The sequence below is a fragment of the Aotus nancymaae genome, unplaced genomic scaffold, assembly GCF_030222135.1.
Source record: "Aotus nancymaae isolate 86718 unplaced genomic scaffold, 86718_ANA_hifiasm-v0.15.2.pri h1tg000002l, whole genome shotgun sequence".
Classification (NCBI taxonomy): Eukaryota; Metazoa; Chordata; class Mammalia; order Primates; family Aotidae; genus Aotus; species Aotus nancymaae.
The window spans coordinates 59,880,241-60,986,510 of NW_026988413.1; the positions used below are offsets into that span (position 1 = coordinate 59,880,241).

General features: G+C 35.9%; 2 protein-coding genes and 2 pseudogenes across 12 annotated transcripts; all 4 read right to left on the bottom strand.

Moving 5' to 3' along the window:
* Nucleotides 1-77,476: 77,476 nt before the first annotated feature.
* HGF (hepatocyte growth factor) lies at nt 77,477-155,799 on the bottom strand. 4 transcript variants are annotated; one of them, XM_012466186.2, is made up of 19 exons: nt 155,662-155,799; nt 155,261-155,377; nt 148,089-148,254; nt 144,447-144,559; nt 142,957-143,071; nt 137,779-137,921; nt 131,066-131,186; nt 129,464-129,582; nt 115,414-115,588; nt 111,628-111,755; nt 102,670-102,772; nt 98,263-98,396; nt 90,382-90,420; nt 89,041-89,137; nt 86,006-86,080; nt 85,005-85,145; nt 84,369-84,475; nt 84,120-84,265; nt 77,477-81,210 (listed from the first exon to the last, which is right to left on the bottom strand). In XM_012466186.2, the coding sequence occupies exons 2-19, from the start codon at nt 155,346-155,348 to the stop codon at nt 81,034-81,036; spliced, it is 2,187 nt and encodes a 728-aa protein (XP_012321609.1). In that variant the 5' UTR covers nt 155,349-155,377; nt 155,662-155,799; the 3' UTR covers nt 77,477-81,033. The 4 variants fall into 4 exon arrangements, with proteins under 4 accessions (XP_012321609.1, XP_012321610.1, XP_012321608.1 ...); XM_012466187.3 differs by lacking the exon at nt 155,662-155,799 and having other exon boundaries at nt 137,779-137,906; nt 155,261-155,540; XM_012466185.3 differs by lacking the exon at nt 155,662-155,799 and having other exon boundaries at nt 155,261-155,540.
* A 1,026-nt stretch (nt 155,800-156,825) lies between these two features.
* On the bottom strand, nt 156,826-158,214 carry LOC135277268 (zinc transporter ZIP4-like; annotated as a pseudogene).
* A 177,643-nt stretch (nt 158,215-335,857) lies between these two features.
* On the bottom strand, nt 335,858-826,821 carry CACNA2D1 (calcium voltage-gated channel auxiliary subunit alpha2delta 1). 8 transcript variants are annotated; one of them, XM_021674253.2, is made up of 40 exons: nt 826,218-826,349; nt 735,910-735,991; nt 721,147-721,263; nt 559,289-559,348; nt 525,338-525,379; nt 506,223-506,352; nt 468,751-468,882; nt 450,438-450,507; nt 448,286-448,336; nt 444,564-444,663; nt 423,501-423,659; nt 418,559-418,663; nt 401,112-401,190; nt 400,154-400,203; nt 398,849-398,938; nt 393,823-393,900; nt 391,948-392,022; nt 391,600-391,674; nt 387,484-387,540; nt 383,035-383,106; nt 381,061-381,132; nt 377,941-378,002; nt 371,348-371,424; nt 370,006-370,026; nt 369,268-369,328; nt 364,793-364,890; nt 361,192-361,279; nt 360,070-360,132; nt 359,277-359,380; nt 358,304-358,390; nt 357,017-357,084; nt 356,581-356,619; nt 354,960-355,031; nt 353,595-353,747; nt 353,440-353,492; nt 351,714-351,769; nt 351,181-351,310; nt 349,164-349,273; nt 348,708-348,790; nt 337,110-339,941 (listed from the first exon to the last, which is right to left on the bottom strand). In XM_021674253.2, the coding sequence occupies exons 1-40, from the start codon at nt 826,310-826,312 to the stop codon at nt 339,825-339,827; spliced, it is 3,333 nt and encodes a 1,110-aa protein (XP_021529928.1). In that variant the 5' UTR covers nt 826,313-826,349; the 3' UTR covers nt 337,110-339,824. The 8 variants fall into 8 exon arrangements, with proteins under 8 accessions (XP_021529931.1, XP_021529939.1, XP_021529928.1 ...); XM_012466176.3 differs by lacking the exon at nt 826,218-826,349 and adding an exon at nt 792,666-792,812; XM_021674256.2 differs by lacking the exon at nt 370,006-370,026 and having other exon boundaries at nt 335,858-339,941; nt 826,218-826,821.
* A 143,185-nt stretch (nt 826,822-970,006) lies between these two features.
* On the bottom strand, nt 970,007-1,016,430 carry LOC110569006 (bifunctional methylenetetrahydrofolate dehydrogenase/cyclohydrolase, mitochondrial-like; annotated as a pseudogene).
* Between the last annotated feature and the right edge of the window lie 89,840 nt (nt 1,016,431-1,106,270).

Consider the following 1,106,270-nt stretch of genomic DNA (forward strand, 5'->3'; position numbering starts at 1 on the left):
ATTCTCAAGTTAATATGCATGACACTCTCTTCCTGTTTTGTTTCTACATTAAGAATTATTCACTTATAAATTTGTGTCAGTTGTTGATGAATATGAAAATTATTAGAATATTAAGACAAATAAAGTGCCAGACAATGATATATAATTACAATGCTTTAAGATGAAAACCATAAAATCTTGACATTAGGCCTATAAGTTAATTAGAAGTAATGTAGGCAGTATTCTCTGTATACGTAAATAATTTATACTGAACAGCAAAAGGTTAGAAATGAAAATTTAATCTGCAAATTGATAAGATTTGATTTCAAAATCAGAAAGCCTAGATGACCATCCTACTTCCAAACCTGCTCTAGTATTTACGTACCAGTTCTATGTCTTTGGCTTAGAAACTAAAGCTTGATTTCCCCAAGCTTTAGTTTCTTCTTCTGTAAATGGGTATAATAAAAATACCTATCTCAAATTATCACATGAATATGAAACCAAATATGAATTTATGTAAAGTTCTTACTACAGAGCTAGGCACATAGTAAACATTTGATAAAAGGCTGGCTAATCTTAATAAAAATAATACGTTGTAAAATAATCTTAGTTGTTTTATATTTTGTATTCTCTAGACATGTCAAAAATGTAGGTTACTGTATTTTCTTTTAGATTCATGTGATGTAATTAGATACTAAATTGCACATACAGACTATTGTCTATCAACTGAATCTGTAACCATATTCACGCATATACAGGGTCTTTTGAAAGGTCGATTATAAGCAACTATACAATTTCAGTGCTTATGCTTGCTGTGTGTTTACAACCTTGTTAGTGCTCTGTTAGCAATGAAAATTACAATATTAAACTTGTTAATATGCCAGAAAGTCACCATCCCACGTATGTTACCAAAGTCATGTTTAATTGTTTCTCTAAGTGTAAAATAAAAAACTTTTTTCAGTCATAATTTACAGTTTAAAAAGCTTTAATTTAGTATCATGAAAATAAAAATGTGGTGACATGTTTTCTAATGAGAAAAGGAGAAGACATAAAGTGTAACCAATATAGCTAAATGAAATGAAGTAAAATAACTGGACATTGTGTTTCATGAATAACAATTACATAGTAATTAAAGAAAAATATTGTTGGTATAATTTATCATATAGTATGCGAAACTCATGTTTTGACTATTAACTTATTTTTCAGAAAAATAATATATTAAACTAGTTTTAATTTGAATGTCCTTAATTTTATTCTATTTGTAAATATGTTTGGGGTTTATAGTTCTATGTAGCTATAAACATTAAGAGTTTATTCTATTCTGATTATAAACCATTTCCAACCTAGTGGTATGTTCTGAGCCATTCCAAACTTAGTTGTGAAAAAGAACTATCATTTTATTTTGCTCATGGATTTGGCAAATCAGGAATTCATACGGGCCACAGTGGAACTTGCTTGGTTCTGCAAAAGCATTGGTTTATAGCTAAAACTATCTGGAGGTTTCTTTACACACGTTCTAGTGCTTGGAGGAATCTAAGAATGGCTCAGCTGGGTATCAACCAAAGTGCCTACAGGTAACCTCTCAATGTGGCTTAGGCTTTTTCAGACATGATGCATTCAGACTTCTTACATTATGACTCAGGAATCCAAGACCACGTTATCTAGGAAACAAGGTGCCTGATGTTTTATAATGGCCATAAAGGTCACATTAATTACTTCTGGTATACTCTATCCGTTAAACTGTCACAGAGCACTCGGACACAAGTAAAAGAGACCTAGATTGATTTCTTGATGGGAGAACTCTCAAAGACTTTGCCCCTATTTTTGAAAACTCCACTCCACTCATATGCCTTCTGACCATAAATTGATTACGAACACATCACACAGGCAAAATGAACTTACTTCCAAGACCCTCCGATGACTGTATAAGATCAAGTTCATGATAATTTCATTATTTAAATAGATCCAGATACAATTGAAGCTCCTCAAATGCAATTTTTTTTTATTACCAGTTCATCTAGATCAGTCTGTTACCTACCACTACATCTGACGTTCAATGGTGGAATTACTTCAACAGACATTTTTTTTTAACTCGAGGAGAAAAGAAGGTACATAGAAGTTGCTTCTAATCCATAACAATTTTGTAAACCAGATCTACCTGCCATTATTTGATTAGAACCTAGGTCTGCTCTCAAAATGATTATCTGCAGCATGTGGCTCCACCTTGCCATCTGTATCATGTTCACATTTTATTTTCCTGCCCATAGACATTTGAGGATATAAAGGCCTCTTTTTCTTTTATATTTCATATCCTTTTCAATCTAGGCTACATTCTACTAAAATCTTTGTCCGTTTTTTATATATCAGTATAATTCCATTCATTAGACAAAAACCCAAATCTATAAATCTCTTTCACTTAATCCTTTCACTATCTATCTTAAGTCCCTTTACTGTGTGGGACTGCTATAGGACAAAGCCCTTAAGATTCTTATTTTATTTTATTTTATTTTATTTTTTTTATTGCATTTTAGGTTTTGGGGTACATGTGAAAAACATGCAAGGTTGTTGCATAGGTGCATACGTGGCAGTGTGATTTGCTGCCTCCCTCCCCTTCACCTATATCTGGCATTTCTCCCCATGCTATCCCTCCCCAACTCCCCACCCCCCCGCTATCCCCCCCTCCCCCAACAGACCCCCGTGTATAGTGCTCCCCTCCCTGTGTCCATGTGTTCTCTTTGTTCAACACCCGCCTATGAGTGAGAACATGTGGTGTTTGATTTTGTGTTCTTGTGTCAGTTTGCTGAGAATGATGTTTTCCAGGTTCATCCATGTCCCTACGAAGGATGTGAACTCCTCGTTTTTAATGGCTGCATAATATTCCATGGTGTATATGTGCCACATTTTTCCTGTCCAGTCTATCGTCGATGGGCATTTGGGCTGGTTCCAGGTCTTTGCTATTGTAAACTGTGCTGCAATGAACATTCGTGTGCATGTGTCCTTATAGTAGAATGATTTATAATCCTTTGGATATATGCCCAGTGATGGGATTGCTGGGTCAAATGGAATTTCTATTTCTAGGTCCTTGAGGAATCGCCACACTGTTTTCCACAGTGGTTGAACTAATTTACACTCCCACCAACAGTGTAAAAGTGTTCCTATTTCTCCACATCCTCTCCAGCATCTGTTTTCTCCAGATTTTTTAATGATCGCCATTCTAACTGGCGTGAGGTGGTATCTCAATGTAGTTTTGATTTGCATTTCTCTAATGACCAGTGATGATGAGCATTTTTTCATATGTTTGTTGGCCTCATGTATGTCTTCTTTTGTAAAGTATCTGTTCACATCCTTCGCCCATTTTTGAATGGACTTGTTTGTTTTTTTCTTGTAAATCTTTTTTAGTTCATTGTAAATTCTGGATATCAGCCCTTTGTCAGATGGGTAGGCTGCAAAGATTTTTTCCCATTGTGTTGGTTGCCGATTCACTCTATTGACTGTTTCTTTTGCCGTGCAAAAGCTGTGGAGTTTGATTAGGTCCCATTTGTCTATTTTGGCTTTTGTTGCCAATGCTTTTAGTGTTTTGGTCATAAAGTCCTTGCCTACGCCTATGTCCTGAATGGTTTTGCCTTGGTTTCCTTCTAGTGTTTTTATGGTGTTACTTCTTATGTTTAAGTCTTTAATCCATCTGGAGTCAATTTTAGTGTAAGGTGTCAGGAAGGGGTCCAGTTTCTGCTTTCTGCATATGGCTAGCCAGTTTTCCCAACACCACTTATTGAACAGGGAATCCTTTCCCCATTGCTTGTTTTTTTCAGGTTTGTCAAAGATCAGGTGGTTGTAGATATGTTGTGTCGCCTCCGATGCCTCTGTTCTGTTCCATTGGTCTATATCTCTGTTTTGGTACCAGTACCATGCTGTTTTGATTACTGTAGCCTCGTAGTAGAGTTTGATGTCCGGTAGTGTGATGCCTCCTGCTTTGTTCTTTTTGCTTAGAATTGACTTGGCTATGCGGGCTCTCTTTTGGTTCCATATGAAGTTTAAGGTGGTTTTTTCCAGTTCTGTGAAGAAAGTCATTGGTAACTTGATGGGGATAGCGTTGAATCTGTAAATTACTTTGGGCAGTATGGCCATTTTCACGATATTAATTCTTCCTAACCATGAACATGGAATGTTTCTCCATCTGTTTGTATCCTCTCTTATTTCGTTGAGCAGATTCTTAGAAATCCTAATTAATAGCATCTCCAAGATCTATCCTTAAAATCCTTGGGAGGTCTTATGTCTTTCTGAAACATATATAAGAAAAACATTTGAACTTGTTTTGGGATCTTAACACAGAGCTTTTCTCCCAAACACTGGCTTCATTTTTACCCTGAAGCCATGTTTTCTTCACAGCACTCTGGATCTGATCTTTGTCTTGAGGTCTTTCTTTGAGATTCCTTTGCTGGCTGGAAAGATGGTTCTGGGTTCCCTGTGTATTTTCTCTGAATTCTACTTGAAAATGGAATGGTTTGCTCTTTAGTACATGTCTCTATGCAAAACTTTTATTATAAGAAACTAGAATAAGTCAGGTGGTACCTTTAACAACATGACTAGAATTCTTCTTACCCATAATAGTGATTCCATTAGGTACATTTCATTTTTTTTTTTTTTTTTTGAGACTGAGTTTCCCTTGTTACCCAAGCTGGAGTGCAATGGCGCGATCTCGGCTCACCGCAACCTCCGTCTCCTGGGTTCAGGCAATTCTCCTGCCTCAGCCTCCCGAGTAGCTGAGACTACAGGTGTGCGCCACCATGCCCAGCTAATTTTTGTATTTTTAGTAGAGACGGGGTTTCACCATGTTGACCAGGATGGTCTCGATCTCTTGACCTCGTGATCCACCCGTCTCGGCCTCCCAAAGCGTTGAGATTATAGGCGTGAGCCACCGCGCCTGGCCTCATTTCATTTTTTTAATGTTACTACAGATGCAGTGATGTCAAATTTTCTTGTACTGCATGACCAAAGTCCTCTTTCCTCAAGCTTCCAGCAACATTTTCCTCACTTCCCTTTAAGCCTTTATGGACAGGCTCCTCAAGGACCAGCAGGCTTCCATGTAATTGGTCCCCAAGCCAGAATCATACAAGTTTTTAAATAAAATCATATAGGTTTTAAAATAAAACTCCTTTAAGATTTTTGTTCTATTCCCAAATTATCTTCCAGTTTTCTGTTTTTGTATAGCAAATCCCCAAACCCTAATGACAAAAAACAAGCCATCTTATTTTGCTCGTGGTTCTGTGCCAAGATTTTAAAGAACGCATGGTAGAGAGAGCTTGCCTCTGCTTCACAATATTTGTGATCTCAGCTAGAAAAACTGGAATATCTGGGAGTAACTTAAATGGCTGGATTGAAATGATCTGGACCCTTTTTATGTATACATCTTGTACCTGGGCTGGGAGGACCCAATGGCTAGACTCATCTGGAATTGTTGAGCAGAACTGCTATACAAGGTTTTTCCATTTGCTCTGGGTTTTCTCACAGCATGGGATTTTTGGGGTATTCAGACTTATATGATGACTTGGTTCTTTAAAAGCAAGTGTTTCAGCAAAAGATAAAACCCACACAGCGTTTTGTTACCTAATTTGGAAAGTCACATAAAGTAACTTGCCATATTCTTGAATATGAAATAGTCACAAGCCTGAGCAGATTCAAAAGAAAATACTAGCATCCATTTCTCAATGGAACAAGTGTCAAAAAATTATGGCACTATGTTCTAAAACAACCATAATATGTAAATAATATAAATAATAACCAAATAATAGTGCCTTTTGTTTTTAATATAGAAATAACTCCATATATATACTCAAGATACATGCTTCACATATTTATTTTTGGAAAACTGATTAGATTTTTATACAAATATCCAACTTAACATAAATATTTCTTTAGTTTATACTTGGTTTGAATATGCAACACAGTTTCCAGGAGTGAATTGATAAAAAATGTGAGTATCTGGAGTAATGTTATATAGATTAGTAAATTTATCAGAAAACAAATTAACTTTAAAAATCCAAAACAATACCAAACATATTGCCTTTTCTTTTTAATCCAGTTAATGAAAGTATGGTCTTCTCTTTCTGACTTATTTAACTATTCAAGTTTTTTTATATTATATCCACTTTTAGAAAATTAGAAATTTATGCCAGAAATTTTGGACAAAAATACATTAAGTTGTTTCATATTAATCTTTTAATTAAAACACTTTTCTGAAAGCATTAGACAGCTAGAATTTTCAGGGCCAAATACAGAAGAAGAGAAAAGAAAAATAAATTGACCAGTATTTTCCTCTGCCCTTAAGATTATATCTAGGCTAGCTGTGGTGGCTCACACCTGTAATCCCAGCACTTTGGGAGGCACAGCCAGGAAGATCTTTTGGGGCCAGGAGTTCGAGACTAGCCTGGGCAACATAGCAAGACCACTTCTCTACAAACACACACACACACACACACACACACACTATATATATATATATATATATATATATATATATATATATATATATTCAGAAACCCTAAAACTAGAAACCATATTCAGAATGGCTGAAATGAAAAACACTGATAACACTAAATGCTGGCAAGGATACAGAGAAACTGGATCACTCCATACATTGCTGGTAGGGATGTAAACGAATATATACATATGTGTGTGTGTGTATATATATATATATATATATATATATGTATATATATTAGTTGGGTGTGACAGCACACATTGGTAGTCCCAGCTACTTGAGAGACTTAAGTGGGAGGATGGCTTGAGCACAGAAGTTCAAGTTTGCAGTAAGCTATGATCATGCCACCACATGCTAGCCTAGGCAGCAGAGTAAGACTCTATTTCAACAAGTAAATAAATAAACAAGACTCTTTTTTATTCTGAAAGCTGGAGGTGAGAAACTAACTAGGCAAATGATTCAGTAGAAAAAAGGGATTTTGCTAAAGAAGAGGATAGTAATAAATCCAACAGATTTTCAGATGAGACTCAGATGTACTAAATCACAGGAATCATAGCACTGCATAATAGAAATTTACCAGGTGTTGGAAGGACCAAAGGCCATATTTGATAAATTTTGCCAAATAAAAGAAAGTTATTGCAGAATGGAAAACATAAAAAAATTACAAAACTGAATATTAAAAATACTAACAGGGAAGACAGTTTGAGCTCCGGAGTTTGAAGCTGCAATGAGCTATAATGGTGCCACTGCAGTCCAGCCTGGGTGAAAGAGCAAGACATGGTCTCTCAAAACAAACAAACCAATATAATACAATAACTGAAACTAAGAAAGTAATATATAAACAAAGTTGAAGAGAGACTTCGTAAACCATGAGATGAGACTATATCCTACTAAAGTTACAAAGGATGCAAAGTGTTAAGTATTAAGCAAACATATAGAAGAGTTTTTAAAAGTCTAGCACACATATAATTGAGTTTGGAGATGGAAAGAAAGTATAAAATTGTGTAAAAACAATATTTGAAGAGATGATCAAGAATTTTCCAAAAATGACAAAAGATAACAAATTACAAATTCCAGAAGCACTACATATACCTGAGTAAGATAAATACAAAGAAAACCACATCTAGTGGCATAATATACATTAGCATAAAACCAAACATAAAAAGAAACTTTTACAACAATCAGAAAAAAATACATATTAGTGTCAGAGGAAAAAAGGCAACAGAAAAACAGTCAAATCCCTAATTTCTCAATAACAAAAGACACTGCGGGAAAGGGAATTATTATATATCTTCAAAATGCTGAAAAACACTTTTAAACTCAAAATCTATACCCACAAAGCTTATTGTAAAAAATGGGTAATAAATTTATAACTTTTATATAGGCAATCTTTTTGCAGAAAACAAAAAGCTCAACAATAAAATAAAAAATATACAAAATATGACCTTAATGAAAATTATAAATTTCTGTTAATCAAAAGCTATCATTAGATACATAGACAAACTACGGATCAATATAAAATGTTTGCAATAACTACACCTGACAAAAAACTTTTAGAATACCCTAAAAACACTCCTAAAAGTCAGTGATAGCAAAGATAAGCAACAATAAGCAACACAACTAAAAATAGTTAAAAGATTTGAATGGACACTTCATAAAAAAATATTTTTGGTTGGCCAAAAGCTCATGAAAAATTGCTAAGATTATAAGCATCAGGTCAATGCAAATTCAAATCACAATGAGATTTTATTTTACACACATTAAAAGGCTAAACAAACAAAATGACTGACATTGCCAAATGTGGAGAGGATGTGGAGCAGCTACAGTTGAAGTGTAAATACTACAACACTTTTGGAAAACTGGCAGTTTCTGATACGTTAAATATACCCATGACTCAATAATTTATTTCAGGCTATTCACCCAATAAAAACATGTGTTCACACAAAGACTTGTGCAAGACTGCCATAGTCATCTTATTTATAATATATATTAAATGGAAACAACTCAAATGTCAATTAATAGAAAATAAACTGTGATCTAGTCATTTAATGGAATAATATTAAGTAATTAACAAGGAAGAAACAATTCATTTATGCAACACTGAGGATGCATCTCAGAAACATTATATTGATTTCACTTATATTAAGTTCATAAACAGGTAAAATTAGCCTAAGTTGATAGAAATAAGAAAATTTTAGTATTCAGGTCTGAAAGAGGATTAGATTATCCTAATCTAAATAAAGATTAGAAAGTTTATTTCTTCTTTCTTCTTCATTACTTCTCTTTTCCATTTTTTTTTTTTTTTTTTTTTCCTTGAGATGGAGTTTCGCTCTTGTTACCCAGGCTGGAGTGCAATGGTGCGATCTCGGCTCACCACAACCTCTGCCTCCTGGGTTCAAGCAATTCTCCTGCCTCAGCCACCCAAGTGGCTGGGACAACAGGCTGCGCCACCATGCCCAGCTAATTTTTCTGTTTTTAGTAGAGACAGGGGAAACCCTGTCAACCAGGATGGTCTCAATCTCTTGACCTCGTGATCAACCTGCCTCAGTCTCCCAAAGTGCTAGGATTACAGGCGTGAGCCACCGTGCCTGGCCCTCTTTTCCATTTTTAATCAGAGTTAGAGATTTTAACGTATTGCTGAAGTCTCATGAATTTTAATGAGGTAATTATTTGGCTGTCCTTTAACCATTCTCTTATCTTAATAATAAATTAGAGCAATAAACCAATTTTTTTTCAAATCCAATTTCAGAATGGTTGGACAAACTGATCTCACACTAGGAAACAGCTTGAAGGAATGTCAAGTTGGTTATATAAAGTAGTTTGAACTCAAGGAATTTTACGCTTAAAAAGTAGACATTTTGTTATATGAATATTATATTTTAATGAATAAAAATATAATTAAATGTATGCTCTTTAATCATTACATAAATTGAATAGGCGATTAATCCTTCCCTCGGTCCCCAACAAAGAAAACTGCAATTTACACAGACTGACACAGAAGTGAAAGTAATGCTCCTCAACTTAGTTTAAAATAAGTAGCTTTAATACCAAAACCGGACAAGGACAACACAAGAAAGGCAAGTTCCAAGCCAATTCCTCTCATGAATATAAATTTTTAAAGTCGTAAGTAAAATATTGGCAATTCAGTGATTGTGTGTGTGGGCTGAGAGGAGGTGTAAAACCACAACGAAGCTGGGTTTATCCCAGGAATATAAGGTTTATTTAATATTAAAGATCCCTCAATGCCATTCCCTGTATTAAGGAGGTCAGGCGAGATGGCTCATGCCTGTAATCCCAGCACTTTGGAAGGCAAGGTAGGCAGATCATGACATCAAGAGATCAAGACCATACTGATTGACAGGGTGAAACACCGTCTCTATTAAAAATACAAAAATTAGCTGGGCATGGTGGTGCGTGCCTGTAGTCTCAGATACTAAGGAGACTGAGACGGAGAATCGCTTGAACCCGGGAGTCGGAGGTTGCAGTGAGCCAAGATCATGCCACTGCACTCCAGCCTGACGATAGAGTGAGACTCCATCTCAAAAATAAATAAATAAATATATATATAAATAAATAAATCAGAAAACTCATCTTTTAGGTGTTCAAAAAGAATTTGGTAATATCCTTATTCATGACATAAAAGTCTTTGTAAACTAGGAATTTAAAGGAACTTTCTATAAATGATCTCTAGAAAATGTAACATTAATGGTGAAGCACTGGAAACGTCTTTAAAGTTAGGAAGGAAACAATGTTATCTGATATCATTGCTTCATATTTAACATTACTAGAGACTTTCCCTAGTCAGTTAAAAAAAAGGGGGGCGTGCTCAAGTGAAAGAAATAGTGAAAAAGAAAAAAACATAATTGTCATTATTCCAAATGATGTGAATTTGCATGAGAAAACCAAACAGAATCTATAGTAAACTATTAAGTAAATTTAGCAAGTTCACACCATAGCATAATTAACTGTACTCCCATAAACCAGTACAATTAGAAACTGAAAATGTTTTAAAAGTCCTGTAAACCATTGACTCAAAAAAACCCAAAAATACCTAACTCACTCCACAGAGAAAGCAACAATTACAGAGATACTTTGGATTCAAAAATTTGTATTGAAATGCAAAAAGCCAAAAAATAGAGACTATTTGCGTAAAAAAGCAAATTTAGTCACTGTATATCAAATATTATTATAAAGCTGTAACAAGTAATATTTTGTTGAATGACACAATGTCAGATTGCTAAAATAATACAGTATTATAGAATTCAGAAACAGACTCACATATAGCAGCCTGAAGAACCATTGGGGAAAGGATAATCTTTTCAATAAATAATAAACATGTTCATTAGTAATCCAATAGATCAATAAATTTAGGCATATTTATATAATAAAATAATAAACAGCACAGTGGTTCTTGAAGGATGGTTCAAGAAATCCAACGTTTCCTGAGGCCCTAACAGGTGGTCTGCAAAGTCAAAACCATTATCAAAATAATACTATGACATTATCTGTCATTTTCACTCTGATTCTGTCACAAATGTTCAGAATATGGAAGTTTATTAGTACACGTTCAGTTTTAAGTTCTAACATATTTGAGAAATTACCAGTGTTTCTCTATAGGGTCGAAGCTTTTCTGCAGTATCAGAGAAGAATATCCACAATTATCTGAAAATGATATTAAAACCATCTTTTCCTTCCAACTACATAAGATTAAAATTTCTTTAAAGTATTCAACCAAACAAATATAGCAACAGATTGAATTAAGGAGCTGATGTAAAAATTTCAAATTTCATCTATTAATACGGATATTAAAGAGATTTGCAAAAATGTAAACAATGCCATTCTGCTCACCTTCCTTCTTTAGGAAAGTATTGTTATTTTCCATAAAATATTTATAAAACATTTATGTTAACATATGATGATTTTGTTATATTAATAAACATTTTTAAATAGTTTCTATTTAATTTCTAATACATTAAATATAAATGAATATATATATTCATTTAGTAATAACTTGCATCATACACTTATGACATGTATATATTTATATGTGTATATTTTATTGCAATAAAAGTTGGTAACTTATAAAAATATTTAATGTTGAAATTATGATGTCATATACAGAAGATTTTCTAGCTTTTTCCCATCAAAATATCATTCATTTTTAGATTATACTTAAAAAATTTTTTATTACCATTTTCAGAAAATTAATAGGGCCTTTATCTCTAAGATTAGAAACTTGATTTCTCCTTCATTATTCCTCTTTTCTATATTTAATCAGAGGTAGAGATTTAAAAGTATTGCTAAAGTTCTCATGATTTTTAATGAGGTAATTATTTGGCTATTCTCTAACCATTCTATTATTTTAATAATAGAGTAATAAACCTTTTTTTTTTCAAATCCAGTTTCAGAATTGTTGGACAAACTGATCTCCCTTGAGATGATTACGAGCACGGGAGATATTATTTCAATACAATCAAAGACTACCTACCAATGGAACACATGGAAATACCCTGTAACCCTTTTAAATCCTAGTCCAGAGATGTCAAGCAGAATGAGCTGAAGTCTTGGAGAAAAAGGAAAGATGGATTGTCCATGGAGAACAAATATTTATTTCCTACTATAAACTAGGAACTGTCTATATTAATACTGTCAATAACATTATGAAATAGGTGGGGTTTTTTTTCCTGCTTCAGTTAAACAGCAGAGAGGCTGTCAAAAGCTATTAATGGTCTAGTCTGAGGGCAAATAAAAATATGCCTATTGCTAAGACTAGTGGCTTTCCAATTCATCATAAATTCATCATGGTCACAAGAAGGAAGGGTTTTAAAGATGGCAAATTTCTAATTATGACACAGTTATTATTCTGCTGTCACTGAAATTATAAGCTTATAAAAGTAGTAACCAGGTTGACTCCACCTGAAAAAAAATTCAATGTCAGTCAACACTGAGGATCCTTGGTGCTCCCCAAATGATCCATAGACTAAAATATATGAGAACCAGTATTCTAGAAGATATTTACTTAGCCAAAATCTTGTCTTCTTCAATATAATCACATTTCAATAAATTTATTCTTCAAATAATCTAATTCTCTCTTGATATATGTGACTTTTCACTTCGGTCTGATGATTTGGACAAACTTATGAGGGTCATATAACATATTTCCTTTTTAGTTTGTAGCAACTTGGTCAGATTAAAGGAGTAGAGGTAGAAAATAAAGAGAGAAAGGCTTTTCTTTTTTACTTTTTCTTATTTTTTTATACTTTCAACTTTTTCTCTCATGATTCAGTATTAACTTTCACTTAACAGCAATCTCAAAAGTATGCCTCTTAGTCAGTTCCCTAGGGAAAATGGTAAACCAATAAAAACAGAGACAGTACAATCATTTTTGGCACAAGAGCATAACTTATTTAAACAGATCAGGAAGCATCAATAAAATATAGTGACGCACACAATAAATGGAAATGTGATATACTGTAGAGTTATAGACTAAAGAGTGTCTCTTCTCTTAATATACATGTCAATCTAGCAAGGCGATGGTCTAAAGCTCTCTGATGTCTATCAGGTCATAGGGTCATCCTGGGAAAACATAGTGCAGATTATGTAGAAATCTGCAAATAGAACAGTGCAAATAAAGAGAGGGATTTATGTCTTCATGGGTTTCAAGAGATAATGTTTCAATTGGAAAATCATAGTATTTGGGCCTTGTGGGGAATGTCACAGTTTCCAGATTTAAAGAATACCTTTGTTGAAACAGTCATTTACGAAATCCCCAAATCCTTGATTAAAAAAAAAAATAGAAAAGCAAAAGGAAAGGAAAGAAACCCGCAGATTTTGTACTTTTGACATAAAGTAAAAGAAAAATTAACCATAACTTTGGAGATTAATATCTGTGTGATAGGTTAAGCCTCAAACCAATTGATTTCTATCAAAAGGATTGTTAATAGTTCATATGTTAAATTTGTTCCCTATTTCAAATTTTTAAATGTGAAAATATTTATTAATCTTATCTTGGGCAAGTAGATGAATTAAATATATAAGTTGATAAATAATGTTTGGCAGGCTCCAATTTCATTTGATTACCATATCACTATCCACAAGACAAATTATATGCTATCATTAAAATATCTGTAATCAAAAAACCTAAGTTTAAAGTTTATTACATTTATCAGACTGTTTTCTTAAGAAGAAAATCTAAGCTGAAAACATTTCAATTATGTATCTTTCCTGAGGCAATATATTATATATGTGGTTTTTCAGTCCAAAATGTAAACTCACATCAAGAAACTCTTACTGACTTCACTTCTGAACAAGGCATTTCTAGGCACTAGGAAAGAAAAAAAAATAGGATACCATCCCTGCCAGAAGAAAACTTACAGTGTCATAGGAAAATGAGGAAGCAAAAATAATTTAAATTTACTGTGGTAATTTAGGTGAGAGAGATTTACATTGAAGAAATGTAGTTAATTACATTTTTTAAAAATTAGAAAACACTTCCTTGAGGAAGTAATACAACAGCTGAGTCTAAATGAATTATACTAACTCATCTAATTAGAAATGAAGTCCCTTCCAGGGAAAGAAAACAGCATCAACAAAAGCACAAAAGTGTGAAATAGCATAATGTATGCACTAGTGTGTGGGTGTATATCTGTGTGTGTGAATGTATATGTGAGAGAGAAACAGCCAGTACAAGTATGAGGGAAGAGGATGGGAATAACAGATGATGTAGCTGAAACAACAGATTATGATAATCTTAAGTGATTTTTTAAATGAATGATACAATGAGACTTATATTTTAGACTCACTCATTTGTACGTATTGTAAAATTTTGAGAAGTACAAACTGATGCATGAATCATATGGGACTCTGTAGTTACTCAGGGAAAGGTAATAAGAATCTAAGATAAAGCAATATATATACTAATGGAACAAAGTGGGACAGTTTTTTTAATCATATGCAAGTGATGAAAAGTGTAAGACTTGATACTTAATTAGATGTAACTAGTAAAAGCGAGGGGTAGCCTGGTTAGCTCCTCAAGTCCCTATCTTAGGTCTTATATACATGGAGGTATACAAAATGAGATGGAAAATACAGGGAGAATACTAGGACTTCTGATTGAAAGGAGGAGAGAAGAGTGAATAATGATGTGAGTGTGGGTTACATGTGAGACATCCAAGTGATATGCACTGGTAATTATATATATTTTTTATAAAGGTCAATATAGAGATAAGGTCAAGAAATAAATATCTGGCATAAAAATAAGCACAGGGTTGTTAGTTAAAATTTTGAGTATAATTAAGATGGTCTGAGAAAAAAGAAAACTTTTTATTAAAAAGCTAATATTTGGAAGGGAGTTCTAGAGTGACTACACTGCAATGGAGAATGGGAGTGTGTAAGTGTGTGTGTGTATGTATATATATATACACACACACATACACACAGCTGAAATATATATATCTATATTTGGCAGCTGAAATATATATATATATATAGCAATCAAAAGAAAGGGTTTTGGAAAACTAAAAATACATAGTTCAGCCATTAATTTTACATAATGGAAGTCTTTGGCTCATATTCCTTTACCAGAATAGTGTGAGCGGGCTTGAAAACAGTTAACGGTTGGTTAAAAATTTGAAAGAGGTGAAGCACCTTGAAGAATGACTACTGGGCCTCTCTCTAAAAAACTTTTCTAAGAAGGGAGGGAGGCAGAGAGAAAGAGGAATCCCCTGCAGCTCTTCGGTAGATGAGAGGAAGAGAAAGTGAGAATTAGAATTACTTACACTTTAATAATACAAAGAAGTTATTTCGAATAGGATTTAAGAATAGAAAGCAGTTATTTAGAATAGAACAAACTTTATCAGTAAGCTGATAAAGAAGAGAACAGATAAACAATGATTTAAGCTCCCTGAGAGAAAGGACATAGAACCAAGAGCTCCAACACAGAAATTGGCCTCCATGGGGAAGGCCCCTCAAATTCTGAGAAGAAAAAAAATGTTACAGTAGAGTAACATAGATAAATTGGCCTGTGGGATGGGATTGAATTTGAGTCATGTGTGACTGTGCACCTCAATGTTTTAAAGGAAAACAGGAGAGGAGATTAAAAAAAAATAGATTTGATTTGGGAGCTTAAAGAAACCAATGAAAAGTATGACAAAGTTTGACTGTAGGAGAGGAAAGACTTTTCATTTACCCTGTTAGGCTCTACAGCTGGGCAGAAGAAATAAACTGACAAAAGACAAAATAACAGGAGAGAAGTATACACATTTATTTAATGTCTTTACTTGCATATGAAGGCCTCTATATATAAAAATGAAGATCCCAAAAGTAGATATGTCTGAGAGAGCTTATATACCATTTTAACAAAGAGTGACAAGTTCACACTACTGGACTTCAAACTATACTACAAGGCTACAGTAATCAAAACAGCATGGTACTGGTACCAAAACGGAGATATAGACCAATAGAACAGAACAGAGGCCTCGGAGGCAACACCACACATCTACAACCATCCAATCTTTGGCAAACTTGACAAAAACAAGCAATGGGGAAAGGAGTCCCTGTTTAATAAATGGTGTTGGGAAAACTGGCTAGCCATGTGCAGAAAGCAGAAACCAGATCCCTTCCTGACACCTTACACTAAAATTAACTCCAGATGGATTAAAGACTTAAACATAAGCCCTAACACCATAAAAACCCGAGAAGAAAATCTAGGCAAAACCATTCAGGACACAGGCATAGGAAAGGACTTCATGACCAAAACACCAAAAGTATTGGCAACAAAAGCCAAAATAGACAAATGGGACCTAATCAAATGCCACAGCTTCTGCACGGCAAAAGAAACAGTCAATAGAGTGAATCAGCAACCAACAGAATGGGAAAAAATTTTTGCAATCTACCCATCTGACAAAGGGCTGATATCCAGAATCTACAAAGAACTAAAACAGATTTACAAGAAAAAAGCTAACAAGCCTATTCAAAAGTGAGCAAAGGACATGAACAGACACTTTACAAAAGAAGACATACATGAGGCCAACAAACATATGAAAAAATGCTCATCATCACTGGTCATTAGAGAAATGCAAATCAAAACTACATTGAGATACCACCTCACGCCAGTTAGAATGGTGATCATTAAAAAATCTGGTGACAACAGATGCTAGAGAGGATGTGGAGAAATAGGAACACTTTTACACTGTTGATGGGAGTGTAAATTAGTTCAACCATTGTGGAAGACAGTGTGGCAATTCCTCAAGGACCTAGAAAAAGAAATTCCATTTGACCCAGCAATCCCATTACTGGGTATATATCCAAAGGATTATAAATCATTCTACTATAAGGACTCATGCACATGAACGTTCATTGCAGCACTGTTTACAATAGCAAAGACCTGGAACCAACCCAAATGCCCATCAGTGATAGACTGGACAGGGAAAATGTGGCACATATACACCATGGAATACTATGCAGCCATCAAAAACGATGAGTTCGTGTCCTTTGTAGGGACATGGATGAACCTGGAAACCATCATTCTCAGCAAACTGACACAAGAACAGAAAATCAAACACCACATGTTCTCACTCATAGGTGGGTGTTGAACAATGAAAACACATGGACACAGGGAGGGGAGCATCACACACTGGGGTCTGTAGGGGGGAAATAGGGGAGGGATAGCAGGGAGTGGGGAGTTGGGGAGAGATAGCATGGGGAGAAATGCCAGATATAGGTGATGGGGAGGAAAGCAGCACATCACACTGCCATGTGTGTACCTATGCAACAATCTTGTATGTTCTTCACATGTATCCCAAAACCGAAAATGCAATTAAAAAAATAAATAAAAAATAAGATAAAATAAAATAAAAAGTTGTGGAGACATGAGAAGACTGCGAGAGAGAGAGAGAGAGAGAGAGAGAGAGAGATTTAGGATAGGAGCAGTAAATTGGGGAAAAGTGACTGGGAAATATATAAGGAAAACTAATTGAAGATAAGGGTTATTTTAGTAGATTTGTTTGTATAGATTCATCTTGGCACAAACTCCCCAACTCCAGTGATAAAATAAATATTTTCTCCTTGGTACAAGGACTTTTTTCTCAGAAATTCATGCCCTATTTTTAGGTAGAAAGGAAGAAGTAATAAACCCTTTCCTGCATCTACTTTTCTCAATTGTCTTCAGCTCAAAATAGTCAATATACTGGGGCCAAGCAAAGTAGCTCATGCCTGTGATCCCAGCACTTTGGGAGGCTGTGGTGGGTGGATCACGAGGTCAGGAGTTCAAGACCAGCCTGGCCAACATGGTGAAACCCCATCTCTACTAAAAATACAAAAATTAGCTGGGCATGGTGACAGGTGCCTATAATCTTAGCTACTCAGGAGGCTGAGGCAGGAGAATCACCTGAACCTGGGAGGTGGAGGTTGCAGTGAGCTGAGACCACGTCATTTCACTCTAGCCTAGGTGACAGAGTGAGACTCTGTCTCAATAAATAAATAAATAAATAAAAATTAAAAGAAATAATATACCAAAATGGCATGTTTTTGGGTAACATATTCTGATTCCCTTCAGAGCTAAAAATAAAAAAGGGAAACATAGAGACTATAGTGAAAGTTAACTAACTTTTCTATTATACATTTTTAGTTAGAACTTCTAATCCCAATGTCAAATTCAGCATAATTTCAGCACACCTCTCCATCTAAAGGATAGTTTAAATAACTCAAAAATGTAAATAAATGACAAGAACTATAAAGGTGGGGGGAAAAGAAAACACAAGGCAGTCCAGAGTTTATGAGAACTCTTAGAATATCTAAAACAAATGGAATTGAATTATGAGAGAAAGAGAAGGAATACTACAGTTCTGAAATTAAGAGCAACAGGGTCTGTAAGAAGTCTCATGCTGGGAGTCAATAAATGTAAGATCACTGAATGAGGCTTAGACTACTAATCATAGTCATCATAGTAATTAAATGGAACTTCATTATGAACAGCTCAACCAGATAGGTCCAGTGGGTTTTGCTTTCAGCCTGGGAACCAAGAACTGATATGAAAGCAAAATAAAACATCTGCCCTGGGAGTTATACAAATATGGGTGTTACAGACTAGGAATCATTTGCAAAGCTTACCTTGAAGTAGCTCTAGAGTCTTGACTACCATATTCAGAGCTACATAAAAGTGAAGATAGCTTTACCCAAGAGTGAAATACAATGAGTACAAATCTCTTCTTTGATTGGTAATGGTGGGGACCCTGACCTTCCAACTTGCTGCACATACACACGCACGGAATCCTAGCCAACAGTAAGCACTGATGTAGAGCCCTCAGGTGTGCTACTCTGCAGAACATGTCTATTGGAGAAATCTACCTAAATCAAAGCAGAGGAAAACATAGCAGCTACCTAGATAATAAACCCAACCCTTCATTTTCAAATATAAGTAAATAGCCAAGGATCATCAGATAAAGAAAATAAAAAACTTAAATGAAAGAAAAAAGATAAACTGAACAGGAAAACAAAAATAATTCAAGAAAGAAGAAAGAAATTTTTTAAAAAATTGTGATTAGTGTGACAATAGAGAAAAAATTAAAATATTAATATATTACTATTATTAGTAATATTAATTAAAGGTATATTATGGGCTGGCAACTATGTTAAGTGATTTGTAAATATTTTATATGTAATTCTCATTAAAACCTCATTAAATTATATCTAGGTACTATTACTATTCTCATTTTACAGAAGGTCCATCACTTATTAAGTTTTTTAGTTTGGAAATTTAAAATGTCTTATAGTCTGTATTAGAACATGGATTGTTTGATAAACTGGGCTCTTGACCTACATTTATATCACATCTCTTAAATGAAAACAGGCTACTATAAAAACAATAATGTATGTATTAAAAGTATGACTTTAAAATAAGAAGAAATAATAATGAATTGTGTAATCAAGTGAATCAACGTGGTGATACACAAGATAAAATCTAGTAATCCTACCAAACAGATCAGAGACAAAGACATGGAATATATTAAAGAAAATTTGAAAGTAGTAGAGGATAGACTAGGGAATTTCAGAACTCCAGAGACAAAGTATGGGAGAAAATAGTCAAAGAAATTCTGTACTACTGAACAAGAGTGACGAAAAGAGTTCACTCAGTAATTAGGAAGATGAATTAAAATAATCCACACTAGAAAAGTAGAAAAGTCTTTCCCAACCCACATAACTGACACCCCTAATTCACATTCACCAGCCTTGTTTCTTTTTGTGTATCCTTTCTGATTTAATATAAATATACATAAAATGATCACTTTAAATATAAATAGCTAGTCAAACATTTTATAAAAGACATTTAATATAGCCATTGAAATTAATAAAAGGTTAAAACATATAGGAAAAGCCAAGGAAGCATAGCAATAATTTTCAAACCAATATACAACTAATATGGTTTGACTCTGTGTTCCAACCCAAATCTCACGTTGAATTGTAATTTTCAATGGCAGGAGGGACCTTATGGGAGGTGATTAGATCATGTGAGTGGGTTTCCCTCTTGCTGTTCTCATGATAGTGAATGAGTTCTCACAAGGTATGATTGCTTAAAAACGTGTAGCACTTCCCCGTTTGCTCTCGCTCTCCTTCTCTGCCATGTGAAGATTGTGCCTCCTTCCCCTTTGCCTTCTGCCATGATTATGCATTTCCTGAGGCTTCCCCATCCATGCCTCTGGTACAGGCTGTGAAACTGTGAGTCAATTAAACCTCTTTTCTCCATAAATTACCCAATCTCAGGTGTGTCTTTATAGCAGTGTGAGAATGGACTAATACAACAACTCATCCGAAAGAAAAAAAAAAAAACAAGAAGCTTATTTTTAAATTAAAGAAAAGCAGCAACAAAAGATCAGTATGAGTTTTATTTGGACACATCAAATCTTAAAAGATGAAGATTGAATAATTAATAAGAAATTCTTAATAAATATGTAACTTTACATAGGGTCCTTTTATAGATATAAAATAACAAATTTTGCTGCAAGTTCAAAGTGAAGTTTTTCTAATGCAAATGGTATTTAAGTATAGTTAAAGTCAAAATATTAATACCTGGCTTAAGAGAGATTATATGTAGGCAGAGAAAGATCATTTATTCAAAAAGAAAATATAAACTTGTATCAATTTAAAATAAGTCATTCACTTGTGTCAATTTAAATATGAGACTTTTATTATAAGAAAATTTTAGAAGTGAGCAACATATAATGAGATTAGAAAAACTTAATTTTATTGAAGTATAGATTTTGTGCCTACTTAAGAGAAAGGAAAGTGTTTTTAACTTATGTTTAAATAGTTTTAGTTCTATGATACTTAAACTTACTTGAAGTTGTAAAATAGGAGGCAGGCTGGGATGTAAAGATGGCACACTGTCCTGGAGTGCTTTTGTTTTTTGTTTTTGTTTTTTTTGCAACACATAGGGGCAACGAATGCTACGTGTTTTGGCAATACTATTTCCTTTTACATCTCATCAGGAGGCACATAACATCAGGTTGTTCCATTTTTAATGTTGAAGATTGATCATGGGGCCTATGAAAATTCTTGAGACCCAGGTGCAAACTATACCAATTAAATCTAAATGTCCAGAATTGGTGGTCAGGTACAGCAATTTTTTAAGATACTCAGGTGATGCCAATATGTGTGTGACAAAATTCGGAAACCACGGGGTCAAAGTGATTCTAGACTAATCTATTCATTTATATAATTCACCATTAACATCTTAGTTCATGGTTTCAGTGTAATGATCAATGCTTAGATTCATTATTCATTAAGGTTTGTAAATGATGACTTATCAAAGTTCTATCTATTTCTGAACTCATTAGCTGGACTTCTATAAAGAAATTTTTGTTGTCAACTATTTGGTTACCCTAGAATACAGTTTTTACAAGATATCCAGATAAATTTGTTATATTCATCATGACTATCCTTTTATTCTAAAAGTATGTTGGATAACTGTAGTGCATATGTGTCCCAAGGCCTCTTTTTGTATTGCCTACAAGCTAAAATTGCTTTTTTATAAAACAATTTTTCAAAGGGTAGTAATAAAAACAAGAAAAGACTGCAACAGTAACAGTATGTAAAACTGCAGAATTAGTGGAGGAAGAGGAGAAAAGAGGAGGAAGAAGGAGGAGGAGGAGGACGGGGAGAGGAGAGGAGAAGGAGGTGGTGGAGGAAGAAGGAGAAGAAGAGGAGGAGGAAGAGGAGAAACTAATTCACATTAGTGAATCCCAAAGTCTAAAATTCTTATTATGTGGTCTTTCACAGAAAACATTTGCCAGTCTCTGGTTTAGAATAAAGAGTTTGTGTCCTTATAAATTCCTTATAAATGGTAAAAATAACCAGTATATGTGTTTAATAATAAACTCATAAATTTTAACATTGCAGCTATTATTTTTTCATGCTGTAGCTCTTATATTTTAGGCCAGTGGGAATACTTTCACATAATATTTAGTTTTGTTTAGTTAGTTTAGTTTTGTGATGCTAATTGGACTCCAGCAATATTTGATAGCTTCATTTCTGGCAGAAAAAGTTCCAGAAACATTTGACTCTTTCCTGCTCCAGACCTGGCACCAGCCATTTCATCAAGGAGACCTTTTTTCCTTTAGTGAGAAAGTATATTTAGAGATGAAAATCTAAGTGATAATGGAATACTATGCAGTCATAAAAAAGAATGAGATAATCTCCTTTGTAGGGACATGGGTGGAGCTGGAAGCCATTATCCTCAGCAAACGAATGCAGGAAAAGAAAGCCAAACACCACATATTCTCACTTGTAAGTAGGAGCTGAACAATGAGAACATAGGGAGAGGAACAACACACGCTGGAGCCTGTCGGGGGTTGGGAGTAGTGGGAGAGGGATATCATCAGGATAAATAGCTAATGCTTGCAGGGTGTAATACCTAGGTGATGGGTTGATAGGGGCAGCAAACCACCATGGCACATAATTACCTATGTAACAAACCTGCATGTCCTGCACATGTATCCCAGAACTTAAAATGAAATTGAAAAAATAAGAAAATCTAGGTGATAGAGGCACTACTTGCTAATGAGTTCTTTTTGCTTATAGCCTACATTATTATTGTTTCTATGCCTTTTCAACAAGTAAATTTAGATAATACATATTTATTTTAGAGATATAAAACATTAAATGTCTCTGATATTTTCAAATTTCTCTTAGGCTGAAAGCTTAATTCCTAACAATATAATTTCTTATTTGATTGATTCTATATTATAACAGTAATATTATTAATATATTCAGTTTCAAATTACATAGGCTTGTTTTACAGGTGATTCTGTTTAAAGACACCTTATGTAAAATATAGTGTTGATTCATCAACACTGAACTTACAACCAACAGCATTGTAACTCATGCCTGAAGGAAGCCTACATGACACATCTATCTTCTTTGTATGGCACATCACAGCCATCTTCCACTCAGGAACATGAGACAGCATTGCAGCACTATGCTTGGGAACCATTTTAAAAGCAAAATCACCAAAAACAAGCACAAGAATGTGAAAACTGTGGCATTAAATAGACCACAAAAATGACACTGTTTATAGTATAACAACTGAAACAAGAAAGTAGAGTGTCTCCTTGGTCAATGTCTACCAGGAATGAGCACCTTGGGCAATTCAATTTTTCTGCCACTTTTAACGTCTGCAACTAACTGTATCTGTGTCTGAATGTCTGCAAATGACTGTGAATGTTTTGTGAATGTTGATTTGGGGGTTACAAATACACTTTAATGTGTAGGTAGATTCTCAAATATGGAATCTGTGAATAATGAGGATTGGTTCTGTGTGAAAGATTCATAGGTAACATATAGAGAGAGAAAAAATATGATGCTGGAAGAGTGAGGAAGGGTTGTATCAGATTGACTTCTCAAGCTTAGAAGTTTTAGCCTATTTTGTCATGAGACAGGAGTATTAAAGGATTTTTAAGCTGAAGAGTGATAAAAAGGTATTTCCGTTTTGTAATGATCACTGTATGCATTGTGGGAAGGAGAATGGTGAGGGAGAAGTTGGAGACTTAATCAGGCCACAGCTATAATCCTGGTAAGAAGTCATGAGGCCTCTACTAAGGAAGCAGCAATGGACATGATGTGAAGGGGCTGGCCATGGTGAGTGATTCAGTGTGAAGGACAAGAGAAGGGAAATCACAGATGACCTTCTAGGTAATCAAAGTGCCAAATGGTGGTACAAAATTTAAAAGAGTCAGAACTGGTTTCAGCAGGGAAAAATGCAAAATTAAGTTTAGTCAGGTTGAGTTTTAGTTGCCTTGAGGTTATCTAGGTGTGAATTTCCAGAGAATATTTACATATAGATCAGTTTTTAGATAACATTTAAGTAATAATTTGAAGGCTGAGAACTCAAAACAAAAAATAAAACTAAGAGGCTGAAGAAGGTAGAATATATGAAAAAAAATTACGTAGCCAGAATGCTAAGAAGGCAATAGAAAGTAAAACATTTTATGAAAACTGTAGGGAATCCATGAGCCCCACACATTGGGTGCCAGAACATAGGGATCTATGACCCCACATTGGGCACCAGAATGTAGGGAGCCAGCTCAACGTCACCCATGGGTACCCAGAGTTCAGAGGTGATAAATGAATGAGAAAAAGACAGATTAAGAGAGACAGTGGGACCAAGGGGCCATCACTTATTCTCTGGAGGCAGTGAAGGCCCCGAGCTCTGATCATCCACACTATTGATTGATTATTATCACTTTGATCTATAGAGTAGGGGTGGAGTGAATCAGTGAGCTGGAAGTGAATCAGTGAGCTGGAACTGGTGTGTCATCCTAAGGACTGATAACAGTGGCGGTTTGGGAGTTTCACAAAACAAGAACATGTGGTTATCTTTAGCTTATTATCTATGTACAGCTGATGGAACCAGGGTCTTGCAAGGAGGCTACAAAGGGGTTTTACATCCTTGAGTACAATGTTTATGGTAACAGAGCTGAGGTCACCCTGCACTGGAACATGAGGCATGAAGAAGCCTTCCTCTTCAGAGGCCTCCTGTGACCTTCTGCAGTTTCTTGTTCCTTGTTTATATGTTACTCATAACCAATTTATGTAGGCACTCTGTAAGTCCTTTCTCCTTTGCTGTTTTTCCCAACAAAAACTAAGCAAGAGAAAGTTTCAACAAGGAAAAAGTGGATAATAACGTTCATTATGGCAAACAAGTAAAACAAGATAGGCTCGGTAAGACATAAAGGAAATTTTGGCAATTAAGGACTTGGTAACTCTAGCAAAGAGAATTTCACTGCAATACAAGCCAGATTTCCCAGATTAGGTTGAGAGAGAAATGTGGTAAGAAAATCTAGACAACCTATTGGAGATCAAGCACTTGGATTCTAGTATGTCATTCAAATTTCAATTCTGCCACTTGAAAGCTGTGGTAGCCTTTTGACAATTTGTTCAGTTTCTGTTTTCGTTTTGTCATCTGCGGAACAGATCCATTAATAGTAGTTAATATATTTGAGTACTGTTCTGAGAAAGAAATGAGTGAATGCATGTTAAGTAATTAGATACTTTTTTAAAGTTTTTAGGTCCAAGTAGAACTAAGATGTGAAACATCACAATGTATTAGGTATAAAATTTATTTTAAAATGAGAATGCTAAAGTTGATTATTACAAGGATTATCATAAAGGCTCTTTGAAGGCATATTTCAAGGGTAAAAATAAACGTTGGTTTTGTGAAATTGAATTACATAACATAATTAAACATAAATTAACATAAAAATTAGTAAGGAAAATTTCTAGAAGCACTTAATAACATAAAAAAGATAGACTGTGGTAGCATATTTTTATGATAAACATACTGTCAAAAGAAATACAACAATCAAAAGAGTACATTGGCATATATATATATAATATATTTTCTGGAGAAGAAGGAAGGCATATAATCTCTGTAAATGTCTTTTGGAGTTGTCCCACTGCATATCTATTAAAACACCCAAAACCTGGAGCACCAGCAACATCAAATGCTCATTAGTATGTGGAACAACAAGAACTCTAATTTATTGCTGGTGGGAATGCCAAATGGTACAGCCACTTTGAAAGGCAGTTTTGTGGTTTCTTAGAAAATTAAACATCCTCCTATCATATATGATCCAGCAATCATACTCCTTGGTATTTACTCAAAGGAGTAAAAAAAATTTATAGCTGCCCAAAAATCTGCACATAGATATTTATATCAGTTTTGTTGATAGTAGGCAAAACTTGGAAGCAAACAAGCTGTCCTTTAGTAAGTGAATGGATAAAGAAACTGTGGTACATCTAGACAATGGAATGGTAATTAGTTCTAAAAAGCAATGAGTTATCAAGATGTGAAAAGGCAGGGGAAACTTAAATGCCTATTACTAAGTGAAAGAAGCCAGTCTGAGAAAATTACACACTGTATGATTTCAACTGCATGACATGGAAAAGAAGAAACTATGCAGACAGTGAAAAGAGCAGTGGTTGTAGGGGTTGAGTGGACAAGGAGGGATGAATAGGCAGAACACAGAGGACTTTGAGGGTAGTTCAAATACTCTATATAGTACTATAATAGTGGATAAATGTCATTTTACATTTGTCTAAACCCACAGAATGTATAACACCAACAACGAATCCTATTGTAAACTATGGACTTTGGGAAATTAGGATGTGTCAATATGGCTTTATCAATTATAACAAATGTACCACTCTGTGGGAGGACATGCATGTGTGACTGAAAAGAGTATATGGGGAATCTCTGTGCTTTCCTGTCAATTTAACTAGGAATCTGAAACTGTTCTTAAAAAGTTTTTAATAGAATAAAATTTAAAAAACAAAAACAGTGTAGTCCTTGTTTATAATTAAGCAAAAACAGACAGCAGAAAGTTTAATTGGGTTATATTCTTCATTTTCACAAAACCAGTGTTTATTTTTAACTCTGAAATCATGCTGCCTTCAAAGAACTTTTATATTATTTCTTGTATATATTCAATTTTAGCATTACCATTTTAAGAGGTATTCTATACCATACATTATGATGTTTCACATCTTAGTTTAACTTAGGTTTAAAATGTTTTCAAAAGTTCTGAATTTTAAAAAACAGTACGATGATAGATTTATTTATTTGATTTGATTTCTACTTTAATACAGTGTAGAAATAAAATATACCTTTATTTTATTTGATTTCTATTTTAACAAAAATGTTTTGTTTCATTTATTTACCTTTAACATCATGAAGTGTTGAAATTTTTTTAATTCTGTGGTTTTTCTGGATGCTGTAGTACCATGAAACTGCAATGTTTTAAGTGTGAAAGCATTAGAGTTTCAAGTTTGATTTGGCCTGAATGTTTTTCTTTGGCAAACCTTCAACTTCAAAAACATACATGCTTATTTGTGGTTTCTTATGGTTTTAAACCTCTTTAGGGGAAAGAGATTGGCTTAATATGGTTAAAACGATCTATGTGGGGTGCTGGCAGGTACAAAGGGAAACACAGAAGAAACTGACTAAACAAAGGATTTTCCGTCCCAGAGGAAAAAAATCATTCTTTTAACCATGTTAAAATACCCATATTAGGTACAGTTCATACTTGACAAAATTGTGCTTGATGTTTATTTTAGCTAGATTTGCCTTGGTATTAATCCAAGCTATTCAGTTTTCTATTTCTGGAACTTACTGTTAGAATTGTCTTTACAGTAAAAAATGTCTCCTCTCTCCTGAGCAATTCACAGTTGTCCTACCAAACTTCAACCTCAATTTTCCCAAATACATAGTTATTAGCTTTCTCCTACCATTCCACATCTTCCTACATAAGTATATTTTTATCATTATGGGAGTTCAAGATTTTTTTTAATTCTTTCAGCATAATAATTTGACAAAAAATGGGGGGCAGCTAATATATACTATACATTTTCTATAGGTATTGGTGACAGACATGAAGAAAATCCATTCAAAGATTCCACTATGGGACATTCAATCTAGAAAAGAGTCACATAAAAAAATAACTATTTGAAATAATGATGATTACATTCTTGGAATGAATCATAAGAGTGATTCATAAACAGACCTACCTTGTCTGAAATGAAAAAGCAAAGCTAAATTCTGGAAGTAAAAAGGGAAACTGTAGGTGAGAAGACCTTTTAGAATAGTAAGTGCAAAGACCCCAAAGAATAATGACCTCAAGTGATTCTGAAGCTATACCAAGGTCAGTAAGGCTGGAGTTAGAGAAAATTAAAACACACACACACACACACACACACACACAATAGCATAGTCCTGTTGACGGGTGGAGGAGGTGGGATGATATGTTGAAGAAAATACAGAGATAAAGGTAAGGATTATATCATGTAAAACTTAATACCTATTAAGATAACTATACTTTTTAGGCACTGTTCCAAATTTACTATCATTTAAATGTATTTACTCTTCACAATAACCTCATCATGTATATATATTTTATCTCCATTGTATAGAAGAAGAAACTTGGCACAGAGAGTTAAAAACTTGCCCAAAATTACATAGTTAGTAAGCAGGAGAGCTAGGATTTGAAATGGCTCCAGAGGATGTTTTCTTAGCCAGAGTTCTACAGTCTCACTAGCTGAACTGCTGGGCAATACTAAGGACTTAGTCTTACTTTTTTTTACATTTACACTGTTCTAAAGCTATTTTTAGAAATGGCATGAAAAGCACCTGAAAACTTTCAAAAAGAGAAGCAAGACACATGATTTTCTTTTTTAACTTAAAAAATCACCCTGATGGTTTATTCATGAGTAGAATCGAGGCGCTCAATGTGTCTATTACAATGACTAGGTATGCAATATGGTGGTTTAGACTCAGCTGATGGCATCAGAAATGTAAAAAAGTTGGTAGATCTGATACGAAGGATTTAGAACTAAAAATGATTGGTGATTGGTTAGATTTGGGGAAGGGAGATATCATGAAAGTCTTTTAGGTTACCCTCATAAACAACTTTCATCCTTACATTGTAGAAAATACAGGCCCTTTGCCCAAAAAAAGTAAATGTACTAACACATGCATATAAACACGGATATTGTTTTCATACTTCATGGGACTATGAACAATATAAAGCACATGCTATGAACACTCAAGTGTTCATGGATCTCAACTTAAGAAGTCCTGCCTTCTGTGTCCTCTGCATCGTAGATTATCTGTATCATAGAAGCACAACAAGGTGGTTACAAATTTCTTGAGATGACAGCAGAGTTCAGTTTCAATGCTTAGAGAACACAGTTAGATCACCAGAAATTTGTTCAAATAGTGAAAGCAGAGCTGAAAAGAAGTTACGTATGGATCCAATTCAATAGCAGAAAACACCTCATCAGCAAACTACAGAACCAAAATCCAAATGGTATATTCCATATTTGAACCAGCAAGCAAAACTTAGAAACCAAATACCTTGATTCCAGAGTTTGTGTGACTGCTGTGGAGGATACTCATGAAAGGGTATAGCTGGGTGTTCAAAAGTTTTTCTTGACTCTTCTTCTAGGTAACATATTTAGCCTAGTGCCATAAATTTATAATCAGTTTACAAAATTATTTTAAAGAGTTACTAAAAATCTGATTCTCTTTTCTATTTCTACTGTAACTGTCCTATTTCACTAGATTATAAGTTCCATGTTAGCAGGGATATTTGCTTATTTTGTTCACCTCCATATCTTTTTTTTTTTAATTATACTCTAAGTTCTGAGATACATGTGCAAATGTGCAGGTTTGTTACATCAGGTATACACGTGCCGTGGCGGTTTGCTGCACCCATCAACCCATCATCTACATTAGGTATTTCTCCTAATGCTATCATTCACCTAGCCACCCACCGCCTGACAGGTACTGGTCTGTGATGTTCCTCTTGCTGTGCCCATGTAGCCTCATTGTTCAACTGCCACTTATGAGTGAGAACATGCGGTGTTTCTCTGCTCTTGTGTTAGTTTGCTAAGAATGATGGATTCCAGCTTCATTCAGGTCCCGGCAAAGGACATGAACTCATCCTTTGTTATGACTGCATGGTATTCCATGGTGTATATGTGCCACATTTTCTGTATCCTGTCTATCATTGAGTTCACCTCCATGTCTTCAGCATTTAGAATAGAGCTCAGTTCACAGTAGTGCCTCAATAAGTATTTGTTTAAAAATTAGTAAGTTTCTCACCTTCTTTGTCTTGTATATAAGCAAACAGAATAGCATCCTGCTCAATATCACCTTAATTGTATGTCCTGGAAGTGTCCAAAAGATACAACATGAATAAAATGATTTTTATCTTACCCTTCCAGCTTTGATGGACTAAATTATAAGAGACAAATACTCCTTCTGAGAATAACTTTAAAAACTAAATGAAATAGAAATATATCAGCTGTTAGGAAACATTAGAACAGCTACAATGGCAGACAGGACTTGGGGAGTTAAGTTGTGGAGATGGAAAACCACAATTAAGGTAAGCACAAAAGTTTTCATGACTTTTCAACCCAAAGGATTTGCACATATGTAACAAGTGCTAGTATAGGCTTATCAATGGCTTCATACTTTTGGAAGGCTGAAGATAGGCAAAAAATAGAGCTGAGCACTACAAGGTAGCCAGAAAATGAAGGTCTGACAGCACAGAGAAAGCAGAACTGTAAAGATATGAGCACGGCACTCTCCACTACTTTTCCAGAGGTACTTCCTGATCCCTATGCTGCATATCGTCAGTGATTAGAAAGCCAAGACTGAGCAACAAAGGTAAGAAAGAAAAGAAAAAGAAAAAAGTCAAACATTAGCAGCAACATAGTGCTAGTGAGACAAAAATTGGGGCTTAGGACATTGTAAGACAGGAGATACCTGGAACACAGCCTCGACCTTTAGCCAAAACTTCTAAAAGACCTCATTCATCATAGGAACAAAAGAAGACAGGATCAGTCATCCCAAGTGCTTACATACAACTTCCACTCATTTGTTGGTAATCTGCTCCTACTCTAGCAGAATACCCAGACTAACTAAATCTTTGCTGAAACAAAGAAATGGCAGCCATATAATAAATAAGGTTATATACAATAGTCATTAAGTCAATATAAATACTTTAAGACATAGCTAGAGGATCAATTAACCAAAAAACAATAAAAGTAACTAAAAATAAAAGTCATTGGAAGGGTAACTGTATATTTCAGTTTTCAAACATAAATTTTAGAAAAACAAATCTGTTCAAGAAAACATATTTTTAGAAAAACTAGAGAATTTCATCTGAGAACTTGAGGTTTTAAAAAAGAAACAAGTAGAAATACTAGAATTGTAAGACATAATTTCAAAAAGGAACTCAGTGGATGAAGCGTACAGCCAAAATAGATACTGCAAAAAGAGGGTTACTGAACTGGAAAACTGGTTGGTAGAAATAGTTAAAACTGAAGAAATGTGAGAAAAAGGATAGAAAACAAATACAAATATGTAAAAGGTATTTGGATCATAGTAAAAAGTTCTGACATCTAGGTAACTAGACTCTCAGAAAAAGAAAAGAGAAATAGTTGGGCAGAGGAAACATTTAAAGATTCTGGCCAAAAATATTCAATAAATTTAATTAGGTTATCAAACCACAGAGTCAAGAAACTGCAAACATCCAACAGGATAAATGTAAGAAAGCCATACCCAGCTACATCTTAATAAAACCCTGAAAATCAAATACCAAGAGAAAAGTCTCAAAAGTAGCCACCATCTCCAATGGGCCAATAATTAGGCTGACTACTGACATTTCAATAGAAACAATAAGACAAAACAAAATTGACATTTTAAAATGATTAAAGAAAATAACTAGTGACCTAGGATATTATCTAGATGAGGTCAGAGTGTCAAGGGGAGTTATGGGTGGCTATGAGCTCTTGGCACGAGCACTGAGGTCCTTCTTATGTGAAGTGGGTGGCAGCAGAGGCTAGACTTGGTGGGGAGAGACTGTCTTTGCCCTCATGGCATTGTTTCATTCCCCAGTGCTTCTGCCCTAATGCACTGCCCACAGAGAGATTACATGGGCTTGGGTTCTGGCCTGAGACAAAAGGGCACAGGCAGTCCACATCCAGTTGCTTACTGAGAACAGACATTCTCACCCTGTCCTCTTTTGCATAAACATAGCATCCCTTAAATCATTTCCTGGAAGATTCTTTCTTCTCCACCAGCTTTCACAGGAAGGGAGATACTGTCCTCTTTGGGCTAAGTTTCTATAGAGGAATTACTCTGGTTAGAGGAGTCTGGAAAATCAATACCTACTGAATGCCTCTTTAAGCAGGAATGATAGTAATTTCAGATTTATCAAACAGAATGGTCCTTGAATACCTATTATTACTTTGTCAGGTTTACATCATGCTTCAGTAAGCTTCCCTGTACAATTCAACCATTCATCTTTACTTTATCTGCCTACATTGTTGAGGCAAATCCCAGTATCACTAGTACTAGCACCAGGACAAGCTTTAACATTGTGTCCTCTACTCACTCTAGCTAGAAATCTCTCTTTATTGCTCACCCCAGTGCATCAGTGTCGTGACTATTGAAAAAGACTAAATGTCATCTACCTCTGCTTTTAGTATTTCCTACTTTCTGCATGAGGAGCCTGTCAGTCTCCTCAAAAAAGACTAAAGTCTTATGTCAAAAGTATCCCACAATGTGGTGAGTAGAGGTGGCAGGGGTTGGTTTATAGGTTAGAGGGATTAGGCTTCCAGCAGCCTTGGCCTATCTGCCTTTCATGTAGGATATGGCAAAAAAATATTTCAGATTTTAATAGATAAAAACAGCTACTGTTTATATTGTTGAGCATCAGCTCTCTGATATGTAACAAGCATTTAGGCTGAAAATTTGGCTAAAGCTCAAGTGCTTCAAGGATAGAGACATCATCTTAATTGACCAAACTGTCTGTGGAGTTATGCTATAGTCAACATTGAGGTAGAATTGAGAAAATAATAGATGCTTTGTCAGCAGGAATGGTGGTGTTCTGTGAGAATCTACCGAGTTTGAATACACAGACTGCCAAGTATAGCTGACAAAAGTAGAAGGGAAGTCTGTGGATTTGATACGCATTTGATCCAGAGTATAATTCTTATAGAAAAAGGTACGTAATAGCTGTGTACAATGGAGCTTTATCACATAGTTAACACTTGACACTCTGTATCCAGCAGCTTCTCTCATTATCCTAAGGAAGTCAGATAGAAATCTCTGCAATGTTGCTATATCTAATATGAATATTAGTAGCATGTTACTGGAAAAAATGATCCACCTACAGTATTTGCAATAGTAAATGAATTTTGTTCAAATATGACCTCCTTGAACGATACTGACACTCTTCTGATAAGCATAGAATGGTCAGTGCTAGTGAGCTATTCTTAGCTCAGATATCAGCACTTAATTAGAATTTCTGATTGGACTAAAGCTCTTTGTTTTTCAAGGAACATAACAGGGAGATAATAAGGATACTTGGGGGATTTCAGAAACATGGTACTCTTATGTCTCTATGCTTACAAAGCCATGCCAGTTGCCACCAGGAAGCCAGAGCTCCTTCAATATTTTCTTAGGACTCTCAAAGGAATAGAAGCTCCAGCTATCACCAAAGTGGTATCTTGGGGCCATTCAGGCAGCTGAAGCAGCAGAGGATTCTTAAGGTAATGGTGAGCTTTACTGTTTGTTTGTTTTTTGAGATGGAGTCTTGTCGCCCAGTCTGGAGAGCAGTGGTGTGATCTCAGCTCACTGAAACCTCTGTCCCCTGGGGATCAAGTGATTCTCCTGCCTCAGCCACAGAGTAACAGGGACTACAAGTGCCAATTCACCATGCCACACTTTTTTTTTTTTTTTTTTTTTGTATTTTTAGTAGAGACAGGGATACGACATGTTGGCCTTGAACTTCTGACTTCAAGCGATCTGCCCGCCTCAACCTCCCAAAGTGCTGGGATAACAGGCCTGAGCCACCGTGCTGGGCCTAGCTTTGTATCTTCAAAATGAAACTCTAGATGCCTCTGTTGTCAAGATGGGAATTCTGCGCCATCCACCATGGTCTGAACACAAGATCCTACCTAAAGTATAATTTTAAAAGAAAAATATGACATTATACCCACTGCTATTTAGATCAATTACTAAACAGAATATACAAGATTTTGTGTTAAAAATTTCATTAGAAACTAGACTGGGGAGCATATTTAACCTAAAGTATATGTTTAATTGCTGGTATAACAAGTGCTATTTAAGATGTTATAGAAGAGTCAGAAAAACCTTCTAGAGGGAGATGCTTCTGGGTTATTATTATTATTGTCTTTTTTTTGAGATAAGATTTGGAAAATGTGAAATGCCTGCTTAATCAAGGTTTTCCTTGATGTAAGTCCTCAGCCTGAAACACATGTTGATAGAGTCTATTAGGATGAATTTAAGTCAGGAGTTCAACTATGTAAAGTAAGTCAGAAACCTTCAGCTTCAGCAGTATGTTTTTTTGTGTATGTATGAAGAGAATAAATGAAGGCTAAGTATAATTTTTATTAACTCTATCGTGAAATAGCTTGCAGTTTTTATTTGAGCTTTTCTGAGCAAATATCATCATACTATGTAAAAACTATTTTTTTAGAATCTCTAATATTATGCAATGCTATTTCAAAGGAATATGATGAAATATCCATATATAATATAAAGAACAATTTTGTTGTTCATACCTGAATATAAATCTTCCCTTTTGACTTCAGTAGGGGAATGGAATGATCATTTTCTTCCAGTGGGGGAATAGAAAGTATTTTAGCAATAGGATTTATCTTTTATATTTAGTAGTTAAGTATTTGGGCTTTCATGGAAATGTTCCAGAAAATGTTCCTGCAATGTGGGCAGATCAGCTTTAAAATAGGCCATTTGTAACTTTTCTTTTTTTAAAAGCATGTAAAAATTTATTGCAGATGTTTTTATATGTTCAAAAACAGTTATCCATCTCATACCCTGTGTTATTTTAAAAAAAATGCCCTTGTGATTAAAAAAAAAAATGAAGGCAAACTAAAAATGTTTTCAGGCAAAAAGAAAACAAAAAACAAAGAAAGAAAGGGAAAAAATAAAACAGACTAGGTGCAGCAGCTCATTTCTGTAATCCCAGTAATTTGGGGGCCAAAGGAGGATTGCTAGAAGCCCAGAGTTCAAGACCAGCCTGGGCAACATAGTAAGACCACATTTCTACAAAAAATAAAAATAATAAAACAAGGAAATTTATTTTAAGCAGACCTCTACTAAAGGAGCTCTTTCAGTAGAAGAAAAATCACATGGGATGGAAGCATACAAATTCAGGAAGAAATGAGAAACATAAAAAAGGGGGAAAACAGGCAAATCTGAACTAATGTTAATTATGTAAAACACTAATAATCTGAGTGTCAATATATCTGACAAAAACAAAAAAGACAAGAGGGAAGTAAAAGGAAATCTAAGTGATCTAAGGCCCTTGCATTGTCTTGGAAATGATGAAAATACCAATAGACATCACTCTGTAGTAAGTCAGGGATATATATTGCTATCTCCAAGGTAACTATCAAAACAAAAATTGAAAGAGAATAGCTATCACAGGGGAAAGACACAAGATAATTAAAAGAAAAACAGTTCTTAACTCAATATGAAGAATGAAAGAAGGAAAATAAATACAAGAAAAAAGTAATACCAGGAGACAAAAAAAGAAAAATAGTAGTTACAAGGCTAACTTGTAATTACATTGTAAGCAAATAGATTACCTAGTCCAATGAAAAGGCAAAATTGCCAGATTGCACTAATTAATCAGCAATAACTACATGCTGTGTACAAGAGATAAACATTAAATATAAGGATGCAGACATTTCAGATTTTATAAATACTTAAAAATTTGCCATGCAAACACTAGCAACAATTGATGCTTGAGTAGCTATCCTAATACCAAAGGCTTTATGGCAAGAAACATTACTAGAGAGGACAATGAATATGTAATGAAGATAACATTTATCAATCAGCCAAGAAGATAAGAAATTCTAAATTTGTTGGCAGCCAATAGCATAGTCACAAAATATATAAAACACAAAGCAATTAAATTATGCAAATAGAAAAATCCACAATTATTGTAGGAACTTAGATATTTCAAATAACTGATAGAATGTGTGGAAAAATAAGTCAGTGAAGATATGGGTTATTTGAGTAACATTAATGAACTAGCCCCAACTGACGTGCATAAAATACCATTTTGAATAATTGTAGCAAAATCATAATTTTCAAGTTCAGATAAAACATTTACCAAAATGCTGGAACAAAATCTCAATATATTTCCAAGTCTACAAAGAATAGAATACATCCATAAGAAAATTGAATTGTATAAGAAAACAATAGAACAAGATGATAAAAATAGAAACTAAGGAAACTTGTGCCCTGGCACATCAGAGAGAATTTGAATTTTTATAGACATATTTTTTTAAAAATCAATAATCTAAGTATCAATATAATATAGGAAAGATCAACCAATTAACTTAAAGAATGTGGAAAGAAAGAAAAAACAAACTATAAACAGAATTTATTTAAATTATAAATAAATATGTCATAGTGAAAGCAACTAGCCAGATTTACTTTTTCCAAAAGATGAATAAAATTGGTCATTTCTAGGGAGGCTAAATTTAAAAAAGAGAGAAGGCACAAGTTAATATCAAGAATAGGAATGTGGACATCTCTAGGCTCCTTTTGATATATAGCATATAATAAGGATGTCATAAACAATATCATGTTAACAAATGTTAAAAATATAAATTCAATGGATAAATTCCTGAGACAAAAAGAAAAACAAAATTTACTCAAATTATACAAGAAGAAATATGAATCCCAAATTGTATACCTTAAATAAAAACATTTTCACAAAGAAAATTCCAGACCTAGATGCCTGCTTTGAATTTTTCCAAATGTTTAAAAACAACATATATATTACAAAAACTTTTTCAACAAACGTAAGAAAAGGGAAAATTTTCTAATATGATTCATAAAATCAGCATAACAATGATAGAGGCCTGACCAAAAAATAAATCACAGGAAAGGAAAATTATGGGTTAAACTCTCATAAGCATTGTCACAGACTGAATCCAGTATATCTACTCATATAACTAAGTATATGTAAATATAGCCATACAGATACATACATTTCTGAGAAAAGTTAATTACCCAGAATATATACTGGTACTAGATATTATTAATACTCAGTAGACCATCCATATTTGTTTCCTGGCTCATGGAATAAGGACTATTATGAAAGGAAACAAAACGTGGCATCCCCTGGAACCACTCTACCCCCACTCCAGCCAACATTGTCTCTAAAATAAAAAGCAATGCCAAATCTCTGGATTGTGCAGGCCAGGATTTTAGACTGTACCCAATTCCCACACGAGCTATAGGGCATTGTGAGTGGAGTTCTAGTTTCAATTACTAGTGCCAGATTTGGCAGGGAGCACAAGACTAGTTGCTCTAAATTCCATTCTGTGTTTTAATCTAAAGAGAAGTTCAGGAAATAAACCCCAAGATTCGTGTGAATTAACCATAGGATTTTAAAACTCACCTTCTACTCTGTGGTCTCAAGTTGGCCCTGGCTTGGATAATTACATAAATACTGAACATTCTGCTTCACCTAAATGTCAGCTTCACCCAGAGAAATATGGTAGGTTTTATTAATGAGCAACTGAAAGGAATATAGGCCTAATGTATAGGTCTTTCATTTATTCTTTAATAAAAACGATGTATATTTATAAAGGAAATATATATCTTCTTGGGTAAAAATAAGGCTGAGAGAAATTATCCAAACCCACGTATAAGAAAGTAAATAAACAGGGCTTTGATACAAATCTGCAGCTGCACCTAACAATCAGGTTTCTTCAAATAGAAAAATGGTGACTTATAAAACATGCTTTGATATGAAAAGAGTAGCTAATAAAAAGAAAAACAATTAAAAGAAGACGAGCTGATTCAACTGGAAGAAAAGACAAATGTCATTTGAAAAAAAAGATTGACATCCAAAGTTTATACTACAAATATAAACTAGAAAATAATATGCTGAGGAGACTAGTTAACGTTTTTAGAGCTAATTACTCTCTTAAAGTGATAAATAGGCCAGGCACATTGGTTCATGCCTGCAATCCCAAGGTGAGACTGAAGTCAGGAGTTCGGGACCAGCCTGGCCAACATGGTGAAACCCCATCTCTACTAAAAATACAAAAATTAGCCGGGTATGGTGGCATTCGCCTGCAATCTCAGCTACTTGTGAGGCTGAGGCAGGAGAATTGCTTGAGCTCAGGAGGCAGAGGTTGCAGTGAGCCGAGACTGAGCCACTACAATCCAGTCTGGGCAACAAAGAGCGGAACTCCATCTCAAAAAAACAAAGAAAAGAAAGAAAGAGAGATAAATAAAGGAGAAACATGTATTAGCTGTTACCAGAGCACATTTTCCTGAAAGAACAGATTGGAATATTTTCCCCTAAACTAAGACCCAGGAAATGATGGGGAAGTGTTTCTTAAATCTTCATAGACAATTTGTATTTTGAAACCCTAAGCCCCCATGAGATAGTATTAGGAGGTGAGGCTCTGAGAGGTGATCAAGTCGTACAGGTAGATTTCTCACGATGGATTCATGCCCTGATCAAAAGAGAAAGAGGATCCAGTTCAAGATGGCTGACTAGAGGCAGCCAGTGCAAGCCATGTTCGATTAGCATGGAAGCCAGAAGGCTTGGCAGCTTTGTGTACTCTGAATAGCAAAATTCAGCATCACTTGTGTGGAAGGGAAGTGCCAGTGGGCCACCTTCCCCACAGCCACCAATCTCCATTGCCCCAGCTGAGGGGTCCTGCCCTCTCCAGTGTAAGGCCCACAGAACAGATACCTTCCTGCTGCCTGACTATTCCAACTGCAGCCCATAACAGTTCCAAAAACCCATTCCCCATAGACCTGTGATATTCCCTCAGGCTCTCACCACCTAAGTGTTCCACCTGCCCCTGCCTAAGAGTTCAGATGGTGACCCTCATCACGGCCAGCACCTGAACACTGAGCTAGCCCGACCCTGGTCCAGCTCTTTCTTGACTCATACACACTGTCCGATGGGCCATCTAGAAGCCAAGAAACTGAGGAACTACCTACGCCATTCCAATTCAGCTGCTAGCTGACCACTTCCTGCAGGGCAGGGGCTGAGGTTGGGCTGACCCAACCAGCTGATACCACCACAACCAACACCCACCCACACAGACCTAACAGTGGAGCCCCCACTTTTAAACAAAGTGGCAATGCTACAATGTTGGAGAACAGGTGAGAAGCAAAGTCAAAATACCCTTCTGAACATACTGTACGGTCATACTCCTTAGGCTAACAATAAAGCTATCTGCATTGGGCTCAGTGACAAGGTTCTGCCCTGAAAGCAATCCCACAGAGAGTCACAAAACAGGTGTTTCCAATGGCTCTCAAGCACACCACGGTCTGGAGAGAGCCTACAGCGTATGTCTGAACTAGAAGTCATCATTCCTGGAACAGAGGTGAGACAGGGAAACAGATCACATTCCTACTTCTCTAGGATGGGGAGCAAGTGCAAGCCTCTTAACCTCCCACAAACACTTCAGTGTCTTTCAATAGGAGCTCCCTGTAGCCACCCTCATCAGGGTTGGTGCCTGTGTTCACCTTGCGGGTATTCAAAGGCAATCCAGAGACTGGGTCTGCCTGGCTGTGTCCTCCCAGCTACACAGAATAGGAAGTTCAGGGCACTGGGTACTCCACTGTCTAGCCTATCACCTGAAACAACAGAGAGCACCTCACAGTAAACAAAAATACACAGCTGGCTCTTGCCCCAAAGTGCCTTCTACTGGCCTGTAGGTTAATCCACACAGCCCAATATAAAACCTGCCAACAGAAGTGGCAACATACTCTATAATTACACTCCTTAGGGCAGGAAAGATGGGCAAGAGAAAGAACATATGAGGAAAGAAAAAAAATCCTATCTCTACTAAAATAATTACAAGAATTAGAAGTGCCAGCCACTCCAGATAAGAAGGAACCAGCAAAAAAACAAAACAAGACAAAACAACATCAACAACAAAACAAAACAAAACAAAAACCAACTCTGGCACTATGAAAAATCTGAATGTTGTGAAACTACCAAAAAATCACAGCAGCATTCCAGCAGTAGATCTTAACCAAATGAAAGCTCAGAAGTGATAGGTAAAGAATTCAAAGCATGGATTGCCAAGAAGCTCAATGAAACCCAAGACAAGGCTAAAAATCAACACAAAGAAACTAATAAAGCAATTCAGGAAATGAAGGGAGAGATAGATATCGTTTAAAAAATCAGTCAGAATATCTGAAATTGAAAAACTCACTTAAGGAATTTTAAAATAAAATTGAAAGCTTTATCAAAAGACTAGACCAAGCAGAAGAAAGAATTTCAGAGCTTGAAGTCTTTCAAGCTAACCCAATTAAAGAAAAATAAATAAGAATTTTTAAAAATGAACAAATTCTTTGAGAAATATGGAATTATATGAAGCAACCAAAACTATGACTTATTGGCATTCCTGAGAGAGAAGGAGTAAAAGTTTAAAACCTGGAAAACGTATTTCAGGGAAGAATTTAAGAAAATTTTTCTAATCTTGCTAGAGAGGTAGATATCTTGAGGACATTTGTGAGATATTATATAAGATGAAGATCACCAAGACATGTAGTCACCAGACTATCCAATGTCAATGTGAAAGAAAAAACCTTAAAGGCAGCAAGAGAAAAGGGAACCCCATCAGGCTAACTGCAAGTTTCTTAGCAGAGAGCATATAAGCTAAAAGAGATTGGAGAGCCTATTTTCAGAATTTTTTTAAAAATTACAGTGATGAATTTCATATTCTGCCAAACTAAGCTTCATAAACAAAGGAGAAATAAAATCTCCAGATAAGAAATGGCTAAGGGAACTTGTTACCACTAGACCAGTTTTACAAGAGACCCTTAAGGGAATTAATAAGAAAATCAAAGAACAATACCTGCTACCACAAAACACACTTTAAATACATAGGTATGAGAGGCCTGACCCACTACTGCTAAAAATGATGGAGCAGATAGAATGCTGCTCAAGGCTGTGAAGCCACATAAGCCTTTCAAAAGCTGAAGAAACATACAGACACTGTGGAATGACTAAATCTAGCTAATTAACACATATTATAAACTCATAAAGTTATCATTGTTGTAGTGGGAAAACTTAACATCCACTGTCTCAGAAATTTTTTGTATACAATAAATACAATTTTATCTATTAATTAAAATAATAAATAAAATGAAGAAATGCAAAAATAAATAAATAAAATGTCAGTGTAGAAAGAAAAATCCTGAAGAAATACAGTGCCTCGGGAAGGACACATTCTAATTTGATGTACTGACTTGATGTTTTCTGACATTCAGAGCTTACTCCTTGTTCTGACTTGAGCCATGGGCCCAAGTTCTGAGCATCAGTGGCAGCCTCAGTTCAGAAATCTCCTGAGGACAAATACATATCCGAAACAAATGTGGAAATGAGAGAAAAACCTTGCCTAGATATCAGCTGAAAGCCTATAGAAGACATGTCATCCCTAGAGGCCGTACTCAGCACATTAAGGGACATATTAAGTAGGAGAGTTCACGTGTGCTAGAGTTCATCTTGTGTAGGCTGGGCCAAAATGCAATTCTCCGAGAAAGGAGAAAGTATGAATCAATGATGTTTCCTGCAACAGAAAAATGCACAATATCAAATTTATCATTTGAAAGGAGAGTATTCCAATTATATCTTAAGTCTCAAGTGATGAACTCTGGATGGCTAGCACAGACAAAATGGTAGCTATTGAGAAAAAAAAAAAAAAAAGAGCTTTCCCTTCTGCTATTCTCATGGAGACACTACTGAGTCTCTATTTTATGCTCTGGAATCACTCTGGAGTCCCAGATTTGCCAGGAGTAATTGTTTTAGGGGCTTTTTATTTAAAAGGTTGGACTTTTTAATTTTATTTATTAACTTGATGGATGAGGAGCCGGTGCTGTGATATCTTATTTATCCTGCTAACTCTTGAGCGCCTTTAAAAGGCAACACATGAGACTAATTAGGACTCTGAAGTACTGGAAAAATCACAGGGATTTTCATGGAAAAAAGCCCAGGATACAGATGCTTAAAGGTGCTCACATCTAGCCAGCCATTGAGAATGTCTTTGGCTGAGGCTGAGCAGAATGAAAAATCAGGGAGATGAGTTTTAGATTTTAATTTCTTTGAAGTTTACTTGGTAAAAAATTTAATTTTGTTCTTTAGTCATTTCCACCCTTTGAACTAGCAACTGGAAACTTAGCCAAAGTCAGCCACATAGAGCTCCAAAAAAATTGGCCAAAATAATTATTACTCTTGCATGTTTGTGATAGAGAAAGTTTGGTAAAACATTCATAACCAAAAATAGGACATTCGTTGGAAGAATAATATCCAACAATTGGTGAACACATACATATATATTTGTAGGTTTACATAACTATACACATAATGCTTTTATAAAGAAGATAGAGTTGGGGCACAGAGAATGATACCCCAAATTATGGTACTCCAGGATGCTAGGCACCTTGAATTTTAAAAAACTGGAATGACTTAAAAGCTGCCTCAGAACCCATAACTTTCTAAACTTCTTTTGTTCCTCCCCATTGTTATCCCCACCATCAGCACAGGGAAGAACTCTCTTTTCTTATCCAACTGAAGAAACTTCTCTCCAAAAGAAATGAAACTGTCTTTAAGACTCCTCTTTCCCCCCAGGGATCTCATTAAATAACCAGGAAAAATTAACCACTGGAGAAAAGACTAAGAGAAAAGATTGAAAGTCACCACACTCAGACAGACTTTTCATCTATTCTCTTGAGGGCAGAGCTGAGAGATTATCTAGGGGGATATCTGCATCCTAAGAACCTTTGTTCATGGTGAAGTTCCACCCCTTACCTCCTCTCAATTTGCCTTCACGTTCCCCAGAGCTCAGAGAAACTCTTTTCCAAGTCAATTGTCTGTTCTTTGGGCTTTTGCATTTTCCCTGAAAGTCATTTGTTGCTGCTCATCATTACGTACATCCCCTGTTTTCCCCCTTTCCTGTAAGAGAGTATTTAACCTTCAAACATCTGGCCCTTCTTTGAGCCTCATATTTGTAGGACTCCCATCTCCACGTGCATGTAAATAAATGTGTATGCATTTTTCTCCTATTATTCTGTCTTTTGCAAATTCAGTCTAGAGAATGTTCAGAGAGAACAAGAGGGGGGAGCTTTCCCTTTGCTCCTGCAATACACAGATACATGCGTGCATACACACACACATATATACATAGAATTGATGACTCAGTGATTACATCATCATTTATCAGTAAAGGTTGCCTCAAGGTGAGAAATATTACTGATACATATTGTAATTGCTTCTTGCTAATGATGTGAGACATATGCAAATATGATCAAGAATTGGGGCAGAAATTGGTACTGTTTTAGGAGGACTGGATTTTTTTTCCTGCTCTGAAATAAAAGAGCTTCAAAATTAATTCTTTTATTTTTCCTTTTCTTATCTAAAGTATATATATTATCTTCTAAAAGACCACCAACCACACATATTGATTTTTCAGTGTTTTCCTAACACAAATTTGGAAAACAAAAAATAACTGATTGAAAATGAACATCATAAAACAATACTGACACTAATGGCTAAGATTTTAATAACATTAATTATTAAATGCCAGATGCTGTTCTACAGGCTTTACAAATCCTAACTAGTTAATCCTCATCATACCAATATGAAGTTTTACTCTGTTATATGAGATTAAGTGCCGTGCCCAAGGCCACACAGCTGTTTCTGAGAAAATGATTATTAGGGTTGAAACATCATTGTTGCTTTTCATAGAACTTGATCAAAGACATTTCAATTTTCAGAACCTGGCTGGGAATTTTTGACAATGTTTTTCTATGTTTCTTCACTTTTTAATATATTGTCGCCAAAAAAAAAAGAAAAGAAAATCATCTAGGGTGATTTGAATTTGCACCGGGTCTAACAAATTACTAGTTCTGGGATCTTAGCAAGCTTATGAATTTGATATTCATTCCTTAAATAAATATGTAAATGTAAGAAGGTATTCCAGGCACTGAGGGTATGGAGGGTATGGTTGTGAAAAAACAGAGCAAGATCTCTGTTCTGGAGACTGCATTCTAGTGAGGGAGATGTATAATAATCAAACAAACATATAATACTAAGTAATATCATTTTAGGTGCCTAATATTCCTTAGCATCAATTTTCTTTCCTATGAATTAAGAAGTATATTTCCTACCTCAGGGCTGTTGCTGAGATCTAATAAGATAATACATGGAAAGCATTTAATACAGTAAAAATTGCAGCTCTACTCTGGCTACTATAGAAATACATATTTAACTTCTATTTGAATCTTTCTGTATATCTCTTTTTTGTTTTTCATGCATACCTTTTCATTTAAACAGTATAAACCACTTTTGTAGGTATTACACAATAGGGTCTCAGTTGATCCTTGAACATCTAGGCCTCCCTATGTTCCCAGTGTTAGCAATCATCTATTCTCTGTTTGAAATTTTTGCTTTTATTAGTAGCTTTAAGGAATTTAAGATAAATATTTGCATAAGAAAGAGTTTTTATTGAAATGATCCCAAATCAACATATGCTTTGTCATTTGCAATATTCCCACTAGGGAGTAGAATGAATAATAAATGGCCAGCCAGATGTAGGACTTATTTAAGTACTTAACGGAGAGTTTATTTTTGAGGCATTTAGCCGTAACCATACTTCAGCTGTGTTTTTGCCTTAAGACACATTTTTTTAACTCCATGAATACAAAGAGCTTCAAACATCTACTCTCTCTCTCTCTCTCTCTCTCTCTCTCTCTCTCTCTCTCTCTCTCTCGGCTCAAACATAATTCAGTAGTAAGACTGTACATAATTAAAACATTGTAAAAACTCAATTAAATTTTGTTTTAATCTGATATGAAAAATGGCTTTGCTCATGGGGAACTACCTGTAGGTCAATGGTTGGTTTACTATAAATATGAAAACACAGTCAATTGTAGGATATGCCTTGAGGCACTTTATCCGGGTCAGAATTATACAAAATACCATAAGCTTATACACAATGCATAAGCAGACAATTTTACTGTGCATTTATAAAAACAGAAATACTAAAGGGTTTATTCATTAACAGCCGTTTTATGATACTTATGTGTATTAATCCGTTTTAAGCAATTTACAAATATTAATTCATTTAATACATTGCAAAAATCCAATAAGGATGATTCTAATATAGACCCTATTTTACAGATAAGGAAACAGAAGCCAGAAAAATAAAGTAAATTTCTCAAGACTGTATAGCTAGTAAGTGGCTGCAAGTTGGATTCAGCACTAGCACATGGGCTTTTGAGTCAAAGTTCTTAACCATAGGCCTCTGCTGCCTCTCACTGGAAAAGCATGTGGGCAAAGTAACTTATGGGTGGTAAAAGAGAATTCAAAGCTGGTTTTGTTTAATATTATAAATCCCTGAACTTTTGCTATTCCTAATTAAAAATATTCCTGCTTTCAATAATAATAGTATTCTAAGATAATTCTTGTGTATTTTAATAACTATAATTTGGTCTACTTAGTTACTGAACTACTAGGTAGTTACTGAGTGCAGGAGAAAATGAATTGTAATTCTCTAGGATGTAAAGATGTAGCCACACTAATTAGAATGTCCATATGTGTTTCATGAGGTGTTTTTACATTCTTAGCAAGATGTAAAATACAAAAGTTTTATATGTAACACCAAAAACAAAATACATTTTGTGAGACTTGGCAAATATTACGTAGTATACAAATAATAGTTTGCAAAAAACTTTCTAAAAAGAAGATTATATATACTTGGGTATTGACCTTTCAGGTTCAAGCCTTTCTAAAAAAATTTGTGGCTTATGATAGTTTCCTAATAGACTTTATCTGTGATGTGTAACTATCAGCAATAACATTATGACAACAATTGTTTATATTAGACACTGGAGAGTTTTCTAACCCTGATTCACTTGCTAATTTAAATCTTTGGAAAAAAAGAAAAATGTTACAGAAAAGAAAGTAGTCATATTTCAGGTAACTACTAAAGAAAAAACCAGCTATTCTTGAATAAATTACATGTCACACTAACTCTGGATAATTTTGCCATTTAAAATAGGAATGAAATTGCTATTAAGTGTTAATACCTTTGCATTTTGAGCATAGTAATCTAGATAACCTTTAATCATATGCAGCTATTTACCCTCTTTGGGCCATCATGTCCTCCTATATCATCATCACAAGTGATTATATGGCAACCACACCTGATATCAATAACTTAGATGTACCCTTAGAATGACCCTGTATGGCAGATGCATCTGAATGTGTGTTCCCAGTACTGAGCTAGGGAATCCAGCAATGACCCACCCAGAGATCTGTTCTATAAGGAATATCTGAGCCTCCATCCTGTACCACGGAGCACGGATTGGGCCATATGGAAAATGAAGGCCGTAAGTTTTGGGTGGAATGAATGTTGCCAGGTGGAAGCTGTTAGGGAGAGGTTGCTAAGTGAAAATACTATATAAACTGCATGCTTTTTGCAAGCAGTTGCAATTCTCCTGCTCAGCCTGCTGCCATCAGGCCATGCGATTCTCCTGTTCAGCCTGCCACCAACGGACTCTCTCTTTAAGATGTAAGCCCCTCCAAAACCTCTCATGTGCTGGCTCTGGGTCTCTTTGACTTCTTGAACATGATGCCATCCCCACTGGCATCGATACAGGTTGGTCACAACAGCAATTGACCGTTAACCCAGATCAGCTGCTTGTCAAAACACAAACGTCTTCAGACCTGACCAATAAAATGAATGGCTCTAAGTGTAGTAGCTCACACCTGTAACCTCAGTACTTTGGGAGGCAGAGGCAGAAGGATTATTTGAGGCCAGGAGTTTGAGGCCAGCCTGGGCAACAAAGCAAGACCTCATCTCTAAAAATAAAAAAGTGTTTTAATAAAAAAATAAATAGCCATTACCCAAACATAGTGGTGCATACCTGTTTCCCAGCTACTCAGGAGGCTGAGGTGGGAGGATCATTTGACCCCAGGAGTTCAAGGTTACAGTGAGCTACAATTGTGCCATTGCACTCCAGCCTAGGCAACAGAGCAAGACCCTATCTCTAAAATTAAAAACCAAAACAAAAAACTAGCTCTATATAGGTACCTAAAAGTTTCATCTTGAGTTCCTTTTAATGTCTATCAAAATTCATCATTATTAAACAGTAGTTGATGAATCTGTATTCCATCCTCTTTTCTAAATATGTCCCTGAGTTAATCTAGCATCTACGTGATCAGAGAACAGCCTATTGAACATTATTAGGTGCACAAGTTTCCTGAAATGTTTCTTATGCAATATTAGTTTAGGTTTCAAAATATTGTCAGAAATAGGCCCATGAAACAGCACAGCAAGGGTTTTGAGAAGTACACTGCTTATTGCTTTAAACTGCCTTCTTTACTGGAACATTTACAGCAAATTTATTTCTGGTCTTGGCATCAAAAAGAGCTTTGCCTCTTCCGAATAATTATTGACACAGAAACTTTGTGGCTACCTATATTTCCCTCTTTAATTTGTTAAGAACCTTAAGAAAATAGTTGCCTCTGTTTATCAAGCTAGTATGTTTTGGGGCAGAGTTTTGTGTAGTTTTGTCATCTTTGCTCACTGGTGTGTTCCTATCATTTTTTTTTTTTTTGGAATCCTGTTATCCTCATCTTATTTATGTTATTCTGCCAATAATTTATCTGTTATTGTCTTCTTGGCTTTACTGCATGTCCGAGCTCCTCTCAGTTGCTTTCCACTGTGTTCAGCCAATGAGAGGCACTTTGGGAAGGCTGGAGTTCAGGGCTGGGAGAAACCAGGGTACTTTTCCCTCTCTCTCTTTCTCTTTCCAGAGATGCAGTCAGCAACTACAAATCTGCTGAGGCCCTGGTTCCTGCCAGAGAACCATGCAATGGTTCTAGCTCCTATGGGGAGGATTCAGTCCTTATATTCCATTCACACAGCCTTATCACCTCCTTCTTTCAGCTGCAGGATGGCAGCTGTCTCCTGCTGTTGCTAATTTCTGTGTACCTCATGGTCCCCTATTTGCCCTGTTCTTCAGTTTATCACTTGTGTAAACATTGTTTTCTATTAAATTCACTTTATTAAACATGTTTAGAGCAGTTTCTGTTTTCCTGGTGAGACCCTGACAGTTATCTTGCGAAATGTCATGTATTTCCATATAAGGTATCTTAAATCCTTTTGGAACACAGTTGGAAGTCTGGATAGATAAGGAGAAGGGGCAGAGGAAGATAGAAGGAGACAGAGATAGAGATGAAAGAAAGTGTGAGATACTATGTAAATATTCTAAGTTCATAATGCTTGTAAAGAAATTTCTAGGGCATAATCTCTTTCAAACTTGCATTCTGCAAACTCTCTTTGCACTCCATTCGGATTTTTAAATTCGTTTTTGTTTTATTTGTGTTATTTCTAAGATTTTTGTCATCGAATGTTAAGAATGCTAATTCATGAAAAGAAATGATTAGCTTTTTTAATGACTGTGAAAGTGGCAGCAGTCTTTTAATACTTTCCATTTTTCATTTGGATGTATTTTAAGCATTCTTCAGTCTTGCCTAAAATAACATTTCTTACTTACACATTACTACACTTTAAGTCACGTTAAAAATTATGTGCAAAATCTGATTTTATTTTTAAAGAAAGACACATTTGTTTTCCTTTTAATGTCATTAATATTAATTACTCCTAGAAGGCCCTGATATTAACATGTGGGAAGTATAATGGTGATATTATAAATCTGTTTAACCTTACAACAACCTAACAGCTGTCTTATTCCATATGTGCTCCAGATATTTTTTCCAGGATCTTTTAATGGGACATACTTGTATTATTGTGTACACATACAATTTTAATATGTTTGTTAGGAGTTTTTTTTACTTCTCAGTTTTTGGAACATTCCTCCCTGATATACCATACGTGAAGGAAAAGACCTTTAGTATGTGAGCTATAGCTCTTGAGTAGCAGCCATATGTTCATGGGAGACCTTGGGTTTTCTTTTCTTAAACATTTATGTGACATTTACACCACAAGCTAAGCTCTCAATAAGCAGCCCTGATTTTTTTCCTCCACACAAATCTTTATTTAATAAATATATTGACAAGGGCAGCTACTCACCACTATGCCCAATATTAATTATCAACATAAAATCAGTAATTATTACCAATTAAAATTTTAATTCTTGAGACAAACACTTTCTCCTCTATTAAAAGCAGGGATAGCTTCACCGCTTGGTAATTAGTATTTCTCTTAATAATGATGGTATTTATTACATTACAATGTTTACTATTTTTTCACAATTCATTAATTTTGCTCATCTTAAGTTATTTATGAATTTTACTCCACTCTCTTTCAGTAAGATTTTTGGTAGAATAATTGTGAAACAAATGGGTTAAACATTATATTCTAAAATTAAGGATGGAATTTAATACTACATATATACGAGTTGCCTAACACTAGATAAGTTATCAATATTAAGTGATAAATATGGTTATATATTTCCTGAGAAGATGAAAGAATCCAAACAAATATTGTCATTCACAGACAAAAATATGTCAATTCATGTGTAATGATACATTTTCCCCCCAGAATTCAATTACAGATTTACTCTGCATGGCATTTAACAATTGAGAAGACAAATACTCTTAACTACAAAGTTTTCTAAAAATTGATTTTAATTAGTTTAGTAACACCTGTTTTAGCTAAAAATTTCCAGAAGATGCAGAGTTACTGTTTACATGATTCTTAAAATATCCTTCTATGCAGTAGAAGATATGATATTAAACCAATATATAAGACTAAGACATAAGGTCTGGACACTCTGCTACTTTTTTTTAATGCTATTACTTAATATTGGACTAGAACATGGCAAATGTATCCAAGTAGATAACAAACACGTCCATTAGGCTTTCCTGAAACATCTCTCTTGAAAGAGCCTTTGGCAGGAGCTAAATGGCAGTCAAGACATGACTGAATCCCCTAAGTATATTTCACTCAGTTACGTGGCTTAATTGAAAGTCATATGCTCTATTTAGCAGAAGCAAGGAAGACAAACTCCTCATTCAACTTTAAAATTTTAAGAATTAAATATTTAGTCTCAAAGACAATTCAGAATTGATATAGACATCAAGGCATTAGCAGTTAGATCTAGGTTCATCCACAGAAAAACTTGGTGTTTTTTTTGTTTTTTTTTTCAAGATGGAGTCTCACTCTGTCGCCTGGGCTGAAGTGCAGTGGCGTAATCTCCGCTCACTGCAACCTCCACCTCCCAGGTTCAAGCGATTCTCCTACCTCAGCCTCCCAAGTAGCTGGAATTACAGATGCCCACCACTATGCCCAGCTAATTTTTTGCATTTTTAGTAGAGATGGGGTTTCACCATGTTGGCCAGGCTGGTCTGGAATTCCTGACCTCATGATTCGCCTGCCTCAGCCTCCCAAAGTGCTGAGATTACAGGTGTGAGCCACCGTGCACAGCCCAGAAAATAGCTTTCAATCTTTTTAAGTACTTTGAGAAAATGTCAAAAGTGTGGACTTTAAACCACAGAAGACAGACAGTATAGAAACAAAAATGAGGAAAGTACTAGTTCTGTATAACTAATAGAATGTCTAATATATATTTCTTACATAAACAATTGTACCTGGCCATGGTGAAGTAAGCCGTAAACCTGAAAGAAAGATTTGATGCTATTATTTAAATCTACTGGCTTGAATGTTGAAAAACACATATGAAATGCAATCATTTTTGATTAATCAGAATTTATTCTGAGATGCCTTTCTAGGAATCTGTCAGTTATCAAGCCCAATCTCAATATAAATCTACTACTAAAGCAATAGTGATGCTTTGTTTTTGTCTTTTCATAGATAAAAAATATTTTTCCAATTCAGCAGGAGGCTAACAAGTGGTTATAGAATAAGTAGTAAAATGACATGCGAAAAAGGCTATTTCACAATATTCAAAAGTTGAAATTATATGTAAATGTAACTGATATGGAAATATACAGTGTAAAAGATAACTAGCAAAGATTAAAAGAATGTATTGAAATTTATGCAGAAAGATAGAAAAAGGATAAGAAAATTAAAAATATTATTGGAAGAAACATCTTGATAAGTTGTCTTTTGTTGGCTATCCTAGGAGACTAGTTCCAGGGATTTGGGGTATCATAGAAAGACAGAAGATAACTGGCTTGTGTTGTTTTCAAAATTATTTTTGGTAATTAAGGCTTTTGTTTTTTGTTTAGCAAAATTAATTTGGGTAATCAAGGCTTTACATGATAGCCACCAAAAAGTGCCTTGTTTATTAAGTGCTGCTTCTAAGTAGTTTGAAGGACTAAGAGAAAGCAGAACAACTCATTAAACTGTATAAAACTCCTTCTGAAACTGCATTTATTTATTTGTAGTTTTTCTCTTGCAAGAATCTGTTTTGTGATGAAGTAATACCTACTGAGAATGAAATAATTCAAAGTATGTAGGCAGACTGTTAAGAAAAACTAAGTCCTTTTTTTTGTTTGATGCCAAAATTTAAAGAGGAGAATTCCGTTAACAGCTTCAGGGGTTGCTTTTGTTTGTGGTTTGTCTCCACTAAAACTCAAGTTAAAATTTGATCCCAAATGTGGCAGTGTTGAGAAGTAGGGCCTAGTGGGTAGTGTTTGGGTGATGGGGGCAGATCCCTCATGAATAGATGAATATCCTTCATTGGGGGAAAGTGAGTTCTCACTGTCAGGGGAATGGATTAATTCCTGTAAGAATGGGTTGTTAAAGAGTCTGGCTTCCTTGGTTTCTCTCTCTGGCCTCCTATCTTGCCATGTGATCTGTTTGCACACACCCTCTCCCCTTCTGCACTCAGTGGATTGGGGCAATATGAGGCCCTCACCAGATGCAGCTGCCCAATTATAAACATTTTTCTTTTTTGAGACGGAATCTCACTCTGCTCTGTCATCCAGGCTGGAGTGCAGTGGTGCCATCTTGGCTCACAGCAACCTCTACCTCTTGGGTTCAAGCAATTCTTCTGCCTCAGCCTCCCGAGTAGCTGGGACTAGAGGGGCGTGCCACCACGCCCAGCTACTTTTTGTATTTTTAGTAGAGACAGGGTTTCACCATATTGGCCAGACTGGTCTCAAACTCCTGACCTCGTGATCTGCCCACCTTGGCCTCCCAAAGTGCTGGAATTACAGGCATGAGCCACTGCACCCGGCCCAGTTATAAACTCTTTAGCCACTAGAATCGTGAGCCAAATAAATCTCTTCTCTTTATAAGTTACCCAGCCTCAAGTATTCTGTTATTGCAACACTGAATGGACTAAGACAACAATGGTGACAGTAAATTTTAAAGACTTCTTGTTGAGACTTCTGGCTTTTTTTCCACTTAAACTTAATTGCCTTGCAATCAATTTCCAATTATGTCCACCCAATCCTAGTGATTCCAGAGCGCTCTGCCACTTCACAGCTACCTGTTGTCACTAATTATTTTAGTTGGTAAAATAGTAACTATGAAATCCATGGTTGTGACAAGGAAAAATATTTTATAATTTTAAATCAGTAGTATTGCTTTAATTCATCTATTTTGTATTTGTAGTCTATGTAAACTAGGACAATAAGTAAAATTCAATACCAGCCACAAACTCTGATTCGAAGATTATACCTTCCCAAAAGACAAAGGTAAGGTAAATCAATAACTTTAACCACAACATTATCTATGAAGAGATTGACAAATAAATATAAGATAGCTGAATTTACCCACAAAAATGCAAAATAGATGTTAGTTGTTCACATGCATAGTGTAGCATCCTCACATTTCAAATGCCTAACAAAATGTAACTATAGTCCTAAAGTAAATGTTAAAATTAGTTAAAGCTAAAATGTCTGTCTTTAAGCTGAAGTTGAAAGTGTCAGAAAGTGCTAAAGGAACTTAAAGGCAAAGTTGGTGACTTCCTGTCTCTGAAAGGACTGAAACATGATTCTCTGTACTTAGATTCACAGAAGTATATGCTCTAGTTTAAGGCAAATTAATTTAAATTAACATTTGATCTTATTTTATGATTTGGTTTAACATATATTTGTGTATTTTAAATTAACTTATTTGTAAAGGAAAATAATTTTTGTCCAACTGTGGTAATGTTCTCCTCTGCTCTGAAAAAGAAGGAAGGAAATTTAAAGTTCTGCTAATGAATTAACTTGAAAATACAATATATTTCATTATATAACAGCATTATATTTGTGGAGGGGAAAAATTGTGGCTAAAATATCCCAAAAATAAACAGTAAAGAAATTAAAAAAAGAGTTAAATTTGTTTCTGCAATTCAACTAGGACAGTCAGAGCAGCAAGCTAATTGGAGTAAGGAGGATTACATTGGGGTAAAAGTTTTCAAATTTAAAATATAAACCTTTTCCCCTCATAATAAAGAAATACTTATTCATTTATTAACTTCCTCACCACTAGTATTTATCTTTTTTTTTCCCTTGGAATTTTTTTTCTTCTTTAGTCTCTTCTAAAAAGGGAACAGGGACTCCATTCTGGAATTGACTTCCTTCATTAGGAGCCAAGAATCTACTCTATGAACTTTCTGGAGGAACTACCAGTTGCTGAAACATAAGTTAAAATATAGCAAATAGAGTCATCCATTGTTACAAAAATAATGTATAGGTTTTTATATGCCTATACTACAACATCAGCACCACTTCCTAGATCACACTAATGGAATAGACTGAACATTATTTCAATAACTATCTTAGTCTTAAAGCCAAAAGAGCTAAATTTTAAAAATCCTATCTTATAACAGATAAAAGCTCAGTACTGTTGCATTCATACATTATTAAAAGCTACATTGGATTTTATGTAATTCTTTAAAGAGAATTTTACTTTTAGATTTATTTTTTGGAAAAAAAATAAAACAGCTGCTTTTAGTTTAAATAGTTTATTCTTGCTAAATGCAATGGCAGTCTAGAAACATTTTTCTATCAAGGTTTATCTCCACTTGTTAAAGTTTAGATAAGAGACTGCCAGATTTTCTCCTTCAAAAGAGATAAGAACAAATGTAACCATAAATACTGCTCATTTATCATTAGCATGTATGCTTTCACAGAACAAAGTAAAAATGCATCTAGCTCTGCTTAGAAAGAGGATACATTTGATTTAGACCAAAAGGAAACATCAGATGTTTAATTTCAAAAGATAGTGGTGCAGGTTTTGTAAGAGAGAATATTTCATAAATAATAGAATACTGGAATTTTAAGTACAAAGTTATTGTTTTGAAGTTCACTAGACTCAGGTGTCTTTAAGAGTTTATAGGGAAGATAGTGTCTTAAAACAGTCACTCATCATTGTTATAATACTTAGGGTTGAAACATAGTGCTTTATTCAAGAAGATTTGCAAATACTTTTTATACCTATATAGTATCATTTCGAATTCATCAATTAACATTTACATACATTTAAATATTATGCAAAATAACTATAGGGAATTATAGTACAGATAGTATAGTCGAGACATGCTAAGCACAGCAAGTTAAAAGATAAAAAATAATCCACATAGGGATGATATACAAAGATACAAATAATCCAAATGTAGTATGATAGGCATCATGGGAGAATAATGAGCAAGAAATTTATGGACAAAGCACAATTCATGGAGGGAAAAAGACTGGATCTAGGACTTGAGGAAGAATAATCAAGATGCTTTCAAGTAGAGAATGAGGAAGAGAAAAGACATTCTGTGTAAGGGGCACAAGTAAAGGCACTGAATCATAAAAGGGTATCAGGAGTTTGAGAACAGAAATATAGTATAAATTAGTCATACATCAGCTGTTGACATGGTGTTGTAGGAAACAATGGACAAGACACAGATTTGAGCCAGGATAAAAAAAGGAAATTTAACTGAAGCTTTGGCAAAATTGCATGATACATTTCTGGCAAATAGGTCACTATGACTAAAATATATGATATCTTTGACTAACAAAACAAGAGGCAGATTAAATGACTAGAGAGATACATATGTAAAAAATTGAGAAGGATCTTGCAGAGTGTACTAAAATGTTTGTATTTTAGCTGCAGTCAATGAGGGTCCAGTGAAGCATTTCATCTGGGAAATGACATGTTGAGTTCTGTCATTTGGGATAACTGCGGTGATGCTGTGTAGCATGAGAATGTGAAGGAAGTGAATTGCATAAGAATGGGTCATGTTAATTTTGCCTTCTCATCATTCTTTCTTCCCCTTCTGGTGGAACGACCTTTTCCTTTCTTTCTTATTTTGCTGGTTCTGGGAGCAAAAGGCATCGTATTATGCTTTGGCTAGGTTAATTATCTGGGCTAATTATAGATTTCTTGTCCCTAGCTACAGTGAAAGAATCAGAGATAGGTATGTATCCCTAGTGGAGTTTACTCTGGGATTTTTTTATTTTCAGATATTTCTGCTGAGGAAGAATGTAGTTTCATTTTAAGTGCAGAACCACTTGCAACTTGAAAACCAGCCTCAAGGGATTAGCCGGCCTGAAAATTACAGATTAGAACTGAACAGAGGAAAGGAGACTCCTGATAGAATCTATTCCCATAGTCAATCTTCTCTGGAACTAGCTCTATCTCATTTCTAAATTGTATTTATGTGATTATAGTAGTTTGAAAATGACCTCAGCTCTTCCCCTCCCTTTATCTGTGCCCTTTGCAATGTGAAATTTCAGCTCCTCCCATCAAAAAGTGGAGTCTATTCACCACTGCTTTGGCCTATAGAATGAGGAGGAAGTGATCATGTACCAGCTCTGAGCCAGAGTTTCAGGAGGCTCATGGCAATTTGTTCTCTGGAAACCCTGCCGTTGCTGTAAGAACAAACCTACACTGGCTCACTGGAGGTTGGAAGACCTTGTGAAGGAGAGCTGAGTCATCCTGGCCAGATGACAGCCAACTTGCCAGCCTACCTCAATTATGCTAGCCCAACCAAAAGTATTCAAATACAGTCCGTATTAACAGTTGTACTCATCTAACCCATAGACTTATAGGGCAAAATCAATGCTTAGTGTTTATATTCCACTGAGATGTAATGGCTATTTCAGATATTGTTTATTGTGACATTATATAATTGACAGTATATGACTGTGACAGTATATAATTGATGTAATAAGCCAATAAATTCACCCTTTTTAGAATAAATTAGCTGGATTTGGGAATATGAAACAACTAAATGAATCTAAACATAACCATTTAACAAGGCATTTGAATCATCTAGAAGAGAGTTCATAGCCTGAAATACCATGGAATGTGCAATTATTTAACATTATAAACAAAGTAGAGAACCTAAAGTTGCTCCAAAATAGTCTTTTAAAAAACAACAAATGAGCTGGGTGATGCACAAAACTTGTTCTACAGTTGGATGCAGTTTGAGAGTAAGGGGACATTGTTAAAAATGATGCTAAGATCTCAATTTAGAAAAATCAGGAGTTTGATAACTAAAATGGGGAATAAAGAAGCAAAGCAGGGGACTGAGAAAACATGACCTAAGTGACAAAGACAGAAGTTAGGGAAAGAGTAGACTTCAAATGCGTTAGCATTAATGATTTCAATGATTATGGAAAGGTCAAGTATAATGGAGTCTAAAATGAAGGCATTGGTTTTGATAATTAGCACAGAGTGGTTGAATTTTCCATTGCAATTTCAGTGAAAACATAAAGTGGAATGTATGAGAAAATACAATCTGCACAAATTATTAACCACCATTATTTATATTGTATATATCTGTATTTAAGTATATATGTCTTTATTTATTTTGAAAGGGAGGTATACAGGTGTATTTACTCATTCATGCATTCAACATGTATTTATTGCCTGCTTTTTGCCATGCTGATTATCAGGGATATGGATAGTCTCTGCTCATATTCCAGTGAAGGACGTATTATGTAGACACATACATGAAATATGTAAAAATAAGTTTATAGAAGAAAACATTTAATAATATAAAATACCATCTCATAGAGGGATAAATAATCAACCCTACCTTTCAGAAGTCTTCCTAAAAGACAGCATATGATTTGGGTTTTGAAGCATAAATCTAAATTCTCTATTTGGATAAGCAAATATGTGACCATCTAGGCAAAGAAAACTATTTGCCTAGATGGTGATAGATTGTAAAATTGTACTGTGTATGGAAATGAAATTTCAACAGCTTGATTCTGATGAAGTACAAAGTGTGCTCAGAAAGTTGTGATCATTGAGATTGGTGACAAAGGCAGAAGACAAATCTGCCTTTGTCGCAGTCTGTGATCACAACGAGACTCGTGCATTCCTCAGGTTGAGATCTGTACTATAGAGGAGGCTGAGAGTTGAAGACACCTACTGCAAGGGAGCTACAGAGTCAGATTTTTGTTTACAAAGGTAATTCAAGGGACAGTAGAGAATGGAAAATAAGTAGGGAATGAGACCGGGGCAAAAAGATGGTCAAGATAAAAGTTTTTCTAAATATCAGTGACTATTCCTATAAAATGTCAAGATTTTTTACATATCAACGTATTAATCATATATGTCTTTATATAATGCTTTATTTTATATCAATGTGCTTTAAAATTCAAACATTCAGAACAAAACTAATTTCACTATCTTAAAACAGAATAACTTTATTTTTATGATTGATTCTTACATGACATCTAAAATAATCCTCTGTACTACTAGTGCCAAGTAAACAACTTGGAAAACAGTGTCCTCTGTCATCGATGGTAAGGAAAAGGAAAGGATAGAGTTGAGAGACACTAAGAGAGAGATTCACCAAGGCCTGATAATTGATTGGGTGATGTTGGTAATACTGACTTTACATTAGGCACTTCATATGTGCTGAACACAATTATAGGCACTTCAATATGCTTACAATGAGAATAGAGTAAGTTGTCTCAATTTTTATGGAATTATCTACATTTTACAGATGGGAAATGCAGCATAGAATCTAGTAGAATGGTTGTTAGGTCTCTTATCACATTGGTTTTCTCTAAACACTCATCTAGATAAGATAAAGATTCCATATCATTGGGAATAAGATAGCATTTATTGGGTGCTTATATGCTATTCTTAGATATTATACTGGGATTTTGATGGTGTTTGGTGACACTAAATCCAGAAACAAAAAATGAACCATAGTCTCTTCTACTAATAAAAACTAACCTTTTGTCTCCCACTATCACATTAATATCCATGTGGAATTATTATTAAAGAATGGCAGCAAACTGAGGATTAAAGTGCCAATTGATTAAGAGCTGAGGTTGTATTATTCCATATCCTAAAGAACTCTGATGAAATTGAGTTGGAATGTATAGTGTAGGCGTTCTACCTTCTGCTCATTTCTCTGTTTTGCTTTTTTTTTTTCAATTATTTAATAAATGTATTAAAAACTCGCTCTGTGACAAGTACTCTGGTTACAAGATCAAAAAAACACCTCTTGACCCATAGAATCTATATCCTATTGAGGAAGGGGGCAATTAACAAGTTAATTAGATATTCCATATGTTGGATGGCCATAAGTGGCTTGGGGGGAAATAAATAAAGCAGTGAAAAATGATAGGGATAGCCAAAAGGCTCTGAATTCAGTTTATAATGGGTGGACAAGAAAAGGTCTCATTGAGAGTTTTGCACTTTTGACAAAGATCTGAAGGAAGTAAGCCATAAGATAACCCAGGTAGAAGTATTCTATACAGAGGAAACAGCAACAGTAAAAACTCCCATATGTTTGAATGGTTGTGGGGAACATACTCTCACCTGGGTAAGGTAGAGAGAGAGCTAGAAGGCTCTGCAGGGCCTTAGCCACTCAGGTACAAAGAGGAAGTAGGAGAGAAAGAACTAAATAATAGCAACCACCTGTTAAGCCCTAGTGACTCCATTGGCTGGTTACTATGTTTTATAGTAAATTCAAGCTCTGATCCAGTGGATTAGCAACTAGTTCCTCCTTGAGGAAAAGCTAGAAAAGAGTTTGACAGAAGCAGCTGTAGCATGAAAACGGGGCAAAAATTGTTCTCTTCCATGGCAATCTTAGATGAAAGATAGGTGAATTGGGGATCTTCTTTCAGATTAACTCCAGTTCATTCCAGATTGCGTTTAAGAGAGTGCTTTTCCAAACTGGATTCCCTGTGTTATCATCACATAGGCATCCACATCATTTCATTCATTGCTGAAATAAAGCCAATACTATGTTTAAATACAATAGCTGTGTTCTAGTATATTATGGAATAACTGAAGGTAGGAAGTTTAAACACCACAATAATGTAATTAATAATCATGTTACCAGAGTTCTCTCACTTAAATGTAATCTTATTTGTAATAAAGTAACTGAATTTCAGGTTATAGAAATCCAGACCTTATTAGAAAAGAATTTTATAATAGCATAAATATGCATATAACCAGTAACGTTGCTCATAAGATGAGAATAACTTCTAAATATAGGATATTGTTTAAATGAATTGATTTTTTTCACTGGAAAGATTCTTTCTAACATAAGAAGAAGGTGCTTATATACAATAAATCAAAAGTAGCTCAAACATCAGCAAAATCCAATAAAAGAGACACTCAAATGACTTTTCAATATTGGCTTTACCAGAGCTAGAAAATTATAAACAGAGAAGAGATAGATGTCATGAAGTTACACAAGGCTCTGATGTCTTAAAAAGAGGCCAGGGCATATTTCCCTAGGTCTTTTTCTTGTGCTCAATAAAACAATATGCATTGGACCTAAGTTCATAGTAAACTCTGGCAATATCTGTTGGGTTATTTGAATGGTCCTAGAGTGGAAAGAGAAATCTGTCCTTTATTGTCACCGTTTCATGACAATCCTAGAGTAAAACTGGCTACAGTAGTAGAGAAGATATGGGACATAATTAGTATAATCCATGCATACAAAAATATCCATCCCTCAAATATGCAGATTCAGGTTATTAAAGCTGATCTATATTCTCGTGGTAGATTCAATAACTTTTCTATTTTAGGTTAGAAAATTTTTAAATTTTGTTATGGTAAGAACACAATATTATTTTCCCTCTTAACAAATTTTTTAAGTATACAATATTATTATTGACTATAGGTACAATGTTGTACAGCAGATCTCTAGAGCTTATTATTCATCTTGCTTAACTAAAAAGTTATGCTCATTGCCTAATAACTCTCCACTTTCCCTTTCCCCTAGCTCCTGGCAATCACCATTTTTTTTCTTTGATTCTATGAATTTAACTGCTTTACATACATCATGTAAACAGAATCATCCAGTATTTGCCATTCTGTGACCGGTTTATTTCACTTAGCATAATGTCCTTAAGGTTCAACCACATTGTCACACAGAATTTCCTTCTCCTTGTACTTCTTATTCAGTGGTCAGGGTAGAAATCCAGCCTCAAGTTAAGTATTCTGTGGTATTTATTTAGCTCTCATTTATTGAGCACTGACTATTTGCTACCCAAGGAGCTAGACTGAGTAGAAGATAAACAGAAGCAACAAACACAAATTTCACTTTCTAAAAGTCTGTGCTCTAGTAGAAATGAAACCATAATTGAACTATATTATGATATGATATGTACTATGGTAAAGGCATATCTAAATTGCTATAGCAGCTCATAGAAGGAAGTGATTATTCTCTCTGAGGAGGTTTAGGAGGATGCCTTCCCAGAGGTGGTGACAATTTAGTTGTATGGAAAATATGAATGTAAGTTCACCATGTATAGAAGGAAGGTATAGTAGCATTTGAGAAAGCAATATGCAAAGTTGTGACATGTAATGTTTGCTGAATGAAAATTAGTTCTGCATGATTATAGGATTGGGGGATTGGAGATAAAAGAGTTTAAATGGCTTTGAAACACTTCAGTATTTCATACCAGATCCTCTAGAGAATTGTAAGCCATTGGAGGTTTATAACTAAATTATTAAATTTTATTTTTAGGAATATGAAGTGTGAAATAATGTAAAACAAATATTATTTATCATAAACACTTCAATGTGTAACATTAAGTGGTTTAATAGAAAAAATAAAGGCTATGTATTTATAGAGACATGTTCAAATACTATCACATCCATTTATCACCTTTAGTTTTTAACCTCTTGAAGTCAGTTTTCCTTTCCCTTTATGAAATTATCACAAAATATCTAACTTTCCTGACAGCTAGTTCACACAACATTGGGCACAAAGTGGGTGTTCAATAAATATTGTATTACCAATGAGTTTGATTCACACAATTGTTATGAAGATAAAAAACAGTTTATACATTTAAAAGTCCTAGTATAAATCCTGGCACATATTAAGCATGAAGTTTCATTTACCTTTCCTTTTTAATTTTTGACTGAAATAATTGGATTTTGATACTTATTTTCATAAGAAAAGGAAAAGAAAAATTATTCATTTTGAAAATGTCATAAGGAAATCTAGGGGATTAAGCAGTATAATTGAAAGAAATAAATGACAATAATAAAGTTATCCATTCATATAAAAAGCAATACCTTTCCAGTGGAATGCTGCTCTATATAAATATATACAACTAAAGTATAGAATGGTTTTGGATATGGAGGATGAAGATGGTCTGTGAATGTGATCATGGAAGTATATATGATACAGTGTTGAGAGTATTAAAAGATTACAGAACGATATCTGTCAACTGATTACATTTTTGAAAAGAAAGCATAAATTATTATATAAATAAAACAGCATTTAAATGATATATGCCAAACTGTTAATATCATCTCTGTGATGATGTGCCATTTTCAATTTTACCTTATATTGTTCAGCATTTCTTACTTTTTTTTTATAGTCCTAGGCATGTATTACATTTATAATACAAAATGGTAACACACACACATACACTTCTCTCACCAAGCTCTTTACCTATTTTTCACTAAGCTAATACACAAAAGATAGCATTAAAGAACAAAACAAACACCAGCTCTTTTCATCAAGGAACCCAGCACACAAAAATGCAAAGGCGAAGTGGTAGCTTTGCCTTAATGAAGATAAAGCTGACAGTGAGAAAGTCCAGGGGAGGGTAATTGGAGAGATGTGCAGACATATGCCTCCCCTCACTTATGGTTACTGACTATCAACGCTGCTGCTGTGCGTGGATGGCAGAGGCAATCTGTGAGGCTTGAAATTAAGTAAATAAAGATAAATTTCCCCTTTTATTACACGTAGAATTAGAAGCAAAAAGGATGAGGGACAGTGGTGATAAATAGGATAAAACTAAACCTTAGCATATGGCATCGAGAGCCATACGGGATATGCTTTTAGAGACTCCAACTACAGTTAGGAACAAAAGTCTGTATCATTTTTAAATGACAAACTGAAGGTATAAGATTCTGAAACTGATTAATATGGAGTCACAAAGAGACTCATTCTAAATTGCACAAAGAAAATTGGCAATGTTAAGGGGAAAAGTGCTATTTTTCATGTCCATGAAAACTCAGATTTTCTCTTTTAAACACGTTATGAACATTTTGTATTTGTATATATTGTATTTTCTGCTTCATTTCAAGGCTGAGAGAGAACATTTGGAAAAACACAAACTAAAATTAACTGCTAATCCAATACATCATGTTTAGTTTCTTTTCTCCCTTAGTTAAATCTTGTTTTTCCAAGGTCAACCACAAAATCCTACCTGCCAAATCCTGTAGTCCCTATTTTGTTCTACGTTAAGTGTGTGCATACACCATAGGGTGATGAAATTTTGCTAAATGTGGCAAGAATTTAAAATCACTCTTTTGTCCATCTTATGGCTCTAGATGTCACCAATTTTGTTACTTGCTATCCAGAAATACTCATTTTTGCTTTTATTTTTACTATGTTTTATATTTATACACAGACACACATATACACATATCGCACATATGTATAATCACAAGCATTTTCACAAGTAACCTCAACAATGAAACATATTTTAAGAGCAGCAAAATATATCTGAATTTATACTACATATTAAACCATCCTAAAGTTAGATATTTAGGTTGTTTCAGGGTTTGAGTCTTACGGAAAATCAATGACAAACATTTGCACACTTTTTTTCTCTGTATATATAATTCTTTCCTTAGGCTAGATGAATTAGCTTCCTTAGTCTTGCTCTCAAGAATCAATAATAATATTTATGACAACAAGTAAGTCTCCGATACCACTCACCCTAAACCAAACCAGAGTAATCTGTGAATGACAAGTTAACTCTAAATCAACACCTCTTCATTTGCAGTTTCTGCCTGTCTGAATTTTAATATTGACCTCATACATAAAACCACTATTTGTTTTCACATTCTGTAGAATCTTAATGCTTATTGTATGCTGTTACTGATTGACCGGCATGTAGCAGTCTTAGTGTGCCTTCATTTCAGTCTTCTGAAGTGTAATTATATCAGTCAAGATAGTCTAGGTTATGCCATGGTGACAAACAACACATATATCCTAGTGTTTTTCAAGACAAAGGCTTCTTTTCACACCATACATCCATTGCAAGTGGAGAGGACATGAAAAAACAAGCCATCTTCAGAGCTAAACACATGCAAATTTTAGCTCTTCTTACAAGCAGGAGAAAGTATCCCTATTATCTTACATCAATAAATCAAAATACAAGAAGCCAGAAAACAAACTGCTAACGATATTTCAATGACACTTAAAATTCTCATATGTTGTTAAGAACTTAAATTCATGAAAATTCTCACATGTTGTTAAGAGCTTAAGTTCATGAACCCCCATTTTGAAGGCAATCTGGTTATATGTTAAAGAGCTTTAGAAATAATTACCTCCCTTACTTTAATCCAGTGATTCTTTTTCTGAAGCTTTAAATAAATAAAACCAGACCTATTTGTCTGGCTGATCTGTTTCAATGACATAGCTGAATTTTTTTTTCTTCCAAAGTTGGAAAAAAGTATTTTAAATTGTATGATTTAAATTCTGTTATATGGAGTATATGAAATTCATTTGGGGGCCCAGAGGACCCTCCAATTAAAAGACAGTTACTTATGATAGGTTGTGTTGTGATTCACTCATGTTTCTTGCCCTTCTCTCAGGGAAAATTACATTCTGACTCACTGACTCAACACTGGTCTTGTGACTCACTCTCATCAATGAACTCTACATAGAAGTGACGTGTTTTGCCTCTGGGGAGCAGCTGTAAGTCCCTTCTGCAATGGTGATTGGCAGTGGTCCAGAGTGAGGCTGTTCCCTTAACCTGAGTAAGCAGAGCTTCTTACCAACCTCCTAACTATAGCTCGCCATTTATGATCTGGCCCCTGTCTGTCACCAAACCTGCTTCTAAACCTCCTCTTCCACCCTCTCCAAACTCATCCAGACATGTAGACCTTCTTGTAGCCCTCGAGTTCTCCAAGCATGCGCCACTTGGCGTTACTTATGCTTGCCCTTCCTGCCCGTGAGCATGTTTTGTTTTGATTTTTTCCCTTCATGTGTTTTCTGTCTCTGCTTAAATATGATCTTAGGAGGAGAAAAGTCTTTCCTGATCATAGATCTTAGACCTCAGACTCTTTTTTGGATTGTTTTATCTCCCTACTTTTTTTTTCTAATTATTAAAACTGTTGTTTTGATTATTTTTAAGTTGTTTACTTATTTGTTGCTTAAGTCATCCACTACTCTGTTCTCAATGCTTATGCAAGTACCTGACACATAACATCTGTTTAATAAATATGTCAAGTTAAATTAACAGATGTAATTTAGAGCAGGGCGGAATTTCACATTCTTGAATAAGCGGTTAGTTCTATTGCTACAAGGAATTTTCATAAATAGCAACAAGCAGAAACAATTTAACTCCTTGGAATATATGTTTAAAAATAAGGGAGGCAGAACACAGATACAATAACATTAGCATATCTTTCAAAATAGATATTTTAGCTATTTCATCCTGGTATTATGAAAGAAAGAAAATAAAACACATGTCATGGTGGAGCAAGATGGAAATCTGTGGTAAAGAGTATAGATTGGATGCACATCACTTAATAATGATCACCATGCTTAGTTCCTAACTTTCCATTAACTTGTTGGTAAAACGAAGATAAATGGATATATTAGTCTGTCCTCACACTGCTATAAGGAACTGCCTAAGACTGGGCAATTTTTAAAAGAAAGAGGTATAATTGACTCAGTTCCACGTGTCTAGGGAGGCCTCAGGAAAGTTACAATCATGGCAGAAGGGGAAGCAAACACATCCTTCTTCACAGAATTTCAGGAAAAAGAATGACAGCCAAGCAAAGGGGGAGGGAAGCCCCTTATAAAATCATCAGATCTTGTGAGAACTCACTATCACAAGACCAGGATGGGGAAAATTGCTCCCATGATTCAATTATCTACACCTGGTCCCTCCCTTGACATGTGGGAATAATTACAATTCGAAATGAGATTTGGATGGGGACACAGAGCCAAACCATACCAGCTGATTATTGTGAGATTAAAAATATATATTTATGGCCTGGAGAAGAGGCTCATGCCTGTAATCCCAGCACTTTGGGAGGTCAAGGTGGGCGGATCACCTAAGGTCAGGAGTTCGAGAGCAGCCTGGCCAACATGGTGAAACCTTGTCTCTACTAAAAATACAAAAATCAGCTGGGTGTGGTGCTCGGGCCTGTAATCCCAGCTACTTGGGAGGCTGAGGCAGGAGAATTGCAGTGGTTGCAGTGAGCGGAGATTGCACCACTGTACACCAGCCTGGGTGATGGTGAAAGGCTCCATCTCAAATAATAATATTGATCTATATTCACTTTTTGTATAATGTCTGCACATAGGAAATATTCAATAAATATTGGTTCATTTCTTTATCTTGGCTTATTTATATTATATTAATTTTAATGTTTTAATTTTGAACATATAACATATCATTAATTAAATGTAGATTACCTAATCATAAATATTTTCCAAATAGAAAATCTATTTAATGATGAAAAAGTAAGCATTATGTTTTACATTGTAACTTAAAACCTTAACCACTGTAAACTAAAACTATTTCTTCATGAATATATGAAATCCATATAAATTCCTATAGATTATTAGGCTTTAGTGATATTTTTAAAAATGTATAGCTTTCTTTATCATAGGAATATAAGTATGTTTAATTTAAATTGAAATGGTTGCTAGAAAATGATGAAAATATCACTCTATTTTTTCCTATATAAAATCCAACTCTCATAATGATCTAGCATGTCATCAAATCACGAGTGTTGCTTGAAGTAGTCATGACCAGATGTTAAGTACAGTTTTGTCTTCATAATTTTAACAAGATATTGTTTAGTTTTTTTCTTGTCTTTTTTAAAAACTCACTGATTACACAATACATTCTCTCTCCACAAAGTATATAAAGTTTGTTCCAACAAAAGTATACAAAATTTTAAAAAGTAAAATATATTAAAAATGAAATTTTAGGACTGTGATCTGATGAAAACAGAAAATGAAGGTAAGAGGAGAAATGTGGGGATAAAAAATTTTTTCAGTAAATATTCTTATACTCACTCTGAACCACTAGGAATGATGTCTCTAATTGTCCCTTTATGTAGCCTGATCCTGTAATTTAAATAAAATTCTATTGTCATTAAGTGGGTTAAATAATTATTTGTATCAATATTCCATCTAAGGAAGTAAAATACTACTACTTTACCTTTCCACCCTCACCATTTATGTTCTGCTACACAAGGAAAAGAGAACTATATGTCAAGTTTTCCTCCTTAAAATTATAAAGAATTCTGACTCTTTGGACAGAATGGAAAAGAAAGTTTAAAGTTTTTCTTTATAAAAGTAAATATCCTTCAGCACAGAGTTGGCTGGCGCTCCCCCAATCCATTCTCTACTTCTGTTAGTAAAAGAATTCTAAATATTTAGCTGGGCACATGAAGCCTAAGTCACCCTTTCAGCTAGGTTTGGCCATGTAACTAAGTTTATGGCTAAGGGAACATTAGCAGGAGAGCCATGCTTGGGCTTTTGGGGCAAGTTCTTAAAGAAAGGCTGCACTTCCTTCTTTTCTCTCTCTGGTTGCTTGGAACACAGACTTGAAAATGGGTCCTTAAGCAACCATTTTGTACATGAAATGGAGCTGAATACTGGGAATAATTCAGTGACAAAATAAACAGAATCTGAGTCCCCAGTGATTCCTGAAACTACCGTGTCAACTCGGGACTTCTACCCCTAGATTGCTTTTATATGAAGGAAAAAGAAAATTATCTTGAGATTTTGTCAATTTAGCAAAACCTAATTCTAACCAATAAATCCACATTCATGAGACTTTCTTTCATATTAATAAATAACATACTTAATACATATTGCAAACAACTCATAAAAGCATAGATAGAATCCCTTAATATCACACAAGTAATGTTAAATATTTAAATGGAGGGAAAATTACAGTGATTCAAACTACTGCTGATTAAATAAAAATCTAAAATTAAGATCAAACAAACCCGAAGTCATAATTATTTTAAAAGATATTTATGTGTATCTTGTTCTAAATTTCATTTCATGGGAGAGAAAGCAAGAATATCAATTCATGGTTCAGTGGTGTGCACACTAGGCAACACTTGATGTAGAAGCTGAAGCTCCCAGGAAGAGAGAACAGCTGTGAGAACAATGTCTAAGGGGTTTTATGTGCAACAATGCCAAGTTCTAAGTGTGCTCAGCCCAGTTACAGAGCTGCAATCCTATTGCTTCAGGGAAAGCAGGTTCTTTAAGGTTATCCACCTAAAAACAGATGGAACAGATCTAGAGCAGTTTTGTGCCCAGACAATGGGGCTGGTAGGAACCAAACAACAAAGTCAGGACCCAGCCAGCCAGAGTGGTTGGGATAAAGGCCAAGAGGAAGGTACAACTGAGGTCAAACTCAAAACCTAAGTAGGGTTCAGCAAGGAATAGAGATGATAGGTAGAACTATATACGAAAGACAGAATGCCATGACAAAACATTGTCAAAACACCAAAACAGAACACCGTAACAAACACCAGTGAGGACAAAAAAAAAAGGACAAATAAAAACAAACAGCAAAAAGAAATATATGAGTATTTTTTCAAAGAATGACCATGCTATCTCTTTGCTTAAAGCAGGACTAACAATTAGGGAAGAGGTGAGGGTGAGCTTCGAGGTCACTAAAACCCTGGGGTCTGCATCATGGCAGATAGCCACAGAAGGACTATAGTGCTGCTGCTTTTCCACGTGTGCCTTTTAAAGAGATCACTCTAACAGCACAGGGGAGAGGGGCTTGAAGAAAAACTAGTTTGTATTTAGCTTTTTAGAACACTGAAGCAGTGGAGGGAAATAATGACAGTTTCTACCAGAGCAAGTGAGGCAAACAGGAAGAGGAATGATAACTTTGAGGGCATAATTAGAAGCATTTAGTTAGACAAAATCAGAAGCACGTAGAGAGCTGAGCTGTGGGGCAGTGGCAGAAGAATGGGATGAGCCAGGGCTCTGGGTTTGGTGGTTTTGCAGATGGTACTGCCAAAATTGGAATAGAAACTTGAAAATTTTAGAGAAAACCCGATTTTAGGGGGAAAGGACATGATCTGTGCTTATAAGATGTCATTTAAAGTATCTATTGGACAATCAAGTGGACACATGCACAAGAGTTTGTCTTTTCGAGTAAACCTCAGAAGAGCATCCAGATACATTAAACTCCAGGCATGACACTATAAGAGGGTTTCAAAACATTTAGCTGACTAAAATGTGGGCCACGTTACTATGATATTACTCAAACCATGAAAGTCGAGATAATACAATTGTACATCACCAACCACATGCAGAAGTGATCAGAATATCTCATTTGCCAAGCCTCCCTCTTCCCTGAAACAGTACTATTTCATGGAGACTGCACAGTTTCCAGAGGGATCATTAGACTAAAGAGGGAATATATATATATGAGCATCTTGAGAATACTCATAAGGTATACAGAGTTTGAAGATTCAAACTCATGAATTAAGGTGGCAGAGAAATATATAAATCATGAGCATGATCCTGAGAACTATAAGAACTATTTACTAAGTCTTTAACCCCAGTGTATAATCTGTATTTGGGAAACATCAAGTTAAAGTCTCAAACTGGTCTATTTAAGAACTCATTTTGTCGTGGTAGATTGTGGTGATGCACACCTGTAATCCCAGCACTCTGGGAGGCCGAGGCAGGCAGATCACCTGAGGTCAGGAGTTTGGGACCAGCCTGACCAACAAGGTGAAACCCCGTCTCTACTAAAATTACAAAATTTAGCCAGGTGTGGTGGCACATGCCTGTAATCCGAGCTACTTAGGAGGCTGAGGCAGAAGAATCTCCTGAACTCAGGTGGTGGAAGTTGCAGAGAGTCAAGATCGCGCCACAGCACTCCAGCCTGGGCGATAGAGTGTGACTCTGTCTCAAGATAATAATAATACAAAAATTACCTGGGCATTGTGATGGGCGCCTGTAATCCCACATACTCGGGAGGCTGAGGCAGAGAATTGCTTGAACCCAGGAGAGGGAGGTTGCAGTGAGCCGAGACTGCTACACTGCGCTACAGCCTGGGTAACAGAGCAAGACTCTCTCTCTCAATAAAAAGAACTCGTCTTCTCACAGGTTTCACAGCCACAGAACACCCCTAGTTCTATAAAAGTAAGTGAAAGCAATTTTAAATCGACAATCTTATAAAGCTGCTTTAAAAAATAAAGTAAAATCACCTGTCTAGGTCGGGAACTCTTGCAGGTTTCTAAAGTGTCAGGGTCATTTTCGCAGAGGTTGAAAAGAACAGACCTGCGCTCATTATTCCATTTTATGCTACTGCTTGCTCGCTTGTACTCTTGTTTGATTTGCATTTCAACTCCATTTCTGCCGACAGATTCATCCACCAGGTTCTCCTTAGAAGGACTTCTTCCCAGTCAGGCATGGAGTCAAATTACAAACTGAACTGGGGAAGGAAGCCAAATGAAGATCCACCTTGGCTTGCTCCTTATGTAGGAGTTTGCTAGGGCTGCACCTGGGATTGGCTTTCTCTGCCAGGCCTTTTATCTCTTTCAGCTGCAAGGTAGGTTGTCTCTCCTTTTCTCTGACAGTGTTTTAAACTTTTAACTATTCATGCTTTTAAACTCTTTTAAAAGTACTGCAGATCCTTTAGAATTCTGATTAAATTTTAACATGAATATGACCTCAGTTTAAAAAATAAAGTACATAGTGAAACTAAGGTTTTGAATTTAAAAGAGAGTAAATCTTGTTTCCAGGACTGGCTCTGCCTCCAGCTATGTGACCCTGGGCAAGTCATTATACTTTTCTGTTCCTGTGTGTGTGCGCGTGTGTATGTAAAATGAAAAGCTCATTTTTAACAGGACTTTGTGTTGTCAAAGTCTATGTAAAAATAGACTTGTAATGCAAAATCACCCTACGAAAAATATTACAATTTCCTTTGAAGAGGTTTCTTTCATAAAACACCTTCTGGTATTAGTAATAAAGGGCAAGAACCATTACTGCTTTTCTTTGTTTCAGAATAAATTTTGAACTTTTTCCCAACAAAGCCCCTTAGAATTCTTACCAATACACATTTCTCTGCAGTTCTATTTCTGTCTCACAAGTCTGTTGCTTTTCTTTGTCAATAGCTCTATCCCCTTCCACCATAAAAGATAAATAAATCTCCTCTGCTAAACTGGTCTTTCCCTGCTAACTTTCAACTCCATGGTAACAAGCAATGTGCATGTTAGCCAGGTATATTTAGAGATGAGGAGGCCATATTCCTTTAGTTGACATCTCAAAGAACTTTGGGCAAGGCCTGCCTGAAAAGCAATTTGACCTCTGAATAACTTCTTGCTCATATCCTACCCAGATGATAGCAGTGTGTCCTTATTTAAATAAGAGTTTTCCCTCCTCTTACTTTCCTGGAATATAATTAAATCAAAAGTCCATTACACAGTATAAAACAAAGGGCCAGGTGGAATTAATATTGAAAATCCACCCCTAAATGTATTCTACTTAGGAATTATTTGAACACTCCTTTTCTCGAAAGTGGATATAGTTTTAGAACCTGCCTATGTAAAATTGTAATGGTGATTACATGAGATTAAACCGTAAGCACTGAATAAGCATTATCTATTGTTATTAGATCATCTTCAAACATAATTAAAAACTTGTGATGAAACATTTGTCGGTTTCATGCTAACTTGAGAAATCTTTGTAATTTCATGCATAAAATTTGCTAGTGTTTTCACCATTTGGGAAACTACGTTATTCCCTTGATAATAAATGCACAGACCTCTTGAATCTATTAAGAATCTATAAGATTCTTGGGAAAGTAAGGAAGAAGGGGCAAGATTTAAAAGATTAGGAACCTGGAAAATTTCAACAAAGAAAGAAGATAAAAGAGAGTAACACTAAATATAATTAAATAATTATGTCATAACGGAAGTGTTCATAAAATAGAAAAAAAAATTCAAATAGGCAGGATTTAAGATTACCACAATATTGAAAGATTAAGGAAGGATGAACTGAAAAGCTCAGGAAAACCTTGCTGTATACTCCAGAAGCTATTTGCACTTCTAAGTTAACACTTTCAGATTCTCCATTCATGCCTGTTTCCCAAACTTGCTTGTGTTTATAAGTGTAGGGGTCAAAGTTTATTTACCAGCTTGTATCCCCAGCACACAGCACTATCATAGTAAATGCTCAATAAACATGTGCTGATTTAAAACAGAAGTGTATGACAGAAGCCAGTGGAAACCACCTCCCTAATGTTACTGCCAAAGGAATTTGGAGATCCTATTACTAAAAGAGTAAACAAAAGTTAGAGATTGTAATGCAATCGTATTTTAGAATTGAAAGAAAACAAGACAAAAACTGTGGACATGATTAATGACACATTCATTCAAAAAAATATTTATCATGTAGTCCCTAGTTTAGCCCATGTTCTCCTGGAGCTTACAATCTAGTAATAGAGACAGTATTAATATCTATGTATGAAAATGACAATTTAACTGAGGTAAGTTTCCCAAAATAGAAGTGTGTCATCCTGTGCAATGCGTAAGTGGGTGAGGAAGGTGGGTGGGGGGACAATTGGTGATGTTTAAGCTGAATGATGAAGTAGGCATTAGTCAGGCAAAAGCTGGTGGGTGGGGGATAATTCCAGGCAGAAAGAACAGCAGATGCAAAGGTTTTGAGGCAGGGAAGAGCTTCCTGACCTACTCCCAGAATGGAAAGATACCAGTGTAGCTAGAATATAGTAGGCAAAAGGAAAAGAGGTGAGTGAGGAGTTGAACCATTAGGGACAGTTCATCTATGGGTCAGCTGTAGGGGAACCATTAAGAAAATTCAAACGGGAGAATACAGAGTTACATTTTAAAATGAGTGTGTAGCTGGGTGTGGTGATGCATGCCTCGAGTCCCATTTGAGATTACTGTAGTAATGAAAAATGGGAGAAAATTGTGCATGGGGCTGAAGTTAAGTCATTGGAGATAGAGACATGTGAGTGATTTAAGATGTATTTAGGAGGTAAAACTGATGTCTGGGTGATTGGCTGGATGTAGAAAGAAGGACTCAAATGGGTTTAAAATGCTTTCTGGATCCTAGCTTGAGCAAGCCTGATGGTTGTACCTTTTACTGAAAAGAAGATTGAAGGGCAAGGAGAGATTGGGGTTCTGTTTTAGAAATGTTCAGTTTAGATGCTAAGAACACATCCAAGCAGTGACATCAAGGGCACAGATGAGCCTTTGCTTTTGTTTCCACCTGCTTCAGTGCTTTCCCATTGAGCTGCTTTGCTGAGGTCCAGCCAACCTCCCATGTAAAGTCGTGGTGGTGGAAAGATGCTGAAGCATTTGAAGCTGAGAAGGGAGTTGTAATATTTTAGAGAGGAATTTTAATAAGTACTGGAGCCCAAATGAACAGCTTGGTAACTATAGTTAAGAAGATGCTGTAGACTTGAAATTTGTTGAGAGTAAAAATCAAGTGTTCTCATCTCACACACACACACACACACACACACACACGGTAACTGAGGTGATGACTATATTAGTTTGATTGTGGTACTCATTTTGCGATGTGTACATATATCAAACATGTTTTACACCTTAAATATATATAACTATTATTTGTCAATCATATCTCAAATAAGCTGATAAAAAAGATATTACTGAGGAAGTTAAGAAGTAAAAAGAAGAATGAGGATGATAAAAGAATAAAAATGGGACACTGTGAATGTGGAAGAACTGCATTCTCTGTGCTTGTTAATTTGGGGATGACTCATTGTATTTGGTTTGTAAGTGGATTTGGGAAACACAAGTGATTGTAATTAAGAGGAAAGAGGCTAATAAAGAAGAATAATGCTTTAGATCTTTTTGTTGACCTCACTTCTGAGGACATATAAATGCCTTCAGAAAACTTCTCCCAGCTCCCTTCAACTTTGTTAATCTTTTTTTTTCCTTTTTCTTCTTTAATTTTTATTTTCTTTCATAATCTTTATATGCCTTTCTTTTCCTTGGTGCCCCATTTCTGAAGCTGGAAATTTAGGCAGATGAGGGGATATAGTGAGCACTAGAAAGATTAAAAAAAAAAAAAAGGCTTTTTTTTTTAGCTTTTAGTGCTGTTAAAATAGGACTACCTTCATAGTTTTGTGTAATCAATTTTGCTTCTGTATTATTGATAGGAAAGTTCCTATAGATGGTACACATAGTCAAGAAAAATATGTCTCAACTCCTCCTGTCTGAATTTTACTCAATTAAGTATACAAGAGTAAATCAGGTAAAAAGAAGTTTGAGTCCAGCTCGGTGGCTCACGCCTGTAATCCCAGCACTTTGGGAGGCCGAGGCGGGTGGATCACAAAGTCAAGAGATCGAGACCATCCTGGTCAACATGGTGAAACCCGGTCTCTACTAAAAATACAAAAATTAGCTGGGCATGGTGGCATGCGCCTGTAGTCTCAGCTACTCGGGAGGCTGAGGCAGGAGAATTGCTTGAACCCAGGAGGCGGAGGTTGCGGTGAGCCGAGATCGCTCCATTGCACTCCAGCCTGGGTAACAAGAGCGAAACTCCGTCTCAGAAGAAAAAAAAAAAAAAAGAAGTTTGATCTGGGAAAATTTGCTGTGAGATACTTTTGTAGAGAAAAAATATTGTACATTATTAACACATAGAAATCTAAAATCATGTAGTAATAACTGCTTCTCATTTTAAAAGTAAATTTGCAAATCAAGTTTTTTTGGACTGCATTTATCAGAACTCTAGTGCCTAAAGAGGAAATGAAATATTGGCTCTGTAATTGTAAGGGGGTTCTGTAATACAACAAATCTGAAGAATATGCTCCCTCCTAGATCTTCAAGATACATATGAGCATCCAAAGACTCTTAACTATCCCACAGCAAAGTGCCCCGTATAAAGCATCCCAGCATCTCCAAAACTTATTTAAGCCTTAAACATTTTATTCTTCTCAGTATAGCTTTTAGAGATCCTGCAAAAGACCAGTTTGGGTAAAGCTTATCAAAGTCATTAAAGCAATATTTCCTACTTTAGAAAACATTTGTAGTTAGAGATTCTATTCTTCTTGTTCATTCACATATTCTGCAGCCTTCACTATTGGGAAGTACTGCCTGGTGTGTAAACCATCTGATTGAAATGTCAATCTTATTTTTCACAAAGTCTTACTTTTTTAACCAAAAGGACCTGAGCATTTCCTCTCAGAATGACTCTTTGGACAACCGAAGAAGCATATTTAATCATATTTGCACCTTTTCTTCTCTAATCTGGAGATCTTTAATCACTTTTATCGTTTCATAAAGTCAATTTTCCACTTATTAAATAATTCATTATTTTTAATAGGATATAACTTCTTTGTTTTATGGCACAATAAGACATCTTGAACTATTACTACAGTTAGGTTTTAATTCATCTGAAAAGTCAGAAACTTGAAAACTAAACACTTTTGTAAACCTTTAAAAATATATGAAAAAAATTAATATGAAAATCCATCTGCCTGGGGTCCACCTCATTTCTTTGCAACACGCTACCCATGTTGATTTCTCTCAGTTAAGAAAACTTATCAAATGAAAACCATTTGTTCCTTAAGTAATGATATTGTGAAACTTCTCAATGCACAGATTGCATATTTGCACATATGTAATGAGTGGACTATTGTTGACTCAGGATATTTTTGCAATAATTTATCCTTTAACTTTGTCTTCCAATGTTATGACATCAACCTTACATAGAAGAACCTTCTCCCAGATGGGAAAAAGTGTTCACTAGCATAATCTAAACTATATTAGTTTGGTAAAATAATATCATTATCCAAAAGCAAACTAAAATTTAATTTTTATTTCTGTTTTTAATAACCACATTGCAAATACGAACGTATAAATTCTCTAAAGTTAATAATTCCTCTCTTTTTCAGCTGCATTGCCTATTTTATAAATACAATAAACTCTTTTAAAATGGCCCCACTTACTAATTCAAATCTAAATAATGCAACTAAACATAAAATCTTAAAATCCTTAATCCTGAGAGTTGCATGATTTTTACAAAAATCCAAAATCTCTTGTTAACATTGATAAGGCTTCAAGAAGAGGGTGAATTATAGAATATTAATAGTTATAAAATATAGATTGGATACATAATATGTGAAGCACTGTACAAAATAGTATACAAATATTACTAATATGACAATGCTAAACATCTTCAAGGAGCCAAACTCACTGCAGGTGATTCCATATTGAAAACAATATGGAATCTAATTCAGTCATACACACATACTATTGTAACAAGTGAAAAGAAAGCATAAACAATTCACAATTTAAAAATTGTGGAACCAACCCAAATGTCCATCAATCAAAGAGTGGATAAAGAAACAGTGGTATATATATGATGGAATACTATGCAGTCATAAAAAGGAATAAATTAATAGCATTCGTGGTGACCTGGGTGAGATTGGAGACTATTATTCTAAGTGAAGTAATTCAGGAATGGAAAACCAAACATTGTATGTTCTCACCAATATGTGGAAGCTAAGCTATGTGGATGCAAAGGCATAAGAATGAGACAATGGACTTTGGGGGCATTGGGGGAAGAGTAGGAGGGGTGCAAGGGATAGAAGACTACAAATATGGTGCAGTGTACACTGCTCGAGTGATGGGTGCACCAAAATCTCACAAATCACCACTAAAGAACTTACTCATGTAACCAAATACCACCTGTACCCCAATAGCTTATGGCAAAAAAATTTTAAAACCATTTTTAAAAAAATATAAAAAAAGAAAGCATAAGCAGCCACTGCGGCAGGCTGAAGAAATGATGATTTTTTTGGATAGAGCTGTTGAGGATGAAATCACAAAGGAAACTCAGTAACATATGAGGTTTTTAACTGTTGAAGAAAAGTATGATGCTCATAGGGACTGTTTGAACACAGACATGAAGTTTAAATTTGATGATATGTTCAAAAATGATGCAAATAAAATATTGAGTGTTAAGGAGTATTTGGGAGGGATGAGGATCTGAAGTTGGTTTGGAGTTAGGTTGTATGTCAGATTGTTAAGTTTTTCTGTTTTTGTTGGTGGTGGTTTTTTGATGTTGTTATCATTTACTTTTAAAATCCATAAATAGACATGTAATCTATGATCCCATAATTCTTTTGAATTATATAAAGTAAAATTAAGTTTCTTTCCTTTGCTGGGTATTTTCTGTCTTGCTTAGCTGTGCTTTAGGCAATAATATATTCTTCATAAATATAAACGCTTCCCCAATTACTACAAGTATTCCCTCTAGCTTTTAATTCTCAGTTTTTAAAAATAACACATGCAGTCGAGATATTTGTAAATATAAGGGACAAAAGAAATATATGGAGCATCAAGAATAAAACTTTTAATGTGAATTATACATGAGAGGCTTGTAATTTGGTGAAAGTGATGTAGAAAGTTTTTTAAGGGTTGTATAGGTTAAGGATGGTGCCTGTGTAGGAGAATAATAAAACAGAATGGCAACAGAACTCCTGGACTAAAACACAGAGGAAATGCCGACCAAGGTGATTCTATTCAGGACATTGACAAATGGTAACTATTTAGAGTATCACAACTTATAAAAGTAAATAAATAAGAAACCAACAAAAATATTTTCTAAGTATTATTTATCAGATACCAGATATTTAAACAGCTTACTTCTTAACTTTACTGCGGACCCTGTTCAAATATCTCTTAAAGGAGCTTTGCTGGACTCTTCTATTAAAATAGCAGAATATAAGTTTAGAATGGAATGGAATTCTAGAAAATAGAGAAAAAATGTTAAAATTTAGAAAAATCAACAATTAATATTTAAAATATTCTTACTGTCACCATAAATGGATTAAGTGTATATATTTTGCTTTATTTATAATCAGTTAAAAGATTAGATATTTTAATATGGGCTATAGAATTAGACACATTAATCGTCACTTGAGATCACTATCTATGCCAGAATAAATTAATACAGCAATCTTTTGAGGGAAAAAGGCAGTAAAATACACTTTGAAATAATCAGTGGTGTTATAGAGCTCTCTTTGCTTAGATCATTGACTAGTTCTTCCAATTTGAATTAAAGGAATCCATTGAATTCTTATTTGTTGAATGCACACTGAATGCACACTTTAAAGAGATACCCAAAGTGCTTACATAATTTAAAATCACCTTTGTATTATATAGTGGCATGAGAAAGGAAATTAGGTGACAATTCATGGCAATATTTTGGATATATTGGCAAATTACGGCATACTACCATTCTAGCAAATATGAAGAATGAATAGTTACATTTTACAATGGGAGAAACTAAAGTGCATAGAGTTTAATGGTTTACTGAAGACCATCTCTGTTGCTGTGGATATTAGTTAGAATAAAATAATTTTTGTCTTAGTCCCATTAAACAAATTATAATTTTTGTCCTAGTCCTATTAAACAAGTTATATATTTCTTATAAGAGCGTATATGTAACTTTTGTCAGTGAAGTCAATGTTGTTGCTATTTTCTGCATTTAAGCCCTAAGACAGATACAAATATGTACATGTAAATAACTGTAACAGGGAAAAGAAGCATTTTGACAAAATATTTTATTATTAATAATAATATAATCATGGTTATAAAAATAACAACTTTATTAACTACAGAAAGTTTATAATACAAGTCATAACCACAGTGTTCCCTTTTTTGGGTAAGCATCCAGCTGTACCACTCAATAGGCAGCTTATCAATTTCCTATTTACATACAAGAAAAACAGTCAAAACATCCATAGTATTTCATTTTCAGTTTCCTAAATACAGAAACTTTCTGTGCAAATGGAAATGAACCTACTTAAAAGTTACACTGTCAAGATTTATATGGTCCAAAAAATTTCAACTTTTTTTTATGTTACTAAATTCTTAGTTCCAAACTCAGTTGAATGTTGAAAGATAACTTCTTTTTGGACTTTATCATGACAAGTGATTTGTTTTAAAATTATGTATTTAAAAAACAAAGGCCAGGTCCTTTTACCAAAATTAATTTTATTATTTTAATGTGTTTATATATATGGGCTATCATTAATTAAAATAGTATTTTTTGAATCTTAATAAATCAATTTAAGGCTTTTTAGTATAAGAGCTTATTAACATTCTTTACCACATGATCTCTATATTGCAAAACCAGTATTTATTTAAAAAAAAAAGTTTATAAACAACAAGGAAATGCCTGACAGCAATTTCCCACTTCTTGACAGTGTTCTTTTAAAGAGAATGTTGTGGCTACAACATTCACTTTGTACAGTACCATTGGTACCAACAAGAAATATTCACAGGAATAAGTGAAATACAATTTTGCTATCACATGCCATTATTGTTAATTTTCTTGCCTTCCAGTATCTCACAGTTCCCATAATTTGAAACACTTAGATAGCAAGCAAAAGCCTATTAAAACTAGAAATTGACTCAATATACATTACTGAGGACCTGCCCACAGCAAATAGGTAAAAGTCATTACACATTTTACAATAAAATTAAAGAAGTATACAAAAGGATTATCATTTCTTCTGCACGGCAGAGGCATTATGAAAAATATTTTAGTTTTATACTTCAATTCCTGATAGACATGAGAAAATGTCTACAATTATAACAGTACATAACCATTATTCAATCAGTCAAACCAGAAATCACACTGAAACTTTCTGATTTAAAAGATCCTTTTGTCAATGACACAAAATAAAATGGATTATTGAATTTTTTTAAATGTTTAATAATTTATTCAGCAAAGAACACCTAGTAAAGAGTATCTTCCACCAGCAAATAATGACATGACTCTACCCATTCTACCACCTAAAATAACATGCACTTTGCTCATCTAACTTTCATTGTCAATTCCACCCATGTCCCTCTATCACAAAAGGAGCCTCCCAAAGAAAGAATTACTTTCTACAGTTTGTTTGATGATTTATTGGTGGTATTGTTTTTAGCCTTTAATAAAATGAAAAATACTGGGTTCAAAATGTCTAAATACTTAGCTTCATCTTGTATCTAGCTAATATTTATTGGTATTTTTAGGAAATTTAGAGGAAGAGTCATAAAGGAAGTAGTTTTAAAATGTGAGTATTTAAAAGTGTTATAATTTTATAAAAGTTGTATAAATATCATTATATACAACAATAAAATTTCACTGGTTCAGCAAGAAGAAACTATGATATACACTCTATATTTTGCAATATGCTCTTGACATTTCTAGGTATTCTTTTTATAATGGTGTATTATATAAGGGAAAGAGAAATACAATCAGATAAGATGATGGAGGCTAGCAACTAGTTGGACGTCTTTTTGCTTCCACTTTAAGTTTCTTGATACCAGCACACATTTTACGCAAAAAATAAAACAACTTTTGTCAGCACTTCTGGACTTGCTGCCCTATATTTTGTGGACTAAGACTAAGTGCTCCATAAACTTAAAACCATTTTAGTCCAGATTGAACAGTATTCTAAAGAGCTGTTAGGGAATCGTTTGGGGACTTGGCCTTGATAAAAATCATTCAAGAAAACTAAGTCAGAGAAATGGGGATACTATATTGACACCATTCAAAAAATTATTTTTAAAGGCATTTTGTACAGGAAATTTTTTGCAAAAAAATCAAAGCCTATCCTATTACTTTTTGTTATCCTATTTCTCAACAAATACATGATCTTTAGCTAAGCATGACAAATACAATAATAAATATGATAATTTGGCTGTTATACAGAAAATTTAAATGACCATTACATATGGCATTAGGAAAGATCTTTGTAAAATGAAATTAAGAAATGAAGATATCTTGATAAAATGTCTGATTCAACAGATTCAACTATACTTCAGAAAAATAAATGAATACAGAGTTTAAACAAACTAGTTTCTTTCCTTTTAGAAGTTTTCTTTTACTTCAAACAAGCTTTATTAGGCTAAAATCTTCCAGGTTAAGAAATATGTTTTTCTCCAATATATACTTTAATGCATGACTTGATGAAGGGTATTTACAAAACTTTGGAGACATGGAAGTTTTTCTCTTAAATTTTTTAAAAATTAAAGGCAGTAAGCTTCTGCCAATCACAGCAACAAGTCTTAGAATCAACCTATTTAAATACTATTTTAATGACTAAACAATTTTAAACTTCTTCAATTAGATACTGATCTGGGCATTTAAGAAATGCTTTAGGAACATAGATCTACAAATATCTTGTGTAAATAAGTGGCCTTAAGTTTGGAGGAAACAAATAACACAAATAGAACTATTATCCTCTTTCCTTTAAGAATTAGAAACTACCTGAAATGGATAATAAATACTTGTAAACACCTAGAATAGGTGTTATTTCACTCTGTGGGGGATGGTCACACCTGAAATGCCAACCAAAGAAGATCATCTGCAGATTATGTGTGGAGAATTAGCTAGTCATTTTGATCTTGCATCATTGTTTAATATTTCTACTGGTCTTTAGAGATTTCTTTCTTTCTTTTTTTTTTTTTTTGGTAAACTTTAGGTACACACTTCTAAAATATTTAGGAGTTACATTAGGTACACCATAATTTAAACTGTAGTGCATGCACATGTGCACCTAGGCATGTGTACATTGGTATTGGTTTTGTAAAAAGTGTGTTCGTGTACCAGTATTGCAGGATACATGGTGAGGAGAAATGAATGAAATATAACATATGGCATATGAAATGTAATATAATTTAATATAGGGCTACAATTAAGGGACACAAGGTATAAATTGTTCTGGTGAGGTTAAAATAATATTTAATTTATGGTTTGCTCATTATTAAGAAACCAACTTCAGTAAGCAGCATAGAGAGATTGAATTTTTTCCCATTAAATCTTTATCATCCAACAATTATACCTGTGTCTTTTTTTAATCCATTCAAGTATCTTCAGGAGATATGTTACTACTCTTGCATGTACCTTAATTCACTTCAACATTGACAAAATAACACAAACATAACAACAGAAAACACCCATAAACATTAATGAGAATTTTAACAAACATAACTCTCCAGTAGTTGTCTTAGGATTGTTGTAAGTGACATTTTAAATTCCACATTCTCTGAAATCTTCATGTAGGAGACAGTTGTATTGATGGGTGCTTCAGACACACTTACTTCAGCTATGACTGTGGTACCTTATATGTTAAAATAATTTTGTGTATCCATTTTGCATAATATGCTACTCGGACAAAAATACCAGGACGATTTAGAATGGCACATCCACGACCAGGAACAATAACACCAAGAACCATTCTCATTTTATGTTGTTCACAAACAAGTGGGCCACCATAATCCCCCTAGGAGTAAGACATACAAAAACAAGGTATTATTAGAAATTAAAAATAATTGTTCATTAACATTATGCCATATGGATTTGCATCTCAGAGATGTATACAGAAAAGGAATAACTGCAACTGAAATATGAAGATATAAAAATTAGTGTACTCAACCATTTGTTGACTTTCTACTGAATTAGCCAAGACTGAGAAAAATACAAGTTCAAAGTGTTCTATTATGTGCATTCACCTAAAAATGACTTGCCTTTTCCAAAATAGTCACTCATCCTTTTAAGTGTGTGTTGCTTTTGTTGGATGTAGACTAACATATAACAATTGGTACCTATTTAATAAGATAGATTTTACATTTATTTTGATCTTCTTATGTTCAATATATGTTCAATATAGAAAATTTGGAACATGTAGAAAAAACAAAGAAAAAAGAAAATAACTTGGAATTATACAGTTTTGTTTTTGGTTTTTGAGACCGAGTCTCGCTCTGTCACCTAGGCTGGAGTGCAGTGGTGTGATCTCGGCTCACTGCAACCTCTGCCTCCTGGGTTCACACAATTCTCCTGCCTCAACCTCCTGAGTAGCTGGAATTACAGGCGCATGCCACCATGCCCAGCTAATTTTTGTATTTTTAGGAGACGGGGTTTCACCATGTTGGTCAGACTGGTCTCAAACTCCTGACCTCATGATCCGCCTGTCTCGGCCTCCTAAAGTGCTGGGATTACAGGCGTGAGACACCGTGCCCTGGCAATTATACAGTTTTAATAACTAAACTGCATTACATTTTCTCTTATTTCTAAAACTTTTTTTTTTTTTTTTTGCTTCTCCCAGTCCTGCCCTAGATGATCTTAACAAGTTAAATTAAAAACATGTAGTCAACAAAATAATTCTGTTAATTGAAATGGCTTTTCCAGGCAAGGAATATTCTTCCACTTACTGCTGGTATTAGTAGTTAATATAGTTATATTTATATTTTATACCCTTCTTTCTGTAGGGTGTCCTGTGATTTCATGGCATTTCTTATATGGTAAGCCTGTTGCTTCATCAGATATGGATAGATGAAAGATGAACAGATGGCTTTATTTGTGTTGTGTATATATACATACATATATTCATTTATGGTTTTATTTATTCATACAAATACAATATGCAAATATATAAGTAAATATAAATAAACATATAACCACTACAACTGTGCTGCACCACTTTCATGAACCATGTAGCCTCCTAAGAATGCAGTGGCTGGCTTCTGGCATCCTTATATGCAGAAGAGTGTTTGGAACTAACTTAATTTCCCCCCAACAGCAATGGGGGAAACTACTGCAAAATTAACTTCTGTGATTCAAATGGAAAGAAGAAAGCCATTGGCATTCTATGATAGGGAAAACCAAGTTAGGGGTAAAGTAGAATATCAAACAGTAAAGAAAAATGGTTTATTCCAAGAGACTTTGCATAAACTATGCCAGGTGAGGCAATAAAGCTGATTTTTAGACAAATGCACTAGTGATTACTGACATGAACTCCTCAAAGTAATTCACTCTGGAGACTTTCACTAAATGTGATGTCACTGCTATTATACAAACATTTGGGAGAGATCTCCTTCAAATTTATTTCAGTGGTTAAATTACCTTAATTTAAATGTCAGTGACATATGTATTTTTAAAAACATTCTGGAGGATAAATACATTTTTGAGACATGGCAGAATCTATTTGAGGTCAAGTCTTATCAATAAGGTTAAAAACAACATATATAGAGATAAATAATTCAAGCTAAAGAAGGGAAATGAAGAATATATAGTTGATAACCCAGATTAAAGACTATTCTTCAAAAGCAGCTGTCAAATTTGGTTTTAGTAATGACAATAATTAGATGATCTGTAAGGTTGGGTCTAGTTAGAAACTTCTGTGTTTACTGGATGCTTATTGATTTTACTTTTTAAAACATTACTTTCTCCTAGTAAATTTTTCCTTGTTATAATGAACAGTGGTTTTATTGTTCATGATTTACTAGAAAGGCAACAAATTTGAAACTGGTTATAAACATGTAATGTTTATAACCATATCAGCTTTAAGCAGTTCTAAAAACTAACTTAGTAACCAGTAAACATTTTCTCTTCTTTTCAGAAATAAAATCTCAGAGCAAGGTGTATAAAAATTGCATTTCAACACATATTTATGTTCCATACTTCCAGCAGGCATTTTCCTACATATCAAAAGACATTTCACTATCATTGAACTCATTTCATCCTTTGCCACACACAGCATTCCATAATCTCACAGCCCTGAAGCTTGGAGAATGTCTCTCACATTCAAAATATAACTAAAATAACAGCTTAACAGCTTGTCTGTGTAAAATAGAGATAGAAACATTGTCAAGCTGAAATAACAGTTGCCTAACAAGTGAAATGTCCAAACTCATAAAGTCACAAACTTTGACCTTTAGATTTTTTAAAATATAATTTGTATAAACACATACACAGAGCAAGAGAGAGACCAGCTTACCCAAAAAGAGATTTAAAAGTTTAAAGCCAGGTGTCTCCGAATGATATAATTAGTGAGGTTCACTTAGAGATAATTTGGGAAGATGAGATAAATTTAGAAAAACATTAGAAAAATGCAAACTATTGATCAAACTGATTTGGATACTTCTCATTTGAATAGCTCTCCCTTAGAATTCCAGGTCTACACATTTATTGTTTTTTGAGAGACAAATGTCATCATAGTTTGCTGCTAATAAAACATTGGTTATCTCACTGTTTAGTTAAAAGAAATGCAGAATATTACAGAGTAAATTTTCCAATTCCTCTCTCCTAGAACAGGTTGGTATACATTTTTTTTGATTTGAGAAAAACAAAAAAATAAGCATGAAACACCAAGCTATTAATCACATTCTCCTTATTAAATAACTTGCTTTTTACCTCACATGGTCCTGATCCAATGTTTTCAACCCCTGCACATATTTCAGACTCATTCAGAATCACCTTCCCTTGATGATACTGGTTGCATTTCTCGTTTCCCACTATATAGAGATGTGCCACTCGTAACAGACCGTTATAGTTGATCACTAGATTGATGCAAAAAACATACAGTAAGATGAGAAAACAAAGGCAAATGTTTTCTTTTTTAAGTAAAATAAATATGGCTTCATCTTTTGAAAACTAGCTTACATCCAGTGTAGCCCCAGCCATAAACACTGCAAGAGGTCTTTTCAGGAATTGTGCAGCCATAATTAGGTAAATCAATTGTACTGACAAAATCATCCAGGACAGCAGGCCTGAAAACACAAAATACAATGGTAAGTACTCCCAACTGGATTCAACACAAAATTAACATATTAAATGCAGTGTTCATGTTTAATATGACATTTACAGAGAATGAAGTCCTGTTTCTTAAAAAAAAAAAAAAAAAAAGGTGGGAATGTCCAAATATAATGATGCAATTTGGAATAGGTAGTAAAGAAATGAGTCATATATTTGCCAATATTTAAGAATAAATGTCGATGCTATTTTTTAAATGAATTATTTTACATTTGAAAGTTATCAAATAACTGCTAAGTTTCCATTTTTAAACAAACTGATCAGACTGTTGGGCCAATGTTAGTTATTCATTTCTTACAGTTTTGCAAAGGCCCATCTCTCTATACAGAGAGACCTGTAAGCACACATATAAGCATATATATATAGCATGTTGACATATGCTTTTATAATGCATCTGTGTGAGAGAGAAAGAATTGCCACACAGCTGAAGATAATGCTCCAACAATTCTAGTCCAGGTGAAAAATACAAAATCTAAAGTAACTAACCTGGCAAGCTTCAGTAAAACCAGATCTGATCCTTCAGGGCCATATACCAGCTGGGAAACATTTAGAACCTGTTTGCGTTTCTCATCTCCTCTTCCATGGACATCATGAATTCCAAGCCAAGCTTCATAATCTTTCAAGTCTCTGTTTTTAAGGATAAAGCTTTAAATGTAAAATATAATAATTCCAAATTGTGTAGTATTATTCCTATGTATTGTTATTTTAGACTATTAAGGCACATAACCTGAATTTAAAATTCAATTCAAAGTATGATAAAGAGCAACCCATTTGTTATGGGATATTCTGAATACTACAAACATACATAAGCAGAAAGAGGCTTTAAATTGCTGAGATTCTAAATGATTATTTTAGAAACTCGCTTATGCTTGCTAGAGTAAGTCACTTGTGAAAAATGCTCAGGTAAAGCACTTTACATGAATTATAATTTTTTCTGAAAATTTTGCTTTGTTTATCTCAGCTGTGTATATATTTTGTTTGGTAACAAGGGTTGAAGTTTTTCTACAAACAAAATCAAAGTGACCTTGCTGAGAAGCAGGAAGGAAGTTTAGGAATGTTGCCTCTTTATCTTTTCCTCAGGCTAATTTTCATTGAAAATTATGCCCAGGATGATCCTGACTCTGACTCTACAGGAAAAAGAAGTGAGGATTAAAAAAAGCCTGTTGATAATTTAGAAAAAAAGGAAATTATATCTAGAAATATAAGGTACAAGTAGAAAGTTGGGATATAAAACATTTACATAATTCTAGCAAAATCTTCCCCCAAGAGTAATGCTAATTGTGAAAAGAGGTGAACTGAAGTAGTGTCTTTTAAGTAAATATAGTGAAGTCAAAGTAAGTTTGTAAGCCAAATTCTAAAACTAAAATAATTTGTTTACCCCACTGGTAAATCACTATAAAATGAATACAATTATAACCTTAGGAGCGAAGTGGAAGACATATCAATTTTAAAGCCTAAAAATAATACTAGTTTCAAAAACACTTTACCGAGAAGGGAAACACTGTCGTGCAGTAAGAACCCAACTTTCCTTTATCAATGATCCTCCGCAGATATGTTTATTTCTGTGAAAAAGACGAAAGAGAAACAACATCTGTGCAGAAAGAGTGACTGCCAATTTAATGCAAAGCCTGTGGCTCCATTTATTAAAAATAAATGCACTGCAGAGGAAAATATAGAAATTAACCCAACAAATAAAATAAGAAGCTCTCTTATGATATTTGGTGATTGTAGAATTAAGACTTTCTTTCGTAATGGGACTACAAATTTATAGAATCAATTTTACTTTTGTGTAGTCTAAAGAGCTCAGTTATTACACATCAATAGCCATCCCCATTCGTGTGTATGTGCATCTATCCTTGTGAGAAAACATATGTGCTACAAATATAGGATAATTAGAACTTTTTAAAATGTGAACTTATTTTAAATTCAGTGTTTGCTTATGAGAAATGCAAAGCTGAGTTCCTATTTGAACTCTGAAAACATCCAGTGGTAGCAATTTTATTTGTACACTATTTCCTTCTTCTACTACCATTATATAGTTTCAATATATTAACTTAAAATATAACTGAATAAATTTCTTTCTTCAGTATAGGAACAGCAATATAATATTTCATGTCTAAAGTAAAACAATTTTGCAAGACAGATCATTTAGGAAATTGTAAAATGTTTGTAGAGAATGGTGAGTGCTAGTACATTTGTTTGCTGATATCCAAAATCTTAAACCCATTCTTTTTTGGCAGAGACATGGAAAAAGTACAACTTTTCACTATTTACATTTCCAAAGAGTACAGATGTTCAGTACTTCAGAGGGTAATACTAGAAGATTCCCAGACTGAGACCATAGTTATTTATGGCTTTTACCACACAGGAGGATAAGAATATATACTGACTTTTAATTTCTCTCCTTCTCAGTATGAGTTTTGGAAGAATAACTAAGCAGCTGTTGTTGCTAAGAACTTGGATTTTAAAAGGAAAAAAAAATTCAAAAAAATTTATAGTACTCTGATCTGATGGAAAAATGGCTTCACCTGCTTCTCCAAAAATGGAGATGACCAAATCAGTATCCTTGTGAATTCTCTTACTGGAAAATATAATTTAGACGTATTAGTATATGTCTTTTATTCTCTGGGGTTATAAGATAAGCAAAGAATCACCAATTATCTCAAATATGGATTATTGAAAGATTTCCTTTTCCCTCCCTCCCTCACACCCTCCCTCCCTCCCTTCCTTCCTTCCTTCCATTCTTTTTCTTTTCTTTTCTTTCCTGTTTGTTTTTTGAGATGGAGTCTCTCTCTTGTTTGCCCAGGCTGGAGTGTAATGGGGTGATCTCAGCTCACTGCAACCTCTGCCTCCCAGGTTCAAGCAATTTTTCTGCCTCAGCCTCCTTGAGTAGCTGGGATTACAGGTACCCACAACCACACCCAGCTTAAATTTTTTTTTTGTATTTTTAGTAGAAATGGGGTTTCACCATGTTGGTCAGGCTGGTCTCGAACTCCTGACCTCAGGTGATATGCCTGCCTCAGTCTCCCAAAGTGCTCATTACAGCCATGAGCCACCACATCCAGCCTCTTGAAAGATTTCTATAATTAAGAAAATTAAACACTCTAACAGAATTATAAAGTCTTTATTAAATCCTCGTACTGCACACTCAACTTTAATATTCTGGTTACTTTCACAATTCTATTTTAGTCCTACACAGTTAGGACAGCTATACTACAATTATTGGCATAAATATATATGAAATCTGATGAGCTATTCCTTGAGAAAAGGGTGTACTTTTTTTTCCTGTATTTTCTCAGAGAAAAGGGTATACTAAAAAAGAACTTTAAGCCATCTCCTACAACATTATGGTCATCTAAAGTCACATATATCAAAGGCTATAACCTCTTGCTTTCCAAGAATCGGTTTATTCATAAAAGGACTTCCATTTCAAGTTGTCTCTATTCTAATGTCACTGTGATTTAATAATAGTAACAGATATACTTTCTTTTTCTCTAGGAGGCTAGGGGTGAAGGAACATTAGGGTATTCTAAAAGGGGATATTTAGGTTGAGATTTGAAGAACAGGAAAGAATATTCAGGCATAAAACATGGAGGAAAAAAGCCACAATGTATGGTGGGAACAACTGCATAAAGGTTTGGAGGAAGAAGCATGAGGTATCTAGAAAACAAGACAATGTGGCTCAAATTCAAATGTATCTTGGGGTTTCCTGCATGGCGAGGTTCTGATAGGGATAGCCAAAGACATAAATATTTCAGCATTCCAAATAACATACAGAATAATATATGTAGTATATGAAAGTTGTAAGATCAGATTTTAAGTTAACTTATATTTTCAATATTTAATTCTTATGATGTAATTACTCAGCTTAATTTTCTCTAACAATATGATTTACAAAGTGATTTTATGGAGGACATCTCATTGACTCCTAAGAGCATTGAGAAATAGACATATCAATAATTTTGTATCTCCACTGATTATTGTAATATCAAGACTATTTAACTGTTGGCATTTTTTTGTAATGATAAAATACTCAAGAATTTAAAATTGTCCTTTTTCATTTGATAGACAAGGAAAAAGTCAGAAATTAAAAACAAATATAAATGTTTTGACATAATGATGCATAAACATGTTAGAAAATAAACCCATAGTATCCTATATTAGAAATATAATAACAAGTATCATAACTACTATGGTAATATTAAAGTTTTCAATAGGTCCTCTGTTTTTTTTTTTTTTTTTTTTTTTTGCTTAATCAGAACAAAAGTATTTCTTGGAATCAGGGACAATGCCAACACATATGGGACCCTTGTGACGATTTCAAAAGGCACTACCTCTGGAAGCAGAAATTGCAGTCCAGAGATTACTATTTGGCAAGGAGAATGTAATCGGGCTCCTCTTTTACTGCCTCATCGAGTGCCCTGGAGAGGATACAACCTTCATAACCACGTGTCCATAATTCTGGGAATATGACTTTTGCACATAATCTGGATATGCATGGTTTGCATCTATTAGTAATTACCTGTATTTCAAACTAACCATCCATCCTACATTTGTTCGTGTTGGAATCCCATTTACAACTCTCAATTGTTTCGTTTTGGCACAAGATACTACAGGATCTAAAAGAGGACCAAACATAACATTTTAAAATAACAATTTGAAATAATGAGTGCCTTTTAGTTTTCTTAAATGCAATAATAATTAGACAAATGTAACTATTCTTATTGTGTCAAAAGAACAGTTTGGAGCAAGAGTAGTTTTATATGACTGCAGTATTATAGTAAGCCCCTGACACTTGTCATCCTCATCTAAGAAGTTGAGTAACAGAAAAACAAATCAATTCAAAGCAGACTGGATTGCCATGATAGCGACAGTGGCTTTGCTCACAATGCACTAATACCAAGTTCCTCTGGTCTAACACTAATGTTATATTGCCCTCACCAGCCTCAACAGAAAATGAACCAAGCTTTCTTACAATGGTTATTTTTACAAAGGTCAGTAGAAATCAATAGCTTCAGTGAAAAAAAATAAAACCAAGCTTTACTTGGTTATTACTTCTGAATTTGCACAGATTGTAGATTTACCTGATATGTCTTACAAACATTTGATTTTTTGAAATCATATCCAAATGATATAATTATCATATGTAAACAATTATGTTCAAAGACATAATCTAGAATTCATCGAAGTAAATGTTTTCCTCACACTCCTCTGTCCTCCTCGTCTTATCCTCTCTACTTCTGCCCATGGTCTAGAATAGATTTCCATTTGCTTCCTGAGCCTGGGGCACAGCAGGTGGTATCTTAAATCAAAAACACTTGAGTAACTTCCTTCAGCTCAAGAAATATGTGAAAATAAAATAGAAGCGCCTCCCAACAGATTCTTAAACTGAGGATTAACTGAGTATCTCAGACTGTGTCATCTTGTGCCCAGTGGACTGCAGGGCATGCAGAAAAGTTTACAGATAGAGTAGAATAGAGGCACTGAATAACTTTCCAACTTTCGGGTTTCATCCTTTCTGACTCCAGCATCCTAATTTTATTAAAGCATGGTATATATAAAGGTGGTCCATTATACACATTGAGCCCCAAATAAATATAAACTTTCTTTTCAGAATCACATATACCATCTTATAGATTTTTGACAAGAAAATTGAATTTTCATATTCAGTAGGTAGTTGACTTTGAAACTCCTTTACAGCTATGCATAGAAAAATATATTTTAAAAAGTAAAAATAAATAAATTAGCTTCTTCTTATAATGAAAGCTAATACAGACAATTTTCTATGAAGGACATAATGACATCATTTCTGATATACAAAGAGAGACTCAGAATATACTTCACATTGTGGAAGATTACTTACGGTCTAAATTGACTATTGTAGGTGTGGTATCACCTTCACCTGTAAAAACAAATGTATAGATAAATACATAATTCATACATGCATATTTCTGTTATATAAAGCCAACTATATATTAAAATCCAAGTATCAATGAATTCAATAATTTACTAAAATACTTTTCTTTTTTTTTTTTGAGACAGAGCCTCATTCTGTCACCCAGGCTGGAGTCTAGTGGCTCTACCTCAGCTCACTGCAACCTCCCCCTCTCGAGTTCAAGTGGTTCTCCTGACTCAGCCTCCCAAGTAGGTGGGACCACAAGTGCACACCACCACACCCAGCTACTTTTTGTATTTTTAGTAAAGATGGGGTTTTACCATGTTGGCCAGGCTGGTCTCAAACTCCTGACCTCAAATGATCCACCTGCCTCACAAAGTGCTAGGATTATAGGCATTAGTCACCATGCCTGGCCAATTTACTAAAATTCTTGAAATTTTATTCAGAGATAAAATGTAAGCTCTTTTGAGTAATTATGCATCACTTTTACTGGATAATATTGTAAGTATATGCCCACTGGTACTAGGTGATATGAACAGAGCCCTATTTTATGACTGTGGAGGCTCTCAGGTGTGTGTTGTGATGATCACTGGCCACTTGAATTACACTGCTGGCATCAAGGAGCTGTCTGGATCCACAAAGTTGTCCAACATACTACACCATGAACATTCATTCCATTGAATAGGACTTGTGTTCATTATCGTCTACTTGGACTTTTCATGTAGATAGGCCATTTTGCTTCTGTAATTTGAATCATTTAAATTTTTTCTGAAAATTTTTATTTTTATATGATAAGAATAATTGCAACTATACAAACTTCATACATCTCTGCAAGGATTCTAGAAGATAGAAACCAATGTCACTAATGGAAAAAGAGGAATAACAAAATATAATTATGCTTTGTTGTTTGAATATTTCAAGGATTGATTTTTCCAGATGCTAGTTAAAAAAAGTATGGAAAAAAGAGAACACTGAAAACTACAAATTAATTCTAATTAAAACCTGTAGCTTACTACTTTTTCATCTCTACTGGGGCTTAATCGCCACAAAAAAAGAGAGATGCTTGGAAGATGCAAAGATTTTGAAATACTTATGCTGTAATGAATGAGACACAAGACATTTCCTGGAGCTTAATGTCTGAGTATTCAGAATTGATGGCCTAGAGTTCAGTCAGGCACTATTTAGACCCAGATGGTTGTTAATCCCTGGAAATGCCCTGAGCTCAAATAAGCCAGAAACAAAGCAATAATGCATAGGGATTCCTTTGAAATGGATGCCAATGTTATTGTTATTTATAAGGACAATTGTGAGAATTAATACATACTTATTTATGTTCATTTTCCAGATCTAGATATTTTAAATGAATAGGGTAATGGTGAACATACAAAATTCATCATTTCTCTTTCCCCGTAGCTTATCCTAGAGGAGGGCTTGTCAGTTAGCTGAGGTCAGTGTTTTAGTTTTTAAATATGAGTTAAGATTGAGGCAGACTATGGCAACTAAAACATCAGGGATATTGGTTTTCCACATAAGTCAAATACTTGAAAATGTTAAAGTAAAAAAGTAGATATTTATGTTTTATTTTGTGATGAGAAAGACTGGGTTATTTGTTCTAGCTTTACTTGTATATTAAGTCTCTTATTTCTAAGCATTAAGCTAATAGATCAACAAAATGCTTACTTAACTCTTGTATCTTACCAATATATTTAGTTTTAAAAATTTGTAGATATTATACATTTTGGGTTTTAATAATTAATAGTAATGTATATGTTTTGCTTTCTCTAATCCAGTATTTCTCACACTTTAGCATAAACCGAAATACCATTTAAAATTAAAATTCTGGAGATTCTGGGCTGGTGGCTGGACTCTTCATTTTTATAAGGCATTCTAGGTTCTTCTGTTGTGTGCCTGGAATAAAACTTGAAAAACTGCTTTCTAGGCCTTTTCCATTTCACTATCAAATACTATTCTCACTTTTCTTCCTTTACTTTTACCACTATCTATTCCACACTACTTTCAGACTCATGTCTAAAAAAAATGTGATACAATAACTATTTTGTATTGGTTCAACTTAAATTTGAATAAAACATGTCAGTGATAAAAGTTTTACCCATGGAAGAGTAGGGGTGTGTGTTTGTGTGTGTGTGTGTGTGTGTGTGTGTGTGTGTCTCCTCAGAACCAAACATGGACTCTCCCTGAAAACATAAAGAAAACTTTCTCCTACTCTTCTTAAAGTTTTAACTCAATTTCAAAACTTTATGAACATCATCTATTTCTCCATGAAGAAATCTATGTTCATATTCTCACTTTATATATTGTTCATATATGCGCATTACATGATTATAATGCTTTGTAATTGTTTACACAAATGTATCCCTTATATACCATGAACTATTTGAAATTTAGAAGCAGTATTAATATTTTTATAAACCTAGTATGTTATATATGGCTTTGTACACAATAGCAGCTCAATAAACAATAATGAATGAATACATAAAAAATAGAGATGGGGCCGGGCGCGGTGGCTCAAGCCTGTAATCCCAGCACTTTGGGAGGCCGAGGTGGGTGGATCACGAGGTCAAGAGATCGAGACCATCCTGGTCAACATGGTGAAACCCCGTCTCTACTAATACAAAAAAAAAATTAGCTGGGCACGGTGGCGCGTGCCTGTAATCCCAGCTACTCAGGAGGCTGAGGCAGGAGAATTGCCTGAACCCAGGAGGCGGAGGTTGCGGTGAGCCGAGATCGCGCCATTGCACTCCAGCCTGGGTATCGGGAGCGAAACTCCGTCTCAAAAAAAAAAAAAAAAAAAAAAAAAAAAAAAAAAAAAAAAAAAAAATAGAGATGGAAGGTTTTGACTGTTTACTAGGCAACAGACACTGTTCACAATAGCCCCATATACTAGATTCTTTTATTATAAAATACTGCAAACACTGTGGGTTCTAAGTGGGTTTAGTAACTTGCCCAAGGTACTTACAAAATGATGGATCTGGCATTCTTAGCAAGTCTGGATTGAAGTTCTTAACCATGACACTCTTAGTAGTTAATTACAATTTTCTAAAATGGTATACTAAGTATGTCTGTATATACCTAATCATATAGGAACCTCTACATTTTTATGTTTGCATATTTTATAAACTTAAAAATATATACAATATTAGTTTGTAAGCATATTAGAAAAAAATGAATAAAAACCTTTACATGTTTTGTAAGAGAACTGTACAGTGTGAAAATGATTTATACAGTCTCTGCAGATATATAAATAATAAGAACTCAAATCTTCTAAAGATAAATATTATTACCCTTTCACCAGGGAGAAAATGTAAATAAATCCTGGCTATAAATATTAGTTAGAAAAATGACCGTGTAAAAATCTTTATTGAAATTAATGTTTAGTATACATTGAAATAAAATGATTTATCTGCAATAGCATTTAATCAAATACTAGTAACACCCTCAAGTCTTTCAACAGCACATTACTTTTAGTTTAAAAATATTAGTTGAAAAAATTTTTTGAAAACTTCTAAATTATTAGAGTCCTGGCTCCCTTAGTTTGTGATTATAAACCAAAGCACAGTGCCTTGAGATTCTACAGGACCATTTCACTCTTAACCATGCATATGTGCTAGATGGAGCTGCTGTGATTTTAAAAAATCTGGAAATCTGTAGAGGAAGCAAATAATCTGTTTTAGAAGACAGATAATTGTCTTTTTCCTTCTTCCTATACCAGTGTATATTTGATGAGCCTCCATTAGTCTTAAACAGACTTAACAAAAACCTTGTGTTATAAAACTAGTACTTAGAAAAATAATAATATTTTAATCATTTAAAAATATTTTTATATGGCACTGTCTGAAAGGGTAGGTGTGTTTCTTTTAGTATTAACATTTGAAAGGTGTCTTTCCTGGCAGAACATTTTCAGGGCCTATGCAAACCTTAATATAGAAAAGTGAAGAATATTAGGAAAACAAATTAATTTGAAAGGCTATGATCATGGCTGATAAAATGAAAATATACTTATTAGAAATACCATTTATTTGCAAACATATATTTATTTATTCTTATAGAGAATTTCTGAAACTATTAAAAATAGATGGAGCAGCTACAAGTCTTAATTATAGGTAGACTTGATTAACATATTTTAAAAGTTTGCCTTTAATGCTAGAATTTCATAAAACCTAATGGCTGTTTCCATTTAAGGTGAAATTTACCTCTTTAATTTACATAAATTCTGGGAAACATAGACTTGTGTTTGTATTTCATTTTTTTGAAGCAACATTGTCATGTCTTCAATTTAATCTCTCTTTTTATAGTAGATATTTTTGCTGCTATTCTCAAAGTACTTGCTACTACTGGCTTCTCTAACAAAAAACATTCTTAAAACAAAGTTCTTATAGAACTTATGAAAGTATTTCCTTTCTAAAAAGAAGGTGGTTTAACATTGTGGTAAATGATGTTTGTTGTAAACACGGAGTTACAGATACATGGTGTAGTAAAATGGTCTCTTTCTACTGACACAGCTTTATAAAAAGGCTTTTTCACTCAATAACATGTTAAAGACATAGTGCCATTCAATACATATTATTCTACATCAGTGGTTACCAGTGGAAATGATGTTGCCCTCCAGGGGACACTGGCAATGTCTAGAGGTAGTTTTGATTGTCACAACTTGGGGCAGGTGTCATGCTACTGGCATCTAGTGGATAGAGTCCAGGAACGCTACTAAGCATGCTGCAAGCACAGAACAGCATCTGGCCCAAAATGTCAGTGTGGGGAGGCTCAAAAATCCTGATCTGTATCAACATTATTATTGCTTTTTATACATTTTATCAAACTGACTTCCCAGCAGGATTTTGAATTCACACTCAAAGTAGCATAGAATTGAGACATCCTGATTACCCAGGTCCTTACTAATATTAGATATTTATTACAATCAGACAGGTTGAAGTGACTTCTCATGCTTTAAAAAATGTTTCCTACTAATAAGTTTTCATGTCTTTTCATTTTTTTTTTGAAAGAAAGAAAGAGAAAAAAATGAAGAAGAGGAAGAGAAAGGAAGAGAAAGAGAGAGAGAGAATTCTTGCCCAGGCTAGAATGAAGTTTAGTAATGGGTATTGAAAACCTCTTTTATACCAATAATTATACTTGATGTAGACAGGAAGGAATAAGGGAAGAAAATAACAAACAAGCAGCCAACCAATATTTCATTTAAACCTATGAAATGCTATGCGATTACTGAGGAGTGATTTACTTCCAATTATGTAGTCACTTATGGAATAGGTGTGAGGTGGTAATGTATGTTTTGTGTGTTTGAAGTGGAGAGTTCTGTAAATGTTTATTAAGTTTACTTGTTCCAGGTCTGAGTTCAAGTCCTGGATGTCCTTGTTAATTGTCTGTCTCGTTGATCTATAAAATCGTTAGCTCTTCTTGTAACATTGATCCTTTTGCCATTATATAATGTCCTTCTTTGCCTCTTTTGCTCTTTGTTGCTTTAAAGTCTACTTTATCAGAGGCGAGAATTGCATCTCCTGCTTTTTGTTTATTTGTTTATTTTTACTCTCTAATTGGTTGATAAATCTTCCTCCTTCTCTTTGTTTTGAGTCTTTGTGTATCGTTGCATGTGAGATGGGTCTGGATGCAGCCTACCGATGGGTTTTGGCTTTTTATCCAATTAGAATATATATATATAGGTTTAATACTGGCATTTGATGCTAGCTGGCTGTTTTGCCCATTAGTTAGTGTAAATTTTTCATTGTGTTAATGCTCTTTGCTTATTGATATATTTTTGGAAAGGCTGATATTGGTTGTTCCTTTATATGTATAGTGCTTCTTTCAGAAGCTCTTGTAAAGCAGGCCTGGTGGTGGTGAAGTCTCTAAGTACTTGTTTGTTCGCAAAAGATTTAATTTTTCCTTCGATTATAAAGCTTAGTTTGGCTGGATAGAAAATTCTGGGTTGAAAGTTCTTTTCTTTAAGGATGTTAAATATTGGTCCCCACTCTTTTCTGGCTTGTAGGGTTTCTGCTGAGAGATCTGCTGTAAGTCTGATAGGTTTCCCTTTATGGGTAACCTGACCTTTCTCTCTGGCTGCCCTTAGTATTTTTTTCCTTCATTTCAACCCTAATTATCTGGCAATTATGTGCCTTGGGGTTGGTCTTCTTGAAGAATATCTTTGTGGTGTTCTCTGTATTACCTGGAGTTGAATATTGGCCTGCCTTGCCACGTTGAGAAAGTTTTCCTGAATGATATCCTGAAGAGTATTTTCCAACTTGGATTCATTCTCTTCGTCACATTCAGGTACACCTATCAAACGTAAATTAGGTCTTTTCACATAGTCCCATATTTCCTGGAGACTTTGCTCATTCCTTTTCATCCTTTTTTCTCCATTCTTGTCTTCTCGTTTTATTTCACTGAGCTGGTCTTTTCTTCTGCTTGATCAATTCGACTGTTTAAACTTGTGCATGCTTCGCGAAGTTCTCGTGTTGTGTTTTTCAGCTCCATCAGTTCACTTATATTCCTCTCTAAATTGTCCATTCTCGTTAACATTTCGTCAAACCTTTTTTCAAGGTTCTTAGTTTCTTTGCATTGGGTTAGAACAAGTTCTTTTAATTCACAGAAGTTTCTTATCACCCACGTTTTGAAACCTGCTTCTGTTATTGGAACACACTCGTAATCTATTAAGCCTTGTTCCGTTACTGATGAGGAACTGTGATCCCCTGTAGAGGGAGAGGCATTCTGATTTTGAGTATTCTCTGCCTTTTTATGCTGGTTTCTTCCCTTCATTATATATTTATCCGTCTGTCGTCTTTGTAATCACCGACTTTCTAACTAGGTCTCTGAGTTGACGTCCAACTTGTTGATTCCCAGCGCCGAAATCTGAGCAATCCACTGCGCCTGCCAAAATAGCGGTGTTAAGATTGATGGTGCTTTTCTGCCCAGGAATCTCCGGACTCTGCACCAAGAACTGGCATGCTAAGGCGCCAGCAAAACCACCACGCCGGCCACAAGAGTCACCCTGGCGACCTGTGGGGCTCCTCTGCTGGGAATCTCCTAGTCCATGAGCAACAAATATTCGTCTGAAAATGTGGCGTCCTCTCGTTCTCTGTGCTTTCACTGGGAATTACGAGCCCGAGCTGCTAGTGATCAGCCATCTTGGATCTCTCCCCCTCATTTTTTTATTAGCTATATTCTTGAAGATTTATTTTCTTTCTTTTTCTCCTGAGTTCTCACATCTTTTTCTTATTGCTATATAGAAACTTTATAATATGAATTATACTAGACACGTATTTTATATGAACTATATCAAACATGTATTACATGTTTTTTATATAGCTTTTATTTTATGCAATAATACCCTTTTAATAAAGCCATCTTGGGAATCAGATAACTGGGTGGAAAACTCCAGGCTTTTCTTCGGTCTTAAGTTAAAGAACTGAGAGGGAGATAAAAGTACCACCTTCAGGTCTGCTTATGGAACTTTGCTGAGAGCTCTGCTGTATTCAGAAGCTGAACAGGTGGTATTGGTGTTGGGGAGTTGGGAGATCTTTCTAGCCCAGTCATATCAGAAGTGTGGCCAATTATTGCTTTTGGAATCCAAATGGAAATATTCTGGGGGAAGAGAATCTCCTTTAAAATGTTAGAATATCTTCTTATCTATAAGAGACATGGAGAGAGGGAGAGAGACCATGTGGTGTGTTTTCATGTGTGTTGTGTGTATCTTTGTATGTTGCTCTCTGGAAAGCCTCCTCAGTTGGGAATCAATGCAAGACTGCCTATATTACTTACAACTTTTATATGAAATGCAGCAAATTTAAAATATTTCACATGACAAAGACCTCTAACTGTACTTACAACGAGAAATGGGACAATAATCCCAAGGAATGAGTGGATTTCCTGTGTAGCACCAGGGTCCATGAGCATCATCATCTGGATTCCGGCAGTAATTCTCATTCAGCTTACTTGCATCTGGTTCCCAGAATATATGACTGTGGAAACAACAAGGTTTGCACATCACAATGCTTATTCCATCCAAGAGGCACAAAATTGTACAAGAAGATGTAATCCCAGCACATTACTTTCAGTACTTTAAGTTTGTCCTTAAGCCAAAATGGTACCATGCAACTTAATCCTTCATCAATTTCCTACAAATTGTTTCTAAAAGTCAAACCTAAACTAGATGAATTAAGTATTATTAGAGACCCATTGAGAGTTTCTAAATAAATATATCACATATTTCCAGTAGCATGCTGGTAAACGTTTACCAACTGGTACTTTCAGGTATGTGTATGCGGAGGATGAAGATGAGGAGTCCTCATGTGTAGCTCTTGCTGATTTCTGTACTGTAAGTACTTCTACCATGAAAATTTCAAACTTCTAATGTAAAAAGCACTGAAGGCAACATTTTTGAAAGAAGATGAGATCAATTATCTCTCACAATTCCATAAGAGCAATCCACTCCATCCACCACTACATGTTACTAAAAATGCTTTAAAAAACAGCAAACTGACACAAGAACACAAAATCAAACACCACATGTTCTCACTCATAGGCGGGTGTTGAACAATGAGAACACATGGACACAGTGAGGGGAGCACTACACGCTGGGGTCTGTTGGGGGGAAATAGGGGAGGGACAGTAGGGGGTGGGGAGTTGGGGAGAGATAGCATGGGGAGAAATACCAGATATAGGTGAAGGGGAGGAAGGCAGCACATCACACTGCCACGTATGCACCTATGCAACAATCTTGCATGTTCTTCACATGTACCCCAAAACCTAAAATGCAGTTAAAAAAAAAGGCAGTGCTGAAATCAGCATTTATTTTAATCATGCCAATTCTTCCTTAAAATTATTTAATAAGTGCTTTTAATCCTCAGGATAAAATTTAGATTTCTTAACTGAGCTTACAAGACTCTCTATATAGTGTTGCCACTTTGCGAATTTCTTCTCTGTGGATATTGACCAAGTGACGTTCTTTCAGTCTTATCAAAATTATTTCCTAAATTCAAATACTCTAATGCTTTGGCCTTTGCACATGCAGTTTCTTGTGTCTAACATAGTCTTCCTCCTCTACTTCTGTTGCCCGATTCCTATTCATCATATGTACATCCCGGCTAATTTCCCTTCCTTTTTTTATTTTTTTTTTGTTGAGATGGAGTCTCACCCTGTTGCCTAGGCTGGAGTGCAATGGAACAATCTCGGCTCACTTCAATCCCCATCTCCTGGGTTCAAGCGATTCTCTTGCCTCAGCATCCTGAGTAGCTGGGACTACAGGCACATGCCACCGTGCCCAGCTAATTTTTGTATTTTTAGTTGAGACAGGGTTTCACTATGTTGGTAAAAAAACATGCTGGTCTCAAGCTCCTGACCTTGTGATCTGCCCGCCTCGGCTCCCCAAAGTGCTGAGATTACAGGCGTGAGCCGTGCTGAGATTACAGGCATGAGCCACTATGACTGGCTATTTTCCCTTCCTTTAAGAGGCCTTCCTGACCACTTACATCTGAGTAGGCACTTCTTTGCATTCCCAAAGCATAAAATATGCTAGCTTTCATAGTTTTCATATGGCATTTCCTGTTTGCATGTATCCCACACTAGAGTGGGAGATCTATGAGAACAGAACTCTGCTGCCCTTTGAAGTCCTAGAGCTATAGTGTTGATATAGTAGCCCCTAGCCACATATAGCTACTGAGAAATTATCTAGTCCACATTGATAGGTGCTATCAGTGTAAACAGACACCAGATTTTGAATATGAAGCATGAGAATATAATGTAAAAGGTATTTTAAATTATTTTTATATTGAACACATATTGAAATAAAAACTTTAGATATATTGGATTAAATAAAATATATTAAAATTAATTTTGCCTGTTTATTTTTACCTTTTTAAAAGTGGCTACTAGGAATTTAACAGTACATATGTGGCTTACATTTGTGAGTTGCATTATCTTTAATTAGAGAGCATTATTTTAGAACTATCCTTCTTGTGTGAAGTAAATTAATTAAAACAATATAATACATGATTGAGTACATTTTGGAAGAGAATAAGGAACTTAAAAGACTGAAGCAAAGTCACTGCATCTCTCTGAGTCCTTAAATTCCTATCCACATATAGGAATCTTTCCTATAAGATTATGGTGGTCAAATGACATAACTCTTGTAAAGCAGCCACGTTATAGGCACTTGATCAAATGACTAACTTTTTTCTTTTTTTTTTTTTTGAGGAAAAATGATCATTTGTTATATATGACTTATGCTAAGGTGATTTTTTTCAGAGCTGAATATACATTTTATTTTTTTAACTTTATATATATATTTTTTAATTGTACTTTAGGTTCTGGGGTACATGTGCAGATCATGCAGGATTGTTGCATAGGTACATACCTGGCAATGTGGTTTGCTGCCTCCAACCCCCCGTCACCTATATGTGGCATTTCTCCCCATGTTATCCCTCCCCAACCTCCCCAACCCCTGCTGTCCTTCCCCTAGCACCCCCAGCTGACCCCAGTGTGTGATGCTTCCCTCCCTGTGTCCATGTGTGCTAACTGTTCAACACCCGCCTATAAATGAGAACATGTGGTGTTTGACTTTCTGTTCTTGTGTCAGTTTGCTGAGAATGATGGTTTCCAGATTCACCCATATCCCTACAAAGGACATGAACTCATCATTTTTTATGGCTGCATAGTTTTCCATGGTGTATATGTGCCACATTTTCCTTGTCCAGTCTACCATTCATGGGCATTTGGGTTGGTTCCAGGTCTTTGCTATTGTGTGCATAAACAGTGCTGCAATGAACATATGTGTGCATGTGTCTTTATAATGGAACGATTTGTTATCCTTTGGATATATATGCAGTAATAGGATTGCTGGGTCAAATGGAATTTCTATTTCTAGGTCTTTGAGGAATTGCCACACTGTCTTCCTCAATGGTTGAACTAATTTACATTCCCACCAACAGTGTAAAAGTGTTCCTATTTCTCCACATCCTCTCCAGCATCTGTTGTCTCCAGATTTTATAATGATCATCATTCTAACTGGCATGAGATGGTATCTCAATGTGGTTTTGATTTGCATTTCTCTAATGACCAGTGATAATGAGCATTTTTTCATGTCTGTTGCCTTCATATATCTCTTCTTTTGAAAAGTGTCTGTTTATACCCTTTGCCCACTTTTGAATGGATTTGTTTGTCACTCTAATGATTGTTTGTTTTGCTGTACAGAAGCTCTGGAGTTTAATTAGACACCATTTGTCTATTTTGACTTCTGTTGCCAATGCTTTTGGTGTTTTAGTTATGAAGTCCTTGCCTATGCCTATGTCCTAAATGGTTGTGCCTCGGTTTTCTTCTAGGGTTTTTATGGTATTAGGTCTTATGTTGAAGTCTTTAATCCATCTGGAGTTAATTTTAGTGTAAGATGTCAGGAAGGGGTCCAATTTCTGTTTTCTGCACATGGCTAGCCAGTTTTCCCAACACCATTTATTAAACTTCTTTTTTTCTTTTAGTCTAGTGCATATACTCTGGGATGTTTATGAAAAATCTGTTTTAGGTCACAATTGTGTGATATACTTCTTTTGCAATTTTATAAACACTAGCACTATTGCTAAGGCTGAGTGGATGCTATCTTCTCTATCTATGAATATATCTATGCTAAAAATCTGTAATTCTCTAAAACTTTTAGAATTTTTCAATTACATATACATTCCTGTAATTATTGGAAAATTTTATGTATCAAAGCTACATAAGGAAACCTGCCATTGTACATTTTTAATAGTTAAGATTTAGTAGTTTAGATATTTACATTATATACATGAGAATGATTATTCATTGTTTTTTCATAAACTACTATTAATTATTAAATATGAAAACAATAATTCCATAAAATGCACTACTTCAAACACCAGATTTGCCACTTATTTATACACTGTCTTATTAAGTTATGTTACTATTGTGTCAATGTGACTATATCCTCCTTGGAGGTTAGAACCAAAATATGTCCACTTTTTGTTGCTGTTCCCCATGGTACCAATTATAGTACAGAATGCATAGTAAATGCTCAGTAAATATGCACTAACTTGAATTACATATTTAAAAGTTTGCTTCTTTTTAAACAATGTTATGATGAGTTGTGCAGAAAAACCAATCTAATGCTTTTATTAGCTTGCCATGATATAGAAAAGAATAGAAAGAAAAAGCAATGCACATGTCTAAATACACAATCCATTGATATCACTACATTCTATATACAGAAGGTAGAAATTTACATACCGATGTAAGTCTTCCATGTTCTTGTCCCACATTGAACATGTTAGTCCAGATCTTGTTTTGGATAAATTGCCCATATAATTTTTGCCATTCCCACGATAACAATCTAGACATAAAACATACAGAAATAAGTCTAATAAATATTAAGGAGTATAAAACAAAAACATTTTTATAAGTATATGGAATCATGAAAATCAACATACAAATTAAAGTACTTGAAATCTGTACAAATCAAAAATACTCAAATATCTCAGATTAAAATATCCTTATTTTAAGCCCAGTGTCTTCATTAAAATAAGGGCTTATGCAAATTCAAATATTACAAACAGTAATTTAAAACCAAATGAGTGGCCCTTTGGAACAACAAAAAATAGGAATTTTTAGAATAACACATATATTTCCCAATATTTTCTTCTGAAAAATGTCATTCCATAGAAAAGTCACAAGAAGAATATAATGAACATTCATCTACTAGTCACATTCCTTGTGTTTTGATTTTTGTCTTTTATGACATTGACATTCTGAGTCACCCAAGCCAGCTGCTTTACAAACGCTCTTTACGTTGAATTTGTTTGATTTATTTTCTCATGAATAAAATCAAGTTAAAGATATTTGACAGGAATATTGTGTCAGTGATGCTTTGTCCTTTTCAGACCATTACATCCTGTGACACATGATGTCACTTTGACCTATCACTAGTGATGTGTTTGATCACTTGGTTAAGTGGTGCAAAGGAAAAACACTTCTTTGTATTTAACAAAAAACTGATTGGGGCCTTTGAGTCTGAATATAAATATCCTGTTTTCAAACAAATTTTCACAAAAGAGCTTAGGCATATTTTAATGAATTTTGCATGAATCAGTTATTGTCATGCTGATTGTAAAATGGTTATTTTTGCTATTTCTAACATTTCTTTGTATTTATTAGCTAGCATTTAACTGTAAATAAAAATTTTTCCTTTTCCCTTATCCCGTTCATTTAGGTATTAGTAGGAGAATTACTAGAGCTAGCCATAAAAGTAGTAAATTAAATGTGAACCAGCTGATTTTCTTTTTATTTAATATGATTATATAATATATTCCTGTTATTCATTTTGATGCTCAACTTGTTCCAAATTTGGCCAATGGAAGCCACTTTAAACTGACTCCTGTGTCTCTTACCATGCCCCATGAGGTTTTCTCTTTCTCTTTTTTTATTGAGAAATTTGTGTTCTCCTGCCTCAGCCTCCTGAGTAGCTGGGATTACAGGCATGCACCACCACACCCAGCTGATTTTTTTTATTTTTTGGTAGAGACAGGGTTTCACCATGTTGGCCAGGCTTGTCTCAAACTCCTGACCTCAGGTGATCCGCCTGCCTCGGACTCCCAACGTGCTGGGATTATAGGCATGAGCGACCACAACCAGCCATATTGTTCATATTTTTAATCAAAAGAAATGTAGTTGGAAATCAAGTTCTTCAAAAAATATAAGTTGGCCAGGTGCAGTAGCTCACGCCTGTAATCCCAGCACTTTGCAAGGATGAGGCAGGTGGATCACTTCAGGTCAGGAGATTGAGATCTGCCTGGCCAACATGGTGAAACCCCATCTCTGCCAAAAATATAAAAAATTAGCCAGGTGTGGTGGCATGCACCTGTAATCCCAGATACTCTGGAGGGTGAGGCAGGAGAGTTGATTGAACCTAGGAGGTGGAGTTGCAGTGATCTGAAATTGCACCACTGCAATCCAGACTGGGCGACAGGGTGAGACTCTGTCTCAAAAAAATAAATAAAAATTTAAAAAAGTGTATAATATATATATAGATATAAGTATATATGTACTTATGTCTATATAGATATAAGTATATATATATATTTATATGTGTGTGTATATATATATGTGGCTTTCCAAATTTAAAAAGAAACCACTATTCTATATTTTTAAATAATACCAAACATTTTAAAAGTGACTTTTTATTCTTAACGTTCTTAATTTTTACATGAATGAAAACTGTACATTTGACTATTAAAGGTGATCTACAAATTTACATCAACATTAAGATTTTATATTGGGAAAAATAACTAATGGGTACTAAGCTTGGTACCCGGGTGATGAAACTGTCTTTACAGCAAACTCTCATGGCACAAGTTTGCCTATGTAACAAACCTACACATATACTCCCAAATTTAAAAGTCTAAAAAAAAAAAGATTCTATATTTTAAACTTGGTAAACCATAGCATATTTTCATTGGTTTAAAATGTGCTATGTGATTACAATAAATATTAGGATATAAATGCATATAAGATTCATTAAATAATTTAATGACGGCTTAGAATCAGTTACCATAATGAAAAAGAAATACATACAATAAGCATATTCAATTGTCATACATTCTCTTCTTTGGATCACACTTGCCAAAATGACATAAGGAATTTAGGATTAAAATAACTCAAATAGATCTGATGCAGATAAAAGAGTCATTACAATACACGATAAAATTGTTTTCAGAAAGCATTAATGTGTAAAATTTAATACTTGCACACTAAAAGAATATATCAATTAAAACTTTTTCTCTGACAATACTTTTTTTTCTATATTAAGAAATTTTAAACATTTGACTGTTAGTAAAGTCTTTAGATAGGCTTTTACTAATGAAAACAATTGTGCAAAATAGTGTAGTGATATTGCTCTTTTATACATTTTTATTTTTCACATCTGTATTTTTGTGGAACACAGATTAGTTGAAAAGATCCTCCCTAGCACCACCACCACTATCCTTTCTTTTGGATTTGGGCTAGGAGGTAGATTTTTCTTGAGTAAACTTTTTATTTAGAGTACTTTTGAGCTTATTGAAGTTATCAAGATAAACAGAAGCCCCCATATACCACAGTTTCTCCACTTTCAATGTCATACAATAGTATGATTGACTTGTCACAGCTATTTAACTAATATTGATACATTACTATGAACTAAAATCTGTACTCTCTTTACAAATTCTTAGTTTCTGCCTCATAGCTTTTTTGTGTGTTTCAGGATCTCACCTGATACCACATTATATTCAGTCACTGTGTTCCCAAAGCCTCCTCTAGAAAATTCCTCAGAATTTTCTTGTTTTTAATGATCTTGGCAGTTTTGAAGAGAACTGATCAACTGTTTCGTAAAATGCCCCTCAATTAGGTTTGTCTGGTTTGTCTTGATTAGATGTGGATCATGCATTTTAGAGAGAAAGAGGTGAATTTCTGTACACTTCCTAATTTCTACTCCATTTCATTTAATAGTTAGACAGGCCAGGCACAGTGGCTCACGCCTGTAATCCCAGCACTTTGGGAGGCCAAGGTGGGTGGATCATCTGAGGTTGGGAGTTCAAGATCAGCCTGACCAACATGAAGAAACCCTATCTCTACTAAAAATACAAAATTAGCTGGCCATGGTGGCGTATGCCTGTAATCACAGCTACTGGGGAGGCTGAGGCAGGAGAATCACTTAAACCCAGGAGGTGGAGGTTGCGGTGAGCTGAGATTGCGCCATTGCACTCCAGCCTGGGCAAGAAGAGCAAAACTCTGTCTCAAAAAAAAAAAAAAAAAAAAAAAAAAAAAAAAAAAATAGACAATGTGTGTGTGTGTGTGTTTTCATGTATTTATCATGAATAACTACTGATTCCTCTAATCCAATTTAATACCAAAGAATTTTTCTCTTCTGTATTTCATTTTTCTATCTCCTTTCTCCCACAATGAGAACCCTGGTTTCAGGTAACATCAATATATTTGATCATTTTCTCAATTCTCCAATGCATACAACATAATTTCAAACTGCTACAACTTAACAATAACAACAAAACTATAAAGATTAAAATGTATTTACAGTTATTTTAGTCTTAAAATATATTCTAATGAGAGTATGAACAGTCAGAGAATTGTATCCAAAAATTATCTGGATTTTTTTCCTTCTCTCCGTTAATGGTATACATTTGATATATACATAGACATATTTCTGTTTTTATTTCCATCTTTCTAGATGCCATTTTTTGAATGTTTAAAATATTAACATTGGATCATGATCAAAATTATATGAAAGGGTAAATTCAGAGAAGTGTCCTTTTCTCTTGCTTCTGTGCCATTCCATTTCTACTTTCTACTCACCATTGCCAGTAGGCAATTTCATTAGTTTCTTGTTTATGGCCCTTGTGTATTTACTTTACTTTTGGCAAAAAGTATTAAATCCAATTAAATGGTATTTACTTTTTTGGCAAAACTAAGCTACTACACATACCTACATAGTAGCTTCAAGATACATATATGTACATATATAGACATGTGTGTATATATGTATTTGCACTAGAGAGATATATCTATCTGTGTAGGTATATATATTACGAATGTATATATACACATATATTTGTATATATATAAGTATATACATATATGAATGTTACATATACATAGTCATATACATATACATATCTTTTTATGTGTATGTATATACATTCATACATGTATATATACACACATACAGACATATACATATATAATATGCATGTATGAATTTATATGTATATATATTTCATACCCGTAGTCTCATATTCCATTTTTTATTACCAGTAGTAAATTATCTTATTTAGTTACCAGTAGTATACAAACATATACTTATGTGCCTAGCTTTTTAAAAAAGGTAACCTCATGCTAAGCTGCAAATCATCTAATATTAGCTCATTAAGAGTTTTAGTGTTCTTTTTGCACATTCATAGCATTTTGGTGTGTAGCTGTACCAGAATATTGCATTGTTTTGCTATGACAGATAATTCTGCAATAAGAAACTTTGTGCATATATCTGTGCACATTGTTAGAACTTTATAATCAGGTATTGGCATTGTTGGGCCAAAACTATGTGGTTTCTTTTTACATTCAGATATTTTATCCATGTGGAATTTTTTTTCAAGTAGAAGGCATGAAGTTAATTTTATCATCATTCTAAATGGTTAACTGCTGCTCCATTATTATATTTTTAAAGTTAATATTTTACTCAGTGGTATATATTGCCATATTGTTAATATAATAAATCTCAGTATGCACTTGAGTCTATTTTTGGACTTTGTGTTTTGTTGCAGTTGCTAAAAAATTCAAGTGCTACAACACTCTTTTAATTATAAACTCTTTATATTTTAATATCTGATAGGGAAAGTTCCCTCTAATTGCTCTTCATTTTCATGGTTTTTCTTATGATACTTACATATTTTAGAACTTCAGAATCAATCTATTTAATATCAGAAAAATATTGATCTATTTATTAATATCACATTAAATTTCTAGATGAAGTTTTCATCAGTTTTGTTGCTATTATAGATGTAGTTTTCTCTTTAAATCTTCTCATAAAAATACTAGTGACATTTTTATATTAATTTTATATCCTTCTACCTTAATGAATTTTTTATTGTTTCAATTCCATTTTCCATGTGTATTACTATTATATAGTTTACATAAATAGAGATAATTTATTTTGCCTTTTCCAATTACTTTGTCTTCTCATCTAATTATATAGAATAATATATCCAATAAAATTTTAAAGAGAAAAACAATGTTAAGTTATACTTAAAATATTAAACAGTAAGGGAGATAGTAGAAATACTTATTTTTTTTGACCTTATAAGAATGCCTCTGATATTTTCTCATTTAGTAAGTGGTAATTTTATAAGTGGTTATTTATATATGTACATGTATACTAATATATATTCAATATACATATATATTCAATATATATACTATGGAAGTATATATGTGGAGGGTATATGTGTGTGTGCCTATATGTGGATATAGATGTTAAAAGAATAGATGGACATATATGGATGTATAGATGTGTGTATTCGTATATGTATATATATAAAACCCATACATATTTTTACTTGAATACATTTATGAGGAATGTATGAGTTTTGCCACAGGAATTTCAGAATCAATTGAGATTTGCCATATAATTGTTTTTCTAACATCTATGATGAATTGTGTTAATGGGCTTCTAATACTGAAACACTTTTGTATTCTTAGACTAAACTCCACTCGGTTATAATGTATTATTTTCTTAACTTTTTATTGAACTGTCCATTCAAAATTTTTTACATTTTTATATTAATATTCACAAGCAAGATAGCTCTACAGTTTCTTTCTTCCTGTGCAATCTTTATTATGGTTAGGTATCAACATCATACTTGCATCATAAAAATAATTTGAAAGTTTTACTGTATTGGGTAAGATTTGAAGCAATTTAAATAGCAGTGAGATTATCTGGTCTATGAGTACATCTGGACACGGTTTATTTTTGCTAGAATAATTGTTTAATAGATTTCTGTATTTTAGTTATAGAAATTAGTCTATTTAAGCTTTATTTCTCTACCATGATCAATTCAAATAACTTAAATTTTTCTAGTAAATTAACCATTTCATCAATGTAGATTTGGCTAACAGTGTTTTTCTTGAGTAGAATGTCTATCTCTTCTTCATTTTTAAATTGCTCCTCCCCCCGACAGAGTCTAGCATACTGTGGCACATATCAGGTGCAATGGTGCAAAAAATTGTTAAAGAACAGTAATATAATGTGTTGTTAAAGAATGAATAAAAGAGAAAAAGGATGAAAGAATGAAAAGGTCAATCTCAGGAGGGTCAGATTCAATCCCAATGTGCCAATTTGAGATGTAGGCAAGTTACTTAAATTCCATAAAACTAATATTTTCATCTATGAATAAATTGATTTATCTGATAAGCAATAACATCTGTTTACCCTCCAGAATCCAAAATTTTTGTATTCTATTACCTGATCCTTTTTATGTGATGTATATCTATATAAAAATACCTTAATACACACCAGAAATTTATCAAATAATTGTTTTCCTCCTCTCCCTCACAAATTACTAACAAGTGTTCAAGTAAATGAGCCAGAAACACAGAAGACTCCACTGGTACCAAACTCCCCTTAATCACTGGCTTCAACTTTATTTCCAACTGACCCTTAAAAGAACAGTGAAACTGACTAAAAAGGGACTCATCCCCTCTTCCTTCTACAACTCTATTTTCAGACTTGCTCACAAACAATGACACTGTGGGAAAAGTTAAGGATGGAAGAAGTATGCACAGGACAGTCAGTCTATGAGATGGAGCTTTAGTTTGGCTTGGGATTTCTAGGATGATTTAGGACTAACCATGGCCATGCCCATCACAATTAAGTATATGTGAAATAGAATATGATCATCTGAAAAGGATATCTCTCAATGTATTATATATCAGTTATTCCTAGGACTCAACATTATTATTAATATTTAACAAATTATTTCTTTGAAAAATCTACTTAAAAAAATTTATTTTAGGTTCAGGGGTACATAGGCAAGTTTGTTATATGTAAATTGTGTGTCACTGGGGTTTAGTGCATAGATTATTTTGTCACTCAGGTAATAAGTTTAGTATCTAATAGGTAGTTATTTGATCCTCTCCCTTCTCCCACCCTTCACCTTCAAGTAGGCCCCAGTGTCTGTTGTTCCCTTCTTTGTATCCATATATATTTAATATTTAGCTCCCACTTATAAGTAAGAACATGCAGTATTTGGTGTTCTGTTCCTGCATTAGTTCACTTAGGATAATAACCTCCATGTTGCTGCAAAGGACATGATCTCATTCTTTTTTATGGCTGTGTGGTATTCCATGGTGTATATGTACCTAATTTCCTTTATCCAGTCTACCATTGATGGACATGTAGGTTGATTCCATGTCTTTGCTATTATAAATAGTGCTACAGTAAACATATGCATCCCTGTGTCTTTATGGTAGAATGATGTATATTCCTTCTGGTATACACTCAGTAATGGGATTGCTGCATTGAATGGTAGTTGTATTTTAAGTTCTTTGAGAAATCTCCATGTTGCTTTCCAAGGTGGCTGAATTAATTTACATTCCCACCAGCAGGGTATAAGCATTCCCTTTTCTCAGTAACCTCACCAGCATCTATTATTTTTTGACTTAAAAATCTATTTCAATCTGACTTGACTACTGCTCCCTGAGACAGTTATCTTCAATGGTATCTGTGTTTCCAAATACAATGGTGATTTCCCTCAAACCCCACCATTATCCAGCAACTCTACTGCTAACACCCAGGGACATGTCACTCCCATCTCTAGTCTGAATTATTGAAACAACCACTTTGTTGGTTCTCCTGTTTTAACTGTTGTCAAGAATTTTAGCTATTTTTCCAGAATGAAGCCAGAGTGATCCAGTTAAAACTTAAGTCAGATTGTGGAGTCCCTTCTCTTTCAGAGCAAAAGTGCAAACCTTTACAATTCCTGGAAGGCTGATGCAACTTTAGCCCAATTGCCTCTCTAATCTCATCTCTTATTACTCTTCATCTTACTTATTTTATACTAGCTATGGTGATGTGCTTATTTGTTTAACTTTCCCAGAACTCTCTCATCTCACACCATGTGCATTTGCAGTTTTCTCTGTCTAGAATACTCTTACACATATATGTGCATGGCATGGCACATGCTGCTCCCTCACTGCCCTTGGGTCCTTCTTACATGTTAATGTAGCAAGTAAGATCTTCCCTGAACATTCAAATATAAAACAGAAGCACCCCTCTTTTCTAACTCAGGGACATTTTTCTCTCTACTACTTATGACAAACTACTGTAATATTCCCATTTTCATTTTTATTTTGCTTCTTTCCTATCCGTTAGATATTAGCTCCAAGGGGTCAGACAGCTTAGTTTTGTTTACTGGTATATCTCCAGGGCTTAGAACTGTGCCTGGCAGTAGCATACACTCAGCTAAATAAATAAATGTTGAGTGAATAAATATGTAAGAGAAATCCAACTTCAAACTTGGCAATTTTGTTTGTTAGCCAGCAAAACTAGTGCAGCACGAAGTAGCTCTTATGCTGTAAAATGTGTCCTCCCTTTAGACATCTCCCCTGAATTTAATCATGCCCACCCTGCAGAATGTCAGCTATTACCTTGTCCATTTGACATGTCACAGTTTGGAATTTGGGAGCAGTAGCCAATTCGGATGTTTGGATCAGTGGTAAAACACCAGGGTGATTCAGACCCATCTGGATTTCGACAGTAATTTTCTCGTAGGTCTCTGTTGAGAATAAGCATATTAATGTAAATTGCCAGAGTTCTTACATTGGTGAAGTCAGTGTTATTACATTTCTAGAATTCCAGAATGTATGCATGTTTATAAATAGACTTCTAAGTTTTCGGAGTTAGGATAGCTATAACAATTTAAAACTCAGTATACATAACTGACACTACCCAAATAAATGCTGTCATATGTTAATATTTTTTTCCTTCTAGAGGCCTAGAGTTTCACACAAACATTACTGCTTCAAAAAAGAGAGAAATGGTATCACTGCATTCTTCTCACTGAGTCTCAAGATTTAGACTCTCAATTGGTACCATTTCAAAACATTGGCTGTTATTTATTACATGTTCGTGGCCCATATATTGTGTAGAAACAACATGTATCTCTCTTTGTGAAAGAAAGTTTATTATCAATAGTCATTAACCACTCTCATTTAAAATGAAAGTTCAATCTATTCAAATATGTGCCACAAAAAATATAGCTTTTTTTTTCCTTAAGTTCTGTATTTCTTTGATTTATTTAATTTGTTGCATCAATTTATTTTAATTACAAAGCAAGTCTTTATCAATTTAAAGAGGCTACCTAAAATCTTTACAAATATTTCTGTAAAGTTAAGACCTTGTTATACTACAGAGAAACGAACTATAGAACAAATTGAAATGTAGTACATGTATATCTTTCATTTTACCAGTAGTTTAATTAGAAGTTTAGAGTTTCTAATAAGAAAAAAAAAATCTATGCTAAAATTCTCTGTATGTAAAATAATTTTAATGGTTTTCTATTTTAATATAAGGTTCACATTAAATAAAATGTGCTAAACGTGATAAAATGTGTTAAATATGCTCTCTAATTTTAAGCAAGTATGTTCTTTTATTTCATAGATTCCTTGTTAATAATTTAACTAAATTAATATTCAGTCTTTTGGAAACCACAGTATTTGTATCACTTAGGTCCAATTAGAAGTACTATTATACAATTACATTAATATCCAAATAGACCATTGGAAACTGATAACGTTTTAAGGAAAAAGCTTGTGTTTGGTTAGAAAATCAACAAATAGGCCAGGCGCGGTGACTCAAGCCTGTAATCCCAGCACTGTGGGAGGCCAAGGCGGGTGGATCACAAGGTCAAGAGATCGAGACCATCCTGGTCAACATGGTGAAACCCCGTCCCTACTAAAAATACAAAAAATTAGCTGGGCATGGTGGCGTGTGCCTGTAATCCCAGCTACTCAGGAGGCTGAGGCAGGAGAATTGCCTGAACCCAGGAGGCGGAGGTTGCGGTGAGCCGAGATCGCGCCATTGCACTCCAGCCTGGGTAACAAGAGCGAAACTCTGTCTCAAAAAAAAAAAAAAAAAGAAAATCAACAAATAATAGTCTTACCTAATTAAAGTAGGTCCTGACACAAACTATTATTTAAGGATATGAGAACATTAAGCGCCAGGGGTTAAAGCCACTGTATAGTAAGAGTTTATAACCCATATTCAAACCTTTAGCCTTCTTATAAAATTATTAAATGGAATAGATGAAAAAAATAATTTATACTTATATTTTAAAAATTATGTCAGTATAAAACATGTGTGTTAAATTTTACATAAACTTTGCACACACTTTGGTTTTATTTTCTATTATTTGGTAGAGATGGAGTCACCCTTTGTTGCCCAGGCTGATCTTGAACTCCTGACCTTAAGCCATCCTCCCATCACATCCTCCCAAAGTTCTGGGATTATAGACGTGAGCCACTATGCCTGGCCAGATTTGCAATTTTACATAAATAATCACTCAGTTTAATCATTTGGATTATTCATTTACACAAGGCAATTAAGTGAAGATCAAGGGCTATCAAAGTCCCAGTTTGGACCGACTTTAAAATCTATATTAGAAGCACCTCAATCAATAATCTAGATGAAGCAAGAATGAAAGTCAAGATTTACTCAAATATTTTTACTAAGTCCTTACCCTTCACCTGAAGGAAGAATGATTTACAATTACTAAGGTGAATTGATGAGCTTATGATTCATGTAGATTCATCACAGGCAGTATTGTTCAGTTACAGTGTTCCAAAGATTGCCATTTGTAAGGTCTCAGTACTGGGGCAAGTAATGTTTTATGTTTAATGTTTAGTAGAGACACCTGACCAGTACACCCCTCACCACTAGATCACAAACAGTAAGTGGTAAATCAATGTCCTGAGAAAAGAGTTGAGTCAGATTTTATCAGTTTTATAACACAGCACAAGCTTTGTTTCTTAATATTTATGTTTGGTTATTTAAACCAAATAACAAAATTAAGAAAGGATGACTTAAATTCTGCTAAGATAGAACAGATAACTTTTGATAATTAAGTTTTAATTGTGAAGTCTTTGAATTAAATTTTTACAATCATTCTGTTTTTCTTACAGATGATTTTCACTAGGTATCTGCACATATACAATTTTTTGTTGGGTATTACCAGTTATTAGAAGTCAACAAAAATGTGAATGGCACTGACACTATCTCCCTTGTCCCTTATAACTAACATTTTCTCTGTTTCTTTGTTTTCTCTAATTTGATGTGTTTCTCAGGTGTGAAACACATGGGTCAGGAATAGAGAGTGAATTGCTTTGATGGAAATGAAAATAAACCCAAAACGACAACCATTAATTTTATTATTATAAACTAATAGTAAAAAAATTTTAGTTATTGTAAACTAATGGGAAAAAAAGTCTTAGATTAATGTTTACTATCTAAACAAATAAATAATAGAACTAGCTAAATCTTGTGCATGCACACACACATACACACACAAATCTCTCCTCTCAGATGGCCACTAGTGCTCATAGCTCTTCATTCAGAAATGTTAGGCTGTCTTATTAAAAACCAATTACATAAAGCCAATATATGTTATTTATAGGTGCTATTTCAGGAAAGCCACTATGAATGATGTATGTGTTATAAATTTCAAAAGCAATCATTTTATGTTCCTCATAACAAGGTGGATAATTTAAAAACACATGGCATTGTGTCTGTGTCTGTCTACCAAAGTCAAGTGGTGTAAAAAGTACCCATAGAGAATGCACAGCTATGTAATTGATACTCAAGGGCAGTTTCTTTGGCTTGAGTCATCTACACCATTTTGTTTTGCTTCCTCACTTTTGAAAGCAAATGCAGAAACAATGCAACACATTCATTTAAGCTTTGAAAAATTATTTTATTCACAGAACTTTAAGGCTAGTAACTCTTCAGTAGTGTTACTTTTCTTTCCATTCTTTCAAGAAGAAAAATGTGTAATCCTCCCCAAGCTAATATGAAAATTTAAGAAGGCAGTATTTTGAAACATGCCTGGCTACCATTACTATTAATTGATTTATTAAACAGACTCACAAGAGCAAAGTTGTGATCAGAAACCACCTAGGGATGTGTTTCCCAAAGCATAGTGAATCTACCCTCTGGATTCCAACCACCTAGAGTGCTTAACGAAATGCGTATTTGAGGACCAAATCCCAGACCGAAAAAATCAAAATCTCTGAGCAGAGGAATAATCTGCCTTTTAATTCCTGATTATCACTGGGCACACTAAAGTTTGATCACAAACACAAAATTAGTAAAAAGTAACCACTCTATCTCATTTCCCCTAGGGCCTACTGAAATGTATAACATTTGCCTCTTTTACTCACTTGCACTTATAATTTTCAGGAGTCATGTCATGCTTGTGAGGATACTGAGAATCCCAATGCTGACATGGAATTCCATTCCAAATGGTATTGACAGTGCCCCTGTAGCCTTCTCCTTGACCTTGTATGCATTCAGTTGTTTCCATGGGAACATTAGTGTGATTCATGGTACTGTCAGCTATTGGTAAAAAAACAAACAAAAAAACATATAAAACAAGAAATTTAACTTAACATTATTACTGTCTCCCTTCCAATTTCCCTTTCATTCAAATCCTAAATTAGTTTTTTATTGAAAAGTTACTTAAATGCATTTTACTTCCACATGTATAACTTATATATGCTGAATAGACAGTGTTTCTGAAATGACTGTCAATTATTTCTAAAATTAGCTTGCTTATAAGTACATACAAAGTGGTAATGAAATTAACCATAATTTTCCTCCAATATAATGAATATATTCTGGCCAGGCACAGTGGCTTACGCCTGTAATCCCAGCACACTGGGAGGCTGAGGTAGGCAGATTACCTGAGGTCAGGAGTTTAAGACCAACCTGGCCAACATGGTGAAACCCTGTCTCTACTAAAAATACAAAAAAAAAAAAAAAAAATAGGTATGGTGGCAGGTGCCTATAATCCCAGCTACTCAGGAGGCTGAGGCAGGAAAGTGGCTTGAACCAGGGAAGCAGAGGTTACAGTGAGTCGATTGTACCATTGCACTCTAGCCTGGGCAACAAGAGTGAAAGTCCATCTCAAAAAATAAATAAATAAATACTAAATTCTAAGCTGACATATTAAATATTTTTAATCAACTTGTTGACAATAAAGAAAAAAATCAATTATTGCTAGGATGAGCCTGCTTTTTTTCCTAGTCCAACTTCAATGCTTACTATACTTCATGAAGATCATAAAACCCTCAGTCACTAAGTAAAAAAAGTATAAAATTAAATTTTTACCACAAGTTGGTCTCTATGTGTAATGTTTATTCAATCAAAATATAACTCAGAACATTCCAGAGCAATTAAAATTCATATATAGTCTCAAAACATACATGAAAATGTTTATGGTTTGATTAAAGTGTAAACTTCCCAGCTACCTTTACAATCTAAATGGCCATTCAAGATGCCTCTGGATGAAACTCAAGTCAGCAGCCTCTAGGACAGTTTAAGATTTGAGTAAATTTCATTGATTCATCCATTTTGGAATTGGATGCACCACTGTACAAAGGACAGGCCAGAATTAGAAATGCCTTCAATGACTAGGGATGTCTATGAAAGTTTTCTATATTTAATAATGTAAATGTTTTAATAGCTCTTAAATTTCATTTACACATTTCTTTCATACAAACCATTGCTACCTTATGTATTTGAATGCTTTATTTCATTGCATCCTATGAGTTAACCTTAGGCAAACTAAACAATAGCCTATGCTTAGAGTTATTCTATGAAGTTTTGTGAAAAAAGGGAAAATATTTCCTTAATGACCACCCTATTAACTGAAATAAGTTGTACTATAGAAATTTCCAGTAAATTCCTTTTAAATAACTTTATTGCAACCCATTTAAAAAGTGTTTTAATGTTTTGTATATCTGCTTTGGAGAATAGAAATATGACTCAGAAATATCCAAAATTAAAAAGAAATTCAAATGAAGATGAAAAATGTTCCACGATTGACCCATAAAGTGGTAATTGAGAGCTGATAGCTTACAGAATTCATCCATGTTGATACTGATGATATATATTGATTTTAGGAAGAACAGAAATTATGAGACTTGGGGAAATGGCTTGTATAGAAAAAGTTGATGCTGATTTTGCTAGTCTTTCATACTTTTAGTACTATTATGTACTTCATCAAGACAAAGGTCTTTGATGAAATACAAAATAAGATGGATTTCTTTTTTTTTTTTTTTTGAAAGAAAAAAAGAAAGAGAAAGGGAGAGAGAGAACTGGAGTCTTGTTCTATTGCCCAGGCTGGAATGCAATCCAAAAATAGGTATCAAAAACCTCTTTTATGCCGATAATTGTGCCTAACAGCGGAGACAGGAAAGAATAAGGGAAGAAAATAACAAACAAACAGCCAACCAATATTTCATTTAAGTCTGTGAAATGCTATGCAAATGCTGAGGAGTGATTTACTTCCAATTTTAGTACTATTATGTACTTCATCAAGACAAAGATCTTTGATAAAATACAAAATAAGATGGATTTCATAGGTCCTACGGAACTATGTTGCATCAATACAAATGCCATTAAATTACTCTATTTCTGACTATTTGAATTAACTGTTAAACGACATAAGGAAACTGAATGTGTGTAGGAAAGTTTTAAAAGGTGGTAACTCTAAAACAAGTAAAAGGTCAATATGCTATATTTCATATCTAGTTATACAACTGATGGGAAAGCAGACAAAAAATAAATGTCCTTGGGCATCTATCAATTCATTCACTTAACATGCTAAAAGAAAAATTTTTAGGCCCAAGTTCTAGGGCAGCAAACTTGTGACCTCAGTCAAGACTAAGTTGTGACAATGGAAGGGAGTTCAGAGTTAGGGCAGCCAGTGCAAACACACTTCCTCTAATCTCATAGACTTCACTGTCTGCCTCAGGTACCACAACTCTTTAACTTTCCTATTCAATTGTATGTGTTTTGTTTTGATTGTTTACTACGGAACCATTCATCTCAAACACTGCTCTTGTACTGCGCACATAACTCACAGATCCAGTCTTGATGAGTCCAGATGTCAATCAGAGCCATCTTCGGCTAGATATGGGCCCATTCATTGCATCTCACTGAGAAACTAGTTCAAGGCTCTGCCCATGAAAAATTAACACACCACTCCTTGGACACAAGTATAATCTACCAGATATGAATCAAAACAATAAATAAAAGGAATATAATATTCAGACATGATTAAGGATTTGAACATTATTTGATGAAATTTCTAAATATGGAAGCAGCTTCAAAAGGCTGTTTCCTCTACTATGTGAAGGTAACTTCCTATTGTAAAGATATGCCTGGGTAGCAGTGAGAGAGTAAATATAGTCGTCTACATTGTCAGTGTAAGATTAAATATCAACTATCATTTCTAGAGCATGTTATTAGTCAAAGGTAATTCGAATTTCAAAGTAATTTTTCCATGTTATTAGTCAAGGGTAATTTGAATTTCAAAGTAATTTTTCCATAAATAACATTTCAAAGTTACACTCTTGCAGAAATGACCCATGATAGTTATACTCTAAAGAAATATTAGAGCCTTAACTCAGAAACAAGTGGATATATACCTTATAAAAAGGAAGATAGTAAGGTAGACATAGATGATCACAATTCATTAAAATATCAATACCTGGCAGGTTCAAGGAGTAGCTGTAAGCAATCACATGATAATCAGGAAATATTAAGAGGAATGATAAATTGTAAATACTGATAAAGGATAAACATATTCCTTATTTGAGAGCAAAGTGTAAAATTTTAAGAACCTCTGTGAAATTGAAGATCTATATTATCAAAACCCCAAGTCAAAGGAAAGACTACTTGCTTAAAAATATTCAGGAACATAGTTTGGTGTTGATTTATCCACTAAAACTTCAATGTCAATTCAGACATGTATTGTTAGTGCTAATTCTCTACTTCAACTGGTGGTTTCCAACCAGATTTAATTAAAGAACCTTTCACTTTAAAAAATAGAAATGATATAAATCTCATTATTTGAACTATTATGTTGAACAGTTGTTTTTCTAAACTTATTAGCATATTTTAAAGCATTTAATATAAACTTGAAGAGTCACTAAACATTCATTTTAAAAAAACATGTTAAATGGTTAAATAAAAACCAAAATGCTCAATTTGGATTAAATAATTTGGACTATTTAATATATTTTAATTTGGAGGTAGAAAATAAAACCTTTTAGAGTTTTTTAAACTACAAAATACAAAGAATTATTTTAATATAAATATTATATTTTACCAAATCAATATAACTTTTTCATTAGGCTTTAAGACGTAAAGAATCTAAATAATAGCATTATTATTTTTCATCTTTTAATAAACATCCATAACTTTAAAATATGTATAACTCTAATAACTTAATAGTTTTCTTTTTCTCGTTTTTTAATTCATTGGAAATATTTATCATTATTTTAAACACAAACTAGAGTATTTAGCTAGTATTTTTCTTTAACTCCAAAATACCCTCTGAAATTAGTACATTGTATTTATTCCCTTTGACGTTCAACTGCTAGGAGTCACCCCATAAATAAAAACTACATAATTCTGGTGGCAATGTATAGAATAAATAATACAGGCGCATAAAGATATATTAGTATGACAAGGTAACTAAATGGTTTTGATCAATAAATAAGAGTTATTATGAGTCTCCATGAAGCCATTTAATAAATATCTGATGAGGACCATGATGAATGATTTGTCCATAGACCATTTAACTGTGATATAAATGTTTGATCTCTGCTGCTCACATACTTACTATTCAAACAAAATTAATTATTCCTCAATGGCAGTAAAACAAACTCCTCCTGCAGCCCTGCTGTATAAATATCAAAACTGGATGCAAAAATAAAACAAATGTTTCATGACAATTGATTTGGAAAGGGATATTAAATGTTGGGAAAGGCATTCTTTTGTGCTTAATACTTTAACATGGGACCTGCGTAAGGGAGGGTTTTGAAAAATCTCCATTGGCCAAACTAAAATGTCAGAAAAGCACAGAAAGATCCCCAAATTTCACCTGAAGTTGATTGATTAGACAAAGCAACTGTTTTTTAAAATACAGCATCCCCACATACACAAATATTTTTGCAAGCATGTCTACTAAGTTCACTCTGAAAATACCTGGAACTCTTCTGAGAGTTCCTGCAAATAAAACCTTTTACCAGGGGTTTCAGTAGTGGCTACCCCTTGGAAGCAGAGGCAAAGATATTTATGTAATCTTCAGTGGCCTATGAGTAAAGGAATGCTTTCCTTTGATGATTGACATAAAATTTTCTGTTTGGAAATGATTTAAGGAAAACAACTTTTGCTAATTAAATTTTTCACTGTCTTGTTTGAATATGATCAAATACAGTGAGTGCCCCTTGGAACATTAATTTCACTTTGCTGGTGTGGTTGCGCTGTGATCTGATTGTTACAAAGTTTGGAAGGGAATTTTAAGATTTGAATAGATTTTTTCTTGAGACAAAGCGTATTCACTGTTGTCTAATTCTTGGGACAAGCATCTTGCTCCCAACAGAGACCAATAGAACAAGATCACTAATAAAAAAAATCTGATTACTTTTCTCTTTGAAGGACTGGCCAAAGCCTTGCAGAGAGGCCACAGGGCCTTTATGGAGGTCTGAATGCTAGCTGGAAAGGAGAAGTGCACAAGGATATTACAAACAGCAACACCCAGGGCTCTGTAAGCTTCAAATGAATGATGAGTAAATTCTTACGTCTGCAGTTTCCACCACCCCCTGGCTGCCCCAAACATCCCCACCAAAAGAAAACCCAGATTTTCCAATGGAGACAAGCTATTGCTTCTCTTTTCCCGATAGGTAGAATAAGTCAATTCATAGGCTGGTAGACAAATACCCGATTATCCCTTGAAGTAGTTCAACCTAACCAACTGCTTCTTCCCAGCTACTGGAGAGCAACTGAAACGGAATTTACTTTATGACGGTCCCTCGAGATTGAGAACAGTGTGTAATAAAGTCACTCTCCCATCAACAGTACTTGTGCTCTGTGGGCCATGAAGACCAGGATCAAGCTCATTATAAATTTAAAGAGCTTCTTCTTTTAAAATTGACATGGGAAAGTAGTAAAGACCTCCAAAATACGAACCTCAAATTGCTTGCACTTCTGCTTTCCAAGTAAAGCCAGGATTCATATCTGAAACTTTTCCCTGGACTTTATCCAAGCCTTTTCTGGTACAAAATGCTCAGGAGACAAGACTTTAATGAAAGGTCTTCAATTCCATAGCCTTATTCTTTAGAAGATAATTTGGAAGAGACCTCCAAGTAAAAGTTTTTTTCCCTGAGAAAGGGTATGTATAGCATTGGTTTTTCCTGACTCAGGACACAATATTTTATTTCTATGAATCTGTATTCTGGACTTGGGTAAATTAGCAAAACTCAAAGAAACAATCAGCTTTCTCTAAGAAAGGAAATAATTTGTAAAAATTATTTTGTAATTGTATACAATTTGTAAAAATTATCTTCTCATCATACAAACATACTGAATCTTAAAAGATGACTGTTCTTTTAAAGTGAAATGTTCATTGGTTACTAAGGGAAAGGATTTTTTTGTATTTGTTTCCAATGGCAACATACCTATATTAGTCTTCTCATGCTGCCATAACATAATACCACAGATTTGTTGATTTAAACTAAAATAATTTATCTTCTCACAGTTCTGGAGGCTGAGAAGTTCAAGACCAAGGTGCTAGCCAATTGGGTCTGTGGTGAGGGCTCTCTTCCTCGCTTGCAAATGTTCACTTTCTTGCTATTTCCTTACATGATAGAAAAATAGAGTTCTCTTCTTCTTTCTCTTGTTATAAGGCCACCAATCCTACCAGATTAGGGCCCACTCTCATGACCTCATTTAACATTAATTACCACTTACAACCCCTATATCCTTATATAGTCACAATGGGAGTTAGGGCTTCCACATATGAATTTGGCCGGAGACACAGTTCACTTCATGGCAATACCTTGAATACAAACCTTAGATATCAAAGATCTGCCTAGGTCTCACTTCTAAAGTGTTTCTGGGCACTTAAGTGTAGCAGTTCCTCCTTATCTGCAGTTTTGGTTTCTACCATTTCATTTACCTGTGGTCAACCATCATCCAAAAATATTAAACAAATATTCCAGAACAATTCATAAGTTTAAAAATGCACACTCTGTTCTGTTCTCCTCAAATGTGACTTATTCCTCTGTCCAGTGCTGTACATGTAACCTGCCCATTTAGTCTCTTAGTAGCCTTCTGAGTTATCAGGTCAACGGTCATAATTTTGCAGTGCTTATGCTCAAGTAACCTTTATTTTACTTAACAATGGCCCCAAGGCACAAGAATAGTGATGCTAGCATATTGTTATCATTATTCTATATTATTGTTGTTGTTAATCTCTTATTGTGCCTAATTTATAAATTAAATTTTATCATAAGAATGTATGGAGATAATACACTAAAGGAGCTCAAATGAAGGAAGTGATAACTTAGTTGAAATGTAAATGAGGAGCTGCCAACTAAATAAGGAAGAAAGTAAAACTTTTTTGAAGGCAGAAAGCATGGCTAGGGTAAAGAGACTATAATAAGAACATGGAAAATATGAGGCAAAGGAAGAAAATCATTGTGGCTGGAACAGAGAGCAAGAGAGCCTGGAGAGAAACGTGGAGGTATATGAAGTCATATATAAGGTTAGAAATATAGGTAGGAGGTAAAAGATGGTTTTGTTTTGTCATTGTCCTAAGATCAAAAGAAACCAATGAAGGGTTTTTGTGTGTAGAGGTGTGGGGTGTGTGGGTGTGTGTGGCTGTGTGTGTGTGGTATTCTATAGATGAGGAATGATATAATCAGATTTTTGAAAACATTCTCTTTTGCAAGGAAAAACAGTAGATATAGATACTTCACTCTGAAGGCCATTCATGTTAAAAAAAAAAAAAAAAGATACTCTCTTGGATAAAAGAGACAGTGATGGAGTGAAATTGTCTTATTTGAAAGGTATATATAAGATAAAATTGACAGGACTTGGTGATGCATCAAATGTGAAGAGTGAAGGAGAAGGCTATGTCTAGGATTATGCCAGGCTTTTGGATCTTAAACTGGGTAAATAATGGTACCAATCATGCAAAAAAGACCTTAAAAGCCTGAACAGACCCTCCCATCCCCCCTTTAGAGGATTCATGAAGAAAATCAGAGTAAAACATAATCAATAAGAGAAGAGGTGAGTTGCTGGTGCCGAGGGCTGAGGAAAATTGGAGGAGCCCACAGGTAAATACTAACTAGTGTACTCTTAAGGGGATATATCAGTCTTACATGTTCTGACATATAGCAAAAAGTTGTTCTCAGAGGCTCTTGGGACACCTGAGGTTCCCAAGATCCTTTCAGGGGTCCAGGAAATCAAAACTATTTTCGTAGTAATATTAAGACATCGTTTGTTCTTTAAACCATGAAATTTTCAGATAGCACATGATATGTGATATCCAGAAAGACTGATAGCAAGATGCAAATACAAGACACCCAGCTGTCTTCAATTAAGGTGTCATTAAAGAATTTTTTTTAAATGCTAAATTTTAAATGCCACTGATTTTACTATTTTTCATTAGAATATATTTATTAATATCCAATGGCCTTATTGCTATTTTAAATCAATTAATAAATGTTTTGAATTTTCTGTTTTAATTTCTAATATGGTAAACATGGATTCATATAGTTCACACAGATAATTTGGGCTTCCTAATAATGTCAAAGAGTATAAAGGTATCTTCAGTCCAAGAAGATCGTGAACTGATCTCAATACTCAATGTGACTTCTAAGGGGTATCAATCACAAGAGAGCTTTTAAATTGCCAGGGGCCTGTTGAAGTTTACTTCATAAAAATACTAATACCACATGTCCTTACTTGTAAGTGGCAGCTAAATGATGAGAACACATGGACGCATAGAGGGGAACAATAGACACTGGGGCCCACCTGACAATGGAGGGAGAGAAGAGGGAGAGGATTAGGAAAAATAACTAATGGGTACTAAGTTTAATACCTGGGTGACAAAATAATCTGTACGACAAAACCCCATGACACAGGTTTACCTACATAACAAATCTGCACATGTATGCCTGAACTTAATAAAACTTTAAAAAATACAATAAATTCAACAAATATAATTTATCTCTGAAAAGCAGTGAACTAATACATAGAACCAACTGTTACTCAGGATATGAAGTTATAATCAGGAAAACAATAAGGAAATCAGTACTTCATTCAGGCACTATGCAAGACTTCCAATCTTTTATAAATTTGTGATGTCTTAAAATTCCATATGCCCAAAACTCAAAGTATATACACAAAATATTTGTGGGCTGATGACATTTGGGTATATATCCCCTGCTGAGAATTACAGTGTGAAAAGTCTGAAAAGGCTGTCCCAGAGCACCCTGGCACACATTTGCCAGACAATGAGTAACAGTCATTCTTTACTTTGAGTGATACACTGATTGTAACATAGAAGCTTGGAAGCAAAGTGACAAACAAATTTGTAGTTCATTCAGCTTTTGAACAAATAAAAGGAACAAATAAAAGGAGAGCAGTATTCAAACTTTGGCTGGCAGGTGGGAATACCCTAATATCAAGGCAGTGTCATCTTTTGCTTTACTGGTTTGTGTTAAAGCTCTGAATTTTCCATCTTGTTATAGGCCATGATCTGTTTTATTCACTTCTGTATCCCAGCCACTAGAAAAGTGTTTGATATATAATAGCTGCTCAGAGAATTTTATTGAATGAATGCGATAGAGAAAGGGGCAAACAACCCTCTTTGTGTTCTCAATATGCTGGCTGGAATTGCCGAAGCCCGAGGCTTTGCTATCCCTGTTCACTTGTGACTTTTCTTGACCTTCTGTAGAAGAATGAACTTAGATGTCCTATGAACAAGGATGCCAAGCACCTGCATCTCAATATAAGCAGAATTAAACCTCTGATCTTTCTCCTCAAATTAATGCCTCTCATATATATATATATATATATATATATATATATATATAATCTACCCAATAACTTGGAAATATTTTAGACATTTCTTTCTATCCCATTTCCTAGTATAACCAATTTGTCATTTTATACTGTTCATTCTACCCTTTTGATATTGTTTTGATATTATGATCCTTCCTCACCTTGTTTTTCTCACTGCTTACTGCCTTACAGGCCTGTGTTGTATTTTGTGTTGAATAGTCTTTTATTCCTCACCTCATCATACTTCTCTGAAAGCTTTTTATTCATTCTTGTGACCAAAAGTTTCTAAGAGAAAAATACACACATACACTGAACACATGCACATATATATATAGTATGTGTGTGTGTAGAGATACAATTATTAGTAGTCCATAAATTATAAACAGCATGAATATATGTTTAATGTTTTTTCAAAGATCTTTCTGTTTAGTGTCCCCAGGGTTTTTAAAACAAGGGCAATGAGCTACAGTAGCATTCAGGAGGAATGGGAAGGTTGTCTTTGTGCAGTAAAGTAGGAAAGGGCAGCAGTGTGGGAGGGCAGGGGTGTTGATGTGCCTGACTTCTGAGAAGCACATGCATCTTCTTTAATATGTAATTAAAGTCCTTAATCAGTTGACTATAAGTGAATTAAAAGGGAAATTAACCTAGGCAGGACTGACCTAATTAGGTTAGCTCTTTAAGAGAGAGTCTAGAGGTCAAAAGCTCAAAGCTGCATAGATGCTATCCTGTTGGCCTTAAAGAAGTAAACTGCCATCTTGTAGAGAGGGTCATGTGTCAGAGAAGGTTAGGTAGTTTCTAGGGCCTTTGGGGAAGAATTCACATGAGAGAAGAGGAGATGAAACTCGAGCCCTTTATGTGATCCATGCCCCAAGGGCTCTAGGAGAGTCTTTGTGTTTTCCTGGGTCTCATGGACACCAGTTTGGAGATCAGTATTCTAGATCACAAGTGAGATAAGATCCCTCCCCCTGCTTAATTTTCCAGTGTTTCTCCTAGCAACTGAATAAGCCACTCTTGGGTCCTACTTGATCTACCTCATATCAACTTAATTTTTATCAACTTCTTTCAGTTTTCTGTTTTTACCCCTACCCTGCCCATATCAATCACCTTTTACCATGTCTTGAGTTACCATACTGCTCCAGCCACCCATGTCTTCACCACTTTCCTCACTGGCCTAATTGCAGCCATTTGCTAGGAATGAAATAAGGATTGTTAATTCTACAAGGGAAAGCACCTCTCTGTAGATGTTAAATAAATGGTGGTAATTATGGTTTTCTAATGCAGTTATTCTATAATAAAACAAGAGTTAAAAAATTCCCCTTCAACTTTCTAGAGAGAAAGTGACATAATCATTATCTTTATTCTTTTTTTTAGAAACAGAAAATCTAGAATAAGTTCAGCTAGACTGGACCAAGAGAAAACTAGAAAAGTGGCCCAGCTAATGATACAAATAAAAAATAATAATTAATTATCTGTTACAACCAGTACAAGTAAATACATCAGTTGTCCCCAAGGACCCTACCCACTGGTGTTCACACTGCATAACCTTCTCCCTTTGGGTGTGGATACAACTTTTGAATACAATGAGAGCTATTCTTGTGATTAGGTTATGTTATACAACAAAATTGTAGAGATTTTGCATATGTAATTAAAGTCCCTAATCAGTTGACTAAAAGTGAATTAAAAGGGAAATAAACCTAGGCAGGACTGACCTAATTAAGTTAGCTCTTTAAGAGAGAGTCTAGAGGTCAAAAGCTCAAAGTTGGATAAATGTTATCCTGTTGGCCTTGAAGAAGTAAACTGCCATCTTGCAGAGAGGGTCATGTGTCAGAGAAGGTTAGGCAGTTTCTAGAAGCCTTAAAACCACAAGAAAATGAATTCTGTCAAAACTAGTGAACTTTAAATGCAACGTGGAGTTTTAGATGAGATTAGAGATGTGGTGGGCACCTTGATCAGCACCTTGTGAGACCCTAGCATGGAACCCACTGGAGTTATGGTTGGGCTCCTGACCCACAAAAAATATGAGATAATAAATGTGTGTTGTTGTTAAACACTAAGGTTTTGGTAATTTGTTATGGCACAATAGAAAATAGAAGCACAATTGAATCCACCACCAAATTTTTGTTTTTGCATTATAGGCTTTACTATATATGTGAACCAAAACATTTGAAAGAATATTCATAAATTATCTCTTATGCTTTCCAGAATGTCAACTTTATTTCTTCCATTTTAATAAAAGTATTATCTCTTATAGCCATATATATTTCATCTATATTTCAACTATATTGACTATTTCAACTATATATTCAACTATATAGCGATATATATTTCATCTATAATATTTCAACTATAGTTCATCCACTTTAATAAAAGTATTGTCTCTTTACAGCCATATATAAATATAGCCATATATAAATATGGCTATAGACAATAATTTTGTTAAAGTGGATGAAATAAAGTTGACACATATGTATTTTTAAACAAAAAGCTATTTTTAATAAGATATTTCCAAAATATTCCCAAAGCTCGGAAGACTTTTTAAATCTGAGTGATATAGGTTTGATTCACAAATTCTGGTATCGTTTTTTAGAACTAACATCCTATAAACAGTATCCTCTGCTTCACAAAGGCATTGTAATTATAGCATGCTACTTGTATAACTAGTCAGCTCCTTTTTAGACAGAAGAGAAAAAAGAAACCTACTTAATAGCTAGAAAGTGTTATAGTCATTCTATTTCTTGCCCCTCTCAATCTCTTTTAAAAAAAAATACCCTAAAGATTGGTTTGGAACTGAAGAGGAGGGCAACATTTGGATTTCTTGCCAGTTTAAGAGGGAATGTGCAGGTGAGCCTGTGTGTGTGTGTGTGTGTGTGTGTGTGTGTGTGTGTGTGTACTGGTCTTATTCCAGAGAAGATTTATAAGAGCACCTAAACCACACATATATACACAAATTAAAAAAAAACAGAAGGGAAACAGTTGGTTTATTATACCTAACTGGTGTAGAACAATGGAAAGACTAATAAAATGAAACAAGTCAATGAGTGGAACCAACCCAATCTATACAGAGAAACACTATCACATGAGTCATCTTTTATTTTAAAGGACAAAATAGATGATTCAATTTCCTTGGAACACAGTGTTTTACTCTGAAAGGCTTCCAGATTCTACAAATTTCATACATGCCAGGTACATCCTCTGTCTATGGGACTGTTGTCCAAAATATTAAGAGTTGTCTAAAATATTTCCTTTTATTAGCAGGTCTAGGTGGAGAGAGATTTACCTTGGCAATACCATCCTGCGGATAATATTGAATTAGGTTTGTTCAGCAGAATTTCCCTATCATTCTGCTGTAGTGAAATATACAAAAATCAATCCATGTCCTCTTAATTGTATATTTTACTCTAGGTGCTGGTGCCTGAACTTATGTAGGTTATTTAGCTTTACATATCTGTCCGTATATACATAACTTTATATTATCAAGCCAATTTATAACATTATTATACCTTACTAAATTTATGCAATTCTATCGAGTTTAAAGAATTTTAGGATTCAGTTGAAAAAAAATAAGACCTGTATTCAAAGAAATGAAAACATTATTTAATATTATTTCAGAGAACAGTGAAAATATATGAGTTAACCATGGAGGAGAGGATCAAGTTCACAGATTGAAAGGAACAATACAAAACACGTTTAAAAAAATAGTTTTTATCATGAATTCAGAAAAGCTGGGTATGGGCCAGCATAGAGCAAAAGGATTGTAGGGATTACTAAAAGACAGATTGAAACAGAATGGAGGCTGAGCACAAAGACAGCCAGAAAGGTAGGGATCAGCTATAGAGATTAGAGACATCTGTGACAAACTACTATTGGACTTATTATTCTAAATTGCAGCCTCTGTCATTCACCAGAAGAGGCTCACCATCAGTTGAGAGCTCATGCTATGTCTTTCGGGAGGAAAGGCAGGTAAAGGATACAGGATTGGAAGGTAAGGATCTAAGGTCCTAGCTGTTACTATCCTAATGACTTTGTGATGCTGCACACATTTCCTGTCTTTTTCTCTCTCTGTGGATTTTTAAATTTTCTTGATAGCATTAGAATGTTTAGGCCCTTGCCATAAGTAAAAATGTTTTCTGTGGATCTGTGCATTTGCATATTTATTTCTGTCAAAAATAATCAGTCTCTGAAAATGCAAAATATTGGGTATGATTATGTAATACATTCTTAAAATATTAAAACCTGCACACATTAAAGCATCAAGTTAAACAGTTGTTAACCTGTCTCGCTAATAATCGCTTGCTTAGATCCAGTCTGTGAGAGGAAAAGGAAGCAATAAATTTGACCTTAACTTACCACATGTTTTAATTGCACAGTACTCCCAGCGGGTGTGAGGGTCAAGAGTATAGCACCATGGCCTCGGCTTGCCATCGGGATTGCGGCAATAATTATCATCAAAGCCCTTGTCGGGATATCTGCAAACCACACCAAGAAAAGTGTCACGTAAATCTGCCTTGAACACCACCCACCCCTCAGCTCACAAAATAACTTTCCACTTGGGTTGTCTACACCTAGCTGGGGAAAGAGGACGTTTTCTGTTTTGCCTTACAAGGACCGCTGATCACTGACTAATCTACTAATTTACATATCCCACTAAGGACAGAGTGTCATCCTCTTGGTAATGAGTTAGGTCCATGTGGTACCTTTCCACTAAGTGAGGTTCCAAACTGAGTCTCTTTCTCCTAGAACCCAGTTATGGGCAGATTACAAAAACATGACCTCATGTAGAATGCTCATTAAGAAAACAGGTCCTCTTCTGGGGAAGGCTTAAAGTTCAAACTAAAAGTTCAGTTTCAATAGCACCGTTACTAATGACAGCTCAATTTTGGAAATAGAGCCCTTGGAGGTCATGCCCTCACCTTCACCAGATCATGAGACAAACTTCATCACACCACTTTCTCCACACCCCACCTCCCTTCAAATTAAGAGGCCTGAATTGGTGACTTGATTTTAATTGCTACCATACCCCTTCTGCTCTCAGTTAAACAACATGACAAGCATTTATCTAAAAAATAAGCTGGAGTTTTAATTTCACTTAAAATGATAACAACAAACAAAAAAGAATAAAGAAAAAGAACAAAGAAAAAACACCTAACAGGAATTTCCAAAGAAAGGTGGGGGACAGAGTTTCCTGTGTAATTATTTGTATTTTTATTCTTCATAATCAAAATAAAGGAACTTCTTCCTTTTTTTCTAAGTTCATGTAAAATACATGGGCAAAAGTAGACATGATTTTTTGGGGGATAATGATTTAAGCTCAAAACCTACTCCTGGGGAAAAAAGACAGATTTAGTTGTCTGACTTCTCCAAATAGGCTTTTTATATGGGCAACTTCAAAATACACCAGGATAAAGCAACCTGAATGGTTTGTTCTACTTTTTACTCCCTTTTCTTGAGCACACTTATGTCATGCTGTTATAAGCCTGGCCTGCAGTACCTGAGTCTCAGAAGGAGATTTCCTGCAAGCAGTAGCAATACCTCTAACCACCGCTAACACTGGCCACCATGGTCGTCACTGAATTGGCCCTGTGGCTTGCTTTGGCTTTGTTTTGTTTCCGCTCTGAGAGAGAAAGAAGCTTCTTTTAGTGCTTCCACTCTATACCCTGCTGATGATTTCTGTTCAGGATCATGCTGATTTTAGAAATTCTGACCAGTTAACTATGTAGTCAGTGTTCTCATATACCTCATCTTAAATCTCTTTGCCCTTAGACTATTTCCTCCAAACATAATGGCCAGAAATTCTGTCAGAAGAATACTGAACATTCTGAGAGTTCTAAATGTTATGTTCATGACCTATCAGGAAAACATAATATAAAGAGAATTTCCATAACACTGTGTCATAGAGCGAATAACAGTTTGTAAAAGAATCAATGAAAGCATGATTCATTAGTATTTTACCTTTCAGGCAAGAATTTGTGCCGGTGTGGTGTCTGATGATCCCAGCGCTGGCAAATCTTGCCTGATTCCGTATGATCCATGAGACCTCGATAATTTTCCCCATTGCAGATCAAGCATTCAACTAATAAAATTAAAGTATGGCTCGTTAATTGTTTCTGACAGCAAAATTAAAAACACTACTGTTCCATTTAAAGAACAACACCTGTTTAGCAAACAGATTTTTAGAAAATCCTACACATCATTCTAACTTTAGATTAGGGCCAAATGTCCATAAATAGTGACATACGCTACTCCCTACAGAACACATTATACAATTTAAGTGGGATTTTTGTAATTAGTGTCACACAACTTTACTGTAGGGCCACAATGCTGTCTATCTGATTTTTCAATAACTGTCTCAAATGTATCTAGAAAATGGAAATAGAAGACAAATCCTTGGAGATTTTTCCTGTGTTGATCTAAAACGCAAAGATCTCAGTATCTATTTTGTCAGCACAATAGTATTTCTCTCTCAATTTGCCCTCTAAACACATCTACAGGAATTACAAAGTTTAATTGAGTTTGTGTCATACTTTTATGGTTAATGCCATAATCAAGACCACATAGATTTAAGAGATTGGCTTCATATAGAAATCTGGTATAAATCAAAGAACACAGGCATTTTTAAAAAATAAATCACAGCTCCTTTCTGTTAGCGAACATCCATGTTGAATAGGCTGGGCAGGTTTGCATTTCTATCTGGCTTAGGATAGAAGATGACCTGCTAATGAACTCCGTGTTCCCACTCTTTTTTAAAATGTATAAGCTGATCTAATTAGGTAGGATCTCACTGATGATTTTGTGAGGTTAATTCATTGTTCTCTTCTGGCTGGCCTCTTATGGCACACTGAAAACTGAATTACATCAATTGCTGAAAGTGAGACTTCTCAAACAGACAGGTTGATTTGTAGCACAGCAAGCACCCTGTGGAATAAATCATTGCTTGGCTTTCCTATGAATCAGGCAAACTTCCTTAAACACATCATTTGTATCTTACAATTACTGATCATCTAACTTTAGCCGAAGTGGGACGAGGCATCAATGTTTAGTTTTATGCAATGGAATCTAGCCTATAGAATATTTGTAGTAATTTGGGATATAGTATTTGAATAATCACTTTTGAATCTTTGATTCTTATAATCTAACAGGGACATTGACTATTAACTTCCTGAAAACATGAAACAACTTGGCTTGATTCATCTACTTTCTTTCATTTACATTAAAACATGAGCTAAAAGGCCAACTCAGCTTCCCCTCATTTGATACTGAGATTCCCCAGACTACAACCAGTAAGCCCTTGAAATGTAAATAAGCATATCAATAAAGGTGCTCAGGCTGGCCAAGGTCATTGCAGTGCTCAACATAGGTGATGCAATGTTACATCTCAGCTTTCCATTTGAATGGTTAACAGATTCATTTAGTTCTCTTTTTTTTAAAGAATACAAAGTTTGATACCATCAAAGAAAATGATGCAGTATTCATCACTATTTGTTACTTTGTATTGAATGAAATGTAAATAGAGTACTATGGTCACATATAAAAGATAAGTATTCACATATACAATTTCTACTCTTGTATAGTACTCAGGAAAGGGATTACATCTATTATGCCTTTTTCAGCAAATGCAGCTTGTGATAGTATATCCCTTTCTAATGACAGTGAATAGAATTATTTTCTGGGAATCACCACATTGAGCAATATTATTAAAAAAATAGCTAGATGAATAAAACAGATGATTCCATAAGATGACTACTTTCCATTATGAGTGTAGCAGATCAATGCTTGTTCAAACATGAATGTGCATAAAAACCACCTTGAGATCTTATTAAGAGACAAATTCTGGGTCAGTGGTTCTGGGCTGGGACATTAGTAACAAGCTCCCAGGGGTTGCTGCTTCTGCTGGTGCTCAGACCTCACTTTGCTTTGCAACTTTCTAGATAACGGGATCTATTCTCAAAGTTCTAACTATTTGGCAGTAATGTTTTTTTTAGGAGATACTAGATTTTACTCAGACCTTGAATGGATGAGAGTTGGATAAATTATAAAGGGAAAAAAATAACATAAAATCAGAAGCATAAGTATGCTATGTTGGTAGTAAAGTGAAGAGAGAGTTATGTTTGCAGTCATGGGTCTAAGGAGATAAAAATAAATAAATAAAAGTTAGCAAGAATAATGTTACATTTTAGAAAACAATGAAAGTTATTGTTGGGGTGGGAATTTAACATGCCATGATAGAATTGAGATGCTTAAATATATTATAGTTACATATTATTTGCTGGTTTATAACATACTTTTAACATAAAAGATATCAGCTGAGCACAGTGGTTCATGCCTGTAATCCTAACACTTTGGGAGGCCAAGGTGGGTGAATTGCCTGAAGTCAGGAGTTCAAGACCAGCCTGGGCATGGTGGCATGTGCCTGTAGTCCCAGCTACTTGGGAGGCTGAGGCAGGAGAATCACTGGAACCCAGGAGGTGGAGGTTGCAGTGAGCCAAGATGGCGCCATTGTACTCCAGCCTGGGCAACAGAGCAAGATTCTGTCTCCAAAAAAAACAAAGAAACATGAAAACATGATAGGTATCATTTGATTCTTACAGTGAGGAAAACAAGGCTCACCAAAGTTTTAAGAGACTTACCTAAAACACAAAACGTCAAACCTGAGCCTGGAACACAAATCTTCTGACCCATAGTCTTACTATTCTTTGCATTATCCCAAAATGCCTTTTTGTTTTACATATTTTAACTTATCTCCTACATATTTTAACTGTTTATATTTTGTGATATACTGAAAGCAATAATTTTAGAAAGTTGGTATCCCTGTCCTTTTCAACATTGTCCTCATTGCACTCTGCCTTTTTGTTTACAATAGTTAATGTGCTCTCCTGTTGTGATCTCATCTATTGCAGCACTGCGGAGTAAGTGGCCCTGGGAATGTAGCTGGATTGGATACCATATCCAAAGTCAGTGGCTGAAAAGTTGGCTGTTTTACCGTGGAATCAAACAATCAGGTTAGTCATAAGAATTATCTCAAGAAAACCAAATTTTTAACTCATATTTACTTTTCAAACTTCGGGAATTCTCAGACTTTTCTAAATTTTCTTAAAGTCAAGCAGTTCAGGTGAAACCAAGTCCATGTACTCAAGGAAACAGGTGAACGTATAAACTATGTAACAGTGTAAGGGGGTGAGGGATGTCCTTTGGCTCTTTCTATTGCTGTCAATACATTATTTAACTGCTCCAGAAAGTTCTTCTCCTAATAATTAGTTTAAAAAAGCATACTACTGCTCTAGATCACAAAAACTCACAGAGTAATGGTTTCTGTTCATCAGCTCAGTATTTTTTCTAAGTATAGTTCTGGACCAGATAATAGTAGAATACTATAAAAACTATATATAAATGATAAAACACATAGGATTAATTTAACAGGTTTCTCATCATACTAACCAACCAAACTTTAAAAGAATGTGTTCCATTTTTCTCAGTCATAAAACAGGAGTGACATGAGTATACAGACTAAAACAATTATTTTGAAAGTATCTGAATCTATTTTTAATTAGTGTTTGTTTTATTCCATTAAAAACAGTCTCTCAGAAAAATCCATGCAGTGATTACTTCAACAAAACTGAATGTTTAAAATATAGTCTCACAAATTTACATATATAAATACAAGTTTAAAAATAAATTATACTTGCCATTAAATCTTTATAACTTGCCATTTAATTTTTGTTTTTAAAAGTCTTTCTTCACATAGAGTATCAAATTATATACATAAACTATGTCAGTATTATTTGGGATTTTAAATGTATTTTTTGAATTTATGGCTTAATTAAAATATATTTACTTGATCATTTGACAATCATTAGAAATGACATCTGTTCCAGTGACTAATGATTGTTTTATTTTAAATTTCAAGCAAACGCTAAAGCAAAAAATTGGATTTTACATACCTCAACTTTCTATAACTTTAGAATCAAGCACTACTTATTTTATTTGTATAACTATATAAGGTTCTTTTTTAAAATTGTCCAATAAAAGTATATATATTTATCATGTACAACATGATGTTTTGAAGTATATATACATTGTTGATAAATCTAGTTAACATATGCATTACCTCACATAGCATTTTTGTGATAAGAACATTTAACACCTAGTCTCTTAGCATTTTTTAATATACAATATAATATTATTAACTACAGTCACCATTCATGCAACAGATCTATTGAACTTATTCCTCTTATCTAATTGAAAAGTGATAAATGTAATAAAAGAATAGTTTTCTTTTAGAATATTTGCTATATTTAAAAATTTTTAATTATAAGAAAATAATATTAATCATTGACTATCAGATACAATTCGTTTATGATCCAAAATTTTAAACAAATTTCAGGTGATTATGTAGCCATGTTTTAAGCATAGTTACAAACATTTCAAAAAATAAATACTGTTCTATATGTCTTTTTCATTTGAACAGTCCAAAGTTTGATCACAGGTATTTTTGTTTGTTAATTTTAAATATGCAAAATGATTTTATAGCTGCTACCTCAGCCATAATAAAATAACCTTTATAACTTACCATTTAATTAGTATCCATGGATAGAAATGGCCCATTTATTATACTATTTAAGCATTCTAGATTTTGAAGTTTCCCCCTTATATATGTATTTTAGAAGAAATTTATATCATGTCTACATTATTTTGTATATTTTATATTATTGGTTTTATAAGTAACTCTTTTTCTCTGCCAAAGTTTTGACAATGCTGCTTATTTTTTATCATTTTCATTAAAATCCTGCTAACACATTGCTTGTGTTAGCTTGAATTTAAAATACCACAGTTTAACTCATACTCTCTGAAATATGTTTAACCTACATGGCAGATGTTGGTTCCCTTCTCCCACAGGAGAGTTATTCCACGATTGTCAGGCCACTAATTATTTCCAGAAAGAATGTATCTGCATCCTTTAGTGACGTGGTGACCAATAGCATCATGTGCTGTTAATACCAATGGGCAATGCCCTAAGGGAGGTGTGATGACCTCAAATTATTAAAGGTTACTAAAGAGTTACATTCTAATGAGATAAGAGTAACTGCAAATAGGATTTATTCAAGGATTTCTTTTCTAGCACTTTTAATCCATGTCACCTAGCAGTCCAGTCTTATATAAGTATATTTTGATGAATGTTTTTCTTACAAACCCAGAGTTGAAAAATCATATTCTTATAAGAACCAGGCAGATAATGAAAATGGTAGGCTGTTTAAAGTTTGGCCAAGATACCAGCTTTTGAAAATACTTTTTTAAGGTCAAAGAAACCAATAAACAAAACCCCTTTCAATGATTTTTCAACCTCAGAAAACTGGAATAGGAGAGATTCTCCTAAAAGTCGGGTTTTTTCTTCCATGTGCAAGTTTAAGACAAATATTAATTCATTCAGACTTATTCATACAAAACAGACTTGTTCATAACGTGGTCATAGAAAAGTTTATTATTTTTAAAAGAAAAGAAAACAATGAAGAAGTTATAGGGAACAGAATATGATATGGAATGGAAAGTAAGAATTTACAAACAGAGATGGAACTGGCTCTAGCACATAAAGTCAAGGATTTAAAATTCACTAACAACAGAAAACAAATCCTTCTCTGTGACAGTTAGCTAACAATAGCCTTTACTTGTTATGTGATAAATATCAACCTAATATTAAATGAATATTTATAGAGGAAATATATTTTAAAATATTTGATTAATAACAAACAGGTAAGATACCTTAGTATAAAACTTGGACAGCATTCCAGTAGTCCCCATCCCCAAATACTTTAAAATCCTAATAATTTTCTAACAGTTTCATCTGTTTCACTTAGATTTTTGAAAATTTAGAGTTTCTGACAAACTGAAAAATCCAGCTATTCAGTAGCCAAATAACTAAGAAAAGTGAAACCACATACAATGCTGAAATGGTTACTCTTCCATCTTGTCAGCCATTCAGTTTTCCACTGCAAAAGTAAGGACAATGCCCTTTTATGCTGTGAGAAGAAGTGAAAACACAGGCATGGATTTAAGGTGCCTGCCTTCAAGACAGTTTGAGATCCATTGCTTTGATCTCTTCAGATCCTATTCTGAATGGTACTCAGTTCCAGTCTATGTGTCACATTTGATTCTAGACACATTTTCACCCAAACGTGCATAGGGTCAAACTTCCAGTGATCCCTTCTTATACTGTATTCTCTTCTGGGTCCATATACCCTTGTCACACCACTTCAGAGTAGTTTTGACAAAATTTCTGTGGAAGCAGGTGCTGGATGAATAGAATTAACATTGCTAAGGAAAGGCTAAACTTCATTCAATTCCTTTCAGGTATCACACTGGAGGAGATTCTGAGGTATGTGAGCTCAAGATAGTAGGTAAGTACACCCACTCTTTCACTTTCCCCAGAGGGATGTCTCAGGCAGTGTTGAAATTCAAACTGATAACTCGCTTTGTTATTTTGCATTAATCTGGTGATAATCCGACAGTTTTAGAAACATTGTGTAAAAATGTTTAAATAATTATCTGCAGTTGCATTTGTATGAACAACACATTTATTATGATTGATTCATTTCTGTTAACCTTTAATGTTGAGTTACAGTTCTACACATAGGGGGAGTAGAATGCCCCACCTGGCATTCAGGTTTATTTACCTTCTGAACACTGAGGAATGTCACATTCTTCGTAGCGTACCTCTGGATTGCTTGTGAAACACCAGGGTCCCCCTTCTTCCCCTTGAGGATTTCGACAGTAGTTTTCCTGTAGGTCTTTACCCCGATAGCTCGAAGGCAAAAAGCTAGTTTTAAAATGATAATCATTACAGAATAAGAGCATGCAACCTTTTGGGCCTATTAATTTTACTATTTAGTGGGTATGTTTTTGCTGATAGTAGAAAAATCCTTTATTTTATCTTATATACCTTCATATACTTTAACTTAAATTCTGTCATTTTCATCTATTCTTAAAATCTTTGAATTTTAACATCCATTTAGCTGAATTTCCATATTTAACATCAAGTTAGAAAGATTAACCTCTTAATTTGCTAGGAGCCAAACATTCCAGAACTTAATCGATGTTGTTTGAAACATAATTTCAAAGCTCCACTCAAAGACAGCAGGTGATTGATCAAGGCCACTTAAGAGAGAACTGAGAAAACACTGCCACTAATTTTGAAATCTCACTATTTCTTGCATTACTTATTAGAGATCATTACTTGTTTATTGTTTTTCTTATAAATAGCCCCCTTTTTTCTGCACAATTGAGAAACAGATTCATTAAGTAACATGAATACAGTCGAGAATCCAATTAAATCTGGGCTCAAACTTGAGCTCACTTTCTTACTGTGAGACCCCAGCAAGTAATTTAGCTTCTCTCAGCCTATTAGCTTACCTGTGCACTGAGTATAACTGTAACCCATAACATCTTATACCTTATATGGTTATTTTGAGAAGTTCCAAGGGATGATAGAGTAATTGACACTTAACAAGTGCTACCCCTTATTAAGCATACTCTACTTTGTAGTCTGTGTCTACTCTGTCCTCATAAAGAACAGAATTGCTAATTCTCTTCAATAATTTTGATCATTTTGACTGATTGAAGCTTAGTGATCCCAGTTTTGGTTTATAATAGTAAGCCATTGGGTGCGGTAACTGCAATACATCATCTTCACTTAAAATTTCAAGTGCCCTACTCATAGTTTTGTGGCCAGCATAAAGTATTTTAACACATCAGAAAAGCCCAAGTGTTTTTTTATACTTTTGTACTGCTTGTGATATTGGACTCAACAATTAGATATTACATTTGTCTGCCAGACTTTACACAAAAGATCACAATAAAGAATATACATCCATAGGTAATACCAGTAAACATTTTTTTGAAAATCCAGTTACATTTGTAATATTCAGTTTGGGTTTTGCTATAAGGCTTTATTTCTACTTTTACTGAGACCTTGAGTTCTAGACGACACTAAAATTAGAGTGAAGTCCAAGGATTTTAGACTCTTAGTAAATATAAATGTCATTCAAATGTGTTTACTACCCAATGAAACTTCTAATAAACTATCATTTCTCACATTGTGACACAAAACAAATACAGATATGCGTCATGTACCAAGCAATATTTTGCAATTAAATTCTTTCATTTTAACATGAGCATACTCTAAAGTTAAGTCTTCAAAAAATATAAATTATTGGTCCAAACAAATAGTGTAAGAGACTTAACTACTAACTAAACATTTTCAGAGAACCAATTAAACATCATCGACATTATGCAACCTCAATGTGTTTAAATAGTTAATATCCTTACTTCACTAGCATTCTAAATATGGAGAAATAGAAATAAGACATGTTGTCAGACCATATGACTGACAAAAAATATAATGCAAATAAAATTCAGCATGATTTCACAATTTCTAACAGTAAACTTTTTAAAAAAGTCATTTTTCTTACTTTTTGCTCCATCATTCCAGAATAGTTTAGTGCATCTTTTGTTTGGGCCATGGCTTAAAATTTATTTTCTTTCATTTTAAACACTTCAACTTTTTGTAATAAATTTTTATAAAAGTACTTTTCTGACAGAATCAAAAGTGACTTTTGCTTTATATGTTTTCAAGTAGTCATGCACCAATCAAATTTATTTAAGCAAAGTATACTGTAGCTCTATTTTATAGACAAAAGTTGATACAATAGAGTGGTGAGAAGTTATTATTAATCATAAAACCCATACAGTTGCCTCATATCTATCACCTAAATAGTATATGACCTTAGTCCCTAGACAATTAATTTACTCTCTGGGTTTTAATTTCTTCACTTAAATGAATAGAGTGAACTATAATTTCCCTTTCTCTATATCATTTTATATATTAAGATTATTTAAGAAACCTAGTAGTTATAACAAATGTTCAGTATACAAATACTCAATATTTATAGTTTGAGAGAGGATTTTTGGGCCCCTCTACACATGCACACCAAAATACACACAGTGACACACACATACACCTTTCCAGTGGATTTGTAAAACCAAAAAGAAGCTGCAAAGTAGTGAATTAATCAGTCAACAATTTATTAGGAAAAATACAGGTAGAAAGGAAGAGAGAATAATGTAGAAATCAAAAGTACATATGGCCAAAAGATGAATAAAATTCCCTCATTAGAGTTAATAAAATTAAAATGAAGAGAAAAGATGGGCTTCCTTCCACAATTCTGAATCAATCCATATCAAATTCCTCTCTAGGACGTGAAGGTTAAAGAGCAGTCTGGGTCATCTCTTTTCTTCATTCTTTGGTGTATTTTACCTTTTACCTAAATTAACTGATTGTGTGTGTGTGTGTGTGTGCGCGCACATGTGCGTGCACACGAGCACACGTGTATGTGAGTGTCCCAACGTGTTTCACCTGCTTTTCTTTAGCACCCCATATTTGACCAAGAAATGAAGCCTAGCTCTACTCTTTCACCTATGGTTGTTTATTCAACAGGTGTTCATGAGAACCTATTACACACAAAGCCTGTGCCAGTCAGCAGATTCTGTAATAAGCATTTATTCACATATACACTATCTTTGGTTCTCTGTCCTTACTGTTGGCAAGGTTTTAAGAGAGTTAAGTGAGGAAATGTTTAAAATTGGGTTATATCCAAATATACTTTGAAATATAAACTAGATCTTCTAGGTGCTAGGATCCCTTTGTTTTCTTTTAATATTCACTGTGTTCCTAGGAAACTTGATTTATTCCATCATCTGATTCATTAATGAATGCTGGGTGGCCAATGAAGGATACAGATGTAGATATCAGGTCACCTGCTTTTCTAGTTAAGCTTCTATACTAATTTCATCATCTATCATCATCTTTCCATTAAGCTACTTGTAAAATATTTCAATTTAGGGGTCAACAATAAATCATTCCTCCAGACAGAAGTGTATTTCTTTTTCTATTTTTTGTACAATTAATATTTAGTCAACACTTAACTTTAAAGTGTTAAGCCATCATGCTGATATTCCAATAAGCTGCTAATTGATGAAAATTAAGTGTTGTCCTCATTGAATACAAAAAAGAATTTGATTAATAGACTGGATCCTCTCAGCCATAAACATCTATATCACAAGGAAGTGTTCACTGGTAAAATAGCTGATTGAACTGGGACGCCAGTTCCCAGGGAGATCTATTTCACGTTTACTCCTCCAGCAGAGAATCACAATCATGGAGAACTCAGGGTGAAATAAGACCTCTACTAGGTCAGTCCAATGCATTCTCCTGGACTAGGTCAGATTGATTTCAAATGTTATTCCTTTGTTCGTGAAAAACTCAGAACCACCTACTTAAATAAAATGTTTTTTTCCACTATGCAGGGAGTGACACCATGCAAACTCTCAAGAGAGGACAAAGCTAATTATAATGTTTGTTTTTGTAATATAACCAAAATGCTATGTTTTAGAGGCATTTCTACATAATTGCAAGTAACTAATTTCTGAAAATTGTTGTTTTCTGTTATTGAAATGTTGTAGAGCTGATCAGCTTGGACACTTACTAGCTAGTGTTAATTAGGCAAAGATCATAGGTTTAATCCCAGTGTGGAGCAACAAACTCTTTTTCTTTCTGTGTTGGTCAATTAACACATTTCTGTTTCCTAATGTAGAATCATCTTGCAGAATTATGTCCCCAAAATGGAATATAATAAAAAGTGGGTTCAACAAGGCAGTCATCACCACCACTGCAAAAACAAATCATATCATGGGTTATACTGATAGGCCAAGTGTTTCATGCCCTAAGGTTGATAAAAGCAGAGGTTATAGAGTGATGGTGACTGGGCTGATATTCTGGCCATGCCACTTCCTAGTTGTGCATGACACTGAAAACTTACTAAGTGTTTTTATGCTTCAGTTTTACCATGTAGATAAAATGGAACTAATAAAACTACCCACTGTGTGGTTCTTATGAAGAGTAAATGAGATTAATGAGGTATATTGCTCAGCACGGTACATGGTTAAGGTAATCTCTCCAATGCATTACCACCAAGGAGAGAGCTATTTTAAACTACTTTCGTTTCTGATAAAATTGTGTGTGAAATAAGCCTTGACTAATACTCCAGTCAGTATTAGGTATCAATCTCTTTCCTAGTGATGATTAAAACTCTCAGTCTGACGAGCCTAAGGATATTGTGTTTACTCATCTTTAAATAGTATCCATCTGTTGTAATGAACACGTTTATCCTATTTGGTCATTAGGCAATAGGTGAAATGGAAAAGCTAGTCAGTCTGAAGCCTGAGCTTTGAGCAGTGGTTCTCAAATTTTTGACTGCACTTTGGAACCATGGGGGGAGCTTAAAAAATACTGGTACCTTTTCTCCCCTGAGATTCTGATTTAATTATTCTGTGTTGTCATCTTCTAAGTAAGATTCCTCAAGGGCTTGCAGCAAGTGATTTTAATGTGCAACCAATGTTGGGATCCACCAACGTTAAAGAACCCTCAGCCCTCAGTAAGGTAAGAATCTTATCTACCTCCGATTTTTCACAGTCAACCTCTCCAGCTGCACAGTGGTGTACTTTCTCAAAGACAGATAGAGAATCTTTTAAAATTAAGTTTACATTATTATTTCACAAATACCGAGACCTGTAAATTGAGGCATTAAGGTAAGATATTGTTTTGGTCATATTTTATTAACATATTAATCATTTGCTAAATTTCAGTCATAAATTCATATAAACCTTGCTATGATATAATTCAGCAAAATTGGCTAAATTATTCTACAATTATAGAATTATTCTGAAGGACTAATATGAGACTGTTAACACATATAAAAGACAGAGGCTCCATCCTCTTTTCTTCATACTGTTCTTACCTGTGTTCGTGTGGTACCATGGAACTCCAGGGCTGACATTTGATGCCACTTTTAGTGATGGATATTGTTCCCTTGTAGCTGCCTCCTTTACCAATGATGCAGTTTCTAATGTAGTCTATTGAAGAAGGCAGATAAAATTATTGCAACTATGCAAAACATATGCTGTATTTATCAAAGAAAAAATAAAATTCCACTCGAAACCTGTAAGTAATTAACTCTTGAAAACTATTTCAAATAACATTGAAATTTTCTGCCTATAGCTTCTACTAGTATTTTCAAAATAACACATTTCTGAATAATCCAAAACAAACAGATGATTGAGACGTTTTAATTTCGTGTATATATGCATAGATAACTACAGATTAGTCTCTGTACTTAACATAGTCTGTATACTCAACTAGCCAAGCAATTATGATTTGCTCAAATATATAGACCATTTTAAGAAAATATTAAAAACAAAAATTAAGTGATTTTTAAAACCTATATTGAATTCAAAAAATTACTTAAGATAACTTGTCCTTCTTAGTAAAATTGTGTGGGTTTTGTTTATATATGTATATGCATGAGGTAGCTTGCTTGTTATTTTCCATATTTTTGCAAACGTTTCCACTGCTAAGTGATAGGACAACCAAATTGTAATAACCTATATATATTCCTACCAAATAATAGTACATGCAGTTTTTAGCAAGCTAGAAGAGTGTTTGAAGTAAGAATAGTCTTATACTAGATCATGAATTATGTTTAGGATTTGTAGTATTATTGAGGTACGTAAAGATTATCTTATTTCTACCATGAATTTATGTTTAATTTTATTTAAATATTTACCCTATTAACTTGGAAACATCTATATATTGTACCATGTTATTTATCCAAATGTAATATGACACAGTTGTTTAACATTCTTCAGTTATTTCATTTACTTGATTCTGCTTTTGAACAAAGTAAATACCTAGTGAATACAATATCAGACCACCAGAATAGGTAATCAACCAGTAATACGGTCTCAATTCCTTCTTTAAAGATGTTTTTCAAGTATATGATGAAACATAGTCCCAACTCATTTCTCCAGAATCTCCATATTTTGTTGTTATTAGTGAACATTGCTAAAATTTAGTTATCCAACATTGTTAAATGTAAAATACTGTAGCAAACTCAAAATTTGCTGTAATATGAAGTGCTCTAAACTAATGAAAGTAGCACTTTCTAAAATGAACATGGAGAATGCTAGTTCTAGGAGATGCTCCTAAAACAAAAAAAGAGGGAGAGAGGAATCTAGATTATAAAAAGTTCAGAAAATGCTCTCTTTAAAGTGCCATATTAAAAATAGTCAAGATACTAGTTTCAACTGTCTTAATGGATGAATTGACTACATAAAATATCCCATATGTAATAGAAAAATCAGTGGGAAAGACCACTCTGGAAGGAAATTACAAAGATATATTTCATTATACCTTATTTCATTATGCAATATTTAGGGAGAAGTCAGTTACCTTTGTTTTCATAGAGGTCAAATTCATGGCCAAATTCTTTTCTCACTCCATTTGACATGCTATTGAAGGGAAACCAGAGGCATCGTTTTCTCGCTTTGTCAAAAACAAAAGCCCTGAAAAAAAAATCAGAATGAAAAGAAGAAATACTATTACTTATACAATATTTAAAGAATGGGCATATGGTTCATCAAGGAGGACAATATAAAAACGAATGCATAATTACATATACATAATAAAAATATCAGTAAAATTTGAATCTACAATGTTGATAGCCAAACAAGAAAGAACAAACTTAAAGTTTTGTAGGAGTATATTTAAATATCAGATTGAATACTCTTTGGAATGTTCTCATGTTATTCTGAAAGACTTGTAGAAAAATAACAGTTTTAACATGTAAAATCAATACGTAACACAAGTATTTGAATTATTTCTGAGGGCTTTATTTTTCTGTAACTCCACAGCAAGTTGGAAGGTTTTATCTGAAGTTATATAAAAATGGTATTATATTGAGATATTTAAGTTATCTCAGTTATATCTGAGATATCATGAGTAATTTCCAAAATGTGTAACTGTAAAAAATATATTCTAAAATGACATTTTCTAAGGTGCATTAGATAAATCAAGTGTTTGGAAATTTTTGCATATAATGTACCTTTTTCGGTGAATTATAAAACTTTGCAGCTTATTAAAAGCTATGAAAATCTTGAGGATGACTAAGCTAATATTTCCTAAATAGGTTTGCTTATATAAGGATTTTTAATTGAAAAAAAAACTAGTAATATTTGAGAATATGTTTTTGATATAGCATCTCAAAGAAAGTTACTAAAATATGCCACCTCTACTATTCCTATAGCTAAGTATTATATTGTTTTTTGTTGTTGTTCAGTGAAAGTATATAACAAAATGATATATACCCAAAAAAGTGATAAATTTGTTTTTAAGTGATTCCATCTGTAAAGTGGGTAACAGGATTTCCATTTTGCTGATCTCATTCATTCTTTTCTCTCATTCTAATACAATGACAAATTCTTTAAGAAAAGTGTTTTTTAATATTGTTTTACACCTCCCTATAAAGTGGGCGGAAGCCATCAAATTCCATGAGTTGCGTCTTCTTTTAGGTTTGACTTTTCGTGTCTTTATCTTAACATTGTTTTAGCTGTAATCTTCTTTTCAACAGCTTACTTTGTCTATTTCCTAGTTGTTTATGGCAGGAAGGCAATTCCAGTACCTGGAAATTTGGCCATTTAGCCATGGTTAAATGAGGAAAGCTTCCTATCTCATTCTTTTAAGTTGAATTCATGAATGAGCAATTTCCCAAAGAGCTTAGAATCAGGCATTCTTGTTCATCTTTCCTACCCAGCAAAGACGAATTCGAATCTCTAGAAAATTAATATTGTTGATACCTTCTCAAGAAAAAGCAGTATTTAAGAATGTTCCACCTCACACCCATTCACTTCACAGATGCTTTTGCACACTTTTTGGTATTTTAGAAGTGGTTTTTAAATGATTCTGTTTAATGTAACAAGTTTACAAACCAGATTATTTGATTCATTAAGACCCTAAGTTCATAGTATCATAGTATGTTCATTCAATTCGGTATAGCTAACATATTTAATAATTATGTTAAATACGTGTGTGTGTGTGTGTGTGTGTGTGTGTATGTGTGTGTGTATGAATGAGGAGGATTTTGCCATTTCTGGACCAAGGAATCTTGGCTCTAATACATAATATTACCTATGGTTTTCTGCACAGGTTGCCATAAATTTGGATATAAAATATAACTCAACCAAAATATGGTAGGAAGGTATGAAACCTCATATATATGGAATATGTGAGCACCTAGTAATTTATTAATGTTTTCTCCAGTGCAGTAAAATCATTTTAGTTCCTACTAAATAAAACAAAAGGGAAGTTTTTCTTTCCTAAGCATAAGGTTGACTAATGTGAAAACCATGTGGTAACAATACTTTCCTTACTTGTGGGTCCAAGGCAGTTTATTTTCAAAGTTAAAAATCAGCAATGAGGTGTCCTCTGTTTCCCTTTTCCCCACCCTTCCAACTCTGAGAGGGAAAAAATACAACTCCATCCTCCTCAACTACTGGAACGTACTCATGAATCTACACAGCTGAGATGTTGTTTGAGAGTAGTTGCCTCTATTGTTAACAACATTAAGGATTTCATTGGGAAGTCAGGGAATAAAACAGTATTATCATACGAATATACTTGCAAAGTCAATTCCCAATCCCCTTGCCAGGAGCTATCTCCCTGAAATTGGCAGTTTAACTGTAAAAATTGAAAGCAGATAGCCTTTCCTCAGCCTAAAGCTGATAAAGATATTTTCTGACAATGCTCTTTCCTCCTAGGCCCATAACATTTATTTCTCTGAAAAAGGCAAGATGAAATTAGGACTGCTTGCCATGACATTACTAAAACCCGTATTCACATAATGTGTCAGTACCTAAATGTAATTGAGTAGAATTCAGTATGTACAGGATTTTATGCATGACCCTGTTTAAAAAAAGATAAAATAGGAAATGAAAGAGTGGGGAATAAGTGAGGGAAGATAATGAAGAACTAAAAAATGTGTCTTTTTCTGACAGTTTAGGAGACTATTCAAATGAAATTATCATCCTCTTAGCCCATGACAAAAAGTTTTATCCTTTGGGTCACTGGCAAAGTAGTAAGGCATTAGATCCTAACCTTTTTGGCACCAGGGACTGGTTTCTTTTTCCAAGGGAGTGGAGAGGGAGGGGGATGGTTTTGGGTTGAAACTGTTTCACCTTGGATCATCAGGCGTTAGATTCTCATAGGGAGTGGTCGGCCTAGATCCCACGCATGCGCAGTTCACAATAGAGTTCAACAACTGTGAGAATCTAATGCCGCAGATCCAACAGGAGGCGGAGCTCAGGCAGTAATGCTCACTGGTCTGCAGCTCACTCCTGCTGTGAGGTCTGGTTCTTAACAGGCTACAGACTAGTGGTGGGGGTGGGGAGGTAAGGACCCTGTAGTAAGGAATTCTTCCTTATGAGGTCACATAAGGACTGCCAAAAGACATGAAATTCTCCATTTAAGTCCCCTCATGCTGCTTTAAATTGCCACATCAATTTTCTCCTGAAACTTCATCATTGCTATCCTCTTCTTTTAAACAGCCTCTGCTGACACCAATCTCTCTAATTTTTAAACTAATTCTCTCAACACCTTTTATTTAAATCCCTTAAAGCAATGATATAATAAAGTTGCAGTAAATTTTGGCTGCTGCCCAATTTCTGTTCTAAAAATTCCTCCATTTCTCTTGCAAAGAAAAAGAAAAGGTTACTCTGAATATTTTAAAATATTAGAGAGATCAAAACCAATTGAATTTCATTTTAGTTTCTCAAATTCAATTGTTCATGAGATGAGAAACAAATTCCATAAGCAAAGCCACTGTGGATTTTAGAAGATAACAGTTTTTGCACTCTTCCTTACTCAAGCTGTGCTTCCATAAACTGAGAGCTAAGTCTTCATTTGAATTGAGTTAAATCTAGAGTCAAACTTAAAATTTTATGATCAAATCATGTTGACTACAACACAAAATACACACGATTATAATGCGTGCATGCTATATTTGGAAAATTATTCTAGGAACAAAATGAAGTAACTTACTTGCAAGTGAATGGAAGTCCTCTGTTCCTAGTACATCTATTAGCACATTCATCTGCAGTATTCACTTTTTTGGTTTTTATCTTCAGTGATGGGTCTATTTTGATTAGGGTAGTCTTTGCTGACTTTTTAAATTCATGAATTGTATTTCTTCTTTTCTTATGTCCCTCTATTAAATACAAAATGTTTTTAAAAGTAAACATTGGAGAAATGTTTTTAAGGCTCATATATATTTTTAAAAATCCTTAAAGATCATCTACAAGAAAATTATTTTATCTGACAACATACTAGATTTCCCAGGATGAGGAGCAGAATGAGGTAGGGAATAGTTAAGATAAAGAGAAGAATATGGTACTCAAGGAAGAACAAATAACTTGTCATGTAGAATCACTCATTTACATTCTTTCAAATTAAGGCACTTTTAAAAATTCGGACAGAGTTCACACTAAAGAAATAAATAACATGATATTTTCCAAACATGAAAGCAAATATCAGTGCTAGAAAGATATCATGTCATGCTTTATAATTAAACTTTTCATTTCTTTCTACAATTGGTCCTTATGTACATTATAGTATTAATTAGATAAGCCAACAAAAAGACAAGTAAGAAACTTCTCAGTAAAAAATGTACAGTGGACAAATTCTTCTGACCTACTCTTTAAAGTCTTTCGTATTATTCATATTTTAGCCCCTCTCTCCTCATTTAGTGCATAAATGTTTTTTGTGCTTTTGGACACTATTTCTTGGTATTACTGAACTATTTGTCTTGAGATCAAGCCAAAGGCTGTAAATCATATGTATGTAAAACTTCATCCTTTAATGTAGCAATATCATTTTTCTTCATGAAAATACAAGGCGCCTAGATAGCATGAGCGTCCTACTGAAAAACAGAACTAAAACATTTTGAAAGACTTAATCTTATGGATAACTTCAGTGTATCAAAAACTTGTTCTCTGTAGTCTCAATTTGCCAAAAATAGCCCCAATCTTTTGGTGAACAGCATCTTCACAATGCAGATCAAAATGTTTAGTAGAATGCAGCTATTGTGTAATAAGGTTATATGTGCTTGTGTTCCTCTGCCTGTCAATTCTTTTTGGACATGCTTATACCAAATGCAGTGAGGATACATTCATTTTTAAGTCAAAGAAACCAAGAGAGAAAAAAATTAATTGACCACTTAGAAGATCTCAGATTGGAAACCTAGCAGCCTGGCTTAAAAACCACCACTCTGAACCACTGACCATGCCATCTGTATCTAAGAATTGTTATTGTAGTGGCAATATGGCATGTAACATTTTCCTGAAAATTTGGTTTAGAGCTAGCAGTAGAGAAGAAATGTGAATAGTAGAGACAGAAATACATTCCTGATCTGTGTCTGTGTTGAAATGTGTCAAAAAAGGAGAGTAACAATTTGTGTGCACAAAATTTGGAAATATGACTAGCAGAGTGAGGTACCAAGAATGCCATCATACTCTGTTTGTCAGCAACCACTGGCTCCAGTTGGTTTTTGAGATAACCAGATGGCTACTAATTAATGTCCATCCTAATTGAAGGCCACAATAAATTAGAGAAAACATGATGTCCTCTAAATTTCTGAATCTCCAAAATTCCATAGCACAATCTCCAAAAGACTAATACTAATTCCTGCAATGATGCTTTCATTTTTAATTTTTCTTTGCCTTATAGAATAAAATGGCTATGGTACAACAGATACAGTTTAAAAGATATTTTAACATGAAAACAAAATCAAGCAAAAATCCGTCAACATGTTATTTATTGAGTGTAGACCAAATGCCTTGTATAACATTGGCAGACAGATGATAATTCTGGCAATCTTATTGACTTGCCAAATGACTTTATTTAATTACCTGAAATGTTAACATCCCAATTTCTCAATCTAAAATATAAAAGTTATGTCAACTTTAAACTATAACGATTAAGTAAATATTTGAAAATCAATTTGGATTTTTTAAAAGTTATACAAAGTTTTAGTTTTGTTTTTGAAATGTTATCCTTTAATCTCTGGCATGAAGAAGAAACTTTTATTCTTCTAAGCAAAGAAGGCATAATTCATTTCAGATTTTGGTTCTTGTCACAGAACCATGTTAATAGGTGATAAGATTTTCTATTAAGAGTTTCTCCTTCCTTTGACCTTATTACATTATTTCTAAGGTGCTTTGAACTGCTTCATAGCGTAATAGTTATATAATCTCCTATATACATTTGAATGTTTCTTAAAAACAAATGATAGTTATTGATGAAAAAAATCTGTGAAAACAACTGTTCACCAAAATAGAAGAATTTTATATACATATTTCTCAAATGAATTCTATTGACTAAAAATATAAAATTAAAGTTGGCCTGATGTATAATGTATTTAATATACATGTCTAAGTATGAGGGAAAAGCATAAAAATAAATTCAAAAAGTCTAGGACAAACATTAAATGTGTAATGTATTTTAATGCATCAAATGAAACAAAATCTCTGGTCAATGTTCTGGTTTTTTCTCAATGGCATGCAAAATGAAGGCAAGCTGTGAAGACGATTCTGGAGAGCAGAGGTCTCTGTGGAATTCCTGATTGTATTTAATTCTACAGATCCTCAGTTGTCCTATTGAAATGTGTTAATGTGTTGTTGTACCTCATAAAAATAGTCTACCCTTGCTTGCTGACAAATTTTCCAATCACTACCGTTCATCTAAAGATGAAAAAGCATTTTGCAAACCAAATCTATTATTTCCCTTTACTAGATAATAAATAGAAGTGAAAAGCTTGTCTGGGGCTACAAAACTATCAGGGGCAATCGGAACCAGACACCAGAATTCTCTTCTCACTATTTTGTTCTCATGACATAGAAACTTTCCCTTTTAATTAAGTCATTTCTACTAAGCCAGTAACTAATTACTCAAAAATATGAAGTTGGAGCTAATTGTACATCATGTAATCCACACATCTATAAAATTAATTCCTTATTCAATAGGAGAAAAATTCAAAACAGAAGTCATTCAAAAACAGCATCTGAAAATAAAATTCCTTTGCTGAAAATAGTTTCAACATTCTCTTCCATATGTATTAACAACTGATGCTTGTTTTACTGAAAACAGTTAAAAGCCAAGCTTAATTTGGGAAGAAACTCAAAAATATCTTTGGATCAGATTTTTCCCTACTATTTTTTGTGCGTGACTGTTAGTTGAAGTTTATAAACAAAATACTGAAATGAAATCAAAGGGTGAGAGATCACTACAAATTCGTCATGCTTTCCTGTGCTTTAAATTACAACTCCTTTTTCCTCTTTTCCCAGTATGGGAAAACATTCTGGAAACTATATTTCCTGAAAAACCTGAAGTCCCTGTTTTAGAGCTGAAATCATTAGGATCCTAGTGAAAACCTATACACAAAAAGTAGGGTCAAATGTATCAAGGTGCTTGAAGAAAGACACATTTCTCCCTCTGGTCCCGGCACCTCACACTCATTTCTCTCAGTACCTCATATATTTTCTTCTCTGTGTGGACTAACCATTGACTTCAAAGGAAAATCATGCAAGGAAAGGATTTGCAGGGTGTGGAAAGAAGCAGGAATCTGGCTCCACGTATTCTGAGAAACCTATCCACATGATTAGTGATTAACAGTTTGAAGTGGCAAGATGTTAAGATGAAAGTACACAAATAATGGAAGGGAATGGTTGGGACTGGCGATTGTAAACTCTCCAGAGCCCACAATTTCAAATAGAAGTCTACATTTTTATTGCCCTTATCTAGGACATGGATTTTGCAAGTTGACAATCATCTCCCCTTCTTTAGAGAAGGCAACAATATCACTAATAAAGATACCAAGAAGACAAGAGATTGTGTCAAACGTAAATCAAATGCTGGTATTTCAGAAGCAGCAGCAGCATCTCTTCCAAGGGGATTTACAAAGGGAAGTGATGTTCAGTGTGATTTGAGGAGCCTCCCTATGTATTTTCTTCCTTCTTTCCAGTTCTTGTTTAAAGTTTCATTCTTCTAGAAGCTTCATCCTGGTCTCCACCTTCACTGTCTGTTTCTGCCTAAAACTTTCCTTTCATGCAGGAACTGAAGCAACCACACTGAAATACAACTTCAATCAAGTATCTTTTCAACAAAAAGCTGCTCCCATGGCATTCATTTGAAAGACCACATGGTTGAGCATGACACTGAATCCTATCCATTCTACCTCATCTTCCTTTTCCACTCACAGACAGTATTCCTCATCACACACCCAGTACTTCTGCCTCAAACGCTTGCCTTCTGTTGCTGGGGCAGGGGAGGCGGGTCCTTCCAGGGACATTCCTTATACTTATGAACCTCTGTACTTTGGGCCACTTACGTTCCTCTGCTAAGATACTGACTTTTCTACCATCCATCTTTTCATATTGACGTTAGTATCATATGACCCTTTAACCTGGTTTGCTAGAAATGAACTCTCACACTATAGTTCAAAGCATTTCTAACAGAGGGATTTTTTAAATATATCACTTAACCAAATGATTTTTTAAAAACAAGTTTCAGTTGATTTCACTGTTGTTGACTTCAGTATAAATGAAAGAGGAAAAAAATAAAAACACCACATAGTTCATTCACGTAGATTTGGGTAGGAATCTCAGCTCTGTCCCTTAACTCACAAAGAAATAAGATAACAGGTCTTTGAACCTCAGTTTCCTCAGGCAAAATGAGTCCAATAGTGCCAATCTTATTAGAATTAACTAAGATGTACTTTACTACTTGGTTCATGCTCAACAAATTTTAGTTCCTTTCTCATTTGTTCATCTTTATATCCCCCACATACTCCTGAACATTAGGTGCTCACTTAATGCTTCTTTTATTACCAAGGACTGGATATTTGTTTCCAATGTAGGTGGGAGTTAATAGAGGGTAATTCTATATAGACTAACTTCTACAAACATGGCTTGGGCCCATTATGTTGAACATTTCTTAAAAAGATTTTTTAAAAAATATCTCCATAAGGTATTCTGTTCATAGCTGGTTGTCAGCTTTTTATAGTACATACTTCTTTTCTAACAATGTTTTATTTTACAATATGGACAAACATAAATTCATAGAATAAATAAAAAATTATAACCAAAGCTAGTAACAACAACAAAAGAAACCTCTAAATAGTCAATATTAAATGACATTTAAAAAAGAACAAATTTTATGTGTTCTAAAAGGCTAACCATGTTTTTCATTTTAGAGGTTATTAAAAAAAACTATCAAAATAAACTGGCCACCTAAACAAAGGCGGACCCTCCTTTGATGACAATTTTAGAATTATCCACTTCAGGAATTATTCACAGCATATTTGTAATTCCCAACTGGACTCTCCTTGCCTGCCAGCACTCTTGGGCTGCATTCTGCCTGTACTCAGGAAACACAGTCATTTCTACATTAGGCAAAGTGAAATATAATTACAAATGTATGTCTCCTGCCAAAAGTTCATAATGCATGCCAAAACCAAATAGACACTGGCTATGGTTGATCTACTGTTTGGGTTTTCCACACTGCGTTCCCCTTGCATTAGCACAGATGAATTCAGGTAACCAGATTCTTCTTCAGAACATTGACATTTTAATCTTTAAAAATGAAAACCCTCAAGGTATTAGCCATTATTTCAATTTATGCTCAAAATCCCCTAAAACAGTAGTCTTCTGTGAAGCAATTTTTTTTTTTTTTTTTTGGAGACAGTCTAGCTCTGTCGCCCAGGCTGGAGTGCAGTGGTCCAATCTAGGCTCACTGCAACCTCCACCTACTGGGTTCAAGCAATTCTCCTGCCTCAGCCTCCCAAGTGAGTAGCTGGGATTACAGACACGTGCCACCATGCCGGCTAATTTTTCATATTTTTAGTAAAGACAGGATTTCACCATCTTAGCCAGGATGGTCTTGATCTCCTGACCTCATGATCCACCCGCCTCGGCCTCCCAAAGTGCTGAGATTACAGGCGTGAGCCACCGCATCCTGCCCTGTGAAGCAGTTTTAACATGACACATCTCAAGCATAATAACCTGCTTGATTTGAACTCATTTCTTTTTCACTGCTTCAGAAATCTTACTTAAATGCTTTCAAAGTGACCCTTTTCCAAACAGTGTTATTTTCCAAAAGGGCCACTTCACAAAATAAAAGAAAACTAGGTGGGTTGAATGATTTTCCTTTTCATTTAGCAAATTCTTGAGATTTTTAACCCTTGTATCCTATCAGAAACTAGATCAGAGGTCTGATAAATTTCACATGTAACATCTCAAAAGATACAGCCAGTTCTCTTTTTTATATTGTAAAAAGGCCATGTCTCCATCTGGACATTTGTTCCATTCTTTTATTCCCCTGTGCCCACCCTTGATATTCACTGCCTTCTCCCGTTGGCACCCCAGCCACTACAATGATAATACAACCAAATACAGATGCTTCCTCTTGTCCTGATAACAAGAGAAACTTCCCAAAGCAGCAAATGAGGTCTCTAAACCTCCAGGCAATATGAACTTTCAAGCAACTCCTCCCCAACCGGCAAATCCAAGGGAGAAAGTGGGAGATGGAGAGGGGCAGTTCTGCAGCTTTAGTCAAAGTCTCTGTGCACTGCAGTTCCAAAAGGGCAGGCATCACTCAGAAAGAATAAGATCTTTAAACAGAGGCTTTCTCTTTCATTTTTATGATATGCAAATACTCAGAGTTTATTCTGCCTCCTCAAAATGAAAACCTGTACAAAGTCATAATTTGGCTCCGAATGTTGTCTAGGTGATGTGGAGTAGTGGATTATCATGAAAAATTGTCCTCTGGAAAAAGATGACCTCCTGCTGGACTGACCATCACTCTCCCCTCTTCAGACCAGACCCTCTCTAGCTTTAAACTTGTGCAAAGCAGCCAAGTTCAGCCAGTATTAGCACTTCTTTCCTATCCCATAATCCATAATTACTAGGCTGAATGGGACCAGACTTGGGTTGGAGGTGGAGGGGAGTTGAGGGAATGTTAATTATCATTTTAAATGCTATTCAAACAAAAAAAAAAGAATGTCAAAAGAAAGCACAATGAGAGCTTTTAGAAACCTATACTACATACTGAGTTCAGAAAGGATGCTGCGAATAGGGTAAAAAGAGGGTGTTAAGAGGAATAGGGAAGGTTAGCCTGAGAGTTAAATACTACTAATAATTATGAAGAAGAAGGAAACTAACCTGCATAGGGGATGGCGATGGGGAGCAGGAGGAGATGCAGGAGGACATGCTGCAGCAGCAGGGCTGGCAGGAGTTTGGTCACCCACATGGTGCTGCTGGACCGGCTGGCTGATCCCACTGGAAGAGATGCCTGGGTGAAACAATCCTGTCCGGAGTCAGTGCCTAAAAGAGCCAGTCGGCTCTGAGCTGCTTTTTATTGCGATGAGCTAAGTTTGTTGTGTGATTAACTGGAAAGATCTAGGTCTGAACTCCCTCTTACGGTAAGAAACTGTTTAACAACAGCCCTTTACTCTCTTCCAGCCCCCTCCTTTCCTCACTCGCCCCCCCTTCAACACCACCAAACAGATCCCACCCCCCCTTCCCCGCCTCCCCCCAACCCTACGCTTAGGAAAGAAACTTACAAAGAAAAGGTCACCTGGCCTGAGGCCAGCTTCAATTTGGAAGCTGGAGCTCCAGATCCCAGTGGCTCCTATCCGAGTAAGGAAGGGAGGAGCAAGGCTGAGCCCAATAGCTAAATCAAGGCACAGGCAGAGGACCAATTCGCTCAGTTTAAACAGGAAAATACATGTGTTTATATATCTGTTTGGGAAAAGAGGAAGGGGAAGCAGCATAAGAAGAAAGCGAGGAGCTGTCGCTCAACCAAATGTGCCCCAGCTCCTAATCTGTTTAGTTTCCCTGCTAGAGCAATCGAGGGATTCAAAACACTGACACAGTTTCCCTAGGGGTTTAGAGACCTGGTAAAGGAGGGAGGGGGGCCAGGGAAGAGAGCCCAGGCAAGTCCAGCCCAGGTAGAAAGAGGTTAGGTAAGAAAAGGGTGTGGTATTGTGGGGCAAATTTAAGCAAGCAAAACAAAAGCACGCAGATTGTCAGATAAAAAAATTGCCCCTGCCCCATGGACTCAGAGCAGGCAGTTTTTTTTTTTTTTTTTCCACAAACTATGGTAAACTCACAAAATACCATACATCTACCAAAAGTATAAAAAATAAACTTGTCTGATTAATCTGACTTTTTAAGAGAAATTCCAAGAAATAGTCATTGTCCATTGCCTGTCCCTGACAGGTAAGTATACCATGTGTCTTGTACAGGCACACATGTGCGCACAACACATATTCACACATGTTGGTGTGTACATATGCATGCACTGGCTAGGACAGACTTTCACTGGAAATGCCTCAAGCTGTTTGAACTCATGAGTATTGAATACGCCTCTCTTTTCCAGCTTCATCCGCCTGCACACGACAGTTTCCCAAAGTCTAAGTGAAAGGATGAAAAGCTTGTATGGCGCGGGGGGACCCCTAGGTGTCAAATCTCTTTGAGATCATTGCCCAGACCCCTCAATTGATTCAGAGAATTTGTCTTTGCACTCCAAGGTGGATGCTCTGGTAACTTTAAGGAAGAGCTTGCTTTATTTCTCTTTCTTCTCCCCTTCCCGCCCCTACCCCCCCAACCAAGGATGAGTGTTTTTATTGGAGTTGGGACTGGAAACTCTCTAGGGGCTTCTGGTTTCTGAGCTGTAGGTTTGGGTGTAGAGTCTTGAGTCAAAGGCCGGGGACGAGGGCAGGGTATCAGAGGGTGATGTCATCCTCGTATAGGGACAGCAGCAGCAGGACAGTCCAGCCGCCCAGCAGGCCCACGTTGTACAGCAGGAAGAAGAGCCAGGACCGCGGGTCCTGCACTTTCAACATGACCGGGAGCGTGTCGCAGAGCCCCAGGTAGAGGAACAGGCCCGTGGCAACCGCCAGGATCCAGGCCTCGCTCTCCTCGCCGACTCCGATCGCGAGTGCCATGTGGAGACCAGCGAAGGCCGTGAGCGCGAAGGCCAGCTTCAGCAGCAGCGCTTGGCACATGGCAGCCCCGGTGCAGCAAGGCCGCGAAGTCCCGCAGCCCGTGCGGCAACTCGTGGCAGAACACGGCCAGCGAGGTGGCCAGCCCGGTCTTCCAGGAGGACGCGAAGGCGGCGCCACGGCCAGCCCAGCGGCGAAGCTGTGCATGGAGTCGCCCAGCCTGATCACCTAGGGCAGCAGCCTCAACTCTGGGCTCAGGGTTCAGCAGCTCCGGGCTCTCCTCCGCCACCAGATCTGCGCTTTGTTTCTGATGGATGCCGAGGGATACCTGCCCCTGTGTCTCTCTCAGATGGATATTAGTAGGGAACTGTGCCCCTGTCCACAGAGGAAGGGATAGTGGGCCGAATGTGGGAATGACAGGCGCAGCGTGTAGCTGTGCAGAAGTGATTGTGGGGCAGATTTCAAGACATCCATGGAACAGCCTTCCCTCCACATACCGCCTTCATTCGTCCTCCTCGAGCTCCCCCGCCCCCACTTTCAGGGAAAAACAATCTGCCTGATAAGTCCCTGAGGTTGTGGGATATCTAGAGATGCTAGAGATTAAGATAATTCTATTTTATATTACCCGTTTCTGTTGCTAATCTTTCTCTTTTATCATTTCCTCCTGACTTAAAAATCATTTGTCAGCCTCTCTCTGGTGTCCCCAGGATCCATTTTACTTTCTTTTTACTGTTCATTAGACTTTGTGGAAAATCTCAGTTCTATGTATTGCCTGACTGTGACCCTGAATTGCTCCACTGCATCTCTTGTACTTTATTAGGGTGTAGGGGCTCAGAAAACGATCTCCCAAATGAAGGCCTCAGAAGCAGATCTGTCTGATCTTCTGCCCTCCAGTTTCTGGCCCTTCATTCTCCCCCAAGACGAGCCATAGAAACTAGAATTCCTCTTTCCCAAGGTGGCTCCTAGAAACCAGAACCCTTTTTCCCAAACCAGCCATAAAACCTAAACATACTACTCTAACACCTCAACTTTCTGTGTGAAATCTGGCCATAAAGACGTTATCTGACCTACCTTGTTTGATCGTGGCTCATAAGAGCCCATTCCAGAGAGGGTTCTGCCCCATACCCAGAAGGAATGAATGCTGCAGGGAGATATCAGGAAGACTCTCATCTTGCTAGGTGTCCCCACTCAGTCTGTTAGCATGAGGTCATACTCCTTTTGACCAGTTGTATTTCTCCACACCTGCCCACACTTTGTTGAACCTAAGCATAAAAATGGACAATTTGTTTTGTAACTTTGGGTCTTTTTCCAAAGGCTCTCATGTTGGGTAAAATTATGATCAAATAAATTTGTATGCCTTTTCTCCTATGGATCTGCCTCTTGTCAGTAATTTTTTAGCAAACCTTCAGAGAGCAATGGAATTTTTTTCCCTTGGCCCAACAAGGGATTAAAGCTGTTTTTAAAAGAAGCTAGAGTAGGTAAGGAAGGAAAAAGAACAGTGTTTCTATTTATTTATTTTTTCTCTCTGAAAAACTAGAGTCAGGGTTGTAAATTATTGTTATAAGTTTGGAGAAAAATTGATCTAGGATAAGGGGTTTAAGACATTAGAAAATTGAAGAAACTTATTTATTAGGTTACATTTTTCCACAACTTTTTTACTGTCACATTAAATATTTTAAATACAACTTAAAACCTACATAATTTATATATTCATATTTCTTTTTGGCAAAAATTATTTGGTCTTTCTTTACTGAAATCATCACTAATATACACTGAGCTTTTAATATATGCTAAGCATCACACTAAGTACCATTGAAAATTATTTAATCCTTACAATAAGTTTAAGAAAGATTATTAAAATTATTATTTTACAGTTGAGGAAACATAGATTAAGTTATTTTTATTCTTAAATAACTTGCCCAAGATCCCAAAGTAATATTCAAGTGTCAGATTCAGATTAGTCATACCCCAAAGAATGGTACAAATATATATTTTTAAATCTCACAAGGAGAAGAATCACGTTCCAGAGTATAATCACCAAAATAAATCTGGACTGGATATATAGGAGATGCTCCACAATAATTTATAAAATAAATCAGTACATAATTTTAAATCTCTCAAAACTATAATGAAACATTCAAATGAAATTCTAATTTTGCTATTACTTTAGCCTATTTTGAAAACACATTCTCTGTGTTCTTTCTACATCATACAATGTTTTTTCCCATCATCTACTACTTGCCTTACATAGGCATACCTCATTTTACTGCCCTTTACAGTATTATGCTTCGCAGATAAGATGTTTTTACAGATTGAAGTTTTGTGGCGTCCTTGAATTGAGCAAGTCCGTTGGTGCCGTTTTTCCAACAGATGTGCTCACTTTATATCTCTGTGTCACATTTTGGTAATTCTTGCAACATTTCACATTTTTCATTATTATTTTACATGATGATCTGTGATCAGTGATCTTTGATGTTACTGTTATAATTGTTTTAGAGGTGCCACTAACCACAACCCAAACTTAATCCATTAATGTGTGTATTCCGGCTACTCCACTGACCAGCTGTACATCCACCTCTCTCTCCGTCCCCTCCACCTCTCTATTTCCTAAAACACAGCATTATTGACATTAGGCCAATTGATAGCCCTGCAATGACCTCTAAGCATTCAAGTGAAAGGAAGAGTTGCCTGTCTCTTCCTTGAATTCAAAAGCTAGAAATAATTAAGCTTTTGGGGAAAGTCATGCCCAAAGATGAGTTAGGTCAAAAGCCAATTCTCTCGCACCAAATAGCCAAGTTGCGAATGCAAAAGAAAAGTTCTTGAAGAAAATTAGAACTGCTACTCCAGTGAACTCACAAACGATAAGAGAGCAGAACAGCCTTATTCCTGATATGCAGAAAATTTGAGGAGTCTGGTCAGAAGATCAAACCAGCTCAAATATTCCCTTAAACCAAAACCTGATCCACAGCAAGGCTGTGAACATCAAGCAAGACCCTCCATCAGCAAAAAGGACTCACTGAAGGCTCATATGATCGTTAGCATTTTTTAGCAATAAGGTATTTTTAAGTTAAGGTTGAACATTTTTAAATATAATGCTATTACACACTTAATAGTCTGCTGTGTAACTTTCATATACACTGGGAAATAAACAAACAAAAATTCATGTGACTTGCTTTATTGTGATTTTTGCTTGATCACAGTGGTCTCAAAGGAGCAGTATCTCCAAGGTATGCTGGTACTTCTTAGGTGTTAAACAGTTTGTATAAATCCTCAAAAAATTGTGTCTGAAAAGTTTTTGATAAAATAACTTGTAAAGAGATTACTTTAAATACTACATTTTTTGTAAATACTTAAATACTAGATGGATACTCATTACCCTATAATATCATTTTAAATCTGCCTTATGATTGAGGTTTCTAGTATCTCATGGATACTAGATGGATTTAATGGAAAAGCCTGTATTACTGTACTTTTTTAAAGGCTGCTGCTTTAACATAGTATCTTTCCTTGTTTTAAGCCCATGTTTGTCAACCACAAGTGATGTTTGTAAAAACGTACATGGGGAATGAGCTGACATGACCTTATGATCTGCAGATTACTAATGAGTTTTGTGTTCTTGAACTGCTCACTTTGTTTACTAAACACCTGTGATTACTAATAAGTTTTATGTTCTTGAACTGTCATTTGTTTATTAGATGTCTGTCACATGCCAGGTGCTATTCTGTTTGCTGCTACCACTCATATAGAGGTTCAGCTTAGTCATATGCCTGCTTTCACATCCCAGCTGAGTCACTTACAAAACAATTACAAATTGAGAAAGCTAATTTATTACCCTAATGCCTCAGTTTCCCTATCATCAAAATGGGGCCCTCTGTGTCAGGTGCTGTGCTAAACACTTCGTATATATTATCTCACTTGCCCTTACACTGTGCCTCAGGAAAAAAAAGTTATGTGTATCTAAGAGGTTTATTTTATTGTTGTCATTGACTTACAGATGATGAAACCAACATTTAGAGATGGTAACTTGGTTTAGGTTAAACTATTAATGAAATGTGATTTCAAGACACCAGCTATCCAGGTATCGAATCACTGCTATCAAACACTATATCACATTAAAAGAGATTCAGATTAAGAAATCTCCAGCATTCCTTCTATCTTTAAAATTAGATTATTCTACTTACCTGAATTCTTTAGTGGTCACTATACTTCTATACAATTCTTATCTTACATACCTACGAAGGAAGCCCTTATGTAATCTTTGATATTGCTTATTTTTCCTACACAAGCATATCTTTTCATTCTTTTCTTGTGTGTTGATTCTACCCTCTAAATGGTCATTTTTTATCTTTAGATGTCACCACTGAATATGTTGACTACCTTTAATATAGGAAATAATAAGAAATTTATTACAATTTGATCAGACAAAAACCACTTAAAACACATGAAGTAGAGACTAAAATGTATATGATACAAGCAAGCTTGATGACACATTTATTTGCAAAATTATTGAAAAGAGGGTACAACATCCATTCAGACACCTAGACCTGTGATATCTAATATGGTAGCTATAAGCCACATGTTCCTTTATAAATTTAAAATGAAATTAATTAAAACTAAACTTCCTCTGTTGTGTTCAGTAGTCACACACGTGTGGTTGGTGGCTCCTATGGTAGATAATGCAGATATAAAATATGTCCATCATTGCAGAAAGCTATATTAGATAATGTTGATCTGGTTTAAGTTGATTGATGTAAATGTCTAAATGTGATTATGGGTAAAGCAAGATAATGACTATTAAAGGTGTAATTTTGAAAGATACTAAAATGTTACCTGTATGTTGGTGGCACTTTAGTTTGAATCCCCCACTTTCTTTCTACCAGCATTTTCCATGAACAAGAATAACAGGACTTTGATTATTTTGTCTTTTGAACACAAGGTAACACTGACAGAAGATAGCTCCTAGTTCAGAGAATATGCCAAGCACATACCACAGACACAATCCTGGAGAAAATGATTTTAAAAATGTTTTAAAATAGTTATGTCTAACAAAACACCTGTCTACTAAGGCCTGTGAAGCAATCTATATAGTCAAGTATAGAGTCTCTGGGAATTTGCTGAGTCTTTGTCCATTACATAATAAAAATGACCTAATTGAAAGCAACTGACAGGATTTTAGTACACATTATAGACTTAATCTAAAGGTTTTATTTTTATTAATTCATCATTGATTAACCACTAAAAGGACTCTAATGGTTACACAGTCAAATCATATTCTCAATCACTCACTCATGACTTTGTCATACTTTTGCAGAATTTGTAGTGGGACCACAAGCAACATCCAGGAAATTGACAGTAACAGTCAAAGTACATCATCACAAGGTAGGAATTTTCATGTGTCTAAAAATAGCAGGGCTATTTTTTTCCTCTAGAAATATGCCATATATACTTAAACAGACAGTATTTTTATATTGTTCACTATGACTATAAAACAATGGCAGGGTACATATTCAAATAAATTCTTCTCAAACCAAAAAGACCATCATGACTTGAGCTGTGTTTTGCCTTTTGGGAGTAAAGAGAGGATAGGTGTTGAGAACACCAGGAAATCTGAGCTAAAACTAAACTCTGATGCTGCATTTTCAGTTTTCTTTTCTGAGCCACGAGGGGCCATTTTCTGAATCCAGGGGGCCTAGTTAACTAACACTCATCACCTTGTGCTTAGAGGCCAGCTTTTATGTATTTCCAGGTGTTGGCTGCTTTGTTAAATCTGGAGTGCCCCCAAACTTATAAAGCCTAAGCACTCCACACCTGGTATGTTGGACACTGGCATATTAGTAAAATGCATGAATTGGAGGAATCTATTTCTTCTTTCCCAGTTTAGAATCCAACTATTTTAAATCATTAGTGTAAGAAAATGAGAATATTCACAATACGGTACTTTTCAAAGTAACTGTTTAATCCATTTATTTTGCATCTTAAAAGCCATGTAATAAAATCGAGGTTTCCCTTTTACTATATGTACATGTTGCATGTTTATTGTGGTCCTGGGGATATCTGAGGGCAATTCCACTTACCAGATGGCACTCAATACCAGGAATTACATTTCAAACCTGGGAGCCTGGGAGCCTGGGAGAAAAAGGCTCCACCTGGTGGAACACTGCTTTTTTTTTTTTCCTATACAGAGCTGAGGGTTGGAGAGCAGTGTTTGTTTCTTTATACTGTATACCAGTCATCTGATGCCCTTCTTATGAATTACTTAAAGAGTTATTTAGCTAACACTGTGATAGCAAGGCCCCATATGATATATTAATCTTTTTTTTTTTTTTTAAAGCGAAAGAGAGAGTGAGAATAGGAAGGAGGAAAAAGGAAGAGAGAGAGAGAGAGAGAGAGAATGGGGAGGAGGGAGAAGGAAAAGAAAGAGGGAGAGAGAATGGGAGTATTGCTTTCTTGCCCAGGCTAGAATGCAATTTAGTAATGGGTATTGAAAACCTCTTTTATACTGATAATTATACTTAATGATGTAGTCAGGAAGGAATAAGGGAAGAAGATAACAAACAAACAGCCAACCAATATTTAATTTAAACCTATGAAATGCTATGCGATTACTGAGGAGTGATTTACTTCCAATTATATAGTCACCTTTGGAATAGGTGTGAGGTGGTAATGTATGTTTTGTGTATTTGAAGTGGAGAGTTCTCTAAATGTTTATTAAGTTTACTTGTTCCGGGTCTGAGTTCAAGTTCTGAATATCCTTGTTAATTTTCTATCTCATTGATCTATAGAATCGTTAGCTCTTCTTGTTGCATTGATCCTTTTGCCATTATGTAATGTCATTCCTCGCCTCTTTTGCTCTTTGTTGCTTTAAAGTCTACTTTATCAGAGGCGAGAATTGCATCTCCTGCTTTTTGTTTATTAGTTTATTTTTACTCTCTGTTTGATTGGTAAATCTTCCTCCTTCTCTCTGAGTCTTTGTGTATTGTTGCATGTAAGATGGGCCCGGATGCAGCATACCGATGGGTTTTGGCTTTTTATCCAATTAAAATATATATAAATTTAATACCGGCGTTTGATGCTAGCTGGCTGTTTTGCCCATTAGTTGATGTAAATTTTTTATTGTGTTAAAGTTCTTTGCTTTTTGATATATTTTTGGAAAGGCTGATATTGGTTGTTCCTTTATATGTATAGTGCTTCTTTCAGAAGCTCTTGTAAAGCAGACCTGGTGGTGGTGAACTCTCTAAGTACTTGTTTGTTCAAAAAAGATTTAATTTTTCCTTCGCTCATAAAGCTTAGTTTGGCTGGATAGGAAATTCTGGGTTGAAAGTTCTTTTCTTTAAGGATGTTAAATATTGGTCCCCACTCTTTTCTGGCTTGTAGGGTTTCTGCTGAGAGATCTGCTGTAAGTCTGATAGGTTTCCCTTTATGGGTAACCTGACCTTTCTCTCTGGCTGCCCTTAGTATTTTCTCCTTCATTTCAACCCTAATAAATCTGGCGATTATGTGCCTTGGGGTTGGTCTTCTTGAAGAATATCTTTGTGGTGTTCTCTGTATTACCTGGAGTTGAATATTACCCTGCCTTGCCAGGTTGGGAAAATTTTCCTGAATGATATCCTGAAGAGTATTTTCCAACTTGGATTCATTCTCTTCATCACATTCAGGTACACCTATCAAACGTAAATTAGGTCTTTTCACATAGTCCCATATTTCCTGGAGACTTTGCTCATTCCTTTTCATCCTTTTTTCTGCATTCTTGTCTTCTCGTTTCATTTCACTGAGCTGGTCCTCGACTTCTGATAGCCTTCCTTCTGCTTGATCAATTCGACTGTTTAAACTTGTGCATGCTTCGCGAAGTTCTCGTGTTGTGTTTTTCAGCTCCATCAATTCACTTATATTCTTCTCTAAATTGTCCATTCTCGTTAACATTTCGTCAAACCTTTTTTCAAGGTTCTTAGTTTCTTTGCATTGGGTTAGAACAAGTTCTTTTAATTCACAGAAGTTTCTTATCACCCACGTTTTGAAACCTGCTTCTGTTATTGGAACACATGTGTAATCTATTAAGCCTTGTTCCGTTACTGATGAGGAATTGCAATCCCCTGTAGAGGGAGAGGCATTCTGATTTTGAGTATTCTCTACCTTTTTACGCTGGTTTCTTCCCTTCATTATATATTTGTCCGTCTGTCGTCTTTATAATTACCGACTTTCTAACTGGGTCTCTGACGTCCAACTTGTTGATTCCCTGCGCCGAAATCTGAGCAATCCACTGAGCCGGCCAAAACAGCGGTGTTAAGATTGATGGTGCTTTTCTGCCCGGGAATCTCCGGACTCTGCACCAAGAACTGGCGTGCTAAGGCACCAGCAAAACTGCCACGCCGGCCACAAGAGTCGCTCTGGCGACCCGTGGAGCTCCTCCACTGGGAATCTCCTGGTCCGTGAGCAGCTAATATTCGTCTGAAAGTGTGGCGTCCTCTCGTTCTTTGCGCTTTCACTGGGAGGTACGTGATGTTTAAATGACTGAATTTATTTCTAGTTTATGCTTAATAAGATAGTATGCTTTAAGTTTGTTAAGAAGTTTCTACTTAAATTTCTGAACTATGAGCCTGGCAGTCCTCATTCGATATGAGAGGGTCCTTGGCAGACTTCTTACCACTTTCAGATTTGTGAGGATTTGCAGTCACTGGACTCCTGGAGACTTGATAGAGCTAAGGGACTATCAAATCCACCAGAATCATTGCTTTTTCTAGCCTTGGAATATAGGATGTGAGAAGGCAAATTCATACGTCCTGAAATCGCCTATATTCTTTAATTACTTAATCATTTTATTTATATGTTTTTAAACTCACAATAATGAATATAGCAAAATGATGAAAAATAGTAAATGTAAAGGACAGATGAAGTATGTTGCTCAATGCTTTAATCTAGTTCTGAATGAAGAGACTAGAAAGAAGAAACATATTTTTAGAATGAGCCGAGTGTCCTCATGCTGCAACTCAAAAACAGAATTATGCCTTGTGTATTGAATACGTGATGACATTTAGCAGAACACCCACTATGGAGAGCACCAGATTATAGCTATCCTTAAACTTGTTGTTTGCTTTGCCCTGATAAAAGAAAAAAATGTTCGTAGACCTTCTCAGTCTCTTTTGTGTGGTTAATTTATTTGCTTGTTTTATGTGAATAAGAAAGGTTACATATGGCTTTTTCTTTTGAGAGTTAAGTAAGTGAATCTCTTTTCAGCTATCTCTGTCCAGCCCCCAAATGATGTGTTTATCCTAGCATTTCTCACATTTAAAGGTGCACTAATATTTTTCTATAGTTCGTTTCTGTCCTTTTCCTAAGAGACAACCTTTTACCTCTCCAAAGTGCTATTACATCTTATGGCTATTTAGCATTGTCCTGAATATTATTTATCAGAGAAAACTGTGTCTTGTTTTCTTTTTAATTCAGAATTTCTGTACAATATACAGCTTGAATACCCTACCAATTAACATTTCTTGTTAGGGATTTATTTATTTTCTTCCTAACGTACACAATGAGATAGCACAGTGTAGACCAGCTGGTTGAAGTCTTAATTATACCACTTACTAACTGAGCAAACCTGGACAAATTAATTTACTGTATTAATCTGCAAAATGATTATAAGAGTTGTGGCAGTTATTTACATGTGAATTATAGTGAAGTCACATGTAAATTACATGTGAATTATAGTGATGATTAGAGAACAAACATGAAAAACCCAGATGACGAATCATTTAAGATAGTCTCTGAGTCATTTGCTATCTCAAACAAAAAATACCTAAATTAAAATGCAGAGTGAAGACATGATCTTGGCATAATGATATTAGAAAATGCCTTAGTATTTAACAGTTATTTAATCCAAAGTATCTGTTAATATTTTACAATAAGTTTTAAGTGAAACTAAACATGAATTTAAGTTTGCTGTATGCATTCATGTATTAACTAAGGTAGGGAAGCAGAAGCCACAGAATTCCATGTCATACAATATTGCTAATGAAAACTTTCTATTTAAGTAAAATAATTTGCTGTTTTAAAATATAAGAAGTTTTGAGCATACTCAAGTTTGCATTGGCATCATTTTTTGATAAATGTCATGAAAATAATTTTCTTGAATTTCCTTAAAAGCTATACAGCACCCAGGAACTAACAGTATTTGTGTTTTATATCATTAAATCAGTAAAAAGAAAATAAATACCATCATGCTCTGTCCAAAAGATTCTTATTGACACAATTTCTCAATTTTGTTAATAAAATGTTAACTGAATTTTCCTGAAAGAACTCAAGCTAGCTACTCATTCTATTAATAGAGTATGTAATTCACTATATATTGTCCACCTTCTGAGCTAGAGCCTATAGCAGTGTCTGGCATATCTTAGTGACTACCAAAAGAGATTTAGTAGTCACTAAGTAGGTTTTAATTGTTTTCACCTAATATATTCAAAGCGTTTGACATTTGTATTCTAACAGCATTGCAAGGCCGGCACGGTGGCTCATACCTGTAATCCTAGCACTTTTGGAGGCCAAGGTGGGTGGATTATTTGAGCCCAGGAGTTTGAGACCATCCTGGGCAACTCGGCAAAACCTCGTTTCTATAAAAAAAAAATACAAAAATTAGATAAGCGTGGTGGTATGCATCTGTGATCCCAGCTACTGAGGAGGCTGAGGTGGGAGGATCCTGTGAGCCCAGGAGGTTGCGGCTGCGGTGAGCCATGGATCACACCACCTCACTCCAACCTGGACAACAGAGTGAGACCTTGTCTCAAACAAAAAAACAAACCAAGGTAATAGTAAATTCACTAATTTCTTTCACACAGACACTATATACTTAGACACGCATCTGTATATACATGTATACATATACACACATTCACAAGAAAGCATAAGTAAAATCTGTTCATAAAAACCACTATGAATTACTCTAAGTCAGTTTACCATTTAGTAGACTGCAAGATTTATGTGACTCAAGGCCTGTCAATTTACAATAGAAATTGAAACTGAGAGCAGAGTTCTACTTTTCCAACTGTCAAAGATCCCCACTCTCTGGTACATATTTTTATACATAAATTTAGGTCGAAACCTAAGATCTGTGCCTATTGGCACTGTATTGACATTGTGTTAAGCTCTAATAAATAGCATTCTAAATAGTATATGATTTGTAATAGCAAAACTTCTGAGCAATATATTAACATGTATTGACACTAGAATTTATTATTGATAATTGTAACACCATTCGTTCGTGCATTTATAAGGACATACTTTTAAGTTCTTTTTGAAACATTTATTTTTAGAGACGGAGTCTTGCTACATTACCCAGGCTGAAGTATACTAGCTATTCACAGGCACCATCATGGCACACTATAGCCTCAAACTCCTGGGCTCAAGCAATCCTCCTGCCTCTGCCTCCAGAGAGCTGGGACTACATGCGCCTGCCACCTCACCCAGCAGTTTATAAGTTCTAAACTAAATCTTTAAATCTTTTGACTTGAAATAATTAGATAATACTGTGCCAAAAACAAATCATGTGGATTCATGTATGAGTGATATCTATTTCCATAAACCTAAAAGCCTTTTTTCTTATATCATCTTTATTGCTTTATACATGTATTTATTCATTGATTTAAAATATTTATAAGGTATTCTCTAAGTGTGAAAGATACCATAGTGATTTTATATGTTGTGGTAGGCAGAATAATGTTTCCCAAAGATGCCCTTGTCCTAATCCCTAGAACTAGTGATACCTTACATAGCAAAAGGGACTTTGTATATGTGGTTAAGATTAAGAACTTTGAGATGGGAGATTATCTTGGTTTATCCCGGTAGGTCCATCATATGAATACTTTAAGTCAGAGAACCTTTCCCAGCTGTGCTCAGAGAGAGCTGCGCTGTCTGAATAAGGGTCAGAGGAATGCAATGTTGCTGATTTTGTAGATGCAAAAAGGAGACCAGAAGATAAAAAATATGGGCAGCCTCTAGAAGCTAAAAAAGTCAAGAAAACAGATTCTCCCATGGAGTCTCCAGAAATAAGCACTTTCCTGCTGTCACCTTGATTTTATCCCAGTAAGATGTATATCGGACTTCAGAGGTTACAATAGCAAAGATAATAGAGTTTTGCTGCTTTAAAGCCAAGTTTTTTGTAATTTGTTACATCAGCCTAATATCTAAGTACATTTTACTTCTCTGAATGTTTTGTAAACTCTTTAAAGGTAGTAATTCTTATGTTTCATTGTATCTTTCCAAATTACCTATTTCTATGCTTTGCACTTAGTATTAAAGGAAATCTCTGAATGATTGCTATAATAAGGAAGGTTTGTTTTTTAAGAAACTATTTGTATTGATTAGGTTATGATGATAATCTTAACCTCACAGTGGGTTTTGCCTTACCCTGTGCAATGATGCATTAACTGATCTTTGAGAGAAACATTTTGCAATGTGCTGTTTATTCAAGTAATCAGGAGAAAGCACAAATATTACACTTGACTTTGCAGGAAGATTAGCAAACAATAGTGCTGTTTTGAAAGACAGAGATCTGTATCTTTGAAAAGGGAAGTTGCAAAACTGTCTTTTCCTTTATCTATTCAGATTCCTTAGAAAGGAGGATTTTACAACTAGTATTATCCTTGTTGGAGACTCTTTTATATGGCTGGCACTCCTCCAGTCAAAATTTATCTGATGCCCTAAGTCTTCCCAGAGCCTCCTCTGGTATGCCGATCCAAAGTTTTTGTGCAAAATGTAACTGAAAAAGTTGATGTAGCAGTGCAGAAACTTGCCAAATAATTTATTAAGAAGAAGCAGAAAAATAGTTACAGAAATTGCACGAAGTTCATCAAACAGATGATTTTTGCTAAAAATCCTGGCTATATCCTCCAGAACCTATTGGTATAAAGTGGGTAATTGGAATTATTGTTATTCCTGCTCCTCTTACCTTTTTAGCTCATTTACTATACCTTGGATGACTCTTGTATTTACACATCTTATTACATACATAAATCATATGTTAAAACTGACTCCAGTTCTTCCACCTGCTGGGAAATCACATTAATAATCATTGAGTGCCCAGTGTACTAATAGATATGAAGTCATTCAGAGAAATAGGAGACAACTTCCCCACCCAAAGGAGGAATTATCTTCTACCAATAAGCCTAACAATAACCTGAGTAGTGCCACTAGAGATTTTATATAATATATATTTAAAGTTATTTCATGTATTTTATACTTAATTTTGTATTTCCATTCTTTGTATTGTATTTCTTGTAAATTTTTTTGACTCAGAAAGTAACTGGACCTCAGTTTATTTTTCTTCCTCTTTCCTCAGTTATTACAATGTTTGGTGACCAAAACACTAGTTTATGGCAAATCTGAGACTGAAACCCAAACATTCTCCTTCTGGAGCCTATTCTATTAACCTTTAGAAAAAAAGGAGAAAAATAAGACACAGCAGTCTAGGGAAAGAAGATAGGGTCTCAATTGAACTTGAATTTAATGTAGAAACTGGGGAGAAATCTATCATTAGTAATGAAACTGATTTCTCTCCATCAGCAGGTGATGGCATGGATAAGTCAATTTTTGCAATCATTACTCGGGACTGCCTTATCCCCCACGTGCATTGATCTATATCCCTTTCCATTTTTTATGAACTCCATTAGTTGTTACGAGTTTTTTGGATATTGAAATAAATTAATGATGCTAACATTCTAGCTTCACCCATTCCTGCTAACAACACTTCAACTACTAGTCATTTACCCTCTCTTCCTTCTTCAAAGACAGAAAATATACCATCGTTCTTGGCAGTTCTATTACTGAGCTGTTGTACAGTTAGAAAATGTTCCTTCATATTGATCTGAAATCTACCACCTTATAATGTTCGTGCGTTTGGTTGTGCTTCTGCTTTCCAGAGCCAAAGAAAATAAGACTACTGTCTTTCGAATACATAAAGATGTGTAGTGCTCCATAGGATGTACCCTACTCCAGCCATTTCAATATTCTTTCTCGGCTGTTATGTTCAAATGCTCTTTTAAACCACCAGGTCCAGAGGAGAATAGAACATGATAAAGATGATCCTCTCCACGCAGAATGGAGCTCTGATTATCTTTATTCATGAGTTAGAAACCAAAGAAATGTCAATTAGATTCAATTCTTATAACACAGAACCTGCCATCTATTGACAGGCTATTATATGTCCAAAACTGGGAAAGAACTTTATATAACACCATATCATTTAATCCTCCTAACGACCCCCTAAGGTGGGTACTGTGGGGAGCAAGGCACGCTATTTCTATCCAGATGCAGTTTTTCTTTCTCCACATGTTGTTTACTGTGGTCTCTCAGTGCCCACTCAGTATCACTTCTTCAAGCAGGCTTGTGAAACTTCTCTTGCATGCTTTGTGGATATTTAGGAACAATTAAATATAAAATGTACATAAATATATTTTATAGCAGTATTAAAATGATGTAGTAAAACCATTCTCACATAATAAATCCTCATAAATGCAGTAATTTGAAAGTGTTATTTTCTCATGTAATCCGTTCTTTAACTCATGCTTATAAGGTTATGTCAGCTCATATAGTTACATATGATTTGATTATGTAATATTAACAGGTAAACATTTGGTCATAGAATTTTTAGCTGTTTGTCACAACTGAAATCCACAATAATTAGGAAAAAAGTCATTAAGAGAAAGCTGTTTGGAACATGAAAATACAAGCAACCATAACAAAAGTATCCATAAACCACAAAAAAGAAGACTTTGAGAAATTTATCCAGATTTAAAACCAAAGATCTTTGTTTTTCAACTGGAATAAAATTTAATTATAATACCATAGGATCAAGAGTCACTGTCCAATAATGTGTTTTAAATTAACTAAATGACACCTTACACTCTTTTTATATCTACTCCAGGAAACCCTGATCTTTATAGTTCACAAAAATATAAACATACTTGTCAGACCTCACTGAATTTATTAAGATCTGGCAGAATGCCTATGCAAAAAAATATGTTTCAGAAGGAAGTTTAAAATGAGTAAGAAAAATAACCTCTTGAAATCAACCAGCCGAGCAAAGCAGGTTGCAGCTAACTAGTGAAATAGTGAGTTCCTTTAGTGCTTATCTATCATATACTAACCATTTTATTTTTTAAACAAACTTCTCAAACATATTTGCTGCACCCTGAGTTCTGTTCACTTTAGCAATAATAAAAATTTCACTGAGATAAATTTGTATCATGAAAATGAGGGATAAAGGTGAAAAACATATTAAATAAGTGATGTTATCACCTACACTGATACTTTAAATTTGTTTTCACCTGTGTCTTGAATTTATGTAGTACTTGGTTAATCACCCCTGTATTATGCTGGCTTGGCCAACATTAGGCATAAAACAGAGAACCATGGCTACTTCAAAATAAATAATAAAGCAATAGGTAAAAGTCTTTCAAAATATTGATAGAAATAAAATACATTTGAATCACCATTTATTTCCTTATATTGTAAGCTGATTAGCATTTTGTCCTTAAGAAATTAAGAAAATATTAATGAAAAATACACACATATAAATGTACATTTATATATTCAAGATATGTGCAAAGAAAAATAGTAAATTCACAAATATTCCTTAAAATAATTGATGGTTTAGTGTCATTATTCTTAAAAGGTCAACTCCCCAAAATGGTATTTGCTTTTATTGCCAAATACCTTAATAACTATTTATTAAGAATTTCTGGTAAGATGACACTTTTCAAAGACAAATTTCTTAAAATGTATTGATTCAATATTTTTGATTTAAGAATAAAAACAATTTTTCAATATAGTGTAAATTATGCCAAAGGCTTACTAATGTGGTGCATAAATGTGTTCATAATTAACCTAATTTTCTGCTACTGTGGTTAAAAGTGTTTCTATGATCTAGTTCTGAAAACACGAGATATAAATTTGCATATATTAGTGTAATTTAAACTGATTGTTGCTAATAACAAAGGAAAATGACTTCTGAAAACAATAGAGTTTCTTTATAAATTCCTTATTTTGCTTTAATTCTGGCAACAAAAACAAAAGGAACTCAACATTTTTTTGCCTCACATTGAATATATCATAACAACAAAGACATTCAAGATATAACAGGTGAGACTCAAATGAATTTGGAAACTAAACTATTGAAAATATAATGTCCTCAAAAGTTACAGATTAAGTTTCACTAAAATAAAATTTAAATGAAGTTAATTAAAATGTGATTTTAATTTTCTTCCAAGAGAAATATTGTTTTCATTCTTGCTAATCTTTTCCAGTTATTGAACTACCATTAATATCACATTTATTTCTAAATAGGGCCACTGATTTCAGAGGAAAATAATCATATATAGTAGTCCAACTATTGTGCTGTAATGTGGAGAAAGATAATTGCACTTAACTGCTCATATGTAATTTCTATTACTATACTTTTTCCTATTGTTATATATTTATTATACTATATATATTTGATATGAAAACATATGCAAATTTATATTTAAGATCTCACTTTAAAAACATTTCAAGTATGTTTGGGGCCAAAAGCAAGAATGCTTTACTGTAGTTTTATTAAGTTGTTACCTATTTTGAATAAAACTGAAAGGCTAAAAGTAGAATTAATAAGTTACATTAAAATAGGAGCTATATATTTTTTTATTATCTCTGGCATTCATTGGTAAATGGCAATTTAATTTTTTATCTTATCCCACTAATATTTACCATAAAGCATATTTATCATTTGGTTTCCATAATATTGTACTATCATACTTTTACTATGTGCTTTTATTTTTCTCATTTATTGAATCAGTTTGTCTCTATACACCCTACCTGTGGCTCCTTGCCAAAGGCAGAGAAGTTTACTGTGTTCCTCTGCCTGAACATTGTTCCTTAGAGGGCTGCTTTATTGTCATAGCATAGCTCCTTAATGACAAATAACATTTTTCATTAAATTATGATTCCTCAGTATTTATCTGAGGCCTGCATGTATTTTAGTCAAATTATCTATATTCATTCATTCTTTCTTTTAGTTTTTTTTCTGTAAAAGCTTATTGAGTGCCTATTTTCTGCCAATAATAATTGCAGGATGTGAGGCACTGTTTATTGAGATAGGCAAAGCTCCCTGATCACCTGGAGATGATATTTTAGTGAAAAGAGAGAGCAAATAAGTAAATACACAATGACTGAAATTATTTTAGCTAATAAGCGCTCTGAAGAATATCAAGCATGGTAATGTGTTAGAGTGGTGAAACCAAAGGCGATGGAAAATTTAGATTGGACTAATAAAGACTGAGTAGGAGAGGTGACAAGAGAATTAAGACCAGAATGTCAAAAGGAAATGGTTTTGGGAAATCTGGGATAAGAACTTCCAGAACAAGTATTATTTGAAAGGCGTATGTCCAGAATGAGCCTGTCCTCTTACTGCACCCTCTCAGGCCCTTCTGGTCACTTCGATAAATATTTGAATGTCAACCCAGAGTTAAACAGACCACCATACCAACTTTCTCAAAACTTGCTAACTCCTTTAACATTAAAATGTTTTTTGTGATATTACCATTTTTCAAATCACCAACTTTGGAATCTTAAGTTAGCTGAGACCCTCTTTTTCTTTTTCATGAAGAATCATTCAAGATTCTTTTCAAATGTGTTCTCTCTCTCCCTCTTTCTCTATTTATTTTTTTCTTTTGAGACAGAATCTCACTCTCATTGCCCATGCTGGAGTGCAGTGGTGTGATATTGGTTCACTGCAGCCTCGTCTTCCCACCCTCAGGTGATTCTCCCATCTCAGCCTTCTGACTAGCTGGGACTACAGGCACATGCCACCACACCTGTCTAATTATTATTATTATTATTATTATTATTATTATTGAGAACAGTTCTCGCTATGTTGCTCAGTCTGGCCTCTAACTCCTGGGCTCAAGCAATCTGCCTTCCTCAGCCTCCCGAAGTGCTGGGCTTACAGGGTTGCAGCACTGTGTCTGGCCTCTCCTATCTTTTTCTTTTTACTTCCTTAGATGTGCCACCTGATCCAATTACATGATTTCCTGAAAACGTGGTACTTCATCTGTGAAATGGAGGCAATACTGCTAGTGGTAACATAACTGCCGGAAGGTTTCTTCCTAGCTGTTGCACAGACAGACCAGGGGAAACAACATGAGTTCTGTAAAGAGGCATCCAGATGAAAATCTGGCCCACTGCTTATTAACGATGTCGTCAGGACAGTGGCAACCTACTTTAATTTTTGCTTTCTAGTTTTATAGAAAAAAAGAATTTATTAAATAAAATGATGTGCTTGCTTCACAATACTTTTGTAAAGAATAAGGAAAATATCACACAAAAAGAACCTAGCATACATATTTAGTGAGTGTTAAATAACCTCTCTTGTCCTTTTTTATTATGGCACTTAAGGAATTAATATATAGGAAACCACTTTATTGATAATATAAAATATTTTGTCAAACATTTTTCTGTTGTTCTTATATACCCAGTGTCTCTATCCTCGGCTCTTTCCACTTGAATTTTTCTTTAAATGTTGGAGGCAGCTATGGTTTGAATGGTTATGTCTCCTGAAAATTTATATGTTGAAATCCTAAGCCCCAAGGTGATGGAATTATGAGGTGGGGCCTTTGGGAGGTGATTCGGTCATGAGGACAGAGCTCTTATAAATAGGATTAGTGCCCTTCTAAAAGCGGTCCCAGAGAGAGCCCTCTACCCATCCACCATGTGAGCACACAGCTAGGAGTCACCGTCTGAACCAGATGTCTGGCCCTCACTAGACACTGAAGGGGCCAGCACTTTGTTTTTGGACTTCTTAGCTTCTGGAGCTGAGAGAAACAAATTTCTGTTGTATATAAGCAACCTAACTGATGCTGTTTTATTATACCAGCCTGAATGGACAAAGACAGATGCTAAATAAGGAATTGATCATTCCTTTTCTTGAGATCTCTCAGATCAAGCACATTGAAACAGGGGCATTAGAGCTTGGACACCAGATTTTGCCTAGGATAGATTATAGAAAACTGAAATTGCTGTTAAGAACATAGTTTGGGGCCGGGTGTGGTGGCTCATGCCTGTAATCCCAGCACTTTGGGAGGCCGAGGTGGGCGGATCAGGAGGTCAAGAGATCCAGACCATCCTGGCCAATATGGTGAAACCCCGTCTCCACTAAATATACAAAAAAATTAGCCAGGCATGGTGGTTCACACCTGTAGTTCTAGCTACTCAGGAGGCTGAGGCAAGAGAATTGCTTGAACCTGGGAGGTGGAGGTTGCAGTGAGCCAAGATCGCACCACTGCACTGCAGCTTAGGTGACAGAGCCAGACTCTGACTCAAAAAAAAAAAAAAAAGAAAAGAAAAGAAAAAAAAGAACGGAGTTTGGGAGCTTCAGATGTAATTTTATTCTTGCCCCACCACAAATATTCCCTTAAGAACAAATGCTAAACCCAGTGTAAGGTAGAAGCAGGATTCCTATCACCCTACACTGGAAGGAGATCCTTCTCCATTAAACTGTGATCTGGAGGTAAAGCCTAGTCTCATTTACCTCAATTATCACCAGTGCCCAGCACAGTTCCTGGAATATAGTAGGTTCTTAAGAAATGTGTGTTTTTATTTTCACAGGATGCTGATATAATCTTAATTTTCAAATATGAGGGGGATATCACTGAATATGAAACCATCAAAACTTTATTATACTTCCCATGATTGAGTTTCTAAGGGTTCAGAAGTTCACATGGAGAAATCTGTGACCCCTGGCACCATGCTGTTTGAGTGACTGGTTATTCTGAAAGAACTGCAATCCCTGAGCCAAATGGGAGAGCAGTCCTCAGTTTAGTGCTATACACCCCACACCACCCATGAGCAGGAGCCTGGCAGCTTCTCTAGAAGATTTTGCCAACAGAGTGGCCATAGTATCATAAAGCAGGTCATAGCCCTCAGAGATCAAGAGAAAATCTCTTTTGGAAGTTACCATTCCCTTCACTGGAAGTTCCAGCAAAGAGAAGCTTTTGCTGTGGCTGTTTTATTTGTTTTGGGTTGTTTTTGCTTTTGCTTTTCTTGCTTTGTTTTGTTTGCTTTTTAACCAAGTTCAAGGCCTGAAAAGTGTATCACTCATAAAGTAACCCCAGCACTTCATGCCAGAGGAATTTCTGACAAAATGAATGGTTTCAAATGCAACAGCCTGCTAACCAAGTTCCCAGCTTGCAATCTCCCTGAAATCTGCAGTCTTGGATTAACCCTCAGCAAAAAAGCCCCTTATTCTGGTGTCTTTGCCGTATCTACTGTCTGCTCCAATCCTATAAACCCTCTAGGAAGGGTAAGCTAATTTGGACAACTAGATGCGCAGTAGTGCTATAAAACTATTTGTCCTACTTCTTCTAAATACATTTTTAAAAGAACATAAGGAAAAAGTAGCAAAGCCTCTTTAAAAACCCAAATTCAGAACCAGCAGAAGGAACACAGGAAGTTTTACTGAGTAATTGAAGTGATTACATGCAAAGCACTTTCCCATAATCAGTGAGTTTCAAAGGAGGGCAGAGGGTGATTGACAGTGTTGGCCACCCTTGAAACTACATCCTGATTGGAGAAAATAATTACAAGCAGGGAGAAAGAGACTCGGTGCTCTACATCTCTTTTATTTTTAGATTTAATCTGAGAGAAGAAAGATTACAGTAGAAAATAAAGTTTAGAAAGTTTAAATCTTGTTCTTGGATAAGAAGAAAGCAAAAAGTCCCTGCGATACCAACCACAATAGACTCTTTTATTCATTTTTTTATTCATTTATTGAGCACCTACTATGCTCCAGGTTGTAGAAAAGATCAAAGGATGTTTTGGCATAAAAACATGTGAACTGTAAACCTATAAACAGATATAAGCTGTCATTGTGGATATAAACTTTTCAAGAAAAATAGTGTAAAATGATAAGCTAAGATTCCAGATCAAGCTTGCTGTTTGTTGGAATGCATATCTAACTACACATAGGTATAAATTGCCCCCTATCTATTTCACCCCCCCTGTGATCTGGAGGTAGGTGATCTGAAATAGATAGGGGGCAATTTCAGTTGAAGCAGACACAAAGTCACTTGACTCCAAGGATTCCAGAGCTCTATAAAAACCTTTGAAAGCCACAGGCCTATGAGAAAATATTCAAGCATCCTTGTCTGCTGTTGGTGTTCTGTCCCTTCAAAAGGAGCCAGGCTGTTTTGCTATCTTTGAAATGTTTCCTCCTTTCTTCTTCTGTCTTGTTGAATGCGTCTACGTTGAATTCTTGATCACGTTAAATAAAATTATACATACTCAATACAGTGCCTGGCACTCAACACATTTGAACTATTATTACTGTTATCATCAGTATTATAATTATTTTCTCAGGGAAGACTTACTGAATGGAATTCTGTTGAATAAAAATTAGAATAGGTCGGTTCCACATTCTTTCCCAAGGAGAAAAATGGAAACTTTCAGAATGTCACCCATTCACAAGAATGTATTGCCAAAGCCAAATGGGAGGGAACTAGAAAATCCTGAATGGAACTGGCTAAGCAGAAAGTATTAATATATTAGACTAAACAACAAGCCGGGTGATGTAGGGGAATAAGGCATTAATATGAAAGCATTGGCTTGGAAATTCCTGGTTACCCATGGTCAAGTTGGATGAGCAGAAAGTGATGCAGCCCAGCTGCCTCCCTCACCACTGCTCTTCCCATGTTGCAAGCACTTTCTTGCGAGAGGCTTAATATCAGCAGTATTTAGTCTTACCTTTAGGTATTCTGTTCCTAAAGTCTTTAGTGGGCTTTGGAAGTGAATTATAGGTGGCAGAATTTAACTGGTCTAGAAACAAGTGCAGAATCTGGGTGTTTTTAGAGACACAGATGCAGGGCTACTCTCAGTACAGAGACTGGACCGTTAGTTCTGCTGTGTGCTTTATTTTGGCAACAGAGCAGTGAACCACGAAACACGGAGCAAAACTTCAGGTTGCTACCAAACAGAGAACGTCGTCATTTAGAAAATGAAACATTTCATAGATAGTATATGCAATGAAGCCTCTTAAAAGGAATCCTCCTTTTAATCATGTTTAAGTAAATATTTTATTCTTGTTAGTTTTTCTAAGTCACTTGACACTCTCTCAGCAATCCTGTTAACTACCAGTTGTTGGCCATTGGTCTGACAGCATCTTCTCTGACTTCCCAAGACTGCTCTGTGGTAACTGGGGTTTTTATAATGAGCCGTCTCATGGTTTTATCTAGTAAGTGTCTGTCTCTCTCACTTTAGGCTTTTAGCACCTTGAGGGCAAGGACTTTATTAATCAACCATGTAATTTTAGTTCGAGGCACGTACTAGATGAACAAAATACTAATGTTGAATATACAAATGCTAAATATTTGCTAAATAAAGTTTAGTTGTATTTTGTTTTTGTATTTCTACTAATTCAGAGGCCTAAGCTTTAGAACTCTTCCAAGTTACTTTCTTAAATTCAGAAGTTTATCCAACCTCTATCCCATTACCAGAAAGCCATTAACAATGTCTCCAATATGGTTCACCCATAATCTGCTTGCATACAATATTCTGAGTTGTATTCCCTTGTCTGCAAATAGTAATAATTATATCTATTTCCCAGACAATATGTTAAAACAAACAAACAAGAACCAAAAAAGGAAAGATCAAAACTCAGGGCACTAATTAGCTTTTACAAATGCAGAAGTTATTTTTGGCACTGAGGACTAACAGCAAGACAAGCAATCATCTTTGAGAGGATGCTCATTGAAAGACCACTCCCAGAAGGGAAGATTTGTCAATTATATTTGAACAAACTCAATTTTTTTTTGGAAAAAAAAAAAATCTAAACTTTGATTTTTTTTTGGAAAGCTCTAAACCTACATTTCAGTAAACAATCTGCTGAATATGTTAATGAAGATGCTATGTAGTAATCTTGCAAAGGATGAAAATAGATATTTATGTCTCCAAAAATCTGCAATAGCTAATGATTACATCAAGTTTACATCATTCAAGATACTACATAAGGTGACCAGCAGTTTACTCTAGATTTGGCTATTTCTCCATTTAGTGTACTTAATTCTGGATGAAATATCTCCTTTTCTAAAACAATATCCTTCCATTAAGAAGTAGCCTAAATATTGTAGATTTTGTGTTTTGAAATGCCTTTGCTTCCAAGAGAATAATATCATTTGTTTCTAAATATTCTTTGGCTTAATATAATTCTTTGATCTTATTTAAAACGGAGATAGATATATAAATTTATCTGTATTGATTGCAGATATATATACATATATATGCTTTCTACATCAAAATGCATAAAATCATTTAATATTTTCAGATTTATATGCCAATATATTTAGCCATGTCTGTAGGATTCTTTTTGTAACCTGTCTTTTAATTTAAAAGAACTTTAAAACATACAGACTGACTGATTTTACTTTATATATTTTTAGAGACAGGGTCTCCCTTCGTCACCTAGGCTGGACTGCAGTGGTGCAATCTCAGCCCACTGCTCCTCTAGTAGCTGGGATTACAGGCACAGGTCACCAAACTTGGTGGTTTTTTCTTTCTTTTTTTGTATTTCTTTTGTAGAGACAATGTTTTACTGTGTTGTCCAGGCTGGTCTCGAACTCCTAAACTCAAGCGATACACCCATATCTGCTTCCCATAGTGCTGGGATTATAGGCATGAGTCACTGCGCCAGGGCTACAAATAGATTTTTTTTAAAAAATCAAGTTCCCTGATAAATCTTAATTTCCCTAAGTAGCACCTTAATGAATTTCACTTTTTATTGTGTAAAAATTCAACTTTCAGGTGAATTTTCAAGTACAATGCAGATTTTCCAGTGAAGTTCATGAGACGCTACAAATCATAAAAAAAAATATTTAAATTACTCTTAATGAAAATGTAGATGTAGCTTAGAAAGTAGTCAAGATGCAATACTAAATAGAAAATTGAATAGAAAAGTAGTGACATATTTCTTTAAGGCTGGGAAAAATAGGTGGTATTTACTTCAATATGATAGCCCTATGTTGAAAAGGTTAATAACAGATTTTCAGTAATTAGATAGTGGTTTAAAAGAACATTTGCACAGAATTTTAAATCCTTGTTTAACCAGTGTTGGTTAAGAAAATCTCCTCCAGCACCGAAACATGAAATCAAAATGTAAATAAAAGATCAAAGGCTTGGCACAGCTGGCCATGGTGGTCCCTCAATTCACACCAGGTCTCACTGAGCAGTTAGCAAAATCATGTTTAATAGCTATGCTGAGTGTCAGTGTCACCCTGAAAGCAGTGTAGGTTTGGAGATCAGGGAAGGAAAATGAAGAAGGGGTTATAAAGAGGAGAAGCTGAAACTATCAGCAAAATCATCTTGTCTGTAAAACTTATTTCACCCTTAAGTAGCAGATTTATTTTGCAGACAGTGGTTCTAAATTGTTTCTTAATTTAGCACATGTTTTGATTTTTCAAATAAAACCACAGGACAGTACCAAGTGACCTTAAATAAGATTTGACACACTGTGCATCATCAATTTTTCTCTTTAAATCAGGCATGCAAATTCCAAGTCATTTGCAAGGGAGCAAAAGTGAATTATGTCTTGCTTATATGAAATTGCTTAATTCAGGAATCTTCATTCATGGAATCATTTCAAAGAACATGATGATAAATATTAATTGAATTCTTCCAAAATGAGATTGCAATGCAGAGCAACAATGGGTGGATCCCACAGTTTTAGAAGTAGACCATTCCCCCTCTTCTGTTTATAATGCCTTTTAAAGTCTGTCTTTAATACATCTGGTGTTTGTTCTCCTAGACTGAAACTAACTAGTAGACCACCAGTAATTTAAATTGTACCCTGTTCCAAGGATATTTGACATGTGGTCCTTTGGAAGAACTAATGCAAAAAACTGGCTCTAACCCTGGAAATAAGGTTACTATAGACTAACAGAAGGTTGCAATTAACTAATATCAAGAAGGCTAACCTGTAAATTTCTCTCTCAAATACATACTAATCTCATTTGTAAACCATTTTATGCAGTTACAGAGAATGAAAATAATAAGGGTTATATTGTTTAATTTTAAATTTGATTGTTTTTCTCTGAAAGGAAAAAGAAAAAGATAATATTACATTTAGTTAATAGTTACCAGTCTACCAAACACACACACACACACACAAACACGCATGCACACACACTCTGAATTTATTTAATGCTTAAACTTTATTATAGATAGGTAGATGAGAGAGAAAAAAAAGAGAAAGATTCTTTCTAAAGGCCATGATATGTATTTTATTTTTATCTGAATGTTTACAAAAATAAAACTGTATATTTTAAGATCTTCCTCCATCATTCTCCATCATTGTGATTTCGTAGTAGAGGGGAAAATCAGGATCATTAGAGTATTAGAGGATGAAGAGTTCAAAATTATGTAATTTAACCACTGCATTTCATAGATTAGAGAACAAAAATGCAGATTGAAGCAACTTGCTGCAGTGTGCACAGCCAGTCACTGGCCAATGTGAACTAGAAATCTGTTTTCGTGATTCAAAGTCCAGAACACTTTTTTACAATACCAAAGTGTCTCTCATAAAATATTCTGCATGTATCTCCATAATTGATAAAATGTGGGCATACTTAACTAGAAGGTTAAAATAGTAGTATATAAAACTTGGTGACAAACTTTTAAAAATTCTTTATAATAATTTCTCTTATGGTATTTTACAAATGGATGGTAGAGGCAAAGAGAGTTAATTTTCTAAGGGAAAAAGTAACACTAATTTGCATTTAAAAAATAACAGAATCTGATCACCAAGCATTTAACACTTATGTATGGTTTAAAGAATTACTTTAGTTTCATGTTGACTATTTGGAACAAGTGCATAGAGTAAGAAGGAACATGCTACTACAATATCCTATGCATTATGCTGTGCCTATCCATGGAAGATAGGATTGATAGAAATCATTGTGACAGTTTCTTTTTTACCTCTGTTACTCGAAAGAATGTTACAGAAGCACATGCCAAGCAGAAAAAGCAAAGCAGAATAAAATAAAAATTTAACCTCACCTAAAATATTAATTTATATGACAAAAAAGAATTGTTTATATAGACATATAAATACCCTGAAAATAAGAAATTCATTGCTAATTCCAGTCATTTAAATTTGTCCTGAACAGATAACCTGAGGTCAGGAGTTCTAGACCAGCCTGGCCAACATGGCGAAACCCCATCTCTACTGAAAATTTAAAAATTAGCCAGGTGTGGTGGCACATGCCTGTAATCCCATCCACTTGGGAGGCTGAGACAGGGGAATTGCTTGAATCTGGGAGGCAGAGGTTGCAGTGAGCCAAGATCATACCATTGTAAGCCAGCAGCCTGGGCAACAAAACAAAAGATAGATACATACATACATACATAGATGATAGATAGATAGATATTTGCTCTGCAGTGCACCATCCTGCTGCCCGATGACAGGCCTTCCTCAAATGCCTTCCAGTTCTTGTTTATCTTGGTTCTTGAAGGTAGTAAAATCATCTGTCTATCAAAAAATGGGACACTCATTTGCTTCCTCCATGTAAATATTAAATGTTGAAATAACTCATCATTAAATCCTAAAACAGTAAATGCTGTTTCACTAAAATCATTCCTAATTTTTAAGTAATATATATTCAAAATTAAAAAAAAAACTAAGCAACAAATTTGACACTAAAAATGTGACAGCTTGACTGAAGTGCAGATCTTCGATGGGGAAGGAAATAAGCATTTGAAGAACTTAAAAAAATCACTAATAGTAAAGTTAATAACCCTCATAAATATACTTAGCAAATTGTGTGTCTGTAATTGATATTTATACAAAGTAAAAATAATATAAAGTGTTACTTTATAATCATAAAACTTGCACATACTTTTGACATAATAATACTGCTGAAGAATTGAACTTGATAAGTACCAAAATTCAGGAAAGATAATAAATATGAATAAAAACAGTATTTTACAAATCCTGCATGCATGATAAAATTAATTTCCAAAATAAGTCTAGGCTATCTTCACTTTTTGACAGAAAGTCATTCTAAACAGAATATATCCAAGTTTATATCACATTTTCTCTTCAAGGTCTGGAGAGAAGGTTTCCGAGAGGGTGAAGTGATAAAATAGCAATGAAATCATGGAGATTATTGGTGTGATTCATTGCTTTCATTTCTTAAAGCACACTTTCCTCATCTCAAAACTATGGAAACTAATAAATATCTTGCAAGGTTGTGCTGAGTTTCACAAATAATATATGTAAACTGCCTGGTGCGGAAGCGGAATTTAATACATGATAGCTAGTGTTATTAATATGACTGGAGAACTTAGGCTCAACATAGCATGGGAGACATCTCTAAAAGGAAGGAGGAATAGAAGACACCACCATTTGCTGGTTTTGGCTCTATTAAACTTCAGCTTGGCAAGAACAAATAATTTGTACAATGCAGCATTTTTTTCATACAGGTGCAAATGCATGATTTATGCATTTATAACTAAATCTGGCTTTACACATGATTAACTATGTAAAATGAGGCTTTTTTCCCAGAGGGTATGTGATCATGGTATACATACAGAAAAGAAAGTGGGACTGTTGAGAACCAGTAACAATAGAACTTGTGGAAATGATGATGTCAGGAAAAGCCTGAAATATTTGAAAATAAATTTTAAGAAAACATATGCCTAAGCTCATGGTCATAGTTTACTTTTTAAGTAATATCAGATATGCTATAATTGACATAAATATGCAGTAACTAATGTTCTTTGAGCAATTATATAAATGAAAAGGAGTCTAAAACTGAAACAATAGGCAGTGTGCTATCATTTAAATACCTATACTGAAGATGTCAGTAAACACCGGGTGGTAGTTTAGTTATTTACTTGCCATGTGTGGGACCAGAGCTAAAACACCAGACCTTAGTTTTATCGACAGTTATCTAGGTCAATATGTCCCTAATTTCCTTTTATTTTATTTTACTTTTTATTTTTATTTATTTAGGTAGGTAGGTAGTAAAGCCGAGAAATCCCTCCTTCAAAAGATAGCTTATTCACACGCCTACTATTTAAGACAGGTGAAACTCTACTTCTCTGATTGGAGCAGAAATGATGGCCTGGAAATCCAATCTTCCAGCTTCCACCTTGCTCTACACACTCTCTTCCCAGTGATGTTAGTGCATCATGGAACCTAACTAAAAAATCTTCCGAGAGTCTTTTGATAGTAAGAAATAATCTGGTCAAATGATTTATGTAGAGTGCTCCACTTTCCTCAAGAAGTTATCTCCCCTTTTGGTTATTAAAACCGGGATAGTTATTCCCTCCAATTTACTTATAACAATCTGACAAGAGTCATGTACAGTTCTTCTGAAAAGACAGCATAGTTAAAAGTAAGTAACAATGAGTTTTAAGCAACAAAATCTGGTTTGGTTCTGCTTGCCTCCATTTACAATATAGGTGACCTTGATCAAATCATTTAACTTCTCTGAGCCTCAGCTTTCTCAAGTATCTAACGGACACAATGGTCTCTACCAACTTCAAAAACCTGTTGTGAACTTTCAATAAGATAAACATGTCACAGTGTTTGTAATATTTACATCATTCACATTCTTTACTACAGCCCTCATTCTTACAGGTTCAGGTTATAGATTTTTGTTTAATATTCAATTTAATTACAGATTTATTTCTCACTTTAACTTTTTAAGAAATAACTATTTTTTCATAGGATACCAACCTATAGGGTCATCATTAACTATTGCAGAATTTTACATTTGCAATAATTATATATTTATACTTGGATTACTGATAAAATTTCAACAATGACATACTTACATTCTTTCAGTCCAAGGAAAGAAAATATTCAAGCATGAATAATATATCTGAATGAAATGGCTTGTTCCTTTTAGTGGCATCAGTATGGCAAATAGACTTCTTGGGAACCCAATAACTTCTCATACACATGATCAGGAACACTAAAAACGATATGTAAATAGATATTCACCTTTCTGGCTTTCCAAAGGCCAGGGCTGAAGCCAAGCCAATGAGCAGATTTTGGACAAATCTAAAGACTGAAGGTGAACTTTGGTGCATCCTTAAATGTATTTAATTCTCCATGAGTCCTTTCTTGTTTTCTATTTGCTCTTCTCTTTGTCATGTCTTATCCTTGTTTTGTGGACATGATTGTCTTTTCAATTACTTCAAGGGTATTCAATAAAGACTTATTAAAGTTTGATTGTGTGTTCTAGGCAGGGACTGCTTCACGTGTGTGCAACCTGTGTGTTCTCACAGGGCCCCATGTTGAGAAGGTGTGGCTCTTGGTTTAATGCTCTACTGTGGCCATCTTGAAAATTTTACTAATTTTCAAATGGTCTCATGTTATTGTTTTTCACTGGGATCCGCAAATTATGTGACCATTCCAGTTCTAAGTGCGCTCTTCCTTCCTGGGCCAATTTGTTTTCTTCTTCTCATTGTTTACCTTGTTCTCTCATTTTGGTGTTTCTTTCCCACAACTCTTTAGTAATCTTTGGTTGCCCACTCATTTTCTAAGAGTGACACAATAAAAAATGCTTGTGAAATACTTGTGTTTACAGGGAGAATTTTGCTTTAAAATGCTCAGGCAGGGAACCGTCCCCTCCCTGCAGGGACATGAGGCTTGTTCCTGCAACATTCAATTTCTCCACAGAACACATTTCTAATTAAGTGTCATATTGATGCAATCACCTTTCAATTTAGGGTCACTCCAAGGTACAGGTGAAAACAGACCTTACTTTATCTTTTCCACATGTAACAGAATATATCTATGTAAAATTTTTCCAGAAAATCCATTTTCTACAATAACCTGCCTGCTATTTTATCATCATATATCTCAAAAATGATTTATTTCAAGAATTAAGCAATATAAAGTGTTAAGATTGAGTTAGTAAAAGAAATGCTATTTTGAGTAGCTAAAGGAAAGCCACTTTGTAAATAAGGTGGTTCAGGCAAAAAATTCTGAAGGAACTTCCGGATAAGATATTTTGGCATTTATTGTGGACGTGAGAAAATGTTAGCTCCTATGTGTATCTCCCCCTGCATATTTGTAATGACAGAAATAACAGGTGCATTGAGTAGAGTTGGGGATATACAGAGAAGGCTAGGGATGCTGAGAAAAGTAAAATCAAGTCTCACTTTTACCTGTCTTACCCATTTCATAGTCAAAGTGTTTGTTAGTATTTTACGATTTGGAAAATATCCCATAAATGCATGTTTTCCAGCACTCAGTAATTCCTTGCTTGAAGGGGCTCAAAATATTCAAAGTTCAGCATAAACCCTCAATGCACATGACAGAGATACAATTTAAAATTGTAGCAAAATAATATATGAGCTATTAAGGGTATCATTGCATATAAAGAAAGGCCACATTTCCTAGTGCAATCTTGATAAACATTTCCATTAAATATAATGAATCAAGTTAAAATGAGAAGTCTTGCCAGAGAATCACTGTCACTTGGCAATTTACAAACTTGTGTTAGGTATTTATGTGTGTATAGGTGAGATATATATAAATTTCACAATTATATGTTTATAAATCTCACAGTTATATTTATATCACAATTATCTATAAATGTAATTATATTACATATACATATATATGTATATGATGTAATGTAACTATATATACATAGCTTTTATTCCCGAGAAGAGGGAAAGAAGACTCAGGGTTATTATCAAATTCTAATTCTCTCATGGATCTGAAACTCAGCAAAGTTAAAAATATTGGTCCTTTTTATGACATTAAGAATATAAAGCACTAACAGAAATTGTTATATAGCAGAGGGATATATTTTTCAATTTATTACTGTCACTACTCATAATTTCATTTTCATCTTCAAGGAAAACAGAAAAGACATTTAAGATTTGGAGATATGTAAGTTCAATCAATTGATAGCTTTTGCTATTATTTGGCTATGATTCTCAGCTACAAATATCCCACAGATGTCAAGGAGTCTGTGTGTTCTTTTAAAATAAGGTTATTTTTAAGATTACACTTCACATTTACATCTAGAGAAGGCTACTGGCAGGCATTAAAAGCAAAAAGAGATTTTTACTTTGAATGCCTCAATATTTAAATTTTAATAAAATTATTGGCAATTTAAAATTTTTTTTATATTTTAATATATACACATAGGACACAATAATAAATTAAATTACCTAGGTAGATCAGAAAGATCTATTTATCAAAACTTTCAGAGAAAGCAACTTCAAACTCTTTTTTAAAAACTTTTTTATTTTTTCCTAACATGATACTGACCTTTTCATCTACAGCCTTATTTATTTCGCTCTTTTTAAATATAAACTTGATACTAGAGACCTTTTTCGATAATATACTTAAGATGTATTTTCAGAATATGTTTGATTGTATATGCAGAGTGTTCAGGGAGCTCTATTTTTACATTTATATTTATAAGAAGCAGCTGTATGAGGACATGCTCTGCATCGTTTTGAGACAGCTCTTAAAGGTGTGTATAGAAATTAAGAACACAATCCCTGACATTCAGGTTTGAATCCTGCCAGGTTCTATCTCTGACAATCTGGGTGACCTTGGCAATTTACTTATAATTATGAGTTAGTGTACTATCTTTATTGGGAAGTAATGAGGATTAACAAATGTAAAGTACCTAAACTGGTGCCTGGCACAGGGTAAGCCTGAATAAGTGTCAGATAACATTCCCCACTCTGTGTAACATCATTGGGATTGTGAATTCAGGTGCCTGCTTTTCCACTAAGGAAGCCCATGGGGTCCCTAGAAAAGTCCTGTATCAGAACCTTCCTCTCACTGTCCCATACAGCTCAGAGGTGTGAATGTCCCCTAAGCTCACCCAGCTACTCTCTCACGGGACTTTTAATCCTGAGCATCACACAGATAGGGAACCATTTTTAAAAACACCTGGTGTCCTTTTGTTTTATCAGGAGTGGTTCTTTGTATCTCTCCCGCACTGAAGGTGATGGGTTTACTCTCTCCACCTTCTCCTTCCTCCTGTATCCCGGCCTGGGGTTAGGCGTAAGGAATAGAGAAGATAAGACTCCCAGTAAAAGTGTTTCAATGTTTTCTGAAGAATTCTGTGAGGTACAATATCTACTCTTAGCAGATTATTACATTTTACTCTCATTTCAGTTCAATATTTCCTCTCCCCTCAGACAATTGTCCCACAGACAATTTGCTTAATTATATTTTTCTTGACCCAATAGGTCTACATGGACCTAGCCATTGACAGGTGAGAAGGGGTGGGAGCAGTTGATGGCAAGAGAAGGAAAGCAGCTGGATATCTCAAGTCCCTGCCACAAGTAAATACTTGTAAAAGCAAGGACAATAGGAAAGTTGGACTTATTCATGAAAGTGCTAGTGCCTGGGAGAAACTGCTAAACTCTTTCTGCTATTAAGACACGAGTCACCTTATTACGGTCACAGACACAAAGACAGCAGAAATGTGGGACTTATTGAAATGCTATTGCCTGGGAGAGGGACAGCCACTGAGACTCTAAAACAGCCTGGTTTCTCTTGGGTCCAAGCCGGTTCTTCAACCTATCCTTTGATTCTGTAAGTTCTCTCATATCTTTCCTCACTTAAGTTACACAGAGTTGAATTCTCTTGTTTGAAACTGAAGACTTACTAAATCACTGCTTTGCAGTGAGATGTATGAGATAAATTACTCCTAAAAATTAGTGCTAGGAGATTTGTTTTCCTGGCATTCTATTATGCTTTGCATGAGATCATTTATTCTATTTCTCTTTTTGTGCTTTTTCTTCTTGGAAGTTTAGGACTAGAATTAGTTTACAACTACAGTAGCTATCTTTAAGCAGGGATTTTGAAAAATAGTAACACCCTTTTAGTAATTCTTTACCTTTATTTTAGTTGATTATGTATTTGCCTTTTATTACAAGTTCCTTCTTCTTTGCTTAAATGGATGAATAAAAGAGTCCAAAACATAATAAAAAAGCAATTAAATATAAAGATGGCACATCTGAAAATTTCAGACTATTAAATTTTCTATCCATTCTGCTATCCTCCTACACATATATACAAAAGAATTAGCTATGAAATATACATTTCTATTCAATGCGATAAATTCATGTTTAAGTTTCTTTTGTCTGATTTCTTTTAAATCTGGTATTTGCATATAATATAGGCATGAAACTTTAGTGTCAGTAAGGCAGATTATCATGAAAATGTGCACGACTCTTCCTTCTGATATTTAATGTCACTGAACCCCTTTCTTTAAACTCTTCAGTGACACTCACTAATGATTAATGACCCACTGACTCGTGCTGCCTTATAACATGAAAGTCACCGAAATGCCTTTTCCCTGGAGAGCAATTATTCTATGGAACAATATCCCCTACCTGGTGCATTGAAGTCCCAGAGGTTGGCTGTTAAACTCGCAGTTGTAATTCGTGAAAAAGTCCAGAATGCCAAGTTTTGAACTGCTGGGGATTTTATGCACAGTTTCATTTTACTAGAAACAAGTTGTTTCTTTTCTGCCTTTGCTTGCAAGGATTTTGAAGAAGTAGCTGAAATGGTAGAAACTTGAAATAGATGTTTTCATGTTTAAACCCAAAGTTACCTAACTGAGACCTATGTATCCTCTAGCTGCTTGATTTGTGAAATTATGCTGCTGACTTGGAAATGTAGAAATTTTGGGTGTTCGTATGTATTCAGATGATCATCTATTTTGATATCTCAATGAGGTAAAATGATTAGAAAAAGGATAAAACACAGGCCTCAGAGTTACATTTTGAAGTAGTAAAGAATTTCAATACATAATGCATTTCCACATATAAATCTCTGGGCCTTGAAGTAAAAGGTTCTTCTGATTAGAACACTTCCTTATCTGCAGAATATTCAGAATATTTCCCTCAACATGTACGTAAATAAAGCTACTATCATTAGACATGTAAAGTCTAAACAAGTCACTTACCTCCTTAAGATAGTTGATACCGAGGGAGACCTTGCCAGCTCTTCTTGTGCTCGTAAAAAATGATAACACCTGTTTAGTGTGAATCAGTCCATTAGGAAAAATGTTACTCGTTTTTTCGTTTTTTTGGAGACAGAGTCTTGCTCTGTCGCCCAGGCCAGAGTGCAGTGGTGCGATCTTGGCTCCCTGCAACTGCTGCCTCCCAGGTTCAAGAGATTCTCCTGCCTCAGCCTCCCAAGTAGCTGGGATTATGGGCACCCACCACTATGCCCAGATAATTTTTTGTATTTTTAGTAGAGATGGGGTTTCACTATGTTGGCCAGAGGCATAATATTACTTTTATGTGCCTTCAGCTATTTTAATGCTATGAATGGTAAAAGTAATATTAATCTTACACAGGAAATATTTATGGTCTTTTTGGTTAAAAAAATTATCATATTTATTAGATAGCAGTGAAGGACTGGAGCATATGATATTGATGAAAATTATATGATTCAGAACATAGAGAAATTATTAACTTGCTTGATCATAGAATATGCGGGACAAGTATTTTGAGCTGAGCCTCCAATTACAGTTAAAGTTTAAATGAAAGGAAAAGAAGGAGGAGAGAGTAATTTAAGACAAAGTTTTGAAGTAGAAATAAAGTAACTTGTGTAGGAGAGTGGATGGAAATGGCTTCTCTCGAGCTTAGAGTAAATGCTGGACTCTTAGAAAGTAGACTTAGATTAGAAAGACCCAGACATCCCAGAAAAAGTGTTTGGACTAGCTAGGGGTTGTGAATATTGACAGACCACTGATCTGAGGCCAGAGTGGTGGATGATGGAGTGGAGGCAAGGGAGTCATCCTAAAGCCTTTTTTAGCAATTTACGTCCAAGGCGATGAAAGCCCAGAGGAGTGAGGTAGCTGCGGGAAGGAAGCAGGGGAGGCAAAGTTGAAGGAATGATAACACTTGGGGACAGATCATAATTAGATGATAAAGGAATAGAAAGAATAAAAGATGACTCCAAATTTTCTAGTCTCATCTAGATGACTAGAAGAATAATAGTATCTGTGACAGACATGATGCAGTTAAAACTTGATAAACTGAATGTGGTGGAAAGAAAGTTCAGTGGTAGCACCCTACCAGCAACCGGACTCAAGAGAAGCATGCAAAGATCCAAGCCATGTATTATATATGTGAAAATACATGCGTGCATGTATATTATATGTGTGTAAATATAATAGAAATATATATGTGTGTGTATATACATATATACATAATTCATGGATGACTGTTATAGGAATAAATAAACAGGAAACTGGGAGACCTAAGATGATTTCAATTTCGATATAAGTAAATGCTATATTCAGAAATGTCATTTATTTAAACTTAACATCTATGTAACCCCAGATGAGTGCCCTTCAGTGTCTTCATCTGTAAGCTGGAAATAATAACCATGGTATTTCCCAACTCAAAAAAAGTATCTAAACCGTTTATCCTAATTATGCTTTATACTTATATTTTTTTCAATGCTTGGTTAGTGAATCAGTCAGTAAGTAAAAAATCTTTGTGTATTTGCATTTTGTATTATCTCTTAGTGATATAAAGATATATATGTAATATATAGAAAAATGTATTTAATATAAAATATTGCAGTTTCTGACTAGTGTGTACATTTGCATTTGTTACTTACTGCTAACTACCCTGACTAGCCAGCTATGAGGCCTCCCTTCTAAGTTACCGTAGATATTTTACTTATCTTACCCTCTATTTTATCCTACTGAAATCTAACACATCTACTGCAACTCACCACTGTCTCCTCCCACTCCTGTCACCCTGGAAGCTCGTGGGGAGCTGTGGAACATGGGGGCAGGGACATGTGAGGAAGAGAAATGACTGAGAAGAGTGTACACTGCTACTCAGATCCCATTAGGCTATTAGCAACCATGGTACCCACCAAGTCTCCTGCTGCAACACACAGGAAGGAGAATAAAAGGAAGAGAAGGACGAGGCGAAGAGGAAAGTTAAGAAGTTAATAAAAACCTGGGCAACAAAAGGAGACCCCTGTCTCTACAAAAGATGAAAAACAAAACCAATTAGCCAGGTGCAGGGGTGCACACTTGTAGTCCCAGCTACTCAGGAGGCTGAGGCAGGAGGATACCTTGAGCCCAGGAATTTGAGGTTGCAGTGAGCTATGATTGTACCACTGTACTCCAGAATGGGTGACAGAGCAAGATTCTGTCTTAGACAAAGGAGTTAATAAATCATGGGAGAACAGAACAAGAACAAGTACAAGTCCTTTTCAATCCTCAAGGAATGTTCTAGAGTCCTTTTTTTTATCACTTTAGTACCTCACTCCTATTTCTCAGTCCCTAACATCTGATACCAGAATTCTGCTGTGTCTCCAATACCCTCTACCTGAAGTCATTGCTTTGCATAAACTTCAGGTCCAGGGTACTGAAGGCAGTGTTTCCAGCAGAGTTGGGGATGGTTTTATTCATCATTTATTATGGTCTTTCAGGACACAAAGAAGTGGAACAGATGGAGACCCTGTATCAATCAAATAATTAATCAATAAGTGACAATGAGAAACTGGAGAGAGAGAGATGGTTTTCTGCCCCTCGTACTATTGTGTGATCTTCCTAGACTTCAGAGGTTACTACTCTGAAAGAAACTAAAATGTACAGATTTTGTTGTCCATTTCTTCTTTCACTATATATGATGCATTTTCAAAAAAATTTCAGCACTTAAACCTTGGCAATTATATTTTACATTGTTCTAGTCACAATGTGCTTGTAATTTTTTTTAAGCTCTAGACTAGACTTGATAGATAGACTAGACTTGATATTTTGTTTCTTTAATTTTTAAAATTAAATACTGAAAATCTGCTCTATAATTCTGTGTGGAAGAAAGCACTGAATCAACAGTAAATATATACACAGCTCATGGAAGACTATATATATATAATAGTATATATATGTATATATTGATATATATATTCTTGTCCCAACTCTGCCACAATGGCCTTGGGAAAATCAGATTTATTTTGTTCTTTTTAAAATGTATGCCATCTCTGAAATTCAGTTGCCTCAATGTAAACTGGGGATAATATTACCTTAATGGGCTTTTCTGATCTTTAAATTAGGTAATGTATTTGATAACTATTATTATTAGATGATAGCTTTAAATTCTACCTTTTTTTCCTTTTTAATTAGAGAATCAGGCGGGGCATGGTGGCTCATTCCTGTAATCCCAGAACTTTGGGAGGCCAAGGTGGACGGATCACTTGAGGTCAGGAGTTCAAGACCAGCCTGGCCAACATGGTGAAACCCCATCTTTAGTAAAAACATACAAAAATTAGCCAGGTACCAATAATCTCAAGTACTTGGGAGGCTAAGGCAGGAGAGTTGCTTGAATCCACGAGGCAGAGGTTACACTGAGTTGAGATTGTGCCACTGCACTCCAGCCTGGGGGGACAGAGAAAGACTCCATGTGAAAAAAATTAATACTAATTGTAATGAGAGAATCACAAATGTTTTGGGATATGATGGGACTTGGGAATATGGGATAGTAAGTGGGATAAAATCCATTATATATGGGATGAAATTGGGAAATTAAACCACTTTATGAATTAAATATTATTTAATTCAGAAACTCTTGATTTTATGAAGATTTTTTAAAATGTGTATTTATTTATAAATTTATGTATTTTGGAGACAGGGTCTCACTCTGTTGCCCAGACGAGGGCAGTGTCACTATCTTGACTCACTGCAACCTCTGCCTCCCAGGCTCAAGCAATTCTCCTGCCTCAGCCTCCTTAGTAGCTGAGATTACAGGTGTGTGCCACCACCACCGGGCTAATATTTGTATTTTCGGTAGGGATGAGGTTTTACCACGTTGGCCAGGCTGGCCTCAAACTCCTGACTTCAAATGATCCACCCACCTTGGCCTCCCAAAGTGTTACGTACCGGGTCTAAAAATGTTTTTGAGTAGAAAAAAGGGCACTTTAAGCCAAAATACAGTTGGATAAAAATAGATTAAACAGATGTTTACATCTTCAAACGAGTGGACGGATATTGCCATGTTCTTGCACAATAAGGCAGTAAAATCACTACTGTCCCTGATCCACTCTCCACTTGCTAAAGGTGGAACTTTTGCTTTTGCCACCTTCTGTGATTAAGTAGCATTTCAGTCCCACTGTTAGGACAGCATCAGGGAAACAGATACATAGGGAAATACCCAGATGCCTGCTTCTATGGGTATAACAAAAAACAACTAGATTGATGTAATTCTGTTGCAAATACACTTGTACATATTTTAAATAAATTTAGCTTTAATTTTTGTTGATTACTAAAATCACAAGCTAGATACAGTGACATATGCCTATAGTACCAGCTACTTGGGATGCATGGGATAGGATTGCTTTAGCCCAGACATGTAATACCATAGCAAGACCCTGTCCCTAAAAACATTAAGTAAAATAAAAATGAAGACTAAAAATGGACAGTTAGTTCATCAGTGCTAGACTGGATAAAGAAGATGTGATACATATACACCATGGAATACTATGCAGCCATAAAAAGAACAAGATCATGTCATTTGCAGGGGGCTGGCGACAATTATCCTTAGCAAACTAACACAGGAACAGAAACCCAAATACCACATGTTCTTGTTTGTAAGTGGGAGCTAAATGATGAGAATACATGGGCGTGCAGAGGGAAATAACACACACTGGAGCCTTTCAGAGGGTAGAAGGTGGGAGGAGGGAGAGGATCAGGAAAAACAACTAATGGATACTAGGCTTAATACCTCGGTGATGAAATAATCTGTACAACAAACCCCCATGATACACGTTTACTTATGTAACAAACCAGTACTTGTACACCTGAACTTAAAAGTTTAAAAATGCCTTTTAAAATAAAAACATAAAATTCAAAAATTAAGAAAAAGTTAACATTTAAAATTTTAAATTTATAATATAAAATAGTTCAATACCAGTCATTTAAAAAATTTACAGTTTACATGTTACATATGTTTTTCAGTTCTCTCTCTATATCTTAATAGATTTGGATACTACATTCATTTTATGCACAGTCTTACCTCATTCTGGGTCTAGATGAAACCATTTTTAAACAGTCTAAGAAGGCCTCTAATGATGAATGATAAATTGCATTTATATTCAATTAAATTTTAAATATTTTAATAATGAAACAACATAATATTAATATATGTGTATTTTCCATTTTAAGAAATTTTACCTCAATTTTTTATATCTATAATCCTTATACAAACATTTCCATATTCAATAAACAAGATAGATAATTATCTGTTTATTCCTCTGGAAGTTAGTAATGTCATTTTTGTCTATTCATTCACATCTTTAGAGAAACAAAGCCATGTTTGTGTTGATTTCTATCATAAAATATATGGTACAAATTGTTCACAACATCCTGCTGTATTCTCTGGCTACCAATGAGCTCAAAGGGAAAAGATTAGATTTCCTCTGTTCCAGAGTTTTGCCTATAGAATTCTCTTTCTAAAATATTGATTAATTTCAGAGGCTTAGTCTTAACCATGTTCAGAGGTAAAATAAATAGTATATAAACACCAGACTAAGGAAGAGTTAGTCAAACGTCAGCTGAATTCGTAGAGTGTCACTTAGTTTCCATTTGCTTCTTTCTGTGAAATAGGATTGTTAGGAGCAAGGAGCAGCTCATGGGAAGACAACAGATGACCTAGTGAGAGAGTGTTAAGTACCACATGAGGCTTGGCACTGCCCTGGAAACTGGCCCACATGAGGCTTGGCACTGCCCTGGAAACTGGCCCAGATGAGGCTTGGCACTGCCCTGGAAACTGGCCCAGATGAGGCTTGGCACTGCCTTGGAAACTGGCCCAGATGAGGCTTGGCACTGCCCTGGAAACTGGCCCGGATAAGGTGTGGCACTGCCCTGGAAGCTTGCAGTTGAGGGCACAAGCATGCGTGCATGAAAACACACAGGTACACAGCCACCACCACCCCCTTTCCTTCTAAGTGCTGAGAGATGCTATGGCGCTGCTCAGAAAATCCTCTCTGTATTTTTTTCTAATGAAATCATAGTTTATAAATACAACAAGGTGCACTTAACATGAAAAGCAATAGAGTTAAATTATTTTTGTCTTCGGTCCTCCTGTACCCTACTCCACCAAACCGCAGACCCTCAGGACAGTGAGACGGGGACAAGGTTTTCTCTCTGCACTTGATTGCCAAGTGGACGAGAGGCATCGTCTCAGCTTCCTATCAGCTGGTTTATAACAACCTCCACTCAGGTCTCACTTAGAAGAGAACACAGATCTGAGTCATTGTGTTTGGGACATTTTCCAAAACATATTAAACTGAACATTAGAAAAAACTGTAAAGAGAAAAGGAATTACAGAGGCCCAGCTTGAATGCCTCTTTGCTGCTCTGCTTTGGGGGGTTATTGGCAGCCTGCCGGAAGGTACCTGATGTGCTCATGAGAGAGGCCTTCTTAGACTGTTTAAAAACAGTTTCATCTAGACTTGGAATGAGATAATATAAGACTGAGACTTGACTCCCTCAGAAATGAGCATGGGTGGGGGAAGTGTAGCTTCATATGTCATCATACCAGAAATACTGAAGTTCGTTTAGGGAACTTAGAAAGGGTTTATGACAAAAATATATTTACAATGGCATAATCTTTACATTTTCATACTTTCTGAAATTGGTTTTCCCATGCTGAAAAGAGTCCAGTTTCAACTAAGACCAGAGCAATGGCACTTTGCAGATGAAAAGAGAAGCGAGTGATACTGTCCTTAGATTAATCCTGTTTTCTCAGGGATTCATAAGGGAAGACATGCTAGGAGACATGCTCACAGTGATTTAAGACGCTGGTCTTACCCCACCAGTCTACACCGATCATGTGGTCCACCAGAGTCTTGTGCTGTCATGGGGACTGCTTGCTGATACAGCAGGATTATTTTTAAGTATTATTTAATGGTCTTGAGTCTTTTGTTGGGAAAAAAATAAAAGAGTGAGATGGAGAATTCCTCTTTTTATCGTAAGTAAGGGTATGCATTTCTGGAAGCTCTGACCAGATCACCAAGACTCGAGGCAGTGAAGCTAACCATCTGGAATAAAGTTCCACTTAGCCATCTGCAAGCCACTTACAGAGACTATTTTAGGCGCAAACTAGCAGAAAATTCTGTAATATTCATCCAAGAGCCTGCATTTCTGAAATTTCCTCGCAGTATTTTGTAAAGGAAATCAGTCACTGGATAAGTGGGTCTACCTCGTGTTTCTAATATTCAGTGAATACTAACACTAACAAAGTACTGTACAGACTAGGTGCAGTGGCTCACACCTGTAATCCCAGCACTTAGGGAGGCAGAGGCAGGTGGATCACCTGAGGTTGGGAGTTGGAGACCAGCCTGAACAACATGGTGAAACCCCATCTCTACTAAAAATACAAAAATTATCCAGGCATGGTGACGCCTGCCTGTAGTCCCAGCTACTTGGAAGACCGAGGCGGGAGATTGGTTTCAACCTGGGAGGCGGAGGTTGCAGTAATCTGAAATCATGCCACTGCACTTCAGCCTGGGTGACAGAGTGAGAGTCCATCTCAAAAAAATAAAATAAAATAAAAATTTTAAAATGTACTACACCTACACACCCCCACACACATATAGGACATGGAGTCATTATCAAATGAAAACAGCTAAGGGGAGACCGAGTTCGGCCAGTGATGTGAATTCTAAGAGACACCATAATTTGACAGGTCTTTTAGGGAGTTCATAATTGAGAAGTACAGAAACTTTATTTGGTCAACACACTGCAAGTCGTCTGTAGAAAATAGAGTAGCCTAGTTCAAAGTAAACACTGAATTAGCCAAATTATCAATTTACAAGAAATGCAGTTGCATTTGAGACTGAAAACATTGCCCCACGGGAGCAGCTCATTTTCTTTCTGTTGGGAACTGACGTGGGGATCCAAACCATAACTCAAAGTGATTAGCACAAAATCAGCATGGAAAGAATTCCACATATCATCCGAACAAGGATGCAAGTCTGGATCACCAAGGAGTGAGATTATCTAGCCACACCCTGTCAATTCTGAATGGGGCCTGGAAGTTGCATTCAAAAAGCACCTCAAACCATTGACATCAGTTTAGAATTTGGGAATGTCTGAAAGCTTATCCAATGTGCCAACATCACTATAGGACAATCAAACACATCGTCGGCACTTTACAGATATACCCGCCCTCTGACTAAACAGTTCATAGTCTTATCTCCTGCGCCTGGATCTACATGAATGAGCACTGCCAGTGAAGCTCTTTCTGGAAATATCTAGAACTGAATGACTTCTTTCTAACCAATACCTTCTTTCCTTCCTGAAAGGCAGCAGTTTTTTTTTTTCAGATAATAGTACGAAAAAAACCAAACAGTAAAACTAGAAAAAAAACCAAACAGTAAAACAGTAAAAATGGGGTTAATTTAAGCTTCAGCGTCATAATCACTGGGCATATTGCCTTGTACGTTGGTTTTACACTAAAATGCACAAAGGACGCTGTTAATTCCAAACGCTTGTGTAGCCTCTTGCTGTTTCTCCTCTTCTTCATGTATTGCCTAGAGAATTGAGATACTTTGTTGTCTAACAGTGGGTTTGCCTGGTCCAAAGGTTTCAGAAATTTTGTTAATTATTTATTTATAGCCATTTCCTCATTTTACTCATAGGTACAATAAGAACCTATTTCAGTTATGTTAAAAAGCACACATTAATTTTAATAAAATATTGAAAGTGCCTAAATATCAAGAAAGAGCTGTTGTTTTAAAAATGGAGATTAATACGTGGTACTTATTATTTTAAATTATTTATTATACTTTAAGCTCTGGGGTACATGTGCAGATCGTGTAGGTTTGTTACATAGGTACACACGTGCCATGATGGTGGTTTGCTGCATCCATCGCCCCGTCATCTACTTTAGGAATTTCTTTTAATGCTATCCCTCCCCAATCCCCCCACCCCCCACTATTCCTCCCCCAGCACCCCACCCCCCAGCCCCGGTGTGTGATGTTCCCCTCCCTGTGTTTTTGAGACAGGGTTTCACTCTGTCACTGGGGGCAGATTGCAACGGTGTGATCTTGGCTCAAGGTAGCCTTGACTTCCCATGCTCAAGCAATCCTGATGCCTCTGCCTTCCGAGTAGCTGGAACTAGAGGCACATGCCACCAAGCATGGCTAATTTTTGTATTTTATAGAGAGATGGGGTTTCACCATACTGCCCAGGCTGGTCTCAAACTCCTGGTCTCCAGTGATCCACTTGCCTCAGCCTTCCAAAGTGCTGAGATCACAAGCATGAGTCACTGTGCCCAGCCACATGTTAATTTTTATTAGTAAAATACATACATACGGAGAGAAGCTGACTAATAAATATTGAAGAAAATATGCCGGTAACTCACCATAGACAGTAGAGAATTTTTTTAAAAAAACATGTAAATTGCTTAATCTTGAAATGCAGAAGGTCAGGATCTCCCCTTCCTCGTTTTTGTTCCATTCCTCATCCATGGTGGAAGGTATAATTAGGGTAAAATGTGTTTGTTGTGAGGAGGATGATACTGGCAAACTGCACTTACATTTTGTGATGTTCCAACTGGAAACATGAAATATTTAAAATTTCTTCCAGCAATGAAAAGTAAGGCATGGCTACCTTCTGTAAGGGGCATTGCCGAGAGTTTTCATTACTGCATGACAAGTTTCCCTAAGGACCAAGTCACAAACTAGGAGGCTTAGCAGAGAATTGGAAAAGTTAAGAACATCATAAGAAGAAAGAAGACAGTAAGAGACCAGGGTCAGAAGACTTAGAACACTGGAAAGGGATTCTAATAGAGCCAAACATTAACAGTTATTAACATTAACAGTTCTAATTGAGCTAAACATCAGTAGGAAAAGGAAATAAATGTTTGGTATCATTCAACAGCATCTAGATTTCACTTGCATTTTTTTTTTAACTTTTATCTTAAGTTCAGGGGTACGTGTTCAGGTTTGTTATATGGGTAAACTTGTGTCATGGGGTTTTGTTATACAGATGATTTCACCACCCAGGTATTATTCATGTTCTTTATCCAGTTTGTCACTGATGGACATTTAGGTTGATTTCGTGTCTTTGCTATTGTGACTAGTACTGCAATGAACATATGCCTGCATGTATCCTTTGTCATCTAAAATGATTGTTTTCTTTCAAGTAGAAGACTCTACCTAAATGTCCTGCCAAATGTTAAAGATAAATCTAAGAGTTTCCTTTACCTTTTTTTTTCTAAAAACTAGTCCAGTAATGAAAGTAGTTTCACTAAACTTCAAATTCTGTCTAGTCTTTACCTTAATTTGGCCAAAGTCATCAATGGTACCTGTTAAATTTCCAAATGGTGAAAAAAAAGTTTATTCTATCTCCTCCCTAATTTAACACTTGATTTATCTTCCCAATTTGATTTGAAAATTGCTTCACTTTTATTCACTCAACAAACTTTTGTTGAATAACTACCATAATTCAGACACAGTTAGGTAGTGATTTGTCTGCCTATTAATGAAAGCTTTACTACTTAATGAGTTCCTAAAAACTTTTTTTACCTCCCAGGCTGTTTGATGTCTCCATAATTTTATTAAAGGTCTCTCTTCTTGCTCTCATGTCTTACTTCTTTGATCCAAAAATTAGCTGGGCACAGTGGCTCATGGCTGTAATCCCAGCATTGTGGGAGGCCCAGGTGGGCAGATTACCTGAGGTCAGGAATTTGAGACCAGCCTGGCCAACATGGTGAAAACACCGTCTCTGCTGAAAATACAAAAATTAGCCAGGTGTGGTGGTATGCACCTGTAGTTCCAGGTACTCTGGAGGCTGAGGCAGGAGAATCACTAGAACCCGGGAGGTAGAAGTTGCCCTGAGCCGAGATTACACCACTGCACTCCAGCCTGGGCAACAAGAGCAAAACTCCATCTCAAGGAAAACAAACAAACAATTAAACATCTACTTTGTATTTTAAAATGTACACCAGAGTTTACTTATCATCTTAAGCCTTCTTTTCCTTCCCACCCCTCTAGAATATTGGATACCACTTCCTTTGTGCTCTGAATAAGCTCATCTATGTTTCTATAATACCTATGTTACATAAATATACCTTTAAATATTCATAGCAGATATTATATTTTATTTTCCTAGCTACATTTTGGAAAATTACTTCCTCCCATTTTCATCTCTTAACTCAGGTGGAACAGACTTCACTTCACTGTTTGCAGGATAGACACGCGACCCAGATCAAAGCCAATCATAAAACTCACATAAAAATGATCTAAGTGGTAAAATCCAGATTCCATTGTGAAATTGATATGAATGCTTGAAAACAAAGGGTCTCTTTTTTGAGATCTTAATTCTAAGTATCATGTAAATTTATGGGTAATATATGCCATCATTTATTGGTGGCAAGCCTGGGAGTGAAATCATCAGAGTAAACAACCAAGAAGTCAAGAGGAAGACAGTGTGTCCTAAAACTATTTGAATTCCTGGATCTAGCTGTGGCGGAAGCCATTTGTATCCCCAGATATTTTAGCTGTTCTTGCTAATGAACATTATTCTGATTAAACTAGTTTAGATTGAATATTCATCATTTGCAAGCAGAAATGCCTGCAGTAATACATCATGTCTGTTTCTGTCACTATACTATTCTGTCTAAATTGCCTCTTTTAGTCTGTGACAGAACTTGGAACAAAATGGGTACTCTTTTGGTTTACTGATTAAAGAATGGATATGAATGAATAAAATAAAGACATGGAGGAATATAGAAAAAAGGTAAATTTCTGTCTCAGTATACCAACAATTTGGTGCCCTTGTTCCACAGCAAACAAACAGAAATACCCAATGAAAAAACTGATTACTTATTTTCAAGTTATTGTGCTGCACTGTGCTGGTTGCAGTGGATCACGATCCCTTGAAAAATCCTTAAGAAGGCTTACTCAGGTTGAATGGATTTAGGAGATATCCCAGGATAATCAAGACCTTTATTTACTTCTTAACACCAAATGATATCCTCCAGGTCCTAAAGTTATTTTAAATGGCATATGAGATGGCGTCTCTGTCTGTTCTCTTGAGATCAGGTTTCATGGTCTAATCAGACTCACCATTAACAATCTTCCCCTGGACAGGAACAGAGTTAATATAGTGTGATGAGAGAGTGTTGGCTGGTGGCTCAAGCAGCTCTGCAAGTCTGCACATGTGGATTCTATTTTCAAACCTATGATTGATTTACTTTAAGACTATGGCAAACCCTCCGCTCTCCCATATGATGCTTATCAACAAATGGTGTCTGCTTAACTCATTTTGAGAAAATGTAACTGCATTTTAGAAATTTAAAACTATTTCCCATGAAAAATTTTTGCTTCTCTTACCACAGTGTAGTTCTGCATGTATAATACACTACCTAATCAAAATAATTACATTAAGACATATTTTTTAAATTTTGAAAGTTCAATATTTCCTCTTAATGAAGATACTGACCTCTGTTTACAATTTGATATTTCTCTTATCTCAATATCTATGTATATATAGCTATAAAAAATTGCCTTTGAAGATATATTATTTTTGAACATTCTCTAAGTAGTCTCCTATGAGTTGTAAACTACTCAGATAGGGATGGATTAGTATTGAACATACATTTGTTGATTTGACTTAATGACTTTTGAATTTGATACAATAGTCATCAATTCACATATTCATATAAAGTGATATATATATATGTGTGTGTGTGTGTGTATCATTTCCAAATGCACACTGCTAGAAGAAGGGAGTATATATACATTTGGAACTCATTTTTTTTTAATGGTATACAAATTTGAGTTAGCTTGTGTTGGAAAGAAATGGCATGGGCCGTGAAAAACAGAGTTTCTGAATTATTGCTGTACCTTAAAGTCAAGAGCTAGAATAGATGACTTTGAGGGATACTTTAGAAGTTATTTTATTATTTGAAAACCAATATTAAATGACATAAGAAATCATATAAGACACTGTCATCCATAAATTTTCTTTAAATTTTTTAAAATGTACTTGGTGTATGGATTTGTGGTTAGAGTTATGCTGACTTACTTAGTTCCATGTTATGGAACACATGAAATAGTATCAGCACCGTCTGTTTCTTCAAAGACTGAAACAGAAAAGTTACCTGGGAAATCATCTCAGCCTGGCACTTTGGGAAGGGTATTAAATCAACGTTTTGTTCCATGTTAGTCTCTCGGGTCAAATTTTGTGTTATTTGAGTTTGTTGGTTATTTAGTTATTTTGGTTTTCATTGTTATCTTCCATTTCTTCTAGGGTTTTGTAATTATTTTCCTGTACTTTTGTAAAAACACACTAAAAATTATTTGCTTACTTCTGTGTCTGTACCTTTTTGTTTTTTGTCTTATAACTGTGTGTACTTCTGCTTTCTCATTTATTTGTGTATGGTAAATTATTTTATCTAAAATTTGGCTCTGCATTATTTATAAATGTTATGTTTTTATATTTGATTCACTTATTTATGCCTTTAACTCTATTTGTGCCTTTCATTCTTTTTTCTTTAGATTTTTTTTTGGTCTGTTTCTGTCTTCTTTTGTTAAATGTTTAATTTTTACATTTATTCTATATCAGATTAAGTTGCATGAAAGCATTATACTTTCATTATATAGCATTATATATTATATTATAAAGCATTATATAATGCTATGAAGTTGTTTATAACCTTAAGTTTGGCTCTATCCCATATATCATATATGTGTGTGTATATATATGTATATATATGTGTGTGTATATATATGTATATATGTTTATATATATGTATATATGTATATATGTGTATATATGAGATATGTAGGGGCTTCATCTAAAATATTTTCTATTTTGAGTATTAAATATATTTGCATACATAAGCATATACAAACATATACATATGCATGTGTATGTGTATGTATATGTGTATAGAAGCTGGACAATTTTTTATTTCATTGGTGTTATTTGTTCTACATTTTGGAATAGGTAGTCTAAAAAATACTATTTTAGAAAAATATTCAAAATATCTTGAGAGGAAGTGTTACTCTGCTGATGTATTTATTCATTTGATATATTTGGATTAACCTTACTAATAACTATATACAACTGCATCCTTTTATCTACTTGCTTCTTCTCAAGATGTAAGATTTCTTAAGTTAGCCTCCTGTTTCTACAGATTTTTTATAGATATACCCATGAGAATCTGCAATTCTTGTTTTATATATTTGATTATTTGCTGCATAATCATTCATTCATTTCTCTAATTCAAGAACATTAGTTTTCCATGAGTTGAGTGTTTCCATGTTGAGTTTTATACCTAATAAAAACCATTTTTCCATGATTACTTAAAAGACATTGTCTTTTCTGTAGTGTTTAGTTTTTAAGATATACATATTTTTATTTTTTCCTAATAGTCACTTATTTATTCTATAATGATATAATTTTGGTGCTCATTTGTTTATTTTTTCCAGTCTCTAATTTACATAACTCTTTTGTTTCATTATGAAACAAAAATCAATGAAACAAAAAATAAGCATAATTTACATAACTCTTTTGTTTCATTGATTTCATGTTCTCATGTCTTTTGCACTTCTAGATGTGCAAGTATTTTTGAAAGAATTTTAAAAAATATTTTGTGTAAATCCTATTAGATGTTTTTTCAAATACTCTATTATATTTTGTGTTCTTAAAATTGGAATAGCATTTTTATAGGACACGGGGGTTATTATTTTCATCTTTTCTCATAATTAACGTGGGCAGTTATATCTGGATATTATCCCCTGGATACAGTTCATATGAATTTCCTATAATTATTTACTGCCTTATCTGAGACCTGCTGGTGTTCACCTCAGAACATCATTAAGTTTGAGAGTGATTATTGCTGGCTTGTGTTCTATGTGTGACTTTATGATCTCATATTAAATCAGAGCCATGGGTTCATCAGTAGATGGTGCATCTTAACATGATTAGTGGATTTGGTCTCTGATCTTTTAAAATTAAGGGCTTTATTTCATCAACTTAGGAGTCTCTCCTAATCCAATAGGAGATATATTTGAATATAATATCAAAGTTAAATCATTAAGCTTTCATTTCCCATGGATTCATTCAGAGAAGTTGAGTTCCACACCATTGCCAATCTTTCCAGTATCATTCCACCTCCTCTCTTAGCCAAGGGAGAGAAAAATAGACAAACTTTGTAGAGCTCAAACACAGCTTTCTTTGGGGCCTTTCCCTTCGGTACTTGTACAGCTGCACAGATTCTTGTGTAATTTATTTTCTCTTTGTGATTTTCATGGATAATTATATCTTTATTTTTGTTGACCATTATTATTTTATGTTGCCTCTGATGCCTTTCTACCTGAAAGAAGACAAACTCATTCATCTTTAATGAATAATTCTCTTGGTGATGATGACATTTGCCTTCTCTTTCCTTTAGTTATCTGTCTGCAGATAGAATTAATTACTCTGGAAATGAGGTTTGCCAATTATTTAACCTGAAATAATCTCATTTTCCACAGCTCAATCAAAATTCTGGGAGGTAAAACTTCTGAAACAAATGTTCTCAGTATCCTCAATGATCAATCCACCAGAACATTCATTTTCTTCTGAAAATATCCGTTTTGCTTTTTAATTAGCTCCATGATGATGATGATACTTTCAAATTATTTAAAAAATTAGCTCTTTATTTAAAAATGTTTAGAGACTATGATCTCTGTAAAACTAAAGACAAGCCTCTTTATTTAGCTTTTGCCACACTAATTTGTCCTGGTCAAGCCAAAATATCATTTTAGTTCATGTGGTATTTAATTGTGAACAGCAATGGCTGGAGGATTTTAAGGGTCACTAGGTCCAGATGTTTGGTCATTAGTCACCACCATATAACCCACCTTCAATATAATAAATATGGATAAAATAAGGAAACACTTCAGCCGTCAACAAGATTAGTGTTCAAGACTAATAGGGGCCTGATTTCTGCTTTTTAACTTTGTTAACATTTAACCCTTTGAGGGCAGAGAGTTTCACTTGAAGTAAATCTCTCTCCTCACACACTCTGCTCTTATTTTCTGAAGTTTATATACCTTCATTAATGGCACATCCATTCACCAAAGAAGTGCAGGCATGCTTTTAAGTATTTTAATACTTTACATCACACTTCATATCTTTTTCTTAACAACATATTGGAATGTTTAAGAAGGTGGTTTTGTTGGACAGTCAGGTAATTGTCTGATAAAGTGACCTATGTCTGTGGCTATGGAACAGCCTATTTAAAAGAATTTATTGGACATATTGGGTTGATCTGTACTCCCTAAAACAATAAAAAGATTATTTTAAAATCTTTTTTGTATGTTTCCTTTTCTTTTTGGTATTTGTATGGAAAGACAAGTGCATGTCCTAAAATCTTTTATCTCTTGTGTAGTATTTCTCAAGTCAGGCAATGAAAATAAAACTTGCACAACTGTATGGTGCAGGCCTTAGAATCTAGCTACAATGGATGCCATTTCTGTCACTTCTCTAGGTACCACTGCAGTAAATTGAAATAGTAATAACACTAACCATGTAGAGTTGTTATTTGGATTAATGAGATAATATAGACATTCAATTAATGCTAATTTTCTTTTTCTTATTTGCATTGATGTTTGACAATATTCTGACAGATATGTTTGCAAATAAAATATCTGCTTCAAAGAGTGAGTAAGATTGTTGGCTACCAGCTGCAAAGGATCCTTTTGCTGGCATTTTGGCATTAGGGAATGCCTATAATATCTGTTATTTTAAATGTAACTCTTTTGTGGAAGCTTATTTTTTGTTGGTAAATTAAATATCTTGATTCTGGTACTTGGAGAACTTTTTTTTCTGTTAAAACAGTCCTCATCCTGAATTATTAATAACTCACTGGAATTATAGCTTTATCTTAAAATAAAAATTCAAAATTGAACAAAATGAAAATACATATCTTTGGCTAGTTGACTCAGTTCACAATGCTAATTGTTTACTATATACATAAGCATTCTTAGAAACATCTTTTTTATTTTAGCTTTATTAATCTATAATTTACAGATTAAAATGGTATATGCTCAAGGTGTTCAATATGATGATTTGATATTATATAATTATCACCACAATCAAATTAATAAACACATTCACCACCACACAATTACTTTTTTGTGTGTATGTGTGTGTGGTAAGGACATTAACATCTACTCTCAGGAAATTTCAAGTAAATAATACAGTCTTGTTAACTAGAGTCACCATGCTGTACATTAGATGCCCATAAGTTATTCATCTCATAACTGAAAGTTGTATATTCTTTAACCAACATCCACCACTTTCCCCATGCCTGAGCCCCTGGAAACCACCATTCAGGGTATAATTTTGATAACAATACAATGTCAGTTGTAGCCTCTCGAGTACCAGTTATTTCTGCTCTATGCCACTGCTCCAGAACCCTAAGCTTGGCCATGTGAAAATCACAGTTTGTCTCTTCCAGGTCTTTAAGTCCTTTCTTGACCTGTCACAGGAACTAACTGGCAACGATCCAGGTTAAAATAATTACTCAGTTGAAAGAAACCAGTTGAAAAATAATGGATCATTCACATCAACCAAAAAGTGGAGAATTCCATTAACTAAATTCCAAAACGATGGTTTTTTTTTTTTCTGCTTTCTTCTCTGTCTACTACTAGTTTCTATATCATCTCTGTAATTTATTGTTTTCTTTGCTGCAAAAATAATAACTGTCTCATTCCATATGGTCTATTGTGATGGCACAATGCATTTATATAGATAGATAAAAAGAAGTAATTCACTGCTATATCAATTATATGATCCTAAAAAGGCAAATTTGTATAGACTTCTATGTAATTAATTGCATTATTTATTCGCTATTAAGATGTTTTCATATTTTGCAAACTCGATCAGCTTTCAGTCTTATTTGTGCACCATATTAAATTCTTTGGTTTTTTGTTTGTTTGTTTTCATAGACAAGGTGTTGCTCTATCACCCAGGCTGTAGTGCAGTGGTGCAATCAGAGCTCACTGCAGCCTCAGCTTCTTGGGCTCAAGCATCCTCCCATCTCATCCTCCCAAGTAGCTGAGACTACAGGCATGTGCCACCACACTCAGCTAAATTTTGTTTTGTTTTTGTACAGACAAGGGTCTTGCTATGTTTCCCAGACTGTTTTCCCAGGTCTTGAACTACTGGCCTCAATTGATTCCCTAACCTCAACCCCACAAAGTGGCAGGATTGCAGGTGTGAGCCACCATGCCTTGCCTGTTTTTTTTGTGTTTTTTTTTTTAAATATATAATATTAATTTTTAAAGGCCATTTATTAATCCAGATACCTAAAATAATTTACATTTAGTATGTGTGTATAACATGGGTAATTACACACATACTAAATGTCCACACCAGTATATACATATAGATATATCAATATACAAATTAATCTTCATTTATAATTTATGTTTTCTTATAAATTTGTAAATTAGCTTTCAAATGCTTATATCTATTCCTGTTGAGTCTGGGAACATTGTCACAATTTATATATTATCCTGCTAGGAGGCTATATTTAGAGTATATAAAATTTATTTTCAAATGTCGACAGAACACTTTATAGATTTTTATTCCCTCCAACTCTTCCTGTAACCCTGTTACTTAAATTATTAGTACAGCTGTCTAAGAGATCGGATTTAAGGCCTTCAAATTTTTCTCAATCTTCGAAGAGATGCCTCAGGAGACTTTCCACCAGAAAGGTACATTGGATTAGCACAGCCTGTTTCTCTACCATACTCTATAAGCAGAACTGACAACCTCAAAATAAGAATAATTTTTGTTAGGATGTGTGTGGAATTTAAAGAGAGGATGTATTTTCACCTGACCAGTATGAAGGATACCAAAATAGGTTATATAGAAAATGATTTCATACCATTCCACTGAATGAGAGGAGGCCAAGCAAAATACACAAATGTGGCAATCTTTTGCCAAATGTAATAGATGCTTGCAAAATCAGAAGAGTGTTTTAATGAAAAAGGAAACACTCTATCAATCCAGGCATAATTCTTAGGCATATGATAGCATATTGAATGCATACGTTATGATCTGGTTTTGACAGAATACATATATCAATGTTTATTGATTAAGTAGCAGTGAAGTATCATAAGATCTGAGATTGAATCTTCAATTCCTTAGCAGAAGAATGGATTTAGTGAAGAATGCTGCACCTGCTACTTTTCACCAAGTGAGGTTTAAGGATTTAATTTTTCTTTTAACTCTGAACTGAGTATGTAGACTGGATTATACCTAAGAATTGGAAGACAATTCTAAGATGAAAAGTAGAAATATGTCAGAAGTTATAGAGAGCTAAGATTAACTCATAAAAAAAAGGAAAATATAAGCAAAATATAAATTATTTTATTGTACTTCTCTAATTTTATGAGAGGGGACATGTTTCTGAATATAAACTCATGTTTGGGTTACAAAAATCTTCCTAGTTGGCAAAGGAGTTTTTCATCATAGGACTGTAGCTTTTGTAGACTGGATTTCTGCCTCTGACTATATTTCATTTATGCAGGCACTAGTTAAGCTAATGATATTGTTCAAACAATGAGATACTTTCCTATAGAGTGAAAATCAAGAAATCCCATGTAACCTGCACATGCATTTTTATTTCATTATTTTAATAACAAAATATATACTTTAATACCTGGGAGGCAAAAACAAATGTATCTAATTTTGACTTGTTAAGCATATCTAAAATTTCCTTTTACAAAGCTACACCAAATTCAAGAATTATATATATATAATATATAATATAATTATATATAAAATATAAATATATAAAATAATTATATATTTTATTATATTATATATATTTATAATATATATAATTATATATATAATATAAATAAAATTATATATATAATTAGTATTTAGATGTATTATTAGATATAATATCTCTCTATATATATATATTTATTTATATGTTTAATATGGGTCATTTGACTTCTGATTTCTAGTCCAACATATAAAGGGCTTGGAAGTCATTGTTATCATCCAGATATGAAAGAAGTTGAACAAACTGAAAATCAACAATTCTTAGCTCAATCAGACAGTTGGGGTCACAAGTCGAACTATCCCTTGAAAACTGGAAAGATAGAGAGGTAGATTCAATAACAGCTTACCTGAAGTGGAGGCCCAGGAACAGAACCCTGCAACTGGGCCCAGTATCAGTAGTAACATGTTAACATATAAATCATGAATTGCTGGAGGTACAATGTAAACTAACTTGAGAGTTAAGAGCTCTGAGGTGTCAAAGTCTTAGGAAAGACCTTTACATTTTTATGAGTTTTACCTCCAGATGGCCAAACAGGTTCTAACTTTAAAGATTTAAGAAAAATTACCTCTTGTTTCCAGCAGGATGAAGGGAACAAGCAACTATTTTTGGAATATACTCAGAGCTCTCTCTCATTAAAAGACTATAAAAAATAAAATAATGTCATTTTCTGCAACATGGATTGAACTGGAGGACATTCTGTTAAGTGAAATAAGCCAGGGACAGAAAGATAAATAACATGTTTTCTCATTCATAAGTGAGAACTAAAAAAATCAATCTCACTAAAGTAGAGAGTAGAATGGTGGTTATCAGACCTAGGAAGGGTAGTGGGTAAAGGAGTATGAAGAGGGGCTGGTTAGTGGGTATGAAAATACAATTAGCAGGAAGAAATAAGTTCTAATCTTTGATAACACAGTGGGACAATTAGAGTTAACAATAATTTATCATATATGTCAAAATAGCTAGAAGAGAAGATTTAGAATGTATGTTCCCAACACAAAGAAATGATAAATGTCTGAGGTGATGGATATCCCAGTTACCCTGATTTGATAATCGCACATTGTATGCATGTTTCAAAATATCACATGTACCTCATAAATATATACAACTATTATAGCTATTATATCTCAATTTTTAAAAAGGCCTGCCCCCAAGGAAACTATTTCATCAGAGAATAACTAATTGGGGCTTTGCCAGACCCTAATCAACCAGAGAGAAGGCAAATGCCCAATTCAGGCTCACTAAAAGACTGAGACCTGATCACAGACTTGTAAAACTATCTCTCTACCTACCTTACCAGCACATAAATAGCACGACTACGTAATAACAGAAATGTAGCTAAAAGAACTACAAGCTCCAAATCCTATTTAAGTAGTCTCTAGGAAAACCTAAGAATCACAGGAGAGGCAAAATCGTGGACATTAAAGAAAATGTTAGTTTCTGACACCAAAGCTATAGCAAAGCTGAACACAGCCTAACCCCCAGAAAGAAAAACATAAAACTTCACACTAAAGACCTTTTCATATCAGTACCTTTTGGCAGGTAATCAGGGCTTGCTTTCAATGAAAAATTACAAGTCATGCTAAAAGGCAAAAATCACACTTTGATGAGGCAAGGCAAGCATCAGAATGAAAACCAGATATAGCACAGTTTTTAGAATGATCACACTGGGAATTTAAAAATACCTATGATTAATATGCTAATAGCTCTAATGGAAAAAGTAAGCAATATACAAAAAAAATGGGTACCATGAGCAGAGAAATAACAATTCTAAGAAAAAATCAAAGAAGATGCTAGAAATGAAGAATCTCATTGATGGATTCATCAGTAGACTGGACACAGTTGTAGAGCAAATCAATGAGCTTGAATATGGGTCAAAAGAAACTGAAATGCAAAGAGAAAAAAATGAAAAATATAGAATTTCCAATTACTTAGATAAATACAAAAGGTGTAACATATGTATAATGGAAATACCAGAGAAAATAGTACAAATTTTTTTCATGTAATAATGGCTGAGAATTTTCCAAAATTAATGACACCAAGCCATAGATCTAGAAAGCTAAGAAAACACCAAGCAGAATAAATATCAAAAATTCTATACCTAGTTATATCATATTCCAAATATAGAAAATCAAAGACAAAGTAAAAATCTTAAGTCAGAGAGGAGAAATACTGTCTTACCTACTGAGGAATAGGGATTAGAAATACAATTATATTCAGAAACCTCAGCAGGCATCTAAACAAAAAGAGCGTGGAGAGAAATATTTAAAGTATTTTTTAAAAACCCCATCAACATATTGTATGCAGCAAAATTACCCTTCGAAAGGAAAAGAGAAATGAAGACTCTATCAGACAAACAGAAATGGATGGAATTTGTCAGTGGTAGATCTGCTTTGCATAAATGTTAAGAGAAGTTCTTCAGAGAGAAAGACATATAGAAACCCAAAGCTGTATAAAGGAAGCATTAAAGAAAACTTTATAGTCTATATAAAGGAAGCATTAGAGAAACTCAAAGCTGTATAAAGGAAGAGCATTAGAGAAGGAGTAAGAGAAGGTAGTACACAATATTTTATTTTCTCATTCTTAATTGATCTAACAGATAACATATTGTTCAAAATAATAACAATGTATTTGACCATTATAGCTTATGGGTAAGTAAAATTAATGACAGCAAGATTATAAGGGATGGGAGGAAAGAATTGGGAAGATCCTGTTATTAGGTACTTGCATTACCCATGAGGCAATATAGTTTTATTTGAAGTTGAATTTGGATTAGTTGTAAATGTATATTGCAAACTCTAAGGCAAAAATGGGCAGCCATTTTACATCATTTTTAACCCTTTGTAGTAGATATGTGCATTGTATTATAGATGTGAAATTAAGGATAAATTCAGAAGCAAAACTAAGGCACATACAATTTTTTAATTTACTGAAGTACTAAGTGGAGGACTCATAATTTTAACCTCTCTCTATCAGCTTTCAAATCCTGTAATTTCCACCACAGGCTGGTGAAGCTTCCCATTTGTGAGCTGTCTTTGAAATATGAACCAAATCACAAACTCATGATTAAATGGTCAAAGAATATCAAAGCAAAAAAGATATTACATATTTTTTAAATGATGTCAATAGAAGAAATATGTTTGGAAGTAGCAAATGTCCTTGGTACACTGGTATAAAATAAAAGATAGTGATGAAGAATACATATCCAAAATAGTTCAATTATTTACATTCCAGGAATAGTACTGTTATCAATCAACTTAAAGTCATAAAACTTTAAAGTTTGGAAAACTGAATTCAATGTTCTAGAGAGGCATGTCTTCATTCATTCCTTCAATAACAAATGTTTGCCAACCAGGTACAACACTGCCCTGAACAAGTCTCTCTGATATTTCTGTACTCTCTACTTTTATGCAGCTTATAATTGTCTTTTTTTTTCCATTTTAAACTGCTGAAGTATTAGACATTGTATTTCAATAGCCCTCATTAGTCCTAATTCTGCTATTTGATAAATACCAGTATCTTTGACACATGACAGCTCTAGAAGTATTTGAGGTATATCTCATCAATTCTCTGAGCTAAATGTTCCTATGGTATTTCCTCTTGAGGGAAAGCCATGACTTACGTTTTTCTACCTGCTACTCTGAGGAATAGTTTCAGATTGGTGGCCCATGCTTGCAAAATATTTCTCTTGGCCCACGCAGAGTTTAAAAAGATCACTTAGCAAGTTTAAAAGTCAAAAGATATTACACAAGAATATATATTTACCACATTTTGCTTCATATTTAAAGGTCCCAAGAACGAAGACCCAATGTATCTTGGAGTGGTTGCCCCATAACTAGGTCAGTCTACAGTTTACCACACATTTCACCAGTTCTTACTGCCTTTTCCACACTAAGGAAGGCTAAGCAGAAATTGTCATTTAGTATCTTGCTGTTTGTTTGGTTCTTTCTCTGTCTTTTTCTTCCTTTCTCTTTTTCTCTTTTTAATTCTGAGTCCACTTCACTCCTTTACATAACAAGCCTGGCACTTCAGGCTCTTAAATTTATCCCAAACTGTATGTCACTATGTCTCAAGATTTTATATCCAGAACTAAGCATAATACAACATTTTTAGACCACCCTCTTTGTTTCTGATGTTATATTACTATAAAAAAATAAAAATTGCATTACATTTTTTGACATCTCAATTTAGCTTATAGTGAATTCACAGTCAAGTAAAATTCTCAAGACTAAAGCCCTGCACGCCGCACAGCTGGAATTCCTTGAAAACCACCTGCAGACTCAACATTTCCCTACATCCTAGTGGGATACTTAGAGCTCTAGCTAACTGTGAGACTAAACATAAGTCACCCCTGCCATGACCCATAGCTATGTTCTAATAACTGCTTCTACCTTATTCTCACTTGAATCTTTATTCTGATGGCTTGATCTTTGCCTATTTATTAATACCTATGCAGAAGCTCCTGCTTTATACTTTGCCATTGCAGTACATGTGCCTGGTCCCTAAACCCTAGCAGAGTAACAGATACTATTATTGCCTTTAGACAGCAAGCTTGTGTATATTTCAAAATGAATCTTGTGGCTAGATTTGCCTATTAGTCTGACATCGCCTTTTGCCATTGTTTCCGTTCTGTCTGTTGGGTGGATGTGCCAGCCCCTACAAAGGGCTTTCGTCCCCCAAAGTCAACCTGTATCTAGCAGTCGGGGCCAGATAAACATCGTAGGCATTACTACTTGCCTGCATGGTGCTTCTGTGAAATATATCACACTTACTTTTCTATGCAAATAGTTAAGTGATTCTTTGGACTGTAACAGTTAAAATTTGTTTCAGTTCTAAAGAATAATATTTATCAGTATACTCAATAATATAAGTATACTATATAACTTTTTAAATCTATTTTTATATTAGCATAGTGTTACATTCCTAAAATGTTCACAAAAGACCTTTACACAGTTCATATTTTCCAAATGTTCTTTCCTTTCAGTTACCATCCACCTCCACGATGCTCACTTCAGCATTAAACTGTAGCTGATACTTGGAATTTTTGAACCAAACACTTTACAAATGTTCCTACCACATTTACTGAAATTCAACCTTTCATTTTATAAACCCCTTTCAACCTTGATTTATTTAGTCACTCAGCATTTTACTTATTATAATAATATTCAATAGTATTATATGTAGGTAATGCTTATTTTGTCTCTTCCATACAAAATTCATATTAATAGATATTTTCTTATTACATTATAGAATATAACCTAATATACTGGTAATTGTCACACTATCAAAATTTCTAATTTTTTTGGTTTTCAATGTCTTTTGATTACCCACACTCTCTTCCTCCCCTTTCTATGGCAACATCCCAGTTTTATGGTGCAGAACAAAAGACGTCCCTCACATACCACTATCTAGAGCTTCAGAGTTACTCTGGGCATCTATTTATTGTAAACTCATTATTTTCCTTTGTTTATAGATTTACTCTATAAGAGTTCAATTGATTTGAAATTGTTTGTTAGAGTAGTTTTACTGATTGTAACCAAAGAACTAAAAAAGCGATATATAGAGGACCAAAGGAGAGAAAAGTTCAATGACAAAAAACAACTAAAACATGAACTATTGGGTTTATTTTTTGTCTGGATGGAGAGACCTAATCAGTAAAGGTGTTAAGTCTTCTGCCAAAAAACGATTACAATTTCATGGTATCACAATTCCACTATCAGGAGGTGACCCTTTACTAATTAATATGGTATTTTATTTTTTAAATAAAATCAAGAAAATAGGGCAATTTTTAGAGGTATAATGCAAAGGATCTGCCTATCAGATAATAAAACACATCAAATAAGCCCTTTTTATTGCAGGAAGAAGCCAAAATAAACCGAGATGAACAGGCATAAAAAGAAATTACAGCAATAACTTCACATATAATATAATCATAATTGAAAACTTGTAAAAAACATTCAAACAAATGAAGTTAACCCCCTCCCGTGTTACACACACACACACACACACGTGTGCGAACACACACAAATATATATTCCAGTTTGATTAAACATTTGGATTTACATATGAAACCATAAAAACTTAAGAAAACTTCAGGAGGCCATTTTTATCACCTTAATATAGTGAGGTCTGTGTTTGTAAAAAGAAATCTAGGTTAGACATTAGAAAGGGAAGGACTGATAGATCTGTTAACATAAAAATGTAGAAATGAAAATCCTATACTGTACAAGAAAAGTCACCACTAAGAAGGTTAAAAAACATACTTGACAAACGAAACTATGTTTTACCTAATTAATAATCCAAGAATTACAGGTTTAACCAAGCAATCAAACTGAGGATGATTGCAGAGGCCTAATGTTAAAGACATTCTTAATATTGTTGATATAAATTAGAACATTTCTGAAACATGATTTGGTAAAAAGATTTCAAATTCTGAGTGCACAGCAATTTCTATTCAGTGAATTTATTTCTAGGAATTTATTAAAAGGAAATAATTTGACAAGTGTGAAAAAGCACATATATGCTTGTTTATTCAAACATGATAGCAATAATTTGGAAACAAGCTGAATGACCATTTATGACAGATTTTTCATGAACAGAGTGTAACACAACCATACAGAAAAATATTATACAGGCATGAAAAAGTTTAAATTATGACTAGAGTTAATGAACAGATGTTTATAAGACATTAAGTAAAATAAAGCATGTTGTTATATCAAGTGTATAGACTATGTTATAGAATACAATTTCTAATTATTAAAATAAAGTCTGGAAGAATATACATCAAATGATCAATCACTGAGGGATAGGAAATTATAATATTTAATTTATTTTTACTGTATACGTTTTAATACTGCTTGAATTTTTCACACAGATTAAACATTATCTTCATCATTGTAACATACTTTAGTATCAGTTCAACTTTGAAAAAAAAGTTGGGTCAGAAAAAAATAAATCATCCATTTGGACTTAGTAATGTCACTTTAATAGTTGATTCAAAGAAAAGAATTCAACATAAGAAATGTCTACACAAGAATTTAAAATATGAAATGTCTGCAGAACCATTTTATTGGATCATAATTTACAATTGTAAAATATTAAAACCAGCATATATGTACAACAATAAGATATTATGCCATTTCATGAAATATTACACGGCTATTAAAATGCAGTTAGGAAGCTTGGCAGAAACTTGACACAACGCATTTGACAAATAATCAGTTCAAAAGCAGGATACAGATTGTATGTTTATAAACATTAGAATTATTTGCATATACATGGCAGATTTAAACAGGCTTATTAAGTTTGAATAGTATTTTGGTTAGTGTGTATATGTGTTTCATAGTTACATTCTTCATAATACCATTTACTTTATTTCATGAAAACATGTTTTTAGAATGAGGTATGCTTTGTTTCTTTTCATTAAGCCTCTTTGGCTGGTCAGTAAACTCTGAAGACAATCTGTTTACCATTGATTCTATATTGCCATTTCATATCACACAGTACAGTTTGCGATTATGCATTGACTTGCATATTATTGGCTTACAATCCTTACAAACTTAATTACATATTCATAAGTTCTGTTTTTTCTCATTTTACACACTAGGTTCTGTGTAATGTAAGGACAGCTACTGTAAATTTACTTACACACTTTTTTTCCTTCTTTCTTCTTTGTTTTTCAACTTTTATTTTAGGTTCAGCGGGTACAGGTGCACATTTGTTAAATGGGTAAATTGCATGTTGCTGTGGTTTGGTATACAAATAATTCCCTCACCCAGGTAGTGAGCATAGTACCTAATAAGTAGCTTTTCACCCCATGCTCCCCTCCCGCTGTCCCACCTCAAGTGGTCCCCAGTGTCTACTGTTCCCGTCTTTGTGTTCATGGGAATTCAATATTTAGCTCTCATTTATAAGTAAGAACATGCAGTATTTGGTTTTCTGTTCCTGCATTAATTCTCTGAGAATAGCAGCCTCCAGCTGCATCCATGTTGCTGCAAAGGACATGATTTCATTATTTTGTATGGCTGTGTAATATTCCATGGTGTATGATACAGTTTGGCTGTGTCTCCATCCAAATCTCATTTTGAATTGTAGCTCCCATAATTCCCATGTGTTGTGGGACAGACCCAGTGGGACATAATTGAATTACAGGGGTGGTTTCCCACACACTGTTCTCATGGTAGTAAATAAGTTTCACAGATCTGATGGTTTTCTAAGGGGAAACCCCTTTGACTTGGTTCTCATTTTCTCTTGCCTGCTGCCACGTGACATATGCCTTTTGCCTTCTGCCATGATTGGGAGGCCTCCCTAGCCACATGGAACTGTGAGTCCATTAAACTTATTTTTCTTCTTAAGTTATCCAGTCTCTGGTATGTTTGTATCAACAGCGTGAAAATGGACTAATACAGTGTATATGTACCACATTTTCTTTATCCAGTCCATTACTAAATGGGCAATTACGTTGATACAATATATTTGCTATTGTGAATAGTGCTGTAATGAGCATATGAGTGCATGTGTATTTTTGGTAGGAAGATTTATTTTCCTTTGGGTATATACCTAGTAGTGAAACTGGTGAGTCAAATGGTAGTACTGTCTTACGTTCTTTGAGAAATCTCCACACTGCTTTTTACTGTGGCTGACTAATTTACATTCCTACCAGCTTTGTATAAGTGTTCCCTTTTTTTAAAACCTCACCAACATCTGTTAGTTTTTGACTTTTAATAGCAGTCATTCTGACTGGCATAAGATGGCATCTTATAGTGATTTTGATTTGTTTTGATTTCTCTAATGATTAGTGTTGATGAGCATTTTTAAATATATTTGTTGGCCATGTGTATGTCTTCTATTGAGAAGTGTGTCTATTCATGATCTTTGCCTATTTTTTAATGGAGTTGTTTAGATTTTGCTTGTTGAGTTGTTTAAGTTCCATATAGATTAGGAATATCAGACCTTTGTTAGATGCATAGTTTGCGAATATTTTCTCCCATGCTGTAGATCATCTGTTAACTCTGGTGATAGTTTCTTTTGCTGTGCAGAAGTTCTTTCATTTAATTAAATCCCACTTGTCAATTTTTGTTTTTGTTGCAATTGCTTTTGAGGACTCAGTCGTAAATTCTTTGCCAACACCAATGTCTGAAATGCTATTTCCTAGGTTTTATTCTAGGGTTTTATAGTTTCAGGGCTTACATTGAAGTCTTTAATCCATTTTAGGTTGATTTTTTTATATGGTGAAAGGAAGGGGTCCAGTTTCAATCTTCTGCATGTGGCTAGCCAGCCAGCTCAGCCCTACTTACTGAATAAGGAGTCCTTTTCCCTTTGCTTGCTATTGTTGACTTTCTCGAAGATCAGATGGTAGCAGGTGTGTGGCTTTTTTTCTGGATCCTCTATCCTGTTCCACTGCTGACAGAAATCAGAGACAACAAACACAAATAAAAAACATTCCATTCTCATGGATAGGAAGAACAAGTATTGTTGAAAGGGCCATACTGCCCAAGGTAATTTACAGACTCAGTGTTATTCCTATCAAACTACTAATGTCATTTTACACAGAATTAGAAAAAGCTATTCTCAAATTCATATGAAACCAAAAAAAGAGTCTGAATAGACAACATAATCCTAAGCAAAAAGAACAAAGCCAGAGACATTACACTACCTGACTTAAAACTACATAGTGGCTCACGCCTATAATCCCAGCACTTTGGGAGGCCGAGGCGGGTGGATCACGAGGTCAAGAGATCGAGACCATCCTGGTCAACATGGTGAAACCCCGTCTCTACTAAAAATACAAAAAATTAGCTGGGCATAGTGGCACGTGCCTGTAATCCCAGCTACTCAGGAGGCTGAGGCAGGAGAATTGCCTGAACCCAGGAGGCGGAGGTTGCGGTGAGCCGAGATCGCGCCATTGCACTGCAGCCTGGGTAACAAGAGCGAAACTCCGTCTCAAAAAAAAAAAAAAACTACGTAATGAGGCTGCAGTAACCAAAACAGCATGGTACTTGTACAAAAACAGGCACATGGATTTATACTATTTTCTAATAAAGTTCTTACAATGTTTCCACATGTACACCTAATATGGTTAGGTTTTGTGTTCCCACCCAAATCTCATCTTGAATTGTAATCCCCATAATCCTGATAATCCCCAAGTGACAAGGGAGAGACCAGGTGTAGGTAACTGAATCATGGCAAATGGTTTCCTCCATACTGTTCTCATGATAAAATGTGAGTTCTCAGGAGATCTAATGTTGGTTTTATAAGGGGCTCTTCCCCCTTAGCTCGGCGCTTCTTCCTGCTGCCCTGTGAATCAAGTGCCTTACTTTCTCTTTGCCTTCTGCCATGATTGTAAGTTTTTTGAAGCCTCCCTGCCATGCCGAATTGTGAGTCAATTAAACTCCTTTCCTTTATAAATTACCCAGTGTCAGGCAATTCTTTATATAGACTATAGAAATGGACTAATACAACACGTAAGCAAGATTAATCTCTTAGACAAAAAAATTAATCAGACAAGATAAATATATTTATAAAAAGGAGAAAGGGACACAGCAAAAGAAAAAAAAGCAACACCAGCAACACAGTTAACATGTACAATCCTTTATTAGGTACCAGGCACTGTAATAGGCACATTACAAGCATACACTCCTTTAATAATCATGACAGCCTTGTGAGGTACTATTGGTCAACTGTAATTTACAGATAGAAAATACAAAACAAAACAAAATGAATCACAGAGTTAGGAATCATAGAGTTAGGAATTCTAGATATAAACCCAGCAGTCTGGGGCCTTCTTGCTCCCAAATCTGCATCATTTACCATGAGTGTCATCTAATATAGCCCTTTGGTAACATTATTAAACCATATTTCAAATATCATTATGTAATACATACACTGAATAAGTCATCTTAAGAAAACTCTTGAATATATGCATATATATCACACAGTGTTAAAACTGTACTATTTATAATTTTTTTAGGCTTTTATGAAGCACTCACAGGCATTGACCTCAGAATCCATTGTGATCTATTGAAACTGTAGTTTAGGTCTAATTAATAATTTTCTGTGAAAAACTATTAGATAGTAATTTTTTTAAACCTGATTCTGAAGTGCTCTTTAAAATTGAGAAGCAAAATTTCATATATCTAACTTAGACACAATTTAGACTATTTGGATATTTAATCTGTCTTCATTTTTTTTTTTAATTTGAGACAGACAAAGTAAATAAAACTAGGAATTGTAAAATATGATTGGTCCATTTTGATCATGAATCATCTTTTAATGGATTGCTGGCAGTGGAACAGGAATTTCCATCATATGGAGGGCAGCAGTCACTTAATTCTACTTAAAGCCAACCAACTGAAAGAGTTTGGTCAAAAGAAAAATGTTGTAAAGTTACTTGCAATGCATCACCAAAAGTATTTTCAGGGAGACAAAGTGATTGTTTTAGCAGGTAGGTTCTTCTACACCTTAAAATGTGTTTTTCACTTGTACTTCCTACGCTATTGGTAATTTGGGAACTTTACTAATTAAGCTTTTTGCCTACTGTCAATGCAGTACAAAGTCAAGCTATTAAGCTATTTAAACTGTAAAAATGATTAAATCATACAGCTTAGATATAATGCTTTACAGACTTAGTCATAAATTCGTAAGTTTTTTCCCATTTCAAAATGGTTTGAAGCTATTGTGTAGCTATAGCTAGAATAGTTCCTATCTAATCTGACATCACTTTATTGTTTTTGCACACTTGACAATAAAGAATATAATAATCTTTCCAACAAACTTAGCATCAGTAGTATGAGACATTAGCAATCTGAAAAATACTCATATTTTAATACTTCTTTTAGGTCAATAAAAAGGAAACTAATGTTTGTTACATATGGCAAGTGCTGGGAGTTTTCCATCTTATTTGAAGAGCTTTGTGCCTTCTATAAAAAGGCAATCGTACTCCTCAGGAATGCTCTACATATAAAATAAGATATATAAAGAGAACTATGGAAAGTATAAATTAAGCAATGTAATCTTCATCTTTCTTATGGCTTAATTCTTATATTTTAAATTGTATTACATCTCCCTATTCCTTTTCTTCTGCCTAAATATCAAGTTTCCTTCACTTCATCCCACATAAGGTATATCTTCCACCAGTCATCAATCAGTATAACCATTCAGTCAGTCTACTAGGGATACGGTGAGGGAACTTCCATCACATTCAAATTTTTTTATTATTATACTTTAAGTACTAGGATACATGTGCAGAGTATGCAGGTTTGTTACACAGGTATACATTATGTCATGGTGTTTTACTGTGCCCATCAACCCATCATCTACATTAGGTATTTCTCCTAGTGCTATCCCTCCCCTAGTACCCCATTTCCTGAAAGTCCCCAGTGTGTGATGTTCCCCTCCCTGTGGCCACGTGTTCTCATTGTTCAACTTCCACTTATGAGTGAGAAGATGCAGTGTTTGGCTTTTTTCTCCTGTGTCATTTTGCTGAGAATGATGGTTTCCAGCATAATCCATGTCCCTGCAAAGGACCCAAACTCATCCTTTTTTATGGCTGCCTAGTAGTCCATGGTGTACATGTGCCACAGTTTCTTTATCCCATCTATCATTGATGGTCATTTGGATTGATTCCAGGTCTTTGCTATTGTGAACAATGCTGCAATAAACATACGTGTGCATGTGTCTTTATAATAGAATGATTTATAATCCTTTGGGTCTATGCCCAGTAATCGGATTAGTGGGTCAAATAGTATTTCTGGTTCTAGATCCTTGAGGAATCGCTGCACTGTCTTCCACAATGGTTGAACTAATTTACACTCCCACCAATAGTGTAAAAGCATTCCTATTTCTCCACATCCTCTCCAGCTGCTGTTGTTTCCTGATTTTGTAATTATTGCTGTTGTAACCGGAGTGAGACAGTATCACATTATGGTTTTGATTTGCATTTCTCTAATGACCAGTGGTAATGAGCTTTTTTTTCATGTTTGTTGGGTGCAAAAATGTTTTTTTTTTGAGACGGAGTCTTTCTCTGTCACCAGGCTGGAGTGTGCAGTGGCATGATGTCTGCTCACTGCAATCTCTGCCTCCCAGGTTCAAGCAGTTCCCCTGCCTCAGCCTCCTGAGTAGCTGGGACTACAGGCATGCACCATCACGCTAGACCAATTTTTTGTATTTTAGTAGAGACAGGGTTTCACCATGTTGGCCAGGATAGTCTCAATCTCCTGACCTTATGATCACCTGCCTCGGCCTCCCAAAGTTCTGGGATTACAGGCATGAGCCACTGCACCTGGCCACATGTCTTCTTTTGAGAAGTGTCTGTTTATATCCGTCACCCACTTTTTGATGGGCTTGTTTTTTTTTTTCCTCGTAAATTTATTTAAGTTCTTTGTAGATACTGGATATTAGCCCTTTGTCAGATGGATAGGAAGAATCAGTATTATGAAAATAGCCATACTGTAGTAATTTATAGATTCAATGCTATCCCCACCAAGCTACCATTGACTTTATTCACAGAATTAGAAAAAGCATTTTAAATTTCATATGGAACCAAAGAATAGCCCATACAGCCAACACAATTGTAAGCATAAAGAATAAAGCTGGAGGTGTCATGCTACCTGACTTCAAAGTATACTACAAGGCTACAGTAATCAAAACAGCATGGTACTGGTACCAAAACAGATATATAGACCAATGGAACCAAACAGAGGCCTCAGAAAGAATGCCACACATCTATAACCATCTGATCTTTGACAAACCTGACAAAAACTGGACCCCTTTCTTACACCTTATACAAAAATTAACTCAGGATGGATTAAAGACTTATATGTAAGACCTAAATAACCATAAAAATCCTAGAAGAAAACCTATCATTCAGGATATAGGCATGGGCAAAGACTTCATGACTAAAACACCAAAAGCAATAGAAACAAAAGCCAGAATTGACAAATGGATCAAATTAAACTAAAGAGCTTCTGCACAGCAAAAGAAACTGTCATCAGAGTGAACAGGCAACTTATAGAATGGGAGAAAATTTTTGCAATCAAAATTTTAATTATCTTATATTTAAACAATGTGAGAAGATATACTGCCATTTCGCAATTTAATATTGTCATCATAATACACAACGTATCTACTTAAGTTAAACTATTTGTAATTTAATACTTTTTTGGGGGGTCTTTGAATTTATGTCTTATCCCCCCAATAGAACCAGTTAGATTCACAGTAAGAAATATAAGGTAATATGAAAACAACTTTTGGAATCAGAAAGGATGGAGTCTCAATTCTCATTTTGCCATTTTGTGTGCATGGGATTACTATTAACTACTTAACCTTTCTTAAACATCAGTTTACTTATCAAATGGACACAGCAAAAAAAGCTCTTAAATTGTTGTGAGGCTGAACATACTGCTGTCTTTGTGAGATGTTTAGTAAACTTTCTATGTGAGATATTTAGTGTGATTTTTTTTCTATAACAATTAAACTCAACTCCTCTTTGGATAGCTATTTTTTAAAGTTCTAAATCATCTTTTTAAAAAATATCTATATGATAACAGTTATAAATCTTCTGTCTTAAGTGACCAAATTACATGTAAAACAAATCTTTGGAAAAGTTCAAAATGATACAGTATTTGAGACTTAGATGTATCTTACAAACTAATTTGGATTCTTGATGTTTCGTTTCCTCTTTTACTCCACTTGCAACCAAGAGATGATAACTGAAAAGAGATATAAAAATGTTTACAGTTTAGTTTATCCTCTCATGTCCTTCATTAACTTACTGTGGGTGTTGTTCTTTTAAAAGGCCAAGGTTCATGGTTCTGTTTTTTAATTGCAATTCAGTCTTTCCTCCTTCTTCCCGGAGCATCGGCTTTATCATTGCTTGTGAGATTTACAGCGCTTCTTTCCATCGTCAGCTTGCTAATAGGCAGTTGTTGAACTCCCCAGAGTCTAAACTGGGAAATATGAGCAGTATGTAATTGCTACAGCTGGAATCGCATTCCACTTCAGAAGCTTCTTAACAGCATTCTCAGATGTGTGAATATCCATTAGTGACCCAAGGGGATTACTCACTGGCACCAAGTTTACCTTTATGAGGGGCCTGGATGATGAGACTTTCCCCGCCTATCAGCAGAAAGTGAGGCAAGGCGAGGGGCTTAGAGGTTGGCGAATTCAAAAACATAAATAAAATAAATAAATATGTTGGAACAGAGGATGCTTTCTAAAAAGAAGAGTTCAAAAGGAAAATTATAAAATTTGGCCATGGGGTATGTAAGTTGAATATTTATACTGAGTAAATAACTAACATATTTATCAAAACATTCAAGGGCACTAAGGCTAAGTAACATGACTTGATCTTCCTGTGTCTGTTTATGTGGATGGTAATTGACAGTAAGCAACACTGAACTTTCACTTCCTGTTCACTGTATCTAGGACAGACAATACTGGGAGGATGACTCAGTTGCTCCTGCAGCAACTGCCCTTTGAGGAAAAAGCTTCCTGATTTCACCATATCTCTTTTAAAATACTTCTACTCTTTCTGCCCACTCCAACAGTCTTTAAGCTTCTCTTTTTGCAACAGTATCTCTAACCACTGTCCTCTAGATGTTATAGCAATCAGAAAGGCTCCCCTTCAGTTTTCAGATTAAGGGGGAAATATTTCTGAGTGGATGCACTCATTTTATAGAAGGGGTTCATGGGTTTTCTTGCATAATCTATGCCTGCATTATTACATTTGTATAATCAGAAGGAAAGACTACTGCATGTTCAAGTAGTAAGTACAGTGAGAGGATCAGCAAAGAGAAAATGCTAGGGATTAAATTCTGATTAAATCCATGATATCAGCTAAGTGAGGAAGAAAGTTCATATTAGAATCTTGGAAGTATCTGGCTACATTTTATACCCTTCACAATTCCTAGTATAAACTTTTGCTTCTAGTAACAATCCATAATATGTAACATTAATGTAACAAATATAAGATTGAATAATATATAATTTAAAACTATTATATGTTTTGAATGAATATATGAATGAATGAATCAAGAATGATTTAATTAGAATTAGAAATTTCCTAGGCCAAGAGTAATGGTTTGTATGGTTCATGAACAGATGGGTATTCAGATTTCATCCATTAGAGAGCATGTTTCACAACTCTAGCTGCACATTAGAATCACCTAGGGAGCCTTTAAAAAAATGTTGCCTGAGCCCCACCTCCAGAAATGCTGATTTAATTGGTCTGTGGTGGGCCTAGCTTTGGGTATTTAGTAAAAGCTCCCCAGACAATTCTAATATGCAGTCAGCATTAAGAATCACTATGGTACCATCTCGTAGGTACATTCTTAGAATGACTTGCTGATTACAGGAAATGAACATCTTTTGCTGATCTGTTAGGGGGAGAAAACTATGCAAGAGAGAGAAGAAATACATAGATTCCAATTATTTCACATTATAACACATTTATTCAATATTTAGTAATATGTATTGAGTTCTTATTGAAGGTCACACACTCTAAGTATTGATGCTATACATATTGAACATAAGCAGATATTGTAGAGCTTATAGTCTATTGAGAAGAAACAGACATTAATTAAATACAACAGAAATGCCTATGACATTGTAATTCTGACAAAGCCATTAAACAGAACTGTGCCATAGGAAAGGAGTTTTTTATATTCTCTGAGAGGCATGGGTTTCCCAGTGAAGTGATACTTGAACTGAGAATCTAATTACTACCAAAGATGAGAGAGTAACATGATATAAAACAGAGGGAACTGCATGTGCAAGGGCCCTGAGCCTGCAGGGACTATTCATTGTAAGGGAGTCAGTAAGGTTGTCACATAGAGATCAAGGGGAGGGTTAGTTTGATACATGCCGGGAGACACAGATAAGAGTCGTTTCATGCTTGTTGGCCTTGTGACATTAATTGGTGGAACATATTAAGGCTCTTGATTATCCTAAAAGCAGAAGAAGTCAGTAACAGATTTTAAGAATAGGGGAGAGATTGTCAAACTTGAATTTATTATAACAATCTGTTGAGGAGAATGTATTGGGAGGAGAGAAGAATGGATAAGGGAGACTAATTTATAAACTATCCAAGTAAGAGAAGACAGAAGCTTGGATTATAAAGCTAGCAATTCAAATGGAGCGAGGTGGAAGACTTTTAAAGGGTGTTTTAAATATGGAATATAATGGAGATGCAGACTGTTAAACAAGAGGACCAAATTTAGGGAGAAGATGAGGAGTATTTTTGTACATAGTAAGTTAGAGTTACTTTTTATTATCCAAATGGATATATCAAGCAAGTTGTGGGTTTTGTGGGCTTGGGGCTTAATACAGAATTTTTAAATAGGAAATACAATTTTTGGAGTCATTTTCAAATAAAGCAGGTTAATAAATTCAATTAGATGAAATTTTCTTTGGAGAAAGTACAGAATTTGAAGAGAAGACAGCCCAGGTCCTGATCTTTAAAAAATGTCCAGCGTTTTGACCAGAAGGAAAACCAGGAAAGCACGGTTTACCTTTACTTCATACTCCCTGTTTTATTTCTCCACATTTGTGCATTATGTTATAGAAGTTTCCATGCCATTGGAATCAGTTGGAACCAAAACTGTATCAATAATGTCTTTGCTCACAATCACTTGACTTCTCAAATTCTAGATTTGTAAGAGTTTTTACAATAAACTAAGGAAGACCAATCTGCTACTGAGAAAAATAAATTATTCAAAAGGGTGTGAGAGGGTTCAAATTATGATGATATCCAAGATTATCTGAAAATTAATATGGATTAAGTCAATGGTATTCTGGTAATTATGTAACAATTGGTTCTCCAAATCATAATAAAAGGAAAACAGAACTTATTCAAGAGATCTGTTATATAACATGATGGCTATAGTTAATGACAAAATATTATATAATTGAAAATCACTGCAAGTAGATTTTAGGTATTCTCACCACCAAAAAAAAAAAAAAGATAAATATGTGAGCTAACACATTAATGTATTAGTCTGTTTCATATTGCTGTAAAGAACTGCCCAAGACTGGGTAATTTATGAAGGAAATAGGTTTAATTGACTCAGTTCAGCATGGATGGGGTGGCCTCAGGAAACTCAATCATGGAGAAAGGCGAAGGAGAAGCAAGGTAGCAGGAAGAAGTGCCAACTGAAGGGAGAAGAGCCCCTTTAAAACCATCATATTTTGTGAGAACTCATTCACTGTCACAAGAACAGCATGGGGGAAACCTACCCCATGATCTAAATACCTCCACCTGATCTCTCCCTTAACATGTGGAGATTGGGAATTATGGGGATTATAATTCACGATGAGATTTGGGTGGGGACACGAAACCTAACTGTATCAATGAATTAGCTCAATGTAGTAATTCTACAAATATATGAATATCTCATCATTTTGAACACCATAGAAATATTTTATTTGCTAATTTAAAAATAAATAATTTTTAAATTTTGCTTTTGACCCATAATTGTACATATTTATGGGATAGAATGTGATATTTTCATACATGCAAACTGTGTAAAAATCAAATCAGGATATTTAGCATATCCATCACTTCATATATTTATCTTTTTTGTGTGCTGAGAACTTTCACTTCATATATTTATCTTTTTTGTGTGCTGAGAAGTTCTAGCACACAAAAAAGATAAATATATGAAGTGATGGATATTTAGCATATCCATCACTTCATATATTTATCTTTTTTGTGTGCTAGAACTTCAAAAGAACTTTCTAGCTCTTTTGAAGTATTAATGCAATGTGCATTATTATTAATCCTAGTCACCTACTGTGCAACAGAACACCAGAACTTCTTCTTCTATCTAATTATAACTTTGTACTCATTGACCAACATCTCTCTATCTTGCCCACACCCCTAATCTCCCCCACCTCTGGCAACCACTGTTGTACTCTCTGCTTCCATGAGATCAGCAGGATTCCACATACGTGTAAGATCATGCCATATTTGTCTTTTTGCACCTGGTTTATTTCACTTAACATACTGTCCTTCAGGTTCATTCATATTGCCACAAATAATAGGATTTCATTCTTTTTTATGGATGAATAGTATTGTATTGTATATGTGTACCACATTTTCTTTATCCATTCATCCATTGATGGACACACAGATTCCATAACTTGCCTATTGTGAATTGTGCTGCAATAAACATGGGAGTATAGATGCCTCCTCAATACACTGACTTCTTTTCCTTAAAATATAAATAATTTTTTTAAAAAAACCAATGAATCAACATCAGATTTAGTCATTCATCCAATAAAAAACCCAAATAGTTCATAATATAAAATAAAATTACATAAGGCAAAATTCATATGGTGAAAGCAAATACTATGCGGTTGCTTAAAAACATGTAGATCTGTGTGTATAGACACATATTAAAAAAAAAAAACTAGTTACAGAATACTGTATAGAGCAGTTTCTCAACATTGGCCCATTGACATTTAGGGCAGAATAATTCTTTGCTGTGGGGCTGTCCTGTGCATTGTAGGGTGATTAGCATAGCCCTGACCTCTACCCACTAAATGCCAGTAAAACTGTCCACCACCCCCATTTTTGGTTACAAACGGAAATGTCTCTATATGTCACCAAATATTTCTTGGGGACAAAATCACCTTTGGTTCCAAAACAGAAATAAAATATTATTTCATTTATGGACAAACAAAATATCATTTGTTTTGTACATATGTAAGTTTATTATTAACTGTGAGTCATAAGTACAGTTTGAAGTGCATACATGAGACAATATACCTGAGGAAGGGAATGTAATTATAGATAATGGGGGATATTGAGGAATAAAATTCTTCTGGGGGGAAAAAGAGAAAGAAAAATTGATTTTGAATGATTGGCTATTTTTGTGGGGGTAAATACTCCCACCATGGCCGATGTCAGCTTCAGTGATATCACTGAACCCGGTGTTCCCAATAGATTCACAGACCTGGTTTTCAAAAGCAATTTCAAGTCAGCTCCAGCACACAACTGGATGTAATATATAACAGATAATAAAATTAAATATTGGGAGACCACCCAGCTTCCATTAACTCATGGTTCTAGCAAAGGAAACATCTGGAAAAAGATCTAGATCTTCTGGTGAGTCCTGTACTCTATCTAATCACCATGCTAATACAAGTAATATAGACCAGTGGTTCTCAAAGTCCTGAGACGAGCAGTCTCAGAGGCATTTATGAAATTCTGAGAAATGCAAATTCACAGGCTCCTCCTCAGACTTCCTGAATTTAAAAATCTGGGGGCAGGACCCAGCAGTGTGTCTTTCAGAAAGCTCTCCGGGTGATTCTGATGCACACTAAAGTTTAAGAACCACAGGCATGGACAATGGTTATATCTGAAGTCACCTGATGCTTTTTAAAGAATTATCATCCTGTCAGCCGTGTTCCCATAAATGCTAATCCTAGTAACACTGTAAAACTTCTCTTTAGGAAGAGCAATCTGGCAGTTTTGTTAGATTTAACAAAGAGAAATTGAAAATTTAGAAATGAGTTGTGGTTCTGCTATATTACGCTGACTGTGAATGAAGAAAGAAAGGTCCCAAGGTAGAACCTGTAGTAATGACATTTTAAGTGAAGGATAACATACAGAAAGAAACATAAAATGCCTCCAAGGTTTTCGGCTTGGTTAGCTAGCTGTAGGAACAAAGGGCTTCAAAAAATTTAATAAAATATCCTGTCCAAAAATCCATCCAGCTTTGTCCTCAACTTGTTGCTATGGTTTCCCATCCTTTTAACACACTCAGAACTTTAGAAGTATTTCTCATATCGCACATATTCTCCTTAACAGTATTTTTTTCAAGCTCCCCATTTGAGGATACAAAGCTTTATTCATCCTTCTATCCCCTGCAACAACTGGCAGAATGTCTTTTACACAGTCAATAACTCTAATAACTGAAATAAGAAATCCTTATGTAGGAATCATTTCAGAAAGGCAATTGTTAATTAATATTTACTTTGATGCCTCAGAACAATGGGAGGTACCAAGTGAAAATATTAAAAAACAGATGGAATTAACATAGCTGGAACACTCACAGCCACATATAAACATTCAAACAAGTTTCTATCACAGCCTAGTTCAATCTAATACATTCTTAAATGAGCTTCCTTTGTTTCAGCCAACACATGCTCCATGTTTACCAGCCACTAATTTTAGTGCATCCCTCACTTTGTTTGTAGTTACTATAATTTTGATGTCCTAAAACTGATACTTTTTATTTTGTATTCATTTAGAAGTCAACCTCAAATATGAAACTTATTCTCATACTTAATATGTAGAATTATATATTGAAATGTATTTTTAAAATTTATTCTCTACTATTTCTTGCTCTCTAAAATATTTTAGCTACATAGGCAAAAATCATTTATCTTTACATTTATGTGTAACAGTGTGCATAGATTATTTTGCAGAAAATGAGATAGAAGCTTCTACTAAATTTAGTAATAGACGTTCTTGCATTCATAAGTAAAATTATGTATATTTACTATCAAAAATAAGAAAGAAGATAATTTTCTATATTTAGATACATATGGAATGATAGAAAGGGTGGTATATTTATTTGGGTACTGTTCTACTCTGTATATTCATCTACCCTCAAATATACTAAATTATATAGAGGTGGGTAAGAAAGAGTACAAATAATAGAATGAGATGTAACTGACCTAGTTTTGCCATTAGATCCATGACTTCAGAAATTTATTTTATGTAGGTATCAATCTAAAAAAAACCAAAGATAGTAATGATGCCTATTATGAAGTGTTTTTCAAAAGACTAAAATATTGACCCAAATACAGCAGTTAGCACAGGATCTGATTCACAGTGCCTGTCTCAACATTTATTAGTTTACTATTAACCACTGTTACTATTTTTTAAATTTATTATACTTTAAGTTCTGGGGTACATGTGCAGATCTTGCAGGATTGTTACATAGATATATGCCATGGTGGTTTGCTGCCTCCATTCCCCCCCGCCGCCGTCACCTACATTAGGTATTTCTCCCAGTGTTATCCCTCCCTAATCTCCCCACCCTCACTATCCCTCCCCTAGCCCCTCACCCCCCAGCAGACCCCATTGTGTGATGTTCCCCTTCCTTTGTTCATGTGTTCTCATTGTTCAACACCCACTTATGAGTGAGAATATGTGGTGTTTGGTTTTCTGTTCTCGTGTCAGTTTGCTGAGAATGATGGTTTCCAGATTCATCCATGTCCCTGCAAAGGATATGAACTCATCCTTTTTTATGGCTGCATAGCATTCCATGGCATACATGTGCCACATTTTCCTTGTCCAGTCTATCATTGATGGGCATTTGGGTTGGTTCCAAGTCTTTGCTATTGTGAACAGTGCCACAGTGAACATTCGTGTGCATGTGTCTTTATAATAGAACGATTTGTAATCCTTTGGATATATACCCAGTAATGGGACTGCTAAGTCAAATGGAATTTCTATTTCTAGGTCCTTGAGGAATCACCACACTGTCTTCCACAATGGTTGAACTAATTTACACTCCCACCAACAGTGTAAAAGCATTCTTATTTCCCCACATCCTCTCCAACATCTGTTGTCTCCAGATTTTTTTAATGATCTCCATTCTAACTTGTGTAAGATGGTATCTCAATGTGGTTTTGATTTTTATTTCTCTAATGACCAGTGATGATGAGCATTTTTTCATATGTTTGTTGGCCTCATATATGTCTTCTTTTGAAAAGTGTCTGTTCACATCCTTTGCCCACTTTTGGATGGGTTTGTTTGTTTTTTTCTTGTGTATTTATTTAAGTTTTTTGTAGATTCTGGATATTAGCCCTTTGTCAGATGGGTAGCTTGCAAAAATTTTTTCCCTTTCTGTTGGTTGCTGGTTCACTCTAATTATTGTTTCTTTTGCTGTGCAGAAGCTCGTAAGTTTAATTAGATCCCATTTGTCTATTTTAGCCTTTGTTGCCAATGCTTTTGGTGTTTTAGTCATGAAGTCCTTGCCTATGCCTATGTCCTGAATGGTATTGCCTAGGTTTTTTTCTAGGGTTTTTATGGTGTTAGGTCTTATGTTTAAATATTTAATATTGTTAATGCAACTTTTCTTCAGCAGTTATAGCAGCCCAATCATCTACACTTAGGTAAGAACATCCTAAGAAGTAAAAATGTAATTATTTGAAAATTAATCACTTGAAGAAATTGCTGCACTCCGTTTTAGTTGTCATAATCATATTACAGTTATGTTTTTGCTTAAAGAGTACTTTAGAGATACATCCAAGTATGTGCAGATGAAATAATTTAATGTCTTGGATTTCCACAAATATAATCTGGAGGGGAAGCAATAGATAAAATTAGAAATGCTGTTGAAATTAGAGTATATATACATAAGTTTTATTTTACTATTCACTCCACTTTTGCATATATTTGAAAAAAATCTGTATTCGTTCATTTCACACTGATGTAAAGATACTACCCAAGACTGGGTAATTGAAAGAAGGGAGGTTTTATTGACTAACAGTTAAAGAAGTAAAAGAAAGGAGGTTTAATTGACTCACAGTTCCACATGGTTTCAGAGGCCTCAGGAAACTAAAGTTATGGTGGTAGGCAAAGGAGAAGCAAGGCACCTGTTAAATCATGGTGATAGGAGAGAGAGGTGGAGAGAGAGAGAAATAGAGGAGAGCACACACGAAGGGAGAAGAACCCCACATTTATCAAACAACCAGATCTCCTGAGAACTCTACCACAAGAACAGCAAGGGGGATGACACCTAAGAATAATGATATACTTAGCTTATGGCAGAGAGTTCAACATTCATAAGTATTATCTTCCAGTGTTAAGTTAATGCTAATGATTTATAAAAGAAAATAAAATATTTCCATATTAGGTCACAAGAAAAAAATAGTGCTTGGAGTTTTATAATTTGGGGATACATTTTCTTTTTTCAAACATACGAAAGTCCCCTGTCAACCTACATGTAATCATTATAGGATGTTACTCACCATTAATGATAACGCTTGACTTTTGTCATCCTCTCAAGTGGTAGGCTGAAAAGACAAGTAGACTTAGACTGTGACATGATCACATATTATTTTCAGCTGGATGTGGGCAGTATCAGTGTTAGGATACATTCCATTCATCATGATGACACGATGTGAAGGATGCAGTATAGGACCCAGGCTTCTGAACTCAGTCTTTCTCCTCCACATGACGCTTCTTCATTTGCACTCTGAATTACAGAACAACTCTTTCAGTTTAGCTGACAGGCTAATCTAAGCAAGCCTAAGTATACAGTAACTGCATCAGATGTTTCAAAATACAACTCAAACTTTCACATTTATTAAAACTCATGATAGTCTTTCAATTTTGTTCTTTGGGCTCAAGTCTTCTGATAAGGATTGTTCCTTTGGGGTAGCCCCTAAAATTAAAGCATAACCTTATGACAGAAGGAGAAATTGACAAATAAAGACATGTAACCTATATTTGTCATATGTATATTTTAAAGAAAATGGAATCCAAATGTCTTCATTAGATATAAAGTATCAAAGTTTGGAGGACTAGTCCAAGAAATGTTGGCTTCCCATCTGGGAGAAGACAATGTTAGCATATGTCCACCTATGACATATGCTAACGTATGACATATGCTAACATCGTCTTCTTCCAGATGGGAAGCTAAAATCCATACATTCTATTTATGAATTCTAAGAAAGATTTAATATAGAGAACACATTTTCTCATAGTTCTGTGTGTCCCTCAAATCTTACACATACACACACACACACACACACACACTCTCTCTCTCTCTCTCTCTCACACACACACACACTCCTAGAATGTTGGCTTTTCCAAATTTTTTTTTTTATGCCACAAACACATTTAACTTCATGTGAATCTCAAAGAAAACATTTTTATCACTGATGTAAGACAAAATGTTATTACTTTGTTTTATTTTTCGAATAGGTGAAGTATGTTTTCTAATTTTATGCAGCTGTCAATACAGGGGGAAAACATATGGAATATATTCAATTTTGTAAAGAAATTGAACAGAAGCATCACAAGCACTGCATAAGCCAATGATTACTAGACTGTATGAGCAGACAGAAATGTTTTAAAGTGTGTGTTGAGTAAACCAAATGTTATCCACTGTAACCCAAAGGATTCCTGCAAAGTTTCTTTTTTTTTTTTTTTCTAAGACAGGGTTTCACCATGTTGGTCAGGCTGGTCTTGAACTCCCAACCTCAGGTGATCCGCCTGCCTTGGCCTCCAAAGTGCTTGGATTACAAGCATGAGCCACCACGCCCAGCCGCAAAGTTTCATATAACAATTAGCATAAGTATTTAGTTTTGACTTGTTACCCAATGAGAAATAAGCTGGGCATGGTGGCATGCACTTGTAATTACAGCTACTGGGGAGTCTGAGGCAGGAGAATCACTTGAACCCTAAAGTCGAAGGTTGCAGTGAGCCGATATCATGCCACTTCATTCCAGCCTGGGTGACAGAGCAAGACTCAGTCTCAAAAATTAATAAATAAACCAGTGTAATGGAGTATATTCAATAGATATTTCCATATGAAATTACAAATGGGTTTTTATATTATTATTGATCAGAGATTTGCTACTTTAAAAATAGCTTCAACACTATAATTCTATTTCTCCAAGGTATGAATAATTTTTTTACTTTTGATATCTATGTGAATTATAAAGGCAATAGATATGTCAAACAGTCTTTTTCATAAAATTAAGAATCCCTCTCCAATCTACAAGTTGGGTATTTGGTAAGTCTCTTCCCCAGGAATATGTTTTATAGTTCAACCCCTGGTGGAGAATGACTATAGATGATAAATTTTTTATTAAGTGTTCAAAAGAACATAAACATCCATGAACTAAATTGAAAATAAGGCAAAGAACCATTTCTTTGCTTCAAAAATTTAAAATTATATTGGGAGAAAAATCCACACTTGTTAAATACTTAGGCATTTTTAACACCAAAGTAGTATAAGGTATCATGTAATTGATAATATAATGATCATTTCTATGTTGCTAATTCTGGATTAGTGTCTGTGGTGGCCCCTAATAGATATGTCTGCATCCTAACTCTGAAAGCAGTGAATATAATCATATTTGATAAAAGATCTTTACCAGTGTAACTAAGCTAAAGATCTCAGGATAAGAACATTTTGCATTATTTAGGTGGGTGAGTCTGGAATACAGTGACAAGTGTCCTTATAAGAGACACACAGAGGATAGCATGCGGGGAAAAAAAGAAGGCCAAAACCAAGTCAGAGATTAAAGCTATGCAGTCACAAGCTAAGGAATTCCTAGAGCCTCCAGAAGCCAGAGAGGCAAGGAGAGATTGAGGGCTCTAGAACCTTTTGAGGGTTTTGGCTCTGCTGGCACCTTAATTTTGAATTTCTTGCCTCTAAAATTTTAAGAAAATAGATTCTGGGCTTGGTGGCTCACACCTGTAATCCCAGCACTTTGGATGGCAGAGGTGGGTGGATCATGAGGTCAGGAGATTAGACCATCCTGGCCAACATGGTGAAACCCTATCTTTACTAAAAATACAAAAAATTTGCTGGGCGTGGTGGCGCGCGCCTGTAGTCCCAGCTATTCAAGAGGCTGAGGCAGGAAAATCGCTTGAACTCGGGAGGGTAAGGTTGCAGTGAGCCGAGATCGCGTCACTGCACTCCAGCCTGGGTGACAGCGCAAGACTCCATCTCAACAAAACAAAAAGAAAAGAAAAGAATTCTGTTGGCCGGGCGCGGTGGCTCACGCCTGTAATCCCAGCACTTTGGGAGGCCGAGGCGGGTGGATCACGAGGTCAAGAGATCGAGACCATCCTGGTCAACATGGTGAAACCCCGTCTCTACTAAAAATACAAAAAATTAGCTGGGCATGGTGGCGCATGCCTGTAATCCCAGCTACTCAGGAGGCTGAGGCAGGAGAATTTCCTGAACCCGGGAGGCGGAGGTTGCGGTGAGCCGAGATGGCGCCATTGCACTCCAGCCTGGGTAACAAGAGCGAAACTCCGTCTCAAAAAAAAAAAAAAAAAAAAGAATTCTGTTATTCAAGCCTCCAACTTAGCGGTAATTTATCGTGAAAGCTCTAGAAAACTAATACAGTAATCAATTGCATAAATTAAAGTACAGTCACCAGTACAGTGTAATTACAGGCCATTAAATAGGCACAGACAGGAGCCTTTCTTGTTTTGGTCATCACCAAATGCAGAAAGCTGGGCACATGCTAAATGATTAATAAACATGTTGCTAAATGGCATCTTTCTTTTCTGTTAATATCATAATTCATTTAAAGTGAAAAAATGTAAAGGCAGAAAGTAAAGCAAATATTTCACATCTTGTAGCTTTAAATTTTTTTTTTCTTAAATATGATGAAGAAGCACATTTTCCGTGTTTCTAGAATCAACAAACCCGAAAGATAACTGTATACCTGTCCGTTGTGAAAATACACTGTGCAATATGTGTCATTTTCATTAAAGGAAAAAGTTTCATTTGAAAAGATTAACAGTCTACTGTAACTTGCTTTAGCCACGAATCCAGGAGTGAAATAGTGCAAGAGCTTTTAACTGTTCTCCTGTAATGTGAAATAGATATCAAAAAATATAAAATATTGTATATGTGTTATGAAACCCAGAAAAAGAGCAACCAAGCCTTACTCCCCCATATCCTTAAGAATTAGAACGTTAGAAATGAGGTGATTTTACTTACGTGCTTCTTCCTCCATTTTCTGCCCCTTCCTCTTCTACCCACCGACCTGTATTAGTTTTTTATTGATTCCAAAAAAAAAAAAACCCACAAACTTTACTGTTTAAAACAATATTTGATTATCATGTCAGAGTTTCTGAGTTCTCTACCTCATGACAAAATGAAAGCATCATGGAGGCTGTGCTTATTTAACACACCACTGTATTAATCAAAAGATTCCATTTCCCTGCATACCCGAAAGCTAGTTCGTGAGTCTGTTTCTCCAGGTTTCTAGCCCAGCATGCCCAGAGTTTTCTGAACCAGGTGGGAAGTTGACGCAAGGATCAGATGGGACTCCAGATTTTTATTCTCTCCAGTACAGGTAGATTAGAAAACGAAGCTTGGCTGCCAGAGCAAACTGCATCATCTTTCTCCTTCTGAAATTGAAGTCACCCACCCAAGCAGAGGAGCAAATAATGAACGTGGTAAACTGACCACAATAAGTTGGCCATGGAGAAGAGAAAGCAGAGTGGAAAGCACATACCATGCAATAGGCAAATTATTGATTCCTACAGGAGCACTCTTTTTTTATAAACTCTGCTAACCAGTGGGCAGGATCTTGCAAAGAATGGTCTAAACTGATCATAGACATTCACTAGTTTTTCAGAGGATACATTTTCACGTCTTTGATGAAATCACAGGTAATTAAAGTTAATTTCTGGTTTATGTTGTTGTTTTTAACAACATATAAGCATCATTGGCAGAATAATTTAACAATAGGTATTATTTTTGTCAGAATAATTTAATTGGAATAAATTAGAAGTTATTTTGGCCTTGTGAATAATGGCAGTCTAAAACATTATTTATGCTGCTAAACTTGAATTATGTAGACTAATCTTCATAATAAAGATGATAAGACAGAGGCACCGGGAACATCTTGATGCCAAAACGTCAGCTAGCTAGATTTGTAAGAGGCAGAGCATTAGCTATTTTCCCATATGCAAAAATCTGCAGGTACCTATAAAAACTGTAGAACTCCTTTGAAGTATGTTACTGATTTTAATTTTTTTTTTTTTTTTGAGACAGAGTCTCGCTCTGTTGCCCAGGCTGGAGTGCAGTGGCGCAATCTTGGCTCACTGCAACCTCTGCCTTCCAGGTTCAAGCGATTCTCTGGCCTCAGCCTCCTGAGAAGCTGGGACTACAGGCACGTGCCACCACACCTGGCTAATTTTTGTATTTTTATTAGATACAGGGTTTCACTATATTGGCCAGGCTTGTCTTCAATTCCTGACCTCAAATGATCTGCCTGCTTTGGCCTCCCAAAGTGCTGGGATTACAGACATGAGCCACGGCACCTGGCTGATTTTAATTTTTTTTATTGAATGAGAATTTATATATCAATGTATAACATATTAATATTTTATGTAATATATAAAATATATATTATAAAAGTATGCTGTATATAATCTTCCCCTGAAAACATCACTAATCATCAAGAAAATGCAAATCAATATCACAATGAGATATCATCCTACCCCAGTTAGAATGGCTACTATTAAAAAGACCACAAATAACAGATTATTGTTGGTGAGGATGTGGAGAATAGGGAATGTTTATGCACTGTTGGTGGGAATGGAAATTAGTACAGCCACTATGGAAAACAGTATGGAGATTTCTCAAAAAACTAAAAGCCATATGATCTAGCAATCCCATAACTGGATAATCAGTATATCCGAGGGATGCCTGCATGCACATGTTTATTACTGCACTATTGACAATAGCAAAGATATGGGATCAACCGAGATACTCATCAATGGATGAATAGATGAAGAAAATGTGGTATGTATATACAATGGCATGCTATTCAGCCATAAAAAAGAAGGAAATCCTGTCATATGCAGCAAACATGGATGGACCTGCAGGTCATTACATTAAGTGAAATAAGCCAGACACAGAAAGAAAATTTCAGAGTTTCTCACTCATAGGTGAGAGCTAAAAATGTTCATTTCATGGAGGCAGAGAGTAGAATGATAGATACCACAGGCTGGGAAGGTCTGTGGTTGGGAGAGGAGGATGAAGAGAGGTTGGTGCATGCATTCAAGCATACAATTAGAAAGAAGGTACCAGTTCCAATGTTTGATAGCAGAGGAGGGTGACTATAGTTAGCAACAATGTATTATATATTTTAAAGCAGATAGAAGAGAGAACTTGAAATGTTTTCAACACAGAGAAATGATAAATACTCAAGGTGATGAATATTCCCAAATACCCTTAATTAATCATTATATAGCCTATGTGTGCAACAAAATATCACATGTACTCCATATATGTAAAATACTAGATATCAATAAAAATAAAGGAAAAATTTATCAAGTAGAAATTTGAAAAACTGGGGTAGTGAACACATTTACCACCATCTTATATTAATCTTTTTTCTTCTGGCAGACTTAGCATCAAAGATAGAAGCATTACTAACATTAACCTAATAGAACTAAAGACAAAGGAGAACTGTGAATGTAACATGAAGAGTACTAAGGAATGCCTGAGTTTCTGAACACAAGCTTATCCTTATCTTTAAAAGCCAACTACAGGAGTATGATTCTTTTTTACTACCATGCTCTTCTGTGACAGGGTTGTCAGCATTTGTAGCTACCCAAAAATAATTCCAAACATGATTTCACATGGTACTGGGAGTTTGACTATTTGCTGTCAGATCTTTTCTTCATCTTCCCCTTGTTTGACTCTGTATCAAACAGGATTGATCCTCACAATTATTATTTCCCAGTCTGCTTTGCAATTTGGCTGCCCATTGAGTTCAGCAATGAGAAGCACTGCCAGGAGATTGAAGGTTTTTTGAAGTGAATGTATACTATACTTGAATATCTGTTTTGACTTCATAGAGTGAATTAACTTGCTTCCAAGATACTAATGAAAAATAAATAGAATATTTATCCTTGTTCATTATTTAAATTTGTTAATGATATGCAATGAATTCTAGTTTAGAATTTATTAAAACCCTGGGAAAATAGTAAATATTTTGAACAGTCATCTCACTCCTAGCAATTTTAGTGTATTGGAGTAAAATATATTAAAATTCTTAGGGGCTAATTAGTGAATAATATATATCCCTATTTAATTCAATCACAAAATAATTTTATAAAAGAGTATAACTTTCAAATTACAACAGAGCAAGCAAAAGCAAGTGGTCAAGAAATGTTAGCCACTTTTAGTTAGCCCTTAGAATCTAACATTGTTTATCACTCCCTGTATCTCAAAAATCTCTCTGTCACTGACTTTTGTGGGACAATGCTCTTCTACAGTTACGTTTTCTCTGAACTTTCTTTAAAACCCACTTCGCATTTTACATTTTTTAAGATTTTATCTTTTATTTTATTTCAGTCTTGCTCTATAATTTATCTTCATGGTGACCCAAGCTTTAATTATGCTAACATGGTTCATACTAGTAACTGCAGCATTTATAATTCTGTGTCTGTGGCCTCTTTTGAGCAATGTTAATTGAATAGTTAACTCTGGAGATCTGTTAACTTTGATCATTGAAAGTGGGCATTCAGATGTCTCTGTAGGAGTTGCATTAGATATTGGGAGATTTTAGAAAACTTTAGTGAGATCATTTAGGCCCTCAGAGTATGGCTGGAGATTAAAAAGCACATTGAAATGTAAACAATAAATAAACAATGGCCACCAATGAAGAGATACTTTCAAAAGTCCTTGTAATGAAGGAAAATATTGAGATATTCATTAATTTGACAAATTATTTTTTTTTGCCTTTATTGCTTGGTAGATTATTAGTACTTTGTTCAATAGTCACTGTAGCAAGTATAATGTGTTACACATGTATTTATATACTCATGCCGATTAGATTGTGATCATCTCATAATTGGGATCACTCTAAGTCATGTTTATTTTTACAGTACTCAGTATTACTGCTGGCTTTATAGACATTCAGTTTCAGGAATGAAGTTTTTTATCAACTAATAAATTTTACAAGTGAACTTAAAGAAGAAAAATCTGAGCTACAGTGATTAAGGAAAACACTACCAGTTTTCATGGAAGTCTGTATCAAACCACTTTGGAGGACTGGCCTGAGTAACTCATTGATAAGATTGACAGACCACAGACCAGTCAATGATCCCAAAAGACGGGACTATCATAGGTTTGATTTTGACTAGTTTCTGTATTAAAGGTAGCTCAATTTGGTGGAGGCAAATTCAGCAACTAGAATCATCATGGAATTACATTACCTTGAGTAAAAAACAATGGTATCAGGCTATCTGTTCACTTAAAAATAGTACCCCAGTCAGCCTATGAAAGTACAGAGTAGGGAGCACAGGTTTCATCCCTACAAACCAAGGAGTTAGATTGTCAATGCAGATGTAGGCCCTAAGTGTAGTTCTAAATCAAGAGAATTGCAGTGCTTATTGGGAAGTAGAATAAGCTGTCAAAGAATTACTAGGAAGATAGGAGAAAACACTGGCTTAGTGGGATTTCTTGTGTTTAGAGTTCAACCGCAGAAACCTCTGTACACAGAAGTTTCAACGTGAAATATATGTAAGCATCTTGATATGAAGCTAGCCAAGTGGCTTTGCTTTCGGATTAAAAGTAGATGTGAATAAACTCAAAAGAAACTATAAAAGATGAGAGCTAAATGATAAAACTTTAGAAGAACAAACAATATCAATAATGTAACTGTTAGCTCCGGCAATGTAACTATTAGCCCCCTTAAGAAATGTTGATATAAAATTATACTAAGTATTCATTGTTTTATAAACCTTATTACTGAAAAAAATATTGTTTCTTCCATAATCTTGGTGTTTCTTCCAACAAGGGAGGATTCAAAATGTGATATATTTAATGTTTTTATTTTCCTAAATATACACCATTTGTGACATCATAATTTCTTGCTTTCTTCTCAGTGTGTGGACTTAAGGAAATTTACTACATTTTACTCTCCCTACTGTAATGAAATTTTAAACACAATAATAAAGTCATTTTATTACTAGCATCTCCTGGGGGGCTTCCTAACTTCATCTGTGTGGAACAGCCTCCTTACTGGTAGATACTTCTCTTCCTAGAAATCCAACAACCCTATATTTCTAGCCTCTCTTGAAATTACATTGGAATCATATGACTGGCTTCTGGCTGTTGGAATGGGGTGGAAACTAATGCTGGCCATTTCTTGGGTTGTGTGTTTGTCCTCACTGTGTTCTATTTCAACTGTGATCTTGGAGACGATATGTTCAAGATGGCAGCATAGCAGGTTGGAAGAGCCTCCGCTTCTGGGTTTCTACTTGCCCAACTCATGACAGTGTATGATGTGAATAAGAAACAAATTTTCATTGTATTATGTTATTGAATTTGGGTGATTATACATTACAAATACTTACATTAGTTCATTTGACTAATATTTCCAGCCTGAGTTAAATGTCTTCCACTTTGCTATAGTAATAACATGTTTATATATCTATTATGATTTTTATTTCAGCACCTTAGTGTTTTGTTGTTCTTGTTGTTTACTTCCTCTTTCTCTTTGTCTTTCATAAGTTCCTTAAGGACAAGGACTTTGCAAGGCAATATATGTAAGGCAAAATGTAGACGCAAAACATGATTCGTAAATGAATATTTAGATACATTAGATTTTAAAGTAGTTATGTTAAAAGATTAATTAATGCTGAGTTTTTGAGCTTCCATTAGTCAAATAATAGTTTACATGCTGTAGTCCTAAGCCAGGTAGAGAAAGTAGCATGAAATTAAAATACAAAGTTTTTAAAAATTATTATATTAACACTACTATAGAACCCATATCCTGAGGCAGATACTTAAAACTTCAATAAGTTGATAAAAATAAGTTAGACATTACAAAAGTCATCACCTTTGTGCCACGTAATTCATTCCATTTCTTCTAGGTATGGATTTTTATAAGGCAAAAATAAAAATAAAACTTCTACTGTAGTTGCTAATTTTAAAGATTTTAGTGGAAAAAACATTTTTTGTTTCATATTACAAAAAATGAACTTTGCTTCACATTGCAAATGAGTACCCTCAATAGTACCCTCTCTCCCCAATAACGCTTAGTCATAATAGCAAAAATTATAAGCATATATATGCATAGAGGATTTGCATCTGTACATGCTAGTACTTATGTATGTGAGTAATCATTTAAACACTATGCTCGAAAACAAGAAAATAAAGTCTTAAATGCCGGAAATTATCAGGATTACTAAGAAACTAGAGAGAGATGATGAATTTAAACGATGGCTTGATAACCTAGAATGTTAAGTAAGAGCCTGAGGGAGAGTGCTACCACAGTGGCAGCACATCAAGTTTCTCCAGACCCCAGGAAAGTAGAGGCTGGAAACATTAAGAGAGTTGGAGCAACTCAAATTTGTTTGGCCACCAAAACCGTGGAGGATTCCTTTGACTGCAGAATTCTATACTCAGCTAAACTCATTGATATATGGGATGAAGATATTTTCCTATTATACAGGAACTCAGTTCACTACCAAAACACTCCCAAAATACTACAGAAATTAGTCCATTAATAATGGAAGTGAATTCTATGAGGAGGTAGTGAGATGAAAAATGGAATGGTGTATTGCAGCCAAAAAGTAGAGTAATATGTCACCATCAAACTTAGTAACATTTGGAAGAATATCAAACAATTGTGTTTTTTCCTGAGCTACAAGCACTAGCTATACTAGCTAAAATCACTAACAAAATAGTGAACATTTATATATATATATGTATATACACACATTGCTAGTGAACAAAGGGGAATGTTATGTATATGCACTACGTGAAATTTTATATATACAATATATACTATTTGTTATACAATATGTATTATATATATATACTACTATTTGTTGGTGAGCTTATATATATATACACACACATATATATATTCTATCAATCATAGCTGAAGTGTTAAAAAAAAGAAAATGAGACCTGAAGCTTCCAGAAAGAAACTTAAAACTTCATTTCATTCCGTAATGAAAAAGGAATGTTAAGACAAAATGGAAAATTCACTATTTCATCCTTTGAGAGGAGAAATCAGCCCAAGTACAGACCCTACTTCTAGGAGACTGGAGTTTTAATGGCCAATGGCAAAAGAAAACATGGCGTTGGGTCTTAATTTAGTATGGTGTAGGAAATGAGACTTCTAAATAAAGCTGGGACTTGCAAGTTTTGTCCATTCAAGACAAATAAAGAAGAGAGTCTAAAAAAAATAAACTGTGTCCCAGTGGAATGAGAGGGAAATCTTCCCTATACCAGGGCTTTGATGGAAGAAAAAAACACCCAAAGAAAGTCTTAACATGAGAAGTAAGTCCTCCAAACTTCTGTACAACTCGATATGCATGGCACTGTTTAGGTGAGTGAGGAGGGTGGTGGGGGGCTGAGAGGTGGGAGTTAGGCAGCCTCACAAATAAAACTTAGAAAACGACAATAAGAAAAACATCTAGCATAATGAAAAACCAGTAAACAAGGGTCTGCCTAAATGGCCTTATTAGACTCTGCAAGCCAATCTGTCAGAGCAGACATGCATGATAATTTCCTTTCTGCCAGAAGCATAAGAAAAAACACTTCTCTTCACTAGTATTGAAAGATATTCGTCTTAAAATCCCTAAATAATGATGATTTTTAAAGAAGGATATTGTATTAGTTTTCCAAGCCTGTTGTAACAAATTATTATATACTAGGTGGCTTCAAACAACAGAAATTTACTCTCTCACAATTCTGGAGTCTAGTCCAAAATTAAGATGTTGGTAGAGTCATTTTCCTAGAGAAGAATCCTTCCTTGCCTCTTGTAGCTTCTGTTGGTTCCCAGCAGTCATTAGAGTTCCTTGACTTATAGCAGCATAACTCTAGTCTCTGCCTCCATCTTCTCAGGGTCTCATTCCCTAAGTCTCTTCTGTGTCTCTATATGTCTCCAAAGCTCCCTCACCTTCTAAAGAGTCCAGCATTGGATTTAAGGGCTGCCCTAATCCAGTATGACTTCATGGTAACTTGATTATGTCTGCAAAGACCGTATTTCCAAACAAGGTCACATTCACAAATACCTGGGGTTGGGACCTCAACGTATCTGTTTGGGAGACACAATTCCACACACAAGAGACGTGTAAATTCTTATGATGATTCAAAAAATTGACATTCTCCTAATGTTCTGTTAAAGATTTCTAAACTTTTCTGGAGAAAAACTAACAATGATTATCAAGAGATGCAAAATTTCATATTCTTTGGCATGACTTCATTTTGAAAACTGTATCCTCAAGAAATAATTGGAAATAAGTAAAAATTAACAACAAATTCATAGAATAGAGCATTATGTATAATAAAAGAAAATCTTTAAATACATATCATTTATACAATATTAAAGCCTTTAAGTTATAGATCAAGTAATTTTACTATATAGTAAAATGCTAATGAAATACTTTAAAGTAAAAAATAATATATCATAGATTTTTTTGAGGTGTGATAGTCATATGTTTAAAGAGGTTTTTCTAGGTGACATTGGTTTTTATTTTTTCTTATATATATATTTTTCAAAGTTTCTCCAATGTACACACACATGTGTTACTTTTATAAATCAGAAAAAATAAATAAATAAAAGTGTTGTTCAAAAACTGACCTGTTTTAGTGGTCATTCCAGCTGCAGAGATTTCTTAGTGTTCAGTTATAATAAATGGTATCTGTTCATCTGCTTTTTTGTCTTTTGCTTTCCTGAATTGTAATCGTGTCTTTCCTCAGGCTCTTTTGATCAACTTTGTTATTGTTTTTCATGTCCTACTGAAATAATAATGTATTGTGTGTGATTACAGATCTGCTGAAGTGCATAGAAAATGATTCTCCAAAACAGCTACTTAAAAAAATTACAATGGTACGAAAACACAACACACTCCATAAAACATGCTGAGAAGTTATGCTCTTTCACATATGTGTCAAAGAACCATCCAGAAATGGCCTTAGCAATGCAGCCAAAGCAAAAAGTATAAGGAGCAAGGAAGAACCTAAGACACAAATCAGAAACTAAGGAACTGAAGAGCTAAAATACACCCAGAATTATTGTATTATTTTAATATAACAGGGCTTTAAAAAATGTTTTGTGTTATCCTTTTTTCTATAAAAGCTATAGCCGAACAAATAGACTCTCCCTAGCACTTATTATATGAGTACATGTTAATATTTTAAATATTTAGTATCCAGTGTGCGTTGAGCACTATTGATATCTATCCAGGAAATTCAGTCTATTGGCCTGCAATGTAGGAATTTATAATCTCATCAAAACCAACACCCTGACATTTAGAACAATGTGGGATTTGTCCTGTTCTGTGCCCCAGGAAAGTTATCCCTTTATGTATTTTATCAATCCAGTTCTCTTGTCCTCTGGATTCTAGTTGAATTTGGATAATGGAAGCTACCAGCAGGAGATCAAAAGGGAGAGAGGTCTGGTTATTTATTTCTCCTAACCACCCACCACAGGTTATGGTTTGGCAGTGGCAATGGTCCGTCATCCAAGCCACAGTTACTGTTGTGCAACTTTGATATTATGGACCCAACCTCTTGACATACTCTCTTAATTGTTCCCCATCCTTTCCTATCAAGCCTAGGAGGTTTAATGGCATCCCATCAACGATTCTCCTACTGCTGCCCTTTACTCTGCTTATTCCTATGTACATAGTTACTTGCCTTAAACTGTTTAAATGCTCCTTTGAGTGAACTGTCTCCTGCCTGGACAACTTCTGACACCTTAATTTTTACCAAATTTGCCTTCAAGAAACAGACCTTCTAAAATGGATTTGGAACTATTGCTCTTCTATTCAATGGATGCTGATATTCTCTTTGTTGAAATTAAATGAGACATTGTGAATTTGTGGCTTGCACTGGTATTAAACTTACTCAAATTATCACTAGTGGTGGCATGGGTGGAGGGTAAGGCATTTGCAAAACTTGTGGTTGTGAAGTCTTTGATCACTATAGTGATAATGATTATAAAAACCACATGATGAGCTAGCTTTTTCTAACCATTCTAAAAGCATGAGAAAAGAGAAACACTCCTTTGTAGGGACATGGATGAACCTGGAAACTATCATTCTCAGCAAAGTGACACAAGAACACAAAATCAAACACCGCATGTTCTCACTCATAGGCGGGTGTTGAACAATGAGAACACATGGACACAGGGAGGGGAGCACTATACACTGGGGTCTGTTGGGGGGAAATAGGGGAGGGACAGCAGGGGGTGGGGAGTTGGGGAGGGATAGCATGGGGAGAAATGCCAGATATAGGTGAAGGGGAGGAAGGCAGCAAATCACACTGCCATGTATGCACCTATGCAACAACCTTGCATGTTTGTCACATGTACCCCAAAACCTAAAACGCAATTAAAAAAAAAAAAAAAGAATTTTCAGGTCAAACAAAAAAAAAAAAAAGAAAAGAGAAACACACTGAAAGCCTTGAATTCAAAACTCAAATCATGTGTGGAGAGTCAACTGATTTTCAGGGAATTCTAAAAAAATATATTAACTTATTTAGCCACAGAGAACATATGACTGAATGCCCAGCCCCAGGCCTAATGAATAGGGTTGAAAATTTGCAATTCCAATTAAATATGTAACATCTTCAGTCTCTTCTGCTAAGAGAAGGACATAGGCTTAGTAGGAATAGCAGCCTAAAATGTGGTATGGGGACATTTGGGCAGACACAGAAAGACAAGATAGAAGCCACAGAAAACTCAAGTCATTCTCAATAGTCCCTAGAAGAGAAAACTGCCTCTTCCCTCATCTTATCCCCCAAGAAAACAAACCTGTGAATAATTTCACTAATAACAAGGAGTTACAGATTCTCTTAATTGTCTCTTACACCAATTCTCCTTGCCTCTAGGTCTATAGAAAGACATATTTCAACATAGCCCAGATATAAAACTATAAAATCTACTCCAAGGATGAGACAGCTTAAACAATAAGAATCTTGTCCACTTGCATTTTCAGGAGTTTTGGCAAAATAGGTGAAAATTATTTACAAGAGTAGACCAAAGAAGCTAAAATAAGATTTATTTTAGCTGAATTTAGAGAAACTCATCTGAGACGAGTTTAACATATTAGCTCAAGCACTAACTTCTAAAAAAGTTAGAAGTCCACTTGGTCCATTAATCAAATGAAAACTGAACCCAATAGAGAAATACTATCAATGCAGTGAAAATGGCAATATTTTCTGGAATGCTAAAGGAAGAAGTGTGAAGGTTTATGGAATGTTAGCATGGATCTATTCTGTGCAAGTTGCTTAGTCACCTCCAGAGGATACTCTTTTCTCCAAGGCATTAGTAAAAGCTCTTTTACCAGCTTGTGATGACTGCCTTCTGTAGGCTAGAAATAACAGTGAGAAATGATGGCTGGCACTGAGATTTTTGGTTTAATTTTTATAATAGATTCCTGGACCACAGATGCAAGAAGTTGGCCTAAACCATCAGAGACAATGTGGCCACAAATATTTGAAAAGTACTCTGCATTATGGCCATGAATAATTCTCTTCAATTTATACTATGAATAATTCTTTAAGTCTTCCCTAAATGGAGGGAGCAGTGTTAGAATTCTAGACCAGAGAAAAATGCACAGATGTTTGTAAGGTTAAATAGATACTGGCTTTTCACTGAATTTAATTTTTAGAAATCCAAAATACCAATACTATCCATCAATTAGAGCAGATGTGTATTAAAGCAAGATGATAGATGGTGTCTTGGCCCGAGTCTGTCTTGCAGTGGAACCAGTGATCCAGCCTGTGGTTATTTACTTAGCACAAGCATTCACAGTAAAAATTACAACACTTAGTAACTGGCAAAACTGGCTACATTAATTACCTCACCATGGATAAAAAGATAGCATGATAGAAAATTTCCAGTGGAAGGTTCTATAAATGTGGCTCTCCATCCAAAATAGTACATTCAAGGCAACACTATGCCTCTTGGAGGTTACAAAGATTAGCATTATCATTAACATCTTGAAAAATGCAGGATCTGCAATTCCTCTCTTGTCCCCGTTTCACTGGTCTCTTTAGGCATCGCAAAATGATATGGATCATTAAAAATGACTGTGGATTGTCTTAAAGATAGAAGCTGAAGCTAAATCCAATTGCTCTTCTTGATATGATTGGAACAAATCAGTCCTTGGCACCTGATATACAGCTTTTGAACAATAAATCACTTTCTTTTCAATTCTCATCAACAAAGAAAAGTAAAAGTAGTTGACCTGTACCTGGAAAGGGGGGAGAAGTTTTGCTTGCTGGATGTGATATATGGAAAGAAGCAAATTTATCAGATACATTGTAATAATAGGGAATGATATCCTTGTAATGGGCCAGCAAGATAATCATGGTTGCCCTTGACTATAATATGACAGAGAGAAGAGTTGATATGACCATAAGGTAAGGCAGCAAACACATGCTACTGACTTTTCCAGGTAAAGATTGATCATTTCTTCTTTATCTTTGTTGATGGGAATTGAGCTTTAAAATGGTCAATTTTATGGCATGTAAATTATATCTCAGTACAGCTATTATTTTTTTAAAATAATAGATTCTGAAGTAGAAGAGGGATTGACAATGTGAATATTCTCCACTTTACCATCCAGCATTTGGATGGTAAAGAGACTTTCTCTTCCCACTCTTGGAGGCTTTCCTCGATGGCGTATGTGAAACTCCTTCACTCTCGGCTTTTAAGTCCAGCCAGTGTGAGCCCCAAAAGGCAATCATATGATGAAAGGAGAGAGATATCAAGATATCTATTCCCCTTACTCTCTCCCTTGATGAATTTTAGTTAGTTAGTGCTTCTGTTTCTCTATCTACAGCCATAAGCTCCTATCTGGTAACTTCTCTCTCAAAACTACTTCTCCCTGTACATTCATCAACAGCTTTTTTCCCTTTGTGCTTTCACGCTAGAGAGAATAATAGGTTCCAGCTGTTACTAATCTAATCTTTAATTCTTCCCATACTTTGTAAATAATGCCTAATCATTTCTTAAATTACCTGTGTGAGGCTACCATTTCCCATCAGAAGGCCAGCGAATACGGAAGGTCTCACGGAGACGCGAGAAGGTAAGGTTGGCAAAAATACTTTTGGTAAGAAAATGAAGCAAACCATATGAATATATTGGGAAAGAGTGTTCTACACAAAGGCAAGGGCAAATGCCAAAGCCTCAGGCAAGAGTGTAGTCAACCAGCTTGCTCAAGAAGCAGTCAAGAGGCAAATTTGACTGAAGTGAAACAAGCAAGTACAAGGGTTCTAAGAAATAAGCTTGGAAAGAGTACAGGTTGGGTGAGATGATGTAGTAAACTAAAGGATGTTGTAGAAATGTTAGAATTTACTCTGAACAACAGGAAGCCAGTGGGAGGTTTAAATGCAAAAGTAAAATTATTTAGCAGGATCACTCAGTTCCAAGAGCTGAACAGACCCTAGAGACAAGTGTGGAAATATAGTTGCAATAATCTTACCGTAAATAGGCTAGAGATGATGGTAGCTAGGATTAAAGTGATAGCTGTGAAGGTGATAAAAAGTAGGCAAAGCCTCAATATATTTTGAAACTAAAGGCAACAGTAGTCACTTATGAATTGGATAGAGAGAGTGAGTGTAATAAGAGTCAAGAATGACTACAGCTATTTTGCTTTGAGCAATGAAAAGAATGGATTCACCATTAATTGAGATGACCTTTGGATTATTTCAAAGGAATATAGAGTACGCTTTTTGCAATCCATACACAACATAATTCTTCTGAAGAAACATGGTATTTATCATCAGTCTTTTGCAAGATGCGCAGCAGGTCCTCCATGAAATAATGTCTTCTCGTTCACTGCTGTTTTGTTGTAACGTTGATGAGAAAATTAAAATCAATTCCAGGTGGGGGCCGCTGTCTTGCATGGTTTGCAGTCTTCTCCTGTCTGTGTGAGTTTTCTCCAGATACTCCGGTTTCCTCTCATATCCCAACCAGGTACGTGTTAGGTTAATTGGGGTGTCTCTATTACCTCAGCGTGAGTGAGGGTGGGGGTGGGCATGAATGCTCCCTGTGAGGGATGGTGTCCTTTTCAAGGCTGATTCTCACCTTCCACCCTGAGCTGCTAGGACGGGCTCTGGCCACCCACAGTCCTGGACTAGAATAACTGAGTAAATAATTACCTTACTTGTTTCCGGGAATCTTTCCTAAAGGTACATATAGCTCACGTTTATCTCGACGTTTATTATTAGAAGTCTTTTGGTCTTTAGATATTTGGTGATGTTTTTATGACCAGTAATGTGTGGTAGGAACTAAGCTCTTGTTTGTACCAACTAGCCTATGGTCAAATTAGTTTTGTTATCTGTTGTTTCACTTGAAGTAGCAGTTTTCAAGAATCTATCTACGACTCTGAGTGAGGACTTGCTGAGCAAATGTGTTATAGATCATTTTATTGTTACTTTATGAAGACCCTCTAAATAGCAAACTGGTTGACATTTTCACAACTGACTCATTTTAAAAGTACACAGGGAAGTGATGTGTGCACCAAAATCTCAGAAATTGCCACTAAATAATTTATCCATGTAACAAAAAGCCACCTGATCCCCAAAAACGATGGAAATGAAAAACAAAAGTACACAGAGTTTTTATATTATTTTCATAATACAATGTGAACCAAAAAGAATTGTTTGATGATACCCACTCAGCCTTTAGATTCATTCATTGAAAAAAAAAAAAAAAAAAAAAGGCATTTCCCAGGAATTGCTAGGACCCTGAAGACAGTAAGACATACCATCAAGAGTACTTTTTTAAAAAAAATTTAGTTCGTGTGGTTAGGTCACTGACGTCAAAGCAATGATGTGCCTCACAAGAACACATGTAAGTTTTCAAATATTTCATAATTTAAACACATTGTTTTCTTAGTGTTTCAGTTTACTGTAATCAGAATCTGATGTCTATTTTAAAGAATTTGAAACTATTGCTATAAATGGCCCTATGATTTGCATAAGATAAAAATATCAATGCATTGTTGAGATTTTAAGGTTCTCTATTTGCTTTTTAAAAAGTTAGTTGAACTTATAAACAGAACTTTATTAAATATTTAGGTACAGATAATTAATGTAAGATAAACATGATAAACGCTCATTCTCCACACATGGATTCATCAAAGTAAAATATTAATGTTGCCTTTAATACCTCTTAATGCCTGCTTTGTTTCAGCTATTTCCATCTGTATAGTATTGTTTTTAGAGAAATATTAATGACAGGCAACTGAAAGACTAACTTTTTCATATAAGTCTTTAAAATTTCAAATGTAAAAGTGACACAGGAATAGGACATCGGAGTACCAGAAGTCCCAGAGTAAATCTGAGTGCCAGAGTAAAAATCACCATTCCAACCATCACAAAAATGTGAAGTTTTATGAGAGCTTTAGAATGTCAATGCATTTGTATTAATTTATATAATTCTTACAATGACCCCATAGGGGTCTATCTAATTAATATGTGTGTATGGGACATCATGACTCAGATTATCAACCTTAATCTATTCAAACAAATATCTTCATTTTTACTATATATTCATATCTCTGTAGATATAAAGCTGAGAGACCAGCTTTGGATAGATCCTCTGAACTATGCTGTCTCACCTAAGAACTGAATATCAAATGGTAGTTGCTTGTTGCTTATTAACCAACACTTATTTTAAAAACTAAATACAGTTATCAATACTTCTTATAATGGTATCTGCACATACACTTTATGAATAATAATAGAATTGAACATACAATGAAATCTTGCTAACTAGGAAGATAATAGAAAGCAGATGTGAATGAATAAACAATTTAAATTACCATTTTAATACAGTTGGTCTCAATAAGCAGCATTTTTTAAACTACGTTCATGGGTTCTATAATCAGGTATGTTATTAAAATATGTATTTATAATTATTTTTTTACATATAATAATTTTGTTTATGTTTTTATATGTAAAAAAGTATTTATAATTATTTTTTACATATAATGTATAAACAAAGGTAGCACTTTGTTTTTATGTTATTATATGTAACATAATATTGTTTTTATGTTATATGTAAAAAATATTTATAATTATTTTTACATATAATAACATATAAACAAAGGTAGCACTTTGGTTTTCAAACTTTTCTGCCCCATTTTGTTAATTTGCATTGAGTTTTTCTTAAGTTTATCAAAAGTTAATTTAAATCTGGTTATCAAATTTTCAGTTTAAATTGATGGAATCTAAATTAATACCAGAAACTTGTTCTCAGGTATCCTAATTCCACTCCTAATCATTCAGTCTTATTCATAATAAGTTTATATCTCTCTTCAATCTAGATTGATTTTCATATTTATCATATATATTACAACATACTTTAGTCTTTTTACATTCAGTCTTGAATTGCTCTAAGTGCTTCTCCATACTGCAAAGATATCTCTGAAATACAGATCTGATGCACTCATTTGTTTAAACCCCTCAGGGATTCCTATTATTCCAAAGATAATATCCAATATCCTTAGTAGAGCTTTAAGGCCCTTTATCTTCTGGCCTCTGTTTATCTTTGCTCCTCATCTGCCCCAAGCTTTCTAACTCCTAGATTCTAAACCCCAACAAATAAACTAACCAAAACCAAAACAAACCCATCTGTTTTTTGCCTCAGTCATACTGACTTCCTTGAACATTTTGCACTTAACTCACACTCTGTTGCTTTCAACCTTTGCACATTTTCACCATCCTCCTATCTTTTTAAAAACTGGTTTAGGTGCTCCTTCTGTCAGACTATGTTCTTCTAATGGATTAATTAATTTCCCCTGATTAATTTTAAGTTTTTAAGCATCATCCTCATAATTTTATTCCCAATTCTTAGTGGTGTTCCCATTAAAAAATAAAAAATTGATTTAATGCAGTGAAATTAAGTTTCTTATAGTGTTTATAGTTACCAAAAAAAAGTTGCTAGCACAGTAGAGGAGGGACAAAGCTTACTATTAAAATTGCAGGGGTCAAAGTTCCTCTGCTTCATTCCGCAGACCTGCTCTTGCAGCACAGTAGTCCCGTAACAGAAGTCATGGAAATGATTTAAAACAAAATCAGATTCTTCTTGCAAAATCCATCCCCCATAACCTTTTCCCACCCCATCTCCTACCCCTCTCATCCCTACTCAAACCTCTCTAGATATTTTGCAGATTTACAGTGGTTAGATCCTACCTTAGAGACCTTGTAGATGTAATTCTCTTGGACCTCAATTATTTGCGTAATTATTTCTCAAATAACACTCAAAGAGAGCCAGCTGCCCCAGGTGCCTTATCTAAAATATCAGGTCTTTGTACATGCCATTACTCTCTTACTGTACTCTGATGTCTGTGTTTTCCTAATAGTACTTTTCAATACCTGATATTAATTTGCATGTTTATGTATTTATTGACTTCCCTAATTAGCTCATGGGTGGCATGATTTGAACTTGTTATATAAATGGCTGTATTTCTAGCACCTAGACCAGGGCCTCACACTTACTGGATGTTCAATAAATATTTCTGGAAGGAAGTAAAAGAAGAAACAACTAAAGATTTTAAACTTTTAATACTTATTAAAAGTTTATTCGATGTTTCAAACCAATTGAATAGCTGACTTAATCATAATCCATAAAATTGGGTACACGGTCATAATTCTTTAAGTCTCAAATAACAGGTTGAATAGTAGATTGGTAATCATGTATAAATCTTGTTAATGTTATAATATGTTGTGAATACAGATATTTATGTTTTAAAATTACAGTTATAATACTTGTGTATTATAGACAAAGGATGTTTATTAAGTCTTGGACATTTTTTCCCAATGTTTATATTTTAACAAAGTTGTCTCTGGCATATTTACTTCATAAATATTTAAGAGTTGACCATTGTGGGCACTTGTGAAATAGTAGGGACCCCAGCTGGGTCAATAATGATATTTCATTTCCCCAACCTTGGTGGTTCAAGTGTTGGCAAGTATCCAAATTTAGCCCAGGCAGAATATTTTGGAAGAATTTTTAAATAGGAGAGGTGGTCTTGGTTCTCTGTAGCTTCAGAGGTGAGGGGTTTTGAGTACAGAGCTACAGATGGCTATTTCGCTCATTATGTGGAGAAGCCTATCAAAGATAATAAATATGACTCATGGAGAGAAATAAAAATTTGTGCTACATCAAATCCTACAGGCCTTTGTTGTGTGCTTTTAACTGCTCTGACTTTGGAGCTACGTTTGCTGAGGTTTGGCTGTTTAGCTCACCCTTCAGTTTTCTACACTACCACAATGTATGTCTAATATATAGCTTGTTATTGATTAAGCTATTACAAATTGGATTTCTATCTTTACAACTAAGAGAGTTCCGACTAACAGCATTTATGACAAAATGTCTTTTAAAAATATTAGTGTACTTGAACCCTATGAAATTATATGATGCTGTTAAAGACAATGGAAAAAGGTCATCAATTTACCTTGCTACATTAAGTGACAAATTAAAAAATGGTATAGATCATGAGATATCATTAGGGCTGGGAGTATTAGGGGAAGAGGGAAACTTTATATATTGTGTTTTTTGTTTACAATAAGCATTTATGCATTTTTAATTAAAGAAGGAATATAGAACTATTTTAAAGTAAAAAATAAAGGAAGTAGGCAATAAAGAATCTGTTTACTAATTTAAAGCAATTTAGATTAGAGAATATAAGAAAATAATAATAATATCTAGTCAGGCAAACCATGTATGTATATCTGTTAGGTAAAATATTGTCTTCAAACTCTTACTACAATGGCAATCTCACTTTGACACCTTTTAGAGTGCTGCAAGCTTCCACCCATAATAAGGCAACTTCACGGGGATAAGATATGCTTCTAAGAGCAAATCACAATCTTCAGTCAAGTTGTTTTACATATTACTTGACTACAGGAATTTAACAATATAAAATAGGTTATATGTTGTCAAGAGTAAAGGAAATAAAAGTCTTCCAATAAACAGTTGAAAGAAACACGGAGCTAGGGTTACACATGGCTTATTTTGTATAGAGACAAATTTTGGTTCAGTATCCTTTAAACTGTATTTTGATACGCAGAGAAGGAGGCTTCTGGCACTGTGGCTCATTTGCTCTCTGGATTCGGAACTGACACACATGCAAGGATTCATCAGCACTTTGGGTTTTGAGTCTCATAGAACTAGGATGTGACTTTCTGACTGTTGCAATGAGTTAACTTGACATAGAAAATGTATGCTATTAATATCAAGCATTGATGGCATATAGGTATTACCTGAACCAGCTTCTGATTCCACATTGCCCGGATCCTTTTTTTGCCAAGTAAAGATGATGTGTCAGTGGAAAAGAGCAGGACTTTTGAGTGATTCAAAACTGGGTTTTAAATGCTGACTCTGCTAATTATAAACTTTGGGATTTAGGGGTAATTACTTGTCTTATACTTGTTTTCCTAATATGAGAAATGGGTTACTAACAGGGAACATTCAGAGCTTTTGTTAAATTTAGTATTTTTCTATAAGCAATTAATTTAACCTTCACCAAATAGAGAAAAGTATTATCATTGTTATTACCCATTTTAAGAATATAGTTTACTCAGACAATTAAAGTAACCTGTAGCAATATGATGAATTCATTTTGATTACAGTAAAAATTAACACAAGTTATAAATTTTCAGAGATGTCTATAGTGAAATTACCTGGAAATTCAAAACTAACAATATTCATGCTTTTTGGAATACATGTAAAATGAACTCCCCAAATTCTGCCTATAGGAATTTATTTAAAGTTTTTTCTAATGCATAATTTTCCCTACACCTGTAATTACCTTCAAGATTTTATAGGAGTTAAATGTTCTTTTGATAATATAGTTTTAAGAATAAGGTTAGTTGGATGGATAGCAAGACAAAATATGTTTCTAGGAGAAACAGGAAATTATACCCAACAACTCCTCATGTATTTGCCATAATGTAATCCTAATTACATGGTTATGTGATTTTTTTCAGCAGCCTCTACATTGGTATAGACAGCAATGCCTCAAGTATGATTTTCTTGAAGATGCAGGTCAAGGTGTAGTGTCAGGCCTATGAGTGACAGTTGCTACTAGAGGATGGGAGAACAGATGACAGGCCAACATTGGGCAAATAAATGGGGCAAGAAGGGGTTCTATCCTCCACTGGATCAAGATCACACTCAATATTTGATCCTTTAAATTCAAATATTTTACTATATGCTGTACTCTATTTTTAAAAACAAGCTTTAGTAAGAAAATTAATTGTGATTATAATACGTCCTAGGAGACTTTAAGATCCAGAAATTTTATATAGCATTCAATATTTCTATTAATTAAACTTCAAATATTTATTGCATTGTGCTCTGTGTCTTGGGATTGCAGGACAGATTTCCCAAAATAAGTTTGCCTTGTTTTGTTTTTTTTTTTTTAATTAAGAAAAAAATTTGTACAAGAGTTTTTATGGATACTACATCAGGAAAAATAGACATAGAACAGAATGAATATTAAAAATGTCAATATTGGCCGGGCGCGGTGGCTCAAGCCTGTAATCCCAGCACTTTGGGAGGCCGAGGCGGGTGGATCACGAGGTCAAGAGATCGAGACCATCCTGGTCAACATGGTGAAACCCCGTCTCTACTAAAAATACAAAAATTAGCTGGGCATGGTGGCGCGTGCCTGTAATTCCAGCTACTCGGGAGGCTGAGGCAGGAGAATTGCCTGAACCCAGGAGGCGGAGGTTGCGGTGAGCCGAGATCGCGCCATTGCACTCCAGCCTGGGTAACAAGAGCGAAACTCCATCTCAAAAAAAAAAAAAAAAGAAAAAAAAAGTCAATATTTTAATGTTATAATGTACTAATATCTTAAAATGTATTTAAAAATGAATCATATAATATAGAAAAATATAAGGTCTCAGGTCTTACAAAATCTCATACAAATATAGCAATAATAACAACAAAACAATAGCAATAAAATCTAGATTTGTTTAGAATTTAGGTATAAAAAAATTATTTTAAAAATTGTGAAAAGCTGGAAAGAAGTACAGTTAAAGCAAATTTATATGTTAGCAGTTGACCACATAAAAACAGTATGTTTCAAGAGGCTTAGGAATGATCTTGATATTTTACTTCTAAGATTTTATTGTAAGTTATTAGCAACATATATATAAAATTTTATGTACAAAGATGTTTGTAAGTGAATTTACATTAGCAAAAATGGAAAACAAAACCTGGAACTTAATTCTAAGAATAGAGAAATATCTAAATTTCATTTGTTACAGACATAAAGTAGATGACATGTTTTTAAAGATCTTTTGGGAGATGGGAATGCTAATGATACAATATAAAAATATGATACCCAGTACATGTACACTAATAAAAAAATAACAAAAGAAAATAGAATGCTAATAATGAACATTTTAGGGTGGTGAAATTAGGATTATTTTTCTCTTCTAAATATTTTTCTATATTTTCAATTTTTAAAAGGTCACATTAATTTATAATTTAAATCAAAATAAACATTAAACTAAGTAATAAATACATGGCATACATAATGAAAGAATATGGCTTTAACTTCCATATCTGTGAGGAAGACTATTTTTTTGTTTTTTTCCTTTAGTTTATATTATATTTCACCTATAAAAAATCCAAACGACTAACAAACAGAAAAAAGCAACAACATCAACAAAAAAGACCCTCCACAAAAACCCCATCCAAAAGGAATCAGCCTCCAAGACCCATGTTAGAGTAGCTCACAAAGATGAGGAAAAACCAGCACAAAAATGCTGGAAATTTCAAAAGCCAGAATGCCTTTTGGAATTTTAATCTGGGGCTAAATACCACAATTAAAAGACACAGACTGGCAAATTGGATAAAGAGTCAAGACCCATCAGTGTGCTGTATTCAGGAGACCCATCTCATATGCAAAGACACACATAGGCTCAAAATAAAGAGATGGAGGAATGAATCCATGAATTGACCAACAACAAGTTCTCAAATTGAGGCAGTAATTAATAGCCTACAACCAGAAAAGGCCCAGAACCAGGTAGATTGACAGCCAGATTCTACCAGAGGTACAAAGCAGAGCTGGTACTATTCCTTCTGAAACTATTCCAAACAATTGAAAAGGTGGGAGTCCTCCCTAACTCATTTTATGAGGCTGGCATCCTCCTGATACCAAAACCTGGCAGAGACACGCCAAATAAATAAATAAATAAAACTTCAGGCCAATAACACTGATGAATATCAATGTGAAAATCCTCAATAAAATACTGGCAAAATGAATCCAGCAGCACATCAAAAAGCTTATTCACCATGATCAAGTCAGCTTCATCTGCGTTCAAGCCTAGTTCAACATACACAGATCAATAAATGTAATCCATCACATAAACGGAACCATTGGGAAAATCCACATGATTATCTCAATAGATGCAGAAAAGGCCTTTGATAAAATCAACATCGCTTCATGTTAAAAAAAAAAAAAACTCTCAATAAACTAGGTATTGATAAAGAATATCTCAAAATATTAAGAACTATTTATGACAAACCCACAGCCAATATCATACTGAATGGACAAAAGCTGGCAGCATTCCCTTTGAAAACTGTCACAAGACAAGGATACACTCTCTCATCACTCCTGTTCCACATAGTATTGGAAGTTCTGGCCAGGGTAATCAGGCAAGAGAAAGAAAGAAAGATATTCAAATAGGAAGAGAGGAAGTAAAGTTGTCTCTGAAGATAACATGATTTTATATTTAGAAAGCCCTATTATCTCAGCCCCAAAACTTCTTGATCTGATAAGAAACTTCAGCAAAGTCCCAAGATACAGTTGAATGATCAGTGCCTGGTATATAGTATGTACTTAGCAAGTATTATTCTTAGAAGTTATGTAAGTGAGAAAGTCTCATGTTACACATGATGATATCAATTTCACCTGCCAAGTCAAACTTGAACAAATATGTTTTCAAGTGTGTTTAAACTACATAGAAATTGAACAGTTATGTTTTAAATGTTCTCATTGCCTCTAAAAAAAATTGTCTTTCTTGTGGAATTTTTAGGCCTTGAACAGTTCTGGAATATTATGATGGCCTGTCCTCATTTTACTTTGACCCCAGGTTGAAAGGAAATTATTACTCCTTTATCTTAGCCACAGATATTTCCTGGCCTCTGGTCATTTTAGGGATTCTCTATTTTCACAACTCTCACAACAGCCATTTGTAACAATCTAGGTCTAACACCACAGCCTAAAAACAAAAAATATAATCAAGTAAAAATTTATCACTGAAACAATTTACATTATTGACAACCCTCCGTTTATTAAAATGAAAGACATCAATGTTACTTACCAAAGACAGCCACAAAGATGGTACTAATTCTAGTCTAAGCATTTTGAAAGTTTTTTTTTTAGTTCAGATTTTCTCATGTGCATGGTCAATAGAGGCAGAAAACTCTAGTTTGTATTTTCCCAGTTTTTCTGTAGCTTCATAAAGAGAGGAATTCTCATTTTGTTGCCATTATTCAATTTCAAGTAGTCAAAGCTGTCGACAGGAAAGTTCCCAATGTAATGTTCATTGTCCTGGTACTAGTTTACCTACAGTTTTGTTCAGTCAGGGCACCAACTTGCTAGTCTTGCAGAAAGTTTTTCCAGCACAAAATATAGTCACCTCTGTCTGAGAGTGTTGACTTAACCATGCTTTCTTTATCTGCTCTTAGGAAAATCTCTGGAGTTGGCTTTTATGATATGGCCCTTTAGATTTCTTATATAATTCTTGATTTTTTAAATAAACTGCAACCTCCCCCTCCCAGGTTCAAGTGATTCTCCTCTCAGCCTGCTGAGTAGCTAGGATTACAGACCAGGTGCCCATCACCACACTCGGCTAATTTTTTTCTATTTTTTTTTTTTTTTGAGATGGAGTTTCACTCTTGTTACCCAGGCTGGAGTGCAATGGCGCCATCTCGGCTCACCGCAACCTCCGCCTCCTGGGTTCAGGCAATTCTCCTGCCTCAGCCTCCTGAGTAGCTGGGATTACAGGCATGCGCCACCATGCCCAGCTAATTTTTTGTATTTTTAGTAGAGACGTGGTTTCACCATGTTGACCAGGATGGTCTCGATCTCTTGACCTCGTGATCCACCCGCCTCGGCCTCCCAAAGTGCTGGGATTACAGGCATGAGCCACCACACCCAGCTGTGAACTTTTGCTCTTATATTATGAGTAGTTCATAGCAGAGTTTAAATATACTTGCCCATGCAGTATTTAACATCTTATATTGTGATATTTCTCAGGTTTTCCTTTCGTGTAACTTTTTTCAAACTTTTTTTTCTTTGTGTGGTTGTTTATACTAAATTTCTCACAGATTCTTTTGAGTGTCTTTTCACTCTCATAGTCTGGGCTACGAAAGCCAGTCTGGAGAATAGGTCAGCCAATCTGAAACACAACATCATTGGTTCTGAAAAGTAAATCTTGTACTGTAAAGAAGGCTCTAGTCAAATTAGCAAATAATTTCCCAACAAATAATTCATTCCTCCTTTACCAATGAGAAAATTGAGGTATAGAAATGTTAAGAAATGAATCTAAACTTATTCAAAAAGAAAGTGTAGCACCATGACCTACTGCCAGGCCTTACTGACTTTATAGGCTTTTTCTAGTTAACAACTCCTATCAACTACTACAAGACATTTTTGCTTTCTCATACCTGATCCCATGTCTCTGGTAGATGCTAATTGATCATAGCACCCTTTCCAGCTGATCTGAACTTAACTTCTCAATCTTTCTCAAAAGAAAGTAGTACAGAGACACTAGAAATTGGCTAGAGTTATCACTCAAACAGAAAGCTAGTTTTTAATCACAACATTAGAATGTATTCCCTCGCTGAAATAATTTGTCTTTGTTTACCTGTCTGCAAAATGGGAGCACTGGACTAAAAAATCTCTAACATTTTTGCAACACTAAAATTTTATGAAGATCTAGAATCTGTATATTACCAGAAAATATATAATTTAGGAATTCCTAAGTGTTTTCCATAGAAAATATGTTTGAATTACAGTATGTTTACAGTATGAAAGTGGAATTACCCATGAACTTATATTCATTTTATAACCTTCAAATATTTTTCCTCAGGATGGAAATTTCTCATGCTTGATCACAGCCCAAAGATAATTATGTCCTGGAAAACACACAATATCTTTTTTCATCTAGAAGTCCTGTCCTGTGTGTGAAGAAATCGGGGGGAAAAATGAAGAGCCACACACAGTTGAAATAGACCATGCGTCTGGTCTTTACTAAGGCATATTCTCCTGAGACTAACCATCTGATACATGTTTTACAAATTGCATTTTTAATGGAATATATGTAGTATGAGGTCAGAAGAAATTTTTAGGTTGTTTCTTTGAAGTCTGATGTTTTACAAATAATGCCAATACTGATTTAGGAATCTTTCAAAATTACATAACTGTGGTTTAGTTTTGCTTTTTAACCTAGAGGTATGATCTTTTTTTCCCTTTCGAAAGACACTAGCAAAGCTCTGCTCTGAGAAATCTCTTCCTTTCCCACTCCCTTGCCTTTTGGCCAAAATATGCTCACATCTTTCCAGAGCTGAGGAAGTCCCAGCCACCATGTGCAGTCTTTGTGCTTTCAGCCTGCAGCCCAGGAAATTACTACCTGTGTGGGCAGAGACTCAGTGCATAAGTGCTAAGTTCCACAAAACTGAGGATTCAGCCAAAAAAAAGAAAAAGAAAAAACAAAAAACATTTGGTTTCTTCCACCAAGAAACCCTCTTTCTTTGAGGTTTCATGGCCCAGGTTACAAATAAAAAAGTGTAGAGTTGGCAAGGTATATTCCCTTACAAATGAGAAAAACAAAACAAAATACCATAGAATATCCTTAATGACACTTAAGAATATTTTATTTATATATTTTTTATTTTTATTATTCTGTAAGTTCTGGGATACATGTGCAGAACATGCAGGTTTATTATATAGGTATAGATGTGTCATGGTGGTTTGCTGCACCCATCAACCCATCATCTACATTAGATATTTCACCTAATGCTATCCCTCCCCTCTCACACCCCCTGACAAGCCCTGGTGTGTGATATTCCCCTCCCTGTGTCCATGTGATCTCATTGTTCAACTCCCACTTGTGTGTGAGAACAGGTAGTGTTTGTTTTTCTGTTCCTGTGTGTGTTTGCTGAGAATGATTGTTTCCAGCTTCATCCATGTCCCTGCAGAGGACATGAACTCATCCTATTTATGGCTGCATAGTGTTCCATGGTGTATACTTGCTGCATTTTCTTTATCCAGTCTATCATTGACGGGCATTTGGGTTGGTTCCAAGTCTTTGCTATTGTGAACAGTGCTGCAGTAAACATATGTGTGCATGTGTCTTTATGGTAGAATGATTTATAATCTTTTGGGTATATATCCAGTAATAGTATTGATGGGTCAAATGGTATTTCTGGTTCTAGATCCTAGCAGAATTGCCACACTGTCTTCCACAATGGTTGAACTAATTTACCCTATTTACCCTCCCACCAACAGTGTAAAAGCATTCCTATTTCTCCACAATAATAAAAGCAGTATGCTAAGTGAAAGCTCTGTGCCCACTTACTCATTTAGTCATTACTTCAGCTGTATTTAGTACACATTTTTTATCTCCACTTCTTAGATGAAGAAATTGAGACCAAAAGAAGTTAGATACATTGACCAGGGTTACAGGGATGAATAGAAGTGCTGGGATCTGGCTTACAAACTCAGCCCCTGGAGTGTGCTGTCTTAATTGCAAATACAGACTTATGCAAACATTCAGAATCCTCACAGCCTCACAGAGATTAACGTGCTATAATTATTTTTCAGTTCTTTATAGGTAGAAAGTATGGAGAAAAAGCCTACTGTTCTGAGAGTACATCATTTCCATATAGCCTTTAACCCTAAATAAATGATATTTTAGTAATTCCCTGTATCATTCTCTCCTCTGTGATAACTCAAGACTCTCCCCTTTATAATCCAGTTGGGTGACACATGACTAAGTCTGCCTGTTGCATTCTGTTGCTCTCTTGCACATAATCAGATGATTTACTGTAGTATGTACCATGGCAGGGGCAAAGAATCTGGACCTTCTCTTTCTTATGTGCCCTGTAGTGCTCGACTTTCCAGAGTGTATGGATAACTGTGTTCCAGGGGGCTGAGAGCCACAGACATACATATGCCACTTGATGACCATGTGCTATTATTAGCGTTGTAATCCCCAGAAAACATTCCCTTCTATTCAGTATTCTGTTAGGCATCTCAAAAATATGCTGAGGAATGGAAAGGCAACATTGTTTGGTGATCCACACTAGCATTCATACATGACCAAATAAAGAGGCAGGATGTATACATATGATGTTTTCCTATTTTTCAAATGCGACATTTAACATTTTAATTCCAGTTGAAATATCTGAATAATCATCAGGAAACAGTAGCCTCAAAGGTATCTAAAATGGGTTTATTTGTCTAGTCATCTTTGACTTCCACTCCCTCCCAATCCAAGATGAAAGTGTTCAAGCAGAGGACAGTGGCCCATCTTCCAGGGCAACAATAGAGAGAATACCTACATTACCATAGAATTTGTACGAGACATCTTGGGAGTCTATCTTGTATTAGCTTCTATAATTCTGAGATATTGGGTAGTGTTGGTATATTAAAAAGGAAAAAGAAGAATATAAATCTTAATTATGGGTTTTACATGATTTAGAATATAATTTAAACCTAAACCAATTTCCATGTGAGAAGTGGTAAATTGAATTAGGTTTAAAAATTTTTTTTTTCTGGCTAGATTCCCTGCAGCTAATCTATACGGCTATGCCATGTGGTTAGGAACAGGAAACACCTGTCTCCCTGCTTGCTAGCACTCACTTAACATGATCCCTGGCAAAACAGTTTTTGCAGCCCTACTCCAATTCACCAGAGGTCATTTCAATATGGACTATTTCAACTTGTATTACAAACCATCGGTGCTTAACAATTTTCAAGCACTTTCTGGATATGAATCATTATATAGTCACAAGAGATTTTAAAATTATTGTCCTGAGGTCCTCTGAAAAAGATCATTTGCAAATTTCAAATTCATTGGGATTCCAATACATAAAATACCTTATTTTTACATTTTTATTGTCATAGAGAGAATATATCTCACCTTGCAAAATGGAATGTGCATTTCTCGTTCTTTGTTTTTAAAAACCATAAAAAAATAAAATCTATTGTAAGAGTTTCAAATGTCAGCACAATATATTTACCTAGGGCTTTCAGTTTTTTACTTTTACAGTGCTTGAAAATAGAAACCTCATATTTAATATCCCATTCAAATTCTGGCTTTGAATTTTGTAATACAAAGTTTGACAGTTATCACCAATACACATGCTTCAGATATGCTAACAATTTATGCTTTGGGTGTGACTATTTAGACTGTTTTTAACATTGCCATAGTTTCATAATTGACAGTATCCTTAGGTTAACCATGGAAAACATGAGGTTGGGAAATTGCTTTACCATTCCCTCTGGCTGTGATTATGCTCACTTCTGAAATAAGGGGATGAATAAATACACTCCTCCCCACCCCCAATGTGAAAGAGTTAAGAGACAAATATTGACTTCAAAAAAGCAAATTGTAGAATGCCTATTATAAGAACTATTCCAGAATTATTATACCATTTAGTAACTCCTATAGAACTACATGGCTGTTTGAGAGAGCTCTTTTCACCACATCCCTGATTTTACTAAAAATTTCTACCTGTGCACCAGACAAAATTATTTGATATCCCCAGTAAATACAGTGTAACTCTGGCTTTAAATTATACCATACCTTGCCTCTTAAATTATAATCTGCCACATGTCATGTTTTACACCCTCCTCAGTTAAAAAGTCAATTTGACAGAAATCAACAGAATGTTATGAAAGTGAAAATTTTTAACATAGATGAAAATTTGGCAGCTTACCTGTAAATGTGTTTTGGTCTATCAACTTGCCTTTGCTTTTATATACAGGAATCAAACTAACTGATTAAATATAGGTTGACCAAGCAGACAGTAAGGCAAAAGACAAGACTAACATTTGGCTATAAAGGTAAAATTAGAAATGCTGGCAGATATTCCCTCACTTCCACCTTTAAGACCTACAGAAGTTTTTGGACAATCAATGCTCCAATACTGAGGGTCATAGACAGAAAAAAGAAAGTTGGATATTAGCAGTTGCAATGTGTCAATAACAACTGCCAGACATGAGTTCTCTGGACATAAGTTGTACTTACAGAAACAGGCAGCCATATATCAAATTGTAACCAGGACAGGGCACAGGGGCTCAGTTCCGTCCCCATGCTCACCAAAGATGTAACTGGGAGATGGGAGCAGAGCTGTGGAGGCATCCCAGAGATGCTTCCAGTTCTCCAATCCTATGTTTTCCTCAATGTGCCCAAGTTCTTGATCTCTTTTGCCCCAAGAATGGGGGAAGGGGCCCTGGAGTCACAGTGAGCTTACTGTTTGAATAAGTATTATGGACTCAAAGAGTTTAGCACAGAGCGATTTGTTAGGCAGCGAGAGAGAGAGAGAGAGAGAGAGAGAGAGGGAGAGAGGGAGGGAGGGAGGGAGGGGGAGAGAGAGAGAGAGAGAGAGAGAGAGAGAGAGAGAGAGAGAGAGAGAGAGAGCGAGCTCCCACAATGCTGTGGGAGGGGATCCAAGGGAAAAATCTATATAGGTGAGGAGTGTGGGTTTTTAACCTTGGAGTTATTCCTGCCCCATTTATGTTCTCGTCCAAGGAGAGGAGTTCTTTCAAACTTCCATTGGAGTGATTGATCTTTGACTTTGATATTGGATTGGCTGCCTGGCCCACAATCAAAGCCCTCTCCTCCCAGAGCTTTTGTTGGGCCTTTTGGAACAAAGAGCTCACCTCTAATTTCTACCTGTCCCACACGCAGTAAAGACTAAGACCTTTACATTCCCAGATGGGGACATGGATGGAGGCATAGTGCTGGAAAATTCCTGCCTTTGAAACCACACCCCTTGTAGACTTGGTTTTCTTTAACACAGTCCCTCAGTGCCCCCTCTGAACAGAAAAGTCCAACTGCTGTTGGGACACGGGCGTTGATCACTCTTTAACTACTTCCTGCTGAATTGGGGCATAGAAGGGGCTCTGAAGTTGAGGTTTCCTCCAGAGGGGAGTCTTCCAGGGGTGCAGATTGATCCAGAGGTCCACGATAGAACTCATGAGCCAAGGACATCCAGGGTTCCATTTGCAGGATCATTTGTAGCCTTATGGCTTTAATTCAAGAAGAAACAAATTTGACAAGAAGGTTAGAGATGAGAGGCCGAAGGCCAGCAATAATACAACGGTTATAAATGGGCCTAGGAGAGGGTAGAGCCAGGACAGCCAGTTCTTAAACAACCTCCACAATTCTGTTTCTTGAAGGTCTTTAGCCTTGCGTTTGATTTGGTCCCTGAGTTGTTTAAGCAAACTTAAGACAATACCTGATTGGTTTATAAGGTGGCAGCACTTTTCTTCTAAAAAGGGACGGGTTCCTACTTTCTCTTTGCTGTTAACAGATTCAGGGCCTTCTATTTTGAAGAGGTATGGCAGTTAAAGAGTTAAGCTGCTTCTTCAGAGAGAATTAGCCACCTTTTCCATGTTATTTAACTCCTGAGATAGCTTATAGTAAAACTGAGTAGAGGTAGTAACTCTTCCAATGCCAGTACCAAGTCCTCCTACTATTTTACTGCCCCCATGAAAGGAATAATTGGGGTTCAAGTATGGTGTGCCCTTAGGAAGAGAAGACTTTGCACCTGAGAGTTGGTGTAAATTGTCGTGGGGTGGGGGGGCACTAGGAAGGAAAGGAGAGCTATTGGACCAATCCTTAGGAGTGATTGCATAGAGTCCAGTCGGATAGTAAAGTTAAGAGTTATAGTCCTGTTGATGCCAGAATGTAAGTTAGATTTATGAGTAGTTACTTTCCTGGGTATCTCATTGGAAGAGCAAATGTAGATCCTCTAATGGCTTGCAGGTGTATGAAGGGTTGCCTCCTGGAACTTCAGGCTGTGGAGTGGAGGGCTTATGATTTTCTTCAGGAGGTATCCAAGGCTTCAGACAAGTGTGGTGAATCCATGAGTCAATTCCCACCACCTTAACCACCATTGGGGTAGACAGAATAACTGAAAATAGTCCTTTCCAAGGTGGGTCTAAAGAAGGAGAGTCTGAGGGGAGGGACTTAACAAGCACAAAGTCTCCAGGGCAGAACAACTCTTTTCCTTTTTCCCTAGGGTGTCCTTCTGGTAAGGTCCTAAGAGCCTGCTGGTACTTAGCCAAGGAGGTTATATCTTTTGTTAGATCTGCTGTTTCCTTGTCTAATACAAGATCATTAATAAGAAAGGGCCATTCACAAAGCATCTCATAGGGGCTAAGTCCTATTTTCTGAGGAGAGTTTTAAGCCCTTAAGGGTGCTATTGGTAATGAAGAAGGTCACAGGAGGTGGGTTTCCTGTGCCAGTTTCTTTAGGTGTCTCTTAAGAGTTTCATTCATCTTCTCCACCTTCCCTGAGGACTGAGGCCTCCAAGCACAGTGGAGATGATACAGTATTCCTAACACCTTGGAATTTCCTTGGGTCACTGCAGCTTTGAAGGCAGGGCTGTTATGGCTTTGAAGACAGTGAGGAGGTCTGAATCTAGGGATTATTTCATTAATCAGGACTTTTATTACCTCTTGGGCTTTCTCTGTTCTACAGGGGAAACCCAGTTGTGTAGGTATCTACACATACTAACAGATAACGACATCCCCAGAACTTCGGCATATGGGTAAAGTCCATTTGCTAGCATTTGCTAGTTCTCACCTGGCTAATGACCAGTTTGCTGTTCCCCAGGAGAAACTTTGCAATGTGTCAAAGGATTGTTTTTCTGGCATATTTCTTTTTCTGTAAATAAAGATTTGGCCATTCGATATGTATTTTCTATATCCATATGGAAGGTTTGATGTAGGGTTTTAAGTACTTCCACCAGCTGGCAGCAGGTAGGAGTTCCTTTCCCTCCTCAGTAGCTAGGCATCCTGAAGGAAGAAGATTATGTCCCTGGGAGGTTGCCCACTCTACGTCTTCTGATGAGTATTGAGGTCTAGTTCCCTGGAGAGGGTTTTCTCATATTAAAAGTCTTTCTATAAATTCTTGTCTAGCTGCCCTTTTTGCCTCTAGGTCATCTCTATGCTTGCCCTCTGCTTCCTTCTCATCTCCTTTCTGGTGGCCTCGGCAGTGTAAGACCGCTACCTCTTTTGGTCCTTGGACAGTTTGTAATAAGTGTAAAATTTCCTTATGATATTTAATGGGAGATTCTGCCAAGGTGAGGAACTCTCTTTCCTTCCATATGGCAGCATAGACATGTAGAACCAGGCAAGCATATTTGGAATCTGTGTATATGTTTATTCTCTTTCCTTTTCCTAACTTTAGCGTTCGAGTGAGGGCTACTAGTTTTGCCAGCTGGACACTAGTTCTAGGAGGAAGGAAATTACTTCAAGCACTGTTTGATCACTGACTACTGCATATCCTGCCTTTTGAACTCCATTTTCCATAAATGAACTTCCCTCAATGTATAGGTTAAGGTCAGGATTGGCTAGAGGAGTTTAAGAGATCCTCTCGAGCTGCATAGTTCTGGGCTATAAGCTGCTGGCAGTTATGTTCTTTGTCTGCCCCTTCCTCAGGAAGAAAAGTAGCTGGATTGAGGGCTGCACATATGCGCAGCTGAAGTATAAGCCCTTTGAGCACTAAGGCCTGATATTTGAGTAGGCGCTTGTCAGACAGCCATAAGCCTCCTTTGGAGGCCAGCATTCCAGCTACATCATGTGAAGTCCATACAGTTTGATCTTTCCCTTGCATTATTTTAACAGCTTCTGAGACCAGTATAGCCACCATGGCTATGACCTGCAAGCAGTGTGGCCAGCCTTTTGCTACTGCATCAATTTCCTTACTTAGGTATGCCACCAGTTATGGTGTGGTCCCCCAAGTCTGGGTGAGAACCCTCAGTGTCACTCCTGACTTTTCCGTAACATCTAGGGAGAAGTTATTCCCTGTAGGAGGGCATAGAGCTGGAGCCTGCAGTGATGACTCCTTCAGGGTCAGAAAGTCTGCCTCAGCTATAGGGTCCCATTGTATCAGATAGGTGTTAGCCTTTTGGATTTCCTTAATCAGAGCATATATGGGTTTGGCTGTTTCACCATATCTGGGAATTCACAGTTGGCAGAAACCAGTTATTTCTAAGAATCTATGCAACTGTTTTAAGGTCTTTGGACAGGGGAAGGCCAGTATGGGTTGGAGACATTCCCCATCAAGGACCCAAGTGCCCTTAGACAAGACAAGCCCTAGGTATTTTACCTCTCACCTACAAAGTTGGGCTTTTGGTTTAGAAACCTTATATCCACAGGTGGCAAGAAAGTTTAGGAGGTCCTGTGTGGCCTGCTGACAGTGGGTTTCTGAGTTAGCAGTTAAAAGTAAGTCATCCATATATTGAAGAACCAGGGTACCTGGATGTGAAAACTGACTAAGGTCCTGAGCTAGAGTCTGGCTAAAAAGGTTGGGGCTATCTCGAGAGCCCTGGGGTAACACTGTCCAGTTGAGCTGAGAATTCTTGTCTAGAGTCTTCAAAGGTGAACAGAAACTGGGAGTCAGGAGGTAATGGAACACAGAAAAGGGCATCCTTAAGGTCCAGGACTGTAAACCATTGTGCCTCTCCTGGTATTTGAGAGAACAAGGTGTATGGGTTGGGTATAGCTGGGTGTAAAGTGATCACAGCTTTATTAATAAGCCTGAGATCTTGCACTAGCCTCCATTGTCCATTAGGTTTCTGTACTCCTAAAATTGGAGTATTACAAGGGCTGTTACAGGACTTTACTAGACCTTAAGCTTTGAAGTTCTTTAAAGTATCCTGTAGCCCCTTTTTGGCTTCCAGTCTTAGGGGATACTGTCATTGGTAAGGAAAAGAGGCAGGATCCTTTAGCCTTATTCGAATTGGGCATGCATTCTTTGCCCACCCAAATTGTCTGATCACTGCCCAAACCTCGGAATTAATCCCTTCTCTAAATAATGGACAGCAAAGAGGGGTTTCTTCCCCGATGATGCTCATATAGATAATGGTTCCTGCTCTGGCTAACAGGTCCTGCCCTAGTAAGGGAGTGGGAGTTTCCAGCATGATGAATAAGCCATGAGAGAAGAGTATATCTTTCCGGCATGATGAATAAGCCATGGGAGAAGAGTATATCTCCTGAGTTACAGCTTAGGGGCTGGGAAAACTATCAGGAGACTGCTTATCCTAGGACTCCTTGGACAGTTACAGACTTGAAGGACAAAGTCCGCACCAGTGTCCAGGAGGAGATCAACCTCCTGGCTCTCTATGGTTATCTTTACCTGGGGCTCGGTGAGGGTGATGGCTTGTGCTGTCACTTGCCCTGGACACCCTCAGTCCTGCTGTTGGGTCATCTGGTTAACCACCTCAGGCCCTGGGAATCTTCATGCCCTGGGACAGTGTGCCTTCCAGTGATCCCCTTAGCACAGTGGGCAAGGACAAGTAGGTGGTCCATTCCTTTGGGGACAATCTCTCTTAACGTGTCCTGGTAGGCTGCAGTGATAGCAACCTCTGCCAGACTGGTGGCTAACCCAAGCCTTTCTTTCTTCTGAGCCCCTTGGGTCTGCTTGCCTGAAGGCCATGACAAGGGCTGTGGCTTTTCTATGGTCTCTTCTGTTCCTTTCAGCCTGTTCCTCCTGGTATCTATTATAGCACACGGAGGTTGCTAGATTTAGTAATGATTCTAGACTCTGTTCTGGCCCCAGGGCCAGCTTCTGGAACTTCCTCCTAATGTCTGTGGCTGATTGCATAATAAATTTGTCTTTTAATATTAACTGACCCTCGATGGAGTCTGGTGACAGGGTAGTATACTTTCTTAAGGCCTCCCGCAATCACTCAATGAAGGCTGTTGTGTTTTCTTCCTTTCCCTGAGTTATGGTGGATAACATTGCATAGTTCATGGGCTTTTTCCTAGTTAGCCTTAATCTGTCAAGTATGCAGGTTAATATGTGCCTATGACTCCAGTGCCTATGACTCCAGTCCCCATGTTCTGAGTCAGGGTCCCAATGAGGGTCCATGCTAGGGACTGCTTGTCTTTCTGTAGGGAATCTATCCTTTTCCTCTGGCATCATTTGGTCATGTACTTGACTAAGATACCAGATGGCCCCAAACTCTTGAGCCGCTGCTAGAACAGCCTCTCTCTCATTGCTGGTTAGGGTCTGACTAAGCAATAACATGATATTTTTCCAATCTAAGTCGAAGGACTGACCCAGGCCCTGCAGAATATCTATGCACTTGTCTGGGTCATCTGAAAATTTTCCTAAGTCTGCCTTGATTGGCTTAAGTCAGAAAGTGAAAAGTAGATATGTACCTTGGTTGGGCCAAATTCTCCTCTAACTGCCTGTAGGGGGCAGAGTTGGGGAACCTTAGTAGCTTGAGGTGCTTTTGCCTTCCCTAACTCCTCTTGGGATGTAGAAGCTGAGGAAACCTGGTCAATATCTGTGGGGGAGGGGCCACAGGGCGTTCTAAATGTAGGGGTAGTCCTAAAGAGGGGCCAGTAGGGTATAGGTTACAGGCTTTACATAGCTGAGGATTATTCCTTAGAGAAAAGAAAACTTGCACACAGGGGATCTCCATTTACCTTTGCTCTTACAGGCCTAATTGTAGAATGGTGTTATAATTTATACTTCCCTTAGGAGGCCAGGTTTCTCCACTAGGCAGAGGGTATCATGACCATGCTGTTTGGCAGAGAAAAATGAGCCGCTTCTTCTTTAAAGATCATGTGTCAAATTGGTCCCAGTTATCCATGATACACTTTAAGGGAAATTTTGCCTTGGAAGAGTAGCACCCATTTGAAATCGAACACAGGAATGCCGGCATCCCTGGTTATTCCTTGCAACTGCTAGCCCTGGAGAGTCCCCCAGTTATAGTGCTAGCCCTGGGGAGTCCCCCAATTATAGCACCTTGTAATTTCCTTGCACCCTAGATGTGTGATCATCTTCCAGGCCCCCATGTGCTGAGTTTACTCACACTTACTGGCATTATGAGCATATGCTCACTGTCTGAATGTCCTTATGGCCACCTTAAGGACAGTAGGACTGCTGGGATTAGTGGCCCTGTACCAGCATGTCCTTGAAGAACTGGTCCAGTGAGACTTGGGCAATGGGTGCCAATATTTCAGTTAATATAGGCCTGATCATAATACTGCCCTAGGAAGATAAACTCCTTGGGAGGGATCTTTAAGCACAACAGTCTTAAAGAAGGTAATGAATGGTTGCATGGTTAAGACTGGAACAATGCCCTCGGGGCCCAGGCCTCCTCTCCCACCCCACTTTCCATCACGGGAATATGCCCTAGGGTTGTGGACTCTGTAATTAACTATTTGAGCCTCAGACCTGGTCTGACTATGGTATTCTAGATAGAGAAGTTCTGCCGTATGGAGAGCCAGTCCTAGGCAAGACAAATTGTACATTATTAAATTCTGACACCATTCAGTTGGATTAGGAAACTGTGGGTGACCAAAAAAACAACAATGTCCTATAGCCTCTAGTACCCGCTGTTAGACTCTGACTCCATTAGGACATAATGTAGCACTTCGGACTAAGGGAACTGGGCCTGTACATTTATACTGCAGGAGATCCTCATAGGCATAAGCCTGAGGACATAACAGGCATGGGTCCCTGACTGCCTCTGCCCAGCCTGAGGCTGCCAACACCATACCCCCCATGGTGCCACTGTCCACCATAGTGGCCACCAGGGCCACATGCACACATCAGGTCCCTCCCTGTGCCGCCCCCTCCGGGATGCCTGCTGTCTGGCTCAGGTTAGCTTGCCTGCTCTGCTCCATGCAGCTCTGTGGTGAGGGTGGCAGCAGGGGTGCCCAGGAGCAGCTGCAGCATGCGGAGCCCCCAGGCCTGGCTTGGCCATGCCCCCACCCCCTCCCCACTGATCGCCTGCTGCTTGGCCCTTGATTTGGCCCCAAGAGACAGAGAACAGCAAGAAAAGGAAACTGGTTCAGAGAAAGCCTGTTGCCATGTCTTCAAGTCCGGCCACTGTGCTATTGAAAGGCTGGGCAGGGCCTGCCTAGGCAACTACACTAGCTTAGCCCAGCTGCACTGGCTGCCTGACCCAGCCAGGCTGTGTATGGCCCCATGCAGGGCCTGCCATCCGCTCTCGCCTTAGTGAATTTAAAGGAAGTGAATAGGACAGATTTTGTAAGTGAAAGGGGTCCACTACACTAACTGCTGTGACCTTTGCTCCTGGCTGGCTCACTAAAGATGTAACTGGGGGATGGAAACAGAGCTGCAGGGGCATCCCAAAGATGCTTCCAGTTCTCTGATCCAATGTTTTCCCTGATGTGCCCCACACCTCTGGGGCCCCCTGCCCTATTCTTGGGGCAAGAGGTTCTTGACCTCATTGCTCCAATGTGGAGATACAAAGGAAGCTGGAGGAAAATAATCCCCTTACACATATAATTTTAATTTTAGAAAAGGAAAAAAAGAAAAAAGAAAGGTAAACAATACAATTCATAAGGCAATTGAGATGAGGTAAAACTTCTTAGGTTATTAAACACATTTGACTCATTTTTCTCAAGCCATTGACTAAAAAACTTGGGTCATCTTTCCCGGTTAGAGATTTAGTAACATTCTCCTGCTAGGAGCATTCACCAATCACTGGATAAACAAAGACACAGACATAGCTAACTTATAATGTCCAGTCAAACAGGTTTTAGAAAGATGTTTTTTAGAAACATAATGGTATGGGTTAATGCACTTTCTAAGTCAGGAAGTCCAAAAATATAAATTGGGTAATAAAGATCTGATTAGAAATTTGCCCAACAGCCACTCCTCCAGTCTTTTATCTTCTTTTCTGCCGTTTCTCACTCTGCGTTCACAGGAGGTGGAAACTCCTTTGAATATGGAAATCTCCATATTGATTTTTTACTTTACTAAGTAGGTAGTTCTTAATTTTAAGAATCAGCTTTCATTTAAAAATAATCTGATTACTTTTGATATAAAATAAAGGCAAAACATTTTCTCAGTAATTTAAGCAAAGCTGGCAAGTTAAAATCCTAATTATACATTACTGAAGAAACTGGCTAAAATACTTCATGTTGTAATTTCAAATTTAGAATGAAATCTACCATGGCAGGGGACTGGGAATGGGGGCTATGTAAAATATAGTAGAATATTTTAATAAGACCTTTAGTGAGGTAAGAAGGAAATGGGCATCAGACAGTCATATGGAAGCAGAGAGAGAACATCATTTAAAAAAGGAAGAAAAATCCTCTCATAGGCAAGGTTCTAAAATTACTGAATTGAAAAATACCATGTCCTGCAAAACTCATATAGGCCAATTCTCTGCCCTATGCTGAATAAAGGTTGTGTATGGCAAACCCACAGCTAAAATCATTCTCAATGAGAAAGAACTGAAAGCTTTTCCTTTAATATCAGGAATGATACAAGGATGCTCACCCTTACCACTTCTATTCAACATAGTACTGGATGTTCTAGCCAGAGCAATTAAGCAAAAGAAAAAAATACAAAGTATCCAATTTGGAATAATGCAGTTAAATTTTCTGTTTACAGATAATAGAGTCTTACATATAGAAAGCCCTAAAGACCCTGCCAAAAACCTCTTAGAACCAATAAATAAAGTCAGTAAAGTTGCAGGATACAAAATCAACATATAAAAACAAGTGGCAGTTCTATACAGAAACTATTTGGTAAAAGAAATAAGAAAATTCCATTTATAATAGATACAAAAAATAAAATAGAAATAAGCTTAACAAGGTAAAAGATCTGCACACTGAAAACTGTAAGCATTGATGAAGGAAATCAGGGAAGACAGAAATAAATGAAAAGAAATCTTTTTTTAAATTATACTTTAGGTTCTGGGGTACATGTGCGGATCAGGCAGGATTGTTGCACAGGTACACACACATGGCAATGTCATTTGCTGCCTCCACCCCATCACCTACCTCTGGCATTTCTCCCTATGTTATCCCTCCCCAACCTCCCCACCCACCACTGTCCCGCCCTTGGCCTACCCCAACAGACCCCAATGTGTGATGCTCCCCTCCCTGTGTCCATGTGTTCTCATTGTTCAACACCTACCTATGAGTGAGAACATGTGGTGTTTGATTTTTTGTTCTTGTGTCAGTTTGCTGAGAATGATGGTTTCCAGGTTCATCCCCCTACAAAGGACACAAACTCATTGATTTTTATGGCTGCATAGTATTCCACATTGTATATGTGCCACATTTTCCTTGTCTAATCTATCTTCGATGGGCATTTGGGTTGGTTCCAGGTCTTTGCTATTGTAAATAGTGCCGCTATGAACATACGTGTGCATGTGTCTTTATAATAGAATGATTTATAATACTTTGGGTATATACCCAGAAATGGGAATGTTGGGTCAAATGGAATTTCTATTTCTAGGTCCTTGAGGAATTACCACACTGTCTTCCACAAAGGTTGAACTAGTTTACACTCCCACCGACAGTGTAAAAGTGTTCCTATTTCTCCACATCTTCTCCAACATCTGTTGTCTCCAGATTTTTTAATGATCACCATTCTAACTGGCATGAGGTGGTATCTCAATGTGGTGTTGATTTGCATTTGTCTAATAATCAGTGATGATGAGCATTTTGTCATATGTTTGTTGGCCTCATATATGTCCTCTTTTGAAAAGTGTCTGTTCATATCCTTTCCCCACTTTTGGGTGGATTTGTTTCTTTTTTTCTTGTAAACCTGTTTTAGTTCTTTGTAGATTCTGGATACTAGCCCTTTATCAGATGGGTAGATTGCAAAAAATTTTTCACATTCTGTTGGTTGCCAGTTCACTCTAGTGATTCTTTCTTTTGCTTCACAGAAGCTCTGGAGTTTGATTAGGTCCCATTTGTCTATTTTGGCTTTTGTTGCCAATGCTTGTGGTGTTTTAGTCATGAAGTCCTTGCCTCTGCCTATGTCCTGAATGGTTTTGCCTAAGTTTTCTTCTAGGGTTTTTATGGTGCTAGGTCTTATGTTTAAATCTTTAATCCATCTGGAGTTAATCTTAGTGTAAGGTGTCAGAAAGGGACCCAGTTTTCACTTTCTGTACACTCTTAGCCAGTTTTTCTAACACCACTTATTAAACAGGGAATCCTTTCCCCATTGCTTGTTTTTGTCAGGTTTGTCAAAGATCAGATGGTTGTAGATGTGTGGCATTGCCTCCAGGGCCTCTGTTCTGTTCCATTGGTCTATATCTCTGTTTTGGTACCAATACCATGCTGTTTTGATTACTGTAGCCTTGGAGTATAGTTTGAAATCAGGTAGTGTGATGCCTCTGGCTTTGCTCTTTTTGCTTAGGATTATCTTGGCTGTGCGGGCTCTCTTTTGGTTCCATATGAAGTTTAAGGTGTTTTTTTTTTGTTTGTTTTGTTTTGTTTTCCCAGTTCTGTGAAGAAGGTCATTGGTAGCTTAATGGAAATAGCATTGAATCTATAAATTACTTTGGACAGTATGGCCATTTTCACAATACTGATTCTTCCTAACCATAAGCATGGAATGTTTCTCCATCTGTTTGTGTCCTCTCTTATTTTGTTGAGCAGTGGTTTGTAGTTCTCCTTGAAGACATCCTTTACATCCTTTGTTAGTTGTATTCCTAGGTATTTTATTCTCTTTGTAGCAACTGTGAATGGGAGTTTGCTCATGATTTGGCTCTCTGTTAGTCTGTTATTGATGTATAGAAATGCTTGTGATTTTTGCACATTGATTTTGTATCCTGAGACTTTGCTGAAGTTGCTTATAAGTTTCAGGAGATTTTGGGCTGAGGTGATTGGGCCTTCTAAATATACAGTCATATGGTCTGCAAATAGAGACAATTTGACTTCCTCTTTTCCTAATTAAATACCCTTTATTTTATTTTCCTGCCTAATTGCTCTTGCTAGAACCTCCAATAATATATTGAATAGGAGTGGTGAGAGAGGGCATCTACACCAGTGGTGTAGATGTCTAGTGCTGGATTTCAAAGGGAATGCTTCCAGTTTTTGCCCATTTAGTATGATATTGGCTGTGGGTTTGTCATAAATAGCTTTTATTGTTTTGAGATATGTTCCTTCGATATCTAGTTTTTTGAGAGTCTTTAGCATAAAGAGCTGTTGAATTTTGTCGAAGGCCTTCTCTGCATTTATTGAGATAATCATGTGGTTTTTGTCTTTGGTTCTGTTTATGTGGTGGATTATGTTTATAGACTTGCATATGTTGAACCAGCCTTGCATCCCTGGAATGAAGCCTACTTGATAGTGATGGATAAGATTTCTGATGTGCTGTTGCAATCGGCTTGCCAGTATTTTATTGAAGATTTTTGCATCTATGTTCATCATGGATATTGGCCTGAAGTTTTCTTTTTTTGTCAAGTCTCTGCCGGGTTTTGGTATCAGGATGATGTTGGTCTCATAAAATGATTTGGGAAGGATTCTCTCTTTTTGTATTGTTTGGAATAGTTTCAGAAGGAAAAGTATCAGCTCCTCTTTGTATGTCTGGTAGAATTCAGCTGTGAACCCGTCTAGACTTGGGCTTTTTTTGATTGGTAGGCTATTAATTGCTGCCTCAACTTCAGCACTTGTTATTGGTCTATTCAAGGTTTCAACTTCTTCCTGGTTTAGTCTTGGTAGAGTGCAAGTGTCCAGGAATTTATCCATTTCTTCCAGATTTACTGGTTTATGTGCATAGAGTTGTTCATAGTAATCACTGATTATAGTTTGTATTTCTGTGAAATCGGTGGTTATATCCCCTTTATCATTTTTTATTGCATCTATTTTATTCCTCTCCCTTTTCCTTTTTATTAATTTGGCTAGTGGGCCTTTTTGTTGCTCTTTTCAAAAAACCAGCTCCTGGATTTATTGATTTTTGAAGGGTTTTTTGTGTCTCTGTCTCCTTCAGTTCTGCTCTGATCTTAGTTATTTCTCGTCTTCTGTTGGCTTTTGAGTTTTTTTTATCTTGCTCCTCTAGCTCTTTCAATTTTGATGATAGGGTGTTGATTTTAGATCTTTCCTCACTTCTCATGTGGGCATTTATTGCTATAAATTTCCCTCTAGACACTGCTTAAAATGTGTCCCAGGGATTCTGGTACGTTGTGTCTTCATTCTCATTGGTTTCAAAGAACATCTTTATTTCTGCCTTCATTTCATTGTTTATCCAGTAGACATTCAGGAGCCAGTTGTTCAATTTCCATGAATCTGTGTGGATCTGAGTTAGTTTCTTAATTCTGAGTTCTAGTTTGATTGCCCTGTGGTCTGAGAGACTGTTTGTTATAATTTCTGTATTTTGAATTTGCTGAGGAGTGATTTACTTCCAATTATGTGGTCAATTTTAGAGTAGGTGCCATGCGATGCTGAGAAGAATGTATATTCTGTGGATTTGGGATGGAGATTTCTGTAGATGTCTATTAGGTCCACTTGGCCCAGATCTGAGTTCAAGTCCTGGATATCCTTGTTAATTTTGTCTCATTGATCTGCCAAATATTGACAAGGAGTGTTAAAGTCTCCCACTATTATTGCATGAGTCTAAGTCTCTTTGTAGGTTGTTAAGAACTTGCTTTATTTACCTGGGTCTTCCTGTATTGGGGCTTATATATTTAGGATCATTAGCTCTTCTTGATGCATTGGTCCTTTTACCATTATGTAATGCCCTTCTTTGTTTCTTTTGATCTTTGTTGGTTTAAAGTCTATTTTATCAGAGACTAGGATTGCAACTCCTGCTTTTTTTGCTCTCCATTTGCTTGATAGATCTTCCTCCATCCCTTTATTTTGAGCCTATGTGTATCCTTGCATGTGAGATGGGTTTCCTGGAAACAGCACACCAATGGGTTTTGACTTTTTATCCAGTTTGCCAGTCTGTGTCTTTTGATTGGGGCAATTAGCCCATTTACATTTAAGGTTAATATTGTTATGTGTAAATTTGATCCTGCCATTTTTATGCTAGCTGGTTGTTTTGCCCATTAGTTGATGCAGTTTCTTCATTGTGTTGGTGGTCTTTACCATTTGGTATGTTTTTGGAGTGGCTGGTACTGGTTGTTCCTTTCTATGTTTAGTGCTTCTTTCAGAAGCTCTTATAAGGCAGGCCTGGTGGTGACGAAATCTCTCAGCAATTGCTTCTCCATAAAGGATTTTCTTTCTCCTTCGCTTATGAAGCTTAGTTTGGCTGGATATGAAATTAGAGGTTGAAAGTTCTTTTCTTTAAGGGTGCTGAATATTGGCCCCTGCTCTCTTCTGGCTTGTAGGGTTTCTGCCGAGAGATCCGCTGTGAGTCTGATGGGCTTCCCTTTGTGGGGTAACCTGATCTTTCTCTCTGGCTGCCCTTAGCATTTTTTTCATTTCAACCCTGGTGAATCTGATGATTATGTTCCTTGGGGTTGCTCTTCTTGAGGAATATCTTTGTGGTGTTCTCTGTATTTCCTGGACTTGAATGTTGGCCTGCCTTCTAGGTTAGGGAAGTTCTCCTGGATAATATCCTGAAGAGTGTTTACCAGCTTGGATTCATTCTCCCCATCATATTCAGGTACACCTATCAAATGTAGATTAGGTCTTTTCACATAATTCCATATTTCTTAGAGCCTTTGTTCATTTCTTTTCACTCTCTTTTCTCTAATCTTGCCTTCTCATTTTGTTTCATTGAGTTGATCTTCAATCTCTGATATCCTTTCTTCTGCTTGGTCGATTCAGCTATTGACATTTGTGTATGTTTCGCAAAGTTCTTGTGTTGTATTTTTCAGCTCCATCAAGTTGTTTATATTCTTCTCTAAGCTCCTTATTGTAGTTAGCATCTCATCTAACCTTTTTTCTATGTTCTTAGTTTTTTTGCATTGGGTTAGCCTATGTTCTTTTAGCTCTGAGAAGTTTGTTATTACCCACGTTCTGAAGCCTGTTTTTGTCAGTTCATCAGATTCATTCTCCATCCATCTTTGATCCCTAGCTGGTGAGGAGTTGTGATCCTTTGAGAGAGGAGAGGCATTCTGGTTTTTGGTGTTTTCATCCTTTTTGTGCTGGTTTCTTCCCATCTTACTGGCTTTATCTACCTGTGGTCTTTGTAGTTGGTGACTTTTGGATGGGGTCTCTGAGTGGACATCCTTTTTGTTGATGATGAAGTTCTTTCTGTTTGTTAGTTTTCCTTATAACAGTCAGGCTTCTCTTCTGCAGGACTGCTGGAGGTCCACTCCAGATCCTGCTTGCTTGGAGATCACCCATAGGGGCTGCAGAACAGTAAAGATTGCTGCTGGTTTCTTCTTCTGTTATCTTTGTCCCTGAAGGGTACTTGCCAGTTGTTGGCCTGAGCTCTCCTTTATGAGGTATCTCTTTGGGTATACAGGGGTGGTGAGCTGCTTGAGGAGACAGTCTGTCCCTTATAGGAGCTCAAGTGCTGTGCTGGGAGCTCCCTTGTTCTGTGCAGAGCTACTGGGCAGGTACTTTTAAGTCTGTTGCAGTGGAACTCATACCGTCTCTTTTCCCAGGTGCTCTGTCCTAGGAAGGTCAGCTTTATTTATAAGTTCCTGTCATGTTGCTTCCTTTTTTCATAGATGCCCTGCCATGCACGGAGTAGTCTAGTCACAGCCTGCCAGCAGGGGCATTGCTGAGCTGCCACAGGCTCAGCTGCTGTGTAAACTAACTCAGTAGTGGCAGACTGCCTTGGTAGTGGTGGTCTCCCTTCCCCCCAGTGAGCTGGACTGTCCTGGGTCCAGCTGCACTTGCTGCTAAACTCTCAATCCAGTGCATTTCAGATTGCTTGTTTTGTGGGGGTGGTACCCACTGAGCCAGACCACCTGGCTCCCTGTCTCTGCCCCCTCCCTTTCAGTTGAATGGGCAGCTCTGTCTCCCAGGTGTTCCAGGCACCAGTTGAAATGACCGCCCAGATTTGTGAGAGTTTCTTTGCACCAACCTGGCACCAGCTGAAACTGCCATGCTGAAAACTCATGGCACTTTTCGGCCCGGGAATCTCCTGGTCTGTGGGCAGTGAAAATTTGTTTGGAAATGCAGTACACACTCACCCTCTGTATTGTTCTTGCTGGGAACTACACTGTGGAGCTTTTCCTGTTTGGCCATCTTGGATCCTCTGAAAAGAAATCTTATATTCATGGGTTGGAAGAATTATTACCATAAAAATGTTTCTACTACCCAAAGTGATCTGCATATTCAATGTAGTCTTTGTAAAAATTCAAATGACATTTTCACAGAACTAGAAAAAACGATCCTGATATTCCTATGGAACCCCCAAGACCCTGAATAGCCAAAGCAAGAACAAAGCTGGAGGCATCACACTACCTGACTTCAAAATATACTGCTAAGTTCTAGTAGCCAACACAATGTGATACTGGCATAAAAACAGACACCTAGATGAGAGAAACAGAAAGAAGAGCCCAGAAATAAGTCTACACATTTATAGCCAGTTGATTTTCCACACAAGTGCCAGGAATACACAGCGAGGAAATGACAGTCTCTTCAATAAATGATGTTGGGAGAACAGAATATCGACATGTCGAAGAATGAAATTAGAGCCTCCTCTCACTTCCTACACAAACATCAGTCTCAAATGGATGAATGACTTGAATACCTGTAACTGTAAAATTTCTCAAGAAAAACATCCATGGCATTGGTCTGGGCAATGATTTTTTTATTTTTTTATTTTTTTATTTTATTTTTTTTAAGAAACAACACCAAAGGCAAAAAAACAAAAACAAAACCAGATAAATGGTATTACATTAAACTAAATAGCTCTGTACAGCCAAGGAAACAACAGAGTGAAGAGACAACTTATAGAATGGGAAGTTATATTTGGAAACTGTACATCTCATAAGGGATTAATATTTAAAATATATGAGAAAATCAAATAGTAAGAAAACAACTAAATTTAAAAATGAACAAAGGATCTAAACAGACATTTCTCAAAAGAAGGCACACAAATGGCCATATATGAACAAAGTATATGAACAGTGCTCAATATCACTAGTCATTAGAGAAATGCAAATTAAATTCACAATGAGATATCACCTAACACATGTTAGGCTATTAGAAAAAGGATGAAAGATAACAAGTGTTGGCAAGAAAGTGGAATAAATGGAACTCATACACTGTTGGTGGGACTGTAAATTAGTACAGCCATATGTTAAACAGTATGGAGCTTCCTCAAAAAAGTGAAAACAGAACAACCATATTATTCAGTAATCCCAATACTGGGTATATATCCAAAGAAAATGAAATCAGTATGTTAAAGATATTTGCACTACCATATTCATTGTAGGATTATTCCCAACAGACAAGCTATCAAATCCATATAAGTGTCCATGAATGGATTAATGAATAAAGAAAATGTGATATATGTACACAGTTGAATACTGTGAGCTGTTAAAAAAAAAGAATATCATGTCATTTTTGATATCATGGAGGAAACTGGAGGATATTATGTTTAGTGAAAAGTCAGGTACAGAAAGATAAATATCACATGATTCTACTTACACGTGAAATCTACAAACTTTAAGCTCATAGAATTAGAGTAGAATGGTGATTACCAGGGGCTGGTTGGAGGAGATGGGGAGATGTTGGTCAAAAAATACAAAATTTCGTTTAGGAAGAATAAGTCTGTGAAATCTGTTGCGTGACATGATGACTATAGTTAGTCCAATGTATTATATTCTTAAAAACTTCTCTGAGAGATTTTAAGAATTTTTACCACAAAATAAGTATGTGAGGTAATGCATATGCTAATTAGCTCAATTTAGCTATTTTATAATGTGTGCATATTTTAAAACATGTCGCACATAGTATATCCATTTTTTGTCAAATAAATAATGTTTGCATGGGTGGAGGCCCAATACTTGAGATAAAATTGGTTTGCACTGGAAAGAGAAGAGAAATGAGGAAAGCCTGAACCTTTAAGCACCTCTAAAATAACTCATGCTGTGAAATATTTACCCCAGATTAGTCAGATTCTCTCCCAAGTGCCAACATAAAATGAAATTTTCTAAATACAACCTGGGGGCAGTGGGTATATTAGATCTCCCTTATATTTGAGTAGGTGAGATAAAAATTGAGACTATAGCATTAATCTAGGAGTAAGGTTTTTAATCATGGGAGTTACCATCAATGCCTGATAAATTACTGAATTAACCTTGACAGAATACACCAAGAGTGGTAAACATAGGCATGTTTTTTCTTAGAGTTTTAGAGATTCTGAATCACTGGTTTTCTTAATTCTCCATCCATTCAGTCAGCTATCTCCGTACACTTCCCAGAAAAATAAGACAGTGCTTTTATCCCCAGTTAAATTACTTGAAGTCAGTTTCTTTTTCTATTAAGGAATTATGTGTCATGCAATTATTAGGAAACTCCATTTGTTGAATAGATAAACTTTAGAGTTCACTTGACATAGCTTTTTGGAGAATATTTTTCTTTTTCCATTGGCTGTAAGTAGAGTAATGTAGAGTCTCCTGAAACATTTAGAAGTTTATGTAAACTGACACTCTAGAAGAGGAGATGGGAAATAGACAACATATGAACTTCCCAAAGCTAGCAATATATCTGCAGAGTGTATCAAGAGTTTATACCTCAGATTCACTACAGGCAGGAATCAGAGGACATCTGGGAACTCTGAAGCCCTCTTGTGAAGATTACTTTAGCTCAGAGAACCTCAAAATTGAAATGTGGATTTTATATTCATTTCTTGTCTAACACAGACAACATCAATAAAGGTATACCTTGCCAAAGATGATGTCAGCCTTGAAGACAAAAGATTTGACATGATTTCAAAGAAATGTCTTAGAGAATTCTGGGTTTCCTCGACATAAACCATGCTTATCTTGAGAAGTGGCCATGAGAATTCACTGTGTTTGCTAATGCATACTTTTGTAAGTCTGGATTTTTCACAGCCTGCTGTCAAATAGAAAATGGTAAATTAATTACTTCTCAATAATTTCATATGTATTGCCATGTGAAGAATCACTCACCAATTCAAATCACTATATTCACTACAGCAGTCTTCATAATAAAAGATACTAGAAACAGAATTAAATTTTAATTAATATAAGTTAGATAGGGGTCTCTCTTAAAATGAAATAGATATGTTTGCAGCAAGCAAATTAAAAACAATTTTGAAGTATAACTTTAGGATTTTCATTTTGCGAAAGAAATAAATTTCTAATGTAATAAGATTAATTTCAGGTAAACTTTTAAATGTAAGTGCTGATATATATTGAGTGAAGCTGAGATAGAAGAGGTTCATAGGTTTCTTCAGTCTTAAAGAAGTCTATGACTCCAAAAGATTGAGTCACTTTTATATGGTTCACATTTGCTTTGTTTATATTTTCCAATAACTAGCAATATATACATGCTACATGCAGGTATTGTAAGTTATTTAATATTTTGATGATCAAGACTTCTTAATAATGTAAAAGGAATAATTTGACATTTTTTATGTCCCTTTAAGATTGGAGTCACACTTGTTTCCTCTCAGTTGAATATATTCTTTGATTTTAGACTTCATTTATTGATAAGGACATTTTAAAAAATCTATATTTGATATGTTATTTTTGTATTTAGTTCCCACTTCATCATATTTATTAAAATTGTTAAAATTATGTCTCAAGATCTATCTGCTATTTCTTTTAATTATCCTGTTCTTAAATATTTTTATTTTTACATACTGAGAATATGTCAAGTATTTTAGTCAGTTTTGTATCTGAGAAAACCTTACAGTAATTCTCAAACATAAATGACATTCTGGCTGCAAATAAAATTCTTATTTTATAGCATTTTACTTTTTTTATTATTATTTGAAATGCAAATTCAAATATATTTTATTTGGCGATGTTCTACTGAGTGTCAGGCACTGTGCAAGGTGCTAGGATAATGTGAATATGACATAGTCCCTGTCTTCAGAGGGGGAAGTAGAAAAAAATGTGACACCTTTGACTACAGATGAGCAATTAAATACAAAATGCTGTTCTCTGAGCATCTCTTTCCAACCACAAGAAACAACTGTTCATAGCCATCAACAACATCTTCACCTTGGACCATGAAGTGAATTTGCATTTATTCAGGTGTTGAATTACTCTGAACTGACACACTGCTTCCTGAAGCTATCCATGTTCCAGTGAGCCTTCCTTTTGTTGATGGCCATGCTGTCCTCAGTGAATTCTATGATTTCATGTTCTATCACTGTCTTCAGTTTCAGTCTGATTTGTATTTAATTTGAACTAATTTTTGCCCCTTTAAAAACTTATATTGTAGAATATTATAAATATCATTTATATTGCTTTATTTAATGCAGAAATATTTGCTAAGTTTTACTAGTATTTCATAGTCAAAATTCATCATTTTAGTTTTTTGCATAGGTGGGTATATTTTCCTAATAGGCTGGAGGTTTTTGTGTTTGACCTTTTTTGTCAATGCATTCTTTATGAGTTTTGTATAATTTTAATACTTTATTAATAGTTACTATTTACAAATACCCTTTATAGCTTTATGGGGTACAAATGCCACTTTGTTACATGGATGTATTGTATAGTGGTGAAGTCTGTGGTTTTTTGCATAACCATGTCCTAAACAGTGTACATTGTACCCATTAAGTAATTTCTCATTCCTCACCCCTCTCCCACACTCCAACCCTTCCAAGTCTCCAATGTCTATTATTCCATTCTCTATGTCTGTATGTACACATTATATTGTTCCCATTTACAAGTGAGAACATATGGTATTTGACTTTCTGAGATATTTCAGTTAAGATAATGGCCTCCAGTTCCATCCATGTTGTTGTAAAAAACATTATTTCATTCTTTTATTATTTTATTTTTTTATGGCTGAGTAGTATTCCAGGGTGTGTGTGTGTGTGTGTGTGTGTATATATATATACATATGTGTATATATATATATATATATATATATACATCTCCTCATTTTCATTATTCAGTAATCTGAATTCAGTTAGGTTGATTCCATATCTTTGCTATTGTGAATAGTGCTGCCATAAACATATGAGGAAAGATATCTTTTTGATATAATGACTTCTTTTCCTTTGGGCATATATCCAATAGTGGAATTGCTGGATCAAATGCTAGATCTGCTTTTAGTTTTTTGAGAAATTTCCAAACGTTTTCCTTAATGGTTATACCAATTTACATTCCCACCAATAGTGTGTAAGCATTCCCTTTTTTCCACATACTCACCAACAGCTATTATTTTTGATGTTTTAATAATAGCCATTCTGACTGATGGTATCTTGTTGTTTTAATTTGAATTTCTCTGACTAGTGATGTTAAACATTTTTCATATGCTTGTTAGACATTTGTATTCTTTTGAAAAATTTATGTTTATGTTGTTTGTCCACTTTTTAATGGGGCTATGTTTCTTTCTTGTTAAGTTTCTTGTAGACTCTGGATATTAGTCCTTTGTTGTATAAATTGCTTGCAAGTATTTTCTCCCATTCTGAAGGTTTTCTGTTCACTCTGTTGATCATCTCATTGTGTAGAAGCCTTTTAGTTTAATTAACTTCTATTTGTCTATTTTTGTTATTGTTGCCTTTTGAGATCTTAGTCATAAATTATTTGCCTAAGCCAATATCCAAAAGGGTTTTTCCTCAGTTTACTTCTAGAATTTTTATAATTTTAGGTCTTACATTTAAACCTTTAATTTATCCTTAGTTAATATTTGTATATGCTGAGAGACAGGAATCCAGTTTCATTCTTCTGCATGCGGCAATCCGAATTTCCCAGCATCATTTATTGAATTAGGGTGTCGTTTACCCAGTGCTTGTTTTCGTCAACTTTGTCAAACCTCAGTTGGTTTAGGTATGTAGCTTTGTTTCTGGGTTCTCCAATCCATTCCCTTGCTTTACATGTCTATTTTTATACCAGTACTATGCTATTTTATACATTAACTAACATCCCTACATTAACTTCAAATTATAGTACAAGGCTATAATTTGTACTATAATTTGAAGTTAATGTAAGGATACTTCTGGCTTTGTTCTTTTTGCTTAGGGTTGTTATGGCTATTGGGTTTTTTAGGTTCCTTATGAATATCTGGATTGTTTTACTAATCGTATGAAAAATAATGTTGGTATTTTGATAGGAATTGTATTGAATATGTAGATTGCCTTGGGAAGTATGATCATTTTAACAATATTGATTCTTCAGATTCATGAACATGGGATGTTTTTTCATTTGTGTCATCTATTAATATAATTTCTTATATCAGTGTTTTATAGTTTCCTTCTATAGGTCTTTTTTTTACCTATTTGCTTAAAAATACTCATACATATTTTATTTTATTTTTGTAGCTATTAAAAATAAGATTGACTTCTTGATTTGGGCTTAGCTTGATTGTTATTGGGGGTATAGAAATGCTACTGACTTCTGTATGTTGATTTTGTATTCTGAGACTTTAGTGAAGTCATTTATCAAATCTAAGAGTCTTTCTGAGAAGTTGTTAGGGCTTCCTAGCTATACAATTATATTGTCACCAGATAGAGATAATTTGAAGTCTTCTTTTCCAATTTGGATGCCTTTTATTTCTTTCCCTTGCCTGATTTCTCTTGCTAGGCTAGCACTATGTTGAATACGAGTGGTGAAAGAGGGTATCCTTATCTTGTTACAGGTATGAGAAGGAATGCTTTTAGCTTTTCCACAGGATATGTATTTGTTGTATGTAACTTTTATTATTTCTGGTATGTTTCTTATATACCTAATTTGTTGAGGGCTTTTTAAAATTTTTCAATAGTTTTGAGGGTAGTTTTTAAGTTCTTTAGTGGTGATTTCTGGATTTTGGTACACCCATCACCTGAGCAGTGTACACTGTACCCAATTTGTATCTGGTTTCTCATCCCCTCCCACCCTTCTCCCCAGTCCACAAAGTCCATTATATTATTCCCATGCCTTTTCATCCTCGTAGTTTTGCCTCACTTACAAGTGAAAACATACAGTATTTGGTTTTCCGTTCCTGAGCTACTTCACTTAGAATAATGGCCTGCAGCTTCATTCAAGTTGCTACAAAGGCCATTACTTTGTTCCATTTTATGACTGAGCAGTATTTCATGATGTATGTATACCACATTTTCTTTATCCGCTTGTTGGTTGACAGGCCTTTAAGTTGGTTCCATATTTTGCAATTGCAAATTGTGCTGCTATAAACATGCAAGTGCATGTGTCTTTTTTATATGAGTTATTTTCCTTTGGGTAGAAACCCATTAATGGGATTGCTGAACTGAAATGGAGTTCTACTTTTAGTTCTTTAAGGAATCTCAATTCTGTTTTCCATACAGATTGTAATAGTTTACATTGCCCCTGGCAGTGTAAAAGTGTTCCCTTTTCACCACATCCACACCAGCATCTATTATTATTTTATTTTTCAATTACAGCCATTCTTGCAGGAGTAAGGTGGTATGTCACTGTGGTTTTAATTTGAATTTCCCTGTTAATTAGTGATATTGAGCATTTTTTTCATCTGGGTTAGCTGTTTGTACATATATATATATATATATTTTGAGAGTTGTTTATTCATGTCTATTGCCCACTTTTTAATGGGATTTTTTTTTCTTGATTCGTTCGAGTGCCTTGTGGATTCTGGATATTAGTCCTTTGTCAGATGCATAGTTTATGTATATTTTCTCCCACTCTGTGGGCTGTTTACTCTCCTGTTCATTACTTTTGCTGTGCAGAAACTTTTTAGTTTTAATTAGGTTCCATCTATTTATTTTTGCATTTGGGTTCTTAGTCATGAATTATTTGCCTAAACCAATGTCTAGAAGAGTTTTTTCCAATGTTATCTTCTAGAATTTTTATGATTTCAGAACTTACATTTGTGTCTTGGATCTGTCTTAAGTTGGTTTCTTTATAAGGTGAGACGTGAAGATCCAGTTCCATTCCTCTACATGTGGCTTGCTAGTTTTCCCAATACCATTTTCTCTGTTTTTTTTTTTTCTTTTTTTTTTTTTGTATATTTTGTCATAGATTTATTGGCTGTATTTGGCTTTATTTCTGGGTTCTCTATTCTGTTACATTGGTCTATGCACCTATTTTTATACCAATACCATTCTGTTTTGTTAACTGTACTCTTGTAGTATAATTTGAAGTCAAGTAATGTGATGTCTTCAGATTTGTTCTTTTTCTTAGTATTGCTTGGGCTATGTGGGCCTTTTTTGATTTCAGTGACTTTTAGGATTGTTTTTCTAGTTTTTTGAAGAATGATTATGGTATTTTTATGGGAAATGCATTGAATTTGTCTGTATATTGCTTTGGGTAGTATGGTCATTTTCACAATATTGATTCTACCCACCATGAGCATGGGATATGTTTCCATTCTTTTGTGTTGTCTCTTATTTCTTTCAGCAGGGTTTTGTAGTTTTCTCTGTAGAGGTTTTTCACCTCCTTGGTTAAGTATAAAACACTTCTAGGTATTTTATTTATTTATTTATTTTGCAGCTATTGGGACAGGGGTTGAGTTCTTGATTTGATTCTCAGCTTGGTCATTGTTGGTGTATATCAGAGCTACTTATTTTTGTATATTAATTTTGTATCCTGAAATATTGTTATATTCATTTACCAGTTCTAGGACTCTTTTGGATGAGCTTTTAGGGTTATCTAAGAATACACATATCATCAGCACACAGCAACAGTTTGACTACCTCTTTACAAATTTATTTATTTTATTTTATTTTATTTTATTTTTGGACAGAGTCTTGCTCCATGGCCAGGCATCAGGCTGAAGTGCAGTGGCACATTCTTGGCTTACTGCAACCTCCACCTCCCGAGTTCAAGCAATTCTCTTGCCTCAGCCTCCTGAGTAGCTGGGACTACAGGTTCGTGCCACCATGCCCAGCTAATTTTTGTATTTTTAGTAAAGACGGGGTTTCACCATGTTGGCCAGGATAGTCTCGATCTCTTGACCTTGTGATCTGCCCGCCTTGGCTTCCAAAAGTGCTGGGATTACAGGCGTGAGCCACGGTGCCCAGCCCAATTTATTTCTTTCTCTTGTCTGATTGCTTTGGCTGAAACTTCCAGTACTATGTTGAATAGAAGTGAGGAAAGTGGGCATCCTTGTCTTGTTCCAGTTCTCAGGGGGAATACTTTCAACTTTTCCCCATTCAGTATGATGTTGGCTGTGGGTTTCTTATAGATGGCTTTTATTACCTTAAGGTATATCCCTTCTATGCTTATTTTGCTGCGGGTTTTAATCATAAAAGGATGATGGATTTTGTCAAATGTTTTTTCTGTGTTTAGTGAGATGATCATATGATTTCTGTTTTAAATTCTGTTTATGTAGTGTATTACATTTATTGACTTATGTATGTTAAACCATCCCTGCATCCCTGGTATAAGACCCACTTGATCATGGTAAATTATCTTTTTGATATGCTGTTGGATTCAGTTTGCTAGTATTTTGTTGTGGATTTTTGCATCTACGTTCATCAGGGATATTGGTCTGTAGTTTTCTTTTTTGTTATGTCCTTCCCTGGTTTTGGTATTAAGGGGGTACTGGCTTTCTATAATTATTTAGGGAGATTTTCCAATTTCTCTATCTTTTGGAATAGTATCAGTAGGATTGGTACCAGTTCTTCTCTGCATGTCTGACAGAATTCAGCTGTGAATTCATCTGGTCCTAGACTTTTTTTTTGTTGGCAAATTTTTTATTACCATTTCAGTCTCACTGCTTGTTATTGGTCTGTTTGGAGATTCTGATTCTTCCTGCTTTCAGCTAGGAGGGTTGTAGATTTCCTGGAATTCATACATTCCTTTAGGTTTTCTAGTTTATGCTCATGAAGTTTTTCATAGTAGCCTTGAATAGTCTTTTGTATTTCTGTGGTATCAGTTGTAATACCTCCTGTTTCATTTCTATTTGAACTTACTTGGATCTTCTCTCTTCTTTTGTTGGTCAGTCTCACTAATGGTCTATTGATTTTTCTTTTCAAAACAACAGATTTTTGTTTGTTTTATCTTGTGTATCTTTTTGTTTCAATTACATTTAGTTCTGCTATGATTTTTGTTACTTCTTTTCATCTGCTGGGTTTGGGTTTGGTTTGTTCTTGTTTCTCTAGTTCCTTGAGGTGTGAGCTTGTCTACTTGTGCTCTTTCACTTTTTGATGTGGGCATTTAATACCATGAACTTTCCTGTTAGCACTGCTTTTGTTGTATCCCAGAGATTTTGATAGGTCGTGTCACTATTATTTTTCAGTTCAAATAATTTTTTAATCTCCATCTTGATTTCATTGCTAATCCAAAGATTATTCAGGAGAAGATTATTTAATTTCCATGTATTTGTATAGTTTAGAGGGTTTCTTTTGCAGTTATTTTCCCATTTAATTCCACTGTGGTCTATGAAAGTATTTGATATAATTTTGATTTTCTTAAATTTATTGAGACTTGTTTTGTGGCCTATCATGCAGTATGTCTCTGAGAATGTTCCATGTGCTAGTAAAAAGAATGTATTTTCTGCAGTCGATTGGGTAGAATCTGTCTCTGTTAAGTCCATTTGTGCCAGGGTATAGTTTAAGTCAATTGTTTCTTTATTGCCATTCTGTCTTGATGAACTGTCTAGTGCTCTCAGTGGAGTATTGACTTCCTCCACTGTTATTGTGTTGCCATATATCTCATTTCTTAGATCTAGTAGTAATTGTTTTTATAAATTTGGGAGCTCCAGTGTTAGGTGCATATATATTCAGTGATATTTTCCTGTTGGACTAATCTTTTTATCATTATATAATGTCCCTCTTTGTCTTTTTTAACTGTTGTTGCTTTAAAGTCTGTTTTATCTGATATAAGTATAGATACTCCTGCTCACTTTTGTTTGCCATTGGCATGAAATATGTTTTTCCACTCCTTTACCTTGTGTGAGTTCTTATGTATTAGGTGAATATCTTGAAAGCAGAAATACATGTTGGTGGATTTTTATTCATTCTGCCATCTTTTAAGTGGAGAATTTAGGCCATTTACACTCAACTTAATTTAGTATTGAGAACTAAGGACTATTCTATTCATCATTGCCTGAATACCTTGGGTTTTTTTTTTTTATTATTTTTTCATTTTTTTGTTGTCGTTGTTTTGTTTTGTTTTATTGGCACTGTGAGATTCATGCTTTAGGGAGGTTCTATTTTGGTATATTTTGAGGTTTTGTTTCAGGCTTTTGAACTCCTTTTAGCATTTTCTGCTGTGCTAGTGTTGCTGAAAATGCTATGGTTGCTGGGTCCAACGATGGCCCTGAGAAGGGCCTTTCTTCTTGCTCAGCTTGGGCTCTGAGCTCACGTTCTTGGCTTCCCTTCCTTGAAGAATTGAGCAGAGAGCCTTTACCCCATGGTGAGCAGTATAGCTCCAAACAAGATTTCACGATCCGAGAGAGTGTGCAGCAATGCAGTTTATTGAGCAAGCAAAAATGAAGCTTCCCCAGCATGGAAGGAGACCTGAGAGGGTTGCTATTTGTTGGTCAGGGCTGCCTGGGCTTATATCCCCAAGTAATTCTGAGTTGCTGAGTGTTTGCCCCCTAGTCTGTGTGGGGAGAGGGCTTGTGACCATGAGTCACCTAATTTTCTCTTTCTGGTGGTTGTTTCCTAGTTTCCATTAAACTTGCAAGCAGAAAATACATTCTTTTTACTAGCACATGGAACATTCTCAGAGACATACTGCATGATAGGCCACAAAACAAGTCCCAATAAATTTAAGAAAATCAAAATTATATCAAGTACTTTCATAGACCACATATCACTGATACTTTGAACACAGCCTCCTGATATGGTTGAAGTACCTGTGTTGACCTTTTCCCATGCTAGGGTTTCCAAAAAGTTCCCCATTGATTGACCCCAAAGGTTTTATTCCCTCACCAGCTTGGTAGTGGTGAATTCTCTCAGCATTTGTTTGTCTAAAAAAGACTATCTCTCCTTCATTTATGAATCTCAGTTTTGCTGGACACAAAATTCTTGACTGATAATTATTTTGTTTCAGGAGTTTAAAGATAAGACCCCAATCTTCACTGGATTGTAGGGTTTCTGCTGAGAAATCTGACATTAATTTGATGGGTTGTCCTTTAAGGTTGCCTGATGCTTTTGCCTCATGGTTCTTATGATTCTTTCTTTGATCTTGGCCTTAGATAAGCTGATAACTATGTGCCTAGGTGATGATCTTTTTTGTGACAAATTTCCTAGGTTCCTTGAGCTCCTTATGTTTGGGTGTCTATAGATCTCTAGCAAGTCCAGGGAAATTTTCCTTAATTATTCCCTCAAGTTATTTTTCCAAATTTTTAGATTTCTATTCTTCCTCACCAACAGCAATTATTCTTTGGTTTGGCTATTTAACATAATCCCAGACTTCTTGGAGGGTTTGTTCATTTCTTTACATTCTTTATTCTTTGTTTCTGTCAGATTTTGTTAATTGGAAAGCTTTGTCTTCAAGCTCTCAAGTTCTTTCTTCTTCTTGTTTAATTCTATTGTTCAACCATTCCAGCATAATTTGCACTTCTCTAGGTCTGTCTTTTTTTGTCCAGAAGTTGTGATTGTCTTTCCTCTATGATATCTATTTCTCTGGTTATTTTTTCAACAATATTCTGTATTTTAATTTCTTTAGTTAGGTTTTTCACCTTTCTCTAGTGTCTCTTTGGTTAGCTTACTAATAATCATCCTTCTGGATTCTGGCAAATCAGAGATTTCTTCTGGCTTTAAATCCATTGCTGGAGAGCTAGTATGATCATTTGGGGGTATGATAGAACCTTATTTTGTCATATTATTTACTTCCCAAGTAACCAGAATTATTTACTTCCCAAGTGTTGTGGGAGGGACCCCATGGGAGATAATTAAATCATGAGGGCAGTTTCCCCTATACCGTTCTCATGATAGTGAATAAGTCTTATGAGATATGATGGTTTTATAAGGTGAAACCCCTTTCATTTGGCACTCTTTTCTCTCTTGTCTGCCACCATGTAAGTTATGGTTGTCTTTTACCACCATGATTGTGAGGCCTTTCCAGCCATATGGAACTGTGAGTCCATTTAACCTCTTTCTGCTTATAAATTACCTGGTCCCTGGTATGTCTTTATCAGCAGTGTGAAAATGGACTAATACACCATAGATCTCTGGAATCCTAGCAGTAGGACGTCTCACAACCCCCATGGACACTTGAGTTGGCAGAGACAGCTGCTTAGAGAGTTGTTAGGGGTGTATTAGTCCATTTCAAAATATTAAAATTAATTGACTGCGACTGAGTAATTTCTAAAGATAAAAGATTTAATTGACTCACAGTTTAGTATCGATGGGGAGGCCTCAGGAAACTTACAGTTATGGCAAAAGGAGAAGGGGAATCAAGGTACCTTCTTCTCAAGGAAGCAGGAAAGAGAAGTGACAAGTGAAGGGGGAAGAGCCCCTTACAAAACATCAGATTATGTGAGAACTCACTATCATGAGGACAGCATGGGAGAAACCACCTCCATGATTCAATGACCTCCACGTGGTCTCTCCCTTGACATGTGGGGATTATGAGAATTACAATTCAAGATAAGATTTGGGTGTGGACACAAAGCCTAACCATAATATTCTTCCCCTGGCCCCTCCCAAATCTCAGTGTTTTTCACATTTCAAAAGCAATCATGCCTTCCCAACAGTTCTCCAAAGCCTTAATTGATTCCAGCATTAACCCAAATGTCTAAGTCCAAAGTCTCATCAGAGACAAGCCAAGTCCCTTCTGCATATCAGCTTGTGAAATCAAAAGCAAGTTAGTTACTTCCTAGATACAATGGGGGGTACAGGCATTGGGTAGATACACCCATACAAAATGGGAGATATTGGTCAAAATGAAGGGGCTACAGGCCCCATGCAAGTCCCAATTCCAGTGGCACAATCAAATGTTAAAGTCCTAAAGTAATCTGCTTTGATTCCATGTCTCACATCCCAGTCACACTGATGTAAGACGTGGGCTCCCACAGCCTTGGGCAGCTCCATTCCTGTGGCTCTACAGGGTATAGCCCCCACTCCCAGCTGCTTTCATGAGCTGTCATTGAATGTCTGCAGCTTTTCCAGGTGCATAGTACAAGCTGGGTACAACTTGTCAGTGGATCCAGCATTCTGTGTTTTGGAGGACTGTGCATCAGTAGGAAACCACCCCTGACTTTTCTCATGTATTTCTTTATGAGTTTATTTTGTCTTTAATGTTAAAGTTTAGAGTCAAACATAATTTTCTGAGGAAGTCAGTCTCCCCCCACCTCCCATTTAATGTGGCTATGTTATATATTTGTGATACAATTATCTTCATTCGGTCCTGGGGTATCCCAATATTTGGTTAATTTTTAAAAATTTATCTAAGTTTACATGCATCAGATTTAACTCTTTGAGATGTATAGTTCTATGGCATTTAAAAAATTTTAGTTTTTATTTTTATTTAATTTTTCTGAGAGAGGGTCTTGCTATGTTGTCCAAGCTGGACTTGAATTCCTGGGCTCAAGCAATAACACCTGCTTCAGCCTCCTGAGTAACTTGAAGTACAGGCATACACCATTATGCCTGGCAAGTTCTATGGGTTTTGAAAAATGTGCAGAGCTCCGAATTCACAACCCAGGGTCATATAGAACAGTTTGCCCATGTGTCCTTTTCATATTTAATCCCCCTACCCCATTCAACCAACCACTAGCAACTACTGATTTGTTTCCTATCTTGATTTCATTGCCTTTTTCTGAAGATCTTATTAATGGAATCATATGGTAGGTAGCCTTTTTTTGGTCTGGCTTCTTTCACTTAGCAAAATGCAGTTAACATTTATCCATGTGGTATGAAACAATAGCTCATTCCTTCTTATTGCTGAGCATTATTGCACTACTTGTTTCTCCATTCTTTTGTCAGAGGACATCTTGGTTGCTTCCACTTTAGGCAATTATGAATAAAGCTGCTATAAAAGTTCTTATATGTGAACATAAGTTTTCAAATCATCTGGAGGAATACTTAGAAATGTAATTGCCAGGCCATATGGCAAATCCATATTTAATAATAACAAAATTTAAAAAAAACACACAAAAAATGGCCATACTGCCACCCAAAGTGCATGAATCACTTTTTTTTTATAATCGATAAATATTCTATATACTTGCCTGCATTTGGTATTACGCATTATTTAGATTTTAGTTATTTTGATGGGTGTTTAGTGGCATCTCACTATTATTATTATTTTGAGACAGAGTCTCCCTCTGTTGCCCAGGCTGTAGTGCAGTGGTGCAATCTCGGCTCACTGCAACCTCCACCTTCTGGGTTCAAGTGATTCCCCTGCATCAGCTTCCCAAGTAGCTGGGAGTATAGGTGTGTGCCACCATGCCCAGCTGCATTTTGTGTTTTTAACAGGGACAGGGCTTCAACATGTTGGCCAGGCTGGTCTCGAAGTCCTGACCTCAGGTGATCTGCCTGCCCGGGCCTCCCAAAGTGCTGAGATTCAGGCGTAAGCCAGTGCTCCAGGCCTCTCATTGCTTTAATTTGTATTTCCCCAATTTCAAATGACTTTGAATATCACTCCATGTATTTTCCATCTATATGTTTTTGGAGTTCTGTTTAGATCTTTTATCAACATTTTATTGGGTTGTTTTTTCCTGGTTGAATTTTAGGAATTTTTAAATATTCTAGATCAAGTTTTTTTTATCAGATACATGTTTTGAAAATATTTTCTCCCAGTCTGTGGTTTGTCTCTTTTTTTATTTTATTTTATTTTTTTACTTTAAGTTCTTGGGTACATGTGTAAAATATGCAGATTTGTTATTTAGGTATATGTGTGCCGTGGGGGTTTGCAGCACCTATCAACCCATCATTCAGGTTTTAAGCTTCGCATGCGTAAGCTATTTGTCCTGATGCTCTCCCTCCCCTCAGCCCCAGTGTGTATTCTTCCCTTTCCTGTGTCCATGTGTTCTTACTGTTCAGCTCCCATTTATGAGTGAGAACATGTGGTATATGGTTTTCTGTTTCTGTGTTAGTTTGCTGAAGATGATGGCTTTCAGCTTCATCCATGTCCCTGCAATGAGCATGGTCTCATTTCTTTTTGTGGCTGCATAGTATTCAATGATGTAGGTATGTGGTTTGTTTTTTCATTCTCTCAACTATCTTTTGCAGATAGAAGCTTCTTTTTCACTCTAAAGGTTTTAGAGTGAGTTCTCCAATGTCCTTCCTTTTACAGAATTGTTTGGATAATAATCTAGTTAGTATCTACTAAAACGTAATGGATTTTTTAAAATTGGGATTGTGTTGACTGTATATAACACATTAGAAAGAATTAAGATGCTAACATTGTGGTCTCCAATCCATAAACCTGACATCTCTCTCAATAATATATGTAATTTCTTTAATTATTCTCATACATGTTTTATAGCTTTTTACATAAAAAAACATAATTTATTAGTTTCCCGTAAAACTGGTTCACTTGAGGATAGTTATTGTGGATTTAAACATTTTATATTCCAATTGTGAATTTCTGGTACATCAGAATACAATTGACTTTTGTAAATTGAACTTGTACCTGTCGTGGGGGTGGCGCACGGGGAAGGGGAATGTGGATTCATTGGGAAATTCTACGTAGGAAATCATGGCATCAGAAAATAAAAAAGTCTTTTATTTCTTTCCTTGTAATCTGTATGCCTGTATTTATTTTTCTTGCTTTATTGCACTAACTAGGACTTCCAATATGCTATTGAGTATGAGTGGCAAGAGAGCACACCTTCTTTTCTTGCTCCAGATCTTAAGGAAGAAGCAATCAATCTCTCACCATTAAGTATAACATTAACTGGAGACTTTTCACAGATACTCTGTACCAGGTTAAGGAGTTTACCTTCTACCACAGTTTGCTGAAAGTTTTCGTCATAAATGGATACTGCTTTTTGCCAAATTCTTTTTCTGCATCTGTTGAAATGATCATATGGTTTCTCTTAGTCTGTTACTATGATTAAGTTCACTTATCTACTTTCAATACCGAACCAGTCTTGCCTGTAGATAAAGTACTAGATCATGATGTTTTATCCTTTTTATATATTATTAGACTAAATTTGCTAATAATTTGTTAGAAATTTTTATAACATATTTTTTCATGAAATATATTAGCCTGATTTTGGTAATATGCTGGACTCATAAAAAGCTAAGAAGTGTTTCCTCTGATTCTATTTCCTGGTAGTATTTATATAGTACTGGTGGTAATTATTTTTTATCGTCTGATAGAACTTATCATTGAAATCATTTGGTCCTAGAGCTTTATTTATAAAGTTTTAATACAATTCAAAAGACATAGGACAATTTAGTTTATGTACTACTTTTGTGATAAACTTTGGGAGTCTGTATATTTTGTGGAATTGAACCATTTCACCTAAGTTATGGAATTTATGAGCATAGATTTTTAGTAGTATTTTCTTACTATCCATTTAATGTTAATGGGATCAGTACTGATATCTCCACTTGATACTGGTAAGTTATGTCTCCTCTGATTTTTCTTAGCTTAGCTAGAGCGTAAACTTGAGCTAATAAAGCAATGTAATTTGTGAGAAGTACAATGAGAAATAGAAAGTGCATGCTAAGAATAGAAAAGTTTTGATTTATATTTTTTCCTTTACATGTTAAGCAAGAGGACAAGTAAAGACACACATAGAATGTAACTGATATACATAAAATTCTACACTCTAAATCAATCGGTTAATAAATTACCTCTTTTTCAGGGTTCTGAAATAGACACAAAAATATACCATATATTGCTTCACTGAGATAACTTCCTAAAAATCCAAGCTAATAGTACTACTACATATAACTTTCTCTGACTTCATTGCATAAAAACTAAACTTTAATGACAAATATCATAATGGTGGTAAATCCTAGTAATTCTAATCTTATTAGGTAATTTGCCAAAGAAACTGGAACTTTCTGGTATGTAAAACAAGGAAAAATGAGATATAATCAATCCTTCTAAGATATATTAATTTCTCTTTGAAACATCATTAATTTTAAAAGATGACTCCACTGCATGGAATCATGTAAAATTGCTATGTGTTAGTAATGTGACAGGATCCTTTGGCTGTTGCTTGAACAACCAGAAACTTCTGTGGCTGGTGGCACCTCTGCTTCAGTTTTGCTCATGCCTGCTGGTCTCATTCCACTCACTTGGCCCAGCAGGCTGTTCTTGGCTCATGCTACTGGCCCAGGTCCCACACCTGCCAAGGGGGATCCAGGCATGGAGTGGCGAGGGGTGTGTGGGTGAGCAAGCGCAGGGTCTGGCCACTGTTTACAGCCAAGCATGGCTGCAGAGGGGCAGACAGTTCCAGGTGCTGGCACAGGTGCCAGCCCTTGCAAGGCTGCAGCTGGGCCAGAGGTACCACAAGTGACTTCTGCTGTGGGCGCCACTGTCTGGACAAAGGGAATGTAATAGCATCCAAAAGCTTAGAGATGCCAGGACAAGCAGCGCCCCAAGAAGCCTGTTACAACTGTCACAACCCTGGCTTGGGAGCACTGATGTCTTGGCTCCCAGAAGGGCTGAAGCTCTTCTCTCGTCATCACCCACAACGTTGGGAGTGGAGATGTGTTTAGGTCCTGTTTGTTACAGCTTTCAGTCCCGCCAGTCAGCATGTCCCAAGTTCTTGTCCTGTGTCCATGGAGAATGAGGTATATGGACAACTGGAGGGTAAGCAAGGTGGAGAGGAGCTTCATTGAGCTGCAGAACAGCTCTCAGGAAACCCAAAGTGGGTAGCTCCTTTCCACAGGCAGGTCATCCTGATTAGTGTCCAGCTCTCAGCAGGGAGGAGACACACAGTGGTTAGCTCCTTTCCACAGGCAGGTCATCTCAACAAGTCAAGGAGACCCAAAGTGGATAGCTCCTTCCTGCAGCTGGTAGTCCTGATGTCTGTGTTAGTCTGGCTGGTTCCAGGATTTTTATGAACTCAGAAGGGAGATGCTGATTGGTCCATGGGTGGCCATGGGCAGGCCTGGAAAAAGCACCATAGGTTTTCTCTCTGGGCCATGGATTCCACCCGGAACTAGCAGCCCAGCCCCCAGGCTTTAGGTCATCTCTGGCTTGAAGGTAGAGTTCACCAGTTACCCTCCCCTTTCCATCCAGGAGCCTGTCTGCCTACTGCTGCCATCACTATGCTGTCTGCAGTGCCCAGGCTGCTCCTGCCGAAGGGTGCCTGCAGGCCCACACTGAGCTGCCCTCAGTACCCGCTCAACTCCTTCCTGTTCTTGTTGGTTCCTAAAGTCTGGAGGAGGTCAAGGCAGCAGAAGCCTGGTGTGTCAGCATTGCTCTAACCGTGCAAACTCATAGCTGGGTCCTGACAGCTCCCAGGCTTGGCCACAACTTTGCTCCAAAATCAGAGGGGTTACTGGGAGCCAGCGAGGAGCGAGAGCAGGCATTTCTAAGCCTGCGGGGACAGGGGGTCTTCCTGGGCCCCTGAAAGCACGGGGGTACCTGAGTCTGGAGTGGAAGCTGAGCAGCTGCAGTTGTACCCAGGAGCGTGGAGCTCCTGCCACACCAATTCAGTAGGGAGTAGGGGTCCCACCTGTTCCTCACAGGACTGTGGATCGTGCAACCCCGGCCATGCATCCTGGGCTGCAGTGGGCATCTTCACAATGGCTGCTCCATACAGGCCGCCGCTGCCATCAATAATGAATAGCATAAATCCACATTTTTATTTCTACTTATAGTTTTTTAAAGTAGAAAACTAGTACAGTTCCTTTAGTTTGTAACATAAATATACATTTTCTTTATACTTTTTATAGAAATTTATATCAATATGCACATATATCAGAATGCTTCTGGTTTGTTATATAATTTTTATGAAGCTCTGAGATTATTATGGAAATATTGGGGAGAAGTAATTATACGTTCTATATTCCACAGCTTATCTAATAATGTTTTTATATTCTCTTTACTATTTTACTGGGAGAATTGGCAATTTACAATTTTTTCCTTTTTAATAACATTAATAATTAATGAAAATCCATTACTAATTTGAAGTCAAACTATTTATTTAAGTACATTTAATTCCACACACTGGTGAAGGAAAAAATTTTAATGCTATCAAACTCTTCTATAATACCTGTAATCAGAAAAGCCATTTCCCATATGTTAAGACTTTTTATTGCATGGAAGATGCTACTGAAGAAAAAGTCTATCTCGCAAGCTTGCAGCCCTCTGTATGTCTGAACACAGTTGATAATAATAGATTAATATCATGTTTCACACACTTGAGAATAAATTTTCATTCTAATTAACTGCAGTGTTTTTCAGTAAATGACTGGCTTATTTTGAAAAGTTACAAAAAGTACCTAGAATAGGCCTATATCTTTACTAAAAAATCTGTTTGAAGCAGAGATAATTAAATAATGTGTGATTATAACAAACAATTCAGATATTTACTATTATCACTATAAATGTTAAAACTGAGTGAAAAGGTAACACTCCACAAAATAGAATATTAAGGGATTCATGTCCATTTAATATACAAATTACTCAAAACGATTGCCTCGCTTAATTTTCCTTATACTTCTTTGCAACCATTTTAATCCTGCAAATTTGTCAGTTCCATTCCTTATGCAAATTTGCTAAGAATATAAAAATACATATTTGCTACATAAAATTGAACTTATTTTTCTCTGTAACTTAATTTTTCTATTATTCACTGCAAAACACATTGGTTCAACTAGCAACATAACTTGTTTTTAATGTCTCAGCTTAATTCCTGGTTAATTCATGAAGATGGCTTTTATCTCTAACACTTAATTGTAATGGTCATTAATTAAGGTCAGTTGTTTGCTGTTTTCTGCTTTACTTAATCTCATCAATACCATTAACTTAATAAATCATTGTTTGATTTTTCTTCTTGTTCTCCCACTCCTCCTTTCTCCTCTCCCTCTTTCTTGTGATTGCTCTTCCTTCTCTTCTCTTCTCCTTTTCCTTCTTCTCCGTCTTTCTCCTTCTCCTCCCCTCCTCTTCTTCCTCCCCTACCTTCCCCCCACCCACCCACCACCCTTGAGTGAGATACCATTCTTTTCTGGTACATTGCTGTTGCTGGGCATGAAATGAATTTGCAATAAAAAGTTACAATAATAATTATCCAGTCTTTAAGCAATTTATACACTGTGGCAAAAAAAAATACCCCAAAGTATGTAAAAAACAAAACAAACTTTTCATATGGCTCAAATGCCATTTCTATATTTTAGTTGAAACAATATGCCTTTCCTAAAATATATTATAAAATGAACTTTAGTGATAAATTAACCATGTTGCTTAAAGGATATAAAATGAATGGCTTCTTCTAAAATAAAAATGAATACATATAATAGAGTTGTTTGTTAATTTAAACATTTTAAAGGTAATTTTTCAAACTGATTCAGTGGACTGGAGCCAAATTTTATGCTTCAGGTGAACAAAAATCTATCCTTTCCAAATAAACACTATGGACTGGCAGTTCACTCAGAGGAAATAACTGTTTAATGTATTTTCTTTGCTATACCTATCAATAATGATATAGATAAACTATAAAATATAAAAAGAACCCTTTGTGGAGAATAAGCTTTGCTTCAACCCCCTGTTAAGATAAATGCAATTTGTACTCACAGGAAAATAAAAATTTAAACTAAAATATAGTACCAGTCACATCAGTTTTAAAAGGATTACTTATGTCTCAGCCATATGGATGAACATCAGAAAAATAATGTCAACTAGATATATTATTTCAGCAAAAGAAAAAAGTGTGTTTTTGTTTTCTGGCTTAAAATATTGCTGTTCTAAATATTTTTTCCCTCAAAGTTCATGAATATACCATATATCTAAAATAATACCAGTGAATTATGAAACTGTAAACTATTCAGTGTTTGAATACATTAATAATGAATATCAAAGTATGGAATAAATCCATATACTGTATAGCACACAATTAACTCTTCATAGGGTAATAGTTTTTGAAATTATGAAACTGGATTATTTTCCGATAAAACTTGTTTATTTATTTTATAATTGTGATAGGGAAATTAAGATCTAGTAAAAAAAATAGTCATCAAGGTTTATTGAGAATTAGTATGTAAGACCAGGAGACAGCGATTATATCTTTATAGCAGCAAATACAAAAATGCTTGGCAGTTTCAGTTGCAGTTAAGTGGAATGGATTCTAATGGCATTATTTGCCTTGGAACCTACAGGAAGGAAATGTATTATTTGAACGATGAATAGAAGAAATGAGGTCAAGGCTTTGGGCAGTGAAAGGGAGGCCTCTGAAAAGAGTTGAAAAAAGGAAAGTGTGGGCCAGATCAGAAGAACAACGCAAGCGTTATGTTGTGTTCTAAGAAAGTGTAATGTTATATCAGGGCGACTAGAGGGAACAAAGTTGGTGCACAACATGAATACTCCCAATTCAAATTAAATTTACAAGCCTGGTTTTTATATGTGGATTCTTAAAAAAAGGAGGTAAAGAAGTCAAAAACCAAACAACATAGCCCAGACTTCTGTTTGTGATCCATCTATGATTGGATCTCTATGACTCAATACCATCATCCAAAAAAATAGTTGCTTCCCCGACAAAAAACCCATATTATTTAATAGTTTCGTCTTTTTTCTTTAGCGTTCTATACAGCCAAAATACTATTGTTGAAGTTATTTTCATTTCTTGCCCTATGAAAAACGTGATATTGTTACATGGATATCTTTCCATATCAACTTTAGAGTTAGCATGTTTAGTTTCAAAATAAGTTTCTATTGTATTTCTTTTGTGTTAACTTTTAAAATTAGTAATAACTGACATCTTTATAATAGATTTTCTTACCAATCCCAACAAATACTTTTTTATGCATTTGCTTATTTTGTTGCTTAGTAGGATTTAAAAATTTTTTTTTTCAGATTTTGTTAGCTATTTAATCTTTTATTCTTTGTCACTTTTTGTTAGACATAAAAAGACTTCTAATATTGCTTATTAATTTTCTACCCACCACCTTACTGTATAACTTAATGTTTATAATATTCTCTTAGCTGATATAGTATCAAAAACAAGTAATGAATTTACCTTCTTTACAATTTCTGTAACTCACTTCTTTTTCTTTTCTTGTTGAAGTCCCTATTTAAATAGCAAAGTCACTCTTGTGCTAAGGTGTTATGATAAATTCCTTAGGTCATTTTGGAATTTTTTTTTTTATGAAAGCAGTACACTTTAAAATGCTTTGAAGTACTAATGAACAGAATGAATGAAAGCATGCCTAGGAGAGGAATGCTTGTGAGGGAGTTCTGCAGCAGAGCAGTTGACTTAGGTGGCCCTGAGTATTCCAAGAAATGATACGTTAACCTCATTTTTCTGATGAGTAATCAAGGCAGAAGCAGCATCAACCTTTTATTCTTTCCTTTGTCCTAACATTGTTTGGTTTGCTGTCTTTCCCTTAAACAGTTTCTGATGCTGATTGAGGTACTTAAACTGCTCTGGCACCAAGTTTCCCTTTTCAATGGCCTTCCTTTAGGGCTAAGTGCTAAGGGCTAAGTGTGCGCATCTTCTCAAATAGGTTATCGGTTAGACTTGGGGGTCCACTGTCCATTTGGTTCTAGTGATAACTCATGTTAATCTTGAAGTGATACTGTAAGGTTTAAATGAGGCAACTGAGGCCAATTATTGGAATAAAGAAATTTAATGGGCTCCTGGGCGAGGTTCTGCGGTCCGACAGGAGGGGCCGGAGAATTTGCGCTTGACTCCTCTCGGACACGGGGTTTTATAGGGAGTGGAGGCATTTTGATTGGTTGTGGGGAAGCAGGACGTGGACAGGGCATGTTGCCCTTGGCAGGTAAGCGGGATGCAAAATGCTATTGGGCAGGTTTTGGCGGGGTTCTTCAATGGTTGGCTAGGTGTTGAGTGCAGAGGCTAGTGTTGAGTGCAGATTTGCGTGCTGAGTGCAGAAGTGGGTGTGGGGGAGTTTAACGGCAGGCTAGGTGCTGAGTGCAGAACTTGGTGTTGAGTGCAGATTTGCGTGCTGAGTGCAGAAGTGGGTGTGGGGGAGTTTAACGGCAGGCTAGGTGCTGAGTGCAGAGCTTAGTGTTGAGTACAGATTTGCGTGCTGAGTGCAGAAGTGGGCGTGGAGTGGTGATGTGGTTTCTAGGCGTGGAGAGCGGTGGGCGTGTCTGAGCTCCTGGCGAGGTTACAGATACTAACCTCTAAACCTAGTTAGTCTCTTGGTACTATGGTTATACTATTTATTTACTGCCCCCCCCCCCACTGCCACCCTTTAATATGTGTCATGTATGGGACAGCATAGTTACAACTTAGTGCAAACTGAGAGACTTGGCTGTTGCCAACATGGAGATCAGAAAATTTCTGAATGGGATGAAAAATGTGGTCGAGAGTATAGCACAACATGCCTGCTGAGGGTTTGCTGTGGAATGAAGTAAAGAGATCTTGTAGCTGAGGCTATAGAAAGACAGGCTATATTGTGAAACAGCTATGTGCCTCATTCCCAGTGCTGGAGTTCAGCTTTTCTGGTAGGACTGAATCCCAGTCCATTATCTTATAAGCAACCACCTCAAAGGCAAAACTTTCTAATGTCCACATAACCTACTAGTTCCAAACCTTGACTACATATTAAAATTTTCTGGGAAGACATAAAAAAAAATTGCACACGACCAGCATGGTGGCTCACACCTATAATTCCAGCATTTTGGAAAGTCAAGCAGGGAAGATGGCTTGAGTTTAGGAGTTAGAGACCAGCCTGGGCAACTTGTGAGACCCTGTCTCTGCTAAAAAGAAAAAACAAGGTGGGTGTGGTGGTGCTTGCCTATAGTCCCAGCTACTTGGGAGGCTGAGATGGGAGAATTGCTTAAGCCCAGCAGGTCAAGGCTGCAGTGATCTGTGGTTATGTCACTGCACTCCAGCCTGGGCAACAGAATGAGACCCTGACTCAAAAAAAAAAAAAAAAATTACACATATCTAGGTTTTCGGTTTCAACCATAGATAACTGATTTCATTGGTAAGTTCCACAGCTGTGTAGTCAGTCTGAGAATCATTGATCTTTCTTGGCTGTAAAATACCATCTGTTTGTCTTCTTTATTTTTCTGACTGACATTCTACCACTACATGGACACTCCTGGGTACTTATAGCCCAGAATAGCCTGGGTCTGTCAGTTTCCTTTGGCCATTGTCTTTTGTATTACCTACTTGGGAGATGCTCCACTGTTACCCTGGCCCACCTGTTAGTCTGTTCAAGTCTGGAAAATTGTTTACTGAGCTATAAGAAGTAAGCATAATTCACACATAAGTCACTTATATAGGTAGGTAGTGACAAAGCCATGGCCAGAAACCAGGTACACTAACTTCTAGACATCGTTCTTTGCATTTTGCCTGAATTCTTTTAACTTATTTTGTTATTTACTTCGCTGTGTTCTAGAGTCTTCCTCTTTCCCCACATTTGGGCCTAGTATACTAGCTAAATATAGATTACTGATTTTTTTTACATATTGTTTTCTTTGTACTCATATCTCATTTTAGACAATGCTGAAAAGATCATGATTCATTATTTCACATAGTTACTAACATCTGGAGTCAGTTAAAATGAGTCTAACTCATATGCCACATGGTACAGAAGCTGGATGAAGTTTTCACTGAAGCTAGACATTGGTAATGTAATATGTAATGTATATTGACTCTATCAGATTTCATTTCTCATGTCTTTGGACTTAGGTGCTATAAGAAGGCATGACCAGATGATGAAAAATTATAATGTCTTTAATTTTTTTCAAAGAAACAACTGTTTTGCTTTCATCTAGGTCCCCAGAATTGTGCTTTAAAATGAATTACAATACACAAACTATTTTTCGTACTCCAAGACTGAAAGGATGATGAAATAAAAGCAAAAGTGTGACAAAGTGTTGCATACTGATGTTTCTCATAAGAAGTCATAGTTCTCTCTTTTTTTTGTCTCTCTTTAAACCATGAAGGAACAAGCAAGAGGCAATTTTTTTTTACATATATATGGTGGCTGATAATCAGAATTTCTATTTTAGGATTAATCTATTATCTAGGAAGGAAACAAATCAATTACATGGACAAAAAAATGATTCTTAAAAATCATGTTACTATAAATTAAGATACCATAGTAAATATGCACATGAAATTTTACAGTTTGATACTTTGATCACTAAAAACATTAAAGGGTGTCATATACTTGACCTACAACAAATAATAGCAAATGTGCTATCATTCAAGGTTGGGCTAAAATTTAAAAAAATCATAAAATATTAACCTATGTCTTAATCTTACAAAATCACATTCTAATGGCATTATGTATGAATTTCAGAGACATTCTTAGACTTTTTTTTTTTTTTTTTTTGAGTCTCACCTTGTTGCCCAGACTGGAGTACGGCAATGCAATCTCAACTTACTGAAACCTCCGCCTCCTGGGTTCAAGCGATTCTCATGCCCCTGCCTCCCAAATAGCTGGGATTACGGGCTCATGCCACCATGCCTGGCTGAGACATTCTCCAACTTTAAAACTGCAAATAGAGCCTCAGATCACAGTGTCCGTGTATAATATTACATTAAATTATTTAGTAAGAACTTCACTCATATTCTTATATAGCAGTTGTTTTAATAGTGGAGAGTAAAATTTTACCCACCACATATAATTGAGAAATAGGATAGAGATCATTAGGAAAGAGTGAGCCTAAAATAGAAGTTTCTTCTCAAGAGAATATTTTAAGTATAGGTTACTCTAATTTTAATTTAGTATTCTTTTCTTCTATAAATAAAATTTACTGTTTTTCTCCCATTTACTCCCATAACTTTGTGATAGCATCCTCAAATTTCTTTTACCTCTAAATCTATTTAGTACTGTCACACTACAGTTACACTATTTATTTATATACCCTTAATATGTGTCATGTATGTGACAGTATAGTTGCGACTTAGTACAAACAGAGAAAATTGGCTATTCCAACATGGAGAAGATCAGAACATTTCTGAATGGAATGCAAAATGTGGTTGAGATTATGGCACCAGCATGCCTGCTGAGGGCTCCCAGTGGAATTGGGCACAGGGACCCTGTAGCCGAGACTACAGAAAGACAGGCTGTGCCGGGAGACAGCTAAGTTTCAGGGTATCAGATACCTTCAAGAAGTACTAAGATGGGAAAGTGGGACCCAAATTGACACAGGGAGAATCACCAAGCTCCACTTGAGATAAAACACCACTGTACATTTCCTGTGGTTAACGTAGATAGCATCAATTATTCCGTCTGGCAGCATACTTACCGCAATGGAGGCAGTGGCCCAGTATCTTGGGCCAGGCATGGGAAACTATGAAAGCAGATGTCAGAACTTGGAGCAGACGTTACACTGCTAGATACCTCCATTTCCACCCATTTTTTAAAAAAATCAATAAGAGAAGCAAGAGAAAAGACCTAAGAGCCCAAGCTTGAAATTCTGAAGAACCTGAGTTACCTTGTATTATCTAGGTACTCATTTGCGCTACCAGACACAAACTGGGATTTATGCGTTAAATTTCAATTAGGTAGAAATATAATTGCAAAGGAGCACCCTGAAATTGTGTCCATTTTGTAACCACAACTATTTAAAGCATATTATAAATTTTGAGTGCATTGCCCTACTGTCTTCTCACATTCAAGGGTCACCCTTGATAAGTCTGAAAATTATTATAGTCAATATGTATTAACAGCTTATTAGGGCTAAGATATAGTCTAAGCACTTAAAGGTCTGAACCATAAAAGACAGAAACTATTATTATCCTTATTTTCTAGCAGAAGTAATTGAAGTATAAGTTACACAAATTTCCTGAATCACATGGTTAGTTAATTGCAGCACCTGATTCTAGAGTTCTTTATTATTACATTACACAGCTTCTCAGAACAGTCATTTTCTCATTGCTTTTTGTATAACTTGAAAAAAGTGTCTTTAGAAGCTTTGAATATCTTCATATCTCCATTGTTCTGAAGTTAAAAGGTTATATGTCTAATTATGAGTCTTTTTAAATTCAAAGTGATAGGCATGTTATGGGCTCTTTATTCTGAAATTTGTTTCTCACATCGATCTGTTTTCTCACAATCATTGTCTTTTTCCTTTCTTTCGTGGGAACCCTCAAGTAGCAAAATAATGGGAGTTTAATTCTAGGGTGCAAATGTCTACACCAAAGGTTTGGTTATCCCATTTTTTTTTCTAATTTTTTTGAGCAAGAAGATAGCCAAAGTGAGAATTGACTAGATGAGACATTGAACAAATTACAAAATTTAGTGGCTTTCAAAAGTGTAGAAACTTCTATCTTTGTTCCATGTCTTTTCACTCTGGAATGCAGGCTGATAAAGCAGCCTCTATCTCAGTGTTGCTCTCTGTGGTTGATGGAAGAAAGGTTCTCAAAGGGCATCAATTACATGATCCTGCCTGAAAAGGACTTCACATCACTTTCTCTAGCAATTCATTGGCTACAACTAGTCACATGGTCCTATACAATTATATCAATGAATTAGTTTGAGAATAAATATGGATTGCTTATGATTTGCACATTCAGTATTACTGTTAGCAAGTTGTTATCTAACAACAGTTATTCAATACATACACATTCACTGAATTTCAGCCCTATTTTCCATTTCTATGTTTTACCATACTGACTGACTGAGATTAGAGCTTCTCTCAGGTCCTCTTTTGTGCAGTGGCTCCTATTTTCTTCCTTACAGCATATATCTTCTAGCACATGGTAGGTTGTAGCTTTTCCGCTGATTTCATCCAGTGATTATTCTCAATTACCTTCTGTGTTCAACCAAAGTGTCGATCTTTCTCACTGGTCATAACACTCACTTTTTACTTTCTGTTCTCCTCATATCCTTCACTCTTCCTTGTAATACTAGTGGAATCTTACAAATAACAGGGCAAACTGTATGTATTATCTGCCATCATTAATATGAAGTCAGGTGAGAAAACTATTTTTTCAGTCTTATATTTTATTGATATATTGAGACGCATGTAAATAGATGAAGAAAAGTACTTCAGATGTTTGAGATACTTTTTCCTCATGAATCAAAAGTATAAATCTGTTCTTACTAGATTTAATAAACAAGTATATCAAAATTTTAAGCTTTGATATTACAGTGGGATTTAAAAAATAACTAGTTCTTGTCTTGAGGAAGCTCAGGATTTATCAGAGAGAGAAGATACATAAATATGAATATATAGTACTAATTTAAAAACAGTATATAAGTAGTATGGTATTACATAAGATGGAGAAATTCTTTTTAACTCATAAATGTAAGTTCATATAGGAGAATATTTAAAATGAACATTTCTTCTGTTCCTTACCCACCTCACTTCCCTTCCCAGATTCTAGATTTTTGCTCTTCCAGTTCATCCATCTAAACTAAATGCATAATACATTTAATTCCTTAATAAGAAATTTGGGAAAATTCTACTTAGTACTTAGGATTCATTTTAAGCATGACTATTACAGGCCAAATGTTTGTGCCCCCCCCAAAATTCATACGTTAAAACCCTACCCGCCACCTACCCACTACAGTGTAATGCCATTAGGAGGTAGGGCCTTCAGAAAGTAAATAGGCTTAACTGAGATTATAGTTGTGGAGCCCTCCATGAATGAGAACAGTACCCATATCAGTGACTAGAGAGAGCCTGCTTCCTTCTTTTGCCCTCCACCATGTGAAGATATAAGTCAGTAGTCTTCATTCCAAAAGAGGGTCGTCACCAGAAGCCAGCTGTGTTGGTAACTTCATCTCAGATTTCCAGCTTTCAGAACTACAACAGATAAATTTCTGCTGCTTATAAGCCACCCAATCTAATAAGTTCTATAAAAAATTTTTGATTTAATATATAAGGGTGTATATATATGTGTGTGTGTGTGTGTGTGTATTTATTACACTTAACACTTTAAGTTCTGGGGTACATGTGCAGAAGGTACAGGTTTGTCACATAGTTATATACATTCCATGGTACTTTGTTGCATCCATCACCCCATCATCTACATTAGGTATTTCTCCTGACACTCTCCTTCCCCTAACCCCTCACAGGTCTTGGTGTGTGTTGTTCCCCTCCCTGTATCCATGTGTTCTTATTGTTCAACTCCCATTTATGAGTGAAAACATACAGTGTTTAGTTTTCTGTTCTTGTGTTAGTTTTCTGAGAATAATAGTTTCCAGCTTCATCCATGTCCCTGCAAAGGACATGAATTCATCCTTTTTAATGGCTGCATAGTATTCCATGGTGTATATGCCACATTTTCTTTATCCAGTCTATCATTGATGTGCATTTGGGTTGGTTTCAAGTCTTTTCTATTGTGAACAGTGCCACAGTAAACATACATGTGCATGTGTTTTTATAATAGAATGATTTATAATCCTTTAGGTATATACCCAGTATTGCGATTGCTGGGTCAAATGGTATTTCTAGTTCTAGATTCTTGAAAAGTCGCCACACTGTCTTCCACAACGGTTGAACTAATTTATACTCCTACCAACAGTATAAAAGCATTCCTGTTTCCCCATATCCTCTCCAGCATCTGTTGTCTCCTGACTTTTTAATAATCGCCACTCTAATTTGCATGAGATAGCACCTCAGTGTGGTTTTAATTTGTATTTCTCTAATATGTTTGTTGGCCACATAAATGTCTCCTTTTGAGAAGTGTCTATTCACATCCTCCACCTACTTTTTGATGGAGTTGTTGGGTTTTTTCTTGTAAATTCGTTTAGATTCTTTGTTGATTCTGGATATTAGCCCTTTGTCAGATGTGTAGATCGCAAAAATTTTCTCCCATTCTGTAGGTTGGCTGTTCACACTAATGAGTTTCTTTTGCTGTGCAGAAGCTCTTTAGTTTAATTAGATCCCATTTGTCAATTTTGACTTTAGTTGCCATTGCTTTTGGTGTTTTAGTCATGAAGGCTTTGCCCATGCCTGTGTCCTAAATGGTATTGCCTAGGTTTACATCTAGGGTTTTTGTGGTTTTAGGTCTTATGTTTAAATCTTTAATCCATATTAATTTTTGTATAAGGTGTAAGAAAGGGATCCAGTTTCAGCTTTCTGCATATGGCTAGCCAATTTTCTCAAGACAGATTATTAAATAGGAAATTCTTTTCCCATTGCTTGTTTTTGTCAGGTTTGTCAAAGATCAGATGGGTGTAGATGTGTGGTATTGCCTCTGAGACCTCCGTTCTGTTCCATTGGTCTATATCTCTCTTTTGGTACCAGTACCATGCTGTTTTGATTACTGTAGCCTTGTAGAATAGTTTGAAATCTCGTAGCATGATGCTTCCAGCTGTTTTTTTGTTTGTTTTTTGTTTTTTGTGTTTTTTTTGCTTACGATTGTCTTGGCTATGTGGGCTCTTTTTTGGTTCCATATGAAATTTAAGGTGATTTTTTTTTTCCAATTCTGTGAAGAAAGTCAGTGGTAGCTTGACGGGTATAGCATTGAATCTATAAATTACTTTGGGCAGTATGGCCACTTGCATGATACTGATTCATCCTAACCATGAGCATGGAATGTTTTTCCATTTGTTTGTGTCCTCTCTTATTTCTTTGAGCAGTAGTTTGTAGTTCTCCTTGAAGAGGTCCTTCACATCCCTTGTTAGTTGTATTCCTAGGTATTTTATTCTCTTTGTAGCAATTGTGAATGGCAGTTCATTCTTGATTTGGCTCTCTTTAAGTCTGTTGTTGGTGTATAGGAATGCTTGTGATTTTTGCACATTGATTTTGTATCCTGAGACTTTGCTGAAGTTGTTTATCAGCTTAAGGAGATTTTGGGCTGAGATAATGGGGTCTTCTAAATATACAATCATGTCGTCTGCAAATAGAGACAATTTTCTTCTTTTCCTAATTAAATAACCTTTATTTCTTTTCTTTTCTTTTTTTTTTTTTTTTTTTTTGCCTGATTGCCCTGGCCAGAACTTTCAATACTATGCTGAATAGGAGTCGTGAGAGAGGGCATCCTTGTCTTGTTCTGGTTTTCAAAGGGAATGCTTCCAGTTTTTGCCCATTCAGTGTGATATTGGCTGTGGGTTTTTCATAAGTAACTCTGATAATTTTGAAATACATTCCATCAATACCTAGTTTATTGAGAGTTTTTAGCATAAAGAGCTGTTGAATTTTGTCTTCTCTGCATCTATTGAGGTAATCAGGTGGCTTTTGTCTTTGGTTCTGTTTATGTGATGGATTACATTTATTGATTTGCATATGTTGAACCAGCCTTGCATCCCAAGATGAAGCCGACTTGATCATGATGGATAAGCTTTTTGATGTGCTGCTGGATTCAGTTTGCCAGTATTTTATTGAGGATTTTTGCGTCAATGTTCATCAGAGATACTGGCTTGCCAGATATTTTCTTTTTTAGTTGTGTGTCTGCCAGATTTTGATATCAGGATGATGCTGGCCTCATAAAATGAGTTAGGGAGGATTCCCTCTTTGTCTGTTGTTTGGAATAGTTTCAGAAGAAATGGTAGCAGCTCCTCTTTGTACCTCTGATAGAATTTAGCTGTGAACCCAGGTAGTCCTGGACTTTTTTTGTTTGGTAGGCTATTAATTGCTGCCTCAATTTCAGACCTTGTTATTGGTCTACTCAGAGATTTGACTTCTTCCTGGTTTAGTCTTGGGAGGGCATAGGTGTCTGGGAATGTATCCATTTCTTCTAGATTTTCTGGTTTATTTGCATAGAGGTGTTTATAGTATTCTCTGATGGTAGTTTATATTTCTATGGAATCAGTGGTAATGTCCACTTTATCATTTTTTATTGCATCTATTTCATTCTTCTCTCTTTTGTTCTTTATTAGTCTGGCTAGTGGTCTATCTATTTTGTTAATCTTTTCAAAGAACCAGCTCCTGGATTCATTGATTATTTGAAGAGCTTTTTGTCTCTGTCTCCTTCAGTTCTGCTCTGTTCTTAGTTATTTCTTGTCTTCTGCTAGCTTTTAAATTTGTTTGTTCTTTTAATTGTGGTGTTAGGCTGTTGATTTTAGATCTTTCCTCCTTTCTCTTGTGAGCATTTAGTGCTATAAATTTACCTCTACACACTGCTTAATATGTGTCTAGAAATTCTGGTACATTGTGTCTTTGTTCTCAGTAGTTTCAAAGAACATCTTTATTTCTGCCTTAATTTCATTATTTACCCAGTAGTCTTTCAGGAGCAGGTTGTTTGTTTTCCATGCTCTCGTGTGGTTTTGAGTGAGTTTCTTAATCCTGAATTTTAATTTGATTGCACTGTGGTTGAGAGACTGTTACGATCTCTGTTCTTTCACATTTGCTCAGGAGTGTTTTACTTCTAATTATGTGGTCAATTTTAGAATAAGCGTCATGTCGTGCTGAGAAGAATGTATATTATGTTGATTTGGGGTGGAGTGTTCTGTAGATGTCTATTAGGTTTGCTTGGTCCAAATCTGAGTTCAAGTCCTGGATAGCCTTCTTAATTTTCTGTTTCATTGATCTGTCTGATATCAACAGGAGGGTGTTAAAGTCTCCCACTCTTATTGTGTGGGAGTCTAAGTCTCCTTGTAGGTATCTAAGAACTTGCTTTATGAATCTGGGTGCTCGTGTATTGGGTGCATATATATTTAGGATAGTTAGCTCTTCTTGTTGCATTGATCCCTTTTCCATTATGTAATGTCATTCTTTGTCTCTTCTGATCTTTGTTGTTTTAAAGTCTGTTTTATCAGAGACTAGGATTGCAACCTCTGCTTTTTTTTGTTTTCCATTTACTTGTTAAATCTTCCCTTATCCCTTTATTTTGAGCCTATATGTGTGTTTGCATGGGAGATGGGTCTCCTGAAGACAGCACACCAATGGGTCTTGACTCTTTATCTAATTAGCAGGTCTGTGTCTTTTAATTGGGGCATTTAGCCCATTTACATTTAAGGTTAATATTGTTATGTGTGAATTTGATATCATTATGATGCTAGTTGGTTAGTTTGCTCATTAGTTGATGCACTTTCTTCCTATTGTCGATGGTCTTTACAATTTGGTATGTTTTTGCAGTGGCTGGTACCAATTGTTCCTTTCCATGTTTAGTGCTTCTTTCAGGAGCTCTTATAAGGCAGGCATGGTGGTGACAAAATCTCCCAGCAGTTGCTTGTCCATAAAGGATTTTATTTCTCCTTTGCTTATGAAGCTTAGTTTGGCTAGATATAAAATTCTGGGTTGAAAATTCTTTCCTTTAAGAATGTTAAATATTGGTTCCCACTCTCTTCTGCCTTGTAGGCTTTTTGCCAAGAGATCTGCTGTGAGTCTGATGGGCTTCCCTTTATGGGTAACCTGACCTTTCTCTCTGGCTGCCCTTAGCATTTTTTATTTCACTTCAACCCTGGTGAATCTGATGATTGTGTGTCTTGGGATTGTTCTTCTTGAGGAGTATCTTTGTGGTGGTCTCTGTATTTCCTGAACTTGAATGTTGGCCTGCCTTGCTAGGTTGGGGAAGTTCTCCTGGGTAATATCTTGAAGAGTGTTTTCCAACTTGGTTTCATTCTCCCTGTCATTTTCAGGTACACCAATCAAACATAGGTTTGGTCTTTTCACATAATCCCATAGCTCCTGGAGGCTTTGCTGATTTCTTTTCACTCTTTTTTCTCTATTCTTGCCTTCTCATTTTATTTCATTGAGTTGATTTTCAATCTCTGATATCTTTTCTTCTGTTTGATCGATTCAGCTATTGAAACTTGTGTATGCTTCACAAAGTTCTCTTGCTGTGTTTTTCAGCTCCATCAAGTCATTTATGTTCTTCTCTAGGCTGGTTATTCTAGTTAGCATTTTGTCTAACCTTTTTTTAATGTTCTTAGTTTCCTTGCATTGGGTTAGAATATGCTCCTTTAGCTTGGAGAAGTTTGTTAGTACCCACCTTCTGAAGCCTATTTCTGTTAGTTCACCAAACTCATTCGCTGTCCAGTTTTGTTCCCTTGCTGGTGAGGCATGGTGATCCCTTGGAGGAGAAGACATGCTCTGGTTTTTGGAATTTTCGACCTTTTTGTGCTTGTTTCTTCTCATCTTCATAGATTTATCTACCTTTGGTCTTTGAAATTGGTGACCTTTGGATGGGGTGTCTGAGTAGTTGTCCTTTCTGTTGATGTTGAAACTATTTCTTTCTGTTAGTTTTCCTTCTAACAGTCAGATCCCTCTCCTGCAGGTCTGCTGGGTTTGCTGGACAGCCACTTCAAATCTTGCTTCCTTGGGAATCACCAGTGGGGGCTGCAGAGCAGCAAAGCTGCATGTTCCTTCCTCTGGTGGCCTCATCCAAGAAGGGTACCTGCCAGATGCCAGCCAGAGCTCTCCTGTATGAAGTGTTTTTTGGCCCCTCCCTACTGGAAGATGTCTTCCAGTCAGGATACATGGGGGTCAGGGATCCACTTGAGGCAGTCTGTCCCTTATCAGAGCTCAATTACTGTCCTGGGAGATCTGCTGCTCTCTTCAGAGTTGCCAGGCAGGGATGTTTAAGTCTGCTGAACCTGTACTCACAACTGCCCCTTTTCCCAGGTGCTCTGTCCCAGGAAGTTGGGGGCTTTATTTAAAAGTCCCTGATGGGCTGCTGCCTTTTTCAGAGATGCCCTGCCCAGGGAGGAGGGAGTCTAGTGACACAGGCTGCCTGGAAAGGCATTGCTGAGCTGCCATGGGCTCTGCCCAGTTCAAACTTCCTGGTGACTTTGTTTATACTGTGAGGTTGAAACTACCTACTTGAGCCTCAGCAATGGCAGATGCCCCTCCCCCCACCAAGCTTGAATGTCCCAGGTTGAGCTCAGACTGCTGTGCTGGTTGCAAGAATTTCAAGCCAGTGGATCTTAGCTTGCTGGTCTTCATGGGGGTGGCACCAGCTGAGCCAGATCACTTGGCTCCCTGGCTTCAGCTCCCTTTCCAGGGGAGTGAACACTTCTGTCTTGCTGGCTTTCCAGGTGCCACTGGGGTATTAAAAAAAAAAAAAAAAACTACTGTGGCTAGCTTGGTGTCTTCCCAAACAGCAGCCCAATTTTGTGCAAGAAACCCAGGGCCCTGGTGTTGCAGGCACCAGAGGGAATCTCCTGGTCTGCGTGTTGTGAAGATGGTGGGGAAAGCACAGTATCTGGGCCCGAGTGCAGGTGACAGTACCTAATGACTTCCCTTGGCTAGGAGAGGAAGTTCCCTAGCCCCTTGCACTTCCTGGGTGAAGTGGCACTCCACACTACTTCGGCTCACTCTCCTTGGGGTGCACCCACTGTCCAACCAATCCCATTAAGATGAACAAGGTACCTCAGCTGAAAATGCAGAGATCACTCGCCTTCTGCATCAATCGCACTGGGAGCTACACACCAGAGCCGTTCCTATTCTGCCATCTTGCCAGCAATCCAGTCTGATAATTTCTTATTGCAACCTGAACTAAGTCAGTGATCTAAGACCTTAGACACAGTTTATAGAACTTACCTAAGAAGCAAGCAGTTATTTATGCACACACATGGAAATTAACACCTCTTTAAAAGAAACATGTTGTGTCCTTTAAAAAAATCTATATTTATATGAAACTTGAATAAATAAGTTTGGTAATCAAAGAGGGTTGAGGGGTCCAAAGACATTAGACTAAAAATAAATTTGTTGTTCACTTTGTACTTTCATGACCTACCACATCTAAGGCTATGACTTCAAGTTTTTTTTTTTTTTTTTTTGAGACAGAGTCTCGCTTTGTCACCAGGAGCCAGGCTGGAGTGGGTGGCGTGATCTCGGCTCACTGCAACCTGTGCCTCCCAGGTTCAAGCATTTCTCTTGCCTCAGTCTCCTGAGTAGCTGAGACTACAGGCACGCACCACCATGTCCAGCTACTTTTTTTGTATTTTAGTAGAGACAGGGTTTCACTATGTTGGCCAGGATGGTCTCGATCTCTTGACCTCGTGATCCACCCTCCTCGGCCTCCCAAAGTGCTGGGATTACAAGCGTGAGCCGCTGCGCCTGGCCTCATGTCATTTTTATATCTTGATTCCAAAATCTATATTTCCTCTGAATTTTCCTGCTGAGATATAACTTTGATATCCTACTGCTGCTCTGTACCTTTTTGTCCCTGTAGACTTCTAAAACTCAATTGCCAAATGAATTCATCGTTTCTCCTCCTGAATCTAGTCCCTCTCTTAACTTCCCTTACTCAACAATGGCTCCATCACATATCTGGAATCATGGTTAATTTCTGGATCAATTTCTTTTAGTTAGGATTCTTTGGCTCCAAGGAATGGAAAGTCTGACTAAAATCTGAATAATTCATTATGCTATCTAATAGGTTATACTTTCAATTGTCTCTGTTCACCCCATTGGTGAGGGATGACTCCTTTCATCCCTAAGATTTCTGCCCTAGGGATATAGGAATCACTGAACATACACTGCCTAACCCTAGACAGATGAGATTGACAGCAAATTACGCTCACAGTCTGGGGAAGAAGGATTCTGACTCTCATTCAGGTCCACGTGGGGTTGCATTCAATGATAAAGTGAATAAATAGGGTTTGTGGGAAGCTTCGCAGTACAGTATCAAGAGGGTGCAGTTATTTCTAGTTTTCTCCTGGGCTGGCAAGAAACTGAAATCCATCGTCCTGAGATAAAGAGGAACAACGGTGCCTGGTTCATTTGATATGGAGGCGACTGGATTTCAAGAGCAGAGTGGAAAGAAGAGCTTGTGTTTGGGCCATGCATAGCTGTCCCAGTTTCAGATGTCAAGTGGAATATAATATTTGGAATTAATTTTAAGCCTTATACTATAGTTATTAAGAGTTGTTTTCTGGAGGGGATTTCTGGTGGTCTCTCCTAAGGAACAAATGTTATTTAGAGACTTGAGCCACATTCTGAGAGCTCCAAATACATGAGAGTTCCCCAAATCTTCATGTTATCAATCTTTCAGTATTAGCCTTAGGCCCTGATCACCTGGGCAAACAAACCATTAACTAGCCCAGTGTACAGCCTGTTCTCAGGCCATGACTTCCAGGTAACGTGGAAGATAAAGCACAGTGCTAATTGTCCTCCCTACAAAGGGTATTTATTTTATCTATTTTATTTCACAGCCAGTCTTAAGTGGGACTTAATACTATACCTTCTGTAAGTAATGCTAATTAATTACACAGAGCTGTCTATAGTGGTTGTTGTTATTTGTCCTCTTTGAACTGGTCATAAAAGCAATACATGAAGCCCTAATTAGGATAACTGGAGAGGGGCATGAGTAGGAATGCTGAAGACTGAGCACCCAGCTCATGTAATTGACTTGTGCCTTCAGGGTGTTCTCAGGTCTAGTCCACATACCACAATTCCACCTTAACCTTGGAATGCTATGAGGCACACTTAACCCCATAGTAAGCTGGAACAGATGGATAATTTTGGACACATGATCAATTCCTGTCCCATAGACACACATTTGACTTGCAAGATTATACATTCCATTTCCCCCATAAATGTTGTTTTGAAATCTGTGTTGGCTGTTTGTGTCTTAGTTGTCTCCCTTCACTAGGAAAGAATTTGTTTTGTGAAAATCCAATTGGGGGTTCCTACAATCTCTACAAAGAGTCTATATTGATGAAAGTATTTTGAGCTCCAATGAATATGTAGGTTTGTAAGGTTGAGTAGCAGAGGGACTTGCACTGATTTTGTAATTATCCAACGGGTTCTTTCTGCCCACTGCACAGACCAAATCAGCTTAACAGATGCAAGGCTTGCCACACAAGAGACAAAGTTATTACTCAAATCAGTCTCCCTGAAGGCTCAGAGGTTAGAGTTTTTCAAGGATAGTCTGATGGGCAGGGGACTAGGAAACAGAGAATGTTGATTGGTTGAAAATGAAATCATAGGGTATAGAAAACTGTCCTCATGCACTGAGTCAGCCACTCTGCAGGGGCCACAGGACTGGTTGAGTCACAGATCTGGGTGAAGTCAGCTGGTTGTCAGAAATGCAAAAATCTGAAAAAAAAAATCTCAAAAGACCAATGTTAGGTTCTATGATTGTGATGTTGTGTATAGGAGCAATTGGGGAAGTCACAAATCTTGTGATCTATGGCCATATGTCTCCTGAGTAGTAAAGGATTGTAGAAACTATACCTACATCTTAGAATTCAGGCTTCTCTCCTAATCCTAACCTTGTGGCTTTCATGAGTTTTATAAAGGCAGTTTAGTTTTGGGGAAGGGCTGTTACCATCCTGCTTTAAGGTTGAACTGTAAACTAAATTTTTCCCAAAGTTAGCTTGGCCTATGCCCAGAAATGACCAAAGACAACTTGGTGGTTAGAGGCAAGATGGAGTCAAATTTCTCTTACTGTCATAATTTTGCAAAGGCAGTTTCAGTTGTATCCTGGACTACATGGAAGTTTATCCTGTTGAGGGTACCATTCAAATCTGATAGTTATTAATATAAATATTTTGGAACAGCATGTCTAAAACTTTAGCCTTCAGTATCCAAAGAGGCTATTCAAGCATTTCATGTTTTTAATTTCAGAGGGTACTTTTTTTGTTTTTTAAATGTTAGAGGTTCTACCATAACTTATATTGAGAGTTAACTACTAATAGAAACTTCCTGATGTGGAAGTTCCATGTATTTTTGTGAAATATTTTGTAAACATTGTACTTTCCATAGTGTTTCTCGTTTTTTTGCAACCCAGTGGCAACAAAGGGTATGAGGGGAATTGGGAGCCGCCTTCTTGCTCAGACAAACAAATGTTCCAACATTAATCTAGTTCTTTCAACTACATTTAGAGAGGAGACTAAATTTTATTAATTTTTTTAGTACTCAGAAACACACACACACACACACACACACACACACACACACACACACACATATATATATATATAATGTAAAAATTAAAAGCTTGTTGAATGGAGTGGTGTCTCATGCCTGGAGACCCCGCATTGTGGGAGGCTGAGGCAGAGGGCAGCTTGAGCCCAGGAGTCTGAAACTAGTCTGGGCAACAGTGAGACCCTGTCTCTATGAGAAAAAAAAATTAGCTGAGTGTAGTGGTGAATGTCTGTGGTCCCAGCTAATCGGGAGGCTGAGACAGGAGGATCATTGAGCCTCAGGAGGTCAAGGCTGTGACTACACCACTGCATTCCAACCTGGGCAACAGAACAAGACCCCTATCTCAAAAAATATGAATAAATAAATAAAGTAAAAATTAATTAAAAGTAAAAAAAATTATATAGGAACAATTTAAGTATAAGTTTTTAATAAAGCAGGCATGGCTCAGTTTTATTAAAGTGTAACACATGTTTCCAATGGCTATATTTAAAAAAAACTATGACCTTAAATTTCCATATTTCTCATTATACTCTTATTGTTACAAGTAATAGAATGACTTAATAAAACGATCTCCTTATCTATGATAATGGATTTAAAATTTGTGCTTTTATACTTTATGATCCTTGTTAAACTTCACTGTCAAGTAAAATACTACACAGTAACCTAATTCATGCTTTGACTATCTATTTTATCTAGGGAAATGTTTGGCACCAGATCACATATATAAGCTTGTCTTTTGATCACCACATTTTAACCATAGAATTAGAGAAATTCAAGAAATGATTTTCCTATTTAGTTATCACAAAGAGTGGGAAGGGATGGATAAGAAGAAACAGAGTCAAATACATATTTTTGCACATCTGTGGGAATTTTTATAGACATTAACCAGGAAGCAAATTCACAGCAGTAGTACGAGGTTGTGCTGGAAACAATCAACCCACAATGTGCTCCTGGAATGCACTGATAGGCTGCACTTTGGGAGCATCTGAAATACTTATTCTTGAATTAGAGCCATTTAGATAAATTTTAAAAACTGTAGTATTTAGAAAATATACAACATTTACTTCATTATTATATGTGCATATTTAATATTTATTTTAAAATAACCTGGTTTCTGAAATTCTACCATATGGAATAATATGTTGCAATTACATGCCATGAGGTGTGTACATTATTGAATACTAGGGACAAAGCCAACCTCAAGAGAAGTCCATGTATAATTCTTCTGACTCAGTTGTATTCTTTTGCCTTTCCCTCCACAAGAGGTGACCTAATTAAATTTCAGAATATTTATAATAACTGACACTATAGCACATACTGAATGCCAAGTAGTATTTTAGCCCTTCCACGTTTATTAACAACTTAAAGCAACTCTGTAATGTTGAGTACTATTATTATATTAGAACTATTATTCTTTTGACTTCGTGGAGGCTTAGAAAGATTAAGTAAATTGTGCAGGATCACAGTTCTAATAACTGAGAGTAGTATGGGAGGAGATGATGATCACACTAGGTGAGTTTTAATGGAGGTGTAGAAAATGAGACAGATATCCAATATAATTTAGAAGTAAAATTACTTGGCTCAAAATAGGATCTCGGTAAGAGAAAAGGGTATGAAGTACAATGATTCCTATGCTCTTGGCTTGAAAATTCTGTGGATGATAGTGTGATTTACAAAGTTGGGGAATGGGGATAGAACTCTTTTAATGGAAGGGAGAGAATGTGAAGTGGTGGAGGATACATTGCAATAAGAGTTGTGTAGGGACACGTTAAATTAGAGATGCCTTTTTTTCTAGGCTGCATTTTATGGGAAACAAACTGAAATGGACACTTGATTATAGGTGGTTTATTGCAAAGAACTCTCAGGAACAATACCTGTGAAGGAAGTAAGCAGGATTGAAAAATTGGTTATGCACAGTTGAAGCAGAGGTATCAGTCAATCTCATGGGAGACTGGAGCTGGGATGACCCTCCAGAGATGGGCTGAATTAAGACATGTTATCAAACCTCTCCTTCTATCCCTTGGAAATGGGTATTACTTGGAGCAAAGCAGCTTCCTCCACCCCAAGGTAATTTCTGGGGAGAATCTTAGCAATGAGCCACGGGTAGTAAACTACCATGGAAGACGGGAGAATGAGTACCTCAGTTTTGAGGCACACTTAAGTGGAGAAATCAAATTAGCCATCTAATATATCAAATTGGATGTAAGAATCTGGACATAAGGGAAAAATCAAGGTTGGTGATATGAATGAGAGAACTCATAATAAGCATTTTCCATTCATACACCATAATGCCAAAGGAATATATATGGTGGGTTGAATTGTGTCCCCAAAAAAGAAATGTCCAAGTCCTAATCCCTGAAACCTGAGCATGTGACCTTATTTTGATAAAGGGACTTTTCAAATGTAAATAAGTTAAGGATCTAGAGATGAGATTAGCCTAGATTTAGGTTAGAACCTAAAACCAATGATACATGCCCTTATAAAAGACACAGGAGGAAAAAACACAGACAAAGGGAAAAGGTCATGTGAAGGCAGAGGCAAAAATTAGAATTAGCTGCTACAAACTGAGGAATGCTTGTAGCAATAGAAACTGGAACAGACAGGAGAAAAAATCCTCTCAGTGGCTCAGAGGGAGCGTGGCTTTGCTAACACCTTGATTTTGAATTTCTGACCTCCAAAACTCTGAGATAATATATTTCTTTTGTTTGTAAACTACCCACTTGGTGGTAATTTATGGTACCCTAGGCAACCATGATCATATGTAACAAACTCCCTATGCCTAAGAGATAAAATGATATTAAGAAACTAATTCCCTATCAGGATAATAACAAAGATTTATATACTGCTTAGGAAATCATTGGAAGAAGTTTGTTGTTATTTGTGAGATACTTAGGTTAATCTCAGTAATATTTTCTATTTCTCTTTAATTTGGAAAATAGGAAGTTCAAAGCATTAGTAAAGACTAATACTTTATGTACATATAGATCCTAGTACATGAAGGGCACACTACTAAACTTTCATAATGCATATTTAGGAATAGCCTGAAAGAGAAATACCAAAATAAATGACAACTTGAGTCACTGAGGATTTTGAAACACTAGGAATATCCCTTGGCAGGTGAGAATAGAATAGGGTTCGGAGGGTTGATGGAATTTTCTCCAGGAACAATAAATTGATTATTATTTGTAAGCAATAACAATACAAGGAGAGATTAAGGAGAGGGTTGCACCTGAGTATTCACTGGTGTAAGCACAGTGGTGTAAATACTTCAGTGTCACAGAACTGAGGCATCTATGATCTTAATATAAGCAGGACAATAGCATTGATCAAAATGCCCTTGATTCATGAGTGGTTCAGTAAGACTTCAAGCTCTCAGTATCTCATGAGACAAATACAGGAGGGTTTGAGACATGTTAGGATTGTAATCTTTCCTTTGGATTAGGGAAAGATTACATCAGACATGCTCATATCAACAGCAATCTAGCTGATGAGGCCACATCACACCCTAAGTGGTGTCCCTTGGGGTGGAGTGGCCCTGTGACATCACTATTATATAGGGTTTTCTAAGACATGCACTTGGGTGTTTAGAAACACACACTATGTTTTAAAAGCACAGTTTTTGGGTTTTTTTTGGATCAGCTTGAAGCTACGTTTTCGGGTTTAGCTTAAGCATTCTCTCGGGCTTTTTTTCCCCCATGATTTTCTTGATTCTCCATTATTGTTTCACAGCATTCTTCTATTAATGAAACAGAATAATAAAAGTGTATGCAGAAATCTTTTAATGAATTATATAGTTAATAATAATCAACTTAGGGCTATAGTTTAGCTCTTTTGGTGTTATATTTCCTTATCTGTTTGGTATATAATGTGTAATTTATAATATAAATTTGTTAAGATTGCTTTACAATTTTGCTGTTTCCTCCAATTTAATGCCATTTGGGTGCAATGACTTTTCACCACCGAAAAAAGGTTGAAGTATCAAGGCAGTAAAGGATTCAAGCTTTAAAGAAACGTTTTCCACCATAATTTTGCCTAGTTACAGGCCATGTTGTATTAGTCACCGTTGAAATGAAAACAGTTGGGCTTGAGACTTTCTTGCCCTGTCTGTATTGCTCATCCTAATTTAAAAAAAATCAAAATGTGTTGATCCTTTCCACTTACTTTCCTCTCTTTATGTAGTGATTAAATTGTCTTGTTTACCATTAGTTGTAAGCCACTTAATGTCTTTCTTGAGGCTCGGCTGACTCTAGAATTTAGGAGAATGTAAGAAGTCCATGAGTAAACTTAACAGGTCAGTATTAAGTCAAACTTTCTCTTGAATTCTGACTTTCCATCCTAGTTTTAATTTTTAAAGCATTGTAACTTTCTTATTTGAAAATTAGCCACCTGATCTTCCATTTTCTCTAACTTTGTCCTGTCCTACTTCTACTAATCCCAGAATTCTGATTCAAGAAAACAATTTAGGGACAGTTCCTTGAGCTACGGATGAGATAAGTCTGAGATGCAGGTTGACATGTCTCATTAGGTTTTCTTAACCTGACATGGGGTTGTATTAAGTGGAATGACGTTGTATTAGAAGGAAAAGTAGCAGAAGCCCTCTGGAAGATGTCACAGTGTAACCATTAGTTGAACTTCGATGGAAATTTAATTGAGAAATTAACCAAATATTTGACTACTTGAAGCATTCTTGTAATTCCGGCAATACCAGAGACAGTATGGTTATTAGGAGATTAGCCTCTTATTTAACTAAAAGCTAGTATTATTTATTTTGCTTCTATTTCGTGGCTGTCCTGTATCATTAATGATTGTTCCCAACATATTGCAAAGAAAATGCTGTGACAATTTACAGTTGCAGATTCTGATCCCCTAAGCTCACACTAGTAAAAATCAAAGCTACAGTTGAAACAAGGTTTTTTAATATTCTAAAGTCCACACTTTTTAAGTATGCCACATTTTTATAGATTGTAACAGAAATACGTTCCAAAAATCTCAGCCCAGAGGGGAGTGTCTAGTAAATATTTGGGTTTTCTTTATTTCCAAGCTCTCCCTGTTTGTTTCCTAAAAGAAAGTAATTGAATATAAATGTTACTTAAGATGATTCTGGCAAACATTCAAAATCAAATCTATGTTTAAAAAGAAGAGAAAATGGCCCAACCAGTTCAGAATGTCAGAGAATGCTCTGGAGGAGTGCTAGTGTTTACAGTGGGTATTGAAGTATAAGAAACAGTAGAAGGGAGGGCAGGAGAAGGCATCGTGGGAGTTGTGTTCAGCCGCTGAAACATGAATTAGTGTGCTATATTTGAAAAACTTTAGGTAATTTGGTAAGGTTTAAGTTAAAATTGCATTTTTTTTTTGGTGTTGGAATAGGAATGAGGGGAATATGAAGTCATAAGTAGCGAGAGCCCTGCTTCTAATTGGTATCATATGTCCTCCTAAGGCACTTACATTTTATTTTATAGGCAATGGGGAGTCACTGAATCTTTTTTAAAGGTGGAAGATGTGATCAGAGGTAAATTTTAGAAAATAATACCATGGGGGTGGATTGAAGTGGAAAGAAACCCAAAGTAGGGAAACCAGTTGGGAGCCATTTAAATGGTTGGGCAAGAGTTGACAAAAGTCTGAAGGAAGAAAGTAGCAATGGGTGTGGGAAATAGTGGGAAATCATAAGGTCTTCAAGGTGGAGGCTTGTCAGAATTTGGTCATTTAATGACACTACAGTTTCTGGCTTAGCTGGCTTGGCCTTTCTGACTAGGTCCCGAGATAGAGAAGGCAAAAGGAGAAAGACACATTGAGAAAGATATTAGTTATTTTCTAGGTATGGTAGATTAGTCATATATTTAAGACTCCTAGGTATGAGTATTCAATGACAATTGGAAATTTGGACCAAGCTGAAGATAGAAAACCATAAAATTTAATAAAATCATACTGGTAAAGAGTTTACAAACACCAGTATTGAAGGGGAAGGTGAGTGGGACTATCTTGAGAAGAGGGTGAGGGTGATTGAGAAGACAGTGAAGCACTAGAACTCAGAGGAGTATGAGTTCTAAGAGGAGGGAAATTGACAGAATATATTGATTGGAATGAGGAATTAAGAAATCATCCAGGGCCGGGCGCAGTGGCTCACGCCTGTAATCCCAGCACTTTGGGAGGCTGAGGCGGGTGGATCACGAGGTCAAGAGATCGAGACCATCCTGGTCAACATGGTGAAACCCCGTCTCTATTAAAAATACAAAAAATTAGCTGGGCATGGTGGCGCGTGCCTGTAATCCCAGCTACTCAGGAGGCTGAGGCAGGAGAATTGCCTGAACCCAGGAGGCAGAGGTTGCGGTGAGCCGAGATTGCGCCATTGCACTCCAGCCTGGGTAACAAGAGCGAAACTCCGTTTCAAAAAAAAAAAAAAGAAATCATCCAAAGTAGTTTTCGAGGAGAAGTTGAGTTGAGATGAAATTTCTGAAGACTGAAAACTAACGAAAAGGAGGACAAGTGGCAATTTAGCACAGGAAATTCAAGTTTTTTGATGAAAGGAAATGAGAAAATGGATGAGGTAATGCATTTTTGTTGAGGGAAACTTAAGTGTTGGCCCATAAGTGAGAGAAGTTTCTTCATTCATACCCCAAGCTGTTAGCCGAAGTCAAACATTCTCCCAGAGCTAACATTGCCATCTGCCTCTCCATTATTTAGTCTATATCTGCTGTGCTCCAGATGTCTAATTGTTACTGAGATTTGGATGAAGATACCCAGGGCAGTGTGAATCTTCCATCCACTTTCTTCCCAGCTCAGTCACTAAACCCAGGTCAGTTCCCGTCAGGTTCTTCCCTTCCATCTCCCATCAGTTCCTTGTTACCAAGATCTTTTGATTGCATAGTACTTTTTTAGAGTTAGTAATACATGCCTCTTTATGCAATTTTTGGACAAATACCCTCCCTATGGTCTCCTGCAACTCATGCTGTGTTTGTGTTTCTCATCATTATATTTCCAGTGCCCAGCAGAGAGAAAATTGTGAGGTCTTGGTAATATTCTTTATACCTTAGAAATCTTCTTGATGTCATGTTTCTCTAGGTACTCCTGAAATCATCAGCATCAGAATGATTAAGCTTTTGAGGTAACAAACAGAGGCCTTAATAAAATAAGTCAGAAAGGGAACAGAAACTTAGAGATGTCATACAGCATGCCCAAGTTGGGGAGCTGGGATGTGTCCCCAAGCAATCTGACTGTAGAGCTAGGAATTTCTATCATGTACCACAATCTCTCTTGCCTCAGTCAGGTTTCTTTGAGGACCTGTAAATTAAGATGAACAGGCAGCCTGAAATCAATCTGAAATAATCATCTTTTAAGTGGGATTTTAAAAGTTTTGATTAGCTTTTTATTTTGTCAAGAAATGGCCATTATTTAATTAAATGTGATATGTAAAAAAAAAAAATATTGTCAAGTTATATCATTTTCTAAATTTATTCTGTTGTTCAGTATCATTTACCATAAAAAAGCATGATTGAAAAGTTCTCTTTGATAATATTTATAGAAATCTGTGGTGCAACTATATAAGACATTGGGTATTCTTAATGTGACTAAAATAGGAATAGAATGTCTACTAAAAAGAATTATCCTAATAGTGGTCCTAAACATCAACCACAATCAACGAGAACTTTATTATCAGGTATGTGCAACTATAGAACCTAGATCCTAAGAGAAAAATGAATAGAACAGCCCTCAGAAAGAATGCAATTAAAATGGGATTATAGAATGTGCTTAAAAAATATGCTCATAAGGCCAGGCGCGGCGGCTCACGCCTGTAATCCCAGCACTTTGGGAGGCCGAGGCGGGTGGATCACGAGGTCAAGAGATCGAGACCATCCTGATCAACATGGTGAAACCCCATCACTACTAAAAATACAAAAAAAATTAGCTGGACATGGTGGCACGTGCCCATAATCCCAGCTACTAAGGAGGCTGAGGCAGGAGAATTGCCTGAACCCAGGAGGCTGAGGCAGGAGAATTGCCTGAACCCAGGAGGCGGAGGTTGCGGTGAGCCGAGATAGCGCCATTGCACTCCAGCCTGGGTAACAAGAGCGAAACTCGGTCTCAAAAAAAAAAAAAAAAAAAAGCTCATAAAATGTGTTCATGTAAAACTGAAACAAAAAAATTGCATGTAGATCGTTTATAAAGTATAATTCAGAAACATTTTGCATCTGAATCGTCACTCCTGTCACTTAACATGCCCCTGGGTAGTGTAACCCTGGCTGCAGGAAATACTCGAGATTCTGAATTAATTAGAGTGGGACCTAAGTATCAATATGTAAAACAAAACAAACCAATGAAACTTCCAAACGCATTTCTAACATGCAATCAGTGTTAAGAATGACACTGAGTATATATATTCTTGGGCAGCAGAGACATATACATCTTTGTGTTTTCTCTGCTTCACAGCCTCAACACTACACAAAGGCTCATTCACAGTATTTCCAAAGTGCAATTTTTCATTTTCTCCTCTGGATTTGTCCTGTCTACCTCACCCTTGCCTTGGGCACCCTCCTTTGTTCCCCGAACTTGGGAGATTGCACGGCTATTCACGATGTTGGACTTCGAAACCCTGAGAATAATTGTTTTCCCTTTTTTCCCCAGTATAACCAGTGAATCATAAAGTCTTCTCCTTTTTCTCTTCTAAATATTTCAAAAATCAGTCCACTTTTCTCTTTCTACCTTCCTACCAGTCAACAAAATTTCACACCTTGATGGTGGGCTCTGAAGTGCTCTCCTTATCCGTAGGTGTTCTTCTACCAATAACCCGTATTTCACCCAGAGTAGTCGTCCTAAAATGCTCTTCTCTGCCTAGAACTCTTCAGTGGCTTTCAGTTACCTAAATACCCGATGTGATTCACAGAGAATTTCAGGCCCTGGTCCTTTCTCTCTCCAGTGGCGGCATCTTCCACTTCTTCTTCAGTTGCCCACCCCTCCAGCCAGACTGCACTCTCATAGTCAGCTACTTCTAGCTCCTTGGGTGGGTCTCTCAGTTTTCAAACAATCTTCTCCATTTCTTACAGTATTGCCACCTTCTTCTTTCAGCTTAAGATCATGGCATAGTCTTGCTAGTTTACTTTTATGTCAGCTCCTGTAATAACATTTATTTCCTACAGTAGCACTTATCTCACTATTGTAAATATTTATTATATTTTCCATATTCTCATCCAGTAGTTCCTCAAGGAAAGGACACTCATCTTCCTAGTACAATCTTCACTTTGGGCTGAAGCGCTAAAGATTCCAATTATCTACATGTATCAGTCTGTTTTGTGTTATATAAAGGAATATCCGAGGCTGGGTCATTTATAAAGAAAAGATGTTTATTTCGGCTCATGGTTCTGCATACTATACGACGAGCATGGCACCAGCATCTGCTCAATCATGGCAGAAGGCAAACAGGGAGCAGGCCTGTCACATGGCAAGAGGAAGAGCAAGAAAGAGAGATGCTAGGCTCTTTTAATCAACCAGTTCTTGCATGAACTGATAGAGCAAAAATTCACTCACTACCATGAGAAGGGCACCACGCCATTTATGAAGGATCCGCCCCCATGACTGAAACACCTCCCAGTAGGCCTGACCGCCAACATTCGGGACTACAAATCAACATGACCTTTGGAGGGGACAAATCTCCAAACTACATCACGGTGCCATTAATGTGTCATATAAAAGCTTTATTTTTTTAACTTTTAGGTCTGGGGTATATGTGCAGGTTTGTTACATAGGTAAGTTGCATATTTGCATTTTAGGACGACTACTCTGGGTGAAATATGGGTTATTGGTAGAAGAACACCTACAGATAAGGAGAGCACTTCAGAGCCCACCATCAAGGTGTGAAACTTTTGTTGACTGGTAGGAAGGTAGATAGAGAAAAGTGGGCTGATTTTTGAAATATTTAGAAGAGAAAAAGGAGACTTTATGATTCACTGGTTATACTGGGGAAAAACGGGAAACGATCTCATGGTTCTGACGTTTAACATCGTGACCAGCAGTGCAGTCACTTTATCTTGTATAAAGGGTCCACATCTAACACTTCAGTTGAATAGAGAATAAATGAATGTTTCATGGAGTACACATGGGTACAAAGAACAGAACAACAGATAATGGACTCTACTTGATAGTGGAGGGTAAGAGGAGGAAAAGGATAAAAAAACTATCAGATACTATGCTTATTACCTGGGTAATGAAATAATCTGTAAGAAACCCATGTGACATGCAACTTACATATATAATAGGCCTGCACATATACTCCGGACCTAAAAGTTAAAAAAAGAATCTTTTATATGATAAATTAATGGTACAGTGATATAGTCTGGAGATTTGTCCCCTCCAAATGTCATGTTGATTTATAGGGGAAAATTATACACATCTACAAAAAGGCAAACTTTGACAAAATTTCATGAGTATACATTTTTTAACATACTAATAACTAAAATGTACAGTCCAATATTTGGGTCCAGGTTTATATTTTATGCAAAAACTACCTAAACTTTCATGTTAATAAATGCATTGATGAAGTGTTTTATTAAATGTAGCACATTTGACAACTGGCATATGCTGAGTCAGTTTGTTGATTTCTTATTGTAATAGCTGTGAATTTAATGTGCCATACTTACTAAATTGAGCAAGTTACATTGATTTTCCAATTATGATAGTAGTATTAAATTTTCTTCTTAAACACATTTTTAAACAGTACATTTATTAAGTAAATATAAAACAGCATTGTTGAGTTGTTTACCAATTTATAGGAAAGTGTGTAAGTGCTCTGGTGGGTAACTTCACTTTGAGATACAAAACATTTGGGAATTCAGAAATGTCCAAGAACTTGAATATATTAGACCTCACGCCAATAATTAAAAATTTTCAGCAGTAGTGAAAACTGGTGGTCAGAGGTAATGTGCCTTACAGATCTAAAATTCTAAGGCCTACTTGAATATAACACAAAGAGAAAAGACTACCAAATATGTTTGTGGATGTACAAATGAATAATTCTAAGTTTATAAATCTAGGAAGTAATAGAGTTAATGGGCAGGGGCAGATGTTTGATTGTTCAGTTTGTTTTAGATAGAGGTGTTCTAAATGCATTTAGGCCAGAGGGAAAGAAGCTCGCTGAGAAGGGGGATGGAATATGCTTGAGAAAGAACTGATGAAGCAAGGTCCCAAGAGAAGAGGCAGGAATGGGATCAAGATGATTGATAGAGGAAATGAAGGTCTCTGGGGAATGAGAAAATTGATTGAAGAGACAAATTGGCATAGAACGAATCCAGATGTTCAAAAAACAAATGTTATTGACCTTACACTTTTGTGTAGGTTTTTTTTTTTCTGTTAAAATGTCTTGATCAGACATGGAGGTCAGATTTTCCAGTAATCACCATCATGGGTAACCACATACTACATTCCACCCATACGTAGGTATTTTTCAAATTCTCCAGAAGAAAAAAGATGAGTAGGCTTATGTTATACTAGATTCCATACAATATCAGACTCATCACTTTGTCAGGTGAGCATAGGAAGGCAGGTGGTAGCTGGTATAAGTTTATAAGGAAACTAATAGGATTTTTTGGGAAAAATCTTTGTATTTCATTGCCTCAGCTGCTGTTCAAATGTTAGATGCATAGAAGATATGCACGTCAGATATTCTAACTTGTTTCTTTTAATATACTTTCCTAATGTCTTTAAAGAAACATGGAAACACGGCCAGGTGTGGTGGCTGATGCCTGTAATCCCAGTACTTTGGGAGGCCAAGGAGTGTGGATCACAAGGTCAGGAGTTCTAGACCTGGCCAATACAGTGAAACACCATCATCTCTACTAAAAATACAAAAGTTAGCTGGGCATGGTGGTGGGTGCCTGTAGTCCCAGCTACTCAAGAGGCCGAGGCAGGAGGATGGTTTGAACCCAGGAGGCAGAGGATGCAGTGAGCTGAGATCATTCCACTGCACTCCTACCTGGGCGACAGAGTGAGACTCCATCTCAAAGAAAAGAAAAGAAACATAGAAACATTACTTTTGCCTAGGGAATATTTTTTTTAAAATAAAAGAAGTCCAAAGTCTGATTAAGTACATTCCTAAATGCCCTGATGGAAAAGGCACATTAGAAGGTTAGACTTAAGTAAAGGTGTTGCCAGTGCATTGACAGGTGTCTGTGTATGCAGGGGATTGTTTCAAGATGCCCACATCAAAATCAATGCGTACTTAAGTCTGGAAACTGGTTCCACAGAATCTGAGTATAGAGAAAGTAGTCCCTTGGTATATGTGGGTTTCCCATCTTGCAAATACTGTATTTTCAATCTGTATTTGGTTGAAAAAAATCCATATATAAGTAGACCTATGCAGTTCAAATATATGTTGTTCAAGGATTGACTGTATTTGTGTGAGTTGAGGTTTGTAATTCTAAAAGTACTATTTAATCCCAACTTTCATTTCCACAATCCACAGTTCTCTCCATAAGAAGGCCTACCTTCTTAAAATGCATTTATGACAGAGCCATTTGCCTCTTTCAACTGGATCTTTAAAAAAGCAGAAAACCCAAACTGTGTGGTGGCTTTAAATGATAAACTTTTATTCTGAATATACTGTTTTTGCACAAGATTTAACACAACATTTTCTGGGATTATAAATATTTTATAACAGTATTATACAAATTTTTACAAAATGTTTTTCTCAGGCTAGATAATTTTCACAAAAGTGTCAAGAGAACATAATAAAGGGGAGAAAAGATAGATCTATTGTTCACAAAAGCCAGTTGGCCTTTTGCATGAATGCACACTGAGTAGTTTAATAAAAGTATTTCTAAAAGCATGATCTGACACAACAAAAAAGACAGCTTTACTAGGTCACATTATAAACTCAGTTGGCATCTACACAAGACAGTATCCCATTAGTTTCAGTGAAATTTCTTTGAGATAACTGTGCGAACTAGAAATAAGGTAGATGTAACTATTGGTAAGCGTTGTCTAATTCTTCAAAATCTGGAACTTTTCCAGCACTTGATACATTTTATTGGTTTACTCTTTACAGAAATGTACTATGAATATTAACAATATTACCATTCTGCTATGGGAAACAATACAAGTTTAGATGAAAAAATATTTAAAACTATGGGGAAGTGAAATAGTCATTCCATTCTATTCTTTAAAAAAAGTCACAACATCCATTTTATTTCACTAGGTCAGACTATACCATTAAACATTTTAATGTCTAACGTGATCAATGGAATAGATTCAGAGTTTTAAATTAAGACAAAATTTAAGCTTTGTTGGTCACAGACAAAGATTTAAATGAGATCCAAAATACAAGAGAGCATCAAATAAGCAAGTAACACTTGGGTTGCAAAGGTCACTTAAAAGGGATACTGCCTATTTGAACCCCGTAAGGCCAGTTTTGAAGTTAATAAAAGGAATATTATAGGAAAACTTACAAATGGCAGCAACACTGTTTTTTTTTTTCCAAGTTAAGCAGTAACTCCTCAAGCATTAGAAACATGAAAAAAGATCATACTAAAATCTTATAGGCCCAGGACCTAAAAATCTCTTCAATCAAACTTGCTAACTATGTCATGTTAAAAACCTGTTACAAATATGGACCACGGTTGGTGTTTGGCAGTAATGCTGGTTGTTTAAATGAGGAAAATATAAAGAAATCATTAATGCAAAATTCTTTCTTGTTACTCAACAACATTGCCAGACTTATTTGAACTTTTAGTGACTGACTACATTAAGCCATGAGTATAACAAAAATTAAATAGTAAAAGCAGTGTATACACTTTTTTATTGATCTGTTGAACTGTTCAGTTATTGATCAATATTAATAACAGGCTATAATTTAAGTTCTTGTCAACAGAACTCACAGAAAAATAAGTAAGTTTAATAATGTGATGGGATGAGTGTTACTGTCTTAAAAAAAAAAGTATGCTTAAATATTAGCATGAAGCCTAATATTAATCATGGGAACAATTTTTAGTCAGCTTGCTCTCACCCAATTTACAGTTGTACTTACAGTTGTCATAATACATAACTTTATAACAGAAAATAAAGGTTCATAGCAAAACTCATACATGTAAATATATTTTGATGGCAACAGAAATCAAATAGGATCCTGCCAAGAGATGCCAAGTTTAACCACAATTAATACAAGAACAATGTAGTTGATGAAAACATATAATCGACATTAGCCATGAAAATATATTTAATAGATTTTGAACATAATTTTAAGGTAGTTTGTTGTATGCTGGAAGCAATTCAGTTGTTGTAATGTGCATTGTTTATATACACAAACTAACAATTTTATGTTTTGATACCCCCTTTCCAACACTATCATGATTTAAAATAGTCCAGCAAAAATTGAACAAGCACTTTTAAATATTTAACAAACAACATGATTTAAACACTGTTACTAGAGTGAGAAGTTTTTTCCCACATACATTTTAAATCACTTTGGTGTTTTCTAAAATGTCAATAGCAGTTATGAATGACGATATAAAGTCACAACAATGCATTAGAAATGGCAACTGATGTCAACTCTTAGAACAATAGTTGGCAAAGTGATTCCATTTCCCCCTCCCCCCTTCTTAAATTAAAAAAAAAATCTTAAATAAAGAAATGTACACAAATGGTACCTAAGGTATCTTGGTAGTGGAAGGGAATTACAAATGTATGCAAAGCTAAAAACAAAACAAAGATTATCTTTTTAACTACACTAAATAATTGGTTATATCTTTGATATGTGGAGCATATTAAAGCATGCTGGATAATGTTAATAACTTTGACTTAAAAAGGATATGTAAGAAAATTTCCAGCATATACACATACCAGTAATTGGCATGTCCCAAAAAAAGAAAGACTGCATTTTATCATAAAAAATATCGACATACTTTCAGCCTTCAGTAAAATTATAACTCTTAGAATTACACATTCATAGTTTTTACCCTTTCTTCAAATACTGTTTGCTCCAGAAAATAATTTTTAAAAGCATAAATAATCTGCTACCATATTAATCTATAATGAAATACCTGATTTACTACACTAACCATTTTCACCAATGAGGCTGTATAAAAAACAACTTTTATTATTCACAATCAAGTATTCATGTGCATACATAGAGATTCAAGGTTTCCTATTTGTTCAGATTACTGTAATACCCTTATCAAATTGCATGGAAATTTTGGTCAAACAATTATACCATTTAAAATGGAAGGGCAAAAGCAGCAGTAGCAGGAACTTTTGGATTGTATGTGCTACTATTGAAACGAACAAAGAGGAAACCTAGGATGAATCTTCATTGCGAACATATATGTACTTTTCAAAAAATAAATGTGTCAAATCTGATTTATGTACTTAAAATATCTGTACATAGGTTATCAGGCGAAAGCACAAATCTGTATAAAATTCATTAATTCTCATTTCACCATTTATCTAACCCCAATCATTCAGCCTTTACATTGCACAGTATATTCAGAGTAGTTTAACAACATTTTAAAAGATGACTTAAGTGCATTTACACTGCAAGATTCAGATTCTTACATAACAATAATGTCACTCAGTTAACTTTTCAATGACTACACTCTACAGTAAGAGAAAAAAGAACTGAAAAGTTAAAATAGCAGCAGCATCATGCAAAATACCCTTGGTAAACCAAAGTTCATTTATCACAAGAAAAACATTTCCCCCTCCCCCCTGACAAGCTTTTCTTAGAGCATTTTTAAATATCTGGCTAGCACTGCATAACTGTACTGTGAACAAAAGGAACATTACATCAAAGCATTTACTAAGGGCTTGCTTACATTTATGAGGAAATATGTCACATATTCTAATTTCACCCTCAAGCACCTTTAGTTTAATAATTTCTTAGTTACTATTTTCAAACCATTAATTCCTTACCCCACCAAAATGTGATTGGTCATCAATTGTGTTTTATTTTTGGCAAAGAAGCCGTTCTTCATAAGGCATTTTATTCATGGCAAATTTTTCATAGAAAATTAGCCATTATTTATATTTCAACAATTTAGACCAATGTTAATTCTCTCTCTCTCTCTTTCTCTATGTATTTCAGTAATTGCTACTCAAAGTAGGAGTTATCTTTTAACAGAAGAGTAAGTGAAGGCAAAAATAATTTCTTCCCCCTTAGAAGTTTTCTTAGTAAAATTGCAGCAAGTCAAGATTTCAGGTCAATATCAATACCTTTCTTAGGATTCATAAACAATTGTATGGGGAACCCTTTCACATATAATCACCAACAATGCAACAACAAACTCCCAAATTTTCCAATAGAGCACACGTATAGGATTTTGCTTTGATGTTATACATAGATGATGCAGCATTCACACACGTTTAAGGATCTGACACCCTGACATGCAGCCAGTGGGTGCCTTAGGAGTCTGCGCCTTAGTGTTATGCCATGGTATAGGTCCAGCTAATGTTTGTCTAATTTGATAGCTGACCCTACTGTAATTGAGGGCTCATGTTTTGGCAGGGTCTGGAGTTTAATTATGCAGATTTGGTTTTAGAAGGTCATAACAGGTGGTGTCTGCTGCCAGATACCAGCCAAAGTAGCAGGAACTGGATTCCGATGATACACCACAGGGAGGGATTTAATCCAGAGACACCACCACAGTCAGTATAATCCTCCTGTTGTAAAAATAGAGAAAAATGAAAATCTTGAAAAATACTTTGGAACACATCTTTCAGAGTATTCCATCTTTAGTTCACTTCTGAGCTTACCTTATAAAACTGCTTTAATTGAAATCCAAATAAATTACATTCTCCTAGATTTTATCATTGAGGAATTTTGGGTAAAGCAATTTCCGTAGCATCATTTAACAAATGCTTCAAAGTTTTAGTTTTAGATTTTGATGATTATGAAAGAAAATAATAATACTGTTTGAATAATATACTAATTTTAAAGTAAAAACTTTCATAGTATCAAAAATCATATATATTTATAAATGCACAAAGTAAAATTTAATAGTATGTTTTATAATTCCCAAGAATTATGATTTTAGCAACTATGCTCCACATGGAGAAGTTTGGGACTGGTAAAATAAATAATTTAAGAAATAAATTTCCATTTCCCATATTTCTTATATCCAATTTCTAAGGTTCAACATAGAGTGCAATCATAGTATCTGGATCTTCATCAAGAATTAAAGTAAAATGAAAAATAATCTATGTGATCCATAAACAATGAAAGGACACTCTGAAAAGATATATCCAAAATAAAGTTAGGAAGAGGTTTGTCTTGAGACAACCAAGAAATATTAGAATGAATATACTCAGATTAACTCCCCACAGTCTAGTAGTAGTTCATTTCATTCCCTCCTAATGCAAACGTATTATTTATCTTTTATCCCTAGGTTCTATGATAACATTTTTCCACATCCTTTAATTCCTTTGAACATAGTGAATTTCATTTTTAATACCTTGTATTTATTTTGTATTTTTAAAAAATTTTATTTCAATAGTTTTTGGGGAGCAGGTGGTTTTTGGTTACATGGGTAGGATCTTTAGTGGTGATTTCTGAGATTTTGTGCACCTCCTGTCACCCGAATTGTATACAATGCACCCAATGTGCAGTCTTTTATCCCTTACCCGCCTTCCTCCTGAGTCCCCAGAGTCCATTATATTATTCTTTTGCTTCTGCATCCTCATAGCTAGCTCCCACTTATAAGTGAGAACATACAATATTTGGTTTTCCATTCCTGAGTTACTTCATTTAGAAAAATGGTCTCCAACTCCATCTAGGTTGCTGCAAATGCTGCCATTTCATTCCTTTTTATGGGTGAGTAGTATTCCATGATGTATATATTACTACATTTTCCTTATCTACTCATTGGTTGATGGACATTTAGGTTGGTTCGATATTTTTGCAATTGTGAATTGTGCTGCTATAAACGTGCATGTGCAGGTGTCTTTTTCATAAAGCAACTTCTTTTCCTCTGGTTAGTTATCCAGTAGTGGGACTGCTGGATCAAGTGGTACTTCTACTTTTCATTTTTTTAAGGAATCACCATACTGTTTACATTCCCACTAGCCGTATAAAAAGTGTTCCCTTTTCACCACATCCATGCCAACATTTATTATTTTTTGATAATGGTCATTCTTGCAGGAGTAAGGTGGTATCTCACTGTGATTTTAACATGCATTTCTCTGATAGTGATGTTGAACATTTTTTCGTGTTTGCTGGTCATTTGTATATCTTTTTTTGAGAATTGTCTATTCATGTCTTTTGCCCACTTTCTGATGGGATTATTTGAAAGACTATATATTTAACATCTTTAAAGAATCAACTAATCCAAGGTAGATGTTCCAATAATCAAAATAATAGGTTGAATAATTTTCTTTCAGAATAATTTTACAAAGATTTTAAGCTCCCAAAGATCAAGAACTTTGGCTCCTTTTGTTCATGAGGATTTAATACAGTGATGCCACATAGTAAATGAATAAAATTTATTTCTTTAATTATATTTTAAGGCAGCAGAACTCTTTTCTTAAAAAGAAAGGAAGCTGGGACAAAAGAATCCATGAAAAAATTTTGGTTTCAATCAAATCTATCTCCCAAATCTAAACAGAATCATAAAGTAATCAATTCTTAGTCTTTATCCTATTTGACCTTTCAGAAGCATTTGACAAATATATGACATTCTCTCTTTGAAGTACTTTCTCATGTATTTTTGGCTAACACACTCCTCTGGTTTTTCTTGAAACTGGTTTGTGTATCTCTCCTTGGCTTGACCTTTTCTTCATACTCTCTAAAATGTTGTTAGACTTTTCCAGGCGTTACTTTTTTCTCCTCTCTTCTTCCTTTACACTTTGTTCTAAGATGATCTAATCCAGGTCTATGGCTTTAAATTTTGTGTGTTTCCTAATAACTCATACTTTTTATGTTCAATCCTGTATTCTCCTCTGGCCTCTGTATTCATTGATCTCTACTCCCTCCTCTTGTATGTCTCACAGGGATTTCAAACTTGACTTGCCCCAAATATAATTCTTCTGAATATCAGTAAATAGCACTTTTAGAGTAGTAGATAATGCCAAAGATTATGAGTCATGTACGATTCTTCTCTTTTTCTCAAATCCAATCCTTTTTTTTTTTTTGGAGACAGGGTCTCACTCTGTTGCTCAGGAGTGCAATGGCATGATCTCGTCCTCCCTGGGCTTAGGTGATCCTCCCACCTCAGCCTCCCAAGTAGCTGGAACTGTAGGTGTCCACCACCACACATGTCTAATTTTTTTATATTATTTGCAGAGTTGGGGTTTCAGCTGGGAATCCATCCTCCTAAGTCTAGCTTCCAAATACATCACCAAACCTACTGCTTCTCATTACTGCAGGTCCAAGTCACCATTACTTCTTGCTTCCACTTTTGCAAAAGCTGCCTCATTTGCCCCATGGCTGCTACTCTGCCCTTTTAAAAACACTTCTTCAAAAGGCAGTCTTCTAAAACCATGCATTCTTCCACTTCCTGCTTGACATTTCTCATCATTCTCAGAGCACAATCTACATCCTTTATTAAGGTCTACAAAGCCTTATGAGGTCTGGAGCCTGGTTGCCTCCTCATCTTCCCACCTTCTCCTCTCCCCGCTACTCACTCTGCTTCAATAACACTGGCTTTCTCTACAACAGGCCAAGGTGTTTACTATCTTAGTGCCTTTGCATTTGTTCTTTTTGTTCAGATACCTTTCTCTCCAGGGAGGGTAACCAGATTAAAAACAGGGTACCAGTAAAAGTTGAATATCAGATTTGTTAAAAACACCAAATACTTTTTAGTGTAAATGTATTTCACACCCAGAAGAGTGGCTAGATACGCAGTTAACTATTTGATAAATGAACAGTAGGTACTCAATAAAGCAGCACACATTGACTGTTTAGAAACAAAGAAGTAATTGTCACTCAACCAGGAGTACTCCCCAGTTGTGATTGTTAATTTGAATAAAATTTACCGCACAAGACCCATTTGTGTATTAAGAATATATTTTGTCATCTTTATACTCTACAAATGTGTTATGGAAAGAAAAATATTCTCTTTGGCCCTTATTTCAGTGTTTTTATTTTTGTGTTTATTTCATTTCCTCTGTGTGATGATGAGACATGTCTGTTTCGATTTGGCAGGTTGTAGTTTAGATATTTGGGGTCCCTGTAGCCTGCATGTCGGTTCACACTGAAAAACGTGCCTTTTAAGTTTCCTGATCGTGTCTTCCCTTGCATTTTGCATGATGTAACCCCATGTAATGTATTTCATAGAATAATTTCAAAGTCTTATTACGGGATACATTCTAAATCACAAATGGACTGATGTGGGAGCAACTCAGCATTTTCTCTGTCCTATAGAAACTGAAATCCCACTGACACCATGATCAGATATAATAAATTGGTCTTTTAAATGATTATTCTAGTAGAAAACAACAGATTGGTACTTTGTTTCTTTAAAAAACAGAAAAAGAATGCAGTGCCAATATTATATATATTTATTTTAAAATATGATAAAACTAATTTTATTAGACTTCCTTATAGGGGAATCTCTCTTAAAAGACTGTGCTAATAAAGAGATCAACTGAGAATTCTTTATTCCTTTCTTTCTCATTACTCTTTTAAAAAATCTAAACCATAGTTAAATTCATACGGTTTTGCCGCAAAGTTTTCTTTATACAGCATGTGTTACCAGTGGCTAAAATCTTTAACAACGGTAAAATTCAAAACTCTTACTCTGCCTCTCTTTCCCCATTCAGAACCTAGGACAAATAACTGCACACAGTACAAGCTTAATAATTTTTAATTTATTAAATCAATTTAGAAATACATTTTTCAAAAGAAAATGTTCTGGTCATTTGGCTAATAGGTTTTTGTTCTTTTTTCTGAATTACAGCCATCATTTAATTTCCTTCAAAAGGCACATCACTGGTGAAGACATCAATCAAATCACGGACTAACTTTTGAATTCAGGTAAGTCTATACTAAAGTCACCACCAGCAACTTCAAAGAAAATCTGTATTTAAAAATGTTTAGGCAGGTAGGTACTGCATAATAATAGGAATAATGCCCCTGGCAAATAGTTTGTTCTCCTACATGGCACCTTAACACTCTTACACATTCAGCTCTTCAAATGTAGACAGATTATGTACTCAATAATATGCTTTATAAATTGGGCTTCATAAAATAATACATTTCTCAATGCACAGATTATTGGCTTGCTTCTTTGATTAATAAACGTTAGCTTTTTCATTTGCTTTTGTACTTGTGTGAGCTTGTATCAAAAGTATTGTTTGAACACTTGAGTTTTGATGAAGTCCTCATAGTATAGAGCTTCAACATTGTATACGTATAATCTGTATCCTTCTGAACTCTACGGGGTACAAGAGCCCTTTGATAGACTTTAGAAATTACACTACCATTCTACTTTACCTGTGAGCAGAACCTAATCCAACATGAATTGCTAGTTTCAGCCAGACTATATTGGAGCATTGACCATGACTTTTATTGGTCCTTAATGTGGGAAACAACTGCCAACTAACCTTTCATTGTTTTTTGTAGAGAAAATAATACTTGCTTTGATATCATTATATCAACATTCAAATAGCACTAAGTGGATTCACTGTTCTATACTGATAACTATGTTTTTAAATACTGAAACCATGTCTTGTTAATGTAAAATACCTATCAATCATCCATATTATTATGTATTCCTGTGATACAGTAATACTAAGGCGTCTCAAATGTGTTTTTTAATGTACGAAAAATTATTCCAAAAACAGGATAGATATCAGAAGGATAGATGATACATATACAGTTATGAAGCTCCATACCATGAGGACGTCATCAAAACTCAAGTGTTCAAACAAGACTTTTTGATACAAGCTTTATGAAGACTCAGGTCACACACAAGTACAAAAGATAAGCAAATGAAAAAGCTAATGTTTATTACTCAAAGAAGTAAAACAAGTCAATGGTTATCTATTGAGAAATTTACTATTTTATGCAAACCCAATTTATAAAGCATATTATTGGCATAAATATCTAGTTGAGTCCGTGGTGATAGATTTATAATTATGCTGGGAAGAAAGTTTCATAATAGGAAAATTTTATTTTGGGGGGGTCTGAGGTTAAAAAAGTTTGTGACCCAGGCTGGAGTGCCGTGGTGTGATCTTGGCTCACTGCAACTTCCGCTTCCCAGCCTTAAGCAATTCTTCTGCCTCAGCCCCCGGAGTAGCTGGGATTACAGGCACACAGCACCACCTGTGGCTAATTTTTATATTTTTAGTAGAGAAGGGGTTTTTACCATGTTGGCTAGGCTGGTCTCAAAGTCCTAGTCCTGACCGCAGGTGATCTGCCCGCCTCAGCGTCCAAAAGTGCTGGGATTATAGGCATGAGTGACTGTGCCTGGCTGTTGCTATAGGTTTTTAAGAGAAAAGTAAAAAGAGAGCTGGCCTACTCCAGAGCAATACTTACATATTTTTTAGTGTAACCGATAACCTATAAATCTTATCTAAAAGTTCTGTGATTAAGTAAACTTTGAATCAAAAGGGAAAATAAGGGAAATTATAGAAACATAATTTGATTACTCTTTTCTTGTGTAATGGTTGACTACCTCTGAACTTCTTTAAGGAATCAATAATATTTCAAATAGTTGCCTATATATCAATTTTTAAAATGTGTATGTGGAGATACTTTAGTATTTTTAATTTTTAAAGCAACTACATTTCCTTTACTTGGAGGCTTTTACCATGAAAACCATTATTTTATCATCCCAGAAGAAATGAGGTTATTTTCTGAGACTCCCTCTGCTATTCCACTCCCCACCCTCTACCACCGCCCTGCCTGTGAATTCACTCCATTCATAGTCATGGCCACATCTCCATCTAGTGGCTTCGTAATCAATGACTACCTGGAAACCAATGACAAACACAACAAAAGTGTGTGCTCTAGTAACACAATCATGATGATTCCAGAGCATGAGAAATTGCAAAATAGAAAATGAAGCACAGAACGCAAATGCAAGCCCCAAAACATCTCTTTAGTAGTATAGATTATAGAACTCAGACATTTCTTAAAAGGTTAATAATTTGGGGCTAATGTATGTAATTTTAAATAAAATGAACATAGAAACTGGAAGCACTTATTCTAAAATATTTCAATAAGAATATTGACATTTGAAAGTAAAATATAAAAAGTTATTTAAGAAGTCAGATTTATTTTAGAAAATTATAAAAATCAGAAAAGAATTGAAAGAGTTCATTAAATTTGAGATGACCATCTCTAAAAATTGTTGTTAGGTAGTTCTTGTAAGACACCATGAAACATGTAATATCTGCCTCTGCAATGACAATTTGTACATCAATATTGGAAACTGTTTCGTTTAGGATTAGAAATGTACATGTCATTTGAAATCAGATATTTACAAAACATTGGTCCTGAGATTTTAATAACCTGGTTTCAGGAAGATTAATGTTTCAGATTTAGGGATATGGTTGATTTTCTAAAATTTGAAGCCAAAAACAAAAACAAAGAAAAATTAGAGAAAGTGACTGACCATCCACACCACATGAAAACTTGCAGTAAAATGAAGATAGGAGCTGACATCATGGTACAGGCATGACTTGCTGTGCATTTAAGTTGATCCTATTAATAACGGGCAAAGTAGCAAGTACAGGAAAAGGAAAGAAAACACAGAAAAGAAGACATACAAGATGAGATTTCATGCAATTTGCTGGCAGTTAAAGTGAGCCTCCATCCAGAGCAGATTCACAGTGACCATTGCAAATAAGCATTACCAAAATACTCCACTGCTAAAGAAACACAAGATATTATTAGCACACCAAGCTACTGAGCAACAGTTGTACTTTCACACACAACCCAATATATAATTTATAGGAACTTCAATTGCTGAACATTTTTGTCTTGGTCAAATCTTTTTAATGCCTTGATCAAAAGATAGAGCCTCCAAGAATGATAATGTTTTGGGCAGTAGAGAGTTTTTTAAATCATTTTTCAAGTTCATCTGAATTTAATCTTCCTACTGTGAAAAACTAGTGACATATAGTTGATGAGTGAAGTTTTTCTAATGAGTGACATGACACTGGGCCCTTTGTAAAACATTCTTTGGGAAATAATTTTACATGGGCAAACCTCCTTAAGGTGTAGTAGACAGAATAACAGGAGTCCTCATATCTGTACTTTATATGTCTTAATGATTTAAAAAGAACCCTTAGTTGCAATGTTCAATTACTTTCCCTAGCAAGAGGAATGATCAATAGTTCCTCACAGAGATAACAGGGATTGACTGGCTAGTCCATCTTGCATTTTTAGTGTCTATCACTGAATTTATTTCTTTGCTCTTTTTAAAATTTATATTATCCAATTGTATAATATTATCTGTGAAAATGTTTTATCCTTTCTGGGACAAATGCAGCTACATATTTGAGTAGGTAAACCTATTCTAAATAAGTAACTCTTAAAAATGCACATTAATCAGTAGATGTTCTGATCTGTTTTTAGAATAAACAATTTATCAGATGATAAATTGTTTACAATTTGGATGCTCACTGGTGTGTGCGAACCACTTCATGCGGTGGCACACCTTGAAGAATCAGAATTGGGAAGTATTATATTTAAAATCAGTTAAAATGACAGATTTTTATATGGACTTCATGTTTGAAAAAAACTAATGTTTAAGAATTTTAAAAGCATAAAGCTGTTGTATTACATGCTTTGTACATAATCAATACACAGTAAGTCAGAATAGTATTTCTTAGGCAAATACTAGTATTTCTTAGGGAAAGATAGCTGGACTATAGGAAAAGTAATAAGTCATCTTTAAGTGACATATGTTAAATATGATTGTAATATTTTATCATACTAACCCTGTGTAATTGACTTGGTCTAATTTCAAACACTAGAAAAAGAAATTACTACAATTAAAGGAAATAACAAATCTAATATGTAATAGAATAAAAAACCATCCAAAAGAAACTAAAACTATATAAAAAGACAATGGCTGTATAACAAGTTTTTTAGTTTACTGAAGACTAAATATAACTAATAAAAATATAATAAAATTAACTTTTATATCTTCAGGATTGGAACATAAATGGAGGCAACAAATATCATAATTAACATTTACTATTAGTTACTTATTAATCTTGAAAATCAGATTTGTGACCTTGGATTGTTAGTAAACTGATTGGAATTGTGTTTGAAAGCACAATTTCTGTGGGAAGGGCATATAAAAGAAGCAACTGTTAAGTTTATGCTAACCATGAAAACTATGGAAATGAAAACAATCTAATGAGAAAAACTATGGTTAAGTCATTATTTGAGTTAAAACTGCAATTTGTCTCCTTGAATTCTTATGGACAGTGACCATTAATTTATAGTATTTTAATCCAGTAGAAGTGTGATCTTACCAAGACATTGTTATCAAAGCAGACATCAGGTCCTTTTCGGTATCTGGGTTGCTTAACCATGTCACAAGGATCTGGACCATCAGCTAAAGAAACTTGTTAAGGAATCTAATGATATTTTTTTTTCACATGATTAAAAATAAATACAAGGCAATGTATATATTTCCCCAAATACGTAAGAGAAAACTTATACATCATCGATCTCATCCAACACAATCAATTCAAGTACATGGGAATTTAAAGAACTAAACTGTGAATTATCCTTTTCTGGGACATGTACAGCATAATCATTCTTGACATTCAAACCAAATTTTGAGTCAGGAATCCATTCTGCCTTTGTGAGGTGATCAAAGCAGTCTAATATTTTTCTCTTTATGAACACAAACAATGTGACAAGATTCAAGATGCATTACTTTAAAATGGTTTTCTGTTCCAAGTATCTCTGATGTCAAAGGATACAAGTCTGCTCTGCTTGTATGAGCAGTCGTGTGTCACAGGGACACGTCCCTTTGCTCTCAACCATTATGAATATTAAGTTGGTGTTCATAAGCTTTTCGGCATGAAAGATTCTGCAAATTAGATATAGTATCATAGAAAATGAGTATCTTTCAGAGATTCTTACCTATGAAAAACCATTCCCATCACAATAGTACAATAGGAGTATGATTTTAGAAGAAAAATAACATTTCATTTATTAGCATGAACATATTACCTATGTCAAATCAATACTAAAAAATTGCAATAGATGCTTTATGTGTGACCTTTTTAAAGCATTAACAGATACAAAGAATTCTGATACTTATCACTGAAAAGATGCCAAAGTTGCCTTATTTCCACAGATAGGAAAACAGAGAATATAAAAATGTCTAGGCATCTTGCCCAGCCTAAGGGCAGAGTAAAGCCCAAAATAGTGCTATTAAACAAACTTTCTGTGAAGATGGAAATAATACCCACTCAAGGGTATTGGGCACTTAAAATGTGACAAGTGTGACTGAGGCACAACATTTTAATTGTAATTAATTTAACGTGAGTTGAAATTTCAATAGCCACTTGTGGGTGGTAACTACTGCACTGGACAACACAGACAAGGACAGAATCAAGGGTTTTGAATTCCATCCCGTTTTGTCCACACCTTAAGTTGCTTCTACTTTAGTAACAAAATGTAAATATATCACTAAAGTTATTTCTTTATGATTATACATTTTGCAAAGAAGTGGGATTTTATGTTTTTGCCCTGTTAAGCTTTGATTTTCATAAAGCAAATTAAAAGGAAAGTATGATTCAATGTAATGTCTTGGTTATATTGACCTTCACTTTAACTTAGCTGTTTAAGCACACATTGCTCTTGCTGGATGTCCATTAATAAAAGGCCAATTACTGTGAAACTCTGATGTATCCAATAAACATGCCACAATTCAATTTCCTGAAGTCTATAGCCTGATATGCTCATCTCTAAGCAAGATAGTCTACTTTTTTTGAGAGTTCATGCTTGACTCATCCTCCCCTTTCTTTTTCTCTTTATATACTCTACCTCCTCCTTGGACAAAGATTTTCTAAAGATAAGTCATAAAACATACTGACCACATCTACTAAAAATTCATGATAGTTTGCTTAGCCCCTCTTGAAGGAAAAAAAAGGTTTTTTGTTCAACTATTCTGGCACTTCTATAATCTCAGATTACTTCACCTCCTCGTATTTCTTCCTCTGTGGTAACATTTCTTCTAGAATAACCTTCCCTCCACCTCTACAGACAGTGTCTCAATTCTGTGCTTTGTAAGCTGTGACTCGCTGCTCTGTTCTCAGGGATCCTGTGGCATGACTTATGACTTTCCCCTCAAAATCTTCATTTTGCCTTTCTCCTCTATCCTCATTACAATGAAATTAAATTCTCCATCTCTTCCCAACATTTTAAAAGATGTTTTATGGATACTAGCATTAATCATGGTCTAAGAAAATTGTATTTATTCCCAGTTGCTTCAAATTCAAATTAGGATAACATTCAGTTCTTCAAGTCAGAGAAGATTAGATGTGAAAACAAAACAAAATAAGGCTTTTGTTTTGTAAATCTGTTTAGTTATGATATAGAAAAAGAAATCATATTTGGCTTAGAATTATTTAGAATTAGCAATATATTTAATTTTGCAAATTTGTATTTTAATATTTTTTTCTAAAAGTACCCATATTAAAAATTTCTAATATAATCAAATTTATCTGTGTTCTGCCTAAAGGGAAAGTAATTATCTTGATCACGTAATTATTATTGAAGAAATAACCACTAACTTATCAAAGTTAGAATTTTAAAAAACTATAATTTTTAAAAGCCTAAAGAGAAACTTAAGATCTCCGACATCAACTTAAAACAATTACTCATAACTCTGACTCCAACATAATTTTCAGCATTTTCTGTAATGATTATGACAATATATACAATTTCTTAATGAAATCAGACTACTCCAGAAATAAAGAAATAAATTACCTGGAACAGTTTCCACAGTCTAATACACTACTGAATGATTTACTATCGTTATCGAAGAAATACTGGGTTTGTTCAGTAATGCAGCTCTGCTTTGACAGGGAGGCTGTAAAGTCGTCATCCTCCATCTCAACTTGTGGGGGGTAAAAACAAAGAACATCATTAGGACGGGCCACTGTAGTCAGTCACCCAGAGTCTTCACTTCTCACAGAGCGAAATAAATGTATAAGACCCGGATGCCTCGACTGGCTTGTTTACTGCTGTGTAATATCATGGCAGTCCCTAGTAGATGTCTGATAAATATCAATAGAATAAATTAATTCAAATACATGATAGCTATGAGTTCAAGGCCAATGTGACCTAGGTAATTTCTAAAACATTAGGAAAGGTTTGACAAAAAAGTTTCTAGCTCTAAAATTATGAGGTTGGTGACCTGTTTTCTCTTTCTCACACATAGATTCTCTGAATTTGTTGAACTCAAGCACATCCAAAAAGAAAGTTTTTATTGTTATGACAAGCTGTGAGCATTTACGTACCTGCCTCAAGGAGTCGTGGAAAGGTCAAACTCAAGAGAAACTGCTGTAGAATAGACCTGAATTTTTCAAATAAATAAAATAATAAAAATCTAGGAAACAAACAAGTGTTTTTGCATGTACACATATGCATAAATACTATTTCCCTTGATCCTTTTGGGAAAAAAAATGAGAGGTCGAGAATTTGTTCATAGAAAGTTTAGGAGTGTTTTTAAGTACTTTTAAAATTATATAACACATTGTAACGTTTCTTTAATGTGTAAAAGAAGTCATGAAGTCAGAAGTGCTCAGATCTTGTTCAGGACCAAGTGAGAGACAATGTGTGAAGAGGCCTGACAGGCAATGTTATCAAGCAGAAGTGTCCACTCTAAGAGGCAGAAGGTCAGTGCTTCAGTGCATAGGTTTTTACATTCATTACTTCTCCTTATTTTAGATTTTAAAACCATTTGTTTTTTGGATTCCCCTCTATCCTCAACAAAGGAACAATGCAGTTTATACTATGGGTTTGAATTTAACTATTTACTTTGTAACATAGAATATATTTGTAAATATGTAATGTGACATTCATAAAACAAAATATACATATTATGTACAGAGATACAGCACATTTCAGTTTTATAGTAACTGACCACTGAGCCAAATATCTAGAACTGAATTTAGTTTTAAAAATGCAGGGGAGGGGATGTAAAGGCAAGTATTTCAGGGTCATGATGAAATTTTAAAAACCTACAGAAGTTAATATATAAAATCACATCAGAATTCTAAATGTTTTCAAAAATCTAAAATTTTTAAATCTTAAAATCTTCTTTGCTGCTTTAATGATATAATCACTTAATTTTAGCTGGATAAACCTAAATATAAAATGAATGTAGATTAATCTACATGGAATAGGGTTGAACAATACAGTACTATGATAATACAAAAAAAAAAAAAAAAAAAAAAAAAAAACCAGAAGGGAGAGGGACAAGGGAGATCATAGATCCCTGATGTAACAGCTGGTTTAATTACCTGACTGACCAGAACTAAACAATGAGAAAAGTGATCTTCCAGACTGTCCACAGTGCTACAATTAACCACTTAAATGTCTTATTTTCATAGGTTATAGGGTACATAGATGGGGGATAGGGGAGATTTGGAAGGTAGAATCAATGAAAAGAATTAGATCCATTTCAGCAACATGATGCCTCTAAAACTATGCCAGTCCTTGTATTAATAGTAAAGAGGTAGAAGGTTGTCATTATGTCATGAATTTGATGAATGTAGACATCCAACTTGGATATTAAGGACAATTAAATAGTAACTTCTTACAGAAATTAATATAACATTAAAAAAATATTTTAAAAAGTGAAAAGAATTTCAACTGATGTGTAGAAGAAAGAAAGAAAGGTTAAAAAGGTCATATCATGCTAAAATCCTTAACTATATCTTTTAATGGGACCAGTACAAAATGTAAAATGCAATAACAAACATGAAGAAAACCTTCAGACTCTAAAGGGGCTGAAGTTTACATCAGCATAACACTGTTTTCATATGAGAAACTAAATGGTAACTTCATAGTGTTCACTTAGGAAAAACTATAAACATTACCAGTAAGTGCTGTAGAGAATGAAAAAATCTTAATTCCCTTAATAAAAATTTGAGTGTCCCTTAAATCCATATTTTCATCAGATGCTTTACTATTTTACAACTTCTTTCTTTCATAACTAATAAAACTAAAATTTTGACTTACCAGGCAGCAGCTGTGGCCCACCAGCCAATTTGTAATATGTCTGCTATTGATGGCTATAAAATATAATAAAAAAGTCGTTTGGGTAGTCTACTTGATACTGAGGACACTTGAGCATCCCCTGGAGAAGAACGGATTAGACTGTGGATATTACTCACCACGTATGCTGAGCGATGTCCTGCTCCTTGCTTTGGCGCAGCACCGGGCTCACATACTGACTGATAATCATACGACTTGTTAAAAGAATAAACTGATATATTAACCAGGTGTCTCATCAAGCTGGGATCAATCTCTCCAAAAAATCTTCCAATCTGGTGAAGGAAAAAAAAAAATAAAGTAACACGTACTTAAAACGTAAGCCAAAAATGAACCCTGGAATCATCACTGCAGTGAAAAGAAATAATACAAAGAAACGCAACTACAACTGAGGAGCTTAAACACAAAAGCATGTGAGAAACGTGCATGTGACACTGTGAACAAACTAAAATGAGCGTGTTCTCATTCCTCAATCGGGCTGTGTGATATTTTATTTGCGGAAGGAATGGACACATATTACTAAGCATTAAACCACCATCAAATGCCTCCCAGATGGATAAAACAGGAGTGGAGAGTAGAAAGGTGTAAGTCAAAGGGTACAAAGCAGCAGCAGTTACGTAGGATGCGTAAGTCTAGAGATTCAAGGTGCAACAGAGGACTGTAGTTAATAATATTGTGTTGTATGCCAGCAATTTGATGAGAGTAGATTTTAGGTCCTCTTATCATACTGCTAAAAAGAGGTTAACAATCTGAGATGACAGGTATGTTAATTGGATTGACTGCAGCAATCACTTAACTATGCAAATCAAAACACTTTACTGTTCACCTTAAACATAGACAATAAAAAACAAACAAAAACTCAGATGCCGTCCTGGGGATAGAGAAGTAGTATAGATGAGAGCAGGATGGCCTAGGAAAAGAACTTGTAGGGACTGTGACGAACTGGAGCAAGTCCCATCGAGAGGAGCAATCCCAAGGTAATTGGCTCCACCCTATAAACATTGCCATCCAGAAAAACAAACAAAAAAGCCCAGTGTTGAGATTTCTTTTGCTGCCTTTTTTTTTTTTTTTTTTTTTTAAGAGAAGCTAGGAATGCAGATTCAGAAGTGAAATTACTTGGCAGCTAATATAAATCATTTATGAGCCAAATAGCCTATGCCCAGCCAGTTTGCAGATTTGAGACTAGAAATCACGTCAGTTTTAACCAGCTATATATTAAATTAGATATCATCAACTGAAAAATATTGAAGTGAAAATTTTCTAAATTTCTGAAAGGTTAAAAAGGTCATATCATGTTAAAATCCCATGTTTTGATGGGACTAGTACTAAAATGTAAAATGAAATAACAAAGAAAAACTAGACTTAGCATACATTTCTTAATGGCTTACATAATATTAAGCATTGTAAAACGGTGAAAGAGGTTTTGTAATGTTGATCCAGGAAACACACTTTGGAAATCTTAATTCTCTCTTACTTCAGGTACATACCTGATTAGTATAATCATCATGATTTGCCATCAAAAGAAACCCACCGTCATCCAGAATCACACAATCCATTACCTATCAAAATAAAATTAAAGGTTAACACATTTTTAGGAAGGTTAGGAGGTTAGATTATCATTACTCCATTATAGATACATGATTAGAGAAACAAAAATAGAAAATTTTAAATGACTCTATCTTCTCGAACATATATGTTCATAAAATTCTGATGAAATAAAGGCATGCATAGATTTATATCAAACCATCAGGCTTGATAATCCAACACCAACCATCCACTTGAGACTGTCAATTCAGTCTGAACAAATCATAAGAGCAAATTAGAAATAATCTTTTTACTACTTCTGGGTCATCTAAATGATCAAGAAAATTGGATAGAGAAAATTATTTAATAATGAATAACTGATTTAAACACATACTTAGGATTTTCCTGTTTCACAAGACTTAAAGCATGTCAGTACTATAAGACTATTTATAACTATTTCATATTTTTAGATTAAAAATATGTAGTTGGATAATTGGAGATTTAAAAGCAAAACTTAAAACACGTCAGTACTATAAGACTATTTATAACTATTTCATATTTTTAGATTAAAAATATGTAGTTGGATAATTGGAGATTTAAAAGCAAAATGCAAAACAAAAAAGTCCATGGTTAAGAAAATACTTTATTCATCCTGAAACACAGGATAAATTCCTACCCAGTTTAAATTATGTTTTAATGTATGAAAATCAATATAATAATTTGTATTCAATAAAATCACAAATAAAAACATTATTTTCAAAGTTGAGGACATAATGCATTTCATTTTCCTAATATGGAAGCAGTTTATTACTAAAATCTTTGCTCTTAAAACAGCTACTACATAGTCTATGTGAAATAGATAAGTTACAAAAAACATTAAAATTATTGGCTTATAATTTCACAGGAGGAGTGATAAAGATGATATGAACCCCTTGCTTCCCTTGGAAATATAAAGACACATATAAGAAGACTGGAAGAAAATATTGTTTCATCGTTATTCAATTTTTAGAATTATCCAGGATCATTCTTAGAGCATCTTCAACTTTTGAACAAAGTTCACATTTCCTTTTTCAATTTCTCAAATGGAAGTGAAAGTAATACAAGACAATTTAAAACTCAATCCATGTAAGTAGAACTTTATAATAAATTGTAATACTTAAGGGTTTAGTTCAAATTTTTTTCCTATAACTGTATAATACAGTGTGAACAAATTTACAGAAAGTGTGATAGGTGAGAGATAACTACATTGATACCAATAAGGTTGCTTTGGTTAGAAACTTTCTATCAAGAAATAGAGCTAAAGATAAATATGTATCAACAGAATGTAACACAACTGAGACAGAAGAGAACCATCATATTGACATGACTATTTTTTAACTTCCCGTAACATATACATATTTTTAAATATTCAAGAATTTTAAGTTCAAATCCAAAAGCATGTAAACTCAAATGAATATATTATTTCACATGTCCTTAGTTTTTAGTATTTGATTAAAAATGCCTGCATATTTTTTCATTCTAGTCCTAACAAGAGTAACACAAGAAAATATTATACTCAAAAGTTATTTTAAATTGTTTTCTTACATCACTGTTTCTTTTGCAGTCACAAATTGGACCAGCACACTGAAAGACAAAAATGCAATTAACACCTCACATTTTTTAAAAAGTTGGCTTTTAATTATATTATTACCATGTTATAATTAGACATTCTGGAATAATTTATCCAGTAGAAAAATAAGATTAAATAGCCTAGTCCATAAAAAACAAAATCATTTTATCTTTAAAATTAGAAAATGTCAATCAATATATAAACTAGCATTCCATGTTATAACCTTGAAATACTTTTTATTACATACCGACTAATTTTAAATAACCAACATTTGAAAAAATAGGAATTCAGAATTTTGCTTCAGTGTAGTGGGACTGAGAATGTATTTGCCACTGTATAAGGACCTTTTTTTTTTCTATTGAATTTTGAAAACATTAAATATAGCATAAGAACTTTTAAAAAATATCTTACCGGATCCCTGATTGAGGTTTTGGTGAAATTCTCTATCCAGGAATTTACATCAATTTTAATTCCAACAACTGAAAAATTAATTTGAATTATTTCAAAGACAGAATTAGCTGTAATACAACCTTTGCAATATGACAGTTTAGATAATTATTTCGAAAGCAAGTATCAGGTTGACTATAGTTTATTACAGATGTTTTAGTCTTGTGGTGTTCATTAAGAAATACTGCTAACAGCTCTTAAACCATTACGTAAATTGTAATTTATAATTACAAAACAGTTTATTCATTAGCCATAACCTGACCAATTAACTAATACAATAAGCTAAATAAAAACAGTAGTGCTAGGAGAGCCTCATAAACTGGAGGTCATTCAAGTGATATATTTTAAGAGGCTTCCCTAAACCCACCAGTGCTTGCAGTAGGTGCTTAATAAATCCTTGCTGAAAGAGTGAACAGATGAGTGGATGAGTTAGTTAGTAGGAGAATGGCTGAATAAATGAATGACTGAGAGAATAACTGATTTAGTAAGTAAATGAGCAATTGAGTGAATGAAGGAATAGGGGAATGAGTTAGTGAGTGAGTGATGGAGTGAATTCATGTGTAAAGCTGCCCTCAGGAGCAGGAAGGCTCTAAATACTCTGTTTTAAACCTGCAAACATGGAATCATACAATCAAAAAAACTAACAACTTTTACTTCATTATATTCACTCACTCTAGCCCACTTCCAATCCTCACTGATGCTCACTTTCACTGTTTTTTGTTTACTTGCCTATTTTCCCCAAAAGTTATTTTTCTATATATTTCATAGTAAGTTTTCAACTGTTCCCTACCTAATTCACTTTAACAGACACTTACTAGAACATAGTCTATATATGCGATCATTAATCTTTTCCCTCACTGCTGGAAACTTAACTTTTTAGGTACAAATAGGTACCTCCTTGGCCATATACCTTTATACGTATTTTAAAGTATTAAGAGAGATTTCTGGAGAATTGCTAATCCAACATTAAAAATTTTGGTTATACTAAATTGATTCCACAAATTTGTGTCAGAGAATAAACATACACATTGTCTTAAAAATTCCTCAAGTCTACATAGTATCAATCTGATTTTAACACAACTCCATAGGTAACTAGTTATATTTTATTTAATTTTTTAAAAACGTGCATGTCTTTGACTTTATTTTGTTTGAGACCTGATGACCTTCTTGGTAAACACTGCCAGTTTATAATATAAATGCCAGGTAACATTTAATTTTGGTTGTGTTTTTGTATTTAATATTTATCCTTACCTGCAGGTTTAAGAAGTTTCCCTTGAATATATATTTCTACAGCTTTGCTTACCATAATGCCCGATTCATAGGCACCAGGTCCACTTTCTAAAAAGAAAAAACAGCTATCTAGATAAATTGAATAATAATATTGATTTTCTGCCATTAGATACAGATGGATAGTATTTTGCTTAAAAATTCTAGCATCTATAACCTATAAAAATGTTTGTGCTCTCCTTCCTCTCTTCTTCCTCTGTGTATACTAGGCTTACTGGAATATCTATGAATTGGTTTGTATTAATCGATTTGGGGACATTAATTAGCTTGGTTGCCTCTGCTTTCACAACATAATGAATACATGCCAAATCACTGCTTCATTTGTTAAAATATTATGGCGGCTGCTGAAGTGCAGTGGAAAGATTGATCTTGGATGCATAAAACTGACTTTGTGTTTTATAAGATATATGTCACTGTGCAAAGCTTTGACATTCTCTAAACTTGTTTCCCCATTTATGAAAATGAAAGCAAATAGTGCCTATGTGCAAAGATGTTCAGGAATTAAATTATAAGGTTTTTGGGAAATAACTCAATAAAATGTTTTAAAAGATAAGCTATTGTTTTATAAATATTCTATTGTATAATACTGATAAAATGTAATTAATGCACTTACTCCACTTTAATTCATTAAATGTCTTTCAATACATTTTCAGTTGTAATATGAGGGATTATCTACATGTATTTCAATTTCTTATGTATGCCTGATAGATATGCTATCTCTAAATTACTGGGTGACTGTTTGCTGTATATGCATTTTGCCTCTTCAACTAAATGATGTTTCTTTTCTATTTTTCTAATGCATTACATATACTCTATTTTTAATGATGACTATTCTGAGTAGTTAACATAAATTGTAGTGATTTGGGGGAAAAGCAGATACTAGCAATAATTTATTTTTTAAAAATTGAGAAAAGCTGAATTCCAAAGCAATACTTACTGTTAAAGTAGGGAGCAGTGAAAACATAGTTATCATTATCTAGGCTTCTTTTATAGAAGCTGTCCTCATATGTCTCTGGGTTTTCTTGCCAATTTTCTCCAGCCCTAAGGAGGAAATGGCTCATCATTTGTATTCTTTACTCCACCTGATAACCTACTTTATCCTGTGTGGACTTGCTGAGCTTTACAGATGCGTCTATATCTCAGGTATGTCTAAAGAAGTTAGTGGTAATTGATAGCATAACTGATACTCATTACTGAGCAATGCATCAGCATAGCACTAAATTAAGAATCAGAAAAAGCTAACTCCTAGTTTTACTCCACTGTTTACTAGTCAGGTAACAGGACAAGTAAGTTAATAGGTCAATTAACATTAGTAAGCATGGGTGCCTACTCAGCCTGCTTCATAGACTGTTCTGAAGATGACAGAGGTAAGATGCATCAAAGAAGAGTGAAAGATAATAAAGGGCTACATAAATATTGCTGATAGGCTATAATCACTGTGTTCAATTCACTGGTTTAGCTTGTGTCTACAAAAAGCAAAATCTCTTTAAACGTCTCTTAAATTTTGTAGTCAATATATTTGGCAAGCAATAACATCATTGAAGAATTTTATAATGTTATTTTTCAGAGAAATAAAATGTTTTCATAATGTAAATGCTGTAAACAATGGCTCCAATTTAATCTAATGGCAATCAGTTTATTTGAGGAATGGCTTCCTCATGCAATAATGTACAAATCCTTGGTGCAGTCTTTGTAATATACTTGTTTTTACAGATGTTATTTGAACTTACTCTTTGGGATAAACTCTGGTAATCCCACCATCAGTCACAACAAATCGTGCTTTCACTCCCTTGCTGGAACACAAGACAAAAGAAGGAAATGTTTTGTTGAACATACTCTAAGATACAAAGTTAGATGTTGGTGATACAAAGAGAAAACAAGTTTGAAAAGTAAAGGAAGTCAAAGGAAACATATCAACAGATGCACAACTATGTTGTAATGATTTAAATATCTATGAAATTAGTATTTAAGAGAGGGATGTTAAGGAAGACATCTCATGGGAAATAGCTGAGATGCATTTTGAACGTGGAGTATGAGTTGACAGTGATGACACAGAAAGCAGGAAGATAATCACTTGTAGAGAGGAACGTATGTATAAAGGAAAGCTACCAGAGACTGCTGATATTTGGTGAAAAACAACAACAACAACAAAAACCTAAGGCAAAAGGAGAGAAACACCAGGAAGTAAAGTTTTATGTGCAAGTTTCTTAATGGTCAGCTAATGAATGATTTTGAATTCCATGCTAGAGAGCTTCACCTGTATCTTAAACTTAGAACTGCATTTTAGAAGTAGATTCTGCAAATATGAATTGTATGGAGCACTGACTAGGAGCTGCAGGTGGAGGAATGGAGAACACTAAAGGCAGAAAAATCAGCTGCTGTGTTTTCCTAGAAACAGGATCTTAGGGCCTTGATTATGAGGTAGAGAAGAAAATATTGCTAGGAGAAATATTTAGCAATTAGTGATTGAAAATGCGGTGGAGAAGGAATTATAAATAAGAATCACACTCAGATTTTCTTGACTGGATGTATGGTAGTGCTATTAGAAATCCAACTAAACACTGACTGGAAATTCTATTTTAGCACAAACAGAAACACACAATCATGCCCATTTAATCTGGTTTATTCACACTGAAGTGTCTGTACGTGAAAAGCTCAGTAATAGCAGACGTTAGTACTGAAAAACATCCACAACTGAAAATGCAAGTTGTCAACAACTGTAGTGATTTTCTTGAGAAATAATTATGAAACATTACTAATGAACTGTAAATTTATGAGACCCATACCCAATTTCCACAGGAGAAACTGAAATGCAGATTATATATATTTATTAATAAGAAAAAAATACTTACATATTTTTCTGCTTACTCCAGTAATTTTGGACAAGTTCATTTGTAAAGCCTGCATCAAGCAAGACTCTATTAATCAAATCCGTGTTACCTAACACAGAAAAGGGAGATCCTCAGTTACACTCACAGTTCTAAAATTATGCTCATAATGAAAAATCTATTTTTTATTTTCAAAAGCAATTTAGAGTATATATTTCTAAGAATTTTAAAATATATTCCATATTCATTTTCTTTGTAATTTTTATATTGTTCATCTTGCCTCACATTTCCCAGGAAATGAATGGATTTAGTAGTAGAAAAGCCACTTCTAAATGAGGCAAATTATACATGTAAACTTTATCAAACTGTGAAATAAACTATGCTAAGGAACAGGAAATAGTCTTCCTTCTGTGTTTTTATTTCTGTATGGTAGGATGGTGATTCCCAACCATCAAAATTTTATGACAATTTGATGTATACACACATACACATAAAATTTTATATATGTATATACAATTTCTGTATATAAAAACAGAACTACCTCTGAAAATGTCAAGTAAAAACATTCAATAAAAAGTTACTGTCTACTTTCACTTTCACTTGTTGTAAGAAAAGCTATTTTAATTCTTTTCTATCACAAATATCAAAACACAGGGTAACCTTGGAGTACATAAGACTGAAAAGCTCAGTGCCACATACTGAGGAGCAAGGAATGGAATGAGCATCACAGAGCAGTACAATCCCAAGAATGATTCTGAAATCTACTTGTACTGGTCAAAGAACCAATATCCAAGTAGATAATAGGTTGTCATTTCTGGAATAAGTGAAGTGCATATTAAAGCCCAAGTTTAAAGATAATTGAGGAAATAGTTTGTGAGGATCAAAGGTCAATTATTACATATTCTTCAACAAAAACCTCTGCCTTCTTCCCATTCTCCGTTCCTCTAAACCCATGAAGCTCGGAAATAACCTAAAAGGGACCCTCTGAAATTTCATATTTATGATAAAAGTTGACTTTTCTCAGATAAAGAATATATGTTCTTAACATCCTATTACTATACAAGGTGGGCGTGAGGTAGGCTGGAAACATTTTTGTCACTATTAATTATTTTAAGTTACTATATCTTACACATGAGATTCAAGGATCAATTTAATCCCTATTTTGGGGTACATTTTAATTCATTCTAGACACGCTTTTTCACTATATTATTTTAGAAACTGAATCACTTAAAAAACAATTCATTTGGAAAGTAAATGTTCTAATTGCCTCTAATCCCTTTAGGTAAAACAAAATAGACTCTGTCTAATTCATAAAGTAAGGCAAACTTGCAAGTAATTTTATAATTTTATTCTGATTTTCATTGTGCCCCAAGCCTAAAATGTGTCCAGAAATCTTTACCATTTTATATACATGTAAATATACAATATCTCATAAACAAAGAAGAGGGGGATAAGGAGAAGACAGCAACTTTATATCATAAACGTTTAGGTAATTTATTAGGTAATCATTGCAATTTCACCAATGGATTAAGTACTTTGACAAAGCAAAAATTAAACTTGACTGCCCCTCGTTTTACAAAACCTATTTAGATCACAGATTTCAGTCATTGATATCTACTTTTAAAGTTAGTTTAACATATCATTTAACAATATAAGGTAAAGACATAATTGAGAACAATCAATAATATATAATATTGTTACAGAAATCTTGTAACTAAAATTCTACAAATTCTTGATTTGTTACATGAATATACAGTAACCTCAAACAATGTCTATTGGGTTATATAGGAGACAGATAAAAGGTGACGTGTAATGAAAGAGATTAAAGAACAGACAACAATATGGATTAGGAAGAAATTATTTTGTTTAAACATATTTATATTTCCCTAGGAACCAGAAGCAGTGAACAAAAAAAAGGAATGATTCCAATTTTCATGGTGTTCTGAAAAGTTACATGTTAGGAAAAACATTTCTGATAAACTCATTTTTACAAGGAATATGAGAGTGTTTCATAATTTTGATATCCAATTAAAGGAACAGTCAACAACTTTATTACAGTTCTCTATTAGAAATGCCTAGTACTCAATAAGAGGTAATAAACAATAACAGAAAATAACATTTAGAAGGCACGGACGGCCAGGCACAGTGGCTCACGCCTGTAATCCCAGCACTTTCAGAGGCTGAGGTAGGAGGATCACCTGCTGTCAGGAGTTTGAGACCAGCCTGAGCGACATGGAGAAACCTCATCTTGACTAAAAAATACAAAATTAGCCAGGCGTGGTAGTGCATGCCTGTAATCCCAGCCACTTGGGAGGCTGAGGCAGGAGAATCGCTGGGACCCAGGAGGCAGACGTTGCGGTGAGCCAAGATTGTGCCATTGCACTCCAGCATGGGCAACAAGAGCAAAACTCCACCTCAAAAAAAAAAAAAAAAAAAAAAAAAAAAGGGCACTGGCTCAGTCTCAGTCAGCTCGCACCGAGTAGAAAGATTTGGAATCATCACATTAAGGCATGATCAATGTAGACTTCGGCTCCCATGACAAGTTTTCAGTGTGGCTCACTGAAGCCACTAACTAATTTGTGCTAAAGGGAAGGTGCTAGAACGTTATTTCTTCTCATATGCAACAAATTGAAGTTAAGAGCCACCTTTAAGAAGGGCTTTGTTTTTTTGATGACTGATAAAGTGCATTGTTTGACCTTTCCTGATAGAAAGACAAATAATTGAAAAACAACAAGAAGGGAGGAGGAGAAGGAAAAGGAGGGAGAGAGGAGAACAGAGACTCCTTTTTCAGAGAGAACAAAAGTCAATTGTGTGTACTTATTCTTTTATTCAAATTATATTTATGAAGATAAATTTTGCCATGAATTTGGTTTTCCTCTTATTTCCCATTTGTATGGCATCTGTTCTGGTAGTACTTATAAAATAAAGATTTTTAGGAGGAAAAAGGATTTAGATTTTTTTATGATTTAAAAGCCCAAAATCCAGAATTTTTTATTAAGTTTAGAGTATGAATGATGTGAATTTACCTGAGAGACAAATATAATGGTTAAAAACTAATTACTAACGTTCTGTTGTCTATTTTAACTTGATTTACCTCATAAATGAGAAATTACAGAAGCATAATTTTTTAAGACATGAAGTTAACTTGTGATCAAAATAGAATGCCAGGAAGGAAGCAAAACATTAAGTGACATATCTTTATTTATACTTTGGTTTTTATTCTACCCATATTAGAACTCATTATCTTATTTGAAGGATGTAAATAAATTTATAAAAATGTATGTTTTCCTCTATATAGCAGGCAAAATGCTATAAAAAAATTCTTCAAAAGTTCATTCAAAATTAAACTTCCAAAATTTGAGAGGCGCTAACATGAGCATGCCACATTTACGTATAACTATTTGCAAGAATCTATTACCTTGTTTTGAAAATTTGATTTAACTGACATTTCTTTAGTATGCAAAATTAAGGATCAAACTGTTACATTTTACTATTAGAAAATTATCAAGTAAATAATAAACAACCAGCAGAACATAATAAAGTAACATGATTATCATATCCTATGATATACTATAAACCAATAGAACCACACTCAAGCAGTCATTTCAAATTAATGCTTACTTACATGATGGATTGTTTGGAGTTTTTCTATCAATAAACTCATTGAAGTTTAAAAGAAATTCAGTGTTATTATCTGATATTTTCAGGTCAGTGCAGTAATCTCTGGGGAAAAAAACATTTTGTGATATTAGGTATTAAAATTGAAACTTTATAGGGTCACTAAAGTAGTGAAAACACTATTTTTTTCTTATTAGCCATAAGACTTTGCAAACTGTTGAACTTCTTCTAACTTCCATCTACTGACCTCTATAATGGACCAATACTTTTGCCAGTAAGTAATGATTACAGATGTGAATTAAACATTTGGTCTCTGGACAGGAGCTACTCAATAAATATTGGGTTTTGCTGTAGTTATTATACTATTATCATTGTATATCATAGATTTAGCAGTCTCACATAGCAATTAAAACAGAAATCTTGGGGCATGGGGGGCAAAGGGAGGGAGAGCATTAGGACAAATACCTAATACATATGGGGCTTAAAACCTAGATGACAGGTTGATAGGTGCAGCAAACCACCATGGCACACGTATACCAATGTAACAAACCTGCGCATTCTGCACATGTATCCCAGAACTTAAAGTAAAATTTAAAAAAATATGTGTATCTATATTTTCAAAAAATTTTATATATGTGTATACACACACACGTGTGTGTGTGCATATATATGTGTGTGTATATATGTTTTAAAATATATATACACACACATATATAATAGACATGTGTGTATATATACACACACACACACATATATATGTATAAAATCAAGCACATAAAGGGCTTAATATACACTGAAGTGGACATTCATTGGCTTGCCCCACCTTGAAAAGGAAGAGTATTTGTCCCACAAGCGAAATACTCTTCCTTCTCAAGTATTTTCTCCTGCCCTAAACACATAAGTGAATTCCAGTCTTTTAGTAAGCTATATTGATATACTTCAGCTATAAAAACGTGCTGATACATGCTGCAACATGGATAAACCTTGAAAACATCATGCTACGTGAAATAAGCCATATCCAAATGCCACATATTGTATTATTCTATTTATACAGTATGTCTAGAACAAGCATGTAGCCATAAGAGACAGAAAATAGATTAGTAGTTGCCTGGGTCTGGGGAGGGGTGGGGTAAGGATGGGTAGGCAACAGTGAAGGTTACAGGTTTTCTCTTTGCGGTAATGAAAATGTTCTAAAATTAACTATAGTAGTAGTTGCACATATATGTAAATATATTTTAAAACTTTTAATTGTAAAAAAACTGTGAAATGTGACACTGACTACAGAAATGGTTCATACACTAATAACTGCTGGATTAAACAAAATCCATTGCCTATGAATTATGAATGAGAATTGAGAGATGTATCCATCCTTTCTTTATGTATCTGGATTCTACCCTAGATTTCACCTCGTCTTATACTGACGCTGACAAAGCCAATATGCATAATCTACTACTTAATAACTGGGAGAGACAAGGGAAGAAACCGTAGAGAACACCACAGCTCTGATGTGGACAGTCTTGCCAACAGAGCAGGCCTAATTTCAATCTCTTCTTACATTTGTTGCTATGTTAATATTCTGTAGGACCCTGTTTTTTTTTTCCTTAATATTGAGAAAACTTTTTCTAGTTAAAGTGGGTTAAAGTTCCTCTCAGTAATTCAAAGTAACTTGAAATTGATTAAAGTTACTTGTGTCCAAAAACTACGAATAAGATTGCAGGTATTATTAGTAATATAACTTTTAAGAATATTCTTTATATATTTATAGATTCTCCAGTTCAACACCTACTGTGTGCCAGCAATGGATTCAACTTTGGGCACTGAATGCTAAGTCAAATAGACACAGTCATGGTCTGTTGGGGAAAGTAAGTAAAACGTGGCCAGTGCTCCCCAAGAGAAATACAGAACTCTATGAAGCAGGCAGCAAGGTTCCATACACCAGTGAAGAAAGGAAAGAAATCCCCACATCAGGGAACTTTTAAGTCGGGATTTAGGAGGGAGCGGGATGCATGTGTATGTGTGATATACATCTCCTTTCCAAAAGGGAAAAGAGAATTAGTGAAAGAAAGAAGGTAAGACCAAAAGCAAGCAAAAAGAGTAACAGTGCAATTAGGAACTGAAAAGTTAGTGTGGCTGGAATTTAGAGTAGGGGTAGGGAAACTTTCCCTGATAGGGCCACGTAGCAAGTGATTTAGGATTTTGTGGCCCATAAAGTCTATGCCACAACTACTCAACCCTGTCTCCGCAGAGAAAGCAGCCAAAGACGTTCCATAAACAAATAAGCATCGCTGTGCTCCAGTAAAACTTTATGTTTACAATTGATAGCTGATCTACAGGCTGCAGTTTGATGGTCCCTAGTACGGAGTGTGAGGGAAGCACACCGGTAAACCAGGACCTGGTGGAAAGCATTTGAAAGCTGTGATATACAGCACAGATGATCACGAAGACAATATAGAACCACTGGCTCGTATTTAGCAGATGAGAAAAATGATTTTTTTCACATTTTAGAAATTCTCTGGTACAGAAAAGAGACAGCATTAGGAAAAACAGGGAAAATATAAAAGTAGGGAGATCAGTTAAGAGGCAAATGTAGTCGTTTAGGTGAGAGAAGGCAGTGGCCTGGACGAGGGCAGAGGAAGCTGAGATCGACAGATACACTTGATACTCATAAGATAATTGGCAAGATGTGGTGATGAATTAGAAGTGAGATACAAGGGAGAGGAAGCAGAAAAGGATAACTAACAGGTTTCAAGACTGCTCACTGGCAATCTGGCATTTTCTTCTCTGAGGCAACATAGGTAGAATTTTCCAAAGGAAACAAATATTTATAAGATACTAAATCTGAAGCACACTGAAGAGAGATTCTTGCCTGGTTTCCATGAGATATGACTGTCTCATATTGAGATATGTAGAATTGATATAGTGTCTGGAAATAGATACAATATAGAATCAAATAATATAATGTAATATCAATGAAACACATATGTCTTTGTCTCTAGAGGTTTATGGCCATCATATAGATTTGGGAGTCATGAACCTAACCTGTAGGCAGGGAACAGATGCATGGCTTGTGGTCTGAATGTAGTCTCAGATAAAAAAATAGCCTAGATTAGCACCCTGTGCAGCCCTCTCATATACATGATCAGCAGGAGAAATGAAACTCATGAGAGAGACAGTGAATATGCAGCCAGAGAGAGAAAAAGAAAATTATAATAGTGTGTCATCAAGCAAGAGAAAGCAAGGAGTATCAAAGGAGAGAATGATCAACAGTGTCAAACACTGAAGGAAATTCAAGCAAGAGAAGCTTCTCGAGGATAGAGGCACTCACAGAGCCAAGAACATGCTTTGTTCACAGAGATTCCTCAAAAAATCCATATTCCCTGTGTTAAAGTAGAAACAGTTCAGGAATATCCTTTTACAGAAATAAAAGGGAAACTCAGAACAATTTATATGCATCTTCTTTGGGTTTTGGGGGTAATTCAAGAAAAGTGAAAAATTAATAATCCAAGCTTCCACGTCAATTGTTCCCAATAACTTTAGCCCAGATGAATAGGAATTACACTTGAAAATTGTATGTGTCTGCTATAGAGCAGGAATCAAAAACTGAGGAAAGAAAGAAAAATAACACCCTTGGATTACTGAATAGTTTCAAATAATTACAAGAAACTCAAGATAGAAGAAAAAGATGGACATATGAGATAAAGAAAGCAGATTATATGAGAGAGAAATTAAATTGGGTAGGAGGAAATGAAGTGTGTCTAAAAAACTATGTAAAGCAATGCCACTGTAAACATGTTCTCCCAAAAAGTTGCTTTAGACCATTAACAAATTCCATTATTATGTTCACTGTTCACTCTAGTCATAACTGTATAGATACACATAAATATTGGTACATATATGTGTATTTATGTATGTAAATATATTCACAGGTGCAAATACACAATTTTCTATTATTGTTGGATGCGCTGTTTGCCCTACAAGAGCAAAGCCTATGTCCATTTTATTCCCATTGTTTCCCAGAGTGTACATTGCTTAGCACATAGTAATTGCTTTTTTTTTTGAGACAGAGTCTCACTGTGTCGCCAGGCAGGACTGCACTGGTGCAATCTCAGCTCACTTCATCCTCTGCCTCCCAGGTTCAAGCGATTCTTCTGTCTCAGCCTCCCAAGTAGCTGGGACTACAGGCACATGCCACCACACCCAGCTAATTTTTGTATTTTTAGTAGAGACAAGGGTTTCACCATGTTGGCCAGGATGGTCTCAATCTCTTGACCTCATGATCTTCCCATCTTGGCCTCCCATATTTGAATGAGTAAAGAAATGAATAAATAATATTTTGTTTCAGTTTTAAAATAATTATTTCCTTTGATTCCATAATGTGATATGGAATTAACCCAGAGCAGTCTTGACCCAATTCCGAACTATTGTTGAAGCCCTAGCTACTCATACAAGATGTATCAAAAAATAAAACAAAACAAAACTCACCTTGGTGCTATGAATGTATAGCCAGATTCTTCAAAATTATCTGGCTTCAGGGTTTCTGAATCTGCAAAGATAATGTTATAGCATTAGATAGGTAATTCAGAGTATACATCCAGAGATTCTATAACAATAAGAAGGCACGAGAAAGATTACCTAATAAGAAAAATTGAAAATAGAGTACTTACGTCCTAAAACGGAAACACATCAATGAATATAAAGGTCCTCAATGCTTCCCAATATAGTAAAATTATAACATGGATTAACTTCATTACATGGATCACAACAGTTATTTCAAAGAAAATGCCATGTCTATAATTTTCTGATGTAACCCTATTATAACCAAGTATCTTTAACAAAGTGATTGATATAAATGTTATACCAGAGATATTTTATTTAAGCACCAATTATCTAAATAGCTTACCAAAATTATGATAAAGACAACAATGTTAAAAAATTCATTAATGCCTTTAGTGAGTTAATAACATTCTTCATATTAGGTGTGAATTAGTATGTGGAACAAAACTTCTTAAGTCCAAGAAAAAAACTTGAATGTGAACCAGATTGCATATAAAAACACAACATATTCTTTGTACCATTTTTTGCTGCTAAGTTTTAAGTGATCATGAAGGAAAATTTAGCAAATGAGAAGCACAGAGGATAATATCCAATGGGAAGGAAAATATCAGTGGAAATGTCAAGTGTACTAAACAGTAAGAAATTGAGCAACAAGAAAATACTTGCCCTTCATTTTGCCCTTTTTTGCTGTGAAAATCCATCAGAAAGAGAAAGCAGGGAAACAAAAAAAAAAGAGGGTAAAGCAAAGGGGGTCACAAACAATATTTTATTCAATGACTTTCTTGAATAAAAATATTGTGCATAGATCAAAGGTTCATTTATGTATAGCTGTAGTCTAGGGAAAAAAAGGCATATTTTGGAGACTGGAAAGTATGTCCTGTCCATTATTACTAGATAACCCTCTCTGTACTGTGGTTATTTCAAGGGTCTGTTTTGCGAAGTGATTAATGCAGGTGTAATACCAATAACATCAGGCTATAAACATAAGCATTTACTAATCAAAGACTCACTAGTTATCCCCTCATTTATCAACTGAAGAACTAGCTCATGCAGAATTGCTGGTTGTGAAAAGACCATCATATCTATCTATTAACTGAAAGTGGGAATATAAAGGTACTCTGTATAATGCACTATGAACACGAGGCCTGCAGAGAGCAAAAAAGAACTGACAGAGAAATGAAAGAAACTCTAGCTTACTTTAAGATCAGATGTAAAACATATATGTGTATTTTTGGTATTGTTTAGTTTTTTACTTCACGCTCACAGAAAAATTTGAGGTTGTCAGTAATAATAATCAGCAATGTGCAAAGGATATGATGGTCATTTTACTTTACAAAATCTAGTCACCCAAAACAAAATAAACAATAACTTGAAGTATGCACTAGTATTAGTAATTACTCTACATTCCAAATGAGGCTTAAAAAAAACTAATCCATTTGCATCACTGAGACATTAATTTGGATGATGAGAAAGAGTTAATTGCCAAACCAAAGCCAGAGACCAGCGCAATTTTATTTATTCAAAGTAGAAGTAGAAGATGTGAAGCACAATATTATTCTGGCCAAATGCAAAAGAAAAAAAAAAGGAAAGAAAAAAAGAAACAAAAAGAAAAGGAAAGATAAGAAAAGGAAAAGCTTTACTAGCACAGTGCCATGAGAGTAGAGAGTAAGTTGGTAAGTAGCACGTGAAACATTTTGCTCCAGCTAGCAGACCCTTAAAACGACAGCAACAGGACACAGCACTGCAATGATTCTATGAGCACATAGCAAGGCAGGGAAGGGCGGTGGGGACTGCCAGTGGGACTGGAGTACCTGCTCATATTCTATCCATGTAGAATATTTCTTGTTCCTTGCATGTTTGGAATGGGTTAGAATCATTGCTGTAGATTTGGTAATAACACCTACTAAAATATTTAATAAGCCTTGGGTATTCCAAAATCTAGACGTATTTAAACATCTGATACTAGGAGATAACAAATGGACCCTGAAGTCACTTTCACAGTACTTACATCTGGCCTGAGTTATTGTCTCTTCTATTTTGGCTTTTATATAGTAAAAACTGTAGGTTGGTAATACCAAGGCCAAACTGCAATAGAAACAAGAGAAGCATAAACACAAACAAACAAAAATGAAACATAACTTAAAAAAAGGACACGTCAAGTTCATGGGAAAATCGAAAGATCTTCCTCATGGGAAGGAAAAGACATATTACTTTGACAAGAAAATGCATTCAGCAAATACAGTACTTAATTTTGGTCTTGCCATCCAGAGTCATCTAGCTCTCTACATTGTAGGGAATCAGAAGAGACAGGTGGAAAACAAGCTCCTGAATGAACCAATAAATTGGTCGAGGAAGGAATGTCATGGCCCTCTACTATATTTCCAGAAAATTATATTAAAGTCCTTTCAGTTTTAACAAAAAATTGAAGAACATTAGGGGTATGTTCCAACAAAGTAAATACATCATACCATTTGGACACACCTCCTAATGTATTATATATAATGTCAAAGTGCTTTCTATAAACTGGACACTGTTAAAATACAAATGGAAGAGTTATTATAACTTTTTTTTTTTTGAGACAAGGTCTTACTCTATCCCCCAGGCTGGAGAGCAGTGGTGCAATCATGGCTCATCGCAACCTCAAAGCCCTGGGCTCAATTGATCCTCCCGCCTCAGCCCAAGTAGCTGGGACCACAGGCACATGCTACCATGCCATGCTAGTGTTTGTATTTTAGTAGAGACGGGGTTTACACTATGTGGCCCAGGCAATCTGCCTGCCTCAGCCTACCAAAGTGCTGGGATTATAGGCATGAGCCACAACTCCTGGTCATTATCATTACTATTGAACAATGCATAAAGTCATCTAAAATATATTCTTTTGAGAGATTAAATACCCACTATTTTAAAACTATAATCCTTAGGCAAGTTCTCTAGTGTCTACTCATAGGCAGATTCAGATTCCTTTACTGCAATAACAGAAACTGTCTGCTCAACTCATTAGTTTGTACCCAATAGTAAAACTAAGTCATAGTATTTATTTCAAGTTTATTTACTGTGACTATTCCACATTATTTGGAAGACTGTTACTAGGCGCAACAGAAAACAGATCTTCAGTTTGGTAGTTAACAAGCATGTGGCTACTCTAGTCTTATGGTAGATGTCCAAATCAGAGGACAGTTCCAGTGAAAATCTTAGGCCAAACTCAGAATGTTTTAGACACAAAGAATGTCAGACAAGCTGGTCATCAAAACTTGCCTTAATGACTGCCCAAAATAAAAAGCCGTTAGGCAGGTAATCTTACTCATTTTGATATTCCAATTAATAATAAAATAATAAAGCACATATTAGAATTGTTAAAGGATTTCAGAATTTTACGCACTTTCTAATAACACAACTATATATGTATAATTCTTCTACTCTCATGCTGGCTAATACTCAAATGTAGGACATAACTATTCCATATCCACATGTGCTATACAGCCACATGATCTTTGCTATGGTTTGAATATAGAAGAAAACTTGTGAACAGTGGGTTTATGATACCTCTAAAATACCAGATTTAACTACTTTCCAAAAGCAATGTTTAATGTAACCCACTTTGTCACCTTCGGCATTCACTTTTAATATTTAGCCCAAATTTTAGTAATGTGCAGAAAAGGGTTTTTATATTTAGGCTTTTGAGTGTTTCTAGGCATGTGTAGATCCTTGAATTTTTGATAATTTCAACTTTTAGATTTAGGGATTTGTAGATCTTTTAAATCACTTAAGCCTCATGCAGCCCGGGTTTTAAGAATGGATATCCAAACATCATTATGTATTTTTACGGATAACATAGAATAGGGAAAAACATAAAATTTCAAAATTTCATTCTTATGACTATAAATGTTAAAGTTTCACTCAATGAAAAGGGAAAAAAGCAAGGGTTTATCTGTTACAATTTAATTATACAATAAAGATAGCAAAATGAATGGATGCTTGTTACCTCCAATTCCAAAATCTATCTCCATCATTAAGTAATTCACAGACTTTTCTTATGGGAAAAGGTCAGGGAAATAAAATGGTATGTAGATGTAATGAAAATTTCTATATTCATTTTATAGGTAACTTCCCCTAAGTGGAGGCAGAGATTAAAATTAAAATAAGCAGTGCAATCACTCTGACAGCAAGATGACCTTTCATGATTCACTTGCCATTTGCAAAATGTACAGCAGAATTACTGGGCACTGAAGACTGTCTCCTACAAATTCTTCTCAAGGGAAATTAGGACATTTTTACTGCTCCATCAGCATTTATTGCTAAGAGAAACTTCTAATTAAAACCGATAACGTTCTAACATGCAACTGCTAAAGTGTCACTCTGTAAGCTTGGGTTCCATCTGATATACCATAAATATAGTGTGGAAGCCCATGAGGAAGAAAATAGAAGTTTTAAAATTGGCATATCTACTATGCATTTTGTTGGCCTGTAAGTCTTTGGTTGTTTTTAATAGCTACAATCTGTTGTATAGAAAAGCATAGCCATGTTTAATTTAATTATGTCCATCTCAAGCCAAGTTAATTTTTCAACATATAGCCAGATAAGATCTTTTATCAACATTCTTAGTCAATGGTGCTGTCGTATGCAATGTTTGCTATCTCTGTCCCTGTAAAACTGATAGACCAAGATTGCTTTATTTCCTTCTAGAGATTAAAGTTTAATAAAGCAAGTGGCCATCAGATGAATGGTATAGCCCATGCAGTGTTTCACGACTGACAGAAACACGGTTAACTGAGTTAAGTGGACTATAACACACTTTTCAACTCATTTACTCCATAACAGTAAATTATTCCCTAAAAATCAGAACACATACTATTAAAATAATTGATTACATTTCAAAATATGGTACTTGGATCAAGACCCAGGAAGAGAGAAATCATCAAATGAAAATTTTGTATCTCATTCATGCAATCAAAACATATCATGTTTTTTCCTTCAACTTAGATGCAATATTTTGTTCTGAATCGCTGTTTGTGAATCTGTACAGTGATTCAGGAAAGTATTTCTAATGGAAATAGATTTAATCTGGCCCAAAGTTGGGGACTTGGAAAGCCAACGTGTGAGGAAAACTTGCAAAAGTGGGAAAGTGGGGGCCTTGTCGGAGACTAGTGATGTGTACAGTGACGGAAGTGGCAGGAATGATATGACAGATACATCGGGCTGGAAATGAGTGAAGTGACTATCAGACTTGGAAGTTCAAATTAAACTTCAATGCAAATGGAAGAAGATGAAAGTTTTGTCAACAAAAAGTGACATGAACTTGAGAAAAGAACATTAACCTGCCCACACTGTATATTATCACTGGATACATCAGGAAAAGAGGCTGAAGGTAGAGGCCATTTGTAAGACAGATAAAACACCCCAGAAGTGTCCTCATAACTGTTGGAAAGTAAGCTATCACATTGTAGGGTCAAAAGAATCCAGTTTTTCTCAGAATTTGTTCATCTAAGCAACAAAGGCACAGAATTCATTCCCATGCAATGCTCTAACACTTTGTTTTATCATAAAATCATGTCTCGAGAGACAGGCCTCCAAGATTTCCTCTCTTTTTACACCGTTTGACAAGTTTATCCAAAATGTGAAAGGTGGCAATAGTCAAGGAAGGAGGAGGAAAAAGAGTAACTTGTGTATACACATGGAGATTGTGCATGTTTAAAGAAATGCCTAGAAATTAGACATAGGAATCAGTTGATGGAAAAAAGCAAAATAAAACAGTCATTGTGGTGTTTTGGAATAGGTTTAATGTTATGTAAAAAGAAAAAAAAACCCACAAAAGTGAAGAAAGATTGGCATGTAGTATATCATGACATTAATATTTATGCTTCCCTTCCATGTGTATTCCACATGCTATCCTATGAACACGACAGGAGGCAGGTTCCTATGATAATAACATAGGCTCCCATAAAAGGTTATGTGTATAATATTCTGGGAGTTGATTTTTATTAGGAAACAGGTGAGTCCACCACAGCCTACATATTATATGTATATTAATACATAGTTAAGGAGACTTCCATACTTAAATATTGCAATGGGAAATTGTGTATACCATTATATGAATTTGAAAGGCTGAGACAGATTGAAAATTTCTTCAATTGGAAAATTCCTCCATTTCTTCAAATTGAAATTCTTGAATTCTGTAAATATTTGTTGCTAACTATGTGCCACTGTCTTACAAGCTTGTGATTCAGAAGTACATAAAGCAGGGAATAATCCCTGCCCTCTTGGAACTTACTAGTGAGAGAACCAGTGATAATCAGTAGAAATAAGTTTCTCTATGTATGCTTCCTCTGTGTGTGTGTGTGTGATTTAAATGTTGATAAGGGTTAATGGAGAATATGAAGTGGAGGAGGGAGACAGAGTGTGGTGAAGTGCTATACATTTTAAATATGATTGTTGGAGAAGGCCTTTCTGAAGAGATGAAAAGTAAGTAAAGATGGGAAGATGAGGGAATGAGCATGCTACTCTCTGGGAAAAGTAATTCTAGGCAGAAGTAATTTCATATACAAAAATTCCGAGGCAGATGGGTGCCAGTGTTTATGACGTGTAGCAAAAAGGACATGATGTGTAGCTTAACGAGGGACTGTTCAGTGGGGAATCTGGAAGGTAAATTCAGAGCTGATGGTGACTGAGGTCGAATGGTTTAAGCTACTGATGGCCATGCCAGAGTTCGAGTGTCAGACTGAATGAGACGGCAAATTTACTGGTGGGAGCTGAGTGGAGAAATGAAACAGACTACTCAAGGGTTATGATTCTTCTTGTGATTGCGTTGAAAACAGAAATAAAGATAGAAGATGGAGATACAGATGCAAGTAGTTATGTACTCTAATAGTGGGAGTTCTCTCTGACCACTTCTATTTTTCTCTCTGAAATGGAAAGCAAATTTATCACCTGAGTGAAATGATGAGAAAGTGTTACAGATTTGGAGAGTAAAGTGATCAAGAGTCATCTATGAGCATCCTAAATTTACAAGATTATGGAGACCACCAACTACCACTAAGGCCCACTTGAGGTTAGAGGTCATGAATTTTAGGTGATACATCAGTACTGAGTATTTTACTTTAGACACTTTTAGCTGTATGGGTGCAGTGTGCTGGTGCTAATAATTTGAATTCAACCAGGACTGGTATTTTGCCAACTTGCTGTTTGCCAAACTCAATTATGATGAAAGGAGTTGATGGTGTGTGCAAGACAGTGAACGTAAGACCCAAGGAATTTCTGCTGAATAAAAAAGGGTACAAAGACAGAAGAGGGTAAGGCAGCAAGAAGGCAGAAGGGATTGATGGATTTCATGTCTTGAGTCAAAGGATTACTGCAGTTGGGCTACCAGCAGGGGAGGATGGAAAGCTAAAATGTAGTCACCTGGGAGTTGGATGAACAATTCTCAAGTAAAGACTATGAAGGCATTGAAGACTTGACACTGTAAAAGCTGCAGAATGTGACTTTGGAGTCAGTGGCTAAGGTAGGGAGATGACAAGGTCATTCGAGGAGAGGAGGCCAAGAGTAAGAGAGCCCAGGTATTAGAAACACCATCTATGTCAATGCTGCTTAGAGTGTTTTCCATGGACATAGCCTATTTGCAAATCGTCTATTACCAGCCCCTGATAGCAAAATACAGAAATGGAGAGGAAGTATTTGGAAAATTTTATAACAATCTAACAGACTAATCTTATGTCTGTGAAATCTAATAGTAAACATTTTGAGCTTATGGTTTTTTAAAAAGTTTATTTTATTAAATAATTTTTTATTTTGTTTTATACCAGTGTGGGTATGGCATTGTTTGAAAAACTGAACTATGTGGAAGTACGACAGAGTGACAATGAACCAGGAGCTGAAATCTTTATAGGAATGAGACGGACATGACTGTTAAGGAGGAGGGACAGCAGGTGCTGTGGTTTGGTGGCGTGAGATTCAAAGATGGAGATTTTAGAAAGAAAAAAAAAAGGATGAGTAATGAGGTCACACTCGTATCACCCTCAGTATTCTGAAGACCACAGAGGAAGCAGTGACCTCAGAGGGGAATCGGAGCAAGAAAGTGAAGGAAGTATTGAGCAAGTGCTGAAGAATGGAAAATTTCCAAGAGATTATTACTAGGTATTAGGTTGTCCAACTTTCCAAGGCCCAGTCAATGGGAGGAATCAGAAGAACTGATACTCAGTGGAGGCGAATAATATCAACTAAACATTTTATATCAGATACTACAATGATAAGATAAGCTTTATATTTTAGGTTAATTTGCAACCCAAATATAAGTGATGTCAACTAAACAAGAACTAAAAAAGGAAGTCAGTGGAAGTGAACCCTACAAATTATTATGGGTATTTGTCAACATTATTCATGTAAAAATAAAAAATATATAGATTTGTATCACATACATTTTCATTTCTAAATTTTATATTACTAGCTTTTTTCCATCTTTTCCATTTTAAAAATCAGTCTGTAAGTTTTGTATGTTTTCATGTTGGGAACTTTTCAATTGAAAATTACATGAAAATTAGCTTGTGAAAATGCAAAAACTTAGTATTAATCCACTGGAATACACAATACACATAAAATACAGTTAATTACCTGTAGTCTGTGCCATTAACAGGTGTCCATGTGTATGTCCTGTTTCCTTTGTCAATATATCTCTAGAAAGAAGTGTGACTTGGTTATTATCACTTATATGTCCATACTAAAGTATGTTTAAGAGTAACAGGCAACATCAGAACATGAATGCAGTTTGTCTAGATCCAAATGTATGATTAGCATATGACTGTTTTTATTAAGTCACTCTTGTAGCATTATTATGGTATCATTAGAGGCCACTCCGTATCATTGAAGGTTAGGAAAACACCTAAATCCACCAGGGAAAGGAAATACAGAGGTAAAGAAGTTCATAGCTATATCATTTATACATTCTCTCTTCCATTAGTATAGTGATGGCATATGTATAATTTTTCATATGCTTGGTTATTTTGAGCTTCATCATTCTTACCAAAAAGTAACATGTATTGAAGTATTTCTTGGTGTCAGGTACTATGCTAAGCACCTTTCAGTCATTCTCTCACTGAATCCAACCCCTGGAGTATATACATTTATATACTGCAATTTACTGATGAAGAAGTAAGTCTTAAAGAGGAGGTAAGGTGCTTAAGTTGGCCAAATGTATGACGCCAAATTCATGTTTGTAACAACTACACAATGTGGATGTGGGCATGTGTGTCTGTGTGTGAGCATGTGTAGGTTATGTGTGTGTGGCAGATGTGAGGAGGGAGAACAGGGTTGGTGAAGAGGGCTTTGAACTAGTAAAATTTTTAAAAGAATTAGAAGAAACAATGCTCATATATATGTCACTACTCATATACTCATAAAAAACAGGCAAACAAGTGTTGGTCTGGAAGTTGTAAATAAAATACAGTATCAGAAAACAGTATCAGAGCAGAGAAATAAAAATATGTTTGTTCAGTATCAGTAGGAGAAATTATAACATTGTTCAGTCTTCAGTTTGTAATGAAATAATCAAATAGACAATTTTAAACATTGTTACTAATTTTTTAGTCAAAAAAATCTATTTTTCAACAGCTTTCAAAGTTTAGAAATATTATCAGATTAGCTTCTTAAGGAAGTTATTTATTAAGTTTATCCTTACTAAATTCTACCATTTTTTAGTAAATTTTCCACATGAAATAGTACAAATGCATTGTAGTTTTAGCCCAAGCATATAGTTATAAACAAAGGACTGTTGATAGAGTATGTATAATAAATACAAACTATTTTCAGATTCCAATAAACCAGATTCCTTGGCCATAAATTAAGTGGAAAAGCTCTAATTCTATTTGAAACTTATTTCAGTAGTAACATTAAAAGTCATAAAGATACAATATCATTAAGGGTTGGCATATGTGTGTTAAACATTTGATTATTCATATAATTTCTCATTTATTCTATACACTTACAATTTTTATAGAACAGTAAGACTCATGAAAGACATGACCATGGAAAAAAATGTTTACAAATTAATTTCAGACAGGTTTTAGTAAAAAATATTCAATAAATCAGGTATAAAGAGAGGTTCTGTGGAAAACGTTTCATAGATGAGGAATTTCAAATTACTTGCAACTCTTTATGCCAAACATTGTGAAATGTGCTAACACTGGAGATTCCTAGCTCATCAATAAGGAAAATGGTACAAGAAAGGTTATATAATTCCTACAACAACAAAAATGAACTTCCAAGTCGATATCTGACCTAAGCCTGTGGAATTCAACTACTTTGGCTAAACCAAATAACACTATAATGTGAAGGTTACTATCACATCCTAAATATTAATAAACCACTATTAATATAATAGTGGCCAAACCCCATATGTAGACCACATATAGTTTTTGAAAGATACAACCTTAAAATTAGAATATGTATGCACAGTATTTTAATTGTTTTGGATGTCTATAAAATAATGAATAGTGATAAAAATCATAGTCATTAATAGAGTAAATAACTTTTCTTGAAATACCAATATACATAGAAATCTGGAGTGCAAGGCAATATAGTAATTGAAGATTAGCAGTTACATCTCTTTACAAATGTGTTCATGAGAGACATTTAAAAATTCTGAGATAGGAAAACATAGTCTTCAGGTGAATATTTGTCAAAAAAAATTGGCAGTAAATTGAAGGAGAAAAAAAACTCAATGGGAGTTAACAGAAGATTACTTTGTAAGCTGAGAAAAGAATGCAAAAGTCTAAGTAAATAGAGTTGAAGTTTCAACAAAGACTGAAATGTAAATATATCTCCCTTTGTGTTCTGTAATAGGGACTCGTAATAATATTAAAATGGGAAAAGCCATGTGCTAATGAAGGATCATATTCAGATTCCAGGTCACTTTCTACGTAGGGAAGGATCTGATGAGGAATTCTGGAGAAATGTATTACATCTAAAAAGGATGAGATTGTGAGGAAAAGGATATACGTAATGCATAAAAACTTAAATTACATTTCCAGGTTCAAAAGCTTCTGAGACCTATGTTTTTCAAATACTCAAATATATAAATGTCTGTATGTACTCCACATTTGACTGATAATAGACATAGCCTTCATATACAAAGAGCTATATAAAGCAATGTAAGTTTTTTTACACAAACCAATTATTTGTGGGGGAGCTGTGTTATCACATGGTTTAATTTCAGATTTAAGTGCTGGGAAATTTTAAAGGGTGTAACTAGTAAAAGAGGATAAATCAAGCCAGAAACAAGTAAACAAAAAGCTAAAAACACAAAATAATTAACATATGGAACTCAATAATTAGAATATCCACATAGACAAATCATATAAAACATACAGCTATTAAATATCAACTTCAATTTTACAATATTGGCATGCTGCAAAACAACATGGCAAAATTATATTGTGTGTTCCATTTCTCATAAAATATATAGATGTAAAATATAATTTCAAGAATATACTGTTAATGTATAAGAAGACATCAAGAAACCTAAAGCAACATTTTATAACAAGAAAAAGAGAGTTAAAAATATATCTTAATGAAAATATCCCTCCAGCTAATAAGTGCCTTAAAAAAGAAAGATTGTTTCTTAGAGACATCGCTATTTTGTAAGTTAACAGTGGATAAACAGAAAACAGGAAAATTACTATATCAATTATTCCTGATATAATTTTTATTTAAGAATAAGCTAGAATCCATTCTTACCTCATCTTGAGATTTAACCAGAGTTCTGAATGTTTTTTCTCCACTTTCTCCATCAATCATCTTATTTCGAATCTAAGAGTAAATGAAACAACTACTTTATTCCAGAAACAAACGTGACCTGCCAAAGTATGACTATTACAGTTTTTTAAGGTTTTTACCTTATTTAGAACAAATAGAATAAAAATAGGAAGTTAGTTTTACCAGTATCTGCACTTGTTCTCTGGGAATTTTTTTTTAAAGTTACCATATTAGAATCATTTTACAGGATTTTAAAATAATAAAACACCTTTAATGAAATACTTTCAACCCACTGGTAGTTTTTGAAACATAATTAATAAAACGAATGGTCAATTATGTTACAGCTGGCCACAATGGAGTGGAAAGTAGTCACTGAGACATAAAAATATATATGTACAGAATTACATATAACATGGAATGCTTCACATTTCTGCCTTATACAATGAGTTTTATGTGAGAAAAGATTTTTAAGAGCATTTAGACTTTTTAGTCTGTAATTCTTATATCTGGAGTATAAAAAAAAATCTAAAGGATAGAGAAAACTATAAACACCTATTTGGATTTAAAAATATATTGTTGAGTCTCCTTTAGAATACTCCAAATCCTTAAAAATGTGCCAGGTCACATTATCCACTAATATTCCAGTCTACTGGCAATTCTCACAAGTTTCCTCAACTTATTTTTTATAAGTCCACCAGTGACTTAGATTTGGCTTTTGGGAACTGCAAATCAAGTAAACAAACTTGGTGTGATAAAAGGAATAATCTGAAGAATACGAATGTGTGATGCATCTAATTTAGTTCAAATATTTGGGTCTGAATAGGAGTATATAACAGCTTCTAATGTAAGTTGAGTGTGCACTTATGAGGAGCTCAAAAATAATAAAGACTTTATCATAAACCAGGCCTTTTGCTAAGTCCTTTCTATATATTATTTCATTCAATCACTATTACTAATTGATTTAGAAGAAACTGAGGTTTGGAGAAACTAAATAAGATCGTTTTGTTCACTCAATGGAGTCCTTACCTCCATTACCTTATCCTATTTTATTATGTCCAATACTTTACAACAAACATTTTTAATCACCTAAACATCCTAATACAAGGCCACAGTGTAGGGTAATTATAATAAATCATTAAATTCTAATGTTCTATAATTAAAATGCACTGTGACAAATCACAAAAGAAATATGATGGCTTTTGCAATGGAGTTAATCCATCTGGAAAAATCCTAAAAATCTGTACTCTAGAATGCAGGAGCCAGGTTCTGCTACTTATTAGCTTAAGAACTGTAGAGAAACTATTTAAACTCTCTATACCTCAAATATATCATCAGTACAACAGATGTTATAGTTTGAAATAATAATATCTATTTCCAAGCCTCTTGAGAATCCAAGAATCCAAACCTCTAACATATATCATATACTTAATGTTATTTATTATATAATATACTGCATTTTTAATATTAATATACTGCTTTTATAATTATGGAAGGCTCTTTCAGAGAAGGAAATATGCAATTTTGGTTTTGATATAAAATAGATTGCCAAGTAAAATGTATTAAGGCAAACATGGCAGCTTCTCTCATGTTGTTCCTTATGTGTTTGGGTGGTTGGATTCCTTCTAACATTTTCTTTCAATGCTATTGCAACATCCTCCATCTCTATGAATTTTATTGACGTTTACAGGATACATTTGTATTACAATAATTTTAAAATGTCTACTTTTAGAAAGAGAAAGAAGACTAAGGTCAAACCCAACTTAAACATGTATTCCTTTTCATATAATCTTTTGGAGGGGAAAACCCAGGATCTAGAAAATTTTAGAAAAATATAAAGACAAAGAACATTCACCTTTGCATATACAGTATCTAATAAACAAGTTAACACATGGCAGCTGCTCAACACATACCAGCATCTGACCTGAGGAATTGTTTAGTATTACTGATTCCACTCACCTCCACTTTAATATCATTCTCTAACTCTGCATCAAGGAAATCCAATGTTACTGGCTCCTGAGATTTGGGGTTCTACACAGAAAACAATAATAATTAAGTACATGTAACATTATACAATGATGCTGTGTACCAAGTAATTCAATGGGTATTTATGAAATTAATTCTGCAAAACTTCCTAGGATACAATAATAATTGTATAAAGGCATTTTCTTTCATATATAAATATATATATACACAGACACACATAAATATAAAAGCTAGAGATTGAGCTTTAAGTGCAATTAATCTTAATCACCAAGTAAAGACAGTCTCAATTTGAGTGCTATATTTGATATTGCATTTATAATCACAAGCTCTTTTGGCACATTACTTTTGAGGAATCATTCACAACTTTCTTTTCATTAATTAGCATGGGAAAGGGGCAAAATAATAGCTTTTTGGATAACTTATTTGGCACTAATACAATGGCAATATGTAAGTATATTTTTAAAATTTGTAAAAAAAATTGTATATAAGAAAATGTTTCAAAAATATGTTTAGATTTGCAAAGCAAAACATTCTATTGACCTGTTCTTTCTTCTGAAAGTGTATAAAGCAAAGGTGCAAGTTTGCTTCATATATTTCAATCTAAGATATTTTATATTTTAATAATTCAAATGACATATGAATGTACAAGATAAAATTTGTGGTTGTCATAAAGATTTTAAGATTGGCTATTATAATTAAAGTCTTATTAGGATAATAACCCCTGGGTTCACTGAATACTATTTTCTGCTTTAACATTTTCTATTGCTACTTTTGGCTTGCTTATAATAAAAAATAAAGAACACTAGGGAATAAGATAGATTCTGATTTATTCATATCATTATATAAAATGATACTATTAGTCTGGCAAATTTATCTCATATGATATTATTTTAATTTCTCAATTACAAAATGCAGATTCACTGAACTATCTGATAAAACAACAAAACACAGTCAATTCCTCTATAACTTCCTAAGTAATGTAACATGTCATACTAAGATTTCAACACTCACTAGAGCAATAAAATTATAATAGGTATTATGTAATTTCATAATTGAAAAATTTTAGAAATTGAATTTTTAAAGTTTATTAAAATATTATCTTAATCTGATAACTAGATACCAGTAACAAATGCAAACTGTGCTGGATTAGTACAGAGGCACTCAAATTTTAATAATATAAGCCTCACAGGCTCTTTCAAAAGATGTTCAGATCATCACCATTTTAAGCACTGTTTTAGGAAGAAAATTCCAAAGACAATTGCAATAAGTAAAAATGTACTAAAATTAAGCATATCTTATCACGATGCTGAATGACACAGTATACGTGGCATATATTTACTAACAAAAATGCCTTCCTTCACAAAGTAATTCCACCTAAAAATGAAAATTTTTTATTCCTATGATTTTTGATAAATGAACATTCTTAAAGATGAATTTTTTAAAATAACTGTGTCTGGTACTTTAACTGAAAAAAATTTCACTGCTTAAGTAGTCTATCACTATAATCAGAAGATTCTAGAATACTAAAAATAAATATTAGATTTTTCAAAGGTGAAAATGCTGACTAGTATTGGTAAGATACTGATGACATCTTACTGCCTTAAAAGGAAATGATCATTTGAGATGTAGCATATTTTAAAGGAAGAAAATAAAAAACAATGTTGAAAATCCTTCTAATTTCTTTGTGTAAAAAAATGAAACCTAGAAAGTCCCTAACAAAAGGATACTCTAAAGTTTACAATATGATTCAGAATTGCTCATTTAATATCCCGTAAAATAAATCATCTTCACACAAACATATCAGCATTAAAAGTTTAACAAACTCACTGCAAAACAAAGTCAAAATAATGAAAATAATAAAAAGTAAACAGAAATAAGAGTATTCATCTTACATGCAATGGATAATGCATAGCATGAGCAGACCCAAACAGCATGCATGGAGGAGGCATTATCAGGAAGAATTGGCAATATGAAGATCATGTCCCAATCCAGCATACAAAGACACAGAGAAGAAAATGAAATCATAAAATAAAAATCTCAATGCATAACTTCTACTTTCAAAATGGCAATCTAGCTGACCATTTTTTAAAACATCCATCCTGGGTATAGTGACTACAAAATTCAAAAGCATAATCTTCTAATAAGAAAGCAGTAAAAGAGGCTGAAAAACTGGAATATAGTCTCTGCATACCCATTATTTTTGTTTGATATTTTAAATATCTAGTATTTCTCATTTGTAAAATTGGATTATCAATGGAAATAACTACCATACCATTTGTGGAAACCAAAGAATATAATGTTCTTAACAAATTTTAAATTGAAATAATTACTAGATAGTATTACTACAAATGCTACTTAGTTCAAAAACAAAGTTGAGGAGTCTTGTGTGGTTGCTAGTTTGCCATTTAGAGTTTTCTTAGAATGAAAATAAAAATAAAACAAACCATTTTCAGGTTGTTTATTTTTAAATTATATCATTAAGAGTTACATGCAATATCTGAGCTTGCTGCATAAACAAAAATTCACTAAAATGCACATGACTGCAAAAAGTATTACTTAATACATTAAAAGAAACATGCAAGGACAGTAACAAAACAATTTACTATATCAAGAAAGGCATAAACAATTTTAATCTTTATGGAAATTATAAAGATATGAAGACTTTCGTATGCAACAAAAAGAAATTCAGGCTGTTCTAAAATTCTAGCACTGGAAGGGAGCTAAAGTTTCTCAACTACTGCAGTGGCTGTGCACTTTAGAACTCCATAGCGTGCTTTACAAACTATTTAGAGGCTGGGTGCAGTGGCTCTCGCCTGTAATTCCAGCACTTTGGGAGGCCGAGGCAGGCAGATCATGAGGTCAAGAGATCGAGACCAGTCTGGCCAACATGGTGAAACCATGTCTCTACTAAAAAATACAAAAATTAGCCAGGCATAGTGATGGCGCCTGTAATCCCAGCTCCTCAGGAGGCTGAAGCAGGAGAATCACTTGAACCTGGGAGGTGTAGGCTGCAGTGAGCTGATATCATGCCACTGCACTCCAGCCTGGCAACACAGCAAGACTCTGTCTCAAAACAAAACAAAACAAAAAACTATTTAGAGGCCTGTGTCCCATCACTGGTCAAATTAAATCAGAATTTTCAGAGGATGAGGCAGGGGACTCACATATATACATTTAATTTCCTAGGTGAATATATTGTGTAGGATGGAAACTAATGACTAGTTCAATTCTCCTGCTCAGATGAAGAAACTGAAGCACTACAGGATTTAAGGGAGTGCTCAAGAACACGGTGTTGGCTATTAGTAGAACCAAACTAGTACTCAGTTCTACCTCTACTAATTCATAGCTTATCCATCTCTTCTTAATAACGTATTGCCTCCTCATTTTAATGTCACTAACTTTTAAATTTTATTTCTTAATAGTTTTGTGACAGAGTCTTGCTCTGTTACCCACCCTGGAGGCAGCGGTGCGATCTTGGCTTACTGCAACCTCCTCCTCCTGGGTTCAGGTGATTCTCCTGCCTCAGCCTCTCGAGTAGCTGGGACTGCAGGCAACGTGCCACCACACCTGGCTAATTTCTTTCGTATTTTTTTTTAGTAGAGACAGGGTTTCACTATGTTGGCCAAGCTAGTCTCAAACTCCTGACCTTGTGATCTGCCCTCCTTGGCCACCCAAAGTGCTAGGATTACAGGTGTGAGCCATCGTGCCCAGTCTTCATGTCACCAACTTTTTTAAAGAAAACATAGGCTTACCTATGAAATCTTAAATAATGTTGAACATCCTTTGAAATTCTGCAATTCTCTTACTAAGCTATAGGAAGTATATTTTTATGCTGATTATTAATAGTTTTACTGTACATATAGAAATACTGCATACATATGATAACTGACGTTTTGCTGCCAAAAGGAAAAGCTTTTGCAATGAGTTTGCCAGGTAATAAAAATTCAGTACTTATTTGCACTTTGGTACATTTTTAATTAGCTAAGGGAAATTTCTGTAACTTCTAACCCAAAATTACACTTTTTAGAAATTTTGGCTTAAAAGCTTATGGAAACTGTCACATAGGAATTGTATTTTATTTCCACTTAGAAGTCAATTTACAAGCAAATTGTTAGGATCACATGGATTTGACATTCATTTTACAATTCTTAGAAGCCATCTCGTTATGATTTCTCTGATTATTAACCTGATTACATAATTGTCTTTGCAATTTTTAGTTAGCCAGTACATACCCTCTACCATCATTAATAACATTTTTTGCTCCAGCTTATTAAGAAATGATGCTCATCTCCATCTCATGCTCTGGAAGCTTGATGTCAGGAAAGGCGGCTTTAATTATAAGCTTTAAGAACAGAAGCTTAATCTCAACTCGGATTTAGCAAATTTGAAAGCACTGTTAAGTCTACCTTCATTCACAGTTACCTGGACATTGGGTCTCCTTTTTCTTAAATTAATTGTTGGTATACCTACACCAATAGGCTGAAGCAACAGAAAAATGATAATTCATCATACTACATATCAACATAGGTAAGGGTTCTATCCTATAATCAATTTTCATCGTATATTTCCTTGACTGGAAACAAGTCTAAATGATATACTTAGAATTCAAAATATTTGGTAGGTATGGAGTTCGTGAGTCAATAAAAATTTTAAAATATCTTCAATGAATAAAAACTGTTAAATGAATAGTCATTTTTAAAGCAAAATGACTATTATTTTTTATTTGAAAAGTACATATTTGGGAAGTGGGAAAAATGGCTGTTTGTTCCAGATTACTTTTCCATCTATTTGACCAAAAAAAAAAAAAAAAGAAAGAAAAGAAAAATAGCAATTGTTAGAATTTACATGACCCAAATATAAGTATTTTTAATGTCCATCTCTCAATTCATATGTTGAAATCATTATCCCCAGAAAAGATGGTATCCAAAGGCCTTTGGGAGGTGATTAGGTCCTGGTGGGTGGATCCATCATGAATGGGATTGGTGCCCTTATCAAAGAGGCTCTAGAGAGAGACACCTCTCACCCCTTCTTCTCCAAGTGAAGTTATAGTGAGATTATGGCTGTCTGTAAGGAAGCAGACCCTCACAGAACACCAATCTGTCCATGCTTTCATCTTGTACTTCTCAGTCTTCAGAACTGTGAGTTACTAAATTCGGTTTACAAGACACCCAGTCTACGGTATTTTGTCATAGCAGCCTGAATGAACTAAGACAAATCATACGAAACAAACTATGGCTTTGTTTTCTGAAGTAATACCAAATGTATCTGTGGAACTAATGGAGAATGTAACCGTAACAGTGTAGATTTATTTTAAATATTAACTTCTAAAACATAGATTATGCACAATTTCCTATATACATGTTTCTTAGAATTGAACAAAATGAGATATCTAATTAAGTAGACCTAACCTGGTTATTTCAATGACACAAAATGGAAGAAAGTTAAAATGCATTTTGGAATAAAGCAGAATACATAATTCAACATATGTCAAAATGTGGTCATGCTGGTAAAAGTACATGTTGAGAAAATATGTTATGAATCCATAAAAGATTAAATATGTGAAAAGTTCATAGCTATTTTATTTAATGATATTCTGGGATTTTTAAAGAACACTCATTTTTCTACAAAAAAAAAAACCTCAGTGAAATATTTTGAATTAAGGTTACAATATCAGGAAAAAAACACAAAGCACTGATCAAGGAATACTTGCATAACATTAGACTTTCACCTTGTTAAATAATAATAGCTGCTATAGACATAGCGTTATTTTTCTTCACTTATTTTAATGAATTTCTGATAAAAATAATTAAGATTAATTTTTAATATACTGTTACCATATGTTCCTTTGTATTTGTCAATTTCTAAAACAATTATACTATATTATCCTTTTATGAGGTCTTGTATCAATAAGACTTCATATATTAGCGTGACCCCTTAACCACGAAATGGAAATCATAATATTTACCGAGTTGATGAGAATTCACAAGCATATTTAATTGACTAGCATGAATTTCAGAAATAAAGAATAAATTGATGTTCAGAATAGTTTTTTTCATGGTGTTCTGAAATATTTTTGGAAATGTCTTTGTTACATATTAATATTTGCTTTAATCAAATTCAAATATAAAGATATGAAAAGCTAATTTATAATCTGGAAGACAAATATCAATTGGACTTTAATGAAGATTTCTAAAGAATTTATATTTTCTCTGTAATTTTAGTGAATTATTTTAAATATGAGCCAAATACAGGTTAATGTCATTCAAATAGTAATATTTTCTACATAAATATTGGTTATTAGTAGGAGAATGTAGAAAAGGAAAAAACCTTCAAATTATTACTTCTCTTTTACAATGAAAACGACCTAAACTGTTACAGCCATTAGATGATAGATTTATACATATATCCATCAGACATTCATTATTCTCTTTATTCTTTTTGTCTATGATATATTTTAGTTCCTTTGGTTGAGGGTTAAGCTTTATATTGATAGAAGTAGAGATTCTTCATACATTTATCACATTACGCTTTTTTTTTTTCTTTAGACACGGAGTTGCGCTCTTATTGCCCAGGCTGCAGTGCAATGGTGTGATCTTGGCTCACTGCAACCTCTGCCTCCCAGGTTCAAGTGATTCTCCTGACTTAGCCTCCCAAGTAGCTGGGATTACAGGCACACACCACCATGCCCAGCTAATTTCTGTGTTTTTAGTAGAGATGAGGTTTCACCGTGTTGGCCAGGCCGGTCTGGAACTCCTGCCCTCAGGTGATCCGCCTGCCTTAGCTTCCGAAAGTGCTGGGATTATAGGCGTGAGCCACTGCACCCAGCCCACATTATACTTTCATTCCTTTTGAATTACTTTAGTTAGGGAGCTATAATTTAAAATACATTGGATATACAAAGCTCAAACAATAATACTGCAAAATTATAAAAAATTTTAAGATATAAAACGGTAAATTTTCAAGCTATAGCACAATCTTAGGAAGATTAGCCAAACATAAACTACTCTTTTAAGAGGAATTTAACAGGATATGCTTTTAAAGAGCTGTGATGGTTTAATAACAACATGGAAAAGTACTTATGCAACATTTATATAAAAATAACAATTTGGCCAGGCACAGTGGCTCACGCCTGTAATCCCAGCACTTTGGGAGGCCAAGGTGGGTGGATCACGAGGTCAAGAGATCGAGACCATCCTGGCTAACATGGTGAAACCCTGTCTCTACTAAAAACACAAAAAAATTAGCCAGGTGTGCTGCCACACGCCTGTAGTTCCAACTACTCGAGAAGCTGAGGCAGGAGAATTGCTTGAACCCAGGAGGTAGAGGTTGCAGTGAGCTGAGATTACACCACTGTACTCCAGCCTGGGTGACAGAGTGAAACTCTATCTCAAAAAAAAAAAAAAAAAAAAAAAAAAAAAAAAACACATTTAAGCATAACTAGGGTGATCAACAGTTACATGCACTACAAATAATTATACGATGAATTTTATATGGGAATAAGTTCTGAAGTCAGAAAAATTAAATAGACATTAGTTATAAAATGTAGTATTATTTAATGTATTAAAATATATATTACATTTAATGCATTTTTGTATTCAATATCAATAGTATTTTATTGAATTGAACAATATTTAAATGACACAAATTTGTATGTGTGTCTGTTCACATGCTTGTGGTATATTCTAATATATGACTAACATTAAATATCCATGACTTGGGAGAAAGAAGTAGTATGTCTAAATCTGCATGGTTTAAAGGATCTTCAATATTATCTTCAAAGTTAAACAATAACTAAATGGATGCTTATAAAGTTACAATTATAAGACTGATTAATTTTATTTCTAGATAAATAAATTTTGCTGTTAATTGCCCTGCAAAACAGTTCATAAAGAGTCAAATGAGATATTTATTTTCATAAAATATCTGGTACCTTGAGAAAACAGGCATAAAAATTAGGAATAATATGGTACATCTATGGCATTTTATCTCTTTCAGATTAGCTTGCTAATTAATAAACACTTCCCATTTCTAAAGCCCATGACATGAATTTTACTTATTCAATCTCTTGCATCTCTTTACAGGCCTATCCTAAAATAGAAAGAGAAACATTCTAGGAGACAGAAAGCAGAGTTAATTACCAGAAGAGAAGGGCAACAGAAAATGTGGTCTGGACAAAGTCGAACATTACTAATATTTATCAGGTTCATACCCATCCATGTCTAGAGCAGTATCTTTTATTATCTTACAGCCTTAAAATCAAAGTCAGAAGTGGGATGCATGAAATTGAGGCTCAGTAGGTGATAATGGCTGTCTTTGAGATAGAAATATTAGTGCAGCTAAATTGGGAACAGAAAATGAAAACTGCTTTCCCACTTTGATATATTATAATGTGTGGTCTTGTCATCTAAGAGAGCCACATTACACACTGTACTTTGATATTTAGTGTTATATAGCAAATTTTAAAACAACAATCCTATTAAGAACATTAATCATTAATTTTACAAAACACTAATCACTGTAAACAAATTATATACCTACCTTTGGCTGAAGATTTGGATGTAATAAAACATAACCATTAGGATCGATTGCAAAGTAATAGCCATTGGGGCACAGCTGGAAAAAATAAAAAGCTTAGTCAGACATCCCTGAGTCACAATTAGAAATCTATGCTCGTTAAAGTATATATATTAATGTATTACACATTTTATAGCATGTTAAAGGATAATATGGTATCATTTTATTTTAGAGATGCTTTTAACCATTTAGTTCCTTTGCTAAGATAACTGCCTATAGTTTTTGAGAATTACTTAAGTACTTTACGGCCAAGCTAAATTAGTACAGAGTTCTTAACTCGAAAGGGTATCAAAAGAGCAAATTTCATCTTACTGTAAAACGCGGTGTCAGTCTTTTAATATCTTCCAAAGATACATCTACTCCCATCACACCAAGAATCAGCTGGTTCTATAATAAGAGCAAAAATGGCATTTTATTTCAAAAATTTACATCTTTACATAATTATCATATTCTCATCGTTTCCTCGCATTTTGGTTATATTTGATATTAACTTAAATGTACATAATAGGGTGAAGCACTCCTGGTGTCAATTTACAAGGATTCTCAGCTTTGTTTTCCACAACTTTATCATCATCATTTAATTTAGCAAAAAAAATCTAGATGATTGAGGCTAAAATATTTAAAAGACATATAAAAATTTTTGACATTTCTTGCACCCTTTTCTTCTAATATTTATTTTCACTGCTATTGTACAGTCAGCCCTTGTTGCTGTGTGTCTATGTATGTGAGTTTTTATTGACTTTATGGTTTACTATAATTAAGAAACCACAAGACTGTCCAGCTTAAAGATTATACAATATAGAATAAGAACACATTGGATTTTTGCTGTAGATAGTTCCTGTGTATGTAACTATCCTGAAAGTATGTGACCTTATTGGTGATAAAATCCTCAAAACACTATTTCTAGTTGCTGCTAATAACTTCTATATACCAAGCAACAGGCATCATAGGTTTAGGTCCAAGTAGCAATCATCATCTTCCACAGGACATAAAGATGAAAACTGTGTTAAAATCTTGAGCTAAAAATTATTGTTTCAAATAGAATTATATAAATAATAAAATAATAAAATTGAAATGTGCTTGCAAAAAAATTATCAAATCTAGTAATTACAAAAACATTTAAACTTTGTGTAGGTACAGACAGAATAAGAAAGTTATGTCAACAACTATGCTCTTTTCCACGAATCGATCCTAGTCTGAGCAAAAACTTCCCAGCTGAAGCAATCTCTTAGTTCACAGTGAGATGTGAACATGTATGAGAAAGAGAGAATACTCCTTTTTGAGTTACGATATTTAGAACCTGCAGATAGTTAGGAATGGTAACGGGCCCCCAAAGAGAAATAACTGTTTTCTATGGCCACCTTATTAAAACAAGGAGTTCAACGGAGATATATAATAACTGATCTAACAATGCTTAAGTGCAGCAGACTTCATGAAACCATAAACTGGAAATAAACATCCATTCAAATCAGTTTCTAGTATTAAAAAATGTCTTAACCTCAAAATCTCAAATTCCTGAATCAAGCTTAACAACTGGAATGCAACCCTATTTAAAATCTAAAGCCTTTAACAAATCAACAATAAGATACATATTTTTAATTCTTTTAAATAGGCATTTTATTGCACTGACAATATAACCAGTGCTATAAAAATTAAGCATTCTATGAAATTGTTTTTCGTGTACCTAAGAATAGAAAAAATAAAGAGAAATATTAATTTAAATCAGATCCTTAAGTTACAAGATAATTTTTAAAAAGCTATTGTTTGAGAGTTGGGGAGGAATGATTTAATACATATACCAATGTACACCTGATACAAACATCACCATGCTTTTGGTCTTTGGGTTTTTCTTTCTAGACTCCATTAACATCTCAGATGGATTCTCAAAATGTGCACACAATATTACTGTCCATTTATCATATAATTACTCCCAGTCTGACTTTGTGTTCTCATCAGGTCATAGTTAAGTAGAGTTAAGCTGAATCTTGGCTCTAGGGCAACAGAGAGTTTGACCTGCATTTCCTTTTTCCCAGGTGGTTATCGCATAGGCAGCTGTTGCCTTTGACCTCTGGCCTCACAAGACAGTTACACTGCATGTATTTTCTTATGGAAATATCTTATCCATGTTGGGCTTCAACGTCACAGTTTGTCATTTATTATTATTAATTTTATCAATTAACTTTTAACCTTTAAGTTTGTCTTATTTTCAAATTGGCCGGTTATGTTGAAGACCGGAAGAGTTCCAGTAATGACAAGTCCCAGTTCCTAAAAATAGATTCAGAGAGAAAGGGCAAATTAAAATTATAATTTAAGATTTGTCAGAGTGCCTTTGATATCTGAGACTACATTTTATATTACTTTATAAAGAGCCACAAAAACTAGTAACTCATTTTGAATATCTATTAACATTTATTTTTAAAATATCAATGAAAATATCTTGGAAATGATTAGGACCTATTAGGCAGCAACTGAAGCATGCAACATTTAAAATAATACTCTAAGATAACTTTAAAAACAATCAACTTACACAAATGGTCAACAGCCTGTATGCATTTCAGTAACCCTCTGTCCTCTCCCTTTTTCATAGTGATAGTTCGCCTAATATCAGGGCCTCCATAAGCAGAGTGATAATAAAATATTATTTTAAGTGATTTATTTAGCTTCCTTTTTTGTAGCCTCATTCTTAATTTTTTGTGCCCTAAACCAAAGACTTCATGCTAAATGACAAATGTGCAGTTGAATAACATGATAAATAAAGGAAACATTCTATTGATACTGCATATCTGGGATAGTCTAAGTAAATACTATACTCTTCAGAAGAAGTAAAACTACTTCTAAGTAGCCCCCAAAATAAATAGTACTTTTGGGGGCCAGGTGCGGTGGCTCATGCCTATAATCCTAGCACTTTGGGAGGCCGAGGCGAGCGGATCACAAGGTCAGGAATAGAGACCATCCTGGCTAACACAGTGCAACCCTGTTTCTCCTAGAAATACAAAAAATTAGCTGGGCATGGTGGCACACGTCTGTAGTCCCAGCTACTCGGGAGGCTGAGGCAAGAGAATGGCTTGACCTTGAGAGGCGGAGGTTGTAGTGAGCTGAGATCGCGCCACTGTCCAGCCTGAACAACAGAGACTCTGTCTCAAAAATAAATAAATAAAAATAGTACTTTTTGACAAAGTAAAATGATGGAAAAAAGTCAACTGGAGCATTAAATATAAAAGTCTAGTTTGAAGAGTTTAAAATAAGAGAAATAATGCCATCCTATTAATCAGCATATAGATCATTGACTATATTAAATGAATCCATAGAGATTAGTTGGAATAAATTGATATTTTCAAGTCAGAGTTTGCTTTTATTACTAACATCTCTATCCATTATAATTTTAACAACTATTTCATGTCAAAACTACATTTTTAACAAAATCACTTTAAGAAATAATTTTAAGTTATTGTTTGAAATTTTGAATTTGTTTATATGAGAAAATATTATTAATCTTCTCATGAAGAATGATTCCAAATCCAAATCTCATGAACTCTGAACAGAGTTCTGGAATCAGAAGCAAGTTCATAAAGTTAGATTTGGAATAATTATTCATTACAACATTAAAAATATTTCTTAATATCAGAGAGCAAATGTCTTATGTAGGCTGTGGTTCATAATTGGGCACATAGGAGGCTCAAATTCACCAGAATGATGAGTGAATTGAGGAGGAGAGACAAGAATAGAGAAGCTTCCAGCAGACCAAAATACCAAATTATTTGCAACAAATAAAATTAAGGAAAAAACCATACATATTTTGGTGCATGTGTTCCCACCCAAGTCTCATGTTCAGTTGTAGTTCCCATAATCCCCACGTGTTGTGGGAGGGACCCAGAGGAAACTGAATCATGGGACGGTTTCCCCGCATGCTATTCTCGTGATAGTGAGTAATTTTTCACAAGATCTGATGGTTTTATAAGTGGCTTCTTCCTTCGCTGAGCACTTATTCTCTCTCCTGCCGCCCTGTGAAGAGGTGCCTTCTGCCATGATTTTAAGTTTCCTGAGGACTCCCCGGCCACATAGAACTGTGAGTCAATTAAACCTCTTTTCTTTATAAATTGCCCAGTCTTGGGTATTTTTCACAGCAGCGTGAGAATGGACTAATACAAAGATATATACATGTTGGCTTTTTATCTAAAGTCCTAACCAAGAACATTAGACAATAAAACATCCTTAAATAAATATTTCCAATGAAAACCTCCCACTTCAAGAATAGTCAAGCTATAGATTAATTCATAAAACTGGTATGCAAAAGATAATTCAGTAAAGATTTGGTGAAATGTCTCTTAGAGTTATAATCTATATACATAGTTTTAAAAAGGCTACCGTGGTTTAAGTCAAGGTAGATATGGATGTAATTGTTTCCTTTGCATTACTTTTGCATTTATACTGCATACCATAATTTGCTTCTAAAAATGGTAAAATATACCCTAAAGTGAGTTAATCTAACTCACTTTATATTATAAAGATTTATATCATAAATCTTTATATTAGATTTATGATAATTATGAATGAACTCACTGGGGCCCAAGTTGAATTTTTTCTCCAAAAAATTCAAGACCAAAAATGTGTACTCTACTTCTGAGCACTGCATATGTTTCTCGAAAATAAGACAGAAATAAAACAATATTTTTCCACTCTGGAATTAAAAAAATATTTTCTAGAGCCCAACTCCTGTCATATCTCTTTTTATAAAGAGCCTCACTTTGTCTTCTAATTAAAATGAACCCTCCATAATATTGTCTTAGTCTGTCCTTATCCCCCCTTATCACCAAAAATGGCCGAGATATCATTCTTTTGATATACTCAGTACTTCCCCGACTTTTATGCTATGCCCCCTTTCTGTGATTTCACTTTTCACTACTGATTGCAAAAACCTTACCCTAATATGATCAGCTAAAATGTCTCCATTTTCTTAAGCACAACCCACTTTGCCCCAAATATTGTCTTCTTTATTTTAAAGTCAGAATTCTTTTTCTCATTATATCCATTATATTTGGTCTTGAAATATATTTACCTTTTCCTTTTTAATATAACTATTTTTGACCAACATATATTGTTAATCCGCTATGTGGAGAGATAAATAACTAGGAATACTTGAGAGTCACTTTTTCATCTTCAAACCAGTAAAAAGAATGCTGTATGTGTCCATTGGATAGCAAAACCATGTGTCCCTTTTTTTTTTTCCAGCTTATAGCATAGCACATTTAGAACCAACACTTCCTCCTAATGTCATTTGTGCTATCAGTAAGAACGTTACCAGCAATGCAGACATGCTGGTTAATGAACTTCCAGTCAAAGGAAATACAACAGGGCATAATTATTGACTCCTCCTATCATACACTGTCCTGTGATAGATTTGGAAAGCACAACATTTTGACCATGGCTTTAGATCACTATGTGACCTTAAGTAAATATGTGATGTCTAAAAGGAACACTGGACAGTAATTTTAGCTAGGGCTTGAGGTAAGCAAGCTTCTTTTTATCTTTCTTAATGTGGAAGGCTGCTGTTAATAGTGCCTATTTTTCTTCTAACTTCCTGTAAATGTTTATTTTCTAAAAACCAAATGATAAGTAATTCTAAAAGGACTGCATTTTGCCCTACGGGTTCATCATTACATGTAGAAAAGTAGTAACAACATATCATTGAACTCCAAGTAGGGAAAAGGGTTACTGAATCAGCATTTATTTTTCAGGTCTTATTATTTTGATTCTCTCCAAATATATTATTTCAGTAAATCATGAATAAAGTCTTCTCATTAAGATTAAACAAATGAATAAAGCTTAAGTGTGATTATTATTAATAACTTTCATGTCAGGAAAGTAAAAATTACATTAAAAAATTTTTCAACTTTGGCCCTATCAACATTTTTGGAGGAATAATTCTTTGTTATGTGTGGTAGGCAGTTTTCCTGCGCATTATAGGATGTTTACAGCGTCCCTGGCCTCTATCCACTCAGGGGTGTCCAATCCTTTGGTTTCCCTGGGCCATATTGAAAGAATTTTCTTGGGCCACACATAAAATACACTAATACTAACAATAGCTGATGAGATTTTTTTAAAAAGCCAAAAAAAATCTCGTAATGTTTTAAGAAAGTGTACAAGTTTGTGTTGGGCTGCATTCAAAGTTTGTGTTGGACTGTCCTGGGCCATGGGTTGCACAAGCTTGCTTTAGATGCTAGTAGCAACCCCTCCCCTCAAGCCATGGCAATCAAAGACATCTAGAGATTTTTTCCAAATGGCCTGTGAGGGGCAAAATGACCCCTTTGTTGAAAACCACTGCTTTTAAACACAATCTTTACTAAAATGGATAATTTAACATGTGTTTGTTATTTCACACCAGATTTGAATACCTCAATGATATATGTCCATAAAAAGTCTGAGGTTGAATCTAGCACAAGAGAGTATATTAACATATGAAGAAGTTTGTGATGATTTCAGTACAGTGTAAATATTTGCTTATCTAATTGCATGTAATCCTGATTTTTAGCAGATCCAGCTATAGTTCTGGAGGCTAGACATGCTTCTACTAGCTCCTCTACTTTAAAAATACTTTCTTCAAAATTATTCTTCAAAATCTACAATAATAGATTCTAATTCACAAAGACTTTCAGCATTTTTTTAGATTAAAAATTTAAAAACTTATAGAAATGTCCATGTATTCAACATTCCAGGTTGGAAATTGTACATTTTTTTTTTCTTTAGACAGAGTTTTGCTCTGTCACCCAGGCTGGAGTGCAATGACATGATCTCGGCTTACGGTAATAAGGCGCATGCCTCTATGCCCAGCTAATTTTTTTGTATTTTTAGTAGAGACAGGGTTTCGCCATGTTGGCCAGGCTGGTCTTGAACTGCTGACCTCAGGTGATCCTCCCACAGCAGCCTCCCAAAGTGCTGGGATTACAGGATTGAGCCACTGTGCCTGGTCAGAAATTCTACATTCTTAATGAAGGGATCAAGTAGACAATAAACTAGCACTTTTCATTTGTAGTTTTCTGCTACATACAAGTCTATGTTTTTAAGTAAATTACCTAAATTCTAGGAAGTAAGCTTGTGAACGAAGAAATATTGGGGAGGGTTTAGTGAAAAGGAAAATAGAGATGTCATCTAAAAAGAAGTAGAAATCATCTGTGTGCTTTTGTTATGACAGTCTTTGAACAACTCAGCCTCTTACCAATGCATCCAGGTACACATTTGTCCATTGGACTTGCTTAGCTTTGTCTCCTGCTAAAACCATTGGTCTTCCCAAAACATCCAAATATTCCTGTTTATGAAAAAAAAAAAGTCGTGGTTAAAACTAGAAATGCTGTGAAAAAAAATTACCCAGGAAAAAATATTCTAAAGTTAAAATTAATATAGAATCAAAATCATTGAGATTGAATATACGATCAGTTAATTTCTATTTTGGGAACTCCATAAGTGGTATGTCTACATATTTTGAATCAACAATATTTGAGTTATATTATTTATACAATATATCTACCCCAGGTTTTTTTCCAGTAACAATCAGAACATTGTTTTTCCTGTGTTACAGCCAATGATAAGAGAAATACGTTCCTTGTGAATTGTTTCATGTTAATCTAAACTATTTAAGTCTCTGTGATTTACTGCGTGGAATTGCACAAATTTGAAATAATAAAGCAGCCACATACTTTCTTTCATATCACAGATTGTTTGGCTGAAATTCAAAACTACATTTAAACATATCAAAAAATAAAGGAAATACTGTGCCAAATCTAGACATCAGACTCAAATGCAGCTGCTGTTTCATTTCAACATTCAATGTATTCAGTATTCATTTCCCCAAATGCCATCTTATTTATGCTAAATTTTGACTTTGTTTATTTTGTGGATCCTTAGCTATGTTTAAAACCGAGTATCAATTTTAATAGTAATTTATGTTTATTTAAAAATAATAAATATTTAAATTAACTTAATTACTACATTATACAGAAAGTTATTTAACAGGCGTGTTTTCCATTGAATGAAGTTAGAAAAATCATCTCCCTGTTGTAACTTTATTTTAGATAGATAAACAGATCCACAAGGGTTATTTGGGAGGAATTTAAGTTCCAACTAGGTCCCTGTTCAATTTGTCCAGCATAATTAGTGTTTAATTTTATACTTGGTACCTACAATTTGAATAAATTTTTAAAAATTATTTGCAGTAGAACCAAGTTCAAATTACATGAAATTTATTGTTAGTAATTTTGATTTTATTTATTTTCTACCATGTTTTTAACATCTGACAGTAACAATATACTCATTTTTTAAACCTGAGTTTTGGGTATTTGAAAACACTTGCAATGTTAATGAAATAAAAACAATATATCACCAAGATACTCAGTATTTTAATGTAAGTGTAAGATTATAGATCTTTTCATTCTTACCAATTTTCTCCATATGGAGCATATTTAAACCAGAAGAGAAATATCTTATACTTGAAAAAATAATTTAAACAAGTTTTAAATAATCATACCTGAGTATTGATTCTTATTGCACCAATGGAAGGAATTTCATAATAATAACCTGAAATATACATATTTTCATATATAAATGTTACTTTATAATAAATGGCCACAAAATTATTTTATTTTATAAATATTTTATCTCATAGAGAGTATTTATTTTGAAATTAATATATTTCACTTCAAAACTGAGCTAATACTAAAATATCAAAATTAAGAAAATAATTAATGGATCTTCACAACAAACACAAAGGCTTTGTGAAAATTTTCACTACATTTCTTAGATACTATAAAAAAGGTATTGTTCTACAAAGGAATAGGAAACATGGTATCATTAAAAATATTTTTTCATTGGAGAAATTATTAAAGATGCATGATGGATAGATAATTATTATGTGTATGTAAAATCTTTGCTTAACTATAACTTTCAGAATAAATTTAGGTTCTTTTTGTTGCCATGGTATCACAGTTCATTTTTCAAATTAACATATTTTTTTCTCAGTAACATCATTCTTTCTCAGTAAAAAGATAATATGAGCTCATAGCACAACATGTGAATTATCCTGGAATGTAAGATATTTTTCAAAAACAATAATTTAACCACCCAGAGAAAAATATACATATGTCATATTCTCATATTTAAGCTTTACAAAATTCAGATATTGTTTCATTCCTAATTTTTCACGTAAGATTATATCTGATATATACCATTAAGTATAATTCCATTTAATACATTATTTTATGAATGTGGAAATTAATCAGATGTCTGAATTTTCATATAATGTAATGTTAATGTCAGAATTTGTATGTGTTTTCTCTATAGAAACATGTTCAGAATCTTACTCTTGCCTGAATCTTATACAAGTTAGCTACAGTCTTAGCTTATTTTAAATAATAAGTTCACTTAACAACAACTACCAAAATTCTTTTTCTTCTTATAAAATATGGTCAAGAAAACAGATTTGTTACCTTTGTTTTCACAGGCCATCCACTGAATAGGTCCTCTGTCATAATTGTGCTGGCCAACTGAAAACGTGAATACACGTACCTGGATGAATTGAAAAAGAGGTATTCCTTAGGCTGACTAAAATTTAATTGAATGGACAAACTGGCTATAATTTCTCTTGAAAAGCATGTTTTCCAATTGATTAATATGATAAGAAAAACTGAGGCCAGTAAAGACTTTAGAAAGGCACCAGAGGAAAATCACATAACCTACTCTAAACATAAACATCAGTTGCTACACTTAAATTTGTACCTGAGTCTTCTGTTCCATATTCCAGTCCTCAGGCAGGGGCATGACTAATGTTTCATTCATAGAAAATACACCTTTCATGGCTGGGCGTGGTGGCTCACACCTGTAATCCCAGCACTTTGGGAGGCCAAGACAGGCAGCTCACTTGAGGTCAGGAGTTTGAGATCAGCCTAGCTAACATGGTGAAACCCCATTTCTACTAAAAATACAAAAAATTAGCCGGGCATGGTGGCATGCGCCTGTAATCCCAGGTATTCAGGAGGCTGAGGCAGGAGAATCACTTGAACCCAGGAGGCGGAGGTTGCAGTGAGCCGAGATCATGCCATTGGGCAACAAGAGCGAAACTCCATCTCAAAAAAAAAAAAAAAAAAGAAAAACAAAAAAGAAAAGAAATCTTTCAAGTCCAACCTCACTTCACCTGTCTCACCTGGTTATAACATGTTATCTACATAGGTTGTCACTGCAAAAAAGTTTATTTTCCAATTTCATAGGTATGTGCTGATGAAAAAGTATACAGAAAGTTCATTATATTTTAAAGTTGCTTAAGGCAATTAAACTTTGTGATGGTTTTGCTATTTTCACACCATGGAAATATTTAGGATGCGCACATACGATTATATTGTTAATATATTACTTATTTTCTATAAAAGTTGGCTGACACATATAAATAAAGATTCTAAGCTTTCAGAATTTTTAAATAGAAACAGAATATTGACTGTTCCTAACATGCTATAAAGTACGCAAATATTTTAAAATCAGTTAAGAGTTTCTATAATTTAAATATTTATTGAAAGCCATTGAATTTAAATAGTGTAAAAGTACAGAAAGTTCCATGATTCAACTTATACTTAAAAAAATGATTTTTACATATATTTTTACTAATTTAGTAATCTAAGTAAACTAATATTCTCAGCTCAACATTTTAGCTATTTCTAAAAATAGACATGCAGAAAATCACTTTTCCATGAGTTCAAATTCCAAATTGAACTAAGTTAAGAGCTTTTCCCTAATTCATGTTGACTATTTGAACTGACATTTTCTAATTGTTTTATATATTTTAACTATTGCACATGATTTCAGAGCACAAATCTCAAAAGAGATTTCACATATGTTCTCTGTTCTTTCATTGGACTTGGCCACACAGATCACATTATAACAATCCCTGCCCCTGAAATGTATATAGGGAAGTTGCTGTTTCATTTGTAAGGTTTAGGTGAGCCACTCTTACGTCACCTAGATTTGCCTTAGCTGGTTATGTAAGAGGCCCCATGGTGAACATAATCTGAGTTTTAAATATCTCAAATTGTAAGAACAAATGACTGGTTCTAAGTGAATGACAGAAGTTGGTTTTTTTCTCTCTCAATCTATCTCCAGGAATTCCCAATCCAAACGCAATGGGTTCATTTTCTTTAATTCATCATTTGGCCCATTTCTGGGGTCTGTCTATAAATTTCAATGTAGGGTTACTGCTTACATAGTTGAGCTCACTTCTCAATGGAAATATTTTTATAGGCAGGTTGACCACCCTAACTGATAATTCAATTAAAATCCCATATCCTAAACAATCATCAAATGAATTCAAGTCAGGAAAAAAAGTCCGGATGCTCCAGAAAGCACCAGGGGATCTCCCTCATAACTAACATTTAAACCCATACCTCAAATTTTCAGCCAAAGCATGGCTTTGTCTAGAAGTTCCTGTTACCACAACAATGATCTAGTAAAACATTTTTCATAAAATACTTTTCAGTAAAAAAAATAAACAAGACAAAATGAATCATATCTGTATCTCAGGAAGCTAAGCATTTCTAATAACATTGAGGCTACACTTAGATCAACACATATGATTATTTGACTGATGTTATCATTCAAATAGTCCAAATAAACACTAGGCCAAAAAACAAAAAAAAAGCTTGTTGCTTTATTTTTTTTTGCTATAAAAGTTTCACTTACCTTCCATGAGTTTGCTCACAGGGAACCCTCAGAAGTTGTCAAAATTAAGGGATTTGGGATCAGGGCTGGGGGTAGTGCACATTCTGTCAGCTTTAATTATGATTTTTAAAACATGATAAACTCTTTTTTTAACCTCTCTTTGTTCTTTTTCTCAAATAGGTTCTTGGCTACTTAAATGTAAGCTGCATTAACTAACTGAATCATTCCCATATCACCAACGTATGATTTGTACCCCTTTTCTCAATTTTCATTTGCCCTGTTGTAGAGATTTTTAAAGATATTATTTTCCTGAAATTTTATTCCAAGTGTTTAACTAAAATCTTAATTATAAATGCAACCTTCTTTTTTATAATTTATACAAGTATCTTACTATTGCAATATTTATAAAATTTAATAGATTATTTTTTATCTTCGGTTTATATATATGTATGCATATATACATACATACACATACAAACACATATGCCCATATGTATTTAATGATTTTATAGATTACATAGATTATCTCAGAGCTTTCTCTAATGACCTTATAAATATATACTCAGTTGAGATAAAGTTTAATATAAGTCATCCAAAACTTAGGATCTATTGTAGTACCTGGTACACACATTCTTTATATGACAGTAAAAAATCAACATAAAAAAAATTTCATTCCCTAGTACCATGCCATTGTTGAACTTGTCTTTTCTTTGTACATTTTACCTAATTACATAAGAATTTTAACTTCACTGATTTCATAAACATTCGCACTACATATTGTATAGTGCATATACACAATGTATCGATTAAATTTAAAAGAATCTTTGTGTACATAACTTTCCACTTGGAATTGTAAATGGTTTCATTCCTCCTATTTCATACTATACTACTGCCACCATGTGGAACAGTCAATGAACTAACTAAATTCCAGTCCTGAAGTCCATAGAGATGACTGATACCCCACTTCTTCTGATGTTTCTTTTTTACTCCTTTAAACTTACAGTTCTTGTTTAGCCATAGTTTTGGAGTTATAGAAAAATAAAGTGATTATTTGAAATATGCACAATTCAAAATTTAAGGTAAATTACGTTCACGAAGATGTGTATTTGTAAAGTTCTTATAAATACATTCGCACAATCTTACATAAAACAAAATAACACACAAAATAACTCCAAATGCTTGACTGGTAGTCACACAAGCTAAATATTTCATCTTAACTCTCATTTAAGCAAATCTCTTACATTAGAGCATGTCTACATCCAGGCTAAGGCAACTTTTATAGAGAAACAATTCCTTTTCTCTTGCCTAGTAGTACTTTTATAATCACAATACTAGGTTCATATAACAAATGCACATGAAATTTTCTGTTCTAAGTAAAATGTTCCTAGAAAATTAGCTAAATGTTTCTCAGCTAACATGTATGATTTTAGATAGGCTCCTCTTTCAAAATGTTTGCTTCTGTGAAATTTTCATCATAGTCACACGAGACATATACAGTAACAGATGGTTTTGACAAATATTTTTCATAATGCTGAAGTACAGGTCTTCAACAGAAATACTGTGGGAAGCTAATATTGAATAAACTTTGGATTGGGTTTTAAAAGTTCCAAGATTATACAGTGTAGTATCTATTGTAGTGCCATACTGATAAATGAAAACAAACATTTTTGTTAAATGAAAAACAAGTGAATAGACACATGAGTGGTTTCTGCTTCTTACCAGAGGGATCTAACACAGACTTTGGTGTTATCCAACACATCAATAAGTTCATCATAGTACATGGTAAGAGCAGGACCAAAACTGGGCTATTAGTTGTCTTGCATTTTGCAATTTGGGCTGTTTCATTATACTTACATAATTGTACATTCTTAATCTTTTTATTTAATATTAAATAAGCAGACATGCTTACTGGAGTTAAACAACTTTTTAGGCAAAGTATACTTAGTACGCTTATTTATGTACTATATTATTCCTAGAAAATAAAAAAATTCTTGTAATTCTGGATTCATGTATAGTTATGTAAGTGTAAGCATAAAAGCAATAGTAATTTGGGGAGCAGACGTAATAAAATTAAACTTAAGGCCAGGTGTGGTGGCTCATGCTTGTAATCCCAGCACTTTGAGAGGCAGAAATTGGTGGATCACTTGAGCTCAGGAGTTTGAGACCAGCCTGGGCAATACAGCAAGACCCCGTGCCTACTAAAAATATACAAATTAGCTGGTCATGGTGGCTCATGCCTGTAATCCCAGCTACCCTAAGGGACTGAGGCAGGAGAATTGCCTGAATCTGGGAGATGGGAGGTTGCAGTGATCCTCGATCACACCACTGCACTCCAGCCTGGGCAACAGAGTGAGTGAGAGTCTGTCTCCGGAAATAAATAAATAAATAAATAAATAAATAAATAAATAAACTTAAACATTAAATTCCTGTGGCTTTTTAATAGTCATAAACTTACATAATTTTACTTTCAGTTGTTTCAAAACTAATTTTCCTCTGAACAGAACATTATAATTCCAATAATTCAAAGTTGGCATTACAGTCCTGGCCTGCTTGATTTGAGAAGACTTTAAAGTAACAGCAGTTTTGGCTATTTACAATGTGTTGCTGATTTGTTCCTTACACACCACTGATTTGTAACTTTATCCTGCAGTTCTGACTTCTGCTAATCCGTTTTTGTTTTGTTTTGTTTTGTTTGTTGAAGATGAAAATACTTGACTTCAATTAAGAGTTTTCCAAAGCCACAGGGTCAACCTATTTTAAAAAGCCATAGGAATTTGTTTCCCAGCAGAAACCAGTTACTGGAAACTGTCACCTCAACAATTATCAGTTACCCAGAGTTCAACTGTAATTTACAATAGACAAATCTCCAAAGAATAATGGAAATGAGTCTATTAAGAAAGCCAATAAAACTAAAATAAAAACTTCAGCCTTTGAATCATGTTAGAAAAATGAAGTCAGAAATAGGTTTTATTAATCTACTCTGTATACTAAAATATTTGGCATTAAGCCTATGAAAATACTCGATTGGACTGAATATTTTAGGGTAAAATTCTACTGTGGTTTCCATAATTCACAAATACGTCAGAATCCAGGGCATTTGACTAGCCTGTATCTCCAGTTTTATAGCATTATGTAATAAATAAAAGTGTCCAAATTCACCTTTCACACTTTATTTTATAAAGCCCAATGATCTTAAAGGTACTTGCAGCCTGCAAAGTTTTGGCGATCCATCTTAGCCTGTGAAAGCTGTGAGGAGCACGTCCCTATGGGGAAGTCTTGCTGTCTGGCTTGAAGGCAGACTCCTGGGTGGGCAAACTATGATTAGCACAGCCACAGAGCTGCCCAGAGAAAGGCACAGACAGATGGCCAGTCAGGCGCATTCTGAGGTTTTGGAATTCAGACTGTAGATTACCATCTTGACTCTGCCACTTAGTAGCCTCATGACTTTTAGCAAGTTACTTTATTTTCTGATTTTGATTTTCTTATTTCCAAAATGGGGGTGATGGTGATGATTATATTATTATTATATGATTATCCTAGTTGTAAATGAAACAGTAAATATAAAGCATTAATATATGGAAATTATAAGCTCAGTAAGTATTAGCTATGGCAATGAAGATGATGATGATGTCAATGTTGGTCTTTTACAGTCAAACTATTAGTATTCAATGAGGTAACATTTCACTAGTAGGGTTTTAGCCTTTTATGCTTCAAGAAGAACTTAAAATAACTCAAAATAACACCTTCCTAGATGAGAAAATTTAATTTGCTTTATCATATTTAGCAACAAACTCTAATAAAAAGGGGTCAATATTTTCTAAATGCCATTATGTACACGTAAGATACATTTATATGAAATTTTCTGTATTGCAAATTTACAAATATGGCCAACAGATCTGCTAGAGAGTCTGATGGAGACAAGAATTTAATCAATGTCTGTTCAATTTACTCAAGTAAATACAACAGAAAAATTGTTATAAAGGACAACAGAGTGTAGAAGTCATGTTAAGTTTTGCATACACATTCATCAAGAACCAAGTTAATATTTCTCTTATGTTCTTACACGTGGGTGCATAACATACATATATGCTATTTTTAATTCATTAACTATAACGAATCATCCTTACATCATATTATAAGGAAGTAATTTGAGGCTTCCTTTTTCTTTATATGCATTTATAGTACTAGATAAAGGAAGAATAAGCTACAGGCCCATTGAATTTCCAAACAACTTGCAGTTCTGCAAAGAGTATTATCAGCTGAGAGATCAGAATATAAGCTGTATGGTGATTTATTTCAGGTGTTTCTCTCGGGAAATGTCAAATACTTCACTGACACTGATAATGAGAATACTCATGAAAAACTATGTGTTACACTGATTAGAGTGAAGGGAAAGATACCATCATTACCGTCATTTGTTATGTACACTTAACTATTCCCTACTTATAAGATGCCATACATAAGAACATGTATATCAATTTTATTTACATTCCAATATTTAGGAAAAAATGTTTTTAATGATTTCCTTCTGAAAGAAGAATAAAGCTATTTAAGTTTTCTAACATTTATGAATTTTGTATAGATTACTTTAGGAGCATATTTATTGCATATTTACTGATATGACCAACATATCTGCTAGTAATGAGCAACTACCATGCATCAAGTACTATGTAATCCTTTAAGAATCCATTCCTATGCTTACAAATGTATACAACTACTTCATGGAGCTTATATTAGAGAAGGCAGCTCCAGATAAAGAGTGAATGAAGAATTAATTTAAAAATGGTAATCTGGGGGAAAGAAAACCAGGAAGAAAGAGGGTGCTAAAATAGAGAATGATAAAAGGGATGTCTGGGGAAAGGTACCACTCTAGAAAGGCTGAGTGGGGGAAAATTCCTATGAGAAGATACACTGTGAGCAGAGTTCTTTTTTTTTTTTTTTTTTTTTTTTATTGCATTTTAGGTTTTGGGGTACATGTGAATAACATGCAAGGTTGTTGCACAGGTGCACACCTGGCAGTATGATTTGCTGCCTCCCTCCCCTTCACCTATATCTGGCATTTCTCCCCATGCTATCCCTCCCCAACTCCCCACCTCCCCACTATCCCCCCTCCCCCCCAACAGACCCCCGTGTATAGTGCTCCCCTCCCTGTGTCCATGTGTTCTCCTTGTTCAACACCCGCCTATGAGTGAGAACATGTGGTGTTTGATTTTGTGTTCTTGTGTCAGTTTGCTGAGAATGATGTTTTCCAGGTTCATCCATGTCCCTACGAAGGATGTGAACTCCTCCTTTTTAATGGCTGCATAATATTCCATGGTGTATATGTGCCACATTTTTCCTGTCCAGTCTATCATCGATGGGCATTTGGGCTGGTTCCAGGTCTTTGCTATTGTAAACTGTGCTGCAATGAACATTCGTGTGCATGTGTCCTTATAGTAGAATGATTTATAATCCTTTGGATATATGCCCAGTAATGGGATTGCTGGGTCAAATGGAATTTCTATTTCTAGGTCCTTGATGAATCGCCACACTGTTTTCCACAGTGGTTGAACTAATTTACACTCCCACCAACAGTGTAAAAGTGTTCCTTTTTCTCCACATCCTCTCCAGCATCTGTTTTCTCCAGATTTTTTAATGATCGCCATTCTAACTGGCGTGAGATGGTATCTCAATGTAGTTTTGATTTGCATTTCTCTAATGACCAGTGACGATGAGCATTTTTTCATATGTTTGTTGGCCTCATGTATGTCTTCTTTTGTAAAGTATCTGTTCATATCCTTTGCCCATTTTTGAATGGGCTTGTTTGTTTTTTTCTTGTAAATCTTTTTTAGTTCATTGTAAATTCTGGATATCAGCCCTTTGTCAGACGGGTAGGCTGCAAAAATTTTTTCCCATTCTGTTGGTTGCCAATTCACTCTATTGACTGTTTCTTTTGCCGTGCAAAAGCTGTGGAGTTTGATTAGGTCCCATTTGTCTATTTTGGCTTTTGTTGCCAATGCTTTTGGTGTTTTGGTCATAAAGTCCTTGCCTACGCCTATGTCCTGAATGGTTTTGCCTAGGTTTCCTTCTAGTGTTTTTATGATGTTACGTCTTATGTTTAAGTCTTTAATCCATCTGGAGTCAATTTTAGTGTAAGGTGTCAGGAAGGGGTCCAGTTTCTGCTTTCTGCATATGAGCAGAGTTCTTAATCAGAGAAGAGAACCACAGAAAAAGTAACAAAAAGTGCCTTTTGGGCGTAACATTTTAACACAAACAATGGGCAATCTCAATTCTAGGTAGTAAACTTTGCTTGAAATTTCAAGTGCCCTTTCTGTGCTATGAAGTTTACGTCATGTCAGATACTCTGTGCATAAGGTAATACTTAACCTCATTTTTCATTCAGTTTGTTTTAGATATTAAATTAAGGACTTGGTAAAATGCATTAAAGTCATATTATTCAAAGCTGAAGATGTGTCTGGTAAAATATTTTTTAGTTTCGGGGATAAACTGATAACATTAACTTTACTCCATGAGGAACAAATGTAAATAAATGTTTTCAGAGACAAGAACACATATACACACGTACATAAAACTTATCTTTTAAATTGATGATCTCTCTACTGGCAAGGCATATTACATTGTAGTTATTGTTTTCAGCTTCAAAGTAACTCCAGAATAAATGCTTTGTTTTTATGAACAAAGGTATAGCCCTATTCTAAAGCTAAAAATTCAAGAAACTGTTGAAAGCATCAAAATATCTGAAATAAAAGTTTTCAGAAGCAATTCATTTGTTAAATAGAATTAAATGTTACAAGTTAAACGTTCTTCATTATCATATGTTTGAACATTTCCTCCAAAGGCTTTATTCTTGCCTGGTGAGGAAGCCAAGCAGAGACAGTAGATAATGCAACAAATTATGTCCCATGGATTATTTTCCCATCTGTTGAAAAACTGACAATGCTCGCTCTAACTACATAAAACACACCTGCATATTCAGCTCTTGGTAACTTGGTTTAGGTTTTATAAACTATTGACTATTTCTAGTTTGGATTTGAAAGCAAAATAGAGAAGACTTTCTCAATCATTTTTTAAATTGTTTAAAATAAGTTCATTAAGGATAATGCATTGTCAAAAACGGATTTATTGCCAAATGATTATAATTTTAGCTGTGTATTCTTTATTTTGAAAGTTATTTCAAATCTATATGCTTTTTTCTTATTCTCATTCAATTTACTAGTTATTTTGAAATTTTTCTTTTATTAATTTGAATTTTTTTTTTCATTTTTAAAATTAATTCTGAGAATTAAGGTAAGACTCAGAGAACTATTTCCTAACTGGCTAGGCAATCTTAAGTGTATGTATTGCTAAGCAGTCGCTTGACTATTCTATGGAAAATAAAATATTTTTAATTTTGCTAGCCCTGGGAATTATCTTTCAACTCTGTGTCTGGTTTTACTTTCCTTTATTCATTTGTTTGGACTACATGATAGAGTTCATTTCAGTTTTGGCATCATTTTTTAAGGAGGTCTCATGTACATCGGTGAGCCCTAAGGAATGGCATTGCTGCAGGTAAAGATTATAAAGCGAATGAATGTATTTTAATTTGGAACAGCTGTGTGAGGAGATTAACATGGATTCAGTTTTAAAGCTATATCTATCCATAATCAGGTAGATTAATTCCCAAGAGTAGTACATTTCTCAAAAGAACTCAAACATTTTGTTCTAATTCTCAAAACTTTGGCCTCATTAAATTATGCTATGTATCTGCTGCAACCTCATTCATTAGCTCTCCAGTTGTACCTCATCAGACCTAACTGGATTGCTCTGAATGATTTCTGATTCATGTGGATGAACTATGAATGTAAATGAAGCATTCTGCAGCCACATTAGTATTAAACAAGAGGCTTGGGGGAAAACAAAGAGTTAGGTTTCTTTCTTAAGCTCACCAAAGTTTCTTTCGAGATGTTGTAATTTTTTCGTATTTCTAAAGTTTTATTTTATTATGGTAATAACACAGCATGAGATCTACCATCCTAAAACATATTTCAATGTACAATGTACTGCTAACTCTAAGTACAATGTTTACAGCAGATCTCTGGAGCTTATTCATCTTGCTTAACTGAAACTTTATGTCCACTGATTGGTAACTCTTCATTTCTCCCTTCTTCCCACGCTGGCAACCACCATTTTCACTCTTCGCATCTATGAAATTGACTATTTTTGGTATCATATAAGTGGAATCATGCAATATTTTTTGTGATTGGTTTATTTCACTTGGTATAATATCTTCAAGGTTCATCCAGGTTTACAAATATTGAGAATTTCCTTCTTTTTTATGCTGATTAGTATTTCATTGTATGTATATACCACATTTTCTTTATCCATTCATCTGTCAATGAATATTAAGGTTGTTTCCAAATCTAGGCTATTCTGAATAGCACTGAAATGAACATGGAAGTGCTCTTCAAGATCCTAACTTCAGCTTTTTTGAATAAATATCCCAAAGTAGGATTGCTGGACACTATGGTTGTTATATTTTTAATTATTTGAGGAACCTCCATATTATTTTCTGTAGGTGCTGCATAGTTTTGCCTTCCCATGAATGGTGTGCAAAGATGCCACTTTCTTCACATTCTCCCCAACACCTGTTTTTGTTTCTTTGATAATAGCCATCCTAACAGGTAATAGGTGAAATCTTATTTTGGCTTTGATTTGTATTTCCCTGATGACCAGTAATGTACATTTTTTCATGTGGCTATTGGCTACCTGTATGTCTTTTCTCCAGAAACATCTATTCTGTTAGCCAGCAGGCAATGGATAGGAAGTTAGAATGTGTTTCTCAACTTATCCACACACATTTGAAGCCATATTTGAAGATGGTGAAAAATATATATTGTAAATATGTACACTATTTTATGTATATAAGCACTCTGTAGAGTGCTTATATGTCCACATATAACCTTAGCATAAACAATTACTATGCAAATGCTGTTGTTTTAATAAAATACAAATATACTCAAAAGTATAACTGAATTAAAGGTAGTTGTCTGCTATCATTTATACTCATTATTAGTGGATAGAGAACATGCAAATATCTGTTCTCATTTATTTGTGGAATCTAAAGACCAAATTAATTGAACTTCAGGAGATAGAGAAGAGAAGAGTGGCTATCAGAGTCTGGGAAAGGTAGTGCTGGGGGTTTGTAGAGAGGTGAAAATGATTAATGGGTACAAAAAAGTAGAATGAAAAAGATCTAGTTTTTGATAGCACAAGAGGAATAGAGTAAATAATAATGGTACATTTAAAAATAACTAAAAAGTATAATTGGGTTGTTTGTAATGCAAATGATAAATGTTTAAGGGGATGGATACCCAATATTCCATGATGTGATTGCATGCCTGTACCAAAATATCTCAAATTCCAAGATGAACATTTTATTCATTTAACAAGGTTTTCTCACACTAGAAAATGTGGGATGTCATTTAACTTGAGAGTACATATGAAATGTGGATGGCAACGTTTCTGGAAATTAATTCCTACTTGTCAAATTCAGAAACGTGTGTTCCATCTCTCTCTCAATCCCTCCTCTCTTAAAGATCTCTATCAATTATCCTTTCTCAGTTTTGTATCTATAAGCTTTCCTCGTCTGAGTATCCTCTCATTCACCTTTAGCATATAATAATATATAAGGTCTTCCATTGTAAAACAGTAAGCATATACTCATATATGTGTACAGGTATACCTCATTTTATCATGCTTCTTTATTGCATTTTTTTACAAATTTGAGGTGTGTGGCAAGCCTGTATCAAGTAAGTCCATTGGTGTCATTTTTTCCAACAGTGCTGCTCACTTCATGTCCTCTGTCACAGTTTGGTAACACTTAGAATTATTTTCAATGTTTTCATTGTTATTATATCTGTTATAGTGATCATTGTATCTGGTATAGTGAATATAGTGATATTATAGTGTTATAATCAGTGGTCCTTGAAGCTGGCAGAGGTTGGTTTGTGAGGTTTAAGGAAAAAAGGGATCTCTATAATATAAAAGTACAAGATAAAGCAGCAAGTGCTGACGTAGAAGCTGCATCAAGTTATCCAGAATATATAGCTATGATCATTGATGAAGCCAACTACAATAAACAACAGATTTTCAACGTAGATAAAACAGCCTAGTATTTGAAGAAAATGTTGTTTAGGACTTTCATAGCTAAAGAAGAGAAGTTACTGCCTGCTTCAAAGCTTCAAAGGACAGGCTTTTTTTGTTAGTAGCTAATGCACTTGGTGACTTTAAGTGGAAGGCAATGCTCTTTTACCATTCCAAAAATCTCAGCGTCCCTAAGGATTATGCTAAACCAACCAGGCATGGTGGCTCACACCTGTAATCCCAGCACTTTGGGAGACTGAGGTGAGTAGATCACCTGAGGTCAGGAGTTCGAGACCAGCCTGGCCAACATGGTGAATCCCCATCTCTACTAAAAATACAAAAATCAGCTGGGCATGGTGGCATGTGCCTGTAGTTCCAGCTACTCGGGAGGCTGAGGCAGGAGAATAGTTTGAACCTGGGAGTCCGAGATTGCAGTGAGCCAAGATCACATCACTGCACTCCAGCCTGTGTGACAAGAGCATAACTCCATCTCAAAAAAAGAAGAAAAAAAAAGAATTATGCTAAATCGACTCTTCTTGTGCTCTATAAATAAAACAAGAAAGTCTGGATGACAGGACATCTGTTTGCAGCATGTTTTACTGAACATTTTGAGCTCACTGTTGAAACTTACTGTTGGAAGAAAATATTATTGCTCACTGGCAGTGCACGTAGTTGCCCAAGAGCTCTGATGGAGATTTACAAGGAGATTAATGTGTTTTCATGTCTGCTAATACAACTTCCATTTTGCAGCACATGGATCAAGAACTAATTTTGACTTTCAAGTCTTATTTAAGAAACACATTTTCTAAGACTATAGCAGCTATAGATAGTGATTCCTCTTACTGATCTGGGAAAACTGAACTAAAAGCTTTCTTGAAATAATCCACAATTCTATATGCCAATACAAACATTCGTGATTCAAGAGAAAAGATAAAAATATCAACATTATCAGGAATTTGGAAGAAGTTGATTTCAACCCTCATGGATGGCTTTGAGGGCTTCTAGCCTTCAGTGGAGGAATTAACAGCAGATGTGGATGTGGTGGAAACAGCAAGAGAACTAGAAGTGGACCCTGAAGATGGGACTGAATTGCTACAATCTCAGGATAAAACTTGAACAAATGAGGAGTTGCTTCTTATGGACGAACCAAGAAAGTGGTTTTTTGAGATAAAATCTACTCCTGGTGAAGATGCTGTGAACGTTGTTCAAGTGACCCAAAGGAAATAGAATATTAGATGTACTTATTTGATAAAGCAGTAGCAGGATTCAAGAAAACTGACTCCAATTTTAAAAGTTCTGCATGGGTAAAATGCTCTCAAACAGCACTGCACACTACAGAGAAATTTTTTGTGAAAGGAAGAGTCAGTCAATGCAGCCAATGTCATTGTTGTCCAATTTGAAAAGTTGCCACAGCCAGCCAACCCTCAGCAACCACCACTCTGATCAGTCAGCAGCCATCAACGCCAAGGCAAGACCCTCCACCAGCAAAAATACAAGGCTTGCTGAAGGCTTAGATGATCGTTAGTGGTTTTTATGCATTTTATGAATTAAAAAAGAGTGTATTCTTTAATTAATGCATGTACATTTTTTAGACAAAGTGCTATCACACAATTAAGAGACTACAGTATATAGTAAACATAACTGTTATACACACTGGGAAACCAAATATTTGTGTCACTCACTTAATTGCAATATTTGCTTCATTGTGGTTGTGGTGATCTGAAACCAAACCCTCAACATCGCTGAGATATGCCTGTGTGTGTGAGTACACAACTTGACCCTGAGTTAATTGTCTTATTCTTCTCCTTTCTTAGCAAATTTGTCATGATTTAAAAAAAAAAAAAAAACCCAGCTTATATTTATATTCCTATTTCCTCCTTCCTCATTTACTTCTTAACTATCTGTTGGCTTCAACTCATATCAATTTATGTGAGAGAGGTCATGCCAAACTTACATACATGGTTCCTTGTTCCTGGAGATACCATCAGAGGGAATATCCATTTGAAACAGATATAAATATGTGTGGAGATATATATATATATATATATATATATACACACACACATATACTCAGGCCTTTATATATGTATTAGTGTGTGTATCACAAAACTTTGTTATAGCCTCTGAAGTTAGAAAAACAGAAACAATATACAATTCCAAGAATATCTTAATTTTTATGTTAAATAAAGATAAAATTAAATAAAACATCACCACAACTGAATGCTAACTACTTAATTTTCAAAGTTGCCTTGGCATTAATAAAGGTTGCATATTTTCAGGAAAAATGTGTGTCCTTAAAGCACAGCATCAGTATGTTAGCAAACAGCAGGACTGCTGAAGTTGAATATGACTTCATTTATTAGTTTTATTAAAGTACATGTGATATGAATCTTTTATCATGTGGTCTATCCTGTCAGGAAATGCAACCTTTGTTTAAAAAGTTGTGCTCCTGTAAAAGGTGACTAGAATGAGAAGCCATATTTCAAGATAATGATATTTGGACTGGAAATTTTTAGGATTAATACATAGAAAAGAGGCTTTGGACCAGTAAATTCTTCACTAATTCAACCAACTGAACAATTTTTGAAAATAGTGGGTAGAACACATTTGCTTTCCTTATAACATAAAACCTTGTGTGTTTAAAAAAAGAAAAAGATAAAATTAATAATATGCCTCCAAGATGCTATTGTGTTAATCCTGGATGTATACAGAGTTCTGAAAGAGAAAAAAATGTCACATTTCTGAATTTACATGAAAACAATTTGTTTTTATGTATTTATATTCTTTTACTTAAATCTTAGATCTAAAAAATGCTTGTACTCTTATAAAATCAGATATATCTTATGCACAAATATGAAAACAGAATGCAAAACTCATTGCCATATTTGAGTCAAAAACTCTTGCTTTTTGAAGAAAAGTATGTAGAGGTGAACAAGATTCCTAGTGGTTGCTTCAGACGATATCGAAATGAAAGGAAAAAATGATTTATTTATACTTATACCTATTAAAATGATATAAGTAGTGGCTTGCACTTGCATACCTCTATCACAAAATAATATACTTAAAATTATGACCAGTTATAAGGTGCTAAAAAGTTTCTTCCAATTATCAGAGTGAGATTAATTTGTAAATTTTTGAGATAGTACATTTTATATTAACAGACTTGAATTTTGCGTTAAACTTCTTTTGTTATATTTGAGTTTTTCAAAATAAGGAAATGCTAGATTATTTGAAATATGTGAAAGCAGCATATTCCTTGCCTCCAGTTCTATTTTATAACTGTGAATCTGTCCTGTAACACCACTTACGCTTCCTACTTCGGTTAGGTATTCTCAATGTATTTGTTGTGATGTATTAGGAAATATCATTGGATCTGTGCTCTGGGCTGCATGCCAAAGTTCACAGTTAAACAGGACACAGCCCCAGTATTGTAGATTTTTTTGTTTTAATCCAGAGAGGAACAGTGGAGAGATCCCAAGGGGTAGAGTATCGAGTGAGGGATATGTATCTGGCTTTGCACAGTGTGCTATGGGATCAGAGGCCAAGCATCTGAAGAAGCCTACAGCGGGAAGGAGGTTCAGAGACATCCTCCAGGTGGTGAGGATTGCCCTGAATTTTGATCAAGGAGTAAGAGTTATTAAATAAAGATATGCATATTATATATTCGATTAATGCACCTGCATCTTCCTATTAATTTCAATTCTGATGATTTCTTTGAAAAAAATTCATAGAATTGAGTTATCACTTGAATATATTCACAATCTATTAACAGCTCAGTCCAATTATCAACTTTTTCAAAGGTAGTTCCTCTATACTATTAAAAACTCAGATGCTAAACAAAAACCAAAAAAAGTACCCTTAAACCTTACCTTAAACTGTATGACACTGTAATGTATGCAGTAAGCAAAAAGTGTAATTAATTTGAAGTTATATGTATATGATTTCAGTCCTTTGATCATTTTCAAATACTCATAGGCCAAAAACTTTAGCACCTAGAGTGTCTTAAAGTGTTCCAAAAATTTTCATTAAAACTGTTCCCCATTATTCACAATATTTTGTCACCAAACCATCTGCACATATTAATTTATTTTTGTTTTTCTTTTGAACATCCAATCCTTATGTGTTCCTCAAGCACAAATAAAACAATCCATTAGAGCTAGTAATAACCACATCTTTCAAAATGGTGAAAATTCCAATCAGAAGCAGTCAACGGGCATTTTATCCTGCAGAGTTTTCTCATATATAAATGTATAATTTTTGTAGAAATTTTTGAAACACCAGAAAGAGTTTATAATTTCTCATTACTTTTTAAATGAATCATTAGCATTTTAGGAAACCAGGTTGAGAATCACAGTACTCTTACAAAATGTGGAGTGTTGGTCAGAAAATTGACATAAGCTGATGATAGGACTGCTAGAGAAGATAGTTAGAGTTTTGATTGAAGCTGATACTCCTCCACAGTATCAGGTTCACTGAGGTCCCTTTCTCCGTAATACTCTGCCCTTACAATAAAACATACATTCAAATCTATTCCAGCTACAAACACTAATCTTCACCATCTTCATTTGCTTATGAAATGCTTTCTTTTAATATATTATACCTATTAAAGGATTTGTCTTCATCTTTTCTTGAAAGGAATCAGTTTTCAAATGAGGACGTAGTTTTTGCTGTTGTAAACTGCCGTTTTGTAAAATTACAAGACAGTACTTATAGAGACTTTTTTGAGTATTCAGGAAATTTGAATATTACTTCAATCTTTAATAATTAAATAAATTTTATCCAATAAGCCTTAAATTTTGAAATTTTTCCTATTTTTCCATTCCTTTGATTCGTTTTAATAACATTTTATTTACAATTTATGCATAAGAATAAAATAGGAGCCATAGATATATTTTATTAATATATTAGATATGAATTACTTAGGAATATGATATAAATATTATATTTAATAGCTCTCTAATTCACCCATTGGTTTATAATCTATGATTCATATGGCTTTATAATTGGCACACTCAGGTTTTAACCAAAAAATTCTCCCCTACTGCCACTACCCACTATCTCTTTAAAAACCACCTGTATTAAAATTTAAATATTATAAAATTACACTCACTTTTTTATCTTTATTGTATTTGGTAAATATCTCCTGGGCTCTCTCTTCTCCTCCATCCGTGAATAGCATAATAATCTTATTGCAGTTTGCTCTGGAAACATTATACTGTTAAAAACAAAACAATATGCATATCACTCACAATAAAAGAGAAAATAAAGCTACATGGAAAGAGCATGAGAAGGTTGCAAGTAATTAATGAAACATCTACTCACAAAATATATTCTAAAATCTTGCTCCTGGATCAGTTCAGGCCCTCCCCTCCACCAGGCTTTCCCCTGACCACCCAGGTAACTACAGGTCTCACCTTCTCACTTCCTTCAGTCCTTCATCAAACGCCACTTTATCATGAGGTGATTCCTCACAAGTATGTTCTAAATTGCAGTCTCTCTCCCACAGTACTTTTCTTCATAGCATTTTACCTTCTTTTATATACATTATGTATTTTATTTTCTCATTTGTTTATTGTTAAGGTCCCCCAACAGAACGTAAGCTACCTAAGGGAAGGAAGTTTTGTCTTTTTTGCTCAAAGACGTTTTCATCCCTCCCTAGAAGACTGCCTAGCACATAATAAAATCTCAGTAGTTTATTAAAAATGAGCTTTTAATAAATGCTTGTCAGTTTTATGCCCATATAATTTTATAACATAAACAAAAAATAACATTGATTTAAAATGTGTATCTTCAATCCACTTTCAAGTAAGTCTTTTCTTCTCTTTATTCAGTCTACTTTATTCACTTTACATGTTTGAAATCGCAAACTCCTAACTGATCACCTAAAATGCAATGCTCTTCTGTTCCTTTTTCAATGCTGATACCTATTCCCAGAATATCCTCCTATAAGCTCTCAACCAGCCACACAGATTCTAATCCTGAAAGACTGAAGTCCATGGTAAATCTTAAACTTTAAGTTCTCCAAAAGAGTGAGATATGAGAGAATGATGGATTAGCACCAAAGGGCCATTAAAATGAACAATTAATTTAGAAAGCTGGACTTCTCCAAGGTCTGAAATTATTATCTTAACTTTTCTACTGTTGTGAAATGTGTTTGCTTTAAATGCTGAGAATAAAAGATCACACTAATTTATGAATGCTCAGCTTCTTTGAAAATGTCAACCCTAGGTTCAGTGCTGTCCAAAAGAAATATAACATGAGCCTAATATGGAACTTTAAATTTTCTAATAACTACTTTAATGGGAGTAATAACAAATATCTGACATTAATTCTACTAATATATTTTCTTTAACCTAGTTATCTAAAATATTATTAATCAATATGAAATCAATATTGAGATGTTATACAGCTTTTTCTTCCTTAAGTCTTCAAACTTCAGTATGCATTTTATGCTTACACAACATCAATTCAGATCAGCCATCTTTCAAGTGCTCAGCAGTCACCTGTGATTATTGTTACCACATTGCACAGCATAGCACAGCCCTGGTCTTTAAATGACTAATACTTTTAAAAATCATTAATTTTTCTTTAGTGTTGTAAGTCATTGAATGTCTAGGCTCTACCTTATTTTTTCAAGAAGATAAAACCCATTTTCTGTTATAAAAATTAATAAAGACAATATTTTTCTCTATTAATGCAAAGATCCTGTTTCAGGTCATCTCACTCCATCGACTCAGCCATTAGAACACTGGCAGTAAAAGCTTTTAATCAAGCATTGTGAAAACACAAATATAATTTGTCACTTTCAAGCATGGCTCTTATGGTTGAAGGTAACTTATCTGAAAATCTGACTGTACAAAAAGTTGTACACATTTTATCAACAAAATTCTTTGTGAAATGTGCCTGAAATCCTTAACTAAAATTGGTTTTTCTGGTGATTTGTCTTTTTTATCTCCATGTATAAAATAGGCAAAATAATATGTACCTAAAAAACTATCCTGTAAAAATGTTAAACAAAACCATAGGACATGGTTTTGTGTTTGAAGTACTGAAAGTACTATTATTGGATGCAAATATCAATGTAAATTAACACACTAGGTCTTGCTGATCATTTGTATATTTATGTAAATAAAATTATAGTAACATTTCCCAAGAGAGACAGATGTTAGGGAATATACAAAAGAAGGAATATGGGTAAAAGAAAGAAATGTTTGGCCTTCAACATGATTTTTCACAGGAGTAGCCTCTCAGGACTTGTGGTAGAGCCAAGTACATAATAGCAAATTTTCCATGCATTTGCAATTATCTAAAGAATCACACACTGACAACAATTAACTGGCTTTGAACAAATTATACAAAAAAAATGATTATTTCAATAAAACCACAATGAGTAGAGTTGGTAACTTACTTTACTGTATATCTGTGTGCCAGTATATAGCACAGCATCATATATGCACTCAATATAAATTTTTTTGAAAATGCATACATATGGTAATATTTTATGAAATGGTACCTGAAGGTTAATTCAAATCCAAATGTAAGTTTTGCTTTGGAACTGATATGTCTGGTTCTGTTTAATACTTGCTTCAGTGATCTTAAAAGTAAACATTGTAAGGACAAAAAAGAAACAAAAAAAAATTGGCATTTGAGTGATAAGATGACTGGAAGGGTTTGAAGGAAAACAAAATATGCTTCCAATTATTTTAAAATAAAGATTTTCAATATATATGGGATGTATGGAAAGCAAAACATATTAGACTTACTAAGGGAACAACTGGGAACATATTTAAAAAATCATTACAAATTTAGCAGTTATAAAGGCAGCAGGAGAGGCCTATAGGAGTTAAATCATATTTTATCAGCCACTAGTAATAAATCTGGGAGTTAACATGGCCTCTCTAGTGAAGCTGCTTCTGAAATCCTACTTTACACTTGAAACTTCTGATCATTTCACAATTGAAACCCAAACAGGAGGCGATGAAGTGAGGAAAAAAAATACTAAGAAGAGTAATTAAAATGCCAAGATCGAGGAAACTCAATTATTGACTTAAGCAAAAAATAATTTTTATCAAAAACGATAATATTCCTTTACTAGAGGAAGAATACATTTTAATCTAATGGTCAGTCACATAACAATTTTGTAGTTGAGCTTTCAAATTTTAGTGAACATGCAACATTTAACAAACATATGCATTTCACCACACATCATTTCCCTTGAAAATACCAGGGCTGCACATCTGATTTTCTGTCTTCTTACTTATTTAAGGGTGTCTATTAAACAACATGGCCTCAAATTTAACATATGTGAAACTGAGCTATTTCTACCCCCACATTTCCTCTATGCAGGTTCCTGTGTGATCATCCACCTACTAGTCCAGTTCAGAGAATGTAGTCACCCAAGCCTCTCTCACTCTGCAATCCAGCCTATACGACCTAATTAGTTCCCATGCCATGCTCCTTAATAATACCTCACTGCTATTCCCACACCAGGATCTCTACAATAGCTTCCTTAACTTAGAACACTCCAAGTCCATACTACAAAGTTTTCCTTTGCGCCTAAACACTTCATTAACTGCTATCTCATGTCCTTTCCATTTCCATCAGCTTCCTATACTGCTCATGTCCCAACTATGCCAGCCATCTGCAATTTTTTACTATGCCATGTTGTGTCACATTTCTGTGCCTTTCTACAATGTGCTCTTTTTTTCTCAAATAGTTTTCCCTTCCTCTACCTACCTAAGTTCTAATCATTCTTCAAAATCTCATGTTTACGAAATGCCACACTTTCCTGACCTCCTTTGAGTGAGCTGGGCCTATCCTCTGTGCTGTCTCAGGGAACACGCTGAATACCGTGTAATGGCACTTGCACGCTGCTCTATGGATGATTATTTAGCACGTTATGCTGGACCTTCTGAGAGCAGCTGGTCCTGTTTACTTCTATAATTCCAGCACTAGCACTATGACAGGAAACGGTGATGCACTCAATAAATATTGGCTGAATGAATAAATGAATCACCCAACTGGATATCTCAAAAACTATTTAGAATAGTCACTCAGGAACAACAAATTCATATTTGCATAAGGACCAAATGTAAGAGTTCTTTCAGTGATTCAGCAAATATTATGATCTGACTTTTTACAGACATGGGCTAGTAATTACAGCAATAATGACCATGACTCCCAACACCACCCAGCAACCTACACCTGCATGTGGTTTGTTACATGCCAGGTTCCACGGATGATCTTACGTACAATTCTCTGGTATAGTGACCTGTTATAGTGACCTCTAATGCATACATGTGGAAACCAAGACAGGTAAGGTTCCTGCTCTCAATCATGTTAATAATATTGCCCAGTAAGAAATAAAATAATTGAACTATATGGTCCCTGCTTTCAAGTAACTCAAAGTGAAAAAGAGGGCATGGCAATTTAAAAACACTAGTCCACAGTATAAGACACTCTATGAGTTGGGGCAATAGCATGCCAGTGTCTGACAGTCTAACTGTAGACACTGATTAGTGATGGTCGAGAATTCCCACTGAGAAAGAATTCCTACTCCAGGAGTTACATTTTTGTTCATCTTCAGGTCTACCATTTGGAACTTTCTATACATTTAGGAACAACATAAAGACCCAAACTAGATGTTTAAAACTAAAATGTTTTCAGCAACTATTTGACAATTGAAAGTGCAAGGTTACAGATAAATACTGTAGTGACTGAGATAAGAAAAAGTAATGATATTCTATATAGGCCAATTAAGTTTTGAGTGCTTATTCAAAATTAAATTAAACTATTTCCTAATAAATTTTTTAAAACATAGATTGAACAAATAAAGAAAAAATTAAAAACTTAAAAATCTACATTTTGGATACCTTTTGAATTTTCAATTCAAAAATAAAAACAGTTCAAACATTTCTTCTCCCTGCACACATCTGCTTTTCAAATAAGTGAAAAATAGCACTATCTAACCCCAAAAAGTAGTAACTATCAGCATATTGAAATTTAGATACTACAACTGAATAAGAAAAAAAAAGACATAACATGATACTTACATTAAGCAGCTGTTCAAAAGCAAAACTAAAGCCCTTCTTATAATCTGTAATTCCTTTGGCTGTGATATTATTCACTGCATCTTTCAACACTTTCTTATTTCTTACATTTGCCTGGACAAGGTGCTGAAAACAGCTGACATCCTGAGCGTTGCTGTTAAACTGCAAAAGATTAAAAAGTAAATACATAAATAAACATTAAAATAAACCATATAGTTTTCATAGAATTTGCGTTTGATACTCTCAAACGGTATTGCAACGTTTACTCTTTCAAATGCAAAACTGAGTAGGCTGGTAACAAAAGTGCATTAAGAAACAAATGTCAATTTTCACTGGAGCTACCAACCCATACAGGAACTTGAGACTGTTGCTTATATTCCCAAAGCCTGGTTTCTCTGCTCATAAATTTGAGAATCAAATTATATGACATCCCTTCTAGTACTTGAATTTGATAAGGATGTAGAAAAAACTAATCCAAAGCAATGAAATATATTCAGAATTCAGAAATGATATGGGATGCCTGCCCAGGTTGTGGGGACATGTTAAACACTTTCATTGCCTCTCATTAGGAAAGACTGGTTGGAAAAGTAATACACTGAATAACGTGGATCAGAGTTTAGTCATTTTGAAATTTGATGCTACGGAGGCCAACAGAAAAAAACAATGTGAATCAAAAACAACTGGTAGCCTTTTAGAAATATCACTTTAGAGGTTACTAAAGAGTGCCAAGGGAACCACGGAGGCAAGGTGATGAAGGCCTAATCAACAGAGAGGCCGTGGGAGAGAAAACATCAACTCCAATGACAGCTGCCCAAAACTGAAAACTTAAAAATGATCATCAAAGTAATTTTGCCAACCCTATAAAAAATATTCACATCATTCTCTGGGTATTTCCAAAAAGAAAAGGAGAATAGGGATATTGCAACAAAATCCAGGATGACAGGATGAGTGGAGTCATCCAATCATTTATTAACTCTGTAATTTGTGGAAATTCTTCTGGCTGTTGGCACCTAGACGGTCACATCTGCAAAATGGGAATAATAATAAAAAGCATGTTTGCCAAGAAAAGGGATGGCCAGATAAAATGTCAAAGATATTTTCAGATCAAAAACACATACTTATTTTAATGAGTGGGTCACAAGTGATTACATGTTCTTGAAAATATAACGCATCTTTATTTTTTTCTCTGAAGATCACTGAACCTAATTATAAGATGTATTGCACTTTGGGAGGCCGAGGTGGGTGGATCACGAGGTCAAGAGATTGAGACCATCCTCGTCAACATGGTGAAACCCCGTCTCTACTAAAAATACAAAAAATTAGCTGGGCATGGTGGCGCGTGCCTGTAATCCCAGCTACTCAGGAGGCTGAGGCAGGAGAATTGCCTGAACCCAGGAGGCGGAGCTTGCGGTGAGCAGAGATCGCGCCATTGCACTCCAGCCTGGGTAACAAGAGCGAAACTCCGCCTCAAAAAAAAAAAAAAAAAAAAAGATGTATTGCACAATTCATCAGTTTATTAAGAAAATATTTACTAGCAGCCTATTACATGCCAAGAATTGTGACAGGGAATAGTTTTATGCTTTCAGACATAATTATTTGCACACACACAAATATCACAAATATATAAACAGTTATCTACTGTTCTGCATGCACTACATATTCTACACATGTAAATAATTTCTTCTCTGCAAATACTCCACAAGATAAACATTATCCCCATTCTGTCTATGAAAAAACTCTTCCTGCATTACCTCTCAATAGAGTACAATAAATTATGATTCATTCTATAAAGCAATGTAATATTATGCTCTAGGAGACACTATCAGGAGAGGTGTTTCTAACTTGGACTGTGGACATTTGAAAGAAAATTCTCCTAAGAAATGGAAATGCCATTTCTTAGAAGAAGAACACAGTGAAGAACACTAATGAAGAAGATTCCAAGCAAACAGAACAACATGTGCAAAGGCCCTGACGTGGAAAGAAAAAACGCCTTTTTAAGAAAACGTAAAGAGAATGAGTTTAGCTCTGTCTGACAGGAGGACAAAAGACGTAAAATGAGTTCAGAGAGGGAGGCAAGGACTAGATCATGTGGGGTCTAATGGAAATGCTGATAACGATTTTATTTTCCGTGAAATGGAAAGTCACCGGAAGATCTTAAGCCAAACATAAAATAATTGACTCTATAATTTTAAGAGTGCATCCTAGCTGCTATGTGGAAAATGGATTTGAGATGTGTACAATACAAAGAAGGGAGAATCATTGGAAGGCTTTGCAGTAACCTAGCTGAAAATACACAGTGGCTTTGTTATTTGTGGAGATGGTTGGAAAGGGAAGGATTCAGGAGGTATTTCTGAGAAAGAATCAAATGGGACTTCGTGGTGGATTCAGTAGGAGGATGTATAATGGAGTGATATCTTAAATAACTGCTGGGTTTCTGACGTGGGCATCTGGAAGGATAGAGGACTGGAGGGATGACCTCGTCAGGGATAACTGAGCAATAGAGAAGAGAAGCACAGAGCTCAACTTAGGGTGAGATTTCAATAGATGTGAGATATGCAAGTGTGCATGTCAATAAGTAACATTTAAAGCATGAGGCTCAAAAGAAGTCTTGGCTAAGTAATTAAAAAAATAAAAAACAGAAGGCTTCAGCAAAAAAATTTGGTTTAAAGCCATATAAAAAAAAAAAAAAGTAGAGTAGAGTAGGAGTACCTGAGAAAACTAAGTAAGAGCAAGTTTCCATGGAGACAGGAGGGAAATCAGGAGATTGGACTGTTTTGGATGATGAGAGAAAAACATGTTAAAAGGAAGATATTGTGTGAAGACAGAAGATGAGGACTTAAAACTTGCCAGTGAACTCATCCACATTATGTAGGCAGCCTCTGGGGGCGGGGGGTTGAACAAAGGGACAGCAGGAGCACATCTTCTGCTACTGAATGCAGGCAAATCTTCAAAGTGCCTTGGCTGGGATGCAGAGCAGGAAAACAGGTGGCAATGCAGGGTAGACCTGGGGTCAAGAAAAGTCTGCTTTAAAGCTAGGGGTCACTAGAGCATGAGAAGACTGGTATTAAAGAGAGAAGGAAGAAAAAGATGCAGGAAATAGAAGAGAGGTAAAAAATAAAGTTCTTGGAAAGGTAGGGACAGATGGATCCAGATGACACACAGAGTAATGGCCCTTTAAGAAAATATACATCAACTTCATTATTCTAGGAAAGAGGAGTGGAGGCTGACCCAGCCAGGTGGTATGTGGACTTGGATGATGATCCTAATGTCTGTGGCATTAGTCTCCTTTAACCTTGAAGCAAGGTGATCAGGACAATGGGAGGAGAAGGAAGGTTTAGACAGAAGAAAGATAAAACAAGAGGTAAAATGTCCTCAAAGAGATAATGAGTCCTGTTTCATGTTTATTTTGAACAAGACTTTCATGTATATCACCAGTGTGAGAACAAAGTTCCAGGGTATTTACTGTTTTCTATAAATTAAAATATTGAAAACTGAGTATCTTCAGGTCCAAATGACCAGCCCTACTGTCTCTTTTATCACTCTTCTATTCTCTGGTTATCAGATGCAAACTTATTCTACATGTTCTATTTGAAAACAAACAAATGTTAGAATTCTCCTGTATTGGTAAGTAAAAATACAGTCTGTCAATATATTAATACTAAAGTGACCTTAGAGAATTATTAGAAATGGTTGCAGGAAATGTTATTAACCGACTTAAACCGTGAATCACCACAAAGATACAAGTTATGCAGAAATCGAGCACTGAATAATGCATTGCCCAGAGTCTTTCAGTTGACCTTGACCTGCTTTTAACACAGAAAAGTGAAGCATCTCATTAAGTCACTTTAACACCAACTGATTAAATGTAAATTCGATTCCTTAAACACAAATTCAGTAGTAGTATAACAGAATTACAATTGCATTCATAATAAAACTGATAAATAATGTAGAGAAAGGAATAACTTACAAAGTATAACTCCCTATATCAAATCTTATTCTCCTAGGAAGGTAATGAGAAATTTGAAAGTTTAAAATCAGATAAGACTGTATTTCACAGATATCTCAGACTCATCAGCTTATATGATATCATGTATATTTTAATAATGAGTTTATTAGGCTGGGTGTGGTGGCTCATGCCTGTAATCCCAGCACTTTGGGATTACTTTGGGAGGCCAATGCAGGCGGATCATGAGGTCAGGAGTTCGAGACCAGCCTGGCCAGCATGCTGAAACCTCATCTCTACTAAAGATACAAAAAATTAGCCGGGCATGATGGCATGTGCCTGTACTCCCAGCTACTAGGGAGGCTGAGGCAGGAGAATCGCTTGAACTGAGAAGGCAGAGGTTGCAGTGAACTGAGATTGTGCCATTGCACTCCAGCCCAGGCTGGGGCTGGAGACAGGGCAAGACTCTATCAACAACAACAAAAAAAAGGGTTCATTTTCATGGGCTGAAGTGGCAGTCTTTGATAACATGTGCCTAGATAATAATTTAAAGCCACATATTAAAAACCTCAGAGCAAAATTATAAGGTTTTGCTTATACTTCTGCAAACTAACATCATATCGATTCCTTTTCCAATCCCAGAAAATTCAAGTAAGTAGGTCCCTCATTAGAACTGCTGAGAACAATTTCTGTGAGCCTGTTTAGTTAGGAAGGCACACGTGTTAACATGGGCATCTGGGGTAAAGTCCTGGAGGACTTTGTATATCTACTCCAGCATTACAGCATTCTTTCCTTTACACTTCCACATCTCTTGTTCCTTCTGCCAAAAACACTTTTTCCCATTATATATACACTGTTCCTCTGCCTACAATACTTTTTCTCCCTTCTTCATTCAGTCCTCATGAAACTTTTCATGACCTTCCCTGACTAGATTAAATCACCCAATACTATGCTCTCCTTAATATCTATCTCTGTCTCTCTCTATTTAGACAGAGTTTCGCTCTTGTCGCCCAGACTGGAGTGCAATGGCGCCATCTCTGCTCACTGCAACCTCTGCTTCCCAGGTTCAAGTGATTCTCCTACCTCATCCTCCTGAGTAGCTGGGATTACAGACATGCACCACCACTCCTGGCTAATTTTATATTTTTAGTAGAGACAGAGTTTCTCCATGTTGGTCAGGCTGGTCTCACACTCCCAACCTTAGGTGATCCGCCTGCATCGGCCTCCCAAACTTCTGGGAGCACAGGCATGAGCCACCACACCAGGCCAATCTATCTATTTTTACAGAGCACACAGTTATAATCTCATAGTTTTCTATATCCTGGCTTAATAAATAGACCCCTCTATTGGATTATTAGCCCACATGGCCAGAGAAAATGTCCACTCCACCACTGGATCTCCTGTACTTGGCATGTAATAGACATACTATAAATATTTACCGAATAAATGGATAAATTTTAAAAGTCCTTGGAGGTGGATTTTAAGAAAATTAGAAGTCAGTGTAAAATGTTGACTGATAATCAAGCTATAGAATTATAAATAGATCCATTGCATCTTAGCTCTGCAATATGTTAAACTTGGACATTCAAAAGTACAAATATTCTGTTCAAATAGACATTAAAATAGTCAAAGATATATAGAACATCTAGCATAGAGTCTGACATACAGATGTTAAATGATAACTCTATTGTTTTAAAAATTATTTTAGTAAAAAACATTAGGTTACACAGTACTGAAATTAGAACAGATTCCTAATTCATGAGAAATATTCAGATAAACTGCATTGGCTGTGGTGAGCTTGAAATAAAGTTCACTAACAGGACAATACAAGTGTCCCTCAAACATTTAGTGTTGAAATAGTTTCTGATAAAACTATGATGAGTGCATTTCAATACTTCCAAAGAACCTTCCTATTAAATATCACAGTCAAGTACACACAGCAAATTAAAAGATGCTTTCCAGTCAAAGCAAAGTATCAATATCTCAAATGAAATAAGCCAAACTTTTGCTTTTGTAAAGGCAGTCTCTATTTTTGCTTTAATTTCCTCCGCTGAATAAGAAATCATTCCATGAAATATTTCTGTGAGGGGGACTCTGCTCGTCATCATATTGTCCCAGGACACAAACAATGAAATGTTCCTATTGCCTTAAGACACACTGTAAGTCAAAGAAGCAGAAAGTTACTGGGAAGTGCCCTTTGTCTAGAAATGGCAACTGGAACACATCTTCTTGGAGTGCCAAGTCTCCCTTTGAATGGTTTAGTGGAGTCAAGAAGTTCTGCACTAGAAACATTAAGAATTAAGGACAAAAGACATTCTTAATGTCTTATCTTCTACTTGAAACTTCAGTGAAGGGGAAGTAGCCCATTTATTCTTTGCCCAATCAGCCTGTCTTTTAAAAATGGTTTTTAGTTTTAAAAAATTATATAGGGTCTTACTATTTTGCCCAGCCTGGTTTCGAATTCCTGGCCTCAAGCCACCCCCATTTCGGCCTCCCAAACATCTGGATTAAAGGCACGAGCCACTGTACCCAGCTTTCAAAATGTCTTTTAATTTGCATCCCTTCACCTCAGAAAGACTGCTCTCCCTATGCATGGATTCTAAATGTTTAAAGGCAGCCTTTCTTTAGGGTACTTTGTACCTTATTTAGTCCTAAAGTATTTTTAATAAGCAAAAATCGGACATAAGTAATTATAGTTTTTGAAAAAAACTGTTCAATATTTAAATTATTACTTAACATGTTAATGTTTTATTTTCTCTATTTTTGGCATGTAAAAGAAATAACCATGGAAAATCGTTGGCTCAAGTCATGTAATGATCAGCAAAAATAATAATTCAAATCCAGACCTGATTGCTTTGGAAAGGGATTTTTTAAAATTAAAATAATACTAGTAAACTTATTTACACAAGTTAACTATGATGGATAATATATATAACATATTTATATTTTATAACATAGTAAATAATTTAAATAAGCAACTTAATAAAATTTTGCTTATTAGCAAATGCAAACACAAATTATGGAATCAGACACTATCCAGATTTTGGCCAGCAGATGGCGATGCAGGAAAAATAAAAGGAAAATGAGCAGAGGTTGCGCGCTCCAAAATTTTGTCTATGCCTGTTTTATGTACATATTCCTATTTTTAAAAACTTTCAAAATTTATTTTGATTTTCATATTTTTCATAGTAAATTTGGAAATCATAAGAGATTATATAAAAATGGTTATTCTAAAATCCAGATAAAATAGCTGATAACATTTATCCATACAGAGGTGTTAAGAGTTATTTCTGGAAAACAGATAAGAAGTAAGATTTATAAAGTGGCTGTTTAAAATTCAATGTCTGGGTGAAATGTTATCAAAACTGCAGTCAGGACTTTCGTTCATTTGTTCTTGCGACTTAGCTGCAGTTTTAGCTGTTTAGTATGTCTTTGAATTTCAGAAAACAATAAACGAATAGAAAAGTTCAGATGAATAGAAAAACAAATGCTTTCTAGGTTATCTGTTACCAAATTACTTTCCAAAAACTTTGTATCAATTTAAAGTATGTATGTGCTAGTCTCACTGTAGCCTCATAAACACTTCCCATTTTTTATTTGTTAAATTGTAATAAAAATTTCAGTATTTTAACTACTTGAATTTCTTTGGTAGAAAGATGAACCTTTTCTCACATATTAATTTTTGTATAGTTCTGTTTTTCCAGATTGTTGCTTACTATTTAATCTAAACCTATGAGCCTATTCCTTTATTATTTCTTAGAAGAGTTTTGTACTTAGAAAATCAACCATCTATCAGTCAGGAAATTATTCATCTGTAACCTTACTAATGTTTCATGGGTTTTGGTATGTAGTCATGCTGGCATTTATTTTCCCCAATACTATGAGGTGATAACAAAATTGGCAATTTGTTTTTACAAATAGCCAACTTTCCCTTTTATGGGAATAATCTATTCATGATCCACTCTTTATACCACATTAAGATTTTGGATATATTTCTATAATTTTTTAGTCCTTTGTCCCTCCATTATTTCATGAGCTTACTTTTTAATATGAATAATTTTAAAAAGTATTAGCTAACATATATTGAGAATTTAGCCTCTGTGTCAGGCTAAATACTTGATATCCATTAAGTTGTTTAACTTTCAACAAGCTGCAGTTTTAGTTTTGATAGGCTTCCCATTATAAAGTTGAGGAAATGAGGTTTATAATGTTAAACCAAGTGTCCGGAGTCACACAGCAACCAAGATTCAGAGCTCAACCCAAGCCCAAATCCTTGACACATTTTCTCTCCGGTCTTTAATCACTTTCGATTACAGTTTAATAACAGAAGAGAAAGCCGTCACCTCCTGTCATGTAATATTTTTCACAACTGTCTTTCTACTGCAAAAACTTGAGGATTTTTTGTCAAATTAAAATTGGCTTTATGAGTAAATCAGAAAAACTGCCATCTTCACATGGGTGTCCTTTTCATTCCAGGAAGAATTATTCATTAATTCCAAATTTCAGATCTTCTAAATATATCTCATACATTGTTTTCTCTATCTTTAATACAGGTCCTAAATATATTACTAAAAGTACTGCTAGTTAATGGATAATTTTGCTAATGTTGTGAACGTGATTTTAATTTCTGTTATGAATCCCTGTCCAGGGAAAACTAGAAGGTGTGGTCACCCTCGCACAGTCAGAGACATAAATATCTTCAGTATGACACTCGGAGTTGGCCGCTCCAGTCTTGAAGTTGATGGTGCTGTTCTCAACAGTGGCTCCTGGTTTGTGGTTTCTTCGGTTCATTGTATAAAAACAGAAGCATATTGAGAAAGAATTACCTACTCTTTAATCAATTTAGGAAAACCATGTCTAGTGCAGGCCTTGCCTCTAATAAGCATCACAGCCACAACTGATTCAATTATCTCATCTGAGCTGCAGATTGCTCCTTTCTGAAATTAAGTGTTTTCTAGATTAGGTGGAAAACTCTTCCAATTCTAAAACCATATAATTCACATCAGATAGTTTAATAATCAGGAAAAAATATATAAATAAGGAATAATAAATTCTGTATATGTCTAAAAAATGGCACCAGTAAAGAAAATGGAATATAAGTCTCTATTATAATTATAGATACAAATTGTGTTTGCCTATAAATGTAAATCATCATTCATCAAACTTTTCAATAAGTATTTTCATTTTTAAACAAATATTCCAAATACTTGAATCATGATGTAACCTGTATTTAGTCTGTTTACCTTGTTGAAATGTTGGATGGATTTCTAAACAAGACCCAATTATCATTTTTAATATATTCTGTTTATATTGTGATAGAGAAAATTGTATAATTTTCTAATTATATTCATTTAAAAACATTTGAAGCCAATGAAAGTATGCCATTCTTTTACTTGAAATGTAAACTGAATTTAGCATCGCCCTGCATCTCTACCTGACATTGCTGTTTTCTCAACCATTTTTTAATCAACCACTGTGCACTCCTGATTCCACAGCACTTTCTCAGCTGGAAAAATGGGCAGCTTTCTCTCCCACTCCATCATTCTCCAGGTACAATAATTTTATCAGTATTATTTCCATTATCCATGCTTTTTGCATAGCCCTCTAGAAATTTGAATGCCAGCTCCTGAAGACAAAACCTTAATGAAATCATGAAACAATCACATACCCTCTGATCTATTCCCCTTTACCAACACTTTGATACAGACCTGACCAATATGTACAATATTTTCATAATATCTGAAGCTGATTACTTGGAAAAGTCCCTAGTTGGAAAAAAAAAAAAAAAGAACAGTTACAGTATGGTGATGCCTCAGTTTGCTTGAGGAACACAAAAAGAATGGCATACGTAACTAAGCTGTTCACAGAAGAGAGATACTGTAATATTGATAATATGAGTGAAGATCACTGGTCATATAAAGACACAAAGTTAACTTATCACTGATTGAAACTGTTTGTAAAATTCTGACATTCATCTAGTATATTTTTTGTTCATCACTGTTCTGACTGACAAAAAGGTAGAGTCAGTTCAAGAACCACCACTGTGTGCTTTGAACTATTCTATGTACGGTAACATTAATACAAAACAGACCCTCTCTACTCAAAGAAGCATACATTCTTGGAGAGGATGGAATACAAAGATACAGAAAATAACAAACATATATAAAATATCAGGTGAAGAGAAATGACAGAAATAGAAATGAAGTGACATGAAATATTAAACAAAGTGGTTGAATAACTAAGACTGATATGCTGTCTGGCAGACAGTAGTCAACAAAGGCCTCTCTATCAGGAAGCATTTGAGCAAAGACCTAAGCTGGGGAAAGACCTGGGGGATGATCACATAGCTATCTAGACCTGGAAGCATCCAGATTGGTGTAATGGTAAGCAGAAGAAATTTCTCATCTGTACACACCTATAAGACATGCAATAGACAGAAAGGATAGATCTGCTTTTTAAGGAAGGTTATTCACATCACCAGTGAATTCTTTTAAACATGAACTTGTACCTGGGATGCAGAAACAGCTGATGACAATTATCAACTAGGGTTGAAGGAATTATGTTCAATTTAACTCAGTTCCGCTGAGACAAAATACATACATCTGAAAAACTTAGATGATGATGATTATATAAATTGATAACAAAAAAGGTAGGTTAAGAAGATACCTATAAACCTACATAGCAGAAGAGATTTCACAAGGACAGAAACATATTTTAAAATATATTTTAAACTGTGCAATAAGCAAGAATGACTGAACAAAACATTACAAAGATGAATTTGTTGTAGAAAACAGTAAATGCCAATATTTTTATTTGCAGTTTACAAGAAAACTTATAGTACAAACTGTCACTTTATGACAAAATCTCTTCATTGTCAAAAGGTAAATATATTTTCATGTCTTAGCACATTATGTTTCAAGCTATAATATATACATCAAAATTCTAAAAATGCTTTTTTTATTCCTCTAGGAATTTGATGAAATACATTTTGTTTATTCAACAATTAAGATTGCAGTGTATGCATTTTATTAATAAGTACCCATACCGTCAATTTGTATTTGAATTTCTTTTTAATTTTAAGCCTGCTAAATAATTAAGAACAAATATGATAGTTTAATCTAATTTAAAGAACTCTGAACAATTCTGCTACATCGATTGCTCAGGCCAGTCCAAGTCATTCTCTTTACCTATACTCAAAATTAAATGAAACTATAATTGAGAAAAATTCGTCTAATAAGCATTGACACGTGTCTTTTCCTAGTCCTTCAAGTCCCATCAAATAAGTCAATAACTTTTATAATTTTAAAAACAATAGTTCAGTTCAGAATAAAAGTACTTCCTCTGCCTCATCCTGAATATTACTTTGTTATTTCCCTTTTACATATACAACTAATTTCAAAGTACCAAAAACTTAGTGTACCATGTAATTAATGGAAAAAAATACTTATCATACTTGTCAACACCTTCTTATAAACTCTCTTTATATTTCTAAAGCAATTAAGCTATCTTCTGTCATCTAATAAAAAGAAAAAAAGAAAAGAAAATACGAAATAACCTTGATGGCTTTGCCCTGCTATTATAACTAAATTTATCTTTTTCTTTGATCTTTTCTTCACTGCCTGTAATTTATGTGTCTGTTAAATGAAAATATTTTTATAAAGTTCCCATCTTTACCCCCAAAAAAATGTACATAAGAGGACAGAATTTTGGTTCCCTTAACAAATTCTCCTAATTCCATTTCTTCCTAAGACCTCCCCCATCCCTAAAGAACCAAATGTCTAAAATTCTCTAAATACCAAGCTCTTAAAATCTGAATCAGTGATAAACATGATTATTTATAACAAGCCCCAGTGAACTGCCTGCTGAATTTGCTAAATGTACTTCTTTAGTATACTGATTTCCTCTTCTATAATGACATGAAGCCTGCCTGTTGTACACACAGTTAACAGCAATGTGATCAAAACCCTTGCGCAGGAATCAGTTGGGGGACTTGCCAAATGCGGATGTTCTTAGCTCTGGAGTGGAACTTGAGATGCTGCGTTTCCACCCATTGCTTAACAGAGCTCCCAGGGGAGGCTCCGGCTACGTGGCCACAGGCCCCACCTTGATGGCAAGAGAATAAACTACAATCTTCTTGTTGACATAAATGAGCTATAGATCAACATAAAGTTTTCCTGAACTCTAGACGGATGGCTTTTGATAAGACATGAAATTACTCTCTTAGATTTCATTTGTCACAAAACTGTATTGGCATGCCAAATATCTTTTATTTTACTTGACCTCTGGCAAAAAGAGGGCCTGTTTTGTAAGGAACTTTTTGTAAGCACTGGGGGATAGAAATTGCTTTTAAGTTCAAATTGTGAAACAATTGACAATTGCACTCATTTTCATATGCTGAGTAGCAAAGTTCCTTATCTAAAAAACCAACAAAACATGTCCTTGTCTAGGAATACATTAGGCATATTTTAGAAGGAAATCTGAAATTTGGAGCACATAGGAAATGGAACAATTAAAATCATCTCTCACTTGCCTACACAATGCAACTCCATATTTAAACAACCCCCTGCTTTGATATTAGCTGGTGTTAAATAATCAAGTCAAGAACTGTGAAATGTCTGAGATTTTACACCAGTTGTAAGCTAACAACTTAGCCTCCTACGGTTTCATAGATAAAAGGCAGAAAAATACAAACCCTCTGAGTCAGACAGACTTTATTCCTCATAGCAACAGCAGCAGCAGAGTAACATCTTTGTTCGCAGGAACTGGCCAAACCTCAATTCCCACAGGATGACAGGAGGACAGCCAGGGGTCACCTGCATAGGTAGTGAGATGCACTTCCAGCCAGGAGTCCCAAGACAAGGAAGTCCCTGATCTTATACTGGGCGTTCTGACAACCCACTCATCCTCTCCTCCAGAGAGACACAATATTTTAATTACTCTGCAATGAAAATCTCTTCTGGGGAAGGAGACATCTCTTTACTATCCTGGAACGCACATACATCTGAGGAAATTGGCTGTTAATGCTTAGATTTACATGCGAAAGATTCATAAAGAAATGTCTCCCAACAGTTGGTGGAAAAATGTTGGAAGATGACACTAATAACCATAATCGTCATCATAATACATGATTATAAAATATAAGCACTTTACATGTAACATTTCACTTGGTACTCAACAACATTTTTGCCAGTTAAATTATCCTGTCCATTTTCAAGATATGGAAACTGACAGAAGCCCTAGGTTACTTGTGTAAGGTCATATAACTAGTCGTTTCCAAAGTTGTACATTATCCCTATGCAATTCTATCAGTCCCTCTAAGAGGCAGGATTGCCTGTGAAGAGTGAGTCAAACCAGACGTGGCCTTACTAATACTGTTCATGCAGCTCTAATGTCTTGGCAGGATCATTCCATCCTGTTGCTCTTCACTTGATATAGACCAACATATATTGGTTCCTTGAACCACATACTGTGTAAAGCAAAGACTTTTACAATCTTTAGAACACGATATTCAGAATTATTGTTTGTTTATATAGACAAACAATAAGCACAGGCCTGTCTCACACAGAGGTCTGGACCCAGGAAATCTGCAGGCTTTTGTAGCAGTTGCATTTAGGGAAAAGCTTCCAGCTGGAATAGGGTTCACCTTCCTTTCCAGCCTCCTGTTTAGCTATGGTTCTTCACTCTTCATTTTGCACTTGCATTTACAAACTTACTTTTGAACTGTTGCGTAGCGACTACAATCTGGACAAAAAGTAGAACTAATTTTTTTAAAAAAGTTATCTCCTACAAGCAAGAGCAAAGATATTATAAGGAATTATATTTTGATTATTTTTTTTTCTGGTGAAAAATCAAAGACAGTATTTTACAATGACCATGAATTGAAAAAGCTTCCGGGAAGAAAACTGACTCAAAGATCCTTAACATAATCATAACATGTGCATCTAATTGTTTAGTAAGGAATGTGTGGTTTTATTAAAAGACACGAAGATTTTCTCTGGTTGTTAACTTTTAGCATATTGTCTACAACCCATATACATTTTCCCATCATCCTCCACTGGCTTGCCATATTTTACTCCTAAAATGTCAAACTCCCTCACATTCATAAACAAATTCAAATCCCTGTGTCAACATTTGAAATTTTGCCTGCAAATCAGAACGTGCTGTGATTGAATTGCTGCTTCTATCATCTACCACTGACTCCTATCAAAGCATATAACTGGATTAGTGGGAAAACAGCTACATTATGCTTGCATTTCAGCTTTGCTAACAGCAGGCTTCCTTTCTGCAACAAAGAGCAACCCTGGAGATAGTAGAAACACTCAGAAATGATGCAGCATTAGTCCTGACATCTTATACATGATTTAAGCATGAAAAATTACTGTTATTTTTAAAAAGAATAAAAGAAACTTAGACATATAACCCTAAAAATGAGAGGCTACTTGATTTTTCTGTCTGGTGGCTTCTGGGCAACTTTGGAAAACGGTTCATATAGATTGCACTCTAAGTCTTTGGATGACCTACATTCTCTTGGGTATGAAGATGAAGACAAATGCATGAGGTCTCTAAGGAAAAATTACTGTCAAATTAACTATAGAACCACTCCCTGCTTCCTCAGTGCCTTATTACTATGGATTCCTGAAGTTACAAAAGTTAAAAGGTACATTGTTGCTTTCCTGGACTTTCAAACAGCTTTAGAGAGAAAATAAAAACGCATGCACACATGCGCACACACACATACAATCTGACATTATAAATATATTTTGAAGGTTTTTTTCCTGAGAATTTCCATATCATTAAATTGTTAAATCTGTATTTATGAGAAGGGCCTATCTGTTAAAGACAACAATGTAATTTGACTTCTTTCTTACCAGAATGTTGCGTAAGAATCAATTCTCTTTAAAGGTATCAATTTCAGACAGTATATACTCAAAATAAAGCAGAGCGACTCATAAAACTGAAAAATTTCTTTAAAATTATGAATTTTAAAATTATGACACTAAAGATTATATATAATATAGTTGACACTAAAGATTTAAATGTAAATAAGAAGTTTGATAAGAGCAAAAGGTACATGGTAAAGAAAGTAAATAAATATCCTTGAAGATTCAGCCTCATAACTTTTTGATTAAATCTGCAATCATGAATGAAGATGGCTATGCTCCAATTCTTTCCTTTTTTTTCCAAAAAATTGCTAAGACTCTTTCTACCTGTTTCCTTATCTGCAATATTAAGAATAGTAGTATTATCTACCTCACAGAGTTGCTGTAAAGACTAAAGAAATTATCAAGAAAAACACCTAGAACAGTTTCTGCCAATGAGCATTGCTTTAAAAAATTAATAATTATGATTACATAGAAGGTTAATGCACAAATAAGAAAAATAATGAACACACGTTTACTTTGGATCTTATTTATGCTGATTTTCTGAAGAGCAAATTTATGTCTCAAGAAAATCACTTAAAATTAGTGAGTTTTCAATCACAAAAATATATTAATGATTATTTTGAAATAATAAACAAAAGTATACAGTTAACAAAACTTCAGAGTGCAGTTGACAAAAAATAATCTTTTTATACTAAATAATACCCATAAACAACTAAAGTAAGTAAGTAACCAAAACTAATTAAGCCTAAGGAAGAACTAGGAGCTGGGACCAGTAATACCAGGAGCTGAAAGCAGTCATACGTATCTCCAGAAGCAGAGTGGAAAGTCACTGTGACTGCATCTTTCAAATGTCTTCTTATTTATCTTTTAAGTTCCATGAGTTATGCATGTTTCAATATGACTCTTCTGCCCTATTTCTGAGCTATTAACTGAGATATTTTAATAACTTTTAACTGGAGGTACTGAGGTACCTACTTCCAGAGCAAATGTATTCCCAGTTCCTCCTATGAGTCATATATTCTATTTTCCCATACGCTTTTAGCTCACACATTCAAGCCATACCGAATGAGTAAACTCAAGTCAGGATTTATAAAGAGCATCAGTAAAACCAGTGAAGTCTGTATTAACCTGGTCCACAGACACCACAAGGATCTATCCTGCAATTGTGTTTCTGAAGAAATGATTTAATAATTTTCTTTAAATAAATACACATTTAGCAACATAATATTTTTAGGAAAATCAATGGCCTTTAAAATTGGCAGGGATTAAGAATCCCAATGCCCATTTTAAGTTCTTTAACTAGGAAATAAATATTAGTTGCTGACTAAATGTTTAAAGTATAAAATTCATTAAAAGCTTAATCAGAAATTATTTTAAAGCATTTTATTGATAGCTATTCAGTTTCTAATCGAGCTAGATGCTACTGATGCCCCATCCATTCTTCCATTCATGTCAGCCCAACTTTTAACTGCCTGAGATTGCAGGGAACCTTCTGCTATTGCACATGGCGGTCTAGGAATGCCAGAGAATTAACAATACTTGGGAATAGTCATCGATTTTATATACTCCAGCACATTTTCCCCTTAGAAGGGACAACTCTAATTCATCAACTCTTTACTGTTTCCCAGAGGAATACGCTCCACTCACTCACAGTGGAAACTTGTTTGAAGATGAATCATGTATTAATTCTTTTCCTTGTTTTAATTCCCACATTTCTCTATGTCTTTCCTAGAGTTACTTTACAAGTAAACCATTTAAGCTTGAATCCTTGTCTCAGTGACTATTCTGGGGAAACTCAATCTAAGTGGACACCAGCAGTGTTCTTAGTAAACAGACCCTCAGAATGGGATTCCAGAATTGAATCATTTTCTAAACATATGGCAACAAAGACCCTATTGGTACCTGGGTGTATGGTCATCACTGGAGTCAGAAAACTGACTACCTGAGGTGTCATCAAGTATCACTAATCCTCAGGTTCACATATTGCCTGATTTATCATCATGGAATACTGAATAACATCTCAAACTAAGCAACACATGTTATAGTAAAGGGAGTCCAATAATAAGCACATGACCACAGAACCCACAGGGTCTACCATATGTTGCATCACTCGAGGCTGCCAGCCTGATAACATTGGGACAATCTCCTCTAAATATACAATTAAGGCTCTAGCTTACAGATGACAATCTAATTTGGGATGTTGTCTTCACGATGCAATATGTGTTTTGAACCACGGTGCTATGTGCTGAAGCCAGCTTAAAAAAAAAGGGTTGAAAATATCAGGAAATTCAAAAGCCAGTTAACCTCACACTGGTAACTTAAAATCAGTCACAGTGGAAATATTTACATCATGAAAATTGGCAAATGCCACATATCAATTTTCTCCTCCACCCCCTGCCTTTGCCCCTAAAAGGCAGAATGTATAATTATGCAAACCAAGGGGGTGAAGCAGGAAACTCCCCTCTTACTATAATGCAAAGTGATCCGCTTGGGAAATGTGTACTGTCCTTGAGACTTCAGGCTCCACTGAAATAAATATTCTGCTTTCCAAGTATGTATGTGTTGGGGGAAAGGGACAGGTAATACATTACTCCTATCAGGGTGAAAGAATTTCACTAAACTTAAATCTATAGCTATCTGAATATGCTACACATCTCATTTCTCATGCCAGTAGACCAACAAGCAAAAAAAAAAAAAAAAATGATGCTACTGGCAGGGTTCCAGTTGACAAGGATTACCATGAGGGTTGCTGCTATATAATAGTAAGAGGGAACTTGGGATTCGTTCAAGCATGTCTGTGGTTGGAGATAACTGTGAATGGACATAGGCCCCTGGGGTAAAAGTCTGGTTCACTCTACCAGGCAAGCTACCAGCACAGGAGTTGGCCAAGGCTGCAGGGAAATCAGAAGAGGTATTAGAGGAAAGAAAAGATGAATATGAATTATGTCCTTGGTTCTAACTCTAGAATCCCACCATCCTGATGTTCCATGGGTGTTTGTTTGAAAACTGTGACCAGTCTCTAACTTTAAGAATCACTGGATAGACTGGATCTCCAGGTCGGGCTTCTAACCACCAGCACCTGCAACTTTTTGTTCCAGTACTCCCTCTTGTGGCCAGTCTGTTTTGCCCACACATGGGGAAGGCTGCTACCTAAAACCTCAGCTCCTTTGGATTTGGGGCAGGATAACTCTGAAGTGAATATTACATACGGCTTCCAGAATTCCTCAGAGAATTAAGTTCCTTTCAATTAAAGTAAGATTCTGCTGTTGCTTCCGTCCATCCCCTGCCTCACCTCTTTAAGTAATAGTGTAGTAGTGTGTCCTGTGATCACCTCCCAAATAAACTACTCATCTTTGAATCTTGAGGTTCAGCTTCTCGAAGAAGTCAGAATAAGACATTCACCACACGGAATATCTGCTGGTTTTATATAAATTTCACCTAGATATGTCAACTCTGCGCTGAATTTAAGACTTTCTCTTTTTTTAAGCCATAGATTTTTTTTAACAACCATCCCAATGGTTTGTTATTAACTATATGTTTATATACAAATAAAGCTAAATAAGTATCTTTCCTGATGACCTCATTTGAGAGATCAACTATTCCATTGTACTTGTGTGCATTCTGTTGAAATACGTGGGTGAGCTGACATACAGGGTCAGATAGATTGTAAAATCAGACTTACATGAATCGGAGACCTTATGCAGTATCAGATTTTAATAAATAATGTCAAGAATACAGACAAGCTAAAGGATTTCTGAAGGTTCAGATGAAGTAGAGAGAGGCCTCACATGGAGGAGGGCTTCCCAGTTCCTTCTTCCTGCATTGAACACATTCTTCTGGCCCAAGTGAAAGGAAATCGCAAAGAGTTTCACAGGGCTCCTTGTAAACTTAAACTACAAAATGCTTCCAGTTTATTCCCCAGAGAATTATATCACCTGTGAGCGAGTTCTGCCAGGAACCTTGCCTCGTAGGTATCGTGTTTCCTATAGCTACTCTTAGGCAGGGATATCCCACTAAAAACACTTCTGGGATACATTCTCTTCCTCTTAGTAAATATCAGTAATCTAGTTACCTGGAGTTTCAGGTGACAAGGGATTAAACAAGGTCTCCTGCCTCCTTCTTTCTAGCCCCCCATGGTGTCTTTCCAGTGAACAGAGTAAATCAATTGCAGACCAGCTGCTTTAACTTTTTCCTCCCAAGTCATTTCAGAGACAGATCCATTTTCAATACAAAATAACCTCACCTCAAATTCCTCCTCTTCACATCTCTATGAATATATCTACCTCAAATGTAAATATATCCACCAGAAAATGGCCATGAAATATTCTGCCTAAATTCAATGAATTAAAATGAGACATCATAACATTTGTTTGCATTATTTCCTTTGCCTCATAGTTCAGTACTTTCAAGCTACGAGTAGGAGGGTCTATGATGGTTCTGAGAAAATAAGACTTTAATAAGAGCACATTCAAATATCGATTGGTTTTTATGTTAACAAGAAAAACATACTATAAAAACGTAATACATTATAGATATTTGTTCAAGATGAAACGAGGATTATAATGAACAGAAAACTGCCATATAATCATACTGCCAAGTTGCTATTTTCTAGAAGTTTCAATGGTATGTGTGAGTAAAGGGGCTCATGTTACCTATTTAAGCTCCTCTGAGTAAAAGAGGATATGTGAATGCTTTTTATTTATATTCATTACTTCAATTACTTTACCCAGGAGTAAATTTTTAGAGACTCAAAAAGGACCTTGGCATGGAATTATAAGAGGATCAGTCACTAAGATAGCACTGTCAATAAGATAGTTTCATAATACATCAGAAATGTCTCAGTCTATATAAGATAAAAATATAAAAACAAGCAATGGGGAAAGGATTCCCTGTTTAATAAATGGTGTTGGAAAAACTGGCTAGCCATGTGCAGAAAGCTGAAACTGGCCCCCTTCCTTATACCTTATAGAAAAATTAACTCCAGATGGATTAAAGATTTAAACATAAGACCTAACATCATGAAAACCCTATAAGAAAACATAGGCAATACCATTCAGGACGCAGGCATAGGCAAGGACTTCACGACTAAAATAGCAAAAGCATTGGCAACAAAAGCCAAAATAGACAAATGGGATCTAATTAAGAGCTTCTGCACAGCAAAAGAAACAATCGTTAGAGTGAACTGGCAACCAACAGAATGAAAATAAAATTTTGCAATCTACCCATCTGACAAAGAGCTAATGTTCAGAATCTACAAAGAACTAAAACAAATATACAAGAAAAAAAAAAAAAGCCTCATCAAAAAGTGGGCAAAGGATATGAACAGACACTTTTCAAAAGAAGACATTTATGCAGCCAACAAACATAAATGCTCATCATCACTGGTTATTAGAGAAATGCAAATCAAAACCACATTGAGATACCATATCATGCTAGTTAGAATGGCAATCATTAAAAAATCTGGAGACAGATGCTGGAGAGGATGTGGAGAAACAGGAACACTTTTACACTGTTGGTGGGAGTGTAAATTAGTTCAACCATTGTGGAAGACAGTGTGGTGATTCCTCAAGGATCTAGAAATAGAAGTACCATTTGACCCAGCAATCCCATTACTGGGTATATACCCAAAAGATTATAAATCATTCTATTATAAAGAGACATGTACATGTATGTTTATTGCAGCACTGTTCACAATAGCAAAGACTTGGAACCAACCCAAATGCCCATCAACGATAGACTGGACAGGGAAAATGTGGCACATATACACCAAGGAATCCTATGCAGCCATAAAAAAGGATGAGTTCATGTCCTTTGCAGTGACATGGATGAATCTGGAAACGATCATGCTCAGCAAACTGATAGAAGAACAGAGAACCAAACACTGCATGTTCTCACTCATAAGTGGGTGTTGAACAATGAGAACACATGGACACAGGGAGGGAAACATCATACACTACGGTCTGTTGGGAGGTAGGGGCCTAGGGGAGGGATAACGGGGGATGGGGAGACTGGGGAGGGATAACATAGGAGAAATACCTAATGTAGGTGAAGGGGGGATGGAGGCAGCAAACCACCATGGCATGTGTATACTTATGTAACAATCCTGCAAGATCTGTACATGTACCCCAGAACTTAAAGTAAAATAAAAAAAATAATATATATATATATAAAGTACCTAAAGTCAAGAGAAGGTACAAATTGCAGACTTAATTCAGGAAAATGCAGTCGTCTTATACTTACTGAAGCTACATTCACGAAATCATCATCTGAGAGGGTTTCTAACATTTCAGAGACAGATGTTCGGATCAGTTTAAGTGTCAATCCACTAACACTTCCACTCCTATAAATAGACAAATGGGTCCATATATGTTACTCATCATTTATTTAATTAATAACATCCTAAAGAAAGATAATTTTGCACTGATCCTAGATTTTATATATTTTTAAAATAATTTTGTTCTTGAAAATCTCAGTAGACAAATGAGACTTTTTGATAGAGGTGGAAATTATAAGAAATCCTGCCTTTCTTTACTCCCAATATCAGTATGTATACATTTCTAACTGACATTATCAAAATTACAAGCGACAATTTTTAAAAAGCATGGATACTGATGGTATAGTTACTCATTCAGGAATGTCTGTTACATACCAGTTCCGTTAGCCAAGTTACAAAAGAGGAGTAGAGAGATTAATAGACATAGTCATTGCTCCAGGGAGCCCACTGTTTGACTCGATTAAACCAATAATTACAAATCTGCATAACGATTATGACAACAGATTTGCAAAGAAAATGCCTTGTTCTGCATCCTAATATCCTCTAGGATTTAGTCCTCATTTTTCTTTTCTCTACATATTCCACGATACTTGGTGACTTCACCTATGTGCAGGGCTGGCTGAACTCTAGGCAACTAATTCCCACTTCTACACTCTAGCTCCCAACACTTTCCTGGTTTTATCATTTGAGCCACCTGCTGAACCACTACGACTCAATGTCCAAAATGACAAATTACTTCCAAACATATTTTTCATTCCTATTTATTTGGTTCTTGGTACCAAACAGTCTATGTCTCAGTCATCCAATTTGTTCTCCCCTCTCAACCCTCCTATGCATTCCAGCAAACTCCCTTATTCATTCCACTTAACAGTATTCCAAGGCTGTGGTCCCCTCTCCATCCTCACTCCTCTGTGGCTCAGACTTCATCATATGAAGATGCTGAGCTAGAGTAACAGCTATTCCATCCAGCAATTCATTTCCTTCACATGCTAATAGGTGAAAATTTGGGAAACACATCCTGACCTAATACTTTTAACAGCTCATAGATACCTACTAAATATCCAGCAATCTCAATAGATTACTCAATTACTCAGTAGAACCACCCAACAGGTTCTTTCTGCCTGATGCACTAACAAAGACCATGGCATTGCAGTAAAGAGTTTAATTGATGCAGGGCCAGACACACCACACAGGAGGTGGTATTAGTGCTCAGATCAATTTCCCCAAAGGCTCTGAAGGAGGTTAGGCATTTTTCAAAGACGGTTTGGTGGGCAGGGGGTTAGGGTATGAGTGCTGCTAATTAGTTGGAGATGAAATCACAGGGGTATGGAAAATAGCCCTCTTATGCTGAGTCCACTTCTAAGTGGGAGCCACAGGACTGGTTGAGTCACAGGTCCCTGTGGGACCATCGATAGTCAGAACTGCAAAAACCTAAAAAGATATCTCAAAAGCCCCATCTGAGGTTCTAGAATAGTGATGTTATTTACAGGAATAATTGGGGAAGTGGCAAATCTTGTGATCTCCAGAATAATGGCTAGTAATTATTTAACTACATCTACATCTTAGTAGAATTCATGTTTCTCTCATCCTCCTAATTTGGTAGCCTTTCATTAGTTTTACAAGGGCAATTTAGTTTTAGGGATGCGCTATTATCATTTAAACTATAAACTAAATTTTTCCCTGAAGTTAGCTTGGCCCACACCCAGGAATGAGCCGCCAACCAGCCTGTGAGGCTAGAAACAAGATGGAGTTAGCCATGTCAGATTTCTCTCACTGTCATAATTTTGTAAAGGCAGTTTCAATCCTCCACCTCCTCCACACAGGTCCCCAGATTTATCTGTGCAGCTTCACTACTGACAATTCTTCCACCTGAAATTCCACTCTCTTTCCTCTTCCCTCCCATGCTTGCCTTTTAAAATATAAGCAATGAGGATTCAATCCCAATTTTATCTCCTTAAGGCTTTCCTGACACATTAAATCAAATTGCTATCTCTTATGGATTCCTTTAGTGCTAGGTCATACTTTGTATCTATTAATTTCTACAATTATTTTTATTTGTTAAGGTCTAGTATACCTAATATATTTGAATTATCTTTGACATCAGGTATTATGTCTTTTTTTTTCTTTCTTTTTTTTTTTTTTTTGGCGACAAAGCTTCACTCTGTTGCCCAGGCTGGAGTGCAGGGCATGAACAGGACTCACTGTAGCCCCTACACCTCCTGGCCCCAGGCGATCCTCTCACCTTAGCCTCCTAAATGTAGCTGGAACTACAGGTGTGTGCCACCATGCCCAGCTGGTTTTTCTTTTGTATTTGTTGTAGAAATGAGATTGCTTTGTTGCTCAGGCTGCTCTCAAACTCCTGGGCTTAAGCCATCCACCTGCCTCAGCCTCCCAAGTGATGGGATCACAGATGTGAGTAACCACGTCTGGTCTCAGGAACTATGTCTTAATCATCTTTGTTTCTATGTTACTACACTGTATGTAGGAATACCTCAATACATTTCTGTTGAAACAACTTTTAAAAATAGTATTTCAATCTCATATACATTTTCAATCTTGGGATATAAATTTGGCTTCCATAGATTTTGAAATGACAAATTATTTCTGGACTTTATTATACATCCAACAGGATTATAATATATTGCATTAATATATTGATTTATACCTAAGAAGATGATTAAGGATTAGCATATAAGATCCATGATAATTTAATTAAAGCAACACGAGGCTTAAATGTATCTTAACAAATAAAATAAGAATTAACATTTAAATTATATTTGTTGAATTCATTTATCTTCTCTTTCTCAGGCTGGGTTATAATGGTTTGGACAACTAAATTAAATTGGTTTACTTCAGGTCAAAATGCAGAAAATTCAAATGTTAATACTTTTGAGATTTAGCTGCCCCAAAATTACTAGATTTTGTTTCTTCCAATGAGACAAAGAATTTTTTTTTTTCCTCTCAGGGAGAAACATGAGCATTTTTTCTCTCAGAGAAAAGCATGAGCAACCTAAGCATTTACAGTTCATATTTATTTTAATTCCTTGATTATTGCTCTTTAGAAAAGTAAATATCCGTAGTAGCAGGATGTAATCTTTGCTACTACATCTTCAACCTTATTAGAAAAAGTGTACACATGCACACATATACATGTATCTTGAATTGAAGCACTACAGCAAATAAACACACTGACTAATATAAAAACTCAAGGAATTATTTTTTGCATATCACCATTTCACTTTTAAAAGTCCCAATTTCGTTTTTGTTGAGATAGTGTCTCTCTCTGTCACCCAGGCTGGAATACAGTGGCAGGAATTTGGCTCACTCCAGCCTTGATCTCCTGGGCTCAAGCAATCCTCCCACATTAGCCTCCCAAGTAGCTGGAACTACAGGTGTGATGCTACCATGCCCGACCAAGTTCCAATATTGACTTATTTAATATATTTTATATTATATAACATATAATATTAATATATTAATACCCATATAGATTCTTTTCATTTTCAATTAAATTCATTTTGTTATTGTCTTAATATGGCTTCATTGTCTGAATATAAAAGTCATCATAATTTTTCTTTGTCTCTTTAATCTATCAAATATTTCTTAGTCCCAACATACTACTGTTATCTACAATCTACAAATCCTCCCATATTCTCAGTATATAAATATGTAGTATTTAACTACTCACACATCAACCAGAATAAGCATGTCTTTAGGAGATGCAGCTCCTTGGATGTACCTGAAACAAATATCATAATAAATGCTCTTCTCTTCCAAAATATCAAACACTGGTATTTGTCGAATTGATATTTACTGATCTCTGAGATAAGGTTTGTTTTTCTTAAGCAAAGACCCACTTCTATTCTATCTAAGTAGACAATGGTCTTCTATTCATATTATTTAATGTCAGTTTGATAAAAGCAATATCCAATATAACATTAGAGACACCAGAAATACAATATTTAACATTTTTAGATATTTTTAACAAAAGATGAAGAAATATATTTTAATGTTGAGAAGAACATTTTTCCTGGAAAAACAATTATCCTAAACTCCAATTGTTGACCACAGGTTTAAAAGTCACTTTAATGAATAACAGACTGTCATATTTTTAAATGTAAAAATTAAACACAAAAGATAGGTAAGTTGTTTAGGAACATAAAAAAGCTATATCAACAAAAAGAAATATAACTGGCCAATAAAGAGACTGAAATTAGGCAATATGCGATGTTATAACCAAGAATTTCAATGGCTCTCAAACTTTATAGTGTTTAAGAATCACCTGGAGAATCAGTTCAGAATGTTAATTCCCAAATTCAACCCTGTGGAATCAGAATCTCTGCATTCTGAAGAGACTCTGGAAGAGTTTTACGCAAATGGTTCAGTGATTGTGGAGAGAGAGCAACTTGATTGTGTATGACTGACCCAAAATGCTCACTAACGTTGCCTGGGCACAGACTGGATGGGGCCTCACTTTTCCAAAAAAAAAAGAAAAAAGAAAGAAAAAAAGGGCTGTACCCAAACTCAATTTTTTACTTATCTCTGAAGTCATCACTGTAAATCTAACTTCTCAGGAGACTGCCAGTTAACTTTCCAATTAGTTTTCAGACAATATGCAGGACAATTCGTTCTCTGTGTTGAGTAAGCAGTTAGAGTTTATAACCTGCACCCTTGCTTGATAAGAAGGTACAGTGGCAGAGTTGTGGGTGTATTTTCATGGACTGCAAACCTGGCTGATGCCTAGTATCTTAATGCTGGTCCAGATATGCCACTCAACGGGAAGATGAGAAGACAGGACATGTCTGCCACTACCGATTGGCACCTAGCTTCTAAGGCGCCTTCAAAACAACCAATTCCTGAATCCAAACAAGATGATATATTAGTTTTTACCTCCACTCAACAACCCCATGGCTCCACAGGAAGAATATGTATGTTAATAGTAACTGTCACTATTAAACATGGTTGCTGTTGACATAAATTGCTACTGGGATATTTAAAAGGGCCTCTAAAAGCCTTCAAATACATGACTTTGGAATCAAACATTATGCTTCTTGGAATTTGTCTGAACCCTGGCAAAATGTTAGAAATAACCTAAATGTCCAATAACAGAGGATTTCGTAAATAAGTTACCATACAGTCTTCGTTCAAATGATGGTACGTGTCTTTTCTCATGAATATATACTTAAAAGTATGGGGTACAAAGCACTACATTGTATATAATGTGAACTCATTTCTTAAAATCCACACGTTAAATTTTTAAAAAGCAAATAAGATACAATTAAGTTTTTTTAAAAACCCAAAAATTAATAGTTGTTTTCCAGTAAATCCAATTATAGATTATTGGTATTAGGAGAATGAGTTGCTTCAGTAATGAGGAAAAAATAAAACTTCATTTTGGGAAAAAATAAAAGGTAAGCTATATGAATATAACAAGGGGCACCTTTTACCTTGGGGCCAGTTCTCATTAGTTCACTGCCAGAGGCAAATTATCTCCTACTCTATTTCATCTCTCTGTTAGAGCTCTACTGCAAGCAAACTGGGAGCCCTGCAATAGAAATCCCCACCAGCTAAGAGATATAGTACGGAGACTGAATATAAAACTTAAAGTGGTCCATTTGAAATGAATGTTATTAATGGGTTCAACTATATTAATTAGCATTACCCACTTGAACTCATCATTTTCATTTACCTTTACCTATATTTACCTATTTTTAAGAGTCAGATTACTTTCAACAAGTAGATAACAGTCATCCTAATAGTAAAAAGTTTTTTTATATTTTTAGAAAATATATATCTTCTTTGTCTATGTTATCTTTTCATAGCTAGATAAAAATTCTTACCATGGTCTTCTGCGTACATCATAAAGGTCAATCTTGTTTGGAGTTCTACTATTATCAACCCATGGTGAAGCTAAAAAAAAAAAGAGAGAGAGAGATATTAAATCAAAATATTAGGTAAAACTTAAAAAAAATCACAAAATGCAATAGATATATAATTTCACTTACATCCTTCAATGTTCAAACAGGAGATATCATTTTTAAGCCCTGATAATACATTCCTTTAACATGGAAAACAACACGGCAGTACAAAAGGAAATCAGTGACAGTCGATTCTCTTTTTACGTGTTATTTCAGAAATAAATTTACACATACAGGTTTTCTGGGTGCTAACAATAGGTTTTACTAGCTGTCCAGAGGTTGTAATTTTTTCCCTCTCTAACAGAAAACTTATGTGCCACTAATGAAAATTGTGCTTTCAGTTATTTTCTCCCTATATTTTTGTTCAATGCCATACTCTCTAGGTCTATATAAGAGAGCTGTTTTTCTTGCATTTTTATGTAATAACATAATTTTACCCAGTCCATGATAAAATTATATTAAAGGTCCACTGTAATTAAAACTCCATAAAAAGCTATTTTAAGTTTATTGTAATGATATGAAGTAATTCAAGCAGATTCAACAATAATGTATGACTTTCACAGCCCTTATCATTTTGCAATAACCAGAAAAAAAATTCATCTAGTTGTATTGATTTTTAAATGCAATTAACTTTATTCTAATTGATACATACTTTAATTAAAATAGTTTACAAAGCTTTACATGCATGCACACCTTAGACCTAATGAAAAAAAACAATGCTGATGAACTGGATGATAATTTTATGTTGAAGAAGTCCCTGTCCTTGAACATGTTTAAACATATGACTCCTGAGGAAATTCCTAATTTTTATGACTTATGTTCCACAATCAATTTTGCTATTTATTTTTTGAGAAACTATAGAAATTATGAAGAACTTTACTGAGAGTCAGGCTTATTAGCCAACTAATTTGGCCAGTTAGGATACGTCGAAAACTATATACAACTAAGCACTTCCTTGACTGTGAGATTGTTTTCTTATTAGTAGCTATATTAAACAATGATTTATCCATTTTAAATGACTAATTACATTTACATGAAATAGTTTAAATATAGCACTCTCCCAATAATCATTACTGACACAGTCAATGTAACTGAAATGGCAAATTTACTGCAATTTGTTCAGTAAATTCAGTAAATTTTTGCACTTACAGAAATTGTGGTAGTGTTAGAATTAAGTAAAAAGCATGCTGGTGGACACATCAGTTCACTTTCATTATTCCTCTGTAATATCTGAGTTTCCAAGATAGGGTCTTAGTAATACCGAAAACTATAGAAATTGTATCCTACTTTCAGTACCATGTTATGCTGATTAGACATTTATTGCCTCTCACTTCCAAATGCACCCTTCTACCTTGCTCTATGAAAATGGATCTGGGCCCTTTAAATACTTTTCCTTTATCAGATGGCACAATTTCAAGGTCTGCCTGCAAATAAAACAAGACAGACACTGAATGAGAAAAAGGATTTTGCTTCCTCATTCTGGGTTGTTTGCTCACAGGCTCTTGCAGCACATGCTGCTGCCTGGTGTCAGTCTCCTGCACTGTCTGTATATTCTCCAGATCTCAGCTCCTACAGTGCTGTAGTTTCCCCAGATTGCCCACTCCTGCAACATGGCCAGCTTCACCCGGTTCGAGCTCTAATTCTGTCACGTGTACCACGCAAGCCCCGCCCCTCCCCCAGGTATTTTTGTAGTGAAGAACTTACAAAGAAAGACCTGGAACCTCAGAGGGTAAATTTCCAGCAAATCCTATCAGTGTGGTATCACAGTGACTTCTCCACCTTGGTGGGCCATGCCCATACCCTCTACAAGGTGTGAACCACAGCCCAGGGGAACTGGGGGATTAGGAGCTCTGCTTTGGGCACTCTATTTCAACCCTGGAGGCAGTTGTTATTATATATTAGATTATATAATACTATATCTGGTATTCATATATCCTTTAGAGCTCTCTGTACTTCTAGCCAATATTAAAAAGTAAAACATTCCCTGTTCAAAATATTGTATCTTTTCTCTCTCCTGATTGGACCAAGACTGACATAAATGTATGCGGTAGATGAGGGAAGGGATTAGTCACCACTGCCAATACGACAGCAGCAATCCTGAGTTAAAAGTGGTCGGCAATGAATCTGATAAAAAACTTAATGAAACTAGAATTTGAAAGTTATGTTTCAATTGGATTTTTAAATTATTTACTGCTCACATTGATCTAGATTTTTGTTTTCACTACCATTGCTAATTGAAATTAACTGTGATATATATTACTACATTCAATAAAATGTATATCTTTCTTTAAAGAAAGAAAAAAGTGAAAAGTCTTTATAGTATGAGCCAAACTATATTTTAATATTGTTTATAATCTTAGGTAGTATATATTTTAAAATATTAATAATCTTTTCTTAGAAGTTTTCTGAGATATTTACTCTTAGGTAGTATCCCTTGATTAAATCAAATTAAGATAATGTTATAGTAAAATTTAACCCTATAATTTCTTCTGTGATATCACTAATTCCCTTGTTGTAAAATTCCATGTCATTCCTTATATAGGACCAGAATTATGGACAATCAAAGAATAAAATGGGTAATAACAATCCACTGTAATTCCCTAAAATAATCAGTTTCATAACCATGCACAGGGAAAGCTGCACGTTTAGAGAGAGAATGAAAGCTCCTAAAGTCCCTGTAAAAAGTGAAATGTTGCTCATTTTAGATGACCTTTTAGGTTCCAGAAAGATTTGGGGATGGCAGAAGAAAAAACTGAAAATGACAGCACACGATGTTGGCATCTCCTTTTTGAATGCCATCATTCAAGGTGATAATAATCATTTACAGAAACGTTTTCCCCTGATCAAAAATGAACTGTTGGTGTGTGCTTTATTAAATCTACTGGTCTACCATCTAGTTCACATGATACATAGAATGTGTTACAGCTGTTATCAAATTGTTGATTTAAGCAGGTATTTACTTGTACATTAACTCAGAATACTGATATGTGATAGGAAAATATTCTTGAGAAAGTACAGAGATTTTAGAGCCATTTTCTGTTTAATATGATCTAAAAATAATAGCAAAGTACCCGTTTTTTATTTCAGCTGCTAGGAAAGAATAAAGAAAATAATGATGCATTGAGGACTGATTCTCTTGGTAGAAACATCAGATGACAGCTAATTGCATTTCCCAACTAACAAGCTCAAATGTATTTTTCTAATTCTAAAAACTTCACAGTTTTAGTCTCATGAAAATTTTAAAAAGTAAATTTCATACACCCAACAATGCCTTTAAAAGTCACTCCTGGTCCTTTGCCTAGATCTAATTGGTGGGTCATTATTTTAGGCTTGTCTCAATCATCTCCTATAGAGTATTAGTCACGGCTCTGAAGTGCAAGCCAAGATAATCAACTGAGACGATTTCTAAGCCAAAATTACTTCACATAAATGTGTACTGCATAGCTCAAAAAGTTTCCAGAAATTTGAGTGTTGCTCAATTACTATCATCCCAGAATGGATTCTCTACAGTCCCTAATTTGCACCATGGCTCCAATAACCAAGTTCAGGGTAGATGACTGTCATTAAAAGAATGTGGATTATACCCACACCAAGGTGCCAAAAAATCTAGGAAAGCAAATAGCTAGCCTTTTCAGGTTTTGAGTTATCTGCTCCCCAGTAAAACTTTTAACCTGGGAAATACTTGAAATACAGGAAAAAGATTCTATATTAGTCATGGTGATACCGAGCCTTAATGAAAAATCTGAAATCTTTTGTATCTTAGTAAAGTACTTCTAACTCAAAGAACAGGCTAAGTTGTGCAGGGTGTGGAGAGTGGTAGTGCATGCGATAGATTCTGCTCCAGGCAGTTATGCAGAGTCTCAAAGCTGCTAGAGCTTTTGCATCCTTCAGCACTTAGCTTCTAAGGGCATCCAGGACATTGGGCTTGCAGCTGCTAGATGGAGGGAGGAAGTGTGGAGACGGCACACTCAAGTCCTAACAATCTCGGGCTGGAAGTGTCACGGAACACTTTCACTCATTTTCTGTTGGTATGAATTTGTCACATGGTTCCACACAGACAAAAAGGAGGTGTGAGAAATGTAGTCCCTGGCTAGGCAGTCTTTTTTAAAAGAAAATTTTCCAATGGAATGAGAAGAAAGAACTTTAGTGGAGAGCTAGCAACCTTGGTCACAGGTACAAATGGACAATTTAAAAATGAGTAATATCCAGTACCTATGAGAACATCAAATTTTCTGTTCTCAGCAATGTCTTCAAGTAATCCACCATGGAGATGACAGAGATGAGGATAAGCTAAATTTAGAACCTAGCAAATAAATAAAACATACCAATATTAAGAATTACTTCTTAATAAATTTTAGGACTGAGGTTGCTTGCACAAGAAATTTACTGGTAAAAAAAAAACAACTAGAAGCCATCTGGGCATTGTTGTTGATGGTTGATGTTGTTTGTGTAACTAAAGAAACCACAAACCTAGTCTGCAGAAATGTTGTAATTGAACCCTAAAGCAACTTTGGGGCTCTAAACCTGCACCAGTAAACACAAGTTATAAAAGCTGTTTAACCCCAAGCACACCCCTTCAGATGTGTCACAAACTGTTTTAGAACAGAGAGTTACTCCCCTAAAACACCACCAGAAACAACGAGAAGGGCCCACCAAGAAATGTAACTTTACACAAAAGTAGGATATCTTCGTATTTCTTGCCTGATAGAATGGGATGGGGTGAATGGGTCAGTGACTGTTCTGTATTTCTCAGTCTCATTTTACAGATGGGAGTTTTTAATCGTAATTACACAGCAGATATGACCAATGCATATTATATATTTAGGCAGCAATGGGAATAGGGTAGAAAAAATAATGGGTATCATGCTGTATTGTAGGTAGTCAAATTAGGAAACATCCTTCCTGATGGAGAGAACGGCATGTGACCCAGAGATCCTGGATTTTACTCACTTGCTGGGACGTTGAGTCACCTATGGGGATTTGCTGAGTGTGTTCTACACGTGGGGAAAAATGGTAAGCACAGATACTTCAGATGCCAGAATAATGGACTGTAACAGGGCTTCACTATGCATTTCCTCCTTCTTCCTTCTAGTAAGAGTCCTCAGGACTGCCCTGCCAGAAACTATACTTCTGTTCTCTTGCCATGATGTGGCCATGTGATCAAATTCTAGTACATAGGGTGTGAACAAAAGTGATATATGCATGACCCTTCAATCACTCTTGTTGCCTTCTAGTAATTTTCCTGTCTTCTTTGGCCTCAAAGGTTTTATGGCGGTACTGAGCCTATTTTAATCAGACAGATGAGGACAACAACCTAAGGAATGGCAGATAGCTGAAACCTCAGTTGCTGGACATTACGGACCAGGGTTACCCTAAGCACTGGTTTATCTGTTTGGTAGGATTTTACCTGAGAGTATTTTTTAAATGTTTCTTTTGTGATATTATTAAGTAATTGAATCAGTACCTTGATACAGGTCAGGACTTTTCTCAATCATGCCAACCTGGGTCAAGTATTAAAGCTATGAGAATGCACAGGAGGCAAAATCTTCATGGGGTGTTTCGAGTAACTGACGGAGTACAATTGGAATGTTCGTAACACAAAGAGCTGATGAACGTGTGAGGTGATGAATACCCCACTAACCCTGACATGATTATTACACGTTATATGCCTGTATCAAAATTATATACCTGCTACGCGTCCACGAAAATAAAGAATAAAAATAAAAACATAAAAATCTGCTTCACTGAATTGTTCTCATTGCCACATATTTTTAGAAGAGTATTATTTGGTCCCCAGGAAACTGCTTATTGCTATATAATACTTTTAGTGATTCTCAAGTAACTGGTCCCAAGTAACCAGTTACTTTTGAAAAGTAACGATCATTCCCAGATGAAATTTTCAAATGCTGAATGTCTAAAGCTTTATGGCTTAGAACCGTTAAGGAGATTCACAGGCAGAAGATAAGACTGGAAAGCAATCATTCTAGGTGAGTAAATGTTAATATGAAGACTCTATATTCTCCTGTCATTTTGACATTGTTTTCCCTGGTTGGATCTAATCTAGTGTAGAATTTAAAATCATGAATTTGAGAGCCAGTCTACCTGGATTTTTCACTGGGTGCATGAATTTGGGTAAATTATTTCACCTTTTTTCAGTAAAATGGGACTAATGATGCCACTTACTAGGATTACAGCTAAGACTTAATGAATTTTAAACATAAACACTTAGAACCACAGTTGGCACAAAATAAGCACTCCATTTATAGATACTTGAAACAGTATGACTGAGTCACTGGAACTACTTATAGATTACAGATTTTTAAAAATAGAAGATTTTTATAAGATATGCTTAGATGTTAACCACTTAAAAGCTTGTTCCTGTGACTAAGGCTTGAACTGGATACTTTTTCCCCATCTGACTCCATCTCCCTGATGCAGGCTGGTGTTACAATAAAACTTTCTAGGAATCTAAACACTGACTTCATGATACTACCCTCAGAAACCTCACGGAGAATACTGACAAAGATGAGGGGACGGGATGGGCGAGAGGGCAGACAGGGCCCTAGAAAACAGTAACTCTGTGTTCCTTAAGATTTTCCAACTGCTTGTTCTCCGTGTTTCATTTTCATTTAGAAACTGATTCTCTAAAACTCTCTTTCAGTTCTAGTACTTATGATCTTGACTTGTTTATCCAGCTTAATAAATACCTATTATCCACTATACGCAAGGAACTGTGTTAGGTGACATGAGGCATACAAATATGTAATAAACTACCTCTCACTTGCATAGGTTACAATGGTTTTTAAAAGAGCATATGCAAAATACATTCTGGAAGAAGGTAAAATTCGATATCTATTATAATATACATAAAAACAAAATTATCTGAGAGAACAAAATAAAGACAGACTGCTTTTGGGAAAGTCTTCATATGACTGTTGTTGCCCAGGCTGGAGTGCAGTGGCATGATCTCGGCTAACTGCAACCTCCACCTCCCGGGTTCAAGTGATTCTCCTGCCTCAGCCTACTGAGTAGCTGGGATTACAGGTGTCCGCCACCACACACAACTAATTTTTGTATTTTTAGTAGAGACAGCATTCACCATGTTGATCAGGCTGGTCAAACTCCTGACCTCAGGTGATCCGCCTGCCTTGGCCTCCCAAAGTGCTGGGATTATAGGCATGAGCCCCCATGCTGGACCTGCATTTTATTTTGAATGATGATTAAAATGCATATGACCAGAGATGGGCTCTAGGAACTAGGCACATAGAGGTATGAAAATAAAAAGGCAGATGTATAGAATAGAAAATAAAACAAAAAAATCAAAAGGGGGTAAAATGTAATACAGGCGTAAACAATGAAGTTTGAACTGTACATTAAGAGAGAAAACTGGAGGCACAGATTGAGTTAGAATTTTTGGATGGTCTGAGTGTCATGGTAAAAGAGCCAGATGCCATTAACTGCACAATGCCAGCTTGTGTAACTCACCAGACAGCTGAAAAATCTAACTCTACCCCACATTACTTTTACTACTTGTTTATTTTTTTCAGAAAGAGTCTTGCTCTGTTGCCCAGGCTTGAGTGCAATGGTGCGATCTCAGCTCACTGCAACCTTTTCTTCCAGGGTTCAAGCAATTCTCCTGCCTCAGCCTCTTGAATAGCTGGGATTACAGGCATCTGCCACCATGTCTGGCTAATTTTTGTACTTTTAGTAGAGATGAGGTTTCACTATATTGGCCAGGCTGGTCTCAAACTCAGAACCTCAGGCGATCCTCACGCCTTGACCTCCCAAAATGCTGGGATTACAGGCATGAGCCACCGCATCTGGCCCTCTACATCATTTTGAAATAATTTTACTAGCTCTCTGTTTGCGTTATAAATGTGTTTACAAGTTTTCCTTTTCCTTCACCTATGATTTCTCCAGAGAAAAATCTTCTCTTACTGGTATTAGAATCCTCAGGATATTTCAATTTCTTCAGAAACAGGAGTTCTGCCTTGTTCTTAGCAGTCTTTTCTCCTTTTCCCAGACTTAATTTCATTGATTTAATCAAATAATTTTGAATTATAATTTTGTTTCTGGGCAGTGAGACTCAATATTCAGGATATTCAGATGATATCATTGTATTGGAGAGTGAATTTTTGATATTTCCACTATATTTCCAAAAGTTTTCCCTAACTTCTTCTTCTTTTTTTGAGACAAAGTCTGGCTCTGTCACCAGGCTGGAGTGCAGTGGCATGATCTCAGCTCACTGCAACCTCCGACTCCCTGGTTCAAGCAATTCTCCTGCCTCAGCCTCCTGAGTAGCTGGGATTACAGGCATACAACCATGCCCAGCTAATTTTTGTATTTTTAGTAGAAATAGGGTTTCACCATGTTGGCCAGGATGGTCTCGATCTCCCGACCTCATGATCTGCCCACCTCAGCCTCCCAAAGTGCTGGGATTACAGGCTTGAGCCACCATGCCCGGCCTTCCTAAATTCTTATAGATAAACAATGGGCAGAAATCCATACACACATACATGGTATTACAACCAAGGATAAGTTACCATAATTTCAAAAATAAAAGCCCTTATTACAAAGTGCATTACTGGTAATTATAAAGATGCCAGATAAGGCACTTAAAACATTTTTACTTAAAGGGATATCTGTGTGTCAGCAGGAGTAGCAGTCAACAAGGACAAGTTGAGCAATTAACTGGAATACTCAATAAAGTAAGAGTTACACAAATATTTAATCATTTAGATATCCCTAATGTAATAATTAAGTAACTTGGAAATAAACATGAGCACAGTAAGTTCTATGAGGCAAGTGTTGGAGAGCATTTACTGGGAAATAATGTTAGATATGTGCTACCTAGAGAAAAACATGAAGTCTGACAGAGAAACATGTTTCTTATTTTTGCATGCAAATAAATTTAATTATATGACAATAATGACATTGCTAAAAACATAAAACAAACTGTTTCTACAGAAACAAGTTTCGTGGTTTTGTAAGTCTAAATCTTAGATGATGGTGATAGTGATAGAATTCTTTTAAAAGTTTATATTTAGGGTACTTGAGAAAGTGCTTAAAACATCTGACTTCTGACAGTAAATCTTTTTAATTTTTCATAATCAAGTATACTGAACATAAATGATTTACACAGCAAAGATGTTTTATGCATCTAAAAATGAATGGCATCAGTATGGAAATTCGGTAACACGTAAAGAAAAAAGAGATTGAGAGATATATCTCAGAAGTTGAAAACAGCTAAAGCATCCTATTTAATTACCTATGCTATCCTGTGAGCAATAAGTCATTTAGTCAGTTTAAGTGTGACTGAATCCATGGCTGACCATAAGGTCAACAAGTACTACAACCCTTATCTGTGAACAAAAAGACAGATTCTGGTAAGAGATAAGGTTATACAAAATGCAACAAACGTGAGGCTAGAAAATCGCCTTCATGATGAGGATAAATTGAGAATTTTAAAACAGAATGTCATCCTTTTGTGTAATGTAAGATGTTTCCCCTACACAACACAGTGGACAGTATATAGCAAAGAAAACCATATAATACAAAGCCAGCGCTTGAGCATAAACGGAGCTTTTTGTACCCTGCTGTGAACACCTCAAACCTTACTGTTCTAAGTTAAACTCATCACTTTACTCCCAAAATAAAAATAGTTTTGATTTTTAATTTTAGTAAACAGCTTTAATATTCTCATCCATTCAACTTAAAAATGATACTCAACTTATAGTCTTATGTCAGTTATTAAATTTATTTTTAAAAAACAATAAAATCTGATGTCATAATTTCAAGAATTCTTTTTTAACTCCTATTTGATCCCTTGTTCATATCTTAAACATTCCACATCTGACCATTAAAATAGCATATCCTCTGGTCAAGCTTCCCCATCTTTCTCCTTCTTAACATAATAATAAATGTTTTAATCATAGCATTACGGTGCCCAGAATGTTTGTGGTACTTTGCCTACACATTAAATCCCAAACATTCTGGCATTCAAGGCCATGGAATCTGCCATTAATAAACCTTTTGATTCAAAATTACTTTTTCTGTAGCAAGCTATTGGATTAACTGACCTCACTAGTCTCCAACAGAAGTTGTTCATTTCCTCGTATTTTTATTTTATGCCATTCTTCCCTCCAGAAACATTTTGCCTCTTCTTCTTCATTGACTTGATTTTCAATCTAAAGTTCATAAACCTCTTTTATGACTCTAAACCATAATTACCTCTTCTTTTTCAAAATTTCTATAGCAATTCTATTGCTATGGTCTAAGTGACTTGGTACTTAATTATTTAATAATTTGTATTGAAATCTAAATTTAAGATGTATTTAATTTAGATGCATAAGTTTTGACTCCCTAATTAGATGTAAATTTTCTAAAAGGCAGAAACAACTTGCTATTTTAAAACACAGATGTGCTCATAGTAACCAAAGCAGAGAAGCTTTTTGTTCCCCAATATCTGTTCTCCACTTCTTACTTAGTGCGGCCCCTGCCTTTTAGCTGGGTATGTGGACGTTTTGAAGGTAAGTAGGACCAAGAGACCGCTAAACTCTGGCCAAAAACAAATGAAAGAAAATGCTTTAAGTGATTGCCAGGAAGTTCCCTTAAAAAGGGGGCATGAAAGAATACCATTCTTTACTTCTAAGAAAGAGTACAAGTAACAGTGACAGACTCGAATGCAGAGGCCATACTCAGAGAATGACAGAGTTATGAGATCTGGGGTGCACAGGGTGCAGACCCCTTATTTGTGGAGTTTCCATACCTGCCCCAGTCTATGTTAACTCTGATTGACATGAGTAAAAAACCAAACTTCTGCAGTATTAAAAATCACAATTATTTTAAATTTTCTGTAATTGGTAGCCAGTAAGAGTCCTAACTAATATACTGGACTTTAAATTGAACTGATTATTACATTTTATGCTAATAATTATTAAAGTTTGTTTATGTAATGATTAATAAATGTGTATATTTATAGTTGAACTATATATTCATAAACAAATGTTAAAGTAAAAGAAGAAATCAGCCATTTTTAGAGATAACTGAAAGCAGTACTTCTATAAACATCATGAATGTTGAGGTGCTACTGCTATCCCGTTTTCTTCTAATTGGCTAGAAATATATCAAAAAAGCTCTGTTTATGACTAAACTTTGAAAGGTATTCTTTGGACTACCTTGTCATCTGCTATTTGATGCTTAAAATATTCTTAAATTATTGCTCAAAAAGTGGTACACAATTTAAGAACTATTGGCTACCTATATTAAAAAAAAATAAGTCAGTCTGTATACTTCGTAACAGATTCTTTTGCATTTTATTCTGCAAAATCCTAGCAGAAATAGCAACAGGAAGATGTTTCTCAGAGGTCTGTTTCACATTCACTTAACATACATTAGGTCCCTTTATTATAATCTCATAGTTTTGAAATTAACAAATGAGGTAGGGCAGAGAAAGAACAAATAATTACTAAGACATTAAGTAAATGTCATATAGAGATGAAGTAATTTTTAGTTTTCTCTCTTTCTTAATAAATACAACTAATTGTCCAAAAAAAGAATAAGTGCTGCCTACATTGGCATTTCAATGAGCCACTGATTCCTAATTACAATCCCAATTACTGCAGCAATTGGTACAATTTCAGGAGACATTAATAGGTAAAATGAGCAGTTTGTATCATGGTTTTTATGATGAGTAAGAATTCACAAAGTTGATAGCTATTGAAAGCAGTTTTTAATACCATTAAAGTTAATTTATACAAATAAATTAAGACCTCCTAAAGGAAAGAACTTGTAAGATAAACTGATTTTCCAATGAGCACATATTCAAGGAAGACATCATTAAATATAACTTCCTAATCATATCTGTTCCATAGAGCTAGCTGTATGACTAGGGCAAGTCTCTATTCATCCTGCAAAACCAAGACCGTGGATGTAGCAAATGCTACAAACAGTAGGCTATAAGCAGATATAATTAGTGCTTGCTTTAGAAATCATTTTGTTCATTCATCCCAAGTTACTTATGAAGAAATAGGTACAGAAACAGAACATGACTTAAAGTATAAAGTGATGCTGATGACAGTTTTTATATGAACCTAGAACTCCTCACAGTACAATATTCCTTTTATTATAACACACAGCCTACCTACCGTCCGAGGAAAGTAGAAAGAGGAAGAAGAGAGAGGTGGAGAAAGAGTGAAAAAAAGAGAAGAGGAGGAGAAAAAGGATAGACACCAATGATTTTCATAGCTTATTTCCATATACATCAATGAAATTATAAAGCAGGTTCCTGTTCAGTCCAAGGACAGATGTTAAGAGTTTAAATCTCCACTAATTACAAAACTACTTTTTTGAAACAGCACTGCATAGGGACCTTTATATTATGCTAGCTCTAGAGATCTCATCATGTTTCTATGTATTTTAAATAATCTGATAACTGAAAATCATGAGAGTACTCTAACTTTCCCCTACATCTGGGCAATATGCGCCAACAGATTTAGTGCTTCTAATTCTCTTAACAATTCTACAATTTAAGTATTGTTATCCTCCTTGTTTCACAACTGAGGTCAATGAGGGTTTTCCAAAGGTCAGCATCATACAAAGTGGTGGAGGTGGGGTTTATGTCCTGGCTATCTGGTTCAAGAATGTAATTACTGTCAAATCTAAAAAAGTCGATCTTGGCTGGGCATGGTGGCTCACACCTGTAATCCCTGCACATTGGGAGGCCAAGGTGGATGAATCACCTGAGGTCAGTAGTTCGAGACCAGCCTAGCCAACATGGAAAAACCCGGTCTCTACTAAAAATAGAAAAATTAGCTGGGGATAGTGGCATGCACCTATAATCCCCACTACTAGGGAGGCTGAGGCAGGAGAATCGCTTGAACTCAGGGGGCAAAGGTTGCAGTGAGCCAAGATCACGCCACAGCACTCCGACCTGGGCAACAGAGTGAGACTCCGTCTCAAAAAAAAAAGTCAATCTCATAGAATACAGAGTCAAATGGTGGTTACCAAAGACTGAGGTGGTTATAAGCGTGGAGATGCTGGCCAAAGGACAAGTAACTACAGTTGGAGAGAAGGAATAAATTTAAGAGACCTATTATATAAAATGGTGACTTTAGTTAATTTAGTATAGACCATAATAATAACTATGTTAAGTGAGGCACTTGTTAATTAGATAGATTTAGCCATTCTACAATGTATATGTGTCAAAACATGTTGTACATAGTAGTATTACCCTTCAATTAAAATTTTACATTTTTTATCATTATGGGTACATAATAGGATACATAATATTGATGGGGTAAAAAAATTATCTATCTATCTATCTATCTATCTATCTATCTATCTATCTATCTAAACTGCTCACCCACCTCATGGTATGTGGCTGTGCTCTAAGTAGCACATTAATAATCAGTAAGAATTTTTTTAGGTCCTATTGTGAATCAGAAGGTTCTAGTTCCTGCAAAACATTTTATTTTCAATAGTTCTGTGGCAAGTATTCCTTTACACAAATAAAAATAGGTAGCTTACAGAATTTAAAAAATTAAAAAATTTTATATCTGTATGAATAGACTCTGCTTGATCTTTACAATACTGTGAAGTAATGGGGAAGTTGACTTTCCCATATTACAAATGTAGAAACTGAAAGCCTGAAAAAGCAGGTTGATGAATTTAGCAAAAAGAAATACAAGACAATCAGTTAAGTTTGAATTTCAATAAAAAATAAATACTGTCTTAGTAAAAGTATATCCCAAATATTGCATGAAGCATAATTATACTAAAAAGTTCTTCATTGCTTATTTGAAATTTAAATTTAATTGGACATCCTTTATCATATCTGCTAATCCTTCAGAAAAGTGACCTAAGGCCATCGGCTAAAATCTGTGCCTTCTGACCAGTTTTGCTATGTGGTATTATTGCCTGACTTTATGACTTAGTCATGTTTAGATTCCTTCCAGAGTTGTATTTCAGTTTCTTTGTCAACTCACTTGTAAACTTCAATTATGTTCTTTAATGTCTGAGATAAAGAGAAAGCTGCATTTAGGCAAAATTATTCTAGTTGACATGTACTATTGTAGAAACACCTACTGTTTCCTATTTTCAGAGTACTTTTCATCATATTATCTCATTGATCACAATAACCCCCAGGGAATAAACTGAGAAGTTATTAGTGTTCCAATTTTTGAAACTTGATGATTAGGACTCAGAAGGCTTAAGAGATCTACCCAGGTTACCACAGGTTGTAGGGAGATACTGGCCTGACGGTCTTCTATGTGAAATTTCAATTAAGTAGAAGTAACATATATGCTGTTTCCACTTACCATTAAGATAATCAAAATACTGAAAGACTATTTTTGATCTCTGGTTTAACATAGAATAAACACGGGTGAGTTTTTCTATATTACTTTGCTTCTACCAAAATGATATAATCAGAGACGTATATATAGTCTATTAAAAAAAATTTTTTAATCGCATCATTTAAACAAAGCTTTAAACTTGGTGATCATGTTAAATGTGTTGAAAATATAGTCTTACAAAAACAGAAACACAGTCATCCACTTTAAAAATTATAACATTGTCTTAATGTCTTTACTAATGACTTGATTGTATTATATCATTATTGTCATAAGGAGCAACTCAGTAACAGATTCACTAAACTAAAATTGATTCAAGTGTATTCCACAGCAGTCAAGTGGGCTATTTTACAGACCCTCCTGTAACAGGTAAATGAATTCAACCTCACTGTCATTTAGTGAGTCAATTTGCTTGCCAAACTCTTTTTTTTTTTGAGATGGAGTTTCGCTCATTACCCAGGCTGGAGTGCAATGGCGCAATCTCAGCTCACCGCAACCTCCGCCTCCTGGGTTCAGGCAATTCTCCTGCCTCAGCCTCCCGAGTAGCTGGGATTACAGGCACGCGCCACCGTGCCCAGCTAATTTTTGTATTTTTAGTAGAGACGGGGTTTCACCTTGTTGACCAAGATGGTCTCGATCTCTTGACCTCGTGATCCACCCGCCTCGGCCTCTCAAAGTCCTGGGATTATAGGCGTGAGCCACCATGCCCAGCCGCTTGCCAAACTCTTACATAAAAACTAGATATTATGAGTGTGAACAGGGTTGCTTCCACACCTAATGTTCTGCAGAGACTGATGCAGGACTTTTCTCCGTCACTTTGCCAGCTGGAGACCTCCGGCCAGTGACGTCCCTACCCAGGCCTTACTTGGGCCTGGGTTCACCACAGGAAACACTCCATCTTCTCTGCCTGCTGGTCAGCACCCAGCCTGCACTATGGCATGTATCCCATGGCCACCGCAACTGTGCACTCAGCCCTTGATGGGAGGGAGTGTGTGAGTAAGTGAGTGCAGGCTCCAATCAGCTATTCTAAGTGCTGGCACAGAAGCAGGCTCTGTATGGGGCTTGCGGCTAGACTAGGCATGTTGCAAGTGACTCCTGTGGTGGACTCTGTCACCCTGAAAGGGGGAACATAGTGGTGCCCAGGCAGGGGTGCCCCTGACCCTGAGGCATGCATTACAGCATGCTAATTAGCTCTTTCAGTCCTGCTGTCTGTAGCCTGACAGACGATGGCACATTAACAGCTCTGTCAGTCCCTTGTTTCACTCTGGCCCATGGCTCCCAGGCTGGCTCAGCCCTGCCACTGCTTCCTGGTGTGTTGGGCAGCTGCCCTCCACCAGCGGAGGCCAGAGGGCCATAGTGTTACAACCTTCTTTGCACCCACATTCTGTGGGTCCCACGTTCTCATCACACGTCCAAGAAGAATGAGGCGATGCTGACAACTGACGAGTGGGGAGGGCAGAGAAGAATCTTATTGAGCACTGAGAAAGCTCTCAGAGGACAGGGAATGTAAGGGTCGTCCCCCACCTGATGTTACGTGGTCTCTCGCTCAGTGTGGCTGGGTCTGGGGCTTTTATGGACTCAGAATGGGGAATTCATGTTGAATGGTTTGTAAGTATACAAAAAAGACTAAAACAAAGGCACCACTCAAAGGTGGGCATGACAGTGTAAAATACCAATTAGGAAAGGGTAGGTGTATGTAAAATAGGTGAAGGGTGGGGATCAATCAGAGGAAAACATGTCAAATGGGAAGAGAGATTCTCAATCTGGTCCAAAGATTTACCCGGGAATTACAGATAGGCTTTGAACTGTCTTCGGCTTGAAGGCAGTGTTACCCCAGAAACCCTCCCCTGTCTTCATAGATTTTGTCTGTCTCCTGCCTCTATCAAGACCACATGAATTCTGCTAAATATGTTTTCCAAGATGAAATGAATACATGTCAACACATTTGAAAATATATGATTAGCATTAAAATATTAAAGTCATCATCCCTCAGCATTTGAAATTAATTACAGAATATGTTTTACCAGTAATTTTTGAAGTTAACTGCTATTTGTTCAAACAGCCACTTTTGAAAAGTGTTCATAATACAACTAATCTTTCCATCTACCTCTTGATCCCCATGTTTTCTCTCCCATGTTGCATCCATTCTTTCCTTCCTCTCCTCTCGTTTTTCTTTTGTAACCCTTGTCTCCTCCCTGGACATCATCATTCTCTCTCTGATACTGGGCTGTTGGTTGCTCATTATCATCCTAATTTTTTTTTAATAATTATTTCCTTCTTTCCCTTAGTTATTTATATATGGAATATATAATATTCTTAAAAGCTATATAATGCTGTAAGTTATTGACAAATATATTCTTATATTTGTATATTACTGGATAGGATATCAGATGTCTATTTCCTATATTTTAAATTATGTCAGGTCTTATAATTTATAAATGTTTTGTAAGACCTGATATAATTTTAAGGTTTATCACATCAGGTTTACCGTGTGCATGAGTAGTGTTCTTTTTCCTTTATATTATGTTACATACTGAAATTTTAAGTCTTCTGATAGTATTTAACATGTTAATAAAATAATAAGATTATGTTTAGCAGGGTTGTATTAAAGTGAACAACATTCCATAAAGGAAAAATTTCACTATTATAATGATAAACTATGTGATATATTCTCCGCATTAGATATTAATAAAAATATTTTATAACTCATTTTTTCAATATTTAATACAAACTTGGCCTTTCCTAGTGTGTTGGCTTATGCAGAAAAAAATTATTACTGATTTTACCATCTGGCATTTGCAACCCTGAAGAAGTTATATGGTCTTTACCTAACTTGAGTACCATCTGATCTGATGATATCCAGACACTTTCATTCATTGCTATAATATTACAATCCAAACCTATATGTTTTTAAATTTTTATTTCACTCCTATTTACTGCTTTGACTTTTTACAAGACTAACTCAATTTGTTAAATATGTTTAGGACACCCAAGCCTCAAGAAGAATTATGCTATTTAAAGTCATATAGTAGCCATTTAAAAGTCATATGGTAGCCATTTATCGAGCATGGATCCTATAACTCAGATCACGTGTTTGAGGGAGAAAATGCATTTTATGTTTGTCATCTTGCTTTAAAAAGTGGAGAAGTTAAAAACACCAACAGATATTTGACTTAAAGTTTTTTCAATAGGTTTTCAGGATGTACTAGAGATTAATTTTTCATTTTTGTATAGAAATTACTATTTCTCCTTACTCTTTTATAATAATACACATTTATAAAAAGATTTTTTATTTTAACATCTATTCACCTTCACTGAGTATATACAATCACTAAGATGCATTCAGAAGTAATGCAACCTGACACATGAGAAAAACTCTATTTTCATTGTGATTTCATTTTATTTCTTGTCCTACTCATTTTAACAAATTCACATCTACTGATTAAAGAAATGCATTAACACTTATGTTACAAATTTCAATCTCAGACTTAAAATCTGAAGATAAATATTTCAATTAATTTACAAAATTCAGCTCTCTAACATGACTCACAGCTTGGTGCATGCTGAGCGGCTGGGCCTCTGTCTCGGAGCTGTTTTAAGACTGATGGTAACTTCCTGTTCCAGGTATTCACCTAAGGATACCTGCTCACGGTCTCACAGCGGCATGGCCTGATTCCAGTTACCAGTAGCTCCAATTGCTCCTTAGGTATTTCAGTCTAAAGTGATTTTGGCCAATCTAAAGCCATGTAAAGAGGAATATTCTTTCCTTATAAACGTAGTGTGATATAATCATATTTTTCTTACAATGTCAGGGAAGATAACAGAATGTTCTCCAGAAACACTGAGCCTGGAACTTGACAATGATTGAATCACTAAGCACCTACCTGGATAATATCGAGCCAGGCCAGTGGCACTGCCAAAAACCTGCCACAACAGTGAAGGGTCTTCCTCTCGATTTTTTTTGAAAACTTCATCTAAGGCACTTGTCCAGTTGAGTTCATTTAACACAATTGTTGCTAACAAAAAAAAGAAAAAAAATAATTCAAATTTATAATTAAACACTGAATCTGTCTTCATTTATTTACAAAATAATATTAAATATGTTCATTGTTCTACCTATAAAAGCACTTTAATCGAGTCATTATCAACAAGTTTTAGACATTTTAGAGGACAGTTTGACTGGATCTAATACCAACATGCACATCGTGTTCATTGAAAAATGTTCTTAAGAGATTTACGCTCTGGAGAGAATTTCTGAAAATAAAATTTTATATGACAGTGGCCCTACTGACATTTTGGCCTGGATTATTCTTTGTCGTGGGGTCTGTCCTGTGAACTGTACAATGTTTAGCAGCAACTCTAGCCTGTACCCACGGGATACCAGTAGCTCCCCATCCCCCAGTTGTGACAAGCAAAAATGTCTCCAGAATGTCAGATGGCCCCTGGGGGACAAAATCCGTCCTGCTTGAGAACCACTGTGACACATAAAATATGAGGAGGGATGAGTGGTATTCCTTTTTATCTTCAGAAGTAATTCTGAGGAAACCTATAGGACACCTTAGGACAGAATTTTAACACCACAGTACTCAACTATTGATGACTCGAGGAGGCATAGCAGCATAAATTAGCCTGCTAACTAAGTAAAAAAAAAAAAAAGATGTTGTTGTTGAGCACAGCTTATTAACTGTGTTTACACAACGAAAATATATATATTTTAGTGATGGGAAAATTCATTCAGAGGCTTGACAATATCAGTGTTAAAAACAAACTAGCTGACACTTTATCACTACCTTCATAAATGATAGGGTTGGTTGGTTTGTTTTTGCTACTGGTTAGTTCTGTTAATTAGGGCACGGTGCCAATAAGGGCCAGATGATGATTCTGATACATATTTATAACTAGAAACTGATCTGGGATAGGTATTACAAACATGTACCATTCATTACCATGCAAGAGAAACAATTAGAATGTAGGACATAATATGGGTTAAAATAGTTAAGTTATAAAATAATTTCTAATTATTGGCCCTCATGATCATAACTTCTCAAGTCTAGCATACTAAAAATTTAATTGGCCTAATATAATTTTCCTAATACAACACAAAAAGATGACACAGATAATCTTATATGTAAAATACACATCAGAGATTAGCAGATTGGGCCACTCTGCATTTGACAATCTCTGACCACGCCTGAACAGTGGAAATGTGCTTAAGATAAAGACTGGAGATATGGCTTAACTTTTTTCTATTTTTTTCTGTGATGACAGCAAATAAAGCAAATGAATACCATAGAGGTTAAATCACACACAAGCTTTTTTAAAGGTAAAATTAAAAAGAGCTTCTGTGAAAAAAGATGCACAGCCTATGTGTTTATATTTTAAAGAGTGTATCATTTACAAAAACAAGGTGATTGTGAAACTGTTCTGGGACCAGCATGCTAATGCAGTTCCACATTATTGAAAACTAACAAGATTTTCATCTTTATGGATGCGATTACTTTCAAAAAGATCAGTTGTGTGTGTGTGAATATTCATGAGCTGCGTCAAATCCATCCTGCATATGAGATACTAGAGAATTCATATTCAAAAGCATGATCCAATGAACACTAAGTGGCTAGTTATATGAGAATTTATATTCACACAGATAACCTGAACTGATACCCATTATGCATGAATATTTATATCAATATACAAAATAGCACAGAAAGAGGGACATTGTGCTTTCTCTTAAACATTTTGACTTTTATAGTAATATTCTACTAAACAAATGTTTATTTATGATCAAGATAGACTTCATTAATGCCCAATCTATTCTATCTCTTTAATTTCCTTGACTCTTTCATTCATATTAGGCAACAATATCTAGTTATTTATAATAAAGTTTTATTTGTTTTCAAGGCTGCTAACTTTTTCTTAGTTTTGTTTGATAACAGCTACTAAGTATTGGGTACTGACACACTGATTTGTGAATTATAGTTTTATATAGTGAGGGAAAAAGTCAAGCTCTAAAACATTCCTATTATCCTGGCAATATGCTTTAAAATTTCCAGTTGATGCTTTGTAAATTTTCTTTTTCTGACAAGCCATTATTAAGGTAGATTTCAAAAAATTTTTCTCAAAATGTGTTCATCTACAAATGAGCAAATTATATAAGGAATTCCCAGACTAGGCACTAGAACTGATTTTTAAATTTGACTCAGAATGAAAGTATTGGTATTGTACACCATCACATCAGTACGGTTTATAAATTTGATAATACGCAATGTATAGTAAGATGTAAGAATACAGATACTTCCATGTACTGGTGTACAGTTACAGGGACTTCTTAATGCAACCATTATCCTATTAGTCACAATCTTTTTATGGATGTCCAGAAACCAAAATTCAAAGAAAATCTGCTATAGCAATGCAAAATTACTACAGTCTTTGTAGGGGGCAGTTTGACTGGATCTACCTACCAACATGCACAGAGTGTTCTTCAAGAGATTTATACCATGGAGAGAATATGGGTCTCCAGTTCTTAATCAGAGTATTATAGATCCAGAATCACACATTCAATTATACCATTCACATTCCTTAAAATATCAAAACTAGAAAGTAGGATTCAATTGGTTCACTAGGAAAATTTTTTTCAAATAATATTAAAAGTAGCTAAAAAATAAAGAAAATATTTGTAAAGCATCAAACACACCAGAATGAATACTATTTTAGACCTTGGGTTTTCTGCATACAGTTTTCTGATCCATATTATGAATTATATTTGACTAATAAACATTTATTATTCTGGTACTTTGAAAAGACCAGACTTTTCTTCTTCTAAATCTTAAAAAATTAAATAGCTCATCCAGAATTAATAAGATGCCCAACATTTCTCCTTCTTTATCCTATTAGCACACTCAGGATAAATAATGCTGAAATAAGAGGGTAATCTGCAGATGATGGAATAATATAACACTAAATGCATAATACTGGCTGTGCTAAGTTTATGTCATTTCCTGGATATGAATTCTGCTCTGTCATTTCCATTCTACTAACACATACATTATCTCTCTTCTCTTCCTTCATCTCTCCCTCTCCTCTGCCCCACCTTAACCCCCATCTCTGTTTCTGTCTGTCTCTCTTAACGTGTTAGTAAAGTATATTTAGGAAGATTTTTTAGACTCACCATTCTGGTTACAACCAGGTAAAAGTCAAGTGCTTTTTGAAGTTAAAAGTTGTTTTCAGAAGATCTTTTGTTTTATGTTATAAAGAGTTTATGTGGTTATGCTGGTGCCTTTCTCTATTCTCAGAAAGTAGTTTTAGTCTTTCCTGTTTTCCTGACACCATAGTTGTTAAAAAATAAAAGGTATAAAACATGATTCTTTCATAATGGGAAAAATGAAACAAGGCCAAATTCCTTGGAAAATTATTCTCAGCAAATATTACTCTAGATTATGAAACTGTATTTTTTCATTCATAAAAAACCTAATCTCAAAAAATAATGTCTAAAGTTTAATAAATTTCAACAAAATTCAACAAAAAAAATTTTAATTTGTCTTTGTATATTACAAAGACTTCAAAATGCAATGATTATTCTATAAGTCATAATATTTACTTGAATGTCCAGAGCAAACAATCAAAATTCAAAGGATTTTAATTGTGGAAAAATCAATATAAATTAGTAGCCAAATAATGTTTAATATAAAAATTCCAGAATAACTTTCACTAAATAAAAAACTTAAAATATTTTTTGAGCACAAAACTCCCTTTATTTGAAGACATATATTTAATAATATTGATAAGAGGTGAATGGTATTCTATAAATGGGTATTATTTTAAATTATATTTTATATTATCAATTATATATTCTATATCTGTTTTGGCATCAGGGACTGGTTTTGTTAAAGATAATTTTTCCACAAATGGACGTGGGAGATGGTATCATAATGAAACTGTTCCCCCTCAGATCACCAGGCATTATTAGGTTCTCATAAGGAGAATGAAACCTAGATCTCTCACATGTGCCATTCACAACAGGGTTGATGCTCCTACAAGACTCTAATGCTGCTGTTCACCTGATAGAAGGCAGAGCTCAGGAAGTAAGGCTCTCCTGCTGCATGGCCCAGTTCCTAACAGGTCAGGGACCCAGACCAGTCCATGGTCCATGGTTGGGGATTCCTGTTCTATATGATATTATATTATTTATTGGATATTATTTCCACAGTTGCTCTGTTTTTCTTCCCTATCCCTGACAAAGAGTAATGCTTTACATTCACACACACATCTAGTTTCTTGCTTGAAATGAAATTAGAAGTACATGAGTGGTCAATATTTTTTCACTATACAAGACTGCTCAATGCCAATCTAGCCTTGAACCTACTACCAGTTACTGACAAATTTGGCTAACTGTCTTATATTAGGAGTGAAATTAGTTCTCATTTTCTACCAACTTTTAAGAAATGACGATCTTTATCCCTGTTGAAAAATTCAATTTTGTAAAAATTAAGTCTTTTATAGATGTCCAAGGCCAAGCCTACAAAAAGCAGTGAATGCTTAGAAAGCAAACCTTGACTTTGAGGCCTTTATTCTGAATGGCATAACAGGATTTCGCTGATAATCGATTCAGAATGCCAAGCATACATCTCTATTCTTTGTTTATTTAGTTTTCAAAAACATGGCCTCCGTGTTCAGCAAGGCTCTCTTTTAGAGTATTCTATTGTTCAGTCTGGATTCTCAAGGGAAGAAAGAAAAATCTAATTTGTAACAGCACAAAAGAAACCCTTTACATTTGCTGCTAATTCTTCCAAAAAACAAGGCTCTTCTATCTATATCTTGTTTATGACATGGAATACAGAATATCTGACGAGCTCTGAATCCAAAGTTCTTCTGCAAACTTCAACCAATAAAATGTTGCACTACTGCTCCCTTTTAAGTTTTAATTAAGTTTGTATTAAGTTTGAATATATTTTGTTGATTTATTCAGTGTCCAAAGCCTCACCATACATTCATGCCACCATATGACTATTTGAAAAATCTTAATGTTATTTATAATGTCAACTACAGCTTTTTAAACAGATTTATTGAGATGTCATTGACATATATAAAATAGTATAAAGTATGTTTTGATATACCTGTATGTTGTAAAGTTGTCAAAATCAAGCTAATTAACTTTTCCATCACCTTTATATAACTACCATTAGGGTGGAGGCTGGGGGAATTGAATTTAAGATCTATCCTCCTAGAATATTACAAGTATACAATATTGTTAACTACCCAAGCCATGCTTTATATTAGATCCAGAAATTATCTTTTAAAACTGAATCTTTGTACCCTCACCTACAGCTTTCTAATGAAGCAGAATTATGCAAGAAAAAAAGAAAAACATTTGTTATGATTTACTTAAAATACGAAATAACTTTAATAAGTCTTTCATAAAAGATGTAGCTACTGGAGATACGTAGGAAACTATATACTAAAAAGTATTTTGTTTAATACTACTGAGTATCATACAGTTAAATAAGTAAAGCAAAAGAACAGTCAAAAAATGTTTGCTATTTCATGTAATTTATAATACTACTCGATTACAGCCTTGCATTGAGATAAAAATTAGTATATGCCATTGCTACTAACAAATATTTACTTAGTAATATTTATTAAGCACTTACTGTATGCCAAGTATTAATGATTTCCTAAGCATCATTTCATTTAACTTTTAAAATGACACTTTAAGTAGAATATTAGTATTACCTTCCTTTTTAGAAAACAAAAATAAAATCTTGTCCAGTCACAGTGGCTCACGCCTGTAATCCCAGCACTTTGGGAGGCCGAGGCAGGTAGATCATGAGGTCAGGAGTTCGAGACCAGCCTGGCCAATATGATAAAACCTCCTCTCTACTAAAAATACAAAAAATTAGCTGGGCGTGGTGGTGTGTGCCTGCAGTCCCAGCTGCTCAGGAGGCTGAGGCAGGAGAATTGCTTGAATCCGGTAGGCAGAAGTTGCAGTGAGCCAAGATCTCACCACTGTACTCCAGCCTGGGTGACAGAACAAGACTCCATCTCAAAAACAAAACAAAACAAAACAAAAATCAAAAATAAAATCTCAAAAGGTTACACAAAAATCAAACAGTGCAAGCTGTAAAGATCGCATTCAAACAAGTGTACTAGATTTCAAAATTCCTGCCTATGAGCTACTTATTTCTAGGCTTTTCAAAACTTTTTGTGTCGCTCTGATTATCTAGAATTTTAAATCGAAAAAAACAAGATGGCCTATATCTTTGTAGCACAATAGTTCCTAATTAAGACATATATTTCACCCCAGAAAATATTTGGTGATGTCTAGGACGTTTTTCATGGTCACACTAGTTGGGTGCTACTGGCATCTAGTGAGTAGAGGCCAGAGATGCTTTACAGTGCACAGGATAGACCCCACAGAATTATCAATCCTAAAAAGTCAATAGTGCCTCAGTTGAGAAATCCTGTTCAAGTAAAACTACAAATACAACTGATCAACTCTGGGGAGAAAAAAAATCAGTGTACCCAATGAATAGTGTCAATAAAAAGCCACAGGAAACTTCTACAAAATAAAAGTTTATATATTAAAAAAGTATTTCTTCGTGATAGTAAATTATGTCTGTATTTCATTCTACATTTTGGCACTCTTTGGGTTGGGCAAATTTTCGGTTTTAATTTTGGAAACTCTTACTATTCTCTTCCTAAAACAAGCAAGCAAGGGTTTCAAATCTAGTTTTTAGTGCCCTTAAATGTTACCACCTCCACACCTTTCATTTTTGGACAATCATACAATATTAGTGACTTTGTTTAGTTTTAGATTCAACACTGATTCTAAGTATGATTGTAAACAAAATATATCTTTTGTGACAAATGTTCACTTCATACCATACGAAATAAGGTAGTCATGAAAAGAGTTGCATTATCAGACGAGCTGAGCCAGATGTCACTAATTTTATTCACCAACCCTCATCTCTGAAAAGAAAGATGTTAATAAGAAGAAACCTACTGATCTAATTAAGTGCACAGGGAAAAAAAGAATCCACTTTAAGGAGTAGACAGTGTGCATAAATATTAAAATGAACGAATCTTTTCAGTGGATTTGGCTAATGGAATCTCATCTAATCTCAGTGTAAATGAAAGATTAATAAGGTACAGGGAGATGGGAAGACCAAATCTAATCTCTCTAATCATGTCTCGGGCACCAGAATCCACCTCCCACTGAGGATGGGAGAGCAGAAGGCTCTGAGGCACACAAGGACCTTGATGAGGAGATAAGCCTTATTCCTACAGTTAATTTGGTACAAATATGAAAAGGCCCTTGTCCTTGTCAGTTGTCTAGCCCCTGTATTACTGAGATTTCTGGCCTTGCCCCCTATCACTTTAGTTTCCTGCAGATTGAGCACCTGGCCAATGCCCAGAACACAGCTGTTCTGCTTTAATGAAATCTGCAAATTGTGGAGCACAGAGGAGGAGCTCAGAAGAAATCCACTTTATTATTAAAGAAAATAAGAGCAATGCAAGGGGAACAGAAGACACTAGGATCTAATATCTTGTGTCTTAATGGAAGGATTTAATGTCACTTTAAATAAAATGGTAACTGCAAGATTTGGGGAGGGAGAGGGCTATATTTTGTGTAAGAAATGTCAGAAATATAGGAGCCCCAAGGTTAAAATAGCATTTTATCCTTTGAGCACTCTAAGTTTTTCTCTTCCTAGTATTATCAAAACCAAATGAATTATTAATGACTTTGACAGCCTAGAATCACAATCACTAGTACAACATGCCACTTAAAACAAATCCCTTAACTTCTTATGCTTCTGTTCTTTTCATCTAAAAAAAAATGGATATAGCTATATGAAGGATCCTAGATAGCCTATAGGGTTGGTGTCAAGGTCAAGTAAGTTTAGGAATGAGAACGGAATTAACAAGCATATTTTTATTCCAGTTCTGTCCTCAGCCAGATTAAAATACTGTAAAGTACTCATCTTAAGTGTCTCACAGAGACAACAGCTTCTGACATGTCAGCGTATTGTTTTAGTCCGGTCAATACTTTTTTTTCCTTGAATAAAAACATGTTTTACATAGAGCAGAGTGTAATTCTGTTTATGTTGTGTAAAACAATATTCTTTCTGCTCAACCCCCTAATGCGCTCACATCATAAGATACTCTTCATTAGAATCAGCTAGTTGAAAATTTTCATTTCAAATTTAGGAACATTATCTAATTTATAAATATAAACTAGCATAATTACCTGAAGAAAATACAATATCTTCTGTTGATAGTACTTCACAGTCATGAGAAATGTTAGTATATGTAATTAAATGTGTAGATAAATTGTTAAATTTCTATTCTGTATTTTAGAGTAATATTTCAGTAAATACATAGCCTGCTAAATTCTGGATAAACAACAAGAAATGCCCGGAAGATCTTTTATTTAGACCTTGAAAAGGGAAATAAAATATGTAAGTTTAAAAAAACATCAGAAACTCAGAGCAGAGCAGCGAAGTTGGAACCCATAGAAGAATGAATATGCAATTAAGACCAAATTTAAAGAACTCCAAATTAAAGTGAGAAAGAGAGAGAGAGAGAGAGTGTGTGTGTGTGTCTGTGAGAGAGAGAGAGAGTTTTTTTCATGCGTACTATAGATTTTCTTGCTGGTGAGGCCTTTTTCTAAGTGGTATTTTTAAAAGGAGCATGTGAATGTGTGTAACATGTGCAAAGACTATTCTCACCCATTATCCACCCTCTTACAGACTGTAAGTCTTTCTGTCAGAAGTAGCCATTTGACCTTGGAAAAGTCTTTTACCCTCTCTAAACCTCCATTTCCTCACCCGCACAGTGGGGATAATAAGAACATCTGCATACAGAGCTGTTTAGGTAGATTATACATACTTCGAACACTACTTGTCATTTAGTAACTACACAATAAATGTTACCTGCTCTTATCATTAATCATTATTTTCTCTGTTTCTTAATACTCAGCATTTAAGATATATTTTCAATTTATCTTGATAGATAAATTCCAACCTAACTCCTAAAATGTGAGTTTGAGTAACTAAAACTTAGTATTTTATTTTTCCTCTGGAACCTCTCCCCTTCTTACCCCAAACCCAGTAATGTCCAACAATGCTACTTAATTTTCTTGTTATGAATCTCATGAAGAAAATTGTCTATTAACCTTTCCATTTCCATCACTGTAAGACAATGACAAACTTAAAAAATATATTTAACATACTATATAATTTGGTGAGAAAGTAATTTTTACAATGGCATATTCCTAGTGCTCCTGAAAGCAAACATTGATGAATGCAGCATTGAATATAGAATAGTCACACTAAAATTCTAGTAAAAGAAATGAAATTATGTAAGGTCTAATAGGCATACCAGGCGCCACCCACACATACACAGGCACACACACATAGAATTATGCACATACAAGCTCCTGTTAATGCTGAGAAGAAACTCCTGCTAAGAAATACAGACCAAATGAGATAAGGGAAATCTCTTGCCTTTGCTCTGAGACTGCCCAACTGCATAAGAAATTTAGTGTCTCCATATACATCTGGACTGCTGAATTCATAAAGAAGGATCAAAAGTATTGGAAGTGACTAATGAGATACGGTTGAAGAAGGATAACAAGGCTCCTGGGAACAAGAGTGATATTGTCAATGAGGCACATACTGCTTGATTCTCAAGGGTTTGTGTCAACCAGTTTCAGAACCAAGCGTTGCCTGGTGATTTTAAGATGGAAAGATCAGATCTATTGAAGTGCAGTACATAGAAGTCAGCTATAATCAAGAACAGTGACCATTGGTTTAAACATGTACTGCTTCAGAGTGAAAAGGAAAAAATATATACACATCTCAGAAACTGAACTACAGATTAATATTTACCAAATCCTACTACCTAAAGGTATGAATGAACTCAAGTACTATTTCTAAGACAACATGAGGTTAATATCCTTATATCTTTAGTTGCAAATGTAGAGATTGTCCATATACATGGACATCTATATACAAAAAGAAAAAAACAAATATATCAATATTGTCAGTATTCAGGATGCTTACAAGTGAGTCTGACTTGTTTAGATTTTAATGTGGTCATTACAGTTGCTGGCACATTAAATTTACAAGTCCTTGCTACTGTATTACTCGGCAGATATCTTAGTATAGACATTTTTTTCTCTTCTAATAAATCATGTATTTTTAATTTTCATTTATAGTTCAATATCCCACAAAATTTTAGATTTTTCAAATAGATTTAAAAAGCTCAAATTATTCTGACATGGCTTTAAAATATTAAAAATAATTCAACACCTGATCAAAACAAGTACCCATAAGACTTTTTTAAATGGCTTAAAGGTTTTCAGTCTGACAAAAGATAATAGAGGATGGTAAACAACCAGGTCGCATTGGTTCTAACACCAGTGTAGCTAACCTCGTTTCTGCTCCTAGCCATACTCTTAGGTCTTTGTGTAATCTTTAAATATTCTCCTTGCCTCTAATTTCAGCTCAATTCCATCCATTCTTCCTACTGTTGACACAATATTCTACTTGGCAAATGTCTTCCCTAATTAAAGGTCTTTGTTGGTTCTCCATAAAAGCTGATCTTTTATGATTGGCTTCCATCCATCCTTCCAGCGTCCTCTCCTACTGCTCTTTCAAACACAACAAGCTCAAGCCATTACAAGACTTTTGCCATTCTCAGAGGAGGCAAAGTTTACTGCTGCCTCAAATGTCATTCTGTATACTATCTTCTCTGACTGGACTGAGCTTTTCCCTATGCCTACTTGTTAAACTTCTCTTTTCTTTCTCATTACAGTTCAGCCTCATCTTCTCTACCGGGTGTTCTTCGACGTTCTCCACACCATCTCCCCTCACCCAGCAGGGTATAAACTCCCTCCCCACTCCTTGCAGCTTTCTCTATATTCCTCTATTAAAATACTTCCTACATTTCACTATCTTTATTTGTGTGCCTTCTACTATACTGGGTAGGGTAGGCACTATGTTATTTTTCCCTGATGCCTAGAATATAGTGAAAGAGGCAGGGATGTGACAGACCTGTGTTTAATGCACAGTTGTACAACCTTGAGCAAACTATGCAATTGTACGGATTTCTAGTTTTTCAGGAATGAGGTGAAGAAATTATGTACAATATCTAGGGTTGTAAAAATTAAAATATGCTATACTTAATGTATAACAAGCATGCCATAAACAGTAATAACTAATGTTTTTTGTATATACTAACAATACTTATTTGTTAATGAATGAGTATGTGAATATATGAACTGTACCTCCATGTTGGGTATTTTTAAGTTGGAAATGATCTTCAGTGAAAGGTAGTAATTTTCCAGTTCATTAATTACCTTTCATTCACTGGTGCCACATCATATCTGACCAAGTACAATGGTAAACATTTCCTTTTCTTTCTTTCAACCAACACTGATAGATGATTGATCAGTTTCATCTGGATTGGAGAGATTTAACCCATTCCAATGTCCATTTAATCCTCTTTTTAGTTTCATTTCAAGTCCTGCCTGTGATGAAACCACCCCTTTTAATGGAGATATTCCGAAAAGCCTGGTGTAAATACTGGCCCAATTTTTAGATAAGACCTTTAAGTCAGTGAATATGACTATGAAGCTTCTTGTTAAGTATTTTCCAATGTGTGTGCTCCATTTCCTAATCACCTCATTTCTATCATGCATTCATGCAACAAATATTTACTAAGCACCTATTATGTATCTGGCACTATTCTAAGCTCTTGAGCAGGAGAGTAGGCACACTGTTTCTTACAGAACCCATGGTAAATATTTTAGGTCTATGATCTACACATAGACCTAAAAACTCACTTTACAGCAGTAGCATAGAAGCTTCCTTAGACAACACATAAACAAGTGGGTGTGGCTGTGTTCCCAATAAACTGTATTTACAAAAACAGGCAGTGGGCCATAGTTTGCAGACTCCTTTATCCGAGTTATAGGTCCTATCAAGACAGACAGAACTTCTAACACTTCACTGTAGGAAAAAAAATAAACAAATGAATAAATAAGATCATCTTTAAATAAGAGTGCTCTTTAAAGAATTAAATCTGGAGATGCCATAGAGATTGACTAGATGGCTATGTAGATCAAGTTGTCAGGGATATCCTCCCTGAAGAACTGTATTTTAAACTGGGATTTTAAAGACAACTAGCCATAGAAATATTGATATAAAGCATTTTAATAAACAAGTAGATGCAATGATATTGACAAATAGGAAATATCTAGATATCAGTATGATGGTATTATGATCTAGTGTGATATTGGTATTGACAAACTCTCAATACCAAAATATCTTGCAATAACAAAATATCCAAACAGATACATATGGCACAAAACAGTATTGTGACAGATTACAAATGGTTTCACTTTTCTTTACTGTAGTTGATACATCCTAGAAAGAAAAAAAGTCTAACTCCAGCATCATATTTAATCATTAAAAAATCGCTTATTAATAATTCTTGACCAGGCTCTTAAAATTCCATTTCAAATAAATAGTAATCATTATTTTTGAAGTTACTTTGAGTCTAATTGAGAAGACATACAGATAAAGCATCTAAATCAAATTTTGCTTTGTATAACAGACTCTATGCATAACACCTGCCTATCAAAAACTAAGCAAAGGTTTTGAAGGGCAGGATAGAAATAGTGGTCACAAAAGATTTTCTGGAAGAGTTGATAAACAGTTTTAAAGAAAGGGTAGAGAGGTAGTGGAAGGACTGCATGCCTGATCCAGTGAACTCCCTGCACAGAGCACACAAGCAAAAATAGACATAGGGCATTCTGGAAGTTGAACATTGTTCAAAATGGCGGAATGGATGAGGAATGTGGGGCACTTGCAGGGATGTTATTAGAGACACATCATTATAATAATCTAGGAGTATTAACAACTATTCTGAGAAATACAGAGTGCCATGTAAGCTGACGTGAAATAATCATATCTGCAAAAGCCAGCCAGATGTGAATAGAGAAGAGAGACGGCAAGCACAGTTGGACTAGTGAGGAATAACGAAAGCCGTGGTGGTGGATATAGAAAGTGGAAAGACATGAAAAAGATGTTGAGAAAAAGTCTACAGGCCACAGTAACGAATGTAGGAAAGGAGAAAACAGCAAGCCTGGTTTTCTGGCCTGGGTTCTTAGATAGTGCTATTAGCAAAGATACGAACATTGGAAGAGACATATGTACATTTGGGGACAACAGTGATGCATTCAATTTTGAACATAATGTGAGGTGCCTTTGAGATATCCATTAAAGAGCATTGTTTAAAAAAGGCAATTAGAGTAGTCAATCTGTATCTTAGCCATGAAGTGTAGATGGGAGAATCAGATTTGGGAATTTCTGTTTCAGTGACAATTCAAACTACTGCTTGACTAAAATTATCACTAAAGTTACACCAATAAGGTCTATGAATCCTCAAATTAAAGAAGGAAGTAAGGCTGGGTACAGTGGCTCAAGCCTGTAATCCCAACACTTTGGGAAGCCAAGACAGGCAGATCACCTGAGGTTCTGAGTTCGAGACCAGCCTAGCCAACATGGCGAAATCCAGTCTCTACTAAAAATACAAAAATCAGCTGGGCATGGTGGTACACACTTATAGTCCCAGCTACTTGGGAGGCAGAGGCAGGAGAATTACTTGAACCCATGACGCAGCGGTTGCAGTGAGCTAAGACTGCATCACTGCTCTGCAGCCTGGGTGACAGAGTGAGACTCCATCTAAGAAATAGAAAAAGAAGAAAGTAATGCATATCAGACAGAAGTTGCTAAGAGGAAGCAATGTGGACCCAACTCCCACAAATAAAAACATAATTTTCCATTAAAAAGTAATCAGTGACTGGTCCACTTTAACATTGTTTTCATTTAACTAACATGGCAAAATGTGCCTTTTAAATAGGATTTTCAAATCTGCACTAAAATAAATGTACTGATCATAAACTCCATGCATCTATATAAAACTCAATCTATCAAGAAGAGATAATATGAAGGATGTTAAAACCAATAAAAACCCATTATTTTCTAATGCTTTTTTTTTGGATTTTGCCTTTTTCAAAATAGTTATTGACGTAAATCAAGCATCCAGGGACAGAATGTCTGCATATCTTATATGTAAAGCACTTTGACTAATGCTTGCTGTGCACTTGGAGAATAAGCAATTTCCCTGCTGCCTCCGTTAGAATGATGAGGTAATCTACTGTGCCTTTACACTTACAGCAAGCCTCAAGAGACTGAGGCTTGATGATTACATGGTCTTATAAGGCCATAAAGTTCTACCGCAGGAGTAGTATTGTATTATAAAGATACTTCAAATTGCTGAACATACTCTCTTCACTATTATTGCATGACTCTTTTGAAATTCACTTGCACCTCTGGCTTTCTAAAATGATTTAAAACTGCATCAGAACTCACCACATGCATGCCAACCATCATCATCAGAAGGCAGGTCTGACAAGATTTAATTACTTAGAAACATATCAGATTTTTAATCCTAAAAATAAAACTACAAATGACTTTTCAGTAAGATGTAATATCAAAAGGTGTCTTTCACAAAACATAAAATTAGACACGTTAAGAATAAGCTCAATTTTAAACCAGTAGTTATTCTGATATAAATGTTGTTATGCTGAAATGAATTTTGCCATTCTTCCCAAAATGCATTTACCTTCATACTAATCTTACTCATGTTTTTAAAAGAATCCTTCACTTTCTTGTCAGTTTACATTCTGTATCAAACTGATGGAAGCCAAGATCTTTCACATTATTTGTCAGTTTTACTGTCCTTTCCAAATAAATGTGTAAAAAGCCTTTTCATTTCTTTGTCTGATCCAGTTGAAAATCTTTTACATTCATTCTACTGACGCATCAGTCTTCAATTTTTCCCTTCCATTCACTATTCCTAAATGTGACACTTCCAACAATTTGCAGTTAAAATCAAAAGCCTGTGCATTTTATTATCGTTTAATATTATTTTGTATTTTATATTTTTAAAATTACATACTCTAAAACAAGGTAGCAATACCTTCTTAAACAGGAAGGTAGGAGTGCGTGTGAATCACTGTAGGAACCAGATCATATTATTCTGTTCTCTATTTAAACTTATGTGTACTTATTACATGTAAAATTAATAACATTTAAGTCATTTAAAAAGTATTTAATTTTATATGGAGACAGGGAGGGGAACACCACATATTGGGGCGTCAGGGAGTTGGGGGAGACAGAAAATTAGGAAAAATAACTAATGCATGCTGGGCTTATTACCTAGCTGATGGGTTGACAGGTACAGCAAACCACCAAGGCACACATTTACCTATGTAACAAACCTGCACATCCTGCACATGTACCCTGGAATTTAAAAACAAGAAAAAAATATTTCAAAGGAAAAAAAAATATTTAGTTCTGATACATCATCTAAACACTGCAAAAACTTCACGTAATTTTTTTTTGAGGACAGAAAAAAAGTGAGTTTTTGAATTTACTGTTTCTTTGTGTTAGTCTCAAGGGGGCTTTTCCTTAATGCAAATTTATTTTCTTGATTCCAAGAGTATGCCCTGTGATCTTTTGTACTTCTTAAAATGTTGTTTATCTCCTCATAGGGTTTTTTCTTTTAAATCAAAAATCAAATTTTTATCTAGAATTTGTATCCCTTATTAAAATATAACAAATCATTCACAGATATTATTAGCGTTTTTAGAGCATAATGAACATAAAGATATGTTTATGTTATGAATTAGTGTTTTAGAGCATTTTAATGAACATAAAGATATGTTCATTAAAATGAAAACCTTCCTGAAACCCCTGGATGTTATCTGTTATATCCATTTCTAAACAACTTCCTTCTTTCAATTTGTTCAGAATAAGTTGAAATAAATGCTATCAACATCAAACTATAGACTATCAAAGTGCATTTATTTCCTAGCTTAAGCAACTTTTATCTGCACTTTGAATCAATGCATACAGCTTGCTGGAAAGATTTCTACACATGAATGATATAAATATATGTAGTATATATACATGTGTATTTATGCCAAGTAAAATAGAGATTTACTAGAAGATTTGAAATGGTATTCTAAATACTCCAATTTTGAGAATTTTACCCACAAAAGTGTATTTTATTTTAGATCAAGATTTATTTCCTGAACTTTTGAACTTTTTTTTCCTGGCAAATGGTTTAATGCTATTTTCTAAGTAGAGCTTAGAAGTGTATAACTGTACAAATTGTTAAATGTACAAATTATAGACCATACTTTTGTGGATAAACTCTTTGAAATATAATAAAATTAGAATATTTGGCAATATTTCATGTTGGAATCTAGAACTTACTAAATATACCAAACACAAATATAGATACGGATCTGCCAAATGTGTAAATGTCATATTCCTTTATAGACTTTTATCCTGGAGGATTCTTATATAAATTAGATATTATATAAGTAGATTAAATTAGTAGTCACCATACATTAACATAAAATGAAAATCTAAAGAAGAAAACTATGCACGTGTAGCAACTGTGTATTACCAACAGAATTTCAAGTTTGGAACCAAGTAGGTATTGGTTAGAACAGACTTCTCGGAGCAGCCGACCACGGAAGAAAGGAGAGCGGCAGTGGTGGGGCTGACCGCGGAAAAAACGAGAGCGCCAGCACCTACTACTGTTCAGGGTTTCAACACCAAAATGCCATGTGAGGTGCCATTTCACTTTGCCTTCCACCATGATCGGAAGCTTCTGAAGCCTCCCCAAAAGCAGATGCTGCTGTGGATCCTGTACAGCCCACAGAACAACAAAATGCTGAGTCAGGATTTTCTCTTGGTGCCCTATAGTAAGTGAGTGATTTGAGAACAAAGTAAAAATCTACCATCCGGAGTAATTTGAAAGATGGCCGATTAGGAGGAAGTCGGGATTGCAGCTCCGAGAGAAGGTGCAGAGGGTGAGTGGACGCCGCATTTCCAGACAGATTTTTACTGCCCACAGACCAGGAGATTCACAGGAGGAGGAGCCCCACAGGTTCCCAGCGCCGCTGGTCTGACCGGTGTGGCCGCTCGGCCTACGCCCTGGGGTGGGGGGCAGCAGCTCCTTGTGCAGAGTGAGAGAGACTGAGTCCCCTCTGAGCCAGCAAGGGGAGCTGAAGCAGGAAGTCAAGCCAGGAGATTCCCGGGCAAGGGCGCACCACGAATCTCAGAGCCGCTGCGTCAGCCGAAGCAGCGGCTGACAGGGCAGCAGATTTTTACTGCCCATGGACCAGGAGATTCACAGATGGAGGAGCTCCACGGGTTGCTAGCGCCGCTGGTTGGACCGGAATGGCCGCTCGGCCAACACCTGGGGCAGGGAGCAGCGGCTCCTTGTGCAGAGTGAACAAGACTGGGCCCCCTCTGGGCCAGCAAGGGGAGCTGAGGCAGGGAGTCAAGCCAAGAGATTCCCGGGCAAAGAGGGCGCCACGGGCAGCACGGCTGAACCCGGGACAGTCCAGCTCTGTGGGGGAGGGGCGTCCCCCACCGGGAAACACCCTGCAGTTCCCAGGGCAATTTGCCGTAACCAAGACAACCCGCCACTACAGAGACTCCGTCACTACAGGGGCGGGCCAGCATAGTGGAAGCAGTTCTAACTACACCCATATAAACAGGACTGCAGGGAAGTTCACACGGAAGCTGGGCAGAGCCCACAGCAGCTCAGCGAAGCCTCTGCAGGCTGAGTGTGACTAGGCTGCCACCTTGTGGGCAGGGAAAATGGTAGCAAGACAGCGGGAAATCATAAAGCCCTAACTCCCTGGGACAGAACACCTGGGGGGAAGAAAAGGGGGTTTATGAGTTCAGCTGCTGCAGACTTAAAATTACCAAAATCAGAAAGACAGCAACTACAAAGTCGATAGGTGGATAAATCCACAAAGATGGGAAGAAACCAGCGCAAAAAGGATGAAAACACCCAAAACCAGAACACTTGCCTCCTACAAGGGAGCGCAACTCCCCACCAGCAAGGGAACAAGACTGGATGGAGAATGAGTGTGATGAAATGACAGAATCAGCTTTCAGAAAATGGATAATAAGAAACTTCCGTGAGCTAAAAGAACATGTTCTAACCCAATGCAAAGAAACCAAGAACCTTGAAAAAAGACTTGATGAAATGCTAACGAGAATGGACAACTTAGAGAGGAATATGAGTGAATTGATGGAGCTGAAAAACACAACACGAGAACTTCGCGAAGCATGCACAAGTTTCAACAGCCGAATTGACCAAGCAGAAGAAAGGATATCAGAGGTCGAAGATCAACTCAATGAAATAAAACGAGAAGGCAAGATTAGAGAAAACAGGGTAAAAAGGAATGAACAAAGTCAACAAGAAGTATGGGACTATGTGAAAAGACCTAATCTGTGTTTCATAGGTGTACCTGAATGTGACAAAGAGAATGCATCGAAGCTGGAAAATACTCTTCAGGATATTATCCAGGAAAACTTCCCCAACCTAGCAAGGCAGGCCAATATTCAAGTCCAGGAAATACAGAGAACACCACAAAGATATTCCTCTAGAAGAGCAACCCCAAGGCACATAATCATCAGATTCACCAGGGTTGAAATGAAGGAGAAAATACTAAGGGCAGCCAGAGAGAAAGGTCGGGTTACCCATAAAAGGAAGCCCATCAGACTCACAGCAGATCTCTCACCAGAAACCCTACAGGCCAGAAGAGAGTGGGGGCCGATATTCAACATCCTTAAAGAAAAGAGCTTTCAACCCAGAATTTCATATCCAGCCAAACTAAGCTTCATAAGTGAAGGAAAAATAAAATCCTTTGAGAACAAGCAAGTACTCAAGAGATTTCATCACCACCAGACCAGCTTTACAAGAGCTCCTGAATGAGGCATTACACATAGAAAAGAACAACCAGTACCAGCCACTTCAAAAACACACAAAATGGTAAAGAGCATCAACACAATGAAGAATCTGCATCAACCAATGGGCAAAACAGCCAGCTAGCATCAAAATGACAGGATCAAATTCACACTTAACAATATTAACCCTAAATGTAAATGGACTAAATGCCCCAATCAAAAGACACAGACTGGCAAATTGGATAAAAAGCCAAAACCCATCAGTGTGCTGTATCCAGGAAACCCACCTCACATGCAAGGATACACAAAGGCTCAAAATAAAGGGATGGAGGAAGATTTACCAAGCAAATGGAGAGCAAAAAAAAGCAGGAGTTGCAATTCTCATCTCTGATAAAATAGACTTTAAAGCAACAAAGATCAAAAGAGACAAAGAAGGACATTACATAATGGTAAAAGGATCAATGCAACAAGAAGAGCTAACGATCCTAAATATATATGCACCTGATACAGGAGCACCCAGATACATAAGGCAAGTTCTTAAAGACTTACAAAGAGACCTAGACTCCCACACAATAACAGTGGGAGACTTCAACACACCATTGTCAATATTAGACAGATCAACGAGACAGAAAATTAACAAGGATATCCAGGATTTGAACTCAGACCTGGAACAAGCAAGCCTAATAGACATATACAGAACTCTCCACCCCAAATCCACAGAATATACATTCTTCTCAGCAACACATCACACCTACTCTAAAATTGACCACATAATTGGAAGTAAATCACTCCTCAGCAAATGCAAAAGAACGGAAACCATAACAAACAGTCTCTCAGACCACAGTGCAATCAAGCTAGAACTCAGAATTCAGAAGCCAACCCAGAACCGCACATCCTCATGGAAAATGAACAACTTTCTCCTGAATGTTGACTGGATAAACAATGAAATGAAGGCAGAAATAAAGATGTTCTTCGAAACCAACGAGAACGAAGACACCACATACCAGAATCTCTGGGACACATTTAAAGCAATCTCTAGAGGAAAATATATAGCAATAAGTGCACACATGAGAAGAAAGGAGAGATCTAAAATTGACACCCTATCATCAAAATTGAAAGAGCTAGAGGAGCAAGATCAAAAAAACTCAAAACCTAGCAGAAGACAAGAAATAACTAAGATCAAAGCAGAATTGAAGGAGATAGAGACACGAAAAACCCTACAAAGAATCAATAAATCCAGGAGCTGGTTTTTTGAAAAGATCAACAAAATAGACAGACCACTAGCCAGACTAATAAAAAAGAAAAGAGAGAATAACCAAATAGATGCAATAAAAAATGATAAAGGGGATATCACCACAGATTACACAGAAATTCAAACCATCATCAGAGATTATTACAAACAACTCTATGCACATAAACTAGAAAACCTGGAAGAAATGGATAAATTCCTGGACAGTTGCCTCCTCCCAAGCCTAAACCAGGAAGAAGTCGAAACCCTGAATAGACCAATAACAAGGTCTGAAGTCGAGGCAGCAATTAAAAGCCTACCACCGAAAAAAAGCCCAGGTCCAGATGGGTTCACAGCCGAATTCTACCAGACATACAAAGAGGAGCTGGTACCATTCCTACTGAAACTATTCCAAATAATCCAAGAAGAGGGAATCCTTCCCAAATCATTTTATGAGACCAACAACATCCTGATACCAAAACCCGGCAGAGACTCAACAAGAAAAGAAAACTACAGGCCAATATCCATGATGAACATAGATGCAAAAATCTTCAATAAAATACTGGCAAGCCGATTGTAACAACACATCAAAAAGCTTATCCACCATGATCAAGTAGGATTCATCCCGGGGATGTAAGTCTGGTTCAATATATGCAAGTCTATAAATGTAATTCAACACATAAACAGAACCAAAGACAAAAACCACATGATTATCTCAATTGATGCAGAGAAGGCCTTCGACAAAATTCAGCAGCCCTTTATGCTAAAAACTCTCAATAAACTAGGTATCGACGGGACGTATCTCAAAATAATAAAAGCTATTTATGACAAACCGACAGCCAATATCATACTGAATGGGCAACAACTGGAAGCATTCCCTTTGAAATCTGGCACTAGACAAGGATGCCCTCTCTCACCACTCCTATTCAATATAGTACTGGAAGTTCTAGCCAGAGCAATCAGGCAAGAAAAAGAAATAAAGGGTATTCAATTAGGAAAGGAGGAAGTCAAATTGTCTCTACTTGCAGACGACATGATTGTATATCTACAAGACCCCATCATCTCAGCCCAAAATCTCCAGAAACTGATAAGCAACTTCAGCAAAGTCTCAGGATACAAAATCAATGTGCAAAAATCACAAGCATTCCTATACACTAATAACAGACTTAAAGAGAACCAAATGAAGAATGAACTGCCATTCACAATTGCTACAAAGAGAATAAAATACCTAGGAATACAACTAACAAAGAACGTAAAGGACCTCTTCAAGGAGAACTACAAACCACTGCTCAACGAAATAAGAGAGGACACAAACAGATGGAGAAACATTCCATGTTCATGGTTAGGAAGAATTAATATCATGAAAATGGCCATACTGCCCAAAGTAATTTACAGATTCAACGCTATCCCCATCAAGCTACCAATGACCTTCTTCACAGAACTGGAAAAAACCACCTTCAACTTCATATGGAACCAAAAGAGAGCCCGCATAGCCAAGTCAATTCTAAGCAAAAAGAACAAAGCGGGAGACATCACACTACCGGACATCAAACTCTACTACAAGGCTACAGTAATCAAAACAGCATGGTACTGGTACCAAAACAGAGATATAGACCAATGGAACAGAACAGAGGCGTCGGAGGCGACACAACATATCTACAACCACCCGATCTTTGACAAACCTGATAAAAACAAGCAATGGGGAAAGGATTCCCTGTTCAATAAGTGGTGTTGGGAAAACTGGCTAGTCATATGCAGAAAGCAGAAACTCGACCCCTTCCTGACACCTTACACTAAAATTGACTCCAGATGGATTAAAGACTTAAACATAAGAAGTAACACCATAAAAACACTAGAAGGAAACCTAGGCAAAACCATTCAGGACATAGGCATAGGCAAGGACTTTATGACCAAAACACCAAAAGCATTGGCAACAAAAGCCAAAATAGACAAATGGGACCTAATCAAACTCCACAGCTTCTGCACGGCAAAAGAAACAGTCAATAGAGTGAATCGGCAACCAACAGAATGGGAAAAAATTTTTGCAGCCTTCCCGTCTGACAAAGGGCTGATATCCAGAATTTACAATGAGCTAAAACAGATTTACAAGAAAAAAACAAACAAGCCCATTCAAAAATGGGCAAAGGATATGAACAGATACTTTACAAAAGAAGACATACATGAGGCCAACAAGCATATGAAAAAATGCTCATCATCACTGGTCATTAGAGAAATGAAAATCAAAACTACATTGAGATACCATCTCACGCCAGTTAGAATGGCGATCATTAAAAAATCTGGAGAAAACAGATGCTGGAGAGGATGTGGAGAAATAGGAACACTTTTACACTGTTGGTGGGAGTGTAAATTAGTTCAACCATTGTGGAAGACAGTGTGGTGATTCCTCAAGGACCTAGAAATAGAAATTCCATTTGACCCAGCAATCCCATTACTGGGCATATATCCAAAGGATTATAAATCGTTCTACTATAAGGACACATGCACACGAATGTTCATTGCAGCACAGTTTACAATAGCAAAGACCTGGAACCAACCCAAATGCCCATCGATGATAGACTGGACAGGAAAAATGTGGCACATATACACCATGGAATATTATGCAGCCATCAAAAACAATGAGTTTGCATCCTTTGTAGGGACATGGATGAACCTGGAAACCATCATTCTCAGCAAACTGACACAAGAACACAAAATCAAACACCACATGTTCTCACTCATAGGAGGGTGTTGAACAATGAGAACACATGGACACTGGGAGGGGAGCACTATACACGGGGGTCTGTTGGGGGAAGTGGGGGGGGACAGCGGGGGTGGGGAGTTGGGGAGAGATAGCATGGGGAGAAATGCCACATATAGGTGAAGGGGAGGAAGGCAGCAAATCACACTGCCACGTATGCACATATGCAACAACCTTGCATGTTTTCCACATGTACCCCAAAACCTAAAATGCAATAAAAAAAAAAAAAAAAGAACAGACTTCTCACCATTCCTGTACCAAAGTCTCCAATATTATCATTAATATTATAATACAGCAGGAGGTCTGTATTTGGCATGGCCAAAGTCTTAGGGAGGCACACAGGTGATGGGTGACAAATACCTTCTACATTGTTAACCTAGAAATTCTACAAATAAAGGCCAGTGAAATGTTACATGACAGATGGAATAAGAAAAATGAAAATCTAAATATTCCAAAATCAAATTTCCAATATATTTTAAAGTATATTGATAAATTGATAATCAGCAAGGCACATAATAATCACACTTAGTCCACTGATAACTTCCAATTTATTTTCAATTTCCATTTAGGTTTTATCCTTTGTTATATTAGTGAAAAATATTTCAATTGAGTATAGCAATGCTATAGCTGTAGTATTATAATATGACACAGTCTCCCATAATGCAAAAATGCCTTATCTTATTGACAGTGTAAATACACGTTTTCCTTTTTTCACCACAACCTACCAATTCAAGTTAAATTCAAATCTCTGAATTTGATTTTGGCCTCTAACCTATGATTATAAAGTACATGTTAGTTCAATAATTTTGTTATAAATTAAGTGGTGTAATTCTATTAGTAGACAAGGTAGTTAACATCACATACTGTGGCTCAGAAATTATTTTGAGTTCTGTACTATTGATAAATTGGAGATATTGTTTCAACATATAAGTTTTATGTATTCATGTAATACGTTGATCTGACTGTGGACATGGAAATGAACAAAAATGTAGACTTAAAACTATCAGAGCCTACCATCAATTTATCCTCCAACCTCCCAAAAGAGTAAGCTGTGGGTTTTTGTCTATATATATATATATTATAAAAGCTTTTTTTTTTGTGTGTGTATATATATATATGTGTGTGTGTGTGTGTATATATATAGTATGATATATATATACATATATATATAGTATGATATATATTTATATATATATATATATATATATATATAAAGGCTTACTTGGCAAGCTTCTAATTTTACATGTTAAAATACATATAGTATTTTATATATATCAATAAGTCAATAGTGTTCTTCATATATATATACATATATATTCAGATTTTGATAGAATACATAAAAATAGAAGTCAGTTTTAATCTTACAATATCTTTTCTGAGAAAGCTACAAACAGTATATTTAATGCCCTATGAGTAAAATATATTTAATGCCCCAAGCCAAACATGTATAGTTAATTCTACTGATCCGTAAGAACTGGCTTTATTGTAGCAAAATTATAGTTATTATATTTTAGTAAACTTAATTGAACTTTATTTAAAATATTATCATCTCAAAAATATTCCACACAGAGAGAGGATGCATATTAATAACTTGAAGACCATCAAAATGAATAATTTCATATTCAAATGTTCAGATTTAGTCTATTCATTAAAATATAACCCATCTCAAAATTGGCTACTAAAATTTATATTCACAAGCTACATAGGATACTGTAATATTTGTGCTAAAAGAACCATGAAAAGAATCTAATTAATGTAATTAAATTAATTTGCATTTGAGTAAATTTAGTTGTATAATTCATCATGCTTTCATAGTTATTCTAATACTGATTTTTAAATTTAATGAATGAATGAAAAAGAGGATGTATATGTACTCAATTCCATGTTAAGAATTTGTATTAATAGTAGATGACAGCATTCCCATTAGATAGACTAATCAAAATAATTTATACTTAAGTTTTCTTACAAAAACGAAACATACTGATATATAAAATTAGATTGATTTTGGTTTAACAGTTATCTAAGAGGGATCTAGTCACCTGATACATGTTTTCTTTTAATCCTCATTACAGTCCTTTGAGGTATTATTATAATATTCTTATGAAAGACAACTTTGTCATATTATTTCTGCTAATATGGATTGTTTATTCAAATATTCACTGAAAACCACAGTTTTCCTTTTATAAATAAAATTTATAAATAAAAATAAATTTTATAAATAAAATTTAAAAATTTTATTTCTTACCCCTTATTTTTGGAATCATTCCATTTATGTTAAAAAAAAAAAGGCTATTCAATTCATACTTTACCACTTCTTCCCCAACTTTTCTACTTTGAAAAGCCTTTGAGGAATCTTCAAAAGCAACCCACAACATCCTTTAAAAGGTATTAGACAACAAACTAATTGAGTAAACGTGAACTCCTATGTGAAAATTTGAACAGTATGATATGATTTAAAAAACGTTGTGATGGAAGTGATATGAATATTGACAGACTACAATATATCAATAGTATTCTTCATTAAAATGATTATATATAACACTTGCATGATGTTTTAAAATTATAGATGACTGTCTTTCAATTATACCATCTGGACATTAGAGGGAAGATTCTGTTTTTCAAAATATTCTTGGAAATTCTTATTTTGGATTACACTTGAAATTGATGACAAAAATTTGGACCCTTCAGGAATTATCTTATTTTTCAAACAGATATAACTTCTCTAGAATTAAATCTGATGAAAAATACTGTCTTATTCTTTTTATAATATGATAATTATTATTTTCCCTAGATTAAACAACTGATACTGAAGGTAATTTCAAAAGAGAATTGTAAAGTTAAAATACCAGAAATAACATATATGCAAAATCATTATGTCAATTTTATTGACATTTAAAAAATTAAGAGAAAACTATTTCATATAATTTAAAACCTGCTTTAACTTGACAATATACAAACTGTCAATAATGAATGACAAAATACAGAGGATAATCAATTTTATCCATTTAACTTTCTATTACAAATTAATAAAACCATTTATTTTTTGGTTTTTTTTTTAGCTTTCAGGTGGAGCTAAAAATTCACAAGAGTCACAAATTAAATTATTCTGGAATTAAGATGTTCTCCTCAAGGTCAAAAAATAATCCCTGTGACTTATGAAAGGTGAAGATTAAATAGAGGAGTCATTTTGAGTATAAATAGGATCCCCATACAAATTCTGTTTCTTTCAAATATGAAGCCTTCCACCAACTACCTGTATGACTCATCTGGGGACTTCTGATCTATATTCAAAGTGGCTTAGTCACTGCCAATGTATTTCCATATGAGGGATAATGATTATCAAGAAAGTATAGAAACAACAAATGGTCTTCAGAGATTTAGAAGTGTAGTAATGGCACACTTTTTCAAATTACATGGCAGTCTAGGTGAACACAAGATAATAAAGGGCCCAGGTATCCATTAACACCTACATGAACATCTACACATGTTCCAGTGTTACAGTCATTTAAAAGGAACAAGCAAAAACAGAACCACCTTTATGTAAGACTGAAACAATATTAGTAAGGTCTTTAGTACTATTTTATGATACTCTAACTCAGGCAGTTTTTAAAAATGACATTATGCATCCAACTAAAATTTACATATAACTTCATTTGATCTAATGACAAATATTGACTAAATCCAATCTGAATATTTGCATAGCTAATGACTCAGTATTTTTTAAATCCGATCTTTGAATTTTGAGACAAAATAATCTTGAAATCTTTATAGTCTATTTAAAATCTCTGTCATTTTAATAAAATTTTAGAAATATCTCTAAATGCCTCTCTATCTCCAGGGAGAAATCAAGTGAGATTTTATCCAAAAAGTCAAACGCTAAATAATTAAAAAATCCTCATCTCAAATTCCAGACCTCCATTTTTTTTTTTTCCAGTTGTCAATCCCTTTTTAATTTGCTGTGAACAGTACTGTCAGCCTGTTTTGGAAGCTATTTTAATTTAAGATTATCTCTCTTCTTCAACCTTTGAATGGTCTGTCATTTGTTATATCCTTCATAAAAGCTAGCCAAGTGCACTTCTGATTTCCAGCTGTTAATTTATAGAAGCAGTGAATTTTGCACACATTCTTTTTCATGCATTCCCTGTTTCCTTTTACTTTTTTTTTTAAAAAAAGAAACAGCAATCTTTTATGTGTATTCCCTACTAAACAGTAAGAAGAAATAAAGCAATAACTGGACTTTTTACAAATCCCTGAATATTCTTATTCCGTAATAGACTAAGAAAAATCACAATTTTTTTTTTTACACACCGTGCCTAGGAAAACGTGAAAACCAAATGGAAATGAAGAAAATCTAGTACTATCGTAAAATATTTGAGCTCCTCCTTAAGAAAAAGCACTGAGAAATATCAGCTCTGAGAAGTACTTGTGGAAAAAGATATGATATTATATTCCTTTTTGACTTATGTACATTCATTAGACAGAGTGCTGGGATTTCTGTGATCTACATGTGGGCATTGTTCTCCTAATTAGACAGAAAACCTGGGTTCAATACCAAGATTAACCATGTATGCTGACATAGATTTTTTAAAACTTTAAGTACACTTAATTCACGGATTATCCTCCATGAGCCTCTCCTAGGAAGTGCAGAATTTCCATTGGCTGTTTCTTTCTTTCTTCTCTTTCTTTCTGTCTTTCTCTCTCTCTCTCTCTCTCTCCTCTCTCTCTCTTTCTTTTTTTTTGAGTCAGATTCTCACACTGTCACCCAGGCTGGAGTGCAATGATGCTGCTACCTCCACTTCCCAGGTTTACCCGATTCTCCTGCCTCAGCCTCCTGAGTAGCTGGGATTACAGGCGCCTGCTACCACGCCCAACTAATTTTTTGTATTTTTAGCAGAGACAGGGTTTCACTATGTTGGCCAGGCTGATCTCGAACTCCTGACATGATCCACCTGCCTTGGCCTCCCAAAGTGCTGGGATTACAGGCATGAGCCGCCACCCCAGCCTCAGTTGTTTCTTATATATTTGGCCAAATATACAACATGAGATAAATTTGTAATAAAATATAGTACAAGTGATACACAGTATAACATTCAAAATTATTCAACATTTTATGCCCCAATTTTGGCTGACTTCGAAGTGTCTGCTAACGCTGGCATGAAGCATGTAGGATTCCATCATTCTCCTGAAGTACCCTAGGTAGTTCTGGGGAGCAAATCCAAAATGCTCCTAGGGCCATGGGAGGAATAGGCAGGAAGTTTTCACATAGAACAGAGATGTATATTGACTGGGTCAAAGGAACCAGAGAAAAAAAGAACTTCAAAACAGTCAGCATAAACTAGCTACAAGGCACGCCATCTAGCCAGCCCTGCCCGAAGTTATCCAGACAGGCAACAACCAACCATCCTTTTCCTTCCCTTCCTCTCTGCTTTTCCCTAGTGTGGGTAAAATTCAAACAGCACCTAGGAAACACCCAGCCTCCACTGAAGGCTTCCATTAGCTCTTCACTAAAGTAGGGGGGAGGAGTTAACACTAACTCAATTTTGGAAATTTTACTATTACAACGAAAGTAAACTTTTGAATTTCTTTTTTTTTTCTTTTGAGACGGGGTCTTGCTCTGCCACCCAGGCTGGAGTGTAGTGGCACAATCTCAGCTCACTGCAACCTCTACCTCCTAGGTTCAAGCGATTCTCCTGCCTCAGCCTCTCAAGTAGTTGGGATTACAGGCCCGTACCACCACACCTGGCTAAGTTTTGTATTTTTAGTAGAGGCAGGGTTTCACCATGTTGGCCAGGCTGGTCTGGAACTCCTGACCTCAGGTGATCCACCCACCTCTGCCTCCCAAAGTGCTGGGATTATAGGCCTTAGCCACCCTGCCCAGCTGGAATTTCTTAATTGAGGCATTTTTATTGAGACTGTTTCTATATCTAAAGGTAATCCAGATCATTTTGTTATTTTGAATCTCCAAGAAAGTCATCCTCATCCAGGATCACTCACTGAAAAGGTTTAATAGGCTATCAAAATAAAGTTGGATGGTCACAACCAACCACGTTTCACATTTGTACAAAGTGATTCATACAGAAAGCAAAGTGAGTTATAAGTGATATTAAATTTAGAATATGGCCAGTTATTTATACAGCTATCTGAAAGAGTGATTATGTGAATTAACTGAAACACATACCTGTGAGAGGTAAATGTTACATAGTCAAATACATATATGAAAAACATTGGATAAAACAAATTTTGTTTATTCCTAGCAGAATTTCTTTGACCTTTTAAGGACTAATGTTTACTATGAACCTTAAACTTGGACTTCCTAGTCTCCAAAGAAGTAGCTACTTATAGATATCCTCTTATCTTCGTGTACTCAAGCAAGAGGATTCCTCTTTCTTGTAGAAGGCCACCAACCCTTTCAGATTGAGGCCCACTTTTGTGACCTTATTTAATCCTAATTACTTCTAACTACCCTACCTCCAAGTATCAAATCACATTGGAGATTAGAGCTTCAGCATATAAACTGGGGATAGAGGGAACACAATTTAGTCTAAAGCAATTTACAACATCTATAAAGCTATTACTAATTGGTCCATTGTTCTGTAATCCAAAATGAATTAAAAAACAATCATCTATATGATCATAAGAATAGTGTATCTTTGGCATTTGGGTCAATAGTCAATATTCTCTTATCAGAAAGCGAATAGTATATTATTCTCTATGAAATGCATAGATTACAAAAATATTATTTTTAAAACACGGTGAAAATAAAGGCCAACTTTTCCTCAGAAGCAGAATTTTCTCTTTATGCCAAACTTATTAATTATGATCAAATTCTCCTAGCCTAAAATTTATATTCTATACCTCAGGCTTGTCCTCAATGTCTTCTTATGATGTTCTTACCATTTCCCTGCTCACTTCTAATGAGGAACAATGTTAATTATGTAAGCTAATCCCTTTATTACAATAGATAATCACTTTGTTACAGAATCAGTTGTACGTTTTAGAAAGTGCCATTTCTTAGCACTTAATCAGATTTCTGGTTGCATGATTCAGAATCAAGACTTTATAATTTAAATAACACTTTAAAAGAAAGAAAGAGAAGCTACTCTGTTAATATCAGCACCATGACAACTTTTTACTGACAGTTCTTTAAAGACATTCACTTTTTTAGTCATTTAACATACAACTCTATGTGTTATATAATGATGTGCTTTCAAGAATTAAAGAACACTTTTTTTTTTTGTAAATCATCTGGTTTAAAAAAATCAATAAACACAAAACTTAAGGATGTACTACTGATGAAAACTCTTTCATTATTCTATTATGATCCAGATTCTCATTAGTGACAAATACCAAGCACAGAAAACAATTACCCTGAAAAATACTAGCGGGTTGGAAGTGTAGTGGATTCTTCAGCTCTTCATTAGAGCACCAGGCGTGTTAGGAAATTCGCCATGGTGAGGATATTCATGTATGGCAGCTCATGTAAGTCATCTCATGTGAGATCAGCAATTTTAACAAAAAGGAGTCATCATCCTGTAAAACTTAGAACAATTGTCTGAAAGCCTGTTTTGATTTCTAATATGGTAATAATGAAACTATCAAATAAAAATATTTTTTGGAATTATTTGTTGCTCATGAAAAAAATTAGTTAAGATTTGAGGAACACTGTAATAATTTGAATTACTGAAAAAAATGTTCCATTTTATTCATCTTAACTTTGCTATTTGGGGATTTAAAAATAGGAAGATAGAAGCATTTCCTATTAGATAGATTCCTTACATTAGTTACTGCAAGCAATCGTCACTGCAACCTAATAAGGTATGTTCACCTCCTTTGATGGTAGACAAAATGAATATGTAATTCAGTGAAAAAAGGACTTGCATCCATTTCTGCTAGGTTCTATATTCTTGTCCATGACTCACAGCTGAATCTTGAGGAAATGAATGATTATGTCATTTTTTACTCCAGGACTGTACATGTTTAGAATTCTAATGTTTGGAGGCTCAGAGTTTTTCAGTATAAATGTCTGTTATTTCGGCCTACCTGTCCATCCTACCTCCTTTTCTTACCCCTTTCACGCCTATTCTCATCAACAATGTAGCCAAGGTCTACAACTTTTTCATAAAGATAAAAAAGATTATGTAATTCTTCCTCCAGAAAACATCCCACAGCTTTCCATTTATGTTATGGACTGGATGTTTGTATACTCCCCAAATTTGTATGTTTAAGCCCTAACCACCAATGTGATATCATCAGGAGACAGGGGCTTTGGGAAATAATTTACATGAGGTCATGAAGGTGGAGAATCTACAATAGGATTAGTAGCCTCATAAGGAAAACAGCTTGCTCTCTCTTTGCTAGTGAACAAGAGGTCATGTGAGGACACACTGAGAAGACCCAGGAAGAAAGTTCTTACTGGCCACCAACGTGCACCTTAAACTTGGACTTCCTAGTCTCCAAAAATTTAAGAAACAAATGTCTTATTTTAGCCTATCCGTCTGTGGTATTTTATTATGGCAGCCTGATCTAATTAAGACAATCTCAAAGTAAATATCAAAGTCTTTGTAATCATCCATAGGACTGTGGCAGACATGGTGTCTGCTGCTACCCCTGCTCCCCATTCCCTTGCTAACTTTGGCCACGCTGGTCTCCCTGCTGATTATGAGCCCACCATGCTCCTGCCTCAGATCTTTGAGCTTTCTGTTTCCATGGCCCACAACCTTCTTATCCAGGTGATTTTTATGGTGCTCGTGCTCACAAACCACAGACTCCAATTACAATATTGCCTTAGCCACAAGGCCTTGTCTAGCTACCCATTCTAAAATATCACTCCTCTCTCTTAACCCAGGAACTATCTTTAACCCCTTCTCTATTTTTATGGAGAGCATTCATTATACTATGATATATACATTATTTTAATTGTTTTACACTCCACTTCCCTCCAATAGAATGCAGGCTCCATAAGTACAGGGATTTTTGACCTTTTGGTCAGGGCTATATTCCCATTATCTGGAAAAGCGCATGACATGCTAAATATTTGCTGAATGAAGAAATGTGTTAAAGGCAAAACAAAGAGAACATTTCATATTTTTCATTCTTATGATATATATTTTAACTTTTATATATACATGTATACATGTATCTATGAAGCCAGTCTTTCTAAATTAATAAAATTTCACTTGAAGATTGACTGCTTCTGAGGTAATTATATGATAATACCATGTCTAAAAAAACTATTTTCCCAATTATGATAAACTTTTCTTAGGTTTTTTTTTTTTTTTTTTTTTTTTTAAGACAGGTTTTCATTCTGTCAGCCAGACTGGAGTACAGTGGCACGATCACAGCTCACTGAAACCTCTGCCTCCTGTGATCAAGTGAACCTCCAACCTCTGCCTTTCAAGTACCTGGGGCTATAGACACATGCCAACACCCAAGGCTATTTTTAAAATTTTTTTAGAGAGACAGAGTTTCACCATGTTGCCCAGGCTAGTCTCTAACTCCTGGGCTCAATCAATCTACCCACCTAGGTCTCCCAAAGTGCTGGGATAACAGGCATGAGCCACCACACCAGGAGGAGATTTCTATTCCAATGAAAGATAATTAATAACATTTCTTATCAAGCTATAATGCTACTATATTACAAAATATTTTTCTTAACACATATAAATATAATCCATATTATTAAAAATACAGAACTTTATTTTTTGACAAATTGTTTTTCAAACTAATCCATCAATAAATCAAAATACTTGTTAAATAAAATATGCCAAATACACATCAAAATATTGTACACTCAAGTTAACTAAAATTAATATACATCAACAATTATAATCAATATAGTTTGAAAGAATATAGTGACTATTTCAGAAAGAAAAACACAAGAAAAAATAAGTATTAACTCTATAGTTTATGCCTAATATAATTTTTTATTAACTTTTAAAAAATCTATTTTGGTTACAAACAAATTACAACATAAGTAATCTACCCTACATATATTATTCATTGTAAGTAGCATCAAATATTCATATATTTCTCATGGATTGCATTTCCTTTAAATCATCTGTTAACCAAAGAATAATTTCACTTTTTAATTTCAGTACTTTAAAGTTGCTCTCACACCTTCTCATTGTTTCAAAGCTAATTACAAAGAATAACATTATACACCAGATATAAATATTCCACCAAAACCCTGAACAAGTTTCCCCTCTCACAAAATATATTTGATGAAGCAGTATGATAAACTAATATCACTCCACTGAAATATTTTCACTGGGACTATAATTTTCTAAAAAATATGCAGATATAGACTTGAGCGCACATCTATTCCATCTGAATCAAGCCTTTTGCCCAAGAACACCAAACACCTGAAGGAAGCACCGTTTTCTTCTTTTATACAACTATGCGATCTATGGATTTAGCCTGATTTACGCTGAGCATGCCAATCAATCTGAATACTGCCTTTTTTATTCTGTAAAAGGTATACTACCCACACGGGTACTTGGAATAACAACAAAATGGGCTGTTGACAACAGTTAAATGTAAACTATTAGAAAGTGGTGGGCCTATTTTGGAACAGATTAGTTAATAAAACTTACAGGAGATTATGCAATTGTTAGCAAAGACTGCAAGCGCCTTTTTCCTCTGCAATTTTGACACTGACATCGTCTAAGATACAGTAGCTATATATTTTAAGATAACACAAATGAATATCAAGATAAGTTACAAGGATGTCAGTGATTATTAATGTACAAAAATCAAGTACTTTTAGTGAAGCATATGAGACATCAAAAGTTAATACAACTCATGAAAATTGTCTTTTATCAAAATGAAGATACCTTCATGATAAAAGTATGTTAGGTATTTTTACTTCTAAAATGTAAATAATAATTGCCTTACTTACATTATAGGACAAAGGTAAGGACAACAGTATCTGGTAACTGAAAGCTTCAAGCAAATTGGGGTTCCTTTCTATAATTTTCCCTTATTAATGTCATTCTTATAGAAATATAATTATATAAAGAAATATCAATACGATTTTCTATATAAAATGATTATAGAACATTCTGTGAAGACATCCCTACATTGAGTCTAAAGTGACTCAAATATTAATAAAGTTCTGTGACTAAACAAATTAACTCAGAATATTCGGCCCTTCTTTTTACTAAGTTATATGCTTGTCTTCTATACTCCTAAGCACATCAATTAGATCTGAAAATTAAGTATGGTTTGGGTGCCCTCTAAAAGAAAAGGAACAACCAGTGAAATACTCAAAAATGGAAATTTTGAGATGGGGCTCTAATTAAATACAGTATTCTAAAACTTTAGATATATCATTGAGCAAAAATAATCACATTTCAATTCAAGGGACTTTAAAAAGTAATCATCTTTGTGAAATTAGAACACAAGGTTTCTCATGACAGTGTAGCTACACAACTGTCTTAAAATGAAAAAGGCAGTTTCCTTCAGTTAAGCCTTCAATTAAAGTGCACTTTCATATTCATTAAACTCAGAAGCCCAGAACAATCCTCTAAATCGGGTATGTTCCCATACAGCGCATGAAGAATACTGGTAATTATAAAATTTTCCAGATCTTGTGGACATTTCTGATTTTATTCCTGGCATTTATTCATGCAGCTTATAACACTGGATATGAATTTTAAAGTAGTACAGGCCAGGCAAGGTTCGTGTCTTACTGATGAGATTTCAGCAAAGAGGAAGATGCCAATATTAAGACGAATGAGACTAAATAATCCAAAGATAAAGCTTCTTTTTCTTTTTTTTAATTATGACATATCTCAAAGAATGCCTACGGTTTCTGAAAACATATTAAATATTTTATTGATTCTCGAAATAAGTTGTATTCTCTGAGACTATTAAAATTAGCTGTAGCTATTTAAAAAGTTTATTTTAAATTGAAAAGAAAAACATACAAATTCAAAACTGAAGCATACTAAGATATATGTATGCTTATGTGATTTTTTAAAAAAATTAATGTATATTTAAATTTGTGAGTCAGATTTCGTATTTGTTCTAGCATACAATAGATGGATGTTTTAGTTATAAATGTGATTTCAACTAAGTAAAGAAACAAAAGAACAAGAGAATGAAGATTCTCATGCAAAGTGAGTATCTTACTGCCTCCTATGGACAATTCTGGCTCACAAATAAACAAACAATAATCTATAAACTTGTTCAGACAATCTGTCTTGACTACCAATACTAGATTGAGGACATTCTCTTAAAGTAAAGAGGAAGCAGCTAGTGTTCTGACCACACCACATTTATTTCAGGCACAGTGGTTTTTGCTTTAATATATTTTACACATCAGTCTTCCCTGTAAATACATATTGTAAACAAAATCTTCATATACTAAAGTTATTAGGAAATCACTGACTTAAAATATCTTGTGGACATTTATAAATTACTAAATTTATAAATAAAAAGCCTCCCAGACATCAATAAAACAAAATTATAAAAGATTTCTAATAAAATTAACAACATTCAAGTTGGCTTCAAGTTTCTTCAACACAGCAATGCAGGTTGAAAAGCAGTGATTTGAAATAAAGAGTTCAAAAGCAGAGTATGACAAAAAGTATTTTGACTCAAAACTTCTATACCCATCCGGTTTTCTTCCAATGGGAATTTAATAGAAAGATATCGAAGGAGATTGTTATTTTGTTGACATATCAAACAAACAACAGGTGATAGAAGACTTGAAACTAAATAAGGTGGAAGATATATTATTCAAAAATTGAGAAACATAATCATATAGCTTAGCACTGTCTGAATAGTTATAATAATACAATTACAAATATCAAAACTAACTATTGAAAAAATAAACAATGGTCAAAGAAAAAATATTAATATATGAATCTGAATCCCAAATGGTTCTAAAAAGGGCTTGGAATTAATAGTCTGAGTTGGATTGTAAAGAAGTTAAATTATGTTCAAGGCTCATGTAAGAAGAAACTCTCTGCATACACACACACACACACACACACACACACACACACAAACACAACATTGTTTCTATTATACATAATTATACTATAATTATGTATAACAGAATTATTTAAAATCATCAAAGAACTGAGAGGAGGAAAACAGCATGTACCTTAAAAACACTTAAAAGGAGAAACAAAATAATTTGATCAAAGATAAAAGTTGTTATAAGACTCATACATGCATTAAAAAAAATTTTTTTAAACCAATAATCTCAAAAGTGAATCCAAAAAATTGAAACTCATTTATACAGTGTGAGTCCCTTTACTTAATCTTGTGAGTCTAAATAAACTTTAACTGTAAATAATAACAACAAACACTTACTCAGCACTTACTATGAGCCTGGCACTATTATGAGAACTTAAATACATTAAACTTACTTTATCCTCAAAGGACCTTTCAGGATACTAATCTTGTCTTCATTTTACAGATGAGGAAATGCCTATTCAGAAAGTTGAAGCATTTGCCCAAGGAAATAATACTGCTAAAATTTAAATTTGAACTCAGGTAGTCTGGTTCCAGAACCCAGGCAATCTGGATAATCTGAATTCAGAATACACTCTACTGCCTCTCAATTAAGAGGAATATAAGAAACATGTTCTTCACAATCTCAAGCAGTTCTTTCCCCTTATTCTTGACTATGTGAGAAGGCAGGGAACAAGGTGCAGGTTAGGGTGGAGGGATGAGTTAAAGAATAAATAATACGGAAGACCACAGATAGGACTGAACCAATACCCTGTTTCCGGTCACAGTTCATTCTCAAAGATGATAGAGCTTTCCTTTGGAAAATTCCTAGTTAGAATTCTCAGGTTCTGCTCTGATTAATGCAGAGGGTGTCTCTAAATACAACACCTGCACAAGCTTCCTTCATTTTCTTAAACACTTTTTATTCCCATCCCTTCCTCACAGGGAAGCCTTCTCAACCAAGATTTCCAGTCACTGGTTTTCTAGTTTTTGAGGTCTCTTCCTTTTACCGCAGCAATTCTTTTTGCTGGAAGCCCAAAAAACATTGAGAGGAAGGTACTCTTTACCTATATCCTAGGGTAAGGCAGAGAAACATACACAGAGCAGGAGGGAAAAAGAGAGAGAATCTGACAGGCATGAGAAGTCGTAAGAACTGGAAATAACCTAAAACATACAACTTTTTCTCTTTACCAGTTTATGCAAGAATATTTTTGCATGTGTATGTATAACATAGCCACACAGTTTTGGCTTTTGAAGAATATGTCTATATACTCTGTTAAGTTATGGATGTCAACAGGGAAAGCAGAATTATTTACTAAACAACAGGTTAGAAGGATCACTCCATGGATGCAGGCTATCCTACAAATATTCATTTAGTGAGGCTATATTGACATAAACTGTTCATGACAATCAGACTGATTCTTTCACATAGATCAGAGTTTATCACAGACTCTTATATGACAAACAAAACAATGCCACCTTTGCTCTTTTTTCTCCCCAAACATGAGAAATGTAAGCTAGGCGAGAGCATGGTATTCCAACAGATGTTAACATTTTACTTACAGCCCTCATAGATGTCGGTGGGAATATGGACTGCTGCATGCTGATACGATATTTGTCGTCCAAAATTAGCATCTTCAATGAAGACAGGTTTTATCCTCTGGCTGCCTGGCTCACTGTCATTTTTCTCAGGCTATATAGAAAAAGAGAATAAACAGAATATAGCATTTTTTTTATAACATATTTTCACATGCACTTCACTTGCCAAATGCATATTCTTCAAAAAATAAATCTATAAGAATTGTTAAAAATATAGTACATTAATAGCATGGCATACATGAATTTCCATTCAGGTATTAGCATTCCCAGTATATCTTTATTATATTATTAATATTATAACTAACTGCTCTCCTGATTTCCTCAATGTTGGAGTCATTCGGGATCATCTTTGGGGGAGTTGGGGAGACCAGACTTCCACACATAAAGTATTTATTAAGATGTAAACTTAAAAGAATTGGATAGGCCAGGCTCTGTGCCTCACGCCCATAATCCCAGCACTTTGGGAGGAAGAAGTGGGCAGATCACTTGAGCCCAGGAGTTCTAGACCAGCCTAGGCAACGTGGCAAACCCTTGTCTCTACGAAAAAATAACAGAAAATTAGCTGGACATAGCAGTGCAGGCCTGTAGTCACAGGAGGCTTTAGATACAAAGATGGCTTGCACCTGGGAGGTTAGCTCTGCAGAGAGCTGTGATCGTATTACCACATTCTAGCCTGAGCAACAAAGTGAGACCCTATCTCAAATAAATTAATAAACAAGCAAACAAACAAATAAAATAATAAAGGAACAGGATAAGTGCCTTTAAATACAACCTAACTAATATTATCCACTTGAAATAAATTTCACAATTCATATAATGAAATTTATATTGGGCAGCTGAAGATGATTCTTCGTTTGACAAACAATGGTACATGTGACAGAAACAATATGGCAATGAAGGATTATTTTAAATGCCATCCCCTTGCTTTTTCATGTTTTCCAGGTATATCAAATTTTGTTTTAAAAAAGGAAGTACAGGAAAGAAGAGATCTATTCTAACTCTAAAAATTAAATCCTAACTTGAACCAATTTGTCTCTTTAGGTAGGAGCTAAGATCCAATCAATAATGATTCAAGAAAACCCCTCAGGAGTTTAAAGTCAAAGATTAATTTTATACCTACTGGAACTATACTTCTGATGCTGAATTACCTTGTTGCCTTGCTCTGGTAATAAACTAAGAATTTCATTCATTTATCCAAAATGTATTTATAACATTTTTTGATATCTGTGTTAAAATTTTTTTTGTTCAATTAAAATGTATTTTAACTCTTTCTTAACTGTATTTGTTTTTAAATGATATGAAGTTAAAGATGTACGAGTTAAGCAAAAATGAAAAGGGAAAAAACCTATTTGTTTTGGGAAGAAACAGAGATAGAGGGAGAAATGAACAGATGTACACATAGCAAGTGTTACCAGTATTATTCCTGGCTTTGCAGTTTTAAGAAATAATTTGTGCTTTCTGGTTTTCCCAATAATACAATGAGAATGTATTACACTTGTGATCAGAATAAAACTATTAAGGTTTAAGTCTTTTCTATTATCATGAGGTATTACATGCTTGTCTTCCTAACATAAAAATTACTTGTTTCTTCTGAATCCTCTTACATTTAAAAATTAGCAGTTTTAAATACATCTTATGGAGGCTATTGCTCTTTTAAATAATGATATAAATGTCTTTTACAAATAACTTTAAAATAATAATGTACTTCTCAACTTGTATAATCACATATCAAGACTCCTTTTTAAGGTACAATTGCTAAACACGTTTTTAAAAAGAAAAATAGTGCTATTTCCATAGTTCTTCTTTTGTAGTTTACATAAATTAAAATAATTTCATAAAAAGATGAGAATTTCTAAATTCAACTCATTTATCATCTTTAAGCTACTGGAAACTACTGTTCCTCACACCATCCTACTCCATGTCTTTAATTATCTTTATCTATCATGGCCATATAGGTTTAATTGAAATACAGTAAATATTAGACACAAAGGAACTGACTTTTATGAGAAAAACTACTTAACACAGAATGTCTAATGTAGTAATTAACTATGTCAAATAAATTCTCCCTCTGAAATGAAGAATTCCAGTTTTTCAGATTACATAAAAGAAAAAAAATCCATTCCAACATTTTTTTCAAAATATATCTTCTGAAGTCTACAGACCACCATATATACAAATGTGTACAGAGAAAATGAACAAGCAGATTCTAAAATATATTCAAATGCATTTGGTAAAACATAATTGGCACATGAAATCCATAATTCTCAGACTATTCTCAATATAATTTCAGTTATCAAATTATAGATTAGATCACTCAGAGACAGAGATACAAGCTAATGTTGGATGAGGAGGTCATTCAATTTTACAACCAGTGCATATTAGCAAATTTAATTTGGGAAGTCACAATGATAATTGATAGGTACAAAAAACTCTTGCAAATTTAACATATTTATCTCAGCCTTAGAATTAATATTTATTTAAAAAACACTGATTTTTAATATTTTGTTCACTTTTTCATGTTATTGACCTAAAAAAATCCCATTTTTAGCAAAATATTCAAAAATTAACATCTATACATTTTACCTAAATTGCAATGGAAAGTAACTTAACTACTTTGCACAATTCAGATTTGCAAACTGATAAACTTTGCTTACAATCATACTATGGTTATATTTATGTCCCCTGTTCTGTATTATTTTTGTGTGCCACAAATTTGTAAAGAATTAGCTGATATAGAATAAAATGGTTCACTAACATTCTCTATGGAAGTATCACAATTTGTATTTCTGTTTCACTAAAAAAGGTGTTAGATCAACAGTCTTGGCCAGGCCCCGTGGCTCATGCCTGTAAGCCCACCACTTTGGGAGGCCTAGGCTGGACAATCACTTGAGGCCAGGAGTTCAAGAACATCCTGGACAACACAGTGAGGCCTTCATTGCTATAAAAAATTTAAATATGAGCCTGGCATGGTGGCATGCTCCTTTATTTCCAGGTATTCAGGCGGGTAAGGCAAGAGGGGCTCAAGGCCAGGTGTTAGAAAGCTGCAGTAAGCTGTGATTACACTACTCCACTCTAGCCTGGGTGACAGACTGAGACCGTGCACACGTTCCTGTATGATGAAACAAGCCTTTCGTGCAATTCTCCAATATGCACGTACGTATGTATGTATGCATGTATGTATGTATATATTTATACTTTCAAATTTCCATCTCTAACTACATCCTGGGTTTTTAGAGTTATTTTACAGTTGTTATTTACGTTAGAGCCTGCGATTTTTATAACATAGGTATTACTGATTTTAGAATTTTTTAAAGTCTCAATTATTATTCTCAATATCAATTTTGGATATGTGATATGCCTTAAGGCATGGCATTATAGTTTAGTATAAAGCATTACCAAAGATAGGATGTGTTATATTTAAAATAGACTTTCAAACAGGCACCAAGTCTGAATATTCTGGTTTACTGGGATATTGGGATCAATATTATGGATTAAAAGTCATGTTTAAACATTGCTTTAAACATTATTTTTTTAATATATAATACTGGATTAGTCTATGACCATTAGTTCAGCATTGGAATTTAAGCATCGTGTGCTGCTCAGCTAATTAAAGATGGTTACCAGGTCTGACTCATACAGAGAAAAAGCCTTGTGATTTTGATTTTTACTTTTTTGTTTTGAATCAGGATCTTGCTCTCTTCCCCAGCCTGGAATACAGTGGCACAATCATGGCTCATTGCACTCTTGAGTTGCCATTCTCCTACCTTAGCCTCCAGAGCCACAAAAACTACAAGTCCATTCCATCATACCCAGCTAGGTTTTTTTTTTTTTAATTTCTATTGTTTAGAGGCAGTGTCTTACTATGTTGTCCAGGCTAATCTCAAACTCCTGCTCAGGTAATCCTCTTCCTCAGCCTCCTGAGTTGCTGAAATTACAGGTGTGAGCCACCACACCAAGCTTGAAAAGTTTCATTTTTGGTTAATCTCTTGGATCAATGAGAAATGAAGACTTAACGGAACTGTAGGTGACCATGCGGAATTAAATAACGAATAGAAAGAGGTGCGGAACTTTGATCTGGTCAGAACTGTTCTAAGTCAAGTTGGAAGGCCAGGTTGCATATTAAACAATGAATATAGTATGGAGACAATAAGAACATAACAGACTTCTGATTTCATTGGTTTAAGCTGCTATTTTCTCCTTGAGGATGCTATGACTTAGACAAGTACTTGGTAGATTAATAGATTCAGAAAGAAAAGGAGTTGGATGACACTGAATATGGTCTAAGGACTTACATATAATATTTGTAGTTTTGCTTTACTGAATCATGACAAAAAATAAAATTTTGAAATTATGTATTAGCAAAAAAATATGAGCTTAGCTAATATATTTGATGAAGAACAAACTATTTTAGGAATTCAGAAGATTCCTCCAATTTTTCAGGTAATACAAATGTTGGAACTCCTTAGGTTTACTCTGTGGAAAAACTGTAGCATTGATTCTTCAGAAGCAATTTATTTAATATACTCAGAAAAGAAAGTTTTAAAATTAACATGAAAACTAAATTTATAACATCAGTGGTGAAAAGAAAATTGAAGAAATAATTCTAGCTTTTAAAGATTAGATCCACTGTAAAGTCTTTATATATTCTACTAATAATTACGATGTATAAAAGGGAAAAGAAACACAGTGAGACACGCAGATTTGGGAACAAGAGGGGCCACGAAGCAGTGGAAATTGTGCAGTTAACAAAAAGAAAGTTAAAAAACACTGTAGGGAATATTAAAACAAAGAATATATAAATTTTCCAAACGACAGTCAAAGATAAATTTAAACTAAATTAAGTTAAAAGGTGATACTGATCCCTGCAATAACTTGTTTATTAAATTTAAAAGACAGAAATGACATTCTTCAAATAAAATGTATTAAAGTTGCTGCTAAGGATTATAATGAAAGCATTCAAAAGATAAAAAATATAGAACCTAAGGACATCCTTGAAATAAAAATGATGTAATTTTAGTTTGCATGATGAATAAATTTAGTTTGCATGAATGCCCCTGAATTGCTTATCACAGGACCTAGTTGGGAGTAAGGGGAGCCGTTAGCAATACAATAAAGGTGAGTATAATGGAAAAGAGTTGGGGGCTGATTTAAATTCCACATGTAGTATGAAGTTTTTAAATATCCAGCATCAGAAAGGGATGTAATACAGTGCTACAAAAGTATATCCATATCTATGCATTATATCTAAATATGTAACCTATATTTTGGGAAGACAGTGATATTTATCTTCTGCTAAAGGGTTGTAAAAGGCACTATGTGATTTTTACAGAGTCTGAAAGTTCAACATAGCACTCTCCATGGAAACCATGTAGTACCATGCATTATATTATAAGAGAAAATGTTTTAAATAAAGCCATTCTACTTCTAAGAACTTAAAACAATCTTTTTATATTATGATACACAAATATACTTTTCAAAATACTGCCAGGGCAAATGAGGTTTAAACAACCATCACCACCTTGAAAGGTACTAAGATCAATTATATTCTCTTGATATCTGAGGCAAAGATGGGCTAAAGTCATACAACTAAGATGTAATTTAACAGCTCAGACTGTAGGACTCCAGGATCCCACCATAAATGCCAGTAATCCAGAATGACTGAGAACTAATGTTTAAACTATCTTTGCAAGAGCATGTGCCCAACTGTGTAAAGCATTAAAAATGTATCAGGACAGGCTTCAAACATTTCAAAAGCAGCTCCAAAAACATAAGGCAAAATTCTTAGAAGACACTGAATCTAATCTACCTTTTTCTTGGTTTTATAGTTTCTCCCCCAAGAGTGATTCCTGAGGTGGCTACATTCCATACAGAGATGTACACATTAATTTTAAGATATTCATGGTAAACATCACTGGGAATAGTGGATCAGATCGGCAGAAACTTAGGACTCAAAGTTTAACAAGCTTTTACATCACACACATTTTATTTCGCCTACTGCAAGAACACTGTAACCTCACACCTGTCAATGATAACATTGGTTGGATCAAATATAAGCCAAATACATCAAAATCAAATATAGACAGAAATAATGGGTAGATGTAATAAAATTTTAAATCAAACCTGTCTCCAAAATTTGACCCTTAAGTCTCAATTTACAACAGCTCCTTCACAAGCCCTCTTCTTCCTCCAGGTACCCACTGCCCAGGCAGCACAGTGACACAGTTCTCCAGCTCTGGATCACACAGACTGCACTGCATTCACTTCCCTACTCTGACAAATACAAAGTGTGTGGCACTGGCCAAGTAACTCAACCTCATTAAGTTTTACTTGTTTTACCTGAAAAATAAAATATATACCATAAAGGGTTCTTGTGAACTGTAAATGATACATAGTTATAGTAATAGCTAGTATATATTACACATACTTATTATATATGAGATAGTATGCTTTAAATGCTACCACCTAGTATAGGATAAGCATATGTAAGTATATATTATACAATCAGTATATATATAAAGTATATATAATATATGCTAGCTATTACCCAATGCAAACATATCACATCAAAAAATATATAAACCATTTATTTTAGAAGCAAAAAGATCCAAAGCAATTATGAAAACAAAGCAATTAATATTCAACCTTTATGCCATCATATTCAAGGATTCCATATTGGCCAACATCAGAAATTGAAATAAAGGCTGCAAACTATAAGATAATTTTTATAATGCTAGAAAGGAAACCTATGCGGCAGGAGGATAGGGTCTATAGGCAGGGAACCTAAGGGTGATTTATGCTGACTTTCTAGAATTAAACCAAAAGGAAAACCCAACTTTCCACACCCAAGTGAAAAAAGGTTCAGAGGCTACTTCCTTTGCAACACCCTCCAACTCCTTTTGACTGCTCAGAGGAAGAATGGAAAGTACCTCTATGATTGGTCCCCTCCCACAACCAATCAGACTGGTCACAGGCCTAGTCTTCATTTGCATAGGGGTATAACTTTGTAACTTCACTTTAGCATCTAATTGGTTCCCTCCAGCAGCCAATCAGACTGATTGCAGGCTAAATCTTCCTGGGTAACTTTGTAACTTCAATTCAGCTTCTAATTGATCACCTTCTGCAACCAGTCAGACTGGTTACAGGCCACTACTTCCTTAAATGGAGTGTAAACCAAGTAAGCAATGGGAAACCTCTAGAAGGTATTTGAACTCCAGAAAATTCTGTAATCGGAGCTCTTGATCCACTTGCTCAAGCCCACTCCCTACTCTGTGGAGCATACTTTTGTTTCAATAAATATGTACTTCTCTTTCATTGCTTTGTGCATTTTATCCAGTTCTTTGTTCAAAATGCCAAGGCCCTGGACGGCCTCCACCAGTAGTACCTAGACTCTGAATCTTTCTTCAATAATTAAATTTCATCACCATTTGATACCTAAGAGTGTAAAATAAAGGATACATACTATAAGACAACTTTTTTAAATGCTAGACAAGAAATTCAGATTTTTCTTTAATAATTAGATTTCATTGCTGTTTGATACATATTCCTACTAGCTCATTCTAGAACCAGGTTTATTTATTGCTATAAAATAAAATATAATCATGAAATATTAGGCATTGAAAAAGACATTTAGATGGGACATTATGGTGGAATTAATTTTAATGTAGACAAGACTCTGCTAAGAGGAAAATAAATAGCAACATAAATATGCAAGGGAATTCAGTCGTCTGGCCAAATGTCCCAGACAGGACAAATTTTGAACATGATCAATAAAATAAAATGTAGCAAATAAATCAACTCAATTTAATGACATGGGAATTCTAGGTTGAACTTATTTCATTTGGATTTTAGTCAGATGGATCTTGGAATTAAGTTAATAAGGCTTTGTAATGATCTGCTTTCTTTTTGCTTTCTTTGGGAATTAAGACAATAGTGCAGTTTGCTGGCAAAACTCAAGTCTTCTGAGGAGTCAGCTTCACTAATCTTCAGGGAATTTAACAACTTATTGGGTCAGATGTCTTTAGAAACTAAACTAGGAATCCAAATAAATTTCAAACCTAAGGAGAACTTGAATATGGGTTTTCATAGATAACTGTTACATTGCTAGCTTTTTTTCCCCTCGATTTATTTTGGCATCTAATTTTTCCTTAAAATCTGAATAAACAGAGCCAGACATGATGGCAAATGCTCGTAGTCCCAGCTACTCAGGAGGCCAAGGTGGGAGGATATCTTAAGCCATAAGTTTGAGGCCAGATAGTAAGACCCTGTCTCTAAAATTTAAAAATAAAATTGAATATATAAAACCCACAATGATATCAAAACAATCTTCCCATTTGTGTTCCCATTTTTAAAATGTATTTTGAACATTCAACTGTCATTTGTACTTTGTGCGTATATTAAGGTTTTCATACAAATGCAAAGATTAAATTCATGACAGTAAAATGAAAAATATCTCAATCTATTCCCCTTTATTAACACATTCAGATACACAAACACATTCCATTTGATGCTAAGATCACTTCAATTTAATCTTAAATTTATTGTAATGATTATTTGTTGTAATTATTAATGATATTAGTAATTGTTTTTCAGAATTATATTCAATAACATTTCTTGACTGCCATCTAGGATCCAGGAAATGGTCTGTTTTATTTGTGTTAATTTGATCTTTATAACTCTGAGGTTGGTATTATTATCACCTCCATTTTACAGACCAAATAAGTAAAAAGTAGATAGATTATACGATCTTGCCAATACCACCCAGATAGGAAATGGTAGAGCTAAGATTTGAATCTAGCTAGCACTGCAGTATATAATCTCAACTATCACAATCTATTGCTTCTACTGTATAAAAAGGTATACAGCAATTGTACATGTATGCCTTGCTATTTAGAAGAAACAAAAATAGAATTTCATGTAGAAGTGTTTAGAAATAAAATATCTCTCTCTTAAAAAATTTAAGCAAATAATAGATGACATGACTCATTATACTATTTCTCTCTTCTTCATATTTAAAATCCTTTTTCTAATAAAAGTAATCTTATATTGAAACATTATGCTCATTTGAATGATGTAGGCTCTTTGGAAAAACTGGACTCTTTTATTATTACTATATGTAGAATAAGAAAGTGAAATTGGCCCAATTTCCTCAAAGAACTAATGTCTGCAGTGTTTTTGAATAAACACAGAAATTGACCCACCTGGTCTTAAAGCTTGAAACTTCTATTTGTCTTCTCTAAATTCCTTTCTCAGGAAACCAACCATTCAGGCCTCCCAGACAGTATCAAGAAACTGAAACTCACCAAATCACCACATCAGACAATGAGACACCACCCTTTCTAATTCCTGTTTTTCCAGCATATAGCTACATTTCTTTAATGCTATATAAATCCCCAATTTTAGTCAGTTGGATAGACAGATTTGAGGCTTATCTCCCATCTCCTCAGCTGCAGCACCCAAAAGCTTTCTTCCCTGGCAATTTTTTTGTCTCAATGACCGGCTTTCTGTGCATCAAGCAACGGGACACAGACTGAACCCCAGGTGTTTTTGTTAACAGAACTTAGTTTTGATGGAAGAATAAGCCTGAGTTCATGTTTCACAAATATTCATCTAACTTAGCTTATATCTGCCCAGACTTGGAACCAAAAATCTTGATACTTATATCACTTGTAGTAATTATAGACAATTATTCTAACTCCACTACTTATTCCCCAACTTTAATTAATTTTGTAAACAGGGGAAACTACATTGTCTGTTTTAATACTACTGTTCGTCCTGATGGCTGCCCCCAGGGGCAAAGGAGAAAGGATGAGGAAGCATTGTCCACTGCCACTCTCATCTTTTGCATCCAGTCCCCTTAGATGAAATAAAGGAAGCAAATGTCTATCTTAAAAATTAACTCAAATATCATCCATAGTAAAAGCTAGCTTTAATAGTTCCTGTCTTAATTTTGCTTCCACTAACCTTGAAGTAAAATTAACATTTTCATTTCCACCATGTTTACAATACAGCACCACTTGAAAAGGTGAATACATCATCACAAACACTATAAAAATAAAGAGTATACAAATTTGACAAGCATTATCTCAACCATTACTGTATACTAAAAAAGAGACTAAATATTATTTCTACCTCAAATTGCTAAAAATTTAGTGGAGAAGATCAAACACTGTATACACATTCTATAGTATAAGGTATGATACCATTAAAGCCAGAAATGTATTACAAATTGCTTAGAACACTCATAGGAAGGACTACCATTTGCTACCTAGAAAAAACAAGGAAGGCTTAAAGAGAAAGTTATTTAAATTGGGGTTTTAAGTAAAGCATTTGATTGGAAGAATTGTATGGTATCATGATCAGGTAATTAGCATGATTAGTCATGTTAACATTCTCTAGCGTAAGTTAACTGGACACAGGAAAGATTTCCTTAAATATCTAGTAAGGCCAAATGTGCCATACATATCCTTCCATGAGAATTATGGCTCATCCAATAATTTATCCCAGTTACACCTTCATAGTTTGTTTTGTTTTTTTGAGTTTTGTTTTTTGAGTTTGTTTTTAAGACAGGGTCTTACTGTCACCCTGGCTGGAGTGCAGTGGCACAATCTCAGCTCACTTCAGCCCCGACCTCCTGGGCTCAAGCTATCCTCCCACCTCAGCCTCCCAAGTAGCTGGGACCATAGGTGTACCCCACCATGCCTGGCTAATTTTAGTATTTTTTGTAGAGGCAAAAAATTTGAAGACCAAACCCTGTATACATATTCTATAGTATAAGGTATTATATCATTAAATCCAGAAATGTATTACAAATTGCTTAGAACACTCACAGGAAGGACTACCATTTGCTACCTAGAAAAAACAAGGAAGGCTTAAAAAAATCACCATATTGCCAAGGCTTTCTTAAACTCCTGAGCTCAAGCATTCTGCCTGCTTCAGCCTCCCAAAGTGCTGGGATTACAGGTGTGCACCACCACGCCCGGCCTACACCTGTGTTTTTAAGTTTCAAGAGGAAAATCTGTTTAAATGACTAAAGCCATAACTTTTATACTATACAATCCTAAGGAAACATTAATTCTATACTTTATTTCAGCCACTGTTTTACCTAAATCTAGCTGTCAGTATTTATTTTATAGCCACAAGGTGAATACAAACAGCACTGATCTAAGTAGAGGCATGCAGATAACTATAAAATGCCCTTGAGGAATTGTCTTATACCAGAGTCCTTGAAGAGCTTACAACTTCCCCACAAAGTGACTAATTCAGATGCAGCTAATAGAAAGCTTTCATTCTGAAGGAAGCATTGATCAACTTTAAATGCTTGTTTTACCTTTAAGGCCATGCATCATTATTATAATGAACAAAATCAATAGAGTACACTCAAACGTATCATTCTTTCTACCCAAATGTGAACCTGTTGATACACCAGCCTAATAAACACTAAAGAACAGTAGAAATCAGGGAATTCCAAATTTCGTCCTAATGCCAACATGTAAAAAACTCAGGACTTTCTATGATTTACTTCTATTATGAAAGCTGCTAATTCTTCTTCTTCATCTCTAACTACTCATATCCATACTCCCCCCTCCCCGTCCCCACGTTCCCCTAAATGTTGGTGTTCTGAGGAGTCTATCTTTACTGCCTTAAGATATATATTTTTTAATGTTGTCTAGATGTGTGAAGCAGGCTGAAAGTAAGACAACAAGGAGTAGTGGTATTACAGCAGGCTGGAGAATATGTTACATCCAAAGGTATTCAAATTCATTTTGTTTTTAACTTTGTGTAAGCATGCCAAAATTTATCTGTAGATGAATCTGGCCTTGCTATATATGTAACTTCACACTTGCTCGGGAAATTTCAGCCACTTGTTTTCAAATTCCCCTCGAAAGCTAAACATAAAACTCTATTCTAGGCCACTCTCCTAAGCAACCAAACTAAATACTTAGCTGCCTACTAGAAATCTCCTCTTGAATACCCTTGAGCAAGTTTTTGGTATAAATGTTCTTGACTTTTAAAAATCTTTGTCTGAAACACTGTAGGCCTTCCAAATCTACAATTATATACAGATTTCTTTGCAGACCTGAATGTTTTCTTCTATTAAATCCTTGATGATTATATCTGACGCATGTATTTTGACTGGATCTCTGAGAAGACAGGGACTTATAAATTCTAACCTTCACATTTATTAACTTTGTTCCCACATTTTTTACTTTGCTGGCATTCAAGGAGTATTTCTCAAACTTTTTCTGAGGATTATTGCTAAATAATTCACGTTGTCAAATTTTTTAGTTCCTCCAATGAGAATTTTGTTTCAGTGGTTTTCGTTTTGATGGTTTTAGTCTACTTTTTATAGATCATTGACTGGCTCCTTCTTTGGGGACAGTTAGCGTATATTCAGTGTTATCTGTCTTTCTGCCATACGTATCTGAAGTAATACTATCTTAGAGAAAAATTTTCCTCTATGCCTTTAATACTACTTTACTGTTAGTGAATCTTTCATAGATTTCTCCATTGACTAGTTTTTATTTTATTAGTCTTAAATGAAGAAAGGCCTATCTAGTCTGGAGACTGCGAAGTAGTCAGATGGTATAGATTTTTTTCTCCCCAAGTATTTGTCCTTGCTGCTGTCATATTTGTAACTACAGAAGTGATAATGATATAAAACACTGCTCAACAGTAGGGCAAGTGTTTTATTCAAGGTATGTATTTCATGTATTTCATTCCCAATTCTCTAGATTACAGAAACCTACACAGGTCTGGGCTAAGGTGGGGAAAGAAGGGAAAGGGTCTCTCTAAAAACAAAAGTATGGGGAACAAAAATGGGGACGTATGTGTAGAATATAATTATGACATGTTCTCAAATTATGCTTAAGAACATTCCCTTTACAGTTGTGTGAAATGTAGCTTTAATTTTAATTTAGATTTATTGATCTGTAGAGAAAGAAAGTTTAACTGAGTGAGTACAATATACTCAACAGTGTAAGAGTTATGTCAGCTGCTGTAAGTGCGTAAGAGCTGCTCTCTGGGAACTTCTACTCTAAGGAGGGACCACAATATAATAATTCACAAAGATTGGCTGTGCCTTCAAGAAGGAAAAACTTTCATTTCACTGCCAAACATTATACGTTTCTGCAGGATCTTAAACACCAAAAAAGAGTCAACAGTAAGTGACAAAGATCTTGATAACAGAAAAGAGATACATGAATATGTTTACAAATTTGTATATTAATAATGCATCATAATTAAATGTGTATTTTAAGTTTATAATTATAAAATGAGATCATTTCAATAGCTCTTAAGAACATATTTAAGAACAATGTCTAAACTTAGATGATTGTATTAGAGCAGTGAAAGAAAATGATTGACGTGAGTACTGGGAAATATAGAAAATGATCACTATTGTACTAGTCTTAGGAGTTGAAAAACAAATCATCTCCAGCAGAAGAGGTGAAAAAGTTAAAAATAATAACCACAGCCTCAGGATCTATAATCTTTTAGTTTTAGCCAGGAGGTATAACATTTAAAATAGAAACTTTATTTAGCTCTTTAAGTTAAATTTGACCTAAAGTTACCTTTGTAACCTAACTTAGTATGTAAACAAACTACTTTAAATGTGTGTGTATGTATATATATACACACACATATATATACACACACACACTCACATATACACACACATTTATTTTTGTTGTTTTTGTTGTTTGTTTGAGACAGAGTCTTGCTCCGTCACCAGGCTGGAGTACAGCGCAATCTCAGCTCACTGCAATCTCTGACTCCCTCGTTCAAGCAATTCTCCTGCCTCAGCCTCCTGAGTAGCTGGGATACAGGCGTGCACCACCACATCCAGCTAATTTTTGTATTTTTAGTAGAGATGGGTTTCACCATGTTGGCCTAGATGGTCTCAATCTCTTGACCTTGTGATCCGCCCACCTCGGCCTCCCATAGTGCTGGGATTACAGGCATGAGACACCATGCCCAGCCTAAAAGCATATTAGTGTAACTAATAACTGAGTCTCAGCTAATCACAGCAGCTGAGTTTCAGCCAATCACAGGCTGCCCACTCATCAGATTATGTCCACAAAAGGCACATGGTGCATCATGCCCAAGTAAGGTAAATGCCCTTCTATAGCCAATCAAGCTGTTTCTACACGTCACTTCCTTTGTCTGTCTATAAACACTGCCTGACCATGTTGCTGGGTGGGGGCTCTCCTAGTTTTGCATACTGCCAGACTCATGAATCACTCTTTACACAAATAAACTTGGGTAAATTTAATTTATCCATAATTTCTTTCAACAGCTCTCAGATATTAACCAGCATTGAAACATACTGAAGACAAAATTTATTAATAATGTCATCTCAGCAGTTAGTATGTCAATTAGCTCCTGTGTGTTATTAGATATTAGATGTAGATGTATGAGATGGTAAAATTACATCATATACTCTCAAGTGACAAATTTTTAATGAGGAATATGACATTGCAGAATTTGAACAATAAAGATACATAGCTAAACTAGCATGTAGAAAACTGACAGCAAAGAACAGTGATAGTAGCCAACTTCAAACAACAACGTGATGACATTATGATTTGTGAATACCTGGTATATAAAATATCAAGCAATGCACGTACAAAGCTGTAAATAAAGGAGCCAATTAAATCCACCCCCTATTGCAAAACTTTTGGTGAGGGTGAGTAAATGTCATCATCCATGAGTCTAACTTCATCAGATAGGTAACAATCTTTCTTAAAAAAAATGTAAACACTGAAAATCCTTAACTATAATATCAAAGTACAATATTTACTTATAGTTAACTTTCACTGTGTAATAGTAAATATTTCTATTGCAGAAAACAATTTCATCATTAGTTACCAAGATACAGGAGATATTAGAAAAAACTCAGCACAGTGCCTAATTTCATATTCATTTTACTATAAAAGAATTTTCTTCCACAGTTAAAGAATTTGATTGTAATTAAAAGGTACCACTCAAATGAATGAGTGGAGTGTCTGCATTAACTTTAATATGTCAAGAACAAATTCAAGAACAAATTCAAGTGCAGAGACTGCTAATTAATTATGTCTCAATTACTATCCTCTTCCTTCTCTCTTTAGTTATAGAACTCTACATGTTAGTTGGGTACATATACATGGGTCAAGGGTGGGAGGGAGAAAGTACTCCATGTCCTCATGCAACAAGGCAAGGCTGGTCACTAAGTTGTGGACAAGAGGCACAGATACTTCTGAGACATACCCCTAAAGGCAAAAGGTGAGTCTCCTATTCTCATTTGCCTCTCTCCTCTAATCTAATGCAGAAAGAATCATGGATATTGGAATATCAATCTTGGAGCACAAGATGGGAGGGTACACTGAGGAAAGCAGAGAATAGGGAAGAAGAAACTTGAGGCCTGGAAGACAGGGAGTTGCTGTATTAGCCAATGTATGCAGAATGTTCCTAGAGAGAACTCAACTGCTGTCTAGTTTTGGCCACTTTTATTTTAGGGATCTCTCTAACAGACAAACTGATACACTAATAAATACAACATAATTCATTTTGATTCAATGTTCGAGGTCTTATAAGACATTAGCATTATCATATTCTAAACCACCTTTAGCTTGTCCAATGAAAAATTTTTAGTAAAGTGTACAATACATTATCATATAGTTTTTTTACAAATTCTCAAAAAAAATGCACATGAAATATTCCAAATACAGAAAACTGAATGATGTCACAAGGATTAACTTTGTATTTCATACTCAAGTTAATTTGAAATGATAATTTGTTGGTCTTTTTACTTTTCAAAGCCTTCTATAAGTAGAGTTATACTTTCTGATGTAATTCCTCCCAAACATTTTTTCTCTTAACAAATTACATTCTTGCTTTACTTAAGCAATGACAGTCTTAAGTATGGCCAAATGCAATGAATATTTATGTAGTGCTAATATATATCAGCAACAGGTATTCAGACTTCTGTGTGTAAAATAAGTAATACTTCTTTTACCCAGTATTAAGAAGTGCATATTAATGTACAGATTTCACAGATATGTGAACAATCTCACTTCGGTTCAGCATCTTTCACAAGTCAATGAGCCTGAAAAAACATGGTTTCCCATGTTGGGGGGAATAGCCGAATACTGGAAGACACAAATAATCAAAACAGTGAAAAACTATTTGACTGTGTTAGATTATCATCTCTGCTGAGCAGCCTAGGAGGAAATAATGTCTCTGGACATTAATGATGGCAGAACTTGGTCTGGTTCTTTTTATGACATTGCACTATATATAAAAATTCATTAAAATGTCAAGGATTTCCACTTTTGGGAATCTGTCCTAAAAGTAAGTTCAAAACTTTGAAGAAAAATGTTTATGTGTAAAGATGTATTGATATTTATGTGAATACTCACAAAGGAAAATTAAACTCCAAGGTAGAAGTGAAGTTAATTGAGTCATGATATATCAACTCAAAACAATGATCCAACAACTATTTCACAAGATAAAAAATGATTTTGCCACTTAATAACTTGTGTACTTAAAGAATCATGCAAATAAGTAAGCATAGATGTTCATGAAAAAATCTTAAAAATGTAAAAAAAAACCAACATGCTTAGAGTAGGCTATGAGTAATGAATGTAATTTTCTTCCCTCCTTTTGACTATTCAATTCTATAAAGTCATATTCTTTATCCATGTAAGTATATTCTTTATGTACAAGCATATTTTCATTAGAACCTAAGAATGTCAAGAACTGAAATGAACTTTAATGGATCACCTATTCAACTGTATCATGTCTTAGATGAGAGAATAACAGTTCAAATTTTAATAGGTGTTTAAGCCCTTAGGGTGACTATAATTTCAGGGCTGGATTAGGGCATGAATTATTCCAATTCCTGTTCTAGTTCACTTTGTACCAAACAATACTCTTTATAAATTATTCTGATAATGTTATTTGTTCATAAAGAAATTGAGATTTCTCCAAATGCTGACCATCATTTTTTAAGTTTTAAATTTAAATATGGCCATTTTACTATTTATAAGGCTTTGATTTAATTTGCTAAATTTCATCTCATGGCAGAAAAGAGAGAATGAATCCTTTTCGTAAGCACTACCCACAGTAGTATTAGATACTATTTTTTTTAGATGAGAAAATGGGAAAAACAGGGAAAATTCAATAAGTTCACTTATACAATTTTTGTCTCTCCCAAAAGAGCTTGATTTAAATATTTGAATGAACATCAGTGAAGGCAATCTATGTAACAATATTAGAACAACTCAAGTATTACAAACAGTAACAAATGCGCACTTTTCCACTTGTAGCGGACATATATGCTCAAATGGGCAACTTTGAAGCATTGATTTAAACTGGGGTGACAGTTACTATAAAGTCATATTGACATTTTACAGATAATTGTTAAAATCTTGAACAAAGCAAAATGACCAATTTCACTATAAAATAAAAATAACTTTCTAAATAATGAGCAAACCTAAATAAATAAAACTGTTTGACATATAAATGTAACTTCTTTAATTAGATTAGAGAAAAAAGGTATTTTCAGTATTGGTTTCATTATCTTTATGCGATCCTTAATTAGAGGACTGCATGTCAATGGCATTCACTTTATTCTAAGTCTTTATCACACTTTTACAAATTAAATGTTTAACAAATGTTGCAATTTATGTATCACCGGGAAGGTTGATGAAGATTTTTATGTATTTTTAAATAATTTAAAAAATATCAACTGCTAATTATAATGACAAAACTAAACAACTCTTCAAAACTGGTATTTACTTTGATATCAATAAACTTAAAACATTTTTAGTTGACAGTTTGTACTTAACAAGCCTCCTACATTATTAAAATAATATATACACTCATTGTAAGAGGAAAGATGTCACTGGAATGCCACCTATGTCTAGAGGAAAAATATACTTTTCAAAACACCCTTAGCTCTTCAACTATGAATTGGGAAAAATAAAACCTTCTTCATTCACAGTATTATTGTAGGAAGTAAGTAAAATAATTTGTGTAAAGTGGTTAGTGTATGGTTTGAGATAGTGGTGGTATAACTTGTTATAATTTGGGAAACTGTGACATATCAAGCCATTACATGTTTTCTCATTTTCTGAAGACCAGATAGACTTGTTTTTTGTTTTTTTGGTTTTTTTTCATTTTCTTCTTTTAAATAGCTGGAAGAAAATTCCACATAATAATATACAAACACAATTATTTTGATTCAGATAAGAAATATGTGAAAGACATATAATACTTTTATTTGTTTGCTACATTTACTGAAATATCCCAAGCTCTTAAAATACCTATAATATAGGATGACCTTAACAAATATTTTTGTCTTAAAAAATAAGTATGTCCGGGTAGTTTTTGATGTAAGAATCAAGTATAAGAATTTTTTAAAAATTAAACGTAACCTTTATTATTTTTGAAAATGTTTTCACTGTAACTAAATAATAAAATGTGTTGTTCAATTCCTATCCAAATGTGGCAGTATTAGAAGTAACCAATTAGCATGAAAATAATCCACATTTTAAAATCATTTAAATATGCACATCAGAGCCATTTACTTAAAAAGGCATAGGAAGCAACTACTTCATTCTACAGACTGTACAAGCAGGGCCAGTTGTTGCACAGCTTCTGGGGTGTCATTCATATTGTAGCTGAAGTACATGGTTCTCCCTGGTGTGCAAAGTTCGAGTCAAAGCAGATAGGTGTTGTGACCCTGGTGACAGGAGCCAGGATGCAGAGGTAGATGGGATTTGATAGCTATTTTCAATATTGCTAATGGCATCCAGAGTATCACAGTTGGTACAATGGACTGAGGTCTGGACAGAGTGCAGTGAGAGTTCAAATCCAGAGGAAAATATGGAATTGTTACTTAGATGCCAAGAATAAGTTGTTAAGAATCACAAAAGTACTAAAGTTCTTAATTATCTTGTATCTAGCTAGTATTTTGCTCATGCAACCTAACACTGTCTTAAAAACTAAGCCTGCTAGTTCTATTTATTCTATAAGACCAATCACTTTACTGTAATTAAGTTTTTCTTAGAATTTAATGTAAAACATTCAATACTCACATCGAGATCATCCTTTGCATTGTAGTAGACAACTTCATTGCTCTACAAAAAAAAAAGAATGCTTTATTGATTTTCATAAAAAGAATACAATATCAAACACTGAATACATTTTATGCACGTTTAAAATAAACTCCTCATAATCTTTCTTTCACAATATATTCCACAATGATCCATAAGGATTAGCCACTATTTTTCTAAGAACATATTAAAACAGTTTATCAGCACTATTATATCTTGCATTGGGAAAAAGGTCTCAGTGTAAGTCTGAGACCCATTTGTCAAGTAAAAATAAAGTGAAAAATTCATAAGTAAAATATACACAAACATATATACACCCATATATTAATACACAATAAACAGGATAATTTAAGAAGCATGTAAGATATGTGTCCTAATACTTTGTTGAAGCCATGATTTTTACATACACACACACACATGGAGTCTTGAAATGATTCTTGAAGAAATGTCCATCTATACAATATAGGCAGAAATTTCCTCATGAGAGTCAGATAAGAAAGGATGAGCACGTGGGAATTCAGAGAGTAAAAAATATCAGATCATCTCACACTAATATTCTCATATTCTAGCAAAGCAGTGAATTAGCATTGGCTTTCTAGCAAAAGTAAATATATACGGATGACTCTGCTAGCCACTAGTGTTCCTGAAAAATACAATATATTGTGAAAGAAAGATTATATTTTAAATATGCACAAAACATATATTTATATGTACCAACTGTGTTACAGAGGAAAAATGGAAACGGATGAATAGAATGACTGTCAAGAATTTAAAACTCCTATTTTTTGTATCTCTGGGGCTAGTTCTATGCAATGTAAAAATAATCTACTTATACTGATTTCTCTTTCTTATCCCCAACTGATTGAAAACATAGTTCATCTTCCATATGTCTTCAAGTTGTAAACTATGTGATCACGTATTTTTCTCTTCCTGTTAAACACCCAAAAACATAGATGCTCTAAAATTTTATTAAAAGAAAACATACAATACACAATTTTTAAAAAAAGAAATTACTGGGGAAAAGTTCACTAAATTAGTGCTTCTGAAAGTATATTCCCTTCCCCCCTCCAAAAAAAAAAAATCACCACTTCAAGATGTTAATAGATGTTATGTGGCAAAAGCATTCCATGGTCATATGACTTTAGAAAACAATAAAGTTGAAATTATCTCTTTTTGGCAGAACTTCACAGAGACAATGTGTGGCTGTGCATTATAAATCTCCAAGAGGAAAATACACTGTGTTTTGTTTCTTAGTTTATTTACCACAGAGATCTGCCTGTTTTTAAGAAACATGAAACTGAAACTCCATAAAATATGTTTCTATGAAGACCAAACAAACCAAAACCAATATAAATATCAGACTATATGATTCATAATACAGGCTGAAACTCATGAGTTTGAATTCCATTTAGAATCACTAAAAGTTTTAAATTATTTAATTGATTTTTTAAAGAATTATTTAGTAGCTAAAAATTTAACATGCATAAAAGTTCTAATTCCTGAAACATTTCTTATAGCATTAATTTTGTAACAGTTAAAATAAAAAGCTGAGGTCATCACATGAACAAAGCAAGACAATCTTCTGAATCCACCTGAGACCCAAACCTAATTACTAGTTTATTGATCCTGCTTGTAACTCTGCAGTTTATACTTAGGAGACAATTTTCTATTTAAAATGTGGATTCTACCAAAAGTTAAAGCACTGAATACGTTCATCTTCATTTTAGACTTCATTTTCTGCAATGTACTGGCTTATATTAACAGAATGGCAACACGTAGACAACAAGGTGAGGCTGCACTGAATTTCAAGAAGTTCAACTTTGTCATTTTCATCAGATACTAATATGTATATGCACACAATGCTGTACCAACAAAGGCACAACACAAGTCAACGTATCTACTCCAACTCTTTAGGTAAAATAATGAATACAGATCAATTACATAAAATAACCGTTGTATGTAGGATTATACTTGATCCATGGTACTAGAATTAATGGTCAGTCAATGTATTTCCTAGTGATAAAATAATATAAATAAACAATCATTATTTATTAAGCCTAAGATTAAGAGTATCTTACCTAGCATCAGAACGGTTGCAAGTATGATTTTTTAAGTGTCGGTATTGATACAAATTAAGTATTTTGATTCAGTTAAGAAGAGCTATGCATGAAACTAACATTAAGTAAAATTAAAAATTAAAAAGATATGTTTGAGAATTTCTAATTTTTTTTCCCTTTTTGTGTACTATATTCTACAAAACCTGATACTTATCTCTTCTTTCAGATACTGAATTGTGAGGGTGCATAATATAATGATGAACTCTCTAAACTCTGAAATTCTATGTTGCTTTTAAAACTGTCATTGAAAAGGTACACTTCGAAGTTTACTTAAGTATTATGAATTTGTACAAGGCTTTCTGGATTTTGGATTGCATGTAATTCTAAATGCTGAGTTTTTAAGTAAACTGAACAAAAATATATCAGTCATAAAATTATATTGCATGTCAAACATCCATACTCATCCATACTCCTTTCTTGTAACTAAGTATTTGACATTTCCTATTTTTTTTTCTTTTTTGTTTTGAGATGGAGTCTTGCATATCACCCAGGCTGGAGTGCAGTGGCACAATCTCCGTTCACTGCAAATTCTGCCTCCCAGGTTCAAGCGATTCTCCTGCCTCAGCCTCCCTAATAGCTGGGATTACAGGTGTATTCCAACATGCCTGGCTTTTTTTTTTTTTTTTTTTTTTTTAGTAGAGATGGGGTTTCATCATGCTGGTCAGGCTGGTCTGGAACTCCTGACCTCAAGTTATCCACCCGCCTCAGCCACCCAAAGTGCTGGGATTACAGGCATGAGCCACCGGGGCTCAGTGTTAGCGTTTCCATTTTAAAAGAGTTCTTTCTCAATATAACATTCATTTACATGGTCAAAACATCAATGAAAAAAACAAAACTGTGACTTTTTATATAAAACAACAAAATGAGAAAGCACTTACTCAAATATGTGTGCTTAGACAGGTTGTCACAATTTAAGAAGAGAACATAGATCTTAGTGGAATATGCAACCAGTTACGTCCAATACCTTAAAACTAAATTTCTTCTCCACCAATAAATGGGATATTGCTTTTGGCTTAGGAGAATTTTTTGAAAACTCATATTATAAATATGCTCTTCTTTCTCAAACCCCAAACTTTTCATTGATAACATACATATTTCATTATTCCTTTATTTCATGAAACAGAAAAGCTCACTTGATCAATTTTAATAAGGATAAATTCATATAGGGCATCAGGATTTGGAGAACCTGTAACTGTGCATCTCCTCGTTTAACCAAATCCACCTCTACAGAATATGACATTAAAATAAATGCCAAACATTCAAAGAGCACTTAATTTATGTCACTATATAAAAATATTTCCTCAGTGTCAGTCATGTTTTCTTATGAAAAAATTGCAATTATTCATTTGTGATTTTTGTTTGGATGATTTCAGAATTATTTAGCTCAAAAACAATTTCAATTATAATTTTGAGAAAAAATCATATTTTTGAGAGGGAGTCATTCTCTTTCATATCAAAACCATTTAAGCTATCTCCTTGCTATTTCGAAATATATGTTAAGATATGTGCAGCTAAGTTAACTAAATCAGTCTTTCATTAGAGTGATTCAAATCACTGAGTCACCAAAATATATCCAGAACCAATCTTAACGGAATTGAGACAAAGGACAATTCTCAGGAATGAAAGATGATTCACACTAAATCAACCAAATTCTGTTCTGATGCTTTTATAGACATGAGTTTTGCTTAAAATGAATTCTGTGCTAATAGAAAATTAGGGGAGGAAATTTAAAAAAAAAAAAAAAAAAACAGTTAAATGCCTTAAGTGGGTAAAATTAAAGGAGAAAAAGACAAAGTCTCAGATGAATTCTTTTTCCCTTAACCCAGTCTCCTGTTCCCATCTCACTTAGACTTTATACAGGGAGATTTTGGGGTCTCAGCATCAACTGAGGCAGCCACATCCCACTTACTCAACAATTGTTTTGGCAACCTTTTCTGTGCTTAGTGTTAGAGAAACAAAGATGAATAACATCTACACCCTGACCACAGGGGGCAAGTGATCACCCTCCTACTTGTCTGTGGCAAGGACCTGATCTGCTGCATAGGAAAGATATATCATTATGGTTGGATGACATGACCACATAAACTAAAACTTTCTCAGTTTTCAAAACAGTTCAGAATTAAGAATTTCAGATAGTTAAGACATTGCCCCTCTGTTGATCAGTTTGAGCATGTGTGTGCATTTCTTTCCTAACCATTTCCCTGTCTTATCACTAAAAATGCCCTCAGTCCCTTCCCCAGAAAGTATAGTTATACCAGTATCATTTAATACTTTAATTAAAACTATGGCATATAAACTAATTACCACAGGCACAAATGACAGAATTGAGTAATCTTGTTTCCCTATTATCCTTCAGCCTAAATATCTTTATGCAAATTATTAAACATCATCATCTTGGAAGGTATTACACATGCAAACACAGGTTTTCAGTGGATTTCAAGGTATTATGTGCAGTATGATAGAATAAAGTCAGCAACAGCCTCAAACTAGATTCAGGGATTAGTTAAACCTTTAGAGAGCTATTTTTCATAATTTAAGTACCACCAGATGACAAGAACAAATTGTTTTGTTTCTGATTTTTAACCATGCAGTTTAGTTATTTATTATCTCCTTGAAACAAATTTGCCCAAATGGTCCATGCTAATATAATAACTGCTGCTTACTGAAATTTAAAACATCCCCTAGCAAGTTGAGAGATAAATTACTTTAGTCCCATATTGTCTATTGGGAGTCAAAAATTAAATCTGAGCAAAACAGAACTTTCCATCTTAAAAATGTATATTTTGAATGACAGTCCCTTGTATGCCACTTGCCCACAACAGTCAGCCTCTGATGAATAGTTTACGTTGAAAATCTGAAGCAGACCGGCAAAGCTTCCCGATGGAGCTAAGATGTTGCCAGGAATAAGTCTTAAATATTGCAACTGAAAATTAAGATTTTATAGTCAACAATTAAAATATATAACGCATTCAAAATTCAAATAGAGACTAACTTCCTGTCCAATTTACTAATTCTCTTTTCTTGGCTATACTTGACTCTGCACACGATTCACAGCCTGACAAATTTTGGGCAACGGTACTTTCTGCTAAAGTCACTTTTAAAAAACGTTGCAATCTTATTGTCATTTTTATCACTCCTGAGTTCCAAATATGAAGTCAATTGGTTCAACATTATAGATAACTTTTCATTAAAAATTACTTATGTTAATGATTCATGCCAGCCAAGATCTATGCTGTTTAGCTAAAATCATTAATAACTCAAATTTTCTGAAAATATATTATGTAGCAATTTGACTTAGCAACCACTGCTATTTTGTCCATATTAACTGTTGTACATGGGATGAGTTCAACCAACAGCACTCTACACTGTGTAAATAAAAGAACTTAGTAACGTGTGTTTGTGTGTGGTTGTGTGTGCGTGTGTGTCAGTCGGGAAGGGGTGTATGAATGTGACTGAATCATTTTCAAGACAGTGGTCCATGAAAAAAGTATTTTTTTTCATGTCATTATATTTGTTTGAAGTTTGGAAAACAATGAACATATTGAGAAAGTTTGTAATTTAGAAGATAAAAAGGAAAAAATAAACAGGCACAGGTGAATCTCGAGATCAGTGTTACCATGTAACTGAACTGAAGACGTGATAAACCTGCATTCATATCATGTGACAAGAGACAATAAGATAACTGATGTTAAGTGTTAAGTACAGTGCATAGCACACAATATGTGACCCATAATTGTTAACTATTTTTTACATATGAAAAATGTCAGGAATACACATCCATAGAATTTCTCTATTAACTATAGTTAATATATACCTACTTATACATGAAATAATGTAATTTTAATTTCATTTTCTTAGATCGGTTTAGTATGCGATGTGTCTATTTAAAGTACTGCCTTCACAGATTCCACACAGCAGAGTGGAGAAGAAATAAAATTACCAGTTGTTGTTTTGCTTTCTAATCTGATAAAACAAATGAGACGATTTCTAAGAAAGCCTAATACAAACGGTAATTAACTGGAGTGGAAGGGGCTTATATGCGTCCTGTCCACCAACTGTGTTGCTGTGTTCCAGACCCGTGTGATTTCACATTCTTCCGCCTCTACATCTACACCTTCGCATGCCAATTGTCATTCATTAATTATTGCCTAGAAAAACTTTCACCTTGTATTAACCTAAATGTTTGTTTATCCATTCCAACATCCAAACTGCACAATCTTGCTGGAGAAAATTACATACCAGTAAATCAGAAGGTTTTAGGTTTTAAAAACTGTAACAAACGTAGCGTTGTTTGGTAAAATGTTTTTCTGTACAGAAATCCTACAGCTTTTCAGAAAATGTTTCTTCACCCCACCTAATCATGTGATTCTGTCTGGCTAGTAAATCACATCAGTCCACTTCCCTGATGACAGAAATTAACAAGTACCTAAATATATTCAATAGTTGTATTCTGTCTATTTATTTGGGTGTAATAATAGGTCTAGGAGTAATTATGGTTGTAAAAGCTGAGCTGGTTACAGCCTGAATCCTTGAAGCTCCCTTCATCTAGGACAAATCATATTATTCTTAAGCTAGTAAGAATTTGGTTTCTAACACATAAAATTGATAGTACTGATACAAATACAATAGTTTCCACAATGTTTTCTTCTAGTCTTATTTTCTGTTACTAATAGTTAATATTGTTTGCTTGAAATTCAATTTTTATTTGTAGCGTTATGAGAATTTCAGTGTTCTAGAATTAATTCCCAAATCTGTGTCCTGGATGCTAGCCCCTGCTGATTCATTAGGAATTCCATTTCTTCATCATCCTCCTTTTCTCCCTTGTGTATCCATCTTTTATTTAATCACATTCAGGTAATTTGCAAAATGCAACTAAGAGGATTTGTGGAATAAAAACTAAGATGTGTTCTGGCATGAAATATTTTTCCCTAAAATTTAAAATTCTAGCAGAAGATTTAAAAAAATCAAAGAAGCCAAGTTCAAAGTTTTCTTAGCTCCTATATGAAGACAATGCATTTTAATGTTTTTCTAACATTTTTCTAAAGGTCAAAAATCACCTACTGCCAACTTAATATTTTATAAGTAGTATATTAGCAATCATTACCATTTTTTAAATGATGGATCAATTTTTTTTGTTTTTTTTTTTTTTGAGACAGAGTTTCGCTCTTGTTACCCAGGCTGGAGTGCAATGGCACGATCTCGGCTCACTGCAACCTCCACCTCCTGAGTTCAGGCAATTCTCCTGCCTCAGCCTCCTGAGTAGCTGGGATTACAGGCACGTGCCACCATGCCCAGCTAATTTTTTTTTTCTATTTTTAGTAGAGATGGGGTTTCACCATGTTGACCAGGATGGTCTCGATCTCTTGACCTCGTGATCCACCCGCCTCGGCCTCCCAAAGTGCTGGGATTACAGGTGTGAGCCACCGCGCCCGGCGGGATCAATTTTTTTACATCAACTCTTCACTAGCCTTTAAAATTAGCTGCATAATAAAAAATCAAATAACTATACATTTTGATTGTATGCTTGAATTTCAGAGATTTAAAACTATTAAAGTAAAATGATTTTCCCAGTGTGATTCAATGATGTATGGATTATAGTGAAAACATGTAATCTGTTCCTTGTTTGAATTCTCAGCATTCTTTCATAAGAATCAATAAGCATTGAGCTTTGTACATATGCTCAGCCTGATTTAGGTTAGAAAGCTAAACACACATGTTTTCTGAGACCCTGATTACTAAAGTTAATCCCCAGTGAGTTAAATATTCTCAATGTCAATTTTGTGTATTGAAAAGCTAAGATTAGCAACAGTTAAACTGAGTCTTCTTATCCCCAGGCAAATACATGTACCTCCTGTGTATCGGTATTATGAAAGCAGGCATGACCTCCTTCTTAGAGACAGTGAATTCCATACACACACACAGACACACAAACACATACACACACACACACACACGTACCCTCTCTAGTTTACCCAATAATAAAGAAAAGAGTAAATAATCTTTGAGAAACATTCATTCGTTTTATCCATTCTTTTAACTTGGTCTTACAATCTGCATTAAAACGTGATTAAAAATTATTATTAAATTTTAGCCTACTGGAAGAACAATGAAACTAGAAATAATTTTGGCCTTTTGTAAGCTTGCTTCTGTTATTTTTGCCACGTATCACTTCACATTTATTCATCAGGTATTTTCAAATGCATATTTATAATGTTTAGTCTGCCTACTTTTTAAGTTGCCATTATGGTGCTTGTAAGTTAAAGTATCACTTCATAAGTTGTCCAGCACATAAACCAATCTACAAGCCAAAGCCATCTAAGAGGAGTGGTCACAGCAAAAATAATAGATCCATGTGTCTTTACTATGTTTAATTACCTAACTGCAAAGATACTCATGTACTACAGCCCAGATCTGTACTAGCATGCTGGTGACACAAATGGATATATCTGCCTAGAGGAAAGAAACATTCATGACATTCACTAAAAGGAAATGCTCATTGCTTCTACATAAGTACATTTTTTTAAAAGGTAAGAAGATTAAATTACTACAATTTGAGCAGAAACAGTGTCCTACTGTGCATATACTCAATGCTAGCAGTGTCTGGAATGCTGTATGAAATGCTATTTAAAGGACTGAGAAATGAATTAAATGAATACAATAAGCCTGTGATAAACCATTAGAAATGTGGCTGGGCGACATGGCTCTAGCCTGTAGTCCCAGCACTCTGGGAGGCCAAAGGGTGAAGATTACCTGAGGTTAGGAGTTCAAGACCAGCCTGGCCAACATGGTGAAACCTTGTCTACTGAAAATACAAAAATTAGTTGGGCATGGTGGCACATGCCTATAATACCAGCTACTTGGGAGGCTGAGGCAGGAGAATCATGTGAACCCGGGAGGCAGAGGTTGCAGTGAGCCAAGATCATGCCACTGCACTCTAGCCTGGGCAACAGAGCAAGACTTCATCTCAAAAAAAAAAAAAAAAGAAACTACTAGAAATTCTAATAAAGTAACAAAACAAGTACACACACACACACACACACCCCTACACATGTATACATAATGCATCACAGTCAAAAAAATGTACACAGCTTTACAAAAGTTCAAATAAGTTAAAAGGTAGGCTACTTCCACTCTTATAGGAAATCAAGGAGAAATTCCAAGTAGACTGATTTCAAAGTTCCTTGGTTCTTGAACTTCAAAGGAGATCAATTCCTATTAAACATTAAGAGCTATATCAATTTATTTCTTCATCGGATAAACTTTAATAGAAATCTGCCTGTAAGCTATTTTGGTGTTCCAAATGGTATCAATACATATATGATTTAAACTCTATGAGAAGAGCAAAGGTAGAATATGAGAAGGTAAATATATTATTTTCCTCAGGCATCAAATCTCCCAGGAACCTCATTCCAGAACTGAACAAACACATTCATAATGCTGAGGAACTTGCTTTAATCTTCTTTAATCTGTAACTCCAATGAAGCTTTAGATATAATCATCTAAAGCATTAAAATTTAATTCTCCAAAATATTTCATTTCTTATGTTTCTTCCTATTGATTCAGACACCCCACAGATCTTCTTGAGTCATGATCAAGGTCAACAGCACTTGATCATAATATATGATGTCTTAGCAAAAGAGTTGTTAATTTGTCCAATGGTGATATTAGCACTTTATTTCCAGATTGATCATTATCAACTTCCGATTATTACCATACTACAACAAAATATGAGGATTAACATTACGGTCAATGAATAACTGAGTTTAAAATAATCTGTTCAAAATCATAGCCTCAAAGAACATTAGGTTGGTTATCACTACATCAATTTCATTCATCTTTCTTCAGGCTCATAGGGATATGTAGGATAGGAAAGGGGTAGGACAAAGGGCGTTTGTCATGTGTCTATTATGAAATAAACATCCACATATATATAGTACTCCTTGCTCATCTCCAGAAGAAACTTTCAAGACCCCCCAGTAAAGGCCTGACATTGTAGATATAGATAATATTCCTATGTATACAAACTTATGATAAAGTTTAATTTATATATTAAGCACAGTAGGAGATTAACAACAATAATCAAGTAGAGTAATTATAACTTTATGCTGGCATCACTATTCTTACGCTTTGGGGCCATTAAGTAAAATAAGGGTTGTACTGCAATCCCAAGACAGCAGATCTAATAACCAAGATGGCTTGTAAGTGACTAACTGGCAGGAACGATTACTGCTTCTTTCTGCCTCAGAATAAGCTTTCAACTTTTTCCCATCAGAGCACCTTAGAATTCTTACTGCTACATGTTTTTCCACAGTTCTTATTATTTCTGTCTCATAAGTCTCTTGCTTTTGTCAATGGCTAGATTACCATCCCCCCACCAAAGATAAACTTCTGCTAAACTAGCTCTTCTCTGTTAACTTTAATCTCCATGGTAATTAGTATTATAGGCAACTGGTATTTTAGCCATGCATATTTAGGGACCAGGAGGCCAAGTTCCCATGAGCTGACATCTCACAGAGCTTTGGGCAAGTCCTGGATGAAAATAAATTTGACCTCAGAATAGCTTCTTTCTCACGTCCTGCCCTAGAGAATGGTAGTATTTCCTTGCTTAAATAAGTTTTACCCTCTTTCTACTTTTCTAAAAGATAATTTAAATCAAATGCTCAGCTGATAGTATAAAAGAAAGGGTCAAGCAGAATTAGCATTGAAAATCTACCCCTAAATATGTGTCCAGGGTGGATTCATTGAACAAAGGGATGATTCATGTCCTGGGCAGGATGGAGTAAAGTGGTAGGAGAATTTATCATGGCACTCAGAATGGTGTGCGATTTAAAACTTATGAATTTATACCTGAACTATCCCATTTAATATTTTCAGACCTTGATTGACCACAGGTAACTGAAAACACAGAAAGCGAAATGATAAAGGAGGATTACTATATATTATTTAAGCTGTACAAAATCTATTAGACATTCAACTGGTACAATCTTTTTGAAAATATATTGATTGAAAATTTCATAAAGCTTATGTTATATTGCTCTTTGAATTCCATTCTTCCTTCTCCTCTATCCCAGCTTCATTCACAATCATGAGACAATAGGTTTCGGCAATCTATGTGAAAGTGGTAACAGCTAAAACAAATACATCACTGTTCGGCATGGATACTGCATTACGTTCCTATGAGGCAACAGTTTTAAAAGCAAGACTTGTTAAAGTAGAACAGAGATTTGTAAGTTTCAAAAATAGATGATTTTACACAGGACAAAACTAAGAAGTCTAAATGATGAAGCATAGTTAAGGAAAAAAAAAGTCAGGATATGAAACAAAGGATGTTCCGCCCTATTACAAAAAGGAATACTGAGAATTTCCTGAGTTGAGTTGAAAGAGCAAAAGAAAAGCTGAAGGAGAGAGCTACAAGTGACATATATATGGACTGGCTCCCATTATAGGTAGAAAACAGTGGAAGAGGGAAGGAGGTATGTTAGGGAGAAATCTGCCACACTTCCTACTGGGAGTCTGAAATAAAGACTTTCCATCACTCATGTGCATCCAGGAAGCTTCCTTTGCTGGAGAAAACTCCCCAGCTTCTCCACTTCACATCAAAATTGGATACCCTTCTTCTTCTTCTTCTTCTTCTTATTATTATTATTATTATTATTTTGAGATGGAGTTTCGCTCTTGTCATCCAGCTGGAGTGTAATGGCATGATCTCAGCTCACTGCAACCTCTGCCTCCCAGGTCCAAGTGATTCTCTTGCCTCAGCCTCCTGAGTAGCTGGGATTACAGGCATGTGCCACCATGTCAGCTAATTTTTGTATTTTTAGTAGAGACAAGGTTTCACCATGTTGGCCAGGCTGGTCTTGAACTCCTGACCTCAGGTGATCCACCCACCTTGGTCTCCCAAAGTGCAGGGATTACAGGTGTGAGCTCCTGCACCTGGCTGGATACCCCTCTTAATGCCTCTCATAGAACCTTCTCTTATTTCACCACTGTATAAATCAGGGAGAAGAGTCACTACACATCACTGGTTTGTTGTATTGAAGAAATGAGCAAGTATCTGAGTCAAGGATGAGCTGCACTCCCTGCCTCAAGTCTGTGCACTCATCACACATACTGTGATCACCTGCCTGAGCCCTGTGAGAGACTACACCTCAGTCAGTTTTGAGCTCAATGCCTGGCCCAAGGCCCATCACAGCTTAGGTGTCAGTGACTACTAAACAAGCCTGCCTCCCTCATAAGGTGGTTGAATCATCTGACGAATTATCTTAATACTCCACAGACAAGATGTTCTTTGACTGGTTAACACTGTCCTAGGTTTGGTTCCCCAGAAACAGACACTGAGACCAGCATTTGAATATAGGTAATTTATTCAGGAGGTGATCCCAGGAGACACCAACAGGCGAATGGAGAAGTGACACACCAAGGCAAAAGAATTCAGCACCAGGTGTGGTCAAGAGCAGGTGGACAACTGGGGCTCAGTTTCCCTAGAAGCCTTGGGGAGGCTATATAGAATTTCACTCAAAACTGTCATATCCAAAGAATGAGGCGGCTCAGGTAGTATCCATCCACACTGTCATGGACAATGTTCACTCATGCACATCCTAGCCACCAGAGAAAGCCCTCAAGGCCGAGATGTGCAGATGCTTAGAGTAGGAAGCTGTAAGATTATGTGCTTGTCTATGCCTGTGTGCAAGTGTGCGTGTGTGTGTGTGTGCACGTGGGCATGTGCACGCGCTGAGGAGATGTGGGCAGGGAACCAACAGCATCTACTATAGGCACACAGTCAGTGTTTTAAAATGCTTACTGAGCACATGGCTAAATGCTTACACGACTTTAAGCATTGACTAGTTAGCAATGTGGCTTCCCAAGGCTTTGTTTCTTCCCCTGTGAAATGATTATTCAATTGACAAATACGGTCTCTAGAATTCTTCCACCTTTAAGGTTTGGAGTTTCCACTAACTGCTTTGCTTTAGATCACATTAAAAAAACCTAATAACTGGGTTCATCTATTTCCCCCTCCACCCCACCATTAAGCCATTGATTAGTTTGCTTCTCATGTGAGCACCCAACAGAACTTAAAGAGGCATCTCTCTATTCTGAAAATAAAGCAAAGCTTAAAAAAAAAAAAAAACCTGAAACCACCGAAACGTATTTTTGTAGAAGCATGTAAAACTGTAAAAAGAACCTCGCATCGTTATTTTTCTATCTTGAAAGGTCAAGTTAAGGTATATTCATTTATTCCTGAATAGTAATAACTGTGTTCCAAGGACAGGTGTTTGCAATAGAAACATCCGCAAACTAACCTAAATTAACCCCTTTCCACTGACCAAATACAAGCCGGCAATTTCCCCATTATGACATAAATTACCTGCTATAGATCAATTGCTGCTATCTTTATTAACATAATTAGACGGCATTCATTTGTAGTTAACTAAAGTGGAAATCACTGTTTTTATAGGGCATAGATTACAGTTTAAATCTGTACTGCTTCTTTGTAAAAAATATTTTGTTAACAGTACAAAGAAAGGAAAGCTGTTGCAGAAGGAAGAAAATAAAACAGCTTCAGACATTTTAGAAGCACATTTGAATAATATATAATTGCTTGGAAACAAAAATGTCTAATAGCTTATGTTTCATTAGCCTAGCTTTAGTAACTGTATTAAGTTATATTTCAAAGAGCTTTTTTAATTCAAACGGTTTACTGATTCAGAGATAACTTCTCTCATTAAAACATGCATAATTGTTAAAATGTTAATTTCTGAAAACAACAATCCAAAAGATTCTCAACAAATTCAAAAGACTTTCAACATAGTCCTAGTTAAATTGTATACTTTATTTCATCTCTTGTCCAAATTAAAAAAAAAAAAGGAGAAGCAATAAAAGGAAGTTCTGTGGACTATGCTTCATTCCTCTGGCATATTTTCATAGGAGTTATTTTAATTTCATAATGCATAATTGTTTAGAAAATGCAATCTTTCTTTTCTTTATAGTACTAAATAAATATCTTTATACTTTTTCAAAAAAATTACAGAGAAAGTTGTAGCAAGGAAAGGCTGGATCATGGCAATACAGCTGCACTGAATGAAAAATTTAAAAATCTACATTGTTTTTCCTTGGTGCAATTCTCAGTCCGTGGCTGCAAACAAATCAATCTATCCTGAGTTGTTTTGGCTTCTCATTTATTAATTAGGCAAAGAATTCCAAAATCAGAGCAGTATAAATGAAGAAATTTAGACGGTTTTTCAAAAAGAAATTGAGGTAAAAAGATAAACTGAATAGCTAAAGGACTTAACTAAATAAAACTACTTCAATCATAAGAGGCTGGTGTCACTTAGGGGGAGAGCAAAAATACTGCAGAGAAGCTGAGCCAATTATAGAGCTGTCTACATTTTAAACTGTGATTCCAGATGTGTTGTTGAACAAAGAAACACAACAACATACTCAGCTTTTGATCATACTAACTTCTTTCTAGCACGTAAGAAACTCAGTATGAAAAATATTTTACATTTAAAGAAGCAAGCAATTTCAAAGTTAACACCCAGGTGAGAAGAATGAAGAGAATGTATTAGCACTTAATTAACCTTTAAAGACACAATTCCCTCTCTACAAAAGTAGAAGGAGATGGTTTTTCCTCCAACGTGTTGTATACTTTTGTCCACTTTCATGGACTGCTTAGTAAAAACATAGCAGATCTAGAAATAGGGAAGAACAAATGAACTGAAAGCAGATCAAGTGAAATTACATCTAAGCTTTATATTCCAAAGTTAAATGTATCAAGCTATATACTGACAGAGGACAAGATAAACCTAAAAATGATTAATCAAAGCTGATAAATATTAATATAATAATATGCTTTCCATTCACCATCATGTAAATGATACAAAAACCACAGTTATATTAATATAATTGACCCATTATCTCGAAATTGTTTAGAGATTGTTACCCCCCAAAAAAAATTAGACCTTAATAAATATACAAAGTTGAGCTCAGACTAAGAGTTTTCTTAAAACCTTGAGAAAAAGTTAATACTTGAGAAAAGGTAAAACCTTGAGAAAATCTTAATATTTGTAGGTTTATCAGGAAAAATACAGGACATCCTATTAAATTTGAATATTAAATGATGAATTCTTTCTAGTAAAAGTATGTTCCAAACTTCCACAAAAGATATTGTTGTTTGAAATTCAAATGTAACTGGGAACCCTGTGTTTTTATGCACTAAATCTGGCAACTTTCATTTATAAGATGGTATTATATCATTTATATGGATTTTACATTATTTCTGATAATTTTTAAAATTCCAATATTGTTGCAGAAATTGGGATGGGGGAGAATGCTATATATCACTAAACACTACCTTTGAAATTAAGTCAGGAACATAATCCCAAAGGAGTAACATCAAAATTGCAAACAGCCACAGCCCTTAGAAAACTTAATTACCTAGAAAGGCCAAGATGTATTTCTGTTTTTCAAAACTGGAATAAATCTTTAGTTAAATGCATTGTATGTTTCAATGGTACTTTCAATTTTACATATAGAAGAATTATTGGGCACTGTTCATTTAATTTCTCATTCTGAAACACACTAAGGCAATATCAAAATGGTTGCATTGGTAATTTAGCAATTTATTAATTTTTGAGGAAATTCATAAGAGGGAAACATGGCTATAATATCTGCCATCCCACTGACCACCTAGGCTGATTTCTGTGACCTGATCGGCCAGCCAGTTACACTCAAAGTACACTGTGCAATCCTTCTGGACTTGCACACTAGATCAAATGAAATTACTTTCAGACAGGCACTATTCTTAATGTCAAAGGTATATGAAAGGCTGAGACCTTGGCAAAACCTGCAAACTCAGCATTTTAAGTGATCCTTAAGTAATTTTTTTCCTTTTTGAATTTTTGTTGCCATCAGTTATTCTGTTGAGATGACCAGGAGCCTAGCTCTCTCAGGAATTAATGAGGAATTAAAACTGAGATTTAAAAAAAATCTAGATACTTAAATTTGGAAACTAAAGGCAAACTAGTCACATATAAACAAAACAGGAAACTTGAAAGAGCTAGGTGACAGATTATATGATTAATAAAATATTTTTAAGATCTTATTTCTAATAAGTTTAATCATTACAAACTCAAATTCCAGTTTCCATAAGTAGAAGGCAGATGCTCAATTGCACAATCTAAAGTCGTTCATTTAACCATTTTTCTCCATGATCTAAAGTGGTATCTAAAATTGACAAATTATGTAAAAGGGTATAATAGAATCTCTAAATATATAATATAAATTTGTGACAATCATCATGACTACAAATTCCAATGCCTTAAAGCTTTTAACTATAGCTTTGTATGACCACTTCTTGATGTTTAATTGACCCATCATTAATTTATAACTGGATTATGTATAGAAATATCAAGAAAATTGTATTTGAAAAGCTCTGATGAAAAGTTCTCTAAATTCCTCCCTGCATCAACCAACCCCGCTAAGCATCATTGTTCTAAGGTATACAATTCTACCCTTAGAGCAAACTATAAAAAAACTTTAAAACTATTACTGAAATATTTATTTTTAGCTGTGCTATTCAAAAAAACATTGAATAGCACAGCTAAAAATAAATATTTCAGTAATAGTTTTAAAGAAAAACACTTTGGAAGAGGAAAAAAAGATAACTGTTGCAGAGCTTGTAATCCTGTAATTAAGCATCAAATTTTGTGTTAAGCTTCTTGACAGACTGGGAGAAAAGAAAATCATGATCCCTAGCATGATTCTCTGTGTCTGATGAAAAGGATAAATGAGATTTTGCCATGAGCGATAAGCTGCTTCTTATAACTAAAGCCTGTAGGACCGCGAAAAACATAATCGGTGTAGTTCTCAACAAACAGAAAGGGATTCTTCCAATAATGTCTGTGTGTCCCACCATGCCCGATATACCTGCATATGATTTATATATATCTCACACACACACACACACACACACACGGCAAGACAATAGTCTAATATCACTTTTAATTTGTTTAAATATTTATGAGCAGAACACCAAAATGCTTCAAAAGCATGTGAGTTTTGTACAGAGAACAAAACACCCTGAGGTAACTGGCACTCGATTTTCCTTCCATTAAGAGAAAGGTATGGTGTGCGCTTCACTCCTGAGTGGGCACTGAACAATGAGAACACATGGACACAGGGAGGAGAACAACACACACCAGCGCCTGTTGTGTGGAGAAGGACAAGGGGAGGGAGCTTAGAGGACAGGTCAACAGGTGCAGCAGACCACTATGACACACGTGTACCTAGGTAACAAACCTACACGTTCTACACATGTATCCTGGAACTTAAATGAAAAGAAATATATATGATACGCCCATAAAACGCAAATACATCCTCACATACATACTGAAAAAGAGAATTGTGCTGAAATTAAAGAGGTATCAAATTTGATTCAAAAACTGAATGCCATATTCTGTTTTCTCTTCAGATTGTATAAATCTTTTGCCTTTTATAGAAAATGAATACTAGTTGGTCTTTGTAGAGTCATCTCTAGTAAAAAGGAATAAACAATAATGATAATGTCATATCTATCCATTTATTGATTATTTCCTATGAAAACCAGCTGATATGGTTTGGATCTATGACCCCACCCAAGTTTCACGTCAAACTGTAACCCCCAGTGTTGGAGGTGGGCCTGGTGAGAGGCGACTGGATGATGGGGCAGCTTCTTAAGAATGGTTCAGCACCACTTCCTTGCTGCTGCACACATGATAGCGAGTTCTCGGAAGAACTGGTTGTGTAAAGTGTGTGGCACCTCCCTCTTCCCCTTTCTGTCTTGCTCCTGCTCCCACCACAGGAGAGGCCTTGCTCCCCCACCGTTGCCTTCTGCCATAATTGTAAGTTTCCCGAGGCCTCCCTAGAAACCAGGCAGATGTCAGCATTATGGTTCCTGTACAGCCTATGGAACCATAGGCCGGTTAAACCCATTTTCTTTTTAAATTACCCAGTATCAAGTATTTCTTTACAGCAATGCAAGAATCAACTCATACACCATCTGATACAGAACTCACCACAAATATTAAAAAGATACACATTATTACAATTTGCAGATGGGAAAACTGATATTCAGATATTCAGGGAGGTAAGCCAATTTCTCAAAGTAAGTACATACCAAAAATGAAATCTGAATTCAGATCTATCTACCACAAAGGCTCAAGTTACTTCCTCTACAGCATATTTATGTTCTCATTTACTAACATTAACACTACAAATACACCACACATTTTTTGTTTGTGTAAATAAATATATTGATAAACAAGCATATTTAACTGTGAGAATAATAAATCTTAAGTCTCTCAACTTCTGTACAAAAATGTTCCCTCCTGGAACTTCCCAGATGGTATTTTTTTCTATTAGCAAACAGAAAACTGGTTCATCAAAGCTAGATTTGACTCTAAAGTGGTCTCTGCTTCCTCAAATCTCCCTATTCCTAGCCAGCCAAAGCGTAATGCTGATAACATTTTTTAAAATGTCAATCAAAGAGTGAAAAGGTAAAGAATATAAGATTTCATAAGCATGAAGAATGAGTATAAAAATTACTGTCTTAATTACTGAATATTTCACAAAGAGCAGCTGAAACAGACAATTACAAGGAAAAGCACAGTCAATAAATCATGCTAAGAAATATATTCAGCATGGTATTCAGCATATTCACTTTGGTGCTGTTAATAGTCACACATTAATAATACTAGATGAGAAGGAAGTAAAATACCTAATTCTTGTAAATTTAAATTTACTAAAAGTTAAAAAGTAGATTTAGAATTACAAGTTTTTATATCATCATAAGATTTGGTGTTAATATATATGATCCAAAGTATTTGTACAGAAAATATAATTAGATAATATAATTTTAAAAATAATTTTAAATGAAATATGTTGGTATACATGTGATTAACTTAATTTTCCATGCTTCTACTTTAATTCAGAAAACCTTGCTTTTAAATTTAGTTACAATCAGTGTCATAATGGCTATTTAAGTATTTGTTTTGTTGACTTCTCTACTCTAGGTTTCTATTTACTTTTGGTGTCAGTTATCCCAGCAGGAAGCCCTTTATAACCCAACTGTGGGCCACAAATACCACTCCAAGGGAGCCTGAAAGCAATTACAGTACTGCTATAGATCAGTCTTTTCCATGGGAGAAAGTGAAAAACAATCTTGAAGAAACTCAGAAATAGTTCTGTGTAATCAACTTTTGCTCTACATTCTCAAATAATATATTCTTTAAGAGGTGGAAATTATACATTTTTCTCATTTTATTTGACCATATATCTTTAAAAGTATATAAATAAGAACTATGATTTTTAGTTATAATAGTAAATTAAACTTATTTTCTTTTAATAAAGGAGAGATCAGTATGTATAATATCAAGTATAAACAAACTATTAATCATGTACTAATTTTTAATTTTTGTGAAGTGGGATGAACAGGTAAATTGAAATGAAAAGCTGAGATTTCTCTTTTTCTTGAGTTAAATGTGGTTGGACTTTTTCCTATCAAATCATACAACAGATGTTTTATATTCTGTGAAATAAAAATATTTTGATGTATTTACGTTGCTCAACAAGTGGCCTTGAAACTTACATCTTCTAAAGAAATGTAAAGTTGTTGGAGGATACTGCTCTGTGGCTCTCCCAGTCACAGCTATGAATTATGCTACAATTGCCTATCTTTCTAAACTCACAAAGCTTGCAACACAGCCAAGCAATGCTTTTGTAGCTAGACCTTGGCTTTTCTTCTCATTGCTGTTTTTACTGTGAGTCACAGAGCATGGCTTACGACAATTTATAATCATCAATGAAATATCCTTGACATTTTCAGAGTACTGTGAAAAGAAATAAAATCAAGTAGGCCATAATAAAGCCTCCACACCAGAGAATCCCATGATCCAAATTTCAACAACATCCTCTTCATGTTTATTCTGTGTGCAGTTTGATGAAAGTGACATATAATGTGATTTTACTGATTTGTGTATCAAAATTATCCATGTCTTCTTCCACCATTATTCATGTATTTCATCATTACCCCTTGCCACCACAAACAAAGACTTGTGAGACAGAAGAAACTTTGGGAATTAAAACCTAGGTTACTAAATTTACAAATCAGAACTTTAGAGAAAACTCTGTAAAAACAGGGATAATTCTGGGAAGCCTCAGGATTAACATCTATGATATTAAAATAACAGAAACACTGATGCTCTTTGTTAGGTCATTTCATTTCCCTCCTAGCCAAAGAAGTAGGTTTAAGTCATCTTGAATATATGATCTAGTCATTTTCACTCAGCACAGGATTATGAAAAAAGAATTTAGCAATAGGGCCAAACACACACTCTAAGTTTATTACAATTTTCATTCTGTAATCTATTCTCTCCTGAGTGTAACTAATGCTCTTTATTTTCAAAACTCAAAACTCTCAGAACATAAGTACCTCAGATTTTCAAATAAAAGTATGAAAATATAAAATTTATTAGATTTCACCAATTGTTGACTTCTAAGGTAACAAATTCCAAGATTCATACAAACACTAAGGTTGCAGAAATGATTTAGGGACATTTCTAGAGCTTAAAATAGTCATGCTGAATAAATATATGCGTTTATATACATATATTCAGCAAAGCTGAATATGTTTACATATGCAAACATGTCTTCAGCACACTGAATATATATGTAAACATATCCACTTTGATAAACTGGATATTTATCAAAATGGAGAAACTGGATATTCATTTGATAAATTATAGTCTTGCTTTGTACAAATATATGTAAATGAATCAATGTAAATATATACATATCACTCATTTGTAATATATAACATATATATGTTTACATATATTTGTATGAAGCAAGAATACAATTTATTAAAATGGATATTTTTATTCTGTACTGCCCTCCTTACTTTTCACATGTATTCATTTTGGAAAGCTTTAAAAATATGTTCCAATAGGGAATTAGCATTTTTGCTAACATGATCAGTCACAATAAAATGTATAGGTAATGTATATGTGAAATGTGTTTGATAATGACGGGTTGCTATATATATCTGACAGTTTGCAGATTCTACTACAAAGCATACAGGAGAAATGTAAACCAAGCTAAGGAAAAAAAAACTAAATTTGATTGCTAATGAAAGTTCAGTTATGTTTGTTTAGCCTACACTGGAATATCAGTTTCTAAACAACGTGACGTTATTCATTTTTCCTTTATTTAAGCTTGAGTCTAATCAAAAGCCTCTGTGAAGTCTTAGGTGAATAATTTCAATTAAGTATCAAAATAACTTGTGCTATTGGTAACAATATTACTCTTATTTTATTGATGAGGAAACTGTGGTTTACAAGTTAATTAATTAGCTGAAAGTAACACAATGGAAAAATGACTAACCTATCATCTTGACTGGAGTTCCTACTTATTAGAATATGTTACTTCTAACACAATAGTTTTGTTACTTCATGGCTCCAAGAATAAGATAGGCTTTATGTTAAGTAGCAAATATCCTACTGAATAAAGTAGAGTCAGATGCACAATATAGTCTATGTTATATACCTCTTGTGCAAATGGTAACTTTAGGGTATCTGTTTAATATCAGAGTATTTTCTGCTCTTTGTGTCACTGTACTGGTTTACATCGTATTTTCTTTTCTTCATATTTTCTAATAATTTAAGACCAAAATTTAGAATAGCTAGCAGCTATCTAGGGAGTAATTAGATGCTGCACATATTTTCAGGAATGCTTATGTTGACATCGCCTATTTTGGCTTTGAAAATGCAGCTACTACCTACCTGCGGTTTTCTACTTTTTCCTAATTCTAGCTGAAAAACATACAACAAAATAAATCCCAGTAAGAAAGTAAAAGCAGTAATCATCATACTGCAAGAAAAGCCATGACTTAGTCCTTTTTGCCCTAAGTCTTACCGATTGCTTGAATACTAAAAAGCTGACTGAATGTTTGAAGGGAAGCATACTTTGTAAGGTATTTGCGACTATTCACCAAGTCTCCAAACTACCTCAGCATCTTCTCCTTTTAACTTTCCCTCACCATCTTCCATCAAATCATTAGCTTATTCAGAGATTCAGGAATCCATCCACATTCATTTTTTTTCAAAAGGTGAAAGAAGAAAGTAAAACTAACCAAACACATAAAATCCTAAAATAAAAGGAATCATATCCATTATTCTTCTGTCTCAGATAAATTACAGATCTGTTTTTCAAAGTGGTGATGAGATGGCCCCCAAAACTGAAAGAAAAGACAAAGGGGTTCAGAGCCTGATGTTATAAAGTGAATAAGTTGACAAGGAAGCTGCGAGAATACAGAGAAAAAAATCAGATGAAAACAAGAATAAAGAAAAAAGACGCATGAAAACAGCCAAAGCACAGATGCATATGAAAAGGACATCATTAGAGACAGGCTTAGGAAATTATGCAAAATGAAATGTTAAAAGATGAAGTTTTTTTTAAAAAGACTGTAATAATGAGAAAATACCAGTTACGGAAAACAGAAAATGTAGCTCAATTAATGTGATGTTCCTGATGGAGAACACACACATATATTCAAAAATATGCAGAAAAATTTTACCTCTGAAATAAAATGAAAACTTTAAAGACACCAAGCAATCAAAAATATATTATTTCTACTTCAATCTCAAGAATGAAAAATATATTATTAGGAAACCAGTCAGAAAAAAAAATTCAACTTAGGAAGAGTCTATGAGCTGAAAACAGACTGATTTCAGAGTTCACACTGGCCACTATGAATGACAAAAGACAGTAAAACAATGTCCCAAAATTTTGAGAAAAACAATACATACTTAGCCAACGCAACCTTCAAGTCCAAAATGAAAAGGCCAGATATTCTCAATCATATAACAACTCAGATTAGACATCCTACCACTCTCCTTGGTCAACATACTTAACAAAATCCAATCAAATTATGAAATAAAAAAGAAAAAAATTAAAAAGACATAAGGTAATGGAGGAGCTATCATAAAAGTATTGCTGATAAAATTTAATTGATCCAAATACAGAATCAGTATTAAATACTGTTGGAACTATTACTATAGAACATAAGACAAATCTTAACAATGTAAAAGTAATAATTTTATAAGATTTTGGAGGTATGAGGAAATTGAGAAGAAATGCTCCGTTACCCAGGCTGGAGTGCTATAGCACACAGTCACTACTCATTCAGCTCAGCAGAAGCCATCCTCCTACCTCAGCCACCCAAGTAGCTGGGACTACAGGTGTGTGTTACCAAGCCCACCTAATTTTTTAATTTGTTGTGAAGACAAGTTCTCCTTATGTGGCCCAGGTTGATCTCGACTTCCTGGGCTAAAGCAATCCTTATGCCTTGGCCTCCCAAGTGCTGGGATTATGGGCGTGAGCCACCACACCCAGCCTTTTCTACTATCCTATAAAATTGTTTCTTACTTCCAAGAAAAAAATTTCATCATTCTCTTCTATTTAACTGACTAAAATCTTATTTGCCTATGTATACGTTGGGTCACTATTGTAGGGAAAAAAAAATCTTTTCATCCCATTTTAGGTTCATAGCTAAGATTCCTACAACGAGAGTTTAACAATAGAAAAGCACATATATTTACTTAATATAGGTTTTATGTGACACAAGAGCCTTCGTAAGGAAATGAAGACCCAAAGAAACAGAGCATCTTGTGTGCTTTTTATTCTAGGTTTGATGGGGAAGCAGATAGTTGTGGAGAAGTCTGACTGGATTTAAAAAGCTTGATCTATTTGGGAGGCCGAGGCGGGTGGATCACGAGGTCAAGAGATCGAGACCATCCTGGTCAACATGGTGAAACCCCGTCTCTACTAATACAAAAAATTAGCTGGGCACGGTGGCGCGTGCCTGTAATCCCAGCTACTCAGGAGGCTGAGGCAGGAGAATTGCCTGAACCCAGGAGGCGGAGGTTGCGGTGAGCCGAGATCGCGCCATTGCGCTCCAGCCTGGGTAACAAGAGCGAAACTCCGTCTCAAAAAAAAAAAAAAAAAAAAAAAAAAAAAAAGCTTGATCTAATGGAGGTAAGCTGGGGGAAACTCAGCAACACTTGTTTGTTGAGATTTTTCTCTGTATACCTGTATCTTCAGAGATGAGGATGTTCCTTTTCTTCCTTTCTCTGAGAGTTATACGACCTGCTTCCAGAAAGACATGAGGGAAGGTCAGAGAGACCTCTCTGCCTCTGCAGTTTTGATTCCTTCAGCTTAACATATTTTACGGTAGCATGTCCTGAACCTCATTATCAGAATTCTGTAAAACAAGTTTGCAGATTCCAAAGAATAGTAGAGTGAACTCTGATTTATAATTTGATTAATAATCTCAAGACTATTCTGCCTGCAGAATAGAAATTTTTTGGGGGAAAAATTGTATTAGTGGAGATGAACAGAAATGAATGCTTGCTTGATAAATTTTATAGTTGAAATTAACAAAATTTGCAGATAAACTACATGTGGAGTTTTAGCAGAGAGGAATTATGAATAACTCCTGAATCTGAGCTACATTCACTGGAGAGAAAGTGATATCATTTGAGATATAAAACTTAACAGAAGATTAGGATACTGATGGAGAAAAGTAAAAGAAATAATAGTTTACCTGGGAATGTTAGTATTGACATGTCGGTGAGACGGGTAAGCGAAAACAGCAAGCATGTCACTGGATAAATGAGCCTAGAGCACAGAAAAGAGGTTTGGGTGGAATTCTATGTAAATTCAACAAAATGCAGCAAGTGTCCTTGGAGGAGTATGGGCATTAAAGGTGAGAGGGCAAAGATTGTGTCCTAAATTTAGACAACATCAAAGATACAGAGGTACTGTAAAGAAAAAGGTACTAAAAAAGATTAAAAAGAAATGGGTAGTGAGGAAATAGCAAATCAGGGAAAGTGGGGTTTCCTGATAACTAAGAGAAATGTTTGAAGAAAGGAAAAATAGTAAGTGGTGCACTAAAATGATGACAAAACTCCAAGTGTGAAGATAAATAGAACATGCTCATTCGATTTGATGACATAGGTAGCTGTAGACTACGACAAAGAGCCCCATCATAGATGAAATTTAAAGTCAGACTGGAGTGGGCTGGCCATTGAGTAAAGGTGAAAATAAGACTGCATAGACCCACGTATCTTATGGAGTTTTGCAGTATAAAACAGCAAAGAAATGTGGCAGAGCTAGAAAGGGTAATACATATTTTTTTAATGTTGGAAGATACTGGAGCTAGTATGTACGTGGACGAAAAGGTGAAGTGAAAAAACTTTTTGATTAATGAAAGAGAAGACAGCATGAGAGAGAAATCCACAGATCGTCTTGTCATCTTCCAACCTTCCAAACCAGCCTATCTACAGAAGGCATGAGCTTTAAAGGAGAAGTTCATTTTGCATAGCAGGGGAGAGTCGGTCATTCCCTTCCATTCTATAGCATTTCTCTACTATGTAATCAAATCCAGTACTAACGTCCAGCTACAAATTTCTTAAGAAATTGTTGAAGAAAAATGTAAATGAATGTTCTTTAGGATTTCTTCTTTTTTAAAAAGCTTTAAGTTTACATAAGAGGCCTCTCAAAAGCATCTTCTTTCTACTTAGAGAAAACTTTTCTGAGTAAGGTTCTTGCTGCAATGTCCACTCTCTTAACCCCAATCCAGACCCTTTTCAGCACTCTGGACAGTCTCTCTCCACTGAAGCCAGTCTACTAAACCCTCAGTCCCCAGGGTCACCTCTCCTGGGTAGCTCCCAATGTCAAAATGTATTCCACTAGTGACTGAACCCCATGACTATATTAATCATCTGTGTCTCATACTTTGCTTCCTTATTTTAAAACTTCAGTTTTCACTGTAGTGTCAACCCTTTAGGAAGAAAATTCTCAGGCCAGGTCTTCAAGTCCTGGAACATTTTCTCTTTACCACGGTAATATTAGCAAAGCCATTTATATATCTATAATGACAATAAATTGGAATTATTCCAGCATCTGATGTTATTCTTCAAACAAAAATGATCTCTGGGAATACAGTTATTTCCCCCAGGTTCTGTCTCAGGGACTGATGACGAAAATATGTCTTAGTCTCCACATTCTCCAAATTCTTTGAAGAAATACATCTGAAAGGAGATAGTGCCTCTATATTAAAATTATCATTTTTCAAGACTTTCCAAAACTTTAGGCATATTTGTATAAATTATCTCATTTAATTTAAAAACAACTTTTTGGAGATATGAAAGTATACAGCAAGAGGGTCCCTTAGGCCCAACCTGAATGATGACAATATATGTTTGGAGTTGGCAAATTATCAGGAATCTCTTTTTTAATGCATTCGGTTTCTAGAGATCAACTGATGATGTTTCCTAAAGAAGGAGAAATATGTGGACAAGAAATCACAGGGACATTGAAAAGATAAGGATAAAGTAAGAAATAAAGACACACAAAGAAAGGTGTTTCTGCCTTTATAAAGAGAATGACTAAATAAATGATAAATGAGCCATTTTCTTCAGAACTTTGTGACACAGGTAGTATGGAAAGAGCTTCAGGTCTCTTATTAAAAATCTCTTGGGTTGAAAATAGGGGCATTCACCCCATTTTTGCATAGAGCACATTGAATCCAGCTCAAAGCCTTCACAGTTTGGGGTGCTGTGATGGCAAATATAGCACAACAGTAATAGGAGCTGGCAGATGCTCACTAGACCAGGCAAATATCCATAGAGAGACTGTGCCAACTTGCTTGAGAACACCTGAGATAAACCCTGGGGTTTCTAGAAATATTTTCCTTGGAAGAGAGAGAGTGCTCACAGCAGCAGAGAAAGACAATTATCAAGCATCTTACAGTAATAATTACGCTGTTGGAATTAATAAAGCCCAGAGTTTTTAGATTTAAAAAAATAATATTCAAATAGACTATTATCTTGCTAAAAGTTCACAGCAAGTTGTTAGCAGAGCTAAAATCTAAAGTAGGTTTGCATAACTCCAAGAACAAGGCTCCATAGCTATACCAAAGCTGTGTACAAATATATTCAGACATATACAAGTGCCGTTCAAACAAATTTTCATTATCTCCACAGTAATATTGACAATAATGCTTACAAGCAAAAACAGATATCCTAATACTACAAGTAATTATTTTTTAATTAAAAAATTTTAGGCCGGGCGCGGTGGCTCAAGCCTGTAATCCCAGCACTTTGGGAGGCCGAGGCGGGTGGATCACGAGGTCAAGAGATCGAGACCATCCTGGTCAACATGGTGAAACCCCGTCTCTACTAATACAAAAAATTAGCTGGGCACGGTGGCGCGTGCCTGTAATCCCAGCTACTCAGGAGGCTGAGGCAGGAGAATTGCCTGAACCCAGGAGGCGGAGGTTGCGGTGAGCCGAGATCGCGCCATTGCACTCCAGCCTGGGTATCAAGAGCAAAACTCCGTCTCAAAAAAAAAAAAAAAAAAAAAAAATTTTATACAGGCTACTCTGTCATATACTGCACCAGACTATTTTTCTTAGTAACACATTAGCCACAGTTTTATCCCCAAGAAGTTTGTATTTTAGCAGTTAAAAATGTGAAGAAAGTAAAATTATACAGTGAGGATATACCTGAATTAAATATATGTTGGGCATTGGGGAGCACATAAAACAGAAAGAGCATTGTTAGACAAGAAACCTAACATTGGCCGATCAACGTAAGGAAACTGGTGAGAGAGAAGAGATTTCTAGGCAGAGATTATCAAAAGGTCTGAAGGTAAAGAGAAGAATACTGTTCTAGGGAAATGTCTAGTAGTTTACTCTGCTTTGAGCTTAGAATTCCAGGACAGCAGTAATAGCTGCTGGAGAGATTGTGCAATACAAAATTTAGAAAAGGCTAGATGGGGCCAGATCATAAATGGCCTAGTATACCCTAAGTATATGCTATTAATAAATGGAGAGTCACTGAAGATTTTTGAACAAGGATGTGAAATGGATGAAAATATATACATGGAGTAAATCTTCTTAGATTATGTATTAAAGGAAAATTGCAGTAATTTGCAATGCTTATATATTTTTCTTAATCTTTTTATTTTGCAGTTCAGAAATATAGTACACTGCCATTTTAATGCAAATAAGCAGTATACAAACATTTTAATAAAATGCAGCTCAAGTTACAGAGAGGCTAATGAAATTGGAGTTCAAAAAACCCTCTTTTCACAGCTGCAGTTTGGTACCAGCTGGTGGCAGTAATCTACTCCAGCCTAAACGTCAATGAGGATGATACTGGGTGCTCTGCATGGCTGAAATTTTTACAACACTGGCAGCAATCCTAGGAATCTCCCAATAATTTAGCACTATTTTTTATCAACTCAGTCCCAGGATATTGAGGCAGCAGACTGGTCCTGAAAATATAGAGAACCACTTCTACCTTACCATTTCCTAAGCTGGGGATGCTTGTCCTCTTAACTTTTCCCTCCCTTCCTGAGAGGAAAGGGGAGGAAGAGAAAGAAGGAAGTTTATCCACCCCATTTGTACCTACATCTGCATTATCACAGGACATATCATCATGACATCTGACTGTAGGGGCTCCTACTGTACTATCACATAATATTGTCACTTTGGCTTTAATAGAAATACTAGAAAGTGAGGTCAGTGAAATTATTAGAAAATATTAAAAATTGTTAACTGTGAAACCGGTGTTTTTGGCTAGGTAATTAACGATTTGCTTCTTTTCAATATATAAAACAAAAGAGATGGGTTATCACCCAGTATAACTAACAACTTAAAGCCCACGGTTAATACTTTTTACGCTGTTGTTATAATACTCTTACCACAGCATCTATATGTATGCATGAACAAAAACAGTAAGTCACCACAAATAGGCCTGACTCCTTTCTATTACACTGGTTTCCCAGAATTTTGGGATAAATCAGTTTTGCATTATGGCTCCTTTTAATCTATCTCGATGATTAAGAGAAAGTCTCAAGACTCTTAAAAAGCTGTAATAAAAAATTGTTTCCCTACATAGCAGAAATGTTGCAAAAATATTAAAATATACAAGCTTTTGATTTCAAAAGGGCATTTCAACCAAAGGTGGAAACTAAGAAAGACTAAATAAAGCCAGAACCTAAAATAATTTTGGTGGTCTATTAAAATTCATTTATTTAGTCATTAAGGCAATGCTACACCCTCACTTTTTACCCCTAAAAGTCAGTTCTTTCATATCCAAGACTTCAAACCAAGTGACTGTGTGTCTTCAATAAAAAGCAAAACAAATACACTGTTTTCCTATTTCACATATTCACAACTGTTTCTGCAACAATCAATAAGAATGATGCAATTTCATGAAATGAATAAGGATAGATGAAATAATTAAATACATAATGCCAGTGCCTATTAGTTTAACTCACATAAACACAAAATTTTAAATATCAACATTTCAAAATAGGATTTGGCAGAGTGATTCTTTATATTATAAAATTAAAGCTATAACTGGAGAAGTAATTTAGCCTGATTGCCACTCGATAAGGTACAACTTCACTGGAAACAGTTTCACCTTCTAATTTAGTTTGTCTGTGAAGCTGAAGCTAAAAGAGACTCTTCAAATGTTTTATTTACTGGCCAATAGCTAGACATCTGTACTCTGCCTGCAAAGTAGCAAGCTGGTGCTAATAAGCCATACATAAAGATCCTACTTATTAAAATACAAATTAGGCACCCCTTATGTTTATACATGTGTAAGTACAATTAATATTGCAAGCTTCGTTGGAAACAAAATTGCTTTAGTTAACCAACCATTGCAATGCAATCAAATGAGATTTCAAATGCAATTGGAAAAGATCTGTTTGGTAGAAATAGCAATTATTTCATGAGGAACAATTAGCTTTCCAAGCTCTTTTTTGCTTCTCCCACCTGCCCTTAATAGAATAATTTGTCCATCATAAATGACATGAAATGTCACCTTTAACACCCATAAGTTGTACGGAGACCTGGAAGGCAGCTGGTAGACACAGCTTATTTACAAATATTAGTTTGAACTTGTAAATGCATGACCACATAAATCTTAATCCATTTAGAGTGTACACCCTTTGTTCCCTCAATTGTATATTCAGTTGGGAATTGAATGGAGCTGAGGGAGAGTGTGAATTGCATGAGCCCTTTGTTGTTGCCAGCATATTAGTGCTTTGCCTTTTGTTCTTGTTGTTCATGAGATTTCTCTACATTACACAGTAGGGAATGTTAATCAACATTTTGCCTAAGTAATATTAATGAAACTTGCCTACTTACACTTGAGGAAGAATCAGAATATTACATTTCTCTTTGAAATGTTAATGTACCTTTTAGGAAATTATGCCTGCCTTCTAAATCATCTTGGTGTTAAATTATTAAAGGGTGGCATTAAAGAAATATTGCACCAATGCACATTGTTAAATACCTTAAAAGATGAAAGAATTATAATTGAAATTATAAATCAAAGAATTATAAAAGGACCTTTTCAAAGATGGTAGCATTTAACTTCAAATTAAACATTTTTAAATGTTTGCTTAAAATACTGAGAAAATTTACAATTGTTTTGTGTGCTTTCACAAAATAAGAGATTTAATGTTAATGATTTCTAATTTCCAACCATGAATTTGAACTGTATTCTGTTCTAGTCTTGAAGGATTTATTTAACCTTGCTGTATCTGTGTACTAAAGTACCGTCCAGTTTATGAGGAACAAAAAAGGCTGAGGGGAGTGTTTTATTTTTGTACTTTTTACTTATTTGAGTCTTAACATTAGATAATCTTCATTCAGGTTCTAATCTCCAAGTACAAAAACTACAACTATCTAAACGTTCTATCATTCTATGGCATTTCAAAGGGAAGGGCTATCATAAAGACTACGTATGGCTGCCAAGGTAAGATATGGGAAATAGCAATTCTCAGTGTGCAAACTGTGACGGACGTGTGTCCTGTCACTATCATTCACAGTCCTTCAGGAAGGATGCTCAGGAAATCAGCTGACAGGTCTCTAAAGTGGTCTAACTTGTTTTTTCCCTTTAACAGTCTCTTCTGGTGTCAATCAGTATGTTGTCGGCCCTAAATCAATTGTGAGGTAACCACGGGGAAATTAGGAACAGAATTTGTTCAAGAATTCTCCCACATGGTGACCACTATTTGCTAAGAACGCCTAATACTTACTGGGCAAACAATTCCTTTTCTATTTGACCACAGAAGATTTAGTAATGGCTTTATCATTGTGGGACTGATTTGTCCTCTTGCACAATGTTCTTTAGCATAACTGCCATGTGGATATAAGCACTGAAATTGTAGATAACAGGGGTTACATTTCAAGATAATTTTTTGCACATTTTGACATCTCTAAGAATACAATATACAATTGCTGATGCATCATAATTTAAGTGGTTTTTTTGGGGGGGGCGGGTAAGGGGGTAATGGGATCTCTCTCTGTTGCCAAGGCTGCAGTGGTGCAATCTTGGCTCACTGCAACCTCCACATCCTGCTTTCAAGCGATTCTCCTGCCTCAGCCTCCCAAGTAGTTGGAATTACAGGTGCACAGCACCACACCCAGCTAATTTTTGTATTTTTAGTAGAGGGAGGGTTTTCACCATGTTGACTAGGCTGGTTTCATACTTCTGGCCTCAAATGATCCACCCACCTAGGCCTCCCAAAGTGCTGGGATTACAGGTGTGAGTCACCACACCTGGCTAATTGGCTTCTTCTTACAAATAAGCCAAATAAATAGAATGACTTTTACAGTCAATAAAATATGGTAGTAGCGAACTTAAATTAAGAGTTTTTGTGTTATGTTTGTTTTGTGGTCACCCATTACCTCGATATAGAAAATAAAATCATTGCCAAATGTTAGTGTTAATGAGCTCAATATTAAAGAGTTCACAATATATCTAGTAAAGGAAATCTTATGTCTAGAAATCAATCAATCAATAAATAAAACAACACCAGTGATATAGGCATTACTAAAAACCCACTTGCCAAGTTATTCTTTTCCACACTATTGCTTCTTAGAAAAGTGAAAAAGACGTATGACTAATAAATGACTACTTAAAATACTACCAAATGACCTTAATGCAAAGAGAAAGGGTGTTTTGAACAGCAAATATATAATCTATATATTTCAGAGGCTGATTTGGTGTGTCCTTTTTGAGTTCTCCGAATTACTAAAGATTCAAACTAAAACACTACCAAGGGTATTACAGCCATGCTAGGTAGAAAACATGATCTAGCCGTACAGCCGTTATAACTTTACACTGCCTTTACCATGCATGCTTTATGTTGTGGGAGATGAGGGAAGAGTAATTTATATTTAGTGTTGCTAATCAAACATATTTATTTAGCTAGATTTGTTTTGCTTTTTGCCTAATTGCAAAAACAAAAAAAAATTCACTTTTATCTATAAGCAACTAACTATATTGTAAGCCCCTGCATTCACTAGCTGCACTTACCATTTGCTCAATGCTCTAGGAGCTTATGTTTTTAACTTAATCACTGACTTTTTTCCTTAATAAGTCATGGATAGCAAATTGATCTTCATTAACCTATGTATGATAAAGACTGCAGACAAAGCCGATACCTACATAATATTAATACCAATCAACTTAAGTAACATGATCAGTTTAGCAGAGAATCAAACAAACTGGCAGTTGTCAATATTATTTATTTTTACTATGTTTTTCACTAATTGATGTATTTTAACATAAATTAGTTAAGATAGTAAAAATCCTTTCCACTAATTGATGTATTTTAACATAAATTAGCGAAAAAGATAGTAAAAATAAATAATATCACAAGTACCAAGAATGGAAGACTGTATTATCATATAAGTGAATTAAATATAATTTAATATATTTTCCTTTGATATTCAACATAATCATATAAACACAAAGAAGTGCTAATTCCTAATCCTTAGTTCAGTGGCTATTGAAACACAACCACACACCGTCAAATTTGAGACTTTTGCTTTGCAAAGAGTACAATTAAACCATCATTCACATTCTAAACCTATTTTAAACATGCAAAGGTAGAGGGGAGTTTGTTATATCACCAAAATGAGTTGTCTGGAAGTTTTCTGTGATCAGAAATTATAAAGATTTTCTTTCACTACAACCGTAATCATTGAAATATGTAACAGAAGTACCTTCTAATTATTAAGGAAAGATTTTTTTTACGGTGCCTCTTGGCTGTAAGAGGTTAATAGATACGCAGACCTTATCACAGGAGAATTTCTGTTATTTCTATAAACTGGTAACTCTTAGTGCACAAAACAAGTTTATATAAAAAAAAAACAAAGTACATACAACTGCTAATGTCAGCTGGCACTTCTCAACGTAGGCCAGAGTTGAAGAGAGGTTACTTCTAGCTAAAGTGAAGCTAATTAAATTTCAAAAAGTTTAATACATTCATTCTCACTTTCGTCATGTTGCCCACCATCAAGGTGACTCTAATATGCATACTGCTTCTTACAAACTCAAAGTAGTTAAAGGCAACTTTTTTCAACTTGTATATTCATAATATCGACAAAGATTAATCAGATATTACAATGTAAGGGTATTTTAATGTATTTTATAAATAATGTACCTTTAATTATGGGAGAACATTTCAAGGAATTTTTTTGGTAATATGGAACATAAGAAAGTACATTTTGGCCAACTTAATTGGCCCTGATTACCCAAAAGCAATTTCTTTCAAAAGCAACAAGTATGGTTATTTTTCAATCCCATATCATCATAAGATTTCATCGTTAAGTTCATTTTAATATGAACATAATTATCCATACACAATAATGTCAAGCTACTGTAATCAAGTAGTTAAAAGGGGTTCTTACTGCAAAATCTTCCCTCCACTGGTGAGCTGCTTGGACTTTCTCCGCTTCCAATGCCAGGCGCTGAAAAACAAACAATAAATCTTAGAATTCAAATGACCACATAATATAGAATTGTTATATAAAATGCTTGGGCTTTCTCATCAATTATGAGGACATAAAAATTAGAAGAGGATCCTTATTTATGATTCATAAATTCTAAATCATTTAGTAATCTAATCTACTAAAGTTGATGTATTATATATATTTACTCTTTAGCAATAAATATACTATTCTTGAATACCATCGAGTTTGTTTCCTCTGCCATTATCAGCTGTAGTGTCCTCAATGAGTGCTATCTTTCAATAACTAATACTTCTGTTTTTAGAAAAAAAAACGAGTATATTAATTTTGGTAGAATGGTGTTTTTAGTAAATACCTTTATAGCATTCGTTTCTCTAACAAAATGATACTGAGAGATTAATATGTGCTAAACAATATACTAGGCACCTTCTTAATCACATAATTGAGTTTTTACCAAGAGCTACAAAAGCTGAAATAACTTCCTCTTTGCTGAAGTACATCTTTAGTAGTTTTTTCAGTGATAATCTTTGATAGAGGATTTGTGCATCTGAAAATTGCTTTATTTGACCTTCAATCGTGTATGCTAAAGTAGTTAAGAATTCTAAGCCCACTTATTTTCCTATAGCATTTTTGAAATGCTATTCCGTTAGGTTCAGTTGGAGATGACATTGCTAGTATCAGCCTGCTAATCACTTTTTATAGATAAACTGCTTTTTCCCCACTCCAGTAGCTTTTAGGGTTTTCTCTTTTTGTTTTTCAACTTCATTATGATGTTCTTCATGTGATAGGCTTTCATAAGACAGTAACATTTAATGGTCAGAAAAACAGAATAGGGAACCAGATCGCCTGGATTTCAATACCAGCCCTTGCAAATTACTAGCTGTGAAATCTTGGGAAAAGTTAAGACTCATCTCCCATTCTCTCATTTGAATAATGTGAAAGCCTGTCTCAAGGCTTGTTGAAAGGAGTAAATCAATTATTATATATAAAGTGCTTAGAACAGTGCCTGGCACACAGTAAACAATATATATGTCAGTTATCAACTTCAAAGAGTAATGGTTCTGCTTTCTCCCTGGATCCCCTTGAGAAAATAGTGCAGTGTTGAGTTTATTTGCGGCTTGCCTTATTATGCAGCTAGAAGATAGTGATAGAACTGAGCAAATGGAAAAGTAAATATAACAAATGTATTAAACCCACATATTAAAGTATAGAAATTATCAGGTTAGGTTTAAAAAACTACAAATCTGAGTGGTTTATTGATTCATGATGTTAGTGATCTATGAACTATTCCTCAGAATAAGTTCTTCCTGTGGAGGTGTAGTCTACACAGGATAATGTAAACATCCTTCTAGACCAGTTTTTATATTAATAGATTGGCTTCTATCCCTGCGATTTATTATAATCTATTCATTTTTCTAAGCCATTACATAGGTTTTATCAGTGACTCTATAATATTGCCTAGTGGGAGATCTCAATTTAAGAGTCTCTAAGCTAAATTTTAGTGGAAATCTACCATAGTGTGCTAAAAGAACAATGGTTTTGGTTCTCACGACTAGGCAGAAATAAAGTATACAAGGAGCTAGTAAATGTCAGAAATTGTACCAGGTAGAGGAAACAAAAGAAGGCTGCCTCTCCCTACGAAAACAAAAACTAAACAGCAAAGCCAAAAGACAAGCGTAAACATTTCAGTAACACTGCATCATAACACTTTTGGAAACTCAAATTCAAATTCAAATGAAGCAAAAAAATAAAATGGTTACGGGAATGGAAATGGAAGCAGCTTCTTTACAGAAACACTTTAGTATGGGTAGATAAAGAGAGGACGGAATAAGAAAATGAGCATGAAGGCTTTTTCTTTCTTTGTATTGAGACAGGGTCTCTCTCACTCTGTCTCCCGAACTGGAGTACAGTGGTGTGACCATAGCTCACCGCAGCCCTGCAGCCGTGACCTCCTGGGCTCAAGTGATCACTCCACTTCAGCCTCTCAAGTAGTTGGGACTACAGATGTATGTCGAGAAGCCCAGATTTTTTTTTTTTTTTTTAAATAAATATGGGTTCTCAAACTCCTGGCCTCAAATGATCCTCCTATCTCGGCCTCCAAAAGTGCTGGTATTGTAAGCATGAGCCATCCTGGCTGGCCAAATATGTGGTCTTGACAAAATTCACAACATAAACCTTCCTCTATTTTTAAAAAGCAGTATAATAATAACTAAACATTTACAAGTATGAGACAAAAAAACAACAACTTGATTTCTGGAACTTAAAATACTGCACAAAACACTTAACTTTTTTAGATTAATTTTAGAACTCTAAAATGTCTTTGCGTCTTAGAGAAGAATATTAAAATGTTTCTTCACAATACACAGCAGGAAGATGCTATTTCAGCAAACAAAACATAGTATGCACAGTTTCCAAGGTACCAGCTCTAAGTCTACCAAGATCTTTCCTCCTTGGGAGTGCATGAGAAAGTGCAATTTGACTGATCTGTCCCAGAATCACGTGGCTTATGACATAAATATAATCCATGTTTAATAAGTTATAATGACAGTAATCATCACAGTTAACTATTTCCAGAGAAACAGAGTAACAATGGCAACAAACTATAAAACAATTCCCTAGGAGGAAAAGAGTCCAAATCAGATTTATAATATATGTATTTTGAACACTAATTTTATAAAGTAAATGCCAGGGATTGCAAGATTCCAAAAAAAATTTTAGAAACATAAAGGCATGAAGTTATGTATACCAAAGACATGTATTTGTAAAAGTTGGTCTGAAGCTTGAAAGTTGCTAAATTTCATATCCCCAGGTTTGAATTCTAGAAATACATAATCATGAAAAATCTACTCCTGTTTACTTATTTGTTCATGAAGAAATTAATAAATATTTTTACCTAGGAAATTTCATGGGAAAGCATATAATACTAAATTTTAGATACTTAGTCTATCCTGGGACTAAAGTCAACAGTCACTGGATGGTGGTATTTCTTGCAGCAAATAACCAGCTGGTCATTACTTAAAGAAAACTGACATGTTTTCTAGATATTTTAAGCCTTTAATTAACTTCTTTCTGTTATGGTCAAGTGACATTTCATTTTTAAAGCTAATGAGCTACCATTAAATGCTGCAGGTGAATTGTATTAAGTCTGATGAATGCCAGGTGCATTGCTCATGCCTGTAATCCCAACACTTAGGAAGGTGAGGCAGGAAATCTTTTTGGTGAGCCCAAAAGTTCAAGACCAGCCTGGGCAGCAAAGCGAGATCCTATCTCTAAAAAAATAACAAAATTATCCTAGCAGGGTGGCACATGCCTATGATCCCAGCTACTCAGGGGGCTGAGGCAGGAGGGTCACTTGGGTCCAGGAGTTCAAGGTTACAGTGATCTATAATGGTACCACTGCACTCCAGTCTGAGCTACAGTGCAAGACCCTGTCTCAAAAAAAAAAAAAAAAAAAATTAAAAAGACATAAAATATCCAATAAAATGTGAGTATCTGCTCAATAGAACATCCTTGTTTCTATAGTTGGCTAAATAAGTATATCCTGTAACAATAACTTACTTCAGAGAAAGAAAATTGCTAATTTATGGCACAGTATAATATAGTATCAGACCTTAAAATCAGACTGAGCACCACACAGAAACAAACAACCTGGCTTACAATGAATCCCTATGAGAAAAATTTGAAACTTAATTCTGCTAATATTAAGATATTCAGCAAGGTTCATTAAATGGCTTTATTGTAAATGAGATATCATGTGTATATATGAAAATATTTTAGATATCAAGTATTTATACAAAGTAGTACATGTGTTAAGAATGCATGGATACATTGGCTTTAAATGTCCACATGGTTTTAAATGCTCAAACCAATGCTTGAACATTTAAAATAAAAAATCACTGTAAAGATTTTAAGGACTTACAACTATAACAAAATAGACTTGACCCTAGAGTTTCAGACTCCAGAGCTTACGCTCCTTCTACAAGGCCATTCTTCAGATTCCCATAAAACCCATCAGAAGTGTTGTCACAGTATATATGAAGACAAAGTAGTATCAAAACCAAAACACAAGAATTCTATTTCAGGTTCATAAATAAATCCCCAGCAAAATGTTAGAAATTACTAAAAAATGAAAAACAAAACCAGCAACAACAAATATTTTAGTTGGGAGCCATCTTTAGAGATCTCATCCTCAAATCCTGAGAGATTATTGCTAATCAGTAAAAAACACTTTTGCGATGCAGTGGTCTGCAGGGGGAAGGATAGAGAATGGAAGAGGTTTTATCAGATCAGAGAAAGATCAGCTCCCTTGAAGGTCTATTCATTCTCAACCTTTACTTTTTGTCATATCTTTATCTTTTTCATTAGCATATGAACTTCTCATATAAGCTGAATAATTATACAGTATATGAAAACATAATTCTACCACCCTAATCAATATCCACATATATTTCTCCAAAAATAGACTATTTTCCATACCTGTAATTTGTTTTCTAGATGCAAATTTATTGCAAGTTAAAGATAAAATTTGCTTTCTGAAATTATGAGGAATTTTCTTTTGATAGCTTTAAAAAGAAACCATCAGGGATCACATAACAGTTCAGTTAGGCTCATGTTTAAATACCAAGATTTGACTTACAGACACCATTTAAACAAATATCACTACATTCCAAAACAATTTCTTCAGCTAATGCAAGTAAAGATTTTCCTTTTCAATAAAAGGGTAATAGAGATCTACAAAAGCTAATCCAAATAAAATACGCATGAGTTATGTGATTGTTCAAACAGTTAACACCCAATAAGAATTAGCAAATTTTTGTATTATACCTATGTTGACAATTCAATTATCACTCTAGGAGTTTTACCTGCCATCTTCAAAAAAAGGTTCTTAGCATATCAAAAGGATCAGGATAATCATTTGAATTTTCTAACAATACCTACTGAAAATAGGAGACTTAGATGAATGAACAGACTTCAATATTCGAAAGAAAAGCCTACAGGTACAATCAATTACTTCGGAGCTATGGTATAATGAACATGCACTTGTAAATCAGAATGATTGGTTTCCAATTCTGGTGCTGCTTTGCACTAACAATAAAATTTTAGGTAATACAGTTAACATTTTTTTGCATCTAGGACTTTTTTAACCTTACATTTTCTACTTGGCATACTATATATCTAGCATAATATAAACTCAGTAAAGTTTTGCTTCCATTTGAACCTGACAAACTTGACCCCACAGAGTAGGCTATGTCAGAACTATAATCACTGATGACCTCTTCAACACGTAAATAAGAGTGAAATGAATGAAAGAAAAAATCTTAGTGGTCCCTATGTTTTTACTGTATTTTACCCTGAAGAAAAGCTCTTGTCTGTAAAACCATATATGCAATTCAGGGAATACAACAGTTCAGTTCAGTAAAATAAGTTCAATGTTATTTTTTTTTTTGCCACGAATAGAGTAAGAAAGCAAAGAAGATCACTGTGCTCTGCCTGTGACAACTTATTTTTCCTGAAGGTCGGGGAGGGGATAGGCAAGGCATGACATTTCTTCAGCATTTCTTATGCTGACAGGAAGTCCTGAAGACCTCAACAGACATCACAGCATAATATTTCCATGAATATTTAGTATAATATTCCATCACAAAGGTAAATTGTTCTTTTTCCCATAACCTTAACCAGATAATGGGAAACAATGCAGTTTATTTAAATTCATATAAACATGTATGTCCAGCAGAATTCTACCGAAGGCTTCTAACAATTTGTTATATCCTAGTGAACAAGCATTTTACTATGAAAATTTCAGTGTACAGAGAAATTGCTCTATATCATTTTAAATCACATGTGCTGTACTTACAGATTGTTACTGTTTCTATAAAGAAACATTATTGGTACTTTGAACAGGTTCTGTTAGCTAAAGAAGCCAGACTGGAAACTGCAATTTGAGGATTAAAAGTTATAAAATGTAAACAGACTAACCAGGATGAGTTAACTTTGGCACATTTCAACATTCAATAATTGTAGTAACTAGATAAATACACACACTTACTGGGGGTGGGGGGAGTTATTTCTAGGACAGGAAGTCTAGTGTGTTTGCTTTTATTCAATAAACATTTACTAAGACTTGTTATATGCAAGTATTTACAGAATAAAAATATAAGGCATAGTTTTATAAACTATGCTTCTAAAGGGACCTTATATTCATATACCATACACATCACACACACTCACACACAATGTCCTGTGGTAAGTGTTTTACAGATGCTTTCTCAATAGTTACATTATACATGCTTTATTCATTTTACTTTATTTCCGTGACATCTGCCACATGGAAAATACATTTTTTAAAGTACTGCTTTTATCATGATGCAAACATCTCAAAGAACAGGAAGGATTCTAAAAGTAGTGTCATTAGCCAATGACAAGATTTAGCTACAGGTCTCTCTTTTTTTGAGGTGGGCTGGAGGGTACTGGGGAGGGTAAAAATACTGAAAAGCACAGAAACAAATAGTCTGGAGCCTACCACAATTCACCTTGATCTTCATATTTGCTTTATAACTACTTTATGTAACAAAAAAAAAAAAGTATTACAGATCACCTGAAGTTCACCTTACTTCTTCTGACCAATTTCCCCACACAGAGCAATCACTGTAATAAACTGATCTGTAACCTTAGGCATTGGTTGGAAGTGTATGTTTTAAAAATATGTAACTATCATCTGATACTGATACTGTTGATTCTTCTTGCTAATAGGTTACCTGCAAAGAGAAATTCCACAAGTTCCATGAGGAATGATTTATCTAAGAAGAAACCCATCACCCTTTCAAAGTTTGGATTAAACAGTGAAATTACAGTCAATGGTGTATGAGAAATTATTTGCTGAAGGTTTTAGAAAGTTAAGATAATACCTGGAGGAGGACAAAACCCCTCAGGGAAACTAAGCTGGAGCCATTTCTAAGATTTTTTAGCACCAAAATTTTATACATCAATTGTGTATTTACTAACAGAACATAGAATAGGTCTTTTTTTTTTTAACACAAACCTATCTATTCCTTCACTCCATCAAGAAACCATCTATCTTTCTTTACAAGCATTCATTATGAAAGTTGAAAGATTCTAAATCATCATTTAAGCAAGGCAACTTAACCAAAGACATGTTGATCCTCTCACTATTGTGCTATAGGTTAGCAAGCCCCCTTACAAAGATGGCTAAACCCTGCTTTTATGTTTTACTTATGCTTGCCTAAAACATTTTTGCATCCACATTACAGATAAATCTTATAGTGTACAAGGTACAATGTAAGGATAAAGATTAATTCTTTTTAATGATTGCAATTCTAACTGGCGTGAGATGGTATCTCAATGTAGTTTTGATTTGCATTTCTCTAATGACCAGTAATGATGATCATTTTTTCATAGGGAGACAACAGATGCTGGAGAGGATGTGGAGAAATAGGAACACTTTTACACTGTTGGTGGGAGTGTAAATTAGTTCAACCATTGTGGAAGACAGTGTGGCAATTCCTCAAAGACCTAGAAATAGAAATTTCATTTGACCCAGCAATCCCATGACTGGGTATATATCCAAAGGATTACAAATCGTTCTACTATAAGGACACATGCACATGAATGTTCATTGCAGCACAGTTTACAATAGCAAAGACCTGGAACCAACCCAAATGCCCATCGATGATAGACTGGACAGGGAAAATGTGGCACATATACACCATGGAGTACTATGCAGCCATCAAAAACAATGAGTTTGTGTCCTTTGTAGTGACATGGATGAACCTGGAAATCATCATTCTCAGCAAACTGACACAAGAACACAAAATCAAACACCGCATGTTCTCACTCATAGGCAGGTGTTGAACAATGAGAACATATGGACACAGGGAGCGGAGCATCACACACTGGGGTCTGTTGGGGCAAAATAGGGGAGGGACAGTGGGTGGGGAGTTGGGGAGAGATAGCATGGGGAAAAATGCCAGATATAGGTGAAGGGGAAGAAGGCAGCAAATCACACTGCCATATGTGTACCTATGCAACAATATTGCATGTTCTTCACATGTACCCAAAAACCTAAAATGCAATAAAAAAAGATTAATTCTTTTTGATAGCTACATTTTCTTACAATTGATTTCATGCCAGATTATGAGAAATAAAAATCTCATAATACAAATATGGTTTTTCTTTACAGTATAAGCTTTAAGGAAGTATAATATATGCAAAACATAGAAATAAAACTTGCTGAAATCAAGCCAGTCATCATTTATTTTTCTGTCTGTGGCCAAGTGAAGAATAAAACTTTCACATCATAGCTTCTGGAGTGTGTTGTATAGATTTCAGCCTGATCTGCGCTGTATTCATGAAATGCTTTAAAATTAACCACAAAGCTTCAAATCTAATCTTCCAAGATGTAATTAGTTCCAAATAAATTGGCAGATCCTTGAAATACAGAAGCCAGGGTAAAGGAGATATCATCTGGTGAGAACAACAAAACTCCTTTTAGCAGTATGAAAACAAATAATTCACAACTGATTATTATCATACCTTCTTTTGGATCAGCACAAAATAATAAAAGGTGGTCCAGCTGAATACAATTTGCAGCTCTACTCTACGTTTTGCCACCTGCAAAGAATTACTCGTTGAACTTGTTCAATAAACCTGGACCTCATGCAAAGCCCTCCAACCCCACCATTATCCAAAGATTCTGATTCTGTAGCTGGTGTCATTCCTGGAAATCTACATGTTTAATATGTTACACCTTCTCCTTAGATAAACCTTCAAAACACTCTTCTAGAGGGCAATATCTTAGAGCTATTAGACATATGGATTGAGTTACTTTTTGAGAAGCACTTTTCTAAATAGCAATATAATTATCCTAAGACAACAAAATAGCCCACGCCCTTCACTAGTTCTATAACATTACATTATCATGACCCATCACACTATACTCAATTCGATTTGTCTAAATCACTAAATGTGTGTTCATTCAGTGCAGGAAGCAGTTCTTTCACATCTATGCACTTCCAGTATCTTATACAATGTGCATCAGAGAGTAGGCACTCAGTAAGTGTGTACGGAAATGTGGAAACAATCATTTCCAAGAATTTTCAAGGTTGCATTAACATTTATAACTAGGTTCACTACGTCATCATCATTCATTATTATGACACTTAGACACTGTGACTTTCTGGCCACAAAAGCTGTCCTCCTACATGACAAGCACACATCACCACCTAATTCTTAAAAGTTGCTATATTTACTCAACACTATCCGATCCTCAAGTAGTAGATTTGGCTAGGAAAGTGGCAAGGATACACACTAATCCATGTAATTCCACCTGGAGTCTTAGAATTTTAGCTCCTGTCTGTTATCTTCTTCTCTAAATGTTGACTACTGCAGATTCAAAAACCCAGGAAGGAATCAATGTGGAGAAGGGAGAGAAAATGGACAGTGGAGAGGAAAGAAAGAAACAACAACTACAACAAAAAAAAACATTCCTAGTCTACAGTCCTGCTGATAATCTACTCTAAAATCCCACAAAACTAAGTCGCTACATCAAACTATTTACATTAGGAGATCATCCACTCAGATAATGCAAACGTGTCTTCAGCTTGAGAACTGCATTCTGGCGAGTATGTCACAGTAATTCCAAAGGACTTCAATTACTTTGCATACCAACCAAATTGCCTACAAATAAACACCAACCTAAGTTGCTGTACACTGGTTGTTTTATGTCCCATGTGTCCACTTTTACATATCTAGCAATTATTTTTTTTTTACTACCATGAATAACTAAGGAAGCATAATAGGGTAAAAATAGCTCTACCACTTATGACCAGTAGCATATTAAATTAATAACTTTTACCGTAATTTCTCAACTATAAAATGAGAATTTTAGTGGTGCATATATCATTTTGTATTATAACAGGTAAATATGATGTGTGCTCAAATTGCTTAGTATTCAGTAAATAGAAGCCATTCATTACGCATTAAAAACTAGGTGGAGAAGACACTCTTGTTATAAAGTTAATAAACTGAATTCTTGAAATTATCATCACCAAAAAATATAGCATACACCTAAGAGAAAAAAAGCCATCTTAAATTATTTCCATAATACAGTTATTGGAAAGGGCACACCTTTGCTCAGACTAGAAACTTCAGAATTGTTTTTACTACATTAGCCCACTGAATTAGCCCCAATTTCAATCACCATGTTGTGAGACATTTCTCCCTCGGTTCCTCATATTTCCACATTTCACACGAACAAAAGGGGCAAAGAGATACAATTTCTCAAGAATGCATAGCAAACAGCCTTGGAATATATAGTGTCTCCCTCCAGAGCGACAGCAGATTTGTCAGTTGCCCAGAAAAATAAAAGCGATCCTCTGGGGCAAAGTGCAGTGTCCTGGCAGACCCCTTTAAAGGACTGGGGATTCCCAAGCTCAGGGTTCAATAGCTGTAACACACACCACTGCATACACCAAAAGCTTTTGGGCCACTCAGCAGCACCCTCGCTAGGTTTGACAGTCCAGAGATACTGACGTGAACAAAAAGCTCATGCTGCCTACTGTGCCGCGTGTTAGAAGGTCCACAGTGTCTGATTCAGGGAGTCTCCTGCATCTATGAAATTGTGGTCAGCTAGCTTGTTAGCTTGCACGTAAAGCAAAAATCTCAGAACCTTTACATTTCTTGACACCCATGTTGTGATTTTTGTTGTTATAATTTCTTTATAATTTAGTCTTGAGATTGCTTTCTTGACAGTGTCCAGAAAGCAAGAAAGCCATTCTCTAGGAGAGCCCTGATGATGGGGTGGGTGTGAGGAGGAATTAGGCCTATGGGTCGGGTAAGGCATAATGTGGAGGTGAAACTAAAACGCATAAAACAGAAGAAATGCATTACTTACAGATCCCAGAGAGGTTGGGGGTTTCAACAGGAGGCCAACGGGAAGTCTAGAGGTGACAAGGAGCTCAACCAGCTGGTGGCAGGTGGGGGGAAGAAAGAAATAGAAACAGAGACAGGCAGAGACAGAGAGGAAGCTCTCTGGGACTATGCCTTTCTTAAGGGTCTCAGGCTTTCTCGCAGGAGTTGCGGATTGACTAGTTTAAGGAAAACGTGCCAGAAGGGCGAACTCATTTATGTAACTCTGGTGTTGACCATTAGATTTATCATGGTCAGCAGCTGTAGGGTATGTTGGATTTTTGCAGCAGTGAGATGAGAAACAAGTGTGTCGTATCAAAAACAACTACGAGTGGAGGGGAAGTTTTAACCAGGCCAAAAGTGATGGGTATTACCGGGTTGGAAACAACTTATGTCAGGCCTAGAAATGAATGCCAAAGCAGTAACTATATTAAACAAATTTATGACACACCATGTCTGGCTGAGTCAGCTTGTCAAAATGTTCACTGATCCATCTCTCTGGCTTCAAACTCTGACTATCATTTAACAGTGTCATCTTTATTTTGGCTTCAGCAGTTCTTGACTGACTCTGCATTTTGGACTTTAAGAGTCACGATGTCTTTAGAACAGTACTTCTCAACGTATACCCAGACCCACTGGGGCAGCATCACCTGCAACTTGTTATACATGCAAATCCTCAAATCTCTCCCTACTGAATGAGAAACTACTGGAGTGGGCCCTGTGAATCAATCTCCAGTTTAACAAATATCCGGGTTATTCTAATGTGCACTGAAGTTTGAGAAGCTCTGCTCTAAAAGAGAGCTTCATAGCACCGTTCAAGGATAAGTTTTAGATTAGTTTAAAAAAACAAGCTCTTATGGCTGTGGGAAATAAAACAATAACTACAACTTATGTGTTCTAAAGCTCTTTTGAGAAATAAACCATGTGGCCAGGCACGGTGGTTCATGCCTGTAATCCAGCTTTGGGAGGCCGAGGTGGGAGGATCATGAGGTCAGGAGTTTGAGACCATCCTGGCCAACATGGTGAAACCCTGTCTCTACTAAAAATGTGAAAAATTAGCCGGGCGTGGTAGCAGACACTTGTAGTCCCAGCTACTCGAGAGGCTGAGGCAGGAGAATCATTTGAACCTGGGAGGCAGAGATTGCATTGAGCCAAGACAACGCCACTGCACTCTAGTCAAGAAAAATAAACCTTGTAAATGAGACATACTGAAGATTAACAGGTTAAAAAAAAAAAAAGTCACTGGAATGATACCAATTCAGAAATTTAATCGTTAACTTATTCTTACTTTTAGTGATTATTGCAATTTGATGAACTTTGTCTCTGAGCCAATTAACTTTAATGTAAAAACAGTAAAATTAAAAGGAAAAATGATATTTGCTTTTCAGACAGAATATGTAAAGTGACAGCATAATAATATTACAATCAAATGTACATTGGAAATTAGAAATGTTATTAAATCCTCAATAAAATGTCCTAAAAATTAATTTGCATTTAAAAATTTTATAAGTCTAAAATTATCTTCCCTAATTTTTTTTCTTTGAAATGTACTGTTGTAACACACTGCTTCATATGCACAGTCTCTATAACTCTCCTTTTTCTTCCTTCTTTCCCTTCTTTCTTGGATGTAGGATACTAAGTATGCTCAAACTTGCTTGTCCTTGTGTGCCCATGACTCACAATTTGCTTCAGGGTTGCATTTGGTTTTGGTACGCTGGTTGTCAAATGCATTAAAGTTTATAAAAGGTAGAAAGAAAAAAATTGCTCTCCTCATAAGAAAATGATAAAATCTCTGTATGAATTAGGTAATGTAAAAGAATTAAACCACACAACCACTTTTAAAAGGAAATAGATATAAAAAGGCCACCTCTCACTATCAGATTGTTGCCTATAAGGCTCTGTCTTTACAAAAGTCTAGAAATGTATCAGAGTTCATGTGGGTCTCATCATTCTACCAAAATAACAAAAACACAATGTAACTGGACATGATCTAAATAGACATAATGAACAAAAACAATGTAGTATAATAGGGTAAGAGGTATCTTTGAAAATTATTTTTGGTACTTGTTCCTGCTTTTTTTAATTTTAAGAAGGAGTAAAAGGTAAATCTAAAAAACTCAACTCTCTTCAAAGACCATAGTTGGAGGTAAAAATAGAGAAATTTAATATACATATGACAAAATAACATGCTTTAATTACAAATCTTTTCATTCACATATGCATACATAACTTTGCATATGTGTATATGAAACAAGATGAATAAACAGTCATCTTCCAGGAGCCCTGGCTCACGCCTGTAATCCTAGCACTTTGGGAGGCCGAGTTGGGCAGACCAGTTGAGGTCAGGAGTTCGAGACCATAATGGCTAACATGGTGAAACCCCATCTCTACTAAAAAAATTAGCTGGGTGTGGTGGCACATGCCTGTAATCCCAGATACTTGGGAGGCTGATGCAGGAGAAATGCGTGAACCGAGGAGGCAGAAGTTGCAGTGAGCCAAGATGGCGCCACTGCACTCCAACCCAGGTGACAGTGTGAGACTCTCTCAAAAAAACAAAAAAAAAAAAAAAAAGATGTGTAGGAAGGGCAGACAAAATCAACAAAATTTATTTTGATATCTTTAGTGAAAACTAAGTTAAAAGGTTTATCTTATCAGTAAAGGACCATCATTTTCTTCATATAATTTATTTTTCAACATTTTATAATCCCTAAAGTGTTTATCATTATATTGCCCTTGTCATAATCCAAGAGTTTTAAAATGGCCTGAATGATTAACTTTCAAAATCAGCTGGCAGAGAGATATCCATTATCTTACATTGCCCCCAAAATGGGGTCTTAAATAGGTATTTGAGATGGGCAGATACTACACATAAATTTAAAGAACTAGAAAATGCAGTAATGTCCCGATAATATATGGTAACTAAAAATATCATCAAGTGTTTCCTTCAGTTATTCTAAATATAATTTTCAAATTGGTTTGTATTTTTAGTTACAATTTGGTGCAATTAAGAATTCAAGAAACCATAAAACACATATTGACTTTGAAAATACAGGGAGAGGAGAGTTTTCTAAATTTCTCTGAACTTCTGGTTCTTCTTCTGTAAAAGAGAGACAATACCTATTTCACAGAATTTTTTAGGGATGTTTATAAAAGATGACAAAAATCTGCAAAAAAGCAAATGAGATTTTTGCAAAACAGAGCAGTGACATCTTATTCAATATTAGCTATTACGAATGAAGAAGGAGGAAAGGAAGGACAAGGTTCTTTTATTTTATGGAAGGTATAATCAAATAGGTATGTATCACTGTGGTCGACGTACATTACGCTCCCAAGATTGTGTCAGATTCTATCTGCCGAGCCACCTCCAGTCCTTTTAATTTTACAGTAATGATTTGTCATCTCCAGCTCTGCTCCACCCACCACCCACACTCTGACTCTTCTTATATCAAAGGGGATTCATTTCCAGTTACCTCAGGCTACTCTTTGACTGGTGGTAAACTATTTATCATCCTTGCCTTGTTATATTAATTTCCTTTTACCTTTAAATAATTTACCTTTGAGTTTAATTAACTCACACAGGCTGCCAATTCAGTGAGTAGGATGGCTTTTTTAAAAAAAATGAAAAGTGTGATTTTAGACAGTAGGCAAATTTTCTGTTTTGCTAATGTTGCTATGGAAACATCGCTTTACTCTTTTTGTTGTTAATACATGGAGGGGGGGCGGATGTATCATATTCTGTGGCAAACTGTGTACTATATGCCCCTCTCACTTTATAACCTTTCCTCCTAGGAGTTGGAAAATAACTATGATATGTAAATCAATCAATCAAATTTATAAAATATAAATTTATTAGGTTTTTTAAATCGTAGAAACATCATCCACTACTAATCTGAGAATAACATGCCACTTCTGTTTTCCCCGTTTTCTAGAGAACATTATGTTTTAAATGCTGTAAAATATTCAGTAGCTCTTTAGTTTTTATCTTACTTGAGTAATACTATTATTATTTCTCTGGTTCTTAAGTGAGTTCTAATGATTTTGGTTAAAGCTCCAGTAACAGACATTATCAAAGATTCTTTTAATAACTCTCACACAATAAAATTATCCTACAATTTTCCACTCACATTTCTTAGATAAAAAACTTCTAAGTGGTGACAAAATTTTAAGCTCTCGGTTCTCAAGTGCAGACTTCAAGAGGGCTTCTTCTTTTCCTTTTTAATAAAAATAAAAATTATATTCATTATATGGTATACATCATCTTATTCAGAATAATGATGGTAAAATGCGTATGTTTTACAGTTTGTGAAATTTCCTTTACATATGGTATTCTCAGTTGAACATCATAATGAGAAATAAATAAAAGTAAGGGCTGATATCTTTTCAGTACTTACTCTTTGCCAAGTACTTTACAGAAATTATTTATCTTTCCTACACACTTAGTACATACACCCAGTAGTTTCATTTTACAGATAGGTAAACAGATGTTATTGAGCTTGAGCTCCCTGAAGTCACCAGCTACAATGGTAGAGCAGCTAGAATTTAAATAGAGGCTACCTATTCCAGAGCCCTTGTCTCTACCCTACCTGATGAAAGAAGTTACACAACTTGTTCTGAACATCATGTAAGTAGAAGACAAACTATGAACAGGAGTAATTTCTTCTCATTCTACATACAGTAGAGCACACCTACAGATATGTGACAAATAACCAATTAAGCATTTGAAAAAAGTCTCCCTCAGCCTTTATTTTCTATTCACTTTCTAAATTAGTAGCATCCTTTTACATGTGGAATTTTTTCCTCCCTACCCCACTGCATTCCTCCACTTGGCTGCAGCATTCACAGGCTGGAACACTGGCCAAATGGAGGGAGGGCTATGTAGCAAAAAGCTATATAAACATTACCCACCCCGATAACTCAAAAGGAGCAATGTTACTATCAATAAGAATAATAAATATCAGCAATGGAACAAAGGGTCAGATTAAAAAAGAAGACGAAGAAGAAGACCAAGAGTGCAGATTAAAAGTGGGAATTCCACCTCCGAAACTCAACTAACTGTTAGTCCTTCTGGAGAATTTCATGATATCTATGATTAAAACAGCAAGTGACGGGCAAGGACAGTGCTTAGTTTGAACATACAGACTGTATTCACTATGGGAAAGTCTGGAAGGGCAGATGAGATGTTCTTTCAAGAGATTTATTAATATTTACCCAGGGTATCTCCATGCATTCAAGAAGCTAATTTATCCTAAAGAAAGAAAATACAGGCAAACATACTTGATTTAATGAAATTGGCCAGATTTGGGGAAGGTGGACAAGGTTAATTCTGAGTGAAACCTCTTAAATATGCCCCCTGATGGTCTTTATCGCAGACCCCAAGGACTCTTGAAAGAAAACACCTAGAAGTTATTTCACTAAAATCTTTAGAAGGACTGAAATCACAAGGCAATGACACTTTCACGTATGTTACGGAGCAAAGTGAAGGTTGTAGGATATTTACTTCCTGCCATTGGCATTATGGGAGCATAAACAATCCACAGGAGGCTCAGAAATACCCTAGACCTGACCAAGGTACAAGGGCATTACCATGTATAGAGATAGTCTCAAATAAATATTTTTAGGTAAACAGCTTTTAAAAGTTTATTACACACCATTTTATCACCTGGCTAGGTAACATTGATGGAACATGTTAGGGAAAAAGAAATAGAATGGAGGATTTCTGGAAAAGCAATCTAGCAGCAATTATAACAGTGAACGTGTATAGATCTATAATATATGATAGTATGATGTGTTCAAGAAACAGGCACTGTGCATTTAGATACAGATTTGAATTCTGATTGTGGCTTTTCTGCTCATTATATATAATCTCTAAGCCATACCATCTTCTAAAAAATAATGATAATCATGTCAAATATTGTCACAAGTTTATGGTGAAGCTTTAATGTCACAACAAACATAAACCATCTGATGAACCATAAGATTCATCAGTATAAATGACTCTAGATTTATAAACTTCTCTTTTTCTTCCATAACACTTGATCCAATTTTAAGGCTGCAAATGATAATATATGATTTTTTAAGATCCATGTATCTACACTTCACAAATATCTGGCTTTTTAATAAATATCAGTAATATGAAATCTGGCATTTCAATTGGTAAATACTAAAAATAAGCAAACCCTATTTTCAACTGAATATATATGAAATCTGTGTCTCTACCTTCAGTCAATCCCAAAGGTTGAAGGTAAGTACCACAAGACTCCATATAATAAATACATTAATTATCTGCTGTACAGAAAATTATTAAATTGGAATTTCTTCAAGCAATGCAGAAGCACAAGCCTAAAAACAATCTAACCTATAGAGGAGGCATGGAAAACATATAGGCTAATTTAAATTTACCAAAAGGTTAATAACAGAAATAAGGACAATGTACGATACTATTTATTACTCCAGCAACACCTGTAGATAAGATTTGTTAGCATTTTCAATTACAAGATCACATAAGGTCAAAAGTTAATCACATACATACATGGTTAACATTGCCAAAAATGGATAACAGTCAAGATTTCTGAGGAAACAGCTGATAGCCATCAATGAATTAGAATTGATTTAATTAATTAAAATAGTCAATGCAAATTTATTGATCACCTACTTTCTATATGTAGGGCTTGATTTTAAGAGCTCTGTAGGTTACTCTGATAATTTAGAGCTAAATTTGGGCTGCTGTAACAAAAATACCATAGACTGGGTAACTTAAACAAAAGACGTTTATTTCTCATAGTTCTGGAGTCTGGCAAGTCCAAGATCAAGACACTGGCAGACGCAGTGTCTGGCGAGGGTCTGCTTTCTGGCTCGTAAGCTTACATACACATGATCGTAAGAAATATCCAAGAAAGGCCAGGCGCAGTGGCTCACGCCTGTAATCCCAGCACTTTGGGAGGCCGAGGCAGGTGGATCACGAGGCCAAGAGATCGAGACCATCCTGGTCAACATGGTGAAACCCCGTCTCTATTAATACAAAAAATTAGCTGGGCATGGTGGTGCGTGCCTGTAATCCCAGCTACTCAGGAGGCTGAGGCAGGAGAATTGCCTGAACCCAGGAGGCGGAGGTTGAGGTGAGCCGAGATCGCGCCATTGCACTCCAGCCTGGGTAACAAGAGCGAAACTCCGTCTCAAAAAAAAAAAAAAAAGAAATATCCAAGAAAAAGATGTTGTGGACTTATAGACAGATCTGAATTCTAACTGTGGCTCTTCCACTTATTATAATCTAATCTCTATACCATATTTTCTCCTTCTATAAAATAGAATCCTTACATGACAGAATTGGTGAGGGAGCTCTCTGGGGTCTCTTCATAAGAGCACTAATCACATTTATGAAGGCTCTGTCCTCATAAACTATTCACCTTCCAAATTCCCCACTTTCTACTATAATCACCTTGAGGATTAGATGTCAGCATAGGAATTTGGGGGGGACATAAACATTAAACCTCTAGCATGATTTAATCAGAGAAAAATAACACAAACAGAAATATAAAATAGGCCAAAAATATACTAAAGATTTGTAGAGAAGGTAGGAAGGAAAACAGGAATTTAGCAAGAAGGAAGAAAGTAATATCTGGTGAGACAGTTTAAGCAAAATAATATAGTAGTCATATTTAAGGCATATTTTACTTATTTGGCCTATTGAATATTGACTAAATTGATGTAGCAAGAATCTGTCTAAATAAATTGGTAATATAATATTTAAAAATATCATCATGGGAACCTGGTACAATGTTTATCTACTAAATAACCAGTGAAGAAAATTAAGTTTTAGACTTATACACTGCTGGTGGGAATGTAAATTATATCAGCCACTGTGGAAAGCAGTTTGGAGATTTCATGAAGAACTTAAAACAGAACAAAGAACTACCATTACATCCAGGAGTCTGGTTTTTGGGTATAACCCAAAGGAATATAAATCATTCTACCATAAAGACAAATGCATTTGTCTGTTCTTCACAGCACTATTCATAACAGCAAAGACATGGAATCAACTTAGATGCCCATCAACAGTAGACTGAATAAAGAAAATGTGGTACGTATATATCATGGAATACTATGCAGCTACAAAGAAGAATGAGATCATGTCCTTTGCAGAGACTTGGATGGAGCTGGAGGCCATTATCCTAAGGAAATTAACAGAAGAACAGAAAACCAAATGCCACATGTTTTCAATTACAAGTGGGAGCTAAACACTGAGTGCTCATGGACATGAAGAAGGGAACAGGAGACACTGGGGCCTACTTGATGGTAGAGAGTGGGAGGAGGGTGAGGATCAAAGAACTACCTATTGGGTGCTCTGCTTATTACTTGGGTGACAAAATAACCTGTACAGCAAACTCCTGTAACATGCAATTTACCTATATAACAAACCTGAACATGTACCCTTGAACCTAAAATAAAAGTGAAAAAAAATAGGCTTTAAAGCAGCAATGAATGTCAACACCATGATGAAAATAGTATTTGGACTGTAGTATTCCATTCTTATTCAAGGCATAAGCACAGTATAAATGAGACTAATAGGTAAGCAGTAATAGAGACTCATGGGTGGGAATCTAGAAAGACTCAGCAGGCTGCAGTTGTGCCCAGATGTTTCCCTGTTTAGCTGATAGTGCTCTAAGTTTCTCTATCCAAGATTCACTCATGTGGCTCAAATATTCATTACCTATTCCAAAATTGCTCTTAAATACAAATATCTATGGAAATAATCACCATGAGAAATTTTCTTGGCACTACATTTACCATGAATTAGTTTATTATATCTTTTATAGATTGAAGACAAGCAAGATATTAGAAAATGAAAATTTTTGGCAAAGGTTAAAAGCAAAGAAAAATAGGAGAATTATTTTAAAATAAGAGATACCAACTGAATATGGCAAGTCTGGGTAAAGATTCAGAGCAGCAAATACTATGGAGGAATAGAACAGTATAAAAGAGCTTGACTCTTACAGAAAATAATACATAGGGAGAAGAACAGGCACAAAAAAATTTGTGTAGGAAAAATTTCACTTTTCATTCATATTTACTGACTTTTTTACTAGGCTAGTGCTGGAAATAGAAAAATAAACAGTAGCTGCATTAAGATTACTCATGATTTTGCTTTAGAAAAAAATTAAACTAAGTTTAAAAATAATTAAAGGTTTACATTAGATAAATGAAATGATAGGAGCCACAAACTTTACTATGCATACATTTCAAAGGTAAGTGATTTAGAATTCATTTTTCATTTCAAATAATTAGGTAACCCTAGAGTGCCTTGAAACAATTGTGTTACAGAGTTTGCAACAGACTCCTGTAGGAATCAATCATGAGGAACTGTCATTTTTGGCCTCTTTAGTGAAGGGTTGTTAAGAGTCAGAGAAGCAAAGTTTTATAATTGAAAGTAAACAATCTTAGTCAAGAAAATGATATTGTTATTCACGGCCACAGAAAGAATCATCTCAACAGCAAGACTACATTACTCTTGTTCTATGCATGAAGAATTTAGTTTATCAATTAGTTTTTCTTTATCCTGAATGTTAGCAATGTTTAATTGCTTCATATCCATAATGGTATTAACTATGAATAAATTGTTTTAAGAAAAAAATATGTTCTGTGGCACAAAGGAGATTAATTACTAAAAGACAATAGCAATTCTTTGCTATCAATCAAAGATGCAGAATAGCATGGCTATCTAATGAGAATTCAGCTTCATTAGCTTTCTTCGAATCTCATTTGTAATATAAAACATTGCCATATATTCAATTCCCAGAAAGATAAATTTAATCAACTCAAGAGTGTGCGGATTTGTTTACACCACTGTTACCCATCATCCAACTGCAATTGCATGTTCTTTTCAAACTGTAATACTATCATATCAAAATTTTTTTGATAGAGCTTTGGGCCATTTTGAAAAAAATAATGAAATCCTCCCAGTATCCTTAAATCTACTGCCATTTCCCCTTGGCATTATGAAAAAAACAAATTCATAGAATCATATACTGTTAGAGATTAGAAAGGATCTTAGGAGTCATTGGATCTATCCCTCTCATTTACAGATTGACAACCTAGATTACTTAAAGAAACTTTCTCTTTGAGCATTGAAAAGTCAACAAGGCAGTCAAAAACACATGTTTCTTAAAAGAGAGTGTATGCTATTGAATGACACTACAAAATACAAAATATGTTCCATTATATATGTACAGGTAAATAATTCACATTTAATAAGAATATTGTTAACTGAGGCAATAATAAACATTATGCTGATAAAGAAGATAAAGGTTTTATGTACAACTCAAAAACATCTACAATCTGTAAAGATAGGCTTTTCTCTCCTTAGCCCAACAATTATTTACTAAAGATTTATAAAGGAAAATCCAAAAGGTAAGGGATCACAAAATTATTAATTTGACTCAATCATTACTGGAAAACATGTGATTACTACACATTTATTGATTGTACTTTTTTAAACTTAGGTTACATTTTTGCATCTATTCAATATAAGAATTCTAGTATGCATATTTATTTAAATATAATTTATTTCCAGTCTGGGAAATCATTTTTCAAAAGCTATTAGTTTAAAAGACTTTTGCAGTATTAGCTTTCTGATAAAAGCTTTGAGAGCCTCCCAAAGCAATCTGAATTTATCGAGCTGCTTTTCAGCAAAAAGGTGTTTAATTAGGTTGTCTCACACTTCTCTAAACCTGAAAACCTAATCGCCACCTTATAACTCAAAGAACACAGGCAAGTTGCTTTGACTATTATCCTGTGCAAAACCTTTGGTTTTCCCTTCTACTCATTTCTACCTTCTATCAGGAAAACCTTTGACTTTATAAATGTTCTGTATTTTTTTTAATCAAAGGAAAAGTTAAAGAAAAAAAAATCAAAGTCATAACATGAATAAACCCGACTAATTTCCTTCCTCTCTTGTTAAAGAGGTATATATGTGTGTATGTGTTCATTAATAAACTGCAAGAACAACCAGACATTTGAAAGCAGCAAATCAAAAAACATGAACAAAGCAAAGCAAAAAAAAAAAAAAACTGAAGTATTGTATTAATGAATATATTTCAAAGGAATAAGCTGCAACCAACAAGCTTAATCAGATAGGTTTTTCTCTCAATGAGTATTCATGTCCATCTCGGAAACACAAAAAATGATTGTTATCATCTACTATAAGCACTCTACCCACACTGTAGGAAACTTCTTATAGTTGTATTTTCACAAATTCGTGCATCTAAAAACATGTTTGATTCTTCTCTATCCCTCTTCACTTTAATCTGTACTATCAGATACATAATTTTAGGCACCAAGATACAGTTCCTGCTCTCAAGAATTTTTAAATTTAATGAAAAGAAACAGAAAAAGGGAAAAAAAATAGGATGACTTTGTGTCCAAAGTCATTTCATATTCAATAAGTTTCCAAAGAAGAAATCAAGGAGGATACGATATAAAATCACTTAGTGCTGAGTGCCAAGCATGGTAAATTAGGTAATTTCACAATAACTCTATCAATAGGTATTATTATCACCATGCTAAAGGCTTAGAAACTCATTCAGAACAGGCCCCAAGTTATCTATTTAACAAAAAACAGGATGGAGATATATATATATATATAAACATTATATATATAAACATGTAATGTGTACATGTGTATATATTATCTGAATATGTGTGTGTGTATATACACACACACACACACACACACACACACATACGCATATATATATATGAATATAAAGAGGAGGGCAAAAAGAATCAAGGGTCAATCCTTGAGAAATACCTGTTTGTAAAGTAGGAAGATCAACAGAATCAATAAAGAAAACAGAAATTAAGAATTCAAGATGCTTCAGAGCTAGTTCAAAAATGCAGGTCAGGTGCTAAAATAACAATATAAGTATTAAGTGTAAGTATTAAATGAACTCTCTTTGACTGAAACCAACTGTCTGGCAGATAATCCTACGTCTTCTCTAGGATACTCTCTCTGTTGATTCTATGCAGGTTTTCAAATGCTACTAACTTGAGCAGCGGTTCCTTTTTGTTTTTTTTTCTGAAACATGTAACTTTTTTCTGTAACTCTACACATACACACACACAAACACTACACATTTCATCTCTGTACTTTGAGACTGCATCCAGAATATATTATTTTCTTAAATAATAGCATCTACCCTGACTTGTACAGAAAATATTAAGATAGTTAATGATATTTTAGTCATTATTTCTTTAAAACAAAAACAGACATTTTATGAAGGTCATTTTGAAAGCATCAGTTAAACTGGAACTAGATCCCATTTGTTCTAATTCCCAGTCCCCTTTGTCTGATGCTTCTTCTGCTAAACTGTATTGGTAGGTGATGTATGTACTGCTCTCAAGGGGTTGTACAAGAATTACCTGAAGCTTTATAGTAAGCTTTCGAATGAGAATTGCACTTTACCTGGGCTTCAACCCCTCATAATTCAAAACTGTAAACACTGTCAAAAAGGTACAAGAAGTAATTAAATATTATGAATGTTAGACACAGTTTGAAATTTTTCTGAAGTTACTTTAAACAATACACATTTACACATTAGATAAATTTTAATTACTAAGAGCAACATCACAATAAAAAATTAATAGCTTCTATCATGTGTGTCCAAAATAGTCCCGGGCAAACTGACAAATATCTGGGATATTTTAGCAGTTTTTAGAATTAACAATAATTGCTATCATTGTAGTTTGCCAAATCTTATGAGATGCGTGGGTTTGGGGGAATATATTTAAGTCTAAAAAGATTTAGTGTGAACCAAAATGAAATGTCTCATTTTTAAGTAGATTTTAAAAGAATTAAACAAAACATTTATTACACTTGAGCACACCGTAATCTATGGAAATGCATACTACATTAAAGTGAGTACAAAAAAGTTAATGCATTGCATTTCATGGTTAGATTTTTCTGAATCACTTTCATGTTTTGGAAACCCTGCAGGTTTGCTGAAATTTATCTTCACCTCAACAACCAAAATTCAGTATTTGAAGAGTAGGAATTATTGGGAACAAATTTGTTTAATATGCTAGCCAATTATACACTTGATATGTTTTACTTTATCTTGATTAGCTGCTTTACAATCTGAAAATTCATTTTGTGGTACTGAATAAAGTCCAATAACATATTTACTTACAAATAATGGCTTTCAAAATATTCTCTTTATCTATTATGCATATTTTATCAACTTGATGTCATAAATTTTTTAAAAAGCATCATATCTGTATAATTACTTTTATGGTGCACTAGAATCCCACTATAATAATTTTCACATCAAAATTGTAAGGCTACATTGTTGTTCTGGTAACGAATCTCCTTAGTGGAAGTAGTTTGTGTTGGATTAAATTTCTAAAGCTAACCGACCTTATTTGAGTAAGATTTCAAAGTAGCTGCTAAAAGCCGTTATCTCTAACTACATGAGTTGGCACAAGCCAGCTGCAGAGTGTGAATCATTCTTCCATGAGCTGCTCGGTAGGGCTGGGTTATCAATTATCATAAACAACCTCCAGTTGGTAGTCAAGCTATGGCTCAAGAGCTCCGGTGATTGTCTTAACCCTGACCTTCAAAATAACAAACCTCAATTTGCTTTGTGCCAAAAATGACAAACAAACTCCTGCATGTTCGTACAGGGATAGCAAAATATGTCTTTATTTCTTATGCTGGAACAGCAAAAAACAAAACAAAAAATTTTCTTCTCTTAATGATTTGTGTGCATGCCAGGGTATGCAGACGTAAGTACCAACCAAGAGTCGAAGTAGTTACATAGCAGATCCCACATTCACTTTTCTTTATATCTTTATTTTTTTAATGAATAATAGCTATTAAGCTAAAGTCCAAGCTGACACATTATAAGTCTTTTTTTTTTTTTTTTTTTGAGACGGAGTTTCGCTCGTTACCCAGGCTAGAGTGCAATGGCGCGATCTCGGCTCAGCGCAACCTCCGCCTTCTGGGTTCAGGCAATTCTCCTGCCTCAGCCTCCTGAGTAGCTGGGATTACAGGCATGCGCCACCGTGCCCAGCTAATTTTTTGTATTAGTAGAGACGGGGTTTCACCATGTTGACCAGGATGGTCTCGATCTCTTGACCTCGTGATCCACCCGCCTCGGCCTCCCAAAGTGCTGGGATTACAGGCGTGAGCCACCGCGCCCGGCCCACATTATAAGTCTTAATGAGAAGAGAGGGCAAACATGTTTTCATTTGATATTTATATATATTATGACATGTTTTAATGAAAAATTAATTCTGAAAATATCTTCAGATTTTGGGAAAGGGCAGCAGTAACAGCAGTGTCTGACAAAGGTCAGATCAGGGAGAAGAGATAACCGAGTAAAATTATCTGTGAGGAAGAACTGGACCTACAAGGAGAAAGAACTCTCAAGTGAATTCTAGAATGAAGTAAGAGTCTGCAAAAATACTTGATGATGAAAGGTAAGCAGTATTGTACTTTCACATCTACCCAGCACAAGAATGGGGGGCGGGGAGATAGAGAGATTGAGATCCCAAGTAGTCATTTGACGATAATCGTAAGAGGCACAGGCAATACTTTAAATTGCACTCTTTTATCTTTTACAGAAAACGTTTTACGTGCAGTTGTTTCTATTTTTAGTTAGTGACCTATACTTAAGGTATCTTTTTAGATTTATATTTTATCTCAATTCAATGATTCCATTACCAATTAATTTTTGTTTACAAAATTATTTAACTTACATTCTGTTAAAGACAATGCAATTAGTATCAGGGATACAGATTTAAAAGAGAGTCCCTAGACTATAGCATAGTCTCATAAGGGAAATAGATGAGACCATCACTATCTGGGTTAAAGAGTGATGGGATGGAAGTGAGCAGTGTGCTGTAGACCATAAAAGGTAACACTTCATGTAAAATGGGGTGGAATATGGTATTAGGGAAGGTTTCATTGAAAAGGTGATTTTTGAATAAAGATACCTGAATAAAGATTACACTTGAGCACACCATAATCTATGGAAATGCATACTATATTAAAGTAAGTACAAAAAAGTTAATGCATTGCATTTCATGGTTGGATTTTTCTGAATCACTTTTACAATGTTTTGATTCAGGAATAAAGATTCAGGAATCACCTTTTCCATTGAAAAGGTGATGAAGGAGATTCAAAGTATTTTGATACAGCACAGATCAGAGACTGGAGGGACAGTGATGAAAAATAAGGGTAGTTAAATAGGAAACAAATATTCTATTTAAAAATCACACTTACTATTAGAATTGGATTTTGGTAATTAGGTCTGTGGGATATTGTAGGGGCAAATAAATTGCCTTTCTTGTTTGCCAGGTGAAATCTCCTGTCTTTAACCCCAACATGTTATCTCTCCCAGAGTCTATAACTTCTTAATCATTTTCAGGTATTTTTAAAAAACCCTCTGGCTTAACAAAATCTCTACCAAATTGAAACATTTCAACCCTTTCACAGGTTGGCCTGGCTCACCCTGAGAGGTTCACAGAATGATGTGCACCATAGATGGCTCTGTGACTACCATCCCACACTGGCTAAAACCCTTAATGACTGAATCAAAGGACAAAGGATAGGTAATGGCAGAAAGGGTCTTAACTCTGCTGCAGACAGTTAAACTTTCCAGCGGGTGGGTGTGGAGAAATTCTAGTGTTGACGCTGTCTCCTGGAAAGCTTTTGCAGTTCTACAGAAATTTCCTCATTGGGGTTATCTAAATGCAGTCACTGAGCAATTGTGATTCCTTCCCCAGCTACTCAGTGAGCCTGTCCATTAAATCTGCATTCTGCTAATTTACAACCAGCCTCTGTTGGCTGGAAACATCTTGATACCCCCTACCGACACCCAACCAACTATCCTCTTTGCTTTTTATTACATAGCTTCAAAGTGGAAGATTAGCTAAGGCTAGAACTAGATTTTGGAACCATTTTGCAAGTCCATATACATTGTCTAATAACTCTTTAGAGTAAGGATGTTTGGCGTTCATAACCACTAGCTTTGGGGTCTAGCCAAAATTTCCAGACAGGAAGACTGCCATGTTAACAAACTGTTTACTACACTATGAGGTTTGGGGTTCATCATAAAGACAATGCTACTGAAGAATTTTATGGGGGATGCTTGAAAAGACAGACTAGCTAGACACAGCTGAGGTGGGGATTCCTGTTGGACAGCTATTACGCTGCTGCAGTAGGGAGAAAACGACAAGATCACAGACAAAACTAGTGCCAATAGGAATGGTGCCGTGGGAAAAGATTCAAGAAATACTATGGAGGGAGAATCAAGATGATTTAGGCCTGGAGATTGTTGTTATGGTTCATTAGTTGGTCTGTCTGTAGATTTGTTTGCCTTAGAGGAAGCAGAGAGAAAACAAGAACAGTTGATGGAGGGGAGCAAAGCCATTAAATAGTTAGGGAAAAGATCGAAATAACAAGAGAGGATTGTTAGACTTGAACAAAATAGAGTCCAATTTACATTTGTCAGAAATAAGAGAGATAGATGAAGAATAGTTTGGGCAAAGAAACCGAGGTAGTTCTCACCTGGTACATTTTTTTATAAGCAAACAGAGAACGAACGGTTGCTTTAAAATGAAAGAGGATATGGTAGAGTGGAAGAAAAGTAGTACAAATCTGAAATGATACACTTCTTTGGGGAATTTAGTGAGAATAAAGGGAAGGGAATTTATCTGCAGAGAGGGAATTTATCTAAGAATAAATAAATAGATTTTGCAGTCTTCAATTTTCTGAGGAAAAGTATTGTTTCCGTATGTGATTTTTTAAAATCAAAGTACTGAATAATAAGAATCAGTGAAAAATTGTAACTAGTTTAAGCATGTTGCTATCAAATAAATGTCTTAATTATTTTAACACAGAGAAGAAAATACCTTACATTTTTGGAGATTAAAATTTATAGAGAAATTAATCTTTACTAAAGATTATTTAATTAAAAACATTAATTGTTATTGTGACGGACTATGCTATATGAGAGTATTCAAAAACAAAACCTAAGGTTTCAGGGAAATTTACGAAATGAATAGGAATAGGATATTTTAAATTTCATCCTATCAGTGGTCCTCTGAATAATATATCTGATGTTTTAAGAACTTGAGAATACATTTCTAAAACAAACTGATTTTTCTAACTCAAAATTATTAGAAATGTTTAAGATCATATATGTGCTACACCTCTGTAACCATAATCACAACACAAATGTAAGGCATTATACCACAAAGACTAGAATTGACAAGCACATAATTTTCTAATATATGGTGTTGAGAAATAAATTACGAATGATCTTTTTATTGTGTGGTAGAAATTACTTTTAATGCAGTGTGATGTGTCACAAGCATTAAAGAAACATCAAGGCTTTGAAAACCCTGGTCATTCTTCACAAATTCTGTTATGTGGCATGTGCCTTAGGCTTGACACAGACAAGTTACAAACCATTTATCAGAAGAATTAAACATTCAACTACAATTTCTTTTAACGCAATATGCATGAAAATAACATTTCTGAGAAGAAAATTAAGCTTTATATTTTCTTTTTGAATGTCTTTTTTAACTATATATACATACACATATACACACAAACACAGTACCATGTGTTTTAATTATATCTTATCTTGCTATACCATTAGTGATATTTATGGGAAATTTGCATATATATGATATCATTCATACACACACACACACACACACACACACACACACACACACACATCTACCTGGAACAAAGGCAAAAGATATGCAACACATTTTCCCCATTGAAAAAAACTTGTATTAAATGTCAGGATCTTTGCTGAATTCCAGGTACCGAGAGAGGAATCCCAGTCCCTGTCTTCAATGAGCTCATGGGCCTGTGGGAATGCCAGTCCTTTCTATACCCCCAGTATAAAACAAAAACAACAATACATAGATGTTATTTGTTGTAAACCAGGCACTGTGCTAAGCACTCTGCAGGCAGAATATCTGATCGGCACAACAATCCTATCAGTAAGTACTATTAAGGCCCACATTTTACAAATGAGGAAACTGAGGAACAGAGAATTAGAAACCTAGAGAAGCAGTAGGATGGAACGAGTAAGTCATGGGGGCACAACAGTACCATGCTCCTATTTTGGCTTGCCTATAATTATTCTGTGTTGAGTCTGGGCAAGTTCTTTCCCCTCTCTGAGTCTCAGTTTTACCACCTGCAAAATGGACTCCTGGAGCCCTGTGAGCTACAGGGCTCGAAGGCAGTGATTCCTTGGTGTTGCTGCATTTTAGAAAGATTAAGAGAGCTTCCAAATATTAATACCTTGATACCATGCTGAGATTCCACATCACTGAAATCAGGATGTCTGAGGGTGGAAGTCAGGCATCAGTTTTTATGCAGCACTTTCAATGAACCTAGGTTGCTATCTAACTTGGTGTAACAACAGGAAAACAAGCTGGTCCCTTCTATTTTACATTCAAACACAAAGAAATATCTGGGACTTACTTTTTTTTTAAGTGGATACCCTTGCTTTCTGGAATCCTCATCAAAGAAAGCAAAGGGCTTATAGAGAGGAAACCTAATAAAACCTTAATCCTCTACTCCATTAATACAAAGCTGCTCCAGTTAACGTGAGAGTTCGTGACCTTCCTTTTTATTAAAAACGAGCGAGCCACAGTTTTTGCAGGTTTGAACTACCCATACGTATATACCTCCCATCTGTTAAGATATTTTGGCTTTGTGAAGAGTTTCACTTAATGCTCCGAACTGGGATTGTAATAGTGTATTCTTATTTCTCATATTTTCAAGATAGGATGTTTGGATTCCCCTTGCCTCTGTCTTTATAGAAGAGACAAGATGCCGACACCTTTCCTCCCAGACACTTGTGATTCTAGTTTATAGCTGGAATAATCACAGGCATTGTGTCTCTTGTAATATCAACTTGTTCAAAGAGTAAAGTATTATGTACATAATTTTCACATATTTATTTTGCTTTCACTGGCCTGTATTTACACATTAGTTTATCTGCATTACTGCGTTAATTACATATTGATTATTCTATGTGTGTTCATTTATGAGCATAATCTTAATATTTGTTGTGTTACAAAGGCTCACAATAAGAGCAGAAAAAGATACATTTCAGAAATATTAATGAAAAGAAAATGCCTTGGTAGATTTCATTACAACTAATGTTAACTATTGTAGTAATTTGATCTGTTTCATCTCAAACGAATACAGATGTGAGGGCTCTAAAACATATAAAAAAAATGTTTTGAAGTAATTCACCTTAAAAGCTTTTATTCTGTAATAAACGATGCTAGATTTGTGGGAGAACTTTACATGAGTTATTTCAGTATACAGAAACAAAGATTCTAATTCCTTCCAAACACTTTAACCCTATTTACATTAGCAGAGAGAAATTAGAAATTGATTAACTTTTTTCAGCCAAAAAATATCTTCAATTGAGTTTTCTTCTTTGGCAGTTTCTTAGAAAGTTATACATATTCTCACGTTATAATCCAGCAATTCTACTCATAAATATATAACCCCTTCATTCCAGCAATGTAAAAGCATGTGTCCATAAGAAAAAACATATAGGAGAAGTTTCACTGCTATTTATAATAGCAAAAAAAAAAAAAAGAAATCAGAAACATGAATGCACATAACTAAGAGAACGGATAAACAAATTGTGGTATATTCACATAATGGACCTCCACTCATCATTTAAAAAAGAAGAAATTATTGCCACACACAACACACAAATGAATCTCAAAAGTATGTTGCTTTGTGAAAGAAGACAGATACAAAAGGAATACAGACTGCATGACTCCATTTTATGAAATACAAGAATAGGAAAAACACACCCACAGGACAGAAAGTGGAATAGCATTCACCTGGGTTGGAGATAAACTAAGACTTTCCTTTGATTTAAAAAAATCTCTAAACATATGTGTACATACATACACATACATATATATAACAAAGCCTGCAGCAAAATATGGTATAGAAATTATTGATATCTGTTAAATTGTCTTATAGATACAAGTAGAATATATTGTTTAGCAAAAAAGCAAGGTTACTCAACAGAATTTTTAGTGTAAATATGTATATAATTATATATGTGTATCACATATATAAATAACATTCATATATTTATAAATGTTTACTCATGCATCATAATATTAATTAAAATATACCTGTGATTAAGATAATGAGATCTTTTTATTTGGGGGGTTAAATCATTCTCTATTGTCTTTTCAGTAATAAGTATATAGTTTTATTTTAAAAGGATATTTGTATCTTAAAAAAGAATAAATACAGCAATTGAATTTAGCCTTATTACTTTATTCTAATGAAGAAAGAACATGAATTCTGTATATTAGTTACATGTTTTTGATTTTATACCATGGTACTCTATGTATCTTTTTTTTTTGTTTTCTGTTCCTTTATTTCTTGAATTTTTTTATAATCCTTTACTTTGATCCTTCAATATTTTACTCTTTTTCTCAAGTTGGTAGTTTGTGAACATACCCTATTTATAAGCTCTTCCATGATTTTGAACATAACTCAGGCCTAAAAAAGATTCCAAACATCAAATATGCAAAAAGGACATTCCAGGAGAAATGATATGTGTGAAAGCAGAGAGTGATTTAGAAATGTGAAGCTGTGTAACATATCCGACTGAAGCCAATTACACAAGAAAGACAAAGAGATATGCAGCTTTTGAGAGAAGCAATCTTATGACTGGAGAATGATAAGGCGTGCACATGCAGGCATGTTATGCAGGGGTAACAGAACTGTGCAGTTTACAAAAGGTTCTTACTAAAACACAGTTCTAAAAGGATCTCAAAGTGTATATGTTTATTGATTATTTGGATATATTTACTACTAGGTGACTCCATTCATTTCTAGTGCCTCTTGTTCATTTACTCAACAAATATAGAAGCGAGACCACTAGATACCAGGTATTGGAAGAGGTGCTGGTGACAGCAGCAGCTCGACAGGTCTTACTTGCACTGAGGAAGAGACATAGTAAGAGACATAGAAGAGACAAGTAAGCCTGTGTGCTGAGCACAACCAAGGAGAAGCTGAGGGTGTTAGAAAAGGAAGGTTAATGATAGGAGGAAAGAGAAGTGCTCACTAGTGATGCTGAAACCTCAGAATTGCAGTGAGGATGTATCCTATATAATCTGCTTTTGGTTCTCATGGTTCTAGTCACATTTGTTTTAATCACTAGAGAATGTATATCTAGTGTCACTTATAAAAATACTTCACACGATACGCTAGATGTCTGGATAATTTGAACAGTATCATGAACTCACAAAGACCACTTAGCAAATATACTGGATTACCAAAAATGACACTAAGTGTTGGACAGTGTTGGTGACTGCTCAATGTTGATGCTTATTCAGGTCCCCTTTACATGCCCAGGTAGACTCTTCCCCCAGATGCATTGTTAGCTGCAACAGTTTACAGCTGCCCCTTCTCTAAAGAATGACTCTCAGTTGACTAGAGGCTCCTCAGAGGTTTTTGCCACCCTTCGCTAGTCCCCACCTCTTCCTGGAGCCCACAGCCAGTGACGAATCCAAACAAGAATACAAAAGACTAACCCCTTGATGTGAGACAGATTTTGTAGTGCAGTTCATGCTAAGCATTCCTCGTGAGATCAGGCTGAAAGGATTACTCTGGCTGAAAGCGTGTCCTTGCTTAGCTCTTTCTCCTGCTTTCCACATTCCCTCACCTGTTCTTCCTGAGAGTACTGCCTAAACAAACAGGAAATTCAATTTCAGGCTCTGCTTCTAGGAGGCTTGGACTAAGACAAGGATATTGCCCTGTAAGGAAAATGGATGTGCTGTGGTCAAGAATAGGCTGAGGCAGACATCCAGTCCAGCAAGACACAGCAAGTTTGGAGCACAGGCACACAACTCCACTCATCATATAATCATGCCATGTGAGGTATATTAGGTGATCACCTACATGAGCTCATGCTGGGCTTGGAGCCACTATTGTCTGTACAAGGTATAAATACCCTGCTAACACTGTACATGCAGCTTGTACCCAGGCTTGTGCCCAGAGAAAGAGTAAAGCCATGTTGAAACTCTCTACAATTCCTCAAGTGTTCTTTCAGCTGCCCCCCACTAGTCCACTCACTCCCCTTGGTCCTCAGCTTGGGCTGGAATCTTGACACTTGGCGTAGCCAGCAGGATACTGAGAAGAGTGAGCCTTTGGTCTCCACTGATTCTGGGTTGCCCATGTGGCCAAAACATTGGTTGTGGTGCCCGGTGGCAGCTATACTGCTTGAATGGACTCCAGTGAAACCTGGGCTGCAGTAGATGGGTCCCCCACAAGCATGACAAAGGCACTGTAGTAGATGGAAGTACAGAGCACGGGGAAGGAATGAGCTTTTGCTGTGAGAGCTGGATAGGGGTTTTTGACTGCGTTATGAGAAGTACAGACCCCCCTCTCTGAGGGATGCAGCAGAGGTAAGGGCCCTCCAAGTGCAGGCAGGGTACCTGGAGGCCTGGCTACAGAGTCTGCAAAAGGTATTAAGAGGTTGCTATGAATTCAGGACTGGCTCCTTGAGACCCCCACTAGGTCTGATACCGAAGAGGCTATCAGCAGGACCAGGGGGCCAACGCCGTAAAGAAGGGGACAATGTACCACCCTCAGGCGTCCCCCAACAATGAGTGACACACAGATGTGCACAGATTTGATTTTGGCTGGGTTGGCAGAAAGAAAATCAATCAGCATCCCATTGAAGTACTCTTAACTTTGTGGAGACAGTTGTCTCTGGAGCAGCAATTCCAGAAAATGCCCAAGCAGAAGGACACTGCTGTGTAACCTGGTCCCACCCAGGTGCTTCAACTCAACAACTACATGCTACAGCCAGGCAGGGGTATAAAGCCTTTTCTGTTTGATGAGGGAACTGGCTGAGGTGCCAGGCTTAGGGGGATACCGGACAACCAGAGGCCACATGTGGAATTGACAATCCACTGGTACCCCACCAACGTACAGCAAGTGCTGGCACTAGTAGACACCAGCACAGATACATTCTGGAGGTGATATTTTACATGGCTGGGCAGCTGTGCCGTCTCTCACAGACTCGATGGACCGCTTGACAGAACTGGGACATTACCACTATGCAGTGGATTTGGCCAATGTCTTCCCTTGCAGAGAGCCAGGAGCCTTCATGGGAGGGCGACAATGGACTTTCACAGTGTTGCCTCGGGGCTACATGCACAGCCCCACCGTATGTCATGGTCTTGTTAATGATACTATGGTAATCTCTGATTCTCTTGCAGAATTAGAAGTGGCAAGGCTCCCCTTACCTATAATTATGACAATGTGCTGAGATCGCCTTCTGGGCAGCCAAACAGGCTATTCAGCAGGCACAAGCCATACGAGAAGTTGACCAGGGGTGCCCATTTGAGCTGGATGTGCATGTGACCACAGAGGGTTTTGGCTGGGACCTATAACAGCACATGGAGTGCTTGAGAATGCTAGCAGGCTTTTGGTCTCAACTATGGAAAGGAGCTGAGCTCCACTATTCATGGACAGGGAAGCAGTTAGTAACTGCATATGCTGCCCTTCAGACTCATAAAAGCATGGCAGGATGGGCTACAGTTGTTGTGTGGACAACTTACCCAATAGTGGGATGGGTGCGTTCACGGATAATGACCCCCCCAAACTGGGATGGCACAGACATCCACTTTAGCAAAGTGGGGCACCTACTTGGAGCAGCCAAGTACACTTAGTACAAGTCCCTTAGCAGCAGAGTTGCAAGACATCTTGGGACCTGTAGTCCTAATGTAAGATAAGGCCATGGGGCATAAGGCCATGGGCCTTGAGGAACCCCTAGATCCCGAGTCTTCACCATTTAAGGAAGGGCATCCCCCATTCCCTGTGGGGCATGGTACACAGATGGGTCTAGCCAAAGTTCTACTGCTGCCTGGACCGCTTTTGCATTCTTACCTAGTAATGACACCATATGTGTGGACAAAGTAGTCACAGCAGGTGTGGACAAAGTAGTCAATGGGCTGAACCTAGAGCAATGTGAATGATGATCACCAAGGAGGTGACACCTGTGATAATCTTCACTGACAGCTGGGCAGTTTATCGAGGCTTAACCTTGTGGTTAACTACCTAGAAGTTACAAATGTGACTACTTGGTCACTGGCCCATGTGGGGCCAGGCCAGGTGGCAAGACCTAGGGGAAGAAGGATGACCTTCTCTGACCAGGTATGGGGACGAACAGCAACCTGTTGTTGCCTGCCCCAACACCCTTAACAGTAGGGAAATTAAAACCTGGCTCAATGTATAAAGCAACATTGGGTTTACGTCATCACGGGGTACTTGCCTGCCATAAGCTGGAGTTGTTGCTCCCTGTATTGCTGCTGTGACCTCTGGGCCCAAGGTTCCACCCGTGGGCACGTCTCCCCACTAGAAAAACTCCCTCAGCCGAGGAAGTGGAATGTAAGGCCTATGTGTTGGATCTGTGTGTCTGGGGCCTGTGTACCCAGAGCTTATGTATAAGGTCTATGTATTGGACCTGGGTGTCCAGGGCCTGGGTGCCCACAGCCTGTGTATAATGCTTATGTGTCAAACCTGGGTGTCCAAGGCCTATGTCTCCTTGGCCTAGGGAGTGAAATGTAAGGAAAATGGATATGCTTCAGTCAAGAATAGGTCAATGCAGACATCTGGTCCATCATGACTCAGTGAGTTTGGAGCGCAGGTGCACAACTCCACTCATTATGTAACCATCCACGTGAGGTGCATTAGGTGATCACTCACATGAGCTCATGCTTGGCTCAGAGTCACTGTTACCTGTAAAAGGTATAACTACCCTGCTGACACTACATGCAGCTTGTGCCCAGGTCAGCTTATGCCCAGGCTCATGCCCAGGCTCACTCGCGCCTGGAGAAAGAGAAAAGCCATGTCGAAACTCCCTGCAATTCCTCAAGTGTTCTTTTAGCTGACTGCCACTTGTCTAACCACTCCCGTCAGTCCTTAGCTTGGGCTGGAACCTGATACTTGGTGTGGCATGCCCCAAAATTTATATAATGATTTAAAGAATACAGATTTATATATGTAATATATAATTATTAAAAATCATATATTTGCAATGTGATTTTATATATATATATGCATATATAATGAAATTTTGGAAGGCTTGAGGAATCTTTTGCTAATTAAGTCTGCTCCTATTAGAGTAGTAATGGGGGTAGTGCCTACTGAACCTTACTTTCTTCCAGCAAAGTATTATTCCCAACTAAGTTATATCTCTTTCCCTGTCTTTTAAGTCTCAACAAGTAAGACAACATATTTTGTCTTTCTATTGTTGACAGAGGACACAGATAAAATAAAGAAATCACCTTTGTTATAAAAGTAGAATACATACACACATATATGCTAAATTTTCAGGTCAAAAATGGTTACAATCCAAGTAGTCTATTAGAATATTAGAAGAATGTAGATATCATAGTCCCAATTATTTCTATAGTACAAGTCATTTCAAAGAGTAGATTTTGCTATTTACATTTTTTAATATTATACAAATATAAATTCAACTCATATAATGCATAATTGCTGACCGTTTGAAGTATTAAAAAGCTTTACCACAGAGCAATGATATACTCTGAAATATTACCCCTTAAAAAGACTGAACCAAGTTAAATTGATTTGCCCTTTTTATCTTATTATATACACTTTTCCAATCCTTTTCATTTTGATAGATGTACAACTTAAAAAAATTAAAAGGTAAAGAAAAAAACACAACAGTATGCTTTTATCTTGAGGTTTCCCATTAATGTCTAAAGGACAATTTGTTTCTGAGGTATATGGTACTTCTATTAATCATGATTTTAAAATATGTACTTAACAAAATATGACTTGAATGTACATATTTTTTCAATTTCTTGAATTAAATCCTGAACTATTGGAATCAAATTTACAAGCTCAGTATGAATCAATTAACTGCACTTAGGTCATATTTCTTAGTTGTTGGCAGATAAATATATATATTTTTTTGTTGTCGTTGTTGTTTAAAGGCTATATTTTTACATAGAAGGACTGTTTAAAAATTTACCAGTTTTTAAAATTCTCTTTCATGAATGGGAAAGGTAAGAAAGCTAAGTATATAATAACTATAAAATCTAACATTTATTTTACACTAATTGTAATAACTCAACAAGTAACGACCATGTATATTTTATTTCCTAATTCATCAAATGGTAACAATACTACCACTGCTAAAACATTCAATAAACCAAATTAGATAGATATTTGGGAAATAAAATAATTAGCTGCATTCAAATAAAATATTAAAGATATGGTATAAAAGATGCAAATTTAATTGCTAAGAAGAACAGTTTCTGTTCCATTTCTTCAGGCAATGCCTGAGGCTTATTATCTTTTTTCTAGGTCTCAAAATGGCAGTAGGTAACGAATGCTTTTGATAGTAAAATATAATAGCAGGATCCCAAATTTAAAACAGTATAAAAACTTTTTCCAATAGTGACATTACTAACGTGGAAGAATAAAAACAGGATATGTAGTGAGAGATACAGACATATTTATATGTGTATGTGTTATAACTAAAAATCAAAACAAGAATGAAAAATTATAATTGTATATTATTTTAACCATCCTATATATAATATTCTTTAAAGAATAAACATCTTTTTTAAACCATATAACATTAGCCTCATTTATAAAGACAAGCAAAAACAAGGAATATATTTATTGAATCGAATTTAAACATCCTTATAAAATTATAAAAACTTCCTTTCCTGGTAGGCCAGGTGATTGTAAATGTTCTCAAGAGAGGCATTACAGGATTTTTAGGCAGAACGAGTCCTCTTCTATGGGACTATCCCTGGGCCCACCCACTAAATGCCAGAAGATTTCACTGTGACAATCAAAATACCTCACACATTTTCAAAAACTCAGGGTGGGGAGCTGGGAGGTGTGAGAGGGTGTTGGTTGAGCACATGATCAATTAAAAGTCTCAGAATGGAGCAGGCTGAATTCAGTACATATGGTCCTACCATAGTTGCTCTGCCCTGTTAGAAAAGTTACCTCTCTGTGCCTTGGTTCATGCTTCTGTAATATGTCTTCTTCTTAGCAGTTGTTTGCTAACCTCCCAGAATCATTGTATGGGACAAATGAGCCAGTGACAACAAAATAGCTTTGAAAAGTATCAAGTGCCATCCAAAATCATAATATTTTGTTTCATTTTAACAATTATCCTATGCTGTAGTTTTCATGTTTGATTGGAGAAGATTTGAGGTTTAGAAAAAAAAAAAGTATGCATTACTGTTTAATTTGGACACAAGTATACTAATTTGGAGGCTGCAGTTTTTTCAGTTATCAGGTCAGAGGCAATTTTAATCTTTGACCCTGTGCTACAGCCTTAATGAGGCCACACAGTCACCTGCTGGTAGCTCCAGAAGTAAAGGAAAAAAAGCTGGTACTCAGTAGGAATTTAATAACCTCTTTAGGTTTTGTTCTCAAAAATCCAATCTTGTGTAAATGGAAGCAACAAAAATAGCCCATTTTAATTTAATTCTATGGATTTAGGAAATTACAGACTTTCCCATTCCATAGATTTCTTTTCAATATTTCTAAACACATATATATTCAAAAACATGCACAGTATATTGCTATATAGGGTATCCAAACCCTCTCATTTCTTCATTACTGAAGTTGAAAAACCATTTCTTTCTTGTTAAGAGGCTTACAAAGCTGTCTAACTTTCAATGGCAAATAGCAACATATCACATTCTGACTTGCTGTGAACTTGCGCCATATACCTTAAGGGTGAGAAAAAGTGGCTATCACTTTATACAAAGAATGGTGCTTCTACAATACAGTGACAGAGTTCACAGTCTAATGCATGATATTGCAAGAATTACTAAAAATGACTCAATTTTAGATTTGATCCTTAAAATCTGTTTTTACCTTTTAAATGTTTAATAAATATGCATTATATAAGTATATGTATAAATATATGTATTTATATAGTATACATGAACCACAGTACTTAGGTCCTATTTTTAACTGGAACTCTTATTTCATAGCATTAATGACTTGATATCATTAATAATTGATCAGAAAGCTATAGAAATTACATTATAAAATATTCAGGCTGATTATTAAATTTACCAAACTTGTATTTTGCTATTTCTGCATCACAGAGTCTATATTCAAAAAGCCTGAAATCAAATATAAAATTATAATTAGATTAACAACTAGACAGGTAAATTCCCAATGTAGTTTTCAATTAAAAATGCATTTTTAAATAGAAGAAAATAACTTAAGATGAGTGACCTTATTATTCATATCCTAAATCTATTATTCATATAACTCCCCTTAAATTTGCTTCTGTAACTCTTATTGTTAAGAAGTATTGAAAATGGTTTTAAAATTATCTTTATCAGATTAATAATCATTCATTATCATTATTAAATTTTATCAGTTTATATTTATCCAAGAAAAGTCCTAGGACACAACGTTTTAGTAAGGAGGAATAAGTTCAAGAGCTGTATTGTACAACATGGTGACTAGAGCTAATAATAATGTATTGTATTTTTGAAAACTGCTAATCCAGTAGATTTTGTGTTCTCACCACAAATGAATGGTATGTGAGGTAACACATAGGTTAACTGGCCATTCTACAATGTTTACATTGTAGAATATTTCAAAATAATAGGTATACAACAGATATATACAATTTTTATTTGTCAATTAAAGTTAATTGATTTTAAAAAGAAAAGTCCAGCTTATATATAAAAATAATTTCCAGTGATTGCCTTACAAATACAATTTTTCATATTCATCAACAAAGCAACTTCAGATTCATACTCATTCCAATTCACACACAGGTATACTCACAGTCTCTCACACAAACACATACACACACAGAGCTTTTAAAAGCAAACCTGCAGAGTACATTTCAACCAAATATGTCTAAGGGAAATGAAACTGGGAAATGGAGACCATTCATGGAGTCTCAGTGCAGTAGCAAGCTCTCTGCTTCTACTTTTTCATCCTGTGAAAGCTGTCATAAATCTATGTCCACTGATTCACTTGTATTTGGCATAGGGGTGGGTAGATTATTTATCGAAGGGATTTCTGTCAGATCGGGATTAAGATGTCCTAAAAATTCCCAAGTGTGCAATTCATCACAACACAATTTAGAGAGTGAAAAGAGAGCCACAATAGACCTTGGTAGCAAAGTGGAAGTGAGTGATAGGTGAACCGAAGCCCCCAGCTTGATCTAAAGAAAGCAGACAACATATACCAATGGTGTCAATCAAACTGCCTCATAAGCAGCCTCATGAATATAAAATAGGGAACAAACAGATTGGTTTTCCCTTCCTTGTTCCCAACAGTTATAAGGAGATAGATTCCAACACTAATGAGGTTGTTTTTGTATATATGCCAGGAAAGTTCTATCTCTAATTTTTTCTTATAACCAAAGAAACAAAAACATGCATTATTTCTGAAATAATGGAAGTTGGGAAATATTTTATTTTTGCCAAATTGTTCCCCTACATAGCCAGTGCCACATTTTTGCACTGTGTGAATCAAATAAATCTTGCCTCTTTGTTTCTAAAAATTAACAAACTGAAGTATATTTTTGGTACTTTCAGACCCACATTTATAACACAACCTAAAAACATCCCCAATCTAAGTGTGAAACTTAAATCATCATGTTAAACTTAGATTTAAAAAATTAAAAAGAACTGCTAACAAGAAAGCAAATGTCACTATGTACCAGAATTCTTTGTGGGGGTCAGTAGTCAAATTAGTCAAATTTTCTCAACTTAAATATAAAATCAATATTTTTCACAGAGACTAATATGGATAAAATTATGGTTCCCAACATTAGTGCCTGGCAAATGGCTTGCACTGTGCAAGTATCTGTTGAACAAATCAATGAAAGGGGTAATTAATAATAGATTCATTGTTTTATTTATTAAGATTCATTGTTTGACTTATTGTATTTATTAAGTCCAAAACAGTTTAATCTTTTTTAAAAATTAAGCTGAATTTATAATAGTTTGAAACTTTAATTCTAATCTTATTTGAAGTATGCCTCATCTACTCTATTTATTGGTCTGATATGTTATGAATATATTGGAAGATGTTACCTTAAAAGGAATAAACATCTCTGGAAAAACAGTAACAATATTGACTGTTGGGAGTTAAGACTGTCTACCATGCCAGAGAATTATAACCAGTAATTGTTAACCTTGATCCGTGATTTTAGCAGTAAGGAGTCACATGAGCTAGGACTTAGAGTTCGGATGGGTGTGTGCAGGCAGTGCAGAGGTTACTGGAAATTGTGCTGTGTCTGGGGTAAAAGGGAGACAAACAGGCTCCTTCATTTGGAACATGGATTTTTGCAGAAGTGTCTGTTAGTTCAGCATAAGTATCAAGGGATTTCCAAACATTCATGCCTTCTGAGATAGTAATTTGTCTCTGTTCCTAGGAACAACTCTAGTTAGGTAAGGGAAAATGTCTAATGCACAAAGATGTTCAACAAAAGAATTATCCCACTATTCTCCTGTTGTTTCCTTTTTCCTATTAAAATTTGAAAACAAGAAAATTATGAAATAACATGGAAATGCTCAACTCATGTTTGTTTAATGAATGGGTTAAGTGATTTACGTCAGGATTAGAACAGTAATAATATTTGCAGTAAAAAAAAAAATGACAGGTTTTCTCTGTGCTAGGCACCATTTTAAGAGCTTTAAAAGAATTTTCCCATATGATGTAATCTTCACAGAAGTGCTATAAGATAGATTCTATTTATATAAACATTATTGTGTATATGTTTTCATTTTCTATCTGCACAATATCTCTGATAATAGCACCTCACTTTTTATGGTAAGGCTCCTTCCAGAACACTCAATCCATTTGTCTTGGGACAGGGGGATTGTTTTCTTTCTTTCTTTCTTTCTTTTTTTTTTTTTTAATTATTTTTGAGATGGAGTTTCACTCTTATTGCCCAGACTGGAGTGTAATAGCACAAACTTGGCTCACTGCAACCTCCACCTCCTGGGTTCAAGTAATTCTCCTGCCTCAGCCTCAAGAGTAGCTGGGATAACAGGCATGTGTCACCACGTCTGGCTAATTTTGTATTTTTAGTAGAGATGGGCTTTATCCATGTTCATCAGGCTGGTCCCGAACTCCTGACCTCATGTGATCCGCCCACCTTGGCCTCCCAAAGTGCTGGGATTACAGGCATGGGCCACTGTGCACGGCCGGAATTTTTTTTTTAAATAAAAAATTTTCTTTTTCAAATATTATTTTAGGTTCAGGGGCATGTGTGCAGGTTTGTTACTTGGGTAAATTGCATGTTGCAGGGCTTTGGTATACAAATGATTTTGTCTATCAGGTACTGAGCATGCTACCCAATTGGTAGCTTTTCAACCCTCACCCTTCCCCCACCCTCTGCCCTTAAGTAGGCCCCTGTGTTTATTATTCCCTGCTTTGTGTCTATGTGTACACAACATTTAGCTCCCACTTATAAATGAGAACATGCAGCATTTGGTTTTCTGTTCCTACATTAAGTCATTTAGGATAATGGCTGCCAGTTGCATCTGTGCTGCTGCAAAGGACATGATGTTCTTTTACATGGCAGTGAAGTATTTCATGGTGTAGATGTACCACATTTTCTTTTTCTAATCTATTGCTGATGGGCACCTAGGTTGATTCCATGTCTTCCCTATTGTGAATAGCACCACAATAAACATAAAAGTGCCTGTGTTTTCTTGGCCAGAATGATTTTTTTTTTTTTTTTTTTTTGGTTATATACCCAATAACGAGACTGCTTGGTCGAATAGTAATTCTAAGTTCCTTGAGAAATCTCCAAACTACTTTCCACAATGGCTGAACTAATTTATATTCCCACTGGCAGTACATAAACATTACCTTTCTCTGCAACCTCACCAACATATCCATTCTGACTGGTATGAGAGGGTATCTCATGGTGGTTTTGGTTTGCATTTCTGATTATTAGTGATGTTGAGCATTTTTATATGCTTGATAACCATGTGTATATCTTCTTTAGAGAAGTGTCTGTTCAGGCCCTTTGCCCATTTTTTAATAGGCTTATTTGTTTTTGCTTTCTGCTTTAAGTCCCTTATACATTCTGAATATTAGACCAGGGCAGGAGAATTTAGCCAGAAGGCATATAGCAAGGATTAATCAACATCCCATCATTTTGATCCAAATGATAAGTATAAGAATAGTCAAGGGCCCCAATAAGAATTGCCAGGTCTAGCAATAAAAAACATGGGATACCTAATTCAATTTGAATTTCAGACATACAGTGAATCATTTCTTTAGGATAAATATATTCCATGCAATATTTAGGTCACACTTTTAAAAAATGATTCATTGTTTATCTGAAATTCAAATATAATTGATGAACTGAATTTTATCTGCCAATCCTACAAGAACCAATGATAAAACTCAATCCAAGACTTATACTCAACCATTGGACAAAACATACTTCATTTTTTCCCTGCAGTAGATAAATTTGTAGAACAAAAGCCTAGAGTTACTAGGTGCTATCTTTTGTTCAGCATGGGGAAATTCAGACTGGGAATAAATCTTTCAGAGAGAATAGCAGAGTCGAGGTTCATTTGAGCAGATATGGATGCATTTGATATCATTTGAGCAGATCTGGACATAGTCATGGCTGAAGCCATGTGGCCTTTAGACTTTGTCTGAACTGGTAAATTTCAAGTTTATATTCCAATACAGTTTTTACTGAAACATAATTTTGGTTTATGTCACATGTGACTGAAATATGCTAGTATAATATGCCATTATTATCCTCATAAATGAAGAAACAGGTTTAAGGTCTCAGAGCGAATCCGTGGTGGATTTGGGAAGACAAGAAGTCTGGGTACAATATCCTAGTTTTTTTTTTTTTTTTTTTTTTTTTTTTTTTTTTTCTGAGACAAAGTCTTACTGTCTCCCAGGCTGGAGTGCAATGGCGTGATCTTGGCTCACTGCATCCTCCGTCTCCTGGGCTCAATGAATTCTCCTGTCTCAGCCTCGAGAGTAGCTGGGATTACAGGTGCCCGCCACCATGCCTGACTATTTTTTTGTATTTAGTAGACTTTAGTTTCCCCATGTTGGCCAGGCTGGTCTCAGGCTCCTGACTTCAGGTGATCCACCTACCTCGCCCTCACAAAGTTCTGGGATTACAGGCATGAGCCACTGTGTCTGGCCCAATACCCTAGTTCTTAAGTAATATTCTGGACTGTTTTTCAAAAAGACAAATGTATAACATGATAAACTGCAAGTAAGTCTTTAAAAAATATTTACACACACAAACAGAAAGAGAGACACCATCTTGAGGAGCTAGTCTTGTTGAGGCTGGCAGAGTAGAGGATCCCTTACGTATATCCTTAAAGCTGATATATCTAAGGTCAGACAAGGTCATAACACTTCCAAGTAAAACAGGAGAAACTCAGTTCTCCTTCCTCATTGGTTTGTCCTTCTATAAAGCTGTACTTTTTTTTTTTTTTTTTGCTACAAAACACCCACTAGATTTGAAATACAAGCTCACTAAAAACCAAAAACTAAAACAAAACCTGCTCTCAGTTAAAATGATAGAAGAATACACACCTAAAATATAAATTTGATCATGCCACTCTCCTGCTTGCAGGCAAAGTATACTTTCTCTATATTGAATGTAAGAATTTTAATTTTCTGACCATTGTCTACTCTTCTGGCCTCATATTTTGTCAATCTCCGCCTGCACTTGCTGACTTATGCTGAAATTCTGGCAGCTGTGTACAGACTCATGCTTTTTTTAACCTCAAGATATCCTACACTGTTCTGTGTACCTGGAATTCTCTGCTTACCCCTTTTCCACTTATCTTCATCAACTCAGCCTACTCACAAAATACCACAAACTGGGTAGCTTTTAAGCAACAGAAATTTATTTCTCACAATTCTGGAGGTTGGGAAGTCCAAGATCAATGCACCAGGAGATTCAGTGTCTGGAGAGGGCATGCTTTCTGGTTCAGAGATGGTGACTTCCTGCCATGCTCCCACATGGTTGAAGGAACTAGCCAGCTTTCCAGGGTTTCTTTTATAAGGTTACTAATCCCAGTGGCCAGGGCTCTACCCTCATGACCTAATCTACTCCCAAAGGCCCCATCCTTTAATACCATCTCCTTGGGGATTAGGATTTCAGCATGTGAATTTATCGGGGACATAACAATTCAGTCCATTGCAACAATGGAAAAATTACTACTCACATTTGAAAAGTAAACTTACCTATCTCTTCTGAGAAAGCCTTTCTTAATCTATGACCACCCTTCCTAAATTGGTGAAATAATGCTCTTCTATTTATGATACAAGTCAATAGTTAAGATGTCTATTTAGTGCTGTATTGTACCCTCTCATTAACCAGTCATTGGGTGCAAGTTTCCTTCAGGGAAAGGGCAAGGCCTTGGGCAAGGTGGCTATTTTTTTTTTTCTTTTTTGTTTAAGACCATCAACTGTCAAAAACTGGGAGAGTAACGATCTCAGTCCTCAGAGAAGGCTCTGAGTGAGCAACACAGCACACAATATCCAACTTGGAAGTTACGGAATTCTGGAATAAAACTATATCATCAGAAATCAGAAAAAATTACTTAATGGACATAGTTGACACGTCCATTTAAAATAAAAAGCACCGTAAATGACTGCAGCCAATCCTTGTACATACAATGGATTCTGTTTACAATATATCAAAATTACTACTTGTAGCAAGTTAAATATCAAGAAAATCAACTAACTCTTTAATTTCCTGGTAACAGTCTTGTGACCTAAAATAATTTATAAACCTCAAAAAGTTGAACTATTATAAAGTAATCTAAACAACAGAATTTATCATTTCAGCTTTATCAACATTCTCTTTCTTTTGGTGAGACATTAACAAAAAGAAATAGCATTTAAGTCAGCATCTCAAAGAATAATTAATTTAAAGAAGGTTTAATAAAAGCATTTAGTCTCATGTTGAAACCAACCCAATAGTCCCACAGAGAGTTTTTGACTAAACACAGAAATTGACCCTCCTGGTCTTAAAGCTTGAAATTTACATTTGTCTTACCTGAGTTTCTTCCTCAGGAAAGGAACTTCAGGCATCTCCAAAAAAAGGATGAAAGAAATGAAACTCTCCTGATCACCACACCTAGACATGCTAGACTGCTCATTTAACATAATTGCTTACTTGGCCCTCCATTATTCCTGTTTACTTACACATCGATTCATTTGTTCCCTGCTATATAAAACCTTAGTTTTATTAGTCAAGGAGATGGATTTGAGGCTGAGCTCCCATCTCCTTGGCTGCAGCATCAGATTAAAGCCTTCTTCCCTGGTAATACTTGTCTTAAGTCATTGGCTTTCTGTGCAGTGAACAGCAAGACCTAGACCGAACACCAGGGTATTTCAGTGACAATATCAGAGCTATAATAGCAACCAAGAAATCTTGTAATTTCACTCCAAATACATCAAGAATTTGAGTCTCTACATTTGCATTTCACATTCCATGAAAATATGATTTCCTAGAAACCTGAAATATGACTTAGCAATAAATATTACCTAATATATAATATAATAAAGCTCTAATGTAATTCATGTATGAGTTCTTTTATAATTATTTTTTAAAATGTTCCTGTTACACTTTATTTATCATGTTATAATATATTAGGCATTTAAAATAATTTTAATTAACACTTCTTTAATATTCAATGCCATAGTCTTTTAATTGCCTCCTATTTCTTATTGACCATGATTTCTTCTTTTATGCCAAAATCTCCTTGACAGAAATTATTTTCTTAAATCACTAAAATTCAGAATTGGCTTCACCCAAAAAAGAATGTTTATTGAATTAGTTCTACCATATTTTTGCATCTTGTTTTTATAGTGAGATGCATTTATTCTGATATGCCACAGAAAATTCTATGCAAGAAAAACATCTACTAGAATCCAATTCGATTTGGCATAAAAAAAGACAAAAAAAAATCTTAATTGTGCCTCAGAAAATAATCTTAACTAGTCCAAAATCATTTTGCCTCTAATTGAGATCTTTCTGCTCAGTTTACTTTGTCACTTTATCACAGATTCCTTGGCCATACTGTCTAACTACAAAACCATGGCTCTTGTTTCTTTATATAGAGACTTGTAAATAGCCAAATCAATGGAAAAAATGCATCTTAAATGAAGCCTGTGGTAGAAATAATTTTTCACAGTGCTATGTCAGTTCAGGATCAATTTGAGACGTTCCCAAGCCTAAAACTATCCAAAGGAGAGGTCATAAGAAACCAGAAATAAGAGCTCACCAAAGAAAAGATCACCCAACTATTTTCTTGTATGGAAAAAAAAGGTGTGTCTTTGCAAAGCACTACTGCATTAAAATTCTGTTCTGGAAAATTTTTTTATTCACCTGACATTCACTCCTCTTTTTGTTTTCAAATATGCCTTATATTGTTTAACTTCCTCACCACACAAAGCAAATCTTTCTGGGCAGAGTAATAACAATAGAATACGAAGCAGTTTATCGAAATCAATTTGGTTTGCTACATATTCATGAGATATGTTATTGTAAATATTCCAAATTTTCCTTTTCCAAAAATCAAACTGCTGATTTATTTTTTCTGTAGCTTTCTGAAGCTTACAGCATCACAATAATGACAGTTTGCTCCTAAGAATGGTTTCATTTTGTCGCATATTTCACCTATCCAAAGACCAGACTCCTAACGAAATCAAGTAGCTAAAGCACAATGAATCCAAGAGGAAAGACAAAAAGGACAGAATGTCCTGGATAGCAAAGAAACATCCATAAACAAGAAACTTCAAAAAAATAGTAAATGTATCTGTTGAAAAACACATAGCTGCACATTCTAAACTTCTTAATCTTCAAATTGCTATAAGCCTAAATGCAAAAAAAAAAAAAAAAAAGAAAAAGAAAGAAAGAAAAGAAAGTTGGGTAATCCTCCAATAATTAGATTGTCTGCAAATACAGTGTTGAAGATATTTTTAGTTACGTTATATGACATTCTTTTTATGTCAAACCAGAGGAGAATTAATGTATAGCTGTCTTTTATAAGGTGATATTTCCTTTATTTTCATAATGGCTTTGACCAACTCCATTAATGACAGAAGCTCAGGGTCTTTTCATTAGTATCATCTTTCTGATTGACCGAGCTTGTGAGTCAACTTTTTATTTGGTCCTCTCAAGCACCTTTTTCCTGGACCCTTAAAACAATATACTTTGGCAAGACATACACACAAGGTGACAGTATCCTGAAGCTGTAAGATTTAAAACAGGAAAATCAACTAATAAACAGAAATTAAGATTTTTTACTTCATGTTATGTTGATGCCTGTTACATTCTGCCTTGTTAAAAATATATATATACACATATAAGAGGAAAACAACTGAGTATGTCTTTAGGACACAAAGAAATTTCATGGCTATGTTGGAATAGATTCAATCCATTTCCAAAGTCAACTAAAAAGTTGCAGGTTTTTTTTTTTTTTTTTTTTTAGTGAAACAGAGGTAGAAATTTTCAAGTAGAGCTATAATTTCAGTGGTTATGCAGTTGTCATTATATTGTTGCCAAAAACTGAAGATCTGTCAACATTCATGGTAAGGTTTCACAAAAAAAAAAAAAAAAAAAAAAAAAATCTTTATCATCATAATGAGCATAGGTCTAACTTATTATTTTTAAAATAAAAACCAAAAATAAATTTCAAGCTATTAAAATTCAGAATAGTTCCACAGGTAAAAGATATCACTAACACTCCATTTTGAAAACTACTTTTCAGTTATTTTTCCATCATTTTATTTACCACCATCATCATCACTGACCTACCTACATGTACTGAATTTTTTGTTTTAATGTGGTAACCACTATGTAGGGATTCACCAAAACTACATTATTTATTATTTAACCCTCAGGAAAATCCTTCCAGGTAAGCACTATTTTTGTCCTCACTTATGGTGCAGGAAAAACAGGTTCATAAGGAGGCTTGCTCTCTTATCCAAGTTCAGACAACTCGTGAACAGTGAGTAAATGAAGACAGTTTCCTTCCAGACCTAGAAGCACTAAGCCTGAAACACTGCTTCTCTTAGTAAACAGCAAAGTAATTTGCAGACTTTATTCCACATTGTTTTCTACTTGATAATATGTCCTGGTAAAAATATTAGCACCTTACTATAAAATAGAAGTGTAGTACTTGTCTACACCACACATAGATTAACTTATGAATTTATTAATTATGAGGAAGGAAGTACAGAGTCAAGATGAGTGATCTAACTTCTAATATTAACTAAAAATTTCTTTTCTCTGTAGCAGCTAAGGAATAGTCACAACGTACATTATATGTTGTGAAACTATAATAAAACTCAAGAAATAGAAGTTACTTAGAGCTTTTAAAGTTTAGTGCAATGTGGAATCTTAAACTCTATCAATAAACTTCCATCCTTTATCACATCAGAACACACTGATCTATCTACTCATGTATTAATTAAAATCTGGAAGAGTTATATATTTGGATTAATTTTAAGTATTTCTATATTACCAAATAAAAATATTAGCCGATATTTAAGAGAAATAAGCATATGTGGCTAAGTTTTGCCTAAATGCTCTTCATGGAATCCTCCATTTCAAAGGCAGCTTCTTTTCTCTATTCTGTGATGCAAATAGTAATTGGAAATTATAAAAATTTATCAAAAAGATGTTACTAAAATTAATTCACTTGTACAATGGTATAGCCTAAGGAATTTACAATTTTCTGAGGTAGCTACCTAATAAATACTTGTCTAAAAAGTATTAGAAGTATTTGGCATTGCAATGCCTTGAGACCTATACAGTCTGAATTCACACGGAAAAAAAGTAGCACATCAAATCTCTGTTATTGAGAAAGAAATAATTTTATAGTTTGTGCTAAATTGACAATCACATAACAATAGAGCATACTTCATAAAATTATTTTATGTATTTTTTAAACTTGGAAATAAGTGTAATTGATTCCACATATAATTATGTTTTTCAATTTCTGTATCACTTAAATGAAGACATCATGATCTATTCCGCACCTATATTTGTTTCCAATATTAACAAAAAATCATAAACTTAAGAATTTTTGCTGTTTATGTGTGACATTTAATATATAAGAATTAAAAGAAAGACTATCCGCTGCCTATTGTATTTATTTATAAGCAAAGAATTGTAGTAAAATTCTAGGTGACATTAAGTTATGTTTTAATCATTTTAGAAAGATTTTCAAAGGAATGTCATTTTCTTTGGATAGCAAAGACCTAGTCTCATCTTTCTGAAAAATTTAATAAACTAGAAAACTGTCAAAATAGTTAAAGTAACTTTAAATGTATACATGCTTAAACAAAAATTATAAGCTTGATTCTTAAATTCCAATTACATTTTAGTTATGAAATATCTAAGCAAATTTCTCATCTATGCCTTATGATTTAGTTTTATCTTATTTCGATGAGAACAACATTTAAATATCAATAGTTAAAGGTAACTACCAAAGAATAGCATATTCATGAAAAATATTTGAGAGGTAGAAAAACACCTACAGGTTTTCAATGAATTTTATACTTAGAATTGTTATAAAATTATTTCCCTTTTTCATGATATAAAGATTATAGATTTGCTGTTTTTTTCATTAAAAAAATAGAAAGTGTAGCTTTTGACAACAGCAGAAGTCACAGGCATTAATAAAAGCCTGCATAAAATTAGGAGTGATACTTGGTATCCGCTACAAAATAGAGGGCCCACAGCAGATCTTTAAACTTGTCAATATCTGTTAACATCTAGGAAAATTTTCAGGCACTATTGTCAATCAATACAAAGAATAATCTGAAAATAAGATACTTTTGAGAACTTAATTATGTAGGCCTGATAAAAGTCAATAGACTGACGGTAATTGTTTTTTTTTAATCCCTAAGATGCAGGGGTTATATTCAAATATCAACGTAAATCTACTTTAAGAAATTCTCTGCTTGGGTTTAGGTGGATCTTTATTGTGTTTGGTTGAAGTCAAAGCACATCTTTATATTATAGATGACAATTAATTCTCAAATGTTTTGGTCTCATGACTCTTTTACACTCTCAAAAATTACTGAAGACTCCAAAAAGCTTTTATGTATGTGACTAATATCTAGTATTACTTACTGTATTAGAAATTAAACTGGCCAGGCGCGGTGGCTCAAGCCTGTAATCCCAGCACTTTGGGAGGCCAAGGCTGGTGGATCACGAGGTCAAGAGATCGAGACCATCCTGGTCAACATGGTGAAACCCCATCTCTACTAAAAATACAAAAATTAGCTGGGCATGGTGGCACGTGCCTGTAATCCCAGCTACTCGGGAGGCTGAGGCAGGAGAATTGCCTGAACCCAGGAGGCAGAGGTTGTGGTGAGCCAAGATCGCGCCGCTGCACTCCAGCCTGGGTAACAAGAGCGAAACTCCGTCTCAAAAAAAAAAGAAATTAAACTGAGAAATTTTGAATTTACTATTTAGAATTCATTTACTAAAAATAACCACCTTATATGAGTAATAATATATTTTAATGAAAAATAACTAGATTTTTAAAATGAGACAAGTGGCAAAGAGATATAGTTTGAAAACAAGTAATTATTTTAATAGCCATTGTAGATAATGGTGGAAAATCTTTTGTGATACTACAAAAAAACTCAAGAAACAGAAAAGTTTCTTTCTTTTTTTTGAGATGAAATCTTGTTCTGTCACCCAGGCTGGAGTGCTATGGCAAGATCTCAGCTCACTTCAACCTCTGCCTCCCAGGTTCAAGTGATTCTCGTGCCTCAGCCTACCAAGTAGCTGGGACTACAGGCATGCACCACCACACCCAGCTAATATTTGTATTTTTAGTAGAGACGGGGTTTCACCATGTTGGCCAGGCTGGTCTCAAACTCCTAACCTCATGTGATCTGCCCATCTTGGCTCACAGAGTGCTGACATTACAGGCATGAAGCACTGTACCCAGCCCAGAAAAGTTTCTTACAGATTTTAAGGTTTAGTGCAATGTGGAATCTTAAACCCTATCAATAAACTTTTTCATTCTACACTTGATCTTAGCCAAAAGGCTGAGAAGTGATACTTTTTCATTCTTTGTTACATTAAAGCACATTGGTCTATCTTACATATGGAGTGTATCTTTTATACTCATGCATGATCTGCACTCTACCAATCCATTGAAAGGGTTCTAAGGACTCCTCATTGTCCTTGGACCACACTTTTGAGAACTGTGTTACAGTGTTTTAGTAGAGAAAAAATTTTAAACACTCTTGCATGACACACATATCAAATATGATGACTCAGAACTGAATATCACACATAAGACTCATTCCAAACACATTTTTTTTCCTCGCCTCTGTTACCTAAAGCATCTGAATCTCAAACACATTTTCTACAGTAGATTCTACATTAGATTTTTCCTATTGAGCTATGAGCTGGCTTTAGATGTCCAACCTCAGCCAGGCACAGTGGCTCAGCCCTATAATCCTGGCACTTTGGGAGGCCAAGATGGCTGGATCGCTTGAGGTCAGGAGTTCGAGACCAGCCTGGCCAACATGGAGAAACCCCATATCTATTTAAAGAATACAAAAAATTAGCTGGTATGGTGGCAGGCGCCTGTGATCCCAGCTACCTGAGGCTGAGGCAGGAAAATGGCTTGAACCTGGGAGATGGAGGTTGCAGTTAGCTAAGATAGCGCCACTGCACTCCAGCCTGCGCAACAGAGCAAGACTTCATCTCAAAGAAGAAAAAAAAAAAGATTTCCACCCTCAGGTTGAAGCCACTTCACCCTGTTGTTAAACTGTTGTTAAATCAGTTCACTGTTACAAAAAAAAATTAGTTTGCTACAGATTCAGATAGCACATTAAAATAGTTTCAAGACAAGTAATAAAGTATTTCCTATACTATTTCTTTTGGGGTAAATAATCACGATTTTGACATGAAGAAAAAACTCAGTCTGAAAAGCTGAGCAGTTTTGAGTGATGATTGGTCTGTCCACTTAAATAAAAATGAAAAAGAAAAAAGCTTCCTTTTAATCTATATATCAAAGGTTTTTACCAGTTTGTAAGAAACACTAGCCCCTAATTAAAAGTAGGTCACATTCTTTTAGGTGATAGCAGAACATGGTTAAAATAAATAATAAGCAAAATGGGGTTTCTGTAGGAGGCAAAGAGCAGAATATATCTGTCGCTCACAGAATCCAAATAAGCGGCCCAAACATGCAGTTCAAAGTGAAGAAAGGACCAAGGAGAGTTGCTGTGTGGCAGGGATTTAGATGATGTTCAGCCAGAAATGAGACTTCTTAGAAGGAATTTCCATGATAAAACGAACAGAAGCTGATCTGATTCTGCAATCAGTTGAGACCTGGGTGGCCAGAGAAAACTACCCAAGACTTCAGCTATATTCCATACTTACCTGTAACTGCAGTCATACAGTTTCCTATACTCTACGCTGTTAGAATACAAGGAGACTCAGGACAGACTACCTTGTCCTGTTTCTAGCTTGAGCCACAGGCAAGTCTTCTTAAGACCAAGAGTATTGAGAGCAAATGAATGAAGGCTGTTCTACTCCATGGATCAAGTGAACTTTCTAACTGTAACCAGATACCTATCACAAAAGCTTTCTCCTCTCTGAAGACTTCCCTGCCATCCTCAAGACATACAACTGCTTACTGCTTTCTAATTTCTAATAGAACACTTTCTTTTCCTTTAGCATGGGCTACTATCATTTATTATAAAACTGAGCTCTTGAGGGCAGGGATCTTTTCTTATTCATTTTTTTAGCCCAAGTATCTAATATAGTACCCACCACATACAAGGTACTAAATAATTATAATAATTGTTTCTTGAATGAATAAATAAATATTCAATTAAAATCAAAATTAGGGTTTTCTTTTTTTCATTTCATACTTTTTTTCTTTTTCTTTTTTTTTTTTTTTTTTTTTTTTTAGACTGAGCTTCACTCTGTTGCCCAGGCTGGAATACAGTGGAACAATCTTGGCTCACTGGAACCTCCGCCTCCTTGGTTCAAGGGATTCTCTTGCCTCAGCCTCTTCAGTAACTGGAATTATAAGCATGCATCACCACATCCAGCTAATTTTTTTTGTATTTTTAGTAGAAACGGGATTTCACCATGTTAGCCAGGCTGGTCTCAAACTCCTGATCACTTCCTGAGGCAAGTGATCCACCTGCCTCAGCCTCCCAAAGTATTGGGATTACAGGCATGAGCCACTGCACCCAGCCAGTACTTTACTTCTAATGTTTTATCTTAAAATGCTAAATTACTATTAATCTTGTTCTAAAAGAAGTTTTATGCTTTCAATGCACTGGATTCCAAAACATAAAAATTCCAAAACTCGCTATACAATTTTCCATTCTTAATCTGCCAGTCTTAGAATTTCTTTCCCCAAGGTATCCAGTAGGGTTGCAACTAAACATACTATATATTATTTGAAAAGTCCTAAGTTTACTTAACCTGGCAAAGCAACTGACATACAGGTAATTTTCTTTTCTCATTTACTTTTGGCTATAGAAAGCAGGAAAGACAGCATTAGGGCATCCTGCACTTCAGATGTATGACATTCAGTAAATCATACCTCAAAATGGTAATAATACATCCTGTTTCAGGCTGTTGTATGGATTAAAGTCATGTCAAGCATCCGGCTCATTTTCAGAATGCTGTCAGGCTTTTTGTGTTGTTTTTTACATTTCCTGGCTAGTCCAAGACAGCATTGTTTCTCTCGTAAACCGCTGCAATAGCTTCTAATTGGTCTTCCTGATTTCACACTTGTCACTCTAGACTCCACACAGTAGCCATAATGATGCTTCTGAAAATGTAAATCAGTTATGCCACATTCCTGCTCAAGCCCATCCAATGGCTTCCCGTGGTCCTGCCTGTTAGGGCTGACATGAAGACTCCACCCCACTCCAATTTCATCTCCTAATGTGACATTCCTAATATTACATCACCAGCCTTCTTGTGGTGCCTGAAACATTCCAAACACAATCCAGCTTGGAGCCTTGCTACCCCTAAAGATCCCTTGCCTGAAATGCGCTTTCCTTCACTTCCATCACTTTAAGCCTCTGCTCACACATTTCTTTATTCTCTCAGCTTCATTCCAGTCACTATGTTTTGCTCACTGCTATTTGCCCAAGATCTACAGCAGTGCCTGATACACTGTGAGCCTCTAAAACCTTTGCCAGATTAATAAATAGCTTATTGATAATAATTTCTTAAAATCCTAGTTAGTATGCAGGAGAACTATAAAATCATGGGAAAACATTTTTCTTTATCACAAACTTAAAAATAAGAATAGCTAATATTTATTGAATGCTTACTTGCTGTACAAACAGGAAGTACCTAATTTGGACCTCATACAAAACTTACATTATAATCATCGTGCCTGTTTGGCAGTTTAAAAAAGCTGAGATTCAGCGATGTTACGTAATTAAACCCAACACAATTAGGAAATGATAGAGTCCGGTATTGAACTCAGGCATTATGGTTCCAGATTCTGTCTGAATCAATACAATAATTTCCAAACATAACTTCACAACTAAAATACTCTAGTCTCCTCATAACATTTATTTTCTTGTAGGGTTCATAAAATCATTCTGATCTACTGTTAAAATATGTCAAATGATTTGTTATAGTTCAAAGAGTATTTTTTTCCTGTCATGTTGGGAAGGGTAAGAAATAAGACAGAACCAACCAGGCGCAGTAGCCCACGCCTGAATTCCCAGCACTTTGGGAGGTTGAGGTGAGGGGATCATGAGGTCAAGAGATCAAGACCATCTTGACCAACATGGTAAAACTCTGTCTCTACTAAAAATATAAAAATTAGCTGGGCATGGTGGCGTGCACCTGTAGTCCCAGCTACTCGGGAGGCTCAGGCAGGAGAATCCCTTGAACCCAGGAGGTGGAGGTTGCAGTGAGCAAAGTTCAGGCCACTGCACTCCAGCCTGCTGACAGAGCGAGACTCCATCTAAAAAAAAAAAAAGAGAGAGAGAGAGAGAAGAAGAAAAAGAAATATAACAGAACTTATTTCTTAGTCTGCCCACATGTGATAGTTCATCTAGGTCTGAGGAGATGTAGCTCCCTGTCTTAACAGAAACTGTGTGAACTGCTCCTGTTCATCAATCATGTAGTGGCTGCTTACTCGTCCCCAGGCCACATGTCTCTCCACATGGCATCTGGGTCTTCCCCTCAGCAAAGCTAAAATGTGCAATGACAGATGAAATGTCTGCTTTTATTTGGATGTGAAATTCAAACCTAAGTTGGAATGCCTCACTGTTGGAAAACAAACTTAAATCGTTAATGAGGCCGAAATTTTATGCCTAGTTTGTCCAATTGACCAAAAAAATAATGCATCAACTATTTAACGATCATGGCATAAAGGTAACACTTGGAATTATATAAACGATCATTCTCTTTCTCAACTTTTTCTAAGGATTTTCCCATTTGCATATTACTTTTTGTCCAAGTGATCTTACTACTTTGCTGAGAAAAAGGGTCAAATGTAGAAAATAAATTAAAATGACAGAAATAATCTGGAAAATTAAGTAACAAGAATTATGAACAGAAGCGTTCAACAAAAAAACATGGAACAGGCTTTGCCGATAATGAAATTAAGTCGCTCTGGATGCAGGAAGGAAATAAAGACAGAAATTGGTGGAGTAGAGATTAGGAACTAGGTTGATTGCTCTGACAAAGGTAGCTGAATGACTTTAATTCTCTGCATTTCAAAAGACTTTTTATAAAATTAATCTAACCATGTAGATTATCCTTCCAACTCAAGTTCATCAAATTGTGGTGCTACATCTGAAATTTTTGAACTACCTACCAGAATAGGATTCAAGAATTCAACAATCTCTAGAAAAATTCTGCAAAATTTTGTGCACACATTTAATATTCATTTTGCTGGGAAAGTTGCACATCTTACATGAATTTTTCAAGGCAATTTATGACCCAATACAGATTTAGAAAAAGGCTATTCAATATAATTGGCATGAATCATTGATATTTCTATATTTTTACACATACAAGTTTATATGGAAGACAAGTTTTGTAAGAAATAAGACCAAGACTTTTCTTTCTGGGACGAAGCCATCCTAGTACCTAGAGGAATGTCCATTCTTCCTCTATTAGTCTTCAAATTGCCAGTCTTAAAATTTCTGGTTTCAGTAATTTTTTGAAGGAAAAGAGGTATTGCTTCTGATCCCTATTCTCTTTCAAAGTAACAGAATTTCTAAAATGGGTGTCAATAACCCATTTAATTGAATATCAATGCATAGTAATCATGTCTTTCAATGCAAGTGAAAAACTTGATTAGGACTAAGGCCTGTAGAGAAACTAAAAGCTAAAAGGATTATAGCCATCTATTTATTATTCAGAATAAAACCAAACTAAAATGTAAAGTCCATGTTAGGAAACCTAACATAATTGTACTTTATTTTTTTAAAAAAATGTATCAAATAGGACATCGTTTTAAAAAATTATGTCCTAGGTAATTGTCAAGTTTGCTTATTAAGTTGTCAGCCCTCCTTGGACCTCTTTTGCAAAGCTCAGGTGAATAACCATCTTATTTATGGCAAAGTAACTCTCCTAAACCAAAGACTCATTGATTTGCATTGATTCACAAAAGTACTAAGAGCTCAAAATGTACCCCCAACACCACCATGGCCACCTCTGCTGCTCTATAGCCACCATTTACTGAGGGCTGATTCAACTCTGCTGGGCGTTTCACATCTATTTTCTCATTTGTTCTCACAGCAACCCTTCAAGAAAAAGATTGAACTGAAGCTGCATTTTAGATGAGGTAAGCAATTATGACCTAGACCTCCTTCCTAGGATGAACACTTTTCCTATTATCCATCCCTTCTAGAGAAAGGGGAGAACTGATTTAATTTTTTAGACAGGTGTGCAGGCTCTGAGACATTTTGTCATTCTGCTAGCATATTGGCTCTTCAGAGGGATCGATTAAAAAGCAATTGAGCCACAGAACCATCGGAGTAGGTTTCCTGAGTACAGAAGAGGAGGGAGCTCATTCAATCATGCATTATATTAGAAATTAGAACCAATCCACAGATGAAAAAAGCAATTCATATCCTATAGGAAGGAGAAATAAACACTATGAAATTCAGAAGAGCTTCGTCCTATAATATTAGAACTAGAAAGTATCTTAGCTGACTGCTTTTCTTGCATCCTTTAATTAAAGGCTATATTTTATATTTGTATACTTTATTAACTACTAGATATTTTCAACATTTCCTTCTAAAAGAAGAATCAGGTAAGTCAGGCACTGTGCCCAGTTTAACTTGTACTATAAAAGCTGGGGTAGGAGGACTTCCCTTTGCCTCATATAAAATACAGAAAAATATTAGAATTCTTATTTGCACAAGGACAACAAATGATTTTATATTACCTTAGTACTTATTACTTATCCAAAGTCATGTTAGTAAAGTGTGTTTTAAAATCTTGGATACAGATTAGTACAACTGAAAGGTATTATTATAGAGATCAATATAGACCCTAGAATATAAAAAGTTGAAAAAAATTAAAAAAGAATAAAACAATATCCATTCCCCACTATGTAAGTGAGATCAAATTTATCCACTGTCAATGAGTTTAGGAATTTCAGCCTGGAAGAACGTGACACAGGCTGAGGAGACTTGAAAGCAAATCAGCTGAAACTATTACTATGGTCTCAAATGATTCACAGAGAGCAGGAAAGGGGCTTTAAGAGCCGAGATACATAAGTGCAACTGATCTGAAAGAAATAGAAAATAAACTGTATAAATGACAAAGTTGAGAACTTAGTATTGATTTTGGGCAAGGCTCTACACCTGGGCCGTGAGAAGATATAACAGAATCATGTATCAGGTTAGTGATTAGTTTGGCGAGCTATTAAAATATCTTCCAACTCTGAAAATACAGACTTATCAATAATAGTTTGGATTCTCTGCATAAACATGTCCCTAGAATGTAGAAGAGAAATTCCTCAGACTAACATAGCTCAACAATTGCCTGATAGCAGCACAGCCAAATGGCTAAGAGAGTTACTCTGGACTTGATTAAACCGACTTCTGCTCTGCTATTTATTCCAGGTTCATAAACCATTGTTTAAAACCTTAAAGCCAGAGAGTTTGCAATTTGGATTTTTTTTTAACTTTAGAAAGAAACTACGGTGAATATTCCATATATTTTATTCACATTTCCAGTATCCAGTACTCAAACACATTATTTCTACAGTGACTATTCATACTAAGTGTAATAAATAAAGGCTTTATATGTCCTCACCTCAATATAGGTCAGATTGCTGGTCTCTAAAATAGTTCAAGTCTGTGGAGGGTAGAATTCTAAAACGAATCCCAAGATACCCTAGTGCACGTGTACTCCCTGCTGTGCATGTCCCATATAATAATCCCCTCCCCTAGAGTGTGCGTAGGGTCAGTGAATATGATGGATATCATTCATGTTACATTACATGGCAAAAGCAAAGGGATTTTTGCAGATGTAATTAAGGTCCCTAATCAGTTGATACTGAGTTAATAAAAAAGGAGATTATCTCCGGTGGATCTTTCCTAATCTTATGAATGCTTTAAATGAGGATCTAGTAGTCAGAGCCTATAGGGAAAAGAGGCTTTCTCCTACTGACTTTACAGAAGCAAGCCACCATGAGTTTTACAGCTGCCAAAATATTTTTTGCCAACAACCCATAAATTTGGAAGAGGATTCCAAAACTCAAATAAGATAATAAGAGGCTGACTGGTGAGACCCTGAGCTGAAGATCCTTTCCAGGTAATGCCCAATTCCTGACCTATGGAAACTGTGAGGCAATAAATGCCTATTGCTTTAAGCTGACTAGCTTGTGATACTTGGTTATGCCTCATGGAAATGCATGGAAACCCAATTCAAGGTTAGGTCAACTTTTGCTAACAATTAGTTAGGAAAACATTTTAGTTCTTAGAGATTTCTGAATTTTGAAATTGTGAATAAGGAATTGTATGCTTGTATTGTATGACTTGATAAAGTATTTAATTGTTACGAGCTTTAGTTTTCTTATCTTTAAAAGTAAGCCAGTTACCCCATAGGGTGTTGGTAAGAACTTAATAAATTGGTGTATATAAGACACTTGATATAAAACATGAAACTGCCATCCCACTGCAAGCTTATTATTATTATTGTTATCTACCCTTAGCTCTAAACCAGTGATCTCAATACTAGCTACACATTAAAATCATCAGGACAGCTTTAAGAAACAGCAGTGCCCGGCCCCACTCCACATCAATCATACTGGGATCTCTGGTTGCAGGACCAGTGCCATTGCAGATTTAAATCTTCTAAGATGACTCTAATGTTCTCTCAGACTGAGAATGACTAGTCCAAATACATTGCAGAACATCTTGGCTTTTTTAAATTTGGTAGCATTCAATGGGTATTTCTGTATAACTCACCATCAAGAAAGAGAATATTCAATTGCTAAACAAAATATGCCCTCCACTTTACATAATGAATTCTTTCCATTATATATCCCTAGTAGATTAGTTTAGTAGATATGGGTTTAGTAGGTAGGCTTCTTGTAGTATAACTACTTTTGGAGAACTGACAAATCACAGGCCTAGCCCCCAAAACAAAACACACCAAACCTTGTATCCCAAGTGCACCAAACGCAAGGCCCTTTCAGAGCACATCACTCTCCTTGTTCCCTGCATAATGACTCCACTTGATTTCTACTATTATGAGACTGAATATAGAACGCACCCTGGTCATATACGGCAGTAGAACTCTGACCCACAGTCTATGAAGCAACCAACCTGGAAATACAATCCCAATGTTTTTATGTATTTTTTATTCTTTATTTTTTTATTTTTTCGGTCCCTGCTTCCAACTCAGAACCAACCAGAAAATCTAACTATGCCCCTCAAACCAAGCACATACCCAGTTTATCTCCAGGTTCTCATGCCAACAATCCCAATCAGAGCACACCGAGATCCTTCTTTATCTGCCTTTCCTACTCCTCTGTTTTACTTATTTATTTATTTACTTTTAATATTGACAGGATCTCACTTTGTTGCCCAGGCTGCTCTCAAATTCCAGGGCTCAAGTGATCCTCCCTCCTTGGCCTCCCAAAGTGCTGGGCTTACAGATATGAGCCACTGCACCCAGGCTCCTGCTTTACTTTGGTTTTCTACCAAATGCCTGTGACAATAGCTGTTACGCAAAGCTTTGAATAAATTGCTCTGTTCTAATTTGTGTGGTTTTATTTATAATTGCCGCAAAAATGTAGGTAAAGGAGGAACATGTTCTTATAAACACAGCTCCAATTCCTGTTACACTTTTTTATCTATTCATGTAATTTACTGTGAATGTTTAAACTTTGTATTGAAGTATAGTATCCAGAAAAGTGAACCTAATTATAAAACCTGGTGAATTTTCACAAACTGAAACACCTGCATAATTAGCACCCAGGTGAAGGAACAGGATATAACTAGAGGCCTTCCTTTGTGCCCCCTTCCAGGCACCACAGCCTCCCCAAGACAGGTGACCACTATGCTGACTTCTAACATCACAGAGTAGATTGGCCTGCTTGATATTTTATTGAAATAGAATCAGAGAGTAGTATCCACATTTGGTGTCTAGTTTCTTTCACTCAATGTTATGTTTGAGTTTTGTCCTTACTTTTGCATGTTTCCCTGCTCCACAAATTTATGTTTTACATTTTATTCTTGATGGACATTTGGGTTGTTTCTAGTTTGGAGCTATTGAAAATTGTGATGCAGTGAACATTCTAGTGCTTGTCTTTTGACAATCCGCGTATTTCTGCTGGAAATGTATCTAAGACTGCCTGTGCTTCACTTTGATAAATATGAAAATTATTCTTTAATTTAAAAAAATCACAGGAATCATGTATTGGTCCTCAACTAACACTAAAGAAGGAATTTAGTAGCAAATCAGGTGCAACCTAAATCCTGTATTTTATTTCATGGTAATGCTATTTTAAAAGATCATATTAAAAATGTTTATCCTACAAAAAAAGCAACATTGCAGATATTATGCCATTTTCATTTCTTCTAGAAATATACAGACTATCTTATGTAAAAGGTAATTTACATCTACTGGAAATATATATATCTCTGAGAATACCAGTATAAGAAAAGCATCCTTGGCTTTCTTTTTGTGTAGTATAAAAAGAGAAAGAAGCTTGGATTTTAGGAAGGTTTGAATATAAGCAGGACAAACTTCTCCCTTACATAAGCTGCCTGAGGCAAGGGCCAAGTCAGATTCATCTTTATAGTCTCACATCTGTACCTCTGATACATGAAGAGTCTGGCTAAATGTTTGTGGAATAAATGAATCCTGAAAAAGCCATGTCAGCAAATGTTCCTCTTGAAATGTTCTTTTAATGAGCTGGTAGGACACTTGATAACATTCACTAAATCAGCCTCCCTAGCCCTTTCTTTTGTTGTTTGTGCTTCCGGCCTTAGAGCTCAGCACTGAGAACCTGCCCTCAGGTCCTGCCCTTCCAAGGGGAGGCTGGAAAGGGCTTGAACCAAAAGAGAAAAGAAAGCAAATGTTTACATTTTACCTGTTCTGGGAACACCAACTGCTCAGCTCCGCATTCAAATAAGTGCCCTTCAACCCCAAGGTAGGATGGAGAGAGATCTGCTGTATTATGAATGCTGCTACAATAGGGCCCAAGAAGGAGGAAGAGGAAACACAGGGGAGCCACTGAGCCTGGCAGCTTCCGGAGGCCTCAGAACGTTCACATTTGCAGCTGCATTAACTGCTTGTTTAGTGGCTGACATTCACCATTCACATTTTCGAAGAACTATTTAGATGAAATTTTAAAGGTATGTTTTGAGGGGACTGAACACATACCACCACGGTAAACCACCTCAATCTTGTAGATTTTTCATAAATTGCCATTTAAAAAAATCACATTGTATAGTAAGTAGAAATCAGACTGAGGGGAAAAATGTACTAGATCGGATGTTTTTTAAAACTGCTCTTACGTTTATTATGCACTTTCCCTCTTCACGGTGCATCCCGTAAGGAAAGAACAAAATCATAAAAATATTAAAGGAACAGTATTTAGCCCAATAAATGCTTACATTTTTTCCTAATTCTTATAAAGTCTTTGTTCAGATGCACAATTAGAAAAATAATGGTAATCGTGATATTACCATTGATTTGAAGTCATGTTATGTCATTGACTTTTCACATTTTACCTTCCCCAGGGCACACTGACCATATTGTAACCAAGTCTTCATAATATTATTTTTTAAATTACGTAATACCCTACCCACAATAAAGTATAATTCTGTTTTATTACTATGTGACATTTTGACCACAGAAAGTTTTTTACTATTCCATCTTTGTGGCTCTTTAATATTTTTCCTACTTCTAAAATTATTTTCTGAGAATAAATACTCAGCAATAGGAATACGAGCCAAAAAGTATGTGTGTATTTGTTGTTTTTAAAACAAGTTTCCTTTCCAAAATAATTTTTGCCAGTTTTACAAATTTAAATAGTCAGAATACTAAAATGTGCAACAAATAGCACCCCAATTTAGGAAATCATTCTAATTTGGCTTATACCCATGACATTGCTTACCACCATCTATAAAGATTCATCTGGATAATGCTTTCATTAAATGATGCATATTTTAAAGTAACAAATGTTCAATTTGTTGTATTACTGGCAAGTCAGAAAATCATCCATTTTCAACAGTAAACTGAGGTAAGATCTCCATAGAGAAAAAGAGTAAAAAGCTAATCTTAGTGGAAAATAGATCATATGCCAAGCTTTGTACTATTGACTTTCTCAGTGTCATCTAATTTAATGCTGCAAAGTAAATAATAATTGTCCCCATTTTTACAAATTGAGACTCAATCATATTAAGATTTGCTAAGGTCACGTAGATTTAGGGTAAAACACAGATCGGGTTGTTTCTACTACAACATTCTAAATACATAAAAAAAAAAAACTAATTACACAAATACTTCAGGATTGCCTTCATGCAGACGTGTCCAAACATTGAAAATTGGCTAGCAAATTTCTTATAACAGGGAATTAATTAACTGATTATTTGGAAAATACTATACTTTTTCTGACTTTGGGTTAATTATAAAGAAGAATCACTTCATAAAACTTATTTTAGGTGAAAGAATTAATTAAAAAGCATTATATAGTGATTTCTATATAAAACTAGAGAAATAGGTTATTTGAAATAAGAACATTATTTTATTCTTGACATATCACTATTTTCACAACATGAACATTTCTACAATGTTCCCCAAGTGTTCACAAATACTATTTTCCTTTTTGTCAGTTTATTGCTGAAAAACAGTATAATTTTTAACAAGGTAAACATATTCATATGATGCATTCGCATCAAAAAACAGAAATTACCATTATACCAGAAATATCCCTCATGCTTCTAACACCAGAGATTAGTTTTGCCTTCACAGATTTTTTTTTAATCTAGCAAAGCTCTGATAAATTCTTTGTGACCTTTATTGAAGTATTCATTTAATTTCTCCTACCTCTTCCATTTCTTCTCTGAAGATAGAAGTTTATCCCATGAGATCAAGTAGACCTGATGAAAATCGTAATATCAAATTGGCACTGGTAGGGACACCCTTTGAATACCTATCAGTTGGCACATATTATACAAGATCTTTTTTCTTTCCCACTGTTACAACCATATCAAAACTAAAAAGATTATGTTACACTAAAACAACTCACAGAGAGTAGTTATATTTGCATAACAGGATTTATTCCTGCTTAGTTCACTACCATCTGTTTTCATATTCTAAGTCAAAAGATTTATACATTTAACAATCTCATATAGCTTTTCACATGCTATTTTGGAAAGCAATTGGCCCAAATCCTGATTATTTTTTCAAGTATATAAAGTTGTTTTATAGGTAGAACACAGACCCTCAAATTCAACATTTTTTCAATATAAATAATTTAAATTCCTTTCACAACTGTGAAAAGAGCAATTACTTCTTCCATTTATGATAAATTATTAATTGAAGTATGCATTCAAATTTATACTTCCTGATATCAACTTCTTTAATCCTTATTTAGAACATAAAACACTAAACAAATCAGAAACATCTTCAATAATTTACTTATATTAATGTTTAGTTTCTCTGAAATGGTTCAAGATACTTCCCCTAACTGAGAATAAAATGAATTATATGTGGAACTAGATAATTATTGTAATGAAAATGTTAGGACTTAACTACCAAAAGCATATACATAATATATGCTGTCACATCTTCCTATATTAATCGGTTTTAAGTATTGGATTATTTATAATTAAGATTCAGAAACACAAAAAAAATTTTTTTACCACCTTACTCATACATCTGAACTAAAATGTCACAGAGGGTAAGGTAAGGAAAGTAATTAGATGTTACTCAAATAAGCCTAAACGGTTACCTATTTACATAAAAACTTGGATGTTTGACCTTATGTCGATTAAAGAATCAACTGATGTCTTTATTGGTTCTCTGACAATTTTATGATTTTGAAGCCACAGCCTTGGAATTTTCAAGATTATCATTTTAGGAAAAAAAAAAAAAAGCTATTCTCCCATATTGACAACTTTATACCATTTGACCACAAGGTGGCCATAACTATCTTCTTTGACTTGTTGAAGCATGCCAGGAAGCAGCTAACATTGAAAATAAAATCAATCCATTCTCAAACATTAAGTAAACATAAAGAAACAATTAGGAACATAAAAATCTGATTTTTGAAAGTAAAATGAATATGAAACACATAGGTTTTTCCCATACATGTTACACATTTGAAGCAAGATACTTTTCCCTACTCCCATCTCCAAAACAGGCACATCTCTGTACCTTCTGAGCACACAACAAGCTTTTACCTTAAACAGAATCAGTATTAAGGATGATCGTTTGTGATAATTGTTAATAAAGCCATTATTGTTCAAGTGCTGCAATTTATCACTTGGCAAATAATAAATGCACCTCTACTCTGTGCTAACCTGATGACCTGACGTGAAACTTGAGAATGAGTAAAATTACCAAAATATGCTCCCCTGGTTATGTGAGCACACTAAAAAAAGGAAAATAACATCTAACAATGGTATGCTTCAATTATGTTCTTTTTTATTAAAATTACAAAACAGATGGATGGTAAGCTATATACAAAGCAATAAACATTTTGCTCAAATATTCTCTCTGGTACATTCGGCAAAATAAACTCCTCTCTGTAGACAAAAATAAAACATTTGTCTTCTGAAAGAAATATTCCATACCACTGCTAGTATACAGTAGAACTAAACCAACTGTTCCACCGTGGACCTATGTTAATACTTTAGTGCCTTCAAAAATGTTATCCAGAACCCTCACCAAAGGCAAATGAACTTTCACTGATGGGAGGGACGGGCTGCTTTCAAAGCCCTGGCTACATCCTGAGTTCACGCTATATCCAATGATCCTTTTACATTTCCAGTCACTCAGACCATCCTCACGTTATCACTTTAAATTTTGTTATACCAAAGAAGCAAAATGTTGGTAACAGTAATAATAAATGCTAGAATAACAGAAATATTCATCCTTTTAATGACATTGATACAAGTTCTTAGACTCTTCTAATTTTAAAATTTCACGCCACATCTTTCATATGCATTCCCATGATTTCATAATATCCAGATTTATTTCATTTCTTTAAGATTTTCCTCAAGTGCCAAGTACCACTGTCTAACTACTCTGGTGGCTGGAGGATTTTTAGGCTTTGAGACAACATTACGACAAGCCAACTGGAAAATACAGAAGAGGATAAGAATGGTCTGGATGTACTTCTAAAATATTATTGTGTATGAGCCCCAATAATGTCTCTGTATTAAGGAAACGGATATTTCCATGACTCATTCCCCTCATCTGTCTAATGGAAATGTACTCATCTTCTGCTCTATATGCTGATGACTATGTGCCATGAACTATGGAAGAGGTACACATAAATTAAGCCTATTAACCCTACCAATATTCTTATGTGAAAAGCCAAGGAGTGAACAGAAATGAGTAGGCTACCATTTGGCAAAACTCTCAGTTATGCGGTACTTGTTTGTCAAGGGAAAGCAGTATTTGAAAAGAAAAAGCAACACAAAGGAGAGAGGAGCTTCTAGAGAGGAGTTTCCTCCCGAGAAACGCCTAACAAGTTACCAATAAATAGCGAATTAGAATGTGAACCCCAACTTCCTAGGTCAAATGTTGTTTTCTGCACAAATTTTAAGAGCCTTTGGATTCACTCTGTTTTAGGGTAGCATAGGCTCAGTCCTTTCCAATGGTAAACAGAGGTGGATTCCAGGGGCCAACCTACGTTAAAAACAGTGGTAGTCAATAGTATCATATGGTATCTGTATTCCAAACTGATAGGTACTCCAGACATGCATAACTAATGCACAACAGCATCTTTCCTGCACATTTTTCAAAAGACCTTCAACAAGTTGCACTTGACATTCACAAAAGAGTACATTCCCTGTGATAATGCTATTTCTCTCTTTAGTTTTAAATTAAATGTGGCATTCATAATTTAATCTCTTCACTCACCAACTGTATATCAGAAAAATTGACTGAGAGTAAGCATTTTCTTCCCTGATTTAAATTAGAATGAGGAATTCTACCAAAGCTATTGAAAGCTTTGTCCCTTTCTTGTTAGTAGTGTTTCTTACATTGAGCTTTTTATAAAAGGCTATAACTTGATGATATAACAAAAGTAAAAAAAAAAAAAAAAAAAAAAAACAGTATTTTTAAAAGCTCTATTTGACCGTGTTCTTAAAATTTCCTCATGGCAGATTTTCATGCCATAAAACTAATTTACCACCTACTGTAGGTGATTTTAATTCTAAATTTTAAAATTTCATGTTGAAGAGTGAAATAACATAATAAATAATCCAATTACTAAAAACTTATTCAAGAGACTCTCCTTCCTCAACCAGGGTTAAATCCATTCACCTTTCTAACTCAGTATTTTAATCCAATTATAAATAAAAAAGTCATTTAATGAGTCTACTTAAATCATAAACCAGTACGTGTAAAATTAAAAATTATCAAAGTAATTCTATAACTTGGTATTTATTTAAAGTGTCTTTTTAAAACAGCTGGGTATTTACCCAACTCTTACATATAAATTAAGTAAAAAGTACAAACCAGAAAAAATATGTTCTAAATCCAAAAATTTTACAAGTCTCCCACTCTTAATAAATTTCAAAATACTAAAACCAATGATAATCATTTTCCCCCTAACATTTTTCAATTTGAATAAAGTCAGGAAATAAAAAGAAAATTTAATAACTAACACTTCTAAAGCTAGATCAGCAAATTTTTACTGAACACAAGGCATCAGAGTGATGTGTTATTGGCAAAACATACAGATATACACACAGATATATACTTATATCTGTTTCTAGACTGCTTTTTTCCTACTTCCAATCTTCTGTGATTTTAATCTATTGGACTATACATTGGGTGTGACTAGGTTGTCTCAAACCTTATTCATTTAAGTACTTTTTATTCTACAACCAAATTATGGACAATTAATCTCACATAAACATTTTGATCTAATTGGATTATTTTCTGAATGTGAATTACAGATTGCAAACTAAAACACACATTAAATAAAGGCATTTGCAAAGATAGGACAGATATTCGTGAAAGAGCCTAATTTCAATATGCCATACCTTATAAGTATACTTACACAGTGTATTGAAATACATATCCAGTACTTTACTATGTGTTGGTCACTATGTTAGTTGCTTTGTTATATATTAAAATGAATCAGATACAAAGACATGAAACCGTAAAACACATTAGCACAAGTTACATGTGTGCAATTGGTAGCTTACCCAAAAACTAAAGATGTCAATTAAAAAATAAATATAAAATACAGTTAAATGATGTTAACATTACTGCTAATCACTGTTACTCATAGTTGCTTATAGTCACACAATAATTTTTCCACACACAATCTCATGTATATTACAATCCAGTTTCAACCTCTCAACATCTTACATGTTAAATAAAATAGATACTATCTCCTATTGTGAATGAGGAAATGAAAAGATAGAGGTCCTGAAACTTTGTCACACAAAAAAATCACACAGTAAATTCATATAAGAAGGGAATAAGATTTAAGTAGTCTATCTTCTGGTAGTGTCCCACCACTATCTAACATACAACATATCCGCACTTGCTCAAGCTATTACTAGCGAGGGGATTTATGCTAACCATTTGAATGTGTTCTTATATTTGATGCCTCAATTTGTGAACCAGTCATCTACAACATAGGAGGCAAAATTATATCACACCAGTAGACATTCCCAAATATAATGAAGCTATTAATCAGTCACATTAAATATGGTCCTATTAAAAAGTGGGTAAAGGACATGAATAGACACTTTCCAAAAGAAGACATATATACGGCCAATAATCGTATGAAAAAAAAGTCCAACATCACTGATCATTAGGGAAATGCAAATCAACACAATGAGATACCATCTCACATCAGTCAGAATGGCTGTTACTAAAAAGTCAAACAACAGCAGATGCTGACAAGGTTGCAGAAAAAAAAGAGGCACTTATACACTATTGGTAGAAGTGTAAATTGGTTCAGCCACATTCAGTAGTAACTAATCTATTTGCAAGAAGAATCTATGAGTTTTATGAGAAGAGGAATCTTGGATCTTGATTTAGACACTTTTATAACTTCAGTGTTATCTGTATATCTGTTACACAGAAGATATTCGTTAAATGTTTATCAAAATGAAAACTGTCATCACAGAACGCTACACCTAGAGTTGGCTCTGATGGATCTGTCTTTGCAGATAGACTAGATGTTGATTGAGAATAAACATGGCAATTGGATTCCTTCATTTTATTATTCTCAAATCTTATCACAATATCTGACCCAAGATAGATACGCAGCAGTCTTTATTGAATGAAAATAAAACCAGTGAGTAGATGAATGGTATGTTGGGATATGGACATTTTGAGGTAAGTAATATATTCAATTGATGAAAAGAGCAACCAGTAGAAACTCCAGTAATGACTGTGCTTATTTTTACAATATAGTTAAATTCATTTCTTCCTTTTTCTCTAGTATCTTTAAGAAAAACAAAACATTATTTTAGAAGTAATACTATTATGCCAAGAAATAAGAATATGAATGAGTATGCTTATTGGTAAATAGCTAGGTCTTATTGCTCCTAATCGCCAAAAACTTAGTCCAATAAAGCTATACACGGAACCAATATGATAAATTTGGTGTACTGTTCTAAAAAAAAAAAAAAAAATCAAGCCTCTATGAAGGCACCATAAGGAAATCAGAATTTTGACACAATCATGATTCAGCAATACTTTTTAAATACTCAGTAGACCCGATACCCCTGAAAAAAATCCCACCGCTACAGTAATGCTCCCATGTTTCTTCCAAGTTTCTCATTAGTAATGATAACAATAGTAGGTAAAAATAACTGTGCTATTTAAATGCATTTATTGCTGTAAATTTATTGTTCTCTTTAAGAAACACTTTGTGCTTCAAAGCTTTTCACTAGAAAGAGACAAGGAATAATATTGCCAATATCCATCATAAAAGTATCCAAGCCCATATCATTAAAGGTAAAGGAAGAGTTTTCTACAGAAATAATACTAAAGCCTAAATTGTCATATAGCCTAAATGTCTCTTTTTTTTTTTTCATTAGATTAGGATTCAACTGCATTTTCCTGACTAGTAAATTACTTTGTAAAAGGCTAGATGGCCCCACTGGAGGTCATTAGCCTATCTGCAGGGTCTACTGGAACTTGCCTCTGTGCCTCTGATGTGTAGACACACACACTACCACCTCAACAATGGGACTCATTTTCAGGTTTTCTACACATTTATGAGATCTTGGCTTATAAGAGTGCTCTTTCCATGGTCTATGGTAAAAAGATCAGGACATTATGTATAAAGAAGCAATAAATAATGCAGATGTTATTTGCTTAGCTAAGAATTGACATATTAGAAATGAATACAGCACCAACATGATTGTGCAAAAGAACAGTTACAAACTACAATTTTAGACACTGTTTAGGGAGTCTATGGAATAAGAAAAGGATCCTTGACTTTGGAGTCACACACACTTAGGTTTAAACCCCATCCCTGGCACTCAGGCACACCAGTTGCATCACTGGGGCAAATTAATTTACGTCTATGAGCCTTGATTTCCTCCTCAGCAAAAGTGGAATAACACCACTGACCTCATACATTTATTTTAGTTAGTGAATAAAATAATATCTCTCAAACAAAGGAATAGGCTCTCAATCTGTGTTATATCCCTTCGTCTTCTCCATCCTGCTATTATAGATAAGCTCCAGGAGAATTTGAATTTCAACCCTGCTCTAATAATCTCATCTTATATTTTGGATCTAAATATATTATCTGAGTTTAAAAAGATGATTAGCTTCTTTCATAAGGGCATGAATCATACAATAAGTTTTAAAATCTCAAAGTTTACAGGCAAATACAAGTGTACTACTGACTTGGCAGTATAATACATGGAAGAATTCTCACAAACCTTATCTTTTATTTTATGTTGCTTTATGTACCAATAATTCATCAGCTAATTTCTTTTATTAAATTCTTAAAACACACCACTTACTTTTACTTAAAAGGTAACTTTAAGGTCTGACTTTAAAGATGTCATAAGTACAGTTATGGAAATATTTTACAGTTTTAACTGAATTGAGAGTACACAAACCTAGGGATCTAAGTCCGTCCTTAAAACATCTTTGAAGTTGAATCAAATTCTCAGTGTTACAATTCTACCAGTTGTACAGTAGGACTGATATCACTCATGTGTATTAAAAATAATTTTTAAGATTTCCTCAGTAGTTATGACCCTGATTACAAATCAGACACCTTTGTAAGATTTACTAATGGTTTACATTAACAGATTATCACTTATTAAAAATAAAGCCATGTCTTCATATTTCAATATTTGACCTGAATACTTTTTACTTTTCTATATTTTATTCTCTACACCACAAGGTAGCTGCAGAGAATAGTGCTAATCTGGATATATTTTGCATTAATTCAGGGACTTCCGGAGCTACACTGAATTGCTTTTTCAGACCTGCTTAAGGTCAGACAGCTGAGGAAAAGCCAATACCCCACAAAGAAATCTCAAACATCCTGGGAATACTCACTTCAAATCTGTGGAATCAATCTGGGGATTCATGACAAAAGGAGTCCCAAGAGATCTGCTTATACCATCACCATCTCACATTTCAGATCCTAATCTCTAATTATTCTAGAGTGCTTGATGGAGAAAGGGGTGGAGGGGGGAGGAAGAGAGAGAGTATGTATATGTTTAAGGATGCATGGGAGGGAGGGAGGGGGGAACTAGGTCAGAAGGGTTAATTCTGGGCCCAGTCACCTATGTGTAATTAATTTCTGTGTTTAGTGAAAATACAACTATATCAACAGTATGAATTTAATACAATGGCAAGCTAAGAGCAGACATATATGCTACTATTTTTAATTCCTCTAGGGGTAAATTTGTGTCATTTTTCACAGTATGGTCCTATTGAAAACTTTAACACAGAGAAAATATTACTTTCTGGGCTATAAGAGCCAACTTATGATGGCACCTCTTGAAGTGTATTTAACCATTTAAATTTTAAGCTTCTAAAATTATTCTCCAACAATCTTCGTAAATTGTTTCATCTGCATAAGAAGGATAAAATCTATCCTCAAAAGAATGTTATGAGGCTTAATAAGAAAAGAAAAAGTGAAAATGCCTAATAGAGTACATGACTTAGGTTAGGGATCAGTTGACATGTAAATCTGAGTATCATTAAAGTGATAGTAAATGAATTTTATGGCCAAGAGTAAGAACAGTGTGAGACAGCATACAATACACCGTACTAAAATAATTTTTAATACAGTATATTTTAATCAGTTCTCTAGCCTATCTGAGACGTATTCAGAAGACAGTCACCTAAGATGCAAAACTAACAAAGAAATTAACACAGGGCTAACTATATGGAGCAGCCACAGCAATTCAAATGTGAGAATAAACATGTTAAAGTCTCATATTCAACTTCACTACAACTATTTTACCTTTCAGTCAAACAAATAATTTCATTTGTGAATTTTAAGTAATCTACACTCATTTACACTAGTAAGATTTTCTGGTTGCACATTTTCAAATGCAGTCCACTTCTTCTTGCTCATATGCTAACTGGCATTCAGTCTTTTACAGCAGCAGTGACTGAAAGAACATACTTCTGTCAAATGCAAGAGATCTTATTCAGCAAATCGAAAAACACAGAACACATTTTCATTATATGATGTAGAAAATTTTCTATCTCCAAATAGAGTCACTGCATTGATATTTTTTCTTGATTTGTTTGTTGTCTATTACACACATCTACACATTCCAAATCAATTTTGAGTCTGACTCATATTGAATTTACCATAGGAAAATCTAAATGCTTTGTAAGAGAAAGAAAAAAAAATATTTTGTTTACATTTTATTAAAATGAAGGGTGTTCCTTAAAATCATATTTAGTGTGATGCTTAGGAAATAATTATCGCACCATGAAAGCTCATCTTGTTTTAAAACCATAAGTCAGTCTTTCTAGAAACTTTATTCCAAAATTGTACTTTTAAGCTCTGGACAGTTTATGATACCAAAACATTTTAGCATACGTTAAACAGATATTTGTATTCTGCATATCTATTTAAATTCTGTATCAAAATATTTGAAACTGAACTGTTCTGATATTTTGTTTTATAATGAAACCAAGGCTTTAAAGATAGCATATAACACTAAACTCTTCTGTAACTTTTACCTCTTTTCTGTTTCAAGTTCTCACCATCCTGCATGCTCCGCTATTCCACCCTCCAAAACACCATTAAAAAACAATTTTTACAGCCGGGTGCGGTGGCTTATGCCTATAATTCCAATGCTTTGGAAGGCCAAGGCATGCAGATTGCCTGAGGTCAGGAGTTCAAGACCAGTCTGGCCAACATAGTGAAACCCTGTCTCTACTGAAAATACAAAAAAGTTAGCCAAGTGTGGTGGCACACTCCTGTAATCGCAGCTACTTGGGAGACTGAGGCAGGGGAATTGCTTGAACCAGGGAGGTGAAGGTTGCAGTGAGCCAAGATCATGTCACTGCACTCCAGCCTGGGTGACAGAGTGAGACTTCGTCTCAAAAAAAAAAAAAACAACAATTTTTATTTCCATACAACGTTCTAAACAGGAGAAGGATCCTGGCTGATTTTAGCTATAGATCCTTCAAAATTCAATTCTGCAATAGAGTTTATGCCTTATAAACATTTTTTTAAAGATAGTTAACATACAATTGTTTCTTATATGTTTCTACAATAAAGAAACAAAATTCTCAATTATACCTGATTTGTTATCTAAATATTTACTTGTTGTTATCAGTAATGTTATCAAATTATTATAAAAATAACCAGCAATGACTAAATACTTGTTATTTGACAAGCAAAGGTGTTTTTGTTTTGATTTTTCCACATATTATCTCATTAATCCCCACAACAAACCCATGAACAAGGTTTTGCCACGGTCCCCCTTCAGAGGTGAACAGGCTGAAGGACAGGGAGGCCATGTAGCTTACCTGCACTCCCACCATGCTACATGGCTGCAGACAAAAGAAAACACATGTAGTGGGACTCCAAATCCCAAACCTTCACTTTATTCTACATATCCTAAAATAGTGACATTACAGAACTATTTACATTTAGCTCTAATTCTGAATTTTTTAAAATGGTTAGTAGTTCTTTTACTTAAAGGTCAAAATTTCCATTTTCAAAGTAACCAGAAATCTCATACTGTCTTCATAAAGAAAACAGGGACCAAAGACTTAGAGATTTTCTGGGCTGAGCTCACTCTTTCTTTAACAGATGAATTTAGAGGTAGAAACTCTTTCAGACTTCACCTTGATTTGTAACTTTAAGTGAGAAGGGAAAGAGTTTTCATTCATTAATTAATGTGCACATTAACGAGATAATTTGTGGGTTTTATTATTTCTTCAAAGACATTAAGCTTCTCAAGGGAAAATGTTGCAAACAACATACATTCTTGTTATTAAAATTTCCATTTTAATCTCGATGGATAAATAATACTTCATATGTAGATTCATTTATTAGGATTTTAATCAGCTTTTCAGTTCAAATCCTTTATGACACTAGAGGATAAGTTATCCAAACCTACCCAGAAATCTTTTATCAAGGGTGTTTCTATAATCCTATAAGACAAAAGGAAGAAAGTGAGCATGAAAAAGCAAGAAATCTAAAATACTAATCACAATTGCATTTTAAAATGTTCTTTACAGTCTCTTTTTTATGTGCAAATTGGATGTTTAGGCTTAGTTTGGGTTTTCTACAGTAGATCAGAGCGCTAACCTGTTTAAACTGAATCAAGTAATAAGTTCTAAGCGGTATGCTGAAAAACAAGTGGAACTGAAATAATACCATGACCAGATGTCTTAACATCAGTTAACATAAAAGGAAAATGATATTAAGCAAGGGGGTAAAAAAGCAAGAAAAAAAACCAGCACAGAATGGTTATAATTACAAAAATAATCACCACACAAAAACAGGTCACATGAGGAAAAATTATTCCAATAAGAATAAGCCTCATACTTAGGAATCCATAGTACAGTGTCCTCTTTCAAATTTTCTCCATGAATAATGGAGCGCTTAAATTTTTTAAAAGTATCATCACATCCTTTATGTGATGTCACTAAGGCCATTTAAAAATCTGTTTCCAAAATCTTTCTCTAACAATCCCAGCTTTCCAACTTTAACATATTTATATATACACAACTACTAGTATTATTTTAAAATGCATAATTTTAACCATATTCCACTGCTGCAGACAATTGCAATGTGCTTTCCATCAAAATCATATGAATTATACATAGGAAAAAAATCTTTGATCATTACTACCTCTCACACTTGGGAAAAGTAGAATAAAATAGATGTAGCAACAGCTCAGAGCTGATTTTCTAACAAAGAATAAAGCTTCCTCCACCATGTCCACTAAAGCATATGGAGCAGCACTGATACCAAACAAGAAATACAATGTCTTGCCTGCACAGCAATTCCGTGGCAAACACTATGCCAGCCATGGAACATTAAGGATTCATAATGTCAGTGTCTACGGTCTTCCTCACATCACTGTCATCACAGGTGAGGCAAAATTCTCTGAATCCCCTTGGGCTTACAGCCTACTCCGCCCTTCACTGATGCATAATTTGTTTTGGTCTTGAATAAATCCCCGGATAATTCTTTATTCTTGCAGAAGTCTCTGCTACACAATTGAAATTTGCCTTTAATGGTTTCCAAGAGGACAGAAACTCTCGGTTTGGTGTTTCCAAAGATGCAAGAAAACTCTAATAATGGAATAACTAAACAGAGTATATGATAAAATTGGTGAGATTTATGTTTTATGAATAAAAAAATACAACCCCAAATTTTCCTAGAAGACTTTATTGTAAATATTCAGTAATTTAAAATGTCGCAAATCCATTGTCCACATACACAATGTCACACACACACACACACACACACACACACACACAGAATTTAGAAAACTCATTAGTTTTGTAAAATTCACTTTAAAGGTTAGGTTGTCAAGTCTCCATTTTGATCTAGGAGAAATTGGTAACATTAAATAATAAGATACATGCATGTTATGGTTTCTTATAAAAGTCCTGGTATCTTCAGCTTCTGGCATAACATCAACTATTGATTTATATTTAAAAACTCTTTCCATGATAGTTTATAGTTTATTGTAAGCATTTAACTTAAATATTCTCCATATGACCTCATAGTTATCAGTGACTTTGGTTTAATTCTGTCAGTATTATTTACATATTATTCATTCTTACCTCCCTCTCTGGCATCACCCCACAAATACACACTTAAAGAAGACACCCCATACCTAGAGTCTTCTTCCACTTTCCAGGTCCATTGCTTATCCACCAATCTCCAGCTTTGAGAATAAGGGAGCTCAAAATGTGCTGGACAGAGTCTAAGTAGAAGTTTTTGGACTGTCAGCCATATTAGCTAGCTCTCTCCTATTCTAGGTTTTTTGGGGATCTTAAAATAGAAATTTTGACTATGAGGTAGGGAAGTACATTTCAGTAACTGTTTGATAGTAAGCTTTCCAATATTCTTTTCAGTCATATTTAGATGTATGGCTCTGGAAATGAAAATAGAAAGACCCAGGTTGGGCACAGTGGCTCATGCCTATAATCCCAGCACTTTGGGAGGCCGAGGCGGGCAGATCACTTGAGGGCAGAGGTTCAAGACTAGCCTGGGCAACATGGTGAAACCCTGCCTCTACAAAAACATACAAAAATTAGCCAGGGGTGGTGGTGCACATCTGTAGTCCCAGCTATTTGGGAAGCTGAGGCGGGAAGATGGCTTAAACCCAGGGGGCTGCAGTAAGCCAACATTGCACCCTTGCATGTCAGCAACAGAGCCAGACCCTGTCTCAAAAAAAAAAAAAAAAAAGAAAGAAAATCAAAAGACCCAACCCTTCTCACAGGACCCATTGAGGTCTGCCGAAAGCAAATCCAAGCATGCACTGCTGAATCAGTTAGTGCTTTATCATGAAAACACAGGCTTGCTTTGATCTGATGATGTCAGGTTGACAAAATCATTTTTTAAATATTTCAACTATGAAGAAAGAGCCTCTATAATAACTTTTATCCAGTTTGTAAATTTTCCTTAGAATAAATTAAACTGATGATGTTTTAACATTATAAATTTCTTATTCAGTAAACCTGAAATTTGGAAAGAAAAAAATACTATACAGCAAACAAATGTAAATTATACGAAATACTGAAATATGCGGGAGTGGGGAGAGGGGTAAGGCCTTCATCCCTCCTAACATAAACTTCAATATCTGATTAGAAAAAGCCAAGTTATCCCTATTTTCGAGAAATGAAACCAGGAAATAACACAAATGCCAGGACGAAGCAATAGGCATTAAACAGCCGCTTACACTGTCACCAATCAAGGACAGAATGTCTACAGATAGTACACAGGCTCATAGAGTCCAGTGGTAACTCTACTGGAGATTCTAAGTTGCCATAGGACACAACTATGTGTATAAATAACAACAATAATAAACGTAATAAAATGATAGAAATAACATAGTACTTCATGCACAAGGTTAATGACGCCCATGCAGCAATCAGGCATTCACTTCAACTGTTGTTTCTATATTGTTGGTTGATTTCCACAGATCCATACATGCCTCTCATGGCAGTTCTTTTCCCTAGGCCCTCTTTTTGGAAGACTGATAATTGGAGACGAAAGCCCTTCTGCTGACCTGAGAAGAGAGGACAGCTCTTTAACCCACACGGAAACGAGACACAGGGGTGACCCTATTTGAATCGTGCTGTTGATTTTCCCAAGTATGCTGTTTCACAGTTATTTAAAACAGGATTTTATTAATCATAAAAATATGAAAGAGAATATTAAAATCCAAGAGTTTTCTTATTCATAAGCTAACACTTTGAATAACAAAGTGATTTTCAGATAACTGAAGGTAACCTTGCAAACCCAAGTTAGTAATATTTTTCTTGCACTTGTTGCCAATTGAAGAATAATTTTTCCATACATTGAGCACAATACAAAATGTAGCTGCATCTCAAATTCTGAAACAGAGCATTGATGCAGTAGATCAAAATTCTGCTGTAGTATCACTGGGGAAGAATAGGTGGTTCTTTGGACACAGTGATGAACAAACACCTATCCTAAATATGCTCTAATGAGAGAAAGGCCAAAAAAAAAAAATCCCCTCTTAAAATTCGACATAGATGTTTTCTCAAGGTGTCATAAGAGCGCAAAGTAGAAGCACCATACTCGGTAGATGTAACCGGGGTAAAAGACACTAGGAAATACGCCAAAAAGACAGTTACCCTGGAGTTGTCTTAAAGAATAAATGTTGGCTAGGCATTTAAGGAATATAATGTGTCAAAGGATTCTGGGTATGTGAACTTGTAGGAAAAAAAGAATTAGAAGAAAATAAAAGGCATAAAATAATCTGGGAATGGAATTCTTTGCAGGATCATTTGGCTTGGTTAAAAAGCAAACAAAATGAGGCTGAAAAGGTATGTAAGAACCAGATCATAAAAGTTCAATTTTGGGCTGGGCCTGGTGGCTCACGCCTGTAATCCCAGCACTTTGGGAGGCCAAGGCGGGCGGATCACAAGGTGAAGAGATCGAGACCATCCTGGCCGACATGGTGAAACCCTGTCTCTACTAAAAAAATACAAAAATTAGCTGGGCATGGTGGCACGCGCCTGTAGTCCCAGCTACTCGGGAGGCTGAGGCAGGAGAATTGCTTGAACCCGGGAGGCGGAGGTTGCGGTGCCAAGATCGCGCCATGGCACTCCAGCGTGGCGCGCCTGGCGACAGAGTGAAACTGTCTCAAAAAAAAAAAAAAAAAAAAAGTTCAATTTTGACTTACTAAAGAAAGAAAGGCATTTCCTTGGCTCTTACCTTCTTCGTGTGTTAACATTATCTTTAACACATCATCTTTGTCTTTGCTAACCTCATAGGTACAAAATGGCTGGATATAGAGCTGAAATCACCCTTGTCCTCCACCCAGTGGGAGAATAAGGGTCATATTCTCACAACATCAAATAATGCTGAACTCAACTATCAGACCACCCTTGATGTGCTCTCTATAATCATGCACACGTACTGGGCTGATTGGCTTGGACAGAGGTTTTTTTTTTTTTTTTTTTTTTTTTTGAGACAGAGTCTTGCTCTGTTGCCAGGCGCCAGGCCGGAGTGCAGTGGCGCGATCTCGGCTCACCGCAACCTCCGCCTCCCAGGTTCAAGCAATTCTCCGGCCTCAGCCTCCCGAGTAGCTGGGACTACAGGCACGCGCCACCACACCCAGCTAATTTTTTGTATTTTTAGTAGAGACAGGGTTTCACCATGTTGGCCAGGATGGTCCTGATGTCTTGACCTCGTGATCCGCCTGCCTCAGCCTCCCAAAGTGCTGGGATTACAGGCGTGAGCCACCGCGCCCGGCCTGGACAGATTTTATCTCCAATCCTGAACCAAGTTGGCTTAGAACAATCAGAACCTATCCCTGAAGCTGGGCCTACGATCAATCCTACACGATCCCACCTACATTTTATGACAGTTACAATATGAGAGTTTTGACAAAGGAGAAAACAGGAAAATGATTGGTGAGTAGGTGTCTTAGGCGATTTTCTGCTGCTATATATATTAGAAAACCATAGACTGGGTAATTTATAAAGAACAGAAGTTTATTTGGTGCACAGTTTTGGAGACTGTGAAGTCCCAGAGCATGGTGCCAGCACCCAGTGAGAGTCATCCCATGGTGAAAGCAGAATCACGCAAGTAAACAGAGGCACTAGGGGCAGGATTTGTTTTCTAACAACCCACTCTCATGGTAACTAACCCATTCCTGAGGCAATTACATTAATCCATTCGCGAGGGCTCCACCCTCATTGCCCAATCACCTCTTATCAGGCCCCACCTCCCAAGAAAGCCACATTAGGAATTAAGTTTCAAACATAAGAACTTTCAGGGAATACATTCAAACCACAGCAGTAAGTAATGGGCAAAACTGTCTCCACCGCTCTTCTGCAATTCTCCTGCATTTTAAGGAAGCTCTATAATACTATGTGGAGAGAGAAAAGCAAAAGGCAGTGGGGAATCTTATAAAAATGAATTCTCATAGTAGAAAAGCATTTTGTTTATTAAATAACATATAAAATCTTACATAATTTCTTGTGTATTTATCCTGAAATCTCCTGTCAACTTCATCATGTAACTAGGTACACACAGGCAGTTCTTAGGGATCCACACCTAGGGGCATTAATTACCTTTTCTCTGAGGAGAGTCACTATTCTAGCAGGAGTCTAAGTTTCTATTGTTATGGCTTAAGCAATAACTTTATGTGTTAGATCTCAAATTTTAACAAATATCAACTTCTAACTTCATAATATAGTAATTTTATTTTAATTTAATTTCTTACTTAGCATTCTGCTTTCAGCACATAGCATTCTTTCAAGAAATTAAATAATGGCCCCTTTGTCTGTTCTTTTCTTGAAAAGATTTCACAAGAGTTCTGGTTTACTGGTAATTTCAAATACCTGTCACATGAAATAATTGCTTTCCATCACTATCATTTTTCCCAGACTATCAGCAATCAAAAATCACAGTTTGCCACAAGAATATCTCAGGACTTGATTTGTATCATTTTTAATAACCTTTTCCCAGACATTTTCAAAAATTAAGAGAGTTTGTTGTACATATCTATTTATTTAAATAAATAAAGCCAAAAACTATAAAAAGCAGTCATAAGAAACATAACACATCAGCTATCTGTATCTGTATTCAAACATCTTCATTAAGCAAAGGGACATAATAATGAATGTTGTTCTAACATTCTCCTGCATCTCCCATCTCTCAATGCCACGATGTAATAAGAAGTTACTGAACAGTATTAAAGCCAGAAGTCACCTGCTTCTGCCACTTGTATAATTTCCACATATTTTTAAAGCTTGTATAATAATCAGTTCACTAGCACCTAAAATAGGTTGCTACTGTGATATGTGAAAACAGAGATTTTAAATCCTGTACTGAGAACAACCACAAAAAGAGACACAAAACAATGTTTTGGGTACTGGAAATTGTCTATTATCTTGATAGGAATTTGTTACACATTGCTGTAGGCATCTGTTGAAACTCATTGAATTTCACACTTAAGATTTGTGCATTTCATTGTACACGTATTGTACCTCAAAGGAAATATTCACATATATACATATATAAAATAATTTAAGAGTACAATATATTATCATTGTGCTGTGACAACTAGATCCTTGTGAAGCAATCACTCCATTGGTTATCTGACCAAGGACAATGTGGCTGTGAAAGGATTAAGTTGTAATATCTTTTTTCTATTGCTTTTCCATTTCCATTGTAATGTCTTTTTTCCATTCTTTTTCTAGGGCATTTAAGTGATTTGATGCTATGATGCCCTCTGTTCATTTTATTTTCAGAGCCACACATTGGAAATCTTTTTCCAGCTTTGTGTATGCCATACATTAGATTCATTAGAATAACTTTCAATTAGAAAATACCAAGTAATCCATCAGTGGTTACACAGCTTGGAAGAGGCAGGAGATAGGCTGCAAATCTGGACCTATCTGATGACACATCCTTAGCTTCCCATGGGCAACCTTTAACATTTTCTGTCCATAATCAGTTATCAGCTACAGAACTACAAGAGACATGCAAGATAAAAGCCTAGTGAAAATCACTTTATTTCTCTGTCATATATGTAATTGGCAATACCCAAATCTGTGTCTTTCAAAATACAAGATATTTCAATTCTTTATGTCACTGACTATATTTTATTTATTAGGCAGTATAACAATGACTGTTTTCAAATAACATCCTACTCTATTCTTGTTTTAAAATGGGAATGTCTTGAGTGTGTTTTGCGAGGGGCAAAATAGAAACTAAATTTCAACAAGCTTCTTCCCTTTCCAACAATAATAATAATAAACATTTATTTGAATGTTGATGATAGCCCAGGTATTTTGCAAACTGCCTAATGTAATCCTTACAGCTATGCTCTGAGGTGGCTATTCTTATGGTACTCATTTTTGCAAAGTAAAGAGAGGTGAAGTTACTTGTCTGTTAGTAATAGCTAATGAGTAGTGGAGCCAATATTTGACAACTGGCAGACCTGTCTGGCCTTATCACAACTATACCACCCGTACTCTCTCTTAATTAAACATGCATTGGCTCATTTATTAAGCATATATTTATTGAATGTCCACCATACTCATCAATGGAGACTTAGAGTTCTTGACCTCAAGGAGTTACAAAAATAGTAGGTGTTACACCACTAGAAAATGTCACTGCAGTTTGATAAGAACTAAGCTATTCAAGCAAAAGGAAGAAACACATAACCCAGACACAAATTGTGGTAGCTGGCAGGGTAGGTCGAGTGAGAGAGAAGAGAGGCTAAAATCTATGAAGGTTCTGCAGAGAAAGCCCAATTTTAAAGAACGAGAAGTTAACCAGCTGAGCAATAAAATTAAAGGTGTTCCAAGGTCAGGGCACAGAGTGAGCATTGAGGGAAACAGAAGTGTGAGTGGATTACAGAGAGGAATAGTTGGAGAAGAAGGGCTTACACTTGATTTGACTTGCAACATAATTTTGATTTTATAACAAGGAGAATGAGAAACACTTACAGAATTTGGGATAGAAAAATGGTAAGTTTTGAATCTGAAAAAGATGATTAGCAGTAGTGTGGAAAATGAATCAAATCACAGGGCTGTGAGAATCTAAAGCAAGAAGACAGTTGGAAACACAGAGAAGAAACGTTAAAGGCATGATGGGAGGCAGGCATAAGGCCATGGCAAGACTTCTACATTTTGCTGAAAAGGGGATCCATGAAGAGAGAAAGGAACTTTGTAATTAAGGTATTGTCATGCTGCATGTATCACATAATGTTCAAGAACCTTCAACAAGAGCTTGATGATAATAACTGGCTCTGGAAGATGGTTTCAAGTTGCAAGGAAATCTAAAAGATATCAATAAATATTTTAATACACAAAAGTAAGATAAACTAAAAGAATCTGAGAAGTCAAGATACTGGCATACAAAATTAATGAACATTAATGTTAATAATCTTTCATGTTAAATTCTTATATAATTTTTTGTTTAATAAATGTCATAGTCCTATATAATGTGCTTTTGTGATATTACACGATTTTTACACTAGAAATAATGTATACATAGTATTTATTATCCAGAAACTTGCAAGGTTTAGAGTAGATTCCATGAAGCTACTGAACCTTGAATTTAGTATATTCCCACATGGCTAAGAAACATGAGGTCAAAACGTTTTTTAGGTGGCAGATTTTTTTGGAAAGAAATAAACTCTTTTTGTTTCTTGACACTATTTGATGAATAGCTATACCTTCCCCTAAATTCTGTGCTTGAGGAACGTTTCTACTCCAACTTAAAACAAGACATCAAAAATTGATGCCACCAACAGATTATTCATCTAATCCCTATTCTATTTTTTTATTAAAAAATAAAAATTGTACATATTCAAGGTGTACAATGTCATGATTTAAAATACATCTATAAGCCAGGCGCGGTGGCTCATGCCTGTAATCCCAGCACTTTGGGAGGCCGAGGCGGGCGGATCACAAGGTCAAGAGATTGAGATCATCCTGGCCAACATGGTGAAACCCCATTTCTACTAAAAATACAAAAAAAAATTAGTCGGGCGTGGTGGCACGCGCCTATGGTCCCAGCTACCCGGGAGGCTGAAGCAGAAGAATCACTGGAACCCAGGAGGCAGAGGTTGCAGTGAGCCGAGATTGCACCACTGCACTCCAGCCTGGAGACAGAGCAAGACTCCGTCTCAAAAAAAATATATATGTATATTATATATATATATATATATATAAAATGTAATGATTATGACACTTTTAATTAACACATCCATCATAGCCTATGGTTACCATTAGCAGCTTTTAAGTGTCAACCTATTATTTCTCTTCCTACTTCTTCAGCGTCCTTTTGGTGGCAACTCCTAGTGGTAGGAGGAATGAAAAAAAGCATTTACATCCCTTTAGATTGTGTGGCCTCTCTTTGCCTAAATGAGCATGTCATTTTCTGAGTTAGCAATATGGTATCAGTTATATGTTTCGAAGCAATAATCATCAAAAGTATAACATTTTATGTAGCAGTGTTGACATATATAATCTTCTGCTATCATTCGTCTCTTTGGTAGGGAAAGTCTCAAGGCACAGATTGTGAAATTGGCCTCAAAAAACCTCACAGGGTACATTTCATTCCTTGTTTAATTCCCCACATTCTAGAGTCGGGCTTTCACCTTTACAGACTTAGATTCTGGTTTCATCAGTATTCTTGGAGTGGACATCTCTTAGATGGAGATATAAAATGTATTTATTTATTGTATTTAGAGAAAAAATCCAAACTCAGAGACCTGCAAGGTTCTAGTCAGTCTGATCTTTCCTAGTTATTTGGCTTCATCTTATCTTGGTGTCCTTTCAGTACTAAAATCCAAACCTGTTCTGACCATTTGGATTTCTCTGATTCAAAAACTGTTCTCCCCTCACTTGCAAAACAAAAGTTCCCAGCCTTTAGTGTCTAGCTCAAATATCACCTCCTGACCATCCACTCTAAACTGCTCCTTCCCTCTTCCATTAGTTCTCTGTGTCTTATCACTATGTTCATTTCCTCCACTGTGTTTTTCTCAATGTGACTGCATCTTATCTGTCTCACTACTCTAGAACACAGGCTTTTTCAGGAAAAGCAACTTGTCTGTCTGTTTTTTGAGGTATGTATCCCCAGAGTACATAATGAAGCTACTTCCAAAGACAAGCACTTTATAAATATTTCATCTGAAAAGGAATTAACCTAGTTCACAAGATTTTGGTGTAACAGAAACTGTCAATATTTTTTTGAGAAAGTTCATTCCCTTAATTTTCATAGACGGCACACTCTATACATTATCTGCCTGCAAGCAGAATTTCTTTAAAAGCCCAATGATAAAAAAAAATTGTTTTTGAGCCTGGAATTAGCACAAAGGGTCTTAGATTAATATAAGAATTAATGGGAACAATTAGAATTCAGTGATACATCCAGGAACCTACAAATCAAAGACCGATGGCTAAATACCTTCTCTGGAGGTAATGCTTGACTGCTCACTGGCAATCTTCTATGATGTTCCTTCTTTCTTTGCTTGAACTACTGATCAACTGCCCTACGGCTTAGTATTTTCACGCCCTAAGTAAGTTAATACATTCAGTCAAGCTACTGAAATAGTCATTCTGTGTTAATTAGAATCATGCTTCCACTTTCCAGTGTGCATATGCGCCTGTGCCTGTGCATGTATACACACTGGGTGATGGAAGTCATGAATTAAAGTTTGACTATCAGGCCAGGCAACGTGGCTCATACCTGTAATCCTATCACTTTGAGAGGCCAAGGCAGGCGGATCACTTGAGGTCAGGAGTTCGAGACCAGCCTGGCCAACATGGTGAAACCCCGGCTCTTTGAAAAAAAAAAAAAATTAGCTAGGCAGGGTGGTGGGTGCCTATAATCCCAGCTACCCGGGAGGCTGAGGTGGGAGAACTGCTTAAACCTGGGAGGCAGAGGTTGCAGTGAGCGGATATTGTACTACCCAGCCTGGGTGACAGAGCGAGACTCTGTCTCAAAAATATTAAATTAAATTAATAAAATTTGACTATCAGAGTTTGATCTTCTCTCCAAGTTCTTGCAGAATGATTCAACTCAAGCATCCAGGTACTAAGAATATATAAATGTCGAATTCATTGTGTGTATTATCTAATATTTTTTCTAAAAATCACATTAAGTTTGGTCACAGAGAAATACTAGTTATGAAGAGCATGTAATCATTGTATACCTACATGGGTATAGGAAAATACAAGCACACACAAATATTTTACAGGTATAGTGTATACAGCAAAGAGAGAATAAAAAGTAGTAATAGAGAATTATGAGAACTGCTTTTAAAGTACATTTGAATCTTTACTAATGACTTTATTGTCTTACTTAGAAAATCTTTGACTTACAAATTAAAGCTTGAGGACAAAGACCCTTGACGGAACCATCCATTAGAAGATGCTATCATATTCTGACAAAAGGAAAGCATGAAGAACTAAAATAATCTGAATCTCTAAGGCATTTACAATTTGAAGAAAAAAATTTTCACAAAAGAATGTCTGACTTAAAAATACTTGGTACTTTCTCTGATTATACTATTGCCATTGGAAATAATATATGCTATTCTGAGTTTCAAAAATGTAACTCCATTGCTTAAACGATGTATTGAGATTTCATTAGAGATGGTATCAATGGTGAGGGTGGCAGCAATAAAACTAACCTGAATTATTACAATTTGGAAGTGGCTTGTTTTGCTCCCAGTACTATCCAGGTTTTACTACACCGCCTTCATTTTTTGTATTTGTGTCAAGTTTTAATACCTTTCATCATAAAGAAAAAGTTTCTGTGACTTTCAGTCAAGAAAATAGTTCATTTTCCTCTCTTTTTATGAGACTCAATGTGGTAGCTTACATAAGGCATTTCAGCTGAGCCAACCAGCTCTAGTCAGCTCTTCTCCTCAAAGGGACTGGCACAGAATACAAGACAGGATTTTGGCCCCAAGCCCACAGCAGTCTATATTTTTACCACTAATCATATACATTACCCCTGTCTTGACACTGAAAACACACATTCAGCGCCAATCATCTATTTTCAGGGAAAAATGCATATGCATCTTGGGATAATTTCCATTTACAACTGGCAACTCAATCCACTGAATCAAATTGTACTCCTCGTTTTGATTCAAAGCCAAAGTGGTAATGCCTACAATGTGAATTACAGGCACTGGTTTGCAACAGTGAGATCACAATAAAGAAATGCAGGAGTTAATGAGAGTAAGAATTCTATACTCCAACACTATATTACACCATAAAACGTTCTCAAAATGGAATAATCATAAATGTCTTTCCTCCTTTTGTGGTGTTATCATATCCTCTCTTTTATGACACGAAGTTGTGAGATATAATTGTTAGGAATCTGGAATGGTTCTCACATTTAAAAAAAATACTGGTGTATGCAATCTGAAAATCTAGGATCTCTAATATAAGCTTGGCTACAAAGTGAAATAGAGAAGAAACATTAGCTAAAGGAGACTATAGACTTTAATAATATTGATTTTGTTTGTAGATTTACAGAGATGGGGGACATTAGAGAATTTATAAACTCATAAACTTTGAGGCAGGAGGCAGTAATGTGGAAGAGAATAGAAATAAAATAAAAGAAGTGATTGCTGGTGGAGGGAAACCCCAATGTTGAAAGAGATGGAAGGCAAATGCTTCTGAAAGCCGGTAAAGCCATTCGCTTCTACAGAAGAAATGACACTTTATCTGGGACTGGAGGCAAAGAGCTACAGGTGGATACAAATAAAATTTGAAGATACAAGAGTTCAAAGAGGAAGGAATCCAGCACTCCACTCTTATGCCTAAACTAAATCAAACACCATTCATTCCAAAGAGTATATACTCACAGTGCCTTTTATTCCTTCCCATTTCCTTTATAGATTACAGTTATCTTTTTACTTACTCCTTTCTCCTCAGACAGAAGGCAGAAAAAAAAAAAAAAGCTTTAGTAACCTCAGCAAAATAAACTGTTCCTTGGCCAGTCTGAAAACATGTAAGACTGCCCATTTCCATTGAAAAGAACTGTCCCCATTGTCCTTAAGGAGAGCTTCAATTCTTGAGTAGTCCTGGCAGGTCCACCATCTGAGTTCTCCAGCCTTACATAGAGTTTATTGAGTCAGCAAGGTTTAGAGAACTAAAGCTCCCAGTTACTACTCTGACAAACCACGAATTTCCTGGTTTAAAAGCAGGAGCATCACACTAAACAGTTGTGTGTGGCAAGATGAAATACGTCACCAAGAAAGCTCTTTTCAAAGTATTTAAATATTAATCATGCCTCTGTCTTCAAAGATGATGTCCTCCCTTTTTGGTCAATAGTCACTCATCTGACCAACCAGAAGAATACATAAGCCAATACTTTTGAAAATGCGTTTTCTGCTTACTAGAAGTTATTATTATTAGTAGTAGTAGTAGTAGTATTTGAGACGGAGTCTCACTCTGTTGCTCAGGCTGGAGTGTAGTGGCACAATGGTCCAATCTCGGCTCACTGCAACCTCTGCCTCCTAGGTTCAAGTGATTCTCCTACCTCAGCCTCCACAGAAGCTGGGGTTACAGGTGCATGATAACATGCCCAGCTAATTTTTGTATTTTTAGTAGAAACAGAGTTTTGCTGTGTTGGCCAGGCTGGTCTTGAAACACTGACCTCAAGTAATCCACCCACTTTGGCCTCTCAAAGTGCTGGGATTACAGGTGTAAGCCACCACACCTGGACAGAAAGTTGTAATTTCTTAAAAATCAAATCTGATATCTGATTGCTGAGTAAACAACGAGATAGATAGATGATAATAGTTAGATGATAGATAGATGGATGGACAGACAGACAGCTGGATAGTCAGGTAGGCCCTTTATGGATTGAGTGCCAACTTCTATCCAAGAAAGAACCATCGTACATAGTCTCAACCCAAATTGTTTAGCTTGTAATAGGGTTAAAATGTAAAATTTAGTTTTTAAATTTTATTTTAAATTATAAATATTTTAGTGTCCTTCTGTGTATATATATACAGCATTCCTGTCACATTTGTTATGTGGAATACTAATGAGCAGCCTAAAGCTTTCACGTGAATCTCTCTGAAACATTTCTATGGTAACACATTTGAGTTATTAAGGCTATAAGCCTGAATTTGAATGTGATATTAACTATATACTACTTTCAGTCCTAAATACTATAGGGTTATGAAAGAAAATAGAAAGACATCATTATAACCATCCAGGAACATAAGTAGTGGAATGATAAAGCTCTGAAATATCAGAGGTCTGGCTTGGGTCGCATGCTCACACTCACGTAGGTGGGAAGAGAGGAACTGGGGCCCTTCACTGCATCAGCTGCAGTGGTTAAGAGCTCAGAGTAGAGCACTATTGGTTAGGTTTGGTTTGACTACTAACACTTATTAGTTTTTTTTTATAACTTTGAGTAAGTGGCTTAACCCACTCTGTTTTGTTTTTGAGGATCTTTGTCTCTTAAACTGATATAATTATATGATGTATGATACATAGTTGATGTAAGAATTACATGAATTAATATAAATAAAACACTTAGGGCTGGATAGGTAGCTCACACCTATAATCCCAGCACTTTGGGAGGCCAAGGCAGGTAGATACCTGAGGCCAGGAGTTCGAGACCAGACTGGCTAACATGGTGAAACTCATCTCTACTAAAAATACAAAAATTAGCTTGGCATGGTGGCAAGTGCCTTTAATCCCAGCTTATCAGGAGGTTCAGACAGGAGAATAGCTTGAACCTGGGAGGCAGAGGTTACAGTGAGCCGAGATCACGCCATTGCACTCCAGCCTGGGTGACAAGAGTGAAACTCCCTATCAAATAAATAAATAAAACATTTACAACAGTGCCTGGACTTAGCAAGTGTCATGCATAGTCATTATTAACAATATGATCATCAACATCATTACTGATAATCTCACCCAGGATCATATGGAATACAAGTACTTTTTCCACATGAAGTGAAAAGAAATACCAAGAAAGCAAAAGCAAGTTATTTACTCTAGGGAACTGAAGATTTCCTTGAGGAGTAATGCTATTACCAGCTCATAATGAGCATATCATTCAAGCAAGACTCAATTACATATAGTTACCCCTAAGCAAACTTTTGAAATATGACTTTAAAGACATGAGCCTCTCAGGTTTAGTATCAAATGACTATATGATAAATTTTCAGTAAGAGTTTTACATATATTATGGCAGCCCATCCCTTCTTACAAATCATGTGCGTAGAAATTATGTGTACCAGTTTACAGCTGAATGGCCCTAAAAAGGTTACATAATTTGCCGAAGGTTGCTCAGTTTAATAGAAACAGATTTTGTCTTAAGTCCCTCAATAGCAAAGCCTATTTTTAACAACTACACCAAAAACTCTCTCAAGGGGAATATTAGTTCCAAAAGGTATTATAATGAACTGGACTCAACAAACTTAAATGTTTCTAAATGTAGAATTTTGCCATATTTCTTATATATCCAAGGGTTTAATGAGTCTGTGAGGAGATATATATATAATAAAATATGTCCAAAATACATTGGACCACTTTTTTTTTTTTTGAGGCTGAGTCTCGCTCTATCGCCCAGGCTGGAGTTCAGTGGTGCAATCTCTGCTCACTGCAACCTCTGCCTCCTGGGTTCGAGTGATTCTTGTGCCTCAGCCTCCTAAGTAGCTGGGATTACAGGCGCCCGCCACCGCACCTGGCTAAATGTTGTATTTTTAACAGAGACAGGGTTTCACCATGTTGGCCAGGCTGGTCTCAAACACCTGACCTCAAGTGGTCCACCCGCCTCAGCCTCCCACAGTGTTGGGATTACAGGCGTGAGCCACCACACCTGGCCTAGACCACTTTCTATTGTCTCCCGAAACACCGATGCTATAGAAGACACTTGGGCCAAGCCTTTCCTCTCCTAAGTAGCACATTCACATGGCTCTAAGTCTTATCTCCAAACTTCCCATCTTACTCTCCCGTCTTTTCTTAGAGTCAGGTGTGACTGAGGTCAATCTAATGTGTAGCCCTTTGCCATGGTATTTCCATTTTAATAAGCTTTCCTTAGTAAAGTCTGCTTTCAGGTACCGTTCAGTAAGAAGGCGCCTTGCCTTCTTAAGCATTCCTGATACCACATCATAAAGGTAGTTACTTCACATAGATATAAGGGTAGTATTCTACTTATGCATTTCTAATCCAGGATAAGCAATCATATCACAAAGATCATAACCAACATATAGGGTGAAGTGGAAATCTGAAACGTATAAAAAAATTTTCATTCTAAATGAAAAAATTTGGATAATGTTTTTATTTTTCGTGTTGGGAAAGCCTGGCATCCTACTACTACTTTACTTTGGCATTCCAAGTGTTAAAATGGGTTTATCTTTCTTTCCAGAATGACTTCTTTGGATGTAACATCAAGATCAATTGTTAATGTGGGAGCTGACAAGCCTGTCCTTTCTTTGGAAGATAGCAAAGCATGTGATGTTTCCATACTGACATATACCAGGAAGTAGTGAATGTTTATTATTGTTGTTGCTATTATTTTTTATTATTATTTTATCATGTAAGACACACTGACTTACACGTAACCTCTGGAAGTTTCACATAAAAAAATAAACACAGAAGAAAGAGAGATACATTATCCTTTTACGTATGTACAGCATCATGCTGAGAAAAATGCTTTGGTCACTGGCTCCAGATAAATAGAGAAAACTTTAGCCTAAACTTGATAATTAAACATGAATGGTGTTATTTCTAGAGCATGGCCACCAACTGAAAAAAGATTCGCTTTTGTATTTTTCCTTTAAAAAAAAAATACATGAGATTGACCCTGTTGGTGCTCAGGAAATGACATCCCAAACTATGATGCCTTGGCATGCTGAGTATTGTGAACTAATGGAAATTGGGAAGGCCTCAGTACCATGTCTTTCTGACCTTTGCCCATCCTCCAGTCTCCTACTCATCTTTCTCTCATGTAACAAGCCCAAAAAACAGGAATTCCTCTTCCCCAAGGCAGTTATTGAAACTAAAATTTTTCTCTCCCAAAGTAATCATAAAGCCTACAAGAGTCACTCTCTTTCTGTCCTCCCTTCTCCCTGTGAACACCTTCATTCCAAAGGGGTCCTGCTCCATATCCAGGAGGAAGGAATGCTATGCAAACAGGCCAAGAAGAATCTGAACAAACAGGCCTTGCTGGGTTCCCCCCTCGGTCTCTCACGCTTAGGTCATGCCTTTTTGTTCAATCTCACTTCTATATGGCTACGAATTCTTCACTGAACCTAAACATAAAAATAGACAGGGTTCCTGGGTCTTTGAGTCTTCATTGCTGAAGGCTCCCATATCACATAAAACCTTGTTTGTTTGTTTGTTTGTTTGTTTGTTTGTTTTTGAGACAGCGTCTGGCTCTGTCACCCACGCTGGAGTGTAGTGGTGCAATCTTAGCTCACTGCAACCTCTGCCTCCCAGGTTCAAGTGGTTCTCCTGCCTCAGCCTCCCAAGTAGCTGGGATTACAGGTGTGCACCACCACATCTGGCTAATTTTTTGTATTTTTAGTAGAGATGGGGTTTCGCCATATTGGCCCGGCTGGTCTCGAACTTCTGACCTTAAGTAATCTGCCTGCCTCAGCGTCCCAAAGAGCTTGGCTTACAGGCATGAGCCACCACACCTGGCTAAAACCTTTATTAAATCAATTTGTTATGCTTTTCTCTTGTTAACCTGTCTTATTATAGGAGCATGGGCTATAACCCCAATGATCAGTGATGAAAGGTAACACACCTCCTTGTTCCTGTAACACTATCCACAGAACTAACTCTGAAATTATAAATGAACGACTTTTAAAAAATGAAAAATAAGTGATTATTCCAACAGAATAGTAATGTACTCTGCTTAGAGATAACTTAAAAGACACATTAAAATGAAAATAAAGGTACCGATATACTCATTTTTTTGTTTTGGTACCATTAGAACTATTATTCATCATTATTGGCCATTTTTCATGGTAAGGAAGAAAAAGATAGCAAAAGCAATGATATGTTTGATTTTCCTCTAAATGATATGAATAAAATCTACAGGGATATGGCAAACAAAGCAAGAAAAAAGATCACCCCCATCTCTGCAAAATGAAACATGCTACAATATGTTTTTTCCTCCGAGACTGAGATAAGGCTATAAATAAACACACAATATGGGGTTTTTTTTCCCTCTGAAAATTTGGAAAATATTCTAGTTTAACATGATTGTGTAGGCTGTCACTATTTTCAAAAATTGCATTAAGCCCATAAACTCAATCTAATTGGCAGATTTTTAAAAAGGCGGTTTATGTTTACAGATCCTAATGCTTTTGAGAAAACAGATACCCATTTCCATTTCCTTTGCTTCTCAACACATCACGCTGGTGACAGATGTTTCTGAACAGTTTCAATGTCCCTGTCTAAATAGAAAATGCACACTTAATGATACCCATGTGTGTATATTTATATTTATAGTCCTATCTTTATACATCTACAAAAAGATTGTTCCCCTTGGTAATTATAGTCCTATTCAATATTAATGAATTATTGGCAGAAAGACCCTTTTTATGTATATATCTACACACAAAAGATCTGTTTTTGTATATTATGATGAGTATAGATACTCATTTATGTTTGCTTGTAAATGTAAATGGTCACAGTGTTTCATGTATTTTTCTTTTAAAAGCTTAAACTTCATATGCTTATTTTCAAGGCATATAGGCGAGGTATCATTTATTGTGAGAGAGTAAAAGAAATGCAGCTTAGTGTCAGCTCTGCTGTCTTTGACTAATCTGCAAGCCACCCACTTTAATGGCTCTTCATAAATAATTCACATTTTAATTATGCTGCCAGCCTTTGACCTGAAGAGAAATGAAGAAAGCAAAGGGAAAGAATGGGCCAGGGAAAACATATTAGTTGAATCAAATTGTGCCTCCAGTAAATGACTTTGTGTCTCACAGCTCCACTTCCCTACTTGAGACACACCTGCTTCCTCATCTGTGATTTTTAAAAATAATATCAGTGTCATCTAAGATACACCATGGATGATTAACTATTTAATTTCTCTATATCATATTTACAAATACACACTTTTAGATGAAAATGTATACCTAGATTACAATAGAGCCTCCTAACCAGACATCTCCCTGTTATCTCCCATTTCAAGCTCTGTTCTGTCTCCTAAAAAGTCACTGGAGTTCATCATATTATCAGGCATGTGCATATCACTATAATGACACATCAGGTCTCCGTTATATTAAAAAAAAAAAAAAAACACATAAGTCTTCTTCCAAACCCAGGTCTTGTAAGTTATTGTGGAGGAAAGGCTGCCAAATGAATGGCTGGCTGAATAGATTTAGGAAAATCTAACTGCATCTGTCACACAGAAAGCTGGCCAAGGTAGATCTGACAGGCGATACACGGCTGAATGATCTCTTCCCACCTAAAAACATCTTTTAATTGCATCAGGTCTCTCAATCCACAGTCGAGCATCTGCTCATTAGAACCAAAGCACTATTTCTCAAATTGAAATGCTGAATCTCACTGTATAATTTTCTTCTAAATATTACCTTACAATTTTCCTAAAGCAAGCAAACCCAGTCATATTTGATGTAAGATCTCTGGGGCCAAATCTAATCTATGCATATTAACCATTTTCCTCTCTTTTTTTTTTTTTTTTGGTGTCAGTGTAATTTTTGTCCTTCTATTTATTTAACAAAGAATACATTTGGATTTCATTCAAGAAATCCCCACATCCCATTTACAATAGGTCCTTTTGGTTTATTTGGGGGACTCACAGATATATATCCAGAAGTTGATTTAATCTGCTCTGAGTTCCCTTTTATTTCTTAATAACTACCTTCTATGGCAAGCCCTTATGAAAGATTTGGAAAATCTATTGGACTTTATCTATTATTTAGCTGTCTCAAAGATAAATTTATCTTAAAATTATATCATTCTTTAACCACTTGCCATTATTTGTAGCCCATTTTCCATTTTCTTATGCCCTAAAATTTTGACTTTTCAATCATTTCTCTTTTTTTCACCCTTATCCAGGATTTGATTCTGAGAACTGAGAGGCAATAAAGAATCTCTTAGAATCTATATTTTTGGTAACTTATTTTCCTGGTCTAATCTCAATAAAGAACCTGTATTTTTGGCAACTTATTGCTCCAACTCTGTCTATATGATGATAAAACAGTTAGACAGAAATATAATCTAGCTCATTAAACTGCCTATTTGATCTACAAGATGGCAAATTTATTTGTGTGTGTGCATCTTTATAATGTACCATTTCCTATAAAATTATGTGGAGACAGTCTTACAGGAGCCATTTAATTACCTTGAAAAAGACCACAAAAGCATTTTTATTCAATAACCCAATTTGGAAGATGAAAGAGAAACTGTCTGGCTTTTAGATAATAATTGGGTGTATCTTCTTCGTCTATGTATAATTCAGGTTTTGATTTAAGATCCACAAGTGCAGGGTGCTATTTGTTATCAGTTGACAGGCTACTTTGTAGGTCACTGCTGTTCTAATATACTTGGGTTTCTACCAATTTAGGTAAGAAAATGCTTCTCTAAATACTCTTTAGTTAGTTTGGAGAAAACTACATGAAAATGATTGTGAATTTACATGTAGAAATGTAACAGTTGTAGAAATCAACTCATAAGTATTTTATGAAACCCCAAATGCAGTAGGTCAGTGCTTCCCATCAGAAGTCTACTGGAAAGAAAGGTTTTCACCTAATTCTTTTTTTTTTTTTTTTTTTTTTCTGAGATGGAGTTTTGCTCTTGTCGCCCAATCTGGAGTGCAATGGCACAATCTTGGCTCACCACAACCTCCGCCTCCTGGGTTCAAGCAATTCTCCTGCCTCAGTCTCCACAGTATCTGGGATTACAGGTGCCCATCACCACACCTAACTCATTTCTGTATTTTTTGTAGAGATGGGGTTTCACCATGTTGGCCAGGCTGGTCTTGAATATCTGACCTCAGGTGATCCACCTGCCTCTGCCTCCCAAAGTGCTAGAATTACAGGCATGAGCCACCGCGCCCAGCCTCAACTAATTCTTAACAAAAATGTGTTTGACCTTTTTCTATACTCAGCTAAATTGCAAGAACTATATTATCTTAAAGAAGACTGAACCCAAAAAGTGTCTGATTTGTTTGACATATCCATTTCTATCACAGGACAAACTACTTCTGAAATACTTTTACCCATCAAAAAAATCTATTAAACTCTATGCAAAAGTCTCAAAGATGAATCTATCTTAAAATTATACCGTTCTTCAAACATTAGCCTAGAAGTTTCCAAAGAATGTGTACAGATATAGCCTTCTTAAAACTGGCAAGTCAATTTAGATTCAAATAGATTCAAGACAAACATCAAAATCTTAAAATGACTCTTTATAAAAATAGCATTTATTTTTCAGTGAAAAATATATTCATGAAAAAGGCTATACTAATGTTTTGATTCAAAGGATAAGCACTTTTTATATGTGCACTTGTGTGTGTGTGTGTGTGTGTGTGTATAAAATGTCTTTACTTACACTTTGCCTATTTTTCTTCAGATTGTTAATCTTTTGCGTATTGATCTGTAGGGCTGACTTTCTGATAATGAATACATCTTAGAGTTCATAAGTGTCACAATTATTTATGCCCCAGAACCAAATGAAATGAAATTCAAATTCAAAAAAAAGCTCAGAATAATTTGTTTGCTAAAAATTCATCTAAGACCTTCAATTATAGCACCTAACTGTATAACATGGTATTATTGTATAGCATTACTGGGTACTCATCTGTTTCTCCCATTAGCCTGGAAGGTCTTTGACTCCAAGTGTTCTAAATAGAATCTTTCTTTTTTGAGACAGAGTCTCTCTCTGTCGCACAGGCTGGAGTGCAATGGCATGATCTTGACTCACTACAACCTCCACCTTCCGGGTTCAAGTGATTATCCTGCCTCAGACTCCCAAGTAGTTGAGATTGCAGGCACCTACCACCACACAAGGCTAATTTTTGTATTTTTAGTAGAGACGGGGTTTTGTCATGTTGGTCAGCCTGGTCTCAAACTCCTGACCTCAGGTGATCTGCCCACCTCAGCCTCCCACAGTGCTGGGATTACAGGCGTGAGCCATCGTGCCTGGCCGGAATTCTTCTTTTAATAACCATCACGGCATACTTTTCCTCATTTACAAGAGCAAACATGATTGTCTTACTGAATTGAAGAAATTAAAGCTTTTGAAAGCCCTTAAACCTACAGACTCTCCAAGCTGCTTGTTTGGACGACAAAAGTAAATGCATTAAGAATTGTTTTGCTACTTTTGGCAAATTAAGTCACTTAAATATTTTACAGAAGAAAAAAAAAATCTATGTTTGGCATAAAGTTTTTATCTTTTTACACAAAAGTATTTGTGAAATGTAAGTGCAGTTTAGAAAGATTAAAATTGTTCAAAAAATACAGTGTTATAATTGCATCAAAGTTAAAATTTGTCTTTTTTAAAGGAAATTCCATGGTAAATGCCTATGACAATGTTTCAATATTAAATAGTAAATACTTAACTGAACATAAAATATCACAGATATGATATTAACCTTTAAAGGTTCTTTTGCAAAAATAAATAAAACAGCCAGCAAAGGTTAAATTATGGAGAGAACCTGAAACATACCGTTTAATGTTTATTTAATTACAAAAATTTATTGGGGGCAACCAAGTTATTCACTCTCCCTCCAACTATACTTAGTCCATTTTTTCTTCTCTTCTTCTTATTCAACCAAAACCAGAAATATCCACACGGAAGAGTTAATTATTGGGGTGTGTAGACCATGGTTGGGCAAAATGTTGAGAAATTATCTGAGCTATGTGGAGCAAGCTGTCCTGCATGAAAAGTTAAATTGGGCTTCAGAGAAAGTGGGAATGGAAAGAGAATTTGTGAGACACCTGACAGCAAAGGGGTGGAAAAAAAGAGGACACAATTAAAACTGGTAAACAGAATACAAAGACAAGAAGCCTTTCCAAGACAGTAAATCCAAAAAGCCTTTAAATAGCATAAGACAAGAAAAAGATAAGGAAGAAAAAAAAGGGTGGCTAGGAAGCTTTCATCCAGAGCTCCCAATGGAAAGAGAGGCTGGCAACAGGAAATTGACAAGACAGTGGTTCTGGCCAGAATAGGAGCATACGATAAAATGGCATAGAAAAATTGATAGGAACTGCAAACAGTTTTTAAAAGAAAGTTGATGCCCCTCTTGTATACTCTTTCTTGTTTATGCAAACCTGAAACCTAAATGTCTTCTTTTCTATCAATGCTCACCTTCAGTGACCCAACAAGACCTACAAATAGTCCCCTTTTTCATCTATCTCCCCTCGCCTCTATTTGCAGGAGAACGATCTCCCTTTAAGCTGCCTTTACCATCCTGAATATATGCAGTAGCCTCCTTGGTAGCTTCCTGCATCTGATTTTGAACCCCTCTGACTCATATACCCCTTATAGCTGCCAACGTAAATTTACAAACATACCAATTTTCATTCTCCTTTTTTCATACATTGTACAGACAAGCCATAGAATTCAAATCCAGATGTGTCCACCCTTAAGTATGAAGGACTATGAGAGCAGATGCTAAATAAGACTCTTCACTACTGACCTCTACCTACTTTTCCAGCCTCCTGTCTCACCATCTTCTGCATGCTTCCTAACTTTGCATTGTGTACCACCTGAAATTCTCTAGAATATTCTCTTTAAGGAATCAGAGAACTCATCTATATGTTTCCATGGGACTTGCGCATCTATAGGAATTACTTGTTTATTTAGCAGTTTTCCCCCACTAGACTGTAAGTTCCTTAAGGCAGACGCTGTCTTTCTACTCTATAGCCTTTGTAGCTAGCCTAATGTCCAGAACGTAAGAGGTACTTACTAAACATTTTCTAAGCAAATGACTGAGGCATCACCAACACCAGGAAGAAAGTGGCAGACAAGAATTAATCCCTTCATTTACATTCTCCCCTCTTCCAATGTCACAGCAATTTTTTCAAGCTCCAATTCACTTTTCTTATTATTAAAGTGCTTCAGTAGATGAACAATGTTATCAACAGTGAACACAAATTTCACTGACATATTCACAAAAAAATCACCTCTGAAATCACTCAAATGTTTTTCTATGTTGTAACAGCCATCACCATTGGAGGTTGAGGCATCTAAGACACAAAGAGCAAACAAGAAAGACTATTGCCTTATTTTGTTACACAGTTCTGTATCATTGTTCTACCCTTCTGATTTCTATACCTTGAATTCCAGCTTTATAGACCCATAACTTGGTTTTCTACCTAACTAAATTCTTCAGCTGTTACCTACTCAGTTATTTCTGACATGTCCTGTTAATGCTTTGTTTTTGTTTTACATTTTTAGTATTTATCCACATATCTTCATGCTGTTGAGTTATTAGCTATTCCCCAAACTCAAAAGGTAGCTATTGTTCTGACTTCTATTACTATAAATTAGCTTTGGCTAATTTACTTATTCTTTTACTTCATGTATATTGAATCATATAACACATAGTCTTCTCCATCTGGCTTCTTTGGCTCATCACTGTAGTTGTGAGATACTGTTGCTGCATACAGCAGTACTTTGTTCTTTTTATTGCTGTGCAGTATTCTGTGTATGTATATACCTCAGTTTATTTTCCAGTCTTTTGCTAAAGGACATTTGGGTTGTTTCCAGAAAAGGACTATTGTGAATAAAAATGTGTATCTGTTGGAGACACGTACTCATTTCTGCTGGAAATATCCTAGGAATTGTCAGATCGTAGGGTAGGTACTGCCAAACAATTTTCCAAAGTGGTTTCTGTGAAATGGATATCCACACATCTAACGTATTTAAGCTCCAATTTCTCCATGTATCAGCTCCTCTCTTCTATCCACATTTTGAAACTTTTTTTTTAAGTTGTGGTCATTCTAGTGAATTTCTACACAGACTCTTTCAAAGTCTTCATTACTAAACTCCTATTAACCACTTCTTTGGGTTTCACTCATTGTTTAACTTCATTATGGCCTCTGCCTGACTACTCTTATTTCAAACCAACTGTATTTTTTCCATAATCATCTTTCTTGAACTGTATTCCTTATTTAACTACCAACTGCTTCTTTATCCAAACTCCTTCCCTTGCTGCATCAGATGACAGATGAATGTCATAATTCCCGTGAGACTCCAGCTCTATTTCATTCTTCCACTCTATAAATACAATGTTTTAACCCCAGACTCAGGCCTCTGCTCTTGCTTTTTTCATGTCGACTGTCACCTAAATGAAAGTACATATCCACTATCATCCTCTCTCTCAGAGGTGTCAATCTTCTAATTCCATTTGCTGTTCGACAGTTATAGCGAGAGTCTGCCATCACCTCAAATTCATCATGCAGAAAAGGAAAGGACTGCTTTCTCTAGAGCCTACATCCTCTCTAGTCCAAACACCATCATGCACAGTCATTCAATCTGAAGACCTGAGTCATTTATTTTTACTCTTATTTCTCCCCTACATGCACTAAATGAATAAAGTCTCTTGATTCTTAACAAATTTTGTCTCCTTTATCATCTAAAAATATAGTTATTCATTAAAACAGAAAACTTTTAATTATACTTGTATTCAATTTCTACCATCCACAAATGAACCCATTATCACTGGTCAAATTTCATACATGCTTCCTAATTTTTAATTTATTGATTGTGGTTCTCAGACTATCTTTAATACCACCGCCATTAACAAAGCAATAACAATCATGCCACATTTCTGAACTTATGTGTAACAAATAGTACATTATTTTATTATTTCTATTTGGAAGTTGAGAAAAAAATGAGCTTCAGATGCACAGTTATCAATTAGAGCCAAGGAGATAAAGAGGCATGAAGAGTAGGGTAAATGGCTAGACCAGGAAAGCAGCTAATTACAATGGAAAACTCTAATAAGCATTTTCTTCTTTCCGGAATCTATTTCAACTTTTTCCAAATAAATACTAATTTATAATCCTAGACAGTAGATGATGGATAAATGGATAGACCAGGAAAGCAGCTAATTACAAGGGAAAACTCTAATAATCATTTTTTTCTTTCCTGAATCTATTTCAACTTTTTCAAAATAAACAATATTTATAATCCTAGACAGTAGACAATGGACCAATCCAAACAGTACTCAAAAAAAGGGAAAATAAATTTGCACAAGTCAAAACTCAATTAAGCAGAAACCCAAAATGAGTAATTTATGAGAGAAAACTTCTGACAGAATTTTTCTCTCCATATAATCTCTAAAAGACAGATATTCTATAAAACATAAATAGAATCTAAATTGTAGCATTCCAGCTTTTAGAAAGGAAAAAGTTTGACAGCAAGAGTATTCGAATGTGTGACAAAAATGTAAAATAGCCCTGATTGAGGAACGTTTGTACTAAAGGCAGTCCAGTGGTGGCATCAGTCATCCAATAGTAACAATAGTTGTGGTAATGTGGTCAACACTCTCAATATGCAAGTGAGAAGCTGGAAAAAATTACTGTAGTAGCTTTAAAATATGTTTACACATTTTTGATACATTTTCCTTCCAGTGGTCAGCTGGATATAGCAACTCACTTCTCACAAATAGCATAAAGTAGAAGGGACAGCATGCAACGTAAGAGACCAGATTGTAAAAGGCACTGTGAATCCCTCCTTGTTGGGGAAGTTGGGGAAGTTAGCTACCACAGTCAGGCCGCGTGGAAAGAAGCCCAGGTGGCAAGGAACTGAGGTCTCCTGCCGATAGCCATGGACACAACCTGAAAAGTGGATCTTCTGAAAACAAAAGAATAAAGGTCCTACCCAGAAAAAAAAATCAGCGTAATATCCCAGTACTTCTTTTGGTAAACTTACTGCTGAATGTTTCTGTTTGTTGCTATTATAAATAACATTGCTCTCTTCATTTCCAAAAAACTATGTGCACAATGACCATTTAAAAAGTAGATCTTGCAGCACCAAGCAAGCCTTCAGAGAACCACCCCCTAAGCAACTCTGAGAAAGATTCACCCAGGTAGGCCACTCCTAAATTCCTGACCCATGGAAACTATAAGATGAGAAACTTTAAGTTTGTTATTTTAAGCCACTTTATTTTGAGGTAATTCATTATATGTAGCAATAAAGAAATGCAGCAGTAAAGAACTATTATTACTATCTAATAAACAAGTTTGATATTATGTTCTAAATAAAATCACAAAATAAAATTAAATAAGATAAAAGTGAGATGCCATTTGTTATCTATCAACTTCGTCGCCTAAAAATAATATCCAGTGTTGAAGAGGTAATAGAGACACACTATCATAAACTGCTAAAAAATTCCAGATGGATAATCTGGCAAGCTCTATTCATAGTTTTTAAATAATAACAACATACCTTTTGATACAGTTCAACTTTGAGAATTTACGCTAATAAGAAATTTATATCTATATTTATATATAAAATGTTTATGGAATGATATTTGTGGTATTGAAAAACTGGAGTTCTTTTAAATTAGCCATAGGTACTGGCATATAGATATGATGCTGCCATTATGATTCTATTTTATTTAAGATTTATTATGTATTATTGTATATCTTATCTATAATGTAATATTTTCTATTTTATTTTATTATTATTTTTAGAAACAGGATCTTGCTATGTTGCCTGGGCTGTAGCTATTCACAGATGTGATCATAGCACACTGTGGCCTTCACCTCCTGGCCTCAAGTGATCCTCCTGCCTCAGCCTCCCAAGGAGCTTTGACCACAGGTTTACCCTACCATGCCTGGATTATTCTATTTTTATATTTGATGAAATAGGAAAACATTCTGAATATATTAATTGCAAATGAAGGGTATAATTCCAATTTAACAAAAGTTGTGTACATATGCATGCATAAGTCTACATATGTAATTGTGCATGCAGGTACACATGAGTATATATAAGAACAGAAAGAGGAATGAACATAAAAGCTTCTCGATGTTAATAATATTTATGGCTAGGTACAGAATTAAGAATATGCCCTATTTTCCACATTGTGACTTCTTGCACTTGTTCATTAAGCTCCAATCACAGTGATCCTCCTGATCTCAGAACACAAGCAGCTCCCTGTGTCATAGAGCCTGCGCACTAACCCCTCCTTCTTCCTAGAATGGCATCTTCAAATCTGCACATGGCTCCTCATGCCACTGTATCTTCCTCTCCAGTCACTGAGAGGATACTTTGACCACCAAATTCAAAGCAGCCTGGGCTGCCAAGACATTAAGAACTATGTTCCCCAGATTTCCAATCTTCACAGTACTTTTATACTACAAAAAATCTCTTCTTTTCTTTATTGCATGTTTACTTTAATTTGTAAGCATAAAATTACCATCCAGAAACTTGCCTGTCTTGGTTAACTGTCGTACTCCTACTTCCTAGAAATAGCAGAAATTCATGAAATGTTTTCTTAATAAATGAGTGCTACAGTGAATGCTTCATTTAAGTTGTTGACCATCAAATATCATTTACACTGTCTCCACTCTTGGGTTATAGACACTGCACACTCCAATTTTTCTTCCTATATTTCTAATCAGTACTGTTTCCTCATTCACTGAGTCAATCACTGTTAGGTTATCCTTATTTAACTGCGAAAAGGAGTACACAAAGTGGGGAGCACCGTATCTATATTGAGCAATGCACAGGGGCTCATATAAATACAATACACTTCCATACTCAAAGAATACTGTATCGCAAACTCCATGAGGGGAGGCAATTTTTTTTTGTTGGTTCTAGCTCCTAAATCAGTGCCTGACACGCATTAAGTACCCAACAAACAAATATGTGTTCAATACAGGTATTTATGAAGGAATGAATGAACAATGGTCAATACGTTTTGTTTCATGCATCCATATAAATGACATAACCTAAAGGAGTAAAATAAAACTAGCCAAATTTTATTATCTGCAAGGTCGCACAGTATGACCTGAAGCATGTAGCAACAAAAGTATACTGAGTGAAAATCACTTGCTCAAGAACCAATCTCATATGAAAGCACTAAGTAAATCTGATATGAAATATATAGACTGCTGTACAATGCACAGCTTTTTCCATCAAGCAGCCAGCTATCCAGTGATGCCAATTAAATCACAGCATACATTTATCACTTCAATTAAAGATCAAAATTTACTTAGAACTTACAGCAAGATCTTTGCCTCTCTCATGTAGTTCCCTGAAAAGAACTGGAAACAATACCACATTTGAACTGTTCTCCCAAGTAATCAGAATTTCAATACCACTCCCCTTTCTATAACTCGTTTTTAAAATTCAGATCCATCTCAGAGCATGTGCCCAGCAGTGTTTGCCCATTATTTAACACTTTCTTTTTAACTTCTCTGATCTTATTGAATAGATAGCACAGCTGTTCACCCAAGGTGAATGTGAAACCCCCTATCAGATTGCTCTCTGATTCTATCAGTCCCAAAAGCAGATCTATCATTATCTCTGGAAGGGGTCCTTCTGCAGAGAGCCCAGAGTTTGTGTATGCTTTTAGTATACTCTCCAGCATGACAAACACCATCTATCTGGCATTACACTGTCATTTCCACTGAAAACCTGTAATTACTTTCCACAAGCAACACTTCATCCTGCCAAGCTGATTAAAGGCAATACACACAGGAAGACAAAGAGTAGCAGTGCCCAGATATCAAAATGTTTATCTTGTAAGCAACACTGCAATGGCATGCACACAGTAAGTACTAAATAATTGTTTTTAGCTATTACATTGCTCTTTGACAGACAATATAGTTAATGATTTTCTCATGAAACATAATAGTCTCTTAAGGAGTGAACTGAGCAGACCAAAATGGACTTTTGAACTGCCGTTTATTTTAAATATTCCACCATAAAGGACGTAGCATTCCACAGTCTCTGCTCTCACCATCTAATTTATATCTACACCAAATAAGCAATTACCTAACAATCATCATTTCTTGACAGGCAAACCAATAGTCAGGTACTTTCCTTTATCAGATTCTTTAACTGAGTCAAGTCTACTTTGGCTGATTAGAGCAATCAGGTTTCTGCAGAAGAGTGAAGACAGCATCAAGAGATACTTAATTGCAGTTAGATAAACTTTATAGTGGACATTTGTCATGGTTTTATTTGTCATTGGACATTAAAACTTCTATGTTTGGGGAATTTCCCCAGATACAAACTATGTTGAAAGTCAATGTTCACATCCAAGTACAGAAATCAAAAGCTTATTTTCCCTGACTCTTGCACCTGGGACTTGGCCAAACAGTTTCATTGAGCCAATCAGATGGACCTGCCTTGGATTTTTAATCTTGAACTAATGACCTAGGGAAGCAAGGATAATGACAGACCCACCCTGGCCATGGCAGCAGCATCAGGACAGCAATAGCCAGTTTTCTGAGGGCAGCCTCCAGGTAGCAATGTAAACTATGATGTTTCTGTTCAGTGATGGTGGCAAGAGTGTCCTCCCCAGCCTGGCTCTTCATGTGATATTAAGTTCAGTTCTCAATTCTGTGAATTAGCCAATATAGTCTTTCAATAAATTTGTCTGCTGTTTAAGTCAGCTTGTCATCTCTATTATTTGAAACTATAGTAACTTACTGGGACAACTTTCTCTTAGTGGGTACTTTGATAGATACACTGATATCCATCTCTTCCTTTTAAACATCAGTTTCTGATTGGTCATTTAGAGCTGGTTCAGAATGCTAGCAGCTAAGACTCAATGGTTTTGTTGGACAGACTTTTCACATTTATCTGTACAGTAGTAGTGTCAGTCTCTGTATTTGAATATTTAATTGCATTTTGTCCTTTTTTATCTTATACAACAATGGTTATAGATTGGAAAAGTAAAATTGCTGGTACTTGGGATAAAAGCATAAATGTGATTGACTTAGCAGAGTTGTGACAATGATAGAAATTTGACCTAAAAAAAAAGTCTGTCTGCAACCTCAACTGTTTGTGTAAAGATACACACACATACACAAATATGTTGAGAACATATCATTGAGGATTGTGTCATGAAAAAAGCATACTTGAATTTTTTTATTTTCTTTTTCTTTTTATTTTTTAGAGATGGAGTTTTGCTCTGTTGATCAAGCTGGTGTGCAGTGGTCTGACCTCGCTCACAGCAACCTCTGCCTCCCTAGTTCAAGCGATTCTCCTGCCTCAGCCTCCCAAGCAGCTGGGACCATAGGCACACATCACCAGCTAATTTTGACCCAGCTAATTTTTGAATTTTTAGTACAGACGAGATTTCACCATGTTGGCCAGGTTGGTCTAGAACTCCCGACCTCCAGCGATCTGCCCACTTCGGCCTCCCAAAATGCTAGGATTACAGACATGAGCCACCGCACCCAGCCTATAACTGAATTTTTAATTTTTGGCTCTCTGATAGGAAGGCTCTTCCCTCCTTTAACATGTACATTAACCTTCATTTATTCACCCTTTCATATGAATTACATACAAAAACAGAAGATTGTCTATATCTATCAACTTCTTATGTTAATACAATTTATACAAAAGATGAAAGGCAATTAATTTATTTGAAACATCACTGATTACCCAATATACTGATATCAACAAACAATATTACACATCTTCCTGTCTGGGCACAGTGCTCATGCCTGTAATCCCAGCAGTTTGGGAGGCCAAGGCAAGCAGATCACCTGAGGTCAGGAGTTTGAGACCAGCCTGGCCAACATGGCAAAACCCCCTAAGTAATAAAAATACAAAAATTAGCTGTATCTCAGCTACTCAGGAGGCTGAGGCAGGAGAATCGCTTGAGCCTGGGAGGCAGAGGGTGCAGTGAGCCGAGATTACACCACTGCACTCCAATCTGAGAGACAGAGCAAGATTCTGTCTTAAAAAAAAAAAAAATTACACATCTTCCTAACAGAAAGAATCTTTCACTTGAGTTAAGTTCCAAAAATGGTTACCAAGTTTGTTATAAAACTGCACCAGGCGCAGTGACTCATACCTGTAATCCCAACACTTTGGGAGGCCAAGGCAGGCAGATCACCTGAGGTCAGGAGTTCAAGACCAGCCCTACCAATATGGTGAAACTTCGCCTCTACTAAAAATAAAAAAAATTAGCTGGGCATGGTGACACACGCCTGTAGTCCCAGTTACTTGGGAGGCTGAGACAGGAGAATTGCTTGAACCCAGGAGGTGGAGGTTGCAGTGAGCCAAGATCGTGCCACCGCACTCCAGCCTGGGTGACAGAGCAAGACTCCGTCTCAAAAAAACATCCAAAAACAAACAAACAAACAAAAAACCTCATCAACCCTCTTCTTTTATTTCTTTAGAGTAAGAAATACAACAATTCAAACAGAAATTAATAATAACCTACAAGATTACAATTGAATCCCCACATTTATAGTTCTACTAGTTTTATTCGAATAGAGGATCCAAAATTTAAATTAAATGTTAATGGCGTCAAAGCAGATACAGAGGGGTAAGACTTGAAGGGTAAGCATATGTAAGGCTCTACTGGATCAGCACAGACACTCCTGTCTAAATGTCAACAGAACACATGAGTTGGTTCTCAGTAGTTTCAAAGGCTAGTAGGAACCTAAGCAAAATCACGTGACTTCTCTTTCAGCTTCTGGCTCCCTTAAAGTTTCCAACCTTCCTCAGCCACCTATCTCAGCATTTCATCCGGGAAACTATGCAGAAAAGTCAGCGCCAAGGTTTTCTCTTCTGTGAAAATTTCACTGTATTTTGCAGGCCAACTACATGGTCAGTATTTGGAGGAAAAACAGACTTTTCTGTTCAGGTAATTCCATTATGATTAATAGGTTCAGCGGGGCAATAAACTGAAATGAATATGTTCTGGAGAAGTATGTGGATAGAGGGTTCTTTCTGCCTCTCCTCTATTTCAGGCTGCAACATACCCAATTCCAGTAGTAACATATATTACAAGTGGTATAGCCCACTTCTGAAAAGTTGGCAATTCAAATTTTAGGGAAAGATGTATTTTGTAAATTCAGAGGCCATCTATAGAATCTGATTATCAACCAGTCTGTATGTTATAATCCAAAATGATTGGCTAATAATATTTTCTCTAGGGTGTTTCTTCATCATCGACCATTAATACTTCTAAATCTCGATGGCAAAGACCTCTTCCCCAAGTTTATATTCATCTCAATGCAGATAAATCTGTATGGGACTGAAACTAAACAGATTCATTATAATACCCAGTCTCCTCTTCTAACCTAACTTTTAGTAATTGTTCTCGCCTTAGACTGAAGGATTCCCATAACCTACTGTTCCTTTAATAGTTCCTTTTATAAACTGATCTGTTGTTAACACTTGAAAAAATTAAGTCTCCCTTAATAAAATCATAATAAGTATATATACTGCTTATTATTTGTACTCTGTAGCTTTATAGTTATTTTTTTAAACTAAAATGTAATTAGACTGTGTCTTATGACAAGACTAAACTTGGTCCAGGTAATTTTCATACAATCGGTCTCGCTGTTCACAGCTTAAGTGATCAAAAATAATTGGACCTGAATATCTGTAACAATATAAAAATGATATAATTGCATGCCATTTTCTATGTCTTCTAAGTGACATGAAAAACAGGCATAGTGATTACAAAAACAAAACACTTTTTAAAAATCTGATATTGATTTATTTAAAGTAAATCTTGTGAATCAAAAAGAAGCAGCACTAAAAATACATTAATTTTTTTAATGAACAATATATTTTATTTCGAATCATAAGAGAAAATACTTTTATGATATTTTTGATTGTTAGTTTCGGCTAGTTTCCATTTCAAGACATTTAACATGTAAACTAGCATGTGTGCATGTGCATGTACATGTATATATATATTACATATGATGGAGAGAAAATCTGAGTGACAAAAGTACTGACAAATTATAATATTCAGAATTCCAGGACAAAAGAACTCAGAGGGACACAACACGAGGCTTAAGTAATTAATAAAAGAGTTCTGTGGCATTTTTTGTTTATGCTAATATATTCCCAAATGAAACTTTGATGTGTGCCATCTTAATATATCCTGAAGAGTATACAGGCCTGTCCGCCTGCTCCCAAGTTCTAGTCCAGCTCTGAAAGACGCTAATAATCATCATTACATGAAATTTACAGTTTTAAAATTTAGAAACCAATTTAGGCTCACAGGATTCTAGAATTTTAGCATTAGATGTCTTTTATGTCATCTCATCTATCCCTTATACATAGAAAGCTTACTTACTGATTATTTTAATTTAATTTTATCTTTTTAGAGACAGAGTTTTGCTCTGTTGCCCAGGCTGGAATGCAGTGATATGATCATAGCTCACTGCAGCCTTAGACTTTCGGGCTCCAGCAATCCTCCCACTTCAGCCTCCTGTGTAGCTGGGACTAAAGGCATGTGAGCCAATGCCCACCTAGAAATAATTTATTTGTCTGAAGTCAAACTGCAAGTAAATGAAGAGCTAAGACACAAATTTAGGCTCCTGATTTGGAATCCATTTTATTGTATTTCCACAGCACCAGGTATGTCATTTGGGTTTCCTTTAGCTGCAAGCAACTGAAAATCCAACTCAAATTGGTCTGATTATTAAGGAATTTACTAAACTGGAGAATGGAGAAGTCCAGATGTAAAGTGTGATTCAGTGTTAGTTGACTGACAGCTTTACATCAGCATCAACTAATCAAGTGCTCTATAATTTTTTTTTTTTTTTTTTGAGACAGAGTCTCACACTGTTACCCAGGCTGGAGTGCAGTGGTGCGATCTCGGCTCACTGCACCCTCCACCTCCTGGGTTCAAGGGATTCTCCTGCCTCAGCCTTCTCAGTAGCTGGGATTACAGGCACACGCCACCATGCCTGGCTAATTTTTGTATTTTTAGTAGAGATGGAGTTTCACTATGTTAGCAAGGCTGGTCTCAAACTCCTGACCTCATGATCCATCCGCCTCAGCTTTCCAAAGTGCTGGGATTACAGGTATGAGCCACCACACCCAGCCAAGTGCTCCATAATTTAAAGGCTTCTCTCATTCTCAGGAGAGCCTGGTTCTGGGCCAGTGGAAAAGAGAGATTTCTCTTCCTCACACCACTACTGAAGAGACTCAAGGTTTGCACTGATAAGACTACTCTCGAACCAGCTTTTCTGGACAACAGAAGACCATGTGGTAATCAACTGAATCTCAGGGTTTCATAAGAACCAGTCATTGTGTCAAGAACACAGTGCTGTGTCAGTTACTGGTCAGCGTCATCCAAACCAGATGGATACTACACAAAGGAGAGGGGGACTCAAGAAGCAGCCACAATGTCCACCACAAAAGACAATGTGGATATGACTTTTTCACCTAAATTCTTACCTACTAATTGCCATCCCTTAGAAAGTGAATATGCTCAATTATATGGAGTTTCACATAGATTAAAAAGCAACATTATGCTGAGACTTGATTATGACAGAAAAATAAAAATTTAAAAAAACAACATTATACCAAAAAGTTTTCTGTCCTCTACAATATAGACTGTTTATAAAATTCAGAATTGTGCCTTGCCTTTCATTTTAGCTGCACAAATATTTCTATTAAAAAAAAAGCAGTTCAAAAGACTATAAGTATATGGTGGGATATTATAAAGAAGCTATTTTATAGATTTTTATATCAATATGTTAAATATAAATATGAATATAAATACCAAATGTATATATGTCAGTATGAAGTTTCATTTAATAACTAAAATAATTTATAAATTTAAAATATTATATTTATTTAAAACTCTCTAATTCCATTCTAAAATTGGCAATTTCCCTTATAAAGGTAATGTTATACATCCTGAAATAACTTAGAATATTTTTCATAACAATTTCTAAAATCTTTCATAATATTGTAAATATAAAGAAAACAAAGCAAAAAAAGAAAGAAAGAAAAAAAAAACTCCATGTGCCAAAGCTAAATCTAATCTGTTGGCCAGGTGCAGTGGCTCACGCCTGTAATCCCAGCAATTTGAAAAGCCAAGACGGGCGAATCACTTGAGGTCAGTCAGGAGTTCAAGACCAGCCTGGTCAACATGGTGAAACCCCGTCTCTAGGCCAGGCACGATGGCTCATGTATGAGTTGAAAGCTCTACCATGCTATGATCGCCACTGTACTCCAGCATGGGCAACACAGCAAGAGCCCTCTCTAAAAAGAAGAAAAGAAATTATAAAGAAAAAGATTGATAAATCTACACAAATTTAAAAGTAAAAGACACAAGCAAACTGAAATAAATATGAGCATCATGTATCTCCAAGGGTGAGGCCATGCAGGCTAATGTAGAAAATAACTTAGAGGTTTAATTGATACATTAAACAGCCACTGGAGTTTGCCCAGGTATTTGCTATTTTCCTTCTTGTTGCGAGGGTTAATAAGACAACTGTAATCCATTCAGGCTGCTATAACAAAATACCCTAGACTAAGTAATTTACAAATAAAGAAATTTGTTTCTCAGTTCTGAAGGCTGGGAAGTTCAAGATCAAGGCACCAGTGGATTCAGTGTCTAATGAAGGCTTGCTCTCTGCTTCAAAGACAGCACCTAGTTGCTGAGTCCTCACGTGCCAGGAGGGGCAGAAAAGCAAGGAGGGTAAACTCTCTCCTTTAAGGCCTTCTATAAGGGCACTAATGGCATCCATGAAAGCAGAGCCCTTGTGACCTAATTACCTCTGAGAGGCCTCACCTCATAATACCATCACCTTGAGGGTTAAGTTCCAACATAGGAATTTTGAAGAAACATCAACGTTCAGGCCACAGCAACCATATATATGTGGCTTGGGTTGCCTTTGTCACATACATAAGACCCTGAGAGGTCCAGCCCTTCAGAAGTTAACAAAACTCAAATTCTTATGCATCTATTTTTTTTAAAAAAATAGCCCCAACATACAGATTGTTAGCCACGCAGAAACTGCCTCCTTTGTGTACTCCTCAAAACTCCACCCACATCTACTAGCAATAGATCAAATAAGTCCTGGGAGATGAAAATCCCAAGGCCCTGCTGCCATGCAGGGCTCTTTAGCCCACAACCACTCCTCACCCCAGTGCTGCTTAATGACTGCACATAGACATGTAAGCCTCCTCTCTCATTCCCCTCTTCCCAAGAGTTCTCTTGCCCTCCTCCTCTTCTCGATGGTAATCATGGACATAAGCTGCTGGATGGCTTCATGCTGCAAGAGTCTTCCTCTCTCTCGCAGTCCTGTTCAAGTGCTGCCCAGTAAAACCTGTTCTGTGGTAATGCCTCTCATGATCATATCCTTTTCCTCAATCAGATCCCAAGTCCTTTAAACCCCCTACACAGCCCAACCCTGTGCAATCCTGCAGTCCTAGCCAAGGTACCTTTCACAGACTGAAAAGTGTCATGATACACAGTAGGTACTCTTGAAACAGCTCTTTCCTTATTTACTTACAAATGTAAGTAACTTTGAAATTCTTCAGCTCTTGAAGTACGTAACTGTTATAAAAAAGATTAAATGCTGGGCAGGGAGTGATAAGAAGGTATCAGAGCATATTATGGTAGCTTTGGGCTGCAGCACACTGGCTGGATCCACTATGATTAGTGGACCATATAACATTTTAAAATTAAACCTTGTGAAAAGTAAACATGAGTAGCATATATGAACACATGGGAAAGGACTTTTCCTGGCAAACTGGAACATATGGTTACCCTAATTATTTTGACAATGACATACTCAAAATCTTGAGACTGGAGGCCACAGGACCCTCTATGAAAAATATAGGTTATGAAGACTCTTTCCTGTTTGGTGATGTCTTAGGTTAAAGTACGCGACACTGGCACAGCTGATAAAATACAGTTAGGGGTATGCACATGAATGAGTTGTTCTATTATTTGTAGATCAGTGATTAAAAAAAAAAAAAACCACAGAAAAAAGCTAAAAGAAAAAATTAAAAATTTTTAAAAAGCTAAAAAATAAATAAATAAATAATTTTTTAAAAGCCACAGATGGAATCCACTGAGGTATTCCTGAGAACTGAAAGCATTCTCTCAGGCCATCCAACAGCAAGATCTGTTGTTCTCCCTTCCCCTTTCTCTTCTTCTTCTGTCTCTGCTCTGCCATGCTCCCTTCTAATACACCATTGTTTCGGACTTTTTCCCCTTTCTTTCCTTCTCTCCCATATCTACTTATTTAGCGTCTGTGTGTCTGCCAGTAGCTTTTATAGATGTTACTTATTATCTAGGTGCTTTAATCACCTAGACGGCAATATAAAGTTGTTTTGGAAGAAACGGTCCCAAGCGATTGAGAAACATCCCTTCTCTGCGAAGTCTGTTTGTCCTGTCTTATCTCTGCCCCTGTGTGTGCTGGTCCTCTGCTCTCTTATCTTCATACTCAGTCTTTTTCTTGCTGAATAAGAAACAAATTTATAATCACTTACAGGAAACTTTGATTCTCAAGTATTTACTGAAACACATACATATCCTAAAACTATTACTCAAAGAATTTCAAAACTCACTGAAATAGACACAAGGTTTTATCTAGGCAAAAACAGATATACAAGTATCTTATAGCTTTTATAATCTAAGCAAAATACGATGTTGTACAATCTTTCCAAAGTGATTTTCTAAAGTCTTTGTTTCTAGCTTTGTCCATTGTCCTAAGTTTCCCTCCTTTCATATTCTGAGCCAGACGCTGATTATTGATGTAGCAAAGCCTGGTGGGAGAAGGCAGATTAGATCATGTCTCGATACCTCATCTGCTCTTAAAAAGCTTTAGTTTATTCTCACACAAAAAAGGAAGAAAGCAAAAGGAAAAATGTTTTATTTTATTTTTTTAAAGTCACCAATTGGTTTTTGCTTCTTTAGCCAAATTACATTGTCCCCATGCCTATTTAAGTGTGTGGGGATTTTTCCCCCATTTATAAAGATGAAATGGACTCCATGGGCTACTTGGAACACATTTAACTTATCTATAGGTTTCAAAAGCACAGCAGGTCCAGGGCATGGAAAAGGCAGGCAGGTGCTCTCTGCAACCTGCACCATTTAACAAGCACACGCACAGATTAAAAGAGTAATTTTTTCTTTTTTTAATCATCAGCTCATCTAATTTATGATTCATTTATTATTTATTATCACTGTCCTTACATTCTTTTTAATCATATATGTCTCCAACCAAGGGTAATGACAATTAGCACCAATGTAATTTTTTTCTCTTTTTTTTTTTTTTTTTTTGATTTCCAGAAAGTAGCTTCAAGTCTAATTGCACACTCCCTGACATACAAATCAATTAACATGTGGTAACTCTAGCCTAGACTTTTGGCTTCATCTTCTTCTTCTTTTTTTTTTTTTTTTTTTTTTGTACACCAGAGTCCCTTGTTTATTTCCAAATACAAATTCTTACTAACTAAAATTATATTTAGGCAGGCAGTTTTAGCAATAAGGTCACCGGCCTCAAGGATGAATGTTATCCTTGGCTGGGATGTTCTGGAGACCTAACCGTATTGAATTCTATTATACCTCCTCCCACATGCACCCCAATGCACAGTTGTGTTTGTTTTTCATTTTCGTTCTCATACACAACATCTGTCCTATATGCTTCACTACACTGTTTTTAGTGAAGAAAATGCAGCTGAGAAAGGAAATGAATATCAAATTCAGAGCTCCCAGGAGAGCTGACCCAAATCCTCAAATGATAGCATTATAATACACTTTCTACATTCAGATCTGGGATATCATAGTATGATTCCTTCATGATTGAAATGTCATGTATTTCGGCAAGCTCTCTCTGACAATCCTTTTAAAAATGATGCAGACAATTAAAATAATGAGAAAACAAACTATCAACCAAACCATCTAACAACAAACATCAAAGTAAAAACCTCTGAGAGTTACGAGGGCTAAGAATAGAACTTGTTTATACGCTTACTTTTAAGTTGGTGACAGACTTGCACACTGTTAGGCTTTTCTCAGCATTGTGTGTGGAGCAGAGCACTGGACATTGGATGCTATTAATGCTATTTGGCCGTGGAATGAAATCTTATGAGTGCTTGAGGCATAATATTCACAAGTTCGTTATATAAAGGTCTTGAAGTGCCATAAAGGAAACTTCCTTGCAATTGTCTTCTTAGCATCCATTCCAGTATTAAAACTTGTTTTGTTAGTCAATATTTCTTAAAAGATGTTATTATTTGTAATTCCCTTTTACCCTACCCTTATCTTCGGAAAGTTATATTACGAATGATTTTAACAAAATTAAGGGAAGAACGAATTGTTTAGGGGCTTAAGGTAACTGAAAGGAATATAGAAGGAGTACTCACATTAAAAGATAAATTCTTTTGCTTCTGTACAAACACACACACACATACACACACACACACACACACACACACACACACCCCTGAATGCTTAGCTTCTTTTAACTAAGAGTTATTGAATTGATATATTCTGTTGAGTCATTTAGGCAGGCTAAAAATTATTCCTGCTAAAATATTTGTATCTCACAAATGCATACGTGTCTCTTAAGACATCGGTTTAATATTCTATATCTGTAAGGAATCTGATGCTAATTGAGCGGGTTTTCTTCCAGTATTAATTTTAATTATTTAGAGCAGCATGAAGCTCTTCGTAATTTCCCACCTGACAACTGGGACCCAAAAGAACAGCTGCCTATGGTTTTATGCTCCTATGAGCACGCTGGGTATCAGAGTCAATAAGCTTAGGCATGAATTCTCTGTGTGTTCCATTGAGGTTGTGAAAATCAAGCCTTTTGGAGGAGTTCAGAGGAAGTCTGCAACTGAGAATGATGTCCATGCCACTGTGCAAAGTATTATGACAGTCACAGATCTCAAAGGAGCTACAGGAAGCGAGGCTCCCTGCTGTAATGAACACAACCCATAGTTAAATAATAAATAATAAATCACAGTCATGTATCTAGTCTGCAACAGCTACTACCTATCAGAAAGTCACCATGACCACACAGTGCAAATATTTAGTTCCACACAGTTATATATCTCGATAGGATCCAACTGAAGTAGTTATCTACTTGTCCTTTATAAAACAGAAAGCGAATGCTATTGTTTACGGTGAATTGAAAGTCAAAATATTATTTGTATTTATCAAATGCAAAAAAGTACAATAAAGCCTAGTTATATACCTCCACATTTAAATATACCCCCCAGCATGACTTTAAGACTCGTGTCCAACATATACAATATTTAGTACAAACATCTTTTGACACCTCACGTTTTTTTCTTTTGCAAAGGAACAAAAGGCTTCTTGTACAAACACACAGTATTGTACATGCTCTCAGATATGACAATTCACAATACAATGAATAAGATGAATTATTCATTTTTAAATTGCAATTGTTTGTGGACAGAAGTTGGCAGAAGCCTAGAATAAAAAGGTAGGTAAAAGTGGGACTAAAATTGGACACAGTAAAAAAGCACTAATCATTCCAAATAATTTAACCAACTACATAATTAATTTCTAACTTCAAGGTATGATAAAGGCCTTTGACAAAAAAATTAAATATTACTCTCACTGACTTAAGGCATAGAGGGAAAAAACACCATTTAACCTAGCAAAGCTCAAACACAGTTCATTTATCTTGAATCTCTATCAACAAACACTTGGCTCTGAAACCTCACCCATCTTTGAGAAAACTCTAATATTTACAGCCCTTTTTTTGACATGACTTAAAAGAGAGGAACTTGTCTTTTTTAATATTTATATCCCTAGTAGTTAGCAGAGTGCTTGACATATGTCAGTGATCAGTAAATACTGTTGAATGAATAACCTTATCAATTGCACCAGCTATAGGGACATGACATACTGTCCTCAAAGACAAGTATTTTTCATTGAAAAGAATGCCTCGTCTTACCCTTAATTTTTTTTTTGTTGTTCACTTAAAGTAGAACCTACATTACTGTTGTGATTTCTGAAGTTCAACCTGAAGGCACTTTACAACAAATTAAAGCAGAGAGAGACTAGAAGTTGAAATATCATTTCAGAAGTTGTTGCTATTAGGTTGGTATAATTATGGTTTTAGCCATTACTTTTTTTTTTTTTTGAGACGGAGTTTTGCTCTTGTTACCCAGGCTGGAGTGCAATGGCGCGATCTCGGCTCACCGCAACCTCCGTCTCCTGGGTTCAGGCAATTCTCCTGCCTCAGCCTCCTGAGTAGCTGGGATTACAGGCACGCGCCACCGTGCCCCCCTAATTTTTTGTATTTTTAGTAGAGACGGGATTTCACCATGTTGACCGGGATGGTCTCGATCTCTTGACCTCGTGATCCACCCGCCTCGGCCTCCCAAAGTGCTGGGATTACAGGCACGCGCCACCGTGCCCAGCTAATTTTTTGTATTTTTAGTAGAGACGGGGTTTCACCATGTTGACCAGGATGGTCTCGATCTCTTGACCCCGTGATCCACCTGCCTCGGTCTCCCAAAGTGCTGGGATTACAGGCTTGAGCCACCGCGCCTGGCTGCCATTACTTTTTTTTTTTTTTTTTTTGAGACGGAGTTTCGCTCTTGTTGCCCAGGCTGGAGTGCAATGGCGCGATCTCGGCTCATCGCAACCTCCGCCTCCTGGGTTCAGGCAATTCTCCTGCCTCAGCCTCCTGAGTAGCTGGGATTACAGGCACGCGCCACCGTGCCCAGCTAATTTTTTGTATTTTTAGTAGAGACGGGGTTTCACCATGTTGACCAGGATGGTCTCGATATCTTGACCTCGTGATCCACCCGCCTCGGCCTCCCTAAGTGCTGGGATTACAGGCGTGAGCCACCGCGCCCGGCCTGCCATTACTTTTAATAGCAAAACCACAATTACTTTTACACCAACCTAATATATTCCAGGTGAGAGTTAATGAAGTTCTGAATTAAGTGAAGGGAATACTAAAGGACAGAGGCAAGCATACATAACACAGGAAAAATCAAAAGGCTGCCTCAAATATTTTCATGCTGAGATACAGAAGGAGGGATTAATTGTTGCTATTTTAATTTTAGGTAGTGGCAAAACTAGACAGTTCAAGAAGGAAACAGATACATCTTTCAGCAGTAATATACTAAGCTAAAATAAGCACAAACCTAAAGACGTGAGAGTTCAAACTAAACTTTGGGTGTAACACATTGTTTTATGAAAGCAATATAAATGTAATACATCCATTTCCAATTGCAAATAGATTCATTTTACTTATTAAATCACATTTTCTCCATATAATACAGGCGTTCAATTTAAAAGTCAACCAGTACTCCAAGTCTTAGAAGAAAATAGAAGCCATGATTTTTGAAAATCCTGCCACCTTTCCACTCCTAATTCACTTCCAGAGCCAAGCATTTTCTACTTTCTTTTCTTTTCTTGTTCTTTTCTTTGAGACAGGGTCTGCCTCTGTTGCCCAGGATGGAGTACAGTGGTGCACTCATAGCTCACTGCAGCTTCAACCTCCACCTCAGCTCCCAAACCCCAACCCCTACTATCTAGGACTACAAGTGCAGGCCACAGGGATTTTATATGTGATATAGATTATATATCATTATATATGCTATCTATAGAATAGATAGATATAGATATAGATATATATTTGTGGAGATGTGGTCTCACTATGTTGCCCAGGCTGGTTTCAAACTCCTACGCTCTGGTGATCCTCCTACATCAACCTTCCCTAGTGCTGAGATTACAGGCGTGAGCCACTGCACCCACCTCAGAGCTAAATGTTTTCAGTCATATTAGCTATATTTGCTACATACTTCAATTTTTAAATATAACATGCTATAACTGCTATACATTTTTAAAATTTAGATAATATCCACAAAATTGTTTTCATCAAAACAAGTATTTAATTTTCTTTTGCTACTTTCCCTTCCCCACCACACACACACACACACACACACACACACACACACACTTTTTCTCCCTCACTTTTTCCAATTCAACTAGTAGCAACTTTTAGGTAGTTCGATATTCAGTGCTGACATAATTATGATAATGAAAATACTATTCATAGCTAAGCAATGTAGTGTACTGCGACACTTCCTTTATTTTACAACTTGTTGATTTCCCTGGAGTTATACAGTCTCAGGTTCTCTAAAGGAAAAGTCAATCACTTCAACAGGATCAAATATATTGGGCAATCCATCTGCTTCTTGATTTCCATGGAGACATAAATCCTGGATACTTCTATCACCCTGCACCTATTTGATGGGATTAAACTCCTTGCTTGCTGCTCTGCTGACATCCAGTAACTGCCTTGCTTCTTTTTCTTTCCAATTTCCTGTTTCTCTAAAACAATCCATGTATTCCTTTTATTGTTTGTTTCCTTGTTTTGTTGGTGTATCTCCTCCAGTAGCTTCCTGAGAAAAGGTGCATTGGTAGAGCAATTTTTTGAGAATGTACATGTTCTACCTTACACTTGATTGATAATTTGAATACACAATTCTAGTTTGGAATTATCATTTCTCAGAATTTTGAAGGTATTCCACATTGTTTTAAGCTTCCAGTGTTATTGAAAAGTCTACTGCCTTTTTGACTATTATTCCAATGTACTGTCGTTTATCTTTCTCTCTGGAGCTGTAAATATCATTTCTTCAGTGCTCTCAAACCTCTTGCCAATGTCCTGTTCTTTATTTTACTTCCTACTTGTGATGTCTTTCAATCTGGCTTCCAAGTCCTTTAGTTACAGGCAATTATATGTAGATATATAAAATTTAAATAAAGAAATTATTATATGAATATATGAGTATTAATATATATAAATATGAGAATCACAACTACATATGTATGCATATATGTATGTGTGTGTGTACATACACACATACACACACACAAATACACATTGAAAATAATTTCTTCCTCTTGATTTCTTTCTCAAAACCTTATTTTATACCTCATGGACTGATCTAATTTCCTATGACTTTGTCTTTTATTTTTTATTTCTTTGCCTTTTCTAGGAGAGTCTCCTTAACTTTACCTTTCTTCCCTTCTACTTAATGTTTCTGTTATAAATTTTTATAAATTCTCTTAATAGTCCTTTTATATAACACTCTGATCTTGTTTTACACATGAAAGATCTCTTACCTAAGGATGCTAATATCATTTTTTGACGTTTTCCGCGGTTTCCTGCATTGTCTCAGTTGCCTCTATTTTTTGCTTTTGTCTTTGTATCCTCTTTGCCATTTTGCCTTTCTCATTATGTTCAAAGCTTTCTTCAATTATATATAATCTTTGTGTATCCGTATTTAAGACTAAGACATTAACAAGTTAGTTGAAAGCCCATTCTGCATGGGCAGGTTTGCTAATAGGTAGGCTTTACCACAGGGTGATCAGTTGGTGACCTGGCCATTTTGTTTGTGAATCCCAAAATGTCAGTCTCTGAAGATATCCTCTCTTGGGCCAATAGCTCCAGAAATTAAGTTTGCAAACTTCTCTCTAATTCTGGGATTCAAAAAGGATGGAGCCTGGGTATCTCACAGGCTTCATTTAATTCTAAATGAGTTTCTTGTTCTAGAATGATGCCTCATACACCTCTTACGTCCAGCTATCTCTGAGTCCCAAGATTCTTGAGTTCAATCCAGGGCTGAGTTCAATATGAGAAGAATCTCGGAATACAATTTCTTTTAAACACTTTCAACCAATCTTTATGTATTCAGCCCTATTTTGCACCCAGAATTTTAAAGGAAGCTTGTGGCTCCCGTTCCTAAAATCTTCCGGAGATATGAGATGCAAATGTGATTATTTCCCAATACATTATGTATTTATTATATATTATCCCAGTAGAGGCCCTTACCTTTTGCTCTTTCTGCTCTTAGAAGATGATAATCATTCTTCCGGCTCTACAATTTTGTTAGCATTTCTCATCTGACATTATCTTCTCTTTTAACATCTTTATCCTCACAGATTTAAGCCTTTATTTTTCCTTTATTTTATTTCAATGGGGGATTTGAAAGAAAATAAAGATAGCTATGTTTGTTCAAGCCATCATGCTTAATCAAAACTCTAGTAAACTTACCTATTTTAACATAACATAAATTGGATTAGCTATACTTTAATATAGCTAAATATCTAGTCAAGATATTACTACTAGAAAGTATTTAAAATTGATAGTAAAAAATAACTTTGCCTTTATTATAAAAAATTCAAATATGTTTGGTTTGATGTAAAAGTCAGCTATAACACAGAAGCAGGATGGAAATTTTAACTCGATATTAGGCTCTCTTATCACAAGTCTTCTCTTGAATCTAGGAATTCAGTTATTCACACTTGCAATTTCCATATGGTGACATGACTCATCATTTATTTTTACTATAATTAAGTTTTCTGCTGCAACAGAAATATGACTTTGTGTACTCTGAGATGAGTTATTTTACTCTGGAGAGATAAATAAATTTCACAATAAAAAGCAGATTGACTAATGGTTAATGATAAGTCATGTCATTAACTATCTTCTAATGTTAAAAATATGTCACGAGTCATGAAATCTAGTATGCATAAAATAACTACAGAGGAATCCCTGTAACAAAACAGATGATAAACCAGATTTAAAGCAGTTATATATCTCAAGCCCAACCATGTAGAAGAAAATTTAAACCAACAGTGTACAAAGTATCAATCTTATTCTGAAACTTCATAAGGGAATTACACTAATAAATTTCAGTTAATTTTTTAATGTATATTTTTCTAGCTACATTTTATATGTTAAAATGTTTTACTTTTTTTAAATGATATGTCCAATTTATAAACATCTAAATGACAAAAAAAGAAAGTTAAATCAGTCCAAGACACATCAACTGCAAATAACTAACACAGGGCTTATAATTATCATTTGTCAATATTTTACTTGCTAAGTGAAAAAGGAAAAAGACAGAAGACTTGCCATCTAATTATTGGTTGCACAAAAATCTTTCAGGAAAGGAAATGAAACTTGAGACATCATTTTTGGAGAATATCTGTATTTCTAATACTTCATTTTGCCCATTTCCTCGAATATTCTATAGAGGAAAAAGAACCTTAAGCATAAAAGTTAATGTAAAAGGTTTCTTGTTGCAATAAAATAACACACACAAAAAGGCAAAAAGATTTGATCATTAAATCCCAGTAGCAATTGGGGAGATATTGATCAAAGGATACAAAATTTCAGTTAGACAGGTGGAGTAAGTTCAAGAGACACAAAGTAACTATAATTAATAACAGTTTATTGTATACCTGAAAATTTCTAAGAAAGTAGGTTGTCTCACTCTGTCGCCCAGGCTGGAGTGCAGGGGCACAATCACTGCTCACTGCAGCCTTGACCCACTATGCTCCAGCGACCCTCCTGCTTCAGTCTCCCCAGTAGCTGGGACTATAGCTGTACACCACTATACCGCACTAATTTTTCTTTTCTTTTTTTCTTTTGTAGAGATGGGGTTTCACCATGTTGTCTAGGCTGATCTCAAACTCCTGGACTCAAGCAATCCTCTCAAAATGTTGGGATTACAGATATGAGCCACCACTCCTGGCCAAGAGTAGATTTTAAGGATTCTCATCACAAATAAACGTTAAGCATGTGAAGTAATAAGTAACAGCTTAGTTTAGGCATTCTACAACATACCCGTATTTCAAAACATCATGCACACCATAAATATACACATTTTTATTTGTCAACTTAAAAATCTAAAAAATAACATTATAAGTGGAAAAAAACAAAAACTAAAAAGAGTACCTGAGCCACCTATTCCCAAACGCATCCAGAAAAAAACAAATTATTCCGCAGCTGCTCTGGCTTAAACAGTGTTCTTGGGGAGATCGTTTCAAATTTCAGCAGGACAGTTTAGTGATTTACAGTGTATAAACAAAAATGAGTCACTAGTGCTATCACACAGGGCCAGTTTGTGACAACATAAAGGAGAAAAGAATAGGGAAGAAGTGTGAGGATACTGGGTTAACATGTAGATACTGAAGAGAAAAAACCATTTCTGTAAGTGACCTCTTTAAAATGGGGTTAGCAACTCAGAGCATATCTGACATCTGAATCAGTTAGTTCAATGTGTCAAGCTAAAATTTTGTAGCTTTGGGCACCATACCTGTTACACGTAAGTGAAGCTTTATGCTACTGCAATTAATTAGCACAAAGGCACCTAATAGAAACCCTCTTAGAATAGCAGGAAGGATTTTAGAGAAATTTAGACCTAAGATACTTAATTGCACATTTAATTTTTACAAGTTGTAAATCTCCTTTTAAAGCTAGCTGTTAAACTCCTATTCACTTCAGTATGGACTGATTCATAATGTAGCTATAGCATGCCCTGACCCCATGCTATCCCACAACAAAGTAGAGTTAATCATTCTCTCCTATGCATTACCACTGCTTCTGGACATTCTTTATGATTTCATTTGTTGTATAGTATTCTGATTAATTGTATATGTATGTGAACATGAATTTTTGCCTCTCCAACCTATAGGAGCCTAGAAAATAGTTGGTGTTCAATAAATAAGAATCTATGAGATTTAAAATTAAAAGGATTTATGCATGTAGTTGGTGGCTGCCTATGCATCTAAAAAATCTTTTTAAATTTGGGAGTTTAGGATAGTATTATATCTCATTAGTAAAACTTCATATTGGCGGGGAGTGGTGGCTTATGCTTGTAATTCCAGCACTATGGGTAGCAGAGGTGGGAAGATAGCTTGAGCCCAGGAGATCGACACCAGCCAAGGAAACAAAGTGAGACTCTTGTCTCCACAAAAAAAAAAAAAAAAAAAAGAAATTTAAAAAAATTTAAAAAGTAGCCAGCTGTGGTGGCACACACCTATAGTCCCAGCTAATCAGGTGGCTGGGGCAGAAGGATACCTTAAGCCCAGGAGGCTGAGGCTGCAGTGAGCAAGGTCATGCCACTGCACTCCAGCCTGAGCAACAAAGAGAAACCCTGTCTCAAAATAAATAAATAAAAAGAAAAAACTTGCATTAAAACGATAGTGTAACAACAGTCTTAATAATTGCTCTGTAACATAAATGTTTCCTGACAGCTAATACTAAGATACCACACCTGTTAATATTTCTCTTGGAGGGAGATGCTGAATGGCAATCTATCACTTGTTTTCAATAGGTAACTTCACATAATTAGAAGTGTTTCTTCTAACATCATTAACAATGCTATTGCACAATAGGAAGAATGTATACAATTTGTAGACTAGCAGAGTCAACTTTCCTTTTCAAAAAACACTGAGTTTTTAAAACGTGTCATTGTAATTATAGAATAAAAAGATTTCTATTAAACACATCAACAAGTAAACAGATTTCTAAAATACAATGGCTACATTTACATTCCTGAGATCACCTTTAACCTTTTCAATGTAGTTGTAATCTTTGCCAATATCTGTGCCTCATAACACTGGCCAGCTCGTTCTACATAGCATGTTTTCCTAGGAATGTATTATATTTCAGATGCTGGAGGCTGGTAATAAAGGTTTTACTATAAAACAAACGAGTAATAAGCAATCTTAAAAATAATTATGTATTCATCCACCTTCATAAACAAGAACCAACTATAATTTTCCACAATTATTCTCTTGTGATATGGATATATCGGAAGCAGAATTTATTGCCAAGGGGTGGTTTTAATTAGAATCTAGTAGGGTAAAATTGAAATTTTAATAGTTTTTTTTAAAACTTTTCCTCATTAAATACATTAAAACAAAATTATTATGAAATACATCACTAACTAGAAAATGTTATTCAAAAACTCTTCAATACAAAATGTTTGCAGCTATTGTAGAATTATATATACCAATTGGAAATTATTGAGTAATATTTAGTATGAATTTTTAAAGTGCTCCAGTAGTAAATAATAACTCTAAAAATTAGTATCACGTAAATGTTTTCCACCAATAGGGAATCCCAGTGCAATGCAGACATTCCCAACTACTACCCAGTTCTTTGATTTCTGAGTGTACTAATATATATATAAGGACTATAACTGTAATTGCCTCTAAAACATAACATTACAGAGTGGCATTACGAAGTCGTCTGAGATCCCACTGTCTTCTTTCTTCTTCTATGCTTCTATATTTCAGAAACATAATCCAGTTTTTCCATCCTTTTCCATAATATTGTTAACATCTGAATGGCAGTATGTACTCCCTTAACTTAAAATCAGTGACCAGAGCTTACAAATAAGTTTCTTTTCTTTACTTTAAATTTCATATTTAGGCTGGGCGCAGTGGCTCACACTTGTAATCCCAGCACTCTGGGAGGTCGAGGTGGGCAGGTCACGAGGTCAGGAGTTTGAGACCAGCCTGGCCAACAGTGAAACCCCATCTCTAAAAAAATAAATAAATAAATAAATTTCATATTTACAGTTCAATCATATAATGAAATTTATTTAAAATAAAGAGTCCAAATGTCTTTATTTATTTATTTATTTTTTTGAAGCAATAAGGGTCTCACTATGCTGCCCATGCTGGAATCCAATAGCTACTCACAGGCACACTACGGCCTCTAACTCCTAGGCTTGAGTGTCCTGAGAAGCTGGGACTACAGGTGCATGCTACCACACCCAGCTCCAAAAGTCTAATGATGCAAGTTTAAGTACATATAATTCAATTATTAAGTAAAAATAGGCTGGGTTCAGTGGTTCACGCCTGTAATCCCAGCACTTTGGGAGGCCAAGGCAGGTGGATCACCTGAGGTCAGGAGTTCGGGACCAGCCTGGCCAATGTGGTGAAACCCCGTTTCTACTAACAATACAAACATTAGCCAGGCGTGGTGGTGGGCCCCTGTAGCCCCAGGTACCGAGGAGGCTGAGGCAAGAGAATCAATTCAACTGGGGAGGCAGAGGTTGCAGTGAGCCAAGATCATCTCACTGCATGCCAGACTGGGCAACAGAGCAAGACTCTATCTCAAAAAAAAAAAAAAAAAAAAGTTAGATGACAGTATAAATATATAATTTCAAAGTGTCTTCACTATCGCTTCTTTCAAACTTCAGTTTTATTGTAATATGAGTAGGAATCAGATAAACATAATTCATTTCCACAGCCCTAAATAGGATTATAAAATCCAAATCAGAAAATTACAGAGTTCATAAAGGGAAAAAAATCCTATATTTTAATTATTAACTAACTTATTCATTCAGTGAATATTTATTGAGTACCCAAAGGCCCAACAGATATGCAGATACCTATGAACTGAAATGGGCCCTTATGGATTTTACCTGTTAGGAGACAATGAAATAAACAAAAACTTGAATCATGACCAATCTGTGATCACTGCTCTGAAGAGAATACAGGTAGGTGTCTCTCATTCAGAATAACAATAAGGGTAGGTGTCTGATTTAAACAACACCATCAAGCAGGCTATTTTGATCAACAGACCTTCACACTGAGACCTAAGGTAAAGAAAGAAAAAGCAAATAAAACGCTAAGCTGGGAAATATTTTTTAAGTAAAGGGAACAGAATGTGCAAATAGGCTCCGGCAGGAATAAAGATAAAGAAGGCCTATGGACTGAAGCACTGTAAGGGATCAAGATGAAATAAATCAGAGAAGAAAAGACAAACCAGATCATAGAAGGACTCATAACCCTTAATAGGATTACAGATATTATTTTAAATGAATAATATTTTATATGTAAAAGAAGGAGAATTTGAAAAGCTCTTTCATGATGTAATATACAAACCATGTTGTCCACATAAAACAAAAGTAAAAGCCATGAGTAATTCATATAAAACTAAAGGTTATCAGTATACATATAAAAAGCCATAGTAATTTACTATATTTACTACCATAAGTATGCAGGAAAGATTTTTTTTTCATAATAATTATTTCTAACTTCTAAAGTTTAAACTTATCAACTTAAGGACTTTATTAAATGATAGTCAACCAAAGGAAGAAGGCTTCTTCGACCAGAATATTAGAATAGTGAGGTTACAGCAATTCAGAATACTGATAATTCATATCTAATCTACAAATCTGTCTTCTATAAGAAAAAATAAAATATAAAATTAAACTAAAATATAAATATAATCTAGACATAGAATATACTTTCTAAAATTAAAATATGCATTAAACTGATATAATCTCATTTTTCAAAACACAGTCTGAAGATTTTAATATAATGACAAATTAGGACCTGGATTACTGGTGTTAGCGACTATAATGAAGCAGTTGATAATAACTTCCAAATTTAAATTTTACAAAGAAAAATTTGTTGGATTGAGAGATAACATCCAAATGGATACATTGCCATTTAATTAACATATTACAGTTTCATTGAATTTGCATAAAAGTTGAGATGGTAAGAATGTAAATGACTAAAGAAAGGTTTGCTATCTTAAGAGAGTAACCCAATGTCTTAGGTGATCATTTTTAACTTATAAATTTGATGAATCAAAATATAAATATAAACATAGTATAAAATGCACATGTTGCCCTAATCACACATAATGAAAAAATAGAGTTGTTAAGAGTAGACTGATAATGATCCTTTTTATTCCCACCAACATAGATGGTAGAAAATTTGATATCTAATTTTCAAATATTTCAAATACTGATTATTGTTAAAATAAATTTTATTTATGTAAGAAAATTTATTTTAACTTACATAAAGGTAAAAGAGTTCATAAAAGGAAAAAAATTGAAGAGATAAGGTTTCCTTCCCTTGGCCCCTACACTTTTGATGATATGAGCAGAGTAAGCAAAAGCTCTTCTGAAGCCACAGTGTCTTACTAGTCAGATTCCCATGTGTCTGTCTGTGGAATCCAGTTGAGCCGATAGTCAAAGTCACTGCTTCTTTTTCCTTTTCCAAATTTAAGATTAATAAGAGAAAAGCATTTATACACTAGTCTTAGGTTCAGTGACTGGTATATTTTTTGGTATGAATATTCATATTGTCTGATCCTTTTCTTCCTAGAAATAGTCATATGTTTTCCTCTGTCTTTGCTTTTCTGTGTTGTCATAATGTCCCTTTTGTCTTGTTTTATGTCCCTGAGAGCTTACCTTGTCATCAAATGGAATCACCATTTTTTGGTCACAGCCATCCAGATAGCATGATTTTGGGGTCATGTCTGGTAGCCAGTGTTAAAGAAATGAGAACCCCAAGACAAGTAAGATTTTAAGAGGCACACTCTTTGTTTTGCATTTGCCAGCCACTCAAGGGAATGTGCCTTAAGAAGTTCAATCCATAAGGGCATTTTGCCTTCTCAACTTTTGCTGCATGGTTAAGTCTGAGAAAGTCCAATCCCACATGGGCCTATCCATTGTCACAGATTCATGGGTTAGTGACTGGCAGCTTCCCACAAATTTGCGAAAGACTGGAGACATCATATGCATAAATACCATCCTTAACCTGCGGCAAAGAGACTTTCGCCATCCTGTTTCCGGAAGTGAATTTTCAGGGGGATCATGAGGGCTGCATCTTCTGTACACATTTTTTAAACTTATATCCAGGGTATGCTAAACCTGGAAAGTTATCTCTGGGACTTTCCAAGTAAAAGGCTTATTAACTTGAGTCATTTATGGAATAAATAAAATTGGCTATATTTACAAGAAAACTTTTTAGAGTGTTTCTCTTCACCAACTCTCTTACTGGCATCTACAAAAAAATACAAAAAAAAAAAAAAAAATTCAGCCTTAAAACCTCTCTTGGCAAGATTAATAAAAAGGCAGACATCTGATTTAAAACAAAATTAAACTCTTTTGTGTGCTCAAACAGTCTGCTCTGGTTGCCCGGTAGAATCTGCAAAAAAAAAAGCCCTCCAGCCTGCGGTCTAGTGGCTAGGGTTCTATGCTCCCACTGATGCAGCCAAGGTTTGATTCTCATTAGTGACTCAGATAGATGTAGATGTAAATTCCTTAACTCAGGAGAAAAAAATAAACACTTATAAGAATTATATAATTCTGTCTTGGGGGGACAGGGATGGAGTCTTGCTCTGTCACCCAGACTGGAGTGCAATGGTGCCATCTCTCTCACTGCAACCTCTACCTCCTAGGTTCAAGCAATTCTCATGTCTCAGCCTACGGAGTAGCTGGGATTACAGGCACGCACCACCAGACCTGGCTAGTTTTTTCGTATTTTAAGTAGAGACAGAGTTTCACCATACTGCCCAAGTTGGTCTTGAATTCTGACCTCAAGTGATCCACCTGCCTGAGCCTCCCAAAGTGCTGGGATTACAGGAGTGAGCCACCGTGCCTGATAATTATATTATATAATTCTTATAAAGAATGATATATTATATAATTTATAAATTTGTAATTCTTATAAATTATGACTATTATTTACAAATTTATAGTTCTTATAAAAATTCTTATAAGTTTGAATTTTTGTAACTTTTGACATTTTGCAGTACCCATTTGTTATAGACCATTTTCCCCTTCATGGAGGGCTATTGCTCTCCTGTTCATCTCTAAGTCTTTTTCTTCTTCTAGCTGTCTTTGGGGGTGGCTCTGGATCTTGTTAGGACTGCTTCTTTGCATCTCTTTTGAAATACCTCTCGCATCCTTGCTTAATCATAAAAGACTTGCTTGTTCTGATTCTGGGTTACTTGGTAGATACCTTCGGTTTAAAAACAAAGAGGGATAAAAAAGATTCAAAAGCTGGAATACTGGCTGTTTGTCCCAGCAAAAATCTGACGATGAGAGATTTGAAAAGATTTTTTTAAGAGCTCTAGGGTCAACAGCTTAGTTAAAAGCTGACATTCCAACTATACATTTTTTTAAACTTCTCTGTTCTCTTTCAGATCCTGTCTCTCCCACAGGAATCTTTTTCAATGAACTGAAACACCATCTTAATTTAGTCTCTCTGTTCACTTCCTATTAGTAAGATTTTTGCTTAAAGAAAAGATGTAAAATTTCATTGGCCTTTTGGGAAGCCTAAGATGTCTCCAAACTGCCTCCTCTTGGACTCAATGCTCCCTTTGAGTTTTCCCCTCCTTTGCCATGTTCAGTCCTCCACCCAGTACCCTTTAATCATCAATTGTTCCCCTTCAAGCCCGTATTTCTTCCATTTGGTGGATCAGTAGAGCCCTAATAGTCACAAATAGGTTCATTAATGGGCTCCACCCTGAATTCAGTAATACAGTTAATTTAAGAAACAGAAACGTGTCAAGCACGGCGGCTCATGCCTGTAATCCCAGCACTTTGGGATGCCAAGGTGGACAAAGCACCTGAGGTTGGGAGTTCGAGACCAGCCTGACCAACATGGTGAAACCACATCTCTACTAAAAATACAAAATTAGCTGCACGTGATGGTGCATCCCTGTAATCCCAGCTACTCGGGAGGCTGAGGCAGGAGAATCACTTGAACCCAGGAGGCAGAGGTTGCAGTGAGCCAAGATCATGCCATTGTACTTCAGCCTGGGCAACAAGATCGAAACTCCACCTCAAAACAAAAAAAGAAAAGAAAAAGAAACTTAAAAACACACCTATTCAACTAAATGAATCTTCAAAATACAACTTTCCAGCATTTTGCTACCCATTTTTAAACTTGTTGTAAAAGAAATTTACACCTATAAGAAAACTCTCCATTCATAAGGGAATCTCCCTCTCTACACCAAAACCACTGGAAACCTAAACGAAGGGAAAGACATTCACTTAAAAGCTTCCTTACGTGGTCTTTACCTATGCCCTTCTTTGTCTTGGCGAATAATGATTTTTACATCTTGATTCACCCAGGTCATCCCTTTAGAAGTGCAAGTTTAAGGCTGTCTAGCTAACAGGTAATCTAAAGAAGGATGGTCTAAATGGGGTAGGGAAGGGCTATATGGAACCCTGCAATGAGAATTTTAATGAAAGATGTAAGATTTGATTCTGTGTCTCTTTATGTTCATATGTCTATATCTGTTACGTATATGTGATATTTCTAAGTGAATTAATATAATCTTTGGTAAACAAAGCTAGTTTTAAAATTGTTGATAAAGGCCAGGCACAGAGGCTCATGCCTGTAATACCAGCACTTTGGGAGGCCAAGGCAAATGGATCACCTGAGGTCAGGCACCTGACCATATAGTGAAACCCTGTCTCTACTAAAAATACAAAAATTAGTTAGGAGTGGTGGCAGGTGCCTGTAATTCCAGCTACTCAGGAGGCTGAGGCAGTAGAATCATTTGAACCCAGGAGGTGGAGGTTGCAGTGAGACAAGATTGTGCCATTGCACTCCAGCCTAGGTGACAAGGTGAAACTACAGTTCAAAAAAAAAAAAAATTGTTCATAAAATGGAATGTCTTTAGAACTATGTTAAATATAAGGCAGATATTTTTGCTTGGGTCTACTGGTTAACAGGTTTATGCTGTCTATGCTATAATTTTTAAAGTATGAAACTGCTGCTTCTGTAATATTTTTATGTTTACTTAATTTGTCTGTAATCTAAAGCTGTAAGTGTTGGCTGCTTGATTCTCCCAAAGCCTTGTAAATATCTTTATGTGAGCTTATGTCTTTAGTTTTGAGCCTCTGGATTCTGGAGTCTGGACAGGTGGCCATGGTAAGACCTGGAAACACATGTGTGTCCATGGCATGTGACCCACCAACCACCACGTTCAAACCTCTGTCCTGGGTTGTAGACCTGGTATATGAATCCAGGACCCAAACAGGCCATATTCTTCATACCTGTTCTGAATGCCATGTGAGTACTGAGAACCCAGGACAACTGGGGAAGACAGTCACAAGGGTACCTTTGTTATAGTTTCAAAATACTTTCCAGTAATTTAAAATCTTTAAGTCTTGTTATGTTAAATTAAGTAACAGTCATAAAAATGTCTACATCATTTTTAAGTTAAAAATACTATAACAATTATTAAATATAACTTTAAATTTATATGGTTTAACATCTTATTTTTATATGGTATAGAAAAGCTAAATATATTTAGATCTGTTAATTAAAAACTAAGAAAACGTATCTTTCTTAAAAATTATGAAATGGTTTTCATCTACAAATACTGATATAAAACAGTTCAAAATTATTTCCTAGGTTTTCACCAGAAATTAACGTTACTAAGAGTTTATATTTAAATTAATACAATTAAAACTATTAAATAATTCTATATGCAATGTGTACAAGAAAAGCAAGACACATTTTTTGGTAAGAAAAGTTACAAAAGGTATGAGGATGTATGTGCATTTACTGACAAAATAATTTTGTTTACTTTAGAGATTAAAGGTTGCTTCAAATGAAGAGAAAAAATGATGCAGATAAACCTAAATGGGTATAAAAAGTTGAGGGAAAAGGGGAATTTCAAATTTTGCATGGTTAAATGGATAAAGTTAAATACATTTACTAATATGGTTTTTAAATTGAGCCTTCATATCGAAAACACATACTAAGGTGAGGCTATAATTTGGTATTTTTCCTTTGAATAAGATTTTCACATAGTATTAATAAGAAACAATACAAGACTTTGGCTTACATTATAGGAAAACTCCAAAAAAAGGAGAAGGGAGAGAGAAACAGATTCTGTGTAACTCATGCTGTCTTTACTAGGTCTTTTAATTATTTGGAAAGCTGAGTCTCCTCTCTATTAAAGAGTAAAGGCTTTTGCTTTCTGAAATCTTTTAATTAACAATTTGGCTAAATGAATGACCATTATTTCACAATGGTCTATTTTTGATAAAGTGTTTTAAACCTTTGACATGTTTAATAGGCTTCATAGAATCAAATTGTAAATTGTAAATTAAGTTGTTCTGACCACAAATTAGCTTTGGGACGTTACAGAGGACCCCTAAAGCATCCAAAAGAGAGACAATATGGCTTATTTGATTTATTAAATTGTATGGACGACATTGTCAATTAAGAAATGATGTTTAATCTTTTTTGAGTTATATGTGTATAAATATGCTGTTAATGTGTCCAAAAGTTGATGAGATTCCTAAATATTTTATATGTTAAATTTCTACATGCCACAGAAAATAACAAAAGTCCTTGTTAGTTCCATCTTTAACTATGGTCATTTTAAGTCTTGTTGTCATAATAAATTGCTTTATTCTGATGCTTTCTGTCCATAAAAGCATTTTGCAAATCCTAAAATGGTGTCTTCAAGGAGGTTCATGGAAAAGACTACAAGTATTTTAAGTACACATTTCTGACAACTTTGAGATCATACAGATGCACTAGGTAAGAATTTCCAAAACTCCTATAAAAAAATAAATAAATAAAACTAGACTCATAAAATTGCTAACCTAATATCAAGCAGAACAAGAATAACAAGTAGCTGAACTGATGAAGTACTAAACTAAGTCTGTATCACTTTTTTGATTGAAGCATTGTTGATGCTATTTACTTTTTACAGTTTTTTTCCAGACTCAAAAAAATCTTTTTCTTTCAAGTTACTTATAGCTTATAACAATTGGGTAGAAAAAACTTTTGCGAGCACATTTTAAACATTTCCTTTCTCTCTACTGCTCCTTCCAGAATTTAGAAGCTATTTATGAATATTCATTTTTTTTTCTTTTTTTTTTTCCTTGAGATGAAGTCTTGTTCTTTCACCCAGGCTGGAGTGCAGTGGTGCAATTTCGGCTCACTGCCAGCTACACTTCCTGGGTTTAAGCAATTCTCCTGCCTCAGCCTCCTGAATAGCTGGGATTACAGGCGCACGCCACCACCCCAGCTAATTTTTTTACTTTTAGTAGAGATAGGGTTTCACCATGTTGGCCAGGCTGGTCTCAAAGTACTGACCTCATGATCCGCCTTCCTTAGCCTACCAAAGTGCTGGGATTACAGGTGTGAGTCACAGCGCCCAACCAAGTATTTTTATTTCATAGCAATATAGTTATTTGTATAAGTTCAATAAAAATCTGTTTTATTTTGTATCAGGACACTACTGAAAACACTGGTATTTTTTACCCAGGCTTTGACTAGAAAGACATGTTTTAAGATGTGACTAGAATGCTTTGAAGGACTGGGATTGACTTTATAACACCAAGGTACCTTGCCTACACAGCTCCCTTACAAAATTCCTGACCTCCTGACAGGCCCCAGGAACCTCAGCATATTTTAGGGACCTTGAGAAGAAAGAAATTTACTCAATTCATACTGGCATTACAGACACAGTCTTTGGCTTGGCTCTAAACTTCAAAAGATTTTTAAAAGTCTAATCTGAAATTTCATATGAAAAAGTTACAGCAAAGTCAACTTAAAAATAGCCTATATGACCAATCACTATCCTTGTTGAACTTTATGCAAATAATCAGGCCAAGGTTAATAAGACTTAAACTTATTTTATAAATAAACTGGTCTTACTATGACTTATCCTTGGTAGAAATGACAGACCAGAGGGTCAAAAAGAAATATAATTCAGAAGGAAACATGTAGTATATCTGTTATTAGTTTCCAGCTCACTGAAGTTTTTCTCATTTGTTTTTGAGATTTTATTATTACCTGCAATCTGGACTGACTCTTACATTTTTAGTCCCCTTCAATATCTGACTGTGATTCTGCAATCTACTGTTTCCAATTTTTCATCCACCATTCTGACTTAAAAATCACTAGAAATTAAAATTGTGCTTTTGAAGTCCTACAAACTGAAGCTACATAATCTGTCATAAACTTTGGGAGAAACCACTGTAGCCACTTACATATAAACAGTCTTCATGACTACTATAGTAGACTACTCAGAAAGTTCGCTGAAACTTTTTTTGTTTTTTTTGAGACAAAGTCTTACTCTGTCACCCAGGTTGTAGTGTGCAGTGGTGCAATCTTGGTTGGCCGCAACCTCTGCCTTCTCTTCCTGGGTCCAGAAGGGGCATGGTTTCAAAGGCAGGAGTTTCCCAGCTCCACGCCTCCATCTGGGAACCTGAGGGGTTTCAAATGTAAAGTTCTCTGTCTGGGTTTCCTATGGGCAGGCTAGGTAGAGAAAGCCAGGTGAAACTCCTTTGTCCCAAAAAACCCGTGGAAAGCTCTGGGAGGAGGGGGCTCTGTAACTCAGAGTTATGGACCAAGCAGCCAATCCAGTATCAGAGTCAAAGATCAATCACTCCAGAGGAAGTCTGAAAGGACTCCTCTCATTGGACAAGGACATGAATGGGGAGGGAATAACTCAAGGGTTAAAACTCCAGCTGCTCCTACCTATAAGGATTCCTCCTCTGGGTCCCCTCCCATGACAGTGTGGGAGCTGTCTTTCTTTCTCTCTCTAATAAATCACTTTTCCTCAAAACTCTTTGGATCCAAGATATTTATTCTAACGACAAACTCACTGCTCCTCCAGGGCCCCTTTCCCCATTCTTTGGGGTTAGTGAGGCTAAGAACTTTTTCGGAACTGGTAGCTGAGTAGCTCCCCCTGTTACACCCCCACCTCAGCCTCCAGAGTGGCTGAGATTACACGTGTGCACCACCACGCCAGGCGTTTTTTTTTTTTTTCTTTTGTATTTTTAGTAGAGATGGGGTTTTACCACATTGGCCAGGCTGGTGTCAAACTCCCGTCGAGTGATCCACCCATGTTGGCCTCCCAAAGTACTGGGATTACAGGCATGAGCCACCATGCCTGGTCTTGAAACTCTTGCTTTGAAATACAATCCAAGAAAATCTGTAGATTCCCACTATGTCCATTTAAACTGAAGATGCTTCAAATTCTAGAAAAACTAATTTACAGATGGACTCCAGATATAACCTTTGTTTTTCTTTTTTCCATAGAAATGCCTGTTATTAAAGATCTATTTAATTGCATCATATGAAGAGTTCTGGTTTTAGAGTCCATCTGCAATGCAGTGTCCTAGAAGGAAACATAACTGTTTAATTGAACTGACCTATTCTCAAGACTAACAGTCTGATTCCAGAAGACATGAGCTAGGTGTTCCAATCTACATATTTTTTCTTCTTCTTTGCCAATCTATCTCACAATCTCTAACCCAAATTTCTCCATAGCTACCAATCCTTGCATAATATGTGAAACTTTGTGAACATAAAGTTTCAAATGGGAGACTAAAGGAAACCAGAAAGATTTCACCCTCAAATATATTTCTGTGACGTATTTTGAGATGGCTACTCAGAGGGCCTGCAGACAACAACAGCGCCAAAAAGCTGCCTTTTGTTAAGATTTGCATCAGTCGAGAAAAATCAATATTGGTGAAGTAAACAACCAGGCTTTCTCAGAGGCCCTACCCCTTATCTGCAGATCTAAGAAATTAACTCAGCCACAAGCTATATTATCCATTCTTTTTCAGAGATATTATCTGTGAGGTTTCATCTGCATAACAAGACCACCTTTGTCCCATGCCTTCCTTTCTCTCTTAGAACCAGTCTTGCCATGCCCCAAGCCCCTATTCCTTCCATAACCTCAACATGGTATAAAAGCATCAACCAACTGGCCCTTTGAGTTTTCATATTCTGTATGACTTCTCTGCACATGTGTGCATCTTAATAAAATGTGTATGCCCTTTCTCCTTTCGGTGTACCTTTTGTCAGTTAATTTTCAGCATACCTTCAGAGGGCAAAGTGGAAACTTGCCCTACGTTCTTAGAATATACACCAAAAACATAAATCATGGTTATTTGTGGGTAATAGCATTTCAAGTATTTCTCATTCTCATATTTCCTACATTGAACAGGTATATTTTGTAATTTTAAAAAAATTACTTCAAAATCAGTACTAACTAAAAAATAAAATTATATTACATATCATGTCAATGATTTATATCAATCTTTTTTAATGCAAACTACTGTAGTGTACATTCTTTTTACACATGTATATCCAGTGCTGCTATGGAAGAACATATACCTTTCTAAAAGAATCACATGAATAAATAATGCTTAAGCCATTTACTTTTTCAATTGCAATAATGTTTGGGTTTCTTTTATATCTGAATCTCAAAGGATCAAAGGTTGCCAGGGTAGACAGATAAATACTTTGGTTTGCTTGATTTAATTTTTTTCTATATTTGCTATACTGGCCATCATAGCTCACTTGAAAATTGAAGGAAAAAATAAAGTTATATTTGTCTTCATTAATTTTTTATAGACACTAAAGGAACTCTACTAGTGTTCACAATGCTGAAAGCGTTTATTCTTCCAGTCAGCTGTATGTGTTGGTCATTAAGCCATGTGAGAGAGCCAGAGAATATTGTTTTCATTTAATTCTTCCAAATACCAGGATAAGGAAACTTCTGGCAAAAACAGTATTCTTATTTGTTCCTGTAGTCAGCACACCAAACAAATAAATATCAACAATATGTGGGAAAATTGCAAGAAAGTGTAACATTAATGAGTGTGCTGTTAGCAATCTGACAGCCCCTGAGAGAATTATTGCACTCAAACGTCTGCATGCCACCTTTTCTGTTTAAAAAATAATATAAAATCTTATTTAATTTACATTGTTGATATTTGAATAAAAAATATTTACCAATTTTGTGATTTTCAATAGCAGCCCTTCTCTCCAGACTAGAAAAAGACCCCGTCACCGTAGTAGCAGTAATAATGACATTTTAATATGGTACAGAAATGCCTGAGATAAACTTATCTATCATTATGCCAATGAAAATGCGATAATTCAAAGCAGATCTGACTGCTGTTAACAGTGGCTTCAGCAACCTATGTTTTACCATCCTATATCATATTCTAATGTTAAAAAAAACAGGGACAAATAGCTTTGTCTCTCCTGCTCTAAATGTTACTCTTTTTTCTTTTCTTTTTTTTTGGTGGGGGATGGAATCTTACTCTGTTGCCCAGGCTAGTGTGCAGTGGTGCAATCCTGATCACTGCAACCTTCACCTCATGGGTTCAAGTGATTCTCCTCCCTCAGTCTCTCAAGTAGCTGAGATTACAGGTGCCTGCCACCATACCCAGCTAATTTTTGTATTTTTAGTAGAGACAGAGTTTCGCTATGTTTAGCCAGGCTGGTCTTGAACTCCTGACCTCAAGTGATCCGCCCACCTCACACTCCCAAAGTGCTAGGATTCAGATGTAAGACACTGCACACAACCCAGCATATTATCTTCTTATATAACATATACACTGGTAGATAATCAATGGTGAAGGAAGAACGTCCACAAATATATTCAAACAGGAATTTGTATCTTTTTATAGGAAATTTTTTAACAGACACAGATTTGTATTTTTCCCATATTTAACTTTAAGCAATGCTTTTTCTACTGATTAATGACAAGGCTAAACAGTTTATAACTTACAACTATTTAATAAAACCTAAAATACATATTGGTAATTTAAAATCAGATAGATTTGTATTTTGCTCAAAACCATAAAAATGTTTACATTCGAAGTATTTTTCACATGGTTGGAATGAACGATAAACATGCACCATTTTGCCAATTAATGAATGGAGTTTCACTTGGTGGGAGAAGATTCTGGCAGCACGGTGACCTAAATATGTCTCCTTTGCCCTCTGCTCCTATCTCCTTGCTTCTCCTCAATCAATCACACTATTTGCTTCTGTTGAATAAATCACCTGCTGGAACTTCTGGGCATGGGTTTTACTGATATCTGTATTTGTTTGCCAAGGGCTGTCATAACAAAGTTTCATGCAGTAGGTGATTTAAACAACATAAATTTATTTTTTTTTTTCACAGTTCTGGATGCTAGAAGTCCTAGGTCCTCAGCAGGGTTCATTTCTTCTGAGGAACTCTTTCCTCCGTTTTACCCCTGTGTCTTTACGTGGTCTTCCCTGTGTGTGGGTCTGTATCATAATCTCCTCTTCTTACAAGGACATCAGCTATATTAGATGATGGCCCACCCTAATGACCTCAATTAACTAAATTGCCTTTTTAAAAACCCTATTTCCAAATACAGTTACATTCTGACGTACTGAGAGTTAGGACTCTCATATACAAATTGGGTGGAGGAGGAGAAAGAACTACAACTCAACCTGCAACAAGATCCAAGGGGGAAAATCCCTATGGGGTATATTTCCCCAAAGGGCATAACAATGTACTGGAACTGATAACGGAAACTTATGGGGACTGAGAAGTGGAAGATCCAGGAAGTGTCAGCATCTAATATCTGTTGTCCTCAACCCTACTCCAAATTGGATACAGCCCCCTGTGAGATTCATCTGACCTCAAAAAGCCAAAAAAGATGATTTCAGCAATGTCCTCAAGTGGCTCATAAAAAGAATTTGTGTGTATGTGGGAGGGGGACGGTGACAGAGGGGAAGGGTGATATTGAAGCACATGTGGTCAGATGTGAACTTGGGGAAATATGGGTGAATCAGATATGGCAGTATGTTTTAATGACTTTGCAACTTTTCCATAAGTATAAAATTATATTTTTTAATAAATGAATATGGAAAGAAAAAAGAAAAAAAGAAAAAAAAAGAAAGAACTCAGTAGGTGAGGAAGTTTTCCCTGCTCCTGAATCTCAGAATGTGCCAGGAGACAGTAAGTCAAAGAAGACTGTTTGCAAGCTTTGTTAAAACATGGGCCCAATCCTTTGCCTTTCAATCCCTGCAGTATTCCTGCACTGGGTATATTTATGTCACCAGAGTATAACTGCAGGAAGAACAGATAAAAATTACAAGTCTAGAAAATAGATCAGGTAGAATAATTAGAACATATTTCACTGAAAGAGAACATACAAAGGAGATGGAGAAATTCGTGAACAAAAACAAAATAAATGCAAGGAAAAAAATCAAATCTAATCACAGGTTTCAGAATGAATAATTAAGTAGATGAATTAAAGGGAGAGGGTAATCCTTGTGGATATCCAAATTAATGGTTGGGAAGTTCAAATGCAAAAAAATTCAAACTATAGAAAAATTAAAGAAACAGATATATTAAAGGAAAAGCTAAAAGATGTGAAAAGATTTAGAAAACCAACTTACCATTCAAATAGTGAAATATTCCAAAAGGAAACTCTAACCATATACTAGGAAAAAGAGCTTCTGAGCTGGAAAAAGCCCACGTCTGAAGATCATAGTGGCTCACAGAGTTGTAAAGTGGGTGGATGAGAACTGACCCTCGACTGGGTATATCCTGGTAAAATTCTTGAATTCTGAGAATAAAGGTCTTATAAGTTCTGAGACATAACAAATATGTTGCAATGAAAGCAAAGAACAATGATACTAGCCCTGGACATTTCATCTGAAGCCTATGGGGACCAAAGACAATGGGATATCATCAACAAAGTGCCGAGGGACAGGACTGCAGCCCAAAAGATAAAAATATAATCAGATGATAATGCAAAAAGTACTCTTGAAACAGAAGAAACACACTATCAAGGAAATTCTAATAAAAAATTATTTGTCTCTGGGTGGGTGTGGTGCCTCACACCTGTAATCCCAGCACTTTGGGAAGTCGAGGCGGTCAGATCACTTTAGGTCAGGAATTCAAGACCAGCCTGGCCAACATGGTTAAACCTTGTCTCTATCAAAAAATACAAAACATTAGCTGGGCGTGGTGGTAGACACCTGTAATTCCAGCTACTTGGGAGGCTGAGGCAAAAGAATTGCTTGAAACCTGGGAAGCAGAGGTTGCAGTGAGCTGAGACTGTGCCATTGCACTCCAGCCTGGGCAATAGAGTCTCAAAAAAAAAAAAGAAGAAGAAGAAGAAAAGAAAAGAAAGAAAGAAGAGAAAAAATATGCCTCTTAAAGTTCTGTCAATTGGATTGAGGAGGGCAAGAGAAGTAGGGAGAAAGGAGCATCAATGTAGAGATACAGTGCATCTTAACTTGCAAAATAGCTGATATCATATTTAAATAGTAGAATTATTAAAAGACTAAGGAAAGAATAGAAACCATGATGAATTCAAAAAGCACAACTTTCAAATGATTATGTACAAAGATGGAAAGAAATACTATAAGAAAAAAAAGGCAGCAATTTTGTAAAACAATAGTAAGACGGAAGAAGTAAAAACAAGGTTTTCAGTCATTAAACTAAACATCAATGGATTGAATTTTCTCATTAAGAAACAGAAATTATCATATCGCATCAAAAATTAAAAGCCATATATTGCTTAAAAGAAACACCACTAAAAGAAAGTTGAAAATGTTGCCAATAAAGGGAAAAAAGGTATGCCAGAAAAAAAAAATCAGGAAAGATAATACTAAAAGATAGATTTTTAAAACTTCACCTGCTACATTCAAATTAAAAATGTCATCCTCCACTGATAACATAAAGAAGGGGAGGAAATCAGAATTCTACAAAAATCCTGAATAATAGATAAGAAAAACACTGTGTTTCGCCACACAACTAATTCTATGCACAGTGTAAATCAACTAATGCCCCCTAACAGAAGTATTAATCAAAATGGAATGTAATACTTTTTTCCTTAAGAAATTTTAATCACTGCTTACATTTTGCAAATACCGGGTAGAAGTTAAAATTAATTCCTTAGATTAATGCCACCAGGTAGTTGGGTTTTTTTAAAATAATATTTGCTTTACATATGGGAACTCTAGTTACCAAAAAATTCAACCAAAAAAAGAATCCCTCAAAAATCAAAAATCTAATATATATTTTACTTGACAAATGATAAGTTGCTTATGTTTTAAAACCTATACACTTTAAATACGATCACTAAGAATTCCTAAGAGATACAGATAATAAATAAGGTGGTTTTAATTATTTTATATGGTAACTACTTAAGAATTTAAAGTAACTAACTGTTCTAACAATATTTAACACTGTTTTAATAACTGACAGGACAGAAGTTTTCCTAAAGTCTCTCACTGAATACTGCTTGTTTGTACTTGGGTGTATGTCCTTGATAACTCAATTATTTCCTTTCATTACTAATTGCCTTTATAAACATTAATAAAATTATTTCTTCTCTGATTGAAATTGAAAAAAATATATATCAAATATTTTTACCCTTGCTGGTTCTAACTCTAACTCTGCTTTCTCTCACCACTCCCAAATTTTCACAAAAAGAACAATTCGGTCCCTTAAAATGAGACATGCTTGTAAGTTTTTTCACTCTCTGATGAGAACCAAATATAACAGAATGATGTTCTATCTGAAAGAAAAGAAAACTAAAGCTATCGAAACAGTAGCTAACATATAAATCAAAATATCTGTGTATTAGTCTGTTCTCATGCTGCTAATAAAGACATACCCAAGACTGGGTAATTTATAAAGAAAAAATGTTCAGTGGGCTCACAGTTCCACCTGACTGGGGATGGCTCACAATCATGGTGGAAGGCACAGGAGAAGCAAAGGCATGCCTTACATGGTGACAGGCAAGAGAGCTTGTGCAGGGGAACTCTCATTTATAAAACCTTCAGATCTCGTGAGACTCATTCACTACCACAGGAACAGTATGGGGGAAACCACCCCCACAATTCAATTCAATCCACATGGCCCCACCCTTGACACATGGAGATTATAACAATTCAAGGTGAGATCTGGGCATGCATACAGCCAAACCATATCAATCTGATTCAGTAATACACTCTTAACACTACAAAGCAAATCAAAAAAAGATGTACAAATGGCATCAAGGCCATATTACGCAGACCCTAGTCTTTCATTGGTTAGTGTTAGCTGAACACTACCCAATGCGTAAACATCAACGGTACCACACACGTGATTCTGCATTTATATAAGCTACCAAGAGTACTTAGAAGTCTTTTGGGCTCACTGCTTCTTAAAGTGCATACATTATTTCCTTTTTTAAATGCTGTCACTAAATGGAGAAGTGGGAAATTACAACTGTCACAAAAACACAACAAAAATATACACTGCCAGCTTCCTCTGTAATGGATGCCTACTTATGCGGCAACTTAAAACACAGGCAGATCATAGGGATAATTCCCCTGTGTGTGTATGGCTGAGAGGAAAAGTATGGCCTGCCTTGACAGAGACTGCTTTTAAGTCTTTAAACTGTCCTCCTTCCAGTATTTATTCAGTATGCCTTCTATGCAGCTGAGAAATGTTGTTTCAAATCAGTGAGCACGACTAAAATGCTTAAGGAGGAGCAGCTGAGAATCTTTGCAGTAACTAAAACCTAGTAACTTTTCTCAGGGCAGGCATTAGGTGCCACTTGCTGCTGCTTAATATGCTGATTTAGCCCCCAACAGCGTCAGGGCAACTGGTGTGAAATGTCAGCTGAGGACTGGAGACTACCGTTTAGAAGAGAAATTTGAGCATGGCAGAACAGCAACAGCAAGCAGCCCTGATTTTCCTCGCCAGATGACGAGCGGACATTTGGCATCGTTAAAATTAAAGAAAGAGCAATCCCCAAAAGATAGCTTCATTTGCAAAATCATAAAGCTCCAATAAACAGTTATTTGGGGGAAAAGAATGACGGTGAATACATTAAACATCTGCAAATGTAATGAAGAATAAAAATCCGAAGAGAGTTTTCCCAAGCTCTTTGTACACTACTGGATCAACTCAGCTGACCTCCATGGTTTACTTTGCCCTCTCATATGATGCCTCTCTCCTATTTCCTTTAATTGAGTAAGAGGTCTTATCTTTTAACTATATATACACCCTCCATTTCTCACTAGCTGTAATTAAAAGTTGGTTAATTAAGCATGCCTTATGCGTAGAACTTCAAATGATATACTTCACTTTTCAATTGCCTACAACCTATGCTTTAGAAGCTAGCAAAAATCACTTCTTGAAATACCAACAGAGCAGCGTAATTTTTTTGAAAGGTTGCTGGTCTCATTGCTAATTTAAAAAGTGAATGTCTGCATGCTATCAAACCTCAAGTTCAGAAATAAAAACTATTCTAATTAATTTTGATCTTTATGCAACTATATATGCTATAATATCTAGACCAGAGTTTCCCCAAAACACTCCTAAAACATACCCACTTATGGGCATAAAAGCCCCAGCACAGCATGTGGCTTGTAGATACTCTAAAATTGTTTTTTTTCACATATACAAGCTTAAGTAATTACAGTGAGCTTAATAAAACTTGTGGATGTTATAATCTCTGTCTCCATTACCAAATTCCCATGCATTTCTTGTAAATATCTAATGCAAGTAAGTCTAGAGAATAAAAAGGTTAGGTCCCCTCTCCTTTGTTCTCTCCATGCCTTCTTTCTTCTCTTTCAATCCTTCTCTCCTTTTACATAAATTGTAATTCAATTAAGCTATCATTATTGCTTCTTTTATATAGCATATCTGATGTAAAATAAAACACGGTAATACATAATCTCATTTTGAAACAAAAATAACAACCTAGAACCACGTGACCTCAGATAAAATACTGAGAACTTTTCCATTCTATACTTCTTTGCCTTACCACATTATGTAATAATGAGAAGATGATGAGTAGGAAAAGCAAGAGGAAGAGGAAGGAACAGAGGAAAAGGGAGAGGAAGAAGAGAATGAGTAGGAAGAGGGGAAGTCAGAGAAGAAAGAATTAAATGGAATGATCTGTGTAAAACACCAAGCAGAGTGCCTGACATATAATAAGTAAGTGCAAGGCAGAGTGAGGAGATACGCTGCCATAAAGCTTAGGAATTAAATGGATCTGGATACAAATACTTGGGCAAAATATCTCTATAAAATTGAGACTATCAATACAAAGTATAGAAGTATGCTGTAAGGATTAAATGAGTAAATACAAAAAAGTCCTTAGTACAGTGTCTAGTATATCATAAGCACTTAAAAAATTGTTATTAAGACCTTCTACTGTAAGGTCTCTGATAAGATATTTGATATTTTTAGAATATTTCAATATTTAAACTAAAAACATAATTACTCTACTGAAAAATTGTAAAGAGTAAGTTCATTTCAATGGATACAATTTTTGAGTCAAAATACAGTTGTTAATAAAGACATCAAAAATTATATTCATTTGTTTTTATGTAAACTAAAAAAAATCCATTTGAGAAGTAGAAGTGGATGTGTGCAGTCATTTACTGAAAATGAACATTTCTGCAAGAGTCAAACTTGTTACTATCAATGACAAGCAAAAATGGCTATTTGAAAATCCACATTTTAAGGATTTTATGTTCTGAGAACATAAATATAACACTTGATGATTTACTTAATTATTTTCTTGTTGAAGAGACCACATTATGATGTTTTGCTAGAAAAAAAAAAATGGGACAGGCAGTAATATATAGGGCAATAAATTCTCTCTAAACCCTCTTGTAGAAAATGATTATCAGACCTTTAAGTTGATGGACCTAGAATTTCTCAGGAAAAAACAGTGTTAACAGTCAGGGGTGACTGGTTCACAATAGACCAACATTTATAGGAGTAGCTGTAATTGGGGAGTAATGAGTCCTGAGACTAAATGCATAAATTAACCAGAGAAGGAGTAGACGGTCTTTTGTAACTAATGTCTCGGCTGTCAAGACACAACTTGGTTTTTGCTCTTAACTGGGGCCTTGACAGTGTCAGCTGCCCTAGAATACAAGGACTGCCAACAGCAGGAGCACTCATCCACACTGCGGCCTGTTGGCATGCTGCCTGTGGCTGGATAATACATGCAAGATAGAGCATATGAGCTGTTATCTGGAATCAGTAACTGCAACTCTGAGGCTGATTTTTTTTTTTAAATAAATCTGGAAGACAGATGTTTGCCCCAACCAGCCTGTTAATTTTGAACCGATTATGTTGCCAACAACAAAGGCACTAATCTGCAGAGAAAAGTACGAGTTTTTGACATTATTATAATAATTAAAAACATACCTATCATTTAAAATTAAGTCCTACTTACAGAACCATATTTAACTTATTATACTGGGTCAAAGGTAACATGGTCACTGTTATTTAAGTCTGTTAGAAATTCTGTTATTTAAAAATAAAAAAGAGAGAAGGAATTAATGGAAGAATTAAAGATTTCAATTTTGTTAAAAGAAAACCAAATAATAAATAATGCCACATATGTGGTTTTGAGAGAGACAGGGTCTCACCCTGTCATCCAGGCTGGAGTGCAGTGGCACCATCATAGCTCACCACAGCCTTGAATTTCCAGGCTCAAGTTATCTTTCTGTCTTAGTCTCCTGAATAGCTGAGACTACAGGCACATGCCACCAAGCTTAATGATTTTTTTTTTTTTTTTTTTGTAGAGACAGTGTCTTGCTATATTGCCCAGGCTGATCTTAAATTCCTGGCCTCAAGCAATCCTCCTGCCTCAGCCTCCCAAAATGCTGAGATTACAGGAGTGAGCCACCCACCTGACCCCCATATGCTTTCAGACACAACAATTTCACTTACATGACTTAAGTATAATAAAGCAATCAAAAGTTTTCTCACATATGTGTAAAGACATGATATAAACAGTATTCATATCGCCTATATAAAAAATAAACTATCAGTAGGAGATAGCTTAAGTAAATAATATATTCACAAAATTGAATATTATAAATTTAGTAAACAGATTTTATATAAGTTAATATGCAGTCACATCAAAATCTCCATGAAGGCTGGGCGCGGTGGCTTATTCCTGTAATCCCAGTACTTTGGGAGGCCGAGGTAGGTAGATCACTAGGTCAGGAGATCGAGACCATCCTGGCTAACATGGTGAAACCCCATCTCTACTAAAAATACAAAAAATTAGCCAGGCATAGTGGCACACGCCAGTAGTCCCAGCTATTCAGGAGGCTGAGGCATGAGAATCACTTGAACTCAAGAGGCAGAGGTTGCAGTGAGCTGAGATCACGCCACTGCACTCCAGTCTGGGTGACAGCAAGACTCCGTTTAAAAAAAAAAACTCCATGAAATACTGATAAGTCACATACACACACACACACACACACACACAATTGTTCTAAAGGGTAGTCACCAAACTTTAAAAGGTAGTTTTTCTCTGGATAGTGAACACAACAAATTTCTTCTCACCTCATACAACAATTTTTGATTTGTTTGAATTATTTACAATGAAAATATACTTGTATATTTATAAACATAAGATATATCAAAATCATCTAACACATTTAGTATAATCTAATCTAGAACCCACAGAGAATAAATCAGTTTTCACTGTAACTAGATCATATGCAAATGACAAACTATTAATTTGTAGCTATACACTGCTTTAGATAATCCCTTATAAAAGCACAATCTTCGATTATGGCCTGTATGCTTTGAGAAAATTAGAGAATAAATATTTGATAATTTCGAGAACACAGCACACATGAAAAAGGAATTAAAAAATTGTCTATATAGAAAAATTAAAAAAAATCAGTGTTCATTAAGTTATAGAGCTAAAAGCATATTGTTGAAAAGCACAGACAAAAGTTAGACATACCTGAGAATAAAACCTCCTCTAACTGAGACTTAAGAGTGGGATGGGTGCTGGGTGTAGTAACTCATACCTGTAATCCCAGCACTTTGTGAGGCAAGGCAGGCAGATCAGTTAAGGTCAGGAGTTCAAGATCAGCCTGGCCAACATGGTGAAATCCCATCTCTACTAAAAATCCCATCTCTAAAAAAAAAAAATTACAAAAATTTGCCAGGCATGGTGGTGCACACCTGTAACCCCAGCTACTCGGGAGGCTAAGGTGGGAGAATAGCTTGAACCTGGGAGGCGGAGCTTGCAGTGGGCCAGTATGGCACCATTGCATTCCAGCATGGGTGACTGAGTAAGATTCTGTCTCAAAAAAAGAAATAAAATAATAAAATAAAATACAGTCTTACCAAAAAAAAAAAAGTGAGATGGCTTTTGCCTCAAAACGTAATAGAAGATTACAGATTATAAGAAGACTGTGTCTTATATTCAAACACAATAGCAAATTTTCCTCATAAGGTTATTCTGAAGATGAAATTTGATACCGTGTATAAAGCACTTCCCACAATAACTGGCAATAATCATCTCAGCAACTGAAAGCCATTAGTATGTGCCAAGAACACTAAGCTGTGATGAACTGATGATAGCTCCTACCATCCTCAACACGCCCCATACACACACACACAAAATGAGATATCCTTCTAAAAACAATGCCAATGAAATTTTAGTGTACACAGAAGAGAGAAAAGAGGCAGGTTTAAATTAGACAAGGACACTAACGTTAGGAATCATCTTAAAAACCAAGCTGGCTGAATGCGGTGACTCATGCCTGTAATCCCAGCACTTTGGGAGGCCGAAGCGGGCGGATCACGAGGTCAGGAGATCAAGACTGTCCTGGCTAACACGGTGAAATCCTGTCTCTACTAAAACTACAAAAAACTTAGCTGGACATGGTCACATGTGCCTGTAATCCCAGCCACTCGGGAGGCTGAGGCAGGAGAATCATTTGAACCCGGGAGGCGGAGGTTGCAGTGAGCCAACATCATGCCACTGTACTCCAGCCTGAGTGACAGAGAGAGACTCCATCTCAAAAAAAAAACAAAAACAAGCTAAGCAACAATAATAGGGTTTTACAATTGTGGAATCTTAATCACTAAAAGTATTTGAGAAAAGAACAGCTAACTCCCTCACTTTGGTGGCTTAGACATTCAACTGCATGAGATGAAAAGACCAGGAAACTGAAATTCTAAAATTCCATCAAGATTTATGATTTTGAGCTGGGCATGGTGGCTCACACCTATAAGCCCAGCACTTTGGCCTGGGCAACACTGGAAGATCCTGCCTCTACAAAAAAAAATTTAAAAATTAGCCAGGCATGGTAGCATGTGTCTGTAGTCCTAGCTACTCGGCCCAGGAAGACTGCTTGAGCCCAGGAGGTCAAAGTTGCAGTGAACCATAATAACACCACTGCACTCCAGCCTAGGCGACAGAGTAAGACCCTGTCTCAAAAAAATAATAAAAATGAATTTTAAAAAGATTTATGATCCATGATACTTTAATTAAAGAGACAGAGCATTTCATCATTCTAATGGTAAATTGTATCTGGAGATTTTAAAGAAATCAGAGAAAACTTATCTTGCAAATGCAGTTTTTGACTTTAGAAGCTTTAAAAAATTATGAAGAATAGATCCAAAGAATACCTGTGTATATAAAAAAAGCCAGGATGGCTTTGGGCATATCACAACAGGCTTCTGCTTTCATGTCATTCAGTAAAAGTTAGCAAAAGAGGAAGGGTTAGGGTTATTTTATTCTGTGGGGAGATAATGAGGGGTTAACAAGGAAAAAGGAAAACTAAACATCAAGAGATTAAAAATAAAGTTAACATTCAGGAATCAGAACACCACTTTTAGTTAACTCTGTAAATTGCTAAATGTTAATGTTAGCAAACATCACTTCATCAGATTGTCTTTGAATTTATGGGATACCATGAAGTTCTCTTTAAAGATTCCATTATGTGAATCAAAGTGGGTGGCCTTGGATCAGCACTGTTTCTCTATTGATTTTTATCCAAAACACTATTAACCAGTACATTCAGATCAGAGTATATCAGTATATCTGTTGAGGCAAACTTGCTATTTTGTAAAAAAAAAAAAAGTGAAATGACATATGATTTTTTTTTTTTTTTGCCTCACTTAGGAATTATCTTTCAACAATCATCAAGGATTTCACAGACTCTCAAATCCCCAAGTAAAGTTTGATGACTATCACCATAGAAAGAACATTGTACAAGTAGCTAAGAATCCCAAGTTCTGGTTCCAGCTCTACCTCTAACAACCTATGCACAGGACCAGCCAGCTTTGGTGCGTGTGAGACCTGTGTAGTCAGATGGGGCTGAAAGACTCAGTGAGGACTCCACACTCAGAAGGATCCCATGCTTGGTTTCATTCTCTGATGCTGCCATGGTGAAACTCTAATAATTTCTTAATAAAAGCCTCACATTTACATTTTATACTAGGCTTATTATGTAGTTTTTGCCTGTGTGAGTTTTGCAAGTCACTTGAACTAATTCTCATTTTGCTCAAAGTTAATTACAAACCCAGCACTCCCCCTCTCCCATGCTGTATTACCAGAACACAAATTACACTTTACATACTGCTTTCAGATCCTAAAGCCAACTCAAGATTGAGCATAAGAATCTTATTTCCAAAAGATGTCCTTTAAAAGACAGAGCCTATCACTGTTGCCCCAAACATTTCCTTGTCTGGCCCTTCCGTTAACCAATTAGGTGCCCTATACCACTAATTGTGCTTTCTATCTTAAAGGTGTATTTGACAACTACCTTTTTTAAAAAAGCATCTTTGTTCAAATAGCCATTTAGTGCTGACACATGGAATGTGGAAAGAAAACGCTCTCTCTAACACTGAGAGATTTACAACAAAAAGTGTTATTGGCTCGGCGCGGTGGCTCACGCCTGTAATTCCAGCACTTTGGGAGGCTGAGGCGGGCAGATCACCTGAGGTTAAGAGTTAGAGACCAGACCAGCCTGGCTAATATGGCGAAACCCCGTCTCTATTAAAAATACAAAAAAATAGCCGGGCGTGGTGGTGGACGCCTGTATTCCCAGTTACTCAGGAAGCTGGGGCAGGAAAAATCGCCTGAACCCGGGAGGCAGAGGTTGCAGTGAGCCAAGATGGCACCATTGCACTCCAGCCTGGACGAGAGCGAAACTCCTTCTCAAAAAAAAAAAAAGGTGTCGTTTAAAAACACTTCACTGCTAACCCTTAAGTAATATATTAATCAGAACAAAATATTATAAAAATTAAAATGCTAAGTGTGGTAGAGAGTATCAGCGCATATAGGTATATGGATCAGTCTCCTTAGTGTAACTCAAGAGGTCGTAAACACAGCACTTAGTGTTTCACCATCTCTTCTGTTTGGCCCCAAATTCCTACCATTATAATTATTTTAGACTTAGAAATCTATAAAGATGCTGCTTCAGTGTGTAATATAATAGAGGAAATGTGATGGTGTATCTGGGGCTTTCCATTTACCACATTAACAAATGATATCAAGCAGGACGGGCATCTCCCACTTAAGCAGTTATGTACTTCAGAAAATTCTAATAGTCTGTTATTTGTTAAGCAAAAAAAAAAAACACATAGTGTTTTTGTATCAACCCAAACCCCTCGCAACCAGCTTTCAACCACTGTAATCCCAGCACTTTGGGAGGCCAAGGCGGGTGGATCACGAGGTCAAGAGATCAAGACCATCCTGGTCAACAAGGTGAAACCCCGTCTCTACTAAAAATACAAAAATTAGCTGGGCGTGGTGGCGCGTGCCTGTAGTCCCAGCTACTTAGGAGGCTGAGGCAGGAGAATTGCTTGAACCCAGGAGGCAGAGGTTGCAGTGAGCCGAGATCGCACCACTGCACTCCAGCCTGGGTAACAAGAGCGAAACCCCGTCTCAAAAAAAAAAAAAAAAAAAAAAGGAAAACAATAAAATATACACTTAATGCCAAGGTGCGTGGGTAAATGTTACAAACCATATATTAGGGTGTAAAGGGCTACAAGCATCACTTCCTGCTCATACAATGAATAGGATGTTAACAGACAGCGTCTGTAGGCCCTACTTAGCCTTTCAATGTGAGCAGAAAACGTGCACATTTCCTTGGTGGAGACCCAGCCTACATTTCAAGGCATCGCCACATGATTCTGATGTTCTACTAACGGTAATGTAAATCAAGAAACTTCTTACATGTCGTTTTGTTAAAAACATTGAGATTGGAAGATGTAATGTAAATAGGTGCCTTATAAGCATCAGCAAAAAGCAAAGCAAGAAACATAAACATCTAGTGAGAGCTCAGTCTAGTCTGTGCAGATTGGATTTCAAAAATCGAGAGGCATTCCACTGGGCAACCATTCACTGGAAAGACATTCTGCAGGTTCTGTCTGAATTTTATTCGGTAGCTAAACTAGCTAAACTACACTCTAAGTAGGTGTTACAAGCTGTAGGGCAAGCAAAATAAATGACGTTGCTGACTTTAAAGGATTTAAATATGTTACTATGGGACCCCAGTAGAGCATTAATATGGCTTTCTTAGTTATAATAGCTACATGTCAACTGGACAGACTTCTTTGATTTAACTGGAAAAATGATGGACAAATAAATTTTGGCTAAGATTATTGAGATGTCATAGAGCTGAGAAACGTGATGCAGCCACCTAAAAGTTAGATAACAGAAATACAAGAATTCCAGCCCAGATCTCTCACTCTGTGTAACATTTGGTGAAGTCATTTAATCTTTCTTGGTTTCAGCTGTGCACTGTAAGGATTAGATGAGTTGATGTAAGCTTTTAAACAAATGAGAGGACACACAAGCGAACACCAAGTATTTTTGTAGACATAGCGCGTCCTCAGATAACGCCGTTCTGTATGGTATCGTTTTGTTATAACACTGATGAGCAGAAACGAAAATCAATACCCAGCTGGAGCACTGTCTGTGTTGAGTTTGCACATTCTCCCCATGTTTGGAAAGGTTTCCTCCGGGTATTCCAGTTTCCTCCCGCATCCTAAAGATATGCACATTAGGTAAACTGGCATGTCTCAATTGTCCCATGACAAGTAGGTGTGGCTATGGGCATGAGTGCACACAGTGATGTGATGATGTCCTGTCCAGGGTAGGTTCCCATCTTGTACCCTGAGCTTCTGGGAGAGGTTCTGGTGGCTCAACACTCTGAGCTGGAATAATTAGGTAAATAATATTCTGGAGGCTGAGGCAGAATCACTTGAACCTAGGAGGCAGAGGTTACAGTGAGCCAAGATCGCGCCGCTGCACTCCAGCCTGGGTGACAGAGAGACTCCATTTAAAAAAAAAAAAATTATCTTACTTGTTCATGTTAATCTTTCTTAAATGTAGGTATAGCTCATGTTTATTTCAGTGTTTAATAACAGAAGTTATCAGTGCTTATGTTCAAAGTTTAGTGATATTTTTGTGACCAGGAATATGCCACAGACACTTCACATTTGCTTATATCAATTAGTCAGTGGTAAAACTGGGTCTGTTATATGGCATGTCATTTAAAGTCGCAGTTTCTGAAAACCCATCAATGATGTCATACACAACTGGGTTTGAATTCTTTGCTAGCTGTGTAAGCTTGGGCAAATTATCAAACGTCTCCCATGTGTACAGTGAAAACAATTATATGTACTTTGCAGAACAGAAATAGTGTTAGAAATATATGGAAAGTGCCTAGAAAGGATCTGGACCATAGCAGACAGTCAATAATTGCTAATGATTCATTTCCTCCTTACTAGTAAAACTCCATAAACTTTTGCTCTTCGCCATCTAAGTAACCAGCTCATTCACTCATGCCTCTAACTTGTTTTCACCCGAACACATTTCTTAAATTTCTGTCCTTTACCACAACTTCTTGTTTGTTCACTGTTCCTTAAAAAATTATACTTTATCCACATAAAAATGTCTACTCCTTTGAACTCTTATTTCTTGACCATTATCAGAGCCTATCTAACAAAGTTCCCGGTTTCAAATACTTCAACTACTATTGACTATTCTCAAATACCCTTGATGTTTACAAAGTTTACTTTGCCGATCCTCAATCGTAGATGGATTCAACAGTCTTTTCATTCTATTAGGTTGGTGCAAAAGTAATTGTGGTTTTCTACTCCTCATATTACGCCAAGCCTTGTTAGAGAAAGCTGATTTGATTATGAATATAACTGTTACATCGAAAGGTGGGACTCCACATAAAAAATGCCAACAGAAAACAATGTTTTCTTTCCTGTCCTCTGCTTCTTTAAAATGAATTTTCTTTAGACCATCTTCTGTAAAATTCACATTAAATCTGAAAAAGTCTTGACATAGACATCAATTGGTTGGATATACATTGTAACTGAGAGTTCCCCCAATTTTGTTCAGAGAAGCAATGGCCTAGCTAAGACTGTATCCCCCACTGTAGCTAAAGGTTGTCCAGTGAGATAGACACAGAAGTAACAGAGTGGGATTTCTGAAAATCCCTTGAGCTACCTACACACGTATATCTTATCACAGGAGGAAAAATAAATCCACACTCTGTTTAAATACCTTTCTGTTGGCTTGTCTATTAATCATATTTGAACACAACACTACGCCTTACAGGCTCCCTAACTTTTCCATTCACTATTGTATGTAAAAGTGTTATTGCTAAAAATTGTCTCAGTTAATCAATTAAAATATCTAGTCTGGAATAAAAATCAAAAGTCTAAGCTTAATGCAAAATTCATTTAAATTCCCATTACCAGGTTAGTACTGCTTCAGACCGAGAAATTTCAGATGGGGAATGTGGTGGGGTCTATGTCCACTCTCTGAGTTATTCCTCCTGATTTCATCTTAACTATAATTATATATTGTTACTCTCTGGGGCTGATGGATATTCAACACTGACTTGTTCCTTTCTTGAGATATTTTCCCAGTTGTATGGGGGTACCCAGGACATCCAATTGCAAAGTCACACTTCTGACTGTCATTTACACCCCAGCCCCTCAGCTCCCATCTGACAGTATATTTCTACCCCCTTTCTGCTAAACTAGCTTTGTTCCTGGCAGGAAGTCCTGTTGGGCCTGACCAGCTCCAGGTCCAAGTCCAAGAGCAGCTCCATATCACACTGCCTTGTTTTGTGTGTAAGTCTGTGCCCACTGATACCACGTCTCATTGCCCTGTCACCAGGTAAACATGCTAAAAAGGAAGAGCCTCAGCACTTCCCTTTCAGCATCCACAGGCAGGTATCAAATCCAAATAAATAAAAGTAATCTCAATTTTACAAAACAAATAGTGGATTACCTAATCTCTTCACCACTCAGACTCCAAGGGAATTGTATTAGCTCGCTAAGTAATCTTCTCAAAGACATTTACACTAAGATTAAAAAGAAGGGTAAGCATAGTTTTCTCCTGGGAGAAAGCAAATGGCACAATATTTTATACTTTTTTCAAAGGAATTTTTCTTCTGTTCTCTTTAACCTGGATAATTTATACCCTCCAGATAGATTCTGGATTAATGGCCAAAATAAACACATCCACATAAACACACAGTTTTCAGAAAGTTCTTTCAAATTCATATGTAGCTTGGAACCTCATTTTTAGAACATGAGGGTGTTTTATATTTTCTGATTCTTCTCAGTGTTAGGAAGGCCCTAGATATTATTCCTCAGTCATTTTACTTACTCATAATCGACTCCTTTCACCTTTTCTTATTTCGCTGTCCCCAATCTTCAACAAGTCCCCATGAACTCCCACAGCCCTTCAAAGTCCCTTCTACTTGGCCAAGAGAAAAGTGGTCATCATGGTGACTTTTAATTTTCTCTACCTGCAAAATCAACTGTCTTTATTTATCTTTAATAATATTCCTTCTGTCCCAAGTGAAAGATTCCACCATCTTTTCAAAGATAAATTGCATGACCTCGATCTCTCTGTCTGCTTTTTCTGGGATCATCCTTCAACATTCAGACTATTTTTTCTTCAAATTTCATAGATTTCTTCTTTTCTAGCTATAAGCATGCTTATATGTTCTCTAGTCTCAAAAATAAACAAGAATTAAAAATAGTCTTAATAGTACTCCACATTTTCCTTCACTGTCCTACCAAACCTCATGAAAATGCAGACAAATTTCTTGCCAATGTCTCACTGTCCCCTCAGCCTTTAACACTACAGTCTTTATTCCATTCCAGTACATTCTACTGAATCTGTCCTCACAGGAATAAACCAATGGCTTCTAATAGTCAAACAATGAATTTTTTATTCTTCTTTGAGTCTCTAAAGAATTTCAGAATTCCTTAGTGGATCCCTTTCTCATTTCTTTGGATCAAATTTTTCTTGAGTTTCTATCCACATTTTTTAGTTAAAATCCCTAGAGATAAAGACTAGAAAGCTGAATTTTTATAAAATGTTATTGGCACTACTGACAAATAGAAATGATATAGAATGACTGGCCTAAATACTAGAGAAACATTAAAAAAAAAAACCTATTTGGTTAAATAACAATAATCTAGTACTTCTAGGAAAACAAAAACAAAACCTACTTTAAAAATCTCTTGAAAACATTTATCATTTTCCTCTTTTTGTTATCTAAACATAAGCTCAATATCAAGGTTGAATTAAGAGTTGGAGTATATTACAGTATTTAAAGCTTCAAAATAGATTGTTGCAGCTTTAATTAAAGTTACCAGGACAACCAGAAAGAGACAGAATATGCCATAATTGGAAAGTATCACCAGAAAAATTTGTTTATTATAACCTTGATCCTATTTCCTTTGAGCAAAATGCCTAGAGACCTTCATTTACCGAGCAGATCCCCTTGGCTGGGCTGGTTGATGAACAATGAGACCACTGATTTCATTACCTTCATCTCTCAGAAGGCAGCATTGGAGGTTGGATTGCTTTGTTGAAAAGCTTTCTCCTATAACTTGTTCATTAACACTTGCAGATATTTCAGCCTAGTTCAGCCTAGTTTATGATACAACTAATTGATACATTATGAATGCATGTTCATAATACTGTTAAATGATTATATCTTTTCTGCTTCAAAACACTGTTTGATTTGAGATTGCTTAAGAATAATCCAATGATATTAGTCAGATAATCATTGTAGGGAGCCAGTTCCTGAGACATAGATGTAACAAATGTCAGAAAAATCATCATTTAGCAGATACATCTTGGAAATAAAATGGTTCAAATTATAAATGTGGGTTTACAGGGGAAAAAAACTGGATTTTAGACAGAAGTCATAAAGTTGAATTCCACCACTACCTCATGCTGTCTATACAGTCTTGGGTAAGAACATTGGTCCTCTGAATTTCCTCATTTATAAAATAAGAATGCATAAATGTTTAATGTGTCTACTTCACAGAGATTCTGTAAGGGCCTAATACATATGAATCATCAGAAACATAACATGATTTTGTATAGTAAAAAGCTCCCCCCAAAAAAGCAAAATTGCTGTCAATGACACAGCAACTAAAATTTTTTGGTATCATTTTATCTTTCAGCTCTTCCTAGGGCTGGTAGCTGGAGCTGATCAAAAGACCAAAGCACAAAGGAGTGTAAAAGAAAGTTGAAATAAGTAGACTCAAACATATAAACAAACACAAGCTATAGCATAAGGTAATGTTAAATTTGACTTTTTAATCAACAGGCTATAAAAGATAGGATTATCAATTGAATGTTCAAATACATAAAATCTGTGTTGATGCAGGCACATTAACAATTATTGCAGATACTAAAAAAGCAATAATTTTACCAAAAAAAAAACCACTTCAGTTGTTTGTTTCCTTTTTTCAAAAGTCTGAATCTGTTAGATCATTTAGTAGGTATATAAGAAAACAAACAGTTACACTTGTTTTCTTTTAGAGTGTTTACATATATATTTCTAGAGGTATCTTATGTTGACTGAAGAATAATAAAGGTTTAAAAATTTTTCAAACTCAAATACCAATGAAAATTGTTTAAATACCATATATTTTCTTTTATTGAATCATTCTTTTGAAAATGGTTAATTGATACAGGATTCACTGAAAAATTAATTGCCTTCCAGAATATTCTTTCATCTGGAACATCCAACACTTATTCAGTATGGATGAACAACAGTTTACAAAATACTACTTAGCCATCATTTCTTCCTTGTTATGATTATATGCTTCCTTAGGTCAAAAAATATATTCGTGTAATAAGTAGAAATGCAGATCTTGAAGTCAGACACATCTGAATTTGAATCCTTTCACATTCTTGCTGCTCAAAGTATGGTCTTTGTACCAGGAGCGTAAGCATTACCTGGTAGCTTATGAGAAATCGACTATCTCTACTGAATAAAAATCTGCATCTTAACAAGAGCCCCGGGTGATCTGTATGTATATTAAAGTTTGAGAAGCACTGGCAAACATTACTTATTAGATACATTTCCTTGGGTAAGTTTCAAGAACTCTCAAAATCCCAGTTTCCTCACTGAAAAATGAGACTAATAATGGTGTCTATACCATAGTATTATTATGAGAAATAATTAGATGATGCTACTTAGTAACCACTCAATGAAGTCTAACTGGTATTAAATTTTATCATCTAACTTAGATTTGTATATTCATGATATTTTCTACTACATTTACCTATAAAATTGCATTACTGTCCCACCCGGAAGAAATAAAGCTCCTTTAATCCAGATGCCTTCCCTGAGTATAAGCCTACAACAAAAATAGAAGTAAATTAACAATGCCATTTTGCATTTACAATACAGTGTAGCATATGTTTTTCCATTAGCCTCAAAATATTTCTCTTTCAAATAATTGTTTTCTATTTTTGCAGAATCAAGGAAGTTAAGCAAAGAATTTATTTTGAAATCAAACATGAATCTGTCTCCCTGAAATCAAATTGACCTATTCTACACTTAATTAGCCATTGTGTCTTCAGTATTTTGTCATCATGTGTCTTCAGTATTTTGTCAAGATGGTCTACTGATCCCTCGAAAGACTCAAATAATGAACCAGGTGTCTTGAGCTTCCATTTCAAATGAGAAATAAGAAAGAGAGTCTCAATAGGATTATATTTTAATCCAAATAAGGCAAGATACACACCAGTTCATTCCACAGCCTTTTTTAAGGGACTATGATATCCAAATTACCTGCTTCCTACATCCAGAGGAAAAATGTAGACTGATAAAACCCATATGAATAGAATCATTTTCTACTGTCACTTGAATATTAATCACTTCAGTAGATAGCATCTTTTTATTAGGTACGTTTTTATTACAAACATTTACATAACTAAATGCTTTAAAGTGGCATTCTCGTCTCCAAAATGGAAAATACCAATGCTTTGAATTTTCTAGTAGTGAAAGTTTATCTTCCTATGAATTACTCAATTATTGTTTATTTATTTTTTTTTTGTTTTTTGAGACAGAGTCTTGCTCTCTTTCACATAGGCTGTGGCATGATCTCAGTTCACTGCAACCCCCACCTCCCAAGTTCAAGCGATTCTCCCTGCCTCAGCCTCCAGAGGAGCTGGGATTACAGGCACCTGCCCACCATGCCCAGCTAATTTTTGTATTCTTATTAGAGACGGGGTTTTGCTATGTTGGCCAGGCTGGTCTCGAACTCCTGACTTCAGGTGATCATCCTACCTCAGACTCCCAAAGTGCTGAGATTAGAGGCTTGAGCCACAGAGCCCAGCCTCAGTTATTATTTTTAATTAAATGTTTCAACTTCTAGCAACATGGCATAACAAAAATTCCAACTGACATACTTGTTACATTACAACAATATCTTGGATATTTGAAGAAGCATAATATAAATATTTAGAAGTACCTGAGAAAGCACAGAAAATTTCAGAGGGCCAAGATATATACAAAACATAGTAAACAAAAAAAATCTGAAATCTGAGTGTTAGGCAAACAGGAAATTCAGAGTTGTATTGCAACAAATATCCATAAATGTACTGAAATCTATACAGTAAGAGGAATCAGGCTGGGTGCAGTGGCTCATGTCTAATCCCAGCACTTTGGGAGGCCAAGGCAGTAGGATCACTTGAGCCTAGGAGTTAAAGGCCTGCCTGGGCAATATGGGGAGATCTTATCGCTACAAAAAATTTAAAAACTGGCCAAGTGTGGTGGTGCATGCCTGTAGTCCCAGCTACTTGGAAGGCTAGGGTGGAAGGATTGCTTGAGTTCTGCAGGTCGAGGCTGCAGTAAGCAGTGATTTTGCCACTGCTCTGCAGCCTGGGCAATGAAGTGAGACGCTGTCTCAAAAAAAAAAAAAGAAAAAAAGGAAAGAAAAAGAGGAACTAAACTGAAGCTCCAGCATTGTACCTAACAAAAGATCATAAGAAGTTTATGTAAAAAATTTTAGAAGTTTATCAAATGGTACAAAATATTGCTAAATGAGATACACTATTTATAAATAGAAAGACAAAATATAATAAAGATATCAATTCTTCTCAATTTGGTCTGAGTCCATATAATACAAATCAAAATCCTAGTAGATATTTTCCTGGATAATTATATGCTAAATCTAAAATTTAGATAAAAGATAAAAGTTTAAGAATACTCAAGATCATTCTGAAGAAGAATATAGTGAGGGACTTGGCCTACGTATTTAGTTTGTTCTCATACTGCTAGTAAAGACATACCCTAGATTGGGTATTTTATAAAGTTAAGAGTTTTAATTGACTCACAGTTTCACATGGCTGGGGAGGCCTCACAATCATAGCGGAAGGCAAAGGAGCAGCAAAGTCACATCTTACAAGGCAGCAGGCAAGAGAACATGTGTAGAGGAACTCACCTTTATAAAACCATCAGATCTCATGAGACTTACTATCATGAGAGCAGTATGGTAAAGACCCACCCCCATGATTCAATTATGTCTCACCATGTCCCTCCCACGACACATGGGAATTATGGGAGGTACAATTCAAGATGAGATTTGTGTGGGGACACAGCCAAACCACATCACCTTTGAGATATTGAGCTTGACAACTGGAGTTCACTAGAGGAATGCAAGTTATTTAATAAATGCCATGGAAAAATTTAGTGGAAAAAAAATTTGAAATGCAGCCTAAAATTATATACTCATATAACTTACAAGTAGAATAAATACATAAATGCAAAAGACAAAGTTTAGAATCATGTAGAATAAAATATATTAAATTATGTGTATAACCTCAGGGTAGGCAAGGATTTCTTAAACAAAACACTCCACAAAGCTAATAATTAAAATAGAAGTTAGCTTTGCATTAAAATTAAGAATTTATCTTGTCAAAATCACAATAACGGCAATGGACAAGGCACAAACTAGAAAATAGACGTTTACATCATCTAGAACTAAAATGAATTAGCACCAGGAATATATACCCTACAGATCAATTTTTTAAATGTGCAAAAAATTTCACTGAAGAGGAAACAAGAAAGGTGAATGAATATACAGCAAGATGTCTCCCTCATTAGTAACAAGCAGAGGTGCCATTTTATACCCATTCGACTGCCTATAAGTAAGAAGTGTAACACTTCCACTTGTCAGCCAGAATATGGATCGATGTGGGCTCATATATAGCTAGTGAAGGTCTGAATTCATACAATTATTTTGGAAAACAATTGCCATACTTTTGTAAAGCTGATTCTGTGAATACACTAAAATGTGGCAATTCTACTCTCCTGTATTAACCCTACAGATATTTGTGCACATGAGTACTAGGAGACTTGTTCAAGAAAATTCAGCAGCACTACTCATAATAGCATCCTTCTGGAAACAATCCAAACCATAATTTACCCACAGAGACTAAATGAAGAAATTGAGATACATCCTCAGAAAATAATATTTAACTGAATAAAATGAATTAAGTCTAAGTGCAAACATACACACAAATCATACAAACATGTTGGTGGAGAAAACCAAGTAGCTGAAGACTACATCGAGTGTGATATGAATTTCATAATGCTAAAAAGTAAGCAAACTAAAAAATAACTTAGTTTAGTAAAGCATTTTTGTGGGGCACAACTTTTTTTTTCTTTTTAGAAAAAAAATGACTACTTGAATGTCTAGCATTTTGCCACCTCTAGCAGAGAGGAAGGGTGATGGAATAAGAGACTATAGAATTAAAGATGATGATAATATTCTGGGTTTTATGTTGTGTAATAGACTTAAACATGTTCAATTTATTATTATGTATCATGATGTACATCTGTATAAATATACATATAAGCAATTAAACATATATTATTAAAAATAATAGTAATATAAAAATTAATAATTAGAAATAAACTGATTATTTAGGGTTCACAAAGAAACCACGATATCTCATCATTTATCAATATATCAGATGAACACAGTTACTAAGAAAAAGGAAGCATACCAAAGAAACCCCTCAACAGGGCATGAAAAACAAACAATAGATAAGTAATAAAAAATAATAAAATGAGCAGATCTGATTTAAACTCACCACCAGGGCTTTAGATCTGTTGCTTAGAAGTTTCTCAATATCCCTGGCTGCAATTTCTACCAGCTGGCGTGCATTATTTGGTTCCACAGTATACAAATCTTGATATTTCTCATAAATCTGTGTGAAAGAAAAAAAAAAAAAAACTAGTAAGAACAATAATTACTTATTTGGCTTACAGGTTCCCATTAGAATGTATTTAAAACTATAAACAACTGATTAGAAATACCACCCTGTTCTTTCTTTATCTTGATTTTTTTGGAGTTTGAGTGTGTCAGGAAAAAAGACACATAAATATAAATTTGCTGTAAGCCCATCAGATTGCCAAAATAGAGGTTATGTTAACAGGCTGTAAAACATGTTGTACCACAATGGTTTGTACGTGCAATATTGAGGCATGGGGCTGTACTCTCCAATCTCAAAACTGGGTTTTATCTGTCATCAGCATCGTAAGAGAAGGGGTAGCCATCCTAGACAACAGAAGGCAAAGTGAAGCATGGAAGGTCAAACCTGGAGAATGAGCGTGGAAGACAAAGGTAGGAGGAAGGGTTATGTGCTACGGAATGGAGAGAAAGAGAGAGAGAGAGAGAGAAGACATATAAATCCCCTGCTAATGTTCATCTAGATAAGAAGAGGAGCTTTAGAGACAGTTTACTATAAAGGAGATGAAGGCCATTAAGGTTTTGGTTAGAACTGTAATGGTGTATTTATTTTTTATTATCAAAGTAAATGTTGCTGTTGGCTGTTAATCACTGAATTAAACTACACTGAAATTAAGCTAAGTGGCAAAAGAAAAATTTGACTACCTTTCTGGCTCACCTTAGAGTCTATGGAAGGATTTCCCCAGAGTGGCATAAGCTGCACCTGTCTTACACAGCCTGTACAGTCTCAGCAAGAGAGGAAGAATTAAAGAAAGGGGGGTTAGAGGAGAAGCAGTCACAGTGTTTGTGGCTGGAGGGCTGAGCTGAGAAGGAAATCCCTTATGTGTCCAACAGATGGGGTGTACATGCATGACTAAACCATCTTTGAAAGCCAGGACCTGGCAGGTTTTTACTGTCTTATGAGAAGTGAATCCAGGCACATACAGGAACCAGTTCAACCCTGCTTTTTTCTGGCACAACTCCAGCATGATGCTTTACTACCAACAGGTTCTACAGCCTGGTCCCAGCTGAGCACTGATAACACTGGTGAATACTGGCTTCAAATGGACACAGACACATACTACCATTTATCGACCAGAGAGCATATTCATTTTACATGGACTTATATTTTTTTATTTGAAATTAAAATTAATATTTTGTAAAGATTTAAATCCATTTTTACTCCTAAAATTGACTTATTCACACTATGAGGTTTTTCAATACTCATGTGAACTTTGAATTTGTAGGTTTTCACTCAAAGTACTTAAGGCACATTAATTTCGTGACAAAATCTCCATATTTAGATTCATCCAGGAGTCCTGCATTTTAGTGGATTGCTTATGCTTTCTGCTAAGACGTAGATTATTGAGTTCTGTTTTAAACACTCATGTCATCTATGAAGAACTTCATCCAATACAAAGCTTTCTCTTTCATTTCAGACTAAGATAAGATTCAGGAATGTCAATTAATTGATTTGGGGCACAAATAGATAAACCTTAACATCACTTTAATTGATCCAGGATATGTAGTTCTTTGCAGTAAAACCAATAGAGCTAATTGGTATGAAATGTAATGTACTCTGTACCATTAATATCTTGTTCATTTCTCAATGCAGTCTAACCTCCTTCCTGCGGTATAGGGAATACAACGCTTCATAGTTGGAGATTAGTTCAGAAGTGCAATCTACGCTTCAGGTAATGTCATTTATTAAGTCTCTACATACATGTGCCAGACGTATTAATTACTTGGTGCTTTAAGGAATAAATAGATTATTAATCAGCAGAAACTATTTATTTCAAGTATATAAATATCTTCTCAAATATATAAATTATATTCTCTCAAATTTTCCTTTTAGGATAATTTTTAAATACATAAGTTAAAAACAAAATCTAACTCACAAACAAATGTAAAATAAATTAAGTCAAGAAGCTTAAGTCTAGAACCCCTAGTATAAATATCTGGCTGTATTATTTTATATATAAAACCACAATTGAAATGCTTTCTTTGGAAATAAAAATAAATTAAATTTATATAACTCTCCACCAAAAAACTAGCTCTTGCTTCTGGTTCCAAAGATTACAATCATCTTTACTGTCATGAGAGCTATTGCAAAGCTCTCCTTATATACATTTAGTAAATAATTTTCACAGAAGGCTTCATATGGATTTTTATGATCATGTAATATATTTTCATAATATGTATATATTTCTAACTCCATCACTAAAATCAAGACATATTTCTACAATATTTCATATATTAATATTTCAAACACATCTTAAAGTACCTTTTCCTCTTCTTCAGTTTACTGTTTTGTAAATAATTATCTGCTTTGCCATTTCATCCAATTTCTTTCTCAAAGGAAAAACAGCATGGTGGAAATAATATGAGTTTTTGGCACCAGAGTTACATTTCAATTATGTCAATTCTTTACATGCTGTGCAATACTGGCCTTTGTTTTTTTCTCGACTAGAAAGAACACAGCATATAGAGAGACTTCAAAACAGTATGCTTTTTCTCCTGATACACTCGTATGCTTTGGTTTTTCTACAGTTCAACTTTCGCTCCCACCCTGACATAAGTCTTGACAAAAAGCATACTTACCACCTGTGTTTTCTTCCTTTCCTACAATCTTAACCAACTGGCTTTAATGTACTTTCATTGTAACATTCAAAGACCAAGTTTCTCTGTGATGACAACATAGATTATGGTTTGTAAGACAGGCAGAAAAACCATAATCTATGTTCTAAATATCTTTGTTCTAATTAACATAACATATGCTAATTATCTGTGTTAACATAATCTATGTTCCAAGTCACTTTACTCTAATTAAGTCTACAGTTCCAGGATAATCATCACAATTATACGTTTTTAAATAACTTCAAATGTAATATCTAAAAAGTGATATTAATCATTGATACAATTGCTTAACAAAATTCCTAAAGAAACATCTTCGAAGTCATAATACAGATGCCCCAGAAATATTTACTCAAAAGTAAATATGCTTCCAAGCTTTTAGATGACCTAAGATTTTTTAAGAATTTTTATTTTTAAAAAACTTTTTTAGAGACAGGTCTCACAACATTGCCCAGGCTGGAGTGCAATGGTTATTCAAAGAGGCAATCATCCTAGCACTTCAGGCCTCTGGTGATCCTCCCACGTCAGCCTCCCAAGTAGCTGGGACTACAGGTGCATGCCACTGCACACAGCTAGAAGATTATTATTAACAATCAGTTTTAGGCAGCTATTCTACATCACTTTTAGGTGTTTCACACATATATTATTTATTCATTTTAAGAAATCTATAATATACATGTAATTAACCACTGTATTAGTGAGAGCAATGGGATGCAGGCTTTAGAGTATCTGGAGGGAGTCTGAATCATACTTCATCATAAAAGAGCAAACCAATGACAATGACCAGAGCAGCCAAAGGTGAATGGTAAGGTGGCGTATTCAGGCAAAGTGAGACTGCAATGCCACTCTATGCCCTCAATCTTCCTTGGCTTCGGCAGGATGTGGAAATTTAGGAAAGCCCTTTGAAATGAGCAAGAAAGGAACAAGGGTCAGTATGTCTGCTAGGAGACAGGCTCAGTTCAGGATCAAAGAAATTCTACTGCAGAGGCTGAGAAACGGACAGTGGGAAGCAGAGGCCCAGCTGAAGGAAGATGGTAAAGAACCACCAAAACAGGTTGAGAAGATTGGCCAAGTTCTAAGCAGCAGTCAAGTTCCATATCTATGTCAAGAGAATAAAAGCAAGCAAATACACCAGACATTGTCACATAAGTTTCTCCCTGCGCCCAGGCACTGAGAAGCAAAGTCAAGAACATTAGAGAATATTGAAAAAGAGTTACAACTTACTAAATCCTTAGTTAGCCACAAAAGGCTGGTTTGATTTGAAAGAAGTCACTTAACCTTCAAGTCATGTGATTAATTTGTCCCTGCTAGGAAGGAGAATGGCAGTTCATACGCAAGTAAAGTTCCCTAAAAAGAAACAGCCAAATTTTTGCATATTAAATCTTAGGCATGTAAATTTTGACAACCCCATCTCCCAATACTTCCATGTGTACTCTCCTTCCATGGAAATTGTCTTGGACAAGCAATAAGATTTCTGCCATAAACACAGGCATCTTCCTGAGGGAAGTTTTCCCTTTGACAGTCCCTGATGAAATAGGAGCTCACTTACACATGGCTAGAAATATTCTAATGTATGGCCTTGTCCTTGACTTCTAACCAATTTCATCAGGACTTCTATCAGATCTGGAAGCAGTTAACATCTGAGTCAATGGCATGTAAAGAGCCAGATACAAAAGACTTGTATACCTTAAAAAAAATGCACTGAGTTAATCAGATGCTCTCACCACAGGATGACAGTTGGATGAAACAGTATGGATCAAGGTTTAAGTAGAATTGGAACTGAAAAGACTAGTGAGAGAAAAGCAGTATTCAGACCTACTAAGCAATAGAAGTGGTGGTTAGGATAGATAAAATAACTGCTTCCCAAACATCCATATCCTGATCCCCAGAACCTGTTAATATGTTGTTACATAGCAAAAGGGATTTTAAGTTTGCAGTTGGAATTAAATTTACCAATCAGCTGGCCTTAGAAGAAGAAGATTATCTTAGATAGTCAGAGTTAGTCAATGGAATCACAACGGTCCTTAAAAATGGAAGAGGAAGATGTGACTAAGGAAGAGTAAACCAGAGACATGGCAGCATGAGAAGAAATCAGGTCAACACTGCTGGCTTTGAAGATCATGGTAAGGAGAAATGAGCCACAGAAAAGACTTCTCATCGCTGGAATTGTAAGATAATAAAACTGCATTGTTTTAAGCCAATAAGTTTTTAAGTCATCTGTCACCATGGCAATAGAAGACTAACATAATGAGTTAGCTGTGAGGAGCTCCCAGCAGACAGTCAACAATAACAGCTTCTGAGGCTGCCTTGCCTCTGATCTGCCCTTCCTCTGATCAGACTATTTTCTAAATACCTTGAGTATTTGCTGACAGCCAGGATCCTCCTGAGTTCACTTAAATTCACTAGGTTTTTTTTTTTTTTTAATAGAGAGGATCTCACTATGTTGTCCAGGCTGGTCTTGAACTCTTGGGCTCAAGCAATCCTCCTTCCTTGGCCTCCCAAACTGCTGGGATTACAGGAGTAAGCTGCAGCACCCAGCCTATTTTTTTTTTTAATGGGTAGGTCTACAATAAACTTACTGAGTGATTCACTGTTCCTAAAATGAAAAATTCTAACAGAACCCCATGTCTGAAGTTGCGATTAACAGTATGTATTATTATTTTGCATTTTCATTACATTCATCATTAGATTCTGATGAATATGAAAGATAAGCTCCATTGTGAGCAATGTACAATTTCCATTAGGCTTCAGGAAATACTGAAAATAGTTCAAGGATACCCATTATTACCTTGACAATTGTGTGAGGTTCTAAGAAGAAAGATGATAGAAATGCTAAAAATATCAAAATGGACATACATACACTGTATAAAACTGTAGACAAATTGGATAAATAAATATCACCCCAACTCAAAATAATAAGAAGTGGGATTAAAAGAAAATGTTGCATTATATTTCCCATCATCATTATAATTCCACTGTCTATTGGATAACAGCAGTAAATTCGATATCTTCAATACTAATGCAGGCAGGAAAAGAGATTCGTTGTCACCTCTGCTGCTTCAGATACCCACAAAATCAATTTCACTTAATTTTAGTTGAATTTTACAACGTGGGATGGTTTGTCTGTGGGTTATAGGTTTTTTTCCCTTTATTAAGTACTCCTTAGGCTTTTGAACTACTTGTTCCCTAGCAACTGAGAATGTCTTCTTTCTAAAAGGTGTATTAACACAAAAGAATGATGTAATATACTTTCTTGGTCACTTTCAAGGGTCAAAGTTCCCTTAACTAAAGAAATACTAGTGCAGTATTTATATATATATACATATAAAAGTCTCTTTTTTCTTTATTTATCGTAAGTCTCATCATCATCTAAGCTGGCTATCACATAGAAATGTTGAGAAATGTGAAGATTCTTTCATCTAACGTAAAGAGTAACTAGTGACTGTAGATCTGAACTGATGTTAGAATATACTTTAACAACAAAGACAATAAAAACAAAACCTCCTTTTCTCCTATGGAAATTAGCTGAGCTTTAACACAATGAATTTTGCCATAAAAATGATGTAATCATTTCTAATTAGTTCCTGATCTCTTCAACCTCTTCCTTCCCTTTGATTAAAATAATAAATGATGTAATCTCCTAAATAAAAGTCAAGCTTTTAAAATGTCTTAGTCTTTAGCATATTGTCAATTGTGTTTAGTGCTGCTGGGTAAAGAACTAATGCAAATACCAACTGCTAAAATATATCAATTCAACTTAGTGTGTGTGCATTTATGAAGCTATAGGTAATCATTTTACAAGATGCATAACACTGTATTAATGTCATTTTTAAAAATCACGTTTGGGCCGGGTGCGGTGGCTCATGCCTGTAATCCCAGCAATTTGGGAGGCAGAGGTGGGTGGATCACGAGGTCAGGAGTTCAAGATCAGCCTGCCCAAGATGGTGAAACCTCGTCTCTACTAAAAATACAAAAATTAGGTGGTATGGTGGTAGGCGCCTGTAATTCCAGCCACTCAGGAGGCTGACAGAAAGAACTGCTTGAACCTGGGAGCCAGAGGTTGCAGTGAGCCGAGATGGCACCACTGCACTCCAGTGTGGGTGACAGAGCAAGACTCTGTCTCAAAAAAAAAATAAAATAAAATCACATTTGATTCTCTGCATCTTCACTCTAAGTAAATTATAGCCTTATTTTTCTTTTCCCTATAACCTACCTTTTTGAATTGGGACACTGCCTTTGAAAATTTTATGACTTGATATGTCTGTTTTGCTACTTTTAAGCATATGCAAACATCAAACATATATAATTTATATAAGTGTCATGTTTATTGTGTGTTTTCTATTCCCCTTCACTAGAAGGTAAATTTCAAGAAGACAAAGATTTTTGTCTGTTTTGTTCACTAGTACATGCCCAGTGCATAGCACAGTGCCTGGCACAATCAATACTGATTGAATAAATTACTGAATGGATACTGATTGTGTATCAGTCTTTGCTGGGAATGTGGATAATGATTTATAACCACTTACTCCCTGTATTTTAAAATCAATATTTATTTTAAACCTAAAAAAATAACATGGCTAAGTAAGGTGCTATGCAGTTACAAAGCAGACTACAATACAACACCAATTCAATAATTAAACTCCAACAATAGAATAAATACACAAAATAAAGTAATGATCAATGTGAGGAAGAATGTGAGTGTTCCAATGAAGAGATACAGAAACGTATGCTATCAGAATTCAGAGGAAAGTAAGATCGCATAGGCTGCAATAGTCACATAAATGAAACTACAGCCACATCAAACATTTTGGAGGAAACATTATTCAATAAGGGATGAAAAAGATCAGAATGTGTGTGATACAAGGACTTATAGGAAAATAAAGAATGAAAGGCAAATTGAGACATGATTATGAAGAGTAATAAAAATCAGGATATTGTTTTATACCTTATTCTATAGTCTACTCCAACCTATTTTAGACGAGTAAACTACCTAGCTCAGAACTTCTAGTGACTATCACAACAGTTAGTACATAGGAAGAATCTGAATTACAAATTTGTTTACTATAAATACAATCCAAACTTACATATACACACATATACAATTATATACATACCACATACATATATACACACATATAAATACATAATTCACTCATATCCCCAAATTTATAGTACATACTTTTCTTTTTTTTTCTTTTCTTTTCTTTTTTTTTTTTTGAGACCAAGTCTCGCTCTGTTGCCTAGGCTGGAGTAGAATGGCGCAATCTCAGCTCACTGCAACCTCTGCCTCCTGGGTTAAAGCGATTCTCCTGACTCAGCCTCCTGAGTAGCTGAGATTACAAGTGCACACCACCACACCCGGCTAATTTTTGTATTTTTAGTAGAGACAGAGTGTCACCATGTTGACCAGGATGGTCTTGATCTCCTGACCTCGTGATCAACCAGCCTCTGCCTCCCAAAGTGCTGGGATTACAGGTATGAGCCACCACACCCAGCCTATAGTGCATACTTTTCCAACAATAACTATATCAAACTGGCATTGTAATACCAAACTCAAGAGTCTCCCTAGCCACTCTATTCTTTCTATTTGCTATGATACAGCTTCTTAGCTAGGACTATAACATTTCAAATGGGGCACTGTCTTTAGAAGGATATTTAAGAAGAATGAAGTCACAATTGGCGAGCCTTCCAGAGCACACACTGCTACTTGCCCTAGCTCCTATTAACAAGAAGATAATGGTGACACTTCCGAACAATATAGTAAAGATGTCAGAAGGAAAGGAACAAGTGACAATCGCCAACATGCCACTTAATTTTCTCCGTATTACACATAGGAACGGGTGATTATATTTAACTAGAAATGCAGGTTGTCCCTAGAACAGAAAAACTAAACTGTAACAAAGACTCAAGTGAGTATGAAAAACATTTACGGCAAGAATTTTTCAGTTTTTAGGATAAAAGCACTTGACACAAAAGGTAAATTTTAAGTTCATGTTTAAGAACACTTAGAGCCAAAGCAAGGAAAATATTGAGATACATAAATAACAGAAACTCTCCACCTCTACTTGTTTTTTGTTGGTTTTTAACTCCAGAGATGATTTATTAACCTAGCCTTTCTTTTTCCATATATGAAGCTATATACAAATTGTGAATTGAGCATATATTTTGACCAGAAAATTCATGTGCAATTAAAAGTGGAAAAGGTCATATTAGATTCCATTAAAACTGAAATTAAAAATAATTAACCAAAGGCTGAATGAGCTGCCTGTTTAATGTCTCTAACCCCAAACGACCTAAATTCATTTCACTGCCAATAAAAGAATTTTTAAAAAGCAGCCCAGTTTAATTTGCCCATAACTGTCATACTTTATTAACAAATGTCTTTTCTAAAGCAAAACTGATACCTACCAATGTTGATATACAATTTGACAAATTTATATTCCTTTAAAGAATTTCATACACTCAGATTCTTCTGTTCTTCTTGAGCAGTTTTTCAACCTTAGCATAATTGACATTTCACAGATAATTCTCTGTTGTGAAGAGATGTCTCATGCCTTGTAGGATGTTTAAAAGCCTCACTGGCCTCTATGCCAAGGGTATGCAAGTAGCAACCACTCCATGCCCCGAGTTATGATAATCACAAGTATTTCCATACCATCCCATGCCCCGAGTTATGATAATCACAAGTATTTTCAAGCATCGCCAAATGTATTCCAGGGCACAAAACAGCCCCTGGCTGCGAACCACTGCACTAAATATATATTTAGAGAAACAATAAATAATAACATATCCCTCAAGTACTAGCATAACTTCAGAAAATGTTAATTAAGGGCTGGAATAGAATGGTAAGGTAAAAGAAAAGACGTTTTAATATCTGTTGAGAAAATATTGAAAGTCACCCTAAAATTAGAAATCCCCTGAGTTTATTCTGTGTCTTTGAAAATGAATGTAATTAACCACTGTTTAAACTAAAATAGCTTCTTACTGAAAAATCTCCAGCACAGCAGCAAGGAGGGGGGAGGATGATGGTGAAGGGAATCCATACTCTCTGCACTCTATATAGTGCTATATTCTGCAGTCAAAATAGATTTCTTTCTCTTAGGACAAAAAGAGCAAATCCAGGAGTGTAAGATAATCTTAAATTGCCTACATCATTATGGTGCTGATATAGTTACAGCACTTAATTGTTGAGGGAAGTAAGGCAACTCTGAATAAAGGCAAAAAAAAGGGAATTAATAATAAATAGCTATATTTGTTTATTTAAAGTGAGAAAGCACATAACTCCTTTAAAACTTTATATCGTCTTTTACCCTCAAAACAATTCTGTGAGAAAGGGAGAATGTTTTTACTGTTCTCATTTGACAAGTGGGTAAAGGGAATTCTAGTGTCTGATATTCTAATATGGCTTCTTTGCCGGACTTGAAGATTTCCAATCCTTCTTGTTGCCTGTGCATCTTGCCGATTCCCTAGTCAGAATCACCAATGATTAACTGTGTTCTGTTTTTGAGTATGTCCCTTTGTACGTATATTAAACTCTCCACCACCTAGAAAATAAATATTCTATTTACATGAGATGACATGACCACAATGTCAAAGAATAAGCATTAGTTTGAATTACTAATGAAAATAAATCCTTCACTCAGAACGCTTAAATACTACCTTAATTGAGAGTGTTGAATGCTCAATATTTATACACATTTCATATTTACATCTTTGAGTAGCATATCAAAATGTTAAGGTATTGGTTTTGAAACTTACACTTAAGAAATCATAACAATAAATCAAAAGCCAGGAAGTTCTATGGTGATGCCACTGCAGAATGAGTCTACCTTCAAAAATAAGCTTCCAGGAAAACTTTAATCCACACGTTATTCTAAATATATTTGTAGATTTCTATCCTAAAATTTTAGAAATTCACATAGTTTACCTTTAGGAAGAAAGCTTCATAACTACAATGTGCCATGCATCATTTCAAATGGCAATGGTAAACATTTCATGAACTTTAAAACATTGTTTTCAGGAATATCCGGACTATTTAATTTTTTTAAAAATTTACCTATTAATAAATACGTGATGATCAGCCTTGCCATTTGCCAGTGCAGTAGCTAAAGGAGTGTGTGTGTGTGTGTGTGCGCACGCACATGCACACGTGTGTGTGTTTAGAAATAATAAAATGTATTTCAAAATATTCTATAACTCGGATTGTTAAAAATACAATGTTTTTCTAAATTTGGGAATTTTTTTCCTATTTTTCTGTTTATAATGTTTTAAATGTGTAAACACAGCTTCCATCTCTGTTAATATAGCTTTAATATATTGTTATATACTCAGATAATAATACATACGAGTGAAGACTGCCCTTGTCCTCCACTATTGGTTCTGCCCTCTTGCCTGTGAGAGAATTTCAGTGGGTCACATGGCTGCTCAGAAAAAGCCTCCACTTCTCTCACACCTTTTGAGTTAGATGTGATCATGTGACTAAGTTCTAATCACAAATGTCTTACTCTTAAATGACTGGATATGTTCTCTCCAAATCTCTTTCCCTTTACATGACAGCTGGGAAATAAAAGCCACTGGAAGAATCATCTTGGGTGCAGGAATCCACACGATAAGAATGGCAGAGTCATCTTGCCAGCCCTAGACAGCTTACCTTTCAACCGCTATGTGACAGAAAAATATAGGTTTAGCTTGTCTCTTTGTCATATTGGCCCAGCCTGTACCCCAACTAATACAATGCCATCAGGTAATACAACAAATGAATGACATTTGTTGAGCTCTCATTATATGTCAATAAATATTTTATATAGATTGTATCGTTAATCCCAACAGCTCCATGAGACTAAATATCTTGGCCAGATCCTAAAGCTGGCAATTGGACGAACCAAGGTATAATAGCCTTAAGAATTTTTTAAAGGGATATGCTATAATTTTCCATTTAAAATATTGTGTGTTTGCTTCAGTTAGAAGACCGTGAATAAAAAATCAGGGAAAATTTACTTTCTGTACCATTCTTAGCAATTATTTCAATGGATATACAAAAAAACTATTTCCGTGTATACCAACAGAAATGGGAGGTTTTAAATTATGCATGTAAATTTTTATGTTGAAATTTCCTTCTACTCTTTTAGAAAAAAAATTTAAATGGAAATATTCATGAGTAGATAACTGTTGGTGGTGGAGCTTTGGCTTCTTCTAACTTACATATTTCATAAAAAGAGCATTAGCATAACCTGATATACTCATCTTGTTTACTTTTGGGGATCTGCTTACTTTTTCAATGTACAAATAAGGATAAAAAATGCTATTAACATATATTCTAAAGCATACAAGAAGGTATTTCAAATTTCAGAGTTGCATCCAATTTAATAGTTGTGTAACCCAGAACAAAATTTTAACCTTCTCTCAATTATTTTACCCACTTTGTGGATGACTATGTGCAACTGATGGACACACGTATTCTCCAAATGGTTCAGCAATGGAATAATCCAATAAGAGGCATCTTAAAAGTCTAACGCATCAGGGACAATAGTCCTATCCAAACCTATTCACTCTTGATCTTTAACGGAAGACAAGCAGGTAACCTGGGCAAAATCTCACATTTGTAAAGTTATGTATTCAATCATATTAGTAACTTTCCATGGGCTACTATTTTAGGATGCGATAAAGCAATGATCACAAAATTGCAAAAATATATTACTTATTAATTTTAGTTTTGAAACAGGGTCTCACTGTGTAGTTCAGGCTGGAGTGCAACGGCATGATCACAAAAAACATATTACTTTATCTATGGTGCTTCATTGTGTTGGTTCTTGGCCTCCGTGTAAAAAGTTAATTGTACCCGATGAAGCCAGTAAAAATGAATGTAATTTTATAATTTGAAGAACCTTCATTTCCACAATATTAAATTTCAAACTGGGGCCCTGCTAAGCTCCTGCATTTATTCAGCTTCTGGTCCTCACTATGTATCCAACACCCCCAATCTCAGCTCAAAGTTCACTCTAAACTCTGACATCCTTCAGCAGAAGGAATGAGGCAATATGGAATTATTTGTCTGTATAAGATGACACTCTTTGTGTGTCCTATAGTACTTAAATTCTTTTTCCAATAATGAATTCGGCTCTAACACTCCTCCCACTACCCTAGTTACCTAACAACACATCATTCATTTATTTGGAATTTATCTGTCACTGTAATGAGGTATGTACCCCATAAACAGAAAATGAGAGAGATTTTCTTTCATTTTTTCCATTCTATTAATTCAGACAGAGTCATCGATTCATTCATCAATATCTATATTCTTCTTAGTAATCTATTCTTCATAAAGCATAATGAAAACCAGGTGAGACTTTTTGTTTTGGTTAATGATTCATTGCAAAAAAGCAGATTCGAAAAGAAAAGCTTCACATATTAATACCAAAAGGAACAATGCAGTCAGCCAGGCAAGTTAGTTTTTGAGGCTGGGGAAGCACTAACAGAGTAAGGGAGATGCTCCCAAAAGCAGCTTATTTTTAATCTCCATCTGTCGATAAAGAGAGAACTTCTCACCAGAACCTGTAATTTCTTTTTTTTCTCGTTATGATTAAATAAAAGCTTTGCCCTCAATCAATTTAGTAGTGTCCAAATGAAAATTAATGAAGAAGATTTGGTGGTGCCTCCATAAACTCCATCATTTTCATAGAGGCTCACTGATTACCTACACACTTTCATATTCTAATATATTTTCCCACAGTGAATCATCACAGATACCAAGCATTGGCATACGATAACTTTCAAGCTTCTTTGCACCACCAGTAATCAAGTTTTTTCTTAACAGCAGAGTGTTAGTTCTCTGGGGAGAGGAATACCATTTCTTTGTTTATCCTTGGCAGCCTGAACAGTGTCTGGGACATATTACGTGCTCAACATAATACACTGACTAGAATTAAATCTGATCATTGTTATTCACGAGGGACACCTTTCATTTCCAAACATTCCTTATCTCATAGACATGTAGATTTGTTCAACACACTCTACGGTTATTTTATAAAGAGGTTCTGGTATAATTTTTTGAAGTATGTATGTATGTGGTTTCTTTATGAATTTCTGTTAATATATAAAGAAACCACACATTCCAGTTTCTCATATATATTTACATGATAAATAGTCATATATTATACGTGAAGCTGCTTTTATACCACTTTGCCTCATTGACCCAACACATTTTTGGAAAATAAAAGGCCTCATTGCATCACTAAAAACACAAGATGAGAATACTTTAAAATGTATTATTTACATTGAAATGAAAGTAGTGAGACCCTTAAAAAGTGGCAGTTAATTTTTAATAAATCTTACAGAACCTATACATGTAAATGCTCTTACCCATGAAAAATAATCTATTTAAGATGTCATACAAATATGTATATACTGCTGTCACTCAAATTAGAGTGACTTTCATAGTCAATCCGTAAGTCACAAGAAAAATCATCTTTTATAGAGTCTCCTTATCTTACACCAAAACCATTATTACTGATCTCAGTGACTCACTCAAATCTCTAGACATGCCTGTAAACACTTTTCAAATAATTTTTAAAATAAAATCTACCCTCAAAGAATGAAGATGTGTTTCACTGAGGATATTCAAAAGATTCCATCACAGTAGTTCAAGTCACCATGGTATGAGGGATTATTCAATATATTCTGAAGAATGGAAACATTACAGGAATAAGTATATGACTCCCCTACTTGAATTTAGGGAGAGTATACAAAACATGAGACTCATCTAAGGGAGACCTGCATATCCACTGCAAAGTGTCCTGAGGAAGTTTCCTTCATTTTTAAGGATGGCACTTCTTGTTCACAGTAACTAGCAGTACCAAAGGTTTCGCTCAGAATTTCACCACCAGATCCACATGAGAAATCATATCCCATTTGAAATATAGAGCTACAGTTTCCTAGAAGATAGAACTGCATTCAAAGAAAAGATTAAGAAATCTCTTTGGTGGATTTTACTCACATCAACAAGCTGATTGACGCCACTTGCTGTTTTTGCCAGTGTGACAAGGTCTTCTTGCATCTTATCCACCCATGACTTGATACTGCAGAAATCAGAAAAGATTATGTTCTATCAGCTCTCTGGCAAATCAAAGTCACATGCTGATATTTTATATCCATGCTACAGACAATTCATTAAAATATCTTTAAATTATTTTTCTCCCTCCTAGCACCTACTATGTCCACCCTCCCTCTCCAGCTTTAAAGTGCAAAAGCATTCAATTTTTTTTTTTTTAAGACAGAGTTTTGCTCTTGTTGCCCAAGCTAGAGTGCAATGGTATAATCTCGCCTCACCACAACCTCTGCCTCCCAAGTTCAAGCAATTCTCCTGCCTCAGCATTCCGAGTACCTGGGACTACAGGCATGTGACACAACGCCCAGTTAATATTTGTTTTTTTATTAGAGACGGGGGTTATCCAAGTTGGTCAGGTTGGTCTCAAACTCCCAAGCTCAGGTGATCCGCCTGCCTCAGCCTCCCAAAGTGCTGGGCGTGAGCCACCGCGCCCAGCCAAGAGCACTGAATCTTTCAGTGCAAGTTTTCAGGATGTTGAAATGCCCCTCACATCAAAAGAGAAAAATGACATTGATGTCTTGTCTAATATGAGAATAAATATTTTGCTTATTTTGCATTAAAAGTCCATTAAATAACTATTAAACATTCTAAACTACAAACTATCTTTTAGCTTACGAGTCTTCTGAATATAATAGTAAGATTATACTAAATGCAGACCATTTGTAAAATGCAATAATAATTCCACCAGTCAGGCGGAACATTCAACAATCTGATGCATTCCCTTCTAGTCTTTTAAAATTATTTCACATAGTTGAAAGTATGTTACATAAAATTCATACATCTTTTTACTTTGTCATATGATACATACTTTCTGATGGCATTACAAATATTTTATAAACATATTATTTTTAATGGCCACTTAATATTCCATTATCTCTATATTCTAGAATATACTTGACCATCCTCCTTTTTAAAAAGAACTTTAAGATATCATCAGCTTCCAATCACTACATATTATACTACCACAAATACCTTAGAACATGAAACTTAAGTCTTATTTTATTTCCCTAGCTAGATTCTTAGATTTGGAATTACTGGATCTAATTAGATTTGGAATTACTGGATTTAGAATTATTGGATGAAAGTAATTACTGGAATTACTGGATCCAAATTTTAAAGCAATAGTTTTGATCATTAAAATTATGATTGAAGGATTTAAGTTCAAATCTTTTTCAGGTATACATTTCAGATTAATGCAATGGACATCTTAAAATATGAGATATGGATGTCAGGATATTTTAGAAGAAGCTAAATCCATGTTCTATCTCACTTTTTCCTGGCATTAGAGATATTACCAAATAGAACCACACAATCTTCCCTATTCATATTAAAATCATTTAACTTGTATTCCTCCATATATTTCACGTATTCTTCCTCAGGTTGTAGACATAAAGTGTGTATTCGTTTTTGCCCAGGCAAATATAAAGAAACATTAGTAAGCCAGTAAGGATGATAGAGAGATGATTTACCTTTGAGTTTGAACTTTTCTCTACATATCTATATATAATTTCAATCATGGAGATTTAACTGTATATGATTTCTCTTCCTTAGAGAAGAATTCCAAAGGTATATCAAGATCACCAAAATTTTTTCAGATAAATTTAAATATATCAAAATAAAAAATTAGAAGTGGAATAAAAGTATAACATGGAAAAGAGATTAAAATGACATAGAAGAGAGCATTTAAAAGAATGATGAGCTGGGTAAGAGGAAGAAAAAAATGGAAAGTCAGTTATAAAAAAGGATGAAATGCCTTAGAGGAAAACACAAAGGCTTGACTTATATATGAAACAAAATATTTACAAAATGAAATACATTAAAAGCAGGAATACTTTAGCACAAATGAAAATAAGGAAGAATACTTATTGAACTACTGTATGAATAGGATAAAGGTAAAAGAATATCAAGAAACCAAAAAAAAGGGAGTTAGATATAAAATAGAGAAAATTTGTCATAATAATATTTTAACTAGTCCTACTTATTAGCTGGTGCATATACTTGAAAAATATTATAAGTAAATATTATTAGTAAATACAGTTGTATCCTATTTTTATATTAAATACAAAAAAATCCATTAGGGTACAGGTAGGAGCATTGATACAATTTCCTAATTTAGATTCGACTCTAATTTAGAATTTAGATTCTAAGCAGTTACTGAACAAGTCCTAGATCCTAGAGAAAATGAGTCATCTCTTCAAATATAATTTCCAACACTGACAAATAGTAAGGAATGTTATACATCCCTTTAGCTCGGAAACTGAAAGGCAAAGAATATACATGTAAAGAAGTGAACTTAACTCATCCCTGAATTCTGATTTATACTAAACTGACCCAAAACATGCATTCTAACTTGACACAAGTGTTCTGTCACTACCAATGTTCATTGAGGGAACTTATTTTAGCTGAAAAGCAATTCAGAACCCATCCAGTCGTCCCTGCCCCACTGACAAGCTGTTAGGAACACTTTATAGGAGTAAGGATTATTTTTTATAAATATGAGGTGTTAACTTGGTTTTCTGGAATACTTAGGCACTCTGCCTTTCAACCTGGAACTAAAAGGTTCTAAAAAAATGAAATAAGGAAAGGTCCCATTCATCATGAAAGTAAAAAATTACACAAGGGAAAACACTCATATGAGCAAAAATGTTTAATCAATCTTTCTCTTTCTTGGTAAACCGTCAAGCACAAATATATAATCACTAAGCACTGTTTTATTAAATTTATCCAGAAGGCACTATAAAATTTGGGGGAAATTACAGAGGATACAGCTTTCTCGTGTAATAAAAAACTAAGCGCTCCACTAGCAAGAATTCATTGTTGTTTTTGCTTAATCCATTCAACAAGTACTAGTAACTGCTGGAAAAGATACTAAAAGATGGAGATGCAGGCTGGGTTTAAAACTGGGTCTGGGAGGAAGAAAGAAAACAACAAGAATATGGTAGGAAGTGCTCGAGGAAGCAGGAGAGAGCCAACGCTTAGTAAGGAGTGGTATGAGGAGGCTGATAGAAAAGGCTTTCTGGAGTAGTAGCTACTTGAAGTCATATTTGAAAGACAAGTGGAACTTGACAAAACTGAGCAGAGAGGGAAGCAACAATGAAAGCAGAGAGAATGTAAAACATGACATATTCAGTAACTTCAAGAGGTTCGAACGACTGACTGAGTCCAAGCTTGGTTCAGAAAATGGTATGGAATGAGGGCAGAAATAAAAGGGAAGAAATTCAACCAGATGGGCCAGGCCAAGGGTCTGAAATACCATTCTGAAACATTTAGATTATATTCTCAAAATAATGGAGAGATATTAGAAAATGAGAAGTCAGAGAGTAACAAGATCATGGAAATGTATATAAACATGGTTAAATAACTTCCCTGACACTGAGAGAATCGTAGCTTAGAGGGAGAACAGAAAACACAGACACACAAAATCTAGTTAAGAGGTAAGAAATGAGATGGAGTCAAACTAATTCAGTAGTGGTGAAAGGGATAAAGAGAAAAGAAGGGAAGGCAAGTAGAAGCAACTAGCTCAACAGAAATTCTGAAGGAGGGACAGTCAGATTTTATGCACTATTGGTTATAGAACGTGAATGACAGGAAGAATGTGAGATGATTCAGGGAGTTTCGCAGGTAGAGGATGATGGGAACTGTGGTATAGAAAGTAAGTATAGGAGAAATATCAGTTTAGAGGGGCATTGATAAGTTTGCTTTTATTGGTTCAATTAGAGGTGTTCTAGGGAGATTCAAGTATAGATATACACTAGGCAATTGAACGACTAGCTCTTGAAAGAGAAATCTCCATAGAATTTAAAGATCAATGTATAATTCCCAAAGGAGAGTGTAGAGAAAAAGGAAGGAAAAGAATAGTAGTTACAACTCTGGAAAGTTACATTTAAAGAACAAACAGGGGAACCTGAGTAGTAACTAGGAATCTAAGAACAATGATAGCAGAAGAACCAAAGAAGGGAGAAGTTTCCAAAGAGAAGAAAGAATCAAATAAGGTGAGAAATTTATCCACTTTGTCTTTGAGGAGAATGAGGAATCAGTGCTCTTTCTGGTTTTTAATAGAATAGATGTGAGCCTATTTCTATGCAAAAAGAGAAAGGCAAGTAGAGAAGGAAATATCAAAGATTACAGGAGAGAACACGTAATTTATTGACAATGATGGGGTACAGGAAATGCAACCCCCAAATAGGGTGCCTTGGCATTTGAGAAAATAGCAAAAGCAGGAAGGTCTTTCTGACCTTCTCCCACCAAGCAGACAATAAAACCTAGGAAGGTCACTGACCTCCCTCCATTCTCTCCTGAAGATCCCAGTGGCAAATGTCCTGCCCTATACCCAAAGAGAAGAAACATCAGACACAGACTCCAAGCCTACTAAGTTCCCCCTAGTTTATTATTAGATCATACCCTTTCATCTTCTAATTATACTTCTGCAATACTGTCCATAAAAACATAGTTTTCTGTAGAACTTTGGGTCATTTTTTGAAGCCTCCTGTGTCACATAAAAATTAATTTGTATGCTTTTCTCTTGTCTTTTATTTTTTAGGAGATTCTCAGTCATGAACCTTACAATAGGTAAGAAATCTTTTCTCCCCTACAACTGTCCTTTAAAAGGCTCTAAATATTTTTTTAGTACCTCTGTATCCCAACATGAGAATGTGGAGGTGGGGGATTAATTAAGAAATCAGGAGAAACCTAATCCATGGCTAGAAAAGAGGATACTTCTTCTCTGGAGAATGGAAAGAGAATGTAGATTTGAGGTAAATGGTAATAACAGGAATAACTAGAAAAAAAGTTGAGACAGCTTTACTTATTGCTCTCTGTTTCCTTTGTATTGAAGGAGGACCAGTTATCTGTTAAGGGACAAGAAGTAGGCATTAAGGTAGATAGTTGAAAAGATAACTGGAGGCTTAAAAAGAAGAGCTGGAGAGTGCTTAAGGACCTGGCACTATAACGGAGGTCATCAGTTTCCATTGGTACTAATCAGTATGGCTGTGTGAACTTCTTACTAGTACTAGGCTGAAGAGAGCAAGAGCAGGAAAAAAAGGCATTCAGATGAGTGTGGGACAGATACCAGCAGGTGAGAAAGACAAGGAAAGGCGTGTTGAAGGTCCTGACAATTTCAAGATGTCCACACATTCTAAATTAATAAGGACTACTGAAATATTCAAAAAATGTTATAGTACTGTATTCACAAACATTGTTTATTTCCTTAACTCTTTCTCCATGGAAACAAGAATCTTATAATATTTATAAGAAACTATCAAAATAATGTATTACTAGATTTCAAATTTTTATTTTTTGCATTTTTTACCTAACAACTTATGAATATGCTGCAGAGACTAAATGAGGAGGGCTGAGTATACATATCATACTTTAAATCACCTGACACTTTTAAAATAACAAGATCCTTACACCATTGTGAAATCAAATTGCTCTAAGAAAGTTCAATAGTTTGAAAATATTTATCTTAGAAATAAATATATAGTACAATCTTCGGCCAGGTCAAGAAAGTGCATGGCAACTCATGTATATCTGGTTGTACAGGTATAAAAGACCTTGACTAATACATACATTGTTCTTTGAGAAAGTAAATGGTATTTTTCTAATTTGCAGTGTTAAGAACACACTTAACACTGCTTGTTAGAAATGTATATTCCCTGGCTTCAAGTCTCTGGTGGTAAGAGAGTTTTCAATATTATAAAGACAGAACTTGAACATGATATCTAGTCAGAAGAGTAAGAACAATAGACAGTACTTGGGAAGAAAAACGATGAGAAGTTCCAGAGTTCTGTATGCAGTCAAGGTACATATGCAACAGAACTGCTTCTCACCCCATTCCTACCACTGCTGCATTGCCCTCTTGAAACTCATGTTTCTATGGCTCCTATGACCCTATTCCCTGGTCTCTCTTCTTTTATATTATTATCATCTGACTCCTTTTCATTTTCCCAAAGCCAAATATAGTCATTTCTCAGCATCTGTCTTTGATTTTATCTGCCATTCTCCTTCCTCAACTGTCTTTATTTCTACTCCTTCAAAATCTCCATATGTAATCCCTAAATCTGAGCTCCAATTCTACCTTAACTACCATTTGACCATTTCATCTAGATGTCCCACCATTCTTTTTCAAATATGTATAAAAGTAAACTCAGTATCTTCCCTCCCCATACTATGAACCCTCCATGTCCCTTCTCCTTGATGGAAAAATCGTCTCCCCAGTCATCCGGATCCATACCATCAATTTCTTCATCTCATCCCTCCTCCAGTCCTTTGTTTAATAATAGTATCTCGGCATTTTTCCCACACAGAGGTAATAGCTAAATGCATTGAGACCTTATTTTATACCATCTCTATACTAAAGTATTTAATATGCATTCTCTCATTCAGTCATCATAAAAATGAATGTTCATCTTTCACTGATGAGAAAAACTAAGAGATGAGGAAAAATTAGAGAAGATAAAGCAACAGAGCACACTAGGTTTTTGTTTTCAAAGACCTTTAAATTCAATCAGTTTCACACATTTCTATGCATGCTGACTGTCCTTTTCAACATTCTGCCTTTGCTCTATAACCTCTACCTGGAATTAATCTCCCATTGCCATTGTGAATGGATAAATCACACTAATATTCTAATATCATCTTTCACAACTTCCCAAACTAAAAATATTCTCATCTCTCCACTAAACTTTAAAAGTCTCTTAATTGTGCTGTGTGCTTATTTTCCTTATACTTTCCTAATTAGATGAAGACACCTTTGTTCTTATTTATCAATGCATTTCCAAAGTTTTTATGACAGTGCTGTGAATACAGCAAACATGTAAGTATTTATTGAATAGAAAAGTAAATTGAAATAAAATGCAACTGCCCTACAATTTAAAAAAAAAAATAAGTATTTTTATTTGATGTTTTAATGTATGTCTTCTCTCCATAATCTACATCAGAAAAAAAAAATGAAGTTGGACCCATGCATCTGTAAATAGCATCCACTTTTCAACAAGTAGCAGATTATCAAAATGTATACTTACTGCTTTAAGATACTATTAAATCTCTAGAATGTATGCCTTAAAATTCCAAATATTTTGTGTGTATTAATTGTCATAGAAAAAAAAGTCTTATCATCCTTCTCTGTCCCTACAATAAGTCATTACAGAGTTGACTAGCAGTAGAAGATTTCTAAATGTTTGTTGTCTGCAAATTCAATAAAATTTGAAGCAGTCACTACAACATCTCTTAAAATTGAGGCAAGTATTTTATTGAATAATTGAAAAAATATTTTATATCCTCTATTTCACTTTATTATGCAGAAACAGCCCAAATTCTAAAAGCAAGCATAAAAAATATGCAGATTTTCATCACATTTGAGAGAAAAACACTTGCCATTCAATTAATATTGCTCTTGTTGAGGTTGAATTTGTCTGCAATGGGGCTTTCCAGAGAGTAGTGCATAGTTCAGAAAACTATTTTCAAAACAAAAAAAGATGGTAATCCATATCATTTTGTGTGCATGTGTGAAACAATAAATTTAGAAAAACCCAAATTATACTTTGTGTGATCTACTGTAAAAGTATAACAGTTGAGTAAAAATGTCAAGTCTGCATAGTTATCTATTTAATTGTTTTAAAGCCTGGGCTTAAGAGAGAATTTGCCTGGTTGGAACAATGAAGCCAAAATGATAGCTAAGAATTGTTATAATAGGTTTTACTCAAGACTGTCTTTCCTTCCTATATTTCATGTGGATAAGTTCTCTGGAAAAGAGAATAATGTGTGTAAACCTACTCCTATTTGTAAAGAGAGAATATCAAAACAGACCTTTTTTCATGCCCTTCCCAATTTATTCCACTGGCAATTATCACAGAGACAAAGAGGGAATGGGAGCTATACCAATGAGAAAATGGAAAGGAAGAGGGTTTGTTACAGTAAGGGATGTATAGGAGGGGTAAGGGGAAAGTGAGATGTCTGTGCCACTTGGAGCCCTGTCCTAAGGCAATTCTCTGCTTTTGCCACTATTTTTAAGAAATCGTTTATTTTTAACCTAAGCAAATAAGAGACATAGTTATGCCCTGTGGAGCTGGGAAAAAATTTAAATATCAAAAGATCTAACAAACTGACCACTTCAATTGTGTTGATGCATAAATAGCTTATCATATATTTCAAAAGTCTAGCGTTCCACTTGCTATAAATAAATACTCTACCAATGCCAAACTGTTCCTATTTTTGTTATATAATAAACCACCCACAGTGTTCCTATAGTTGGGTAAAAATAACGTAAGTAAGCCAAAGATTTAGATAACCTAGACATGAAATTTTGCTAAATATGTATTTCTTATAACATGGACAACTATACCATTAATTTTTTTGGTATAAAGGAGGTGATTGTTATCTACATTAAATCATAGGATTGTTTGTGAGATGGGTGTCATGCCAGGAATGTTAGTTAGTTCCTGAAATTATTCTCAATTTAAACCATTTTCAATAACACTGCTGCTCTGTTTTTAGAAAGCTGTTTCAACTTGTGAAATGCTTTAGTATTCCATTTTTGACTAGAGTAATCCTGTAAGAAATACAGAAAAGGATGTGTTCATGCTAATCAGTGGAAAGGTAAGGTACTTGAGAGTAGGAAAAAAGACTATCACTAAAATCTGATTCCTAAGCTGTTCATGTTTCTCTGCCTTCATTTTGTTTTTCTTTTTCTTTTTTTTTTTTTGTTGCTGCTCATTTGTGTGTGCACTTATCTGTGTGTGTGTGTGTGTGTGTGTGTGTGTAGTTAATCCACATTACAAACTTCATACTCAGCTCTCAAAGGCCATGAGATCTACTTTTGTTCATATGATCTTCTATTCATCAGATCTAAATTTATTTTCATGAGATCTTCTTTTCCACTATCTTGGATTGACTTTGGTTTTATCCAAGTATTTTCATCTTTTCTTTATTTAGTTAATATTTTCTGCCTCAGCTGTAGCAATTTGCTTCCAGCTTCCCAGACAACAAATAACCATTACACTTTGGGGTTGATATTAACATAGTTCTAGGGATTAGCTGTAGTGGGGAGGGTTCTCATGCATGAGATTTGTTCCCTGAAGCCTTGAGGGCTTTGTTTTTTATCCTTCCACATCACAATTAGTAACAACCTCTAGCATAGTCCCAGGAAGCCTGATGCCAACTGAGGTGTCCCACATGGCCACACAATCTGCTGCTGGTGTTTCTATGAACCAAATGAGCTAAAATCCTAATTGCTCATTACAAAATCTCCATTCATTTTATTGAAGATCTTTCCTTTTATTGTTTATCTGTGATTTTTCTCAGTTATTGGTAATTGTTTACAAAATTCACTTTAGCCTAATTCAAGCATGAATTTAATTATTATTTAATTACCATGACATTATTTCATATCATGGTAAAAATTTCCTTTTCTTTTTTTCTATGAATTATTAGCTGAGCATTCAAAATATTTCTAATACCATAAAATCCTCAAATGCTTATTACATTTGGAGTCTAACCTAAATGGCAAATCCACTTCCCCATATAGATCAGAATCTCCAGTCCAGCCAGTTGAACTGCTTTACAAATACATCGGTTTTGTCATGTTCTTTAAATATGTTTTCTATTAAACTGAAATCACCTGTCTAATCATCTTCAGCTCTGAAAATCATCCAAGTTTGGGCTTCGGTTCCCTCTTCTGGTCAGTTCAAATCCTCAAACTCTCACAATTTTTCTTTTCTCTAAGTATCTAAAATATGTACAGCCCATCCTACAAAATGTTACATATGCTGACATATTATTTTATGTTAGTGTTATTTCTCCAACAATATTTAATTTCCTTGAATGGATGGGCCATAGCTTATTGTGTTCTGAGACTATGTAGCACAGTTCTGAACATACAGTGGCTACTTAAAAAAACAACAGAGCACCTACATGTCAAGAACTGTTCTAAACATGTTATGTGAACAAACCCTTTAAAATTCTCACAAAAATCTACTGAGGTAGATACTGCTATTAGTTCTACTTTACAGACAAGGAAACTGAGGCATAGAGAGGTTAAGTTACTTACCGAAGGACACAAAATTAGAAAGCGGCAGGGCAGTTTGCTCTGAGAAGCCAATAACATATAACTACGTCAATAAATGCTAATTGATGCCATGATCTGTTTCATGGTTTGGTTCTCATTGTTAAACCACCAGATAGTAGCCCTCAACTCTACTCTCATCATAATTTGTACATACCTCCTGTTTTCTAGTTTACAGACTGTCATAGCTCTAGGTTCAAAGTCTGCTTCATTGATAGAAAGAGAGAAAGTAACATTTGCAGAAGTCTTATTTTTACATGGCAAGAGAAAAGCCAGTTATAGTTAGAAAATAACGATTGAAAAACAAGAATACCTAGGTATGTTCTTCCTTAAAACATCTCAGTAGAAATTTGTACAGATTAATAATTATTTAAATGTTATAATTTTTACTCAAATTAAGTTTTTAAGTTTTCATCAGTATTTTAAAACTAAACAAGCACCATTTATTTTACTTACAACCACAAGTTGTACTACTTTCATGAACATAAGATGACATCCTCTGTGTTATGCATTAGGTCCACAGCCATTGATTCTGATATTATTTATAACATGCACACAGACTTGACATAAAGTAGCAGGTTAGGTGTAGAGTCAGCCCTGACACGTTTATAAACATAAAATATTCTGAAAGCAACATTAAGTCCTTCAATATGAATAGAAAATAAGACTATTTCAGCTGGCTTTCATTGTTTTTATGATGCAGGTTCAGATATACAAACAAATGTATGAATATAAAACCAGGGCCCAAATTGACTCATGCGGCACTTCTTTTAAATACAGTCCATAGTGTAATTTGCTGACAGCTATTCTAAGACAGTTTATTCAACAATCAAAAAGCTGTCAACACAGATATATTAACTTGCAAATTAGAAAGACAATAACGCTGTTTCTGAAAACCATCAGAAAAGAATATTGGCAGGTTAGTCCATCTCCAACATTTTTTTTTTTTAACATTAAGTACAGGATTCTAGAGAAACAGGAATGAAGCCTTCAAATATGACATATATGACATGGTAAACATCTTTCTAGCTCAGAAAATATATTGCAATTTAATTGCTTTCAACCTTTCTGTCCTCACAGAACACGGTCCTCTTTGACCCTCTGTGCCTGAGCAGCATATACAGTGCCCTTATGTTCGCCTCTGCTGGTCTGAGCACAGTGAACATTCCAAACAGAAGATTGCTTCTTGGATACGAATTAGAGCCAGCTCCCTTTCCTGACCTGCTCAATATAAATGAAATCTTAAACTTCGTTTTTTATCAAACTGTTTTTCCCCATTAATGCAGTAAAAATAAAAATGAGAATTGTGTTTAAAAAATAATGTTTATCAAATGGCAAAAAAAAATTACGATTTCTAGCGCTATCCAATGACCCCTTTCAAAAACTGCGAACCATTATTGCAAAGTTTATATAAATGTCCAAGTAATACAGAAAAAGAAATCATTTTTAATTTCTTGGCCATGCTTTCAACTATTTTTTAATTTGAATTGTTCAATGTTTCAAATTATGTAACATTTGCTAATGTTTACATAACAATATTATATATTTATGATCTTTCATGTATTACATGTTGAAAAGCAGGTCAAAATCTAGGCAATTAAATTTTTTAAAATATTAAAATGTTAGGGAGAAAAAAGCACTTTGTATAACTAAATCCAATGGAAGCTTGAATATCATACTCTCGGTAAATTACAATATGCTGTAAGACAGGATTCATGTATGTACAGCTATTGGAGAAGGCTTTTTTAAACATTATTTTTCTACTTAAATATTTAATATCATATAATTTGCTATTACTATCAACAGAAAAAAAATCACAGTGTTAGCTATATTTTTCTCTTATGGGGAAGCAACTGTCAAGATGGCTACTGGAATTTAAATTATTAACATAAATGTAAAATAAACACTTTAAAAACACAATAGCTGATCTCATAAAAATCCTCATTTGTGTTGAGTTTATATCTTTCATATTTCAAATAATTATTCTGTAATTAGAAGCAAAGACTTGAAAACTGAATCATATTCAATCATCTTAGACACAGGTAGAAAGCATTTTACAAGCCCCAGTGAAAAGAGAATGGTATTTTAGCTTGAGGTCCCTGCTGTAAGATGGCACGCCCATGTAACTCATCATCTTTATGAAATATGAAAGAATCATGAAGCAGCCAGTAACATGAATTAAACATCAACATTCCAAATGAATTGTTGCAGTCTCCTAATTTTTTTTTCATTATTAGTCATTCTGTCACTGTTCCTAGTGATCCATTTAGAGCACATCCCAATGTGGATTTCAACAAGCCGTTTTAAAATGGACCACCCCGTATTGTAACGTTAAAGTCTAAAGATTTCTGAGGCTAGATCTGTGAATCACATGTGACTCAGCAGCCTCCCACAGGCCCGACAACCCTTATATTCTCTCTTAAAATGTTCCTTCCCTAGAAGAGTGGTTGAATGGACTCACTATTCAGAAAATACAAAAGGATTTGAGCACATATAATCCATTAGAATTCACACTACCTGTTTTAGGTCACCTGCAGTAATGGAGGAAAGAAAGGCTCTTCAGTGCATCTCCTGCTGTCTGCAGAACTGTCTTTTCAACTACCCTGCATGTATTTTCCCAAAGCTCTGGTTTATCCTCTCATGTCTCTTGATCACATCAGGGAAATAGTGGCCTCATAGGCATTTATATCACCTTTGGATATCTTGTAAGTGAACCTTGAACTGAGGTTATTTCTCCAATTAATGCAAATAATAAATACTATTTTCAAATACTTCTAGAAACTGCAGAAGAAAGCATCATGGTCTTCCAGTCCAGTTCTTAATAAATGAAAGCCTCCTTTATACATTACACATGAAAAACGATCAGGGTAATTCTCCCAAATACTTCCTGTAACAGGCATTTATTACCCTACTGAAAATCTTTTTATTTAGGTGCAAAACTGCCATGAAAGTTCTGCTAGGTGCGAAATAAACTATGGTATAATTGTCTTATGAATTGTCAGGCAACCCCATAAAATAAGACCTGCTCTTTACAAATACTTCCATGTTGTTTAATTTTTCAATGATTATCTCTTTGAAATTTATAAGTTATAAAAATTTCAGAAAAGAAATTGTCCTCAGACATCCAATTTCTAATGCCTACCAAAAGAACACATGAAACAGTCTCTTTTATAAGTTATGCAGCTGACTTAGTTATATGTGGTCATCTGACTACCACAGTTTTGTTTGTCTTTATCCTTAGATTTAACCAGAAATAAAAGAGTGAACAAAAGTACATGTGTGTAAAGGGCAAAGTGGGACTTTTTATCTTGACCCTACTAAAAGAAAAGCAAATCAGCAACTAAGGGCAAAATAAGTATTAATGATTAATAAACATCCTTCCTAAGTTTTGAATAAATACTTTCTGACCAGGTGGTGGTCAGGTAGCCCTAGACATACTAAGTTCTAGGACCCAGACTTGGAGTTTATGGACAGACTGGGTCTGATTCTCCAGCTAGATTCTTCAGACTACATATCTAAGGAGGATCAATAGCCAGTGTCTAAGGCAAAGCTGAAGCCAAGAACCAAACAAGTAGCCCAAAGGAATAATGATTCAAAAAGGTCAGATGAAGGCAGGGCCCTGGGGCTCACGCCTGTAATCCCAACACTTTGGGAGGCTGAGGTGGGCAGATTTGTTGAGGCCAGGAGTTCAAGACCAGCCTGGCCAACATGGCAAAACCCTGTCTCTATGAATAAAAAAAAAAATTAGCTAAGCCTGGCCAACATGGCAAAACTCTGTCTCTATGAAAAAAAAAAAAAATTAGCTGGCTCATGCCATCTACTCAGGAGGCTGAGACATGAGAACTGCTTGAGCATAGGAGGCAGAGGCTGCAGTGAGCTGAGATCACACCATTGCACCCCAGCCTGGGTGACAGAGTGAGACCTGGGAAGGAAGAAAGGAAGGAAGGAAGGAAGGAAGGAAGGAAGGGAGGGAGGGAGGGAGGGAGGGAAGAGGAAGGGAGGGGGAAGGGGAGGGAGGGGGAGGGAGGGAGAGAGGAAGGAAGGAAGGGGAAGGAAAAGGAAAGAAAAGGAAGGAAAGAAGGAAGGAAGGAAGGGAGGGAGGGAGGGAAGGAGGGGGAAGGGGGGAGGATGGGGAAGGAGAGAGGGGGAGGGAGGGAGAGGGGAGAGGGGAGGGAGGGGGAAGAGAGAGGGTGGAGGGAGGGAGAGGGGAAGGGGGGAGGGATGGAGAGGGGAAGGAAGGAAGGGGAAGGAAAAGGAAAGAAAAGGAAGGAAGGAAGGAAAGTTGAGCAGAAAGACTGCAGAGCTCTGGCTAGGGGACTGCAACTGGAGACAATAACATAGCAAATGTCAAAATATAGAGAAAATAAATTCAGAACTGCGGATCTAGCTCAAGAAGTTCATAACATGACTAAGGGCCTATTTATACAGTCCCTGCACTGTTCTCCACCTGTGGCTATAAAGGTAAAAGCCCTGTCTAGTTAAGAGAAAGGGTCAAAAAGTTTTGTTTAAAGAACTCCATTCTGTATATAATTTCTTGCTCTGGGATACCAAACTGCACCATGCTAAATGCCACTAAAATGAAAAATGAATTTGTTTTTTCTTATTTCTGTAATAAAACTGCTATCTAAGAAGTGTATAACATATTTATTTTATGTTAATGCCAGGGCTCAAATTAGAATCTTATTCTTGACTCTCCCAGATTCTTCCTGCTAGATTTTTCAAAAAGCACATGGAAATCACCTTAGATAAATTCAAGCATAATGTATATACTTTCCAACTAAAGAAAACATTTCTGTCAGGATTGTAGTAAAGGTTTCTAATTGCCATCCAAGTTGGTCTTGTTCCCTATGTTCACTTTTCTGATGAGACAGAAGGGAAAGTTTATGGAATGAATGGGCAAACAATAGGATTAATGCGAGGGACTCTGTTGTGTGCTTCACAATGTCTTTCCTCTTCAGTAGAGACATTCGGGGAGTGCATAAGGCTAGGAAACCCAGGGGAAATAACACGTTCCTGATTGACCAATTCCCCCTCAATTTATAACACAGCCACCTGGCATTAGATAAGCCTAAAAAAGGGAAAATAAAACAAGAAACTGAAAGAGATATGAGAACCCAAAGGAAAGAAAATAGATCAAAAGAAGGCATAAGGAACGGGGCCTCTGGAAGCTGGGAGAAGTGGGGAAGACAGTAGAAAACGGAGACTAGAAATGAATGCACATTTCAGGAAAAACATGTGGGGTTTCCCTTAAAAAAGAAAAATTTACTTTTGCACATTAAAAAATTGGCTTTTCACCAAAAACTGTAAACAATGCACTATCTAATGCACTACTGTTCAAATACTCATTGCAATTTTTGTCTTCTAGGCTAAAATGACATAACCTTTAACACATGAAACATGATTACTTTGGTTTATTTTCCGTGTAATTGTGAAGACAATTCTCTTATAAGACTTTTTATTCAGAAGTAAGTATTTTTTGTTTACATTAAACTTATTCTTAGGAAAGTAACATTCATTGATTTTCATTGCTCAAGATTACATCCTTTCAGTGTAAGGGATTCAAATAACATTGATTTTGTATAAATCAATGACAGATCAATGAATGCATGGTGTTTTGTTTATAGCAGTCATTGGGTTAGCTCCATACAGAGAAATGAAGTTCTTAATTGTGCATCTCTACATTTTTAGCTACACTTTTATTTGAGCTTTACCATGAAAGACACAATATTAATTATTTCATTTCTCTAAATACTGAAGAGCTATATGTTACTTCTAAACCATAGGTAGTCGCCCTTCGCATTTTACTGGAGTGTTATAGGTGGCTAGATGGAGAGGTCTGAAGACAGGCTGAGCTTAATTTGCTCAATTTGCACAACCCTTCTAGTTATTTTCTCCTGAACACAGTTAGATGACAGACAAGAACACTGAATACTCAAGCAACTACTGGGAGGAGATCTTCATTGTTCTCTATCATTCTGACAGGGGAACTCTTTACTCCCTACTCTCTTAGCCAATGAATGGGGAAACCTTAGCACTGACAGCCTCAAAAGGGAAAAGGAACCAAATGGCAAATAACACCAGGGCCAACTCTCCTCCTGGACCACTCATTGCTACAGCACAGATATATACACCCATATACGCACTTTCACTGGGGAAGAGAAAGAAATTTTGACCTTAAACTTGTGTTCTCTGTAGTATTTGACATCATTGAAAAGCAGTTCCTTTTATTCCAATCTGATGTCAACTTTTATTCTAGATTCGGGGGGTACATATGCAGCTTTGTTATTTGTGTATATCATGTGATGCTAAAGTCTGGGGTACAAATGATCCCATCATCCAGGTAGTGAACATAGTATCCAATAGGCCGTTTTTCAGTCCATGACCCCCTCTCTCTATCCCAACTCTAGTAACCTCCTTTGTCTATTACTTCAATCTTTATAACCGTGTGCACCCAATGTTCAGCTCCCACTTACATCAATGAGAGCATGTAGTATTTAGACTTCTGTTCCTGCATGAATTCGCTTAGGATAATGGCCTCCAGTTGCATCCATGTTGCTACAAAAGACAGTATGTCATTCTTTTATAAGGCTGAGAAGTATTTCATGGTAGGTGTGTACCACCTTTCTCCATCTAATCCACTGTTGATGGGCACCTGGGTTGATTCCACGTTTTGCTATTGTGAATAGCACCACAATGAACATACAAGTGTATGTGTCTCTTTGGCAGAATGATTTATTTTCCTTTGGGTATATATCCAGTAATGGGATTGCTGGGTTGAATGATAGTTCTGTTTTAAGCTCTATGCAAAATCTCCAAGCTGCTTTTCACAGGAGCAATTAGGGAACTAACTGCCATTCCCACTAATAATGTGTAAGTGGCCCCTTTCCTCCACAGCCCTGCTGGCATCTGTTGGTTTTGAATTTTTTTTTTTTTTTTTTTTTTGACAGGGCCTTGCTGTGTCAGGCTGGAGTGCAGTGGCATTAAGAGGGCTCACTGCAGCCTCGACATCCTGGGCTCAAGCAATTCTCCTGCTCAACCTCCCAAGTAGCTGGGACTACAGATACGCTAACCATGCCTGGCTATTTTTTTTTTTTTAATTAATTTTTTGTAGTGACAGGACCACGCCATGTTGCTCAGGCTGGTCTCAAACTCCTGGGCTCAAGCAATCTTTCCACCTCAGCCTCCCAAAGTGGTAGAATTACAGGCACAGGCCACCGTGCTTGGCTGACTTTTGACTTTTTTAATATCCATTCTGACTGCTGTGAGATGGTATCTCACTGTGGCTTTGACTTACTTTTCTCTGGTGATTAGTGATGTGGGCATTTTTTGTATGCTTGGTGGCTAGAAAAGCAGCTCCTAACAGTGTCTGCTGTTTTCTCTCCCTACCATGCTTTCTCTCCATGCCTTTGTATTGTTTCTCATTCCTTTAAGCACCAGACCAAACAAATGTCACCATCTCACAGAGGCACTCCTGACCATACAAAAATTCAGCACTTTTCCCTCCCTTCTGTCCTTCACATGAGGTTCCCATTGTTTCTCACAACCATGCAATGATTATATTTGTCTGTTTACTTGTTTTCAGCCTCTTTCCTCCAGAATGTAAACAGCCCAAGAGAAACTGTTGTCCAGCTGCAGTCAAAAGCACTTATCTTTGCACTGAGATAAAACAGTTGCCCAGATAAGATGACTCTTTGAGGGAAGCAAGGAGAGTGGGCAAATTGGTACCTTACCAAGGTGTGATAAACAAGGTTTCTATTGGAAAAGCATGAACTTTTTAACCCAATAACTTTTCTTTTTATCTTAAACAGTAGAATGGAGAGGATATGGGTAAAAATAATCTTAATTGATACAGAGACCATAAAGTGGCTTTTTAAAGTCATGTGCAAAAAATTTTCTGTTTGAAATATCTGAATTTTTATATAAAATGTTCATAAAACTGTTTCATGTGGAGTGAGAAAAAATTTAAAAATCACTGTTTCCTTATAAAATTTCAAAATCCAGGGAGGCTGAAATCATCGCATTAGCAACCTCAATGTAACGGAGAGTGACGATTTCGGGGCTCTGTCCTCCTATACCAGCTTTGATCCAGCAACATACTTAAAAGAGGCACTGCCACCACTGCCAGTTTGCTCAGCTACCTACATCTTCAACTGCCACCATCTGCTTTGGTTATGGGAATGCTCCTCCTCACAAGCAGAAACTTCAACCCAAGGAATTGTAGAAGTATTTCCCTATGATATTCAAGTACTGGCAGACTAGAATAAATGTTTAGATTCTTCAGAGAAAAGCCGCCAAACAAATTGTGTGGAAATATACAGAGGATACTATTTAACATTATATGGCTTTGCCAATTGCTAAAATTACTTTTAAAAGCTCATTAAGTTCTGTGAAGCAGGAAAGTAATGACACCATAACTGATCTCTCATTCAAAGTCATAAGCAGATTCCTAAATGGAAATGAAAATAGAATTTCAGACTTTAAACAAATCCATGTACTATTTTATTTTACTTTAAATCTTTAGAGACTATTTTGCATTTTTGGACTTTAAACAAATCCATGTACTATTTTATTTTACTTTAAATCTTTAGAGATTATTAATTCCAAGAAATGTATTATTTCATATATTTTATGTGTGTTTTAATCTAGCTTCAATTTCCCAAAGTTGATAAGAGACTAAAATTCTATTATTGAACCAAAAAATAAAAGTAAATTAAAATAAATTAAGCCACAGGAACTTATTACTTATAATACCTACAGGCTATCATTTTCTCCTTTTTCAGAAATTTCACAGTAATTTACATTTCAACTATTCCATAAGGAGCCTCTATAAACTAATCCTCCTATCCAATCGTTTCTTCTATCAATATTTTTTCTCTTGCTCTACATAACAATGACTCTTGTATCATTCTCATTCCAGAATAACCTAAGTTCATCTTAAGATCATTCTGTATAAAGAAAGGTGAAATATTTTGAGTAAAGCATGTTACTAATCACATACTTTCCATTTTTCCAATTTATAGACACTTCACTTTCTATTTTTTTCTTCTGGGAATGCCTCTTCCTCAAATCCCCTTTCTAGAAAATTTCCAGTCATCTTTTAAGGTTAAATAAAATAGTTTTTTCTCTGTAAATCCCTTTAGGATGCTATAAAATTTACATACAATTATCAAAAAGAATTTTGTTTCATAGTAATTAATTTGCCAAACTCTCCATTTAACTTTAAGCTCCATGCAGACAGAGAGAGTGACTAATGCTGAATACACAGTAGGAATTCATTAAGTGTTTAATGAATTAATGTTAATTCCATTACATAAATAACTGCCTTTGCCACCCCTTTCTTCTTTCATTTCACACTGCCACTGCTTTGAGGGACTTTTTCATCTACAATATGGACTACTACAGTTTCCGGCTGACTGGTCAGTCTGACTCTAGCTTCCTCTGCCTCCAGTACTTCAACAGCTCTTTTTTCAGAATAAATATTGATGCATGATAGTTTGCAGTAGCATTAACATTACTTTTCTGAATACAAAATCAATGTGTATATTCATTACATCACAAGAAATAGTAAAAAGCTATTCTACTACTAAAACAGGCCAAGAAAAAGACAGAATATAAGCTAGTTTCGCCTATGAACATAAACAAAATCCTATATAAAATATTGATAAGTCAAATCAGACATTTTCAAAAATAGGATATCATGACCAAGGAATATTTGTTTTAGGAAGATATAAGTATTTTTTCACCTTAGAATATACCAGTTGCTCCATAAATTAAGTGTGAACATCAACAATTTAAATAACTTCTCTAAGTCTGTTTCTTTATCTTATAGGTTTGAGAAATTGAAATCAATTAAGACAAAAAGAAAACCATTCAGAGCAATGCCTGGAACATACTAAATATACAACTATGATTAATATTGTATTATTTTCAACTTGTAATGTAATCCAGTAAATTAAGAGATGATGGCAAAAATGGCCTAATGTGACACACACAAAAAAAATACTTATGGTTCAAATCTTTAAAATATTCCACTTAAATCAAAAACAAAAGGAAGAATGTTCACTCTCATTAGTCCAATAACACTGTTACAGAACTCACACTTAATCTACTAGGACAAGAGAAGAAATACAAGGTAGAAGCTTTGGGAAAGAAAAGAACAAAACTTGTATTACGTAGCCGTATGACTGTCTACATAACAATCTAAGAGAATAAACTGATGAATTACTAAATTAATCCATGGTTAAGTATGAAATTTTGGAAAATCAATATGACAACTGTAAACAAATAAGTGGAGCAGTATTCCGAAAAGTAGAAATTATCAGGAAAAAGAGGGTTAAAATTACTAATAAGAAACTCAGCCTCATTAATAGCCAATTAAACAATTAAAACACACCAAAATATTTTATTATAATACAGATAAGCAAAAATTTTAAAATATTGACAAAACTAGGAGAGATGGATGGGTGGGTGGATGGATAGAGAGACAGAGAGAGATAAACAGATGTAGATATAGAAATAGATATAAATAGATATAGTTACTCTTTAAAAGCAAATCAGGAAACATTATTCAAATATTTTCAAGTGAATAACACCTATTCTCTATTCATCTCTAGGTTTCTATCACGAGGAAATGCTCTGAGAAATACATAAAGTAGCATGTCTAAGGATGTTTACTGAAACATTATTTGTAATAGAAAATAAATAAACCGAAATACTACCATCTAAGGGAACTCCTTAAATAGTCGATGGTACATCAACTCCACAAAATATGCAGTAAAGTATTCAAATAAAAATAAAAGGTTTAAAAATAATTAATGAAAAGATCTCAAGAACTTTAGTGAAAAAGCAAGTCATAATAATAGACTTATCCAGGACGGGCATGGTGGCTCACGCCTGTAATCCAAGCACTTTGGAGGCCAAGGCGGGTGGATCACCTGAGGTCGGGAGTTCAGGACCAGCCTGACCAACATGGTGAAACCCTGTCTTTATAATAAAAAAAATTAAAAATTTATTTAATATTAAATTAAATAATAATAGACTTATCCAAATGTATATGTAAAAGAAACAAATATTTGACTCTACATGTATTCACACAAGGAGCACCGTAAGCAGTGAACACTACCGAAAAGACACATATGAACTGTTAATAATAAAATGGGTAGTGTAATGGGGAGATGGGTTATAAGGGATATCCTCTCTAGTTTATTTTGTATATGACTTATTAGCTTCTTGTAGCTTTTGCAAAATAATGCATAGTAATGTAATGAAAATACAAATGTTAAAGGGTAATTCACACCTGGACACAGAAAGAAAGGCTATACTAATTAATATGATTTGGAGTATTTCTCATTTAGTAAGGGTATGGCAAAGTGATGGGTAAAGTTCTTGTGCTCTGGGCTAGACTTGGGTTTTAACTCTGGTGTGGCTGTTTATAAGATGATGTGAGACATTTCACCATTTAAAAAATTAGGCTAGTAATGGCACTAACTCACAGAGTTTTTGTAAGGATTAAAAAAGATCTTATATAGGAAATGCTTAAAGTAATGTATGGTACATAATAAAGATTTACAAAGTTCTGTGGTTGCACTACAAAGTCTAAAATGCTAAGAATTTAAGCTTAAGGCTGACAAAAGTATTGCTAATATACAGTCTTGATTCTTCTAAGAAGTAATAATTATTTACATTAGAACAACCATGCTCTTGATATAAAACTCTACTGAAAAATCATTTATTCTAAATGAGACTTTAAAAAAACATTTCACTTTAATAAAATTCTATGAAATGTTTAATGTGCAATTTTTTTTTTTTTTTTTTTTTTTTTTTTTTTTGAGACGGAGTTTCGCTCTTGTTACCCAGGCTGGAGTGCAATGGCGCGATCTCGGCTCACCGCAACCTCTGCCTCCTGGGTTCAGGCAATTCTCCTGCCTCAGCCTCCTGAGTAGCTGGGATTACAGGCACGAGCCACCATGCCCAGCTAATTTTTTGTATTTTTAGTAGAGACGGGGTTTCACCGTTGACCAGGATGGTCTCGATCTCTTGACCTCGTGATCCACCTGCCTCGGCCTCCCAAAGTGCTGGGATTACAGGCGTGAGCCACCGCGCCCGGCAACGTGCAATTTCTTGAAAAGACTATAAGCCTGGTATGTTGTACAACTGTTTGTCATTTTCATGCTTTTAATTCCCTTCAGTATTTTTCTATATTTAATAAACATTCTATTATTAGAAAAAGAAAATGAAATTAACTAAACTTCAATTTCATATATTGAACAAATTAATACAATTTGAAGCTCAAAAACTGTAGATTACTGGATTTGGATATTGTCTTTGATATGTATTTTTGTATAACACAAAAAACATGCTCAACTACATGCTTAATTAACTTACATATAAATTTTGTTTTAAGATGACATCCCCAAAATTAAAAATATAGCAAATAAATATTAGCTCAAAAATACACTATAAACTTTAAAATATTGTGCAACTTTAATATAGCATTTCCAAAATCACCAGGTAATTTTAACATAAATATTCCTCCAAAAATCTGTTCAATACTCTGGAAATTAGTATGAGATTTCTCATAGCATTTAAGATATGAATGAATTAGTTCTTTAATAGTAACTTACAAAATTGATTAGCACAAAGAATATTTTAACATAAATATTCCTCCAAAAATCTGTTCAATACTCTGGAAATTAGTATGAGATTTCTCATAGCATTTAAGATATGAATGAATTAGTTCTTTAATAGTAACTTACAAAATTGATTAGCACAAAGAAAGGAGAAATAAATTCAATGAGGTAAAATCTCATACTGTATAAAATTTTGCAATATACTCTGTTATGAAGCAGATTTTCATTTTCTAATCTTACCTAAGACAAAAAAGAGATTTAGAATATGGGTTGCAGAGAAAAATCTTTATAATTGTTTATAAAACCTTCAATTTTTGAAATATATGATATCATCCTGTTTTCTACAGGACTTGCAAAGGATCTACAATAATGGATGATTAATATTACTACATGTAGAATCAAGAGAATGGCTTACAGTTTCCTGTAAATATTCTTATATTTTACTATCTTAAGGTTAAAATGATTACTAATATGAATAAAAACAATACTAGGCCAGGTGCAGTGGTTCACATCTGTAATCTCAGCACTTTGGGAAGCCAAGGCAGGCAGATCACTGGATGTCAGGAGTTCAAGACCAGCCTGGGCAACATAGTAAAACCCCATCTCTACTAAAAATACAAAATTAGCTGGGTGTGGTGGCATATGCCTGTAGTCCCAGCTACTCGAGAGGCTGAGGCACAAGAATCACCTGAACCCAGCAGGCAGAGGTTGCAGTGAGCCGAGCTCATGCCACTCCACTCCAGCCAGAGTGACAGAATTAGATCCCCCCAACTCAAAAAAAAAACACCAAATTGAGTATTGAACATATTTTAGAATTGCCAGGTTCTAACTAGACCGTCTTAATCCATTTAACTCTTTTAGTGTTGGAAAGAGGCTTCTAATTGAGGTTACTAAAATCAACAATTCTTTATTCTTTTTTTAATAACATATTAATATGCTTCTCTTCCTTTAAGAAAAACCACACAGTCTACAAAAACACTCCACACACTTATAGACTAGTTGATTAAACTAGATCTCATCTGTTCCTCAAGCAAGCATCACCTATCATAATTTATTTTTAAGAACTTAATTTCTGTGCTGTCAATTCCCCCTTTTTAATTGTTCCAGGATCTCATACATAATGCATAGTTGTATTAAAACACTCGTATTGCCTTGTGCCATAGCATAAGTTGATAATCTTTGACCTCAACCAACCCATTGACTTCAATAAAAAATAAAAATCATGCCTACAATCTGGCTAAAAGGGCTTTTACACTAGTAACTCCCTAGCTAACGTACGGAACACTGAGCTCCTTAGACATAATTTTCCTATTCTGTTTTCAAGGGTTGAATTTATAAATAGTTATTCACAGAATAAATCTATACATTAGTATATGTACAAATAAGTTCAGTGTGATCATAACATGTTAAAACAAAAATATGCAATTGGTGTTTCACTCGCTTCTTCTATCTAGACACGTGTACGAAAAAAGTAAATTATAGCTTTCAACTACATAGTCTCAATATAATCAGGGCAATATTTTCTACAGAAAATCATCCTGAGAATGGAAGGCTATTTAACAAAAGTTGTATCCCTCATGGGTAGGCTTCCTTCTGTTGCCAGCTAAAGGTTGACAAGGGTCAGTCTGCACGAAACCAGACGAGTGATATTCAAGGCAAACCAGTTCCAATATACCTTACTGGCCAGGGAACATACACTTCCTTTCCAAGACAGTGTAAATGTTTAAAGGTCAGAAGAACACAATGCCTGTCAAAGTTTTTCATGTATGTTAAAAAGACAGGTAATTTAGGAAGAGTCTCTGACATTTAAAAGGGAATCATGCTTTCACCATCTCCCCCTCCTCTAACTTGACACCTAATTAAGCATCAATACAAAACAATATAATTGAACAGATGTACTAGTCATTAACAGGAATCACCCATTCTCCTATCAAATCAGAATGTACAGACAGGGCTCTATTTGTAATAGGTTGACTTAATTGCCTAAGAATTCCCCAGAGAAATGTACAAATGGATCAAGACATCTCACACGTGCACACACACACACCCCACAGACAAACACATGCACTCCTCCTAAGCTTTGACCCATGCTTTTGTCACTGTTACATCCATCTTTGCAAATGAGAATTTATGGTGGCTACAATCAGTACTAGAAGATCAATTAAATAAATGGAAAAATAAATAAAGCTGAATGAAAGGTACCAGCATTCACATTTAGCAACACCTTAATAATAAAAGATTTTTATATAGCAGTACTTTGCACAATGTAGTTGCTTAAATTTTGTTAGTAAAAACAAAGCACATACCCTGATTTGAAAAGAAAAAAAATGAGCACACTAAACCAACAGAAATGCAAAAAAAAAAAAAAAAAAAACTACAGAGGAATTATTTCTCCTGGCAATTTACTGTAAAACATTTGTTTTAACACATGGATCTGATTCACAATTACTGCACTTCCATGGTTTCTTTATTAACTCAGTTTATAGCCATCATTAGGTGAAGTTCAGAAATCCTGAAATGGGCCAAACAATTCTCCTTATACCATTTTGCAGGGCAGATAATCCAGAAAGGTGACACAATGTAATGTCTTCCTGTTCCTTTAACACCCCTCTTGGACATGTAGATAGCATCAGCTGACTACGTGGCTCAGTTTCCCTTATGAAAACCTATCTCAATAAAATCATTTGGAAGGAAAAAATAAGGGATCTCTCTAAAGGATTAAATACGTAGCTTGATTTAGAATTTGGAAAACAGATTCCAGTTTTCTAATCCTCAACAAACTAAAGGCATTAATGTGAAGGAATATAAGAGATTTATTCCCAAGAATATCATATTGGGATCTGAATTTCAAATGAAAAATTGGCATTCCCTCCTGGAGACAGAAGAAAAAATGAAGAGCAGAAAAGATACAGAAACACAACTTTCAAACTGAATGTCCCACCCTCACACCCCCCACCAACATACTCACATATGCACACACATTGAAACATTTAGGTGTACCACGATTCTGTCTCACCCCATCGCCCTCAGGCCAGTGGAGAACGCAGTCACTGGTGGCTGCCTGCATTTCAGGTTCTAGGGATGACACTGTCAGGGCTTATTCCTGGGCTTTTTCAGTGCTGTAGAGATTTCCCAGTCACCTCATCAAATCTCTCCTGTTGGAACTGCACGTGCCAGATCAAATCTCCAGCCACCCAGATCACAAGGGTATGGGGGTGTAGAAATGAGGAGTGTGTACCCGGTTCTAACCTCTTCTCATACAAAACGTTCCCAGTTGGTTGCCCAGCCCCATGGAGACTCTTCCCTCCTCTTTTCTTGGAGCACATATTATCTACACCGCTCCCTGGACCAGTTAATCAGGTACTACTTTCAACACTTCTTACAATTCTGTATTATTTTTTTTTACTTATAAAGTTAACGAGCTTTCTATGTATATTTTCTCCTCCATAAAGAAGTAGATTTTTGAGAGTAAGGCATGACTGGTATTTCTTTGTATTTAGCACAGTGCTTAGTAAATGTACTCAATGCCCCCCAAATATTATTGATTTCATTGTAGACTGTCTTAATTGCCAAAAGCCCCAAACAGCATGTCTTTGAAGTCTCTGGGGTGAAAATCAGTTACTGGTGATTGCCTCGGGCTCTCCTGACTCCGGGAGGAAGCTTAATGACTGAAAACACCGGCTGTCCATCAGTAAAACAAGACCACGTGTCACTGCGCTTCTGTGTCAGCTAGAGCTGGGGGACAGAAAATAGGTGCTACAAAGGGCATCTTCAGGCCTTAAGCCCCCCACCTCTTGTGAAATATGAGAAGGCTGGGCTTTTCTCAAAAACAAACAAACAAAAAATCTGCCTGGTTTTGTCCAATTTATCAGTTTGGGAGATGGTTAAGAAATGTAGTTAGATCCCAAACATGGTGAAATTCTTTAAAACGAATTTTTAAATTACGAGGAGCTTTTAATGGATATTTATCCATCTTGCTATATGACTAAGCGGCTCAACAAATACCTGTCACTCACACACTAGAAATGAAACAAGCTTTACTGCACACAGCACTAATCATACATTTCACTCTATTGTTATCAAAAATACAAAACAGCTGGAAACCTGACAATGACAACCTAACACTTGTGATTTTAGATATTGTCCTTGCTTTACTTCTCCAATAGGAGGCTAATGTTCTCTTTAAAGAGAAACAACAAAGAGATAAAATATAACCTTTGAATATGAACTGTGTATTTTTCTCACAGGAAGTAAGCAATAGATATCACAGTAAGTAAACAATAGATATCACAGTAAGTAAACAATAGATATTCCAAAACAGCAGGCATCTTATTAATTCAGTAGGATCAGCAATGCTTAAACTCTTCTCATCTGAAAAGAATAGTCTCACACTTCTTTTCCAAACGTACATCTCTGTATATAACGTACAAGAATTCATATGGGTTGGAGGCCTGGATCTGTGTATGTAGAGAATTTCCATACAGTACTAAGGTTGATTCAGTTTTCCCTTGCTACTAGCCTTCTCAGCAACTAACAAGTAAAATATTAGGCTGTGAACAGCATTTCAGCTCACCGTTGATGAACGTGAGCTGTACTGAGCAATGTCAGCCTTATACTTTTAAGAAAATCTTTTTGGCGATGGAGGAAGACAGAAACAAAACCAACACCACTTTAGAATAAAATGCGGAACAATGAAATGGAGGGTTATTAATTCTCTGCCACTTGAAGGTTGTTTTTCACCCTTCAGCGTGCTGAGATAATTATATACACACGACACTGTATTATACGTGCTGTTTGCCTACTTCAAAACTGTTCTCTAATGCAAGGATTATTGATGGAAGCTTCTTGTGCGTCATGTTAAAGGCACAAAAAATTACCTAATTTCCACTACAGCTAATCCATTACTCAAATTTTATCAAGAAAATTCTGGATGAATTGTGTAAAACTGCCAGGTCCCATTCCTAAAAATTGATTCATTTTTATTGGAGTCATAGAGTCAGCTTTTAAAATCTAACATCTCTTCTTTTGACAAAAATCTAACATTCCAGTTATTGATTAAAGCTTCAGAGTTGCTTTGGAAGGTATTAGATTTTCTTTTCTATTTAGATCAGAATTGTTATATTGGATCAATGCAATTGTAATCATCTGTAGGATTCAGCTCTCCATGCTGGCATGCCCTGGCCTCTATTTTCTTTTCAGAGACAGTATAGCCACTATAGCTCTTAGTAAGAATGCAGGCAGAAAAATCCAATAAAAATTGTAAGAGAGGAATGATTTTGGCTTTCTCTCCCTAAATTAAAATACTTGCCTTCTTCCTTCTGGGTCAAGGCGTACTCCCTCACCTCTCCCTGCATAATGGAAGGATTTGATAATCTTACTGGTTCACACTTGAAATATTGACGGGCCCATGAATACTAATAATCAAGAGTCACTGTGGTTAAAGGTTAGGAACCCTTTCAAAGAGAGATCAGATCTTTTTTGCACTTTCTGCCCCTTGCCACGTGACCATAAGGCCTCAGACTGAAACATTCGCAATCTCTTTCTCTTTCTGGTCCAAAGAATTTGCATAGAGAAGAAAGCACAAGTCCCTTTGTGAACCCAGCTTTTTCTTTCTACGGTTGATGTTAAAAACAAAGCAAATTCCTAAATGTCATCTAACTCAAACCTTCATCCAAACGATGTAGTCTAAATATATTAAACTTTGGCTTTATCTTCTTACTTGGGAGTTCAGGTCTTCAGAGTCAGAATTGGGATTCCCATCATGTATAGCCTGTATGATCCTGGGCAGGATGCTTTATCTCCTTAAATCTGTTATTTTTTTACCTGTAAAATATAGCTACTTAGCATTACCTTTCTCTTAGGGATGCTGTAGGAAGTAAATAAAATAATGGATTAAAAGGGTTTAAGAATAGTAAGGCTGGACATGGTGGCGCATGCTTGTAATCCCAGCACTTTGGGAGGACAAGACAGGAGGATCGCTTAAGCCCAGGAGTTCAAGACCATCCTGGGCAACATTGTGAGACGTTGTCTCTACAAAAATGTTTTAAATTAGCTTGGGCGTGGTGGCACATGCCTGCAGTCCCAGCTACTAAGGAGGCTGAGGCAGGAGGATCTCTGGAGCCCAGAAAGTCCAGAATGCAGTGAGCCATGATAGTGTCACTGCACTCCAGCCTGGGTGTCAGAGCAAGACTCTTATCTCCAAAAAATAATAATAATGATAAATTTTAAAAATATTTACTATAGAAGTGCTCAATAGCAATTATTATAACTATATGAAACATTATGAGTGATTATGAGCTCAGTTTCTTATTCTGTTTTGTTGTTGTTTCTTAATGATAGAATTTCTGTTGAACCATCCTCTGCCTCCCCATAATTTTGTGTATTACAACTGTCTCTAAATTTCTGATGCTTTCATTTTCTGCCTAAGTTTGCCATGAATTCTCCAGACTTGTTAAAAACACCAAATTATTAGTTACTCTTCCTCGACTATGATTTCTTAATACATTAGCATTCTAGTCATCTCCTTAAAAAATAACCTAATTTGCCAATAAACTCATTAAATATAATGTGACTCTGAGACCTGAAGCCACCATTCAAGATGTCCTCTGGCCAGAGTGAAGTTCTGTCTCTGTTAGGATGGCAAGTTTTGTTCATATCCGATTTCACTTCCTAGGTTTTAGGTTATGGTGTTCTTGCTACTGCTGTTGCTGCTAATGTATGTGTGCAGGGGTTGACTCTGTGTGTGTGTGTGTGTGTGTGTGTGTGTGTGTGTGTGTGTGTGTTAGAGCTGCATCTACGCCAGTTCTCCTCAACTCCGTATTATAGATTTTAAATTTAATCTAAGATTATATCTGTCCCTGTTAAACTGTGTTTTTTAAACGAGTGAGTAAAGGGACTCAGAAGTGGTACCTTTTCCTGTGTGTGGTCTATAGTAGTTTTGTATTCACTTTCTCAAATGTTTCCCCAACCATTACCATTATAATTCATTTGCGCACTTTTAAAACTTACAGATTGTCTGATGCAGCCCATGTCTACTGACTGACAAATTTCTAAGCATAGGTCACAAGAATCCACGGAAACATAATTCATAGGAGTTTTTTTTTCACATAAAGTTTTTAAACACTTACTTCTCCCTAGAAAAATGTTTCAAAGACAATCTTGATAAATCATAGAAGCACCCATTTTTTACGATTTAAAATCTGAAAAGTACTTTAACAGATTCCTTCATTATCACTTGTAACAATTTATGCACTAATTTTTTTAAAAAATGATTATGCTTATCTAACTTACACTTATCTGAATTTCTCTGAAAATAACATGCAGGAAAATGTGGTTGTGTGCCTATATTTGTTGTCCTGGGACATGTCCAAAGATTATTGATGACTGAGTCAATTGTCTAAAATTTCAAAATTAATATATACCTGGAACCACTCATTAACTTTTAAAAAATAAAAAGTTCTACTGACATTTTTTTTTGTTTTGACTACGGTAAGAACTAGAAATAATTGGTTTTCACCTCTGTTTCTTGACTCTTTCACTGTATGAAGTACCAGGTGACTCCTTCTATGAAATATATGGAAATTATCTCACATGTACTACTTACTGTTCCCCTCCTCCTAAATATACCCATCCTTCTTTCTCTTCCCCTTCCTCCAATCTGTTAGTTATAATTTATCTTTAACTTTTACACTATTTTCCATTAAAAATAAGTAACATCTTAAGAATCTATTGGACTATCCATAGGCTTTAGGCGATATTTTTTACTCCCTAAGTATAAAAAGTGAAATAAATTAATGACTTGCCACATCCCTTCACCACCCCATAACCCAGCTTCTCTCCACTGTAACATTACTTTTAAATTTTCGAGTTTACTACATTTACATTCTGTTCTCTAACTATGATGTTCTCCCATCACAGTATCCATGAAGCAGAAAGTTTTGACATTAACGCATGATTCATTTAAAAATCTCAAATTTTCTCACCTCCAAAGATGATAAAATTAAAGTACGAAAATTAGTTTTGTGACCGATTGGAAAGGTATAAAACATCAATACATGTATAACAACTCAAGATTGTGCTTTCATGTAATTCATAATATCAACTTTATGTCAATACTTCCTTTACACCAGAGTCTAGACATAGAGAAAACTATCCTATGATTGATAGGTAAAAATATCCTATGATTATGTTTTATATGTTTGGAGAACTGATCATTCAATTTTTCACGTGAGTGATTCTATTATATTAACTACTGTATAATAAAAAGTCTGCTCTAACTCTAGACACTCTGCTAGAACATATTTTTATAGAGTCCGGTGGCAAATGAGAGGGGGAAGGGCATATATTCAATAAGCATTTTGATTAAGTAATTCAATTTTCACAAAATTTTATGACCTCCCAACTATTCATTTATTTAGTGAGAGAGAGAGAGTGAGTGTGTGTGTGTGTTTTGAGACAGAGTCTTGCTCTGTCGCCCACACTGGTGTGCAGTGACGTGATCTCGGCTCACTGCAATCTCCGCCTGCCAGATTCAAGCAATTTTCATGCCTCAGCCCCCAGAGTAGCTGGGACCACAGGTGCACATCACCACACCTGGCTAATGTTTGTATTTTTTAGTCGAGACGAAGTTTCGCCATGTTGGCAAGGCTGGTCTTGAACTTTTGGTGTCAAGTGATCTGCCTGCCTTGGCCTCCCAAAGTGCTGGGATTACAGGCATGAGCCACCACACCTGGACTCATTTATTATTAATGTGTATAAATATGTCCTTGACCACAACCAAACTATCTAGATTCCATGGTCCTATAGAGAATATATTCTCAAATTATTTGTGACTACCTTTATTATTAGCTTGGTGAAGAGAAACAATATTTATGAAAGACAGTTTAAAAGACATTCCTCTGTTGTCTATATATTAGATATAGATCAAACCTATGTGCTTAGACCACAGTGTCTCAAAACCCTGCAGAATTACTTTTACTAAGTTTGGCTTTCTTTTTTTACCCTTAGTTCTTACAGGAAGAAGTTTACAAAATCCAATCCTGCAGTTATTAATCCTTCAATAACTCGTGTATTGAAAATTTATCGCGAGGCTTTCTTTTTCATCTTAAGCACCAGGAAAAATACTTGAGCTCCCTTATGCAGTTAGTACACTGTTTCCATATATAAACTGTACAGCAGAGTTATTCCCTTCTTACATTGGCTGGCAGGAAACTCAAGAATAAAATTCACAGGTCAATTTTTAATAGCTATGTAACATCTATGGTCTACATATCTTACATTCAAACAACGCTGGCCTCTTATTTGCATTTGCCTTTCTCCAGTCTTTAATTGTGTATTAATTTTATTTTCTATATTATATTTGTAGAAGTGTATAAATAAATGAAAAAATATTCACAGATACTCCATATTTCCTAATAGACCTATTTAACTCATATCACATATGAGACTGTTAAGGAAAAAAAACACATCGGGAAAGGAAGTGAATCTTCATGACTTGAAGAAAGCATCCTCAACAGATATTGGAAACCCCAAAGTAAGAGAAATAAAGTTCAAACTGAAGTGGGGTTATAGACTGTACAGAGTTCCAGTGAGAAAGCATTATGAAAAATAACTGCATATAGGAATTCTTTTCCATTTAAGAAAATTTCCTGATTTTCTATTGGCCAGAGTTTTGTCCTCCACCTCTAAAATTTACTAGAACTAAAATGAGAGTGAAACTGAAGCCACTAGTCCTTCCCAAGGCTTCTCATCCTGGAGTTCTCTGTCAAGTGGGCGATTTTGACTGTTAAGCATTCTTTTGTTTTCTTTGTCTGAAGTCATCCCCAGATTAGTTTGTGACTTGCTTGAGCATGTTTCTCAGCAGTGATCTTGGGCTGTCCCATTCACTTCTGACCTGCACCTGCTCTTTTCAAGTGTTGCACCCGGAGTGGCTGAGGTCTACACAGAGGCATGCTGCCCCATTCACGGAGACTATTCAGAGAACTGCTAGGGGAGGGGCAGTGGGCGGGATGGCAGCCCTCCAGAGAAAAAAGGAAAGTGACCCCTTAAATCAGAGAATGACCTTTTATTTGTTATTAGTTGTCTAAGTAAGTGCAAGGGGACCACCTCCTCCATAATACGCTTTGTGATACGGTAAATGTTACATGGCCTAAAATGGTGCTTCTGAAAAGATTAGATGAATTATTGGTATTTAAAACTCATTAAGTGACATGTTTAGATATCTAGACAGGGCATAAAATCTATTATATAACTGGTATTCAAAAATATTTACTGTTTGTTCCAAAAACAAGAACGTGAATGCATTTGGAGACATTACTGCATGAAATATATCATAGTAACAAGGGATTTACAGAAGGCTTAATAATTTTCTCACTAAGGTTTAAGATTCAGCCATTCAATACTTCTGTTGAAACGGTACTGTGATTTCTTCTAAATCTTCAGCTCAACAGTTGTAAAGGAAGGACTCACACCTCTATTTTATCTAGTAACCTAAAAGTCAGCAGAAACTTAAAAATAAACCACTAGGTATATTGACACATTTGCCATTTACAGCACAGCCTTGAACAAGAAAATAGATCATAATTCATGTTGGGTATTTTTCTCCACTAGATAAGTTTACAAAAATTGTTCTTTGGTTTCTTTTATTGAGATTTTTGGGCCACTGATCTGTTCCAAAAGAGAAAAAAAAAACTGGCCCTGAGGCTCAACTTTTCCATCCCAAGGATGCTTGTAGGCAAGACTGCCAGCGGTACCACTGACACGCTCAACTAAAAACTACTTGCCATTCAATTATTCATATTCAGCCCTTCGAGGGGAGAGAAAGCTCTAAAGAGAAATAGAGCAGCAAATACGTAGACAGAGAAAAAAGGAGGAAGATTTTTAATAGTTACAAAGAGAATCACAGACGAATGATGTTATTTAAAATAGGTAATAGAACAGACTCAGTTCCAATAAAAATGGACAGTATCCTTGGTCTTCACATATGCAAAATGAACTAGTGGCAAATATGCCCAAAAGGTACACAGTTCAATGAAATGCTGAATTACCTGATGCTCTCAGAGTAGGAACAAGCACAGTATTTTTAATGCGTTTGGTTTATCACCTGAGCTCTGCCATGCACACACCTCCACAGGAACTTTTAGCACTTTGCCTATACTCCCCTATTGCAAATTAAGTATATTTCATAACAATGCGTATTTACTAACATATACATGCTAGGGGACTATGTTGTTCAAAGTTCTCTCCATATAAATAAAGATTTCCAATATTGACAATAGCAAATATTTATAAAGTACCTCTTCATACTAAGGCATACAGATTACCAAAATTTTACATATTTGAAAAACCAAATAATTATTGAAAATAAGCCAAAGCAGCTACTGCAAAAATATGCAAGTCTATGTGAGGTACATTTCCACCATGTACAGTCAAAGGGTGTTGAAAATATGAAATTGTGAGAGATACAGAAAAACTACCTTTTCAGTTAGAGTATATACTTAAACCTCTCATTTATCACATTTCATTTTACTAAAACCATGGGCAATTAAAGTGACAATTGAAGAAGTCACCAGGAGTATTTTGGTTTTGGTTTGAATGCTGTAGAATGCCAAAAAAAGTATATGTTGATGCCCTAAACTCCAGTATGTCCATATTTGGAGAATGGGCCTTTGGAAGGTAATTAGGGTTCGATAAGGTTATGAGTATAAGGCCCTCATAATGGGCTTAGTTGCTTTATAAGAAGAGGGAGAGAAAGATTGTTCCTTCTCTAGCATGTGAGGACACAGCATGGAGGTAGTTATCTGCAAGCCAGAAAGAGAGTTCTCACCAAAACCTGAATGCGTCAGCACCTTAATCTTGAACTTCCAGCCTCCAGAACAGCGAAAAATACGTTTTTTTTTTTTTTTTTTTGAGACGGAGTTTCGCTCTTGTTACCCAGGCTGGAGTGCAATGGCGCGATCTCGGCTCACTGCAACCTCCGCCTCCTGGGTTCAGGCAATTCTCCTGCCTCAGTCTCCTGAGTAGCTAGGATTACAGGCACGTGCCACCATGCCCAGCTAATTTTTTGTATTTTTAGTAGAGATGGGGTTTCACCATGTTGACCAGGATGGTCTCGATCTCTTGACCTCGTGATCCACCCACCTCGGCCTCCCAAAGGGTTGGGATTACAGGCGTGAGCCACCGCGCCCGGCCCAAAAAATACGTTTTCTTTATTAATTTTATTTTTAAAATAAAAGAAAACGTTTATCTTAAAAATAAATGTTTTCTTTATTTACTTTATAAATATTTCATTTAAGCCACCCAGTCTATGGTTTTTGTTAAAGCAGCCTGAACAGACTCATACAATTGGTTTGTAAAATATTTTGAAATGAAAAAAAGATCACTGGTAGTGAAGTGAAGGAGAGGGGAAAAAAAGAAAAACCTTTTGTCTTGAAAGAATTTGTTTTATAATATGAAATAAATATTTCATTAAATGCTAAGGATAAAAGAAACGTAAAGCTTGTTTGCCTTGTATATAAATGACAAAAATGTCACTTTTCATATAAGATCGGTAGATGTTAGGCTAGAAATCAACAAAAAGTATATTTCACCGCCAAAAACAGCAGAGATTGAGTTCTTTTTTACTGAATGTTGTTGCAAGACACAAGGGAAAACTTTGGGGCATGATGTAAGAATCAATTAATGCATATAAATGGAACATAAATCACATTAATGTACTGCAATGCTCTTGCACACTTTAGCCCCTACTGAAATACAGGCCCAATATAAAAGCTTTCTCCTCTGTAGGCATTAATGACCCCCTCCCCATCCTTGCTCCAACATCTTTTACGAAACTTCACCATTGCACAAGGCAATGAATCAGCCTTCCTACTGGATTGCAAGCTCCAGAAGGAGCAGGAGTGTATGTTGCTCAGCTTATGATTTGCTTGTCCTTCCTTCTGTCCCTGCTACTGGCCATCCAAAGAGGCTGGCTTCTTCCCTCCCACTGCTGGAATGAGAAAGTTCAGAATCTCAAATTAAAATGGATCATGCCTTACTATGGAAGGAATAATCAGCTATTTAGAGAAAAAGACTTTCTCATACCTACCTTTTCCCCCACATCTCCACCTCCATCCTCTTTCCCCGATGCTTACAAATGTCTTCCACTGATGCTCATGATGATAAATGAACACAAAATCTGGTGATAAAATATAGCTGAAATAGTCCATTGTAACCCTATCTGGGTTACATGGGTTAAATGAGCTTTACAAACTGGTGTGGGAACCTGTTATTTTAATGCTAACATATATTGTCTGTTTTCTAAAACATTTTTGCAAATATACTTTTGGAACACCATAGCCAGATACCACTTATTCTAGTACACTTTCAGACACTGTATGTAAGGTTGTGTGTGTTTGTTTGTTTTTGAGACAAAGTCTCTCTCTGTCGCCCAGGCTGGAATGTAGTGGTACAATCTTGGCTCACTGCAACATCCGTGTCCCAGGTTCAAATGATTCTCCTGCCTCAGCCTCTGGAATAGCTAGGTTTACAGGCACCTCCCACCATGCCCAGCTAATTTTTGTATTTTTAGTAAAGATAGGGTTTCACTATGTCGGTCAGGCAGATCTCCAACTCCTGACCTCAAGTGATCCACCTCCCTCAGCCTCCTAAAGTAGGATTACATGCATGAGCCACCACACCCATAATAAGTGCACTCAGCAAGGGGAAGAAAATACTACAGTAATGCATATCCTTCCCTTTTCATCAGCCGGATTCTCCATTCTTACTTTGGGCTGCATTCTCCTATGGACACTTTCACATCAAATACAACCAAAGGTCAAAATATACCTTGGGATACATTTGCACATGAGATTGAGGGGGAAATTAGCTCTTGTTTCAAATTACACTTTAACATACTTATCATATCCTTCTAGAGCCAAGGAAGGGCCTATTAAGAACTAATACTTAGCAATAAACACACAATGCGGATATAAATAGTCAAATAAAATACAGCCCCACACCCATTTAAAGACTCTATATGCAAACATATCACATTCCTTGTTTTATTGTAAAAATATACTATAATAATTTAGCTTTAAACAATCAAGTAAAAAAATCACATCTATCTAAGCAATGAGATTAGCACCCTCTACACATATTCTTAATGTATACAGTATAAAGTGGTGGCAAATCAAATATATTATCTATAATGTGGTTAAAGAATTGTGAAACTTTAATTATTGATTATTGTACTTAAGATAGTTCTTTGAAAAAAATTAGGTCATTTCAAATGGTCATATGTCCTTTATAAATCATTAAATGCCCTCACTATGATGGCTGGTAAATTAACACATATTGCTAGCCCTTTCCCGGGCATTCTTTAAAAATAAATAACCATAGAAAATAGTACTAACAAAGATATAAACATGTTGTGATGTATCTCTTGGAAATAAGTAAGTGTGGCTCCCTTACCCTTCAAAATTTAAAGCATTCTTAGTTGCTATTCCATTCCCCCCGCCCCTTTAAAAAACAAAAGGGATTTCTCAAATATTGTTCTTTATGTGAAAGTTAAGATCAATGCTGGATCAGAGAAGATCACGTCTGAGTCAAAAACATACATGTTTAGCGATATTGTTAGCTTCTTGTGCACTGCCAAGTTTAATGTTTCTTTAAATTCACAAATGTTTAATCACGCTGGGAAGTGCCAAGTGTGGTAATTTTTATTTATGAAGTTATAATATATTGATATGATATTCTAACAATGAACAGTGCCCTGAAAATACCCGATGTTATGATTCATTTAAAATCGTAATTCTGAGACACTCAAAATGATCAAGAACACAATAGTAATAGTTGCTTCTTTTCTTAGCTAAATGCAAATAAAAGTAGCAAAGGAAATTAAAGTACATTAGAATTTATATATATACACACACGTACATGTATGTGAAGGTAAACAAGAAAACAAGGATGGAAGTTTTTTTTAGTACCTTTTGTTTCTCAATAGACAATTTTCTTTTACAGAAAGTCATTATTTTGACTGTCATCTCTGCCACCCTGCAAACATCTTAATGCATGCTCAAGATTAACAAACTTTAAATGTTCATGTTGGTAGTATTAAACAAACACTTTGATCCCAATATTCATTTGTATATTATGCATGCTCTGATTTTTCTAAAGATGTGGTAAGTTCTCCTCCATTCTTAAATATGTATTCTGTTAACAACACAGCATTTAGAAGTACAGAATGCTAAATAGTAAGAGGCAATATCTCTACTGAGCTGATCTCCTAGTCTCCCTGCCTCTAATCAGGAAGCTGGCCCACTTAGCTGATATACAGATTCGATGCCCCATTCTTACTTGATGACCATAGAAATTCCCAGTCTCTATTTCAAACCCCCAGTCTCTGTTTCCCCATCTTTAAAACACAGTTAACTGTATTTAATTTACTGAGTTATGGGGAGAATTATACGAACCCATGTACAGATCCTTAATAAGCTTAAAATAACCAAGCAGAGTGCCTTATACACAATAAACATTCACACAAATAGATGTAACTGTTTTGAAGTTAAAATTCTGATGTGAGGCTAGGTACGGGGTTCACACCTGTAATCTCAGCACTTTTGGAGGCCAAGGCAGATGGATCATGAGGTCAGGAGTTCGAGACCAGCCTGACCAACATGGTGAAATCCAGTCTCTACTGAAAAGACAAAAATTATCTGGGTGTGGTGGTACATGCCTGGAGGCTGAAGCAGGAGAACTGCTTGAACCTGGGAGACAGAGGTTGCAGTGAGCCAAGATCAAATCACTGCACTCCAGCCTGGGTGACTGAGCAAGACTCCGTCTCAAAAAAAAAAAAAAAATTCTGATGTGTTTGTCTAAAGTCTCCATATGTTATAATTTATTGATAAGTTAAATACATCTCATCTGTTCTTTATGTTGTTACTTAAGTTTTTAAAATTGTATATGCAACAGGAGCTCAGGGGAGAAGACACTTCGAGTCTGTGGAACTTTCTCTGAGTTCTTCAGGGAATAGGACAGAAGCAGCAAAATAAAGATGAACTCATATTCCAGAAATCTGCAAAGGTTTACAGAAAGGGCAATGTAGGTGTGGCTCATTTGAATGACAATCAGTACAACACTCTACTCAGTCAGTGAAACTATCTGTAGGAATAAGATTGGAGACAGCAATTCCTTTCTAAGGTCTTAACCTTTCTCTAGCAGAAAGTGGAGTCAATAACACATACCTGTGTTCAAACCTTTGCATTTCGTTGGAGTAAAAAGAAAAACATCTGATGTCATCATTATACACTGTGTACATGTATGAAAATATCCTATGTACCAAGCAATATGTATAATTATTATGTATCAATTTCAAAATTTAAAAGGAGAGAAAAGCCTCTTGGGAAAGTTGGTGTTCTCTCTTCTCTCAGGTAATTGAGCAAACCTGGAGTTGAAATAGAGTTGAAGCTTGAGAAACTCTTTAGGGATTCCTTAAAGCAGATCTTAAGAACTAAAGCATCAACAAGAAAAGTCAATTAGCAAAGAAGCTAATGGAAAATGAGTAGCAAGAATGCAAAATGTTACTTCTAGAAAAGTGGTTTATTGAGCCATTACTGTGGATGGGTCCAGAGATCCTAGGAAGCCCAGCCCCCATACCACCTATTCAAACAACTCATGGGATGTATTTTTTCCTTTAAGTGTTTACCATTGGTTATGGGACAGCACTGCCCTCACACACATAAAAATGTACAAAGCTGTGTATCCAATATAGAAAACATTAATTACTGAAGAGACTAATGGGGTTATTAAATGAAAAACAAAGTTTTAAAAATATTTTCAAAGAAATTATATTATTTTTGAAGAATTTTTTTTTCATGATATAGTAGCTCCATTTACTAAGGATGGTTTTATTTAAGGTTCATGCTATCTTGACACTCACCTCTTTTTTTCCCCGTGAAAAACATAAAAGAGACTTGGGTTTTTTCCTCCTTCTAAGGTAGACAGTGTGGAAAGGCAGAAAAAAAGGCCAAAACTCTGCCAAAAAGCTGTACATCTAAGCAAGACAACTGGCCCATTAACAAATGTCTCCATCAATATCTTGCCATCTGCTGTTTGCACTGTACTTGTCAATATTGAGCATCACTCACAGTTCATGTGACCATATAAAATCTCAGAAAGCAGAGTACCAAGGTGGGAAAAAAAAGCAAATTCAGATGGTTTTAGAATCTGACAACGCATTCACCACATAAGTATATAATTAGATGGAAACCAGTTATGTACTTTGCATGCTTTATGTGTCAAAGGAAATTCCTCATCATTTCTAACAGTAGATTGATTCTGACTGGCAAACCATGCAGCCCAGTCTCCACTTTTCCCTCTGAGTCACCTGACTTTTTGCCCACTCATCTAATTCAGAAGCTCAGATTACCAGATTAAGCTGCTTAAATTCAAATCAGTGAATTTTAATTATTCATGTTATAAAGGGATGTTGTGGCACATTTAGATAGGATATAGCCCCAAAATGTTATACTGGTTTTATTAATAAATACCTTAAATGTTTTCAAACAATAAATTTTTTTGTCTTTCATGTTTTATTTCTTTACACAGATTCAAAGGAAGTAGAAAGCAGGAGTTGTTTGCAGAGGTACAGTTGACAGTCCCACGTGATGGAATTTATAGGGAATCGGAAAACGGATTCCTTAAGGTAGATCTTAAGAACCAAAACATCAACAAAAAAAGTCAATTAGCAAGGAAGCTAATGCAAAATGAATAGCAAGAATGTAAAATGAGTAGCAATAATGCAAAATGCCACTTCTAGAAAAGTGGTTTATTAAGCCATTACTGTGGACATGTATGGTTCCAGAGATCCTTCCCAACTCTAGTCATTCTGGGTTTTAGATATGTTCCTATTTCATTAAATGTTCCTTCATTTGAAAATACTCCTGTGAAGAATGACAATGATATGGCTGGAGACAGACAAATCCCTAAGCAGACAGGGGCAGGTCCCTGGTGAAACCAGACCTTCAAGCCAAAGATACTTTAAAGCCTAAAAGCCAAGCTACAAGTTAAATCCATGGACTGGAGAACCTCTCTTCCCATTTCGCATGCTTTCCTCTGACTGATCCTCACCCTTCACCTATTTTACGTATACCTAACCTTCCATAATTAGTTTTCACACTGTCCTGCCGACCTTTGAATGATGCCTTTGTTTTAGCCTGTTGCATACTTACAAACCAATCACCATGTGCTCCCCCATCATGAACTCATAAAAACCCCAGACCCAGCCACACTGAGAAAGACGACCCAACTACAGATGTGGGACCACCCTCACATCCTCTCTCTGCTGATAGCTGTTCTGTTGCTCAATAAAATTCTTCTCTATCACCCTCATCCGTCAATTGTCAGCGATATCTCATTTTTCTTGGACGCAGGACAAGAACTCTAGAATCGTCAAATACGGGTACGAGTTGGCGCACACAGGTGAGCTGGGACACACCCAGCCCAGCCATGGGCTGAGCTGGTATGCAAGCCAGGCATGGCCCAGTGGGCCAAGTGAGTGCAACACCTCCTGTGGCAGGCCTGGGGCCAAGCGAGACCTAGGCGGAGGCACTGCTGGCCACAGAGGCCCGGCTGGCAAAGTGGATGCAAAAAATCCTAACATCAACATGTTCAATCATTAACAGTTTAGAATGAATAAATTTATTAACATGATTGGAGGATAGTCTATGAACACCAGGTACCTTAGGGAAAAGAAAATCATTGGGTCTTCTCCCATATCAGTACAACAATTCTAATTAGAAATGTGTTACTTTGGATTTAAATGTTCGGGTGCCTCTATAAGTCACTGGGAAACAACAGAGACAAGAAATAAATTTATTAGCCCTAACCTTGAAAGATAAAGTTACCCCTTTCCTCCTTAATATTCTAATTTTGTATACAGGTTATAGGTAATCAGTCTTCTGACTCAGTCTTAAAAAAATTCAAATACATTAATAGAGAGAGAAGAAAGAAAGAAGGGAGGAAGGAAGAGAAGGAGGGAGGGAAGGAGGAAGGGAGGGAGGGAAGAAGGAAGAAAGGAACTTAATTGCCTTGAAACAGCACTTGCATATAAAAATTGTAGCAATATACAAACATGTAGGATTTTAATGAAGTAATGGAAATGAATTTCATCTGGCAATAGGGAAATGCTGACCTCTTACACAAAGACCAGCACTAAGCATGTTCTTGAATTTAATGAATGTATAATCCATGCTGAAGGCTACAGAGGTCTGTGCAAGTTACACAACAGCTCAAATACTACTACTGTATCCATGTTAACAAAAATATAAACTAAAAGAAGAGCTAATAAGATATATATTTAAATTAGAAAATGGGATTAAAAATAAAATTTAAGCCCTTGGCTGTTTTATTTCAATGTAATAGCAGATATAAAAGATGCAGTTTCTCTGCATTCTTATAAATATTTTAATGTAATGAACACTGAGAATTGAAAATACACTTCCAGCAATTAAGATCCACCTATACATATCTGTCCCTACCAGTGACAGAGCTTTCTTGGATGTAGCTACTAAATGCTGCACTGTATTTGTACTAATGCTTTCATTTGCATCTTTATGATATAAAGAAGACAGGATAAAACTTTTAAAAAATTGTAAAAAAAAAATTATTCTTGATATTCTAAAATGTAAACTCAAAAAATAAACTTGCAAAATAACTAGACATTTGAGTTACTGATATATAAGATTTGCATGCAATGTTTTATTTACAGATAAGTAGACACTTCGTAGACTTCAACCGCAGTCTCAGTGGGAAACAAACAGCAGCAACCCTTCATTGAAATAAGAATTAGGGAGCAACAGAAAGGTAGAGTGAGAATAGGCAAAAATAAATTTGCCAAAGGTCAAGGTGAGAAATAAACAAAAACGTTTTGAGACTGTGCTGAGAAGTATGCGACGCAAATAAATAGAGTATATTAAGCAGACCGACAGAGGCAAGTAAAAGGTAGAACGGGACTCAGAGGAGGGCTTTGTTAACTATGCGGTGAAAATGGAACGAGAAGGGTCAAAGAGGGCTGGCTCCAAAAGACACATTTCTGGATATGTCTACCTGCATTTTAAACCACAATCCAGTGATTTTTATGTTATTCCTCATGTACTTTGCATGCTTTATGTGTCAAAGGAAATTGTAAATTGTATTGAGCTTAGAAGAAAAGTGACAAAAAGAGAAAAAAAGAAAAAGGGAGATCTAGATGAAGGGATGGAGGAAGAGAAAGAGGGAGAAAGAAAGGAGGAAACAAAGGAAAAAACAGGAAGAAAAGAAACAAGGGAGAAAGAGAGGAAAAATAAAACTAATGTTTCTCTGTATTAAATGAAATCTATCATTATAGATGATAGCTAGCTAGACAGACAGACAGACGGAAATGAATAGATATAGATAGCCAGGTTATCAACAGCCAAGATCATTACCAGTTTGCTTCAAAGATGTTTTTTGAGAGTGGTGTACCTTGTATTTGGGACACAGAAAAAAATGAATCATTTCTGAAGCAGCATAAGCGGGTGGCTTATTTGGGGTGAGTTTTTAGGGGCTTTTTTGGTTTTGTTTGCTTGGGTGTTTTCCCAAAATGCTGTTTCATAAAGATTTCTCAAATTCAGGATGAACTCAACCATCAGAAGTAAAAGAATCAACTGATTTTCTGAGACAAAGAGAAGTGAAGTAGAAGAAACAGAGGTTCAAGGCAACTTCAAACTTTTATTAGTGAGCATATACGTAAAGCTGTAGCTCTCCCCTCGGGGTTTGACTAAAGTGAACCAACCCTTAGATACAAATGTGCTGTACCAGAGGGAGGGCCTTTCTCTAAAACACCAGCTTCGTTGTCTTTTTATACTTCTTTCACCTTCAGCCATAATAACAAAACCTAATAGCAAAAATTAGCATTTCTCATATTTGTTAGTTGTTACTATCTCCGATATTTGCTAAGAATTCTGGGAAGTGGTATACTACCGATGCATCCTGTGGGTACATAATATAGTCATTCCACTTTGCAGATCTGTTCAAAATAATATATCGAATTCCTGATACATGTAGAGCACTAACCTAAACACTAAAAACACAATATAAAGTTAAAAAGACAAAAAGCACAACTCTGATGGAACATATGATATGATGGAGTAAACTGAGCTAGAGAGAAGTAAAAGATATTTTCCTGGTATTGCACACCAAGTAAGTGACAAGGTCAGTGTCAAACAGTCTGATTCCAGGACGGCTTTCCTTACACTGTGTGCTTTGCTGCTATGGAAGCTAACGCGTACTTGCCAGGGGTTATCCGTGGCATTCTGCTTTTCAGACTTTAATTCTTCCACTTCATATTATATTAGTAGTAATTCAATATAATGTAGTTACATTTTTAAAAAACCCTCTAAGCACATGTCGCAGGGAAGCATGTAAGGTACTTCAATTACTATAATTATTTCATTTAAATTCATTGATAAAGTGTGTATTCTAAAAGTGACTGAGGAACTGAACTGAATATTATGCTGTTCATGGATATGAACAATAGCTGAGTACAATTAACAGACTATTTAGGTCCAATTTATAGTCTGAAGGAAGCTGGAATAACATGCATGCCTATCTGCATTTATAATACAATACTTCAGATCATGGTCAACGTTTAGTATTATAGCAACTATGTATTTTCTCAGCCTATGGAAGTATTTTCTAGCATAAAGAACACAGTAACTCGTCTAACTACTTTGCGTCTCAATCATTGGTGTAAAAAGATAAAATGGGCATAAGACACATTCCCAACATTTGTTTGAAAGGCTTAAGGGAGACGATATACATGAAATTCCTATGCAGATTACAGAATACAGTGTCCTTTATTATTTTCTCTTTTCAGGATTACAGAATTGTTTGTACTTTCTAATATGTTTTATCACTTTTAGTAATTACCAGTTAAAATGTTCCTATGCATAACTCGAGATAAAAATAATTTGCCCTTAAGTCCTTTAACCAACCTCAAGGTTTAGTAGCCACTTTTTCTGAGCTGAAATTACCTTTTCAACTTTCATAGAGATCCTTTATTCTCTAAGCTTTCTCTTTCCAGGCCTGGCACGGTGGTTCACACCTGTAATCCCAGCACTTTGGGAAGATGAGGCAGGAGGATTGCCTGAGCCCAGGAGTTTGAGACTAGCCTGGACAACATGGCAAGACCCCATCTCTATAAGAAATAAAAAATTTGGCCAGGCGCAGTGGCTCACACCTGTAATCCCAGAACTTGGTGGGGCCGAGGTGGGCGGATTACCAGGTCAGGAGATCCAGACCATCTTGGCCAACATGGTGAAACCCCATCTCTACTAAAATACAAAAAAAAAAATCAGCCGGGCATGGTGGCGTGCCTATAGTCCCAGCTACTCAGGAGGCTGAGGCAGGAGAATCACTTGAACCTGGGCGGCGGAGGTTGCAGTGAGCTGAGATAGTGCCACTGCACTCCAGCCTAGACGACAGAGCAAGGCTCAGTCTCAAAAAAAAAAAAAAAAGGAATAAAAAATTTAAAAATAAATAAGATTTCTCTGTTCAAATCCAGGTTTTGTGTAATTTCAAGCAATGTGGAATTCCAGATATAATCATAGTTCCATAATCGGGCACTTTAAAAATGAAGGGGAGTATTTGGATAGTCTTAAATCAGCTGAAGTTTCTCAAGGTTGATTCACTACTTTGTGGCTACACAATGTCTGCCCTGAGGGCTCCTTGCACTAGCTACTTTTTTTTTTTTTTTTTTTTTTGAGACATCTCACTCTTGTCACCCAGGCTGGAGTGTAGTGGTACGATCTTGGCTCCCGGCAGTCTCGCCTCCTGCATTCAAGCCATTCTCCTGCCTCAGCCTTCTGAGCTGAGTCTATAGGCGCGCACCACCATGCCCAGCTAATTTTTGTGTTTTCAGTAGAGACGGGATTTCACCATGTTGGCCAGAATGGTCTCAATCTCCTGACCTAGTCATCCGCCCACCTCAACCTCCCAAAGTACTGGGATTACAGGTGTGAGTCACCACGTCCAGCCAGCTATTTCTTTACATCTCAATAGCTATCACTCAATTTGTAATGCTGCCCCTCACCTCTGTTCACTGTCTGCATCCTTTTATGTGAAGCTCATTATCTTGAAGCTTGACTTTCCAGGCAGTAGTCCTGCGACTTCCTGTATCCAAACAATGAAGCAAATCCAACTATAATTTAACCAAGGCCTAAATTACAACTCAAAATATTAAAGTGTCTGGAAGCAATGTAATAGGCATAGAAGAAACAAGTATCTGTAGAAAACTAAAGTTTGCTACCTCTTCGTGGATGTTAGAAACTAAGGTTCTTTTCCATTCATAGTCCTTAACTGAAAACAAGTCCAACAGAATTCCAAGCTAGAGATTAAAGTCCAGTCACATCTTTTCAGACAATTTCCGACACTGTGAACTTAAATTCTTTTCTTTTTGAACTCATGCATTGAGTTCTTCATGTCTTTCACCTGTTTCTAGGTTTTTCATAAAAGTTGCATGGTCCTCCCCACCAGCCTCCATTCCACCCTGAGTACCAACCAAAATCATGTGGTCTTGGAACCAAAATCCAGATAGAGGAGACTTTAACCAATAACTCACTTTCCCCAAAAGGATTTTGGCTTTTGTTTATCATCACCTCTTGATCTCTTTCCAACTAACAAGCTCACTGCCCTCATATGTATTACCTGTATCACTGCATTTGTAATTAAAATAACAAAAAATGAATATTCTTTTATGAATCTAAAATTAGATTTTTATTTCAATATACCTATATTGAGTATATTTTAATCTTCTCTTAGCTCTTTATTCTTTTGACATTTTTTTTGGTCCTCAGTTTTCTTTCTTTGAATATACTTATCTAACTTATATATTTGTATTTATGGAAGTATTTTTAGATTGCAAGTGATTATTCTTAACAATATTCTTTTTGCCTAGAATTGAGCATTTTGAAATGCAGAAGTCGATGCTGACAGAGCACACAAAGGAGTGAAGAGATCCAAAGGCAAATCAGTGATTGCAATATAAAGCAATAAGGGTTTTCATGAGGTATCTGTACAAGGAGCAATATCAGTATAGAAGGTAGCAACTGATCCCTTCTGACAGCCAAACCTATTGAGCATATATTGCCATATTAAAGAATGTGCTAAGCACATACGACCTCATTTAATTATCATTATCATGCTCTGTGACAGGCACTGTTACAATGATGAGACACAGAGAGGCTAAAAAAACAACAGAGCTAACACAGTAGCAGAGTCAACATTCACATTGCTTATTAGATAAAACTCAGAAAGACTAAATGGCTTTTATTAGATGATAAAAGGGGAAAAGGGCAAACTGGGTGGTGGAACAGAATGACCAACAGCCAACAGTCATGGGTGTATTAAGAACCTGGTGAGAAATACCAGTGGGATAGGATTAGACAGATGAAGAGAGTGGCTAAGAATGAGGCTTCATAGGCAGGCTGTGTCCAACTACTTTCACCTGAACATCTAAAGATGAAGTCATTCCTTAAATGTTTGGACTGTGTAATGCCAAGGTTAAACCACAACTATTAAACAAGGAAGGGCTCAGTAGCCTTAGAGCCCCAGTGCTAACATTTAGGGGAGAGACTAAAAAGGTAAGGAAGAAAGAACACAGCTGGAAGAGAAAGATCTCTAGTTCTTCATGATTTTTATTGCAGCAAATCAGCAAATTTACTACCTATAATTTAACTGTCTTTGCCACAGTGAAGACAAACATGATTCCATTTAGAAATGTGTAGCAACAGAATTCTCAAGTCACAGAAAGAATAAGTTTGTTTGAAATTCTTAATTATGTGATGAGTAAATATATATGTGTGTCTATGTGTGTATGTGTAAACTCACACTAATATATCCACAGAATTAAAATGCTGTTGCTAGACACAAAAATAAGTATCACTTTACAGATGCTTTATTCATTTCTGAGTGAGGTCTCACTACCACTTTAGTTTCTTTTCTTCCTTTCTTTTTTCTTTCTTTTTTTTTTCAGATAGGGTCTTGCTCAGTTGTCCAGACTGAAATGCAGTGGCATGATCATAGCTTACTGCAGCCTCAAACCCCTTTGCTCAAGGGGCCTTCCCATCTCAGCCTCCTGAGTAGCTGGGACTACAGGCAGCACCACCATGCTGGCTACTTCTTTAAATTTTCTGTAGAGATGGCAGTCTGAACATGTTGCCTAGACTGGTCTCAAACTCCTGACCTCAAATGATTCTCCTGCCTTGGCCTCCCAAAGTGCTAGGATTACAGGCATGAGCCACCACACTCGGCCCTCTTCTCCCTTCTTTTTTCCTTTCTTCTACCTTTCTTTCCTTCCTTCCATCCTTCCTTTGATATTCCTTTTATTTTTCATTCTTTCTTTTAATTATAAGCTGAGGTTATTTTTATAATGGAACAAAGAACCTTCTACATTCGAATCACCAATTCAAATTAGATCAACACACTCACCAATATCTGGCTGCTTTGTGATTAGTATGAAATGAAGTAAAGTTTAAAGTCTCATAAAAATCAGAATCAGCACTAAAAGGCACTCTTGTCTCCACTCAGTTCTATTTCTGTATTGTAACTTAGCAAAAACTCTGTTTTATTGGGAAGCAGAGGTGGGCGGATCACCTGAGGTCAAGAGTTCAAAAACAGCCTGGCCAACATGGCGAAACCCCTTCTCTATAAAAAATACAAAAATTAGCTGGGCATAGTGCCTGGCACCTATAATCCCAGCTATTTGAGATGCTGAGACAGGAGAATCACTTTAACCCACGAGGCAGAGGTTGCAGTAAGCTGAGATGATGCCATTGCACTCCAGCCTGAGTAATAGAGCAAGACTCCATCTCAAAAAACAAACAAACAAAAAACTCTGTTTTAAATAGCTTGTAGAAATTGAACTATTTTCACAAGATAGTAAAATAATTTAGAAAAAAACTTCTTAACTATAATAAACACCTGTGGGTTTACATTTCCCATTTATAAATACGCAGATAGGGAGACTGGTGAATCTTTTATTCACAGTTTTTAATCACTTCCTATTTGTAAGAGAAAAATACTAACTAGGAGATTCCATCTTCCCCCCCATTCCCCCCCACACACACATACATACCTTCATTCTTTCAGTTTTGTACCTTCCATCCCAGAAAAAATACAAGCAAGTTTAAAATGGGGCACTTGGGAGCTATCACTGCAATTGACCCCTACCTTCACTATACTAAAGGCACCTAAACTGTAATAGGAAATCTTCTACATTTAAGTCACTAATTTAAATTCTTCCAGATTTCCAGGTTTGTAGCATCACTTACTTATTCACTTATTCAGCCAAATTTGATTAGCACCTACCATAGGCAAGCTACTCTGTTAGGCATTAGAAATAAAATGATAAATAAGACATTCCTTCATTCCCTCAAAACGCTGACTTCTAGGGACTGGAGATACAGCAATGAATACAAAGGTAAAAAATTCCATCCTAGTAAAACACACATTTTAATGGGGAAGATAGAAAATGTGACAAATAGGTAAACCACATAGTGTTAAATATATACATGCATAAGAGAAAAATAAAATTGGGAAATGGGACAGGAAGTGTGAGAGCAGACTTGTAATTTTAGGGAGGTAGACACTGAGTAGGGAAAGGCAATCTTTTCCTTAAAACTATCGCAATACAATGTGATAGATGCTTCTAACCAAGTGTTTGATAGCATGCAAAGATTACATAACAGAAAGCTGTGATTGTTGGAGAAATAAGAGGGAAGAAATCATCTGAATTCTGAAAGAGAAGATGACATTCACAAGGAGGCTGGGAGACAACAGGCAAAGGAACAGCATATACAAAGTCAGAGAGGCAGCATTTAGCGAATAACTGTTATTTATCAGCAGATAGTAGCAATTACCATTTAATTCAGAACACATCATGTTCCAGATATGTTCACACATCATCTTTATTAACCCTCACAATAAATCTATGGGCTTATTAATGATAGTATTACCATTTTTAAAATAAGAGCAAGACCAGAATGAAGATAAAGGAGAGTTAAAAAATAGGTTGAGGTTAAAGAGTTTGAATATTATCCTTTAAACAATGAGTCAACTGAGTTTTAAAATAAAGTCATAAAATAAGATCCGAAGTTACAGCTTTTTAAAGTTGTAGACTGCAGTGTGGAGAACAGACCACTGGGGCTGGCAGGCAGAATGATAATAATTATTTATAATAACGAAAGGCCATAATGTGGTTAAAATGTGGCCAAGGCTTGATCTGAGCCAATAACAGTGGGAAAATTAAAAGTAGGATAAGAAAAACCTGGTAGCCAAATAAATTTGGGTGGAAGGGGAAAGGAAAGGCACAAAAAGGGGGGATATTCAGCCAATTCTAAATATTCTAACTTAGAACATCTAAAGGGTGACATTATTAGCAAAGAAAAAGAAGGTAAGGGGAGAAGACTGGGAGAAGAGGATGCAGATGAAAAGGGCTCTAATTTTGAACTTCTTAAATACAACTTGGTGATACTTAAGTCAAGGTACCCAGTGGACCTCGAATGAGGACCAGACTGATTACAGAAAGATTTTGGAGTTAATATATTTCAGAATTGTTAGTAAGTATATCTTTGGATTGGTTAGAAAGACAAAAATCTCAAATTGCTTATACAAGTAACATAACTCTTTTTGGCCAGCTGTAAAATCTCTAAAAGTAAGGTGGACGTTCAATTGTAGTTTAATTAGGACTCCGGTTCTCTTTCTCTCCAATTGTTTTCAATCTGTCTTCTTCCTTGTATCATGTCATCACGGTTTCACTTAGGGTAGCAAAATCATGTAGCAATCCCCAATTTGATATCTGCATCCCACAAAATCCAAAAGAGAAATATTTTCTTTGCTACTTATTGAACAATAGTGCTAGACATCTTTCTAGAACAACTTGGGTGTCATTCCCACCGCTGGCAAGGTCGAAGACATTTCACTGATTAACATGGACTCAGCATGCCTACTCCAAACTATATGGATACTATATCATGGCAGAACACCAGAATTAATGCTTGGGGAAGCAATCCCAGTGTCCTCCTCCATCTCCTTCCAAGGCTGACAATGGCTAATTGTTCCAATACCCAGCAGGAGGAAGTTTTTATGAAGTCACATTTGAAACAAAAAAGTATTTTTCTGAGATTGACCAACTTTTTAGGACTGAGCTTCCAATATCACGCAAATCCAACTATACTTTTTTACCAGAGGTAAATGACAAAGTAAATATTCAGGCCGTATGAGAAAATATGTTTAAAATGTAAGTACTGACAGTTTTCATAAATGTCAGTGAAGAAAATCTATTGGTGTTAACTAAGAATTCACTTTCCTCTTCCTCTGTATTGCCTCTCACCCCAATCCCTACAGCGACTCAGTAGCCAAAGGACAACACCAGACTACAGAGCCGAGTTCTTGGATGTTCCTGTGTTCCTGTGTTCAAAGGAACACCGACCAAAGAGCTGAATTCTTGGATGGAGTTCTAAATAAGTTCTGGAAACTATGGCCATAAGAGAGACATGGAAATAGCCGATAACGGCCTGTCACCTGAAGAAAATTCATGGTTGCGATGAGGACACAGAGTGACATGTGCAGCCATGAGGGCACAGCAGGAAGATGGATAGCAAAGGATCTGTAGTGGGGACAAAGGTCAGAACAGATTAGCTTCATTTCAAAGAACGCTACATGAAGTCTTCCTTTCAGAAGACTAGAACTGCTTAGGCCCGCCCCAGAGCTTAACTGACACCTTTGGTTCAAATGAGTTATGGAAGAATCCTTAAAGGAGTTTAGGTTAATTGTTAACTAGCTTAGGTTTTCTGCTATGATTGTTAATAAGGGGTCAAGGTTGAAATGAAGCACAATCGTGGGGGGAAAATAATTAGTTATATTTCCTGCACACTTGCTTTTGTAATGCGTTATAGAATTTTATTTAAATCAAAACTCTAATTCTACACTTGGCACCATTTGGTAACTTTTTAAAACTAACTCATTATTTCAGACCTCAGTCAATACTACTAATTTTACAACTGCAGAAAAGAAAATCATTAAACTGCACCCTATGTCTCATGCAGTGTCATTCTGTCGTCAACAAAAAAGATATTTGCTGGATCAGTGAGTCCAGAGAGAGTGTGATTTGCCAAATACGGCCTATCAGAGTACTGAGAATTTAGGGTTAGGTTTCAGCATTTGTTGCTGTCATTCAAGTACTAAATTTATATTTACTTGGGGCAGTGAGGAGAGTTTGAATAGAAGAATCTAAAGCATGTAAGACACTTTCCTGACTTAGCCAATTTTGAGTGTTATTCTCATTGAGCTAGAATGTTTCAAATATGGTTAAATACAATTTTTTTGTTATTATAACTTTTGTTGAGATAAAATGAGTTAGCATGTAATAGTGATATTTTCTTTATCATTTTTTAAATTATCTAATTGGTCATTTAGAAGTCATTGTTTTTGGGATTTCTGGACATAAAACATGGTAAGTGGTGAAAGGCAATAAATGCTCTCAAATTACAAGTGAAGATGTATGCCTAATTAGACAACAGTAGTAACACAAAAATAATAGATGATTAACATTTTCTTTTTAAATGTATGCATCAAATGTATTAACAGCGTTAGAGTGGTCTTTTATTAATAAAATGACATAAAATTAAGGTTTTAAAATTTAGATACCTATCTAAAGTAAGACATTCATATGAGCTAAATTCATGCAAATGGAGTCATATTTAAGAATCTGGGAGAAATTACTTGATTCCTAGGTAAAGACTTTGCAACATCCCTGGGAAAATGAACATTGATCTTATAACAGGCTACTGAGTAGGAAAATAAATGACAAAGTCTGGAAGATCATACTGTGGCTGAGTGATGAATAGATATGCTATTTGTGAAAGCTAGAAGGAGATTCCAAGGAATGACACAGTATGTACTTACGCATTACAAAATGTAAATTATCATGACGGTATAATTGGAGCTACTTTTCAAGTGTGGGGATTATAGACGGAACGGTGTCTGGTGGAATACATTCTCCAACCCATCATCAAAGAGAGTCACATCCTCACTCTTTCTACCTTTGGGTTTATAGTTTAGATGCCTGTGCTATATATAAAAAGAAAAGAATGTATTTTAGAGAAGCCCTAGCTCAGAAAGCATAGCTTTGATGTTCATTGTACTGCTTTTGGCGGAGCAAGTCTTTATCTGTTTTAATCTTAGAAGCTTTTTTTGTCTCATTAATTTGTTAATTTTAGGCTTTCTATTTTCTTTTCAACTTTCTCCAGATAATTCCTCCCCAAATAATAAATAATTAATAATTATAATGAATCAATGTATGCTTTAGTAATTTCAAATGATAGGTCCACATATATAAACACCATCATAACAACTAATTACCCTATTTACTACCCCTCTACAAATATGATAAAGAGGCCTTACTGGCAGATCCATTAATAACAGAAGTTTTCTGTCCCACCAAAGAATGTGATTGACATAGACAAAGAGCTTCAGCACAGCTGAAATTAACAACTGCCTTACAGTTTCAACTCTGCTCAACTGAATTCTGTGACATCGGCTTACCAGAGAGCACACATGTAAGGTGTGTGAGCTCACTTTGCTAGACTATGAAAATGCATTTGAAATTCAAAGAGGAAATAGAAAATGAATTTGACAACCGTTTTTGAGTACCTTTCCTTGGGTTAGAGTTTTTTATATCACTAAATAATCAAAGTAAGATATGAGTACACTAAATGACTCATAATATTTCTTTACTTCTATAAAATGTAATCCTCTCTCTCTCAAATATTGAAAGATTACTACTGTTTATTATTTATTAATTGATTTTTCTTCATGATCTGTACATTAGTCACAAAAATGACTTAGGAGCAATGCTTGCTATAATTTTTGAATGAAGATTCCTTTTAACAATGATATTGATTTATGATCTTTAAAACATGCTACTGATCTTTGAAAACACCTATTTGATCTTTAAAAAGAATTTGAAGGGAAAATTTTACATTAACAAAAATGCTATTATAAATTCATGAAGATTTCCAACTACAATTTATTAGTAACACCAGCATTGACATGGTTGGAAAATTACAAAAAATACTATGAATAAGACAATTTATGTGGGAAAAACACAAATAAGACACAGCATCTGCACTATATATATTATAGTGTATTAACTAAAAGAATCCTCTAGGTAAGTGTTAATTAATACAACTCTATTCTCGGGACTAGACACTGTAGAACACAGCACATGTTCAAGAAATCATTTTTTAACGAATAATCAATTTTATTGAACTGACTGACATAGCCCACATATCCCTGACAGATTAGCCTTCTGAAATACCTAGAAGATATTCCTCCTTCAATAATATTCAATGGCTCCCCAATTCCATCAGAATAAAATATATTCTTGGCATTAAAAGGACTCCACAACCCAGCTTGTATTTTTTTTTTTTTTTTTTTGAGACAGAGTCTCATTTTGTTGCCCAGGCTGGAGAGCAGTGGCGCAATCTCAGCTCACTGCAATCTCTGCCTCCCAGGTTCAAGTGATTCTTGTGCCTCAGCCTCCTGAGTAGCTGGGATTACAAGCACTGGCCACCATGCCTGGCTAATTTTTGTGGTTTTAGTAGAGGTAGGGTTTCACCATGTTGACCAGGCTGGTCACGAGCTCCTGACCTCAAGTGGACTGCCACATTGGGCTCACAAATTACTGGGCTTACAGGTGTTAGCCACCACACCTGGCTTCTCCTTATACTTTGTCTCTTCCCATATTCCTTTACACAAGGCAGCACAGCAGAGTGAAAAGAACACTGCTTTTGAGATTAGAATGGCTGCTGGGACTGTACATAAAACCTGACTTAATAATGCATGATACTGGAAATTCTTTAAACCTCTCTTTTTACTAAATAAATGTAATTAATATCTGAGGGAAGTTGTAAACATAGTAATAATAAAGATGCATTTAGCACATACAGCACAGAACAGATTCAGGGTACGTAATTTGATACTGTTGAGATAACTTTCTCTCTTTTTTCAATCAAGTTGTATACTTTCTACTTCTGCTTAGTATTTTTTTCCTTCTAACTTCAGACTGGAAAATGCACCCTGTTGTACTAGAACCTAAATCCTATTCCATTCTGTAAGTCAAATGAAAAGCTACTGTTGCGGATAACCACCACATTCAAGTACCAGGCAGTTGTAAACATAGGGTAATCAACTAATTACAGATGGGCCAGAGAAATTTTATGTACACAGAGAAGACCATATAAGGCACTTGCAACTACCAACAAAGCTTCCAAGATACTAAAGCTTTAAGAGAAAAGACGTGATGGGGAGGGTGGCAAACCGACAACATGGTTAATTTCATAAACATCATAGACTCTGTGAAGGCTCTGTGATCTCATGAGCCCAGAGTTGTTACCCTCTTTCTGCATTCATTATTGAACTACTGTACATAGCTGTGAGATACACACAGCTTTGAAATACTAATTATTTCTTTGGCTATATCTATTAGTTCCTCAGCTTGTAATTACTTGAAACAAATGAAAGGCCAAAATCCGTAGTCTCTCCATCAGCGCCTTCTACATAGTAGGTATTCAACAAACATTTGAGTGACTATTACTTGTAGACTATCAGATAATGAAAGCCCTGTGACATTTTTTTCCAATTAATGTTAGTACATTTTAAAGTGTTGTTTTCTACAAGTCATGCAAGCCAAATATAAGTGGATGTAAATAATTCTGAATACATCTTACAGAGGTCCCCAGTTTTTTAAAGGTCTATTTCTTCTGGTAACCTCTTAATACAGGAAACTGAAATATTAAGAAGTGAGGTGTGGTACCCAAGATGATGCAAGTACTGGCAAAAGCAAAAACTAGTTACTGATTGGTTCTCTTATTCAGTGGTTCTCAACCTTAGCTATATACTAAAATCATCTGGGTAGATTCTTAAAAATACCAATGCCTGGTCAATTACCCTAATCTCTAGGGTAGGGCTGAGGCACTGGTAACTTTTTAAAATTCTCCAGGTGATTCAAATGTGTATCTGTGGTATAAAGCCTCTGTACCTCTTGTAATTCCAATGAGCAATGTGATTGCTAAGAGTTCCTGAGAAAGTCATTGCCTAAGGTTTCTTCTGTGCACTATCGTTTTCTGGGTTTTAAGTATTGAAGTATGGTCATGCATTAATTAATGATAGGGCTACATTCTGAGATATGCATTGTTAGGCGATTCTGTCATTGTGCAAACATCATAGAGTATACTTATACAAACCTAGATAGTATAGCCTACTACTGGCAAAAGCGAAAACTACACATCTAAGTTGTATGGTATAGCCTATCGCTCCTAGGCTACAAGCAACATGCTTCTGTACTCAATACTATAGGCAACTGTAACACAATGTCTATCCATCTAAACATACGTCAAAATAGAAGGCTACAGTAAAAATACAGTATTATAATCTCATGGGACCACTGCCATATATGTGGCCCATCATTGAGCAAAATGTCATTATTTGGCTCATGTATTTGAAACTATGACTCTTTACCTCTTAAATTGCTACACTTACTTTTCTTCTGAGTAGGACGCTTTAGATAAATCTCTAAATAATAGTTCCTCTCATTTCTTCAGAAACATAAAGACACATGCACAATTTTAGTAGAAAAAAAGTGCTCTGTTTTATTATAAGAAAAGGTATGTTTGTGTGATTTGGGACTTTTATGATATCTGCTCAGGTTGTGTAAGGGAGGCCCTAAAATAAACCTTTTCATCCTTTCCTTATGAATCAATCCATCATAGCAGTTTACCTAATCCATTTTTTATTAAACATTGTTTATCACTTGTACTGCTATCTATCCAACACCTTTCATTCAGATTGGCTTAGCCTTAAGAAAAAAACCAACGCGTGTTAACAGGCAGTAGAAAAATTACCTCTTTCATGAGCTCAGTGGTCTGAAGGTGCACGCTACATCAGGGGTGGCTGATGCCAGGTGGCTGGCTTGCGACACTTAGGAAGTCCCTCACACCTGTCAAGAGAGGCAGAGACTGCAAGAGAGAAGCCGAGTCTGACTGAGCAGGCGCAGAAGGGCAAACCCTGCTCCCAACTGCTGCTAGCAGAGCTCTAAAAATAAAGCGACAAAAGCACGGGGAAGGCAGAATGAATTCTTAACACTTGTACTCTTCTATTTCTGTCTGTTACGAAGCAGGTGATCTCAGTACCAAGCGATGAGTCTTTTAACTTTCTATATCCCTCACTTTCAGAAATGATCCTCATGACTGCATTCATTCCAGCTGTTTCAAATTCATAATCATAAAAAGAATCTTTTTTAATCTTTCAAGACTGCCCTCTCTCTTACAGGATTACATTCTAAAATAAGCTTCTTTGATATTCATTTGCCTATTGTACTTTGAAGTTTTTTTTCACATGTATTATTCTGGAAAACAAAATGTTTATTCCATTAATACTTTATTCTTTGAGAGAAGCAAGAGTTTTAAAAGCCATTCCTTTAACTAGAGAGATGGCAGTCTAAATGTCTTCCAGTTAACAACCACCAGTCTAGAGAAAGCGAAACTATAAACTTGTTAACAACATCTTTTAATGGCCCTCCATGTAAGGCCATATTTATCATAAATGCCAAGCAGCTCTGCATGAAAGGGGAATGTAGGAGAGAGATCCAAGATGGCTGATGATTAGCAGCTCGGGCACGTACCTCCCAGTGAAAGCGCAAAGAACGAGAGGACGCCACACTTTCAGACGAATATTAGCTGCTCACGGACCACGAGATTCCCAGTGGAGGAGCTCCACGGGTCGCCAGGGCGACTCTTGTGGCCGGCGTGGCGGTTTTGCTGGTGCCTTAGCACGCCAGTTCTTGGTGCAGAGTCCGGAGATTCCCGGGCAGAAAAGCACCATCAATCTTAAGACCGCTGTTTTGGCCGGCTCAGTGGATTGCTCAGATTTCGGCGCAGGGAATCAACAAGCTGGACGTCAGAGACCCAGTTAGAAAGTCGGTAATTATAAAGACGATAGACGGACAAATATATAATGAAGGGAAGAAACCAGCGTAAAAAGGTAGAGAATACTCAAAATCAGAATGCCTCTCCCTCTACAGGGGATTGCAATTCCTCATCAGTAACGGAACAAGGCTTAATAGATTACACCGGTATTCCAATAACAGAAGCAGGTTTCCAAACGTGGGTGATAAGAAACTTCTGTGAATTAAAAGAACTTATTCTAACCCAATGCAAAGAAACTAAGAACCTTGAAAAAAGGTTTAACGAAATGTTAATGAGAATGGACAATTTAGAGAAGAATATAAGTGAATTGATGGAGCTGAAAAACACAACACGAGAACTTCGCGAAGCATGCACAAGTTTAAACAGTCGAATTGATCAAGCGGAAGGAAGGATATCAGAAGTCGAGGACCAGCTCAGTGAAATGAAACGAGAAGACAAAAATGCAGAAAAAAGGATGAAAAGGAATGAGCAAAGTCTCCAGGAAATATGGGACTATGTGAAAAGACCTAATTTACGTTTGATAGGTGTACCTGAATGTGATGAAGAGAATGAATCCAAGTTGGAAAATACTCTTCAGGATATCATTCAGGAAAATTTTCCCAACCTGGCAAGGCAGGGTAATATTCAACTCCAGGTAATACAGAGAACACCACAAAGATATTCTTCAAGAAGACCAACCCCAAGGCACATAATTGCCAGATTTATTAGGGTTGAAATGAAGGAGAAAATACTAAGGGCAGCTAGAGAGAAAGTTCAGGTTACCCATAAAGGGAAACCTATCAGACTTACAGCAGATCTCTCAGCAGAAACCCTACAAGCCAGAAAAGAGTGGGGACCAATATTTAACATCCTTAAAGAAAAGAACTTTCAACCCAGAATTTCCTATCCAGCCAAACTAAGCTTTATGTGCGAAGGAAAAATTAAATCTTTTGCGAACAAACAAGTACTTAGAGAGTTCACCACCACCAGGCCTGCTTTACAAGAGCTTCTGAAAGAAGCACTATACATATAAAGGAACAACCAATATCAGCCTTTCCAAAAATATATCAAAAAGCAAAGAACTTTAACACAATAAAAAATTCACATCAACTAATGGGCAAAACAGCCAGCTAGCATCAAATGCTGGTATTAAACCTACATATATTTTAATTGGATAAAAAGCCAAAACCCATCGGTATGCTGCATCCGGGCCCATCTTACATGCAACAATACACAAAGACTCAGAGAGAAGGAGGAAGATTTACCAATTGAACAGAGAGTAAAAATAAACTAATAAACAAAAAGCAGCAGATGCAATTCTCACCTCTGATAAAGTAGACTTTAAAGCAACAAAGATCAAAAGAGGCGAGGAAGGACATTACATAATGGCAAAAGGATCAATGCAACAAGAAGAGCTAACGATTCTATAGATCAACGAGATAGAAAATTAACAAGGATATTCAGAACTTGAACTCAGACCCGGAACAAGTAAACTTAATAAATATTTATAGTACTCTCCACTTCAAATACACAAAACATACATTACCACCTCACACCTATTCCAAAGGTGACTATATAATTGGAAGTAAATCACTCCTCAGTAATCGCATAGCATTTCATAGGTTTAAATTAAATATTGGTTGGCTGTTTGTTTGTTATCTTCTTCCCTTACTCCTTCCTGATTACATCATTAAGTATAATTATCAGTATAAAAGAGGTTTTCAATACCCATTACTAAATTGCATTCTAGCCTGGGCAAGAAAGCAATACTCCCATTCTCTCTCCCTCTTTCTTTTCCTTCTCCCTCCTCCCCATTCTCTCTCTCTCTTTCTCTTCCTTTTTTCTCCTTCCTATTCTCTCTCTCTCTTTCTCTAAAAAAAAAAAAAAAAAAAAAAAAAAAGAAAGGGGAATGTGATGTAGTGGTTGAAAGTTTGAAATCAGATAGACATGAGTTACAACCCTGCCCCACTATATTATTGTCAGTATAGTCCAGAACCAGTGATTTAACTGCTCAACACTTCAGTGTCTTCATTTATTAAAAAAGAGAAAATAATGTCTTTCCCTGTTTTACAGAATTGAGACCAGAATTAGATAACACAAGCAAAACACTACCATACTGCTTGGTATCTAGCACTCAATAGACACCACCAATTGTTATTATTGCTAACAACAAATTTATAGCCAAATAAACACCTGATGGCTCAAGAGATAAAGAAGCAATATTATTTAAAATGTTGCTGGCATTTTTAAATAAGCACCTAATATGTACAACCAAGAATCTAAAACCTCAAAGCCTTTTCTCCATATAGGTATGTGGATACCTTGCCTCTTCCCATTCTTTCTGGCATAAGGAGCAGAAGAGCTAGAAGTGGAAAATATCTTGGGGAATTTTTCCTGAGTAGTAGTCTTCACTGGAGAAACTTCAGCATCTTATTACATTTCTCACAACAGGCTTGCACAGGACATGTCTAAATTTGCTGACAAGTAAAATAATTTTTCACAGCAATTGAGATTACCTCAAGATGTTAAACTCCTTACCTCAAGCCAAAATGAAAACTAAATCACACACTCACACCCACACACATACACACACAGACACCATTATCTGAATTTGCAGATCCCAAAAAAATCCTCTTTCATAGTTAATCATTACCTCTTTACCTCTATCTTAAACGGTTCTATTGAGCTGCCATCCACATAGATGTCACCAAACACATGACAGGTAGTTTTTAAAAGTAAACTTTGATCAAGACATCAGGCCTGTATTATATACTTCAAAACATCATGTACACACACAATAAATATATACAACATTATCTGTGCATTAAAAACACAAAAACAAAACAGGCCACATCTCACAGGTATTTGTATCTAGACACTTGATCAGTCTTCCAGAAACCCATTCAGGGCTTTAGGGCTTCACTTACATGTTTGCAACTGTGTTCAAAACCATCAGTGCCTGTAACTTTTTTTTTTTCTTTTTTTGAGACAGAGTCTTGCTCTGTCCCCCAGGCTGGAGTGCAAAGGCACAACCTCAGCTCACTGCAACCTTCGCCTCCAGGGTTCAAGCAATTCTCCTGCCTCGGCCTCCCAAGTAGCTGGGATTACACGTGTGCGCTACCAGCCTGGCTAATTTTTTATATTAGCCGGGCATGAGCCACTGTGCCCGGCCTAGTGCTTGTAACTATTTAAACCATTTTCTCTGATTTGGTTCTCAAAGAACATGGAAATCATTTGTTAGTCTCTTGGTAACTACTCAGTTTATTTTTGAAAGATGTATCAAGAATTGATGATTTTCTGTTCAGAAAACATCATGATCTGATCAGAAAATCATCAATACTTGGTTATAAATGGGGAAAACAATGCAGAAATCTGTTAAAAAGTACTTAGTATTCAAAAAGTCTATTTAGAGTGAACATTATACATCTCCCATGAGATTACCAAAACATTGTGTTAAATTCAGAATTCAGAATAACAAAATATTTCCCAAGTTATTTTTGTCAAATGACAAAAGAAGAAAGCTCTAAAATGTTTATAAGCCATTCAAAGAAGCATTAACAGTTTGTTAAAAGTGAAGAATTTAGTTTGCTAAATTTCTTAACTGTAATAATTTAACCTTAAAAATTAGAGAAGTATTATTATTTGAATTAGTCCCATATCTATATATTATTTCTATGTTTTCAAGTCAAACAGATTTTTTTTTTTTTTTTTTTTTTTTGAGATGGAGTCTTGCTCTGTTGCCAGGCTGGAGTGCAATGGATTGATCTCAGCTCACTGCAACCTCCGCCTCCCGGGCTCAAGATTCTCCTTGCCTCAGCCTCCCGAGTAACTAGGACTACAGGTGCATGCCACCACGTCCAGCTAATTTTTGTATTTTTCGTAGAGACGAGGTTTCACCATTTTGGCCAGGATAGTCTCGATCTCTTGACCTTGTGATCCACCCACCATGGTCTCCCAAAGTGCTGGGATTATGGGTGTGAGCCACTGCGCCAGGCCAAGTCAAGCAGACTTTTATAGACTACCTCAGTATTTCTTACATAACATTTCCAAGTAGTTCTTAATTGAACATTTCTTAGTCAATCACTTTTAATCTTTTATATTTTGTCTGAGGAACAATTTTTATACCTGTGCAAAAGAAACTTTGTATTAACTTATTAATTTTTCATCTCATCTAACATTTACCCAAGGAAAATGGGTCATCAGCAAGTTTATTTCTACTCATGCCCTGGTTTCTCTGCCAAAGAATTGTTGTGTCTGCAATTCAGGCCACGGCTGTGAAGTGCCTCTTCCGAGTCTTCACACCTCTGCCTGGCTGCAGAGCTTCACCCTCGTGATCCACATCTCCCTGGGGAGCCCCAGGACAATGGCTGACATTGGGTTTGGTTCTCAAGCCCCATCATTCCTTAGGAAAACAAATGACACTTGTTCTATTATTCATACTTGGCAGGAAAACATTTGTTGAGCTATTACCATTCTTTCCTAAATGACTCCACTATAAAAAACAAATCTTAATTGCAATCAAATCCTTTGTAAAGACAAAGTAATTTAGGAAAAATATAAAGCTTTTAAGGTAGTAGATATAAATACTTAATGTGTTCATTGTTGTTAAAATGAGCCTATAAATGATCTAAGAAACAATCTTGTTCTATTGGCTTTGTTTCTTCAGACACTAACGCATGGCTTGAACTACGATGGGAAATGCTTATTAAATTATTTGATCAATATATATACAGACACACATCTATATACTCACTAATACAAAACATAACATATATATATAATAAAAATATACCTTGAATTATTTTATTGATGATATAATATCCTAAATAACATTTATAACTTACTTTACATCTACCAAAACTTTAACTAATGAAGTACTATAATAATAATCTGAGATATAATAATAGTACAGTCAAAATTTTATTTGGTTGGTCAACAAGTAAACCTGGAGGCAGTTTATGGAGCAAAATCACAGCATGCAATTACTGGTGTCTGAACTAGATGATGTCCAAACTTCATTTCAGATACAAGATGAGCTTAGAATAAAGCAGTCCTCAAACAGCCCATTCACCAACCTAAAGGCAAGATTAATGGTATAAAAATCCAACATGATAGCTTAGTGCAGAAGATGAATAGCCTGATGTCACATGTAAATATTATGCTCTACAGTCTTCAAAGTATTCACATATACATTGCCTCATTTGAATGTCACAACACATGGTGCTAGTGAAGAGAGTGAATTTGAATGCATTTCACTGATGAGGAATGGAGACTCAGAGATGTTTACTGCTGTACCCAAGGACCCCTGGCTAGTATGAAATACCACGATCACATCTGACCCCACACATATATTACAGAACTGGTTAAGGAAACATGAAACAAACATGGCAGAAGAAATAAATAGTGAGAAGACCTACTAAACATCACTATGGACAATAATCTATTACATACTAATTTGTGGGAAGCAAGAGAAGCAATGAGTATTAAAAGCATGTATAAAGCATTCCATCCAGGGAGGCCAGGGTGAACACAGTGTCAAGTCCTGTAAGTGAAGACACACCATACTGATTCAGCCTACAAGTGATTCTGATCCAGAATGTTTATAGTAAAAGTGTCTTCTTCAAGTACTTGAACTTAACATTCAATAGCCAGCACTAACAGCTCAAAATGAGCCTGGGCTCTGATTCTACATGCCCATACACCATAGAAGTGTACACTTCTGTAAAACTGAGTGCTTAATGCACTGGTTATAGCTACTCATTGATATTTACAATCACATCATTATCATTCTATCGATACACATATTCGCAAATTCATACTACCTTAACATGTCCCAAGTTAGACAGTACTATTCTCACATTACCTTATTTAGAGGAAGAAGAAAAAACAACTTTCTAAATTAGCTCCCTTTTTTATTAAACAAGTCTTTAAAAGCCTAAAGTTTCTCTTCATTTCTTGGGAAATCTGTCTGGCAAGAATCATCCTATTCACCTATGACCACACATTTTCCAAACCTGGAGAAGATCCCCTGTAGTTGTACCAGAGAAGAGTACAGGAAGACACATCAGATATAAATCTCTCTGTCCATGAATGCTAGAAAAATTCCTGAGGCATGAAGTCTGCAAGTTGCATAAAAATACCTGAAACTGGCTGCTCACACCTGTAATTCCAGGATTTTGGGAGACCGAGAAGGGCAGACTGCCTGAGGTCAGCAGTTCGAGACAGTCCTGGCCAACATGATGATATCCGTCTCTACTAAAAATACAAAAATTAGCTGGGCATGGTGGCGGGCACCTGTACTCCCAGCTACTCAGGAGGTCGGGGCAGGAGAATCACTTTAACCCAGGAGGCAGAGGTTGCAGTGAGCCAAGATCATGCCATTACACTCCAGCCTGAGTGACAAGAGTGAAACTCTGTCTCAAAAAAAAAAAAAAAACAAATTTTGGTCTGTAGGACCTAATAAACGGGCAAGATTGCATATATATTCTCACTCTGGTCAGGTAGGTTATATATGACTCTTACCCACTGATAGGCTGTGTGCCACACAAGATTTTGAATTTTGTCTTTAGCTTAATGCACTACATCTTTAAAAAAAAAAAAAAATCTGGCCTACTGCTTTAGATTTAATCTTAATTAATGCATATTTTCTTATAAGAGAAAAAATGAAAAAATGCCCAGAAGAAAAGCAAGATAGATGAATCAATATGTGTAGATCAGTATGTGTACACTTAACAAGTAAAAGATCATATCTGGGAATCCAAACACAAGAAAGATTCAATACTAAATATTCTAAAGGAATTATTTTTTAGTAATATCTCAGGCCAGGTGAGGTGGCTCACACCTGTAATCTTAGCTCTTTGGGAGGCCAAGGCAGGTGGACTGCTTGAGGTCAGGAGTTCAAGACCAGCCTGACCAACATGGTGAAACCCCATTTCTACTAAAAATGCAAAAATTAGCTGGGCATGATGGTGGGCACCTGTAATCCCAGCTACTTGGGAGGGTGAGTAGGAGAATCGCTTGAACCTGGGAGGCAGAGGTTGCAGTGAGCTGAGATCGCTCCCCACTGTTCTCCAATCTGGGTAACAGAATGAGATTCCATCTCAAAAAAAAAAAAAAAAAAATTTAAATATATAAATAATTTTTAAAATCTCATTTAAAATGCAATCATTGTAATAATTGTGGTATTATGATGACAATATGACCCACCAGTCCTTACATGACTGAATAGTGATGTCATGACCATCCCAACAGAGCAGCAAAACAAAGGTAAGTGTCTGGATTAGTTTGCTCAGGCTACCATAACAAAATATTGCCAACTGCGTGGCTTAAAACAACATAAATGTATTGTCTCAGGGTTCAGGAACCAGAAGTCTGAAATGAAGGTGTCTGCAGGGCCAAGCTCCCTCAGAGAGCTCTCAGGAAAGATCTGCTCAGGTTCTCTCTCTTTGCTACTAGTAGTTCTGTGGTTTGTGGCAGCATAACTCCAATCTTCAGACGCACTCTCCATTTACTGATCTTGTGTACATGTCTGTGTCCAAATGTCTCCTTTTTATAAGGACATGCATCGTACTGGATTAAGGGCCCACCCTACTCTAATACAATCTGATCCTAACTAGTTACAAAGACCCAGTTTCAAAATAAGGTCACATTCTGAAGCACTGGGGCTAGAAATTCAACACAGGAATTCTGGGGGAACACAAGTCAACTCATGTGGGTACTCAATAGCAGTCTCATATGTAATGCCTAAATTAGGATTGTTTTTGATATTAACGGTTTGTATCACTTGGCTACTTACAGCTGTTTAAAGCTCTTAAACTGCTATTGTGGAATATAATACATAGTAATTATCCCATTTCTTAACGCATGTAAAGGAAAGAGTGATCCAGCATATGAAGAGGCAAAAAGTGTTTCTTAGTCATTGTGGCTTATTCAAATTAATATATCTACAATCTTCATACATGTATAGAAGTTGATATAGTTTCATTATATATTACATATACACATTAGTAATATAGAATCCAGAATTCCTAAAGATGACACCAGATGGCAGATGTATTAGTAAGATAGCCTCAGCATAGGACCACCATGAAATCTGTTTTCTGACCTGAACACTTTTGAGAGTGAAAGGGAATTATTAATAATTAGGCTAGACTACAGGCAAAAACCAGAGGGTCCTACTCACATCCAACATGACAGCAAACAAAGGGAAAAGCCAAATGCAAATAAAGTGATAGTAGGTGTAGAATAGTCTATAGATAGTAGGTAAAAAGGCAGTGATCCTTCTGCTCACGTATAAATACTGAGTACTTTAAAAAAGAGGAAGATCAGTGTGTGAAAAATGCACTAGATTTTGCATATAGTGAGAACGTAACATATTTACATTTTGTAAATAAAATGACATAAAAAAAGTATTATGGAGAGGACAATATTAAAAGGAGACGGTAACCACATTAATATGGGTCTTTCAGTCTTTCCTAAGACAATGTATTAGTCTGTTTTCAAGCTGCTATAAAGAACCGCCTGGGACTGAGTAATTTATAAAATAAAAAAAAAGAGAGAAAGAAAAAAAGAGGTTTAATTAACTCACAATTCCACAGGGCTGTGGAGGTCTCAGAAAACCGACAATCATGGTGGAAATGGAATAAAACACATCCTTCTTCACACGGCATCAGGAGAGAGAAATGAGTGTCCAGCAAAGGAGGAAGTCCCTTATAAAACCACCAAATCTTGCGAGAACCAACTCACTATCATGAGGACAGGATGGGAGAAACTGCCCCCTGATTCAATTATCTCCACCTGGCCCCCTCAACACCACCACATGGGGATGATGGTAATCACAATTCGAAATGAGATTTAGGTGGGGACACAGCCAAATCATATCAGACAGTAAGAGTAGAATGCATCTGAAATATTTAAGAGCCCCATCAACTAAAGAAGTGAAATACATTATTTCTTCTTTATACAAAGAAGAAAAAGAAGCAGAGCTAGTATTTTTTGATAGAATAAAACAAAAAGATTACTCCGTAATGGAGATTCAGAGTTTACATTTTCCCTCACCTAATAGCATTTCCTCCTAACCAACATAGACAGTGATTACTGGGATTTCTGCTTCTATAATACACCACTTTGTGATGTCACTCTTGTAAGTGCACTGTCCTATGAGACAACAAGCATTCTCCATTTACAGAAAAAGTAGCTGAGCAGAAACACTTGGTATTCTTTTCATACTCACAAAGATATTTTTAGTGTATCAGAGTTCAGGCCAGCCCTATAAAATTTCAGAGCCACATATAAGACTGAATATATGCCTATAAGTAAAGTGTCATAGTGTCATAAGCCTGTCTTCAAAGTGCTTTTATTGTTTTGGGGTCTCTGTAATTGTTCCTCTGTGAAAAAAGCCAAGCACTTTCAGTCGAGGGAAAAAACTATCTTCATTAGTTTGCTATACAGCTTTCCCAGGTGAAACAAATACCCTTAGCAAGAGTGTGTGTCCATGTTAATTACAGCTTGCCCACAAGCCACCCTGGCAACTGTCCAGCCTTCCTGGTATCTACAAAGCATTTTATGCAGTATGTACATGGGCAGGATATACTGTCTCATTTCCGCTCTAGACCCAGCAGGAAAGAACAGACACTAGTACCTTTCTGCTAAAGACATGTTTCACTGCAAAATTTTCCTTCAGGAAATTCACAGATGTCCAGGAACAAGGGAATTTCACCCCTGGACATTTGACTGTGACTTACATAATTACACTTCCTGCTTCACCAAGCACTAAATTTAACAGCTTAATTTAGAAAATAATTTGAACTACCCAATTTACCTGTTTTAAAAGCATACTCGTTATTGGGAATTAATGAACAAAACTCATTGATGTGACAAAACTTTAGCAAAATGCAAACACCACATCAATATTATGAGAGTTAGCCAGAATTAGACACCACTGGCAACAGGAACATGTATCATGGGTCAATTCACTATTCAGATTCAACTAGATATCTGCATTAAAGTAAAAGCCTACAGCAGTGGTTTTGCACCAGGGGTGGTTTTGCAGGAGACATCTGATGATATCTGGAGACATTTTTTATTGTCATAACTTGAGGAGGGGTTGCTTGCTGACATTTACCATGCAGAGGCCAAGGATGCTGCTAAAATCCTACAATGTACTGGACAGCACCTCCGCCCCCGACCGCTTCAAAGAACTATCTGATCCAAAATGTCAATAGTCCTGAGGTTGAGAAATTCTGCCTTAGGCTATGTGAGAAAAATAAGTGGTTTTGCATAAATTCTATGTGTCAATACTATGTCCCATAGGTGCATTTTAATAGACCTTAATAGTTATTTTCAGTCGAGTTTTCCTGATATGATTCTCCTAGCTTGTCAAAATTATAATTATGAATTGTCACCAAATACTACCCAAGGAAGTATAAACAAGTTCTATAAAATTAAAATAAAAAAGTCTAACATTCATTACGCTGTGTCTGAATTTAGGAGAGATGAAGGATTGGTCAGAAATATATATGACCAGAATTCCTGATATTTTCCTGGCATCTACAAAATGCAAAACTAAATTATATGTAATATTAATTGAAGATTCCAAAGATCTCTTAATTTCCAGTTTTCATCCATTATCAACTCATGATTTTTTCCCCTTGAAGATAAAACTTGCACTGCTTTTAATCTACCACATTACCAAGGTCAGAAACAGAACCATTCTCATTGTCAGATAAAAGCATCAGAAAAGTATTCACAAATGTACTTAACTAGACATAAGGTGGAAATCCAGTTCTGTCTCTTAAAAAATGCTGGAAATCTCTGAAATACTTATATAGGAATAATTGCTTTAAATGTTTTGAAGTCCCTGCCTCATTCTTTATAAACAACTTTGCAGAGTACTTGCCTGTGATAAATTTGTATTATGTTGTATATAGAGCAAATTTTTGACCTTCAATTAAGAATGACAAAAAATAGAAAAATCATAGCAAGCAGGAAAAAAAGTAAATAAGGCCACACTTTTCTCTAATGTTGGGTGTTATCATTTAGTTCTTTATGGATAATACTCAACTATCTTTTACGCTTCTTTAAGTCCATATCCTTCAAAACATCTTTATTCTTAACCTAATGTCCTGTCCCTCAATCTACCACGTGGGTATTCAGGTATCTATAATCTTATTAAAAAGGCTTTTGCTTTATTATTACAAAATACAACATACAGAGCAGTTTCATCCTGGCCATGCTCAGTTTATCAGAACTACTCTATTACGCACCACTGATATCTATTTAAAATGATGACTTTGTTTTAGAACAGTATCTAATGCTCTAAGGAGACAGTATCTGATGTTAGAAAGGGGGAACCCCCAGGAACCATTCTTTTTTTTATACTTTAAGTTCTGGGGTACATGTGCAGATCGTGCAGGTTTGTTACGCTGGTACACACATGCCATGGTGGTTTGCTGCATCCATCCTCCTGGATGTGGAGACATAGGAAGGCTTTTACATTGTTGGTGGGAGTGTAAATTAGAACTATTCTTTCAAAACCTGCTCCATGACTTTATGCCAAGACATTGGTAAGCAGATACCCCAGAAGCTCCTCTTCTGAAACAGTGTTTGGCAGTAGCAATCACAATCAGAACAGAACTATGAAATAATTCTCTCTTAAAAAATACAGTCTGCAGTTAAATGGCCTACACAGCAGAGATTTATCTGTGCTAATAAACTCTCTTTAAAATAACATCACTAGGAAGATTCTGCTTATCCAATGGTTTGAGACAGAAGGGTTCCTTTGAATTTTGGAGGGGCGAAAGCTCAAATCATGGGTAAAACATAAAAGTAACAATTTGAATTTTATCAATCTAGGAAGAGCATTTGTGCACTGATACCCCAAAAAAGAATAAATATCACTATAGAAGGGTAGGGAAAGTGACGCAGATGAACACAAAACTAAATTTTGTCACAGTTGATGACTGCCTCCTACACTACTAAGAATGCCTAATCTCTTTCAAAGTGCATAAATGTGCCTTAATTCACCTTTTCATTGCAAATGAGGATGGTCAGGGAAGATAAAGGAAAATACAGAGAATTTTATTTCAGGACTATCTGACATCTACAGAATGATCTTACAGATAATTTGGAATCAACAACTCTGGTCTCCTAAAATTTCCCATGATGCAGTAAATGTTGTGGTGGCTTCATCCATTTATAGTCCTTAAACATACTTTCTCTTTCTTTCATTCTATGGAACCCTGAGAAAAGGCCTAGCCATCCCCTAACTGAAGTTGTTCACAAAGAAGAGAATACTTAATTTTTAGACGTGAGGTTTGAGGCAACACCTGGCTTTAAATGCCCATTCCATATGTTTAGCCAAACTGCAAATAAATTAAAATATTCATGTTTAAGGGTCATCTTGCCAAGATACTTTAAATGATGTGCACATAAAATGTAATAACAATTAATATTTTAGTAGAATAATTAACTATAATGGTCACCAAGGTGTTGGACAATTTCTATTGGTAAGATTTCAGCAGATATCTGTTAGCATCATGGCCACTGCATTCTCTTTCTTGAAAATTTTCATCCTTGATGAATAACATCCATGATGTTATTTATAAGGAAATTTATCAATAATGTATTTGTTGTGAGCTTATCCTGAAAATCACTTAAAGGGAAAAGCTACTCTAGGAAGTTTAGCAAGAGTATGTCTAGCAGTTCATATTGATATTCTTCTCGACCTGACATTGTAACTATTATCTGGAAGATGCGGCATCTTTGTAAAAAGATCTAGTTTAATTCAACTCATTTTAAGTGACCTACTGAAAAACAGAATAAGAACCCTGAAGAATCTTAAAACATGTAACTGTGATTTTCTAGGAAACTAGTTTATCTTAACAGTCTGGAAAAAACTATAAAAGTTCTTGAGACAACTGTTCAGGAAGAAGTATATAGTGACAGATAGAATCTAGTAAGGACTGCATCGAAAGGCATTAAAAAAAACAGATAATCTTGTGTTAGTCTTTTCATATAATTTATGCCTTGGTTTCATTAGATAAAATCCTACATGCAATAGAATATCATTGGCAACAGGCTGTTAGAAAAATCTCCAGTCAAACAAATGGAAAATAAGCAAAAGAGGTTTTGTCAAAAAAAAAAAAAAAAAAAAAACATATTTTTTTCATGCATTTTAAATCCAATGTGCACAGATGCCTGGAAAGAAACTGAGGTCCACAAAATGAAAAAGCTCTGTAATTCTCACTATTTGCTAACTGAACATCTGAACTAAACTTAAATGGCACATTCCATTCCTTGAAAACTTTTAATTGCCTTTTGCAAGAATATATTGTTTAATTCTGGATGTGTTTCAATGCAGGGATAATTATTTATACTTTTACACTTTGGCAGACACTCTGAGATCTGAGTAATCAATGGAGACTTTTATATAGCGTCAGCCCCATAGGCCAAATATACTTTAAACATATATATGTATGTATACACACACACACACACACACACACACGTATACATACACACACACATACATACATACATATATATACACTTTTTTTTAAGTGTAAAGAGAACTCAACCTGCCCCAGGCATACATTAAATGTTTTTATCTTCATTCTTGGACATCAAATCTTTGAGGATTAACAATTTAGCATATATCTGCTTCTTGATTACATGGAAATAACCTCAGAAGCCATCAAAAAAGACTAGTTACCTTCAGATTAGCTGATTTACTGAAACTACGAATAAAGAGTATGCAGTCCTCCTTGTCACTGCAGTATCAAAATAGTTCATTTGCTGACAGCAAGTGTTTGAATTCATGGCAAACAGTAAATGTTCCAAAGAGAACACATTAAAAGTCAAATTTGCTTATGAACAACAAAATTCTGGCAAGGAACTACAGCTTGTAACAGTCAAATAGCAGGCTCCCTTCATAACAAAGCATTACGATTACTTTGAGAAAAAGGCCATTGCTACTCATCACTAAAATAGAAAGTCAAGTGTTAAAGTAGGGCATACCACTGTCATGTAAAATCATTTAATGTGAAAATCTTCTATTGTAGTTTTTGTAATGCCATTTTCAAACTGAAAACAGTAATTTAGTTATGTCTTAAATACTCAAATAAAGTAAACTAGAGTTATTCAAATTATTCTCAGATTATGCTACTCAGATGCTGCTAATCTGGGAACTGTGCCTACCAGTCCACAAGAAAAGTACCCAAATTGGGAGTGTTTACACACTTTTAAAACAGTTTCGAAAGAGTAATTTTATGGCTGTGGAATTTAATTAAGTAAAAGAAGGTTTATGATTCGTCTATCTTTTTAAATTTCATTTTTCTATTAATTGATTTTCATTCCATTTCACAAAAATATACCTTCGCAATAGATATAAAATTTACAAAATAAATAAATAAGCCCTATCCCTTTAGCATAGTTAGTGTGAAAAGCACTGAATTAGACAATTACTCTGGCCAGTGTTCCCTGGTGTTAGCAAATTAATTATTGCTACAGTTATAACAAGAAAAATCCTGAACAAATCAGACAACCAGCAGCACTTTGAAAATAAAACGACCTAGGATATGCACAGGCTGAGCAGGGAAGGACCTGTATGGAGTATATGTATGGAGTATATGAAGGAGCCACTTTTTAAGGAAAATTTACTAAGCAACCAGTACATAAACAGTATTGAAAAGTATGTTATCACTATTTTTTTTTTCTTTGAAAAACGTAAATCATAGCTATTCACCTAAATCTACTCACTGAAGTGAGGAAATCATTAATACTTTATAACTGGGGTGTTAGAGGACATTATCATTTCACACTGATACATATGAAAAAAAACAGATGCTGTTTAGGACTGTAGAGTATTAGCTAGTTTATGTAGGCAAATAAATACTTATTTTTCAGGACAGACCCAAGTATAAACCTTAATTGGGAAGGATCATAATCCTTTACATTTCAAAAGAATTGCATTATAAGTTTTCTACACATTTATTGACAATAATGGTATAAATTGGCTTAAACCATAGCAAAGATAATTCTTCTTTGCAGAAAGTGTTAAGTTCAGCTAACTAATTGTGACAGCACTGTTAATGACTAGTTACTGAGCTATTGGAGTTTACTTTCCTCACAGGATGGATCAGAACCAATGTGACACAACACAGTTTGCCTGAAGGCAAAAGAATGATAGGTCATCTGAATGTTTCACAGCATTTCCCAAATCTGTGAACACATAAAGTAGGAAAGAAATTAGCATTCTCATATTTTAGTTTTTGGTGTATTTATGATGGCTGCCTAATAATAACACCTGTGGTGAGCAGGATTCTGAGATGACCTTCATAATTCCCACTTCTGCAAAACCCATACTCTTTGAATATGAGTGGGACCCATAATATGAAAGGATGTCACTCCCTTAATTATGTGATGTTATGTGGCAAAAGTGACGAAATTCTGCAGATGGAATTAAGATCTAACATCACTTGATTATGAATGAATCAATAGAGAGTATAATGGATGGTCTAACTTAATCAGCTGAATGCCCTTCAAAGAGGGATTGAGTCCCCTTTCTGAATAAAGAAATTTTCCCTCTAGTCTAGAAGAAATAAACTGTCATGTCCTGAGAGGACCTTTAATAGGGCCTCAACAAACACACGATCTTGAAAGAGGAGCAGGAAGTAGCCCCATACAGGAATGAAGGCCAGGCAACATGTTACTGCAGCCTTGTGAGACTCAACAGAGGGCCACGACGATTCCTCAGCATTGAAACTGTATGTTTCTATGTGTGTTGTTTTAAACCGTTCAGTTTGTGATAGTAAGCTACACAGAATAGTAAACAACAAGCCAAAATAAATAAATAAATTTACATTACCAAATTTTAAACCTGAGATTCAATTTGTTATTTAAAGAGACAGAGTCTTGCTCTGTTGCCCAAGCTTAAGTGCAGTGACTGGATCATAGTTCACTGCAGCCCTGACCTCTGGGCTCAAGTGATCCTCTCACCTCAGTCTCCTGCATAACTGGGACTAATAGGTGCATACCACCACATCCAGACAATTTTTTAATTTGTAGTAAAGATGAGGTCTTGCTGTGTTGCCCAGGCTGGTCTCAAACTCCTGGGCTCAACTGATCCTCCCGCCTCGGCCTCCCAAAGTGCTGGGATTACAAGTGTGAGCCACCGCACGCAGCCCAGGATTCATTTTATCTTTGCATAAAATACCTTTATGAAGATTCTATTTGGGGCCTGATGTGGTGGCTCACGCCTGTAATCCCAACACTTTGGGAAGCTGAGGTGGGTGGATCACCTGAGGTCAGGAGTTTGAGACCAGACTGGTCAACATGGCAAAACCCTGTCTCTATTAAAAATACAAAAATTAGCAGTGCATGATGGCACGCACCTGTAATCCCAGCTTCTCGGGAGGCTGAGGCATAAGAATCCATTGAACCCAGGAGGAGGAGGAGGTTGCAATGAGCTGAGATTGCACCACTGCACTCCAGCCTAGGTGACAGAGCAAGACTCCATCTTAAAAAAAAAAAAAAAAAAGATTCTGTTTGGTTTGTTTAGATTCACTGAACCTCAAATTGGTCATCAGTCTTTGATATCCTCTGTATAATTGGATTCAGATCTAGCATGTATTTCTAACTCTTCTCATTTATTCATGCCTATACACTAGGAGGAAAGCTCATCAACTGAACACAGTAAAGGGCCACACATAAGCCTGCACAAGCCCCTCTTCTAAACTTCAACATGTCTTATGAGCTTGGATGTAACATCTTGAAAAATTAGAACTGATAAACAGCATAATGTAATGGATTTTTACTCTTTTCTGAAAATATTTCATAATATACATCTATTACTCAAGGTAAATGATGATGATATGTTTGTTGCTTATCTTAGAAGGAAAAAAAGCACCATTCTATATTACGAGTAGTATGGTAATGTTTGCTTATGTAGCTTTAAAGTTACCATTTTCCATTTGCAAAAATTACTAGAACTATATTGTCAAGGGAGAACATCTAGGGCCTCTTTCACAGAACCAAACTCATCAGGGACAATGGGCCACTAAAATTATTGTTCTGCACACAAGGTCAATTTTTCTGCAAGCTCAATGACTTCATTATATACTACAATATACTCCCCGACCTTTATCTGAGGTTCTGTTCTCTCACTTTCTGGGGTTTCAGTTACCCGAAGTCAACGAAAGTCCAAAAGTGTTACAGTGTTAGAGAGACCACCTCCACACAACTTTTATTACAGTATATTGTTATAACTGTTCCATTTTATTACTAGCTACTGTTTCAATCTCCTTTCTGTGCCTAATTTATAAAACAAATTTTATCATAGGCATGTATACACAGGCAAAAACATAGTATATATTTTTATTCAGTTTCCTGATTAGACTGTTATCCTGCTTCTAATCAGAGCATATTTGTTCAGTGCTTTACATGCCAGTGTTTTATACGAATATTTTTAATCCTTACAAGAAACGTATGAAGTTTTATCAATGGGAAGGTTGACTTGTTCAAGTTACCCAGCTAATTGTAGAGCTGAGCTTCGAATCTGCACTTTTAACCAATCATGCAAGTTCCATGAAGTAATTAAACACTTACGTTCAAAAGCATCAATTTTTTAATGCAATGACTTCTCCTCTATGCCATTAATATGGTACTAGTTAAGAACCATTTTGAGGAGAACTAAAGTCACTCAAATGACTATCTGTCCTCTGGTTCAAATGAGGAAACCTGATTAGAAAGGCAGCAACCCAAGACCAGATGCAAGGACTCACACCTGTAATCCCAGCTCTTTGGGAAGCTGAAGCAGGAGGATCACTTAAGGTCAGGAGTTTGAGACCAGTCTGGGCAATAAAGTGAAATAGCAAGACTCCGTCTCTCCAAAATATTGTTTTAAAACTAGCGAGGCATGGACAACAGAGCAAGACCCTGCCTAAAAAAAAAAAAAAAAAAACAGAAAGGCAGCAACCATACCATCTATGATAACTTATTAGAATTGTAATTACTTGATAGTCACATACAAGAATGAAGTTTTAATGATACTCAGCATAGATCCGACATCTAAATCCATTTAAATTACAGGAGACCTGTGTAACTTGGCAGGACTCTGTATGATCTAGTAAACAGAAAGGATATGGCACAAACTCCCATCTTCAGCTTCAGACAAAAGCCATGACATATAGCATAAGAAATCTTAAACATAAATCAGGATGACAGGCAAGGAACGATCTGGTGCCTTGTATTTATTTTTTGACTTGGTCCTCCCTTGCCCACTCCCATTCCAGAGATTTTCCCCTAGTGTTCTAATCAGATGAATGTGAAAAGCATAAGAGAAAATAGTAATCTTTACTAATCTCCACAGATTCCTCCAGGAGTAGATTACAAAATCAAGAAAAAAATGTCTAGTTCTAATGGCTCCACATTAGAATAAGAAAAGATGAAGAAACTAACACTTTTCACTCTTTGCTCAATAAATTCAATGGGATATACACAGACAAGTAATTGATGGCCTCTCATTTAAGCCTTACAATTTTCCCTAAAAGGTATGGTATATGATACTTTTACAGAATATGAAATGAAACTGAAAGAAAATTAACTTTCCAAGATCACACAGGCTAGCAGGGTTCCACCTTAGGATTCTCTGACTCAAAATCCTGAATCTTTCCAGTATACCAGACTGCCTACCTTGAGTCCTCTGAACTACCACAGCATAGACTCAAATGGTTCTAGCTTTACTTAAGTATCTATCAACTTAGCAACTTCTGGGAGTTAGTAGAGCAATACAGAATCACTGCGTGTTTGAAGACGTGAAAGAGTAGGATCGCAGGACTCAAACTGGACAAAAAACTAAAACAACAATCAGCAGTGATACATCACATCCATTTTGATGTTTCAGTTATACCTAACAAATTTATAATCTTTCCCATGGATGACTGGCATTTCTGGATATTACAAAGCATTTTCATGTTTTATAATGTTTTCTAAATGTATATATTCTGCATATATATAGCACATCTGAATCTGCATGTATATTTTCTTCATACCTTATCGTAATTTTCACTTGATATAAATCATTATAATATACATTTGATGTTTATATACTGTGGAACATTTATTATATATATATACACACACACATCATATATATGTATACATCTGTGTATGTGACTGATATAGGTGTTTCTCTGCAATTAGGGTAGACATACAGAGGCAACAGAAGGAAGAAGGAAAAAAAATCGATTCTGAGTAGCCTGCTGACCCCAGGTTTTGGCTCCCTGTGCATATTACAAGAATAGAATCCGGGAGCCAATTTACTTCACATGTGGAAAAACCCAAAAGCGGTAGGACCAAATCCAAGACTTGCAACCTTCAATGGCTCCTCCGTCACAGTCATGTACACTGGGACTCAGCTGGTTTTTAGATGCCACACAGATAGGTTGTGTCACATCTGATAATTTAAGGAGATGAATGACCTCACATAATTATCACGCGTGGTTTGGTCTCTGATGAGTTACCATTCCCTTATGTTTCTTTATTACCATCACAGAAAAGTATAAATTTTAAACAATTACTCACCACCAGACCTTGACACCCATGTATCAATCCTCTGGGAACTAAGCTACCCATGCACAGTAAAATTTTGCCTCATAAAAATTAATGTCAATTTCTCCACTTATATCGACAGGAAAATCAGGTGTTTGGACAGACAGCCAAGCAGCTAATATATTTAATTCAGAGCAATCTGCAGAACCTCTATTGTGCCCATCCTCCTGAGGCTTCATATGGCCCATTTGTTTGAGTCACCCAACATTTGTGCAGATGTAAATGTAAATTTAAGTCAATTCTAATAAAATGTCATGGCAAAGACAGGGTGGTATTTTTAAAGTGACAAACATCATAAAAATTTTACATTCTTTTCTGTGGCAAATGTCAGAATGACTGCCATAAAAAGGCCATGTTGGCTTGGTGGCTCACACCTGTAATCCTAACTCTGGGAAGCCGAGGTGAGCAGATCACCTGAGATCAGGAGTTCAAGACCAGCCTGGCCAATATGGTGAAACCCATCTCTACTAAGAATATAAAAAAATTAGCCAGGTGGGGTGGTGGGTCCCTATAAACCCAGCTACTGAGGAGGCTGAGGCAGAAGAATTGCTCGAACCAGGGAGGCGGAGATGGCAGTGAGCTGAGATCAGGCCATTGTACTCTAGCCAGGGCAACAGAGCGAGACTCCCTTTTTAAAAAAAAAAAAAAAAAAAGCCAGGTTCCTGGCATGAAAAACTTTCTGCTTCAATGGTTATCACCAAACTGTAATCATTAGTCATGGTATTAAGGTATTGGTTAATCTAAAACATCTCTTTTAGCCATAAATCAATTCCAAATTTGCACCAGAAATTTTTTCAGTGTTTGATTTCTACCAACAAGAGAACAGTGTTTATGAGAGGCTCAACTCCATATATATTGCAAAGTGAAGGGATGGAGTTAGATGAGTGTAACTAACCATCAGTCGGATGAGTCAAGTAAAAGCTGGCCTTTTTCAGTATGCTCTTGGGAGATTTTTGCCAACTTCTGTATTGGTTGAGAAAAATGCAACTGGTCTTGATTTTACCAGCCTGCACTCACTCAATTTGCAGGGTAGTCTGGAATCATTTCTATAAACATCCTGGACAGATAGCTTTATTAACTTTCATATATTCTGTTTTGAGGCTGCAAACTCACATCTTTGACAATGAGAGGATATCAGTGGTAAAGCTATGACTTTTAAAAATAGATTCACTCTCTGTGGCACAGTTCTACAACAGGTGCTGGCTGAAATGTCACAACAAAGCACATCAAATGCTTTGTGGTTCTGCTTTCTTCATGGTCTCTTTTAGGACACTGGTTTTGTCCTTAACCTAGGGATAGAACAGTTCATCCAGCCCGGTCCACTTACACTCCACTGCATCTCTTTTCATTTCCCTTTTATGATAAAAGGCTACACAAGTTTTAGGAAGAGACATTTTTAAGAACTGCTAAGCATCCCTTTTTCCATTCATTTTAAGTTTTTCTCATGGCCCAAATGGTTATATATTAGCACAGTAATCTAGCTCACTGACCCATAGTCATCAATTCATGATCTCTTAAAGGCAGAAAAATCGCACAAGGCACAAATAATGAAGCTCGGCTATTATACAGTCCTTCAGAGTTCCCCATGCATGCTTTCATTTAATCCTCACGATAAAACTGGATGCAGGAAGCAAAAATATTATCCTTGTTCTATAGATGGAGAAATAAAGGCTGAGAATTAGTTCTGCTCTAGTTTACACGACTCCTCTCCCTCAGTCTTATTGCTGGCATATGCAGCCAGGTGAGCCAATAGATGCTAAGACTTCAAAGCTCCTGCAAAGGGCAGCAAAGTTCAGCAGGTAAGTGTAGGAATCTAGCATCGAGCTGCTTGAGATCAAACTCTAACTCCTAAAGAAATTCAGAAAAGTTCTTCATAGTTTAAACTTGTTTCTTCATCTACAAAACAGAAATAATCATTCTTATCTCAGAGAACTGGGCTGAAGGTTAGATGGATTAAAAACACGAGGCTCACACCTGTAATCCCAGCACTTTGGGACGCGAAGCGGACTGATCGCTGAGGTCAGGTGTTGGAGACCAGCCTGGCCAACATGGTGAAACCTCGTCTCTACTAAAAATAACAAAATTAGCTGGGCATAGTAGAGTATGCTTGAAATCCCAGCTACTCGGGAGGCTGAGGTAGAAGAATCACTTGAACCTGGGAGGTAGAGGTTGCAGTGATCCAAAATCATACGACTGCACTCCAGCCTGGGCAACAAAGCAAGAATCTGTCTCAAAAAAGAAAAAAAAAGGAGGGGGAAGGGAGTAATTAATAGTGCCTGGCATATAGAAGGTTCTCAAAAATGTCAGAAAGCAATATTATAATAATTGAAGGATGATTGTTAGTAATTATTACCGTTCAGACACTACAGATAGAGACACCAAAATTAGCTCAAACTGTGAACATCTATGGGAGACAAAAAAGAGCAAAGTCACAAAAGGGAAATAAATAGCCCACCTAACTCCTCATCTCTTGCCACAAACCACAAGAGTGGTTTTTCCACACTGCTATCATACCAATGAGATGAAGATTGATTCTTAGATCCATTGGCATTTGCAATCCTAACCATTCATTCATTCATCTTGGAAATTCAGAGAACTGCTGTGATGGAAACTGCCAGTAATATCCAGACCTTCAGGAGACCTGCAATGCCTCCGTGAGGGTTAACCAGGATATGCTTTGCAGGGATATTCTGTCAGTTTTCAGTTTATTTGTTTGGAGACAGGCCTCCCTATGTTGCCCAGGCAAGACTTGAACTCCTGGGCTCAGGCGATCTTCCTGCCTCAGCTCCCTAATAGCTGAGCCTACGAGCAAGCCCTCACCCAACTGCCAGTGGCTTTTTATCTTCTAGAGTTTATTTTGTTTTCTTGACAAGGATCTGTTTCAACCAAAACTTCTGCCCTCTACTGAAGGCAGGAAGCACCAATAGTGTGGGGCGGTAAACCACTACTGTCTGCTCAAAATGAATGACTAAGTAATGCTCAATTGCCAAAGGAAAGAACCATTTGTGTTTTATCTGTTTATTTTCAATGATATTACTGTAAGATCCTTCTACCGCAAGCACCACACACTTTTTAAAAGCTAATGACAGCTTATAAAACTACATGGATCTTTAAGATGATAATATCTTCTAGGAAAGAAGTAAATGAAAAATAAAGACAAGTGAGTTGCTGTGTCCAGAGGTAATACAGTGGCAAACTGGAGTCTTGTTACTACCACTGAAAGAAAAACTCTAATCCATGCCTCTCAAAATTTGAATATTACTAATGTGTATGTATGACATTTCTGAATCACGTCATTCCTTCTTGAGAATGAAATATGTAATTTAAATCATTCCTCTAAAAACATCTTCAGTAAATTAAAATTGTATCTATCCTGTATTCCAACCATCTGCTTTAATTCTCAAGGCTGTTTCATATTTCAAAAGTTACTTTGTAAGACATTGTGTTCAGTCTCGATCCCTTCTTCACCTGCCTCTAACAGAACATTTATCCATCAATCATGGCATCTCATTGCTTTCATCTCTCTGCCTCTGAGGTACTGGAATCTCCCTTCTGGTAACATTTAGTTATCTGTACAGCCTTCCTCACCCTCCCCACCTTCCCCACCCTCCCCACCCTCCCCACCAGAGGCTTCTTCTGAGAATCGCCTTTTCCCCTATCCATGGTAACAGCAACTGGCCTTTTACAATGTAATACCTACTAAGGAGATTGGACCAGATATGGAGAACTAACCCAAGCTCAGGCAACCAGAATCCCTTTTCCAAATCCCATCTCCTGGTCACAATTAAATGGGCTGTTAAGTGGCCATCTGGCCCATATTCAGAGTATCATCACATCTTTTTTGGGAGGTTATCTTTTGGACTCAGATTCTAGACTCAAGCTGGTTCAAGGCTTCAAAGGAAAAAACATAATCCCTTGCAACCATTCAACACTATGAGCACTGGAGGCAGATAATGCCAATTTATAGAGAAAGAGAAGAAAGAAGCGACACAAAGAAAAGCAGAAAATGACTCGAGAGATGATCGTGACAGCAATCTCATCTTTTTCTTCAGTTGCTGGCACATCCTTGACCTGAACTCCCATGATGGGTCATCCAGCTTCACTATCATTTAAAAATATTTCTCTTTTTGGTTTAAGACAGTCCTATGGTTTTGTACAATTTACAATCCCAAATGGCCTAGTATTAGCTTATCCATTTATTATTATTTTTTCTTAATTTCTAAAGTTCAGGGGTACAAGTGGAGGTTTGTTACAAAGGTAAACTTTTGTCACAGGGGTTTGTTGTACAGATCATTTCATGAGCCAAGCATTAAGCCTAGTACCTATTAGTTGTTTTTCCTGATCCTCTCCCTCCTCCGACCCTCCACCCCCTGAAAGGCCCCAGTGTGTGTCGATCCCCTCAATGTGACCATGTATTCTCATCACGTTGCTCCTTATAAGTAAGAACATGTGGTATTTGGTTTCCTGTTCTATGTTAGTTTGCTAAGGATAACGTCTTACTCTGAATTTACTCTCTTATCTCTCACTTTCCTCATGTTACCAAATTCCTGGAAAGAACAATCTGTACTTGTCTCCATATTCCCGACTTTACCAACTCCTCAAGCCACCGAAACCATGCTTCTGTCCCTGACGCGCTACTGAGACCTCTCTTCCATCAATGGCCTGACGACTTCCTTAAAGGAGTCATCTTGCTTGACCTCTCTGCAGAATGACCTGTAAATCCAGGCCCTTGTTTTGAAACTCAGTGTCTATCTTAGTAGATGCTAGATAAGTATGATTTAAATAAATGAATAAATCATTCTTCTGCCTTCAAAGATACTGATCTCTGAATTTGCCTCCAAACTCTCTTCAGATACATATTTCTAAGGGCTAATAGACATCTGTAAGACACTGCAAACTCAAAACGTCCAACAATCAACTTACTCCCACTCTCTCCACATCGACCTGCATTCATCACGTGTTTTCTAGTCTACAAAATTTAACGACACACAATCTACATGTTAGAGATCTAAAAGTCATCTCCAACTCTTCTTCTCTTCCTGATTCCCCAAGGCTTACAACCACCAAAGCCTGAAATTGTACTCCTACTTCATCTCTGCTTCACTTTCTCACTGCCAGTATTCTTTTTGAAACCTCGGGCATCATCTCTGGTTCAGTGAATGCTGCAATGGTATACTAACTAACTACTCTCATTGCCTCTGCCTCATATGCTGGTCCTCCCTGATCCATCTTCTAAGTATTTTGATTCAAACTTGTTCTTTTTTTTTTTTTAATTTAAAAATCTCAACAGCAACACAAAATGAAGAACAAATTTGTTTTGGTACACAGAACAGGGCTATCGCAAATGTCGATGTGATATCAGCACTGCCCATCCCCTCCTTGGATCAGGATGCAAGAAATTTATAACCAGACTCGAGCCAACAGCTACCAACATCACTTCCCATCCACAAACCCTATGCCTAACAAAGAACAGACCATGTTTCTTTAGACCATGTCTCTCCAGTATGCAATGTACTTTTTCCTTGGTCATGCTGCGATGTATCCCAGTGTTTCACAGTCAGCTTGGAGTTGCTAATGTCTTCCTTAGGGACTTTCTCCCTCAATTTGTATTCTCAACATGTAGCTCAGTGCAGTACATAATTTGCACTGAATAATAATAATTGCATTAACTGTTGAATTAAATTATATTTGATGTTTAAAATACTTGAAACAAGAAATACTAAAAGAGAAAGTATAAATTAAAACTACTTCTAAAAATAAAGTGTACTATTTACTTAGAAGCCTAGTTTTAAGTATAGCACCTAGAAGGCTGCTTACCTCCAAGTTCATTTTTCTTGTAATCTAATGAAAAAAATTTACTAACAGAATTTCTGTCTTGTTGATGAGCACTTAAGCTCTTAATAAAATGCCATACCAGTGTTTCTTACCCAATAAACCATTTCCCAGAATTTCATAAAAACTAAGAATTTTTAAGTATTTCTGTTTGGAGATCTAGATAATCCTATTGTCTTTGGTCTCCAAGGCACATTTCCAAATGTGAATATTTAAGTCCCTAAAAATGATTTTTATGTTTAGGAAACAACATTTCCAATATAACCAAGCTCATACAGGAAATGAAGAAAACAGAAGAAATTAAGAAAAATAACCAACTGCTACGTTTACTATCTTTCATGTAATTTTGCACCTCGTAAATCTGAGGGCTCTCTCCGCCCCGCTTACACATGCATCATTCATTCCTCAGAGTATTTTCACCACAATGTCTGCTGATCACTTTTTGAAAACGAGATTTTTGCAGTCTGCCTGAGCCCATTTATTTTATTGCGCCATCCCTCTTACTCTCAAAATATGGCATTATTGATATTTAACTATCCCTTCACATAGTTGGACAGTATGCACCTTAGAAAAATGTTATTAGCTCTTTCCTTTCTTTTCCCTAATACTAAGGTATTGGGCAAATAGCAAAAGAAACAATTCACTAGACTTGTTTGAAAATTTGGTATGTGCTGATTGCATAATACAGGTTTATCTGTATGTCAAAATCCCTTAACAATTTCTCTTAGAGAGAAATGTCTGGTGGTAAGAGGAAATCTCCTGAAACAGTGAGTGCAGATTTAAGTGAAAAGGATCTGAAATTGAGGTCTGATCACAGGTAACTTAAGATAAAACAAATTTTAAAATTTTGTATTTGATTTGATGATATATACAAATAATAATGTTATGGTTAATAGTAATTATAGGCATGTGTGTGTATGAAAGAGAGAAAAACCAGAATGAATTATTTGAATGAAATAACAGGAATTACTTTTCATCATTTGCCAGGAGACCACTATAGGGTATTTTTAATTACTCAGAAAAAAGAACTTCAAATAGACAGTAAGATTATCCCCAAATCTGAAGCATTTAAAATGACCAACACCACTACTTTCTACTGCCACCAGTTCTAGTTTAAGTTGTTCTTCTACTTATGATATAGAATTTTAAATGTATCCTAATTTTTTAAATCCACAGAGCATATGGTTAAAAAAAAAATCAGCAGAAGCAAATGTTAAAATAACATTTAGCCAGAAATATCCCACATTCATATTCAAAGAGAACTTCAAATATTGCTTTATATATAACAGCCTAATTCTGAATTATTGAAATTAACTATAAAAAGTGTGCCGGTTTGTTGAGGCCATAGAGTCACTCTTTTCCTTGTTCATAATCTGTATAAACAAGTGGCAAAACGTAAAGGAGCAATGACCACTTTCTTTACTCATTTTTTAAAATTGCTAAGAGTAGCTGATTCTATGTACTGAATTACTACAAAAGATGCAAACCCTACGAAGAAGGGACATTCAAGAGCTCATATTTTACAAATAAAAACTTTAAACCTGTGCACATTTGCCTTCATTCCTAAAATATCACAACACCAAATACGTTTAATTCTTACAAATTTCAAAGCATATCTTATCTAAATGAAAGAAATAAAACTGCTTAGTAAGTAACAACTTTTAATAGGTACCAACATTTCAAATGGAACGGTTTCTTTCTCATACTTGTTTTGTTTAAAAGACAGCAAAACTATCTTTAGAATCACTTTTTTTAATTACTTGTCAATTATGTTAATAATTTGTCTCTACAGGACTTGAGCATTTTCAGGCTACTTGTGTATGCAGTATCTCATTTAATTGTGTCAGCAAATTATTCTTAAATGCTGGTGTTATTAAGTTGGATTTAATCCCTGAAAACAGTTGTGAATTGACAGAAGGCCTAAAGTACAAACACTTGTTAATAAACTTACCCGACTGAGGTTTTTCTATTCTATCAGTCCACTTAAAGTCTTAAAACTATGTATGGACATACACATGTATATATGTGTATTTGCATACACATAAAATATCTATTAAATAGAATATTATATAGTGACACAAACTAGGCAAATTAATGACGCAATGTTAATATTTTGGACTCTCAAGGAAAAGATAGTAACATAGTATTTTTCACAAAGTGCTGCCAGTTTTACTTAATTGACATTGAGGTCAATTGTCTTTTTCTTTCAACTCTATAAACAATATGATGCAATCGTTTACATGTTTCAGTGCACATGCAAAAAAAAAGAATCATGTGTAAGCTACATGGTTGGCCATCACAGCCCAATCCCAGTTTACTGGAAAGCAACTGTATGAAATCCTTGGGAACAGTCGTGGTACTGCTCACAGATAGTTCATGAAAAGAAAGACTGGTTGACACACTTAGTGACACAGTGCTTGATACACACTACAAGCCTTAAGTAAATGTGGAGATGACAGAACAAAGTTTGTTCCCCATGGAAAGCAGCTGACCTGCTTTTTGAAACACTACCACAGACAGCTCTTTTAATAGAAATAATGGAACACTGTTATTTTAATAACAACAAAATCTTACTTTTTTGAAATACTGAATTCTGATTTTTTTCCCCAAATGCTAGGTATGCTTATGTTAGAGATGTTTATGTCCACACATGTAACACACTAAAGGAGATCAACAAACTGCATGATTTGCCTAAAACATGTTTCATTTTACCCATTTAAATCTCTATTTAAAGTTATAAATAGCTTGAAGACATGTGCTAGGAAATTCTTGGAAACTTGCATCTATATTGAGAGATAGGGAAAACAAGAAAATGAAGAGGTGCTTTATATAATGATACTACAAAGAATATGTTATATTAAATAGTATAGCTTGTTATGAGTAATACTGTAAAAATTATTTTTAAAATTTCTAAATGCATTATTTACGAATATGTACTCCTAAATATATATTCTAAATTTGAACACAATAATAATTTCCATATGTTATGTTTTTGTCAAAACTTACTACATATAAACCTTAGACAAAAGAGTATTTTATTGTTAGTTTTATCAATATTGGAGAAATAATAGAAAGAAGTCTGCACAGTCAGGTGGCTGTGAGGAAAAAGACTGTAAAGCTTTTATCTATTTTCAAAATGAACCACCTACTTTATATTCTAATTTTATCTGTATTTATTAAATTAAATTAATGAAAGCCACGGGGAGAAAAGGTAATAAAGGCATATTTTATTTTCCTTTAATAAACTATAATATGCTTAGATTCTTATATTTTGACAGTTTTTAAAAATTATATCCATTTCAGTTGTCTTAATTTTCAAATGCCAATCCAAATAGCTACACATATAGCTATGTGTAACATTCATAAATTTAACATAATATTACTACTTACATGGAAAACTATATCTATTGTTGCATATTTTAAAACATACATCTGTGGAATAATAAATGTCATATGGTTAAGCCGATGAGAACAAAATTAAAAACCTGAGAAAAGTTTATTAATGTTCACTGCTTCAGGTTTTATTTTACATTTAATATTTTATCTCATAATTGATCATATGGCACATTTCCTTGTGTATGTAAAATGTAAACAGAAACTGCTGAGCCCAAGTGAGAATAACTATGTCACTTCTAATGCATGGATTAGATACCCATTACAATATCCTGACATACAAAATTTCTCCTTTACAGGCTTAGATACAAATTTGTCTAATAACAGAAAAAAATATATAACCTAAGTATTTAGACACAAAAGTACTATTCTTTGATGAGATTTCATGTTTATTTCCTGTGAATATCCATAATTCTTAGTTTTATATTTATACTATTGTACACTTTATGTTAAAATCTAATGGGCTCTCAGTCAATTATTGTTGACTGACTGGCATTTTGATGTGACTGAGATAAAGGTTTAATATGAACAGTTATAACTATAATTGTTTTAAATGCATTTGTAGATAGATTCTAAAATTAAGGACAAATTTAAATTAACATTATAATACTGGCTATCACACATGTAATTCTAAACTTTAAAATAGAAGTCTTTTAACATGTGCCAAGAAATTATTTCTAGAAAAAGGGAAAAGTACCCTTTTTGAAAGCTACATTTTAAAATACCAATACAACATGTGCATACTCTAGCAATAAAAATGATGTATTTTCCATTTGCGTATCAACCAATACACATTATGTGGCTGCTACCACACCACGTATTTATGTTTCACACCTTAGGGAGACAAACATTTCCAAAAGAAACTCCTAACCGAGAGAAATAACTGTATCAAAATTTCTTTGTCTAAAAATAAAAGCTCTATTTTAGTGTTAACTCTTAAAACAGGTTAACTACTACTTTAATCAAAAAAAAATTATATAGAATGTATGCTAAACCAGAGAGCAAAAAATGAAAGAAGATATTTAGACTGATATATTATTTGTTTTATCATAATAAAATTTAAGCCCTTCATACAAATGTAAACACTCTACTTTAAAAAAAAACTTTGAATTACTAATTCTAATTGAAGTCCAACTCCAATTAGTGCATAATTTTATAGTGTGTGATGGCATGCTCTTCCTCTTCAGATTTGATAAAACCTTCTTATATTACTTTTCCTCTGTAAAATAAAATTGGCAAAACAACAAAAATATTTACTAATGATACCCAGAGAAATTTATACACAGAAACATAATAATTATCTTTAGTAACACTACACTCTTCGTACTCACTTTTTATAAATTTGAAATTTTCCCCAAAGATTTGAGATTTGTCCTGATTGACCAGTACATATGAATTCTTTTCTCAAAAGAAAATCAAGTGGCACCACATCTTCATGAAAAATACTGCATTTTTTTTTAATTTCAGAAAGTTTATTCAGAAATCTAACATGAAATACAAATGTCAACTATCAGTTCTCTCCTCAGAAGGCAGTGTTACTAACTTTTCAGATAAAAAACTGAAGATGCAGAAGGCTTCCAAAAATGTTAAGATTACCTACAGGAGACTGACTTCGCTCCACAAAACCTTTTATTAAGTATTTCATTCATGAACTAATCAATGTCTTATATAAATATAATTTTAAAGCATCTTGAATTTTTATTGTTAAAAAATATTTCAGATCCTTTCAAAGAAAAGAAATTGTGGTGTCCTACTTCCCATTGATGTCCACTATTTACACTCTTTCTTGTCTCTAGTAAATTTCTGATCATGAAAATTAACTAACTTATAATTTTAGGAAAGCAGAGGTTCCTCTTACAATAAGGATTTTTATATTAATATTTCACCATAGTATGTTGAGGAATAAAAGGATGTATTTTGTTAAAGTTTTCCCCAATGCTATGATGATGTATCCCCCCATGATAAAAATATTGATAAATTGTTGGTTAAAAACAACACTGTAAAAATGAGTAATCGGAACACAGTTGGAAAGTGACTGTTTTTTAAAGAGCCACTTCTTTATTTGACACAGAATGCAAGCGACTCACTTGAGTTCTCACTTGACAGGCCACGCAACAAAAAGACTTTAAAAAATTAAATGGAAGTGTGATGCCTTAATAAGAGTAAATAATTTTGAAGCATCTTTAGAGTGATTCTTACTCTTTTTATGTTTAAAAATATCCGACTGGAACATCCTGCCAATTAAACGAAGATCTCCAGATGGCATTTACCCTTTTGCTTCATAACAAAAAGGATCTGCAATCAGTTTTATGGAAGATTATCTAAAGAGGAACATTACTGTAAATCAATGACAAAAAATAAAAAATTAGACACTCCCCTTCTCCAGGATAGAATGTGCATCCTCCAGATTCTTGCACTGACATCTAATGTAATAAATACTTAAAACTGAATCTTAAATAATAGCCGCAGGCTTTCAACCGGTAAAGATTCACTGTTACTTTCCACCAAAAACTCCAGTATTCTGCACTCAGCCAACAAAGGACAGCAAATAATTCCCAGCAGCATAAATACCGGGAAAGCTACCTTGGGCTTTGTTTTTGTTATGTAAAATGCATTAAAGTGACTCATCCACTTAAGAATACCTACCCTTAGAAGCTTTAAAGAAGCTTCAAGAACCAAAATAAATGCCTTCCCAGAATGCCGGATAGGCTATTCGGCGCATTAAAAAAATATATGTATATATTTATATGTGCCATTGAGTTAGACTCTATTTTGCTGCCTAAGAGAGGAAAGAATTATTATTTTTCATGCCCTTCCTGTTGTGTGACTATAGTTACCTATAAGCCCTCTATTTCCAGAACAGCAGCGAGCTTTTTTTCATTTAAAAGTTATTTTAGAAACGTTAAAAATAAAACAAAATTGCAGGAGACTGGAAACAGTCCCTCCTTCAAAGAATAGGCTCTATTCATTCGAAGAACAGGGACCGCGTGTCTGCCGACACTTAGATGTTTCAAATAACGGGTCGGGGAAGCTGGATCGCGTGGCCCTAGTACCTGCGAGCCCCCTGCGTGGACAGCACTCTGGACCGCGGGGAGCAAGCAGGAGTCTAACCCGAAAGGCTGTCAAGTGCATCCAGGAATGTGGGATAAAACGAGTTCGGGCAGTACAGCAATTAAAGAGCATCTTGGAAGCCTAGTGTGGGAGAAGTCCACGCTACCTCGGCCAGCCTGAAATTACCTATTCGTAAAATACTCAACCAAAACGTAACTTTTTATTGAACTGGGTTGGATGAGAGCGGGTGAATTGGCTGGCTGGAAACTTTTTTCCCCAGTACGGCTGCACTCTGAAGTCTAGAGAATCCCTTTAGAGACGGGCTGAGACGCCGCCGAGTCGTCGTCGGGCGCTTCCCGGGACAGCCGGCCCCTCGCAACCGGCCCCGCGGAGGCGCCCAAGACGCCGGTTCGGGGCGCATTCCAGCGGCGAGCCGCGCGCACCGCCCGCCCGGCCGGCCTCTCCGCATCCGAGCCTGGCTGCCCGGCCGCTCGCTCCCCACCCCCACGGGCGGAAAAGCCCCGCGACTCGGGAACCGACCCCCACCCCCGGCTCCCGCGGCAACCTCGGCCGGCGCTCCCTCCCGGTCCGGCCCCGCCGACTTACGTGACGGCCGAGGGGAACGGCTCCTCCGACGAGGGGCCGATGAGCAAAGATTGGAAAAGTGTCAGAGTCAAGGCCAGCAGGCAGCCAGCAGCCATCTTCGCGATCGAAGATCGATGCCCCCTCCCTGCCCACGCGGGGGAAGGAGCGGCGCTGGAAACCGCGGGCGGAGGAAGAGCAGCACCCGCCGCCGGGACCGCGGGCGTCTGGAGGGCCGGCTGCGCCCGGGGCCCGAGGCGCGGAGCCGCGCGGGAGGCGGCGAGGGCGGGAGCAGACGCCGGGGAAGGGGCGGTGGCGGGCGGACCCACTAACGCGCGTCGGCTGCTCCGCGCCGCGGCCGCCTTGCCTCCGCCGCCATCAAGGGCGACTTTGGAAACAGACCTCGGCGAGCCCGCCGGCGCTCGCGCGCTCACGCTCTCCCTCTCGGTTTCCTCCCTGATTTATTCCCCCGATTGCCGAGGCGAAGGCGGGGGCGGGGGCGGGGGCGGGGGCGGGGGCGGAGGAGGGGAGACGGCGCTGGAGGGCGGGGGTGGCTGCAGGAATGGGGGATCGGCAGGCAGAGAGACTTGTGGAAGCGAGAGGCTCCGTCTGGCTTCTCCGGCAAGTCAGAGGGAGGCGGCTGGGGGTGGGCAGCGGGAGGGCTGGGCGTCAGAGCAGTCGGGCGGAGACGGGCCGGGAGCAGCCCTCCATACAAGGCAGCCGGGAACTCCCAAAGTCGGCGCCGGCTCGCTCCCGCCGCCCGGCGTGCGCAGGGGGAGCGGACCAGCCCCGCGGGGCTCCCGGGGGACCGCCAGGCGCCCAGCGGGCATCCACAGGCTGCAGAGGCTCCAGCCCGGCACTTGGCTCGCGTCTTCGGGGGTTATTTTTGCACATTCAGGCAGCGTTCCCCCCAGCCCTACTCCCAGGCGCAGAATCCACTGCCTGCCTAGGAATCGTGTAGTGATTTGACAACAAATGTAGGAGGGGTTTGTATTGCATTTTAAAGCACCACTGTTGACTGTCTACCAGGTGGCACTATTTGCCCGCGTGTGCCATAGGTTAGAGCCTCTGGCGGGGCTGGGTGCCCTTTGTGCCAGCGGCCCCACGCCCAGGTACTGCTCGGCTCACCTGGCGAGGACAGAGTCTCGGGGACCGGGCTGTGGACGGACTGAGAAGTACTGACGCTGTAAAATCTTCCCAGTCCTGTGGTTCCATTGGACAGAGGGGTGGAGGGACGCATTCTGCATCTAGGGAGGACAGTAGTGAGAAAAGGGCTTTGCAGCATCCCAGTTGGGACTGCCTCCAGAAGGGTCCTTACGCCCTGCTCTGGCCACTGGCCTGACAAGGTTACCGCAGGGTGAGCTCACTTTTGTCAATGCGAAGGCATGAAAAGGGTAAGCAGCAGGAACAGGTGGCACTCTGCGAAATGCGCCTGAAATGTAGAGGAGGAATTAAGGGAGGGGGAGAGCGCTAGGGAGTAGCAATGCCGGACTGGTTTTACCTCCAGACTCAGGAGAAGCAGTGGCGGGCTTTCTCCTTGAAAAAACAGGGTCTGCGAATAGGCCTCTCCCGCCTAGCACAGGCCTCCGATCAAGAGGGCCCTAGTGGGCCAAAGGGAGAAATATATCCTTGCACACCTTAAATTCTTAAGCTCCCTCTAGTAGTGTATAAGAATACTTTTGACATGACATGCACAGAATACAATTTGTGATGACTGTCCTGCATATGCAAAAATTCTATGAGTATCATGGTGAGTGTCAGATTTTTAATTAGCCGGTTCTTATTTCTAGGAGAAGCTTCTGAAAGAAAAAAGACCCTTATTAATTCGAAATGGATTTTCCAGCTCTCTGAAGGCAATCTCCCAAAACAAAGATTGATAATAATACTACTACTATTAATAACTGGCCAAATTTTAAAAGCGGATGTGATTTTATGATGCTTAGCCTGAATTTTTTTTCATTCCCACGTATATCCTTTTTTTAATGCTTTATTTGTTTTCTTTATGTTCTCTGCATCTCTCTCTTGCTTTTTGTGTCTTTCTTTCTACTCTGAGTGGCCTCACAAAAGGCACCCCACCGTGACTTAACTTAGTTTGTTTTATGCTAGGCATGGAGACTGTGGCAGCAGGAGCTGCGCAAATGAGGGATGACGTGGGATGTAATGGGATTGAGAACTACAGCTCAGGAGGGATATTTTATGTAATTGAAGATAGCGTTCCACTCCAAAATTAGATAAGCAAATAGTCAAATCCATCATTTCTTCCATTTTTAATAATTCAAAAGCAGACTTTCTTCCCCAGCATGAGGATTAAAAAGAGCAGAATTAGATGCCCATTATTGTCTATGTGATATGTTGGTATCATAATGGCCTCACTACCTAAAAATATCATTATCATATATTCTGTCAATTATTTCAACATCGACTCCAGACTTCCCACTATGGTACCCTGTTTCCAATTTTATATCTTTAGGAGAAAGGGCTTACAGAATAAAAGAATGTAATAAGCTTGTAGAGAGGTAAGTCAGCCTTCATTATTAACTTTGTTGGCCTTTGAGCGAAATCTCAAATTTCTTTGGATCACTCTGATGAAGCACTGTGTTCTCCAATATGTGAAGCTGTTGAGGAAAGATATTGCTTCCACAATTCTTATGGAAAGAGTTGGTTATCAACTGTGAGCCTCGATCATTGTTTAATACTGTGTTGTAAGGTTTGCTATTAATTGCTTTTTACCAATCTAAACCTTTGTATTGAAGATATTCAAAATGTGGAGTTTTTTAATGTATGAAAACTGAAAGAAGACCATTTCCATAACATAGTATTATATTTCTGTAGGATTAACTATAGCCATAACAATGCATTTTTTCAGCTCAGTTCTGTTATTTTGGAAAATCCCCTTAAAATCAGATTACATCCTATTAATCTTAATAATTTTTGCTTAATCACAATAAATTTGCTATTCAACATAAAATGTTTACAAATCATAAGGATTGATGTTAAGCTGTTATATTATAGTGAATAGCATAAATGTGCAGTAAATACAGTAAATATATTACAGGTTATAAATGAGCAAGAAGTCACAAGTCAATATCTACTGTTCATTTAAGAAGAAATATTTTAATTAGAAAGTTAGTGAAGTATTACTGCAGGAGATTTTTGCATTTAATCATTTCTAGAACAAAGCTTAAAGACATTTAAGTCATGCAAATCACTGACCTTTACCTATGACAAACTTGTGATTGGCATCTTTTGGTTAAATCTCAATTGTTAATTCATATAAATGTTTTTTTATATACATTTAATTTTTTAGTAACTAAACAATAAACACCTTATTGCCATGAAATATTTATTCTTACTCCCTTTTTTAGGTGGTACTATGAATATTGGTGGCATAAAATTATGTTTTTATTGTAGTTTTATATGAGTGTGTGTGTGTACAAGCATATTTTTCTGTGATTTTTTTCAGTAAATCAAATCAAATTTCTTCAACATTTTGCCCCCCAAAAAAGAGACAAAGTAACCTAACTGACATTATTTAGTCTTTCTCTTTTTTGTTCTAATGTACAAAAAGAAAATAATTATCTTTAGCCAAAAATAATTCAAAGGAAATAATTTTCATATTTCTTACACATCTTAAGAAAACTAAGGTGAAAACCTTGACAAAGGGCCTTATTTGCTTGTATGCATATAGAAGTATAGACATACTGTTAGAATCATAATCAGAAAAACTTGTGATTTGAGATGGTACTATGCTTCCATGCGCACAAAAATGTGTGCCAGAGAAAGCGAAAATTAAAGACAAATGGACAGAAAGCTTCAACAGTCTTATCTCCTTGGGGAATACTTTCAAGCGACAGGAATAAGAAAGAAAGCAATTCAGAAGCATCAATGCCCAGGAGAATGGTTAAGGGCGTGTGTAGTGATTTTTAAGTCAGAGTTTATATTCGGCATTTTTAAAGTAAAGTGGCACATTGAAGCCTTCATTTAAAAAAAAAAAAAAAAGCATAGAAAAGAAACTATCCTAAACTAAGAAACATGGTCAAATATTTTCTATAAACAAGACAACTATTTAGAAAAAATGTTTCCTTGGCCCAAGTAATACAGCTATTGAATGATAATTTGTGATGAAAGAAATACCTTTTCTAAAGAGACACAAAGTAACATTAAACAAGTATAGATTGGAAGTTTATTATTTTCCGTCACAGTCCACATATTGGCAAACTTATGCTAGTTTAAGTATTTAGGAAAAAGTAGCTCTTATATTTTAAAATACCATCATGTCTTCAAGCAATAACTTCTATATTTATTGTTTTGAATCTCTGCTAATCATGGAATTTTTCATTCAATTCCCTTGTTTTATTTTACTCTTTCTCCCTTTTTCTCTGTTAAACAAAGAAAAAATAGAAATTTTTTTATTCAGAAAACAATCAGGGCCTACAACATGACTTCCTATTTAAACAAAACAAAACTCTATTCATCTCTCAAATCTGAATTTCATAGCAAGATCTTTCTTCACTCCATAGAGTTGGAGTCGTGGTTTTCTATTTTGTTTTGTTTTTTGACTGTGACAGCGCAAAAGTATATGGAATCCATTTAGGTAGGCCTGCGTAGACTAAGGGAAGTAGAGAATTCAGTTTTTTATTCAAATATTCACTAACAATGAAACTGCAATGGGAAGTAATTAATAAGCAGTAGATGGTAAAAACTGAAATAGGAAAAACTAATAACCATTTCCAGTTTTTTAAATTTTATGGTTGCAGCCTGCCATGAGAGGGGAAGAGAAAGATCATCTATTTATGTGATTTTTCTGATACTAGGGTTTTTTGCTTTTGTTTTTGTGTTTTTTTTTTTTAGACAGGGTCTTAATCTGTCGCCCAGGCTGGAGTGCAGTGGTGCCATCTCGACTCACTGCAGCCTCTGCCTCCCAGGTTCAAGTGATTCTCATGCCTCAGCCTCCCAAGTGGCTGGGATTACAGGTGCCCGCCACAATACCCGGCTAATTTTTTTGTATTTTTAGTAGAGTCAGGGTTTCACCATGTTGGTCAGGCTGGTCTCAAAACATCTGACCTCAAGTGATCAGCCCACTTCAGCCTCCCAAAGTGTTAGAATTACAGGCGTGAGCCACCACGCCCGGCCAATACTAAGTTTTTTATATTCTTTAAACACAGTAAAACATTTTGTAACCTAGCATTTTTCTATAAAATTTGGATATGTTTTGGATCAAATTTCAAATTCACTTCCTGAATAATATAAGTCATTATAGTAGCTACAGATAACATAGTCTATTAGATGGGTGTGCATAGAACCACACCATATAATGTTGCTAGACGTTTCTCCCTCTAAAGTAACAAGCATGGGAGAGAAAAGACAGCAGTCATTTTATTTTTTAGCCACATATTTTAAGATTGATATGATTTAAATGCCTACCATTATTACAAAGAATACGTGACTATCTGACCATACTAGTGAACTTAAAATCCTATATTCCTTTGATAGATGAATAAAATAGGGATGATGTTGTCTTCTATCACAGATGGGAGATATAAACTTTTTAAGTTTTGCATTCGGGAATATTTGATAATCAACATAGAGCAAACATTATCCAGTCATAGTATTTTCTTCAAGATGTACAAGGTAGTGGAGTATAATTCCTAAGGATTCCTGGTAATTTAGGGAAAAAAAACTGAGGAATATTGTTATATCTATCTCATGCTTTATCACATTTTTAATAATCAAATTAATAGCATTTGAACATTTCATACCATTAAAACTAAGGACAGGGATTTTAAACTATTCTGTTCTAAAGACAGCTTGTGTTGTATAGAGTTGGAATTCATCTATATTGATTTTCTTTTTCTTACCCACAATTATTTACATTTTATCCTAGGGTGATCCATTCTTTAATAATATGGTTCTCTCAGAATGTCCATAGCTATCTAGAAAAAGAGAACTGATTCAATAAATTTGCCAACTTGGGTAAAGATGGTCCAAACAAAAACAGTAAACTGAGTCTTGAGTTTCAAGTGGAGTGTTTTTATTACCTGGATGTTCCTACAAGCCTTTCTGTTACACAGAGATCTACGTTTTGCCAAAATGTTCATTTTTGTGAACATATTTTATACTATCAAGATACTGGCAGATTTATATTTAGTTAGTTTAAACCAAACAACCAAATGCATAACTTTAAGATATCACAGAACTCCAAAGAGAGGATATTTGTTTATTATATTCAATAACATTTAATCATTTAGCTGTCATTAATGATGATCTTAACTTTAATTGTGTCATTTCACATATGATTAGCAGTCATCACTTGTAATAAGAGCAAGCATGTTTTGGTTGGGTGGACTGTGTGTATATTCAGTCACCTTTGTGTTTTCTCTGTTAGTATCAGAAAATTCCTCATATTCAAGACCTAATGCTTTCCAAATGACTATTAGAGTACTTTCAGATTTTGTATGCTTTGGGTTAAATATACATTTGCTTTAAACTTCATTTCTATTTCTCAAAATATATAAAACTTTCCCCTTTCAGCAAATTTATCAAAAATGAGCTGTCACCATAAACCTAGTTACAACACCGTGTCCACATTTCAATTCAAGCATTAACATCACTGTTCAGGGACAGAACCCAGTTCTGCTGTTTCTCCTTTTCTTCCCCAAGTTAGCCAGCCAGCTCACCCGCCCCTTCTCCACCCCTTCTTTTGATCTTTTTCTTCTTCAACAGGCAATAGTTGTCTTTAACATATTACCATAGGAGAGACTTCTGGTGTTTTTTTTTTAGTAGTAAAGAGAAAAAGAAGTAGAAAAGTAGGGAAAGCAAAGAGAAATTATCTAGAGGAGAAAAAAATGTAAACATGAAGGAAGAAACAACATGAAAGAAAGGATGAGTTTGTTCCTATAACACAGACAAACACAATGCAAAAAAGAATGAGAGAAACCAGAGATGAGAAATGTCAAGGCCAAAGTTGCTTGAAAGAAGACAAGAGTAGGGCAACTCAATTTACTTCAATATTCGATCAACTGAAATTTGTGTTGCTAAACAAATGTATAATCTTCAATGTCTAATGATTTTACAAGAAATACAGTCAAGTTTTTTTTTCTAATTTAAAAGTAAAACAGATTACATGATGTTAATATTAAAAAAAAAAAAAAAACAACTGGCCTTTTTTTTTTCTTTTTCTTTTTTTGTTTTGAGACAGGGTCTCACTCTGTCTCCCAGTCTGGAGTGCAGTGGCATGTTCTAGGCTCACTGCAGCCTCGACCTCCTGCACTCAGCGATCCCCTGACCTCAACCTCTGGAGTAGCTGAGACTACAGGCACACACCACTACACCCATTTCATTTTTCTTTCTTTTTTTTTTTTTTTTTTTTTGTAGAGACGGGGTTTTGCCATGTTGGCCAGGCTAGTCTCAAACTCCTGGCTTCCAGTGATCCACCTGCCTTGGTCTCCCAATGTGCTAGGATTACAAGCGTGAGCCACCGCACTTGGCCTTTAACCACCTTTTTAAGTCAAAAAAGTAAATGATATTTAAAGCATTACATTAGAAACAACTACTAGAACATAAGTTTGCAAATTCCCTATGCCTCCAATGTTAGTTGCAAATAGTTACAAATCTAATCAGTTGACATTAGAATATTTATATGAACTAGGAAAAATATCATACTCTATTTCATATAAAATGCTGATTTGTATATACCAATTTTTTTTTAGTAAATTACTCACTTAATTAACCTACATTTTTAAAATTTTCAAACTTCAGAACCACTTTTTTCTCCCTATACCTTTTTTCAGAAAAAATTCACAAACAATAGGAAAGTGTAAATGGGATTACAGGAAAGGGCAACAGTGACTTAGCTGCTTCAGTGATTTTGTTCTCACCTGAAAAACTATTCACATTTAAAAAATGTTCAGGATCCCTGGACTATGTCATCTGTCTTGGGTTCCTTCCCATGTCTTACATCCATTTGTTCTTAATAAGAAAACTTGAACTTATTCATATCTTAAGCTTGTGTCAAATACTCAAATTACTGATCTCAGATTTAATGTTGGCTCTTAAAATTAATCATTACACAAACTCCTCCATAACTAAGGATAACTATGTTAGCATAGAGTGGTATGTTAGACACAGGCATATCTCTTAGCTATGGGATTTATCAAAGAGCAGACCTAGGATTTGAGCCCAGGCACACTCCCTTGGGTGCCCTGTGAACCTCTGTGCCATATGGTCTTTCTGCTCTGAATATTTAGTAGTTCAGAGATTTAGGCAGAGTTACTTAGCCTTCCTGAGTCTCAGTTTTTAATTTTCCAAAAATGGAAATAATGCTGTAATACAGTTTTTCCAATTTGTCTTTTTAACAAATTGATATATTGTGTGTGTGTATATATATACACACACTATATATCAAGCTTTATTGATATATATAATTAATATATTGCATATCAATTCACCCATTTAAAGTGTTCATCCTAATGCCTTTTAGTATAATACAAAGATTTTCACTCCTATTTAAAAAGATCAACCATTAAATATTTAAACTGGGATTGGATTTGATGAGACCTACATGTATTGGCTATGTAGACATGTGCTAAATAGCAGTTCGATTTTAACATTAATGTTGGACAAACTTTAATGACTTTGACCCTTAAGTCTTACTAACTCCTAATGACAGTGTTTTTCCATATATAAAACCTTAGTCTCTCTTCTTTACATTGTCCATCTTAAGCACGTAATCACTATTTAAAAACTTGTATTTAAAAATACTACTCATTTAGATCTCACATGATTCATATAAAAACAATAAAATTATAATTTAGATCGGCACTTGTACCTATGTTTTTATTTGTATAATTTATGTATATATATGGAGTTTATGTTGTCATCTTTTTACTTGTACAATGAAAATAGTATTTATGACACTGAAGTATGTGAAGCTGTAAATGGCATTTGCATTCATAAGATACATCAACTCTGCTTCTACATTTAATCACTGGCTAGAGCTATTTATTGCTTCGTGTACTGTTCTTCCATAAACAGCAGTACCTCAGTAGGACACTTTTCTCTACTGAATCTTTTTTTTTTTTTTTTTTTTTTTTTTTACTGAATCTTTTTTCTCTTTTAATGTAGATCAGAAAAACAGAAACATTTCATAGAAATAAAACATTGTCACCTTGATCAAGTAAATAAGCTTTAAAAAATTAAATACGGAAATATCTGGAAAACCAAATCAATAAAATCTATAAGTAAACACATTTCATTGTGGTATTTTCTACTAGATCCTCACATGTACAGATATGTGAAGAAATGTGCCATTTTATTTCTCAATCAGATATTAAAACAGCCACCTGATTTTTGTGCTTTCTCTTGAGCGAATTCTTTAAAATGTAAGTAAAATACGTTTTAAAAACTACAATAGTAACAGTAATCAACACAGTCAACAACTTATAATATGTTTCAAATGACTATTTTTATATCTGTGTTTTGAAACATAGGATGTATTTTCTCATATAGATTTTAATTAGGAAACTGAGCATGCATTTAAATTTCTACTTAGTTTCGATCACTGGTTCTAGAATTACCACCTGTAATCATGGTGTCTAAAGAACTTCAATGTAAATTAATAATCTTGGAAATAGCACTTGATTGAGGTGGGCTGATGGTCATTTATTTTCATTAATAGCATAAGGTGATTTACTGTATTTCATTAAGAAAAAAAAGCCAAACTCTGTTTCACACATGTAGCACATTTGTAAATGCATAGTAGAAGCCTAAAGAGCTCATCATATTGCCTGATGCAAACTAGAAATTTAGTTTGTATATCTTCTTTTCTTTCATTTCTTTTTTTTGAGACAGAATCTTGCTCTGTTGCCCAGGTTGGAGTCTGTGGCATGATCTTAGCTCACTGCAACCTTTGCCTCCCACAGGTTCAAGCAATCCTCCCACCTCAGCCTCCCGAGTAGGTGGTTTTACAAGTGTGTGCCACCACACTCAGCTAATTTTTGTATTTTTTAGTAGAAACAGCGTTTTGCCACGTTGGCCAAGCTGGTTTTGAACTCCTGGCCTCAAGTGATCTGTCCACCTTGGTCTCCCAAAGTGCTGGGATTATAGGCATGAGCCACCGTGCCTGGTCTTACTTGTATTATCTTTATTCATTCATTTATACATTTACTGTTTCAGTCAGCCACCTATTCATTTTGGATTAATTAGTCATTTGTTGCTAACTTACTACAAGCCAAATATTCTGATAGGAATCATGTGCTTCATAAAGTTACATGTATTTCTACATGCTACACACAGATTGGGTTACATGTATGTGTTTATATGTTATATGTAAATATTTATATGAGACAACTTATTTTCTAGTCTTAGGATGTGATGCCCTTTGTTATTAAAAAAAAATGTTTTAAACTTGAAACTTGTGTCCAGAATTCCAAGTCAAGAACCCTTGTAAGTTATATTGCTTGAGAGAATGTAAAATGTGATAGCTGCTTTGGGATAGCTTCAATGTAGAGTTATCATGTGACTTAGCAACTCAACTCCTATATATTTACGCAGGAGAGATAAAAACGCGGGTTTACGAAAACATATACATGAAATATTAATAACGGCAATATTAATAATAGTAGAAACAGGCCAAATGTTCATCAGTTGATGAGCGGATAAATAAAATTGGTGTATTCATTCAATGGAATATTATTTGGCAATAAAAATGAATGAATTACTGATACATGCTACAACACAAATGAACCTTCAAAACATGTCAAGTGAAAGAAGCCACTCAAGAAAGATTACATATTGTATAATTCTATTTATATGAAATATGCAAATTAGGCAAATCTATAGAGAAGAAAGTTGATGAGTGTTTGCCTAGGATGGGTGGGGAAATGTTAGGGGAAATGGGGAGTGATTGCCAACAGGTGTGGGGTTTCTTCGGGGAATAACAATACTTTCTAAGATTGATAGTGGTGATGGTTGCCTAACTTTGTAGATACACTAAAAGCCATCGAGTCACACACCTTAAATGCATAATGCAATTACTAGACTGCAACTCTAGACAATGATGCCTTTTTTCAAGTACCTAGGCCATAGTAGGCACACAATAAATGTATAATGAAAGGAAAAAAGATAATAAACAAGCCAGAAGCATTATATGCAAGAAAAATTAACCAAAATTTGGTATTGGGTCTGTTTAAAGTAAACATAACTGAAATGAATTCTCATTATCCTCCTAAGAGCCAAGATTGGTTCTGGGAGGGGTAGATTTGTAAAGATGGGTGCTTGTCTTATTCTACGCAGTTTCAAAGGACATATTCAGCACGAGAAAAGTGAGACAGAGGCTGGACTGAGTGCTGCTGGTAGAAGACGACAGGAAAAGGCTTTAGTTGTAACTTTGAAGCTACAGTGCCACTCATACATATCAGTGGTTCTCCAGCTTGAACATGTATTATAAACACCTGGAAGACGTGTGAAAACACAGATGACTAGTAGCCCTGAAGCCCTGATTTAGTAGGTTTAGGTGGGGCCCAAGAATTTACATGTCTATTAAATTTGAAAGTGATACTGATTCTGCTAGTCAGGGGACTACACTTTAAGCACAACTTGCATATATGTATGTTATTAATAAACGTGTATGAATGGGATATGATGGGAGGTGGGCTAGAAAAAAGAAAAAGATATAAAAGGAAAGAATACACTGAATACAAGTTTGTAATTCAATAAACAAACTCAGAGCAAACTTCTAACACTGCAGATCATCTTGGCACATGGTGAGAATGTTGATTCAGTGAAGTGAGCTTTAGCATCAGGTGTTACTGTTAACACTAATTTCTGAGTTAAATTCCCTGTCAGGTCTGCTGCCCACTTTCATGTATAAAAGCCACTGATACTGACATATGCCAAAAATAGCTCCAGCAACATGGGAAGCCAAGTTGGAAGTCTACTCTTCAGTGTTAGAATCAGGGTGTGTCATTCCCAAGACATGTACGCCTCAAGGCGATCTTCTTCCCCCACTTAGATTAAAACTCTATTATCAATGTTGTTATGTTGGGTTGGCCGGATTATGTTGAATATTATGTTACTCTATTATCAACATTATTCTATTGGGTGCATTCAAATGCACAAACCATCTGGGCAGAAGCATCTCTCCCATAAACATAAATATCCATTTGCCATTATCAAGAACCAGTTTATCACCTGGGAAGGAGATTTCCAGCCACTGTTAAACCAAGTTATTTTGGTTCTAGTAAGAAAATCAGTATAGACTTTATTCAGTGCAAATATTTCACTCTAAAATTGAATTATTAGGATATTTTATTTAACTTACTATGCAAATCAATTAGCAAGAAAAACAATCAGCAAGAAAATGTTATGAGTACTTTAAAAACAGTCTTGGATTGTTTCATCTACTTGATGTGATGTTAAAGGATCATTTTATCCATTTTGATGATTTCCAGTAAGATTGAGCTTCATATGGGTCACAGAATCCTTTCAGAGAAAAAAAGCAAAAAACAAGCAAAACTATTTTGGTTAAAAATAGGAAATGGTCGGGTCGGGCACGGTGGCTCACGTCTGTAATCCCAGCACTTTGGGAGGCTGAGGTGGGCGGATCAGGAGGTCAACAGATCGAGACCATGCTGGCCAACATAGTGGAACTTCGTCTCTACTAAAATACAAAAATCAGCTGGGCATGGTGGCGCACGCCTGTAGTCCCAGCTACTTGGGAGGCTGAGGCAGGAGAATTGCTTGAACCCGGGAGGCGGAGGATGCAGTGAGCCGAGATCATGCCACTGCACTCCAGCCTGGTGCCTAGCAAAAGAGTGAGACTTAAAAAAAAAAAATAGGAAATGGTCTTAGGGCCTTGAGCAGAAAAGTAATCTGGGTACTCCGAAGAAAATGTGGTATGGAAAGAAAAATAATTCAATAGAGTAAGTGTAGAATTCTAATTCAGTCTTCCTCTTCTTTTTATTTTTTACTTTTATTTTTTTGCCATAGGGTCTCGCTGTGTTGCCCACATTGGAGTGCAGTTGTGCGAATACAGATCACTGCAGCCTCGAACTCCTGGGTTCAAGGGATCCCCCAGCCTCGGGCCCTGAAGTAGCTGGGACTACAAGTGCACAGCACCACACCCAGCTAATTTTTGGATTTTTTTTTTTTGTAGAGACAGGGTTTCACCATTTTGTTCAGACTTGTCTCAAACTCCTGAGCTCAAGGGATCTACCCGCCCCACCCTCCCAAAGTGCTGGGATTACAGGCAGAAGCCACTGCGCTTAGCCCTTCTTCTAAGTCTCTAAATTTCCCAGGGAAATCTGTATTGTCTGGAGACAGATGCTTTAATTCATTATTTCTCTTATGTCAAATAATATGCATAAACAGGAGCACTAATGCAAAGACTGCCACTGGAAAATGCATGGCTTGGGTTACTGTAACATTTGTGATTTTCAATTAGAATTTTGTAAACATAATGACTTTTGAAAACCATTTCCAAAGCCTCATATATATGCAACATTTTACTTTAGAAGAAACAGTGCATCGTGTCTGTACATATTAGATAATTCTCTATTACTTTCAGAATCAGATTATGTGAACTGGCAAGCCGATTATTGGGTTTAAATTAAAGTATAATCAACATTATTAAACTACCTTGATACTTTTAAGGAAATCAAGCCTCTGAAATGGCATACCTACTTTAGTAATAATTTATAAAATGAAATAGGTTAATTATTGTCATGATATGCTCAATATTTCCAAGTGTTGTCACCCATAGAATTTGGTTCTAATTATACCACTCTTATATAAAACTGTTGCCAACAGTCATATGGTTTTACATTTTTTCTCATTAATACAAAAATAGTTCCATTCTTGGAGGTAATTTGACAAGATTAAATTCACACATGCCTTAATGTAACGAAGACCCTTAAAAATAAAAATTGATTGAGGATCATGCTAAATTATATCAAACAATGTATTTTACCTAGTACTTACCTTTAAAGGAATATTCAACAAACTTTTGAACAAAATAGGCAAATAATATTTCTGTACCTAAATAGCTACAAATTTTAGCACTGATTAATATAGTCTTAGAACTAATTATGCACTCATGCTAGGTTTATAAATTTTGATGTCTTAATAGGGGGAAAATGAACCCATTCTAAAGGATTTAAATTTTTTTTAAGTTGAGATTTTTTTCTGATTATGTAAGTAATTCTTTATTAGGTTAACATTGATTTATTTGATAAATAAACCCTTAAACATGAATGGCTTAACATAGAAAAAAAATTGGTTTTGCTTACTTAATAGTCCAATGCAGGCTTGCTTGATGGCAGGCAGATTTATTCTAGTGGTAATTCAAGGATCCAGGCTCTTTTCTTCTTCTGGCTCCTCTGTCTCTAGGGCCTTAGCATTCTTTGCATCCAAATAAAAGAAGAATGGGGCACTGGACAAGGAATATCTACTTCTTAATGGCTTGAAACATATCACTTCTACTCTGATTCTCTGGAGGTAAACCACCCAGTCATACAACCTCATCTAAAGGCAAATAGAGGTTGACAAATGAGATTCCTGCCTGGGCAGTAACTTCTCATAAATTTTGATGGCAAGTTTGTTGTCTCTGCCACAGACTATCCTCTGACCACCATATGTCAGTGTTTCTTTCTTCCCACACACAGAACATTCTTCTTCCTTCTAAGCTAAGTTCCTATCCTATTTGTATTATGTTAGTCCATTCTCACATTGCTATAAAGAACTACCTGAGACTAAAAAAAAAAAAGGTTTAATTGACTCAGAGTTCCACAAGGTATACTGGAAGCATGGCCGGGAGGACTCAGGAAACTTATAATCATGGTGGAAGGTGAAGAAGAAGCAAGCATATCTTACCGAGGATCCCCATCTTCTTACCAAAGATTCCCCATCTTCTTACCAAAGATGTGCTTACACTTTTTTAAAAAACCAGATCTCATGAGAACTCACTCACAAGACAGTAAGGGGAAAATCTGCCCCCATGATGTAATCACCTCCGACCAATCCCTGCCCCAACATTGGGAATTGTAATTCAAGATGATTTATAATTTGATTTGGGTAGGGACACAGAGCCAAATGATGTCACCATCGCTCTATCCAGCTGCCAGTCCAGGATCTCTACACACAATGCACAGTTCTCTCTACTTTATCCAAATAGGGCCCAGGACGATCCTGTGACATCTAAAGAACAACTTTCCTGCCCATCCCCTTACTACACACCTGCAGTATAAAAGCTGGACAGTGAAAAGGTTGCTGCCACAATTCTCATTTGCAAAAGAACCAATGGTATATAAATACAAAATTTACTGTTTCTCAGCAATGACAACACTTTGCTGTTCAGATGTAATGAGGAAAACTTAACTTTGCAGAAGTTCGGCAAAACCTTGACTTATCGCCCTGCCTATTACTTTCGATGGCCTCTGGTTCCAATTTATTGGAGATGTGTCTCTGTCTATTATCCTCTGTGACTGTTTCTAAAGTGGACAGTGAAGAATGTTCCCACTCTAGTGGGTAAAACAGTAGTCCCCTCACAACAGTTTACATCTGAATCCTTAGTGTGCCAACCTACCCTGTGTTAGCCAGACAGACTCCATTTTACTAAGAGCCAGACAGCCTCCATCTTAACCTCCACCTCACCCCTCCTGCCATTTCTCCCTTAAGAGCATACCTGGGTCTTGCTACTGTGCTGGGTCATGCTGTACTTAGAACTATAAAAACATATAACATTTGTAACCATATCCTGCTTGGCAAGCCCACTTGCTATTGTGAATGACCCCCCCTTAATTAATTATATAACAAGTACCGAATACCCGCCTTGGTAACCCAACAATCATGGGAACCGCTTGTGTATACCCTCCTTGGAAATCAACAATCATAAAATCCTCCTGCCTCCTAGTTACCAGCCTCCTTATGTAACTTGCTTGTTCTGCTTCTGTAAATTCTGCTTCAGCCAGGCTCCCCCTCCCCTACCTTAAGCAAGGTATAGAAAGGAGTCCAGCCCCTTCCTCAGGGCTGAGAAAATTTTAAGTGTTAGCCGTCTCTCAGTGGCTGGCTAATTAATGAAAAACTCACAATTCAAACTCAAAGCGTGGCACTGTTTCATCTAACTCACCTGGGTATAACATTAGTACCAGTGAATGTGTCATATTATATAGCAAGGGAAAATTAGGATCATAGATGGATGTAGGATTGTGGATGGATGTAGGATTGCTACCTGACCTTGAGAGGGGGATATTATTCTGGATTGTCTGGGTAGGATGGGGGGCTGATATAATCAGAAGGATCCTTTTAGGTGGAAAAGAGAGGCAGGAAAGTCAGCATAGAATGATGTAGCATGAAAAAGACTGGACCTCCATCGCTGGCTTCTAAGATGAAAAGGTCACAAGCTAAGAAATGCAATGTTGTTTAGATGCTGTGAAGGACAAGGAAACAGATTCTCTCCTAGAGCCTCCAGAAGGTATGCAGCCCTGCTGACATTTTTATTTTAGCTCATTGGACTTGTTTAAAACCATCATATTTTCAGTGATTTATAATAGCAGCACCAATAGGAAACTAATGAGTCTTTTTTTTAAGGCCAGGCTCATGTTTTGTTTAGTTCTTAACCATAGAATTACCTTAAAATTTAAAGCAGGGTTGTCCAATCTTTTGGCTTCCCTGAGCCACACTGGAAGAAGGAGAACTGTCTTCTTGGGCCACACAAAAATACACTAACACTAACAATAGCTGATGAGTTTTAAAAAATCACAAAAAAATCCCATAATGTTTTTAAAAAGTTTATGCTTTCGTGTTGGGCCACATTCGAAGCTGTCTTGGGCCACGCACAGCCCACGGGTCATGGGTTGGACAAGCTTGACTCAGAGGCTTCTGATTACTTTTGTCAGTACCAAGTTCTAAAATCATACTCAAAAGTTCTTTCCTGCACTTAATATTCAACTTGGCTTCAGGATTGTTTCTCACTATCCTCTCTCTCTTTTTGACATTAGCTGCCGTAGGGCCATCTGAAAATATAAGCCTATTTGGGAATGAAACACTTTTAAACTAATGTCTACCACAGGGCTGAGTTTTCATCCCCTTCTTACATGAGCCCTTCTCTAGTAACACTTCATTAAGTCAAACAAGAATGAAGCAACTCACAGTATCTTCATTATAGATTTTTTTTGTAATTCTTTCTTTAGACAGAGTTATGGGTTTGGTAGTGATTTAGTTAGCTTATTAAGTTCTGCTGGTGACAATTTGACCAAATGTTTTGACAATCCATAACATGCGTCTCTAACTTTCTGGTCTGTTATATCAATTTACGTGCAGACTGTCTCCTGACCATTGAACCAGTACCACATACTTTAGGTTTTTGTTTGGATAGCACTCAGTTCAAGGAATTAATTTCTGTATTAGTTTGAGAATGCAGAAATTGTTACAGACAAACTGTTACAGATAAAGCTGTGTGTTCCAATGGCTCAACAAAATGGGCATTTACTTTTCACTCTATTAATAGGACGATGGGAAGATACATCCAGATGTTTGTCATGCTAAAAGCATAGCAAAATTTTCAATAGTTTCTCCATGCTGCGGAGACAAAGGTCCATGCTGGACCTTTAATGAAAAGAGCAAAGACATACATTTAAAAGCCCTAGAGTGGCAGAGTGCAGTGGCTTACACCTGTAATCCCAACACTTTGAGAGGCTGAGGCAGGTGGATAACTTGAGGCCTGGAGTTCGAGACCAGTTTGACCAACATGGCAGAACGCTGTCTTTTCTAAAAATACAAAAATTAGCCTGGCATGATGGCATGCACCTATAGTCTCAGCTACGTGGGAGACTGAGGCATGAGAATCACATGAACCCAGGAGGTGGAGATAGCAGTGAGGTGAGATCGCACCACTGCACTCAAGCATGAACAACAGAGCAAGACTTTGTTTCAAAAAATAAAATAAAATAAAATAAAAGGCCTATAGTGTATGCCCTCAGCAAAGGAGAAATCCAGGAGCAGACAAAATAATATCAAAACCTTAACTGATTGTGGAAGTCACTGATCATGGAAGAAAGATTCCATCAATCTTGTGGCCCTAGGAAATCTCACACACACAGACACACACACACACACACACACACACACACACACACACACACATGCATACCAAGTACAATGGTCCCTATCTTCAGGGACCTTAAAATCTGGTTGAGAAAAAGGATTAAGTAAATAACCCAATTAAGTACAGAAATTGAGAGGTGCTATAAAGAAAAGTATCAGGTACTAGGAAACAGTTCAACAGCAAAACTTAATATTGATTGAAGAATTAATAAATTGTTTCTTGAATAAAGATTTCCAGAAGAGGAATAACAGTGAGGTGAAGAGTGGGGTTAAAAACATTCCAATAAAAGAAAAATCATGTGAAGCTGAGCAGATTTTTTATTATGATCAAATGAGTTAGCTTGCAGCAGACCAAAGTTTATTTTGAGAACAACCAGAAAAGTCACATAAAATATTTAAAGGCATCGAAGTTCTGCTAACTCAATGAAGGTAAAGGGTCCAGAGGTTTGGAGAAAGAACTATAAAGAAGTGAGCTAACATTCCTAAGCAAAGTTCTGAGAATATGGGTTTGCCTGGGCAAAAGGTCACTGCTAGAGGAAAGAGATATCAGGAGAGATTTCAGTTGTCTTACAAGGCTGAAATATAAGAAAAAAACAAAAGAAGGAAACCTGTGGGACAAAGATCCTGAGAGAAGAGAGGCTTGGAGAATTGTATCGGACACATGGTCAGTTTAACAGGTTAAGAAGAAAGTTTCTGAAGAGCATAGCAAAATTTTTAATAGTTTTGCCATGGTTGGGGGACAAGGATTGGAGTCCTAGACCTTTCATGAAAAGAGCTAAGACATACTTTTAAAAGCCCTAGTGTTACCAGTGGGGGGGGTCTTGACTATGAGTTGTCCAGGTTCTTGGCATTTTGAACAAAGAATTGGACAAAATGCACAAACAAAGCAATGAAAGAATGAAGCGATGAAAGCACAGATTTATTTAAACGAAAGTACACTCCATAGAGTGGGAGTGGACTCAAGCAAGTGGCTCAAGAGCACTGGTTACAACATTTTCTGGGGTTTAAATACCCTTTAGAGGTTTCCCATGAGTACTTGGTTTACACCCTATATAAATGAAGGAGTTGCCCATGACCAGTCTGATTGGTTGTGGAAGGCGACCAATCAGAGACTGAAGTGAAGTTACAAAGTTACACTGTATGCAAACATCTGATTGGTTGTGGGAGGGGACCAATCAGAGGCTGAAGTGAAGGTACAAAGTTACATCCCTATGCAAATGAAGACTAGACCCCTGACCAGACTGATTGGTTAGAGGAGGGGACCAGTCAGAGGTGCTTTCTGTTTCTCATCTGCCATGCAGAAAGGGAAGCGTTGCAAGGCAGATAGCCTCTGTTCTTTTGTTCCTTGGGCGTGGAATGTTGGGGTTTTCTTTTTGATTTACTTCTAGGAAGTAAGAATGAATCGGCGTTAGGTTCCCTGCCTCCCAATTCTATTCTTCTGACTCCCTAGAGTGTATGCCCTCAGCAAAAAAGAAATCCAGAAGTAGACTAAATATTTTCAAAATCTTAACCCAGAAGTTACTGATCATACTAAGGACATCAGCCTCAGTATATCTTCCTTGAGAAAGAAAGGGTAGGATAATATAATTTGAAACCTCTATTGATTTTGTATGTCTAATGTCTAGCAGTTATTCACACATTCTAAACATGCCAAAAACCAGAATTATACAATAAAACGTTTAGAAAACATAAGAAAACAAAATGGACTTACAGGAATATTGTGAAAATAGCAGACAAGGACATCAAAATAATTGTAATTAAGATGTTCAAGAAACGACATAAAAATATGGACCAAAAATAAAAAGGAGGAAAATTTAGCCAGGGAGTGGAAAACTATTTTTAAAAATCTAATAGAACTTTTAGGGCTAAAGAAATAGCTATATTTAACAGCAGACTGGCCTTGCAAAAGAGTAGGAAATTTGAATATATGTCTACAGAAAACATGCTATACTATACTATACTATACTGTACTATACTATACTATGGAGAGAAAAAAAAGAAAAATACAGAAAAGCATGTGATAAACCTGTTGGAAAGAATGAAAAGGTCTAACATACATGTAATTGGTGTCTTGAAAAGAGAGAGAATGGCATAGCAGTGGAGAGAATGGTTGAGAATTTCTAAAACTGATGAAAGATGCCAGGTCAGAAATTTGGGAAGTACTGTAAAATTCAGTATAAATAAAGAGTAAACCATACTTAAGCCTATTACAGTTGACTGCTAAATACCAGAAACAATGAGACAATTTTGAAGATAGTTCCAAGGAAAAAAATAGCCAGACAAGTAAGAATTTGTCAAATTCAAGAAAAATACATTTAAAAACCAGTATTATTAGACTTTAGTTAATAACAAAATAATGGCAATCATAATAATAATAAGAGGAATGATTCAAAATAAGACTGCAAAAGGAAGAAATAGGCAAAGTTATTCAGAATCTTGGAGATCATATTTAGGATTTTAGATTTTATCTTCAGGTAAGGAAAAGCTTTAGAGGACTTAAGAAAATGACATGATCAAATATGCATAATTAAAAGCTTATCTTTGCAATTCTGAGGAGAATGGATGGGGATTGGGGGAAGAAGAAGAATGGGAGACTAGGAATCTGGTCACCATAGCTAGGAGTAAAAGGTATTAAAACACAACAGAAGAACATTTGGCATAACTGTGACCCAAGTTCAGAGAACCACCACAAGCAAGGCTGATTTGATCCTCTCTACATGTTAAGTGAGATCCTTGTAAAAATATAATACCTCCAACCAGTTTTGTTGGAATACAGACAAGACTAAAATTACTGGACAAGGTCCAATGATCTGTGATCAAATCTTGAGTCTCCATTCTACTGCCCAGGCTGGAATGCAGTGACACAATTATAGCTCAGTGCAGCCCTGAACTCCTGGGCTCAAGTGATCCTCCTGCCACAGCCTCCTGAGTAGCTGGGTCTATAGGTGTGCACCACCACACTGGGCTAATTTTTTGATTGTAGAGATGAAGTCTTGCTATATTGCCTAGGCTGGTCTGGAACATAGGCCCAAGCATAGGCTCAAGTGATTCTCCCACCTTGATCTTCCAAAGTGTTGGGATTACAGCCATGAGCCACCACACTCAGCTCTCAGTGATCAAATCTGTGGGTATGTGAAGTTTGCCCAGGTGAGGACCTAGGAATTTGATAATGCTCATATACACTGAAACAATATTTTGTCCTTCGTTGTGGACAAATCCAGATAATGTTAGAGAAGTCAATGCTGCACATAGTCATAATAGGGGTAAAACATTTTAACTGCGGTCAGAAAAGAGAAGGAAACTAACAATTGTCAAGCACTTACTAGTATCAGGCACTGTATTGTATGTTTTATATATTTCATCTCATTGAATTGTCAAAACCCTCTTGTAAAGAGATCTTATTCCCTTTATACATGTAAGAAAATTGAAGCTAAATTTAAGTAAGTTGATGAGAGCCAAAGAGAAATTAAGAAACTTGTTTAAGAAAGCACAGCTACTAAACGGCAGCTGGAAATAAACCGAGGTCACTGATTTGAAGTCTGTGATGTTTCCACTATAGCCTTGCTCTGGAAAACCCTTTAGATCTTTTTACATCATCACTCAAACTTTTAGGTAAGGATTACGGTTCTACAAAACATTGAACAGGGAAGGAAGTCACCAGTACTCTCCCAGGAAGTGAGATCAAGGAGCAGAGTAATTAAAGGAAGATGACTCAGTTTCAATGATTATTCTGATCTTTTTTTTTTCCAACTTGGTGAGTCATATATAACTTTGTTTTATGATGACTTCTATTAACTAGAACAATAAAATATTAATAAGCACATACAATTCATAGAATAAGATCATCACAGTGAAATGAGAAAAAAGAGACAGTTACAATATATAATGATATTTTGGAGAAATATATAGTTTCTAAAAATTTTTCTGTTTAAGTATGTAATTGTCTCTGTGTACAAATATCTAAACTTGGCACTGCTCTCTGTCAGTTTTCAATGAAGACTGAACTAAGAAATATGGAAGATGGCATTATCCAATTTTATTCTTTAAAGAAATATTATATGATGCATGGAAAATCCTATGCACCACATAAGACTTATTGTTTCTTTGGAAAGAATATGATGGAACTGAAGAACAGTAATATGTGAAAACACATTTAATAAAAGTGACACAATACCACAGGTTCCAAGCTCAGTATTTTACAAAGGATGATTACTCCTGAGAGAAGCAGGAAACTGCAGAATTTCTTAAAAAGTAAGCTTAGAGAATCAGATGGACTTTTAATTAATTATATAACTCCTGAAACAACAGTAAAATCCCCATAAACAATGTAGTTATACTCTAGGAAAGACTGAGGGTGGTTCATGGAGGCTTTGACAGATAGGGTAGGAAAAATCAACCACTTGTTATTGGGGGATGATGCTTCTTGGACACTTTAGATAGCAAGGTGTTAAGCAATCAGCCTATCTGGAATGGAATTAATATTTCTGCTCTGCTACTTACCAAATGTGTAACATTTTCAAGTTTTTTGGAATTTTATATGCTTCAGTTTAGTAATGTACAAAATGAAAATAGTAGTGAAACCTATCCCACAAAGTTATTGTAATGTTTAGATGAGTTAATAAACTAAAAATATTATCTGGAAAATAACAACCACTCCATGATTGTTAGATACTGTGACATCACCACCCTCATCATCATCTTCATCATCATTTTAATCTTGTGGTTAATACCATTATGATCAACATTTTTCTGTTTTCTGCAACTTTCCCTTTGGGATTTCCATTTTGCTGAGACTTCTTAGCTATTTCATTCTTAGTCATTTTTTTTTTTTTATTTTTCTGTGTCTTTCCTTTCTTTCTCTCTCCCTTCCTTCCTCTCTCTTCTTTATAACTGTTTTTAAGTATAATATTTGATGCATATAAAATAATACTTGTAACAGATTATAAGGTATAATAAGTAGTCATAAATCAGGCACTCCTATATCTACCACACAGGTTAGAAAATAGAGCATTACCAGCACACCTTGGAAGCCCTGGCTTGCCTTGTCCTGGTTCCATCATCTTCTCCCTTCATTTCCCGTAAATTCACTAATATCTTGAAGTTTTCGTGATCACTATTTTTAAAATACATAAACATTTTTATCTCCTATGTCTATATTTCTAATCAATGCACATTGTTCAATGTTGCATGTTTTAAAACTTTGTGTAAGTAAAATTTTATTGTTTATAATCTTTCATCTCTTGTTTCACCCCATCTTGTGATTCCAATATGCCAATTTTGACTGTATATCATTCATTTTTATTGCTTTCTAGCATTCCAGTGTACAAATTCACCACAATTCTTTTTATTAATTTTATTGCTGATAGGTCTTTGTGTAGTCCCTAATTCTATGCTGTCATCAATAGTATTTCTGTGAATATTCTTATATCTATTTGTTGGTTCACATGTTTGGGATTTCCCTTGGGATACAATCCTAAGAATGAATTGTTGGATAGTTGGGTTCTCTCAACTTTACTAAATATTAATTATACTAGATTATTTTCTATGGTAACCGTCATGGTCTACATCCCAACTAGCAATATATAAGAATTTGGTTACTCCAGAGACTCATTTGCACTAAATAATATCTCTCTCTTTTTTTCTGCCCAGCAAAAACTTAAAATGAAATCTACTTGGAATTTAGGACATAAGGGTCTATAACATTTTACTGGTCCTGAAAATGCATTGTTTTTTTATCATAGTCAGTTAACAGTTCCTTCTTTAAATCTTCTAATCTTATAACAACTTTGGTAGATGAGAACATTGAAAGTAATAGTTTGCAAAGCGTTTCAGTAACATAATTGGGCCTTACATGCTGATGAACCTTCAAAAAAAAAAAAAAGCTCTAACACAGTGAGGTATTATAGCTAGATAATTGAAAACATATAATCTCTGTTGACCTGAGATGTTGAAGATGTTGACATGCTGAAGGAGATGAAGATGTTGACAAGCTGAAGGAGATTCTCTTCTGGAAGGTTAGAGACCAAGGATACAGAGATTAAATTCCTCCACCTTGGTATCTTGAGAATGGTATTGAGTCATACTGGCAGAGCTTGGTGTGGAGGCTGACTTGTCTCAGGCAGTTCGTGTTCTATGGCTGTGCAATTCCAATGGTAAGAGCTAAAAAAATCAGATTAAATAATTTGCATTTTCTTTTTTTTTCAACTATATGTACATACTTACATGTTTCTAATAATTAAATGCACAATGAAAAACAAATATATTTCACTATATTTAAGATCACTTTTGACAGAAATTCCCTTATTTTTCTATGTTAGAAGTATAAAGTTTGATCCCATAAGCACAATTTTGAGAGAGACTCTTTTGGTCTTTGATAATTGCAACATACAAAATTCCCAATGGAGAGGGTTAAAGTCTATCTCTCTTTTCTCTCTTTCTATATATATATATTATATATATGTACACACACACATATATATACACAAATATACACACACATATATATATACACACACACACACATATAAATATATATATATATTTATATGTGTGGGGGGGTGGATAGATGTAGATTGCTTGGGAAGCAAGAAGTCTTGCAAAAATTGTCAGGCCCACAGAAATTCCATTTGGGCTGCCAAATTTGCATTAGTCCCGCCCACAGTTTGAAATGTCACCCCACCCTCTCTTTGCCATCTGCACCACCACCTACTGATTCCTATGTCTCTAGTCTTAGAGAACAGAAGCATCTGCCTATGACAGGCACATTCAGAATTGCCCCCAAACAGATTCAAATGAAAATCCAAAAGATTTATTAAAGCAGAGTCAGTATATATATATATGTATATATATATGTATATAAATATACATATATATACATATATATTTATATATATACACATATATATACACACACATATACATATATATACATATATATGTATATATGTTTTTAGAGTCAAAGCTTTATGATGATAAGGTTTTCAGTCTAGTTTCTTTTTTCCTGATTTCTACATTATAAGCATAAAAAAAAGAGGATGCTTTTATGACAGATCTAAAATCTAAAATCACTTTGATAAATTAGTACATGCAACCTCTGCAAATTTCTTCACTTGTTGCTAATTAAATGATGCAGCTATTTTTCCACTGCTTACTTGCCATTTATTAATTTATTCATCTAGTACACATTTTTGAGGCCATAAACTGTTAGTTAGAGAATCAATACAATATGTTCGCACTACTCCTGAAGACCATTACCTACTGCAGTGCTGTCTGATAAAAATATGATGTGTGGCACATAAGAAATATTTGATTTTCTAATGTCAGGTTAAAATTAATAAGCAGAAAAAAGTAAAATAACTTTCACTCATATACAGTTAATTGTCCCTCAGTATCCATGGGAGCTTAGTTCCAGGACCTCCCACAGATACCAAAATCCACAGATGCTCAAGTTCCAAAGTATTTGCACATAACCTATGCATATCCTCCTATATACTTTTTTTTAAAATTTTTTAAACAGAGTTTTTCACTGTCACCCAGGCTGGAGTGCAGTGGTGTGATTTCAGCTCACAGCAACCTCCACTACCCGGGCTCAAGCAATTGTCCTGCCTCAGCTACCCAAGTAGCTGAGATTATAGGCATGCACCACCACGCCTGGCTAAGTTTTCTATTTTTAGTAGAGATGGGGTTTTGCCATGTTGTCCAGTCTGGTCTTGAACTCCTGGCCTCAAATGATCTGCACACTTTCACGTCTCAAAGTGCTGGGATTACAGGCCTGAGCCATTATGCCCAGCCTCTTCCTATACACTTTAAATTATATTTAGTTACTTATAAGACCTAACACAGTGTAAATGCCATGTAAATAGTTGCTATACTATGTTGTTTAAGGAACAATCTTAAGGAAAAAAAGTCTGGACGTGTTCAGTACAGATATTTTAGATCCACAGTTCACTAAATCCATGGATGCAGAACCCATGAATATGGAAGACTGATTATACTTTGTTTATCTCAATATATCCAAGATCTGATCATTTCAACATGGAATCAATATAAAAATTATTACTGTGATGCTTTATATTCTTTCTTTCTGGCAGTGTTTTGGAAATCTTGTTCATATTTTACAGTTATAGCACATCTCAGTTTGGATGTGATCCTTGCAAATGCTCATTACTCACATGTGGTTAGTGACTGCTATGTTGGACAGCACAGATCTAGCAGATAGATGATATTCATTCACTCTTTCAGAGTGAGGCAAATGGCATGCAAATAAGTACTCAATCAAAGTGTGATGAGGGGGTGTTTACAGGGACACTAGTTAATCTTAGGAGACTAGAAAAGTTTTCCAGAAGGATTTTAGGCCAAGGACTGATTGAGAAACAGGAGTTATACTTGCAAAATAGAGAAGCACCAGGAGAGAAGAAGGCAGTTTTCCAGACCAAGCAAGTAGGTGCCACTTTAAGGTGCTGAAATAAGTCCAATATAGGAAAGCATATGCAATAGGTATGGCAACCAATTATATATAATGGATTGACGTTCAAGATGCAATGGAAATATGGAGAATGAAGGATCCTGGTGTGAGAAAAGAAGGGAAAAAGTTTAACCAAGACTTGAAGAATGAACGGGAGTAATTGGTGGGTGCATCAGAGAGGTATAGAGGAATCAGATGAAGTTGGGCCTCCAAGGCCATAAGAGAGGCTTGGATATTATTGTGAATTCATTGTGAAACTATTATAAGGTTTAAGTAGCAAACAGATATGATATGATTTTTACTGTAAAAGACCAGTTAAGAAGCTATTACAGTTATCCAGGCAAGAAATGATAGTGGCTTAAAGTGGTCATAGTAGAGATGAGTGGAAACCAACCAGATTTTGAATATATTTTGAACTTAGAGATAGTCAAACTTGTTGAAATTGAGTATTAGCCTAAGAGTAAAGTCAAAGCTGATGCCAAAGAATGTGAGCTGAACAATTGGGCAAAGTGAACATTTATTGAGATAGACAAGAAAGGAGAAGGAGTAGGCTTGGAGTGAGGAATAGAGCAAGATTTCTGTTTTAGGTATGCTAACTGATGGAGTATGCGAATCTTAAGACTTCAATTTGTCATCCGAGTAGAAATATTGATCAGGCAATTGGGTATGGTTTTGAACTCAAAAGTGAGATATATGAGTGGACACTGTGGCCCATGTAATCCCAGCACTTTGGGAGTCTGAGGTGGGCAGATCACTTGAGGCCAGGAGTTCAAGACCAGCCTGACAACATGGCAATACCCCATCTCTACTAAAAATACAAAAATTAGGCAGGCATGGTGGTGTGTACCTGTAATTCTAGCTACTTGGGAGTCTGAGAGTCTGAGGCACAAGACTTGCTTTGAACTTGGGAGGCAGAGATTACAGGGAGCCAAGATCATGCCACTGCACTCCAGCCTGGCTGACAGACAGAGCAAGACTCTGTTTCAAAAAAAACGGTGAGATACATATTTTTGGCACAGTTTAGAGTATACCTCAGATTTATTTATGCACTATCCTCTGGATTATTGGGGGCTCTCATCGCCTTGCAAGTTCTCTTATCATGTTTCTAAAGAGACGGGCTTTAACCCTTTATGGCGTCATGCTGAAACCCTCTAAAGCTCTTCATTCCAGACATTTGAACTCCCATTGTGAAAGACTTCAACCTCTCTGAGTTTCACATCAACCTTCCATTGCCCCAAGGCACCTCTTTCCTTCAGTGCTGGGGGGATCACATGGAAGCCTTTCCAATAATCTTTCTTTACTTTGTTGCAGATCTGAGCACACCAGGTGGGCAGCCTGGGATCTTGGTATGCCAATGACAGTTTACAGAATTTAGAAAATTCTTTTCTTTTTCAAAACTACCTGGAGTCTAGAAAATTGTCTTGCAAGACACTAAAAAATATCCTTCTTTTGTTCTGTAGAACACTTCTGAGCAGGTACTTCTTTCTCTTTAACAACCCTAAGCCCCTACAAAGAAAATAGTTGATTGGGAGAAGACTACATGGCATAGAAAGATGAAAGAGAAAAGTATATTAACATAGTTTAAAGGATTATACCTATTGCATAAGCAAGGATGTGTGAAAAAATTAAATTCTTTTAAATACACCATAGGCTTCTTTGGACATTGATTTTGTCTCATTTATTCATTGATTTCAAAATATCTACAGGCTGGGTGAAGTGGCTCATGCATGTGATCCCAGCACTTTGGGAAGCCAAGGCAGGCGGATCGCCTGAGGTCAGGAGTTTGAGACTGGCTTGGCCAATATGGTGAAACCCCATCTCCAATAAATATATATATATAAAATTAGCTCGGTGTGGTCATCAGTGCCTGTAATACCAGCTACTCAGGAGGCTGAGGTAGGAGAATTGCTTGAACTCAGCAGGCAGAGGTTTCAGTGAAATGAGATCACGCCACTGTACTTCAGCCTGGGTAACAAGAGTAAAACTCTACCTCAAAGAAAAATAAATAAACAAATAAAAATAAAAATATCTACTGAGCACCTATTAGGCCAAGTGCTATACTCTGAGTGCTGCATAAATAGTGATGAACAAGACAGTTAAGGTCCCTGGCCTCAATGAGAAAAGTGCTAAGAAGAAAAAAAATAAGACAACGGGCTATCGAATATAGCAGTAAGGATGCTCTCTTTCTTAAGTTACAGAAAAAAAATGACAAAAATTTTACTCAATGAGGATATCAACTATTTCATACAACATAAAGTTTGGGGCTAGAAGAGTTCCAGGATAATGAATTCAAGAATTAATTTACTTTATCATTTACAGAAATTCTGCTTTGCAATTTCCAACGTGTTGGCCAGTCCTTTTTGCTTGGATAGCCTGAGGACTCCAAAACAGCGGAGTCTCAGGGGTCATTTTCAGACAATGATATCCTGGCAATAGGAAAGGCAGCATTCTTTTTAAACAGTGAGATACATTGTTCTAGAAGTGCAATGTCCTGGCCCCCACTCAAAAGTTCCTCTGTATTATATAACATGTTTATTCCTAAACCAATCAATTGTTAATAGTCTGAGGTGATGATGAATGCCTTAAAATAATCAAGTATCTTGGCCGGGCGTGGGTGGCTCATGCCTGTAATTCCAGCACTTTGGGAGGCTGAGGCAGGCGAATCACTTGAGTTTGGGAGTTGGAGACCAGCCTGGCCAACACAGTGAAACTCCATTTCTACTAAAAATATGAAAATCAGCTGGTTGTGGTGGCACTTGCTTGTAGTCCCAGCTACTCAGGAGGCTGAAGCAGAAGAATCACTTGAACCCAGGAAGTGGGGCAGGTGGCGGGGGGAGTTGCAGTGAGCTGAAATCATGCCACTGTATTCCAGCTTGGTGACAGAGCAAGACTCAGTCTAAAACAATAATAACAATAAAAACAAACAAACAAAAACCATCGAGCATCTTCATTTGGGGTTAGAAAGGGTGCAGTCTCCCTTGAAGATCTTGTTTTTCTAGGGGACGTGAATAATATCAAGGTCCTATCATCAAATAGCGGCTGTAGAATAAGCAACAAAAAGTGTCTGCTACAGTGAGTGACTGAATTGGAAGGAGTGGGAGATCTGAGAAATCTCTCTGAGATAAAATTGAACCAAAATCTAACTGATGAGAAAGACACAGCCATACAGCAATCTGGGGGAAGAATATTCCAGGCAAAGTGAAGAGCAAATGAAATGGATCCAAGATGGGGAACTGATGTGCTTGAGGAAATAAAAAAGACAGTGTGGATGAAGTTCAGAGAATATTTGGGCAAGTGGAATTAAAAAAAAAAAGGAGGGACCCAGAAGCAAGTACTAGCTAAATCTACATAGTCTTGTGAGCCACTGTAGGAAGCTGAGTTTTATTCTGTTGAAACTTAGACGTCATTGGAAAATTTTTAAGCTGGAGATCTTTTTTTTTTTTTTGAGACAGGATATCACTGCATAACAGACTGAAGTACAGTAGTGCAATCGTAGCTCACTGCAGCCTTGAACTCCTGGGCTCAAGCAATCCACCTGTTATTCAGCCTCCCAAATGGCTGGTATTACAGGCATGAGCCACCGTGCCCATCTAAGCCTAAACAAATGTTAAGCCATTTAAAAACAGTCACTTTGGTTGCCATGTAGGGATGAGCCACAGTGTGGCAAAAATAAAAACACTTAAGAAACAAATGTAATAGAACAGGCAAAAAATCATAATAGCTAGTACAAAAACACTGTATGAAAGATGGCAAGGAAATGCCAGGTATATGTTGGGGTATTGCTGACATGACCTACCAATGGATTGTCAAGGATATAAAAAAAACAGAAATAAAACATAACATCTGGGTTTGGGGCCTGAGCAATTGAGTTGATATTTGTACTGTTAACTGAAATGAAAACTTCCTGAGAAGAAACTGATTTTGCTGAGCTGAAGAAAATCAAGAATTCTGTTTTGAACATGTTGAGTTTGACATTCTGAGTACATCCTAGGAGAAACAGGAATGCAGAATTGGCCAGTGATCTGGACAGGATTTTCAGCCGCAGAGACATTCAGGTAATTATAATATGGATTAGATTTTAATTTGTGGGACTAGATGAGACCATATAGAAAAAGTAGATGGAGAAGAACTTCATCGAAGGGCAAGCTAAAATTTACAGTTTTGTCCTACAAATCGAGATTAGCAAAGTATCCTAGAAAGAAACCACCAATAAGGTAAGAGAAAAGCCAGGATACTGGAGCATCTTGGAAATCAAGAGAAGGAAGTGTTACAAGATTGAGAGGTAGTCAACTGGTCAGTGCTGCTGAGTGATGGAATGAGAAATAGACATAGGATTGACCACTGGTTTTGGCAAAATGGAAGTTGTTGAAGACTTTGATAATAGCCTTTAACTTAGTGAACTCTATGTAAATACTTGTCGAGTTAAAACACTATTCTGGTCTGTCTTGCTATTTTTTTTTTAATCTCACCACTTTCCCAAATCCCAATTATGATAAATATCTAAAATGTAAACATTTTTAGTACAGCATAATACATATTGGCTTTAATGTGACCTTGATGATTAGCCATTCTTAAAAAGACTTGATTTAACATATTGTTGAGCATAATTCTCCAAAGGTCTCTTAAATTTCTGTACACCTTGCTAGCAGAGGAACTTATAGCCTTTATTCTGAACTCTTCCTAAAAATGTTTGGATAGGGAACAATCTTGAAAGACGGAGATGGTATCTTCCTCTGGAGCAAAGACATGTTTGTTTATTATTGTGTATAAATACATATGATGTATTCTGTGTATGGGTGAAAGGCCAGTCAAGCTTATTATCCATTAGAAAGAATCTGTTTCCTAAGCTCAGAATTCCTGTCCAATAATGTAACCCGCTACATGTATGGATAGCATCTGTCCCTTTTCTAATCTGTCTGTGGGAACTAGAGTACAGGCCTAAATGATAATACTCTGGTATCAGCTAATACAATGAGTCATAAAGTTCTTTTTCTCTGACCTAGGAGTCTCATGTCTTCTGCTAGCAACCAAAAGTTGTGGCAGGCCAACTTGATAGCTTGCAAGTACAATAAAATTTCCCATTCTTGGCAGTACTTGACACAGAAATGTATCTCAGTGATCTAAGCTAAAGATAATGAAAACAATTATTTATTTTTAGTTTATAATATTGAGTCTCCATAATTATTCCATTACATAGTTTTTTTTGTTGTTGTTGTTCTATGACAACTTATAAACATCGTACACTTTCAAACCTTACCTAAATGACTTTGGCTGCTATTTCCACTAGGAAAAGGAGCTGTTTCTCACAGACATTTGGTATAAAGAGCTATCTTGAACAGACATAGAGTGAATATTATAATAATATATCTGGCTGGGCGCGGTGGCTCACGCCTGTAATCCCAGCACTTTGGGAGGCCGAGGCGGGTGGATCACGAGGTCAAGAGATCGAGACCATCCTGGTCAACATGGTGAAACCCCGTCTCTACTAAAAAAAAAATACAAAAAATTAGCTGGGCATGGTGGCGCGTGCCTGTAATCCCAGCTACTCAGGAGGCTGAGGCAGGAGAATTGCCTGAACCTAGGAGGCGGAGGTTGCGGTGAGCCGAGATCGCGCCATTGCACTCCAGCCTGGGTAACAAGAGCGAAACTCTGTCTCAAAAAAAAAAAATATATATATATATATATATATATAAAGATGTCCACAGATTCTATCAAACTTCACAGTTCACATTCTACTTTTTTGTAACTAGAAATGGAAATGGAATTATGATGTTTTGAAGTTGATACATTAGTTTCTGTGAAAAAGAAAAAATAAGTACTGCCATTGTGTTGTAACAAATATTGCTTCGATAATACATGATGGTTTAATTTATCCTTCTTCACACACTCAGAATAATAAATTACAGAGCTAGAAGAACCTCGGAGAACATGATTTCTAACACCTACTGTTACACATGAAGAAAGGAAAACTGAAGCATTAGTTGCTTAGTTAGTTATATTAGTAACTTTTGTTAGTCCTATTACCAGGATTGAATTTAGACTTCTGATAGCGAATTTTTCTTTCCACGATGTTTTATATACTTATTCCCTCTGACCTCTGTCTTATGTTAATCCCTTAGTGCCAAGAAGGAGGAATGTTCTGAAAAACAATGTATAGTGGCAAGAGGAATAACGTGGCAGGTAAATGAGACAAAAAGGGTCAAGTTTATAGCTGAGGCTCCTCAGTCACCAATGGCCAGCTATTGCCAGCAAATTCTGTTAAAAACAAATGAAAAACCCAAACTGGAATTTCTAAATCTACTCACTTAAAAAACATCTCATTGACTAGAAATTCAGAGAAATTGTTATGAGCAAGTCATCAACAAATTAGCAATGCCAGACACAGTTGCAACATCCGTTATTCTTTAAATTAATTCCCCGGGCAGGTCAACTGAAAGAATAAATCATATGAGTCTTTGTCATTAAGTAGGACAAAAGCTCAGGAATTTGATTTTATATATATAGTTTTTTCCTTTGCAACATATTTTAAGGCATCAAATAGACATAGAATAAGAATCCTGCAACTAGACATACAGCAATACTTTTTAACAGATTATAAACCAATTTTAGATTTCATCCAGTTTGTTTATGTTTAATTTTTCCTGCAGAGAAGGTATAAATTTAAAATTTATATCTTAAACACAGTAACCATCTTATTTGTTTATTTAATGGTCTAAGATTGATTATATTTCTACTTTCGAACCTATTAAAAAGTGAACAAACTCCCATTTCGTTTTTTCCTTTTATGTGTAATCTTGTTTACGACTCTATGTTCGTTGAGCCAGCTTGATTTTAAGAATGATTGATTGCTATCTCCAACCAACCTTGAGAATTTTGTTTAAGTCAACTCCAATGAGCTTCTGATTTTCCTCTTACTTAAGGGCCATAAAGCTGCACTGTCTAATCAGTAACAGGATTTATATCTAACAAGTTCTTGATATTTAGCTGGTAACTGGGAAGTTTATTCACTGCCATCTAAGCGGTGAGAATTATTTTTACCTACATCAATCATTTCTGTGGTTAAATGAGAAGCAACAGCGTGGAGAGTCTGAGCACAGCAGTTAACAGCTGTTAAGACAGAGACATTTTTTTTTGCTTTAACTTTGCCTCAGCATTATGTCCTAGTGCGGGTTAAGCCACTTCTGATGTTCTAAAGGGTTATAAGACTTTTACATGGACTTAAATTTGTGTAGTTACGAAATCATTGGCAAACAAGAAAAATCTTTTTTATTGAAACCAACATATACTTAAAATCATCTTGATTTATATAAACAGCTTATCTTTTAAAAATATGCAGAAAAATTGCCACGTTGCATATAACAGAAATGGAGTATATTAACATGCTTTTTCCTAAATATGCCCACAGATGCCAGTTATTATTTAATATGTGGGATTCAGTTTCATGGCACAGCTATATCTAAATTTAGCTGTGCCATGAAACTGAATCCCACATGTTCATGAAGAGACAAACATGCCAAAATAGACTTCTCATGAAGAGGCAGTCTATTAAAGTGAATCCCTGTAAGGTTACTGTACATTACCTTTGTATCTTAAGAGCTGTGACAAAAAGTAGAGTGTTCTGTTTTGTGACCACTGTGAGCTTAATTCAAAGGCTTGTGCACTCTATTATTGGTCTTCTAGTGTCTCCTGCTTCCATCATTGTATTTGGGTGTCTCTCTCCAAGGCAGTCGTGCCTGTATGTCATTTCTTTGTTACTGAATATAAGTGAAAATGTCGTAATATTATTCTTCTGAATTTCTTTAGGGAAATTTTGACTCACTGCTTCAGTTTTTATACCCTTCCTGCCTTCTCAGCTGCTGTGATTCACTCATGTTGGCTTTATGTCATTACAGAACCAATAAAAAGAATTGTGACAGCATTATCACTAAGTGATGTTGTGTATTTGTGTTTATATTTTTATATTTCTTGATATTACTTGCTAGTGTTACATTGAAGTTAAGTCGAGAAGGGTACTGAATTGTTAAATTATGGTTAATCATATCACTAAAATGTTAATAAATAGCTAAACATATAGCACTTAATCAAAACATTGCTATTCACTTATGGAAATTTATGTAAGTGTTTTTTCAAAATTAAATGATCCAAGGAATTCACCAAAGTGGGAGTTATAAAGTTATCTTAGCAAACCTGCTTTCAATTTAATAGATTAACTGTCCTCAACAACTTGCTTTATAAACATAGCTTAAGTTATCTGCAATAAACTAAAATATAGACAAAATCACACTTACCTATTTTTTTGAATTTACTCACCAATATGAATTTCTTTTCAAATGTAAGGCAAATTATCATTACAATCTATAATTTGCATGCAGACATTCTATTTCTATTACCTATACTGTTATAACTGGCCTCTTCAATTTTCACTTGATAGCCTGTCCTAAACATAGCTGTAAAAATAATTTCCTTAAATTTCAGGTCTGATGTCATTATTCTATTGCAAAACATTCAGTGGGCCCCAATTTTCGTTTAGACCAAGGATAAACAGGTGTTCAGAATCCTTCACATTCTGGATTCAACCTTCTTTGCAAAACTTATCCCTCTTTATATGCGTTCGTGGATTGTAACACTTAGCAGAATTAAATTGTATGATATTTATTTGGTGTTTTGGACAAAAACACATTCAACTATTTTAATTATAATTCATATTATTTAAATAATATCTTTTAAATTATTTGACTATGCTATGGACTTAAAGGTGTCACAAAGTCCTTTTTAATTTGATATATATTTTTTGATCACTGACTGAGAAATTCTGATTTCTGAGCTCAGAAAGTTGTCACTTACTTGATATCACATAAGTGGCAAAGTCGGAAATAGAATCTTCATCTTCTGATATTTAGTCCAGTGGGTGTGGTTTCCAGTGGCTTTGGTTTTTTCCATATTACCAAGCTGCTTCAATATCATGTTATCATTCAGCAACATCAATATTATTGTTATTACATAAAAAGAAAAGACAGGCGAATAATAAAACTATAATGCTCGTTATTACATAGATATTAAATATTAAATCATTAAGTAATAATGATATAATAACTATATTAATATACCTTTTACAAAATAGAAAAAGCAACTATGAAAACTGAGATAAAATACATGAGTCAATTCTTTTGGTACCTGGAACAATATTATATATACCATTTAGACATGATAAAAAATTCAAAACATTGTGATATGTTGTGATAGTTTAGGAAATAGGATATTCATACATGTCATAATGCCATATTATTAGGGAATTTAAAAATTATATAAATCTACGATAGCATCGAGAAATGAAAATAGTAACCAAAAATGGGTATAAATTGCAAGACCGCATTTTTTTTTTTTGAGACAGGGTGCTGCTTTGTCACCCAGACTACAGCATAGTGGAGTAATCACAGTTCACTGCAGCCTCTACCTCCTGGGCTCAAACAATCCTCTCACCTCAGCCTCTCAAGAAGCTGAGACTACAGGTATGTCCCCCCATACCCCACTAATTTTTGTGTCTTTTTTATAGACACGCAGTCTCATTATGTCGCCCAGGCTGGTCTCCAACTCCAGAGCACTGAGATTACAGTCTTGAGCAACCGTGCCCAGCCTCAAAATTGCATCTTAATAGATGAGAGCTTGATAACGTTAAACTATCTGTTGTTTTCAGGTAGCAGAAGAAACTACTCCTAAATAATTGAAGTAAAAAGTCTTCCAGTATAGTAGACCCTCTGTAACAGGAGTTTCCACATCCATGGATATGGAAGGCCGACTGTACTAGGCAATTTTACATGAGGAACTTGAGCATCCATGGATTTTGAACTCTGTGGGAGGTCCTGGAACCAATCCCCTGCAGATACCAAGGGGTGATGGTGTCTGTGCTGCAAGACTTGAAATCCTGGCTGCACCACTTGTTGGCATGAGATCTTGAGTAAGTTACTAAATCTTTTGGTTCCTCGGTCTCTTTATCTACAGAATCAAGATAAATAGAACTTACCTCATAGGTTTGTTTTGAGGATTGGATGATTTTATTCATACTATACATTCCAAATAGTTCTGGGCACATTTAAGGAGTTCATTTATGTTATATACTTTGAACAGTATCTGCTTCAGTAATGTTAGCCATCATCATCATCGTCATCAATACACTCATCATCAAAAACAGTAATAAAAAGCCTATGAAGTGAAGACTTGTAAAATTTAGAAAGGAAGCATATTCATGGAATAATATACATTTTCTGACAGTGGTTTCAGGTTAAAAGTAAAAGAACCAAGGGATATCTATTTGCATCAGCTTAATTAAGTCGATTTAAATAAATCTAATTAATGGCTAAAATGAAGACACCAAAGAAGTCAGTGAGCCTTTGTGACACTTAAAACAATAAACTTGGGATTTATTATAAATTATAATCAATTTAAACATTCTTCATAAGTGAATTGCCAGAAAATTAATATTGTCACCAAGTGTGTGGTTATGCTTAATTTTTTTTTTTTTTTTTTTGAGCCAGAGTCTTGCTCTGTCACTCAGGATGAGTGTAGCTGTGTGATCTCAGCTCACTGCAACCTCCTCCTCCCAGGTTCAAGCAATTCTCCCTGCCTCAGCCTCCCGAGTAGCTGGGATTACAGAGACGCGACACCACTACTGGCTAATTTTTGTTATTTGTAGTAGAGGTGGGGTTTCACCATGTTGGTCAGACTGTCTAAGTCCTGACCTCAGGTGATCTGCCCACCTTGACCTCCCAAAGTGCTCAGATTACAGGTGTGATGAGCCACTGAGCCTGGCCCTGGTTATGCTTAAATTATAGATATTATACATTTAAAATAGGTATTGTTTTGCTTTTTAAAATTAAATCTATAAGATTTATCTAAGCAATAATAAATAATCATATTAACTAAAACATTATATAGTCTTAGCTTTTGGTTTATTTTCGAATCACTCACTTTAAAAATAGCAAAATAGTTGCCATGTCAAAGATGTAGAAGAGCTGTGATTTCTGGTTAGTTGGCTGAAATCAAATAATCAACTCATCTTTGGTTATAAATCGTCTCATAAAATAAGTATGGGTATTTTTCTTAAAGTAAAATTCTGTGAAGATAAATAATGCTTTTAAATGTAATAAATGGTCATATATTGATTAAATGAAGTGTTTCACAGAAATATTTTCACATGAAATTGTGGCTATGGTTCTCATTTCACCCTCTAGTGGCCTTATGCCAATACTGCATTTTCCCTTTTCAGTCATTTCATAGCTGGTTTTACTTTCTTTGGTTTACACTTGTTTTATAGCTCAACGCTAAACGACTTAATCACATCTCTAAATTAATGCATTGTAGTTGTTTAGTTTGTGCTAAAATACTATTCTTAACGTGATAGAGAATAATGGGCTTATTTTATTGTTTTCATGATGCTAATAGACTCAAGTCACACATTCTGTCGCCTACTTAATCTTTTCTATTAAGGTACTTTTGTTAAATGTTCCATATCTCCGAAATGTGCTCTAAAGAGCCTCATGGGGGGAAAAAGTAATTGACAGTCTTTTGAATCTCATTGATTTACACTCTTTCCTCATCTGCAAACCAATTTTAAAATCACAATAAAGTGGTAAAAGATTATGGACCTGAAAAAAGGAGGATAAACTTACACATTTTACTAATCCTATCAGGAAGCTTGAAATACACATCAGGTTTCTACAAGATGGTGAAAGAGGAAAAGCATGCTATTTTTGTTTTTTAAAAAATTTTGTTCTAAAGGTCAATCATTTGTGTTAATATGATACTGCAAATTTTTCGCCCAAATGTGAGGTAAGCAAACAATAAATACTCTTACCTGAATTACATGGATCCCTGGCAACAGCAATGGATACTTAAAAGGTTTGCAAACAACTATACAAGTAACTTTTCATTAAGACCCATTAAGGAGAATATCATTCTGCAAGAAAATTTTTCATTTCGCAAGTAACACCTTTTTCCCCAATAATATATTGGGAAGTCTAAATTTAAGCATTTACTATTTGTTATTTATTTATTTTAGAGACAGGGTATTTCTCTGTCACCCAGGTTGGAGTGCAGTGGCACCATCATAGCTTACTGTAGCCTTGAACTCCTAGGTTTAAGTGAGCCTTCTGCCTCAGCCTCCAAAAGTCCTGGGATTACAGGCATGAACCACTGCACCTGGCCACATTTACTATTTGGTAGCATCATTGATAACTATAATTTTGGGTCAGTTTATCTTCTATCACGCATGCACATGTTTGTTATTTTCCCATTGAGACTAAAGTTTTCCCTGTCTTCAATTAACAGATGAGAAGTGATAGGTTTGATGTTTTCTTCGTTTTCTCGTGTGATGTGTTTGCTATTCTGACTAAAGGAAAATTAAATATTGCCTACAGATTGTACAATTACTGTACAATGATAATACTTGGAAACTACACAGATTTTTGAAGCAAATTTAATCACATAGAAGACTATATGTATTATTCCATGTTTCTTTATGTGTCATAGAATTAACATATGGCCAAGAAAAAAATATATAATTTTTGAAATTAGTGGATCTTTCATTAATTTGGATGTATATTTAATAAGAGTTTAAGCAGATAAGACCTTTGCTCCCAGTAATCTTCTTTCTATTCTTCTAAAAAGATATTAAATAAATGATAATACACATAAATACATGACTACAAATATCTGCAGTGAAGAAAAAAGAATATAATGAAGATCAGAACAGGAGTATGTGACTTAGATTTTGGCATGTAGGAAAGACTTTGCTGAGGAAATAATATTTAAGCTGAAACCTCAAAGATAATTTAGAGTCAGCCAGATGGAAAGTTGGGAACAAGCTTCCCAGGCAGCAGAACTGTATGCTTAAAAATTCTAAGGTGGAAAACAGCTAAAAAGTGAATTGCCAAGTAGCATTTACTATAATTCTATATACTACAAAACTATACTTACGTTCTTTTCCTTTGGGCATTTTTTGGTCTACAGAAAAACTTGTATTATCAAATAATTTATTCATAATAAATATCTGTGTTAATTGTGTATCTCAGTAGATGAAAATTATGATCAGCGCACATCTATGTATATATACATATACATGGAATAGGCATGGCTAATTACTCTTAGAACACTTTCAACAATTTTTTTATTCCTTAGGAAAAGAATGCTATTGACCTATTTTGCATGTAATAACATTCAAAAGGATCTCAGCAGTAGGCTTCTCTCTCTCTTTCTCTCTCTTCTTTTTTTTCTGTTTTTGAGACAGGCTTTTGCTCTGTTGTCCAGGCTGAAGTACAGTAGCCCAAACGTGGCTTACTGCTGCCTTGAACTTCCGGGCTCAACCTATCCTCTCGCCTTGGCCTCTCAAGTAGCTGGGACTAGAGGCATATGATACCATGCCTGGCTAATGTCTGTATTTTTTATAGAGATGGGTTTTTACCATGTTGCCCAGGCTGGTCTCCAACTCCTGGGCTGAAGGGATCTGTCTGCCTTGGCCTCCTAAAGTGCTGGGATTACAAGTGTGAACCGCTACGCTGGCCTTGACTATGTCTTATAGATAGTACTTTTTTTTGGACAGGGTCTCGCTCCGTCACCCAGGGTTGAATGCAATGGCACAATCATAGTTCATTGTAACCTTGAACTCTTGGGCTCAAGCAATCCTCCCACCTCAGGCTTCCCAGTAGCTATGACTCTGGGCATGTTCCACCACCCCCAGGTTAATTTTAAATTCTTAGTAGAGACGAGGTTTCATTACATTGCTCAGGCTGATCTCAAACTCTTCACTTCCAGTGTTGTTCCCACCTTGGCCTCCCAAAGCACTGGGATTACAGGGATGAGTTACCCTCCCAGCCAAGATTGTACTCTAGACTGTCTAGGGAATTAATCTGGAATTTTTTGTTTTTTGAGATGGAGTCTCACTCTGTCACCCAGGCTGGAGTGCAGTGGTGCCATCTTGGCTGACTGCAACCTCTGCCACCCAGGTTCAAGCGATTCTCCTGCCTCAGCCTCCCGAGTAGCTGGAAACACAGGTGTGTGCCACCACGCCTAGCTAATTTTGTAAATTTTTAGTAGAGATGGGGTTTTACCATGCCAGGATGGTCTCGATCTCCTGACCTCATGATCCGCCCGCCTCGGCCTCTCAAAGTGCTGGGATTACAAGCCTGAGCCACCACACCTGGCCTCAGAGCTGAGTAGGTGGGATATTGTTGTTTTTGTTGGTTTTTTGTCATTGTTTACCTTTTCCCCTCTGTTCACTATTAAAGTATAGGACATTAATGATTTAGTAAAAATGAAAAAAAATGCCTGTAACTTTATTACCTGATGTGATGGTTAACACTGAGTATCAACTTGATTGGATTAAAGGATGCAAAGTATTATTCCTGGGTGCATCTGTGAGGGTGTTACCAAAGCAGATTAACATTTGAGTCAGTGGGCTGGGAAAGGCAGACCCAACCTTAATCTGGGTGGGCACCATCTAATCTGCTGTAGGTGGGACCAGAATAAAACCAGGCAGAAGAACGTGAAAACACTAGACTGGCCTAGCCTCCCAGCCTATATCTTTCTCCCGTGCTGGATGCTTTCTGCCCTCGAACATTGGACTCCAAGTTCTTTAGCTTTGGGACTTGAACTGGCTTCCTTGCGCCTCAGCCTGTAGACAGCCTTTTGTGGGACCTGGTGATTGTATGAGCTAATACTCCTTAATGAACTCCCCTTTATATATACATCTATCCTATTAGTTTTGTCCCTCTAGAGAACCCTGACTAATACATCTGGCTAAAGTAACAACCTCAGCTATTATTTTTTAACACTTCCCTGTAAGACTTGAAGTATAAGGCTAGACAGATTCCCAAGATGGTGAACCACCAACCTGGAATCTTAGGAGTGGCATCCTCAAAATTTTTTAGAAGCAGATGATTGCTCAGTGACCAGCCCATTCCTTCTCACCTCTTAAAAAAATCAAAATATAAACCAGAGTTTGTTTATCTGATCCTTTATATAAGATACACTATAAGTAAGGGTAAAACCTATGTCCCGGTCTTGTTTTACACCTGTTGTCATAACTTAATTTTTAATGATATTCACTTTGACTTTCAAAAGTGTTCCAGTTTAAGACAATAAACTATATTGTCATTTTGCCCATAAGATCCTCAGTATAACCCATTAACAATAGCATGTCATACTGAAACCATCTAACCACTATTAGAAGCTGCCCAGTACCAGACAGTGTTTTAGTTGTAAGACATAGAAACTCTTTGTGGAAGACATAAGCAAAACTGAATTTCTTGGAGACATATAGGACAACTAGCTGTATGACGATAAAACTGAAGAACTGGTGTCCCAGTGCACTGACATGAGAATGGCACCTGCTAATAGAAACTACTGAATGGCCCCTTTAGGGTACCACAAATTGAAATACTTTGCCTCAGAGTTTCATTGTTTGTATCATTTTGCTAAGGTATCAAATTCTAAAGACAGGGGATTGACTGATCTTGGGTCAAGTGTTCCTCTCTCTTTTGAGACGGAGTCTTGCCCTGTTGCCATGGTTGGAGTGCAATGTCATGCGATCTCTGCTCACAGCAAACTCTGCCTCCGTGTTCGAACAGTTGTCCTGCCTCAGCCTCCCAAATAGCTGTGATTACAGGCATCCACCACTACGCCCAGCTAATTTTTGTATTTTTAGTAGAGACTGGGTTTCACTGTGTTAGCCAGGCTGGTCTTGAACTCCTGACCTCATGATCTGCCTGCCTCGGCCTCTTAAAGTGCTGGGATTACAGGCATGAGCCACTGCCTCTGGCCAAGTGTTCCCTCTTGATGATAGGGAAGCTCAAGTACTTTAATTGGCAGTTCTACCAAATGATACGCAATGGGAAAACTGAAACGGGATTGAAGTAGAAGGAAAGGATGCTGGGCAGGAAAACCACAAAGGTTCACCACCTACTGTCAGGGAGTATTGAGGACTCTCAGGGGAGGTTTCAACTGACCTGTATGATGCAGGACGGTTGAGAAATCCTCTTTTAGAGTTTGACTTCATTCTTAAGACACAGGAAGACTTTTATATCATCATTTAAACCAATTGTTTAAAATTTCTACATCAACTTACTTTTGCAAAATCTCTCTTCAGGTAAGAGGCATATGATGAACAACTGCTGTTTTCAGGTAAGCAAGTTCATCTACTTTCAACTCCTCCACATCTTGTTTCTGTGTGGATTTGAAGATGTACTAACCAAGGAAACACATGAGAATATTAAAACAGTGTTTCAGATCCATAATTCTCAATCTGGCAACATTTAATATTTTCCACAACTAAACCCAATCCTATTTTTCCAGCTCTGTCCCACCTACTCAGATATCCTGGGAAATACATCTACTCATCAATCCCAAACATGCACGATGTTTTCGTAATCCACCTGCCTTGGCCTCCCAAAATGCTGGGATTACAAGTGTAAGCTACCGCGCCTGGCCCCACAATGTTTTCTTGATACTTTGCCTTTGTCAAAACCACCCTTTCCTTATCATATTCAATTGTGACATATCCTTCAAAGGCCAGCTCATCTTATACTTACAGTGAACAAATTTATTTTGTTTTCGTAGGTCAGAAAGATCTATCTTATGTTGTAACTCTTCCTGGCAATTTCACTGTTCTGCATAAATTATATTTCACGTGAATATGTCTTATACGTCCTACAATAGCATACATTTCTTAAGAAGCAGAAATTATTTATCATAATTTTTTATATCCATAGCAGTGTGCCTTGAGATTTGTTAACTATGAGTCTAAGTTTTAAGTAGCAGTGACCAACTTCTACAGTTAAACCCAAATAATTGCTATGCTCTCTGCTTAAAAAAAAAGTTAAAAATAACTTTCGTACTATCTTTAATAAGTTTATTTGAGAAAGTTTCCACACCTTTAAATAGCATTGGGATCTTAGCCAGTTAGACCAATTAGGTCATATCCATTTACAGATTCAGAATGAGTGCACTCTTCTTGCATTACTCTAGTTGATATAATTAAATGTCCTTTCACGACCTGAAAACCAGAGTGATGGTAATGTAAACAATTACAAATCTTGAAAATTCATGCATTTGAATCATTCGATTAATTTCAATGTTTACATTAAACATAATACAAAATAACACATTGCTTTAGTTCCTTTATATTAGATAAACTCTGTATACTGGCTCCTAATTTTCCTACGATATAGGCTTGTTGACAAATCATCAAGCTTTTGGCTGGTTTTATATAAATCTTTGAAAGAGCTTAAAAAAAATTCAACAGCAACTTACAAGTCCTTTACTAAAAATATCTATTTCTCTCCCAAATTTACTCATATAATTACTGCCACGGTAGCCTCATGTTCTATAATTTTTGCTAAAAGATGGTATTATAGTTTTATAATTACTGATTTCTTTCTCTCACCTGCAATAGAGTTGTTTTGTGCCTGCAAAACTATTAAACACACATTGTTAAAGGATTTAACTAAGCTGACTTCAAAAATATATATATATAGGTCACCACATGTCTTTTGCTCTTAATTGGTAAGTTCAAACTTTTACAGTAGTAACTTTAAAATACTGAAAATTCTTTAAGTTTCTATCACTAGAGACTAGCGTTTGTGTATCCATGCCATTCCTATCCCTTCAATAATTTTTCAGCTGAAGTTTTGAAGTTTATAATTTTTCTGTTATAAATTAAGATCTGTAGATATTTTGAAGCTGTATGCACTTACTTCAACATCTAGTCTAACCAATCACTTCATATAAGAATAGCTCTTTGTGATTTGACATATACACAGGAAACTGTTCAAAGCCATGGCATTGTGAGGTCAGGAGTGCATCCACTTCTCTGAATTTAAGTGACAATGTAGTTATTGAAAGCATAGTGTTCATTTAGTCTCTTATAAAAGCAAACGAATATGCTTTAAAAGTCCAAGGTACCATAGTGCCCAGAAATGTGGCCAGGATCACACTATAACTACCTCAGTATTTATCAAGTGTAAATATTAATACATTGTAGAAAGTTTCTGTATCCACAAACATGTTAAAAAACATGTGCTTATTTTTTTATGGTCAATAGCCTCTCAAATATAATGTCTTGCTTCGAGGGAGAAAAGCATTATAATATAAAAAGTAAATATGATTCTGTGTTTTGGTTCATTTTGCGTTGCTATAAGAGAATACCACAAACTGGATAATTTACAAAGCAAATACATTTATGTCTCATAGTCCTGAAGGCTGGGAAGTCTGCTATCAAAGTGCTAGCATCTGGCGAGGGTCTTCTTGCTTTATCACTCTATGGTAGAGGGAGAGAAGGTCAGAGAGCACAAGAGAGATCAAGAGAAGAGGCCCTAGAACTCAGTTTTTATCAGGAACCCACTCCTGGTAGAACAAAATTGATCTATTCATGAGGCCTCTGAATGATTCTACCTCTCAATATTGTCACAGTGGCAACTATATTTCAACCTGAGTTTTGGAGGGTACGTTTAAACCACAGCACTCTCTAAACATGACAGCCTGCTTGCTAAGACACCCAAAGTTTGTCCAAGTGGCCTTTCCTCTCCTTTCATGATACCTCTCTGCACACATCTCTGTGATAGTATAATTGGTTATGGCATTACACTAATAACAGTAAATCATGGATTTGATAAGTATGTACCAGACAGTTTTCTTCAGTTCCAAACCAACAAATGCATTTGTTAATGGACTTAATCTTTATGTATAGTATTAGTTGGTAGGGCTGCAACAACAAAATGCCACAGACTGGGTGACTTAAACCGAATAAATTTATTTTCTCACAGTTCTGGAGGCTGTAAGTCCAAGATCAAGGTATTGGCAGGTTTGGATTTATCTGAGCCCTTACTTTGGCTTATAGGTGGGCACCTTCTCTCCGTACCCTCCCATGACCTTTTCTCTGTGTCTCTCTACGTCCTAACTCCTCTCCTTAAAAGGACACCAGTGATGTTAGATTGGGCTCACCTCAATGAACTCACTTAATCTTTACCTCCTTAAAGGGACTATCTCCAAATCTAGTCATATTTTGAGATACTGGGAGTGAGGGCTTCAACATATAAAAATTTGGGAGAGTAGGGGCGGGAAGGGAACAATTCAGTTCATAATACGCTGTGTCGCTAGGCAAGAACAGTGAACAAGAAAGCAAAGGCAGATCATTTTTAAATCATCACACCATATGTGAAAATTTCCACTGAACCATGGCTATTTATGATGATGCAAAGTTTATGGCATGTAAATGGCATGTAAAGGAAAATAAGTTTTCCCCATAATTGGAATTTTTCACCCACCCATACTTGCTTCATAAACTTTTTACCAGTAGATGCTTTTTACTCTTTAGCATAGGAGTGCTCCAGTAGAGGAATCACTTAGCATAGGGGTTTCCAGACTGTTTTGTAGAATGCGCTATGATTCACAAATTCTTGATGTATATTTCACCTTGAATATATTTAAACTTGCATAAATGCATTACAGTTATAAAATAAAACTAAAAACAGCTCCAGTTGGAACAACATTGAAAGCCAATCACATATATGATGGGTACTGCTGTGCTCAAGTGATCCTCCTGCCTCAGCCTCCTAAGCAGTTAGGATTATAGTCATGTGCCATCACATGTGGTGAATTAAACATTTTTTTTTTCTGTAGAGACAGGGTCCTGGTATGTTGCCCAGGCTGGTCTTGAACTCCTGGCCTCAAGCTATCCTTTTGCTTCAGCCTCCTAGAGTTGCTAGGATTACAGGTGTAAGCGATCATGCCCAGCTCCTTTGCATGGTTTTTGTTGTTTATTTATTTATTTAGAACTGGAGTTTTACTCTTGTTGACCAGGCTGGAGTGCAATGGCGCGATCTTAGCTCACTACAATCTCTGCCTCCGGGTTCAAGCAATTCTTCTGTCTCAGTCTCCCGAGTAGCTGGGACTACAGGCATGCAATTCTGTATGCCTGGCTAATTTTGTATTTTTTAGTAGAGAGGGGTTTCCTCCATGTTGGTTAGGCTGGTTTCAAACTCCTGACCTCATGTGATCCACCCACCTCAGTCTCCCAAAGTGCTGGGATTACAGGCATGAGCCCCCATGCCCGGCCGCATGGTTTTAAAAAAAATAGTTCAGATGCTGTGCACTTTTACTCATGTAAAACCACATAAAGAGGCACCATGCACACCAGGCAAGTTGTGGGTATAGTTGCCCAAGGCTTGTTCTCATGACAGTACTCCAGACAATTTGGACTGCATTTAATAAGTGAATATCTTCATGATTTGATACTTCGGTTATTTTCAGTGCTGTCATTTGAAGGAAATCTCATATGACATACATACTCATATTTTCTTCTGATTGGACAAATCTCCAATCCTTCTGCTTTCTGGGATCAGAAGTAATTTCAATACTTGCAGAATAACAGAATGAGTCGCATCTCTCATAGGACGACTAGCATCCCAGTATTTCAGGGGAGAATGGGTAGGAATTCGATTAGTTTTATTTTACACCTTAACTTTGGGCTTCACTTCACCTGCTGCACCATTTTTGGATCTCTTATCCTGCCTTACCCACTTTGCCTCAGGCTGAATACCACTCTGGTTCTTTATTTTTCCAAAGCACTGCTTAAAAGTGTTTGTTGTATATAATTTTACTAAAGTCTTGCTGATACGGATTGGCAATCAGAAGCCTGGTTGGAACACAAACACGAAAAAACAAAAACTTCAAATGCAATGCTAGACTTCATTATTTTGGGGTACTTAATCAGTTCTTGCTTGCTACGAAATTTCTTACTGGTCTTGGGCCTCTGTGTACCCACAACTTCTGCTGTGTGCCTGGGGCTTGTTTTTGTCTCATTTCTCCTTATAGCTGTGCTCCCCGACTCTATTTCAAATATCCTCGGCTGTCCACCCTCATTCCCTTGAGTTATAATTAAACAATTTCTCTTCAATTTCTCTTACTTTCTTGACAGAGGAGTAGCTCCTTCTTTACTTTGTTCATTCCTTCCTAAACATACTCTTGGTGGATCTTGGCTTTAATGGCCAAAGGGGTTCTTAACTCAAATAGGAAATAAAAATCTCCCCAATTTAAACTATACCAATATTTTTTATAAGGCAGAAATAACTTGACTATTATTTGCTATAAAGAGAGTTCTTTTTCTTTTTTCTATTCATATTTTTGCTGATGTTGAAAAATATTACCTATAAAAGCATGCTATTTATTAAGCAGAAAAATGCAGGCTGGGTGCTGTGGTTCATGCCTGTAATCCCAACACTTCAGGAAGCTGAGGAGGGTATATCATCTGAGGCCAGGAGTTCGAGATCAGTCTGGTCAACATGGTTAAACCCCATCTCTACTAAAAATACAAAAATTATCCAGACATGGTGGCGTGGGTCTGTAGTCCCAGCTACTTAGGAGGCTGAGGCAGGAGAATCGCTTAAACCCAGGAGGTGGAGTTTGCAGTGAGCCAAGATGGTGCCACTGCACTCCAGCCTGGCAGACAGAGTGACACTCTGTCTCAAAAAAAAAAAAAATGCAGAAAATGTAACAATGTGTATAGTTATATATTAATTAACCTCAAGATAAGTCATATTATACTATGTTATCTCCAATCTTCAAGTACTTGTTGAACATATTGAAAGCAATATATGAAATCTATGAAATTTATGATTTGTGATAAACAGAAAAAAAAGCATTTACACAGGTAATTCAAAAAGAAATGAAAATCGTTATAATTTGGTATGGGCATTTTCCTTTTATGTTAGAAAAATGTATGTATAATTATATATATAATATATACAAATTATATAATAAATTATAAAAATATCTTAAATGTACATAATGTTATATAAATTTATATATCATAATTGATGTCATATAAATTTATATTATATTTATAATTATATAAATTACATAGTAAATTATATAACTGTTATAATTATATATGTATATACATATAAAATATATAGAGATAGAAATACATATAGGTATAGAAATGATACACTTTTTATATTTAATTATAAAAAATATGAATAAAAGTTTTGTATGTTTCATTAAGTAGTTTAAAAACACTGGAATTATTCTTCATGTCCCTATTTATTTCACATTCCTCAGCCTACTCCTCAGTAAATTATTCACCTCTACCTACAAAATATTTCTGGACTCTGATCCTTAACATGATCTCTATTGCTACCACCTGCAGTGACTTCTGACACTAACTACAGTTAGGCCAGACTTTACAGGCACAGGGCCAAGTTCTCCACAAGACTTTCATTATTTCAGACATATCAGCCACAAGCTCAGAGGTTCCTAGGTTCACCCTCACTTCTGCCCAACTAGCAACAAATTTGAAGGTTCCTACGCTACCTTTTCAGGCTTCATAATTTACTAGAACATACTCAGGAAAGGACTATACTTCCAATTACAGTGTTATGATGGCAAAAATAATATAAATTGGACCAGCCAAAAGAAAAGACACATAGAGTGAGGTCTGGGAGAATCCCAGATTAAAGCTTCCTGTGTCTTCTCCCTGTGAGTCAGTACATGTCACCTTCCTGGCACATCAATGGGTAAAAATATGTACAGAATATTGCCAACCAGGGGAACTCACCTGAGTTTTGGCATCCAGAGTTTTTACTAGGGCTTCACAGTAGGCATGTATAATTAAATTGTTGACCACATGATTGAATTCAACCTTCGGCCCTCCCTCCATTTCCCTGAAAGTTTAATGGTAATTTAATGGTAGATCTCTAGATTAAATTAGCAAGAATGAGTCATCCCTGAAATTGGAATTAGACATCTATTATTTTCCTTAATTGACAGTATTAAATGCACTAGATTAAGAAAAAACATCAGATTAATTTTTTCACCAATTAATAAACATATAAATGGCCATGGGCCCAATTATTAACTAAAATAACACATTATTGAAAGAGTAATTTATCTTTGAGATAAAATATCTATTTCTTATTTCAATTGCTGGATTGAATTATCATAGTAGTGTCATGGGATGATAAGATGAAACATTTAAAAGGAGGTGGCAAACATTTTTTTTTTTTTTGTAAAAGAGTAGACAGTAAATACTTTCAGCTTTGTGAGCCATACTCTCTGTCACAACTATTCAACTATGTCATAGCACTGTGAAAGTCATAAGCAACATGTAAATAAACAGGTGTTTATAATACAATACAACTTTGTTTACCAAAATAAGCAGCAGGTAGGAACTGGCTTATAGGTGATAGGCCAATAAAAAAGGATATGATGGTAACTGTTATTTATGTCAAGCAGAATTTTCCCAATGCAATGCTGAAAAAACTACTAAAATAAATTGGATGCTGAAGGTTATATTGTTACCAAAACACCAGGGATTTGACCCAGGTCCTGCTGCTCACTGCACAGGAAGCCAATCACTAACACAACAAGTATTGTCAGGAAAGAAGGCTGTAATGAGATCACCTCAAATCTACCTCCCTGACCAACTAAAATTGGGAGTTCATATACCAGGGAAAAAAATGTAACTGTGTGGGAAAACCAGAGCTAGGAAGGGGTAAGGAAGAGGAGTTGGTCAACAAAAACAGGTGGTCAGTCAGGAAAGCAGTAATTACAGAAGGGTAAGAAAACAGTCATGGCTAATGAGGGGTCTAGCATCTCATTGTCTAGATGCAGCAATCTGGTGTATTTCAGTTCCTCGATACTTTCTGAGAGCCCAGAAGGTCATTTCCTGAGGAAGAAACTCACATAAGACAAATCCAAGTTTCAAGCTTTAAAACCAAAATGGTCAATTTCTACTTTATCCGAAAAAACTGTCTGTGGGATTATTGAGTTGGTTTCAGTATGAGACTTCCATCTTCTCATCAAAGAGCCTGACTGTTCTCATGGATAAAATTTATAGTAAATACAAGTTACACATTTGAACACATAAAATAAATTTGTTTTGGAACTTCTGCTTTTAGTAAAATGGAGATTCTCAAAATATATTTCTTCCACTAATTACAGCTAAAAATGCTAGACATTATATGTAAAACAAACATAATTAAGACTCTGAAAGGTAGAGAAAAGAAGGCAGACCATTTAGAGGTGCTGAAACCAGAGAAAAAACATGGTAGTAAATTCCCTGAGTTTTCTTTTGGCCTCATGTATCCCAGACAGAATGCTGGAAAAGTGACAAACTGGAAATATAAATAGGGGCAGACAAAAATAAACTGAATGAAAGCCTGTCCTCTGCAGCCAATTGATCAGGAAATGGGATGTTTAGCAAGAGGGAAACATTTTACACAATAAATAACTGTTCTAATCTGGCTAAACCTCAGAGAAATAACTGTGGCCCCAATCCTGCCCTCCATGACAGCAAAGGCTAAGTAGGGAGCTTAGAATTCCACTGTTCCTAACCACCTTCCTGGATAGTATCAAAGAAAGCCAAGTAGGGAGCAGGGATATTCTTCTCCACTGGGCAATAAGGAGTACCCATTCCCACAGTGTCAGTGGAGACCAAGTGGGCAGCGCAGTCTTCCACCACATGCAGTGATTAGGTGGCCTTTCCCCTCTTCACCTAGGGTGGGGTCAGAGGAGGATTAATGAAGAATCAGGACATTCCCTTACACTTAGAGATAATGAGGCCACTCCTGCCCTGCTGTCAGTGGTGGGCAGAACTCCTACACTGACCAGTAGTAAGAAAGCACTCCTGCTCTTCCCAGTAAGAGGAATCGTGCATCATGGTATCAGCAGAAGGGAGTCAGAATTCCACCCATACCAGCAAAGCAAAGAAATGTGTCTTCCTTCATCTCGATGAAGGCTGAGTGAGAACTTGGACTTCCACCCCTACCTGGCAGTACCAAGGTGGCACCCCTCTCTTCTTCTGATGCAGCGGTGTCAGAGAAAACCAGCTGTGAAAGATTTACATAAAATCCAGAGTCTTATAATGTGACCCACAAAATATCCAGGTTTTAATTAAAAATAATGTCATTATTATCATTCCAAGAAAAAGGAAAACCACAATTTGAATAAAATGGATAAATCAATAAATACAAACACTGAGATGACAAACATGTTAGGCATCTCTGACCAAGATTTTAAAGCAGAAATGTGAAACGTTTTAACAAGCATTACAAACATGCTTGAATCAAATGAAAATAGAAAGTCTCAGAAAAGAAATAGAATATGATGGCAACAGAACAGAAGAAAGAAAGAAAAAAAAAAACCAAAGGGAAATTCCAGAACTCAAGCATGCAATAACTGCAATACAAACTCAATGACAGATCCAACAGCAGAATGGAAACAACAGAGAATAACAGATTTTTTAAAAATTGACAAGACTCCAGGGACCTATGGGACAATAATTAAAGAGCTAGCACTCCTATCATCACTCTCCAGGAAGGAATGTACAAAGAGGGCAGGACTGTGAAACTACTCAACAGTATGATGGCTGAAACTAGTATAGGTACCTAGAATAATATGAAACTCTGAAGATCCACCAGTATAAACAAAACAAAACAATTTGAAAATGAACAAATGATAAGAAGCCTAAATTAAGGAAAACTTCAGGAAGTTTAATGCCCTATCTATTGGAAACAGAATGACCATAAGCCAGAAAGAACTCTTTCACTTATTCTGGGTAAGTTGGAGGTTTTCGAGCTTATAGAAAATTTACTCAGTGAACTGTACCTCCATGGAGCAACTAATAAAGCTGAATGAGCTCGTGATGCAAATGGCTATTTTTCTGCATAACAATTACTTCTGTTAACAACACATTTACATGGTATGTTTTCCCTGGGAATGATTTCCTTTTAGAGGAGGATTGTATTTATTGAATATAAAAGGCTGAAGACAATAGCAAAGGGAACAGTGGCTCCAACCATCATATCTTGATATGACTTAATAGGGAAAAAAAATTTACCAAGACATTTTTATTTTATACATGAATTTCCAAGATTGCATGGCACAATTCTGGTTTTATACCATTCATCCATCAATGTAAATGTACACCATTACTAACGCCTGCATGGTTGGGTAATACCTATGGGGAGCAGCTATTAGTAATGTTTTATTTAACTCTGACTTCTTCAGTTAAGTTCAGCCATATATTTATTTCTACTGGCAACTCTGTATAGCAGCCTTAATAAGAGTCTATGGGAAATAGGTATTTGATTTTCACAATATGTATATATGAAGCTAAATAATTCCTCAGTGCTTCTCTGACAACGTTCTCAAGGTTAGGTTACCACATGGTTATTTAGAATTCAGCATTTTTTAAATTTAGACAGGGTCTTACTCCGCTGCCCAGGTTGGAGTGCAGAGGTGGGCTCACAGCTCACTGCAGTCTCAACCTCCCGGGCTTAGGTGATCCTCTCATCACAGCCTCCTGGATAGCTGGGACTACAGGCACACACCACCATACCTAGCTAATTTTTGGTAGAGGCGGGGTTTCACCATGTTGCTCAGGCTGATCTCAAACTCCTGGACTCAAGTAATCTGCCTGCCTCAGCCTCCCAAAGTGCTGAGATTAGGCATGGGCCACCACATTCAGTCCTAGAATTCAGCTTTAAACAAAGATTTCGTTAATAAACATGCTGATAGTTATTCTTTATTTAAAATAAATGGCCAAAGTTGGAAATATCTATCATATGTATGACCAAAGTGCATGCTTTTTTAAAGACAATCACTATCCTTTACTTACCTCTATAGTCCCCTCAGGACTACTTATATAACTCTGTATCTACTAGACATTCAATATATTTGTCAAATGAATGAGAGAGAGAGAGAGAGAGAGAGAGAGAGAGAGAGAGAGAGAGAGATATCCCACGCTGCTGTGGGAGGGGAATCCGAAGGGGATATCCATATAGGGCATGGGCCACCTAGAATAATATGAAACTTTGAAGATCCACCAGTATAAAAGAGAGAGAGACAGCTCCCACGTTGCCATGAGAGGAGATCCGGAGAAGGAGTCCGCACAGGTAAGGGGCAGCACAGGTAAGGGGCAGCACAGGTAAGGGGCAGGGGTGTTTTAACCCTGGAGTTATTTCCGCCCCATTCATGTTCTTGTCCAATGAGAGAAGGTCTTTCAAACTTCCTCTGGAGTGACCGATTTTCGACTCTGATCCCGGATTGGTTGCTTGGGCCCACAACAAAGCCCCTCCTCCCAGGGCTTTTGGCGGGCTTTCTGAACAAAAAGAAGCTCACCTGGAATTTCTACCTAGCCCCTGCAGCTGGAAAGTTAGACAAAGAACTTTATGTTCCTGGACTGGGGGCGTGGATGGAGGTATGGCGCTGGGAAATTCCTGCCTTTGAAACAGGCAGTTTTCCTTAACACAGTCCCTCATTACTATATTTTGAGTCTTGATTAACACACACACACACACACACACACACACACACACCTGGGAAAGCAAAAAGCAACCCTTGACATCCTGAAACCAGTGTGCCACTCACCCCAAGGACTCTGTTGTCAGAGCTGACCTGGTGCTCACAGCTAAGCTGTGTTGCTGTTCTGTTGAATGTAAACATTTTCAGAATATCAACATCAGACAAGTTTACTCTGAGGCCATGATAAAGTGTGGCAAAACAAGGCCTCTTCACAATTTTATCCAAACAGACGAAAAGGTCACTGTGTTATCCACAAACTACCAAACACCTTCATTTCCCAGTAAATATAAGCCAATATAAATGACTGCTTTAAAAAAATAATCAATTACAGCTTGTTCTCATTCTAGGTGCTTTCTCTATTTCTTTAAAATTTATTGAGATACTGTTATGGGGATCTCTGGGGCGTCACTTTTCTGGCTGGAAACCTGTGGCCGGTGGCGCCTTTGCCTGAGTTTTGCTTGGGTCATCTGGGCTCATTCCGCCCCCTTGGCCTGGCAGACTGTGCTTAGCTCATGGTACTGCCCTGGATCCCTCGCCTCTAAGGTGGTAGTCAGACATGGCGCAGTGAGAAGGGTGTGTGAGCGAGTATGACGTCCAGGCATTGCGCAGTCAGACACGCTGGCTGCTGCCATGGAGTGGGCAGCTCCAGGTGCCAGCTCGGGTGCCAGCTCTCTGCAAGGCTGTGGCTGAACCAGGTGCTCTGCAAGCAGCTTCCCTGGCTGGCAGCAGGGAATGCGATGGCGCCTGTAAATTTGGAAAGGCCAAGGACTGCAGGGATCCAACGGGAGTACAGCCCTGTCTTGGGGAGCTCCCAGGTCTGGGCTCCCCAAAGGGCCATAGCTATTCTTTCCTTCTCTTCATCCACAACGTGGTGAGCAAGGGACATGTTTCAGCCCTGTTTGTGTTATAGCAGCTCTTTTAGCCTCACCATTCAATGGATCCTGAGTTCTTGTCCTGTGACCAGGAAGAAAGAGGTATGCAGACAAGTGGAGGGTGAGCAAGACAAAGAGGAGATTACTGAACAATAGAACAGCTCAGAGAAGACCCGCTGGGGGCAGCTCCTCTCCCTAGCCAGGGTGTACCAATGATTATTTAGCTCCTACCAGAAAGGGTAGCTCATCTCTGTAGGCAGGTCGTTCCAACAAGTGTTCAGCTATCAGCGGGGTGGGTAGCTCCTCTGTGCTGCTGGTCATCTTGTCTGCAGCTCTCAGCAGAGAGGAGGCACTAGAGTGGGTTTCTCCTTTCTGTAGGCAGGTCGTCAACAGCTCTCAGCAGAGAGGGTAGCCCCTCTCTGCAGCTGATAATCCCATCATCTCTCAGTCCCCTGCTCTGCTCTGGCTGACACTAGAATTTTTATGGGCCTCAGAGGGGAGGAAGTGCATGCTGATTGGTTCATGGGGTGTCATGGGTGGGCCTGGAAAAGGCATCACAAGCTCCCACTCCTGTCTGCAGGACTGGCAGCATGGCCCCCAGCCTTCAGGCCCTCCCTGGCCTGAAGGTGGGGCCTTACCTGGGACCTGCCCTCTTCCACCCAGGAGACTGTGTGCCTCCTGCAGCTATTCACAGAACCCAGGCTGCTGGCACCAAGGGGCACCTGCAGGCCAGCTCCAGAACCACCCTCAGCTTCCTCCAGGCTTCCCCTTTCATGCTCGCAAGGGTCCAATATCTGGAGAAGGCCAAGGTGATAGGGGGCTGGGGTGTCAGCATTGCCCTAAGCGTGGGCACACCTAGCTAGGCTGTGACAGCACCCAGGCTCCGCCCCAACCCTACTCTGAGATGGGAGCAGGTGCCCTACATGGGAAGAGGTGAGGCAGTGGGAGCAGACACCCCTTAGCGTGCAGAGACAGGGGTCCTTACTGGGTCCCCAAAGGTGCAGAGATGCCCGGGTCCTGTGCCTAAGAGGGTAGCTGCAGCTGCACCTGAGAAGCTCCTGCCCTGCCAACTTGGAAGGGATGGGGCTCTGTGAAGTGTGCAGTCCCGGCCTCACCTCTGAGATTGGAGTGGGTGCCAACAGCAAGAAGCAGCCAGGCAGTGAGAGCACGCACTAAGAGCGTGCAGGGGGCAGGAGGCAAGGGGGACTTCACTGGCCCCCAAGAGCACAGAGACACCAGGGTCCGGAGTCCTGGCAGAGTGGCTCCAGCAGCACCCAGGAAGGGGCTCCTGCCAGCTCCATGGAGTTGGGGGTGGGTGGCGGGGCTTCTGCTGGCTCCATGGAGTGTTACAGCCCTGGCCGCACCTCCCCGCTGCAGTCAGTATCTTGGCAGTGGCTGCTCTAGATGGGCCACTGCTGCCATCAATACACACTTAAAAGCCGATGTTTCCTGTATTGTCTGAGGACTAAAGAAGTTCAACAACATGCCTCCTTTCCTCTTTAGAAACAGTTTAAACCAACAGAAAAGTTGAAAGAATAGAATGAAAACAACCATAAACCCTCTTTCTAGATTCAACTGTTAGGATTTTGCTACGTTTGGTTGTGTGTTTAATATCTATAACACACATACATGCACACACATACATATTTAAGTTGCAGATTTACTCCTAAATCATTAAACATGCATGTCCTATGAATAAAAAGAATTTTCTAAATAACCACAGTACCTTTGTGGTTTGTCTTCTCCCTCAAAGATGTTACAGTCTAATACCCAGACTCTCCGAATAGTTACCCTATATGGTAAAAGGAACTTTGAAGATGTAACTAAATTAAGGACCTTGAGTTGGGGGGAAAAAGCAGTTGGGCAAGAAAAAAGCAACCCTTGACATACTGAAACCAGGTGGGTCCAATCTAATTACATGGTTCCTTTAAAGTAGGAGACCTCTCCCTGGTGTGGTCAGAGAGATGTGACTACGAAAGAATGATTAGAGAGATGCAACATTGCTAACTAAGAAGACACATGAAGAGAGCCCCAAAGCTGTAATGTTGGTGGCATTTGAAAGCTCAAAGAGGCAAGGAAATGAATTCTCCCTGTGAGCCCTTAGGAAGTAAGGCAGCTCTGTCAATACTTTGATTTTAGCACTGCGTGACCCATGTCAAATTTCCAACCCACAAAACTATAAAATAAATTTGTGTTGTTTTAGACCTAATTTACGATTGATAGGTATACCTGAATGTCATGAAGAGAATCAATCCAAGTTGGAAAATATTCTTCAGGATATTATTCAGGAAAACTTCCCTAATCTAGTAAGGCAGGACAATACTCAACTCCGGCTAATCCAGAGAACACCACAAAGATATTCCTCAAGTAGAGCAACTCCAAGACACATAATCGCTAGATTCACTAGGGTTGAAATAAAGGAGAAAATTCTAAGGGCAGCTAGAGAGAAAGGTCACGTTACCCATAAAGGGAAGCCTATCAGACTCACAGCAGACCTCTCACCAGAAACCCTACAAACTAGAAGAGAGTGGGGGTCAATATTCAATATCCTCAAAGAAAACAATTTTCAACTCAGAATCTCATATCCTGCCAAACTAAGCTTCATAAGCGAAGGAAAAATAAAATTTTTCGTGAACAAGCAAGCACTCAGAGATTTCATCACCACCAGGCCTGCTTTAAAAGAGCTTCTGAAAGAAGCACTACAAACAGAAAGGAACAACCAGTATCAGTCATCCCAAAAACTTACCAAAACGTAAAGAGTATCTCTATAATGAAGAATCTACATCAACTAAAGGGCAAAATAGCCAGCTAGCATTAAATGACAATATTGAACTCACAAATATTAATATCAATTCTAAATTTAAATGGATTAAATGCCCCTATCAAAGACACAGACTGGTAAATTGAATAAAAAGTCAAAACCCATCGGTACACTGTATCCAGATCTATTTCGCAAGCAACGACATACAAAGACTCAAAACAAAGGGATGGAGGAAGATTCACCAATTAAATGGAGAGCAAAACAAAACAAAAAAAACCAGGAGTTGTAATTTTTGTCTCTCACAAAATAGACTTTAATGGTAACAAAGACTAAAAGAAACAAGGACATTACATAATGGTAAAAGGATCAATGCAACAACAGGATTTAATGATTATAAATATATATGCACCCAATACAGGAGCACCCAGATACATAAGACAAGTTCTTAATGACTTATAAAGAGACCTGGACTCCCGCACAATAATAGCGGGAGATTTTGACACCACATTGTTAATATTCGACAGATCAATGACATAGAAAATTAATAGGGACATCTATGATTTGAACTTAGACCTGGAATAAGTAAACTTAGTGAATATTTATAGAATTCTCCACTCCAGGTCCACAAAACATACATTTTTCTCAGTATCACATTACACCTATTTTGAAGGTGACTACGTAATTGGAAGTAAATCAGTCTTCAGCATTTGCATAGCATTTCACAGACTAATATTGGTTGGCTGTTTGTTATTTTCTTCCCTTATTCCTTCCTGTCTCCATTGTTAAGCACAATTATCGGCATAAAAGAAGTTTTTAATACCTATTTTTAGATTGCATTCCAGCCTGGGCAATAGAGCAAGAATCCTGTTCTCTCTCCCCCTTTTTCTTTTTCTTTCTTTCTTTAAATAAATAAATAAATAAACAAACAAACAAATAAATAAATAAATAAATTTGTATTGTTTTAAACCAAGTTTGGGGTGATCTGTAATAGCACTGATAAAAAACAAATACACCTATTTTCATCTGTAAGAAAATTCTCAGTTAATTCTATATATCCATATACAGTCCATATAAAATCTCTTCTAATTGTCTCTTAAAAAAAAAGGCTTTTATAGCTTTGTCTCCCCAAGTCTAGATCCAGTGAAGTTTACACATTACATTTGTTTTTTTGTCTCTTTAGTCTCTTTTAATCTAGAACAGTAGCCTTGCCTTTGTTTGTCCTGACATTGACTGTTCTATTTAAGAGTCCAGGCTGGCTGTCTTATAGAATGTCCCTTATTCTGGATTTGTCTGAGTGCTTTTCATATGATTAGATTCAACTTAGATAATTTCTTGGCAAGGATATGTCATAGACAACAATGTGTGCTTTTTATTGCTTCAAAGCTTGAGGCTCTTATCAGGTTGTCCAACTTTTGATGAGTCTAAATTTGATCACTTCTTTTGGAAGATGACTGTGATTCTTTTCTTGTAAAAGCTATGCCTTTGTAATTGATGTCATATGTAGACTAATATTTTGAGAGTTTCAAATATCTTGTTCTCCAACAACTTTTCACCTAATGGCTTTACTATTGATTGATGATTCTTCCCTGCATTAGTTATTATATTGGAATTGCAAGATGGGTTATTTTTCTCATTCTGTGATTTCTTCTATATTTATGGAGTATTTTTTGTAAACACAGTCATTCCCATGGTATACATGGGGGATTGGTTCTAGGAGCCAATGGGAGGATGCTCAAGTCCCTTATGTAAAATGACACAGTATTTGCATATCACCTGTGCACATCATCCTTTAAATTATCGCTAGATTACTTAGAATACCTAATACATCACATCACTTCATTTGTGAATTTACTGCATAGTAAAATCAGGTTTTGCCTTTGGGAATTTTGGGAAACTTTTTTGATCTGTGGTTGGTTGAATCTACAAATGTGGAACCCACAGATATGGAGGGCCAACTGTATAAGCTTTTCTATTTCCCTGTTATTGCTTTTCTCTCTTCCTCTCTCGATCTCTGTGTCTCAATTAGATTACTTAGGACATTTTTATGACTTTTTATAACTCATAAGCCTCTTCAAGAGAAACACTGCTCTTTTGAATCTCACTAGTTTTAGAGAATTTCTTTGCTTTCAAACATAAGAGAATATCCCAGATTCACCTTGTTCTGCCCCAAACCTGGCATCAAGCACTTTTATAAGGAGAGGGATCTCTGGTTCCTTTTAATGAGAAATGGAATTTAGAAACCAAAAATCTGGGTATTAGGTACACTCACTGTTCTTGAGATGCAATGAGTTATTGATACAATTAGGTTATTGATTTTTCAGTCTTTTTTTCCTCTCTATAAATTTTCTTGTAAGTCTGGGGTTGGCTACATCCCCAAAGTTTTGATATGCAGTATTTCATTATACTCACTTTAAAATATTTTATAAATTGCTACTGTGATTTCTTCTTTGAGATGTAAGTTTTTTAAAGAAGATTACTATAGGCCAGGCATGGTGGCTCATGCCTGTTATCCCAGCACTTTGGGAGGCTGAGGTAGGTGGATCACAGGGTCAGGAGTTAGAAACCAGCCTGACCATTTTGGTAAAACCTCATCTCTACTGAAAATACAAAAATTAGCTGGGCGTGGTAGCTCGCACCTACAGTCCCAGCTACTCAGGAGGCTGAGGCATGAGAATCACTTGAACCTGGGAGGCAGAGGTTGCAATGAGTAGAGATCGCACTGCTGCACTCCAGCCTGAGTGACAGAGCAAGACTCTGTCTCGATTAAAAAAAAAGAAAGAAAGAAGATTATTACTAAATTTCCAAATCTATGGGGATTTTTTTTTCCTTCTGTTGTATTATTTTAGTACCTTGAAGAATGTTGACTTGCCTGTCCCAGCATATGTTCAACTGTGTTAAATGTTCTATGTGAGGCCAGGCACGGTGGCTCATGCCTGTAATCCCAGCACTTTGGGAGGCCGAGGCAGGTGGATCACGAGGTCAAGAGTTTGAGACCAGCCTGGCCAACATGGTGAAACCCTGTCTCTACTAAAAATACAAAAATTAGCTGGGCTTGGTGGCATGTGCCTGTAATCCCAGCTACTCGGGAGGCTGAGGCAGGAGAATCACTTGAACCTGGGAGATGGAGGTTGCAGTGAGCCAAGATCGTGCCACTGCACTCCAACCTGGTGACAGAGCAAGACTCCATCTCAAAAAAAAAAAAAAAAGTTCTACGTGAACTTGAAAAGAATGTGAATTCTATAATATAGATGTGAGTTGATTAATATGTTAATCAGATCAACTTTGTTAGTCATGTTCAAATCTATATCTTTATTGATTTTTAATCTGTTTTATTGGTTACAAAGTTGTATGTGTTAAAATCTTGAGCTATGGCTGTGAATTTGTGTTTTATGTTTTTCTTTTAGTAGCTATATAAAAGTTTAGAATTGCCATATCATTCTAGTGAATCAAAGCTTTAATTATGAAATATTCCTCTTTATTGGTAGTAACGCTTCTTGCCACTGTTAATATAAATGTATGAGCATTTTTTAAGTTAGTTTTTGCAAACTTTTTTTTTCGTCCTTTTACTTTTGGTCTTTTTTTTTGCAACTTAAGAAATATCTTTTGTAAGCAGCACAGGTTTTTTAGTTTTTTTAATCCAGTCTGAAAATTTTTGTTAGAGTTTTCAGTCTATTTACATTTACCGTAAGTACCATTATATTTGAGTTCAAATCTGCCGCATTACTCTCTGCATTCTATTTATCCACCTCTGTTGTGCTCCTTTTTTCCTTTCTTGCCTTGTCCCAGATTAATATTTTCTTATTTAAATTCTCTGTCTTGTTAGACTGATAATTATATATTATTCTTTTATTTAGTGGTTAATGATTACATTGCTGACTTATTAAAGTCTAATAAAAACTAATACTCAGCATTTCTTAGACAATGCGAACACATTGGAACACATTAACTTGATTTATACCATTCTTGCTTTTTGTGTCATTATTTACAAATACCTTTAATTACATAAAACATGGTTTATATTGTTTTATAAAGTCAATGTTTATGCAGATTTATGTTTATTTTGTAGTCTTTTCATTGTTTTTCACTTCTGCTATATTTCTGTGCTGCCTTGTTGGATCATTCTTCTATGAGCAGATCGTTATAGCTTATCTTTGAAATAATTACTGACACAATTAATGACATGAGAGAACGTGTTAAGAAATGAATATGTGCTGGGCGTGGTGGCTCATGCCTATAATCCCAGCATTTTGGGAGGCCAAGGCAGGTGGATTACCTGAGGTCAGAAGTTCAAGACCAGCCTGACTAGCATGCTAAAACTCTATTAAAAACACAAAAATTAACTGGGGTGGTGGCACACACCTGTAATCCCAGTTACTTGGGAGGCTGAGGCAGGAGAATTGCTTGAGCCCAGGAGACAGAGTTTGCAGTGAGCCAAGATCGTGCAACTGCATTCCAGCCTGGCTGACAGAGCGAGCCTCTGTCTCAAAAAAAAAAAAAAAAAAAAAGAATATGAAATATAGCAGGGATACAGAAGACAAGTGAGTTGGTAAGTGGTAAATTTGAAGAATTGGTAGGAAAGTCAAATAGGGGCCTGTTTATAAGAGAGCTTTTGATTTCTTCAGGCTGACAGACAACTGGCTTCCAGGTTTAAAACTCAAATCATCCAAGAATAAGAGTCAACTTTAAAACTTTTAGGTGAAGCTTAAAATTGGAAAGAAATTGACTTTGAACCATGAGAGGGTTGGTCCAATAACAGTCTTTGAGATTGGTGTGTTGGTTTTTTAGTATAATTATTCCATTCAAATTGCTCTCTACCCTCTACAATTTACACGTGAGCAGAGGAGGAAAAGCCTGTAATCAAAAAAAAAAAAAAAAAAGAGGCAGTACATATTTTTTAGATTCTTTTAAGTTATAGATTCTGAGACAGACAATCCTAAAGTTTGAATCTCAGCTTTTATACTTCCAAGCTATTTTGTCTGAATTAATTCTTTCTCCCTCTCTCTCTCTATGATCTTTTCATTTCCTCAGCTAGACAATGGATGTAACGAGAGTGTTTATCTTATTGGGTTCTTGCAAGAAATAAATGAGATTATCCTTAAAAGTGATAACCCCATGCCTTGCACTTAGTAAGAGTTCAATAAATGTTAGCTGCCCATACCCATACAGTCTTTCAGGGAGACTGATGACACAGGGCAGCATTTCGTTGTGGCAATTATATGAATAAAATGTTCATAGAATGTATGCATAGAAGGAGATGTTTCAACCCAGTTTGGTGTAATGCCTGTTAAGAGAAACACGTAAGTATAGTAACAGCCACTCTAAGATCAGAAAAAAGTGGTAGAAATGACCTGAGTCAGGCTGCCAAAAGGAAAACAGAAATAGCATAGGAAGAAATGTCGGACACATCAAGGTAGAAGAGAGAAGTTATGCATCCTCAGCGTGAGGTACCCTAGACCCAGGAGGGAGGGGTTGGGAACAAGTGTTATACATACTCTGCTGGTGGAGTTTAGCAAGGGAGTGTTTCTGTTGTTGTTAATGCCACTATTTCCTTTTTGTATCCTTTAGATTAGTAGAACAAGAGAGAACATTAGATTATATAGTATTATGTATAACTATGACCTTAATACATAGCAGAAGAAGGCTAGTGCAGCAGCAGAAGGCCTTTTCTCCTTTGGGATCATGTGTACAGTCTAAGAGAAAGAGGGCAACCTGAATAAGAAGACCGTAATACACAGAGAAGAACTCAAATACATAACAGTGGATGGTACTGGTGTCCTTCTCAGATCCCTTCACTGCCTAGGACACCCATGTACCAGTCTCTGTGTGCTTTAGCTGATATCAACTCACAACTCCACCTTTCTCCCAAGACTTGCAAAACTGAAGCTGCCTCACCTAGGAGGCTATTTCTCACCCACACCTGTGCTGACTGGCTGTGTCCTTTGCCCAACTTGGAACAAACTTATTTGTCCAGTTTTCACTCAGAGTCCCCCACTGTGGTCTCAGGATGAAACTAACCTCTGAAACCACCTCCCTGACCTGTTCTGCTCCTACCGCTTCCTTTTCCCTAAGAAATCACTTGGACAAGAATCCTCATCTTAGGATCAATTTCCAGGAAGCCCAACCTAGGACAAAAGGAAATACAAAAATAAATCCTAGTAGCTTTGAAGACAAATAAACATCATCAGAGAAGTTGATTTTTACAGGCTCTGGACCTAATGTTCTGTATCATTCACCACATAGAAACGTTCTAAAAACATGTTTTATGGATATTACTCCTAATCTCCAATTACTCACAGTCTTGCAGGGTATTGAAAATGTCTTTTGCTTTTTCTTATTGATGGAGATCTCTCATCCATCTTCTGCTCTGCACTTTAATTCGCTAGAGAGGCATGCTGCCCACTTTCCGACTGACGGTGATAGCATAGGTGCCTCCACAGGCTTGTCTAATAATGATAATAATAATAAGTGCCGACATTTCTTGAACGCTTTTACATCCCAATGGTTCTTGGAAGTACTTACATAGATTAACTCATTCAATCCTCAAAATGCCCCCCGATATAGGGATCATTATTGTCCCTGTTTTGAAGAAGAGGAAACTAAAGCACAGACTTTTTAAAGGCAGCTTCTCAAGGCCACACAATGTGAATAAAGGTATTAGGATTATTCCAGTTCAGACTTTCTGAATACAGAGCTCATGTTTTTAACCACTAGTCTTCTATATCTTCCCCATCCTACAACAGCTGGGCTGATATATTGGCTTCACACTCTCTCATTTCTCTGTTACTTCCCATGGAAGAAAATACATAACTTGCCCATATGATATATAGTCTTCGTCTCACCCAGAAAGATTTTCTTGTGAAAGAATGAGTGTTTATTATGGGAGATAATAAATATATTATCTTACATGACAAAAAAGAATTTGCAGATGTGATTAAGTTAAAGACCTTGAGATAAAGTGAGTATTCTGAATTATCCGGGTGGCCCACTGTAATCACAAGGATCCTGAAAAAAGGAAGTGGGGAGCCAGATGCCAAAGAAGCAGAAAAACACGAGAACTCAGTCTAATGTTGCTGGTTTTGATGATGAAAGAAGGGGTTCAAGGCCAAGGAATGCAAGTGCCCTCTAGAAGCTGGAAAAGCAAGGAGATGGATTCTCTCTCTATCCTCTAGAAGGAAACACAGCCCTGCCAGGACCTTGATTTTAGTCAATGGAATTTATTAGACTTTTAACCTTCAGAACCAATTTGTGTTTTAAGTCAGTAAGTTTGGATTAATTTGTTACAGCAGAAATAAAAAACTAATGCAGAGATTGATATAGTAAGGCACTTACCATGGTGCATAACTGGAACATAGACCTAGTCTCCAACTATGAGATATTATTATTATTGCTGTTTTTATTTATTATTAATGATATCATTTTGAATGTCCGAGAAGGCTTCAAAGAGCAGTTATAGGCTGACTTGGTCTTGAAATATTGATAAACTAAAAACAATGGGAAGTGCCTGGTAGAAGGAACAATGTTGGCAAAAATATGGTAATGGAATAACACAGGGTTTGCTGAGTAGCAGGTTTTGGAGATCCTTCAATGGCAAACTTTATGCAATTGGAAACCTTTACAGGTAATGATATGTTGGAAGTTTCATTTTCAAGAATTTAATCTGATGGGTAATTAATTGCTGGGGGTGGCAAAGATAAAAAAAAAAAAAGGCCCTGACTCTAGTACTGAGATAAGAGCATGAATTGGCTGGGCATGGTGCTCATGCCTGTAATCCCAACACTTTGGGAGGCCGAGGTGGGCAGATCACTCGAGATCTGGTGTTCAAGACCAGCGTAGCCAACATGGTAAAACCCCGTCTCTACTAAAAAATACAAAAAAAAAAATTAGCCAGATGTGGTGGTGCATGCCTGTAATTCCAGCTATTCGGGAGGCTGAGACAGGAAAATTGCTTGAACTGGGAGGTGGAGGTTTCAGTGAGTCAAGATCTTGCCACTGCACTCTAGCCTGGGTGATAGAGCAAGACTCAGTCACAAAAAAAAAGAAAAGAAAAAAGAAAAAGCATGAATTAAGGAAGTATAGTGAAAGAAGAAGAAATAATGGGATGGAGGGAGTATGAATTTCCTGAGGGGTGGGCCTCTGTATCACTCATTTTTTGGGCACACCTAAGAGAGTGTGTGACAGTATTGATTACAAAATATATACTAGTTTAACAAGGAAAGAAACCATTTAAAGAAAAGGCTAAATAAGATATGACTTATGTCTCCAAGCTCTGAAATAACATCTAGTATCTTTCTTTTAGCCTCAGTGTCTAGGAGAGTGTTTCCACTAATGCTGAAAAAAGATTTATTTTAGATGGATTTTATGCTTTTATTTCAACTCTGTAGAGAGGCAGGAATTGGAGATACTTGAATTGCCCTAATGAGATGATAACTGAATTGGTAAATTCAAGTAAACAAAACCTTAGGATACAGTCCATATGAGAAAAACTCTGGATGATCCAGTGATTACTATCATTGCCCAGAATCTGAATCTCAAATTTCTTACTCCTTGACCAGCGTGTTCATGCTATACCACAGTTGTCTAATTAGAAATACTAAGTGACTAATAATTATTAACAATATTTTTCTTTTAGGCTACAAACCAGGAAATACATCTACCTTCAACCTTGTTGTGATTATTAATCAGCAAACATTTCTAATTAATGTAAATCTTAAGGAGGCAGATACCAAAGAAGTGAAAATACTTGGAAAAATAATGTAGAAAATATTAAGATACTGTTTTTGTATCAGCAAGGATTCATATGCTTTTATTTGTTCCCAGCAAAAGAATCATGATCCCTTCCAACTCATTAAATCATTTGATTGCATACTTGGTCTTTTAAGAGTTCCCGAATGTCATGCAGTTTTAATATGATATTGTTTGTGTGTGTATTTTGGGAAAGGTGTGCTTGCTAATAAATTTAAGACAGCATGGCTGCATTTTATATGGCACCTAACCTCAGTACTGTGAAATATTGTCATGGTTACCTGCAAAGCAGCAGGATGTATGTGGGTGAAAGATGAGGTTCAAACAGTATAATAATAGGCTCTTTAACAGAAACTAGATTATGGACAAAGAAAGGAAAGTGGAGGAAGGTAGGAGAAAGTGTGAGGAGACCAATGTTCAGCTGGTTTTAAAATAATGCATGAACTAAATAAATCTTTTTCTGCAGTCATGATCTGATAATTAGTTTCAAATGGTTGCATCTCAGAGACTGTGTCCTTTATGGAAGTGGCCCACAACAAATTTGAAGAAAGTGGGAGTAAAATTATAACAAAAAATTAAGGGAATTATTTAAGGAAATGATAAGTGTGTTCATTAGGACACAGGGTGGTCCTCATACTTCAGACATTTGGAGATTATTGAAACACTTAATAATCCAGCTTGGAAGCTTTAGTACATTTACCTAGAATCTTTAACCACTTTTGTGTTTAAAGTCCTTTGTAATGATAATTTGTTGTTTATAAGTGTTTTCCTGAAAAAACAAAATTTCTTTCTATGGTTATTAAAAGTGTCAGTTATTGCTTAGATTTGTCAAAATCTAGGTTGATTCAACTTATTTGTAAAAAGTTACTCATTATTTCATTCTGTTTCCTACTTATCAGCAACTTGGTTAAAGTGTAATATTCTCTTACTATTTTTACCCTGCTCTATGAATTTAGAGGAGAGAGAAAATGGCTAAAAAGAAATAACATTTTTAAAAGGATAGATAGTTCAATAATAAATTTAACAATGATCTATCTAGCTAACCTAGGCAGTGGAGGAACAAAAACTAATAGAATATGATCTCTATCATTAGGAATCTCACAGGATGGAAAAGAAAAAATGCCACATGCACAAAACAGAAAAAAAAAACCAAATGTGATGAGCTCCATGTGAAGCTAAGGAGTGAAGTGATTTGAGACTATGAAAGACTGAGCAATTAAAAAGAGACTAAGGTATAGACAAAGATTATTAAAACCAAAACTCTGACGCAAGCTTGTTTACTATTCATATAATGAATATGAGAATCGATGCTTAAAAAGAGTTTCTGAACATTCCCTGTTAGGGATGACATAAAACTAGGGACATCCTGCAACAAATTCTTCCAGAAAAGTATAGATCCCTTGACTGGTAACTCAATCTTAATTTACCTACTTTTGTAAGTAATCTAGGATTAATATTTTATAATTGGAAATTATTGTATTTCTTTTATGACAGGCCTAAAATTACTTTAGAAATATTTAACAATAATTTAAAATTAAATTGAATGACTCAATGAAACGAAAACAAGTTTGCAAAGAAAAATACAACTTCATGAAATAGAATTCGATTTATGAAGATAGGCTTTCCATGAAGTTTAGTTAACTTTTTTCCCAATAAATATTTTAATACTATCATTTCTGCAGTTTAAATTGATGCTAAAGATGTATAGAAATGAAACTGATAAGAAAAGGGCCATGATTTTTTTTTATTCCCAGAAGAAAAGCCTCAAACTTCAGCAGGACAGTTTTTCTCCAGGGTCCAATTATAACAGAGCCAATTATGTTTTGTGATGCATTCATGACCCTTATAATTATTCTACATGAATACATAAAACTCTGCACATATGTGTCAGAATTTACTAATATGTATTCCAAATATTGCTTCATCCTTCAATAGAACTGTATGCCCCAAAAGGAAATGGAAACCAAAATGTGCTTAGTTAGCTTTTCAAATAATGTTAAATTTACAGACTTGTTAAAGAGCAGGCTGCTGACTCAGATTAAGCCAGATTCTTTGGGGTAAGAACTATATTAAATATAATAAAGATAAATATTTTCAGTTGATGATACCATTTTATTCTTTTTTTTTTTTTTTTTTTTTTTTTGAGACTGAGTCTCCCTCTGTCGCCGAGACTGGAGGGCAGTGACGCGATCTCCGCTCACTGCAACCTCCGCCTCCTGAGTTCAAGCGATTCTCCTGCCTCAGCCTCCCGAGTAGCTGGGACTACAGGTGTTCGCTGCCATGCCCGGCTAATTTTTTGTATTTTAGTAGAGACAGGGTTTCACCATGTTGCCCAGGCTGGTCTCAAACACCTGAGCTCAGGCAATCTGCCCGCCTCCCAATCAGCCTCCCAAAGTGCTGGGATTACAGACGTGAGCCACCATGCCCGGCCACCATTTTATTCTTAAAAAAAAAAAAAATTACAACTGCCTTTTTGTGTCCCTGTACTAAAAAAAAAAAAAAAAAGAAACAAAACAAAACTTTCACAAGTTGAAATCTAAGATCTCATTTGCAGTCCGTTGACCCAAAATCCATAGCATTGTTGTGAAGATACTGTGAACAAAAGCCAGTACATCACTGTATACTATATGTTCTCTGGTTCTCATAATTGGAAAAAGATTCAGGGAGCAATACGAACATTTGCAAAGGAAAGAATCTTTTCTAATGAGATTTTGGTGTGACTTGTCTTTAAAGTGAATTGAGCTGTCATTCTTTTTTTATATATAAATAAAACATTACTGTTTTAATGTCAGCTGGGTTTTTCCCTTCAGAATATAACTTATAATGGAAAAATAATTATTTTTGAAGAATACTTTTTTCCCGTTTAATAATTCTAAGCCTTCTAATTCTTGCTTTGTCATTCAAGAACATACATCAGTAAACATTCTATGATAAGCAGAAGAATATTTGTAAACATAATAATAAGTGTTTTGCAATAGATTTAGAGCCAAAATTTTCTAGGTGAAAGACATTTAGAAATCTCTCAGTTTTACTGATACGTAGTTTGAGGCCCACAAATATTCAATGGCCAAGATCTCCGGTGTGGGTCGGAAATGATAAGGAGACAGATCTTATGATGGACTTTCGTTTCCTATTGGAGGGGGAAAAACACTTCAATCAAATATTTGGTTACATGCTATTTTTAAAAGCAGCAGTAGTTCATTAGTGGTTCTGAGTCTGGAGGGTAGATAGAAAATGTAAGCTTCTCATTTCTCTCTCCCCAATAATGTTGAAAGAATTCTTAAAAGCTACTACACTCAGAAAGAGCCAAAAAGGTGTAATATCAGCAGGCGAGAGGTTTTATCAAATGTCTGGAAGACAGAAAGTGGATTGAAGAATGCCAACAGATAGAGCAGGCTGCAGGAATCCATTGTACAATTCCCACAGAGGAAATGAAGAGGAGGGAGTCCAGATTTGAACATGGAAATGTCATATGGTGTCATATGGTACTGAGCACCAGGCACTTGACTCCCCCTCCTCAAACCTCCACATGCAGAACAGCCTGCTGCCGGCATGTACCCAGTGAAACCTCCAACAGAGTACAGTTCTCTAAATGACTCAATACAGCTCTCTGGTAAGAAGTAAAGGTTGTCACCCTAGTTTAAATCTCTTTTAATTCTAGAATGTAAGGCATATCTGAAATAAAAGCCAGGTGTCTGGCTCATTACCCTTAAGAATCAGTCATATTCTGTTAATGTACAAAGAGCACTTTTTCTCTTTTCCTATTATTTATGGACCAATAACCCAAGATGTTACTCATATTATCATTATGGATTGGTAATTTAATTGTTTAAAAGTAGAAGACCAATATAAAAAATAAAAAGACTGTATCAAGAGGAAATCAAGGCAATCTGCAGAACAAAGATAACATTCAAGAAATTGTTTACTATCTTTATAGACATTCACTAAGATATTGCATCTATGAAAAATAATTACATGTTATGTAATAGTAGCCATAAAAATAGAAAAAGCTACTGAAAATGAAAACGTATAATTAACAAACAGAAATTGCATATGAACTTTGGAAGACAGAGTAAATAAAATTTCCTGGAATGCAGAACAAAAGAATATAGAATAGGCCAGGCGCAGTGGCTCACGCTTGTAATCTCAGCAGTTTGGGAAGTTGAGGCAGGTGGAACATGAGGTTGGGAGTTCGAGACAAGCCTGTCCAATATGGTGAAACTCCATTTCTACTAAAAAATACAAAAATTAGCTGGGCGTGGTGGTGCACGCCTGTAGTCCCAGCTACTTGGGAGGCTGAGGCAGGAGAATCACTTGAACCTGGGAGGCAGAGGCTGCAGTAAGATGAGATTGCAGCACTGCACTGCAGCCTGAGCAACAGAGCGAGACTCCATCTCAATTTAAAAACATTAGTAACTTTGAAGAAATAAGAAGGAAAATTAAAAGTTCAAAGTGGGCCAGGCACAGTGGCTCACGCCTGTAATCCCAACACTTTGGGAGGCCGAGGTGGATGGATCAACTGAGTTTGGGAGTTCTAGATCAGCCTCACCAACATGGAGAAGCCCCATCTCTACTAAAAATATGAAATTAGCCAGGCATGGCGTCACATACCTGTAATCCCAGCTACTCAGGAGGCTGAGGCAGGAGAATCACTTGAACCCGGGAGACGGAGGTTGCATTGAGCTGAGATCATGCCACTGCACTCCAGCCTGGGTGACAGAGTGAGACTCAGTCGCAAAAACAACAACAACAAAGAATATAGAGTAAAACAAATTGAAGGAAAATTCTCAGATATAATCTAAGGGTCCTAATATGACTCAGTGGAGTTCAAATAGAGATTAAATTGCAGAAAATGGAAGGGGCGAATATAGGAGGAATTACCAAAGAAAAAAATAGAAGAGGGACAAACAAGTGTTCAGATTGAGAACTCCCATGGAGGGCTGATGCAGGTGAACGAAAAAAGACCTAAGGATAAAGAGAAGATATTAGAAATTGAGAGTGGTATACACACATGTGAGAGCATGTCAGTGAGAGAGACTGATTTGAGGATATTCTTTGGCAAAATGATGGATTAACTAAGAATGATTAAGACATTGGATCCAGAAAAGGATGAATTTAAACCAAAATAGTAATAAAGAGAAGTTCCAACATGACAGTTCTAAAGCAGGTCTGCAGAGCAATCTGTTCGAGTTAGAGTAGAAGGATGGAAGGTTCCGGAAATCAAGTTCAAAACAAAGACGATTTGGTTCCAAAGTTGGAATAAATTGAGGATATGAAAAAGGCGATGGGAGTGATCAAGCTGAGAAATAAGCATGATAGTGGAGGACTTGAGAAAATATTGGATTGGGGTTAGATTTTGAAGTTAAAACTGGTAAGATTTGCTAGAAGATGGGATGGTTGGTGTGAACCAAAGAGCAAGGTGAAGTATAAGTCCAAGATTTTCATTTTAACCATCCGAGGGAATAAGAAAGGCCCTCAGAAACTTAAGAGTCAGTGAAATATCTGTGCAAGGATCTGTGGTTTATACAGAGGTAAGTCCAAATTAGAGCCACAAGCCTGTGGGCTTCAAGAAGAATAAAATTAAGGAATGAAACTAAGATTAAAATTAAGACTACATGGAATGATTCATATTAAAGATACTGAAGATAATGTGAGGTAAGCAAACATAGCTTTTCCACAAAATGAGAGAAAAAAAGCGATGTCATAAACTTCAGGAAAAAACAAACTAACAACCAAACTATATAAAATATTCATGATCTAACAAAATAAATAGTTTCAGTCAGATAAAACTAAAGCCTGGCATTAGTTTGAGTCATTCATTCATGTAACCATTCTTTATTCATCCATTTATACAACAATCCACTGCTACCGTGTATCAGACGTTATATGTGGAAGAAATAATAGTAAACAAAATAGATGTCTTTTATAAGCTTTCATTAAATGAAGAAAATGAATGATAAACAAATAAGAGCTATAGATAAACTGTAGGTAAAAGTACATTGCAGTAAACAAAAGTACAGTCAGAAAACAGAGAGTAGTGAAGAACACTTTTAAAAATAATGCGTAAGGCCATGCACGGTGGCTCTTGCTGTAATCTCAGCACTTTGGGAGGTAGAGGTGAAAGGAATCACTCTACCTTCAAGACCAGCTTGACCAACATGGTGAAACCCCCTCTCTACCAAAAATACGAAAATTGGCCAGGTTTGGTGGTGCATGCCTGTAATCCCAGCTACTCAGGAGGTTGAGGCAGGAGAATCTCTTGAACCCAGGTGGTGAAGGTTGCAGTAAGCCTGAGATCGCGCTACTGCACTCCAGCCTGGGTGACACAGTGAGACTCTGTCTCAAAAATAATAATAATAATAAAGTATACTAAACAAATAAAAAGACAAAAATCAGCCTGGCATGGTGGTACGCTTCTATAGTCCCAGTTACTTGGGAGGTTGAGGAGGGAGGCTCACCTGAGCCCAGTAAGTCAAGGCAGCAGTGAGCTGTGATTATGCCACTGCACTCTTGCACTCCAGCATGGGTGAGAGAGCGAGACCCTGTCTAAAAAAACAAGAAAGAAAAAAGAAAAAGAAAAAAAATGGAGAGATTGCGAAAGTGTTCCATGAGGAAATGACCTTTAAGCAGAGATATGAATTAAGTAGGGAGAGAGTCACTGAGATATGAGATACATATTTAAAAAGTTGTTCTAGAAAGTGTACATTTTCTTGAAGCAGGACTGTGCATTAGTATGAAGGAAGCAAGAGTGAGAGAGAGGCAGTGTGAAAAGAGGAGTTGGAAGAAGAGTTGCATGTCAGATTACCTGGATTTTGTACTTTATTCAAGTGGGATAAGAGGTTCACAGAGAGTTCTAGAGAGGAATGACAGGATCTCATTTACGTTTGAAAAGGTTTAACCTGTTTGTTGTGGGAAGAAGATAGTCAGGGTGGACTCAAGAGGGGAAACCAGATAAATAGGAGTTAACGGTAGTCATCCAGGTGAGAATAGATATAGTAGGATGTAATTATTGTACATTGTATGCCTCTATCAAAATATCTCATGCACTCCATAAATATATATACCTACCATGTACCCACGAACTTTAAAATAGAAAACTCCTAATATAAGGAACCTCCAGACATCAAGCACGGCATCTTCTGATTGTTTATTATAGTCTTGTGTGGTTTGTTAAAAAAAAAAAAAGACAGAGAGAGAGACACAAGAGATATGGTAGTGAAAGTGTTGAGACGATATTTGATTTGGGTTATGTTTTGAATGTACAGTCGATAGAGTTTGCTTGAGAACCAGATGTTCAATGTGAAAGAGACCAGGTTTGATCAAGTATAACTTCAAGATTGTCATCTTAACAACTGGGTAAATGGTGCCGGCATTTATTGAGATGAGGAAAAAATACGGTGGTTCTTAGCAGTGAATACCTTTGCTATCAAGATTATTTCCTCTGCTATGAGTTTCAGGAGTTTATTTGGAAAAACACAACCATAATTTGACTCCTAAGTCTAGGCTGTGTTAGTCTTTACCCTGTAGCAGAAATGTATTGCTGCTGTCTGAACTGAGGTAAGAAATGAAAACAAGCATATATTGGGGAAAGGCTACTTCTGTTACTATTTCCAAATATGATCAATGGGATATGTGTGTATAAATACATAGGCACATATGTACAAATTATATACACATTCTTGTTAAAGCCTCCATGAAGGATGTATAAACTGATTATAAAATATTATCTTAGTTTGGGATCTCTAGAAGCAGAGGATGAGGCAGAAATTTGGATACCAGTCATTTATTGAGAGAGCGCTTTTCAGAGGGATGAAACCTAGGGAAGGTAAGGGAATAAGGGCATTCGGATAGGAATGAGGAAGGGGCTGAGCCAGATCCACATAGCATGATGGGGAAGGAGGTGCTAAGAGCCTAATTGCACCTGTAATTTCTTTTACCTGAGATGAGGGGATTGGACTTTCATCTTCTCTATCAGTTAGTCATTGTGTGACTATGAGCTTCCCTAGATGGCTGCCCTCACCAATTTTTTTTTTTTTTTTTTGAGACAGAGACCCATTCACTGTTACCCAGGCTGAAGTGCAGTGGTATGATCTCAGCTTACTGCAACGTCTACCTACTGGGTTGAAGTGATTCTCCCGCCTCAGCCATTGTGAAGAGTCAGATCCAAGAAGGATGAGGAATGCATCTATATGATGCATGGGTTAGTGTGAACTAAAGGTTTCCAACAGACCAATACATAAGGCAATAAATGCAGATGCATATTGTGCTATGTGTGCATGTGTATACACACACATTTCCTAGGTCTGTTCACTATCTGGTATCAGATCAGTAACACTCCAATAACACAAGCAAACTTAGAGTTCAAAACTTGGCTTCTCAAAACCATTTCCACTAAAAGTAATCAGGGCTCCTGGGAGAAATGATATCATGTTTGAGCAAGAAAATTATGAGATGAACATGGAGTATCTTGTGCCAGAAACAAAGAAACGATCAACAAATCAAAGAATGAAGGGTACATATCAAAAGAACGTGAAAGCCAGCTTAAAATGGCTCCCATTGGTCAATAAGAAACAACATAAACAAACCAATAATCATGGTAATTGATTATAGCTTATTGAATCAAGTGGGAACCATGACTCTATACCAAAATACATTAACAAATTGAAAATATAAAAAGGAATAGGATGTTTACATGGATTTGAAATCTCTTCACACAAACTATTTACTAATTTCAAAAAAAAAAGCAGTAACTTTACTGCAGGCAATCCAAGCAGACATCATCTTAATCAAAATCAAATGGTCAGAGTGGGCCATCATTAAGGATGGAAAAAGCTGAAATGATGTGTCACCTGAAAGGATGCAAAGAGGAGGATACAGCCACTGCTGTCATTTTCCTGCCAAAGATACATCATCTAACTCTAATCATGAGGGAACATCAGACATGCTCAAACTAAGAGGCATTCTAGAAAATTATTACCAATTACAGCAATACAAAGCTCACGAAAAGCAAGGGAAGACTAAGGAACTCTTCTATACTAAAGGAGAATAAAGATAAACGAAAGTTTTTATTGTATTTATTTATTTATTTTTTGAGGCAGAGTCTCACTTTGCCACCCAGGCTGGAGTGCAGTGGCACCATCACAGCTCACTGCAGTCTCTATCTCCTGGATTCAGGTGATTTTCCTACCTTAGCTCCTCAAGGAGCCTGGACTACAGGTATGTGCCACCTCAACCAGCTAATTTTTATATTTTTTATAGAGACATGTTTTCACCATGTTGCCCGTTGGTCTCGAATACCTGGGCTCAAGTGATCCATCCACTTCAGCCTCCAAAAGTGCTGAGATTACAGCCCTTTATTCTTTACCAAAATAGAAAATATCAATCTGTATGAGCCACATACTGCTATATAAATTATATTTTATTCATGATGTTACTTGATGTAATTATAAACTGTTGGTTGATATGATTATAAATATCATTTTGTAGAAAAGAAATTTTTAAAACAAGTATCAATACTTAAATTGAATCTGAGAATAAGATGGAAAAATATATGAATGTTAATTTTCTAATTTTGATGGTTGCATTGTGGTTACATAGAAGGAAAGTCCTTGTTTATAGAAACTACAAAATAAACTTTAGCATTTGAAAGGGATAGGATATCCACTTGGCAAATTAGCTTTCAAATAATTCATTTAAAAGATCTTTCTTTTCTGTAAATTTTCGGTCATTTCAAAATAAAAAATAAAAATCCCCCAAATTTTTATTGACAAAAAAATTTCAAAATAATTCTGAAACCAGGTAGTTTGATTTTACATTTTTGAAATTAATTATTTCACATTTTATGGAAAAATATTATCTTTATAAACTGGCTTAGAATCTAGACAAAGAGGAATACCATTTAACGTAGTGTATGAAGCTACCATTCTGACACCCAAATGCCAAAATATAGCATATACGACATAGAAAGTAATCACTTCTATGACTATAATATATCCTAAATGAAATACCATCATTCCTAATTCTCTAGTAAATCATGAGCAGTTAGGGTCAAGGCCAGGAATAGATCTATTTAAAATGTAATGATTAAAAGCATGGGCTCTGAGGTAAAATACATAGGATCTTGAATCCTTGTGCTGTCGCTAGCTGGGTGAACTTAGATAAGCTCTCTGATCTCATTAAGCGTCAGCTTCTTTCTTACTAGCCTACTTCATACAAGTGGAGGAAATAATTGAAATATGCATATATGTATACGTATATATATACACAGATATATACGTATACATATATAGGTGGTAGCTAATTATTACTAAAAGTAGAAGATTTATCAGTAATTATCTATTTAATCAGAAAAATTAAAGAGTAGCCTCCTTTGATTCTAGAAGGACGCTTCATAAATTATAATATGTAATCCAGGACCAATAGGTTCATATGCCAGGACCAATAGGTTCATTGTGATAGGACCAATAGGTTCATATGCCTGCTATGCAGTAACAGACCAGTACATTGACATAGCAAGGATACAGCAGAGAAAGCATTTAATGGTCAAAGGATGCTGAGCAAGGAAATAGGAGGACACTGTCAAGTTCATCTCCTCTAAGAGTTCTGGGCTGGAGTTTTTTTTAAGGGGATTATGGAGAGTGAGGGGCTGGAAACTTGGAGTTGTTTATGGGTTGGGGTAAGGGGGATGAAATCCTCGGGACATGGAAACTGAATTCTTTGGTGAGTCAGCTTCTTGTGGGCTCCTTCAGACCAGCTGATGTCAGTAGTTTTGCTGGTATACAGGATCTGAAGGAATATCTCAAAGGGAAAACTTAGTGTTTTATGTTCATGTTATTATCTATAGAGCAGTTAAGAAGAACTATAATCTTGTATCAGGGTCTACATGATTCTAGGACAGTAGGCGCCAAACCAGGAGGAAGCAGGTCAGAGAGCAAGCTGACCTAATGATTAATGCTGAATGTGTTGCAAGCTTGGTTTAATTTCTCACCCCCTGCCCCGCTTCTTCCCTGATTAATTTTATAAAGTTTACAGGGATGGTTTCAGAATTCTCACACATGCACATACACACATAACTAGCATTAAAGAGATTTTTCTTTAACGAATTAGAGAATATCAGTCTGTATGAGTCATATATTGCCACGTAACAACTACATTATGTGTTGGTTGAGGTTGTAGTCATCTATAGGCTAGTCTGGGGCTCAAGGTTCTATTTCCAATGTTGCTAACCCTCAGGACTAGCAAGATGAATCTAGCTGTTGGGAGCAAGTTTTTCTCTATGTGAGCTTGTTAAGGGCTGTTTTGAATGTCATGGTACCTGGCTTTCCATAGAATGAGCAATCCAAGAGAGCAAGGCAGAGGCTACAGTGCCTTTTGTTACATTAGCCTAGGGTGTCATTCCATCACTTCCACAGTACTCACATAGAATAGAACTGTTTCAGCATGGAAGGGTATTACGCAAGGAGGTGAATAAGAATTACAGCCTTGGAGACTGGCTGTCACACTATTTTAAACCAATAGCCACTGACTCATTTATGCTGAAACTTGGAATGGTCAACTGCTGATTGACTACATTGCTATCCCCACACAACCCCCTTTTTAGTGACATTCACTCACCACAAACCAAATGGGTGCACCAGATACCTGCTGCTTATAGAAACTGACTCAAGGCCACGACCACATTTTTCGGTCACATGACTCAGACTAGGCCAAGCAGCCTCTCTTTCCTATAAATTTGCCTTGGGACAAGGAGTTTCCAATATCAGTCTTGCTATTTTCTTGAAAGAAAGTGCTTTAAACTCAGAATTGGCTAGTGGTCACTTTGCAGCACAAGAGAAAAAGGAGGCAATATGCAAAAAGAAATAGATGAGAACTGGAGAGAGAATGTACACAGAAGCAGTTTTTAGTTGGTTGTCCATGCGGTATCTGTTTTAGCTGTTAAAATTCCCAGCATACTGTATTTCCTTTTGGTGGTATCAGAGATGCTGATATCACTCCTGACTTGTGCAGGAAACCACATAACCAAAGCATGGCTGATGACCACATTTCTTCTTCAGGACATAGCTATGACCTGGGGCCTTGCAAGCATAGTTTGGTCTCAGAAAACCTCAGATTTTTGGAAGACATTTGCTCTTTCCTGAAAGAATGAGAATATAAGGTGGCGTTAGGGTCCGTTTGCTGCCATAGTGGGATTAGGCTTAGGATAAATCTGGCATTGAGAAAGACAGTGAAAAAAAAAAAAAAAACTTGGTCCTTGCTGATATATTGAGAAACTGTGGTTGGCTCTATATGAAGCCTCACCTGTTTCTGGACTTCTCAGTTATATGAGCCATTAAAGAGCCTTTATTTTTCTGAAAGCTAGAAGCATTTTTATTTTGCAAATACAAAAATGTAAGAATATCTTCTTTTTTTTTCAAAATGTTGCTGGGAGAAAATAACAATAATTCCCAGGTCTCTGGAAGTAGCCTAATGTGAGAATATTTTTAGTCCTGGCAATATTTTCACATTTCTTTTATTTACAAAGCTTCTTTTCTCCCTTCTTGTAGTTTAGAGGAAAAGGCCTCTAATTATCCAGGCTTTACCCACAATGGGAATAGTTTTCTCCCCATATAATCACCAACCTAACAAAAAGGCTTAGCCATGTCTTCGGCTTACAGAACACAGCTTGAATTCACGTCCATGTTACACATAAGATTGCTTTTCTGTATTTCCCCCCTTCAAATTCTAATTAAAAATTCAAATCTATAGAATGTTGAAAGAATATTGCAAAGAACACCCATAAATACTTTACCTAGATTGATTCCATTGTTAATAATATTTTGCCACATTTGCTCTCTCTTCTTACTCTCCTCTGTGTGGATACACACACAAACATAGACACAAATTTTGTTTTAGTTACCTACTGCTGGAATTTGTATACCCTCACACCTAGTGACTTAAAATGCAATTTATTATTGCCTTTCATGCTTTTCTGGGCTGATTGGGATTAGCTAGGTGGTTTTTGCTTGGGGTCCCTCCTGTGACGTATATTAAGTAGTGGCTATCACTAAGGTTGGCTATTTGTTTCAGTTAACTGAACACCTAAGATGGTCCACTCACACAGCCATCATCTGTTGGCCAGAGTGGCCTCCTGTATTAACTGTATTTTCTTGTTTTCTTTATTTTGGATGCTGTAGAATCTGGTGCTTTGCTGCCTGGGGAGATGATGGCCCTCCTAGGCTAGCCAGTTCTTAGAGATAGCAAACAACTTGGCCAGCAGGGTGCCTTGATATGCAAATTAACCAAGTCAGAGCCCATACTCTGAACTCCTTCCTCTAGCTGGCTCTTACGTCCCAGTAGGCCATATTCCTACTTCCTAATCATCTTAAAGGCAGTTACCAGGTAAGCAGTGATAACCCCTCACCCCGGAGCCTGCTGAAATTATTCAAACTAGCCAGTCCTCAGCCTGCTTATCCTGCCTTGCCTTTCTCACGAAAACCACAATAAAGTCAATTGCCGACGCTTCCCCCTCCCCACTTGTCTCTCCTGACTGACCCTGGTGCCTCCCTGTGTGGTATTATTGCATGCCTCTCCTCTTGGGATCTGTGAGTGACAAACTACTTTCAATGGTAGTCATCTCTGGATTTATCAGCCTCATCATACCTAAATAATAATAAAACCCACATTTAAAAACAATTTTCTATGTGGCTTAGGCTTCTCACAGTATGGTGAGTGTTTTTAGGAAGTAGAAGCTTCCAACCTCTTAATGATTAGGCCCAGAAACTGGCACAGCATACTTCTACCACATTCTATTGGTCAGAGCAGTCACAGAGCTTGTGCCATTAAAGGGCAGGGTGCATGAACCCCACATTTTGTTGGAATAAATGTCAAAGAGTTTGTGGCCATCCTTAGCCTGCCATAGTCTATCTTAAGTCCACAAATTATTTATATGGCTCCTATATGTGAAATTTATTCAACCTCTTCTCATTTCTAAAATCTCAATGTCTCATAACTATTACAGCATCAGTCTAGGAGTTTGTCACTGAATTTCGGTCCAGGTGCAGATAAAGTTACTTGAACGTGATTCCTTGGGTCTAGGTAGAGTGAACATCCTTGGATGTTGCTTGTTGAGTATAACTGCTTTCCATCTGAAGACCTAGCAACTAAAGAGAGAAATTACCTGCTGTTCACAGACCCAACATACAATAGTGAAGTTGAGATGGAATAACCAAAATAGATATTCCCTTGGAAGGGGAGGAGAGAATGGGAAATGTAGTCATAGTCCATTTCATAGTCACTGGTTTATGGCAATTCTGAAATCCAGCTGAGAGCCTGTCGCTATTAATTAGGGCCTATTCCTATTTACTTGGAATAGTTCTTTTAGGCTCCTGACTCTATCATCCAGACTCCTGATTCTATTGGCTGAGTCATCCTCCCTTTTGGGTAAGAAATGACCTATATGTGCGACTGAATAGATTTCTCAGCTTTCTCCCTGCCCTTAGAAGGTTGGGGGAACCGAAGGCCTATTTTTATGTTGTGCTGCCTCTGCCTCATAGTTTCCTATGAATCATATGGGGATTCTATCCATCATCTAAACACCAGACGCACATATCTCTTTAGACAGACTCTTTTCTGTCTTGAGCCCGGTGTGCAGCTTCTATGGGACAGTGCCCTAAAGATTCCTCGAAGTCTGCTTTTTAATACAGAGGGACTACAAGGAACATTCTTCAGCTCCTCAGAAAGTTTTTTGTTTAACTGAAATAGTCGATTAGATCTTTCTGTCTTACAGAAACAAAGGGTTCTACAGAAGTATCCTGGATTCATCTCTGCCCCAAATTCATGTCTTGTTTTCTTTTCAGGAAAAGCTGGAAATATGAAACAGTTTTTGTCCTTCATGGTATTTTATCAGAGAGAATGTGTTAGTTTTCAAGTGCTGCCATAACAAGCTGTCATTACAAGCTGCCACAAGCTGATTGGTTTAAAACAACAGAAATTTATTCTCGCAGAGTTTTTGAGGCCGGAAGTCCAAAATCAAGTGTTGGTAAGGCCATTCTCTATCTGGAGAGATTCTAGGGGAGAACCTCTTCTATTCTCTTAGTTTCTGGTGTTGCCAAAAATCCTTGGTGTGTTCCTTGCTTATTAGACACATCTCTTCAATTTTGCCTCTGTTGTAACATGGCATTCTTCCTCTGTCTTTCCGTGTGTTATGTCTCTTCTCTTCCTTATAAGGACACAAATCATATAGGATTATGGCCCACCTTAATGATAGAATCTTAACTTGATTACATTTGGACAGACACTTTTTTTTTCTTTTTCAAATAAGGTTAAATTTACAGGTATCTCAGGGCCAAGACTTCAAAATTATTTTTTTAGGGGACACAATTCAACATAAAACAGGCAATCTAGAAGAAGCCAGTTTCCACTTTCAAAATTCCTCCTGGATATCTTCCCAGCTAGACTGGCAAGCTTACTAGGTACCCTTTCCATTTTCTTTTTATTGCAGGTACCAGTACTGCCAAACTTTCCTTATTCTGCCACAAGAATCCCCTTCTTTCCATCTTATACTAACGTTTTCAAACCTTTACCAACTGTCTTCTCAAGGTTCTCCCAACTTCTGTCTACCGCTCAGTTTCAAAGTCAATGCCATGTCTGATGTTTTGATACAACAGTCTCTTTCCTCCCTCTCTCTGCACACATATACGTGCCCAATTATATATATATTTACGCACACACAAATACACATACACAGACATATGTATATATTTATATACATTATGGTAAGACTTATTTTTGGGCATCAGGATAATACATGATACTACATAAGAAATCATCTTTCAGTACTTTAGCAAATGTAATCTAAAAATTAGGTTGTTATTCTTCCATTTTCACAGTACAATTACTTGATTCAAAAAGTGTAACTTGTTACATCTTCAAATTTCCCATTTCCCAATTAGACTTTCTTGAAATCTGGAATCCAATTAAGAATTTCACAGTTCAAAGAGTTATGTCACTTTAGTCTACTTAATTAATAATAATTTCTCAACTTTATATTTTGTCTTTCATAATATTAACATTTTGAAAGAGTCCAGGCCAGTTGTTTTTCAGAATGTCACCTTCCTCTCTGAATTTGCCCAGACTATATAAATTGCTGATATTTGGTCACTTTTGACCTACAAAAACAAATTCTTATGATTCAACATAATAAATAGGTGATAGAGCCTATTTATACCAGCAAGGTATAGAGCCACATAATAGCAATTTCATTATTACTGGTTTTATTAAATTAGATAATTGGTTAATGGTAATATCTACTAGAGTTTTCCATTGAAAATTTGTCATCTTGCTTTATAATTAATAATCTCTGAAGTTACACTTTGAAATGTTCTAAATAAAGCATTTTCCAAAAACCTTTTGCTCAATGGTTTGATAATTCATTGAGAATCCTTTTTGTATGAATTATTGTAATAGTATTGAAAAACAGTAGTTTTTTAACTCAACCATTCCTTGAACCTTTAGTACTTGGCTTTCTTTTCTTCCCCCCAAGCCCGTTTGTTCATATTATAAACTAATTTGCTAATAGTTTCTTGACATGTCAACTAAAAGCATGGAAAATTGTACAAATACTTGCCTTGAGAATTATATTTTTTTAAAAATTAAATGATTTGGTATAGGCTGGATGGACCTTAATATGGGCCTATGCTTATTCTAGTTTGTGCTTCACCCTATAAAATCCCCTCCCCTTGAATGTGGGTGGGACATATAGTTTGCTACTAACCAATAGAATGTGGCAAACATGAAGACATTTTGTAGATATAGTTAAGGTCCTAACTCACTTGTTTTCAGTTAATCCAAAAGAAGATCATTTGGGTGGGTCTGACTTAATTAGGTGAAGACTTTTAAAAGAAGGACAAGGAACTGCCGGGTACGATGGCTCACGCCTGTAATCCCAGCAAGTTGGGAGGCTGAGGCAGGCGGATTGCCTGGGTTCAGAAGTTCAAGACCAGCCTGGCCAACATGGTGAAACCCCATCTCTACTAAAAATACAAAAAATTAGCTGGGCATGGTGGGGGTGCCTATAATCCCAGCTACTTGGGAAGCTGAGGCAGGAGAATCACTTGAACTCAGGAGGCAGAGGTTGCAGTGAGCCGAGATTACACCATTGCACTCCAGCCTGGGCTACAAGAGTGAAATTCCGTCTCAAACAAAAAAGGAGGACAAGACCCTTCCTTGCATACCTGATGAAGTGGGTGGCCATGTTGGAGCAGATCATATGGCAGGGAACTGCAGGGCAGCTTCTAGGAACTACAAGTAGCTTCTAGGAAATGCAAGTGGCCTACAGCACCTGAGGACATCCTGTACAGTCAGACAGCTGGTGAAAAAGCCATGGCCTCCAGTCTTACAGCAACAAGGAAATGAATTCTGCTAAAAGCGTGAGTAAGCTGGCAAGCATATTTTTTCCACGTCAAGCCTCCAGATGAAAATGTAGCCTGGGTGACTCACTGCAACCTTATGAGACTGAGCAGAGGACCCAGTGTTGTCATGCCTTGCCTGTTGATCCATGGAATCAATGAAATGTACGTTGTTTTAAGCTGCTAATTTTGTGATAATTTATTAAATAATAAGAGAACTAACATATTTAGTAGAATACAAACAGTAAGTAAGTGAAACTGGTTGTGCAACTTATTTTGTATAATAAAAATCTACATATAAATTATTTTTAATAAAAATTGGACATAGACGATTGATAAAAAGAAAAAAGTAATAAGTTTCACTGAGAGAGTCCCATGGTTAGCAACTTAGACCTGATGCTGTCTCAAATGGTTGAGTCTACATTATTAACTTATCTTTGATAGAGAGAGGAAAAGTTAATTCATAATCTCCTTTAAATGTCTAATATCTGGTAGTTCTATTGCCAATTTACCAGGCCAAAAGATTTCTTTGCCATATTAATTTGAGCTTAATAAACATTCTGTAATATCTGTATGTTTTTGACCCTTTGAATTAAGAGTAGAATTACATGGAAGATCAGCAGGATCAATCAGCTACTAATAATATGTAACATGAATGTATTACATTACCACTATTGCAACTACTAGTATAAAATTTTCTCCTACCTTCAAAAAACTTTAGTAAACACAAAAGTCTTATTTTAATACTATCCTAATTTTGAGTCTATCATATAAAAAATTACATATTTAGACTTTTAATTTTTTCAGAAACTAAAATCTTTAGTATTCAGGAAAGTACTATAAATTCTAACTATAAAGCAAGAGTGCATTTTAAGTTGATTTGAGAAATGGTTTCATCATATATAACAACAAGAATAAGAATTTCTAATGTCTTTACTCAGAAAAATGCCCTATTTTTAGCTTTCTTGAAATATACCTAGAGTAATTAACACTAAATATATGTGGCAGTCCATATGGTTGGGCTCTGTGTCACCATCTTGAATTGTAATCCCCACATATTGAGGGAGGGCTCTCGTGGGAGCTGATTGGATCATGGGGTTGATTTCCCCCACACTGTTCTAATGACAGCAAGTAAGTTCTCACAAGATCTGATGGTTTTATAAGGTGCTCTTTCCCCTTCTCTTGTTTGCTCTCTCTCCCCTACCACCATGTAAGACATGCCACTTCCCCTTCCGCCATGATTGTAAGTTTCCTGAAGCCTCCCCAGCCATGTGGAGCTGAGTCAATTAAACCTCTTTTCTTTATAAATTACCCAGTCTTAGGTGAGTGAGTTCTCATGAGATCTGGTTGTTTGATAAGTGTCTGCTGCTTCCCCTGCACATATACTCTCTCCTGCTGCCATGAGAAGACGTGCTTTGCTTCCCGTTTGCCTTCAGCCATGATTGTAAGCTTACCAAGGCCTCCCCAGTCATGCAGAACTGTGAGTCAATTAAACCTTTCTTTACAAATTGCCCAGTCTCAGGCATTCTTTATAGCAGTGTGAAAACAGACTAATATAGCAGTCAAAAGAGACTAGAAATAAACATGCATGTTTTTTCTGAATTTTTGCTCAATGCTAATCCATACTAATTAAATATATAGATTTGTGTTAATTGTTAAAAGGACTAAATTACTGAGTTGAATGGATTGCTTCTGTGGGTCTGTCCCACATTCACCATATTGTTATTCACTTGCCTTTTGTATGCTTTTTGTTTGTTTGTTTTTGCTATGGCTGTGATAAGAGCCATCATCTTCTAAAATGCTAGTATATAATCAAATCATAGGGAAGAAAACCTAAAATTTAAAAATATGAAGAAATTAAATAGTTAACTTGTTGATATGCAAATTTTGGTAAATTGCAAAATTTGTCTCTGTAGATTATGTGTTTTCACAGGAACAGAGCTCTAAATTGATTGCTGTTATTGAAGGATTCAGCTTCTAGGAGAATTTCTAAATAAAAAGAATGTGCCATAGGAGATATTTAAATGTTTGACTTTTTATGCATACCTAATTGGGGTATAGTATAAAGATTTTGTAATTTAAAATTATGAAAGAAAGAAGGGTACAAGTTAAGCATCCCAAATCTGAAAATCTGGAATCCAAAATGCTCCAAAATATGAAACTCTTTTGTGCACAGACATCATGCTCAAAGGAAATTTCCATTTTGAATTTTGGATTTTCAGATTGGGGATGCTTATCCAGTAAGTACAATGCAAATAATCAAAAATCTGAAAATAATGTGAAACCTGAAACTCTTCTAGTCCCCAGAATTTTGGATGAGGGATACTCAGTCTGTATCTCATGTCAATACACAATTGACAGTATTCCTTTCTTGCAGTGTTCTGAGTGAACTTGTCTTGGCTTCAGGGGCTTTACAAGTCTAGTAACTACAATGTCTAGTTATTATGTCATTTTGTTAAAAATGCTAAATAAAATGCCATTTATTATCTTTAGTTTGCTTTTTAATGTGTATTTGTCATTTCAAAACTCTAGTTTTCCATAATAATTTTAAAATGAGACTATTAATCCACATGTTGGTTCACTGCAGATTGCCTACGTACAGGAGTGCCATAGTCTGTTCGGTGCTGCTATAATAGAATATATGAGACTGGTTCATTTATAATTAATAGAAATTTATTGGCTCATGATTTTGGAGGCTGAGAAGTCCATGGTCAAGGCACTGGCATGTGGCAAGGGCCTTTCTGTTGTGTCATTTTATGGCAGAAGAGAGAGGGGAAGGAGAGAGGAAAATAAAGAAGGCGGGGGGGGGCAGGTGTGGAGGGGTGGGGGTGGCAACCTTGTCCTTTGATAAAGAACTCACTCTTGAGATAATAAGTATTATCTCTCAAGATAGTGACACCTCCATTCGTGAGGACAGGGCCCTCATGACCGAATCACCACCCCTTATTAGGCACCACCTCCCAGCAGTGTTGCATGGAAGGTTGTTTCTATTACATGCTTTTGGGGGAACACATTCAAACCATAGCAGGGAGATGAGCAAAGACGACTGTCCAGCTTTGTTTGCAGTCTTATTTCACATTATTTTCTTGTAATGAATGGATGATAAAAATAACGTTGAATTATGAACACATACTCAACTCAAAAGATATAAGGTAGGACACTTTATAAAACTTTAGCCACAATTTTCTAAAATCAACTTATATTTCATATTGAGAAAACCTGCTAAAATAAAACTAAATGTGGCAAGATAAGGCAGATAATTGGTGTGGTAACTGAAGAGGTAATATTTATTCCTCTTTTCCTTCATAATTTCATTAAACTCTCAAAGAGAATAAAGTTAATATGTCAATGAACTCAAGGTAAAAAATTTAGCATACTTATTTCTCTATATAATCACTAAAAAATTAACAGAAATCACTATGATCACTATAAAATTAACAGAAAAATCCAAGCAACAATTTCTTTATTATTATTTTTTACAGCAACTTTGAACCATAAATAGCCATGATAAAACACTATCCTTTTTGACATGGATACAGTATTTTTCATTCTTTTTTCCTTCTTAGAATTACTTTTGTTTCAGTCATTATGGAGCAAGCACTGCAAGTACAAACAAATAAATATGCATTTCTACATTATTTTGGTCCAAACTTTCATGTGCATTTCAGGAATGCTGAATTGATTAGTAACCATTTCCACACAGGAAAGGTACGTTATGTTATAATTTCAAAGCTTACTTCATTTCAAAGTTAGAGCTTGAGGTTTCATGTTAAATTGCAGAATGAATGAAAGCGTAATCTGGGGTTATATATGACACAAAAGAAAGCAGGTAATTGAAACGGAATTTGTAACATCCATATAGAAATATATTGTTGTGGCTATTTAATCATGAATCAACTGTGTTTCAAACTAAGCAGAAATAATACCACAGAGTTTTGACCATTCAAGTTTCACAGCAGTACGTCGGCATGAATTTATTTAGCAAAGCCACTTTCATTATTTTGACGCAGTAGAAAAAAAATGGTTCTGTCTAATTGGCCTTCAAACTCACACTTCCACCAGGATCCTGTGCTAATCTATTATTATTTCACATGATCTGTGCTATGTGGCACTCAGCAAACACAGCCTAGTTTCAGATCTGCTAACGAAGTTCATTGTGTCATCCATGTATTCCCTTTAATCGCATTCCTCTCCTTCTTTGGCAGTGATTATAAAAGCATACATCTTCAAAGCAAGTAAAAAAAGACATTAAATCTAAAGTAGTGTTCGCTATATAAACCCAGGTGGAATTGCACTGTTTGAACAGCTGATGCAGTTTTGAAGACTGAATTGAGAGGCAAAAGCACACCATGTCTTCATTTCATTACCTGCAAGTAGTTTAATATAGTCTATTACTGAGAATTGTCCAATCCTCATATTCTGTCAAAAGTCAGAATAAATTAAAATGATTTCATAGGAAAAATAATCTAAGAAACATGTAATCATTGTCCTATGGCCACATGACAGCTTCACTTGTACATCAAAAGATGCTTTAATTGAGCCTGTTAGAATATCCCACTGAAAAGCACTTTCTATGTTTCAAAGACTATTTCATATATTTTTTCTTTTCAAACTCCTTTCAGGCCCTGTTTCCTTAATCTCATTTTGCATTATATTTGATTTATCCAATGGGAAATAATCATTTAGGAACTCTGAATTCCTCCCTTCCTAAGTAAGAACATACTACGTCTGTACACAAGCACCCTGCCTTCTCCAGTGTTATGGATTAAGTCTCCCTGCTTTTATGAAAGGCTGACTTTAACTGCCCTCCTTGAGTTCTGGATCCCATCCCCTCTTACTACCTCAGCAACTTTGTTCCTATAATTATTCTGTTCCTGCCATCATCAGTTCCTTCCTATCCATTGTGCTGTTTCTCTAGGCATACAAACATGTTTTAGTATCACTCAAAACAAGTAAACCTCTCTGACACTCATCCTCTCCAACTGCCTCACCTTTACTCCTCTTCATAACAAAACATCTTCCTAAGGTTACTGTCTCCACATTATTTTTAAAAAATTATTTAATTAATTAATTTATTTATTTTGAGACAGGGTCTCACTCCATTGCCCAGGCTGGAGTGCAGTGGCATCATCACAGCTCACTGCAACCTCCTCCTCCAGGGCTCATGTGTTCCTCCCACCTTGGCCTCTTCAGTAGCTGGAACTACAGGTGCACACATCACCATACCCAGTTAATTTTTGTATATATATTTTTAAAGATGGGGTTTTGCTATGTTGCCCAGGCTGGTCTCCAACTCCAACTCCTGGGCTCAAGCCATCTGTCTGCCTAGGCCTTTCAAAGAGCTGGAAGTACAGGTGTGAGCCACTATGCCCAACTCCACATCATTTATCTACATTTATTATCTGCGTTTTGTTTTGCTTTTTTGCTTCTTCTAATTCTGACTCACTTTTTCTTCAGAGAAGTTTCAAAACAGACCTCAGACATCATATCTGCTTGTTCATAAGTACTTCATATGTATCTCCCCAGTAAAGCCATTTAAAAATAACTACAATATTATTACCACACCAAAATAACAGTAATCTTGAATGAACTAATATCCAATTAATTAAATATTACTTAATTGCCTTAAAAATATAGTGTTCTGATATATGTTATTTGGGCGATAGAGACCCTAAAAGCCCTGTCTTTGACACTACACAGTCTATGCATGTAAAAAAATTACACTCATACCTCTTACATTTATACAAACAAAAAAAGTACATGGTTCCATTACCCTTTTAAAATGCCACTTATTTGTTGAAGCAATTGAATCATGTCTTTCCTGGATTTTGGAGGATTATTACATCTTCCTGGTGTCATTTAATATGTCTTTCTATCCCCCATATCTCCTGAGAGCTGATAGTTAGATCTAGTGACTTAATTATATTAATATTTGACTTTATTTTGGGCTGAAATGCCAATATTGGCTTGTCAGTAACATTGCCCAAAAGCTCTATTTAAAAAAAAAAAAGTCCTCATTTTCCCCCTAGATCTCCACTTTTAAAATGTATTTTAAATTATTAATTATTTATTATCAACACTCTACCTCATGTACTTTTTCATGTTCAATAGATAATTTCTGTGCTACTTCAAAATGAGAACCCATTGACAAAATTCCTCAACATTCTACCAATAAATTAATAAATCTGCCCCCACAAACACCAGTGCCTTTGTTAAAATTGTAAATAGAGTAGTTTTTCCTAGATAAGATTCATCTTTCCCTTCTCATGGGAATTGCTTCATTGATTTCTCTCTTCTAAGTCAACCTGGTTTTTTTTCTGCTTTTACCTCATTAGCATTTTAACATGCTCTCATTTAAAAAATGATCAAAGAACTCCCTTTTAGTCCCTCAATGTTCTCCAGCTATCTCTTTCATTCTGATTCATAACAAAACACTTTGAAGAAGTTTTCTACACTCATCATGAATTCTTTCTTACCTCCCACTCACTTCTCAACCCATTGCAATCTGGCTTCTTCCCACCAACAATTCCATTGAAATTACAGTTGCCAAGGAAATCAGCAATTTCCACATCAATAAATCAAATGAGCACTTTTCAGTTTTTATCTCGGTTTATCGCCTGGAAATATTTTTTGACAGACTTACGACTCTTCTTTTCTTGTAAACTTTCTCTGTTTTTTAAAAAGATAAGATAATCTTGGCATATTTAAAACAGAAAAACAAAACCCAGCACTCTCAGCTATTTAGGAGCTACCTCAAAATGAATGATTTTACCAGTTGCCACTTCTGTTGGAGTGCCACAATCACCATATGAGGATCTCTAAATGGGTACTTCTAGAATGTAGTATAGTAAGATCCAAGACTTGTTCTGCCTCTATATTTTATAATTTCAACTTTGCTATAAATACTCAGACTAATTCCTAGTGTCCACTTTCTTCATACAGAGGGTTTTAATCAGAGAGTTAACTGCTTAGGAGGACAGTCACTGTATTTAAAAGAACTATATTCTTTTATTTTCCTCTGGGCAGACAAGATCTTAGATTTTCTGTCCTTAAAAGCCAGTTAATTGGCTAGCCATATGCAGAAAACTGAAACTGGATCTCTTCCTTACACCTTATACACAAATTAACTCAAGATGAATTAAAGACTTGTAAGACCAAAAACAATAAAAACCCTAGTAGAAAAATCTAGGCAATGCCATTCAAGACATAGGCATGGGCAAAGACTTCATGACTAAAACACCAAAAGCAATGGCAACAAAAGCCAAAATAGACAAATGGGATCTAATTAAACTAAAGAGCTTATGCACAGCAAAAGAAACTATCATCAGAGTGAACAGGCAACCTGTTCACAGAATGGTAGAATATCTTTGCAATCTATCCATCTGACAAAGGGTTAATAACTAGAATCTACAAAGAACTTAAACAAATTTACAAGAAAAAAACAACCTCATCAAAAAGTGGGTGAAGGATATGAACAGACACTTCTCAAAATAATATATTCATGCAGCCAACAAACATATGAAAAAAACCTCATTGTTCCTGGTCATTAGAGAAATGCAAGTCAAAACCACATTGACATACCATCTCACACCAGTTAGAATGGCGATCATCAAAAAGTCAGGAAACAACAGATGCTGGAGAGGATGTGCAGAAATAGGAATATTTTTATACTGTTGGTGGGAGTGTAAATTAGTTCAACTATTATGGAAGACAGTGTGGTGATTCCTCAGGGATCTAGAACTAGAAATACCATTTGACCCAGCAATCCCATTATTGGGTATATACCCAAAGGATTATAAATCATTCTACTATAAAGATACATGCACACATATGTTTATTGCAGCACTGTTTACAATACCAAAGACTTGGAACCAACCCAAATGCCTATCGATGATAGACATATACACCATGGAATACTATGCAGCCATAAAAAAGGATGAGTTCATGTCCTTTGCAGGGACATGAATGAAGCTGGAAACCATCATTCTCAGCAAACCAATACAAGAACAGAAAACCAAACACCGCATGTTCCCACCATAAGTGGGAGTTGAACATGAGAACACATGGACACAGGGAGGGGAACATCACACACTGGGGCCTGTTGGGGGTGGGGGACTAGGAGAGAGATAAATTAGGAGAAATACCTAATGTAGGTGACAGGGTGATGGGTGCAGCATATCACCACGGCACGTGTATACGTATGTAACAAACCTGCACATTCTGCACATGTACCCCAGAACTCAAGGTATAATAATTTTAAAAAGCCAGTTAATTAGGGCAGTGACTAGAATCTGGAAATAAAATTTTTGACTACCATATCTAATAAATGTTTATGCAGTTAATAAGTCAGTATTTTTTTTCTAAATACTTGAGCACCAAGGAATGAATTAAAAGTGAATTAGAAAAATGAATACCAAGGCTAGATATCTCTTGTTGGACAAGCCATTTTTATATTCAAATAATTAGCTGCATTCTCATAATTCTATTATATACATTAGAGCATCCTGATTCTCATTGCTCATTTGTAAGTAAAACATTTTGTAGCCAAAGAAAGTCATTAATTAATTAAAAATTCATATTGAGCCAAAATTTTCAATAAAAATACCTTGTGATTTCTCTGAGGCTGAGGCAGGAGGATCACTTGAGTCCAGGAGTTTGAGGCTGTACTGTACGATGATCATGCCTGTGAACAGCCAGTGCTTTCCAGCCTGAGCAATGTAATGGGAACTTGCCTCTGAAAGAAAAAGAAAAAAGCAAGGTAAAATATAAGCCACAGATTGGAAGGAAATGCGTATAGTGTATGTATCTGGTGAAAGATTGGTAATTAAAATATATAGAATACACAAAGAACTCTTGCAGTTCATTATTAAGAAGGCAAACAATCCAAAAATAATTAGACAAGAGATATAAAGACATTTCAAAAGAGAAGACACAAAAATGGCTAAATAAGCACATGGAAAGATATTTATTATCAATAGTCAGAGAAAACAAAACTATGAAGACATGCCAGTGCACACCCACAAAAGCAGCTAAAGTTAAAATGACCGAATATACTAAGAGTTGGCAAGAATAGGTAGAGACTGGAAATCTCATACATTGTTGGCTGGAATGCATCTTTCAACCACTGTTGCTGCAAATGCAAAATGGTGGCCACTTTGAAAAACAATTTAGGAATTTTTATATATGAAGCATAAATTTAGCACACAATCCAGTAATTACACTAGTCTATATTTATTCAAGAGACATGAAAACATATGTTTACACAAATATTTTTACAGAACTATTCATATCACCCTATTCATAAAAGCCTGAAACTGGAAAGAATGCAAACATCCCTCAGTACGTGAATGGATAAACTGTGGTACATCCAAGCAATTAAATACTACTTGGTAATAAAAAGGCCTAAACTACTCTTACACACAACAACATAAATGCATCTGAATACCATTATGATAATTGAAAAAAGCCAGACACAGATTATATACCATATGATCCCATTACATGAAATTACGGAAAAGAGAAAATCAACCTATGGAACAGAAAATATCACATTAGTTAGTTGGGGCCAGGTGTAAAGGATTGACTTCAAAACTGTGAAAGGAAAATTTTGGGGGTGATGAAATATCTCGTATATTGATTGTGATACTGACAACAGGAGTATGTAGAGAATCAAAAACACTTTAAAAATGGATGCCAGTTATTGTAAGCAAACTTTGCAATAAAGTTGGCATATAGCATATAACAAATGTAAAAAGGATGAAATTATAAGCCAAAATATAGAATGTATTTTCTATGCACACAATGATAAAAAATAATATTCAGAATGAATAAAATGCTTACAAATCTATAAAGAAAAATATAACCCAATAGAAAATGGGCGAAAGAAGTGGAGAAACATTTTCTAGAAGAGAAAACAAGAACTGCCAAAAACAGGTTGATTAGTGGACAAGCTCAGTAATTAGACAATGATGTATTATTTATACCAATCTAGATTGGCAAAAATGTGAAACTGATGGAAAAGTAAACTGGTGAAACAACTTTGCAAAATAATTTGGTAATATCTCAAAAATTTAACGTTTATAGTCTATAAACTTCACTCCTAAGTGTGCACCATAGAGGAACTCAGGCACATGTATAAAAATGTCCACAGAAGCATTGTTTGTAAAACAATAACCTAAAAAGAATACAAACGTTTACTGAAAAAAAAAGAAAGATTAATAAAATTGGGTCTTTTCATACTGGGAGTCTAAAACAGTGACGATGAATAAACTGTAACTATATATCTCAATATAAATGCATTTTAGATTATTTTGAATAAAAAAATCACAGAAAAACGATACATTAAAAATTTTAAAGAAATACATTCTTAGTAAATCTATAACACAAAACAAAGGAATCTTAAAAATTTTTTAAGACTGGTATCTTTTGTGGGAAAGCTGGAGCTTGACATTTGGTGATCTTGATAATACTCAAATTAGATTTTGTCTGTGTTTTCATCCATGACTGTTTTGTTTTCTTCTTATATTTTATGATGTACATCTATCACATTTATTATCTTTCAAATATTCCATTACAAAAATTAAAAAATATGAAAAGCAATCAACCCATACATTTTTCTTGATATTTTTTTCTCTGCATTTTTACTCTCCACTTCCTTAAAATATGATAATATGTCTAACACATTAGATAGTCCTTTTGTATCTTTCAACTTGGATACCATTTCCTTAGGAAAACCATTTTTGACAATTCAGATTATGGTCTCATGCTGCCTACTTCCTATAATTTTCTTTTTCATTCTCTATTACAATTGCAAATCCATTCGTAAATAGCCTACTCCATATACCTTTCTTGGGAAAAAAGAATAATTTTGTTTAGCTTTTCAATGAACTCTGTTGTTTAGGCCAGTGGCATACAATGGACATTTCTTTAATATATACTGTCCATATGATAAATACTAGCCATGTGTGGCCATTGAGCCTTTGTAATGTGGCTGGTAAGACTGAAGAAGTCAATTTTTAATTTTATTTATTTTTAATTGATTTTATTTAAATTGATGGAAATCAACTTAAATTTCAATAGCCATATTTGCTACAGTACTGACCGTGCTGGTCTAAATAATGACATCTTATATTGAATTGACTGCAACACAAAACTGTGTATATTTAAAAATGTGAAATAGATAAAATGTATACATAAAGAAATAAATTACATTTACCATGTATTTGTTTTTCAATTTTCTTATAGAATTGAGGAATTTTTTTGACAGATCAATTAGTCAGTGATTCTGGGTTCTTTTATTACATACTCACTTTGCAAAGAGGCAAAATAAATTCCTATGTTATTTCCTTTGATGGTACTTTATTCTCCCAGAATGTGTAAGAAAGCTTATTAAACTAATCATTTGAATAAATTTGAATGAATGCAAATATCAGTAGTATACTCTTAGCAGAACTTATATTGGCAGAAGTTACCCAATGTACAATAATGGTAGCTCTTTCACCTAAAACTGTGAATATTAAGTAGTTGACATATGTTCAGAGTTTGTAATAATTACATACTTTTTGCTTGAAAGTGACAGAAGTCCCAGTTAAAAATGACTAAGGAGAAAAGAAAAATTGGCTTACATGACTGAAATGTTCATAGGTAAAGCTTCACGTGGGGTTGAAGAGCTGACATTTGCCATTTGTCTTGGGTCTTGTTTCCTCTGAGTGAGCACCATTTTCAGACCCAGGGTGGCAGCCTTTGGGAGCTTCTGCTCCTTGTTATTCAAAGCCCCTGTCCTATGGACAAGAGAATGTATTTTTTTTCCCATTGTTTTATAAAGGTCCTGAATTTACTCTGATTTGATTGTGTAGGTCAGATACCAACCCGAATCAATTCCAAGGACCAGTGGAATATGAGAGTATTTGGACATTTCTTTGAGAAACATTTGGACTGAGTGTAGCGAACAGGGTGTTTCCCAGAAAAAATTAGGATATGGTTACTAAAGATGGGAAACATATAATGAGAGGCTGAAGAACCTTAAATGTTCATTTCAGAGTTGTTCTGAATCATTTGAGCTCTTCACTTGTCTTGAAACATTAGGATTTAGAAACCTCTGGCTAAGCAGGAGCTTGTTTTGCCTTTTAGTGTCATTCAGAGTAACCAAAATAAGAATATCATGATGCATCCCTCAAAGAAATTTCTGTATAATTTTTTGTGTATTCCATTAATTCTAAAATTGCTTAAGAACTGTATAGAAATTCTAAGATTACTTACTTAGAATTAATGAAATAATTCTGATATAAAAGAGATATAACTGATATATCTCTTTCAAATAATATTGATACTTCTGTTGGTTTTCAATGGTGTTAAGTTATACCCTGTGTTTTGCCAGAACATATCTGCCTCTTTATGAATAAAATTATAGCATCCAAAAACCTTAACTCTGGGATGGATTATTTAACTGATCTATTTTCTTGGTGTAGAAACTAAAACAAATATAGCCTAAATGGTTGCTTAATGCCATTTAATGGCCAAACTGGAAATAAAAATTATTCATTTCCTATAGGAGTACACTTCAAGAATCTCCAAACAAGTGGCAATTCTCATACAAAAGTTTGTTAATAATATTCATGCATCTTGAGGTGGGGGCCAGGGGAATAGATTAAAATACAAATAAAAGCAACAGGAAGTGGAAAGACAGAAAAATCCTCACGTAAATGTAACAAAAGGTCCAATGTTTGAAATTTAAAAGTGAATTATATGTCACATGAAATAGAGGGTCACATATTCAAATGACAGAGACTAGTGTACTTTCTGTCCTCATGGATAGCAGTAATGACATCTAAGTAAGTGACCCTCTGTGTTCATGTGTTGCTCTGAATTTTAAAATCAACATCCATAGCACATCACATGAAGGCTATAAAGTTGCATGTGTTCCTTTCTTACTGATTTTTATGTTAGGCACAGAATAACACATGGTGAAGGGGGAATTGTTATATTATCATTTTCTTATTTACCCTAAGGTCTCTTTATAGTACACACTTTCCTTACAAATACATTTCTCTGAGTCACTTGTATAAATATGCTTCACTACATTGTATAAAAGATGTCTTTTTCGGATTTTTCTTTGAGGTTTATTTTCTTTGAGATATGTGTTTCTTTTAGATATCAGGGGAAATTCTCAAAATCAATGCTATTCCATTGTAAGACAAAAGTGAAAAAATATTTTAGTATGATTTGAGGACCCAGTGGTTACCCGTTTAGCATGGCATAGGGCCACTTTTTATCTAGCCATATATAAATTCAGACATATTCCATCACTCATTTCTATATTTCCTGTCATCCAATTATACTGAACTACTATTACTTAGTGGTACTTTGATAAACACTGCTAGGTGCTGTGCTAAGTACTTTACACACATAATATGAAAATTCCACAACTCTATGAAAGAGATATTATTATATAATCTTCATTTTACTGCAGATAAAAGAGAAGCTTAGAAAGAAAAAGTGACGTTTTTAGAGTCATAATAGGTAGCAGAAGCAAGGAGTGCAATCTCCACATGATTCCAAGCCTGTATCCTCACACTCAGTGCCATATATACTGCCTCCTACTCACTTCTCATAAACTACGGCATTATTTAAACCTCCATGTCTTTGTGCACTCAACTTCCATTGGTAGAAACGGCCTTAACATTTTTGTCCATCAGAAAACTCCTGTATATCCTTTCACTGAAATCTCAGATCAAATATCAGCCTTTTGTGTCCCTTCAGTCCCCACTATGACAATTATTATAGGGCATTATAATTGTTTGTTTTCCAAAATAATATCTCCCAGGCTGTGAATGCCTTGAGAGTGGTGATCAGGTGTTATAAATCTTTGACCCTGCAGTCTGTCACAGAGCTTAGCTGTAGAAAAGAGGTTATGATATATACTCACAAGCCCACTCCATCATTATATATCTCTGACACTATAACCCTACTGTGTAAGAAGTAGCTGGTACACTTTATAAGGAAAGTATCTTATTGTTAACTCAATGAGCACATAATAAAAATACTGAAGAATGCAAAAAACAGGTGTTTTAAAAAATTTATTTCCTTTTTAACTTCAGGTAGAAAAAATGTAATTCAAACATTATTGAATCCAAAACTTGGGAGATTTGAGAGCAGCTTTTGCTATGATATTAAACTGATCCCTGCTGGAAAGAGGGCCTGCAAAAGGCAGAGGGTTCCATGCTCCCACTGTTTTCTCTCTTGCCTCCTCTCAAATCCCTCACCCTATAAATCTAACACTCTGCCTTCAGCTTGGGTTGGCAATAAATCAGTACTTGATTCTGTTTCCTGGGAAAATGACAAGGCAGTGGTGCCCACGGTGCTTCGGTCCCTCAGGAGGAGGCCTGAAGGAACAGAAACCCCTATGGTTGTTAAGGTTCTAGATGACATACAAGAAAATAAAATCATACTATTCACAATGGGAAGATTAATCTCCCGCTACCATGTGTTTTGTAAATTATGTGAAAAGGGTGCCATAGCTAGCCAAGGTCTTACGCAAGCCTGCCTTTTATATTAGCGCTTGTGTATGTCAGGCTCCAGCACGTGGGAGGTGGAAGTGGGAGATAAAGTAAATTTCCACACTCTTGTAAAATATTAATCCTCTACATGATCAGCCCTTCACACTTCATATCTAGGGAATAAGAAGACATTGGAAGTGCAGGCAGGCAAGTCACTTGACCAGATGTGTGTTTTAGAGACATCTGTCTAGCAACAGTACAGTCAGTGGAGATGGTCAAGACTGTGAAGAGGGAAACTGCCAGGAGACGGTTGTAATTATCTGATAATAAAGATGGACAGCAGGTGTTAATGAGGGGAGGTAACTTTTTTAAATAAATACAATCTATAGGATAAATTAAAGTGATAAAAATAATTTCCAGAAACTCTGGAATAAGTATCTAGGTGTATGGTACTAAACTTGAGGCTGACCATAAGGAGCAGGTTTGGACACAGATTTCACGTTCAGGTTTGTTATTTTAAGTTTGAAAGACTTCTAAAGCACCCAGGATAATTTGTCCAGAGGAAATATAGATTTCAGAAATATCATTAGCAGCAGAGTAATATTTCCAGACATAAAACATAACCTCCTTATTTTTTGTAGTTTCTACATTTAATAATTTTTTCTTTCCCTATTCCAAATTAACAAATAATTCCTATTATAGTTTTAAAAAAGAAATCTACCATTTTATTTTCAACACAATCCTGGCTTATAGTTAACCTGGTTGAATGTGTGACTCTGTAGTATAATTTTTAATCAAGAATTAATACCTCAAGGAATCAAGACATATGAATATAAATGTTAAATACTAGATGGAGGGGGGCAATCACAACATACAAGAGAAAGTATGATTTAACAAATGAGATAATATTTAGTTGGGCTTTGAACAATAAGTTGGTTCTGAAATGGGCATACTGAAGCAGAAAAAAAATATTAAAGCTTGGAAACGTAACATGAGAACAAAAATTTTACATGAATGCTACAGTTCTATCACTGGTCTATTCATGTTAAAAAGGAAAAAAATATCTGATCAAATATTATTTCCTTGTACTGTTAAGAATCACCAATCTGAATTCAAAGAAAACGTAACTGCTATAGATTTAAAACTACTTCTGGGCCCCCAAATTACATTCAATAGAAGATTCATTATGTGTGTGTGTTGGTTTTTAAATAATTTCAACTTGTATTTCAGATTCAGGTGTAATGCACCAGTTTGTTCCATGGGTTTATTGTATGATGCTGAGGTTTGGGGTACAATTGATCCTGTCACCTAGATACTGAGCATAGTATCCAACAGGTAGTTCTTCAACCCTTGGCCCCCTCCCTTTTTCCTCCTTCTGGTAATCCCCAGTGTCTATTGTTGCCATCTTTATGTCCATGTGTACCCAATATTGAGCTCCCACTTGTAAGTGAGAACATGTAGTATTTGGCTTTCTGTTCCTGCAGTAATTCACTAAGGATAATGGCCTCCAGCTGCATCCATGTTGCTGCAGAGGATGTGATTTTGTTTTCTTATGACTGTGTAGTAATCCATGGTATATATATACACCTCATTTTCTTTGTTCAATCCACAGTTGCTGGACACCTAGGTTGATTCCATGTCTTTACTATTGTGAATAGTGCTACAGTGAACATAAGTACATATGTCTTTTTGGTAGAACAATTTATTTTCCTTCAGATATATCACCAGTAAGGGATTGGCGGGTTGAATGGTAGCTCTCATGTAAGCTCTCTGAGAAATCTCCAAACTTCTCTCACTGGGGCTTCACTCATTTACATTCCCACCAACAGAGTATAAGCATTTGCTTTTCTCTGCAGCTTCACCAGCATCTGTTGTTTTTTGACCTTTAATAATAGTCATTTTGATTGATGTGAGATGGTATCTCATTGTAGCTTTGATTTTAATTTACCTGATAATTAGTGATGTTGAAGACTTTTTTCACATGTTTGTTGGCTGCTTATATGTCTTCTTTAGAGAAGTTTCTGTTCATGGCTTTTGACCGTTTTTAAATGGGGTTATTTGGTTTTTGCTTGTTGCGTTGCTTATTTGTAGATTCTGTATATTAGACCTTTGTCAGATGCATAGTTTGCAAATATTTTCTTCTATTCTGTAGTTTGTTTATTCTATTGGTAGTTTCTTTTGCTTTACAGAAGCTCTTTAGTTTAATTGGGCCTCACTTGTCAATTTCTAGTCAAAAATTATTTGCCAAGACTGATGTCTAGAATGGTGTTTCCTAGGTTTTCTTCTAGGATTCTTACACTTTGAAGTCTTAGATCTAAATCTTTAATTCCTCTTGAATTAATTTTTGCATATGGTGAAAGGTAGGAGTCCAATTTTATTCTAGTTTATATGGCTAGCCAGCTATCCCATTTATTGAATAGGGAGTCCTTTCTTCATTATTTTTTTTGTTCACTTTGTCAAAGATCAGATGATTGTAGGTGTGTGGCTTTATTTCTGGGTTCTTTATTTTGTTTTATTGGTCTATGTGTCTGTTTTTGTACCTGTACCATGCTGTTTTGGTTACCATAGCCTTACAATATAATTCGAAGTCAAGTAAAGTGATGCCCCCAGTGTTGTTCTTTTCGATTAGGATTGCTTTGACTATTTAGGCTCTTCTTTGGTTCCATAGAAGCTTTAGAGTAGTCTCTTTTTAATTCTGTGAAATACGACATTGATAGTTTGATAGGAATAATGCTGAAACTATAGATTTCTTTAGGCAGTATGGCCATTTTAACAATATTGATTTTTCCAGTCCACAGTCCATAGCATGGGATGCTTTTTCATTTTTTTTATGTGTGTCATCTATGATTTCTTTCAGTAGTGTTTTATAGTTCTTGTAGAGCTCTTTTACCTCCTTAGTTTGATGGCTTCCTAGGCATTTTATTTGATTATTTTACTGTGGCTATAATAAATGAGGTTGTGTTCTTGATGGGGCATTCGAATGTTATTGGTGTATAGAAATACTACTGATTTTTGTACATTGGTTTTTGTATCCAGAAACTCTACTGAAGTTGTTTATCAGTTCTAGGAGCCTTTTGGTGGCATCTTTAGGGTTTTCTAGGTATAGAATCATATTGTCCATGAAGAGATCTGATTTCTTCTTTTCTTATTTGGATGCCCTTTATTTCTTTCTATTTCCTGATTTCTCTGGCTAAGACTTTCAGTACCGTGTAGAATAGGAGTGGTGAGAATGGGCATTCTTGTCTTGTCCCTATTCTTAAATGGAATATTTTCAGCCTTTGCCTGTTCAGTATAATGATGGCTCTGGGATTTTCACAGATAGCTCTTATTTTGTTGAGGTATGTTCCTTTGATGCCTAGTTTCTTCAGGGTATCTATTATGAAAAGATACATGAGATTCTTCAAAAGCTTTTCCATATCTATTAAGATGATCATATAGTTTTTGTTTTTAATTCTGTTTATGTGGTGAATCACATTTATTGATTTGCATGTGTTGAAGCAATCTTGTATCCCAAGAATAAAGCCTATTTGTTCATGATGAATTAAGTTTTTGATGTGCTGCTGGATTTGGTATGCTAGTATTTTATTGGGGATTTTTGTGTCTATGTTCATCAGGGATATTGGCATGTGGTTTTCTTTTTCCCTTGTGCCATTACCAGGTTTTGGTATCAGGGTGATGCTGGATTTATAGAATGAGTTAGGGAGAAGATCTTTTTCCTAGAAGTTTTGGGATAGTTTCATTATAATTGGTACTCGCTCTTTGTATGTCCAGTAGAATTTGGCTGTGAATCCATTTGGCCAAGGGCCTCTTTTGGTTGGTTGTTTTTTTCTTATTCAAGTTTGGAACTTGATATTGGTCTCTTTTGGGTTTCAGTTTCTTCCTGTTATAATCTTGGTAGGTAATGTGTTTCCAGGAGTTGTCCATTTCCTCTAGATTTTCTAGTTTTTGTGCATAGAAGTAAACAACCTAGAAAAACATATGGGAAGGAATAATTCAAGAAAATTTTCCTAATTTTGCTAGAGGAGTAGACATCCAGACACAAGAAATCCAGAGAACATCTGTAAGATACTATACAAAATGAATATCACCAAGACATATAGTCACCAGACTGTCCAAGGTCAATGATAACAAAAACTCTTAAAGGCAGATACAGGAAAAAGGTTAGATCATGTACAAAGAGAACTCTCCATCAAGGTAATAGTGGATTTCTCAGTAGAAACCTTACAAACCAGGAGAGATCGGACCTGTTTTCAGCATTATTAAGGAAAAGAAAGTCTAACCACAAATTTTACATTCTGCCAATCTAAGCTTCACAAGTGAAGGAGAAATACCAACTTTTCCAGACAAGCAAGTGCTAAGGGAATTTGTTGCCACTAGACTAGCATTATAAGAGATTCTTAAGGGAGTGCTAAACATGGAAATTAAAGAATGATACCTGCTATCACAAAAACACACATAAGTACACACCCCAGAGATTCCATAAAGCAACCCCACAATAGGAACTGCAAAACAACCTGCTAGTAACTTGACAGTAAGATCAAAACCTCACATATCAATATTAATCTTGAACATGAATGATATAAATGCCCTCCCCAAAAGACACAGTGTTCAGATATGGTGGCTCATGCCTGCAAACCCAACACTTTGGGAGGCAGAGGTGGGAGGATCACTTGAGCTCAGGAGTTCAAGACCACCAGGAGGAAAATAGTGAATCCTCATCATCTTTACCAAAAATGTAAAAACAGCCAGGCATGATGGCACATAACTGTTATCACAGCTACGTGGAAGACTGAGGCAGGAGGAGTGCTTTTGCCCATGAGATTGAGACTACAGTGAGCTATGATTGTACTACTGCACTTTAGACTGGGTGACAGTGACATCCTGTCTCAAAACAACAAAAACAAAAAATAAAACAAACAAACAAAAAAAGACATGGAGTGACAAGTTGGATAAAACAAGACCCATCCTGTTGTCTTCAAGAGACCCATTTCACAGGTAACAATATCCGTAGACTCAAAGTAAAGCGTTGGAGTAAGATCTGTCACACAAATAGAAAGCAAAAATGAGCAGAGGTCACTATTCTTAAATAAGATAAAACAGACTTTAAACCAACAGTGAGAAAGGGCAAAGAAGGATATTACACAATAATAAAGGATTCAATTCACCGAGAAGACTTAACTATCATAAATATGTATACACTCAACATTGGAGCACCCAGATTAATAAAACGAGTTCTTCTAGACCTATAAAATGACTTAAACAGCCACACAATAATAGAGGGAGAATTTAACACCCCACTAATAGTGTTAGACAGATAATCTAGGCAAAAAACTAACAAAAATTCTGGACTTAAATTTGATGCGACCAATTGGACCTAGTAGACAACTACACGATATTCCACCCATCAACCACGGAATGCACTTTCTTCTCATCTGCATATGGAATATACTCTGAGATCAACAAAGCTTTGGCCATAAAGCAAGTCTAAATAAACAAAAAAAAATTGAAATCTTACCAACCATAGTCTCAGACCACAGTGGGAAAAAAAAGTAGAAATCAATACCAAGAAGATCTCTCAAAATCCACAATTACATGGAAATTAAACAATTTTCTCCTGAATGACTTTTGGGTAAATAAGAAAATTAAAGCAGAAATAAAAAGTTTTCTGAAATAAATGAAAACAGAAACATTAAAAAAAAAACAGGTGTGGCCGAGGAAAAGAAATGCTTATACACTATTTGTTGGAGTGTAAATTAGCTCAATTACTGTTGAAAACAGTGTGGAGATTCTTCAGGAAATCTAAAAACAAAACTACCATTCAACTCAGCAATCCCATTACTGGGTATACACTCAAAGGAATACAAATTGTTCTATCATACAGACACATGCACATGTAAGTTCATTGCAGCACTATTCACAATAGCAAAGACAAGGAATCAACTTTAATGGCCATCAATGGTAGACTGGATAAAGAAAATGTAGTACATAGATGCTATGGAATACTATGCAGCCACAAAAAAGAACAAGATCATGTCCTTTTCAAAAACATGGATGGAGCTAAAGACCATTATCCTTAACATACTAACACAGGAACAGAAAGCCAAATACTGCATGTTCTCACTTATAAGTGGGAGCTAAATGATGAGAACACATGGACACATAAAGAAGAAAAACACACTGAGAACTACTGGACAGTGAGAGAAGGAAGAGGATCAGGAAAAATAACTAATGGATATTAGACTTACATTAGGTGATGAAATCATCTGTACAACAAAACCCCATGACACAAGTTTACCTATATAACAAACCTGCACATGTATCCCTGAACCTAAAATAAATGTTAAAAAAAAAAAAAAAGAAAAAAGAAAAAGAAAACAGAGACAGAACATACCAAAATCTCTGAGAGACAACGCAAGTAGTGTTCAGAGGAAACTTTATAGCACTAAACATCTACCTCAAAAAGTTAGAAAGTTCTCAAATTAACGATCTATCGTAACACCTAGAGGAACTAGAAAAACAAGCACAAACTAACACCAACGTTTGAAATAGAAAAGAAATAAACTGTAAATTACTAAAATAATACACTTTTAAAATTGAAAATTTCAGCATTATCCTATAAAAATAAGTTAAAATATTATTTACTGTTTCTGAGATGATGAATATGTTAATTATTTTGATTGTGGTGATGGTTTCACCGGTGTACACATGTGTCAGAACTTATCAAATTGTACATCTTAAAAATCTATTATTGGCCGGGCACAGTGACTCGCACCTGCAATCCCAGCACTTTGGGAGGCTGATGTGGGTGGATCACCTGAGGTCAGGAGTTCAACACTAGTCTAGCCAACATAGTGAAGCCCTGTCTCTATAAAAAATTTAAAAATGAGTGTGGTGGCAGGCGCCTGTATTCCCAGTTACTCCGGAGACTGAGGCAGGAGAATCGCTTGAACCCAGGAGGCAGAGGTTGCAGTGAGGTAAGATTGAGCACCGTTGTCCTCCAGTCTGGACAATAAGAGCAAAACTCCATCTCAAAAAAAGAAAAAAGAAATAAATGAAATCAGAGCACAAGGGAACGAAATTGAGACCCCAAAGTCCGTACAAAGAATCGACAAACCAAAAGTTGGTTTTTGTAAGGATAAACAAGATGGATAGACTAGGTTAATAAAAAAATAAAAAGGAAAAGAAAAGAGAGAAGAGCCAAATAAGTACAATCAGAAATGACAAAGGCGACATTACAACGATCCCACAGAACTACCAAAGATCCTCGGAGACTGGTATGTGTTGTTTCATTATAAGGAAAAGGAATGCAGAGAAAAAAGTGAGAAATACTGTAACAAGGCATAATATAGAGGACTGTCTATAACTGGTTGATGTTACCATCCACAAAAATAGATCATTGCCTAGTATAATGATTTGTAGAAATAAATGAAGATTAAACCATATAGGTTTGTAGCAAATCTTTGAAATTTGCATTTGAAGTAGATATTGTGAAATTTCAATGCTTTATGGCAATGAGATAGCTATTAAGATTAAGCATTGTCTATAATCAATAGGTATAATATCTATCTCAGTAATGAAAATATGACTATAATATGGCCTGGGCAAACAGCGTTGTTTTTTTTTTTTCCTGAAAATAGAAGCCTGTGAGTTGTGTGAGTGAAATAAAAAATGCATTAAAGCAGGAAGAACACTGATATGCTGGCAGAATTTTTTAATCCCAATTTTAACTTTAAAACATTCTTAGTTTAAAATTATACACAAGACATGCAAACCTAATGTTAAAAAACATTTTATTATATTTTAAAAATGTGAGCTCCCCTTAATATCATGTGGTTGTTTGTATTTTATTTAGTACCATTTCTGAGAACAAGATTCTTTTGCATAGGTACTTTGATACATCATGCAAACAAAATTAATTCTAGGCTTTTAAATAATAATTTATGCCATTCTTGGTGATAAACATTTATTGACTTTAGTTGTCATAAAAATTATAAATACTTCTGTTATTGGAGTCCCACTTTAAAGTCTTTACCTCAAGATATTAAAAAGAAAAAACTGTCATGTAATCACAACTGAGAATTTTTATTTTTTTCCCCTTGAAATTCTTATTAGATCTGCTTGTTTCTAAGAGGGAAAAGAAGCTGAAATGAGCTTCAAAGGACAGAGCACTGTTGACATATATATAAGCATTGTCAAGCCTCCCCCTGTCTTTTAAAAGAAATTTCAATGACTGGTATTAATTCTTGACAGTTTTATTTCTAATATCATCTGGTTAACATAAAAGAGCCTCTGTCAGTTTTTAAAATGGGCAGAACAGAATGGAAATAGAAAACCAGTGTAATATTATGAGCTAACTTTAATGCACCTGAAGTGGTAATCCATTTTTCTTTATTAAAAGAAGGAAAAGAAAGCAACTTATACTATAAAACACTGATGTTTCAAATTCCCAATTAATAGTAAATACATATTTTAAACTTTTTTCTGTTGTACATAAACAATGCAGTGTCTCTTGTTAGAAGCTTGTTTGTTGCAGGAACTTTTTTTTTTTTGACATTTTATTACATGAAACAATGCTCCTGAGAGATTGCTTTCAGTTTCTCTGACATGCAAATAGAATCCATCTATTCTTTGTTCTTACACACTTTTTGCAAAGTCATTAAGAATAAGTCAGGGTGGTCAGAGACACCTTTGGTTTGCAATGAATAGCCAATGAAACAATATGGGTAGGTCATTTAATATAGTTGTAATCGATTGCTGCTGTTGCCTTTCCGGCCAAGCTGTTGTGCAGGAACAGATTTTTAATTAAATAAATAGCTGGGTCGGCAGGCAGGTGCGCCCGGGCAAGCAACCTGCCCCGGGATTTGGTTTGCAGCAGTTGCTTGGCAACACAACACAGACAGTCTCTGAACAACAGCTGCACCCTCTGTTAGCAGCTAGCAGATGCTCACACCTCAGAGAATGGTGTCAGAAATAATGATTTGTGAATAATAGTTTGTAGAGCTCTCTAATAAACAGAAATAAAATAGCCTGAATGATAAAGGTCAAAGATATTCCAGACTGCTATAATGAATATGAATTTGGATCCAGTGAAATTATCAGAAAAAGACAATGAAAATGAAATAGAACTGTAAATAAAAAAAGCAAAAAGCAAAGAAACTTCTATTATATATGATACAAAGTGAGAGGGGCTTTTACATACATTATTTTATTTAATTTTTCAAATAAACTTCTAAGTAAGTATTTCTATGTCTAGCAGATGAGACACTGAGTTTCAGAGAATTTAAATCATTTACAATTATAAATATAGTTTTCACTATTAATTTAGTATGCAAATTTAGGTACAACTCAAAGATGGAATGTTTAACATATCACAAGAGAGAATATGTGTAGTGTGATAACTGTTACTGCTAGCAACTGGTAGCCATGTCAGCATAAAGCTACGTTCCTTATACTGTTTCTATAGGATCATGCTTGAATTTAATATAACCAAAAGTTTCAGTGATTTGGTTTGTTGTTGCTAATTTAAAAATATCAAAAAATGCAGGACTGGAAATTCTGAATCTCTGTAGTCATAAGAACGTATAATTAAGTTGTGACAAATCAGAATCTTCTACTATTTTATTCTTAACTGATTATCCCATGCCATGAACATATGGCCCCAATTTTAATGTTCCTTTTGGTCCAAATTAAGTTGAATAAAGTCATAGAGTATTATCTATCTGTATTTTGGTAGAATAAAAAATTGCTTTAATGGTTACTTTAAAATTTATAATATTTATATTTTACAAGGAGCTTTAATGTTTTTTTAAGGCAGTGTGTATACAAGATTTTTTTCCTCCAGTTCATCATCCTATGCACACATGGGGGATGAGAACTGAAGTACAAAGGCAGACTATACAATCACACGGATTAATCCATCTCCTCTCTCACAACTGCACGTATGCACATATGTGCCCAGCTTTTCCCTAGTTTACAGTAAGTGGAAATTCAGTAATAATAAAGCAGCTCTGCTGTAAAAATACATGAAGTAGAGTTTTATCATTTTGATTACATTTTAGTAAAAAAGTATGTATTTTTTAAAACCATGTTTAAATAAAATCTTCACAAATACTGTTCAGTAGTCATAATATTTTTCTATGAATCTTTAGATGAAAAGTATTTATTCATTTTCCCTTGAAAGGCTTAAAACTTGTTACCTAAATAACATTCTATAAGTTATCACATTTTTTGAATAAATAGTTACAAGTCTTTAAGAAGATAAAAATACTTCCATCTCAACAATTGAATATATAACTTATTTTGTGATATAGCATTGAGTTAATTTAATGTTGAGTGGTGTATTAATTTTTATTGGGTCAACGAAAAGTTGCAGATATTCTAAAGTGTTTCTTTCATAATTTTTTTCAGGATGTAAATGAGTCTAACAAATGAGTCATTTATACATACGAAGAATTTAATATCCCAAAAAGTATGATTTTCAAGGAAAGAAAAGCCCCCCTTTTTTTAAGAGGGCAATGTTTATCGATTAGGCATATTACTGGATTTTGGAGAAAAAGCCTCCACTCTTATTTATCCTTAACACAGATTCAAATGCTAAATAAATTTTTGACTAATACTAAAAAACACTTTACTTCATTGACTCATCAGTGTCATGTATGTATTGAGAGCAAATGTAGAAAGTACTTCTCTGGATATTTGTTCAGGCAAATTTTTAGATAAAGCAGTCCTTGCAAAGAGGTAACATCAGAGCTCACAGCTGTAGTTTGTGCAGGCATATTTAATTTGTAAGTAAATTAACTGTCCTCAAAGTCAACTCCTCCTAGAAGGGAAGTATGCATCTTTGATTTATAAAACCAACAAAAAGAAGAGCAGTGTCATAGTTTTATTATATAAACTTAAAAAAAAAAGATGTGTACATAAATCACTAGAAAATAGTAAAGTAAAAATTTGCCTTAGTAGTATATTTTAAGGAGTTCAACTAACATACCCTGATATGATGCAGTGAGCATACTATATCTCTCTTACGATATTATTGCTAAAAATATGAAATCGCCAAAAAATGAAATCATTAAAAAATATCAGACAATCCGAAATTAAGGGATATTCTACAAAATAACTTGCAGCACTCTTCAAAAGTGTCAACATATTGAAAGAAAAGAAAGTTCTGGGAGTTTTTCTGGACAAAAGGAGACTGAAGAATATATAAGTAAACACATGTGCAATCCTTTTTGGATCCTCCATCAGGAAAAGGACATCAGTGAAACAGCAAAATTTAATCTATAGATTAGAAATTATTGTATCAATATTAGCTTTCTGGTTGCTATCATTTCACTGTGGTTATATAAAATGTTAACATTTGGGGAATGTGGTTGAAGATGGAAATAGGACTTTTTGAACTATTTTTGTAATTTTTTTGTATGTCTGAATAATTTCAAAATAAAAAATCGAATTACTAAATTAGAATTTATTTCTCAGCATCAAGCCATTGTTGAATGTAAGTCAATACCTACTAAGAGCTAAGTGCAGTGGCTCATACCTGTAATCCCAGCACTTGGGAGGCTAAGGCAGGAGGACTGCTTGAGACTAGAAGTTCGAGACCAGCCCAGGCAACATACTGAGACATTGTCTCTACAAAAAGCAAAAGCGAAGTTACCTGGACATGGTGGCTTATTCCTGTAGTCCCAGATACTTGAGAGGCTTAAGCAGAAAGATTGCTTGAGCCCAGCAGTTCAAGGTGAGTGAGCTATGATCACGCTTCTGCATTCCAGCTTGAGCAACAGAGTGATACCCTGTCTCTTAAAAACAAAAACAAAAACAAAACCTACTAAGAGTCGTATTTTAAACTCTTATTAATATCAACATCATTTTCTTTGTGATGGTGTCTGATGTCACTAAGTACAACAGGCAAAAGCGAAATATATACATATAAATCAAATCAGATTCTTTGAGAGTAAAATGTGGACTTAGAAATATTGGTACAACACAAGTAAATGGGAACTGTTCAGAGCAAACTGGGGTATAAAGTCACTGAATTTACAGACGCTATGTAGAGAAGAACTATCTGGACTTACAGAAGAACAGACTCTGTAATAACAGTGACTCATCCATCTTTGAGCTTTAACCACTTAGCACGGTGTCTTGCATATAGTAAAAAGTCAATACATGTTTATTGAACTACATAGGAGCCTGGTGAAGAGGTTAGCTTCATATGGAGACAAATGGCATAAATGGCATATTTCATCAGTTCAATGTGGAACTGAATGGCATATTTCATCAGCCCACTCACTAGATAATGTTTGGGCAGATTTCTCCTCTTATTGTTATATTTTCAAAACTATTAACATGGTTGGTATTTATAATCACATATATGATACAAATCCAAGAGCCAGAAGAGATTGCCAATTCAGGAGAAGAGGTCCCAGAAAGAAATGGATGGGCTGCTGAGATGTTCAATAGCAATGTTAGGAATTTCTGTGGTTAAAAAAAAAGGAAAATTGACTATCTTTACTTCTTTAGAGAAAGCATAAACAAAGAGTCATTACTGAATATAGAACTACTTTGTGGAGGGCAATCTAATTGTTGATTATTCCCCCAGAGGTATAAATCAGAAAATCACTGGATACCACTAGTTCACAAATTATCTTTCATCACAGGCAAACAACAAAAGCCTCAACAATCAATCAAGCAATTCATTCAGAATCTGGTGCTGTGTCAAAAAGATTGCTGAATGCTATCTGTTACACTGCATTATCTTTCAGGAAGTAATAATGTAGTTTTTCCATGTTTTTCTCTTAATCAAAACCACATATTGATATATACCTGCTGTCTTTCAGAAGTCAAAAACACCAACAAAGCTTTGGATTGCTTTTAACTATGTGGAGAAAACTCGGTTCATTCCCCTTGACAGGTTGTAAACTTTAAGCATTAATTCTATATTTATATATTGCTAATTTAATGGAGTGAATATCACTTTACCTTTACTGATTATCAAACCAGTGACAATTTCTCAAATTAGGGTATAATTAATAAAACAAGTATTCTTGGTGACTTTAAACAATGAGAATGTGGAAAGATTTTATTTTCTATGTCCTCCATTTTAATTAATAAATCAATGTTCTGCTAAGGACTGCAATGTATTTATTTAAAAGACAAAATAACTTATGGAGAGCCTGAGGAAGGCATAGGGACAGCAGGTTGTCATTAGGTTAAAGTGAGCTTCCACTTTCATAAGTATTTGTTGATTTTATTTAGCAAAAAGCTCTTATTTAAAAACATGCAATGGAAAAAAAAATACAGTAACAAAACTAAAAATAACACAATAAAATAAATGGAAACCTTTAGGCATTAGGATTATATTTATCAAAAATATGAATATAGTTACTGATCATAGATTCTTATTTTTTAACAAAATATAAATAATATTTTGGTATTTCAGGAAAGTGGCTTTTTATTTCTCCTAAGGAAAGATAAATTAGAAATCAAGCAGGATTAAGTATTTATTCTTTCAACCTTGAACATTCAAACCCTGAATTTACACTAACTGGAATAGCAACATTTAAAGACATTCTGGAAGTGGGAATGGGAGGAGCACTAGAGGGTATTAATTATGCTTACATAAGCAGTACAAAATATAAAGGAGATTTAATGCATCAGAAGCAATACAACTGGAGATTTTTAAAAACAAAATATTTTCTTTACAATGTTTAAGATGTCTTCACAACTTTACTCCTACATTTTACCCATATATTTCTCTAAAAGCATAACAAATCTATGACCCCCAAGAACTGGACAAAAGTTCAGGGATTAGACATGAGAATAAAACAGCCCGAGGCAGAATGAAAACTTAGACATAATTTCTTTCTTCATTTTGGAGTCTAGACACAAAGGAGAGAACCAGTCTTGAAACAGTTTATATTCCTTGGAGAGGAACAATATGTAAATGAATAGCATTCTACTGCTATTAAGTTTATCTGGGCCAGGTACAAGTTATATATGGAAAAGGATCCAATTTTATTCTTAGTTTAGCAAGAATAAGAAGCTAAAATTGGGTCATGTTTAGTTATTTAAATTTAAATAACTTTGCTAATGCTGCCCTCCATTTCTCACATTGTGAATATTCAGTTTTGTGCGCCATGGCGTCAACTCTAGTTTCGGCAAGTGTCATTTATAACTTAAATATGTACCAAAGTGAATTGTTTTAATAAATATTTTAAAAGTATTAATTGCTTTCTTTTGAACATTATACAGAAGCCAATGAGGCTTTTGGAGTGAGATGCTCCAGGGATGTCCAGACCTAAGAGAAGATAATTTATATAAACAGGTATTTTTTAAAATTATACTTTAAGTTCTTGGGTACATGTGCAGATCACACAGGTTTGTTACATAGGTATACACATGCCATGGTGTTTGCTGCATCCATCCCCCCATCATCTACATTAGGTATTTCTCCTAATATTATCCCTCCCTAATCTCCCATCCCCTGCTATCCCTCTTCTAGCTCCCCCATCCCCTGACAGGCCCTTGTGTGTGATGTTCTCCTCCTTGTGTTCTCATTGTTCAACACCCACTCATGAGTGAGAACATGCAGTGTTTGTTTTTCTGTTCTTGTGTCAGTTTGCTGAGAATGATGGTTTCCAGCTTCATCCATGTCCCTGCAAAGGACATGAACTCATCCTTTTTTATGGCTGCATAGTATTCCATGATGTATATGTGCCACATTTTCTTTATCCAGTCTAGTGTTGATGGACATTTGGGTTGGTTCCAAGTCTTTGCTATTGTAAACAGTACTGCAATAAACATACATGTACATGTGTCTTTATAATAGAATGATTTATAATCTTTTGGGCATATGCCCAGTAATGGGATTGCTTGGTAAAAAGATATTTCTATTTCTAGATCCTTGAGGAATCGACACACTGTCTTCCACAATGGTTGAACTAATTTTTACTCCCACCAACAGTATAAAAGTGTTCCTATTTCTCCACATCCTCTCCAACATCTGTTGACTCCTGATTTTTTATGATGGACATTCTAACTGGCATGGGACGGTATCTCAATGTGGTTTTGATTTACATTTCTCTAATGATCAGTGATGATGAGCTTTCTTTCATATATTTGTTGGCTGCATGAATGTCCTCTTTTGAGATGTATCTGTTCATATCCTTTGCCCACTTTTTGATGGGAGTTTTTCTTGTAAATTTATTTTAATTATTTGTGGATTCTGGTTATTAGCCCTTTGTCAGATGGGTAGATTGCAAAATTTTTTTCCCATTCTGTTGGTTGCCGGTTCACTCTAATGATTGTTTCTTTTGCTGTGCAGAAGCTCTTAAGTTTAATTAGATCCCACTTGTCTACTTTGGCTTTTGTTGACAATGCTTTTGGTGTTTTAGTCATAAAGTCCTTGCCTATGCCTATGTCCTGAATGGTATTGCCTAGGTTTTCTTCTAGGGTTTTTATGGTGTTAGGTCTTATATAATCAGGCATTTTTTTCAGTATGAATTACATATGGGCATCACCTATAAAGCTTTTATAAATATTGATGTCCAGGCCTCAGTCCAAATCAATTAAACATCTCCTCTAGGACTGGGACCCCAGATACAGTAATTTTCAACTCTTCAGATGCTTATTTCAAGCCAGGGTTGAGAAACACCGATGTAAATGTTTTAATAAGGATTAAACCTCTCAGTGGTAGAAACTCAGCTTCCTCCTTCCTTTTTCTCTCTGCCTTATAGTAGCTGTGTGATTTGGCCAACTTTCCTCCTCTATAAATGAGGATAAAACTAGTAACTCTCTCAGGGAATTGCTAAACTAATAAAATGAGTTAATATTTGTAGAATAATTCAAACAATAGTAATAACTGTGTAAATGTCTGTTAAATAAATGTAAAAAACAAATCAGGCCCTGGGGTAAAGGGGAAAATCATTTTAGGATGATAAAGGAGTAGCTTTAGTAGACTGAAATCCTGAGACCTCTCACAATAGTCGGAACATTATTAATGGCTTAGCTTGGGCTTGATCAAAAAGTCCAATCAAATAGAAATTGTTGCAATATTTGATGATTTATTTAGTTGTAAATGACCAAAACAAAACTGACTAGAAATTGTTGATGCACATAACTGAAAAGACCAGTGGCTCAAATGAGACCTCATGGTTTGAAGACACTTTCTCCTTTTTCTTACTCTTTTTTTTTTTTTCAAGATAGAGTCTCACTGTCACTCAGGCCGGAGTGCAGTGACAGGATCTCAGCTCACTGCAACCTCTGTCTCCTGGGTTCAAGCAATTATTTTGCCTCAGCCTCCTGAGTAGCTGGAATTACAGGTGTGTGCCACCATACTTGGCTAGTTTTTGTATTTTTAGTAGAGATGGCATTTCACCATGTTGACCAGGCTGGTCTTGAACTGCTGACCTTAAGTGATCCACCTGCCTTGACCTCCCAAAGTGCTGGGATTACAGGCATGAGCCACTGTGCCCAGTCACTTTCTCCTCTTTCTTAACTCTGCTTTTCGTTTTAGGCTTCAACCTCAGACATACTCTTCCTTTTCATAGCAAGTAGTTCCATCTTACGTGCATCCTATTCGGTAAATAAAGGAAAGAGAGACTGTTTTTCCCTCAGTAGATCCATGCAGAGTCGCAAGATTGAGTTTCCTTTTCTCTGGCTTGCCCTGTCCAGAATGGTGTTAATTGCCTTTGCTGCCCTGATATCACAGTCTTCTGGTTGGTCTACTCATGAACTCATCACTGAGTGCAGGAAAATTTGACGCTCAAATTTTAGTTAGAGTTAATTCATATGTTCATTTTGGGAAGCTGTAGTTTCCCCTTGCACAAACCATGCAGACAGAGTGGGGGATTGGTAATCTCTGAAAGAAAAAGCAGAGTGCTTGTTACCAGGAAAAAGAAAACGGATGTGGAGCAGGCTAACAACAGATGTCACCATGGTTAAAGGATAATCATTCTATGCTTCTTTGAGACTCTTTTAACTAGTAGGCGACTATGTTCAGCTGGATTTGAAATCTCTGGGGTAGCACATTCAGAGGCCCTGGAAAGATCTTCTCTCATTACTCAAAGCTGCCTGCCTGTTATTTCTGAAATTCCTTTAAAGTGGACACAACATTTATATTAAGACTTAAAATGCAAATAACTCTGGACAAGAGAACGCATTTATCTAGACTCAAATTAAGAGATAATTGGCTGACATGAGATCCTTTCTGGGGAAAAAAAATAGTTTTGATGGGATGAGAGGAAAAAGAAGCCAAGGTACAAGTAAATGGGCACAGAGAGGTAAAGCACTGGGCACTCTGGGCACACAGCCCACTGACCACAGCTGCCAAGGCCAGGCCCTTGTCAGAGCTCTGAAACACTAGCTTTTCAGCAAATCACATTCCGGTATCTTAGAGCGCTCAGTGTAGCTCCCAATTTCATAATCTGCCTAAAGTACTTTGATTCAAAATCAATTTTTGGGTTGTTATAGATGGGAAGGATTGTGGGTGCCAAAACAATCCTTCAATTCAATGAAAGACTTGATTGTTTGACATCATGGGGATTAAATATTGTGGTTATTGGCTAATTTCTTTTACATTTAAAGATGTTGCTGGGACATCATGCAGACAAGCCAGTTTTAGCTCGAGCTACTGCCAGAAATGGCACTGTGACCTTAAGCCGTGGATGCTTTTATCTTGGAAACTGAACCACTAGAAGACTCTGAAAGATTTTACTTCCTTTTCCAGATATGCTTTTTTAGGGTGCTGTGTGTGCTTCTTGCCCCCTTTCATTTACTCCTATTTAACGAATGTGTACTGAGTGTGAATAGTGTACATCAGTGCTCCGCGCACAGTGATAAAGCGTTTTTTAAAAATTAGCTTCTCTGTGACCTTTGTGGTGAATTTGTTAAATTTCTGTTGTGAAATTTGGTTTCTGTCTTTTCTATAAATGTGACCTGTCAATTTAATCCTGTTTCTTCACTCTGCTGCCCAGAATTCCATTAATGTGCCTTTGTTTCCGTGACATCGGAATCCTCTGGTTCCCCCATATCCTTTCTGCTGTCTCTTCCTCCATCTTCCTCACTCCTTCCATGTAAATGCTCTTTAGACCAAATTTCCTTATTTTTCCAGCTGGGCTAAATGTCCCTTCTATATGTCTCCATAACACCTTATTAAACAATGAGTCACCCTGCACTGTAATGAGTTGTTTGCATGTTGGTATTTTGACGAGAATTTAAATTTCTTGGGGAAAGAAACCGGATACTATTCAGTATTTTAACTCTACTATGCAGCCCAATGCGTAAAACTGAAAATAAACTCTTTACTCCTGATAGAACATATCCAAGATATTTTGCCTGAAGCAGACACATAACAGAGGATCAGGGCAATTCCAGGCCCGTGCTATCATAGAATTAGATCTAATGCTATGAAGCAGCTTTTCCCCAAAATAGAAAGCCATGGCACTTTCAGTCCGGGTATATGAAAAATCAGAATCTGTTAATCACTTATACTTAGGTGTAAACTTTTACATAACTCATATTAGAGTTGAGACAGTACCGTTTGCTGCATTTAAAAGAAAGTTAAATCTCAACACAGGTGGACTCTGACACTGACTAAAAGAATAACTGGAGACCAGAGATTTTTATGAAAGAAATCAAGAGCAATAATTGTTATTGAATCACTCAGGTAAAAACTGATTCTGTGAAACTTCTTGAGAAGTGCATGCTCATTTGTCCAATAAATTCTCTTCTAGAAATTTATATGCTGATGAGAATACTAAAATATGAAGAAAACAATGATAATGGAAGGGGGTACTGCTGAGGTGACATTCATGAATAGTAAAGAGGAAATGGGATTTCGCACACACGGATGGAACTGCCTTGGTTAACAGTACAGAGAGTTTCTTCTTGTAGGAAAGAAGCTACACTAAGGGCAGAGACCCAGGTGGGATCATGTAATTCCTCCTCTGAGTGTTTCTGTTTTCACATTGAAATTAGTAGCAGGTCATTACTGAGAATAAGGAGGTGCTTGAAATTTAGAGAGAAATATGAAAGTATGAAAAAGAAGTTTCTAATAAGAGCGGGAGAGCAGCAAATGACTTCCACATTACTAAATCCACTGGTCATTTCTCAGGAAATTCAAATGACAGAGATAGCATTTGACATAGTTCTTTATGCTCTCCTTTTTAGAATACTTCCTTCACCTATTTTGATTTTTTTCCTAATTTTTTTGACCTTCTCAACCTGTTGTGCTGGTTTTGTAGCACCTCCCCAAACTCTCAGAGTTGAAGCTTGAAACTTGAAACTCTTTCAACCCACACTCCTTAGGTGATCCCACCAATTTTTATGACTTTAAAAATCATCTATGCCTTGATGGTTCTCGAATTTATACCTCCAGCCCAGATTTCTCTATGAATTCCAGATTATAATCTGGAATTGTCCAATAAATTTCCCTCTAGTAATTTAGTATGCTGATGAGAATACTAAAATATGGGTAAAACAATTATAATGGACTGGAGTACTGCTGACATGATGTTGATGAGTAATCAAGAACAGACGGAGGGAATTGCCTTGGTTAAGAGCACAGAGAGCAGGAGGCTGAGGCAGGAGAATTGCCTGAACCGAGGAGGCGGAGGTTGCGGTGAGCCGAGATCACACCATTGCACTCCAGCCTGGGTAACAAGAGCGAAACCCCCGTCTCAAAAAAAAAAAAAAAAAAAAAAAAGAGCACAAAGAGTTTCTCCTTGGGAGAAACTCTGCCCACTTCGTGTCTCTGCTTGGAATTATACCATACATCTCAAACTTAATATGTACAAAATAGAACTCCTGATACTCCCCACTCCCTACAAATCTCACCCTCCTTTGTTCTTTCCAAATTTAGTACATGACAACGCCGATCTTCTGATTATCCATACACAGAACTTGGAGTCACCCTTGATGACTCCCTCAGCAAACCACATTTCCAGTTCACCAATGTATCTTTTGGCTATATTTTAAAAATTTATCCAGATCAAATCACATTCTCCCAATTCCGCTGCAGCTACCACTCTGAACTAAGCTACCATCACCTTTAGACTTCTAACTAGTCTAGTTACCCTTGTTTTAGTCTACTCTTTCTTTTCTCTCTCTGTCTCTCTTCTTTTTTTAGATGGAGTCTTGCTCTGTCACCCAGGCTAGAGTGAAGTGGCATGATCTTGGCTCACTGCAACCTCCACCTCCTGGGTTTAAGCAGTTGTCTGCCTTAGCCTCCCTAGTAGCTGGGATTACAGGTGTGTGCCACCACGTCTGGTTAATTTTTGTATTTTTAGTAGAGACGGGGTTTCACTGTGTTAGCCAAGATGGTCTTGAACTCCTGATCTGGTGATCCACCCATCTTGGCCTCCCAAAGTGCTGGGATTACAGGCATGATTCACTGCACCTTGTGATTTCTCAGTTTTAAAATTAATGTTTTTTGGCTGGGGGCTGTGGCTCAGTACTCCCAATACTTTGGGAGCCAGAGGCAGGCGGATCACTTGAGGTAAGGAGTTCCAGACTAGCCTGGCCAACATGGTGAAACCCTGTCTCTACTAAAAATACAAAAATCAGCCAGGTGTGGTGGTGGGCACCTGTAATCCCTGCTACTTGGGAGGCTGATGCAGGAGATTCGCTTAAACCCAGGAGGCGGAGGTTGCAGTGAGCTGTGATTGTGCCACTGCACTCCAGCCTGGGCAACAGAGCGAAACTCTGTCTCAAGAAAAATGAATAAAATAAATAAATACAATTAGTATTTTTGATTTATTTTTCTCTAAAATCACTTCCAGTGCAGCATTTAAAAAATATTTTATAAATGTTTGCTTCAAATGTATAGACACACAGTAATTTTTTTATTCCAGTTAGAATCTCAGGAATCAATTTTACAATAAAATATTAAAAATATAAAGAGGTTTTATAAACACATTTTGGATTTCCATCATGATAGCAGGGTGGTAGTGAAAACCATCACAGAGATATTTAAGTTCTAAGGTAAGATTTTTAGGTTCTAAGGTAAGCTATTTAAGTTCTAAGGTAAGATTATTTTCAACAGATATTGCTTAAACAAGAGCAGGCCATGAGGACTTTCATGGCTCCTGCTTTTCTGTTGAAATGAGATTAGAAGAGAAGAGTGATTTGCTTTTGGAAGGGTTTGTGTTATGTAGACAAAGCCCCAAGAAGTAGATTCCTAATAGCTGTAAAGGGAAGGCTGAACGTTCAGAGGTTCTTGCAATGTTAATTGAAGTCTATCATTCTTTGGAGAACTTAGAACGCAATGAACACTGGGAACATGGGTACTGCTTGGCTGATCAACATTAAGTTAAACGTAGATAGTGCTTAGCACTGTTATATTAATATACTCTGAGTTGACACATGTTCAATTCTGGGAATAAATACAAAGTTTCCCTACATTTATTTAAATTTTAAAATTGGAAAAATGAATAGAATGAGAAATAAACTTTATACAGTCTCGTGGTCAATAATGGTGTTTGAATCATGCAAGTTGAAAAGGGACTTGATATTTGGAAGCCTTAGCTGAAAAGTCAGGAAGCTTCAACCGAGCTTTAAATTTCACAGGTGCCTATTTTCTGACAAGAAAATACCTATCTGTATAGAAGCAGTGAGGAAGAGCCACTCATTCTAACTATAGAAAAACCTTGACATAACCCGAGAAGTGCGCCCTAAAAATACAATCGCATACAACAAGGGGTTTCTTTCATTCAGGTTTACATGGCCTGCTGCAGCAGCACCCGTTTCTGGCGGTTTCACTGCAGGATCTAACCCCATTCCTTTCAGTCCCTGCTGTGGTTTGGCGCCATCTGGTGGAAGTTAGGCTCTGGTTTAAAAAGCAAGCAGTTGATTCTGGTTCCTGTGTCTGGATGCCAGGATAGCGGTAACGATTTTGAAACCTTCTAGTTAGTTTACAATTGTTTTATCTCCCCGGAGAGTCTCAGCCAGGAGAATATTGGAGATGAAGGGATCCACTATTTCTCCCACTTTTTCAGATAGAGGATGGGAGTACAACAGCCAATTCTCATTTTTTTTTTTTTGAGACGGAGTTTGGCTCATGTTACCTAGGCTGGAGTGCAATGGCGCGATCTCGGCTCACCGCAACCTCTGCCTCCTGGGTTCAGGCAATTCTCCTGCCTCAGCCTCCTGAGTAGCTGGGATTACAGGCACGCGCCACCATGCCCAGCTAATTTTTTGTATTTTTAGTAGAGACGGGTTTCACCATGTTGACCGGGATGGTCTCGATCTCTTGACCTCGTGACTCGTGATCCACCCGCCTCGGTTTCCCATAGTGCTGGGATTACAGGCGTGAGCCACCGCGCCCGGCCCTCAATTCTCATTCATATTATATCCAAATTGGTGTTATGACAGCATTTTACTGAATTTATGCCCATCTATAAAGTATTGGTTGACCCTTAACCTGAATTAAGGTTGGGAGCCAATGCTGGAGTCATCTACTCTTGCAGAAGCAGATAGATTTTTTTCTTCCCTTGATTAATTTCCTAGCTGACCAGCCTTCCAGTTTCCATTGTCTCTGTCTGGGGGTTATATTTAAGGTTCTACTGGGTACTATTTTTATGGTTCATTCTTTCTTATCTGTAATGATAGCAAGTTCCTCAGCTTCGTATTGCTTCATTATACACAGCACCGTTTGCTTCAGAACTTCCAGAATCTCTTCACTGCTTTTGGCTGCTGGTGGAGTGGTGGTTTGGATTTTGTTTTATAATTTATATAGTTTGTATATTTTATAGTTTTCTACTGGTAAATTGAATTTATTTGTACATTTCTGAGATCTTTTCAAACAGATTTGGAGAAGGAAAAGAGGTAAACGCATTTGCTTATGTAGTCACCTTGATAGGGTGTTTGTTCCCTCTTTATTTTTAATAAGTGAATGCGTGCAACTCCCTTCTGTTTAAACAACCATTTAGGGCATTTATCAGTTATGAACTGAATGGGAGGAAACAGTGAGAAGACAGCCATCTACAAGGCCAGAAGCGGGCCCTCACCAGCACCTGAGCACGCTTTGAGGCCAGATGGATGCTGGCACCCTGCTCTTGGGCTTCCTACCTATATTAGTCCATTCTCACGTTGCTATGAAAAACTGCCCGAGTCTGGGCAATTTGTGAAGAAAAGAGGTTTAATTGACACAGTTCTGCATGGCAGAGAAGGGCTCAGGAAACTTACAATCATGCAAAAGGCAAAGGAGAAACAGACAACGTGTTCACAAGGTGGCAGAGAGAATGAAGGCAAGCAGGGGAAATGCTGGAGACTTATAAAACCATCAAATCTCACTCATTATCACGAGAACAGCATAGGTGAAACTGCCCCCATGATCCAATTATGTCCACCTAGTCCTGCCCTTGACACGTGAGGATTATAATTCAAGATGAGATTTTGCATGGGGACACAGCCAAACCGTGTTATCCCATTCTTGACCCCTCCCAAATCTCATGTCCTCACATTTCAAAACAGAATCATACCTTTCCAATGTCCCCCAAAGTCTTAGCTCACTCCAGCATTAACCCAAGTCCAAGTCCAAAGTCTCATGTGAGACAAGGCAGGTCCCTTCCGCCTATGAGCCTGTAAAATCAAAAGCAAGTAGATCTACTTCCTAGACACAATGGGGGTCCAATGGCATTGGGTAGATACACCCTTTCCAAATGGGAGAAATTGGCCGAAACCAAAGGACCACAGCCCCATGTAAACTCAAAACGGATTTTGCAAATTTTCCAAACTTTCATGTTCTGCTTCCCTTTTAAATGTAACTTTCAATTCCAAGCCATATCTTTGTGAATACATAAAACTGAATGCTTTTTTTTTTTTTTGTGAAACAGAGTCTTACTCTGTTGCCAGGCTGGAGTGCAGTGGTGCAAACCCAGCTCACTGCAACCTCTACCTCCTGGGTTCAAGCGAAAAACTGAATGCTTTTAAATAGCACTCGAGTCACATCTTGAATACTTTGTTGCTTAGAAATTTCTTCTACCAGATACCGTAAATCACCTCTCTCTAGTTCAAAGCTCCACAGATCTCTAGGGCAGGGACAAAATGCCACCAGTCTCTTTGCTAAAACATAGCAAGAGTCACCTTTATTCCGGTTCCCCACGTGTTCCTCATCTCTGTCTGAAACGACCTCAGCCTGGATTCACTGTCCATATCACTATCAGCATTTTGGTCAAAGCCATTCAACAAGTCTCTAGGAAAGTTTCAAACTTTCCCACATCTTCCTGTCTTTTTCTGAGTCCTCCAAACTGTTCCAACCCCTGCCTGTTACCCAGTTCCAAAGTTGCTCCCACATTTTCAAGTATCTTTACAGCAGCGCCCACTACCTAGTATTAATTTACTGTATTAGTTCGTTCTCATGCTGCCAGAACTGCCTGAGACTGGGTAATTTGTAAAGAGGTTTAATTGACTCACTGTTTCTCATGGCTGGGAAGGCCTCAGGAAACGTACAATCGTGGTTGTAGCAACTCTTCACAGGGTGTCCGGAGAGAGAATAAGTGCAAGCAGGGGAAATGCCAGGTGGTTATAAAACCATCAGATCTCGTGAGACTCACTCATTATCACAAGAACAGCTGGGGGAAACCTCCTGCAAGATCCGATGACCTCCACCTGGCCCTACCCTCAGACACCTGGAGATTACAATTCAAGATAAGATTTTGGGTGGGGACACAGCCAAACCATATCACTAGCCTTCAGACTGTTGAGAAACAAACGTTTGCTGTTCAAGCCACCTTCCATGGCATCAGCGTAGGTCACGAATATCCACTCTATGCTGTCTCAGATTTCTGAAGTGTTGGCCTACATCATATGCTCTTCATGCCTCCAACTTTTTTATTTCATCTTCAGGTAAATCCTGTTTTCAGTATTTGGAAAAGCACTTCCGACCCCCACCATTCCTTTAATAAAAAATGGTAGTTGCGACCATCCCCTTTTGACCCCCGCTCTATAAAAACGCTTCAATTCTTCTGCAAATATGTATTATCTTACAAATTGGACTAACCTTTCTAGTCAGAAAAACAGCACTTGCAATCATTATTTTTCTCTTTCTCAGTTTTTAAGAAAACTTTAAATTAATCATGAATATAGAAAGAAAGGACTGACATTTTTGTACAGCATATAGTATAGTCCGATTTAGTGTACTGGAATTTACTGATCCTAAGTGATGTTGGTTTTCGTCTATTTTCAAATTTCTTTTTATTTCACCTTTATCGGGAATCTTTGTTTCCACCTTACTGTTCTATGCTTCAGTTTTGTCATTTGTAGAATTGGAATGTTGGATTGAACACTTTATGTTCTATCCTAGAATTAACACAATAACAACAATATTATTATCACCAATAACTGATTTGTGTGACACTTTACCATTTACAAAGGATTTCCATATGTAGGCAATTAAATTCAATATTCTTGAAAGCCAAAGACTGTAATTAACCATTTTAGAAATAAGAGAAATAAGCTTTCAGTAATTTGTCCAAGTGAGAAAAATTGATTTGCGGTGGATCTAAGATTAAAACTTAAGATCTCTGATTCCACATTTCATATTCTTTCTACGATGCCACAGTGTTTTCTTCTCTGGGAAATTAAAGATACATTTATTTTTTCTCTATTAGTCTATCTCTTTAATGACTTTTTAAACGTCATACTATTCTCTTTCTAAAATAATGCAAAATGTATTATACTTGTGGTTTACCTTTTTGTTATCAGGTTTTTGTTTTTGTTTTTGTTTTTGTTTTTGTTTTGAGACAAAGTCTCCCTCTGTCATCAAGGCTGGAGCACAGGGGTGTAATCATAGCTTACTGGATCCTCAATCTCTTGGGCTCAAGTGATGCTCCTGCTTCAGCCTCTCTCTTGAGTAGCTGGGATTACAGGCTTGTGCCACTATGCCCAGCTAATTTATTTTTATTTTTAGTAGATATGGGGTCTCACTATGTTGCCCAGGCTGGTCTCCAACTCCTGACCTCAAGCAATCCTCCTACATTAGTCTCCCAAAGTACTCGGATTACAGGAGTGAGCCACCACACCCAGTCTACACATGGTTTATGTCAAGCCATTTCCAACAAAAGCCAGTTCTACTTTCAAAAAGAGACCTCCAATAAACATGTGGGAAATACCTACTGCTGTATTTAACACAGTCCTTCTTCACTGAAAATGAGGAGTTTCTAAATTAGGGAAAAGGTGCCAAGATCACCACTAAGGAGAGGGAATGGTAGGGATTCAAAGAAAGTGAGACTGAGTTGGCACTGTGGTCTGACTCCCAGACTAGCTTTCTAACTCCAGAAAAGCCCAAAGAGCTCTAGAGATTGAAGAGAGACACCAAGAGAGGCAGTTTTGTGACCAGAGTGGGCACTGGCTTTGAAACCCGATGAACCTGAGTTCACACTCTGCTCCCTCTCCTCTGACAAGCTGAGTAAATGTGCTCAACTTTGCTGACCTCTCAGAGTCTAGATTTTCTGATTTGCAAAATACCTACCACATACAGCAAGCGGGAGGTTAAAATGCCATAAATGTATAAAAAACACCTAATTCAATGTCAAGAGTGTTGATAATATCTAATAACAATTGTAGTGTGATGCTGTGATATAAGAAGTGTATTATTTGGTGTCTGCCTCCTGATCCCTTGCACAAAACTCTCATAGATAGTGGTTCTAGAAGAATCTTTTGTTCTGATATTTGCGTTTTGACCCCAGTTCCTGACAGAGTTCCTAAGATCTTTATAATTTCCTTTATGATAGGAACAATTGACATAGTTCCTAAATCCCCTGGAATTTTTTGAGTGACAGGAGCAACTTTTGTTTTAATAAAGTGACACTCAGGGGGCTTCTGGATGGCCTCTGGATGGGGTTGGCTGCCAGGGGAACCAACCATGTGATTAGAAAGTTGGGACTTTAGGTTCCATTCCCTGGCCTCCAAGGTAGGGAGAAGGACTGAAGATTAAGTTGATCACCAATGGCCAATCATTTAATCAATCATGCCTACCTAATGAGAACTCCATACAACCTCTAAAAGACTGAGCATGGGGAGCTTCAGGATAGCTGAACATATGGAGGTTCCTGGAGGACGGCGCACTCAGAGAGGGCATGGAAGCTCTGCGTCTCTTCTCTCATACCTAACCCTATGCATCTCTTCCACCAGGCTGTTCATCTGTATCCTTTGTAATATCCTCGATGATAAATGGGTACATGTTAGTGAAGCGTTTCTCTGAGTTGTATGGGCTGCTTTAGCAAACTAATTGAAACCAAGAAGGGTATCATGGGATCCCGAAATTACAGCCAGTCAGTCAGAAGTACAGGTCACAATCTGAGACTTGCAATTTGCATCTGAAGTGGGGTGCAGTGTTGTGGGATTGAGCCCTTAACCTGTGGGATTGGATGCTATCTCCAGGTAGCTAATGTCAGAATTGAATTAGAGGACACACAGCTGGTGTCTGCTGGAAAATTGCTTGGTGTGTAGGGGAAAATCCACATCTGGTGTTAGAAGTACTGTATTGAGTGACTGTGTGAGAGTTGAGGGAAAATAAAAATGTCATTCTTCTTACATCTGGTTATACATACAATTTTGTATGTATAACCAGATAGTACAACTGAAACTAGATTATGTAATCTCTGTATCCACTAACAGTTCTGCCATTTAAAAATTATTCTGGATCATGATTTTAAAAATATTTTAATGCTACCAATGTGGTGATATAAACAATGTCAAACTTAACACTTGACTTGAGAAACCTGAAAGTGCATTGAACAAATTCACCCATTGGGGGGACGATCCAAGATGGCTGGTTAGGAGAAGCTCAGGATTGCAGCTCCCAGTGAAAGCGCAGAGGGTGAGTGGATGCCACATTTCCAGATGGATTTTTATTGCCCACAGACCAGGAGATTCCCAGGCGGAGGAGCCCCACGGGTCGCCAGCGCGGCTGTTTTGGCTGGCGCGGCTGTTTTGCCTGTGCCCCGATGCAGTGGTTCCCAGTGCACAGTAAACAGAACTGGGTCCCCTCTTAGCCAACAAGGGGAGTTCTGGGGAGCTCTGGGAACCTCTGGGAAGGCAGAGTTGCTCATTCCTCTGATTAAAGGAAAAAAAGCGGGGACTGAAACAGGGAGCCAGTCCAGGAGATTCCCAGGCAAAAAAGAACCACAAATCTCAGAGCCGCTGTTTCAGCTGGTGCAGTGGGTCACCACACGGGAAATCAAACAGATCCTGGAGCCTTTCCAACAGGCACCCAGAACACCTGGGAGAGAGCCGACCATTCAACTAAAAAAAAAAAGGCTCTGAGACAGGGAGCCAGGTGATCAGGCCCGGCTGGTCCCACCCCTACAAAAATGAAAACAAAAACAAAAAAACAGCATTGGAAACGCTCTGGGTTGAGACTTTCACAGCAAGCATAGCTGAACCCGGGATGGTCCAGCTCTGCGGGGAAGGGGCATCCACCAATACCGAGGCACTCCACCACTACGGGGCAGCCTGCCATTGCTGAGGCAACCTGCCATTGCCGAGGCAACCCATCATTACAGAGAGAGTCCATCATTACAGAGGCAGGCCACCATTGCTGAGGCAGTCCTAACTACACCCATATAAACAGGACTGCAGGGAAGTTCACACAGCAGCTGGGCAGAGCCCACAGCAGCTCAGCAAAGCCCCTGCAGGCAGACAGTGACTAGACTGCCTCCTTGCTGGGCAGGGCAGCCCTGAAAAAAAAAAAAAAAAAAGGAAGCAGCACAGTGGAAACTCATAAATAAAGCCCTAACTCCCCGGGACAGAACACCTGGGGAAAAAAAAGGGGGTTTATGAGTTCTGCTGCAGCAGACTTAAACGTACCTGCCCAGCAGCTCTGGATGAACAATAGAGCTCACAGCTCAGCACTTGAGCAACTATAAAGGACAGACTGTCTCCTCAAGCAGCTCCCTGACCCCCATATATCCAAAGAGTCACCTCATAAAGGAGAGCTCAGACTGACATTAGGCAGGTATCCTTCTGGGACAAAGCAGAAGAAGAAACTGGTGACAACCTTTACTGTTCTGCAGTTGCTGTAGGTGATCCCCAGGCAAGCAGGGCCTGGAGTGGACCTCAGCAGTCCTACAGCAGAGGGGCCAGACTGTTAGAAGGAAAACTAAGAAACAGAAATAACTTCATCATCAACAAACAGGACATCCACTCAGAGACCCAATCAGAAAGTCAGCAACTACAAAGTCGACAGGTGGATAAATCCATAAAGATGGGAAGAAACCAGTGCAAAAAGGATGAAAACAGCCGAAACCAGAACACCTCTCCTCCTATAAGGGATCACAACTCCTCACCAGCAAGAGAACAAGACTGGATGGAGAATGAGTGTGATGAAATGACAGAATCAGGCTTCAGAAGGTGGGTAATAAGAAACTTCTGAGAGGTAAAAGAACATGTTCTAACCCAATGCAAAGAAACTAAGAACCTTGAAAAAAGATTTGACAAAATGCTAATGAGAATGGACAACTTAGAGAGGAATATGAATGAATTGATGGAGCTGAAAAACACAACACGAGAACTTCGTGAAGCATGCACAAGTTTCAACAGCCGAATTGACCAAGCAGAAGAAAGGATATCAGAGGTTGAAGATCAACTCAATGAAATAAAATGAGAAGGCAAGATTTGAGAAAAAAGGGTAAAAAGGAATGAACAAAGTCAACAAGAAATATGGGAGTACGTGAAAAGACCTAATCTACATTTGATAGGTGTACCTGAATGTGATGAAGAGAATGAATCCAAGCTGGAAAATACTCTTCAGGATATTATCCAGGAAAACTTCCCCAACCTAGCAAGGCAGGCCAATATTTAAGTCCAGGAAATACAGAGAACACCACAAAGATATTCCTCAAGAAGAGCAACCCCAAGGTACATAATCATCAGATTCACCAGGGTTGAAATGAAGGAGAAAATGCTAAGGGCAGCTAGAGAGAAAGGTCGGGTTACCCACAAAGGGAAGCCCATCAGACTCACAGCAGATCTCTCAGCAGAAACCCTACAAGCCAGAAGAGAGTGGGGGCCAATATTCAACATCCTTAAAGAAAAGAACTTGCAACCCAGAATTTCATATCCAGCCAAACTAAGCTTCGTAAGTGAAGGAAAAATAAAATCCTTTGCGAACAAGCAAGTACTCAGAGATTTCATCACCACCAGGCCTGCTTTACAAGAGCTCCTGAAAGAGGCACTACACATAGAAAAGAACAACTAGTACCAGCCACTCCAAAAACATACCAAATGGTAAAGAGCATCAACACAATGAAGAATCTGCATCGACTAACAGGCAAAACAGCCAGCTAACATCAAAATGACAGGATCAAATTCACACATAACAATATTAACCCTAAACATAAATGGACTAAATGCCCCAATCAAAAGACACAGACTGGTAAATTGGATAAAAAGCCAAAACCCATCAGTGTGCTGTATCCAGGAAACCCATCTCATATGCAAGGATACACAAAGCCTCAAAATAAAGGGATGGAGGAAGATTTACCAAGCAAATGGAGAGCAAAAAAAAGCAGGAGTTGCAATTCTCATCTCTGATAAAATAGACTTTAAAGCAACAAAGATCAAAAGAGACAAAGAAGGACATTACATAATGGTAAAAGGATCAATGCAACAAGAAGAGCTAACGATCCTAAATATATATGCACCTAATACAGGAGCACCCAGATACATAAGGCAAGTTCTTAAAGACTTACAAAGAGACTTAGACTCCCACACAATAATAGTGGGAGACTTTAACACCCCATGGTCAATATTAGACAGATAAATGAGACAGAAAATTAACAAGGATATCCAGGACTTGAACTCAGACATGGAACAAGCAAACCTAATAGACATTTACAGAACTCTCCACCCCAAATCCACAGAATATACATTCTTCTCAGCACCACATCACACCTACTCTAAAATTGACCACATAATTGGAAGTAAATCACTCCTCAGCAAATGCAAAAGAACAGAAATCATAACCAACAGTCTCTCAGACCACAGTGCAATCAAGTTAGAACTCAGAATTCAGAAACCAACCCAGAACCGCACAGCTTCATGGAAACTGAACAACTTTCTCTTGAATGTTGACTGGATAAACAATGAAATGAAGGCAGAAATAAAGATGTTCTTTGAAACCAATGAGAATGAAGACACCACATACCAGAATCTCTGGGACACATTTAAAGCAGTCTCTAGAGGAAAATATATAGCAATAAGTGCCCACATGAGAAGAAAGGAGAAATCTAAAATTGACACCCTATCAACAAAATTGAAAGAGCTAGAGGAGCAAGATAAAAAAAAACTCAAAACCTAGCAGAAGACAAGAAATAACTAAGATCAGAGCAGAACTGAAGGAGATAAAAACACAAAAAACCCTTCAAAAAAATCAATAAATCCAGGAGCTGGTTTTTTGAAAAGATCAACAAAATAGACAGACCACTAGCCAGATTAATAAAAAAGAAAAGAGAGAATAACCAAATAGATGCAATAAAAAAACGAGAAAGGGGATATCACCACAGATTCCACAGAAATTCAAACTACCATCAGAGATTATTACAAACAACTCTATGCATATAAACTAGAAAACCTGGAAGAAATGGATAAATTCCTGGACAGTTGCCTCCTCCCAAGCCTAAACCAGGAAGAAGTCAAAACCCTGAATAGACCAATAACAAGGTCTGAAGTCGAGGCAACAATTAAGAGCCTACCATCCAAAAAAAGCCCAGGTCCAGATGGGTTCACCGCCAAATTCTACCAGACATACAAAGAGGAGCTGGTACCATTCCTTCTGAAACTATTCCAAACAATCCAAAAAGAGGGAATCCTTCCCAAATCATTTTATGAGACCAACATCATCCTGATACCAAAACCTGGCAGAGACTCAACAAGAAAAGAAAACTTCAGACCAATATCCATGATGAACATAGATGCAAAAATCTTCAATAAAATATTGGCAAGCCGATTGCAACAGCACATCAAAAAGCTTATCCACCATGATCAAGTAGGATTCATCCTGGGGATGCAAGGCTTGTTCAACATACACAAGTCTATAAACGTAATTCACCACATAAACAGAACCAAAGACAAAAATCACATGATTATCTCAATTGATGCAGAGAAGGCCTTCGACAAAATTCAGCAGCCCTTTATGCTAAAAACTCTCAATAAACTAGGTATTGACGGAACATATCTCAAAACAATAAAAGCTATTTATGACAAACCAACAGCCAATATCATACTGAATGGGCAAAAACTGGAAGCTTTCCCTTTGAAATCTGGCACTAGACAAGGATGCCCTCTCTCACCACTCCTCTTCAATATAGTACTGGAAGTTCTAACCAGAGCAATCAGGCAAGAAAAAGAAATAAAGGGTATTCAAATAGGAAAGGAGGAAGTCAAATTGTCTCTATTTGCAGATGACATGATTGTATATCTACAAGACCCCATTGTCTCAGCCCAAAATCTCCTGAAACTGATAAGCAACTTCAGCAAAGTCTCAGGATACAAAATCAATGTGCAAAAATCACAAGCATTCCTATACACCAATAACAGACTTAAAGACAGCCAAATCAAGAATGAACTGCCATTCACAATTGCTACAAAGAGAATAAAATACCTAGAAATACAACTAACAAGGAATGTAAAGGACCTCTTCAAGGAGAACTACAAACCACTGCTCAACAAAATAAGAGAGGACACAAAGAGATGGAGAAACATTCCATATTCATGGTTAGGAAGAATCAATATCGTGAAAATGGCCATACTGCCCAAAGTAATTTACAGATTCAACGCTATCCCCATCAAGCTACCAATGACCTTCTTCACAGAACTGGAAAAAACCACCTTAAACTTCATATGAAACCAAAAGAGAGCCCACATAGCCAAGTCAACTCTAAGCAAAAAGAACAAAGTGGGAGGCATCACACTACCGGACTTCAAACTATACTATAAGGCTACAGTAATTAAAACAGCATGGTACTGGTACCAAAACAGAGATATAGACCAATGGAACAGAACAGAGGCGTCAGAGGCAACACAACATATCTACAACCATCCGATCTTTGACAAACCTGACAAAAACAAGCAATGGGGAAAGGATTCCCTGTTTAATAAGTGGTGTTGGGAAAACTGGCTAGCCATATGCAGAAAGCAGAAACTCGACCCCTTCCTGACACCTTACACTAAAATTAATTCCAGATGGATTAAAGACTTAAACATAAGACCTAACACCATAAAAACACTAGAAGAAAATCTAGGCAAAACCATTCAGGACATAGGCGTAGGCAAGGATTTCATGACCAAAACACCAAAAGCATTGGCAACAAAAGCCAAAATAGACAAATGGGACCTAATCAAACTCCACAGCTTCTGCACGGCAAAAGAAACAGTCATTAGAGTGAATTGGCAACCAACAGAATGGGAAAAAATTTTTGCAGCTTACCCATCTGACAAAGGGCTGATATCCAGAATTTACCAAGAACTAAAACAGATTTACAAGAAAAAAACAAACAAGCCCATTCAAAAGTGGGCGAAGGATATGAACAGACACTTTACAAAAGAAGACATACCTGAGGCCAACAAACATATGAAAAAATGCTCATCATCTCTGATCATTAAAGAAATGCAAATCAAAACTACATTGAGATACCACCTCACACCAGTTAGAATGGCGATCATTAAAAAATCTGGAGACAACAGATGCTGGAGAGGATGTGGAGAAATAGGAACACTTTTACACTGTTGGTGGGAGTGCAAATTAGTTCAACCATTGTGGAAGACAGCGTGGCGATTCCTCAAGGATCTAGAAATAGAAATTCCATTTGACTCAGCAATCCCATTCCTGGTTATACATCCAAAGGATTATAAATCGTTCTACTATAAAGACACATGCACACGAATGTTCATAGCAGCACAGTTTACAATAGCAAAGACCTGGAACCAACCCAAATGCCCATCAATGATAGACTGGACAGGAAAAATGTGGCATATATACACCATGGAATATTATGCAGCCATCAAGAATGATGAGTTCATGTCCTTTGTAGGGACATGGATGAACCTGGAAGCCATCATTCTCAGCAAACTGACACAGGAACACAAAATCAAACACCGCATATTCTCACTCATAGGTGGGTGTTGAACAATGGGAACACATGGACACAGGGAGGGAAGCATTACACACTGGGGTCTGTTGGGGGGAAATAGGGGAGGGACAGCGGGGGGTGGGAGGTTGGGGAGGGATAGCATGGGAAGAAATGCCAGATATAGGTGAAGGGGGGGAAGGCAGCAAATCACACTGCCATGTATGCACCTATGCAACAATCTTGCATGTTCTTCACATGTACCCCAAAACCTAAAATACAGTAAAAAAAAATCACCCATTTAATAAATATTTCCTGAACACCTACTGGAGCCCAGTGCTGAGGAGCAAGACAAGTATTTTCTCAGCCCTCGTTGAGTTTATTTTATTTACACTTCTACTTAACTATCTAAATAAATAAAGCATGAATGCATGTTTTAGAAAATCTTGCCATTGATAAGTCAAAATTTACTGTTAACTTTGGTATAAACTTCCCCTGACAACACCAACTCCCACAAGAATAACAAGGCAATGGATATGTTTGGCAGAGCAACTATTTATGTCCTGTCTTCTGCGTTGCCAGGGTGACGGTAGCAATATTGAAAACATTGGAGGTGGTTGTTATTGGCAAGGATCCCAACCTTCATTTCCAAATGGAAGGGCTGTAAAAAGCAAAATGTAGGCTGAGATGTGGGCAGTAGACTGGCTATGGCTATACAGAAACTGGATGAATGGATTATTGATGATTAACCAAATGTGTATGCTATTCTTGTTCATGTAATACTCATAGGCAATATTTCCTTAATGATATTTAAAAATTATGAAATTTTAGTGATTACATCAAATATATATATATATTTTTTAAAAGCTATAGCCCTATCATTATATGCTTTCAAAAATTGTGATTTTATGGCATTTTGCCTATTTTCTCTTCTTCTTGTTTCTTTCTATGGAAAATAATTCAAAGGCATACTGAGCTTTTGTTCCCTCCTCTAAAGAAGAATTGAAATGTTGCCACAGTATAAGTTTGGCTGCTAAAGAATTTTCTTAAACATTGGAATATATATTATAAAGGAAATAAATGATTACATACTAACCCTAAAAAGAAAAAGTCATTTGTTAGGACTGCTACACTGGAACGCACCACGTGCATTAAGACACATGAGCCAGAGGGAAATAACTGGCGGTGATTTTTTTTCCCTTGCCAACTTTATTCAGTGAATCTGTAACTCCAAACCAACTAGCACATTGTTGCTGAATTAATTAAAACAACAACAGACTCCTTGTGAAGAATGCTATTGTTTGACCCTGCCAAACTCCATGTCCTCCTCCCTATAGTGTGGTGCATGTATGTGCTACAGAGTCGAGAGAGAGGGAGAGAGAGAAAGATTCAGACACTACGTTTCTTAGATTTCTTTGTTGCTGCTGAATTTCTTGATACAAATCAGGTTTTGCCAGTGATATGCAATGCTGTAATATTTGAAAGGCATAAGTAATATGGAGACATTTTATATGTTTGAAATAACTTTGTCATTTGTGATAAAGTCATATTGATGAGAGGTTTTTCTGCAGTGGAGTTTTAGTGTCTATTTTCTAGCTTCTTTGATTTTGAAGAACATTTTTTTCTGAAACAGAGTTTTGCTCTTTATTGCCCAAGCTGGAATGCAGTGGCGCAATCTCAGCTCACTGCAACCTCCCCTTCCCAGGTTCAAGCTATTCTCCTGTCTCAGCCTCCCAAATAGCTGAGATTACAGGTGCCCACCACCACACTGGTTAATTTTTGTATTTTTAGTAAAAATGGGATTTCACTATGTTGGCCAGGCAGGTCTTGAACTCCTGACCTCAGGTGATCCGCCCGCCTCTGCCTCCCAAAGTGCTGAGATTACATGTGTGAGCCACCACACCCAGCGGAGAAGCATTTTATAGTTACTGCTCAGGCCAAGCCTGGAGCTCATTTCTCCAACTGTTGCAAAAGTTTTAAAATTTTTATTTATTTATTTTATTATTATTATACTTTAAGTTCTGGGACACATGTGCAGAATGTGCAGGTTTGTTACATAGGTATACAGATGCCATGGTGGTTTGCTGCACCCATCAACCAGTCATCTACATTAGGTATTTCTCCTAATGCTTTCCCTCCCCTTGCCAGCCACGCCCTGACAGGCCCTGGTGTGTGATGTTCCCCTCCCTGTGTGCATGTATTCTCATTGTTCAACTCTCACTTATGAGTTAGAACATGTGGTGTTTGGTTTTCTGTTCCTGTGTTTGTTAGTTTGCTGAGAATGGTGGTTTCTAGCTTCATTTATGTCCCTGCAAAGGACATTAACTCATTCTTTTTATGGCTGCATAGTATTCCATGGTGTATATGTGCCACATTTTCTTTATCCAGTTTATCATTGATGGGCATTTGAGTTGGTTCCAAGTCTTTGCTATTGTGAATAGTGCTGTGATAAACATATGTGTGCATGTGTCTTTATAGTAGAATGATTTATAATCCTTTGGGTATATACCCAATAATGGAATTGCTGGGTCAAATGGTATCTCTGGTTCTAGATCCTTGAAGAATTACCACACTGTCTTCCACAATGGTTGAAGTAATTTACACTCCCATCGACAGTGTAAAAGTGTTCCTGTTTCTCCACATCCTCTCCACATCTGTTGTCTCCAGATTTTTTAATGATCACCATTCTCACTGGCATGAGATGGTATCTCAATGTGGTTTTGATTTGAATTTCTCTAATGACCAGTGATGATGAGGGTTTTTTTCATATGTTTGTTGGCAGCATAAATATCTTCTTTTGAGAAGTGACTGTTCATATCCTTTGCCCACTTTTTGACAGGGTTTTTTTTCTTGTAAATTTGTTTAAGTTCCTTGTAGACTCTGGATATTAACCCTTTGTCAGATCGGTAGATTGCAAACATTTTCTCCCATTTTATAGATTGCCTGTTCACTCTGATAATAGTTTCTTTTGCTGCACAGAAGCTCTTTAGTTTAATTAGATCCCATTTGTCAATTTTGGCTTTTGTTGCCAATGCTTTTGGTGTTTTAGTCATGAAGTATTTGCCTATGCCTATGTCCCGAATGGTATTGCCTCAGTTTTCTTCTAGGGTTATTGTGGTTTTAGGTTTTAAATTTAAGTCTTTATCTTAATTTTTGCATAAGGTGTAAGGAAGGGGTCCAGTTTTAGTTTCCTGAATATGGCTAGCCAGTTTTCCCAGCACCATTTATTAAATAGGGAATCCTTTCCCCATTGCTTGTTTTTGTCAGGATCATATGGTGGTAGATGTGTGGTGTTATTTCTGAGGCCTCTGTTCTGTTCCATTGGTCTATATATCTATTTTGGTTCAAGTACAAAGCTGTTTTAGTTACTGTAGCCTTGTAGTATAGTTGGAAGTCAGGTAGCGTGATGCCTCCAGCTTTATTCTTTTTGCTTAGGATTGTCTTCCATATACGGGCTCTTTTTTTGGTTCCATATGAAATTTAAAGTAGTTTTTTTCTAATTCTGTGAAGAGTCAACGGTAGCTTGATGGGAATAGCATCAAATCTATATATTATCTTGGTCAGTGTGGCCATGTTCACCATGTTGATTCTTCTTACTCTTGTGCACGGAATGTTTTTCCATTTGTTTGTGTCCTCTCTTATTTCCTTGAGCTGTGGTTTGTAGTTTTTCTTGAGCTGTGGTTTGTACTTTTCCTTGAAGAGGCCCTTCACATCCCTTACAAGTTGTATTCCTAGGTATTTTAATTCCTTTGTAGCAATTTTGAATGGGGGTTCACTCATGATTTGGCTCTCTATTGTTACTGTATAGGAATGCTTGTGATTTTTGCACATTGATTGTATCCTGAGACTTGCTGAAGTTGCTTATCATCTTAAGGAGTTTTTGGGCTGAGATGATGTTTGGAATGCTTCCAGCTTTTGCCCATTCAGTCTGATATTGTCTGTGGGTTTGTCATAAATAGCTCTTATTATTTTGAGATATGTTCTGTCAATACCCAGTTTATTGAGAGTTTTTAGCATGAAGGGCTGTTGAATTTTATGAAAGGCCTTTTCTGCATCTATTGAGAGAATCATGTGGTTTTTGTCATTGGTCTGTTTATGTGATGGATTACATTTATTGATTTGCATATGTCAAACCAGCTTTGTATGCCAGGATGAAGCCAACTTGATTGTGGTGGATAAGCCTTTTAATATGCTACTGGATTTTGTTTGCCAGTATTTTATTGAGGATTTTTGCATCAATGTTCATCAGGGATATTGGCCTAAAATTTTCTTTTTTTGTGTGTGTCTTTGCCAGGTTTTGGTATCAGGATGATGCTGGCCTCATAAAATGAGTTAGGGAGGAGTCCCTCTTTTTCTACTATTTGGAATAGGTTCAGAAGGAATGGTATCATCTCCTCTTTGTAACTCTGGTAGAATTGAGATGATAATCCATCTGAACCTGGGCTATTTTTCATCAATAGGCTACTAAATACTGTCTCAATTTCAGAACTTGTTATTGTTCTATTCAGGGTTTCAACTTCTTCCTGGTTTAGTCTTGGGAGGGTGTATGTTTCCATGAATTTATCCATTTCTTCTAGATATTTTAGTTTATTTGCATAGAGGTATTTTAGTATTCTCTGATGGTAGTGTGTGTTTCTGTGGGATCGGTGGTGATATGCCCTTTATTATTTTCTATTGTGTCTATTTGATTCTCTCTCTTTTCTTCTTCATTAGTCTGGCTAGTTCTGTAGATGTCTGTTAGATCTGCTTGGTCCAGAACTGAGTTCAGTTCCTGAATATCCTTGTTAATTTTCTGTCTCGTCGATCTGTCCAATATTGGCAAAGGGGTGTTAAAGTCTCCCACTGTTATTGTGTGGGAGCCCAAGTCTCTTTGTAGGTCTCTAAGAACTTGCTTTATGAATCTGGGTGCTCCTGTATTGGGTGCATATGTATTTAGGATAGTTAGCTCTTCTTGTTGCATTGATCCCTTTACTATTATGTAATGCCCTTCTTTGTCTTTTTTGATCTTTGTTGGTTTAAAGTCTGTTTTATTAGAAACTAAGAGGGCAATCCCTGCTTCTTTTTTGCTTTCCATTTGTTTGGTAAATGTTCCTCCATCCCTTTATTTTGAGCCTATGTGTGTCTTTGCATGTGAGATGGATCCCCTGAATACAGCACACTGATGGTTCTTAACTCTTTATCCAATTTGCCAGTCTGTGTCTTTTAATTGGGGGCATTTAGCCCACTTAACCTTAAGGTTAACATTGCTATGTGTGAACTTGATCCTTCCATTATGATGCTAGCTGGTTATTTTGCCCATTAGTTGATGCAGTTTCTTCATAGCCTCGATGGTCTTTACAATTTGGTATGTTTTTGCAGTGGCTGGTACTGATTGTTCCTTTTCATGTTTACTGCTTCCTTCAGAAGCTCTTGTAAGGCAGGCCTGGTGGTGACAAAATCTCTCAGGATTTGCTTGTCTGTAAAGGATTTTATTTCTTCTTCTCTCATGAGGCTTAGTTTGTCTAGATATGAAATTCTAGGTTAAAAATTCTTTTCTTAAGAACGAAGATTGGCCCCCACTCTCTTCTGGATTGTAGGGTTTCTGCAGAAAGATCTGCTGTTAGTCTTATGGGCTTCCCTTTGTGGGTAACCCGACTTTTCTCTCTGGCTGTGCTTAACATTTTTTCCTTCTTTTCAACCTTGGTGAATGCGATGATTATGTGTCTTGGGGTTGTTCTTTTCGAGGAGTATCTTTGGTGTTCTATGTAATTCCTGAATTTGAATGTTGGCCTGTCTTGCTAGGTTGGGGAAGTTCTCCTAGATAATATCCTGAAGTGTGTATTCCAACTTGGTTCCATTCTCCCCATCACTTTCAGGTACACTAATCAATTGTGGGTGTGGTCTTTTCACATAGTCCCGTATTTCTTAAAGGCTTTGGTTGTTCCTTTTCATTCTTTTTTCTCTAATCTTGTCTTCATGCTTTATGTCATTCAGTTGATCTTCAATCTCAACTTGATTGATTTGTCTATTGATACTTGGGTACGCTTCAAGAAGTTCTCGTGCTGTGTTTTTCAGCTGTATCAGGTCATTTACATTCTTCTCTAAACTGTTTATTCTAGTAAGCAGTTCCTGTAACCTTTTGTGAAGGTTCTTAGCTTCCTTGTTGCAATCATTTTTTAATTACCTAATGTTTTAAATCACTCTCTGCTCCAAATACCTAAAGTAGTTTTAGTTTTCTGTACTAAACTTTGTCTGATGTGTATCTCATGTCCTTCTCTACTTAAAAACTTCAATCCTTACTCACTACTTGTGGAAAGTATCATAATAATTATCATGATATTAATGGATCTGTATAGTGATAAATATCTTATAATTATAGAAGTAACATTTATTTTTCCATACAATTCATTCAGCTTTCCTGAAAATTCATTTCCTCATAATCCAGTACATTTAGCAGCTTACATACATGTTCTTACATTTCTCTCCTCTATAACTTGTTTATTAAAATTTGTCTTCCTTCAAATTCTTACTCTCATTCTCCTCTCCTTATGACAAACCTCCTATGATCATCTAATCAGAATTGATCTATTTCTCAGTTAAACTAATCTAGCATTTTTGTTTCTTTAGGATCATGGGAACCTCTTCAACACTATTCAACTTCAACTGGACATTGATGACTATCCTTCCTAATTTGCATCGTTGAGTACTGAACCCAGCGATATGTCAGTACTCAAAATATATATTGAGTACTGAACCATGGGCCAATCATTGTGCTAGGCACTGGAGTGACGTATAAAAACACAATCCCTGTCTTAACGAACCTTAGATCCTAGTAGGGTTTAAGTAATCATTAAACAAATCAACCCAAATATAAAAATGTCAATTGATCAGTTTGATAAAGAGAAGCATGTGTTATGCTCCCATTACAGGAGAATTTATCTGGTTTGAGGGTTAAAGAAAGTGACCTATAAAAGTGACACTTGAGGTGATATCTAAAGGATGAGCAGATGTTAAATGTGATGGGGAGGGATACTGGTGACATGGCGTGTCAGTATGTCTGTTGCTAAACTGACAACTAGTAAGGGAATGGAGCCCCTGCTCCTTATTACAGGGAGCATTAGTAGCTGAGAGATTCACATGGAGTTTCTCCCTCACTTTCCTTAGGAGATGAAGAAAGCACCTTGGGAATACGGAATTACCCTCATCAAAGAACACACTTTCCTTTCCATAGGAGCTCACCACACCCATGCCTTTGAGTGTGCCTCTTCTACCCCCCAGTATTCTACACACACACACACACACACACACACACACACAGAAAGGATGATTGGATTAACTATGAGCAAAATAACAACAAAATATAATACATTTATTGAATACATACTAGGGCCCAGGCACATTTCTATTTATTTACACCTATGTTGGCATTTAATCTGCACAATCACCCTGTGGAGCATTTTTTTTTTAAAGATACTAAAGCACAGAAAATACCAAGATTACAAAATGCTGATATAAGCACCATTGAACATTTACCATGGATTAAATACAACTGTTATAAACACTATTTTTATAGTTGTTATTCTCATTTTACTGAGGGACAGGGAAATGAAGTGACTTGTTTATGGTTACATAGCTAGTGTGGCCAGACCAGCATTTGAACCAGGCTGATTCAACACAGCACTTGTGCTATTAACCACTCTGTTGCTTTCTAGGACCGATTCTGACCCTGCTTAGTAAATCCTGAAGGGAGGCTTCTGACCTCCATTTTGGGGGTATCTCTTTAGAAAGTGGGTGCTTAGAACCACATTGTTCACAGCTTTAAGTTCTAATCACTAATTCTGGGAAACAAAATATTTGTACTCATCATTCTATTAGGTATGAGCAATCATTCAACACATTTCTGGATTTTCGTCTTTTCCAGAGTAATATATGCTGATAAATGCAGGTTATAGAGTATTAAAAATAATTAAAATATGGTTAGGAATATGTGTTAATGAATGTTTTATTTTTGATAATTAAAGAATTACTAACTTCCATTAATTTGGATTGGTGAGAATGAACTGAACTGTAGTAAAAAGATATAGCTATATGTAAATATATATATTCATCAGGAATGAATGAGTAAATATCACCAACATCATTTTGCTGGCAAGATCAGCATAATGAACAACATTTCTGTTATAGACTTGCCTTGTAGACAAATAATCTTGCCACACTCTTACAGATTCCTTTGTCATTATGCGAAAAATGTAGAAGCAGTGTGCGTTTAAACAGATTCTGAACTGAATTCTAAGAAAGGACTTCCCTAAAGGAACATAAGGGTGTCGGTAATACCTCAAAACCCTATGAAAAATTTGTGCTAATTTGTGTACATTTGTTTTGCTGGGAGAAAGAGTTCATTCCTTTAACTAAGTTTCTGGAATGGTTTCCCCTAAAAGGTTAAGAAATGCTGATGCAACATAGCGAAATACTTATCAACACTAAACAAATCTAAAACAATACATTCATTTATAACTATAAGAAAAGCATTCATCATTCTCTATTAAATAAAAAAACCATAATGTATAAAGATAGACTAGATAGAGCATTAAAATAAGCACTGATTTACACACCTTTGTTATGAATGAAGTCAAGATAGGCCTCAGGCAGATTAATCCCGTGGAACTGATTTCCTGGCAGCAAAATTTTCCCTGTATCAGCAGCTTATTTTTGCTTTATGCTTTATTCTTATGTCTTTTTATTTGAGGTGATTTCAAGTGAGATAAGGTTCTGAGATCTAATTTTTCTTAAGGTTAAATGTTCAGTTTCAGGTTAAATATTAAATAAAAAATCCTGAAATCTGTTACATACCCCCGCAAATCTAATTTTCAGAAGCTACAATTATTGAAGTCTCATCATAGCAGAGATATTATAGTAGAATAATCTGATGGATAGTCATCTTCATAGCACAAAATTGATACTTATTCCTTAGGCAATGCTAAATATTTCATTTATAATCATATTGTTGGTTTATGAGACTATTTTGTCATCTACTAATTTGTATGCGTGAGGAAAAATAAATTTGTCTTAGAATCAAAAGCAAAAATGTAAAAGTAATATATACATATACATAAGGAATACATTATATGTATATATGTGTATACACATATACGTAAGTAATTTTAATACATGATATAATGTTAATGTGAAACTTCGAAGATGACACTCATTAATGAAATTTCAGAAAAACAGACCAATTGGACAATACACCAAAGTAGAGAGAACATATTTGTCTTATTTCTATTTCTGAATAATTCGAATAATATAATACTCAAAATGTCTTTTTGTTTTTTTCCATACAAAGTTTAGGATTTCTTTTCTGTGAAGAATGTTACTGGGATTTTGATAGGAATTGCATTGTATCTGAAGATTGCTTGGGTAGTATAGACAGTTTAACAATATTAATTCTTCTAATCCATGAGCACAGGATATCTTTCCATTTATTAATATCATCTTTAATTTCCTTTATCAATGTTTTATAGTTTTCATTGTAGAGATACTTCAGTTCTTTGGTTAAATTTATTCCTAGGTATTTTATTCTGTTGTAGCTATCGTAAATGGGATTTATTGCTTGGTTTATTTTTCAGATATTTTACTGTTGCATATAAAAATGCTACTGATTTTTGTATGTTGATTTTGTATTCTGCAACTGTATTGAAGTTGTTTATTAGTTCTAACAGTCCCTTGGTGGAGTCTGTAGGGTTTTGTACACCTAAGATCATGTCATCTGCAAACAGGAACACGTTTACTTTCTCCTTTCCAATTTGGATGCACTTTATTTCTTTCTCTTGCCTAACTGCTCTGTCTAGGAGTTCCAGTACTATCTTAAATAGAAGTGGTGAAAGTAAGCAACCTTGTCTCCTTCCCAATTTTAGAGAAAAAGCTTTTAACTTTTCCCTGTTCAGTATGATGTTAACTGCGGGTTTGCTGTATATGGCCTTTATTGTGTTGAGATATGTTCCTTCTATATATAATTTGTTAAGGATTTTTACCATGAAGTCATGTTGAATTTTATTGAATGCTTTTTCTGTGTCTGTGGAGATGATCATATAATGTTTGTATTTCATTCTATTAACGTTATGTAATGAAAATCGATGTTTATCGATTTGCATATGTTGAACCATCTTTGCATCCCCAGGATAAATCCCTCTTTAACATAATGAATGGTCTTTTTGATGTGCTGTTGAATTCACTTTGCTAGTATTGTGTTGGTGTTCATCAGGGATACTGTTTCCTGTGGTTTGCTATTTTTGTTGTGTCCTTGTCTGGTTTTGGTATCAGGGGAACATATTTTTTACATCGACAGATAAAATTATATGTATTTACCATGTACAACATGATGTTTTGCAGTATATATACATTGCGGAATACTACATTTGGCTAACTAACATATGCATTACCTCACATAGTTATCATTTTTGGATACACATATATTTGAATAATATAGATAATATATACATATTTCAAAATAAACAAAACCTAAGACGTGTTTTTTAGCAAAACATTTCTACCAAAAGCATTTCAATTAGTATCATTTAAACATTTTTCTGAGGGAAAAAAAAAAGGTCTCAAGCTTAAATGCTGAAAGCAATGAGACTATTTTATTCTATAATTTTCTTTCTTTTTAAAGACACCAGACAGATGTGTTTTATTTAAAAAAAAAAAAAAAAAACTTTAATCAGAAAGTCTGATTAAATTCAATATTAACTCAAACTCTTAAAATTTTTCTGGAAAAGTCAGCAGGGTACATCACAGAAAAGCAGGAAGCTGCTGACAATTCTTTGATGAAAAAGTAAGTTGCATACTTACCCAAGCTGCCCAAATGATTATCAAGTCAAGTTTGTTTTTCAAAAACAGGTTTTAAGATATATCAAAGAAACTATGCAATACAAAAATTTACCAATGAAGTTGAAGTATATAGAAAAAGTCAAATATCACAATACACATGAATAATGTATAAAATAAGCCTTTAAATTCTAGAAAACTAAAATGGGGAGATCTTACTGAAGGGTAACATACATAAAATAAGGCCTCATAGCAAGGAACAATTGTAAACATTTTCCCAATGACTGACTAAGCTTCAAAATGACAGCATAGCTAAATGATTAACATGTGGTTTTTCTTTCTTCCAAGCCAATTCAGTTCTACTTAGATAAATCTGGTTACCAATCAATCCATATATACATTAGAGTAATTTTTTTCAACTCAATTATTACCATTTTTAATTTTTCACCTTTTCCTTAATTTTCTCTAGCAACATTTTTCCTTTGGTTTAATCAGTTGAACTCAAAAGATTTAGTGCCTAAAATGAGTATCAACTCTTATTGGAATAGCACTTGGGAAATGCAGTTCTAGAAAAGGGAAATGTTTAACCGAGGTGCTTGACAAAGTTAAGCATCCACTCTCAATATGACAATGTTTCCCACGTTCATCAATGGGTTAATGGCTGCCCTTGGCTAGATCGCATGACCCTGCATGATACTGGAATGCTCCCTGCTGAGGTACTACAGAGCTATGTGCACAAACACCTATCCATTTAAGCTTTCAACAAATACAAAGCATCGTTTTAAACCATTTCAGTAGAATAAATTAAAAATATTGCATTTCTATTGGCCTGCTTTGCTTCTTGATCTGGCTTGGAGTTCTGCTTGTAACACAGAAGACACAATAAATTCGTGACTACTCCAAGCTCTTTAGACTTGAACACTTCTTGTTCTTCAAGCCTCAGCTCCCCTCCTTTTTTTTTTTTTTTTTTTTTTTTTGCAGCAATAAAGGTATTCTTCATAAGGAATGAGCAAAGTCTCCAAGAAATATGGGACTATGTGAAAAGACCTAATTTACGATTGATAGGTATACCTGAATGTCATGAAGAGAATGAATCCAAGCTGGAAAATATTCTACAGGATATTATTCAGGAAAACTTTCCTAATCTAGTAAGGCAGGACAATACTCAACTCCAGGTAACACAGAGAACACCACAAAGATATTCCTCGAGTAGAGCAACTCCAAGACACATAATCGCTAGATTCACTAGGGTTGAAATAAAGGAGAAAATTCTAAGGGCAGCTAGAGAGAAAGGTCAGGTTACCCATAAAGGGAAGCCTATCAAACTCACAGCAGACCTCTCACCAGAAACCCTACAAACTAGAAGACAGTGGGGGTCAATATTCAATATCCTCAAAGAAAAGAATTTTCAACTCAGAATCTCATATCCCGCCAAACTAAGCTTCATAAGCAAAGGAAAAATAAAATTTTTCATGAACAAGCAAGCACTCAGAGATTTCATCACCACCAGGCCTGCTTTACGAGAGCTTCTGAAAGAAGCACTACAAACAGAAAGGAACAACCAGTATCAGTCATCCCAAAAACTTACCAAAACGTAAAGAGGAGTATCTCTATAATGAAGAATCTACATCAACTAATGGGCAAAATAGCCAGCTAGCATTAAATGACAATATTGATGTCACAAATATTAATATTAATTCTAAATTTAAATGGATTAAATGCCCCAATCAAAGACACAGACCGGTAAATTGAATAAAAAGTCAAAACCCATCGGTAAGCTGTATCCAGATCTATTTCACAAGCAACGACATACAAAGACTCAAAACAAAGGGATGGAGGAAGATTCACCAATTAAATGGAGAGCAAAAAAACAAAACAAAACAAAACAAAACAAAACAAAAAACAAGTTGTAACTTTTGTCTCTCACAAAATAGACTTTAATAGTAACAAAGACTAAGAAACAAAGAAGGACATTACATAATGGTAAAAGGATCAATGCAACAACAGGATTTAATGATTATAAATACATATGCACCCAATACAGGAGCACCCAGATACATAAGACAAGTTCTTAATGACTTATAAAGAGATCTGGACTTCCGCACAATAATGGCGGGAGATTTTGACACCACATTGTTAATATTCGACGGATCAATGATAGGGACATCTATGATTTGAACTTAGACCTGGAATAAGTAAACTTAGTGAGTATTTATAGAATTCTCCACCCCAGGTCCACAGAACATACATTTTTCTCAGTATCATATTACACCTATTTTGAAAGTGACTACATAATTGGAAGTAAATCAGTCTTCAGCATTTGCATAGCATTTCACAGACTTAAATGAAATATTGTTTGGCTGTTTGTTATTTTCTTCCCTTATTCCTTCCTGTCTCCGTTGTTAAGCACAATTATCGGCATAAAAGAAGTTTTTAATACCTAATTTTAGATTACATTCCAGCCTGGGCAACAGAGCAAGAATCCTGTTCTCTCTCCCCCTTTTTCTTTCTCTTTCTTTCTTTCTCTCATAAAAATAAAAAATAAAATAAAATAAAAATTTCTGATGCTTATTTACATATTTAAGCTCTGAAATGCCCTAAGTTACTTAAATGTTTCCCCCTGTATTCAAGTAACCCCTATTAATATGTCAATAATTGAGTATTTCCATAAAATCCTTTAGAAAATCATGCTGATTGTTGGAGAAGAGCTATAAAGAGATTTTCCCAATGCCAAATTGTTCAAAATCAATCACTTTCAAGTTTTCCATGAGTATCAGACTCTTGCCTTTAGATACAAGAGCAAATGATTTGTAAGAGAAAATGAAAAAAAAAAGAAAAAAATACACTTATATACTTTATTAAAAAAAAAAAAAGGTATTCTTCATTAACATTGTCACTGTTATGGGGCCAACACCTCCAGGAACTGGAGTGATATAACCAGCTTTTTGTCTGACTTCCTCAAAATCCACATCTCCAACCAATTAGGTTTGACGGTTACCGGATTGTGAACTCTATTTATTCCCAGATCGATCACTGCTGCTTCTTCCTTGATGATATCTGCTGTAATCAGATTTGGAATGCTGGCAGCAGATATTACAATATCTGCAAGAATCGTATGTTTCTTCAGCTGCTCTTTGGGAGTATACTGATGAGATATTGTAACAGTGGCATCACCCTCGGGACCTTCATGGACCCGCTCTGTGTGCAATAACATTGGAATGTGCATTCCAACATTTGCTGACCTTCCAGCCACAACCACATTCTTCCCTAGGGTAGGAGTGCCAGTTCGCTTAATTATTTCCCATGGGGTAGCCCGTAACATGGAATACTGGTCCAAATATATTCGGCCTACATTAATTACCTGGAACCCGTCAACATCCTTGTCTGGAGAAACAGCATTGCAGATCATTCTGTTATTAATATGCTCTGGAAGAGGCAGTTGAACAAGGAGGCCATCTACATCATCGTTGTTATTCAGTTTATTGAGTAAACTCAACAATTCTTCCTCTGAAATTGAAGCCGGTTTCACAATTGTCTCACTGTTGATTCCCACATCTGCAGCTGCCCCGGTTTTGTTGAGGATATAGGAGTGACTTGCAGGATTCTTGCTGGCCCGGATCACGCTCAGGTGTGGTCATTTGTTACCAGAATAACGCCCACTCTATCACCTCCTGACACACTTCCTGCTTGATCTGCTGGGCCAGTTTCCTTCCAGAAATGACTACAGTGAGGTGGGAGGGGTACAGGTGGAGCCAGCAGCTACACGCAGGCTGCAGCAGGACAGCCAACGCGGGCTTGAGGAAGTGGCAGCCAGAGCATGCCCCGGTGACCCTGCCAGGAGGGCTATTCTGTAATTTTCTGTCAGACCTTCAAAGTATTTTTATTATCTTTCTCATCTTTTAGTTATGAATATTTTCTTGATCATTACTGATTATTTCCTATATTGTGGCGGAAATTTTTCTTCTTATATACGGATTTTTGCATTTTCAGGTTAAAATCTTATTCGGTGAAATCTCATTTTTTTGCCCCCAGAGTTAAGCACAAAAGGGGAAAGATCAGTCTATAATAGAACGAGGTAGTGAAACCTTAGCAGAAAAATATCTGGCAGTAGAAGCAGAGAGGTGCCTCCCTGGGAGCTAAAGGTTATGTGTTCTCTCCAAGCTGTCTATTCTCCATCACTAATGAAGTTGAAAAAGAACTTTTTAAAAATATTTGCTATGTTTTTCAAATCAAATTATGTATATCTACACTAGGGAACATAGGCACTTATGATATGCAGTTAAAGTATTTTACTTAATAGTTCCTTCCTATTGGAATATTGATTCCATGGATAATTTAAGGTGTGCAACAAGATCTTAAATAGTTCTGTCTCCCTTTTCTCAGATCAATTCTCTTATTGTGAAATTAGGAAAACAGGGCTTTCAGGACTTTCCCATCTCCATTCATCTATCTACTTAAAAATTTAAATTCAATAATATTTTTAGTATTATTTATTCATGAATTTATTTATTTAACAAATATTTCTTACTTTCTCCTGCCTGATATTATGCTTCTTTCTGGGGAGACAATAAAGAGAAACAGGGAATCCCTGCCTTCATGGAACTTAGAATCTATATAGGGAGACAGATACTGTGATTATCACCTAACAATTATAACCCGTGTTACATTGTGATTAATGGTACAAACAGAGGTGTTTGGTAGTTTGGTTGAGGAATCTGAGGTAGAATTGAGATGAATGGAGGTTAGTAAGGGAAAGAGAAAAGAAAAGCATGTAAAAAGCTGTGTGGTGGAAAGGTTGGAGGTATGAACACAGCAAGGCTGAAACAGAGCGTGAGACGTGTGGCACACAATGAGGATAAAACGGTTTGAAGACTTCAAACCAGACAGGTTTTTCATTTTGTCTAACTGTTTTCCTCTTGATCCTGTATAATAATGGAAAAACACGGAAGCACTCAGCAATGTAGAAACATTGCTTGACTTGTATCTTGAGGAGATCACCTAGCTGCATTTTTGAGAATATTGGAGAGACACCAAAGGGTTTATGGGAGAAGTTAAAAATCTGTTGCACTAGTTCGTGGGAGAGGGGATGGTATTGTGGATCAGGGTACTGTGATGGAGAAACAAAGAAATGATTGGAATCAAGAGGCTAGTATTAGTAGGGGAAAATTGACTTTGTTGGCGAATTGGAAAGGGTAGCGAGAGAAAAAAAATGGTCAAAGATAACTGCTACTGAGATGGACAGCTATGCATGTCAAAATGTGTTACACTTAAAGGGGGGATACGATTGTCATCAGGTTGGTTTTGAAAATAAAATGTACCTAAGTGTTTTCAGCAATCCAAGAGGAGATGCCAAGTTGGCAGTTGGATGTTTGAGTCTTGAATTAGAAATATAAATTTCTGAGATATGTGCATATAGAAGAAAATGAATCATCATGTATTAAATGAGATTGATTAGGGGAAAAAATATACAATGTGAAGTCCCAGGAGCTGCCCTTGATTAACTCCAATATTAAACAGCCAAATTTTAGTACAAGTCCATGTTTTATTTGGAGGAATTGGTTGGTAGCATGTACATAATGGGAGATTACACATAAAATTCCATGTTCCTAGCTTCTCTTGAAAACCAGAAGCTATGACCATATTGATGTGGTATTCTAACTGAACCACTGGTGGCCATAGTGGAGCAGCAGCTTAACCTCCCTTAGACAGATGCAGCATGCATTTTGCAGTTATTCACAATCTCCACCACTCCCTACTCTCCATCACCTCTCTGGGTGGGCTGCCATTTGTTGTCATAACTTGTGTTGGAGTTTTCCAAAAGCCTAATGCCATTACCTGTCTGGCCCCTTGCATGTATTCAAATGTGTGGACTCTATATAGACTTTAAATTCTTCTAAAGTCTAGTGGGCAATAAATACCTATAAACATATACTTATTGTATGCTGTGATAAGAACTCAAGTAGACACTTACTGAAAGTTCATGGGTAACAGAGGAGAAAGTCAATTGCTCTGCCTGGAAAAATATCCGGCCCTGAATGATGACTTTTTGTTGTTGGTTTTATTTTGCTTTATTTTAAGAGAGAAATGGGAATAAAATTCTGAGAAAATAGAATTTTATAAAGTCATAGATGTTTCCTGGGAGTCAATTAGAAATTTGACATATGGGAGAGGACAGAGCAAATTTGGGAAGAAGGTCAAGATGGTTTCTGAAAGATATTTTATGACAGAATGAAACACAAATTCCATCCTTTAAGCACTAGAGAGCCACGGGGGAAAAATAAAAGTGTGAAGTGACTCTCTTATGGGTAATCTTCGCTCTGTTATATCTGTTTACAAGATAAGAATGCATCTTATCTGTTTACAGGGCTAAGAATGTTTTTAATCATTTTATACAGCCACTCACAAACTTTGTGTTGTGTGTTAAAGACAAACTTACTTCAGTTCAGATACCAGTAATTCGTCCTGTACTTTTCATATTGATTCTTAGAAGCAGACTATTCCTCTGGAAAAGAACTTTTGTTAATCGAAAGGCCATTTAGTCATTCATACCAGTAAACTTCCTTCTCCAGTTTAACTTCCAAGTTTACAATTTTTTAGCCTCTAGAAACCAAATCTTTTCTATTCATCCAAGCCTCTACTCAAATAATTCAGAGAAATATTAAATAATAATTAATAATTATATTTAATATTTATAAAATAATAAATAATGTATTTCGGTGAGATAGTATTTCTCCCAATTAACAAATTAAAATTCTAAGTTACTCAAAAACATTAGGCCCATAAACACATATCATGACATATTTTATTGACAAACTAATTTTAGCTTCTAAAAATAAGATGTAGACATTGATAGAATTGGAAAATAAAATGTAATAGCACAAGGGCAAATGCCAGTTTTGAGTTATATATAGTGATGATTCATGGGCATAACCATAAATCTTAAATAATGGAGCACATTTATCTTGAGGGATTGTCACAAGCATATGGAACCTTCAGGTGGTGTAGTGACTAATGACTATTGGTAGGCCAAAGTGAAATCCCAGCTTAATACCTAGGTTCACGTATGTGTGTACATGATAAAAACTGTATCATTGGAGATTTTTGGTTTACTTTATTTTTGTTATTATTATTTTTTTTACCTAATTTGTGAGCTTCTGAAGAGAAAACTAGTGCTGAGTAAATCAGATATCAAGTGATCCATTTATTTAAAAGATACATTTTTTTCCCAAAAGGAAGTGACCATGTTCCAAATTACAAGCCTATGTGTATATGCCTCTGTATACGTGTGTGTGTCTGCACACATCTGTGTGTGTATAAATATACAGACAATGCACCTAGTAGTCTCTAGTGCTACTGTGGACATTCTAACCAGTTTTTTTGTGGTAGTTTATTTTTAATATACAGAGGGTTTTTTTTTTTTTCCTAAGGAATGCTTAACAAAATGAAGCTGGCTGGATAGAGAAAAGGACACGGGAAGATGTAATCTGACACAGTATCTCCAGATTTGAGCTGGATGGCTAACTGTTATTTTAGATATTAAACATAGAGGGTTAGACCTAATATAGAGATGCTATTAATGCATTTTGAGGAAGAGAACTAATTTAAATCCTTCTGTCTCTGTAGTGCTCTTACATGGCTAGCACAGAGAGCCCACATTTAAAAGCTGATGGAGTATTTTTTCTTTAGGAAGTTAGCTATAGGGTATATATTGACTGCCTGAAACAACAGTGCTCAAACCAGAGAGAAAGGAAAAAAAATCCCTGCCCAGAAGCAAGAGAGAAGCACAATGTGTGAAGATCCCTGCTGTGCTTTTCTGTTCTCTGTAAAACTGAATGATAGAAAGCCGCCTGGTTTTTGTTTCATCAGCTCCACTGGATCCCTCTTGCACAAAGCTTTCAATATCAGGACAGACTTGGGGGACCTCACTTCTAACAATTCCTTCAGGATCACTCTTCTTGCTAAACCAGTCAGGTTATTTTTAGGTCTTAAGAGCAAGGGTTCCAGGTGAGGAACAAAACAGACTGAAGGGTGAGACTGTGAGGAGGTTTCAAATTCAGCCACTGAAAGGCCCCTAAATACAGGCAATTATGTACAACCCCCTCCTATATTTAATTTATTTTAAATATAGTTTTATGCATTTTGCTTAAGAACAGAATAAATCTTCTACAGTAATTTTGTATGCAGAAAAAGAAAGGGGACAAATTTAGAAAACAATGACCCTCCCTAACAAAAAAAAAAAAGCCAAGATATTATAGTGGGTTGTAAGCCTCACATCTATCAGATTTAATTTTTTCTCCTAAGAGGAAGTCAGACAATTCTGACAGCCTAAGCCTAGATTATCTTTGGCCTTAGACCATTTTCTTCTATGTGTCTGCAATTTGATTCTTCTTGATTTCTCCCAGGGATTTTTTTCCAGATGAATAATTAATTAGAGTCCATGTCAATTTTCCATGGTCATTGAATACTGTCAAAATCTTCCTAGAATAAAACTTGTGATTTGTAAAATGTGAATTGTTAACATATTCTACTTTCCTTGCAATTTGAAGGTTGTCTACATCCATGTGAGATTTGTCATTAAAAACTCAATTAGTTGTCTAAGTATAATCCCTGATACACTTTCCTTGTTAAAATCTCCCTTTTGTCACCTCAGTACCCCAGGAAACTTTTATTGTAGCTTGAACAGTTTGGATTTTATTGTTTTACTATGATTCAGTGACCATTTAGCACCCATGATACATTAGATTGTAAAAATATGTAGCTATTGTCTGCTTTTATAAAATTTAAAATTTTTATTTGATGGATACATTCTAGGATTTTTTTTTTTACTAGAAAATAGTGATACAGTTTGGCTATATGTCTCCACCCAAATCTTATCCTGAATTGTAATCCCCAGGAGTTGAGGGAGGAACCTGATGGGAGGTGATTGGATTATGGGGGCAGTTTCCCCCATGCTATTCTTGTGATGGTTCTCACAAGATGTGATGGTTTTATCAGTGTTTGGCAAGTTCTTCCTCCACTCCTCTCTCTGTCTTTCCTGCTGCCTTGTGAAGAAGGTGTCTGCTTTCCCTTCAGCCATGATTGTGAATTTCCTGAGGCCTTTCCAGCCATGTGGTCAATTAAACCTATTTCCTATACAAATTACCCAGTCTTGGGTATTTCTGTATAGCAGTGTGAGAACAGACTAATACAAACAGCATGTAAATAAATGATTGTAAAAATAATGAAATCAAATAATTAGAAAATGGAGATACAAAACCTACTTATGATTCTTGTTCTAAAATACAAAGGATGAATCTATAACTTTCCTCAGTACTCTTAACAAATTTGTATCATTTGTACATTAAAAATAATTGTATGTACCCAAAGGATTATAAATCATTCTATTATAAGGACACATGTTCATAGTGGCACTGTTTACAATAGCAAAGACCTGGAACCAACCCAAATGCCCATCTATGATAGACTGGACAAGGAAAATGTGGCACATATACACCATGGAATACTATGCAACCATAAGAAACGATGAGTTCATGTCCTTTGTAGGGACATGGATGAATCTGGAAACCATCATTCTCAGCAAACTGACACAAGAACAGAAAATCAAACACCACATGTTCTCACTCATAGGCAGGTGTTGAACAATGAGAACACATGGACACAGGGAGTGGAGCCTCACACACTGTGGTCTGTTAAGGGGGGTTCAAAGGAAGGACAGTGGGGTGGGGGTGGGGAGGTCAGGGAGGGATAACATGGGGAGAAATGCCAGATGTGGGTGACGGGGGGATGGAGGCAGCAAACCGCATTGCCGTGTGTGCACCTATGCAACAATTCTGCATGATCTGCACATGTTCCCGAGTCTAAAGTACAATTAAAACAAAATAAAAATTAAAAAAAGTTGTATTCACAGCTAACCTATAAATTTTTCAAAAGTTTTCTTCCTCTAAAAAACTTTTAAAAATGTCTCATTTTTCCAATTATTATCTTTTATTTTGACTTGTAATGTGTTTAAGGTTTTAAATTCTTCCTTAGATAAGAAACTGAAATCAATTTCATTAAGGGTTCAATCAGTTTGAATATGAAATTTTCTATAATTCATTTCATCCTTATCTCACAATTTTTTCCACTTTCATTTCTTTGAAGAACTGTATAATATTACTGACTTGGGTTCAGTTAGCTCAACAAAATATATAAAAATTCTTATACCTTTTAATTTCTTATATATATTATATATTCTTATATTTATTATTATATTGTTTGGTTTTTCTTATATTGTTCTGTTTATTTCTCAAACGTGTTAATACAGATGACAGTCATGATACTAGATAAAATGTTGTAATATTTACTTGGAATTCACAATCCTCTATTCTCTATTCCCTTTTCCATTTTTCCTAATCTGTAACATCTATTTCTCATTTTCCCACACTAATAAACATTGGAGACAGATTTACTATGCTTTTGTCCTAAATTCTGTATATGTGCTCCTTCTTCTCCACCACTTCCTGCTCTTTTTCTTCTCACGTTTTCATCTAAGATAGGCTTTCCTTTCCTCAATGTCATCCATTAAGTTTTCCTTATGTCATCAACCTGAGGAAATAGCTCCATATCTAAAATGTCACAGCAACTATTCGGTAAGTAAGTTAATTTGATCATTCTTTGATTCAACAAGATTTTTTGAGCACCTATTTTGTGTCAGACACTTTTCTAAATACTGCAGATACAACAATGAATAAATAGAAACACATCCATGTCTTGGGCCAGTTGCAGTGGCTCATGCCCTGTAATCCCAGCACTTTGGGAGGCAGAGGGAGGTGGATCACTTGACGTCAGGAGTTCAAGACCAGCCTGGCCAACATGGTGAAACACCATCTCTACTAAAAACAGAAAAATTATCCAGGCATTATGGTGCACACCTGCTGTCCCAGCTGCTTGGGAGGCTGAGGTAGGAGAATTGCTTGGACCTGGGAGGTGGAGGTTGCAGTGAACTGAGATTGCACCACTGCACTCCAGCTTGGGTGACAGAATCAGACTCTGTCTCAAAAAAAAAAAAAAAAAAAGAAAGAAAGAAAAGAAAATGAAACATATTGTAATGAGTGAGACATATCATAAAGCAGACACATAAATATGTAATTGGAAAGTGATAACAGAAATAAAGTAGATGAAGGTAATAGAAAGTGAGCTTTAGTTCGTGGTGGGGGGAGTCGCTCCTAGTGTCTTTTTTTTTTTCCTCTTGTTTTCTGTCAAATTCTACCTTCCTAAATGCATGATTATTTTGGGTTGGATACCAGATTACATATGAAGAGTTGTATAAATAATCTGAGGCTGTGATTATAGTCCTGGTGATGGCTAGCCTGTTTTCATTCCACTATTACTGAAAGACTCGGAGAGCTTTTGGGTTCTGGAAAAAAAGTCTCAATAAGTCTTGGACTTCAATTTTTCCTCCCCAGCCTCGTGAGGCAGCCAAGATTTCTGCTCAGTGGCTCAGCCTCCAGCTACCACTTGTGGAGTTAGTTGCCATGTGATGTGAATCCTTGAAGGATTCACGCTTCTTCAGCAAAGTCTTGATCGTTGAGAGGATGGTCATTTCACCCCTGCATCATGGACTCTTTGTGGTCTGCTCAGGCTTCTTGGTTACAGGTTATATGCAGGAATTCCCACTGCATTTTGGGTTTCCCTCACTATCTGGTGTACCTGTTCCTAGTTGGAACCTATGTAAAGGGAGGTGAAAACAAACTTTCTCCTTTACCCTGGTGTTTCCTTCCTCCTCCCACAGTTTCCCAGAAGTGGAAAAGACAGACATTACTCTTCCCTGAAAGAATCTCCTCTCTAACGGAGCAGTCGGCTCTGTACCTGAGGTATTGGGAGAGGACTATGGAGGAATCCTCAGTGCTGGATCTTCTGATTTCTTTAGTAAGCCACCTTATTAAAAAGCCAGGCGGAGTACTATCTTGGAAAAGAAGATACTTTTTTTTCTTTTCCTTCATCTTTCTTTCCTTCTTCTTCTTTGTTTTGTTTTGTTTGAGACAGAGTCTTGCTCCGTCACCTAGGCTGGAATGCAGTGGCATGATCTTGGCTCACTGCAACCTCCACCTCCCGGGTTCAAGTGATTCTCCTGCCTCAGCCTCTTGAGTAGCTGAGATTACAGGCGCCTGCCACTGTACCTGGCGAATTTTTGTATATTTTGTAGAGATGAGGTTTCACCATATTGGCCAGGCCGGTCTCGAACTCCTGACCTCAAGTGATCCACCTGCCTCGGTCTCCCAATGTGCTGGGATTACAAGCATGAGGCACCGTGCCTGGCCAGAAGATACATTTTTACCCATTCCCTCCAGCCCCTTTGCTCTTGAGTGACAGTCCTTCAGGCCTGGCTTTAGAGATGGGAGACCACAAATAGAACCTTTCTGAATGAAGGAAATTAAAACACATCAGTTTATCCTTTACATAATATTAATCCTGACAAACTAGAGAAATGTTCCTGCTGAATAATATCCTCTTAAATGTGACTCCTTAGGCTTGATCCAATTGTGACATTTCTACTAAGGAAATTGTTTCACCACTTAAATCCCAATAACCTATATGAGAATCTTGTTTCGGCGCCACCAAAGGTCAGTCAGAATGCAATAGTTTAAAATGAGTCATCATCTATTAAGTATTCTAGAGAAAAATGCTTATTATAACATTTGCTTTTTTAAAAACTTTGATCCAAAATATTTTGTCAACCCCAGCAAGTATACCTCGCCACATGGGGAACAGGTGTCTTTTACTGACTGGTTTTGTTTCTTAGAGTTGCACAAACCCTAGTACTAGGTAACTGGGCAGAGTATTGATGTAGAAAGTAGACTCACCGCATATTTTCGGCAGATTTTAATTACAACAACGTTTATCCACTCTAGTGCAATATTAATCCCTCCATCATCAAGTATTTATTGAATTTAAACTCACGTAACTGTAAATGAGGGTCTAATAAAGCATACGCAGACATGGGCATGGAACAGACTACCAGTAAAGGCACATTTGGGAAACTGGGCAGTGAGACTTGGGGGCTAATTGTGCTGGGTAATAAGAATCATAAGGTTCAATGACTTCTGGGAAAGAGGCACTCTTCCATGTTACATTAAGTACATGGGCTTTGGAGAGAGACTGCTGGGCTCAAATGCCATCTCTGTCATTTACGGCTTATGTGACTTTGGGCATCACAAAAGATCCACTGTTACACGGGAGATGCTGTCAGAGTGGATAATGTCCTTGTAAATGTGACTCCTTAGGCTTGATCTGATTATGCATCTGCACTCAGGAGATTTTTCTCACCAATTAAATCTTAATAACTTCTGTGAAAATCTAGCTCCAGTGCAGACTTTTATTTCTTTAATTTCTCTGCATCCTCCAGCTCTCTAACTTATAAAATGGAGATAATGATAATGCTTTCCTTATTGGGTTGTTAGAAAGATGAAATGAATCAATGTTTGCAAAGCACGTAGAACAGTGCCTGAAACATATTACATACTATATAAATACAAATCAATGCATTCCCAGGAGCTGCTATTTTTCTATTAAAACCCCAGTGTTGTATAAAACACTTCTTAATTCCATAGTGGACAAAGCACAAGTGTTTGCAGAGCTAAAAAACAATGTACAGAATACATACAATTTCCTTGATAATAAACAGCTATAGAAAGTGTATGGTCCATATTGAAGGAATGCAAGCTTACTTAAATTCTGGCAGTGCAGATATGCATAGCTACATATAGAACAGACAAAAATTCTGTATAAACAGTCCAGACTGCAAGCAATTGTCTCTCCAACTGACAGTAAATGCCATGGCATAAAAAGCAAGTATTCTTATATAGACAGAGCAGGATATGATCCTTCTGGGACTAAGAAGAGGCCAGTAGGTGATGCAGAGCTAAAAGATGAAAGAAGATTGAAATCTGAGTAGGAATATCATGAAGGGCTATGTGTTTTCACTGAATCCTCAGTACAAACCTTTCACAAATTAATACTATATCCATACTATGATGTATTTCTGGTTTGCTTCATGTGTATAGACACACACACATAATACACACACACACACACACACACACAATGTTTATATTAACTGCTTAAATGATTAAGTGTTTTTCATCTTATAGAGACTTTTAGTCACTTTAACAAATTCCTTTTGGATAACTAACATTCAAGAGCAACTTCATATACATAATGTTATAGATAGGGGCCTGAATTAGGAGAACCCTAAAATATGCTCCACATACACTTTATGAAATGATGCCTTAATGACAATGTTCCTCATAACACTACAAATGTTCATAGACATTTTAATGAATTGTGAGGAGTTTATAAAGAGGGGTATACAGTGTTATTTGTACGTTTTTAATACTAAATTTATTGCTCTGAAATAAAATTGCAAAAAGGATTTTTTTCTTGAACATCTAAACACTTATTTTAAATTTGATTATATTTATTAAATGATTATAAGTTGCTATGATTAAATCTTCAAACCCCTTAACAGTAGATACACAAAAATGACTGTAAAACTCATTATTAAGTATATGTATATACCCCTGTTTTAAAAACCAGCACAATGGGCTTATTATGTTTCTTACTTTTTCCAGTACTGTTTTTTTTTTTTATTTTTCTGGTATCATTGCCACTCTTATTTTGAAAACCTCTTAGGGATTCAGTGATATAATCTTGATTTCCTCTGATGATTTCAGTAATGCATACAGAGTCCCATCACACAAATAATACTTTCTCAGACCCTCTGAGGTTGCAGAGACTTAGTACAAGATCAAAAGATTCTTTTTGGAATGACAAGAATTAGTTTCTCATGATGATTGCACAATTTTGTGAACATACTGAAAACCAATTGAAATGGTTTACTTTAAAGTGTATTCTTTAAATTGGTGAATTATATCTTAATAGACCTATGAAAAAAGAACCAATCAATTTTTGGTTGCATCTCCCAAGGGGATTCAAAATCTAGGCACTAATCATCACGTAACTTCCTTTTACTAGCCAGATTTTGTCTAGTTCGGTCAATATGGAATGTTAAGTCCACACTTTTCATATATTTTATAATTTTGAGCCTCAAAAATCACGAGTATGATTTTTTGAAAGTTTTATTTGGCCAGTGTATGGCAGGTAGTTATAACTCCTTAGGGGATTTTAATTCATAGGATCATCAAAGGTTTGACTTTCTGGGATATCAGGAAGGAATCTGAGTAGATAGGCTCTAAGGAGTACCTGTAGAACAGGGTCCCCAACCCCCAAGCTATGAACTTGTACCGGTTTGTGGCCTGGTAGGAATTTTACAAACTCTCCCCAGTACGTTAAAATTTCTATGAACATTTGCAGTTGCATGAGGAACAGTGTCGTCAGGGCATCAATTCATAAAGTGTATGTGGAGCATGTTTTAGGGTTCTCCTAATTCATATTCAGTAATGCACAGCAGAAGGTGAGCAGTGGCTGAGCAAGTGAAGCTTCATCTGTATTTACAGCCGCTCCTCATGGCTGGCATTACCGCCTGAGCTCCGCCTCCCATCAGATCAGCAGCAGCATCAGATTCTTATAGCAGCACAAACCCTACTGTGAACTGTGCATTCGAGGGATCTAGGTAGTGCACCCCTTATGAGAATCTAATGCGTAATGATCTGTCATTGTCTCCCATCACCTCCAGATGGGACTGTCAAGTTGCAGGAAAACAAGCTCAGGGCTTCCACTGATTCTACATTATGGTGAGTTGTATAATTATTTCATTGTATATTATATTGTAATAAAAATACAAATAAAGTACACAATAAATGCAATGCACTTGAATCATCCTGAAACTATCCTCCACCCCAACCCCACTCCATGAAAAAATTATCTTCCCAGGAAACTAGTTCCTGGTGCCAAAAATGTTGGGGACCGCTGCTGTAGAATGTTTGGTAGCATAGTGGTCAAGTGCGCTGTCCCTAAAGCCAAACTACCTAGAGTTAAATCCCAGCTGTGCATCCTGTTAATTGTGTGATCTTGAGCACATTATACAACCTCTGTGTCTCAGTTTTCACCTGTGAAATGAGGATAATAATATCTAACTTACGTAGTTATTAGAAGGATTGAATGCATTAGCATGCATAAAGCATGAGGACATAGTAATCTGCTACTACTATGGTATTAGTAAGAACTTTATTATGACTAATGATCATTATTTATTCATATACAATACATTTCTACCCATCATCACTTTCTTGACTCTCCTTATAGTTGGTTATTTTTTGTGACCATGGGTATTAGTTCTTCCTGTTTTTGATGTAGTGACTATTTCCCCTGCACTATTTGATTTATTCATATTTCTTTATATTTAGGCTTGTATTAAACAGATTGAAACATATATATATATATATATATTTCTAAAACTGACATATAGGCTGAGTGCTGTGGCTCATGCCAGTAATCCCAGCACCTTGGGATGCCGAGGCAGGTGGATCATGAGGTCAGGAGATCGAGACCAACCTGGCCAACATGGTGAAACCCCATCTTTACTAAAATACAAAAAATTAGCTGGGCATGGCGGCACGTGCCTGTAGTCCCAGCTACTCGGTAGGCTGATGCAGAGGAATCGCTTGAACCTGGGTGGCAGAGGTTACAGTGAGCCGAGATTGCGCCACTGCACTCCAGCTTGATGCCAAAGACAAAGCAAGACTCTGTCTAAAAAAAAACAAAAAACAAAAGCAAACAAAAAGCCCCTGAAATATAAAAGCACTATACCCATAAATATGAATGGTCTGCTAAACTACATATTATAATGAATGAAAAAACTAGTCATATCCTAATATATTTACCTTAATTTTGTTTGACCATTCTGTTTCCACAAACTTTATAACTTCTCTTTTGAATATTGTGTGTCCATATCTTTTGTAGACTCAATGTGTACCAGTTGTCATCTTCATCATTATGATCAACATTATCATTAGTATTATTTTATTGCTCTGATGATCAAATTTGATTATTAGGTGCTAGTTTAATTGAATACTGATTTCTTTTAGCATTGCCCCTGAGATTTTTAAAGTGCCTTCAAGATAATGATTAGTGCCATTCTGACTGTTTCTGCCCTGGTACATCAAATCAGTCATCTTTCAAGAAGCACTGATTGTTTATAGTGGTGAGAAGAAAATTAGAGCCATAGTGGGCACTAGAAGTGCACAGGTGGATTTGGGTTAGAAGGATATAAAAGAGAATGATACAGCTCTTTTGTCACTTCTAGTCATAACACAACTGAGACTTCAGTTCCATGAGGTCGTAACTTATCTGTATGGCTACATTCATAGTGTTCATATTGCTCATAACACAACTGAGACTTAAGTTCCATGAGGTCGTAACTTATCTGTATGGCTACATTCATAGTGTTCATATTGCTCATTCCATGTATTTCCAACTTAATATGTTACAGTGCTATCCCATGCTTTATTACATAATTGTATCTACCATCAAAACATTTCTCTGCTTTGATAACAAAATCACATTTTGAATTATATTTTTAAAAATGAGATCCCTTAGGATAGTTACCACCTAAGAAGCAGAAGTTACATGTTTGACCATTAGCTTACTAGTGATATGAATTTTATCATTGATCTAGTTTCAGTTTTAGGAATTTAAGAAGTATAAAGTACAGAAAAATTTTTTTCTAACTAATGAATGTCTTATTAATATAAAAAACAGTAAATCTGTGTCAGATTTTTTACCCCTTTTTTTCACAAGCTCAAAAGTCTCATGATTTCAAACACCTATTATCCCTTATTAAAGCAGTCAATAAATATTTGTTGATAAATAAACAGTGTAAGATACTATGCATTGATGTGTACAGATACTAATACATTTAATCTCACTGACTTAAATTATTAAACAGCCCAGCAATGCAGACCATTGGAAAAGAGGGTCCCAGTCAATTGGTTTGAAACTTTTTTCAACTCTTAGTAAGCTTCTCATCTTTATAGGTATCTATAAACAAACCAACATTACAAATTGATAGATTTTGATATTAACTACAAGTTTTGAAATGATAGCTACAGCTCAGGCTCTGTGAAGAATAATCCACATCAATGTTGCATTTTGGCTGGGTATAGTAGTTCACGCCTGTAATCCCAGCACTTTGGGAAGCCAAGGTCAGGGGATGGCTTGAGGCCAGAAGTTGAAAACCAGCTAGGGTAATGTGGCAAGACCCTGTCTCTACAAAAAATAAAATAAAACATTAGCTGGCCATGGTGCCATGTGCCTATGGTCCCAGCTACTTGGGAAACTAAGACAGAAGGATTTCTTGAGCCCGAGAGTTTGAAGCTACAGTAACCTACGATAACCCCACTGAACTTAAGCCTGGGCAACAGAATAAGAGGCGATATTGTTAAACGATAGCATCTAATTGTTGTTATCATTTTAAAGAAATCACATAAATGCAGAGTAAATCTAACTTTTAAAATGTTTCCTCTGCAGAAATGTGCTTTTATACTATTTCTAAAGAAAAATTGATTTGGTAAGATTATTATCACTAAATATAGACATAAATATAGAGAAATCTTTCTTAGTATACCAGTTTGGCAACAAATAATGTGTGAATTACAAATCAGAAGTAGAAACCTGGGATCAAACAGGTTTTAATTAAAATTCTGGCTCCATCACCTACTGGCTTTATTACTCAGGGCAAGTTTACCTAATCTTTGTAAACTTTTATTTCTTTCCTATCAAAACAGAAATACTAACATCTGTCTCTTAGATTTATTGTGAGGATTACATGGAAAACATTTAAAATGACAGTGAACAAGGCTAGCACTTGCAATCTATGGAAGTACCGAAGTTACTATTAAATGTTTTTTGTTTATGAATGTATTATATGATTCCATAAAGTCTTTCTTCCCTGCTAAGAGTAACAGTATCATTATATGTAAATTTTTTCCCTCGAGTGTAGTGAACTGTGACAGTCCCCAAGATCTGGCATTTTTGGAAGTTTATTATGGGGAATACAAGTCGTAGCAGTGGAAGAGGGTTATGAGAGCTCCATGTAGATCTCAGGTGATAGCTACTCTTTCTCTTACAGAAAATCTCTTGATGAGAATTTTGTTTTGTTTTGTTTTGAGACGGAGTTTCATTCTTGTTGCCCAAGTGGATTGCAGTGGTGCAATCTCGGCTCACTGCAACCTCCGCCTTCCGGGTTCAAGCGATTCTCCTGCCTCAGCCTCCCGAGGAGTTGGGATTACAGGTACCCATCACCATGTCCAGCTAATTTTTGTATTTTTAGTAGAGACAGGGTTCCACCATGTTGGCCAGGCTGGCCTCGAACTCCTGACCTCAGGTGATCTGCCTGCCTCTGCCTCCCAAAGTTCTGGGATTTCAGGTGTGAGCCACCACGCCTGGTCTCTTGATGTGAATTTGAACCAGACTTTTTATTTATAGAAATATTAAACAGAGTGGAAAAGACACATGGGATTATTTGGTCTAATATATATGCCTTTATATGTTCAACTTAAAGCCTTGAACATATAAGAATAATAAAATATTTTCATTATCTCATTTAATCTTTTCAAAATTTAGATGAAGAATTTCTTGTCTAAATTTATTGACAATAAGATGTTGCTATGTGAGTTAATTTATGTAAAGTACTTTAATGATATTAAAGAAGACATTAATTTCTTTTGTATGGTTCAGCTGGGCCCTCAAGAACTGTTATGATTGTTGGTTTGGGGAAAATATTTACTAAACAATAATGGCTCCCATCTCGTGTCACAATGAAGGGTACTTGAAGTTTGAGAATTTCATCCTAGCTAAAAATGTGGTGTTAAACATTAGGTCCTGGCGCCCCCTAGTGTACACATGGATCATTACAGCTACATTGATACCTGTGTGTGAATAAACCTCCGGAGATTTGTGAGAAAAGATGCTAATATAGAAATCCCCAAAATATATATGATAAAAATAACCTCTACACCACCACCTCCTTTGTGATGGTTTTAATAACCCTTATGCTATTTCCATATTGTTAGATATCTCCTATTCAGTGACCTCAATAGATTCAATTTGGGTCTTGACGCCAGTTTTTCAGGTTACTGTTGTGCAGTGTGGGTAAACTATGATAAAACAGGTTGTCCCTGGTGTTCTAATCTAGCCTAGATTGCCTTCGGTAAGGCCATTATTATTTTACATTGGTTTCCTATTCAAAATAGGCACTGTCCTGCAGTAGGATGAGAATATTCTCTTGTGCTTTTCTTACTAAAAAAAACCCTGGAGTTTAATTCACCATGAACAGCAGTGAATAAACTAGATTAAGGAGAAAAATGTAGAAATTTGTCATTGCTCCTATATTTTGTAGTTAACAGTTTATTGGAAACTTATTTAGCTGAGGAAATGTTTTCGTCAGTTTTTTATTCATCTCAAATTCAATGCTAAGTTCTTGTTATTCTGATTTTTTCTTGCATTCTTCATATTGCTCCTTATGGTTTTTATTAATGCTGTTCACCAAGTATTTCCAATTCTCTTCCTAAGCACGTGATAGAATTGTACTGTGTGACGGTGAATTACATGGTGACTATGCAGCTCGTTTTAGCCAATGAAATGTGAGTGGAATTATGCATTTACATTGGGGGTAAAATTTAGAAGCCAATAATTTGCCTCTGTTTTTCTCCCTCGTCCATGATGACAAGGATACTCCAGATGGAGGCTGCTCTGTGTCCTAGAAGGAAAATAATGCAGTGTAGAGACCCCAGAAGCAGCTGAAATGGAGCATGAATGTGAACTTAAACCTTTGCAGTGTTCAGCCATAGAGATCTGAGGTGATTCTTTACTGTAGCATAACCTAGCCTATCAGAACAGATGATATACCCCCTTTTTAGATGTATCTATTTTTTAAAACTTCCTCCATTATTAAAATTAATAGGAATTATTTATAACTTTTGTAAAGTTTCTTAAAAAAAGATAATCCATATATTTATAATCATGATTTGATTAATAATTCACCACCAGTATTATAAACTGAGTTGTTTTTTCTATTAGTAGTAATAGGTTATAATTGGTTGTTAAAATGTTTCCTTGGCCAGGAGCGGTGGCTCATGCCTGTAATCCCAGCACTTTGGGAGGCAGAAGTGGGTGGATTATGAGGTCAAGAGATCGAGACCATCCTGACCAACATGGTGAAACCCCATCTCTACTAAAAATACATTAGCTGGATATGGAGGCGCATGCCTGTAGTTCCAGCTACTTGGGAGGCTGAGGCAAGAGAATCACTTGAACCCAGGAGGTGGAGGTTGCAGTGAGCCATGATGCACCAGTGCACTCCAGCCTGGCAACAGAGTGAGACTCTGTCTTAAAAAAAAAAAAAAGTTTCTTGAATACGATGAACTAAATTTTGAGATGGTCTAAAAAGCAAAAATGACAAAGGTCAGTTTGACCTTGCCCAGAATGTCCTGAAGGACAAATTACCTTTTTTATTTCCCTAGTATTCATCTAAATAGAAGTATACATTTTATGTCCATAAAAAGCTTATTAAATATAAAATTCTAATAATCCTTGCTAAACTAATATTAATATGATCAACCATTATACTGCTAACTTTTTAAGCAATCTGTCTTAACTTTGAACTGCCCTGGATTAAATCTGATATATCTAGAATCAAGAGAATCTGCTATGTTAAGAGTAAGAGCATAAATATTCAGAAAATTACCACAGTCATACGACTGTATAATCAATATTTTTTTTTCCTTGTGGACAAATACGTAACTTGAAGATGTTTTTATTTAGTTGCTTTTGGTTTTGGCACTTGCAGATACATAATTATCTTATTTTCCTTTTGTATTTTATCCTTGTTTATTACTTTTTTTTTTTTTTTTTTTTTTTTTGAGACAGAGTTTCGCTCTTTTTACCCAGGCTGGAGTGCAATGGCGCGATCTCGGCTCACCGCAACCTCCACCTCCTGGGTTCAGGCAATTCTCCTGCCTCAGCCTCCTGAGTAGCTGGGATTACAGGCACGCGCCACCGTGCCCAGCTAATTTTTTGTATTAGTAGAGACGGGGTTTCACCATGTTGACCAGGATGGTCTCCATCTCTTGACCTCGTGATCCACCCGCCTCGGCCTCCCAAAGTGCTGGGATTACAGGCGTGAGCCACCGCGCCCGGCCTACTTTTGAACAATACTTAATTCATTCAGCCAGCATGGTGGCTCATGTAATCCCAGCACTTTGGGAGGCTTAGACGGGCAGATCACTTAAGGTCAGGAGTTTGAGACTAGCCTGGCCAATATGATGAAACACCGTCTCTACTAAAAATACAAAATTTAGCTGGCATGGTGTCATATGCCTGTAATCTCAGCTACTTGAGAGGCTGAGGCAGGAGAATTGCTTGAATCCAGGAGGCAGAGTTTGCAGTGAGCCGAGATCGCACCATTGCACTCCAGCCTGGGCGATAAGAGCAAGACTCCATGTCGAAAACCAAAAAACAACAACTTCATTCATTCCACAAATAATCACTAAAAGCTTACCATATACCATATACCGGTCAATATTATGATTATTTAATTATTACTACAGCTTTCTGTGAAACAGCTCCAAGATCAAAATGGCATTTTATAGCTCTGAAATCTAGATATGGCCCTTTCTGAAGTAGGTAAAATTTATTAATAATTTTAATATTGTAGATTTTGAGTATGCTGTTTAATGAGTATTGAGAAATGTGTACATTTATAAAACTACCACCCCAGTGAAGTAATAGTGGAATAAATTTTACCTCCATGAGAATAGCTAAAACCACAAAGACTGATAAGACCAAGACTCGATAAGAATGTATAATGATTGACACTCTCATACATTGCTGGTAGAAATGTCAAATAGCACAATCACTTTGGAAAACTATCACTTTCTTTCTTTTCTTTTAGAGACAGGATCTCACTCTGTTGCGCAGGCTGGAATACAGTGGCACTTTAATAGCTCACTGCAGGCTCCAATTTCTGGGCCCGAGCAGCCTTCCTGCCTCAGCCTCCCAAGTATCTGGGACTATAGGAGAGTGCCACCATGCCCGGCTAATTTTTGTATTTTTTTTTTTTTTTAGAGAAAAGGTCTGGCTATTTCGCCTAGGCTGGTCTGAAACTCCTGGTCTCAAGCCTCCCAAAGTGTTGGGATTACAAATGTGAGCCATCACATCTGTAGTTTCTTACACATTTCAGCATATATCGACCCTAAATTTTAGCAGTTCTACGGCAGCTATTTACCCAACAGAAATGGCAACACATGTTAAAAACAAACAAACAAACAAACAAAATACACAAGAATTTTCATAGCAGTTTGAGTTATAATTGTTCCAAGTCTCAAAATGTCTATCAACAGGTAAACTGATGAATAATTTGTGGTATAGTCACAGAAAGGAATACTGCTCAGCAATAAAAATAAAAGTAAACTCTGCTAACACATGGAATATGAATTCTGGCAAAATGGAAAAGTTAATTAATTAGAAGAACTAGAGAATGGCCAAACACAGGCACACATTAAAAAAAAGAAATGATACTGGGTAGGTTCCCTTTTATTAATGGCTCTTTGCCTAGTCCAACCTTTATCTGAAATGTGAATGCAAAGCTCCAGTCTTACCGGCATAAAGAATGTACATGGAGGCTGGGCACGGTGGCTCACGCCTGTAATCCCAGCACTTTGGGAGGCCGAGGTGGGTGGATCACGAGGTCAAGAGATCGAGACCATCCTGGTCAACATGGTGAAACCCCGTCTCTGCTAAAAATACAAAAAATTAGCTGGGCATGGTGGCGTGTGCCTGTAATCCCAGCTACTCGGGAGGCTGAGGCAGGAGAATTGCCTGAACCCAGGAGGCGGAGGTTGCGGTGAGCTGAGATCGTGCCATTGCACTCCAGCCTGGGTAACAAGAGCGAAACTCCGTCTCAAAAAAAAAAAAAAGAATGTACATGGAGTTTGTAGCCATAGCAGCTAGAAGATGATGAAGAAAATCTTGGAAGAAGAGAGCCTGAAATCTTTTACATAAAATTTTGTCCATAAAATCTACACCCAAACTGCACTGACCTGTGAAAAATATATGAATATATGTCTGGCATAAACTATAAAAATCTAGCTAGGTATGGAAGAATTAGAGTGAGAATTCAATTTCATAGAAGATAGTTTGGGGTTTTTGTCCCATCAAATTGACTACATGCTAAACAACAGATCAATATTTTATTGAGAAACATGGCAGAATCATATATTATTTACAGTGTTGAGGATATGATTTAAAGTTACTAGCCATATAAGAAAATGTAAAACAGAAAATATGATCCATATGCAAGAGAAAAGGTAATCAATGGAAACCAACCATAATTTGACACAGATGTTAGATGTTAGGAAAAGGATTTTAATGTAGCTATCATGAGTATGCTCAAGAACAAACATGCACTAATAACAAATGAATACATCTGAGCAGAGAAATAGAAACTATAGAAACTACAAATTAAACCAAAAATTCTAGCACTAATATATTTGCTAATAATATTTAAATTGTCTCTTAAATTTTCATTTTTTATATGTATGGTTTTTTTTTTTTTTTTTTTTTTTTTGAGACAGAATCTCACTCTGTCACCCAGACTGGAGTGCAGTGATGTGATCTTGGTTCACTGTAACCTCCACCTTCTGTGTTCAAGTGATTCTCGTGCCTCAGCCTCCCAAGTAGCTGGGACTACAGGTATGCACCACTATGCCTGGCTAATTTTTTTTTGTATTTTTAGTAGAGATGGGGTTTTACCATATTGACCAGGCTGGTCTTGAACTCTTGATATCAGGTGATCTGCCTGCCTCAGCCTCTCAAAGTGTTAGGATTACAGATGTGAGACTCTGCATGGGGCCTCATTATTTATATTTATAATAGTGATATAGTAAATAAAATTTCCTTAAAACAAATAAAAATAAATTCTAGTATTGAAAACACAGTATCTGAAACTTAAAACTCACCAGAAGTTAATGACAGACTGGAGATTTCCAAAGTAAAGGATCAGTCAACTTGAAGACAGATCAATAGAAATCAAGAATAGCCAAGGAAAACATATTTTAAAAGAACAGAACTTCAATGACCTGTGGAACAATACTTGGGACAGGAGTCCCAGAAGACAAGGGAAAGAAGATGAAATAGAAAAAAACTGAGAAAATAATGACCAACATTTCCTCCCATTTCATAAAATATATAAATTTGCAGAGTCGACAAATCTTAAGCTTCAAGCATTGTCTATAGGCAGAAGATAAATGGTCTCATTCCATAAAAGGTTTTGGAATGAAGAAGAAATTAAAAAAAAAAAGGTACAGGAAATATGCTGGTGATTTGAACACATGGACGGTATACAATAATAAGATAAGATCCTAATGAATTAAAAGAAGATAAAATAAAATTATATGATGACAATAATGTAAGTTTAAAAGGAGTGAGTGTGGCTAAAGTGCCATATGGAAAGGGAAAAACAATGTGATTATCCTCAAATGGTCAGCGAGGTCTGTGAGTGACCACTGAAATAATGGCTATACAGTGTAAAACATAGTGGGAGAGGGGATAAGCAGGATGACAGGAAATAATCAGCCTAGAATTCTATATCCAGACAATTGTTCATAAAGGTATTTTCTAATATTTGACCCACCTCAAATATTCTTTAATTCCTCTTTTTCAGAAAACATCTGGAGAATATGCTCTGCCAAAAAAACAGTGAAGCGGGGAGGCGGGGAGGCGGGGAGGCGGGGAGGCGGGGAGGCGGGGAGGTCAGGAGGCGGGGAGGCAGGGAGGCGGGGAGGTCAGGAGGCGGGGAGGCGGGGAGGCGGGGAGGCGGGGAGGCGGGGAGGTCAGGAGGCGGGGAGGCGGGGAGGCGGGGAGGCGGGGAGGCGGGGAGGCGGGGAGGCGGGGAGGTCGGGAGGCGGGGAGGCGGGGAGGCAGGGAGGTCGGGAGGCGGGGAGGCGGGGAGGCGGGGAGGTGGGGAGGCGGGGAGGCGGGGAGGTCAGGAGGCGGGGAGGCGGGGAGGCAGGGAAGTCAGGAGGCGGGGAGGCGGGGAGGCGGGGAGGTGGGGAGGCGGGGAGGCGGGGAGGTGGGGAGGCGGGGAGGCGGGGAGGTCAGGAGGCAGGGAGGCGGGGAGGCGGGGAGGTGGGGAGGCGGGGAGGCGGGGAGGTCAGGAGGCGGGGAGGCGGGGAGGCGGGGAGGCGGGGAGGCGGGGAGGCGGGGAGGCGGGGAGGCGGGGAGGCGGGGAGGTCAGGAGGCAGGGAGGCGGGGAGGCAGGGAGGCCAGGAGGTGGGGAGGCAAGAACGATAAATGGAGTTGTGTTCACTTTCTAGGGCTGCCCTGACAATATGCAGCAGACTGGGTGGCTTAAACAACAGGAAAATATTTTCTCTTCTTTTTTTTTTTTTTAAACTTTACAAATTTGTCTTTATTCTTTTAAGAGAAAAGTTTTAAATTTTTTAAATTTTATTTTAAGTTCTGGGATACATGTGCAGGACATGAAGGTTTGTTACATAGGTAAATGTATGCCATGGTAGTTTGCTGCACCCATCAACCCATCACCTAGGTATTAAGTCACGCTGCCTTAACTACATATCCTGATGCTTCCCCCCGCTACTCCTCCCACAATATGCTCCAGTGTGTCTATGTGTTCCCCGCCCCGTGTCCATGTGTTCTCATCGTTCAGCTTCCATTTATAAGTGAGATAATACCGTGTTTGGTTTTCTGTTCCTGTGTTAGTTTGCTGAAGATAATGGCTTTGAGCTCCATCCACGTCCCCGCAAAGGACATGATCTCATTCCCTTTCATGGTTGTATAGTATTCCACGGTGTAGATGTACCACTTTTTCTTTATCCAGTCTAACGTTGATGGACATTTGGGTTGATTCCATATCTTTACTATTGTGAACAGTGCTGCAATGAATATACACATGCATATATCTTTATAATAGAATGATTTGTAAGGAATATAGTTTTTTTATAGTGCTAGAGTCTAGAATGTGGGGGAGAATTGGTTTCTTCTGAGGCCTTGTTCCTGGGGTTATGGATGACTGTGCACTTGCTATCTCTTCATAAGGTGACCCTTCTCTGCACATTGCTCCTGATGTCTCTCTGTGTGTCTTAATCTCCTCTTCTTAGAAGGATCCTAGTCAGGTTGGATTTTGGGCATACCTTATTGACTTCATTTTAATTTAATTACCTCTTTAAAGGAACTTTCTTTAAATTTTGTTACATTCTGAGGTACTGGCAATTAGGGTTTCAAAATATGAATTTTTGGGGAGCACAAGTAAGTCCATGACAGGGGTATAAGAAAAAGGGGTGTTAAAGAAGTATAATTCCCAGAAATAAAGCTTTAGTGAAATTCCCAGGATGACAACTGCAGCAGGCCAGAGAGCAACCAGTCCAAGTTGAAGCAGGAAGACGGAGGATTCCCACAGTGATAGCAACAAGGAAAACAGAAACTTTCAGGTTTACTTGAATTGTAAAAATGTTGAGGAAATATTTACTCCGCCAGCAGATAGCTGAGGAGGAATTAGAGATAGATATATAGGAAACTTAGCAAACTAAAAATTTGGCAGTAATTTACTCCATAGAGAACAGAGTTGTAAAAGAAAGGAAATACAAGCATGGCTATGATATGGCTCATCTGTAAATAATATTTACATAGTTATAATTGTAACAACACTGGTTATTTTTCCAATTAAAATCGTGATGTAACTCTATTTAGAAGAAAGTCTGGGAAAATGTGGAAGAGGTCAACCTCACCTTCTATAATAAGAAGTCTATAATAAAACCTAAAGCTGGAGAAAGCAAAAAAAATGGTAATAGTGTGCTCCTAAGAATATGGTCATGAGTAAGAGAAGAATCTACAGAGTTAGATGAATTTATTTCTGAGAATGAAATCAAGGGGACAGGTAGAGGTGAGAGAGGGCACTACTGTTTTGCATAAAAATTTAAACTTTTTAAACTAAGAACCTATGTTTATAGCAAATGTTTGAAAAAAAGCAAATTTAAAAAATACTGAAAAGTAGAATTTTGTATTAGTCTGTCTTACATTGCTATAAAGAGACTGGGTGATTTATAAAGAAAATTACCTGAGAGTGGATGATTTATAAAGAAAAGAGGTTTAATTGGCTCACAGTTTCACAGGCTGTAGAGGAAGCATGGCTGGTGGGGGACCCTCTGGAAACTTACAATCATGGCGAAAGGTAAAGGGGAAGCCGGCGGGTCCTTCATTGCTGGAGCATGAGGAAAAGAGAGTAAAGAGGGAAGTGTCACACACCTTTAAACCACCAGATCTCATGAGAACTCACTCACTAACAAGAGAGGGGGAAGTCCATCCCCATGAGCCAGTCACCTCCCACCGGGCCCCTCCTTCAACCCTGAGGATCACAACTGGAGATGAGATTTGGATGGTGACACGCAGCCAACCATATCATTTCACCCCTGGTCCCTCCCAAATCTCATTTCCTTCTCAAATTTCAAAACACAACTATGCTTTCCCAACAGTCCCTCAAAGTCTTAACTCACTGCAGCATTAACTCAAAATTCCAAGTCCAAAGTCCCATCATAGACAAGGCAAATCCCTTCCACCTATGAGCCTGTAAAATCAAAAACAAGTTAGTTACTTCCAAGAAAGAATGGCAGTATAGGCATTGGCCAAATACTCCCATTCCAAAAGGGATAAATCTGCTAAAACAAAGGGACTTCAGGCCCCATGCAAGTCTGAAACCCGGCAGGGCTGTCACTAAATTTTAAATCTCCTAAATAATCTCTTTTGATTCTATGTCTCACACCCAGGCCACATGGATGCAAGGGGTAGGTTCCCAAGGACTTGGGCAGCGCTGCCCCTGTGGCTCTGCAGGGTCCAGCCTGGATAGCTGCTTTCAAAGTCTGGTCGTTGAGTGCCTGTGGCTTTTCCAGACACACAGTGCAAGCTGTCAGTGGATCTACCATTCTGGGGTCTGGAGGTTGGTGGCCCTCTTCTCACAGCTCCACTACGCAGTATGCCGGTGGGGACTCGGTGTCAGGGCTGTATTTAAGAACTCCATGCTAGTAAATCCCAAACTAAAATTTCAGTCCAAATACCCATGCTTACTGCTTTTTAAAAAATATCTCCATTCAGTATCTCATAGATAGTTATTCAGTATCTCACGGCTAGTTCTCAGTTCCTTATTCCCCAGGCAGGCCTGTTTTGTCCTTCTCCTGAACCTCCACCTACTGCTTTTCCAGGCATGGAAGAGCACCATTATTCAGCCAGTCGCCCAAGTCAGAAGGCTAAACATCATGGTGTCTGATTCACTGCCAACACATAATCGCCGAATCCTATCGGTTCTACCTCTTCACAGTCAGCTTCCTTTTCTCCATCTCTGCTGATTGTCACTTATTTCTGGCATTACCAAACTTTTTATAGTTATTTACACAGGTACCAATTACTTTCTTGCTTTTGATTTAATCACATGCTAGTTCTTCTGTTTGAACCAATTTTTGTCTTCTCTTTTAGAGATCAGCAAAAACAATGGATCTTTCAGAAAGTTCTCCCTCACATATTCATCTCATTACTCATTTTGGCTTGGATGTGATATTCGTGCCTATTATAATGATTGACACACAGAAGATGAATAATTTTCTTTCAAGAATAAATAAATAAATGGATTGAGTGAATATTGATAAATTCCAAGAGAATGGGTTTGATTCTTCCATCACTGAGTAGGAGTCATTTCTAGCTTATTGAGGTTTAGGTAAAAAATTATATATCTGTTCTACCTAAACTCTATGCTGGATAGAATATTTTAAAACTGTTTTTATTGAAAAGTACAAATGTTCTAGCCATCATCTGCAAATTCAGATACCATGGCTTTTAAATAAAATAGAAAAATGCCTGTCAGTTTAGGTATTTTCTTTAACACATAGATATAGTGAAAGCAAGCCCCTCCTACTATAGGAAGTGTCTTCTCTTGAAGAGGTTAAACTCAGTGGGAGAACACTGTCTGCTTAAAAGACATCAATCAGAGATTCAGCTACTCCTTTACCCCTTCCCATCCTTAGTTGAGCAACTGTCAGTTTGCCAGAAAAGACCTCAACCCTTGCTCTGCCAGGATATCAGGGAGATGCATATTCATCGAAGTCTGCTTGGGACAGGCTGAACTTGGATGGCTGCATTTCACTGTGTCTATTCTTAGAGAAAATTTATTTTAAGATAAAAAATTCCTCCCTTATATTAGGATATAATCTTGACAGCTCAGGGGGTAAACAGTCACAAGAGGTTGCTGAGTGGAAAGATTTCAGTAACGCTAAGTTCAAGAAGAATTTAAAATGAAAGGACTGTGTACAAGCAATGTAATTACCTTTGTCATCTCCTTCAACTTTTCAGTGCTGGAACTTTCCGGTAGCTAAACACACAACTAGAAATGAATCTATTTTCATATTTCTTCATACACATTTATAAATAGGAGGTGGTAAAATACAGATGACGTTGTTACCTATTTTCCCCATTTCGTTTTTCTGTGTGTGACTGATAGAGAAAAAGTGCATTGGGAAATAGACTTCATATGTGACATCCCGGTTCATCTCTTGCTTTATGACCTTGAATAATTATTTCATCAACTTAATGAAGTTCAGTTTCATTTTCTACAAGATAGAGATAATGTATGTTTTGCTAAATATAAAGCTTTTAAAACATACCAAATTAATTTATATGGAAGAGTACTATAGTTGTAAAAGTGTGTACAAATGCAAAATATTTATTCTTACATAATACACATATCACATTTTTTGTTGAAGTTTCTAAAAATAACTACAAGTTAATTAGAGACATATATTACACTCAACATAGGTATATTATTTACATGGTTTTTTCCTAGCCCAAATTCAGCAGGGCATTTTGTCAAAGCAGGAACAATTCTCTCGAGCAGGTTTAGGTTATACAGTGGAAGAATTTGATGCTGTGCTTAGAAGTTAGGACATGATTTTTTCAGCAAACAGAAGTGAGATAGTTTTAACTCATTCTTAGTCATTCTTATATATTCGTTTTGTAATATATTTGAGCTACTACTAAATAACAAGCTTTGTCCTAGGTGTTGAGGATAAAAAGATGAGCATCACTCAGCCTGTAGCATTTAGCTATGTACCATCTAGTAGGGATTCAGAAAGTTAAAATCTGTAGTAAAACACTGCACATTCTATCAAGTGTTATGAAAGTGCAAAAGAAGAGATAATTAGCTTTATATGGAGAAGGGACAGGCAGGTCCAGAAATGCTCCATGGAGAACATCTAGATGTAAAGAATAATGACAGAAGGAGATATATAGGAATTCTAAGTTAAAAAGCACAGTAGCAAAAGGTAACATAACTAAATTCATGTATAAAGGACAGGCTACCTAAAGATTAGAATATGTGGCAAGGAAAAGGTAACAATTATAGGAGGAAGGAAGGCAGATCATGGAGAGCTTGTTACCATGCTAAGAAATCTAAACTTTATTCTGCAGATACTGAGCTGTATTAAAGAGTTTTAAATAGATAAGTGTCAAGTGTCCTAAGTCAGATTATGTGTATGTTTGTGTGTGTGTGTGTGTGTTTATCCTGAAATTGGTATGGAGAAGAAATTCCAGTGTAAAGAGGCCAAAATTAGGGTGATAAGAGGCTATTGCAACAGATTTTAAAGATGTTGAAGCTGTAAATAAGATGATTTTCATAAGCATAAAGATTTGGGATGATTAGGAAAAATAGTTTAGAAGTACAAGGATTGAATGAAGATGAAATATGATGGAGAAGTCAGTATCTAAATTGATGACAGGATTCAGATTTGGGTACCTGATGCGATGGTCGTTGCTATGGCTTGAATGTCCCCTCTAAAACTCATATTGAAGTTTAATTGCCATTGTAACAATATTAAGAGGTGAGAGTTTTCGAAGGTGATTAGATCATGAGGGCTTTTCCAATGCTGTTATCTCAGGAGTGGATAAATTATCGCCTGAGTGGGTTGTTATGAAAGTTAGCACTCTCTCACAGGAATTCTCTTGCCCTTCTGCCATGGAATGATGCAGCAAGAAGGGCCTTGCCAGATGCTGGTACCATGCTCTTGGGCTTCCCATCCCCAAAGAATCACAAACCAAATAAGCCCCTATTAAAAAAAATACAATATCTAATCTCAGATATTCCATTACAGCAACATAAAACCAACTAAGAAAAATCAAACCAAGAAATGTGATGGGTACTATAACAATGATCAGAAAACATGAAAATGGCTCCAAAACTAGATAATGGGTGGAGGCTGCAAGAACTTTGAGGAGCAGGCGAGAGAAAGGATAGCTTGCCATAAACAGAGCATTAAGGGACATTCTGGTGAAAGCTCGTAAGAGAAGAGCTGTAAGGCAGGTCTGGAACTTCATAGTTATTATCTAAAAGGAAGTGACCAGAATGCTGGTGGAAATACTGGCAGTAAAGGCTATTCTGATGAGGTCTCAGAATTGAAGAAAAAGAAACTAAAAACTGGAGTAAAGATTATCCTTGTTAAATTGTGGCAAAGAACTTGATTTAATTGTGTCCATGCCCAGGGGCTTAAAAGAAGGTAGAATTTAAGGGTGATGAACGAGGATATCTGGCAGAAGATTTTCAGAATGAAATACTGAGGGACCCATGTGGCTACTTTTGGTTATTTACAGTAAGATCAGAGAATAAAGGAATGATTTAAAGATAAAAAATTATAATTGAAAGGGAAGCAGAACAAAAATATTTTTAAAAATTGCATTCTGGTCATGTAAAGAGTGAAAAGGCATCTTCAGGAGAAATTAGTACCCAAAGAAGGGAGCCAGATGCTCTTTATCAGGACAATGGGGGAAACTCTACAATTTGAGATCTTCATGGATGCCCCTCCCATCACAAGCCCAGAGCTCTAGGAGGGCAGAATGGTTTCTGGGGAAGGACCTGCAGCACCTTCCAAAAGCTTGCTGCCTGGACTCTGTTCCCTGCATTCTGGTGCAGTGCTCCTCAACCACCCCAGCTATGGCTCAACCTGGCCCAGCAGTAGCTTGGGACCACTGCTACAGAAGGCAAAAGCCTTAAGCTTGACAGCAGGCACATGTTGCTAATTCTGCAGGCTTATAGAAAGCAAGCATTCTGGAGGCATGGTAGTCTCCACCTAGATTTCAAAGAATGTGTCGGACAGCCTGGGGATCCAGACAGAGGTGGGTCCCCTCTGTTGCAGGGGTTGAGTCACTGCAGTGAGTCCCCACTAGGGTAGTGCATGGGAATTGTGACAGTGACTGAGATATGGCACAGGAAGTGGGACCAAGATTGAGACCCCAGAACTGTAGATCTACCAGCGTAGGAAAGTTACAGGCACCCAGTCCCACCCATGGGAGCAGCCACATGACCTGCACCCTGCAAAGCCATATAGGGATGGGGCTGCCTGAGGCCTTGGGAGTCCAATCCCCATACCAGTCCAATCCCCATCCTCACCCAGGATGTGAGACATGGAGTCAAAGGAGGTTATTCTAGCATTTTGAGACTTACTGTTGTTTTCCCTGTTGAATTTTGGACTTACCTGGGAAAAGTAACCCTTTAATTGTTACCCATTTTTCCTTTTTGGAATAGTAATGTCTACCCTGTATCTGTCCCACCATTGTATTTTGGAGGTAGATAACTTGAGTTCATAGACTCACAGTTGGAGTGAGTTTGCATCAGGATGAATTGTGCCTTGAGTCTCGCCCATGTCTGATTCAGATGAGACACTGGACTTTGAACTTTTGAGTTGATGCTGGAATAAATTAAGATTTTGGGGGCCATTGGAATAGAATGAATGTGTTTTGTGTGTGAGAAGGACATGAGTTTTAGGGGCCAGGGATGGAATGCTTTGGTTTCAATGTCCCCTCTAAAACTCTTGTTGAATTTTAACTTCAATTGTGATGCTGTGAACAAGTGGGACTTTTGAGAGGTGATAGATCATGAGGGCTCTGACTTCATTAATATATTAATGCTGTTATTGCAGGATAGGATTAATTTTTGTGAGAATGGGTTAGCTTTTGCCAGGGTGGTTTGTTATAAAAGCAAGCTGTCTTTCACACAAGCTTTCTTGCCTTTCTGCCATGGAGTAAATCAGCACGAAGGCCATTGACAGATGTCAATAACATGCTTTCAGACTTCTCAGCCTCCAGAATCATGTGCCAAATAAATCTCTTTCTTTAAAAATTACTCCAGTCTCAGGTAGTCTTTTATAGCAGCAGAAAACAGCCAAAGTCAGTGGTTATAGCTACAAGCAGATAAACAGGTTTAGGGTACAGGTATTAGGGGTGGAAAAATGGGTTTCATTTAGAATATGTTTAGTTTTACCTTTAAAGAATTCAAAAAGATGTTTTTATTAAAAAGGCATATATACATGTTTGACCTCTGTAGAGAATTGACAGGGATGATTGAGGGAGAAATATCATTATCAACCCTTTATAATACTGACAGTTGAATTTTTGGATATGGATTAAAAAGCTTAAAAGGACTGTGAAATACGAAGGAAAAAGCTTAGGAAGGAGAACTCCATGTCTGTGTTTCGGTCAGCTGTTACCAGGTCATGATCCAGTAGCAATACTGAAATAAATCTCTTATGACATTAAAATATTATTCTCTATTGAAATGAGATTAATGTTATTGACTCGCTAATTAATCATACCAGCATAGAAAAATTATGTGAAGATACACATCAGAATAAAAATTTAATATGAAAATTTCTAAGTATAACATAAGTATCTTTCTACTGGGTGTGGTGGCAGATGCCTGTAATCCCAGCTACTCAGGAGGCTGAGACAGGAGAATTGCTTGAACCCGGGAGGTGGAGGTTGTGGTGAGCCAAGATAGCACCATTGCACTCCAGCCTGGGAAACAAAAGTAAAACTCCATCTCAAAAAATAAAAAAAAAAAAAAGAATTTTTCTTTATCAGAGCAAGACCAAATTACAATAGAGGCAACCTGGGAAAAATTATTGCTTCTTATATCTTAGGTTCTTCAACTTTAAAATGAGGAATGGTGATGAATACCTTCTAGTCCTATGAATTCAAGCAGGGCTGAATTAGAATCTAGGTTTTGCCACTTTTTGGCAGTGAGCCTCCATCACTGGCTTTAAACTTCTTAATGCATTTAACCATCTTATTCTTGCAGTTTCTTAGACCAGGCAGGGGAATGAAATATCATCAACATAACTAGGCAAAATAATATAAAGTAGGTGACATTTGTCTATCTTGGCATCTTTGTTTACAATTTTAATTTTTAAGGACATCAAATTGTATTTATATATTCCCATCTTAATAGTTTACTTTCAATGTGCAATGAGCATATAGTCACTTTTTTAAAAGTAAAAAAATAACAGGGCACAGTCCTATTATTTGATATATAATTTTGTAATTCTAGCTCAAAGATAGGTCATGGTTTTGCTTTCGTCTTGCCTTTGAGAAGAGTGGGTAATGTTTGAATTATATTTTAATTACTAGAGTTGGTTTTAGTTGTTGGGTTCTCAGTATGATTATCTTCATGTCACTCAATATTTTTCTTCATGTCACTACTTTTTTTAGAAATAACAGCATAGATACATAGTATTTAATAACAAAAGACAAGAAGCATTACTTTTTTCATCTTTAATTCTTGGCAATATACCTTCTTTAATAATTTTCATCTAGTGGTTATTCTGTAACATTTTATATGTCTTTATTTCTATTAATGGATTAGTGTGTCTATTAGTGGATAAATTAAAAACTTAAAAAAATTATGCATCTTATCTTGACAAAAAGCTTTTCTTTTCTACACAACTTATTGCTTTTATTTCTTTTTATTCTTTTGAGAGCAATTAGAAATTTTTTTCTTTTTAAGTATAACTTTTCATTATTTTAATGTGATATATTTAATCTTCCCACTCTATACTCCTTATGCATTATCTCATTTTTAATCATTTCATATTATTTAAAATTCTACAAATATATTTAATATAGTATCCAGAATTCACTTTATTTTGCTGAGTATTCTCATGTTAATTTATTTTAGATTTTGACATAAATTTTTTTTTTTTCATCAATGTAGATGTCTTTCTACTTACTTAGTGGGACAGAATCCATCAAATTCAAGTCCTTTATCATTTATATTCTTACACATGTATAGAAATATTCATTAATCAAATTTGCCATATATACCAAATACTGTTTTAAAGACATAAAATAAATTGCTCTGTATCTAAATATGTAATGAGCAGAAGATAAACTTTCTTTGATGATTTATAACAGAGGTGGTTAAATTTTTCTGTAAATCCAGGTAACAACTGTTTCAGGCTTTATGGACAAAAGGAAAAATTGGGGATATTGTATAGATTTTCATATAGTGAGAGAAAGCATTTTCATTTTTTATTGACAAAATTAAAAATATAATATTTGAGTATGATTTTTTGTAATATTAGTCAACTAATAAAGAGACTTAAATTCTTTTTTTGGAGGCATGATATTTCCCATAAATAATGTTCAAAGTTAGTGTTCCCTATCATTAAATTGGTTGCAAATGTTCATTCATATAAAGCATTTTTTATTTAAAAAAAAGCTTGAGAGTCATACAAACTGAGACAGTAAACCAGATGTGATCTATGGGCTATAGTTTGCCACTGCCTGAGTTAAAGGATGGTTCAACAAAATGTGAACATTTTAAAAATAGTTGAGGATGTTGAAAAATTTTAGTTTTTGTTATGCAACTTAATGAAATATAACAGTAATGAAACCCAATACTATGGCTATAGACACATCTACAGAATTGTGCTCTAAATGTTGTACTTTTTATAAACTTCATGCTTGATTACCTCTGCAGTAAGTCAGAAGTGATTGCAGGCAAATGAAAGGGGACTGGTCTGCAGATGAATTATGTTGATATACTACCTAGTTTTCCCTCAGGATTAAGAGCTGTTCTGCCAGTTCTCTGATTCCTTTTCATGATTCTAAACACTTCTAAAACAACTACACAGAGAGGAAATTATTTGTAAACATTTCATCCCATTTTTCTAGAGAAATAAGAAAAATAATATAGAGAGACTTCTCATGATGTGGATCACCTATGTCGCCCATCAATGTAATGAGGTGCAAGGAGCCCTGACCACAAAACTTTCTATCTGCTTAGCTGGGAATATGACTACTACACAAAACTTCAGCTCTGGCCACATGATGAAAATCAAGTCTCTCTCTTTCCCAGTAATTTATAGAGTATTACTAATCTTTAAGAGAAACCAAGGCGATGCAGGGTTAAGCTTCTCTTTTATTCCTCGTTTTATGCCAGTCTATTAGCCAGGATATGTCCTTATTACTAAGACTTTTTACTTTTGACCTACAGATTTGGCTTCAATATATTGTCCTTCAAATCTGAGGCTGACCTCAGTAACCTGGCCAGCTCCTATTTTCTCTAAGGCCAGTGTGCTTCTCTCAGGATCGGAGGCTATCTATGAGCCTCAGGCTTGAAACCAAGGCACTGCTGACTACTTTGGACCTTGGACACTGCATTCTGGCCTGTCTTCTTGAACCTCCACAGTCTGGCCAACATCAGAATCTCGCTACTGCAGCACCTTCCTAGTGCTCCAAAATGATGCCCCTCAAATGCCTATCTATCCTCTGGGACCAGTAAATGAGCAAGTTTTCTCTAATAAAACAATTCAGAAAACTATAGTAAAAAACACATTGTTACACACACATATATATATACACACACATATATATGTATAAACATTTACATATATACATATATACTATATATGTAACTATTTTACATATATACATATATACTATATATGTAACTATGTTATATATAAAGCATTTATATATATATAACATAGTTATATAAAGCATTTATATATATAACATAGTTATACATATAGTATATATGTATATAGTAAAGTATATATGTATATAGTAAAATTAAAGGGCATTTCAACCTCAAAAATGGAAAGGACATCACAACACACACACAGACACACACACACACACATCTATGTTATATATATAAATATATATATTTAAAATATAAAATATAATATAAAATATAAAAAAATATATATATAACATAGATGTGTGTGTGTGTGTTTATATATATAACATAGATGTGTGTGTGTGTGTGTGTGTTGTGATGTCCTTTCCATTTTTGAGGTTGATATGCCCTTTAATTTGTGAAATAATGTTGGTATTAGGTGTTTAATATTTAAGTCTTTAGTTGAAAAAGTAAGTTGGAAATCATGTTTGCCTAAAGTTTTACGATTTTACTAGAGCATAAAATCCCAAAGTCATAGAAAGGGGGAAGGACAGTTCTGGATAATTACAGTTAGCTCATTATAGTTCTCACAGACACTGATGGCTGGTCCACTTCCACTTGTTGCCAATTATTCTGCTATTTGAGTCCCAAGTCCATTTGTAAGACTGCACTTTGTCCCATAGCCTGAAGAGTGCACCATTTCCAAGGATGGCTGTTTGATAAGGAGTTACTTTCCATATTTTACCAATCTAGTTACTGATGACTCAAGACTTAAGTGACTTGCTTCAAGTGACAGGACTACATGGTCAATCAATGCCAAAGTGGGGGCTAACATGAATGGTAGCAATTCAGCAAGTGCCTACAAATCAGAGTGGCCGAATCTATTTATCACATCCAATTCTGTTACAGGAAATAGGCTTGATGAAATACAATAACTTAATCCACCCAGAAACAACTTACCCTATCCATCCATCAAGCAAGATGTCACCTTCACATTTTTTATTTCAAAATAACTTCCTTGTAGAAACTTTTTGTATTTGCCTAAACATCTTTTCATGTTTTACTTTCCTATAAACTTGTGGTGGTCCTCATGTAGTCAAGTAGAAACAATATTAGGATTCCATTAGCCAAGTATTAACATGATATATAGGTTAATATGCATTTACATGTATTTTTATTCATTACACATTTTTATTAATTATTAGCACAATAAGTATAATATTTACCCTTGCAATTATGTTTTATTGTTATGTAGGTAACTGAAAACAATTTTTACTGGCTGCATTTTAGAACAGCCTTTCTGCTACATTTTCCCACAGATGCAAATGCCTTTAGATAAGCCTCATCTTAGACGTATATTATGCAGTGGGGTCACTATTCAAGAGCTGAAAATACCTCATAGATGAATATAAATTTTAGATTAAAAATGGTTTAGGAAGTGCCAACACTTTCAATTCCCCAAATGCTTCAGATTAATCATGATCAAGTCCATAGTGGGAGACTGAAGGACAATTGCAAGAATGTTGTTTAGCTACTTGGAGAGGATTCATTACCTCAGACATTATTTGACATAAAAACAGATGTACCTCTGTCATTGTTTTGACCTCTCCAACAAGATGAACAACTAGGCTGATACACTTATTGATTAGAGCAAAACTCATTCCGTCAGAAATGGACAATACATGCACACCAGTGTAAATGAAGAATTAACTTCCAAGTCGATTGGCTATGAATCTGGAGTCCGAAACAACACAACTAGCTGACTGGCAGTGCTACCTTTTTATTGTAGGTACACAGATAAAATGACTGCCTGCATTCCACAGCAGGCAATATTTTATTAGTATGGGTAGTTTTATATGAAGCCTGTAAATCAAATATGCCAAACTTGGTCTGCATTCTAAGGATGTTGAATATTGAAAGTGTTCATCATTTTGCAATTAGCTTGCCTCTGCTTTTTTCTCTAAACGTAACATGAAGTATTTGTGAGTGTTAGTGTGCTTATTGAACAGTTGATTTAGATGTTCTTTCACATTTATTGATATTTATCATATTTATATAATATCACCTTACAAAAAGGGTTCCATTAGTAAAATGTTAAAATAAAGGGAGAATAGGGGGAGGTGAGGGTGAAATAATTACCTAATGGTTATAATGTACACTATTTGGGTGACGTTTGCACTAAAACACAGACTTCATCACTTGATAATATACCCATGTAACCAAACTGGGCTTGTATATCCCAAATCTATAGTATGTATTAATTAAATGTAATTATAATTTTATATATATTTAATCTATTACATACATATTAAAAACTTGTTTAAGGTAGCTGGGAACAATTTTTAAAACTCACTAGTTCTAAACTCTTTTCAAACCCTTCTGTGAATTCTATTTTTCATCATTTCTAAGGACTGGAAAAAATAAAGCAACTGACAAATATTTAATACAAGTTGGTTATATATGACTGGGTGAAGGGGAGGAGAAATATTTTCCTTACCTCTCCTAGGTTCATGGCTGAAGGCCTAATAACAAAAGGGCAGATTAACAAGAGAAAAGCGTACACATTTATTTAATGTAAGTTGTACTTCACATGGGAGCCTTGACAAGGAAAGGAAGACCTAAAAAAGCAGTTAAACTTGTGTATGTTTGATAATAGGTTTGATGAAGAATAAATAGTCACGGAGAAACATGGTTGGAGGGCAAAAGTTATGATCTACTGATAATAAATTGGGGGAAACATAGCAAGGCCCATTTGTTCAGATTCTTTTTGTATCCCTATGTCTTCAGAAACAAGGACATCCCATTCCTCTGGCTATAGGGTGGGCACCTCTCACATGAGGGTCTTTTGACTTGCTTCAGGGGAAAATTTTAAAATTCTTCTTAGGTTTTATGACATGCTCCCAGGGAGAAAGGCAAGGAGAAGTTGATAGTGAACTTCCTGCCTCTGCTGTTTTCCCAAATGCCGTTTTGGGGTAACATATCCTGAACTCCATCACTAGGTAAGGACCAGGAATCATTCAGTAACTTCTCTGAATAAACGAAATTAAGGTAAATGCATCTGTATGTATGTATGTATGTGTGTGTGTGTGTGTGTATGTATGTGTGCATTTGTGTGTGTGTGTCTTGGGAAAAGGACAGTGGGAAAGCAGGACAGAATGGTGGAGTCTGGATGTTTCCATATATTTTCATTTCTTCTAAAATACCCTTTCTCTAATCAAGTAGAAACAACATTAGTTGCATGAATATACATATGTACACACACACATATAAACAAACATATGACTAGACTTCTAGTCTTCTTCCCATCTAAAAGTTATAAAGGGGAAGAATGATGTGTGTTTTTTCTGGAGTGAAAAATTTATATCAGAGATACACGAATCAATCAGTAGATTTTTCAAAATGACTTCATAAGAACAATTTTTGTGCTAACTCATACGCTATAAATATTAGATGTGCCATACTGAAATTGCTTTTTTTCCATAGAGATTTGCTGATAAATGCAAATTCCTCAGCATGCTAAATGCAGACTTTCTGCAGTGGTAAATGTCATTAACCATTGCTCTGCCACTTAGTGATTTCCTCAGTCTATGTAGGAGCTATGCCCTTTTAGTAGATATCACAAAAAGAAGAAAGTTCTCAACTTGTCTTTCCTGAAAGGCTCAATTTTCTTCCATATAATAAAAGTAAAAGTTGTTTAATTAGAAACGCCACTTAATAGCAATGATTATTAATTTATTTTAAATGAAAAAATTATAAATAATAAAGATGCTCTCAAGACACAAGAGACCATTCATGAAATTTGGAAATACTTTTGAAAATTAAGAATAATTTTTAGACAATTTCTCCATCAGCATCCAATTATTCCACCTTCTTTAACAGCATTCAACATAAAAGTATAAAATTTATCGTATAATCAGGATCACAGTTGTAAAAATGAACCACGTGTAGATATTTTTTCCCTATGTGAGTTAAACTTGTTTGCAGCACAGCTAATTTATATATGCCATTCTTCTCAACTGTTGAAATTCTTCCTACAGTTGCTTTAACTACAGGGTTTGTTAAGAATTTTAGAGGTGGCAGAAGAAATTTTGTAGAAACAATGCTGAAATATTCTTTGGCCGTTTCTTTCAGATGAAGACATTTTGATCATAAGTGAGATATGGTGTCCTGATGTTATCAGTAGTACTACTTCTCATGATTTATATATCTACATCACTTTTTTTTTTTTTTTTTTTGAGACGGAGTTTCGCTCTTGTTACCCAGGCTGGAGTGCAATGGCGCGATCTCGGCTCACGACAACCTCCGCCTCCTGGGTTCAGGCAATTCTCCTGCCTCAGCCTCCCAAGTAGCTGGGATTACAGGCACGCGCCACCGTGCCCAGCTAATTTTTTGTATTTTTAGCAGAGACGGGGTTTCACCATGTTGACCAGGATGGTCTCGATCTCTTGACCTCGTGATCCACCCGCCTCGGCCTCCCAAAGTGCTGGGATTACAGACGTGAGCCACCGCGCCCGGCCCTCTACATCACTTTAATGTAGAAAATGTTTCCATTTATATTTCTCATTTGATCTTTACAATAAACTAATGACATAGAGGGATAGGTAAGTAAAGAGAATATTTATTATCATTGACAAACAAGTAAGGAATTGAAACAGATAATTTTAGAGCTTTATCCAGGGTCTTATTTTGAGAAACAGTAGAGCAGAAACTGACTCATGGACTAGTCTTTCGCTTCTCACTCTAGTGTCTTCCATCATACTAAGCTGTCAACTTCCAAGCTTATTAAAGGGCACTTAGGCACTGCTGTTGATTCATTAGGGTTTTCATTTTAATCACATTGCACCAGTTTTAAATGAAAGAAACATATGAGATAATCTAAGACATTTGTGGTGATGAAGAGAAGAAAGGTGGAGGCTAGAAAATATTCCGACGGTGTAGTATTACAAGTCTGGATCATGTACCAGAAGACCACAAAGAAGTTAAAGTATTTGGAATTTATATATTTTCATAATTTTATGGAAACCTAAATTACTCTCTTTTAAAAAATTTCTCCTCTTACCTTTCTCTCACTAATTTTTTGGAAAAACTGTTTATTAAGTCCTCTTCTGATTTTTCTTTCACCTTCACAGATAAAAGACTTTAACTCTATTATTTCACGGCTTTCATCACTGCAGCCTGATTAATGAGAGAATGCATAATCTGGAAAGGCTAGAAGGGTTGCAGATATAGGTTGATTTGTCTCTCTTAAGAGATATCTTAAAATATATATTTATTATCATTGATAAATAAGGAATTGAAAGAGAATTTAAGAGATTTGTCTCTCTCTGTCTATATAGGTCTTAAAACGTATATTTATCATTGACAAGGAATTGAAACAGAATTTAAGAGATTTGTCTCGCTATATATATCTTAAAATATATCTTATCATTGATAAATAAGGAATAGAAAAGAATGTAACAGATTTGTCTCTATAATCTTAAAATATATATTTATTATTGATAAGGAACTGAAACAGAATTTAAGAGATTTCTCTCTCTCTCTCTCTCTATATATATACACACACACATATCTTTAAATATGTTTATTATCATTGATAAACAAATAAGGAATTGAAACAAAGAATTTAAGAGATTTACCCAGGGTCACATTCTGAGAAGCAGTAGAGCAAAGACTCATTGACTAGTCTTTTGGTTCTATCTCTGGTGTCTTCCATAATGTTAAGCTGCTAATACAGTCAATTTCCAAGTGGAGAGTAAAAACAGAGAGCACCTTGCTTTTTGAAAAGATCACATTTTTTCCTTAAGATCGATTCCCAGAAGAAATTAGGGTAGAAAGATATAGTTTTTAGTGATAAAAGTTTTTATCAAATCTGGTTCAATTTAATTTTCATAAGCGGTGTTTGAATATGCCAATTTCTCTGAGCCTTTGGTATCATCTGTATTATGCTAATGTGCTAGAAGAATACATTAATTCATTGAATTAGTTGGCTTTTCCTTTATATTTGTGAGTCTAAACTATTTATTAATCAATAATCAATATTTTCTCTTTTATAATTTCTTTCATGTATTGATTTATTCAACAATACTTACTGAATGCTTATTCTTTGCCAGATACTGCTTGAAACTAAGAATTTAAAGTTGAGAAGAAAGTCGTTACTTTCAAACAGTTTACAATCTGCTGGGTATAGGAAAGCAAAGGGAGGCAAAAATAATTTGCTTGTATTCATCTTTCTCCTGCTATAAATAAATTGTTACTAAGTAGTTCCCATTATCTGACAAAATATAATCCAAGAACTTTCTTTTAGGCATTATTGCAAAGCAAATAAAGCACATACTGTTAAAATGAGCTGAAAGGATTAAATGAGCATAAAGGTGCTGAAATATAAAGCATTAGATTTTAATGGACAATGTCAAATGAGCAAAATGATTATATACAATCAAAAAATGCAAATGATTAATAATCTCTTCTCTTTTATAAAACTGTCAAGTCTTCTTTTGTGATATTAGATTCAACGATTTTTTTTTTCTGCACAATTTTCTTTCTTTCCGAAATGCTTCACTACTATCACATCTATTTAAAATAACTACCATCAGCATTCTATTCATTATATTCAATAATCACTTTTTGGACACTGCAATTTGAAGAGCTAGAATAATTATGTAACATTTAAGTCTATAGATCTCTCTTGGAACACACTGGAGCTAATACTTAACATTTGTATTATTGTTTATGATTTACTAAACACATTCAGTATAAAAATGTCTTGGACTCTGCAGCAAGACATGAGAGGGAGAGATGATGAATCAGTCCTCATTCAGACACATGGTCATGGAAAGAGAGCCAAAAGTCTCTAGTGAGACACAGTCTCCAAAAATCTCTTTGTAAACTTCCTTTCTGCCTATCTTCAGCTTTTTCTCCCTAAATATCTCTGTGCCTCACCATTGCTATTTCCTGTTCAATTAGCATCTTTCCTATGATTGACTAGAACATTTCTACCAATTTCCAAGTTCCATATCTATATCTTTCCAAAATTTTTCTTGTCTCCATCTTTCTTCATATTTTGGGCAAATTAATTTATTTCTGTATGTTCTCAAAGCATTTTCTAACTCCTCTTAGCCATCTACAAGTGGTAATACTGCAGTATGTTTTCTGTTCCTCTCTCCCTGTTGCCAGGAATTCAGCACCTGGGGGAACATTTGCTGACTGTTAACAGCAGATGTGAATAATTGAACTAATTACACAGGTTTGGAGTAGTGAATGTTAAGGTAGAGGTGACAGTTCCTTTGGACATATCTGTAGTGCTGAGTGTACACGTCCTGGGGAAGACAGAAAAAGAACATAACAGAGGGTCAACAATAAGCCTGTTTCAGATCCCATTCACAAAAGTTTATTTGTTGGAAAATACTAAGGATCTTATAATGATAAAATCCTTTTTATTTTCATAAGGAAATGCCATTGTAACAAGCTGAGCTCCAGGGCTTTTTAACACCATTTTTCATAATCTGAAAACTGTGTATGAAGATAAAAATAGAAAATATTTTAATTCCCTACGAGAAAATTTAGTTCATTTTAATTTTTGATAAAAATATTTATAAAAATTTGATAAAAATTAAAATATTGGAAACATTTGCCTTAAAATTGGCAACAAGAGATGAATGTGTAATATCTCTTATTTAATATTTTTATGGCTATACTTGCTGGTGCAATCTGAAAAGATGAAACAAGTAAAATTAGAAAGGAAGAGTCTACTTTTGACTAAAAGGAGGTAATAAAGACCAGATTTACTCCGTTGTCTTGTGATGGACACACCCTAGGTTTACACCCAATAAATCATATAATTTTCCTCCCCTTGAGTCCATACTGGACCTGTGATCTGCTTCAAGTGAATAGAACATGGGAAAGATAAAGGGATTTTACAGATACAGTTAAGGTTCCAAATCAGTTGGGTCTGAGTGAATCAAAAAGGAGATTGTCATGGCTGGACTTGACTTTATAAAGTTGCCCAATAAGTAATGTTGTAAGAGAAACGCATAGCAAGGAACTGCAGGTGATTTCTAGGAGCTGAGAGCAGCCCTTGGATGAGAGATGGAAGAAAACAGGGATCTCAGCCTCCAGCTGCAAGGAATTGAATTCTATCAATGACCACATGAGCTTGGAAGAAGACATCCAGGTCCAGAAGAGAACTCAGTCCTGCCAACATCTTGACTTTAAGCATGTGAGACCTTGACCAGAGAACACTATTATACCATACCTAGATTTTTGGCCCATGGAAACTGTGAGATAATACATATATGTGTTGTTTTAAGCTACTAACTTTGTGGTAATTTATTGTACAGCAATAGAAATTAATACACACTTCAAATAACTAGAAATCTGACAAAATGTATGAAATAATTTAGTTGCCTGGAGAATAAGCGATACACAGCAATGTGATTCCCAGGGAAGAAAAAATTTAAACAGGTGCCTGCAGTCTCCCTGAATTAAGGAGACAGGTCAGAGTTCAGGGATGCTAATACAGCTGGATTTTACAGGGTACAGTACTGAGGGACAATTATTGCATGAAGAGAGAAAGAGCTCTGGATATTTGCAGAGGTCTTTCTGAATATTTAGCTAAATACTAATCTGCTCACACAGACATCGGCATAGTTTGTGCTCCACGGTAGAAAGACCTTCTAATACATGAGCATTGGGTGGAATCTTCAGCAGGGCATCGCGTCAGTAATGGGGCCAAATTAACCCTAGGATAATGGCTGCTCTGGACCTGCCCTGCCAAGGTTTAAAGTGAGCCTTGAAAGATTTTTTACCTATTTTAATTAAATGCCTACCAAAACAAAACCCAATACTATCTTAAGAAATACAACAAAATCCAGCAACTAACCAAGTAAAAATAACAATATCTGGCATCTAGTAAAAAATTACCAGGTAGCAAAGAAGCAAGAAAATATATTCCATAATTAGGAGAAAAATTATTAATAGAAAGCAGCCATGAAATGACAGAGATAGTGGAAGAGACAAACAGATTAGCAGACATTTAAACAGCTGTTCCACATTATGTAGCTATTCTGTGTTTAAGAAAGTAGAAGAAAACATAGGCCCTTTTCGGCCTCAGCCCACCTGCACCCACGTGAATAAACAGCCATGTTGCTCACACAAAGCCTGTCTAGGGAGTCTCTTCATTCAAAGTGCGTGTTTTAACATTTGGTGCTGGAAATCTGGGACAGGGGAACTCCTAGGGGAGACCAAACCCCCGTCCCTGTTCTTGCGCTCCCTCCGTGAGGAGATCTACCTACTGAACTGGGGTCATCGGACAAGCCCACAGACGCACACCACCGGCTATTTGGAAAGTCAACTGTCCGACTCATGTTGCTGTTCCCAGGGCTCCTAAAGCTCCAATCCTGAGCTTGGCGGCTGAAGACTAACACAGCCCGAGCATCTCGGAAGCCCCCTGGACCATCACGGACGCCGAACTTTGGGTGACTCATGGTGGAGGGTAAGTCCATTCCCTTCTTAATCAACACAGAGGCCACTCACCCCATGCTGCCTTCTTTTCAAGGACCTGTCTCCTTGGCCTCCATAACTGTTGTGGGAATTAACGGCAAGGCCTCCAGGCCTCTCAAAACTCCACAAGTCTGGCGTCAATTAGGCCAGCACTCCTTTCCACATTCTTTCCCAATCATCCTCACTTGTCCAGTTCCCCTGTTAGGCCGAGATATCCTAGCAAAATTGTCTACCTCCTTGACCATTCCTGGGCTACAGCCACACCACATTGCCACCCCCCTCCCTGAACCAGAACCTCCTTCAATAGCTCCCCTTATGTCCCCCTCCCTTTACCCTAGGGTGTAAAACACCACCTTCTCATCCATTGCTACAAGTCACTCACCCCTCATCATCCCCTTAAAACCTAACCACCCTTACCCTGCCCAGTGCCAGCACCTCATCCCACAACAGGCTTTAAAAGGCATAAAGCCTGTTATCATCCGTCTATTACAACATGCCCTTTTAATTCACCCTCCTGCTTCTTCAGCATCTATACTCAAAGAGGTATCGAGTATCCCCTTCCAAAGCCCAAATTTCTTCCCCTATCCTAGCTATCCAAAAAGCCAATCAAATTCTACAAACTAGTCCAAGAACTCTGCCTCATCAATCAGATTGTACTTCCCATCCACCTAGTTGTATCAAACCCCTATACCCTCCTATCTTCCATACGCCGTTCCACAACTCACTATTCTGTTTTTAACCTCAAAAATGCTTTTTCTAAATCCCAAATTTCTTTCCCATCTGTTACAATCTTTCGCCAGCATACGCGTGCTCTGCCAACCGTATCCAGTTAATTTCCCAAAGCCCAACCCCATCCACTAAACAACAGCTTCTCTCCTTCCTAGGCATTGTAGAATACTTTTGTGTCTGAATACCAGGTTTTTGCCCCATAACCAAACAACTTTATAAACCTACAAAAGGAAACTTAGCTGATCCCATAAACCAAAAATTTTTCCCCCATTCTTCCTTTAGGTCGCTAAAGAAAGCCTTAGAGGCAGCCCCTACACTAGCGCTCCCCAACTCCTCTCAACCCTTCTCTGTCTACACAGCAGGAATAAAAGGCTGTGCCACTGGAATTCTTACACAGGAGCCAGGGTCACAGCCTGTAGCCTTTTTATCCAGACAACTTAACCTCACAGTTCTGGACTGGCCCTCATGACTACGAGCGGCAACAGCTGCCGCCCTAATACTCCTAGAATCCCTCAAAATCACAGGCTGTGCCCCACTTACCCTCTATAGCTCTCACAACCTCCAAAGTTTTCTCTTTACACCTCACACACTTACTTTCAGCCCCTCACCTTCTCCAGCTTTATGCAGTCGCCCCTACTACTTAAACCAGCCCTCAAAAAGTCTCTGTTTCTATAATTTTCTGTCTGACTGTAATCGAATTCACCGTACTCATTTACTGTTACATGCCCTGCTTTTAAGTTGTCAGTTTACACTTTTGCTCCAGGCAATAACAGCTAATATTTCACTCTTAATCTGGCTCCTGTCCTCTGCTCATACCCAATCTTGTTAATAAAAGTGAGTGGTTGCTTACACAAACCACACACTTCCTCATACACCATAAAAACACAAGCTCTCCCTCCACACAGTTGCCCCACCAAGCCCCGCTACAACCTTTAACAGCCGCAGCCCTTGCTGGTTCCCTTGGCATTCGGGTCCAAAGCCCAGGCCCCCTCAGAATGCTTTGTCAGCTGTTCACTTTATACTTCCAGTTCTGTCTGAGCCAAGAACTTCTGTTTCCTCTGTGGTTCTTCTTCTCACATCTGCCTTCCTACCAACTGGACGGGCACTTGTACCCTAGTTTTCCCTAGTACCAATTCAGTTTGCCAGCGGGGATGAAACCTCCCTGTTCCCCTTGTGGTCCTGACACAACACAAGTGGGTCATTCCATTAATCCCCTTACTTGTATGGTTGGGATTACTAATGTACTCAGCACAGGCCTTACCACTTCAATCGGCACCTTCCGTAGCCTCTCTCATAATTTCTCTGCTGGCATTGGAGAATTAACTCCATCATTATCCCTCCTTCAAGCTCAAGTAAATTCCCTAGCTGCAGTTGTCCTCAAAAATTGCAGAGGTCTTAATTTACTGACTGCTGAAAAAGGTATTTGCCTATTCCTAAATGAAAAATGTTGTTTTTATGTAAACCAGCCTGACCTCGTATATAATGCCATCGATACATTAAAAGACAAACCTCAAAGGCTCACTAATCAGGCATACGGTTATTCCGGACCTGGCTGGACGGCTGGACACTCTCTAACTGGGAGTCATGCCTTCTTCCAATCCCTAGTCCTCTAATACTATCTTTCTCCTTCTATTATTTGAACCCTGTGTTTTTCCAATTAATCTCTCAATTCAAAATCGTATACAAGCAATAACCAATCAGTCAATATGACAAATCCTCCTTCTAACAACCCCACAATATCACCCCTTTCCCTGAAATCTCCCAGCAGTCTAAATTATTTCCCATTTTTAGGTTTCTGCACCACCCCCAATCACTCATGGAGTAGCCTTGAGAAACTTTGCCCCCACCACCCAAAACCTGTTTATCACCCCCTCTTCTGTAATTCTTTCTCTCTATATAAAAAGACAGGTATGTCAGGCCTCCATGTGCAAGCGGGGACCCAGAAAGCCTGAAGTCCTGCCTGTCTCGGCTAATCACCCCTCACCACCTGCTTTTGCCATTATCCCTGATAGCCCAGGGGAGCTTCCCCAACCCTGCAATCTTAACTTACTATGATAATGTGAATACTCTCCGCCCCACCCTACCATCTTAACTACTCACCCCACCCACCATTGTAACTGAACTTATGGTAATGTATACTGCTTGCCCCTACTCCCACCACTGTAATTGATCTTACTGTGTAACTTTTCACTGCCCACCCCAAACCTATAAAGCCAACTCCTATTCCACTGCCCTTTGCTGATGCCCTTTTCAGCCTCAGCCCACCTGCACCCAGGTGAATAAACAGTCATGTTGCATGCGCCCGCGCACACACACACACACACACACACACACACACACTAGAAGAAAACATAAATATAGTGAGAGAAATGGAAGATATTATTAAAAAGACTCAAGTAGAATTTCTAGAGATAAAGAAATTATCTGAAATGGAAAATACACTGGATTAGAGACCGCAGAAAAAAATATCTGTAAACTTGAAGAAATAGAACTGTCAAAATGAAGCACTTAAGTGTGGCTCTTGGTTTACAGTCCTCTGTGTGATTTTTCAGGCCATAGGCTCTTACAAAGGCTTTACCTGACAGGACTGTAGAAGAGGTGAAGGCAGGGGAGCTGCCTCCCCATGCTAGACTCCGGGACGAGCCAGTGTGCTGAAGTCTCTAAGGGGATTTGCAGTCAAGGACTCGAGGCTCCCTTGCAGGCATCTTCATGCCTAGGTCTCTGTTTGAGGCTTCAGGCAGGAAACGTCTTTAAGTACCTCTGCTCAGGCCTCCTTACTGGGGAAAGGGCCTCAGCAGAGAAGGAAGGAGAAATCCTGAATACGCTTTTCCTCCACTCTAAATCAGCACCCAGAACTTTCCTTTCTACTCCTGGCCCTGTTCCCCACCTTCCCTTAAGCCACCCAGAGTCCACAGAAGTACCCCAGCCTTTTGTTCGTGGCTCTCTCAATGGTGAGATGACCCCGCCTACATGCCGACCCAGCAGACCCTCTAGGTTCCTGGGGGAAAATGGAAGGAGGCACGGAAGTGGGTGGTGCGCTCTCTAGTTTTGGCCCCTTGCTTATTCCACTGCAATAAGTGATTAAAATCTAATTTTTATTTTGTTTTTGGCTTGTTGCTTTACTCGCCTACTATAGCACTTGGTAGCTTAGCTCTCTTTCTTTCAGCTCAGCTGAGCTCCTGAGAGCACAGAAACAAAAAAGACTGAAAAATAATGAAGAACACCTATGACCTGTGACAAAATATCAGGCAGTTTAACATCATACAATTGGGTACTAGGAAAAGAGGGAGGGGACAGTATGCAGAAAAAAGGAACGGAAAAATAATTGCCACATGTTCTGATTTTGAAAACAATTTTAAATCTATAGATCCAAGAAGTTTAATACATCCTAAGAATAAAAAAAAATTTACAGGAAGATATACATTATCATTTATAGATACTATGATTGTATATTCCAGAAGAATCAAAGATTTAACTGTAAAAAATATAAAACCTTAAACATGTTTTTAAAAAATTAACTTAAAAAAAATTGTGAGTACAAAGGTCTTTCTAGGTATTATTCCAAACTTTGAAAATATTACAGAATGATTAAAAATTTGACCACTTAAGGTTTTTAATGTCTGCATGTAATGTATACTGTAAACAAAGGACACGTCTATCATATGTTTTACAAAAAGCATTATAGTTAACAAAAAAGATGGAGTTTTATAACATATTAAAAGCTCTTAAAAATCAATAACACTACCAGCAAACAATGTAAAATAAAGTATGAACGGTCAATTCACTGCAAAAGCCTATGAAAAGATGCTCAACCTCACTCATAATTAAGGAAATGTAAATCAAAGGAATAATCATGTGGGGACATTTTCCTCCTGCACGACTGACAGGGATGATACTTGAAACCAGTATAGCAGGAGTGTGTGACTTTGACATTCTTGCTTTGTTCAACAGGGAAGGATATGGGAAACTCTTTGGAAGGAAATTTGCTAATAATTAGCAGTAATAAAAATGTACCCATTCTGTGACACTGCAACTCAATTTTTAGAAAGTTATATTAAAATTACTCTCAGTCAGGTGTAATAACTGAACGAGTCACAGAGTAATGTCACACTCTGAGTTCTAATTCAGGAGTCCTTTATTAATTAGCCATCAACTGAGAGATGGCTAACGCTCAAAATTCTCTCAGCCCTGAGGAAGGGTCTTGATTATCTTTTATACCTTGCTTTAGGTAGGGGAGGGGGAGCCTAGCTGAAATGGAATTTTACAGAAGCAGAACAAGGAAGCTGGTAACCAGGGGGCAGCAGGTTCCCAGGATTGTTGGTTGCTAAGGGTATTTTCATATAATCATCAAGGGGGGGTTCAAAGAGAGTTATTCACAATAGCGGGTGTGCTTGCCAAGCAGGATGTAGTTACATTAGTTATATGGTAGGATAAGCACAGAGTCAGCATGATGTAAGCACAGCATCAGTGTGGCCCAGTTATGCACCTGAGGGAGACATGGCAGGGAGGGAGAAGCAAAAAATGGATTTTACAGCTAAGATGGAGTCAGTTAGGATAGCACACAAGTGCATTGTAATAACTGAATAAAAATACCCATTACTGCATTTTTATATTAATGAAAGACTAGAGAAACCAATACCTAATGACATATGGACTGGTGTAAAAAATTATGTGACAATACAATGGAACACAGTGCAGCTGATGAAAAGAATAAAATACGATGTAACAAGAAGAGCTAACGATTCTATAGATCAACGAGACAGAAAATTAACAAGGACATCCAGGACTTGAACTCAGACCCGGCACAAGTAAACTTAATAAACATTTATAGAACTCTCCACTTCAAATACACAAAACATACATTACCACCTCACACCTATTCCATAAGTGACTACATAATCGGAAGTAAATCACTCCTCAGTAATCGCATAGCATTTCATAGGTTTAAATGAAATATTGGTTGGCTGCCTGTTCGTCATTTTCTTCCCTTATTCCTTCCTGTTTACATCAAGTATAATTATTGGTATAAAAGAGGTTTTCAACACCCATTACTAAACTGCATTCTAGCCTGGGCAAGAAAGCAATACTCCCATTCTCTCTCTCTCTTTCTCTTCCTTTTTCTTCCTCTTCTTCATTCTTTTTTTTCTTTCTTTCTTTCTCCGGAAAAAAAAAAAAAAAAGAAAAAAAGAAAATGGAGATGTAAACCTTATTAAAAAACCAAAAACCCTAGGGAAAAAGGCATTAAGTGGCCTTCCTGGAACAGGCAGCTGTCAGCCAGAGTTTAAAAAAAAAAAAAAAAAAAGAATAAAATACGAATATAAAATCATTTTCAATATATATATATTTTAAATCTAAAAAAGAATAAGATACAGAAGAGGATGTATGTATCAAAACTATAGAAGCTAGAAGCAGATCTTAAGATGAGGGAAAAAGAAACAACTAGAGAGGGTATGTGTGCACACATGTAATACATCCATACTCATATATAAGCTGGTATTGAAATAGACCATGTCTGAGATAACTTTAGTTGCATTTGGTCAGGGAAATTCAGAGGCTACAAAAAGAAAGATACTTACATATCACAATCTACCTTTAAAATAGTTTAACTTTGCAAGTTAAAAAGTTTTAAGTTAGCAAAACTATTCAACATTAGCTAACACAAGGGATTTTTTTTTTTTCTTAAATAAAATAGGTTTTCCTGTTTTGGGGCATACATGTTGAGAGTAGTCTTTCTTGTAATCTATTTTAAAATGACAGTAGATATTTGATATTCAAAAATTGAATATAGTTTCAAGTATATGAGTTATCTGGAAAACTCACTGCATACAGTAATTTTTAATCTTGCTGAAATTTGATTTAGAATCAATTAACTTATTATATTGAGGTTAGTCAACTGCACATTTATAATTTTGATTTTGATGTGTTGGTTTCTAATTCATCAAGTTTACCTAGTAATCCTTATAATGAGATACAAATGTTGTGTGTGTGTGCAAGCCATTGCCAGAGATAGAAAACAAGAACTCTAAGAAGCCGCAACTGAGTAAATCAAAGTTTTGCACAAATTACAGAGAAGAATGCCAGCTCTAACATTTCCTCAGATTCATGCTTTGAACAAAGTTTGTAAAACTCATAAAAGGAAGTAAAGAAAAAAGTATATATGAAAGAATGAAACTACCCATTCCTTTTCTTCTGGACATGAGGCTTTGATTAAGAACGTTTTCAAGCATTTATGTTATTTGTGCTGTATATTCATAAATCTGGAAGACTCACAAAAGTTTCTAATATGGCCTTAAAACAGTTAATTTTTTGTCTGTCCTGTATTGGTCATTTGTCATATTCCTCACTTTTCCAAAGAAGCCAAAACTAAACCCATGGGCATCTTTATCTGACTGCCTGTGGAGTGAATGCTTGCAAGCACCATGCTTTTCATTACAAAATTGGGGTATTATTTGATGAAAATAATAAAATATCTTCCTGATGAATTATATACAAGTTCCTGATGAATTATATTGATGATATAATACTTGCAGTAAAGATCACTAAACTAGCATATAGGGAATAAAAGGTTTGCAACCTTAAAGCCCTACTTTATACATAGCAATTTAGCAAGAACAAGCTCAAAATGATAATCCCCCAATGCTGCCACAATTACAGCACAGTAAGCACAGTGTATGCCAACCACTCAATAGTTATGGCAGTTCACTGAATTACGATGTAACTGAGTTGACTTCAATCCTTTTAATAAGTAACATATAACCGTGCAAATTAATTTTTTTGCCATTTGAAAATTGCATTCCCAAATATGTGTTAAGTAAAAATAAAAATACACAAATCCAAGTTTATGAATAAAGGTGCTTGAAATAATTTAAGGAGATGGTTCCATACTTCTGGTACCTTAATATGATGCAACATATGTGTGGTCCCTCAGTAAGTACCACATCTAAAATACGGATATATTTATTATAAAATAGTTAAAAAGCAAAAGCATACATTATGGTATCAGTCAAAACGTATATAAAAATTTACACATTTCTGGGGCTGAAACTTGGGCCTTGCTTTAGTTTCAGAGCTTACCTTCTTCAATATATACAGCTTCTCAAAAGAGTCAGTGTATTAATCAAAACTTGCTATGAAGAAAAATGTCTTACAAAATGGACACAGATTAGACAATTTATTTTGTCTTCAGTTCATTGCTATAATTTAGTGTTCTGGAGAGGTATTGCTGAGAGGTCTGCCCTGGGAATAAAATACACTTCATTTATTTTCCAAGTGTTAGCAGCTATCAGACTAGATGGATAAGAAAGTGGTCATGTCATAAAAATACTACATTTGCCTCAATATCAATTTAAATGGACTAACTGGTCAAAATAGTCTCTAGATATCACTTGAAGTAGCCTTAGTGCTGGATATGAAAATCTACATTTCTATTCAGATAAATGAGGATCCAAGTATATCCTTCACAAAATAATTGACTTTTCACAAGCAGTTCCCATAGTTCTTTCTCTCTCTCTCTTTCTCTCTCTCTTTCTTTCTTTGTTTTTTTCTTTCTTTCTCTCTTTCTTTCTTTCTCTCTCTCTCTTTTTTTTTTTTGAGACAGTCTTGCTCTGCTGCCAGGCACCAGGCTGGAGTGCAGTGGCACGATCTTGGCTCACTGCAATCTCTGCTTCCTGGATTCAAGCAATTCTCCTGCCACAGCCTCCCAAGTGGCTGGGACTACAGGCATGCACAACCACGCCCAGCTGATTTTTATATTTTTTAGTAGAGATAGGGTTTCACCATGTTGGCCAGGATGGTCTGGATCTCTTGACCTCGTCATCAGTCCACCTTGGCCTCCCAAAGTGCTGGGATTACAGGTGTGAGCCACCTGTAATCCAAGCCCATAGTTATTTCTTAAAGAGCAAATTCAATTAATGTATTTAATATTAATTGTTTAAAAATGTGATTGAAATAATTGTTTAAATTGAGCCTTTGTTGCCTGTGTTAAGATATACTTGAGCCAAGAAGCAGTTTTTGAGTTAATCAACATCATTCCATAGGTCATTTTTCCATTCAATTTCATCAAATTTGTTAGTGATTTCTCTATAATTCTGTTTATTCTTAGGAACACATAATGACAAAATAAGAATTCTATGCTAGTCCTCAAAGAGATAACCTCAGTACTTCATTTGTGATTTTGCATTTCAGTGTTCATTCTCTAACCTCTCTTAAGTTAGTAACTTCTCCTCAGAAAACTGATTCTCCCTGTTGTTGGTAGGCCAACATCTCATAAAATCATACATTACAGGAAATGCGTGAACAACCAATAGTCTGGCCCAAGACCAACTTAGACTTATCTACAAGCTTCTCTTTCACCATCCTCCATCATCAGAGCAGAGTTGCCAGGGCTGCCATAGACTCACATAGGAAATGAGACAGTGGAGGAATCCAGATTGGACTTCGCAGCCGAAAAATATGTGGCTTAGCCTCTTAGCTGCTTAGTTACAGAGGCACAGATGCCTCCCTGAAAGCTTAACAGAAGGTGGGAAAGTTTATTTTAAAACTTCATCTGTGCAGGAAAAAAAATGAAAGCATGCCCCTTTAGTTTATGAAGTTTGTTTATTAAATTAATTGTAGCACAAAAGGGCTGAGTAAATCCTAATGGAAGTTTGCATTTTAGTTATCTTATTTATAGGTAATTCATTAAATGAAATGAATTAATAGGATCATAGATTTAGGAAAGATAGTCTCCAATTAACCTATTAGGTCTAAATTACTCACGTGTTGTATAATGTTTTTATTACCTATGCTCTAATAGAACAAATTGAATTTGTTGTCATTTCATTTAATCACACATAAGATAGCTCAAATATTGAACTATAGTCAAAAGGTATGAATATTGAAATACTTTTTCACTGCTCATTTAAAAGCTAATTACTAAATGCATCCTAAGAAAAATGCATCATATTTATTTTTGATATAAAGTGATATAGAGGTATGTTCCAATGAGTGATTATATTTAATTTTAATATAAACATACATACTATTCTGCTCATATCAGTTTTTCTATTGAATTCAAGTTCTGAGAATGATGTATATGAAATAAGTAACAGGGTAAAAGAGGACATCTGCTTAGCCAGATGAATAGGCTAAATGAATTTTAGCAATAAAAAAATAGAATAAAAGAAGTCACAACTGGGTCATCTCCACTTTAAAGCAGATGTAAGTTTTCTAGAGTAATAACTTACAGGCTGGCATTTATTTATTCCATATATTTTACTGAGCATCTACTCTATGACAGACACTGAATAAGATATCGAGATTCAAAAAGATACCAAGATTTTAAAAGACAGTGTTCCTTTCCCTAAATAGCTCACAGCCTAGTTGGCCTAGGAAGGTCTGCCAATTAATCATTGAAATACAATGTCATTTGCAGTATAAGTGGGAATCACCCAAAACTTCTGCATTTTAGAAATATTTTCTTTCTTAATTATATCTTTATAATTACATCTCAGAAACATTGCATATTAATGTTAACTTTAACAATGTCTTATTTTTTCAGCTCTCTCCTTTTATACGTCTTATGTGTACTGTCTAAATGCATTAATTAAACTATGTACAAGATAAACTGGTGCTCAGAGGAAAGAGATTATTCTGCCTATTAAAGTTAGGCTTTGGGCTGGCAAGATGGCCACATAGGAATACCTCTGGTCTGCAGCTCCCAAAGACATCAACACAGAAGGTGGGTGATTTCTCCATTTCCAATGGAGGTACCCAGCTCATCTCATTGGGACTGATTAGACAGTGAGTACAGCCCACAGAGGGCGAGCTGAAGCAGGTTGGGGCATTGCCTCACCCAGGAAGTGCAAGGGGTTGGGGAACTCCATCCCCTAGTGAAGGGAAGCTGTAAGGGACTGTGCCAGGCGGGACGGAGCTATCTGGCCCAGAGCGTATGCTTTTCCCACAATCTTCGAACCCACAGATCAGGAGATTCCCTCAGGTGCCTATGCCACCAGGGTCCTGGGTTTCAAGCACAAAACTGGGCAGCCATTTGGGCAGACACCAAACTAACTGCAGGAGTTTTTTCTTTTTATACCCCAGTAGCACCTGGAACACCAGTGAGACAGAACCATTAACTCCACTGGAAAGGGGGCTGAAACCAGGAAGCCAAATGGTGTTGCTCAGTGGATCCCACTCCCTTGTAGCCCAGCAAGCTAAGATCCACTGGCTGGAAATACTCACTGCCAGCACAGCAGTCTGAAATTGACCTGGGACGTTCAAACTTGATGCAGGGAGGGGAGTCTGCCATTACTGAGGCTTGAGTAGACCCCAGGAAGTGCGAACTGGGATCTCACCAAAGCTTCACAAAGCTGCTGCAGCCAGACTATCTCTCTAGATTCCTCCACTCTGGGCAGGGCATCTGTGAAAGTAAGGCAGCAGCCCTAGTCAGGGGCTAATAGATAAAACTCCCATCTTCCTGGGAGAGAGATCTGGGGGAAGGAGTGGCTGTGGGTACAGTTTCAGCAGACTTAAATGTTCCTGCCTGCCAGCTCTGAAGAGAGCAGTGGATCTCCAGCACAGTGCTCGAGCTCTGCTAAGGGACAGACTGCCTCCTCAAGTGGGTCCCTGATCCCTATGCCTTCTGATGGGGAGATAGCTCCCAGCAGGGGTCAACAGACACCTCATACGGGAGAGCTCCAGTTGGAATCTGGCAGGTGCCCCTCAAGATGAAGCTTCCAGAGGTATGAGCAGGCAGCAATCTTTGCTGTTCTGCAGCCTCTGCTGGTGATACCCAGGCAAGCAGGGTCTGGAGTGGACCTCCAGCAAACTCCAGCAGACCTGCAGCAGAGGGGCCTGACTGTTAGAAGGAAAACTAACAAACGGAAAGGAATAGCATCAACATCAACAAAAAGGACATCCACACAGAAACCCCATTGAAGATTACCTACATCAAAGATAAAAGGTAGATAAATCCATGAAGATGAGGAGAAAACAGTGCAAAAAGGCTGAAAATTCCAAAAACCAGAATGCCTCTTCTCCTCCAAAGGAACACAGTTTCTCAGCAGCAAGGGAAGGAAACTACAAGGAGAATGAGTTTGACAAATTGACAGAAGTAGGCTTCAGAAGGTGGGTAATAACAAATTCCTCTGAGCTAAAAGAGCATGTTCTAAACCAATGCAAGGAAACCAAGAACGTGGAGAAAAGGTCAGATGAATTGCTAACTAGAAGAACCCATTTAGAAAAAAACATAAATGACCTGATAGAGCTGAAAAACACAGCATGAGAACTTCATGAAGCATACACAAGTATCAACAGCTGAATTGGTCAAGCAGAAGAAAGGATCTCAGAGACTGAAGATCAACTTAATGAAATAAAGCTTGAAGAGTAGAGAAAAAAGAATGAAAAGGAACAAACAAAGCCTCCAAGAAATATGGGACTATGTGAAATGACCAAATCTACGTTTGATTGGTATACCTGAAAGTGATAGGGAGGATAGAACCAAGTTGGAAAACACTCTTCAGGGTATCATCCAAGAGAACTTCCCCAACCTAGCAACACAGGCCAATATTCAAATTTAGGAAATACAGAGAACATCACACAGATACTCTTTGAAAAGAGCAAGCTCAAGACACATAATTGTTAGATTCATGAAGGTTGAAATGAAGGAAAAAGTGTTAAGGACAGCCAGAGGGAAAGGTCAGGTTACCCATAAAGGGAAGCTCATCTGAATAACAGCAGATCTCTCTGCAGAAACCCTACAGGCCAGAAGAGAGTGGGGTGCCAATATACAATGTTCTTAAAAAAAGAATTTTCAACTCAGAATTTCATATCCAGCCAAACTAAGCTTCCTAAGAGAAGGAGAAATAAAATCCTTTACAGATAAGGAAATGGTGAGGGATTTTTTTCACCACCAGACCTACCTTACAAGAGCTCCTGAAGGAAGCACTAAATCTGAAAAGGAAAAACTGGTACCAGCTACTGCAAAAACATACCAAAATATAAAGAACAATGACACTATGAAGAAACTGCATCAACTAATGTGTAACATAACCAGCTAGCATGATGACAGGATCAAATTCACACATAACAATATTAACTTTAAATGTAAGCACGCTAAATGCCCCTAATTAAAAGACAAGGACTGGAAAATTGGATACAGAGTCAAGACCCACTGATGTGCTGTATTCAGGAGACCCATCTCACGTGCAAAGACATACATAGGTTCAAAATAAAGGGATGGAGGAATATTTACCAAGCAAATGGAAGGAAAAAAAAAAGAGAGATTGCAATCCTAATCTCTGATAAAACAGATGTTAAACCAACAAAGATCAAAAAAGACACAGAAGGGCATTACATAATGGTAAAGGGATGCAACAAGAAGAACTAACTGTCCTAAATATGTATGCACTCAGTACAGGACACCAAGATTCATAAAGCAAGTTCTTAGAGACATACAAAGATACACTGGCTCCCACACAATAATAGTGGGAGACTTTAACATACCACTGTCAATATTAGACAGATCAATGAAATGGAAAATTAACAAGGATATTCAGGACTTGAACTCAACTCTGGACCAAGTGGACTTAATAGATGTCTCTCCACCCCAAATCAACAGAATAGACATTCTTCTCAGTGCCACATCACACTTATTCTAAAATTGACCACATAATTGGAGGTAAAACACACTTCAGCGAATGCAAAAGAATGGAAATCATAACAAACATTCTCTTGGACCACAGTGCAATCAAGTTAGAACTCAGTATTAAGAAACTCACTCAAAACTGCACAACTACCTGGAAACTGAATAACCTGCTCCTGAATGACTACCGGGTAAATAATGAAATTAAGGCAGAAGTAAATAAGTTCTTTGAAACCAATGAGAACAAAGACACAATGTACCAGAATCTCTGGAACACGGCTAAAGCAGTGTTGAAAGGGAAATTTATAGCACTAAATGGCCACAGGAGAAAGTAGGAAAGATCTAAATTTGACACCCTAACATCACAATTAAAAGAACTGGAGAAACAAGAGCAAACAAATTCAAAAGCTAGCAGAAGACAAGAAATAACTTAAGATCAGAGTAGCACTGAAGAGATAGAACACAAAAACTCTTTTAAAAAAATGAATCCAGGAGCCAGTTTTTTTTAAAGATTAACAAAATAGATAGATGGTGAGCCAGACTAATAAAGAAGAAAAGAGAGAAGAATCAAATAGACACAAAAAAATGATAAAGGGGATATCACCACTGATCCCACAGAAATACAAACTACCACCAGAGAATACTATAAACATGGACACATATACCCTCCCAAGCCTAAACCAGGAAGAACTCGGGATATAGGAATAGCCTAAACCTATTCAGAACCCTGAATAGACCAATAAAGCTATTTATCTATTCCCATCAAGCTACCAATGACCTTCTTCACAGAACTGGAAAAAACCACCTTAAACTTCATATGGAACCAAAAGAGAGCCCGCATAGCCAAGACAATCCTAAGCAAAAAGAACAAAGCTGGAGGCATCACACTACCTGACTTCAAACTACACTACAAGCCTACAGTAATGAAAACAGCATGGTACTGGTACCAAAACAGAGATATAGACCAATGGAACAGATCAGAGGCTTTGGAGGAAAGGCCACACATCTACAACCATCTGATCTTTGACAAACCTGACAAAAACAAGCAATGGGGAAAGGATTCTCCGTTTAATAAATGGTGCTGGGAAAACTGGCTAGCAGTGTTCAGAAAGCAGAAACTGGACCCCTTCCTGACACCTTACACTAAAATTAACTCCAGATGGATTAAAGCCTTCAATATAAGCCCTAACACCATAAAAACCCTAGAAGAAAATGTAGACAAAACCATCCAGGACATAGACATAGGCAAGGATTTCATGACTAAAACACCAAAATCATTGGCAATAAAAGCCAAAATAGACAAACGGGACGTAATTAAACTCCAGAGCTTCTGTAGAGCAAAATAAACAATCATTAGAGTGAACTGGCAACCAACAGAATGGGAAAAGATTTCTACAATCTACCCATCTGACAAAGGGCTAATATCCAGAATCTACAAAGAACTAAAACAGATTTACAAGAAAAAAACAAACAAACCCATTCAAAAGTAGGCAAAGGATATGAACAGACACTTTTCAAAAGAAGACATATATGCGGCCAACAGACATGAAAAAATGCTCATCGTCAGTGGTCATTAGAGAAATGCAAATCAAAACTACATTGAGATACCATCTCATGGTTAGTTAGACTGGTGATCATTAAAAAAATCTGGAGAAAACAGATTCTAGAGAGGATGTGGAGAACTGTTGGTGGGAGTGTAAATTAGTTCAACCATTGCGGAAGACAGTGTGATGATTCCTCAAGGACCTAGAAATAGAAATTCCATTTGACCCAGCAATCCCATTACTGGGTATATACCCAAAGGATTATAAATCATTCTATTATAAAGACGCATGCACACGTATGTTCATTGCAGCACTGTTTAGAATAGCAAAGACCTGGAACCAACCCAAATGTCCATTGATGATAGACTAGACAAGGAAAATGTGGCACATATACACCATGGAATACTATGCAGTCATAAAAAACAATGATTTCGTGTCCTTTGTAGGGACATGGATGAATCTGGAAACCATCATTCTCAGCAAACTGACACAAGAACAGAAAATCAACCACCACATGTTCTCACTCATAGGCAGGTGTTGAACAGTGAGAACACATGGACACAGGGAGGGAGCATCACACACTGGGGTCTGTTGCGGGGGCTGGGGGAGGGACAGCAGGAGGTGAGGAGGTGGGAAGCGATAACATGGGGAGAAATGCCAGATATAGATGACAGGAGGATGGAGGCAGCAAACCACATTGCCATGTATGTACCTATGCAACAATCCTGCATGATCTGCACATGTACTCCAGAAGCTAAACTACAATTTAAAAAAAGAAAAAAAAAAAAAGACACTAATCCTGTTGTATTGCAGCCCCACCTTTGTAACTTCATTTAGCCTTAATTCCTTACTCCAAATACAGCCACACTGGCAGTAGTGATTCAGCATATGAATCTGGGCATTGCCAAGAAGGGAAGGGGCTGTAGGCAGACACAAACATTCAGCCCAGAACATCTGTCTACAACCAAGGTGTTAATATAGTGAAGCCAATTATTCCACAAAAGTGATCAGTCACTGTATTAGTTTGTTCTTGTGTTGCTATGAAGAAATACCCAATATTGGGTAATTTATAAAAGAAAAAGAGGTTTAATTGACTCACAGTTCCTCATTGCTAGGGGGGCCTCCTATTCACAGGGTGGCAGGATAGAGAATGAATGCCAGCAGGAGAAATACCAGGTGCTTATAAAACCATCAGATCTTGTCAGAACTCACTCACTATCATGAGAATAGCATGGGGGAAACTGCCGCTATGATCTAAACACATCCCACCACGTCCCTCCCATGACACATGGGGATTATGAGAACTACAATTCAAGGTGAGATTTGGGTGGGGGCACAACCAAATCATACCAGTCACTTAATTAGATACATTAGCCAATTCAGTCAAATGCTAAGCCTTACTCTCTGTTTGTAGCTCAATACTAAATGAAAAGTATACTTGGTACTGTTTATAACCAAGTTTGTAGCATTGGTTTTTCACATTTTATTTCTTACATTCTTTGCATAGTCAGTTGAGTTCTGAATGCTTATTTTTTTCTTTAAAAAGTTTTTCTTAGCAGATGTCCACGACAGATTGTCTAAAATGAGACCATTGATAGGTGGATGCTATTGAACAGAGGAGTACTGCTCTCCCTAAAAAATGGCCAGACCAGTATAGCAGCTAAACCAGTCCATTATGAACAATTTAACAACTCTAGCGGCCTCAGAGTTTATAGCGTACCTCTCACTAATAGCTAACGTTCCTTAAAAATGCCAGAATCGCTTTCATCTCTATCTTGGTACCGGAATCTTCATTTAACTCCAAAGCAGACTAGGAGCATCACAATTGCATTCTTCCCTTCATCTCATAAACTTAACTAGGGAATGCTGTGTGCCATGTATATTGTGTTTATTTCTCATTATAAATTCACACAATTTGCCTGAAATGAATGAAACTTCTGTCTTGTCTACTATAATCTGGTCATTGCGCCTTGCAAGCCAAGCAGAGCATTTTAATGTCAAGTGCAGGGCTGTGATTGGAGCCCAGTGTAGCTTCACTGTCAGCTCTCTAGTTCATCCAGATGGTGCTGGTTTTGCCCAATGTGTCATTTTTACTTTAAATGAACAATTTCACCCTTAAGTGCCAAAGAAAAATGAATCTTTTTTATTCTTTGTGAATGAACTTAAGCTCTCTTTGAAGCATTAAAAAAAGTTTTTAAAATGTGTAGCTTCAAGATCAAGATAACCATACGTGGAAATACCTATTCTAACACATCCATGTGGCATGTTGAATTTCCTTATATTTTATTTACTTTTTCCCTTGTTTTTGTCATCTATTACAGTAATCTCTCTATTTTCTTTTGTTGTGTATGTGGAGATAGGGTCTCATTATGTTGCCCAAGTTGGTCTCAAACTCCTGGCCTCAAGTGATCTTCCCACCTTGGCTTCCCAAAGTGCTGAGTTTATAGGCCTCAGCCACCACACCAAGCCCTACAGTAACTTCTCCAAAATTGACCATCAACATTGATTTCTTTCTTTAGCCAAATTAGAATAACTAAGGACAATTTCTTCTTCTCTAAACAATAAATCTTCCGTGTTAATATATTCTCTGGGCTAAGGGAAGGGCGAAGATCTCGGACTTACAAAGTGCAAACTAGTGATCCTAGAAAAAGTCCTTCTAATTGCTATTAATAAGCCCCTCGTGTTTCTATCTGAGTACCTTAATCGCTGCATGCCGTCTTCTCTTTACACCTGTCATCACCATTAAATAGAGCTCCTCAGAGCAGGACTACATCTGATACAGCTTTACATTCCTGGAACCTAGCACATTGCTGGGTACATAGTGAAGAGAAAAGGTGTTTAATTTCAAGAAGTAGTATTTTGGAGTACTTAAGAACATGATTTTCCAAGTCATACAGATTTCACTGTGAGGTCTCACTCGGCCACTGATATCTGGGTGACCTTTAAACAATTATAGTAAATATTTGTTTTTGTTCTCACAATTTTTTCTCTTGTCATATTTCTGTTGTAGAATCCTGATTTTTTTCACTTCCTCTTGAGAGAAGAGGATGTGGACAGGGTGGTCTGACCCCTCTCCGGTTGGAGAGATGATCATAAGATCTAGGCTGAATAATATACACATTGAGTCACTGATGACAGTGACTGGCTCAAAGACAGGCACATCACCCAAGTCAGACTCTTTTGAGTGAGCCTGTGGTTGTCAAAATTCAGGGAAAGAGAGAGCCTCCTTCCAGCTAGAAGTTAGCAGAGGGCATGAAGTGAAGCCAGAATATGTAGGTTACCCTCTCATTAAACACTGGGAGTTTTTTGTTTGTTTTTTTTTTTAATCATGTGACACCAAAGCTGCAATTCTTGTCTCGAAAAAAATCCTCTAATGAAGAAAATCTTCATCCTCTGCCTTAACAGCTCTTTGTCTTACACAGTGACTCTCCATGAGAGTAGGGAAGGAAGGAAGAAGACATATTAGCTTAGAATACACATATATTACCAGTTATATTATTCACAGATTGGTTAAAAATAAATTTCAAAATCATACTCTCATTTCTTTGTGGTCTAAGAAGTATCTCATAAGTAACAGACAATAGTTTCTAAATGAAGAGAAGGGAAAAGAGAATATCCATTCGATTATTTCTCAAATGGGTTTTTTTTTTTTTGGTATATGCGCAAATCAGAGTTGAGTTTTAGTATATCAGAGATTTTCTTGAACTGTTTCTCAATTTCATGTGTTTAGTGACACTATATTTCAAATCATGTCTATGCGGTAACATGAGATGAATTAGTATGTTTCCCAGTTATTTTTAGAAGGCCCATAAGATGCTTAATAATTTTTCACGAACACAAGCTGCAAGATTCAGCTACATTATAGGCCAGTTTTTTCATTCCTCGTTTAAAACACTGTCTACTGCAAAATATTATCCCCCTCCAAAACTATGAAAAACTATAGTTATCAACTTAAGTACTATTTTTAACTTTTTGAAAATTAATATATTGTTTTAATAAACTCTACTACTGAATGCCATGATAAAGAATCATTTGCCAGTGTTCACATGTTCAAGAGAATGTATTAACATTTATTACCCCAAATGTCCTCATTAATATTTTATAAAATGGCTGGCCTAGAAGGTGGCATTAATCTCTGAAAAAACTGCTGTCTTATTTATTCATGCTTTTACTTAAATTTTGTCGTAGCAGTAGAGAATCAAAATTTGTAGGTGATTTCAATGAATTTTAGACAAATTTTGAGTAATGTCACTATTTTTCAATGAATTCACCATTATCTTTTCCATTCTAAATACAAAATTATGTTAATCAATGAGGAGTTAAAGTTTTTGGGCTACCAAAAAATACATAAGTAACCTTTCAAAAGAACCCTTGAACATGGAGTTCATTCTTTTAAAATATTCAGCCTCTTCCCTGCGTTAGACACTGCGAAGGCACCATGGAGATTTGGGAGAACTTCCTTCCTGTGCGTCTTTATTGTAGAGCAGCACTTCCCAGCAGAATGTTCTATGACGATGGAAATGTCCCTTGTCTGCTACACTGTCCCATATGATAGCCACTAGGCACATGTAGCTTTGAGCACTTGAAATGTGCCTATTGAAATCAAGAGACTAAACATTAATTTGCTTTAATTTTAATCAATTTACATTTACATATAAAAAGTCACATGTAGCTCATGGCTACAAAAATGGACAAAGTGGCTACAGAGGTCATAAATATAAAAACTTGTTTTCTCAGTATCCTTTTGCAGTTGAGAGTGATCATGTTTCACAATTATGACTGATGAGACTCTTATCTGTCAGAGTGTGGTCACTGAATCAGAACCACGTGAGAAAGAATAGAAAGACTTAATAAGAATAAATATTGGCTACACACTTGTCTTGTTGGAAGGGCTGAGTGTCATAATTTATCAGTTAGGAGTGTGTTCTGCAGCAAGAAACAGCTTTCAGGAAATCCATAAAGGATGGCAGGGAAGCTGCCACCTATGTATCCACCTGCCTGCATACCATGCTGGATACATCTCAGATTGCAGAAGCCAAGAAAGTGCTTGCTAAAGATCCCACTGGCTCCCTGCAGTGGGTTGATTCTCAAGTGAACTCCCAGAGTCAAGGGAAATTATCTCCGATTATCTCAGCTGCTACCTACAGCTACCATCAGAAAATAAGTGCTACTCCGCCTCGGCTCTTCACATTGCTAGGTTGCGGTGTCCTTCAGTGGCAGAATCTAAGCCAGAATCCTGCTGGAGAGATTCTGAGAGATACAGCTGTGGGCTTCTCCACTATGATGCAGAGGAGAATGTATGAGGAGTCAGGGAATACCACTGAGTCGGCAAGAGGCATCCTGACACAGAGATGTAAGAGGGAGTTTGCTGTTATCAGTTTATCTTCTTGTTACCTCACATGTGGATAGGATAGCAGGAGAACTTGTGAATAGGAGACAACAGACATACAGATGGCAGCAGATGGTGGGGTGGAAAGAGCCTCAGGGCTAGACGACATTGCCGAGTTACTGCACCAGCCCTGGATTGCCTATATCTGTTATTGTTAAGTTAGAGAAATAAAGTCACCATAGTTGATTTCTTTTTTTTTTAATGTAGTAGAAGATATTCCTAAATGATACAGGAAAACTACAGAATCATACAAGACTTTATCTCTCCCTAAGAAAGAGTTTATATTTAACAATTTTATTGGATCATCATTTACAGTTGTGGCAATCGTTTTGGGTTTGTTACTTCCTTTTTATTTTTTATTTTTTTTATTTTTCCTCTCCTCTCCCTCTACCTCTCTTTCTCCTACCCCTTCAACTTATCTTTCCTTAAGTAGTTGTTTATTCTTCTTACTTTACTCACTAAATAGTTTATAAGACCCTACCATGGACCATGTAGTAGGTACTGGCAAAATCAAAATGCCCATGCTTCTTAAAAGGTTTTTAAATCACAGTTGACAAGTGTTACTTTTATTTATTTTTTATTTTTAGTTTTTGAGATGGAGTCTTACTCTGTCATCTAGGCTGGAGTGCAGGGGCGTTGATCTCGGCTCACTGAAACTTCCACCTCCTAGGCTCAAGCAATTCCTATGCCTCAGCCTCCCAAGTAGCTGGGACTACAGGCATGTGCCACCATGCCCAGCTAATTTTTGTATGTTTAGTAGAGATGGGTTTTCCCCATATTGGCTAGGCTGGTCTTGAACTCCTGGCCACAGGTGATCCACCCTCCTCAGCCTCCCAAAGTGCTGGGTTACTGACATGAGCCACTGCAACAGGCCTAATGTTATTTTTGAGCCTTATCTTTTTTTTAAAAAAAGCATATTATAGTTGGTCTTCAATTTATAATTTCCTGACTTTCCCAAGAAACACTACATTTCCTCCAGACCTCTAGAGTACTCAGTGTGGGAATTGAAGACCAGCAGGATCAGTATCATCTGGAAGCTTGCAAGAGTCCTTCTTGGGACTTTTGCTTTATTACAAATTTTTTCAAGGGTGTAGGAAAGAGCTGCACATATAATCTGATTTCAGAAATGCAAGAATGTAAAAAAATGTGTGGTTTGGCATGGAAGAAATAAAATGTATACAGTATATATAAAGTTATGTTTACTCAGTCAGGGCTGCCAAGGGATTCCAAAGCTGATTCACAAAGCTCACAATACACTTGAGGGGGAGGAGAAGATACAGAAAAGTTGGTACGAAGTTATAGTTAGATAGGAGGAATAAGTTCTGGCGTTCTGTTGCACAGTAAAATAATGTACCATATATTTTCCAATAGCCAGAAGAAAAGATTCTGAACGTTTCACCACAGAGAAATGATAAATGTTTGAGGTTACAGATTGGCTAATTAATATGATCGTTATACAATGATACATATATCAAAACATCACATTGTACCACATAAATAGGTACAATTATTATGTGTCAATTGAAAAGAAAATAAATTACAAATGTCAAAAAAGAGAGAAATATCTGATGGTTTTCCTTTGGCTAAAGAGATAAACCTTGCATTCTAGAACATGGATACAATGGGCTTCACCATGAATCCTAAACTGTTCATGGCATCTCCTTTATAAAATATTACAAAATATTCCACAAAAAAACTATGAAAAAAATCACATTGTTTTGAATTTTTGGCATGCATGCATTTCTATATCCTCTTTTTTTTTTTTTTTTTTTTTTTTTTGAGATGGAGCCTCGCTCTGTTGCCCAGGCTGGAGTGCTGTGGCACAGTCTTGGCTCACTGCAACCTCCGCCTGCCGGTTCAAGCGATTCTCCCGCCTCAGCCCCCCGAGTAGCTAGGATTACAGACACCTGCCACCACGCCCGGCTGATTTTTTTTTTGTATTTTTAGTAGAGATGGGGTTTCACCATGTTGGCCAGGCTAGTCTCAAACTCCTGACCTCATGATCTGCCCACCTCAGCCTCCCAAAGCACTGGGATTACAGGCATGAGCCACCGTGTCCGGCCACATTTTTATATTCTCTGCTAGTAATTGAGCACTTTCAGGATAGAAGCTTATCTTTCTCTTACTCTTGCCCTAATACTTGGTACTTATAATATTCATTCAGTAGATAAAAAAATTGGAGAACCAAGAAATAGTCTATCAGTCAATCAAGCTATACTTTTTAAGGGAGATGCTTGATAATACATAATAAAAGCTAATATTTATTCAGTGCTTACAATGTGACATTCCCCGTCCCAAGCTCTTTACCTCTCATTATGTCTTCCTAACGACCCTGTGATATGGGGAAACATAGTTAAATCAAGTAACATACTCAAGTATTCAGCTAACATGCAGTGAAGCTGACACCGGAAGTCAGGAAGTTGACTACACAGCTGAGTGAGTAACCTGATGTCATTTTTTCATTTTGCTGGTAATAAATATAAAAGTCATTCATGGATACATAGCAAACATCTACATAAGATCACAAGTATATACTTATATATCTAAAGCTTTGTGAATTATTTTCTATTTTGTGCTTTCTATTTATCCCTAGTATTATTTCCCTTAGAAAGAGGCTTGTTTTGATGTACTAATAAAACACTGACTAGTCTCAGTGTAATATTACATTTTACTAATGTACAATGACTGATAGCTTGTGATATCAAATTTACTTTTCTATTTAGATACTCATTTTTTTCCAAAGGCCCGACTTCAAGATCCATGCTTTCAAAGAACAATGATGAGGCCTTCCCTGACATTCACCTTCTTACCTCTATGCCATTCATTCACTCAGTCATTTATTCATTCATTTAATATGACTGATTAAAATACTAATTAGGTTTTTAAACAGTGATCTAAACATTAAAAACTCAGAAATCATTGACCAAAGTTCATTTTTTTTTTGCAAAAATCTACATATGTAGTTAAAAATAAACATTTATTCCTGAAGTAATATAATATGAATGTATTCTATGGAAGTCTATTGTGAAGAAGTGATGTTTTCCTCTTAATAGATTCTAACCTAGACTTGGCATCTGGTCTAATGAACTGACATGGACTCAAAATGTTAGTTAAGTTTGCATGTAAATTTTATATATTTGGCAATATTTACAGTTCAGAAGGATCCATGCAACTCTTGATTCCTGTCTTCTCTTTTAAAAATCAGATCTGCCACACTGGGCTTATCTGTCTGCAAGGTACCAATTCATTCCTTCTGAGTCATGCCAGCCCCTTTAGACCATGAATATAATCTCGTTTTTCTCCGTCCTCCCCAACTCATTTTGTCCATATGAGATTTTGTGCCTATATAAGACTTTGTTTTATATAGGCACTACTAAATATAGTTTACAACTCATCATTTATAATTATTAACCATAACTGTCATTATTCAAAACTCTTTCTTTGCTTTTCATTTCCTAAGCTTTAAAATAAGTGGCACAGAAGAGGCCAAAAGAGCTAAGCTGTTTTGAGAAGCACTGGAATATCTTTGGATTTTCATACCCAGGTCATAGTGCTTAATGAAAGTGACTAGTCATCCTTCACATGCTAAGAACCGCAGAGAAATGCAAAGACGAAAATTACATGGCCTTCAGTTTGACAGCATCAATGTATCTTAACGTTATAACTTTATAAGTTCGATTTCTATTTTCAAGTGAAACAAAGAACATAAAATCATGCATGAAAACTTTTAGGGCAAAACAATAGTAGTCTTCTTGATCAAAGGAAATTTGGAAATGAGATACAACTATTAAAGAAAAATGTGGTCTTGGAAAATAATTTCTATTATTAAAAGATATTTTTAGCATACTGCATTGAAGTCACATTCTCATTAATATTTTAAGCATTATGTTAAATAACTCCTAGAGGAAAAGATATTATGAAGTTATCTTTGTATAGCACATACCACTTGCCTGTGAATGCATTTAGTTTATAAATATTGACTATCTACTATGTTTACTACTGCAGGAATATTGTGCTCAGGTAGTTGACAGTCAAATAGAAGAAATGGACACGTGAACCAAAAAAAAAAAGTGATGAAAAGTAACAAGTATTATTAGAAGGAAATTATATTGGTAGAGATCCAGTTGCAGATAATCTGTTACGCTAAAATCAAATCTCTATCTGTTTTACATTAATAGGTTAATTTGGAAAGCTGAAGATGCAGGCTTTAACTTGAACTTTTAGAAAGAATTCCCAAAGCTACAACACAAAAGCAAGCCACTAAGGGAGCAAGTGTCTCCGCTGTTGAACAGGGATGCTGCCACCATAGCAGCCAGCTCCAGCACCATGATACGACAGCCAGGACGGAGAGGAATGAAATGATATTTTAAAGAGCAATCCTCGAAAGAACTGGGTAGGCATCTAAATATAACAAGCAAGGAAAAGAGAGAAGAAGTAGTTTTGGAAAAGAAATGGTTAATTTTAAGGAGATTTGGAGAGAGAATGTTTATTTTTGAAGCAGACTTGGAGAGTCAGATTTGTTCAGTTTGATTGTGTGAATTTTCAGGAATCTGTGAGGCCTCTGTACTGGACTGAATATTAATACGTTGAATATGGTGAAATCTCACTCCCCAATATCATGGTATTAGGAGATGGGACCTTTGGGAGGACATTAGGATTAGATGAGGTTACAAGAATGGAGCCTTCATAAATGGATCACTGCCCTCATAAGAGTCCCCAGCTTCCTCTCTCTGCTCCCTGGCATGAGAGAATACAAGAAGTCAGCAGTCTGCAACCCAGAACAGCCTTCACAAGGACTCAGCCATGATGGTCGATCTCAGATTTCCAGCCTCCGAAAACTGTAAGAAATAAATTTCTGATGTTTATAAGCGACCAAGTCTACAGCATTTTGTTATAGCGAAGTACTAAGGCAGCATCTAATAAGAACGAACTGACAAGACAGAATCTAACAAGAATGTCACTGAGGTAGTTGAATATATGAGCTCCAGAAATGAGAGAAGTTAGATTTCGAGATAGAGGTTGGAGAGTTGTGAGCTTAAAGGTGGTAGCAGAAGTTGTGAACCTAGTTAAGTATGTTTAAGGAGAAATGAAACAAAGAGAAAGGAGAAGAGAGCTCTAGCAAATTCTACATTAATATAGTGAGTAGTGATGGAAAAATCCAGTAAGAAATGAAACTGGGTGCAGCAGGAGACTTAGCAACACAGGAAAAAGAAAACACTTTTTTGAAGTTAGGAAATATGAGAAAGGGGCAACAGTTTTTACCACTACAGAGAAGTCAATTAAAGCGTGAAAGAAGATTGTCAGCTGTTTTTTAATGTTGGCGAGTCAAGAGCGCTTTGACTTGAGTGGTCTCTTGAGTATGAGATAAAGGCAGAAAATAGATCGCAGTGGACTGAAAAGACGGTGGTAGGTAATGAGTCAGTCAGGAAGCAAAAATACACTCATTCAAAATGTTTACCCTATAACGTAAGGAGTAATGTACTCTGATAGCCAGAAGAAAAGAAGATCAATGCAAGAGACTTTCCTTTTCTTTTTAAAACTTCCTTTAAAAGAGGAAAAAATGAATAGAAGCAGAAAAGAGAAGGATTGAGAAAAACGAGAAAAGTTGAAGAAAGAGGAGAATCATGGAATGCTTGATAAAACAATTAATTCCTTCGATATATTTATGAGTGGTAAGCCTTAGAAGGAAGCCTTCCCCATAAAACCAGGAAAAAGAGTAAATGTCAGGTCAAGGTATATTGTTATAGGGAAAGAAGGCTGAGGAAATTCACATGTAAAAGCCTCAGATCTTTTAGAAGGAGAATACTGAGAATCACTGAATGGCTTTGGCTTGCAGTCATCAAGGGGAAACTCAGCAAAGGCTGGACCAGCCTACAGAATCTCGGTCTCACCACTCCCAAGGTGTATATCAGCAATTTGGAGCGGAGAGTGCTGTTTATCGCACTGCCCTGAACATGGGAGGTCAATTTCACAAAAAAAGCTTAAATGGTTCAAATCTCTCTTCATCTTGTAATATCTTTCGAGATTTCTTTCATTTACTTCCTCTCCCATCTCTGTAAGAACCAGCATTTAAAGATAAGAGCTCTGGGCCAAGGTCAGGAGAATCTAAATAAGTAAGCTATTTGTTTTTAATGTCAGGAACTCATCTGGTTATGCTAATTTAATCTTTGAACCCTTTATACGTTTAAATACCACTAGAAACAACCCATCGAAACTGGTCTTCTTCTGCAAAATCCTTACAATAAACTGTCATTAAGAAACAGAATTGTACTTTATGAAATTTAATATCCATGGGTGCAAAATAAGCCAACACTAACTTGTAAAAGCCTATATATACAACTATTGTACATTTTTAAAATCCTAACTTTATTCCTTTATAGAAAAAAGACACTAAAACTTACAGAGATAAACGGAATATAGGATGTTATTAGGTGATATGGTGAAGCATATCTGAGACATTCAATGTGAGATCCGGAGGTAAATCATCATATAGACTTCATCTAACTCTCCCCACCCCATCCCAGCTTTAAATTCCCTTGATGGAAACTTGCTCATATTTCAGGGAAAAAAAAAGGGAGAGTGCAAATATACAGGTTTTGAGAAGCATAAAGGCCATTTAGGAAAGCTGATATGGGAAATGAGAATAGAAGGTGACTCAAGATAGGTATAATAGCCAAGGTGCAGTACCGAGGAAAGGTCTGAGGAAACGTGCAGCTCTCCGATAATTTTCTCCAGCATCTTACAACATCACTACCACCTATACAATTAGCCTTTTAAAATATTTGAAGGCAATGATGATTACATATATTAAATGGAATTAGATTTACAACGTACTATGAAGAATTACGTTTTGAGACTCTATTTTCAGAGTATCAGCCAGGTTTTGAGTTAGCCAATAATCCATTTATTGTCTTGAAAATATTCGTTATTGGGACTGTGCACATTAACAAACAGGTCGTGGTTACCTTTATAATTAATGTGTTGACCATGTATACATTCAAAAAGCGTGCAGATCTAGTGATTCCTCAAGAACACACATTTATAGGTTCATACATATTTTAAGAAATAGTGGATGAGAACAGAAAACCTGACAGAAACCAAGAAACCAAGGTATATTTATCCACAAGCTGTTAGATGATCATTTCCTTAGTTTTTAGTGTTTTGTTATCTCCATAGCTACCTTATGTTTAACACAATTTGGTACAAACCACACGCTCTCACTTCAAACAATTCTTGGAAATGGTTTTATCTTTAAAAACATACATGTATTGGTGTGTGTGTATTTATATTTAAAATATTGATTTTTTTCTCAAAATAAAGAATAATATATAAAATAGCCCCCAATCTTACCCATCTCTGCAAGAACCAGTCAAGCAGGTATACGTGACTACTGTGACAATTACTAACAATAATGTAAAACATGATGTTAAAAAAGTATATAATCTAAGATATTATAAAATGCTCATCACCTGTTCCTTTCCATCTGTATATTAACCACTGTGTTAAAGCACCCACTCTTAAGTTTCTTCTGATTCCTTTCCATCACCAGAATGTACACTGAGCCACAAATACGTAGCTAGTTTTACATTTATTTTCTCAAGAGATCTTAACATATTATCCTAATTTTTTTCATTAGATTTGAGACCTCATTATATTAGTATATATATCAATATTTCATTATTATTATGGTAGAGTACACCATCATATTCATACACCGCAATATATTAATCTGTTCTCTTGGTGAACAACATTTTGGTTGTTTTCAGCATTTGTTCTTACAAAAATTTTTATAATAAATACTCTTGTACATAAGTTTTGACAAACTTTTTATAAGTACATTAATAAGTTAAATTTTTAGTAGTGGGCAAAGGATAAACATATTTTAAATTTTGATAGATATTGGTAAATTGTCCTACAGAAAGGATGTAGCAATTTATGCTCTCAACAACAATGTATGAGACAGATCATTTACTCACATCCTGGACAACACTGGGAAAATCAAACTATTCTAATTTTTTGACAGTTGAATAGGAGAAAATCCAATTTTTTTCTGTAATTTGCATTATTTTCAGTTGTTACTGAGATTGAACCTCATTTCTTGCAATTTATTTTCATTCCTAGTTTTTGGAGAATGCCTTCTTGCTCTTTGAAAAGACTGGTTAGTTCATCTTTTTATTGATTTACATAAGCTTTTTGTAAATTAAAAATTACCATTTTGATATATGCATAAAGTTTTTTTTCAAACTGTTAAGAAATTTTCAAAGTTGTTTCTGGCATTTATTCATTGTCATCCAGAAGTTTTGTTGTTGATTTTATAGGTCAAAATTTTCAAACGTTTCATTAATTAATGGCTAATTTAAAAGTCTTTCCATGTTCTAATATTATAAGTATATTCACTTGCACTTTCCTTGGTTTTATTTATGGCCTTGTTTTTTAATGTTTTATACCACTGAGATATTTGGAACTTTTTTTTGTTTTTTTCAATCAGTAGCAGTTTCCACATCATTTATTGAATATTACTTTTTTAACCCCCAAATTTGATATGCCACAGTTATTATCAATCTAATTCACCTATGTGCTTAGGTCTACATAAAAATCTTGTTTTCTGGACCTTGTGGGGTGGCTTGCACCTGTAATCCCAGCTACTTAGGAGGCACAGGAGGGAGGATCGCTGGAGCCAGGAGTTTCAGACCAGCCTAGGTTACATAGGAAGACCCCATCTCTAAAAAATATGTGCTTTTTTGTTTGTTTGTTTGTTTTTTATTAGCTGGGCATGGTGGTTGTATTAGGGTTTTCCAGAGCGATGGAACTAATAGAATATATGTATATACGTAAAGAAGTTTATTAAGGAGAATTCACTCACATGATCACAAGTGAAGTCCCAGGACAGGTTGTCTGCAAGCTGAGGAAAAATTAAGCCAGTAGCTGCTCAGTCGGAGTCTCAAAATCTCCGAAGTAGAGAAACTGACAGTGCAGCCTTCAGTCTGCAGAAGGCCCGACATCCCCGGCAAAGCACTGGTGTAAGCTGAGCCAGAAAGGCTCAGCTTTTAAAGAGCCCAAAGGCCGAGGAACTAGAAACCGATGTTCAAGGGCAGGAAGCATCAAGCAAAGGAGAAAGATTAAAGCCAGAAGACTCAGCAAGTCAGCTCATTCCACCTTCTTCTGCCTGCTTTGTGCTAGCCAGGCCAGCAGCCAATTGGATGGTGCCCACCCACATCGAGGGTGAGTCTTCCTCTCCCAGTCCACTGACTCCAGTGTTGATCTCCTCTGGCAACGCCCTCACAGACACACTCAGAAACAATACTTTACCAGCTATTTAGACATTCTTCAATCCAATTAAGGTAATACATACTATTAACCATCACAGTGGTGCACACCTATAGTCCTAGCTACTCTGGAGGCTGAGGCAGAAGGATTGCTTGAGCCTCGGAGTTTGAGGCTTTGGTGAGCTATGATTGTGCCACTGTACTCCAGCCTGGGTGACAAGGGAGACTCCATCTCTAACAAATGAAAAAAAGAAAGGAGGAAAAAGGGAGAAAGAGAAAGAAACAGAGAGAAAGAGAGAAAGAAGGAAAGAAAGAAAAGAAGGAAAGAGAGGGAGGGAGGGAGAGAAAGGAAGAAAGGAAGAAAAAACAAAAATCGTTTTTCTGTTTCATTGCCCCGACTCTTTTGTTTCTATATTTTATTGCCTTAAGTGTTCTCAATAAAAATAGGAACATTTTACTGGGTGACTTTGACTCGAAACACTTCGTTTATGTTTTTATCTATTTGGTTCATTTTATAACTCCCTAAATTTGAGAAAAGTTGGGGAATACCTGACATTCACTGAAGCACCTGCATATGCAATCTCACCAAATTAATTTATTCCTAATTATAATGCTTCTATGTAGGTGTTCATTAGCTAATATTGCACACAAAATAATAAACTTCAAAGAGGTCAAGTATCTTGTGCAAAGTCATGTAACTAACAAATGGCAGCACTGAGATTCAAACCATTATACGTCTGACCCGAAAGCACATGCTTTTCCCACAACCCTGCAGTTTCACCATCCTGTGTTAGATACAGGAAGCTACTTGACCCGAGTAAAAGACAAACCATGACAATGTCATTCTCTAGCATTAAGCGGCACACAACTGAGCTGAAATTTAAAGGAGAATGCTACGTATTATAAGGGTGACAGAGATAACAGCCAGGGAATTCCTAGGTCTCTCCTAGAGGACAGAGAATGGCTTATTTAGGTTTGTGTAGGAGGTACATAAAGGAATGTAGGAGGGAAAAAATGCTGAGAATGGGGTCTGGGTCAGATGGCAGGGAGTTTTGATAACCAGCTGGAGAGTTTGTGGAGTACTTAGTTCTCATTAGAGGAAAAGTTTTTTTCTTCTGTGCAATTGTGATTGCTCTTTTAATTTGATTAAGGTTAGGGTCAGCCAAGTACATACTTCCTGCAGGGCAAGTTCAACCAGGCACTTTTTTGTGTGCAAATAAATTTCATGGGAACACAGCCACCCCTGTTTGTTCACATATGTCTGTGGCTGTTTTTGTGCTACCATCACAGAGTTGAGTCGTTGCATATGGTCCTTAAAGACTAAAAACATGTCCTTTACAGGAAAAGCTTGACAACCTTTGTGCTAGAGTATTTTCTCAAAACCTCACCGTATTTTGCCTGCATAAATTGATAAATTTTGTTTATAGAAACAAAATATCAGGCAAGGATTGCCAACACTGATTCAACATTGATTATTTGATTGTTCAAACTATGTCACCATCTAAAACTGCCAGAGGTATGTTTATGTTAAAATTTGTACTTAATTTTGTTGATATGAGATGATACCACTTAAATAATTTAATATGATTCAAAAGAGAAAATAAAACAGAGATCGCAACATAAACTGATCAGTGAAGTTGGCCAAAATAGGTCATAAATTTTCTCTTAAATTTTTCGGTGAAATGAGACATTTTAGAAATAATCAAAGGGATATATCAAGGGAAAAAGTGTCTAATACAATAAAGAAATAATACTGCCTATACTATGCAAATTAAGCTAGTCTTGTTCAATAAGAAGAGACAGAATGGCCATTAATGGTACTGATTATTCACTTGAATTTTCGTTATTAAAACACTAGAGTCATTAGCTAATTAATATAAAGTGCATTTGCGGAGATGTGGGAGAGGAAAATGTTGCTAGAGTGCATCAGAAAGTGATTTGGTTCCAAGAGCCAGCCGAGCTCTCAGCAGCTTCCGCCTCTTCTGCTCCTTGACTGGCGACCACATCCTGGGGTGCTCAAAGCCTCTCCTCCAAATGTCACCTTCCTGCTGAATGACATCATCCTTCTAAATATGAATGAAGCTTGAATTGTGTGTAAATAAATAGTGGATAATTTTTAGGAACAGAGAAACATCAAAAGTTTGGGGGTGTTTTAAATTGATATGAAGTAAAAATTAATAAGGTTCTAATTGTGGTAGAAAAACGTCTTTCTATAATTATTCACTTTAAGAATAAAGTCTCATACTTAAAGGTGACATAAATATTTTATCCATTCTCTACTTCGGGGTTTTTCAACCTTGACGCTATTGATGTTTTGGGCTAGATAATTTTTGGTGGTGGGGGCTGTTCTGAGAACCCTAGGATGCTTTGCAGCATACCTGGCCTCTACCTGCTAGATGGCAGTAACAAACAACCTCCCACCACCACCCGTAAGTAATAACAACCAGAAACATCTCTATACATTGCCAAATGTCTGTTGCAGGGCAAAATTGGCCCTAATTGAAAACAATAGCCTTACACAAAGATTTGTGACAGATTGTGAGAGCATGTGCACTTTATCGTCTAGTTAGTAACCAAAACCATGGCTTAGGCAGTCTGCTGCTATTAGTTCTGCTCTTTTTCTAGGGAATTTTATTTATTTAGTAAATCTTTTATGGCAAAGCAGTATGAAAATCCAAATGTTTAATCTTCAAATTAAACTGTCTCTATCACTAAGCTCTGGCATTTACTAGCTGTATGACTTGATAAATTACTGTCCTTTAGCAGTCTTGAGTCCCTTGTAATGACAATAATTCCTGTGAAGTACTTAGCACTATGCCTGTTACATAATAAGTGATTAATGAGTTTCGGGTTATTATGGATAATTATATTAAGTTGTATTGTGATTTAGAATATCTGCCATCCTTCCCTATAAAAATATTTTATATTTCTTTTAATCTTCTATGATTCACTTTGGCCAATAAATTGTAAGTAAAATCAGCCACTTTCAAAAAGCAGCTTTGAAAACCTTTTTGTGGTTTGACTACATCTCCCCTTGCTCTCTTTTGAAATAAGCAGTGTCTCATACGGGGACTGTTTCTTCTGCCTGGAACTTGGAATGATGATGACATCTGACCTGCGATAGGCATGTACCTTGACCTTGATAGGCATGTACCTTGTACTCATTATTTTTTGTAACTTGAGCTAGAAATAAGCCTTGGTTGTTGAGGACCCCTGAGTGTTAACTTTGGTTTTTGTTTTTGTTTCAACTGCAGACTAACTTGGTGTCACCTAACTGTTGAAATAATTTATTAAACATTTCTTGAGCATGTATCATATCAGACATTACATTATTGATAACAAGATCAGCAAAACCCTCCATGCTGATTTGGAATATAGATTCTGGTGATAGCAAAGGAAAAAACATAACTGAACATAATACAATGTGATGGAGGCCATCAATAAGTAGGAAAAGGATGTGCCTCTTTGAGTTATAACCTGAAGCATTATTACTAGTTTGCTAGTATAGAAGGGCAGAAGAAGAATCAGGTTGAGTATAGCAGGGAAGTTTGAGAGCAGGGGGCGTCTTCCTTGAATGGTGAAGAGTTAGGAGGGGGAAGGGCATATATATATATATATATATATATATATATATATATATATATTTACAAAGTATTACGAAATATATGTGGACCTGGAAAGGTTAAAGAAAGTTTGACATAGAGGTGTTATTTAGGCTGAGCAAATGCTATAGGACAAGCAGAAGTTTTTCAGATAAAGGAAAGAATTAAGTGAAAAAGGCAACAGCACCAATTATGTGACAAAAATACTGTTTTCTCTGAAGAGCATATTTGCTGTAAGAAATGGGAAGTAGTTTTGACTCAGTAAGGTGTAGGAAGTTGAGAGGCCTGGGTTATCCCAGATTAATAATATGTTTTATCACAAAATACATAAGAAAATGGATTCTACAGTCAGTGAGATACCAAAACAAGTGCTAAATATAATAAAATATTAGTAAGTGAAAGTAAATACCAGAAACAATCAAGTCAATGGAGCTTCACACTCTAGGCTCCACTTTCTTCCCTCCCCAAAATACACAGTATGATGTTCACATTATTACTCTTTCTAATTACTTCAGCCTTTTCTTCTGTAGCAACTTCCTCAAAAATTAGCAGTCTTGGTAGAAGCTGAACGTTCTTGCTTGGGGTTAATGCTTAAGATGTGGGGCCGGGTGCGGTGGCTCACGCCTGTAATCCCAGCACTTTGGGAGGCCTAGGCGGGTGGATCACGAGGTCAAGAGATCGAGACCATCCTGGTCAACATGGTGAAACCCCGTCTTTACTAAAAATACAAAAAATTAGCTGGGCATGGTGGCGCGTGTCTGTAATCCCAGCTACTCAGGAGGCTGAGGCAGGAGAATTGCCTGAACCCAGGAGGCGGAGGTTGCAGTGAGCCGAGATCGTGCCATTGCACTCCAGCCTGGGTAACAAGAGCGAAACTCCGTCTCAAAAAAAAAAAAAAAAAAAAAAAAGTACTCACTGGCCCCTCATCATTTCCGTTCAAAAACAGAATAAGCTTCTGTTGTTGCTATCTGTAGTCAAGTCTTACTACTCCAAGGACACTTAGAAAAGTGCATTACACATAGCGATTACTAAAATGAACATATATAAATTAGACTAATAGGACTTCTTTTGAACCATAATTTGCACAGATGGACGTTTTATCTTATGTTACGTGGATAAAACTTGCTATCTAGCTTTCTATGAGAATTTCTGCTTTTTAATTGATGTTATTGTCCCAAATACTACCAGCTCACATATGGAAATTCAAAAAGGAACTAACAAGTCCGCTTCTTACTTCACATTGGGGAAAGCTATTTGGACGATTCTGTAGATATGAAGAGAATCCTAAAAGGTTGTGTGAATTGCATTTATTTCAATCCATTATGTTTATCTTTACTTATCAGAATTTTCCCTATCAAATATAAACTAAAGGGAAATACGTCTGAGATGTTCTGTGAACACCCAAGGACTGCTATCAGAATAAGATGAGCTAATCATTCTGTCAAAGGCAATTTGTGTGGATTAGCAGCAAATGTTGAATTGTGTATCTGCCAAAATAATTCAGTTTGCTTTGTATATCCTTTTAGGGATTATTGTTTTTTTTTTCTTGGATAAAAATCTACTTTTCCTGAAACTGAAATTGCTGAGTACAACCTATAATATAAAGCTTTATAAAAATATTCCATTCAGATTTCTCAAAAGATTTAGCTGAAATTTTACCTATGATGACAGATGGGATAAGAAAGACGGGGCAACATTCTTAACTGCCTATATTCTGGACAGACAAGATTTATGTTCCTGTTTTCTACAAAGGACAGAGGATACTAGGGATCTCTCATAAATCTGTTTACATTTTCCTTAGAATGGCTATCACAATGTCTCAGTGCATTAATTTGGGGTTCAAAAGAGTCATTTTCATTCAAAATGGGAATAACAGGAGATGATGGAAGAATGATTTTAGTGGTATGCTGGTAAACATTTAAAAACTTGCCGTTTAGAAAAAAATTTTTTTTAAAAGCCTGGATTTGTGGCATTTTCTGATTTCCTTATTGTAAGTACTTTCACCATTTCCTTTTTTCAAGTCACCAACATGATGTCAACTGGCTCACAAATTCCTAAACTGCTTTGCAAAAGTCATTATGAGTTGACTTAGCACACCAGAGAATAGAACGTGATATTTATTTTTTAGCCGTCAATCAATTTCAAGCTCATTAATGACATGATCAAAAGAATTACGGTTCATTTTTAAGCGAGAGTGGAAAATGTTGCCATATTATTCCTTTAATATAGAAAAATGTATAAGTAGCTTTTGGGAAAACAGTACAAAATATCTCTATTCATATTGTGGGGTTGTTTTGGGTGTGGTCTTCCCGCAAGCACCTTTTTGCTTTGAAATTTATTAGAAAAATAAATCATGGAAATTAGAAAATGAATGGAAACAGTCGTTCCCCATTTAATTTCATTACAGTGGTACATAACAGTCTCCTGGATTAACATCATAGGGGTTTGTCAATTGATCAGAATAATTTTTTTTTTTTTTTTTTGAGACAGAGTTTCGCTCTTGTTACCCAGGCTGGAGTGCAATGGCGCGATCTCGGCTCACCGCAACCTCCGCTTCCTGGGTTCAGGCAATTCTCCTGCTTCAGCCTCCTGAGTAGCTGGGATTACAGGCGCGCGCCACCGTGCCCAGCTAATTTTTTGTATTAGTAGAGACGGGGTTTCACCATGTTGACCAGGATGGTCTCGATCTCTTGACCTCGTGATCCACCCGCCTCAGCCTCCCAAAGTGCTGGGATTACAGGCGTGAGCCACCGCGCCCGGCCCAGAATAATTCTTATCTATAGACAAGGCCAGAAGTATCAAAAAGCTAGTGTATAAAATATGTTTCCCCAAATATGTGTAATGCCTGTAAAAATTACTATTCATAACATATTTTAATACTCTTTCGAATCAAAGGAAAAACAGAGCATCTGTTAGAGAGAAAACAGCCAATTATATAAACAGAAAACTCCCATGAAGTAAACTCTATTATTATCATTTTATCCTATAATTTTAAATTTTATTTTTAATTTTTGTGGGTATGTAGCAGGTATATATATTTATGGGATACATTAGATGTTTTGATACCAGCATGCAATATGAAATAAGCACATCACAGAAAATGGAATATCCATCCCCTCAAGTATTTATCCTTTATATTACAAACAATCCAATTATATTCCTTTAGTTATTTTTAAATGTACAATTAATGATTGACTAGAGCCATCTTGTTGTGCAATCAAATACTAGGTCTTATTCATACTGTTTTTTATACCCATTAACCATCCTCACTTCCCCTTTCTACTTCCCACTACCTTCCCAGCCTCTGCTAACCATTCTTCTACTTCTTATCTCTATGAGTTCTATTATTTTGATTTTTAGATCCCACAAGTAAGTGTGAACATGCAATGTGTGTCTTTCTGTGCCCTGCTTAATTCACTTAACATAATGAAATTCCTCCAGTTCCATCTATGTTGTTGCAAATGACTGAATCTCATTCTTTTTTATGGCTGAATAGTACTCCATTTTGTGTATGTACCACATTTCTTTATTCATTCATCTGTTGATGGATATTTATGTTGCTTCCAAAAGAGCTGCAACAAACATGGGAGTGCAGATATCTCTTTGATATGCTGATTTCCTTTCTTTTGGATATATGCCCAGCAGTGGGATTGCCAGATCATATGGTAGCTCAATTTTTAGTTGTTTGAAGAAACTCCAAACTGTTCTCCGTAGTGGTTGTACTAAATTGCATTCCCACCAACAGCATCCAAGGGTTTCCTTTTCTCTACATCCTTGCCAGCATTTGTTATTGCCTGTCTTTTGGATATAAGCTCTTTTCACTGGGATGAGATGATATCTCATTGTACTTTTGATTTGAATTTTTCTGATGATTGATGATGTTGAGCACCTTTTTATAGGTCTGTTTGCCATTTGTATGTCTCCTACTGAAAATGTCTATTTAAGTCTTTTGCCCAGTTTTTAATTGGATTGGATTTTTTTCCTCATTAGCATCATTTTACACATAAGAAAACCGAAATACAGAGAGGTTAAGTAGTCTGCCCAAGGTCACACAGCTGGTTAGTACAGAGCCAGGACTCAAGGTCCTTTTAATACCTACATAATATCCCTTTAATATTTATAGTTTAGATTTATTTGTGCATTGGATGGGCTCTTTTGATTGTTACTTGGAGAGACTTGCTCAGGTTTCCTAAACTAGATAAGAAAACTGCATGAGAAAACAGGAATTATATTATGCAGCCAGGTCTCACTGAGTCCCAGAAAAAGTCTCACATGCAACATTCAGTGAAGAGACAAGAATTGCTAAAACCATACTGCATAGGGTACTGCAACACCATTCTAAATTCAATGCAACTCTGGCTCTCACATGATCTTATTTCCCCCTCTACAGAAAATGTTCATTGATGCTGTTGGGGTTCAAAAAAATGATATATCAAAGTATAGTGCTTTTGCATACTGAGTACTTAGAACTAGAGAACACTGGAAGGCTTAAGTATCAGTCTCAGAACCAAGGTCTCTCTGTCCTCCTCCTGCCCTCCTATCTCACACCTCTCATTCTCTCCTAAAGTGAATCATGAAAACCAGAATTCCTCTTCCCCAAAGTGGGTCATAGAAACTAGGACCCCTTTGCCCCATAGCAAGCCATAAAACCTAGAAATACTGCTCTAAACATCCCCCCCACCCCCACCGCCCTTTTTCTCTAGGAGCTGACTATAAAGAAAGTATCTGACCTACCTCTCTTTAACAGTAGCTCATAAGACCCTCATTCCAGATGGGCCATACCAAGAAGGAAGAAATGATACAACAGAGAGCCCAAGAGGAATCTGGACAGGCTTTGCTGAGTTTCCCACTCAGTCTATTATCTTTAGGTCTTCACCTTTGGCCCAGTCACATTGGTATACAGGTCTTCATTCTTCACCAAACCTAAGCATAAAAATGGACAGTTTTCCCTGCGTCTTTGAGTCTTCCTTTCTGAAGGCTTCAGTGTCACACGAAATTTTGAGTACATAAATTGGTGTGCTTTTTTTCTTGTTAACCTGTCTTTTTGACTCAGGATTTTTCTCAGTCACTTTGCCAGCTGGGAACCTCTGGCTGGTGACGCCCCTGCCTGGGCTTGCTTGGCCATGCTACCAGCTGCAGGAGGTGGCCCGCCCACTCAGCCCACCCAGGCTGCATCTGGCTTGCACACTGGCTCAGCCCATAGCTGGGCCAGGCATGCCCCAGCCCACCTGTGTTATAGCTCATACACGTGTTTGGTGGGTCCCGAGTTCTTATCTTATGTCCAAGAAGAATGAGGATATGCTGACAATTGAAGGGTGAGGAGGGTGGAGAAGAATTTTATTGAGTGATGGAATAGCTCTCAGCAGAGAGGGAAAAGGGGTGGTTCCCCACCCAAAGTCAGGTGGTTTCTCCCCCAGTGTGGATGAGTCTTGGGTTTTTACAAGTGCAGGATGGGGAGGGGTGGGATGTAGGTAGCATCAGAAAAGTTAACATTTGGCTAGTTTAAAAGCATTATTCAGAAAGAACCAACTGGGAAAGAGCAGGCAAACAGGAATAGAAGTTCTCACTCCAGGTTGTGGGTTTCCGGCTGTTTTTGGCTTGAAGGTGGGGTTTCACCGGGGACCTGCCCCTGTCTGGCTAGGCATCTGTCTACCTCCTGCAGCTCTCATTTTGTTACGAGTGTTGGCCATGCCCCTCATGATGGAGAGGAAAGGTATCAATCTCTACTATTTCTGACCCTACAATGTCTACTATTGTGTGTTCTGGAATTAATTTTCCTCCACTACTTTTTCTATTCTTCTAAATTTTTTGGTTAAGCTGTGGAAAAAGAAATTTTGATTAACTCAGCAAATTAGTGCTGCACCTGTGTAAGCAGAGCTTCATGCCAAGCCATCTTTATGAAAGATACTAGATTATTCCTAGACAAGGAGAGAGAGGGAGTAGGAAAAAGCAAAACTTCAAGTTTGGGCAACTAGGTAGACGTCATTGTCATTCATCACAATAGAAAATACAGGAGAATGAAGGGATAATGATTTCAATATTGGCTGACTTTAGTCTTAGGTACCGCAACATACACAACAAGGTATTCATTATATTAATACTATTCATTAGCAAGAAAAACTGAGTGGTCTGCAGGTCAGGAAAACCCATTAGTGAACCATCGGTGTACTTGTCCTGTTTAAATCAGAGTAACTCTTAGCCATGCCATAACTTAGTCTCATATTCTTTCTAATTTTCATTTAAAAACTGTGTCAATTAAATATTTAAAGTAAATCCCAATGCATTTTGAGTGTGAAGTTTTAATTAAAAGTCAGTACACTATGGTTTTCTCATGTAAATTTGTTGCTTGAAGGCTGCCTGGCAAATAAAAAACGGATAAAACAGAAAATGTCTTTGAGGTGAACTCAGGAAAATCCTAGATGCAGTTCCACTGAGTACTGCTGCATTGAAAATCTCTTCAGAGATAGGGAAAAAATAATTCCTGTCTGCAATACTGCACATTCCCTGAACTACGCTCTTTTGAAGCAGTCATTACCAGCAGCATCCTCAGTGTATAGTGTTTTATGGTCTCACTGTGTGTGACAACATTAAGCATCATTAAAAAGCGTAATTAGAATAAAAATGCAAAGTTCCATACATCTTTTGAAATACATCAGATATAGTTTGTCCTTGAAACAAAAAAGGGCATGATAATAAAGTTAACTAACCTTTTAAAATACGTGAATAGAATAAGGAAATCTTTAGATTGCTTTAAGAGACACAATAACTCTAAAACAAAGTGCTAAAAACAAAATTACAGTGCTTGAGCAAGCGAAATAATATTGTTAAGAACTGACCTAGTAATATAGTAGGAAGTAAAGAAAAACAAAACATATAAATGTCTCTTTGAAGAAACCATAGGGTCAAGCAGAAAAATAGAAAGATTATTATAACTATCTAATCTAAATACAAAACATCCATGTAATGACATACTATATAAACATTATCAGATATGCTTTCCAAGTGTAGTTACAAAGACAGTCACATTGTCACAGTAAAACGGAAAGATTCAAGATACCCAAGTCTATAGAGAGAATGAGTTAAAATCATAAGATCAAATGTTTAGTCTCACTATACATCATCCAGAACTGTTAACTGAAAAACAAATAGTAATTTTAAAAAATGTTTAAGCTGAGTACAGTGGCTCATGCTTGTAATCTCAGCACTTTGGGAAACCAAGGCTTGAGCCCAGGGCTTGAGACCAGCCTGGGCAACAATATGAGACCCCCTCTCTACAAAAAATTGAAAACTAGCTGGGTATGATGGTACACACCTATACTCCCAGCTACTCTAGAGGCTGAGGTGCGAGGATAGCTTGAGCCCTAGAGGTTGAGGCTACAGTGAGTCTTAATCACACCACTGCACTCTAGCCTGGGTGACAGAGTGAGACCCTGTCTCAAAAAAATTTTTTTAAACTATTTACAAAGATGAGTCCTTTTTTACATGGTTTCTAGCAGATTTTTCCCTGAAATAAGGCCAATGCTGAGCAGTCTTAAGAGTTCTACAAGAATGCTGGGTGTGAAATGCAAATTTGGGGGGAAAGATCGTCATTTGTGACTCAGGAAAAGATGATAAAGTAAACGATAATGTGAACCCTCTCCTCCAGCATAGGGAAATAGAAATTGAATTAAAAAGGTAACTCTTGTTTTGTTCAGGAATAATGTACGCTTTAGCTTTGGGTCTAGGGTAAACTGAACTGTTGAGTGTATTTTTCCTTATTATTCTTAGGTTTGATTTCAATCATACTTTCTGAAGAACCCCCATTGAAAATTATAGTTAAATGGATGCACTAATTTTTAAAGAGCTTTTTATAAAATATATCAGAAAGATGAAAACAAAAACAAGTTTTAAACATTAAAAATTCTATGTTAAACATTAAAAATGAAATATGTTTCTTAGTTATTAAGATAAACCAAATAACTTATTCCTTAGTTATAGGTTGGTCATTATGAGAAATACTCCCTCAGTTGGTTTAAATATTGACATGCCAGAGATGTTTATTTATGAATTCACAAGGTACTTCGAGATTGAAAGCCATGATTTCCACTAGGTATGAATTTCCATCTGCTTCAGGGGAACAAGATGTCTTTCACTGCTTAATCATTCTGTTAAGCACTTTGTTAGTCACAACTTTAGCCTGGAACCTCTATGGAGATTAGGGGAGCACACAGGAAAAGACTGACAAAGCTAAATTGAAAAGACTCACAAAGTCTCGACTTAATATACAGGAACTTCCGTTTCTTCGCCAAATTCAAATTTCTAACTAGGATCATATTTTTACATAAAAACTGCTTTGAGCACTAAAGGATAAAAACAATTCACATTTTAATATACATATGGGGAAAAACCTTCAACATGCTTCCTTGATACTCGCTAGTACTAGAAATCTTGGTCTCACTGAGGAAAATTTGCGAAGATCTTTACAAAAGGATTTCTTACGTAAATCCCGATAGAGCCAGGCCATTTAGTCAATGACCAGGGGTTATGATTTCTGCCACTTACTTTTTGCTGCTGAACATCGTGGTCTTCAGGGTGAATCTCTTGCAGACATTCCTCGGAGCCGTTGCTAGGAAAAGTGTGGACCAAGGACCAAAGTTAGCTTTATCTGGGAGCTAGTTTGAACTACAAAGTCTCAGGTGATACTCAAGAGCTTGCAGATGACAATCTGCTCTTTAACAAGATCTCCAGGTGGATCATATGCACCTTAAACTGAGAAGCACTCTTCTAAACTTGTCAGGGTCTCACAGGTGAGAGTCTTACCTTCCTTAAAGATACAGTCTCTTTGACGTTCAAGTCACAGGATTCTTTAAGTACCATTTAACCCTCTCACTAAAATCAGTAAGTCCTAGGTTCTATCCTGTGATTTAAAAAATTCTCCTTCTAAGTTGGAGTGAGCTAAGTTTCTGTCATTGAGAAGTAAGATGAATGCTGTTGAGATACGTGGAAAGAGAGACGAATGACTCGGTTTCGCACACTTTCACGTTACTATTACTTCTGTTGTTCAAGTATTTAAAATGTAGACATATCTTAGACTTATAGAATTATTTTCCAGACGAAGCCCTTGTTGTCCCTGAGCGAGTCAAGGAATGTGCCACACTCTGAGATTGAATTATGAGTCCTTTATTATGCCAGTGACCGAGAGGTGGCTAACGCCCAAAATTCTGTCCGCCCCTAAGAAAAATTTAGGTGGTCTTTTATGCTCTAGTTTTGAAGGGGAAGGGGAACCTAGCTGAAGCAAATTTTTCACAAAAGCAGAGTAAGCGCAAAAAAGTTAAAAGATAAACTGGTATGAGAAATAAAACAGTGCCAGGTGCAAGGGGTAAAGTTGTCATGAAAGACATACAACTTATAGATAATGGGGGCTCTGGGTGCTTGACAGCACCTGCATTCCCAGGCTCTGCTGGTGCCACTTAACTCAGCCTCTTATCAACAAATGCATTCCTGCAGGTGCCCAGTGTCAGCTTGCCCCAGCTACATACTATAGTTACATACTTAATGGTGGGAAAATAACTAAAATGAAGAAGCTAAGATGGAGTTTGTCTGGCTCAAGAAGCTAACATAAAGCCTGAACAGCTTTTAGTCTGAGAAAGAGAGAGTTAGTTTTAGCTGGCAAAAAGCAGGTTATCACATTCTCAACTGGCACACATGAACTACGAGATTCCTATTTCATGTCTAACATAATTTAGATGTTATTCTACTAAGAATCCCCTACTAGGCTCTACTCCAAAATATACATTTTGGAAGGATCATTTATTTACATGATGAGTTTCTTCTAATGTTTCCTTTTCTTAAAGGAAGTTTCTCCCAGTTTCATCACAATAAAATGTGTGGAAAGGCCTTTACAATAAAATAATGTGTTACTATATAAACAAACTGAGTTTTAATGACAGTGTTGTCAGAGGCATTTGAACCAGAGTGACTCCATCTTGAATAGCAGTTGGGTAAGGTAAGGCTGAGACTTACTGGGCTGCATTCCCAGAAGGTTAAGGCATTCTTAGTCACAAGAAGAGGTAGGAGGTCCATACAAGGTACAGGTAACAAAGACCTTGCTGATAAACAGTTTGCAGTAAAGAATCCAGCCAAAACCCACCAAGATGGTGACAAAGTGGCCTCTGGTTGTCCTCACTGTTCATTATACACTCATTATAATGCATTGGCGTGCTAAAAGACACTTCTGCCATTGCCATGACAGTTTACAAATGCCATGGCAACTTCATGGAAGTTACCCTATATGGTCTAAAAATGGGAGGAACTTTCAATTCCCCAGGAATTGCCCGCCCCTTTCCTAGAAAACTCATGAATTATCCACACCTTATTGTATATAACCAAGAAATAACCGTAAAAATGGTCAACCAGCAGCTCAGGTTGCTGCTCTGCATATGGAGTAGCCATTCTTCATTCTTTCACTTTCCTAATAAACTTGCTTTCACTTTCGTTACTGGAAAGAGGTCTCAATCTAGACCCCAAGAGACGGTTCTTGGACTTCTTACAAGAAAGAATTTGGGGCAAATCCATAAAGAGAGAAGATTAAGAAAGTAAAGGAATACAAAAATTGCTACTCCATAGGCAGAGCAGCAGCATGGGCTGCTCTTAGGCTATATTTATGGTTTTTTCTTGATTATATGGTAAACAAGGGGTGGATTATTCATAAGTTTTCCAGGAAAGGGGTTGGCAATTCCTGGAACTGAGGGTCCCCCCTTTTTTAGACCATAGAGGGTAACTTCCTGAAGTTATGCCATGGCATCTGTAAACTGTCATGGTGCTGATGGGAGTGTCTTTTATCAGGGTAATCCATTATAATGAACATATAATGAGCAGTGAGGACGACCAGAGGTCACTTTTGTCACCATCTTGGTTTTGGTGGGGTTTTGCCAGCTTCTTTACCATCCTTTTATCAGCGAGTTCTTTCTGACTTATACCTTGTGCCAACCTCCTGTCTCGCTCATGCTGTGACTTAGGATGCCTAACCTCCTGGGAATGCAGCCCAGTAGGTCTCAGCCTTATCTTGCTCATTCCCTATTCAAGATGAAGTTGTTCTGGTTTGGACGCTTCTGACAGATTCGCCTCAAATTCTTTCTTGTGTGAAATCCAAGAACCCTCTCTTGTGTCTGGATTGGGACCCCTTTTCTGATAACAGTGTGTGCCACAAGGAGTGCCTCAAAGAAGAACACTGCACTGACAATTTCTAAACAGCAGCTTATTAGGGGGAGTTAGGGCAAATGTATTGCTTATGCATTGGCTCTGGAGTTCTTAGGGCAAGATATCAGAAGCAAAATGCATCTTTGGATTGGTGGAGTTCTTAAAAGGAGGATGGTTGGAAGTGAGATCAGATTGTGAGTGAAGAGAAAAAGTGTTGAGAGTCATCACACATTATGAGGTTGTAATCACAAAGCTAATGATGATGGTTCTTCCATTTTTCAGGACGATGGAGGAGAAAGGCCAATTAAACTGGAATGTTATACTTTTCCAAAACTAAAATCTCCATTTTTATAATTATTCACCGCATGAAATATACTTTAACAAAACTTCAAATGTACAAGAGGAAATATCTGATTAAATACCATCTTGCCTTCAACAGCTAAAAGCTATGTGAAATCAATTCTATCTCTATGTTTCTGTATACACATTGTTTTATAAAACTGATATAGTTCAAGAAAGGAAGACAGTTATCTAAAGCGATCAGTTACTGGGTGTTGAAACTGAGATATAAAGTTTGTATTGACTGTTCTAAATTCATTTATTCATTCTTTCCTTCTTATGACTACTAGTTGCATAGTTATAAGTTAGCACCCAGAATGCCCAGCTCCAAGGTTATGCTGGTGTGCAGCAAAAGTGGACTTACTCAGTGTCTTCTGTAACATAATATACATACAATGAAATATGCAATCTTAAAAGTAACATCACCCTAGAAAGTTCTCTGATGCCTCTTTCTAATCGATCTCTACCCTATCCTTTGTGAGTTAAAGAACATTGTGATTTTTTTTCTGCTATAATTTAGTTTTGCCTGTTCTAGAACTTCACATAAATGGAATCATTCACGTATTCTTTATACACATAGAATTATTTGTGGCTTTTGTGTGAATCTGAGTATAATGTTTTTGAGGTTCATTCATGCTGGATATTAATCATTTATTGCTGTGTAATATTCAATTGTGGATATAGCAAAATTTGTTTATTCATTCTAATAATGGACACTTGGGCTGTGTCCAGTTTTTTGCTATGATGAAAAAAATTCCATGAATATTCCTGTACAAAGTTTTTTGTAGGACTGGCATGATGGCTTGCATTAGAAATTCCAGCTACCCGGGAGGTTAAGATGAGAAGATTGCTTGAAGCCAGGAGCTCCAGGCTGCAGTGAGCTAGATCACACTACTGCACTCCAACCTAGACAATAGACTGAGACCCCATATGTAAAAGAAAAAAAAACCTTTTTATAAATATAAGTTTTCATTCTTGGGGTATAAGGCGTATATAAATTAATTTTATACAGAAAAAAAAAGCCAGATCATTTTTCAAAGAAATTGTGCCATTTAACTCTCCCACCAATAATGTGTGTTTATATTGTTCTACAACCTCATCAACATGTAATATTGTCACTCTTCTTAAAATTTTAGCCCTTATTGGGGATTCCACCCATAGGTAATTTAAAGAAAAACTATACAAATTTATTTTCTCATCTCCAATTTAACGTTCCCATTAATTATATACTCCCATTATATTTCTAACTTTTTTCAAACATTCTTGTAATAGGTTTGGAAATATCATCCTGTATTAATATCTGGGTAAAATGTACCTTCTTATTTGCATAAAAATGATTGACACTTTATAAATTAGGGAAAATCACCTTCTGTTATTTGAGGTTTGACTTGGTGAATCCAGGTTTCTTTCATCATCTTGGAAAGGAAGTTAGGAATCCTTCCTCCATAAAGGATTCCACATGAATCCTTTTAAAGCAACACTTGACAAATGGCCATCTGTATTCTGCTTGGCCACTACCAGTAACGAGTGGTCTGCTTTACATGACATCCCAATCCATGTTTTAATATTTATAGTCTGTTGTTGCTGAATAACTCTAATTTAATCTCAGGTTTTTTATAGAATATGTATGATTATGACAATGTGATATATCATTCATTTATTAATGCATGTGTACTCATTTATAACAAAGATTGTCACATATTCCAGACAGTTTCTGGGCAAGGTAATCAAGATCCAGTAGTGAACAGCAATGTCCCTACCTTCATGAATTTTTTGTCTAGAAATTAATCATTCTCTAGCGTTGTTACTTACCTGGTCTTCCCTAATGTCTTTTTCAAAATACAAAGTAGCACTTACAGGTGAAAACTCTACTCATTATGGAGATGTATTCATAGCAACACCGGAAAGGTATTTGTTTTCTTAAAAGATGGGGTCTGCAGCCTCAAACTCCTGGCCTCAAGTCTCTCATCCAGTTTCCTATAATTATCTGAAATAAGAATATTGTTTTCTAGTATTCTTTTTTATTTAATATGTCTATTAAATATTAAGTTAAAAATCTCCTAAAATGTCAATGCTTTGTTAATAAACTGTGCTTTTCTGTAATAGAAAAAATATTAAAATACATTTATATGACTCACCCTGTATTCTGTGAACGTATTTACAAAAAAATGGTTTAAGGTTATCTAGAAAGTCCAATGCCCAGGGCTTCCTCAGAGACAGTATCTATTGGCTGCTTTTTCCTGGTTTATAGGCCGTACTTTCCTGATTCTTTGCATGTCTCTTAATTATCTTGTTAAAAACTAGAAAGTTAAATAATATAATGTGCCACTTGTAGAAATTAGATCTTTCTTCAGTGCTGTTTCTTGTTGTGGTGGATTTCCTGAACTAATTCTTTAAAATCTGTATCCTTTATTGTGTGTGGTCACTGAGGTCTCTGCTCTGTTAGCTTTGTGGTCAGGCAATGGTTGAACAGAGATTCCCTGGAATGTTTTGAATAAATAAGTCTCTTAGTTCTTGCCAAGGGCTGGCCGTGTGTGTGTGTGTGTGTGTGTGTGTGTGTGTGTGTGTGTGTGTGTGTGTGTTGGGGTATTGTCAGAGGCATTTTAACCAGATCAACTCCATCTTGAATAGGGGCTGGGAAAAATAAGGCTGAGACCTGATGGGCTGCGTTCCTAGTAGGTTAGGGATTCTTAGTCACAGGATGAGATAGGAGGTTGGCACAACATATAAGTGAAAAAGACCTTGCTGATAAAACAGTTTACAGTAAAGAAACTGGCTAAAAGTCACCAACACCAAGATGGTGACGAGAGTGACCTCTGGTCATCCTTGCTGCTCATTAGACACTAGTTACAATGCATTAGCATGCTAAAAGACTCCCACCAGATGCCATGGTAATGTTAGGAAGTTACCCTATATGGTCTGAAGCAGGAAAGAGCCCCCAGTTTTGGGAATTACCTACCCCCTTCTGGGAAAACTCATGAATAATTCACCCCTTGTTTAGCATAGAATCAAGAAATAACCAGCAGCTCAAGCTGCTGCTCTGCCTATGGAGTAGCCATTCTTTTATTCCTTTACTTTCTTAATAAACTTGCTTTTACTTTATGGACTGGCCCTGAATTCTTTTTTGTGCAAGATCCGAGAATCCTCTCTTGGGATCAGCATGGGGACCCCTTTCCAGTAACAGTATGTTTTCAATGTTCCTGAAGGCAATTTACAACTCCTTCTCAGTCTTCGCTTCCAACTTGCACAGAACCTCAAGGTCAACAAGAGGCAAGAGATTTTGGCTATCCTCTCTCTTTCCTGGTCATAGGCACAGCACTGAGTGTGCATGTGGACTTCTAAATTTCCAGGAACGTCTGAGCTTTTCATAGCCCTCTAGGGACCTTCAATTCCCGTTTTTCCAAACAATTATCACTTGGTATTTTGTACTAACGTCCTGAAAAGAGGGCTGTTCATGCAGAGGGATCTCTGATTCAGGCCAAAGAAAAAGAAGCCCTGAGGATGGAGCTTTTTCTTGGCCAAATAGTGACAGGCTTTTGATGGTGGGACTTGGGGACACTCCAAACCAGTTGGCCTCTCCTAGGGCTTGCTAGGCTGCTGGTTTTCACTGCTATTGTAGTTGTAAGACTTTTGGTTTTCAAGGCTACTACACAGCAGGGGAATGGGGCACATAAAAGACCCATTAAATGCCATTAACTTCACTGTTCATGCCAAGATTCAATTGTTTTTCTTGAGTAAATGCTCCTCAGATTGTTACATGACTTCGGTTAATTTCCAGAATTCTGTCAAAATTTCATTTTGCCAGTGTTATTATTGCTTTTACGCAAGAGTGAATTTTCAGAAGTCTTTGCTTTTCCAGAGTTAGCCCTCTATCTTGCAAATTTTATTATTACAAATGGGAATTATTATACCACCATTTCATGAGACTAACAAGTCATATTGCATTTTTTCTAAATGCCCTTCTAGTCTCCATTCATATAAATATATTTCATATAGTACAATAAGAACAAGATTCATAGTCTGATTATTTTTCTTGATATTGTATGACAAATATTTTCTGTTTCTACATTTCTAATTCTGTGTTCCATATTACTGACATCTTACAATTTATTGCTTCTTTACTTAGACTACTTGTCTTTAATTGTTTGAGATTATAAAAAATGCTGTGATGTCTAATTTCATGAATATAACATGTTTCTTCCTTTGGATATTTTTCTTACAAAAAAATTCTAGGAAGCAGAATTAGCAGATCAAATGATTCTTATATAACTTTAAGAAAGTACAATACACTCTCCAAGACAGGACTCTATTTATAGTTATTTATCATTTCTCCCATCTCTTTTCTTTTGTACACATGCCTGCCTCGTGAACATCTTTTTATTTTATGAGGTTAAGGGACCCACCAATAACAATTTCCTTGGTATACATTTTGTAAGCATTTGTACATCTTATCTCTCTATTTGTACTTTTTAACAGTTAGTAAAATGACCAGTAGGGTTAAGCAAATTGAAATGTTTTATGCTGTTTAAACCAAGATAATATTTATTAATATAATATCTATATTACAAGCTTCACTAGGTAATACTGAATTCCCTTAGGCAAGTGCTTCTAAAATTTTATTTTGGGCATCACTCAACTGGGAATTCTTGTTAAAGGTCACATTCTGAATCAGTAGATCTGGGGCAGAGCCCAAAAATATGCATTTCTACTAAGTTCCATGAGCCATGCACCATAATATGAATAGTGAGACCTTGTGACATTCTTCTGTATTTGTAATACTGCCCAGACCGTGAAAAGGATAAATTTAATAGTGAGTATCCTGGTTCCAGTCAAATCTTGTTTTGAAATATTCACCTTCTTTAAAGAAATACATTGAGATTAGGACTCTAATGGGAATAGACAGATTTAACAATGCTTCCTGGTGCATCCTCATGGAGCAGACACACTCACTGATTAGTTACCATCCTTCTAAAGACATTCCCTTTTTCCCGTCTATCCACTTTCTAGGAGCCAATTTTAGAAGGCATCACCTAACATTCCAAGCTTGATAAAACACGTTGTGACTTTTCACTGGTTGTTAAATTGTATCAAGGATATAAATTATTTAAAAGAACAATATATTTAGTATCAATACTAAACTTTTCTTTCTGATTTTTAAACTTATAATTGAAAGTAGGATCACAGCAACTGCCGGGAGGTATTTGCCTCAGACAGTAGGCAATATATCCAGTTCCAGTGCTTTTGTGATATGCCTGTCATCTTCTATTCTTAAAAATAAATGGAAATGCAGGCAGATGGCTATTTAGATTTTATAAATGGATTTAAAAACTAAACTACATTTGCCAGGATGTGCATCGTCAGTAGGATTTAGGATATTAGTGTATTTATTATTCAAGTTTTAAAGTATTACAGTAGAATTCTCTTCTTTAATGGAACTGTATATTATTTGAATTAAACAAAAATAGTTATGTCTTTAGTTTTTTAAAAACTAACTGTTTTATATAAATGTAATGTAAAGTAAGTATTTAATATTAAGGAGATCACTTAAAGTTGTACCTAAATAAATCGCAAGTAACTCAGGACAACCATAATGGATTGTGCAGACTCAAGAGAAGAAATTCTTATAAATACGGTACCTTAAAAATTACAACAAACCAGGCATAAAACAGATAACACAAAGTTACAGTCTGGTTAAAAAATGTCTCTGGCCTAGAAAATGAGCGGCCTTAGTTGGAGGTAGTTCTAAACTGATCATAACCTCACATACATGGCAGAAGCAAATGAGGGAAGTATCTCATTCACAATATTGTAGGCTTCAAATGATTTCTTTAAAATTTTTTTTTTTTTTTTTTTTTTTTGAGATGGAGTTTCGCTCTTGTTACCCAGGCTGGAGTGCAATGGCACGATCTCGTCTCACCGCAACCTCTGCCTCCTGGGTTCAGGCAATTCTCCTGCCTCAGCCTCCTGAGTAGCTGGGATTACAGGCATGCGCCACCATGCCCAGCTAATTTTTTGTATTAGTAGAGACGGGGTTTCACCATGTTGACCAGGATGGTCTCGATCTCTTGACCTCGTGATCCACCCGCCTCGGCCTCCCAAAGTGCTGGGATTACAGGCTTGAGCCACCGCGCCCGGCCTCTTGAAAATTTTTTAAAGTACAAAACCAGAAGAATGGCCCCCAATGCAGGTAGATCTTAGAAGTGAGAAACGTCCGAGATCTCAGCAAGCACCATAAAAGCACCAGCAGCAGAAACAGCTCTTCACATGCTGAAGAAATTAGAATAATCAGATTCAAGCTATCAAATGATCATGCCAACTATGTTTAAAGAAGCAATACACAGGCTTAAAGATATCTGCTGGAAACAGTAAAATAAAGTGACATGGAATTATTAAGAAGGAACCAAAAAACTAATAAGGAACAAAAAACTTATAAGGATAATAAATGACAATTTTAATTCAGTACATATACTGAGGAACAGAAAAGTGAAATAGAGGATATAATGAAAAAGTATAACCTAAATTCAATCAGGATCCTGGAAGGAGAGTGGATAGACTGGAATGGGGCAATATTCAAAGTGATAGTCGCTGAGAGTTTTCTAGAACTGATGAAAAGCTTTAATTCACGAATTCAAGCAGCTGCAAAAAACAAAAACAATAATGCTAATCCAAATTAATAAGAAATTCTACACCTAGACATCACAATTAAACTGTAGGGAAAAAGACAAATAGAAAATCCTAAAAGCAGTCCTTCTAAAAAAGAGAGACTACTTTCAGAGAAGTAGCGGTCAGATTGAAAGAAAAAAAGGAAGTTATTACAGTGAAAAAGAAATGAGCTCCTGAACACTTATGGAGCAATTGATCTTTGAATGAAATAACACGTGCTCTGTCGTTACAGGAAAATGTTTATAGATTCGTGAGAGAAATGAGGGTGTTCCCATCAATGAAATGTGAGACAAGATTATCACTTAAAGGTAGAGGAAAGAAAGAGGATATGAAAAGCTATGTATTCAAGAATGAAAAACTAGAAAAATACATAATAGGATTGTAGGCAGTCATGACTAATATTACATGAGAATTGTGGAAAAGTGATAGGAGAGGCAGCTATAGCTTGACAAAGCAGGTCCTGGATGACAGGAGATTGTGCTGCAGAGCGATCAAGTGACTGCGGAAAGGAGGCTGGCTGATCTGGCAAATGACAGCCAGAATGCATTTTGAAACATATTTCATCTTCTCAGTGACTTTCACAAATGCTTAGGGAGGAGAACATGGTAAAATATCATTAGCTATCTTTAATAAAACAGTTTTAGGGCTTTCCAGGTAAATATTAAATTGATCTGTGATTTCGCATACTGGTTGAATCACAGATCTGTAGTTTTCATATGCAATTAAATATTTATGCCAGAATGCATGCTGCATTCTCTGCCACATTCAGTGATTCCTGACTCTTCTTTAGCTATGAAGCAAAATTTCCCAAGAAATTAAAGTCTAAAGGCAAAAATTAAAGTCTAGAACAATCATTTAATATAGCTAGAGAAGAGGTATAGGTACAGAATAGCTAGAGAAGAGGTATAGGTACAGAATAATATAGCTAGAGAAGAGGTATAGGTACAGAATAATATAGCTAGAGAAGAGGTATAGGTACAGAACTGGCCCATTTCATTATCTTGCCCATCTCTGCAAGAAGACAGAAGTCCCATCACATTTCTTTTCAGGGTCATCTTTAATCTAAAGATGTGAAGAACTCAAAGGCTGTGGAAAAAGCTCAGAGGCCATTTCCTAGGCATTATTTTATCTGCTCCCATCTGTAAGATGACAATAGTTTAAGCACATCAGAGTATTTGAATCAGACTATTGAAACAATCACTAGTTTAGTTTGAAAAATTAAGTAAGTAATTTATGAGCCCACATTCTAGTTACAGCTTATAAAATATTTGAACAGCTGGGCAAACATTTCTTAACTAAATAAAAAGGAATTAAAGGACAATTAATCACTGCAGTAATGGTATATAAATGGGTCCAATAAAAGCAATAGTGGGGATCATTGCACCCTAAATACTTAACTGCAGTTAACTGGCCATGAGTTGTTGAGGAAGAAAAGCCTTTGTGAAGTGTGGGTAGCTTAAAACAAGGACTAAATTGAGTGGTTACAAATCCAACATTCCTCATGGTAAATAAGCATTTAACAATTCTATAACCTATTTTCCCCCAACAATAACAGACTGTTTTTCATTACTGTACTATTTAAATTGTTGCTGAACATTCAGCTTATATATGCATTTGGAATTGTTCAGAAGTCCCTGCCATCTTCCTACCGGTTGTGACATAAGTTTGGTAGTCTACACAGGGTAGCATTCAATAACTGAATACCAGTTTCAGGACTGAGTAGAGTTATTGTTTCAAAGTTTTATTTGCCATTGTATTTCTAGCATTTAGGTCAGTACCAGTCCATTTAGGTATATAATACACTTATTGTATTAACTTATTATACTTAGTGTAGTCATATCAAAATGCTCAAGGTCAAAGTTTGAAACATAGTTAAGCTCTTGGTAAGATCTTTACCTAAAATTGGAGTAAAGATCACTGCTCTTCTCTATATTATTATGTGTAGCTATGTAATTTTATTCTCTCTACATTCTCCATATATAATTTAGGATGTCACTTAGGGAAGCCTTGTTTGTCACTAAGTCCAGGACTTGTCTTCAGGTCGTACAGACTTCAAAACACATTTGCCAAGTGGGTAGGCTTAGAGATTGACTCATGGTTACCAAACTCAGAAGTCTTTCTCTCTCTCTCTCTCTCTCTCTCTCTCTGTGGGTCTCTCTCTCTGTATGTTTATTTGATGTGTTATTTATTAGAATAAAAAATATAACTGCTAAGTGAAGCATTGCAATTTTTGTAGGGGATATAACATTATTTTCACATTGCTTTTCACCTGATGAGTATTGACTTCAAACTAGGACTTTATTTTCATATTTTAATGGATAATTGTACCAAACTAAGGTATCCTGATTAATCATTTCCCTTTAAAGTAATGGCAACATTTATACTTCAGAACTTCCTCCCAGAACAGCCAGCAAGAACACCATGTGTGGTCTTAGCCAGCTCTGTTTTTGCAGGTTTTCCTGTGGACCAAGCTGTATTCACCTCTTTTTCTCTTGGTTTGACTTTTACTTTAACAATTTATTTAACTTAGATAAGTTCATAGAACCAGAATGAAGTCACATCCAGATTTTTTGTTTGAAATGTTGCTGCTCCTAGAACTTCATAGACATTCATTTGACCCCAGTGCAGGCTCTTTGTTTCAAATATGGTCTTCTGCACCCTAATCACTGGTGACAAAATGAGGCATAATTTCCTAAGAAACAGAGGGAAAATTAAAGTCTAGAACAATCATTTAATATCTTTGCTTGTAATTCCAGTTGCACAATAAATGGAATAAAGTTTAGTGAAATCAGGTTGATTATAACACCTTACATTTGCCTGAAATGCTATATTTCGCAAAGCTTTTTTGAAACATTACCTTATTTCAAAGTCCAACACTTCTTGACTGAGATTAGCCTAATAGTATATGTGTGTGTCATCAACATTCAGAGAAGTTGGGTAATACCTACTAAATAGAATATGTGGAGAAGTCCAAGAGTTGTTGGTAATAATGTTCTTTAGATTAGGATAAATGCTGGTAGGAAGTGACCAAGTTGAAAGACAATGTCTGTCACATGGAAGTAGAATATACAGATAAGTAAATGTTTAGAGGATTGCTGGAAGCTGGTGGTTCAGAGAGTACCTTAAAATGGTATAAAACAACACTGTGATGGGAATATAACGTAGGTAGGAACTGATTAAATCACTTTAAGAAACGTTGTTATTTTCAAAGATCATTCAAAATGATCTTTGAAGTACTACAGTAAGCTTATACACAAAATGTTTCAAGAGCCATGCCATACATATTTGTTCTTTGACCCTCAGAATGTTCTTTATTTATTCAAATGAACCTAGATATTCATTGAGACTGTAGCTGAAGTAATGGGCATTCAAATTTTGTTACCTTCTTTGTGATTTTTCTTGCTTATATTCTAAACATAATTTTCTTTTGACCTTTTGTTTATGAAACAAACCGCTAGCATGAACTTTGGAAAATGAGTTTGGGTTCAATACATATTTATCAAATATATCATATTTCTGTTGAAACTATATTCTTTGTAACTCTCACAGATTTGTGAGGAAACAGTGTCATAGACGATTGTTCAAGACACTGACAAGTCAATGAAAGTACTATAAAAATATCCAAGAGCATTTTATAGCTAAATATTGTTGTTGTTATTCACATTTAATTGTTCTAAATTCTCCATGAAAACAATAATCATTACCTAATTCTTTAAACATATTAATAATCCTTATTATAGGACATTAATGTATATGATAATTGTATACATCAATCCTGATGAAAATTTTGCCTCTCAAAAAAATAATTCTTGAACAGCTTTCCAATATGAAAAAAAAGTTTTGTCTCTCTAATAATCCCTTGAATAGAAAGCTAATAAAAGGATATGCATACAAGAGAAAATTGCTGAATATTTTTTATTTCCCTTGATTTCAACTTTTATTTCTTTTCTTTTTTTTTTTTTTTTTTTTTTTTTTTTTTTTTGAGACGGAGTTTCTCTCTTGTTACCCAGGCTGGAGTGCAATGGCGCGATCTCGGCTCACCGCAACCTCCGCCTCCTGGGTTCAGGTAATTCTCCTGCCTCAGCCTCCTGAGTAGCTGGGATTACAGGCACGCGCCACCGTGCCCAGCTAATTTTTTGTATTTTTAGTAGAGACGGGGTTTCACCATGTTGACCAGGATGGTCTCGATCTCCTGACCTCGTGATCCACCCGCCTCGGCCTCCCAAAGTGCTGGGATTACAGGCTTGAGCCACCGCGCCCGGCCTCAACTTTTATTTCTATAATAAATACTATGAATTACTTAAAGGGTTTGATTTTTTTTACTAGTATTTTGCACACATCTACATGTGGAAATTCAGTCAGGGTGGTGGCAAAAATATTAAGGGAAAAACAGTTGAGACAGTTATAGAATATAGCCTCAAACCCGTTTGGAAGGCCTAAGGGATTTTTCTATAGTTCTTAGCTGAAGGCAGCCAGAGTCTCTTTGCAGGAGCCTGAGGATTAGGGTGCAAATATAAACAAACTAGCTAGCTTGTTTACTCATGTGGTCCTAAAACTAACCTTTGAGCCGGATGGCCCTCTTGGGGGGAGATCGACCAGGGACATTACCCACTAATGGTGTTTGCTCTGGGCATCAGAACCCAGCCTTTAATTGTTCTCTACAAGTGTGTTGACTTAGAGCCTCTGTTATTAAATCTATACTGAATAAATGGGTAGAGGGTGAACTAGGCAGTGTCGTGTAGCTGCGATCTCCCTCTGTAAGTGGCTCACGACCCCTTAGTCCATTCCTTCACTGGAAACTTGTGTCTGAGTGCATTTATTCATCTGTTGTACAGCTGGGGTCTGTGGGATGAACCCCAGCATCTATGTGTGTGTGTGTGTGTGTGTGTGTGTATACATACACATTACATATATATATAAAACATAATTTATCCAAGTTTTAACAGTTACTTAGTTACCAAAATTCTATCAGTACAGTATAGTTTTAATTTCCTATCATAAATTGATACAGGAATAACTAATACAGAATTTTCCAAAAGACGACTGAAAATAGACTGATGAGCCTTGGCCACCGACTCTTTTGGTTTTAATCCTGGCTTCATATCATCATTACTTATTAGTTAATATAATCTTGGAAAGAATTCAGCTCCCATAACAAAAAAATTATATACGGATATAGGTATAATTATATATGGATCTAGACACATGAATTTATATAACCATATAGATATATGGATCAGAACACTCTATCTCATAAGTTTGTTAGGAAGATTGAAAAGAGAATATGATTAAAGGAACCAGAACATTCTGTCCAATCAATAATTTGTCTTAAAATAGCAATGATAAAAGCTAACTTTTATTGAATACTTAATATGTGCCAGTCCTAAAGAAAGAATGATGAATAAAAATAGTCAAGATAGTTCAACTCAAGAAGTTTATATCCAGTAAGGAGTAGAGAGATAGTAACTAAGTCACACAATAAATAAAGAGGATTAAATAAATTATCTGGGTGATGCTATAGAAGGCATCTTGTAGAACAAATGCTTTACACAGAGTGAGAACTGAAAGCTTTTACAAGAAGATACCACCTGACCAGAGGCCAAAAGAATGAACAGCTGGCAACAAAAGCCAAAATAGACAAATGGGACCTAATCAAACTCCACAGCTTCTGCACGGCGAAAGAAATAGTCAATAGAGTGAATCGGCAACCAACAGAATGGGAAAAAATTTTTGTAGCCTACCCATCTGACAAAGGGCTGATATCCAGATTTACAATGAACTAAAACAGATTTACAAGAGAAAAACAAAAAAGCTCATTCAAAAATGGGCGAAGGATACGAACAGATACTTTACAAAAGAAGACATACATGAGGCCAACAAACATATGAAAAAATGCTCATCATCACTGGTCATTAGAGAAATGCAAATCAAAACTACATTGAGATACCATCTCACGCCAGTTAGAATGGCGATCATTAAAAAATCTGGAGACAACAGATGCTGGAGAGGATGTGGAGACATAGGAACACTTTTACACTGTTGGTGGGAGTGTAAATTAGTTCAACCACTGTGGAAGACAGTGTGGCGATTCCTCAAGAACCTAGAAATAGAAATTCCATTTGACCCAGCAATCCCATTACTGGGTATATATTCAAAGGATTATAAATCATTCTACTATAAGGACACATGCACACGAATGTTCATTGCGGCACAGTTTACGATAGCAAAGACCTGGAACCAACCCAAATGCCCATCGATGATAGACTGGACAGGAAAAATGTGGCACATATACACCATGGAATATTATGCAGCCATTAAAAACGAGGAGTTCACGTCCTTTGTAGGGACATGGATGAACCTGGAAACCATCATTCTCAGCAAACTGACACAAGAACACAAAATCAAACATCGCATGTTCTCACTCATAGATGGGTGTTGAACAATGGGAATACATGGACACAGGGAGGGGAGCACTACACACTGGGGTCTGTTGTGGGGGAGTTGGGGGGACAGCGGGGGGTGGGGAGTTGGGGAGAGATAGCATGGGGAGAAATGCCAGATATAGGTGAAGGGGAGGAAGGCAGCAAATCACACTGCCACGTATGCACCTATGCAACAATCTTGCATGTTTTTCACATGTACCCCAAAACCTAAAATGCAATAAAAAAAAAGAATGAACAGCAGATTATATAGAGTTTGAGGGAAGACCAAAAAGCATTGAGCAAGTTTGAGGCACCAAAAGGAAGACAGTGAGACTCGAAGTTTTCTGAATTAGGAATGGTTTTATAAGATCTGAGGGGAAAGCAGGAGCCAGATCATACACACTGTAGACCATGATAAGAAAGTTGGATTTTATTGTAGAGCATTCAGAAGCTACTGACGGTTTCTAAGTAGGAGAGACGTCATCATGAGAATTTAATAGTCTAGTCTGGGTGCTGTGTGGAGAAAGAGTTGTAAGGATGAAAGAGTGAAAAAGGGAGATCAGTCCAAAATTATTTAAAACGATCTGGTAAGCATATGATGGTTTTTTAATCTGCCAAGTAGTGAAGTGGTTCCCAAGCAGCAGTGCCTGTTCAGCTGGCCACACTTCTGTATATTTGTCTGATAGGAAGTCAGCAAGCCCAAATGGGTTTGGATCATTTATTGCTCACTGAAGAGCAGGCAGCATAAATGTCATATTTCCACTGGTTCCCTTTGGTCTGAAATCCCGTGGGGGTAACACAGAGGCGGGCCTAGGTGAACACTGCACATGTAGTAGATCTGTGTCATGACTGAAATTAAGAAATTAAGAGATCCTGAAATTAAGAGATTAAGAGATACAATGGAAATTTTAAAGGAAGGTGTGACTAAGGCATAAAATAATCCAGTGTAGGATATCTCCATTTACTTCCATTTAAAAACCTCTTGCATGTCTTTTGCTTTTTAAAAACCGTTTTCCAGTTCCAAATGAAAACAAATAAAAATGTTGACAAAATCTCTCGAATTAATAAAAAGAATGCTATTGCATTTCATTTTTATTGGCTATACAATAATTTTATTTTTCTAATGTTTTAGTCATTTTCTATGAGAATCTAAAAAGCAAAAGTTGCAAGGACCCAGGTGCTTTTACTCTCACTAGATTTAGAAAAACTTTGGATTCCTATAGCAATCTATGGGAACAATGATAAGCATCCCACACTGGGGTGTCTTTTAGGCTCTTGGAGCAAATTCAAGTTTGAAACTCATTTTCTATTGTAACACTGTTTGGGTCTGTTACCAATTAGAAAATAAACAGATCTGTCCTAGGCCTGGGACAAACATTATACTGTTATTTTACAATTAGATTTGTTCTATAGAAGGAAATTGGGAGGAGGTCTCTTATGTACAGGCTTTTACATCTTCTTCCTGGCTCATGTTACTTCCAGGCACCAGGAAGCCATGCCTAAGGGAGCCCCTCCTAGATGCTTCCCCTAGAAGGCCTATACCCTCTCTAGAGCCTCCCCAGTCCCCCAATTCTGATGGGGGGCCTGTCAGTTCTCTAATAAAGGATTTCACCCCAAGGTCATCAGGTACCAGCCTATCTAACTATCCCCAGCCTATACCCACTCTTCTCAAGAAAGTAAGCTCAACAGGTAAAACCAGGAATCAGCCCCTAAAATCAAACGTGTGTCCATGGCAGGCAGTAGCTGATGGAAATAAAGGAACACTTAGGGTGTATCATTTTCTATGTGTGATTTGGCTTATACAATGAAAAATTTGGCCAGTTTTCAGAGAATTCAGAAAAGTTTATAAAGGAGTTTGTTGACTATGTTCTTTAATTTAACTTGTCATGACTCACAAGCATTGCTGTCTGCTTGCGGTATGATGGAGAAAAAGAGGGGGAAAGAGGGTGCGGTTCAGCCAGTCAGTTAAGACAAAGGTAGAGAAACAACTCAGGGGAAAAATAAAAAATTCCACTCTGTTTCAGGGTGGTTTGGTTGAAATACTCAAGAAATGTGCTAAGACAGATCCGGACTCTTCTGAAAGGCAAGCTCTCCTGGGTGTGTGTTTTATTTCTTAATCTGCCCATGACAGGAGAAAGCTTCAAAAAGCAGCCATGGGACTCTTGGTTTTCCTTGATGTTTCAAAACTTTCAGTGTAACTGGAAAAGTTTTCATGTTATTTTGCTATACTCATAACCTTAAACACACTTTTCCAATGTCTGATCAAATCATTCTTTTTCTCTTCATCAAATTTAACGTTAGGTTATTTAAGTGGGTTTTCCATAGGAGAGGTAATCGGACTGCAGGCGGTGTTACCACTTTAGATAAACAAGGAACTGTTGCTTACAACAACCTGTGGTTCCATACTGATCAAATATTTTGGGCCTTTTAACACCTTTGACAAAACATCCTCAGAATCAAATCCTAGTTTAAATCTCTGGGTTGTTGCTGGGATTTATCAAAGCTATAAAAAGTAATCACCACAAGGTTATAAATTCATTTTTCAGCTTCTAGACAGGTTGTGATATCCAGGATCACCACCTCCAGACCTTTGACGAGTTCGTTATCAGGTAATCAAATTAAGTAACTTACCAGGTAATCTTATTAGGTAACTAATCCATGTGCTGTTAAGTTACAAGGCTTTGACTCCTGGGTACATATAGCTCGTCTAGAGAAAGCACTGATTCCTTCCAGCATCTAACACCAAACTCAAGTTAACTGAAACCTTGTCTTTAAACCTGGGCAAAGGGGAAAATCAAAGTAAAGTGCTTTCATGAGACACAGAGACAAGCTTGTATCCATTTAATAATTTTGCCTGTAACTGAATTAGTATAACTTATTCTATGCCTTGATAATGAATAGCTTAAATGTTTAGCTACCTGTCAGCTTCCTTCCCTGTCATTTTCAAAACTAGGCAAGGCTTATGAACTTTTTGTTTGAAACATTGCTGATTTCTTATGTTTTGTTTTACCTCCAGAATTTAAAACAATTCAATCCCTCCAGGCCCGGGAACATCTCCGAAGAGGTGGGCATGTGAGATTGGAAAGGCTGGGTTTTGAGGGAAACAATTAATCCAGATCCTCCAAATCAAGGACATGCACACAGATGCCTAAACAAAGTGCTTACGTCTTATATAGCTAATTGCTACAAGCCAAGATTACATCAGCTCAATGCACAGAATTTATAGTTAGGTCAATTGTATAATCTTATTTTTAGTTTTCATTTTTTGACCCTTACATTGCTTAAAATGGTTTTAAAGGCTAATGAGTTCCTACCTGCCTCCATTCTTGTCTGGTCTGGAACATTTAAGTGACTATAAGTCTTTTAACTCTAAGTCTTTTGACTCTCAAAGGAAATCTTCCCCAAAATCTTTTAAAAAATGAATTCAGGCCAAGATAGAGACAAGGGGTTGGACATATCTCACCACGCCCCCTTTAAAATTTAGGCTAGGTTCACAAGGTCCTTCAAGAATATGAACCTAAAGTATTACCTCTGACCAGAATGCTTAGTCTTACCAATAACTTTAAAATTAAGGATCCTCCAAGAATCAATTATAACCAAAATAAAAGAGCCCTTATCAGACATGTATTTAGAGAGGGAAAAGGTTGGTCTTTGTATCTTATTTTGTGGTAGTGTAACATGTCAATAAAATTTTGTGATTATAATGGCATGTATGTTTATTTAAGAAATTCTAAACAATCTTAAAAAAAATCACTTTCCTGAAACTCATAATAACTCTAAGCTTCTTTTAAAAAAGCATTTCTTTGTCTCTCTTTACATAACCAAAAGGTATTATTTCGGCCAGATTTTTAGATTTATTTTCTGAAAAATAATGTAAGTTTATGCCAGATTGTGTAATGTTCTCTTTTGTTCTACAAATGCACATTTTGAAGCTGTGATATAAATATTATGACTCATAAACATTAAAAAAATGTGGCACTGTTTTGAGCTGCTGTGTTTCTTTTTCTAAAAATAACATATTTATTACATTTTCTTATTGAAATTTTAATATCTGGGTACTACAGTAATAAAACTGTTCAATAAATATGTAATGAGTGATATTGTTATGTTAACTACCTACTTTACATTACAGTTATACATAACTTTTGACATCCATAAAGGTGATTGCGTATTATAATAAAGTCTAAAGCAGTTATAGTATTTTTCAGTTTTATTTCAGGTAACAGAATATCTTGTTCCCAGCATGTGGTAACCATAGTATTTGAATATCCAGTCCTATATATGGTGTTCAAGCTGTCATGTTCCATTACTAATGTCCTTCGACTAGAAATTTAAAAACGTAAGTTTTCAATCCAGTTTCACTGTTACAGCAACAGCCATTTGAATTTAAGCAAGGTCTTATCCTAAATCCAGTTTCTTTTTCTGTAATATTCAGTACAAACACTCAATAAACATTTCCTGAGTCCTTGTTATATTCTAAACATTGTAAGCATAGGGCTGAAAGGCACAGACCTGAAGAGATTAGTGGTGTCACAGTATAATTTTCAAAAAGTTTGCCTGGACAACATGGTGAAACCCTGTCTCTACCAAAAATACAAAAAATTAGCCAGGCGTGGTGGTGCACACCTGTGGTTCCAGCTACTCAGGAGGCTGAGATGGGAGGATTGCATTAGCCAGGGAGGCAGAGGTGGCAGGGGGCCATGATGGTACCACTGCACTCCAGCGTAGACAACAGAGGAAGACCCTGTCTCAAAAATAAATAAATAAATAAAAAAGTTAAATAGTAACTGTCACATGATCATGAAGTGAACACATGTCACATATTTAATTCTCTCCATAGTGACAGAATCTGTAAGATGGTAAGAGTGGTTCAAAGAAAGGAGGAAGTATTTAGAGTAGCTGAAAGAAGGAACGCTTGAATAAGGAAGGCGATTAGAATATGCCAACCCAGTATAGTCTCTTTGGCGTATGGGTTGTTTTGAGCTAAAGACAATTGGGAACCAGCAGATGGAGAAAAAATTCTCTTTACCAAACTGCCTAAAAATAGAGAATAAATTTTCCCTTTTGTAAAGAAAATCGTTTCCATGTATAAAGAAAATTTACATTTGTAATTGTGTCTCATACCAGAGATAACTCTTATCACCTGAACAACTCTTATCTGCGTAAGACAACCCTTATTTACCATACATTTCTCCCCATTCTTACCTTCCCATCACACTCCTCCCTTGTGCAGAAGCCACAGACCTCTTTTCCTTTGTTTAGCCTAAAATGGTTTATAAGCCTCAATCACCTGCCTGCCTGCTTCAGTCTCATTTATTTGTGAGACTTCATTACATATGTAGGTAGCTAAAATATGTTTTTCTCTTGTTAATCATCTTTTAACAGTTTGATTTGTGGGCCTCAGTCACTAGGAGAGTGGGAGGAAACTCTCCTAGGTTCAGTGACTGAGGCCCACAAGCTTGCTAATTTTATAAGCCTAGTTAATATCTTACGAAAGTTGTGGCAACAAAACCACATTGCTATAAAAAAAGGATCATTTGAATCTACTGGCTGGTTATTATCTTTACAGAGCTGTAACTTATCTAAATCAGTAGTAAATTAGTGTAGGGGCAGAAAGCTGTGATACATTTCCTGAACCCTTCTTAAGGGAAATAGCAGAGACTGTTATAGCAAAAGACAGGTTAACCTAAGAAAAGCATAAATTTATTTAATCAAAGTTTTATGTGACATGGGAACCTTCAGAAATAAAGACCCAAAGGCTCAGAGAAGACCTGTTTCATGCTTAGGATCTATGAAGAATGCCCATCCAGGTAGAAACGTGATTGGACAATGATGGTATGACCTAATGATAATAGACTGAGGAGGGAAACCCAGCACGGTTTTTCTCTCTGTGTAGCATTCCCTCCTCCTGGATATAGGGCAGTACCCCTCTGAAATGAGGGTCTGTTTGACAGCCATAACTGAAGTACACCCTGAGAATGATCGTATGGTCTAAGAAAGGTGTTGGTTCAGAGTTCTGGGCTAAGAAATCCGGAAACAGCCAACGTGGAGATTCACTCCTTATCTATGAAGGACATTTGAACCCTTGGCCCATCCCTCAGAATGCAGGGCATACAGGGGATTGAGGCCTTTTGTTTTGGGTTAAACGGAAGTTGCTAGGCAGAGGGTCCTAAGTGGAAATGCCGCATAAACTACATGCTTTTGGCAAACAGTAGTCGCACTGGACTGCCCTGTACGTAAGTCCTCAAGAAACCCTATTAGCAGTCTCTGGCTCTCTTCTGTGACCTCTTGCATACAGTGCTATCCTTATTGGAGCCAATAAGGGTTTGGCACAACAGGGTCTCCAAGGGAGAAGGGAGATGGGAGAGCACAACCTTTCTTAGTTTTCTGGCTCACTTTGTGGGAGAGAAGTTCTATTTTCTATTATTGTATTTGTTTTCATTCTGCTCATAAAGACTTACCTTAAACTGGGAACAAAAAGAGGTTTAATTGGACTTACAGTTCCACATGGCTGGGGAGGCCTCAGAATCATGGTGGAAGGTGAAAGGCACTTCTTACATGGTGGTGGCAAGAGAAAATGAGGAAGAAGCAAAAGCGGAAGCCCCTGATAAACCCATCAGATCTCGTGAGACTTATTCACTATCACGAGAATGGCACAGGAAAGACGAGCCCCCATGATTCAGTTACCTCCCCCGGGTCCCTCCCACAACACATGGGAATTCTGGGAAATACAATTCAAGTTGAAATTTGGGTGGGGATACAGTTAAACCATATCATTCCACCACTGACTTCTCCAAATCTCATATCCTCACCTTTCAAAATCAATTATGCCTTCCAACACTCCTCCAAAGTCTTAACTCATTTTTAGCATTAACCCAAAAGTCTACAGTCCAAAGTCTCATCTGAGACAAGGCAAGTCCCTTCTGCCTATGAGCCTGTAAAATCTAAAGCAAGCTAGTTACTTCCTAGATACGATGGGAGTACAGGTATTGGGTAAATACAGTTGTTCCAAATGGAAGAAATCGGCCAAAACAAAGGGCCATGCAAGGGGTTACAGGGCTGACATAAGTCCAAAATCTAGTGGGGGAGTCAAATTTTAAAGTTCCAAAATGATCGTTTTTGACTCCAGGTCTTACATCCAGATCATACTGCTGCAAAAGGTGGGTTCCCATGGTCTTGGGCAGCTCTGCCCCTGTGGCTTTGCAGGGCACAGCCTCCCTCCTGGCTGCTCTCATGGGCTGGCATTGAGTGTCTGCAAGCTGCTCGTGGATCTGCCATTCTGGGGTCTGGAGGATGGTGGTCCTCTTCTCACAGCTCCACTACCCAGTGCCCCAGTAGGGACTCTGTGTAGGGGTTCTGACCCCACATTTCCCTTCCACACTAAGCTAGCAGAGGTTCTTCAGGAGGGCCTCACCCCTGAGGGTATCCAGGAATTTCCATACATCTTCTGAAACCTAAGTAGAGGTTTCCAAACCCTAATTCTTGACTTCTGTGCAGCTGCAGACTCAGCACCATGTGGAAGCTGCCAAGGCTTGAGGCTTCCACCCTCTGAAGCCACAGCCTAAGCTGTACGTTGGCCCCTTTCAGTCATGGCTGGGCCTGAAAATCTTCAACAAAAGCACTGAAAGCAAACATTGCAATCTCTTTTGCTTGTTTATAAGTTCTGGATACTTTTCTTAGAAAAAGGAAAGAGAGATCGATAAAATATGACAAGTGCTTTGATGTAAGCAGGAGCAGGGTACTATAAAACTAGAAGAGTGCCCACTTTTCCATGGTTTTGCTTTCTGCAGATTCAGTTGTCTGAGGTCAACCATGGTCTGAAAATATGAAAAGTAAAGTTCCAGAAATAAACAATTCATAAGCATGCCATTTTGAGTAGCATGATGAACTCTCACACCATCCTGTTTCACCCTACCCAGGACATGAAACATTCCTCTGCCCAACAAATCCACACTATGATACCTGCTTATCAGACAGAAAAAAGGAAACATAGCGTATACAGGGTTTGGTAGTATCTGCAGTTTCAGGCATTCACTGGAAGTCTTGGAATGTATTCCCCATAGATTAGAAGGAACTACTGTGCAGCAAAGCAGTACTTATTGGGGACTGTGGCATGAGCAGGGTGTTTTCAAGGATGATATGAAAATGGTAGGAACATTTCTTCTATAGAACAGGTAATCAGACGACAGCAAAGAAGGAAAACAGAATATAAAGGGAGAACTCTGCCTTTGACTCCTCATGGGGCTATTGTATGAATGATAGGAGATAAAAACTCCAAAAACAGTAGATAGAAAAAAAAACTCTGATTAATAAACAAATGCAAGAGTGGGAAGCAAAGTTTTTTTCTCTGTAGAAGAATTAATCTGACTCAGAAAGCGTGGAACAAATTAAGTAGTCAAGGACTCAAGGACACAGCTTTGGTATCAGCAGGAACGCTTCAAATAGCTTGAAAAAGACAACCTACTGGGAAATAATTCTTGACACTGTGACTATGGGTTGCCTGGAAATACTACTGGTGCTATTTATTATTATATTCTCTTGTCAAGGTTTCTCTATAGGAGCAGTGATTATAGTTTGATATCAGGATTGTAGATTCCACAGGGACTCTTTTTAATGTATATAATTACGGTCAGTGACAAAAAAACAAAATTTCAGCATCTGACTACTGTACATTGGAGGAAGAGGCTTAACACAAAAATGTTAACCTAATCACGAATCACTTTCCATGACAACTCTTTTATACTTTCTGGTTAAATCGACAACTCTGGCAACATCATTGGCATCATGACATCATTCATTCGATTATATCCGAATTATCACATCTTCAATTTCTCTGCAAATTCATATGCAAACATTTTTTCTAAACATATTTTTCTGAGATAACAAAGGCTTGTTGAACTTTCTATGATACCAGTTTTGGGCAACAGAAACCTTAGTTTAGTAAGAATGTCAGGTTCTTTTGTGCCAAATATCTTTCATTACTTTTTAACTTAGAACTTTTGAAAACCAAATAAAAAATAATTTAAAAGGATGTATACTCTCAGATCATTGCATAAAACAATATTCGTGAATAACTGCAGCTTTTATAAATTTATGCATGATAATCTCTCAATTATACATGAGAGTCCTGAGAGCATTTTCAAATTCATTTCAGCTAAAGGATTGACTGTAATAATTAGTCTTGCTTGTCCAGAACGTTATGGTCTGATTTTTCTTTCTCCTTTGTTTTTTTTATTCTTCTACTATATACTCTCACTTATTTATTATGAGAAAGAGGATAGCAGCCCCTGACAGCTAAAAACTGTTCTTTGAACTGTCACTTAGCCCTTGCTCTCGCTGGCTGTTGACCTTGCGTCTGCTCTTCTGTTGAACACAGTTTTATGACTACAACATCAGACAACGCCATAGATGCCACCAACATCTGTGACTGTAATGGATAAAGAGTAAAACAAGATGACTCTATCATTATGTCTAATAACAGACAAGAACGTGCATATTGTCAAAACCCAAAAATGACCAAACTCCTCCCATCCTGGCTAATACATACATGATGCTTCTCTGCCAGTCACAGCTTTAGCTGTGTTCTCTTTTTCCCCAACTCTAGAGGAGATTCATGAAGATACTGCAGCAGATCAACTCCAGGGTGACCCAAATCATTCCTACCTCCTAGTCGTCACACCTATGTGTAATCCCCTTCCCTTGAATATAGGCAGGGTTTCTGACTTGCTTTTAACTAGAATAATACGGCAAAGATGATGTGATTTTACTGTGCGACTATGCTGTGTAAGACTGTTAACTCCCGACTTGCCCGCAGACTCTGTTGACTAGTACTGACTCTCCCACTCTGCCTTGCTGCCTTTGATCAAGTAAGCTGCCGTATGCAGAGGCCCACATGGCAGGGAACTGACGGCAGCCCTCAGCTGACAGCCAGCAAGGACCTGAGGCTCTCAGTATGACAGCTCATAAAGAACTGAATTCTGCTAACAATCACCCGAGCATGGAAGTTGAGCCTTCCCTAGTAGAGCCCTGAGATGAGACTACAGTCGCAGTTGACACGTTGCTTGCAGACCTGTGGAAAATCCCAGAAGCAGACGAAGCAGTTAGGCTGTGTCTAGAGTCCCGAATCACAGATACAGCAAGATAAATGTGCAGTTGTAATCCGCTAAATTTGTGGTAATTTGTTATGCAATAATAGATAGCAAATACGATGGGCAGTCGTAGAATTAACTCTAATTCCTGAAAACAATCAATATATAACAAAGCACCCCTTCCTTCAAGCTGTCCCCAAACCACCTAACAAAAGTCAGAATTCCGTAATGCGTTCTTAACAGCCTTTTTACTGAAACACACCCACAATTCCCACTGGTATGCATTTTCCTTTGTTGTAATGAGTAACCTCCTCAACTTGGCTCAATTATAGCTGTATTTGTGGTGAGTTTAGGCTGTTGGATGGTGACACTTTGTCTTTCAACACTGAGTGAGTTCTATCTGTTGACCACTGACCTTCCAACCTCTCCTCCCGCTAAAAAAACAAAAACAAAAACAAAAAAACCCCGTTATCAAGCAAAACTAAGTTTATTCCCTCTACTATAGAACTCCAGCTTCCCAGAATCTTAGTGGTATCTTACAATGTAGAATTTAGGGGGGGATATTTATGAGGCTTTAGATCCTTGGTAAGTGATTTAAAGTGTGTCTTGCAAGGTGAGGAACTGGTTGGGAATGGGCAGCCTTAATTTGGGATATGTGAGTACAACTAGGTGGAGATCCTGAAATGAGTTTTGATGAACAAATACTTTTGTCTTGATAAAGGTAAAATCACACATTTGAGAGGGAGTTTTACTCTTGTTGCCCAGGCTGGAACGCAATGGTGCGATCTCAGCTCACTGCAACCTCTGCCTCCCAGGTTCAAGCAAATCTCTTGCCTCAGCCTCCCAAGTAGCTGGGATGACAGGCATGCGCCACCACGCCCGGCTAATTTTTTTCTATAGTAGAGATGGGTTTTCACCATGTTGCCCAGGCGGTTTTGAACTCCTGACCTCAGATGATCCACCTGCCTTGGCCTCTCAAAGTGCTGGGATTGCAGGCGTGAGCCACTGTGCCTGGCCAACTACCAGGATATGTTATGAGAAATAATGCATCGTTAGGTGGTTTCGTCACTGTGTGAACATCAGAGTGAACTTACACACACCTAGGTGGTATAGACTACACATACCTAGGCTAAATGGTATTGACTATTGCTCCTATGCTACAGACCTGTACGGCATGTTACTGCGCTAAATACTGTAGGCAAATTGTCACACAGATGGTCAGCATTTGTGTTTCTCAACATAGAAAAGGTGCAGGAAGAATACGGTATCACAATTTTACGAGACTATAGTTGTATATGTGATCTGTCCTTGAGTGAAACATCATTATATGGTCCATGCCTTTATTTTAATTTGTTCAGTGTTATTTCCTAGGAGCAAATCTTTCCTGGGTCAGGTAGGTAGGTTATTCTTACTTGCCCCCAGTATTAACACTGTGACATAAAACTATGTTTTGTCTCAGTATTGTTTAGCATAAGGGCAGGGACTAAGGTTGGTTTCAATTTTCATATTATTGTATCATGGCCCTCGTTGCTATTTGTAGGGATGACCTGCTTAACGGCATAGTTCAATTTCTCTTCAAATGCAGATGCTATTTGCTCTGCTGTTAAGGATGATTGGCCTAACCCTAATTACCCCACATTTAATGTCCATTTACAGCTCCTTCCACCTTCTCTCATTCTCTATTTTTGTCATAAGATCCTATTAGAACATTTCAAGTGGAAATGCAAAGAAGTTCTTACTGCAGTCCTTTTGGCTGGATCTCAGCCTGAGGCCCGAGTGATGAATACAGTGATGAATACAGGCCTAGTGTGTGCCTCCTGGCTCTTTCGAGCGATATTCTTAAAATCCTTCTGGGATATAACAGTATTTAACGGCCTCACACTCTCTATCTTGTGGTTGTATCTATACCTACAATTTTCCCAATACTGAAATAGTCTATTTGAAAATGTGGAAACATTCCTACCAATTAAAATCTCCTTTTTAAAAATCCTAGACAGGAATAAAAATCTTTGGAAATGCCTTGCCTTGTGGTGATGTCGAAGTTCTGTCTTCTCACTGGCAAGCCAACGTGGTAGGGACTCATCTTTCTATTTTTACAGCTTTCAGCTCTAACCAGCTCCTGCGCTGCTTCTCCTTTGGAATCTTTCTTTTCCCATTGCTGGGTAAACACAGAAAGGCAATTTCTTCCCTCTCTAGCCTTATCAGACAATAAGTGCAGGTAGATAAAGTGAAAACTATATATGTATTATGGTTATGGGGCCAATGCAAAGGATCATATAACTGGAGGTTTTTATTCACCATTAATTTAGGGCACATCAAATGCCAAGAACAGATATGTAACTCAAGTCACAAACTTGAAGCAATTAACTCTGCTGTAGTTCACTGGGAGAAATAACCTCTTTTTTCCCTCTCTGTATCAGATCTAGACATATCATAGTAGGCACACAATATATACTTGACTGATTTCAAGTCAAATAAATTCAACAGATATGATTACATGTCTATTACACACCAGTCTCTTTTCAAGGTGCTTGTGATCTGTCTGTAAAGAAAAGATTCCTGCTGCTGAAGCTTACGTTCTAATAAGTGGAGCCAGACCATAAATATTGGTTAGAATAAATAATTAAAGTAGGTGATACATTAGGAAGTGATAGGTACTATGTAAAAGGGAAATGGTGGGGAATGTGAGAGGAATGAGGGTGGTGGAGGGGATGGTGGGGAAGACATTAGTGTTTCAGAACAGCTGGACCTTGACGAGAAGGCGGAGTTTGCCATAACATCTCAAAGGGGAGACTTTCACTCAGAAGAACAGCCACAACAAAGGCTCAAGGCTAGCGTCTCTAGCATGTTAGAAAACATGCAGGAAAGCCAGCGTGGTCAGAGCAGAGTGAGCAGCGGAAGTCACAGAATGGTTTCTTCAGGTGTTTGCTTCCAGAATTCACGACTTCTTTGATCAAATTTCTCTTTTCAAAAATCACTTCCATGAATAGAAACGGCCAAACGAATATGGGAAATATTTTGATATTTCTTATTATGCATAATAATGGTCATAAAAATGCACCTGTGTTATTAAATATATGATGATAAACAGATCTCATTTGGAATTATAAGAAGTACATGAAAAAATTAATTTTAAAAATTCAGTTGTGCATTAAACTTTCAATAAATACACTACCAAACTCTAGAAGTAAAGGGTAATTGAAACTCGTATACAAACAGCAGAACTTCAGCCTTATCACGGCGTTTCTCACATTACAGTCTCCACTCACGCTGGCTACTTCCCAGTTTAGGTTTTTCTAGTGATTCAAGAGTTTAGTCACTTAGTGCCATCTAGTGGCAGTTCTTGGTATAGCAAATAAAAGAGTTTTAAAATATTTGTCAAAGTGATATAAATGGAGCAGAAATAATGGATAGCCTTAGAAGTACCGTGATATTAACCAGTGAAAGAACTTAAAGACTTGGGAGGCCGAGGCGGGTGGATCACGAGTTCAAGAGATCGAGACCATCCTGGTCAACATGGTGAAACCCCGTCTCTACTAAGACAAAAAATTAGCTGGGCATGGTGGCGCGTGCCTGTAATCCCAGCTACTCAGGAGGCTGAGGCAGGAGAATTGCCTGAACCCAGGAGGCGGAGGTTGCAGTGAGCCGAGATCGCGCCATTGCACTCCAGCCTGGGTAACAAGAGCGAAACTCCGTCTCAAAAAAAAAAAAAAAAAAAAAAAAAAAAAAAAAAAAAAAGAACTTAAAGGCTATTAAAATAATGACATGGGAAACAACCAAGCATAAACAATAAGGGAGTGATGGCCTTCACATGGATAACCTGACCGGCCCCAACAAGGCATCCGAAGGCCGACTTTTAGAATTAGGGCTTTGCCTTCTTTTGTTGGTGTCATCTATTATAGAGTAATTTTCCAATACAGAGATGACACAATTGTTGGTGTCATCTGTCTATTGGAAAATTACTTTATAATAAATCTTCTCAGGCCAGTGTGAAGTTTATTTTCAAATGTATTTTCTTGTTCACTGATTGATTGAACCACAAAGGGTCAATTCTGCCCGTCATCATTTGGGTAAGTGAAGGATATTTCTGATGGAGCATTTCTCAGGGAGTCAGGAGCCCTGCCTTCAGACCCAAATCTGTCCCATTGTGAACTTAGGTCAACACTGTGAGTCTATGTTTCAATGTCTTCACCTTAAAAAGAAGACAAAAATGTGTTGCTTTAAAAATATGTTTCTATAATAGCCTATTGGGCAACTGCATTGTAATAAGTACATTTTATTACAATGCTACATTATATTTTTAATATTATTTTATACTCTATCATGTACTTGAATCCTAACAGTTACAGAGGTAATGAAATATCTTTCTCCAGGAAATTATAATATAGTTAGAGTCTCTTGAGATGATGATGGAGACAGGAATCTAAGTTAGAAGATAATTTTTATTCTAAAAAGAAGAAAAAAAATATTAACACACATTATCTAAGAGGAAAGGGATCTAAATGCAAATGGCACTATAAATATTTTAGACCTAAAGGAAAATGTTCTACTAGCTGTTGTCACTTGATTTTGATACTTTGTTCATCTTTTTCTTCAGGGTTACAAAATCAGTGAGTCAAGCTATTACATGCTTTATACAAGGGTCATTATTTTAGAAGAGATTTTATTAAATCACTATTACTGTATGACATGTGAACTGTTAATAGTTTATATATACCATTAAAATACCCATTAGATATTTTAAACACATTAAATTGATAAAGCTTTTGGGTCTGATTTCACGCTATTGCGTAGTATAAATTTTACTGGGACATTTTTATGATAGAGCATAAAATACACAGACATATCACCCTTTCTACAACACATTACTCACTCGGATCCTTAAAATTTGGGACACCACAAAGTATTGGAGAACCTGAGTTCACATTATTTTGTTTTGTGATCTTGATTTTTAAATCTTGAATTTAAAAGTACATTCTGGAAATAGGTGATAAGTAGGTCAGTTAACCTAAATCAGTAGTTTTTAAGCTTGTTTGTTGTTAGGGATCTCAAGGGGCATTTGCTCAAAATACAGTTTGCTGGCCATGTTCCGGACCAGCTGAATTCGAATCTTCAGAGAAGGAGTCCAAAAATGCTGTTTTTATAAAATGTACCCTCTGGAGATTATTGTCATATTAATTAATAAAGCACAACTCTAATTAAAATAGAAAACACAGCATAAGACACAATCTTAAAAGGTAAGATAAATAAGAAACCCTTTTCTAATAATTCCAACTTTGAATAAATACCTTCACTAATTTAAGTTTTGGTTTTCTCATTTGTCAAAAAACAACGATTGTACCTAAGTAAAGATAGGGTGGTGAACATTGAGTCAATGCTTGTAAAACACCTAGTATGTGGCTCGTACAACACCTATATCTGGCACAAAATAAGGGCTTAGATAATATGAGTGTTATTATCACTATGTCAACATCGCCGTTCTTACAGAATGAATTCAATTCTTATGATTTATAGTCACTTAAGAAATATTTATTCACAGTGGAAAATTTTGAAAGTTATCAAAGCTGTAGAGAAGTTGGATTGTGAAATAAGAGTATGGCGTATTCATGTTTTGTGTTTGTTTTCATAAATCTTGAAATAAACTTTCTGGAAGCTTTTTGCTTTCAAAGAGTTATACTGCCACCTCGTGGCAAAGGGCTGTAGAGCAAAGACAACAGTACCTGACTCCCTTGGGGATCATGGGATCAAAAATTAGTTATAAAAGTGAAGAAATGAAAACAGCTTTACAAATATTGGCCAACAAATGTAAATGAATGAATAAATAAAAAAGTAAATTTTTAAACAGATAAGTAAAATTTAGAAATAAAATACTAACTTGAGAATTGCAAATCTTTCACAGGCAGGATGCCACCAAGGTCCTGATTTGCCAGGTGCATTCGTTGCTCCCGAGACCTCAGAGAGCTGAGTAGACAAAAATTGAGCTTTGAAAAGTCAGCATGATCAGGGCACTAAGAGTTTGGGTTAGAGGCAACTCCCACTGTGTCTCAGACACTCAGGTAGAATATCGAACATATGTTAGCCAGTTGGAGTTCACCATAACTTTATTTGCAGATTTGAACTTTACACATAGAATTCAAATTCCTAAAATCAATTTGTGTATATTTTAAAAATCCACTTAGAAAAATATTTAAGACTAATTTTATGTGAACTCTTGTCTTTCTATGTCCCCTTCCTATCATAAACATTGTCTCTCCTTGACAGTTTTCAAAATGATGGAATTATTGATTTAGAACTAAAGCACACATTGCATGAAGATTTTACTTTATTTCAATTTCATTGTTCAAAATGAATATTCAAAAATCAGGCATTTATCCATGTGATACATATTGATGTGAACGGTCAATGGTGCACTGAATTGTTTCTTATCAAATTTCATCAGTTCAAATGTAGATTTTGCTACATATCAACTTATTTTTATAACAAGCTAGCAGCAGTGGCCAGCTAAAATTAACTTTAAAAAGCTATTTGGTATAAAATAATTAATTGCTATCAAGCTTTTCAGCATTTTTAAATTTTGTGTTTAATGAAACTCCTCTGAGCATGTCGAAGCATTCCCTATTCAATTCTCACTCACAGGTATTCAATTATCACTCTGTTAACATATACACCAATAACAGCTTCCTTAGTCTACTTCACCATGCTAGCAATTAGAAGGCAATTACTCCTGAATAACATGGAAAAAGGGAACATTTCTTAATAGGTAGTTCTTTAAACTTAGTGAATTATGATAGTACTTTAATATAATTTGTAACAATTTTCCTATTTTTTAAAAAATGTGTCTTTAAAAAATAGAATGTTGGGCTGGGCACGGTGGCTCACACTCGTAATCTCAGCACATTGGGAGGCTGAGGTGGGTGGATCACCTGAGGTCAGGAGTTCGAGACCAGCCTGGCCAACATGGTGAAACACCAACTCTACTTAAAATAGGAAAACTAGCCAGGTGTGGTGATGGTTGCCTGTAATCCCATCTGCTCGGGAGGCTGAGGCAGGAAAATCACTTGAACCTGGGAGGTGGAGGTTTCACTAAGCCAAGATTGTGCCACTGTACTCCAGCCAGGGCAACAGAGCAAGACTCTGTCTCAATCAATCAATCAATCAATCAATGTTTCAGCCAGTCATGACAGCATGCACCTATAGTCCCAGCTACTCAAAAAAAAAAAAAAAAAATCTTTGGCTATTGTGTTTGGTAATGTTACTACACAAGACTTCAATAATATTTATTAATCAATGATTATTTAAAATTTTTAGATTATAATACAAGGCATCTGTACAGTACATATTAATCAATTGTACACTAGAGATATGGTTCTCAATGGGCTTATAGAATAATAAGACAAAAACAAGTATTGGAATAACTATAATACATAATAGAAACTGTTAATGAGATTTCAGAGATGAGAGAGGTTACTTCTAAGAATGGTAAGTATCATAGCCAGTAATAGGAACTGTTCTCCCATCAGTATTTTCAAGTTTCTAACTCATTATCCTTCGTGTAACCTATCTACTAAGGGCTACCAATAAATTATTCCCCAAATCTACCTTCTCAGCTTGTAAACATAATTGAATATTAAAACACAAACAGTATCTCAAAATAATAAAAGCTATTTATGACAAACCAACAGCCAATATCATACTGAATGGGCAAAAACTGGAACCATTCCCTTTGAAATCTGGCACTAGACAAGGATGCCCTCTCTCACCACTCCTATTCAATATAGTACTGGAAGTTCTAGCCAGAGCAATCAGGAAAGAAAAAGAAATAAAGGGTATTCAATTAGGAAAGGAGGAAGTCAAATTGTCTCTATTTGCAGACGACATGATTGTACATCTAGAAGACCCCATCATCTCAGCTGAAAATCTCCTGAAACTGATAAGCAACTTCAGCAGTCTCAGGATACAAAATCAACGTGCAAAAATCACAAGCATTCCTATACACCAATAACAGACTTAAAGAGAGCCAAATCAAGAACAAACTGCCATTCACAATTGCTACAAAGAGAATAAAATACCTAGGAATACGACTAACAAGGAACGTAAAGGACCTCTTCAAGGAGAACTAAAAACCACTGCTCAACGAAATAAGAGAGGACACAAATAGATGGAGAAACATTCCATGTTCATGGTTAGGAAGAATCAATATCGTGAAAATGGCCATACTGCCCAAAGTATTTACAGATTCAATGCTATCCCCATCAAGCTACCAATGACCTTCTTCACAGAATTGGAAAAAAACCACCTTAAACTTCATATGGAACCAAAAGAGAGCCCGCATAACCAAGTCAATTCTAAGCAAAAAGAACAAAGCAGGAGGCATCACACTACCAGACATCAAACTATACTACAAGACTACAGTAATCAAAACAGCATGGTACTGGTACCAGTACCAAAACAGAGATATAGACCAATGGAACAGAACAGAGGCGTCGGAGACAACACAACATATCTACAACCACCCGATCTTTGACAAACCCGACAAAAACAAGCAATGGGGAAAGGAATCCCTGTTCAATAAGTGGTGTTGGGAAAACTGGCTAGCCATATGCAGAAAGCAGAAACTCGACCCCTTCCTGATATCTTACACTAAAATAGACTCCAGATGGATTAAAGAGTTAAACATAAGACCTAACACCATAAAAACCCTAGAAGAAAATCTAGGCAAAACCATTCAACACATAGGCATAGGCAAGGACTTTATGACCAAAACACCAAAAGCATTGCCAACAAAAGCCAAAATAGACAAATGGGACCTAATCAAACTCCACAGCTTCTGCATGGTGAAAGAAACAGTCAATAGAGTGAATCGGCAACCAACAGAATGGGAAAAAATTTTTGCAGCCTACCCATCTGACAAAGGGCTGATATCCAGAATTCACAATGAGTTAAAACAGATTTACAAGAAAAAAACAAACAAGTCCATTCAAAAATGGGTGAAGGATATGAACAGATACTTTACAAAAGAAGACATACATGAGGCCAACAAGCATATGAAAAAATGCTCATCATCACTGGTCATTAGAGAAATGCAAATCAAAACTACATTGAGATACCATCTCACGCCAGTTAGAATGGCGATCATTAAAAAATCTGGAGAAAACAGAGATGCTGGAGAGGATGTGGAGAAATAGGAACACTTTTACGCTGTTGGTGGGAGTGTAAATTAGTTCAACCACTGTGGAAAACAGTGTGGTGATTCCTCAAGGACCTAGATATAGAAATTCCATTTGACCCAGCAATCCCATTACTGGGCATATATCCAAAGGATTATAAATCGTTCTACTATAAGGACACATGCACACAAATGTTCATTGCAGCACAGTTTACAATAGCAAAGACCTGGAACCAACCCAAATGCCCATCGATGATAGACTGGACAGGAAAAATGTGGCACATATACACCATGGAATATTATGCAGCCATTAAAAACGAGGAGTTCACGTCCTTTGTAGGGACATGGATGAACCTGGAAACCATCATTCTCAGCAAACTGACACAAGAACACAAAATCAAACACCACATGTTCTCACTCATAGGTGGGTGTTGAACAATGAGAACACATGGACACAGGGAGGGGAGCACTATACACTGGGGTCTGTTGTGGGGGAGTGGGGGGGACAGAGGAGGGGTGGGGAGTTGGGGAGGGATAGCATGGGGAGAAATGCCAGATATAGGTGAAGGGGAGGAAGGCAGCAAATCACACTGCCACGTATGCACTTATGCAACAACCTTGCACGTTTTTCACATGTACCCCAAAACCTAAAATGCGATAAATAAAATAAAATAAAATAAAATAAAATACAAACAGAAAAAAAATTAGAAAACAAATGTCAAATGATGCCACCAAAAGTTCATAGTTTTTATGAACTGAACTGAATGAATAAAATAGTAAATTTTATTGAATGAATGAATAAATAAAAAAGTAAATGTCATTGTTTTAATAAACTTTTGGTGACATAACTGGGACCCAGAATCACTAGTCAATTTTTATTTGGCTTCGCTCAATTCTTTCATTCATTCTTTTTGGCAGTTGTTTTATTTTATTTTTTGTAGAAAGAGGATCTAGCTATGTTGATCAGGCTAGTCTTGACGTCTTGGCCCTGAGGGAATCCTCACACCTTGGCCTCCTAATGTGTTGGGATTATGGGTGTGAATCATCGTTTTTGGCAATTGCTTTAGAAGGACACCACTCTGTTCATATCCCTGTTCCTGTCTCCTACAGAAATCTCTACTACTCTCCATCTCTCTCTGGTCTTTTATTTCCTTGAGAAACTTGAAGTCATCAAACATGTAGTTCTATAATTGTTTATACCACCCCTCACCTACAAGTATATATGTATTATATCTTCTGCCATCTACAGTAAAGGGTTTATTTATTTAGTTATTTTAGAGACAGGGTCTCACTCTGTTGCCCACGCTGGACTGCAATGGTGCAGTCATAGTACACTAACTTCAGACTTCTAGGCTCAAGCAGTCCTCCCAGCTCAGCCTCCCAGGTAGCTGGGACCACAGGCATGTGCCACCATTCCTGGCTAATTTTTTTTTTTTTTTTTTTTTGAGACAGAGTCTTGCTCTGTTGTCCTGGCTAATTTTTAAAAAAACGTTTGTAGAGACGGGTCTCACAATGTTGCCCAAACTGGTCTTGAACTCCTGGCCTCAAGTGATTCTCCCTCCTCGGCCTCCCAAAGTGTCTGCACTACAGGTGTAAGCCATCACGTCAGGCACGCAAAGAGGTTAGAGCAAGGCCTTGTCTCCTCCTAACTTTGTTTCTCTCCATTTCTTCCTCAACCTTGCTTCACCATTTTTAGTCACTTATGTATTTTCAGTCTCTCCTCTGCTACTGATGCTCTTTGATAATTACTACCCGTCAGAGTTTAACTTCTTTCATCTTCTAGAAACTACTCCTCTCTTGGTTTTCTTAAATTTTTTTTAAAATTTTTAATTCTTATGGGTACATAGCAGTACCTGTACTTATGGGATACATGAGATATTTTGATACAGGCCATGTATAATAATCACATCAGAGTAAATGGGGTATCCATCACTTTAAGCATTCATGATTTCTTTGTGCTATGAACATTTCAATTGTACTCTCACAATTATTCTAAAATGCACAGCGAATTATTGCTAACTGTAGTTACCCTTTCCTGCTATCAAACACTAGATCTTATTCATTCTATCTAAATATATTTTTGTATCCACTAACCATCCCCACCACCTGCTCCATTCCCCAATACCTTTCCCAGTTTTTGATAACCATTCTTCTACTCACTTCTCTTCAGTAGTTCAATTGCTTTAATTTTTAGCTCCCACAAGTGAGTGAGAAATGCCAAGTTTGGCCTCTGTGCCTGGCTTATTTAACATAACATAATGTTCTCCAGTTCCATCCGTGTTGTTGCAAATGATAGGATCTTATTATTCTTGTGACTGAATTGTACTCCATTGTGTTGTATGTACTGTGTTTTCTTTATTCATTCATTTGTTGATGGACATCTCTAAATCTTAGCTATTTTGAATAGAGCTGCAGTAAACATGAGAGTGAAGATATCTCTTCAATATATTGATTTGCTTTCTTTTGGGTATGTGCCTAGCAGTGGGATTGCTGGATCATATTGTAATTCTACTCTCAGGGATTTTTTTTTTTTTTTTTTTGGAACCATTAAACTGTTCTCCTTAGTGGTTGTACGAGAGCTTCTCCACATCCTCATCGGCATTTGTTATTGCCTGTCTTTTGGGTAAAAGCCATTTTTACTGAGGAGGACATGATACCTCATTGTAGTCTTGATTTGCGTTTCTCTGGTGATCAGTGATATTGAGCAACTTCTCATATACCTGTTTGCCATTTGTATGTCTTCTCTTGAGAAATATCTATTCATATCTTTTGCCCATTGTAAATTGGGTTATTAGAATTGTTTGAACTCCTTATATATTCTGTTATGAATCCCTTGTCAGATAGGTAGTTAGCAAATATCTTCTCCCATTCTGTGGATTGTCTTTTTGTTGAGTGTTTCTTTGTGGCAGAGAAGCTTTTTAACTTTATGTGATCCCATTTGTCTACTTTTGCTTTGGTTGCCTGTGCTTTTGGGGTTTTGCTCAACAAATCTTTGCCCAGATCTATGTCCTGGAGAGTTTCCCCAAAGTTTTAGTTGTTTTATAGTTTGAGATCTTAGATTGAAGTCTTTAATCCATTTTGACTTTATTTTTGCATTTGGTGAGATATATTGGTCTAGTTTTATTCTTCTGCATATGGATATCCAGTTTTCCTGGCACAATTTATTGAAGAGACTGTCCTTTCTCCAATGTATATTCTTGTCACCTTTGTCAAAAATGAGTTCACTGTAGGTGTGCGGATTTGTTTCTGCATTTTCTATTCTGTTCCATTGGTCTATGTGTCTGTTTTCATGCCAGTACCATAATGTTTTGGTTACTTTAGCTCTGTAGTATAATTTAAAGACAAGTAATATGATTCTTCCAGTTTTGTTCTTTTTGCTCAGGATGGCTTTGGCTATTCTGTATCTTTTGTGGTTCCATATAAATTTTAGGATAATTTTTTATGTCCTTGTGAAGAATGTCATTGATATTTTCACAGAGATTTCTTTGAATCCATAGATTGCTTTGGGTAATGTGGACATGTAAACAATATTGATTCTTCCAATCCATAAGCATGGACTATCATTCCATTTTTTGGTATCTTTTTCAATGTCTTGCATAAATATTTTGTAGTTTCTTTGTATAGATCTTTCACTTCTTTAATTAATTCCTAAGTATTTTATTTTATCTGTAGGCTATAAATGGGATTACTTTCTTGATCTGCTGTTGGCATATAGAAATGCTACTGACTTTTATATGTTGATTTTGTATCTTGCAACTTTACTGAATTTGTTTATCAGTTCTGAGTTTTCTTGTGGAGTCCTTAGTGTTTTCTAAACATAAGATCATATCATCGCAAACAAGGATAATTTGACTTCTTTTAAATTTGGATGCCTTTCCTTTCTCTTGTCTGATTGCTATTGCTAGGACTTTCAGTGCTATGTTGAACAACAGTGGTGATAGTGGGTAACTTTGCTATGTTCCAGAATCTTAGAAAAAAAGCTTTCAGTTTTTCTCCATTCAGTGTGGTGCTAGCTATGGGTCAGTCATATATGGCCCAGTGTGTGTCGAGAAATGTCATCTGGGACCTAGGGTCTGGAATGAGGGCCTCAGAACTCTGCCTGGTGTTCTACTGTGGCCGAGCTGGTATCCAAGTCTCAAGACAAAGTTCTCATTACTTTTCCCTCTCCTTCCTTCAAGCTGAAGGAGTCTCTGCCCATGGCCACCACTGCCCAGACCTATGGTTACTGCAACCTGGCTACCACTGATATTTGTTCAAGGCCCAAGGGCTTTTTAATAAGCAAGTGGTGAGTCCCTCCAGGTCTGGGTCTCTCTCTTCCAGGTAGTGAGTTCACTTTGGCCCAGGATGAATCCAGAAATGTCCTCCAGGAGCTAAGGTCGGAATCTGACACTTCAGATGCTTTATTTTACTATGGCTGAGCTTGTACCTAAGTTGTAAGACAAAATCCTTTTTACTTCTCTCTCTCCTTTCCTAAAATAGAAAAAGAAGCTTCCTTTCCCTGAGGCCACTGTAGCTGGGAATGTGCTGGTCACAACTGAAGCTGGCATGATACTGGATCTTGCCCAAGGCCCATGACAACAGCTGCCTGGCTGCTATTGATGTTTATTCAAGGCTCAAAGGCTCTATAATCTACAGTAGATGATGAATCCTGACCGGATTGGGTTCTTTCCTTCAGGGCAGTGGATGCTCTCCTGACCCAGGATAGGTCTAGAGATGTCATTCAGGAGCAATGTCCTGGAGTGGGGGCCTCAGGACTCTGCTTGGTGCTTTATTTTACTGTGGCTGAGCTGGTAACCAAGTTTCAAGACAAAGTCCTCTTTCCTGTTTCCTCGCCTCCTGGAGCTGTGAGCAGTGACGTCTGTGGTTAGGGGAGGTGTGATATAAGCACTTACTTGGCTCTCCCAGCTGGTGTCTCAGTAGGTCACATATACCCCAAGTTCATGGCTCCAAGTCCAGCACAGCACTAGGACTTGCCTGGGAATTGCAGTCTTTGAGACCCAGACTGCCTATCAAGTTTATTTAAAATCCCAGAGCACTTTAGCCCATGACGGTGGGGCAAGCCAGAACTCAGGTTCCAACTTGCTGAGATGGATGATTCCCCAGGCTAGGCTGGTCTAAATGCTCCCTCCCTGTGTGCTGCCTAACGTCCACCCTGTGCTGGTTTCTGCTGTGACAGGGCAGCACTGAGTTCCAATGCAAAGTTCCTCAGTCACTGTGCTCTCCCTGCCCGAGTGCACAGATTCTCTCTCTGCACCAAGCTCTGCTGCTGGTGATAGTCAAGGAGGGTGCTGTCCATTCAAGACTGTTTTTTTCTAGTTCTTCAGTGCCTCTTTCCTTAATACGAGGTTAAAACCAGGTACCATGATCATTCGCCTGACTTTTGTTCTTATGAAGGTGTGTGTGTGTACGTGTGTGCGTGTGTGTGTGTGTGTGTGTTTAGCTAGTTGTTCAGTTTGATGTTCCTGCCTGGGAGACAATCAGCAGGGGGTCCTATTCAGCCATGTTGCTTCTGGCCACCTTGGTTTCTATTGATACCTTGTTATCTGGATACTACATCACCGATTAGTTTTGTTACTGTTTCTTTTTCCTCAGCCAGAGCCTAAAATGTTAGTATTAGGCTCTTTTCTTGGTGTACCATGTACACAACTCCCTACGTAATCTTTTCAGTTCTAACTTTAACTACAAGAATAATTATATTCTTACCTTCAAAATCGTCCTCTCCCCAAATTTAAGGTCCACTTAGGAAACTCCTCCCTTGCTTACAAACTGATATTTCCCTTTATTATTGACCACATTGAGGTCTCATCCACTGGGCTAACCAGCTAGGAATTATAAAAATCTTATGAATTATTTACCCTCTATTAATTAGCCTGTCCTCTCAACGTTACTTTGAAATTATTCCTCAATGCTATGCTTTTCTCTCTATCTCTTTTCCGAGGACTACTTTGGATTTTCTAATTTTTTAGTCTTCTTCCCTCTTTTTTTTTCCTCTGCTAACTCCTTCATACTGCAACCATCATCTGTCAGTTTCTTAAAACCACTTAGTGGTTCTTGTATTAGTTTTCCAGGGTATTTTGCCATAACAAAGTACCACAGATTGGATGGCTTAAACAACAGACATTTATTTTGTCACAATTCTAGAGGCCTGAAGTTCAATATTGAGCTGTCAGCAGGGTTGGTTCCTTTATAAATAAAGCCCTGAACTTGCTAGGACAGAGCACCTGGGAAAAGGAGTGGTTGTGGGTTCTGCTTCAGCAGACTTAAACATCCCTGCCAAGCAGCTCTGAAGGGAGCAAGGGATCCCCCAGCACAGCGCTTGAGCTCTGATAAGGGACAGACTGCTTCCTCCAGTGGTCTCTGACCCCCATGTATCCTGACTGGGAGACACCTCATACAGAAGAGCTCTGGCTGACATCTGGCAGGTATCCTTCTGGGACGAAGCTACCAGAGGAAGGAACAGGCAGCAATCCCTGCTGTTCTGCAGTTCCCACCATGGGTGATTCCCAAGCAAGCACAGTCTGGAGCGGACCTCTAGCAAACTCCAGCAGACCTGCAGCAGAGGGGTATGAAAACCACAAACCACTGCTCAAGGAAATAAGAGAGGACACAAAGGAAAAACATTTCATGCTCATAGATAGGAAGAATCAATATCATGAAAATGGCCATACTGCCCAAAGTAATTTATAGATTCCATGCTATCCCCATGAAGCTACCATTGACTTTCTTCACAGAATTGGAAAAAAACACCTTAAACTTCATATGGAACCAAAAGAGAGCCTGCATAGCCAAGACAATTCAAAGCAAAAACAAACAAACAAACAAAACAAACAAAACAAAGCTGGAGGTATCATGCTACCTGACTTTAAACTATACTACAAGGCTACATTAATCAAAACAGCATGACGCTCATACCAAAACAGAGATATAGACCAATGGAACAGAACAGAGACCTCAGAAATAATGCCATACATCTACAACCATCGGATATTTGACAAACCTGTCAAAAACAAGCAATGGAGAAAGGATTCCCTATTTAACAAATGGTGTTGGAAAAACTGGCTAGCCATATGTAGAAAGCTGAAACCAGACCCCTTCCTGACACCTTACACTAAAATTAACTCCAGATGGATTAAAGACTTCAACATAAGACCTAACACCATAAAAATCCTAGAAGAAAACATAGACAATACCATTTAGAACAAAGGCATGGATAAGGACTTCAAGACTAAAACACCAGAAGCAATGGCAACAAAAGCCAAAATAGACAAATGGGATCTAATTAAACTTAAGAGCTTCTGCACAGCAAAAGAAACAATCATTAGAGTGAAACAGCAACCAACAGAATGGGAAAAAATTTTGGCAATCTACCCATATGACAAAAGGCTAATATCCAGGATCTACAAAGAACTAAAACAAATTTATAAGAAAAAGACAATCCCATCAAAAAGTAGGCAAAGGATATGAACAGATACTTTTCAAAAGAAGACATTCATGCAGCCAACAAACATATGAAAAAAAGCTCATCATCACTGGTCATTAGAGAAATGCAAATCAAAACCATATTGAGATACCATCCCATGCCAGTTAGAATGGCGATTACTGAAAAATCAGGAGACAGGCCGGGAGTGGTGGCTCAAGCCTGTAATCCCAGCATTTTGGGAGGCCCAGGTGGGTGGATCACGAGGTCAAGAGATCGAGACCATCCTGGTCACCATGGTGAAACCCCGTCTCTACTAAAAATACAAAAAATTAGCTGGGCACGGTGGCGCATGCCTGTAATCCCAGCTACTTGGGAGGCTGAGGCAGGAGAATTGCCTGAACCCAGGAGGCAGAGGTTGCGGTGAGCTGAGATCGCACCATTGCACTCCAGCCTGGGTAACAAGAGCGAAACTCCGTCTCAAAAAAAAAAAAACAACCAGGAGACAACAGATGCTGGAGAGGATGTGGAGAAAAACTACAAACCACTGCTGGAGAGGATGTGGAGAAAAACTACAAACACTTTTACACTGTTGGTGGGAGTGTAAATTAGTTCAACCACTGTGGAAGACTGTGGTGATTCCTCAAGGATCTAGAACTAGAAATACCATTTGACTCAGCAATCCCATTACTGGTATACACCCAAAGAATTATAAATCATTCTATTATAAAGACACATGCACATGTATGTTTATCGTGGCACTGTTTACAATAGCAAAGACTTGGAACCAACCCAAATGCCCATCAGTGATAGACTGGGTAAAGAAAATGTGGCACATATATACCATGGAATACTATGCAGCCATAAAAAGGATGAGTTCATGTCCTTTGCAGGGACATGGATGAAGCCGAAAACCATCATTCTCTGCAGCTTGAGCCATATAATCCAGCAGATTAAATGGTTCTTGAAGTGTCAATGGCACATAGGCATGACATGTGAATTTCAATACAGAACCTTAGGATTTTGAAGAAAAGCCCTGCCATCTTCCATAGAAAATTATTATTATTATTATTTTTTTTTGGTAACACAGCTCTTGGCTTGCTCTTGGGTCTTAGTAAAGACTGAATGCTAAATCATGGACCACCAAGTTACCATGGGACCTGAGCTGCTCATTATGATGAGCATTGCTTCTGGTGCAGCTGGTTTGATAGAATGGCAGAATGGCCCTTTGAAGGGCCATCTATGTAGCACCATCTATGTAGCAACATCTTGCAAGAGTGAGGCAAAGTTCTCTGTAAAACTATATATGTCTGAATTGTCTTCCAGTGGGGGTTATCTGACTGCCAAGCCACAAAGTTGGGTGTGCACAGCATCACTTCATCATCAAATGGAAGTGATATGCATTTTGACAGGCCTGAGCAGGCCCTGAAGGCACAAGTAAGTTACACGAGGAAGTGGCTCAATTGTCCGTGGTCTGTACTTCAGCTACAGGGGCGTGGCTTTCTCAGTCTGTGCCTATGGCCTCATAGGGAGTTCCCTAGGGCCAGCTGAGGGAGGAAGGGGACATTCGGGTCTGTTTTACAGATGGTTCTGCACGATATACAGGCAGCACCTGAAAGTGGAGGCCGCAGCACTACAGCCCCTTTCTGGGACATCCCTGAGGGACCGTGGTGAAGAGAAATCCTCTCAGCGGGAAACACTTTGAAAAGTGCACCTGGTTGTTTACTCTGCTTGGAAGGAGAAATAGCAATAGGATTATGTACCAATTCACGGCCTGTGGTAAATGGGTTAGCCAAATGCTCAGGGACTTAGAGGGAACATGTTTAGAAAATTGGTGACAAGAAAATCTTGCCAAGAGGCATCAAAGTGTGAAAATATTTATGCCACCTGTGAATTCTCACCAAAGGGTGACATCAGCAGAGGAGAGTTATAATAATAAATGGAATGTCCTCTTCTGTGGATACCAGTTAGCCTTTCTCCCATCAGTGCTCAATGGTCTTATGAACAAAGTGGCCATGGTGGCAGGGATGGAGGTTATTCATCAGCTTAGTAACATGAACTTTCATCCACCAAGGCTGACCTGATTGTGGCCATTGCTGAGTGCCTAATCTGTTAGCAGCAGAGACCAACAGAATCCACCATTCACTGCTGGTGATCAGCCAGCTACCTGGTGGTAGGTTGATTACATAGGAACACTTCTGCCCTGGAGGGAACATCATTTTGTTCTTACTGAGATAGACAGTCTAGAAACGAATTTGCCTTTTCTGCATCCAATGAGTCTTCCATAACTACCATCCATAGATTTCTAGAATGCCTTATCCAGCAGTATGGTATTAAACAGAGCATTGCTTCTGATGCAGCCGGTTTGACAGAATAGTGAAATGGCCTTTTGAAGACAGCTACAGCACCAGCTCTGTAGCAATACCTTGCAAATCTCAGGCAAATTTCTCCGTAAAACTATATGTCTGAATTATCTTCCAGTATATTGTGCTGCTTCTCCCATAGCTAGGATTTTGTTCTTACTGAAATAGTCTAGATATGAATTTGCCTTCTCTGCATACAATGAATCTGCAAAAACTACCATCCATAGATTTCTAGAATGCCTTATCCAGCATCATGGTATGAGACACAGCATTGCTTCGATGCAGCTGGTTTGTTAGAACGGTGCAATGGCCTTTCGAAGACTCAGCTACAGCACCAGCTATGTAGCAATACCTTGCAAGGGTGAGGCAAAGTTCTCCATAAAACTGTGTATGTCTGAATTATCTTCCAGTATATTGTGCTGCTTCTCCCATAGCCAGGATTTATGGGTCCAGGAATCAAGGAATGGAAATGAGAGTGGAACCACTCACTATTACTCCTAGTGACCCCACTAGCAAAATTCTCGCTTCTTGTTCCTACCACCTTATGCTTTGCTGACCTAGAGGTCTTAGTTCCAAAGGGAGGAATGCTTCCATTAGGAGACACACATGATTCCATTGAACTGGAAGCGGAGACTACTACCCAGCAACTTTGGACTCTTCATGTCTCTGAATCAACAGGAAAATAAGGGATTTACTGTGCTGGCAGGGGTGATTCATCCTGACCACCAAGTGGAGATTGAACTGCTACTCCATAATGGAGGTAAGGAAATGTATGTCTGGAATACAGGAGAACCCTGAGGGTGATAAGATCAATGGAAAATGACCACAACTCAATCCAGACAGGACTGCTAATGTCATTAAGGAATAAAGGTTTGGTCACTTACCAGATAAAGAAACATACCCAGCTGAGGCATTTGCCGAAGGCCAAGGAAATACAGGGAGACTATGACCATGTGACCAGTTATGGAAATTAGGACTATTTCCTCCTTATCTTGTTCTGAATATGCCTCTGTGTGTGTGTGTGTGTGTGTGTGTTGATAGATAGATTTACCATGAGGAATTGGCTCAAGCAAGTATGGAAGCTGAGAAGTCGACGATCTGCTGCCAACAAGCTATATGTCTCTTTGTTTTCTTTCCTTTCCTGTTGCTTAACATGTATTGACTTTATATCATAGTATTTATTTATTTATTTTGAGACGGAGTTTCACTCTTGTTACCCAGGCTGGAGTGCAATGGTGTCATCTCGGCTCACTTCAACCTCCATCTCCTGGGTTGAAGTGATTCTCCTGCTTCAGCCTCCCAAGTAACTGGGATTACAGGCATGTATCACCACATTCAGCTAATTTTGTGTTTTTAATAGAGATGGGGTTTCATCACGTTGGCCAGGCTGGTCTCGAACTCCTGACCTCAAGCGATCTGACCACCTCAGCCTCCCAAAGTGCTGGGATTACAGGTGTGAGCCACTGTGCCCAGCTGTATCATAGTATTTAAGTACTGTTAATTTTACATCTTAGTATTTAAGTTATAGGATATCAAAGATAAGAGTAAACACCCCTCAAGGACTTTGCCTTCTCTTCTGGGGAAGGGATTAGTGCATTTGTGCATTTACAGTTCTATTGAGGGTAGTTTTATCATGTTAGATGGAATTAATGAATTTGTTATTTTCTTTATTTGGAGATAAAATATGTTGCAGAAGATGCATATGAGTGTCAAACTGGCAAGGAGGAGGCTTGTGATGGTTACACTTATGTATCAACTTAACTGGGCCAATGGGCACCCAGAAAATTATAATTTCTAGATGTGTCTATGATGGTGTTTCTAGATGAAATTAACATTTGAATTAGTAGACTGAGGAAAGCAGATTGCCCTTCCCAATGTGGTTGGGCTTCATCCGAATCTGCTGAAAGGCCTGAGTAGAATAAAAGGCTCAGTAAGAAAGAATTCTTTCTCTCTGTCTCTGAATGGGGACATTGGTCTATTTCTGTTTTTGGACTTAGACTCAGACTGAAACTTATGCCATCAGCTTTCTTGGCCCTCAGGCCTTTACAGTCAGACAGGAACTTACGTCATCTGCTCACCTGGTTCTCAGGCCTTCGGACTCGACCTGGAACTATACCATCAGCTCTCCAGAGTCTCCAGCTTGCTGACTGCAGATTTTGGACTTCTCAGCCTTCATAATTATGGGAGCCAACTCCTTATGGTAAATGTATCTATCTGTCTGTCTGTCTATCTATCCACTTACCTATCTGTCTATTTACTGTCTATCTATCAATCAATTACCTACCTACCTTCCTATCTCCTATTGATTCTATATCTCTAGAGGACCCAGACTAATACAGATTTGAAAGGAAAAAAAAAAAAGGATCTTAGTGTATCCAGATTTTCTAAAACATGATTCTTTATATTGATACAAATTGTGTGGTTTTTTTTTTGACACATAATGCAGAGGAATAATAGTATTGGGATGTTTTTTAAAAACTGCAAACAGACTAATTTCTGTTTCCTACAGGAACTACACTGTAGATCACTTTAGAACAGCCTGAGTGAGCTATTGCAGGTGTTGAAAGGTAGAAAATATTGATTTAGGTCGATATCAAATATATTTTCTTTAACCAGAGGGACCTTTCCTTCCATCCTGCTACATTACTACACTCTGCATAAAGTCACCTTTCATGGAAACAGAGGTCTCTGCAAAATGTTTCTAGGGAAGAGATAAGACGCGTATGTTTGTATTGGATATACATCTTCTACCTACATTTCTGTACAGGTCAAAGAAAAAAGTAAAGTACTTTAAATATAGATTTTGCCATTATGGACAGGAAATGATGAATGCACAAACTGAGGACCCAAAGCTGTCAGAAAAATCTAACTTAGCCTCATTAGATATTTAAGAAATAAAACATAAATAGATCACAGAAGAAAGGCTCTCATCTCTGAGGGACTGCTGGGCACAGATTTTGTGCATCTTCTCTATTAACTGGGTCATCATTGATTAAAGAATTCTTCTAGTGCACTTGGCATGCTCATTCAGTATTAAAC

Bases quoted from the DNA above. Each gene is read 5' to 3' on its own strand.
- HGF (XM_012466186.2), bottom strand. From the start codon at position 155,348: ATGTGGGTGACCAAACTCCTGCCAGCCCTGCTGCTGCAGCATGTCCTC. The intron at 143,072-144,446 runs GTAACTGACTTC...CTTCTTCAATAG, and splicing joins TGACCTCTATGAAAACAAAG to ACTACATTAGAAACTGCATC. The intron at 81,211-84,119 runs GTAAAAAGCAAG...TCTTACTCCTAG, and splicing joins TTGGATCAGGACCATGTGAG to GGGGATTATGGTGGCCCACT.
- CACNA2D1 (XM_021674253.2), bottom strand. From the start codon at position 826,312: ATGGCTGCTGGCTGCCTGCTGGCCTTGACTCTGACACTTTTCCAATCT. The intron at 381,133-383,034 runs GTGAGTGGAATC...ATTTACTCTTAG, and splicing joins AGAATGATATTAAAGTGGAG to ATTCGAAATAAGATGATTGA. The intron at 355,032-356,580 runs GTAAGAAAACAA...TTATTTTGATAG, and splicing joins ACTGCAAAAGAAACAGTGAT to GTAATGGATTGTGTGATTCT.